At 37.7% G+C, this 1153433-nt stretch overlaps 3 protein-coding genes across 18 annotated transcripts in view; 1 reads left to right on the top strand and 2 right to left on the bottom strand.

Moving 5' to 3' along the window:
• ARHGAP15 (Rho GTPase activating protein 15) overlaps positions 1–48758 on the bottom strand; it is a 351974-nt gene extending 303216 nt beyond the window's left edge. Inside the window, exons 1-4 of one of the 7 annotated variants that reach the window (XM_068949292.1) lie at positions 46506–48758; positions 43503–43674; positions 42782–42813; positions 19124–19304 (exon numbers count right to left, since the gene is read on the bottom strand). In XM_068949292.1, coding sequence (XP_068805393.1) covers positions 19124–19304; positions 42782–42813; positions 43503–43674; positions 46506–46651 — 531 coding nt within the window. In that variant the 5' untranslated portion in view covers positions 46652–48758. Of the gene's footprint in view, positions 1–19123; positions 19305–20761; positions 20839–27090; positions 27168–29187; positions 29269–37396; positions 37820–37899; positions 38379–42781; positions 42814–43502; positions 43675–46505 lie in introns of those variants that run through there. The other 6 variants (XM_068949295.1, XM_068949293.1, XM_009677349.2 and 3 more) reach the window with 6 other exon arrangements.
• A 4087-nt stretch (positions 48759–52845) lies between these two features.
• On the bottom strand, positions 52846–112240 carry KYNU (kynureninase). Of its 9 annotated transcripts, XM_009677350.2 has the most exons (16): positions 111329–111494; positions 107748–107836; positions 106609–106798; positions 101379–101499; positions 95017–95099; positions 89213–89274; positions 87815–87886; positions 86306–86380; positions 84815–84961; positions 77516–77614; positions 76435–76508; positions 74442–74546; positions 59842–59894; positions 58271–58356; positions 55020–55250; positions 52846–53171 (listed from the first exon to the last, which is right to left on the bottom strand). In XM_009677350.2, exons 2-16 carry the CDS (start codon positions 107811–107813, stop codon positions 53019–53021), a joined length of 1617 nt encoding a protein of 538 aa, XP_009675645.2. In that variant the 5' UTR covers positions 107814–107836; positions 111329–111494; the 3' UTR covers positions 52846–53018. The 9 variants fall into 9 exon arrangements, with proteins under 9 accessions (XP_009675645.2, XP_009675647.2, XP_009675650.2 ...); XM_009677352.2 differs by lacking the exons at positions 107748–107836; positions 111329–111494 and adding an exon at positions 112131–112240; XM_009677355.2 differs by lacking the exon at positions 84815–84961 and having other exon boundaries at positions 111329–111497.
• A 233693-nt stretch (positions 112241–345933) lies between these two features.
• On the top strand, positions 345934–1087283 carry LRP1B (LDL receptor related protein 1B). 2 transcript variants are annotated; one of them, XM_068949290.1, is made up of 92 exons: positions 345934–346205; positions 526958–527083; positions 637923–638060; positions 725430–725549; positions 727531–727659; positions 734905–735162; positions 751819–751981; positions 791615–791837; positions 794757–794928; positions 796897–797040; positions 798495–798731; positions 806050–806230; positions 808986–809205; positions 810841–811030; positions 814845–814967; positions 816565–816705; positions 823780–823905; positions 825827–825943; positions 831312–831392; positions 831858–832025; positions 834604–834786; positions 840119–840319; positions 843596–843841; positions 849342–849539; positions 850991–851195; positions 854437–854601; positions 855790–856034; positions 863870–864001; positions 865214–865441; positions 869267–869441; positions 869733–869827; positions 876506–876655; positions 885198–885338; positions 886503–886628; positions 887335–887466; positions 897442–897576; positions 897994–898123; positions 902038–902164; positions 902304–902455; positions 902748–902872; positions 906009–906380; positions 922175–922364; positions 923232–923436; positions 937012–937204; positions 937668–937793; positions 942900–943028; positions 945723–945842; positions 946854–946967; positions 947157–947306; positions 951110–951232; positions 952712–952831; positions 955108–955236; positions 956231–956353; positions 960459–960599; positions 962523–962710; positions 964730–964913; positions 967120–967205; positions 970781–970903; positions 974546–974727; positions 975049–975248; positions 988197–988385; positions 989118–989266; positions 992619–992712; positions 994335–994451; positions 994562–994681; positions 997758–997877; positions 1004210–1004326; positions 1010839–1010945; positions 1011578–1011707; positions 1012720–1012826; positions 1013733–1013865; positions 1017272–1017394; positions 1018646–1018768; positions 1019025–1019162; positions 1019741–1019875; positions 1020893–1021012; positions 1023187–1023428; positions 1029843–1030066; positions 1030331–1030437; positions 1035918–1036034; positions 1038458–1038631; positions 1040742–1040867; positions 1048955–1049119; positions 1058787–1058948; positions 1064138–1064312; positions 1064955–1065059; positions 1067275–1067388; positions 1078287–1078363; positions 1080614–1080704; positions 1082489–1082633; positions 1083668–1083766; positions 1086242–1087283. In XM_068949290.1, exons 1-92 carry the CDS (start codon positions 346124–346126, stop codon positions 1086380–1086382), a joined length of 13914 nt encoding a protein of 4637 aa, XP_068805391.1. In that variant the 5' UTR covers positions 345934–346123; the 3' UTR covers positions 1086383–1087283. The 2 variants fall into 2 exon arrangements, with proteins under 2 accessions (XP_068805391.1, XP_068805392.1); XM_068949291.1 differs by lacking the exon at positions 526958–527083 and having other exon boundaries at positions 346111–346205.
• Positions 1087284–1153433: the final 66150 nt, after the last annotated feature.

The following is a 1153433-nucleotide window of genomic DNA, read 5'->3' as shown; positions in this document are numbered from 1 at the left end:
CAGAAATTAGTTCATATATTTAAGACAGAATATAAGAAAGAGAAGTGTGTTTACAATCAAAGCATACTGAATCTCCTGGTTTTACTCCTGTAGCATTACACTGACAGTAAATCACATAATGTTAATACAGTAGATAAAGAAAAGAAGAAATGGAATTATCCTGTTTGAAACTTCTGAAGCGTCTAGACAGACTGGAAATTGCCACTGATTTGATTTTCCTCATTCTGTTCCGAAAGAGAAGTCACCTAGCCTACATATAACAGAAAACCCTCAAGAAAACAAAAATCATCAACTGTTTTTGGAAACGCTTGTAGTGTATAAACACAGTACTCCAGATGTTCTGCTAGAGAAGTCACTTACCTTACCTGAGAAGAAAAAAAATAAAAACCCTTAAGAGAATAAATAAATGAGTGTTTGGTAATGTATGAATACATATGAATGCATATTTCAGTGCACATATACCACACTGACAGCAAGGACAGATATTTCTATAGCGAAGGGAAAAAGACCTGTTACTTGAGGCCTTGTTTATATATACCTAGTGTGCGCCGAGTTTCTTCCTCTTTTGTCACCCACCCAAGGAAGGCTTCCAAACAGTACCTGTAACTGTTTCTCCTTGCTTCTCCAGACCTTAACCCACATGTTTAATCCTTGCCTATATAGATATTACTAGGAAGGTAGCTCATCAGGAGACCTAACAGACTGTTCAATCTGTGAGTAGGATTGCTGTCGGGGGGGGGGCATTACAGAACTGCACCAGGCCGAGCATCACGTAACCCAGAAACAGTAGGCAAGTCTGCAAAAGAGCCTTCTTGAAAGAATGAGTAAAATTATGAAACCTTTATCATCACCGTTAATCGCTGCAAACTCACTGAACTTCACTTGTGGCAATTTTTGAAAAGCAGAAGGACATTTAGCTGGCTACTTGTTACAGGAGCTGGGTAAACCATGGTGAAGTTACGTCACCAAAAAGTCCTGTTGTGTACTAATGTCTTAGGTGTGCCTCACTGCACCTTACTACACCTGTTCAACAGGTGCTTCACAGGATCCCAGTTATCCTTGAAATCATGCCTTTTCCACTCCATGAGGAAAACTGAGTGCTGGCCGGACCTGCTCCTCAATATTTCAGAGGGTTAAACAGTTTAACGCCAGAAGTAATCAACCACTCTAACCCCCTATTGACCACAGGCCTTAAAATTTCCTCCAAACTACCCTAGACTTAGGAAATTTCTGTTTGTTATTTTCCTGAAAGAGATGCATTGTTTTACTTGAAGGCACAAAAAAATAGTAAATTTACTAATTCTCTTGATAGTTTCCCTCTAGTCTTTATAAGATGTACCTTAATTCTCATTTTAATTTATAAAACGTACTTTAATTCTCATTTTAACTTTTCGGTTCCAACTTTTAGAAACTTAGTCTTATATAGCCTTTTTCTGCTACACTAAAAAACCCCTTGGATGACCAATATTGCCCCAGTATGTAGGTAATGATGCAATTAAATTTCCTTTCATTTTCCTTCAGAAATTTCATTTCTTAAACACAGTGACGTCTATAGGACCTACACTGGTAAGATATTTTTCCCAATCTTCAAAAATTTTTGTGCCTCTTGCTTACATTATCTGCATTATTTTATAATAAAAAAGGTCGAGACCACAAACATGCACATTAGTCTAATTTTCCTTTCATCACTGCCACTGATAGACATCAATATCTGCTGCCTTCTCTCTTCTTTAGTACATGCAAGGGTCAACTCATATTTTTAACATGGAAACAGCACGTGAGCTCCATTTTGCAGTCAAAGCTTCTGTGAAAACAGTTCCCAGTTTTGGGAACAACGTGGCTTATGTTTCCTATATAAACATATATTTAGATAAAATAAAAATACACTTTCAATCATTAAGCAATCCAGATCACTCTCCACAACTGCCTTTACTCAGACTTATTTTCCAGTGCATCAGTCCCTGATTTATTTTAAAATTTTATTAGAACTGTTCTATTTACTTCTATATCATCAGTAGAAAGAGTGATTAGGGTCAAGCTTACTACTAGTCCCTGGAGAACAGCTCTGAAAATTCACCCAGTTGATGATGATTCACCAGAGACTACTCTCTGAAATGTGTAAATTAATCAGTTCTTAATCCATTTAACATGTGCTTTACTGATACAGCACATAGCTAATATTTAATCAGAATGTCACGTACTATTAAATCAAGTGACTTACAAAGTCTGGGTATACTTCGTGAATATGGTTGCTTTTTGCAATAAAACTTGTATCAAAAATAATGCTGCTTTATTTTTTGAAATTCTCTTTTTCATTAAATCATGGTGAATGACAATTAAAAAGAAATAAAATTAAGGATATAATTAAAACCTGTAACAACTTTTCCGTTAGTTGATCCAGTATTTTCTTAAGCTGCCAATTATCTGAGTCACTCCATTTGCACCAATATTAAAAAAGGGAAAAGATTCCTTTCTGAGCCTTTTGTAATTTCCATGGCAATCCAAGATTCATTTTAAATTAAAATCAAGTGGTAAGGATCACCTCAGAGAGCTCTTTAAGGCTGTAGCATGACAGTTATCTAATTTTACTTAAATTTTGCTGAATGTTGCTCAGACATTCATCACTTGGAGACACTTTTCAAGTTTTTTTTCAGTCTCTTTCTACAATGGATGTCATAACAAAAACCAATTAATTAATCAGTATATCTCAGTTTGTCATTACCTAGATTGAGTGGTTATAGGTTTATAAAACTATGAACGCGTTCCTACAGTGTCTTATAGAACAGAACTAATTAGAATCTACAATTTCCACATGCTAAAATGATAAAATGGATCTTGCATGGCACTGCCTTTTATACAATCATTTCTTCATCTGCAAGGAAAGTTGCCAAATCAAAAACGGAATAAAATATGTCTCATTTATATAGGTGTATATAACTTCAGAAAGATAGAGGCAATTTGGTGTACTGTCACACCAATTTTTAAAATATCTGCTTATATCTTCTTTTAGTTTTAAGTATGTGCATGCTAATATGGAAATACTGCAGAAGATAAATCTCCCTAAATTATAATTCCTTCAGTAATTTATTATACATTGCCATAGAAACTAATTTGCAAACTATTTTCTATGCGGATCTAAAAGCATAAAAATTATAAGCATCTTAAAATGCTTATTCAGAGCACTGTTTAAATGTCAGTATTCAGAGAACCATTCCTTCCACAACAGAAATATCCAAAATACTGTAAAAGGAGCCTGACCTAAAAATTCTAGTCCAAATATGTAGAGTGTCAGGCTCATTACACAAATATGGTCATGCACACGCATACAGAGACTGACGTAAATTTTCAGAAAAAATAGCATAAAAGTACATGTAATTCTAATAGGTGCATAAGTATGAGCAGTGGGGAGTTTAAATGGTTGTTTGCATATATACTACTGTGAGAATTCCTGTATTTGTAGTAGAAATGTAGATGGGGGGGACTTAATTTTTTAATAACTACTAAAAGATTAATAAATTGTCAAAGATCTCATGTATGAACTCTTCTGCTCTCAAAATTGCTTACATATGCTTTGTAAGTGATATTTTTCTGAGCCTAACACCCTCTGTTTTGTAGGTCATACAGATATCTACAGACTGCGAGGACACTGAAGGCGCTTGTCCTTTAGCCTTCTGCCTCACAACATGATTGAGCATCCATATACCTTACAACCATACACCCTGTCGAGTGTTATTCTCTTACATATCACAATTTACCTCGCTTTCTCCACTCAAACATGCAACCAAGCTGAGCAACAAGCTGCTTCAGCTGCCATGTCATTTCAGTTTTTACACATCTTCTCTTTTTATGCGTGCTCTACATCTCAGTGATGTCTCTTCTCCCCATTCCACTGCCATAGGCTACAAGTCAGGAACAAAGCTCAGACTCAATGTCAAACAGAGTGAAAATGGGAAAATATCATACAGGAGAAAATTAATGGGCACAAACACAGCTCCAAAACTTCCATCCTTATGGGCTTTGCAACTTTCCATTATTTCTTGGTAAAAATGGAAATGAAACAAAGTAATAGTCTCTGTGTAGAAAACACCTTAAAAAGTATTCAGCTAGGGAAAATAAAAGTCAAAAAAATTGAAGGTTGTACAGTTAAGCTTGCATATTAAGGAATAAATAATCCTGAGAAGTGTGCAAACAGCCCCATTTTATCTGCAGCATTAACTTTTCTTCTGCTCCACAACCGATCTCCTGCCTCCCCTTTTACAAGCCATGAAGTGAAGCCACAAAAGTGGAGGCTTACATATTCAAAATGCCTCAGCGATTTACAGTCTCAAGTCTAGGTCTAGGAAGTGATGAAGTCCAAGGCTGAAATCATGCTTCTCTGGTCAAACCGAGGCCTTCCTTTTATTTCAATAGGGAAACAGTTTCAGAGTGAAATGCAGATAAAATCTCTCTCCTGACAACAGGTTTCTTAGCCATTTAGTTTGTTCAAAATCTTACCTTTAATCTTTTTCTGTTTTTTTAATGTTTTTTGTTATATACAGTTTTATTTTTTAAGAAACTTATGATGATTGCAACCTATATTTGGAAAAAATCACTTTTCATTAAAGCCACTGGCAAATACATAGACTTTAATTGTATGGAACCATAGCCTTAGATTTCATATTAACTGAATGGCTAATGACATCTAATTCATGACACCAGACTCTCTTATAAATGCTTTTTTTTTTTTTTTTTTTTATGTAAAGAAAGTAGATAGCCCAGAGCATATTAATATATAAGATAAAGCGGATATTTCTTGTTTTTACTCTCACACTATACAGGTACTTTATTAGAGAAATAGTTTTATTCAGAACCCGCTTTCTTCCCCAAACAAATCTATTCTTCAAAGAGTAGTAATCCTCCTCCTCCTTTTGTAGCTCCCAAAAATCAGATTCTGACTAAGTAAAACAGAAAAGTAAATACTAATATGACAATTATTAACATATTTGTTTATTTGGATCTGGATGCTTGATTAGTTAATGAGTTAGGTCAGCTAAATTATCTTCCATTCATTCACGAGGTAACACTACACCAGACAGGATTGTGCTTCATCCTCCCCTGTAGACATTACCTGAACATAGTTAATATAAGATTAATAAACTTCTAAATTTTATTAACTGATTTGCTTATCTTTTCACTATTTGAAATGTAGTATTCATATTTAGGAACTAGCATGTTTTAACTACGAGCTTAACACAAATAAAGCTTTTGATGTCTTTCAGATGACACAGTGGATAAATAAAATGCATCTTTTTTGGGGGTGCTTGTATTCATGCTGCGTCTTCAGTCTGTTTATTAAGTAATCATTTCTGGGTACAAGTGTCAACACAATTTATGTTTTGAATAATGTGGAGCAGATAACCTCAATTAACAAGTAATTAGAGTCATTTTCCTATTAAGCAGTTTCCCTAATTGTTCTTGAAACCTGGAACTAAAATTGTAATAAATAATAAGCGGCCAAAACATGTTCCTGCATTAGCTTAATCCAGGCTCTTCCATTGGAGCCTGTGAAAAATACAGTGGAAATAAGGGCTAAATATCCAATGCGTGCATGACGTCGAGAGATGAGGGAAAAGGGTGTTTCGTGGCTAGAGACCTCAGCGTAGCTCCCTCTTTTCCTGTGTTTCTTCACAGTTTCCCCCCCCCCCCGCAACATGATTCTCTCTCCTTCCTCTTTCTTCTCTCTTTTCACCTCCATGAACTTTTATATGAACACCTAACACATAAAGAGTTGTACTTAATCATTACTGTAGATTGACTAGAGCTTATCAAGGGAAAGCCACCACACAGTGAATACATAGGGTATCTTTTCTGCCTAACTATAGCCTCCAGCACAAGTCAGTCTGGTATCTCATATTCTAACTTGCCAGAATTCTACACATCTTTTTACATAAAAGAATAAATGTATTGTGTTTTCTGCTCTGTTGTATAGAGCAATTTGTGCTTTTGCCACTGGTCATTGCAAAAATCTCCTTCTCTTTGATATCTGTCTTTAAATAGATGTTGCATCTCAATTACAGTAGATGAGCTCAGAGAACATAAAAATTTAAAATGTATTTCTCTACTTGTACTATAGATGTATTTCTCTACTTGTTTTTCATGAACTCATGAAAAACACCTATCTTGCATTCTAGCTGTTGTTGCCAAAAAAAAAGAAATATCTAGTTAAATCCTAAAAGAAATCCAACAGCTGCTCTTCACCCTAAGCCAAAACAAACAAACAAACAAAAAACTAACAGAAAACCAACACAGAAATCCCCAGCACTACAGAAGAAAGCAAGTGCAATAATATTCTCTTCTCCTACAAACCTCAACCTTTGTCAAAGCCTCAGGTCTTGCAGATATATTTATCACAATTGCAGCTGGAGAGCTGTACTGATAGGATATACCATTTTCCCCAGACAACAGGCAAGGAGAATAATTTCTTACAGTCTACGAAGAAAACACAGTGCCAGTGACTGCCCTAAAAGGTACTCAGTCAGTATATTTCTAATTAGACCACCCCAATGGATACTTTCTTGTTGTCTCTAAGACTACAGGAAATTATGTTAGCCATAGAAGAGTAAAGGATTTGTATTTTCTTCATTTCTTTTCAATGCTTAGTATGGTAATAAATCAAAAATAGGCCCCTAAAAATAAAAAGTGACGGCCATAAGAAGACACCCCAAGAAATTCCAGGAAAAAATCTGGCAGCTACAGGAGGACATGAGCTGTTTCAAAGGAATACAAACATTTAAATAATATATCTGGCTGGAAATTAGGCTTTGTGAGAAATCCCATTGATTTCTTTTAAGTCATTTTATTAAAAGGTCTATTAATGCTTGGCTTGCACTTTGTGGCTATGAGAAATGTTGGAATGAAGAGCTATCAAAGGTGGCTATCTAAGTTTTTTCTTTTTTCCATTTAACTTTTTCTAACTATTAAGCTGCTCATTTCGTGGAGACAATCATTAGTGTCTTTAATGTGAAACAAAGCTTCTGGATAAGAGCTGCTAGCTGAAGATCAATATGAAAGATATCATTTCAGTTACAGCTTTAATAACTGTAACAATAGGGAGCCTGGCATTGCTGGCTTTGTGCATTAATGTAATTTAGAATCTACCAGGTACAAATCTTATCAAGCATTAGCAGTGACTGCACTGGGATTTTCTAGGTAAGGAAACTGTGTGATAAATGGGAAATATTTTAAAGGTAAATTTTCATGTATTCAGGTTCATCCACCATCAAATCACAAAAGAATGTACATGAAGAAAAATAAAAACAAAAGACATCCTTAGGAAATGATGACAGGTTTTTAACAAACTGGTGGTGTGCACAATGTGCAATATGTTCCCAGTATACTAGTATGTCCCTCTCATTTTGATCATCATAAGACTCACATGACCCACAAGACCAGAGGATTAGGCACCTGAGCCAAACTCAGTACAATTACAGTTATTGTACTAATCATACATGGACAAACCCACCCCCCTTTCTGCACCCATGCTTTGCTCGGCGCATGAGAAAAAGGAGACTGCTAGGAAACCAGTAACACATACCTGAATGTTTTGGCTGAGCTGCAGAATAGATGAGGAGCTCTCTCCTAATTTGCCCCACAGGCACAAGACCAACCCAACAAGAACATCAGAAAAAGAACCTTTCCTCAAGCCTGTGCTCTGCTGCTTCAGCCTCTCCACCCAGAGGCAGCCCACCAGGAACCTGGGCCCTCACAGCTGCAGCAAATTCACCTTTCCCACCCTCCATCTTCTGAGCCCACCTGCCCCCAAATTCCTCAGGTCCCTCCTTATTCGGAACCTTTTGCAGTCATTGCCCAACCCTTCCCACGCCTTCCAGGTTTTCATGGTAGCGCCATCCTTACTCTCCTTCAATAGATTATCTACAACCATATGGCTTCTTTTCCCAGCTCTTCAATTTCTTGATCAAAAGGAAACAAACAAACAAAAAAGAATACCTGCCCTGAAAAGGTTAAAAAAAATTCTGAGGGGTGGATCTTCACTACAAATATATTCTTAAAAACCGATGCAGCCAATTGGCAGTTTTTTAAACAATTTCTTTAACTTGTGTCCAAATGTTTTCAGGTTTTAGTGCTTACAGGTGGCCACTCTAGATTTATATTTTAATTTTGAGAAAGATCTAAACTGGGAACACTGAATTTTCAGTTTATCATTCACTGATAAAAAATGGAAAACTCAAAAGTCGAAGTAGCCAACTACTGAAAAGAGTTGGCACCTGGCACTTGAATTTTTAAACGTTGTTTTTGTGTAATGAGGTTATAAAGTAAAAGTCTGACTTCAGAATCACAATCAAGAAGAATGAGCTCTTAAGAACTGCTCATCTGAAGCTCGGTTGGTCCAAAGCTCAGGTTTAGTTCAAATAAACATAGAAAAGTTTGGATGGCTTGTCTGGTTTTTCTACCTGCCTTGGGGCTAGAAATGTCATGAGAACAGATTCTCTCATCACAGCTGCAGTACTTTCGTTTCTGGCCGTGGATGAAATATCCAGGAAAATAATCTTTCTTGTGGTGTTCAGGGAGGGGAATGTGAGGGAAAATGGGATAGAGTATTTCACAACCTTTCAAATTTGGTTCCAAAAGTGGATGAAGTTTCAGAGAATAGAAAGGATAGTATATTTTTGCTTTATTTGGGTTTCTGCAGTATTCCCATATGAAACTTTTCATTGTAACTTCCAGAATGTGGGGCAGCTCCGATAGACATTAAGCATCAAAAGAAAGGCTAAACTTTTTCAAAAGTTTGGTCTTATTCAATACTGTCTTAAAGTAACAAATAGAAATTTGTACTCTTGATCTCTGAATCAGAAAGAAAATATAATAATCTGGGTGTTTATCACAGGCTGCAAAAGCAAAGTTCCTTCTTTAACTCAAGTTGCAGGGCCTCGGGCACTTTCAAGGGGAAGATTTGCATCCCACTCTCGCCGTGGATGTGAAATTGTAGCATATACACCCATAAAAACAAAATCATAGATGATCAAGGCTCACTTTCATTAAGGATATGAACCTTACTAAACAAGAAAGCAAACAGAAAATAAAATATTAGCATTTTAGCGTTACTGGATCTGATCCTGCACTTATTGCTCCTGCAAAAGAATCACTCATTTCAAAGGGAATTTCATCTGATTAAGGGCAGGAGACTGTTGCCATCAACTATTTCTCTAAGAATAAGCACATTGCCTAACAAGGACACTCTCATGTCTGCTTTAAAATCTCTTCTCAATATATTAAACATTTGGTACGCATGTCTCTATATTGTGCAACAGTGCACGTATTTAGGGCGTGCACAAAATAATTTGATCTCCATTTCCTTATATTAGCAGTGCAATTATTTCACTGCAGTAATAAAACAAAAAAAAACCTGGTTCTTTACCTCTCCTGTCATGTTGTATTGGGTCACTTTGTGTCACATGATGTGATATAACGTAACTCAATGCAAGGAGACACGTGTCCCTTCTCATTGGAAATTTAAAGAAATGGAGCTTACTTTTCCCCTGTGGGAAACTATGCAGGTCAGGTGCCCAAGACTAGCTACGGGAAGTTTGATATCATCTCAGTTTCAGTACCTACATATTTCAAATCTTACGGCATTTTGAAAGGAAGCATGTTAGATGCCACTGTTTAGCTGTAATACATTATTTAATAAAGATAGTGTAAGAGGAATATAATTCCACAGCTTATGTTCCTTGTCACCGTGTCCACTGACACATACTGCCAAAGAGACACTTTTTAATAATACTTCTAAGTATAGTTTCCAAAATACATGCTATAAAATGTGAAAGCCCTTGAAGAAGCTTAATGGAGCTAAAAAGCACGTGGTTACAAAATCAAGGGAACAGACTCGATCGACAAGAAAGCCGAAAAGAAGGCCTTTTTGATGAAAAAGAGTGAAGAAATCAAGCACAGAGAATACAGATAAAGAAAACGTCCAGGACCTGGGGCCAAGTTCCACTCTCAGTTACACGAGCATAATTGTGGAATAATTCCATTTCAATTAATAGAGTTAATATGACGAGAGTGGAATTATCTACGTAATGAGCATGATTGAAACGTGGCGGTGGCCCCCCGCTCGGAGGCAGAGTTGGTAACGAGTGCCGGGGAGACAAGCATCACCCTCCGTCTCCTTTGGCCGGTCGAGAAACTGAAGAAACGGCGCTTTGAAATTCCCTTGCGTCCGAGCCAGCACCGGAGGACGCACGGCAAGCTCCAGCCCAGCTCCTTCTCCACGTGGACGCCGTGAATAAAGACAACAGAAGGTTATTGTGGAACCCAGGTGAAATATTAAGTACGTTAGCGACCTGCCGCGATGTTAGAGAGAGACGCCTCACACCCGAAGCAAGGAGGTGCGTAAAACCGAGCCTCCAAACAGCTTCCTAAGTCTTTGGGTGTCACCTCCCCTGTCATCCACACACCTCTCTCCGCGCTGTGAGCGCCTCTCTTTACATGGCGGCACGGTAGAAACAAGTTAAAAACCACAGCTCCTCCCGCTCGCCCCCTTGAACACCCCCTTTCATCGCTTGTGCCCAGTTTCGAGGGAAGATCAGAAGGGAGGGAGGTTTGGCGTTTATTTTTTTCTCCCCTTTCTGAACTCCGGCTGGTCACACCGCGCCGGTGCCCGGGCGCCGGGGGAGATGGCGACCGCGGTCTGTCAGGGCCAGCCTTGCCCCAAAGCGCGCACGCTCGCTGGAGGCGGTCGAAAACGCACGTTTCTGTAGGTTTCCATCCGTGTTTCGTACTAACACGGAGAAAATAACTGCGGGAGGAGGAGGGGGCGGCTAGGCGTAACGTTTACCTCACGTTTTGCCCTCCCCTTTCTACAGGGAAGGCGGTTTTCTGAGCGGCGGCGTGCCAAGATGGAGGCCTCGCTCTGCTTTTGTATCAGGTCAGGAGAAATCACTGTTTGCTCACCTGCGCTTCTTGAAGGGAGAAAAAAATCAAAAAAACCACCAAAAAAAGGGGGGGGAGGGGAATTCATTTGTGGAAAAAAAACACCGCGTTTTCCTTCCCCACGAAACCGCGCGGCGGGAGGGCAGCGGGCGGCAGCGGTGCCGCCTCAGGGCCGAACCTCCGCCAGACCCCGGCACCTCCGACCCGCCTCAGGAGCGGCGAAAAGTCGCGGTTTTAGGGTCACTACGTCATCGCGGGGACGAGGGACGGGCGGCAGAGCAGCGCCGGGGCAGCCGAGAGGCGCCAGGGCCCGGCCGGCGGCGGCAGGGCGGCTCAGGGCCGGCCAGGGCCTTCGCGGCCTTAACGTGACTATTTAGTTTTTTTGACGCCGTGCTCTCTGCGGACCTCAACGCGGTTTATCCGCAGGTTTTTGAGGGATGTATTGTATCTTGCTAAACTTCCCCCCAAAACGGCAGACAGCTCTAATAATGGTGATAACGAACGTTTCATTCTTTCACCAGGCAAAGGACGGTGAGACGTTCACCGCGAGGGCGCAAAAGCTCCCTGGCAGCGAGGAAGGGACCTCGGTATTAAGCACGCCTTGAAAACAACCCTATTTTCAAGTGACGGATCACGGGCACATCAAGATTTTGGAGTCAGCAGCTCTCTCGCCATAGAGCCTCTCCCCAGTCTAAATAAATAAAGAAATAAAGGTGGGGAAGGGGGTGGGGGGTCAGGAAAAAAGAAGCTATTTGGCATGGGCTTGTGCTCCTGTAGCATCAGCAGCAAGCGCCGGCGTCACCTGTGATCTCCAGTACCGCTCTGCCCCCTTGTGCTGCTGCAGCCACAGAGCATTCGCCGTCAGGTTTGTGCAGGGACCACGCGGGGGGGGGGGGGGGAGAAGGAAAAAAAAAAGGAAAAAGAAAAAAAAAAGAAAACCAAACCCCACTGTCACTTCTCACTTTTCTGGCAAGTTCAAGGTCAGTGCCTAGCTATTTTCAGCTCATCTCTTCTTGATCCATGCAGAGAAATGACAAGGTAACGTGATTTGGGGTCAGCTGTATTACAGGAGCCGTTACATAAACGGAGAAAGTGGAAATCAATCCTAGCTGACAGTGTCTTCAGGATAATCAGCGCTCACTCCATGCCGCTGTCAGCTCTCCTGCGTCAAACACCATGTTACTTCTGTCAGATCTCCTTAACAAAACCGTATTCTCACTTTTGGCAAAGTAAATAAATATTTCGCTTGGGCTTGCATTTAATTCATTGTTTAGAGAACTTCGACACTCTGGACTTGCAAACCGTCCCCATTTCCACCGAAAAGACATCTTATCCTGTCACGTCCATTACTGCCTATAAAGGGTGTTGGCAAAGATACAGTCTACTCTTGTGAAATACCCCGTTCTTCACATTTTGTGCTTGATTTCTTCCTGCAGATGATTGTCCTCCACCGCTCGGTTTTCTCAGCTTCCCAAAGTGCTTACCTAACTGCTCGCTGCCTTCATCCAAACCCTACTAGGGTTTTTCCTCTAACGTTTTAGGACACCTTACGCAATTTGTCTGATTATTATTACTCTATCTGAATCGTTTCCTCCCGTAACTAGACGTCTTCCCTAACGCAGAATTATGAACATATCATTTCACAAGATGTGCCGCGTTAGTCGCGTTTCGATGACAGCACATGGTATGTCAGTTTAGGGAAAGAAACAGCTATTCTATCCCACCCACCTTGTGCTCCCATGAAACTGCCAAGCCTGCAGTACTCCACTGAAGAACAATTTACCATAATATTAGTTGTCAGTAAATTCAAAGACGGAACTCCTAAAGCTATAAAATGGATTAGAAGCAATTTAAAAAAGAATTAACAAACTAGAGTAAGAGTATACTGTCAACAAACAAATGCTTCATCATAGCACTGTAATTTGGAATTTTAATTACCCCTCTGCTTCTGTAACAAAACAATGTCTGAACTGGCAGCCATTTGAATCTCTCACAGGTCATTGAGCATTCTAGTTAATTACTCTATGAATAGCCTGTTTTTCTCCCCTCTGGAAACACGTTTCTAATGGCAGTCAAGGTCTGACAAATGTGTCATCTACATAATTAGCTAGGAAGCAACACAAAACATTAAACATGCTTTGTGCCGACAACTATCAAAACATTTCATTTGTCGTCAATTATTCATTACTTTGTAGGTTCTGAAGGGGTTGTTATTATGGAAATAAGTCCAGATGCTAACAAGGTTAGAGTTTTTTATTCAAATTAGTAATCAGAGGACTAACTTTAAAAAATGTATCCCGTGCACATTTATGGTGGTGTTCAATCAGTACTAAATTATAAACGAATTTAGTTAAGTTCCAGTTAAAATAGCCATGGCAGAGCACATACACTAATTTGTAGAGCTGCATCTCTCTTTGAAGTTTCAGGATCTAAGCTGAAGTAGTAAACTTTCAGAACCTTTGGCAAGACTAATTTGTGCTTGGTAAATAGAGTAAAGATTTTCACAGCATGAGATAATGTAAGATTGCAAAAAAAAAAAAAAAAGAAAAAGGAGGTTTTTGAACCTTTTTTCTACCCTCGTGTCACACTGACTAAAAGTCAAAATCAGCAATTCCAACTCATATAGTATCTTGTCTGAACTTCAGTTTGGTTTAACAAGGAAGCCAAACCAGTTACATTCACTGCTCCCTTAATATAGCTGAAATGAATTTATCCGCGCTTTTAAGAAGAAATAGGTGCTGGTTATTTCTTTTTTCTATGATCTCATTATGATGTGGCCTATCAAGCTATGCAGCTGAAATGTCAGTGAAAATATTTTGAGCAGAAATAGATGGGGAGTTTCACAATAAAATTAACTTCTTCCTTTTTAATCAGGATGATTTCAGTTGAAGTGCTACAGTACAAATTTACATAAAGAATACTTTCTTGCAGGGTATATATATAAGAAAAAAGTGGAAACAATTTTTGGAAAAACAAAAGGCTTCCTTCTGAGCCTTGTGACTGACAGAAGTGCCTGCATTCAAAAAGCTGCCCCTGAAAAGGGTAGGGAGGCAACTTGCATTGCTCAGTTGAACTAAATTGCTGCATCTCCAATTGTTTGGATTTACTGAAGGTAAATCCAAACCCTAAAATAGTCTAATGTATTAATAATCTACTTCTCGCCTCCAAGTCAAAGCACTTTATGGTCTATGTGACGTATTACCATGCAGTGGCCCACACCAGATGGTAGAAGCGCTTTCGGGAGAGCTTGGCCCGGGCTGGGCTGAGGCGCTCTGCGGCAGCGGCTGCCCAGCTTAGGGGCTCCTCCGGTCCGGGTGAAACGTGCCTCAATACAGGTACAGAGAACAGGCAGCGAGGGCTGCGCGCGCCCATCTGCAAACCTGATACACACCACAGAGCAGATCTAGGCTTCGAAAATACGAAATCCGTGAGGACACATATGACTCATTTCATTTTGCATTTTCCTGCACTAGAAAGGAGAATGACTAATGTTATTCAACAGGATTTTTTCCCCCCGTTTATGATTTCTGGTTTTTTGGACAATATTCACATTCAAGAAATAAGACTAGGCTTGTCTTGTAGACATACTGCTTTCCCTCAACCCTGTTCCTTTTATACCTACCCTGAAATACCTGGTCAAACACAGTGATCATGACTGTAAGCTTACATTTGTCATATGAAGTTCATATATTTTTCTAGGTCTGTCCCAGTACTAATATATGATTTGTGCAACAACTTGAAGGGCTCACAGCTGTTCCCTTATAGAGAGAAAAGTAGACACATATATAATGGACTGCTGTGTGAGAATAAAATCTGTGGAGAGTACAGACTGGGTAGTCACTTTTAGAACACAACAAAGAGAATATTTCTCACTTTCCACCTCAAATGCACACAACTGCGAAAAGAGAAGGTACTTTGCTTTTGGAAATATTTTGTCAAGATATGTTTGTTTGTTGTTTTTCTGGCGAAAAAAAGCAAATTGTGAAAAAGTGAATCCTCAAAAACTTTCCCCCAAATAAACTATACTGTAAAGGAAGCTCTGATGATCTCTCAGACAATGAAATATTCCATCTTCGGCTAAAACTACCCATAGCAATGAAACTGAAAATATTCTAAAAGAAGGCTGTAGTCTGTCTTGCAATTAACATTAAACAGATAACATATTTATGAGGGAGTCAAAATATTTTGGAAGTCGATAATCCTGTAAGCCTTAACATGGTATAAAAACAACAAATAAATGCAAAGTGTTACTGTTACACATGCCTGCCTGATCAATGGTTTTCACATATTGATCTATAAATGGAGTTGACAGTCTGTGTTGGCTGCACATTTTCCAAGCAGCTCTATTTTTGTACAAAACCAATACGGGCAATTACCTTTGTTTGAGATGCCAAGTCTTATCAATTCAATGTGATTTAGTGTCATTTTAATTAAATATCAGGATCTACTTCAGGACAATCCATACAAACAAAGCCTCAAACTTGACTATAAGCTTGATTTGAAGTAAACATGTACAAGCCCTGCAATTCCAAAATATGGCTCAAAAACTCTGCTAAACAGAAGGTTTATATTTTTAGCAATTTTATTTCTGTCTTTTTGGCTAGCCATAACTTTGGCAAGTGTTCTAGGATCACAGGAATAAGAAACAAAAGAGGATTGCTTCCCATTTCTCTGATAATGTATTAGGGAGACAAATAAACCTACCAGTCTGTTTAACCTAATCAGAAAAAGCTCTAGTACATTAACATTTTGGAATGTCAAAATAGGTTCTAATTCTTAATATAGACACCAATAAAAAAAAATACATTTCATTGTTTTAAGTTGTTCTGAATAAGCAAAATGCACTTCCCTGGGGTTTAAGAGATGAAAATAGTGAATATTCACTTACATTGCTTGTTCAGACACTAACATTAAGCACAAAAAGAGCCCTTGCTTACCACAGCCTGGGTCCAGTTTCATAATTTGTGATCTTTATACTCTACATTAATACCAATTTCAACCTTTGCACAAGGCTCAAGCATTTCTGTCATAAATAAATAACTAAAAACCACAAGAATCTACATCTAGCTTTTGCATCAGTTTCTGTATCCCACATTTGCATCTTTACTACTGTAAAATGCACAAGTGCATATGGCCCTGCTCATGTCCGATGCATATCCCTCTTTGTCACACTATAGAAAATAATCTGTCCACCTTCAAAAGTATAGCCCCAGGTGTGCTTATCACAGCAAATGCTTTAGAACACCACAAATCTCTTAGAGAAAATTATGTATTTTCTTCACTATAACTCATCAGCGATCTTTCTAGATTTCTGCATGGTTTTTGCCCTTTATATTCTCAAATCTTTTTAATTAATTAGTTTTTAATTCATTTATTTATTTTTTCATATATGTTTTAGAAATATATTTTTCTATTGATTGTTCAAAATGTACGAAGCACTGATTACCTTAATCCATTAACCCTTAAGTTGGGTAAAGAAGATTTGACCTATTTATTAATAGAACATATCATACAGTGGACATACCTAATATGTGCAGCAAAAGAGTAATATCAATTCCCTTATTCAGCTATCTCTAGCGTTTAAAAGAAAAATGTATCTGACAATAGGACAAAAAGTACTCAGTCAATAGGAAACAGAAATTAAACACAATCAGTGGATACCTTATACACTATACCAAACAACTAAACAGAAATAGACTGTTGAGTTAAAAAGACAATCAGGACAAGTCCTTTTTTTTTTTTTTTTTTTTTTACCTTCTAGCACAAAATAATTAGCATTGCTTCACATACTAGTGTATGTATCCTTTAGCAGAGGGCTATGTGCCTTTAAATGCAGAAGTGCAGGCTGTGTATATAAGTGCACTGAAAGAGAATTTCGTGAGTTACCGAACAAGATTACTAAATGTATCTATCAGCTGAACCCTGCTTTTTCAAGACACTTTGACAAAGGCCCCATCTCCTCTCTTACTCTCCCCCAAATCCTTCACAAATCACACGCGGAGGAGAATCAGATATGTCGATGTGCAATTGATACAGATATTTTAGTGGTCTTTCACACTGGAATCACACTGCATTTTAAGCACATATTTGAAAACCGTTGGATCCTTAAGAATTTTGCTTTTAGTTTGGCTTTAGCAAACAACTTTAAGAGGCTTATTTAAGTAAATATGCCAAAATACTTTCAGCCTGTCAATATCTAGGCAGAAAATTCTGCATGGCAAAAAGAGATGAAAAGAATTGAAACAGAAAGGAAATTAGTAGCATGGCAAGCTTTCAATCTATTATATCGGAGCCAAGTTTGCTTGGTAAAATGACATATACTCAGTAAAATTCCACTTTTATATAATTAGCTACTAAACAAATGTAATACAAAGCAACTTTTCAGCTCTCAACCAATGAGCATATATTGTACCTGCTGTGGTTATTGGAATGCAGCAGTGAATATTTACGTCTATTTATGTCTAACTTTTTAGAGCCCTTGCTCTGTAACAGTCCAGCATACTATCCCCAAAACTAAAGTTATGTAACAAGGTAATATCAACAATGAGAAACTGCATGATAAAATCCTGCCCAAAAGTGAAAAATGCTAATTTTGTCTCATTTAGCAGCTGGATACAGAAATGCTCATTAGTTTTAAGAGGGTTAATCCTTTTAACTTTTGCATATTGATATGCCAATTATGCCTAATTGTACAAGAGGCATCAGTCAAGGTAATAGTGCATAAACACATGAAAGTTATTAAGTACATCCCAACATGTAATAAAGTAGGTGTTAATTGGTAGCTGAGTTCTGCAGGCTATTGAGGTGGATAATTCATTGAGAGATGGATCACTTGTAATTTCTCTACATAATTCCTTTTGCAGTCTCATGCTGTGATGTTTTCATGCTTGTCAAAAACAACTGCAGCCTAGTGCCTTTTGTTAAACACAGCCAATAAAATATGTTAGGCATCATTAAATATACTTAACTTTTAAACTTTTTCAAAGGTACAGTTCTTCCTGATAATACATTATACTATTCCCAGTAAATTGCTATAAGCATCGTTTCAGGTTTGTAATGGAGGCACATTTTGCTTCAGATAAAAAGGAAGACGTACCATGTGTTTCAGGCACACAATATTTTTTTAAATGGAAAGTAAATGAATATCTTATCAGCTACAAAGATCTAAAGAGATTTTTCTCTGCAGAAATATATTAAGGCACATTCCTGAAATGAATTAAGCTATAGCAGAGAAATGAATGATTAAAATAATGTATTTCTGCATAAGTTTGTACTTGGTACAAAAAAGGGAAGAAAATACAGCTGTTATAGTGGCTTCCTCCATTTAATAACTTTGTTAGCTGCATATTTCAAGGGAATCCATTATATTAACAAAACAAAAATTAATAGCTCACATGGTTGTAGAAAGTGACTGAGACTTGGGGGTCTTTCCCTAGCTAACAGAGTTTTCTCCCTCATTTGCATTTTCTGAGAATAAAGTGGATCTGGAGTCCAAAAAGTGGCTAACATTGCATAAATAATTTTGTAACATCATATGGCCTCAGCTGCAAGTTGCCACCATTATGGAAGAAAATTAACCAGGGGAGACTCATACCAATCAGTTTGTTTAGTAGCTCAGGAGGAGTACAGGGGCAGGGACACAACTGGCAACAGAGTTCATCACTAACTATTTCATTTCAAAAAAAAAAAAAGATAATGAGTAAAAAATTACTCAACTCTTTCAACTCTATTTGCTATTAAAATACCAAGATAACTTTGGTGTCTGATTTTTGCAAATCATTCATGCTTACAGCAAGACCGTTTATTTTTGTTCCTGGCCAAGTTGTTCTTTATTTAAAAAGTTGGGATCTCTGTTTCTTTTGTTTGTCTAGTTCTGGCATTTGCCTTTTAGAAATCATGGCATATATCTGATACTGTAAGTACTACTCTCTACAGAGACCTGAATTATTATAACACTTGAGAGTTTAAATGTTGAACAGGTGCTATGATCCCCGACATCAAAGTCAATTTCTGCATTTCACTGAAGGAAAATTGTTATTCCAATACTTAGTGGTACTCCTAAAAATGTATTAGTGATGTTAAGTTCCTTCTTGCAAGAGATTATCACAGAATCGATATCTTAACTACACTTAAATTGATTGCATGGCTTTACAAAAATCAGTAGGTCTAGGAAATATTAGGGTATTTTACTTACAGGTTCAGCGACCTTCACGTTCTCAGAAAGAATCATAGATTTGCTTTGGCTCAGTCTATCATGGTGACTGTTGGTACTTTTGATTCTCATTTGAACAGCCCCTGTACTGTGGTGAGAAGGGTTTGGTTTTTCAGAGGCCATATCAGAAGCTGTAGACCTTTCCATGGTTCCTGGGTTGAACCTGAAGAAAATAAAATAACAGCATTAATCTAGAGACTCTTCAGACAAGAACGTATCAATGCCGCTTATATTTCATTGTAGTCAGGAGAAGAAGCTGACTATCTAGCTGGCAAAATCTTGATCATCTTGGAGCGCTGGGATAACTAGCAACTGTGTCTGCCCATAGTTTTATTATTGTCCTTATCGCTCACCCATCCAAACTGCCTTGGAAGAGTTAGTTTATGTAAAAGATTATCCTTATCTCAAAAGCCATTCTCCTCTATGGTGTAATCTCCCTGCAACCCTCTGTCACATCCAGCTGGCAGCCATTACACTTTGTCTTTGGCCCTGCTCACGCTACACATTTTAAATCTTGCAAAGGAAAATGACATGCTTTGAAACCTATTAACATATCTTACCTCTACAGTTCAATATATGCAAGATGCATGTTACGATTGCATTACACAACCATGCTGGAACCCTGCTCGCATAACAGTCTCAAACCCACATCTAATAAAATTTCCCTTAATTTTAACAATTTTACTGTCAGTAGGGATGAGATTTTTGTTTCTGTGTTCTTCTCCTGGAAATTTGGAAATGAGGAAATGGCTGAGCATGTCAGATCTCATACTCTAGGAGAGACCAAGAGGAACTGGTACAGAACAATCAAATGTTTAAGGAAGATAGTGTTGTTATTTCCTATGATAATTCTATGATGCTAAAAGATCCTATTGAATATACCACATTTTAAAAGAAATGCAAAGCTATACATCTAACTACTTGTTGTCACTGAAGACCTACGGATTCTCTAGCAGTTCTGCTGTTCCATCTCCTGTCTTAGTGTTAGCGCAACTCAACAAACTGCTCTAGCTACCGAAATTCCTGAAGCTTTTCCATTAGCAAGAGTTACTTTGTATTGGTTGTACAAGTCACTGGTACAGTGCACTGTGTTCAGCCCTTGCTCAGATTTCCTTCCTCTAGTTCACCCTGGTACTACTTTATGTAAATTGTGGGTGAAGTAATATGGTAGGATCCACAAGAAGCCCTGCTATTTCAGTTTCTATATAACCATGTGAGAAAATTTGTAAGGAAGAGATATTATATAGGCTGGAATTGCTGGTTTCCCTACTATGGAGCCAAGGAAATGGAAATCCATTTAAGTGCAGTTATAATACGAACTGTTGAAAATCAACCATTTCCAAATGGGTTTGGAAAGCACAACTTTTGTTAGCGCACATCCCCAACCTATGAAGAGTCTAAAAGCAGAAATTCCTTAATTGCAAAAAGAGCAGTCCTAATGAAGACATTGGAGCAGAGGAAGACATAGCGTGGGTTTGCACGTGGGAGAAGGACAGGAGGGCTCCTACATTTCTTGAGGCAGGACCACAGGGCGTTGGGCTAGTGGGGTGACAAACAGCTCCTATACCATCACCCTCTCCCAGCCCTGGTAAATGAATTCCTGCCACAGAAACACCTTACCCTGTAGATCTGGAGGACAACAATGAGAGCTCAGGGGATTTCAATGCATATATGGAAGCACAAGGAAACGCAGTACTCTTTAAGAGAGAAATGGGAAGAAGAAAGTATTTCAGTATTAGGGATTACTCACACCACATTATGCACCATGATAGAAACACTAACTGTAATGCAAGCAACAGTAAAGCTCATGCTCAATGACTGCTTCATGCATTGAATTATATACTCATAGATTCCCCATAGAAATTGAACTGCAGAAAGAGAGGGGGAAAAAATTGGCTAAAGCAGTTTCCCTCCTACTCAGCAGTACTCAGTTCTATTTCTGCCATGGAGTTTATATGGGAAATTGGAGAAAACTTTTTACATCGTCCTTTGCAAAGACAGCGCTCTGTGTTCTTCATTTCCTGAGACACTTCTTGCCACCCTACGGAGCAGTCACTGCTAAAACCAGTGTCAGAGGCATGCTTGGCCGTTTTGTCAGGGGGGTCTGCAGCACTGCTAAACAGGAAATGATTTTGCCCACCTGCTAAACTTGGAGATTCAAACTGTTTTGTATTTCACATTGGTATCAAACCAAAATCATTTCTAACAGATTTTCAGTAGATTTTCAGTAGGCTCCAGGTTGGAGGAGTGATCAGACTCGAGAGACAGCAGTGACACTGGCTCTGTCACCGATCCAATGTTTGGCTTGAGCACATCCTCCTTACATTTTCTTCTAAAATCTCTCTACCTATAAAACACTGACATATCTCTTCTTGGGAGCAGTATGAGTTTCAATTAGGTGTTCTCAGTCTGGTGTTGTCAGTACCTGAAGTGCTGTAAAAAAGTTTAATACCATGACAAAATCAGGCCTAGGATTTCAAGTAGGAGCACAGTCAGCAAATTGCAAGTCTTGCAAAGATTTCTGAATGCTTTGTTACTAATCTGTTTTGAGCTTCAGTTATCTTCCCTAAATTAGGGCTATTTCTCACATGTCATAGTATTATGATACGACTTTCTGATGTATTTTCAAGGCACTCAAACTATAGAAACCACCACAAAAGAAAAAAATCTCAGCGTTCCCTCTGTCAGATTTCTATCTGTCTTATAGCACAGCGTGGTAAGATCTTGCAGAATATGAAGAAAAGGTGCACTTCACAAAAGTTTTTCCAGGTAGAAATCCTTTCCTGCTGTGCTCCACGAACTTCATTAAGGCAGCACATTCCCAAGCAACGTTATCTGCTCTTTGTGCCAGTAGATGGCACCCTGAATATGGGCTCTACACATACAGCAGCATCACATTTGATTTTTCCTGAACAATTCTGGTATCAACTCCCATACCTACATTGTGCAGCAATTTTTTTTTTTTTTTTACTTATAGAAAATAACAGAGGGAGGAAGACAGTAAGGAAACAGATAAAAAGTTAACATAAAGCAGAAGAAGGACACTTTTATGATTTGGTACTTCTAAACTACTATTGGTAGTGTCAGGGCCAAGTTCAGGCCTGGTGTTCCAGGGGAATTCGTTTCACTTGCTTCTCTAAGCCATAGCTGCCAAGCCCTGGGCAACTGCTTGTGAGGCACTCCATGTTCGTTACATAAGTAGCTAATTTGCTATTTGGCCAATAATTAGCATCCGGATATAACTTTTAGTTTTGAAAGTGCCTATGGCTGATTTACCAGAGAAAGGTATTAACCGAAGACCTTTCTTCTTGTTGTTTTTAGGGTTCCTGGAGCAAAGGGGCAGCACAACGTTCCTGCATTCACCTAAGAGGAAAGGGACAGGGAAATACACAAACAAAACACCACGCCAGAAGGAGGGATGGGTGCAGCCATTGAGCAAGAGGGTGCCCAGGGTGGCATTAGCTCATGCCTCCCTGCCACTGACCTTCATTAGCCATCTATATTCACTTCAGCTGCCCTTTAAGTCCCACATCCTTTCCTTAGGTAGCTTTCAGACTGGCTCAAGAAAGGACTGCTACCAGCTATCATAACGCTCCAGGATAATGCCTGAGCTGGCAAAGAACATAAAAGTTGTATATCACCCTACACTCGTCAGCCAACCCAATAGGGTGGTAATGCACCACCTCTACGAAGTGGCTTTGCTGAGCTGCTCACTTCCAGGAGGTCAAGGAAGCCAGGAAGGAGGGCAGCACTCTCTTTTTCCTCCTCTTTCCTCTTTTTCCTCTTCTTTCCTCGCTCACCTGGCAAGGGTCTCTCGGAAGCAGCATGGGAAAGTAGGCTTCCCAGCAAGGTCTGTTCCTCCACCGCTCTAACCAGCAGCATTTATCCTCTCTGCCTAAAATATCTCTGCACAACACAATAGATTAATATATACTGGAGTGTCTTCTTTTAAGCTGGAAAGGAGAAATAAAATAAAATAAAATAAAAATAAAATAAAAGTAAAAATGAGATTAAAATAAAATAAAATAAAATAAAATAAAAACTAAACCAAAACTTCTTGGAACTACATCTTTCAGGTCACCATGGATAAGGGTGGGAAAAGGCCAAGGAGCGATACATGTACAAGAAAAAGCACTGACATGAGGTTGGATGGATGCGACAGGAGGGGAGTACTAATTCAGGGAGTGGGGAAAAAGATTACACAGGATGTGAGAAAGGAGAACTTAATTTCTGCAAGTGGGTAGATCAACATATTTCTGGGTCAAGAAGCACAACAGAGCTAAAGGAACAAAATCACCTTTCCGGTTGGGACAGCAGGCAAAACCAGTTATCCTGCGTGCATGCAAACACTTGGAGGCAGCCTCAGGAGCTCAAAAGTCCTCACTGGCAGAAGGAGTGCATATAGTTTATGAAATTACCAATACTACTTATTGCCCTCTGTAGTCATTCCTAGTGCCTCAATAGGTTAAGATCCGTCATCACTGTCTCATGAATTGCCCCAAGGGCTCTCAAAGGAAATGCACCCACACATTGCTCGCTTCAGCAAGTAGCACAGTATATCTGGGCTGAGTTAAACAAATGGAGCCTGCGCTCTAATGCCAACTAAAGGCATTACATGGGCAAGTGACATTTTACATATTTGGCAGATCAATGGATAAGATACTAAAACCCTAATTTCTAAATGTGCAGATGACTTTCAAACATGTAGCATGGAAGTAATGAGTGTTACAGAGGTGAAAAATGAAAAGGTGATTGCACATGCAAATCTGTACATGCTATAAAACCATTCCATTTCTGAGAATCAGGCCCATTTTAAGAGAGTAACACAGCAAACTGCAGAGATCAGGGGAAAAAAAAAGACAAAGGCTCTCATGCTTCCTCATGAACTACTGGGTCTTGGCAACACTATTTAAAACAGCATTTGCTGTAATAGCTCTTTAAAAAACAATATTTTCACAAAATCTTGATGTTTGATATCAATTAATATCTTTCACGCATTTATCATTTCCTTTAGATGGGAAAAAAGACTCTTCTGCCCTTTCTCTTCAAAAAGAGGAAGGAAATGATACAGGAAACAAAGTAATATTGTTAATTTTTCTTAGAAAACAAAATTTCCTTTGAATTTTCACTTGTGTTTTCCTTGGAAAAGGTCAAAAATATATTTAACTCTGGAAAATTAGGAAAGTAAACAGTTCATCCCCCTGCCATTCTTATGCCTTTAGTAGCTTAACTACGGTATCTGCCTCACAGAGACAGCCAATAAATGTTCCATGTCTACAGCAGCTCAGGGAGGTAGAGAAATTTTCATATTGCAGGTATCAGCATTTTTTCATAGTGCAGGTATCAGCATTTTAAACTCATTTTGGAATGTTACTTTGTCCAAAAATGCATTATATAGCGAGCAGACTTATTTTTATAAGAACTTATTTTTATAAGTTTTAGTACAGTATCAGTAAAGTTAGTACACAGGTTTTACATGAAACAAAGCAAAACTTTAGTTCTTCAAGAGGTAAGGGGAGAGCAGCATTTCTAAATTTTGGCCTATGCTATGCCTACATTTCCTACGTCTATGTATAATAAAAGACAGAGTTCAAGTGTTAATTCATTAGCATCTTGTATCATGTATTTATAACAACTATTTTCATCCAGGAAAGGAAAAATTTACTCATGATTAATGTAATTGGTTGCATTTGTTTTTCAACATATTGAGATTAAAATCAATGTATATAATCTTGTGTTTAAAAAAAAAATAGTTTTTAATTTCTTCCAACTATCTTCCTTATGATTTCTTGCACCACTATCAACTCAGGAGCATAATGAGCATGAAAGTGCTAAACATAATAAAGTGAAAATACTGCAAAATTTAAGTGCATCTTGTTACAGACTCACTAATTCCATTCTTCTGCTGCTCTGTTCTCTGCTGAAGAGCACAGCACACATGAAAAGCATCCATAGAAACCTAGTGCAATGATTTAACAGAAGAATGAAACTCCACACTACATTGACCATCAACCTAAACCTGACAGGCTAAACAACCATAACAAAAGAAGAGGAAGTAAGAGTTAACAAATGAAAAAAACAAGCTAATGGCACAGTCGGTGAGTTAGAGCCTTCTTGCTAAGGAGAAAACACATTGCTGCGTCTGAAAAAGTGTCTAAAATCAACACACCTACGTAAATATTTCTGCTGTTGGCTTTTGGTCTTAGCACTCTCTATGCTGTTCATTATCTCTGCGGAAGAGGGCTCCCGGTATGCTTAGCACACAACTGATGGAAGTGAAGCATAGATAAAGCAACTGTAGGTGAGGAGAGGAGGCAATAAGCGGCACATTTTTTTTTTTCCTTTATTCTTATGCCCACACTGCTGTCTCTGTCCCTACCAAGCCGCTCTCCCGGCTAACACAGCACAGACTCAAGCCCAGATCGAGGCCAGGGCATGGACACAGGCAGCAAGGGCTGTGGAGCGATACAGTGTGCAGGGCTGGCTTCCAGAGGAGGCCCGAAGCCAGTTCATCAGCCCTTTGCAATGAAAATGCAAAGCAGATGTAACGTTCTTATGCCTTCTTCCACTGCAGAGAGATGTCATCCAACCTGGAATAATTTGTACTTAGGAGCAGCGTTAATATCTACCATCAATCGCATCTGTAGTCAGAGTAGGAGATCCTGAACAACATTACACCACCCCGGCTGGGTCTTTACTCCTGTTTTAGCCCTTCATATTGGATAAAGAGAGACATTAAAGCAGAATATCATGCAGAGTTCAATCTACTCTAAAATGTCAGATGTCCTTAAGTTAACAACACAGTTTCCTTTATCATCCAAACTTGCAACCTCATCAGCAGACATCAGTGAGTCAGTTGGTATGCCCTACTTCCCACCAAAGTCATGCTCATTAGCATTAATTACCCCACCATCTTTTAATTTTTTTGCCTGCTGCAGCCATATTAGATTTTCACTGCTGTCTCTCAGAGCCAACAATAAACTGAGCAATCATTGCAGCAGTCAACTTACTTAAAAAATGGCTTTGCAGTCACTCTTTTCTAGTCCAGTATTTGAGGACTTTCTGCAAATAAAAGAATAAACGGCCCACATAGTTCTTTGGACAGTTCGGGCAGGCATGTCCAGTTTGCCCATGCCTCTTCTGTAGTCAGAGAAGAGTATAAAGTATTTTTTTACTTTATTTATAGCAGTATAGCTTTATTTAGCTATGAAAAGCTCTAAGGTACAGAATATAGTCTCTAAGAAGAATGTACCTAAAAGCAAAGTTCTTCACACAGCTTGGCCCAAATCATAGCAGACTTCCTGCGCATTACTGCAATCCAAGAAGTAAAGCATTTTCAAGCACTGCTGTTAAAAAACTCTAAGGCTAAAGAATCTTCGTCTATGATTTAAAGTGATCCTTGACGACCATTTTCAACTTTTTCTGTTTATCCTCCCGCATTCAGAGAGTATTATGTCTTACAATTACACTAGGTTAGTAACTACATATTTCTCATGATTGAAGTCTCATGTACCAGGGTCCTATCGAACAGGAACAAACTGCATTATCATTTAATACAATTTCGTCCTAGTTTGCACTATATAGTACATACAGTTCCAGACAGGTGCTAGAGGCCTGATTCTGATCCGAGTTTCACAGCGAACCCACTGAAGTTCATTTCAGTGATGTCCAGTCTATTGAGTTACAGCAACACAAAAGTAGCATTAACTATACCTGACCTAATTCTCCAGCAACCTCAGGAGTACAGGCCAACCATGTACTGCATTACAAAGCCAGGTGGGGAAACATACTTTATAACGTACTGCAAGAGGGAAGGACATAGGCTTGTACCACTGTACAACAGTAACTGTGGTGTTTAATTTAGGGCATAATCACACGTTGTAAGTTTGTCCTGATGACAGAGTTCCCAATAATCCAAGTTTTAAATTGCACTACTTTATCTTACATACCTGATATTTGCCAAACATATTTGGAATATGAGCTTTCCCCGTTGTTCAGCTTACAGTATGTGGCAAGTGCTCATGGGTGAGGACTCCATGCCTCACAACAGCTTACAAACTGTTATAGTTTGATGTTTCAGTGATTTCCTGCCTGTTAACCACAGCGCTAAAAATATGAGGAGCGGCTTAGTGGTATGAAGCTAGACTGTAGTTTACTCTAATTTTTCCACTTGTAATAGCATCTTACATGATCAAAAATTAAAAGGACATGTAAAACATAAAGCAACAATAAAAGAGTGAGATTGAATCTCACTGTTTGACAGATGGTAGCAAAGTTAGGAGTATATCTTAACCAAATATACAGTTTCGGTGGAAAAGTTACTAATCTTCACAAACTGTTGACCTATTTGTCTCATGAGTTGGGTGAAGAGAGATGCAAAGGCAGAAAATTTGAACAGATGTGCGAGACTGGCTATAGCTATCCATGAGGACTCAAGCAGAGAGCTAAGATCCTGCTTTGTGTCATTCTGAAATCTTTCCTGTGAAGATGATGGCAGAAAGCCCCTAAGTCTGCTCCCTGCAAAAACCCTTAAAAACAGCAGAATCAAAGGTGAAAGAAAAGCAGAGAGCCTGAAAAGCTACTTGTACCCTGTAGGGCAGAGATGTGTTTCCCTAACTGGGTAGAAATGGCTTGAGAATCAGACAGGAAAGAGAGTGGGAGGCAGTTCCTGTTCCACAGTTGTGCAGATACAATATCAAACTCTTTACATCCAGATTTAACGACTACCGACCCTTCTATAATCCTTTTTGATTTCCGTGACCTTCAATCTACAGGACTTCTCTGCACAAATAAATGCTTTTTAGGAAATGTCACTAGGATATTATCGGAAGAGAACAAGAACACTATGCAATGGAGTAAAAAAGTTTTTTCAAGTCAACAAGGGACTACATATGGTCATGTCTCTTCTTGCATCACTTAGTTCCTTAATGATATTATATGTGAAGGTTTTGGAAAAGGTAGCAGTTGTTTCAAAAGTTTGTCTGTACCAAAATATCATATGGGATAGCATAACTGAGTCTATTTTCATCATTTTAACGTCAATTTAATATCTCCGTTTGAAATAGAACTTGAAGCTAGGAGTAGCCTTTGTGTACAGTTCAGCCTACATATGTTCAGAAAACAGTCGTCCATAACAGAAATTCAGTTGAATGTGTAAAAGACCATGCCTGGAAAAAATTGCTACTTCTAGGTCTTCCTGTTGGCAGTGCATTACGTTTCTTTTTTGAGAGCATCTGACTCTGCTACCCCTGCCTCCATTTTCCATGCTACATAAACTACAGTACAAATCTTCAGATTATGAAGATTGGTTATATATACAGTACTAAAATAAAAAACTATGAATAATATCATTTGATAGGTAACACTTGTACCATACCCTGTGAAATTTTACAGCAGAATGAGTATTGGTTTAGAAATTAAACCAATGACAGTAGTAGTTCCCAATATCAGAAAAGTTCGTAACAGTTTAATTGGCTTAACACCAAATAAGAGCCAAGAAGTGCTAGAGGAAGACAGAGGAATACTGCTCGCTTATTCCAGACCTGCCTTCACCTGCCAGGTGGAGAAAAGACAATTTCCTCCCACTTTTCTCCTTCCTACTACACATCTATATACAGCAGACAGGTACCTAACAGAGCCATGGCTTTCCAACCAGCCTAGGCAAGGCTGACCAGCTCTAAACTCATTTTATACCTGTATACGACGCTTGTTACACCATAACTTTTTTTCTTCCCAGGAGTCTAATTCTGAATAAAAATCTCAATGCTTTCTCTAGGAAGATCACATAAGAATCACAAATTTTCTCCGGTGCTTGAAAGAAATCTGTTCCTATAGCATAAATGTTCAGAAAAGTGTTGTTACTTTTAATGTTGCCAGATCTGAAGTGAAGAGATACTATGGGAAAGGTTATTCTCGCAGTATTTACAGATACAAGCAGAAGCAGAAGTGACAGAAATTTCAAAGACTACTTGAATTACTTCCAGCTCAATTTTGCAGAACTTCTCCTCACCAAGATTCAAATCTTCATCCAAACTTTACATGCTTACCTGAACTAGACATGTGGTGACGGTAATTTTGGAACAGCCCAAACTCCCCAGACAAGTGCAAGAGCTATAACTGCAAGATAAACTGAAGCATTAGAACAAATTTTCATAACTCAAAACAAATAGCCAAAGAAACAAACTTCCTGTATATTCAGATTTAACAGCTCTGCTAACAGAAATTTCAGTTTCAGTTTGACTACGGCCATGTAAACAAGTCATCACAAGGCCAGCTAGAGCAGAGCGTTACAGTACATTGGTGACCCACACTACCTTAATGTGCATCCACAAGTTAAACACAAGCAGTTTATCTCCCAGTGGAAGAAGCCCCTTGCATTCATCTCATAGTAAGACATATGAGTTTTATCATGCTTTAACTCTACATTAGGTAGGTAATGACATTTGGAGAAGTAGTTATAAGTCATGTCCCTGTTTGCCCCAGGTCCCAGGTTCAGGCAGCCAGAGCCTCATCATCTTGAAAAAAACGCCCGCTCGGCTGCTGGAAAGCCTTCAGTGAAGCAGTGGGGGTTGTTTTAACTTCTTGGCTAGCTAAGGTGTATCCTAAAGCATTCCTCTACTTCACTAACAGGTTAGATTCACATTTGCCCTCTCCTAATCCATTTTACAATACCATATAGCCATCATCCTACAGAAGAAAAGTCTGTTGAAGTGAGACGCTGAGATTATTGAACAAGGAAGGCTTTAAAGCATTTTACAAAAATGTAAAATAAACTTACGAAAGTATTTTTTTTCTGACACTGTAGCCTATCACAATAGCGTCTGCAATAAGTGGCTCACCACTTTTTTGGACAGCAAGATACTTTCCCTCGCCGCTGCCCAGGATGGTGATAGATTCCCTATGCTGTGTACATAAAACAATCCCTCCCACTCTCCTCCCTCACTCTTTCTGCAGACATAGCTGCAGCAGTTTTTATGCTGCAATCCTACAGCTGCTCCCTTACTTCTTCTCACTGCTCCCACTTTCCATCTGAGAGATAGAAAAAAAAAAGAGGAAGCTCCAGACACTTTTAATCTGTTCCCACACTCCATCTCCACTTTCCCTTACAGAGTTCCTGGTGCTGCTCCTGTAAGAGAGATGGTGCTGTGAAATGCAGCAGATACTTGACACTTCTAGGAGAAAACTTTTAAGCTACATCAGGAACTAGATGGGGAAATTTTTGTGGCTTGCATGTAGCAGCCCCTCTTCTGCATTTCATGGGGCCCCTGTTTTGCTTTTGTAGCCAGCTGTGCTCTGCTGTTGCCCTGACTTCAGCAGGAGCAGACACGCCTGCCTGCTCCACCACACTTCTCTCCAGCAGCAGGGTACAAAGCAGGGAGAAGGCAGACACTTGTTTTCATCTGTATCACAATGCATAACTCTGCCTTTAGCAGAAAGGAAAGCCTTAGTGTACTGCAGTATCAAAAATGCAGATTTTCAAAAAAATACATGATTTATTTAATTATGCAGAAGGTTTGAACATAGGCTCCATTAATTATATCTAAAAGGATGACTGCATATTTCCAATGCTTTGTGTGAGAGCCCATTATTTCACAAAGATAATTCAGGATGATCCCAGCAACTTTGTATGCGTGCTTTCTGCAGAGTAGAGAATCATAACCAACTTGCATAAACAGTCTGGCCACAGGGATACTGTATTTGTTAAGAGCAGCTAACATCTGAAGCAATGACAGCCAGAACGTAATGGTGCCTGATCTTGCATAGAAATATAAACGGTCATAGGTGGAGTAGTGGCAGCCGCCCACTGCCCCCAGCTTTGCCAACAGTACAGACTAAAAAGCTCTGTATTTGAATAGTAAAATGAAGTGGTGAAGAAAATGAGTTGATATTCCTGTGTTTCATTTGCATGTTCTAACTGATGGCTTTCAAAGCACTGTTTATTTTAAGATAGGTGAACGTTTTTTGAAAATTATAGCTGTTCTCCTTCCTGATGTATCTGGTGGTGTCTGAAGGCTGAGTTCCCACCTCTCCCAAGCCCCGGAAGTGGATATGGAGGCCAAGAGCAGGCTGCACCTCTGCCTTAGCAGCAGCACATCATCCAGCCGCGACTTGCACGTCCCCCTCATCCACCCCTGTTCAAAGCGTTTGCAAAATCCAGTCTCAGCAGGAAGCACCTCCAGAGGCCAGCACAACTGTGAGGCTTTTCTTGCCCTCCTTCAGCACATGCAATGCATTTGCTTTCTGCTGAGGCAAATTGTAGCTGTGACTTACTGATTCTTAATAGGTATTAAATTTGCCATTAGCTGTGTGTTTATTAGCAGTGTGGCTACATGCAGAGCTGACGTACTGCAGGCTCTCATTCCTTGTTGGCTGAAACTGCTGCGCTCGGTAGCTCAAATGACCACTTGCAGGCCTACATACCTGAGTTAATATTTCCTTTTAGTACACCAGCGTTGTTTCCGAAATATATATCTCTTGATGCAAGATAGAAGTCTGGTAAGAAACTGCTGCATTCAATTTTTTTTTTTTCATTCTTTTAATTTATGAAATTTAGTGCTCCACATCTTAATAGAATCCCTCCTTTCACACTATTGCGCTCCAGGAAAGATTTGATAACAAGTGTCAAACTTCAGATGAAAAGTAAAAAGAAATTTCTCCTATCAAAATCTCTGGGCAGCATCTTGGAGTATCTCAAGTCTGCAGAACTACATACCACTCAACGCAGAGCCAGTGCTAAGCTGCCCATGGCAAATTCAAGAACCAGCTGAGGAGACCAGTTTCTTCAAATTTCTGCTATGACTGGGGGCACTCCTTGCCTTACTTTGTAAAGGCCAAAGAATTAATGAATGAGGAGGAATAGAGATATGCTTTACTGGGACCATTTCCCCCTTTTTTTTGCCACTACAAGAAGAGTGGATGGTTCAGTGCCACCTTCTAGTCCAAAAATCTATTGATCTATATTTTGGGGGCAGGGAAGGTCCTAATAAAAGTAACTACGCATGCAACACACTGGTGATACAGGAAACACTAAAGTTTCTAATTCAGGCCCCAAAACTACTTGGCCCAAAGCAAAAAAGGTAGCATAAGTGAGAGCAGCTCAGCCAGTTGGAAAGTCTGACGTGACATCGTCCTGTTGGAAAATATTGATTCATTTGCAGCATGGCATTTTCTAGAAATGCATTTTGTCCAATGGCAGCCAGGGATCTCTGCCAGCGTTCACCACAGGTGCCCCCGGTGACCCCCTCTCCCATGCCCAGTGCGAAGGCCTTGCTTCAGTCAGCCCCACCACGCGGCCCGGGGGCAAGCTCCTGGGCTCCATCCATCTGTCTGTCCATCCGTCCCTGGGCTGCCCGGTTCCTCCAGATCCTCCTTCCTGCAGCAGGATGAAGGACCTCAGGGCTGTGGTGGGGCCGCTGAAAACGCCAAGAGCTGCTTGGATGGCCACATGCGGCCACCAGCAGGCCCTCCTGCATCCCCAGGCCTGGATCCTTACGTCCTAGAGGCCAAAACTCCAGGGCTGAAATTCTCTTCACAAAACATGCGTGTCATTTCCCTCCTTGCCCACAAAGGAAGAGCGTTTAGTAACATCCTGAGCAGCAGACAAACAAGTACAGGTACTGAACAGAAAGCATTGTAGTAGGGGCTTGTTCTTGCACTATCTGATTCAGCACCGAGTATGGTGGTGGCTTTGCTCAGGGTGTGGCAGGAAAAGAAGTCATAAACAAAGAGCAAGAATATGCTTGAAGCACGTCTCTTCAGCTTTCAGCCACGTTCATTTCTGATTTTTCTTCCTCTTTTTCTTCCCTTCCCCTCTTAAAACATTGCAATTCGGCTGAAAACCGATGCACGTTTTAGAGATGGACTCAGAAGTCGCTTTAGAACCACTAGTTGGAGGACTGCGCCTGCTCAGCATGTCAGGCATAGACTTTGGAAGAAACATTTGTGAAAAACCACAATACAAACCCAAAACATCCAGCTTAACTGCAAATGAATGATTTAATACCTGTCAATCTCAAATGGCAGGACATGTTCTACTGTGTCTTTAACAACCTTTAACCACTAACCATAGAAATGTCAAAGACTTCAACTTACTTAGTTAATTTATTGAAGGAATGTTTCAATAGGGATCTGTGCACCACCTAAATTAATATTTTACTGTGTAATTTATACACTCAAAAAGTTTAGAAGTTAATTTGGAGAATATCAAAATCTGTTAAATAACCTTTCAAATTCTTTTCTAATTCACTTCCAAAGCAGTTCTTTCTCATGCTAAGTGTACAGGCAAATATAGAGAAACAAACATAAAGAGGCATACATTTTCAAACATATATGAACTGTGGATTCTTAGCTTCTGACAAAGAGGGCTCATATATATGCTAGGCCTCCTCACTTCAAAGCAACTTCAGCATGAACCAAGTAATACATTGAAAATCTGGTGCAGCATGACCTGGCTACATGCACAAACTGAGCTCTAGAATAAGCAGGTAAGTTGTCATTGCCCCCCATCAATTTAAAGCATCTAAATATCCATGCCCCAAAAATTAATGTCTCCTTTTCCTACTCAGACAGCATTCTTTAAAAATATCCGATGACATTCCCCTTGCTCCTACTCTGGCCAACCTCCATGTGACTGAAATTGTAATAAAAGTTGTTAGAGTAGACTGACTCCATAGTAAAAGGCCTCACTCCTAAAATGAAAACAGATCCGCCCTGAGGAGGTCCCAGTGCCGATGAGAAGCTAGCAGCATTTATTTTGTAATGAGTCTCCAAAATAAAACTTTTATAGTATTTCTCAAACCAGTGAAGACTGACAGAGAAATTTCAAGTGAATGAAGTCATAAACCTTAATATCCAATAGAGCAAAAGAGCAATCGGCTGGGTCTTTAACATGTTGATAACAGAGTTTCAGTCAAATTAAGATCCATCGAGACCCTTGATATAAGCAGACCCAGCTTTGAAAAGGTTTCAAAAGCAAGTAATACTCTTGCACCCTCACCGAGGGTAAGCTAGCAGGGTCCCAACTGCACAGCCAATAAGCAAGTGTGTTATCCTGGACACGCCGAAAGTAGCAGAGGCTCCCTGCTCTGAGACTCAGGGCATGTTGCAGTAGTTACTTTCACGATGACAAAAGCTGTCACAAGCCACCACCAGATGAGAAAAGCAGACGTTTGTGCAAGTTGTGCAATCAGATAAAGAACGCTGTGCTCTTGTGTAGCATTTGAATTATCTTGAGAGATAGGCAGGCAAAAGCTCGGCCACACTTTTGTCTCACTGCTTCCAGACTAATGCTACCAACGCATGAAACCATCAAAGCCATCAGCGCATCTTCATATCGACAGTGTCTGCTAGTGCCAGCTGCTGCCTTTGTAGCACAGATGCATCCAGGTGGTAGTCTTAGTCAGGATAGAAGTGAAACAGAGACTTTATTTAGCTAGATCTCCAGTGGAGCTTTATTTTGTCTTTAAAAGAGATCAGCCCAAACAAGACTACACATACAGTATTAGCAGCATTCTGCAGAACTGCGTGTTTCAAATCTCTAATAAATAATGCATGTGAGCATTAGCAGACAGGCTTCTCCAACATCCAGAAAGAGCTTTTAGGACCACGTAGGCTTTAACTACCTATAAAATGGTTAGCAACTCACATTGATTGAGCTGACACAGCATAGTGGCACTGCAGAAAAAATTGTTAAGAAAAACAAGCCAGTATCAGAATTACACGTCATGACCCTCAAAGATGCTACATATAACCCCTAAGCCCACTGTGGCTGAGTACAAACAGGCCATTAAACATTAGCAGTTCCCACTGCTAAAAGTCTTCAGTACTTCCCAGCACAGAAACAAGCTGAAGTCTCTGAACGGCACAGTGAAAGCAATCCTCTGCACCAGGCACTAGTGATGGGGAAGGGTGCTCCAAATTTATCATGTTGGATGCTTCTTCTTAGAGCCTGGCCCCAAGCTTGTTCCATTAATATCTTCCACTGAAAAGAAGTAATAACTTTTGGCACCAGAAACAGAAAAATCAGCAGCAGAGCTGCCAACAAGTTGCTGGCTCCATAACAGCATTAGCCCCGTGCTGGAGGTTTTCCTGTTGTGCCACCCAAATATCAGCACAGGAATTAAAATGTGACTTTGTCACCATTTTGGCTTCTGGCTCCCGCTCCAGACGGAGCGAGGTGCACGGGCTCGTGACCGACCCAGAGCTCGCCTCTGCTGCCACTGGATTCCCGAGGGCCCAGGCCTATGTCAAGGGAAAAGGGAATTTATGCAAGTACTGCCACAAAGGCAGCTTTTCATAATTCTGTAATAGCATGCAGTAGGATCTTTAAAATATAGAAACTGCTGAAAAGGCTGTTCACTATTTAGAAAAGAAAATGAGCAAACGCGTGTTACAGAGGTGTGAGCACAGAACATAACTCGGCAGAGAGGTAAAGTGAGCAACAGATGCTGCATTTAAATGATTCTTCTTTGGACATAGTGAGGTAAGTTGTAGGGAAGGGGAAAAAGAGTAAAGGAAAATAGCTCTAAGAATTCAGACTACTTTACGAGATCTCACAACTCTTGTCGAAAATACGTTTCAAATGACTCCAAAGGCATTGCAGCAGCGGCATAAAAACCACTACGAACACAACACAGGAAGAGAACATATTCTTTTTATACAGTTTCCCTTTCTGTGCTTATTTGTATATGCAGGCAGGACAGCTTTTTTCTCCAAAAAGTACAGAAAACTTGAAACGTAATCTTACAACACTACTTTAAAATCTGTCTCCAATTAGCATGCACGATTTCAAAATGAACTTCAAGCCACTTGTGATTTCTTTCAACTCTGACCCATATTTCCCAAAGAAAAACAAGTTGTTTCTTATGATAAGGCTATCAGTTACAAACATAAGTACATGTCACAAAGTTTGCCGCAAACTACCTCTTACCAAGAGAATAAATCTTCACCATAAACCACATCTCGCTAATCCTGACTCTCCTTTATGCCGTCCATAACTAAATCATTATACCATGTTGTTTGAACGCCTTCCTAAATTATTATTTCTTTAAAGACCAGAAAAATGACTGTGGTGCAGAGCTATCCTTTCTGATCAAGGAATTGGGCCTTAGAACATGCAACCTTTTTCTGGCCAGCTTCAAAGCAGGAGGGGGGGAATTAGGCTTGATCTGCAATAGCATCATGCAGGATACATGCTATCACTGGGACATTGCCACTGATTAGCTCCATGAGGAACAACATTGACAATGTTGGTGGATAAAAACAGAAGGTATTTTTTGCATGACCGGCTTTATTCCTGTGTCCTGTTCCTATTAGCGCTGCTGACGGAAGATAGAGGAGCACCCAATTTTCTGACCCCCAAGACACGATCTAAATTTCTACAATGCTGAACGATAGGAAAACTATGAGATAGTGGTAGGAGCTCTGCACCTACGGAGCTGCTCTGGCATGGCTGTGCTGCCTCGCACACCCCCACATGTCCTAGCTGCACTCCTCCCACTGCCAGCAGCCCAGGCTGCTGCGGGGACCAGTGCATCTTGGAGCAGGGACACCAAAGGGAGGCCTGCATCACTCCCAGGAGGGTGCAGGAAAGAAGATCCTAGCATTTGTACTGCTGTTCGGTCCTGACAACAAATCCCAGCTTCACAGACAGACCGGATGGACCAGAGCAGGGTTAGAAAGCTGGGAGAGAGATCCCTGTATCGATCCCTTCAATCTCTAGCAAGCCCTAGAATCAGTTCTCACCTCTCACTGATTCTTGCAGTGGTCACTGTCACTGCTCACCATCCTGGTGGCCACCAGCAGGCAAACTATACGTTCAAGCATTGCGAATTTGCACCCATCAAAGGTGATTGCTAGGAAACGTGATTTTAGTCTCCTTTCCTGTGCAAAGAGCCACAGCTTGGTTCTTTTTCCTCCTTTTTTGGATTAGCAGTTAACCCAGGCAGAGATATGAGACATCGCTCACAATGGCTTAGGATACTGGAAGGATCAGGTATAGTTGCCCTGTATACAAGAGGTGACAGTTTTGCTAGATTCTGAGTACTAATTTTGCCTTCAAAGCATCAGCTCACATTTGTACCCTCTACAGCATCACTCATTGTTTTCAAATTAACAAATGACAGTAAAAATAAAATAGCTGCCTAAGTACCATAATCTGTATTGAACGCCTACAAAACATAAGCAATAATACTTATTTCAAAAATCTTTAGAAACAGCTTTCAGGAGCTGCACTAAGATGAGTTGAAGATTCCTTACCTACAAGCTCACAGAGGTCGTCTTCCCATCTCAAACTGTCATCAACCAGCTACAGATTAACTATTTCAAAAAACGGAAAACATCTAGGTCACGTGTCAAAAGACAGCATTTAGGTCAATCTCCAGCAGCACATAAAGACACAAAAAAAGAAGGAAAAGAAGAGAAAAAATAAAACCACTTCCTGCAAGAGCAGGAGTTACCATCTCACCAGTGATTGGTTTACGCCTAAGTCTACGGTAAAAGTCTTCCGTTCTGGACAAAGAGACAAACTCTGAAGTACGAGAACTTCTCTGTTAAAATTGCAACAAATAGGGAGGGTTAATTTTTGCAGAAGGTGAACATGAGCTTTAAAAGGAAATGCTGAAAGGAATTACGATTCTAAGCCTCAAGACAACTTCTCTTTTCTTACCTTCGATAAAATGTTTTGAGCACTAAGATAAATAGCTTGCAAGAAAGTCTGCTTTGCTCTTGTGAAAGATAGCTTTAGTAAACATGACACTTACCATACTGTTATTCTAGGTATATAAAATAGCAAATTCCAGACAATCAGAAAGTTTACTACTAAAAAAAAAAAATTGCTTGAACTTTTGCCTGGTGAAGTTCTCCTAGTTAAACACTTCTGTTGCTTTGATTTTTCTGTTTTAACACTTCTTGAAGCCGCTCCAAGAGCGCCACACACGCACACAGCTGCTGCTAAGCTTTACTTCCCGCAGTGACGTGTGCCTTTATGTTCCCTCTCAGGCGGGAGGAACCCAAAAACTCGTCGCATGCGGATAGCGACATTGTACAGCTGTGCGTCTTCTGGGCTCCAGAAAAGCCCCTTCTTCCCATACACTTTCCTCGATGGTTTCCCCCGCTGCTGTTTTTCAGCAAGGAATGACAGTCTCTTTCCGGTATTTCTAGCCCGAGTTGCGAAGCGAGCGCGTGGCGTGGCACGGCAGGGGTTCCCTCCCAGGGTACGGTGGTTGCACCGTACGAGGGCGGCGGCGCGCACTGAGGCACTGGTCAGGCTGCAGAGCCCTCTGTTGATGCTCTGGTAGAATAGGAGGATGTTTTTGTTCATCTCCCATGACAAAATGAAGACCTGTCCGATGACCTGAAAAAATACTGTCCACCCTTCAGTTTAAGGATTTGTCCCAACAGCACAGTGAAATGGTAGAATTCTTGCTCCTTTGTGCAAGCGTTTGGCACTGCTCACCCCAAAATGCTGTGCAGTTATCTGGGAAATAGTTCATTGGGACTCCTAAAGTTGGATCCTGCTGGAAACCCCAACTGGGGCAAACTTCTCCGGGATTCCGATTTTAGCAGGATCTTATACTACCTCGTTCCCAAAAGCTCACTTCATAAGAGAATCACACAGAATCACAGAATCGTTTAGGCTGGAAGGGACCTCTGGAGATCATCTAGTCCAACCTCCCTGCTCAAGCAGGGTCACCTAGAGCATATTGCCCAGGATATATGCATGGATAACACATGGATATAGATAGGAGATAATGTTGAACAGCATGCGTTAGCACTCACGGTTCTAAACCAAAGGATCAATTTTTGTAGCCATTGCATTTTCAGGATGTTTTCTGAGGATGGACTTTCAGCACAGCAACATGGATGTCGTGTGTGGGTGTTGGTGAGGTGTTTCTCCCAGATGTGAAGAGACCAGAAAGCAAAAGCAACGTGATGCTTTTTCCACAAGCTAACCAATGCTCAGGCTTAAGGAAACTGCAGCAGTGCTAACTGATTGCTAGTTCTTCTAAAAACAATGTATATTTCTAGAAATTTTATCATACGAACAAGTTTAGAGAACTACTAATTCAAAAAAAAAATCTATTGTAGCTGCACAGATTTCAAGAGTTTTCTTAAAACCAGTAGAAGCCATTTATACCATTTTAAATAGTAAATAATTATGGGCAGGGTGGCATTATTGGACAATAGAATCTTGTCACTAAAATGCAAAGTGACTATCAGAAAACCTGTAAAATACCGCAGCAGCACTTCTCTATGATACCCCATCCAAAACCCAGCTTACCAGGGATGTGACATTTTTTGTGAAAACGCCTTTCACTACACACCTAACATTTCAAGTCAAGTCGCATACTTCATCTGATTTCCTTAGCATCCATTTGACAGTATGTCAGTAGTGACAAAATTCTATAAAAAGATGGCAGTTTTGCATACTACAGACTCAAACTTATGCAGCACCAGCTTCCTGTGTGATCTCTGGAAGGCTGAAAATACTTTAGATGTGCAAAAATGAGTTTAGCAAAAATCTAAGAGCTCATTTAATCTCAGAAAAAATGCAGGAAACAGCAACTACACAGGCACTACCTGGAGCAGATTGCTGCTGAAGACATTTGTCTTTGCAGGTTTACTACGCAAGTTAAAGAAACATTATCATTGCTGGGTTTTGCTGCCACGACCTCTTAAACCTGAAGCCCAGATTTCTTGTCCCTATTTCAGAGCCTCATAGAGTTGTTGCTTATGAGAAGTTCAATCAAGCTAGTGAACATCTGAAATTACTCATCTCATAACTGAGAGCACAGAGCATTGAGGCTAAAACCACTGTTTTAAAAAATACACTTTTGAAGCATACAGATTACTGGAGGATGCTGAACGCCCAGCAGCTATTACCAACTGAAATCTAATGAATTTAAGTAGTGTCATATATTTCTTGAGGTTCCTGCATCCAAGACTTGCTCTGGACTGGTGGTCTCCTAGGGTGAAATGAAAACCTAACCTTCCTTTCTGCTTCATTTAGTCATTACTCTCTATTGAGACTGACGGGCAGCCAAGTCTGGCTTGTATAGCAGGCACCATTCCACTAATAGCAAAACTAATTCAGTGGATAGGTCAAGCCATAAGAGACACCACCAACCTGGAGAGTGGGCAAGCACAAGCCTGGAAGAACAACTGTGCATCCAGTCGCTGCTTCCAGACAAAAACAAATTTTTATTAATGGAAATGGTTAAAGTTGCAAAACTTTAATGCCGTAATTCATTGGGAAAAGCCTAAGAAGCTGGTAGACTTTGTGATAATGAAGAAATAATGATTATTTCCCATATTCTTCATTAAAAAGCTGATATTCTTTATTTTTATTTGTAGTGGGTTTAAAATATTTAAATTAAGAAGGGAGAATAAAGAATCATATCTGTATGGGCAGTAAATTATATTCTTGTTTGTTCAGAGGGCTCATGTTCGTTCAGTAGCCATCATTGTTGCTTTAAGGGCTCTGAACACTTAATCCCAGGAAAAGCATTTATAGGAGCACATTCTCATATATTGAGAAGGCAACAACACTAGCTTATAGGCCAAGAAAACTGCAGCCTCCAATATTATCTGTTTGGGCAATAAATATTTGTTATGTAGAAACTTTTGTGCAAATGTCCACATAAATGTACAATAATGGTTGAATTCACATAGCTTTCTCAGCCATAATATGCATTATGAACACTCCATTATCCAGCTAAACAATCTATTTTGCTTACTACAATCTAAAAATGCAAAACATACTTTTAAGAATTGTCACAGGTGGTAGAAAATAGGTCCCATGAGCTTCTCCAGCAATTTAGTGGTAGCTGTACGGAAGGTGCATTTGTGCTGCGACTTGAGGTCTAAAACCCAGAACGTTCAAATTAGTGTTTGATTAATAGCTGACCTGCTAAAGTTTTGATTACAGATATACTTCCCCAAACAGCATAGATGTTTAGAAAGGAATTCTATGAGAATTTGCCTCCTAATAAAGATTGTTTTGCCTTCTCATGAGGTTTAGATTTAGAAGTATTCACAATTAAGAAAATAATATTTATTTTTGAACTCACTATTGTCCACACCCATCCAATTTAATTTTTCTCTTTTTTTTCTGGATATTGAGGTTAAGGAAAACTACTAGATAGGAAAGCTTTACATAAATGCAAGCTGTCTCTTCCTTTACTCTCTCTTTCCCAGGTGTTATGGGGTTCCTGTCACTTATTTTAAAAGCCAGCCTTGCCTAGTGGTATCTTTAATATCTTAGAAAAGCCATCAACAATAAGTCCAACCCATTGTGTAGTAATACCATACTAAAAAAAGAGACAAAACACAAGCATATGTTAATGCATTATTTAAAGACTTTCCTTGACAGGATTTAGTAACATGAAAGCTTTAAATGCAGTGTAAATGCATTTTCTGGAGTGTTAGGCCTCCGAGTGCTAAAAGTGCTAGAACACTGAACTGCCAAAAAGGTAATTTTACATCACACAATAGCGGACCTTAAAAAGACAAATGTGTGTCATGCATGTTGTGTGACAATATCTTAATCTGTGGAGCCACGCTCAAGGCAGAACTACAAACCGGTGCTTATAGAAACCTCCTCCAAGCCTTCCTCTTCTCTGAAGCATTAGCACTGGGTTCAGGTCTGACCCAAACTCTCTGCGCCAATAACTTGTTGACTGGAGATGTTTCAAAAACTGTCAGTGTTTTCACGGTAAAGGAAATCTGAAGTGGCTGCCCTTAGCTTAAAACTGATATGCCAACCAGTGTTGTTCCTACCTCTACTATAAAAGCTTCAGCTACACGATGAATAACAGGCAGAAAGAGTCCCAAGCTGTGTAAAGTCCTGTGCTGAGCATGCAGAGGAGAATGCTCTGAGATATTCACGGATATCCCCTTCTATTGCTTTAGCCTTCGAGGAAGAAGAGGCTTATTTCAACAGTATCAAATTCCACAGGTACATCCGCAAAAAGAGAAATGTAATTATACAGCATCGCAAGACAGTCATGAAAATAACACAGCTCCCATCACATCTAGGGGAAATGGTAACTTCTGAAGTCCTTGCCTGGCTCTTCCTAACAAAGCTCACGTCTGGGCTGTAGACACTTGTTGTTCTCCCTCCCACACTACCACTTCACAGAGCAAGACAGAACTGCCTGGACAGTTGTGCCAAAAGACGAAAAGTCAATCAAAACAAACAAAGTCAGAAGCAGGAAGTAAAACTCCTCTGCAGATAAATGATTATTTTCTCTCATGTCCAGAAGCTTTCAGGAGAGGCTGTAAGGCCTGACGCGGACTGAGGAGGGAGAAAAAAATTGGTTTATCAAAGTTTTGAAGGTGGAAGAAGGAAGCTAAATTAAATAATTGAGTGCCTCAGCCCCAATCACATCCTGTGATTTTACTTGGATGTGCGATGCACAGATACTTGCTTTGTACACCACTGTGCTCCACTGGCCTTTCCCTCTGCTCCCTTCCCCCAACAATTACTGTTGGACATGCCCATGTAACTTGGGAGGCGTCATACAAAATCATACAGATTATTGGAAACAGAGTTACCCAGATTTGAAAAAAAAGTAATGCACCAACAGTATAACTATTTAATAGCTCCAGGTTGGGGCTTAACTAGGGATGCTGATTACTTACACTTTCTGGAAACTCCTTTTCACAGCAGCCACCTACAGAAAATAAGAAGCAGGTCTTTACTCAGACCACTCCAGCATTTAAGCTTCAAGGATACTTGCTTCAAGCAGCAAAACAGAAAACTGACAGCCTTCACTTTACAGTTTTTAAGATTGTTCCAGTTTTTCAGTTCCTCCTTACCTCCAGTGTTTGTGGCTTCTGAATACATACACTTCCTCTTCCCTTGTTTCCCAAGACCACTCTGTCCTCCTCACTCTGCTAGTTTGTGCTGATAACCTTGCTTTAACGAGCCCCTTTTGTGTTCTGTTTCTGTCAAACTTAACCTTGGGCATCATAAAACAGCTACACAGTGTTGTCATATTCTGAACCTATAGGTAGCCTACTGAGATTATTGTAGAAAGATCACTTTTACACAAAGGCGGTAGATGGCGTGACCTTTTACATCTCCACTCTTGCCTGGTGTTGTGGGGGGACTGACAGAAATATTGCAATGCTGATTTCTTATCAGCTGTTCTTACACCTTCTGCACTGTGAAAAGGATTCATCCAGACCCATTATTTCTGTCATTCCAGGCACCCTCTACTATGGCACAAAATGTATCATTAGCAGTTTAGGGTTTTTTTTGTTTTTTTAGGGTTAAGCAATTTTTAGGAGCAAGTATTTTTGGCTCTGGAAAGATGGAGAGAGAGTGTAACATGGTAGTTAGCTATGACACTGTGGTTACCAGTGCCGACTCCTCAGTTCTGCACGCAGGCAAGAGTGCCGGTGTAGTGATGTCCCTGCTGCAATCCGCATGCATCTGTGAAAGCTTCATTACAGCTCCTGGAGTCCAGCTCCCCACTGGCGTTTCCCGTTCACCTTCCACGCTTTCAGGTCTTGTGACTCTTCCGGTTCTTCTGAGCAAAAGAGCACCGAGCCTTAGGCCTGTTGGGAAACATGTTCTCCATATATTTTTTTTGAGCCTGGTTTACGTCCTCACATTCCTCCTTTCCCTGGTACTGGTTCTCCAAAACCAGCTCATCCTCCAACATGGCCCACACAGGCCCTTCTACCCAGACTGGTCTGTGACCCTGCTCAGACCAACCCCACCTCAGAGAGGTCCCTCCTCAGGGCTCTGCGCTACCTTTTGAGGAGTCGGACCCCATGCTTTGCTTCAGTATGCACGGCTATTCGTGCACTTAATGTTGGGCACCAGCGTGCATGTCTACAACAGGACCACAACACAAAAGAATTTCAACTTCAAAACTATGCAGTCTATGTCATTATGATATACTGAATGCAAAGCGGCTGCTCCAAACAGATTTGGCGTATAGCAGGGGTAACGCAATTTTAAACGTATCATTATGTTTATTATATTAAATTAATAGATAAACATTAGTCAGCAGTGTTTCTTAAGATTATCTTATCCATAGATCCTTTTATCTTTGTATTCTAAGGGTTTCTTTCTCTCCTCAATATTCTGGGCAGCAGGCACATAAATGCCCTATGGATCACAGGGAGTATAAGCCCCTAAATTCATGGCTGTTGAGCCTTTTCCAATATAAGCATCTGAATGAAAGATACTTAAGGGAAATATAAAATGACATCATTTTTTTCCTGATCTTTTGAAGACTGAGTGATTTTTTTCCATCCTGCAGGAACAGATTCCGGACTAATTTTTCCTACCAGAGGCTTTAAAGTATAAAACTCATCAAACATCTTGTCCTCAGAGACAATGTCATCTAAGTTCAAAGGATGTATAGCCCTGCAAAAATGATGTCTTATTTCAGAGCTAGTGCTTTTGCTTTCATTGAATGTTTGATTTCATCAAATTAAATGACTTTTTATACATTCTATAAATACGAAAAAAAGAAGACAGCACCAAATCTTGCAAGTCTCTGAAAAGAAACACATGTACACAAACACATACAGATGAACATATATACCATATGCAATCAGTTAGTATATTTTTCAGTGAATTTCTCACCAATATTTTTCCAGGAGAGATTTATTGTAGATTGTGTTTTTTCAGATGTGTTTTGAAAAGTCTTTGAACTGAAAGTATTAATCTTTTAAGGCATTTGTTTTAATGAACATAATTATAATTAAGAGCATGCTTTCCATAACTAAATCTAGATTTTTTTTTTCAAATAAAGTCTAGGTCTGATTACTGATGGAGGAACTTCAAGATCTGGTTTGCTAGGCATTTCAATATTCATTCAGAAAAATGTCAAGATAACAGACATCAGCATGTGATTTTGGTGATTCATACTTTTTTTTTTTTTTTTTTTTTGGTATTTTACCACTTCAGTTTTAATTCACAGTTGAAATAAGAAAGTTAAAAAGAGAAAAAGAAAACCAATGAAAATGAAATAGTCATATTCTAGGTCCATGCTTCCACAGCATTTAGGCTCTTCTAAAATTTGGCCCATAAATTAGGTAGATCCAAGGACTATCCTTCCTCCATATCTGATATAGGGCAGTAATCTTTGAACTATTATTATATTTGAGAAGTTAATAGCTATTTCCTTCCAGAATTCACTGTTTTTATCGCTCATACTTTGGTCTGCAAGGAATTTACCTTGAATAAGGCAAGCTCATTTAAAAACAGATAAAAATTAGATGCTAGAAGGAGCATCCATTAACTTATTTTGCCACTGAACTATGTTCAGACTCTAGAAGTCATAAATAATGATAACGAAAAGGATTTTCACATGAACCTAAGAGTCAGGTTGCGGTGTTTCTTAATACATATCACTATATGTGGTGAATGCCACTAAGCCACTGTTGCACAGCCGTATCTTAAACGGGATATGGTCTAGAAGAGTAGAAAGCATAATCAACAATAAGAATTTGGAAAGTCTGAGGTCTAGAAATACACTTTAAACATGACTTCATGATCAGTAAAATTGAAATACCTGACACCAAGATGGTGAACCATAGAAATCAGGTTACGCCCCAAGGTTCCCTATTCAGTGAAAAGCCCTGAAGGCAGATTGCACAGTCAACAATGGAGATAACTGGGTTTCGGTAAGATTATCCGCCACCTCCTGCACTGAGCAGGGTAACTACTGCCTTGACTTTACCAGTGGAAAATATGTCTAAACTCTTGTTATTCTCTGACAATTATGGTTGAAACAGGACTGCACTGCCTCTGTCCACTCTGGTCCTAACATAGACTTCTTGTTGCACACTTATGTAATTGAACAGGATTCGTGTTTGTTAACACACAGCTCCGGGTGGTTGCACCCTGGAAGTTACCTAACAGCTTGGCAATAGCGCTTAGTTCCTTTTTGCCAGTTCCTACTGGGCTCACTGGTGTCCATCCTCCCCACCTTACCTCTAGATGCTTGAAGCTCTTGGTTACAGTGTTTTTTTAATAAAGACGGAGAAAACATGGACTTTCTTCCCTTAGGCTAGGACAGGTCTAATATCCAGGCACCCCCTTCCCTGGGTACCAGCGAGTAAGGCTAATGGCTTCACCATGCACTTTTTGACTAGAATAACTACCATTGCTGCACTCGCTGCTGGGTTTTATCCCATTGGTGTGTGCTAGGAATGTTTTCAGCATACTTACTTTGACGAGGCTGCTCTAGAGACCTAAGCACTCTTTTGTTACTGGATCGTGAATGGTCACTCTTCAAATCCCAGCTCCAAAACGTGAAATCTCTTTCCAAGATGATATTCTTTTGTAAAGAAATGTATGTTATTAAAAGTAGGTATGCATGTTATTAATCATCATATTTACCCTTTATCCTTCTGCAACTCAAACTCGTTAAGAAGCACAGAAAAGCTCATTGGCATTCTTGGATCCTGCTGAAGAACAAAACAAAAGGATAGTAAAGAACATGCAGAGCGTTGTTTTAATATTATACTATTTAACATGAATGGCATCTCCTGTGGGCAGAGGTTGGAAGAAAAGCACTATGGTTACTGTAATCACACCTGACAAATCAGTTCACAGAGGACTTTCGTTTCTTAAGCTGCAGTTCTCCTTTCTCTTTCTCCATGCATACCAAAAAGCCTTGCATTCATAGCTTTTACATTTCATAGCTCTTGCATCAAAACCATTTTTCCAGTCTCAGTCATACAGAGACTCAGAATCAATTAAGAAAATGGAGCTGTGGGACGATCAGGACTTTCACAGTTAATTTCTCTTCAGATGCCCTCACTCCTTTTTTCTGTGTAAGAAGCAGCAATATAGGGAAGTCTAAGAGTATCCTTGCAAAAGCATGGATATTTCCTTTTAAGTTACTTTGTGCCAAGGGGTTGCTTTATCTAAGAAATCGAAAAGGTAGGATCTGTTGACACGTTTGATGACTTTGGTTTAAGTTAGATATTGCACACAAAAGAATCCGAACATTTTGCATAAACTTTCAGTGAGGTAATTAAAACTACTTCTCTGTCCTGAGGTGAGCATTTCGGAAAATACACAGTACTTTTCACCTCCCAAACAGAAATTTAAATAAAACACTCAATAAAAAGAAACACAGTTCCACTGTATACCTGACACACCTCCCTAACAAAATAGACAATGCATTACAGAAACGTTTTCCTTGAGATTCATTAACACCATTTTAATAGTTTCCAGTTATTAGTATCTTGTGTCAAGTATCAGCGTAGACTTTGCAGACGTCAGCTGCCAGTTAGCCTCAATAAACATATCCCCATCATGATCCCTCCTGCCAGGTATACTGAAGCACCAGAAAAACATGCAAAGTAGCAGAATTGAAAGTTAGACCCAGGAGCCTCGATCCTTAGCCTATTACCACAGATGTAAGGTAATACCTCTCCCACTACAGAAAGTTTCTGCAATAGCTGGGACCGTACTCAACGGCACGATTGGTGAACCCATGAGATATGCAGAAATCTGTAAGTATATCTGCGCAGCCTGAGCTTCACTGGGCTAGGGCATACCAAGGGATAAATCCTTTCACATTTCTGTGATATCTGTAGTGCTCATATGCTTTCTTTCATTCCAGATATGCTTTGTTACTAATAAATACCCGGAAAAGTTTTCATATATATCTTCATATTCACACCTGGCGCTGTGATGATAAGAATGACATTTGCTTTTATTTCAAATGAAGGGTTTCCAGTGTTGGTTGGTCCTATGCTTATTTAAAAAGCCTGTATAAATCTTACCCCACATGGGAGTCATTTTGAACTTATTAAATAATGATTTTTCTATGTCTCTTCCACTTTGATGTGGCCTCCTAGGAGAAAGAACTATCCTGCATGCGTGATTTGGTCATGTTTTAACAATTTGACAATCTCTTCAGAAACTTTCAATAAAATGTAAGTTAAAAAAAAAAAACAAAACTACACCCAGCTCAGTTGTCCCCTACAAATTATAAAGTAGCAACTTTTTGAACATACACTTTAAATTCACAATTCGTTTCTTACTTTTAAAGCTATTTTATATCATGTGATTAATTGCTTAAAACTATACACAAAGATAAAGGGAACTTTGAAATTCATACCTTGGAGTATTAACATGTACTCAGGACTAGCTGTAAATGTCAGAGAGAAAAAAGATCTAATGAACTCTTTATTGGCAAAATACAGTATTGCAGCTGTGTAGAATGCTAAATGGTTTGTAGCCTGCATCCAAAGCAAAATAACTGTAGGAATATACTCACACTATGGACTCTCATTCAACATTTATAACGTCGTCTTCTGGGGTGGATAGAAGCCATTTGCTCTGCTAGAAGTTGCAGCTACTTCATTTTGTTGAAGTTTAGTTGATCCTCTGAAGGGTAGCGAAATATCCAGGAGAAAAAAAAGTTCAACCACAGAAATATTTTTCTGTCTAGAAAATTACACCACCGTAAGTTTTCCTTTTCCCTGATGTCTTCCTTGCCATAATAATGGCTTCAGGATTTAAATCCTTTGCTGCTATTGTGACTTCAAAGCCTTAAAACTGCAATTGAATGAAGTAGTTCATCTGTCATTATTCAAATATGAAGCAATTATGATGAAATAAAGATATAATTCCATTGAGAAATAACCCAATCAATTCTGATTTATATTTAACAAGAAATGTAAAGTGATGCTTAGAAGAGTAAGTTTAGGTAATAAAAACTTGAAGCATGAAAAGTATGAATTACTGATCTGTAACTTATTCATTACCATATAAGTTTCTAAATATATTTCACAAATATTGACAAAATTTTAAGCTTAGGGTGGAAAACGGTCCCTCAGCTGGTTGGAAAGAGTGACTAGCTTTCCAGAACCTATTTTCAAAGGTTTAGGTGCCCAGAGATTGAGATAGGTACCTATGGAGATTTTTAAGAGTCACTGAGCAGGTCAACTCCCTCTGAAAGAAATCAGATCACGACATGTCAATTGAATCTGGAACCGAAAGTGGGTTTTGTACGGGAATATGTGTAATAACATGCTGCACGCTCTCACCAAATACAGAGATATCTTATATAAACTGGGTCACCTTCAACGGGCTGCACAGAATGCCATGAAACACCATGATTTGGGCTGCTTTCCGAAAGGCATTTTTAAACCCTTAGCGCAGGGCAGATGGAGCGAGGACCACGTTTCCCAGCCCCTCCTGGGGCTCGTGAAAGCCTTTCGTCCCAGCATTTCCGTCCAGTTTGCTGGGGCTGCTCTTTCCTGGGCTGGGAGAGGGATGTACACCTCCTGTGAGATCTCTATGAATTTTGCACTGGATGGTTATCACTATCTTTATAAACACATATATCTCTAGCTGTGAGGGTAGGGATAGATCTTCATTAGAATTTCACGGAAAATTCCCACCTGCCTAATGTTGCATTTAGGAACATAACCACTCTACAACATAACCAAGTTTAAAGCATTAAGTATTTTGTTTCATTGCCTCCCATTCTTTCTTTTCTTGCACTTAACGTTTGCTTGGCTAGATTAGTATTGTTTTTCTCCTTTCTCTTCTCATCTTTCTTCCTTAATCTACCAACCCATAGTACTCAGTAAAATGAAAGGAAGAGGAGTTCTGCTGCAGTTAGACCAAGGACTCTCAACATTTTGCATCTTAATCTCTTGAAACGGGTCATGTCCTCTTCGGTTGCGCTCATGTAACCAACCTCAATCCTTTATCTTCAGTTAGAATATATTGCTCTTTCAGGAAAGAGCAGCATCAAATGCTCCTTTTGTAGTTATGGAAGAGGACTTTGCCTTCTCTCTAGCCTTCCCAGGACAAAACATGGGAAAAATTGCACAAACGGATCCTAAAATGTTTTCCCTTAAAGTTTTCAACAGTTACAGGGAGTTTAAGAGATTTGTACAGTATTAGCTGTGTTGTGCTAAGGCAAATCACATAGAACCAGGGATCTACACGTTCTCATTTATCTTTTATTTTTTCATCTTATAGACGTTTTTTCACTCTACCTGCATATCATTTCCTGCCATCTACAGACCCTCATGTCTTGCAGTTTAATTTGAAAAATGTAATTTCTTCAGACAATTCTAGAATTAAATCTCAGCACAATTAGAAACCAGAGGTACTTAATACTGAATTTTAAATCAGAGATCTCACCAGCGAGAAGTATTTGGGCTATATACAATTAATTATTTCACACATAATTATTCCTGATATTACGCTAACTGTGATAACTTAGAGCATTTGAAACTGTAGCTTGTAATATTCCTCTTTTTTTTGCACAGAGGCTCTTTCACTTGATAGTCTCTCACTAAATAATATGTAAAATACTGACACCTAATGTTAACTTTCAGTATTATTCATTTCGCAAAACTTCGTACAAGTAAAGAAAGAACACGTAAAACAAGTGCTTATGCTGTAATATTTTAGTAAAATACAATACAGCCTTGCCCCATTTTCTAAATGTCTTAATTTTCTAAGAGCATATACATGTCCAGGACAGCAAGAAGTCTTATGTGTGTCTTCATAGGTCATAGGGAAAAGAGAAAGGGTTCAGAAAAGTTGAAATAAGTGAATCTTGACTCTCTGAACTTTGACAAACCCATCACATAACACAAATGCCTATCTATAGAATCAATACTCGTACTAAGGCTCAGGTGTTACAAAAAAGACAAAATACTAGTGACCTTTTATTAATAAACTGCTATCTCTCAAAAACAGGATCTTACAGGGTAGGTAAAACACTTCCTGGATCTATCTGGCTCACATGCCATAACTTAAAGCCTACAAGGAATTGTTTTTACAGCTAGTGACTTTAACGCAGATGCCAAACTGCTGCGCTGGATCGAGTCCTCAAAATTAGTCAAACATAATTTGCCTCGTACCTTCCAAACTATTTACTTCACGTCCAAATGCTATTGAGAAGCACATTCTTCCTGGGTCTACCTCACAACCAGAGGCAAGCTGAAATCAAAATAAGGCATTTGATAGCATGACTTAGTGTCATGTCTGCATTTATGTTAAGCTTGCCTCATTTTCTACAGAAGACATAAGCGTCATTGCTGCGCAGCAGCATGATTGCTTCAAAGGTACTAGCAAAGAATTTAAACCCCTTTGCACCACGGTGGACTAGCACGGCTTTATATTCGGTGCTTTTCTGATGAACAGTCGCGCTATGTAAAAAAGTCCTTTTTGTAAGTTCATGTCACTTGACAGATGAAAGCGGCAGCACTTCAGACACAAGTATAAAAATAAAACTGCAGCCACTGAAATATAGCTACCTGGTCTGCGGTACAATGATACAGTTTCAGTTAAATTAAAGAGAGATGACGTCAGTGTAATCAAAACCTCTTGAGCAAGCCTGAGCTTTCTAACGGATTAAGAAGTCTGTATTGTTCCTTATCATGATATTCCAGTTTAAGTGGCTGTTCTTACTTTTCACAGGTGCCAAAAAAACCGACAAACGCTGTATTCGCAGTTCTTTCAGTTTTCCACTACCCATTACGACCAATGAAATAAGTATTACTGCAAGAGGGATTTTAAAGCTACCCTTTCTGGGGGACTTTCCTGGTGGAGACTGACATTGCCAAGGCCCTTGGGTCTTCGGCTGCGGGTACCCCGTGGGCCAGCGTTGACCTGGCCGGGCCGGGATGCATGTGCGGGAGCTGCCTGGAGTCAGGGGGGCGCTTAAAATGTGCAAAAATCTCAACCAACACAGAAGCCCTTGGACCGAAGAGGTTTGGAGCAGTCCTCAGGCCTCCCTCCAAACCCCCTCACACCCTACAACTGCAATAAAAATCCTGCAAAAAGTTACCTCCCTCCTAAGTATTTTGTACCAAAAAATCAGAGGCACTGAGTATTTTGGGAGGGAAAAATCTTACAGATGAGTTGATTCTTGAAAAAGTGGTACAGCCTGAATACACACGAACTTAGGAGCTCAGTTTACACCAAGGTGTTATTAATATGATAAAACAAGTGTGATTAAAGTATTGTTTAAATGTATATAGTTTTTCTTCATTGCACTTGGCTGTCTGATGCAAATCCCTGTTGGGCCATACTATAGGTGAACAATAAGATATTTTGCTATAGCTTAAACAAGTCATATTTCATTGCAGCTAATCTGAAATAAGCCTTGTTAAAATCGCAGTAAGTGCTCATATAGCCCTTAACACTGGTTTACGTGACCTGGCTTAAAATCACTCTCAGCTTTCTCAAGCATATCATCTTTTAGATCACTACCTAGAAACATAAAAAGAAATAATAAATATAAAACTTCCTGCTTTAGCAAACTGTATCACACTTACCTACTGAAGAAGGTATCCGCAATGCAAATGCAGTCATCAATTAGACAGTAATTAATCTAGCATTTCAAAACACTGGGGTATTTGAAAGATTCAGTACGCAGCAGTTAACAGTGTTTCAACAACTAATTGTTCAACTTTTACTTTTCAAGTATACCATGTACTTACTTTAAATAGAACTGATAAATTGAAAATGTAAATTGGACTGCATTTTTAAACTAAGTTAGAGATTTGTCTATTCTCCGTTTTTTGTTATGCATCATTTTTCTAATAAAGCAGGGATTTTTTTCATTCCCGTTATCGCTGATAGGAATTCTTCCATGCTTCTCAAAGCTAATGTAATAAAACTACATAAAATGTTTAAGAAAAGCCCCATTAAAATATACAAAGCATACTAATTCACAAAGTCAAAGTCAAAGCAGGGCAGAAATATGTGCTTTAATAAAACTATGTCTGTTGTAAATAACTATTCAAGCACAGTCATTTTTTTGCAAATTGCATGGGATATAGCTTAGCCTACTAGAAGCAAAGACTCGCTCAGTGGGATAAATGCATCTTAGTCAAAAATAGATTAAAAGATACAGCGGAGCCATCAATAAGAACCAGATAGCGCAGTATTGTTTGCTGTTTGTTTTGAAGCAGTAATTGCAGATCCCAGGATTTCAATAAATCTGTGCACATCACGGAAAGAATTGTAGAGAGGAACTGGGGCAACACGAAGCGCGTGTGGTTCTCGCATGTCACACTGTAAAACAGAAAGAGAGTGCTTTGTAAATTAAGGTCACTTCTTTGTCTTTTTTTTTTTCTTAAATGTGTGCCAACCTTGTCTTAGTGGAATTACACCAAGGAAGAACAACCGACTAGACAGAGGGGGAAGAATATTTATGCAGACATGTGTCTAAAACTGCGGCACCCCTAAGAAACTCTCTTCAGGAGCGTTATCCAGGCTCCGCAATCCTGTAAACTATGCTGAATTTATACCTTTAGCACCTAGAGCAACCTGTAGTTAGAGCCTCACAGGTGACAAAAAAGCAACAATAGAAGCACACCAGTATCATAGTCTCTTGTACTCAAGGTACACGTAACCTCAGAGGACTTGCAGTAACTTTTTTTCCTTCTGCAAATTTACACATTTTGCTGAACGTAATAATCTCAAATGTAAAACATACTACTGCATCGCAAAGACAAGCCAACAGCAGGAGGCCCTATGCCCTCTTAAAAGCAGCAGTTCCTGGAATTCCCTGGCAGCCCCAAAACATAGGCATATTTAGCCTATAAGAGCTGCCCTTTGGGAACACAAGTCACCAGCAGAAATAAAACTCATATATCATTTGTACGGCATTACGCTATCAGCCTAACCTCCCAGCACTTCTAAATCACCAAATGTATAGCCTTAAATTCAGCTTTTATTCTTTCCGAGTAGCGCTCACTGGTAACCACACCATTACGTATCATTATGTTTCAGCAGCCTCTTTTCCTGAGTGCTAACACACATCTCTAAGAAAATGATAGCTTTTTAATTTGTCCACCTCGGCACCTTGCAAAGAACAAAACGTTGGCCATTTGTAGATCGTGAAAGGGACAGATTTGTGTTCAGAGCTCCGTATTAGCGTTAGGTTGTGGGTATCCAAGTTCTGGCATTCGGGATGGCAAGCGCAGCCTCCGCTCGGCTTATTACTGACTGCCAGAGGGCAATCGCAAAGAAGTTTAGGGTGCAAACTTCCATTTTTAACTCCAAATTCCTCCAAACTTAGAGCAAGCGCCCTTGACCTATCTGGAAGGTGGAAACACCAGGTCCTTCAGCATCCCCTGGCTGACCCGAGGAGCCAGTCGGCGAGACCACGTGGGGAGCTGAGGGCAGGCAGCCCCGCTGCGGCACAGCAGGGTTTCCCACAGGACCCTGGCGTTGCACAGGTGACAATTTACAGGCTAAGAAATATTTTACAGACTAAGAAATAATTTACAAAATGACACTGCCAATATCCTTCATATGATTGTTCTCACATGGGAGACGCTATGCGAGCGCTCGTCATCATCCCATTACTTCAGTACACAAAAAGCACGATCCTATCTAAAGCCCCTCCGTGAACAAAACTGGACTGAGAACCAAGAAGAACAGATTTTGTTTTCAGGATTTTGGGTGCTGTCTATTCCCCCGGTGGGCAGGGGTATCCTTGCAGTATGCTGACGCCAGTCTCAACTCCAAGAAAACGGAACGGTTCCAGATATGCCGGTATATATTTGCATGCTGAAAGACAGCTGTACGCACATGGTGATCAGCGAAATAACCTAAACGTTTCTCAATCTGCAAAAAAGATCCAGTTTTGGTTTAGGCTAAAAGAAATCACATTTCCATCATCTGAATAAACTATCTTTTATTATAAGTGAGAAGTTTATCTTCTGCAAGATCGCACTGAAACCTGCTGAAGTTACTTGAAGTCTCTCTTGGCCTTATATGAGAACATAGCAATAAAATATATAGGAATATAATATATTATAATATATATATACAGGAAGAAGAGTAAAATAATTATGCAGGTACAGGATAGGTTCTCAAAATAGGACATAAGAAGATGAAGTTTGATTTACTCACAGCTACTCCTCTCTTCTCCAGCTCTTTAAATACAGATTTGATTGGAAGGGAAAAAAATAGCGTGAGTTGGCATCCTCTTTGCTCAAGCTGAGGTGGGGTGATTATTTTAACAAAGGGCTTCTCTGGGTTTGTTTTATCCTCACTGTAGTAATGTTTTATCAGGTATTCCAAGTAACCAGTAAGTAGAACGGATTTCCTTCTCAATGCTTTCATTGTAGCTTGACCAAAAACCTATAATGATTGAAAATCATTAGAACGATAATGCATTGCTACAAAACATAAAAAGAAGTTGAAGGCAGCTAAAGCCATTTCTGGCCTTTCTAATAAGGTAAAACGTTTTGGTAATACGGCGACCAAACTCTGTTGTTCTTGCTTTCCTAGGTGGCAGGCTTCCCCATACACGTTACATCACCAGAATCAGGTGGTAATATCTGACACACGTGAGACACACATACAGCAGAACTGAAAACACAGGCTAATGTTATTACTCTAGATAATGAAAGACAACCCTGTCTTCTGTGAAACAGTTTTATACGCATCCACATCTGCATTCATGAATCTGCACACAAAAACAGTTTGCTAAGGGAGCGCTTAGGGGCGTACGCGGAGAGGATCCCCAAATTCTCTACGTGTGCAACAGCGCTGAGCAAAATTCAAAATCGCATACAAGTTCATCCTGCCTCAGGTAAGAAAAGTCGGGGGTTAGGACTGAAACAGCACGACTGATGCACAAACTGGTACCTTTGAAAACAGGAAAATCAAAGTAATGTATTGACTCTGCAGGTGTTAAGTTCTGCATAGGGAGGGTTTCAAGCTCTCTCTGCTCCAAACGAAGGAAAAAAAAAAATTTGTTTGCTTTTGGTTTAACAGCTCTTCTGCTCTTATACAGCTACAAAAAAAGCATAATGCAACGCGTTAAAGAAATTGCCTAGAAGGGCAGCACTGCTTTGTCACATTAGCAAGAACAAAAAAACGTGGCAAAACAGCATGGGAACGAGGGGAAGGCCAGGCAGTGCCTGCTGCCCCTCTGTGCTCCAGGAAGGGCTCAGCTACAGGAAACAGTGGAAAACGTGGCCCTGGAAACAATTAACCCCTGCCTTCCCCAAAGCCTCCCCCCCCTCCTTTTTTTTTTTCCTTCCCATGCAATTAGCTGCAGGAGAAAATGACAAGATATAGGCATGTAAGTACCCGGCAGTCCCTTCAAACCAGAGTCTGGCACATAAGTGTAACATAGCTGCACCTAGACCATCCTGCCTCCCCTGAGCGCAGGTGCAAAATCAGCAGCCCTTCACAAAAATCCATAACCTCCCTCCTTGGGAAAGCACTGCTCCGGACCGGAGGAGAAACCACAGAGTAACGCGTCTAAGGTCGCTTATGTCAAGACTTGAAAAAGCGCACGAAGAGGTAACCGAGCAATCTGACTTGATTTACACCAAGCCCTGGCTTCCAACAGCATCGGGAAAGCGCTTTTTTGTAGACTATCCCAGTTATTCCATGGCGCGATCAGGACCACAAAAGGCCACACCACTGGTGCAGGTCAGCACGCACCCAGAAGCGTTTCCCCTACGCGCAGGTAAGTTTCATGCACCCACAACCATTTCGCACGTTACTGGGGGCAAAAGGGACACCTGCCTCCTATTGCAGCGGGCTGGCTCTCCATAGGCAGCATGCAAAAAACTGTTTACTCAGGCTTTGTGCAAGGAATATTTGGGGGTGAAGTTTTAGAAAAAGATTTTCTGAACGTGTCTGTAGAGTGCTCCCCCTTCCCCCCCCCCCAAAAGGGAGCAGTTCCTGCTGCAACAGTTGCTTTAGGTGTGTTACTGAGGAATAACACGCATTAACACTTTCCATTGGAAACGATGCCTCCTGCTTAATGGGTCCCCGCAAAGGGGACCTGCAATTTCACCCGCCACCTCTTGCCAGGCACAGGCACTATTTTGTTTCCTGCTTTAGGGGAGCGATGAGCGCTGGGGAAACCCTGGCAGCACGAAAAGGCGATGCAGCGTTGGGAGGGGGAGGCCGTGGGGATTGCACAGCCCTCATTGCTCGCGGCTCCCCGTGGCGGGTGAAGCAGCACCAGCCTGTACGAGCCAGAGCCTCCCGCTTAGTTCGGAGGTCACACGAAACATCCACACACAGTGGACGCTTAATGGCTAACGAAGGAAGTGTCGGGGGGAAGGAGCAGGATAGCGGTGCCCTTCGCCGTCCTGCAGCTTTGCATGCAAGCTGCAGAGAGCGGAAGCGGCAATTTTCTGACTTTATTTACTAAAAATGCAGTAGCTTAAGCAAACAAAGAGGAGGAACGTACAGTGCACAGAGGATGCTCTTTGTTCCAGCATCAGCTTTACCGTTACACTATAGTTAGCAGCATGCTGTTGAAAATAAATCTGTCCCACTTATACTAGTGGCAAAAACCTCGACTTGCAAAGCAGGTTAGGAAAAACGATAATATAGTCACATAGAGAAATCCATGTAAAGCCACTCTTTCCATCCACAGAGATCTGCAGTCTTGCATTACAGAGCTGAGTCGCCCAGGATGGAAACGCAGGGTATTGCCGTGCCGCCGGTGCGATCCCTTGTTCAAAGCCACCTCCCTGCGCCGGGACAGGCTGCTCCGCGTTAATAAATAAAACTAATAAAGCAATAAAAAGAAAACCAGCCCAGAACGACATCGCGCTCGCAAATTCCCTCTTTTAGGGAGCATTCGTGGGTTTCTGCCTGTTCTGTTTGTAATAAAAGCAGATACGATGGATGACACATTCCCAGAGCCACTTGTTCAATTTAAACCGTGTGACACTGAGCGGTTTTTTTCTCGCCTTTTCTTCATAGAGAAGCCGAGTGGGTTTTGTCCGGGGAAATATATGTTGAAGCGACTCTGGATGTCGCCTTTCGGAGCTTCGCGGGTCCTGCCTAGGGCGATGATCTCCAGCTGCATCCTTCCCATAATTACTCTGAGCTAGCTCTGCATAGCTGCCATTCGTACCCAAAGAGGCTGGAGAAACACAGTTTTAGCATTTACGCCTGTCTAAAAGTTAGAGGTGCAAATCTCACCTGTACCGAATCCAACAGCAAAGTCTGTGAGAACAGTGAAGGAATAGGCATAATTATACGTGGCCTTTTTGTCTCAAGGTTTCTCTGCTCCCCGCCCCCGCCTTTCCTTTTTACCTTTTCTGGCATTTTTAAGGAAGACAACAAAAAGACACAACATTCTTTTAGCTTAGATTCAGGGTTAAAGTAAAGCAGTTACTTACCTCTAAACTAGCTTGCAGAGCACAGACCAGTAAAATTGGAGGATTCGATAACCGAAAGCCATTAATTCCTTCACTTAGTTGCAATTCTGGAAAATGAATAAAGGATATTAATGTTTTTGATTTTTTCACTCTTAATGTATTGGACCTTATCTTGAAGTCTGTCCTAATGCAATAAAATATATCGCTAACATGGCCTTTAGGAATCAGTCATTAAAAGGAAACAGTAATCTATTCACAGCTAATACTTTTAACTTCCAGAGAAGCCCAATTTTATCCAGCAGAAGATCTCATTAGCTGCTTCACGGGAACTAGAGAACTGCAATTAATGTGTTTAAATGGTGTGTGTTAAAACCACCTTTACAGTTGAATCTCTTTTAACACCGGTATAAACCAGAGAAACTCCCAGTCAGCAGAGGCACACTCATGTGAAGCCAGAGCGCACGATTAGGGAATCATGTTCCTTAACTTGATTAAAATGATGAGACGTGTGGGAGACCACATATGCAGATCAAACGTAGCTTCAGGCCACGTATAGAAGTTGCATAGACTTTGGGCTGTGAAATCTCACAAAAATCTCTTTATTAAAGGCAAAAAGCCTCACTGTAAGTTCTATGTCATTATTTATATTTTATGCTCCAGCACCAGAGCAAGAGAATGTTGCAAGGGAAATGGTCTAATGGTCTAATTTTATAATGATTATTGCCCAACTTCTCCCTATCAACTGTCTGTGGAGATAAATAAACAACTTTCTTCTAACAGTATTTCAAGGTAATTTGTCTCTCCTGCTGGCTTTTTATAGTGCCACTGACTTCCATTTGGTCAGAAAACAAAGACAAGGCAGAGATGAGCTCTGCAGTCAAAGTCACATCAGCAGGGATTGCCACAGAAAACCACACACATGCCCAAAAAACCCCAAAGCAAAAAGCTCCTTTCTCACAAACCTTCAGACCATTTTTGCTGCAGTGCTTTAAGACAGAGCTGCAAAAGTGTCTGGGTGTCAGATGTAGAAAGGACTCCTCATTTCCACACACTTTGGGGCAATAAATATTCAGCTTCTTTCAGAGGTTTGGTTTCGTCTCATACGCCATCCACTGCTAGTGCAGGGGATTTGAAGATACTGAAACATTGGTGACATTTCGTCACTTATGTCAGATTGCCTTACCTTTATTCACATAATTTCTCATTAATTCCCGTGCAACTAATCCTAAAGTAAGATATTAACCAGCGTGAATGATAGCAGACCCTCGCTCCTCAGCGACTTATAAATTTAATGCACTGAGATACTCCGAAACTTTCATCCATAGTCTACATCTACATTTTGAAGGGGTTTTAGTGTATTTAAGCAAAATGTCTGGAAGCAGATAACAAGATCAGCATGCCTAGAGATCAAATTTATTCCTCTATTTACTTTGACTCCACTGTGCTACATATTTGGGATGAGTTTAGTTTATATAATACCTTTAACATAGGTAAAATACAAATTTCTCTTTTCTACTTAAATTACTGTAAAAGTGATGCTGGTTATATAAAACCATCACATGAAGTAAAACTGAAAGCATAAAAATACATACTGTTTTCCATGAGGAATCGTGTTTTGAATTCATGACCCCACCAGCCAATTAGCCTAAAATTGGTCAAAGAAAGTAAATGAAAAACAACCTTACTTTGATGTGTTTTAACTTGCATGAGAGTTAAGAAATATATAGGAAAGATTTAAGAACTATATATGTTTCTAATATAACAATGGTATAAAAAGGTAATAAATTCTATAAATAGCTAGCATTAACAATTTTTACTATTTGGAAATTTCTCTTTAACAACTAAGGATGAAATGTATTACATTTTTCAATTGACTATTGATTTCTAACAACATCCATTTTGTCTGATTCCATTTTACAAAATGAAAAATGGAACATAAATACTTCAGTCTTTTGTTCCTAAGCATTAAATTCCACTCCCCTAAAGTTTGATGACTATTGAAAGCCAGTAAGTGTTATGAAAGTCAAAACTTAATTTCACAAAGCAAAGGAATTAGTGAGAACAGTACATGGACAACAGAGTCTTCAAATAAAGATTGTGCTGGCTTTGTTTTTTCCTTGCCGTGAGATAAGGATGTGAACTCTGCAGTAAATTGCTTTTCTCTTGAAACTGAGATTATTATTCAAAAAAGACCCTTCAAAATTAAATTCAAGACAATTTAATCCAAAGGCCAAATTTTTCAAATCATCTCCAAGAAAAAAGTAAAGATCTGTTACTTTGAAAATCATTTATCCCCAAGTGTTTTAAGATGACATCAGATTGTTACTGTTTCCAAACTCGAAGGGTAATGTTCTCAAGGACATTGCTATAAACAGGTTTCCAATCCATGCAGAGACATACAGAGAAATAAGTTTCCGGTAGTGGATGAGATGCTTTTTGCATTCTTTATGGTACTGGTACCAAAATAGGATTGAGATACCATCAAGTATTGCAGTGATATTAATCTTTCTGGAGGAGAGGTCGATGGATTGGACACCCGAGTGGAGTCAGGGCTGGAGGGTTTTCTCCTGTCTCCCAGAGCAGCTGGATCAGACCCAGTGTCCGGGCACCCCAAGATGCAAAGAGTACTGGAGAGCAGCAGACAGGAAGGCAGCACGGCCTGCCTCCCTTCCCACCCTAATAATGCCGGGTTTCCCTCCATATTTCAACCCTCATGTTGTTACAACACGTAAGAAGTCATGGCCAAAGACTTCTTCCTGAGGTCTCTGGAGATGGAGGTATAAACAGTATTTCTTCCAAGGCTTTGCTCAGTTTTCTCTATGCCAGGCAGCAGAGGTGATAGGGATAAAGCCTGGCCACGTTCAAAAGTTGTCGTAGTATAAAAATCTACAAGTAACAGCTCATTGTAGATCAGCCTTCCTGGAGATAAACAAGGAAAAAAGAAAATAGCCCCTCTCTAAAGCAGGAACACTTCTCTGCACTACGCTTTGAAAACTTAACTCTGTAATACGAAGACCACGTTTGAGTTAAAGACTTGTTATAGACTTATAGAGTCTTATTGTGCATAGTGTAAAATAAAGTACTTGGTATTTCTGTATAACAACATGGGTTTTATGTTGTCTTTCTATGAAAGGCTCTGAGCTGCATCTAAACAAAGTGCAGACAGAAAAAGCATGGAATTTTTTATTGCTGCATGATGTTTCTACTCTAAGACCCATGAAAATCAATAGTGCAATACACATTCATTTCAAATGAGATATTACATTGCCAAAATAAATATACTCCAAATAAAATATGCTACAGGTTCTGCCCATGTGACTCCTTTACTGATGCTTTGAATCATAAAAGATATTTCAGCTATTTAGTATTACTGTATAATACCTATAGAATATTTTGCCATAAAACCTGAATTACTGTATATTACTACAACTTCCTGCTGATGTCAATGGCACACACATTCCATGAATTCCAAAAGCTTAACCTACCAAAAACCATGAAACGTAGCATGCGGCGAAAACAATAACAGGTTGCATTTGGACCACATCCTAAAGTCAACTCCGGTTGTTTCTCAAAAGCTCAAAGTTTATTAACTCTGAAGCTGGCTTAAAACCAGACCTCTGCTGCAATGCCTTGTTTGGAACTTGGAAACTGAAATTTCAAAACTTTTCCAAAATGACAGAATGAAAAGACAGTTTTAGCTGTCTTGCCCTTTCTTCCCCCCAATCCCGGCTGTTCTAGAGCTTCAGAAGTTTCACTACAGGATGTGCACTTTGAGGCAGCTCTGGTCCTCAACCATCATTGATCTAATGGTCCATATGGATGTCATATTATTTGACACTTAAGTTGACAGGCTTCAGAGTGCTGAAATTAACAAAATCTTTACAAATTAGCAATTTGCTGTTTACAATTTTCTGTGAAAAATTTGAAATGAGGGTTGCCACTGCTATGCCAAATTTCAGCCTGTTTTGATGGGAAATAGCTTAGGTGTTAAACCCTAAACATAAGGCTCTATAAATGCTCGCTAAAAATAATAGGCAGTAAAACTGCACATTCAGATGCTGCAGTAAAATTTTGTATTGAAGAGTTGTTGCTCTGCACGCAAAATGAGTATTTTGAAGCACAGTCACCATTTTGTCTATTCTTGCTCCAAAAACAGACACCGAGTTCTAAATAGATTTTGAATTCCAAGCCATAATCTCTGCAAAAGCATAACATAGGAGGATCTCAGAAGTCATATTTGATGCCCTTGTATTTAAAAACACCTTAAACTTGTATACAACTGGACTCTAGAGTCAAAACATTCTCATTGTAGATAAAGCCCAGTTCATGAGTAACTGAAAATGGAAGGTGAGTTGTTTTCTTTTCTCCCTCAAATAAAACCCATGTCCTCGTGTTGTGACCACAATGAGAACTTCCCAGAGAATTCTGTAACCTTCCAAACTGTGCACAGAACTAGTTTTCAAATGTGCAACATACAATTGAAAGCAAGCTATTACTTGCCTAATTTCATGACAAATAGGCATGAAAGCTTTTCAAATTCCTTATTTTATCCCAAAATTTTTCCTCATTTTACAACTCAATCAGCAAACATTTGCTGAGTTAGAAAATGCTTCCTTTTAAGCACGTTTACACCAGGGAACAATCCCTTCAATAAGTATTTTTATTTAGCTCATTTTCCCCCTTCCTATCTGTATGCATTAGAGTGAAGCACTGGTAGTTCATAACTTGAGCCATCTCGTTTGTAGTTGCATTAATGATGCACGAGCGTGGGATATAATGATGATGAAGTATATGCAGTGTAGACATCAAAGAAGATCCAGTTAAAGAACATAGGAAAAATACAAAAAAAAAAATCCCTTTGACCTTTGCTTCGAGTTACAGACAATCATGCTACTCATTTATAATTTACAGCCTGAAGCAACACAGGTCTCATTTCCCGTCTTGGAGAGAAAAAAGAAAAACTCTTGAGTAGTGATAGAGAAAACAGGGAAACATTATTAACGTAGTCTGACTTTTCCAATCCATGGCAATGCATACCAGACCTCTTGTCATTATATTGGGTGAGAATCATTTTCTGTCCACAAGAAAGCATATCAAAAAGCCACAGCAGGAACGCAGTGCAAAGGGAGCAATACTTCATGCTGAACTTGCCAGCTGCACTGTGCATGGAGCAGTTTGTCTCCCGTCAGCAATTAGATCACAACTCTACCGAGAAGTTTCCTATGTCTTTCTTAAATTGTATCTGTATTAGGGGTGTACACAGCAAACCATGCTAGGGACCTGAAACTATGGATTATGTTAAATCATAAATAGGCAGTTTTGGGGGGCAGTTTGCAAAAGCTTCCAAGTGGTGGCAAGGCTTTGTTTAATTTTCCATTCTACTATTTAACCTACGAGTAAGAGGAAGGAATCAATATTTGGGAGTTAGTAAGATACTTTTTCCCTGCACTTGTCTGTAGAAGGAAACTCAGAGCTTTACAATGGAGGAATTTCAGACCCTTCCTTCCATGCTGTCTACAAAGGTAACAATACAGAAAAGAGAATGAAAGGGCTAACCATAATCGTTAAGCTCAGTTTCCTGCAATCCCACACATCCATGACATAAACGGCTAGTTTAAAAGGGTCCATAGCACATCAATTCCATGTGCTTAGGGCTCACAATATCCTTAAGACCTGTAAAAGATTACCAAGAAGCACACTACAGTGTGAAACAGGCATAGGTTAACTGTGTCTCCAATATCCCTCCGTCAGTGGGGAACGTGTTAAATAAACTACTACAAGGTCTTAATAATTAGACTACTAAAACAGACAAAAAGCCTGTCTGAGGTTAGGGACAAGCTGTATCGATTATGGTGATTTGATTGTGTTTGAGCACCATCCAGCATGCTACCTAAGAGAGCACAATGGTACCAGACTGCTAATACCACATCCCGAGACCAGCTCTGCCCAGCCTCAGCTTGGTATAACCAATGGTATAACTCCCAAAGTGCAAAAGTACTCCTTAATATGACTTACATCCATATATGAATCTAACACACAAAAGTTTAGTACTAGATCTTGAGCAGCGTCCTGAGGCTCCATGTAGCACAATATAGATATTAAAAAGTAGCCAGGACTGAAGTCTTGAGCAGGAGCACCTCCTAATGCTGCTATATTCAGGTGAAAATCAATTCCAGACCCTAAAGTCATAAACTGTTGTATCACCCTCCCAAAGCCATCTGACTCTTGCCCAAATTTCCCACATTGCTTGCGGAACATTTTCAGAACTCTTGCTGATTTTTCTCAGTCTGTTCTTCTCTAAGTTTGCAGCTGTTGGTCTGCTTTGAATAGGTTTTAAGAAAAGCCCAGCCACTAAAAAGTTTCTTTGCTCCATAGTCCTCCTCCCCCAGAGGGGCCCATAAAGTTTCCAGTAACTCAGTAACAGAATGACACTCATTCTCACTGTGTTAGCATAAAAAAAATCGGGGTACTCACTTCCCTTACAAGTTTCCCATATGCCTTCTGGAGGCATCAAGTATACAATATCTGTACATTTCTCATAAACAGAGTTAAAAAACCCTAACCTAATAGTCACAAGAGGGAAGAGAGTACCAGGGTATACGTCACGAACTATAAAGACTCAAGCATGGACTGACCGGGCCAAACCAGGGCCAGCAGGCTGCAACCAGCAAGAGAGGACAGGGCACAGGCAAAGGGAGGAGAAGAGCCAGGCAGCCACATCTATCTCACCCTCACAGAGTCCAGTGCACTCATACATCTAACTCAACGGCACAAAGCTCATGAAAAACCAGCCTACACATCTGAGACTTGCACAAAGCCAGTATTTGAGTGCGCATGGTCTGCTAGGGCTTCAGGCAGACTTTGCAGGCAGACATGACGTCCAGGCTCAACAGTCAGGGCACTATCCATTCTGTTCTGCATTAATTTTATTGCTTTTTTTAATTGCAATTTTTAAATATATATGTATGTATATATACACATATATAGATATATGTATATTGCATTAACTTTATTGCAAGCCCAAGGACACAATTGTGCTCCTCTGGATTTAATGCCAAAATTTAGAATAAATAGCAAAATAAAAAGCCACAACATATTACATTGCATATTTTTGGCTGACTGGGGTTTGAAAGGGAGTTCAATTTTCTTTGCTGTCACAGACTTGCCTGATCATGGATGAGTCATTTAGTCTTTCTGTGCCTCAAGCTCTCATCTCTAGAAATGATGCTGAGTAGTGACCTGACTCTCTGGTGAGTGGTGAAAATATATTCATTACCATGTTTTCACGTACTTAGTAATGAGGACCACGTAAGCATAGCAAAATAGATTTCCTTGGAGTATTGTACACTGGATTTTTTGAAATACAGATGGGCAGAGGGAAGTGGGAGGTAATGGTTGATGGCACCGTTTTCTTTTTTCCCCTCATTATCCTCTCGGGCTCAAAAGTTTTAGAGTTCAGAATTTTTTTTTTTTCTTGCTCCGTGTCACTTAACAGCACTTATGTTAAGAAAGAAAAAAGGAAAAAAAAAAAAAAAAAACACCACCCAGCATTGCCATCACTTAATTCCATACAGCGGTTTACTGAAACAAACCCAAAAAGGTAGGGTAGGACATCCACATGCCACATCTGTGCCACCTGAAACCTGAGCTGCTGTTTGGTTGAAATGCACTCCTGCAAACCATACCTATCTCAGCCCACCTGATTACATTGCGGCTCAGCCTACCTAATACTGAGCACAGCAGCACTGTCCTATTTTAACCCACTGCTCCCCTGCTGACCGCTTGCTGGAAGAAAGGAAGGAAACATTTCAAGCAATATTTGGTGTGGCGATGAGGGGGTCTGTTTATTCAAAATAAGGTAATTGAAAAGAGACTCCCGGTTTCATCACCAAAGTGCAGATTTCAGAGATTTTAACCCTTCTGTGTAGGTGAAAATCTTCATATACTATGAAGCTGTCAGTTCTGAAGTATACTTCATAGCATATATGCTTGGCTAGGATTTGCATGGGGGATTAAGGGAGTTAGCAGCTAGCCCCTGCTAGATGCCAGTAATATCGCGAAACCTAACTCTGTCTCCTTCAGAAAACCTTGCCAAGATTGCCAGAAGCTATATTTAAAGTCTGAGGTGGTTTTTTTCCTCCCTTATATCTACTGCTTAGATATCCTTCATCCCAAATGGTAAGATTGGACTTATTTCATTATTCTCCTCTGTGCAGCATCTGTGGTTAATGTTAAATAGAATCTGTTGTGAGAATTTGAAAAGCTTGAAGCCCAGGTAATTATTAGTTTCAGACTTCTGTAGCTCTGGACTCTCACATACCCTGATGCTTTCCTTACCCTTTTCAACTCATTACAAATGTTTCCTAATTATTAGGCATATGTGACTTCTGAGCATTACCATGCATTATTAATGGACCAGTCTTAGAACTTAATAAAAAAATCAAAACTCCTCATGAAAAGTTGCTTCTGTGAAAGAAGTAACATTTCATATTTAATATCAATGTGGCTTTACTTTGACAAAAGACCAAAGTGATATGATTGTATTAGAAGCTAATAGCATGACATCTTTCTTCTGTTAAGTAGTTTGCATTTTTAGTACAATCTAAAAGGGAGACAATTTTTCTTCTCTATTTTGAGACTTGTCTTAGTTAAAAATGGTTAAATTCACTTTCTGCCTAGTAGCAAATTTTAACAGCATAGATCAAAATCCCTAAACACAGTTTCATAATCTAAATATTGACAGAGTTAATTATGCAGCTGCAACAAATGAAATTACAAAATCCTCTACATTTGAGTAATCAGCATCACCCTTTTTCCAAAAGGAGCTGGACAGCGCTCTCAGCTCCTGGACTTCACTCTTCTCAGGGATGCAGAATTTACCACAACTATTGCAACAATTAGGGACAGTCTTGGGTGAAAAGCCTGTCTGTTTGGTCAATCAAGTACAAGGTGATTTACAGCTGATAGGTATTTGAAGATAGAGGCTACACATGTTCTTGAATTGATTTTTTTCCTCGTTAGTTTTAAACTCAACACAAGTGGGAATACACCAATCTCAGCATGTGCCTCCCTATTACCCCTCCAGGTCAAAATAAGAGGAGATTGAGTTCACTTCTGCAGCTGGAAGCAAGTTGCTGTTTTCAGAGGATGGGGAAGAGAAATGGCTGTAACACTGGGCAATGCAATCAGGGCACAGTGGCCTCGCACAGCGCTCCCCGTGAAACCTCAAAGGCACCTGCGATGAGGGATGATAACTTCATTTGCCATGATGAGGCAAAAGAAAGGCATAATCAAGCAGCACAAAAAACAGAGCCTAAATTAAATCCTGGGGAAAAAGTCTTCCAAAAAAGCCACCCCTCTAAGGCTAATGAAGTTGAATTAAAAACTGTTAAATCAGCTTTGAACAACTATTATCACAAAGTGCTCATATATCACTTCCACTAGCCAAACATGAGATATATGAAAAGGAGGAATACAGCCAACAGTATGTGAGCACATTTAGTAAGAGGAAATCAAATCCTCTGCCTAACACCAGAAATTAAAAATCAAGCAGGGAGCCAATTTACTCATAGAGATATTAATAAAGTTCTCAGTGATCTTTATAAAGTATTGAATAGTTCCCAATTATATAATGGTGATAAAAAAAGCATATTACATTTGTTAAGAACTCAGTAAATTTTTCTAGGCTGTTTGAGATGGATTAAATTAAATAAGAAGCAAAAGCAACAATCCCTCCTAGAGGTACTTTTAAATGTGAATTCTGACTTAAAGGAGACTTGGATGGCTTTGATTACCATGATGCACTTACTGAACTATACACAGTCTCCTCAATTCCTTGAATGAATCTTTGAGGGGATGATATCAAAATAGATTACTAAATAATACATACATCTGACTGAACCACAGTATAAAAATTTTAAGATCTGGGAAGCTGTGCTTCCTCAGGTCTTCATTGTTTTTGAATACAGCAATGGCAGTATTAATACAAGATCTTTATCATACTAGAATCCTTATTAGCTGAAGCGTAAGAATTATCACCTCTGCTCTTTGCCTGAAAGAAGGAACAATTCACATTAGATGACTGTGTTTTTGTTCTGTTTTTTCAGTGTATGTCAGTGGACAGGCTGGAACTAATTGAATTCAAAGTTTTAAGAGTCAGAGGGACCACAAAATCCAGTTGTTTTTCAAAATACTTACTACCAATAAGTGATACACAATGAGAAATGAACTCAACCTTGAGTTTACAGAGCTGAACTCTAAGACAGTAAACCATTAAGAGAACATAAACGAGCATCTTTTGATGAGGGACTCTAAAAACAACCCCAAAACAGAGCCGAAATTTTGTAAGAAAACACAACAGAAACATGACTTAGGGACCTTTCTCTAAAAGGAGCGGGCAAGAAGGCATGAGGATGTCATGAAGCTCTCCAAGAAGCTGCGTGATCCCAGGGCTGTGGCCAAAGCAGGAAGGTATTTGGCCACAGCAAGGCGAGCTCTGGGACACGCTCTGTGTATGAGATCCCAGCAACTCGGAGGTGAACGGATAACTGAACATTACAAGAATATACTCCAGGGGACATAAATCAATAAAATTTAAGTGTACTAATGGCACGAAAATGTAAAGGACCATAGCTGCTACTTTGCGATCAGCGCAGTTTGAGGCATATCAAGATATTGAAAACACATTCAGTACTGAAGAACTGGGAACAGTTCTTCATTATGCACTAAGGAACTAACACATGTATAACAAACCTGACGTTTAAAGGACACGTGCTTAAATGAGAGTCTTAGGAGGAAAACTTCAGAGTAAAAAAAAGGGAATATGAGGTGGAAAAAGTGAAAAATGATCAAATACTGAGAATGAGACAACATATAGAGGAAAATCTGAAACACCAAATTGCGTTAGGTCCAGCAGATTTCTGAACAGAGGTAAGAGAACTCTTAACGGAAACAGCAGATGATTTACTCAATGTTTTTGTTGAACATAAACTTTTTTCTTCCCTAGGAGAGAAAGTGGCTGGATCGGGTTTTGTGAGGCGAGTGCATAAACGCAGAGATTAAGAAAGAAGTACAAGAGGGGAGATAAAACTTCCGTTTGTGACTATTGTCAGAGGTGTGTGACACCAGCTCCTGTTAGATCTCTGAAATCTCACTCAGCAGGAAGGAAATGAGCTCATTGCCCTCCCTTTTTGGCAAACCCAAGGCGCAGCAGAGAGGCGCTTTCAAAACTACCTCCCACTTAAAAGCAGAAAACTGAGGCACAAAGAGCATGCAGCTAACAACGTAAGTCTTTAAGTGGCAAAAAATCTCTGCAGCCGCGCCGACTCGGAGGAGAGCCCTGGGATCTCTTCCTTGCTAGTTAACCAGGACGTAAGAACTACCCCCAGGCTACATTCACCTTTCCAACAGGCTAAGCCTATTGTGCCTTTCATGTATTCAAACAATTGTGTCTTACACCAGCTGATGAGAAAAGCTGCAGGCTGCAGTTAGGGAAACCGTGACCGTGAGAAATGTAGGCCAACCACCCTCGCATTTCCAAGGGTAGGAGTAGGAAGAGGCAGTGGCAGACTCTGAACAGTTTTATGTCCTGCCAGCATGATCCAGAAGGAGAGGTGCACAAGAAATTTGAATTGACCCTGTCATATAAGCTAGTTCTGGAGACAGCAAGTATCAGGTAGGCTGATAAGACCTAGCTAGGTAAACTGGCCAGGAGGTCTGGGTACCTCCTGGAGCTGCATGGGCTTGGTAACATTACCAAACTCAACAAAAAAAAAAAAGTGACCAGCCTCAGACTAAAAAAGAGTCTATGAGAAGAAGCACTCTTTGAAGTGATACGTTTGTTCCCACTGTTGGTGTGAACATATGAAAGAGCAAGTCACAGGGCAAAGATTTAAGCATATGCAAAATCCCCAAATCTGTCCTCAGGATGTCTGCCACTAAACACACCGACGCTATAAATTTTGTTCTAGAGAAGACAGATTTGACTCATTGAAGCTAAGTGCTTTGTTTGCTTGCTTATCTCTACATACAGGTTTTGTCTAGGTTTTAGTTGCAATTTGAGTACTATTTCTTTGCTATCTTTAGCAATCTTCCTCTTTTTGATTACAAGAAGGTAAGTAAAGGCAGGGAGGTATGGGACAATACTGAAACAGGAAAAAACTGTCTTAATGGTTCAGCTGTGCATCCGCTTCAGTGCTACCATGGCTGGTGACTGCAAAGGCTCTGAGGCCTCTTCCTTCTCTCCCATGGGTTAATCCAGGCCTGCAGGTTAAAAACACAAAGGAATGCCTTGATAACAGGTGTCAAAAGCAGGAATCAGTCCATGCTTTTTAAAACCAGTATTTTACATACTTGAGAAATTTTAGAGGAAACATGTCTCCGATTTTCCACATACTCCATTTTGAGTGATCAAAACTAAAATTAAATGTCTACGGAGCATAGGAGGACACAAAAGGAAAGAAAATAGGACATTAGCCATTACTTTCACACGCACACTATCTCAAAGGTAATGCAGCTTAATATACAACAAATTTACTAGTACATAACCCCATGAGTTTACAAGGAGACATGCAGTTCCTGTTTCAAAGACCAAGACAAAGGTGATAAAACAGAGGAACACCTTCAGAGAGGAGAGAATGAAAGGATTATTTATCATGACAAAATAAGCAATATTGCTTGAAGAAATAGCTTCATTATAGGGGAGAATTTGAAGAAAAAGGGGGAGCAGATGCTTGGCACAAAACACGGAGACAATCATAGGCATGGGAGTGACATAAAAGGATGCGCAAAAGCCGAAAAGAGGAGAATGGGGATAGATGATATGGGAATAGGTGAATGCACATTAACCTCACTTTTTTTTTTTTTTCTCCCAGAGACTCTCTCTAAAGTTAAAAGATGCTCTTGGATATTTGCCATTCAGTTGGTGAACCCGAGAACACAGCCCTGCAGGCCCATCATGGGCCTAGATTGGCCTAATAAATCACTTGTCCCAAGACAATGCAATTAAGCCTAATTAGCCAATGCCTTTATTCCTAAACAGTCTCTTCCCAGGGGAGGTTTTAACTTTTGGTTTTTAAATTAGCTCAAGGAGCTAAATTGCTCTCATCTCCTTGGCAAAGAAACAGTTCATTTTTACCTTGATATGGGATACTTTATGCACTCCAGAGACAAGTATTGCACGCCACAGATAGCTGACCGATATATTACTGAACAATTTGAGCGTGCTAGGACCAGTGACAAATCCTTCTGCAAATTTGTATGCTTTTATCTGTGACCACTAACTTTTGACCTTGCTCCATTCAGTGCAGCTTCCTGGAAGCCCTCTCTTGCTTCTGCAGATCCTCTCCTTTGCCAGAGTGCTCTGATCTGATATAATTTTCAGAAAAGCTGAGCTATGCAGATCTGGTAGACTCCAAAGAAAGTTAAGGTCAGTGAAAATTTGACCATCGTGGTTCCTAGAAGCATTTTAACCAAGAGCAAATCTAGTTCTTTCCAGTATAGCAGACAAATATCTACTGTCTATACACACTATATCTACTCTATGTATATACACACTATATATGAACACATACACACAAATATACATATACATACACAACCTTTTTGTGACTGTCCTCTCATCCCAGCAAAAATCATACTATATTATTTTCAGTAATTTCACAGAAGCTTCAGCCATTTAGTTTGGGGACTATGCGGCTCTAATGCCAAATGGAATAACATGGTGTTTCCTCAGTAAGCAAGAGAATAGCTAGAGGAAAGCTCAACAGGAGCTACCAGCCCAGGAAGGAATCAAGTAGTCACTTGCAAAATAAAAAATCCTGAGCAAATAGGATCTGTCACTGGAGCTGCTGTATGCAGGGCTTCTGGGAAAAGGAGAAGGTGGAGATGCCAGGCAGCTTGGATATCTTATTTTTGTGTGTTTTATACCAATGTAAGAGTTCACGTATCAGAACAACGTGCTCTAGCATTTTCATTGGGATCGTAAGTCAAAAAGGAAACTGATCTAAAAGAAAAGGCTGATTTCTCACCTCTGTCTACAAAGAATTTGTTTGAAGATTCCCTGTGTTTCTCAAAGCTAGCATGAAATAGTTATCTTTTTGGGTGTTGTTCTTTGATTCTTTTTTATCCTGCTATAAAAGCTGGCATGCTCTTTGGACATATAGCACACACAGCATTTCTCCACATCACACAAAGTTTTTATTTTTAAACTCTACCTGCTGCTAGTCTGTGCTGAAGTTAAGTCCTGATAAATCCTTTCAATTTAAACACTAGTCGGAGTACAATTTTCATTAAATCCTCTGCTAAGGCTTATCTATTATTCTCCTGGCTGCTTTACATACATTTACTTCCCTTTCATCTTTTTAAATTGTGCCTTACTTTTTATTATAGGGATTCAGCTAGGTCTGTTCCCCCGCCCCCCCCCCCCACCATCTCAGGGCCCAGCAAGTTTTCCCCCCTCCCAACCCTTATGCCAGCTGACAGCAGAGTTAAACTCACCGTGCAATTATAATCGCAGATACTTGAGTGCAAATATCTAACTTCTACACTGCCTTCTATCCCACATGCTTACAAACATTCACATTTCTTTATAGCCAGCCTGCTTGCTAAATTTTAATTATCCTTCTTTATATAAATGGAAAAAGTGAGGAATAGAAAAAAAGAAAGAGAAGCTTTTTCAGGATACAAAAGGCAAGCTGCACTGATTTTCAGCATTAGTTGGACACCTTAGTGCTATTTGTGTCTTGGAAAATATCCCCTCTGCGACATAACTGAGTTCACACAGACAGTCTGCGACAGAGGATCAGGCAAGGCAGCAACTAGCCAAACAGTTTCAGTACTATTTCATACTTTTGCTGTGACCAGGCCTTTTCTATTTGAAATCCTCCCATGGAGGCATCACCCTGGCATAAATAGCCAAGAATAGATTGCCTCATGATATATAGAGCAGGTATTAAAAAAGCTCTTTTGGTATAAAAAAAGACCTCAAGGGAGCTGAGATCATGGGAGAAGAGGGATATATTGGGTCCACCTATGTCAGATTTATGCAGTTTTACTACTAAAGGAAGAAAGATGGAGGCCTAGCAAAAAACTGCCTGACACATTTGGGTAAAGACGTTAATGATGATGGTTACAACATGTAAGTTTTAGACCCATGGCCCTTGCAGTGAATTAACGAATCCACCGCCAAGTAACCAGCATCCCCAGGTGATGCCAGGGAGCACAGAACAAATCAGGGGACAGGAGGACCTTTGTCTTCATAGCTTTGGTCTTCCCACCATCAGGCCTGAGGATCCAACCCTGCTCTCGTGCATAAGTGACCTTCTCATCTAGCAAATTACCGAGGCAGGAAAAACTTGCAGGAAGCTTACAGGTACGTAAAGAAGGAAAGTGGCAGCAGCATTGACTTTTTGTGTGCTGGATACAACACGGCATAACTGAACACCATCAGTCTTAGGTTGCCTCAGTTTGCGCGTAGGACGCTGCCACAACCTTGGTCTACAGACTCCAAGCAGAAAGTGGCTTAGGCAAGGCCTTTCCTCATGCTAGGAAGGCTATTAAATAAATTAATACCTCTTCCTCCAGTTGCATTTTAAAAGAAAGCAGCCGCAAATAAGCGTTGCCTTGTGTCTAGTCCAGGGACTAGCTCTGGGAACGCCCCTTGGAGCCACAGATGTGGGCACTGCCTGGAGAAGAACCTGGTTTCTAGGGCACAGCTACAAACTGAGTGCCCGTTCCCTTACGCCGATAACAGTGCAAAGCTTTGGGCACAGAAAAGCGCGCTCACGGAAACCAGGGCACGAAAATGCCTTTGATGATGGGCGGTAGCTGGACTTGGGAATTTAGGATTAACATTTTGGAATAACACCTTCAATTTTCAGCAAAGACACGGAGCAAGCACCTAAGTCCTTTTTGCCCCATCCTGTCAGTAACAAGCAAAGGCACTTGGCAGTCTAAGTCTGTATCTCCAAATTACAGCCTGAACGTACATTTAATATTAAAATACATTACTCTGATACAAAAAATAACTACCTAGCCAATAACTTGAAGAAAATATGAAGGACGAGACAAATTAGAAAATCTATACAGGTGGGTAGTGACTCACATAGTATTGGCCATGAGCCAAAAACAGTATTTCAGACAGTCTAAATGACAAAAGGGGAACAGCCGGATTGGAATTTAATCATCCACTTACGTGTGGGCTGCGGCACACAGAAACGGAAAGAGTTGGGTGCTTCTGCTTTTGAATGAAGTTGTCTGGCCACTGGGTGTCATCCTCGATTCAGACGACAGCTGAAGACTTTTTAGAGGCAACATAAAATCCACAACTTCCAGAGCAGTTAAATTCCACTCTATTTGATTGTACAACATGCAGCAAATTGCTCTGCATTTAAATCAGCTATAAAATTGAATACTTTGACATAGACAAATTCTCCTTTGTTTCACTGCCTTATTTGGAGGCCTGAAATGGCTGGCTGATGTGGAAAAGAGAAAAGTAATGCAACCCGGGCATATTAACTACTAATAATTTGATGAGGGATTATCAGATCTTAGGAAATATGAAATAACTATGATTAAATAATGTTAAGGGTATCCTCAGGAACTTTAGAATTGTATCCTCAACTGGGTCCCAGACTGAAAAAGTCTATTTCATATGAGCATTTATATTTAAGAAATTTGGTATCCAGATTCAATACACAAGTTAATAACTATGCATGAGGAAGCTGGTTCAGGAGAAACTCATTTAACCTCCTACCTGCCATACCAAGCTAGTGCCCTCACAAAAATTTCAAAATTTCATCAAGGAGGGAAATGGACTTGAAGTTTTTCCCCCATTTCTCCTATTGCTATTCTGTGACTTATAGCAGGCTCGCTCCTTTTTTGGAGCCCAGTATCTTCCCGGGCTACCCAACACAGCCAGTGCAGACGAGCTGCACCCCAGGGCCTTGGCCACTGACATTCCCCAGAGAAGCAAAGGAGACGGCCCAAGAGTAACTTGACAATGGATAATTAAAAGGGTGGGGGGGGGGGGGAGGAGTAAAAAAAGTACAGCAGTAGAATCTAGGAGGAAAGGGAATTTGGTGAAATAAGCCAGGAGAACATCCGGATATTCAGAATATTCTGCCAGTGTTCACATGTGAGGATCAAATCAGCTCACGACGGGTCGTATATCCTTATAACGAGTTTTCTGTTATGGTAACTGAAAAGAACTCATCAGCATTATTTTGTTATCTACCAGGAGTCTAGACAGTCTAAAACCAGCACATGGTACAGTGAAGCTGCTTATTATAATATTATTTCTCTTCAAAACCTGATTTAGTTTGCTTTCCTCGAGCTAAAATAAAAGCAAGTGCCAGTAGTTTCTCCAGGTATTACAGCGAGAAAGTGTTTACATTTGTTGATATATTAAAAGTCTTAATCCTACTGTTCTTAATATACATTTATAGACTACAGTCATATAACATTTTAAATAACAGGTATTTTTTTTTAATGCAGCTAACCTCTGTTCTGATAGCACAGCTTTTCATGGATTATAAAGTCTTTGAGAACACAGATCTCCATGTAATGCTTCCTAGCTTTACCAGTGAATATAATTTTAATGAAAACATGCCAGCATTAAAGAGCTATTAGACACAGAGTTGAAATTGGCTTTGATTTTGTTCACCAACCAGAGACTACGATGATTAAAAAAATCAATTTTTAAAGGAAAAAGTTAAGTATTCTCTTTACATTAAACTGTCTCGTAGGCATGATTTGGGTTACTTATTTTTAATATTATAAGTATTCTCTTTTATATTTAGTTGGGAACTGATGGCAGACTTCAAGGAGTAAATCTATTTAAGATGTGAGCATGTACATTAACAATCACAAAATTTACTAAAATTAGCATGAAATAACCTATCTGAGGTAACAAAGAAAGATAACCAAACTATCCAAACTTGTACAGCCCTTTCTGTTAATACAATAACTCAATAACAAATATTAAGCTAACGGGTTTTCTATGAAGCAGGGACTTTCTTCTGCACCTCTACACTATATGTATACACCAGAATAACATGACTCCAGTCTACAACTAGGAATCCTATATTCTTTGTCACTTTCAGAGCTCAACTCAAAGGGAAGACATTTTTCCTCATTTTAACTTCACAGCACCTTTCAGCCTTAGCGGAGTACAGAAATATACTTACGTTGGTTTAATGCTCTGGGAATGCTTCTGGTGAATGTAGGCAGCAGCTAGGCCTCCTGCTCCAGAATTTAAGTACTGTAAAGCATAAATCAACATGTACACATTTTGTACTCATCAGTGACATGTAGCTTTCCTTCCCTCACCCTGCCCTATAAAACAGGGAAATTTTAACATTTCTAACAGCTCCTAATTGAAGATCTTAGCATCAATTTTAGCATTTGTCTCAAAGTGCAGGCCTAGGTAAAAGCAGATTCATTCTTTCAAATTAGTTCTAAAAATTTTTCTTGGCTAATTGAAATGTGATAGACAAAAGTCCATAAAAATTGAAGCTGAAGCAGTCCCATATCACGATATATATAGATACCCCACTAAAGTCATCCAGCTATACCTATCAGCTTCTAATGTCAAAAGAAGTTGACAAAGTTAAAGACACCTTGTTCAACAATCTGAAATTATTTAAGGTTAGACAAGGATATTCTATTTAGGGATCACATATGAAAATCCTGTAGCTGCAAGACCTCCTCCATGTGGGATAGAAGAGGAGAACCTCTTCTGATAACAGTGACCACAGCTCAAAGCATGTGTCAGAGCAGACGTCCCACCACCACCCTAAAATTCATCTGTCAAGAGCCACAAGAGCTTTCAGGTCAAAAAAAAATTGCCAGTATTGACTACTGGAACCACTCATAATGAAACTGCCACTTAAGTCCGTGTCCATCTCCTTCTTGTGGCTGTGTTCCAAACACCAAGAAAAGTTAAAGATTCCTGGGGGAAAATAAGTATATAACAAATCGAACCAGTACTGCTACTCACTTTATAACCAATCCCAGAAAGATACATTGAATAAATCTGTTCTAATTGAATTCCCCGGTTCCTCAGAAGATCAGAAATAAAGAGAGGTTCTTGTATAGCCTCTACTTCTTCTGTCAGCTGAGATTCCAGTAGCAAATGGAATAGAAATGAAAAGACCATCTACAGTCTCAGATAAAGGTTCAAAGGTCTTGATCAGTGATTACCAGTGTGCTGACCCATTATGGATTTGTAATTACGGAAAATATTCTCAAACAATGAATCTATTTTACCTTGTAGGAACACCAGCAGGCAAAATCTACTCCCCAGTCATGCAAATGAAGTTCTATGTTACCAACAGCATGAGCCAGGTCAAATCCTACAAAGCAACCCTGCAGGAAAGAGATATGCAATACATTTCTTAAGATAACCATCACTATGAAGATGATTTTTCAAAAAGCCTCTTCTGAGCTTCATGCACTTGCTTTCTATACAGCCATGCTATCAAGTCCCATCTGTTTTGAGTTATTACCAAAAACAAGTTTATTTACAGTAGATATATTCAAATCATGATTTTTTAATAGGCTCGTCTTCGAGGACATTTGAACATGGTTTAGACCTCTAAGTTTGTTCTTATGGAATAAAGTGGAATAATTTGAAATAAATATTAAGAATGAATAAATTATTTCAAATGCTTGACTTATATGGTAAGCCCTGGATAGAGACTAAAGAGTCATAAAGTACACAGTGATGCTAGTCACACAATAATGAATGCATTCCAAAGACACATTTATACTTGAGATCCCCCTGAATTTATCATTTTGAGGATCTTGCTCTTTGGAAATTGAAACAGGTTGAGAGCGCATCCTATGCGGCACATTGATCTTTCAGGACTTTTATACTCGACCCTAAGAGTTTCAAAAGTATTGTCTCATTTCCTTCATGATAAATAATGTGTTTATTACAGCCACAGTTTGTCTAAGACGCTGAAAAAGAAAAGCATACAACTACAGAGGTACAGATGACAAAGTGGCAGTTTTACACACCAAATAACCACTGGATGGCAGCATTTTTAAACGAAACACTCAAAATTAAGTTCTAAACTATGCTGTTTAAGTGCAGAGAAATAAAACTGCCTTTTGTGTCTGGACTACAAATTAAATGCTGCTTTGCATTTTGCTTTACAAACAAACAGCCTGCTTACAAACAGCATGGTAGGAATAAGAGTGAGAGCACAGCCTTCTACATCCAATAACAAAACAAAGTTTTTTTTTTTTTAGTCTCTTGCTGTTTTTCACGCAAAAGGGAGTCGCGACTAAATTATTCAAATAGTACTTTGGTATATTTAATTTCCTATATAAACTATAACTATTTGAATGAAGCAGCATTTTAAGATGTGACACGCTAATTCTAATGGAGGCATTAACAAAGTTATCAGCTTGAGAAGTCGCTCCGAAATGATGGGAAGAAAACTCACTGCCTCAGCATTTGCACAATATAAACATTTGCTATTAAACAGAACCACGGTCCAAATAAATATTCTTGCCTTCAGACCCACAGCAGCTTGTCTTCACAGGGACACTCAGAAGTAAGTTAAGACAAATCAACTGAAACTGTTAAGTTAGTGCAGAGAGGTTGAAGCATGGTGGATCCCCATGGGAACACTCAGAGATATAATGGCCTTGGTTCAGAGAAATAAGCTATGGCAAACTAAAGCCAATCTGCTGCTGAACAAAAAAGTTTTCTTAGAGGTTTAAGATATTAACTTAACTTTAAAACTTCAGCTGACTGGATTTTAACATTTATGGGTATCCCTTTGTGCATCTGTCCCACGCAAACTTTTTTGGAAGAAGTTCCATCAGAAATCCATTGGCTACAGTGGAAGTCAGGAATACTGTGACATACTGACAGAAAGCATGTGTCTGATGGTACCTTAAGAAAATTTTAAATAAATGGTAGTTGCTCATAAAAAAAGAAAAATTCAGTTCTGTGGTAATTTCTATATCAACTGAGCCTTTTCTACGTCTGTAAGTGAAAAATTGCATAAAAAATGTTTAAACTCAAGGTGACAAATTAAGAAAAAAAACTGTAGATGATTGCCAGCCTGAGAAGTTGAAAGAGGTAGGACAAGACTCCTTGACATACTAGAAAGTGGTACACCCTTGCAAACACAGCACTAGAAAGGGGTGTCATAGCTACATCTATACCTGCAACATAACTGTGCCATGAATGCTCCTGGGCACCAAAACCACCTGGGATAGATTGGCTTGCACCACCATTACTGGTCTCTCCTAGCTCTCCACAGGGTGGCCACCCACCCACTAGGATGTGTTCCTGGAAGGTGGGAGCTGCTCTCCTCTGATGTGAAACTGCTTGGTAACATCTGCTGGGTGCTATTTGAAAATCCAGGGTTCAGCACCAACAGGTTTCCTACATGACCTTGGAAAAACCCACTCACACCATTTCGCTCAAGTCATTGTCTGCAAAATGGGTGGCGCTGCTTTCCTTTCGCAGGGAGGTGTCTGGCACTCAAGTTGCATGAACAGCAAATGTTTAGCCACACAGATTGCATATAATAAGTAAAACAAACTGAAATGGCTCCTCCTGCACAAGCAGAACAGGGATTGCGTGGGAATGTCGCTTCCCCAAACTATGGGAAAAAAAAAACAAAGCTCTCCATCTGGCTTGGGCAAAGAAGAGGACTTGTGCTCTCCCCTGCCTTTGCCATTTTATTTTAACATCTAAAAGTCATTTCTGCAGCATGTTTGGGTAGCTGCTGATAACCAGCAGGTAACAACTCAGCATGGACAATGACATTTGGAGAGAGGTAGAGAAATGACAGCTTCACACGAGCAAAGCTGGGGCATTTAGACAGAGAGACAGGAAAAGAAATGGAGATGAAGGATCTTAAAGCTCTTCCCACTGGGACTCAAGAGATTAAAATACTTTACATACTGTACAGAGTCAGTTGAAAGTTCGATCTAACTTATGAAAATTGTATTTGAAAGCTAGAGTCTCCTAGAAGTCAGCCATTTCTTCACTTGAAAAGCAGTCAAATGACTCAACCAACCCCCATCCTCTAAAGCAAGCACAAAATATGAGACAAGGAAAACTGTTACATCCTCTTCAGCCTGCTGAGGAGTCTCTGGCACAACACGTAGTAATTTTGATTTATCCGAGAGACCTAAGATGGAAAAATAGCCAGAGGTAATTTTTCAAGCTTAATTTAGTTCATTTAATATTTAATGACTTAATGAAGCTGTCTATGTGCAGAGCTTTCACTCAGAGAAATCTTAACATACACAGAGAACTTAGGAAATTGGCTTAAAAAATGTAAAAGGAAACCAGTAACTTAATTCATAAATGATTAACCTTACGAATCTTAGGACATTTTCCAGACGTCCTGAGCTTGCAGCTCAAATCTCTAGCCAAGCCCTGATAGGGTACAACACTGTAGGATCTTATTTAGACTGTACATTAAAAGAATTATTTAGATCCTCTCAGCAGGACTTTGCTGTACTAGCTGACAAGTTTTTTTTCCTTCCCTTCTCAAATGGCACTTCCACCTTGAATTTTCCCCATCTTAGTTGCTTGCTTGTCAGCTCTTCCAAACCTATTTTTTGTTCAAGAGCATGGGGTCATTCGTTGTCCTTCACCACCAGTAGGGCAAGCCTTGCATTTCTGCTATGAACATGACTTTCTCAGGTTTATCCTCTTTTAATATAGATTTTGAAGGGACTTCAGCATTCCTATGATAATATAATGTCTTGTATGAGACAGTCATTCTAACCTTGCTGGTTTTCACAACTCTAGAAGCTCTTGAAGATGATGCAGCCTTTAAGGCCACATACTTACTATTCTGAAAATTTGAAAGCCTGGAAGCAGAGACTGGACACCACAGAAAAGAAATTAGGCCAGTATGCAGCACTGATAACTAATTCTAGCAGGCAATAAAGCCACATCCACCTAGTGAACTGCTGGATGGCATCTGCATTCACCTTGCATCCATCCGATTAATTCTCCAAAGAGCTGAAATATCTGTATAGCAACCTACACCATCTCCACTGAAGAGCGGCACTGGATCCTAATGTCTCTTAACATTTCCCAAAAGCCCTTATGAAAAAGGAATAGCTACTCACCCGCGGACCATCCAAGACAAATAAATGAAATCATCATATCCTTGCTACACGCTTACTGACTTGTGTAGGGAAGGGCTGTGCTGGCTGCTATTACTAATCCTCAGCAGGGAGGCAAGGTGCTCCTCACTTCTGGGACAGCTTACTCCAGTAAACAGAGTATAAGGACCTGAGCCATCTCAGCTCTCAAAAGGCTGTGGATGGGAATGTCAGCATTCAGACATAACCTGAGAAATTCCTGCTGTTACCCTGCAAACACAGGATCCATTTGGAAGTACGCCACAAATAACTACTCATGAAATGAAGAGCCAAGAAAAAAAAAAATTAACAGGTCAGCTAAAATTTAAAGAGATTGTACCTGTTCCCATTCGCATCTCACTTCTCAAAAAAAAGTTGTGTATTTCTTCACCAGCAATGCTTGCATAATCAAAAATGGTAAGAACGTGTGTGCACCTGAACCATGTTAAATGGCTAAAATAAAAAATAAGACCTATGTTAGCTTTGTCTTCACCTCCTCCCACAACATACACATTTCCTTGTCGTCTTTTCCTATCCACTCTACACTGTGTACATTTCTGCCATCTCATCTCTTCTGTGTTTAGGTTAGCACAGCTACACACAAAAGTATAAAATGCTACCATCTTCTAAGAGACTTGCGCTACTTTAACCTGGACTGCAACTGCTTCATTTAGCACATGCCACTGTCAGTTTGTGGTCACCGCTATTGCCTGGTTGTCTCACGGATGAGACAGCAGGTGCTGTCTCTACACCTCCATTTTGCTTCATAGCCTTAAAAATAAAACAAAATAGAATAAACAAAAAAAGCCTCACACAATGCTTGAGTAGAAGCATGGCATTTGAGGTTTAACCAGTTTCTAAATTAGAGATAAAAAGGTCTAGATTAAATCAAAACATTCCTATTCAGGCTCATCAGTTAAATAAGTTCAGGTTCCTTGAGCAGGGAAGGCTGTTTCCTTTTCATCACGTTTCCTCCTCCCTATGTGCCTCTGGTCCAGCAGATCCTTTCTGCTCTCCTCTAACCCAGCAACAGCTCCCAGCATCGGCTCTGCCTGCCAATCGAGGAGAGGAGCCAATCACTTCTGAAGACCGAGCGTCTTCATTTTCAGTAACCAGAAGCCCTGAGACTAGCAGAAGCAGCAAGATGCAGGAAAAACTCTTACTGCTATTAACACAGCAAACTCTTCATGAATTGCTGATTTAATAGCTATTCAAGTAAATATTTGCAATATGCAGATGTTTAAGCATGCTATAACTGTGTGTTACATAGTGGTTTTGTGCAAACATCTAAACATCACTTAACCCAGAGAGCAGAATCCGTAAAGACATTGAAATGTGTGTAGCTGACAGGAGGAGAACAACCGGGCTGGCTCAAACTTTTAAAATTTCCTCAGTATCCAAGTAGTTCTTTAGGGGTTTTTTTGTTTTTTGTTTTGTTTTTTTTAAATACGCATGTGATAATTCAGTTCAGGAATCCACCTGTATCACAGTCCTAAGCACTCTAACTGCAACAGGGTGGTAATTTCTTAATTTTTTATATATATATATATATAAAAAAATAAATTTATATATGCATATATATTTTTTTGAAATCTCTGGAAGAGATCACTGTGAGAGGTGGACAATGAGGACACAGGTGAGACATGAGGACGAAGCACCACCTCGTAAGTCATGTTCAGATTCTTATGCAGAGTCAATTCTCTGGTGTCTACAGCCTTATCTCAGGAAGAGTTTAAGCTTTCTCTGCCAAGTTCTGGTTATCTTAGAAAATATAAACATCAAACCCATTTTTGCTCTGTATAATGAAGTATTGGTAACTATTTCTCCTCTGAGAGACAGATTCTCAGTCAGTTTGGGGTAGTTTAACTTTCAGAGAAACTGCAGAGCTTTCAGTTGGCTGAGCATGTGGCCCAGGGTTTGGAGAGCATCTTTAGGGAGGCGTTGAAGTGATAGGTTTTTTCCCAGGTTGTTCATATTTACAGTATGAGGAGAAAGATTTCTCTCCCAGACACCTTTCAGACACATCATCGAGCGAGCAGATTTTGGAGAGGCAGCCTAGTACGTGTGTAGGCGTTGGCTGGGGAACGAAAGCTTTGCTGCCACCAGGAACGAGGATGAGCGCAGAGCTGGGTGGCGTCGTCCTATTAATAGACTCCCTTCCTTCTCAACAAACTTTTCAGCATAGCCTTTTGATTGACTATTGTTGGAAAAGGACTGGAAGACCCTCGAGGAAGGCACTACGAAGGTGTCATTTTTAGAGCTACATAGAGCTAGTATATACATAGACCCCAGTTTCCCCCCTTAGCTGATTTCGCTCAGTTCCTCCTGGATTTCTGCATCTGCCACAGGAGTCAGTCTTGTTTTGTACTTTACTCAAGATCAATTTTGTTGCTGGGTGCCGCTCAGCAAGAACATGCACTTTTATAATCTGCAGGCTGTGCATTAACTCTTGCACCTGCTCTGGTCTCCCAAGGGAGACTTTACCTTCACTTTACACCAGCATAAGTGACTCCCTGACCTCCAGAAAAATGTTCCCCTGCCAGTCTTACAACAACTGCAGATGTATGTCCTGATGTGAGTCAGGAACCTCTCCAGAGACAGTAAACACCAAATACAAATAGCTGTTTTGCAGAAATCCAGTAATGCTAAGTAGGTTTATTCTTGAGTGGCTTAATCTTAGATGAGATGAGGTATAGCCAATAAAAGATTGCCCACACAGAAAGCCTGGTGACCTCGCGTTGGTAAGATAACTTGATTAAAAGCTATTTTCTCAATTCCTGAGGCAATCAAGATGGTTAAAGAAGTTTTACAGGTATGTCCACAGAGTAAAGACTCTCGCACACTGGCTGCAAGTTCCTACAGCTGAGTCATCACTAAAACATAGTCATCTTGTGAAGCTGATGTACTCCACATTGTGCCTGTCTCTGGAAAAATTGATCAGCTGAATCGGAGTGCTGCTGGCTCCGCGGGGAGCTCACCTGCCCCGCTGGCTGGAGGCAAAGAGCTGCAATAGCAGCTGCCAGCGACGGGGTGGGAAAAGAGGAACAGCATGAAAGTCTGTTGAAAAGCAGAAATCTGAGAAGTCTGACACAAGCTACTCTAACCTTTAAAGAGAGTCTGGAGCTATGATTACCACCTTCTCCTTCACTGAACCTCTTGAAATTCTATTCTTAAAGGATAGCTCAGTAGAAGGTTAATAGTCATGAATAATTTCTCTATATACTTTAGGTCACACCTTTAGGATGACTATCACAGGGATATTTTTTCACGACAGCCCTCATTCCTCTAAGGATCTGCAGAGAGAATGTTTTCTTTTAGCAGAGCCCCGCAGGTCTCCATGGGTGCCCTGCTCCGTTTCACAAAAAGTGGAAATTAAAAATATTCCCCAACGAAAATTGATCTAAAATTGGTGTTAGGACAGTTTTAGAGCATTTCTACCTTTTCTTGGCCGGCCTTTGTTATTCGGGGGATATCAAACAGCTGTCCTGTGTAGTATTGCACTCCACTGAACAGAATTACAGCAATAGAGTCCCCTTCTTTCTCAATTAAAGCAAGGATATCTTCTGTTCTCAAGGTCTCCTCCCCCTAAAACAAAGTTAAAGCACACATTTTACATCAGCTCTGGCAGTAATGAAACTGTCGTTTCTTATTTCATAATCTATATTTTACCATGAGCTGTGCTGCTTGCATAAGGAGATCAAAAGCAAATCCTTAGCATGGTAATGATATACAAAGGTAGTGCCATGAAGTAGCCTATGAGTAGGTTACTTGGTTAAAAAAAAAAAAAAAACGTTAACAAACTTATCTTGAAGGTGCCAGTCTTAAAAAGTCTATTCACTTTGTATTCTATCATGCTTCACACTCTTTAATATTTCAGACAGTTTTAATTTACAGTATTAAAAAAATTCTGGTGCAAACAGCATATATAATGATTTCTGTGACATCTGAAATTTGTGACACCCACAAGGCTTAAAAGTTGTCTCAGCTTCACTCTGTACTTTTCTGATAAACTTCATATCCCACAGGAAGCTATTATAAATCTGCTGTATTTATATTTCAAAAACAATATGCCTCACATCATCAAAAGTACAAAAATCCCCAAACCTGGGGTCATTAAATATAGAGGAATTTCAACTAAAAAAAGTCTCACTCTTGGTTCTTTATAGGAAAATTACTGCCCCATCCTCCTCTCGTCTTCCTAGCAAGGGATCATGTAAAACATACCACCAGCTAGGGATCAATTAGGGCATGAAAAAACTGGAATTAAATTAGACTTGTTACTGAAAAGAGCTTGGGTAAGACTGTTGAATTGAAAGTAACTATTATCTCAACAATCTTTGCAAATCTATCAAGCATTCAGGAGTAGGCTCTTTGCTCACAAGATGACTCAGATTTCAGAAACAAAAGGTCACTATCAGTTTATAGTTAGGTGGCAAAGTTCTCAATACCGTGAAAGTGAAGCAAGGCAATCTTTCAAATGCGTCTGAATTGCATATTACTCAGAGCAGACCTTTCCCTTGGTCCGTGCTGATAAAGATACAATGGTGTTCTCGCCGAGGCAATTTTTTATGTTAGGACACTAAAAGGACATTGGGGCTTCTGAATGAACCAATGGACTGCCCTGTTTTGCCCTTCTCTTAGGATGCTGTCTGCTATTGCAAACAGGAAAAATAGGGAAAAACAACATTTTTTTGTTCCTTTAGGGCAAACATGCTAGTTGAACCAGACAATTATAAAACGGGTTCTAATATCAAAGAATATATAAACAGTATACACAATGCATAAAATCTAACTGAAAGCATTAGAAGAAATACAGATAACTTATGCAGGCAGACACTGGAATATTTGAGAGCGTATGACCACGCTCATACAAAGCACACATCCACCGTTAGAATTAGCAAGGAGAGCTGATTTATATTTCTCACCAACCTGCCGTGGCCGTATCATGAGCATGCACTTCTCCACATCAAGCCCATGAAGTCGAAGCTGGGATTCAACAGCATACTGCAAGAGATTTCCACATACTGCACGTCAGCACGATCAAACGATAAAACAAAAAGAAAAACGGACAAGCACATCACAGCTTCAGAAAAGGGACTCAGATGCCTGACTTTCATTAAAATTAACACTTGAAATCCTAATCCAACTCAATGGAAAAGGTGCTAAGTTTGCTCTGGTTTGGAAAAGATTAGCATTTAATTCACATCATCAGACAGAAAGGATAAAGTCAAAGTCTAAATTCTACGGGATAAGTTTTACAGAGCAGAATGAGGGTGGAAATATGGTAGAGGCATGTGCTTTACTCCATGCCAGCCAGCAAAGCTAGCATAGATAACGGCCCATGAGAAGACAGAGCAGCACAGCCTATAGCTCGTGCTGGTTAACTGACTATAGGCTGGTGAACCAAACATTTTGCTTCCTAGCACATGCTAAATCCCAGGCTGTCATATGCACTGCTGTCAGCGTAGAGGAGATTTGGCTAGCACGCATATGCTGGCCCGTGCTATCCTCCCATCTTACACTGGCTGCACAGCTGGGGGGAAATGAGTGCGCTAAACTCTCAGCCCATTTTGAAAACCTTACCCACTGATTTAATCAATCAATAGTGCTTGGGAGGTAGCATAAAAATGATCAAATAATGCTATAAAATAGTTTAAAATTACGTGACAGGGACTGAAGTGACTGCAGTTGCACAGGATGTTACTGAGGTATCGCAGTAATTTAAATAGATGGATTCCAAATGCACAAGTGCACTTGGAACAAATGTGGCATTAGGACAAACATTGCTTAGAATAAAGGCAATTTGCATTTTATACATCTGTGCCGCCATCTTCATTACAAATAAACCTGTTAGTAGTTTGAGTCATTTTTATTGCACCTTAGAGATCAAATTTCTTATCAATTTCCAGGAGTTTACTGAGTTGATGATAAAGTAGCAGCGGGCCACAAACCAAAAGATTAATTTGCTCTAAGCTCTGATGCACGGGCTATTGTCTCCTATTTTATAGCACACAAATTATGTTTGAACTAGTAATCTAAAGTGCTAAGAACAAACATTTCCATCTCTGTCTAGGGATATATAAGTGTTAATGTTGTGAGTTTGTATTGATTTGGTTTCATAAAGTAAAACAGCAACAAGAATTAATATAACATTTACAACTTCAGTTGATTTAGGCCAGTAGTTTGCTCAATGTCTTTAAAAAGACTAATAAATCAATGTACCCATTCAATCTTTTCCTCTTGTAACATTTTTTTATTTGAACAAAAGGAATAAAACTACGATCTGTAAAATATGCTGAGCTCAAAAGCTTCTGACAGATTTTTTTATTGTAATGTTACTTGGACAAGATGAGCTAATAAATATTCAAATCAGCCTACTGATATCCTTTGGAAAAATATGATTAATAATACAAATATGGTGAAATATTAATTTCTTACATGGTCAGAGGGAAAGGCTTTGGCTTCTAGAAGAATTTTATACCGTCTTGGTGTAGGCTTAAAAAAAGATAGCTGTTAAGAACAAAAAAAATATGTTAAAACACATCTAAGCAGAGGCAAGAAAGAGATGCTTCCACTATATAACTTGGTAAAGACTATTTTACTTTTACACAGGCTGCATCAGAGAACCCCCCAGGAATTACAAATATTTCTCTACCTATATAACATTTATCAAAGTAGGAAAGCACTACAATGCTTTATTTTGTAGACTTGTAACAGAGGCCACAAAAATCTAACAGTGAAAATTTGCACTTAGCGTGATCAACAGCGAAGCTTTGACTGAAGCCAGGGAAGCCGGGACTTCACCCAGCTGCATCTTGCAAGTAAAATCAGCTGCAGAACAGCAGCAGAGGAACCAAATTCCTATTTCCTGCTTTAAACATCAATTACCAAATCGTTCCTCCCGCCTCTGAAACAACCCTGACCAAAGCACTAAGCCTTCTGCAAGGGTCTCGCTCTCATCCATTGCTATGCTTGCAAGTTTTCCTGCTGAGGTCCTACAGTGAAGAGTTGGGCTTGACACCAAGCCCAGAGGATTCAGGAGGCCGAAGAGCCCTACTGCTCAGCCGTTCAGGGCAGGTGAACTAACACCACCGAGCAGCCAGGTAAATTATCTTGTACTCTGCCCCAGCCTGCCTGGCTTCAGGTTTCTTAGTTTCATAAAAACAGTAAAAGACATGCTACAGAGGATTACGTCTGAGAATCTTTTTGTGTGATCCATTGGCCTCACATCTTCACTTGGTGGGACAAAGTCTTTAGTAATACCAGAGAAGCAGAGACAGACTATACACAATGCCTACCGAGCCGCTCGTCATGAAACCGCACCTACGGCCAGTATTTCATAAAAGCGACAAACTGATGCTTTACCAGATTTCAGGGATATATAAACAGCGTGACTAGATAACGTCCATCTCTTATGTATGCTAAATTTGATAGAATTACAGCTCTCCTTGCTTACAGATGAGACCCATTTCTTGACTGAGATTCGAAGAGGAACGTTGAGTAGCTATTTGGAAACGCATCTTAAATCATAAGCTATCCTCTCCGAGGACTGACGTACGCCGTGTGCGAGAACAGCTCAGAACCTCCCCTGCACCACCTTCAAAAACATTTCTTTTGTCCAGCTTTTGTGCTTAATATTAAGCCGAGCTGGGTCTTGCACAAGCCAAAACATAGTTCAGAGTCCCCTGCCAGATACAAATCCCAAAACTTAAGAAAAGTTAGGTTATTGTCCCATGCTGCCATCCGAGAGGTCCCCACAAAATGTTTTGCTTATGTTTACAAATAAACGAAGACAATATTTGTCAAAACACCATCACAAATATTGTAAAGACATACCAGCAGGAGGTGCAGATTAACAGTTAGCCCGTTCATTAAGGCTACTTCCTGTCTTTGGGCCCCTGAAAAGTAAAAATATACTGGTTGGGACTATTCCTTTACAATTTCAAAGAAATCCAACACGACACTCGGAAAGCAAAAGTATGCTTTCAGTCAATATCTCTTTAAAGGCTAGAAAGTAAACAAATGCTTGAGGTGTCATCAGTGAAGTAGAAAGATTTCTTGTCTGACTCACGACACCACGCTGGCAGAAAAATATTTATTTTTTCAGGTCAACTGCAGAAAACAAACAAACAAAAGAGATGAAGTATTTCCATTTACCAGCAAGCCACTAGTGGATTTATTGTCATTAATACCTCAGACAAAATCAGGTCATAAGTCTATACGTACAGCAAGACTTACAAACTTATTTTTGTCACAAGTTTACATGTAAAGCAAATATAAAAATTTATTAGGGCAATCATCTATGGCAAGCGGTTACTGTAGCGTCAAGCTAAATCTCACCCCTAACAAAAAGCAAACAAAAAGGACCTACTGGATGCAGTAGACCACTATTAATGTACCAGCTTGATAAGAAGCCATATGCATAGCCTTAAGGATGCAAATAACAGATGCATTTTGCTACAGATAATCACAGACAGAGCTAATGGAGTAACAACCAGTTGTTGTTAAGTGTTTAGTAACGAATTCTAAAACCCTTATCAACCACTGGTGAAAGGGTTTAGGCAGGATGAGGGACTGCACATTAGGCAAGGCACCAAGATATGGAGAAAAATCAATTCCTATTCCTTTTTGTTTCTTTCCTGATGTCCGTTGCTGAAAAGCATTAATCCACCCTTGACACAAATCAGCGTTTTGAGAATACTCATCTGAAAGAGGACAGCCTTGGTGGTATTGCCTAGTCGTCTCGACAAGGTGCAGTTTGCCAAAGGAGGCAGGAGGGTACAAACACAGAGTGGAGAGAGCGATGGATGAAGAGATGGGTGAACAGGCAGAGGGCTGCAGTCACTGATGGGTGGAGAAAAAGAGGAAAGGAGAACATAACATTGGGGCAAAAAAGGGGAAATGGAGCAGCAAGGACTGTTGAGTCCTACCCCTGCTGAGGACACCAGGCCCCAGCCCCTGTAGAAGAGGCACCAAGAACACCAATACCTTCCTACCATGTCCCCCAGTATTTCGCTTCATGAAGTTTTTACTTCATCAGTTTAGGAAAGGGTCATTGGATTGACCTTAATACATAGCCAAAGCATAGCCAAACATGGAAATTTATAAATAAGCATATTTTTTCATAAGCCCTCTTTCTAAGGAGTCCCACGTTAAGCAAGCCTCAACCCCTGCCACCACAGCAAAAGCTAAGACATTCAGTGGCCCTTTTTTGTGGTGCAGAAATCCAAGCATCAGACAGAAAAATGTGTCATTAGCTTTCAGGAAGTCAGCAGGCCCTGCCCAGGAGATGTGTCAGACAGAAGGAAGTCCTGAGTAATTTCCCTACTCCAGACACTGGGAATATCAAGTTTGCAGGAAGAAAAAAAAGTCAACCTAGTTTTCCCTAAGGAAGAATTCCCTTCCCCCCCAACCCTCACTTAAGCTGCTCTCCTTCTTTCTTTTCTTCCCTCTGATAGCATTGCATCTGCAGGCTCCGTGCTGCTGGGAGAGGTCACCTTGTGGCTGTTCTATTGCAGATACAAAAAAGAGAGCTAGAGAGCAATTGCAGCTCAAAACGACATTATTTGCAGACTTAATATTTATATGGGATTCTTGAGGTTGGGAAAAAAAAAAGGGGGGGGCCAGCACCAAGAAACAGTGTTAGCATTTCTCCCTCTGATCCTTCCACAGAGCCTGTGGCTTTTGCAGGGATTTCTGCGCGAGCAAGTCTGCCTGCTGTGCTATCCGCGTGCAAAACAAACGGTTAATCTCTAGATCACTTTTAGCTGCACGCTAGCAACCCAAATTAAATATGACACTACATTTATCATGTAAGTCTTGGTCCTCTGTAAATTATATATTTATTAAAAGCTTTCCATTATCGAATTTCATGCCCACAAAACAAACTTCATCCGTGTCATTGGAAAACTGTTATCCTTTATAACCTGCACTGTGTTTCAGAAAACAACCTTTCTATGATCCAATTAACCTATTACAATATTCAGAGACCCAGCACACAGAAGATAAAATTATGTTTGCTTTCTTTATTTCCTAACTTTATAGCATATCTCCAAGACAGGCTAAAACCCATATGTTCCGTTTGATAAATCTCCTCTTTAATAAAGGGAAGCAGCGTTTGCAAAGCACAAGTTCAGAGACGATCATGATTGCATTAGGCAGACGCTGCCGTCCTTTTCCTCTCCGCCTGCAACAGGAGCCTGATCCGCACCAGGAGGAATGAAAAACCATTAAAATAGGAAAAAAAAAAAAAGCCAAAGGGCCCCAATTCCAAAGGTAGTTTGGCTATTGCGAATAATCCTTACTCCAAGTCGCTGCAAACCTGCTCAGCGCTCCGTCTCGCCTCAGCAGAGACCTGCCCGAGCGCCTTGCACGGCAGCAGCCACGCGGTTAGCGCGACTCCCGCGGAAGGTGATCCTGCCAAGGTTGTCATGTTTCAACGAAGTCTGGCAGGAGAAGCCGAGATCACCGTCGCCCCGGCACGCCACTTGGCGCGAGCGCGGAAAAGAGAAAGCTGCAGCCTCTACTGACCTTGGCTCTGCGTTTCACAGTGTATTTACTGCCCTAACTTTCACTGAACAAGACAATGTGACCGCGTTTAATAAGCAAGGTGTTAAGCAAGCATAAACCATTAAATGGGCAAAGGTATTTTACAGTTTTTACTCCAGCCCTGAATGAATCTCCCTAAATAACAGTCACTTAATACTCAGAGTGAGAAATGCTAACTCCTCCTATTCCATATATGTTAAATATGGAATAAAAAGTAAAATTGTTTATATTCTTGCATTAAACTCAAAAGAAATTCAGAATCCACTATTGACTCATAATAATATACTTGCTATTAACGTGTTACTGCTGGAAGAGAGTGCTTAATTGTAAATACTGCATTGGAAGAAGGGATTTTAAATTATCATAACATCTTTTCCTGCATTTATTCTCTTTGCTTTTTCACTGTTACATAAAATCAGTACTTATTATGAAGCTATAGCCAGCACAGACGTCTAACACATCCATTTTTGGAAGATATTAAATTATTCACATGCAAAGAAATGCTCGCACAGGTACTGAAAACAAGGTATGTATAAAAATATATATAAATAAAATTGCACTGATTTGTGAATCTGAAGGCCCAAGCCACATTTTTTAGTTCAATTAAACTACTGAAAAAAATCCAGGAGAATGAAATCCAGAAGGATAGTGTTAACTTTTGCCTTTACTAATGAGGAAAACAGGACTACAAAATACCTCCCCAGTGGCGAATGTTTTTTTTGTTTTTTGTTTAAGTACATTAACAGCAGAGTATGTCATTAAGCCTCAGTCATGACAGTTTATTAAAATAACTCCTTTTAAACGTGTGTCACTGATTAACATGAACAGAGTTGTAAAATGCAGTATGGTCTGACCATCTTAGTTAAAAGGAAAAGAAAAAGCAAGCTTTGTATGGGGGTTGAAAGGGAAAGGAAAAATAGGGAGCCTGGCTGCTAAGAAATCAGATGAAGTTTATGCAAACATCTGATTTTCTTCTCCTGGAGCTTCGATTTTTTTTTAGTTAAACAAATATTGTAAAACACACTGAGCTGACAGCCGCTGCAAGAGATGGTTAAGGAGGGGGCAAAAAAAAACCCTCAACTCCTTGCTTTCTGCAGCAGCTCTTAACCTAAAGCTTGAGATCAAACCCACCCGACACCAGCACTGGCAGGAGGTCAGCGCAGCAGCCGCGGGCGCTGCTGCCCCAGGCCAGCACAGACCACGTAACCTCCGCGACACCTCCTGTAGGGCTGCAGTCCCCACGGGAGGTCACAGCAATGGAAATTTAGAGAATTAGCCCTTGAGGAGTCTCAAATCTCCGCTGGTTATGTGGGGAGCATCAAGAGTCTACCCGGTTACTTTGCAAATTTAAATACCTCGAGGTAGGTAGCCTGACTGCTCCCCGCTCTCAGCCCAGCACAGAGCCGAGATAAATCCTCCACCCTCCAGTTAAAGTTCCAGGTTTGCAATTTTAAAGCCAGCCCTTAGTATGCCGTTGTGCTAGTCGCGCGGCAGGTCGTGTTTCTCCGCCTGCTGGCAGCTGCCCCGTCATACCTGAACCAGAGCTCCGGCTTGCCGAAGGGATGAGGCAAACCAAGAAATCACTAATTCAGCTGCATTTAGAGACAATTTCAACCCACTGTATTTCTCACACTTTAATATATCATGATAGCTAATAGATAAGCATACTATGTTTGCCTTTCAGCATCCAGAAAAAAGTCATTTCTTAAACTCCCGAGCAGTACCAGGTACTACAGCAATGAGTACCAAAGCCAGGTTTTAGGGATTAGTGCCTGTGAACAGGATATCTCTACACAGCACAATGATGCTAAGGGACACACACATTGGACTTTGACATTAGCTTAGTACTTACATTACAGAAACATATAACATTATCATTGGAGCACAAAAAATCTAGAAAATTTTCCAACATTTTAGCTGTCTAGAAGCTTCATGAAGAAGTCAGGAAGTTTGCATGTTTCCTTTATTTACTTTAGGAGTTAAATAAACATAAATCAGCCTGTCAGGAAGCATTCCTTAATGTCTCCCTTTCCTCTTGTTCAGAGCCCACTTACTCCTCCTGAAGGAGGAGAGTCATAACTTGCTCTTTGTGCATTTGTCTATAATTGGAGGAGAAATTACATGAGACTATCTAGCATATGCTAGGTCATCCTAACCATAATGTCTTTGTTAGTGGCAACACAAATGAACCCATGATAACTCAGGTTCAGACAGTCAATATTGACAGTTACCTTCAACAGCTAAATTGAAATACTGGCTAAATCTGACTAAAATCTGCTAACCTAGCCTTGACAACAGCTGTAAGGATTGCGGAGAAATATGGTCTGAGAGAGACTGCGCCAACATCATTTCTCTTCCCCTTTCCGACAGCAACATATCCAAAAGAAATCACAGTGAAAGATTATTTCAGCAACCACAGGGAAGACAGAGCAGGAGGCAATGGAGGAAATTTGCATTCAGATGCAGATGACTGCTTTTGGGGCTGGCAAACTCACCAGGAGGAGTCTCCAGGGCTACTTTTCAATCTCTGGAATAACCAAATGCATTTGCTGTCAGTGTCCTTCAGCACTGCCAGTTCCTCAAGGAGTACAGCGGGGTAACGGGGACTTACAAATAGCAGGTCCTGCCCCAATTATCTGCTTCGTTGACATAAGCAGTTCTCAGATATGAAGCTGGATTTAGTGACAGGGAAAAGAGGAAAAAAGCAGAAAGCGTCTAGATAGAAGTCATTTTTCAAAAGGGAAAGTTCATTGGCTCACTTTTAGGAAAGAGACAGACTCTCTGATGCCAGCTGCCCTTTAAAAGGGCTTCTCATGTTAGACCAAGTGGTTTATGATGCTCCAAGAAACCCTTTGCTGCAATTAGTTTCATGATATGCATATGCTCGTATATTACTGCCTACATTTCTCTCTCACACCGCTTACAGCCTTAAAACAAAGTTTTACTCCATGTAGCAGGCAGTCAGGAAAAAGTACTTTAAAACTGAAGAATGCAGGGAACTAAATTCTGGATACAGAGTTTCAGGACTTCCAGCCCCAGAGGAAAACAAGCCCGTTGGTGTTTCTAGGGCAGCGTTGTCCCTGCACACCTACCCACAAGCTCAGCCATTAGCTCCACGATGCACTCGTCCGCCAAAGCCCATGGGCGCTGACCGTTGAAATGGCCATGAACGCCTCTAAAAAAGAAAAAAAACAGAAGACGAAAATGTACACTACTCTTTGGATCAGTCCTAAGAAACATAGCCGATTCAGCAGTCCAACATCAGGAGAAGGAAAAGGGAGGGAGACTCGCATAATCTGAGCAGATTTTTATTATAACTGCGAAGCTCACAACAAACGGGAAGCATGATTCCTTAGTTGGGAATTGATTGAAAACTACCTAAGCCAAGCTTTAAGCCCCCCCCCCCCCCCCCCCCCCCAATTTCCTTGGGAATGTTGCAGTCCATACAGTGGCTCTCATCAGCACCCTAAACCTGACGGCTTCACTACTCTAAAGTGACAGATATGCACACTCAGTTCTGGACTAAGTGCCTTGAATTCATTTTTGCTTCAAATAAGACAAAACCAAACTTAACATAGCCGTGCTGCATATATAAATAAAAACACTGCAAAGTTTATTAAGCACACAGGCAGAATACAGATTTAAATGCAAACAAACACAGGTTGAGAAAAATAACGGTGCTAATCCAGGGTAGCTTTGCTCTGGGCTTCCACCTCGCAGTGTAGGACTTTCATATTTGCTGAGCACCACAGGTTACTTGGGCAGTCTGAAATGCCAGGCTGCATATGGTAGAAAGCTGCTTCAGAACAGGGACTAAGGCAGCAGGAAGCTGGGCAGAGAGCAAAAGGCAAAACAATAAAAAGAACAAAAAAATTGAAGCTGCAATGAAAGGGGGAAAGAACAATAAGCCTTTAAAGGAAGAACAGGCCTACAACATTGACTCCAGTTCACGAGAGGACTTCTGGCAGACTAAGACATGAGAAAACGGTATAGGAGGCAGCCACCAGCTTTGGAGAGTCCCCCATGCTTAAGCTTATTTGAAAGACTGTTTCTCCTATCCACCTCAGACTTTCCCTTCTCAGGCAGAGTTTTGTTCCATCATGCCTGCCTCCCACAGAAATTAGATGGATGTTTTCAGGCAGACCCTTTCTGATTGACTTGAGTCTAACACGGGCCTCCCAGGGATATTTCAGTAAATAAAAATTTAAAAAAAAAAAATCAATCCTAAAGTAAAGAAGAAACACTACAAAAAGTACAATTTACATTAACCATCTAATTCATTCCTTTCATGCCTGGAAAATACCATTTCTTTTCACACTGGTTACTGTTTAGGCCAACAGCTGAAGGAAGGCACACAGGTAGAGCTGACCATCTGCCCTACAGGTAAGATACAACCCTTACATATTGAGTGAATCTAACACTGGCAATGACAAGGACCCCCATCCTTAAGTTAGATAAGGTCACAGCACACTAGATGACATCTTCTCTCAGTTTCAGAATGACCTGCAAATGAGATCGTAATAGCGGAAAGCAAGCAGTGTGAAAAAACACTCATACAAGAACATTTTTCAGATGAGGAATAAAGGCAGTAGCTTTTAGGGAAAGGAAAAAAATCATAAGGGGCAGGATTAGTACTAACAGTTTCTGCCTTCTCCTATCAGGACACAACACAGCTCCTTTCCCTGAAGATGACAGCGGTATACGTTTCACAAGCAGCAAGACATTGCTGCTAATTTCCCTTCTTAACTGTAATATAGTGTTCAAGGGAGTTTGGGGCAATATAGACTGTTGAAAGAAAGACAAACTTTTCAGTGGCTCCCAGCCCAAAGGGATCTGCATTTCTGAAACAGGATATAGACATAATAAGATGCAAAAAAGAAGCCCTAACTACCTATGGGATTCTCTTTCATTAGCTTTTTCTGATTTTATAGCCATTAGTGTCCTTCTAATGGGAATTTACTGATGAGAGCTCTCCATACCAGCACACAAGACTAAAAATTTCAGAATAAATTTCCGAGTTGTCATGAAAACTGATATGAGATTTCAGGCAAGAGAATATTTTACTTTAAGAAAACATGAAAGTTTAAGTATACTTAAAGATGGAAGAGGAAGTATTAATTATTATTCCTATTATTATTATTATGGCACAGCTTACAGCTTGCCTCCCTCTTGATGGCCAATATAAACGTCAAGAGACAAAAATTATTGCTGCTAAAATGGTAGTTAAAGGCATAGTCGTGGATCCTTTTTTTTATTTTAATCACATGAAACTCTGTAGCCTTTGCTGATGGCACAATACATCCTATTACACTTAGGTTGTAAAATTCTATGCTCTGCCTCAGAGAATTTATATCTCTGTATATTATGGCACCCCCCTCTCAGCTCTGGTAGACACTGGGGGTAATATTCTTTAAGGACACAACAGCAATGTTTCTGGCACTCCACTAAGACAACCTGAGACATGGGTATCTGACTCCTTTTGTTTCCACTGCACCCTAGGTAGGAGAGATTTAAATTGAGGTACCCAAATTAGCAAATACAAAACATGGTCCATCAAACCATAAAGCACCATACAAACAGAACTATTTTAAAACTACTGTGAGAGTCTCTCATTGTGCAAATTAATTTTTCGTCAGTTACCATTTTATTTTCAATTTGGCAAGAAATCAGAAGGCCACATTTTATGTGCTGAAGGTCTAGCTGATTTAAAGCTCACTAGGGGAGCTAGAAACACATTTTCTGATATGATCCCAGGGTTTCAAAGGAGATAACAAAAGGGATTTAAATTAACTGCCAGCTTCAGGAATCTTCTGTGCTCATCCAAATCTTGTTCAAGTGGAAATTTCCTTCTTGCTTCTCTGCCAAAGATGATGCAAGCTATTTAATGAGCCAATGCAGACTAACTTTGATTATGGTTCCAAGCAAAGAAATAACCAAAAGAAAGGAAGACATATTCAAGGAGAACTGTATGGAGTAGTAGGATGAAGGTAAAACTAAAATAAAAATCAGGGCATTAGAACAGGCATTTGCAGCTCTAAAGTTTAACCTGCCGGAAAAGGTTGAATGAAGAGAAGAGACTTGCAAAATGGAAGGAGAAGTGGGTTTGTCAGGCAGAATTGACTGAGCCCTGCTGAGCTGCACTCCTGTTTGCAGGGCTGTTATATCCTCCAGGATTAGTTAGACACGTACAACCAAAGATACCTTTTGACTCTCTGAAAATAATCCTTAGCTATTTCAGGTGTTAACTTATCTTGTCAAAGACTTGGACTTTTTGTCTACCACACTTGTATCAGAAGGTTGTTGCAAGACTACACCACTTTAATGCTAAAAAATGTACAATTTGTCTAATTTCTGGCCTAAATTTATTAATTCCCTGTTTATATTTACTATGCCAATATGTTATTTCACATAACTGATTCCTTTTTTCTCCTTATTTAAGGGCACAACAGCAATGCTTCTGTTACCCATAGCAGAAGCACCCATAACACATTCATATAGAACAATTTTTTCCTTTCAGTCTTCATTTTGTTACACTAAACTCCTCTAATCCTCAAGACCTGCATGTAAGAGGTTCTCTACCCCTGATCCCCCTACTAGCCCTTTGCTAGAATGTGACCAGGTCATAGCAGATTCCTTTCTGTTTTAATAGTTCCATTTTAATAACTTAGTAGACACGAGAGATGTCGCTCACTGCAGACCATATGTTTCCATATAATAAAGTTTTTATAAAATATATTAATTGCATAAACAGCTCTGGCAGGGAAAGACACATTGCAGAATATCTATTGGCCTTATGCAACCACACAAGTCACTTGAACCTCAGTCTGCTACATTTCTTACAACTGGTCTGTTGGCTACTCTAGGTCATGCATGGAGGAGACATCTCCATCTCTCCCTTTAACTTCAAGATTTATTGAATTTAACTCTAATCCAACCAATCCCCAAAAGAGGTGAGAAAAAAAGACTCAAATGCTTTTTGATCTACAGTAAGAATGCTAATAGATTGTATAAAGACTGCAAATTCATCAACACAAATAAGAGCAATCAGGAGCATGGAAAGAAATGAATATAAAAAGGGAGTAGATATGGGGGAGGCAGAGCTAATGGAAGAAAAATAACCCCCCATTTAAAGGGGAAAAACTGGAAGAGAACACAATACAAAGAAAATGCAGGGAAAGGCCTCTTCCTCTCTAGGCCTTACTCTAATGAGTTACTGCAGTCACCACACAGAGCTAAAGATTTGTGCTTCCTTGCCCTTGACAATAGATACTGGGTAATCTTCCTTCTCATTCTTGCCTATCAGCTATAAGGAGCAAAAACAGTTTAAATTGACAAGTCTAGCTGGTATTTGAGACAAGTCCCAAGACACAACAAACGGAAAATATAACAAACCAATTTATAAGAGAGCCAGAATCTATATCATTGCTGACTTGAAAGATGTATCTAATTTGTATGCCATTTCTTAGATTCTTGATATTTATTTTCCTAAGCCACCGCCACTAAGTTCCATGCTGCCAGCACATGAGCCACTGAACAGGCTTTAGCTAATAAGAGCAATTACCTTCGACTGGATTTTGCTTGGCTGTCCTTGGTGACCGAAATAAAAGCATCCATTTTGTTCATCTTCAACCATCTATTCCTTGCAGCCCCCAGCATCCTGTCCTTCACATTGGCTTTTTTAAGCATAAATTGCTCTGTTCAAATTTAGCTCGACCTTACCATGACATTCCCAGTTGCCTTAGGTGCATCTCCAGCTAGCACGATTCACACACTTAAAACTTTCTGATGTATTCTGAATAAAGCATTTGGGCCCCAAGTTGTATTTTTGACAAACAGACTTTCTAAATTTGCTCCTCCTGCTCTGATTGTTTCCAACCACGTTCAACCATGTTTCCTCCTTAGATACAGGTACTGAAGACACTTTTGATCTTGGGGAGAAAGATGCTGCCTGCCCTTTTCTTTGAGATTTTTGTAAACATTGAGTTAAAAATTAAAAACCCTTCATTGTAGCAGAGGCAGACATAAGAGTGGAAGTGAACCAATAAAAAGGTGCAGTGACGGAGCTGAAATACGTTTGCACTCCCTGCGCATCACTCTAGCAGATTAGAGTGCTATCTGGCTTTTACCTTTTGAAAGAACTCAGCTGTTTCCCTGATAAAGTGCGATAATCATACAGAAAGGGACAGGGTTGCAATTTTTTCAAATGACTGCAGAAACTGCAGTGCTGTGCTGAATGAATAACCAGGAGGAAAGAGCACTTCCAAAGTTCAAATTCGTTCTCATGCATTCCCAACTCCCTTCTCACTTACAAGAAGGTAAGTAATAAATAAGAGATGGTAAACTATTTTTATTAACCTGCAGCATTCAAATATCGATGACTAAAACAGCAGCTCCTGGATTTTCACATTTGCATTGGTGAAACCTCCATCTACAGGGTTTCTACCAGGGTTTCCCATTTAGCAGAATTAGCTTATCATCTACCTCCCTGTATTTCCTCTGCTCGCTCACCATAAAAATCACATCTGTTCCACTCAGATCCCATACCCAGTAAAACTGTTTATCTCTTTCCCAGATCACTCATTCATCTGGATGTTCTTTTCCTTTCCTGCCTTCAGCTACCTGATTTTTACCTATTTCTCTTCTTACTCCTCCCTGCTCCAGCTGCTCAGGTAGGTGCTAGACACCTTGACAAAACATGCACAGAGTAATATTTAAACATCATAAGATAGCGTTTATTATGTGTATATATAAAGTTTCCCCTCTCTCCAGTATAACCTCACTTTCTATGAGCCCAAGCCTGCTGTCACAACTCAGTTGCAAGGGAGACTCAAGAGTGATAAAATTCCCCTTTTCCGCAGCGCTAAAGCATGTCCCTCTAGTTGTCCTGGCTCTTTTACATCAGCTCCTTTCAGCAGAGCTTGTTGCAGTCCCTGCTCAGATCCCTGAGATGTTCCTGAGAAGACAGGAATGTTTCTTTCCAAATCAAATGAGCCCGTCAGGCATGGACCTGCTTTAAGATAAGCCAAAAAGCTGCCAGTGCTGGCAGCAGCACCACTTGTCCGCAATGCCTTTTAGAAAAGAGCTTACCTGCTATAAGGACTGCAGGGATGAATCACAAGCAGTTAAAAATACTAATTAGAAAATCACAGAGACTGAAATTGAATCATGGCCATTGGCAAGCAGCAGTAACTAAATGAGTTTATCTCTTGTGTATAAACACAGCTAAGCACAGTGCAAAGCCCAGCCAAGAGTTTCTCTTTGCCTGCCTTACTGCTCACAGCTCTAAAGGAGGTTTAGATAGTGCTGGGGAAACACCACACTTATTACTCCTGCCTTGGAGTGGGTTTAACACTTTATTCTATTAAAATACTTCCAAAGCAGACCCCAAAATAAGATGAAGTGCTCATCTGGAGCACAGGTGGTTAACATTTTGCACATCCTGAAATGTACTCACGTTCTAGCCCACATGTCCAGCTCTTCATCCAAGTAAGTTTTAACTTTTTTAGGCTCGAGCCCAAGAGAATTCCCAGCAAAGTATACACAGCTCTCGTCGCCATTCACCAGGCTCAGATCAGCTGCAGAGGAAAACCACAGAAAACACATACATGTGAATGCATGCAGGAGAGCTGGGGGAAGTAGTTGTCCATGAGCACTAACATCATGAGAAGGGAGACTCAGGAGGTGCAATATCCTCACCTCCCTCCTGGGACACCATACAAGTGACCCTGATCAAGGGTCTAAGGATGAAGACAGTAGGGTAATTTGCAAGTGGTTATTGCCCAGCCCTTCTGCAATCTGTGGCCAAGTCCACCTATGTCTGTTTTGGAGCTGAAGTGACTTCAGACAGCATTAAACCCTGGAGCTATATGGGAGCAGCCACCAGTTTTGCCCCCAAAACAAGTGAAGGGGAAGCATATTCCAGACAAGGCTATCCACTTTTCTTCCATCGTCAATATATTCATATTCCAAGTCATGAAACTACTGGAGTCATACATTTAATAAAAGTTAAGACCAGGAAAATCTGTGTCTTTCTTCCAAGTCCTACCTGCCTCATTAAATCACTGTTTAGAAAAAAAGGTAAGCATTGCACAGAATATTTTAAGAAAGTCAAAAGTTCTTGTCTTGTCAGCATATATTGTGGGCTGCACGTCACATCATCATCTATGACAAGGAGGGGGAAATCTATGTTGACAAATCCTTTCAACGATTAGGAGAAAAGCAAGGCCCTGGAAACTTATAAATAATAGCTCTAGTGAGGTTCTGAACAATTTAATTACCCTATGTCATCATCTATCAATCCAAATATTGCCTTTTTCTATTATTTCTCATGTTAGAGATTCTTGAAAGGACAAATGATTGTGACCTTCCAGAAGTGCTAAACAATTTGCATTCATCTATACTGCACTTAAAGTACCCAAAGAGTTGATATGTATTTTTAGTAAACATTGTTGATATGCCCCAACAGAAAGAGCAAATGAATACCTTAAGATACACGCTAGAAACAAATTGTAAGATTGCATTTTCTTCTGAGAGAGTTTGTTAGGACTGTAGAAAAATAGATTAGATGCCTGGAAAAGGTCTCTTACTACCTTTTACACTAACAATTACTAACTTCATTAAACTTCACCAGAAACACATTTTTCAGAAGTATAGACAACTTAGGTAATTTCTTAATTAAAGCTTTAGAAGCTTTTAGAAAGCATAAGTCAGAGAGCAATTTCAGTCTAATCTGTTTTACAGACAGTATGTCTGTTTTTCATCTGTATTCTAATATGAATGAAAACAGAAAAGTATATTATCCCTGCTCCTAAATGGGTTCTACTAACAATTCTTTTGCTATCAAAAAAGACAACAATAGTATCACTGGGAATACAGAGAAAGATCTTTGCTCAGGAATTCAGAGCTGTAAATCTCACTAATACTCTTTAAATTCCAATCAAGTATTAAAACAGGTAATTAATTATAAGCAAATTAGCTTTTTCTTTGCCACTGTCCTCTCTAAATAAAAGTGCCTATTGGGTCACCGTTGCAGAAAGCCAGCAATGCCTTTTTGACAAAAGGTATTTTTCTACTTTTATATCTATTACTTTGGATATATATTTTTTTTGTCATGTTATCAGCTCTGTATTGGGCTGTACTCTTTTTCCACAAAATGATGTTTATTTCCCCCTCTCTGACATTACTAAAAGACTCATTTTAGACCACTGTTGCTACTCAAACGACACTTTTTTAGTACCATCTTCATCATTTCACAGTCTGCCCAGACCAACACGTTTATGCTCTAACATTTCCTCTCTTTGTTATACTCTTTACAGTCTGGCATTAGTATTCTTAGACTACCAGTTATCTATCTGCAACTTACTCTGTCCTCATTCCTCATAGTACTGGCCCTTCTATTGCTGGAGGAGCTAGAGTAACATATTGAGATGTTCACAACCAGTAGGAAATAAGCACAGCTGGTAAAATACGGGCTGGTGCAGAACAGTAACAAAAGTTTATTATTGAAATGTGTCCTTAGAGCAGCCTAAACAAAAATGCGTGAACAATAATTTACATTAATTAGATAAATGGTTTTCACACCTGGTCAGATCTAATGACCTATATTATTTTGCATACTAAGTATACCCATTGCTCTACATTACACTTGGAGATGTGCTTCCAGGCCTCTTAAATCTCCAAAAAGAACATGTTTTTTCCAAAAATATTCAATGCAAACAAAAGGGAAAGATAGTGTGTCTTTATTGACCAGAAAGGAGGGCCTGCATCTGCTTATATATTACCCAAGTCCTGCTACTTGTCGAAGGTTACAAGATCCTGTCTTTCCCACCTCCCTACGCCCCCACCCCAAAGCCCTTCAAACAAAGAGCCAGATTTCTTAGACTGACGTGAACTTTAACCATTTCTGCAGGGAAATACAGTTCAACACTTTCACCCTGGGACATCTTTTTATTCTAAAGAAAATAATGCTGTAATGTTTTACAGGATTGGGGCGGGGGAAGAGGGGAGGAGGAGAAAAAACTACACACAGCGCACACACACACAAGCAATAGCCTTAGCCAGTTTGGTGATTTGGAGCCTGACTGCCAGCTACAAGCCACCACTCCACCTCCCTCATTCCCTCCCCTCCACCCCCCTACAAAAGCAGTAGCATTAACAGCACTTCATTGGCAGCACCGAGGAGAGCGAGGAAATGTGAACATTTCTGAAAATCTTCTACTGTCATCCTTCCCCCTTGCTCACCTGAGCCTCATCTCTCAAGCTTGCCCACGGCATCGCAGAAGGATTTGCCACGGAATTAGTCTGCTCAAGGGTTTCACTTGATTGATGCAACAAATAAACTTTGCAAACAGCTGTTACAGTCTAGGTTGATAGCCAAATTTAACTATTATGGGTTTTTATTTTTTATGTACATAATCTTATACTTGTCTCCTACAGGTATTTTCATCTGCTTCATGTAAGGCTACATTTTAAAAAGGCATTGTAGTGTTTTATGTAAATATATAAAGAATATTTGATGGCTAATCTCTAATGACATTTATCTTCAGAAACACGTTATCTAGGATCCGCTCCTGGGCTAAGATAAATGTCATGGGAGATCAGTCTCTATGGTATACACAATGTAAGTATATATATATATATATTTACCCCCTGCTGTTTTGCAGCAGGGAAGCTGTTTCTGATGACAGTTGAAGCAAGGAAAAGAAAGGCAGGGGAAAAAGAAGAGGAAACAAAGAAAAACTTCTCAATTTGGGAGCACAAGAGTGATGGTTTCTCTACACTGTTCAACCTGTACTATTATGTAGGTAGCTTATCTTCACTAAAACATATATATCCACATCCTTCTAAATATTCTAAATATTTAATAGTCTAAATACTATAGTTACTGAAAACAACACACATGCATAGCCTTTGGGTCTGAATATTATGGTAACTGAAGAACAAAAATATAATAGAGGTTGGAAAGAAAGCAATGGATATGGTCACAAGAGTATCAAAACCAGGAAAAATGCAGGCATACACACACATGCAGTGATATGCTGCTTTCAAAGATGGGCTGCAGGGCCAACACCCTGCTTGAGCTGGATCTTAATGGAGTAGCTAGAATAACCGTGGCAGCACAGAGGCCAGCGTGAGCTACCCATCACCTATCACCCAGCACCCACCAGTGTGGTGCTGGCCCTTGGCACTGGAGACAGCTGAGCAACCCCACGCCAGCAGCAGGACTTGCACACCCAAATGAACAGAGGGACATCAGAAAAGCCACCTGAAGCCACCAGGAAAAGTCACGTCCTCTACATGGGGGAAGTACTTAGATTAAGTATCCTCAATGTGTCCAGTCCTGTTCCAAATAATACAAACAGCAACACTTAAGGATGTGAACGAGAGGAAGAGTGAACCAACATCATCCATACATAGAGAATCAAGATTTATCACGTTGGTGTCCTACATACATAAGTAGACTATGCTACCAACATTCGTCACTGCTTGGGAGGAAGATAGCCAAGGTAAAAATACTTTCAAAAACATCCAGGATTTCAGATGATAGTCACTGCTCTGTCATGAATCTTTATCAAACAATTCAGACACTACACCTGCAGTTCCTGATGTACCACCAGTATTACCCTTTTCAAAAAATGGGCAGAAAGTTATTTCTATACCTATTGGAAGATGAAAACATTTTGCAGAAAGTTCTATCAAAGAGAAGCTGATATTATTTTTCCCCCTTATTAATTTTTAATAGATATTTCCTGATAAGGAGAGAAAGCTGGAAACTGATTACTCCTCACAAGTTTACTACCTAAGGAAATAGTATGACATTCCTTCAGCTTCCAGCATGCCAGGATAAGGGCCTTCAGCATGGCCCCAGGTTTGGGGCCTGCTCCATACGCACTGGAGTGAAGAAAGTTCTTCAACAAAACCAGAACACAGGTCACAGGCTCTTCCCCCCCCCCCCCCCAAAAAAAAAGAAAAAAGAAAAAACCAAACAAGCAAGCTATGGACTGAGAATGAGGCAGAGAACTTGGAGAATCATTTGTGCATAGCTACATTTAAGCCATGTGTGGTTATCTATTCATAGGCAAATTCATGAGAAAAGTGGGGGGGGGGGAAATCTTCAAATAACAGTTTCATTTTGAATTATTTGCTCAGATCAATTATTTGTTCCAAGGCATAGTCCTACATTAGGCCTCAAGAAGAAAGTAATCTCTGCTACTAGCAATAAGACATAAATGTTAATATAATATATCTGCTATCTCTTTCATTAACTAAAATAATTGTAACTAGATAGATAATACCAAACTGTATTACACTGAAGAAGTAACTGCTCCAAATTAAGTTCGTAGCGACATTGCAGTTTCGAACCATTAGATAGAAACACTTTTGCCTATAATTTTCAATCAGTCACTATATTGTTCAAAGCAGCTGACTGACAGCATAAGCACCACATAAAGTACTGCATCCTCACATTTTATTCAGGATGGGAATGAGAGCATAAAGCTTTTGGTACTCGAATAAGTTGATGGATTGATTTAGCAACACCAGGGACATGCTGTGCTCCGATACGACTGCAATTGCTCAATTATCTCATAAGTGACAGTGATTTCCAAAGATTTGTGATAAGCATATGCAGAAGACAGGACCCCCCTCCCCTTCTCTCCCCCACCCCCCCTAATTATAATCCTCACTTGGAGGCAGATCCTTGACTTTTGGGATGTAGAAACATTCGCGAAGATGCTTTAACTCATCTTCTTCATCTAAGTGAAGAGCGAGTTTCTCATCAGTTGGACTGCACCTGAGCTGCGAGGCCGTTTGCTCCAAAACGGTTGCTGGTAACACAGGAGAAGATGGATCCATATTCAGGTCATTCAATTTCACCTTGAAATGAGAAAGGTCACAGTTTAATTTCTACTGCATGCATATTCACTGGTGGCTGATAAGCAGTTACTAAAGCTGTATTATTCAAGACAAACTTATTTAATTTAAAGCTCTTAAAAATTGAAGTATTTGAATCAAGTGGTAAAACTAATTCATTCAAGTATTTCCAAGGCAACATATCGCTGTAACCCCCAAAGGTAGATTTTTTGCCCCATAGACACAGTGCTGTTCCCTTTTCAAGCTATATCAGCAGCTCCTGAATTTCACCACCAAACTGATAGCAGTTATGGATGCTCAAGTGTCCTTCACAATTTTGGGACCTCAAAGCTAAAGGCAACATTATTGTTCCTGCGATCTGTGCTCCAAAGAAGAGCAGGTGCACAGCCTCGCTGAAGTCGTTTTCCCAGGCTGTGCAATGGTCAGACTCTCTGGACTTTTCTTTCTTTATTAAATAGGAGAGAGTGTTTGGGTATATCCGTGCTTGTGTACAAGGGGCAGGGCAGGGAGGGTACAGATGGCAGACAGAGCCCACCCCGCTTTCCAGATCAGGACCTTGAAATATTTCGTTCCAGCTACACCATATACCAAATATCCTGGGTTTTTTAGCTCCATTTGTCCTGGGAAAGGGGAGAAGCACAAGTCAAGCTGCAGACGTGACAGACCATATTTTCTAGAGAACATCCAAAACTGCAACTGCAAAATCTACAAGCTCATGATCTTTATAAGAGAAACAGTTAGATAGCTGTAATGTTCGGAGACACCATTGTGTTCAAAATAGCATTGCTGCAGTTGGCTTTACAGATCTATTGGCAAAGAATACTTACAGCTTAGACTCTGTACTTTAGGACAAAACTTTGCAATGCTCCCTTGCTGCATACTGTTGTAGACAGCAGCTGGAAGGCTTGATGCTTTCCCTAATTCAGGAATAAGACTATACAATATTCTGTACCTTTTTAACATCCCAAAGCATTTTGGTGCAAATGAATCCCAGGTATTTCTTCTTCTTCTTCCCCATGTGGTTCCATTAAATTCATTCAGCTAGCAAGGAATAGAGCTAATTCGACATCTAAAAATGTGGCGCTGCACTGAATTGACTATCCTGTTCATATAACTTGAGATAAAATACTTCTAAGAGAAATAGAACCATAAGGGGATAGACAGAAATAAGAGATGAGTGTAACAACATGAAGCCTACAGCCACAAGAGAATATAACATTTCCCTCTTCTCTGAGAGGGAAAACCACCTCTCAGTAGACTTTCTTAAAACCAATAGCTTACTACAGATAATTATCCTGAAACAAGCTGTGGTGAGAACAGCTGATTATATGGGCTATAGTCAGCTGAAGAACACATTCACTGCCACTTAACCAATATTAGATTGGTGTAGAAAAGGGGTTCCAACAGTCAACATGCTGTTGTGTTCCAAGTTATAGATATTTTTAAAGATTAAATCCGTAATAACAAGAAATAAAAGCAAATGGGTCCATAAGCATAGATTGCTACATAAGCATAGATTGCTTCCCCCCTCCCACCATCCCCAGACATTGCCAGTTGCTAGAGGTTGGCACAAACAAAAGCCTCATTTACATATACAGGGAGGACAACAGTCAATGCTTAAATATAAACCCCTAAATACCACATCCTTATCAGTGCTAATTAACACAAACTTCTATATTCTTGAGCCAAATGGCCAGCATGATGCTAATTACTACCTGGTCCAATCTGCTAACATTTAGTTTATGTTCCCCTTCTTGCAGATGTCCTGCTTCATTGCTGGTTCCAGGTGGGTTTTTCACACCTCCTCATTGTCACTGAATCAACCATCCCAACTCATTCATCCTCATCACCTCTTCAAAAAAGCAGCAGGAGGAAAAAAAGTAGATATTTGAATATCTTTGGTCTCAGACTGTTTTTTCAAGGTTTCTAGGAGGTAGGTGGCTACAATTAGACAAGCAGGGTTACACTGCAGAACCAGCTCAGCCAAGAGGAATCAGAATGTCCACCCGATCACCTCCTGGGAGGCTGCCACCTCTGATGAGCCTTGCTGCCGCTATAACAAAGCTGCCTATTCCCTGGGAAAAGGCTGTCAGCTCCTGTTCTGGGGCAGTGGTAACATCTGCACCACTCTTATGTCAGTCAGAAGAGCATTAATCTTCTGGACCCATTTGACAATCACCAAGGAAGATGGCTTAGAGATCTCTATTTCCTCCAATAAATGTTGTGAAACTTCTAGAAAAGTGAGGTCCACAGACACTGAGCACATCAACAATATTCTAAAGTCACCGTAAGGTAACACAGGTTTCACTTCTTCAAATTACACCTTCTTACGCATTTTACAAATACACAATACAAATTACACATCCATGGACTTAACCAGTAAAAGTCAGAGCTTATTTCCAAGCAATCTTGGAATCAGAACTTGCAAATTACAATTACCTCTCATTTCCATATGCTTCCTCCTCTGATTTACAACACTACCACAGAAGGCCCAGTCCAATAAGGCATTAGAAAGCATGCTACGTCTTCTGTTCCTGTATTTTATCTAATGGCTATTTAATATAAACTATGGAAACAATCTTCAGAGAGAGGATTGGAAATCAGATCTCCCCAGTCATCTGCTTCCCTTGGGCTCCACACTCCGCCCCAGGCGTCCAGTCCCTACTGCACAGGCTCTACTGCATCAACATTGTCATCCCCCATGGCCTTTAAAGGCTGTAGCCTTTAAGGAAGGTTCAAGAGTCTCCTACAGCTTCACCAGTTAGCCCCAGAGGCCAGCACAGGCAATGCCAGCTAACATCCTCGCAATTTATGACCAGAAGGTGCTTGAAGGCTGCTTTGGCACACACTAGATCCCTCTCGTTTGGGCTGTAAGTTCTTCACTTTACATCATATGAGCACAGTGCAGCATCCTGCCACTTGACTTACTACTCCCCATTTTTCAGTAAGGACACAGTTATTATACTGGATTAATGACTATCATATTCCAGGTCATCAGCTGACCTGTCTGGCAAGCACAGATGGTTTTTTTTCCATTTGAGGCCTGACCCAAAACCCACTGAAGTCACTAAGTGTCTTTATTACACACAGATTTCTGGATCAGGCTTTTGGTTGCTTGTCGCTGCTGTGTTTTTCTCCATCTGATCAATGACTTTCCTTTATTATGATTCTTATTTATATTGCATTTTGACAGCAAATATTAAATATAAAGATCTAGAAGCTAAAAATGATTAAGTGCTCAGAGGTATCTGATTTAATACAAACATTATGAAATAAGATAAAGCTACTAAAATAAAATCAATCAAAATCCTATTGAGGAATGAAATCCCAGAGATCCATTTCTGAGGTCAGAATAAGAAAGTACTTTTGTCCTTAGAATGGGAATTAGGCTTCATACAGATGAAAAAACAGATTTTTTTTTTAATCTTTATAGCTGACATCATGGCATTCTCCAGTTGCTACAGAATGGAGTCCCATGCAATTATTTCACAATAATTTATGAGTTATTTGTTACTTTCTACATGGAGAGAAATACATCTGTATGAGATCAAAACAACTTTATTTCGCCCATTATCTTCATTTAACTGCTAAGCATATTCTGTATCCTCTCCAAATTAAAATTCAGACCATCAATGCCAAATGTTCTTCCTACCCTGATAAACATGGTTTCTTATCAGGATTTTTTCCATACAGCTCAGAGTAAAAGTAATCAACATGTTAAGAGAAACACCTGGCCCCCCTTCCTCCTCTGAAGAGGAAGAATAAAAATTTAAAAAAGCATTCAGTTGTTTTCTTCCTTTCCCTGAAATTTCCTGACGCTGTTTGCCTTTACAGATGGCGCAAAGTCAACATTTTATTCGATGCTTCCTTTACCCTTGGCAACATCTTCACCGCATTCCCTCTCCCAGGTTTGTTCGTCTCCCCAGCACATCACTTTTCTGCTACTACTCCCCTCACCTGGCTGCTCCCAGCCACGAGCCCGCTCCCGCTCCCCTCTCACCCGGTCCCCGTTTCGCTCCCCCCTGCACTCCCCACCTCCCGGCACCTGCACCGATGTGATGCTAAGAGCTCCCCAACAACCATGGGCAACCTCCCATTTTCAAAAAGGGCACACATGACCAGGCTGGAAAATGGTCGTTATTACACATTTTATCAGCACAAATACCAATGCAACTACTTCGCCCCTCGTTTTAAAACTACGAAAGACGACTGATGAGAAAGTCAGATGCAAGTGACACTGATGTCTGGGCAACTATTCCTGTTTTGTCCTTTATGCATAATTTACTGACTAAATAGGAAAAAGTGTGTGAATATTAACAAGCCATCTTATCAAACCTACACAGAAAGGTCCATTAGGTTTAATTATAAGAATGATAATCTGAACTATTTTTAGATACACTTATGATGTTTTTATAGAGCTGATCTCTACCTAAAATTGTATCATGATGCCTTTATTTAAAGAAAAAAAAGGCAGTAAAGACCCCTCATCCCCTTTTAAACATTTTCCTTAAATAATCTAAGATTTTTACTCACAGTCCTTCTACCCAACACAGTGCTGACACAGGCATACAATGACTCTCTGCTCAAAAGCTGTATCAATATCTTCAGGGGAAGAAAAAAGTGTTTATCATGAAAATAACATGTCCTGCACTTTCTGCCTTCCAATAGCTCTTTACCAGGTTGCTAAACACGGCTCAGCCCACAGACCTTTGACATTTTCAGGTGCCTGTTCAAATGAGCTCTCCGGAGAACGGGAGGGGGGTGCATGCAAACCTGGAAATGCACGTTCACAGTATAGATCTAGGCTGTGAAAATACACCCACTGAAAGCACCAATAGTGCTGGCGGGCTGACACGATTTTAGAAACAAACATAGAAAACCTGCAGAGTTGCACACAGCATAAAGGCTGATTCTCCTACCAATCTTTAAGCGAGTAAAATTGCTTTTGTGAAAACCATTTTGCAGAAGGAACTTAAAAAAAAATAAACCCCCCCCCCCCCCCAAGAGCAGCACACACAAAATTTACTTCAGGTTAAATACACTTCAGTGAATTTGTTTAAATTACGGTAGTGTAGGGAGAGAAAAAACTCTCCCTGTTCACAGCCTACCCAACACAACAGACACCCAGCATCAAACACAACTGTGTAATTGAGTGAGTTACGCAGCAGAGCGGCACAGCTGCAGCGGGGCAACATGACAGAGCAGAACTGTAATAAACTCCGTTACTTAGAGCAATTTAGGCACATGTGGACCTTAGCGTCAAGAAGGGATTCAGTGTTAAAAGTCATTTTACATATAAAACTCATCTTTCCCCTCCGCAGCAAAACCACGTTACCCTGCAGTTGCCAGCGGCTCCAGAGAACGAGGAAATTCTTGTGTGCAAACACTCAGCGTAGCGTTAAGAAATAACGACAGTCACGTGTCTGCTCTTGCAGACTCTGACCCAAACAGTGACTCAACACGTGACCCTTGTTAACCAAAAGCCCTATTTATTTTTTTTCTTTGTCATCCTAGACTAATTAAATGCTCTGCTTAAATTAAGAATGCGTCTTTCTCCTACAGAGGTGCTGGAATGGGAGCGCAGTCAATTGCGGTGAAAGTGGTTTTGAACCAAACTATTTAGCCTCGGCATGAAGGGAAACAGGTAGAAACATCAATAGACACAGCAGAGCCAGCTCTGCAGAGCTCTCATGGTCAGCAGCAACCTAGTAAGTGCCCCAAGATAAATATCTCTAATTGGTTAACAAGGGGATAAGAATTAGACACAGCAACAAGGCAAGTTAAATCAGAGGGAATAAAAGAGAAAAGTGAAGAAATGGATCAATAACAACAGAACACCTAATGTCAATGTTAGCAACAACAGTAAACCGCATAGCAGATGGAGCAGCTGGAATTTGCATGAAGCATGGATTTAGCAAGGTGGGAAAGAGAAGAATTAAAGAATAGAGTTCATACTCCCTCCTTCACTCTCCCATAAACATCATCTCATACCACCCATGCGGTCTTTTGTCTGCTCCATCCCCTGCATGCGCCTCCAAGCTAGGCCCATTCCTACACACGCAGCATATAGTCGTCTGAAAGCAATAACAGTAATTTCATTTTGTCTCTATTCAGCCTACAAAGCATCAGGGAAAAAAAAAAAAAAACACACTACAGCAAGGGGAGATGAATGGGCAAAGAGTTCCAAGTTGCAACCCTAAATTAAATTGTTAGCCCATGTTCCCAGCCCGGGTCTCTGCATGCAAAGAATCCCACATTAATGCTTGTTTAAAATCAAGATTGTCAAATATTTTGACACTTACTAAAAATAGAAATCCACAACTGAAACATTTCATTTTCATCGCTTTCGTCATTTCAGGAGTAAGAGCAATGAATTTTGCTTTAAGTCAATATTAGTGTCTATTCCCCAGTTCATGTAGTACTCATACCTTGTTTTGTGCTGCAAAATGACTTTTTTTTGATTTCCACTGTCTTGTTCACTTTCTTGTTCCCCATGGGAAACCTGGGTGACTGCTCGAGAGACATAGAGCCACCAGGATTTCAGACCAAGAAGGAATTGCTGAGGCACTTCAGCCACTAAGGCAAGAAAGATCCAACATCAAACTTGCCCAAAACAGGTACTTTCTTCTTTGGTTCTCTGCTCACATTAAATCAAACCGAAACACAATGTCACATTTCAGTGTGCTCTTGGAAGGAAAAACACAAAAATACTAAACTGTAGATTTTCCCACTGCATTTTCTTTTCCAAAAGCATCTTGAGTTTTGTCCTGGATTGTCAATGGCAGCAGAAAAGCAGCTGTGTTGGCAAAGGCAGACCATCTTTTTAATGCCTTTTTGTGACAGTAGGAATTTTGACCCCTTCTTCCCAGCTATTCTTCTCTCCTCTTTGGATGGGATGAAACAGAAACAAAGACAAAACCTTTGCCCTTGAGGCCAAGGCTTAAAATGAGCCACTGTCTCTCACAGGTGATTTTTCTGGCTGCAGTACTAACCTGATGGTCTTTCCCCCCCGCCCCGTGATGCTGCTAAGCAAGCAGAGGGCAGGAGGGAGGCATCACCAACCATGACAAAGCCAACTCGAGCAGGACAGCCCAAGGAGAAGGCAGAAACCCCACCAGGGGTTTTCGACCCTCTTGTAGGAGCAGCCAGGAGAGCACAGGGAAAGCAATGACAGTCAACAATTCAGCAAAGGAATAGAATACGTAAATAAATAATAAAAATATAAATAAGGTAATAAATAAAGGCTTGCAGCTTTGTGGGAAGAAGAGCTCAGCATGCCTAGGTAGCTCAGGGTTGTATGAGGAATGCATGGGGGAGAGAGAATTAAGAGGCCATAAAGGAAAGCACATTTCTCATACAAGCAGCTTTTCAAAATCAGCCTGAGGTGCTTAACAGCACTAAAGCGAGTACCGCAAGACCAGGCCACGCGCGTGCTATGACACAGTTTCATCTCTTCTCAAGTGTGTGCTGTCGCCTCCTACCATTTGTCACCACTGCCCCAGGCTCACCAGAGCACATTCAAGCCCCAGTAAAGGCAACTGTGTTCCCTTACAGGGGGATACCATATGACTTGTACCAGAGGAACATCAATAAAACCTCACATTGAATTTGTTTGCTACCCTAGTAAAACACATACTTCCTTCTCCAAACACACAATAAAAATAAATAACCAAGCATGCCCTGTAGCACATCTACCCCCTGCTAGATGGGCTGCAAGGACACGCAGCTCATCAGGTCAGCAAGCCTTGCTTTGATACTACTGTCCCCAAGTGTTCCCACTGTCAAGAGGGTAAAGCAATCTAGCAAAACATGAAGGATTCTCTTTAACCATAAGGCAAGGACAAGATGGCCTAGAAAGCAGGAAAACATTGCAGTTTCTACCCCAAGAAAAGAAAGGGTAACGCAGGGATGTGTCCAAACAGCACACAACCACACCTGTGGCACAGAGCTTGGGTCTGTGCACAGCTGCTTGGAAAAACAAAAACTGTCCATAGTGATGAGGCAAGCCCCACAACTATTTTCAAAGCATGCAACCTGTATGTTTCACCCAGTGACAGCAGCATGATGTGCTTTACCTCAGGCCTCAGAATAAGACCTGGCAACCAACAGCATAAAACCTTCAGTCTCCTCTCCACTGAGCTTGCTAGTCTCACCTTGTTATTCCTTTCACTTGCTTTCTTTCCCCCATCCCCTAAACCTTCTGCTTTGCCTGAAAAGCCTGCCTTCCTCCTCAAGGCACGTTTAAATCCCAGTAGGTCAGGATGCCGTACACCTGCACTCACTTATCTCTTCCTCCTCCCTTCCAGACCTTAAAGAGCTCCGTGCTCCTCCTCGAAGGGGTCAGGAGTGCAGACACATGTTTTGCCTGTTTGTGTCCCTCTGGTTATCTGCTACTAATGTCGGGTCTGGTTCAGACTGAAAAAGCGGTCCCAGTCTCTCAGTCTCTTTTCCCTATATAAAACTGCCTCCTTTCTCCCTACAGTTATGATCCAGGTTTTGGTTTACAGAGCAGGGAGCAGTAGCTCTTTTTAAATTATTTGTTGCCTTTTGGGTGGCCAAAGTGAGCTTCTAAAATCTTCTTGCTTGTCTGATGCGCTCTTCCCATATTTTCTTTTTAGTTGGACTCCTAGACACACCTCCTTAGATACAAATGTATTTTCCCCCATTATGTGACCTTTTCCTAATCTTTTCTTCATGCTCTATATCAGTGATCATTTTCATTTCTTTCTGACTCTTTAAACACAGTATTTGTCCTTTAAGATCTATTTTTAAAGTGTACTATTTATGAAAAAATGAATATAAATAAGAAAATATTTCCTTTTCTGCAATAACATTTAGAGACAAATATTCCAGCACTCCACTACCACTAGAAATACCAAGAGTGGGACAGTAGGGGACTGTGGGTCTAATGATTTCCAGGTAAGGAAAAACAAGAACAGTAAGCCCCCCTGGCTCTTAGATGTAGTTTCTGATAACTCCATGGTATCTGTGACAGCAATAGAACATTTTTGTATAGATGAAACTTCCATGTGTCTCGTAAAGTTAGCTGCTACTAATAAAAGACTATTGGCTTTCTGATGTCCTCCATCCACACTTCCAGAAGGAACACACCTACACATATATTTTAAAAACCTCTTGCTATAAGGAATGGCTTATCACTATTTTTTAGTTTAATGTTTTGCACGCAATAGGACCCTTTTTTTTTCCCTCCTCTGGTCAAATATAGGTTGCATATTTTACTGATTGAAAAGCCTAATCATCAGCCTCAGTATGGCTTTTTATAAGTTCTGAGCTAATAATGAAATATTAGATTATCTAGCTGAAGTTTTTGTATATCATATAACTACCATATTTTATTCCTCTCTTTAGCTTTGGCTAAGCATAGCTTCTGGTTTTGAAGACAAGAAAAAATTACATGAATCTATCACTTTTCTTATTTACATATTCTGTGTGCTCGGTATGCATTTTAGGTTGATTTACACGGACTTTCCTTCCAGGGAGCAGTGAAATTCTGTGGTTAAAGACCATAGAAGAGAAGTATTTTGTTTTTGCAAATCAGAGATCCTCAAAGCATGGTCAGACAGCAGGATGAAAATAGTGGCACGTGCAGCAATCTTGGTAAACAGTTCACTAAAACCATGGTGGTAAGAGAAGCTGAAGAGAAGGAGGCAGCTGTTATCAAGCAGATATTTCTTCTAGATCTTTCACTGGAAAAGTGAATTACTTCTTTTATGTTTGAGCACCTAAAAGGATCTAACAGAAGGAAACAGTTCTGGAGGCTTGAGGCGGTGGGAGATCCTCAGGATCTCTCACACAGGAGGGTTTGAGACAGCATTTGTGAATTCCTATATATTTTTGTAGAGCACTGGGACAAGATGAAGCTTCTTTTCAGCTGTTCCCTGCATAGCAGTAGCATAACAGCAAAGAGATTATTTGAGAGATTGAAAGCAAAATGGGGTACCCAACATCCACTTTTCCTATGGCAGCTGCTTGCTATATTTTGCGTAACCTTCTTGAAAGTAACTGCGTGCTTTGGGGGTGGGTTGGTGGTAGATCTCCCGAGTTCCCTTTTCCCAAGGTCACCTCAAACACAGGTAGAGGTGTTTGTGTAACAGATACAGCCACCTCTGCCACTGTTTAATCTGCAGATCCTCACCCACCCAATGACCAGCTGTGCATCAGGACACCCACAAGGCAGGACGACTGCAAAATCATTCATCTGCTCGTAGCACATTTCCTGCCTGTGGTCAAAGAGCTTCTGAAAAAGGGGAAGTCAGAAATCAGCTACGGGCCAGCTTTGATGGGTTAATAACTAGAGACCTCCTAAGAGCCACCCCAGCATACAAGAGCTTTCCTTTTTTTAAATATTTGTGTACCATGTCTTTTATGATGCACTTCATACCATCGCAGGCAGACTAATAGCTGAAGACATTAATTTAACTGAGCTAGACAAACGATACCGGCGAGTTTTCCCTCCTCCTCTGCCCCCTATTTGCAGCTCCATAAAAGTGAATGTACTTCACACTTTCATTTTTATTTTTAAGCTCTTGCAGCAGTTACCATCTGGAGTAAGACTCGGGGAGCGAAAGAAGGAAGAAAAGACAGGTCAGAAAATAACAAGCTGAGCTGTGCCACATGTGTGTTTTATCACGTAAAAAAGGCCACACAAAGTACGGGACTGATTAATCGGGAGCACCAAGCAGCTCTGGACCCTTCAAGAGCCGAAACTGCAAAGATCGGACGATGCCTGATGTAAATCGCATGCTGATATTCTGAATGGCCTTGCAGGAAAGGAGGCAATAGTGCACAGAGGATGGTGACAGCCCGCAAAGTGGTACCCAGCACCCAGGGGAGGACATAAGAAAGAGGCAGTGGCTTAGGAAGGGGGTATATTCATCCATACTTTGCGATAAGAAACTCATTCTCCAGGTTTCTATCAGATGGGGTTTAACAGCACAAGCTCAGACAGTAGATCATTTCCACGCAGCTGGAATTCCTGAAAGATACCCTGCTGCTGAATAGCACAAGGCAGCCGACAACAGGTTCCTCTTTTAAATCACGCTACAGAAATCTGCAAAGACAAACTTGGGGTCAGTGTTAGCCACAGCCCATCTGCCTCCTCCCTTCCCCAGCCGCAGGTGCTGGACCGGTCTTGTCCGGGAACAGCGGCAAAGAGCACATCTTGTCCTTTATTAGTAAACTGAGCAAATTCACCAAGAATGGCAGGTAAGCATTAAATTCTTTCCAGAAGAATTCCTGCGTCCTTCGGCGCAGGCCTTTTAATATCCATGCACTCCTTTCCTTTCTCTTCATCCTCACTTTTGAACCGATCAGTCATCCCTGAACTGAAGATTTAATCTTTCTTTGATTCACTAATAAACTGATTATGCAGCAGATTAGGCCACAAACCGGCCAAAGTCTAAACGAAGCTTTGCCAATATCTGACTCCCTACCAGTATTTATAAACCTCAAATAACCCTTCGCTTGACCCCGAGGTTGCCGGCAGTGACTCAGCAGGCGCGAGGCCCCTATTAGTATTCTCGGAGGCATTTCCGGAGCATTTTAAACTGCCTGCCTCGCTTGTGCTGTGATCAGACCTATCAGTCTGCGGTGAATTGCTCTGAGGAAGGTTACAGGTCTCCATAGGGACCGCACATGATCTTTGAAAAGTGCACTTCCCTCTAGCAAGCCATAAACGCTCAGGAGAGTCGCTAAAGATCACTCAAAATATATTATTGAATACTTTGATGCTGTACTCTCGTTCTGTGTTATCATATACTAAAAGTAGATTAAAAGGTTCCCTAAATACCAAGTGCAGCTGTGCGGAATAGAATTGTATTTTCCGCAGCCAGAAGAAAATAGCTTTGTGTCATTACAGAATATGTAACACTTTTTCTTCAGTTCTGCAGAATAGATTATAAACATTTGACAGCGCCTTTTTTTTTTCCTAGTTCCAATGAATGTTGTGATAGACTTTAGTTAACTTCTTTGGATTGTTTTTCCCTTGCTAACAGTCCCTAGTCAAAATGAAAAATAAGGACCTTCTGGATCGTGTCTTGATAAGGTCAGATTGTAGAATTTTTCTTTACAGCAATTTAGTCAGGCTCTCTCCTTCCAGAATACATTTACTCAGTAATAAACATCTCCAGACAGCCGGGCTGTACAGACTGGAAACAATTAAGCCAAAATTGGGGAAAGTGGCACATGAATAAGTATTCTGCTTTAATGAAACTGGGCTGAAAAATTCAGGAGCAAAGAAGTAAAAGCATTTTCAAAATGTATTAATTGGATGCATTTGTAAAAATCTATGATGATACAAGTACATTATGCATTTTTTTTAATATCAAACTATGCAGAAAATGTGTTGGGCAATTACAAGCCTTTTGCTGTGTAGTGCTGTGGTCAAACACCAGGCACACGCCAACGTATGGGGCAGATAATTCAATATCCAGTAGCAAACCCTAAAAACTTTGGCCAATTTTCTTTAAGCTTAATAAAAGGCAGCTCAGTAGCCTATCAAACAACAGGTTAAAAGGGTTGGTCTTTCTAAAGTAGAATAAGATTAAATACAGGTTATTCCAGAAATGAGGTAGCAACTGATGAAGAAGCATCATCTCTCAGTTAGGTAAATAATTAAGTAAATATGCTTAGCTGTCCCAGATTGTTAGAGGTTCAAGTAAGATCCCTCTGAAACAAACCGGAGTCTTTCTATTATCACAAACCTTTTACCAGGCCCTAAATTCCATAGTTATCCAATTTCTGCATAAATGCGTTTACCACTTAGACGTCACGTACTTAATTGCAAATCCATCACCTGTTTACTTACCGTAAGAGAACAAAAAGCACTTCTGACATTATTTTTAATTAAGTTATCCTCCTACATCTCCTCTGCCCAACACCCTCTAATAGCTTATACATAATTCTAAAATAATTTAGGATTGAATAATTTACACGTCACAGTTGTGACATCTCTTGGTTTGGTTTTCTCCAGAGAATCAAAACTAGTACAAAGCTAAATGTGGTTTTATGAAGCACTATTTCAATCTGGGAAGTTCACAGCATTTTCAAGAGGAATTAATGAACATTGCTAATAGCCAGATCCGAGTTATGAGGCATTAGGAGGACACAGTCTTGAGGAAAGGCAATATATAACCTTTAGCTGGGACAATTAGAGATCAATTATTAGAGCCAGAGAAGAGCGTTCTAAAGCAGCTTCTTCATTAATCAAAGATTATCTCAAATTAGAATGTTTAATTATTTGCCAAGGTTCTTTGTATATTCTTCTGCACAGAAAAGCCAGAGGCTTATGGAAAACTGCTAACTTTTGGATCATTTCATTTGAATGTGGTTTTAAAGCTACATGTGGATGGTATTTTAGGTGCAGAATTCAGTACTACAAGGTACCAAATATTCTAAAGAACAGTGAAAATAGTATAAGTCAGAAAACAAGACTGAAGATGCCCCAGCAGCCAATTTTTAAAACACTAAGTCTGGTGGGCGTTATTAACTGCTTGGATGCATGGCCACACTGAAAAAAATATTTCCATAGCACTAGCAAGAAAGAAAAAGACGCGAATATCCTATACACTGTAATGATTCAAGACAGGATCAAACATAGGACATGGGCCAAATTTGTAGGCACCTGAGTTCTAGGTTCCCAACTCAGTGAGTAGATCCAATATCTAAAGTGGAAGGAGGAATTAGGAACTTGCACAGAATGGCGAATTACACTGAGCGGGCTAGTAGGAAGCACTGGGCACCAATGGTAGACCTGCTCCTTTGCCACCGCATGGGCAGCACCCTTTCCCACATCAGAGGCAGCTACCCAAGCACAAGCTGCAGAACATTTTGGAAGCTTGTTCAACATTACCCATCCTGGGCTAGTTAACTATCACTATTTGAACAAAATCACTATGTGCAAGCATATGATGACAGTTCAGATGATAGCTGGGAGGAGAAACACCTTGGTCCCAGGAAAGGCCTTTTGCAGACAGGAATTTTTGAGGGACACATGGGGAGGAGAGCTTCACTGAGACCCTTTTGCAGCATCAGCAGCTAAAAGGTACTTGGCATAGGAGGAATGATAACTCCAACTCAGGCTTATAAGAGTGTAGTGCTTGGGCAAGTCCCCTCTGAAGTGGCCCTAGAAGATAGTGTTTGAAAGCTAATAGCTTTAGAGAGTGCGTCTTCAGCTGTAACTGGGTCATGCTCTCTTGCTCTTCCAGGCCCGAATATCAGTGTACGTGGAGGCTACTTGTTGACTCTGTACCCCCTATCTGCAAAAAGCTTGCCCGGCATCCTGCTAGTTAACAGTCTGAACCAGCCTACAGCCCAGGGTGTGCTTCAAGTATTTCTCTGCTTAGACCCTTCTTCTGATTTGAAGTACTGTGTATGAATTAGCAGAACCCAAACGTTCCAGCCCACAGTTCTTCAACTCACTTAGCTTCCCTCTATGAACACAGATTCTTGGGAACCACTTCTTTGTTCTGCCTTCGGTTTAATTCTCCAGACCGTTAACCTGGCTGTATGAACAGAAGCAGTAGTGTTTGCAGCTGTCCTGTCCAGGCATGCCTCACCTGGGTATACTTTCTTTTTGCTGAGCACAGTTCCCATATTCTTAGAAAAATGCCATCTGCCAGTTGTTCATGAGGTAAAGTGTCAGCGTGGTTCAACCTGTGCTCAGTGTACTCACCATTTATCTCTCACAAGTGAGGTAAACGCTTGGCCTGCACAACAGGAACCATTCATGGAGCTGAGGGCACCTGAACACCTGCTCATGGATCTTCTTAGGAAGCTTGTCCCAGTGCATTGCTTGTGCAGTTATTCTTCAGTGACAGCGAGACATAGATATAGAGGCAATCTGTGAAACCAAGCTGTTCCCATTGTGAGATAATTCCCTCACACAATTATTTTTTTTTTCTTATGGCCAGCCTTATTTTCATGTCACTATAAAGCTCTTTTCTGTCAGTCTTCTCCCATTAAGGAATATCTTGAAATTGAGTACAAAGAACTTCTCCTGATCATAGATGATCTCGGAAAAGGTAACATGGCAAATATATACCTACTCCCTCCCAGTTCATACCTTCTGCATTTCTTTGCTTATTGAGTTCACCTCTGAGGCTCTCCAGTGCATCATGTTCTGCAGCCATGGTTATCCATGGCTACTGTCTAGCTAACCACTCAGCTAACTACCCTAAGCTGTGCCTTGTGCTACTTTCCTCATTGATAGCTACCTCTCCCATTGCTGCATCTTTCATTCTTCTGCTAGGTGGACTTTCACTGCCACCCACTTGCCACTTCTAGCTGATTCTTGCTTTGCTCCAGCAAGACCAACTCACTGCAACAGCTTTGCTAACCATTTTCCCATGGCTTTAGGAGGGTATATGTAGCAGTGGGAACTGAGCACAGCCCTCAGCTCACAGGAGGCTGCCAAAAAATTCTTTTTTTTTTTTTTTTTCACACAGCTTGAAGCATAGCTTTAGACTAAGCATCCTCCCATCTTCTCTCTTTGCTAGGTCATAACTTTTATAGCCTAATGAGGATGACTGCTAGGGACAAGTAGACAGAGTAACTTGACCTAGACTTCTGCACATATTGCAGCCACAAACCCCTCTGATACAGAATGCCTCCAAAACATGTCAACACGTGCAAAGTAAATATGATTTGGTTCTGGATGACGGTTCTTCACATTTGCATCCCTTGTGCTCCAACAGAGGTTAGCAGAGCTGCCGTCATTTCAGCACAGCTCTCCTCACCTCAGGAGCTCTTGTGGGGAAAGGACAAGAATTGTGAAAGTTTTGCTTCCTCTGTAAGCTTCAGCCATCAGACTTGCAGTGTTGGGTTATCCTAAAGCCCCAATGATACCCAGCGAGGGCAGGCTGAGTGGAGATCGTGGCTATACAAGTAACTAACCCTGAAATGCTCTGATTAAACCTTTCACGGTTTGTGAGAAGGTGCATTAGCAACCCAAGACAAACAAATAGCTGTCTCACTCTCTGCATTTCATTAGGTCTTTACTGCTTGTTAGTTTACTTGCTCTTACAATAAAGATTTTTCAACTTACCTGCTTTGACGCAGCTACCATATTAGTCACCACTAAAGAATATTGCAGTGATACCTCTGGCACTCAACTCCTGCTGCTATAGTCTGCCTTGGAAACATGTCAGAAGATGCGAATTCAGACAAACCAGAGAGATTAACTACCTGCAGAGCACCTAGCATGAGTTCAGAGAGGAGCTCCTCCACAGAGGTCAATCAGATGTTCAGAAAAGGAGGTAATATAGAGGATATCGAGGTGATTGTCACTGATAAAAGAAAGCGAGATGCATGTAAATGAAGTTGAAGTCAAAGATGTAGGAAAATCCATGCAATAGTCTTGAACAGTCTAGCACTTGTCTTTATAGAGCTTAGGCCTTATGGTACTGCAATGTTACCAGTACAAAGCAAAATGTTTAACCCCTTCCACAACAAATTGCAATGAGGGCACCACCATATGCAGCATCCTCCTTTCTTTTAATCATTTTGCCTTCTTTTTACACTATGGCCTTTGAATGCTTGACATTCTGCCAAACATAAGGCAAAATGATGGATAGCTAGTTATGCCATGTGCTGTTCACTGCAATTAAAGTTCTTGAAACAACTTGGCCTGTTTTTTCCTATACTCCAGGGAAAAAGTTCTTTTCACACTTCCCACAGTCTCCCTAAACTTTTTAATTCTTGGTGGTGTAAGAATGTAGAGAAATGAGGTGCTATTTAGAATTAGTCAAATGTTCAGCTAATAACACTGTATAACATAATTACTAAATCAGACTTTATCTGGGAGATGCAGCAGCCAAAATAGCTATCTGGCGAAGTATCATGTAAGCATATGTGAACATTCAATACCATAAGCAGAAGATAATACCCTTGCTCCTATAGCGTTCCCATTTTCCATAGTGGGAGCAGCATCCAGGTCTGAAGAAAGAGGACTGTGGCCATGGCATTTCTTGCACCTTATCAACTCCTGCCTGCTTTATCTGTCCTTTGAATCAGCTGCTAATTGCCCTGGTGAGAGCAGATTTCAGGATGTTCTAGGTCAGTGCCACCCAACCCTTCTGTTGCAGACTCTGCTTCCTCTGTTAATTGTTTATGTCTCCTCAAAGCACAAGGCACACCTGCAGAGGTGCCCTACACTTCATTCACTGATCCATAAAGCTTTATAGGTAAGAAGCATATCACAGGTTGAAAAAAGGAGCGAAAAGGTTGCAGTTCCGCAATCACTTTAAATTGGTGCAAGGCTTGGCTGCTGCTGACAGGTTTGAGCTCTCTCTAGTCTGAACAGCGTGTTCATGCTCCCTCCCTTATGCTAGCACCAGCATGCCTATATCATCATAAGCTGCAGCTCTATATATTGAATTGTTGGATTAATTTTCAACCATATATCTACACAGGTGCTAGAACTCGCATAGGAAAAATAAGGAGAATAAATAGCCAGGCTAAAGTAGGGTTGTCCAGATTATGTTGACCATGGAATTTCAGCCTAAATCAACACCAGGGTGGCTATTGCATTATGCATCTCCATTTCTTGAATGCTCAGGGTATAGCGATGCACCACTAAAGCATACATAAATGTCTGGGGCAGTAAAGAGCAAATTAATCATGGCAGGATCTCTGCAGATCTGAAAAAAAACAACCTAATTTTTTTCAAGAAGCAAATTCATGAGGTTTTAGACTAGAGCAGCAAGTAGCAACTGGAGGGAAGGAGCCTCAAGTGACGGCCCAAGTTTAAGATATTCTGTCCTCAGTGGTTCCTGCTGGCAAGCTCTACATTGTTTCTTTTGCATCATTCTGGAAAGTTGAGATCTTACTCAAAGAAATTAAATATCACACATAACATAGGAGGAACCTAGCAATATTCTGTAGATGAAATATTTAAGGATGAATTGCTTGATGGGTTAAACATATCTTTGACAGAAAAGCATATGTACAAATTGAATTGTGCAGCAGTCTCTCGGGAGAATCTGGAAGAGTTTCTTCCATAGTGGATATTACCCTGATACAGACCTGATGATTTGTGGCAGAAGAGCCATGTCTTAGAGATTCCCATTGACTTCAGCAGGAGCTTGAGCAGAAACTGGGAGACTCAGTAGTAAAATTTCTGCTATTATATCAATGTGAAAATATGACTTATCCCACTTTTTAAGAAATCACACAGTTTACTTGTGAATTACAAAAAAAATTACATCAATTCTACCATCTATTGGCATGAAAATTGCTTATTGATTCAAAGGCAATGCTAGTAATGTTTTACATAAAAATACTGTGCTAAAACTAAAGTGTATAGCACTGAGGACTTTTGTGAAGAGTGATTAAAGGGAGGAAATGAGTTTCACAATGGAAAAGGATAAAATAGATTTGAGAGTTTTGTAAAAGAATTAAATGCAAAAGTTTTTTACCTAAAGATATTTGTGTTTAAGATGTAAAAATAAAAGCCCATAAATATATAGTGCTTTCTAGCTGATTTTATTTCATACCAAATCAATGTATAATGGATAGAAATGCAGGTTTTTTCTTCAAAAAGCAGAATCATTTTTACCAATGTAATATAGCAAATGAAATTATTATACCAAACACTTCAGAATAAAGCAGAGATGACAGCATTGTGACTGTGCTGTTGTACATCAGAGGTAACGCTGAGTCTCCTTCATTCACAGAATCACAGAATCACAGAATGGTTTAGGTTGGAAGGGACCTCTGGAGATCATCTAGTCCAACCTCCCTGCTCAAGCAGAGTTGCCTAGAGCATATTGCCCAGGATCATGTCCAGGCAGGTTTTGAACATCTCCAGGGAAGGAGACTCCACAACCTCTCTGGGCAACCTGTTCCAGTGCTCTGTCACCCTCACAGTAAAGAAGTTTCTCCTCATGTTTAGACGGAACTTCCTGTGGTTCAGTTTGTGCCCGTTGCCTCTTGTCCTGTTGCTGGGCACCACGGAGAAGAGTCTGGCCTCATCCTCTTGACACCCTCCTTTCAGATGCTTGTAAACGTTGAGATTGCCTCAGTCTTCTCTTCTCCAGGCTGAACAGGCCCAGCTCTTGCAGTCTTTCTTCATAGGAGAGGTGCTCCAGCCCTCTAATCATCTTTGTAGCCCTCCGCTGGACTCTCTCCAGTAGGGCCGTGTCTCTCTTGTACTGGGGAGCCCAGAACTGGACACAGGACTCCAGGTGAGGCCTCACCAGGGCTGAGGAGAGGGGCAGGATCACCTCCCTCGACCTGCTGGCAACACTCTGCCTAATGCACCCCAGGATCCCACTGGCCTTCTTGGCCACAAGGGCACATTGCTGGCTCATGCTTAACTTGTTGTCCACCAGCACTCCCAGGTCCTTCTCGGCAGAGCTACTTTCCAGCAGGTCAACCCCCAGCCTGTACTGGTGCATGGGGTTGTTCCTCCCCAGGGGCAGGACCTTGCACTTGCCTTTGTTGAACTTCATGAGGTTCCTCTCCGCCCAGCTCTCCAGCCTGCCCAAGTCCCTCTGAATGGCACAGTCTTCTGGTGTGTCAGCCACTCCCCCCGGTTTAGTATTATCAGTAAACTTGCTGAGACTGCACTCTGTCCCTTCCTCCAGGTCATTGATGAATACATTGAACAAGACTGGACCCAGGACTGACTTCTGGGGGACACCACTAGCCACAGGCCTCCAACTTGACTCTGCGCCATTCACCACAACCCTCTGAGCTCGGCCATCCAGCCAGTTCTCAATCCACCTCACCGTCCACTCATCCAACCCACACTTCCTGAGTTTCCCTATAAGGATGTGATGGGAGACAGCGCCAAAAGCCTTGCTGAAGTCCTTCCGTTCTTTGCACCATATAGAGGGTAGGAGAGCTAAGAAAGCGGATACTTGTGCACCATCATCCAGGCTTGACCTGATCAGATCTGAAAGGAGATATGAGTGCTCTGCCTTGACTTCACAAAAGATTTAAGTTATTCCTTAGGATTAGTCAGACACTTAAAACAAAACAGAAGTTTAAGTGTGACTAGAACAAAGCCAGAGATTCCCCTGTAGTGATTTACCTTCCCTACTCTGCTAATGGAAAACTGTTTTTATTTCTGATTCAGCAAAGCACTTAAACAGGCAGGTTGACCCCTGTAAGATCTGCAGGCCCCGCATTGCCAGGGATTACCTTTGTCTTTAACAGGGAATCCAAAGAATAAACACTGTCAAAAGGAATTAGCATCTCAAGTGCTGTGTTTCTAGCCAACCTAGCTAAAGATGCAGACGCGCAATTAAATCAATTTTTGCCCAAGACGGGATGAATACAGGGTGGAGGGGCCTCTCTGCAAAAACTGAGAATATGCAAGCCCCCTTTTCCCGTACTTTTTACCCTAAAAAGGGGCATTCTGTAATCTGCTTTTGAAGAAGCAAAGGCATAATTTGCTTCCTAATGGCGTAAATTGAAGTTTACACAAGCCAGAGATTTTGACAGCTAAATGACACGGCCCGTAAAATTTATGTTGCCTTAGAGTGGCACAGACCGCAAATTTCTGACAGAAAGCGAGTTTCACTTGACCTTAGAGGAGAAAGCTCTCAGCGAGCTGAACACTGAGGCATCGCCTGCCTGTGTGTTTCCTCGGGGTTTATCTGCCTGCGAGCTGTTCAGCATTCGCCTCTACAGCATTGAAAAAAAATGCATCCGTGAATTCACAATCAGTTGAAAAACTAAGTTTAGCATAAACTATTTGCAGCAGGGTGTATCTTTTTGTTACGGATGTTCAGGGCTTGATATAAAAGACCCCCAATGCCTGAGTAAGACCACTGTATGCTTTTGCCATACAAACAAATAAATAACAATGATGGCATTGGCATAGGTGCTGGAGCTCTGGTCAGGCTTTTAAACTACCCCAACCTGTTAAACATATTAACCTACCTTTGAAAATAAAATATCTGCCTGAAGCACTTCTCAGCTCACTTCCTATTTAAAAAAAAAAAAATTAAAAATCCCTGTTCAGCTACTTGAAAACTGGCTTCATATCCACTGAGAGATTTCTACAGCATGCCGGGCTTAAGTCAAAATGCCCATGCTTTTTCATCTGAGCACTGTTACAAATGCCTGAAAACAAGGTTTATTACAGAAATTCTTGATCACAGCTTTGCAAAAGACAACACCATAATTTTGATGTCTCTGGAGTAGATTGGAAAATCACCTCTCCTGCAGGTTATCACAAATTTTTGTTAGTCAATATCTAATTTTGTTCCGTATCACACATAAAATATTACCATTTTCAAGTCTCTCAAGCTAAGATGCAGTATCTTCTAGGTAAGGGCCAGGCTTCGCAGTCAAACACTGAGCTTCACTGCAGTCTTTTTTTACATTTCCAGCAATGCAAAGGGACTACAGAGATCACCACTAAAACCTCTCAAGTGTCTTTCCAGTATATGGGGAAAAAGTATCAGGGATCTCACTACTAGAGTAGTGCCCTTCATGCCCTTTTTCTTTATGATGAAAAATACATATAGAGAGAGAGATAAAATACTCAGTGCCACAACCATGAGTATTTGTGAAATCAGTTATTTGGAGTAATTGAGCAGAAACTACTCAGAGCTAGGATGATACCATTCTTGATTATGCTGGGCATGAAGCAACACCTGAGCATGCATCAAAGTAAAGGTATAATCAAGTAGGAAGCCAGTTTCCCTTCTTCTCTGTGTTTCCACAAAGCGCAGAAGATACAGGCCTGCAGGGGGAATTTCCATCAGGAATCAGCAGTAGTAATTGCTCCATGCATGGAGCAATAGGGGATCCAGAAAATATAAGTAATAATTAAATGATTCTGCAAATTCTGAGAGAATTCTCATGATGGGAACATCCGCAGATACATGCAGAACAGGGAAGTTTATATTTCACCAGATCTCAATAAGAATGGGTGTTCGATTTGATAATTTTCAGATATGAGATGCTAGAGTAATTAACAGTGTATTGTGAAAAATTGCATTCTCCATTCCACTTCTTCCTTCCATTTTAAAAGGACATATGTAGTTAGCAGAGAACACTTCCACCTGCATAAGAACGTTTTCTAATTATTCATGCAGCTATAAATGATATCTGAAAAAAATGAAGATGAAAGTACCTGCCATTGGGAAAATTGAGCAAATCCTTCTCCATTTCCCTTGAAACGAAATTTTTGGCCTTGCTATGGCAAAGCAAAGCAATTGAAAGCACAGTTTTGCAACTGCTTTAGGGTATTCTCCTTTCTTCACCTCATGTTTCCAGTCACGCTCTTACAGAGAGGGAATACCCATTCATGTGGTTGAGAACTGGTTGTTTTTCTCTTTTCCCTTTTTTTTTTTTGTTCTATCTTCTCTTTCAGCCATGTCACTCTCCAATTCGGCTCACAACAAAGGTCACACAAGTGCACTGCTAGGTTGTGTGGGGAGGGAGCTTCATGGTTTGCAGGACAGAAGAGGGGATGGAAGGATGATATATTCAATGCCACAGTGGACTTGGACCTGTTCACACTGGTAGCAAAACTGCAGCCTGTTTTCATCCTCATCTTTAGGATGTGGCAGCACAAGACATCTATTCTGAGGTAGCAGATACGTCCCTATTACATGACGACCTCCACAATCTTTCATGTTGCGTTTGCACCTGGTGCCTGCAGCGCAAACAGCACACAATATAAGAAAACAAATCGGTTCTGTCTCAAGAAGGGAGACACAAGCTTGTTTGATAAGATGAAAGTCTCTGCATTTCACTAGGAAACAAATTTTACAGCTTAGTCATAAACACTTAAAAATCCTGTTTTGTAATAGCAACTTGATACAGCTTAATATATAGCACCTCTGGGTGGCACATACAGCACAAGAAACTCAATGTGTCCCTATGGCAAACCTATGCCTGGAAGATGTAATGTTAGTTTTCCAGTACTTACCTACAGGATCCAGCATAAATCTAGCTCCAGCTGAGCTAGCTCTCAGTCATTGCATTTATTTCAGCAGCCCACAAAAAAAATTATATCATACAAATATTTCCATTAAATTATAATATATGGCTGTGAGGTAGCAATGCAAAATATTTAAGAATTTCTTAGTTTATTCCTTAGTTTATTCCTTATTCTTCTTTTTCATAGAAGAATATCCTCATTGTCCTGTTCAATTTCACGATAATGATGCTATGCTGAGATAGCTTTAACAATTTAGTAGCCATTTATTTAAAAAAAATGCTAAAATGTATGCAGTCATTAAAGTAATATCAACTAAGTGCTTTAATAGTAATTTTTGGTGGGGGCACATATGTTATAAATAAAATCAGATGCCAGATTAACCTTAAATTAGAAATTAACAAAATCGCAGTCAGCAAGAAAATTAGATGTCTTGCAAACTTTGTTTTGCAACTTTTAAATTCTCCGAGAAGATTTTACTGGAAGTGATACTTAACCTTTATATGTCATGATCTGGGAATGTCGAGGTCTACACTTCTATGGCCAGGCCAATTACCTTCAATTAAGCAATAATGTGCAAGGCTTTTTCAATGCCAGTACAAATTCCGTAGCTTCATCTGTATGTTCGTCTATACACTAAGAGTTAAAAAACAGAATCACCTTCCAGTAACATTTTAATGAAACGCACCTTTATGCAACGTCACCATTTAATATCTTTCATTTAGATAAGGTTTTACAGCAACCTTAAAGAATAAAACTGCTTGGCTATCCTAATTTGAAATAGAAGGCATATTGCCCTAGTGCTTTACAGGGTGTCTAACTATATACCACGTATATTTCTTCTGGACAATGACCGTATAAAAGATTAACGTGTTGAGTGTGTTCATTGTAAAATGTGAAATTTATTGAAGCAGTTCATTTTTTTTTAATTTACTATAAAAGATTACAATCGTCTACCCTGCAGGAACACTGGTAATATTTCCACAGCATTCCTTACTCGCACAGTTCTACTGCAGATTTTTTTTTTTTTTTGGTATTGAAAGGACATTTGAAATATTTCTAACAGAGGCACATGTTAAGATTTTGTTTGAAAATGTATCAGAAATATTATTAAAGTTTTCTCAGAAATAACATATCCTACCGAATTACTTTTTATTTAATAAAAGGCATTGATTACAAACCTATAAAATGGCTGTACAAATTATTCTGATGTTACCACAGCTGAGTAGAGAAGGTCCAAGCGTAGAAGAAAAATGAGATACTGTGCCCTTCTTGATTTCTACTAGATGTGTATTGCCACTTACCTCACATTTTGCTTTAAAGCACAGTCCCAGTGTGTACAGACATTTTAGGCTGCACAGAAGAGAAAGGCTGCGATGTTTTCCCAGACTCAAAAAATGACAGAATTTTTAGTGTATAGGGAGAGAAAGCAATACAAGAAAAAATAAACCACAGAGGATTTACCGAATGAAGCATGGCATTTACTACCATATGATGTGGCTTTTAAGCACACTTATTCACTTATCCCTCAAATATAAAAAGATGCATTTCCCAAAGTGAGTCTTGCAAATAATAGTGAAATAAAGGATCACAGTAACCATGTCCTTTCCTGACTAATTTGTGAGACCTATCACTTTTTATATCTTCCCTATGCATAGCCACTTCTTTACCCAGCAGTTTCTTCTTGCTAGTATTACATGGCTAGATCAGTCCTGCTGTATTATCACATTCACTTCAGCTTACCTGGGTGATGCTATCCAGCCCAAAGATACAAAGCTAAATTTCAAAAGGCTTTGAAAGGAGAAGGCTTCAAAGCGGGACCCAATGGCAGAGAGAATAACAGCAAGGGCCCTCAGGGAAACACGAAGAAGCCGTTGCTAGCAACTGGCAAATGTCTCCAGGTGTGTTGCCCACTAAGGATGCCTGGGATATCCTTCTTGCATATAAACAGAGAAAAAGGAGAAGTGAAGCCCTGAACAGTTCCAGCCTCCAGGATATTTCTTCAGCTCCTGGCAGAAGGCAGAGAAGAGACGCAAAGACCGTGATACAGAGGACAGACGCCCTGGGTCTTGCAGCTCAAACTCCTCAACTTCCCAAATGGAGTAGAAAAATCATGTAATGGGATTGAGTCCATGAAGAGGGCCTCCAATAAAGGGGCACATGCTGTGCACGCTGGGCCCCCTCCCGGTAGCACCGCTTAGGTGTCTACCGATCAGCCAAAACTGCCTGCTGGGAACGGCACCGGTAGGGAAGCCACAGCTCTGGCTGGAGTGGGGACCACCAGGTAGACACAAGGCAGATGGAGAACTCTCATCAAAAACATGCAGACAAGTCCTATCTGTCAAACCGACAGAAGCCAAGGTTAAAAATATAGGCACAAACAGCATGAAATGTTTCTTTTAGGTCTTCTGTTGTTACACACATTGTCTTATGCGTTTTGTTTTCCCACCTTTGAGTGAAATAAGTACATGTTGACTGGCACTGAGAAATCTGTTTTTAATCCCTCAACACAGGGCAAAAAGGGCTCCAAATGCCAGACAGCTGGGCGAAGGATCCAACTGCTGTTCCCCACCCTCCAACTCACTGATGCTAGGGAACTCATTGGACTTAACGCTCCCCAAAACAATAGAACAGTACTAACAGCTGCCAGGCAGCCTCAGAGAAAGTGCCTCATAATGATTTATTTTAGTGGAAAAAAAAAATTCAATTCATTGCTAAACATTTTCAACATGTACAGGAGATATTCTTAGAAACTCATTAAATAAAGCTCCTAGGTTTAAATCTTTGCTGTTCCATATTCAAACACTCCCCCTTTGCTGACATTACATATGCTTTACTGCAAGGTTCATAAGCATATATATATATTTACATCTAGTATATTCATACAGATATATTACGATCACATCAAGAAGCAGTTTTTAGTTTGATCTTAAAAGGGCTCATGCTTGTTACTTGGATACTCCAGAGCCTGGAGACAGTGGAAACTCTTTCTATGTTGCTCTGAGAAAGTCAGAACCTCTGCAGCAAACTAATACACAAAATATCCTTTCAGATAGGGATCTGAAGGGATCTTTCAGTCTCTCTGTCATTAGCTAATCTCTTGATAGAAACCAAGGACATAAAGTCCTTTCATATCCAAAGGGAGGTACATATTATGATGCAGCCTTCCTAGCATACATTTTTCATGGCTGATAATTGAAAAAGAAAGGGCTAACATCTATGCAATGGCTTCAACGCACTTACTGAAGCTCTCTTCCCACCTTCAGTTTGCACTGGTTCAGATGGTGAACCTGCAAGACTGCTCTCCTTAATGGAAACTTTTTGTAGAGTTTCGAAAGCAGCTATTCAGCATGCCTAATAACCACCATACGCTTCTAAATGTCTTTGAATCTTTCTAACAAATTGCTTGCCTTGCTCTCAATAGAGATAAAAAGGATTCAACTAGAAATCTGTGTCTCGTGCTTCCTCTTTCCTGTTACCCTCTCTTTCTCTGGACTTTGAAAATGAAGTAAATGCTGTAGCACAGGTGTGATTCTGTAATAGAAATATGGTTCTTTAGTTCTGAACAAAGAAAATGGAAAAACTTCATTTGGCAATGTTTAAGACCAATCTTAATAGCTAAAAAGTAGAATCTGTTTTTCGGATTTGTCCCTGCTTGGCTCTAGCCCTTCCTTGTTAATTAGATCAAATGCAATTCATGCTGAAACAACAGTATCATCAGCCTGTAAACTGTCAGCTCTCTTGACAACAATCTCAATTTTTTTGCAAATTTAGTCTTTCTCTCTCTCATCCTTTGTGGTGCAAAATGTGTGGTGTGTTCTGATCAAAGTCTTTCTCATTTACAACCTGCATTCATCTTGCTATTTTGTGCAAAGCACGTTTAGAGAGTCAGCTCTCCTGAGAGCTCCTGAGATCATCTTTGGGACAGCTTTTCCCAACCACACACAAGTCTGATATGATTTTTCTTTAACTTTATAATGAGACGCTGAAGAAATAAACACATAATATCCATATATTTAATCAGTTTTATATGTACTTTGGCACATCATTTGGACACAGGGCAGTACCTATACTCTTAATGCATCCTATATCTTGTAGATGGTGCAAATGCGGCAGCTGCAAGCAGGCTGCCTTGCACCAGCACCTCTTACGGACAGCTGCTTGTACAGACAACAGCTTTGCCTGGTAGACAACCATTCAAGAAAACAGCAGTAAAAAAAGATAAAAACCCTGACAATGTTGTCTAAAGTCATTCTTACCAGAGCCGAACCTCAGCATCCACAGGAGAGCTATAGATCTCAGTAATACTGCGGGCCAAAGCACACTACTGCCTTTCTCCCAAGACTGAACATAACCTAAACAGAAGGAATACAAAAGCAAAATACTGGAGGGGAAAAAAGAATCAGACATACAAGTACTTTCAAGGAAATGTTATCATCACTGTTCGAGGTATCTAAATTAGGAAAAATTCTCAGATTTGAAAATGTATCAAGTATACCTCTCTGCCTACACCTGAATAAGCTCCCAATCATTAACTGTTTTTCTAACATAGATAGCATGTCAAACTGGAAAATAAACTCATGGCTGTGCTTGCCAGAGTCTTCATGAAAGAGCAAAATCCATTTCTGTGAAGGGTGACAAAAAGGACTGTGGAGAGACTGAACAAAATCAGCACACATGGTTTGCATCCGTTACCAGGAGGAGACTGTCAAAACCCCTATAAGAACTTTTCCCGCTGTTGCTATTGCAGCAGCTACAACCAGGTGAAATTCTTCCCTATATAAGATAGGTGTGCAAAAAAGAAAGATAAAATTGTATAGAGAAGTATACACTTGGCATTTCTTGATTCTGAAGTGTTTAACTTTGCAGTTAAAATACTGCTCAGCCAATGCAGTTGTTTTGCAAGTCATATACGCTTTATGAACATTTAATGTATATAAGTTTAGTCATGCAGAAACCCTTTACGTTCTATAAGTCTTATTGAAGTGTTGTGAACTGAACTGCATGAATTTGCCTTCAGCTGGACATTGCATGAAAAAGTGCTGTGATAGCAGTGAAACAACCATTCAGAGCTGGGAGCTGCTGTACAAAGGCACTTGCTAAAAACATTATAAACGCCTCAAAAAAATCTTTTAAAAACTTTTGGATAAAATTCAGCCAGTGGACCCACTAATCTCTATGTCTAAATCTATTCATTTCGATTTCATGTCCCATTTGGTTTTTTTTGTTTTTTTTTTAATTCTTTGGCCTGCTTTGATCAGGTGCAGGACTGATCCCAAACCGTGAAACGAGCCCCCAGGAGCTACCAAGTCTATGCGTTAGTGAACAAAAACATTAGCAAGGATTTGGAATTATTTGCACATAACTGAGGCAATCAAATTAAGATTACTTTCAGTAACCCCAGAACCGTTCTTTATTTCTGTGATAAGTATCTGTTTCTGTTCCAAGATGAGATTTCTTATAGAATACCTCCAAGTGCAACACCTTTTATAGGAATTTGGCATTGATTCTATTTAGAAATTCCAAGGGCATTTTAAAACTGGCAGCACAAAGCCGCCAGTATTATGTCACTCAAATTGAAGTCCTCTGTGACAACACAGCCTTTTCCCCCAATATTACTGTCAGACGTCTCATGAGCGAGTCACCCGTTACATTCAGTGATCCGTAGCTGACACTCATTTTATTTGCTCGAACATTAATCCACAATCATTTAAGACAATTTTGTTCTTCAATGACTTCAAAACACATATTGACAATTTTTTACACCGCGGCAGCACGTCGCACATCCCACATCTTTCTCATCTACAAGGGTTTCACTCACAGTGGGAGCAAGACACCCATATGTGTAATATAGTCCAAGGTAAAACTCAAAAATTGTTGTCTTCAATTTACAAAGAAATGCAATAAGGTTCTAAACTCTTACAGAAAAGTTGCCACACATAGACCTATATTTTGCTGAAAAGCTTACCAATTCAAAGGGATGCCCAGGTAGAAGCAACATTTTACTTGTTATGCTACAGTGTGCATAGACTATATAAAAGATTAAGTTTTGCCAGAGTGCAAGAAGCAAATAGTTAGGCTTCAGAAACTCACTTGACCTAAGGGAGAGAATGGTGGGTATGGTCATTACTCAAAGTCTACAAGGAATTTATTAATAATCTTACTTGTTATAAAGAAAAACAGTAATAAAAAAATTAGACCATGTAGGGTACCTGCAGGAATTGCTTTTGTTAGAAATCGAGTTCATCCTTAAGCCGTGCTAATAAGATGAAAATTGCTGATATCAATTTGAGGCAAATATAAAAGAGTAATTTGGGCAATGTGCTTGCAAGAATGAATATTATAGAAAGCATCTGAGAGTGATTATTTGGAGCTTTCCCTGGCCTATATTTATTGACACAACAGTATCTCAACATACCAGACCACATTAAATTGGCATAAAAGCAAAGAAAGGTAAAGAGCTGATGTTAGCCTCATTTGCTTTCTTCACTGACTTGACAGAAAAAACTGTTTGGGTTTTACTACACAAGGTGCAAACCAACTCTGTAAGTTTGGTATAGCAAACTTAGTAATTTCTGTAATAATTTCAAAGTAACTGGTCAGAGAGAGACATAGTAAATGAAACACAAGCAATTAGCCCTATCTCATCTGAACTAATCTGAGAGTGAACAGATTTCATGGTCTGACACTGTCACTCTTGACAGAATGTCAGGTTTGGTGGTTGAAGATTAATTCTAGTCTGTTCTTAGTGTATGAAAATACTGTTCTGAAAGCATTTGAAAAAGGTCATTCTCATCTATAAATGAATATAAGGAGAAAAAAAATTCCAAAAGCAAATATACAACATTGTCAATTAGGTTATCAGAAGATCTAATTCCTCAAAGTTTCTGTAGAGGAAGCCCCATCCTGAACTTTCTTGCATACAATCTAATGGGATTTTTCATGCTAAGCAAAAAAACACCCAAGAGATATACTTTTTATGAGCGTTCAACAGAATAAAAAATACATACATTTCCACCATGTATAGTCCCTCGTTCTAGCAATCCTACTCAGTTTAAATTTTACCTTAAATCTTCCCCTATCTCTGTAAGATGGTTCTGCACAGCATTTTGTGAGATCCTCCACGACCCATCCTATTTAAAAATAAACGTTATTATCTTCTATTTCATTGCTTTTGTTCTGGTGAATTTGTGTAGTTGCCGTTAACAAAACGGTGACTTTATTTGGAAAGACCTCTGCGTACCACCACTGAACGACACTTTACTATACTGTAACCTGTCTCTACCGCAGTATTCAGTAAAGGCAGTTGGGCCATATTTTCCGCTTATGCAAATCAAAAATAAATCATCTGGAGTCAGCAGGCGTGTACCGGTGAGAACAGATTCACAGCTGTTAAGTATGGGCTTAGTCAGGAAAGATTTGCTGGATTCTGTGGTTTACCCTAAATGCAAGTAAAGAGCAGATTTATCTTTGCTCCAGGTTTATGTAACATGCCTGGAATTTGGGCTTTTGTAAGACACGTTGTCTTTTTTCACTTCCCTAGATATATCCAGGATGTTAATTACTTTAAGGAGAATTAGCTGTGCTCCTATTCAGACTCTGCAGTTCAAAGTCCTGATACACACCGACAACCCACTGTCACCTTAACATCATCGTCTTTACACTTACCACACTTGGAGGCAATTTACTGATAAATATAACAGAAAGAAATTATGTATCCCCCCATCTTATTATGCTTTTGGATTAATTTCTCCAGGGTTTAAGCTAAAATTTCCAACCCTAGGCAACTTCAAATAACCGATCCTTTTTTCCACTGCATTTATCCTACCTTCTGTCGCCCGCTGTTAGGCAGCGCTCAGTGAAAGTCACAAGACATTGTGCCACAGAACTGAAGGGCAGCTTGGGAAATATTTGACATTTCTTCATGTCTTATTTCTCTATTTCTAAAATAGGCTAATCACAGTCCGTGTGACATAACCTGGTTTTCCTTATGGTCACTCTGGACATAATGGCTTGTATGCGTGAGAATGGATGAATAAAACCGTCTGGGCTGGGCAGCAGTTGAGTTTATAGAGTTTCCCCACATGGCGACAGATGAATATGCACTCATCCTTGTACAGACCATGCAAACATCAAAATCAAATCTAATTTCTGCTCTGTCAAATAAGGCAGAGTATAATGTATTCTGCAAGCAATCAGTATTATACACCCAGGCAGCAATATTTCTGATCTCCTAAACTCTATTAGCTTGGCCTTTGGAAGTCCTGTCTCTGTGATTAGATAGTAGAAATGATGTAGTTAAATGAATGGTTTTATCAGTCTACATAAAGAACTGCCCATATCTAGGCTTTGATAATGGGACAAACAGATCGCATGTGGCCTGCAACCCAAAACCTAGCAAACAGGTAGTTAAACAAAGTGTATTTTTTCCTTAGCATGGAACTTCCTGGGAAATAAAACACAATAGTTGTTTCCAAAATGTATCTTACAACCTTAATATTTCCTTTTAATAAAGTTAACCAAATGCATTAAGAGACCAAGGCCTTACTCAGTTTGAGTATTTGAATGACTTAATGCAAAGCAGAAGCAAAAAGTTAAATCTACAGCTGTCGGCAGTTCTGAGTAGGCCTGGACTTAACCAGGTGCTTTCTGGACAATATTCATCAATCAAGCTCAGCTTGCAGGGTCCACACCCGAACAGCTGAAGGTAAAGTCAGTGGACGGTGCTTTACTGAGGTTCGGACTCGCTGATCTAGTTATTCCTTGCAGCCTTAAAAGCTCATGTTTAAGTGCTCTTTATAGTCTGACCAGTGTAATTGCATCCTACACAATTCGGTCTGTTATTGTGCTCCCTGCACTGTTTTTTTGTCTCCACAGATCGCCCTTAAGGAGATGGGACCGCTTCAGCAGACCTCATTGGGGAACCAGGGCTTAAATCTTGTTTCCAACACCACCAGCCTTTTGTCTTTTACCAGTCTGACTTAGCTTAAAAGCCACTTCATTAGGAGCTAGTGTCTGCCTTTATGAATAGATGTTGGTATCTAATTTTGTTTAATAAAGAATTATGTTTTCCAGTAAAAATAACTTTAATAGTTTTTTTTTTGTAAAATTAATTCTATTTTCAAACAGTTATAGCTGCAGTAAACAATAGCGAGAGTGCAAATCTTAAGTCCTAGAATCAGGAATCATTCAAGCACATAAACTCAAAACAGCTGCAGTAATTGGCTAAAATTGCCACTTTTAATGACACAAATTATACCAGAGTGACATTTAATGAAAGCTACAATTCCCAGCTTCTATAAGCAAAATTTAAAACATTCTCCTAAATTGTGTTGACCTCTCTCATTTAATACCCTGCTAATCTTTGAAAATTGGAAACAAATGCTTCAATTAAGAGACAATTAATTGACAATTAATTCAACAATAAGCAGATGGCCAGAAAGAGCATCCTGCTAGTAAAGGAATCAGATATGAGAGGGAGCATTTGACCTTTCTTATATAAAAACCCTCAAAAAATATACTTTTCTAAAAAAAAAAAAAAAAAGAGGAAGGGGTGTGAGGGGTTTTTTTGTATCATGCTGTGTGGAGCTATAAGCTTGAAAAATGAAAATAAAAAGCTTATTTACATCAGTATTTTGGTCTAGGGGATAGGAAACGTGAGCTAGGATAGGCATAAAGAGAAATAGCTTACACAAGCGTGGGAGGATTTACAATAGCTCTTGCACCCTGAGGCCTAATAGAAGAAGATAAAGCCACCATTATCATCAAAACTGCAGATGATCTCATAAAGGGCTTGTCTGCAAGGGGAGGTCAGTGCAGAATAAGTCACATTATGAATTTAAAGCGCAGTTGCAACTTTGCATAGCTCGCCGCGCAGATGCGATGCCTGCTTTTCCATGGTTACAAGGGACAAGGCGCATCAAGAGGCACGAGGTGGACGTGCTCCTCCTGATCCCTGCGCATTAACCAAAAGTGCTAGGAGGACTGAAAGCACAAAGCAAAGGTCAAGCACGTACTTTCTGCCGCTTGTAGCTGGTGGGATCCCTGCCCTATGCCCACCTCAGCTTCTCGTCACCTTCTCAGCCGTCCAGCCGGTGGGAAGGGGTCAGCGCGATGCCCTAGGCATAAACAAATAGCAAGGGCTCTCTATTAGTACTCCCACTCCTTCCTCAATAACTTCCCCATGCGGTCAAGCCTAAAGGTTTATTACTCTTAATATATCTTAGCACCATTTTAGCGTGGGGATGAAATGAATGAAATCTCCAGTTCCTGAAGTCAATGGGAAAACTCATTTCGCCAAGCCAGGACTTCAGTCTGTATATCTCAGAAGACACTAAAGACATTTTCTCAGTGACACTGGGGATATTTTCACATACCTTTGTAAAATGGTCCTTCTGCAGTTCTTTGCTTTGTTGAGAAGATAGGTAAAATTCTGATTTTCTCCGAGAGCCATCGTATGCATATATATAAATATATACTGAATTTGTAATGCAGTGCACAGAAAAGAGAAGACATTCAGTCCATGCAAACGGTGCCTATAGGGCATTAAAGGCTGTTTTTATTAGCAAAAATTAAATAATTTTCTCTCAAATGAGTTATGAATGATAAATTGGTAAAAAAGAAGATCAACCTGGCCAAGCCGAGAGTTTAAGGCAAAAAACCCACCTGCAGACAAATAAAGTTAGCTGTTCGGAGACTTTTGATTTAACCTGTAGGCAAGATTAACGTGATTTATGACTGAGATGTCTATAAATTAACATGTCAGTCATCTTGCACGTAGCACTGCAGGGGTTCTTATTATGTTGCGTTTGCTGGTGTTTTTTATGCAGTCTGGCTATGACTGCAAAAGCAATATATACTGCATAAACCTTGAAGCTGTCTGTGGCAGAAGCAGTAAGCCTGGCTTTCTAGGACTTTGGCACAGGCAAAGTAGGCAGCGTAATCATAGCTTATACTAGAGCTGGCTGTGTTTTGTTAATATTCATCATATACCCCTGTCCTTTATTTCAGTGTATGTCTCTTAATCCCACCATGAGAACAACCTAATCCAAAAGCTGCAGCAGCAAGACCATTAAGCAAATTCATGAATACTTTACTCATAATACTCATCTTTCATATGTCAACATAATAGTGATGGTCTTTTCCTTTAATGTTAATAATACATATGTATTTCAAAAAGTTTTCTTAGGCATTCTAAAAGTTAAACAATCAAGTAGAAGTTGCTATATAAAATTGAACATATTCTTTGGCTTTTGCTTGCATGCACTGATGTCTCCAGGACAGTTCCTCCTGGACTTGTGGGGCTCTAGAGAAAAATTTGCATGCTTTAGACAAGCAATACGTAGGCACAAGTCCCTGGGTTAGGTTTCCCAGGGCAATGGCTGAAAGGCTATGATGAGAAATATGAGAAAGCACAGACTCTATTTAGTAGAGGGAGACTAAGATAACATTGATGGAACTAGAAATAAACTTGAACCACAAGTTCAGAATACAGAAGCTACTAAGAGGATGTGATGGGTTCTCATGCAATTATTGCCGTGGACAATAATCTTACTTTTTGTCAAATCTAGTCAGAAGTATTTGGCTAAGCTTCTGGTATTAGTCAACTGCAGAAGTTTCCATTAAACTGCTTTATAATAGTAATGTTAGTCCCAGTTTCATTCTTTAATTAAACTTTAAGCTACCAGCAGTTTTGTGCCCATCTCTCCATTTGGAATATCTTTATCAGTTCCTGGTCAGCGTGCTGCATAGTGCTGGGTCAGCACGCTCATTAGCAGATGCTATATAGATAGCAAAAAAAAAAGATAACCATATGATTGAGGAATATTCATATATAAAAATGTGCTGAGTTTACTTATTTTGTCTTCAAGGCTTATTGGAATTTTAAAATTTAATTATTTTCCAGTGAGAAAAATGTTGAAGAAAAATTTTTTGGGAAAGGATCAATTTTCATATTTCTTGAAATAATCAAAAAGCTTGAAATAAGGAAAAGAGAATATTTTGACTTCATTGGTTTCCATTTTCTCCATTTCAGAATGTCCTTTCAAATTTTATGCTATAACATGAGAGTCAAAAAATCCCCCTTTTTTTAATTTATGAATAAATATAATAGGGAAAAATAAGGGAAATTTTTGAAATTTTAAAAATCCAAAAAAAAGAAATTGTAAATCTTAAAAAACAAAAATTTTAGAAATCAAAACAATAAGGGACAACAATATGAACCTGTTTTTGAACATTTGCTGGTTGTCCGTATACAAGCTCAGCCAATAGAGAGGTCCACAGGGTCCAATTAGCCTCACTCAGAATGGAAAATTAATATAACAAGTACACTAACTTTTGAGAAAAGTGAGATATTGCTAGTAAATAATATGCAGATTAGAAGCCAGAAGTATTGAAAACTAATACTGGGAACCCAAGGTACATGAGGAAAAATCTCTAGCCAGATAAGTCCTTAGACAGTAAGATTTTTTTTCTTCAATATGTTGAAGTATATTTCAACATAGTGTAAGGTTTCTAATAAAACAATTTCTATCAGTAATTGGAAGCAAAGGCAAGATTAATGAAATGAGGCAAAAATATTTCATAAATAGTTCTATTCTTCAGCTAGGGAAAAAGGTCAGATAACATACACACATCAACATGCATTCAGCAACATTATATATACACCAACAGGTTCATTTCTGCAGTAATCAAGAAGGATATTTTTTAAAAACTTATTTTGTTTTTTTTTTTTGTCATTAGCTCCACACAGGAGTTTTTAATGTCTGGCAAAGAATCTATTACAACCATTACTGTAGTTTAAAATAATTATTATTAAGTTAATAGATTATTAATATAGTCCAGGGATATCCCAAACGACTAGAATAAACCTGTAGAAAAATAGTTTGTCAATATGATAACAAAATGAGCAAGAAGATTTGCGTAATTATATTCCTCTTAGTCTCTGATTCCAGGCTCAATATATTTGTCTAATAACAACAAAATTTGAGGGTTTACTTAATACAATATACCGCCGTTCTATAACTACATATGCAGTGAACAAAATGGTAGGAATGCTCTTCAACAGAGCACACCAAAATCAAATAGCGGTTTAAACTAGGTAAATTCAGAGTAAAAATACAGCTGGCTGTACTTGTTGAAACTAAGGAATAAATAACTAAGGGTTGTATTTGTGCTTGCGTCATTAACAATATTTAAAGATCACTTATCTTGTTGCACCACAGCAGTTTGATCAAACTCAAAAATTCGTGGAAAACCTGTTCAGAGGTCTGGCCTGGGGCCAGAGATCCCGAGGGACTCCTGAGTGCTCAGGGATGGCCGTTGCTCTGACTTACAAAGTAAAAAAAGAAAGCAAATTAACAGATTTTCTAGCCTTTTGTCCTTTTTCTTTTGTCACTACTGGAACATGGGCTTAACCAGTTCCCTCATCAAATATCGGGAGCTTATCACCGGCTCCAAGGCAGGTTACGCATTAGCAGGGCATTAGCTACATAATGGCTTCACTTGAGATCAAAAAAAAAAAAAAAAAAACAGCAAACTAATGAGAGACATGCTGGACTTGACAATGTATTACAAATACAGTTTTTGTGCGTTTATAGACAGTCGCAGCAAGCAGGTACGCTGCTCAGCCGCCAGGCGTTTCAGGGACCCAGGGGACTACGTCCCACCTTGAGCTGGCTTTGTCCCTTTGCTAATCTCCTGTCAGCCGAATTCTCCTTGCTCTTCTGCGTTCTGCGCCGCGTTTTATTTCCGAGCTCCTTAAATAGACACCAAAGCAAGCTGCAAAAGCCTGACATCACTGCCGAGTCAGCATTTCAGTTAAAAATTGCTGAAGCTTTCCCTCAGTCCCAAACCCGCTCTGCAGCCAGACCTCTCACTCTCAGGTTCTTTGAAGTGCAAATAAGCAAGTCCACTAGGCTGAAACTCAATCTGAATCACTTAGAAACGCCAGAACAAGAAAAGCTTCACAAGTGCAATGCCCTGTTTAGCAAACCTCTTTAAAAAGATCGTACTGGAAAGTGTGAAGTTTGTCACTTTAAAGTCTTTAAAGTGTGGTCTAATCACAGTTACCAGACCTTCCTAGGCAAGATTTTGAATATACTGCTACAAAAGTCCTCTTAAACAAAGTACATATTTTGCATCCAGCCCACTACAGACACTGTTACTAGTTTTATGTTTAGTGCAAGGTAAGCATGGTCCTGCAGAGCGCACTAACCCTGACAGACAGCTTGTGGCTCTTGCTCATGTTGACTGAAGAGTTCTCACAAAAACTGGGAGAGGGTCAAATCCTGAAAAACAGCTTTATTCACCCATGATTTCTGCAATTTGCATAACATTTCACTGGTAGACTGCATGCGAGAAAGACCTTAGTCCCAGTCAAGTCTCACTTCTATAAGGAGCAGTGAACAAATATATGAAAATCCCCATAATCGGATGCTTCTCTGGCAGAGTTTCTCCTCCCATACAATAATTAGTTGGAATTAATTCAATATATTGTAATCATTTTCTCCTATACTGTTTTCTGGAAGCATGAGACCTCAAAGCCCACACCAACCAGAAATATCTAATATAATCATAACTGCAATTTTCCAGATTTAATGTTACAAAAAAAAAAATTTACATGGATGTTCATTCCCAGACGCATGACATCTAATCTCCATCTTTTCCAGAGTGTTGAAATTCACTGGTGGATAACCATTCTTTTCCTGCCTGTTGCCTTGCTCCCTTGCTGACCTGGAGCCATGTCCCCCTTTCCAAGCTCCCTCCCTGATGCCGATCCTCAGCGCAGTGCTCCGAGCCTTCCCTCAACATATCAGCTACGTGCAGCTAAAAATAAAACTTATCACAAGACAAACACCTTTCCCAAGGTGAGCAGAATAACAGGCTAGAAAAGACTCATTTGCGCTTGCTTCATAATGTGCTCACTTTTTACTAGAGTGGGGATTTCTGAGGAAAAAAATAGCCCAGATTGTGCTACGGAGGCTTCTTAGACCACAGAGAAACATTGAGGTTATTCTCAAGGTGAATGCCTTGTAACATTACTGTGAAAGTCTGTTAATTTTGTAACTCACTGAACACTTAACTGTAGTGAGAAAGACAGCTTAAACCAAAGGTTGCATTCAATTTGTACATGAGCCACGACGCAGAGGAGCTGATAGTCAGTTTTCCCTTCACAAAGAAAGTCTCCAAGGGTTTGGGTACACAACATGGTAGCAGCAACTGTCGGGACATGGAAACTGCTTGTGTCACACCGACCCGTCTCACTTCCCACACCACCTGGGAAGTATTATCTGGATAAGGAGCAGTTTGCTTTTCCAGCAGGACCTGCCATATTTCCCAGCGGAGTCACCTCTGGGATACGCTTTCCAAAAGAGCCAACTGAAAGACTATGGATGCAATTATTAGCCAAATAGCTCCATGCAGAGCTGGTCAGCGCTGCCAGCCACGCTCTTATGCTTTGCACCCTACAAATGAGAACAACGGCCTCATTTTTCACCTAATTATACCTATTTGGGACCTCCAAACATGAGAGCTTTTCTATGAACACAGCCGTTGCTAGCCAGCAACAGGTTTTCAGATGAGGAGAACAATTTGCTTCTTCATGCTGAGGTGACGTCTCAGGTCAGTGTTTTGCTGCTGCAAAACACAGATGAGCTCAGCAAAGGTCTTTAAGAAACTAGACCTTATTAGACCTAATTTCAACCATCACTAAGCAGTTTGGGTCATTATTCTTTCTTAGCAGTCAATGCCCATGAGCTCAGCCTCACCCAGGAAGTTAATTCAGATCCATGCTGTAAAGAACATAAGAAACTTTTTGATTTTGCCCTGTTGCTGTTCCTCCTCCACCAGCAGAGTCAAAGACTGAAATGAACATCCTTCTGGAATAGCAGAGAGAAATTCATGCACTTGTTTGATCCCGAACACCTGAGCACCATCTCGCTTGCATGACGATTTCTGCACTTGCAGCACAACTGCCACGTCTTCCACGTTATTTGGCAAGAGTTTGAAAACATACCTGACAAACCAAAGCGCGCCAGTGTACAGCTGCCGAGTTAACTCCAGCTTTTGTTTGGCATCCTCTCTACCTTTCAAGAAAAAAAACCCACAACTAAACAAAACAGATTACAGGAATAATGAAAGACTACACCATGAGATATCTGCCCGGAATAGAGTGATTAATTTAAATTAGCATAGGGACTTTAGTGGGCTGCAGAGACACAATGATTAATGTGAAAAATACTTCATGCTAGAATAACAAAGTAGACTTATTCAGTTCCATATATTACTGCAATTAAAGCAAAAAAACCCACCTCTGCAATATTTCTATGGAGCCTTAAGAGGTACATCTATATTAGAAAAGCCATAATGCTTTGGTCATATGGATGCAAGAAGGCGTTCAGATTGTGGAGGTAGTTATTTCTAGTTAATCTTGACTGGGATGCATGCAGTCATGTCCGGTGGGCAGAGCAGGCAAGAGGCAGGTCAGAGTGGCAGCCAAGAAAGGGCAAAGAAAATGCACGGTCAAAGGGATTTCAGAGCCAAAAGAGGACGAAGGTCAGGGTGGACTGACCCCAGAAATGAAGTGCCAGTGCTGCTGGCAAGGAGGCACAGTGTCCTCCGCAGCTGCCAGCAGCCCATATTTCCTGACAGGTAGGTAACACAACTGCTTTAGCCATCAGGGAGATCTCACAGAAATGGTCAGTGGCCAAAAAACTGTCTGCAGGTTGGTTGCTGGAGTTACACTGGTGAGACTGGTTGTGACAGCAACCCCTGCCTTCACCCCTGTGGTTTCTCAGTACACCCGGAGATACATGAGGTCCCCCTCCCTCCAGGAGGGAACACTTTCTAAAGAAATGCAAAATAACAGCAAATAAAATGCAAACAAATAGGATCTGCCACATACTTGTTTTGGAAGAGCTTATTCCTGTGTGGGAAGTGCTATAGTGCTATAAAGAACTTTTATATCTGCGTAAGTGTAACCCTCTGGGAGCGGTATTGCCAAACGAGGAGGATTTCATATCACTAGTCAATCTGAATATGAAAAGTTTGGGCAAGCCCAAACTAGATTTTATTAACATCATTCATTACTGTAGAGTGTTCCTGCGTGTAACGTCGAAATAGGACTAAGCGTGTCCTCTTTCCCTTGCTCAAACTGATAAACAAGTAGTAAGCTGTAGGTATGTATTGGCAGCTATACATGCTCAGAAGGAGACCTTAGCGTGTCACACAGGAGCACCGTGACCTGAGGTGTGACCCGGCTAACTACCTGCAAAAATGAACAAATATTCCACAGATGTTTCTACCTGTCCTGGATCTGGAAAGACTCTGATAGGAAATACCATGTGGAATTGTGTTTTTCTCTTGTGCATTTTTAGTGAACTTGGAAGTGTGCTGACTAAAGTACGAAAACCCGTATTAATATGGATCAATCAGTAAATAAAAGCATTTTGATGAAATGTTATCCCCTAAGGCAAAACACAATACTTTTTATTTTCCTTAGCATAGTGGAGTCACTGAATTGATAAATAAATAATAACAGGTAGTACAGAGACTACTGTCAATGTTATGTGCCTAAAAAACAATACGCTATGTTTGCCAGGAACAAAGACAAAAACATTGCACAATATGTTTTGCAAAATAAAATTTCAATATCCTCTGAAGTAATTAGCAAATGCAGGAAACGTAAACAGAGAAAGCGGGACATGTCCTGTTTGTGCATCTCCGACTGTTAGCCACGTTTCCGTATCGGGAGTGTGCACCTGCCTGACAGTGACAAGGCAGCAGTAGAAAGCGCGGCACGGCTCGGTTGGCAGGATTTCATAAAACCACAGCTCTTTCATAAAGGCAAATTAGCTGTTCTTGTTCATATGTCTGCCCCTACCAAAATATACTGTCTGCATCGAGATAGAGATGTTGGGACACAAGATAGCTGTGCTGTCAGCGATGCTGCTAACCTAGATCTGTCAAGGTGAACATGGGAAAGGCTTCAACTTTCCTTAGACTGTTTGCAGGAGGGAAATGATTTGCTGTCCGTACTAAGCTGCTACCATCAGGGAATCAGCGAGCTTTCAGTAACACCCTCTGGTGCTTGAATATATAACATATTCCAAGTTTTTTCTCATGGCGTGAAGGATGCAGCCCTTAGATGGCCACATGGAGGGGCTGCTGCTAAGACAGGACATGGGGAAGAAGAGTTGCTCTGTCTGTCCTGTGAAGGGGGCAGCCAGTACTATTTCATGCGTCACAGATTTTCTTCATCTGGGGGCAGGCTGTGTGGTCCAAGCACCTGCCCTGAAAGCATGAGGCACCTGGAGCCCAAAAGTTAACGATCCTGATGGCATTGACTCAGCTCTTCAGCTGTCTGTGCTAGAAGCAACCAACAGAGTCTCACGCGGTACGCGGGGTCCTTTGGGACAGAAAGTTCAAACAGGGAATCCCATCTGCTCTGTTTGGCCATTAAAGAGCCCGTAGCACTGTGGTTACAAGCAGAGCTTCACTGCAGTCTTCTTGGCTTCTCCAGGAGATATTACTGCAAATTCTGATAATATTATCTATGAGAAATTACTGAAGCAAAAGTTCTGCCATGTGTTCTAAGATATGTGCACAGACATAAACATAGGGGTAAACGTGCCACTGTAGAAAATAGAAGAAATTTATTAAACTAAGAATTAAGAGGAGGACATCAAAAGGAGAAAAAGACACATCGGGAAGTGGTGTCCTGACAGCATGCTAAGCAGATATCTTTTCCAGATAAACCTTGTCAATACCAGGACCAGTTAAGAGAATACTTAGAGGGAGAAATAGGTGTTTTCAAAATGAATGGGCCATTAACAGCAGATAATTGAATCCTTGTGGTTAAGAAGTGTCACTGAATTCAATAACAGCTGTACATATATCTGAAGCCAACACACGGTTTTGTCAGACACCAGATAAGGTGATGGAAAGCAGTACAATTCTGAGCAACAAAAAAGCATTAGTTTATAATAAAAATTGAAAATATGAAGGGAGGCTCAAACATTCTTAGCAGGGACAAACTTTCTCCAAAGCAATGAAAAGCTTAAATGGGAGTATGTAATTCACTTACTCTGGGGCTGCTTCACAAATAGATAAAGCCACAGGTTTGGTCTAGGGAAAAACTGAGCACTGGGGCTGTTACACCAGAGGTCTGAGGGAGCGGGAAGGGTAGTTATATGGATATGTCACAAATTTTACTTTGCCGTCTACCACTTCTGTCAAAGAATATACATATTTGTAGAAAGATCTCGTTCAAATTCAGTGTCCTTTGGATCATCTAGCTTAGCTCCCATACAGGGAGCAAGAAAACTGCTCCTGCATCAAGATTTTCCTAATTATTGAAGAGCCTTGACATCCTCCAAACCAATAAATGAGGTATGTCAATGATTTTAGATAGCTTCATAGTGTCCCATAGGAAAATGAGATAATTCATATGATAAGAGTTATTTTAAACCTGACTAATACTGTTACTGGAACATATACCTCAGGCACATGATGACAGCTAGACAGAAAAAATTACTTTAAAACTATAGCTAAATCTAGTCAGTATTACAGGTTCATTTTCACGACCTTAAGAAAATCTTGCTGCATATGGGCAAACCCCAGATAAAGTAATAACGGTATCTAAAGTCAGTAATTATCTATCTAGTTTAATGAACTAGGTCAGAGATGCACCACAATTAACACAGAGCTTATACCAGCTTTTCCTTAATTTACAGCCAACCATTCAGCCAGGTGGGTGCATTTTTGTGCCTGTAAAATCATAGCAACAGGTAAAGTCAAAACCAGGACTTCATGGACTTCCTTCATCTTGTAAGCTTTCTTTTTCATAATAGAAAAGCTGCCCTGGCCTCTTGGACTACTTCTCTTTGACCGTATCCCATCAGTTAGCTGGCTCTTTGCTACATTGCTAAATGAGTATCAGCATCTTCTTATTCTAGCTTTCTGTCTTTGGCTTCAGCTGTCACATATTTGATTATCTCCCTAGCTAGTTAAAAAGGCACCCAAATATTCACGTTGCCCTTGCTTTCAAGTTGGAATTAATTATGATTGCTTTCACCTTTTATTTTGATTGCGGCTGTACGTTCACGAAATGCTTTGCTGAGAATGCATGCAGCCTATATTGCCAGTAAGCACTCTCAAAATATACCTACTGAAGAAGCTCCTGTGCCAGAAAAAAAACATTGCAAAGCTTGAAAAACTTGTGCAGAACTTAAAAGACTTTCTCCTAATTAAAACTTTATTATTTGTATTAAACATATGAAATATGAGGCTAATTTATGCAGCCCCAGAATACTATTTTCCTGTAGATTTTGTCAATCTGCCAAGGTGTCTCTTTGATATTTTCCGATATTTCTCCGATGTTTCCTCATATCTTTGTAAGCCTCTGTTGATTATAGTTGTAAAACACAAATTGGCTCACAATTCTCTTGAAGATAGGGTTAGGACTGAATCTATAATGCTCTTCCTGATACATTTGATAAAGTCAAAAGCAAAGATTGCAGAGACATCCCGCGTATCAATGTAGTTCTATGTAGTACTTCACAAGCATTGTCCCCCAAATAAAAATGATTGATTTAGGCAAACCGTGGATTTTGAATCTGTAATCACTAATAGACAGCTGCTTCCCTGATATAAAATGACATTGTTATATTGACTTTGATGTAGCAACTCTAATAAATATCTAGAAACAATGTATAAGTAATGGACTTTCTAGCTTTGATCTTTGGTTATGCTTGAGTCATTTTACTTTAAATAACCATTTTCAAGTGCTAGAAAGTTGTAGACTGAAGCCAATTTTTAATATGTGGTTTTGATGAATCAGAAACCTGAAATTTTTGCCAGTTCCACCTTCAGGCCAGAAGAAGGGGAGTCTAGAGCTGAGCTCGGCTGCACAAACTACCCGTCATCCTGCAACTAAGGACTTTGAGGTAATGCCAGAATGATGCATGAGTCTCCCTAAGGTAGCTTATGATCATACTTTTGCTCACAGACTATTCCTCCCTAATTTCTAGACATTATTTTATTACCGATATTGCCGTCTAAAATTGAGGGTGCTATATTTTATCACTTCCGAGATGCTGAATATAAAAATGCAACCTGCATGATCTTATTTTGTGATTAGTGTTCTACCAGCAGCAGAAACTCTCTTTAGCCTGATAAATATCTATGGAAGACTCTATTTGTATTTAGGATTAAATAGATGATGAGGAACATTACAAATGGAAAATAATTTGTGCCTTCCCCCCGCCCCAGCTCCTACTTAGTCTTAGTCTTTGCCTTTTCCCAAGAAATCCTTTAGCTAGTAGGAAAAAAACCTCACAGAAATTCTGCACATTTTATGAAAGATTCACTGATTTTCATTCCTGCAGCAGACAAGGAAGAAATTACTGTGAGCCATTATGTTTCGGAGAATTGGGAATACCCCGTGCAAGCATAATGGTGCCAGTGATGCAGGTGATACTTTGGGGAGCATGACCTTTATGAAGAGCAGCTGCACACAGCAACTCTCTTGCCCAGCCAAAAGCACTCACCCATGAAGACAGAGAGGCAATGCACAGAGTCCATAAGCACCTGAGACCAGTTACCAAGAAGGTAGCCCATGAATATGAAAATACAGCTCACAGAGCACTCTGCAGCCCTCTGGCAGGCAATGTCACCAAGAGCGATGCCCTTCCACTACAGAGCATATATATGGGTTTTTTTTTTTATTCCATCAGAATTTGTGCTTGTGCTCTGAGAATTCATCAGCTAGCTGTAAAGGCATAACAATAGCTGGTCAAGGACAGAGCACACACAATGCCTTTTCACACGGGGCAAAGGCAATCAAGAGATTTCACACATATTTGTGCTGCCTGAGAAACATCCTTAATGTGTGGGGACACGGACAAGGGTAAGAGCAAGAAAGATAAATTATCTGGCTCCGAGCTACAGTCAGCCTGTGGATAGAAGCAGATTGACACAGTTGAGTACAAGCACCATGAGCCAGAGCCTGTAAATACCTGTTAGAGTGCAAGCTGGTCTAAGGGAGGAAAAATGCCTCTGTCCCCTTCTTCCAATCCCTTCCACTCATCTCTGTCTGCCTCTCCTGATAATTCTATCATTCTTCTCAGTGAGCAGGAAGGGATAGTAAAGGTAAATGGCCTTTCTAACCCTGACCTTGGATATTTAAGGGTGAGGTATTTAAATTTGTAAGCTAGATTTAAGGGTCGTCATCCCATGGAGAAGAGTTCTTAGATTAGCAGTCATAAAAACTCCTCAGGAATTACAGCTAAACCAACTCATATAAAGCCTCCCATTAATTCCCTTTTTGCACATTTGCAAAAATGGATTGAGGAAGGTGAGAGATATTCAGTCCTTCCTGAATCCTAGTAGCTTAAGTGGCTACTGCTATAGCCCTTGGCTAATTACACTAAGAGATGCAGATCCTACAGAAAGATTTAGACCCGAGAAGAAAGACAGAAGAAAATGAAAATTTCCTTGAAATATTCCTACCTGCCCTCTTTCTAAAGCCTTCCGTATTCTGTGTATGTTGTAAAATGACTTATGATTTGCGATATCTGAGATGCTTTCAGGGAAGCATATATACCGGAAAGAATTCATTTTCTGAATTCAGGTCTGGCACTGCATCCAACGTTCGCGAGAAGATTAAGATACCAGGAACTGGCCCAATACAGCCAAGAATATAAGGGACAGCCTTTGGATTTGGTGGTATCCTGAACACATCAGTGTAACACACACCTCTATTTTTAGCACTGGCAGGCTGGTGTAAATACTGGATCTGACCTAGCACATAGCCCCCTGTGCTGCTTTTAATGAACGGTCGCTGCAAACGTTGCCCCTTTGTGGAGCGTAGACAGATTTCTTGGCTTGCGGAAACCCAAGTCAAATAAAAGGTCACTACTAACCTGACTGTGCTTCTATGCCATGTTCTACCCGAAGATCATGCTTTCCTCATCACTAAAATGAGAACAGCAACAGCCTTTAACTACTTTCCAAACTGGGTGTGCAGGTTTCCCTCCATGGAAACTAGATCAGGGAGCGAAAACCTGCTGAATATCTGAATCGTGTCCTGTCTTTGCTCAAAAATACAACTGGGACATGGCAACCGGGAAGTGTTTCCACTAATTTATATGAGGCTCTATCTAACCAGAGGTAGATACAGCTATAGAGCTATATCCAGCCAGATTAGGGGCTGAACCTCATCTCCACAAGCAGAAGGAGTCCAGAGCTCATTATAAATGTGAAATGCTCAGCAAAAGAGGGAGTCTTGCTCCAAGAGCTGCTGGTCACTGTGCCTTCTTCTTACAGTCCTGCACTTGACGAGATATTGGGAGCACTCCTCAGAAATTTATATCCTGAAATCCTAATTTCATCTGAGAACAGCTTAGTGATCATCTGGACGTATGACCGTATGGCAGGTCATACATGCCAGGGGAAGGTCTCAGAAGAGCTGAGTTTCCACCTTCTGAATGTTACTGCTAATCACTTTCCTCCAGACTGTGAAAGACAAACTGCACAGGACGCTGTCAGACTTACAGACAGGTCTACAGAAGAACTAGCCTTTTCTGTGTGTAGTAAATATAATATGATATTGCAGTATAAAAAAAATAGAATATATTGAAATAAAATATTATCGTGAATCCCTGATCAAGACATAAGATTTATTGTTTTTCGAAATAAAATATTAGCAATTACTTTAAGGATGACTGTAAATATCATCTATATCAGTGCTGAGGAGCCCATTTAACTTAGGAACTATTCACAATAGCTGCCATGCCAATAACCACCAACTAGACTACAGCTTTCTAACTGTTAGGATTGCTTAACATTAAGCAAGAAACTTATAAATTACAACCTAGTTGATCATTATCTAGATGAGCAACTGAATAAAATCATCCCAGAAGTGTTCAAATTCATGTACTATTGAATCACATTTTTTTATTTCTAAGTGAAAATGAGAATGAGTCCATGTTATCTTAGTCTTATCTCCACAGAGAGATAAAGACAGCTACTGTCATCCTATACACCAGGTATGCTGCATTTGGGACATCTTGCTTTGGGAGCCAAAGAATACGATGACTTTTAAGTACAGTCTTCTCAAAAGCAGGTTACTAGCTCCAGAAAAATTTTACCAACAGAGCAAATAAGAAAATCATTGCTGAAGCTGCAAGTCAGATGGGAAGACACACTTCTTTGCAGCTTCATTTCCAAAGAGAAGAAGAAAAACAAAAAACATAAGCAAATACAGGTTTATGATTAAAAATACAGTTCAACTCAAACCATATATCACAAATAAAGTCTGCTTAATGTAATTAAAACTGAAGACACCGAATTGATGGCCTTGTAGGCCAGTCACACTGTCTGCTGCAATCCCTACACTCGCTTGGATACTGGGCTGGTAACTGCTTAAGAAATGCCGAGCGATGAGTGAAATCAACCAATACCGAACTAAATCTAGTTGCTGTGTTAGTGAGTTAACTGTAAAGTAGCACAGAAAATATGACAGGAGGTAAGTTGATGACTTTTTTTTAATAGCTTTCATTATTAGAAGGAAATGTGACCTCAAGACAAGCCCCATAAAATAGATAGATAAAGGGAAACTGTGGTGGTATCTGAAAACTAATCTTCCCCACCCTTCCTCTGCTTTGTCTTGTTATCTTCAAAGCAAAGAGACACAGCAATCACGCTCTAAGGCTTCAAATGAACAGTTGGATCAACTTTGGTTTAATTCCATAATAACCAGAGTTTTCAGGAGTTTTGCCAGGCCACAGGGACAGAAAGTTCAATGCAGTCTGAGAAGGGCTGTAAAGTCCTGTCCATGAGCACAAGAATTTGGCCAGTGGGATGTTCATTTTAATGCTGGGCTAAGTTTGTCAAAAACAAAGCCTTTCCAATTAAAAATTAATTGTCTCTAGCAGTATAATGCATTAAAATGTAAATTTAAGGCTCAATCTTTTAAGGTGCTGAACCGTACGGCTTTAATCCACTGAGGCATTAAAGCATGTACTTAATCTTTGTACATGGATGGTCTTATTGATGTAAGCACTTCACTAAAAGGGGCCAGATTATGAAGCTTCTGTAAGGATGTAGCCTTCAGCAGTGAAAAGAGGTAGTTTAGGCCAAAGGCATTAGAGTGGGCCAGAGCCCACATATGTTATTTGCATTTTGAATGAGAGCATTTTAATAATTTAATCATATTTGAAAACCATTGTATAGAGACGATCCTTAGTCATCTGGAGGAACTAAGTCCTCTTAAATTCTAATTCTCACCCTTCTGCTTATTCACAAAATAGCTTTAAGAAATATCTTGCCATGTCTCAGCTTTTCCATCACCACAATACTTACCTCAAAGGGCTATTGTGCATGTCATTAAATAACGCTGGTAAAGCACTCTAAAGATATGCATTGGTATATATATATATTCTAAGAGAAATGATTAGCGTAGTGTTAGTACCATATGAAGTTTGATACAAATCCATGAAATATACTATTGGTTACAATTCTTTAAACACAATCTCCAGCATAAAGACATTAAGTATAAGAAATAGTTGACTGCTCTAGAACACAATTTTGTAAAACCTTCATTCTTATAGCTATATTATATTCAAATGTCAGAATATATCCAAACCCCTATTTTTATTTTAAGCTTGGCTGATTTATTGATGGCTGTGCTTAATTTTTAAAACATTTTCTCCTTTAGAAATTAGTCTACTGTCAACCCTTCTAATGTACACAGTCTGGAGTCGCAGCGTTCATCTTAAGAAGCTTAGCATTAATGTTTAATTCTGCAGTCTTTGCCCTAGCTGTGTAGAGCAGTTTTACAGTTTATGCACTTCTGCGATCAGTGGCGAACACAGATCCCATATTTTCACCTGCGCGGACAGTTGGCAATCTCTCCCACCCCGTTGTCCCTTTTTTTTTTCCCCTTTATAGTTTCCATACCCATATAACTTTTTGATAACATGTTAATCGTGAGAGCCAACAGCGAAAACGCTGAAATCCAAAGGAAAGCTGCTCTCTTTGGAAAAGAGGGTTGGGGAGGTGGTTACAAATCGGATTCTGTACTTACGGTCCTGGCTGGGGTATTTGCTTCTACATGTTGGCCTCCTGCCACCAATGGGTTTATTCGCTTCAGTCCTTAGTGTTACAAGTCGTTCTCTGTCACTGAGCAGAGCTTCTACCAACCCAAGAAGCATTCTTGTCTTAGCAAGCAGAAGCAATATCTTTTACTCTCCCACACTTCATAAATGACAAAATTAAATATGGGGTGCCTTATACACTGGCTTGTGCTCCCTCCAGGATTAACCTTAGCTTAAATGTACTGCTTTTCTTTCGTTTTTTCAGAACCTCCTGCCTACATTTATACATACTAAACACGTATTTCTCAAAAATGCCTTATATACACCGGCTTTCGCTATCTGCTATAGACCACACACTAGCAAAATGCTCTTTGCTCTAGAAGATTTCAAGGTCTGCTGCTCTGCAGTACACGGAGCCTGGATAGGTCCTGATTCAACAAAGTGTATGCTTAACATTAGACCATGCTTATCTTCCATTAAATCTAATAAGACTAGACACTTGCTTAGTGCTAATTATACATTTATGTGTTTTATGGATTAGGACCTGGATCACTTATTTGATTACAATTAAGCCTGTGATTGCATGTTCGCTGTGTGGGAACTATTGAGGCAAGGAGCCTGCCTGCATGCCTACTCCAAACCTGCCTCATTTTATGCAACAGGAGTTGTTATGACACTGCAGTTTTGAGGGGTTTCTATTAGCCTTGCAGTAATGGCAAATTCCATTCTTTTCACACGTCTACAAAAACAAAAACACTGCTTTTTTCAGTGCCTCTTGACCATTTACAGAGAAAAAAGCTTTACCGATGAGAGAGTTAGCAAACTATTCCCAACACACAAACCTTTTATTTGTGTAGCCTGTGAATATGTACACACAGGTTTTTTTCCAGAAGAGCTGTAAACCAGATGAACTCTTCTAACCTCACTCAAACTAAAACTAAGAGAATAAATACTCCAGGGAAAAAAAGAAGCAGCAGAGCAACCTTTAGCAAAAAGACACAGAGAACGTGCCATAAAGCCAGAACTGGGGGGAGAAGCTGCTGTCCCACACCCCTGTAATAGGCTTAGCACCTAGTGTGGCCGCAGCAATTTAACAATTGACCTTGTGGAGCCAAAACAACAGTCAGCTGGAAGCAATGTTCATTACAGTAGTATGAGAATGATGCATTTTAAAATCATTTTTAACAGGGTAATGCTTATAAAATGTGTTAAGTGGCTCGTTTCTTTATGCAGAATGTCTTCTGTAGACAAACGCATTAAGAGAAGCTGATATACTCATCACAACGGCCCTGCGGTGAAGGTAACAGATTGGGAGTCATTTCCTAGGTCTGTGTCCTTTTCATGTCTTATCTTTCCAAGACAGATTGCGAACCAGTTATTCTCATTGATGGGCAGTACTCACACGAGTTGTCCCACACGAAATAATGATGCAGCTTGCGGAGCAGTCATCCATCACTGTAAAAAGGCACTCTCAATGTAACCTTTAGATTGCATGAGATGTTCAGGGCAGTTACTATCTCTTCCTGCATTTAACTCAAAGGTCTCCCCTCAGCTAGTGTGTCAAAGGATCTGCAATATAGGGTAAGACAGCCTAAATTATAGCCAACAATATCTTTCTAGGGTATTTAAGTAAAGGTTATTACAAGCAAAATACTAAACTCTCAGTATTTTCCACAGTAAAGCCATCATAGTCTACACCCCTACATCTATTTTCAGCCTCAAAAGCAAGTTCGAGGCTAAAGTCATAAAAGAAAAGGAATAGTTAAATACTCATTCATCGATAAAGGGCTTTTTTATAAATATAAATGGCAGTCATTCAAACTATCAGTCATTTGGAGAGGAAGAATCAGCAGGCAATCTAATTCAAGGAATTAGATTGTAATGCCTGATGCAGATCTACCAGTTAATTTAAATAATGAGTCACCTGGTAGGCAATCAAATCTAGGTCAGGACATTTAGTGGGCTGAAAATAATGAGTCTAACAGCAACAGAGCTAACAAAACAATCCAGATAATCATGACAGCCCAGAGTGACAGCTCTAACATCATCAGACAGCGTGCACAAACTGTAAATAGGCAGAGCAAAGAGAATGAGCTTGCCTACGGAGGCAAAACGTATTCTCCAATGAAACTATTATAGAAGAATTATGTTTGGTTAAAAGGGAGCACACTGACAATCACAGCGAGAACGTACAATAGTTATGTGCTCTTACTGAATCTCCGATATCTGTGAAATCATTCTTTTTCTTTTTTCTTTTTTTTCCAAGTAAAGCAAATACAGTAATATTTAATTGTTGTTGATTTTTGAAAACAAGGCAGAAAGACACAACTTTTCCTAGGGTCTTTTCCCGATTTTTGCTTGCATGGATTGGCGAATGTGTTCTGAAACTAAGAATAGTTTTGGCTTACCAATGATGTTACTTAGTTATTCACACAAAATGTAGAATGGCAACAAAGATTTATCTATCGAGTTTCATCTTGCAACCTGCTAACCACATGCTGCTCCAGGCAACTGGCAGTCTGTTGCCTTGTTACTAACACTGGTCTGTTTAGCTCATTCCCATAAGCTAATAGGAAAACACATAAGAGATGACTACTAAATAAAAATTCTTCAACTTCAGCATCTTAATGTATTTTAAAATGAAAGATAAAGTTTCTTTTCACAATTACAGGCTAATGATGAGCAGCCCATTTTTTTCTCTCAATGAGCTGCTTTTAGTTTATAATTGCAATTTCAGTTTTAAAAGCATTATTGAGTAAAGCAACAGAGCTGCATCCACAGATTTAGCTAGAGCTCTGTAATTCCAGCTTTGTGTTCCCAAAGTTGTCACCAACCTCTTTGTCGCTGCAAAAGAGTCTGCGGGAGCCCTGCTGGCACTTTACGTGGTGCTTTTCTTTTCAAAGCCAAAGGATAAAGATTGGGTTTTATTCTCACTTACAGCAGTGCAAATTATATCTGCTTCCACCTGCATATACCATGGTGATAAGGCCATAACTAGCGGCTACCTGAAAAAAACAGTAGTGCAAAACAGGTGATTAAATGCCTAAACTGAGTTTTATAATGACATAAAAACTTTGTTTCATAGTACAATCTTAATCATTAGCTTAGAGTTATCCATAATAATTTTTTTCTTTTTTAACATTTTTACTTCTTTTCGTGCAAAAAAAAAAAAAAAAAGCAGTGAAAACAGTTTCTAAAGCACACAGTGTCAAAAGAGCAATGACATGGCCACCTCGTCATTCCCGCAGTGGCACCAGTTGGACCCCACCTAGATGGTGGTAACGCTGACCTGCGGCGGCCCGCTGCAGTAGCAGGATAACGGTGCTGGACAAAGAGATTGGAGAGATCCTCCTGGTCTCCTAATGACCTTCTTCATTTGCTTGCTAAAATCATTGCATATTTTTGTGCCATTTCCCCTCTCATCCTCTCCTGTTTAGGTAGCGGATTTCATTTAGAGCCTGTGAGCTCTGCTGTAGTGCAAGTGCTAACACGAAGAGAAGTCGTAAAGACTTACTACTCTGTCTTCTCTACTCTGTGCCAAAATAAGTTGTTCACTGCATTACAACCTTGGTGGTCTTTGTTGTTGCGGTCTCGTTCAATTTTATGTTAATCCATTTTGTGTGTTCTCAAAACGTAGCAAATTCATGAGAATACATCAGAATATAGATCTGAATATATCAGAAATAAAGTGAAATTCAGGTGCACACTTGGTTTCTAGAGTGTTTTGAGAGAACTTTGCAAATGAAAAATTGTTATCGTAAGAGTAGACTGGATATTTTGGAATATACAAGCAAGAACCAGCCCATATGGGCAGGATAGAAATCATGACCTGGTATCTGTTCCCTGTATTTAATTGGTATAAGTCTCCTTCACCAATACCGGACCCAGTGACAACTCAACTGCTTTTCATAACCTGTGAGTAGCACTTTTGAGCTGTAAATAGTAAAAGCGTTTGGCTAGCTGATCTGCTAAAATGATAAGCTTTAAAACAGTAATTTTCCTTCTTTTAGCTAGTTAGTTTTTACAGTTCATAGATGACTGAAATAGCAATGCCATTTGCAATTCTCTTTCTAGCCAAGCCTACTTAAAATGCTCGTTCAAAAGTAATAAACACGATATTTTTTCTAATCAGGTCCCCTTGGAGTGGAATCGTGGAAAAAGCCCCATCCCTGTCAGCTCATGCTGCTTACCTGCGCCTCTCGTTCTTCCAAACCCTGTCTGACAGCCACACCGTCACAACTGCCTTTCAACCAGAACCACCACTGAGTCTTTTAAAAATAATTTTATTTCACTTCCTAGCTAGTTCTAGCTTAAACAGCATATATAATTGCCTAATAAGCAGTTCATAAGAGGTACATAATTTCAAAGTGAAATGTTGAGCCCATCCAGGCTTTGACAGCAACAGAAATTAGAGATGCCTTTTAAGTTCTCCAGTGCCAGTTATTCTGCACCAGAAGAATCAGCCACCTGGCAACTTGTTGGAATACTGATTAAACTTTCCCATTATGCATGGAATTTAAGAGAAAAAAAAAAAAAAAGATTATTGTTAATATGGAGCAGCTACTGAATTTAAATGTAAAAATCTATTAACTGTCTCAGAAGTAGCTGCAGGATCAAAAGTAATGATAATAATAATAATAAAAGGAATATGTTTGTATTTGGACAAGGAAAACCCTCCATACCATTGGAAACTACTGCTACCATGTTCCCAGTACTCTACCTATACAAATAGTTCGTAGGTTCAGGGTCTAATCTTGTCTGATCTTCTGTGTAACACGGGCCATAGAACTTAATCCATGTATTTTTTCATTTAGCTGAACTATGGCTGCCTGACTGAGCTCCGTTTTCAAAAAGCCATATTATTTTGCTCTGAAGACACCAGGAGACGATGAGCTGGACAGAGCCTAGGATGCGTTAAACCCCTGAGGTTCCTTGGAAAGGCTCCCAGGTGCTTGCTACAGGTTGACCTCCGCTACTCGTGTTAGAATATCGCACTTCCCCTGTTTTGTACGCAAGGGTGGGTGATTCTGCCCAAATAACTGCTGCTTTAATAAACATTATTTCAAGTGTTTTAGAAGTGCTTTATTACAAAGTTAATGCAGATTTATTCTCCAATCCGGCAGATCAGGTAAAATACCAACCTGGGGGTTTATTTTATATCTAGAAGAGCTTTCTATATCTGGAAGACAGGAAAACTAGTTACTATAGTAGATATGCTATAGGAAGATGGTAGAATCAGCTGCGATTTTTAACAGAAGTGATTTTCTCTTGGAAAAATGTTGATTTCTGATAATTGATATGTTTGGGGTGATGCCTTGATTGTGATGAAATTGTGCCTCCCCCAAAAGAAATTAAAAAGCATTTTCATAAGGTCAAATGAGCTGGAATGTGTCCATTTGTTATTTAAATAACATTTTCTTTTCTTATGATATCGTTACAAATTAGATGACTGTTATGTGAAAAATTCTGAGATTTGTAGATTTTACTTTTATCTGAATCAAGCCAGAGGATCTTGGCTCTATTTTCAAAGAAAATATTGTGTTATTATGATGCTGGAACTATTTCATGATTACTTTTAGTTAAAAAAAAAAAAAACAAGGAACCATGACTATACAGAATAAATATAATATAAAGTAAAAAAAATTGCATAATTAAAAAAACCCTAACACTAGTTTAAATAGAAAATGCTTCCGAAGAAGAAAAAATTATTTTATTTTCCCATTTGATCAAGATGGAAATGTGCCTTTTTTTACTCCCAGGAAGTGAGAAAATAATTTTGTCTACGAGCAGTTAGATTTTTTTAAAAAATCAACTAAAAATGTAAATTATAAAACTATAAATTAAATATAAGAAACATTTAAAAAGTGAGCAAATGCTGATTAGTTTACTGTTCTAGATCTGTCTATATCTACAGCTTTGAAATACCCCTTTAACTTGTTTTTCCCCAGGATTTTAGGAAAGTATGGTACATTTAGTTTCTGAACAAAATTCTTATTAGTTAAGGCATTAATCATTGGTTAATTGTAATTACTTAGCCTGTGGAAAATTTGGGAATGGAATTCAATTGTGACTGCAAGTCAAATAAAGTTTGCTTTTACTATTGATTTAAACATTTTGGAGACAGATGTTCAATATGGTTTACTTAGCAATTTTTTTCGTAATGCTTGGTCAATGTGCTGAATAATAATTGAACTCAGTCTTTACACGAATTTTTGTATCACATATAAGTTACCTGGTAATCATCAATAATCTTAATAATAGAGGACAACACATATATTGCTTTTCCAATATGCCTCCACAAAATTACAAACTGAAATATTTTTGAGCTCCTATAGATTTTGTTGTTCAACCGCACACACCAGAAAATGTTAAGAATGATTTAAAGCCTGCAATATGTGCTTTGATGTCTTCTTTAAATGCTTTTCAGCTTTCCCAGTGATATCATTCAATCCACCTTTACTTAGTCTCATAAAATTGTAATTATGCTCAAAAGGCCAGATCCTCCGCCGGTTTTGCAAAGCACCAGCTGGGGATGGGGCTCTCGCGGCATCTGCTGCCGGCTCCCCTGTGCTCGCTCGGGGCAAGGCAGCGAGAGCTAAGGTTAAGGGCTTGATCCTTCTGGCACAGAAGTCAGTGTCCTTTTTTTTTTTTCCTCTCTCTCTCATCGATGTTAGTGTTGATGACTTCTGCTTTGTGAAAATAGTACGGAGTATCCAATAAATTTGTGTCTTGCCAGGCACTGACTTTTTGATTGAATTACAATGAGGCAGTGGTATGAGCCCACCTCTTCTGGGTGTGAATCTGCAAGGCAGGAAGAAAGCGGGATGTCCCAGGCACAGCAGCAGAGCAGTGCACGTCGTCAAGGGACGCGGGTGGGAAGAAATTTTAGTTGAATGGTAGAGTCTCTGATGCCTTAATAAGGCGCATTACTATATCTTTCACTCATACCCACCTGCCTAGTTCACAAAACTTGCTGGAGCTACTTACTGCCTTCGACTCTGCCTCTCTGTTGAATCCGGGTGAAACTGGCCCACCGGCCTAAAAGTCCATCCGATCTGAATAACTATTCCTTCAGGCCATATCACTTTAGGCTTTGAGAATGGTGATACAGAAATATATTTACTGAACACATCACAATTAGAGCTGCCAAAAATGATGTATGTAATTCCGAAAAAGTTAACTGGCTTTTTAATTAATGGAAAACTGAAGTGTACTAGCTTTTAAAATTGAGAAGTTTAGAATATTGGTTCTTCCATTTTCTCTTCTGCTTTTTGTTAGAGGTGTAAAAGGAGAAGGGAGAGAAATCAAAACAGGGGGAGGAGAAACTGAAGATGGAGACCTATTTGACCGTCATGCTAAAATTTATTTGCAAAACTTTTAAACGTCAATGAAGAAAACTTTCCCTTTCATATCGTGATGTCATGATATAATAATATTTATTTTTACAGTAAGTTAGTAATTCACCAGTATTGAAAGCTACTATGGAATTTTTCATAGGCTTTTGAAGCAACTACAAATTACCAATCCTACTGGTAGATTATTTCACTTGCATAAACTCTATTTTTCTAAACTTATGTCAGAATAATAACAGCCTTACTTTCTTTTCCACTTGGATTTCAATATATTTAATGGTATTTTATTATGGCAATTTACTCATTCATGTGGTCTGAATCTTTTGTAAACTGCCTACTTTTAAGAGAATATTTAAGAATTTTCCGAAATGGCTAAAAAGGAGGGGAGGGACAGATATTTATTTACAGTAATTAGAGATGTTTTCGTTTAAAATCAATTCTGATTTGATGCTGCTTCTTCAGTTCCCACCAGTTTTACTATGACTCACCTAAGTTGGCTGTATCTATTCTTATGCAGCAAAAAGGTAGAAGGCATTATTTTTCTGAAATACTGTTAGCTGACTTCGTCTCCCCCTTTTCCAGTGGAGGCTAAGGTAATAATTTATTGTGTAACAGAAAATTACAAGACTTCCACACTGACTCATCTCTGTTGATTTGGTTCTTTGTGAAAGGAGATGTGTAGCTCATCTTTTTCTCACTCTTTTTAACCTGTTAGGTTTAAATCTTAGGCTTAAGATTTGGGAACTTTTTAAACAGCAAGATGGGTAACAAGATGTTACCCTTCCAGTTCAAAGCACATTTGTGTTCCTTATGCCGAAGAACCAGCATTTACAATAAAAACCTGAGGACTTCATATTTTACCTTTTATTTCACCTTTCTTTTTTAATTCAGGTGATACAACAAAACCCATCAGCAAAGATGCTCACATTCTGCAAAGCCGTTTTGATGGCTGCAGAATTCCACGTATTGCACAAATCGAGAAGAACAGGTTCTGATGCAAGCTGTGGGCCAAATTCACCCGTCCATGTGGATCTTTATACAAGAAGAAGCAGTGCCGTCATGAATAGTACTATCATCAATAAATATAAGTATGTTTCTTTTCTCATAACTCTGTCCAACAAAGGAATATGGTATTAACTTGTTCTAACTTACTTTTACATGTATACTTGTTACCTATTTTTATATCTATAAGCAAAAAAAGCAATTCAGAGTAAAAATTTGAAGAGAGAATGAATACAGAGCAGCAGAAGTCAAGAGTTGCCAAATAACTATAAAGGACAATATCAGCAAAACATTCCACTGGCCTTCCTGAATTTGGTCATGACATAATTAATCCAGTCCAATCCCTTTATTAAAGAAATAACTAGTAAGATAATTTTAATGAGTTTTAAATTACATGTTATATTTTATATTCTCTGTAAATTCAAATATTGGCAATAATTCCTGTTTAGAAATATTTTCTGCTATTACAATTTCAATAACTACAGTGTATGGAAGTCAAGATATGCCTTGATGGAAGAAAGGAAACTTTGGATAATACATCATTAACCTTAGGCCATATTTTAATCTTCATTTCTGAAGGCTTCTCTTTCTGTAGGGTTTATTCATTACACATTGCCACTTACAACACGCAAATTCAGCAAACGTTGTTTATCAGAGTTTCTTTGTAAGCTAACAGCCGCCTGGGTTTCCTGTTGTGTTGTGGAGGACAAACAAGGAGGCAGATTCAACTGAAAATAAATGCTTGATGCCCAGGTTTGCAGTCTATTTCTTTAAACATAGTGGGATTATCCTTAAAAGCTGCGAGGACACATGGTAAAGTTTCCCAAGAGGAGCCTAATTCACGCTCTGACTTTTTACACCGGTTTGGTTATAGCATATATTCTAGCAGCCAATTAAAAAAAAAAAAAAAAGTAAAGGGAGATGAAGAAAGCAAACGTCATCCATAGCAACATCGGCTCCTCTGCTCCGATTCTCGCACTGAGTTATGCCTTACTTATAGAGTAAAATGAGGCCCTCAGAAACTAATAACTCAAACACAATAGTATATTTAAGAAAATATTCTAAACTAAACTAAACTTTTTGGATCAGAAGCTCTTTTTATGAAAGCGTCCATTTTTTCTGTTAGGTAATACCTGAAATTTTTGCATACTCCATACTTTGATGTCTTCATAAACCTGGAAATACAAAATATGTCCTCATTTGAGGGAAGGAGGAGATTCTTTACATCAAAGTGTAAACAGTTCATTTCTATCTTGGTAAACGAGGTCAGTCTGTTATTACTCCACTCTGCTTTTTTATTTCTTTCCCTGGATACTGAAGTCTTGTTTGAAACTAAATTCTCTGCACCTCCTTTTTCTGAGGAATTGAAAAGCCAACTTTTCTACACATCATAATTTTTTTAATAACCACAGGGGTTTAAATTTTGAAGTTTTTAGAAAATTGTAGCACTTGCTTTCACTTAAAAGACTAAATATTTTTCTTTTTCTGGTATTTTAATACACTATTTCAGTGTATTATTTAGTTGCCATTGCACATTCCGTTTCTTAGCTGTGTAAAAGTTGCAAAGTCACATGAATCACGGCAGTATTTAATGAGGGCTTCATGTGATACCCAAGGGATTATTATCAGAAACTTTTACTAGGTACTCAAAACAACATTTTCAAAAGTATCTGCTTATTTTGAATTATTTTGTTACTCTATGATTATCAGAGGTCCTGGGTCTGTGGAGGACATTCGCTGGTCTTATTTATAATTTTAGGTGCTCACAAATTTTCAGAATCCAAACTCCTATAAAACGCTTTTTTTTAGTGTCACCAATGTCCACCTGAGTTTTACAGAGGAGTCAACAGTACCACTTCAAGTCTAAATTGGTGGAGCATTAGGGAGCATTAGGGAAATTTAAGTTTCATATTTAAGTTCAAATTAATTCAAATTTAAGTTTTCATATTTATATGAATAACAACAGAAAAAGATTTCAGGAAGTTCTTATCTAGTAAGATTTTGTTACAAAAGAAACTCTTAAAAAATTACCCCCACTGCATCTAAGTGTGATGCTAATCTAAATTCAATGTGATAGTTTACTTAAGTAAGGATTAATCATGTGAATAAGAAAGCTTGAAGGAGTGGCTCTGATATTTGTTACAATTCTATAATTACTTTCATAACCAAGAAATCATTGACCAGCTTTATTTTTGCAAGAATTGACCACATTTTTTCACCGATTCTGTCATTTGTCTTTTTAAAGAATGGTCGAAGACTGAATAGAATTACAATACTCTTCTGTCGGGAAAAGAAAGATTAAATTACACTTCATATTTTACATGAAGAAAATTGTGGCTATTTTGGTCATAAATACAATCTATAAGAAAAAGATATTGAATTTGGATTGTCAGTGTAATGCTATTATGCTGGAGTAATATAATATCCACACTGATATGATAGGTGCTCTCAGAAAAGTACAGATATGCAGTATGATGCAGTACACTCTGTAGATGAAATGTTCTCTCTTAATATATACCCTGCATAACAATTTCAGGATAATAAATGATGGGTGGATTTCTTATTATTGATTTTACCATTTGAGATAGTTGGAGGTCAGCATACATTTACACAGCACAAACTACAAATCCCAGTAGTCATAAGCACACTGCATCAGCCTTCTTTTTCCAAATAGGTGGTACGAGAGTAAACACAGAAAATAATAATCCTTAGTGCTTAGCAATTTCTTTTATTCTCCTTTATATTATACACAATCCTTTTGTGGGAAAGCCCTTAAGAGAAGCAAAATCAATAGGACACTATGAAACTGTAATAGGAGTCTACAGAAATCACTCTAAGAGCAACCAGACATAATAGAAAGTGATAATATCGCTATAGGACTTTTCTTTCTAGGGCAAAGAACATAATAATTATAAAAAAAAGCAGAAAGCTTGTTTGTTTGTTTCTTCTAGTAAGTTGTCTTACATTCTACAAAGGCTGAGGAAGAAAAGGTGTCCCTATAGCTCTGAACATATCCTTGAAATGTGTACAGCGAGGAATACCTCCAGCCTGAGCATGACAAGCCCTTGTAGGAGGCATTCCTCCTGAAGGACTCACAGAAGAACCTCAAACAGAGTCCATGACACTACGAAGGGATAATGATATAGAAAAATATGAAACAATGAGGTTTTTTATTTCTCCAGGTAGTCTGAGATGACTGGATGCTAAATTTCCAGTGCAGTGGAGTGGCTTTTTTCTGAGCTACCATGCTGTACTGAGCCCCGCTGGAGAATAAGCAGATGAGACAGCTCCTTCAGGGGACCATCAGCACTTCTTTATTGATCCCTTGGAAGGAAGTGCCAGAGCAAAGTGACTGCGTTTTCTGCACAACGTTTTTGTGGGTTTTCAACATTAAAGTGATTAAACTATCATAGTTTGAGTGCTTTAGCTGTGTGTGGTTCCTTCCGATAACGGTATATCTCAATGAGCTGATTATTCACAAAACATATATTAGTACAACACTAGAGGCACTGCAAAGATCAATTTTATTTAACTTTTGTGTTTAGTGATACTCTTAGATATTTCCCTGTTTGAGTGATTATGACAGTACAGGCCCTGATCCAAACCTACCCACAGTCACAAAGAACCTAGACTTTGATTTGTTTATTTAAGCTTGATTTAGCTACATACTAAAGCCAGTGCTGAATTTTAAGTATACAAATAGTTCTATTAAAACTGATGAGCTTAACATTATATACAGGTTAGGGCATATGTTAATATAGAAAACACAGAAATAACTTCTGCAATAAGCTTCCTGTTCACAACTGATAAATTCATAATGGGAACATACAAAATGAGTACTTATAAATATATTCAAAGGAAAGTTCAGGCTTTAATGATCTGCTGGATCAGAGATTTGAATATTCCATGTCAACTCTCACACTTAGCCTGAAACTTCCAGCCACAGCATCTTTTTCATACAGTTTAGCTTTTGGTATCTCATGGAGGTACTTTGAATCACTGCATAGAGAAAAACCTATCTTTCCTGTATAGTCAGGTCTGGCTCCTAACTCCGGATAATTAAAATGTCTAAGTTAAACTCCTAGAGAATCCGAAACACATGGTGTACACATCCTCAGTCAACAACAAAAGATCATGCCAAGTCCTACGCTGTTTCAAGTTGCTACAAATTTATTGAACTGAATGGAGTTAAGACCCATTTGCGGTATGCGTATGTTGGCTTGTACAACCATCCTCCAATCATTTCTGTAGCTGTGCGATAACTACGGAAACAATTTTTTTGACAGCGTAGCCTTCTTCTTGCAGAATGTCTAAAACTATCCAGATCGAGTGCTGAACTGACCCACAGCATTGGTAATACTGAGGATATTAACTATTTTCATTCAATATTCTAGCCACAGAAACACCACTTCAGCCCACAGATTCATCAGAGTGTTTTAGTGTACCTTTTACACTTTCATTATTCTCTTTGCTCCATTAATAGAACTATTTGCATGAAAGAAAGAGCAAATTGTCTTCTTACTGATCTATTACAAGGTACATTAATGAATATAGGGGAGCTTTATTAGTACTTTTATGGTGTACCCATTCACTTTGAATTTGTCGTTGGTGTTATTGCTATAACAAGTCGCTTCACAGATGTCTGAAAGTGCTATTAGGTACAGCAAACCACGTATTGGAACCCAACTCTTACATTTCTTCCACTCTCTTCAATTGTAAAACCAGTGTTTTTTGAGCAACGTTTACTAATAATCGTTTGATGACAACTGATATTTGGGCATCTTAAATGTATTTGAACAGTATACTGCACTATTCACTGCAAGTTTCATATGACTTTGTCCCTGCAAAGTGATAAAATTTTTTTTTAGAGAAGCAAGAGTTGTAAAACAAATTTTGAAGAGCAAAGTATTGAATTAATGTTTCATCACATTAACTAAACAATATCCAGCAAAAAACTCTTCTACAAAATACTGCATTAAACTTAACACAAGATTGAATATCACACATGGGCATATTCACTGCAGCTTTAGATCCTCACTAAGAATAATCTTCTACGGACACCTTTGGGAATTTGGCTTGGATAAGCATGGAGAAATTAAAGCCTACACTGAGGAGGACCTTCCAGCAGATACACGTATTTTTCTTTTTCATACAAATTTTTTTCTTTTTGTTTTAAAGGCTGGTGAACACCACTGAATATCAGAAATGAAAAGGCAAATTAAAGTGCCATGTCGCTTGTTTGTAGTTGTTACCCACAGATCAGCAAATGCAACTGTGGGATGGCTTGCTTGCAAACATCGCGTACAGGATAACAAATGTGTCAATTCTACTGTAAGTTCTTCCACTACCCCAAAGCAGCAGCATGTTTCTTTTTGTTAGAAATAGGTTTAGCCGTTTCCTGGTAGGGATAGTAAACTGTTTATGTTTCAGTAAAACATTGTAGAGAAGGCAAATATGACTTCTTACATGACATTTTATGCTGCTGAAGAGGTAGGTCGAATATCTTTTTTATAAATCATCAGCTAAATACTTTGTCCACTTTTTGATTTCCTAAAGAAATACAGAAAGATTCCTCTATTTGCTAGTAAGCTAAAAAGCCTCACCCAAGATTATGTCTTGCTCTTTATCTGTTTTAAGGAGTGCAAGCAGGGGCTGTGAGATCTGGGCTCACCCTGTTTGATGGGACCTGTTAGTGACGGTGATGGGAACTAGGAGAAATATTTACAAGCGTGCATGCTACAGAGAGCTTTGACATGAGCTAACGTCACTCCGTGTTCATAATCTCTTCATTCACAAATGTTCTTCAACTTGTGGCTTTTCTTTTCTTGCAAAGTACTGTTTGTCAAAAAGATTTGAAGAAAATCTAATCTGGTAAAAGGCTTTAAACATCTCAGAAGTAGTACAATGAGGTTGAAGTTAGCATTAATGTTTATATTCATGAAAATCATCATTGTCTGAGTGTTTTTATGCTGCTTTTTTTCCAAGCTGATAACATAGGCTGACATACTGTGATACATTTTTTATAAAGCATTTGATTATTCAGTTTGATTTCCTGAAGGCTTTAGTGTCTAATTTACTGATCAGCTTAAACTTTGTGGTGAAAAATGAGAATGACATTTTATACAGACCTGCTATGGTGTAGCAAGATTAGATGCAGCCAATCTTCATGAGACTGTAGAATTAATGTTAGTCCATGATAAGTACAAGAGCGGCAGAGCATATGGGGTTACTAGGAATATCTAAAAAGGAATACAAACTTTCTATTAAATCCTCAAAATTTAAGGAGGAAGAAAGGAGATATACTGCTACCAGATTTAACCCCCACTTTGGTGCTGATCTTGCAACATTTACACTGCAAAAACTAAGATGTCTCATAGGTTTCTCATGTGTGATTGCATAATTTTTCATTCCAGAGTTCAACCTGATTCTACCTATGTTTTCCAGTCTCCATGGAGGGATATTAACTAGTCAGATTTTGCAGCAGGTGAAAGTGATCCCAACTAAGCCTTCTTTGATGCTAAATCAAAAAAATAAAAGCATGAAATAAAAGTGTTTCCCACCTTCTCAAGGTTTATATGAGAGCTGCCTCTCCTGCAGTATCTGGGCTAATTACTATATCGTTTCTCTTTTAAATTATTCTTTAATGTGATGTCATTCACACGTTCATTGTTGTCAGGGATGTTTAGAGTATCAAAGTGAAATGTAAGACTGAAGAAGCATATGCATACAGAGGACAGAGGACTATGTGTATTCTAGTAAGAAAGCTTCATGGGTTTCCAGCTGGAGTACCTTATATGGAAAGTAGCCAGAAATAAATTACATCGAGATAGATTTATCTCTGTATTTAGAGTTCAATGTTTTAAAATATTGATATGAATATTTGCACAGGTTATTTTAAAACAAAAAGCACAGCAAACATGAACACCAAGACAGAAAGCATCAACTGATTTTTTTTTTCCTGTTATTAAGCCTTTGACATTCATAAATCACCAAAAAAGCTGACCAGATCATCTGAAGCCTGTCCAATTTATCATTGCACTGATAGGTTACACTTTAGAAAGTTGCTTGCTCATTCTAATCATTACCCTAATTTGAAATGGCAAGATGAATGCTTATATTGATTTCATTAAGACAGTATTTTTTGCCATTAGAAGCATTGTTTAATTTTTCCCCCCCCTCAGGTTTAGGTGCCAGCTCAGGAAAGCATCTGAGCATCGAGTTAAACGTGTACTTGCTTCGCTTGGATTTTAAGCATCTACTGAAGGGATGAAAGCATTTAAATAATGCACGTAAATGCTCTCTGCATAGGAACCTTGATATCAGCATTTTTAGAGAGAGGTATTGATTGCAGCTGGCCTCGCTGTCACCAGGGACTCCCAGCCACCACGCACATCCGCGTCTCCCAGGGGACACCTGCATCAGCACGCCAGCTTATTGGTACTACTGGTATTGCCATTTCTTCTCCTTCAGTGTCTGGTCAACATTGTGTTAGCAACAAGACTGTTTTCTCTACAAATTAAAGATAAGGTTTCACAGCTACTAAAAGACATTAGGAGTTCATCCCCCAAGGACTTTCTACTCAAGTTAAATATCAAGTTGTTATTTTTGTGCCTTGGATCAACATGAGCTAATACATATTATAGGAAATTTTGTTTGTCACTGTGTATCATCTTAGTATGGTACTAAATCAAACTTGGTTAACTGATAGCTACATACAGCACTGGTTTCTGGTGTGCTCATGCTGATTTACTTTTGTATCATATTCTGGAATTTGATATTAGCCAGTTTTTCAGAATGCAGAACTGTCAGCAGAAGAGGAATCAAAAGAGAAAGAAAATAAAGAAAAAAAGTTTGCTAATTAGTTTAATTTTAATTCCTTTAAAATATGCTATGTGAAACAAATGAACTTAATTGAACTGACATCTTTTTTTCTTAATAATTTTTTAAACTTAAAAATGTACACAATCTAGCTTCAATGTTTTTCTTTATATTACAACTCAGACCAAGAGGTGCTTTTAAAACTGAAGTTATGTCTTGCAAAAGAGAAAAATATTTGAAAAATCCTAAACGATACATCAAGCCAATGAACAGAATCAGCTGCTTTGGTAAAATCACTGGTTTGTTGCATTTCACAAAAACAGCAGAGACCCTCCCCTGGTTTTGATGAATAGTACATGATTCGAGCGATACAGTAGAATAAATGATCTTCCAAGTGTTATTTGTCCTGATTATGCAGCTGTTTAAAGTATATATGGCAATTATAGAGATGCAACTTGTCAAAAGTTAGAAATGATGCCTCCTGGCAGGCCAGCACACTCAGAAGACATGTCAACTTATCACGTAAGCCCCCCCTAAATGTTACCATAAACAGTAAAGGGGAAGGGGACAATTTTGCCATTTACCAAAGCATTTAAATAATATCCTTGATTCTCGCAGCTGCCTGTTCTCCTTTCCGAGCTCTGCAACCTTTTCCACTTCGTTCCTCTGGGAGTCGCAGAGATAACTGCTTTTAATAAAACTCCTCAGAGAATTTTCTCACACAAACTGAACAAGGAGGGCTGCTCCAGCAGATCAGCACTGAATTGGCGATAGTCCTCGTTTTGATATGCATCTCTGCTTTCCCTGACCGAGCTCAAGTCAACAAAGTCATCATCATATCTTTGCCTCACAGTTCCTTCACGGTTCATTTTTTTCCAGAGTTGACTGTCACTCCTATTATTAAAATATTTAGGATGAATGCTCAGCATGCCTTCAGCACCGTTTCCAAGTGTCCTACTGCCTTCCACTAGTAATGAGCAGACTGGAGGAAGCCTAACTCCAAACCTTTGAAGAAGCAGCTATAGGAAATCTTGTCATAATAGCAGTGCTTTTAAATTACTTATTAATAAAGCAATAGTTCCCAGGACTACCAGCCAAAGACCTAATTTCTATTGTGCTAGGCATTTTACTGTCACAAAAATTAAAGGATAGTTTTCTTTTGAAAGAAGGTTTAAGACAGTTGAAGTAAACAACAGAAACGTCTTTAAGCAGTGTTGGAGCTTAAGTATTTTTCTGTTGGCTGATAGCTAGTTAATCATTCTGCTTTCCTAGGAAAATTCTTAAGCAAAGGCTTAATTTTAATAAATTTGACTTGACTGGACTTAAACTTGGACTTAATTACTCAAATTAGGCCCTATTAAGTAGCTCTACAAACGTTCATAAACGATGCCATTTTCTGTGTGAGAAGTGCGATTGAAACACAGCAATAAATGAGTCAACAGTGCAGTGAAAGAGATGCATTGGATTTCCAGGTGTCCGCTACTCTCTAAACAGCGGTCCATCCAGGAGATTCAGTATTTGAAAGACAGTGTCACTTATCAAGCACAAGAGAGTCCAAATACGTTAATCTCAGAGGATTACAGCCAGTACAAATGGAAACAAACTTTCAAGCTCTTTTCTAAATTAAACAATTAGCTCTAATATTCACATCCTCAGAGACATTTCAGCTGAGCTAGCATGTCTAATTTATAATCAATGATTAACAGAAGATACAACTAATTTGTCTTTGTTATTTGATTTTGCCACAGTCAAATTTACTCAGTAAAATGGATTGAAACAATGTCCTAAAGACTGGTGAGCATTGAATTAGAAATCTGGTATGTGCTTCCTTTGTAGGCTAGCGCTAAATAGATGCAATATAGGACAGTATCTCTTGCATTAAGTATTTCTAACAAATTAATTTTGACCCATGAGCTTAATAAAGTCTGCTAAGTAGGCCCAACCTCTCTGTTAAGTTAAACGGAGACTGAATATTTAATTATTTTAATTGTCTGATAAATTTGAAATTGAGAAAGTAACAGTCCTGAAAATCTTAAAATATATTTTCATCCCTGTGTGTCATGAAGCATTACTCTAGCGATTTTACTGCAGTCACGAGGTTACAAAGTCAAGCCCAGCCACCCCTGATGGAATGAGAATTGCCCATTAGTTCAAGAAAAATAGTTTTCCAGGGGTGAAAGTACCAGTCCAGGGAAGCCAAGGCACATTGGCAGGAATATTTAGCCTGATGATTAGGCAGCAGCAGGTCTAACGAAGACGGGCAGCTGCAGTAGCAAGAAGATACGTCACGCTGAAGTCCAGCACTGCAGTGGGCTGCAGTGATTCATATCATAACACATGTGACACGGTAGCGGTTAATGCGTGAAGCACTTTTGCATTCACATCCTATAGTAAATATGGACAGAGATGCAAAATTTCGAAGCAGGGGTGGTGGTAGTAAAACGATGCCGTTAGCCACAGATTGCTGGCGTGGGCTCTCCCATTGCTCCAGGCTCCCGCTGCTGCAGAGCCTTTGTATCGTTTCCATCACCCCAATTCATTTTTAGGCTTGAGAGCATTGTCAGTACAAACCATGAGATTTACTCTGATGCACATCAGGTTTCATGGAAACCTCTTATATCTACCACGCAAGAGAACTGCATGTGGTTTCAGCTGGCACTGCTGTTGAGAGAGTTGGTCCTCCCTCCTCAGTTTATCCCAGGCACACCCACAGCGCCTGCTGAAGGGAAGCAGGGAAAGCTTTCATTGTCACAGGGCAGGGAAGATGCAAGGAGCAGAGAAATACCCAGGAGAAAGAGCGAAAGGTGCAACTAAAGCCTTGAAGAGCAGTAGCTGACTACTCAGCTACAGCTCCAGTATATCATTTGTGAGCACTCTAATTTCAGAGCAGCACCACTGAAGTCAGTAATAATTAAGACTGAGATATTTCTTATGAGGACCATTTAAAAAAATAAAGTCTTAAGAAGGAAGCAGAAAGTGACGTTGCTGTTCAGAGGAAGGAAAGCGCTCCCACCATGGGGCATAGCCTGGGCAAAGATAGTTGCACATTGTGAGAGATAGATTAACAGGGCATCTAAGAAAAAATGTGATGATATGTTAGACACAGACATGCTGTATAGATATATCTATGTGTGTGTGTGCATATTTACATGTGTCAGAAGACAAGGGTGACAATGTTCTAATATAGGATTTACTTATCAGAAATATACATTAAAGGATGAGCACAGTTAAGTAACTCAAACATCCTTATTGTGGTGCATGCTAATTATGAGTTACCTATTCAGTTTGTCATCGCCAGGTCTTAGTTCCACCTTCGAACTTTTTAAAACATTGCTTTTCTTATGTAGCTTGCTTTCTTTTATGGGCTACATAACTTCAACTTGATATTTTCCTGCAAGATGTTTTCAAAATGGTTTGAACTGAAATCCTCTATAGTTTATGGCCATGCAGTGCAATAGGCCTCTTCATAAAATCAGTGCATATCTTTTTAAACATTTGGGGTAATAATCCAGTAATACAAACAGAACACTAGACCTATTTGCAGCTGAGCCATGTGCCATATCTTATCTAAGTAATTCTTTTACTGAGGAAAAAAATTAAAAATATTTTTGAAAGCACTCTCTCCAGAGGCTGGTTCTGCACTGGACGTATAAGGGCAGATACTAATCAGTCACAGTAAAATAAAATGGACAAAAAGCAACTAAAGTCAGCAGGCCGAGAAGTCATCCCTGTTAAAATCAATACTGTGATTAATGCTGAAACACAAGAGATCAGCATCGCAAAGTTAAAGCAATAAAAATAACAGTACAGACAGAAAAAATTATTTCATGAAAGATTCTGATCTGCTTTACTTCAGGAAACCATCTCCTATCTTTCTGTGAGGGACAGAGAGGGACCAAGGATTGCAATCACCAGAGAGGGAAGAAGAACAGGAGGACAAACAAAGTGAAAGCAAATCTCTGATTTTTTTTTTTTTAATATCTTATAAGCTAAACCATACAACCTGGCAGATAATTCCTGCTAAAATTAATGTAAAATCAGACTGGCTTTTCATAAAGCTGGTCACCATGTGCCGCAGACACTAACACTCTGCTACCACTGAACCTTCTCGCTGAAGGACTGACAGTTACGTTATTTCTGTCCCTTCCCTTGCTTTGGTCTTTTCGGATGAAGTTTTCATTACAGGAAGAACCATGTATTTAATTTCTATCCTGCAGGGAAAAAAAAAGAAGAAAAGCACTCTAAAGTAAACCGTGATGCACTGAGATAAAACTTCAAAAGATAATATTCAGGTTTATATATTTAAAATGCATTTGTTCAGAATAGTTTAGTCTTACAGACATTTCTGTTTACAGTCTCTGGTTGCTACATTGAAGAATGACCTTCATACACAATAAACATGGCAGTGGTCCCCTAGTTCACCAGAGAAGTGGCAATGCATGGTAGTCTGTTTTACAGAAAGGGATAAAGTTTACTTTACTGGGATTCTTGGAGAAAAGAAAGTAATAATTAGCCATTTATCTGTGAAGTCTGGCAGGTAACAGACTATTTCTTGTATGGAAATACATGACTGAACGTATTCTAAAACACATGAGTAACTTTTTCTACCCATAAAGCTACAATTCAACTATAATCCCAGCTGCCTGCTATCTCGCTCTACCTGAAGAGTGTTAGCACGCCCCAGCACAGCTCAGGGACAGGGCTGTCCTGGGCAGACGACAGCTGAGTACGAGCAACTTCAAAAAAGATCAAGAGAAAGACTAGCATTGAAACACCTTAGTTTCAAAACATTAACTTTAAAAGCCCTGCAACATGCAGGTAAATGTGTTATTCCAAAGAGACTAACAAAGAGTAACACCCATCTATGGGAAGGGGGAGAAAAGACAGTGATCTCTCCTACTTGAAAACTACGCACAAGCAATTCCTCTAAAATGTACAGGCTTACACCGGTATGTGATGAAAAGAATAAACGAAAAGACAGATCATACTAACAAAGAGAAAAGTCAGTCATAAGAAAATGCCTTTCTTTCCCCCTACTTCCTGCTTAGTTGGGCTCCCTGGAAAGAGATCTATTTCTAAAGAAATAGAAACAGATCGCAAGGACTTTGCAGTCTAATGTATTGTGCACTTAATAACGTCCCTCTTTCACAACAGCCCAGAATGTTATTGGTTTCTAAACAACGACAGTAATTTGCATTTACATTATAATTGACACAGATTGAACATGTTTTTAAAATCTTATCAACCTGTTGGGCTTACAATAATAATATATTAAAACTACAGCAGTTCCATAATACTTTATGTTTGTGCTAAAGATCATTATTTAGCCATCCTTAATTGCCACAAGCTAAATAATAAATGGTTTACATAAATTAGAAAGCCATATTGTACAGAAAGTGTTTAAATGATATTTTATACACCTAGCAGATTTTATTAGACAGCTATATTGGGCTTTGCTTTTCATCACCTTGTGCAAGCTTTTATATCAAAGATTTTAGTTTGACAATTATTTTTCCCCTTTCCATTTTATAATATTATTGATGTATAATTTATTGATAGAAGATTTTGAATGCATTTGTTGATAAATAGAGGAGAAGCTTTGTTCTCTGTAGGATCGTTGCTTTTTATCTTTTCTTCATCGAATTGTCAAGACTGCATACTTAATCACAGCTAGATGTTGGGCCCCGTCTTCAACGTCCTGAAGTCAATGAGAGTTTTGCAACTGATTTTTATTGGAGTGGGGCCGAGCACACTATTGGTAATGTGCAACTTAGAAATGCCATTCGCACACATATCAATTTTATTAACTCCCTTAGCATGGAATTGTCAGAAGGCAGTAGTTTGGCAGGCATTACTTCAGATTTATAGGGCTCCAAGATGACGCTATTAAGCCACGTTCACACCTCTGCAAATTGCCATAGCAACATAGTAGGACCAGTAGTTCCATCCACACTGGTGGACGCGACTCATCGCAGCCACCAAAACCTCGGGGGGCATCGCTTAGGGCTGTGAAAGTATATACCAATATACCTTCACACCAATAAGTAAGACACAAATAGTATGAGAAGATGATCACCAGCACAAAGACAAAGCAGAGATAATACAGAAAGGTGCGGGAAGCACAGGCATTTGATTTTTAATTGAATTGCTGTGGTGGAGCTCTGCTCTTTGGGTAGACACTTGCTGAAGCTTTTCTGCTCCACAGACCTGGGATGAAAACTGGAAATCCTTAAAATACCAGCAATACTTAAGAAAAAGGTGACCAAGCAGTCTGGCTCCAGTGCTGAAACTCACCCCACAAAGAGCAGAGCTGAACTCACCAGGTGTGCGGAAAAAGGGCTGAATGGCCAAGGAAAGAAAAGGCAGCTCTTCCTAGCAGCTCCTGGAGATAAACCTGATGCCGATGAAAGCCCTGTGGACCTTTCATGGAAGGCAGAGGATAATCTAGAAGGCAGAGCCACACCACTAAATTGATTTCTCTGGAAGAATGAACAGGGATTTTTCCTTCAGAAAGAAGAACTAAAAAAACAGACATGTATTTTAAGTGACAGTTAAAATATCTCCTTTTTCAGGAAAAATGGAGGCATAATCCCGGCTGCAGAAGATGTCACCATTTCAGCTGAAAATTGCAGGCAGTCTGTCATTGCAATTTTCTACACATCCAGGTTAGCCCTTACTACATCTGTGAATCCAGCTGCTTAGAAATATGAAGCGTTAAGGGACCACTATTTGTTTATACCACCTAAGGAAGAGCCTATCTGTTTTTAAAGCTTCATACTTTTAACTGAACTGTTACGCTTCTATTTGCCTGGGGAGCAAAATGTGGCTTTGACTCAAACAGCTCGTCAGGCTGTCATACTCGTACTTTTGAATGGTGCCTCGTAATCAGCGGACAGGTGCACCTGTCCTGTAATTTTAATACGTGCTTGAGCCTGAGTCACTTTTTTTGGCAATAGTGCCATTCCTAACTAATGCTGAATCACGCTGGCAACACTATTTAATAATTTGCTTTCAGAAGAGCTACACGCAGTACCTTCACAAAACTATGAACTAAGAAAGATTAATTTTCTTCCAAAAATTAAACTCATTATATACTTGTGAGTTTGAAAAGTTCTCTAAAGAGTTACCTAATTTTGAATTAATGCTTTCTGAAGTATTTCTGAACAATTGCTTTTTGATAAGATTATAGAGATATAGGTAGTTAACAGATAATCTTTTGAAATAAAGCCATTTAAAAGCCAGAGGAGTAATCTTCCCAGTGCCTGGAGATGGAGTGCAACCATCCTAAAAATCTCTTGGCTTTTTTGTTCTTTGTAAGATGATAAAACGAACAAAACTGAAGATCACATTAACGCAATGCAGAGATGCCCACAGAAAGTGGAATAAGGAGACTATGGCTACTTTGCAGGCCTAGCATGAGAGGGAAGCAAAGCAGTAGGAGCTACCTGCATCCACAGCAGCCAGTAGGCAGGCACACATCTGATTGCTTCAAACCAGATGCTTCAACACAGGTGTCCTGCCTTCCCTCTGGCTTCTAACCACAGGATAACAGCTTCCTTCTCTTCCTGCAGTAATATTAATTAGACAGTGCTCCAGCAGAAGACTCTTGTCATCTTCCAAGGCATACTGAGACAAGAGCGGGTGGGGGCATAAATCATATCTTCTCAAATTAGCTGGGCTGAACACGGCCCAAAGTTCTTACAATGCATTCTACCAAAGAGTTTTTACTAAAATGTCAAGCCATTGCCATGGCCACAGCCTCCAGCAATGCCACAGCTCAAAAAAATTTTTTTGGTTGATCCCATTAGTGACCTCCTTTCACCACACATACACCCAAGAGCAGCAGGAGTAAAGACCCTGCTCGTTGTCATAAGCATAGGATGAAGCCAGAAGACCCTTCTGAGAGGTGACTTGGGTAAGAAAAAGGAAAAGAAAATGAAAGTGATTTCACAATTAGCAGAGTAAGTGAAATGGTATTGAAATGGCAAAACAACCACTGCATCATTCTTGAGACGCAGCTCTCTACACTTTGCTCCAAGTTTATGTATAACTTGAGTTATTCTTTATGCACTCATCTGCTGACATGTGGCTATGAATTTAATGAACATATTTTGTAAAGATGTCTTAGCTGAGCAAGTATGGAACTTATTCTTTCCTTTTTTGTAAAACTGAACACTTCCTCATAAAGAACACAGTCACTAAGCAACTTGTATTTTTCAGGAAAGTGGAAGCAAATATACGTGGCATACTGATAATATGGCATTGTTTTTTCTTGCTCGTTGACAGGTAGTCACTAGCAGTCCTAAAGAAGAAAAAGGCCCCATACTAAAAAAAGTGAAAAGAGTAGTGAAGTTTAAACGTAGAGAAAAAACTGCAGGAGTCTTAAGGAACTGAGAGAGGAACAAGCAAAAGTATGAGTGTGCCATCATTTCCGTTGTGAAAATAATTTTAAAATCCTTGTCATTTGGGGCAGTATTCTCCATGCCAGTGGAAAGTAACATTTTTTCCAGTAACTGCAAGAGTCCCAAGACATATCTCTGATAAGGGGGCTAAAGCAGTACTCAGAGGAAGGGGAAAACACAGTAGAGAAGGGAAAACATCTTCTCATCATCATTTTCTCCCAGCATTTACGCTTCTTCACACATCCTCAGTTACAATTTCTTATCTTTTTCTCCTCCAAGAGGAATATCTTAACTGGTATCAGCCAATTCTCAGTAAATTAGTATTAGTATTTTTTCATTCATAACCATATTGGCAGGGTATTGTGCAGCTTCAGCTGGTCCATTATCCCTGTGAACTTGTATAATTGCCCTTTGGCACATGTCTTTGAAGCTCTGTGCCGCAGCCTTTATCTATCTCGATAGTACAGTTTCCCTTGAATTTCCACTTCCTCCCCAGCCTCTGCCAACCCTGCCCCTATCCCTCTCCCCACACCATCTGGCTGCTGGAAGACAGAGCTCCGCATATGTTTTCCCACCAATTGCATGCAATAGTCTTTAATCTCTTTCACTAACTCCCCCTCACTCCACCAAGCTTCACTCAAAACACGTTTTCTGCTCTGTTTAATGACCAGCATACCTCCAGGAAACCTTCAGCTCCTGCGTGGTTCACTTCTGCCTGTCCATCTTCAGCTTGGTTCAAGTTACCTGTTAAGATCTAGAGTATTACGTACAGGCTGGCTAAACAACATATTTTAATCTGAGTAAATTCTATCAGTTTTTCCCTCATTCACCATTTTCTTTTCAGATAGGTCACTCAGATATGCTTTCCCAGATTTCCCCACCACTTTAGCTGCTCCTTTAAATCTTTGTTTCCTCCAGGCTAGTCTCTGGCAAAGCTCTTTCCTGCATCCCATAGCCATTTCTAGGGTTACTAAGCTGCAACTCACTATTGAAAAGCCACCGACCTATTCTAGGTACAAAAGTCAAAGAGAGCCAAACAGGATTTGTCTTTAAAATCTACAAAGCAACAGTCTTACACACACAGAAAATATTTACAAAAAGTGCCATTGTTCATTCCAAAAGTAACTCAATATGCAGATTACAAATGCCTAGTGTTATCCAGCTCATGCCTAAACTTAAGTTCTAACTCTTTAACCTGTAGAACAGTTGGTAAAAATAGGTGACATTTAACGGCAAGACACTACTGGTGGAGAGGCTGCTGCTTCTTTTATACAGACCTCTGCAGAGCACAAGCTAACGTGAGCACAAACTCTACATTTTCTGTTTTTCTTATACATATCAGATAATTTTATAGCTTCACAAGCAGATTGCTAAGTTCAAAGAAAGGCTGAATATGTTCTGTACTATTTCACTATAAAGAACAAACCAATTTCCTGATTTCTTTCAATCTATCTGTAAACTACGAACTATGCCATCAAGTAACTACGTATTAGTTGTGGGTGTTGTAACCTGTCAGTCATGGCAGATTATTTAAATTATTAGGTTTCTTTAACAAATGGGCTTCTTTTTCCTTGATACCAAAATTATTTCCTTCTTAAAAAGGACACAATGTCCTCAGACACCTGTATGAAAAACTGACATGAAGATCACAGAACCTGGAGATTTGTTTCTGTTAATAGTTTTGTAACTTTCAGAAATTCCACATAAAATCATCTTTATGCAAGTGATTTTTTATCTTTGATGATTAAAACTTCAGGACTATAGTTACAGATTTTTCTAGTAGGGAGAAAAAACATGCAACATATGATACTATCAATTTTCTTAAAAACATATTTTTAGCAGAGATATTTTTAGAGATACTCCATAAGAAATGCTCTGCTAGGTCAGACCCACAATCCATCCAGTCCCAATTCTGTCTGTAATAGCGCCAGGGAAGATGCTACCTGGAGAGCTTGCATGACTTGCTGTGATCTGCAGCCCACTCCCACATCTACGTCTGTTGGAGTAGGAATATTAGTGCAGACATCTCTGCCTAGTCCCTTCCTTCAGAATATTTACAGACCAGTTACCCATAAATTTGTTTAATCCCTTTTTCAGCGCACTGATGCTGCCCATCTCATCCTCCTGAGACCATCTGCTCCAAAACTTTGCTACCATAGTGGAAAACTACTTTCTTTTGTACATTTCAACTGGATTTTCCAAGGGTTTCAATGAGCTCCAGAACCAAGCGGGCTGGTTATTAAATGCTCCTCTGTCCCATGCGAGGCTGGAGGCAGGGAACACAGGCCAGCACGCTCCTCTCTTTCCTGCAGGAAAGACCATGCCTGCAGAGCTGCCCACTCGCTGCTAGCCAGCCTGCGGGCTCTTCAGCTCCTTCCAGCACCACCACTGCACCGCTTACCAACGCCAGGAAGGTTTTTTTAGGCATCAGAATAAATCTAAGAATGACCATAGCAAAATGTAGTAAGTAAAGATATTTCCCTGAGAATACTATTTAGATTAAATAGGCCTCTCTTGGGGCTTTGTAATGACATACAGCAAGTCCCATTAACTAGTACACATAAATATCTCTAATAATGTAGTGAATGAAATGGACTAAGAGGAAAAATTGATAGGATGTTTGGCTTGTTTTTGCAGACTAATTCCTTAAGCAGCCTGTGTTTTAACTTTTTTTTCCCCTCCAAGTGGAATTTACATAGGTGCCACTTGGAGGCACTCTTATACTACTCTCACTCAAAGTTTATGTTATAAGCATTTCATGTAGAGAAATAGCCATTTTTTATTTCTTTTTTGCTCCTGATAATCACCCAGGAAGGGGTGATTAACAAAGTTTTGGGTAGTTAAACTCAGACATTACTCATATTACTGCCTTGCAACTTTGTCTGAGGTAAACAGTCCCCTATGCTTTCAATAAAACCAACTTAATTCCCTTGTGCAAAAGGTGATAAAACATGATACAATGGTGTTTCAAAGAAGTGGTTAGAAGTGATTGCAAACTTACATAAATTATTCACTTCGAAACTATGTGGGGTTTTATCACTTCAGATTTGAAATTAAACATCTAGCTTATAATTATATTCTATAAGTTAAATTATATATAATTATCTTTGAGAAGCACAGAAAAATCTTTGTGTTATAGGCACACATAATCTCTTCATTTTGATTGCATGTTAGATACAATGAAACATATTCCAAAGTTCTGTATTTGGAATAGGGTATCTCTTACACATGTGTGAAACTCAAATAATTATTTGCAGCTTAAGCAGAGATGACATTTTACCAAAGCATTTGCACACCGTAATAGTACTTTCAAGTTTTAAATGTGACACACTCCTTAGCATTACAAATTATATATAGCTCATAAAAGAAACATTGTAATCAGGTAAAACAAAAGCTTGCCCATTGCTTGTAAGACAATTGCACACCTGCAAAAGTCTACGAAGGAGAAAATAAAGGATGCAAGGAGAAAATAAAGGATGCAAACCATGCTTGTCGTTAGAAAAGGACACGCGAATAGAAGTGGTCCAGTAATGAAAAAGAAAGAAAATTATGGTCCACAAGATCAGAGATGGAGCCCTGTTCACCCCCTGATCTAGGGCCAGCCACGTTCCCAGACCATCTCACACCTCTGTGCTGGGTCAATAGTCCAGGTTAGCGTTTTGTAAGGGAAGGGCACCGGTTCGGCGCCTGTTCCTATTTCCCTTTTGCTGAGGGTGCAGCAGTGACAGCAGCCCAGGACCCTCCCGTAAGAGCAGTACCGAGGTGCTCCTGCTGGATCCCTTCCCAAGCTGCACAGAGCAGAGAGCTCAGCCCTCCCATGCCAGAATTGCAAGTGGGGCCAAGAAAGCAGGAATGTTATGAGCAAAGTCCTGGGAAGGGCCGCATAACTTCTCCTTTCAACTGACTACTCCACACAACTGTCAGTAAGCTACATTGCGCAGTCCAGAACACACTTGAATCAAAGAGCCTAATTCAGCGAGATGGATCACATATTCAGTTTTCCAAAGAAAACCTTGCATACGCTTTAGATTAGGAATTCCTTAGAGCATAGGAGATTAGTGCAAACTATACTTGAGCTCACTGTAAGTTTAAATAGTGAGCGGTAAGAAATAATACCTGCCTGGGGAGCCATAAGGACAAAAGTGTACTTAAGGAAAGCGCTGGGTTTCAGCAATGTCAAAGGCGGCAGCAAGGAGAAGCCATCTCCCCGCAAGGAAGGGAAGGAGCCAAAAGCCTAGGAATCTTGCTGTGCTGCAAGGAGAGAGAAGAGAAGATGGACATTAGGCTTCTGGATACCTTCTGGCTCTATTAGTTGCACCCGTCTTTTTAGGGTCTACTAAATTTCCTCCCCGGCAGGCCCCAGTCAGGCTCCTCTCCTCAAATGAGAGGAGTGACATCAAGTGCCGTATCCTGCCTGCAGCAGCAGCCAAAAGCCAGAGCCCACTCCCATCAGCTCAGCGCTGAGCTGGGATGGTGGTGAAAGAGAGAGTTACCCATGGGGGAATCTTTCCCCACTGAACATCTAACTTCTGCTTGCACTCATCAACTTTTTGCTATCTCTTTCCTATTTTTTATTCTCTTTGCTAAAGATACTTAAGCTAAACATGCATAGTATATGTAAATAATATTGACTGTGAAAAAGCAATTGAGATGGTACAAATGATCCTGTCATCCTGTGGCAGGAATTTCAGAGCTTACCTGCACATTTTACAGCTTATTATGAACCTGCCACTTGCTGCCCTTGTTCTTCTCCTTATCTTCAAACTGCTTGAAATAGCATTCTTTTTTCTCCTCTTCTCCCTTTCCCTGTTATTTACTGTTTATCACCATCTCTCTGTCCCTACTCTTTTCCTTTCTTCCCCCTCCTCCCCCTGCTCAATTAGTCCTTCACTTCCTACAGTCCTTTGTCCTATCAGGTATGTGTCATTGGTATAAAAATATCTTTTGAGAAATTTGCTAGGAATAACACATTCCCTAAGAGGGAGAATTTCTTATAGGTCTCATTCTGTTCAAAGAAGCCTTCTGGCACGATTCATAATGCAGAATTGTACCACGTAAACAGCCAAATAAGTTTTTCCAGTGAACTCAAGTGGTTGGTTTGCCATATCTTTTTTGTTATTCATTTCTTCTCTCTAAAGACTTCACACAAAAAGAGACAAAACCTAAACAGCATGTCAGCTAAGCTAAACATATATATTATACAAAGTAAAAGTTCCTGAGAAAAAAATACCAGAGACCAAGCACAGAGGATCTGATGTTTGTTCTCCAGATTTAATCTATGAATATATCATTTTAAGACATTATTCTGCCACTCACATCAGTTCAGCTAAACTCAGCTTTCTAAACGGTGTATGGGTTAAAGACTAACTGAGTCAAAAACCTCAGCCCTGCTGTTATTTCATTTTAGGGTAGCAGGAGGCCCCACAACTTCAGCATAGATGGACATGCACCCAGCCCAAAAGAGGCCCACTCCAGCTGGCCAGCCTTTCTGCTCAGTGCTCTTACAGAGCAGAGCAAAGGACTTTCCTCAAGTTTCCTTTTGGCTAATACTTCCTCCACCCTCAGGTCACCAAATGTTAATTTGACAAGCCAACTGGTGAATCCTTAAAACACTTTCCTGTTAAAGTGACTAGACAGAGTTGAAACTGTGCATTAGGGCGTCAATCACAGAAACCATCTGCTCTAACAGGGCTTTTTGTACCTTTCAAATTCAAGCTTTCTGAATGAGATGCTGTCTGTTTTATAAAATACTGACAAGAATCAGTATACAAGAAATTACCTATTCAGCATCTCTTAGAGATGATAATTGACAGTAGTCAGTTAACAAGTAAAGATGTTTTGAATGATTAACATGTGGGAGGATGAGTTATGGAGTCTCTTCATTAATTCTGTATTAAATTAACCTTCGTAACACTTACAGTTTGACAATTGCCTTGCAAAACATTGTGTACAAGCCCTAACCGCAAGACACTGTTTCCCATGGCCAATCACAACAGCTATAAAATAAATCTGATGTGGACAAGCTTTGTTGTCTTTCTTCAACACAATAGCCCAAGGTAATTTTATTTTCAGTCATGAATGACTCAGTCCACTATCACCACCACCTTTTTATTTATCACAGTAATTTCTCATATAAAACTAAATAAGAGCAGCTCAGGCTAGATATAAGGAAAATTTATTTCCCCCTGTGAGGATAGTTAAGCTGGGGAGCAGCTTGCCCAGAGATGTTGCACCATCTCCATCCTCGGAGGTTTCCCAGCTCCAGGGGGATAAAGCCATGAGTGGCTGGGTCCAACCCCAGAGCCAGTTCCCCTTTGGGGGATGAGGTGGTACCAGAGACCTCCTGCCCACCACAATTCCTCTGCAATCCTTGACCCTATAACAGACCCTTGCATTCAATGCTCCACTGTTGCATTTCATAAACATTTGGCTAACCTTGCCTTAACTGCCCCCATTAAGGTGTCCCAAGCTATCCCAAGTTTAAAGCAGAGTCACAGTAATTTATCAATTTGGAATTGCTTCTAAACTTTGTGCCCTTCAGCAGCTATGCAGCATCATCTTCCTCAGTCACCTACAGGAAACTATAACCAGTTTGTTTTTGCATCAGCAGGTGGTTGGGGAGGCTTATTCCTACCCTGAGGGCACCGTGGGGGGTTTAGAGAGAATCAGATGAATCAATTCAAAAAGGAGAGAACATTTTAACACCAGGCCCTGGATAGTCTACAATAAAATTAAGCTTCAGTTTGTTTTAAAAGTAGCAGAGTATAATTACAAAAAATTAACAAGCAAATGTTTTTGAAAGGTTTCAAGAGGCTCTTTCCCTTGCATAAGCTATTTAGCTATACAGGCAGTAACTGGTTGTGTTAATATTCCTTTTCCATTGCAATGTGATGTAAAAGGGACTCATTTAACCCCACCAGTGAACACTTGTTTGGGTCACACTGCAGCTTACTGGGGAGAGAGATCCCTGATGCCACAGTGGAAAGACAATTACTTCCAGGGAAGCTGTGATACTTTTTGCATTACTCTTAATACTTAGAGTCATCTGGCCTTTCTTAGTGATTCCTCCTTCTGAATGGAAATAACAGTTATTTCATGAGCATTTACTCCCGAAATTAAACATATCCACATTCATAGTCGATCTTCACTTCTGCAGCTACTGGCTGATCTGAAAGGTGCCCATTTGGTTTTCCACATTTCTATTCACTGAGAAGCACCTATTTCCCTCATGCATGTGCTTCCTAAAGACCTTTATCAAGATTCACAACATTTTATTTTTCCTCTAACATAGATTTCTTTTATCCTTAGTGATAAAAAAACACTATATGAGCAATCACACTGTTCACCCATTGCTACGCTGCTGCTCCCAGGAGCAGAAAGCTCCAACGAAACACAATTCCTTCATAACATGCTGTGCAAAAGCATGAGGTCCACGACAACAAAGCAAAACAGTCTTTAGAGAGGAAACGTCCACACAGAGGGGGAAGGACCACTCTATTAAGACCTTCACTGGGTGGAAATGAAGATGACACCACAATTTATTTGTATAACAATTAAAAAATGACCTTTTTTAAAAGCAACACAGTCTTCCTTTACAATAGCAATCCCTGCAGCTTGCAACAGCATAGGTGTCCTCAGAAGGGCTGCTGAACAGACGTTGTGAGGGAACAGACCTCCGCACAGTGAAATCTTGCTGACAGCTAGAAGCCAAAAGCTGCATTTTCCTGTACCCTTAAGATAACACAATTGCATGGATGCAGCAACATCTTACACAGTTTATGAGGTAGTGATCAATCTGATTGACAATTCTAATTAGCAGCTCTCTTATGTGCTGCATTATGGCATTTTACAGCAACTTTTTTGCCTATTAAATCTCCACTGCCATCTTATATGAAACAGCACTTTATAGATCGCTCAATACCCAATGCTGTCAATTATGTTTGTTTAAACTGAAGGGCTTTATTGGCTTGATAGCATGCTGGTTTTGATACAGAAATTCACATCTGTGATACTTAGCGATATCTTCCAAGACCTCAGCATTTCTTCTCTAAAGAGCTGCTGGCATCTGAGGCTGGCATAGGACTGCTGTGCGTCATTATTACTGTTTTCAGAACACAGCATATTTCAGGTATAAGGTTTTGTACATTTAGAGATGCAGAGACTTTTTTCCCCCCTCTGCAACAGAGGTGATTCATAATGAAATACAGTAATCACAAGAAAAATGACATCTGTTTAAAAATATGGTTCCCTGTTACAAAGTCACAATGACATATCACATTTTGCTTGGTTGAAAACATGCTAGAAAATGGTGCTCATTTGAGCTGTGTTATGAAACGTCTAAACAGATTTTTCATGGAATAACATCTCCCCAAAAATCCAGCCAAAAATCAGATAATAGTTACATAGTAGTGGCATATCTTAGCATCTGCACTGGAATTTGTAAGTAGCAGACCCAGGTCCATCAGAAATACAGGAAATAAGCTTGTCTTTCAAGCAATTCTCACCTGTATTGAATATGAGTTTGTTTCAGGGTATTTTTTTCCCCGATATTTCTCTTGGAAAACTAGGCTTTCCATCATGCAGAAGGTGATAAATTACCACAAAAAATAGTATCTTTTCTTGTCATGTGCGGACTGTACCAGAGATCTGTTCTCCCTGGAGTTCTTAGAGCAAAGACAGTACATAAAATTTTCCTTTTTATGCCCCCCACAAAATCCCAGAACAGCAGTTTAAGCCTAAATGTTTCCTTAAGCATACTGCAAGTTAACGACCAAATACTTTCAAAACTAAATTTAAAGATGAGTGATCAGCAAAAATTTTGTAACGCCAAAAGAGAAAGTGATTTTAAAGTACAGATAAGAAGGCTGATGATATATATGCACTTGAAATGCTAGATATCAGCAGACAGAATGCAAAGCACAGCAGGGCAGTTACAACTCAGTGTGATTCATCTTTTAAATAAGGCTTTTCTAATTTTATGAAGTATTTGTCATATCAAATGCTTCATAGTTCCATGAAAAATTTCTTTGATTCCCATCGCTCAGGATTTTGATGTACAGTACAGTGTTCCCTTCATAAGGTTTAATGCTGGAATTATGAATAAACTGCTCAGCATTTAGGACTTCTGATGGTGGTAACTGGCACCCCAAAACTTGAATCCCCTCACCTTAGTGCAACCTTACAGTATCTCCCAAGACTGGGAGCATGGGAGGTCCCAACATAAATTGGGAGGGAGTCCAGTACTTCACACAGAAGGCAGGCAGGGAGCCTGAAGATGCATCAAATTCAATCTTATTGTACAAGTTATCTTGCAAAAACATTATAAATCTTTTCTATAACATGAGAAAGATTTTTCTTTCTCCTTGGGAAATTAATCAGGAGGCAATGATGTACATCTATATGTATATGCATATACACTATAAAAATGTTGAGATGAAAGGTATAATATTCCATTAATAAAAGCAAAGAGATTCAAAGTTTTAGCATAACCAAACTATCACATGGTATTTGGCCAAGCTTCGTTCCCTCCCATCTCTTTTTCTCATCATTACTCTCCTTCCTCCATTGCCAAAGCATGCCTTCATCCAGGCTTTTCCCAACTCACTTCTATAGCACTGTAAGGTCATGAAGGATAGGTCTTGTGTGAGCTATCTGAAGAGCTCTATTTTCCCCAAACTTCAAAAAGCACCTGTATGCTACACTCCAGTAAGGTATGTTTTAGCTTAAAACTGAGCCTTTCCATGACATGAAAATTACATTTTCATAAGACCTATTAAAGAGCAAAAGGCCTTGTTCAAATTTAAGCAGGATCCTCTCTCCTAGAGATAAAAAAACACTAAATGTGTTTAATATATTAAACATCAATAACCAGAAATGACAAAAAAGGTTAATACCAAATATATTTTATACTGGGAGAGACAGAGAAATCAGTGGCACCATCCTGAAATCATTGCTAAATTTGGCATCTGTAACACTGCCCAAGACAAGAGTAAATCTTCTCTTTAATCTGCATTCAAATGCAGTTTGGATGTCTACTGCACATTCTGCACTTGTGCTATTCTCTACAGATTTTGGTGAGAGATTGATGCATGCAATGTGCAACAGACCTGTAGCGCAAACAAAAGGATGGAAATTTATCCCACCTCTGATGAGAGGAAAATACATTTCCCTCATCTATTTCCCTTCAGTTGCATAACCAAGAAGAGGGAGTTCCATGATATGTCTTTGAAAAGCAGAGTGCTAGTCCAGGAAATAACAAAATCCAGTAACAGAGTAAGACCATAACAAAAAACAAACAATTATAATAGTTGATTAGAACTCTGAACAATTCAACACATAGCAGAACTATCTTTGCAATTAAGGTACTATTGAATGTGTGGAGTGAAAATGTAAACAGTCTCAGATCTCATCTGAAGTAAAATTAATAAAAATCTCTTTAAAAGGTTAAGGCATACTCTTAAAAAAATCTATTTTTTCATCCAGTATCTTGAAATCTACACCCAAAAGGGGGGCTTAAGTAAGATATAAGAAAGTAGAAGATCCTCAACAGGAATGTTGCTTATTATGTTTTAATATATACACACCCCTCCATAAATCAATATTTACAGCATATCTTAGTGTTCTATTTTCGCTCTGTATTTGCTTTCTATTTTCTTTGAGAGGCTACCAAAAATAAGAGTAATCACATAAGATGAACTATTAACTTAAAAATAAACCAGTAACTCACCAGCTGCAGTTTTTTGTTTTTTTTAATCTCTGATACCTTGGTGCCACTATATAAAAATTGAAGCTACTAAGTTTGAATTAAGAAGGTTAATTCATATTGAATTTTAGAGCTAATCTTATTCAAAGTATTATATAGACCTTGTATAATTTATATAGACAAAGCACTTTCTGAAACATGTGGGTCTCCTGTACTACGTACATCTCCTAACATGCTCCCCAAAACCAGCTTACCATTGACATGGAAATTTCAAAATGCTTTTTCTTTTTTCTTTACATCATACAGTCTTTGAGGAAAAAAACAACTTTCTCATCATATTGATGGGAAATAGGTTAACAGAAACAAAGTAATTTGCTCAGGATTGTCTAGAAAATGCATCTTCCAGCTCCTCCAATGCAGATACCTCCCCAAGAGGTCATGTTACTCCTACATCACAACATTTAAAAAAAGTCATTACCCAGAAGATAAATAGACATGTACACACATTAGACAGCAACCCTGCCTGCTGCTTGCTCTAGTTAGAAATGCAAGCAAGAATTGACCTGTACCACTTTTCCTGATCTTCACCCAGTTATCAGAGTGCCTCTCCTCCAGAAGCCAGGCCAAGAGAATTCAAGTCAATGACCGTGGATAAAAGCTTTTCCGATAAACTCTCAATTCATTAAATCAAATGGAGACTTTAAATTGATGAAGATTATAATAAATTATTTCTTAATCCTGCTGTACCATCTATCATACATGGTACTATGAGCAGTCACACTAAAAGCTTTATGAAAGTAGTCATCTTGTCTTCATCCAGAGCTCAGTCCTAGGCAGCAAGCAGCAGCCAGAAGGGAAAGGAGTTTCCAGTTGCCCCAGCACGTGGCTGCCACATTGCCTCTGCGGGCACGGCAGCCCCGAGGGAGAGCTCAGAGCTACAGACCACAACTTCTGAGCTGCGATTTGAGCAGGAGGCCCTCACATTGGCATTGCGCTGTGCAAACTGAGGCCAGAGTCTGCGATGGCTTGCACGCATATAGAGTTTAACTCTGAAAGTCAAGCTTCCCCCACGCTCCTCCCCATCCCCTTGCCATGTTCTCTGGTCCCGTGCTCACAAAGCATGGCCCAGCGGCAATATCCAAATATTCCGCAGGCAGGCAAGAGGGCAGAAAGGCACCACTTGACCCTCACCAAGAAGCAAAACCCAAGTTCTGCTTTACATAAAAGTGACATATAAGAGTTCAACATTACCACAACTGCAAGGATACCACTCAACTCCAGCTTTTTCTCCCCCTTCTTTGCTAAAGGTATCTCCAATCAGCCTGCAATGAACACAAAGCCAAAAATATCAGATTCATGTTACTGTATAAAAACTAATAGCTCCATATATATACAACCAATCAGTTCCAGCTCCTTGTAGGAAAATGAAGAACATGATACTTCCTCCAAATTTAGGGAAGGTTTATGGGAGTAGTTATCATGTTATTAGAAGATTGTGAAAAACAGAGCTCCACTAGTATGCTGCTGACATAGTAGCCATCTTGAACTCTAATGTCTTTAATATGACAACCACAGACTAGCAATTTCCTCAATTATCTCTCTTCAAGAACACTAAGGGTTTTTTTCCTCCATCCTCCTCAATGAAAAAAATCAGAGCATCCATTATTTTCAAAGCTGCTGCTATTAAGAAAAGGAGAGAACATAGTCACTCTAAAGATCTTTTAGAATACGTGCTTCTGTTTTTACAGTTTGTGCAAAGAGGCATACCTTGAAATCATCCAGGTGCGAGCTGTATTCACTGGCTAGCTCAGAATCTGCTGGGTTTTATGCGATTGCACGTTTTTGCTTGATGCAATTCTCACTGGTATTTTAGTATTCGCAGAGCTTACCTTAATGCAGACTGGTGGAATCCAGCGTTGGTTTTGAGGCGTTAAACTTAGATGCCCCAGTCATCTAAGACTGCTGCACCACCAGCCCCAAAAGTATGGCAAAGCCTCCAAGCAGCCCCAAGGCAGCAGAGCAGGAGGAGCACAGAGAACTCCATCCGAGCATCCCCACATGTGCAACTCACTAATGTCCCTCAGTTGGAAACACTAAAGTGCATTCATCACGATGACAGTCAGTCAGTGCCTTTACACCTTCTCTCTTGACTTTCAGTGACTCATGGAAATTTCCCCAATCACTTATGTTTACCTAAGCATATATGGTTTTAACTTAGGTCAATAGACTTCAACACAAAAGCTTCCCTTTCTTAAAGATAGGTGCTTAAAGAAAATGAATTTTCCTACGATCCTGTAATTCCTGGAGAGCTCTAGTTTGGTCCATCAAATACTCAAAAGGTCTTATTATAGTCTCTTTCACAGGTCAAGTGAGGTCTTTCTACCAGTCCTCTACTTTGAGCTGCAATATCTGAGAGATTAAAAGCAAAATGAACAAAGAAATGTTTGGCTTAGAGTTGCATTTCACTGCAGATGTTTTCTGTTCACCACAGTACATTCACAAAAGGTGAATCTGATGGGAATACTGCCTTTAAGGGTGCTGCCATAAGATTTCAAGGCTAGTATTGAAGATTCAGGACTTCAGATCAAAGTTTGAAGTTTTGAAGTTCTTCCTGCAAAAGTGTTTCATACCTGTAGAGCTACACAAGCACCTCAAAACATTTCTTATGGAAATAAATCTTGCAACACTCCTTTGACAAAGATGCAATATTGTCATCTTTCAGATGAGGAAACTTAAGCATAGACAAAAGTACGCGACTATCAAATAGGCATTTGCTTTCAGTATCTAGAATGGATTCTTAGGCATCTAAATGATGATTTTAGAATTCAAATTTAGAAATGGGCTTCTTATTCTAATACAAAAATAGGAGTTTTCAAATATGAAAGTATACTATACTGAAAATAACCTAACTGAGACTTAATTAAGAGCCTTGTGAAAAGACTTCTACCTGGTAAATTTTTAAGCAGTAATCCTAATGGGAAAGCAGCCCTCAATATTAACAGTGGTTCTTTTGCCACCAGACCAAGTGTTACTGTAAAGATCTTGGAGCTGGGGTGCTTGTTTACCACCTTGATAAAAAATTAATTTAGTAATATAAATACAGTAAGCAAGTTGGCAACTACTGTCACCATGAATTTGCTAATTTCAGAAGAGATGATGTGCTTCTCCTAAACACAGTTTTTGTAACTTTCTGCAGCAGGACATTTTTCAAGGCAATTTTTCATTTGCAGCAGCTTTCCATTTTCTTTAAGCTGAGAACCTAGGTCACGTGTTTTGTTCTGATTTTTTGTGCCTTCAAATTTGGTCATGCCGTCTTCACCCATCTGCCGCTTTCCAAACCTCTTTTTTTTGTGTGCACAGAAGATGATCCTGGCAATGAGAAAGCCCTTCCCTCACTCTCCACCCCGCAACAGCTCATCTGTGCACACACTTGCACTACATCCATCCCCTGCAGTAAATTTTAATCAGATGCTTTGCACCTAGTCGTACTCAACTGAAGCCATCCAAAGCAGTGGCGTTGAAAGGAAACCACTCCCTCCGTATTGCAGCACCAGGTTCACCTGCCTCCAGTCCTCAGCTTGCCCCTGCCTCCCTTTCCTCCCCTCTTCGGCTCCAAGGGGCAATTCTGTCACTCCACTAGGAGCATCAAACCATTTCACCCCCTTTCACCTCCAGCTCACTGGAAATACATCAGAAGTCATTAGAACCAGAAGTTGCTGGATTTACGAGCCAACTGTCCTTGCATGGTACTGTTACATGTAGTGAGTCCCCATGCAGCAAGAGACAAGCAGATCCCAGTAGGCTGAGGGTGGAAGAGCTGCTCTAGCCCACTAAAAAACAGACAAAAACCTGGCTGCAGGCTCCCCTTGCAGAAGCCATAGGAAACATGGAAAAAAAATAGACAATATAGATATGTGAGTGCTGGAAGTTTTTTTTGTTGTTAAAGAAAAAAGCTCCAGAACCCTTCATTCCTCTACACAGAGGATTTCCCAGCCATGCCAGCCCCACTGCAGGCAAAGTTGTTTACCTCTTTCAGAGAAAGAAAGGCCCCTGAGCCATTTGACTGCAGAATTGATTTTGGACCCTTTGCTTCCTTACAGGCTCCTGATGTTTAAATTACGCTGCTGACAGGCAGACTGCAGGACGAGCTTGCATTTAGGGTTGTGTTCTCAAAGCAAAGTACAGCCCTGCTGTTGCATGTCCACAGAAAAGAGCAGAGCCCTGCTTTTCAGTGTCCTTCCTGAATGTCTAGACTCCAAAGCTGAAAATATAAACTGAGCCATTACTAACAGAAAAGAAGGGGAAGGAAACCTAATTTTCTTGCCCTTTTTTTCAAATAGGGGTTGATAAGACTATTAAAGTTTTCTTTTTGCACCTCAAGATTCCTTTTGCAGATTGAGAAATACCTTCAATATACATAGCTGCTTAATGAAAATGCCCCATTAGCCATCCATGTACTTGTCAGCAATGGTAATTCTGAGCCAATTCAGCTTTTTCTACACTTGCTACTCTTCCCCTCTCCCTGCCCTTTTTGCTTTTGCTATACAGAGATGAAGGCAAGTAAGTTGTAGAAAAGAAAGTGCAAAATTCAAGACTAAAGAGAAAGTAACCTCTAATGTTATAGAGGTTCCTTTGTGCTTTTGCTTTTCCAAACTAAACTTCATTGCCATTAGTATTGAGTGCAAGGATCCTGCTGGTTCTGTTGCGGTTGTCCTATTGACTTTCTCTGGATGAATAAGTTCTTGTCAAGAGCACCACTAAATATCCACTTTAGAAAAGCACTTTTAGGCATAAAGAGCACATTTTCCCTTCCTTCTTAAAGGGAGAGACAGCACTACAAAGCAAAATGAAAATGCAGTCTTTAGAGACAAATATAATAGGTAAATACTTAGTAGGTATTAATTAGCAATGTTTTTCCACTTGTATTTTGCACAGGGATTCAAACATCCTTCAAAACATAATTCTGCTGCTGCTCCAATACTGGCTATCCAACTTTGCAAGCAACAACTAAACTAAATGCTTGTCCTGCATCAAGCTTCATACATTTGAATAAAATGATACTAAGTTCTTCAGGGGTAAACTTCCAAGTTAAAAAAGAAAAACTAAGATAACGATTCAGAATTTAAATAACTGCAGCCTCTTAGTGTTTATTCCTGGTCAGGAACAGAAGCAGAGAGAGACCCATCATGCAAAATATCCCCAAAAATCCAGACTGTGTACTCAGGACTTAAGTTAATTATCTGAAATTAATCATCCAGATATGCACCAAGCATTAGCTCATCTGCCTTCAGCACTGGTGCCGTAAGATGAGGGTTAAAGAAAAATCCCACAGAAACAAGGCAGCAGAAAAGACAGATAAAATAAAGGTTGCCTCTATTGGTCTTTGAACTTCTAGAAACAGTAGAGCAAACACTCAGAATAAGCCACTGGTTCTGCATATGCCAGCTAAAAGAGCAGCCAATTTCTTCAGGCCATTTATGTCTAAGGCAATATAGTTTTTTTTTTTCAAGACTCCTGCTCTTGCTGAGCTAGATAATACATCACTGATACTGTAACAGTAAGATCTTTACATAAAAAATTATGAATTCTCTATACACGCTAGTACATATTTGTGAGAGTTGGACACCCCCCCTTTTTTTTTTTAAGGGGCAAACTACAGAGGCACCCCTTCCCTTACCTTATTGGTATGACTTTTAGAAACAGGTTCCTACACTAATGCTGAACATTAGTCCCTCTAAATATTTGGCAATATACTCACCACAAGGTAACCTTTGTGTATTACCAACAATAAACCTATAGAAACTTCAGAGATAGACGGAGGAGAAATGTGAATTTATCAATTTGAAAACCAAAATAAACAAGTGCTGGATGGAACAGAAACATTCTGCAGAAATCCAGGAATATACTACACCAGCACCTATAGTAGCCACAGGAAACGCAGGCTAGAAAAGCCAGCTAGGAAAGCACACATTTTTCACAGGTCTCCTGCTCTTGACTGTGACTCAGTATCACGTCTTTCACTCCCAAATGCCCTCAGGTTTGCTTAACCTGGCAGGAGAGAGCATCTTAATATCAGAGCTATTTTGGCATTTCCCAACATAACCCAGTCCAACTGCGGTCCACAAGAAATCAATTCACAGAGAGGCCACAGATATCAGACAACGCCTCAACTCTAAGCCATTGTGCACGCTGGTGTGGAAATCCTATTGAAGGAAATAGGACTGCAGTCCCATATAGTCAGACTGCAGGAGCAGGTGGGAGAAAAGGTGAAACAGTCTCTGCCATCGAAAACTCTCCAGGGTGAGGGAAAAGAAACTTTATATGTTCATCCTGCCTCAGCTTTACCTTCCTGGACTAACGATATCTCTAAAATCTTATGTTTGTAAGGAGTATATAAATACTGATTACCACTGAAAATGCTCCAAAAAACCCTTTAAACTGACACTTATTCTGCACTAATTATTCATATATTTTGGAAAGAAAAAGAGTTCTTCAGTTTCACTTACTTGACAAATGCTTTTGCTGAACATTTTGAATAATAAGCTTTATAAGATTAGGCAAATTGTTGGAGGATTTTTGTTTTAAAGACAGCAGATCTAAAAGAGTGATCTGCAATTTCTGGCAGAAGGGAAGAAAGGTTAGAGCAGAGTACAGTATAAATAATTCTCACCTAATGACCTAAAACTTCAGGGTCAAATCTTTTATGGGTTTATTATTAATCTCTTGACTTCCCAAAAACTAAACCATAAGTCTGTTGAATTGCTTCACAGAGAATTAGAGCTTTTCTCTACTTGGAAATTATTGTTAGTTATTTTCTCTATTTTCATTGATGGGTGTCCTGATTAGGATTTTCCCCTGTGCATAGGGTGCTTTTGATGACTAGGGGTACTTGAGGGCTATTTAGATGGTGGCAGGATGTTAATACTAATTGGGGCTACACTGGGAATTATTCTTACAAATATTGCAATGGAAATAAAAATATCCAAGAGTATAGACACCCTTTTAGTAGAAAAAGGCATTAAATGTACAACTGTGCTAACAGTAATTAATATTTCAGAAACCTGTGAAAGTAAATTGGTGGTGGAGAGCCAGAACTACAGCTCACATTTCCAAATCTATATTCCAAAACTGAGCAAGGTCAGGGATGGGATTAAGTTCTGGTGCTCAGATAGTCTCAGTGGTTGCTTAAAAATTATATAACCCTTAAAAACAATGACCAGTGCATGAGGGAAGAAGAGAATATCGCTTGCAACCAATAAAAAAGTTTCAAGACCCACTGCAAATTTCTGCATTGGATGATATATGGTGTATTGTGTTCCCAGGTATTGAAAGTTGTTTCAATGACAGCCCTAAGATCCAGCAATGAGGCACACAAGTTAATCATTATGCATGTGTTGTTGCTCAACTGAAAACATATGAACTAAATGAACTCTACATCCTGACCCAGGCAGGGGACACATCAAATCTAGGGAAAGTCTTCTTTGGTACAATTCCTTCCTCTCTAGAGCATCACATAGGGCAGCTCAAGTTCAGTTGTATTTTTTATTTTTGAACAGTTCTTTACCCGCATCCTCACACAAGCATTGACTGCAGAATCTTACAGCATGCTGTTAAGTATGCAGGAACATCTTCAATCACAAAGACATTTCTACAGCAGTGAAAAACATTACACTTTTAATAAAGTAAAGCCTGTTGAAAATGAAAGATAATCTATTTTGGCAGGAAAAGGTTCCAGTTCGTATCAGATGCCTGTTACTAGGACCTGTGTTTAGCAAAAAGCAGTAGCTGTTAGCAGCCAAGCTCCTGCTTAACAAAGGGATTCGAGTCCTGCAGCCTGTGCAAGAGCCAGTCCCAAAGAGAGGGGCAGGATCTGCTGGAGCAGGGCCTGCTGCACTGCGAGCAGCAATTAAAACAGGGTAAAGGTGAAATCACCCCTTCTTAGTAACTGTAGTCCAAAAAGCTGTGCATGCAGGGCTCCATCTCTTCTTATCCTTGCCTTATGGCCCTAAGGAACAATAAAGGTGTCTCTCATATGGGTATAAACAAACGAAACGGTACTTTGAACACTCCCCAGCTAACAATTTTGGAAGAGTCCTTTGATTTTTTCCAGGGGCTGATGCCTGGTGCTTTCCACTGAGCTTTCCTCAATTTTCCCCCTCCTTTAGGTGTTTCATTCAGTTTTTCACCATTTCTTCCTCCCTCCCTGCCCCTTCCCCTTGTGTTCCCCTCATATTCAGCTGTGAATTTGCTTTCCCTTGTGGACACCTCTGAACTAATGCAGTTTACCCCTCTGCAGCCCTGGCTGCACTGCATCGCTGCCAGCCCTCAGGACCAGCGTGCCTTCTTCAGACCAGTCTTTCTTGGCTCTGGCACACTACCAAACACATGAAACATTTGCAATTCCTATTTTGGTAAAAAAGGCATTAATAACTGCTATACTTATTGGCAGTACTTTTTTAAAAAAGCTCAAGGGTACAGAGAAGTCAAGCCATCTATATTCTGAAAAAAAAAATCTTCCCCATACTTTTAAAAACACAGCATTTGTACAACTGCTGAAGTGGCCGTGCAGCTGACTGAAGTGGCTTGGATGTCTCGGAGATGCCTACCACTCCTCGCTATGTGGAGCGTAAAGGCTGAACACAAACCTATGCCCCATAGGCAGGCTTAGCCACTGATTAGTCAGCCACAGAAGACTATTAATATATAGCTCCATCGCCATGGCAGCAGGTTAAAGTTAGAAGTAAGTGGATTTCAATAATTTAAATACACTAAAAATATCAGCTTCTAGGTTTAAGTGATTCTCTTTGTTACTACACTGTCACCCATAAAGACAATTGCCACCTATGTTAGGGAGTCTCCTTAGCAAACTCAAACCTTGTACGAGCACGTAGTTCTTGTCCATGCATCCCTTCTCCAAAAAGGGTTTAAGTCCTTCCACTCGCAGACAGTGGATCCAGTTTTCTCAAATACAGTGAATATATGGAGTTCAATTTCTACAGTAAAAGCAATAATCAGCTACTGAATGGTGAATAGATTCAGTATGGCTGAGCCAAACAGACCTCCAGACAAGTCTGAGTATTATTTCATGACACTTTGATATATGCTTGCAACTATACACAAACCTCCCAAACAAAGAAAGCTTAAATGGAAAAGGCTTTGCAACATGAACATATACAGTAAGTGATCTACAAAAGCTATCAGAATAAATAGATACCTTGTATGCTGTCATATCACAGCTCAGAAAATGGTGACTGACTAGAAACAAGAAAACTAGCACAGCTTCATTGCAATACAGAAGGACTTGAGAATAGGCAGTTCTGCCACAGAGTTCGCCAAAAGGTAAAACTAACACAAATTAATATTTTTTTCCCCTGTTCTCAAGAACTCCCGACCGCTCTGGAGCATCCGAATTAATCCAGTGCTGGTCTGGATTAATACAAGCCACTCAAGTGAGTAAGAATTACTCAAGTGGATAAGTGTTTTCAGGACTGTCCCTTTGAGAGCAATGAGAAGGGAGAGACATTGTCCGCAGCTTCATCAGAAGCTTCAAAGAAAGTATTTGTATTTAGCATAGACATATGATTCAAAGCCTTCTTGGCTTGTCATACACATCAATTTAAAAAAACTAACAGGGAACAGAAAAAAGTGAAATGGGGAGATGCTTAAATATGCGAATTATAGATACAAAACCTCCTAGTAGCACCTACTGAAAAATGTGGCTCTGCTCCACGCAGGTGTGAGAAAAAAAATTATGATTTAAAATCAAATGATTACAACTACAAAGCTACCACTCAGCAGCCCAGGTGGGAAGTGGGTCCAACAGACAATGGATTGAGGATTTTGGAAGAGAGAAGTAAACAGAGCAAGGAATGTACTGCTTAAACTTGAAGAAAATATATGGTTAGCTCTATAATTTGTATTTTGGGAATGAACAATCCTTTTCCCCTTCCAGGGGATGAAGAAAAATAGCTTTTCTTGCATTTCTGTGCCAAGTCAATAAAGATTAAATATTTTCATTTGCAGTTTACAAGGTTGATTCCCCCACCCCCAAAATGGTCCAGCTCTTTCCTATTGGCAAGCCCAGAAAGCTATAGGTAAGCATAGCCACATTTATTTCAGTTTTAAGAAAGAAATCTGACTTTTGCACAGCACTTCTACAAATAAAAAAGTTTAAAAATCTTACAAAAAATGTGAGGTAGGAGGCAGCCAGACCTCACTGCTGCCCCGGGAGACAAAAAAGTACCAGATTTTCCTAAAATGACATAGCTGGACAGAACAAATAAGCAGGAGGCTAACTGGAAAACAAGGCTGCAGCAAGGAGCTTCGGGGAAGGATTTTAAGGTGGTAGAGAGCTGCCAAGTTTACAGAGCAAGTCGATACCAATAGCTGTGCAAAATGCAGATATGGGAAACAATTTTTTTAAAATTTGAGCTCTTGTCCTGACTGTAGATTCCCAGCACTGCTTCATTTGCCGCCCCCAGTAGAGTGCCGCTCTAAATTTCCTTTAGATCACGCTGCGCTGGGAGATCTTTCTCCTGGGATCATTAGGCATATCTCAGTTTAGTTTTCCAATAAAAATCTGAAAGTTATAATAATTCAGTGGCACAGCTGCAGTTATTGAAATGGCTCCAGTTTCACCAGCTGAGGACTCCCAGGGAACGGCTGGAGGTAGAGAAGGGAAGTCAGGAGCAGGATGCAGGCAGGACCAGGGGCTTCGCATCAGCACAAGCCTCCTGCAGAAGGGGAGGTACTGCACATCAACTGAGACAATGAGATTTTTCTGCTTCTTTTAATGCCACTGCATTGCAATGAGGTAGGAAGTCTTCAGTCCAGGAGCAGGCAAACTGAAAGTTCACCAACTTGTCCCAACCACTGTATTTCCCCAGTCATCCTCTTCACATGTGCTGGAGAGGAGTATCACTTACAAACATATGTTGAGTATTAGAGGCAGACTCAATAACCAACTTTTTTATAAGAATGAAGCAAACAAAGTATCTGCTCACTGTATGAAGCAATTACACAGTATAGCACCACATTGAGCACAGCTAGACTATCACGCTTGCTGAACCCATAGGACAGACAGCTTCTCTTACTTTGTATATGCTGACACATGTTAGGTACCTGTGTGAATTGCATTTCTTACACAACCAGTTTCAACATCTAAAATGATGCTTTGCTTGTATCAATGAATAGATATGATCAGCTAGGCTGCAGATGGACTTGCCTGTCAGAGCAATATTAAACAGCATCTTAGTATCCTCAGCTTCTACACTTTAAAGCTAAGAGACCTAGGGGCTGTGCTTTATCTATTCCAAGCAGCAAGAAAATAAAGAAACGAGAATAAGAATTGCTGGCTGAAGATCTGACAGCAGAAGGTATAAGCAGTCACAAAAATTATGTTCATAATGCCAAAGGAACAGAACATAAAGAAAATGCACATTAAAAAGGAGACTTGGCAAATTTGGAAAAATAGTTTGACAGTCCCTGGAAAAGAAACTCAAAGAAAGTACAGGAGAACTGGTGGTTAAAGCGCAACTTAAAAGCACAATATTAAATGATCCTCATGCAGAGAAAGTAGAAGAAATACAGAAAATAAATTCAAGATCACTAACAATCAGATAATCAGAAGGGAATTGTACTGAAAGTGGAAATATAATTAAAAGTGAATGTAGAAGAACAGCACAGGTATGCAAGCATAATATTGAAAAAACAGAGGGACAGAATGAGTTATAACTAGCTATTAATGTAAACAAAACCAAGAAAAGTTCTATAAATGCACTATCCATAAAGATAAACAGCCAAGTTCATCACTTATTTAAGAAGTCAAACAAACAACAGTAAACAGAGAAGCTCAAGTACCTAAAACCTTCCTTTCTTCATTTTTCACTAAGTTTAATTACAGCCAGATACTTAAACAATTAACTAGGAAATGAAAGCGTAGTACAGAATAGCAAGAGGACAGGCTGAAGAATATTTAAGTTAGATGCAGCCACGTTTTAGGGATAAATGAAATGCTTTTTCAAGTATCAAAATTACCTTAAGCTATCTAAGAACCATTAGCAATTATCTTTGAGATCTCTGAGGACAAGAAAATCCCTAGGGAACCAGGAAAGGGCAAACGCAGCACTAACCCTTGAAAGGGAGGATGGAAAGAGGGTCCACAGAATTAAAGATCAGCCTTGCTTTTATATTTAGAAACGCATTAGAGCAGTGCTTAGAACAGTGGGACAAGAATGTGAAGATAAATGGTATGAGGTTTTTTTTTTTTTTTTTTAAGAAAAAGTCAAGCCAGTCACAAGAAAAGGTGTTGCTGATACTGACAGGAAAGTTGTAGGCATGCTCCAGCACGGCTGCCAACAGGCAGCAGTTAGGTCAAATTTCCTGAGTTTACTTATGGCACTTACCAGAACCTAAATGAGGTTACTGTGAAGTATGTAGACCACTCGTTTAAAAACGGCACTTAAAGCAATTACCTTTGACTAACTGATGAGGTGAGAAGACACTTCCAGTGGACTCCTAGAGAGGCCTTCTCTGGACTTCATTTAGTTCGTTTTCAGCAGGGGCAGTGGTATCAAGTGCACTCCGCAGGTCTTTCTGAGATAATGTGATCTTTTGCAAGAGACATACATTTTCAATAACACAATTGTGGTCCCAGAACAGTAAGTTGATAATAAAATAGTATTTTGCTAGAGGACTGGGAGCAGTTATTTTAAATTAGAGACATTCCTGTAGAGGCTGCCTTGCTTAAAGTGCTGCGTGAGATTACTTGTGCTCAGCAAGTCTAAGGTCACCTCCAGCTTCTGGAAAGAGCTTGTGGGAGCTCAGCTCAGGGCCAAGCACTGAAAGGACAACACTGAAAACTGGAACAAGCAGAAGAGGGTTCAGCCACCAATAGGAGGGCTTTGGCTTCCCCATTAGTTACTGGCACTGTGGTTGAGCAACTGCATGGCCTTCTCCTTCAGACTTGACGGGACACTATAGCAGGTACAAATTGCCAGGGATACTGCATTCATCAGCTCCGATTCACTCTCAAACTACCCACTAGTAATAGAGTTGTATTTATACTTCATACAGAGGGGGAAAATTAAGCAGTCATAATAAAGGAACAGCCACTCAGTTTGACTCAAAACCAATTTCAGACTTCTGGAACACCAAGTATTTCATAGGAAAAGCTTGTCCATCATGCCCCCCCCTCCCCCCGCAACTGAACAAGCCCTGCAACACCATCACTAAGGGAATATCTTTTCTTGGCAGTCAACCAGCTCTAAGGAGAAATAAGCCCAGCTGAGAAGCAGGATGCCCTGGGTAGCATGCTGATCTAATGCTGCAATATTGCTCCTGGTATACAAAGCAGGTCTTGCTCAAGAACTGCTATGTAAATCTGCTAGGAAAATATCCGGTCCTTTCTTTTACATTTCCTCCTCCATCTCCTGCACAAAGAGATAATAGGAACTGTGCTCTGCCCCTTAGGAAATCAAGGTGCCTCTTCAAAAGCTGAAACTCTGCAAGACTGAAAACTAGTAGTGGGAGACCTACCAGTCAAAATAACTGAAATAAAAAAGCACATCAGAATCAAAAGCTCTACAACCTTCTCTCCTTGGAGAAAAAGCTCTATGGCCTCAGACCTTTCATGAGAAGAAACAAACAAGCAGAAGGAAAAAAAAAAGACTGATGAAACTTGAATGGCTCAGAGCTGATATGATTTATGGAAAAACCTTCCCTGCATATCTATAGTGATAAAAACAGTCTGGCCACCACTTCCACATTCTAAAGGGCTCTTATTTTTTTTTTAAAATGCATAATATGACTTCACCAAGAAGAATACCAGTTCAAAGATGCACCTTGTCAGCAGAGCTGCAGAAAAAACCAAGTATGAGGAAATAAATTTCAATTGTTGGTGTGCAAATATTCATGTACAAATTAATCCAAATAAAAAGTTGGTGGCATTTTTCATATTGAAATAGATTATAGATTCACATATATGCACCTATAAAACACTGAAGGGAATTCATCCCCACCTGTAATATTCCATATACTTTGACTCTAAGCATGAAGCAATAGCACAAACTTCTCAGAGACAAACAGAAAAAGTGAAGGCTGTTGCTTTTTCACTTCTAGTCCTCTCAGCAAGCCAGTGGGGATAAGAGCGTATAACTTCTAAAAAGAAAATACCAAGGGAAAAATTGGATTTATTTCTTCGCTTCTCATGGTATTTTCCGCAAGTTTTGCTTGTGTGGAATTTTAAGGGTAGTCTTCCCAAATTTGGCTGAAGGATGTGTATATTTAGCATGAATGCTCATCTTAAAATGTGGATTGCTGGGCTGAGAGGTTAAGCTTTGCCAAGATATATTTTCTAGAAACTTTCTAAACATCAGACTTAGAGCAGCAGTTTTCCTAACTAGCTGGATTTTCTTGTTTTCAGCCATAGGTGCTTCACTCACTGCACCAGGCATTTGGTCACTACAGGATCAGTCTTGATGATACCAAACTTCCAGTGTAAAGGTATGATCAGCATTCCCCATGTCTTCACAAATATCCCAAGTCTTTAATACAAAGCAGCAACATAGGTCACCATACTTCTCTGTCCAAATAACAAGAGTGGTTCAAAGCCATGTCTCCCAGGCACTGCATGCACAGATCCTGCATGCAGCAGCAACACAGCATTAAAAGTATGTTTTCTTTCAAAGTCCTTTTATAATTCCCACTAATACTCATGGGAGCTGTGCAGATCCATTAAGGAAGAAATGAATATGAGCCCCCTGAGCCTTGAATTACAAACCAAGGAGGGCCATGTCTGACACCTAGAAGAAACCTTGAAAATCTATTTGTAATGGAGATGCATTTCCTTCTCTCACAATAGCAGTGCTACAGTACAGCATGTTACACTCACCTCTACTGCTGCCATTACGCAGATATACTCTCTATAGTGTAAGCAGTGCTAACAATATTTAAAATCCAATTTCTAAATCAGCCCTTTCTGCTTCTCCCTGCCCATCTGTATCTGTTTACTTTGTTGAGAATCTGTCTGCAATGCTCAGATATATTTCAGCAGCAGAAACATGTAGATATTTATTCGAGGACCAGAGATCTTCAGCAGGTTTCCAAGTTATTTTGGAACCTGCCATTTCTGAAATCTTTTCTTTCCACCTGTGATAAATAACAGGCATAACGAAACAAACTTTAGGAAGCAGGAAAAATAGAATCAACTAATAGCTCTTCATTCACCCCCTCCACCTGCCTGAGGGAGGCAGGAGCTCTCAGTGGTATCCTTTCATAAACCTAAAGCTACTCAAACTCATTCTTTGTGGCAGCATTGCTCTCCTCCAAAACTACAGATTTCTTAAGGTCCCATCCCAATACTTTTGCATCAGTGCATTAAAATCCAGCAATGTCAAAAGCACCTGCTGGACCACACGTGAACATTGTAAAGGAGAAAAAACAAATCCCATGCAAGTAATGAACAAAATACATTGAGATTACTTTGTCTCCACAAAAGGAACATATGATTGCATTGTAATTCATATGAGTGAGAAATGCCTTTTATTCAAAGCCAGGTTCCCACATGCATTTAAGAGAATTGGAACTGGTGGCAAGAATTAGTTCCCTCCTACACAGTCCTACAGCAGAGCTACTAGTGTAGAATTAAACTTAACACATCCTGCTGAGGACAGCAAGACATTCTCCTGGACTAGCTCAAGAAAACCAAGCTCTATTCCGCCCCAGTTACTTATCCATGGGCTGACTTAAGTTGAGATTTTGTTTCGCTATACCTTATATTTCTTCAGTGTTAAAAAACAACAAAAATCATTTCCGTCTTTTAAAAGTGTTGCCAGATCAGCTGGCTTTAAGAAAATGCCCACACATGCATAACTGCATGAGTGTATTTGTAGAATGCTACAGATTTCCTGGTGCCAGTCTCCTATTGCTGACCAGTGACACTTCCCTTCCCTCCTAAGTTGGGCTAACTACTTAGTAAATTGTAAGACATTCCTAACACAAGAATTCCTTCATTTTGAACACTCCACTGTCCTTTACAGGTCAGCTATGAAATTAACCAATTGCACAAAGCATGCTCAACTGACAGGAAGGAGATTTACTAAACTGCACCAGGTGATAAGGGTGCTCTTACAATAGCTAAAAAGATGGGTCACTTGAATGACCCCCAAGGCTCTGTTAAATAGCTACCACAAGGAAGGATGGTAGCTTTCTGTCCTTTGGGGGGGGGGGGGCAGAAACTTGGAGGAAAAAATGCAACAGCTTCACCTCACTGCACATACCTCCCAATTACACTCCCCGATTAGCTGCACGAGTTTCTGCAGCCTCTCCCCAAATGATGAGGCTGCTTCACTCCTGCCGCCAAGAGATGCAACGGCTGCAGCACTGGTTTACAGCAGTTTTAGATTTCATCCTAAACTAACCCACTGTACCTAATTTCTGGAAGGAAGAAGTGTTATCACAGGTAGCTAGACACAGCAAGTTGAGTACTGACAGGTGTTCTTTTCCACAGAAAAATTGTCCAAAAAACTCTGTGCCTGGGGTTGCAAGCCTCCTCTCATCAGGATTCAACACAACACCACCTCCAGGTAGAGCAAACACCACAGAGAAAAGTGAGAGCACGGAAGTAGTGAGTGAAGGACAGCGTTTTAAACATCGCACTTAATTCACCCTCCCTTTTCCTCAACAGCATTTGCCTCTCCGCCGCTGTCCCCAGCCCAAGGGCCAGCTGCTGCCCTGTGGCTCTCACAGGGCAGGTTATGCCACACGTGTGGGAGGCTGCACGCATCAGGGCACAGATGCTTGATGTTGTACCTGTAGCTAGCAGCACTAGAAACAGCTTTATGGGGCGTTGGGAAAGTGGGGAGGGCGACCAAGCCTCAGGGAATCATTCACAATTATTGCACAGGAGAAACAAGAGTTTACTGAAACAAATCCCAGCAACAGCAGCCAACTGCAGTAGCTAAGCAGCTGATCTTTCAAACAGGAAAATTGGCTACATAGCAAAGTTTGGTGCAGAACTAAAGTATTATGCGTGTTATATGGCTCTTAAGCAGGGAAAAATGATTAGTCATTGAAAGTTTTAAGTTCTGATTCAAAAGAGCTCAAAATTTGTAATGAGTCAAGCAAAATAACTTCCACTTCCCCGAAATATTTTGCTTGGATGAGGTTAAGTTTGTAGAGATTTAAAAACCAAAATGAAAAGAAAATTAAATCAAAAATTATTCTGAAGTGCTGAATAATATAGATTTGTTAATATACTTCATAAAAAGTTATGAATGAAATATATTCAATATACAGGCTGTCAAATTTGCACTTTTTGTCAAAAAACAAGAAAAAAATCTCAGCATCAGTACTTTTACCACTTTTATTAGCTTTTACTGTATTTGAAGGCTTTTGAGCCCTACTCCCTAGCAGTATTCAAGGACAATGCCTAAGTTTAAGCGTCTGCAGTCAGAAGATAGTTCACATTTCTGCTCTGACCTGTTACATTGGATAATTCCATTGTTCCAGGCTGACTCATAAGCCTCTTTCTGTTATGCCTGAAGTAGCTACTTTAACTAAACCTGTTATTGGCTCCTGCCAAAGGCTCCCCTGACAGCAGCCATTAGCACAGTTCAATTAAACATTGCATTGAGTATACAGACTTCTTCCACAGTCAGAGGCACACAAGAAAATTTGGTTTCTATCAAATACAAAACCCGCTCCACTTAGTGACTGGACAAAATGAGCTCAGTTTTTATCTGTTTTATGTCTCACCTGGTCTCTTCCACCTTGTGGAAATCAAAATGCTGCCTTCCAGGAGGACAAAGGGGCTATACCGACAGAACTTGCTTTGCCCACCTGTAACTGTTGAGCAGAGCTGGCCTAAAAGCAGCAAATGTTTAATTTGCCATGGTCTCCAGTGGTGATGAGCAAAGGCAAAGTAGACCAATGGGAAGGTGTGGAGAAAGGGAAAAAAACAGAGAGGGAAGGGAAAATAAAGACAAAGACACTGGGTCAAATCTTGAAGGAGAATAAGACTGATGGATGTCTATCAGAGATACTCATTCAGTAAATTTAAACATATGACAACTATCTCAACATGTGAACCATGCACAGACAGTAGCAAAAGGGCTTACCACCTGATGATATTTAGCTGAGACTTCCTCTCCAACGCAGAGGGAGAAAAAAGCTAAGTCAGTGATGAGCAGATTTTAACACTTTCCCTCAAAATGAATCACAGTAAAGTAAGAAAATATACACAAGCACATCCATAATCTGGAAGAAGGAAGATAAAAGCCACACTAAAGCAGACAGACTTCCTGACATGAGAGCTAGAGGAAGTTCAGCCTGTTTCATCCACTACAGGTAGCAGATGCCAATAGTGACATAGACCTTATTTCTGATGATGGCTTGACAGTTTAGAGGTACTTCATACTTATTAAATTCATTATCTCAGAGAGAGGAATCCAGCTATACAACTAACTGCTGGCAAGTTTTTTTTTTTTTTTGAGAATTACTACATACCACCAAGGTACGAAGGGTTTTCATTAGGGAACACAAAGTGAAACTAAAGGAACTCTGCAATCAAAAAGCAGCTTAAAAAGCCTCCAAAACTTGCTGGTTGAGTCTTTAATAAGAAGGGACAATTATTTTGCTTGCAGACTGTTTCCCAGGGATAGGGAGATTGCAGCCAAGTGCAGAATTACACTGAAAGAGCCCAAATATCACACAGCTACCTCAAGGTCAGCCACTAAAAGCATGAGCAAGACAAGCTCACTTTGCTAGGGAAGACGTGCCAAGAGAGCTGGTCACACTTAGCTGGTCATTGCAGGAAAATGAGCAAAACGAGGATAGACTGCTCATTTGTGCTAAGAACCAAAAAAAAAGTCATCTTCAAGGAAGCAAATAGCTTCCAGCACCACCATTTCATTCAACAAAGTCTCATGTGGCCAATAGGCACAGCAGATTGAATCAATGCAGCCTGGATACCTCCTATCAGCACAGACAGGCTGACAAAGCAGCATCAATATCTCATGGAAGGCCACCAGGTTCAAGTGGCACTACATGGTACCTCAGAGATGAATTCAATGTAATGAACTTTACTAATGGGTTTTAAAAGTGTTCAAAATTGTTGTTTTCAAGCTCAGATGCAAAGAGGGCATTGGGACTGCGTTATTTGGGGGAACTTGGGGCAGGCAGGACCAAGGCACTTAATGCATGCTGGTGTAGCATCTTTCCTGAACAACTCCAGAAGAAAATGCACATGTATACAAGGAATTAATTTTGAATTTTTTGCCTTAAAACAGACTCTGGAGATAAGGTGCCATGAATGCTGCTATTTGTACAGGAAAAACTCCTGAAATCATTTGTCCAGGGGATGAGAACATGCCTATCATACCACAGGTTACAAACTTGGTGCTTAGGGTTTCAGAAAAACAGCAACTGCACACCTCTCAGAGGCAAATAGGACTGCCGAGAAGATTGTTTCTGCAGCTTTGGAGATGGCTCTGCCTAATAGCCATAAGGCTAGGTGAACATGCCTTCTGCAGATGAGAAATCACTTCTGGGGAAGCGTTTTTCACTGCTAGTTCTGCCACCCAGTACAAGACTCCACATGTGGCCCCCTGAACTCAGGCTTTGGGAAACACATCCTAAAGGAAATGCTTTCCGCATTCACTTTTTCATTTGAGCTCACTGTTAATATTTGTGCCTAATGACTACAGAAAGCTACTACAGAGCTTAAAGCCGTGAACATAATAGGGAAAAAAATGTATTGGCTGGGCAAATAAAATGATTTTAGACTCCTGTCTAATCAGTGGTCTATCTGGCTGTTGCCCAGGAGCCCTCTCAAGACAACAATGCATTCCCGAAACCTCCTCTCCAATCACCAGTTCAAATGAGAAATTTCAAGCGGAGGAATGGACAATGATTTTTATGAAGACTTTTTAAAAAGCATATTTACCTCCTACCATTAAATAGGATATGCCTTGAAGAAAAATTGGTTATGAAGAATACTGGCCATAATTTGAATCAGTCAGAAATCTTGCAAAACTGAAGAGGAAAAACACTTAGTACAAGGAGAAAAGGTTAAAAAGTCATTTTATAGTCTCATTCATACATGGGTAAAAAATTATTATACACCTTAACCAGCAGTGGCACACATACACCTGGATATTTAGTAACATTTCTTACTCAGTGATCTCCAAGTCACATTGGAGAAGGTAGACGCATGTTTTCTGACAGACATGGAACTCCTCCCCTATGTAGCTTGGAAGAAGAAAGTTTCTTATTTTATTGTGTAGTTGGTACCATACAGTAAAGATAATCCACTACGTTATTGGGATAAATCCTACCAGGTTTTGTCACTGGCCAGTGACATCACCCAAATATGAAAAACATGGAAGAACTGTTTTTTCCACAACACAAGTTACAGGGCCATCATCCAATCTGGAGACAAGACTGTTTGAAGTAATTAAGTAAATATGAATTATACACTAACATGAATGTTTTTCATCTGCCAGTAGACTTGATATGACTCAAAGTTAATCTATACTATATGAAATCTCTTGAAAATAATATTAAGTGGAAATATGCTGCAATTCAGCTGCATATGGAACTCAGACACTGCACATAAAGTGTGATTTAAGACCTTCTGGAGGTCTTGCTTTGTGGCAGCATAGTACTAGAATTATTTCCCATCTAGAAACATTATTAGCATTTGATGCTATTTTGCACATACCTAGTTTGTCGTGTGGCACTATGGCTTGCGTACTCTGTCACTTCGAGGTTACAAGATGTAACCATTCCCTGTGGCTAAGTGCTTGTAATTAAACACAGTCTCAAAAAAGCTAATTAAAAAATGTTTTGATGATAGCAGCACAATACTTAATAACCTTCATAGTGGAGCAGCTGTGCAGGAAATACAGACTTCACTAGCAGTTGCTGGGGGTGTGCTGGATGAATCCCACATGTTCACATGATTGCAGGCAGCAAGGACCAAGGGTGACAGTGGTCAGGCTAAATGTGCAAGTGCCATCTCCCCCTTGCTCTCTATAGGCAACCTAGACACCAGGTTTGGCATTTCTGGATTCTACTCAGAGGCCAGGAGCTACGAGGGAGATGATACAGCATAAAGGCAGTGACCATGTTCATACTAAAACCAGCTCACATATCCTGAACTTACCAATTTTCTTTTATACCAATCACCTCCTAACAGTTCCTGGGACTCTGCATCTCACTGAAGTCATGAATGGTCTCATAATAAAAATATACATATAAACACAAACACACCACTCTTGCACACCTCAGTAGTGCGATTGGTTTTCACAAACAGATCACAGTAAGGAACAGATTACAAACAAACGTTTCCACTTCATGTGCACACAGAAAGAAAAGCAGCAATGTAAAAATCAATAGCAATACGCTTACTAATATGAGCCTTAGCCGCAGGCTGTGGCATAGAATACAATATACATAAGAAAGCATTTTCAATGCAACAGTTCAATAAAATGATAGGCATTCTAAAAATAGTGCCCCTGAAGAAACAAAAACATAAGATTCACCCTAAAAAGAGAACCCTTGTAATCTCAGTGATCAGTATACCCTGATTTATACTTCAAGGCTAACATTGTCACGAAAAAGCCCTTTAAAAAAGATGAAATTTCTCATATATTGAAATCCCTCAGATGGGCAAGTTACCCCAGAGGCACTCGGTAGAAGGTGAAGATCAATAACGCTTGTGTGGAGACCTGCTTCCTCCTGGAGCGGAAGCTGCCTTCAGGGCCGTATTAGACAGAAAACCAAGCAACCTCCAGCAGCCAGAGCCCACAGCAAAGGGAGGTTAGAGCAAAGTGGAGTCCTACAGGACAACAAGCTTTCAAAGTGCAACATCATCTTCCTCATAGCCCAGTCTCTTCCAAAAACAATGTGAGTGCTAAGTAAAAATTAGCATTTTTAAAAACAGAATTTCCATTTCCAAGAACTTTGGAGAGTCCTTGTTCCTCCTGTCCATTTCACCTCTCATGGCTGCCACTGTGGGACTAATCTCTTACAACACTGCCAAGGTTTTTTCCAATTGCTGCAGAGAAAGAAAATGCAAATCAATCTTCACCATCCGGTTTAGCAATCATCTAATTTTTAAAGCAAATCCCTACTGCACAGGATTCATCAGAAAGAACACCTGAATTTGATAGTTTAGCCTCTCACAAAAAAGCATACATTGGTCTTCTCAGCAGCTTTGAAACACTTGGTCTGTGCTAGTGCACAAAGTCCAGCTAACTCCCTATCAAGTATCCGCCTATCCAAAATTGTGACCTTTGTTATTCCAGCTAATTAGCAAGCGCCAGAAATTGGAAAGACAGCAAACTGGGCAGAAACTGCTTTCTGACATCAGTTTTATTGTCATATACTTGAGGACCTCAAACTCTGAATTTCAGTCCAGTTAGAGCAAATGCAGGTGGCTAAAGATTATTTTTATCTAATCCATCCTTTTTCACCTTGCCAGGTCATTTGCTTTAATCATATAACACCACACTGACTTCCACAGTCTAATTACACATTGCAGAACCAAGTCCAAAACTAAAAGTAAAGCATGGCCAAGCTTTCTTGAATGTAATCTTTAATATGAAGTCATTTGGAAGATAATTCTCCAAAAATACAGAAAGCACCGCAATTCTCCACATGACTATTTCACAGAAACGAGTATTTCTATGGCTATCGCAGTATTCTTAATGTAAGAGAATGCATTTCTCCATCACAAAAGTTTCCTGAACCTTGAATGATTGAGTACCATTTTTCATTATGTTAATTTAAGTGGTAAAAGGGTTTCTGACTGACATTAATTGACTGTCCCTCCTGGGGCTTAATTGACACAAGTTTGTCTCTGAACCCCCACTGCTAATCAGCTCCTTTTCCACTTTGAAAGAGCTTTTGCAGCTGAGGGTTACCACCAGATAGCACTGATTGTACATAAGAGTACTTTTTGAATGCTCTAGTTTAGTTGTGACATTTCATTAAATTAATATTTTCCTAATCTCTGCTCTAAAGTAGAAAGATTCATTTGCTACTGGAAGTTTTTTGTTTTGTAAGCATTTCATTAGCTGTTAAGTGTTTCCTTTTATCTAGTGCCAATCAGTAAGCTTGCATAACTAGGTATTAAATGCTGTTTGAAAACGTATAGAATTAGCTAAGACATCAAGCCATCCTATCCTTCAAGGGAAGATTCATCCTTTTGATTGTTGTGTACCTTACCTACAAGACTCCTGCAGTGATTCATGAAGTACAGGGATAACGTTTGTCTCTAGTTATGATTGCACAAATTCTTTCTTCCTCTACAGGAGAGTGAAGACAATATGGCAAGGGGATGCCAGCTTACCTTAAATGTGTAATCCCTATTGAATAGGTTAAGTTTTAACCCTTTTTTCATGTAGACTGTTTATTTTAGAAATTTCTTTGCTTATATTTTCCCAATGTCATGCAGGCTGGGCTTCTCCCAACTTCTTCAGAGACAAACTCTCCTCAAAGAGTATGTTACTACCTCGTAATCTTTGGACAACACTACCTTCATGATTCATACTGAATTACCAGTGTCCTTTGCCAGTATTTGTAATGACAGCTTCCAGCAGTAAAGAGACCATGAAAGATAAAATAACTCTAAAACAGGCATAAAAATGACTCACATTTGTGTCAACTAAACTACACATATATTGAATTACCCTGACAACTCTGACCCATGGTTTAAGAACTTACTATTTTGATTTAAAGACTAATAGCAGCATCTATCCAAGTTAGTCCATAGCCAGTTTTCTCCTCTATCCACTTTCATTTATGTAACTGTTCTAATACTCTATTTTAATATTTACTTTTGCTTATATTATTTTTCTGATTTCTTAAGAAATCCTATAGGCTCACAGTATAAGCAATTGCCCTTTAAAACAGGATTGCAATTACAACTATTCAAGACCAGCAATCATCACTGAAAACCTGAATTCCTACCCATAAAGTATGTGAAAAAAGGTGACCTCATAACATTGCTTCTCAAAGAGAAGGATAAACGTCCAGGTATCACTTTGTATTTGATTTACTATGCTGATTATAGTCTTTGTTCACCAGCAGGCTCAGAAAACTGGTTAAAAACAGTTTTAAAGAATAAGAAAGTGACTTATGAAGCATAACCAATTATTTTACTGCCCATTGCAGATGGCAGGGATAAAACTGCTGAGCAATGGCATTGGAGGTGACTTAAAGAGGCAGAGAGCCCATTTTATAAGCCAGAAGGATTATTTCTTTTCAGAGTTTAATTGTCAAAAGATGCTTGGGAAGGTAAAGCAAAACAGCTATAAATAACAGTATGGTTCAGCTATGCAGAGCTTGTGGATTACCACAAGACACCTTCAGGATGCAACTTTTCCTATTGCCCCAATTTATTTGCCAGGCTCCCACTTTCCCACATCTCATGTACAGCACTGGTCCCCTGCAGCCTTGACAAAAGCAATCCTGCTCTGCTGATACACAGGAGGAACACTTCATAAATACTTACAAAGGTACTTCATTATTCTCCTTCAAAGCTCTTCATAATTCTCTGCCATGCTGCAAAGCACTTTGGAACAGCCACTGCATTTTGGAGGGGTTTTTGCCTTTTTGCATGGTACATACTATAAGAACATAGAAGCAGCAGGCAAGTTGATAGAAAGCGTACGATAGGTTCACAAAAAGAGCTGAGCTACCTCTAATTTTATAACACTTACCCGAGTGGAAAACAAAGCAGTAGTTATGCCAAACTATATTTTTATAAATGTGCATATAAATTGAAATAAAGTCCTCAAAAGCACAGCAGGTTAACTAATATACCAACTAAAAAAATTAGTGATACCCTAAAAAGTAAAAATGCTATAGTGGCCTTTAAATTGTTAAATTTTTTGGATAAGGAAAGTTATGTATATAAAGATAAGCAGAGTATGTATACTGAATAATTAATTTCAATTCAGTTTGGTTTTCAAAAAAGACTGAACCAATTTGAACACTGTAAGTTCCCAGAACCATTTTTCACATCATTCACTTACTACATCTTCTATTTGACCATTATTGTTTAACTGGTCATATGTCAAAATGCAGCATATGTTTCAGGACTTTTAATAAATTATACTGAGAATAAGGAAGATTGAAGAGATTAAGGTCAGCTTGTGATAACTTTCCATCACGAACCCTTGCAGAGTACAGAAGTTGCACAATTGTTCACAAGATCCTGGAAAGTCACACGTGGTGCTGTGCACTTGTTAGGCAAGCAGTCAAAGTCATTTGCCATTTCTTTGATTTTGCTATATTTGCCCACTTGATGCTCTACCCAGCGCCACTTTCTTTTTGCATGAAGAATTTGTGCGAGATAAAATATGTAGGTACGCTTCGCTGTTGTACTAACTCAGTTTTGGGAATATTGAATAACAAACCACTGAGAAACAGTAATTATAGACTGCTATTAAGGACAAGAGTGGTTATAAAACAAATCAGACTGGATAGCAAAACAGTCATGTGCTTCCTCTGGCAAGTTAGTTATAATAGCAGCTTTCACCATATGAGACTCTCCAGGCAGTAATATAAAGTCAGGACAATTATCTGTACTTCATACTTACATTCCCCAACACACTTTACTACTAACATAAATAAGACTTTTCCCCAAAAGCACACTCCAGCATATTCTATTCCTGCTGCAAACCAAGACACTGAACACCAGGATAACACTAGCCAAGCAGCAAATTCAGTCTGCTGTCCTTTGAGACAGTTACAGCCCCTGGGAACGCAGGGTTCAGGCACCTTCCCTGCTACTGATCCTGTCAGGAAGCATAAACTGATAATGCCGGTGACTGGAAACTGCCTCTTCCATGCATACATTTGTGACTCCAGCTCCTAAACTGTCCTCTCATTGAGGAGCATCTTTACAAGCCCTGGAGCTTCACACTGTGACATCAGAAACATTTTGCTCCTCAATATCTAAATACCAGAATACATCAAACTATTTGTTTCTACCTTAACATGGCTTGAATAAAGATGTGCTCTCCATCACAAAATCCAGACCAAAGAATAGCAAAGGTTTGTATAGACACAGGTGATAAATATAAAATGTGTCAATTAATACGCTTAGCCCAAGATTTTTCTTCAGAACTACTTCACCTATTTCTAAACACAAATTTTGCTTTCGCTGTCATCTTATGTTTGATTAAAACTATGAGAATACTGGTAATCCATTGAACACAATGTATATACATCAATAAATGTCATATTATATGTTTAGGTGCATACTTCAGATACCCAGCCATAGGCTTCAATCCCCTTTCTAGAATTATTTGTCTTAATTAAGAACTAGATATGAGAAACCATAACTTTAGGAAGAATGACAGATTCATAACCTTGTCTTTGGATGTTATTATGCTAGAGAACTTACCTATTGTAAGAAAATAACAGTCTTTGGAAAATAGCACGTGTAACTAAGTACATGGTGGTAAAATATTAATAGTTTAAAGTTTTGACAGAGCCAAAGCATTTGTTGATTTACATGAGTCATGCTAACAGGTTCTAGCAGTCTCTTCATACTAATTGTAGGAGAGGTAGACCAAAATGAGATTCCAGATGGAGAGAAATATAGGTTATAATCTGGAAATCATCTAATGAACAATTCAAGAATGACTAAAGGTGAAGAGGAACTAAGAGCAAGAAACTCTTAAGTAAACACTGTAGTGTTTTTAGTGTATTTTCCACACACCAAAAACCTGACTTCATGCATTTGCATATGCAGTGATGCACATATGCAGTAGTATGCAACTTTCAAGCACTAACACAAGCTATTCATTCTTGATATAAAAAGTCTCCCAACAGAAAAATTGAGCTCACCTCTAAAGACTTAAATTATCAAAAATAAAAAATATAGGTTCAAATTTTAAGCAAATCATTTTATCCTATAAGTTCTAATTTCAGAGATACACTTTAAGCAAAGGAAAATACACACATTTGCATTGGCTAATAGCTGTTGTGAATTATGCAGATCTGCATTGCTTTTCTAGACATACTAGTTTCTGCTGAAGAGCTACGATTTATCTACTGGCTGAGCTAATTAACTGGCTCTTCCTTTTCAGGTACTGTAGTTTGCATATACTCAATCACTGAACTGTGAAAACAAACTTGTTCTGGGGTTAGCATTTTCTGAATCAAAGTTACTTGGCTTGCAAAACTTACTCAGGATGGGCACTTAATGCTCGAATTTCCAACCTACTAATCAAATACCTAGGCTTGGTTCACTGAGGGGTATGTAACTGTAGCCTTGTCAGCAGGTTTCAAGCCTATCCTGACAAAAATCACAAAGTTATTCTCCATGGAGCACATGAGTAGTCATGGAAATAGGCATCCTCTGCCACTGAGTCAGGCTCATACTTTCTCTTCATTTTACCACATACTTTTTTTTGTAAGGGTAACTTTTCCCCTAAAATTATGCTCACAGGACGAAACAGAAGAATAAACCCTGCCCATTGGCTCACATTACCAATGTGCTCAGGGAGCACTTTCTCACCAAGGACATCAGCTTTCAGGAGAACTAGAGGGCTATATAAAAAGGTCCACAAATCTTTTAACTGCTCAGTTTAACAGACATTCAGGTTGACCCTGCACCTCTTCTATATATTCACACTTGCTATATTTGTTTTCAAAGAGTCAACTTGATAACACTGCTCCTGGTAAACTGCCTGACCCTTCAGAGGTAGCACCTATCTCCTTGTAGCTCTTCCCAGGAAGCTACTCTGCTAGGGGGTTACCATGATGCTAAATATCTCACCCAGCTTTTGGCCTTTCCTCTCCTCCCATGGTTATCCACAAGGTAGAGTGGGTATGATTCTTCAACAGATGAGACACCTGCATATTTTCTTATGCAGAAGAAATTGCTCACACCCACAGAGAAAGAACTAACATAAATGACTTTTTCCGCTTTAAGAGAACAATATAAAGACTGGGAGCCCATCTGAGCTCTCCACACACAACTGCTGTGAAGTCTTATGAGACAAAGTTTTCTAGTTAAAAGCAGTGCTTTCAACCTAAACTGTCTCAGCGCATTGCTTCACTATGTTGCAGCTTTTAAAGGTAGTAGCAGCTCTTAACCCCGCATATTTTTTCCTTTTCCTTACACTTTGTGAGTCGCACAGTCATCTTTCCTGATAAGAGTAAGCATTAGCTGGGTCTACCCAGGTGAAATGCTACCAAGAAAGACTCTCACAAACTTAGTCTTTTTTGCAGACAGAAGCCCTTCCTTAAATCTAGGAGGTAAAAAAAAATAGGAAGACTATTACAAATACACAAATAAATAGAACTGAACTCCTTGAATTGTTTTACCAGGAAGGTAAAACTGTTTTCACTAACAGTAACTTCCACACCTCTTTCAAGACTAGACCAATGTCAACAGTTATAGTAATTTATTCTGTAAAAAAAAATGTATGGAGAAACGTGCATTTTGACTGTGCATGGAATGCATGGCTGTATAAGCTAGCCTAAGATTCCCACCAGATATAGCCAGTGCCTTATTCTAGTAATATTTGGGTTGCTACCTGGTTAACAAGACTTGTAGCTGTATCAGTCAAAGACCAACCTCCCCACAAAGATTTGTTTTCAAATGGTCCAAGCCAGCCTAGGGCAGGCACAAGAGAAGGAAAAATAGGATGCTGAAAGGGGAAAATAGGGAATTATTGACCTTTTCAGTAGTAGCATCAGCTAAGGTGTTTCTCAAGAAGCCACATCCTGACAAAAACAGTTACAACCATTTTGCCAAGTGAATATGAATAAAGAGACAGTTTTTTGTTATCAGTGGAGAAATGAAGACCAAGATAGGAAAAGTGACCTCTTACAATCTGCACATTTACATAATATTTACAGTTTAGTGGCAATTTCAAATATTTTGAAGACTTTTTGCAAAATTTGTCTTATATCTATAATCAGGTGGCAGGAAACTCTCTCATTACAACCCATCCCTTTTGGCACTGCTGAACATCAGATTAGTGTCTCAGTCAAAAATTCTCGGGTTTGCTTGGCCTGTCTAGAAGAAAGCCTGCATAGCCTTTTAATGTGCTAATTAAACACAAACACACCCAAATAAACAAAAAAGTTCCTTCATTAAACACAAGCCTCATCATCACTGTGGAAAGAACTCAGATGCTCTGTTTAAACCTGAAGTTGATTACTTCTCAGACAAAAGGTGTTCACACTGGGGAAAAAAAGATTTTGCTTCAATATCAAGTGCTGTCAGGCATCTCTATAATACCGCACTGTGTCTACAGTGCCTCCAATATACACAATAAAAAGTAGTAATGCACTGTTGTGCTACACTGTGACCTCAGAAATGTAATAAGCAGAAAAAGGCATCAGAACCTTACAAACAGCAAAAGCAATGCAACAAGAGAAAATAGTAACTTTTTTAAAGTATGTGAAGGACATGAAAGGAAATTAAAGACAGAGGGAGGGAAAAAATCAATATATATTTAAAGAGCAAGAAGTTACTATTAGGGACACCTAGGCTGGTTGAAAAAAGGTAGAATTTAGGCAGCTGGATGAAAAAGGTAGAATCTATGTGGTTGTTTTTAGCCTCCTCCTCCCCCATCCCTCCAAAAAGGCACTGCATATCTAGAAAGATATTGAAGAGTCTGAGGACTTTAAAAAAAAAAAATCAACTGACTTAGTCACCAGTGACTATTGCAACAGCAGTACAAGAGAGACCTATGACCTGACTCTCTTAATCAAGGTAGGAGAAGCTGTTTCTTGTGCCAGAGATTACATGCACCCTTTTGGGGTCTATCTGACCTATTCCCCCACTCTAATTTTGTGCTATATTTATGTATATATTTAGAGAGATTTTCATGGAGAGATTTTCATGGAGCTAAACCACAAATATTGAAAGGAAGATGAATTACTATATTCATAAACAGCATGTCATAACTAAATATGTGTCAAGATTGCAATTTGACTGAGCATCAATAGCTGACACTGAACTGTGATAATAGAGTCAGAATTGCCTAGAGTAAGTTCTCCTCACTCCTAAATTAGATTATTTCACCTTTTTTCTTATTCAAGGCTGCTTTCTTTATAAGAAGAAAAAAAAACTAGGAGTCACTAACTAATCTGACAAACAACAAGGAAAACCAACACACTGGACTGTGGAAAAGAATTATAACTCTGGCTCTGTCCGAAAAGCTGGTAGGGTCTAGAGCCAGCCTGTGTCCAGCATCCCCTTCATGCTTTAGGGAGCTGACTATCCCAGCACATGTAGCTCCAGGATGCCAGCTCAGAGGAGGACAACTAAAGCCCATGACATAGCCCAAACAGCATTTGTAAAAACAGCTTATAGCAAAGCAGGTAATCCTGTCATCAGTATATTTATGACAAAAATAAAGGATATTATCCCAGGAAGATTATCAACAATGGTAGCACTTCACCTCCCCCCCAAAAAAAGTATCTGATCTGTCGTAATACAGTCCTTTCTGATATTTCTCTAAGTTCACAACATAAAATTTATTTATTCAACATATTTTAAGTGATCAGACATTGGTTCTGCCAAGAACAGCTACATGAAAATGAAAAAATAGGGAGAGCTTATGATTTTTAAGTTTGCCCTTGGAAAGCATCATCCTGAGCAGTTATGCTTGCGCAGCTTCAAATTTTCAGTATTACCCAGCCTCCTTTAACCAAGCCAGGTGTCTACATGAAGGGACTAGATCTTCAAGAAGCATTTAACACCTTGTAGCTTTATTTGTTAACAATACCAGGCATCTCTGAAAATCTGGTCTCCTCAGTCTCATGCCTAAACTACAACTGAATTCAAAAAGAAAATAGCGCCTGTATTTGTGACTGGCAAGCAGTCACAAGCTATTAACACCCACAGGAGATCTGCCACCACAGAGAGCAGCAGCTTGGAGACTTGCTAGGCCATGCAGCCTCATCAGATAGCTTGTTTTGTTTCTTCTTCATCACTAACTCCAGATGAGGTGTCAAAATTTACAAAAACTAAGAAAAGAACTTTAAAGATATTTTAGGCTGAATGGTTCAAAACACAGCCAGTCTTGTGAGTGAAGTACCTCTAACTAAAGGGGCCAGCAAGAAAGAAAACTAAATAGAGATTCCAGTTTTGGTCAGCAAGGTCTTGCCCACACACTAAGAAGGAAGGAAATATTTGAAAGTCCCATCAAGAAATAGTTGCAATTGAAGAGTGGGATAAGAGCTATTAAAAAAAGATGAAAGTGCCTAGGATTAGCTCTTAAAAATTAAAAAAACAATTGGCAATCCTTCCAGCACCACAGGGATGATTACTCTTTCTCATTCTATCCATACTTCTGAGCACTGGAGAAGGATAAAATGGTCAACATACCTACCTCCATACAGGAGGGGAAGTTCATTCTTATCTCTCTGAAAGAAGTCCAAGCTTGGATTGCCAGGCTGGAAATATCTGTATGCTTCTGCTAGTGCTAATGAAAGGAGACATTCTTTTCAGAGGAAGTTACTGTAAGACCCACAGAGCAGGTAAGCAATTCTTAAACTCATATACTTTTTGGCACAACTCCTTCATCAGATTGCCCTAATTAACACAGCTATTAATATAGCTATATCAAGCTACACAGTGACAGGCAGCCAAGAGAATTGTAGATTGCTTCTCTGCTAAACAGAAACTTGACAGAACAAGCAAGCATACAACTTAAAAGGGTTTTTTTTTGTTTGTTTTATTTTCCTTAATGGTGCCTTAAAAGTAACCTAACCAGTAGGGGTCAATGTGCAAAGCACCCACTATAAGCAGTATCTGCAGAGGTTTGCTTGGGTGATTTCATTATCCCTTGGAAGCCTGAACACTTTCCTTCGGAAAATTTTTTGTCCTTTGGAGTTTTTGATTTAGAGATACTTAGCTGATGCATTTCCTTCATAAGTCTCTCTTTCTTAAATGCACCTCTGGCAAAATGCAGAGGATAAAGGCAAAACTGAGCCAAGGAACAAAGCCTCCAGACCCCACTCACACTGACACTGTCCCTGGAGCCCAGGGAAGGAAGGCAAACACAACCTTGAACACAAAGTCCTCTGCTGGCCAGAACTTGGAGCAACTTCTGCCTCACAGCAAGCAGAAAAAATACCAGAGGTGCTCTCCATCCACATTTACTATATTGGAAAAAAAAAAATCCATGCAGTCTGTCTACTACCCCAGGGAATCACTTTGCCCCCCAGCCCAGCCACATGCACATACCTGCCTTGCTGCCAGCCCTAGGTTCACTCTTACTCCATCCTCCAAAGAGGCTTCTCTGAGCTCACTCTCCCTTAAATGCTCTTAATTGCATTAAGACATGTAATTCCTCACACCTGTGCACAGGGCAGCAGCTGGGACAAGGCTAGGCAGCCTAGGCTCCATCTTACCCTTTAAAGACATATAACAAACATTGAATATAAATTATAATACAAATGCATCTACCTCAGTCTGCCTTGAATCTTACACTAACTGCAGGTGGGGAAGACGAGACAGACCAGCTGAAGACGTTAAAGTTGTTAAATCACTAGTATCAAGAAACACAGAGAGCACTGGATTCCTTCTAAGGATAAATCTCATGCGAAAGGAAATTAAATACTGGAAATTTCTTAATGGTTTAAATACGTAGTGTAAATTCATACTGGTGAAGATGTGGAGAATGAGCTTTCTAACTTGGAAGCTTGTAGACCTAGAACAGATATGGAGATTCAGGTACCTAATTAGGAGAGAAGACGTCGTTAGTGGAGGGCAGTAACTGTCCTCCCCGCAGCGGCTGTGCTCTGGTGTCCATTAGGTGCATGCAGAATTAAAGCAGACCACTGAGTTCCTGGCTATTTGCTGCGTGAACTCTGACTCTGCGTAGTTCCAAAAACAGAAAGTATTTGAAATTTTTGAAATAGAAATCCCTCAGCCCTGAGCTAGGAGATATAGGACCTTAGGCTAGTAACACCCGCAGAGCCCGTCTCTGCTGCTGTCTATTGCAGCAACATCTAGCACGGGATCTAAAGGAGCTATCTGTCACCTTCAGAGTAGTACCGGTGAATTTTTAAGTCAGTCACAAGTCTTTGATGCTATTTACATTGGAAAATCCTGGCAGGAGGCCTGAGTGACTCTGAAGCCTCCGACATGCTCTTGGAAATGAAATTGCTGCTTGCTTTTTGCTGCATGCTGCCTGTGCACGCATCCTGCAGGTCTCGGTCGCAGGCAGTCCCCATGCCTGGCCGTGTCTCCAGCGGCAGAGGCCTGAACAAGCCAGAGCTCTGCAGTACTGTGGGGGTACTGGGCTACTCCACAAGCCATTTCAAAGCCAGTCAGATAAATTATGGTGCATCTAGTTCTTGAGAGCAGAACTACACAGATTAGAAAGATGGTTTATGTGGCTTAGATGAGCGAGAATACCGGAGAGGTCGACCCTAAATATTGGTATAACCTATCTCCCTCCAAGAATGTATTTCCTGGACTTTGACTGATCAGTTAATCCTCTTTTTTATTCCCCTCCCTTCTCGAAAACTCCTGAATTATTAAAGGTGATATCCAGGGACACAATATCCATGGCTCCACCATGGTATGTTTTACTGCTTCAAATAAAACTTGTACAAACTTTACAGACTGAACTTGAACTGTGTCCTTATTGGAAGCAGCTTGAACCCCTCAGTTCTGAATTCTCATCACACAAGATGGAGGTGTCATTATAATATATAATACATACAAATATACACATATCATATTATGTATATTCTATTAGATATATATAATATAAAATAATTATCATTATTTCAATGATAAATGAACTCCTTGCATTATTTCCTCTTCCTTCTCCTTTTCAGAATTCTTCTCTAATTTTCTCTTTGCTATGTCCCAAGCCTTGCTTTCTGTACATCTTTTAGAGTTCAGCATGTGCATATATTTCAGTATGGGCCTATCTGGTATTACTAATATCGTATGCGGTACATGCTTGCCATCTTGCTGGGATGTGTGTGGTAGAACAGAATGCATTTTTTTGAGATGTCATGTAACATAAGATATGCAAATTGTCTCTGATTGTGAAGAAGAGATTATTTTTCCTGTCAAATACATATGCTTTATGTACACTGCTAGTTAGAACAATGTTCAACAAACATTTGATTTTTACGAGTTTTGCATACGAAATCTTCATCTCCAAGAAGAAAAATGAAAGTGGTACGCAGTGTATTCTCTTATCAGGGCTAAACATTGGGTAGCAAGAAAGGTCTGAGGGAAAGCAGGCAAAGGAGACTGCCAAGTCTGTGTGTCCAACATTAATTTGGGTTTTTTTTTTTCATGACCTACGTGGTAGCAGGGGGCTGAAGGGAAAACACGTGGCAGCCGTGCCAGCTCTGATGCCAGTGCTAAAAGGAGGGAGGGACCGTCGTGGGGACACAGTGACTCTGTGCAAGCTCTGTGATATCCACAGGATTTAGCCAATCTGCTCCTGCAGATGTTGGTTTTATGCATGATTTACCTGGCTCGACGCGGCTCTGGCTCGCGCGGCAGCACGGCCAGGTCGCGGGCTTGCGGGCCGTCGGGGAAGGGGAGGATCAGGCCTCTGTGATTTCGGTGTGTTTCACTTTTAGGCTTTTCCTTCGTTTTTTTTTTTGTATAGCTCTGAATGCTTGCAGCAGAATTTTAGTCTTTTTGTATGATATTTTTTTTCCTTTTTTTTTCCCCTTTTTCTTTCCAGATGGGCTTCTGCTAAAGATTCCAGGTAAACAAAGGAAGACAGATGCAGGAAAGCGCTCTTTACCCAGACACTGGGATAACATATACACTTGTCACCCCTCTACGAAATACTGCCTATTAAAGATGTAATCTTTCCACTACCTCTCAATTGCAGTATAAGACGACTGAATGGGAGGGAGTGTATGCAGCTGACCTTCTGTGAGCATTTTCAATATACTTCAAAATATCATATTATTTACCAGTTGTGGGAAAGTGTTCTTTAGTAAGTAGTACAAAGCAATCATGGTGGCTTTGGAGATTGTAAAGATTTCATAAGGAGCCACTAGTGTCTGTAAGATGCCCTTGGGGCTTCTGTTTTGCACTGTGATTGTGCAGTGTTTTATTTAGGTCATAAAATGCACACAAAGGGAAAGGAAAGAAGTAATCTTCTACAGCTGGAAACCAAATTACAGGACTCTCTTATAATAAGGAGAGATTTTCCCCCAGGTGACACAGTAGGACGTTAAGGATTTGATTTTGATTCTACCTAAATGAACAGGAAAAAGTTCCATTGACTGTAGTGGTACAGGATTAAACTCCAAAGGAGCTATTTAAAATGCTATGTAGGTGATTTATGAGTGTGGTTTTATATACGTTCATGAAAGGTCTTCTACTTCCTCTTTTTTTTCCTGGAAATAGGGAAGAAATATTAGTAAACACTGTAATTACAGCTGAGTGGTACTATAGCAATGGTATCTCTACAAACAGCATTTCTGTTGGAAAACTTATTCAGATAAGCTTTATATTAACACGAATTCACAAATAAGGGTTTGTTATCTTCCCAGCTGACAACCATTGGAGAGAGTCAGTCCACACCAAAGCGTTTATAATCTTCATGTGCTCAGCAAATAAAACACAACACATCAGTGCTGACAATGTGTTGGTATGCTCAGGATCCAACCATAATCACAAAGGCTGAGCTCCAGTGTACTGTCCAAATTACCCTCTACAAGTACTTGTGGAAAGAAAAAATATATATATAGTGAGAAGGAAGAGTTTCTGAGAAGGAATTTCTGGCATCTTAAATCCTTGACTACTCCTTGAAGAAAAAAAAATTGCATGCATGGATAGATTAAATGCTACATGCATCAAATCACGCTGGTGTGATTTTATTCAGGCAATTTAACTGGGCAATTTGACATAAGTTGGTATTTCAGTTGGTATATTTTTCAGATCTAGAACTCTAGATCTGAACTCAGCTTGAGAAAGAAATAGGAATTTTACTAAGATAATTAATTAAGTATGAGAGTGAGTATAATTTAATTTAGTGTGATGAGACAGTAGTTTTAATCCATCTAACTTGACCATTTTTGCCTGCACTAAGTTGTAAAGTTGTTAGCAAGCCAGCTGCCTCAGTGTTATACTTAGAAGTAATATTGGAGGACAAGAATTACAACTCAAGAGGTCCAGTATTTCAGACTCATTGCAATCACTCTGGTATCCTGATAGTACTGGTATTAAATTTGACATTTCTTTAGCGGTAGGATAGATCCTGAGTCGTCACATTAGAGCTCAGCTCTTTGAACTATTTTGTAAAGCCGTAACTGTTTCACCGTAAGGTCCGATCCAGCAAGTGTTTGTGTCCAGCTTCCCATTCATTACAACAGACTTCAGAAAATGTTAATAGCAAGTCAGAAAGTGATATGAGAGCAATGTACATTTGGCTGCTAACTGTTGAAAGAAGAAATGAGCTAAAATTGAGCTAATGGCTTGCCTTGAGAGATTTTTATAGAGTGAAATCATCCTTAAATAAAAACTGTCAAGAATAGGTTTGCCTGTTTCATGACAGTTGCTCAAGTCAGCAGAGCAGTTTTGCCTTTCCCATAGAAAGTGCGTTCAATTCCTATATGTAAGGTATAAAACTGTGGTATGTGATAAACTGGGCAGCTTCAGGACAACCACTGATGAAGCTAAATAACCTTCTGTAAGACAAAAAAAGAAAGTCTTTTAAAATTAGCCTCCTGAATATCCAAAGATGATAATGACTGTGTAATTCAATTTATTAACAAAACCCCTGCTAATACATACATTCCTGTAAGCTAAAAAGTATAATTTACATATTAAGCAAAAAAAATAAAAAACCCAGCCTACCCAAACCTGAAGCAAGCCTTCACAAACTATAAACATTTCCGTAAAACCCAATAAGATCCTTAGCAAAAATAGCCACTGTTGTTTTTTTCCTGGCTTTATCGCCCACCTCTGCTTTCTGTCATCATCTTCACACAGCCTTTGCGTGCATCACTGCACAATCCTGTGCTAGACTCTGAGGTTTTGCTCTTTCCTACTTACCAGTATTTTAGCTGGGTGCTGTGAATCATTGTTTATGAGATGCCCATGACAGTTTTACAAAGAAACCAGAGCTTTGGGTGCACCAACCGCATGCGCCCCAAGGGCTTGCAGCTCCTGGCGCAAGGGGTTCATCTCCTCTGCCTTTTCTGCTCCCACGATTGGGCTCTTTGGTGAGCCCCTCCAACGGCAAAATCTGGAAGGAAAAACACCATCTTATTGGTGGGTACGTTTTCCACCAGGGTTTGTAGTTGAATTGGCTCATTGAGGGGTCTGTCAAGCAGGAAAGCGGGTGCAGAATATGTATTCAGAGCTTGTAGCAGGGGCCAGAGGATGGGACGAGTGGGATATCCCCCAACCGGTGGTGATAGGCCGTTACGTCAGCTCACTCTGTCTCATGGAAATGCACCCACAGGCATCTAATTGGTGCTGTAAGTCTTTCCGTATGCTACCTGCTAAAGCAGAGCTCAGTATTTTGTTAGGGCAGAAACAGCCAGCATAAGAAAGCCGTCTAAAACTGATACTTATCCTAAAGCTGCCAAGAGGAAGAAACCAAGCGTATCTCAGCTACAGCCACTCTGGGCTTCGCTGAGCGAGATGACTCTGTTCAGCATCATTAATGTCCCGTGTGCCTCTGCAGATGCCTCAGCTGAATTCCTCAGGGAAGGCAGCAAAAGCTCCCATTATTATTTTTGCTAAAACCACACAGAACGAGGCTAGAACGACACATCTTCTGAAAGACAGATGTGGTGAAAGCACTTCCCCAAAATGCAGAAGACGCATCCCTGTTCTTTCATTGCCCAATCAATTGAAATCAATTGATTTCAATCAACTTAATCACCTTGTGCCACAGAATATAGTCGTGCCTCCCCTTGGCTGTTACAGCTCTCTGTCCCAGTTTAGTCCCGAACATGAATCTCCACTTCAGAGGGATGATTATACAGTTTACACGAAACTCCACTGCATAAATAACGAGTCTTTGAGGCAAGGGCTACACTCCAAGGTTCATTGATTCTTAGTATCCAAACCACAAGCCTACAGAAAGTTCTTTTTTTTCCCCCTCCATCTCTCAACTCACTTTGAAGTACTTTATGTAGAGTGAAGCAGCTTCAGAAAGAGAGACCCTGGGTGTCTTCATGTAGCTCAGGTGGCAGGTTGGTTGCCAGTACACACTTCGGGAAGATGCAGGTTAGGATCTTCTCGGGCAAAGATGGGAATTCAGCATGCTGCTCTCACCCTGGGCAAGTGCTCTCCTTGATAAGCAAGAAATAAGAGAGATACATAACTATCAGCCGTCTTCTAAATGAAAAGAGAGCCTGCAGTTGCACTTTGTGTGAAGCTCAATTTTCTGTGGAGCATTGCTGGAAATGTAAGAGCATGATGGGCACAAGGTAAGTCTACAGCTCAGCTGAGATTAGAGTGCTTCCTGGAGGCGGTCTTGATCTTTAACAGGAAAAGGAGAAACGCTGTAAAGGTGTGTACATTATCACATGATAACTTGCTAAGCCAGCTGCAAGGATTTCTGGAAAGCTGTTGCATTTGGGTACTTTATTAGCATCCCCAGCCTTGATCGCTTGATATGTTTCCTGTTTAGTAATTGGAAGCTCTAAATCAGTGTTTAGGCCTCTAAAAATGAAGTGATCCTTAAGTAATTAAGAGTACTCTCAATGACATTTGGTCTTCAGAGGCACTGGAAGAGTAACTTCTCTTATAATACACAGATTCTCTTTATCTCTTTGGAGATGGGGGACTGACATTTTAAAAGCAGATCTTAGATTCAAATATGCGGCAGTGTAAACTGGAAATAACATGTTCACAAGAAGCATGATGGCCTAGAATCCAAATAGCTTTCTATCTAGATTTTTTTTAAGGACATAAGCATTATCAGTGGAAGTTAGCTGAATAGGACCACTGATTTTATGCTCAAACATCAGAAATATACTTTCTTTTGAAAACACATGGAATAGAAGCTGGAAGATCAATCAATCAGTCAATAAAACTGATTTGGATCAAGCGATAGGTTAATCTTTCTGAAAAAGCATTATTTCTCTTTGAGACCTGACTTGTCATCTGAGCAGACTACAGTCTGTTTCCAAACAAGCATTCAGATCCAAGCTAGGTACTGTATGATCGAAGTCGAAAATACTTAGCCTCAGAAGGGAATTTAAAACTCAAAATAGAATTGAAACTAAGAGTTTAGGTATCTAAGGTCCCAAAGAGTAATCTAGAAAACTTTTGCATGGTGTGAGGCATTACTAGGAGCTAGCTATTAGGAAATGCTAAACACATAACTGCTTTGGAAGTCTCAGTCCCCTCTGGAGATTAGATGCCAGGCTGAATCAGGTTGGAAAAAAGGCACTCCCGTTCCCCCCAGGCTCTACAGTCTGCACTATATTCTCAAGGGTATATATCAAAAGTTTTAAAAGTTTAAGTCTGTGAAAGTCCAAACTTCTGTGCAAAAGCCTAGCATAAGTGCCATGACTCAATTCCCTGCTCTGGGCAAGCAGATAAAACATATATTTTTCACCTCAGAGAATATTACAGAAAGGCAGCATCTGCACAGCACTTGGGTCACTCTGTGGTGAAGAATACAGGAGTTCAGGAGTCAGAAAGAATTAATAAGACAGAGTATGAAACTCAGGCTATAGCCTGCTGTCAAGGGGTGAGAAACCTGAGTTCAAGTCTGTGCTCAAACAGTAGTTTGTGCATTATTTTTTCGTTATAATAATGGGATACACAAAAGAAAATAATCTTGGGGTGGGAATGCAGGACTTGCTGTCCCAGCTGAGTCTTTAGCCTATAAGCATCCCTTCTTGTCACACATCATCTTAATAACTGCGGACACCTGAATTTGGAGCAAGAGGTATTTTGACTCAGATCAGCCTATAGTTTCAACCCTAGGTTCCCAGTTGCAGACATCAAGTGCATTTGAGGCATAAGTTTTGTCTTCTAGGCCTTCTTCAACATCTTTGGCAGCTAAGGACAGAGCTGAACCCGGGTAAACACTATACCCAGTGGTTTCCACGCTGGGGTCAGGAGGCAATTGGTGGTCAGCAGACCCCAGCAGGTCCTGCTCAAAGAGCATATGGTGGGTGCCTTGCCTGTGGTCACAGGGCAGTGCTATCACCTGTTTCCTGATAGGTCAAATATATTCCCTGGTGTATGTAAACTTTTTATATTATACTTCTGCCTACAGAGAAAAAGGTGAGGGTTAGGATTTGGTAATCATATAAAAGCTGCAAGCCTCTGCCTCATTAGTGCAGGTTTAAAAATAAAGCAGCTGCGAATCCCCTATTTTGCAGGCTCTGACCCTAAAGGTGCGTGTTAGGGCATACCAGCTGAGGTGCTGCTCGGGCAGCTTTACAGCTCCCGGGAGTGCCTCGCTGCTTGGGCCAGCGCAGCTTGAGCACAGTGCGGGACGGCACCCCGAGAGGTGCTCTGCAGCCTGACAGCCAGCAAGGATAGCTTTTTTCCTTTCATATGTTTTCTTTTCTCTTTCTCTTTAAGGACGTCTTATTTAAATATGTGATCTTGCTCTCTTTTCTGAAAGTGGGGAGTTTCAGAACTCCGCTGCGCAGCTTTGAAGGTTTATCAGAAAATTGAAGATTTAGCTGGAAGCTTGTTTTCTATTGTTCTTCGAAATTTTTAGTAGGGTTCAATTCCATGTATTCATAACAATTTTGTTTCCTATTGAGTGGTAGACCAGACAATAAATTATCTAATGTTGCAAAAAGTAAAAGTAATTAAAATGCAGTTATATTTTTAGTCTCTCCTACTGAATCAATCTCTGTTCTTGTTGGACAATTAAAAAAAAGTACTCCTGTCTTTGGTAAGGTGAGATACTTCATCAGGCACACGTCTCTTGTTGGGTCTTTGGAATTGGCACAGAAATTTGCCATGCAATGTGTTGCTTGATTTAGCTTCTGGCATGACGATCTCTCTCCCTTGGTGGATTTTCAGCTGCTTGAGAAGAAGGAAGCTGATGGATTTGATGTATGTGAAAAAATCTTCCTCAATGAACCAAACTGGCAATGTTATCTGATTCCAGCTAGAATGAATGAACACTGCAAAAATGTTAAGTAAAAACAAAACATTTGTTTCAACAGCCTTTGATGTCTTGCATTAGCTTTCCCTGGCAAATAAAATATTTTCCTGCAAAGATACTGAGTAGGATCACCAGATAGCTTTGTGTCCACACTATAGAGGAAATACTTAGACAACTTCCAGCTAGACTGAGCCTTTAAGCTTGTTTCTGCGTATAATCAGAAGCCCCTCCAAAAGTCATGATTTGAGTTCTACAGGTCTAGGGTAGAAATTTCTATTCTTCTATATTATTTGGGGCGGCTGCCAAGCCTTAGTAAATCTGCAGTCATTAATACGTGGTATTTGTATAAAATTTTGTAGCTTAGGAGAGACTTTGCTTTTCATCTTTGTCACTGGCACAGAATCTTTTTGAATAAGCCAGCCAGCTGAAAAAATACCCAGTTGTTTAATGAACTGTTAAATCAAGCTTTGGGCCTACGTGGCTGAAGTGGCTTAACTGACTGAAATGTTTGTCTGTTACTCACAGATAGTTGAAAGGTTTGTAGAAAAATCACAAATATGTAAAATGGGGAGGCAGTATAAAGGTTGTGTTTGTCCATTAGAATGCAAAACACAGAACAGTAAGTTTTTTCTGTTGTATCCCTTTTCATTCAGCATCCAGACTGCAACAGCTTATTATGCCTCATTATGCATTTAGCAACATTAGCAAACAAGTTCAGTAACTCAATAACTAAGAAAGGGTCACGGCACGTGTAAAACTGGGCAGTGGGAGTCAGAAGTAGAGACGCGCAAGCTAGAAATCTCATGCAGCTGAACGGGCTGCTCCCACATGGGAGTGGGAGAGCAGCAACTTGATGCTCCGTGTTGGCCTTCTGCTCAAATAAACTCCTTGAAGAGCTTAATGACTCTTAATTGTATCAAACCAATTCCTAAAAGATCTAAGGAAAAGAAGGAATGAGTGAATAAAAGAAATACTTCTGAGAGCAACTACTTCTCCTGCTTTCACAGTAGAGGTTGGGAACGACGATTTCCAGGATCTCTCTATTCTGCTTTCCACCACTGGCACAAACACTGCACATCCACTCATACTCATCTACTCATCTCCTACAGGTGCCTCTAGGGTTTTTTTGTTGTTTGTTTTTATTCAAGCCCTTTATATAAGGAACAATTTCTCCCTTTTATCAATTTCAGCTGAGTTTCAAAGACAATTTTCAACATCAGTGTTCACTCTTTCAAAGACAATATTTGGGAAAATTGTATGTGGAAAATACTTTCCAGACAAACAATCACCAGGACAGGCAGGAACCTAGTTCAGACTAAAAGGCTGAATTTTGCTCAGGACTGACCTTTGTACTCTGCTGAATAAAACTTTAGCCAAAATCAAATGCCAAATTCATTTCCTTCTTCCTCAGTTTCATTTCAGGAGTAGTCAGCATGGATTCACCAAAGAGAAATCATGCTTGACCAATCTGATAGCCTTCTATGATGGAATGACTGGCTGGGTAGATGAGGGCAGAGCAGTGGATGTTGTCTACCTGGACTTCAGCAAGGCTTTTGACACTGTCTCCCATCACATCCTCATAGGGAAACTCAGGAAGTGTGGGTTGGATGAGTGGACGGTGAGGTGGATTGAGAACTGGCTGGATGGCCGAGCTCAGAGGGTTGTGGTCAGCTGCACAGAGTCTAGTTGGAGGCCTGTGGCTAGTGGTGTCCCCCAGGGGTCAGTCCTGGGTCCAGTCTTGTTCAATGTATTCATCAATGACCTGGAGGAAGGGACAGAGTGCACCCTCAGCAAGTTTGCTGATGATACTAAACCGGGGGGAGTGGCTGACACACCAGAAGACTGTGCTGCCATTCAGAGGGACTTGGGCAGGCTGGAGAGCTGGGCGGAGAGGAACCTCATGAAATTCAACAAAGGCAAGTGCAAGGTCCTGCCCCTGGGGAGGAACAACCCCATGCATCAAACATGGATCTGAGAACACCCTCCAGGCACTTCCCAGGCATTTCCAGAAGTTTTCTTCATGACTTGTGTGAAAAATATGGGTCTTGTAAGCCAGTCCCTAGATCTCCCATCGCAGTTGCTGGCAGATCTGAGGAACCTCATCTGGAGAACTCAAGGTGGGCGTCTATTGGTGGACGTCTACTGGTTGCCTTTGTGCGAGACCCAGAGGTGCTCTTCTGCGGCTAAAAAGTGTGAATAAGCTATGTCAGCATCACAGATGCCCTTACCAGTCAGGGCAGGTACTTCCTCTTCAGGGCGCTATAAATCTGCTGTTGTTTAGGAAAAGCAGAGGACACCTTCTCTACCTTAGGAAAATATTAATGTTCTTTTAGAATGAAAAGCATAATTTCCACTGAGAACTAGGGGCATGTATGAAGTTGGAAGAGAGGTAAAGAGATAAAAATACATGCAGATGGGAAAAGGGAGAAAATGTGGAAGGGAAAAAGTCTAAACAGAATGATGAGAAGTCTAACAGGATGAGGGCAGTAAAATTGATTATTAAATTATTGTTTGATTATTGCACTGAAAAACTGCAGCTACTCCCTTCCAATTTCTATGTGGTGGAAGCTCTTCAAGTTTTCATAAAGCAGGCTGGAATTTCCCTTACAGTGTCTTCATTTTCAGTGTGTTATGATCCTACATCGTTATGTTCAATGTAAGCTGGATGATGCTTTTTCTTTTTTTTTCCCCTCCCGCTGCAGTTCTCTCTAAATTCTGTAGGACTGCTGTATCTCATCTTGCCTAACACAGCAGATGGGAGAGAGAACAGAGCGGGGCAGGATCCAGTAACATCCCTTGGATGGTTGGACTGGCAGATTGCAGGAAACTGCGTTGAATGTAACTGCCAAGTCACCAATCAGTCTGAATCAATTAACTGTCAAACTGGCACACAATTCATAGCAGGAAGCTTCATGTCCCATTCTGGTTAGTCTTCTTTGCTTTTTTTTTCCTATTTTTATCAATCCAGTGTCATGTTTATTAAAAAAAACAGTTTCCTTCTTGTGTATGCAGATTCACCCCTTTGTTCACTGACATCTTGAATATCCATATTCTTGTAAATTTGTAGGTAATGCATCAAAGTCAGTGCAGCCTGATTCTGCTAGTGTTTTATGTTTTCCAGATAACAAATTGTTTTCAGGAAGTGAAAATATTATTCAAGTCTCTTTGAAGGGAAGATATGTTTAAGGTATTGGAAGTGAAAGCACCAGTGACAATACTGGAAAAGAAAATATGCTCTATTTCTTCATTAGTAACATCCTCCAAATGCTACACTTCGAAGTTTTATTTTCTGCTTTTGCATGTGTCTTTCAGTTCCAGCAGTAACATTGCTGCTGGCTTCACATAAACGACCTTGTTTATGTTTTCATATTTATTCATAGCACCAGGCTATGATATTTTATGTAAAAGTTATATGCACATTACTAACAGGACTTAAATTAAATACAGTCTATAGAACAGGCAGTTCCCTCCTTGAGGATAGCAAGGACCATTCCCACCAACTTTACACCTTTTGGTAAAATCTTTCTGAGCCTGATTTCCCTCTGATGTCCCCATGGTCACAAAATCTGTGGGTACCACTGGTGGCAGCTGCTGTGATACACTTGCACCAGCATGCCGAAAACTGCTGTGTCACCATTAGTTTTGAGGTAAGACGTAGCGTTCTTCATAAGCAGATTGGGAACGGCAATATGAGCTCTGCACAAAGAGCTGCTTGTCAGTGGATCCACTCGGCAAAAAAGTTGGTTTTCTGTAAGTGTAACTTTCTTTGAGATGGCTCTTTGTCAGCACACGGAAAGGATGATCTGTCGGTAGAAGCAGGGGGCCTGGACTGGGGGAAGCAGGTGTTCCCTTCCAGTCCCACATTGCGATGAACAGTCGCAAGACATATGTCATTGTGCACAGTAAGGTAGTCTGATCTGGAGTGAAAATGCATATATAACGAGCTAAGTTTGCATCGGAAGGAGAAGAGTTGCAAATGTTTCAGAGAAGAGATGAGGGTTAAATACTGCAGCAGAAATGAATGTTAAGCAGTGCAGCCTGCGCAGCATCTAGGAGAACCTAAAACGATCCCAAGAATGTAACATTAGGTGGCAAAGGCCAGATGCATCCCCCAAGCATTGAAGGATACTGGGCAGAACCAGGCACAGGCCATGATTATCAGTATCAGATTTGTACACCAAATTTGGTTTATCCATTTCTCTCCAATTAACACAAGCCTGCAGTGTGGATTTTGTGTCGGTGTTCTGACACCACAGGAAGATAAACAATATTGGAGACAGCATGCCATCTCCTCATACAAACCCATCCAGAAAAATTTGGAAAACATTTGAATTAGCAGAGAGGGTTCAGGCCAGACCACTGCTTTCTATTATGGGCCACAGTGGTTTTGATCTAGCAGCCCGGTCAAATGATGACCTAAAGGAGATCTAAGGTAGCCTGTAGCCTACCATATCCAGGGTTTCAGCCTTAGACTGCAAACATTACTCTCCTTTGTGTCAGAATGAAGGTTCATTTGGATAATATTCACCCTGGGTCCAGCAAGCCTGAACCCTCAGAAGAGTGATCAAATGTCCAAAAAGTTAACGTGATTTTCAGAGATGCAGGTCCTCTGAAGGCAATGGAGCTGAGCGCTTCTGAAAAACAGGTGGACAGGCCATATCAAGAGTAGTGCAGCATACCATACGTTAATGCTCTGTGGCCTTGTATGCATATTAAAAAAAAGTACTCACAAATAAACTTAAATCTTTATCTTAAATCTCTATCTTAAATCCATAAGGATGGAATTCTTTCCAACCCTTTTTGTGTTTGAAATGCACGTCTGTCATAGAGATGAAATTATTGTCTCTGCTTACATAGCCTGAGAGCTTGAGTGGAAAAAGTTGTGCGCTCACATGCCCAAGTAAGGATTGCATATGAAATTTTAGTAATTTTTAATGTGTTTTAATCCAGCCCTTAGGGTTTATTTGGATACTTGCCACTCTGTTCCCACATCAATGCATTATTCAATAATCTTAAGTTAAACCTATTAAAAAGTTGCTTTGTGTTGGCGGAAGGATAGAGTTTGAATTGCTCTACAGAGGATTTTTCCACTGATGGACCTACTATATAGGAATTGTCTCTCCATACTTGTCCAACTAATTTTTTTCTAAATTTAAAAAAAACTAGTATAAGGATAGTTGCTGTTATACTTCAATGTGATTTTTGATTACATTATACTACCACAGTAGCACTGGCCTTCCTTCAAGTCTAGGTGAGAAGCTAATTGGTTTCAAACTGTTTTAAATATGCTGAAGTTATAGTTGTCAATTATTTTTCTGGAACAGTAATAATTCCTCAGATTGAACTCTGCTTTGTTAAAGAGCTTTAAATCTGCTAAAATAGTTAAATAACCAACAGTATTTTCCTTACTTTGCTCTACTTTCATATTTAGACTCCTTTGGTTTCTGACCTCCAAATCCTGCTAATTTTGATCAGCTTTCTTCGTGAGTTTAAAGACTGTGCTATGCTCTCTTTTTTTAAGCAAGTATTGTGTTAAGACATTTTGCATTGCTTAAAGTTACTTCAGAAGCTGGTACCAAAGGAGATGTGACAATATCATTTAAATCAGGTAAAAAGTCATTATAAGTAAGCAAGAATAGCAAGCATTTTAAAGGAACACCGCATCATCTTTGTAACGATCACTCATTTAACAGATTACGAATTCTTTTTAGTGGATATTCAAGGCTAATGTGCTGTTCTAAAAACTACCTAGAGATGCAATAGCGCTGAATGCATTCAAAAATTTCAGTTAAAAGGTGCACAAAATTATTATCTGGGTCCCAAAAAACTTTTTTTCCTTTTTTTTTTTTGGCAGATAAACGCTTCTGCGAACATATATGTATGTTTGTTGCAACACCTGAATCAAAATCCATGTCAGGTTACTCACAGCTGTAGCACTCTTTCAGTATGCTATGGGTAACATACTGCTGTCACAGAACATTTGTCACTTTTGATATATAATCATCAGTAAAACAGGGATTAGTGTTTTGTTGGGTAAGGCCCAGCCTTATGTGAAATCAGAACAAGGGTCATTACCTTTAATGCCTTTTTATCTCTTGGGCTGCTGGAACGGTTACTGTTTGGAAGGAGGAAGGATGGGGAGTGCGAATGGTCACAGTCCAAGGTCTCCCAGACATCTGTTTGCCTGGATCAGCGAGAGGAAGAAAAAGGAGAAGCAAGAAATCCAATCAAAATTAGCAGCTAATCCTCCTCAGAGGCACGCAGCAAAGCCGGTTGCGATGAGCAGAGCAGGCTGGACGGGGCAGGGCAGTGACAGTATATAGTGCCTGGGTCTCCTGACGGAGGACAGAGGCGTCACTCAGCCACGGCTGGCCAAAGTCGCTGTTTCAGCGTCAGCCCTCTCCGCTTCCGAAAGCCTTAACGAATAGGAATTAACAGCTTCAATACAGAGGTTTGGAGGAGTGAGTTTTACTTTTGGAGAGTTGTTACATTAAAAGTTAATACGACTACCAGCAATGTAGTATTCACCTTGTCGGATCAGATTAAACTAGTGCAGGATCCTTCTATCAACAGTGGCCAGCACTGATGTCTGATAGTGCTCAGTTTGTGGATACGGCTATAACTGCTTATCCCTGACCCTGAGCTGCCAGATAATGTCTCTCCCCATATGAGGGGATTTATGTCCCTCAAATATTTCTATTCTGTCAGAATACAGACATTTTACAAGGGGCAGGGGCGTTTTATTTCAATTTTTTTTTCTAATCCTCTTTGAAGCTCTCCAAGCTTTACTATTATTAGCCACAAGGCTGAGCTGGTGTCATTGTAGCACAATATGTTTACCTTAAAAGACATGTTAAAAAGATACTTATAAAAACAGACATACCCTCTGCAAATCTGGAGCAGAGGCCTCCGCTCCTGCTCCTACCGCTGTCAGCGGGGCTGCTGCTGCTGCCACCAACGGGAAGAACGGGAGACCCAGCAGGGCAGGTTTTTAGGGGCATCTTTACGCGAGATGCCATGAGGTCACATTCAAAAACATGTAGCTGGAGGTTTGAATAAACGTAGCAAGTGGGATTGGAGTGGCTGCTGGAGTCTCTCCGAGACAGCAAGCTAACACCGAGCGGGCACAGAGGGAAAAATGCTCTGCAGTACTCCCACACCCCCTTCAAGGAACTGGTCACTTCTCCTCCCTGCCCACATTGGGTGCAGCATGCTCCTTTCACCACTTACCTGCCATGAAACCAGAACAAGTGTAACTGCAAATCATAATTACCAAAAATGTTCCAAGAGAACGACCTGACCAAACGTGCCTCCCAGCTGCAAGGTGTGCTGCATTCGGGGGCTTGGGAGGAGAATTGTTTTGGAATATCTTTTTTTTTTTTGTGGTTTAGTTCAAACGTTTACTCCTTCAAAATGTACTTAGTGACTTCAGGGATCAGGTTGCAAGACCCAGAAAACAATCTGCTTTCTGGATGTACAGTACAAGAGCAGCAGCAGGGTCTGCTTTCTCATTCTGCCAACGTGTCTCTGGCCCAACGAGGGGAGGCCACATAGTGAGAAGTGCCATTCATACCAATTCATTTTTTGGCTACTTTGCTAAGATTAATTCTTCTCCTTTGTATTTAACAGCACCTTCAACTAGCACAACAAACAGCTTTATGAATATCAGCAAATAAATCTCTGGCCAGGTTGCCAGCTACTGCGGTGGTTTTGTAGGAGGGACATCTGTCTAATGGCAACTTGACCACGGCCACCAGCAGAGCTGCACTTGCAGCCGCTTGTGCTAGTAAGCTCAAAGGACCGACTGGCAAGTGAGGATTGTTCCCAGTCCCGTCACTAGTGCTTTCAACTTTCCAGACTGCTTCTAAAAATTCTCATATTTTGCACTTGGCATGGGAAATTACTCAGAATTCAGCTAAGGGTTTTGAAAACAAAACAGCCCGCTCTTCTTTCTATAGACTCTGCCTTCTCTCCAAGGCCTCGTTTCCATTATCTGAAAGATTCCCAGACAACCTTCAGATCCCTGCATAGTCACAGCCTCCAAACACAATAAAATCATAAGTAAGTATACCCTCAACGAGAACCTGGGGCTGAAATGTGTTTGTAAATCCCTTGGATCAAAACATAAGCCCATTTTTAAGTCCAAAACCATGACTGACCTGTTCCTCAGTTAAGATATGGTTGCAGTCACACAAGAAAAGCTATTTTTATAAAACTTTGGCTTTTGATGGAGGGAATCTTAGGTCTACTTTCTAGAAATCGAGGTTGGACAATTTTGAACCATATGTTACAAAAAGCAGAAGTGAATGTATGACCTTGCAGCACTTCTCAGCTTCCCTGCTTCCTCACATCATTTCCTGAGCCCTCAGGTTGCCATTTGTGCACAAAGTGCCAGCTTTTACCTCTTTCCCTTGCCAGCCTCAGTCCCTTGTCTGTGCTAAAAGCAGCTCTGGCAACAATTTAAGCATTTGGTCGAGGCGTGCGTGTGTTTTAAGTGGGATACTTTTTCCGCACAATCCCTTCACAGGAAGACACCGAAGTGGTTGGAAAGGGCCATATATAGGAATAGCTGATTTCCCTTTCTAGCCAGTTGCTATCAAGAAGTGCAGTTCCACTGGAATAACTAGATCTATGCCGACACAGGTAACGCAGCCTGACTGTCCAGCGCAGATGAACCTCCAGTGCTCACAATACTTGTTTCTCGCTCGCGGCATCCCTCCTCACAGCAACCATCGGTCCCGCTTCAGTGTGATTTCTTCACGTTTAGCATCTCCCACTCCCCATGCCAAGGTCTCCCTGCAGGGTGGGCACAGCCCACTCGTCCTTTGCTGTCATCTCTGGATTCTTTTTCCAGGAAAACGTAATCACTAGTCCTACTTTGAACTTCCAGCATGCCCTAAAGCTGCCTGAGCATATTCTTCCATCCTTGGTTTCTAATATGCCTATGTTTGTCCTTGTTGTACAAGCAGTGCTTGGCGAGATGTGACTGTCAACTTTGCTGGAGACTCAGTGTAAATATTTTGCACTTGTACAGCTGTGTACTTACTAAAGGAAATTGTGCTGCATACCAGTCCTTGCTGGGTTAACAGAAGAAAAAAGCATGTTTTCTCATCTCTTTGGAGCAACTCAAGCTGTAGCGTGGTGCATGATTTAGCAGCATTTGTGATGTTTCCCTGATTAATTCTTAAACGGGTCTCCTAGCAACAGACGGAGGGAGACCACAAGTACTTTGCCATCGGAGAAACATTTTTGTATTTTTGTCTGGTGTCAAGTATTGGGATCCGCACTCTCCCGCGTACAAATGTGCATGGAGGTCTCCGGGACACGTCCCCTTCTCCATGCATATATCCCTGAGATAAGGCATTTGGCAAGGAAAGCTTCTGTAGGGATAAGAAAAATAAGGAAAGTAAGTAATTGCTTAAAATTACAACAACTGGACTTGCAATTGGCAGCAATTACTTGGTTAAAATATTTCTTAAAGGATGCCAGGTTCTGCATCCTTCTAGATAATCCACAGAGGCAAAGAGTGAGAAAAGTACGCAAGACTCCGCTTTTGATAGTGCTGCACCCAGAACAACTGTATTCAAAATTAATTTCTGCTGTTATAGAAACCGCATATAAAAATTTGTGCTTGAGCTCTTGTTCTATGTGGTCAGAAGATTTAATATTAGAATGCAACCATTGTACATTTTTTACACGTGAAACTGAACCATAATGGAATAAATGCACCAATTCCATTATTTTCTGCTACCTCTCAGTCTATAAAAGACTTGCTGTAAAAATTACAGTATCTACCATAGAAAGTGTCATTAGCAAAAAGCAGCATGTTTCCACTGAAATAGAAAGTATCTGTAGAACTCATCTGTGATTTGAATTAAAAAAGTGTCAACAGACTCCAGCACTCGTTCATCCTTCTGGAAGAATAAGGGTGGAGGCTCAATAGCAGCTTTTGTCTTTGTACTTCAGGAAGGTCCCTTGGGATGTCTTAGGAGGAAAAAGCTGAAATTTTTCCAGGGCAGTAAGATAACTATTTAACCCAGTGAAAAGACACTAGGATAATTGTAGGCTATTAAACCCTTAATTGAAGGACAGCATAAAGGAATCTCAGCACACACGAGATATTTGTCCTCTCTCCAGTTCTAATCAAATTGTTTTTTCAATGGATTTGTTAATTGACTTCAGGATTAGATGCTTTCCTTAGATGTGTCTTCATTATCTGGAAGTCAAATTAATGTAACACCAGAATGCAGATATCAAAGTGGAAAAGGAGTTAAAGAATTAAGCACTTCAAAAGTAAAGATAAGTGTTTAGTTAAGGGGCTGGGCCCTTGTAGGAAACCTATCAAAACAGATTCGTTTTAACATAAATTATACCTGGGGAAGGGTTTTTTCAAGCCAAAATTAATCCTAATCTTACTGTGGATATTTTGTGAGTACAGATTATTGCTTGCACAAAGATCTGCAAGATTTAGCTCTCAGTGTACTTTCCTAGATCATTGCCTTTAAATCCAACCTCGGAAGCTAAATATTGAATTGCCATTTCTAAAGACACTGCTATGAGTATTTGAATACTTAGGAAAGGGGGAGGTAGAGGAGATGGAAAAGCCTCCTTGGTGAACTTCCTCCTAGGAAAGACACATTAAAAGATATTGAGCCTCGGCGTTCCCATTCCCAATGCTCAGCTTTCTGCTATTTGCGCTGCAAGCAGGCAGTCCTCGACGCAGCAAAACAGCTTGACAATTTAAAGAAGCATATAAGACTCTCCATCATTAATATGAAGTCTTAAAAGTATGCTTAATTTTGTTGTCTTCAGGAAGCCAGCAGCCTAGAATTCCAGCTGCTCAAAATATGTCAACATCAACGGCAACTGCAGGGCTTGGAGAATAAATTGCAGCAGCCGTTTTGATTTATACGCCTGCCACCTTCTGCGGTGCGACGCTCGGGCTGTTTGCCTTTTATTGTTCCTTCATTATTGGCGCATCCCACCACACCTGATTGCCTTTTATTCTCAAGTTTTGGGTAGCTCAACATGCAGGGCCCGTGCCTGTGGAGGCTTCTGGCTTCAGAGGGTTTGAACCCCAACCCAGTTGGGATCTACTTCTCTCATGGTAGTAGCATCTCCCTCCAATGAAACATTGGGTACAACTTTTATAATCAAGCCCTCCTTTTAGTGCATTAACACCCTACTTTTCTCACAAAAAGGTATTTCAAAACAAAGAAGGTAGCTTGGTTTCCATGTTCATTCAGCAGATGGCATCAATTAATCCGTCTTCAGACTCAAGATGTTAATATTTTATAAGACAGAGAGAACATTCACTTATTTTATTCCCCTTCCCACGGGCATGCACTTAAAAAAAATCTTTGCTAACTTATCTTAATTCATATCTCCTCTTTCATAATTACCATTTTACTATACTTTCTGTCCCTGTCATGGCTTAGTTATGTTTTTTTGAAATTTAATCGAATAATAATTAAATTCTGAAGGTAACACCTCTGGTTATCTCTTCGTAATTAAACTTTACTTTTTTCTTCAGAAATATTTGAAAGGAAAAGGCAATTTCTTGTAAGAATGCATGCATATCATTTGTGTGTTTGTCTGATGACTGAAGTGACTTTGGCAGAGAATTCAGGAGAGAGGTACTTAATGTATTTGAGTATGGGCTTTTTGGAGCTTTTCTATTTTCATTTGGGACTGGTTAGCTCGTTTCAAGAAGTTCCGGATACATGCCAAATAAAAACTCAAGAGGTTTGTAAGTCTTATATCTTAATCATTGTTTTCTCTGAGCAATGTATGCAATACAAATTGTTCTCTTTCCTACCTTCCCTCACAGGCAGACTAAATTATGCTATGATTTAACGTAATTTGAAATTCTTTCCTAGATCTCTTCAAGTAGGACCTATCAATATTTGCATAATGGGGCAACTGCATTTCCCTTCAAAACCTAGGGCAAAATTCAAATCTCACTTTGCTGAGGAGGGCTGAAACAGAGTTACGGTGCAATTAACCCAGCGCCAGCCATGCGCAGGCTGCTGTTCTGCTTACGCAAAAACTTTTCTTGGCTCGAGGCAAGGGTTACTTGGCATCTGAGATTCACAAAGGAGGGAAAAAAGCCCTCTCAATATTTCAGTGTTTACGTTGAGAAAGTTGTTCTTAATATTTTATCGAATATCTCTTCACTCAATAGGATTGAGAGTATTTTCTTCAAAATAAATACCGGTCAAGAAGATCTAAAATAACAGCTTTTTATTCTGCAGTTATTTACTGTCCCATGATGCAGAGAGGAGGTAGCTTTAGTCCTTCAGCAGTGGGAAGAGAGATTTGGCGAGCGCTTTCGAAGACGAAGAGGGAAGATGACTCTGAGGAGACTTTCCCCAAAGCTGAGGTTGGGCCAAGGCAAGGAGGGGAAACAGTATCTAAAAGTCAGTAGCTGCGCTGCAGGCAAAATGATGAGTTTGTTCTCGGTGACATGGAACAACTCTGAAAGTACAAGTTGTTAAGTATTACACATCAACGCTTCTTAGACTTCTTATTAGACTACAAGGTTTTACATAGCTCTCTCAAAACCTGGTAGCAGTTGAGATTCCCTCTCCTTACACAAACCTTGACAACTATACAACATTTTAAATTTAATTACTTTAGCTGAAACTGTTCCTTGTACAAAGGTTGTTTTCAAATTAATTAATCTGCTTCTTCCATATGTCACAATTCTCTTTTGTATCCTTCATGATCTTTCAGACATGAACAAAATTCATCCAAGATCCATATGTCTTTCTATTTGTGCTGCTACCCCACATTTGTACCTGAAATTTTTTCCAATTACAAAGTACTTTTTTTTAACCTTTCATGGAAAAAACAGCTTTAAAAATAATAAATAGCTTTTCATTATGTCATCTAATCATAGTGTTCTTTTCTTTTAACTTAAGAGCAGTTATCCCTGATGTCAACACCAATCTCATTCGTATAACAAGTACCTAAGGGAACAACTGAGCATTTGGCCTTTTAATGCAACCCAGAAGCTGAAACTCTGCAGGTCCATAAGTGACCAGCAGATCACTGTCGAGTTGTCCACAGACTATGCAGTTAACAACTAATATTCTAGAGTGGTTAACGCTTAATCTAACTAGTTTCCTTGCCAAAAAAAAAAAAAAAAAAAATAGAGAGCACTATGTATCTCCCCAGACTTATAATGTCGAGGTTTTATTCTTATAATTAGCACTGCAGCAGCTTATCGTAGCAGCACAAGATATTCAAAGTTATCAGCTTTGCAACGCCAAATTCGAATTCTTAGTCTCTCCCAGTTCAAACTGTATCAAAATAATTATAATAAAAAAAAAAAAAAGACAGGAATCTCACAGCTGTCTTGTTTCCTCATAGAGTGTGTTTCCTGACAAAAAATAAAGGCACATTTCGTTATTTCCCCCTAGCTTATCTGAAATCATTCCCAGAGTGTGGGCTGGCACGGGACAAGTGCTTTGGCCTCCTTGCATATTCCTGTACAAGATCACAGTAAAGATGCTCTGGGTGTAGGAAACTGCAGAAAGGCTGCTGCCACCCAGGGTACAGCGAGGACTTGAGCAGTGGTTGCTCCCAGCCGCAAGAGTCTTGGGCATCCCAACTCTTTCCAATTATGGGTTTCATTACCAGAAACCTGAAAGAAACTGGATTATTTTCCCTGTCTGAATTTTTTACTCCTTAGGAGAAAAAAACATCTATACTTTCTTAAACATCCACCTCCGATCTGACGCCTTATGGAAAATTTTCATAGATTAAAGCTTGCAAAAAAATAATGAGCTGGTAACATCAACTCAGTTAGCTGTGATCTCTGTCGTCATTGGTCTGCCATGGGAAAGTCAGGAAATGTTAAATGTGCTGCTGATCTTGTACCTTCAACGCCGTCAATTTTTTTTTTATTTTTAGATCAACTGCTCTTGAGCGCGAACCTGCATTTCATTTCATCTAGATTTGTTAATACAGTGGTGAAGGTCTGGAAGTCATCTGAAGTTTCAAAGACCTGAGATTTTAGAAGAAGTCAGGAAGAGGATGAGACGGGAACTCTTGTTATAACATTTTGCTGTGAAGTCACTACATGAGGCTTGCGTTTTTCAAGATCCTGCCTTAATCCTTCTCAGATTTTGCTGAAGCAGCAGCACCCCATCTCCAGGGGTGCAGGGTACGAGCAGAGTATATATCAATGGCAACAGAAACGTACCAGGTTTTGAGCTTAGTTACATGGCTAGGAAGCCACTACTACGACAATTATTAATTTGCTGAGTTATAAGAATATAGTAAATGCTATGTAGAAAAGAAAAAAATAAAGGTAACTTTTTCTCCAAGTGGTTTTCCTTCCCTTCTCTTCCACTTTTCTGCCATATTAAAGACAGATATAGAAAAAGGGACATGGTTTTCACTTTGAATTTTACCACATAATTCTGAGTACATCCTAAACCATGAAGGATGAGGCATAGAATACCAAGAATTATCCATGCTGCAAAAAAAAAAAAAAAAAAAAAAAAAAAAAAAAGAATAGGTACCAGCATAGTTTTGTCCGTGGCTCTTCTTTACAAACAATAGTGAGCATGGAGGAGGAGGAGGAGGAGGAGGGAAGACAATGCTTCCTTGCCTTGCTGATAAAAGCTCCAAAACGGGGCGGGAGGAGGGGGTGATAGAAGACTCAAAATATGACAATTTAAATATGTGAGATTTCAAAGGAGCAGGAGCACCATTCTGAATGTCTTATTGAAACACCCTACACAATCATCTGCCGCAAAAGTGGAGCTATTTAATTTTAAGGCAATTTTAAAATCAAAGTGAGCAAGTCTCTCACTCTGAGTGAATGAGACTTGGCAAGTCCTTTACAGACGAGAAGAGCGAAGCCCTGGTACAGACTGTAAAGTTCTGGTTCATAGGAAGAGACAGTAACTACAGACGGGAAAAATTTCTTAACAACAACTACCGGTGAGGGGGAGAAGAGAAGCGTGTGTCCCTGCAAACCAGAAGGGAAATCAGAAGAATCATTGGGGTGGGAATTTTTATCTCCAAATCAAGGCATTAGTAGCAATTCAACCTGTTTATGCAGGGAAAAAAGCCTTTGGAGCAGGAAGAAAAAAATTACAAGCACATGGCAGTATTTGCTCTACGAGTCAATGAAAAATAAGTATTCATTACTAGAGAGGAAGCATTTGCACAGTTCAGCACACAGCTGATGAGGAGCAATAGAGGAAAAGACAGAAAGCACAAAAATTTTGAGTGTGGTCCCAAGAAATGAGTTTAATAGTCTTAAACTCACCTGTGATTGAGTGGGTTCCTAACTCAGTTTGGACCATAAGTGTGAATGAGACAAATAATTTCATACACAGAAAAAAAAATACTAGCTAAGGTCTATGGAACTGCCTAGATATCAAAACAATTAAAGTGATGAAACATGTACAGAAGTATCAGAGAAGACTTTCAAACGCACCCAGATATTTCCATAGAACCCTGACCCCAACTCTGATTTTCAAAAGTGACCCTGGGTTAGATCTGGGGAGATATTTAACAGCCTAGAAATATATATAAACACTGACGGGACCTACATAATTGCTTAAATAAATCCGTTACTTTACTCCTGTTAAAAATGTCAATGAATGTATTCCCCTGGGCTCTGAGAAGCAGTTGTAAATGCTGGGAATTCACTCATTAACAGTTCATTCTCCTAATCTGTAATCTGGTGTGTAAGAGCAGCAATGTTAACTGCTGTGCGCTGGTGTCAGATGCATCCTTCGACCACCTAAACACAAGCAGCCTGGAACTATCTTCTGCACCGCAGGCTGCTATCACTATGGGTTTTTTCAAACATGGCAAGGCAATTTCAGTATTATATCTCCTAAGAGAAAATCTGAGGTTTATCTTCAGATGTTTCAATACGATTTTGGCTCCATCTGCACTGGCTAAATAAAATTAATTGGAACCACATTTACCATAATCAAATTAAAATTAACTAAGGTTATTAAACTGGGGATTTTTTTTTCCATATATGTAGGCAGAGTTAAAATAGAGATTTTTGCAGTTCTTTCCTGCCTGTGGATGTTTTTCTATTCACTCTTAAAGAAGCATAGCATAGAATTTGGCGTGATATGCTTTTTCTTTCCCCAATAACCAGCTCAAAACACCATCCATGCAGTCCTTTTCATTTAAAAAACTCAGTTTGAGAATTATAGACTCTTCTATTTCCTAAAAGGGCTACCATTTTGAAAATACACAGAGAAAATGATTAATAAAAAATGGAGAACTGGCACTGATTGAACATTAAGTGTATATACTGAGCCACTAAGCCAGTCTGTCGAGGATGAGCTTTATACTCAGAACATTGTGTGCATTCAGAATGACAAAATTAGTTTAAAACTGCCTAAGAACTTCTGAACTGCAGATTAAGGTCCATCATCCCTTACAGAAAGGCAGAACAATTGCCATTTGCTTTCTGCAAATACAATAGAGGTTGTGTTCCTTGGAAAGGAATGCTTTGGACTCTTTTTTTTTTTTAATGGACTTAAAAATGGCATGCAATTTTAATTTGTTTCTCAGTGGTGATTCTGAGACTGTTTTTCTGTATTGCCTCTAACTGTTTGTGTTCACTGATGGGACAGGAAGAGGAATAAAAAGAGAAAAAGAAAACTTTTAAAAAGATGTTAACGTTTAAACTCAATCTACAGATCATCTCTAAGAGGGGTGCAACTACCTAGCCCTTGATAAAGATAATACTTTAGGGATATACTTCAAATTATACTTCTGATGGCGCTCTTTGACTTAAAGATCTATCTCCACTCCTTCTCCGTTTAAGCAGATTTTTCAGGCTAAGCTCTTAAGACATAAGAAAACAATATTATTTTTCACTTTGATTTGTAGAAGGCATTCAAAACCTGTAATATTTTCAATTAGTAGAATACGGCATCTTTCATTTCATCCAAATAGAACACAAGTTTCCATCACTAACTTGTCAATGCAATTAGCTGTATTCTTAATTCGATGCATTTCACTGAAGCAGTGCCTTTCAGCTTATTGTCAGGGACCACCTATTAATGACAAATCTTTCAGAATGAATGAAAAGGTTAAAAATGTCTACTGAATTTGTATTCAAATGTTCTGCACATTCTCAAACATCACCTCCCCCCGCCCAGACTGATTCTGGGGTCATGTTTTTCATGTTTATTCTGGTGCTGTGGTTGCTACACCTTTAGACATTGTGATACCATAAGAGAAAACCCAATATAACAGTATACTGTGAATGCTGACTTAGTAACTAACAAAAATGAGAGCTCTACTGAAACACACAAAAGACCCATGTTTCCTTACATTTAACAAACTGCTGAAAGACCTATAATTTAGATAGCAGGAACTAAGAAGAGCTGTGCTCTAAGTAGGGAAGAGATAAAGGGTTATAAGGCAGTGGAAAGGAAAAGATAAAGCGCATCACTGCAAGATCCATTTCTGATACTAGCCATCTCTTTTAGCCATCCCTTTTAGCTAAAAGGTTTGTTTATGTCATCCTGGGCTTTTATTCCAAATGTCAAAGTGACAGGAATGATATGAAAAACACAGATTAGAAAGCAATTGCCCAAGTGTAATGACCTCTGATATAAAGAAGAGAGAAAAGTTGCTTTATGAAGCTTCGGACAGAGGGAACACGATTCTTCTTTCTTACTTGAGGCTTCAAAACTCAGGATCTCCCTGAGTCCCTGCTCGTGTTAATCAGCAACTGCTGCCTGGGCTGCACCAACAGCGCCGGCTCTTGGAGGTCCCTTTGAGGCAGCAAAGAGGAAATCTCTTCACTGCCTGTACAGACCATGGCAAGGAGAAAGCCCTGGCGCTCAGATCAACAGAGGTGGTAAATCTCATTCCCACAGCACAAAAAGCTATTGCTCCTTGGAGCAGAATGGCCAGGTCCAAACTGTATAGCACTTGCCTTGCATTCCCATCCGTCACTTGTTTTTTGTTTTTGTTTTTTCCAGTTCTAACCACTTGAAGCCATAAGAAGCCTGTGTAACAACCTAATAAAGCTGTTTCGTAGAGAATAACACTGAGGTGATGTGTTTGGTGCACAGGGGGCGTTTGAGAGTTCAAGGTCTGTAGGATGCTTTTGCATACCTATGTCAGGAGGAAGGTGCCAAACTTAGCACAGTTTGTGTCCAGCACTGTTTGATCTGGAGTAGTCCCGGAGTACATTACCCTACCAGTTGTGGCCAGGTTTTCTTTCAGAGAGAACTAATAGGCTCACTCAAGAGGGGATCGTGGAAAGAAACACAATGCGGATAGTCGAGAGAGCAGGGCTTTGGAGTGAAGTAGGAAGCAAGCCAAAAGGGCAGCTACGACTTGGATCCTCTTCTGAGGAGGAGGGGAAATAAGTATTTGCATAAGCTTTCCTTATTGCCGAAACCTCCTTCACAAGCTGGGCCGTCTAGAACTGGTCTGGTATACACGATCATTACTCACTCAAGCAAATGTGTACTTGGCTCTTAATATATATAATTCTAATATTTGATGCTACTTCTAAATAAAAAAGCTTGCAAAAACTGATGGGCCTTTTGTGGGAAAGTAATAAAATGGTACTTTGTATAGTGATATGACATACTTCTAATGTGGGCAAACACCAGCCAAGTCTTACAGTATTGTTTCAGTATTAAATTTTGCAGTAATCCTATCGGCAATGTCCTACTCATTTGAGAACACCAAATAGTACCGACTGCTTGTCTTTTAGAGATGCTGCTTGACAACATTTTCTTACAAATGGCCTTGGAGTGAACTCGGATGCAAGCAACTTCCAAACCATATCTTGCACAAAAATGAAGATTTGGGCCTGGATTATCAGTAGGTAGGTAATTCAGGTGTTCTTGCATAGACGGACATTTACTGATGGCAGCTACATGAGAACTTTCTAAGCCTGGGCAGAACTCCCCTGAGTCTCTGCTGCAAAGCTAGGACTGACAGCTTAAGTGATATTAGTACAGCTCCGTGCAAAAGTTAACAGACCAGTTTAAACCTTGCTTTAGCAATCATTTAAACTAAGCTGGATTGTCACTGAATTGAACTAGGAACAGTGCTTTACTGTGTTACCACCTACCACTGAGAAGAGCTGTAAAAAGCTGTCCTTGACACCTCTTAGAGCTTTTAGTTATTCTTATCTCCTAGTTTCTTTATGCCTCTGTCACTCAATCTACCAACCAAGCTGCATCTTACTAAGAAGCAGCTCACGCCAATTCTCCTCTGGTTTTAAAGAAAAAATATGATAACTAAAGAATAACTAAAGAATATAGACTGTCTGAGAGCAGGACTAGGGAATTCAGCAGCAAGGGAGGAAACTGCCACTAGAAAGAGTGGCAGAAGGACTAGACCTAACTGCACCTGGTCCTCTTCCTCATGTCCTTCCTTCTACATGGTCAGGTGAGGTCGTTTGGGTTTGAGCTTGATTTCAGGGGGTGAGAACTGCCATCTATTGAGTCAAAGATGGACCAGGTAGTGCCTGGAGACGGGTAGATACTGCCGATAATCGGGTGTTATGGTGACAGTTATTAACAGCTCTCTCAATAACAATTATTAGTAGTACTTTGATACTTCTTTTGTCTGCTTACTCATTTTCACATAACTTAAGCATCATGAAATCATCTTTTCTTTAAAAAGCAACTACAACCTTGTAGGTCTGACTGAAATATAAATAATAACAAGTTGCATATATTCTGTCTCAAGGTTATTAAATTTAGATTTGGGGTTCTGTCTTTAATCTATCACTGACACCATATACCCTTAGTTTCATTGCCTGCAAATAGGTTCTTTCAACATATTTCACGGTAAATGACATACCAGTGAAATCCCTTGTTATCACTGTGGTGGATTATGCAGGAGCTTAATCTGGCAGTTCCCAGTAACTCGCTGCTCATAGGACCTGCTGGGCAGCAGTTCCACTGGTTTTGCTGGTCGTGCTCAGGGTTAGGCAGATCCTGCTGGCCGGGCCAGGTGAGGTGAGTACTGGCAGGTTAGAAATGCCCTTCCCTACCTGTGGTGACCTACTCAGGTTTAGTGTGCAGGAATAACATGTAATAAAAACCACATAAATTCTCACACACACAACCTCCTGAACGTATCAAATTTGATGTGGTCTTCTCTCATTTTGGGCTAGCTTGGGTCAAACAGAGCTGCGTCTGAGGCAGGTTGAGCGGGGAAGCAGAGCTGGTGTTAGGCCATGTTTGCATTGGTCTTGCTCTAACAATGGCGAGGCGCTGATGCGGTGTAGGTCAGAGGAAGGCTTAATGCTCCCAGGGAGCCCAGAAACATTCAAGAACCTAAAGTGGGATCAGCTGTCTGAGCCTCGGACCCAGGAAGGGAATAATTACTCAGATATCCTCTTTAATCAGGTGTTCCTCCCCAGCTTTCAAAGCCTCAATGGCAGAAAATATAGAAGCAGCACAAGAGACGCAACTCAATGAGTGCATATAACTAAAAAACAGTTAACAGCATAATTAAAATGATAAGGGAGGCACAGAGTAACCAATCTTCAAAGGTGATTTGAGAAAACACCAAGGTGAAATGGGATTTTTGTCATTAACTTCTATAGGGCTGGGCTCTCCTGCAAATCTAATAATCCCTTCCTCGGTGTTCTGTTTGGTTTTCATACTTACTAGGAGCTACACAGATGAAAATCAATTAGATCATTTTCATTGTGTCATACTTTCCAAAAATTACAATAGAAAGTCGTCCCTAGAACAATAATATTTTAATTTTAGAGCACAATATTAACTTGATAGCTTAGTGCACTATTTCAGCTTTTTCTCTTACATGAAATAATATATATGCAGCATAGCAATACAGAAAGGTGTTATAGAAACATTTCACAAAGTTCAATTGCATATAATGGTTTATATTGCTTGTGCATATGTGCATACACAATACAAGTTTTATTTCAGAAAAAAAGAAGTGGAAGTTCGTGGTATTTGTTATGCTTATCAGAACAGAACACCTGTAAAAGGTTTCTTTTGGAAGATATTTCTGTGTGACCAAAAGCAGTTACTAGTGATTTCATGTTGAACACCTCAAGCTGTCTTTCTATAAGGCTGATACCATAAAGTCCTGTATATCTATTTCTCCTATGATCTATAAAGATCCAACTGCAGCTATGTAAAAGAAGAAGTCATACTTGTGCAGTCGGTTTTGTTTAGAAGAGCTGTGTTGTGCATCTTGTCTGTGTTTTCACAACAATCCACCATTGCTTAATAACAATCCATAATGTTCTAAAAATAATAAGCCTAGGTGGTCTGAAAAAATAGAAAATGGAAATCCTGTCACACTTTATCCAGAAGGAATTCATACACTTTGTTTTGCTCTGTTCCCTAAAGGGTAGAGCAGATGTACAGGTGCTAGGCTAGAAATTGTTATAATTACAAAACCTGTATTCAGTTCCTCTGAGAGCTTTGAAATTTTCAACATACAGTAGGAAGTCAAGCTTTGAAGAAAAAAAAAATCCATGTGCCTGAAGAACAATAGAGTACAGGATGATTTCCTGAATTATTTACTGCAGCAAGTCGATCATTAAGAAATACAGCACAGTCAACAAAACTCGAACGAAGCCTTATAAATCAAAACAATATCAGAAACAAAACTGCTAGCCCACAAAGGTTATATAAATATATATTTTATATATATATATACACATACACATATACAAACACACTCAAAACTTTTGTTTCACACTTTTTGTACTTAGGGAGTGGTTCTATAAAAATCTACACATACAGACATCACTTTTCTCCTTACCATACCTGCTTTATCTGTGTGCTTGTATTCTAGCTATTTGTCTTCTATGAGGGGAAAAGTCTTTACTATTAGTAAGATAGGAAAATGAGTAGAATTCTGCAGGTTCCTATATTCAGCAACACAAAATTGTTTGCTTTTCACTTGCAAAAGATCTATCATTGGTGGTGATAAAACAATAACAGAGAGAAGGTTCAACTTATATGGCACCGTTGGGTATCACACTCTCACAAGTCCAACAACCCCTGGGTGAATCCTCCGGTTGCTGGGGCAGCTCCAAAGCTTCCTGACATCAGTAGGAAGCTCATCGCCTTTCTCCAGTACTGCTGTGACATTTGCCTGTCCCTTCTAAATCAAGATACATAATTTATGGCTATCTTCTGGAAACTAGAGCATTTTGTGTAGATCTGTCCCAATTACTTGACAATCCGTATTATTCAAATTTCATCCCTTCCTCATATCATCTGAAATTCATACGGAAATTGAAATACACTATGAGATGGTGTCAGATTTCTCCTGGGAAATTGGTAAAAGTGGGATTTCCTTGTGCTTAGCACTTTAACCCCCTGTTGTATGCCCCCTGCAGCTGCTTTGCTGTGGCAGAATGCAGCATGTCAGTATAGCCAGTGCCTGGGAACAAGAGGGAGAAGCTTAGTGCCTCTGGTGAGTGGTGTAGCACCAAATTATTAATACAAAAATTACAGCTTTAAATCAGGTCCTGCAACGTACATCCTTTTCCTTTTAATCGCTGAGTGCTTTCCCACTAGCTGCTGTCACAGCTATTACTTAACCCCTTTGGTTTGGCGGATTGTGCTTAGACAGTAAGAGTGGAGCAGGAGGAAAGAAGGGGCAAGTCACGCCCAGGGAAGAGGACGAGGGCAGGAGGCCTGCGGGAGGTGGGCTGACCACTTAACTGGGCAACTAGCAGCAATCATGAAGCCCCGTGAGAAGGCATGAGCTCATCCTCTATAAAGCTATGCCCAAACAAGCAGAATGAAGCAGGAACTGGGAATTTCATAGTTTTCCTTTGGATTTCTAGTCTGTTTCTAGATTATGTATTTACACACTATTCCTTTCTGAGTACGTCTTGCAAATAGCCACCTAATCCCAATCCTTGCTAAAATTATTTTATAAAGAATCTGTAATACTAGCAAAAATCCAGCCTCACGGAAAATCTGAAAGCTATTATATGATGGATTTTTGACAGTAAGTCTCCCTGGAGCCCCCTGTAATAAAATCTATAGGGAAGTCACTCCCTGCATTGCTGCTCTCATTATGTGGGTTTTTAGACAATAGGCTTCTACTGCTAAACAGAAGAGCTTTACCACTTTTCCTCTGTACAACATCTTTGTTCTTTGCTCTTGTCCACAAAAAAAAAGAAAATAAAAAAAATCATTTAGCTATTGCTGTCACTTCTGAAGGACCTTGCAGATTATGTACTTTCTGTTCAGTCTCTGCAACTGAGGAGGAAAAGTGTTTATTCTTCGGTTCACCCTACAAGACAGCACCCTGTTTGAATGGACTTCAGCCTCAGCTCCACCAACAGAAGCAGAAGGAAGGCAATGTCACAGTTATTTTTGTGTGTTTTGAGTCAGTATAGTTATTTGTGATATGGAAATGTATTTTTCAAGTCTTCAAGTTTTATACTCTCCAACACAGAAGAGCATGACTTTAATAGCATCGTCTGGTTTCTGAGATGACTTCACTTGAAAAACAAAGCAGGAACCTATCTTTTAGGCTTTTACACAGAAAACATGAAATGAGACACTGAAAATCTCTTTTAGGAACATCATTCTGTGAGCTTTATAGGATTCTTAAGTATGTGGTAAATTGTGTTATCACGGTTGATAAACAGAAGCATTTAAATGAAGAGTATTTCATTATTTTCAAAAAAACAAAAAAAACCCCAAAAACAACTAGAAATCAGACCTCAGAAAATATGCTGGCACTTGCACTTCTTACAGTCGTGCTCCAAACAAGGGATTTTTCTCTACTTTTGAAGGGAACTTTTGTAGTAACCTTTTCAAATTTTGCAAAAAAAGGAAAAGACATACTTGAATTGCATCACATTGTGTTTCATCTGGCATAGATTTTCAATCTCTTCAACAATTTTTGCTGCCACAAAATGTCTTCATGTAACATAGCAACAGTTTCAGCAACTGTGCAGATTTAGAATCATGAAAAACACTCTGGTTTTCTCTAAATCACATGGACCCCTTCCCTATTCCACGCGTTCTGTAATGCGCATGCATGGTATTTAAAAGTAGCTGTTTCTTCTCCCACAGGAAAATATAAGAATAATAAAACAGTATGAACTGGTACTATGCCTGATGCTTGAAATCTCTACAAAGCATTTGAGGCATCTTGGAAAGAAAGAAAATAACTCCTGATTTAAAGGGAAGGTATCTTGTTTCTCTCTTAATTTTGAACACTTGGTGGCAACACATTAGAGATCAAAATAACTAGATCACAATAAATAAAATGGAAATGTTAAAATGAAAAAAGATCTTAACTTATAAAATGTGTACATTCTCAGGCAATGCATTAAGCTTTGAAGCAGCTTTCAGATAGAAATCCTGTGTACAACATTATGTTACCAAGAAGATATGGACAAACTGATAGAGTTCAGAGAACGTTCTGTAAAGTAGCAGAGGCTTGGACATGCTGATTGATGAGGATTAGCGTAAATAGAAAATTCAGTTTAATCAGATTAAATAAACAGTATAATAAGGCTTTAACTATACTTGTATGATCACATATTTAAATAAGCAAAAGTAAATGTTTAAGGTTAAATTGTTAAAGTTTTTTTCCTAATGCTATATTTAGAATGTAGGACAATTTCCATTAAAAGTAACACTGGAAGTTATTTAATATAAGATTTTTTTAAAAAACTATATTGTAGAAAAATTGAGAAACTTGTAACACAAAATACAGTTCTACACCAGTCAAATAAGACTCCCCGGTCTGGTAAATCTTTGCCAGTGTACACATTTATTATTTTAAACTTTTTATTATGCTGCCTTTTGCTAATGGATGCTATCTTGAGCTATCTTTAATCTGCGGAGCAGTCACAGCAGATTAAATCAGTGAGGTGTGCTAAGTACTCTGCTACAGTTACACTGAAGGACAGGTAGAGCTCTTTAAATAGCGACGATCTGATGAGTTGAGGATGCGGAATTATTTAGTGAAAATCCAGAAGAAGAAGCAATTCTGTAACACTAAGAACAGAAGAGACAACGAATCTTCCTGCTATCCTGGATCCATTTTTTCCTGTTTTCTAGATGCACGTGGGGGCCACTAACATACATATAAATATTAACATATGTGTTTACAAAATATATGAGGGCAAATATAACCTGAACACGGAAACTGTACTGTGAAAGGAAACTCCTCTCTGAGCAGTGCTCTCCGCAGCATGGAAGTGGGCTCCAAACTTTTGTCCACAGTGAGTTTTTCCTCCAAGCAGATCCTCTGCAATCACAGCAGAGGAAAGGGAGTGCCACATGGTGGAAGGGGACCTCAGTGGCATAAGGTCTGAAATGGCCATCAATCACACTGATATAAATAAAATCAAGACCTGTAGAACATGCAGACCATGATGGTCTGAAAACGGTGAGGACTAGTACCAAAACAAGGCAAGAATCTACTTTAGTGGATAGAGACATCCCTGAGGATGACCATGCACAATACTGTGCAGAGAGGCCAGAGATGCCTGGGACATAATATTTTGGTAAATGGATAAACATTTGACTCACTCTGAGTGTGCACTTTTCGGAAAGATTTCATTTCTACCCTCCAGCTGTACATCTAGCAGAAAACGGTGAACTCTAAGATGGATAGAAACATTAGAAGAGTTACTAGAAATTCATTAGTGGTGCCTGAATTTGTCTTTATCAAATAGCATACGAGTAGGAGAAAGTGTAATCTAAATAATCAATTTTAAAAACAAATGTGTGAACTTAAGGGGAAGTCTTGTCCTTAATGAAGTCAGTCTTGCAAATGATTTCATTACAACAAGGATTTCATGCAAATAGTTGCTAGCAATATTAACACCTATAGTAACACTTCCCACAATTGGAGGTCACGGGTCCTTCAGGGCGCTTTCCAGGCCTCCTCACGCAAGCACCACTTTTGCAAGGAATAATTATGCAGCGTGAAAGCTGATAGATTATTCTGATATCAGTGAAGTCTTCATATTTTTTCACCAGATGTAAAGTGTAATGAGAACTTTACAGAAGTACTTTTGAATGTCATTTATGCGGTTTTCTTGGCAGCTTTTTAGAATCCGTTTCCTGTCATACATAGAGGTATAGCAGCAGAACTGTAAAAATTCTACATTTCTTTTCCTTATTTTCCTTCAGTAGGAGAAAGCTAACAACAAGAAATCGAGGAGGAATGGATATCAGATGTGTAACACTGTGGGAACTTTGGTAGCCCTGTAAACTGGTCGTGTCTTTTTCCACAATCTGATAGTGCCAGATTGTCTATTATTTCATCTTTTGTTTTGTAATTAAAACATCTTTAGTTAAAAGTGTCACTGTATTGCTTTGCTTACCGACTGAAAACTTCAGATCATAGGCATTCCTTGCCAAACGCAGAGTGCATGCTGCGCCTAGCACCTGGAACTTGTGGTTTACAGCAGCTTCCCGTACCGAAAGGAGAAAATATTGGGATTGCTATTTGTGACTCACAAGTGGAAAAGCAGAGTTGATAATGGAGTGTTCTGCACTACTGTGCCAACGGCAACATCAGATGAGACCAGGGCAAGAGCACAGCAGAAGATTGCTCTACTATTTTTATAGACAAGCTACCTTTCTGTCCAAACCATGGAGAACCCGGTGGCCAGTCACCACCCCACTATCATTACTGGACCTTTAATGAGAGGCTATTATCACTTTTGATTGCTGATACTGCATAGTTAATTTAGTGTCGGTAGATCAACTCTGTGGACTGTTGTGGACATTTGCAAGTCTGCTGTGCCATGTCATAAAAAGCTTAGCAGTGGCCAGCCATACTGAGAATCTTTCACCTGTAAAGCCATCAAACTGTAAATAATATACACATTCATTGTCTTACAAAACAGATGAAGAAAGGGTTCTACCTGCCTGACTACTCCAGGAATTGAAAGAAAGATCCATATTGGCAAGATCTTTATCAACTCAAGACTACTTCCCGAAATCAACAAGTGTATTTTGGCTTCTCAGATTTCATTCTTACTGTCATTCGGGGAGATTCAACTTAGTCTTTGCTTCGCTTCCAAACTGTGTTTCTTACTGAGTGTTTGTGCATAGCAAAACAGGCCCTTGCCCATCAGGCTGCGTGCACGCAGCAATTGAGGTCTGTTTCTCAAGGACTGAGTGCACGGTGAGGTGCCTCGTGACAAAACTGGAAAGTTCTCATCGTTCTCTGAGTCGTACAACAAATCATACTGTATCCTGTGTTTCTGAAAGATCAAGGGAGAAGGTTTTGGCCAGAGAACGAAAAGAGCAGGAAGGCTATACCACACATCATGAGCAGAAAAGGTAGACCTGGAAAACATTTCAGTGAAATAAGGCCAGGAATGTTTTATGTGTGCTTATTTTGATTACATGACTTTGGTACCTAGGAAATGTTTGGTTTTGATTTTATTATGAGTTAAATGAATTGGAAGTTGACTGATTTTAGAAGCTGTTGTCCCATGACATTTTTAGATAGGAACAAAAAGAAAAGAAACGTCAAATAATGCACCACATTAGTCAAACCATGAATAATGCAACTCAGGACTAACTGAACACACAGTTCTGTTACACAGAGTCCTGACATTTGTGATAGGCCTTTGGTGTGGTTAATTGGCGCAGTAAAGGCCTGCAAAGTCAGTGAGAAAAGACGGCACTCGGCAGGTTTTGCTCAGTCGTTCACCTGATGTGGTTGGGTTATTTTGCTTGAGCTTTGAAGCAAAAGCAGCCTAAAACAGCTGTCTGCCTGTGCATCCTATACAGAACGGAAGCTCCACGAGCTATTTGTCATGATGGCACACTTCTATACACATCTGCCAAATTGTTCCCAAAACATATCCTGCTATTACTTCTCTACGCTTGTGGCCCTATTTTAAGACAGGCTCTTTTTCCCTGGCTCTTTTTATTTACCTTGTTTGGCTTTCCTCCCAAAGGCCTGGCAGCTTTCAACAGATAAGGTTGCTATAGAAAATGCTGCATTTCAGTGCCAGTATAATCAGAAAGAAAGATAACTAATTATTATCCCAATATTAGTATCCACACCAACAGTGATAATGTTGCTTTTATGACAAATTAGAATGCAGTTTCTAAATATGACTTCACATTTTCTTCAAGATGGCAAGATATTTTCTACTACTCTTACTTGTGCTTTGTACCAGACTGCTGTACTGGTGGTACACGGTAGGTGGATAAACAGAGAATCTGTGCATGAGCAAGAAAGGTTAACAACTGCATATAGGTCACTGCAAGTTGTATTTAACGTGGCGGATGTTATAATCCCTGAGGCATAGGACACATGTACCAGTTAAAAACCAAGATATTCAATGCCAGTATCAGCACTACTAGAAGGATCATTTCTATTCTTGTAGCTTCAAATAGGTTTTAAATAAAACTTAAGCATCTCTTATGTTTATCCACACGGCTGTGAATTTCATTGAGCTCTGATGTAATTTTAATTCATTTAGAGAATGAGTTCGTAAAATAGTAAGATAAGAGTTGCACTCTTTCAAGAATACCACGAAAAACAACTTTTTTAGGCAACATGTGTCTCTGGCTGCTTCTTTTCAATTTGTGCGACACGGAGCATCATAACCCTCTCCCACACACCCTAAAAGAACGGGTGGGCTTGTTTTAAAGAAATGCTTTAACTTTCACATTCCCAAGGTGCCTACATAATATACAGTCAAGTCACCTAACCTTGATTTTTCCAGACCCATACACCTATATGAAAAGAAATATAGTCTCAAAGTCAAGAGGTTTATGTATGCGTTCAGTAAGATTTAAGTTCATGTCAAACTCAATTACTTAGTTCAGGTATAGCTGAGTACCATCGAAACTCTGGTCAGGTATAGTCATTTAATTAAATTTATTTTTCTCTGTGCTGTTTCTGTAGCAATGTGTATGTAATGTGTGAGAATTGGTAATATCATTCCCTTTGCTGCTTATTTGCACGGTAATAACTTATGGCTCCTGTGTCTGTAAACGCACCCAGAAACAGAGTGCATCAGGTCCCACTGTTCAACTGCCAAGGGCCAAAACAGGAGAAGAAAACGGCAAAGCTGTTCCTGTAGTTTTTCAGCACACTAAAGAAAAAAAAGTAGACCGTGAGACTGAAATGATTCCTGCTCTGTGAGAGATAAGATGACTGCGGCTGCAGAATGCAAAAAACGTTGTTAAACTATTGTTAGTTTGGAAAGAAAAAAGGCTTTCCCTAGAACTGTTGCACAAATACAGACACACGTGCGCACACACACACACACACACACACCCACGATTAATAGACAGGCTAACAAAGTTTAGCTGCAAGCAGCAGCTAGAAGTTGTACCAGGCGCGCTATTACCTCTCCATAAGACTATGGGTGCATGCAGCTGTCTCTCATCACTTGTTTTGGAGTTTCTGAATGTCTGAAAAAAAGAACAAAAATCAGCATTAATTAAAGCTGAGAATGGGAGAAATAAATCAGTAAGAAATAAAGGGAGGAGATAATCAATGAGGAGGGAGGATCCTGCTGGTAGGATGCAATTATATTTCACAGGAGAGGACACTGTGAGATTGATCATGTGATAGCTCCCTGGTTATCACGAAATATTTTGCTCCGCTTGCTGTGAGGATACAAAAGTGGTAATTGTGTCAGTTTTGTAGCCAAAGTTTTAAAATAACAGAAAGTTGACACAGATAATTGCATTAGCTGAAAAAAAAAAGGTACTGCGAATCACAACGTCTTTCTCTTAGGCCTTGGGGAAGGGAGAGAAACAGAATAATGGACCTATTGCACTGACGATTATTTGTTCTCAAAAATTAAGTGATACACAGAAATAAAAGCTGAAGTGTGGATAACAGCTTCTCCTTTTAGTAAGCTCAGTAGTAGCAGGAAGCTTATTTGCTTAAAAGTAAAAGAAAGAATTAGTATATATAATAAAGAGAAAACCATGTGAGTTAAGAGTAGAAAAACATTTACATGTAGAGTAGTTAAAAGCAACCTGTTAGCTTCTTGCTGTGATGCCATCTCCAGCTGCGCAAAACGCATTAACCGGGCACATAGGATTTCCTTTACCTACAGAGAACCGAGAGAGAGCATCTGCCCGATGTGTCTCCTGGCTCGGCTCTCGTGTGAGTAGCTCCTCTGAATTATTTTCCAGAGAAACCAGGTAGCCCATGGCCCGAGGGATGGACCACTGTGAAAGCTTAAGTGAAATGTTTCTGGCCTTAATCTCATCCTATTAAGTAAGTTCCCATTTTTAATAGTTAATTCTGCTGTGGCTGTGCCAGGAGGTCAGGGCGCCGCTGTGGCAGTGCCTGAAAAAAGGTATTAGATGAGGTGGTCCCAAGAGCTTATAACTAGTAGTTCGCTTAGTTCAGTACTAACAAATAACCCAAGCCCTGTATTTTTTACAGTAAACTGGGTTAGACTACTTTTCAATTTAATTGACCAGTACGTTTTTTGGATGACTCTTTAAATAGGCTCTGAAACATCAAAATGCTACAACTGTAACATCACATGACAAATGCCCCAAAAAGAGAAACCTTAAGAGGCACAGACTGGACTGGGATAGGATATTACAGGACACAAATAGAAAGAAGAAGCTGTAAATTACTAATACGCTAACTACCTTCCTTACCTTCACCACTGGGGCATTCAGGATGCATTGCTACAGCTGAGGATGTCACCTCCAAAAGTGCAACGGTGAAATCCCAAATGCAGAGTTCCTACTGCAAGATGCTTTCTTAGAGGTGCATGTTTGTTTTTCTCTCTAGCACTGAAGCCACACAAGTTCATTCTGCTTTTCTTTTTCTAGAAATTAAATGTTGTGAACCAATGAACAAAGTCGTACCTAAAATAATTCCCCATCTGTCAAAAAGGGGATAATAGTACTTCCTTTGTGGATGAGCAGTGCAGCCCAGTTAACAGTTTGGCAGCGTGTCTGCGCAGGAGCCGAGCAACTTCTCCGAGGCCTTAGTTTTCTTCAGAACTATTGACCTAGAGCTCGTGGTGAATCCTCCTGATTTATCATCTCCAGCTCCATAGATCCTGAGTTTTACTCTGACACAGATTTTGGCAGAACCCAGTGAAATGTGATAGCCGTTGTGGGACTGTGTGATCTTTCCGAATGATGTGCTCTAAGCTGTGGCTGGTCAAGGAGCAGGAGATGCAGCCTGCCTCCCCATGGCTGAAGGACCCATACCCAGGGTGTGCTTTATATACCGTATTCTCCGAGTTCTGCATTCCTAATACAGCCACGCAGTGTTTACTGGAGTAACTTTATGAAAATAATTTGAAATATATGTATTCTTCTAAATATAATAATATAATTTCAAGAGTCAAGCTGATCTGAATTCAGATATCTCTTTTTCAGCTTGGGTTCCTTTCCCTACGAGAACTTTGACATCTCTTCACAGAGGGGTGATTCTTCTTTGCCAGGAACTTTTTTTTTTTTTTGGAAAAACAAATCAAATTCAGCAAGCATGATCTATTTAACACATTTGCTTCTGTTTCACTAAAAAGTTTACGTTGAATAACTTTCAAAAAAATGTAGCTAGATTTGTGTTTCACTTTACAATGTAGAAATAATATTGTAATATTTTGGTGAATCCTACTACTGTGCAGTGAAAAGCGGATATGGTCAAATGCTGCTTAAAGAAGAGACACTATAATGACATTAAATCTAGGTTTAAAGAACCTTTGTCTCTCACAGCACCCATCTCCTAAAAGAACGGTTTTGTAAGCAAATTTTAAGGTTAAAACATTCTCCACTATCAAGGGCTAATGTAGCTGCAGTTTAGGCGGACGACTAAACCACTTTAATTTTAAAATTAGTAGGAGAGGAGATAAGTGTCATTGTTTCTCCCTGCTTCATAAAAGTACTGCAGACTTTCCCGCGCCTTTCACCTGATGCACTCGTGCTTGCCTTCGTGTTGTAGGGTGCAAGCGCTCCCTTTCTCATCTCTACTTTCTATGCACTGGTTAAAGGTTCACACAGCGCAAGAGAGCAGAGATTCAGGTTTCCTATTTTAAAAACATCTTTCTTAGTGAAGGGTATGGGGTCTGCCATCCTTCGCCGGTGGAAATCAGAACGTCAGTAGGACATACAGAGATGCCTCACTGCAAAACCCACCTGTGGGAGGGAAGAGTTAGACCTCCTGTCTCTGAGGAGCTCCCGGGAATATGTTTTTGCCTTTGGCAATGGTTTACTTTTGAGGTCACCTTTCTGCAAAATGTTCTTTAAACAACTTCATGCTGTTTTCCAAGTGTTTGGAATATATCTGCAGCAGTTCAGGGGAGTCAGGAATCTCAAAGGGAGTGCAAGACACCCATACCATCTTTGAAAATCCCAGTTTAAATATTTTTTCTGCCCAGCTGTGTGTGTAAATGTACTTTAAACTGGATATATTTATCACTGAATGTATACATTTTTCAACATGAAAAATGAGACCCTGTTCAACAATATTCAGCGTACGTGTGAGCTCTAACAGCAATAGTGGCATAAGGAAGCTTCAGGCCAGGCTGCCTTCCAGAGGGTGCCACTGAGGAAGCCCAGCTGGACCCTCCCAGTGCGGCTGATGCGCTCTCCCACCCCCTGCCACTCCTGCCCCAACTTCCTAACTGCTGCCCCCAGCGCCTCCTTGCTGCAGGGTTTCTGCTCCAAACAAATGGGAGCACCTCAGTGAACGTCAGACCAGCCCCGTTGGGACCAAAATCCTCAACAATAAGATGATGATTAGAGACTCATTAGGCAAGCCTATAGTGAAAGTGCTGTGACCAAATGTTCAGTACTTGCAGTGCCATAAATTTTCTTAAATGGGAAAGCAGTGTTTTAAGCCAGCTCTCACTTATTCTGGGTCAGCGTCATTAGGGGAGGATTCTCTGCTTTAATGCATGTGGCAGAAATGTATATTTATATAGATAGGATGCATATTTTGGGGGTATTTCATTTTTACTTTTAAGAGATGGTCTCAAGCCAAAAGCCTGGAATCTGAACTAAAGCTTTGAATCCAGGCTGGTGGCTTGAAAGCATCATTGTTAGAGGCACGAGTGAAGGAGAGCGGCAAGAGTTTCTTTCGGATTTGAATTTCAAACGTCCAGCTTACAGAACTGGATTCTTGATTCTTGGTCCACTAGGACATACAGTATTCGTATACAGATCAACAATTTTATTTTGCACTTCTTGTATATTAAGAGGAACAAATATTGCTTTATAACTAAAGAGAAGCTGAGTAAATTCACAGTAGCAATTAATATTAAATACGCAGTATATATAATTGATGGTGATGGTGACTGAGTAAATTAACTGTGGATTTTATTTTTCTTGGAGGGCTTGGTGTATTTCATACAAAATTGATCAGTTGCCTTGCCTTGACTTTATTGCACAGTATTGAAGTCGCTGGCACTGAACCTGCAGCACCTGTGTCTTTGTGGGGATGAGTAATGCAACCTACACAAATTGTTTCAAGAAGGAAATAGGAATCAGGACAGGGCGTTGCACAGAGAAACAGTTACTGATGTCAGTCTTGAAGCAGGCTAAAAGATCGAGATATGATACTCACTGCATCTCCACTAGACCCACCAGTATTGGAGTGCCCTGGAGGTCACTCAAATATTTTCTTAAAGGAACGTCCAAATGGAAATATTGGCCTCCTACAGAGATGGCACGAAACTCTGGGTAAAAAAAGACTCGTCTTTGGATATAATTCTACTATAATTAATGAAAATATTTTTTATAACAGTCCACATGATAAACAAGGTTGACACGAGAGTAACTGAATGTTAAATTTGGTCATTTTTTCTCTGCGTACTGCACTTTCTCTCAGCTGTCTCATGAGTTTCTACTTAGCTCTGGTCACCAGAGGGGTAGACAAAACAAGTCGAACAATAATAGAGAAATTTGTGCTATTTCAACAGGTCTTGCACTTGTTCTTTGAGTGACAAGTGGCAGAGAGCCAACTCTTAAGCTAATGTTTGGAAAGAAGGGACTAGTTCATTGTACTTTTGTTCAAAGCATGCCCACGGGTAACTAAATGGAACAATTCACTATTGTCGAAAGGCTGAGAAGGCATATGATTTCCTTTCTAAATACATCATGGAGCTTAATGCCAGAGAGGAAGAAGAGCTACCTAAATTAAAGACAATGTTGGCACAAGAATATAACAAAAGGAATAAAATGTTCATAAATAAATGGAACTGCAAAGTTGGAAGATTTTTAACCATTAGGGGAGTAAAGCTATGGAAACGTCTTTAAATTTAGGTCCACGCATCAGTGGAATCTCATTCTTAGAGACAACCGCACAGTATTTATCTGAAGTATTACGCTCCTCTCTTGACAAAGAAAAAAAAAAGACTCATAGAAATGATATATTGACATGGAATCAGTCACATGAGTCTGTCATATTCTGTGCAGAACTAACTATAGTCCTACACTTATCCACTTGGCTTTTACTGTTATATCTGCACATTTGCTCTCTCTTTTTTCTTTACCTGTACTCCTATATGCAATCTCTTTCAGTGATTAAATAAATTACTATTCAAAAGGTAGCAGTACAATTCTATTTATACTTCCAGGTTCTTCACTGAAACTCAGCACTGCAACACAGTTTCTAAAAGTGAGAGAATTTACTTTTTATAAATATGTTAATACAGAAAGGATTTTGAGGGAGAAGGAACTTGAAAGACTCTGCAATGCCCTATTATTATCTAGTCCAAGGTACCACAGCAGCTCACCTTGCTTATGGTTCACACAACTACATAGGCTTTGAATTTTAGGAGGGAATGAATTAAACTATCAGTCATTTCACAAGACGGTTCTAGGGAAAGATTAAGCCTCATCTGTGGACCTCCCTGAAGTACAAGTGATTTGTACATATACTTAAAATGCACTTTTACCGTATGTAGTCATTGTATAGAACTATTTTGCCCTAAATAAGCATGCAGCAAACGGGCATTTCTGCACTGTTTGTTTTGCTCGAAAGATTATCTTAGCTGCTCTTCTTCATCCTGTGCGAATTATTACTTCACTACAGGAACCAGGAGGTTGTGTAGGCATTTCAGCTGGGGGGTGTTAAAAAGTTTAGCACTCTCCCAGCACCTTCCTCCCTGTATTGTTCCCACAGTTAAAATTGCTGGGCCCATTTCCATGAGCTAGCAGCAGCACAGGGCAGGATACGGCCCCCTGGCACTCCACTTGCTGCCACAGAAAGCAGTGACGGCAGGCAGTATCCACAGGCGCGGGAGAGAGCTGGGCAAAGTCATGGACAACGGGGCCAAAACCAGTACTGAAAGGCTGGGTACTACCCATAACCTCTGCCTTCCCACTTATGGCCACATATTCCCCTCTACTCTACCTTTGTCAACAGATACAACATCCCGTACATTCTTTAATCACTGGGGATTTTTTCTTTAATAAATTATATTTTTTAAACATGTCATGTGGCAGTGCGATGGCACCAAGCGACAAGGAGGTAAATGATTATTCCACGGATCTTCAAGCACTCTTTTGCTTTGAAACAAAGAATATAACTAAATGTTCAGAAATATCTTGCCCTGCCTTCTCTGACAAGGTTATAACAGTGTGGCACTGCATGGATCTCAACTAGTCTGTAGTATACAAAATTGAAAAAAGGCAGAGCTTCGTAATGCTTTCAGGTTCCCAAAGCACTTCATCCTGAGGTCCAGCGGAGGGTAAGGGAAGCATGAAACAAACTGGGAAAAAAAAAATCACCTTTTTTCAATGTTTTTACCGTGCCTCAATTCCCTTTTAAAAAAAATACAGTGCCAGAAATCAAGGCGTGAGAAACATCTGTGATTCTGAATTTCTCATTTTTGTAATACGATGATTCTCTGAGTACGGTCTGATGCACATCCTCCACTTATTTTTTCACATTTTGCACCTTTTTAATTAAAAAGATTGCTTCTATCATTTTCTTTTAGAGTGCTTTCCACTTCTCTTATGCTGCTGTGAGCATACTGAAATTCAGAAGATGAAAAGTAGTAAGCATGAGATCTTGGAGTGAGTAAATGAACGAAACCATGGAAAGAGTCTGTAACAAGGTATTATAACCAGAATAAGCATAAGACAGGTGTATCACCCCTGAGAAGTTAGTGTAAGTAAAGAAATGACAGGACGAATTAGGTTCTATAAATTAAAACATAGAGATATTCTGACTAGGCATCTCGAATGTCTCATGAAATAAGAGGTCACTAAAAGATTGCTTTTGCTTGTGTCAACAGAATCCCTTCAAAAACAAATGCCTGTCGTGTGCTACCAAGATGATACATCTATTCCTCCATTACTAACTTCTACATTTTTGCATTGCATCTCTGTCAAACATTGAACACGGCATCTTTACTCATTACCTTATAAATCTACTGTAGCAAGCTAGAAGTCATAAAATTGCCAATGCATATTTATCGAGTAGGAGTTTTTTATCAGGGCTTTTTCTTCTGTATCTTTTAGTGGTAGCAGACTGATACCTATTGAAGTTCACACACATTTTGTATAAATAGATGTTTATTTTGTTGTTATTTAAATATATGAAAGCGTACTATATGTGTGGCTTCTGATACGTACGTACAAATTTCTTTTAAAAAGATGACTAAGCCAATTTAGGCTGCATGTAAAGAAAGCATTTCTTTACTGAGACTTGCATGCCAAATTTCAGCCAGAGAGAATTTTAATAAAGAACCTTTAGACGTACAAACCCCTCAGAAACAATATTTATAATGGAAATTTTGACAGTGCCTTCAGTACAGCAGTGAAAATAACACCACTGTAATGAAAAAGAAATGATAATAAACAGAATATATTATAAAGTAGGGTCTAACAAATTCCTAGCCTTTACTTTTGTCAGCAAGCTGACGACAGGCAGTGAAATACAGAACAAGCCTTCGCTTTTAAATAAGAACAGCCTGAACAACAAAAGAGCTTCTGTAAAATAGATTAAGAAAATATAATACTATTCATACTGCATGAGGTACTATTTTCATTAGAAACCATAATTCACAAATTAACATTGAGAGCACTTATAACTGAAGAGGCGAAAAATGTGGCTATCTGTCATTTCAGTAACACATTTTCTTCAAAAAGACATCCTTATTACATTTCCCAGGCAGGTTTGTTAATGCCTTTTGTTTAAATATTCATACATGGGGCTTTGAGTCTGACTTCTAGGAAGAGTGACAGAGCCTGGGAGCTTATGCTGAACCTCCTAAAAGATGCAATCAGTGGAAAAACAGGGTGATAGGATAGATGGATGCAGCAGCTTCCTTGGCAGAAGGTCCTCACAGCTACCACATGTGAGAGCAGGCTAAGGGCTACTCTGCTTTAGCTCCAGAGAAATACATACACACATATGTATGTGTATGCATACATACATACATGCATACTGGCTACATGAGAGTTTGAACATACCAGAATTTGTACACCAAATATTGGAAAGCATCCTTTTCCTGTGTTGTCGAACATTTCCTGCCTTATAGCTTTCAAAGGCAGCGGCAGCGCACCAGTTCAGCAGCGGCTTGTGCTAGCCCAGGAGGGAGACCTTTCCTTGCCTAACACGACTCCAATGCGACAGCTTCACCCAAGGCAAGACAAAAACTCCCTCATAGAATTAAACGTTGCTTTTGATCACATTTTTTTCGACATAAAAATAACTATTATCCAACACAATGAGTCTGCCACTGTGCAAAAATATATTAACGGTAGTATCAGCCATTCTTCTACTGCAAGAAGCTATATTTGGTGAAAAGGTATGTCTTTACAACATAATTTAAATTTTTTTGGACTGTAAATGGCAAAAGATATTCAGACACTACTTGGTGTCTGAGTTTAATCTGTCTAATTTAATGCAATGGTTCAAAAATAAAATGTAGGAAGAACATTTCATAACAACGAGGTCCTATCTCTCTACTTGGCATGTTGTATGTAAATTAGATATTCTTGAGTCTGTAACGTATTTCATTCTCCATTCATTTGAGACAAATATCAAGATTAAACCATTAGAAATGTATATTGTTTCAGCTCTCAAATAATTTCACTGTAAAGCATTGTCATTTGTTGGCTAATGTGAACTGAGCTGATTAAAACAAAGAGATCAGTAACGTCTTCTGCAATTTCAAAGTCGCCTTTGCAAGAAATGTGATTCCTCACATGGGCATGCCCAGATACCTACAGATGTCTCTGCATATCTATTACTGCCTTATATTAAATGCCCCATTCTAAAGATTAAGGCACAATTTATCTGTTCTGCACAGCAGAACTCTTGTTTTTCAAAGGCTGCTGTAAACAGAGAAGTTATCCCTACCTCTTTGCTTATTTAGCCTTGTGTCTCTGCAAGCGTCACTCTTCTGTGAAACAGTTTTCCATGTTTGACCCAACAGTTATTCTTTCCCTGTCCAGCAAAGTCAGGTAACTCATGGGGAGTCACTTCCCGTCACTTCTCCTCCTAATCAACATCCAAGGATAAAAATTAAATGTTAAGAGGTATAATAATGAAATGACTTTATCCTATGTAAAAGAAAATGTGAGCTTTTTTTAAAATAGTTGTTCACATATTGTACAGATCAGTAGTCACATTTTGTCTCATTTTTGTTTTCTTCTATTTTTCTCTGAGCTGGGCCTAAGCCTGACTGAGGTCCTGGAACATTTTCCATCCATAAAAATCCTGATAATACTGGTTAATTAAATATTGTTTCTCTGTTAAGAAAAACATGTTTCATATTCTTTACGCGAACAATACTATGCACAGGAATCCTACGTAGAGCAGTTTATTAGAAAACGGGGTACAATTGTATAAGGTAAAGTGAGAAATTTTTTCACATATTATTTTTATTTTTATTTGAAGAATAACATTCACTCATCCCTTGAAAATAATTCATCTTGTATCTCGATTCCTATAACGCCTATCTCATGCTGGCAATATATATAATAATCATATAGGTCGTATTTACATTGTTCTCCTAGTTTGCTCTGAGGAGCATCTTCTTTGTGCTAGCATCTGAATCCTTCAGAGAATCTGAATTTCATGCATGCTCCACACCACGTGGAGTATTTTTGGCCTTGACCCCCATCCCAGTAGTCCTTGTCACCTTGGCAAGGTGTTTCTAGCACTTTAGAAGTGCTGCATCATCAGTCCTGTCCATGGATTTAAGTAAAATCACCCGCACTGCTATTTTTGGCCAACACGTCAGGGCACAGAGGACGAGGCACTGGGATGGTGACGTCTGGGCCAAGGTCACATTTAGACTCCTGGGCGATCAAACCCAGATAGAAGACACCGATGAGCACCTGCCCAGTGGATTCAGCCCCCACTAGCAATTTCCTTTGGCATTAACTTCATTAACCACACATTATTTCCTATCACTAATTTCCTATTAGCACACAACTCTTTTTAGCATCAGGTGACCTACTCTGTGTACGTGTTTCATCTGAATAAAAAGCTTTCTTCTCCATGTTCACTGTGGAGAAAATCATCATGCTGTCATTTAACTGGGCATGGGTACTGTATTCAGTTTATGTCCCTTCTCCAAATAAAATCTTGCTGATTTTTTCTGCTCAGCATGTCTGGACGTGTAAGTATCATAAACACAAAAAACAGCTAGAACTCAACCTAAGCTCTCTTTGTCATGAATCTCAGTTTCTGCAATATTCTTCTCTTTGACATTATCAAATACAGACCTGCCCTGACCAGAACACTGTTCTTACTCCAGTGTTCATATTATTCCTCCTGTTTCCTTTGCTGTATCAAACATAAACTTCTTGTTTCCACCCTCAAAGACATATGCTGTCCCCACCTCTGATCAGATCATACTGCTAACCGGCAGCATTAAAATGTTCATTTTTCAAGTTGGCACTTTCATGCCTTCTCCCATACTATCACTCCCTCTTTGCAGGAGCTCCCCATAAACGTAAGAAAAAATAACTACTCCTCCTCCAAAATGTCCCTCAAACCACTCTTTTGCTGAAATGACTTTGTTTTTCATTGGCTGTGGGTGCACTGAGATGTACTACATACCATTTTAATCAATATTATCTCATTGCTTTCTCGCATTCCTCCAATTTTGTTATTTATTTCCACATTCTTGTCTGTCTTACCCTGAGATTAGAAAACCATCTTTTAGTCCTGTGTTTTCACCTTATTTAGATAGCTGCCCACATCTACGCTGTGGCCTCATAGGCAATACAGGGACAACTAAAAATAAAGAATTATAGGCATATAAAGATGCCTGTGAATGAGCAGCTTTCTCCTAAAGGGAGTACAGTTGAAATTTACTGGTGCACATTAAATCTCAACTGTTTTCTGACTTGAAAAAGATGATGCACCCAGGCTTGGATGGAGACGTACTGGAGAGCAGCATGTGGTTTCTCATTAAGTACAGAGATACACTTTGAATTATAGGCATTCTTTGGCTCATTTTTACAGAAGAAAAGTGGAGATCCTTCACAGGATTTACCTCTAGGTAAGTATGTCTGCCAGTCTGAAGTGCGGCTGGCATTTTTGCCGCCTGACCACTGCAAGGGGTCACGCTTTGCTGCTTTGTGCTGGAAGCAGACAAGGAAGCAAATTCTGACAAAGCCTTTTTCCCTCTTCTAGCTGACAGATGTTTGCTTTTTCAGCACTATGTATAATGCAACACATGCACTTGAATATGCAGGAACAACTGACACAAGACTCCTCACCTTCCACTAGTCACTGTCTGCAAACATGATGAGAAATAATAGCTGTTTTCCCTTCTTCTGCTGTTCTTCATGATAACTAGCACAGGAGAGGTATTACGGGAGACATAGGATGGGTCACTAACTCATACTTTCTAAGGATAAAATTTTACAATATATTATTGATTAAAATGCCTTTGGTGAAATGGTGATGATACTACTTTTTTTTTTCTTTTCCACTTAAGGACAAAAAAGCAGTAAGCCCCCATATCTTTTAATACTTCTTTTCATATAGAGATGATGGAGTGCCAAAGAAAATCATGCAAACAAAACCTTCATCAGTCTGTTGTGGAGGCCAGCCTAGATATTTGCACATGACCATGATGGGCTGGATGAATGAGTGGGAATGAGGTGCTGCTTCCAGACTTTGTAAAACGGCTGTAGACAGTCTGTCCCTTTTAAAAATGTGTTTAAAATTTTTTCAGAATAAAAATAAAGTCCAATATTTTTATTGAGTTCATTTGAAAATAAACTGTTGAGAGGAAGGAGAAAGAGAGAAATCATGTTTTGCTATAATGGTGCTATCTAGTTCAGTCATAATCTTATGGCACAGAAAGTACACCACTTAAGAATCTGCTTTTTAAGAGCTGCCAGGATTTTTAACCTCTTCTCAAAATACATGAAAGACCTCTTAAATGTATTGCCTTAGCACATTGCAAATCTATTCATTTAGCAGTTGTATCAGATATATTTCTTTGTCAGCTACCCATTTAAGAAAGGATCATCTTAAAAAGCACTGACATAAATTGTTGTGTGGAAGATCGATTAGTTTAAAAGGTTTTTCCTTTTAACAGATCAGATAGCTATTATATCTCACCATTTGGTATATGGAATTTTCATTGTACAATTTCAGTATTTAATCACTTACTAAAACACATATTCGTTTTAAATGATTTCACCCAGATTCCATGATATGAGCTACTCAGATGAGTTTTCCACTTGTGCATTGCACTGAATGGATGTGACCACATGGCCAGGATATTCTTCCCAATAAGCCCAAAAATTAGCAAGGAGAGGCTTTAGGTACAAAGCAAGGAGGGAATTATTCAGCTGAGACAAGCAAAAGCAGCTTTTATAAGGAAGGTAGCCAATTATCAACACTTTGCTAGGAATTACGGAGCATATAGTTGAGCATTACAGATCCCTACTGGTTATGGCATGGGCAGTTTGTTGGATCCCATCCTTCCCAGTGTAAATCATTGAATTAATTTCTACAGGTTTGTAAAGGAGTATACATGAACTGTTGCTATTTACTGTTCATAAAAAATCACACCTTTTGACAGATATGTAATTGCTGTTATGTTTCTTGAAATTAGTTCATAAGAAAGATGCTGAAAACAGCAATCTGGTAAATAACTTTAATTGAATACTAAGGGCAAAATTCTGCCAATCATTATTCCCACTAGGTAACACTTTTCTCTGCAATTAGTGTATTGATTTTGTTGAGATTACTTATAGGTTGAGATTAGGTACCATGCAAGTAAATGGCAGAGCAGAACTTCACCTCAGTATTGAAATGTGGTGAGGGCGTTTCCTTCCTCGGGGTCTTTCCACCTTGTTTAAGGTGAAGGAATCTACTCATTACCCCGAGCCACTCTTTAATACCAGCCTGGCGTGTAACAGAAGCACGAGGCTTCAGTGATAGGCTTCGGTTACACGATTTCTTCTGCACAAATCCCAGTAATATCCTTTTTCCTTGACTTGATGAAGAAAAAACTTTTGATAGCTCCACAAACTTGAGGCACACTGAGAATTAAATAAGCTAACTGTGGTAGATCTCTGATTTCATCAGCCTCTCACACATTTACTTTTGTCTTCTACTCATTTTTACTGCATGCCTAATTAATCAGGGGACTTCAAAACTACAAAACTTAAACTATCAATAGGTTTTGTTGTGTTCTTAAAGCTTAGGAAAAGGAAACAATCAAAAAGAAAGGATTTTGAATTAGAAAGTGGCTAGAAATGGTGTAACCCCAGTCCCTTGTATTTAGAAATACTCCAGCTACCTTTTCAAGCCCACAGATGATTTTTCAGGCTGCCTTCCAGCAAACCCAGATTTATGCCACTGTTGCGGGATTTTTTTTATTTATTTATTTATAGTATATTTCCTTGTGAAAGCTTCATAGAAAGAAAAAAGCATTTCCATCTGTATTCTCTTTTTTTAGCATACTTCCCTAATCCCAATAGGAACAAGAAGATGTCACATTTCAGATGAGTTTATACAGATTCATAGAGTTTCAGAGACAAGAATATCTCCATATGAATGGCATTTCAAAACTGAATTCAAACATTATGCTGTAATTCCCTCTGAAGATTCTGTTTCACGTACTACATGTTGAATACTAACCTGAAAGGATTCCATGTTTCTAAAGCTAAACAGTATTTTTATTGTGATAACTATTTGCAGAGAAGCTGCACACTGCACACAGAACCCACTGATTTTCTGGTTCTGCCTTAACCTCTTCTGTCTGCTAACCTATACTCTTCCTAAAGCTCTTGTTAGCTGGTACAGATTTCTTTTTAATGCTCGCTGTTATGCATTTCACACAATAGTCTAAAGGGGACAGAAGTTACATAACTCAGTGAAAGGACACATTTTCTAAAGCCACAGACCTCCCAGGTGACAGATGGGACACTTGTGCCTAATATTATTAGTTTCTTTTCTCTTGCAAATTTATTGTTGTATCTCTAACCTTTCCCAAGTTGCATCATCATGTAGATGCAATTGTGCTTGAACAAAATCTGTCGGAGAGTAGGAAGGAACCAGACTCCTTTCATGCTTTTCTCTGTGATTTGCAAGACTGAGCACAGCCCTTCAGAAGTCAGCAGATGTCCGGCATGGGAGACCTGCTTAAGAGCAAAACAGACTTTGCTGTTATATTCCTATATTATATTCCTTTCTCCTTCAGTCAGCATGACGCTGACCGTAGTCCTGAAGCACAGGAGAATAAGAGTTTCCTCCCAACAGTTAGCTCACACAAGCGTCCCTGAGACCCATAGGCATGTATACCGAAAGAGGAGTGCTGCAAGATGCTGTTAAGAGGCTCAATGACTCAATAAGATCAATATGTCAAAAGTTACAAAGAGCAAATACATCTGTTCTGCATAGGTCAAGTAGTTGTCTGCCGTAACAGATAATGAATCGTCACTGCTATTCATTCTCTGTTCAGTGAAAGTGTATGAATTCAAATATAGTCTACCCACAAAAGTGTCTGTTTTGTGATATCTTCAGTTGACATATTTTTGCCTTTCATTGCAGATTTGCAACATCCCTCTTGCTGCATTTTACTAGAATTGGTAGAAGTCTATATTCCAGTTGTATTACAAGTTGCACCTGGGAGGCTAGTGATGGGAGGGAAGTTTGCTGTTTCCGAGTCCTGCTTGCTCTGTAGGGGGCCCTGAAATACATGCCTACCACCAGCAGGCCCAGCAAACGGTGACTGATCTCTCACATTGCCAATCGTAAAACATACTGAATGAAAACCCGCTCCTTACATTGCCCTACTGTCACACTGTTGAGTGGACTCTAGTGTGGTGTGTCAACTTCAGGTGGCTATGCCCTCAAGTAACTAGGATATGTTATGATTCACCTGTTGGATTTCTTGTGGGAACCTGACCCTTCTCACTAGTTTTAGAATATTTTTACTATACCCCACTACTACTTGGTAATATTTCCTGACACTGCTTCTGGGATTTTATTGTTTCTTCCACCCCAGGACAGATGGAATCAAAGAGTTTGAGAGTAAGCAATTGCAAATATGGTCTCCAAATATCTAGAAGCTTTTTTCTCTACAGGGTACTTGTTGCCTGTTTCATTTATTGCATTTTTTTTTTTGTCAGTCATTGTATATTTCTATACATTCTGCAAAGTAATATGAAAAGCAAAAGAAATATATAATGATTGACAAAAAATGCATGCATTACCAGTCTGCCTGTCTAGCACTTCACCTAGTATTCTAGCCATGAGCACAGAAATCAACTTGTTGAAATCTTTTCCAAACCCTTCTTTTCTGCTTTTGTCTACCAATTCCATTTAGATTGCTTTCAGTTCCTTCTTTATTTTTTTTTTTAAATCAAGAAAATGAAATAAACTTGGACCAAAAAAATGTCTCTAGAAACATTTGGATCAGGCTTTCAGGACTTCAGTTATCCACCCAGGCAAAGTACATACCCTAATAAAGCAGATAAAGCACTGAGATTTTGAATTAGTTCACTCAAGCTAATATTTTTGATTAGCATGTGCAGTGACTTCCGTGGTCTTTCTTGTGCACTAATTATTATGATCAGCAATTTCATGTATATAAATAAGGTGCTTTTGTAAAATACACTCATGATATACATAAGGACTTGAGATTAAAGTTTTGGAATTTCCATTCTAACTACGCTAAACACGCACTGTAGGAGGTCTTTGCAAAACTTAAATTAGTAGTACATCAAGTTCTCTCTGTGTACGAGCCAAAAGTAAGTAATAGTTTCCAATATCATATAAAGAGGAAACTGTTGAATAATCAAAGCAGATTTGTGACTACTTAGTATTTTAGAGTTATTCCTAAATATGATGTGAGCACTAAGAGCCTCTCAGGAATAGGTGGGATACTGTGATACACGGGGAAACTAAGGATTCATACCTGTTTTTTAATATATATACAAAAACATCTGCAGATGAAGTAAGAACTGAAACTTTCATGTACTATACTGCAGGGCATTCAAGCTCCTAACTGATAAGTATAATGAGAAACTTCCCATTCAGGTATTATACTGTTGTGCAGTATAGGGTTTTTGCACCTTTCTCTGAAGCATCTGGCATGGGTTATTTTCAAACCCTACTTTGAGCATTGCTTGGGCTTAACATAATAATTTCTATGCTCCTGAAACTGGGACATTCTAATTATCTTTCAACATTACAGTACTGTACTACCAAACTACTTTAATCTATAACAACAGAAAAAGAATCATAAGCCAAAAGACTGTTTACAAGTTGACACAAATGACCTAATCCTTGCAAAGAGCCATAGTGGAAAAAGTGTGAAAAATGTACTTCACAGAAGCATCCTTGGCAGAAGAACTGAATTCAGTGAAGAGGTTTAATATATTGTAACGAATGCCTGAATTGGATGACAGAACTATAAGAGTGTTTCTTGTCCCTTAACAGCGGCCAGAAAACGTTCTTGGAAAAGACAGAACATACCTGATATGTTATTGAACTCAGTGAAAAATAGCAGATATAATAAACAGAAAAATGGGAAGAAAATACCTAAACACAGACAACTAACCTCAGGAAGATTCTTCACAGTTGTATCCCCTTGAAAATGACTTGTGATATGAATGTATATTAATATTCTTCCAGCAGTTGTATGGGTCCATTAGCCAAATGCTGTTCTTCATCACAAAACCATTAGAAATATATGGCCACAAAGTGCTTCTGGCCTGAGTCCAGCTGATCCCATATTTCAGCAAACAGTTCCAACATAGGGAAAAGAGAAAGAAAAGGGGAAATCTTTTTCCGAGCATGTCATCTCTCCAAACCTAATAACATGTAGCGGGACAGATCAGACAGATTTCTGCATTGTCCAAAAGTTATAGGTTAAAGCTTGGAGAGACTGTTTAATGAAGTATGAGTGCTTCCTGGCTCCAATACAATATGGAACACATGCTGTTAACCTCAATACTGCTGTCTCAACAGCATTTAGTTTTCTGTATGGAAAAAGGTGAGACTTGAAATTCTGTACTCTATCAAGAAATGCCCAGTATACTGAAAACTAGAAGAAAGCAAAATAATTGTTTTATAAAGTGTTACCAACAATATTATTATTTTATTTTTATTTTACTTAATTAAGAGAAGTGAGTAGAATAACCATCACCTGATGCTGAAGCAAATTGTGTTTACAGCTTTGCTTAAAGCAAAGCTGACGCAATTCACCAATATTAAAGCTCTGAGAAATGATCTTTCCTGGCAAAATAAAGGGTAGGGCTGTCTTAGGCAGCATCTGTTATGGCATAAGTACAACTCAAGTGCTGCAAGGAGAGAAGTTAATGAGGGTAAAGCAAAAGGTCAGGGCCACCTTTTCTTGACTATCATTTCCCAGATTTATTGCTGTGCCCTTGTGCAGATTCCTTAATTTTTACTTTGTCTCAACTTCCACATCTATAAACTAGGGCTAATTTGCCTTAGCTGCAAGTCTCAGTCTAATTCATTCATTGAGTACCCAGGATACTGGAAGAGGAGTGCTATCAACAGAAGCCTTTTCTGCATAGCTGATATCATTTTGTCATTATTGAATTTTGATCTAATTTCCATAGGAATCATATACAGCAGAGCTGTCGAGCTCAGACATTATCTGCGTGTGGAAAGCAGGTGCTGACCACTCCTGATGTCTACTGGCTGCAAGATTGTTGAGCATGAAAAGAAACCCTCTGCTACTTCAAATACATTCAACTAGCAAATCTACACTTAGGAAAACATTTATTTTCCCACGTTAGCTAGCATATGTTAACATCCTGGCATAAACAGCATGTAATTTTAATTGCTAACTTGTTAAAGTAAAACACATTCATTTTTTTCTTTGAATTCAAAGTTGGATATGAAAACACATAACTGCAGGACTGTTAACAGGATCATGAGTAACTAGCTGATTGCTATTTTCATTGTGAATTTTCATGTTCCCTACCCTAAGGATGTCAGGCATAGCATGGATTAAGGTAGAAAAGTGTCAGCAGTATGCAAAGGTGCTTGACAGCATAAAGATACCATATAATACAATAATAAACAGATGTAAATAAACCTAATTAAAATAAGAAGAAATAAAAATGAGGCATCCTAATATCATATAACACAAAAATAAAAAAATAGATCTTCTTGGAGAGGAGACATCTTTCAAACTGTTTGAAAACTTTGTAATGCCTCCTTCTGTTTTTCCCTGTGCTTTCTATTCCCACTCCCCCTGCAAGCAGAAAGACCAATATGCATACTACCAAAAAAAAAAAAAAAAGGCATAAATAGCATGAACTGAAAAATAACATGAGGGATTGAAATATATCACATATTGTTGGAGCAAAGCACAAATTCCATCATTCAGTAAACCAATAAAAGGCAGGTATCAACAGGGGCTTAGCTAGCTCCATCCAAGACAAAGACACTTTAGCCAGGGGTCTCCAAATAAAGAGATGCCACAAAAAAGCAATCACTGGAAGTAAACAAATATTTGAGCCTAAAGTAAAAGGGGCTTTGTTTACACATGTGACAAGAAATCTAATGAATAAACAAATTACATTTAAACACTGCAAAAGCTTTCAGCCCTGTAAAAGTACTTCTAAAGCAATTTGCAATTGCCAAAACATTTACAGAGCAGGAATCACTTCTCCCTGGCCCAGTTTGGGAGGAAGCTTTGGCAGTGAGAAAGCAGAGTTCATCAGGGGTTAATAATCCCCAGACACTGCAGGACAGCTGTCAGTTTAGTTACCTATCAGCTCTGGTCAACCTCACAGCAAAAAGAAGCCCCATAAGCTCTACAGGGAGTGTTTCTATGAAGCAAGAAACTTCTTAACCCAAACCCCTCCTCAAGCCTGGGCATTATAGAGTGTAGACTCATCCTTTTTGAAGCTGCCTCCCAGCAGCCCAGATACTGCAGCAAAATAAAAATCAGGTGTGCTGGAGGTAGGGCTAGTCAAACTGCTGCTGGTTATTGAACCTCCACCATGTGCTGAGAAACAGAGCCAGGGTGTTGGGTAAAACCCTGTTTTGACTGTCTGAACTATTGTGTTAAGGCTGTTAGGGTTAGATATGAGGGAGCCAGGAAAATAATATTTTATGCATGTGTTTTTGTTCATGCTTTTGCAGTTTTTATTTTGGTTTTAAAGACTTTTCAACATTAACGTATTCCCTTATTTTTCCTGTGTCCTTATTTTTGCTGTTGTTAGTCATCTCTTAGCCAAAGCTGGATTACATCTGCTGTCTCTAATTAATGAAAAATATGAAATGAGGAAGTCTTATTTTGAGCAAAACAAATAAACACATTAAAGCCTATGCAGGCTGAATGCATTCTTTAACAGTTTATAGAGTCATATATTTTAAAAGAAAATGATATAATTTTCAAAACACTTCAGTCCCATTTAAAAAATACAGTGCTTTGGGGCCCAAGTCACAAACTCCATTGTGACATTAAGTACTTTGGAAAATTGTATTCACACCTGTAAGGTCAGCTCTGGTGAGTCAGCTGTGTTTGCACTGAATGAAGTGGGGCTCTACACCAGCCAAAGATAAGGATCAGTTCAAGAGACATTTATTTTTTTCCTTTAGAAACTCATGAAAACGTGATACTTAGATTGAGACACTCATCTTGAGAAACAGCTCCTTCTTTTCAAATCTGCAAAAGTTATTTGGATAGAGTGTACTTTCTGGTCCTCCATATTTAATGGCAACAATTCTTCCATTGTATGTTTGTATTAAACATTAGTCAACCTTCTGACCTTTGAATCACTACCAGAAGCCACCATGAAGAATTTATTTGGCAATCTTGATTCCCAGAGAAGGCTCAGGGACAATTTTTGTGGCTTCTCCTGTTAAAATGTCCAGACATGCTTTGCATCAAAACAGAAAATAATACACTTGCAAAGTACTTGCCATCAATTACAAATATTTCCTGTAAAACAAGTTAGTGGAAGGTTCTTTTATGTCCAGAAACCATAAAGAACTGCCAAAAGCTGAAATCTGAATCTTTTAACTAGGTTTACAACAGGATGCCATATCTTCGACTTTAACATATCATGAGAATAAAGCTAAACTGACAAAATCAAAGCTATTCATACTGAAAAAAAACCATAGTGTAGTTATCAGACTCCAGGACTAATATGCATAATGAGCAAAGTTTTATAATCAGAAGGGAATTAAAGCAATTTTTTTTGAGAAAAACTCAGTAAAGGACTGATCCTCAAGATTGATACATTATTAGCAAATGTGGGTGCTATGCACCTTTCCAGACCAAAGCCTAAAAGCATTAGATGTTTCAAATGCCTTCTGTAGTCAAATAAGGCTTTATTCTGTATTTCACTACACTGTGTGAGCCCTTTGTTTTATGCAGGATTGTGACAGTTGGAACTGTCATGAATTAATTTTAAAAATTAGTTTTAAGTCTTTAAAATTGTTTTTGCATCATTTGCAAAAGGTTTGTTTCTTTTTTTCAGTGTTTTTACTCCTGTCCACCTACCAAACCACTTTTAATCCATTTATTCTGAAGAACAATGCAGTAATATCTTCTGTCGACATGAACAAACAAGGCTCTCTTAAGCGTTTGTGCTCTTGTATAGACTCTGCATCATATTCATGAGTAGTCAGACAAGTGAGAGGGGCATTGATGCATGTGCATTAGGTATTGTGCACTGCCTGTAGGATGCCTTTCGAATTAGAGGACCAGGAGATGATCCTCTTGGGCCCCTGCCTTAAGACAGCACTGCTTATGATCATGAGAATAAAGTAGTTAGAAGAGCCAAAATGCAACTGTGCTCTGCATATTTTATGCGGTTTAATTGTATTATATTGATTTGAGTCCATTATAGCCTGGTTTGTTACTCTAATAAATTACATTGTTCTTTGAAACAGTGATGGCTTAAGATTGAAATATTATATTAAATTTCATATCTGACTGGCATGCCTCAAATTTGATATTTACCAATGGCTATGGAAACATAACCCTTGAAAGGGTTTCACTCTTTGATGAAGTTTTCTAAGTAAGATCCCAGCAGTTTAGAAATGATCCCTAAAGCAGTGACTAGAGTAGGAGGAGAACAGCAGAGAGAATTGCCATTTTTTTCAGGCTGAGTTTCACAAAACAAAAAAAAAGAAAAGAAAAGAAAGAAGGAAAAAGGAATAGCTTTTAATTTAGTTCCAAGAAATAGAAAATTTCTAAAGTTTGAACCTCAAATGAATCTTTATTATAATTGCTCTCCAATGCTAATGTATTTTTGTATATGTGCTAGGTTGGTGGTTTTGAAAAGTGTTAATTACTGAAAGAAAAGCAACATTCCAGAAATACATCTGTATTAAATGTTATTTATTATTATTTGTATGTTTTGTGTGTTTAGCATTAAAAATACTAGTATTAAAAACATAAGTGAAAGGAAACATTTTCAAAGTAAATACTAAAATCACATTGAGAGAAACGCATGTAAAAAAATCTGCTAGAAACCATACATTCTATACATTCTGTGTATTTTTCTGATTGTACAGAGTTTTTTAAGTGGAAAAAAAAAAGGGAAAAAGGTTACTGCTGGAACGGAAAATAGTGTAAACAGGAGCTCAGAGTAGATTAAAAATTTTTGCATGTTAATGATTTCCAAAAGAACCTGAGGATTTTAAAAGACACAGCTTCAAGTTGCCTAATCGAGATAAGTTAAGCCAGCCTGATTGTCAAAGGCTGTTCTGAAAATCAAGGCTTTTAAGATATCTTGCATTAAAGGCAGAAAAAAGGGACGTTTCATTTCCAGTCATTTTTGAAAATTTTAGGACAGTACATGTATTAGGAGACAATATATACTGTTACACTGTTATATGATGAAGATGAGTCATCAACATAAAGTGAATAACTTGTCATTTAAGCCTATGGAATTCCTCTTTGATGATTAGCAACATAGTCAACGGCAGGCAGGTGCCTGTTGAGAGGCAAAGCGCTGCATCAGCTCCACCTTGCTCTGTTGGAAATTCCCACTGTAGCTCTGAGATCATTTTCTTACGTGACGGCGGTCGGGCAAGTTTCAGCCCCTGGAAGGCAGGAAGTCTGGTGAGAGGACTCTACAGATGTGGGTAGTTGGCAGAGGAAGTGGAAACTGTGTAATATGAATACAGTTATATAAGGAAAGTCTCTCCCTAGAGTCCAAAGAAATTATTGGATGCTACCTTCAGAAATACAGAATTTTAAGCTTTTACATAAATTTATTCATGCAAATGAACATTTAAATATTCATACACATCTTCTGAAAAGACTGTAAAAGGTGTGAACTAACAGAAATAGATTTCTATAGCGTTCACACTTAGGCATATTTTAGCTCTTAGTTTAAAAAAAAATATATGTATTATCTACTGTATTGATAACTTCTCTTGCCTTTGATGGGTCTGATAATTCATGTATCACTATTGGCAGGTATAAAAGGAGTTTGATTTCCTTTCAGTTGAAACAGTAGTGTAAAACTGCTCTCTGTGAGTTGGAGAAAGAGAGGCTGCTTGCTCTAACTGCCTCAGCTTTGAAGCGAAACAGGACTGAATCCCAGAGAGCTCTACATCCTGTACTGCGCGTACAAGAGAAGAGGACATCAGCAATGAGTTCTGGCCTTGCAAACCCTGTAGCGGGGCTTACAGACAGACCGGGGTGTGGTGAGTCGCGCTGTTGCAGGAATTACCACTGGGACTGACATTACAGAATTGGTCATTCATCATGTTTGACACCGGGGCTATTTCCGAAAGTACTGCTTTGGCACATTCAGGAGTAATTACATCAAAGCTGGTGCTGTGCACCACTTCAGAGGGAGGTCATGCGGACAGTTATAATGCATCACATTCTTGCGCTATTGTAATGCTACCTATGTCTTAGATATGTCTCTAACTATTGCTCTGTAGCCTTCCCATGCTGGGTGCCAGGACTGTTTGCCTTCCGAGAGCCTGCATTCAGATCTCAGTCAAATAGCAGAGCAAAGGGGAGGGGAATGCAAAGAAACACAAGAACAGCAACAGGCATTTGGAAGAAAGTCCGATTCCTGTACAAAATAATGTATGTTTAATATACTCAAAAGAATTCATAAGAAAAACCAATGTAACTTTTATAGATCTAAAACTTACAGAACAATATGAAAACTACCGTTATACACTCAAAGCAACATAGTATGTTTCATTTATAAAGGCATATTTTAAATTCACAGAAATAAACATTACAAAGTGACCTGATTTACACAAAGTAGAATATACACAAACTGAATCATAAATAAAAAACAGAATATTTTAAATGCAAACAAAAGGTCTATCTGCATACCTATTCTACTAATAGCAGAACTGTAAGGGTTTGCAGTAGGCATAAGATTGGCTCATAGTGGCCTAATCGTACCATTGTTACTTACTCTGGCGTATGCTGATGTCAGCCTTATGAATAATTCTGCATGTGTCAGTAAAGATGCAGCTGTTAAAATGGCAAGTCAAGCTGATCATTAGATTAGCCTGAAAACAATGACTTAAAAAATGGGAGTTCACATAATTGACTTCTTATGGTAAACCTTTAGGATCACAGAGATCTTTCACAAGCTTTTCTCCATCAGAACTTAACACCAGGATTTTTCTTATTCCTTTTCCTTTCCCATTCTGTTTCCTTTTGAAAAGCTCAAATTTCATTATTAACCTTAGCTCTTAAACTAGAGATTTAAGGGAACTATCAAATGAACAAGACTTAACGTAAACAGGCAAGAATCAGTAACATGTAGTTTGCAATAAAAAAATCTCAACTACTGAGTAGCATCCTGGTGATGTATTAGTACAAAGTGAATTTCAAGATCAGGAAAATGTATATAACTAATTATATTATGCCCTATTCATAAAGATTATTAACTTGACAACCAAACCAGCAGAATCATGAGACTATTTCAGTCTTTGAATGTATGCAGTACAGTGTGCATCACAGAAAAATCAGCCAGTGTGCAGCACAGAAAAATAGAACACCTCAAAACACAGTTAACTGTATCTATTGCTGTATGCTTCAAACAATACAAAAATATAAATCTGTTTATTAGAAAAGGCATTAGGACTTTGACCTATTGGCAGTTTATCCTGAAGATAAAGGATCAAACAGCCCGCTAAACATTTAAAGATCAATTTTTCTCATGTTGAGTAACAGCAACATGAAAAGCACTGATTATTATTTATATTTTACCTTTCAGATAGTGAAAATGAGAACCAAATATTACAATATTTCCAGAAAAATACCCTAAGAAATATCCTAATGCAGTTTAATTTTACAGCTGTAGATTGCACAGTGAATACTTCAGCACTAGCTTCTTGGCTTTCTTAAAAGCAAAGCACTCCTAAGAGATAAACTATACCAAAAAAAAAAAAAAAGGACCAGGACCATACATTTTTTCAGTGCACTGGCAGGACTATCATAAAATTTCATAAGGAAATTTCACCCTGCAAAGTTATGGCTGAACATATCTTGCTGTAACAACGGATTAGATGTTGACGTCCGTTCTCTCCTTCTACCCTCCAACGCATGCACTCACTCACCATTTTCACCATAACCAAAATACTCCATCTGCAGCACTGTAGTCAACAGAACTTCCCTGGAAAGCACAGTAAAATGAAAGCTGAGTGGGTTTTTTTTGTTTTGGGATTTTTTTTTCTTTTAAGTGGGAGTGATTTTATTTATAGTATTACTTGCAAATCAAAGGGGACTATCCATATGCAGTTCCCCATACTCCAGTTTTGCCATTCAGCTTCTGCAAGCTCAGATCTTTTCCTTTTGGCTTCACAGGATATTAGATCTGGGGCAAAAGAGAGCTGCAAGGGCTGGGGCTGTGTAGGGACATCGGTGCTATCGGCAGGGTGCCGAGAGTGCGCAGAGCTTCTTTGCGTGCCAGTAACGCATATTTCCATGTATTTGTCATGCTTGAGGCGGGTTGTAGTGAGGATAATTTTTTAGTTTAGCTGATAGCAGCTCTGAAAGAGGCACTGCAAGGGTACAGGCACTGAAGTTTGAAACTATACAGTTAAGATCAGGAAAATGATCTCTGTTCTACAGATCATTAACTGGAAAACCAGGCAAAGGAGATATTCCTATCCTTAAAAAGGCACTTTCCATTCCTGATGTCAGGAAGCAATCTGCCTAACTTGCTATCTGGCTTAACTGGTTCTAGCTGTGATATAGCTGTGTTAGCCAACCAAGGGTGCGCCGGCAGCCATCTGTTCCCAACGCTGTTAAGACCCTACTTTGCTTTGAGAAAATGAGAGGTGCCTCTTTTTTTTTTTTTTTTTTTTTTTTTTACTATTTTAGTGCAAAGTTTGAGTACAATTATCCTCAGATAATTGAGAACTGAAATTCAAAAGTGTTTGCATGTTTTGAGACTTAGCATATACTCTTGTGTATCAGTTGCAGTATTATAACTGCTGGGTGCCCATCCTAAAGTACATGTCACATAGCAGTGATCATACTTGGCAGTGATCAGCTTTACAGTTAAAGTTACACATTGTGGAGGTTACTAGAACCATAGAAAAATAAATCAAACAAAACTGATTAAAGTGTTATTAAAGAAACCCTTTATTACTCTCCTCTAAAATGGAGGTAATTCTTTTCTCTCATTACCTACAAGGATAGCCTAAAGCATGCAGCGAATTTTTCCCAGTAGCATTAAGAGAGGCAAAGTTAAGTTTCTGGAACATAAAAGATACAAAACCCACAGCTACCGCTACACATTTCTTAGGAATAAAAATCTTGTGTCAAGATGCTTCAAGTTCTATTTGGAGTAATTCATTTCCACTCTCATTTCAAGCAAAGTACATAGAAAAGTGGAAGTCTGGTATAAAGTCTTCCTATAATTTACTATAATACCTGTAACTTATTCAAGAGTTACCAGACAGAGAACCAGTGACTTCGGTGAAACTGGAGGAATGAGTGCACACATTGAATAATAGCCCTTCAGAACTTCATTTGCATGAAATTCAACTTCAGAACAGTTAAGTACTTCATTTGAATGAAATTTTAAAACTTCGATTAAGCACTGCTGTATACAAGAAGGCATTCTTGCAGGCGGATTAGCTGGCTCACGCATTTGCCCAAAGTTACCAGAAACCACTGGCAAAATTGTATCTGTAGGCCTGGAATTCTCCTGTCCCTACCCATGATGTTACGCTCACAAAACCAGAAGATAACTTAAGATTTCTTGCCCTTACACTAATTGCACTGACACAGCTCTATTAAAATGCATGCAATCTAATAACAACATTTCAATGGACAAGAAATACATTTGCTTGTTTTCCTTAAAAGAAAAGAATGGTGAAAAGATATTTTTGGGTTGGCTAGGCATCCATTCCCAACCCATAATAAGGTTGTTATCAACTTGAAAAGCCTATTAAGCTAGAAAATGAATACTGAAAGCTTTCTAATTAAACACTTTCCACTTACATGATACTGAAAGAATGGAGTGGGAGATGGTGGTACTGATACTGTATTAGTCATTGTATCACTCATATCATGATGTTGTAATCAGCTTTTGGGATAGCGTACATGAATAACCCAGGTGCTCAAGCTGTGCTGCAGTTTGTAATTGGAAATATCTTTCGATAATAGGTGTCTCATGAGTTGTTTTCTCTTCCTGTCATATTATTAACGTTATGTGACTTATAATTGAGTTTTTTATTAACTGTCATAGATTTTATTTTTCAAACTTTGAGCCTGATCCTGCCAAGCTACTCCGCACAGATTTGTCCTCAATTGGAGTGAAGGATCTCCATGGAAACTGTACAAACAGGTCTTGTCCCTCTAAAGCAGCTTGCAGGACCAGGGCTGCAAGCTTTTCATTCTTTGAGTGGCAATACAGTTTTCGTATATATCTGCAAAGATCCCCACAATGGGATATATATACTCTGATGCTGATATTAAATTATTCTAAGAATAACACAGCAAAACCAACAGCAGCATTCCTCATCTTCAAGTGGAAATCTCATATCACTTCTCAGCAAAATTTTATGCAGCAGAGGATGCAGTGAGTTACAAAGATTTCATTGCATTTGAAGGAGTAACGCAATATTCAAAAACGTTACTAAGAAGGAAAGTAACTTCTCCCAGAGTTGTCATTAAAATCATGACTCTATATCTCTTGGTTTGCTTAAAACGCAGTAATGACTTTTTTCATTCTGAGACTGTCATGTAAAGGGGTGGATTTGGTGACCAGCCTGATTTGAAATAAGCCTAGGAAATGCTGAAATTAAATATGGTCTGCGTGGAAGGCTAAAAATCCTCTTGTCTCACCTAAACGAAAACTGCTAGTATGCTGTACGTTCAAAACAGAATCACAATGAAATGTATAATAATTAAATTTACACCATTTGCTTCTTTCAAATTTAAAAGGTATTTCCACAGGTGTACAAAATACCTGTTGCAGGCTTTACTGTGACATAGCACAAGACTATACAACAAATAATCTTAACTGAAATAGATCAGCTTTAACACTCTCAAGTGTAAGCTGCTTCTAATATATACCCTTCCACATGTTCTAGTCAAAGGTTCTTAAATTATGCAATAATTAGGATACAGCAGGTGTACCGGCAATGACTTGGAAGTGACAGTAGTAGATGAACAAAGCAGATTATTTGATTAAAAAGTTGGATTTAAAACATATTGTAAATATATTCAATACATTAATCACAGTTCATTTTATAGAGCTTAATGCTGTGTAATAAAGACTTGCTACAGCAGGAACGCATGGCAGCCTGCATACGGGAAACAACCCCTCCTGCAGCACAGCTGCCCGTAAGGAGAGGATGGTTTTAAGACATTCCTGTTTGTAGAGAGTCTTTCAAATCCCTTTCTGAGGGTGTTTGTTCTGCTTGGCTTTTAGGAAAGTAACTGTGCACAGGGGCTATTTATTCTCTTGGCTTTCCCAGTGGCAATTCCCTATGTATACATACTAAGGACGAACAATACTAAGGACTCCTTTTTGGACGCAGAGAAGAGTAAGTGGAATTGGCTGTGGCAATTTTGAATTACGATATTTAATACAATTGTTTTCAAACTGTTATGTAGTGGTTTGCTTCCGACCCAGAAGGAACAGTGGCTTTCTAGCAGTGCAGTCCTGCAGAGAAGACTAAGCCATATCTGTGTTACCAGCCTTCCTTGGCTGGTGATATGTAAAAGTTCAGCCCAGGTTTTAACTGGAATATCCTTTAGAGAAGATGACTCTGGCCTGCTGAATCAGCACATCGAGGCCTCACGGCTTCCTCTGAACCAGCTCCTTTGTTTCACTCCCCTTTACATTCAGTTACACACAGAGCTACATCTACTATTACCTTATGCTGTGCACTGGCAGAGGCTGACCAAAAAATTGTCTTCACCAGCCAAACAATTTCTATGAGGAAAAGTAGCTAATTCTGCTTCTTCTTAATTCTACCATTATCACTCCCAAGGTCATTTTCTCACTCCCTATGAATCAAAATAGAAGATGAGAACCAAAATATGTCATGGTCACCCAAAATTTTTTACTTAAATTAGAAATTTGCAAGGAAAGTATCATCTCAGTCCTTAAGATGTGGGTAAAATATAGAAATCTAAAATCTTTCATCAGATACAAATTCTGCAAAGTAAATATTTAACCATGCAATAGGTTCCTTCACTGGGATTTTGGGAACTGAGTTAACCATAAATACTGTGGTCATATATTCTAATTAATGGGAATATATGTGCAGACCCACCAACTTTTGCAACTCCAGAAACAGTATTCCATGGTTTTACAGTGTACACACAGACGTGCCTGTGTGGCACAGGACACACAAGTCAAGGAGAGAACTGTACGGACGCAGTGTTAGAGACCTCAGGCCTCCTGCACCTGTGCTGATTGCACACCAGCTCTATGCTTAATTACTACAAAGACTGGCACTTCTGATGTGCACCATGTTCATGGCATGCACACGATATAAAGCTGTTATGCATAAGTGCGCTGCCAACCTGTTTGGCATGCCCAGGAGCACCCCTGCACTTGCTACTCACACCATTAGAGCCCTAGCCTGGGCAGCGGTTGCTCACCAGAAATCACTAATGGCAGCAGCAGAACTTGCATTACACATGATAACAAAAGTGGGAGAGCTTCTTATTAGTGTATTGTTACTAAGAGCTATATATTTCATTTCTGGTCTATTCATGGTGATTTTAAAAAGCAGAATTACTGAGGAAAGAACTGAAAGTGAGGAAGAAGTAAAAAAAATAGAATAAAAGAAAATAACCTGTGACTTGAAGATGAGTTGAAAGAACAACTGGTAGAATAGAAAGGGGGTGGAAGGACAAACAGGGCAGAGCATTGACTGGACAGAAGCATTAGCAGACAGAAGTTGCAATTTCAAAAGTTGAAGAGGAAGGTTTCGTTCAATGTACAAGGTTGAAATGCCAGTAGCAGACAAGAGTAGGTCTTTGAATAGTTACAACACCCGATATCCTTAAAAATCATAAGCCAGGGAGAGCTGATATCAGAGGTAGCATGAATTTGATATAAATGGAATGCATTGAAATAACATAATATAGCTTCCTAGGTTCTCAATACAACAGCCCTGTAGCAGAGGTTTCCAAACACCTTAAACCAATGACAGACTGTACTCCCTGTATAATAGTAGTGGAAACATTTTGTTCTAACAGAGAGAGAAATTAGAAACTTGACTTAATTCTTCAAATTAAAAAAAAAAAATTAAGAGCGGAAAAGAAGATTCTCCTTGAATCTGGATGAGTTAAAGTGGCCTATTCCTTTGTTCCTAGGTGCTGTTAGTTTCTTCTACAGACAAATTTTTTTTAGGGGGAGGAACTCATAGGTTCTTAATTAATACAGGTTTAACTATTTAGCATCAGATCCACCCACCTACATAAAATTCTCCAACTGCTGAAGTTGTTAAATAGACACTGTCAATTTTAAACCTGCACGTCTGTCTAAAAATCTTTTACCTTCTGTTGTTAGGAGTGAATCCTAAGGTTGCGTATTTGAAAGGCATTAGAGAGAAAACATGTCTTTTTGACAGCATTTTGGGTGTCATCCATTTCACTAGTTTTCCTCTTAACTCGCTTAGGCCAGATCTTGCAATGACATGCACTGATGTCTCTGTGTGGAACTCAGGCTTCAGTGTAATTCCTCCAACTTCAAACAGATTTTTTCAAGTGATTGCCTGTCAAGGTGATACTCTTCTGTTAGTTCAAAATCACAGAAAAACTATAGTGTAATCTTTTACTAGCATCAATTAAAAAGAACTGTAAGAGGCAAAGAGTTAACTTCAGCACTGCATCCATTAGCTGATACTGCATCCTCTCTGAGCCCTTGTTATCCTGACCTTGATCCACAACTTCATATTTTCTGATACGTACCAAGAATTAATTGTTCTGAGGAATGGCAGGTACTGTGGGAGTCACACTAGAAGCTAAAAAGACAAATTCTGCAGACACAAAACAAGATTTCTGAGTAGCAATTGAGAAGGCTATATGACAGTGTGAAAGGTCAGCCAGTATTCATGAGTTATCAGAGGAAGTGAGAAAGCAGACTGTAGGAAGTAGAAGGTGGATAGGAATAAAAAAGGACTGGAGCGTGGGAGAGATTTCGATGCTTTCAGAGATGTGGAAAAAATAAAGACTAAAAAGCACAGAGGAATGAAGAAGTAAGAAGATTTTAGGACAGGTGAGATAAGGCAAGGAAGACTAATGCTGTGAAGTGAGCAAAGAAGAGTTTTTTTTGGAAAATGGTATGAAAAGCTATTATTAAAAAGAGAATTGTATTTCACATGCAGCAGGAGACTTAATTTAAAGTGGCATGAGGAAGCAATGTTTGTTATGGCATTTCAAGCTTCTAAGCATTTGATTTCTCAAACTTTTAATGTATCTTTTTATATATAATACATATAGATTTGGGTTTTTTTTGTCTTTTGTGAATGCAGTATATAATTCTGACTGATTCAGCTCTTAATTCAATTTCCTCTTCATAGCTTAGCTTAGAGGACTTAAATGAGGCTACGCAGTATAAGTGAACTTATCCTTTAACGGCAAAGGCATGAAAGATTTTGGAAAACAGCTTTAAAACAACACCATTGAGTCTGCCAGTATCTCTGGCAGCGTAAGCAGAGAGCAGAGTTGTGTGAAAGACAGGGCACACAGGAGGCCCTCACAGGCTGCTGGGAGCAGCCCTTGGAGACACCAAAAGAAACTCTCAGGCCAAACTCACTCGACGGCTTATATCCATATTTTGCGTATCGATGCACACGAAAGGGCAGAGGAAGTCTTATTGTCGACTTCAGAAGGAGAATTGGCCCCTAATGCATTTTATGGGTTGCGTGGCTTATCTCCTTAAACCAATTCTGTCCTCACATGATCCTTTGAAAGTTTATAAATAACCAAACCAATGTGTCTCAGCAGTTGCATTTTTGCAAGGAAGTCTACATAGGTGCACTCTATCCTTGTACTCCTGTTCACTAAAGGTGGGACAGGATGTGTATTCCCAAAAAAAGCACATTTGATTACTTTCTTATCTTTCTCAGATGTCCTGTCTTTCTACAGTTTTATATTTTTCAGCATTGTAAATTATAATAACTAAGAACAATGCTCTCTTCCACTTCCTAATTTTAGCTAAAGAAGAAATCAGCAAACTAATAATGGCTCTGATGGACCACAGACGGATATAATTGCTATGTGTAGAGAAATAAACATAAACATGTAGAATAACTAAGGCCTCAGCTGGAACCACAGTTCCCTATTTGTCACTTTAATGGCCTGAATAAACGCAAGCATTTAATGGAATCCCTCTCATGAGTAAAGTAACTTTATCTGTAAATACCTGCAGAATAGAGAGATCTGTGGCAGCCATCCTGCATTTGTCTTCAGGACAATAGCAAGGGACGCCCATTCTTATTTCATTATCCCATTCTACAAGATATTAGAATATTCATAAATATTATGATGTTTTTCTAAAAGAGGTTGGTTTAAAGCTGAACTATAACATAGTGCAGGGAAAAGGGAGGCTTGTTCTCTATGTGAAAAACTTGCTCATAATCTGGCATAAATAAGAATATTGACAAACTTTCTGAATAAAAGGAAGAAGTTCTGCATTAGATGACATCCACTCTTCCAAGAGATAACAACTGCTTTAGTGATTGCCTGACTGCACTGTGAAATTTTACTCACTTCATTGTACTCACATCTTCTTTCTGGAAGATATAGTCGGTCAAACAAATAACAAATAATTTAGTAAATTAAGTGTTTTGGCCCTAACTTTCTTTCCAGCAAGACTTGGGCAATAATAATATCAGTGTGTGACATACGTGCAATGAAGTCAGCATTCCACACAATGCTTCTAAAAGAAATTCCAGTAAAATATGTAACATTAACGCTGCTAAAGCTAAGAGAATAGGCTATATAAATGGCATTCTCTTGCTTACCAGATCTGATTCCGATATTCACTGGGAGTCTGTCATATACAGGTTTGACTTCAAAATGTATGTCCCTCACAGTTGCTGAAAGGCAATAAGCAACATTTCTCAATGCCATTTCTATATAGTATATTTTCATAGGGACCTCAATGAGAGTGAGGGGAGTTTATAGGGACTGTGATGGGAAAGTTCAGATGTTATTATTATTTAAATATGTTACAATTTTAGTGCAAAAGGACAATAGAATCACACAGAAAAAACTACCCAGAAGTGTCTGAGCACAGCATACTGAAGTGACAGACACTGCCAGTGAAAGAGAGAGAAACAGAGAGGCATAAGTATTTTCTGAGCTTCAGTATTAAAGAGAAATATTCTAAATGGTGCAGAGAGATTTGGAAAGAATTGCTGTTTTGTTGTTGTTGTTGTTGCCATTTTCATTCAAAGTAAGATTTGTGTACTTGTAAATTAAAATAGATTTAAGTTAATTTGAACATTTTTCCCTCTTGTAGCTTTATGACATTATCTGTTTTACTGGCGAAAAAACTGAACCAGCTCCAGAGGTTTGCTTGAGAGCCATTAGAATACATAGTAATTTACAGCTACTCAAAGTTATGCATTGAGTTACTAATTAGTTGCTAATGTTGATATGCTTGATTGAATGCTGAGTTACGTGTAAAATTTATTGAAGTTAATTTTGTTTCTTTTCCCTCTCTACAGCTATGAGCATTAAATCAAGATGGATATGCCAAGCAGTTATATCTATCTCCTAAGGCCCTGATCTCCTTAAAAGCCTCCTACTAAGACCTTTGCAGACCATATAATCAGGATATCCTAAAACACGTGTTGCTAAAAATAAGCAGAATAAAACATCCCTGTGCCTTATCTTTCCCTGTAGTTTCTTACAAGGGCATGAAAAATGTCAGTAGTGCCCAATGCTAGAAGAAATATTTTGAGATTTCAAATTTTATTCAGTTTAATAAATAAACATAATGAAAACTCGGCAAAATAATGTATTGTAATAAGTGTTTCGGATTCATTTTTCTTTTGTTTTTCATCTTGAATTTCAAGTAAAAATTAGGCAAATGTGCTGAGCATTTAATTCAAAGACCCAATGTGCAGCTGGGGATCAATGAATGGTGTCTAAGGAGTCCACAATAGGAGTTTCAGCAGCAAAAACCACAGCAAAAAGCTTTTGATTGTCTAAACTTCCATTGAACTGTCTTCGAGCTGCTTCAGGTTTAGCCTACTGTGCTTTGAAATCGGCTGGACCATTAAGTGTCATACTTCCCAGAATCTTATAATCAGATTGGGAGAGTTACAGGGGCAATTCATAGTCTGAATTACCTGCGCGAGATGAAAGAGCTACAGGTTTCAGCTCCGCAGTTCACTCGGGAGGCAGAGAACATGGCACCCTGGGGAAAGAGCAAACCTGAAAGGAAACGTATTGCGGATGTCACTGTGTGCAACTGCCAGTGCTGCTAGTGATAGGATGCACTGCTATTTTTCCTGTGTTGTATGTGTTTCAGAACATGCCCAAAATGAACAGCTGAGCAAAAGAATTTTCTAATCCCGAAGTAGTTTTAGATATTAGTTCACATATATCGAATCAGCAGTTGGAAAGCCAGCTCAGGAGCAAAACGCTGAATAAAGTAGCTGATCTCTTACTGCTAGAGAAAAAAATGTTGCTTGTTTTCAAACATTTTAGAATAGTATTTGTTTCAATTATTTTGAGCATTGAAATAGCACTACTGCTCCCTCCCCTAGCAAAAGGAATAGTTTATAAAAGGCTGGGCTTCATGCTCTGGTCAGCTGAAAAGTAGTGAGGGTAGGACAGGAGATGGGGGAATCCAGTACCTGTGACAAAGTTGGAGCAGAGGCCAAACAGCATCCTTCGTATTCAAGACCTCAGAAATATTCCTGCGCTTATATGTTTGTGGATGAATGTATTTTTTAATCTAGAAGGAGGCAGAGGTACCAGCAAATTTGGCAGTGTTCATAATACCTGTTTCCTTTCCTCTCCAAAGACAGGATAGAAAGAAAAGAACAAGCCAAACGTAAAACAAGTTACGAGGAGAAGGACAGGTTTGACCAAAGTGCCTTAGACAATGTTTATTTTGGAGGAGATGTGTGATGGTCTAACCTATGTTTTTGATTTCCATATTAATTGAAAAAAATTAATTTTTAAAATCATTAATACTACAAAGGAAACAAAAAATATTTCTTGACGTCTACAATACAAATATATTAATATTTCTTTCTGGGGCTGCCTTCTTTCTAATGACCCTCTTGAGAGAAGGCATTAGGATTGGAGCGCATAACTCCTGTTTTCCCAGTAACTTAAAACTTTTACCTACTGAAGGCCATGCCCCTGTGTGCTACGCAGATCCCTTCCACCGCAGAGCAATGTGACAGTAACTCCATAGGGTAACCTCTACATAGATCCTGCAGCTCTAACCAGCTTCTCAGGCAATCTCCCAAAGGAAAAGATGAATTATCCTTTGGAGTCCAGTTCAAGAATGCAATGATCTATGGTGTTTTCCATGAGTTTAAAACAGCAATTGCAATAGTTTATGTGGATATTTTGAATGGAACACTTTACCAGCTATTGTTGCAGTATTCTGCTGTCTAAACATCTCATTCTGTCGTCCTATTAATTTTTAAGCTTTCAAGGGCAAAGATGTGCGAACGGCAAAATGTCTGTATGTCCAAATCAGCTTATATAATCATGAGTAGAGCTAAACACAAAATTTTAAAGGAATTATGTATCTGGGAAAGCTAGCTTTTTTTTCTGTTAGGTGTACATTTGAAAGGAGTTCAGAATTTACAGGAATTTATTCACCTACTGCTTTTGTGTGGAGAATTTTTGGCCTGCAGTCTCATCCTGAATACCTGTTCATGTGGTTTTAATAATCCATGTTTGGCTGTCCCAGTGTTTTGTGCTGCTGTACGGAAACTGGGAAAATGGACTCTGGTATTCTGTAATGTTGCATCTGGGAATTAGACCTCCAAGGCATTTGGACTTACTTCATCTCTCTGCACCTCCAGCATTCTCCTGAAAGATGATGAGAATATCACCACCTTTTCTCAGAAATGCAAAGGAAGCTATTTCCCTTGAAAAATGACTACTCTAGGTCCTAAGAACGTGACTGGCTATGCTTTATATTCTTGGATACCACCTAGTGGCACTGTCTCTGTTAACCATGGATATAAATAATCCCAGCAGTTTGTTACCACAATTCAGAGATTAAACTTATATCCTTAATAACTGATCTTTGCAGCATTTAAGGAATGTGACCAAAAATAACTGTGGCAAATTACTAAAAGGAAATAGAGCAGATATTCAGAAACAATATACAGCAATATTTATTCCAAGCTTAGCAATATTTATTCCAATCTATTCATGATAATCTGTGTCTATCCCTTCGTTATAGTGGTCAATATTATTAATAGAAGTCTTTTCTTTAAATTGCAATTGTTTTACTAGCAGCTGAATCTAACGTAACAATCTAACGCAATCTAACCACTTAAAAAGGAGGGTTTGTATCAGTTTGCTACTGCACTTACATTATCACTCTCATGGAGAAGGATAGCTTCTAACTAAATAGCGGAAGCATACTAGACTGTGTCTGTTGGTTAGATGGTCCACCTTGTCACAATCAGCAGCATAAACTATTTGCAGATGATGCAAAATGCCTTCATTTTATACATTCTATCCCCAGTGTCCTGAATGAAATGCATATCACTAACCTATTAAGTACAAATCGCTTAAAGATGTAAATTTTTTATGACTTGCTAAATGTTAATGTATGACTTGTAAAATGTTAAAGTAGTAAATAGCTTCTTTGAGCTCATACACACTAAATTTCATTTTGTAGCCCTAAGCATTTAAGGTAACAGTCACAGGGTATTAGCCAGAGACATTTCCATAATCCTCATTGACTTTAATTTATTATTGTTAAAAAAAGGATAATTAATAGTTAACGTCAGTAGAATAGAAAAATAGGCCATTGTTAAAGGAAAATGGTCTTCCACTAACAGGACACTGTTGAGACATTCACTGAGAATAAATGTTATGAAATATGAAATATATGATACAATATCACTATGTGCAATTATAGCTATTTTATGTCAGCTCTTCTGAAGGACTCCAGAAGACATTATCAAAATCTGATTAATGTTTCTGCATTTGATACTTATTGCTTTATTGATGTATTACCGGCTGGGAAGGACTTCTCACAAAGACAATTTATTTAAAGTTAACCATAGAAGCATGTATACACACTGCTTTCCATCTAGCAGAATATTTCCTATATTTAGAATAATATACAAATATAAATGAAAGTCACAAAGTGGAATTTGTTCTAGCTGAAATTATCACAGGCTGAGATGGTTGTTTGTTGAAAAGAGAGCTAGCCAGCTTCTAGAGAATATTGATTAATGGTCTCCAGATAAACAGCAAAGAGCTTAATTCAGAGGTGTGAAATTAATGTGACTGCACCTGCGAAAACTAGCCATGAATTTGATCCAAAATGATATGTTATGAATATGTGGCGATGTCAAAGACATCCACTGCCTTGGAACAAATACTGTTGTAAATCATGAGGAATCTAGAATAAAAAAGTAAATATAGTTACTTTTTATTCCCCTTTCATTTAGGTATTTCCAACTTATCTAAATATTTAGCACCAAATTTCAATTCTGACATTCATGCTAAAGAATATTTTAATTTTCAGGGATGGTTTAGGTATTTCTGCTTGCTATCAATACAGGTTTTCCCTTCAGGTCTCAAGTGAGTAGGTGTGCTAAATACTTTCATCTTCTAGAATAAAGATCATTCTGTTTCAATTTTTAATAACATTTTGAGATCTAATCCAAATGTGATTCATTTAAATAAAAATCAATAGGTTTAGCTGCTTCTTTGAATCATTCAGAGCAACATTTTTCCATCAGATCTTCATGAGGGGCCAAATTCTGGGCTGACTTATGCTCTGATTTACATTACAACCCGTTGACTTTAGAGGATTTGCACATTGTGTAAATTAGCACAGATTTGACTCTAGGGATCTTTGATAAGTAGCATAAATTAAGAACAGAGAAATTCTGCTCTCCTGTAAAACCCCATAAAGGTCAATACAAAATTGAGAACAAGATACGGCCCCAAGTTTCTTAGTTAAAATGCATTAAAAGGTTTCATGAAGCCCTTTAACGCTCACAGCCACAATCTGCCCCCATTCTCCTGTCCTGCAGTGTCTCATTTCACACCCACCACGCTGGTACGCTAAGAATAATATGAGTCAGATTTTGCCCCCAAAGCAGCTTATTTAGCATGCTGTGTTGACTTCTAAATTAGATGACAGAACCTGGCTTCATTTTAAGTGAAGTGACTGCGGTTGAAACAATCATTGGTATCGGTTGCCATCCCACAGGCTGAAACATCTGAGGAATGCATTTACGCAATTGCTAATCTGAGCATTTCATTACAAATATTAATGTTTGAGGACATCTGAGACTTTACCTGCAAGACAACTGCATTAAAAACTCAGCACTATTAAGAAGCCTTATTTCCTCTATTTTTTTTTTTTTTTTTTTTGCAGAAAGGTTCCCTTCTAGTGTGAGCGCCTTCTCTTCTGTACCACATAGCCTTTAGGGAAATGTATATTTGTGGCCAGTGCCTAACAAGCATTGTACTCTCTCTTGGTAATCAGTCACTTCCTCTTGGTCCCCAGGAGAGGCAGGGCAGATTGCCTGCCTGCCGTTTGTGCTGACAGGTGCATTTTGACAGAAATGGGAAAGACAGGGCTAGATGTGGGCCTTTTGACCTGCATAGCACATATACAGAATGAAAGCTGTGAAAAGCTATCTTGGAATTATTTAGGATTTTCTTAACAAGTAGCAGTGCTATTTCCTTGTATCACATTGGGTCTTTTTTACCACAAACGGTGAAAACAACACTCAGCTATATTCTATCTGCTATTTTTATGATATATGTAAAAGATTGGCTAAAAGAACCACTGTGCAATTTTGATAGGCAGTAATTTAGGAGCAGTAATCTCACATGACCTGACTCATGACCATGCCCAAAGCTTATGTGACCTTTGAAAAAAATGTCCTATTAGAATGTTTCACATGAAGCTGTTGGTTGTGCATTAGCTCCTTAGTATTAGTATCTTCCCCCTTTTCTGAGTATGGGAACAGTGACTGTGGTGCGTACGTAGCATGAGATCCTTTCAATAGAAGTAATGGGATACAGAAAATATTTTGGTCATTGTAATCTATGATTTGTAGAAAACAAGAAGTTGAACACAAGATATCAAATCTGAAATTAAAGCTGAATTTAGTCTCAAGACTGCACAAGACTAGACTTTGACATGTGAGCAAGCACAGAAAATAGTCCATACGGCTACGCTCTTTAGTGTCTTGCAGACAGAGTTGATCATAGTGAGGTGAAGTTTTTTGTGCATTTGATGAATTAACAGGTTTCTTTTAGGTTTGCTAAAGATAATACTTTGTTTCAATGTTTAAAGAAGTACAATGCTTATTCTTAAGTAATGCAAATTAATGGAAATATTTTGTTTGGGCAATAACAGAGTGATTTTTACCTTTACAGAACAAGATAAATTCCTTTTTAATACTAGACATGCAGCTATTTATCTAAGCAAACAAAGCACTCGGGACACTGGCAAGTTCATAATGCAAGATACTTTCTGTGAGATAGGAGGAGTCCGAGCCCTGTCCCTCCTCACAAAAGATTCAGAAACAATTAGCTGGCCAACCAGGCCACGTAGTTCCCTAACATTATGTCCAGTTCTCCGGGGAACTGAGTTCAACCATCAGAAGAAAATTAGGCTAGATTTGTCACTTTCTGAATCACGCTTAACACTGTGCACTGTCTGGCTTTTCAGGAATTAGCCTTCAAAAATTACTTCAGTGTGCACAGAGATCCAGTGTAGGTATGGTTCCTGGCATTTGATAAATTAAATAGCTAGTCCTCCTGCAAACAGAAGTCTACACTAAGAACTGTAGACTTCCTGCTGAAAGACTTCAGTAGTGGATCTGTGATAATTGCATATTACATCCACATGTATACCAAATGCATTTATAATGAGTATTGTCATCGTGGTGAACAGCAAAACAATGAACTATGATTAACCTCTTTTTGTGAAGTGTTTCCATTAATTTTTGCATTTACTATGGAAATACTTTTGAAATTTTACAGGAGATTTGAGTAAGTCTACTGATATTTTCATGGGCTCTTTTGATTACTGAGAAACAAATTATCTGAACATTTTAAAGTCATGAATATATAAGAGATGAGAAAATGTGACAATATATATCAAAATGTTCTATCTTCTTCATTAAAATTAACTTTAAGACACAGGACACAGGGAATTAAAAAGCTGGTCTTGCTAAACTATTTTTAACTATCTGATACTCTTTCAATCACTTCAGTCAACATTAGGCTTTTTGACAAAGACATAAAATAAAATCCTCATTAAACTGAAATTCACTGACTTCAAAAGCTCCAGGATTTCAACTATATTCTGATATTTTTAAGGAATAAAAATTGAGTGAAGGACAAATTAATTAATTCCAGTTCAGCTATTCAGTTATACAAATTCTTGTCTAGTTTCAGAGAGTTTACCAAACTTTCAGTTTGGGTTCATTCTCCTTGGACAACTTGGGCCTCAGTCAGAGTGAATTTTAGGGGTCTCCCACTTTGGTAAATTAGACATTCATAAAAATGATCCGGAGGATGGATCGAATAAGGGAGGGGCTCACACTTTTCCAGAAGTCTGACAGCATTTCCTGCCTGCACTTAAAGAAAGAATTAAGACAAGAACTAAGATGTTTGGTTCAATTCAAATATTTAGAAGTTTATTTTTATTGATATAGTCCATAAAAACAGTAAAAAGAATCTTATTTAGAGTATAATTCAAACATTTGAAAGATAAGAAATTCCAGGGTCAAATAAATATTTATGACAACATACAGCATTTTCTTTAATTGAAGAGAATGCAGATTTGTACTAGTACCTGTACTTTATTCTTACAAAGTAAAGGATCTTTTGGCTTCAAGAGTTCAAACATAAATCAAATATTTCACTAAGCCCTCCACTCTTAGCTCCTGAAACAAAACACACAAAAAAAGGCACTAAACAGATCAACCGGAAGCAAAGGAAGAAAAGCAGTGAGCCCATCTCTACAAATCAAACAAAAATCAGGAAGAAGTCATGCAAGAAGTTTACTGAACTGATTACCAACAGGTCTGGCAGTCAGCTCATGCTCTTCAGACACAAAGTGGCCACCGGAGGCACTTACGGAGACAACAAGCAGCACAGCCACCCCTGTAGGCTGCCAGCCACAGTGCTGAGCAGTAGGAGAAGAAGATGCAGAGTCTCTCTGACCAGATTTTCAGAGGGTGCATCTTTCAGAGCACTTCTACCTCCAGGCTGACAACCCAGAGCACGTCACTGGGTTGGTGGGAACAATAAAGTGGGAGAGTTCAGTTAATCCCCATATTAATCTCATGTTGGGTGTGAAGCTCAGATTAAGTTTTCAGGTGTCTTAAACTGTAACTGTATAGACTAGCTAGTTAGGAAGACGCAGCTCTTGACTTCAGTCTACAAGTTTTTTTTTAAAAAACACCCTGCTTTTGCCTTAAAGCAAATGCTCAGCAAAAATATCTTTAGAAAGGTCAAGAAAAAAAAGAATGTAGCATAGCTAAAGAATAGTACACAGGAGACAATTAGAAAGAATAAGACATCTTTAAAAATTTGAAGTCAAATCTAAATAAAGGAAATAGAAAACAGTATGAACTCTGTCAGTCTAAATGTGAAGGCACAGTGAGACAAACCTAAGAAACAGGAATGCTTTCCACAAAGAGTAGTGGAAAGATCTCGCAGTTCTGCACGATGGAGCAATAAAACACCCCAAAAACTCTAAGTGTAGAAGTGCTATGAAAATTCACTCAAAGTCAGAAAAGCAAACAAAATGCTAGGAAATGCTAAGGAAGGAACAGAAAGTGAAACAACAAAGTGAAACAGCACTATGCCACCGCAGAAAACCTGAACAAAAAGTGAAAGGAAGAGTAATAGAGAAGAATGTCGACGATGATCAGAGGTATGGGATGTCGTCTATAAGACGATCAACAAACTGAGAAGTACTGAAAACTGAAGAGATGCATGAAGGAGACTGGAAAGTTATGCGAAGTATGAAAGGTGAATAGGTAATGATTTGTCATTGCCTTTTGCAGTACAATAAGAACAAACATCAAATGAAGCTAGCAGGTGGCAAATTCACAGAAGACTAATGGGGGTGGCCATTCATCACTTATGCCTAATTTAATGAAAGAACTTGATTCTGTGAATATTTTGACTGTCAAAAGTTCACACAGTCAAATAATGATTAGAGAAATTAACAGAAAATATCCACAAAGTCACCAACCTTCAGTTCAGCAGTCCTCTGGTCTGCTGATTATTGAAGGCTGTGAAAATATACCAGGAAGAGTCCTTCCATGCTTTTCCAATTTTTATATATATTTTTAGACATCTGTTTTTGCACTCAGCTAGAGACAGCATCAAATGTTAGCCAGAACCACGACTTGGCCAAAAATTCCTTTTCTGCTGTTCTGCTCATAGCAAAGGATGGCAGTCTGTGTCCTGTCTCATCTGGTGCGTTTGCGTTGTAAATGCAACCTAAATGCAACCTAAAACTTGTCCTTTAATTGCACATCCCAAGTTTCTGTAAAGCATTGGTGAGAGCTACCTGAGTGAAACTTGGACTGTATTTGATCCTTACCCACAATTTTGATGCACTGAAGTTTCTTGTCACTTCAAACACATAAAAGAAGAAAGATGAATTTTAGTCCACCAGATATTTAATTAGAACAAGTAAAAAATTAGTAAACTCATCACTTCCAAAATAACATGAGATAATCAAACAAGAAACAGAAATGATATAATTTAGTCAGAGGGGACATTTTGTGCGCCACAAATTCTCTCATTTAGTAGCTTTTTGTAAAGCTTCACTTTAATTTTGTTTCCAAAAAGCAATAAAGCAGAAGTTGTTTTCACAAAGCAGACAGAAAATTGATTCACTAAATGCTGATCATTTTTCAAGAGTAATTCAGAATTTCTAAACTCTTGCATATTTAATAGTAGTTTTGTTTTTATTTGAAATAAGAATCTCAATAAACAGACCAATGGTTAACTTGGTTACGATCTACATATTGGTATGTGTTATTGTTTCTGGTATGATTATCCATTATGCTCTGTTTGCTCATATTTAAAAGTCACACTTGGAACATGTTTGTGCTCTTTTACATTGATTGTTCCTTTTAGTCACCTCAAGTAAAGTACTGTATAGACAAAATAAGAATCTCAATATAATAGCAAATTGCAAGCAATTCACTGCTGTATTGCTTTCAAAAGTATTCAACTTTTTTTCAGTTCTTTGAAAGGAATGCAATTTGCATTTTCTTATTAATACTGATAAGAAGCTGGACATTATAGTTATTGGAAATACAAGTCAATTTGGTTTGCCCTTCAAACAAAATGCTCCTGTGTTATGAGATTTGGCAGCTCTCTGTTAAAAGATTGATAGGTCTGGAGGCTGAATTCTTTGTAACTGAAAGGTTAGCAGCAGAGACTATTTATATTAAAGCTGAGATAGAATCTGATGCTATCTGAAGGGAAAAAATTGAATATATTTATGTATGTTTTAATTTAAAGTATTTCTGAAACAAAGGTGAATTTTAACCAATGCAGTCAATGTACAAAAGAATGCCAGCTCAAAGGAACTAACAGAGAGATGCTGAAATAGAATAATATAAAGAATGAACAGAGTACAAGAACAATAAAGAAAATTTGTTTTGGAGAAGTGGATTTTTATGCAGTCCATATAGTAGTTTTTTTGTAGCCAAGGTCACGTAATTTTATAGATGATAAAACTAGTGCCAAGTAGATAATAGCTTGTGTTCAGAGTTTTTGTCTTCCAAAAATGTTAAAAGTATAGGTGGTCCTACTTCTCTTGCCATGAGATTGGATGTTTTATTTGATAAATGTTGACAGAAGCACAGTTTTTTTCATAGGCAGACCTTCTTCTCACTTGGCATTCTAAGCACATAACTTGATTTAGAAGTAATATTCATCTAGGCTTCTCAATGTTACCATTTTTTATAGAAACTTTAAAAAATAATATTGCTATGTCTAATAAAAAGGTTGAAGGAGGGGAGACCAATGAAAGAGAGCAAGAGAGAATGAGAGAAAACTGGAGCTGACCGTAAAAATCTTTTTCCGTGTCTTCTTTTTTGATTTTCTTATTCTTTCATGATAAACTTTGATTTCTGAAATGGCAAAAGAAATATTCACCTCAAAATACATCTTTTCTCTTTTAAAATAACCCTCTACTGCCCCATTCTCACTGCACGCTTTCCCTCTGGATAAAAACTAACCCATTTCAGTGGGAGGGAATTACTGCATGCACAGTCCTATTCCCTGTAATAACATTAAGAGTTTTGCTCCTAGCCTTGAGGACAGTAGGGCTGACAGCGTATCCCACTGTTGCCACTGGCAAATCCTTTTTAGGATTTGTATTTTGTAAGACTATACGCATGAGATGTTAGTAGTACCACTCAGCGTAAGTCAGGTATAACAACTAAATGACTCAGGTTTTTCTACTTGCACGCAACTTACAGGCAGACCAAGTTTAGCCTGATCTGTACATTACCATATGGAGAATGCCTTTATTGATAAAGGTATTATTTTTAGTTAGATTCATGCCCATGGAGAATGAAAAAAACAATAAAGAGATGGTACATACTCTTCAGTGTTTAAAATAGAATTTGCTTCTAAATTTAAAGGAACACATTAGGGCTTGGGGACAATATGACATCAGTTTGATTTATATAAACCAGCTCCGCTATTTGCCTTTGTAGGCTGTATTGGACTTCAAGGACAGTTTTCATACTGGAATGACAGAATGGCAGAATTCAACTAAACACAACAGTTAGGTTTTTTTTAATTTTGCTTTCCTATTTAGTATAATTGCTAGTTTTTTTTCTCAGAGAGACCCTGAAAGTCACCCCCGTGGTAATGAAATCTAGCTGCATAAACAAAGCTGTCTGATTTGAAAAAAAAATTAAGGTCCTAGTTTTTCACAGCTAAGGAGCCTTTCGCAGACTGATAATTTGTTTCTAAATTGACCATCTCTAACTGAATACATGCCTTTATAACAAAAATCACTACTGTTTTCTTGATTAGTAGTTATAGCAGAGAAAAATATGTATTGAACTACCACGTTTAGTAACTTCAGACCTATGCGCTCCCTAATTTCACTGCTCTCTCCCCCTCACCTTATAAAAGCTCATCAGATCAGGATTAGTCCATGTTAACTGATCAGCATAGTGAAGCTCCCACTCACTCTGTCCATGGGACTTAAAAGAGACTTAAGGAGGATTTGAGTCTACTAGGCTGTCAGTCCACCATCTGTAAGGAACATTAATTACTTTTTATATAGGTATGTTGGACATGATAGGGTTTACCTAGTTCATCTGCTTTCTAACACGTGCTCGCTGATTCATTTTCTTACATAACAATGTGAGCATAAGGTTTACGTAGAATAAAACTGATGGGAAGGTGGCTACACTCCTGCTAAGGTTTTTTCACTGCTACTTTTTCATTCAGCCTTTTATGAAAGAATACGTAAGAATCTCAGCCAGGTCATTCCCCATCTATGACCATGGGACAGAAGGTTTGAGGAAGTAAATACGTAACTCAGCTTAGGGGCATAGTCAGCTAATATCCATAGGATAATCCTTTTACAATCAAAAGAGAGATAAGGCTTAACTTAGATACTCAGATAGTGAAACAGAATGATCCTGTCCGTTGAGTTCCCATCCTTTGCTTCATCCTAGTCCCCTACTCCTTTAACTAGCATACAAGTTAGTTCATATTTAGGCTCCTCTCTGAAGTGACCTCAACAGTTCCTTGTCTGGGAAATTAGATCTGATTCTTGCTGACTGCCAAGTCCTCCAAGTCATGCCAGGAGGCCTTGTATGCTCCATACCCCCTCAAACACCATGCCATGAGAACTACTTTCTCCCATGTGTCACTCAAAGTAACCACGGACTTACAGGACGTATATATTCTTCCAAACATGCCTCTCTATCTAAGTTCACTCTGTGATCACTGCTGATCATGTTAAACATGAAGCACAAAACATCTCACGAGGCAGCACTTTTCTTCCTTCACCAAAACTATCATTTGACAAGGGAGATGCTGGATTGGACTGCAGATGGGATCATGGCCAAAGACTGCGTGAGGCAGTAGCTGAGTGTGTTTGGTCTGGGCACAGATATAGGTTGTGCTGGTACGGACAGAGTGTGTCTGTGTGCAGATAAGAGACCTGGAGTGTGCCAGCTTTGGCTGTCTAAGGTGGCTGTGGTGGCACAGTGAGAGGTGGCACGGGACAAGTCTTGCACTGTGGTGCTCTCCTGCTGAAGGGCAGCACTGATGAGACCCGTCCCCTGCAAATACGCTAGAACTTTCTGGGCCAGCCCATTGACCACATCCAGTGCAGGATTACAGAGGCTTCTCTCCCCAGCCACAGACTCAGTCGTCGTGCCTGAAACATCTTCTAGCGGATCCTGTTTCTATCTACTGATTGTATGGGAGCTGAGGAAGATCAAGTAACTTGACTGGTTACCATAAGTATCTAAAGTGGGTAGTATAGACACGTGGGACAGTGTCTCCCTGGTTCCACAACAGGCTGTACAGGAACAGCCCTTTCTTCAGTGTGTTTGTGACAACTCCACTGTCTGCAGTCACCTCCCTGTGTGCGCTCCTAGAATGCATAAAAGCATTCAGTGTCTATCTTCATATACACAAATCAGTCATTTATGAGGAAAGGAGCATTCTGTCCAGGATGTAAGCATTCATATGATATAGCCTATTAGATCTTTAGGATATGAATGATATAGGCTAGGCCTTACACCCAATTTCGCTGACGTTGGAAAGAAGGAGCATCCCTTCCCACCCTTTCTCACTGTTGTCTCTGTATAATTCTGCCAAGCTATTCTTTATCTGTTTTGTCATATCTGAAACGTTAATAAATGTTGGTGCTACTCGTACTGAAGTCAAGGGATGAGCCCATAAACATCAGCAGTAGGTGAATCAGGCCAATTATTTGTAAGTTTTTTGTCTTGAATCTCTGCTGTTCCTAGCATTAAATCTTCAGTGAGTTTTGTTAATGGAAAGTAGCTTTAAGTAATACAGCCAGTTTGCTTTTGGGTGATTTTCCAGATTCTGACAGTAGGTACTACATATGCTATCTTTTCAATACAGCACACTATCCACCAGTTACTTCTGTGTTAAGTTTCATCCAGCAATGGTTTTTTCCCAATATCAATCAGAACCATAAAGTAGAATGGATAGCTAGAAGAAGAAGTCAAGATTTTGATTGACAGTGAATAGCAAATAATATTTCCAGCTCAATAAATGTCAGCGAGCTTTTGATAAGCAAGGTAAACTATAATAATCTCTTGAGTAGAACAAGGAACAAGAATAGCAGAAAAAAAATCTAAAAAATTTAATTTAGGTGAAAAAAGCAAACCTAGCTATTTGAAATGTGTTTGTTTCTGCAAAAATGTGGTTCACAATTTCATATTAACAGATGTGGTTAGAAAAAGGAAAGGTAAAGAGATTGTCTTCTTCAATTCTACAGATATAATAAAGTGACCTAAAATAAATGCAGCAATGTAAAGAAAAAAAGTTTAGTTTTTCACTTCTCAAATTAATTTTCAGTTTGCATAGCAGAACTATTAAAACTGTAAGTTTAATCACCTTATGTAAGAAGTCTAAATACAAGTAATAAGAATCTTTAAGGATCATTCTCAAAAGTTGTAAATTCATGAACAAAAGAAAAGAAACAATAGAAAACATTTACTAACTGTACAGGAAAACCTTATTTCTGCTTATTCAGTGTGGCTGAAGTCAACTTTACAGGGTGGGTACATTTGGGATCCCCAGATATTAATTTCAATTGTGCATATATTATATGTCTGTAGAACTCGTTAGAGTTTAGTATTGTCATGTACATAACTTTCCTTTCCTTTTGGAGCAGAAGAGGGGAGAAATGCAGAACATTGATTTCTTGTGCTCAAAGGCACGTCATCTTTTCATTAATCAGTGATATGCCTAGTCCTAGATGATTACAAATTTTGTAGTCTGTCCTTATATTTTCAGTCTCTAGAGATCTTTTCGGGGAGCATGGCAAACCAGTAGTCAATATTTAGACTTAGGTAGACCTTGATTAATAAATAGGATATCTCTTTGCTGAAAGCTGTCGTGCTATGCCATAAGTTTGCTTCAATAATCCAGCACACAAAATAGAACCTCTTCAAATTTTTAATATGATTCTAAATCTTGGACTTCTGTGTGGTTTCCTAAATTTATTTAGTAAACCTCTGATTTAAGTAGTGGATTCACACTTTGTTTTCAGCTAAACTACTGTTTATATTTTCCCCCAACATGCCATAACAGATTGCACACAGGAAGGTTTTAGAGAATTTTCTGTGTGTATGATGAGGTGGGGAGGTAAGGCGTGTTTGATCGACAACCAGTTTTTGATGAGTAGCACAGTAATGTGCATAGATGATTCTGTGGTAAGAATACATTATTTATTCCCCAATAGAATACTTTTGGCACAGCGCAAATGATACTATGATTTATATGTCAGGTCAAAGTTCAATGGACATACAAATCCATAAAGAAACAATGTCAATTAGGCTTATTATCTTGGTAGACTCAGAATTGTGATGGATCTGGATCAGAGCTTAAAAGGGATTTTTTGTCAAATATTTCTTTTTTCTTTAAAAAAATGCCAATACTGGAGAAGAATTTTTTTCTGAGAGACACAGATGATAGTTGCCAAGAGGATGATACTAGTAAGTGGAAGACCTCCTGAATCATGAATGTCCTCCTTAAAACTTAGATGTATTATAAAATACATTTATAGGTGCTTATATACATATGTGCTTTACAAACATTTGTCAATATTCTCGTCCTCGTTCCAGTTGTCTTTCCTATTTTAATGGCATGAGACTTCTGGAACGGTGCAGATTGACCCTGCTCTTTCCCACCACTCAGCTACTTGGTTGTCCAGTATTCTCCTCTATAAGGAGGCTTTTCAGAAACCTCAGTATATCAAAGATGGGGTTGTAAGGGAGCTGGATCACTGTAACTTCCCTCATTAACATCACCAGGTGTGGCAGTTCCTCGGTATTACACTACATACAGCCATCACTTCAGAAATGTGACCGTATGTTGACTCAAGAAAGCCGGTGATGTGACAAGACTCACATTACAGGCTTCTTTGCAGCCTCATTTGGTGTGTTTCCTCAGTTTGGGCTTTGCTTGTATTTTATCTTCTGAAGATCTGTGTGAAACAAAAGTGTATTTTAAAGCCTTTGTCCAAAAATAGAAGAAAAGATCAACATTGTTAAGAGCTCACTGATTTTCTAGTGCCTCCATTTTGGGGGTTCATCACAGACATCTAAAATGTGTGCAGAGATGTAAAAACTGCTATCATCAGTCTCAATTCATAATCAGTTTGGGTAAGTAAGTATTCAGCTAATCTAAAAATTCATCTCAAGAGTGTCTCAAGTAGAATGTTCAAGTGGGACCCAAAATGAGCAAGCACCTTGGGGATCCCGGGTGTGTTGCTTGACCGAGACTGTTCAAGGAGGTTTTCTTGGAAAGTCTAGCTTTATTCTGCATCAAACCCTCCACCTCAATTCAGATAGATTTAAATCGGCACCAGCTGTTCCACGGTGTTCTGCTCCTACTAGTGGTCACTGCTAGCTAATGCAGATATAGCCTCCAAGTGCTAAGTATATATCTGTGCTTTTTCCATTTACAATTGCAGTTCAATACCCAGCAACGTGTATGTGTCCTGTTTGTTTGTTCTGTCCTAGGCTCCACCACTGGGAAGTTTGGAGAAAGATGAACTAGATGGTCTTCTCCTCTAATCTGATACTACTAATATTCTGATATTACCACTAACATAAAAAAATTGCTCATATGAATTCTCTAGTATTTGTCATAAGAGAGCTGATGCTTTGACAAATGCTTGATATATATTTTCCCTACCTAAGAAACTGTGCAGTTTTATTTTCCATTTTCTACTAAGCAAAATACCACATCTGATCTCTTTTTCTATTCACTGCCATCAAATTATCTCGAAACAAAATTTAATAACTAACAATTAGGATTCAGTTTCTGGGAATGATGGACTGATTGAGCACCCTGGAAAACGGTGCTGTCATTTTACTGCATAAAACAGCAACCACTTGTCCAGTGGCGATGAAAAGCTACCTCAAAACTCTTCTACCTGTCATGACATTGGTTTGATGGCATCCATCCCAAAAAGAGGGGAAGTCATTTTAGCTATGAAATTCTAGCCTTTCTGCAAGGCTGGCCACTAATGATTATTTGGTGTAAACACCTCTGAGTTAAGAAACAGAATGAGAATATTACGAGCCAGTGTGGCAGAGCTACTGGAAAGGGTACTGGTACTGCTGCTTCCTATCAGCAACGGAGGTGACCAGATTTACACAAGGACTCAGGCGGACTGTACCTATGTAGGACTGAATATGGATATTCATTATGGGTTGCTCTTAATTTACATTGAGCAAAACAAAAAAATAAAAAGAAAGGTAACTTTTTGTAAGTCACTCGAGTTGAAATTATCTAAAGCCAACTATCTTAGCTATGAGTTTGGCAGCTTTCTTACATTTTAGGATGCAGCCCACTGTAAACCAAAGGATAGGGACATCTGTTACTAGATGAAAAATGTCTTATCCTGTCACCTATCCCCTCAACTACTACCTATCTGCCCAGTTCCCTCAGAAGTGTCTTCATACTTACACTTTCCTACTTACATATTGAATGACAACGCTGTATTGATCTGGCAAAATTTAAACCCCCTTCAATCCTTTCCTCTGTCATGACAACTTTGGGAAATAATCCAACAAAGGGAAAATAATTTGGATGAGGAGAGGCATGAAAAAGTGTATTTAAAAATGAAAAGAGTATGTAAGCCCCATGTTCCTCCTCATTTGCAATCTTATGCTGGCAAGCAGGCAGAACTGCCTCTTTTTCAGAAGCTTTCTTTCAAAATGCCAGATAGACAAACTGGAGGGGAGGAACTCTCTGGCCCCAATCTGCTGGTAGGAAGGAAGAAACCTAGGACAGAACAGCTAGCTAGGACAAGAATATCACTTGGGTAGACTTTCTATCCAGAGCCAGCAGTTCCTCAAGCCCAGCTGCTGTGCTGCCTCACACACCTACTCTTGAGGCCAGATGTGGCAACATTTGCAGCTCACCTCTGACAAGCTGTAGCAGGCCGAGGGAAAAGAGTTCAGCTAATAGGCCATCCTCCTCATCCCAGTCGCCATTCCCTGATTCCAGTGGGTAACAGAGGGAGAGACAAAAGGAATACCTGGCTGGACAGCTCTGAAGAGGGCGAGCACTGCTACTGACAGCATTATATCACTGAACCTCAGGAGCTTAATGTAATATGTTGTATCGATTAGATAGAATTAATCATTTCACAGATGCCGTTAATGTCATCGCTCAATCAGTTTTGAGTTTGCTTACATTTTTAACAACTCCTAAGTAATTGCCAGAGTTACTTGGGGAGGAAGGTTTATGTAAACGACATGATCTCCACAGCCCACAGATGGGGATGGAAAGTTTCTCCTTCTCTGGGGTCTCTCACATGTAGAGCTCTGAAAAAAAAAATATTTTGTTGTTGTGTTACTGCGCTGTAAATGCTGTTTGGATACTATTAAAAAACACATACATGGAGTAGACTCTTCTTTCTGCTCCTTCATTCTCCATCCTAGAAGATATTTCTCTGCTGGAGGCACAGACTTAAAGGAAACTTTTCAGTTCCCTCATTTCTAGCATGGTTCTCTTGCTTTGCATCTTGTTCTTCACAAAACCATTAAGTGCTATTCTTTTTCTCTTTTTCTATTGCTTTTCACCACATTGTCTCCAGGACAAGTCAGATTCTAAAGTAACTATTTTAAATCTGACTTTAAAGGAAAGGAAAGGATCCTGCATTTGTAATGCATCATTCTACCATCTTAGAAACACATTTTGGCACTCCCTCTTTGGCGATGTCATAAATGGCATATATGATCTTTTATTCATAATCTACTGTTGCAGCTGATATAGTTAGATTTAACCATGTTTTTTTCATAAATAACTGCATTCTTTAAAAGGCTTTGAACCATTTTCAAGAACGAATACACCACATAATATGTTGTGACAACTGGTTGATTATTCCTGATTTTTTTTCTTTTTGGAAGTTTTCCTTTTATGTGCATATTACCCTGTGAGTTCTGTGTACTGTGCAGCATCAGTGATTCAGTGATTTCCCAAACACTAAAAAAGCTATTCACACAATTAGCTACCAAAAGGGTTGGGGGTTTTGGGGGGGTCTTTTTTGCATCTGCTTTGTTACCATTTTTGATACATTAAAGAGAGAAAATTTAACTATACATATTGACTGATCAAAATAGATAGCATCATGCTACCATATGTATTTGACAGTCTATGTTTATCTGACCTTTGGGCTGCATTATGTGGGAAGCCAGATTTTACAGATTGGCAAAGTTGCAATTAAAGATTGTAAAGAAGTGATCTGAAACGTATCTGTGAGCTAGCCTGAAGTTGCTTAGCTCAGTGGCTGGTAGCCACAGCAACATGGAATAACTGTTTGTTGGTCCCTGAAGTCCTGAGGGGCTTTCGTGGTCCTCTTGTCCATCCCCATCTGTGCATTCCTGCCCTTCCTCAGGCTAGCTCTAGTCCTCACTGGAAACTGTGATACGCCTAGTAGAAAGCTATTCACTTTTGGCTGCACTAGTTTTCTGCCTATCTATCTGGAGCGCTGGAATGGTACTGTCATGAGTGGCAGAGGGCCAGGAAGGGGAAGTGAGGAGAGAGGAGGGATGGTGCAGGCTGCTGTGCAGCCACAGACCTGCCTCGTCTTCCAAGGAAACGCCAGTGTCTGCTCCGTTGAGGAATCTAACTAGCCAACTTGGAGCTAGCGTGAGTGGTCTGTCTGAGTTAAAACACTGCTGACTAACTGCAGCTGCAATAATGTAGACACACTCTAACTTATTGTGATAACTTATCCTTAAACCTATGAATCTGTGAGAAAATTATGAATCGTGAAAGCAGCTGCATACATGAATAAGACAATTCATTTGATCAGTCCCAATTTTAGTGCTTTTGACTGTATATTCCTTTGGAACAAGTAAATCCATATATCAATAGTCATCATCTCCAAACCCCAACAAATTGAATTAGTGTTAATTCACATTTCATCATAATATTATTTTTGTCTATCATCTAGATACCTTTAATGTAACAAAGCCTATAAGGAAAGAGTGCCAGGAAATTAAATCAGAAAAACATACAAAATACATTATCTATATTAAACCTTTGATTCTCTACAGATTTTAAAATCCAGCATAAAATTGATCCGCAATTTTTCAGAAGAAAGACTACATTACATTTTGGTCATAAAAGTACCCAAATTGGCTCTTTCATGCTATCACTCCAGCTCTTACCATTCTCTTCTTACAGGTGGGAGGGATGGGGATGACAGTAGATGTATACTTTCCATATCTTCCTGAATACCTTTCAAAGGTAAAAGTGTGTTACCCAGAACAGTAAGGAATTTCATACGTTCTCAGTCTTCATGTATTGAGAATAAAAATTATATGTCATCAAACCCTGAACATCTTTGGGGGGTTTTCAATGTATATCCAGACAGACTCCCATTCATGCAGCTATTCACTGAGCCCATGAACTAATAGTTGTAATTTCTTGTCTTTGGCATATGGATCCTAGAAATGTCAATTATAAGTTCCACTTAAAGAAAAGCTTCTAACTCCTTCCATGTGAACTGATCACAAAGTTTGTCACCAATGGTGCCTAAAATCAGCTCTCCCTAGTTTCTGAAGTTCTGAAACCATATGACCTCACGCATCTTGATTTTCTGAGACTAATTCACTCCATCCCAGTAAAATTTGGCCAGACACAAGTATTCCCCATTCTCCTCTGTAATTCCTTGTCTCAGGAAAAAAATAGCTTGATTCGTAACATCACTGAATGCTGGTGTTGAACTCAGGTGCTGTGAACCAGGCTGCAGCTCTTCCCTTGGAGATAGAGGGGCGCATCCCCTCCAGAACTTTATAACGCTCAGAACATCTTTCTCGGTCCAACTTTCAACTCTTCTGACTTCTAGCTTTTGTGCTCAGGGTGGACGATGAACAGGGTAGCACTAAGCCTGGAATCAAGCACACTGGAAGGGGAAGTATACCCCAGAACAGCATGCCTGCAAAGTATCTATCCGTAAAGATTTCCCTGGCAATCCCCAAGGTCATAAAAATGGGCAGGTGGCATCCTGGGGTGAGCACAAAAAGTATCACATAGTAGAAAGCCGATGCTTAACCATGTTGTGCTTTTATTTGTGAGATGAGTGGTGAAAATTTATTCTGCAATGTGAGTGTGAACTCTCCTTTTCATGATGAAGTTGCAAAACTAGGGCTTTGCATTGGAAAACAAGTTCACTACATGCATGACCGGATTCTAGCATCTTCGTGCACTGTGCAGGAGACCTCAGGAGGGATTTCATGGGCTACCCCAAGCTCACAGAGATGTGCATGTGGCAATTCTGGCTGAGCACAAAAAGTGCTGCACAGGTGAAAATTGCAAGGTCATTTAAAAAGAAAGGGCCAGTTTCTCTGTTTTCCAACACACAACAACTAAATCTTCTTGTCTTGCTGGTATTATCTTGAAAATTAATAATTTACACTGGTTTTGCTTTTTATGATATTGTTCTCTTAAACCTTCGCTGTTAGATGCATACACACGCACCCTCACCAACACACACCCACCCGCTGCAAAATTTTTTGTTGCAAAGCCCAGCAGCCAAAAAGCATTTGAGCCACCACTGCTGTGCACATAATCTAACACGTCTGAGTTATAGCAGTTTAACAGATTACACTTATTAGCTGAGTGACTGTAGCTGACTTTGTACATAGTTTCACCTTTTTTACAATGACAAGCATAACACTTTAGCTTAACCCTCTGCGGAGGTGATTTAAGAAAGGTCTACTGCATTATGATTTCAGCTTTAAAAGTGCCTTTCTGTGGTCTTCGTCAAATAATGTAATTTCACCTCATGATGTTTCCTTTAAAACAGGGAAAACGCTTGACACGAATGAAAGGCCATAAAATAATTAAACCAGTTTTGTAACCATTTATTTAAAATGCTAAAAGGAGATCAATACGGTGATTTGCATGAGCAGATATTGATTTGCATGAGCAGATATTTGACTATGTATACAAAGCATTAACATTCTTTCCTAACTAATTAATGCCTGTAGAATGCTAAAGAAGAGTGTTACAACTCACTGAATATAAGAGCTTTCATGGCCTGAAATTGCCTTCAGTTTATTCAGGCAGTTACTGCCAAAAAATTATTTTGAAAAGGTACAAAAGCTTCACCGTGATGGAGTCAATGCAGTTATCAGCTAGGACAACCTAAAACGTGTTCAATAACTGTATTTTGGGTCCAATTTGAAAATTAGCCCAAGACAGGAAATAATTTCCTCATCCCATAAAACATTTTCAGATTGGAAAAGTCCCATTCTGAAGTGAGATATAACAAGGAGGTTTCAGAAGCTTTCACAGTAAAGTAAAATAATAAAAATTCAGTGTTGGAGGCATTCAGCTAAGATGTGACCAAGCCAAGTTCAAATCTCTTCCTGTTTGATTTAGGGACTTCAGCCTGGGCCTCCAACTCAAGACCAAGGACTGCCAGCTTATTAGGTATTCTACAGCTGTGCTTCTCAATGACTTCTCCTGCTTGAATCTACTTTTTACAGATAAATAAATAGTTTTTGAACAAGTAAAGGTGTAAGGGTGAGGAAAGAAGGAGGTTGACTAACTACTTAAAACAATGACTTGATCTTTTTCCCAGGTGGGGACCATAATCAATTGTTCGGAAAATCTCTTACAGTGGTTCTTCTTTCTATAAATGCTATTTTGCAACAGGGAAAAAGAATAGACTTTCCCCCAGTGGGCATACACGCTCACATGATATTTGGGGAAAGTCAGGTTCAAGTCTCTAGTTTGCATCGGATAAAAAGGAAGATTTATTTCTAGACATAGGTTTCTCTTTATATAATTAGAATCTAAATTTTCACCCTAATTTGTAAAACATTTCAGGCAAAGTTTTATCAAAACTGACACTTTCCCGTGAAACATTTTGCTTTACTACCCTGAGTCAGAATTTTCTGATTAAAACATCCTGCCTAAAAAAAAAAACAAAACAAAACCTATTTGACTTTACTGTAAAACTATTCTTCCATACAAAATGCTATTTATGGAATTCAGTGCATGCTGGAGAGCAGGCTAGAAGACCATAGCCTGTATGTAAAATAATCCATTTAAATATAAAGACGGCTATATACTGAGATCATAGCGGACTGACCTGACCTATCTTTGGTGTAGAGAAGCAATAAACTACTATTTTTCTCACCTTTTCCTCAGCCAGCCATCTCTGCTCCTACTGATTTAAATGGAAGTTTGCTTCCTTAAGGGTTTGGCTTTGGCATACCTTGCATATGTTTTATTACTGAGATGCATTTTGTATCTGTTTTTAAACAGAATTTTACAACGGAATAGAGCATCTGATTTTAAAAAGGTCTTTCTTGTTGTGAACCAACTTTGAAAATAGGTGATTTTTTAATTTTTCACAAAGGCCCATCATTTACTTTGTCATACTCACCTTTTCTGTACCATGATCAGAAACAGAATAAAAACAGTCATTCTTGTCTCTGTAATTAAGGAGCATTCTTTATAGAATGTGGCAAGATCTAAAAAAAAGATACAAGTGCCTGAAGTTTCACTTAGGTGAAACTGAAGAGTCTAAGTCAGATACTTTGTTTAAAACATCTTCCTAGCTAATAGGCATCTATCTCCCCGGCCATGCAGAGTCTGGTCTCTTTTCCTGCCTAGAGCTACCCCTCCTCCTCAGCAGGGCAGTACCTATTTCACCCCTTAGTCTGATCAGGACTCAGAAATCAACTTTCTTTTCCCTAAATCTCCTGAGAAACTTTATCTAATAGCTGTTCACAGATCACAGCCAACAAATACGAGAAGAATACAGATGAAGTCACTTTATTTTTTAAAACTGGCCCTCAAGAACATGATTGGTAGCAGTGCTTATGTGTTATATACGCTAGCTATTTCTTACAGCATTTGCCCAAGAAATAGAGAATATATATTTAATTTCACCTTCTGCCAGGGGAAGTTCACATTTCCAACCCTACAGCACAGTTCCTTAACTGTCAGACTATAAGCTAGTAAGGGGTTTCCGATCTCAGTATTACTAGGTATTTTTCCAAAGACAGTTTAGTCTAGCAACAGACATCGAAGGCAGAGATTTTAATTGCTTGTGACTCAGAAAGGAGCTGAACTCCAGGCGTTTGCTTTCCATATGAATGATCGAACTGGTTGGCTATTTCACAAACGTCAACTGTGATTACTGGCCCCTCCTAATAGGAAACCATGTACCTCACTCAGTCTTCGAAGGGACAGCTAGAGGCAACTCCCCTTCGGCTGCGGACTTTGGGTAGCTGAGGTCAGTCCTCCCAGCTGCCACCCAGCACAGGCAGCTAAACCCGGGCACCAGGATGTTTCCATGCACTCAGCATTCAGTACCGCATAGCACCTAGTTGCCCGCTACTTGTTCCTTGAGTAGCCTGTTGGAGTCTGCTGCTTCCTTGCTGGCGTATGCAGCACCCCTAAATGTTTAATGCAAAACAAGGAGACCGCAATAAACTGCATTCTTTGAAATGCTTCTTTTTCCTTTTTTTTCCATCGTTATTCAAATAGTCCATTACTATAGCAACTAGTGCCTCATCATCTTTAATATATTAAACTTCATTACCCTGTATGAGGCAAGGGAATATTATTATTTTACTTTACAAAGGTAGGAGTGAGACATAGATACTAAAGGAGTGTTTATATAGCCAAAAAAAAAAAAAAAAGTTATGATTTCAGGAAAGAAGGCGTACTCATGTTACCTCTAATTTAGCAATCACTGGTAACAACAGGAGCAAAGACAAACAATTTGCACTTTACTGTGGACTAGTAACCTGCATATGTAATCAGTGGAGCTGAATTTCTCAGCTCACATAGAAGCCCAAGCCTTCACCCGACCCCTGCTGCCCTGCATGGGTATGTGTGTCAGACAGGTGAACGCCCAGGGAAGCTTGCACTCTTGCATATTTTGCAGCCAGGTATTATTTTGCTTGGTTGATAAAGGGGCCGAGCACATAGATGCAACCACAAAAGACTCTCTTCTCATATGTCAATATTTTGATTTCTGCATATATGAATCTAGTGCTGGGTAAAGCTCAAGCAGTGTCACTCAGTCAAGAGCCCCAGCCCCAGCACCATGCTCTTTAGCACTCCTGGTTTAATACAGTACTGAGCAGGCAGCACTCCATCATATGTTTTGGGGATGTCTATGTGTCCTGTGTATTATATAGTACCATACACTTTAAGACTTGTCACTTCCACTTCTTGAAGTCAACCATATTTTACTGAGAAAACATATGAATTGACAGCACTTTATTAGCATTTCTGGCACATCACTCATGTAACACATATGAGGTCACTCCCTCATGTGAAGAAGTACATTGTATTATTCCAGTACTCATTTTGATCTTTAATTTATCTGCTTCATTTAAAAGAAAATCACTGAGAGAGATGTTGATTCAGAGCTGCTGCTAACGCTGGTGCTCTGAAGCTTATCAAAGAAAGACGTGTCTGAAAAGTAAGTTTTATTTTGAAAAAGAAAGAAAAAGTGGAAGTCAGATATAACAAGACAGTATTTTTGCTTAAAACCCTATCTGACAATTATCCTCAGAGTTTTAATAGCAGCTGTTGCTTCAAATAGTTCATCCAACATCTGAACTGAAAAGTAAAAAAATTGCAAGTGTAAGTTTAGGCTTTGATTTAACTCAACAAATTAATCCATATTTATCAAATAATATTATCTGACTGGGAGAGCTAGGGCTAACAGGAATAGAGGTTGTCCCACTCATACAGATGGCTAACACTAAGGGCTTGAGACACAGTCCCCTGAAGACAGTCACTTTAAGTCTTCTTATAACTTTATCAAGCTTTGAACAAGAAATATTGAGCAAAGCCTGACTGAACTGTGTGCCTGTCTTTTGCTATGGAATTACCTTCTAGAGCCTCAGAGTACGGTTTTGAAATGCTCTGCTTCTAGTCATGATAGTTGCAAAGAAGAACTTGAAAATGTTAACTGAAGGTAAGAGGCTACAAGAATATATTCTTGAGTTTTCAAAAGTCTGGAATAGTTTTTGTGAAAAAGCAGGAATGCAACATTCATCTGAAAGGCTTGTTAAATCCAAAACCCTGGGGTAACAAGCTGCAGCAGGCAGAGAAGTTCATGTGTGGGGACCTAAATAAACTGAATTTCAAACCAATATAAAAATATACAACACAATTGTTACCGTAACTGAATGTTGTTCTTTTTTGCATTTAAAAGCCACTTCCCCTTTGGTCATATTCCTGTTTTTATTAGACTAAGCAGCAGAAATTTCATTAATTTCACTACTCCAGTAACTAATTTGCAACGTGAACTTAATGCATGAGCGTCAACTACTGCCACGCATAAGATCAAAACTTGTGTTTAACAATAGGTGCATATTACTAGGTTTACAAAAAAATTAATATTATAACTTGTGTGAGCATTTCTTTCAATGCTGCAAAGGAGGAAGAGGCATAAGTGATGAGGGAGAGCAAACACTTGATAAGAAGAAAAGCCTAAGGGTCTTTGCATTGCGTCGCATTGCGCCGTAGCGCACCGTGAGGGATACCCTCTCTTTTTAAGGATGCCTCGGTGCCCTTCCTGGAGAGACGAAGCCTCCTTTTACAGGCAGCAAGTCATCTGCTGTTTGTACGAAGGTTGGACTAAGGGAATTAGGGCGATGCAGGAGAGTGTTCCTGGGGCCCCGCTGAGGAGTTGAAACACCTAAACCCTCTGGGCTGACTTTGCCACAGAAAAGCACTGAACGCTGGGGAGTGGTTGCGTGTAAAGACCTTTATGCTCTTCTGAAGTATAGGAACAGTCTATCCACTTGTGAGATGTCTGGGGACAACCAGAAAGGACTCCTGGTAAGGAGATAAGCTTCTGAGGTTGTAAAAATTGTTTCAGCTTTCTTTTGGTCTTTTAGAAGGCTACAAGCTGAGGGGGTCTTTTTCGGTATGTCTGGGGATTTTTTCAGTTCTTAATATTTCAGAAATAGTCTTGAAAATATAAATGGGATAAAAATGCAACCTGATGACTGATTGAAAGAGATATGCTGTTGGAAGCATGGTACTGCACCAAGAACCTATGGAGCGCCTATCTTTCTCTCCTTTATTCACCTTTTGACACAAATCAACAAATGTCTGACTATCCAATATTCATCTCACTGTCCTTCTTCCAAAGCTCTGTTCTGGCCCTTTGAAATAGTTCGTTTAACTCTGTGCACTGCCTGTGTACTTCTCATCCACTATAGTCATCTTTTGTTGATACGGAGTGGCATGAACTCTCGTATTCACTGGCTTAAAAGCCGCACTTTCTGGAATCATGTGAAAAATATTTCCTTTAAAATGAAAAAAGCAAACAAAACACAATTTTTGCCATCAAGGTTATAGATAAAAGCTTGGAAATATGTGAAAGCAACTAGCTTTTTAGTGCTACGGGAAATATAAAATCCATCTTCAAATATTTCAACACACTTTTTCTAACAGATATTTAACTATTAAAATAATAGTTAAAGCAAAAATAACAGAACAATCTCTTATTTTTAAGCAGGTTCTCCGTTCAATCTGTAACATTACTATTCCAGCTAATGACTTGAACTATGATAGTTTTGTTATATGCTAATAAACTTAACATAGTCCCATGTCTAAAGCGCTTTCCAAGATTACTGTAGCTATTATTCTTATTAAAGTCTTCTAATGCTCCGACGGGGTGGATTGTGCAAATTCAAGGTACATTGTTATTATGTCTCCCTGACCCTTTAAAAAAAGCTAGTGCAGATGCTAAAATTTGAGTGTCATTACAATGACATGTTGATTCTGTATACTACCAAACATTTTTGCAGTAACACTGCCAAATGAAAGTAATGCTTTAGTTAGCTGTACACTGAGCAAACTAATAGATTTGAAAGAAATTGTAATGTGGTAAATAATCTTCTGTCTGCTGTAATTAAGGATGTAGTTGAGAAGAGGCAGATTACTTATCTGCTAGCACACAAAGAAAAGGCCACGAATGAGAATAAATTATGTACAGCCCTCTTCAGCAAAAAGGACTGCCCCTTGACGCTCACTCTAGAAGATTTATGTCTTTCCAGAGACATTCCTGCATCCGCCACCTTTCCCGCATGGAGGTGGCAGCTGCTCAGGCAGCAGCTCCTGCAGGGCGCTGGCCCTGCTGGGCTGGCAGGCGGAAGCACGCTCCAGGGAAACCTGGAAGCCAAGTGCTGCTACCACTCTTCTTTTGTCACAAGTAAGGGTAATGCAAAGGTAATAATGGCACTCGTCTCCTGACACTGCATGAGCGACCTAACACCTCATTACACTACATTAGCAAATTATTCTCCATTCAGATGTTGAAAGTACTAACACATTTCTTTGGCTGATATGACCTGTGGTACGCCTATATATATATATATATATATATGTGTATATATATATATTTATACACATAATGTCATATTGAACGATGGTAACTAAAAGCTCCTGAAAACTAAGAAATCTTTAAATAATTCAGTAACAAGTACTGTGTAACTACAGTATGAACTTTCCTAATTATCCCTGGCCAGCCCCTTTGAAGTGTTTTTAGGACAATCACTATCCAGATTTCCAGTCCTGAGCATGTTTTAGGTTTGACAGCAAAACCAGCAGGTATGCAGAAAATCGTTTCACCTGGATCTCAGTCCATGTGAGATGATTTACAGGTGCAATATATTTTGGAGAGTGGTGAGTAACCTCTAGCTATGTCCAAACCAAAAAGAGACTGTATGAACATGGTGTAAAGACCAAATTAAAATGAATGTTGCATCTCATGTCCCCTTTATTTGTGGATTTCCTCTCTCCTGTAAAGATAAGGTCCCAGCTACCTCCACCAAGGGGCGGAACTGGAGAGGAAAAAACTGGGAAGAAGGGCTCAAGGTAATCCTTCTCCTGTGCCACATAGAAATGCTCAAGGTTGGCTTACTTTTGTTTTTTGAATACTGCTGTAGAGATCACACTTTAAGTAATGGAGATCATAGGGACTTCTAGTGCCAAAAATAGGGGTGAATAGTGTTAAACACAAGGACTGCTACAGAAAGGGTGACGGTCTAGGCTTCCCATTGATCTGGAGCCTGCCAAGTTTGTGGGACAGAGGCTGTGAAAAGCCCATCAGGAAATAAAACCTGTGAAAGAACCACTGCAGAGATATTCTCTCTAGAGGTTACATCTCCAGGAGGGGTGGCAGTCCTAACAATTCTCTTCTTTATTCATTCTAAAGACCTGCTTTTTCAGGCTGTTGTTTCTGACAACCACCGTCTTTATCTGTCTTTCTCCCTTTCTGACTTCTTATCTGGTCTGATCTCCTCCCTTTCTCCACATGCTCTCTGAAATTTGTTCACCAAGCTTCAACCACGTGGAACTGTGGAACTACTTGTTTGCATTTTTGTGCTTCATTGTATCTGTATTGCTTCCGAATTTCAGGTGAAATGTGTTTTTGTCCCTTGACTCTATCTTTAAAATGTGGCTGAAACAAGGATTTTTTTTTCTCTGAGAGTGCATGAAAGGTGCTACATAAAATAAGGTTTTTTAAAATCTATTTTTAATGTAAATATGGTTGGGCATGAGAAATGCCTGTGTCTAATATCATTTATACTAGTTTAAGTCAGGAATATTTTCCTTGAACTCAGCAGAAAACACTAGGATAAGGCAGACTAGAACTGACATTCTATTAAGAAAGTACAAAACTAAATTCCAATTAGTTTTTCTTTGGTGACTATTTGATTATCTTGAGTACATAACATCACAACAGTTACTGGAACAAAAGATCTGTATTCCATGAAATATATAATTATTCATATTTATAGCAGGTAAAGGACCCTGTGCAGTATTGCTAATTACTTTGGAGGCATAAAAAAAAATCGTATTTGCTTTTATTGTATTTTAAGAGATGTTGTAATTTCACTACAGAATTTGGCATGGTCAAAAGAAGAGGAATTCAGTTCTAATGTTTGAAAGAAAGATGCAAGGACATCTCAGAATGGACAACAAGGTTGCACAGAGATTTTTTCCTAATTCCAATATGTGGTTGGCTAATTCCATGAAGTATGAGTATCCTACAAAGTTGTAGCTGCATATTTAACTGTGGACGCTCTTACGATCTATGCAAAGGCTTATTTAGAATTTGAACACTGAGGAACAAAGAGTGCCATAGGTAGAAGAAATATAATTTATTTATGTTTCCCTACATGTTTTAAGAGTGATAGCCTTCAGTTTTATGGAATGCTTTATTTCTCTTACATTAGGACAGTTTACACGATCTCAGAGTTTACCACCTGGTTTAAGTGATAGGCAACACTTAGTATTTTATTTACTGCTTCCTTTTTGTCATTTCTGCACTAAAACTATCTTATTAATCCCCATCTATTAATGTTAAACTATCTTCTTATCTCGCTATCCACATATAGAAATACATTCATCAAAAGATTTCTTTTTTTTTAATAGTCTGTATTTTTGCTCAGTATATCCCTTCTAGTGCTCCACAATTTATGAAAAACACAAAACTAGGAACATAACTACAGGTGAGGGCATACCATTGACAAATTATTGGTGCCGTAACCTCTCCAGCAGTAAAAAAAAAAAAATACAAGAGAAAGACATCTGAATATTTTGTTTTCCTTTCATTCTACCGCTATGGCCAGATACGGTGTAATACCTTCAACCATACAACCCGAAAATTCTGAGGATCCTATCATCGTCTACGCTGATAAGCATCCTGACTTTCAGGACCATAAGAGCAGAAACGCTGGCTCATAACCATTCTGAAAGCTCCTGGAGCAAACCAGAGGCCAAACTATACTGTTCTCCTTTGGTACAGTATCGCTTTACTTTAGGAGAACCTGAAGAAATGTGGCAATTTGAACGAATGGGAGCTCTGATGGAGGCTCTGACTGAACCGTCACCGACTGTATGGGGTCACACAAGCAATGCCATGCCAGATTCTGTGGTCACGCAGGGATGGCGCAAACAACACACAAAGTTTCAGAGAAAGGTGAGCTTCTTACTTTACTAGAAGTAAAGTAAAAAAAAAAGCTAGAGCTTTTTGCTATTATTTTTCTTCTCAGTCTAATTTCTAATTTTGTTTACTTTCTTGATATGAACACTGACATCTGAGGAGAAGAGATTTCTGACTGCAAATATATCTCTCCTTGACAGAGTTATCCCAGTAATTTGTGCTGACCATATGAATATTTAGGTAGTTCACAAAGTGAGGAAAGGTTTTATTTTTTCAAAGGGAAAAGAAACCTCTCCCTACATCATGATGGGTGAATATATGGGATCTCTTGAACAATTCAGTTAGGAACAAATTTTTAGCTCAAGTGAAAAAGGCTTATTTTCAGTTACTCCATTGTAGATTTGAAATTACTTTATTGAATTAAGTGAATTTATTTTTGTGTTACGTTGGGCTAAATGATCAGAATTTAGCCATACTGCCACACTGTGCCCGTGTGCATTTCCCTACTAAAAAGGCCGAATATGGTAACTTATTTTTAATGGTGAGGAATGAGACATTAGCACCGCATTTGAAGTGGAAGATAGTTTTAGCTCATCTGTCACAGACCTGCCAGTGAAACATCATATATGAGCACAGGACTGTAGTCTGCCTACCTCTGGCAGTAATTACGTCTCTGGCATGAGGCAGTTTGCTTGTGCTATATTTCATTCTAAAGACCTTTTCCATATAAATATGGAAATATATATATAAACATATATGTATGTGTATATATTCTGGCACTGAGAAAAAGAGGTGTAGAAAATATACAGCCTAAGTGGAATCCCTCTACTAAGGCCAAGAATGAGATTGTTTGAAGGCAGGTTTAACAGTATATTGAAAAAAAAAAACCCTAAAAAATCATGAGAGATACTCTCAGGGTGCGAATTAGTTATCCAAAAGTCAACCCAATTACTGTCTCCCCAGTGTTGATTCTAATTCCTTCTGGATATTTTTATTCATTTCCTTGAGCTCCCCTCAGGCTGATTTCTGAGTTTTTAAACTAATTTTTAGGTTTAGGGTTGTTTGTTTTGGGAAACTTTATAATACTTGTGGTTTTCATGTAGCAGACATCACGGCTTAAAGGCCTAAATGCACAGTTCTCTGTTTCACAGTAAATGAAGGAAAAATAGTCTATTAACCACTTTATAATAACTACGAAATCATGTGAATTATATTTTAGGGTAAAAATAGAAATGCTTTTAAAATCAAAGTGGAGGGAACGATCTGTGTGCTCATGATGGTTCTTAAATCAAAAGATTGCTTTGCTTTGGGGTTGTTTTTTTACTGTTGTTAAAATCTTCTAAGAAAATGTATGCAAAATAACCCAGTATTCCATTTCGAATCTGGTGAGTTTTATAGTAGATTACGTGTTTATTTGAAATAAATGTGATGCAACTCCAAATGTCTACTGCAGTGTGAATACAAAGCTATTAGGCTACCTAGTAAGATAATTTTGATTTGATGGTTATTCTCTAATCACTAAAAACAGAAAGGAGGGGTAAAAGAAAATACACTGAAATCTCTGTGTAACAGATGATAGAAAAACAAGAGAGGAAAGGCAGAGAGAAAGATAGAGCTGATTATGGATTTAAAACCCTATTGTGCTAACAATCAACTTTGAAAAAGTTCATGGAAACATAAAGTCTTCACAGAGTTTTGAAGATAAATTGAATAAAAATGATCATTCTAAAACTGCTAGCATATTCACTTGTGACTCCAGACTAAAGACACACACAGTTTCCATTCATGCCAAATGTAGTAGTATACATGCATCAACAGACTTACAAGACAAACAAACTAATAACATTTTATATAGAGAGCTATTTTCAACATCATTCAGTATTGTCTTTTGTTACTCTATAAAACTACAGCTGTGGTCTTTCCATAGCAATATTTCCAAACTTGTTTTCTCCATGTACGTGCACTCATCCTGTCCAGGAGAGTATTAAGAATATGTGTGATGATTGTGGGTTCCTTTCTTCTGAATTTAACGTTATTCTGCAGATGGAATCCCATATTTTAGAGCTTGTTCTGAAATTCTGTCCTATAAGGTATGTAGTAGCAGGACTTTGCATAAATTTAAAATATGTCAATAAAAATTGAATGCATGCTAATGAAGTAATAATTTGCTAACATTTTCAGGTTCTCTTAATGAGCAGAAGACATAAATGCAACTTGAATCATGACCGCATATGATGACTGCATATCCTTACTGCAGTCTTATTTCCTCTTACTGCTTTAAACAAATTTGAGCTACATGAGTAAAGATGAGATTGCATCAGATATGGGATGTAAGGAGCAGGAGCAGGAGCTATTTTTCTGCACTATAATGCTTTACAATATATTCTTGAGGATGACTTTGTGGGGGTTCTTTTTGTGCCAATGCACACAGTTTAAGCTCTCACCTTGAAGTTAATTTTATAGTGCAGTAGGCAGAGAAGTCATTACGTAGGAGCTGAATGAAATTCAGAGAAACTGATTTCACATGCAAACACACATGAGGTGTGAGTGTTCTTGAATGTTGCCGTGATTCAAAGACCTGCCCTCCCGTGAGAGCAAGGGAGGGTAGCTCAGCTGGAGCACACAAATCAGGACCTGGGGAAATGCCTCTCCTTAGTCAGACACAGATTTCCTTGGTGATCTCAGGCAAGTCAGTTAAACTTAGATTAAAAGATGGCATGAGGTACCAGGACCAAAAGCTCTAGGCAGTAGGAACCTGAACTACAAGTTGAGCACCTCGGAAGTATGAACCAAAAAACTCCTGTGCACTGGGCAGGGGTATGCTTTGATCTGCAATAAGAGATACCAACAACAGATAAACAGTCTAATATCAAGTTGTTGTCCTAAGCTGAGCTGCCTGAACCAAGTATGGTACCTACACTGCCCGGTAAGAAGCCCAGAGAGATCTTGGGTAAAGGCAGCTGCCCACAGCTGTCCTTTCAAGGAAGGCTTTCTCTTTTCAAAATCCAGCTGGACGATGAGGTGCTATGGATGCCCTGTCCAGCAGGCTGTGGGCTGGGCCACCCTCTGTGCCTCTTGTTGAGGCTGGTCACTATATTGACGTCCCAGAGGACCAGAACTGGGGAGGACCAGAATTTTTTCAGTTTAAGGGTTAGGGATCTCTAGTCGGCAGAAAGAAGCTCTGACTCCACATCTTGCTCCTATACCTCTTATTCTTTATATATTATAAACAGTTATCAGATATACACGGGAATAACTCCGACTAACAGGAAGAGGATTATGGGGATCTTCCTTGGTATCAGGAAGAATACCACCTTGACAGAAAAAAAATAAAATGAAATACGGTGTTTTGAGATGCCTAGGAGGCTTCTTTTCTTCAAGGACACGTAAGTATTGTGCAGTTAGTCTACTATTTCTACACACATGCGATAACAGATATCAGTACATATTCTGTAACTCAGAATAACCTGGCTAAAACTGTGATGAACTAGGATTGTAATTAATACTTTCCTGTTTTTTCCTCCTTTCATTAATTTTTTGGGGAGCACAGTAGGATATTTAGGGGAGGAGAGAGGTGGTGGCTGTGGTTTTCTATTCCTCCCCAGCTCCCTGGTTCCTCAGCATCCTGCCGCCACCACCACACTCAGTGCAACCCACTACGCCTGCTCAGTCTGTTTCCCCGCTTCCTGCTCCTTCCTCCCAAACTCCATTAGCAGTACAGGTACTCTGCATCCGTCTTGAATCCCACTTGGGGACCTCAATGAATAAGCCAATATGGCCTCTCAGGTGAGAGATGGGTGATGGAAATTAAGCAGAACTCCTAGATGTTGTCATTGTTTCCCAGATAAAGCTTTTTTCACCAATACTCTCATACGTACACTTATGATCCTCAGTTTGACCACACGGTATGGCTTTGTTTTAGGTCTAGTACTTCTTAGCTCATCAGATCAAATAGAATTATAGACACTATACAGATGCACTCCAGTATCAGAGTACACGTTATAGCCTTATTTGCATGATCAAAGCTGTGACTGCAGAAGCTGGGAATGTGGTGTTCTCGGCATTTCTTGAGGAGATGGGAGTTGAAACTAGTACTTACGTATAGGTGCTTCCTGACTGGGCCCCCCCACCTATAGCTCTTTACGTAGTTTATTCTTTTTTCTGAGTGGGGAGTGGAATGACACTATGCTGGGCTACTGCCAAGCTGAGGATGCTATTAAAACTGCATTTTAAGGTTTACATTTTGAGTGCTCTTTTATGTAACTTTAGATTTTGGTTGAAATGTAGTAATGTTGGAGATATGGCTAAAAATAATACTTTATAATTGCAATGTATAAATCTTACATAATGCTACCTTTCAGCAGAGGCAGGTACATTTGCAATAGGAAATTGAAGCACTTGGTACTTCCAGCTACAGCACAGATTGAACTGGCAAGGAAGAAAGAAAACACCTCATTCTTCCCTGCACACTGTTGTTCATTACTACTATCAGCACTCACGTCTTTAGCGTGGTACTTCAAGAACACTCGAACAACATGCTAACCACGGCACAAATAGAAAGTACAACAGCTCACAAACCACAAGGCCATGGCAAACAGAACTGAGTAAGATGGCAGCAAATATGTTAGTGATATCATCTTTTTTCACTAGGCTTGAATGAGGATTGATCTAAGTGAATAATAGCCATGGGCTGGGGCAATAATAGGCAAGTATGAAAAGAAGTGCTAAAGTGCAAAGGCTGAAAGAAGATACAGGATCCTTTGGAAATAGGACAGGATCACTTTGCTTCAAGAGACATTCTGTGAGTCTGTGCTACAAACAATCAGTTTGCAAGTGGCGGCCTCAGGTTTGGGACTCGGGATTTCCTTTTTATCATTCTCCTGTTCATACATTAAAACACCTTTCTCTGAAATTTAAACTACGGTTGAAGAGAATTATCTGAAGCTTACTCTAAGTTAACTAGTAATCATTAGACCCAAATTAAATAAAGTTTGTCTGTAAGAAGCATGAAAATAAACCAAGTATATATCTGAATATTGAAATAATTTCTAAATGGAGCTATTATTTGGACTTTCGGCAGAAGCAACAGATTTTCCATTTAATTTGGGTGAGGTGTGAATTTAATTTTTACATCTCTGCATCCACTTTTTTTGCATACTTAAATTTTTTGGTTTGGTAAAGAAAAAACATGCAATGCCCATAACTATGGCTATATCTTTGCAATTTAAGGATCAGAACATGCAAATTTGATCTTGAAGTTATTGCATGTTATCTTCTTATTTAAGGCTTTCAGGATGTGATTGTACAGGTGTGTACTGACTTTCTAACAAGGTCTATCTAATGCAAATTCCTCTCAGATGCTGTCTTTTATTCAGTAATGAAGTAAAACTAATAATTAATCCAATTTTTGTCCTCATCAACATTAGGTAGAAGAGGAGAAAACGCTGGGTAAGAATAAGACACATGGTTATTGCATTGTGAGATATTCTCATATTCCACGATTGAGCATGTTATGAATAACAGCTATTGACAAATTTCTCCAGCCTTATTCAAGGAAAAATGGTTGTCTTTGTCAGTAAAGGCAAAAGAAATCTGTTCCTCTTTTTTTCCTTTTGCCCAGATCTCATATTTCTGTGGTTGCTATAGAAAGCTATTACTGGAACTCATATCTAATAAGTTTTCTTCTCCATCACCAAATAACTCTAATACTCAGTATTCCTAGGTGTTTGTTTTAGATATTGTTCTCCATGATCTTTTCTTTTTTTTTTAAACCTGTAAAAGGGTCAAGATTTCATTTTCTCTACAGACACCTCCTAACTTACAATTTCTGAATGTCACGTACTTCCTCCATAGTATAGCAACAGTCACCAATAAATACAGTAAAACGCTCTTACTTATTTTACATTTGCTCTGTTGTGAAGACATTTTTTCAGAAAAACGCTGAGTGTTCATGGTTCCTGCTGCAGCCAGCAAAGACCAACTTTGGTTGCGTCATATTTTCAGGTAGACTGATTTACAAATGACTGCAAGTCTTTACATCTTTCTTCCATTGTAGCAGGGAAGCCAGTAGCCTCTGCTAGCAATGTGGGATTCGGGATGGGAGTAGAGAGAAGGACAGGAAAAGGGAAAAAAGGGAAGAGACTGGCACGGTGCAGAACCAATGCTTTTTCCGTTTTCAGATAAAACACTCGTGACCAGCAGCCTTGCTGCTGAAAAGCAGATGTAACGTGGGTGACAAGGGAAGAGTGAACTAACTTAGAAGTCTGGAGGGTAGTTCTTGCAAAACATGCAGTACCTGTTTGTATGGGTGACTGGTAAAGATGGAGTTTCGCCTAGGGCGGCAGAGCCCCTACAGTCTGACTTGTGTGAAGGGATTATTCAAGAAAGCTGCTTTTCATTCAGTGTTACGATATGCATAGCAGATGATGCACCACTTGATGATGCATCATTTATGCTACTGTCCTATGAGGGTTGTGAACTCCAAAACGTAAAAGGTACTGTATGACACAAATCTACTTTTTCACTTCTTCTAGCGAAATACAGGAATACAGAGATGTACCAGAAGCAGAAACGTTAGCTGAATTATATCCCATCACAAGAGTTTTATATATCAAACACAAAATATTCATACTGTTAATTATGCAGAGTGAAATGCAATAGTAAACTCAAAGACTTTTTTTATCTTAATGCTTAAGTGTTAAGCTAAATATAAAAAGGATCCATAAACAAATGATAAATTGTTTATTACTTTGAAAGCCTACTTGAAATTTATGTACTGTGTTGCTGACACTGAATGTCCTGAATTGGCCTAACAGATGCAACTTAATGTAGAAGACACCATGATGGCATGTATATTCATCTGACAGCTAGACAGGGGTTTTTTTTCAAAGTACTAAAGTAATTCTGTCCATCCACAAGAAAATAAAGCCATTACATAATCTATTACAACACGTTTGCAAGATTCCTAACACAAACACAGGGAGGAAAAAAAATAATCTAATTTCAGTCATTAAATATGGTCTGGACTGAATGCATACAAAATTGATTTACCTGTGTGTTGAGCTCCAGTATGAGTATTTCAGTGTAGCAGAAATCTGTTTTGCCAGTTCCCCACTCCCTTCATTTCTACCATATGTTGTGTTTGTACACATGTAGATACATAAACACACACACTTCCCCATATGTACACAGATTCCACTCAGGCCACAGAATTTTTTAAGATGCCTGAAATCACTTCAGTATGTGGCAGAGCATGAGTTTAATGGTCTAACCTTGAAATTGCACCTATCGGGATCTTATTGTCCTTAATCAGTTCTTTTCTTTGGTTATCATCACACTGCCTTCCATCTGTCCTGATGTTCTTGCTCAGGTACTGGCATTCACAGACTCTTGGCAAGCATGCAAATCTTCTCTCCACCAACCAGGGAGACCAGCCTTATCTTCAACAGCTGGGGCCAATTCCAGTAGGCAAGTAACAGCACAGCCACTCTTTTCACAGCTGGTGGGCCAGTCAGGTGTTATTGGGAGTAAGATGAGTTAATATGCAATGGAGTGGGATGTAAAGCTAACAGCTGAATCTCTGTCTGCATTATGGCTCTCTTCTGCTTGATTAGAAACTCAGGGTTAGTCACTTCCCTTGGGAAATCCCACTCCCTCCAGAGATACCAAGACAATTGCCAAACTGGGGAATTCTGCATGATATATTGACTTATGCTGCCCTTCTGAGGGGGGTAGGTATTTGGTAAAGTGGAGAAGGCTTTTGTGCATTGCATGGAAAAGCCACAGGAACGTACTGTTGATGCCCTGCTAGCCTTCTCTTCCCTTCCACAGCCACTTTATAGAACCATGCAGGCACTGAAATCAGCTGCTTTTTGAAAAAGCTAAGTATAGAAAGAGAGAATGTTTTATCCAGAGATGCAGTTTTCCCTATATTAGCCTTCTGTTATTTGGACCTCTCTTGGAGGAATTGGTAATTGAGTGGAGCAGCCAAAGGGACTGTCTGACCATTTTAGCACAAAGCCAGCATCCAGTGGAACAACAAGACCTTGCTCCATAAGAATTGCCTCATTCATATTTCCCTCTGAATGACCTTATCACTGACAGTTCAGCTCCATCTCTCCTATGGCTTTTGCTGGTTGTGCGTTCGTATCCTATCAATGGTTGGCAAAATGGCGAAGGGAGTTTTACTTCTCTCTTGCATAGCAATAATTAAGATGTTTTTTGAATCTGATGCTGCTCTGTGTGCAGCATACAGATCATGTTTCCTGGATAGTGCCCCCACTTAGTCCTGTGCCATCCACCACCCACCGCTGCATTTGCACTGGCTGCCTTCTGCACTGTGCAGAGAAGGGCAACAGATGCTCCATAATCAGGAGCATCTCCTCTCCCAAATTTAGGATGGATGGGTGGCCAGCCGCAGTATGACAGGCGACAGACAGAACGCAGCTCATGCGTAGGACCTAAGGGCAGGGAAAACAACTCATGCCAAAATCTCAAAGGTCTGGGTCTGCTCCTTGTGGGTTTTGACTTTAGGCCTGAACCTCTGCCCAAGCTCCCTGGCTGCTCTGCTCTCTCACTCATGCTGCCTGCCCCAGGAGAAAATACAGCACGGCTGCCTCGCTAGAAACCTCTGGCGAGCCCTGAGGCGGGTGTTTTCATTCCTCGAGCTAACCACGTCCTTGGAGAGGAGCATATGGTTCTTCCTGACATGGTAATAAGGAAAGCAGGTCCCAGGAAGTGGGATCACAGTGCCGACTGCCAGGGCTGACATCCTGCAGCCCTGGGAAGAAGGCCAGTATGTTTCTTGAATTTGAATTTAAGACCCTTAGCTGCCAGGATTTTGTTAAACAGATCGTGTTCTCTGTGCCTCGGACCAGATCTTACACTTGGAGCGTATCATTCAAGCTGCTGAAAATAGGGTTCAGTGAGCAGAACCGGCAGGATCAAGCTCCGTCCGGTATGTAAAGTCAGAGCTCAAACAGCAGTTTGAGCTTTAAAGGAAGGAAATCTTGTGTTTATTCATGATGTAATTAAGAGAAATCAGCCTCTTCAGCCTGTTTTGAATACACACGAAAACAAATATGAAAATCAAAGACTATGCTTCTGAATAAAATGTAGTGGTTTCAAACAGTCTTGATACAGTGATTTAATCCATCACCTGGGTCAGATCTTCTATTTCCTTATCGGGATTTGGAGCATGGCACTACAGGTTTGAATCCCAAATGCCAAATGAAAGACAGATAAAAAGTAAAAATCCTTCACAGAATTTTGTTCGAGCTTTGTTTGAACACAACCTCACTGTGCTCAGGGTATTACTCATTAAAACAAAGCACACAAATAACTCTCACCTACTATTATTAATCATAAGGATTTACTCAGGAAAACAAATACACTCGGGCTTTCAGAGCAAATCAATTCAGAGGAAGGGAATATTTTGGCTGCCATGGCAGCCCAGAAGACAGTAAAAACAAACATCTTTGCTGCAGATAGTTTGCAGCTGACTACGAGGTGGACTGTAGGTGATGTGTGATGCTATTTTTAAATAGCAATTGTTTAATCACTTCTGTTCCCCTGGGCAGGGACTAAAAATGATACCTCCAGAGCACTTTGTCTACAAGCAGGTAGAAATAATTTGATCACATCCTTTATGGGCTGCAGAGGAGATGGAGCTGTATGAAGTATTGGCAACACGTTTCACAAAGAATCTAAATATTGAGTAGAAGTGAGAGTGTGTTAATCGTGACATTTAAGTGACATAATGTCACCAAGTGATATCCTGTGAAACATATCATATTAAACAGAAAAAGGAATCGTGTTTTTAACGCTGTATTTTATTTTCTGGCTTGCTTTCTTTGCCTCAGTTAACTCTTGGGGCTCATGTACCCACTTTACATGAAGGGGACAGATTATGTCTGAAGTACATATGGAATTGCAAATAAGTAGACCAAGTGTGAGTATTTCTGAAAGTGTTATTAGACTTGCTGTTGCATTGTAATAGCTGACAGATTTATTGCTGGCGTCCACCAGGGAAAACAGAATTAAATAGAGATGAATGTGCCAGGAAGACAGTGTCTCACCAACAGGATGTGAATTGTAGCCTCCTAATAATTCCTTGCAAATGAGGAGAAATCTGTATTTGAACTTTTACAGCATACCTAGATCTTACTTGTAATACAAAAACAATGCCTATTATTAATGCTATAAGCACTGACTCTCCTGCAGTAAAGCATTCATTTCAGCAAATTGGAGATATTTTCTTGGTTGAATTCTCCTGTGAATTCTCTTTGTATCAGCAGAGTTATGCAGGCAAGAAACTTGACCTAATAGTTAGAACAAACATTTAAACCACAAGCACACAGAGTAATAGCTTGGTTTCACAGATGTCAATGGGAATTTTACTATTGACTTCCATAGGGCCAGGATCTCACCCATATCTACATAGATGATTAATAGCTCCCCTGCCTTCAATACCCTCTCTGGCTAACAATAAATTATCTCTGCCAGTGATTACTTTTAAGATGTAGCTCATAAAAATGGTGGTGAAAAGCAAATAGTTTTGCCTTTGGGACATACTATATTAAAGGAAGTATTGGATATTTTGAAAATCTTCCCTAGACAGATTACCAAAGGGCACTATGAGGACTTCTTGTGTCTATTTAAATAATCCCAGCTGCTTGTCCTGTTATAGTGTTATCCTTGCAGATTTTTCAGAAAGAAGGAATTAACCTTTCCATCAGAATTTAATATGCCTGTTTGTTATGTGGTTTTGCCTCCTCTTCCTTGGTTATGGGTTTGCAGAGATATGTTTGTTTACTTTGAGAAAAGAAACACATATTTTCTCTGGCATCTCGTACTTTTATTCTGTGTATACATGTACCTCTAAGAAATAGGACTCGGTACAAGCTGATGGAGGTGATCAGTTATTGGAATTTTATTTTCATCTTCTTAAAATATTGGCCAAAATATTGGCAAAGTGCTCCAGTTTTGGGATATAATGAGCTAGAAAGAAAAAGCCTTACTGATAAAGTAGTGAATGATCTCTGACTTTGAGAGGTGCAGGATACCTTCATTCAATAACTCTTCTGTGGGTCACTGGCAATTTAACACTTCTTTTTAAGTGATTTCCATCCCTGCCTCTCCTTCTCTGGTTTTGACTGGAGTTAAGCTTTTAAGAGAAGCTGGAGAAGGATTTCACATGGACTGCTCTTCCCAACTGGTCCAGCTGCCAGTAAATTTCTCTTTTCTTTTAATTTCTTGCTTCCTGTAGCATTTATTCACTCTTCTTTAATCTCTTGCATTCTTATTCAGGGGAAGGGTATCAGGTTACCGGCATCTACAAGGCTCCTGCACACGTTAACATGGCCAAAATGTAAGCCACAATGTGATGTCTTCTTGGCTCATGCGGGATGTTCCACAAATATTCAGACTCCTTTGGGACTTCCACTTTCTCCACTGAGGAAATAACCATTTATGGCTATCTTTGGTTTCTTATCTGTTGGGACAGGAACAGTAATGTTGCTATCAAGAAAACAGGGCTACAGAAGGGGAGTTTATATTCATATTCATATCCTAGTGATTAGACCTGAGAGTGAAGTCTCCAAATCTCAGGCCAGGACCCTCATAACCAGCAGCCACAGACATACAGATATGTTTTGATATCATCTGCCCTCTTTTGCTGTTGTCCCAATGTTGAACAAAACAAATTTTGAAGTCTTTGAAGTTATTTTGCACTTATAATCAGCACTGACTAGGTGTTGCCCAGCGTTCAGTGGATGTATGGCCTCCTGCTGCTTTCTCCATAGAAAGTCATGTAGCACACAGCTATAAAGGAACTTCTCAGTTTACTGAAGGGAGGACCCACATGATCCAAGATCACCGGAACAGGGATCATCAGTTCATCCTAAAGATCTTCTGTGTCTCTACTTTCCCCTCCTTTTCTCTTTCTACAGCCCAGAGGAGGATACCCATCCTTTTCAGCTGAGGGGGAGGGAGGGGAAGAAGAGCAAATAAGCGTTTTGAATCATGACTGCATTTTCAAGAGGAATCTATCTAAAGCCCTAAGCAGTGATTATGATAGTATTACCAGTAAAGTCCGATACAGCAACCTGTTGAAGGAAACTTCAGCCATATTCTTCCAGATCTGTTAATCAGAGTATACTGCAGAGCTTAGGGAGGAAAAAAGAGTTTTGAGTATCCAGCTAGATTGCTGGTGTCCCAGTGAGCAAAAGTCCACCTTAAGAGAGAAAGCCAATGGTAAATGAGTTAGATATCAAACTGGTGAGCGTCTAATTCATTCTATGGTAAGAGTCAGTTTGCAGTTTTAGAACTGGGGTTAAATTTAACGTACAGAATCATGCTATTTTTATCTGCACCCTCACATAGATAGCAGATCACCTGCTTCAGCAGTAAGGAAGAAGACGTCTATAAAGATGAATGTGATCTTTGTATAGAAGGTGAATTTGAATTTTCAATACCTTGTTGTTTCATTAGCATCATTCATTGCATTTTCTCATTTCTAGTTCTCCCTCTCCTCCATGTAGCAATTCTTGAGTTTCACTGTTATTTCATCTACTGATATGAAAGAGTAAATGCAGTGATTCTCCAACAACATTAGCAGTACAAACTGGAAGAGTTAACCCCTCAGAGGGTCTCTGTTTCACGTTCTAACTTGTTTCACAATGGCAATGCCTCTTGAACGTTTTTTTATATCACAGCTGAATATCTTCTTCAGTACCTTCCTTTGTCCCTTCTATCACCTTTCTTCTGCACATTCCATAAGCTTATTTATGCAGACAGAAGCGCACCAGAGACCAATTGCTCTGCAGAATGTCCAGTCCTAGGGTGCCTGTGGAGCTGTGTGGGTTCCAAACATTTTGGTGTTGATAAAGCTTCATTTTTAAAATTCTCCTTTTAAAAGATAGTGTATGTTTTGCAATGTGAACATGCCTAATGCGGAATGTTAATTCCATGAAGTCAGTAGGTATCTGAGACACTCTAGTCTATATGAGCCAAGTTTCATTAGCTATGAAGTGCAATGTCTACTCTAACAGCCAGATGAGAAGACAACACATTTTAATGTCCCAGTAATGATAAATGGAAGGCACTTATAAAAAGAGAGAATATTAATATAGCTTTAAACTTCCCACCCTTTAAGTAGGTGCCATCACTTGACTGTTTTCTTCTTTTCTAATAAAAAATGAATTTATGTCAAGCGTTTTATTCTGAGAACTATGTCATTGCAAGTCATAATATCCATATGCAGTATCTATCTCTATAAACCTTGAATTCTTTGTTAATTCTGTTGGAAAGTAACTATTCTGCTTTTTTAAATGCATTATGTCTATGAGAGAAGATGATTTATCAACTGAAATGGTCATATTTAAATAGGTATACTTAGATCTAACTGGATTTTTAACCCCTCTATACACACAGTTTTCTAAAAAATAAAATATTATACTGCAAACAATGATTGGCATTATAGTTATGTCAACCACTGTAATTATCCTTTGGGAGCTGTAACTATATTGAGGGGTGGGTGTTTTAGAGTTTTAGGCTGCTTTTTCTCCAGATTGAAAGATTTTCATTTCTGTACCTAGTTTAAAGCAATTATTTGAGAAGTAGCCTATGGGGGGCACTCAAGTACTACAAACGGATACTCCTCTTCCTAAACTAGTCAGACTGTGCTTCGATGGAATAGGGCAGACCCTGGGGCACATTTTCACATTACCTTTTATACAGAGAACAAAAGCAAGTAAAATAAACTAAAACATTTTTTGTCACAGCCTTACCATTCCCTGATGAAAGACAAAGTGATATTAAAAGGTGCATTTAAACGACATTCAGAGCCTGATTATGCTAAAAGCGTAAAAGCACAGTGTAGACTGCGGAGCTTGTCTGCATTTTTAAAATTCTATACAAGGTATCTTGTACATTATGTTTCAATGGTAGATACAAGTATTATTCGCCCACTGAGTTTTTGGGATTGTTTTAAACTTTAATGACAGTCGCATACTCTGTTCTTCATTTTACAGAGTGAAACAATTATTTATTCAAATCCCTTTAAAAATATTTTTTTCTGTGAAGGAAAATTTTGCCTACTATTGTAGTCACGGCTGTTTGCCACAACAGTCATTTGGACTGCTACCGCAAAGCCTTTATCTGATGGCAAAAACCTTGTACCAGATGTTCCTTTATTTGATCTGTTTTATGATTAATAAGATTTAGCCCAAAACCAGGATGAAAATCCTGCTATGGCACCTGGCTGCCATCACACAATAATTCGCTTTGAAGGCAGGGAGAGGACTCATTTAATCTTTGAAATGCTGTGGTATGGATCTGTAAGTTTTTGTTCTGGTATATTTTGGAGGAAGATACTGTAAAAATGAATATAATAGCTGTCTGCAGGATAATTTTCTAAACATCCTAAACTGGTAAATACTACTAATTTCTCCTAAAGTAATCGTTAAAGTAAGTTTGAATAGTAAATGGTATGAAGTTTCACACAAACTCTCACTCCTGGCCAACCGGCACCGAGGCCAACACAATGAAGGAGCATTAGCGCAATGCACCACTAGCCACAGGGCTAACATCTCGGCTCTGTAATAAAATGCAGTTTCTCTGCAGAAGAAAAAGCTGTGCCAGAACATCACCCAAATGTCATCAGTAATGCAAATGCACATGTCCGACACTTATCAAGAGTGGGAAATTTTATGAACATACAACATTTATCAAGAATGGGAAATATTATAAGCTTGGAACATTGAATTAAGCAATACACAGGTATTTTGGAAACAACACTTCCCAAAGTAGACTTCTCTCAGGAAAAGCACCTATAGCAACATCATAACATCAGGGAATCTGAAGTGGTGTTAAGTGCTTTGCTCCAGACCTAAATGCATGTGGAACTGACATGCAACAGTGGCAACTTTACTTTCTTGATAATATATCATTTTAATTGATTTGTATGGTCGTGAGAAATGATTCACATACACTTTGGACATGTTAGACAAGCATGAGCTTCCCAGGTTTGTCAGTATAGGAATACCTATTTGTGTGGTATATCATCGTTCTCTTTGTGATATGCGGCAGGATGTGAAATATATGATTGATATATGTCATAACAGGGTCCATTTACAATATCTATTAAGTGGTATAAATTCTCTCTGATTTTAATACTGTCAGATGTAAGGCTTTAAAAAACACCTCTTAAACAAATAATACTTCTATTTTCTATACTTCTGGCAAATACATGCTTCTGGAGAGCAGTAAAATATGGAAAGCTAAGAGAAGACTGGGGAAATGGATAAAGACTTCTGTTGAATGATGCCATTATACATTATGCATTATTATCACTTTAATCATTTGGTATCACTGAGAAAGAACCCAGCAGGTTATTTCTAATGCCACGCTTAGGAAATAGAAGATATAGATAAAGCCATACACTTTACTTCACAAGCACTTACGTGATGAAATTGAAATTTTCCTAAATTAGTTGCAGGAGATCAAATCAAAAAAAGACGAGTTATCTTCTTAGGCAATATTCCTATAGATTTCTGCACAGGTCCTCTATGAATGTTACAAACTACGAAATTAATTCAAAGCAGTGCATGTTACTACTGACAGGACTTGTTACCACTGCCCCCTCCCCACATCGGCAGTGCCATAGAGGTACTTGGGTGTTCAAACCTTAATCATTTCATTAACTGGACTTTCATGACAAACCGTGTAGAATATTTAAGTCTGTCTTTAACTTTAAGCATGTGTTCATTTGCTTTTGTGAGATGACGTGAAAGCGTACCTCAGTACACTTCAAGTACTCAGTACAGTGTTTGTCTCAAAAAAGTACATTTTATTAAAAAAAAGGATAATTTTATGATGATACTTATAGGTGTGTGATTCCTGTAGAGTACCTTTCTCCTACAATAAACTGGAGAAGGAAGTAGCTTGCAACTGGTTAATATGTCACTCAATCTTGACATAATTTTACCATGGGACTTTGAAACAAGTTTAAATAGATTTTTCCTCACTTTTTCCCATTTTAAATATTTATCCTCAGGACAGGCTACCAACGCTATTTTTCTGGACAAGGAGTTTCTGCCTAGTTGTCGGAAATAAATTTGATTTCTCACTGCATGTTGATGCAGTGTCTCTGAGTGCAGCAGGATGCCAGGTAAGAAATTTGGCCCATTTTAAGTAAGAGACTTAATTTATTTGGCAACAGTAACTTGAAAGTACAGTTTTCTTTTGAAAGAGATTCATCTTTTCAAAATTGTCCTTTGAACAGACTTACAAAGTTGATGAGTTCTTTTCTGTTTAATAACTTTTAAGAGCCCATTCTTATGGGAAACAAACCTTGCAATCAACATTAAGATCTCCCATTTATGTCTGAGCTAAAGTAGATCCAGTTAACTGTGAAATATGGCAGTTGTTCCAGGCAAATCTCTGGGGGCCATAAGCTGGTTAGTTGCCTTGTCTTTAACAGACGTTCATCAGTTCACTGCATTTCACCTTAACTGCTCTATAGTCCTGTATCATCCCTCCAGCATTTACAAGCAAAATAGTGTAACTCAATCTCTTCACAAGAGTTGCAAGATGAAGATAAGGAATAAATCCAGATTATGGTTTCTAGCTAAGTTTGGGACTTTGGGTACTACTTTTCTGTGTTCCATTTATGGTTGCATTTCTGAGGCAGGTCTTCACATTGCTCCATTTTCAGGCATTTTTAAAAGTATTTCGCAATGTATATAGTAAAGCCATGCAAAATATCTTGAATGTCAGGCAGTGATTTTCATCCATGGCACTTGGTATGCAAATATACACATTACAGCTCACACATGAAGAACTTCTCCAGGAGCTGTTGAAGATGCACATTTAGAAAATCTGTTATAATGAAACTACTGTGGCACTGTAGTAATGAAAAATTCCTTTACGGATGTTTTCTCTGGTAGGGATGGTTTGTAATGTAAAGCCACGAATTCAGATAGATTTTTTTTTTTTTTTAAATCTTTAGTCTTTCTTCCTTCTCACTCCCCTCAAATACTTTCTTCCTTCTTTTCACTCCTGTGTCAGCTGCTGCCTGGCAACTTTTCTGTATCTGCTCGGACAGGGCAGGGCACCCAACCGCCTTTGGACTCACTGCCAATATCATCCCCTAGCAACCTGGCTCCGTGGGCCTGCTCTGCTCTCCAAGGGCTGCACGCATCCCCGCTGTGCCACAGCCAATAACCTTGCTATGTACAGCCCCCCGTTTTCTGCCTAACTTATGACCCGTCAAATCGGTTAGTGGGTGAATGCCTATTAATATAGGCACCTACTTGCAGACTATGGCTGATATAAAATAAATAAGTAAAGCCATAATCCAATTTTCAGTGATGCAATCAAGACAGTTTTCACAGTTACTAATGTTAGAATTACCTCTGGCTGATAATTAATATTCCTGTGTTGTTTTATACCAGCAAGTACGAATGATTGGTTCTACTTTGTTTAATTTATCTCAATAAAAGATTTCATAATATTCTATAGCTTGATGAATTCATTTATTTATCTTGTCAGTATTAATAACTCTGATTAGGAGGAACAAGTTATAAAGCATTGTAAGAGCAAACAGATCTCTAACAGTATTTTTAACTTTGAATTATCTGTTCACCACTACCTCACTCTAATTTCCTGTGTAAGTCCCTTTTTTTTGTTGTAGTGAGGAAAAACACGCTCAAAGTCTTTTTGTCTCTCCTCAGTATCTACTCTTAATTTGACTCTCTAGTGCTTTTTATATGATTCTTTGAAATGGGGGTGGTTGAAAATACCAAGAAGTATGCTGGACTGATTTGATTCCTGATCTGTGTAACTGTTTCTACCATCAACCCTATGCTTCTTTATGTTAATAAACCATGCGGTAATCTCAGTAAAGTTGTATGCATACAAACAATGGCAGTGAGGGTGGAAACACAGAAACTGTATCCATCTCAAATCTCCATTTTCTAATTTTTAGTTCTGGGGTACAGTAAAAGCATATTATACAGCAGGTGACTCTTTGAAGAGTTTGAATTTTTATATATATATATATAGATACTGGGTAGGATTATATCTGTGGTCACTTCATGAAACATTTTTAGATTTATTCACAGAAGGTATATATTAAAATTCTTCTACAGAGAAGCTTTTGGTGCTGATTTAGTGGAGGTGGGAAGCAGATAGTAGAATGAACATTATTCATATATATTTGCACTGTATTTTTTGAGCTGTCTCATTTCATCATATCGGTATGACCTCATATTGAATGATGTTTAATGGAAATGAAAATGATGAGGAGAATGATTTACCAAAGGTCAACTTTTATTTGTTTAACAGCCTATATTTTTCAAAACTAGGCTTCCATGATAATGATTGTCTCATAGTGCTATCTTCAAGCTACATTTTTAGATGGCAATTTGACAAATGATTACTTACAGGTAATTGTGGTTTTAGTCATAATTCTGAGGGCATACTTTGTATTGACACTTTATTTCCTGTAAACAAAGAGGCTGTTGACATATTTATAAATATTGTTTAAATATTTTAATAAGTTTAGGTGTATGAGTGATCTGCAATATTTAAAGCAAGATCAATTAATTCTTCAAAAACTCTCATAAATGTTAATGTTTAAAATGGGCAGTAAATTTTTGCATCGTATCATTAAAGGAAATTATTCAAGAAGAGCATTGAGAACTATTGTTAGGTTAAGTATAGAATAAGACTGAAAAGGAGCAAATTAGTAATAAAGTATCAGATGGCTGAAAATACAATTTTAGTCACAGTGTTTTTGTGGGAATGAATAAAGGGCCAGCATGGCAATTAACAGATAACGTTTGAGGGGAAAGCATGAACTCTTTTAATTTTGCAGACCTTGAGACGTTTGCAGAAGATGAAGAAGTTAAGGTGAAAGAGGACTACTCTATAAAGATATTTCTGTATATGAAGAATACGTTGACAGACATTCATTTGCTGTTTGCAGACAGGTACTTCTTTCTACTCTGTGTCAGTCCTTTCATGCGGGAAACGGTATTGATTTAAGGAGAAATTCCTATTCAAGACTTGGAGTTCCTAGGTTTTCCTTCACACATTTTCTGATTTGGCTCTGGCAAGTATTTTCATATTTGGAATGTTAAAGGTTGCGCCAATAAAATTATAATTAATCCACAACAGCCATACACGTGACTCCGGTGGCATACAAAAGGACCCAAAGCAATCTCATCTGTAAATATAAGTAGTAATGTCTCAAGACAACATTTAGCCTGACTTCACTTTGGTTATAAAAGGAACTGATTGCAAAGACCACAGACACTGCCAGATTTTTTCTTCATCTTAATAGAGATCTGCTCATTTCTATATTAGCAAAGGTCCTCTGCATTGGGATCTATAATTCTGCTCAGTTATAGTCATATAAATACTAATTGACTTTAAGGGAATTACATAGGCTTTACAGATGGTAGATAAATGCAGAATTTGGTCCAACTGGATTTTTTCCCCTCAGCTGTAAATTATTTGAAGTGATAAAGTGACTACCACACCTCTGTGAATTTTAGGCTAGATTCTGACCCCAGTGGAGCCACTGCGACCAGGGCTGGGATCCTTAATTTCTTAGGCAACTGTGTCATGGCATCCCTCTGCCATTTTAATGTAAATAATTAAATATCCCATGTTTCTCTCAGGTTGTGTACTTACTCCTTGCAGCACTGCGTATTCTTTCTGCCCCTTCAAGTCTCTCAGCTGTGTGGCTTCACATAAAAGCTTCTGTGCTGGGGAATATAAACACGAAGTTAAAAGGACTAAGGCTTTACCCTTGAAGTGTAAAGGTCTCAGCAGTCAATTTTAGCACCTTGCTGTATTTAGAGAAAACTAATATCTGAAGAAGATGTAAAAGCTTTAGCACCCTTCATCTGTTGAAGGGTCTGCTTTTTTAGAAGAAAGGGGTTATTTTTGTAAAAATGTAATAAGTGAGTTGAAGTTCTCAAATACAACAAATAAATTCCTCGTGTGAAGTAATGACTCAGCTACACGAAGCGGTGGGGTGGGGGGGGAGGGAAGTGAAATCACTGCCTGCTTCCACGAGGCTTCAGGAAGCCTCATCAACTCGAGCGAAGTTTGCGAAAGCTCCTTCAGATGTCAACTTACGTTTACACCTACGAGGAGCCGGCAGCTTTTCCATGGCGCCCTCGTCCCCGCGGCTCAGTCAGCACGCAGGCGGGATTATTACTGTTATTTTTTGCTGAGTCACGCAGCGTGGCCTCCGCGCCTTCCACAGGCTCGCCTGCGCGACTTACCGAAAAAAAAAAAACAAAAAAACCCGCTATATGCACACACAGCAAAACTCACCATTTATGTTCTAAAGCTTCAGGAAAGGCGGGGGGGGGGGGGGGAAGAAGGGAGGGGAGAAGTTTCCAGCGCGGGGGTCACTCGCTGCCGCCGCGTGCGCGCAGCGGCTTCGCGCCTGGCGGGCGCGGGCGGGGCGGGGCGGGGCGGGGCTGCGCGGGCGCGGGGCGGGGCGGGGGCGGGGCGCGGCGCTGGCGGCCGCCGGCGCCCCGCGCTGCCCCGCCGCGTGAGGCGAGCCCGCCCGCTCCGCAGTGAAAAGTCGCGGCGCGGCGGTGGCGGTAGCTCCGGCTTCGGCTCTAACATCGGCACCGGCTCCCGCACCAGGCAACAGCTCGGCGGGCGGCGCCGCCGCTCCGTATCCGCGGCTGGCTCCGCGGCGCGGCTGCCGCGATGTCCGCGTTCCTGTTGGCCCTGGCGGCGCTCTGGGGATTACCGCCCGTCGCCGAGTCGCTGGCAGCGGCAGCCCGCGCAGGTAAGGCGCCCGCGGGGGAGGGCCAGCCGCGGGCGGAGAGCATCGCGGCGTCCGCTTAACTTCCGCGGGCTTCTTCTTCCCCCTCCCTTCACCTTTTAGCCGGCCGCGCTGAAGTTTCGCAGCGGCGTCGCCGCCCGCCCCGAGCTGCGCGGGCGCTTAAGCGGTGTAGAAACTTGAGTACTGCGGGCGCTTCGCTTTTGAGTGGAAACGCTGCGTTTTTCGGCGCGACCCGAACTCGGCGAGCCCCGTAGCGGGGCGCGGGGGCCGTGAGGGGTGAGAGGGACGCGCCGCGCGTGCTGCCCGTAACGGTCCGTGCGGGGGCCGTTAGAATTCGAAATGTCGAAGGGAGCGGGCGTTGAGGGCAGCCGCCAGCCCTGACTGGAGCCCGGGTGCCGCCGCCAGCCCGTGCGCGGGCGCGGAGCCGCCGGCCGCGGCCGCAGCCCGGCTGTTGCGGGGCGGCCCCTGCGCTCTGCCGCCCTGCGGAGCTTCCGCGACTTTTGCCCCCTCCTCTCGGCAGCCCTTTCCCACGCGAGCTCGCCTGTGGGTTGTGTGCGGCTTGTGAAGCAAATAAAGCCGTTAGGGAAGAAGGTGCTCAGGACCTCTGAGCCGAGATGCGTTTAAAAAAAAAAAATCGCAAGTTGAAACACTTTTCTTCTCTGACGAAGTCCCTCATCAAAGAGGGCAGCAATCCTCCTGCCGGAGTTACGCTCGGTATTTCTTACACTGTTTTGTACTGTTATCAGACCTCTCTTATTTTCCTTGGAGATGACCGAATTAAATATATATTTTTTCCAAGTATAGATTAAGTCCCTCTGCTGTTTCTCAGGTGGAGAAATATTAGTGTGCTGGTCTGACTCGGAATTTCTTACCACTGTGAGAAATGATGCTAATCAGAAAATAGTCTCTCGGGTTATTTGCAGCCCTTTAGCTTCCAAGCTGCATAGTTAAACAAGTAGGACTGCACTGAAGATCGTCGTATGCAGTCTACTAGCAATAAGTTGAATTTCATTATAAAGGTAACTACATAATGCAGTGAATTCTTATTGTTAAATACCTGACTCTTCCCCATCACGTATGCATTACCTACTAAATTGTTTGCTAACTGCTTACAACTCATTTGGGCAAGTGCAGATGGCTCTATATAGTCTGTTTTTTGGGTATATGTTTCTGCTGTAGTGGAGCTACTCAGCCTCTCAAGCCCATTTCCCACCTAGGTATCAAAATTAAATAGGTGATTCATGCTGCAAAAATGAGAAATAACAAGCTATCAAAGAGGGAAAGTACTGCTGCAGCATCACAAACTTGCATGTTCAAAACACTGCATCATAAGGTACAAGGGTATTGCAAAGAAACAGGGATACTCTTCAATATAATGCCACCTGACCAGCTAAATGTGAAAGGTTCTCAGGAAATCTTAGCTTTATGAAAGGTACATATGCTTTTGCTTTGATGCATGAAGATTCATGGTCACGATGGTGCTTGTTTGATTGGAAAATATTTCAAGAACTTTCCATGATATTCACAGAACGGTCAGATTATATTTCAGCAGCTGTAGCCTGAATCCATCAGTGATATTATGAATAAAAATCAAACTTTCAAACATCTTGTGAAATTGTTCTGGAAACTGATTTGTCACCCTGTGCCCCTTGATGGAGATTAGCAGGTGCCAATTATTAGTGAATATTAATTTCTGGTGTTCAGATTTTTCTTCATTTCCCCTTTGTTTTGTTTTCATGGTTACCTTGTACTGATTTAGTGTTTCACAAAAAATGTGCTGTCAGCTTACATTAAAATCAATCCAGTCTTAAAAGGCAACATCCTTGTAAATCATACCAGCCCAAAAAGTGGGATAAATCAAATTTACTTAGAATCAACTAACTCATCATATCATAATGTCAGGTCTTATCAAAGCCGAGTGGAGTAGAAGTTAGGAGTTAAAAGGCGTTTTTTTTTTAAAAAAAGTGAGGTGGTCTCAACCTAAAAGGGTTTCAGGATGGGGCATCCAGAAACAGAATTATGTTTGCCTATCAATGAAGTTTATCATATACTGCAAAAAAATATTGACCATACCAAGCTGATTTTCCTTCATAGGATGAAACTGAGTCACTTAAAATGCTAGGCTTAATACGTGTAAAAGACACTGAAATTTGGAGTGGACTGAGGTTCACCCTTGGTAGCAAGAGAATTGGGAAAATGTAATGGATTGTGTTAATAGCAGTGTTGTGGTAGCCATGGTAATATAAAATATTAGTGAGGTGCTACAGGGAGAGGTTATGCCTTCTATTAGACCAGTGGATAAGAGCTTAAAAAAATAAGAGGGGAGGGGGAAACCTGCAAGGTTTGGTAGTCCTAAATGTTTCCTTAGATCTGGAATAAGATTAGAAGAATAGCATTTTATTGGATCAGATATGCCCTCAGCCATGTTACAACTACTCTAGTTTCATATATATTAAGCAATTGGGAAGAAAAAATGATGTGGAGAAAAAGTGAGGGGGAAATGAGATGAAAAAGAAGGGAAGAAGGAAGTGTGGAGGAGAAAGGAATGTAGATATGAGGATGACAGATGGTAGGAATAAGACAAGTTCTACAGCTGAGGTTATGTCATTTCAGTCATTAAGAAATATAATTTGCTTTTATTCTTTAGTCAGTCTTTTTCTGAGGAAGTACCTGGAACCAGAGTCTCTTGAGGTTATCCTGGTTTAAAAAAGAAGTTGTGACTGTTGAAATAAATGAATTTTAAAAGCTTGGCAAAACTCTTGGTTACAGTCTGCAATGGTGAGAACAGTATGGTTGTTACCTGCCCTCTATCAGGATGTGCAGAAAAACTTCAGAAGTCCCATCTCCATCCTTTATAGAGCACCTAAGTTGTCCAAGGGCTCTGCAAGTTTCAGGATGTGGGATTTCCTTCCTACAGCTTTCTCAGTCCTTGCAGCTGTGTCTCAGGGTCATGCCTAAGCTCCTACACCCGTTTTTGTTGTGTTTGTTTGATTTTGTGGCTCTACTGCTGTGAAATGGAAATGCATTGCACTAATTGGCATGATTACCTCGAAGTTATCTAAATTTGGTGTCCCAAATAATAGGAGCTGGATTTGGAACATCTTTACAAAGTGCATTGTCAGTGCAATATGTATCCACAGTAGTATTAATGAGCCCATGGCTCATTATTAAGTAACATACAATCTATTGTGAAACTGTTTATTGTTTTTGATCAGTTTTGGTAGCAAGTAACTTCCGTCTGCAGCACAGTATTTTCTTGCTATGGACTCTTCAAATGCGGTTTTAGTGCTTTGAATCTATCTTTAAAGTATTGTGAGATGCAGTGTGAGCAAACAGTTTGTCAACAAAGTCTTAAAGTGTTCTATCCGTAAAAGACGTTATCTGGTAACATTTTCCTGTTTGCTGTAAAGCCCAAAGACTCATGAAGTTCTATGACTGATGGCATATAACACTTTTTAAAAAAATAATTCTTAGGCTATTTTAAAGAAGTAAAGACGAATTTTCGTGAGACCTATGCCTTTATGGAGTCATAAAACCTTCTGAAATTTCCATCTTTATCCCACTTAGCAGGGAATTTAGAGTTTTCAGTGTCCTTTGACCATATTTAAGTAAAGGCTGGAAATAAATTACTTTGAAATGGGGTTTTCAGGTTTAAGGATTGTTCAGTTGATGTTAATTTGGATTACTTACCCTGATAGCAGAAATGTAAACCAGGCAAAATAGATCTCTAGTTCCTCTTTGCTGTGATTGCTGATGATCTTCATTCTCTAGTAAGGTGTTCAGCAGGCAATTGTATGTTAGTAGCTTTTAGAACAATCTCAGTATTAATAGTTAGGTATTTGAAGCCAAATTTGCCAAACTTGCCAAACACAGTACGCACTGAGCTCCAGCTCGTCAATCCGTTAGAAAGTATTCTCAGTAGTCTTAAGGCAGATTTTCTAATAAAGCTGTTGCTGTGTTGTGCTACGGTGGTGTCTCTTCTCATACTTAAATCTGTATGTCTCTAGCAAAGAGAACAAAGTATTTGCATCTTACACACAAAAGAAATGCTTACAAGGTCACAGTGACATTTCCACTTCTTTATTCTGAAGAACAGTATTACAGGGAGCATGGTGTGCTTTAAATAACTTGCTTGTTATTGGGGAGGTACACTTACAGAGAAGGATGAAAATATATCAAGGAATTTATGGCACATCTGCCTAAACTACTGTCCCACTAAGACAGAAGTCATGAACAATTTCCGCAAGTGCAATTTCAGTGACTGGTTTTGTAGGGCTGATTAGTGATGTATATATGTCCTCAGTTGAGTATGTGATTGCATGCGCAAAATACTGACACTTCTGAAGACCGCTAGGAAGGTGCATGTGTGATACGCTCTAAAATGACATATGCATTCTCTAATCGATATCGTTATTGTAAGTTAAAGGGTTTTGGAAATGCTTTTATATTACTGAAGGAAAAGTATCAGAAGCACACAGATTATTGAAAAGGGTAGCAACGTATTTTACAATTCAGAACGAGGTGTCTGTGAAAAGACAATATGTAAACACTTTCTGTGGCAAACCTTTTACTCATTTGCCATACTTTCTGCTGATCTTTCTACAGGTTGAAGTAGCTATCCTTGAAAGAGTTGCAGAAAAGCTTTTCTTACTTCACACAGTGAACTTTTTGATGTTTTATGTGACTGCCTCTGTGTGAAATTGAGCATATGTATATACCTTTATGTTCATACAGAACCCAGCCTTTCCCCATTTAAAGGAAGTGGCAAAACATGCTTTGACTTCAGTGGACTAGTTTGCAGCTTGGAAGTGCCTCTTTTTCTAGAACCCTGTTATATGTCCTTTTATCTGTCACTTGGAGTTAAAGATAAAACTATTCTCTATGCTGATTGTAAAGGATGTATGTACTTGAACCATTATTTTCTAAATTCCTGAGGTAATCTGTAGAAATGCTAGTAGTTCAGACAGTATTGTTTTTGTTGCGGTACCATACTTTGAGTGTTAGGATGTTGTTGCTTGTTCATTGTTTTTATGCATTAATCAATCTTTGATAGTCATTTTCCTCCAAGTGCAATTATAAAAAAAATTTTCTTGGAGAATTCATTTTAATTGCATTTACCCATAACACTTTTAATCATAAACAGTAAAGATGAAAATACCAGAACTTGGCTATTTTATGCAAGTCATGATGACTTTGGAGTCTGTATTTAGTGTGGGTTTGGGCTAAGCGTAGAGGCTGCAGAACTAGATCCTAAATTTGTGAGTGCAATTAGGAACTAATTGGATTTTTTTAAAAATAATTACTCAAATAATGACTGTGCACCTTCTGTCCAACCTGCTAGTTTATTTAACAAGCTACTGTTTTTCCCTTTAATTCTATCTGTTGAAAAGATTCAAGTATTTAAGTGCAGTTGCATTCTGGTTAGCTCTTCAGTTTTCTGCCATAATGCCGAAAATTCCCAAGATGCATCAAACTTCCGCTTTATCAGCTACATAAAAAGCAAGAGTCTGCATTAGGAAATAACCAGAAATGTGGCTCATTACTCTTAAACTAGCTGCCTGATGTGGCCCTGATTCCCCTGAGATCAGTGCCTTTGCTTCGAGCGTTAGAGGACGCTCTGAGCCGTGCACAATGTGGGGATGTCTGCTTTGTGTGGATGCAGGGGTATGTGCTAGCAGGATTGGACCGCAGTAGTGGAATTGCAATGAAACTCTGTCACTGTCTTTTAATTAGATTTAATGGGAACTGGAAAGGATCATTAGGGAGATAAACACATGCTTTTGCCAGTAATACGTTCACTATATTATTAATCTGATTTAGTTTGTAGAAGGCTGATAGCAGGAAACAGATCTTTCTATGTACCTGGAAAGTGTTGTATGGTTCTATTGTATTTTATTATGATATATGTCATTGCTTCCCAAGTAGTGTGTAAACAGAGCCGAATTCCAGCTGCATGTATCTTGCTTGTGAACACTAGCAATCTGGGAATAGAATCTGACACTGGAAAGAAGACTGTCTCTCTTTAGCAACCGCTGTTTTATTGATCACTTCATAATAAATTGCATTTTTAATAACAAAGCATTGCAGTGTGTAAGTGTATTAAGTATAGGGTTTTTTAAAGATGATGTAATGCTGGTTTTCAAGTGAGGTACCTTCTGAGACTAGACTTCTGTTTGGTTAGAAATGCAGCATAATTTTCAATGGTAGAGAAATAGTGATTCATATATGACAAGTTTTAGACAGGGTACAACGTATCATGAAATGCCTTGGTAATGCTGGCCAGGTGCTCCTGAATTTCTTGCACATGCTGCTTCCCCTTGAGTCACTTGGCCTTCCAGAAGAGGTACGCTGTTGAAACGCAGCTGCACTTCAGAAATAAGAATGTACATATTCCTTTTTGTTAAGATCAAGGTATCTTCGACTATGTATTGCCTTATCAAGAGTATGTCCCTTGGTAGCCTTTGTACATGACACTGTATATTATGACTTCTGCTTCAAGCATAATAGGATAAGTACTATAGAGAGATGTCTTAAATTTTAAAAGAATATGTATAATTCCTCAGAATTTTACCACCACTGAGGTTTTTAGTGAAGCTTATGAACTGCTGTTAAATATTCCCTCCCTGCCCCCCACCAAAATGAACAAAAACTTGGAGAGTTAGAGAGTGTAGTTTTGCTTCTGTGAATAGTCTTAAGATGATGTATCCTGAGGTGGGAATAGAACATGTGCAAGACAACTGATGCAACTGTTCTCAAGTGCAGTATTTCTTTCACATGAGGAGTTTTGTCAGGGAGAAACACTGTTCTGTTCTCACACACACACACACCCCATGCTGTAACAGAACAAAAATATGCCCCTATATTTTTTTGTATAAGACATGATATTAACTTACCAATCTGCAAACTAGCAGAACCACTTTTCTATCAACAGTTTTTAGAAGACAGCATTGTTTTTTTTTTTTTTGTCAGGTAGTTTGGGCAGCTAGTTTTTCCATTCTCAGAGGCTGTAATATGATGGAAAGTGCTCGGATTTCCATCCATCGTTCTCTTAATGTACAAGCAAAGTATTTTTCCTAAAACATAGTTCTTCAGAATAATTTTTAGGCACTGGAAGTACCAAAAAGCTAGTGTTTCTGATATATCCTTGTTTAAATGTGCCTTTTTGGAGGAATGCTGTATTAACATAAGCTTTTTTACATGTATTTTCACGATGGTGCAACGTTACAAGAAGCTCTTGGAAAAAGCCTAGTAATTTTTTTTAGATTAGAGATAAATTTCTCAAACACCTGCATCTTTTTATTGCAAGTACTATGAAGATAGCACTGTAAGTTCATGACTAGTTGGATGTTCTTTTGCATATGCAAACACACACCGATTTACCTCAAGTATACTGATAGATGTATAAAACAGTGCTTATGAAATGGAAGGCGTGTCATTGGCCAATTAAACTTTCTGCTCTGGAAAAGAATAGTTTTTTGATTAATGTCCTGGCAGTCCGTTAAATGGATTATGGGTCTGAATCGGCATCACTGAAATCAGTAGATGCGCCTATAGGGTCAGACTGCAGAACTGCAAAGGAGTTTTGGATCACTTTACTGAAATATTACAGGAAAATCGTAATTAAATTAACTGTCTTATTGTCTGTTTTGCTTTATGCCTTTTATGTAAGGAATTAATATTCTTTGGAATAACTCTCTTCTGAAGTTTGATTCAATTTTGTCTGGGTTCCTTATATTGAACCCACTTTTAAATTCCTCACATCTCCTTTTAAAAGCAGATATCAAAATCATGATCACTTTTTATTTCTCAGTTTATAATAATCTTCTAGAAAGTGAATGATTATGTGACTTATTTTTAATAAAGATTTGGATAATTCGACTAGATATTTCTTGACATCTTAATATTGGCACAACACCTACTTCAATAGTACTGAGAATTTCTCATTTGAAAAAATAGTTTTGTAAAGAGATCATTTTCTCGTGGGGTCAGAAAAACCCTTAGCACAGAGTTGCCTGGAATTTTGTATATATGGTCTGCTACTTGTAACTTTTTCAGGTTATAGTTAAACCCAGTTCTGTGTAATAAAGACGACATTACTAGTTTTCTAGATGAAACACTGAGCTTTCCAGCAAAGATGGCCAGTTACTGCTCCATATCGCTCATTTAAAGTGGTTAAAATATGATATGTTAAAAGAAATTGAGAACACAGTACCCGTTGAATTAGAATAAATGAAATGGAATGGCAGGAATGTTTTACCCTAATACCCTAATTAAAAGTGTGGATCATTCTACTTCTGACTGGCTATGTGGGTTAAGTAAAAATAATGAAAATCACACTTGGATCAATGAAGAGTGATTGCTCTGACCTTAAATCATGAACATATTTTTGTACCCAGTGCGCTAATAGACTGACCCAAAACTCTCAGAAAAGCATGAGAAAATTGTCTTTCAGTGGATTTTGGGCGAGTTCCTAAATGTCAATCTGAAAGCGATGTTTGTATGGTACTTTCTCATTCAACAGATCAGTTCCCTGTGAATATTTGTAGTTGTATCCAGTGAGTAGCATGTTTGACTTTGGCAGCACACTCACCACCTGCCTCCTTTTTGGCTAACCTATGTGGCAAGTGTTGAGTCAGGCTGCAGGATTGTCTTGAGACCTGTGTTCAAATGACCTGTGTTTCCAGCAGTACCCTGCCATATGAATTTTGCACGCTTGGGTCTGCTTGGTTTAAAGGTGAAAGTAAGATGATTTTTTTTTATATTTCTGCCACTCATCCAATAATAACATAGCTCTGAGAAGAGAGAACCTTATTTCCTCCTCATGCTTACATATGGAGTTTTTAAAATTCATGAATGTATACTTATAAACTGTTTTACCTTCTAATTTAGGTTTTTATCATATCTATTCAAATTTTTGAGGGTTCCTTAGGACTAGCAGAAGCAGGAATACAATGGCAGTGGGATTTCATTAAAATATAACTAGGGCCAGTGTCAAGCCTGCAGATTCTCCAGTGCTGATACTGATGTGCCATCCGGAAGGAAACTTGTTTGACTTCCAAATTTCTCCATGAGTGTGGAGATGGCAAAATAACAAACACAGCTGTATAAACAGCAGCTATAATCTAGAAACTACTGGAATTTACTAAATTAGATTATTTAAAATGTGTCCCCCCCTCTCCTTTTTCAGAGCAGGACTGTCTTTGTTGAAGTGTCTTTGTTTCTGAGTTTTATCAGATTACCTGTAAGCTGTATGTAAAGAACATGTATGAAGGAAGTTTAATGACACTTTTTGGTGTCAGACCATATAACTTTAAGCTTATTAAAGAAAATTGTAGATTTTTTTTAGCTTAGTGGGGGAAAAGGGTCAAAGTAAATACTAGATAAATCACTAGGTACAATCAAGAAATGTATCTGAAGATGCATGATCTCATATTGTCAAAAATACTTGTTTTAACAAGATTACTCTGTAATCATATAGAGGTTGTTTTTTGAGGGACGTTTGTGGGTAGTAGGAGTTAAGAATTAGGAGGATGGAAAGGCTGGAAAAATGAATTTATTCTTCCTGGGTCCCACATGCTAAGCTAAGTGGTTTATTTTTTATTTAGATCACAGAAAGAGTGGTAAACAGCAAATGGTTTCTTCATAGTAATGTCTTATAATTGTAGTAGTCTTAGGAGGAACACTTAAAACTAAGATATTAAAACGTATACAAGGGAGATGAAGCAAGACTACAAAAGAGTGAAAACTAAGGCACTGTTCCGTGCCTGCAGCTTGTCAGATGGAATTACTTTTAAGCTTTTGATAAAACAAAGTTAGGCTACATTGAAGCAAGAAGTTATTTTGCAGACACAATGTTTCAGAGGCTACCTCTGAACTGCAGCAGTTAAACAGTATAGGGCTGCTGTAAGCCACTTTTACTGGAACATATTGCACGTATATAGAAGTGTGTATAAAACCTTGACTGTGTAGGGAGAGCCTTGAAAGAAGCTACAGTGAAGTACAACAGAGCTAGGAGTGCTGAGGGGTTTTGAACAGGCATAATCTTACACCCTAACCCAAATGGCCCATTATCACATTTCTCAAAATCGGAGCGAGCTCTTCAGGTCAGCATGTGTGTACAGACCAATCTGAATAGATTCCTTCTGTTAAACTTGCTAAGTTGCATTTCTTTCTCTGGGTTTAGAATAGCTATGACTTAAAACAAAGCTGACAGTACACAATATTACCCATTTACTCTCCAGATTATACTCCTCTGGAGAGTTGGTGTCAGCTAATCCGCCACCTCTACATTTTTCAGAGACCTGTTAACTGCTTACCCAGTAATATCACAGGAGAGTGTAAAATCTAGGTTTATATCATTTTTTTCCCCCCTAAATTTTCAGGTACGAATGTCTGGATCTCCAGCCTTTGCAATTTACTTTGTCGTATGAGTAGTTGCCTTTCTGTGCGGAAATTCTGTCTGTCAGTACCTAACTCTAACTGCTCTTAGGGCAGTAAGAAGAGTTTGAAGCAGATGATTGCCAACAGATGATGACGAAATTCTGAAATACTGTTAAAATACAAACCGTGAAGCTCAGTGTTTAAAGGATATTCAAGCATATAAAGCCGGCTTATGCTTTGCCATTACCACACTTGTTGTAGAATGTTCTAGATATAATTCATACGTCTTTGTTTCTAGTGGTATGATAGCAAATAGTTTCCTCTGAGGAAAAATCCAGAATGCTGCTAACCATTATCAGTTTTCAATACTGAGTAAAGCGGTATGAATGATGTTATGATTTTATCAGTTAGAATTGGTAAATGGTCTTCAATAAAACCACTGGTTTATGTTAACTGGTGGCCTGGCTCCTCAACTGTATCATAATCTTTCAGACATTCCTTGCAAAACATTGTAATACAACTAAATTTACAGTGATTGCTGTTCTTATTTTGTTGTTGATGTTACTGACTAGTTGACTCTCTATTTTAGTTATTTGCTTCTCATTTCACAGTGCAGAAAGAGATCTCGGTTTTTCTATCAAATTTACGAAATCTCATGCCTGGGAAAAAATCTCTTATGACTTCAGGTGACCAGGTGCTACAGAGCTTATTGGAGAATAGCAGCTTTTGATGATACAAGTTCCTATTGAACGTTGCTTTCATTTGGAACCGCAGCCTCAGGGAAACAAAAACACAGAGTAGAAGTGGATAATGGAAACAAAGAGAGGCTAGAAGGGTTACTGGTTAAATTACAGGATTATTATATGTGGTGAGAGGAAGAAAGGCCATATCCAGTGCAGAAAACACCACAGCTTTTACCAGTGGCTTCCACAGTGCTTCTGAACAAAAAATGATTTGCATTTCTGAATAGTCTAGGAGATAAGTGGCAATGTTTGGCATGCGCAAAGTTGTTTGTATCTTTTATTTTCTTGTATAAACCATGGGGAAATCAAACTTTCAACTTTCCTTCCTGAAAATACAGGATAGCCTCCTTGAAGGAGCTGCTTTTGGAACTGAATATATTGGTGAAGAATTCATGGGTGATCCATATCTAATTTTTATGGAAATGAATGGGTAACGTGCTGTGAGACTTTAGATCTGTGTGAATATATTTTACATTCACCTGGCTTACTCTAAACTTAATATTTAGTGACTGATAAACAAATGAAAGTTTAAAGCAACTCATCCTTATAGAAGCTGCTACCACTGTGAGGAGAAAAATGTCAGCAGTAGTGTAGTGATATTTTAATAACACAAAGTAATCTTCCTCTACTCCAGTAATAAAGTTACATGGACTACAGTTTGCTTTCTGGTCAGCATCTTTCTATTGACAGCTTTCTGTCAAAAAGGTGAAGCAAAGAATGAAACCTAACTCTGCTTTCTCTTATTTTAAATGTATTCTGCAAAGCTTTTGTGAAATATAAAGCATATGGACTTTGCAGATACTGTTTGCATTTGGGACTCAAGGGAAAATTTGTGAACTTTGTGCTGTGGAAATCACTGCCTCTTAAAGCAGCTGGTTGTATTTAAAACAGGCACATCTCTAAAACTAGTGTATTCTGTAGTGTAGTCTAATCTTTAGGACTTAGAGTTGTAATTATTGGTATAAACTGAATTTTCAAATTTTCCAGTTCAAAAAGACTTACCAAATGTTTTCTGAAAGTTTTTAATAGTTTTAAAACAAGCAGGCCAAAAAATACCTTATTAAACTAAGTTAGAGAAGTTTGAGTAGTTTCAGCCCACAATGGCAATAATATTGTCCAAAAACTCATTGTTTATTAATGTCAGTTGTCTTAATTCTTGTGATAATTTGAACATTGATTTCTAATTGAAAGAAATAGAAATGAAGGAGACATATTCTCAGGTGTCAGTCTTAGCCACGAGACATCCACAGGGATATCCTTCAAAAGCAATAAGCAAGAAGTAGGCACATGAATTTCATTAGCCAGTAATAATATGCGTACCCATACTTCCACAAACCACCATTTTCTGCTAGACCAGTGGGCTCATATAACTTGTGAGGTTAGGCCTTCTGCCTCATCTTCACAGACCTCTATGCTGAAATGACTGGGGTGAGTTTTTGCAGAACTCCCAATATCTGCTAAGTGAAATAGGATTTTTAAAGTAAAATCCATGAAGAGTTTGGACTAGGTAGAGTGCTATAGAAAATATCTAAATTCAGCTTCAGCTCTGCATGCACACTGCTGGTTGACCTGGAGCAGGGAGCCTGCAGAGGGAATGCTTGCAGGCATGTGCTTAGAGCTTATTGCATGAGTAAATCTGTCATCTTGATCATGGATGGGATTTATTGACTCAGTTTGCATTAAAATGCTTACTCATTAAGGGTGGGGGTGGGGTGAAATATGCTGCAGAATCAGCAACTGTTAGTAGGACACATGTTGCTTCAGGAAGCATTTGTGGCTTTCAAGATACTGATAGCAGAAGGGTTACAGAGTGGGAAAGGTCAGACCTTCTTTCCTCTCTGGTGGAAGGGATATTATCTCCTCTCTGAAGAGGTGCAGGGGAGGACGAGACTCAAAAGCAAGCATGCATGGCAGACTTTGTGCCAGATCAAGACAACCCCGTATCCCTTAGTGATCCAGAACAACTGACAGGATGGGTAGCATTGATATTTTAGTATTTAGGTGGTATTGGTGCCCAGTGATGTGAGTAAACTTTCTTGGAGCAATGTATATGCTGATGTATATGCTGATTTAAGATATGACTTATCACAATCTCCAGCAAAACCAAGAAAAGCATGAGAAAATGTCATCTTGTTGCTTTCGATCACTTTGAAAAGACAAAATTTGAGAAATATAAGTAAAAATCTATGAAATAGACCGACCAAGCATTAGGGATATTTTAGCCCTGGGACTTGGAGTACAGTACTGCCTCTCGGCTGAAGAGGACTGGGCTGCAAGAGCTGGCTGAGAAAAGAGGTGGAAGGAGCAGTATGGCAAGGCCCAGCAGCAAATGCAGGGGGGAAAAAAAGGCCTCTTGTCTCGAGGAGCCTCTTGGGGGACAGGCTTTGCTTTTGTTCTGGCTTTAATGAATACAGCTGCACCTGAGAGGAAAAACCTGAACAGACCTTGAGTGTGTCCAAAAAACTCTGAGATTCCAGGTGGAAGATATGGGAAGGTGCAGGGATGGTGAGACGAGCTGAGCTGTGCTGCTGTTAATAGCCTAAGGAAGAGGGAACCTGTAACTCGGAAAGGGCAAAGTTACTGCCAAAGAAAGAAATGCAAAGGGATTTGCTTCCCTGAGCATTTGCTGGTGGTCTTACATAGAGTGAAAGGAAAGGCTCAATCAATTTTGCTCTTATTAAATTGCCATGGCTAATACATTCTGCTAAAATGTGCTCTTCATGCTGTTTTAAAAAAAAAAAAAAAAGGTTAGGAATCCACTGACAATAAATGAAGATTTATTGTTGTAGAGTCATTGGGGCACCTAATACAGGATTGGAATTCTAACTGTAATTTGTGAAAGGGGGGAAAAAAAATGTCCTGGTGCCTTTTAATTAACTATCTGGCCAATAATTCTCTTTTTATTGAAAGATCTTAGTTGCATCTGGCTTCAAGTACACTCTTGTACAGCTGTGCCAGAAGTCAGCACCTAAACACATTAAAATCCAGAAAGCGTTATAGCATTCCATGCACACAAGATAAAAGCACACCTTGAACTGCAGAGATAGTTTAACAATTTCTCCCTTTCTAATAAAGAGCAAACCAGAATATAGTCATTACCTATTTAATTAAAAAGTGATTAGAAGAAAATTAATATTGTCATAATCATGGTAAGTGTGTGGGGGGGACAATTAAGCAATCTGGGCAAATCTGAGCAGTATTTTCTTTTTAATTTGTAAGCTCGTTTAGTTGAATATATTCACCTTTCAGATTCTTTGAACTGAGTTTTCCATTTACCCATGAACTTTATCCCTTTAAGTGTAGTTTTTTTAGCTATGAGTAATGTGGATTTTGAGGGAGGATTTATTAAGTTACCTTCCTCTGCCTGGCTTACAGAAAACATGCACTATTAGCTTGTTTTATTAAGATGGGCTATCCTCTATTCTTGTAATTTGTTGTTTTCTAATAGACATTTTGCAGTTCAAGTCTTTCAGATGCAACTTGACTGTTTATATTGCTACCATATTAAGACGTACTGGAAGCTAGATGTAAATAACCTATTTCATGCAAGTGACATTGCTTAGACATTTTCATTACTCCTTGTATTGTTATTTGAAGTGATACAGCAAACTTTGATCAAAATTTCTTCTGAATTTTTGAAACAAATTTGTGAATTATTCAATGCCTTACAAGACTTTTATGGGGAAAAAATACAGTGTATTTTGGGTTTCTTGGAGAGCTGATTTAAATGAACTTTCATATACCTTTTCCAAGTAGGCTTGAATGAGAATGTCCTAACTCAATCTGAGGTGCCTGTGAAACTTGCAAAGAAACTTCCAGTTGATTTCTAGTGATGGCCCCTCTTCTGATTCCTGCCATGGGCTTAGCACTGCCTTTCTGAAATGCACCCTGTCTCTGTGCATGAGTGCCTGCCCACAGGCTTGGACACTGCTTCAGCTCCTCTGGCCCCTGTGGAGACTGCCCCCTGCCTTGAGCCACTCCTAACTGGGAAGAAGGTCTGGATTTGTCACTCAAGTTGAAAATCTTGATGCCAACAGTTTGGGTTTTAGCATATAATGCTCTAGACCAGATGATCATATAGACGTAGAATATGCGAAGCGAAGCTCTCAAGATCTACTGAGGAGGGAAAAGTAAAACCCTCCTGGTAGCACATTAATGAGAAGTGGAGTGGTTAATGTTTTTGTCAGAGGCTGAGTTCAGAAGAGTTTAGAAGACAGCTAAAAGAAATCAATCTAAAACTATTGAATTAATTTGATTAAATCTTTAGCAACTGTTAGAGCCATTTCAGCCACTCTGGTCAGGTTTCCATCTGTTGTTCTGAAGTTGAAAGGTTAATGACTCATTTACTAAGCTATGCAGTCGTCTTTCATTTTTTCATTTATGACCATCTATTACTTCAAAAACTGAAAGGCACTTCCAAAATATATTGTACTCATGCATTATTGTTGTCAATTAAATTTATTAAATCGTAGATCCTTACAAGTGAAATTCAAATATGCATTAATATATTTGAGTCACTGAGTAACTGTTCCATTACAAAAATGGCGGATCTAGTATTGGAGCAGCAGCAGCCTCCAGCTAATATTGAAACTCAGCAGATGTTTCTTTCTCAGGATCCAAACGTTCATCTGAATATCCATGTTGTGGAATGTCTTGGGGAGGGATAGGAATGGAAGAATCTTAAAAGTGGCAAAGCAGGAGAGAAAAATGCAGATGAACAGAAATCACACAAACGCTGATGAGGTTCTATGTGAAAGATGGCTAGAGAATAGCTTTGTTGGGATGAAGGCCTCAAGAACAGGCACTGCAGTGATGTGAGGAGGTGAAGCTGAAGTGGGATAAGCCCTGTAATAATGAGGACAGGAAGCTTTGCCCTTGGTTAGGGGGAATGGGGCAGAACAATGGAGGGTGAATGTGACAAGGAAGACAAGTGACAAGAAAAATGTCACAGCAGCCATATTTGCAGAAGATTGTGAGAGTTACTGGGCGGGTACTCCAGCGTGGGAGTTGGAGAAAATTAGGGTGAGCAAGATATGCCTTGTATATAAGGACAATCAAAGGTGAGAGAAGAGGCACATTTTAAGCTCTGGTTAGAGGGGTGATGAGGAAAGAAGGGTCAATGATAACTTGCAAGTCATGGGCCTAAAAGACTAAAATATGAGTAGTGATTTCAGGGAATGGAAGATGAGGGCAAAAGCCAAATTTTTTGCAGCCATTTGATACAGCATTTATGTTCGTGCTCCATTGTGAATTCCTTAAATTAGCAATTTCACTTTTCTGCAAGTCTAGTGTACTTTGACTCTTAACTGAATTAAGTCCCATTATAAATGACATCTTTCCAACGTTCGGAATACAGGTTAGCCCTCCCAAGAGGGGCGCTTTAATGAGGTTGTTGCTATGACAACTTAGCTTCAGATGGCACACGTGCCATTTTTAAATGCACTGTTTCCTCAAATATTACTGTAACTTCTTTGAGCAGATTTTAAAACTTTCCTTTTTAGTGGATACAGCATATGACATCCCTTTTCTCCCAATAATGCGGCTGAGACTTTGACAGTCCTTACAATTTTTCTTACATTTCTGAAATGTTAATAGTAATTCGTAGTTTGACAACTAAAGAAATAACTCTATGGTAACCTCAAAGGATATGCTTAGGACTAAGTCAACAGATTTACGGAAGGAACAGGAACGTATACAGTGAAAACGCGTTGGGTCTGTCTTTCTCAAGTTCACATCAGAGAACTCTTCATGGATAGAAGTTAGTATGTACTTGGCTAGCTGATATGGATACAAGTTTTCCCATTACTATACAGCCATGTAAGTGAGTTTAACAATTTGCTGCTTTAGAGGAGCAGTCTGTGGTTTCTAACTGTGCTGTTGACCTTCTTGCTATTTCCCGAAGACATTAAATTTAGCTGTTACGCTTATTTTAGGAAGATTTTCAGTGCAAGTCTGAAAAAGGTGAATAAAGAGGTAAAATCTCAGTACAGAACTCAGCAGCCAGGTGCTGATGTGGAAAGCTACTTTTTGTTGGCTCATTCTATCTGGAGCAATGAAAAGCACTTTCTGCCCTCCAGAGGAACAGGACTGTGCTCTGGGGATGAGAATACAGCTCCCTGCGCCAGTTGTGCAGGAAGCCTGGGGAAGCACTGAGGTTAGACTCACCTTACCAGAGTTGCCTGTGCTGGTCGGGTTGCTGCACTATTAAGTGGTGAAATGTCATTTTTAGACTCAGCTGACCTGCTCTGAAATATTTCTGCTACTTCAGTCTTTTTCTGCTGCCTTATAATAATGAAAAGTAACACAAGTTTCTGTCACCTCTTCCTTCTAAGCTTTGAAAGTGAAATTTCAAGTGCATGAAAGTATAAGATAACACTTACAGAAAGGAACCGCAGTTAAATCTCACATGGCATGTAAAAATATTGTCTTAAACATTGGCCTGGAGTACACTACCTCTGTTTAGGTTGAAAAGTCTTGTTTGGGTTGCATGTGTGTTCACTTTTTTCTGCTTAGTTGTTAATTATTGCAGTTACTTCTCTTCTGGCATGTGGATAGAGCTGCTGGTGAATAACTCTACCACCTGGCTGACTGTTGGAAACAAACTGTTTAGTGCTACTGATCTCGGTGAAGTTAAAACGAGGGAGGTACTGAGGAATGATGAATTCTGTTATCTGTTTTTTCAACCCCAGAAACTTTTTTTTGAACTGAAGTTAATTAGTTTAGAAGAATTTGGTTTGCTCCTTTACGAGCAGTGCACTTTAAAAACTTGGATTTATATTTTTTATTAAAAGATAAAATACATTGATACTAAGGGGGGGCAAAAAAGGCAGGCTATATAAATCACTACTTCATTGGAGGCTAATAAATAGCACAATAAGTACAAGTGTACTAAATCTTTATAAATGCAAAATCATTCAGCTGTATCCAGATTGGCTCAAAAGGTGATGATGATGAGAATATTTGAGGTTTTTTGCAGGTTCTGATAATACTGTTTGTCATAAGTGTGCTCATCCTAGTTTCATTCTTTCTGTGACTGGACTGAAAGCAGCATTTCTGGATTATTTTCATGTCAGGTAAATAACAGATAGTGTGTGAACCTTTTCCCAATTCTGTTTGATATGTTTGGCCATTAATGCCATTTATACTCTGATCATAGATTTCTTGCTTTGGAAAGAAGGTGAGATGGAGATTAGCAGCTATGTTCCCCTCCCCTTCCCCCCACCCCAAACACTATGTGTTGGAAAAGTGAGAGCAGATGCAGAATGAAAGGCGCATGGTACTGATACTGGATTCTCAGTACAAAGATAGATAGCTGTGTGGTTTTTGTTCTTGTATCAATTCTTATAGCAGAAAGTGTGAATGGAACAAGAAGTACAGAAATCTCAATGTTGTTGCTAATACAATTTACATCTAGAACAGTATGTCCTCACCATTATGCTGTGCTTAAACATAGCAAAACTAAGCTAGTCTATAGGCAGAACTTCTTGAACTGCCCACACTAAATGAACATGTAACACTCAATGGTAACTATCAATAACTCAAAAATTGTTCATGTAGTTGTTTAGTAGTGATCTCCATGTGTAATAATATCAAAGTCCTAAATCACATCATTTTATTTGTTAGACCAGAAAATGACTTGTATTTAACAGAAATAAGTTTGTGTGTGCTTACATATATATGAAAAGTTTTAAATTGAACAGTTCCAGACATAATTTTCCTAATATTGGTTAATTCTCCTTTAGTTAGTGTTAATTGCTAATCCAGATAGTATGCATACAAAAATCAATGTACATTAAACTTTATTTATGCAAGGAGAAAAGTGCAATTATATGGCAATATGCTCTTCATAATTGCTAAGCGGCTATCTTTTATCTATGATAGCCAACTGAAAGCATATTGTTGATCTGTTGTATAAGTTTTTTTCTGGAAAAAGTTAATTTTGTTCTAATGAAAAATTCCTAGTAGGAAGTTCTTAAAGTAGGGAAACTTTTTAAGGATGTTTTTGCACAGAATGAGTTTATTCCAGTGCTACAGTTGTACTTGCCTCTTAACAGTTACTAGTCTAGAGAAATCATGCCTCTTGCATCATCCAGGACAAAACTCCCTCTGTATCTGAGCAATGTATTTCAGAAGTCAGATACAATCTTATTTTCCAGCCAAGGGTTACAGAAGGTAAAGTTAGCTAGATGAAAGTTCTGCTTGTCATGTTAAAAGTGCATTAAGGTTACTAACTCACTTTGGAGAGCTGCAGTGGGGAAGAATCGCATTTGTTTTCTGTCATTGAGATACATTCTGTGTGCAACTCTGTTTACTGGTTTTATATTACTTGATGATAAAGAGTTAAGCAAGTGTAGTTATATGGGTGGTACAGTACTTTACACTTATTAAGTAATAATGATTTATGTGTATAACTTTGAACTGATAATCATGTAACTGTTGCCGGTAAGTCTTTTGGGGGAACTTTTGAATCGAACTGTTTTATTAACAGAAAATAAATACAATGCTACTGACTGATAATTTATGTTAATCATGTAGAATATTAAGAAATACTTAATTGCTGAATGGCATGTACTTTGTACCCCTGAAATTGGTTCACTCTGCTCTCATGGCTTTAGATTTTTTTTTTAAATCTATCATTAATGGAATTATCAAAGACGACACAATTCATATGCTTCATGCTAAGCTTTTTCAGACTAATCATATTGAAATTGCACACTCCAAATCATACAAGACTTTGAGTCAAGATAACATATTAAATGAGGGAAAAATATAGACTTGCCTGTGCCATCTGACTTTATTTTTTTAATTAGAAATCATTTCAAAAATGATATCTTGCTTATATAAAGTGTATATTAATAGCTAAGCTTTTAAAAAACCCCAATCTTTATAAAACTTGAAAGGAAAAACAACCTCAATTTATGTGAAGTATTGACTACTGCTCCGTACTATTCAACAAAAAGCATGCTTCCTAATTCCAGAAGTCTTAACAGTCTTTCCAGTGATATTCAGACAGATCGCAAATAGGAGCAGGTTTAAGCTTTTGGATTTAGGATGTGCTTTTTAATTTTTTTTAACCTGCTCATTTTTCAAAAGCGGTCACCTCTTCACCTTTCTCTTAATCTTTCCTCCTTTTCATTCCCTATATTCCAGTGTTCTATCTAACTTGTAAAAGTCACTTAATCTCTGTTTGAAACTGTACATTATTTGCTCCAACAGCAAGGCTTCCCTTATCAAGTTCATCCAAATGAATAAAGAGGAGGATGTCTTTGACATTTCTACTATACCAGGAGGATGCATCCTCTCCTTGGTGAAGACCTATAAAAGAGAGGTTATTTTAGGAATGATATGGATTTGTATATATCACTCTGGCTTAGTTTACAGTCACTGTCCTTTGTGATGTGCTTGAATATCCGCTATTGATGCGTGAATAATACTGCTATTTATAACTGGTTTTCAGGCAAGAATACTGGCTGTGGCCACCAGGAGAGTCAGTACTTCTTGCCTCAAAATTCTGTTTGTTTCAGTTCCTTACAAGGTTATGACTAGAAAGGCCTAAGACTGAAAATTCAAACAGCCACCACACTTTCAAGGTTAGACGATGTTTTCTGGGTGGTGTTTGGTTGTCAGACAGAACCTTCTTCCCAGGATAGGTGGCATCAGCTGACTCCACTGGAGAAACCTGCATCCTGTCTCCTGGGGGATCTCTTGTCTTTCTCTGTATCCATCCTTAAACTATTTCTGGTAACAAAGACCTTCTAGTGAAAATTGCTGTACTACCATCTGGTATGCTTACTGTAGATCTTCTTTCCCCCATGTTCTTATAATACAAGGTCTACATAATTCAGGCTAGTAGCTGGGTCTGTAAAACAAATTGGCTTGTGCCTGAATTATATTTCCTTTTCCTTGGCAGAGTGGATTAAGAATCACTTCCTCTTCCTCTTGCCTTGTGGGCTAGGACTAAAAAAACATCTAGAGACATCTCTGCTGTGACTGAGATTATCTGTGAGAGAGTAGGGTGAGTGATAAGGCTCTAAATTATTAAGAGTGTAGAAACTATCATACATGTAAAACTGATCTTTGCGAGATATTACCCAAGTCATTACTCGGTGAATAATCTTATAAATGAGGGATTCTCAAGAAAATTTTGCTCTTAATTTGCCTTTAAGGTTTTTAGTTTTTTAATTTTAAGCAAAACTACAAAATGCATACTGGATGCATGATGTACAGGGATTATGTGGCATAGGAAGAAGGACACGTTTAGGAACAGAGTGAGTAGACACATCAAAACCTCTGCTCAAAAGAGGTCCATCCACCCACTCCATGAGCAGCAGGGATTGCTGAAATTCAAATGCCAGCTATTAACTGGGCAAGCAATAAAGTGGGAAGGGGATACCACCGTGAACTGATAGCAAAACCGTTTGACTAGATGTATTTTAAAAAAAGGCTCTGTTAACCTGATAAAAGGGAAGGATGGGAGGTCTCACCCAGGTACTTTCACTGGGTAAATTGGCCAGAGGAGTCCTGTCAGATTTTAAAGTGAAAAGAAGGGTTAAGGTGAGATAGTTCTGTGGAAGAAAATGACAGAAGAAAAGTGGGAGATTTTTTAGGGAATGTTTTTTCCGTTCTTATTCTACGTAAGCAGATTCACTCAGGATCTGCAAAGTTCTCACATTTATCATGTAATAACAGTCGCCAGAGCTTCAACCTTTTTACTAAACTACCCTTTTTAAAAAAAAAAAAAAGCTCTAAGTGAAAGTTTAACAACCCCTCTCCTCCAGTAAAGATTGTTCAATAAAATCATAAGTGTGTATTTCTTGGCCCAATGCCATGTTCCAGATTTTGCATAGATGCAGAGCAGAAACCTGCCAAGACTGAGACAGCATCTGCCAGGTTTGATCTATTTGTTTTTTTTGGCTTGTTTTATTTACACATGCACACTCATGCTCTTGTCCAATGGAAACTTTTTTGTGCAGGAAAGGTTTCTGAGATTATCAATGTCTCTATGAGCCCTGTTCTATTATTTGTGCCTTCTTGCTATCTGTATTTTAAGGGCATCCTTTTTAAAACTCATTTCTAATACTGCATCCATAGTTTTATGATTAGAAAACTCTGCATGACCCTCAAAAGTTATTTACTCATTCTCTATGGGGAACTTGGTGTTATGCAGTTGCTCCTGGACCAGGCTGCGATCAGACTGTGTTGGTATAGCTCTTCTATCCCATATTTCGTTTTGCCTGTGGTTAGCCATTTATTTCCTGTTACATTCTTTAAAATCCTGCTACCTCCATATTTGAAGTGTTATGTTTGTCATTGTAAAATTTCCTTGTAAGGTAAGCCCGAATCTTGTTTTGCTTGGGCAAGACCTCAAGACATAAAGCTGTGAGTGCAGTTTGAGGGAAAACCATACAAGAAAAGGTCTCCCCTTAAAAATGTATAATTATGTTCATGTTTCTTCAGTGGTATAGCAGTAACTTACAAGTGCCTTCACTGTGGTGATTTCCAGTTCACTTTCAAAAATCTAGCTGATTTTAAATGTCACTCTTAATAGCCTTTTGTTGATATAATAAAAGATAATTCCATAGGCTATCCCAATTAAGCAGGGCACTTTGTTTATATGCGGTTTCTGCCCAGCAGCTAGTTACACTGAAGTTCTACAAATAATATCTGAATTAATCAAGGTGTACCTATGGGGACAATTTGTGTGTTGATATTCACCCAGTGCACGTTCAGTCACCATAATTTGACCTATAAAGACAAATTGCATAATTTATCTGCAATTTGGTATGATGCTATGTAGAAAGCTAACAATTTCCTGGCTGCCTTAGAGCCAGGATCATAATGCTGTTGTTGTGTGTCTCCTGCCCCTCCCCCCACCCCCAAGAGCTGAAGCAAATTTGAAATGAGTATTTATTGAATTAGGGCTCCCTTTTTTCTTAAAAGGTGTATCTGAGATGTGAAATTATGTTCCAAATTTATACCAGCAATACCATGTTTCTGGATGCAAATAGAATTGTAATCTGTGGACATGTTCTGAATAACACATGCAGGAAAAAGCAACTGGTCAGTTTTAGTGAGAATAAAATCACTTAATTGGATTTTCCATATTTATTTTTAGCTGGCAAAATGATTGCCTAATTATGGGCAGTAGATTCTGATTTTATTATGTCAATGTTTTTCAGAACTACATGCATTTCCAGGAAAGCTATAACTGATCACAAAAGCCTTTTGAATGCTGAGAAATCCCTCTTAAGAGAGGAATAGTTCAAATGTATAAAGATGGGATGTCTAGAGAAACAGCTGTTTTAGGAAGGGCAAGAACCATTATGCGGTTAAGTTAAATTAACAGGACAATTTTGATTAACTTGGGTTTACGTATAGAGTTCCTAAAGGCACACATGGGAATACATAAATTAGCTTATTTAAATTGCATTATTTAATTTGAGCATTTAAATTGCTTTTCAATTTAATACAACTATTTTTGAGCTGAAAACACTTTTTGATTTGGATTTGTGTGTGTGCTTGTCTGTTTATGCTCACTATTTTGGTTCTACTCCAAAGATCTTATCTTTTTTTCCTAGAAAAATAGTGAGAATTAATGTGTTGGCAAAATCCAGCCATGACTTCAGAGAGTTGTGAATAATGGATGCAGGATCTTTCTCTTTCACTGCAATGGCTGTGAAACATTAGCCAGATTTTTATTAAAAAAGCCGTATTTGTAATTATACCCTGGAAAAGAACAATTCAAGTGTAGATTCTTAGACCCTGATTAGCCAATATACTAATGTGAATGGACAAATGGGACCCCATTTGATGCCAACAGAGTCTTGCACTGATTCAAACAGCTCTAAGTAGGTGCTGCTGGATCACTGTTTAAATCTTCATGGGGAAGAAACGAAGTGAACTTTCCAGCAGAGCTACTTCAGAACATAAACATGTTTGAGGGGGGAAGTCTGACTGCATCTTTCCTTAGTCATACAGCAAAGTAGTATGTAATTCTTGATGCCACTCTGCGTAAAGCTTATAAAACAAATTTGTCAGACAAGGCTAATAAATGTTTAAACATGGTTCTGACAAAAACAGGCAAAGAGTTTGGTTTACGCAGCCTCAGGGAATCCTACTGAACCCTCATATTGAAGTCAATGGGAGCTTTGTCATTGACTTAAACGGTATAGTAAGGTGAATTGATTTAAATCAAAGTGATTTAGCTGTGATTTAAACTGACAAGCAGAAAACTTAGATTTAAATAATTGATTTAAATCATATTGTGAATTGATAGCTTTTACCTGTTTTCTTAGGGACAAATTCCTTGACTGGTATATCAATTTTAATGTACTGGTTTGTGACCAAATGGATATTTAACCGATATGTTTTTGACCAAACAGTAAAATACTCTTCTGATCCTGCACAGGTCTGTATTCAGACTTAAGTTTTCATGAACTCTTACAAGCTTAACTGCTGTTTGAAATCATTGGGAATGGGTGAGAATTAATTTAGTATTGATTAATTCTTGAGTCACATATTAGTTTACTTTAAAACTGGTTATAATTCAACTCTGATGCCATGCACTTTATTCACCATTTGGAGTGGATTATTATGGACACTAGAGGGAGCACATATTTTTAGTTTTAGGAATGTGAAAATCACTGCATGTGAAAGTTCTTAGGCATCGGAAGAATAATTTTTGTCCTGTTAAACCGGAGTGATCTCAACAGATGGCAATATAAAGCAATATGTATAGTATCAGTACACAAGTGCATACATCTTGGGTCATTTGTTAAGGAGAAAGTATGCCAAAAATAAAGGACGTTTTGTGAGAAACCTTTTGAAAAGCAAGTTTCCCACACTTTCAAGGACGCAGGAATGTTGCTTTGTTTTCTCCAAAGTAGCTTGCAATGTGAATCAGGTGTAAAGTGGCAATCCACTATAGACAAATTTCAGGCAAATACTAGTTTTCAGTCAGGACAGCCGTATGCTTCGCTGTGAGCAGAAGCTGCTGGCAACGTCTGCCTTCTCTTCTGCCTAGCTGCCATTTCCTATAGGCTCAGTGTGCTTCTCTCCTTCCTGGGAACCCCAGAAGAGCCACAGAAGCCTGGCAGTGCAGAAGTGAAATGGAAAACTTTCCATGAAACTTCTTTTTTAAAAAACAAAAAAAGCTGTTTACGTTTCACTGTCTTTCTGTATAAAGGAAAGGAAATCTGCTGCCTGGCTGAGATGAGATTGCCTGAAAGAGATTTCATATTTTAGCAGAGTTATAGCGCTCTTGCAGAGTTGTTGATACTGTATTGTATTGCACAAAACAGATGAGATTACAATATCTTAAACATTGCAGAGAAATACTCAAGTTTTCTAAGATTTAGTATGGGTTGGACCACTAGTGGTAACTTTTTTTCTGGGTTTTCTCTCATTAGCGTTTTAACCAGTTTTACCTTCAAGTTCCAATGACCTAGGTTAGTTTCAGTAACATTTGTTACATATGTTTCAGAGGAAGAATTGGTTTTCATAAAAGTTTTTTGTCTCAGATGTAATTTTATTGGCTTATATTAAAATGCATTAATTTTGGCTGAAATGGTAGAGCTTCGGAGCAGATGTTTTTTTTCCTGGTAGGAGGGCATTGGAGTCAGTTGAGCTCTTTGTTTCAGTAAATATGTCTCCATTTAAAAAATATATAATTTAGAAAGATTAGATGGGCATTATTTGGTCAGGTATATTTTAAACATGCCACTCTTTCTAACAAAACATTATGGCATTTGAAACAAAGAATACTTTTTAATGTACATAATGACAGTCTATTTTATGTTGTTTGTCTTGTTAAAATAAGTGCTTAATTAAAGTGATTTTTGTCTTTCTGTCTTAACTCAGGGATAATAAGGTTGGCTGACTAATGCCTATTTAATTTGTGTTACCTTTGCAAAGTAATTGAAGTGAGATGTGAACATAACATGTTTTACCTATCAGCAAACAAGGGACTTCCAAGTTTCTGATCTGAAACAGTGATAGCAACATTTATGATAGACAGTAATCAGTTACAGCTGTTGATTTAACACTGATTTCCATCACTTTGGCCAAACATGTTGTAACCTCTCCAAACCGTGTGCTACTTTAAGGTTGTTATTTTCTCCTCTCTACCTCACCATCTGCCTGTAAGATGAAAATAGTTTCCTACCTTGTAGTGGGGTTGCAGAGAATAAATAGTAATGTTTGAAAAGCATTCCAAAGTTTTAGAACTTTCTGGCACAGCTGAATTCCAAATTATATCACTAGTAGACAGTGAGTTTTATTGGTGCGAGTATATTTCTCTTGGAAACCAATAACCCTTGTGTAAAAGAAATTATTACTTTGAACCAGAATCAAGACCAAATATATAAGCTGAAGCCATATCATTTTTTCAGCCAAGTATTCTTCCTCATGTGCAGCCCTTATGTAAATCTTGCTGTGGTCTTCAGGAAAAGTAAAACATGGACTCATATTTTCCCTTCCTAGATTGAAATTCATGGAAAAAGCTTACACTGAGGGAATTTACAATTATTTTGTGGGGAGTCTTTCCCTTCCCCCACCTCTTTCTTCCCCCCCCCCTCCCTGCCCAATAACTCTCCACCAGTTTTCTTCCATCGGGAAAAGATGGTCTTGCTCCCTTCTCTGAATATTCACTAGCTCTGATTCTTGACAGGTCAAGTCATCTCTGAAATTACAGATGTGGTAATTCTGACCTAGATCCGGCCAAGTTTACTGACTATATTAGCAGATGGGACTCCACTGGACTTCTGCTCCACTGCCAACACTCAAATTTCCTCTCTGGCTGAGCAGTGCAGTTATTGCCTGATGCATGGCAGTCTGGCTCCATATTCATACATAAATTCTATTATCTGTGCTTTTTCTGTTCTACTGTTTCACAATGGACTTGACGAACTGTAACACAGAAGGGGAACAAGCAGGCTTTGGTGTAATCAACTTATAAACCCATTACTTTTTTTTTTTTTAAAGGTAGGTGTTTGTAATGTGGATCTGGGCTGCTGTGCGCTAGTAAGAGTGCGGTGTTGCTTGGTCACATTAAGGAGGGTGGAAAAGTCTTCCTCTTCCTTCCTCCTTCCAAATACTCTTCTGCCCTCCAATAAATCTGTGCCTACAGCACGATAAGAATGACATTAGATTCATATACTGCTTAAAATGTGTATCATTAAGCCAGTCACACTTTAATGAAAATACATAACATTAACATTGAATACCTGTAAATGAGATATACAACAACTACTTCTTATGGAAATACTGTTTTACATATGTACATCCACCTTGTGAAATAGTTTTCTATTTCTCTGTATTTGGCAGTCAGTTATCTCCAAATCGCATGGAAGTTGTATGTTAATAATCAAATTCTGTTATGGCCACCTTTAATTCATATAAACATATGAATAATTTTCTTATATGCAGCAAGAGCGTATCTGCCTACAAAGTTCTATTAGCACTAATGATGGTTATTCAGAGTTGAACAAAGGCATATAGACTTTTATGTGTTTAAATTCCAACCAGTATGGCTTATCAGCAAATTTATGACTTACAAAACCAAAAGCAATTCTAATACTTCTAATATTCTGCAGCTGCAAACCAACATATTATATACATTAATCAATTTGTCATAAATGAACCCCTGTTTCATATGCTAGCAAATAAAATGGACAAGCTACAGCATATTTTATTCATAAACCAATATATAACAAACAAATGGACTTTGATGTAAGCATATTTTATTTAAAAAGTGAGAGAGTAAATCTATATGCTTGTTATACAAATTTATATAACCTGTGTGAATCAATGTGATATATCACCTGTTTTAAACTCTGACATGTTTGGTGCTTCATAATTACTTCAATTTTATGAAAAGATCCTAATTTTAAGAAGTCCTAGAAGCAACTCAGATTTTAATTAAAATCTTTACCTTGGTTTTTAAAAGGTCATTTTAGCCAAGGGGAGATAATGTCCCTTTATAGTAGCACCTCTTACTTCTATTCCTAATTGATGTTAGTTGTTGGCCGCTGAAGAGCGATTCGTGCTGCTGCTAAGGGGAGAAAAAAAGTGGAATTTCAGTAGTGTTATTGCAAATTTTTTTAGAATAATATTTTTCTGTGTCAGAATGTTCATGCTTTGTTCACTGCAGATTATTTACTCCAGTACTATGAATGTATGATTACAGGAAAAGACTGGTAGATACATTTTAGAAGTTGCAGATTATTAAAATTAAAGAAAACCAGAACAAAAGGATATAACAATCCAAAGAGTATGTTAAAAGTGCTGTTTTTGACTCAAAAAACAAAATAACTAATCTGTAAATCCAGCAACATTACTCTAAAAATTTCATCTGTGTGGCAAAACCATATCTTTAGGAGGCTAAAAGCTAAGGTAGTACATGACAGGAGGCTAATAAGTCAAACTGAGGAGATGAGGAACAGTAGATGCCCAAAAGCAATGGGGAAAAAGAAAGCAACATGAGAAATTAGGGAAATACTTCAACATTTTCTTAAGAAAATCTCTTCCTCCTCTCCCAAGTGCCACTAAGGGTGGTCCTGCAATCACAGGGTGGAGTCGTTTTAACTTGAGGGAGACCAGGGATTGGAATAACAGGAACTTGTAGATAAAACCAGTGTTTAGTTCCTGCTGGTGCACATCTCCACTAGCCAGATTATAGCGTACAATGACAAGAAGTCTTTCAGATGCTATCTTTTCTTTGCATGTGCATGGCAATGTGATGCCCAGTCAAAAAAGTGAGGAATACTTCAATATAGTTCAAGAAACTTGCATGCATATGGTTGAATTAATAATTCAATTGATTGACTCCCTCATCCCTTTGCTTGCAAATAACCATCTGTGTTTGAGCCATTGTGTTTATCCTAAAAACTTAATGAGAAAAAGCTTTCATATTTACCCAAGAAATTCAACTACCTTGCTATTTTTATAAAATGGAAACCACAAGGGCTGAACATACAGTTACTGCTGTAGTAACTTCCTTAAATTTTCAAAAAAAGCTAAATTTGCCAGTTGCCTTTTGTTAGGGCCCTTACAATATAAGAGACAGATTTGCAAATCTTCTCTGTCAATTTACTTTGAGAATCAAGGATCCTGCTGAGTGCTAAGAATTGTTGGAAATCAATGAATTCTTAGTATGCAGGAGGTCAGATGTGTTTCTAAAATACCAAGAAGTACAATTAAAGTATTAAAGTGCATATGTGATCAAAGATCTTTCTGACAGGCTTTAAAATTAACTACTTGAATATGTGTTTCCTTAGATTGTTATGTTGCTTGAGCATATTAATGCATATTTTTAATGTTTTCTATGCTTCTATTTTCATGTTAAATGGCTTTCAGAGCCATTATTGTCTTTTATACCAACTACAAAATTATCGCCTTTGCTGTTTCATGGTACATCCTGTGGAGATTTACGTTTCTACCTCCCTTTTTCTTCCTAGACAGAATTGTGGTCTACCCTTACACCCCAAGTCTGCCTTACTATTCCTGTATTAACCTAGATTACTTAATTTACTCTCTGATTCACTTGACCTGGAGCCTGGATTTTCAGAGATATACTTTAAAGCTAGGCATATGAATTCATGCTTAAGTAACAATATAAACAAGTGGATCATCAAATGTGCAGAGTCCTCTGTACTTCCCACAAAATCAGGCAAGGGTTTCTTCATATCCAGGGCTTTTGAGAGAAATTAGGAGGCTGAAGGTTTTGGTTTTTAAAATCTTGGTCCAGATTTTCAGTTCTACCGGGGCCAATAGGGTTAAGTTGGTCTGTCTGTCTCAAAGTATGTACAGTATCATATGATGGTACGCTACCTGGGCAGGAATTGTCAATACATGACTGAAACAGACTGCTGGCACTATGTACTAGAAGTTCTTGCAGATTCTGCTTGTATTTATATTGGCGATATTAACAATCATTCCACCATTGTATATAAGCAGTGCTCATAATTCTCTTACGAATTTTCAAATCAGTGCTTTTTCATTGAGTAGAGAATCCATTACAACTGAGCTGAGGGCTTTCAGTCTCCCTCAAAGATAACAGCGGAGGGGAGACACTTCATCCTAAAGCCAGCATAACCAGTGTACTGCTTAACATTTGCCTGGTCTCATTTAAAAAAAAAAAAAGCAATAAGGGACTACATGCATTTGTTTTCTACAAGTAATTGTAAGAAGTATGATCTATGCACCTGTTTATCTGAAGAATGAAGTTCAGTGGTTTGAACACTGCCTCTGAGCAGTAGTCAACTGAGTACTTACAGGCTGGATAGAGAAGAATAACACTTCTACCATACTCTGATTTTTGGAGGTGCATAATGCAAGGCAAGGGGAAATGGTCACAAGTTGCAGGAAAGGGCATTCTAACTAGAGATGACAAAAATTTCACCAGGGGTGTGGTTAGCACTGAAACAGGTTGCCCAGAGAGACAGTGATATCTCCATCCTTGAAGACTTTCAGTAGTGTACTGGAAGAGACCCTGTGCAACAGGGCCTTTGTCTGCATTTAACCCTGCTTTGAGCTGGAGAGTTGGGTTAGGGTCCCCGGGGGTCCCTTCTAACTTAAATTGGTGTATGATTTCCAAAGCAGAATGGTATAGACTATACTATTGTCTTGAAGGTTGGACCTTCTTCCCAGTTAAGTACTTTTTTTAAAGGGGAGGGGGGCACTTCTGGCAGCTGAAGTGAGGGGGACACTTCTGGCAGCTGAATCTGAAGCACAGATAGATGAAGGGACTGCAAAAGAAACCTTTAAGCCTTATCTGAAGACTATACCAAAACAGTAAGCTCTTTGAGGAGGCAGCCACACGCATAGTTGAGGCCATACGTATGCCAGCTTCCGGCTAAGTTAAATCATGGTATCTTCCTGAAAGATTTGTAAAGCTACAGTGTTCAAGCATGCTATTATTGCTAGATAGTACAAAATATCAAAAGCTCAAGAAGGAGCCACTATGTAAATTTGCAAAGGAAATGTGCAGAATATAAAGTCTTTCTTTGGAGAAGCTGTTCTGTCTATGAAAGTGCTTGTAGCTAATGCGTAAGTACTACAGGACATACATAGAATAGGTGATAATACAGTGTGGTAATGTAGTGTTTACCTCAGGGGTAGATTTTTTTCACTGAAAAGCAACTTTTGGATTGCAAAACTAGCTAAGAAGGATATGCTGAGCGACTTGATAAAGTGGAGAATGGCAGGTTTTAACTTTGTACAGTGGTGGTATTAATAAACAGAAATTTCTGAAAGAATTCTGAGCATTGCCAACACAGTGACTCAAAGACTGCCAAGAAAGGTTCAGCTTCAGAAGTCTAGTTTCTGCCTGGGCTTGTGAAAAGCAGTGTTGATTCTTAGGTAAGGCTAGCCTTTAACTGTGTCAAGCATATAAATGTGCCTCTGTTCTACCAAAGGGTATGTTGGTTCCTCTGGATATTGTTGCTCAGAGCAACAAAAGGTTGCCTGTCCTCCTCTTTAAGACAGAGGAGAACATACTGGCTGTTTTCAGTCACTTTCAACAGTCTAAACCTAGAAAGCATATTGGATGGATTGTCATTGTCTTTTTTTAAAGAATATTTGTCATGAAAGTTTCAAATTTCTTAGACTTATCGCAAGAAATGTGGAAGTCCCTAATTAGAGAAGATGCTTCATTGACCATGTGTTAAATTTCACAATATATTATTTATTAAAGGTTTTCAAGGTGGTGGGAGGTGCTACAATGTTTATCTGATTGTGCTTGAACAATTCTGTAATAGTTGAGGCAGTGCAATGGAAGTGGTATTTAGGACAAGACACCTAGAACTCTTCAGCCATCAGGGACTCCCCAGAAATAATAGCATTTGTTCTAATTGAGCTTCTGAGTAGAAGATAGGTCAGAGAGCCTTTGAATAATGCCAGCTAGTCTTGGAAACACATACTTCAGTCTACAGAGCAATTGGTCACCAAATGCATTCAGAAACTCTCCAGTGATTTGAAAGTCCGTGATGGAATTAGTGGAGCAGAGCTGGTCCCAGAGACCTCCGTCATACCTGTGGTTATTCTGTGGTGTGTTAGCCTTGCTGTGAGGGGCAAATGTTTTGGGGAGGAACCTTCAGAAGTGGTAGTACATGTTGTTCATGGAGGTAACTAGGAGAAAAAGAAACCTCACAGGTTATACTGCAAACTATACATATCAACAAATTGGGAGACTAATGCATCTAGAAGTTAGCCATAAGACTATGACTACTTATGGTGTCGTGACTCTAGCCTGACTCTGAGGACTGAAATCTTCAGGCTGTATTGCACTGAGGTAGGTAGAAATCACAGTGGGTGTACACACACACACTGAACAGGCTTGCTGATAAGCAAGGCTACTCCAGGCTACCTATTGCTCTATTTAACAAAGACACAAGCATGGTGGGATGCAGGAAACTGAGGAAATAAGAGTCATATTGAAACTGAAGTTACAATTAAGTCTCAAACACTGAGCTCAGCAGTGGTTATGACTCTGAAGGTTGAAAGAGGAGTGGATCATAGTGGCTTAACACAGTGATCAGATCAACAGCTATGTTGTGCTCAGAATGAGCAGTTTAATGGGTGCCTTGAGCAGATCCAAATGACTCATTACAAAGGCTGCAGGCAAATCTTGCCTGTTCACAAGGAAATCATTTTTTATGGGTGAAGGACAATGCTATTTTGATTACTGCAGTAGGAACCAGAGATTGAGATGGGTCAAATGACACCTCAGAGCTCTACGAATAAACTTGGTTTATATTGTTGGCATAGGAAATTACAGGAGTAACATGTAAAAATATGAAAAAGTTAGGGTTATATTGCAATGGGTGGAGTAGAAGGGAAAATTGAAATCTCTCCATCTTTCTGTAGTTAGAGTGAGATTAATTAGGGAGGGGAGATTGGGGAGGGGCCTGGCAATTAGTGTAGTTCCTCATCTGCTGAATGTTGTCATAGGTTGATTTGTAATTCTAAGGAAGAAGACTATTAAAATCCTCTGTCACTGTAGGTATAGTGATTCATAAAGCAAAGGATCCTGAATTAGTGCCCAGCCAGCCTAACATATTGCTATGAAAAACTCAAAAGTTAATAGATAACGTTTCTGCTTAGTTGCAGGGGCTGCTTTAGGTTTCACAAGGTTGAGAGAACAAAATGCTTCTTTAGGGACTGATAATAGTGTGGAAAACTTTCTGCAGGTGATAACATCACATGGAGCATGGCAGGGCAGGAGCTCTCCCACAAGCAGGAGAGCTTGTGACAGGGCAGGAGAGCTTGTGACAGGGGTAAATTTTAATAAATGTTCCTTTGCAAATCTGTAAAGGTTAAGAAACGTCATCTGTTTGTGCTGTTGAAATAATCTGACTTTAACAATGACTTCTTTATGTGACTTCTTGCTTTCTTAATTTATATTTTTAAAAAAGTGATTGCAAATTCATGTATCTCAATTTTAACTACAAAATTATTCTGTCTACATTTTTTGTTTAGACATCCCCATCTTAGTTTATTATTCTAATACCAGGAAAAGTATTAACATATATCCAGTAAAAATATACATTGAAGTCTCCAGTAATCCAAAATAATTGCTTAAAACTGTGTTCTTTAATAAATGATGGTGACAAAAGTAGAAAGAGACTTAAATCTCCTTTCAAGAAACTGCTGACCCTCTCGTTTTCTCAGTTTGGACCTGTAATCTCATATCAATAGGTTTTGTTCTCTTTGTCTGGGAATACAATGAGGAAGCTTAGAAGAATGATGCTTCTTATTAAACTTAAAATCTGAACTTCTTTAATTTTTTAGATGAACCTATCAGTTTTTCACAGCACTTGAGTCTATTCCTATTCTAGGTGAATTGGTTCAGTCCTTCCAAGCTTACACTAATATGAGTTCCTGCATAAAAAGCTTTGTGAAGCATAACGTTTCTATGATCCTTCCTATAAATGTAGCAAGGAGATCAGACAAGATGGGTATATGAAGGGGAAAAATCATGACTAACTTGCAATAAAAGTAAGAAAAGACTAAATCACAGGTATCTTCTTGAAGGTGAAAAACAGAAGTATGAAGGAAAAAGGTGATTCATAGCTGAGATTTATAAATCTCAAACTTCGGGCATTTCATTTATTTTCAAATTCTGACATATATATTAATCAAGCCACTGTTCACTCAGTATTCATGAATGAAGAGTTGTGGTATTTTTGATTTTGCTCTAGAGAAAGTTGCCAGTACTAAGATCAGCTTTTGGAAGCTGAAGACTTTGGATGAACAGGTGAGTTTTGAGAAATGGTAAAATAACAAAAATGAATAAATGCCAACCCCAAACATAACTGAAATAGTTTCCATGGGAACATAGATGTGTAGCTTCTGTGCATGTCATATTTAGCAATTTGATTGCATGTTTGTTTGACCTTACAATTCAAAAACACCATTTGAGAATTCTAGCATTTGAGGATCCTAACAAGGGATTATTATGCTAATAATTCCTGAAATATCCCTAAACTCATATGCTAAAGTTCATAACTGTAAATGGCTCAAAGTATTTGAAGTATAAATCATTAAATGACTGTGTTCTGCTTTACCCTCAGCAAAGTACTCTACTGACTTTTAGTACAAAGAAAATATACATGAAAATGTCCTTTAATGTATGTCATGGTGATCTTGAAAGCCTTAACAGAAGTAACATTGAACAGTAACCTTTATCCAGTAAGTACTGTATTTCCGCAGTTTGAGGGTTAGGGTAAATTTACCTTAACCCTCATTTTGTAATAGTCTGCCTCTGGTCTCATGAAGCATTTTCCATGCATCTATAATCTCTCCTGCCTCTGATTCTCCTATCCTTATGGAACAATATCTTTTTAAAAGACGTGGCTTGCTTAAGATGAAGTGATGTTTGCAGAGATGTGTAGCTCTGGCATGTGGAGGCCTTCACAGGTGTAATTGACTCCAGACAGCTCATTGATTAATGTGAAATATTTGAAAGTGTCCAATAATGTAGGCATTTAAGCTGAGTCTTGTAGCGCTTGCAAAATGAGTAGACTATGTGAAATATTCTAATCTAGTTAGAGGCTGGCCAGTCAACTTTAATGTCTGCTGGTGTGAACACATGTAAATGCTCATATCTATAAAATAGCTTTCCATGCTAACTCACATGGCCTCTTTAAAATATGTGGATCTAAAGTTACAACCTGAACTCTGGCCTCACTGTTGCACAGTATGTCATCAGGTACCAGTGGCAGTTAATCTCTTCAAAGGTGCCATGCCCTGACTTACTGTATAATTCTTGTATTTTTGTTGTACTTAGAAGGGCATCTAAATTGGAATGTAAATTGCCTGTAGTTAATTATTTCATTAAATGAACAATGTGGGCTGCTAAGCATTATTATTGCCACTTTACAATTGAAGAAATGAAGATAGCAGTATCTTAGTGATATGTACTATGAATTTAGAGTTACGTGTTTAGTTCCACACCGGTATTGCAGATAAGAGCAAAATCTGGCATGTCTCAACTGTTCTGGTCATTGAGAACAGACTGATAATGAAGATTAACTTGCTCACATGCTGTGCTCGCTCTGAATGCGCGGTTTCTATTATCTCTGTAAGAATCAAATGCCAAGCCTGAACACTGGCTACTAAATGCTTCAGGATAATTAGCCAGTCTCAAAAATGAATCCGAAAGTAGAATATAGTAATTTTGCTTATCTCTTTGTTATAGCAAATTCAGATGTCCTAACAGAAGCCTCTGCATTTAGAACTTCATACTATCTTTTGTTTTGCACATGATTTTTTGGAGGCAAGGATATGCATTACAATGGTGGCAGCTTTGGGGAGATTTTTATATAATTTTTTTCATTTGAAAGTAGTAGTTACTGAGGAAATAACTTCTGAAGAGATCACTTTTGTAATATACAAAATGTTGTATGTTACCTTTCAAAATGGTCAGAATACATGACCTGACTGGTTGCTGGTAAGGATTTTCTTTCATTCCTAGACATTTTCTTTTTAAGTCTAGACATATATGGGGTTTAGCATTTATTTCAGTTAATCAGATGTCTAAATGCAAAATCAAGGACCCACAGCTTTCAGGTGGGTCTGTGATTCTTCTTGGAATAACTGGGTTGTGAAACAAAGAAATTAACTTCACTAGATCAACCTTTCATGAAGAAAACTATTAAAAAACTTTATTTTGGCTCATTGAGTCACTTTGTAGTGCAAAAATAGAATGTATACTATTGTTCCAAATGAGTCTGGTTTCAGCATAAGATTTTTTCCCCTGGTATGTGACATTTTTCCAGATTCATATTTTCTCTTCAACATGCCAAACTTGGAATGACATTACTGACATACCCACATGGGATATTATTCCTTCTCTAGTGCAAATTAAGTGAACACAGGGTATCATAGATTTAAATGAATACTTTCTCTTACGGGTGATTGTCCATGTAACATGATATTATTCACTGCAGCAGATAATTGTTGTTAAAATATTCAAGGAATATAACATTTGCATAGAGCTTTTAGGCACACACAGGATTCAGAGTTGTAGTTATCTAGTTCAGGACTTTTTCTTAACGTGACCTACCACCAGCACTGGGGCACTTGCAGGACTTGCTGGGCAAATGTAATATGTTGTAGATTATGAAGAGGAGAGTTTCGTGGTGTGATGTATTTGTGAGCTCCTGTGGGGAGCCAAGGAAATTTGTGTTTCAAATACACTGTGCCCTGCAGAGAGAGCTTTCACGTAGGCACTCTGCAGATCTAAGGAAAAAACGCTAAACTTCTAAGTGCTAGTGAGTGTGCGACTCATCCAGCCTACAGGAAATGATTGGAGTGTGTTTATAAAATACAATCTTGCCATCAGCATTCAGAAGGATATGGGAGAAAATGGGATGCCAGGTAGTGGCAGCCATACTCATTATTGTAAGAAAACAAAATTATGATCACAGAAAAAGTTTGCGTGATGTCTCATAACTAGAAAGATCACTAGCTGCCACATCTGCATGCTTATTGTGGAATGAATGATACATATCTTTGTTTCTTATTTCATCTTTCTCTTATTATTCTGTTAATCTCTTCAAACATTCCTGCAGCACAGTGTTGTGAAAGTGTTTCACATTGTTGAAATGTTTGTCTCTTTACTTTCAAAGCAGATGCAGTATGTAGACATCTGCATATTAAAATATGGTTTAAAATGATATGTAAAAACATGATGATTTTTAATGGTGAGGGTCACATTGGTTGACAAAAATCTGTCAGTACTTTATGACCAGTGTAAGATGTTCTTGCTTTAGGGCAATTGTGTTGCAAGGTGCTGATACAAAAGGAAGTTCTCATTTAACTCTGATTTCTAAGCACTGAATGAAGATCTAAGTCCTTAATTTAAGCCTGGAAAGCAGTAGCAGGTAGCTGGAGGGTTCTAAGCAGTGTAAGATTTTTACCTATGCTGTTTTGTGATGGGATATTAGTGCAATGGGCAGCTTAAACCTCACATGTTCTTGGGTTTAATAGCCAAGACAATTTCTGTTTTCTTCCTTTTGGATGCTTCTGCTAACTGCCTGTGCTAATCTTGGATACTGTTGAATTTCAAATGGATCCAGAAAGGGATGCTGCGTGATACCAAGAGTAGCTGTACATCTCTGAATATCTGGGGGACTTCTGTATCTGAAATATACAGATTCCCACCATGTCAACCAAAGTCTGTGCTTTAGAAGCACAGTTACTAATGCGAAGTGAAACAAACTTAGAAATAGACTCCCAGCTTTCCTAAGAAACAGTTATGACTGAGCATATGCTCAATGCACAGTGGTATTTTATTCTTTGGGTATTTGCTTTATCACCCACATCTGTGGCCCAAAGCAAAAATCCAGCACACTGGCAAATTAGTGCTTGACAGTAGTAACATCTGAATGTACTAATACTGCGTGCATGTCAAGGAGGCTGGTTCAGATGATGTCCCATTACCTAAACAGCCATGGCTTAAGGCATACCAAATTAGATGCTAAAATGCAAGGAGATTTAAAAAGAAAACATATTGTGAAGAAAAATCTTTTGCATCCTTCACATTCGGAGTTTCGTTTGCTGACCAGTATAGTCCTGCCAAAGAAGCTGAATCCACTCTAATCCATGGGATGGTAAGCAGAGGAAGGGATCATTACTGTTTCATATGACCTGAAGGATGCTCTGGATTTGCCAATGCCGTACAAGTCCCCTTGTTTATTCCTCAGTTTTGTGAATCTGTAAAGCTGTGCTTATCTGCTTTCCTGTCAAGCTTTTTATGAATAATATTTGAAAGTATCGAAATCTAAAGAGAAAGGCTTATAATGCATAGAAGAAATTCAAGAGGATTCATCACAACCTTAAACTGTGCTCAGATTAAAATCATTAATCTGAATGTATTTATTTTCTCTCATAGCATGCAGTGGTGGTAAAACAGAATTTCTTTACAAGATATTTTTATGACATTCTGGAAAAGAAGGCAAGTAGGATCACTTTTGTGGGTGGATTGAAGTGTTTAAAGAATGCAGAATTGTCTTTCCAAATATCAATCAAATGCTTATCCGGCAGTTACAAAATCATCCAAGTCTAGGTTTAATCATAAAATTGGAAGGTTGAGATTTCAGATTGCCATACCTGGGCCTCTGTGCATATGTGTGTTTTGATGTAATGATGGTTGCATTTTCAAAATGTTTTAATACATAATGACTACAAATGATATCAAAGGACACTTTTTTAAGCTCCAACAAGGTATGGAGCTGCTGCAACTAGAAACTTTAAAATAGCTCATTGAGTAGGAACAACTGTCTACTCAGATGACCTGCTTCCCTTTCTAGGTGCCTAATTGTCAGCTAGCTTTCTAGAAAACCAGCATAATATCACTCAAAGCTGATGAGTCTCTGTACTTTGAGAATATTTGACATTGTAAGTGTATGATCACTGTAAGCATATACCAGTGTCACAGAAGGAAAATCCCTCTTCAAAGAGAGCAAGGTGCAGATTTAAAAAAAAAAAAAAAAAAAAAACAAACCTTCTTTTATCTGACATGTCTTACAGGAGCAGTAAGTTATAGTGCTATTTATCCAATTCCACATGTTAAAATACATTCCTTTTTACTATTTCATTATATTTTATTCTTAAGCTTGTAGAATGGCTTTTAGACCATTTATTCTTTCATTGTTTCTTCAATCCCTTGGTGAATGCAGTAGCAATATTTTTTTAAATAATAGTGTTAAGTTGGGTTGGCCTAGCATAAAACAATACTGAAGTCACACAAACTGTTTACTGGCTTGTTATGCAAAGTACTGGGTATTTCCAGAGGGATGCTTAGTATAGATATCTTAATTGGATGTTATGCTACAACATCAACTGGTATTTGGCTTTAAAATATGTTCTTTGTCTCAAGTGAAATGCATCTCCTTTTGCACTACAAAAGGATGGTGATCTCTTCCTACAGTACCTTCTGTAATGGTGGAATGTAAAACACTGCTATCTAACATACAAAGCAGCTAGCAATGAAGAGAGGTGACACTAAAGATTGACCAGAATTCAAGCTACCAAAAAAGAAATGAAAATAATCTCCTGCCGAAAGAACTGTACTCAGAAGTATAGTTTCCATTGAACAATGAAAACTAGCATTTAAATTATGTAACAGAACCACACAGAACCCCAGAGCATAAGAGGCAAACATATCGCTTAGGACAGCTTATTTCTTCTGAGCCCTTCTTGTCTAAAGGGAAGGCCAATGGCCAAGGCATGTACACATGTACTTTAAATGCCACAAAGCTTTATTTTTGTCCTTCATTGGACGATCTCAAGATGTCTTTTCTTTAAACAATTGTGCATTACGGCTAACTTTAATATCCCAGTAAGGGAGCTGTGATGTCCCTTTTCAAGTGCTAGAAACAAGGCTCTTATCCCAGATTAGAAATTCAGTGAATGGTAAATCTAGGAACAGAAAGAAGAGGTCTCAAGTAGAGCAATTGAACACTTTCCCTCTACTTTCTCGAAACAAAAGTTCATTTGCTCTCACTGCAAATTTGAAAGCCATAAATATCATAGGCTGCCTGACTTTCGATTTAGCTAATCATTTCCTGAAAGGCCTTATTGGTTTCCTTCTAGGTGAAGGAATGTTTGCAGCTGTCTTCAATTCTCCTCTTTCCTGCTTTGAGGGTGGTCTTCATTTCTGAGAAGCCTAAAGCTTCCAAAGAAAAGTTATCCCTAAATTCACCTAAACATATAAATCAATGGCTTTGAAAAATGGTCCTCATTTTGAGTACCTTGTACCTTTTCTAATCGTTAGACTATATAGCAGGCCAAGGAAAGAAAAAAACCACTCAGTTTCCTCAATTCTAACTTATTGATCTTCCATTAAACTCACCTGTTAAAAATAGCTCTGACTAAGATCAGCTTTACTTTAGAAAGGCAATATCTACAGTTATCAACATGATCTTCTAAAGTATCTCAACCATGACCCTCAATAGCATTTGATTCCAGTTGTGCCTTTGTTTAAAGCAAAGGATGTCAATCATGCTGTCTTGTGTGCTGATGTATGAGGTATCAGTAATAGAATTTAGCCATCAAAGCATTTTACCAAGTACTGTACAAATACTAGTTAACATTTAAAAATGAGTATGAAGTAAGTAGTAGTATCCCTGTTTTGGAGTGGTCATAATGAGAATATACAAAGATGGGCATGGATGGATTTTTTCAAAAAAATCTCATAGTACTAACTATTAAAGATGAAGGAAGCACAAGTCTTCAGATTCTCTGAGACAGAGATGAGCAAATTCTTGTGTAAGCTAGCACAATAAAAACTATAATCACTAAAAGTGTCTAGCTTTCACACAAATGTATAATACAACAGTCACAAGGAAGTTCTAGTAAGAAAAAGCATAGATTGATATAGAGCTACCATTTTTGTTTTCCTCTGATGCAAGACCAGATCTTAGCTAGTAGAGCTGTAATTAATGAAAATGCAGTTTAAAGAAGGTTTTGCTGATAATATTTAACAGAGGGGATGTTATACTATTTTATATACACTTCAACAATGTGGATTTACTGAAATCATTTTAAAATATATTCTTCTGAGAAATAACCAACTCACTTCAAGCTAACAACAGCAAGTGTGTTAAAGCACAATAGAAAACAGTCTAATTTAGACATATTTAAAATCTATTTTAGTTGGCACAGAATCAAGTCTAGAAGTCTTGTGGGTCATGTTGGTTCACTGGAGCCAAATGTGACAAGCAGTGTGGTTCATTTCAGTGTTCCCAGGGTCCCTCAGCATGAGTACAACTGTAAGGTGTTTGCTCCTGCAGGAAATGCTGTTCAGCAAAACTATTCAGGGGAGCCCATTTACCTGCGAGGAATGCCTCCCTCATCTCTGTAACGTACCAAACTTTGCATGCCCTATAACAATGTGTTATCTAAAACTGTGGATGTGAATGCAACTTTGTATGCCTACTGCTGTGTATCCTCTAGAATTGTTTGGTATGAACTCTGCTTTCTTTCTTAGCATATGTAACAACGTCCTGGTGGCATATCATAGGTTCTTTTGTTAGATTTATTTTTTATCTTGTTTATATTATTGCACTGACATTAAGAAAGATAAAATACCATGCTTGTCAGTGCCTTAGATTTTTTCAATATAGATATTATCATTTTGATGATTCTGAGGAAAAATGCTGATTTCTCTGTTGCAAAAGGCTATTCTGTATCTCAAAAATATTTTTTTGTCAAGATTCAATAATTCAATGCCTAGCTCATGGTTAAGTGGAATAGGCTTATGTTAATACAAACTTTCTTTGCTATTAAGATGATCCTATTTTCAAGTGAGAAAAAAGGAAAAATGGCAGGAGCAACAAATTATCATATATGATATGGTTTACTTGTAACCTCATCCAGGTGGTTTTGAGGATGGGTTAATTGAATAGGTGTTAAAACCTATACAGGAAGAGATCTTGTTTGCATAGCTACCTGTAGGGGAAATCTAATGCTCATCAAAGTCGACAGCCTGTTGAGTCAGAATGCTTACGAAGGTGGTGTTCCACACTCTTCTTGGGTAGCATGCAGGATTATGACAATTAAAGAGTCAATACTTAGATTTCAGTTAAACAATAAAAGCCTGATCCTATGTACTTAAAAATCAGTAGGATATTTTCCGTGTTCCTCACTAGGTTTTTAGCAAGACTCTAGCCAAGTGACCACTAAACAGGAATAAGCTTTCATTTGTTGGCTAGGTTTCACAAAATGGCCAAAGTTGGAAGGGACCTCTGGAGATCATCTAGTCCAACCCCCTGCTCAAGCAGGGTTGCCTAGAGCACAATTGCCCAGGACCCTGTCCAAACAGCTTTTGCATATCTCCAGGGAAGGAGACTCCACAACCTCTCTGGGCAACCTGTTCCAGTGCCCAGTCACCCTCACAGGAAAGAAGTTTCTACTCATGGTCAGATGGGACTTTGTGTGTTTCAGTTTGTGCCCGTTGCCTCTCATCTATCACTGGGCACCAGTGAGAAGAGTCTGGCCCCATCCTCTTGACACCCCCTCCCTTCAGATACTTGCACACACTGATCATTCCTCCCCTCAATCTTTTCTTCTCCAGGCTGAACAGGCCCAGCTTCCTCAGTCTTTCCTCATATAAGAGATGCTCCAATCCCTTCATCTTTGTAGTCCTTTGCTGGACTCACTCCAGGAGCTCCATGTCTCTCTTGGACTGGGGAGCCCAGAACTGGACACAGTACTCCAGGTGAGGCCTCACTAGGGCTGAGTGGAGGGGGAGGATCACCTCCCTCGACCTGCTGGCAACACTCTGCCTAATGCACCCCAGGATCCCGTGTGCCCTTGGGGCCAAGAAGGCCAATTGCTGGCTCATGCTTAACTTGTCCACCAGGACTCCCAGGTCCTTCTGCGCTTGCCTTTGTTGAACTTCAGGAGGTTTCTCTCCGCCCAGCTCTCCAGCCTGTCCAGGTCCCTCTGAATGGCAGCACAGTCTTCTGGTGTGTTAGCCTCTCCCCCCAGTTTAGTATCATCAGCAAACTTGCTGAGGGCGCACTCTGTCCCTTCCTCCAGGTCATTGATGAATACATTGAACAAGACTGGGCCCAGGACTGACCCCTGGGGGACACCACTAGCCACAGGCCTCCAACTTGACTCTGCGCCATTCACCACAACCCTCAGCTCGGCCATCCAGCCAGTTCTCAAGCCACCTCACCATCCACTCATCTAGCCCACACTTCCTGAGCTTACCTAGGAGGATGTGATGGGAGACAGTGTCAAAAGCCTTGCTGAAGTCCAGAAAGACAACATCCACTGCTCTGCCCTCATCTACCCAGCCAGTTGTCCCGTCATAGAAGATTAGTTAAACAAGATTTCCCTTTGGTGAATCCATGCAGACTACTCCTGATCGCCACCTTGTCCTCCACATACTTAAAGATAGCCTCCAGGATGAGCTGTTGCATCCTCGCCGTAATGAGGGGGGGGGGGGGGGAATCCTCTCTCCTAACAAGAGGTAAGAATAATTAGATTTTAAAGTACTTTATGTATCAGTGCAACCACAGGGATTCCAGTTAGAGTAGATGAAAATGAGACAAGATACTTAATTTTGCTAAGTGTGCTAAAAGCCAGTTTGAGATCTAGGAGATAGATAAGACTGGTACAGTATTAGTCATTGTCAGGTAGCACCAGTGCCTGCAAGTAGCAGGACAGGAAGGCAAGCTAGACATCCAAAGAGATCATGTGAACCACAATGGCATCAATGTTATTGGTCAATTTGTTCTTATTCAAGAAAAGTGCTTGATAAACTATGACTGCAAGTTGTAGGCTTGTCTTTGGTACAATATGCATTCAAAGTACCACTTTTAAAATGCTTTTTCCTGTCTTTACTGATCTATTTTATCAACATATTTTTTCATGTGGGCACTATCTCTGAATGTAGACTGAGTTGTATTACTGACGTTCTAAACATGAGAAATATAACTTAGAAATGAATCGGTGCTTAATTTAATTACCTGGGCTTTATTTTTAATTATATGCTTCTACTAATCAAAGAACAAATTATGTAAAATTGACAGTGGAAAAATAAACTTGCAGGATGTTTTTCCTTGCAGTTCTGGTAAGTCATTATATCATGAAATCATCTGTTATGCACAAATTGAATTGGGAAGGTAAGCTAGAACTGAGGTATTTTGTTACATGTGTATTGATGTTTCATATTTTAAATTGACTTGAAGTTTGACTTGCTGTCTGACAAAAATAAAAGGGTTATGTTTCTTTCTGTGACAAATGTTCAGGTTTCAGACCAATGAATGTTCTGGCAGAATGATCAAAGTTCAGTTTCAGCAATAACTGTACAGATTGCTGAATTATACTGTATATAATTAGCGTACATTGTTCAAAATTCTTCTTAGTTATACTAGTGAGAAGCCAGAAGTACTCTCTTGAGATCAGTGTATCTTCTTTATTTACACTGCTGAAATCAGTTTAGCTCACTGTATGCTTTTATAATGTGGTGTTCACAACTGTGAACACCTATTTAATTATAATAGAAACATGATTAAAATTCAGCTTTGTTCACTTCATCTGCTTTTACTCACTGTATCTCTACTGATTTATTCCATCATTCAAAACTCTTCAACTGCTTCAGAAAGCCACTGGAAAAAATGAAAACAGTAAACAGCAAACAAAATCTCTTCTGCCAAGGCCTCGATTTCTTTTCCTCCTACAAACATGGATTTCACCTCTGCCACTGTGGCAAGTTTATCCATCTGATATTTCCATTTCCTATGAGGAGAGAAATAGAGGCTCTAAGGCAAGGCCTAAGAAACAGGTCTTCAAATACTGACTTTAAAATAGTGGTTTTTTTATGTTTTTTAATATTTCATCTGTAGTGGCCTCATTTCTAAGAGGGACACTGAAAACTCTTCTGATAGTTTTAACAACTTTCCAGCCTCTCAAAAGAGGTTTTCTGTAGTGTATATGGCATACTAGATAGTGCTTTATTGACGTTCACATGAGTTGCCCAGCATGAATCATAGCTTTTTCATTCATCAGTACTTCTGCAATCCCAAATGCAGAATAGCTCTAAATAATAAATAAAACCTTATCAGTATTATTTTCTAGGCTTTATACATGATGGGCAAGCTCTTGGGGTAAATCAGCGTTGCTGCTTTAACGCCTGTTGACACAAGCCCAAGATCTGTAGCAACAATTTTTCCCTTACTGTTATGTCCAGTTCTATGAAGTAAGCTTGTGTTCATTATTTTCTCTCCCTGTTGGAAGCTGAGAACCATAAGATACCTTTTCTAAATTAGAAGGCTGCATATGATCATGGAACTTCCTTAAAGGAGGAGTCTGTAGTGCCCTGAGTTTGCATCATGTAATTTTCCTTTCTGTTGGAAGCAATGTGCAAGGTACTGAAGGGATCAATAAAAATTGATTTTTGAATAGCGAGCAGAAGCAAACAATTGTATGAAAAGGGAAATAATCTTATTCTGAAAGCAATTGGATAATATACGTTTTGCCAGTAACTGATGGGTATATAGAGGTAAAAATAACGCAGGGCATTTAAGACCTGAAAAAAAAATTAAATGAGTTTTTGATTCTCATTTGTGATATTTTTATGACTGATCTAGAACAAAATATCTAACTTTATTCTAGGCAGTTTTTTTGTCTTTGCTGGCTTATTTCTGTTTAGTTGGGAAAGAAGTGCACTAAGTAGCCCCAGAAGGGCTTTCAAAGGATGGATTGCTATTGCTTTTGATTGTACAGAAAGGTTAATTATGGAGATTAGGAAAATGGTGCTGCTTTAATAATAAGGGACTTCTATATAGAGATGACTAACTGAGCTAGTTTTCAGTCATCTTAATTTCAAAATAAGTGAAAAAACATCAGGCTCCTTGATCATTCTGAGCCTTAAGAATGAAAGGTCTGACATGCATGAGAAATACCTAATGACCAGAAAATTTGGGATGGTAAAAGAGGAAGAGATCAACCAGAAAATAGCTCATTAGAATTTCTATGTAACATGATGTTTTTTGAAGTAATTAAAGTATTAAAAAAGTTATAGTGTTTTTGCCAGAGTTTATAGGATGTTAAGTGCAAGCAAATTTTTAATAAATTAAACTAATATAAACCCCTATTTTCTTATGCTTCACTCCATGGATCTTATTCTGCCATGCTAGTCAATTAGCTACTGAAGGATTTCAAAGGAGAGCAGAACTTGGATTTTATCACTGATTTACTAAAGTTTAGAGATTACCACAATTTTTGCTTTAGAGCTGATCCTGTTACACAAGTTCTCAAATAAAATTCATATGTTCTAGCCCATTTTTGCATTAAATCTAAAGGAAAAGACCTATTCAACGTTTGTGCAATATTTTTTGAGAGGAATATGAAAAACTGTAAATTATACTGTTTACTAGAAAATACAAGAAAGACTATGCCTGTCAAATTAAAGAAAGATTACTTAAGAGCTTCATACTTAGTGTTGAAACAGTGGTGGGTAAACCTCAAAAATATCAGAAATTCACTTTTTGCTTAAATAAGTGGTGTTATATGAATTCACTGAGCCCAATGAAAATACTCTAGGCTAGCGAACCTCTAAGAAATCTTACAATAACCAGCTGTCTTCTGAGATTATCTCCACCAGATGTCCTTGAGGATCACCTGTATTAGCAGCACTAAATACTCAGGAATGTTTCTCAGACCTTTAAAATCGATTGCAAAACATGGTTATCTTTATGCTTTCTGTCATTACGATGTAATTCAGGCTGAGGAATCTTCCCAATTCCTTTTGACCTTTGAGGCATATTCTTGAGAGGTCTTTCAGTCTGAAAAATGCTCCTACACAAAACATGATGTAGATATGAATTCTGGGGTTGTAGTAGTGTTCTGCATGGGGAATGTTTTTGTATTGTACTGCCTGGCCAGTCCCAGCCGAATTTTACACCAGAGAGGGATCTCCTGGGGCCTAGATGCAAAATATATATGTGTATATATATATATTTTTTTTCCCTTGTGTATGGCTTTTGACTACTGGTATTATTTTAAATAGTCTGTTAGACTCTAAATTATGTTTGAGTACCAAGCTAATATAGCCCAGGTTGCACGGAGTTTGAGATTTGTGTTTTCACTCTTCCTTTGCAGTGACAAGAATTTGCACTGAATTTCAAAGAAAAACATGTTTTAGTCCTATTCCTTGCTACTGTTTAATGGCTTGAATGAATTTAAAAGCATCTTCCATCTATGGAGGTATACCTACTATGTAAACAGAATATCTGTGAAGTGAGTGAGCAACAGTTTCATCAGTATTCTCAAAACACTTAATATTGTTTTAATTCTTCAAACTCTAGAACCCCAATATTTTGAAACTTTATGATCCTAGCCTGTTGCTATTGCAATTAAAAACTATACATTCAAGTAATGCAGAACTACTAACACAGAAATTAGCAAAGGTGGAAGTTTACACTATTTTTATAATTCATAAAAACAAAAAATTTCATATAAAAGTTCATGTCTAGAGATAATTAAAATGAAAGTAGTGATTAGAAATATTAAGAACTTTGAAACGTGAAGAAAAATGTTGCTTTTCCTTTTCTTTTTTTGTGTTTTTCCTGAGATGTTTGTCTTGCAAATTGTGATGGCACAGGAAAAATACTGCAATATTGGTGAAATTCAGGATGTCAGTAAAGCACTAGTGGTGAGAATTATTAATACTCACATATTTTACTTCTATTTGTTCTGATATCAGTTCTTTAGTACATATGGAAAAGTGTTTTTTCAGTCTTTGAGACCCCCTCCAGGACTGTTTAGTTCTGATCAGCAGTACGTTTCTGAAGCACGTCTCCCTGTATCCCCACAGCCTGTGCTGTGGCTCGCTGAGCAATTTTGGAGCCTGTTAAAGGATTCCTGCAGGTTTGCATTAAGCTGAAAATTGGGCTGCAGCCCCTACCTCTGGGGATCCATGTGTAACAGGCCCAGAGCCTTCAGGGTGAGACCAGAGCTTTCCAGCTCAAACCCTGCAGATGCAGGACTGGGGGCTAGTTGGTGGATAGAAAGGGAGAAATCATGAGCCTTTGCAAACCAAAACGTGGACCTAAAAGCCAGCTAAGAGCTAGAGGAGAAAAGTTTACAGTAGGAAAACTGCATGGTGTTAAACAACAGTCTTAACAGTTTTGTGGTAAGAGAACCTCAGATACTGAGAGCAATAAAAATTAAGAGGTGTAAAATTAGAATTACAGATATTGAGTCTGGAAAATTTGGGGGATGGAGAAGACTCAAAGGAGGGATCGAGATGAAGAAATGATTTGGTGAGACTGCATTTGCAGTGGTTAGATCAAGCCAACACGTTGATGAATGCTCTGCAGTGCTTGGGGTTTGTTTGGGAGAGCAAATACACAATAGTGCTGCACTCTGATCTCTGGCATGAGAGACCTGTGGCTTAGGCTGGTGCTTTAGCTCTCTTTATGTATCTTCTTTCTCATAGGTAGGCTACATTTCACTTAATTTAGCACACGAATAAGGTAGTATATATAGTAATAGATATTCAGTGTGTATTTTATTGAAATAAATGCCCCATAAATCTAAACTATAGGCACTTGTCATTGTTTATTCTGAAATATGTGCTTTGTTTTGACACATAGCTCCATTTGGTTTTGTTTCATGTAAGTACAGCAAATAAATATTTTACTTACTATGGTTATTCCTAACGAGCATATGTTAGTTTGGCACATAAATGGTATGTATAGATTAAAGAGTTAACTAAGACTGAAATGTAATTCCTTTTGAGTATTTGGCTATTAACTTTGTGCAAGGAAAACCACTCAGTTGCTTATTTAATGACTTATTTGTTTATATTGAAAATCAATTAGCATGGCCCCTGTGGTTTCCTTACCTTTTCTCTTCAAGGATTCTCTTCAAGTGCATTGGTGCACCATGCTTTTGGCACCCACGAACTCCCACGTTTTGCTGGGGGCTTCTGTGGCACAGTGAAGTGCCAAAGTAATACATCAGAGCAGGGTAGGAGTTGGGGAATGTCAGAAGCAGACCAGAGTCTTCAAGGAATACTTTCAGATATTGATAATGGTAATGGAAAAGGAAACATCACTGCTCTGTTGAACAACCTGATGGCTCAAAAAGGCTTAGTTCAGGCTTCTGCTATATAAACATTTACAATAGTCTTTATTTTTTTGGTAAGAGAATGAACTCCTTTAGGACATAAGTTGTGTGTGTGGGGGGGAGCAATGTACTGGAATAACACCATATAGAGGCAAGAGAAGTGCTGGCCACATCTCTCTCATTTGCTGCCAATTCAGCTGATTCTGGGCCTTGGTGGTTCCAGTTCTGTCTCTTCAGAGCAGAAACAGCCAAATGCCAGTGCTTCCAAGCTGTTTGCTGGCTGTTTCTGTCACTGCCTTTAAAGCAGGCAGATTTCCTCTTGGGATCCCTTGAAGCCTGCAGCATTTTTTGCACTGGTAACTGTGCCTAAATTGGCTCAGATTTACGGAGAACACCATATATGCGTGTTACCGTGAGATAAATCAGTCTTTTTTCATGAAGAGTCAATTGTATTCCTGTTTACCTGTCTGCATATGCAGTTTTTGATATGAACCCTTCCAATTCAGGAAAGCATAAAGTAAAAAACAAACCAGGGCAAGTGAACCCCACACCTTTGTTGGTATTCGGATGCCTAATTGGCACTGACATGCACCAAGTTAGCATGTCAGCGTGTGGCTGTTGACAGCAAGATGCACTCATAACTGGTGAATCCAAAAATAAAAACAAATGGTAGCAACAATGAGAGTGAGATGAGCTAAAAAGGATATTACTTTTGATATGGCATGTGAAGGTGAGATAGTGTTCAGTGAAGGACATACAGCCAAACCATCTGTAAGGCCAGCCACCTTCTGGCACAACAGGCCCTTCTGGCTGTAGTCACACTTTCATCTACTTTCAGTGGACATTCAACAATACTTGATTTTTAATTTCAGGTTTTCCTAAACAAACACTACAAATAACAATTAGTAAGAGAATTCTAGAAATTCAACAGTAATCCCAGATTCTCTCAATTTGTTATAATTTTTCTAATCACTGGTCTTGTGGAGCTTCCCGAAGACCAGGAGATATTTTGGTGGTATACTTAGCTTATTTGGAGTCTTATTCTTTGTTTTCTTCATTGTAGAAACTGGGAGAGAACATTTATTTTAATAGGACAGCTGTCAAAACAGTATGCTTTAGTTGGTATCTAAGTTTGGTGACCTAGAAGGAAACTGAAAAATAAGGAATAGTGTAAGCTGGTTGAAAGTACTAAGAGGCCAAGTGAATATTGATTTATTTAAATAGTTGTGCTCAATTTTAAAACTAAAAACATTAAAAGGCAAAGAAATTATTATTCACAAAAAGGATATCATGAGTCATTTCACAGTTTATTAACCCATGCTGCTCAAATGAGGGAAGGAGAAGGAAATATCAGGTCCCTGCTGAATAGAGTTTGATCATTGTGTTGGGTGTTGATGAACTGAAACAGCGACATTCAGCAAACAGGTTTAAGGCTTTTGTGGCAGATATGAAATGGAGAGTAAATATTCCTAGTGGACTGTATAAGTTTATATCATCAGTGTTTCAGACTGCCTCAGTCAATCATAAAGCCTTAGATAGAATTGGAATTGGCCCTGTGTTATGCAGGCTCATTGACTTTTATTGTGTAATGTATTTCATCCTCCACAAGATGATGATAGTGTGGGAAACAGTCTTTACGTTCAGCTTGTTCATAATAACAAAGAGAGCAGTTTGTGGGAAAGGAAGTCAGGACAGCTGCTTACTCTTTCCAAAAACAAAGATTTTTCTAACTAGTTTAAGAAACATCATGAACTTAAAATCTAGTTACATTTTTGCAGCGCTCCAAACATGCTTTCAAGTGTTATGTCTGTTTCTGGAGCCTTTCTGCACTTTGAGGGATTTACAGTGTCACTTTTTCTCCTTTCCTCAGTTCTCACCTCTATAGCCTCATGAGAGATCTATGCATACAAAAGGCAGGCTGACTAAAACTTAATCCTGCAGTTTGTCCCTGATGGGAATACGTGCGCTGTGCCTGTTAAAGGCAACAGGTTTTGACACAAGAGCAGTGGTCTGCTTAGACACAGCTGGAAAAACTGGAGCTGAAAAACAGTATTTCGGAAGGGGAACTATGAAGCTTATTCATGATAAGAAATGCTAACGGTATAAGCCCTTACTATGTGTATGTTTTTGCCATATACATTAATACATGCATAAAGTACAGTTAAGTCTACTGTATTGGATTGCCATTAATGAGCAATGCCATAACTAATAAGTACAAAATTTCTGTAGGAAAAAATCAGGTTCTCCAAGTACCAGAAGATAATTTAAATAGCTTATATAGCTAATTCTTCTTTAAGCTATGAAGTTCCTGAGGCTGGAAATGACTGCAAAAAAGGTGGAAAACTGGAAAATTTGGATGAACTTTAAAAGGGGAAGATTGGAATAAGTATTTTGATTTTTCGAACAGATAAACACTCAAGGGCTGAGTGTGGATCAGTTGTTCTGAGTATGAAGCTGAAGGGAGCTGGTGTGTTGAGACAGAAGCAAGTCAGGTTGTATGAGGCTCTTTTTTAAGGACACTGTGAGAAAATGTTTTCTTTATGGTGTTTATTACATACTCTCTGCAGAAGACAGAGCTTATGCTCATAAATAAGTAACTTTCACTAAGAAAATACGTAATTCTGCGTCATCAGCCTCTATGCTGATAGGAAGGAGATAGGCCTGCAAGTCTGTTGGCAAAAGGATAACACATTTCCATTTGATGTAAATTAAATGATGTCACATGCAAAAACTTGGGTAAAGTTGGCAAAAAAAATTAGAAAAAGTAAAAGGTTATTTATTATTAAAGGTTGCAAATCAGTGTGCTCAGATCCCTTTAGCAGGGAATAGTGCCTCAGCTGGTTGGATGTCATCCCTAGTGAGCAATAACTGAATAATGGAATTCCTGTTAGGGTAAATTGAACTCAAGGAGAATTTTGTAAATGTTCCCAGTTAATTAAGATATTACCAGTTCAGCAAAAATAATAAAAACATTGAAAATATTGAATGAATGTAGATGCAATTAGCATATTTTAATGGATTCATTCTTTGATCATTTCTTTTTTGGTCAGCATTACTTTCAAATACAATAAAAATGAAAGAGATTGTTGAATTTAAATGAAAATGAATGTAATTGTGAACTTCTCGAGGAACAATGCAGTGCTAGTGCTGTTATATTATGACTTACACCTACACAGGGACATTTTAACTGAAAGCATTTGCAATTAAAAAAATGAAGCCAGATGCCTGTTGGTGTCAAGGAAAATAGAGAAATGTTATATTTTCAAAATATCTGTAAACTTTAGTGTAACACATCTGCCAGCAATTGGAAAGACTTGCAGGCTGAGTTATGGGAAGAAAATCATATTTATATTAGCTTTCTTCTAGATGCTTTTAGGAATGCCAAAACATATAGCTAAAAGGAAACAAAATCTGCCTGAAGCTAGAATATATCGGGCCTATTCCTCCTTTATCTTATGATTAAAATAAAACTGTAAACAATGTTTTTCAAAAATTGTTTGAGCTCACATGTCTAAACTGAATAACTTTCTGTAAAGTTTTAATAATTAAAATCCCTTTAGGAAATAGTGACCTTTCAAAGCTTAAATTGCTTATAAGCTTCTGAAGAATAAGTTACTTAGGAATAGATATAAACTAGATAAAACTTGTAAAAAGTCTAAGCTGTTCCTCTCTCCCTGTCCAAAGGGCTTTAAGAAAAATCTGAGTTCTTACTAAACTTCTTCCAGTTTGTTTCTTGTCGTATATATAATCAGATACGAAGAGCTTTAGCAAGCCACTCGCACCATGGCTCAACTCTGAGCGATGAGCAAGTCGCTGCCATGACTCTCAGGTTGCTGCTGTCACCAGGAGGATGAGCAGGCACCCATCCGCGGGGTGCCTTGTAGCTCGGCACCTGCAAGTCTGAGCTAAAACAGCAAGTTATGGGGAATGTGACATCTAGCAGTCTCAGCTCCCACAGTGGAGCTAAGATACAATAACTACTCGCGTGTGTATTGTAGACCTATACTGTTAGTAGTAATAGAGTTGTTGTGTTAGCTTGGATGGTGGTAGCGTGCTGTGGTGAGGAAGGATCCTGCTCTCATCTTTCTTACCTACTTTTGTGTCCAACCTGATGCTCCTGAGGAAGTTTTTGGTGGTAATAGAGAAATTCCCAGTGGCCTCTGCGTGTCAAGTGTTGTAGGCATTTTATTAAATGGTAAATAAAAGATGTTATAGAAGGAAAACTGTAAAGAGAGCTCTTGTCAAAAATGCTGTGCTGCAAAACGCTCTCTAAATTAACATGCTAGGTAACTCAAAAGGCCAGCAGAAACATGGAAGCTTATATTGGCCTTTATGGGGCACTTAGGGTTTTTTTTTACAGCAGGCTGAACGTTCTGCCAGTTAATTTTTATGTTGTTTTTAAACTTGATCATCTTCAGTGCTGTTGTCCAAATGCCATTAATTTAAAGAACTGTCAATCAAAGCTGATTCTTAGTATGCAGGGGTTGTGCACTGCATATAGCAGAATTATTGAAGACTGAAAGATTTTAGTCTATCTTGCTCAGGTACAGGGTGGAGATCAATATGACTGTGACTGTTAACAACAAAGTGCACAATGTATTTTAATTGTACTTTAAGGTTGAATTTGGAGTTTTAAAGTTACATTATTTAATGTGTAACCACAAAAAGAATTGTATTTTCTAAAAAGCACTTAGTGCAGGGTGTAGTTAGCTTTTAAGAGATTTTTTTTTAAGTTTAGGAATGAAAAGTTGCCAAATGAAGAGTTTGAATCATAATTGGACAGAGATGTTGTTCCTATAATGCAAAAATATAAATTAAGTGCTTGTAAGAGTCAGCATTATTGTAAATGGGGAATGAAAAACTCATTCTCTGAAAAACCCAAGTATAAGATTATTTTACTAATTGAAAATGTTTACTTTCTGGACATCAGTGATCAATGAACGGCTGAGCCAGGTTAGAATTGAATTCTGTTGGCTTCCCCTCTTATTTATAGGCAGTGTTAGATTTGTATCTAAAACAAAGCAAGAAACCATAATAAAAGCCTGATACAACCCGCAATAACGTACAAAATGTCACTTAAGAGACTCTTTGATGTTTGTGGGAACAGAATATCAGTGAGGTTTTTTAGTTCTTTCCATTTGCTTTTCTGTTCTGTTTGTTTCCTGAGGAAATCTTTTTCTGTTTAATTAGAAAGAAAAGCTAAGATATGTACTTGTTAACAGGCTTAATTTGCAGTACTATGCCAAAGGTTCTTTGCAAGTCTTTCTAAGGAGTGTGGGAAGGGAAGAATTTGCTATTCCTTCTAAGCTCTTAACATTAACAGTTATTGCTATTTTCTTACTACTGCCTCCATTATATCTGATGTAGAGTTCCACACTTTTTGCTCTTAATAGAATTATAAAAAGACACTATGTCACTTGCCTCACTACCTCATGTACCCACAGATACGTACATACGTGTATATACTTTGGAAATAATGTCAATGCTTTCCAAAGGAGGAAGCAAGATGTGGAAAATCAAAGCAGGACAAGAGTGAGGAACCTCAAGAAGTTCATATGATTGGAAAGATTTTTCCATCAGTATAAAATGATGATGATTAGAATAGCTTGAAATACTGAGCAAAAGTAGCTAAAAAGTGACTATTTCAAAATTGAAATACTTCAATCTGGTATGTGTATTATAAAAGTTTGGAATAGAATTTCAAGAAAACAAAGTTTTCCAAATTTGATAAAATTTTAAATCCATCTGAGATTGTAATTATCTATTTCCTTATAAATTGTTAGAACCATGTAAAAATCTAAAGGTGAAATATCATGAATAAGATTTGTATTTGTTGTGCACAAAAATACACAGCAGATGAGAACACTTAATATTAATGTTTTACAGAATTTTCTTCTCACGTGGGCTTTCTGTACCACATGATGTTGTGTTTTTTGTAACATGAATTTTCATACAGAGTATAACTTTTTTGCCTATTAACGTGTCCTATTTACAGGTACTTTCTCTTTTTTTGTATCTCAGTGCTTTCGTGTTTTTATATAGATGGATTGCCTACCAATATTTTGCAAATAATGGCCAAAAAATCATTGTTAGGATTAGAAGTTAGGGATTAATAGTTACAGAGACAAAAATATATTGTTCTCTAAACAAGAGAATTATGAACCAAATTGAGTCTTTCACTTTAATCAGCTTATCCACCTTGACTGGTTCTCCAAAAATACATAATCATCAATCATTTATGTGTAATGTTAATATCCATGGACAAATTGCTAGTTGTCAGAAATGTAGATATCTACACCAATTCTAGTTGCAATTAGGCAATTGCAAGAGAGGAAATAAAAACCTGTTCCAGGCAGCACTGGAGGTGTAATATAAAACCATGAGTAAGTTAAGTTAAAGACACAAAATTAGACAGGTCATAGTCTGTCTGTAATATATGCACAATCTGCCTCAGACTGAGAGAGCTTCCCCTTGTAATTCACAATATTCCATCATGATTAACAATTCTAACTCTAAGAAGATAAACAGAAATCTCCTGCTATAACAAGCTGGATAGCTAGGAGTAGCTATTTATAATGCCAAACACCTGTTGACAAGGATGTTAGTTACTTTAAACTAATCAGCACACTAAAACAACAGTAATCCCCAAAGATAGTTTCCAAATAATACAAATTTCTAAGCGTTGGCAAGATACGGGTTGGAAATTTCCTCTCTCAGAATGTTTTGTCTGAGCGGAAGATGACTGAATCATCAAAATGGAAACATTTAGCAGTGATAATTTGATTTCAGCAAAATTGTGGTGGATCTGCAACAGAATTGGTCATTTTCTGCCAATGTGTATTTACTGATTTCCTAGCAGATCAGCAGGAGAGCTACTAGCTAATGGGAACCTGGATGGTCTCTTGAGTACCAGCCTGTCTTTCTCAGGTGCGCCAGAGGTGTGATTCTGGAGAATGGGACTTTCCAGCTCCCTTCCAGCCCACTCCATCACCTATCGAAGAACCTAAAAGTCCCAGCCATGCACGTGGTGCACATACCCTCACCTCAGAGCTCTTTCCCGCTTTGGGCGTAGAACAATTTTTTTCAGATTTATACAATAGGATGATTAAATATCATTGTTTATCTTCCTGCAAACATTAATGACTTTCTGACTTGTCTGAGTTTTCATAAAAGGTGTTCACTGTTAAGTAAAAATTTGCAAAACAGCCCCTTAAAACATTTAAACTGAGCTAGGCAATCTCCAGATGGTTCACTATACCAACATCCAGCACAGCTCCTCTGTACAGCAGTGTTAGCTATAATTAATGTAAAGATGCAAATTAAGATTAGCACACCTCTATTTTGTGTAATCCCAGGCATTTTTAACTAGCCAAGACACGACAGATATGTGGGCTGCAATTTAGACAATGTACGTGTTTTTGAAAACAAGTTAACCCTTTAATTACACATTTCCTGTAATAGCAAAAATGCACATCACATGTACCAAAATGTACAATAATTTGCACATGCAATGGTATTATACCCTCATCCTCTCTTCCTTTTAATTTCCTTCTTAAACACATCTGCAAGTAACTTCATATATTATACTTTTATGTATAAAACAAAGAAACAAAAACCTTAACAAAAATTAAACTCGCTGAATCCCAAATCCTGGTATTGTTATTAATTGTTTTAATACCTTCTGATGTTGGAAGGTACTTCAATAGCAGGTCTTACAGATACTAAGAGTAAAGTGGAATAGCTTAATATATTTCTATAATGATGCTTGCTTTGGGTATTGAAACAGCTCTCTGTTTTGGAAAACTGATTTGGGCTTAATCTTTGGTTCTTCATCTGGCTGTGCAACAGCTCAGGTTCGATAGCTGTCATTTAACGTGAAATACATGCAAACTTTCCCAATTTCATAAGTAAAAACTGGGAGTTCAGTTCCATGCAGTTTGTTTTGGTTGATTTTGAATAAAAATCTATTTGTTGGCAAGATTGATAGATGGCCATGTGAGACATTATTAGACTGTGGAGACTAACAGTGCTCGATTCAGTCTTCTTGGGTAGCCTCAGCAAGACTTCAGAAAAAACTCTTGCCGATGGTTAACATAGTGGTAGCTGCAGAAGGAGGTTTAGGAGGCCTTTTCACTGCCTGGAAGTGTTTTTATGTGGTCTGTATAAAAAGTTAATGCAGCCACCTTTTAGTCAGAGCAACTGGAAAACACGCTGCAGCAGGTAAGCCAAGCAATGTTGAACTAATTTATTTTTTCTTCATTGTTGCAAAACAAGGAATATCTATGCTGAGACCTGGAACAATGTTTGCAGGAAAGGGGTGGCAGGGCTGTCATTTGTGGGGTGTCAAAGTGCATGAGGAGAGTCGGAAATACCCAGGGGGTACCAGTGCCCCAATCCACCTGAGACTTGGCAGAGAGTCAGCGAAAAACCTTCAGTGCCACCTGTTGCTACCACCTAGCTCAACAGAGACATGTCATGTTGTAAGGCTTCATTTCATGGAAGTCATGGAAATTTTTTATGTGTGGTAATGTGGAAACATCACATTTGATCATTTTTTTGGAAATATTTCTGGTTTTCAATTTGAAATTATTCTTGTGAAGTAATTTGTATTTATAATTTGATTTAATACAAAGAGGACAGACAGGCTTTACTTAAACTATTTGCACCCAGTTAACCCTTCTTTTAGAACATTGATTTATACAGATCTTGCAAATGTAGGACTTGTTCCAAATTAGAACAAAAAAGATTTAAATATCTAAATATTATTTAGGATATCGGTTGTGTGTTTGTCTGCTTTGACTAAAATTGGACTGTGCTGGATCCGAAAGATACCGCACTTCAGAAAAATGAGCAAGTTCAAATGAGCACTTTCAGCATTATATATTCCTAACAGATTTTGTGTGCTATGTATATTGAGTTTTTCTGATCATGAAAAGCAAAAATTAAGAGTCATGTCTTACTTGTATCTGCACTCATTGTAGTATTCAAAGCTAGGACTGAATTATTTATAATTCTGATTTTCAATTTAGTATTTCTAACCTTGTTATTTCAAAACCTTCCTAACTTTGAAGAGCTAATCAATAATCTGCTTTATCAGGCAATATAGGATTTTAATCCCTATTATCTTTTCAACCCCTACTGTCACAAATTAGTCATATTCATCATGTATAATTCCACATGGATATAAATCATTAACAGTAGCAATATATCCTATGTAGTGTACACACACACACAAAAAGTTGTAATAATGCATATATAAGGACATGTTGAATCCGCTCCATCTGGAGAAGGATGACCTTCTGCAGTACCAAATGAATTACAAAATCTTTTCTAGCTACTACAAGTGTATAGATCATATTCTTAGTGCACCCATAAAAGTCATAGTTACTGTCAATTTGAGAAATTTCAGCTCAGTACTCATGTTTCTCTTTTGCTGTCACAGGAGAAAAGCAATCCTTATTAGAAAGACAAGATGCACTGCTGGATAGTGCCTTGACAAATGACCTTTTCCTAGCTTTAATAGCTCTAGAATCTGTATCCTTGAAAACAAGTGAGTGTTTACATTTGCCATTTGAATGGTGGAGCATTGCATGTTTTGGTTGGTCTCTTCAGGTAATGTTATTTAAGATGTCTTTTAACATATTTATCTTACAAATTTCTTCTGTTCTAAGCAGCGGTCTGATATTTTGAATCCCCTTTCTTGTTTTATTAAACTCTTCAGTTTCATAAAAATAGTTATTAAATACCTTAAATAGGTTAGCACAATGTTACTGTTTATGCCTCATCGTATTAAAGGGGGAAAAAAAGACTGTAATTATTGCAACTCTTCACTGAAGAAGGACCAAATGCATCATTCTTTCCACACTGGGGCTTTTCCCAACGCAACCACTCTGCCCAGCTTACATGCCAGAGGCTGTCCTTTGCTGCAGTGAGCATGGCTGCCTCTTCTCCTTTTCAGCTGGAACGGTATCATTATGTATGTGGCAGAGGAAAAAAAAATAGTGTGATTTGATTGGAACATGGATTTGTGCAGATATAAGGATCGTGGCTCAAGAGATGTGATCTTTACATTTGAAATGTGAATGAAAATACGAATCAGCCTTTATAATAAAGTTTGCACAGCTGCCTCTTATTACTTGTGTTAGGTGAGAGAGGCTATGTTTCTTTAGCTTTTCTGCAGGAAAACACTTACTTTCTCAGGATATTTGTCACCTGCAAAACAAGATGTTTATGAAATATAACCATATACTTATTAAACAATTTTTGTAATAAAATAGATGTTAATGCTTAACATCACAAATTAAAGTAGGAACACCTATGACAGCCTTTACTTACCTTGCTGCCTCTTTGAACCTTTAGAAATCAAAGCTTTAAGGGCCACAAATTATTGGAGGAACTGTTGCTCTCTAAGGGGGATGCTGTTGTGTATTGTACTGCTAGAGCTGAATGTATAGCTTGCAGTAGCACTTTGAATAAATGGCTGAATCATAAGAATCTTCTATTAAACACAGTTCAGACAATGCAAATTCTTTTGTATAAATAATACAAAGCAGCTCTGCAAATACTTTCAATTAAAATCACTATTGCAGTTAGAAATCTGTACTTTTCTTACAACTAACAACATAATACTTTGGTGCAGACTGTTTATATGGCTTCTTAGCTTATTAAAATAACGATATGGTTATTTAGAGAGAAGGAAAACATTCTCTGCAGAGTACAAATTTCACAGCTGCCTGGCATCAGCAAAAATAGCATAGACATTACATCTGAAGTCTGTTTAGGATGGATTTTTGATAGAGCAAAAATGGATGTTTAAAGTCCTATCATTAAGTTATTTGAAAACATGATAATGTGACAGAAAATAAATGTGAAAATACTGACCTGTGTAGAAAATATACTGTTGAAGGGGAGTAAACAACATCAAAATGTTTATGGAAATGGGCATGGTGATATATGGAAAAGAAACGCAATAAGTGGAAGGGCGTAGGAAAGGAAGGACAGAAAGGATGTGAAAAGAGAGGTTACAATTCTGAGTCAGTGCTTTTGGTTGGGGTGAGACTGAATAAGAAAAAACCTTCAAAACAAAGTAAACAAAAAAAATTGTGACTCTAAAATTCACGTAGTTCATTTAGTCTGTTCTGAGATTAACTACTGTTAAGAAAGCTTGCTTAGATGATCCAAGGATTACCTAAGAAGGAGAAAATGTAAGTGATTCAATGTCCTGGCCTAAATTTGATCTCATTTACACTGGTTATTGCAATTAGTGTAAAATAACTTAAGTCTAATTTACTGCAAAGGCACTGCTTCTGATCTACCAAGTCAGGAAACCTGAATTTCAGTATCTGGCCTCTGTACAGTGCTGTTTTTGTTGAGGCCCTGAAGAACCATACTTGGTACTCTGTAACCTTTTTAGAGCAATTCGGACTGAAATACATTGCTTATCTGTTAACCTATATATGCCTATACAAGGAAAAAGAGTGCAAATCTAAGATGCCATTTACTATTTCAGTCTGTCCTTGAATCTTTTAATAAATCAGACAGAATAAGAACACCTTAATTTATACCATCAATGCGCATGGTAATGTTCCACAGTGGGCAGCAGGGATCTCACTGTAGTTACTGAATGTAGTTATAACATATTTAGAAAAACTTAAATTATTTTTATTTTAAAATGTAATGTTAGCAGTAATGCACATTTATTTAACCTATTCTAAGCAATAACACATTTTGTGAAGCGTGAACAGCATTGTATGCAAAACACTATTTTGAAAAGTAGAAACGCTGAATATTTTTAGCTATGAAATGCTTTTAAAATACTATACTCCATTGTCACTAGAGCTTGATAAGGGCAAACATCATACAATAAAATAAAAGGTCATTTATGTCAAGAATGTAAATAGACAGTAAATCCTTAGCAAAGAATCCTTAGTTTTTTTATTCCAGCTTTCTTAAGTATAAAATACCTTAAACTTTTTGTTTGTTTATAAACAAGCATTGTTATTAAAATTCATGCTATGCCTTGGTTGTCTTTCCTATTTCCTTTATCCACGGAAACACGTATGGTGTGACTTAAACTGATCCTATGTGATCACTAGCATAGGGATGGCTAGTCCAGCTTGCTATTTTTTTTTTCACAGAAGCACTTATTTCACTCAGTGATCCAGTATGAGATTATATTGGGGGGGGGGGGAAATTGCTAGCATAACTTATATTGATGTTTAGAGGCTTGGCTAGTAGAGCTATGCCACTGTAATTATTACAGATGAGTTCACCCTGCATAGCTGGCCTAGCCAAGGAGCAGGGATGTGTGAGATGCATAGCTTCATTTTTAAAGCCCTGTGAACATCCTTAGAGGTCTTACAAACCCACTTTTCTCAGGTGCTGAGTGGTACCACAGAGATTAAGTGGATTGACAATTAATAGGACAAAACCAGATTCAGCTGTAGTATTCCAGATTCAAGAATTCCTATTGTTACCTTAAAATAATCTATTTCCTTGAAGGCTTTGGAAATTTTTGTGAGTCTGAGCTAAACAAGGGATGGGACTATGAAAATTTTAAACCACAAGTAAGAAAATCATTGGCCTAAATTTGGCTATTCAAAGATTTACTATGTACTGGATTTCATTCACTTCCTGTGTGCCCCTTTGAGGGGACTTTGCTTTCTCCAGAGCACGCTCCAATGGGCAACATCGTCTACTGAGACTGGTGCTGAAACTTTGGGAGAGGAGGCAGCCTTGTGGCTGGTAGCGTCCTGTCAGGTCATTTGGTTGTCTTTGCTGACTACAGCTATCAAAGCTATTTTCTGCATCTTTTGATTCCGAGACCTTTTTTAGAAACACACAGATCCAGGTCTCGTTTTCTCACTGTAGTGCTGTTCTCTTTAAATAATAAGAGCATTTGTTTAAGAACAAGTAAGAAGTGCTAGGAGGGGCAGGCTTTGTGATTAAACTGTAAGCTCCAAATTGGAAAGACTATTTTAAAGTTGGGTGTTATTAAGAGTGCATTTAATCAGAGAAGTGACAAACAATTTGTTGTAAGACACATAAATACTAGTTGGAAACTAATTTCAGTGGCATAAAAGACAATCAACTCTTGCATAAGAAGTAAGTGGAAAGAGTGTACCCCTGCATGTTAATACTCGGGTGGTGTTTTACATTCACTTAGAACAATTACTTCCTCCTTTTGACTGGAGCAGTTTTTTTTTTATCCACAGAGTAAAGCAGAAGAATGTTCAGAAAACACAGTAATATGCCAAAACAACTACATGATTTTCCTTTTTTCTTCTTAGTCATATTTAATAATCATAAACTGCCTTGTTGAGTAAGAGCTTGACCTTCTCTATTATCAAAGCTCTCCCCTAAAAATTCCGCAAAGTTTCAATTTCTAAATGTCACGAAATATCAAATGAGTGCAGAAGACAAGAAGCAAGTCAATAAATGTTTGTATTCTTCTCTCGATGCTCTTTTGCATTTCATTTTCTATGGAAAAAAATTAACCCAAAGTTTAATCTCTCCTCCAAATAAAATGAAGAAAGAGAACAGAGCCTGGGGTAACAGTCAGTTAAAAGTATTGATTACAGTGCATAGCAATTTACTGAAAAATAAATAAGTAAACTTGAAATGCCTTCAAACTATTTAGGAGAAAGCCTGCTGTTTCCTATGGTGGGAAGAAGTATAATTAAAAAGCTATCAACAGTCTGGGATTGTCAAAAGTACTTTGTCACCTGAAGCACATTCCTTGTAATTATCTTTTAGGCTTTAAGCTAGATCACCATTAACCTCCAAAGAAGAAGGGTTACTATGCTTTCTGGTGTGAAAAATTGTATCATCATGTAAATTAAACCCTGTTAGGTAGTCAAATTGGATTTGGGAAACGATTGAGTATTAAACCTAGTCATGTATATTATCAAATAACACAAAGCATGAAATGCTAAGAGGAAAAGAAACAGAAAATTATTCTTTTCTTCCTTAAAATATCAACATTTTTGTAACAAAATGATTTTTTGTGGAGGTTAAAAACAAGAGAAATGAAATAGTAGGTATATGTTTGTACACCTTGATTTTTTGATATATATATACGCACACACATATATATAGTAAAATCTCCAGAGAATATAAAATGAGGCAAGTTAGGGTTAGCTGATAATAAAGTAGCAATACCTGAAATCACACTTATCTATTACCCAGGATCTCTTACTCTGACAAGTAATTACCAGGGTTGATAGGCGAAGACTCCTTCTACCCAAATTTCTTAGTGATGACTCTACAGCAATGGTGTATTGAAGTAACATGACTTTCTTCATATAGGCATTTAGTCTAAATAGTAAGTACTATGGATCATATTAAAAAGTTTTAACTAAATGCTGAAAAATTAATAATAGTCTGTAAAACATCAACATTATTATCTAGGAGGGGGAAAAATGACTGAATTTTCTTTTAGCTCTAGTCAGTACAAGCTGAAAACTTTGTGTTTCAAATGTAAGAATAAATGCCTTTCAAGCATAGATTTTCTTGTCTCGTTAGCTTTTGAAGCCAGCTGTGTTTACAAAGGTGCAATACGTCAATGACCAATGTAAATTAGAGGGTGGTTTTACTCAACTTGGTTACAGGTTAGTACTTGGCACTGTTCAAACTGAGTCTGCCAAGGAGCCTATGAATAGGTTTAATGATCGCCTGTTCCTACAGGCGCATTACAGGGTGAGGCATATTATCAAAGTTGCCAGGAGGTCATCCACAGTAGCAAACTCACTCATGGCCCCATCTCCACTGTCTTCACACTGCCTCTTGCTTTCTGAAATTCATAGTCTTCCCCAAAGCCTATGTTCGTACCAAACATTTCCACGCAGCAAGCCTGCGTGTCACAGTATGGGCTCCTCGTTTCCGTCAGACCTTTGAGTTCAGCTCCCAAGCCAGCCGCTCTCAGGTCTGAGGCACGTGGTGTTCGCACCGAGAGGTATATGTGCAGCGAACCTCCCTCAGTCATGCTCAGCAAGACTCCTAGGTCAAGGTTTTTTAACATGCAAAAGAAAATCTTTTTCCTTTTCACAAGAGCAGTGTGCAGAAAGAACTCTGCTGGTAATGGCAAGGATTGACTGTATAATATATTCTTCTCAGAAACAGGAATGAAATATGGAGCTTTGCAAATTGGTAACATGTAGTTCCGTCATTAGGAAGTACAAATTTCTTTGTAGCGGCTAAATATAAAAATAATTTGCCAACAATCCCCGAGAGACTTTGAGTATTTTTTATTTTGAAGAGAACTTTTTATTTGTCTGCCAAATTACTGCATGTTGACAATGGGCTGTATCCAGCATTTATAGTATTTCTGCTTTCAACTAGTAGAAAGTGGATAATTGAAGTGGTGTGCACAATAAATGAGAAGATCCATTGGTTCCATATAAACCCTTTAAAAGCCTCAAAATGGAAAGTAAGGCAGGCTAATATGAATTGCAAAAGGACACAGTTAATTTGTACGTGAAAGAAATTTTTTAGTATGCCATTAGCCTTGGTAACAGCCAAAAATAAAAAAGCAATCATGTATAACCTTGCCAAATGTATCACAAACTGCTTGTCATGAAAATGTTCTGTATTTTAAGAAAATTCATAATGTTTTTAGATAAATTAGTCTGTTAACCGTTATTTACTGCCAGTGAAACTCAGTTTAAAAAATATTAAAACATGCGCTCGTTTCAGAGTCAAAAAAATCAAGAACATCTGCTAAAGAAAGTCCTAGTGCTGTTGCTGTTCAGTTTATTCTGAAGACTTTTGAATTTTCAGTAAAACAATTCTATCTCATTTCCTCTGTGTCCCTATTCCTTTTTATATGACTTATTAAAGAAAGTATCAGAAAAAATAATCATGAGGAAGTTAGGAATCTCCATTCTACCTCTCATATCTTTAACAAGCTTAATTTTTCCTTTCAATTTTTGTTTTAAATTGAAAGTCTCTTCTTCTCTTTTATCTCCCCTGTTTCTCCCTATGTAACTTAATCTTTTTAATCATATATTATATGCAGTATTTTATTTTTAGAAAAAAAAAAGTAAATTCTGTCAAGTTTTCTTTTTTTATTATTAAGTAATTTTATTTCTAGATATATCTTGCCGTGGTTGTAAAATGCTCCTGAGGATTCCTGCTAACAATGAAAGTTAAATTATTTTACAGATATTAAAATTACAAGGCTGTGAGATTGATAAGTTATTTTCTGCATACTATGAGAAAAAGGAATCATGGCATTTCACTAACCTATTTTAATCAATAATTCTGTAATTCCTATTCAAGCATAGCTTGCTTGCTTTGTTCATCGTTACATGAGTACTACAATTATTAGTGAGTCCTCTATGAAAGTATCTGACAGCGTTAAATAATATAGATAGAATAGGAGCACTCTTATGAAACAACAGGGAGCCGGTGTCTTGTCAGTGCAAGTGGGTAACTGTCATTTATGTTAAGAACACTTGAAATGTCATAGTAGCCAAAGGAGAGACCCCTGAAGCTTCCAGCAATAGTAGGGACTACAGATTCTATCTACTGGAAAATCTAATGGGGTTTATTTAATAGAAAAACATATTTCTCAAACATATATATAATCTCCTCATGCTTTGTAATACTTATTTTGTATTTATTTGAAAAAAGTCATTAAGATAATTTATGTTACAGGAATCTATGATATGAGTGAATTTTATAAGCCTTTCTCGTATGCCCAATAAGAGACTTACGATTATCAGCCTGATTTTTCATCAGTGCAGCTCATTTGCAACTCCAGTCAAAATGAGTTGGTAGAAGTAGAAGGGACAGTTTTGCAATACCTGTGGAAATTGAGATGATATTTCTTCTGATAGAAATATCCACACGACGATAGAAATCTCCTCTACTGTGCTGCAGTAGCGGTTTCCAAGATCACACTTCAAGGTGATACGCATGAGAGCAAATAGACATATTCGCAATCCTTCAGCAAATGTCAGAAAGTGCTTTTGCCAAAAAGAATACATGCGTTGCACTAGGAGGGTAGCTAGTTTTTCAAAGATGAGGAAAAATAAGTAATTTTCAAAATAATTTGGAAATGAAGCTTGCTTAAACATTTAACTTCTGTGTGAAGTCCTGGCCTCTCTCAATTTCAGTTCCTTCCTTGCTGTTTGCTCACCTTCATTGTCTTCCTATAAAAAACTCTGAATTTAGTACCCTGTAGGTGTACCTAAAGTATTGCTTTCTATTAATGATGTTCACTGTAGCTGGACTGCCTTTGGGTGCGGGGACTTGTTTGCTTTGGAAGACTAGTTAATAATATTGCTGTAGATAAATGCTTTCAGTGCTTTTCTCTAACAACTGGTGAGCTATTTCTCATGTAGAAGTGAGGGACAAAGCTGCAGCTACCACGGAGAGACCCATACCACACTATGACCAGAACGGGAAAGGTTTCTACAGTCCCACTTGCTCTCTGCCATCTTGTCTGCTGGTGTTTAAGGCTGTATCAGGAGAATGGTGACAACGTAGGTGGCCTGTCAGCCTGAACTCAGCTGATCAGCACAGTCTGTCTGCATTTGATGCTCAAGTGTTCTCTCTCTCAGCTATGATGTCCCTTGCATTTAAGAGCAGGGCTGTTGCAAGTCCCAGTTACATCAAAACTGTTTAGTTTGGCAGTTTTGGCCAGGAAGACCACAAACAAACCATCTCAGAGTCAAAGGTAATGGCTACTGCACACATAAAATATAGTTGTTTTCTGTTAGCTTCACTGCCTCATGTTCTAGTAGGAGATCCTGTCGTATAACAAACACAAAGAGTTACATTAACTTTCAGTATTTTAACTTTCTATATAATAGAAAACATTGCAGAGCTGAACTTTTTTTTGTATTTATTTTGATATCTGTTGGCTGTACTTGTGTGCACAAAATACTTCTTAAAAAGATCCAGTTGTGTCTCATTGTTTTGGATTGATGTATGATTACCTGTGATACCACTTTAAAATCTGGCATATCTTGCTGTATATATATTTAGATTGACTGTACTATTTGTGTAAGTATACTTGCTGTCCTGCATTTCCCTCTTTCTCTTTTCTTTGATCTTGTAAATCTGCAGAAAACAGGACAGATGAGAACCTTCTTGTCAGTGTGTCTGTATTTCTTGTATAGTAGAGAATCTGTTTCTCATTATTATACCCAGGTTTTTCTTCTATGATACTTCTTTGCCATTTCTGACAATTTTCTCCACAATGTTTTATTTGACTCATTTTTTTTCTTTTTATTTTGGATAAACACTACTTTTTTTCAGCCTCTCGTGTTTTCTTCAGTTGTGCACCACTCTCTCACTCAATACATTGCTATGCTCAGTGTAGTGTTTCTTTTATCCTGTTCTTCACTGCAGTTCATTCTTATTTCAGCTGTGGCACAGGTTTTATATTTCAGCTTTGCGATAACTCACATCCTCTACCACCTTACAGTGCTGTGGAAAACATCCCTCTTGATGAGCCAGCCATTGCTATAAAAAGCAAGTAATGACAACCTCCTTAAGGAATCCTCTTATATGTTGGTTATCTTTAGTACTAATCACCAAATGTGATTGAATGGCATGGACAAAGACGTGCCACCTGATCTAACACTGAAGTCAGCCCTGATTTGAGCGAGGGGTTGGACCTCCTGAGGACCTTACAACCTAAATAATTGTGTGATTCTAAACATAGCCTTTTCCCAAAGAATTCCTTGAATAGAAGTGTAAGACTCCCTAAGGATGCATGAAGCTTCTCCTCTTCTTCCCCATCTTGATTTCTTTGCTTCATTTTGTCTCCCGAAGAATCCACACTTGAAAGCACAGTGAGGGTATTAGACTTCTTTCCAAAAGCGTTACGGAAATGTCAAGTTCCAATTAATCTCAAACTTGATTTTTCTATTTTACATCCCCAGATGAGGGGAAATTGCTAATGACTGCTCCCATGTAGAAATCTAGGCATTATGTATAAAAGGATGATAATAATCCTGGATTTTCCTTGAATGATTCTTTCCAGTTCACTTAAATTTTATTGGCTTATTTATTTAGGGGGAAAAAAAAAAAAGTAAGTGAATGATTGCATCATTTGCAGTAAAACTTTTGAGAAGAAATGTGGAAAGGAAAAGAGTCAGATTCACCCTGGCATAATTTGATTAGTTTCTGTGAAGTTACACCAGGGACTAATTTGGCCCAAGAAGTTGATAATCATGTAACACAGATGTTGCAGTATTTGAAGGCAATGGTCCATAATAGCAGAAGGAACAATATTATGCCCCAAAGGACCTATCAAGTGAATGAGATGTTAGAGAGCTTTTTTACACAAATACTGAATCAATATCGGTTGCCAGATCAAAGTATGCCTAAGAAAATAAAGCAGTTTACTAGTTAACATTTTAGATTAAATCTACTGAGGTCCATTTTAGGACAACTAGAGGGCATTTTAATATCATCCTTTAACTGTGTATATGGAAACGGAAGTGTAATATGTAAGTGTGATTTCTATTGCTTTACTAATAATATAGCAATTTTGAAAGAATAGCTCTATCAAACAACATAAGTATTGCTCCGAATTTTATAGTATTTTTGTCTTAATACAATAAGTTTTTATATGTTCTTAAATGTTTTAAAATATTTATTGTAAGTAAATGTATGTGAAAGTCCATAGATGTTCATGTGTTTTGAAAAGCAGTTAAACAGGTTGTCGTCTGGAGGATAGAGGTCAGGGACTTATGAGAAATAGAACAATTATGGTACGTACACTGTGATTAAATATCAGAAGCATTAACTAGCCACAACATTACAGTTATAATATTAGAATAAAAATGATAGTTACTCTTGTAAAAGGCTAATGAGGTTGCGTGCATATATAGGCCTTCTGTAATTTGAAATTTGATATTGACCTGCATGTAATGATTCATTCCTCCCACTCAACAGAAGATGAAACTTCCCAAATCTTTCATATGCCACAAGGTAAACATTGAATCCTTCATTATAAAACAAGGGACTTCTTAATCACAAATGGCACATTCCCAGCTAACCAGATAGTTAAAATAGGCAGCTCAATAGTCCACGCCCTATCCTTTCGAGTTTCCTTAACTTGGCAAGTCATAAGGCACCAAGATGATAAACCTCAAAAGAAACTTGTGTTTTCTTACTGCTTCTCTAATTTCCAGTAGAAAGAACTTCCCGGGCAACTCAAAGTATCCAGTATAGTTATTGTGGTGAAAGGGATATGATTGAATCATATCTATATTCTGAGAAAATGTCTTACTGCAGTTTCTCTTTTCTTAGCAGTTTGGGTTTTTTTTTTTTCTTTCCTTTTTTTTTTTTTTTTTTTTGCAGAATTGCTTGTGAAAGATCATGTGTTTCTGAAATTCTGCTAGCCTTAGTATCAGCTACATATTTCTTCATTGTTATTGGGTTGCTCTGCATGTGCTTTGCTTTAGATTAAAAGGAAAAGTACATCCATGCAAGGCTTAGGCAGTTTAGCATAATTAATTGTACAATACAAATAATTTAATTAAATTTAAAGGTTGTTAGATTTTTTTTTTTTTCAGTGTACTCAGCTTAAGAAACTTCTAAGGAATAGGAATGGTCAAAAACCCCCCTATATATGAATATATAGTGAGCACCCCTTTTATTTATTAACAAGGGAGAAAAGTGCTCTTACTTTAAAAAGATGATTCCCCATAGCTGTGGGACAGGCATCACGTAATAAAAGAATGAAATGAGACATATCTCTCTATACCCCTTCAGTTCCTCTCCTCGGAGGGTTGCCATTGCCCAATATAACAATGTATATTGTAATATTTTTCATGGCTATCCTACAGGAAATTGTGTCTGTCAACCCGATGCAGTCTCCAGACAACTCTGATTTCTTCATTACTCTTTCCATGATTGGATGTCAATTAGTGACTTAAACATAAAGTCTTCATCATCATAGTAATCCCTTGAGCTCATGAGTTTCCCAACACGTCAGCCATTTTATCTAATTTATTATACCAATATAAATGAAGTACTACTGTCAGATTGCACTAGGGAGAGGAAGCAAATTAAATCCGGTGTGCTCTGAAATCTCTGAAACCCAGCCATCCTTCACAAAGGGACGAATGTAAAGAAATTCACTCCTTTCAGCTCCGTGACTGTTTTCAACTGTGTAATATGAACAGTTGTAGATATGCCTAACACTGCACATTTCTGCCTTTATGCGACTCAAGAAAAAGGTCAAGAACAAAAATAATTGCTAACTAAGGTCTTTTTAACTGATTTTTCAAGATAGAGTCCAGCCAAATGATTTTGTATTGACAGCTGATGAAATGTTCGTAGAAATGACATCTGCCCATTAAAAATATACCTCATACTTTCTCTTGTCCTTAGGGATTTCAAGACTGCAAATCATTTTCATGAGAGATGTAACCTTAGATGAAGTTATGTAAAAATATATCACTTCTATCGAGTGCAATAATCACAGTGTGATACAGGAATATGAAACCACTTCCTTCTAGCGTGATATGCACAAAAATTTTCAGAATTTTCCTCTGAGTTTCTTCAGTTGTTATTTCATATTGTGACACCTACAATTGTATATAGATTTTAAAATCCTGACAAGACTTGTATGGGTTCCATAGCATACATAAATCCATCACAATGTACTAGATATATTTTAAATTGATAGTACCACACCAAGCAGTGAAATAAAAGCGCTAACAGCACTTATCCTTGTAGACTAATAGCTGCAAATGATTTTATGAATCATTAGTTCAGATACTATAGACCTACCCATTTTAAACCATTTCTAGATTAATGCTTTTTGTCTGTGATATGATATTAATAGGCTGTTGAAAAGCACGTAGTTTCTAGCAGTGTGTCACAGAAACATTTTTGTGATGGAACAAAGTTTGTAGTATTGTAATAACTGATTAATTGCTCTGAATCAGTTAGTGGCTGTCTTTCAAAAGATCACAGTATCCTGTGAACAGAGCTGACTTCTAAGCCCACAGATTACCTGCTGCTGAGTAGTTGTGCCTGGATGATAATGTGGTGCAAAAACACCCTCAGATTTTATACCCCAAAAGTGCTTACTTAAATAGTAATCCAGTGGAAACAAGCAAATGATATTCAGTGTTTACCTGTTTTTGCTTCAGGTTATGTTGGCAGAGCAGCAAGCAAGCTGAAGTGTCAGTTATCACACATTCTGTTGTTGCACCTCTCTCTCCATAACTTAAAGGCAATATAGACAGCTTGAGGCAAAAACATTGTAAGCAAAGCTGGGTTTTGCTTACAGCTCAAGAATGAGAGCTGGGCGAGGCTCCTCTTACCCTAGGAAGGGGGAAGAAGTGGAAGGGAAAACCAGGAGGGGGAGATGTAGGTAGAGCCAAACATGGGGAGCTGCCGCTACTGCAGGGCTGCCTGTGCCCAATGTTCCCATAATTTTTCTCTTGTTTGCAAAATTTGCAATTTTTTTTTTCCTTTAGATTTGCAAATCCAGTGCAACCTTCTGTCCGCGCCGCGTGCTTGTTTCTCATTACTTGAGCAGCTAGGATAGCAGTTTTGTAAGTACTGTAAGTGCCTTCTGCAGAGCCTGTGGCCAGCGGACAGGCTGGGTTGGGGCAGGCCAGCCAGGTGGCTGCAGGTGCACGCTGGAGCAGGGCTGCAGACAGGCCTCGCTGTGTTGGCGCCTGGCCTTTGGCTCCAGGCCACAGCAAATATCTGAGGAGAGACGACGACTTCTTTACTGAGTAAAGGAGACAATACATTCTCCGTCCTGTGGAGGAAGTGGGGTACCAGCCCTCTGCTTTTAAGTCGTCTGAAAAGATCCCGTTATTTGGAGGTGGATACCTTTTTCTGTACTGTAACTCTGTATTTATGTGATCATTTTCTTGCTGAGTTCAATTAGTTTTTTCTGTATTTCTCTGGTGATAAATGTCAATGGTAGTTTGCAGGAATTCAGCTGTGTAGCTTTCATTAACAGGAGTTGTATCATATTGATGATTTCTTATCCCTTTTTAAATATTTACCTACTATTTTCTACATATTCATCTGTCATAGTGAAATGTGCTTGCTCTGAGTAGGTTTTGTCACAAGTAGCGTTTACTACTGATAACATGCATGGAAATATGTTTTAAATGTAAAATCGGTACAATGATGCCTTCACATTTGGATGTTGGAGGTTAATTGTCTAGCTTTGGATGCATTTCCTTCCAGGATGCTAGTTGCAAAAGAAATGGTTTGACTATTGAGAAGTATGATTATCGGGCTTGTGTTTTACCTTTTTCTTCAACCAAGCAGGATAGTTGGGTGCCTTCCAATACTCCTTCCATTCTCCATAAGAATTTAGTTTGCATGATGAACCACAGTTCCCTGGAAGTTACTGACCTGGACAGACCTATATGGCTCTCACATTATCAGGGATAGTGACACAGGGCCTTTAAGGCAAAGTATGGATCATGGTAAGGCCACACATCCTACTGCAACCCTGCCGCTTTGTGTAGGCTTGATAATCACAACAGCTTCCAATATAGCTCCAGAAGATTAGTTAATAACTACATAAATTGAGCAAAAATATTTAATCTTTTTAAAAGGAATTAAGTCTCAACTGCTATTTATTATTCTAAAATGTGTTTAATACTAATGATACCAAAAAGGTGAAATAGAATTAGGAAGAAAAATTAAAAATGGCATGTCTGCTTCTAACTCTGGCAGGCAGGACAGTACTCGTATTTTCTACCTTCCTGTCATATCCCCTAGAGAAGTCTGAGACTCTCTGTTAGAGGAACCTTGCTTATTTTCTACTTAGAATACAGAGCCGAGGAGATTAAGTTCTTAATCTTATATATTTAGAGAGTGATGGCATGATGTCACATCTTTAACATGATGGCAGAAAAACAATTATGGCTGTATTGTTTCTTGCTTGGCTTTCTTTATTGTGCTGTTGAATCCAGGAGGTTCAAAGGTGAGTAGTAGCAATGTGGTGTAAGGACCTAGAGCGCTAAAGGGCTGACACTTGAAAGGGATGCACTTTCTGTAATGATAAGATCTTGGAAACTGTTGCAGTTTTAATGTTGTTACTGCTGCATTTAATTTACTTTCCCTTCTACAGTGGATAGTGAATGATGTTGAATATATTTTCTTCTGTATTCCAGATGAGAGACCAACATCTATTTATACCTTATTTGCAGTGAAAAGTTAGTACCACAATTTTTTTTTTCTCTCTCTTTTCTTCTACTCTATTCTGAATTCATAGGCTATAGTATCTGGTTTTCAGTACTAAAAATAATAGTAAAAGCCTGTGCATTTTCCAGACATGTCTGTAAATAAAACATGCAGGCACGCTTACATTTTTACGTAGCAACATATCATGTTATCATATATAAATAAGTACAAAAGTCAGATTCTGCCATCCATGTGTTAACAATTAACTCTGTAGACGTATAGCTAAATAATTTCTTGTTACCAAACAAATTATTCAATCACTGCACCACAGACCTTGAATACAGACATAGACTGACATTGACAGTTACAGAATGTGCTGCAGAGGTTATGGGAGACTTTTCTCTACTGCTATATGTCTCTCTCTCTCTTTTTTTTTTTTAATAAGTCTAAAGAATAAAAAAGAAAAGATGTGCAAGAAAAAGGTTTGTAGACTATGCCTGTGTAAACCTGGAAAGACAGATGGGTGGTTCATCCAGTGCATACGCTCATGTAGGAGGGTTCCTCTAGACCGCTGCGACCTACATTCTTGCTGCAGGAGAGGAGAACAGCACATAGTCAATGTCGTTCTCTCCTATTCCGGTAGAAAATACTTTTTTTTTTTTCCTTTTTCCTTTCAGGGTTAATCACTGAGGGATATCACATCATATAAATTAGGATAACCCATCATCTCTAATAGCACTACAAGCATTTACACTACATAAGGATCAGTCCTCAAGTCATTCCAGAGGTTAGAAGGGGTATTACATACCTGAGTCAGCCTTCCCTGTCTAGTTGTCTTAATCAATTCATGAACACTGTGCTCAAACATATCATGATATTCATCAATTCCCCTCTCCAAATAAGCAAGAAAAATTCCAGGAAGGTTTTTCCTGTCATTACTGATGTTCGTAATATAGTGAGATTGATGGATTGCACTAAAATCTTCACTGTGGCAATGGCTCATTTTGAAATGCATTGGAAAAGAAAGCATTTTTAGTGCGGAGGCATGCAAGAATATTTAAAAGTATTTTAGTGAAATACGCTGGATTTAGAAAGGATACACAAATATTAGGAAGAAGTGTAAATTCATACAAATTTGTAAATTATGAGGTCAAAACTTGTTTCTGAGCTTTCAAAAAGTTACATTTTTGAAAGTGTATTATTTGATAGTTTCATTTTTGTCATTTGTAGTGAACTAATGTAAAGTATTGTTAACAGTCTTTAGGAAAAAATTTCTTAGTGTTTCTCTAACATATATCCAAAGCATCAAAACATTTTGTCAAGCTATTCAAATCTGCGGACATTTTTGTTAAAGGAAAATTAGTTTTCATGTGGAATTTGTATTTAAAAATGCAAAAGAAACAAAGCACAGAATTAAATTCAGAGAGCTTTTAGATCATACAATAAATTGGTGGCAAAGGTAACGTTCCCAAATATTACTCAGCTACATATGTTAATTAACATAGTTGTAGAAAATCTGCATGTAGCCAACTTTATCAGTAGAAGTATGAGAATTTCTTATACGCTAGCAAAGGTCATGCCTTTACAAAGATATCAGACACAGATGCTAAATCCCAGCCAGCATCGCTCCAAAAGCTAACCCACCACTATCAGTCAGGAAACTGCACCTCAAACACCTCAAACAACATGAAAACAACTTCTTGACCTTGAACATTTGACACTATGTTCTACTGTGTATCATCAACAGTAGCAAACTGTCAGGGACTTTTCTTGCAGGCAAAAAGCCACACATGGCTATCAAGTCTTCTTTTAGCCAAATTTGAACAAGACAGCAGATCAAACTCCTGAGTCCTGTGTTGAAAACTTTAGTGTCTGTCTCCAAGATCACACCTGCCCATCTTATCTTTTCCAAGAACATATCAAGCTTCCTTTCATATCAGTTTGCCTATAACAGCTTCTTTGGGAGGCTTGCAAAAAATCTAGTCAGAAATCTGCTAAATTCCAGTCTAAATTTATTCATGAACAATTTATATAGCCCCTTGATCTTGTATGAGTATCAGCCTTTAAGTTAAATAATTCTCCCTCCCTGCTGTTTACTTCCAAAGGTACCTATAAAGAATAATTGTATCCCCTCTCAAACTTCATTCTGCTAGGCTAAACAGACCAAGCTCTTTTTAATTTCCTTCTCTTTAATCATTCTACTAGGATTTAGCTGCACTTTTTCAAACTAAGGTATCCAGAATGGTACACAATGTTCTGTATTACATCCTGCTAATGCTTTGTATCATGGTGCTAACGCTGTCTTGTCTCTGCTGAATACTTACCTTTATGAGTTATCTATTACTACATGTCTGCAAATAAGAGGAGTAGTCCAGCCTTCACTCATGTAGTTTTTGGACCTTTGCTGCATCTGTAGCTTTAAACAAAATGTAGCTGCAAGCTAGTCTTAGTTAAGAACTGTGGTTCACAAAACGTATTTCTTATTGGAGCCACCAAGTGCCATTTGAAGGCAAATATTGCCTTAACTGCTTTGGTTGGATTCACATCTCTACATTCAAACATGCAAAAGGCTCTGAGAATCCTAATTAATGCTAACTTCCCTAGTTAGTTTTATTGTTGCATGTTCGAGAAAGATGCCTCTTCACTGTAAAGATAAATTATATAGGTTGAACTGTAACTGTTTTAAGCCCATCCTAAGCAGTGTTCTACATGCTGTACACCGAAGAAAAGCTCATTCTGCCCTCCCTAATTTCATCAACTGTAGCATATGATAAATTGTTCAGCATGTGGTAAGAGGGATTGTAACTGTTAACTAAACTTGCAGTTTCACCTACGTATAGCTCATTTTGCAGTTTAGGCTCCTTTTGACACGTTGCCTGGTTCATCAAATTAATTTAAATACAATTTTTCCCTTATTAGGTGATTAGCCAGCATTCATTACAGGCCTGCTTTTGTCCTCTGGGATTTTTAATGAGTACAAGGAAGCTCATCATATATATCGTTCCAGATTGTATAGGTATTTGTGAAAGAGTATTAAAACCTTGGATATCAAGTACAGTAGATATTGCCAGAAATGCAAAAAACAGATTATATGATCTCATTATGTGATCATTAGCTGACCTGCTAGACAGACAGACAGCCACTCAGTGACATTATTTTCTATCTGTCTATTGCTGAAAGACCAAATGGGTAAGACGCTAGTCTGTCACAGCAGCAGCATGGACTCTGTTTGCAGGTCTGCCTATGATGACCTGACCAACCTCTCAGTCATTCTAGCTATATATTTGGTAAATGATAGTTATTTATCCCCTGGCAGGGACTTGAGAACTTAGTTATTAAGAATTATAAAGAGCAGAGAAATATTACACTCAAGTCAGTAGAAGAGCTGAGATTATAACTCATGGTCTCTTAGACTGAAACTCTGCTCTAGTAGAAGGTATTGTGGGAGAATGCTTCTGAGAAGACACGTGGCATTTTTTCAGTTTCTGCAGAAAAACATTATAGAGCTACGAAATTCATGGCACTCCCACAGAATACATGGCAGAACTATATATAAGTGTCTTCAGACTTCCAGCCTTGTGTTTTAACCTCTGGCCATGTATCTTCTCACTGCTGCCATTTTGACTAATACGGGGATTCAAACTAGTGACCTCTAGAATAAAAAGAGTGAGTTGATGCATCTTCTGTGAAAGGTCAGGCTCTGTAGCTAGGACGTGTAATTGACTGACTGCTTCTGTGTGTTGGGCTCTGAGGGAGACCTCTGAGTACTGGGTTGGAATGAACCGCACTGAAGACAGCATTCAAGGTCGTCCGCAGGTTGGTATGGGGTTGAATAATGAGGCAGCATAGAAACAGAACGTCATTATACTAAACAAGCAAGATTAACAGGGAAAGAGAGAAAAAGAGAAATCACGAGGACTAGAGACAGAGGTTTTGATAAGTGAAGCAGTCTTTTGGGTTCACACCATTACAGACAGAAAAGACTTGTGAAATTACATGTGTTTTTGCAGAAGCTAAATGCTGCTTTGTCACAAATAAAAGCTAAGCCCTTGGACCATAACTTAAACTAAACCATTGGACCAATACATTTAAATTCATGTCAATACAATGTTGTACCAATGAGAAACCACAGAAAATTGCCTGCCTGGACTACTGGCAGTTGAGAGCAGAACCGTCGTCAGCATTAAATCAGCGTTCTCCTTTCCCCTGATTTGCACCCTGCCATTATTGCTCATGACCACTTCAGTGTCTTCCCTCCTCCCTTCTGCTGTGCCAAAAATCAATGGAAAGATTCTCATTGATTTTAGTAGGCTTTAGCTCTTGTCCTAAACGTTCACAAAGCAGTCACTTGACTATAATTCTCTTGTCACAGCTGGTATGGAGAAAATGAATCCACCCTTGATTGCGAAATTCCCCCCTTGAAACTGCCTTTGTTCACAATTCATTAGCTGGCAGAACATAAGATGCAAGTGAGGTTGCTTTCTAAAACAGTAGGATTCTATTCTATTTAAGCTAATCATGTAAAAAAATTCCTCAAGTTTGGAAATTTCACTTCCTCTGAATTCATCCGGGTATCAACAGAGTAGTTCTGCTCTCAAGATGTTCTTTCTGCTCTTAATGACATGCTGCTGAAAAGTTGCTGCAGAGGTAAGTAGATATCTGTCTAGTTTTCCCCCTTGTCATTAAATTGCATGTTGTAGTTCTTCCTCAGGGTTTATGATAAGTTATACATTATGGGATACTTGCTTTTTCATAATATGCAGATTACTTCTTATTGGAAGACATTAGATGCTATCCTATTTGATATAAATGCAGGTTAAAAGGGTGTTGCAGGAGATTATCTGCCTTTCCTCAACCAAAATCTAGAAAGCACTAGAAACTGAGAGCATATGCTAGAGTTGGAAACGATCTCCTTCCAAACTTGCAAAGCCCAAGAGGCTGCAGGACTTGATTCACTTGGTGGGTATTTCTGTTTTCTACAGAAACCATCTAAAGGATGGTTCCCTTTTGCTAATTACAGCACATGTAACATTTTTATGGGTGCAGAATAAGAGAATAGCTATTACACAGAACCACAGAATGGCCAAGATTGGAAGGGACCTCTGGAAATCATCTAGTCCAAACCCCCTGCTCAAGCAGGGTCATCTAGAGCACACTGTGCAGAATCGCGTCCAGGCGTGTTTTGAATATCTCCAGGGAAGGAGACTTCACAACTTCTCTGGGCAACCTGTTCCCGTCCTCTGTCATCCTCACAGGAAAAAAGGTTTTCCTCAGATTCAGATGGAACTTGCTGTGTTTCAGTTTGTACCCGTTTCCCCTTGTGCTGTTGCTGGGCACCAGTGAGAAGAGTCTGGCCCCATCCTCTTGACACCCTCCCTTTAAATATTTGTATACATTGATCATACATTACATACATACATACACATACATGGTATACATTGATCAGATCACCTCTTAGTCTTCTCTTCTCCAGGCTAAACAGGCCCAGCTCTCTCAGCCTTTCTTCACAGGAGAGATGCTCCAGTCCCCTAATCATCTTTGTAGCCCATGAAGATTATATTATTTACTTAAAAAAGTAAAATGTGGATCCTTTTTCCCCCCCCTAAATCGTAGTTGCAGTCCCTTGCAAAAGGCAAGCTGGAATCAACTCCCCATATGAGCTTGTAGATGAGCTCATAATTTATAAGTAATACAGCTGCATTGTGGAACTATAACTGGAAAGATTCTACAGAAAAGGTATACGCATTAAGTACCAGAGACTTGAGTCTGAAAGCAACCTTTGGAAATACTTTTTTGAAAGACCATATTGACAGACTGAGTTTTAAGCACAGTTACACTGATTATACAGAATTATAGTCTCCTGTGGACTAAAACGTGCTGCCATTAGATGGATTTTTAGTCAGGTGTTATGTGCGTCTCAAAGAATGACAACCAATAGATTTTCTTTTCTATTATTATTGGTAACTTTCTCTTAATTACTGAAAGGAAGGTGCATTTTCTAGTTAAAACATCACTGATAAAAGACCTCAGATAATAAGACTGGTGCGTCTGTAAGAACACATTCTGATAGCAGAGGAAAATGGGGTCACCAAATACAAACCATTCATCTTTAAGGGGTTCCCATCCTGCCCATATGCTGTCATTATCTCTCTTTTGCTACCATCTATGTCTTTAGTCATATATCATTGCCGACATTAGTTGGGCTTACTCTTTTTTTTAAAGCAACTCTCTGCTTCTTTCTATGCTGCTTTGTAAAGCTCTCTTAACAATTGGGCCTTCACACTTCAGTCCTGTCCTTACACCTGCCTCTGGTGTGATATTTACAGGGTACTCAATAATAGCTCTGCTTTTGTGTGCTGCGGAGCTGTCTGTGACACTGATCATATTCATTTCATTGTCTTTGTGTGCTTCTTTAACCTTTTATTGTACCCATCTGTTTTCTCTATCTCACCTTATGCTTTGATTATAATATCACTGTTGAGGGGATTGTCTGCTCTGATCACTGTTTGTATGGTACTTAGCATATTAGAATCCTAACCCCAAACTGGAGCTTTTAATTGTTACTGAAGTGCAAATGCATTGACAAGGTCAAGCAGCTGTTATCAGAATTAAAGGTATCTTTTGACTGTCTTCCTCTATGCCAGCACCCTTCACTTCCTGATAAAGAGAAGCGATTTTTATATGCCTTTCTGCTGTCCTCCAGGTATCTCTGGCACTTCAGCACTGTACCTAGTTCCTTCTTCTCTTTGGGGTATTCCCATGGTTTGTTTTATTTCTGGTACCATATATTGTTCACTGTTGAACTCTTGCACACCATAGTGCCTGTTTTACCCTGCTCTTGGGAGAACTCCTTGGGTGCTGCTTTGCAGTCCCCGTCCTAACTCTTCCCCATGCTTTGGGGAGACCCATGGAAGTGTCTTGGACTGCCACAGCTGTGGTGATGGATAGTCCTTGTGCCAGGGGTAACGATTAAATGCTTTTCCTTTGCGCATCTGTGAGTGCCTATCAACTATTTTCCCTAGGGTTTTGAGGAATACTTTGAAGGCTACCATAATTTAAAAGGTTAGATGAAATGACTGGTGAATGTAAAACTGATAGCATTGCCTCGTGTAATTTCTTTAAAGCTGTTAATCAGCCTTCATCTCCTTCTGCTCATATTGGGGGGTGGGGTAAAACAATAGTGAAAGTTGAGATATATCTTGGAATTAAATCTGGCAAGGGATGTCAAGGACAACAAGAAGGGCTTCTTCAAATACATCAATAGCAAAAGGAAGACTAGGGAAAACGTGGGCCCGCTGCTGAATGGGGCGGGTGCCCTGGTAACAAAGGATATAGAGAAGGCAGAGTTATTGAATGTTGCCTTTGCTTCAGTCTTCACTGCTAAGGCCAGTCCTCAGGAATTCCAGACCCTGGGGACAAGTGAGGAAGGCTGGAGAAAGGAAGACTCTCCCTTGGTGGAGGAGGATCAGGTTAGAGATCTTTTGTCCAAACTGGACATCCATAAATCCATGGGCCCCGATGGGATGCACCCACGAGTGCTGAGGGAGCTGGCGGATGTTATCGCTAGGCCACTCTCCATCATCTTGGAAAGGTCCTGGAGATCAGGAGAGGTGCCTGAGGACTGGAAGAAAGCCAATGTCACCCCAGTCTTCCAAAAGGGCAAGAAGGAGGAGCCAGGAAACTACAGGCCTGTCTGCCTCACCTCCGTCCCTGGCAAGGTGATGGAACAGCTCCTCCTGAAGGTCATCACTAAGCATCTGGAGGACAAGAAGGTGATCAGGAGTAGTCAGCATGGATTCACCAAAGGGAAATCATGCTTGACCAATCTGATAGCCTTCTATGATGGAATGACTGGCTGGGTAGATGAGGGCAGAGCAGTGGATGTTGTCTTTCTGGACTTCAGCAAGGCTTTTGACACTGTCTCCCATCACATCCTCCTAGGTAAGCTCAGGAAGTGTGGGCTGGATGAGTGGATGGTGAGGTGGCTTGAGAACTGGCTGGATGGCCGAACACAGAGGGTTGTGGTCAGCTGCACAGAGTCTAGTTGGAGGCCTGTGGCTAGTGGTGTCCCCCAGGGGTCAGTCCTGGGTCCAGTCTTGTTCAATATATTCATCAATGACCTGGAGGAAGGGACAGAGTACACCCTCAGCAAGTTTGCTGATGATACTAAACTGGGGGGAGTGGCTAACACACCAGAAGACTGTGCTGCCATTCAGAGGGACCTGGACAGGCTGGAGAGCTGGGCGGAGAGGAACCTCCTGAAGTTCAACAAAGGCAAGTGCAAGGTCCTGCCCCTGGGGAGGAACAACCCCATGCACCAGTACAGGCTGGGGGTTGACCTGCTGGAAAGTAGCTCTGCCGAGAAGGACCTGGGAGTGCTGGTGGACAACAAGTTAAACATGAGCCAGCAGTGTGCCCTTGTGGCCAAGAAGGCCAATGGGATCCTGGGGTGCATTAGGCAGAATGTTGCCAGCAGGTGGAGGGAGGTGATCCTGCCCCTCTCCTCAGCCCTGGTGAGGCCTCACCTGGAGTACTGTGTCCAGTTCTGGGCTCCCCAGGACAAGAGAGACACGGCATCCTGGAGAGAGTCCAGCGGAGGGCTACCAAGATGATTAGAGGGCTGGAGCACCTCTCCTATGAAGAAAGACTGCGAGAGCTGGGCCTGTTCGGCCTGGAGAGGAGAAGATTGAGAGGGGATCTCATCAACGTGTACAAGTATCTGAAGGGGGAGTGTCAGGAGGATGAGGCCAGCCTCTTCTCCGTGGTGCCCAGCAACAGGACAAGAGGCAATGGGCAGAAACTGAACCAAAGGAAGTTCCATCTGAACCTGAGAAAAAACTTCTTCACTGTGAGGGTGACAGAGCATTGGAACAGGTTGCCCAGAGAGGGGGTGGAGTCTCCTTCGCTGGAGATATTCAAAACCCGTCTGGATGTGATCCTGGGCAATATGCTCTAGGTGACCCTGCTTGAGCAGGGAGGTTGGACTAGATGATCTCCAGAGGTCCCTTCCAACCTAAACGATTCTGTGATTCTGTGATATGCAAAGGCTTTGACAAAAGCCAGTCTTCCGTGAAATAGAATCTCAACTTTAAGGAAAAATGACCCACCAATAAATTACATTCCAAAATGTATCTCCAAATAATGCATGAAATCTGATTTACGTAAAAACATTTCTGGGAGCTCTTAAGGCCAGGTTGTTCTTTTGTAAGCCAGGATCTCTTTCAGAAAGAGAAAAAAAGAAGTGTCCCACTATTGCAATCTTAATGTAGAAAACGGGTCATATCTGCATGTCCAGAATTCTGATGTCATTTTTTTCCTAAAGTTTATTCTGTTGATCATACGAATGCACAGAATACTTGAGTGTTTTGGGAGAATACTGGAGTGAAGATATACTGTATGTATCCCCATCAGTATATGCCCTTCCAATGCATCTTGTAATATATGTGGTCACTGAGGTGGACCACAGATTCCTGAGGCGTTTGAGCCCTTAGAGGAAAAAATGGGAGATTATTATCCACTGAGGAACATCAGTGAAAGCAGAAGGAAGGAAGGATGCCAGTTAATGTCAATTGTGATTATAGAAGAACACCCATTATGGATTAATCATGTTTCTCCTTTGTTGCAAGGGATTCTGCCTGCTATAAAATCGATGCATGTTCACTTCAACGTATGCCAAGGTTTGGAAGCATTGCACTGAGGGCCTGCATGCATGAGTTAGATCTGGAGATGCTCATCCGGCCTCTTGAGGACTCAATAGTAGATATTAAGACAAGGTTTGGTTTGTGGGATCCACAGGCAGTTCTCCCAAAGTGCAACTTGACACATGACGTACAGATACGATGAAAGGTCATTAGGTCCCATTTTCACAGGGGCTGTTGTTAGGCTTTGCAGTGAGCAAGATTTGTACCCATGGACATGGATAATATGTAAATAGCAATGATTCTCTAAAATCTGTGCTCCCAGCTAAGTTTCCATCAAGTACATATTTTTTGATTAAGCTTGTTCTGTAGAAAATAGCCATTTGTAATGCAAATACCGGCAAACCCATAACATGTTAGTTATGGAAGGATTAAGTTAAGAAATCATCAAAAGAAATTACTATTCTTTTCTTCACAATTATGCTTTGTGGGGGTAGGAAGCTTTCAGAGGGAAGAGGGACAGCTAGGAAATTCAGATGAAACTTCAAATAAATTAGCATGCAGTCTTAGTATCAGGGATTTTTTAATCCTTCCTTAGCCTATGATCTCCCCAAAACAGTTTTATGAGAAAAGCAGTCCAGGAAAAAAGTAACTTACAACAGCGACTTACAGGTTTCCTGTAAGGTTAATTAATTGCCATTAATTGTGAAATACTGTAGCAATGAATTGTAGCTTTGAATTCGATAGTGTTAAAAAGAAAAAATGGAAAAACACATATGGAACAATCCAGAGCTTGCAGATGTTTTTGTTTTCCCTTTCCTCTCTGTAGGTTCAGTTTGCAAACTTAACTCAGACAATTTACAAATATAATTACAGGAGAGAATTAATTCAGCAACTATGTGGAATGGTGGGAAGAACAAAATGTTTTCATTAGGAATGCTGAGGTTAGAAAATCTGTGAAGGACGCATTTACCAAGACTGTGTACCCAAGCATTCTGGAAAAAGGGTATTTTTAGAGAAGTTTTCCCCTGATTTGGGATCATTATATATTTAGAATAAAATAGATATTGGATCAATGATAAAAATAATGGGAGTCCCTTTTGGCCTTCAGTTGCTCTGGAATAAGATTTCTGTTAGAAAACAAGCTAGCAAGTTTGTTTTATTCCCCAGAAGGGTATGCATTGCAGAAATAGGACTAAGATTATCACTAAGAGGACCTCAAATCCCTGTTTCTATCTTCTCAGCTTACATCTTTCTCTTTCCAAGTAAATGCTCTGCAGAGACTATTATTTACTAGCATTAAAGTAGTGCCAAGAAGCCCCAACCAAAACTGTTCTGGGCAATTGTTAGAAGACAGTTTCTAATCCAAACAGCTTAAAAGCGTAGACATTAGGGGATGGAAACAGTGGATGTATCATTGGCAGAATGAAAAAAAAGAAACCAAAACCCAGAACCCGCTGACTTCAGATCTGGCTGCCTTGGCTTCTTTCTCTCTCTCTTGTCCCTCTTCACTCTTTCGTGTCTATCACGATTGCACTGTTTGAATCAATGGCTCAGCTGAAAGCGCCTACATAGTAGCTTGAAAAGGCATAGCCAAGAATACAGTATCCCAGCTTACTTTGGCCTGAAACGAGGTTTTCACCGTGCAAGGGAATCTATTTCACCTGCTTTCTCATCTCCTCAAATAATAAGGTCAGGTCAGCAGGGAAAGCAAAAATTACTTTCAAGTTTACCAACTCCCTAAGAAGGCTGTTCTGTGTATATGATGTGGTTACAGTCCCCAAACTGATGTATTTATTTTAAAACCATAGCTCTGAGTGTACAGAGCAGTGTCACACAACAGCAAAGTTTACAATAAGAGATACTTGCATAGAAAACCTAAAACTAAAATAACAGGATGCAGTTACATTTGGAGATATGTGAGATATAGCTACTAATGTTTGTTCGTAACGGACTCGTACTGTCATAGTAAAGGATCCCTCGAGCCATCTCAAAGTCTTATTTCAAAATTTATTGTACTATTTAGCATATACAAGGTTAAGAAAATCAGCACCATAGCCAGATGGCTGGGGAATTGTATCATCCGGTTGCTCGCTTCCCTACCGCCAATAAATTTGGTGACCAAGGCAGGGCACCAGATGCAACACGCTGCCACCAGGGCCAACTGTGGGCATGAAAGCCTGAAGCTCCTCTGTTCTACTGTCAGCTCCCAAGAGACCGGCCTTGGGGTTTAGACAAATAATCTTTATCACATACTAAGTTACTACTGCAATCACAGAGCACAAGAGATAGAGAATGAGAGGGAATCTCACTTAATCCATTGGTTAGAGAGAAGAACTATCACCAGTGCTATAAGGTTGTTAGGAAATGAGTTAATAAAGAAGTCATATTCAATTAAATCATTCCCCTTGTCTCTTCTAGACAGTGTGGCACCAAGGCTGTTTCACAGTTTACAGATTTGTATAAAAATTGATGCTAATAGTTCAATTTTGTGTAATTTTCATCCCAGTAACATTGAATGGAGGGAGAGGGAGACAATTCTTGTATAAACAGTTAATATTCAGAGGGGGCAGGTGGGGTGAAACTATATTTAAAGATTAGAACAGACAGCAAACAACCTCTGAGATCTAATTCCGACTCTGACGGAGTTTCTGTCCATTGTGAGATGTCACTAAAGCTCTCTCTTTTTTTTTTTTTTTTCTCTAATCTTTTACATGAAGATAATACCTTGCTATCTCACTGGGGCTTTGTGACAATTCATGTCTGTGTAACACTTTGAAGCAGACCTTGTAAAGTGCTAAGTATTATTAAGATGAGATGAGGAGAATCTCTTATCTCAAACATCAAGTTCTTCAGGGATGGGGAAGGAGGCAGTGATCTATTATCCATAATACTTCTCTTCAGACTAAGCTTGATCAGCCTTAGTGTGATGCAACAAAACCCTGTTCAACTGTGGACAAATGGACATCTCTATTATAAATGATGAAATGGAAAGATGTATAAAAAGAGAAATCGCCTGACACTGTCTTTGATCATAATCTATCTATGCCTCAAAGGAGAACATAATAATACAAACATATTTTCAGGAGTAAGTCAGTTTTGCCAAAAAAAACCTCCTACTGTTGTTCTGGCTGCATTAAGCCATCATAAATGTATACAGTCTGCTGTTGTTGTTGTCAGTGTTGTACAGCGTCGCCGTGCCAGTTAAAAAGCTGCCAAGTAGCACACTATGGGGGCTGTATTCCAGTGATGTGATTCCTGTTTGTAAAATTTGTAAAGCATTTAAGCATCTTTCAAAAGGGAAATGAAGAATTATGATAAACTGTCACTTGATAATGATAAATACTAGCTAGATCATCTCTGGGCTAATTTAAAAAATAAAGCCTATTTCATGTTCTCAGGCTAAAGCTTATTGCAGAGAAAAGACAGGATAGAAGCAGTTATGGGGATAGATGTTATCAGGATAGACGTAGATATGTTTCAAGCAATAGCACAGATTCTCACCAAGTCTTTGAGGAAGAATAGGAGGGAGTAATTTTGTTTATAAAAAATGTTCTTATCTGTCAACATGTATACCAATAACCTTGTTATGAAAGAATCCAGACATGCACTCTAACATTCAGAGGTTATGCTTTGTTCTTTTAGCAATTTGAGCTTTCTGGACATGATTTCAAGGTCACGTATCACTGTCTCCCATGTTGTCAATCAAATAAGTAGCATCTCAGGCATTCTTTCTCACCTCTTCTGCATAATATTCTATTCCACCTTCCTGTGCACAGGATCAATCTTTGCAGCTTTAGCACCTTTTATTTAAAGCACAGGTGGGTCAAAAAAGAAATAAGACTCTGAATTCTTCTGTTTTTTAAATCTTTGATTGAATGTTATGTATTCTTTTTTAGAAATAGTTTCCTTTCCTTTAGGTAGAAGATTGGGAAATAAATGCAGATTCAGAAAGTATTTTTGTTGTGGATCTGCAGCAACTTTCTGTGACACATCAGACTTGAATATTGACACAGAAATAATGACTGCCCATTGCTATTGTTCCACTTGCATTATCAGTTGGAACCAATGCCTTCATTACTTAATAAAATAAATTAATAAATAAAATATATTATATCCATTTGCAAGGTAACCTATAAATTGTACCAATAAATTCTTATCTTAAATAATCCTGTGTACTTCAAAGAGTGAATTTGCTGATTGAAATAAAGTTTTAGAGTATTTATTTTTTAGAGTATTTGTACTTCCTGAAGAGCATATTTCAACCAAATTTCATTAATAATTAATCATGACATAGTGGTTCTAGGAGATTAACAAGATCATGGCAAGTATAATACTCCAAGAAGTACAAATTTTGGGTGAACACAGCTTGATAAGCTGGCATCCTTTACTGCTGTTATTTGTTGTGACCACTGCATGGGATGGGAATGCAGATGAATAATGAGCAATGTATGTTCTCCTTTCCTTTGTCTGTTTTTTATGTGTATGTCCTTCTTACCGAAGAGATTTTGCCATTTTACTAATGATGAACTAATGTACTTGTTCACTTCGAATCTCTTGTTCATAAACTGGCTGGGAAATGCTAGTAGAAGCATCTCGTATTGTTTAAGGTCGTTAAGGTCTTAGGTGTCATCTGCTCTCTTCAGAACTATCCATCTTCATGAGAAATTGCATCTCCTTATTTCCTACTGGCATAGCATTCCACAACTGTCCTAATAGCACGCATCAGGTATTGTCACACATCCTGCAAACCCCTCCATATTCACTAAGTAGTGCTTTCAGGATAGATGAGATGTTCCTTGTTATTGACGTATTGTTTTTTCAATATGCACTTTGGAAATTTCAACATACTAGAAGGTAAAATTGCGTACCATAGGAGCTATTAAAAGTCAGATTTTGCCAACCACAAACTTGTCATAGGTAAGTATGGAAGTCTAATGAAGGATGAGTAATGGCATCTCGACTCTCACAGTGCTTTATATTAATTACTGGCAAATGCTGACTGCTGGCAGCCATTCCATAGTCAAATGGACTTTGGAGGCCAAACTTATATTCCTGCAATGAGCGATTTTTCATAATGCAGTCAAAATAATTGTAGAGAAGGAAGCATCCTCTCTCTCCCTGACATGGTTTGGAAGGTCTGCAAGAAGAGCAGCCTTCATCTGAAGGCTTGGAAGGACGAGCAGGGAAGATGTAGCAATTACTGTACAATAATCTTTTGGTGGTCTTGAAAATTAGCGGCAGCAGGTTCTGGAAAAGTCCCATAAAAACTTCATGCAGTGAGATTTTCCTGACACAATGGGCTAGTTACATCTGGAGAAGCGAATGATTCAGAGGGAGGCCAAAGGTTTTATTTTCTCCTAGTCGTTGCCTCACATATTAACTGCAAAGCAGATATTTTTCAGCAGATTCTTTTCAGACCTGTGCAAGGGTCTAATGACTCCACACAACAGACCTCTTTTGTTTGGTATCTGACAGTCATTAACAACTACATGTGCAGGTTTTGAGTGTGAATTCCAATGTCTGCACCTGATAGGGTGAAAAAGCATTAAATTCTTGGGAAGGTTTTACTGTTTGAAAATTCTGAGTGTTCAGAGTTCACATGAAGGAAGAGAAACTAGATAGATACTTTTTGCCAGATTAACAAAGTAAAACCAAATCCAAATATTACAGTGCTGACTTACTATTCAAGACTTAAAATTGAGTATTCATGCTTATTTTCATTCAACTACTTTTTATTATCAATGATGTCCATGTTTTGCATTTTTGGGGGGGAAAGAGATTCATGTTAAGAAAATTTTTATTCCATTACCCTTACAGCTGTATGAGCTATTTAAGCATGTGTCCAAATTATACATTATCAAATCTAAGAAAGCACAAATAACAATAAATACTGCTTTTGATTAAATAGTAGCAATGAAGTGATTGTCTTAAATATGTTAATGCAACTTACATAATACATGTAAATCATGCCTATGTACATTTAAATTAACTCTGCATTTTCAGATGACTTCTGCAGTGGTGCAGGATCAGAAAAAAGAAGGTCAACTGTCATTAGTTCATCTTTTGGCAAATTAGTATTGGAGCAGGAGGGCCAAAGAATGAAAGAGCTGCAAGTTAGACTTCTCTCTCATTCCTGGAAGACTGTTTTAGAGTCATTTCTGATCAACACTGAGAAGCTTGTAGTTTTGTTTTCTATTCTGTATTTATCTTATTTTCAAATGTACGCTGAATGACCAAAATTAAGGCTGAACTCTGGTCAATGGGAGAAATTTACTTCATTATGTTCATGTTATTGGGAAGTAAGGAATATCAACATGTTAAGAAGTCACTGAAACTCACTAACTTAGGCTCTTAGACTGGACTTTTGCATATTTTTCCCAGTTTTTCTGTTGGCTGTTAAAATAATTTGTCTCAATTTTCCAGCATACTTGTAGATAACATTCATGCAATATATACTAGTTTCAAAAACATAGCAGACCAAGAATTCAGTTACACTACTGGACTTTAGCTACTCAAAATATATTATTTATGTTTTACAGAAGAAAAAGTAAAAGATATATTGAAGATGGAAAAGCATGGGTTATTTAGTCTGATAAAAAAAATCAGGAGATGAACACGAGGAGGGAAAAATGGATGCCTAGCACGCTGAATGTGTGGATTCACAACAACAATTTGCCTTTATTTGCCTCCTTCTCTAAGATAGTTTCCAAATTTTCAATAGTCTTCATTAAATTTAGATATTTTAGATCCTTCTATACATCTCAGCACACTGACTTTTATTCCTTCTTGCTTTTTCATTTTACCCTGAAATACCCTCCCGCCTATATAAACAAAGCAAATATGCAGAATTAGAGAATAGGAAAGGATATGATAGCCCTTTATGATATGTCTTTGCCTTGCTGAGTTTTTCCCAGCTCAAAATGTTTTCCTTTTTTGTATACAGAGGAACATTTGCATTTTTTTTTTTTGCATGTGAAGCCTCAGAAGTTTTTAAGAGCTGCTCATGGACAAGTTAAAAATAAAACAACAGCCATTAATACTTTGGAGAATATTCTGTTTACAAAACATGTTTCTAGCATTTCCCTTTATTGATTGGGAAATATTAGGCTGTTGCATGTTTATGTATTCCAAAAAATGATATTTATTCAAAGCCCTCTGCTATGGAAATGAGAAAGTATGAGCAATCATAATTTCAAAGTAAAGGATGGAGGGGAGGAGGGAAGTATCAAGAAAAAGGAATTTTAGGAAACAAAATTCCATTTTCTTGTACCTCACTGGCAATAGAAAAAAAAAAGTAAAGGAGAAATTAATAATTATGTTACATTAAAACCTAAGTTTTCCTTTGGGTGCCAGCTCCCCATAACCTTTAAATACTGTAGATAGTAAAGACTAAGAGGAGGCATGTTATAGTTACCAAAACCCAACACAAATCTAATTGCTTCGCTTTAAAAAAGGAAAAAAAGGGAGAGAGAAATTCAACTACTTGTCCACACTTTTTTGCACAATCATTTTCTAAGGGTTTTTTTCTACGCTAAACCTGAAGAAAAGGTTAGCTCCTTAAAAATCAAATGATAGTACAGATAATAGCATTGAAGCAAAATATACCAAAAGAATAAAAGAAGAAACTGTGGTGTGACAGGATAAAATGCAAGTATCAGTTGGAAGTCTCTTTTTTTTCCATGGTTGTGGCATAGCTCAAACAGAGAAGGGAGGGCCAAGAGAGCTGGATGAGCCAGGGGGGGACCAGTGCTGCACAGTTCTTCCCTGATCTCCCCAAGTGACGCTCTGGTTTTGCTGTGCCTACATGCCAGTGGCTTAATATTATACTGTGTCCCTAAAGCAGTATGCATGTTTGTGAGGGCGCTGTGGTGAGAGAACACATCTCAATTCGCTTGTTGTTGGTAGACAACACATGCTATTATCTTAGAGGCTGTGAGGGTGACCCGCTGTGTTTTTGGGGCACTTGAGTACCCTAGAGACAGCTCAGGGCTTGGATGGTCACCACAGACTAACGTTTACTATGGAATCAGCTAAATTGTCCCCAGCAGAGCTAAGTGAAATGCAAAGCGTAGCCTTCTGGTTTGGCAGGTGACCCATTCAGCTGAAACTGTTCGACCTTTGACTAACGTCCTCTAATGCCAGGATTGCCCCTGTGTAATGCGAGTGTTTAATAACATGATGCCAAGATTTTGGAAAGATGTACGGGTTTGGAGACCACTTGTGCAACATCGCTCATGTCAAGTCTTTTGCCATAAAAATAATGCCATTGACATCAGTAAAAGTGTCTGTCTTAACCAGCTAGTGCTTATCTTTATGAAAAAGTTTGACACAGTTGTGTGCTCAAGGTTCAAGGCACAGTTGCAATGAAAAAACAAACCGCAGTCATTTCTGTGGCCAGATCAGCACCATTTGCAGTGACAGAGGAGCTGTCTCTACCTGTGGCATGGATCATTCATAAAAGACCTTAAAAGTATCCTGCAGTCTAAGGCAGAACAAATTGTGGCTCTTGCAGAACTAGTCAAAAGATGGAGCAACGCAATCTCATACTTTTCACTGTTCCCAGAGTACCATTTGTGATCTTAAACAAACCTGTGTGTGCCCAAGGCTTACCTGAAATACAAGTGTACCCATAAATAACAAAGGCATGTTACAAGATGACTTAGGAACTGCTAAAGCAATTTTTTTTTTTCATATTGGAGAATTTTTTCTCCAAAATCATTTTTTTTAAGTTATCAGAAAATGAATTTATTTTTGTTTATACTAACAGAAAATCAGCTTATATTCAAATTAACTTTGAAAAGGCCTGTGCATTTCTAGAATGTTTCACCTTAATTTTACTTAAAATACATGCACAAAAACAAGAACAAATGTTCCTGTTGCCTTTATATTTGGATAGAAACCAGGTAGATTTCTATATTAGGCAGCAAAAGTTGTTACTCTAGTGGAGCGATGGAGATTAAGTTCATTCAACCCAACTAAAATGTTGTCATTTTCAATAACTTTTCTTATTCTGCATGAAGAAAATCCACACTGAAGTCTCAAAAAATTAAGCAAAATTACAGTTGCGTGATGGAGCTAAGCTCCTTTTTACTGACACTAGAAGAACAAGAATTTAGAGTTTAGTAAGTCACAGTGGTTCAGAAATGTTATGACAGAAAGAGGGCAAAATAGACCCAGTAACAGTAGAACTTTCTATCCTTTGACTTGATGTTTCCTGTGAGCAGATTGCAAGTTCTGGCACAATCTATAGTAGAAAACATATCTATTTTTCATTTTGCAATGATCATTTTGCCTATCCTGAAGCAGTCTCATCCAAATTCATGATAGAAAGACATTTTCCATGAAGGAAGACCTGCAAAATGTAACTCCCAGTGCTTCCATTGCTTGCCATGTATAACTTACCATCACAAATCCTGGATTCCTCCTTACCTCAGCCACCTACCACATGTGCCTCCAACAAATACTACAGCCTACTGTAGGCACAGACTGAAATACTGTGAGGTCAGACTCACCTCATCATTTCGTCACTTCTGGTTCAAAACTGGGCTGGAAGGCATTAATAAATAGAATAATGTTAATAGAACTTTTCTGAACAAGAAGAAGAAGTAAAGTTGATTCTGGGAGAGTCATGGACTGAGAGGTACAGTTTGCCACAGTAATTTACATTTTCTGTTGACTTATGCATAATCTTCTCAAAATTATTTTTTTCTGTAAAACTACTGTATGAAAGGAAGCATCAAAGTAAACAATAATTAAGTCAAACATGTCTTTGTGTATGCCAAGTTATCTGTAAGCAGTAATTCTTTCATATACAAAGGAGAATATGAAAACAAATGAAAACATACATCAAAGAGGATATTCAATATTTCTTCTTCATTAAGATCACTAGCTTGTGTGATGCAAGAGATGATTTCTGAGATATAGTCGCAGAGAACAGCAAGAGCTTTGGTACCAAACTTGCATGGACTATGGTGACTTTAACCTTGCAAGTGTAAAGGAAGCCATCCACTTTTGCTGCTCTGTATTTTTTTAATTAAGGATGCATGATACTCTTAAGCAAAACAGATACACATAAAAAGTTGTCCTGTAATCTGTGTGAAAGACTCTATTACACATAACTTAGCAAAGCATCTGAAATGCTCTTTGGCTTTCCCTTTATGTGTTCTCAGCTCCTGAACGCCAGGCATTTTTATATTCACAAAAACAAAGCAAGTTCTTCTGTAGTGCCTTGTTTCCTTGGAGTTTAAGAGACATGCAATATGACAGAACGTGTTTCTTCCTGTTTTTTTTTTTTTAAGCCATTCCTGCATCAACAGTAGCTATAACAACTTGAGGAGCACTGTGATTTGCACCAAGTTTGAGCAGACCCTAATGCTCCTGCTCAGGGTACCTGGAGCATGACATGCACCAGCCTTTCATCCCATCTCCATCCTTTTTCCCACAAACTTTACAAAGGTCACATAGAAACCACCTGTGTAGGGTAGACAGCTACCAAGAACCTCCCTTATCCACCCTCCAAAGAGGACAATGATTTTGCATATTGCACAAAGAGCACAGATGGTTTAGTTCTTAACATCTTGAGAACTTCTATTTTTAATTTTGCTTAGGTTAATGACAAAAAAGACAATTATCCTTTCAACATGAAAAGTTTCCCTAAATATTTGCAATACAGGTAAAACTCAGAACAAATCTGAGTTTTACCTGTATTGCAGGAGGAGGAGGAAATCTGTTTCACCTTTTTTGGGGGTGCAAAATTATCTATATTTCTACTAAATGCAATTGCAGCCATTTGCTGTATTTTTTCATACCCAGAGGCATCCAGATGGACATAAGTTGCAGAGAAGTGATTTCTGCTGGTATTGCAAGGCACACGGTATTTGCATGCAGCCTTTCACCCTTCCTCTAGTGACGTCATCTGCAGTTATATGTAATCTTTTCCTGGACCAAAATACTGAAAAGCAGCATTGTTGACTGTAATTTCTCTTATACTTCCTTCTTATTTAAGTGTCTGCACAGGTTCAACCAGTATTTACTACTTCTCTAAAATGAGATGCTTTTAGGAAATCTAAAACTCAGCTATGTTTTCTGCAGAGAATAAAACAATTTCTGCAACAAACTTCTCCAGCATTACCCACCTGAAAGCCTTGAAACAAGTGAGCCCTGAGGCTAACAATACCTCTCTCTCACCAGTTCCTCTCTTCTAAAAATTTTTTGAAGAGCCTTTATCTATTCTCTCTGACTGATCAGTGGCTATAGCTTCTCCCTGCTGGCCTTCCAAGGGCTGGCTTTTCAGGTTAATTGTCAACTCACGCCAGCTAGCTTTTTCATAAGAAACAGCATGGGCATTAAGGGAGCAAAGCATTAACCCTAAACAGGCAGATAAACAGACCAAGAAAAACAGGGGAAGATGGTACAAGACAAGCTTCCTCACTCACAGCTTAGCACATTCAGTCACACTACATCGAAGAGTTGAATGGTCCTTTCACTGAACTGCCCTGCCACAAAGTCAGTGCCTCATGTCATGACTCTTGGGAGCAAATCGAGCTAGGTATGCCTGCGTTCTGCCTCTCATCCTTGCAAAGCAATCTCTGATATTTCTTTTTTTGTTGCCCATCAAAACTGAGTGATGTTTAAACAAAGGGAGTAGAAGTACATCACAGGGAAAAAGTGGGAAAGCTGTTATAAATATCAATGCCCTCAAATATGACAAAATATTTAAGAAATACATTACTTGAGAGTGAAAATGTTGCATCCCTGCATTACACAGATAAGAACTGCTGCTGGCAGAATAAAACACTGAGCCCAAGTCTGGGCATCTGAATTGTGAAAAAGTTCTGTCTAATGGGGAAAAAAGCTGAAGCAATCAGTGCTGCAAAGTGCTGACTGGAAGAATAAACATTAAAGAGAGAAACCAAACCAGAAGGCAAAAGCAATCAGATTTGTAAAAGAGAGCGGATTCTGATTTTATCTTATGGAAATAAATGCAATAAAAGCCTTCTAACCGGGGTTGTATAGAGTTGCCAATTTTTTTATGCAATAGGAGAAAAATTGATGCCAGTGGTTGTTTTAATATTGTATGGAAATGCTTCTGCAAATAAATTGAAGTGTTTTTTATTTGCAGACAGAAGGTAAATGGGAGAACCAAAGCTTTTTTCTAAATACATTTTTTTCTATTAGATGACTTCACACTGTGGTGGTATAGTTTTTGTAAATACTTTTTAGATACCATTTAAACATCACAAGTCATGCATATCTGTGAAAGTCCAGGTCTGAAAATGTTAGGTGCTGGAAATGCCTGCCTCTGTTTTACTGCAACTTTGGACTTTGTAGCCATGAAAACTAGTCCCAGTAGCTCATGAAAAGAGCGGTGTCTGACAGATCAGGTATTCTGCATCTTGATGTTCACTATCCTGAAGCCATGGTGTCACCCCAGTGATTTCAGGGACTCTTCCTGAGCATGCCCAAAGAGCCAGCCATCAATCTGGCATGATAGCCAACATTCAGACCCTGTCTCGATGCCACTGATGTAAAACTTGGACTATAATAAAACTGACAGTGAAACTGCAGCAATATGGTCATATACAGCTTTTCCTTTGAAAAGTAAGGTAGCCAGCACAATGCATTAAAGCAGTCATGTTCTTTTATCTGGGGGAAAAAAACCCAAGCCCAACTGAAAATAGCCAGGGCGTTATGCCCTATGATCTCTCTTCAGCCTATGGATCAGTATGTCCTGAGCTTACATCCCAAACATAAATAGCTTTCATGGGCAGATGACCTTGCTATGGAATAGATAGATCTTAGCCATATTCGATCACTATTGTGTTATTTTTCTGTTTTGTGAGGTGGGGGCAGACAGTAGAAATATGCCATACTTTCCTAATTTAATTCTGATAGGTGTAAACCTGAGAATCTGGGGGAGCAGAGCACAAAGTGCTGTGTCATGTTCTAGTGAAAGGTGATGAAATAGGAAGCTTCATATGACAGTGAAGATAGAGACCTGGCTCTGCAGTGTAAGTACACAAATAGGTACCGATGGAGGAAGGCAGCGAATTACTAGCAGGCAGGGCTCACTCTGAAATGAGTCATTTGAATTCCTCTTTGGATCAGATCTTCAAGAGGCTCACAGCAGTGCCACCAGAAATAGTTTCTGATTGCTGTAGCCTCAGAGGTAAGAAGTGTTTCCAGCCTACGTCTGGTTTAGAGGAAATTATATTGCTTCAGCTTTTTATAAACTCTTAAATAGTTTTCACTAAGTTGCAAGTTGTGCTTTTTTCAAAATAAAATACCTTTGTTATTTTAATGCTGAAGGAAAGTTTGCAATTCCTCCAGTATTTATCCTTAAAATTAATAGCTGAGAACAACTCTTTTTTTTTTGGAAAGTTGGATTTCTTTCATGAGTAAAATAGTAGACACAACATCTCAGATTGGTTTTCAGAAAAATATTTAGATTTTTCTGAATGATTTTGTACTTCATTCGTTTGGTCGAAAATTAGGACATTTCTGTCTATTCTTAATTTTAAGATAGAACATATTTATTCTATTTTTTTTAAGATTTTGTTTCTAAAATGCAGGCCATGCCCTAAATTAGCTGAAAGAAAAAACACGAAGTTATTTCCTAGTCCTTTTGCTTTCTTCATAGCTAGGAAATAATTTTGGTCAATGACTTAAGAATTTCATGAGTGCTATAATATTTTCTGTTTAAGAAACATACACCGGAGGCAGACAGAATCAACATATGTGTGCCTGCATGCAACATGTGTGGTGAGGACACATACAGGATACCTATATGAGAAAACGTTCTATGCATTTTTCCCTCCTTTCTGCAGAGCTGCACCAAGTTAATGCATCTAGCAGGTAGGCAAGTAAAAAGCATTTGGAGTGGGGAAAATCTGAGTGTAATAAATACAAAAACTCTGCAGCAAGTAATTCTAGACATGTTCAGTTCTAAATTATACCTTGAGTATGCTAGGGCTTTTTTGTGAGGAAATACAAATGGTTGAAAGAGGGTAAATATACTTCACATTTTCAAAGCTGTACCAAAGTATTCTATAGAAACGGTCCCAAACTCTGCAATTATTTTGACACTCAGCACACACTCAACACAGCATTGAGTCTTTATAAGGATGATTTCCATGCTATTGCCGAGTCACGGGTTCTTTGTGATTCACGGTGATTTCTCATGGCTTCTGTGGGAAAAGGGGGCTGATAATTAACCCAGGACATCAGGATAGCCAAATGCAGTGCAGTCTGATGGGTGTTCTCTTACACTTGATTTATTTAATTTCTTCTTTGATTAATATCAACTTTTATTAAAACTTTAATTTACAATTTTCACTCCAGTTTTAAGTAAAGTTCAAGTAAAAGATGTAAAGAATTAGAATTAGGTAAAATCCTCCCTGTCCTGATTTGATATCTGTAGACAAGAGAGCTGCAAAGGAAAGGAAGCATCCATGGAAGTACAGAATGCAAATTGCTCAGCACGCAGCAAGTCCTGACACAAGCTAGGTATTAATTTATTTAAAGCTCATACAAGAGTATGTAATGAATTCAGGGTTTGCTTGACTTTGAGGTAGGACTTGTGCATAGGTCAGGTAGCAGTAGGATATAACGTTCATCCAGTTAGCCTCCAATACTGAGCCAAAAGCCCATGCTGCTTCCTCCTTCACTCTTTGAAATCAGTAGCATAACTTTCTACTGCCTTCTCTGGTCTAGAATCAAATCCTTGTAGAACTGTGCCCTGCTAGGAAAGAAGTCCATTAGGTAGGTGAAACTACATCCTTTCAATGTCAGACATATCATGTCTTTTCATTCAGGTGAATCGCAAACTCAGATGAGGAAAGGCTGAGCCATTTAAATTTTATAGCAGAATAAATTATAGATAGGAATCACTTTTGCAATACGGTGGATTAGAATTGCCATGTTTAAACTGAACATTCAAATGGTAGCTGATGGCTAAGTTTTGTGAGATGACGATCACTAGTAATAGTCACTAGTAATAATTTTATTTAAATTCCGACAGTGTCCAGAGACTTCAGTAGAGCTCAGAGCCACTGTGGAAGTCTCCGCACAACATATGACAAGATACCTTCACAGCTTTTTAGAGTAGGAAAAAGAAAACTTATTATTATTCTCATTTTAGAAATTTAGAGAGAAGCAATTTGGGAATTGGCTCACAGGAAGTCTAAGGCAGAGCTGCGCACTGCTGTTAGTAAGCAAAGAAGAATTCCAGTCTCTGCTTCAGTCACTGCAATTTAAATTCTGTGCTTATTTAAGCTATTCCTTTTCTGACTTTGCCTTTTGGAAATATTCAGTGTTACAGTTCAACTCAGAAAAGACCTGTGTTTATATCCTTCAACAATTTTTTTCTCACGGCTGCAAGGCTCCCTATATATTAATCTGTAACCGCTGTTCAAAGATCCACTTTTCTCTTCTTTGATATACATGTATTATGTCTTTGGCTCCAGTGTTTTCTTTGAGTTCAGTACATAAATGTTAGAGTTTAAAACATTACATTCACATAACCAGAATATGAAAATAATAAATATAACATTAAATTATGCATTATTCTACAGTATGTTAACCACTTTCATGTTCGCCAAGTAAAATGTAGAAAAGCAATTTGAATCTAAACAAGGGTAGCACTTTCATGTTGTGTAGGTCACTAGAACACATTGTACTCATTAAATACACAGTAACCTTGGTAAAAAGTTGAATCCTAGAGAAGCGTAAGGAAGCTTCTAATGGATAGTCTGCGAATATATCAGCTGATTTGTAAAATGTAAATGTTTTATGAGTAGCAGGGTTTTACAGCTGATTTTGATTAATGAAATACAATCCACTTACTCTTTCAGCAGTTCAGCCTACAAGCATCTAACCAACTCATTAGTCTGTTTAGGTAAAATATTAAATCTGCCTTGTGTTTAGAAATAATAAAAAGAAAAAAACAACTTAGACCTGCTTTGGAAAGTGGCTGTAGTATGGAAAAAAACTTCACTGGGGTAAACGACCTAATTAGAAAAGTATAATAATTATATAAAACTCTGCAAATATTTTTTACAAAGGGTTTGTATTTCTAAACATAATGACTATTTCAACCTCATAAGTGAAAATATTAAATGGAAAGAATGGGAGAGAATAAAACCTATTCCTTTATTATATGCGGACTCACTCAAGGCAAAAATGGTTTTGTCAAGTCCAGTGAGGTCACTGTGAGTGAATCTTTGTATCAGGTGTTATAAAGAGTGAATCTTTTTATTAGTTTAGTGATCATTAAGATGAACAGGTTCTGGAAGTTTGATAAATCTGTTCTTTTTTATTATTTTAATTTACATCCATGCCATAGATGCCTTACTGTGATCAGTCATGAGTGTTGCGCACCACTACAATCATGAGCTGGATTTCTACTATGGTGCACTGGAGAAGACACTTCCTGAAAGATCCATAGGTTGAAGACACTTGCTGGAAGATATTGATACAAATATTTTCCTTGTAGTAACATACTATTATTGATATGGATGATATTTTCAATGGGAAGGTATTAAAACGGTTCCTTTGGGGTTTTGGGTTGTTTCTTCTCATTTTACCATACTGCTTCGCTTTGTTAGCTTTGTTTTAACTTTGCTATCATATTAAAATAAGAATTCTAGTTTCCAAATATGTTCAGTTTCAGCATTTTCTCAAACAGATACAGTCACAAGACTGAAAACTGCAGACTATTAACACGAATGCCTGAAGCGAACAGCCACCCTCGGGGTATTTATTCAGATGGCCTGACTAGTAAAAGAAACCAGTGTAAGGCAGAAAGGCAACACCGTACCTTGATCCTCTAACAATGTCCATCAAACACTATGGAGAGCAAAGATGCTCTAAAAGGGCAGTGAGATAACACCTCCATTGAGATAAGAGAAGGCTAAGAGAGCGGCAGAGGCAGTTTCCAGAAAACAAATGGGTCCAAAGAGCTCTTTCGTTTTTTTAAATAATGTACTGGTTGGGTTCTTTTTTCGTAATTCATAACAATGTCCTTTCCAACAGAGCTTCTAGTAAAGCCTGAGATTAGATGAGGCTGAATACATGCATATTGCTGTTCATATAGTCATTCCCCAATGCTCAAACAATGTGGATACTTTTAAAACACTTTTGAAAGATTATATTTCATCTCATACATGTTTCGCCATTGATAAGTAATCATTCTCCTACTTCACTGATATATCAGACGTCGCACAATTATTCTTCTGCGTTTGTGTTTACTGTACTGACTACTGCTATCCCTAATAGCAGACAATAATTTTCACAAGGCAAGATCAGGAGTGATAGCAATATTTCCTAAAACCTCAGTGAAATCATGCCTTTCTGACCTTGCACACGCAAGGCTCCTTCAGATACACCTTGTACAAATTCAAAAGCTCTGTTTTTTCTGTAGTCTAGTACGTTCTTATGTTTAAGTGACAGCTCAGCTACTATTGAAGGAAGTCTTCAGTAATTCATTAGTGATGAATGCAATGTTTGTCTATGGGAGAAATTTCTCTAATTCCAATTTGCATCATTTTATCATCTGATTTTTTTTTAAAGGTATCTATTTTCCTTGTTAGTATTTTCTTTCTTTCCAATATATTTCAGATCATCTCTTTTCATCTGCACTCCTATTTCCTATTAGTTCTCTCAGCAATATACTTTGATTGTTCTTTACTGGTAGTGTCAAGATCACCCTGGCTTTACATCCACTATTTCCCTTAGGAAATGCATTATTTTTTTCCTGCAAGAGAGCAAAGTAAGGAAAAAAATATAATATTTTCATTATATTTCTAAAATGATCTAAATTTTCTGCCTCAGTACATGTGTAGACAATGCAGCAGAAACCTCAGGATAGTCACTGTCATATGTCTGATTTTTCTTGTTTTAAAATTTTTCCAGTATTGCACATCTTGATCCTTTCTTTAAGTGATGAAACTTCTGCAGAAAAATTCCACAAGATCCTTCTGTTTCTCCATTTTGTATGATTGGAAAGATTTGATACATAAACACCATTTTATCCTAAAACTGTACTAATCCACATATTATTAATCTCAGTGTTTCCTCAATCCTACTTAGGATGACTTTGGTAAAGATCCTCTGGCTGTTATTTAACATACTTATCCTGCTAATATTTTCATGATAATCCCATTCTCTGTCTTTTGGATGAGAATTAGGATTTATTCTTCCACTACTCTGGAACCTTCTCACCCTTTCAAATATCCCGGGGGATCTTTCATAATTCAGTTACTGTTACTCCACAGCTCTAGCTGTGAAAGCTCAGGAAAAGCTGCTTAGCAAATAAGTGAGCTCACTTTTAAAAAACTGCTAGATTCACTAGTCTTTTATGTTTGGCATATCAATACCATATGTCATTTTACTGGAGTCTCCAGTTCTTCACTTGCTCCTAGTGTCTGCATCAGCAAAAACGTGTTGTCAACCTTAAAGTGACATAAGCTATATATCTTGCCCTTTGCTTTCTATCAATATATTTGTAAAGTCTTTTAGCGCGTTTCTTTTTTATTTCCTGTGAGATGCTTTTAACACTTATCCTGTTTAATAGTCTCTGAGCATTCAGAAAACAACAATTTTATATCAGAAATAGTCAATAACTAGGAACAGTAAGTGAAACATTGCCATCTTTCCATATTAGAGTGGCAAATCCTCATACCAAGACAATGCCTGAGAGCCATTAGTGGGGATGAGAGTGGGAGGACTAGATAGACTTACTCCCAGCTTTTTGATGAAATGATGCTATAAAGCCACTGGCAATTGCCCCAACAACCTATAGCATTTTGGCACTCTCTTTACACCTGAAAACTGCAACTATAATGCTGTCAGTAGAAGTAATATCTTCCTGTGCAGATGCAGAAGTAAAGGAATCCCAAGAATATCCATGGAAACACATACAAAAATTAAGGTCCATTTGAAAATTGAATCGTAGCCAGTGTGCCTCAGTTGGAGGAGAGCCCATCTAAAAAGTAGAAATGAAAAAGCACTAAAAGGGCATCGTTAGTTCATGTCGCTGGTTCATCACTAAAATTACAAACACATTCGTCATTGAGGTACATTTTTTTTAAAAAATGGACAAATGCTTTTTGCTGTGATGCTGTTAGACCATTTACAAAAGTCAAAATGCTTGTACATTCTGTTGATGTGTTACTGGAATAAAATAATGCTGCACATTTAGTCCTGGATTATGTGGAAAGCAGCCAGTACTTGTAGCATTGATTACAAGGTCTATGCCTAAGTAGTTCTCTTACTGATTTATGAGCAACACATTATCATTCACTGAGTGACAGAGTAAGCTACTCGATTTGTTAATTGGACAGTATACCACACTTTCATTCTCTTGTTAGAGCATTTTTCATTAAAAAGAGACATATCTAACATTTAATGAAATATTTAAATAAATAAGTTTATATAGAAATGTTGAAACAGAACCTGTGCTTATTTCAGCAGAAAGGACTAGTGTATAGTATATTTATTAATTAGTCTGGCAAAACATAATTAAAGGGCTGTAAACTCTATGAAGAAGTTAACCAGCCTTGTAATAAATACCAATTTATAGCTACAGTAGGTCAGTCAGTATGAAGTAAAAAGCTAACCTGTACAGAAGCTCATTTTTTAGCATGGAGACAATATAAATAAATTATCATCATGAAAAACACAGCTGACCTTGCAGATTCAAAGGCAGCAGATTGCAATGTTTTCACAAGTTCATATAGTTTTTTATCTCCTAGCAACTGTATGTCATTTACATATTTTACCACATTGAGCATTTTAAAGAAATTCTCTGATTATTGTTGTCGGAAAGCTGTACATTGTCATTATAGTATAGTTCCTGGAAGACTCTTGTTTTTATAACTATGCCCAATGTCTTTATGAGAACTTATGAAGCTATAAAAGATTTGGGTGCAGAAATTTGATATTAAAGATATTTTCAGTTATTTTGTGGTGTTTACAAAAACACTTGGGTGTAAGTTCAAGTTGAACTATGTTGGCACAGCTCCCGATGATGCCAGTCTGAGATGTACCAGTATAAAAAAGGGCAGAATTTGTGGGTTTTCTTCATTAGTTTACCAATGGAGTTCTGCTATTTAATTACCCTATGGCATTTGCAATAGCAAGGCTCCAGTTAATGCATAGGTCTCCTAGCACTGGCAAAGAGAGGCCTGAACATGAATCTGGGGCCATGGTCTGTGACATGTTGCAGTGTTTCTGTGCTAATCTGGAAGATAAAACATGAGCTAGGGTTTTTTTTTTTTTTGCTGTATATTTTTATTTCTATAGGAAAACTTTCATTCTTGTACCACTAATGATAGCAGATGGTGAAATTTCAGAAGACCATGGAAAAAAACTTATTCATTTTCATGCTGATGCCAAGAATGTACTGGATCTAGATGCAGACTTGATCCAAAATAGGTTAAGAGAACTGAAAGTTTGATGCTACATCAACCTTCCAAGCTTTTCAGGTAGTTGAGAAGCAGAAAGACTCCTTACATGACTTGAGCCTTTGTCATAATAAGGGCAGAATAGACCCTCTTTCACTGTAGCATATGAAAAATCATTTGAGCTCATTTGAGCCTCATCACCTGAGCCCATGAAATCACAAGCACTCCATTCAGTTAGAGGTTAATCTGACAAAAGCTGAACTCAATGGCTAAAAATTTCATTCACTCACAGAGTGCAGTATTAGGGAATTTAAAAGCAGCTCTTCTGTGTGCGGAAGTTTGTCCAATGACTAAGGAATGTATCTCTTGAATGAAGTGAGCAGAAGAGTAGAGATGGCAAAAACAAAGCTAATATCAACCTGGCATCACTTTCAGAGAGCTAGGAAAACACAGCTCTAAGAGCTGAAGTTCACAAAACAAAATGCATGCTCATAAACTCCAAGCTCTCTGGCTTTTCCCTGCAGTATGAACTATAATACTATTCCAACCCACTCTACCCTGGCAGAACAGCCTAGCAAGAATCACCTCTTATGGGAGGTGTAACTTAACAATATGCTTACGATGTCAATAAGGACTGTGCCTGTCCCTGTTATTAGAAGGTTAGTCCCACCAATTTTGTATCAATATACTTGTTAGCGTGCTCATTTCTTTATCCCAGCAATATTGTGGAACCAGTTTTAACACCTAGTCTGAGCAGTTGTTTTGTAAAAATTGTGGGATGACAGAACTCATGGAAGCAGTACAAAATTACCAATTATGGAACTACACAGTGTTTTCTAGGATGCCATAAAGTGTTGTTACTTACTCTAGAAAGAGAATGTCTAAACAGATCGGTTCCTCATCAGATGCCATTGCTCAGCGTTCTGAAAAATATGGAAATGCCTGAGTTTAAATCATCCATATGCCTGAAACAGCATAAGAAATTAGTATCTTGAGCTAGTTTTATGTTTTTCTAGCTTACAGGTAAATCATGTATTATGGTGAATCATTAACTACTGACTTTTATAGCTAATCCTTATATAGCCCATTTTTGGCATAGATGATATTTTTAAAATACAAGTTTTTATAGACTACAAATATGCATCAGACAATGCAATTATCTGTTTTCAGCATGTCTTCAAGTTTAGTCTTTCTCTGGAGAAAATATATAGAGAGGTTGACCTTTATTTATAGCGTGCTTTGTACTGTACTTTGATTCCTTCTACTACCTTACCTTCATGGGGAGTGATTTTCCCATCATTTGGGAGAGATGCACAATTCAATTCCTGATACACATAAAATCCCAGCCGATTTGCTGCACAGACTGAAATAGCCTACATCTGCAATACCAAGTACTCTGTATTCCCTCCATGTCACAAGGGAGGAGACAAGTCAGTTCAAACTGATTCTTGTCAGGATAAGATTGGAGGTACATTTCTGTTTTCTCGCTACATTTCAATTGAAAACAAAGTCAGGCTTTTAGACTTGAACATAAGTTCTCCTGTAATTTCTTTGTACAGAAATGTGGATAATTAAATCTTTTTCTTGCCAGAGACAATGTCATTATATGCTTTGATCTGTTCTGAAGCGTTCAATTTGTAGTTCTCCATAGTCCTGAAAAGTCCTTTTGGAGTTAATAAAGCAGAGGGAAGCCTCCCAATGAGAGTTTTCAGGAAGGAAATAAAAAAAATAAAGGAAACTCAAGACAGAAGGAGATCCTTGATGTAACCTGTGGTTGAGAGGTGTTTTAACACTTGTAACTCTCATTGATAATGACCAAATACAGATAAAACTGAGGATGTAAACAGACAGGTATGTGGGTTAAACTCCATATGCATATAAACTCAAACTATGGAGAGGTGCAGGAGCCGCAGTTGGAGTCTGCAAAATTAACTCCACTGAGTGTGGAACTTCCTTATGTAGCCAGCAGAAAATACCTTGCATGGAGATGAACCTGCAGCCTTACCTCTCAGAAATGTGTGTTGTGTCTCTCTCCGCTTGGGATTCATCTTAGACTTCGACTGACTCCTCAGCTTTTTCTTTTGCGTGTTTGAGTCTCCCACTGAAAGCTGTTCTTTTGCATAGCATACTAAAATATTTAGCAAAATAAAATAGGAAAGGTGTGAGGGAGAGCAAGAGCGAGGAGGAATGACAGTGCAGCCTACTGGATAGCACATGCACCCCAAGGCATGCCGAGTAAAGACACCTGGGATCCAGCCTGGTCTGATGAAGGTACTCGCACTGGATTGGGACCTATTTGAACTGCAGGAGTCACTTAATTCAATAAGAGATAAGGTGCTTTGGGGAAAGAGGTTCATGTTATAAATGCACAAAGTACTGGTCCGAGCAGGACAGCAATGAGGCAAACAAACAGAAAATTTCCTCATTCAGTGAGTATTCAGTGAGTGAAACTTGACACAGCTGATGGTACCTTACAAAACATAGACATTGACTGGTTGCAAGGGGATTTTAAAGAATAAATTTTGGACACATGTCGGACAGACATCCAAACCTTAAGTTTCTCTGTTGATTTAATTTCCAGATACAACAGTGAAAGGAGCAATAAAAGTATGCTGAAAGATATAGCTGCCTTTTTTGATCGCTACCTTCTCAATGCCTTCTCTTGGCATTACTCACAACTCAGTTTACTCTCTTCATTATATTCAGAAATGCTTCACAATGTTTCATTTTTTAACTAAAATAAGAAGGCCCCATGGCAGTTCAGACAGGCATACATTAATATTGAATGATTTGATTGACAAACTGAGATGCTTTAGTTTAGACTCAAGCTATCTGAAATGAAATGATTTCTTTCACATTTTCAAGGAAAAGATGGGAAAATCAAACTTTACACAAACTTTATTCACTTGGAAACTTTACAAATAGCTCTACTTTCAGCTCAGCTTCTAGGGTTCACTTCTAGGATTTGCTTAAAATGTAGTTTGGCTTAAATTAATCTAAATCTGTATGTAGGTTATACCCTCCCTTCTACCTTAAGTAGGTATTCCTATTCCTTTTCTGGGCCAGCACCACCATGTGCTCCTGCATGGTAGTCATGGGACCAAGGAACTGATCTATCTGAAATCCCTCCCTACAAAAAAAGTAATAAACAATAAACAAACCTGGAGCAGTTTGCTGGACGTGGCTGGCTGCAGAACCACACAAGTGCTGACATGGGATGGGAATCTGAAGCTGGAAGTAAGGGGAAGGCAGAAACACTTCAGCAGCACCATGGATTTATATTGGCTTGGGACGATCATGAAACCATACCCTCAGACTGTGAATGGGATCTAAGATACATGAGATATGTGAGATGTACTGGTTTGGCATCACTTGTGTTAGTAAAGAGATGCCAACTCAGCTGTGATGCTGCTTAGGGCTTCCTGGGCCAGTTAATGAAAAGGCAATAACTGTACCCAGAAAAGTGCAAAAAAAATTGACTCATGCTGAAGTTAAAGTTTTAATCTTTCTGGGATGATGCATGTTAATCTAATAAAAGGCAGAGTTTTGAGCTTAAAGATAAGTTTCATAATAAGTGCTTGTCTTGCCTCGTAAAGGTAAGGCAGGCAATTCATTCTCATATGCAGCTGCAACAGCAAGGATGATAATATTATTCAGTAGACTGTGGGTAATGAAGCTTTCTTTAAGTGAAAGAATGTAACACATTTTCGAATTTTTCACAACTCTCCTTTTTGTTCTTTGTGGATAGGAAAACAATTAGACTTATAAAGCTCCCTGATTAGACACTAGGATGGGCAGTGACACATCAAATGGCTTTTCTCACAGGGAGGTTAAAGCATTGTGGGTAGACTTTTAAATAAACAGAAGATTTATTCATAGTAGTTGGGTGCCTTTCTTCTAAACTGAAGGAATCCTTTTAATAAAAATTATCAACTTCCCCCTTCTCTTGCAGCCTTGAAGCGTGTGTGCATACGCACGGGCGAGTGCAGGGAGAACATTCCCGCTAGCTTTAGATTCCTCACAAGTCTTTCTGTGTGTGGCTTAATAGCCTTCTGAGGGAACTGAAGTCTCATTTTGTGCTACTCTGAATTTAAATCCAGGTCACAGAGATGTTAAATAGCAAATGACACATTTACTGTGCTACCCAGCTGCCTTCTATAATGCAGTAGGAATGCTTTCTGAAGAGAGACAGTATGCCAGTCTTTCTTAACTTACATACAGGTTGTTTTTGTTTTGGAAGCTAATGTTAAAAAAAAAATAGGATGCTGCTCACATTTAAATAGCTACTTCGTCCCTTTGCTACCTTCCCTCCCTGATGTGTTAATGTCTCTGTCCTGTCTTCCTAAAACATCAGTTCCTTTTGGTTCAGATCGTTACATTTGCGTTTATAATACCAAAGAAAAGATTTTAGTTTCCAGGTCACTAGAAATCAAGACGATACTATCAATATGCTATTCTAACTCTTGTGTTTAGTTAAAAACTGGGTTACCTCTTTGGTTTATACTGTCTGTAATATTCTCCTTTTGTAAAGTCACATATTCTATTTCTCAGAAAGGAAAGTGGTTTGTCACAGGCTGGTGCGTTTTTTCAGCCTTACAAACAAATAACGAAGTTAGACACCTGCATTCTGTACTAAAAGGCTTTTATCAGGCAGATGGAGAATGTGTTCCAGTGTATCAAAAAGGCTTATCGCAAGATCAAAAAGATACGGATATTAGGGTATGGTTTCACAGGTGTCCTTTCTGTAATAGTGTACATACCCAAACAGTAGCTAAATTGACTTTCGACCAATAGGTGGAGACAGAAGACATTTTCTTCATTATCCTCTCCCATTCATTCCTACTGAGCAGGTCAGTTTACCTGCAATTCCCTATCTGGTAGTGATCCTGTTCAGAACTGGTGGGTTTATTTCTTTTTTTTTTTCAATACATATTTTTAAATGGGGAATTTAGGTCTGAGCGCTTCCCTCAAGTGCAACATTTTGTTTTCTCTAGGTTTGTGTGTGGAACAGCTTTTCAGGTTTAGGATTTCAGGTTTAGCCCAATTTTTCTAACCTTATACAGAGACATACTGAACTACAAGTATAGCAGTTGTCATGTTGCTAACATTAGGAAATTTTATTTGGAAACCCCGGGGCCTAAAGTATGTACTTCGTCAGGACAAAGTGGACCTTTCAGCACCTGACACCTGCAGCTGACCTGCAGACAAGCTCTGGGTTTCACCTGGGACACCATCATCCATCCCAGTGGCATGCCCAACACTCGGCATTGGGCTTGAGCCTCTGCAGTTTGGGAACAGATGAACAGAGATGAACAGATGAACAATCTGTTTTACAGCATACAGATATTTGCAACAAATTTCACTGAAAATGCATGAAAGACAAATATTTATTCTTAAATATGTAATGACTCGGCCACAGGATCTTAGAACGTGTTTTACATTATGCCTTAAGTTGTTTCCATTGACTGCAGTGGTATTTTTCAGGTGAAAAGTTGAAAACACCCATATACATATATGTATATGCATATGTATATATATATCTGTGAGATTTTAACTAACTAATTTGACAGGACTGAATGCAGAAAATATACTAGATGCTAATCCAACAGTATCACATGAGAAATGTAACTCGACACACAGGACTAGAAAAGATTTAGGAGAAGTACTAGCTGTAACCTCAGCATAAGGAATTTTCTTCCTAAGGTCTTTTCCTTATACACTTCTTCTACACTTGACTGAATTAGTGAAATGTGGACAATAATTAGGCTTGGCTTCATTTTTTTTCTTTGCTCATGTGCTAGTGTTTTCAATTTAAAAGTAAGTTGCCCCTGTGGATTCATGTATCACAACTTATCCTGTTCTAAGTATCTCTCTGCCTTCCAGTACTGACTTACCCCAATATCTCTCTGTCTCTAAGTTAGAATTTTCTTGTTTCAAACACTTGGTCCACAGGTTAACCTCTTTGATCTTTCTTATGTGTTCTAATTGCCACATTTTTAAAACACACATTTAATCCCAAATCCATGGTGAGTCTGACACTGTTGTCTTATAAATGCTTATAATCTAATAAAGATAAATGCGTGTTAGGAAAAAAAAACCCAACAGTAGTGTTCTGCCATCTGTTATGTTTTGATATGCTGTATTGAATCAATACATAGTTCTGATCCATTAAGCTAAACAAAAATTCAGTTTAGCTGCAATTTCCTTAAGCCACAAACTACTATGTTTAATCTATAAATGCCTTCTTATATATTCCACTCATGACTGTTGAATAAAATCAACCTGTACCTACAAATACCAAAACTTTGACACATACTATTAATTAAAAAAATATTATGGAGATCACTGGTTTCACAAATGTAAAAATAACCTTCCAAAAATATAATGAAGGTTCACATCCCTGTTCTAAAAAGTCTGAATTTATTTTATATTTATTGGGAAGGGGATGTGAGAATTCTGTAGGAGTATTTAAATATCACAGCATGATCGAATTAATGAGACCTGTAATCACTGCTCAGTACTAAGTACCCCTTCACATGTACACAGCTGATTTGTGTCTTGAAGGAGATGTGTAAGATGTTTGCATTAACATATAATTTCTAACCTGGGATTACGAGAGTCTGACATTTAGGGCTTTTCTCTATTATTTTCTTCTCCTTTGCAAGAAATACTTCATTGCCCTTGAAATACTGTTTGTTTTGTGTGCCATTAGAAACGTTCTTTAAACTGAAAGTTAATCAGTTAAGGATTAATTTGAGTTTTGAATCTTTTGAATTACAGGTAAGTATTATCCTCAGCATCAGTTTATTTTATACAGAACTTTCAGGCAAGGTGTAAGATGGACATTGATCAAAATCTTAACACCCAGAGTTGGAATTTAAATGTAGTCTTCTATCTGCTCATAGGTTGGAAAATAAACGAGGTCACTTACATAAATTCAAGAAAGTTAAATCAGAAATATTTGAAAAACTGAATTGTAACTTGGACCCTTTGAGTCAATTTGTGACAGGCTATTTGTGATTGTTGTGAAAGTCAATTATCAGTCCAGTGCATCTTTTTTTAGCTACTCTCGATTTCTTCATTTCTTTTAGAATTGTCTGCTTGCCATTCTTCCCACGCTTTGGTCCCTACAGCATTTCTGGGAATTTGTTGAGCAGCTGATATGGAAAATTTGCCTCTTACTGCTGGTTTTTGCGTAATTGAACAAACATCATTTTTCAATACAGAAACCCAGTTTTGAAAAGTTATGTACAAACAAGCAACAAAATTCCCTGTCTTTAAAAGAAGCAAACTTTGTTAAACACAGCTGTCTTTTTAATTACCGAGTTACTATTGATCATCTCAGGCTTTGGTGGTGCAGTACCAACATGATTTTCTGCTGGCTGACAATGTAAGTTTGGGAGGATGGAGGCGTTTCAAGTGTCATTCTGCCGCTTGATACGGGTGCTGTATTTTCCTCTTTTCTTGCTTGCAAGTAGTTTTAATATGTTTTTTCTTCTTTCCTTGGCTAGATGGCATGCCCTTGATATCTTTTGCATTTTCTGACACACACAAATAAGGCTTTTCTTCAACTAGGAAAGCAGTTTGTGTGAAATATTCATAGAATAAAACATTTAGAAAGATATTGAAGGACAAATAGCATTTAATCATGGTCCCAACCTTTCTACCATGCATTTAATCCCATAAAGGTGAAATTCTGCTCTAAGTTAAAGCAGAACTATGACTCAGAAATAACCATGCTGTGTATGAAGTTGCTCATAATTTAGCCTTAAATATATAAGAGGTTTATTCAAAAATACCTCTTTTCCTGCAGGTGAACATGATAGACTGGCCTGGAGGAATGCAAAGTTTTAGTTAGTTCTCTAAAGCGCTTTGCACCCAATGTTCTGCCTTTACTGTGCCAGGCTATATTTGGCCAGCAACAATCCCAGATCAACTGGAGGTTAGATTAAGACAACAACATTAATTTTAACTGTGACCTAGGGTATATCTGAACCCACTAAAGAAAGGGTAGCCCTGTATTTCACCCTGATTGAAGAAAAAAAAATGTCTTGAATTATGCAATTACATCAAAAGTGACATTATGATTTATTATGTCAAACCCTTCCATTTTCTTACAGCACCATGAAGGTCAGCGACAAAACAAGTCTGCCGCATAAGATCGAAAAAGAAACTGATAGTGTGAATAAAAGCCAGGAATGTCATTTTTAATTTTCAGTGTCCCTGCTTTTGTGGCTGTAAGCCAGACCATAGCATTTCACTTGTTTTTAAAAACAGTTGTAAGTAATACTTCTTCTGAAGGAGTCAAGTTGAACTCCCTGGAGAACTGGGGTCACATCTAGAAGTGTAGTTAGTATTAGAAAAGTTATTTGCAAACTTTTTTTACGATAGACATAATCTGCTCTGAAGGGATTCCTAGATCTTAAATTGTTTTGCAGTCAGCACTTGCATGACAAAGGGGGTTTAGAGGGTGCTGACAAAAATGGCAGTGCCACATGTTGGCATTGCCCCATTATGTCATGCAACTTGTTTGCTAATTCTTTAAATATGTCATGCAATTGGAGAGCAGAAGGAGTGCCAGGCTCCTGAGCGTAAAAATTTCCTAAATGATTATTGTTTATTAATTAGGAGTATAAATAGCAAAGGAAATAAATAACTTGTAAACATCCAGAAGTCTGCAGTATTTGTGCATGCAGTGTATACTGTTGGATTTCTTCCGAACTGAATTGCTCCGTTGCTCTTAAGACTATTATTAACAGATTTTTAATACAGTATTAGAGACACTTTATAAAGAATTACAAAAGACTTAATCATCAAATAAATAATTCACTTTGATTATTTTTGTTCACTTCTAACTGTAAATATGACTATATTTAATCTGAAGAGGCTGTCTTTGGGGTGGAAAGCAGTTCGTTTCTCATATTCTTTTATCTAATTTTCTAAAGTGTTTATATAAAGTGGCATCTTTACATACAGGACATTGGAGTGCAGTGTGCACATATTCTACAGATCACTGAGGTTAATAGTAGTCTTTCAGCTGACTGTAGTGATCTTTGTTGTGGCTGGCAATATGGCAATAAGTTCACTAGTGCCATTGTTCCTACAGGTTAGGTTCAGAAACCGCAATGCAGAGAGACTGAAACTAGTCAAATAAACGGCTTGTTCTGTAAAAGACAAGCAACCAGCACAGTACTAGAGAGTTCCATTTTGGCAAGAAAACATTCAAGCTTCGGTCTTCTGGTTTTATGATTGTATGAAGAGCCCTCAACAGAATTATACATTTGTGTTATATGAATGTTTATCTAGTGACCTGCATGAATGTAGCACATAACTTGAAATATTTGCCACGATCTTTTCTTGCGCATTCATGGCTTCACCTCTCCTACAGTCTCCTTTTACATGAGGCCTCCATTTCATACACACCTGCAAGATTTAGATAAACTAAAACATGCATCTATGTAGACATGCTTATTTCAGTTTATATGACATATTCCACTTTACCGCTTATTGGTGGAGGTGCATAAATTTGTTACTCACAGCAATGAGTTCCTGCGTCCAAAACTTTAATCTTTTTTTTAAAATTGATGGAAACCTCAGTAAAATTGGTTTATGAGGTTTACAAAGTCTCTTCACCACTTTAGGTAGACTAATTTAAAATCGTGCTAAGTCAAATAACAACTTGGGGCAGATAAGCCCTTATTCTTTTCCTATCTTTCACGTGTCCCTTGTTCTTATAATCTCTTATGCCTGTGTATATTATGTATGTATGTGACACATTTTGCTATAATTTAACAAGAAGAACATTTGAGTTCTTTCTTTGGTAGCTGCAGGGGATAGCCAGTTTTTGAAAGAAGATAGTTGCAGCTGTCATAAAAATTGTACTTAATATAGTACCTAAATATCATGGAAACTAACCGCATGCCTAATGAGCTACATGGCTAGGAAACATCTCAGATTTTGAACCCCAAAATTCAATGCACTAGATTTTGTTCTTGTTATGGTAGCTAGGCGTAAATCAGTTGACTTCAGTAATACCACATCTGGGAACAAAAACAGGTTTACAGTATCATAAAGTTGTTGCCTGACTCCAAGACCAATGGGTGAAGAATTTATATACAAAGTTGATATTGTTAGGGATATTTGCCCAAATAATTCATCAAGTCAATGCATGCGTGACAGGAAAAATGTGACTGTGATACAGATAATTACTGACTCTCCAATACAGTGAAAATAAACTGATGGACATGAAATGATTGTGATTGAGCCTAGCCAATTTCTAGTTAAGCTTTAAAAGGAAGTAATGCTGGAATAAATCTTACCCTCAGATAGTTGCATACAGTGATATCAAGTGCTGAAGATAGTTGATCATGCTGTGCTCTCTTCAGAAAAGAGGCTTTCATTTAGCTCAGCAAGCAGAACTACTGCCTATGAAGTGCCACGGACTCAGTCTGATCTCCCAGCAACATGCATGGGGAGTGCACACGTTCAGCCTGGTGGAATATTACAGTGATGCCCTCAAGCTGGTTTCACATTGCATGTGATATCTGAGAGATATGTCAACAACTTTGAGGAAATAAGTACTGTAGAGCATATGAGAACTGTGGAGTGAAAATGGGTACTGGCATGGATTATTTAGGAAAAGTGTGGAAGAACTATCCTGAAGGATGAATAAGTAAAACTGCTATTCCTGCGTTATATTTTTCGTGTGGTATAGATGAGTGGAATTGATTAGCATCCCTGTCTCCTTTTCAAATTTCTAGAAGCAGACTGTGATGTCCCTACCAAAAATGAATACAATAGTATTACCTGAATACTCCTCTAAATTCACAAGGAAAACACTTATTTGTTATGGATGTAAATGCCCCAGTATAGTCCTTCATGTGTCTTCAAGTTAATACTGAGAAAAAATCTGAAAGATTGAGTGAAAAGAGTGTTTTCTAGAAAAAAAAAAAATCTTTCCAAAATTTCTTAAGCAGTGACTCTACGTCAGATGCTTTTGGTGGGATTCAATATGAGACTAATGTAAATATCAGTATCTACATGCAGCCAACACATCTAAGCTACTGGGGCTAGTGGAGAGCTAGTCAATAAAGCCAATGAATGCTTGTGAATGACTCAGCTCCCCACCCTGACTAAGTGGCTGGCCAGCTGCATTGCTCTGCATTAACTACATCTCCAGTGACTATGGGGACTTAGGCATCTGGCTCACAGGTAGGTACCTGCATGCTAGCATGTAAATTTAAGTGTCGTGAAGCGAATCTTTCCCATCATGTCCCTAAACAACGTGACTTCAAACATGGATGCTATTTTTGAGTTCATAAACTTGTAACTACAGCTTAGTAACATTGAGCTAGTAGCAGGTCCCACATAAATAATTTAAAAATATGTCTCTGTGAAAATGACTGCTATCTAACTAGTAGGAATAACAAAAGCGATTAAATTAAATTCAATATACACATTAGCCACTGAACTACACAGCTATAAAAGAATGAAGAGTGTGGTCTAAGAGTTGTCTCTTTTCCTCCCACAGCTTTATAATTATATCTTGAGGGAAATGCCACAGCTCAGCACTTAACGATCTGCCATCAGACACATTTATGAGGAAATTTTCAGGAAACCAAGGAGTCGACAGTATTGTTTCCACAAAAGAATCAGTCACTGAATAGTCTGGCAATAGTGTGCCGAAAAGAGCATTGATCTATGTATTTACATAATCATGTAAAGATGATAATTGTATTGTTTTGTCCCCAAGAAAACCCACAGCAAGGTCATGATCTCACAGTAAATGTTTAGAAAATGGAGCATACATCTTGGACAATGTCAATCTGTCATTGCCCTACAGCAGATTTTTATTGTTTGAAAGAGCGCAGCTGGTCAATTCAGCGAATCTGTGAGTGTTTTCCATAAGGGATGGCTATGGCAAAGAATGGCCCCTTTGCAATGCAAAATTATGGGGTACTGCAAAAGGAGGAGACATTTACAATACAGGAAACAGTGAAATGAGGTATTAGTGCAGAATTAACAGATGCCCAAAATGCTTTTCCCATTGCCAATCTGTAAATCAAAGTGAAATATCCTTTGTAGCTATAGCTGGTACATATATGCAGATATTAATGTTTAATTAATTAATATTTTCAAGCTGAAAACTAAAAATCTGGGTCAAGACTAATCTATTTAGTGTTCAACATGAGTAAGTTTTAACTTAAACATATATATAATTTCCCAAAGGGGAAAGAACAAGTCCAGACTGTCAAGTTTGGCTGTCAAGTGTTTCTTGATTGTGATTGTTTCTTGAGTGTTTCTATTTCAAAAAATTACTCGAATAATTGTTCATCTCTCTGAGCAGGTTAGATGCCTAAAGAGATTTTGAGATGCGGGAAAAAACCAAATAGCCTTAAGAAGAAAAAGACAAACATGTCTTTGAGTGAATTTATTTGACTGACTGAAATACTCAATAAGAGTTGAAGAAGTCTAATTAAGTTATATACACTCCCAATCTAGTGAGACAGAGACTTTAGGAAGAGATTGTCAGATTCCAAGTGGACTGGCGACATCATCTACTCCTTTATCATTTATAGCGACTGTTTATTTATCACTTGCGTTTGTCTTTTTAGCACAGGCAATGAAAATAGGTAAATCACAATCATTTCCACTTACAGCAAAAATCAAAATACTCTGTGCTATTATTTATTATCTATTTATTTTTAAAGTAGTAGCTCCTACTGACCTCATTCATGCAATTGAACCTCACAGAGTGAGCACTGTGGTTTTTGCAAAATAGGAAGTAACCAGAGAAGTTGTGTTAATTTCAAGCTCCATTAGCCACAAGGTTTGCCAAATGGAAGAGGACCAAATTGGTTGGAAATCTATCTTCAGACTTCTATGTTGGTATTACAAATTACAAAGAGTAGGTAGTAGTAAATAAAAATCACATAATGTATCATATGAATCCTGTCTTTTGAAATTACTTTGAGCCTTCTAACATTATTTATTTTCCTAGAATTGTAAAGTAATTACTCAGGAAATATTGATTATAGAACTGTACTATCAACCTGGGTTTTCCAGTACCAGGTTATTGAGATCACAATTTGAATTACTTACAGATAATTAGACCATAAAAAACAGCAGTAGTAATTAAACTTTCTTTTCATTTCTTTATCCTTCTTTAAAATGCTGTAAATCACGTGTAGCAGTATATGATTTGAACACTGTAATTAGAGGCAGAAAATAGCATAAATAATAAAGAGCATAGCTGATTCTAATCCAGTCTATTGTTTTTACTATGATGATTAGTCTGAGTGGCAAGATTTATTCCTCACTCTGCATACTGAAGTGCTTATTTTCATACAGAACTTCTCCCATAGGAAGCTATACATTAAAGTCTCATCAGATCCACAGCAGTTTGCAACGTTGATGTATTTTTGTTCTTGCAAATCTTGCATTATCACAGATGTCAGGGGGGTAGTGAGGTACTGACCATGAACAGAGCGCCAGGCCCTGTTGAGTGGATTGAATGATGCAATTTATAATTTTACATTTACATTTAAATGATAAAGTCAAACTCAAGATTTTAAGGAATCCCCAGAGAAACCCTAATGTGACTTCTAGAAAAATATGAGCCACAGAATGTCATCCGCTTGTTCTGCATCCAGCGCCATTTTTTGTAGTCCAGTAATTAATATTAAAAGAAAACTTCACTGAGGATTGTAATAAGACATGGATCAGGCCTCTGCTCCAACGCACCAGTTTAATTGATTAAACAGGTAAAAAGATTGATACAAAGGTATTAGAACCTGATCCTGCAATTTGGACTGACGGTCATTAACTGCACATAAAGGCCCTCACATGTCATTTATATTACTGCCAAGCCAAGTAACACCTATCAGGCATTTGAACTGTACGGCTGTATTCTATATTTTTTAAAAATTTCCCCTAGAGAGCTATTACTAGAGTTGCCAGCAGTAGATAGCGTGAAATATTAAAACTATCCTTCGTTTGGAAAACAGGGCCTCTAGAAAGGTAATGCAGAATATCAAGTAACATGCACATTAAAGAGAGGGAGCTTGAATTGGAAATGTTGCCACAGGTAAGGCAGAAGAAACCTGAAGGAGAATTAAATTGATTTGATTGAATTGCTTTAAATTGAATTAAATTTAAAATTGATATATTTTGTGGGCTTGTTTGTTAGAAAAGGTGGAATCAGTTCTTAAAGCCAGCCTTGCACAGTACAGCTGGAGTAGGCAATGCGGTGTGACTGGGCTCTCAGATCTGTGTCTGCCGCCTACATGCACTGTTTATATGCAGTACCAGTAACAAGACTTCTGAATCCCAGGATGCTAGAGAATGAATGTCAGCTCATTTAATCTTTGTCACCGTGGTCCTCCCTCACTTCATCCCCTGAAAAGAAAGTTTAAAAGGATGTGTTTAAAGAAATGTTTTCAAGATTCGCTCGAGGAAGTGTAGTTCTCAAGATTTCCTGGTTTTCTTTAACCGGTTACTCTCCGAGCAAATGATTTCAGAATCGCCTCTAACACTTTAAAAATGAGTATTTGTTATTGACTCTAATATGGTAATATACTGACTGTTCTATTACTCAGAAGGAAGTGGGTGCTGGGCACCATTTAAAAAGTCAGTGTTCACCAAGGGATAGCAAATCCTGGGGCTTGCTCTGGTTCAAGCCTGACTCATCCTTGTCTCTCACTGACATTTTGTACACATATGTAGGTGCATATATATTTTTATATATATTTATCTATGCATGTAGGGGCAAAATTAGGTATATATATCGCAAGGTTGCTAAGGAAAGAACTTGTTATGATCTCATGCAAACACCTATTTAAAATAAATACTTTTACATTAGAGTTTAGCTTGAAATAATTGATTATAAACACACTAGGGCTTTTCTTTTTTTAAGATTTTACTAGGAGTTTTGAGAGCTTGCTAAACATATTGGCATATTCTCATTTGTTGAATTCTTTGGAGGTTCTTTGTAGCTGTGGGATGACAGGAGACTTTTACAGCCAGGAAAGAGTAGCTCATATAGTCTTTCCTACAGAACTGTCCTCTCCCATACCAGAGAAAGATTTCTACTTCCTAAGGAACGGAAGACAGCACACACTGCTCTGCTTTATTGCAAGGCAGTGTAACAGCTGAAGAAATGGATCCACTCATTCAGTACAAGTAAGCAAATTCAGCTGGCTTATGAAAGGAAGCCTAGACAACGGTGTTCAAACACTTACTTACATTTCCTTCCCTCCCCCAACCCCCAGATGTCTGGTTTCAGTTTTAAAACATAGTAACATTTCATTAAGAAGCCATAGCAACCCTTCACTAATTTGTGCAGAGTACATTGTGAGCTACATTCTGTACTTATCAACATTTGAGCACTTTAGATCTTGTTTCATCTCATTAGTGGATGTTTATGGGACCTAAGGGTTTAAGCACTCTCTGACTCATTAGTTAGCATGTTGTGGTGCAGGTTATAAACTACAGGAAATTATTTCCTCAGCCTTTAAATGTTCACACAACCTTCAACCGAAGTTCAGTCAGAAATATTTTCTCACATTAAACAGTCCGTTACAAAGGAATGTGCAAAGGTTTTTCTTTTTTTTTAAATAAAACTTATTATAACAAAGTCATGCTGTACTCAGTGGCAGACAACCATACCACCAAAGAGATATATCCTGCTGTACATTTAAATTGCTGGCTCTGGAAAATTTAGCCAGAGGATGGCATTTACAAGAAACAGCAAATCAGAGGAATGTGTCAGATTGGAACTTGCTTGGTGTTAACACCAGAAAGAGTAAGAAACATGTTTCTAGACTCATTTACTGGACCAAAGTCTTTTTTCCCAAACGCTGCAAGTAACAGAGGTTCATGCATGATCTAACTCATATGAAAATAAATGCTCTTTCTCCTCAACTAACTATAGTAACATATAATCATTAACATTATAATCCTTTAGTAAACTGTCAGTAGCATCTGTTGGAGACCGGCACATAAAACACTGATGAAAGTGGAAGTGTTTTGCCCAGATTACTGGCAAGGGGTTCTGCATAATATGGACAAATTCTCTGTGTGCATAATTTAATAGGAAATAATCCGCCACCCTACTTCTTGTGGTTTTGTTTCTAATATTTTATTTCTTTCCCATTATGATGTACAGTTTTCTTTGAAATAACATTAACAAATGGAAAAAACAAATACAAGTGTGAATTAACAGTGTGATGTAAATGACAGAGCAGGAAATGGCATATTAAATTTGTTTACAATATGCTGCAAGTCAAAGCACAGGAAAGTGCTTTATTAATAAGCAGTTGATAGTCATGTTAATTAGGAAATCACAGAAAAAAATGTGCTGCTTGTGTGATAATTGCCTTATTAACACTGCATAGACTGTATCCATTTTTCAAGGATTAATGCCGAAGTCAGGTTCACATGTTCTGCTCTTGCAAAGACAGTAGGGATTTCCTTATTTATAGGTGGAGCTCTGGTGCTGTAATTGAGAGACGGTAAGTGGTAAGGTCCTTAAAAATCTCTTGCCAAAATTGAAATGTGATGAAGATCAATATCAGATCTTATCTGAATAAACACTTCTGAATTTTACAGTTACTACATGGCAACCTGTGCTTACAGAATAATAACTTTACAAATTGGAAATCTGCAGCTTCACTCATAAACTATACCTACACAAGCATTATATGATTTTGCTACCAATCTTTTAGGCATGAGTCACTAAGCATATTGTGATTTTGATGGGAAACAAAACGGAGGGCTCACATGGATTGTGGGGGGGGAGGGGAAGAGGGGCTTGCATTTGGAAAAAAAAAAGCAATATTATATTTCATTTCAGAAGGTTGAAGTACAGGCGTAAGCCAAACCAATGCTTTTCTTTCATGCCATCAACGTGGCCAAATACACCTCGTAGGGCAACAAACTATTACAGTTCCAGCACATATGTTTCTGAAAGCCTCGTGCTACTCATATTGTCAGAGGACACAGCACCTTGGCCACAGAATTCTCACTTGAGGCAGATGGCCTGCCAGGAAAGCTGCAGAAGTACACGCTAAAGCTCCAGTATCAGGGTAGGGCGGCAAAAGCACTTACTGCACCTCTGACTTTCCCTTCATTTGTGTAAATCCAAAGTAATCAGCTGGTGTCAGATGACTTACTTATAAGAGGGTGAAACTGCTGCACTTAGGCCACGTTCTACCATTTTCAGCAATTAGTTTAAGATGACTCCCGTAGGTGTGATGCAAGTACTTTGCTAATTGAAAATAGCAAAACACAGTACCTGTGTGTCAACTGTAGAGAAGCAAGAGTGGCTGTGCTTAAGAACCAAACTGCACTCAAGAACATCGTCAAGCTTTAGTGCTTGTTCCATTTTATTCATGTTTCTTGATTTATTTCTTCACTTGCATAAGTTTCTGTACCTAACTGAAGGGGAAAAGCTGTGTTCATATAGCAGACTGGCAGCACAGCTTTTCAAGCTTTTTTTCATGTTACTTGAAGGAAACTGCTTTCTTTTCTGCCATACCAAGCTGATGCCTCTGGAGCAGAATGGCAGAACCTGCACATCCCTAAGCTCATGCCATGGCTCTGAACGCTCACACTGTTACCCCAAGAGGTTATGTGGTTAGGCCCTTCCACTACTGGTCCAATCGCTCTGCTACAAACGGAGTAGAAGATGGCAAAGATCTTAAAGGGAAGATGGCTAAACCACTTCCTGGGATCACTGTTAATGATCCTGTCCTTCCCCTGCCTGGAGCAATTTTCTCCCAGAATGCTTGATGAATTCTTGTCATTGTTGCTTGGATATCCCTGGTGCAGACAGACAAAGAGAGAGAGAGAGAGAGAGAGAGAGAGAGAGAGAGAGAGAGAGGTCCATGAAGAACCTTCCTAAATAGAACGTGGAGGCTGCAGTCCTTCTGGCAGAATTTGAGAGTAAATATGATTGTTCATGGTAGTCTGTCAAGACATATGTTTGATAGGAGGTAACTGTTACTCTGCCTTAAAGCAAAGCCTCCTCTTCCTGTGGTTAGTCTGCAGCTTGATGGCAGAATCACTAGATAAAGAAGCTGAGGAAACAATAAGGGAAAGGGTTGACAGTTTAGGGTGGTCTAGGGCACTTATCTTTTGACTTTTGTCACAATTTGCACTGTAGTATTTTCTTCCAGAACAGGACAATTCTGTCACTCTGGCTTCATGGTCTGCCACAGGTCATGTTTACAAGATCAGCCTAGAAGAACTGAGAGGAAGGTGTTCTTCTCTGAAGCATTTAGGACAAGCACATTTGTTGCAAGAGCATGTTAAGCTAGAGGACCTAAATGGACTTTAGGCTCTCTTTAGTTTGCATTTCTATTGTTTAGCCTTTTTCTCAAGATCCTGGCAAAATAGGTGTTTATCAGGTATTATTAGTATTCCAAGAGAAGTTAACAGAGGTACTTCAGTTCTATGCCTTTTACACCTTCTGGAGAACAAAACGGTATGGAGGCCGTAGAATTGCTGCTTTTGGAGGGTAGTGTGAAGACTTTTATTAGACCCATACTGTGTGTGACTGAATTGTTTACTTGTGGGCACCAGCAACTGATTTTTGCTCTTCTTGGTAATAAACTGTGTCACCTGATGACTCTGCAGGGATCTTCTCTCTTTTATCCGTATTGGCTCCCTCCTCTCCCCAAAATCATGCCTTTCTCCCCCAGCTGGCTTTTTGCTGTGTTGCTCTTCTTGCTGTGCCGTGCCTGCACCCTCTTGAGTCCAGGCGAGGTCTGCAGTGCTGTCCAGAGGCCAAGGTGATGTTGCAACCAAACAGCAGGAAAACTATAGCAGCAATGTGCAGGTTATGCTCCAGATCTGTTGTGCTGGTGGCTGTTGGGAGGACTGCAGCTATCCTGTTCCCGTGATGTGTTCAGGTGGGAGAAGCCTATGAGTCATGCAGAGCCATTGCTGAGCAATTCTGACAGTCTGTGCCCTCTCCCTTTCCTCCACAGCGAATCCTACTGCTGGACTTCTGCTTGGAAAGATTCATAACTTCTTCAAAAATATTAATAAAAATACATCCTTGTTTGTGGGGAAATTTGGCTCAGATGTCCATTATGAAAGCATTGCTTCTTATCTAAAACCAAATTTTAATGTGCTTTTACAAAGTCCACTTTCTCCCCGATACCTTCATGTGAATTATTTGTCCTTGGCCACGGTCCACCTAGTGAAGCATCCTGGCTGTGGTCTCAGATGTGATTAAGCAGATTACTCTCCTCTTTACTATACAGTGATACATCTGGACGACAGCTCAGCAGACACAAGTGGTTTATTGAAGTTATGGCCATGTTATGATGTCCTGATGAATAGCACTAGACAAAGTTCTTTGGTGAACTGGAAAATGAAGAAGAAAGAATTGCCCCAGGTGTTTGATTCACCACTCCACTATGATTCAATAAAATTACTGGAGTAACAGAGATGTAAAACCAGTGTGGCATATACAGAACCAGGTCTCTCGCCTTTCACTTAGAAACACAAGCTATGCATTTTTGAGTTGCTTTATGGCTTTAACACGTTAATGCTGAGCAAGGGGAACTGGCATAGATCTCATTTCCTGTTGTGATCAATAACAGTGGCAGTTCATAACTCCCTAGCGAGTTAGATAATATTTTTACTCATTTTTTACATTTATATAAATGAACAAAAAAGACTAGCAGTAAGCGCACTGTAGTCAATAACCAAGCACCAAGCTCACCAAGCACAACATTTATACAGCGATCACAGTAGTAAAAATAAGTGAACACTCCAGTTACAATCCACACTTTTCTTTGGTCCAGCTTGCTTAAATGGCAAAAAAATACTTGTCACTAGCTATGAGACTGATGGCTTTTTTAATAAAGATACAAGAAAACCCAGTAATTGTTCCAGTCAACCATGACATTTATCATATTCCATTTAGTGAACTCAGTATCTATATTGGTTCAAAGTGCTGTTTGTGAAGCCCTTGATGTCTGACATGTTGATTTGTCCATATAAAAAGCAGAAATACATAAAGTTTTTGAGTGAACAAAAGAACAAAGTTTCACAGCAGACAGTTTAACAACATTCTTTGCTACCTCCTTAAAATAAACTTTATTTGGCTTTAATCTAACACCATCTTACCTTTTACCTTTACATGCTCAAGCATTTGGAGTCCAAGTATCCAGACTGGTCCTTCTAGGCCACATGGTGGGCTTTTCTCTATCTGCAAGCCAGGGCACTCCTGAGGGGAGCATGGAGTATGCTACATTTTGATCTCATCCTAACAGTGTCAGGAGTAGCTGGAGTTCCTGTTCTAGAACCTGGGAAGTGCTCCCAGGTTCCTTTGTCTACACAAAGCCTTAAAGATTATGTCTGATTGTTTCAGAAGTAGATCCCATAGTCCCTTATTTATGGAGAACATTGTTTATACAAGGCACTATCTCTCAGTTTTTTTTTTTTAAAAGCTAACATATGAATGTTGTGATTCTAATTTAGTAACTGACACATTTGCTGTTTAATATCTTATTCCACGCTGAAAAAAATCCTGACTCATCATGCACTGTTTATATAAAGTAACAGTAAAATAAATTATTTTCTATTTTAAACGTCTACAATGCAGATATTAGCTGATTTTAAAATATGTGCACGTCATGCTCTTGTATAAAGAAATCATAATCTTCCCAGTTCCGTTCAACTGCCGTTCTACAGAGTAATTTTTCTTTTGTTCTGATATTTTTTTGCCCATAGATATTTAATCTGGGGATGTGATTTGACTTCTTCCATCATTTAGGGAACTAGTACAAGTCATGCTGTGCAATGTACATTTTATATGGTATTCTGCTTCCACAAGAGGCTAATGAACATGAACGTTTGGCATTCGTCGGAAATGGTCTACTTTTAATGTAATCCTTCTGCAGCAGACACAGTACTTTTAAAAAGTTACTGCTTTTCCAGTCCTTGCAGCTATTCCTATCATATACACTCGGGAACAGTGGCAAGGACATGTGGTACAGTAGCTTTTTTAATGCGAAAATGGGTCTAATACATCTTAATTCTTATTTGTTGTTTGCATAAACATTCAACCGAAGGATAAGCTCCAAACTCTGGCTGTGACACAGTCTTCATTACGATGTGAATGAGGAATTGAGAGAACTTCATGGCTTAGCTCACTTTTGAATAGACATTTCTGACTATTTCCAAGTAACTTGAGTCTAACCCTGGTCTTGCTCCTTCTGAAGCCTGTCGTCATTTACTTACTGAACGCAATGGTTCAGCATTGGCTGCTAATAAAGGAAGAGGGCAATTGTCCTTAATACTAAACCTTTCAGGCCAGATCACTGTAAAAGTGATGTGATGATGTTAGTGCAATTAAGAGGAACCAAGCCAAGCTATTTACCTGCTTAATCTTAAAAATGAGATTGCATAAATCGCACTGCAAATGCCCTGGCTGCAGGATCAGCAAAAGACTTTTTTTTTTTTACATATACATATATACGTATATGAAATTCTCTTGCCTGTCCATGGAAAACACTGGATGAATGTGATCACCCTGCTCCACTGTGAAGGCCGCAAGAATGTGGAAAGCCACACCAGTATGCCAGGCAGAGAGAAAGAGACACTTGATTGTTTTCTGATACTGAGTTTTCTGGGCCCCCTCTCAAACGAGATTTAGGTGACAGTGGTATAACACAGTAATATATAGTTAACGTGCCTTACAAAGAGGGCAGACAACAGCCATTCCTCTACCCTGTGGAATCCATCCTTTGTGGAAGCAGTTCAATTTTAAGCCAGACCAGTTCAGTTTTAGGCCAGAGGCTTGATTCACCCAGTTCCAATTTCCATCCATTTTAGATACAGAAGCTGTATGCTACCAGCTCTCTTCCTTATTCTTTGATGTATCAATCTTGGAAATTCCTCTGTGAAGTTAGAAAAAGTACAGAAATTTTAATCATGGCATTAAAAGGCACCTGGATCCTTAACCTGCACTAAAATCCAAAGGTACCTATGAGATTTTTAGAAATCTTATATAGGGAAATCTGAAAGGGAACTGAATTTGCACCTTTTTCATTATAAACTATCGTTGTAATGATCCAAGCATCTTTTCCTCATAAAGGACAGCATATTTACTGTGCTATCCATTAGGGAGACAAATGCTCCTGAAAGACAGGCCAAACTACCAGTTTTCCCATGTGTGAATGTTCACAGTCACCTATATAAATAGCAATGGGCTGCTAGAGAACACCGTATTGATGCTTTTGTGTTTACTTCTGGGATTTAGTTTATTTGGCTTTCATGATCAGTGAGAATTTTTTAAAATTGCTTCCACAGAACAACGCCTATAAGTAACAAGGGGGCAATACGCTAGCACTGCAGTCCTCAGGGGCCAAGCCCGTCAGTCTGAGATAAAATCTTGCTGGAACTGTGGGCTTAATTTAAAAAATATTCAGTGTCTGCAGAAGGTTTTATTTCTAGACCTATACTTTAAAAAAGAGCAGGTAGGGATCTTGGAAGAATTATCTATTATTATTGCCCAGTATGCTCCTGCACCAAAACAGCAATAGATGTCAATAGATTTCCGGTAGATAATTCAATGGTAACACTCTTTTGAGCACTGCAGTGTGGGAGCCATGAAAGAAAGAGGTTAAGAGACAAGTAAGTAGTACTGGAGTACTATTATTACGGCTATTTTTCTTTACTTCTAATACATGTCATCCTCTTTTATTAGGAGCTGACTGTTGAACCGGAAAAAACAATGCAACAGTATAAAAATGATACATAGGCAAGGAAGTATCATTGATAAGTGATCTGAACAGTACTGACCTTTTGGTAAAATTAAATAAAAAATATACATACCTTAAAACTTTCTAGAGTATAACATTGCCCAATTGTGCACAGAGAGCACAGGTAGTTCTAACAGAAAGCAGGAAAATAAAGCCACCACGATCCCCCACCTTAACCTCAGAGGTGCAGGAACCATTACATAAGGCATTGTATATCACTGGAATCACAACACTCACGGTACCGGGGAGCTGAAAAGAGAACTGAGAATCCTGAAGGTGTCAAATTTGAGTGAATGTTCCCCAAATCTCACTTGTACAACTATTACACTCTCAATACATTATTCAAATAGCAATTAATTAATGATGTTTGCTATTTTGTGCAATTTAACCATATATTCAGGGCTTCTTTTTTTGTTTAGCAGCAATGAGATGTCATTGCATGATCTAATGAGAGACTCAGGCAGAAAGTCAATTTTTAAATGCAGCCTTGTGAGCTTTCAGCGATTTCCTATACATTGGTATTGGCAATCTCCCGAAGTCCTACTCCTAACCTTTTCTGGTTTTCCACACCTATAAGTATCCATCCTGCCCTTTTCACATATGACAGCACTATGTTTGTTTTAAACACTAATTTTTCATAGGTTAGATCTTGTAATAGACATCGTTTTAGCTACATGCATTTGATGTGAAAATCACCTACTTTCCTCTTCGTCTCCATAACCAAAGTTTGTGCATCATATTCTACAGAGATTGTTATTCTAAACCTTGCAAAATGATTTTTAGGACTTTTAATATGGAATTTTTGTTCACCTTTTTGTGAGGGTCTGTTTGGCTGCAACAAATGAAGTCTGGGGAAAAAAATATCAGCCAACTAACTGCAGCTCTCTGAGTCTCAGTTTTGTGGTACCTTAAGCCTCAAGTGAGGCTAGAAAAGAATTCTATGTAGGCTAGAATTCACATCAGTTAAGGCATCATAGACCAGCTGAATATAGCTTGAACAGAGGAGATTTTAGTCATATGAATCCCATTCTCTAATATCCCCCTAAATATACTTGTGATGCTGAAGCTAAATGTCAGAGATGGGACTAGGGCCAAGTACAACAAAGCTTCTTAAGCTTCTTTTCACGGACCTTATATACGTATACGCACACAGCTATGCATCCATATAGGCACACCCATATGAGCTTTCCATTAATAAATATAGCTAGTGAAAGTGGCAAAATATGGCCCTTTGAACCTGTGGTTTTCATATGTGATCAATTTCCTTTTGCCTGTGTGATGGCACAGGGACTCCTGCAAGTCCATTCACAGAGGCTCAGAGCTCTACAGCAAATACCAGTCTTTGGCTGGCTGCACATTGATGCAGCACTCTACATCCACACCTGAGGACATGAAAGATGACTATGTATGGAGAAAAATAATCTCTAATTTACACAGGAAACGGCATTCCTCAAGAGATGTACAAAAATTACAAAAATCATCCAAACAGGAACTTTCTTCTAACGCTTAGTACTGGAGGAGAACTTAAGAACAGTTGATTTCCAGAAACTATGTAGTATAGCGTGTAGCCAGTTAATTTGGAACAGTCTTATTTCTCCTTGCTGTCTTCTCCATTTCTTTTTTGCACACATGATCCAAGGAAATACTGAGAAACTGGGAACAAGGAGAGAATAGTCCTAATGTCACTTCTGAAGTCAGCTGTGCTATGGGCTTTGTATTATGCCGATAACAAAATCAACCAAGTGAAGCGTTAAAAGATGGGTTTTCTTTTAAATGAATTAGGTTGGATTTAACTTGATGTTCCACATCACAGAACTGTCAATCTTTCTTCTTCGAACCTGGAAGCTGTCGGTCATATGGAAGTGAAGGCCGTATGCATGTAAGCATGGTGAAAAATTTTCATTTTGACTTTGAGCAGTTATTGTCTGAGTAACACAGAATGAAATCTCAGGGGAGGCAAGGTCCTTAGTCTCTGCTGGAGGGACCTGAATTCTACTTTAATAACCTATCTTTTTGTAAGTGGGAAAAAGCTAGCAAGGGGATTGGGAGGTTAAGGTAAATAAGGTAAATAAGAGATGGGGAATGAAAAAAAAAATGCCAAGAGGGCAGCACTTCCATGGCCTGCCAGGCATTTGAGGTTTAACTATAGTTTTGACTTAGATCATCCAAAAAGGTATGTGAATTCGGTCTAAGCAATGACTGGAAGCCAGCACTGAAAACCTAACTTGATGTTTCAGTCTGCTGTTTAGACACTATGCTGTCACCTTCACAGAAAAAAAAAATTCCTTCACTTTGAGATTGCTAGTGAAAAAAATACATTCCTCTTCCAATAGTAACTGCAGTGCCCTACCTCTTCCTATCAGGATGTCAGGCTGCTGAAAATTACCCAGGAGCAGAGGTCTGGTTTAACTACATTTCATAAGGCACTGGCTCCTTAATGAAATGGAATTAAAAGCTGATTTAGGTAATCACCACCTAAACAGCAGAATAAGGTTATGACACATGTGTGATATAAAATGATCCCTTTCCCATGCACTTCATACAAAGGAAGTCTGATAGTATCCTAGACAATTGGATTAAGCCAGGTGTGAAGGGAAATGTTTTAGCAGCATACTAAAAACAGAGAGACAGAAATGGCAAAAAAAACCAATTGTGTTTCTGGACATAGATGGTGTTCTCAGGAACAGAAAAGTAAATCAAAATAGACCAGTTCTGCTGATATACAGCAGACTATATGGCAGTTACTACTACTATTCCACGGCTGTGCAGGCTCTTTGAGCAGATCCCATACTCAAACGGCAAGGCTCTCAGGTCTCCCCTCCTGAGCAGACCACACAAAACTTTGAGCCTTCTAATTTCCTTTAGAGATTGCAGTATAAAATGAAGGTAGAAATCTAGCCTTTAAGCCAAGCTTTTTAATCTAAGGTGCAATTTAAATTGTTGCTTCAACTAGCCACCGAAATAATGTTTGTTACATGAGGAATTAGCAAGTTACTAGCTCAACTCATTGTGTGTAAATGCCAGCCCCTACAACTGTCGTTGCTATTTCTTTACTAGCTTATCTTACAATTTTTAGTCTGATGATTTTGTCTCCACTGGGTATGTGCTTTCTTGCTGCTGAATAATGAAACAGTATATATACACGGAGGCTAGAATTTCAAATATTTATTAAAAGACAGTTTAGGTGACATTAGTTGATACCTGAACAGTCCACATACATAAATACATTTTTTGCAGATATGATGTTCTTCATTCTGCTTGATTCAGGGAATAGGTTTATATCTAGTCTTCCATTCTGACAGTTCCTAGATGAAACAGAAAATCCTAGAGGCTCTGAGAATTCAGCAATCCTCAGACTCCTCAGTGTGTCCAGAGACGTGACTGGCACCTTGTGGAGAGACCTGCTATCATCTGCAAGCTACGTTCTGGGGCTGCGTCTTGTGCTGCAAGACCAGGTTCCAGGAAAAAGCCATGGCTTTTATTCGGAGAACTCATACACAGCATGTTCCCTGAGGTGACAAAGGTCCACCCCTTCGTTATACACTGGCAATATTTTCTCCTTTGGCCATTCTCAAGACAGTCCCTTTAAAAATAATGATCAGGACTCAGAAGCATATATCTGGTGGAATCTATGAGTAATGCACCACTTAATGCTTTAAGTGGCCCTCTGTGTCCAGTGAAGCAGCACTCATATGGCCCCATGGATGTGTATTTGATGTATGTGCCGCCGCTTCTGCCGCTCCATTGGAAGTAATTAGATCACCCAAAGGGCATGTCTCTGGGTGTGTTGACTGTGCCACTTGAAGAAGTAACAAGACATTTTATTCCCCTTTAAGCCATAATAATGCATGTTACAGTTTGCAGTTCTCTGTTACATACCATTCTTTGTGATGAAAAAGTCAACTTGTAGGAATCCAGCTGCATGGTAGAAACAGACTGGTGAAAGACGAGAGAGCATGGATCACATCTTCAGTTTCTGTACAAATCTTCTTTAACTCCATTGTAAAAGACATACTGGAATTTGATAACTTAATAAGCAAATTAACTGTTACAGAGCAAAATGCATAGCATTAAAAAAAGCAAATGGATAATGAAAATACTGTGTTGGATGACACACTTTATACTTACCAGAAGAAGTGCAAAATTAGCCATGATTTTCCATGCTAGTACTGGCCATTTAAAATTAGTTACCCCTCAGTTAGCACTTATTATTGTTTGACTGGATAATTAGATTATCTTATCTTGTTAAAGTACAACAAATAGATCACATTATTTTCCAAATGTTTTACTTTCTTAAAAGTAATTGAAAATCTAGAACCAAAAAACCACTGTCAATGCTCTTATTTAATTAAAAGCTTTATGGATGCTTTTCATGAGACACCTATATTAAGACGACCTTTTGATACTAATGAAAGTAAGACTGAGGCTTTCTTTTGTGTGTGCTTTTTTAAGATAAACCCCTTTGTTACATACTCTTGTGCGAGAAGGATTTGAAGGGTAGTATGAAATAAACACAAATGGTAGGATAAAACAACTGAAAAAGAAGTTACCAAATTAAAATCCAGATTGTTGTTTACTGCATACTATTTATTTAATTGAGGTTTGCAAACCACAAGTAACAATTTACTTTTATTGTTTCAGTAGTTCAGCTTAGTTTCATTTTGATCACAGAAAAGTTACCAAGTAGACAGTTCATCTGCATACCATAGATTTTTTTACTGGTTGGAATTTTTCCTAGTGGATTAACTCTTTCAACAGAGACTCTGACACTACTGTAATTACTCTTTATGTATTACCTATCAGGGCAGGGCAGTAGGAGGAAGAAATGAAGAGAAACAGCGACTAATTTCTGTTCATTCAAATAGTGATTGCTCACAAGAAGACAGGCTATTATTGCGTCTTACGAAAACCATAATGAGAAATTTTCCGAGCTGATTGTTCAGCTCAAGCATAGGGCAATGTGAATTTGAGTAAAGTCCACCTGAAGCCTTGAGCCCAGGCATATCAAATGGGAAAGCAAATTCACTTTCCAGATCCTAAAACAAGTAGTTTAGACCTGAGTCCACTCTTGGATTTTTTTTTTTTTTTTTAAATCAGAAAGAAATTGCAGACAATTTTTAGGGCTAAATTTGTTGGAAAGGTTAAACTGGAGAAAGAAACAAAAAAGAAACAAAAAAATAGAAAGACTCTATTGTGAGAACTTCACACTTTGAAAAGCACTGTTGATAACCCAGATAATCCATCCCAGATAACATCTTTTCCTGCTTAGGATAAATACTACTTAGTTTTCACAAGCTCATATTATATTCACTGTTTAGGGATTAATTCCCTCCTGCATTGTTAGTACCTCTGTTTCCCCATATGCAGCACCAGGAAAGTAACAAGCAATATGAAATGTGTAAAAATATCAGTCAATCTGATGCCTCTTACTTGATTATATCCATAATCTCCCTGGGTAGACCTGCCATTTCACAGGATCCGATCAATAACATAGCAACAGCAGCCTGCAAGTTCTGTGAGTGTGTTAATAAATCCCTCTTTTCCACTGAGCTATATCTGAACTCTTGCTGAAGTCACTATGAATTTTGTGAGCTGATCAATGTCAGGTTTGGACTCAAATGTCTAACAAGGAGAAAAAAAAAAAAGTTCCCTCACTCCAGTAAGTATCATTGCCACAAAGAATATTAGAAGCTTAACGTTCACGTTGTATGTCTTGCTTGTGTTGTGTGCTTGCTGCACATAGCACATTATTTAAATACCAACAGCAGAGTTTTGCTGATACAGTAATTAAAGACTACTTGAAACTTACAGAGAGTAAATTAAGTTGGCACAGATCAATCTCAGATATTTACTGCCATGGACATTTACAAAGAAGGTGGCAAAATATTTCACAATGCAATACAATCGCAGAAAATACTCACCCCGCAGTATGGTTGTCCATAAGCATTACTCTTATCTCGGTAAGAAATTCTGGCTGTACACTCAGTTAAAAGGAGCAGATAGCAATTTTAGATGTTTTCAAGTGAAAAATCTAGAAAGAAGCTAGGCACATACGTTGACAAAAAGGGTGAATAATCAAAGGATAGCTCTTTAATTCAGCTTAGCAAGCAGTTGTGCCATTGCCTAGTGTTATTCTCCCCACTCAGTGAACGTAAAATAAGACCTGGGACAAAATCTCAAGCGCTAAATTGACATAACTCTAACATTAGCATCAAATAGTAATTGTAGCCATTCCAATATCCTTTTATTTCATTTTACTTTGCTAACAGTCTTATCTAACCGGTTAATGCTTCTAACAGTCTGCAAAGATTAACCGGTCTCTTAGTAAAGAACAGGACTCAGAATAAATTTGTACATGTTTTCTAAAGAAAAAGGAAAAACTGCAAGAAAAGTATTAGAGACCACATAAGGTTACTGTATCTGGAGTTATAAACTCTCCAGTCTCTGAAAACAAAAGGCTATGGAGAAAGTGCAGAATTTAGACTCTAGTTTAAAAAGACTTTACTTTGCCCTTGAGTACAAAAAAGCAGTTCAGCAGAAAAAAAGGGCTACTGCAGCATCTACTTCACAGAGAGTACTTCTGATATTTTCTCTAGGTGGTTAGTTGTAGTACATGCAAGTCTGTGCAGTGAATCTTCATTGAAACTCTGATTACATAGAAACGTTTAGCTAGGATGCATGCAAGCCCAATCAGAGGTAAAGTACAACCATCACAATATTTTCTCTTTCTCTGAGAAACTTCTCAGATACTTCACAATTATACATAACATCATGGAATCTCCATTTAAAAGTTACTGTCTGTCATTTAATACTGAAAAGGCTCAAGATCAAGCTACTATGTTTAAAAAGAAGCAAAGGAAATGCTTTCCCTGAGGTACTCACGTTACAAAGAGAGAGAAGAGTGGAGAAACACTCAGCTAATAGATTCCTGGACTTGTTATGTGTTAAAGTTTACACAACATGATACATCTTGTTTTCTAATTAGTCTATATCCTGATGGAAAACTATTTTCTTTTTAACCTGCTCTGCCTTATGAGACTGTGATATTTTGCTTGTGATTAACTGATTTTTTTTTCTTAGTTGATAATTTGTTGAGAACCGTAATTTTCGCCAATATACAAATATTTGTGACGCCAGATAGATTCTTCTGATACTTTCAGCTCTTTCAACAGAAACAATTTTGTGTGTATGAACTGAAGTTTTGGAAATACTAATTAAAAATTTGAAAATTTCTGGTTTCCTGTAAAATGTCTCTGGCCTAAAAAAAAAAAAAAAAAAGGAATGAAACAAAGTGTTGTGTCTAGTTGTAATGTTAGCATAAGACGTTGTCTCAAAGTTAATACAGTGTTTGTTACCATGACTTCAAAATTTCTTTGGACGCTTTTTCATTAGTGTTCATTGCTCTATATTCTTTTTTGGGGGGGATTTTTTGCAAAGGACTATTTGCCTGTGAGTAACGTTGAGTATTTTTGTAGCTTGGCATTTGAAACACAAGCTGCTTTAATTGGATGGACCAGACCACATAGTATGTTTTATTCTGTTTAGGTGTCCGTTCCAGTGCACAGTACAGTGAGTCAAAGAAAACTGCTGTTGATCTAACAGAGTTTATTATTAGGGTGAGATTATTATCAGGAAATAGATGAGCAAAAATTTTTAGTAATTTTTGCATAAACATGATTATAACTTTAAAATTCACTTTCTATAAGTATTCTATTCCTCTGGAATATTAATTTCAAATTCACTGCTTCAGTGATTAATCTTGCCTTAAATTAATTTGCTAGCATATTGAAAATAAGGGAACACAAAATCACAGGAACAGAGTCAAAGGAAATTCTTCTAACAATTTGAATATTTATAAAATGTTTGCTCTTCTGATATTTACCTAGCTCTGTTTTTTTCTTTGTAAATTTTCATTTTGCCTTGTTTTCAAACTGACTGACTGATTCAAAAGTGAAGGCAATGGGAGTATTTCCATCAGCATCACTGACCATGCAACAGGCATTGCATGTCATTCCATATGTCAACCTATCAGTTTAGTCTCAGTGCCTTATTTTTTTGAATGAAAAAAATAACTCTACAGGGCAGCCAATCACCTTATTATTTTTCATAAATCTACATTACTGTCACATACAAGAACTACCTCCCTGCCAGAGAAAAAATTCAATTAAAAGCTTGCCAGAACAAATGTATCCGCACTACATCCCAAAGTCAGCCAAATTCAGTTCCAACAAAATACAAAAGCAGATTTCTCAAACGAAGGCCCTCTGCTTAAAATGTCATGCTACCAGTTTTACAGAGTTGAGGAATCAACAGCTAAAACGTCTTCCTTTTTAGTGACACAATGGATCATAGTTGACTTTTTCTCTATACAGACAGGGAAAGGCAGCTATCATCATAGGATGGAGATTTTCACTACAGGTGACAATACAGCTTTCATTTTGCCAGGGATTTTAAAAAAGCTACATATGCATATGTGTAACCTCTTTATTTATTCTAAAAACTACTTAGCACTTTATTATAAGATGTCATTTTTTTCATATCTAATAGTATCTTAATGCTAGATAGGATCATTGTAGAAGATGCTAATATACCCTCCCCTACCCCCAAACCAAAAAAAAAAAAAGAAAACACAGATAAAAAGTAAGGTTTTGCAGAAGACGCTCTATAGATCACTTCTAAATAAGGAAGATTTTTTCAGGTAACTATGTCCTATGGCATAACCTCTTCCTCTGACAAAACAGTGCCCATTTCTAATACTTTTCTATGATCTTACTTGGAAGTAAGAAAACAAAAAGTCTAAATAATGACTTTTCCTTAAGAGCTCCCCATGGTTTGGGGGCTGGGAGGAGGTGTCTACAGGGCCTCATTTATTGTAATTAGGTACTGGCAGTATAATAAAACTATATTGAAATCACATCTTTAAAAGCTTGAGGTTAAAAAACCCTAACTTTCTACTTTTTTAATACATATTAGAGTTAAGTTCTTGCACCTGCAGTGCAAAATTAGAAGAATGTTCTTTTTTTTTCATGTTATTTATCACTACGTCTTGGCTTTTACAGGGTGATGGACATCAGTCATCTCTTTCACTAGCCTTTTGGTTTTTTTATGTCACATCTAAAGATACTATAAATGTTTATCATAATCTCATATTTAGTTTTTCACTTTTAGTATATTTAGTAGGCCTTTCAATACTGAACTCTACTTTGTTGTCTTACATGTCTCTACTTTTTCCACACTGCAACTTTTGATTTTGTAATTCCTTAGCTATGTTTTGTTAGTGACCAGCTTCACTAATGTCTAACATTACTATTCTCTTATTTATATTCTTCTGATGTTAGTTTATTATTGATTCAAGTTTTCCTCTGTTTAAAAATTTTAGTAGCATGACAGAAGCAGTGTAGTTTTCTTATGACAGAAGTACTTATCCAAAGACTTTGCCCAGCTCATAGTGAGTTTTCTGGGAAGAACATCATAGGCTTTTTCCTCTGTGCTAAAAGCAGTGGTTGGCAGAGAATTTGCTTGTGTGCTGCTATATGCTGCAAGGTCCATTGAAAACGATCATCAAATAGAAGTGCTGTTTAATAAGAAAATCTGCCTTTGCAGATTCATGTCAGATTCGTATCAGTACGTTTGTTGTTCATCCATTACTGGTTGCAAGTGCAAAGTCATGTCTTAGTGCAAAAGACTGCAAGGTTTGGGAGCTGTTATATAACTGAAATAGAAAGAGAAACCATAGCTAGATTTAAAAAAATTTTCCAAAAATACTTGCATCAGATGCACCTAGAACCACAGTATTTAAAGGGAAAGTGTTCTGTAAAATACTCCTTTTTGTATGAAAACTTAGGGAAATCCTTTCCTAGCAATCTGCATCAGCATGCAACATAGTTTAAAACTAACAGAGGCTAGTAATTGTAACATTATCTGTGTAGCCTGACAGGCATTTTATGACTAAGCCCACATATTAATAATCTTTGCATTTGAGCTTTCGTTCCCTGCATAGCTTAGAGAATGGTGAAGATATGAGAAATATCCCAGCCTCTTCCCTCAAATACTGTTCTTCATGGGAGTAATTACATACAGTGAAGCTTACAGAGGTTTCCAGACCTTTCTGTCCACCTGTCCACTGTAATGTAACTCTTAAGTAAGTGAGTTCCTATACGTAGCATATATTGCCACTGGAAAATAATGCACGGTATAAGAATGACATTGCGCCATTGAAAATGTACTACATATGGAGCCTTTGAGAGGTGGGGTTTCTAGCAGTGAAGTCTGCTTCTAGCTTTCCATAAAGCCTGTGTACACAGCATGTCTTTCATAATGTTTGCCAGCTATCTCATCTCTAAGGCTACACCTGGATTGGAGACACAGTTTGTGGAAAATCTGTTTGGTCTCAACAAACCATTTTAAAATAATTTTGAAAGTAAAAAGCAGTGCAAAGTCAGTGTTGATTTTGTTGTAAAAGGCATACGTATCATACCTGCCATGAGCTCCACTAGATTTTCATTTCTCTGAACTTTTAAAAGTAACTGTTACTACAGATATTGTAATACAGCAGAAAAGCTTCCCTCAAGCAATGGGTAGATATTTTTTGTCCCAGCCAATCACTAACGATATGAGGATTTCTTTATTTTCCTACTGTGATAATATAAAGGATGTATTTAAAACTACTTAGTCCTTTGGTAGCTGATATAAAGAAAAAGATACTGGTAAAGGTGTACTGCATTTGAAGTCTTCTTTTCTGCCTAAAAAGTGCCATTGCAGAGAGCGTGCGTGTGTGTGTGTACACAGGAATCTGTAGTGTGAGCATATTATTTCCTGTAATGTGATATATGTAATGGAACTCAAATAGACATAAAACATAGAAGATAGATAGCTATAAGGTCTTAGTCCAGGCCTAAATACTCTCTTATTTTCCCTTTCCTAAAATAATACTGAAAACATGTAAAAAAGAAATACTATTTCTTATTACTATTTCTTTTCTGAGTTACAGAACATAGTAAACCTGTAATAGTGAATACACTAGCGTCTTTTTGTAGGATTACCCCCTTTACCCTTATTTCCACAAGAAGATTTTTGTGGAAAACAGTGTGCTGCATTAATTTTGCCTTCATCAGAAATCTCATCCATTGCTCTAGGGTTTCGTTGCCAGCTATCTTCAAATCTGCCAACTGTTACAGAAACAAAAGCTCTTTCCAGTTCACTTCACCTAGAAATAGCCTGCTGCGTAAATTCCTTCATAACCTCGCTTTCTGCTATTTTAACCCCCTCCACCCCTTTCCCTCCCCCCCCCCCCCGCCCTCCCCCAAATTCTATAGGGACAGTCCTAGAACTGCAAGGTATTTTTTCCTGCAGATATGGCCTCAAGCACTCCAAAGGCTCAGCTCCAGGCCTGTGTGTCACTGCTTCCTTTTCAAGGAGTAGCGCACAGAGGCTTCTGCAGAGACAGGTCAGAGCACTTCATCTTAAGAGATCCAAGAGAAATGTAGCTTCATACATTCTCAAAGACAAACTCCTGCAAAGACTATCAAGGAAACAGGTATGTAATATCTCAATTCTATTTTGAAGCTGCCAGACAATAAAATAATACCAAATCCCTTTCCTGATAACCACATTCCAACCAGAAAGCAGAAGAAAAATACTTTATTTCTAAGCTAAAAGTCTGATTATACTGGCTGTACTCTGACATTCAGAAACACTCAGTGACCAGCCAATAGACACAAAACGTTAAAATGTTAGATCATGCATTTAATTTACATATAACTGGATTAAAAACAAAAAAACAGTTATAGGAAACTTTTCATACTAATATATTTAGAATTCATACTAATAGGTTTCAAAAATAACACATGTATGTCATCTTTGTGTTCTAGACAGAATGGTATGACCAGACCATATGCCAGTCCCAGATCTGTCATAGCGTAATTTATGCAAGATTTTTCTTTGGTCAGGACCAAATTATTGGTACAATCACTACTGTCTACTAAAATGAGGTTTGCATAGCAGTGTAACAGATTATTGATTAATACTGAAGCAAGGAGAAATAGCTGAAGGTTTTCTGAAAGTTTGGAATCATTACTCTCTTTCAACCTCTTCCTCTACACGATAGGAAACAGAGCTTTTAGAGGATTTTGGTATGCATATTGAAATACACCTTTAAATCTCTCCCATTTAGTTTTAGCAACTAGATATATTAAATAGATAGTTCCACCAGAACAGAACGTATCTACTAGATACATTGCCAGGTGTTTCACCTTGAAGTTCCACTCCCTCATATATGACTAGAAAACTTTGTATTGGAAACTTAGACAGCATGTATGACACAATATTCCAGCTACTTCAAAACTTCTTGACTGCTTTACAGACTTGCCTTACTTTGCAAATCCTGCAAGTACATTTCAATCAAGCTTGAATTTGACTTAAAAATAAAAATATTTCACCCAAGAAATTGGATTTTTCAATTTATTACAACTTTAAAAAAAGACTGAACCTAGTGTGGATGACCCAATGTAATACGACTATGATTTTTTTAAAATCATCAAAGCAATACTTTCTTATCATGTAAATTTGCTTGCAAGTTTGACCTTACTTGCTACATTTTCTGTGCTTATTACCATGCTTTAACCACATCATTTCCAGTAATCTTTCATGGCTATAACTTTGCATGCAAAGTCAGATGGCTAATACCACTTCTATGATGTTACTTTTCTTTATATAAAGGTAATCTGAAAATTAAATATGTTGAAAATACAAGGAAATTGACAGCGAAGCAGTAGCTCTTTTCTTTAAGATGTTTATATAGCTCTCAGGCCACTCAAAAGCTGTAGTAGACTGAATGGCTTTCAGCCCTCTTCATCTGTGAAATTAAAGGAACTGTAAATGAGAGATCTTATTTGTGTAATCTTAGCTATGTTGTACAGCATACAGAGTAACCATTTCCTTACATGTCAACACTCCAGAACCTCCTAGATTGATAAATCAAAATAAGGGTTTTCTCCACATTCAAGTGAGACTTGTAAGGGAAGAACATCTCACTGAACTGATTAGGGCAGTGAATCAAGTCAGAAGGGACCATGATTCCACCAATATATAGAGAAGCAGTTTATAAGGTTTTCAGTACATGTTACTACTTACTGACCAAAGTAGTAAGTACTTTATTTTCTCCAAAAATAAAATAGAAAAAAACAATCTATTCTTTCTTCCAACAGTGTTTTGAAACTGCGGACTCCTTGTTCTAAATTGTTCCTCTTATGCTGCAATCATTGAGTAGGGTCCCAACACTGTCGGATGGGGAAAGTCTTCCACTGTAAATTCTGTGAATGTGCAAAACCTATGCTAACCAAGGTTCTTGCTTTTCAAAGCCATAATATATAAGAAAATTAGTAGCATGACATCACAAATTCATACTAAAACAGCCTTTATCGCCTCCTCAGATACTCCTCTCTTTTTCCAGACTGTTACTGGTACAAAGATACATGAAATATCTGTCTTTTCATGAAAGCCAGAAGCAAAGCACAGTGATAACTGCTGAATTTTACAAATTAGAAAGCTGAAAACTATGAATGCATCTAGCAAAGAATCTATTATCTGTATAGTATTGTATACTCTCCATTTTCACTTAATGCATGATTTTGGTCTTCTGAATAGTTTTTAGGTGTCATAATTGCAACTCTCCTGACTGCATTGTACTTAAGGCCATTGCCCTTGAGTCATGATACCTAGGAACCTGACATTTACAGAGGTTTTGACCCCATTAGCTGGGCAAACCGGAGTGCATTTGAGTCACAGCAGCGCTCTGGAGAAATCTTTATCTTTCCCCAATATCATTAACAAAGTCCAAGCCACAGAGGCTCAACACAGAATGTCTTGTGCTCATTCAAGGAGCACTACAGCAAAATGCTGGAAAGATGTATTAAAATCTCTGGGATTGTAATCTGTGACTTTGATTGCCAAGCAAAACATGGAGACAGTTATTTGATGTCTTGAATGTCTCGTTTTTCCACTTATAAAGTCCATATTGTCAAACCAGATAACATACACTTCCACAGAAACAATTTCTGTACATACACAATTATATATCTCCTTAACATATCATATCTATTTATATCTTTCATTTATAAAGGCGTATTTCCTTTGCAATATATATATATGGTGCTGATAGACCAGCCCTGACCTAGTCCTGGCAGACTACCCAGCTGTGAACTCACAGCCTGCGTCCCGTGACCAGGAGCACATATGGCACTGCCAGTCACAGAAGAGAGGGGAATAGTCCACATCATGATTTAGGGTTTTACACCTTGGATCTTTGTACTGCAAGAGAAGAAAGGGATATTTTGCATTATTTGCATGTCTTAAAGGACAGGAGTGAAATCCCACTAGAACGAGGAGGTCAGAATGATAAAAGCTACATGAAAGGGAGTCTTTTTAGAAGGAAGTCATTGAAAAACTTGGTCTGTAAAAGGAATGAATGTCTCAGGGAGTTGGTAGTGGGATATGGATTATTTCTCCTATAGGTCACTGTCTCTATTCCAGCACGGATTCGAACTAGCGACTGAACATCATAACTAGCTAATAGCTCAGTTAGGCACGCTATGTGAAAGTACCGACTGGTGCAGTCCATTTCCTTGTGTGACTATTCACATCTCAAAAATGCCATTTTGACTCTGAGTAACTGGTATCCTATTAGCACTGTAAACAAAAATGTCAAGGACTGAACCAGAACAAAAGCTGAGCTATTGTCTCTTTTCTGGCTAGATTTAGCCTGAACTCTCACACTGAAGGTACAGTTACTCTGTAGCTAGATTTCCATCTGCAAAAGACTCCTTGTAAAAGACAGAACAGTCCAGCTATATTTATGCCCTGAGATAAAGACTGATGAGAAAATTATTTTTTAAAATAATGTGATGAAAACTTAAAAAAAACTGTAGTTCAAGTTTGCACAGAAAGGAGAGAACGATCAAGATATTTTTATATCTACGACAAAAAAAAAGCTGTGTTATTTTGAATATGGTTTTCTGACGCAGTCTTCTAAATAGCCTTCAAAAATTTTAATCATGTTTACATTTCTAGTCCCATACATTTCTAATCCCTTGCACTTCAGTGGAAGTTACACACTGAAATACTGTTAATTCCATTACCTCCTCCCCAAACTGAAGCTTTGCCTCAGGGCCTACCACTTCCCTGCAGAGGAACTGACCTACACTTCTTTTAAGTAAGCACATCAAAAAACACCATGAATCCTTCTATCATTAAAGCTATGTTTTATTAGAATCCAAACCTAATAATGTAGAATAATGTAACTGTAAACACAGAAAACTTTGACCTGCTGGATGAGATAGACTGCAAAATTTTAACATGCAAGCAAATCCCCTCCAGGCCCAGTGGGTGCTGGAGTGACCAGGACTGCTTCTTTCCCCCCTCATTTCTAGCCCAGCAAAATTAGAGATGCTCCAGGCTGCTACAAGGGTGCTATCACCTTTGCCCACCCCTGAAGCTGAGCTGTGGGTGGGCTCCCGGGGGCACCTGCCTTCCCAGCGTACTCACTCTTCGCAGAGGCCCTCGGGAAGGAGGGCACAACCCTCCCTGCAGAAGGTCCTGGAGGGTGCCTGGGCCAGGATGAGGTACTGAGTAACTCCTTTCTCCCCCCAGTCCACCTTTTTTGCTGGAACATAAAACAGACGTTGCCCATCCACTCAGCGCTGAGCAAGCAAATTAAATGGCTGTCCATCCTCAATGGTAATGGTTATTATTTATCTCACTGGGATACCAGTGAAGGCATTGAACATGGAAAAGGACTAACAGGTAGGTCTTTGGAAAGGTCTTGAACACTTTTAAGGTCAGCACAGAGCAGCAAAGCACCTCACCATCTTCTAGTATCCACAGTACCACAGAAATGTGTGCAGTCCTTACTGATCGCCCGAGGAGAGTTAAGTGCTTGGGAATGGAGTCTGCTGCACTCCCATGTGCCGTGAGGGGCTGTGCTGCTCTCTTTGCAGGGGAGTAAATCAGTACGTGAAGGCAAAGGTGCCAGCAGGACCCTGCCAATTTACAGATATCACATAGTTAAATAGGGTTCGGGGACTGAGTAAAGAGATCTCCACCTTGCTTAGTAGTGAGCTTACTAATTACAAATAAAAATTATTCTTCTTTGCTAAAGATATCACTAATTTTCTCAGCTGTCTTCTCTGTAGGTCTCAGATGTGCTCTGAAAATGCATGCCAGGTGTACCTCTAGAGACAAGATCATCCATTTTTTTTTAATGCATGCAGCTATGAGCCAAACACTGGTATGGCTACACTCTCATCTTTTCCATACATGTGCAATTGCAGATATTTTGTACAGTTTCATACGGGAAACAAAAAGTGGTTTTAGGATTTAATTTTGGACCCATTTGTGGCTGTTGTTCTCAGCAAGCATGGTGACAACTAAAACTGAATGGAATGTGGGAAGATCTTCCTGGGTCATGGCATGACCACATAATCCCTTTTATAAATTAATCAAACTCCATTTTAAGCTGATTGGGTTTATGGAGTTCTTTTGTCTCTATTGTCCTTCCTGGGAGGCTGTCCAAGAAGCTGATGCTTTATAAGGAGCCTTCAAATTCTTAACTTATGCTATCCCTCGCCAAAACGTAGAGTCATTTATTCTTGGGCCAGCATCATCCTTTAACTTCAGTAATTTTTTCCTCCTGATGTCTACTCCTTTTTCTCCCTACCCCATCCAGCCTTACCTAGGTTTTTAAAGATATATGAAATAAACCTGATTCTTTGTTTCCAGGGCAATTAGTAATATATTGGACACCTATTTTTTTAAAAAGGACATCTCAGGTAAAACGAGGAATATCAACATAAAGTCTAATTTTATGTCAGTGTTATTTTGGAGTGATTCAGTATATGTGTCTGCAATGTGACTGGAAGGTTGATAAAGTAATTACCGTTTTTATGAATCTTGGAGTTATTATTCCCTCAGTACAAGCCCTTGTAACTTGTCAGCTTCAGGGGGAACATTCATCAAAGTTTTTTTTTTTTTTATGGTGACATGATATGAAAATGGCTTATGCAAGAAAATTCAGCTTGCATGTTCTAATAACTGCTTTCAATTTGTACTTCTCATCAGCACTATTAATATGCAAATACAATGCAAAATTAGGATGTCACATTATAGACCTAGTGACTACATTCTACTTTGTATATTATTTTTACTGTTGTTCTGGAAAAGTACAAATCATATGGAAAACAATAATGATCTCCCTATTCTGTGTGCATCATAAACATGACAAAAGGAAGATAAGAAAGGAAAAGCGAGCATTAGAAAAATTTCGGAGCTGTGGGTTAGCTACTGGAAGACACCCTATTTAGACAACAGAAATATATCAATGTTCCCGGAAAGCATTAGTTTATTATATATTTTCTATTAAGTGAATTAGAAGATCATATTGACACTTGGCTTTGTAATTTTGTCTGGTTTGTTCTGCTATACTGCTTTGCAATATATTTACATAAAATTATTTTTTAATAACATTGACTGTTTGACTGTAGCAGTAATACATAAACAGACTATCATAGTATTTGTTTTCTGAAAACTTAACTTGAAGCTTTTAAAACACTCTGATAAATGTTAATTTAGTATTCATCTGTAATCAATTAAAAAACTCAGAACAGTCCACAATATGCACAGAAAGTGTGCAGAACGCTCAGAATTAGTGTGTATAAAAGAAGAGAAACACAAAAAGAAGAAAACAGCATTTCCAACTGCTAATCTGAGATGTCCATCCCTAGTCACTATCAATCCATAGACTGTGGTGCAAAAATAATTTGTTTCCAAAGGAAACATCAATAGGCAATAAGAAAAAGTGATGTCAAAAATGTTACCTGGAGAACTAGTCTTTAACCACAGGTTCTAGCAACCTGCTGCTTTTTAAATGTTATGAACCAAGATACGCTATCCTGATGATGTGCAAATTTGACATGTTACTTAAATGTTTTCCTTAGCATAAGAAAAGCAGTACGAGAAGAGCAATGCATTAAATAATACCACAGGAAAAGTTAGCCAAACTCAGAATCCATTTCATTTCATATATTATTAATATCATTTCCAGCTGTGTTATTTTTGATATTCTTAATGCATTGGCAGGTGAACTTGAGCACGTATACCATCTCCTTTTTAAGCTTCATATGATGGCAGTGATTTTAACTTTATGAACTCTATCGTCAGACCCTCCCTCCAAGGCTTAGACACTAATGTGAGATTTACGGGGTAGCCACGCACTCCGGCTAAAACTGAGACCCAAGAACCACTGTCCATCTGCTAATGTTTTGACTTAAAGCCACCCGAGCATTTAAAGAACTACAAAAACTACCTCAGCTTCCCCCAGAAAGGAGCTTGCTGGCACGGCGGTCACCTCCCTCACATCCACACTGGCTACCAAGCGTTTGGTGCCCTGACGCCGCGGCCTCCATCACGCTGCTGGCACCAGGCTCCGCGCGACGCCAGGGAGCGACCGCTATCGCCCTTTTTTTAAAGGCGTCGGAGTCGCCTCGTTCACAACACGCTAATTCACTGAATAAAGAGCTGGCCGGAAGAGTTAACTGAATAAACCCAGGTGCTTCCCTGTGAGGGAGCCCAACCGCACAGACAGCGGCTTACTCCCCTTCCGGCGAAGCCCGCCTCGGCGCAGCGAGGATGTTTCAGCATCAACGACTGAGCAACCGCCGCTTTAAAGCAGAGGCAAGCCTGCCCCTCGCCTCACCCGAGGAGGTTTCGGTGCCAGGAGCGTCGCAGCGAGGGCCGCCTTTACCCGCCTCCGCAGCCCCACCATGTCCCGCAGCCGCAGGGCGGGAGGGCAGAGAAGCTTCCAGAACGGGGTGGGGGGGAGGGGCCGCCCCCACCCCCACCCCTCTGAGGAGCCCGCAGAGAGCGGGCAGAGCGAGAGCGGGTCGTAACCTTCTTGAACCTTCCTGTTTTACCTCAGCACTTTCTGTTTGGTTTTATTTTATTTTATTTTATTTTTGTTGAACAGTTTTAGCGGTGGTTTATTCTAGCACCGTTGGTGGCCTTGGCAGTTAACCGTGCCCAAAAGGCCCGGCCGCCTCTGTGTGGAAGCGCCAGCTCGCTCCAGCCTGGATGTCTCTGCTTCAGGGCTCAGGTAGCCAGATGTCTTGTTTTTTTTTTTTTTTTTTTTTTTTTAAACATGTAGATAATTAATACTAGGTTTTCAGATTATACATTTTCCAGATTTTTTTTTTCCCCTCCTCTTAAGTTGCAAAACACGCCAGGTGGTCATCGCTATCTGAGTAAAAATCAGAAAGTATCACAATGGTGTTTCTTTTCCTAAAGGCAGCAAAATTGTGTCAGGTTTCAGACTTTCAGTGATCAAAAGGAGAAAATTTTGATGGTTACTAAAATGAAGTTTTGAAAACTCTTACTGTATTTCAGAAGAGGGCTTGTAATATATGATTAAACAGTAACCCAAGCTGGGCTTAAGAGCTGTAGCACTTAAATGTTTTTGTTTGTACTTTTATATATTGGGGTTTGATGTTTCACATCTCATTGCTTTGCTTCCGTGCTGACAATCCAAATGCTTGTGTGAAAGGAACTATTGAAATGTAGCTGCGAACGCAGAGCAAGCACGGCGCAAACCCCTGAGCGCTCTGAGCAAAACATGGCAAAAAGGAGTGATTTCTTTGAATGGCCTCATAGTCTAGAAGCAGGTATCACTGTAACAAGCAAACTAGACTAATTTTCTTCACACATAATGGTGTTGTCATAATGTGGTTTTTAAAAGACTGAGGTTAAATAATATCCAACAAGGTGTCATAAATTATTTCCCTCTTTGAGAGGATAAGGGTTCAGGTCACCTATGATTAATTAGTTGCCTCCTTGTTAGATTTGATGGCAAACATTTGAACCCCATAGAAAGATTCAGGAGATAAAGAAAAAAGCTGCAGCTTTTATGGCACTGTAAGAGAAAGCGGTGTCTAGGATTTGTTGTAGCAAGCACGATTAATCAGAAATTTAGAGCTGTGCAGAATGAGCAGAGTTGTAGAAGCTTCATGATACTGAGGTAAAAATAATGAAGTTTTGGGGGTGAAAGGGAAGAGCCATCTGAACTAAGAGTCTAGCAAAAGAAAGTTCTTTTTCTCTGCTTAATAAAGGTGAGGCTGGAAGGGTCTGGGAGGTGAAATGGGGAAGAGTGCTTCTTTACAGAAGCCTTGAGGTAGTGATAAGGCTGAAAGAAGAGTGGATTTTGTGAAGGGTAAGTAAGGTAAGGCAGGAGATACTATCTCCGGTGTAGGTCTTCTGAAGATTCATGCCCTAGGAGCAAAAAACCAGGGGCTTCTAACTATTTTACTTGTGAGAATGTTCAGCTGAGAATTTAATGCACTGATGACATTACTACTTGCATTATAAATTATTCTTGGAAGAAGGTTTCAAGTTGAATTTAGGGAACAACAGAGATTATTTTCTCTGTTCAGGAAATGTAACCTATTGTTTAGGTCTATTGACAGGAGAAATTAGAAACTTAGTCACTTACGGACTGGGGAGAAATAACGTGGATGCCAAGAATGAGAGTGGGTTAGGATATAAGGTAATGGTTTATTTCTAAAGAAGGTCTGTGGAAGTAAGTTTAAACGCAAGACAGAAAAACCTCAAAACTATAGCTGAGTTATGACTTTTGAGTGCTGTGCAAAAGAAATGGAACAACAGGGTTATAACAACTGGAGATGCTGAAGTATGCAAAAGAAAGAAAAAAGTTACTGAGAAGCTGGCGGGAGAACTTGGACTAGAACTAGTACTGATCCTGAATTGTTCAAGTAGTTCACAAGTCTTGCAAAATTGATTACATTTACTGCCTCAAAGTGAATGAATATATCTTTATAGCTTCTTTGAAGCCATCTGTTAAAAGCACAGTGGATTTTATGTGATAGAAGACTAGCTCTTAAGCTTATTTGTGTATTGCCAAGGTTGCTTATGTAAATAATGTCATTCTGTAATTTGGAGCAAACTATGTCAAACATACAGAATTTTCAAAGTGCTTTAGAATGAAAATGCCAGTGTATAGTGCTGTACTATGTCAGAACCCTTTCTCCAAACCAAACTCTATCCCTGTTCAAAGTAGAAGAGAATCATTTAGGTTCTTTTATATAAATAGATAGAAAAATAAGATTGACTGTTTACTTGCAAACGATTTGTCTGTCTGGATTGTATCAATTTTGTGTTTCCTGAGGCTTGGTTCAGCCACTTTGAAAAGCAGAGATACCATATTTCTTAGCTTGAGGCATAATATAGTGTATCCATACACATAGATAGTAACTATACAAATTTTCAGCAAAGATCACGTACATCTTATGTTGCATGTTCTCTTTTACATGTGAGAAGAGGGAAGGGTAGCGATCATTTTAAAGCGATTCAGATGGAGAAGGCCAGCCATTCCAGATTACTTGAATTGCCCCTAAAACATCTATTAAAGGAACATGCAAGTCAAAACTTTTCTGAGGCAAGGAGCAGAAATAAAAAGACTTGCAACTACTCAAGTTGTCCTAACCACCTAGGAAGAAAAAATGTGCCTACTGTGCGCATGCTTCTCTTAGGCTTGGCATGCAGGAGTGCTTGCTCAAGTTTTCCTGCTGGCAGGAGCTGTGGATTTGCCCCTCTTGCTTAACTTGTTCACCAAAATCAGGAGCTAGGTTGATAATGAGCATGATTACCACTCTATGCTGATGCTTCCAGAAGGCATTTTAGAGCACTTGAACCACTTCATGCATCTTGCTTGTGGAAGCAGCAGACCAAAATTCATTAAGCTTCTCACCTTTAACAAAGGATTATTTGAATCATGATGGTAACTTAGCAATCCCTTTTCAGCAGGGGTGAATCTTTCTTTCCTGTGACCATTTTATGAACATATCCCTGTATCTTATCTGCCAGGAGGCTTCCGTATCCCTTCAAGGCCCTGGAAGCTCCCTTAGTTCCTGTGGTGCCTGTTCTCTGCTTGGCCAGGGCAACTCAGATGGAAACCAGTTACTCGCTAAAGTAATGCCATTTAATCAAACGAGAGAATACATGGGCCTGATCCTGATCTCAGCTGGCTAAGGGTAAATTCTGTTGACTTCAATGGAAGTAACCTCTATATTACTGCTGGCTGTATATTTTGGTTAATTGATGAGCTGCCGTTATTTCCATGTACTTCCAAATACATCCCTGCATAGCTATTTTATCTGTGACATAACAATTTCTTTCAAGGTTAAGCTTAAATTTGACTCAGCTGGCTACTCCATTATATTAAAATAAGTGTTTCTGGGTATGTCAGCAAAATGTATCGGTCTAATCAGCGTCATATAGTGGATCCCTTTTCAATATGTATTGAGAAGCACCGTCTTCTGTTTGAGACTGAATGGCAGCTGCAGTGATACTGTGAAATTCAAAATCCCAGGGTTACGTCTCTGGATGTTTTACTGTTCCCTCGAGTCCTAGAACAATCTAAATTGCTTTTTTCCTTCTGTCTGTGCTATTCAGCACTGAGCTTTGTGGGCTGAGGCTAATCAGCAATATGCTCAAGGGAGAAGGGTGAATTTTGTATTAAGTACTTCCTTCCTCTTAAAGAAGTTCAACTGATTTTTAAGGACACTGTGGCTATTTAACTCCACCTTCTAAGACATTATCGTAACATAAGGGGGGATTCCTTCCCCAAAATATCTAAAAACTTTCAAGATGTTCCCATTTTGTGCACTGCTCGCAAAGGAACATTTTTCAAAATTTGTCACTTTTTATTTGAGGATGTAAGTTTGCCAGACTTTCAAAATCCCCTTTTACAATAAATGGAAGCATAAATATAATTTAAATTACAGTAAATGGATTTTGTTTTTCCCTAAAACTTGAGGTGATTTGCTTCTTAGGCCACTTCTGACCTTGCTTGTCTGACCTGGCAAAAAAATGACCAAGTACAAGTGGCATATCTACAAAAGCCAGGGTGGAATATTAAAAGTGAAAAAGGATGGCCTCCATTTGTACAAAATGATTAAAGGATGTGAAGGATGCGATAACAGCTTCTGATGTATCTGGAGATTATTGTGAATCTCGAAGAGAAGGCTCATGTCTTTAATTAGCTGCTAATTAAAACGCTGATTGTCTGGCCCGTATCCCTTGGCACTTGGAAACAAGATAGTAACATGGTGCACATGTAATTCTGTTATCTCATGTACTAGAAAACTTCATCTAGCTTGCTTACCAGTAAAAAGTAAAGCCACATTGTCACATAAATAAAACACTAAAACCAAAACTGTTTATTTTTGAACAGCAGTTGTGAAAAGGGCAAGTGAAATATGTTTTAAAAAAAAAAAAACAAAAACTGAAAGGGTAAAATGGTCATAAGAGGACTGGACCAGTGTAATATTCTTCATTTATCACTGCTTCTCGTGGAGTTCTGTTTCCCTTTTATGTAGTTAACAGTATATTTGAGTCTCCCATGAGCATTTTAGCAAGTGACAAATGCTCAGGTTTCCAGTATAGAAAATTGATGTTTCAGATATAGAGCTAATGTAACAAGAGGTTAGCATTGGTGGGTAATCCAGAGCTCCCCATATACTGGACTTCATGGTAACTTTATTTTAAAGATTCTCTTTTCAGTCTCAAAACCTTTTGTCTCTTAGTTGCGTGAAAGCTGCTTTAATGCACTTGCTTGTGTAATTCACTGAGCTTTTCTCCTTTTAGCAGCTGCCAGTATCTTTCATCTTCTAGCCCTTGGGGAATATAATGTAGTATGAGGTACCATGTTTCTGTTTGCTGATTACAGTAGCTCTGATACTAATACATAATCTAGATGCTGTTTTGCAGTGTATATTTTGCACATGGCTGCAAAATATGTTTCCTGAGAGCTTAATTGTAAAGAACAGTATAGTGTCTTATGCAGGGTTTAAACAGCTAGCAGAACAAATATTAGGGAATCATAGAATTAGTGATGACTTCACACCAGTTATTTTTAAGGCCTGGTAACTGACCCCGCTTCCCCCCCTCCCCCCCCATTTTAGTGACTGAACAGACTCAGGTCAAATGGCTCGGCACATGATTCCTTTTTGCAAAAGTCCGTAAATGCTGTGACGAGGTGGATTGTTCTCTTCCCTCTTTAATAGAAGATGATTTCCTTTTGCAATTGATTTTTGTTTATTTCTCAAGACAGATTTCACAGGTTTATTAAACTTCTGTGAAACTCTTCCATTGACTGTAATCTTCCTAGGAGGATGCTCAAACCTCCCTGAGAACAAAGAAGTGTAATCAGAAAACAAATCACACTTTTCAAGGGAAAAATATATTTGCTTTTCTTGTTAAATTGTTTAACGCAAAAATGTCTGAGCGCTCCTAGAATCAGAGACCAGAGCTCTGCTCAGGCCTGAGGAACGTTTGGTGGTGCAGTGGGCTCCTTGGTGGAGATGCTTTTTTTTACCCGGGGAAGCTTGTATTCTCAGCTGTGCAGTAGCATGGCTTCAACAGGAAAAGTGCAAATTCTAACCAAAAGCCTGATGTTGGAGCACTCTGCTGGGAGATGGAAGATGCAAGTTTTGTGTCTTCCATAGCTGAGGAGCTTGAGAAGTATGTCAGTTCCTTTAAAACAGGCATTCTAACCTTTTGACTACTATAGAAAAGGTCCTCCAGCGTGTTTTAAAAGGAAAATAGTAAAACACCTTTTTTATTTAACGGATATTGGTACGATCCTCAACGAGAAGATTCTACTCTCTGGGTCTTGAGTGGATGGAGGCAACTACTGGTATATTAAATCAAAAGCACCTGCTCTAGAAGGAGTCAGACTTCAAGCCCACGTCTAGCATTTTTCATTATAATTCTAGGCTACTGTCTTGACAATATGCATCCTTTTGGGCACCACTGTTTAGCTTTCCCTGTATGCTGTACAGAGGCTTGATTCCCTAGCTTGGAATTTTTATTTTAATTTCTTTGGAGCTTTTTTGGTAGAGCCCTGATAGTGCTAGCAGGTGCAGAGACTGCCTAATGCAGCATCTTCTCGTTCTGGGCATGGCATTGTTACAGCTTCAGCATGTTTTCCTTTGCAACAGTTTGAGCAACGCGGGCCGTGAGAATCAGAAGCCAATACGCTCTGTAGAGTGTAAGACGCGTTTGCCCTGTTCGTATCCTTGGCTTAATAAAAGCTTCTAACAAATAGTCACAGTGAGCCAGGTCATTTGTTTGTTTACTTGTTTTGTTTTTTTGTGCCTATTTTCCCTAACGTTCAAGGGCTAGCACTATTAATACTGCATCTTCTTTTGGAAAGCATAAGGTGTTAACTTTCATCCTTTTCTTTTTCTTCTTTGTTTGAAACCTACTAAAATGAAACAAGAAAGATGATTTGCTTTTTTTGACATCACTATAACTGACATAGCACCATTTTGTTAATGAAGACAATGGTAATTACATAAGCTTACCGAGCTTGTGTTATGAGGGCTGGGTTTACTTGCTTTTTCTCACCTTTTTTTGCCTGTTTCCTCAGGCAAATTCTAGTGTACTGGGAACAGGACACTGCTGCTTTTACACTGAAAACTGGCAAATCTAATGTCATCTTGAGCAAAGCTCTGCTTATTTTATGTTACTTTTGTAAGAGTTTTATAAAAATCTGTCATTCTTTTGTAAGTAATCTTGCTAAAGGGAATATCCTGATCCTTTTGAAGTTGGTGGTAAAATGCCAATCGACTAGTTCAGCCTTTAAATCTGCCATGTATCAACAAGACTGTATAAGTACATAACCTTTTTCCACAACTTGAGTAAACCTCATTAGACACGCAGACGTTGTGCAGAGTGCTAAAAACAGAAAAAGGCAATGCATGTACTATTTATATGTTGAAGAATTCTAATTTTCTTCAAAGCCAGATCTTTTCTAGTATTATACAATTACTTTCACCTGAGTTAATGCTTTTACTTGAAGTACTTGTATTAACTGTATTTAAAAGATAGGAAGGAATGTCTACCAGGAGATAGCATGAAAGATCAAATGTTTTCCCTGTCTTCATTTTCTTTGTCTTTTTAGAAGGCTTAGAGACAGCAGCAGGTCATTTGGGGTCTACATGTTTGACAAACTTCGTCCTCTAGCTGTTCCTATTACTAAATTAAGCCTTCAGAAAAATTTGGTCACTTTAGAAGGAGGTCTAACAAGAGCTGGCTTCTTATGAAAAAAAGGTGTTCATTCTTAGCTTCTGCTGAGTAAAATTGAAACAATCTAAAAAGAGAAAAAGCAAAGAAGAGGAGTAATATTCAGCAAATATGGAATATATATGATAGCCCCTCCGGTAGGATTATAAAATAAGAGAGGAAAATAACTTTTGTCCTAGTTACATACTTGTGCACTTCAGTAATTAAGAAGGGAGTGGTTGGCTTGGGTTTTGCAAACATCAGGTATGGGGAATGTATGCTTCTGGCAGTAAGGGGATTTATTGCTATTTTTAAAATTTATAAAAGTGCTTTCATGAGCCTAGTTATAGAAAATATTACGCAATCTCTTTGGTGGCTCATGACAAATAACTACAATCACAAACAGTTGGCCACTTGCTTAAAAATAAGGCATGGAGTTTGCATGGGGCAAAAATAGCAAGTGTCTGCTAGCTTGTGGAAGCTGAAATGAGAGAAATAAGTGAGGTTTTTCACCCTACGTGTGTTTTCATACAGAATTTGTACCACATACCTTGTTACTCTTCTTCATCTTCTTCTGCACTTTCATCTTTCCTCTCAATGATAGTAAGTAACCGTACATAAACTCTTCTTATAATCAAAAATATTTTGTACAACTGTAGCCTTTTGCTTAAACAAAATAACTTTATTTCATGAGGAACTTATAAAATACATATTTTGTTGCACATACATAGATACTTAAATTCACCTTTTTTCTCAAAAGCCTATTAAAAATTAATTAGGCCTTTTAAAGGGCAATCTAGCTTTTCACAGCTATACTCACTAAACTCTCTCTTCATTCTCTTCGCTCAGCAGCTCCCAGCTTTCTATTGGTCACGCTCATTGTTGTTCCGTCCGTTGCTAAAACCAGCTAATTGATTTTTATCAATCTCAGAATTCACAACCAAATGACTCTTCTGACTCGCCAGCGTCAAAATGTTTTTGTAAACCCTGTACTGAGTAATGCTGTGTAAATTTGGTTGTGCAGATTCCAAAAGAAGGACAATAAACAGATTTAATTCTGATGCAATGCTTGCTGCTGGCTGATTTGTTTTCTTTACAGAGACAAACCTCAGTTTCCTTTAATGCCTCATTTGAAGGCAGGGGGAGCCTTGTCTCTAGGACTGTGGGTTGCTTCAGTCAAAAGAATGGTCCCATATTAGAAACAGCACTGAGTCTTGCATCTTACATTCCTCTCAGGTTTGAAAGAAACATAAATGGTTCAGGCTTTTTCTCGTATCGTTGAAATGAAAGCTTTCATTGCAGCACCTGCTTTTTCTGCAATGTTTCTAATACTTTTTTTTCTTCAAGTTTTTCCCTTTGTTTTCTATTTATTTGTTTTGTGAGCTTCACTTTGTGTCTTTTTGTCTTGTTCATTATAACCTCACATTGTTCTGCATACTACCCACCGTGTAAAATGTGGCCCAGTAAAGCCATTAAATTGTCTTAGGAAGGTGCTGTTGCAGATTGTACAGGTATACCAATCGCACCTAGCAGGAAAAGAGCTAGTGGAGTTAAATTGCTTTCCTTTTCTTTCTAAAATGACATGATTCAAAATTTCCAAAAGACTTAAGAAAAAAAACTAATATTTTAATTGCCCTGTATTTCCAGCCAAGATTAATAATGCTGTCAGTGTGTTAGATGATAAGAAGCTGCATTACACAGAGGAAAATGTATTGCAAGAAATAAAGGCATCACTGATTTATTACGTAGGGCCAAATCTTATTCCAATAAGAACATTGGTGACTGTCTATTGCTGGGATTTAAGCCAGCTGATAATGGTTACGTACTCTAACAGCATACATAAGATAAATGTGTTTATATACATAAATATAAGAGTTTGTTCAGTAAATTCTAGCATGAAGTCCATAACTTCCGTGAAGGAATGCAGATTTATTACTGGATACCTGTATCCAGGTAATCTGACAGAACACTAAGAAAGGATGTTTCAGACTAGTGAAACTATCTTCTGGTTTTAACGTGTCATCTTAGCATACTACATGTACAAGCTCAGATAGTTTAGATTACCCAGGCATGGAGCACAGTACAATTTGAATAGTTCAGCAATACTGTATTACCTTGAGACACATTCCCAATAACTGTAGAAATGTATGAAGCCCCAAGTCAGCAAGATCTACAGTCATCTTTAAGAAAATCTGGTTTTCCTAGAAGCTCACGAGCATTAACATTTGTAATACTGCTTGTGACTTCAAAATGTGATGTCTCCATTTCTTACTTGGAATGATTTCCCTCCTTCTAATCAGTTCTCTACTAGCATAAATATTCATTGTTGCTTTCATTATAAATGTGAAGTAGTATGCAACTAAAGGGGAGCAAGTGTAGCTCTTTGTGTTCCGCCTCCCCCCCGGGCTTCCTCATATGTGTTCAAATTTGTCGCGTTAGCTCTTCTCAGTATACGCTGGGAATAATAAAAAGACTCATTGTGAGGGGGGGAAAAGTATGATTAAGAAAGAAATTAAGCATGAGAACCTGCTACATGGTGTTTGTTCCACTGAATATCTTTAGGATTGTCAGCTGATGGTGAGGTATTCCAGCTCTACTAGATGTCTGTTTCCCCAACTCCAGACGAAAATTGGAATGATGAACGAGTTTTTTCATTGCTTGCATTTCTCATGAGAGAAAAAGTGATGTGAAACTTAGTCCATACATTACCAGAGAGAAAACAGCTGGTTCTACAAGCTTCAGCCACATATTTTCAGTAATTTTGTGCTTAGTTCTTCTAAATTTTTATTGCTGCCAGCAAATGACAACTGTTGTTACAGTATGTGGTAAATTGAGAAAGTGAAGAACACAGCAGAAGTTACAGAGAGCTAGCATTTCTGGATGACTTATTAGCTCAGGATAGGATATTAATTTTATTTGTGTAACTTACAGATTTTGGAAGTTAAACTTAAATTTGAGGTAGCACTCATCTTGAACCCTCCAGTACATACATCTAAGAGAGTTGGGGGTTTTAACACAATATGTGCAAACTAATTCATAGCTCTTGTTCTAAGGACCAAGCAGGCTTAAGATACAGCACATAGGTGATGTTTAATAATAAACATAATAAGCATAGATAATGGCTGCCTTTGGAAATGGAAGTTAAAAAGCAGTGTTTCTGGCCTCTTGGAAAGAAAGAGGCAAAAACAGGCTACTTTTACTAAAATCTGGCTTTTTATTCAGTTTTATTTGTTTTCTCTCTCACTCTTGCTCTTTTTTTTTTAATTCTGTTTGTCTTTGTAAGAGATGAAGGGATGGAATGATGCAGTTTGTAGTAGAGAAGTCCTACTTTTATTCTCCTGTTGTTTTTACACTAACGAAGATGGATGTGAGTTTGGGCTCCCAGTTTGATTTCACCTGGTTTCACTCTGGTGAATTCCAGTCACCATTCATTCTCTCTAATGAGATCAAAGCAAGGAACTCCTTGCGCTAATACAGCACTTTAAACATAATAATTGCTTCTCTACATATTTCTGAAGAATGTTTCTAAAATACATATGTTGGCAGACCCACAGAACTTAGTTTTGTTTTTGCAGGTGCCTTTGAGCTGAAAAAAATATTTATGTTATTGCAGTTTATGCCAAAGGAATTAGTGAGAAATTTCTCTCCAGCTTAGCTGACATCAAAGCAGACTGTGGTTAACTTTTGTCAGCTTGGGTAGTCAAAGGTCAGTCCCGTGCTAGATGTGTGAGCTAACGTGAAACATACTGGTAGAGATAAGGGTGATGAACTTTATTTTCTAGCATGGATAGAACTAAGGATAGAACTGAAAGAATAGTGATGAAATACCTTTCTAAATAGGTTGAAATATGATTGGCACTGAAGAGGTGTTGCCAAGTTATTGAATATTCATAGATACCTTTCTGAAACTTATTCTAGTTCATGGAATCTGGTTTTGATAGATTCCTTCTTAAACTAAAAAGGTGACCTCTAGCACTGTTATTCTTTAACTTAAACATTCCAGATTGCGGACAAGTTATGCATAATTGAAGTATTTTTTTTTTAAAGGTTGGAATGGTCCAGTTGTTTCATAATGCAAATTAAATTCCTGCAGATGTGTATTGCAGGTGTGTCTACAGGTGGATCAATGCTTTATGGCAGTCCTGTCTCTAATTTTCCTCTAATTTCCTTGATTGCTTATGAGTTAATTGTGTGTGTACTGACAGAAAGACTTCAGAATGCTGCTTCATCAGTTAATTAAGAATAAATCAACACATTTTAAAATGCGGTAAAATAGGCTTTTATTTATGTTTTGTTGACTGGTAACTGCTTTTTAAAATTTATTGTTGTCCTTCAGGCGGGAGGGAGGGGTTACACTTTTGAACTCAGTGCTCCAGAAAACTGAAATGTATGACTGGCTACTACATTGAAAGTTAACTAATTAAACAACTGTTAGCATGCCAATTAAGTGATATTTCTTTTATTTTTAATTCTGTCAAACATCTCTGTAATGCTTGTATAAGGAATACTGGGATTGAGCGATGCTTCGCTTTTAGTCCATTAAGGAGTTTACATGAGTATAAATATAATTGCACCTCTTTTTGCCAATTGATTTTATTACTGTGCTTAATGGTTTGTTGAATAGTTTATAGGATAATGAATGTCATTTCCTTGTATTATACTATAAATAACTTGGCAAATTTTTAATTAGAATAATCATGATAGCTTTCTCTACTGCTGTAATCAAGCTTTGCTTTTTGCATCTAAGAGCTAATGTACATCTCTATCAGATTAGACCAATTATGTTTTTCTAGAGAGTACAAGTTTTTGTTGATTCTATGGGATTTTTTTTTTAAGAGCGTTTCCCTTCTTGAGTCTTGGCTCTGCTTCTGTTGAAATTATAATTAGCTTCATTGGATTATTTTTAATTGCTTTAATATTCTGATTAGAATACCACAAAGGGCAGAAGTTTTGTTCCATGAAAAATTTAGAAGTTTGACTTTTTGTAGCATTTGAAGAAAATTAGGTGATTTCCTAGTTTACTATGAAAAGAGTATTTTGAACACCGGTAAGGTTAAAAGTTTCATTTGGTTTCAGTCGTAATCTTAAAGCTCATTAACGGTTATAAAATGTAAAAATTCAGAAAATAAAAAGTAATTCAACCAAAAGTTTGGAAGTGCTCCAAACACTGCAGGGAGCTGCCCTCATTTGGGGGAACCTGTTCTACAAAGCTGTATCTCCTGCACAGCCTGGGAGTGCAGTTAAGGGCGGGCAGGATGGCATGCTGTGGACAGCGGCAGCCCGGCTGATGTGGTTGTCTTGACAGTTGAAGCATCTCCATGCTCACAGAATTGTATATTCTGGGGGAGTAGTTTGCATTTGTTTCTCTGGCCAGCTTCACTTTTTTTAGTTACCTACATAACAGTTACCCTTTCTGTGATAAACTTGTCTTTACAAAAGACAAGTCTTTTGTCTGGTCTTTACAAAAAAGGTCTTCACAAAAAAGGTGTTTTACCAACTTTGTGCTGTGCATCTTACATGATAAAGGTGTCATCCAAGCAAGAGTTTTGTTCAAGTAAAGATTACGTATTTATATGTATACTTTATTTCAGTGTTGTGTGGAATTGGACTTCAGCAAGGCTTTTGACACTGTCTCCCATCACATCCTCCTAGGTAAGCTCAGGAAGTGTGCGCTAGATGAATGGACGGTGAGGTGGCTTGAGAACTGGCTGGATGGCCGAGCACAGAGGGTTGTGGTGAATGGCGCAGAGTCAAGTTGGAGGCCTGTGGCTAGTGGTGTCCCCCAGGGGTCAGTCCTGGGTCCAGTCTTGTTCAATATATTCATCAATGACCTGGAGGAAGGGACAGAGTGCACCCTCAGCAAGTTTGCTGATGATACTAAACTGGGGGGAGAGGCTAACACACCAGAAGACTGTGCTGCCATTCAGAGGGACCTGGACAGGCTGGAGAGCTGGGCGGAGAGGAACCTCCTGAAGTTCAACAAAGGCAAGTGCAAGGTCCTGCCCCTGGGGAGGAACAACCCCATGCACCAGTACAGGCTGGGGGTTGACCTGCTGGAAAGTAGCTCTGCAGAGAAGGACCTGGGAGTGCTGGTGGACAAGTTAAACATGAGCCAGCAGTGTGCCCTTGTGGCCAAGAAGGCCAATGGGATCCTGGGGTGCATTAGGCAGAGTGTTGCCAGCAGGTGGAGGGAGGTGATCCTGCCCCTCTCCTCAGCCCTGGTGAGGCCTCCCCTGGAGTACTGTGTCCAGTTCTGGGCTCCCCAGGACAAGAGAGACATGGCACTCCTGGAGAGAGTCCAGCGGAGGGCTACCAAGATGATGAGGGGACTGGAGCATCTCTCCTATGAAGAAAGACTGCAAGAGCTGGGCCTGTTCGGCCTGGAGAAGAGAAGATTGAGAGGGGATCTCATCAACGTGTACAAGTATCTGAAGGGGGAGTGTCAAGAGGATGAGGCCAGCCTCTTCTCCGTGGTGCCCAGTGACAGGACAAGAGGCAATGGGCAGAAACTGAACCACAGGAAGTTCCATCTGAAGCTGAGGAAAAACTTCTTCACTGTGAGGGTGGCAGAGCATTGGAACAGGTTGCCCAGAGAGGTGGTGGAGTCTCCTTCCCTGGAGATGTTCAAAACCCGTCTGGATGTGATCCTGGGCAATATGCTCTGGGCAATCCTGCTTGAGCAGGGAGGTTGGACTAGATGATCTCCAGAGGTCCCTTCCAACCTAAACGATTCTGTGATTCTGTAATTGTGCACTGTTTAATTCAGTGGGGATTTGCCTGTTTCAGGCCAGGACTTCACTTGTGTCGCAAGTGGCAGATTTGAGCAGTGCAAGCAAAGGCAGTTGGATGAAGCCTTGAAGTTTGTGGGATGTAATGTGCAGCTACGGTAGAGCGTTTCAGTTGTTGTTTTGGTTGCAATTACTTTCTTCTGTTTTTATAGTTTTGAGGTGAAAATAAGGGAGTGAGGAGCAAGACTTTTTCAGTGCTTTGAAAATATTCTATTTCAGAAGTTACTGGTTAGAGGATGTGTGTGTGTCTTTTTTTTTTTTTAATTACGTGGACATAAACAGAAAAAGCCTGTTTGTCAAAGCAGAAGCCTTTTGCATGTACGTGGAAAGATAACACTTTCCATGAAGCTTTTAATTAAAGTGAGGGTTGTTGGGTTCATGAAGAAATTCTTGACAAGAAAAAGAATTCATTCTAATTTTGCTCTCTTGAGCAAGAAGCAGTTTGCCACCACCTACAACTTTATAAAACATTCATGAAGTTTCTTACCACACTGCTGCATTCCAAATGATGAAAAATGTACAGAAAGGCCAGCTCCTCTTTGTTCTCCACAAAACTCAGAAGCTTAGCTGGATTCAAATTTACTGTTTCCTTTCTCTCTTGTAAGAGTAATGGAGGGACCTATGTTATACTAGAGGCTGCATGGTGCCATACTTCTCCCGTAGGTGACAATATAAATACTCCTTTCATTGCAAAGATTTGGAAGTTGTTAAGGTGGCTTTCACTGCATTGCAGAAGGCTTCTCCAGCGCTGTGGCCACAACACAGCTAACATGCAGAGATCTAACCGCTTGCCTTCTGCAGTCTTGCAATTATGTAATCATACACAAATCTAAACATATGGTCACTTCTATAAATAAGAAGCCTGACAAAACTGTAGAGAGCAACGATGAGACAGAAGAAAATCCAGAGGAAACAGAGTTAAATGTCATTGTCTGCATTGTGCCTAGTTAATATTTCAGAGGAATGCTGTCAACTTGTTACAGATCCCAAAGGGTTTATGTATTTTTTCTGACAGATGATCATGATTCCCATCAGTACACTTAATGCCAACATCTGTAGGGTTCCACCTAATTTGGGAAACAAATATATTCTATCCTCTTCAAAAAAAGATTACTTGGTACGTTTCAGGAAACACTTATTACTTTAGGGTCATTGCAATTAAGTGGAGGACAGAGATTTTTAAAGGGCCATGGTACAGGGAACATAATACGTTCCTTTTGGCCGCTGTTTTTAAATGCGAGTTGACTAACACCAACTTCTGGTCTTCATAATGCAGTGAAAAAGTGCTGTTGTTAATAGCTCTGAGTAAACACCTTGCTTTAAAGTGTAAACATGATAATTAGTACTGACTAGTGAACTTCTGGTTGTACCATCAGTGCTTTACGAATAGAGTACATTGGAAATGTATTATAACAGCTATATATTCCATTCATAACTTTCTCTAATCTCCACTGTAATATTTTTTCAAGTTTTACCTTTACTGGTCCTTGTGAAAGCGATCACAAAACCTAGCTGTTCTGATGGTTAAAAACCTTTTTGACATTAAATCATGGCCAATTTCAAAATTGATGCACAAGAACACATGTATTAACCGTTCCTTTGTTTATCGGTGTCTCTTCTGACTCTTCTTAGTGTGTACTGATAAGGGTGGTTCCTCGTATGTTAAGAAAGACTATGTCTGTCTTAGTTAATGATATAACTATATACCTAAAAGAAGAGGAAGAAAAGCCTAGCAAAATTTTTGAAAAATGGAAATCGCATTTCTCATGTATTATTTGAAAAATAATAACTGCAGAGTGAGAAGTGTTAATTTGTATCTAGTTTGAAAAAAAAAAGCAAACGAGTTTAATGAAAGAAGAGATCTGTACTTTTGGAAAACTCATAAAATGGCTTTCATGTAATCTGTGTATCTCTGCAAATTTATGTTATTCATCATTTCCAAGTTACATACAGCAACTACCTAGGTTAAATTCAGTGTTGCTGAATTTTAATTTGTGCGGTGTTTAAAACTGTTAACTTGGAAGATGGGGAGAACTCATGAAAGGGTTTCTTTTTAATAGCTATTGTTTGACCAAACCATGATTAGAAAAACGTAGCAGAATTTTTACCTGCTACAGGATGCTAGTTAATTTTTTTTTTTTAATACAGTATTTGCATTGAATGATGAGCGTACTATTATGTACTAAAATGTCAGCCTTGAGATCATCTTAGTCCTGTGTTCTTTTGACAAGACCAGGAAGCAGAATGGTGTCTATCAGTGAATCTGATCAGAATAAAAATGAACTTGTAAGCCAATAAAGTGAGTCTAAACCACTTTATTAGAAATAGCATTGAGTCAAACAGGAACAACGAAATCGCATTCAGTTCTGAATGATGAATAGGACTTCATTTTTAAAGGCTATTTTCTCTGCCTGCTTGATGTAGACTTAGTATAGTGCTGATAAAAACTTCCTTCTGATTAACTTAGTTCTTTTACTTCTTTGAATATGCAGAGTTCCAGGTTTCCAAGTGTTTGAAAGATTTGTCATGCAAGCCAGTAACTCCATGGATTACTGTTTGTTTTGCCTTCATCTTGATGATAACTTTCTTTCTTAGTTGTCTCTGCTTCCTCTCTTTCTTCCGTTTCTTATCTCCAACATCATTTCATCTCTTCTTGCTTGTTTAACAACAGTCCCATGGTACTGTTGGCCTTTTTTTCCCTCAAATGAGAGAGAGACTTCTTTTCTCCCAGCAGCACTTCTCGGAGATCACTATGTAATGTCACCTAGTAGAAATAAGAGGGGAAGTGGTGTATGGCAGTGTATTTGGGCAAATGCAGAAAACCATGAGGACCAAACAATGTCATGCATGTCCTTCTTGCTGAGGTCAGACACAGCAAGGGGAGTGAAACCATGAAAAGCAGTTGTGATGCAAGAAGTGTCCAGTAAAAGCCTCAAAGACATGATTTTCTGGGAAAAATCGGTGGAGTTCAGAGGAGTACTCTGGAAACATGGATTTGCAACTCTTTCATGTTTGTAAAATATCAGACTTTTTTGCTTTTGCTCCCTCTTGACAGTGTTCACAAATGCGCAAGTATTTCTACTGCAGAATGTAAAATTCTTTTAGAACTGTGGATAAATCTCAGTGGGAGGCTAAACTGGTCACACATCTACCAAAAGAGGGGAAACTATGAACTCACCTATACTTCCTCAATCCTTAGACTGCGTTATGTTTTACCCCTTTTAGTGAAAATGGATTCACAGTGTGATATCTTGGACTGAACAAAGGGAAGGGAAAATACTACCCTGAGCCCAAACTGGGGTAGAGTGCTATTCTGACCCAGACCTCCATCAGCACAGCAGGAAATTACAAGAGAAAAAGTGATCACACTGGAAAATGTAAGCTAGCGGCCAAGACGCTTCAAACATTTTGTAAAGCATAGCATTGATAGTTTGCATGTTTATGCCTCAGTCCGTGTGGATGACTGCAGTGATGTGCAGGGATCTGAACCAAGTTGTGAATCTTCAACTGCTTGGGTCACAAGATACGATTTAAATGGTGTGTTCTCAGGAGGCCTCTTTGCTCAGCCCTCCCTAATGACTGATTGAAAAGCACTTGTGTTCCCAGTTGGAGATTTGGAGAAAGTTAGGGTAAGGAAGGAAGGAGGGAGGGCATGATCTCCATCTTTTCTCTCAAATTATAATAGTAGTGATATAAAAGGCCTCAAATTTAGAAAACAATAAACAAAATATTATATGATTAGGACAGTTTATCGTATTTTTATTCTCAGGTGAATCTTGGGCATCAACGTTCTAAATGATTTGGTCAGCTGTTAAAGTATTACTATGTCATCCTCCTCCCGTTTCTTCAAAAGGTTTATTTCCAAAATACTTTCAGATATCCTGCCATTTTAATGCATCTCTCAAAGGATCATTGAAATACCTTTTACAGATGATGTGAGTAGTAAAAAAAGCATTCCTCTGTATATTCAACTGCATTCATGACCTTAGGTTTTTTTCAGTATTGATGTCTACATGGAATACTGTCTTTCTCCTCGGTTATAACATACACATTTCTTCAAAACATACGATTTATTTTTCTTGTCAAATTGTCTTTAAAATCTTTTAGAGCCTTTCTGTGTGTGTACCTTCCAGGATTTAAACACTTCTTGTTCCTCGAACTTTCATTTTTCTTAATGCAGAATAGTGATCATTGCTAGCGAGGAAATAACAGAATAAAAAAAAAAATTTTCATATGCACAAAGCAGCTTTCAAAACATCCTCTGTATATTACTGGATCTTACCTAAAATTTCCCTGTAACCTATCATAAATTACTTTGGTTCTCACAATGCAGTCCTCCAAAATATATTCTACTTTTACTGTTCTTTTTTTCTTTTTTTTTCCTTTTAATTCCTTTGAAGAAAGAATCAAAAGCAGTAATCTTAACAAAAAAAAAAAAAGTCCTCAAAACGTAGACTGTATCCCTGTGCTGTATCCCTATCAGTCACGAATGTAAATAAAGTAGAGGAAAATATTGAAAACAAATTCATTAAATAAATTTCAAGCCCTTAGTTTAGTTAGGCTTGACTCAGTGAATATCATTCATCTTGTGTCTGAAATTGTTTGCTTATAATTAAAAAAAAACTAGTTACAAGGTTATGATTGTTCTTTATACTAATCGGTCAACAATAGCTTAACGAGAAACATATTTGAATAATTTAAAATATTCATACGAACAAAAATTGAAAACAGCTCACCCCTTCCAACCATAATGATTTGTAAATACACCTAGCAGTAAAGTCATACAAAGTGCTTAATACCAGTTTTCCTCAACTTCATGGGCTGACTTAATTGCAGTCTATGAGTGATGGTGTAATAGTATGTGCGAATCACTTCAGGAGCTAGAATTTTACCATGCTTCTTAATGGAAGTAAATACGTAGATCTCTGATGCCACCTTAGGAATTAGTGCACTTTAGGTAATGCCAGCTAGACAAATTTTAGGACCCCTATCTATATTTTAAGGTTTAAAAAAAAAAAAAGGATTAGTGCCACCGTTCTGTTACAGGTGTGCTTTCCGTGAAATGGTACTTGAAATCTACTTGAGTATCATTATTGAAGAGATTGAAACAATTTAGATCTTAATTGATATTAATAGGAATAACCCTCAATGATATGAACTTGGCAAGCCAGAAACTGCAGCTGTTCTCAGCAGTAGTGGCAGTAACAAGGATAATTAATTGTTTTTCCCTGGGAGATATATTTAGATTGTACAATCTAAATATTTTATTCCCTAAGCCCTAATTCAGGCTTGCATTTGTTCTCCAAATGCAGTAAGTGAAACTAAAGTTAGTATTTTTTGACTGTTAGCTACTCATAATATGAGGTATTACAATTACTTTAAGAAATACATATTTTTAAAATGTTCATTACACAAGCATTCAAATAATTTGAATTGAATTTACTGACTTCAACAGTAAATATTGTGCATGGATTATTTAGCATAAAAGAAATAATAATTTGATTTAAAAAATAAAGCTTCTTAAGAATTGGTTTAGTGGAGCTAGTACTCACACTGGACCCACCAGTAATCTACGAAGGTCATTATATTCAGTATGGTAGAGCATACGTTCCTGGCCAAGTGTGGTCATGGTTTTAGGCAAAAAGTATACTTGAGTGAGCATAGCTTTATTTACTAAGAACTTGCAGTCAGCAGTTAAAATAGTCCTGAAGGTTATTTAAAAAAAAAAAAAAACTTAAAGTCTTAAGATGTTTTTTCAGGTGCGCCAAAAATATGTAAATCACACGGTAAAGTGGTCAGACCCATCCTGCAAGACCTCTGTTTGGGTCAGTGATTGTCGAGGTTTAAAATGCTTTATTAGTTTAAAACAATGTTCCAAATGTTAAGGAATCTTTGTGGATGCATCACTTAAAGATAACCTGAAATTGCAACGAGTGTTGAAGTGCTCTGGACCGTACACACCGCTGCATCTGTAAAGGAAGAAGAGACCAAAGCTGTGCTGCACCAAACACCACCTCCTGAAGAACCTTCTTCACTGTTGTTGTTGTTGGGTGGGTTTTTTTTGTTTTTTGTTTTAACTGTAATATACACTTAGGGAATGTTTATTTTTGGCCCTGATTTAGAAACTAATGGATACACTTAAAAGGGTGTGTGTTCATTTCCTTTCAGTGTGTGTTTTTCACTAACACTTATTTTGCTAGGGACCCTAAAAGCTTAAATTTAAAAGCTGTTCTAAAAAGGGGTGTTGTGAATGAGGGTTTCTTTCACCAGTTAATTACAATGCAGACTCTCTATCTAGGTATAATTTTGTCTATACCAGTAATATCCACCACTAAAATACAGCATACAGTAATAAGTAGTGCTCTGTTGCTTGATGCAGTAGTATCAAGCCTATTGTAAGTTAGAACCAGTGTTATCTTTATTTAAAAAAAAAAAAAAAAGAAAGAAAGAAAGTGGTTGCTGCTGCTGTCTGGGCTGAGGTTTTTGTGGAGTAAGTTCCAGATAGGTTCTGAACTCATAGGGCAGCTGTTACCAATCAGGTGTTTTCCTCCAGTAGCTGTACAAAGCATCACCCTTCATAGTCAACATATGAGGCTTTATTTCTCCCTAAACTAATACGGTACTAAACCTCCAAACTAAACATTTACCTTTGTAATGTAAATATTTTCTAAGCTGAGCTATCAAATGATGCATTTATTTACACTGTTTGTGATGAGCTACAGACTTACCAGCGGGAAAATCTGTCATTTGTGAGTAGGACAAAGTTTTTTGTTTGCTTGCATCTTAAACTAGATCTAAATTATGTATCATGCTTTGCATACAGCATAAGTAATATATATGATGAAAAAATGATTGTATGTAATCAGTAGTAGCACGGATTCGCATGTTTTGTCCGTTATCTCTCTTTCAGCCCGTTACTCAGAAAAATTGTAGCGTATTGAAAGAAGTTACAAGGTCATCAACTGAGATATTCCAAATCCCAAACCCTCTGGGTCTTTCCACATTATTTTGCTTATTATATGACTGGAAGAACAGTTTTCTTAGGATGCATATTAAAAAATATATCGTGCAGTGTAGGTTGGCATTCAGTACTGCTTCTTTTTGGCAGGAGTAACAGTGGAGAGGTAATACTACTTTTGCCTGTGTTCGGAAGTACAGTAGGCTGCTATTAATGAAACCTCAGCCGGGGTACCTTAGAAGTTTGGTGCTGTAGGTAACAGGAGGAAAAAAATATATGTACTTGTATATGTATGCATACATAAGACTCAGAAGTACTGTCAGCACTGTGATCATGCATCAGGCTAAACCAGTTCCTTCTGGAGAGGGGGATGTTTATGCATATATGTTTAGAGAATCATAAGAATTGAGTCTGCTTTTGTGATTTAGTCCAGTCAGTGATAAACTGTAGGAGAATAGCTGCCACTAGTAACTGGTGCAACACCAAAGAAACTGTCTTCTCACCAATCCCCTGTAAGTTCCCTGTAGTAAAATCATTCTAGTACAGAATTCCAAAACCGTGTCTTCAGTGGAGAATTGCCTGGTGATATGATTCTGCTTTTCATTCTTTCCTGCTGCTAAGATATAATTAAAGTCGCTAAAAATACATGCTTCCTAATACTATTTTTCTGTGTAAGCATCTGCCATTGCTGTAACTGTAATTCTGTTAATCAAGGGAGGAAATGATACAATGATGAATGCTATTTTACTCTATTAAGTGGTCCCTATGACACAGAGATAAGAGAGGTTCTTGTTTATGGTATGATCCAAAGTCTCCTGAAGTCTGTAAGTAACAAGTATGCAGAGGAACCTGCTGGGTTTGTTAGTCTTACATAGTATTTGTACATGTCAGATGAGGGGAGGCATCTGAACTATGAACTGCTGGTTTCATGCTAGCCTGTGAGAATTCATGTTTTCAGTGCTGAGGAAATTAGTAGAACAAGTAGGGGCATAATTACTGAGCTTTTACAATACTGACATCACACCTAATTATGGTTTAATCTACAGAATGTACTGTTTGTTTAGTAAGTCCCAGTAGAGATTGTTCAAGCATATGTTTTCACATCACCTGAAGGTAGCTGGGAATGAGTGTGGCAACACTGTCAAGAAAATGACAGTTTACAAGATTTTACATATTTTACAATATACTGTGTGGCTCACGTTTGATATGCATGAAATCACTTAAAGGTAACCAGTAACGAGCGTTTAGAATCAAAGTAGTTTAAATGTGTTAGGCAAAGAGACTCTTTGTTTCTCTTTGTATGGTAAGATCGAGGCATAATTTTCTTAGCCACAACCTCAATAACTAGCAAAACAGGTAATAAAATCCTTAGCACGCGTACTGCTACAGTGAGGTCTGGTTATTGCTAACAAAGGTTAAACATCGATCAACTTTTTGACCTGCTGAAAAGATGACATCTGCAGGTTTTATTCTGAGCTTACTAAGGATGTCTTTTCTCAGTTTGTATTTAAAGTTGGCCAATGTTTCCTGAATATCAAGCCCTTGATTTCCCCTCCTGTCACCTCACCCATCGCTAGAATTTTAATCATCATTCCCCACGTGTGGAAAATCTGACGTATTTTAAGTAATTTCAGGATTCTTTGGAGAGAAGAGAGCAGGAACTGAGAGTAGCCTGAGTTTGTTTGTATGCGTGAGAGTAGTTGCTTTCCAGTAATGCCTTTGGGGGGGGGGAAGGAAGGGCATTGCTCTTTGTAAGGTGAATCCTTCCTCTGCAAAAGGCATGGTATTCATATTATGCAGATACCCACTCCTTCTGCTCTATATTGCAGTTTTCACTAACTCTATGTTCAGCAAATCAGGCTTATGAGCCTGTGGTTTTCCTAGAATTTATAAAAAATTAGGATTACATTTATAGCCCTTCAGTCCTCTGATACCAGGACAGGTTAAAGAAAGTAATTATGTGAAAAATTAAATTCTTCTGTTCTTAGTTTTTTGTCTTACAACTAAAACCTTTAGCACTTGTGCAGAATCATGTATACATTTATATTGATTCTGTGTTGATGCTGTCTTCAGTTTTCTAATTGACTGTTTCCATCCTCTTGACCATCCTGTGTGACCCAAATAAACAGCTCCAGGGTCTGTAAGGGAATTACTGGTCTAAAAAGTAATAACTGATTTAAGCCTTTCAATAAGAACAATGCCTTTGAATTAAATGTTACCTAGATAAAGGTCTGAGGTTTTTTTATTTATCAAGTGTCCCTATATGTAGGCAATAAGCTTTTTTATACCATCTCCTGAAGTTTGTTTGGTAACATTGTATCACTAATGTTATGTTGATAAAGAGAATGTTTAATACAACATTATTTCACCGTTTATCTGTTATCATGTCTCTTATGTAATTCTTATAGTATTTTTTTAAAATACAAGTTACCATTTATGAAGACTAATAGAATTTCCCACAGCTGTGCCAAAGCAATAATTAAACTTAGAATTCTTTGGTTTTGGTTTCCCTTTAAATAATTCAATACTTAATTTACGCATATGATTGTGCTCTGATCTGTCTGTTCTTTACTAATTGTTTAATTTAAAGATGTTATTGTTACAAAAAACATTTAATAAATACATCTCCTGTTCACTTTTTATGATATTAAATAATTCTGAATGATAGAACTTGGTTATCATTGCATGTTGAGCTGGTTATGATCCTAGAACGCTACCTAGGGTAAGAGCTTCTTCCTGGAAGAAAACTCTCATCAGAGAGAGCCGGTTCCTAGCTCGCTTTAGAAACAGAACAGGATTTTTTAGTCTATACGTGAGGCCCATTATGATCTCCCCATCATTTTAGCAATTCTACTCTTCTCTCTGGTCGGTTGTTGGACAGTGTCAAAGCTTTGTCTTTTTTCTTCTTTTTTCCAAGGAGTAAATGAGCATATGTGCTCATTCATCCCATATGTCTGTACTCAAGGCTCCCATAACTCCTGCAATGCTATTCTGCTGTCCTGCATGGGATAATAGATTCGAGCAGGGGTCGTTCCAAAACTTGCTTGTCAGCAGCTGAGTGACACCGTGCTCTCTAGGTGATGCAATATGCATACGTGTTAGCTATGTTTTTACAAAGCAGAAGCTATAAAGTACATCCATTATTTCAATGTAATCCTTCTTCGTAACAGTGATGCTTTGCAGAGAATACAAAGCTTCTCCTGTAAATTCCACTTAAAACCTTCCAGTAGTGATTTTTTTCTAAACATTGTATCGTGCTGCCTCTAAATAATACCTTTTTTCCTGCTTGGATATTCACATTCAAGGCTTACTGTCAGCAGCAGCTAAAATCACAATACATTGTTTGCTAGTGGTGGGAAAATTACTATTCAACTAATACATTTCTAAATTATACCTTAAATCATCACTCTTAGATCATATTGTCAGAAAGTCAGACCTGAGCTGAAGATGATCACACTTTTAAATGCTTGTGTATCTGACTCTTAAATTGCAATTAGGTCTGTATTAGGAGTTCCTTTGGTGCCCCATTGACATAATTCTTACAATTTAAATTAGAACTGTTGATTAGCATTATTTGAAATAACGGATATAACTTCAGTAGGGCCCAGCACAAATATGGAACCAACAGCAGGATTGGAACAAAATGTAAAAATATCTATATAAAAATATATTTTTTGTTATTGTGGGTGTCTGGTGTTACTAACACTTTTTAAATGACTTGTTTGAACTTTTTTGGAGTTAAAGGTATGCAGTATTGAATTTGAACTGAATATTTTAGCTAAACCTGTGAAGATTCCTTTTAGCCGTATATGTGGATTGCATTTGTAAGGGAATTTTAGCTTAGTTTTCTCCTAGTTCTTTCATCCTTTTAATCACTGAATTTAGTATGAGGATATCTTAGTTTTTAACTCCATTTCCCTGTAGATTAATTATTCCAGTATAAAATTAACGTGTATTAGACATATGTGGTTGCTTGCGGTAGCAGATTTGGTTGTTTCATTTTATATAAATCTTCTGTCGCACAAAACAAAACCTTCATATTTAAGATTTCTCTTGTCATTAAAATTGAATTATGTAATAGGCTTCCATCTGCTATCAAAACCTGTTCATCATTATTTCATGTCATTTTAAGTGGGACCATTCTGAGATATGTTTACTGGCAGTAGGCTTGCCACACTCCTGACTGTGAAAGTATGGTAGGATAGTGCTTCCTTTCTATCTGCAAAAACATCTTAATATTAATTATCTACTAATAGGTTTTTCTTCAAGAAGAGCTCATTTTTTTCAGGCTCAAAGATGAAGGGACTGTAATCTTTCAGAAGGGTGGGGGGGGGGGGGGGTCCATTCTGGAGAGTGGCCATGGACAAGCCAGTACTTCCTCCGGCTAGTCTGATGATCCCGCTATCCCACTCCTCCTGTCTCACCCTCTACCACGTTATTACACGCTATACCTGTGTGCTTCAATTGTGTGCAAGTCCTAAGTCCTTGCATGCGTCTTCCCTGCCCGTTACACTAATTGCTATGGGAAGACCAGCTTTGTTATCTGTCAAACTTGGCCACTTCTGTGAGAATGATTGTGGTTAGCAAATCAGTAATAAATATGCAGTCATTAAATTAGTATTAAATGACTGTCAAAGGAATGGCAAAATAGTGGCTAGGGAGATGATGGACAGTAAAGTGTTGCTGTATTGGGTTTTCTTAAATGTGAGCTGTTAAGTGGTATTTCAGAACTGAGTAAATACTGTCTGATAGCACTAATGACAGCTAGGTTACACATTTTAACAAACATTCCACGAGAGTAGCTGAGTACTGGGTTCGATCACCTAAGGAAATGCAGAAATTTCACTAGAAGATTTTCAGAACTTTATGGATTAATATGTGCTAGATACATTTTCGGAGACTTGATGCCGCTTTGCAGCAAATGAGCTGGACTGGATAATCTCGTAAAGTCCCTGCTAGTGCTACATCTTTTAAGGTTCTCTGAATGAACTGAGAATCTAATGACTCCTAGTTGTTTTGGAAGCATGCAGGTGGGAGGTAAGAGAGAAAGGCCATCATATTCTGAAAGGAATAAAGGAGTATATGAAGTCTTGGGATTTTTCTTAACTTCCGGCGTGTAGTTACTGGAAGACTGTACAGTTTCAGGATTAAGCTCTTCAGTCCAGTATTGAAAACATTGTAATTTTTGGCCAAAGGATCAAAATGTGTACTTGGATCCTAACACAAAGCAAGCAAGCCAGCCAGCCAACTGTGATTACACAACCTCAAAATTCTCCTGCAAAGGAAACAGAAAGCAAAGAAAACAATTCAATTCAGTCCAAATACTATTTAGCACCTGCATCCTGCTTTGGTTCCCTCCTCTCCCCCTTTAAGACTATTTCACCACTTAGAGGTGTTTTGTTTTGGGGTATTTTCTTGTTGCCTGGGTTGGTAGGTTTTTTGTTTTGTTTTTAGTGTAACTTTTTCAGTTTTGGTTTATATGGAGATCTGAAAATTATCTACATCTTAACTTGTTGTATCTTTCCTTTATGCAGCTGTCGATATTTTAACAGAAGACTTAAAACTATATTTATATTCAAACTGATGATAAACAGAGCAGAATTTTATAATCTCACAGTGTTCCTGCTATCTCTAAATATTAAAACAGTTTTAGTATGTGCTTTTCCTTTGTTGATTGGGCAGCTGTAGTTCTGTTTTAAAAGTTTGAAAAATTCAAAGGAAATGGCTTTGTAATGTTTTACATAGTAGTAAAACTGCTGAATTAAAACAATGAAATCTTTTTATTATCCTTTGAGATATGAAATTTATCTAAATTAAGTATCTTCCATTATTTGCTAAAAATGTTAGTATGTTAAAATTCACAATGAAATAACATCTGCTCAGAGGAAGACTTGTCAAAGATACTGTAACTAAGCTATCTAATGAATGTTTTCAGCTTTCAAAAGAGGAAATATTGTGCATGGCATTTAGTTAAATAATTTGTCTGAAATTAGGTTCTCCTTTCTACCCCTAAGAAAAAGGGGCATTTCTGACTTGGAAACATCACAATTAAACTTGGAAGCTTTACTACTAAAGGTAAAAACAAAATTTGGAAATATCAAAGTTAAAAGAGGTAATGAAGATAGTGGACAACAAAGATTTATTTCAGGTCTTGCTTAGAGGCACACTACGTGGCACGGGGCATCAAGCTGTGTTTGAAATCTACTCAGGGTGACTTGTTTGCAGTATCAGTCCTTCTACTCATTTCTTCCACTTTTCAGGAGTATGTACTTCAGACCTTTTCAAGATATCATCCCAGGAGAAACTAGAGGCCTTAGTGAGCTCTCCATTGAGCTTCACTATTGTGAAAGCTATGTCTTTTAGATGCTTCTGAATTATTTTTATTTGTTTTTGCATGTAAAAGTTTATTTTACTTATCAAGGCTCATACTTGAGACTAGAAACCACATAGTCTGTAGGGTGTTCTACACAGGTTCCTGCACAGATCCTCACCATTCCCTATAATTTCACTGAAAAAGCATTTTACTAGTCTTTTGTAACTGTCATTTTCTCCAGAAGAGAGGAGCTGGTACTGGGCTTACACCAAAGCAAATGAAATGATAATATTATGAACATATTGTGATACAGACCAAGGTGGAAGGGCTCAAAAGTTATTACCCTTTATATAAATGACTTCCTTGACAAGTTATTTAGACTTCCAAAGACATGTTGTTCAGTGAGAGGGAAAAGAGGCAGGACTTGCTTGACTGGAAAACTTTGAGAACCTTTCCACAAATGAGCATTTGTGCTCACATTCACCCTGGTGCTGCTGGTTTTGTGAAGTTGTCAACAGCTGGAAGGGCATGTAATTGACTCCAATATGGGTTTTTTCATCTCTCATAGATAAGGGGAGAAGTGATGGTCATTTTGATTCTCCATCCAAACGTTCATACTCATTCTGAATCTGGCTGGCTGGGACGAAGGACAGCTTCACGCTGAGGAACTTGGTTGCATGTAAGGTTGCAGAGGGTAAAAAATAATTGCAGAATACTAGTTTGTGCAGAGCTTGTTGGGACTTTGACTTCTTTTTTGTATAAGGCTACTTGGAGTACAGATTGGCAAATAGCAAGATTACAGGTAATATTTCTTCTATTAGTATATCTCTATCGTATTAAAGAAGATATCTTGCTATTCTGTAGTATTTTTGTATCATTAGAGAACATCACTATCATGTCATTCCATAGTTTGCTGAGATATGTGTTATTGTATGACCCTTTGCTGATTAGCTAAAAATTGTCTCAGGAATATTTGGGTCTTTCTCATTGTCTGAATATTTCTTAGGTTTCTCAATCCGTGAAGTGTGCCAAGTTAAGGCTGGATAATCACCTTTTCTGGTGATTGCTGGTTCAAGTCCACAGGAGGGAATTCAGAGTCAGCCCCTGTGTTAGAAATATTATACTGTCAAAGGAAGAGTGAAAAAGAGAGTAGCAAGGCTGCCCCCCCAGACTTATCACCTCTGAACCCCCAAAAGAGGGGATTTGTATGAAGCAGCAGGGATTTTTAGTCTTCTATCAATATTGATCTCTAACATACTATTCGCTCAGCCTGATCTGTAAGTTATAGCAGTACTGTAGAGAACTAAAAAAATATGAAGTAATAGTGTAGCTGTGCAATGTAAGTAACAAGGAATTTGAGTGGGCATATTTATGGACTAAGTTATGGATTGAGAAGTAGGATGTTTGGTGTCAATGAGGAGACTGACCAAAGTTTAAACAAGAGGTACGCGATCTTGTTGTGGGGAGGATGTGCAGACTAAGAAACACTTGAATGCCGCATTTAAAGATATATAGCATCAACTGAACATATGGTGCTGTTAGTGACTGGTACCTGTGTACGTGCTTTGCTTATGGATAAAGCAATTAGTTTGTTAGTGAATTCACAGGAGATGGTAACTGCTAACTAATAGGCCAGGCACTGAATAAATGTACATAAAACTTACATATTTATTCTTAAGAATTTTTTTATATACGTATATGTAAAATATACACATATGCATAAAATTTGTTTGTTTAAAGGGAAGGGAAACCATGAAGCCGTAGCTTGGATTCTTTGGATGTGGACTGCTGTATGCGTTGAGCTTACTTGTTTTTTGAGTAAACCGTGTTTGACTTGCCACCTGATTTGGGGTATTAACCCAGAACTAATCATTCAGTCTGTGGTGGACATCGTTTTTTGCATGTACTAGATTATTCTTCAGCTGTTTTTCTGGCTAAATCCATACTAGAAAAAAGGATGGGCAGGGTCCCTAGCAAATGAGGACATAGCTACATGTGCAGAGCTAAACATGGGAAGGAACTTGTTAGGGAACACCTAAACGAGTTGAGGTGAGCATGCCCCAGTCTCCTTCCAGGCGAGGTTCGGGGTCCATGCTCCTCTTCCTCCCTACCTGGGCATTGCCTGGGGGAGTCAACACTGTGCTGGGGAGCAAGCCCACGCTTCCTCGCCGTGGTGGCTGGGGGAGAAGTGCTCAGATTGCCCCCTGATCTTTTTGCATTGGTGGGTATAGACCTTGGGCCTGAGCAGAGGATGGTCTTCATATAGATCCTCAGAGGCAGGAAAGAGAATAGTGCTAGGCAGTCGCCCCTTTCCACTACAGAGCTACAAATGAGCACATGGTAGATCTTGGGAGAAGTTTTTGGCTCCTGTGAACAAAAGTTTTACTTGCTGACTCTGAGGACTGACTAGGTGGCATTATAGTGAACTGGGTACAACAGAAACAAGTGACTGCAACGCTTTAATATACTCTGAAAGTACTGTTTTACAAGACACATTCTAAGGGTTTTTTCTATAGTTCAGTGCTGCTAAAACCTAAATATTGTACTGGAATGCTGGGCTCTAAAAGTGTAGGTTTAACTCAAAGGGTATAAAAGGTCAGAAAAAGATTACAAATAGGAACTGAAAAGTCACAGATAGGAACTGCTGTGCATGCTCTTTCTTCACATTTCCCTTTCAGTTAGAGTAATTTTAAGTTTTAGCATATGACAGATTTTTATCGTAAATTACTACTGGAATATACTTTCCAACTTTTGAGTCAATTTTGCAGAAATTAATCTGCAAATTCTTCCATGTTTCAGAGTGAGAGATCAAAGAAAATTCCAAATGGAAAACATGCTTTTGGGGGGGGGGGGGGGGGAGAGTTCTACCTTCTCAAGCTCTTGTAATGAAGATAATTAAAATCAAAGCAAAACTAATTAAGAACTTAAAAGTGCAAGTTAGCAGTTGTATAATGTCCATGAAACGTGGCAGAGCCAGTTTATTGTCAATAGAAGGTCCATGTCAAGCAGACCAGTGATATACTCATGAATAGCTCAGAATGACAATCACTGCTAAATTCTGGTTTTGTTACCACTGTTGTTAGTCGATCTGAAGAAATTGCTATTTTGGCAGGGAATCCCCCCTCTTCCCTGAGAGTTTTGCCTGTGTAAGCAGTCAGAGACAGACCGGCTAAGCGTTTGTATGTATTTATCTGTTTTTTCTCATGGAACTAAGTTGTCATTTTAAACTTTCAGCATTTACCTAATTGGAAACATTGGGTGGCATGGCTCTGTTTTTGGTTTAGCCATTCCCCAGTACAAAATCCTAGCATGTTTACATGTGTGCTTCCCTTCTCTCATTCTACTTCAGGAGTAAGAGGCATTTCCCCCCCAAAACCCACAAAGATTTTACAATACAAACCACAACAAAGCTTTCTTGTTTGCTTTGTTAGCTTTTCTTTAATGAATGATCAAGAGTGTTCTATGTATATGTTTTGTCCTCTTTCTTGAAAATGGAGCGAGAACAGAATTTTGTTTCTTTCATTGGAGCCGTAGTAAAAATAACCTTTAATTTTGTTGAGTAAAAAAAATTATTAAATTGCATGAAACATTCACACTTCTTGTTAAATAGCATATATAAAAAAATTTAAATTGTTTTGATGATCTTTTATCCCTAAACATTCATTCATATAACATTGTATCATATAGATCAAGAGCTTATGTTTGAATGCAAAATGTGCATTTTTTTAGTGAATGTTTAGTGAAGCCTAATGAGCATACTCCATGCCATAACAAATCAAGAATGTATTAGATTATTTAAGTTTTGTTTACTTTGAAGAGTGTTGCTTTATGGGAGATGATTGTTTTTTGGGGAGGGGTCTCAAATGCTCCTAGCAGATGGAGATTGAAAGTGCTCTGAAGACAGCATACTGAGCAACTCAAATCTAAGCAGGGTGGTGCAATCGCCTAAATAATGGAAGGAGAGCTCTGAAAGAGACAGTGCTGATGCCTACAGAAAAAAACAGTTCTGGAAATATAACTGCTTCTCTATGTATCTGGCTTTTTGACTAAGGCAGATATTAATTAGATTCACAGCAAATCATTTACATTCTCATGATAGAACTGAAGAAGCACTCAATTATATAAACGTTATCTTCTTTATAATTCTTTTTAAGAACCCTGTTGACCTGCTTTTCATAATTGCATTCATTCAAGTAAGAAAAATTCAGATACCTTTGACCTCTGCCAGTCAATATGATCACAGACAATGACCCTTATCCGTTATCATTTAGGAATTGAATGCATGTTTACAGCGGCGACTACCTCATTAAAGTTGCAGCATTCCTATCGTAGACAAACACTGGTTGCCATCTTATATTCTGAATTTTTTTCTGCTTGTCTAGTAATAGCAGTGTACTGTACCTCTGAATATGATAATCTTTGAAAACTACAAATGCTGATACATTTAAACTGGAATTTTGGTTTGCCAAATTTAGTGTAATTGCATAAATTATAATTGTAATTAGTTTTTGGCATACTTAAAAAAAAAAAAAAAGAGAGACAGAGAGAGAGAAAAAAGAGATTTCAAGCTTTGTCCTCTTAAAAACATAGGCCTGTCTTTTGACAAAATAAATTTTTGGCTCTAGCAACATATTTACTTTAAAACAAAGGCACTGGCTTTTTTGTGAAACTTTCCTTCTAAGAGGCATTGCCAGGTGTTTGCAACATAGGGTAGGAGCACTATCCTTCGGGAGGCAAAGCTTTCATTGACCCATAGAGAGATTTCTAACCATCTGGTCTGTATCTCAAAGAATCAATATGTTAAAGATATGTGAATTTGCTCATCCTCTGGGAGCCTGCCTGTGCAGCACACAGAATACAAAAGAAAACAGTGCTCTGAAAGAGGTGTCACTAAAAATAACCTTTTTCTTCAGTTATGAAATAAAACTTAGTTGACCATTTTTAAGATATGTTTTTAAAAATACTATTTGTTGTGTATTTACAAGTAACTGGGCCAATTCATTTTGCAAAGGTAGCAGCTGAAAATAAGAGATAATTGTAAGAGATATGCAAAATAAAACAGTTTGAAAAAACACTGTTCCAGAGGGAATAAAAATTTGAGCTTGTATTAAGCTCCTTTACCCTAAACAAGATCTATTTTTAAAAGTATTTTACAAGTAAAAATGTGTTTCTTCACTCCATTAGGTTTTTCTCAAGGTAGAGAATGTGAAAAGCTTAGATCTTTCTACTTTCTGTATTACTGAATAAAACAGAAAGCAAGAATTTAATTATGTGGAAGTAACTAAATGATTTCAACCTACTAAAATTAAAAAGAACCACCTTTCTCGTCGTCTTTCTTGTCGTCTTTCTCGTCGTCTTTTTTTTCCCAAAAAAGCATGCCAAAACCTTTGGGCCATTTATGGATTAGTCTCTTTATATTTATATGTACCAAGTCACACTCATTTTGTAGTGTGTATCTTTACCCAAAATAATAAGAGAAGTACGATCTATCTGACCATCTGCAGCTTTAGAAAAACTTAGCCCTCCCATAGGCATGGGGTAATGGCCCATAACAGGGCTTACTGAGCGCTGTATCAATGTTCCTTCTTACTTCACATCAGCAACCTACCAGATTTTCTGTGTCAGACTCTCATTGCCCTTCAACACAGTGATAGAGCACTTCCCCCTTTCCATATACTTCCCCATTTGAATGCCATTTACTTAGGCATTTATGGTGTTATTCATAGGTTTCTGTTGTATTCCTGTTCGTTATTGCTGGCAGTAGTATTGATCTGATGCATTTTAACTGACAGATGACATTGAGCAGAGAAAAGGTATTTTATTAAAGATAAAAGCATAAAACAGAATGAAATGTTGCAGATGAGAAAGGTCTCTGAATTAATAGTAGTATGTCCTTTCTTGCTTGTCTGTCTTTCTGCTTAAATTTTACATTTCCAGGAGAGATGTATTAAGGACTAGGTTGAAGAAGGGTCTGTTTTAAACTTTTAAACCAGTTTCATTTCTTTCTGTTAAATTTTCTTCCGTGATATCCGCAACTGTTATGGATGGGCAGTGTTTAATGTAGATGTTGCACCAAAAAAAATAGAGAAGCTCTGCAGCTTCATACTGATTTCTTTGGCATCACTGTAAGCTGAGTTTACAAGCTTAAATAACTGTACTGAAATTCTTCATCAACTTCAAATACGATTTTTTTTTCTCAACACTGAGCTCTGCTTCTTGCAGTATATAAGCAGATTTGGAGTATTATATTTTGACATAAATGACAGCAGTGATTTCTCCCTTCACCTAATTATTGCTAGTCAGGACTTTCAGAAAAGAAACAACAGTCCTTTTTCTAGGTATTTTACATATAGAAAATTGAGTAGGTTTATGTAGAACCAGTCACATGTGTAAATGCATAAATGTTTTGATACTGAAGATACTACCATCAATTACAGAAGATACTATCATCAATTAAAAATAATAATTTTTTCAGTGCTATAAATAAGTGGGCACAGTAGATAAATATGTATTAAAAACCAGCTATTGCAAACAGGCGTGTAATACATAGAGAATGACAGATATTTCATACTGTGTTGTAAGGTTTCTGTAAGATCAGTATTCACAAAATTGCTATTTTTTAATGTAGAATTCTGTATACATGTTTTGTGTATACTAGTGTATAGCCTTGAAATGCTAAAACTCGCCTAACTCTCTCCCTCTTTCTGACTTTCAAGGTTGCAAAATTTCTTCCATGAGCATATGTAAACCTGTACTTTTATTACATAGTATTCATTTTTTACAAAACGGATGAACGCGGTTGTTTCTGTACTCTGCTGTTTTAGTAAATACAAGGAATTAAAATATAACAGAAATGCTTAAGACTTCTACAGAGTAATAGAAGCAGCAATGTAGCTATTTATGTAGATCTACCTAATACTTGCAACTTTCAGTCACGTGAAACTGTAGCCATTGGTAGTTTTAGAGACTGACCTTGGACAAAGGGCTGTGTGAAGGATGTAACTGAGTATGTTAATTTTAACAAAGTGTTCCTATTGTTATTTCCTGGAATTGTAATACACAGCTCTCCCAAAACTGTGCCCAGAGAATTTTTCTTTAAAGCTTGGAGTCAGCTTTACAAGCACGTTTAGAAACACATCTTGCAATGATTAGACAATGATTAGACAACCAACGTACTTCTGTATATATATATTTTTGGAAATGCGTATTTTGTTTAGGAGGCCAATTAAGTTGTTCTGAGCAGTGCTGTTTTTTATTATAATGCTAATTGCTAGTTAACATATCTGACTAAGATGTGAATACTGTGAGGGTTCCTGATAATTACAAACAGTTAATCACAAGCTGTAGCAAAATAGATCTTGTTTAAGAGCAAATCAGTTCATCAGATACTTAAGCTAGCTGTGTACAAAGACAATGAATTACGGCATGCTCATAATGATTAGAAAATGTAACAATACCCATTAGCTTTCAGTATGAAGTAAACTGATGAACTGATCTGGAAATGGAATTGGGCTTAATTCTCTCTGTATTTATACCCAATTTTGTATCTCTGTAACAACTATTGACTCCAGTGAAGTTATTCCTCATTTGTATTAGCATAAGGGAGAGAGCAATCCAAAAAGCTTTTCCCAGTGGCTTGCAATGTAACGATGTGGAAGGCACTGCTGCAATTTATATATTGATAAAATGAATACAATGTATTGCACAGAAGCTTTGTGAGCAGATAGATTGGGTGTGCCATATTTCCAAAATTGCCCTCATAAGGCCCTTCTTTCTGAGGTGTCTCTGTTCTGATTTCAAATAACTAAATCCTGTGTTTGAAACTTTGTCACATGAAATCTCAAATGTTGATATATGTACCCTTGAGACAAGATTCAGTTGTTAAAATATATATTTAAAGCAATAGTCAAAATAAATATGTATTTTAGAAAGACCTTTGGCTGCTTACAAAAAGTATGTTCTGGAAAAAGTCTAGTAGCTTGAAATAACAATATGGCAATATTTTCTGGGGACGGGAGAGGAGAATGATACCTCAGTGCAGATACTATGAAGTTAAAGCTTGTTGAACTCTGTGTAGTTAACAAACTTAGTTCATGGTGAAATAGTTTAAGAGAAGAATAGAATTTCTTAAAATTCTATTTCATAGAGGTAGTTTCTGCTAAACTTCTTCATGTCTAGTTGGAATGGTTACTCCCACTAAAATACTGTAGTGGTGTGTTAGGGCTGTCCAATCTCAGTAATGGCACCATCTTTAGCTGTCTCATTAAATATCATATTGTTCATATTGTTTCTATTCTTTGCTTTGATTTCTGATTTCAAAATCACTTTATTTTCGCTTTTACTTTTCATTACACTTTATTTTTCTTCATTTTTTTAATCATTGCATTTTAAAACATTTTTATTTTCAGAAGAACATCAGTTATGTGACGTAGGAGAGTTTCTTTGTCGTGATCACGTGACTTGTGTATCTCAACACTGGCTATGTGATGGAGAACCTGACTGTCCTGATGATTCAGATGAGTCTTTAGACACGTGTAAGTAAAGAAAGTGCCAATTTTATTTTATTTCCCTTCTAACTGTAGCATTTATAGTTGCACTCAGTATACAATTGTAAGGATGGATTTTACTCTTAAAAAATACTAGAATAAGTCTTCATATCTAGAGGAACAGGTTGCATTCGCTATTTAGGTGAGAGACAAAAGAAATGGAAGGTGTTTTGTTTGTGTGCCACTTTGTAATGAACACTATCACCAGGGCATGTGTTCTTTATGCTCATACTGAGCTAATAGATTAGCTACAGAGGGCAGAAGCAAAGTCAGGCACAGGAAGAAAATATTCCTCTAAAAAGGGGGGAGGTGGATTGAAATTGAATAGTGCAAAAATATTTTCGATAAAAGAAAGAGCATGCAAACATCAAAGGAAGAAATGAAAGAAAATGAAAAACTACAAGAACGAAGAAGCAAAGAAAGGAAAATGAGGGAAAGCTTTAATAAAATATGTTTAATTATCATAGAAGGTCTTGTTTTTTATGTGACTAAGAGCTTCTGAAGACGAGAATAGTAACCTTACAGACTTTTTTTCTTACCAGCCTTGTAGACTACTGATGAGATGATATTAAATCTTAATGTTCCCTTGTTTCTTGCGTTCTGAGGAAAATGAGGGAATTTGCTGGTTGTATCTCCAGGATAATCAGTTAATGTGAGAGAAGAGTCATGTATTTTCAAAGCAATACTGATAATCAAGAAGGCTAGAAATACGTTTTTTTTTTCTGCTAAAAGAACAGAAAATATCATAGAATCATAGACAGTATTTAGGAGTCTAATCTGTAAAGTGAGGGAAAGAAAGTTGAGATGTCTGGAAACCATTTCTGGTTGGGCAAACATTGTACAAATGATTGCAACCTTCCTGCTCCACAGTTTGCTCCCTGAAATAGCTAGGAAGATTGCCTCTGGGACTATGATGAGGATTCTCTGATTAATTATTTGTTAAGCACTTTAGGATTCTCAAGAGATATAACACTCTATTTGGAAGCATCAGGTACATTTAGAATTTTTATTACTGCACTGATAGGTGATTACTGTTTTCTCTCAATATAATAATTATTTTGAAGTGTGATGTCAGTATCTGCAGTTGAAAGGGTTATTTTTCTGCTAATTAATTAATATTGTGAATAAGAGCACAAAGTCGCATGCAGAGTTTTTAGTTTGCCTCCTGATATTTAGCATGTAGTTCTACACATAGCACATAGTTCTAGGATATAGTTCCAAGAACTTTGCTTATCTGATTGCGCTGGACCATGTGATCTGTGTTCGGTAATGCCATTTAAAACAATAGCATCTTACAAACATAAGCTTTGAAGTTAGAAAGAAGAAGTTGGCTTGAAGAAGCAAAGGAGGGGTGGGCAGGAAGCCCCTGTTCTTCCCAACATTATTTCTTTCCTCCTTTGCAAATGCTAATGATTTCCTTAGTATCCATTACTGAACAGTGTCCTAAGTCAAAGGTGGGTGTTAGTTTCATTGCTTTTCTGGCTGTGGAGCAGCAAATTCCTCATGCACATAAAGGCTGTGTAGCTCTTTGCTGGCAAACTGCTGATACCTGGGCAGCACTTGACTGTGCAGGGTGAAATTATAATTGTGACATGACTGGTGTCTCACTCTTTCATTTAAGCTCAGCTGAGGCCTCTACTTAAGAACTAAGTGACAGCACTGGGATGCTGAGTGGAACTTTTTATGTATTTGTTCGCAATTTTGTTTTGGTATTAATGGTTCTATGTTAGCATAATTTACTATAAAATGTGGTAGTTCTTGAAATATGTGTATGCTTCATCAAGTAAGCTGTTTTTACGTGTTAGAGATGACTATAGTGTTCCATGTTTTTTCTGCTCACATTTTGCATGATGGCATCTGTGAGGAACGTTTAATTACCTTAAAATATTTTTATGAAATATTTGAAGACTCTGTGGTATTAATGCCAGAGACACAGAACCTTCAGTTTTAGTGCGTTGGGTCGTCTTTCTGCTTGTTTATAGATGAATGCAGCTACTATTTGTCAGCTCTTTGCTGACTTGCATACAATGAATTATTTGGTGTAGCATGACAGATATTACTAGTTGTTCCTACAGCCATAAACAAATGAAGTTTGATTGATTTTTCTGTGGGTTTGTGCCTAGTAAAAGGGTTTTCTGGGTTCTAATAATGTGCAAGCATTGATCAAAGCTTTTCCTGCAAGTGGAAGGTCTTAACTTCTCTCACATGTGGATTTCAAGGTACCTGAAAAGAGGTAAGTTCCTATGCTGAAGCTTTTTCCACAGTGAGAATATGACAAGTCTTGGCACACTCTGTCACTCAGCCATCTATTGCAGAAGGTTTTTGGCACATTCTGTCACTCAGCCATCTATTGCAGAAAGTTTTTGGCATGCTCTCTCACTCAGCCATCTATTGCAGAAAATTTTTAGGAACTAAGTATTTTTGAACTCTCTCCTGGCAGCATTTTGACCAGATTTTCAGTATAGCCCAAAAGCTACTGGGCTAAGCAAGCATATACAGTATGATTGTATCAGATTATTTCCTGAAGAATCCCAATGAAATCATACAATCTAGTCCCTTTACTAATTTAGGAAAGAGATCTAGGATGGACAGAAAGGAGAAAAAGATGGCATTCTTTGTTACTGTTAAATTCAGTCTCTGTGTCAGCAAAGGTTGGATCAGGGCTTTATGCAGCTACAGCTTCTGTTTGCTTTAGCCAAGCAGTTTGATGGAGCTGTCCTGTCACTGCCTGTGCTCTTTTGAGTCTAAAAATGGAGATTCCATCACCAGTTTGTCACTCTTCTACTTCCCATCTTCCAGTAAGTGGTCTCACAAATAGCTTTGAAAAAGCAGGAGTGAATTCCTGTGGCACCTACACTTGTGCTCTGTTCTGTTTCTCAGCAGCTGTAATTCATTCTCCTCTCAGTGAAGTTACTGCTTTTTATAGTCCCAAAGAACGTGGTTCGGTGATTCATAATGAATGTTTTAGTGAACAAATTCTGTTGCTTTTCTGTTAGTGAATTGTTCACGAGAAAATCGATTTTTAAAAGTTTTATTAAAAAAACTCTTGACCAAGTAATTTCTATCCTATCTTGGGTAGAAATACTCCAGGTTTTTCATGAGGCTTTTGCACATATTCAGGATTCAAAAATAAGCTTACTTAACCTAATCGGATGATGCTAGCTTCTTTGGTAGGCTAAATCAACAAGCTCACTTGAAAACAATAGAACTCTTTGAGGGTCTCCAAAATCTGACCAGACATGCTTGATGCTTACAGGTAGATTTTGGTCTGGAGATTGATACAAATGTTTAGAGGACCTCTTCATTAAAAAAAAAAAAATTCTTTATTTCCTATTTTGGTGGGATAATTGCAGAAGGATCAAAAATGCCATTGAAGGAAATGGAGCTTAAAGGGTAAAATAGTGACAAGCTTGTACAATATCTAAATGCCAGTTTTCTGTTGCCTGCTTTAGGCATTCAATAGGTAGTAAAAATCAATATTACACAGATGATGTTTCCAATTTTATCATTCTTGCCCCCTATCTTGAACTTAAGCTGTAAGCATTTGCCTGTCTCAGCAGTTTTTAAAGGGGCTTAAGTAGGGGAGTTCATTAATTGCATCTCAAAGCACAAGCTTAAAACATTGTCATTTTAGGGTACCAATGTGTATACCATTCTGTAGTTGATCCTTTGACTAAAAAATTTCGTCATCTGTGAATAAGCAATGCAGTTGCCCAAGAAATTTGACCTGATATCCTGTTACATGGCTTTTTGCTGAACCTACTACTAAGAGGGTGAAGATCCGAAAGGTATATTTGGAAATAATTCCATTTATTTGTATTAAGGAATTTCTTATGTTAACAGCTTCAGGATTTATCTGGCTTCCATGTTCTTTTCTAATCTCAGTTCACAAATTCCTCTCTGTCAAAGTGCATCATGCTAAGGAAAGGTCAAACGGAGGAGCAGGAAAATAAATTACTTTCTGCAGCTTCTTTTGGAACTATACACATCTATTGTATTCATTTTTTGTAATGCTTAGTGCAGCAGCAATTCCAGCAAGGGCTCCTGTATTGTCTCTTAGCCATGAAATAGAGGAAGATATTACACTGTTGGAGATTTGCCCTATGAAGAAAGGCTTGAAGTCTGGCACAAGTATACTGTGGACTGTTTTCATACCATTCTGCGGCATGTTCCAGGCTGCAGTGCTTTGCTAAAGCGTGCGTAGTTTTCCATTAGGACAGCCTTTGATGCTAAGTATTGCTTGAATATAGTAAAGACTTTGTGAGAGGAAAAAACACAGTACGATATCAGCACTTCCACTCCCACAGCATAAAAGTACCTGATACTCTGTTCTTTTAGCAGCATGAAAATTCCTAAAACAATTCCCTGTAGTTCTGTGTTTCATACTGTCCACAACTGCGTGTACTTTGTTATCCTGGCGTTGCTGTTCTTGTATTTGAGCTTTCTTAAATGGTATCTAAACAGCCATTGAATACAAATGACTCACACAGTTTATTTGTAGCCACCTAGTCTGGAATTGAAAGAACCTCAGTTTCCGTTAGCAAACAGTTAGATTTTGAATGGTCCTTATCTCTAGAGGTTTGAGTAGATGTAACTTTATCATAAACATGTTGAAATTAGCTCTGATAATAATCCTTTGCTAGGATGTTGAGAGACTATCAGCCTAAACTGAAGTTAAAGGAGCAACAGAAAGGCAGCAACAAGAAGTACCTTGTTTACAAGCTTGAGTCTCACTCTGCTAAAATAGCTTCTCCCATTCTCTGGATGTTAATTATGTGAGACTAGCTTCGCAAGCTTAAAAATTGTTAATTTGGTGCCTAAATTGTAATTCTCTTTCCAGTAAATGATTGATAAGATAATTGAATACTATGTTGCTCCTATGGTATGAAAGGACAAAGACCAAATTTCCTAAAGCTCCTAAACCTTTTATGAATAGATCCGTTGAAATTCTATAGAAGTCAGGCTCCCAAACCTTTCTTAAGTAGCTTTTGAAAATCCCAGATCAATAAATAACTTTTGCATGTATTCAAGATGAGCTGTCATGAGATTCAAGATGAGCTGTTATGAGACTGTTGAAGGTAAATGAAGAAGATGCTGAACACAGGGGAAAAATGCATCTTGTGTTTTCACCCTTTAATTTTGCTGTATGCGGTTACTGTTGAACAAGGACATCTACATAAAATAGCTGCATGTACCTATTCTTCAGGAAGAACCACACTGAACCATATTAGCTGTCATATGAATTTTAACTAATTTGAGGTTATGAACGTATACAAGAACTTTCATATCAGTAGTGTAAAACAGCTTCCATAGCTCTTGTAGGAGGTGAACCACAACAAAATGACAAATGCCAAGAAGTTTTAAGAAACTGCTGCTAGTTTAAGTAAAATGAAGTTAAATATTTAATATAACAATACATTACTGCCATGTTTTTGTGCTTGCTGATGGAGAGAAGTACTTCCAACAGAATCGGATGAATGTTTTAAAGAAGGATTAATTTTCCTGGTACTGGTTTTGCAGATCTGAAAGAAATGTACTTCTCACTGGATCTCCCATTGCAATTTCCCCTGGCAAAGCTGCAGTGGTTGGCAACCACCGGTAAAGACAAGACTTTGTTATGGCCCATGTTTTTGCCATACTACTTTCTGGCCTGTAGCCACTCAGCTATGCCCTGCTTGAACTCTTTCAGACAGTTTGCTCTTCTCTGCTCCTTTTCCCCAGAGTGAACATTTGGGCTTCAGCTCCATCTGACCTCTGCTTTCTCCTCACTCTGTGATTTGAAAAAAACTACCTTATTTGGCCCCTCCAGGGAAGGTCATTCTGTTGGTGTGATGTGATTTCCGATGTTCTAGTAGTAAACGGAGTATTAGAGCAAACAGTCTGGAAAGGATGAATGTCAATTGTGCTCGTACCCTCCAGATCTTTTGGAAAGGTTATAGAAAAGTAACCCATTGAGACAGTTCATGCATTATATTAATTCTGGAGAAGAGATGTTCAAGTTGTTGCACTGTAATATTTGAGGACCGGTATTGATTAGGCTCCATTGCCTTCCTAAGAGATTTCATGCCTTGGGAATCTTTTTATATTTCTCTCCACTAATTCTGTTCCTTTTCCGATTGGGCCACGAGGTCTTTGAGCACAGTTAAGCAGTCATCCTAGGCCGGGGAATAACCTGAATATTTTTGCACTTATCTTCTGTCAAAGCCAATATATAAGCAGTGGTGTTGAGGCCCAAGTGAACATTTAGAGGCAATTCCTTTTTATACTTTCCTGAAGAAGGTAAACTACTTCTGAAACATAAGCATATTTTCAAGTTACTGGAATACATGCACTGTCTTGAATATAAAACTAGTTCATTTTTTGTGTGTGTGAGTGCCTTTGAACACTTGGTGTGAATATTCACATGACTACGGCCTCTATAAAACCTGATCCTCGTATTATTTGGAATATAGCTATATAGCCTATTCTCAGCAGGTATGAAATTTCACTGAACAAAAGCCACGAAAATGTTCTGGCATGACACTAAACACCAGCATAACCCTGACCCCAAGCTGATGGATTCCACCAGAAGGGGGACCCACTGGCTTATCTGGCTTTTGGGTGGGAGCTTTTCTGCATTTTACCGTCTGAAGTATGGAAAGAGTGAGGTTATGCCTGCTTATATTTTTATATTTTAATTTTCTTAAAATAAGGGCTAGATGCATGTATAAATGATAGCTCTGAGAGCTTGAGTGGGATAGCAGAATCTGATCCACAGGAATGTTCAAAAGGACAGATAATGAAGTACTTGAGCATTGCTAGGACTGTTATGGTACACTGAACACCTATTGTATGTATCATATAACCTGTCAGCCAGGTAACACTGCAGGAACTAAAATTTATACTGTACTAAACACAAGGATTTTGCAAGAGCAAGCTGTAAATTTATCCAACTGATATCAGAGCTGAGAGTCTTATTCTGGTGACTTATCTGACACCGCTGCATTATTTGTGAAGGGTGTAGCAACAAAGATTGTTCTACCATCAGTATTCACTTTGCAGTGTGCTGCAGTTCCAGTTTTGCAAATAAAAATTATTTTTTCTTAAATGTTCACTTTGAGTGACATGCTGCAGTCATGTAAGCATCATAATGTAGCAGGAAAGAGAATTAATGGCTTTTTCTGATTTTTTTCTTTTTTTCGTTATTGGAAAGACGAGAGCAGTCAATGACTATTTTTAATAGTTTATTTTTCTTTTCTATATATTCAGTTTTCCACTGATCTATAGTCTGACTACTCTTTAACATTGTCCTTTACATAATGCATACATCCAGTTCCATTTCAGCCAAAAAGCTAGATGAAAACTTTTCACTAGATTTTGATTATGATTGTGCAGTTAGTGTAATTGTAATAGACATAGATATTGAAAAACTGTTTACAGCTTATCAATATGAATTGTTGCATTAACTTTTAGTATAGGCCGATCTGTTTGCGAAAGGTTACCTTATTTGAGGTTTATGAATAATAATTCATGTCTTGCAAATATATAGCAGGACATCTGTGTTGTATTAAAGTTTGACAAAGAGTAATTCCTTTGTGAAATTCTTTAAGCTCATACTATGAAACAAACTTTAGGTAAGAGTCTCCCCTGGGATCAGGAAAGTGCTAGCGTTTTTGTGCCCATTTGAGCACGTAAAATGAAGCATGACATTTCTTTACCTCTTTCCCATAGGGCAAACTTTTCAAAGTGTTTATTTAAAAATTATTTAGGGGTGTGGCAAAATCGTAAGCTGTCTTGTCTGTGTGAAAGATAAGAACTACACAGGGAGTATGATATTATTACTCTGCAAAGACTGAGCATTCCTAGCAAGGGGTCCAGGTTTGAATAGATATAAATTATGTGCTCACCAGCTACATATTTTCTCTTAATTTCAGTTCTGTAATAAAATGTGCAGCAACAAGTCTAGCACTGAAAGATTTAGAGGTCATTGTATCTCTCAGTGACATGTCATTAGAAAAACTACTACTTTTTTTTTTTTTTTTCATATCGCTGATCATCTTGTGCGTGGTTTTCCAGAAGTAGTTCACAGGGAATTCAATGAAATGATTGCTGACAAAATGAGCCTCTTTTATGGTCTGTAGAAACATGTAGGTAAAATACAAGGCAGGATGGAGCCTTTGAAGGATGGTGCCCACTACCTAAAACTCTGAAACAGCTCATTTATGGATTAATTGCTTGCTAAAATTGCACTTCCTACATAGAAGCAGCTCTAATGGGATATATACTCATAAGACAAGAAGATGAAAAGGTCAGTCTTTTGAAAAACCTGTAAAAGGAAGATGTACTTTGACCAGGACTTTGTTTTTGAGTTTTTTAACTGAAAGCAATTTTATTTTCATAGCTAAGCTATAAATTACACCCTCCCCTCCCCCCCCCAAAAAAAGGGGCAGGGAGAAGAGATGGACGGGCTGGCCCTGTTCCTCTTTCATGAGGTTATGGTAGCTGTTAAGCCTAACCTAATGACACTTTTTACATCCTTGACCTTCTTGTCAACATTTGGTCACAAACGAGATATTTGCTTCAATGGTGATCCCTGTCTGGGGTTATTGTCTTTCCTATGTAGGAAAGACAATATTGTCTTTGCTGTCTTCCCTAATTTCATGGGAGGAATTTATCTCCTGCACTATCAACACAGGAGATCACAGTAAGGATCTAAGCAACAGCACTGTGGTTGTAAGCAGCTGCACCAGGGAGTCTCTAAAATATGCTGGTGCAAGAAATGTCAGACAGCATGGAAAAGCAGGGCTGTAACTGATAACAGGGCAAGTACTTGGAGAGAGAGACATTTGGTTGCAATAGTTTCTGTAGAACCTCTTTATTTAGTTTGATTCGAGCTTTTTTTCTTTCCCATATTTTTTTTGTCCTTATTTCTTTGTGCCTTCCTTTCAAACTTAACCTGCATTAGCCTGTATCACTTAATGACTTCTATTATTTATTACCTTTTCTTCTTCTGCCTTTTATGTAAATCTCCTTGCAACTCCAGTTGCCTTCTATACTCAAGTTATCATTCCCTCTCCAACTCTGCATTTCCCATTAATTCTTTTTAGGCCAATTCCCACTGTTGCTTTATTCATTACTTTCCTACTTTCCTTTTCTTGCTTTTATTAGTTCTGATGACGAAATTGTCAAAACTACTACAAAAACTACAATTTTTCATCCTTCGTGCTCCTCTATTTTTCCTCTGTAATCATCCTAACCAGATTCCCTTTCCCCACTCATATGTCTGATCCTTTTTTCTTCAGTCATGTCCTAACTGTTATTCCTTCATTCTGTGTCTCAATTTTCATCTTTCCCTTAACAGTCCTTTGTGTCCTGCTTTCTTGTCATGCTACTGAGATTTGATAGTCAGCGTCAGGAGAAGAGATTATTTTGAGAAATGGGGAATGCACCTTAAACAGATAATTCATCCAAATATCAAGATGATTGTGATGGCATTGATTGTTAGGATGTCATTGCGTTATCTAGCAGAAATAGCTTCGGTAAAAGAGAGGCAGAGAAATTACTGCACCCCAGCGTTGTCTATTGATTAGACATTGATAAAATTTAAAAACATATTTAGAAAAAAAAACCTAAGTGCATAGCACCATCAAAAACCTTTTTGGCTTTGCTGATATGAAAAGGTAATTTTTGATAATGCAGAGATTTACAAATTACAGCAACCTTATGTATGAAATTTCTATTTGAAAGACTTTTATCTAAGGTGATACTTCATTGTGAGCCCCAGTTGCACTGAGACTCATTACAATGTTTGTAATTATAATGATATATCTGGCCTCTAGACCCTATACTAGGGGAGATGTAGTCAATGGTATCCTGGGGTGCATTAGGCAGAGTGTTGCCAGCAGGTCGAGGGAGGTGATCCTGCCCCTCTCCTCAGCCCTGGTGAGGCCTCCCCTGGAGTACTGTGTCCAGTTCTGGGCTCCCCAGGACAAGAGAGACATGGTGCTACTGCAGAGAGTCCAGCGGAGGGCTACAAAGATGATGAGGGGACTGGAGCATCTCTCCTATGAAGAAAGACTGCGAGAGCTGGGCCTGTTTGGTCTGGAGAGGAGAAGATTGAGAGGGGATCTCATCAACGTGTATAAGTATCTGAAGGGGGAGTGTCAAGAGGATGAGGCCAACCTCTTCTCCGTGGTGCCCAGCGACAGGACAAGAGGCAATGGGCAGAAACTGAACCACAGGAAGTTCCATCTGAAGCTGAGGAAAAACTTCTTCACTGTGAGGGTGACAGAGCATTGGAACAGGTTGCCCAGAGAGGGGGTGGAGTCTCCTTCGCTGGAGATATTCAAAACCCGTCTGGATGTGATCCTGGGCAATATGCTCTAGGTGACCCTGCTTGAGCAGAGGGGTTGGACTAGATGATCTCCAGAGGTCCCTTCCAACCTAAACGATTCTGTGATAGCTGTTAATAGTGTATTTGCAGTAAGGTGAGTTATTCCAAAAGAAAGTAAAGTGTGGCAAATTTGTGAACTACTTATACCTAAATTTGTCTAGGGTAGATCTTCAACATGCTACTATCTTCTTTGGTTTTATAGCTTCTTCTTGCAAGAGATAACTTAGTTTCAAGTATGCTCTACTACCCAAAGCCAATGATAACTTCAAATACAAAAAAATAGGCTTAGTTATTACTGTATACTGTACTATTGTACTATTAAGTGAGAAGTTACATAATATTATCCCTGTTCAATATAATAATAAAATAAAGATACGTTATCCTTATTCAAATCTTTTCTGGCTTGTATTTTTAGTAAAAATAAATAGCATATGTTATTGTCTTGCCTTCCAGTGAGTTCTCCCCCAAACTTCTTGCCCCCTTAAATCTGGAGTGTTGGTGGTGGTCTTTGCACTGCTTTCAGTTACTGGCAATTCACATAAAGGAGAACGCTTAGTGAGCTGGAATCACAGGGGCAGCTTGCACTTTGTCCAGCGTGTAGAGTTTGTAATGGAACCTACTCAGTCGTTGGATTTTCCATAATAGTGAATGCTTTGTTGCATTGGTTTGTAATTTCCTGTTCAAGATGAGAGAAATCAGTTTAATAACAGACTTGTTTTCACAGCTGAGGTTTTTTTCTCAGTAATGCTGTGGTGAGTACTCTATCCAAACTGAAGAACCATCTTCTCTGTCCTAAAGTTTGCCAAAGTTGGGTTTTTTGGTTTTTATTTATTTCTCTGACCTGCATGCAGATTTAAGGGATCTGAAGGTCGACAGTTTTACTCATTAGGCTCCTGTAAAGCCATTTCTCATTTCATTTTGGCTGCACCAGAGATATCTCTGAGGTCAGCCAGGTCAATACAGCAGTTGCTGCAAGTAACTGTATGATTTCTTTCCTGCTGACACTCCTAGGGATTTGAATACATCTGATGAATAAGGTCAGCTGAACTGAACTATTTTTGTATTTACAAAATTATTTAGTTTGTCTTGTTCTTATCTTCCATTGCATTGACTTTGGCCTGGCCTTATACCCTAGTCACTTCTTGATATGTAATGAGTTTCATGCATATCCTGATTATGTGGCTTCATAGCAGGAGGAGGAAATTACAAGATGATCATTAAAGTGTGAAATTAAATTCTTAAAGATGAAACATCTAAAATAACTAAAACATTACCCCAAAACAAACAGTGCAATTGATCCTACTTAATTACATGCTTAATAATTTTATACTAATGTAAAGCACATTGGCTATGTGCTAATCCATTTCATATTCACTGCCACCGCAGATTTCTTCTTTCTTATTTGCTTTACAACTCATCATTACCATGCACATAAAACTAGTATTCTTAGAATTTTTATAGTATTATTTCCATATAAAATGAGGAAAAGTCTAATATATGAATACTAAACAGCTTATTAACATAGTTTGTAATATATCTGTTCATGATAAAAGCAGCTGAGAAATGCTGATATAAAATAGTACTTCAATCCCAGAGTATATCTAAGATTAGAAGAAGCATGACTTGGATAATAAATACTTCAGGGAAAACAGGAAATATTAAATACAAATAAAATCAAATAAAGTGCTTTGTATGCTTAATTAAACATATTAACAGATGCAGTTATTTCCGTTAAATAATTAATATATTACCAGTACTGGCAGACAGATTTTTTTTTGTGATTAAAAATGAACCTGAAGATTATGGGAAAGGTTTTAATTTTAGGAGACAAAAGACTACATTTAAAAGACATTAAGGACCCTTTGTGGATCTGGAACTGGCGTGAAGATTGTTAATGACTGAATAACACAGCAAGCAAAATGCATGGAAGAACAACCTGATTTACTATGTCAAGAACTGTTGATTTTTAGATTTGCTCTTGATGGGCAAGCCACTGTTTCCAGCCTAAGACATAGGAGTGGTTTAGAAACAGCTTAGCTGATAAATGGTTTCTGCCTATGTGCATTAGGGTTTGGTCCTTGAAGACATTGTATCATCTGGTATTTTGCCTGTGCCATCTGAGTCCACGGTGCAGGAAAGGGGTTGTTGTGAGTTATCTGTCCCAAGATGGTCCATAGGATGTGTGTGAGTGAAAGATTCTGCATTTGCCGTGAATGTTTGTTAGAGGTTGGAGCTGAAACTTTGGAAAGTTGTACTGAAAATGAAAAAATGTATATTGGGTTTAAGTTATTGGCAATTTATACTTTGATATAGATTTAGCTATATCAAAGTATAAGCAAAAACACTTTTTTTTTTTTGCCTTTCTACATGATTTTGTACATCTAAGAGAGTAGCTGTGCTACTGTTTAGTTGCACTAGTGTCTTAACAATTCAACTCAAGTTTCATATTCAGCTCCAGGATACTAGCCTCTGAAGAAGCAATACTGAAATATGTTATAAGAGCCATGGTTGGTCCTTAGCCTTTGCTCAGATATCAAATTAAACAAAACATCACTTAAATCAAAATACAATTTAGCTTTTGCTCATCTGAAATGTCATTACAAATAACTGAGATATTTATTTTATTACAAATTTATCTAGTGTAATTAACATTAAAATAATAAACAATACATCTTCTGAAATTCTGCATACTGAAGTATTTCCCCACAGTGGAAAGCTCCCACTGATTTTCTGGGATGAGTCAGATTTTTTTTCTGCAGTTTTCAGCTTGATTTATCAGGGATAAGTCAGCAAAGCCAGAAAAGTGGAAGAACACTCAGAGCAGTGAGTGCATTCATATGTAAACAAGATGAAATACATACCTATGCAGAAGATTTGTGTATTATTTTTTATGGCCTGCTTTGCTTGCTCAGGATAGAGCGTAGCCTTTGTGCTGACACACAAAGCACGTAGCCCTAGCGCGAAGCTAGGACATAGGACAGCCCTCTAAGTGTCCCTCGCACTGTTCATGAACAGTGTCCACTGTTAAAAGTAGCCATTTCGTAGCACTGTTCTTTATTCTGTCACATAAAAGGATGCTGGGAGAAGAGAATCTGCTAATTTACTGTTTCTATGTAGCATGGTGGTGTTTGCATAGAGTGTATACATGCACTTAAGCATTTTAGTCAATGTTCTTGTGTATATCTCTAGAAGTACTGGAAAAATATAAAACAGATGAATGTTTCTTACTAAGCTATGACAAGGTTAACTCTGACTAAGATGAACTTTTTCCTTTTATTTTTTCTTTTTCTTTGCTGGTGATGGGTTGAAATGACACATGTAATGCTCCTTGACCTCTGAGGCCTGGTCTCTTTGTTTTTTGGCTTGCTGCTGTCAGGGACAGTACCGTGGGAGATGAGAGCACACGGTGGTTCATACAGACAACGTCTGTAATGTAGGCACAGTTTAGCAATGTAAGTAGCCTGAAAAGGCTGAGTCAGAAGAATGACAGGGAGAGCTCCTGGCCTTTTGAGGGAAGCTGTAGATGGAGGATCTAATCGGTTCCTGAGTCTTCCAGCAACCTACACAGGTCAATGCAGACCGTACCACCTTTATACTTCAGCCCAGATTACTAACTGCTGCCAAGCAGTTACACGTGTACTCTCGCACTCATGATTCTTCTGCCCCTACCTGATCTGTCAGGCGCTTTGTCGGAGAGTATTGTTAAATGCTCATCAGCTCCTTTTGCTGTACTGCATCGTCTTTGTTCTCTGGTCCTATCAGCAAGGTGTAAGGTTTAATAAAACTTAATTCTCAAAGTAAGTGTGATATTTTGTAGCTGTTCCAGCTGGGAGTCCCATCCTCTGTGATCCCACTGCTTGGAAAGGCAGTGAAAATTACACTGATCCAGACAGCTCGGTTGCTTTTCTGTGGTAAAGCATACAATCATAAATGATGGTATGTTCTGTTTTTTTATGTTTCAACTGTTTGTTGCTGCATTAGCTAAAGTGGGTTCACAATTTTGAATGTATAGAAAATAGTACAAGATTCTTTAACGACGTTTTCTTTTCTCAGTCTGATTTTGGTGTGATAGTAAATAGAAAACTGAGAAATTTCATACACAATCAAGGGGAATGCAAATTTTCCTATGTAGAGAAGACTCCTAATGTATAAAATTGCCCCTGAGGAGTCAATGAATTCAACAGAAGAAGCTCACGTTCACAGTTTCCTCAGACTTCCACTTTTAACTCAGATTTGGACTCTTTGAATATATGATTCATTTTGGAAGGGAATGCTGACTTCTAAAAGGTGATAAATATCCTAATCATCCCTTCTGTAGGGCCCAAGAACACCAAGAGTTTATTTAAAAAAGAAAAAAGTGCTTGGAAAGTTGATGGTGAAAAGTAACCCAAAGCAGAAGGGAGTGCTGAATTTAAGGTACTTCTCTATGGCTTTTTCTGCTGGAGAACTTAGTTTTATGATTGAGCTTTGTTTTATTTTTCTGACTGTACAGAGGAACACTGCATCACACATGGGTTTTTTTATGTTTGAATTTAAGGTCTATTTCTACTTTGAGCAATGCAAAAGAACCTTGTCATAAATGAGGGGTGGTGTTTGTCGTTGTTGTTAAGTGTCTTGCTACAATATCAAGCTGTAATCCTACTTTTTTTAATTATATGTGACGTCTGAGGAGCTACATACATTATGAATGCACAGGTTCTGTTCAAGCCTGAAGGCAGCGTGGCTGATCTTGTGCAGTGCTGTGCTGGAATTGAATAACATCTCTCAGCAGGCAGGTCTTATTAGCTTGGGAAAAGCTGTACATGAACCATCTGTAGTACTGCCGAACTTAATCTGATATTACTGCAGTACAGTGCTGCGTATGGACTTTTGAAGGCTGAGATCAGAGGGTTTGCCCAGGGTTGATACTGTTTCAGTGCGCAGGGTAGGCCAGACTCCTCAGACGCAGGCTTACCACTAGAAGCATTTAATGATATTGGAATATTCTTTGAAGGGATTTTGTCTGAAACCAAATATGTGCATACAGCTGATAGTAAGATATTTTTTTAGCAACTGAAATTGCCAGAATAAAAGTATATGCAAAAAGCTTAACCATTATCAGCGCAGAATCATGCTAAGTACCAAAGCTAATTTCTACCACCATGTAATGGGCTTGGTAAATGTATTACTCTGTGTGCCCGCTTTACTGTCATGTATTTATAATGACAAATTCATTTTAGCAAGATGTTTTTAGCTTGTTAAAATTGCATTCGTTAGTCTGCAGCAAGCAGTAATATTTGGACAGTGATCCATACCTACCCCAAGAAACTGCTCACGAGGCAGTGATCTTTGGTGTAGGCCTCTGTACCTGCTTGTGCTGAGCTCATTAAGATGTCTTATTCTAGTAGAAGGCACAGCTATATTAAGTACTGAGTTCTGGCAATAAAAACAAATGCAGCATGGCATGGAAATACATTAACATCCCTTGGTTCACTGTAGCATCACGTTTTCAATGAAATAAACAAAGACGATATAATAAACTGAGCTGGCATCAGCCCAGTTAGTCTAGGAGAACTCTAATGGCTTTCACAGGGCCCAAAGTTGGGTCCTATGCATCATTAATATTCTTTTAAAGGAGAACAGAATCTTATTGTTGAAATAAGGCGTGAATAAAATAAAAATAAGAAACTCTTGAAGGCTGTACAGAATCTTACACTAGTGTATTGCTGATAAATACTTAACAAAATAAAACCCTGAGAACTAAAAAATAAAAACCTAAAAGCCTACACTGAAAACCAGTGTAGGTGATTTTTCCAGTAGCTGGTGGAAACTTCTCCAGCTGTCCGTGCCATGAGCGTGCACCAGGAAGGTGGATGGCCAAAGCACAGCCATTTGCGAGTGCTGCTTGCAGGGTTGTCACTACCTATATAAATTATTTATTATTCAGACATTGCTTACTCTTATGTTGTTCAGTGCTGAAGTTCTGGGTGGTTGGCATGGCTTACTCAGTTGGTGTAACCACAGTTCCACCTGCCAAAACCTCTCAAAATAACGGTTCTCTTATCTTGTATTTTGCCAGACAAGCCTAAGGGTGCACATACTCATCAGGACGAGTGTCTTGTGCAAGGTAGCAATTTCACATTAATATATGTAGCACCCTACGTTGTCACGTGGATAGCAGGTTTCATCCTCATCAGCAGCTCCAGCAATCACTGTTTGCTCTTTGACTGATATTGGAAGAGACTTATTATGTGTGCAGAGTGTGCTTCCCGTTTGGCTTTCGTGATTCCTTTGTCTGCAGAGCCCAATGGCAGTGATCAGACACTTTTGAAGTTCTGTTTGCAAATCCTATACTGGTAACTGGTTGGGATTTTTGGGTCTTTCTTTTTTGTTTTTTATTTCTTCAGAGGAGCTTTCGCAAGGCTATTTTAGCAGTGGTGGTATGTGGCTGATTGTGAATTGCAGCTAATTCCAGCATCTTGTAAATATCAAAACAACACATTTGTTTTTACACTAATACGCTAAGGTCAAACTCACTTTTCTGTTTGAATAGATAAGCGTTTCATCTTTGTTAATATCTGCAACTTACAAGCTGCAGTTCAAAAGCTTCTAAATAGAAATGTAAAATGCCTGTATAACATTCTGGTGCAGGCCAGCTCATTTTGACAGCTATGTAGGAGGTATGTATCCTCGGGTTTTTTTCATAATACTGGAACAGGGTTTTCTTGGAGACGTTACTAGCTTTGAGCTTATTCTCATTTCAGGTTTATTCATTCTGTTAATTAAATCCATTCAGTTCCCAAACTGTTTATTGAGATTGGAATTGGATGTCCTTTGGATGTTTCTGAACAGTAGCTTTGTCATACTGCTGAGTCAGTTGATATTTTTCCCCCAGTAACATTGTATCTTACTCCGTTTTTGTGCTCATCTCTTTAGATTTCGTACCTCCTCAGGACATACAAGATCATTAATCTAAGTTCTCAGTTTTAGCTCTTTATTATTCTTACAGTTTGGGCAGTCTAAATATCATTGTTGCTTGGACACTAATGTACAATTTAAAAACAATAACTACCCCATTTGCTGAAGGCTAGTAGCCTATTCATTTTGTGCTGTAATATTGCCTGCTAATTCTGTGAAGAATCCATCTTCTGAGGAAGTGATGCTGTGATCTTTGCTATGCCGTACAAACTCTTGTGAAGTAATATAGTATTAGTTCTTTCAACTTTTTTGCAAATGTTAGATAGTGCCCTACCTGTCTGTTTGCCAGAGCATGCACTGTTTTGAAATTGAACCTTCTTGCTTTGGATTTGCTTCTCCATGCAATACCCTAAAGGCCCAAATATAATGTAGCCTGAAACGTAAGGCAACCTTCATCTTTTTTTAAAATAGGTCATAATAGATGAACCCCTTCTATTAAGAAATAGCTACCAGCTTTCCATTTTTTTTCAGCTTCACACATTCTCCATATGTTCCACAGGGCCTGCAGCTGCTTTTTCTTCTGTCCGAGATTTAGCACTTTTCCTTGCTGTCTCATTGCCAGGAGTGCCTTTTCATGCCAGGGCAGCTTTTTACCACAGGAGGATGCTTTGAGTGGTGGAAACATGGCAATACCTGACTCTGATTCTGGAGGAATTGGCGTTAATGCTGCCAGGACCCCTGGTCAAATGTAGGTTTACTTAAGATAAAGCATAACCATATCTCTTGGTTACATCCTTTGCTATAAGGCTGCAGTTACGGGTGGGGGGTGGGGGGGGGGTGGACTTTGCCTTATACTCCGAGTGGTTGGACCGTCTGATTTATTATCACGTTACCTTTACCATGTTAATCAGTGTGCTGGCTACTCTGTGAACTTTAGTGTGCATGCTTTAACTGGTTTATCAAGGCTTACTCTGTACCATGTTTCTACTTTCTTTTTGTACCCTCTGACAAAGGAGAAATAACACTTCATATTTCAGATGGAATGCAGTGGTCCTTGAGTCCTTGAGTTTCATATTTTTTTCAGTGAGTCAAATGCAAACTTTTTGCTATTTAAACAGAATTTTTACCCTATATGTTGTGAGAGAGTATACGCTGTCATGGGATCTATTTCAGCTATTCCATTGAAATAAAATTTACATCTATTTACAAATGTTGTTCTGTGATGACGAAAAGATTAGGTGTCTGAGAGAGGTCAATTAGATGAAGCCATAAAAATTAGACCAGTATAGTGCAGTATTAGCTTTGCCATAAAATAACAACCAGCTTTCCCCATTCGTACTAGAGACTTTTAAATACACAGATTCTCACATGCCAATCTCTAATAAGCATTTTCAGCTTCAGTCTTTGAATTGTGCTATAATGTGAGCAGAAAATAAGACATGTGCTTGGTTTTAAAATGCAAAGTGACATATAAAGGATATGGATAATATGGAAAATTTTAAGAGAAAGGATACATTTTATTATTTCCAGGATTATCTCTGCTAACTAGTGAGGAAAATAGTTTCTGTTCACTTGATTTTTTAACAGTACGCTTTAGTGAAGAATGTAACCAGCTTCTGCAATGACTAGTGGTAAATTAGTTTATCATCCTGTCTGTACTTGATAAATATCTATTGGACATGATCTAGAGGTATGAAAAGTATCTCATATTAAAAAATAGCTATGCAGTCTCTGTAGAGGTCTGTCTATTAATAGATGCCGTAACTATCATGTGAGAGGTGCAGCCGAAAGATAAAGAATTTTAACCTTTTTTTAAGGTGATAATTAAGGTGAAAATTGCTTCACAAAAGAAGTGCAATCTCTAATGTTAGATTATTCTGAAGAAGGTTTGTACAGCGGTATTACGAATGAAGTCTGTGGTGAATGTCAGGGGAGAGAGAAACAAAAGATGCTTTGGACGTTGCTTTCACATCCTTCTAGTAGCTGGAGAGAAGAAGAAAGCCTGGTGAGACACCTGTGTGATAGTGCTGTCGGCGGGAGCGAAAGGATCTGAGCTACCAGTGAGGTTAAAAGAATTTTTGAGCTTGAATCAGCAGACCAATGCATTTCGGAATGGCCTATCTCTCAGTAGTTATTTTGCAGGTCAGTCAAACAATCACTCTGAACAAATTCAGTATTTGGGGACTTTGAACAAGGCATTACTTGATTGTCCATACCCATAAGCTGAATCAGCAGCATAACTATCAGGAGAGCACTGAAGCCCTATGTGCCAAGATGGGAACAAAGGCAACAATGAAAACGTGCAGCTAGAAAAGTGGGGTCTGTTTCATCCCTTTTATGAAGTCCTTGTACCACTGATGTGCTCCTATGCTGTAGCTGCAAGCAGTACTGCTCTTTAAGGGTTTGTTTTTTTTGTCTGAAAAATTAAACAAAGCAGTGAAGCGATTTGCCAGTCCATTTTTTCAGTAAGTGTTTTTTATTCCATGCTTCAAATTAAAGAGTTCTGATAACATTTAGCTTAGTAAAACGGCCTACTCTTTTACATTTTTTAATTATTATTTTTTCATACAGTACGTAGTGTTGTAAATATGTAGGACAAAACTAAGTATATTGAATCTCAGAAATAGTGGGCAGAAATAGAGCCTATGGTGACTTCATAATTGGCAGATATCTTTCCTATCTGTATTTGTTTACAGGTTTACATAAATGTGTTGTTTTCCTCCTCTGGTTTTAAAATCTTTGTTGATTCTGAATCAGCCTAGTTTGCTGGCTTTGCAACATTTGCCAAGTTTCTGTCATGATGATGACAGAATGATATGATAATTAAGCTATTGATCCTATTAAAATTCAGTCACAATTTAGTGAACTTTATTCACTAATGTTCCAGTCAACATATTTCTTTCTTTCTTGTAATCATTATGTTCTTCAAGATTCATGTGACAGTTCTTGGGATACAGGATCATTAAAACTGTCAGTTAAGAACTGCTACATTAATGGCTGGAAAACAGTGGCAGTTTGCAGTAGATAAGAAGTAAATTAATCGGCAAACTAACTTGGACAACTTCTTATTTTTTATTTCAGGGAAAAGGTGCCTTGCAGGGTGAGGTGACCTATATGATATGTTCTGCAAAATATATCAAAAGAATTGCAAAAGAACTTTAGGTAATCCCGCGTCATGAAGCAGAGTGTGAGGAGCATATAATGATAATGATTATTACTATTGCTTTTAGATTATTAATAACCTAGGAGGCACACTGTTAAACTTTCCTGAACTTTTTAGTAAGTCTTTGTGTTACATGGTAGCAAATGCAGATGCATGCGTTTCTTTTATTGATCACAGCAGCAGAAAATTTTAAATTCAATTCATTGTGGCCTGCAGGCAAACGAATTCAAAGATGTGAATCTCATGTCATAGTGATTTGCCAAAAGAGAAAAATGTAAAGATGAGCACTCATTTTGAAACCTACTTGAGAAAAATATTTGATGGAATTGATCTTAGGAACATAAAGCAAAGAGGAGACTGAAACTCTGAAGTGTCCCTTTAATCTGACCACAGGATTATTTTTGTTTATTTGAGCATTAAGAGCGTTAAAGCAAACATTGTTGTGCAGAGCATGTTGAATTGGTTTATTGATGCAGTCAGATATTTATCTTAATTTCATCTCACATATGATAACAAAGGACTCTTTTCCATGGCATACTAGATTCAGACAGTGGTGTACTTGCATGTTTCTCAGGTATGTAGAATATATAAGAACATACTTCAGAAAGAAAGCAGGAAGATCTTATTTATGATGTTCTCAGTGATCAAAACAACATTGAGCTTTCTTTAAGAGCCCCTTTAAAGCCTTAGATATTCTCAACATAAAATACAATTTTGCTGTTTATTTAACTTTTTAATTATGTTTTTTTCACACTGAACTGCTTTAAGTGCCCTTTTCAGCATCCTTCAGTAAAAAAGTATCACAAATAAACATAATGGCCTAATCTACAAATCCCTTTGTCATGTGCTCTAATAAACAGATGCATAGAATAGTTAATGCTATTTATCACATCATACTTGGCAAGTTTAGGACGTGTCAAGTTACATAACAATTAAACTTCACGAGGTTATTTTGAATTGATCAGTACAGAATTGTTGTAGCAATAGCTACTGTAATATGTGCACAGTGATACCTCATCTACTGTTGCAGTGCCGTGTTAACCGAACATTAATTTTAACATATCCCATAGGCATTCAGTTGCTAGTTGTAATTATCTACTTTTTACAATATGTTGCATCATACGAAGCAGAGTATTGTTAGCAGGTATAATACGCATTTTGTCCAAGAGTGGATTTGAACTAAGTTCTTTCAAATCAGTGAAATTGTGCTTTTGGATCTGATCTTTTAATCATATAGCAGTTTGCACATAAAAGTGTATACAGTAGAAAATACATTGGAAACATTGTTTCTCTGAACAAACGTAGAAGTACAGACAGATAGGAAGCCTGCTCATAGGTTTCATGAAAGCCACTTCCAGCACCTGCAACTATAGTCTTCTATTTAGTTATCTCCTATGCTTCATGGAAGGGCCTTGGGGAGTTACTATTCCATTCTAAATTTCCTATGAAATGTGTAAAGTCCCTGTCCAGTCCATGAAGAGCTGGAGAAAGTTAACACTAAGAAGCTTCATTTTTAAAATAAGGGTGTATTAGACCAGAAGCTGTCCTTGTCAGTCGCTGCATCTGAACTCATCCCCTGGAAAACAGTAGTCCTTTCCTAGGAAAGGGATATTAAATGTAGACAAGGGAGGCAAATAAGCATCACGTAGCTTGCATGGGACTCCTGAGCTGGCAGTAGGGCTTCTGCCAGGATTTCTTGTCAGTGAGCTCCCTGCAGCTGCTGAGCGTTTGGGAGAGAACGAGGAGCTCTGGGCTCGGCGTCCGCAGCCGGTCAGTGCTGGCCATTCCCACCTTGTGCCAAATACCTCAGCAAATTTTAGCTCAGCCAACCAGTGGTGACGGCAGTTGGTACCGACTACCTGGGGAGCCAAATACTAAAACATATTCAATTTTGCCTTGCTATTTCCTTTTTTTTTTTTTTTTTGAAGTGCTTAGTAGCTGTAGAAATTCCAGTTCTGGATAGCCTTTTTTCAAAAAAGGGAATGGAGGTATTGAAAGATCAGGATGCTGAAATGGGAGGATATTCCAGGGGCTAGAAAAGAGGAAAAAGAGGACCTGGGTTTGAGGAGTTGGAAAAAAAAAAATCTGCTGGCCGTAATTAAGGTAGGGATGCTAATTCAAAAGCCTGGCATTTCAAAGTCTTTTAAGGCCGCTTTCTTCCCAGGATACCTTTCTTATACCAAGGTGATTGGTCTTTATGAGAGAGAAGAGCGCAGGCATTGCAGTGTGTTGGTGGGGTGGTGTAAGAATCAAAAATATGCTTTCAGCTTCTGTGGGAAATGGTATGGATAACCCTCGGTTAGCTGGCAACTCTAGTAGCTAAGGAAATAACTTTCACATAGAGATTTTACGTTTAGGTTATGACTAGTTAATAGCTGTGTCATAAGCTACAAATTGCTGAAGACTTACGGACAATGGATAGGAAAATAATGCCAGGTTGACCAACCATATGGTCGAATTTACAGTTTTTAATACTGTATGCTAATTAAATTAAAAAAAAACTTTTTGGTGGAAAAAAATATACTTTCATTGTAAGAAGCATCACGCATCACCTTTAAGAGAAGAACAGCAAAGTGCAGTGTGTTTGAAAGAGGCAAGTCTAGTAAAGCATCTTTGTTAAGGATCCAAATTACTTTTCTACGTGATCAGGGAGGACTGTGGAGGAGAGCTGTAAACTGAAAGCTTGGATTTTGAGATTAATTCATTTGGTTACATAGGTTTTTCAGTTGACCTATTATTAGAATAATTTAGCAAAATATCTGAGGCTAAACTCTTAGCTATAGTGTGATCCCTTTATATTATGTGGCTGTTTAGTAACATTTGTCATAACATTCAGTTGTAATTTTGTTGTAATAATAATAATGTCTAATAGATGACCTATTTTTGGTTTGTTTTTATATGTTAAACATTTTTGTATGTAATTCCTTGTGCCATACTTGTGATAATACGTGCAGTGCAAGTATCTGCAAAATACTGAGCATTTGTTTCGGGTTTTGATGCTATGAAAGACTGACTGTCTACCCTTGGTTTAGGATGCTGCGGTATACTAATATCCTTCTAAGTTATTTGTCTTGTAAAATCTCCCAAGATTAAAAAAATCTCTTGTAAAAGTCAGATGGTTTCTCACAACGTTATATATTGGAAAAGTCCATTTTATTGAGCCCTTTGAAATTCCAGAAAAAAATCCTACTAGAGGAAAAATAATAGCCTCTTAGTATGATTTGTGTAACCTATGAAATATAGCAATTCTTTTTAATTTTCCAATTAAATTCTCACTCATTGGTACACTGTTCCAAGCGGGAAAAACTATGATTGTATGAAAAAGAAGAAGAAAACTTTTAAAAGAGAAAATTCTCACTCCTCTTGGACTTGGCAAGTTGGCTTTCAGATAATGATCAGGGACTTAAAACATCAGTTCAGAAATTAAAACTTCTCTGAAGTTTTGGAATTTGTCAACTTCCCCATCACTTCTGTGCTCCAGTCTCCTGGCTCCAGAATGAAATCAAAATATGAATGAGCAGGGCAGTGTAAATGGCTTCTGGTTTTGTTTTCTCCCTGAAACAGCCAGCCAACCCCAATCACTGGAGTTGATAAAACTTTTTCAACTTTTTATTTTTAATTCTTTTTCTGCTATTCAATTTAGGAAAGTGCTTAATGTTATTTCAAAATAAAAAGAACATTTGGAAACAGCAAGATGAAAGATCTCAGATTTCTTTTTCTATTCTTGTTACAGTTTACATTGCACATCAGATTCTACCTGGGTTTGCTATCATTTCTGTTAAATATGTGCGGGAGGTTGGGTAAACATATTTTACCTTGGAAAATCTTTTCAATTATCAGAATAAAACTTATTCTTTTTATTTCTAGCCCAGTGACACTGTCATTGAAAAGGCAAGCATTTTCAGGCTTGGTGCTCCTTAAGATTGGAATTAAGCACCTGCCCCATACCCTAAAAAATTCAAGTCAACATCTGCGATCAGTTATTTGGAATCCGTATGTTATTACAGGAGTAGATGTTTTTAACAAAAGGCCAAAACTAATTATGAAGAGCAGGTTTGATAAACTAAAATAAAAAAAATAGAATTAAGAACTTGAAGTAAACGTTACAAGTATGTGCTTTTGGATTTTGTCAGGTGTTCAGTAACTCGCGTAACTCCACACAGACAACATGTTTCAGTAGAACTAATAGCGCCGTTTCTTTTCCTCCTTTATTTTCTCAATTCTGGCTTTCAAATTCTGGCTTATATATCTGCAGACCTTTTTAACATAATGTAGTACAGTGAATTTTGGTATGTGTCGCACACTTGATTGCATAGGTGCTTTTTGAGTAATTACAATCTTCATAATAAAGGACTTGAAGCTTTGGTTAAAGACAGATTTTAAAGGGCATAATTATGATTTTGTATTAGTCAATTCATTTGCTTAGCTAAGTGGAGAGAGAAAAAAAAGTGCTCAAAAGTATGTCTTTTACAAGGGATCACTCCAACAGTGTTATTTAATTTTGTCTATTTGCATGTATTCTACTGAAATTGCCCGTATTCTTTCTTTCTCTATTCCTGTTTGTACATAAAGAATCCTATTAGCACATCAGTAATTTGCAATCTAAATTCCCTTGAGGGATTGTATTCTTCCTGCACTTTTTATTCAGAGCTTACAGGTATTGATGTTCAAAGTACAAAGAAAAAACCTTAGGTTCACAAAAGACATTCTACTGTTTCATCAAGGTACTCAATTTTATTCAAGAAATGTGAAGACTAATGTAATTGAAAAGAAAGCTATTAGAAAAATTGTTTTCTCTTGAGAACTGGTATGCTAGCTCCAGAAGTAATAGCAGATGGAAGGGGGAAATAAAAAACTTCTACTTGCAGCAGTGTGCCATGGTGAGCCATTGGATCAAAATATTCATACAGGTTTGGTTTCTGTAGTTTTACCTTGAGATTTCTAGCTCACCTCTCTTTCTTATGCTATATTAATGTTTCTTATGTCTCTGGTTATAGAAGGGGAGAAGCAGGGAGAGTTTTACCTTCAGAGGATAGCTTTTTGCTATTTTTTTTTTTCCTCTCCTACCAGAATTACAACTGGAGCTGTTACCTCTGTTCATAGTTGAGCTTGTCCTACTTCCGGTTGCTGAGAACTTGGCCCGTATTTCTATGTCCAGCTAGAAATTGGCATGTCTGTCTGACAGTGTTTGGGAGCATTTGAAGGGCTGTGGAGTAGGAAGAGGGTAAAGCAAAACTTAGCTGGTCATTTTTGAGAATGAGTTTTGTGATGAAAAGGGGCTATTGCTCACTCCTATTTCAGTGAGAAGGCCTAACATCTCCATTCATTAGATCATTAATTGAAAGTTGGGGAGGAAGGTTTTGCACAAGCGTGCAAGGTACTTGCACATTTTTGATACAGGATTTGCCTTTTGTTTTATATAACTTAACAATTCAAGTTGATGAAATTCTCTTGATTATTTGATGCTTGGCATGTTGTACCCTACATTGACTTGCATAACGCTGACTCCCGATGTACAGCTTGATGTTCAGTGGGAATACGCTAAGGTTGAGCAGGACATTTACACAGCTATATTCCTGTCTGCTTGGGCTGCCAGACACTGAAACAATTAAAGGCTGCATCCACAGAGTTAAGACAGATATCTGTCACTTAAGGAGCATAAGTCCAAGCTTTAAATCTTCAAAATGCAGCTTAGCTGCCACTCAAGTTGGCAGTTCCCACCAGATGCTTGCATTTTCAGAAGAATCACTGTCTGCTCTGCAGAGTGTGCATGACGGACTGGGTTATGTAGCCAATCGTGGTAGCAGTTGTATATCAAGTACTTGGCATTCATTGGAGCAGGGACTGCAAGTTAAGTGGTTGTCTTTAGCTGAATATCCTAACCAGTTGGTTCCTGAGTGTGATTGCTCCTTTGACTCTGACCTAATGGATATTATATAGGTAAAATGGAACAGAGCCAAGAAGCAGAGTGAGACTATCTGCTGCACCTTGCTCAAAGAGGCTGGAGAGGGCAGTATTTGGAGCAGTTAAAAAACAGGAAATACTTGTTCAGATGCTTCTGATTTCATGCAGGACAGTTTTTGAAAGAGAAGCTGTGGTGGAAGTTTTGTGTTAGGCAGCTGAATCCTGAATGAAAGGAGTAACATGCTGCAACTCTGGGAGAGGATCTTAATCACACAAGGAGTATATTTCATATCTGCTTTTCTAAGTTTTAATTAAAGTCATAGAAAGATGAAAAATAGAAGATTTTAAGATTGACTATAAGCATTCTTTCACCTGCTTCAAAACCTCAGTTTAATTTTCTATCATTCTTCTTTTAGATTATGCCAAGCTTTGCATCTTGTAAGTTAAGCTGAGGCATCTCTCGCTCCTGTCTTTCCTTTCTTCCTGCCCTACTAGGGTGAGGGGGTGGGAATGGACCAAAGTGAGATTTGAACTTCAGTTTTCTGAGAATAACCTGCGTGGGAAGGCCCAGCAGGGAGCTCAGAGCTGCCCCTACGTGGCCCCATGGGGCACGACTTGCTACCTGCAGTGCAGGCAAAGGCAGCTATATTTCTTGCAGGCCCAGCTACCCCACGTGCTGTTACTCTCACTATTGGTTAATAATTCCCACTAGCTCATGAAACTGGTGCAAAGCCCAAGTCCCACTCTTCTAATGACTTGTCATTGATAGACTTTTGACTCTGGGATGTGGGGGAAAGAGACAGACGCTGGTTTGATTCAGTAAAGCTCAACTTTTTTGTTAAATGTAATTTGGGAAAATAAAAAGTTAGGACATGAACTACAAGCTTATTTGTAGTATTTTCCACTCTAATGTAGTTTTTCAGTATATTTGATATCTTGTTAGTATATTTGCTGTTGATGTGGGTTGGTATCCATGTCACGAGGATTAAATTTTGGAAAAGGAATTGAAACCCATTAAATGAAAAATATTTATCTTTTTATAGGGTCTCTGTTGTAAAGTATCTTTGTTCAAATTAATAATTACATTATAATTCTTTGTAATGGTATGGGATTTAATGGAGCAGGAATGTGGTTTATGGAGGAATTTCTTTTACAGAATTGCTTTCAGAAAATTCTTTCAAGTAGAACAGTACTCGCCTGTTTTTTTACAGTTCGGAAAATCTGTTTCAGTGGGAATTGTACTTGATTCAGTCAAAACATAGTATTCCAATTCAACTAGGGTCTTTCAGTTTTAAAGTAATGGTTTGAATGCTTAATCTCGGAAAACTATACTCTTAGTGGATTTGCTATACCTGTATGACTCACAGCTCTCATTTGGCAAGAGGGAAAGGACTTTGATTTAAAATAACAAAATCATGCCTGGGAGTGGACCACACAGTTTGCTCCAAATCATGGCCTGGTGACTTTATTCAAAATCCTGTTTCCAAAACAAATTGGTCCTATTTATATATTACTCGTGTTGGATGGTTTTGTTGGAGAAAACTAAAATCTTGTTTTAGAGGTATCCCCTAAAATAGAGGGGTACAGAGTAATTTGTTTTAATTAATGGGACCCAAATATAGAAAATATTATGTAAAGGAAATAAACTTTGGCAGAAAAAAGTTTCAACAGTCTATCTGACATATAAAATCTAAAAAGCTTACCCTCCAGTGAAGAACAGAATGAAAATAAAATATAGCATGCACCATTCCTTGGTCTTTTTTTGATCTTATGGATACGGCTATCCATAGAGGCCTGAAGGAGCTGTAAAGCTACCTGAAAATACTGGCTGCTGAACGGCGAAGTAAAATGATGAAAGCTGTGGAATAGCTCATAGGAAGGCTGAGACTGCAAATACAGATTTGATACTCTGCCGTTCATGAACAGCTGTCTTGATACTGTAACATGTCCATGACTTTGGATTTCACTGGGGAGGAAGACCTCAGAGAAGCAGTGGCAGAAATCTTGAATGGTTCTGTTATTCCTAGAAAAAGTGTATGGTTGTCCTTTTCACTGGGAGGGGAAAAAAAGGAAGATGAAGTTTGCTGCTTTAGTGAAGACTAACAATGTGCGGATTTGCTCGAGAGCCTTTGCGTCCTCGTGCCAGCTAGGAAACAGTGCATGTGTTCAAACATCAGTCGAGATTATGGGCTGAAATTGTTTTGCAAATAGTGTCTTCTCCATGTGATTTTAATGAGTATGCAACATCGGGCTGCGATTTTAGAATCAGGGCTTATATATTTAAATGCTCAGGTCTCTCCAGAGATGATTAACTTTTTGGAAGGTGAACAGTGAGCTAAGTCTCTATATGAATGCTACATCCATGATTGGTAATACCGACTTTCTTGATTGTTTCTTAGCAGCCCAGAAGAGAGATTCTGAAATTGCTTAGGAAGAGGTTAATTTTAAAAGAATTGGCTGGAAAATCCTCTGATAAGTTTTGCCTGAGGTTTGTTATTTTGTTACTGTTTTCCAGCTCCTTCAAAATGTTATTACTGTTGTTTCAACTAGTTCCGCTCCACCAGAACATGAGGCACTGTCAGCATTTTCTAGGTAACCTAGAGGATTACCTTGTTTCTAGGATGGAGAGTCCTGTGGAGCTGCCCTGAAACATTGATACAGAAGTTTTAGTGTCTGACATGTACTTGAGCTCTAAAACTCCTAATTCTGATGGAATTGAGAAGTCTATCAAAAAAGCTTAGAATACATGTTTTGATTTTCATGATGAATTAGTAGTGAAATCTGTGAATTCATTTGTTGAATTTTTATCATTATATTTTGGAGGGCATTTAATTATCTTGCTGTCGCTACTAAGGAAAATAACTGAAATATGGGAGTAGAGGTAAATATAGTTGTTCAGGAGTCGACAAAGGAAAAAAAAAGCAGATAATATAGAAATAAAAACCCCTAATGCTTTAGAACCTAAGTAATCAGCAGTATTATTGAACATAGCCATACAAGTCACCTTTCTCATGCTGAGTGAAATCATAATTAAGATTTTAATTTTTACTGTAAACTAATTTTATTTACAGGGTTTTTTTCAATTAACAAAAACATTACACTTTTTATACTGACTTAGTGGTTAAATGAGTAAGATATACAGAATCTCATTTAGGTCATTGATTGGAGAGACATTTCTATTTAGGAACAGAATACTTCTATATGGATTCCCTTAACTTATGGATCTGAGATGATTATTCCACATTTCCAAGGAAAAAATATTATTGCAGATTCCTAAAGAAATGCAAGGAAACACTCTCCGTTGTGCTCAATTTTTTTTTACTGTTTACACATCAATTTGTGTGGGAATATCACATGGGTTATCAGGCCACACTTCTGTTAGCTGACATTGTGCAATAGCAGCATGGGAATACAGCTGTTCTATTTCATGTGTGAATTGAGTTGACAGGCCTCTGCATGGTGATGTGCTGTCCTGTGTTGCTTTACCAGTGGAGTCCCTGTTAGCTCAGAGCTCTTTGTGGAGGGTGCTTTGCATATCTGAGAAGAGACTGGAGACTCCAGATAAGTGGGAGTTGAGCTTGGGATGGCTATAGTGCTTTTTTTTTTTTTTTTTCTTCTGAGATTGTACATTTCCTTGTTCTGAGTTTGGATCTGAAATAGCATTTACTGCAACCTGTTTCTGCAATGACAGAAAATCAGAGACAGGTAAAACAGAGTGATACAGCCAAAAAAATCCTCATCAGTAGTTAGAGTGCTAACAGACACAGAGCACTCCTGTTATACCCAAAGTGCTTCCAGTGTCACTGTGTGCAATAAGAAATAAATTTCCTGTCCAATGCAGTGCTAACTTAAAGTATTTATTTTTCAGTGGGCGGTTCCTAAAAGTCTGTATTCTTTTGTTTCCCTATGGAGTTTGAAAGCCTGAGGAGGAGTTCTTCAGATTTGTAATGGCAGACAGTGCTGTGGTGATGACTGAATACACTTCCAACTGCTCCACAAATTGTCACCACTAGTGAAGTTGGAGAATAAAGTGAACTCACTGAGGGAGGCAACAAAAGCATCAAACTCATCCATACATCATGACTTTGTTTCAGGGGCAGCAATGTGGTCAGAACTCATTTTGAAGCATAGTCAATCAACACTTGCAAAAGGAGGAGCAAGAAATGGGTGGGATAATAGTTAAAATGGAGAAAAATGTAACAGTTATGGTAATAGTACTAGAAGTGGCAGTGGTTTCTCTCTGAATAGTGCTAACTGAAGTCTTTCAAGATCATGTTAATGTCTGGGAGATCCAGACTGAAAATATATCATTTAAAAGGCACTTCTTGTAATGGGCATCTTGCATCGAAGATGATAACTTCTGAATTTTGTCTATATCGGAACAATGCATTATTCCTTAGTTACTGTCCCCTCACTTACTTTTTTATTTATGGTGGAACATATAGATAGATTTTTCATATTCTGTAGATCCTGCATTTAAAAACTCCAAAATAAAATGCCATGCCCCAGATTTGGTGGAAAGTTTGCGACCCAGAATTTTGTGATTTTACTATGTCAAGCTACAGAACGTAAAAGCTGATGTACTGTGGTACAAGGCAGGCATGTTATTTCTGGTTGACTTTCTGCCACTACCATCACTCACTGTTTCAGTCTTAAGAAGCAGCAAGCAGGCTTGGAAGGCTTGATGTGTGCCCTGACAGCAGAAGCTGTAGTAGATGCATTCTGCAGTTTGCCTCTGCTGTTACTGAAGTCAACAGTAAAGAGTTCATTGATTTTAAGTGGACCAGGATCAATCAGTCTTCAGTTAGAACATGACCTTCATAATCTTTTTCAAATCAGCGTTTCCCTTTCACAGTGCCGCTTGGCACCATCCTAACTCCAGTATGAGTTATTTTTGTTTTTATGGATTTACGTTACTATGTTTAGATTAAAGTAAAGTTAATTGAAGTAAATTTCTCCCTTTGCTTTATGCCTGTACTGTGCTAATCTTTTGTCTAATGCAACTTATTAGTTGCCTCTCTATTATCTGTTATTTATTTATTTATTTAAATTTATAAGCTATAGCTTTTTACTTCGTTTATTCTTGCTATAAATCCTACAGTAATTCTAAAAAAGAAAAAAAAATCAACATACAAAACAAATACAGACAAATGCATCACTTGTTAATCACATTAACTTTATTTATTACCTTTTAAGAAACAGAACTTCACATTTCCATAAATTCTTCAAATATGCCAGTTAATTGGTATGTGATCTTTCTTAAACATGCCAGATCACTTCAGCCTGAGTGCCATTCAGTGATGTAAATTTAGTTTTCTGACTTTTAATCGTTAGCGGTTATTCTCCTGATGATCTCATTAGCTTTGAGTACAAATACTTCATGTGTCCCATTGAATAACTAGAAGTCTGTGGATCTCCTCCTTAAATGTGCATGCCTATCCAAGCACAGTTTTAGTCTTTTTCCTCACAGAAAGTAAGAATTAAGTGATTCTGTCATTAAATAACATTATCTCCACTAATTCTACCATTATAAGGCTCAGGACTGTCATAATTTGTAGGAGTAGGTAATGTCTCTCATTTAATAGACTGACAGAGATGGAAAATATGAGCAAGCATTGTGCGTTCTGAAGAAAGACCTAAAGCTTTTTTTCCCCCTCTGTCTCAAAGTATGTCAACGGGTCTAGTAAAAGATACAGTCTTTTTGTGCAAGTTTTGTCTCCTTCGAGCCTTTAGATCAACAGCTACAAGTAACTTTACCTTTTCAGTGCTTTTCTAGTATGAAGTTTCAAGGCCCCGGTTCCCTTGTTCCGAGGACACTTTCTGTGTAGTGATCTCTGGTAGATAACAATACATGATTATAATATGTATTATGTAAAAGAGATAAATGGTAATTTGTAAGTGTTGCGATGATGATGTTTCTGCAGAAACTGTCATTTGAAAACTGAGCTGATTAGCTGAAGTGTTTGTAGAACTATTGTGTATTTTTTAAGATGTTCATTGCTTCTGTCTTTCATATCGCCTGCATGTGAGAATGGTTTCATCCTCTTCATTGATCTTTCTAGGCTTTTATCCTAGACTCTGCATTTATGGGGACTTCGTGAGTTGTCAGTATCATAATGGTAATTACAAATGTTACCTCTCCTTAGAGCTTTGAGAGGAGAGTTGAAATTGCGTTACAGGCTGTTCATAAACTCCCGAACTGTTGCTGACTGGCGGCTTGCGTCAGACTGCACAGACTGAATGCCCTTCTGGCTTGGTGGTTGTCTCGTTAGAGACTCCAGTGTCCTAGTTCACAATTAAGTTTGGCTTCCATGTAAGCTAAGTACAGTGGCAAATATTCCTGTTATAGGCAAGTTTACTTTGAATTTGCATTATCCATAATTTTTTTTATTACTCTATAAATAGAGAAGAGCAGAAAAATCACAAAATAAATGACCTGTTTGAAATAGTCTGCTTCCAGTGGGACACAGGACAAGATCGAGGAGCTGAGACCTGAAACAGGAAAGCAGCAGTAGGGATTTTATTAACGATTCAAGTGTGGGGTCATGCCAGGAAGGCACAGTTTGTTTCAACTGCCAACCGGTTGCTCCTTCCCAAGGTTCCTGAGGAGTTCTGGACACTTCAGTTCTCCTGGCAAGCTTCAAAGCTATACAGCTCCTTATTAGCCATGCTTTTTGTTCAGATGATATACTGAGGCATAGAGGGGTTATGTTGCTTCTTCAGTGAAGATGAGAATAATAGAAACTGGGAGTCCAGATTTTTAGCCCTGTAATGTATTTTTTCCAACAATCTTGGCTTTTTTTTAATACACAAATTTAACTTTTCCTTAATAATGTGCTTAATAACGTAAAACTTTTGTAGTTGTCCTAATTCTGATTCATGAGCTATGCTAAAAATTCTTCCTTCGGGTGACAGCTTTCTTTGCCAGATTACACTATTCCCAGCTGATCTGTTGTCTCAGCCACAGATTTTTTCCCTGAAAAGTACAATTAGTAGAATTTGTTTCAAGCTACTAGCAGTTTGCTGTGGAATGTACTTTCTTTAACATTTTCTTAGCAGAGTAAGCGTTATTATTTATATTATTTAAAGTATAAGTTCTTCCCTTCTCCTTCTTCCTCCTACCCCCAACACTGGGCCAACAAACGAAAATTAATATAATGAATAAATCTAAAAAGGGCCCTTATCCCAACTCTGGCACTTGTTGTCTTTCATCATGCATATGCAGCAGTTGTCGTTGTTAAAATACAGCTCTGCTGAGACAATACCATGCTGGAAGGAAGCTGGGGGAAGATGGTGAAGCAGGAGGATGAGCAGCTTTCAGGAGTGCAGACAGAGCTGAGAGTTTCTGTGCCTCAGAGCAGGATGTTCACCAGTGGACTAGTTTAGGACAGAGGCTCCACCAAATAGTTGAAATTAGAGAGTTACAGTCAGAGTAGAAGGTCCTGTCTACCCTTTCCAGGGTGACCATTTCGTTGTCATTAGTTAGGAAATTCAGAGACTGTAAACTGTAAAGCAGTAAGAGGTAGCTTCATACCTCCATATTTATCAGCACCGATTGCAAAGGCAGACAGCAATCTTGCATGTAGGTTTTGTAGAACTTTATGAAGATAAAAACCCAATAATGTACTCGTCACTTCTAGTATGGCAGCTGACACTTGCTGAATGTCTGCAGAAGTGCGATTAAGTTCTTAAAAAGAAGAAAAGTTATTTCTGGGAGCTCTTAAAAAGCATTAGAAATAAGTGCTGAAGACTGATTGTGTCTGGTTTCCCACCATGGGCACAACAGCGTGGTTGGGGGTAACTCAGCAGATCTAAGCTGAGGCAGGAGGATGCGAGAAGTGAAGGTACATAAAGCTGGTGCCAGATTTCATAGTGTTGTGATCTGGCCTTTTTGCAATGTTTTGTGGGAAATTTGCAAAATGAATAATTGCTTTGAAGAAGTGATACAAAAAAAAAAGAGAGAGAGAGAGAGAAACTAACTAAATGTGCATTGAATACAGCTTGTGTGTGTATAAATTGGAGCCATAGACCACTGTGGTAAAAAAGATGTGGACAGACTTTCTATTGCTCAAAATTAGGAGAAATTCAGTTTAATTGTGTTTACACCTAACCGTTCTGACTTTACATTTCAATTCAAACTGAGAGTGCTGAAATGCTAGTGCACATATGCTTTGGAAAATACTGTAGGTTCCTGTTTTAGTTGCATATAAAAATCCTAAGTTGTTAATCTATTAAAAAAAGAATTGGATCTACTGTTGTTATAGAATTTCCATTTTATAAATCTTGAACTTAAAGATATTGCAATAGAGATTAAACAAGATGCTGAGCTGCATATGGAGAAGCAATAGGTAAAATTTTCATAGAATAATAAAATGTCAGTTGCACATGTTAGACCATAAATGATCATTTTTACATTTACTAATTCGTGAAATGCAAAATGGCTGTTTAAGCTCACAATAGTATTTATATTAAGTTGATTGTTTTCAAACTGAAGTCATAGGAGATTGTTTCCCGGCTTCTCTCTTTTTTTTTTCTTTCTGTTTCTTTTTCATTTAAAAAGAAATAAAAGACTAAAGAGGTTTACATTGACCAGAATTTAATTTGTATTGACATTTATATCTTACCTCTGAGGTTTAGGGGGAAAAAAAGGAATCAAATTAGGTCAGATATGTACAAATGAGAAGATATTGCTTGGAGCTGTGTGAGCCCTGAAACACCTAAATCCAAGTTAAACAAAAGTGAGCTTGAAACTCAACCAACCTGTGAGTCTTGGGATTCGGAGGGTTGGGGGTGGAAATCTGCTTATGGTTTACTGAGAAGGTCTTGAAGGCATGAACCTGTGAGCTGGAGGGTCAGAATTCAGAATGTTTTATTTGTTTTAATAATAATCTCATCAAGGCTAGCTGTATGTGAAAGAAATAACAGTTTATCTGCAATAGTGTAGACCATAATCAAAGTACAAACCAAACATTAGTTTGCAATAGTAATGCTGCAGGTTTTAGTCATTCATTTCAATTTAGCACAGTATGTGATGACGGGCATTTTGTATGAGAAAATAAATTTGGCTTTAGGGGATTTTAACTCATGTATAGGACAAACAAAGTGTAAAGGAAATGATAAGACTTGAAAACTTGGAAGTTTGGCACTTGATACTTTGTTATAGGAACAATATTAGGGCAAGGGAGAAGCTCTGTAGAGTCAGTACCTGTGTAGGGAATTGTTTTCCCATTGTAAATTGTGAATCATTTTTCTTCTTTAAGTAGTTACATTTTTTTGAAAAATGAATCCTGGCGGTATTGTGGTACCTTTTGTAATGTGGCCATAACTGCTGTTTTGGATAGATCTTCATGAAATAAATGTTAGGGGAAAAGGAAGGTCAATTCTCACTTTTTTTAAAGAATCTATTTTACAGAAAAAATTTTAAACAAAGCAATTCACTGCCACCCAACTATATACCAAATTACAGTGTTTCAGTACCACAGTTTCACTGTTGTGGATGTTGTGTTCTCAAAAGTGTTTTTTTAATGAACTTGTTTCACAACTGTGTATTGAGTACAAAAATATTTTTTCCGGTGAATGTGTGCTTGAAGTGGTTAAAAGAGACTGTTGGTTGGATTTTCACAGTCATAGAGTATAAATATTCAGAAATATCCCTGGAGTTTTTCTTTAAGTTAACCTCTGCTTAAACAGTTAACTTGATGGGTTGGGTGAGGTTTTGATTTTTAATTTACTGTCAGAAATCTGCATAGTGAATAGGGGTCTTCTCTCCCTTCCTTAATTAACCACTTATGTGTTAGTTGAACTTGCGCAGTTAGATTCTTCTTTAACCAAAAAAAACATGTGCTTTACTTCAAAAGCTGACTTTTTCATCGCCTGAATCTGTGGGCTGTCTCAAAGTCTAGTTAATTCACTTATAAATCACAAGCTATCTGGAAGATCTTCTGAATTGACTGTTACGCATTTTATATAAGGGCTTTTTTATAATAATAGAATATAGTGGGCATTTAAGAGGGGACTAATTTGTAATAGTATTTTCTGTGATTTACATAAAATGTATTTATGCTAATAATATCAAATTTAAAGCTCTCAAAACTACAAAAATAATTAAGGGCATATTACTGACTTACAGAGGTGTATCTCCTGTTCACTTAAGAGTCAATGTAAATTACAAATGAAAAAGAAAAAGTAGCCCTAAAAACTGATGTGTACATACAGATTTGTCTATTGCAAGTACCAAAGTGAACAGATAGTAATTAGTGATAAGTGATCTGCCTCAGAAAGATGGTTTGAAAAACACATGATTCAGAGCTCAATACATAGCAAATAAGTGTAGACTCAATGGAGAGAAGATAGAGAAGTTAATCTTCCCTCCAGGGCAATAATGTTCCAGGTGATATATTTACAATGGATTTTGTCACATTGTATTTTAATGTTCCCAAACAATGGATTTCCTCTTCCTCTTTCCTTAGGAGATTCATTCACAGCTTATGTATTAGCAACCCTTAGGCTTCCCCTGGAAATTTGTCTTTTTTTCCCAAATGAGTCAAGAGCATCAAGTGCAACTGATTAGTAAGGTCAAACTTGTATTGCTCTGGAAAGATGCATAATCATGGAAAATTCACGAATGAGCATATAGTATTGACTCATTACACTCTCTTAGCAGAGCGTGAGAATTTAAAGCAATTAATACGCCTGAAGAGAACTAAAATACACATTATACAGAAAATGGCTAGCAAAGCTGGAAACTGACCTAGACCTATGTTTCAGTCTGCTGCCTAAATTGTAGACTCAGAGAGAGAGTGCTCTTTCAACCACTACTTTTTGATGAAACAAATGTCTTCTTTTTTTTTTTTTGATACTTGAGAAACACTACAATAGCTGTAGTGAAGTCTCAGCTATTTTGCTCTACCAATACTAAAACTACTAAGTTTTTTTTTTCCCTGTCCACGAAACTTGATACCTGGTTATCTAGAGCCTGTTGATAAAATGCTGGTATGAGCCGTGCTTACCTAAAAAGGAAGCAATACTGTTTGCTCTATTAGTATGCTATTAAAAATATCATCAAAAATATCATTCAGCATGGATGAAGATGAAGATATGAAAATGAAAAATGAGGATATAGAACAGAGGAATTATAGGTACTTATTTATGATGCCGAGTATTTAAAGGAAAATCCAGGTCAAAACCCAACTTTCCTAAGAAATAATCTCAACAGAAGTTTTACAGAAGTCGTACTTTTTAAGGAAAATAGAGGAAAAAGTACACATTACAGAAACTAAATGTATTTACTGCTTATAGATGATAAGTTTTATAATATTTTGTCAAATTTACCACATCTCTTGATAACAGCAATGAAATCCTTTTAAGTATTTGTGTGGTTGTCTAAACTTACACTGTATTTTACTAAGCAACTTATCTCAATTATATTTTCTGGCAGTAAATTATTATTCCTTGCAAACATTATTTTCATGTATCAGCTTTAAATTTGTTGTGTTTTATACTCTTCAACTAGTTCTCATTCTTGGTTTTGGTTTTGTTGGCTTTGTTAAATGAGAATTACACCGAACAGTGTTGCAGTGCACAACAGAAATAGGTCTGAGGGCCGACTTTGACTCCTGTGTAGTCTGCCAGAAGTAGGGCTACTGTATGGCCAGATTTTACTGAATGTATCTGTACTCCTACTGAATATCTTTTCTGCCGTAACTGGAGAGCTTCAGAGCACGCTGTTCAGACGTCATGTACTTTCAGTGGGTTGCTTAGACTGAAGAAATCCAGATCTGCTCTTGAGCCATAGTTATCAGCAGATCAGCTCTTGTGATCCTCCTAGGCCCAAGCAAGTAAGGTACACTGCATCGGACCTATGGAAGTATGTATGTATTTCTGCCTAGGTAATCCAGCACAGAAGTATATGAGTTGTAATGAGTATATGAGCTGTAAAACTAAAAATAGCTAGGTAAACATAAAGGATGATTTTACCTCAAGTCTCTCCGCAAAGGTAACTTTTTTTCACTGTGTTACTTATCTGACTGTTTTCTGTGATATATTTCTGTTATAGAGAGGAAGATAATGTGTTGGAGGTTCTTGGCAAGCCAAATAAAACATGGGAAAAGAGCAATTCTGGTGTGTACCCTTAGACTGGTGGCTGCCCTCCAGGAAGGCGGAAGGCTTTGCTTTCCTGTGCCTGCGTGGCACCGGCTCAGCAGCGAGCCCCGCGCTCGCCAGGCTGCGGCCCTGACTTTTTATCCGCGCGAAATCAATGGGGAAGTGCTGTGTAAAGCTTAGTGGCAAGGTTATGTCTTCACATTGAACGGCAAACGTGAAAGAAACATTAAAAAAGGCGGGGGGAGAATATGACTTTATTCCAATGTGCATTTTACTACAGAAGGTAGGCTCCCGAGAGGATTTTACTACTGCAGAAAGGCTCCCGAGCTGAAGCAATCATGTTTAACCAGCGCCAGCTCATTTGCAAATCAGCCTGACAAATTTGAGCAACTTAAAAACCGCTCCACCCCCCTCGCAGCCTACCAAGGGTATTCTCTGAATGCCAGATATGGACTGCCTGATTAAACCATAAATTACTTGTGTTGATTTTGATGATGTTGGGCTTCATTTCAAAAGCTTGAGACGTTGCTCTAGTGTGGAAGTTGAATAAAAGGACTTCAAAATTAAAAATAAAATGCCTGTAAAGCTCCAGGAGTAAGCTGGCAATCAGAAAAGTACTGGCACCGTTCCATGATCTGTAGCCTTGTTGTAATAAATGTAAATCATCTTTGGGCCGCAAGTTGTACGTTTGAAAGCTTTCAATTTTGTTAAAATGAATTACCTGTAATTATCTCATTGTTAATACATAGCAGTAGACTACGAAAAGACATTGAATATTCACAGTAATTTACCATTAATCAAGAAAAAAACTCAAAAGACAGGTTAAACATATTACTGCAAAAGCAGCTTACATCCTACATCAGTAATTTACTGTATAAAATTCAAAATACAAATAATAGTGTGTGCGACTGTATTGACGAGGTTTGTATGCACTTGTTTATTACAACGCTAAGAGGTCAGATAGGAACTTTACAAGCAGGTATAAAGGCTAAGTTGTTGTCCCAAAACATACATAATGCAAAAGGTATATATGAAAAACCATTCCGTGAAGAGATATGCTGCCCTCTCCAAGCTGCTCCTTGTTTACAAGGATTATGCAGTCTGTCTCTGCAAGAGGCTGTTACCGAGTGCTTTGAGCTGCTGTGGAGAAACGGGGGACCACGCATCCTTCTTGCTGTGTTTTGGTGACTGCCCGAGAAGCAGAGAGCAAACGCACACCGCTGTTGTGCGCGTTAGAGGGAGCGCAGATTGGACCTCTCGGTGCGGTCACGCAATAGCAAAGAAGAGAGATGTCTTTAGCGTGTATTGTAGTATCATGACCACCTCTGATCTTTCACTTCAGGTTTAGTTCATACGTCACTTTTATTTATATTTCCTTCTTCCTTTAACAGTAGATATGGATGTAGTTCGTACCCTGCCTGGAGCTGTTCACTGGGAGCTCTTTGGCACCAGTGATTATAATGTTCTGCTTATTGTACTGTGTATAATCAGATTAACCTTTATTGTGCACTATAATTACTACATAGAACGATGAAATTTAGCCAGGAAGGGGTGACTTTAATGAATATACTTCTGTTATTATTCTCATTCTGTTTATTCTCATTCTGGTGATTTATTCAAAAACAAGACAGAGAGCAGTCTTGATGAGTTCTGCAGCTGAAATTACAGTAAACACATACGATGCTTCCTCGAAAAGCCAAAACTTCAAATTTGCTGTTTTCAGCCTGGGGAAACCTTTCCAGTGGCTGTCATGAAGATATCCTCTCTTTATCTACTGCCCCTTTGCATCTCTGTTACTGCAAGCGATTGTTGCTAGTTATCGTAACAGCAGTCCCTTGTTTGTCATGTATTCAGATAGGTTTTTTGAATCAGTTTGGAAGTGAGAGAGAGGTGCTAATTCTTTAATGAAATCTGGTAAGCAGATTCAATCAACATGATTATTATAGCCCCAGGGCAAGAATATGAGTGCATAACATTGTGGGGAGAATATTTCCATAACATTGTGGGGACAATATTTCAGAAGCACCTCAATGCTGAAGACTTAAATGCTGGCATCATTAAAGAGGAGGGTGCAGACTCCTAAATCATTCTGGCACTTCTACAGACATTACTGTATAAGCTGCTGTAACTTTAGACGTCCCCCTGAACATTTTTCTCAACTTCACGTGTTGCTGTGAGGCTTTAATCTCTGTATGAAGCTGACAAGTGATGAGAGTCATGTTCTATTACTTTATGGTTTATCTTGTCAAGTTAGCAGCAAAAGAACAAATATTCCAGTCAGTCTGATTGATTCTGCAGGTAGGCTGTAGTTACTGTAGCAAATGCTGATCTGTGATGTAGCCTTTGCAGATTCTCAAGTCCTTCAGCATTTCTCTTGCGCAGCGTTTGAAAAACAAAAGAGGAAACAGGCTTTTTATTCTCATAATGTGGAGGAACATTTCATAAATTATATATGAATGTTATGATGTATGAATGCAAATGTTAAACTGATGGAAAAACTTGAAATATGGCACTTGTTAGAATATAACTTTTTTCAGTTCTAAGTTTCAGAGTTCTTCAAATTAGCTAATCACTTAAAAGAATACTGGAAAACTGATTTTAAAATACTGTTATTGAGATTACTCATGTTTTTAGTTACCATCAGTATCTGGGAGCTGCTGTATAGCATGCCTTAATATATATGAGATTTCTGAGGCTCTGCAGATTGGCTTACTGTGCTTTCAACTGAAGTCATTAATAAAATTTCTTGTTGAGCTTCATGGACACAACTAGGGCACTGCTGAGAGTTTATCAAAAATCCTTAGATCTCCTGTATAACTAGAGGTAGAATATTGAAAAATGAATTGATGATAACTCTTTGGAAAGTGTTATAGCTACTGCGTGCCACTGAATTAAGGTGGGGTGGGTAATATATACAAATTGACAGACAGGGAAACCAGAGGTTAAATCCTGAGCGCACATATCAAGACGACTGGTAATGGAAAGCTTCCTGTCAGTTCAATAACATGCTCAAATATCTTCTGTTGCACAGCCTTATGTTATCATTTCTGTCCATCAAAATAAGGTATTTTGAGACTTGAGGATTTTGTTAATCAGTAAGCTCATCCAAATTAGTTTAATATACTTGAAAAGCTCTGTCAAGACACATGAGACCATATGAGCTCACTGTTTTTAACGGGCAAGGAGAATCTAGATTGAAATAAAAACTGCAGCTCCAAAGAATATCTTTTTGGTTTGTGTAACAAGTCTTCCTGCCTAGTCCTTCTCTTTAAAAGATCAGAACTGAAACCTAAATGTTTCTGTCTGTGGTTTCAGGAAATGGGAAGACTTAAAGACAAACAGGTAAAATGCTTCATAATCAAAGTAGCAGTTTTGTGGGATTTTTTGGTTGCTCTCCTTTTGCTTTTACCCTTCCAAGGATATTGGATGTAATTTCCCCCCCCCCAACTTAGCGTATTTCTTCTTATAAAAATACAATTAGTTAGAACATGTGGGGTATTTGTACCACAGCACGGCCTATGAAAATTCAAAGGGACATAGTTAATTGGAATACCACGAAACAGCGTGTTCCCCAAGCACAGGAAAATGCAAGATAATCATTTTATCCTAATTTATGTTTTGAAAGATAAAGGTGATTGTAAGAGCGGCTGGACCTTGAGGTTTTGTCCTTAAGACATTTCTGAGGATTTATTGTGGAAAACAAAGGAATGAAAATATAAATCAATTATGTGGTTTACTCTCAGGGAAATACGTATGTCATGCCCGAAAGCATTCACAGGTTTTGCACTTACTATTGACTGCTGTGTGTATGTGTGTTGTTTATGCAGCTGACCTATTCTAAACAAATACACAGGTCAAAATTACTTTAAACATCTCTAAAATTATTTTAATATTTAGTGTGGCACATAGATGTTTTATATAAAGTTTAGATTTCTGTGAAGCTTTGTAATTAGATGGAGGAGAGGAGCTACACTTAAATAGTGAAATTTTATTGTAGGTTTTAAAATGGGTTAGTTTGGTGCCCGTTTTGTGTAAGTGTTGAATGTTTACTACTATCAGTTTTGTGTACCAACTTGACTGGTTTTGAAGCATTTTCATCTTCTGTTCAAACGGAATTAATATTAAGCTATTGATTACTTGCTGTTGGACTCCAGTGAGTCAGATGTTTGTATGAATCTGTTCTTCCATTTTTCATACTGTGACTAGACAGCTAAAAAAAAAAAGTATTCCATGTTTTTAAGAGCTTTCTCCCATGAAAAGAAGTCCAACTAAACTCCCCAATTTCAGAATCCCTAGAATAAATAATTCTTCAAATAGCACTCCAAACAAGAGGTAAGTCATAGTAGCGTAGATTTCCCCTTCCCCCAAATAGTATTTCTGATCTGTGTTACTATTGCATCTTTAGTACACAGTTGTTTATTTTAAGATATGGTCATGTCTTTTTCTTTCTTTCTTGACGCCATTCTTCTTGTTTGTTTGTTCCTTTTCGTTGATACTGATGAAATCGTAATGTTTTGACCCACCTAGGATAGTTATTCTAGTAATTGCATCTGCAAGTGCACTTTAGTTAAAGGCATTTTTAATCTGAGAATCTAAAGTTAACAATGCTTTTTTTTTTTTTTTTTAATATGAAATACTGTTAAAGAGAAAGGGGAAAAATGTAGAGGTTAGAAAAGGAATGCAGGAAAGAGTTTCTGTCATAGACTGACCTGTATTGAAAGTAAAACATATTACATTTTAGATCTTCTAGACTGTTTATCACAACTGTTTTGTATCACAGCATTTGAGAGCTTGCAGCAAATGGCAAGGAAATATTTGAAATGTGTAAAGTAGAGAATATTTTAAGCAGCAGGAGTGTGTCCCCTGATCATATACAAATGTCTTCAATATGGGAAAATTTTCAGAAGGTGTAAATCTGATTCCTGCACCGTATCTATTGGGAATACAGTGATATTTCCTGTGGGATTATGCTGATTTGCACAAGTCCTCTACTTAGTGGGTCTTAAGCCTTCAGTACAAGCAACACTGACCAAGTAAACAGCTGCAGGTAGATTTAGATAACTTTTCTTCCCTTTCCATCTGTTTTAACTTTTAATTTTTTGTGATTGTAAGCAATGTCAGAAGTGATGCCCATGAGCCATGGGCTGTTTCTACATACTAATGGTGACTTGATGAGGTCTTAAAACTGACCCTCAAATGAGGGACCGGCTAGCATTAGAAAATGTGGCCTGAGGACAGCTGTCATACCTATATTTATAATTATTGCTAACTAAATGTAGGAAATGATTAACCTATTAAATCTATTAAGTCATTTCTTTGCAAGCTACTAGCGAGAAAGATTATTGGCAATAAAAAGGGTCTGTTCCCTTTCGTTAATAATGTAAGTAAAAAGGAGCTTGCCAGAAAACAATTTCTTTCGCCATCCTTTGTCAGCATTTTGCCTTTCCTGAGTAGAACTTTCTGCAGAGTGCTGAGCCCCTGCTCTCTTGCTGTCATGTGGCAATGGAGGTGGAGAGAGTGTGTTACCCTCTTCCACTTCTTAGATGGCTAGAGCTTTCCTTAGATGGTGGATTAGAGCTTTTCTTGGCTGTACTTTGTTCTACTATGCCTCTCCTGAGGATTTGGGGAGTTTTGTAGACCCTTTTTGTACTCTTTGAGGTTTGCCCAGCTTTCCTTTAAGAAAACACCTGTAAGACATCTATATGTTGTTTTCATGTGACTCGTTTCCTGACTTTCACCATGACTTTGCCAAATGGCATTAAAAGTAGTGTTTATTGTGTCTGCAAGTTTCCTATCTCAGATGACCACAAATATACAGACGACAAATGCTGTCTTTATCGGCTACGAGAGGGCTGTGATATTAGTGAGTACCCACCTGCCTAACTTTCAGAGCCAAACAGGGCAGCGCCTTTACTCAGCAACACAATGAGCTTCCCCACAAATCTACCAGAAGCGTTTATTCACAACTGGACCCTGTCTGCTCTGAATTTTTGGGACCATGATCCCCTTTTCAAAGGAAAGATTTCCCAAGACCATTTCCATCTCATGTTATTTCCAGTGCCGAGTTTGTTTCTACCTTTTCAGTGAAGCTATGAGACCTGATGGCTTAAAGTAGCTGCAAAAGAGGCTGACTGCGTCCTTCTTGGGAGCAGTAGCTCTCCTCTCTATTCATTGAAGAAAAGGATTTGCTGAAAATAAAATGCTTATGCCAGCGCTCAAGTATTGCTAAGGCTAGAAGACACCATCATAAAAAATACTGCCCTAGTACCTGTATAACTATAACTGTTCTGCTTTGAGAAATATTACATAGCAGGGCTTTCTGTATAGATCAAGATATTTTTGGTAAGTTATATCTTATGACCTGTTGTGTAAGAGCTGTTCCTGGTAGCTGATAATTTCAGTGGGGGACACAATTATTGGGTGGCTAATGCCTTAGTATTTGGTGATCAACATGCTATCTGGGAGAACCTGCCAGAATTTCATTACACCCAGTTGAAATTAGAGAGATTAAAATTATCACCTCAAATCCAGGGCTTGGAGAATGTCTGCTTTTCTATTTTTTGTAAACATGAACTCTAGGTTTTAGTGGTGATTAATGAGAAGCGTTAGTTGGAGTATGCAAGTATGGAGTGTCTTGCTGACAAACATTACAGGGATAGACTTTCTTTATTTCTACCAGGATGCTTACTCATAGAGTTCAAGGGGTTTCAATTGAGGCCAGACCTCTTGCAAGGATGACTAATCTCACTTAGCTGCCACTTTTCTGTGCCTCTTTGCCTGCTGTTTTCTCCCTTTTACAGAGCATAGGATGTGTGGAAGGTCTTCTAATTTGCTACTTTATCCATGGAGACACATTGAGGAAGGGTGTGAGGGAACTTAGAGATGTCAGAGAGCTTGCTGCTCCTCTCTGAATTTTACTATTGATGAGTGAGTGTGCAGAACTCCATAAAATAGTTCATATATAAAAATGAACAAACAAGTGAGTTATCAAGGACAATCAGTTGGGAAGGAAAAAAAAGTCAAGAGTCTTACCTTTTCTGGAGACATATGTTACAACCAGATAAGCAGTTCATCTTCTCAGGTATGTTTCATTAAGTATATTATTCAGTCAACTAGGATATATAAGACATTGCAACTCTAATCTCCTCAGGCAAGTAGCATTCAATTATACTTACCATTTTAAAAAGAGAACTATCCTGAGCATTTCGAGTGCTTGCGTCTTTGGCATTCAGTCTTGTTATGTGGAGGTTAATAAGGAACATTCCAACTAAGACAGCTTAGTACAGGCAGATGAATTACTGAAAAAATGATACTATATATGTCCTGAAGTGGAAATGTTCACCATCTCTCAAAATGGTTTCCTAACATCTTATCTCATGTTCTGAAATTAGGTCAAGGAATGGAGAACGGGAGTGAATTACCATCCATTTCTATGTCTATGGTGTGTGTTTGTGTATATAGTTATGATTAAAAGAGACATGCTGCTGGATACTTTGTTTGCAAGTGCTCTTTCTGTTTTAAAAGTGTATTTGTAATATATTTGTTTTGTTATGTAAATTGCTTTTTGGAATGAATACTGTTCAGACAGACCAATTTTCCTGATGTTCTTCTGAGCAAATATTGAAGATGGCAGCGTTCTGTCTGTCCCAGCTCCTGTAGGCTCTCTTGAAGAAATGCCTACTCTACCTTTTAAGATAGAGCAAATGAGAAGACATGTTCAGTCACAGAGAGGTTCGTAATTTGGTAGTAGACTACTACTCCCATTGGTTTCACTTAAAAAGAATCTCACATAGTATCTTTGGAGACTTATGGGAAAAACTCTGCTTCATATCTGTTACTGGAAGCATTTGCAACAGTGATTAGAGTTAAGGTTGTTCAGCACTTTCCCATATCAAATTCTGCTTTCAATTGTTTGTCATCTGTGAAACTCCAAATATATGGGCTAAAATGTCAACATCAATTATATGACCTAAGCTAAATGCTAGGAATTTACAGTTTAGGAAGCATGGCCAGTGTTTAAGAAAGAGAAGGAGGAAGGGAAAACGTTTAGCTGAATATTAAATAAAATCGGTACAGCCTTTCACTGAGATGCTCTAAAGACTGAATGTTTTGAAACAAAGCAGCATTTTCCAAATTCCTTTATCCACGCATCTCTCTCCAAAGTGACCCACAACCCTCTTCATTCAAACTGCAGTTTGCAAATGCTGATGAGAGTATGCTTGTTCCAGTCCTGCCCTATCTGTGAAATGCACCTGTATCTTTTTAATTTTCATGTCCATACTTGGCCGAGGTACAAACCTCAAAAAAAATTTTTTTTCAGTTCATGCATACTTGCTAGAACTGTTTCCTGTTTTCCTTAAAGGCCCTTTACTCTTTGCACCGAGCATGTTCCATAAACCCAAGCAAATAATGGCACATGCAATGCATTTCCCTGTTTCCTTCCTGTTCCCCATCCTTCCTCCAGCATTGAGCAGACATCATGCCTGGTCTTGAAAAGGGTGAGCTAACCCTGTTCTCTCGTTGCTCCTCTCAAAAGTTGGTGTGGGCACAGCAGACGAGGCTGCTTGTGGCAGACCAGAATCTCCCATACGTCCCTGGCTCTGGATTAACCTTTTACTCCTTTCTGGTGATCTGGCCAAAAGGGATAGAGAAGTTATTTCCTTGTTCAGTGGCAGAGATATGAGCTATGATGCAGGCAAGAGAGTAGTGGGAAGTACGAGGTTTGTCTTATCTTTTATCCCTTTAAAGGTAACTGTCACCCTGTAGACCTGGATTCTTCATCCAAATTCTTATGTATTAGTCACAATTTCTGCTTGCAGATATCTGATTTTCATGTCTGCCTTTCAGTGAGACTAGTCAGAGAGGAAACTTAGCAAATGTAACAATTGTTTAATTAGCGCTGTCGGATCTGATGGTCAGCAGTGCACAATGTATGTAAAGCTAAAAATGGCACAATAATTTTGCTATCTGCCAGCACTGAGGGAAACTGAGATCTGTGGCTATGCTCTAGAGAATGTGCTTGGCTGCATTTCATCTTTCATACTCTTGAAATATCTGGTTTAGCATCCATTTATAGCAGAACTGAATATGTCAAGGTAAGTAGACAAGCTAGTAAAGATCTGTACTTATTTTCAGGGAAAAATATATCTAGAAAAGGTGATGAAAATGAATTTAAACTGGAAACTGACATCAAAGGAGTGAAATTCCCTTCCCTGCACCTTTCTGTGCCCCGTGCTTGTGTTCTTCATTTGTGCTGAACTCAGAACAGTTCTAACCTGATCAAGTAGAAAAATTCTTTTTCTTTCTGGCTAGAGCATAAGACTACCTGTAAATTAAGATTTTTGGAGACCAGCTTTTTCTCACTTAAAGTTTTTCAGCACAAAAACAAAATGAAAGAAAAACCTTAATGTGGTAAATATTACTTATTATTATCTAGTCATGTTGCCGTTGCCTTGTATTTCAAGCCTCTGGTTCCCAGTGGGTCCATGCACTTACCTTGCTAGCTAGCTTTGCACTGTACTGCTCATCTCTTTGAAAGAGAAATAGCTTTTTGGAAGATGAGCAATTAAGACAGCGTTAATAGAAACTTGTGCTGCAACACGTGGATAGATCTTCTGGTGACTGTGTGGGAAACGCTGCTTTATTTTACGTTACTGCTTTTCCTATATTATGCAGGAAATAAGCATTTATCTGATTTTCTCTCTAGCTCTTACAGTCTAAATCAAGTCAGTCAGGGGCATTTAGGACATACTGTGTGTTTCTTCCTGAATTCTGATTTTCAGAAAGATTCCAGACTCCCCGTGGATCAGCTTTTTTGGGGAGTGAACTTTGATTCAGTTTCTTGACCTTCCTTCTCCCTCAGTCTTTTTTTTTCCTCCTTTGTCCTCACAAAATAAATAGTTTGTACCAGTCCAAATGTCAGGAATTTCAAATAGCTAGTTTATAGATAAACACCCTCCTGTACCAAAAATGCTACACAATTTTCAACTTTTATAGTACTATGTTAAACCAAGGAAAGTGACATTTATGTTAAAATCTCTGAGCGCTGGATAAATTTTAGTGAAAATCTCTCACATTTTTTTCATTACTTAGGATATGGCTCCTTTTATTCAAATGCCAGAACCACTAAAGGAGCAGTGAGATTATTTGAAGTAAACAGATCTGAACTAGTTCCATTGCAAAACAAAGAACTTTTAACTATAATTTTAAACCTATATTTCACTGTATAGTCACAGAATAATAGCTGTAATGATGGACCTGTAAAGTGGTAACACTGTGGAAAAATAGAGCAACTTATATCTTATTTCAAAATTTTATTTGACCACTACATTTCTATTGTAATCTTAGCATAAATGTAATAGAATAAATGCTGTATTGTAATGTTTGCATTATGGCTTCACTGAATTTTCTCTGTATTAGCCATATGGGAAAATTTGCACTTGAGCAGAAGACATTTACATTTGACCTATATATAATGACTTCCGTCCAAGCGCAAATTTTCCCATTTGGTAAACAATTTCTGGTACTGTAATTAAACCTCAACTATTAATAAGATATGAGAGTTTGACAAAGCTCACACATTTCACAAAAATACATATCTTCTGTTCTTTCCTACATTGTAGGAATTGTAGGATTGCAGGAGTACTGCTGTCAGGAGGAGGAAACAAGAAACAGCCGACAACTGGGGTCCAATACAAGCTTGTAGCTGAAGGAAACCATATGCTCTGCTATAAGACTTAGTTATCCTGTCAAGAATACGTGCCCGCCACTATCTTGGCTAATTACCATAGCTGCAACTAAAGAAAAAGCTATTTTGCAAATAATAATAGGTTTGCAGTACAGGTCTGGCATTATCTTTTGCTGCCTGTGTAAGTCCTGAGTATAATTGGTTGTAGCTAAATCTCCCATGATATAAAATTTTGAAATGATTTTTCATCAGATGCATACATTGCATGACAAATATTCAAGCATTAGTTCAAAAATTATCTGAAGATAGCTTGTAGGGTCACTAATGCACCTGAATACCATTAATAAAAATTCCATGAAAGATAAGATAAGATATTCATTAAGGGCCTAATGAATATTTAAGCAGAAGTTCATTATTGCTTTTTAGTGTACATCAAAGCGGTTTGTAAGCTAAAATGTTTATAGCAAATAGTACGCTAAAATATAGAGGGTTTTTTTTTGTTCACCAGGGAGTTTTAGGAAATGTTTGCAAGAATTTCTGTGAGATCTGCTGCTGACTTCACTGAGCTTTATTATGTACTGTCATGTTAGACATAAATCATTAGGCTTTAAGAAAAGGGAATGTGGTTTTTCACTGAAAGTTTTTTTTCATTTCCATATTGTTTTAGGTAAACACCATTCATATATGCCTGAGCCTACCAGTCAGAGTTTGAAAGGCCAAGGGGCAGCAGGGGGAAGTATGGTATGGTTTTGATTCCCACAGAAACTGCTGCCTCTAGAAACAAGGTGCTGCCATTGATGAGTGATACTGTACGGCTTCTGTGCCAGTACAGTAGCCTGTGGCACTTTCCAGGTGTGAAAACAATGATCAGTTTGAGGTAGCATTTCCCTACAAGTTTCTACCACTATTCCGATTGCAGGTATTTGCCTAACTGAAAATAATGATAATGGGGGCATGTTACTGTGCAGTATTTTAAAAATAAAGTGATAGTATAGATAGCTTCATAGCAGTCCCTCCTACCAGCACTTCAGGTCTCTCGAGCAAATCGCCTTTTCATGGGTTGTTACTCCTTACTTTCCATATTCGCATCTTACAGACTCCTGAGATGAAGGAAACTGTTGTAGTTTCTTGCTTTGTGTAACTTCAAACCACCAGCGTTCTCTTTAAACTTTTACTGCATACAAATTAGGTGAAACTAATCCACGATAAATATATTTAATAGGAAAGGAAGAAAAAAGGTAGGTAAGTCAGAAGTATAATGTGTGCCAAGGCATTTACTTTATGTGGATTTTGCATAGATGCTCAGCAAGTGGAAGATCTCTAACTTTCTCATTAGCATTCTTGGGAATATGAAATATATGCTGTTTTAAGGAGTAATGAAGAACAAATTGAGGAACAAAATCTATTCCTTTCTCCTGTACTCTTTCAACAGCATTTTTAATGAAATATAAAATCTGCAAGCCTTTAGAAAGTCTCTTCTTTTTAAAGAAATATAAGATCTTAACCTAGAGAATTCTGTGGAAATATTACCTGGGGATATCAAATTTATCCTACATTTTAATGAAACCACAAATGAGTCAATTTAGAACTAGTATACCATAAACTATGCTTCCTTCCCACATCTGTTCATAAACATAGAAGTATATATACCTAGGGGAAACTTAGTTCCTCTTACGTGCAAGGAGGAGAAATTCTATCTAAGAATACGTGTTTTTGCACATTCCCTGCGGGTAAACATGATAGAGTAAAATATAGTTATCTTTCATTTCTAATACACAGTGCTCCTTGCCAGTCATCACTGTTAATAAGGCTTGATGGAAAGAGAAGTGTGTCACTATGTATATCCAGGTAACATAATTATTTGCATTGAGACAGTCGAGTGTTAACTCTTGGTTAACAAACCGCAATATCAAAACATAAGACTAAGAGTCTTACTTATTAACAAGTTGGTTTTGCAGAAAGTTTCCTAGATGCTATATCAAACAATAATTTTACAGAAACTTTAGAAAGACCAAGACCGAACAAACTTTGAAAACATCGTTCATAATTGTATGTATTTTGTTATATGTAATTTAAATGCAAGTATGTAATTCCTAGGTCTTCTGAAAGCATGTTTTTAGAAGTTAGAACTGATGTATATGGGGAGATTATAAATGAACCCTGTGTAACCGTTGTCTGCTTTTGCCAAAACTGTATCCCCAAAATCTACTGAATTGCACTGTGTATATAATTGTAATTATTTCTAAAATAATGTATATGCTAACTGACATAATCAACCATCAGTGTGTACTATTGATACCTCAGCTGTCTTCTGTTTTAAGTTATATGATATGCTGCTCAAGCTGACCATGAGAATGGTCACTGTATTTAAAATGAGTGGGATGTGAATATGGTAATCTGTACTTGACAAAATTGGGTTCTAAATTAATATTTCTTTTAATAGTGATGACTGGTCATAGTCATAGTAGGTGAACAGAGGATAATGTTTTTAATTTTCTCTCATGTAACTGAGTACTGTTCTTCAGTTTCTCCTAAGCTACCATCCACATGACTTCAGAGAAGAAGTATTAGTGTAATTCTGTTTTTCTCCAAAGTTATGACAACTTACCATAGCGACTGCAGATTGCTTATTCAGGTTAAGCAGTCGCTGCAGTAACTCTGTCAATTTAAATGGGATTGTACATGTGCATTCGCCCTTAATAGGCAGGTATGTTGTTACCTGTGCTTGAAATATAGATGTTCTTTGAAGAGTGCTACATTTATTGCCATTGATTCAAAACTGTTGTCTTGTTGTATTAAGGGATTGGTCAGCTTTGTGCGCATTTCAGGTGCAGCATAGTATATGGACTGCTTCATCATGCAGGGAGAAAAACTGAATTAGTTTTTCTGGTGCTGAGGTAAATGTTAAATGCTTAGTGGAATTTCAACTGAAAAAGTATGTATTCTCATAGAGTTATTCTAATACGTATCAGCACAGCTCCTTAAAAAAAAATAAAGAAAGGAAGTACTTACAGAGCAGTGACTGGACATAACAGCCCAAAATATGAAGGTTTTTTTGAGATTCTAGATTTTTAGGGATCCTCAGTGATACTTTTTCTATATTAACGTTTAAGGCAGAATTAGTTTTTTTAAAATGCAACGTCATTGAATTATACAAAGGAAATCAATCCCTAGTGTTTGATAACAGTAGCACTTTTCTAGCAGTTTGCGTTTAAAGACTTTAGGTATGTGTCTGGATTAATGAGAAATAGTTCATAAACTGAAATTAAGTAAAGGCATTTATGAACCCAGCTCCTCCAAGTGAAATATTCAATGGGATTTACATTGCAATAATGATCCTGGAATAATACTTGATTTCATCTTTTGTTCCTGAAAATGTGTAGTTGTCTGAAGTTTAGAAGGTAGATTCCAACTTCAGAGTATGAAGATAGACTTTGGTACTGTTTGCATTGATTGTGGAGCCGTCTTGTCCCCCAAAGTATATGTGGACTTAATTGGCCGGTGAAGATAGTGCTATATGACCTTTTTGCCGTAAGTAGCAGTAGAGAAATTAAGAGATCTGCCATCTGAAGTGCCGATTCATTATCATCACAATGTGATCTCCAGAAGAGATCACAAACATTACCATGCAGTGGGAATGCTACTGTGCTACATACTCTTTCTAATTCCTGTAAATAAATATTTTCTCAGAATCTCTTAATTTCTTTACTGAATCCATTAGAAATGTTCAAAATATTTTAAGGGCTTTTTTTCTCTTAATATGACACTTCTGCTTGAGGTGAAAGTTGTGCTCTCCTCCATTTCTAATTAATTGTGCTAGCAGCCATAACATTGTATTACATGATTCATTCAGCTTTTATTTGGCATGAAATAGAAGTGAGTTAGCTTCAGGGTATGAGCTGTTCCAAGAACGGAACCTTTTATTTCATTCTCTTTAACATCACCTTTCTCAGAAGATATTTAAAGATTTCTTTTCTTCTTGTTCAGTTATTTTTAGGAACTTTGGTTGTTTTTCTCTTCAGAAGTTGTTAGCTGACAGTTTAAACATCAGCCATCCTGCTGATGTCCTTTTTCTTCTTCATCTTCTGTGCATCTCCAGCCCTGCAGTATGGCTTTGCCAGGTGGTGTCTGAGCTCTGCTCATTGTTGCACGATGACAGGGCCTACCAAAAGAGTTTGGCTAGAAGTAGGCTAATCCCCAAATTGGTGAGTTGTTGTTAGCTCATTTCTCAGCTGTAGGTATATTAGCACCTTGCAGTGACATCAGTTGTGGTCAGACTACCTGCCCCTTCCACTATGCTTGTCAAGGAGAGTAAATAGTTGAAAGATGATAGGAGCGCAGGCTCTGTAGGCCAGCTCCTTTCTCTCTAGCTTTTGTACAGGCTATCAACTCAAACCACAGTGTCATTGTGCATACACCTCTGCTAGGGCATCAAGGGAAAAGATATCTTCTAACGAGAGATCGATGAAAAACCTAAGGTTACAATCTGGTTTCTGTCTAATGGTGGTAAAGCCATCATTAGTCCTAAGTTATTGAAAGAAACCTTAAATTTTAGTTTTAATTACAATGCAGATCATTGCATTTTTATAACAATCTCTCATCTAAGATGCATTATATATAATAATATCCTTTAACTCATCAAGATAGCTGTATTAAATAAACAGGGTAAAAACCTTTTTAGTTTTAGTGGTTGGTTAGAAATGGCTGGATCTATTTGGTTTATACGTAATATGGGGCAAGCTGAAGGACAGAAACCTTTTAATTTGTTATATGGTAGAATTATTTGGCATAGATTCCTTAAATCTCTTGTTGCTATGTATCATCGTGTTAGTTCAATATTTAAAAAGAAAAAGACTCAAAAATAGGTTGCATTAGATCACTGTAGGTGCTGAAACGGGCAGAAGTGGAGTAGTAATACATCACATAAACATCAAGCAAAGTTGAGACCTTATTTCCAGTTCATGGCAGGACGATACGAACCACCTGGCAAAACCTGAAAGTCTTGGTTGGCAGTTTTAAGAACTCATCTATCCTATCCATGCATTTTTGTAGCAACCAAAGAGAAAGATTAATCTTCAGCTCCTGTGACATTGACACCTATATACAAAAAACAATTTCACTGGAGAACAGTTACTATTCACCCCTGTGGCCCTTGCATGGATATTTAGCATAAGATCAAAATGCTGTAACCATGTTCTTGCTTCTGATTCAAACGCACTATCAGGAGTGATTTGCTGTTAATACCAGAGACCCTCTAGGTGACAACTGCCTCTCAGAAACCAGTCTTCATAAAATTGCATTCAAATGCTGTTTGGATTTGCTAATGTGTAATTCTCCAGAGCTTTCAGTACAATAATCTCAGATTCTAAATTCAGTTTTCTCTTCCAGAAATGGCTTTAGGAAGTTCTGTGCTTGATGCTGGTTTTATTTTAACCTACTGATACAATTCTTCAATGCAAAGTCTTTGGACCTTTTTTCATTTTTAAGCTCTGTTCATTTATCAAGAAGCAGCATTTTAAAAAAAACAGGTATTAAAAGCTGGATTAAGGATGGGAGAACAGGTCTGGTAAATATATTCTGAATTACAGCAACATTTGCAAATATATGGACTTTGGGCCCAACGTAATTTGATTTCTTCTATCTATACAATCAGTTTCTGATTCTCTTCCTCCTCGAAAATTGCATAAAGACCCCAAAGACGAAATAGGTTTCTCAGAAACCTCTGTCCTTCAGCACATTCCAGCAGGTCGAATCTGTCATTCTAATATTTACAAGGTACCCTTCCAAACTGTAAGCCGGATCTTGCATCTGTTTTCCTCTCCTCTGTGTATTTTCTCTTAGGGTTCGTACTTACTAGGAGAATTTAGACTAATAGGATAACATCACATCAGTGTCAGCATCTTTGGTGGAAAGCAGCAAATCTACTTTTCTACTTCAAACTAACACTCTCTCTAACATGCGCACACGCACACACAGTGTGGTGTTTGCTACAAGTTGCATATCTATTTATTTCACTTCTGTTTGTCCATTTGACTCTGCAAAACCTGCAAGTGCATTTGAATTGTTTAACCATCTTCCAGAAGACTTGTGTTGTGGAATGAACTGTAGAAATAAGGGAAAAAAAGCAAAATTCACCATCGATGTCGGTACAGAATGTATCCTATATCATCACTTTATTCTGAGCATTTGCTTGTCTATTTAGTTTATTTTAATAGCTTTGAATATAACAAAACTATTAACTCCTGGGAGAGCAGTTTATGACACTGAACAGGAAGAAGAATAGTTTACAAGCATGAAAATGATTTAAGTATTTTGTAGGAAATTTCCTTGCTTTTGAGCAAAGCTGACGGCAATATAAGCTCCACTTTACCCAAATGTGTTTGTGCTTTCAGGTTTATGCAGAAATTCCTGAGTGCTTTGCTGAATGGGGGTCAGTGGCTTATGCTGAAGGGAGATGGCCACATACCTAAATGCAAGCACACAGTTGTGTGCTTTGCTGATTGCATACCCTAAATATTCTGTATCACTAAATATATTACTTATTGTGAAGGAAAGATTGCTAGGATAATGAATTGTAAATGGGGTCTTCTCAAAGGGTATAATGCCCTTTATAAGATATTTTAATGCATCAGTGAAAGATTTACAGCTTTTTGCTTATTGCAGTACACTTTCCACCTAGCTCTAATGACCTGAATGGAATAGGTGCCTAAAGAGGCAATGTATTTACACAGAAATAAAATACGTTGGAAAATCTTGACAAGAGTTACTGTTAAATGAAAAAATAACTCCCCATTAAAGTTTTTTTTGTGTGTGTGTAAGGTAGGGAAAAATAGTGTGTAAACTCAAAAAGAAAAATTACAGGAACAAAGAATGGTTTCCTTTTTCCAAGAAAATTGGTAGTGAAATCTAACACTAACCATCACTTAACAAGCATTAACAAGCAAAGTAAATATTTGTCTTCTATGTCCCAGAAATTGGAAAATTAATATGGATAGTATATTACTATCACTAGGAGGCTTATCTTTCCTTGTGAACAGTATTGAAATACTTGTTGAGATTTATGCACCATCACTATCATAGTTCAAATAAGCTCAGTGAAACTAAATTTTAAACTCACATGCTGATCAAGATATCTTTTTAATTTATTTATCCTTATCACAGTTTTGCTTGAATTGTCTCTATCTCCAAAATGTTCTTGGAAGCCAGAATTATTCAGGGGAATACATAAAGATTTAATGCTTCTCAGTGGAGAAACAACGCGAAGGCAATAGGCTCTTTCTGTATGTTTTGACACTTGAAAATTGTCCCAGCAAGAAGCAGGAAGATCAAAGATGCGTGAAATAGTGATAATGGAGTGTTTACAAAGAAGAAATATTACAAGAATATTTACAAAACATTCGGCTCAGGTCGGGAATCTGATTTGGTCAAAGGCTTAAATGAATTCTCATTTCATACTGTTATTTTCTCATTTTGGAAAACCAAACCTAACCACCATAGGAGTGAGGTTCTTGAACTGCCTCTGATAGAGTTAACACAAAATAACTAATTCTAAGATGGGGCCATCATCATCAGATTATTAAAACGATCATAAAACTTGGCCTGCCGTAGCAGAGACTGGCCACAGTGGCAGAGATTTCCTTTCAAGTCTTGAGTTCCTATGCCAAAGCTATTTGGAGGTAAAGCACCATTTCCTGTCTAATTGAGCTTTTCCGTGTCTTGTTGTGAAGTGGAATCAGTATTATCATGCTGATGTTGTACCAGAAGTAGGAGCGAAGGTTGTCCGCTGCTCCCTGGTGCTCTGTGCTTCCCTGCATGCTGAGCAGGAGCGCTGATTCACATTCCTTCCCCGCAGATGCTCTGTGCTGTGTGCTTTAGTTGAAGTTCAGAAGTATCATCTTCTTGGCCTTCTGTTCTAGATTCTGCCTGCTTCTCCTCTGCCCTGCCTACAGCATCGCTTCCGTGTAAGGGCACCTGCTTGTTCCCTTCCTATACATTGTGCAAAGTCTCCTAACTGTGGGTTTTCTTAGGAATAAAAATTCCTAAGGAATGAGATCAGCAGAAGCTGACCTATCTGGTAACCACTCTGCCAATCAGCTGTCCTCGCTTGCCGATTCTGGACCCTCTTAAGAATATGAGCAGAGGCAAGGTTGCTGTCGGTGCACTGCTACCGTCTCCTCCATCCTCCATCTAGGAGGGACTGCAGAGCCTTGGAGCCCAGGTGTCCACCTGTACCTGGCTGCCCGCGCAGCCGAGCTGTGCAGCCTCACCCAGTGATCCCCTGTTACTTCACTTCCTTATTTCTTAGTAAAAGACCTGCTTGCTACTTCTTTCCAGATCCGATCCTGCTGTTATTTCAGTGTAGCTATTAAAATGGAAAAAAGGAGGATTGTTTTGCAGTTACCTTGGAATGTTGTTGTTATTTCTGTTATGAAATGATTTTAAAGTTAAATGTATATTTTAGTTATACCTTGACCTCCTTTTGGAAAGAAAGGAAAAATGAAAGACTGATGTTAAATCATCCTTTTACTTCTCAAAAACCCATCATCTCTATCCCTGCTTAATACTTTTGCTGTCACAGCATATTCACACATGCTAACTTGTGCATGCAGAAGAAAAATGAAACCAAAAAAACCAAAATTTCTGTACCATGTTTGCTATATTGAACTACCATTTTGTTTTGGACTAGAAAGAAAATTCCTAGGTGTGCACATCACTGGTATATAAAGGCAGAATCTAAAATCTCATAGTTGATGAGAAACAAGCAGGTTAGACTGTTACCAGTGCTATCTTGTTTAATTTGGTTAACAGGATTTTTGTTGTGTAATACTTGCACAAGTCTAAGTTTAGCCTGTCTTCATCAAAGCAAACATTGTTAAGGATTTTTATCATAAGAGAGAAATACAAGAGGTCTGCATCTGTTTTTCTCTCTTTTTTTTTCTTCTTCAGTATAAAATATCCATATATTTACTTCTGCTAAATATCGAGGCCTTTTTTTGGTTTTTATACAGGAGCAGATGACCTGCGTGTAACTTACCTGTTTGTTTAGAGAAGCATTTTTGATACTAAGTAAAAATAAAATCACATGTAATTAACGTGTTAGTAACTTGATAGTTCTTACTGACATTTGGAAATAAACTTATCTTCTAATATGTAGTAAAACCATTTTGATATAATATCCTTTAGCTTTCAAAATAGGACTTGATGGGGGAAAGAGAGAGGAGAGGCATAATCTCTCTTGATTTATTTTGAGCAAAAGAAAGCCTGTTTTCATTGATAATCTTATATGTCTAGATCTTCCTTAAATGAACCTTAAAATAGTCCTGCATACATATATTTTCTGTCAATATTACATTGGTTTTCAAATATGCTTCATATCTGCTGTTTTCCATGTTTGACTACATACCTGACATTCTCAGTAAAGGATATAAAAAAAGCAGTCCACAGACAATGAGTAGAGAACCTCTTATAGTCATGTGAAGTATGACCAGCTCTAACAATTTTCTCGATTGCAAGTGATGCCAGCGTCGTGATAGCAACAGTGCAGTGGGACTTTCAGGGATCTGCAAGTCAAAATTAATCACGGATAGAGCTTGCTAGTGGAAAAATATGGAAATTCAATTTCAGTGAAATACAAACTTAGATAACTAATAAACATGTCAGTATAGTTTAGCTCTCTTTATATTGTGGATCTGGAAATGATTTCTTACAGAAAATTTAACTTTTTTATTTTTCCTTTTAGTTATTTCATTATCTCTTTATTTATTAAATTAATCAATAATTATTATTTATTAACATTTTTTTCTTTTTTATTTGAAAATACGAATTAGGGCAAGATGACCTGCAGTAAAGCACATTCAGTGGCTTGCACTCTGTCGCCCCTATGTTATGCTTGTAATTGCATTTAACTGTTGCAGCTTCTTCTCTTATTTTTCGGCAATTCCTGAATAAGCATCGGCTACCTTCAGTGCAAGACAGGAAGGGATACACAGGGAAAGAAATATTCTGCAGATTTGTAGTTTCAGTTTGTTCTACAGGAAGAAGCACATAAGATAAAACAGGCAGCATTAGGTTTTGATTTTCTTTTTTAATGTATAGAGACACTAACATTGTTCAAGGTGTGGGATTCAGATTCAAACATTTTATTTCAAGTGTCATTGCTTATCATTATGATAAGAAAACATTACAATAGGGAGAGGGAAGATAGATGTCAGTGAATATTTTCAGTCTCTCTTTCAAGCAGATATTTTCAAACACAAGAGCCTGTTGAATTTGAAGTGCACAGAGGGTTGATTGATGCTGTAATTGATTTGAAGCTGATTTCTCTCAGAACTGTCATTGGAAAGCCAAAGGTGGTAATATAGCTTTCATGATGAGCACTGCATATGGTTTACTGATAAGGAAGTTGGAGAGGAAATACTAGATCTTAAAACCTGAAGGAAGGAAGGAGGGAAGGGAAGAGCGAAGGAAGAAAAAGGTCTGATGGTGGCAATGTTTCTGGGGAAATCCAAGCCACCATGGAGTCCTGCATCAGAATCAAAAAGATACATGCAACTGAAACAACTGGAACCCATATCAAAGCAAAATAAAATAACAGTTTTTAAAATAGTAGTGCTGATTTTAAAAAATCAAGGGAAAAAAAGAATAAAAGGTAAATTATCAGCCTTGGACATTTGTTAAAATATTTTGGCAAAGTCCTTTAATGTTATTGTCTAAGTGAGCATTTGCAGTGAATTTAATCCAGCTGACTTGCAACTGTAAAATACAGAATTATGTGCACTTGAATGTCACTTTTCATCTTAAAAGGCATATCATTTTAAACTTTGCTTCCAATTTTTGATAGCTCTTCAGGTGCCTGAAAATGGCACTTATCTCTGATTTTTTTAATTCTCTTGGTTTTGGAAGTTGCTCAAGTTCATTGAGACCTTGAGAACAGCTTGAAAAATTTCTGCCAGTATGTTCCTGAAATGTTCTTCATTCCTAAAATGGGAAAAGGTAGTGGAATGGGCAGATACTGGTTGGAATTTAGCCTACCTCATTCTAATATGGTTTAAATGCAAAAATCATAATATTAAACAGTTCATACATTGTATTTACCATAGCAATTCATTTCACTTCATGAACTGCATGTGAGAGATGAACAAAACCCTCAGATTTGTGCCTTGCTTCACATATTTGTCTTCAAAACTTTTAGATTTTAGTTGTGGCTTCTCTCTTCAAAGTGCGTTTTGGACATGTGTAATACCAGCAGGGGCTATTCTGCCTCCAAGTTTCTGATTCTTTATAGGCCTGCCAACACTCTGGAACCCATATATAGAAATACATGAGGTAAGCAAATATTATTTATAGTATTTAATGCGTTTAATGCTCTTTAATTCTTAGGATATAAAAGGAAAGAATGATGATGATCAAAAGTCTATTTTATGCGAATTTAAGTAATGATCCATTACCACATGGAGTCAGAACTATTTTCACGTTCATCTTTAAGTGACTTTCTAATTCTGGAAAATAAATACAATTCCAGCCTGTTCTGTTGAACTAATTCATTTTCTAACAGTATAATACAGCTTGCAGTAAAAGAATCAAACTCTTCAGAAATGTAGCTGATCTGTCTCATCACTGGCCATTATTGAATAAATAAAATCATCCTGGGGATCAGACTCTTAAATGGTAATAGAGACACCCAAGAAACGAGCTGTTTTACAAAAGTGTCGGCATTGGAATTTTTGAGTTATGGATGAAGTGAAGAGCTTAGTGGAAAACAAGACAAAACAGAACTCACCCAAAAAGCTTAAAAAATGAAATCATATGTCATATTAGACTTTTGATTTTGGCACTTTGATGTCACAGTGTAAAGAGCAACAGTGAATTAACTGTAAAAGTGATGAGAGAAAAGCTATTTTAAGCATAATACATAGGATTAACAGGAAATGAAATAAATTTAACAGTTTTCTGCCCTTAGACATATCTTTAAGATATTTATGACTGGAAAAGGTACCTGCATCTTCTGTTTTATCCATATGGTCCCACAGTAACAGATGACTAAAATGGGTTAGGAAAGGTGTGACTCATACTATCTGCTGGATTTTTCCTGGCAATTTTCCCCTTGATTTGTCAAAATATTGCACAAAAGAATGTTCATTTATAGGATTACAGACTAAAACCTACATTTAGAAATGCTGTCATAAATGCCTGCATGCAGTCTGGCTGTCTTTCCTGCCAAGGACTGTTAATACTTAAATTAGCCACCTGATGGTCTGGTGCCTTGTTGTTCACAAATGTCAGCTGCTTATGAAAGAAATAACAATTTTTTTTTTCATCAGTTTACAGAATAACATTCTAAGTGAGCTCATAAACCCCACTAACTGTTGGCTAAATTTCATGTGTACTTTCTTTTGCAATCTACAATGCTCCATTGTAGATTAAATGGCAGCATGCAGAGCTGCCGCCAAGGCTGTAGGTATGATTTTTTTAAAAACTTTGTCACTTTGAAAGAAATGGCTAAGACAGTAAAACAGAAGACATGATCTCAGTTTTGTTTCTTGTTTCTCATTATAATTTTATATAATTATTAGGTAAAATATTCAGATTACAGACTTTTCCATGCACAAGGTTTATTCCGATAAAAGGTATTTTAATTTGCCGTTTTTCTTCTGCTTAAGTGCACTTGATGCTTAACATACTTCCCTTTTTCTGCCTTCTCCATCTCCTCTTTACCCTCCAGCGCTACACTTCCCCCAAATCCAGAATCTGTGTTGAAGTCCAAGGGAGTTTAAAAAAAAAACAAAAAAAACCCTCATTTTAACATTGGAAGTTATACTTAAAAATTACCTCTTCTAACAACCTTTTCCAGAGTTGTCAAAAAAGTGACATGTTTCCAGTGTAATACTCTTTAATTTCTAAAATCACATATTAGCAAAACAGTTATTCTGTACTTTGCAGCAATTTTAAACTAGTCCTCTACTACTGCAATATAAAGAGCTGTTCTTTAAAAGATGTTTTATTCACACACTTCAGCTACACCAACCCCTAAAAACTCCAAGACATCCCAGTCTGGTTGAAAATGCAAATTTTACAGCTCTACCAAACCGTGCTGGGAACATACTTATCCAGACAAGTAGCTACAAATATCTGGAATTCCCTGAGCTCACTAGCGGTTTTGTTGACAACAAGCAAATGAAAACATTTTCAAAGAAAGGGAGGCTTTAGTGGATGCATTTAGGAAGCAGAGCACCAAGACTGAATATTCTAACCATCGACGTATTGGTATGGCGCACGAATACAAATTTTGCATGTGTGGCTTTCCCGACTGCCAGAGCCTTTGCAGAGGTTCTCTCTAAAGCTCTGCCTCCTGTCAACCTGCTGCAGACAGGCTCGTCAGCATATTCTAAAAAAACGTTCTTAATGTTGGTTTAACAGTTTCATGTATCCAAACTTTAAATAATCAGAACATGGTGAAAATAAGAGCGATAAACTGATCAGGGTGGAAGTGCTGAGGGGACAGGGTCGCTTTGGAGGCAGGAAGTCACAGCCACCTGCTCTGAGATACCTTGTCTGCAATGGGGTTACGCTTCCCCCCACATCCTTTCAGGAGGAAAAATTTTCTTAAATAAAAATATTTTCTTAAATATCCACTTTCTTGAGCATCTCTGTGCTTCCACAGTTCCTAGCAAGTACGACACTTCTGGTCTTTCTGAGTCTTGCTCTCAGAGGGCCATCGTTACGTCTGGGTTTGCGCTGTTCTGTTTTCAACAAAGGCAGGTTACCAGAACGGGGAAACTCTCAAGCGTGGCCATTAACGAGCTGCACTGGATGCGCTGTGTGTCTGGGACAGGGCGTGAAGAGTGTCCTAAGTGATTGTTGTAGTACAGTATATTCTTTGAGAAGCAAAGTGTGTATTTTTTTTCCATTTGACAGTGAAGGGGAATTTAAGGCAGTATTTTAATTACCCAGATTAGTTGGGTTTTTTTGCTTCCTTAAGGGGAGAGGAACTGGTAGCTAAAGGTGGTAACCAACTACTCAGTTTTATTTCCTGCATGTGATTTCTATATGTGGAATAGTCAAATATCTTGCATTCAGCATGTGAGCGCATGTGAGACAGCATTTTAAAATTAAGGTGAGGCTACAAAGAGATCTGGTATTCACAGCCACAGCTTTAAACCTCACGTCTGGCATGCACTGTTTACTTTTAATAGCTTGCACTGTGAAAATCGGTTAAAAACTCATTATGCTAGTTAAAAACAGGCAACGATGAGTCCACTGGTAACTGTTTGCTTTGGACCATGATGCAGTGTGGCAGTTTCCTGACTAGGCTCAACCTGCTGAAAGTGTTTAAATATAAACTTTGTGAATGCAGAAGGTTGACAGCTAAGAGTTGGCAGTACGAACTATTCATCTGATAGGAACGTGGTGCAAAATGGCTGTACTCAAAACAGAAACAACTTGAGAGATTGGAGAATTTAATGTATGTTCAAGTGTTTGCTTTCTTAAGCCATGTTGATTCCCTAAACCGAACATTTTTGTTGAAGTTGTAACTGATCATGATGGCAGTAATCTACTAGGCCACAGTTGTAATAATACTTTCTTTTTAAACGGCTACAGGACTTTCTATATTATATATAGAATTAGGAAAAACAGGCTTAACTAAGGAAAGCTACACAGATTTTGTAAGAAATGTTTTATATAGTTTTTGTTTTATATGGATTAGTTCCGAGGTTGCCGAGGCTTTCTGAAATAAGTTCTCCTCTTTCTTCTTCTCCTCCTTTCCTTGCCTTGTTTTCTTTGTGGTTAAAAATCATTTGACTAGATATCTTCTCTCATTGTTTTCCTGCCCTGCTTTCTGATCCGCCAGAGTTATATGCGGTTTTATTTATTTATTAGTTATGTAGTAGTATTTGTGGAGCAGTGTGGCCTAGACATGGCTTCAACTATTTTTTGGTTTGGAGGGAGGGCTGAGTTTTTGAAAATTTAATCAGTCACTGTCTCTGGTTCAGTATATCAAAAAATATTGTCCAACACAGAGATAGTCATCTCTGCGTTGGCTCGTGAAAATCATCCTGCTTTTGCTACAGTACCTCACTTTCATTTTATTTAGATCAGCTGCTATGCTCCAGTGACACAAAAGTGACATGAACTAAGTGCTCCGTGGGAAACTAGCCACTTCATTGTGCATTAAGTATTAATAGAAAAAAATAGTTAACATGGGGTTTCTGTGGAGAATCTTAATAGTGTGATCTTCTATTATGCATTATTTATGTATATTTATTATGGTGGGGGGAGAATTGATAGGCATTTGGCATTTTAATACTGCATTGAATACCCTAAAGTGGAAAAGAATTCACATGTATTGCAATAGCTTCTGTGCTGCCTATTCATTTAAATGTAAACGTCTTATTGCCATTGTTATATAGTGAAAATGGCAGAGCTGAACACAGAATGTAAAATTTTCCTTTGTGATAGGCTACAGAATATTTCTTTGAAAATATACACCGATTTATCAAATTGAGACGCATACGCAGGTAGATTTTCAAGGTGGAGCTGGAAAATGAGTACGTTTTGAAGATACCATGTTCCTTGTAGCAGTGCAGAGAATTATATGGGGTGGTTGGAGGTTATTAAATTATTTTGCACTGTTCTCAATGAAGAAAAAAAAAACTCTAGACACAGATTAACAGCAACCAAGATGAAATATGATTACTTTTAGTAATGAAGTTAGAAAAGCACTGCACAGAAACTGTTCCTATATATGTCCTACATTCTGCTTTGCTGGTATTGCTGCTTTGAAGCTTCATAAGGAAAAAAAGAAAAACTGCCAAGCACTGTGTTGTTAAATATCATAAGTAAATGATATTACATGTCTTGAAAAATTAGCTGATAAAAGAGAGATTACAATTATGTCACTGATATGAATGTTTTAGTGGGGGGGAAAAGTGATGTAATTTGCACTGCAATGGAATACCATACAGTTTGTAGAACACAGTTTTATCTCTTGTTTTCACTTAAATAATCCATGAGAAGAAAAGGATTTCCTAAGTTTTATGAAGTCAATGCACACTAAGCAACCTGTAGAACTATGATATTTTCCAGCCTGCTTGTCATATAAAGGCATAACGTGGGAGGACTTTACAGGGACAAGAGTTAAGACTGTTGTTTCAGAGACCGACGTGCTCCTCGCATAGTTCTCGGAAGCATATGTTAGTCCCTCTGTTTGTAAATATTACATTTTGTGGAAACCTTGTAGAAAGTTACTTGATAGTGCTATGCACAATTCACCCTGTAAGCGAAAGAGCTAGACAGTGGTATTATTGAGAAAATTTGACACTAGCTGCTTTCTGCGTCAATCTTAATACTTTTATTCTAGATATTAGTATTCAGATAATACAATATATGCCCTCACATTCCATTTCTTTGTGCCACCCTGGTTATGCCATTAGTTTTATAAGTTAAAACTTTGAAAAATGTGTGTCAAAAGAGATATATGAATACTAGAGCAGTTGCACAGTTTTTTTAAGCAACATTTTTAACTGGAGTATGAAGTTTTCTCAAGATCTAAAAATTTTATGAGCCCACGTCTGCTTCACTGCTATCTTCTATTCGTAGAAAATTCACGTTTTCCTGGAAAATAAAATGACAGTGAAACTTCGTTTGTTTCAGAACTTCCAATACTCTTTTGTTATATAGAAATGTAAATATTTCACTCTGTTGCAGTCTTTATCTCTAAATGTATAAATATATGTGTCTGTATACGTGTATGAATATATATGTATATGTGAATATAGATGTACATATATCCACACAGTATAAGAACTTTTAGGAATAATTTCCTAACTTCTGAGTGTTTCTGAACAATAACTTTTCTGATACTGTCTGCTCTGCCATAATTTTCAACCATATCTGACAGTGTATTCTGCAATCACTTAGAAGTATTGCTCTTTAAAAACCTCGTAGTCTCACTGGTAACAGCACTGATCCAAAATGCTGAAGTGATGATAGAAGCAGGGCCTGGAGGTCTAGGTCTTCTCAGCATCCAGCTGAGAGCCGCACTCTAGAGGCGGTTTACTTCTCCCTCTTTTTAGCTCAGTGACTATGTACGTATCCAAATAAAACGTAATAGCTGCAACAGATAGAGTTGCACAATACCCGAAAGCATAACAGTTGGGAACCCTCCAAGGAGGTGAGAAAAGGGGATTAAAATCTCCTCGGGTGGAGGAGGATGTGAAGCAGGATCTCTGTCAGTGAATGCTCCGGGCAGTGGGGCTGGAGGTGGCAAGCAGGGAGCCCCTCCTTTTGCTCTTTTTGCTGGGGTAATCGAAGCAGATCTACCCAATGAGCCACACCAGGGAGAGCCCTGGACAGAGTCTTGTTTTGATGGGTCTTGAGCATAAACTCAGAAGCATTTTTAGATCTCAATTTTGAGCATGTTCTGGAAGAGAAGCTTTAAATACACAAACATATATCCGGTGTAGACGCGGAGCCAAAATTTAGGCATTTTGTGAGTGACGGTGGTTTTAGAAAGTTGAATGTAAGCTCCTAAGGTTTAGGGATTTAGGTGCCTAAGGCTCCTGCAAATGTATTCTAGAGTGCTTTATGCCAAAAATGTCAAATGAAAGCTGCTTAGGCAATGGTGTCTTTGTTGATTGTATAGACTCATTCTTTGAAATAACTAAAATAACTCGTCTGGGGAAGGTACAGATGCCAGGCAGAAAGGTAATGTTGTGCCAATATTTAAAAACAGTAAATGGAACAATCTGGGTAATTACTGGCCTGTTAGCCTTATATTGATCTCAAGCAAAATAATGCAGCGGTTAATAGAAGGCTTGCGTAATAAAAATTTAAGAAGATAATGTAATTAATGCCTAACAGCATTGGCTTAGGGAAATAGATTGCCCCAAGCTACCTTGATATCATTTTTGATGAGATTACAAGTTTGATAAAATTAAGATGTTGACATTAGTCAGATATCTTAGAAGACTATACTGCATAATATTTTCTTTAAGAACAGAGCAAAACAATGTGGTTCAGTGGATTTAAAAAAAGCAACTAATATAATTTTAAACAATTATATATTTAGCATCACTTAGTAGATATGTTTTGAAGAAGTTTCTTCTGTTCTATTTAACTTTTTTATCACTATCCTGTAACAAAATATAAAATGAATATTAATCAAAATTGCACATTGACTGGGGAGATTGTTGATGATAGTGACAGATCAGCTTCAGAGTGGTCTGAACTTCTTGTATGCCAGAAAGCAGCATGCAGAAAAATCCCATACCTTTAAGAAAGCCAGCATAAAGTCATTCTTTCAAAACAAAAGATTCTGCCTAGGAAGTAATTACTCTTAGCGGCTGCTTGGATGGAAATGAATTAAATATGAATTCTTAGTGTAAACAAGGTATATTGGGTCAGAATGGAAAAATAGTTCCTCTGAATTCGGTTCATTTCTAAACACTATCAGAAGGTCATCTAGCTCTATCCACAATTCAGAGTATGTTTTGACAATTTAAATATTCATCAAAGACTTCCAAGAAAGTTGAAAAGTTGATAAGCTTTCTCTGTAATTGAAAACCAGAAGAAACTCTATTAACTTAATTTATCTCATTATAGAAGTGAAAGTTAAGTCCTGACTTCATTTTTGCATGGGGAACAGTAATTTGATAGAAAACTGGGGGAGAGCAGGAGGAGTGTTCTGGGTCTTTGTTTTCCTTAAGGAAAACTTATTATTAAAGGCTGGAAGCTAGAAAGTGGTGTATGGTTTTGGTTGCTTTTCTAAATAAAGGAAATTTCAAACAATTTATTTTGGCCTTAGTTACAGAGTTGACTTAACTGTCTAACTGCAGTAGTCCGTTCCAGTTTGCATTGACGTATTATCATCAACATGGCACATAGTGATATTGTGAGGCCATTGTCCAACAAAAAATTCATAAGTTACAAACATGCCTTAAGCTTTACTAGGTGAGTGCTTCAAAACTTGTTCCGGCAGTAGTTTCCAAAGGCTGTAATAGGAGTAAATACGCAACTCTCTTTCACCATCTCTATCTTAATGCTAATGAAATGGAAACTGTTGATAGCTAAAGACATATTAAAAAATTCCTTGCACAAATTAAAGAGTTAGTAGACATTGGCTGTGCTAGTGCTGTCTATAAGTGCAAGGAAGACATCTGTCAAGCCGAGGAATCAGCAGTTATTAAGAAAGAGCACCATGCTGGTATTTATTTTCTGAGAAGCTTCAAAACAGTAATTTAAGTTGACTTTTCAAAGGTAAGAAAGAATAGAAGAAAGACTAGAGAACAACCCCAATACCCAGGTTATGCAAGGCAAATTCCCAGTTTTATTTTTAGCAAGATAGAACAGTCATAGAGAATAGATGTTGATTTAAGTTTGAGAAATATGCTATAAATGAAGAGTGCTGACATGGGATTGTGTTGTTAAGAACTGAGGAAGGATAATGAAATAGGATAGAGAAGTCTGAAATTTTGTCAGTATTCCATAATACAAATGAAAAAAACTTTTAAGGAAGATCAGCTGTGATGGGAAAGTAGCATGCATACAGTCGTTTCTTAACTCATGCCCAGGTAAGCAAAAACCAGATGAAATGACTCGATAGAAAAATTCTGAATTTTCTACTGTAATTTATTGTAATTGGATTTAGATTTTTCAGAGTTCTACAATTAGAAGACATGAACTCAAAGAATATATTTTATTTTATATTATCTTGTGTTAAGCTCTGGTGTAGCATTAAAATACATATGCTCTTGGGGAAGGTGAAAAAGTAGCAGTTGGTCACCTAGGGAGAAGAGAAGAAAATGGCATCAGATAATCAAGTGCTAATTTGACTATAGAACTGACTTAGAATTTGTGTGCCAAATTTGGTTTTGTTTAAGGCTTAATATGCTGACATGCACCTTTGAAAGGTTCGTAGAGAATATTCTGAGTCTAGTTTTTCAATTCACTTTAAATTGCTTTTCTCTTCTGCTACTACCTTTATGAGCACATAAAAATGAATAGAGTCCACTCACTGTTCATATGCTTACATAACAACTGTTACATATCTATGTTGAGGTATATGCCCCTATGCAAAATGTGCATCCTCAAGATAGCCATGTTTCTGAGATTTTTTAAAATTATCATGTGGTTCAGTGTATATTAAGTTAGATCAGCTCTGATTGTCTTGGAAGTATACAGGATAATAGAACAAGAACATTCCTAAGCCCCAGGCTACAATGTCAGGTGAGCCTGAAGCAGACATAGTTAAATGTTTCTAAATAGCCATATGCTTAACATAGGTCTGTAGAGCTGAAACATGTTGTCACTATGGCTTTTGGGGTGACGAGTGGGAGGGATTCTTGATATAATCAAAGACAAGCTTTTCCTTGTGCTATGCTTAAAAGTGTGAGAAGTGCTATAAATCTTTCACTGGATCCAGCTATCCAAGTTTCCAAATATGTTGTTTGAATGGAAGAGTCTGTCAAACATCCAAAACTCCAAGGACCTCCTTATAACTGACCCTCAGACTCCGTAAGTCCATCCTTTATTAGTATTGAATAAATATTTTGGTGAAAGCAATATTTAAATAAAATATTTTCCAGTTTTTCTACCGTACTTAATATGGTAGAAAACTAAAGAATTAAATTATGGAAGCCTTCTGGTGATATCTTACAGTGCCTGTCTTAATCTGGTTCTCCCATCCCTGTGGGATGGAGTTGTGATGTAATTCGTCCTCAGTATGCCTTAAACGTAGATGCATTTCATCCTGCTGGGGCCTAGGATCCCTGTAATCCCCTGATCCAGATTGGCTAGCAGAACAAAAGGAAGCCTTAATTAAATTATTGCATAAATTCCCTTTAGAGAAACTGAATAAAACTCACTAGATGTAGGATATCCAGCTCTGAGTAGATGTCAAAGGAAATCTGCAAGTCTGGTAAACTAGACAAGAAATCAAAAAACTATTTAAATGCAATGCTTTGGGAGATGATTATTTTTGAAAGAATTACCTCCTCCTTTGAAGCATTCTTGTTTCTTCTTACCCTAGCTAGGGTTGGGGGGGGAGGGGAGGGGGGTTGTTTTGTTTATTTTTGGCTAAATACATCATACTCATTACTGGAAAAAATCTAGCTGGTGCAAAATTGGTGCAGCTAGGTTTTCTGCCTCACTACTGTACAATGTACAAAGTTATCAGGAGAGACATATTTTCATCATAGCATATAGATTTTGTTTCCTTGATATGCCAGGGTGTCAGAGGACAGCGAGTATTACGTGTAGAGCTTGTTTTCGCAAAGCCAAAATATTTTGCAGGGGTCTGACAGTTTGATGACGTTTTTACAGTGTGAAAAGGGGGAAGAGGAAGAGAAACTTCCCAAAATATTTTGGTGGTAAGAACTGTGCTGAAAACATCCAAAAACACTGCTGGATGGAGTGCCTGCTCTGCATCATACGGTGGGAGAGATCGAGTAAGTGCAGCAGTGGATCTGAGAGCAGACCCTTGAACGTGTCTGTGACATACTATACGTTCATCCCAGCTATGGCGTTACACATGTTCAGTTCCCAAAACTAAGGGTGGGAAGTTTGATTTGGAAGTCAGACATTTTGACATCTCAGTTTTGGGGTAACCATTCAGGACACTTTTGATTTTTTTTCAGTTTAGGGCAACGGTAGGTTTTGAAATACTAAAACTGCTATGAAATAGCATTGCCATAGCCTTGGACAGCTTTAATTACCTGCCTGTGCTTGTGGTTTTCTGTCTAATATAAATATTAAGTGAGCGGATTTAAGATGCTATTAATAACTGTACTTTGCCATAGCTAGGAATGGATTTTTGTGCTGGAATAGTTCTCTCTCATATTTCAGAGTGGAGATCTATTGCTCAAACTGAAATTGATGTCTAACTTCCTAACCCGTTCTCAGAAAAATGTATTAAGACATCGTGCATCAAGACCAACAATGTCACATTATGTTTAGCTGCCTGACGACGTGATATTCCTTAACAAGACTAGTAGTGTACTACTAATGATAACAACACCCAACCTGACATGATACCTTAACAATAGCAGTTTCCGTTCTGCTGTGTCCTCTTAACGCCACTGGACAAGTTCCAGATACAATTGTTCATTGACCGATTCAATTATTCTTATGTAGTTGGACATGTTGCTAATGCTAATCAATTAGCATCTCCTTGAACTACTAGAAGGTCTTTAGTTACGGTTGGGGCTGAAAGCATTTTAAATCTCTCTTTAGAATAGTATCTTCCTAGAGAGAAGCAAGTAGTCATTTTAAAAGATAAGGACAAAACACTTTTTCCTCTTTCATAAGGACTCTTTCAGAGAAATAAGGTGATATGGAAGTATAGGCTGTTTTTTAACACTGAATAATAATAAAAATTTTAAGAATAGGATGATAAAAAATAATGAACTCAGCTTTTTGAATGTGGTTCCTTTAGTAGCGATATTTCTGTTATCTCCTGTGCTGTCACTTAAAATCTGTTCAGCTGCACGATGAGCTGTGTTGGGAGCTGATCTGTCTGAAGACTATTGAGTTTTTATGTCAGTTGCGTTAACTTTTGCCTGTTCGAGCTTTCTAAGCAGGCTTGCGTTGTACAAGTGCTATCGTTGGCATGCGGCAGAAGGACAGCTGAGCCTGGGTTATAGAGCAAGATCAAGCGCAGACGGTTTGTGTTGCCATAGGACTACACTTATGGAATTTAGCAATTTGCTGGGTGAGTTGTTGTTCTAAAGAAAAATATTGGGTAGTACTGTCCAATGGCTAGAGGAGAATCTGTGTCTGTAGCTTTCAGTCCTTGACCTTTGCCATTAGATTATCTTTCACTTTTTGTAGTACAGTGTTGTTTTACAGCTCTAATTCAGTTAACTAATAGTTCTGCATGAGTATATTCACACTGGTTTAAACATTGCATCTTTGATGGCCTTATGGAGGGTGCTGTCACCCCCACTTTACACGGACGGTAATTTGTGAGAGCTCGGCAAGGCAACAGATGCATTCCTTCAGTGACATCCTATAACAATGACGTTTAGATAACTCCTGTAGAAGTTTATATGAATGGTAAAATCAAAAGAAACAGGAACAAAAAACCATGTTTGATCCTGGGAAATAGCTTTATAATGAACTTATCTAATGATACATATAAAAATTAGCTAAATTAAAGTTTGATTGAATCAGACGTGTATCAGTAGCAAATAAAATTAAAGATTCACAAGTTATAGTCCAGGAGCATAAAAATAGCTATACTGATAAGACCAAGGTCCGTCCAGTCCAATAAAGTCCTTTGGGAAGCGGCCATGAGGGAAGCACAGAAGACAGAGGACAAGTACAGATTTACCTATCCATGGGATGCTTCACAGGTTTTAACTGATGACTTAAGGACAAAACAAGGGCACTTCCTAGCTGGAATTTGCATCTAGGCCATCATACCCAATAGATACTAATGGACTCCAATGAATTCATCTGACCTGTTTTTGGCACCCATTGACTTCCAGCAGATCCTACAGCAGTGTGTTGCAAAACTGTGGTTTTAAAGGGTGGTTTCATTATTTTATAGGTCTGTGCCATGTTCCTGTTTATTTGTTTTATTTTTCAGACTGATTTATTTGCTCCTGTTTATCCTTTCTCTCGCCTTTCCCTTGCCTGGAAACTGTTTCACATAGCATATCCTCATATCTTCTCTTTTTGTACTTTTCCATAGTTCTGCTACAGCCTTCTAGAGGTAAAGTGACTAGAAGTGCAAGGAATATTCCAAGACATGGCACATCATGAATTTATAAAATGGTATAGTGATGCTTTTCGATATGTTGTTAATAGTTTTCTGTTTGCTTTTTTGAGCATTACTGAGTGTTAAACTGGCATTTTTAGGGAGCTATCTGACATGACATCAAGATCTCATGTACGAGTGGCAATGTATTATCTAAAGCCTCTTATTGTGCTAGTTAAGGTTATTTTTATCCATGTGCAACTGATTGCTATTGAGCTGGATCTGCCATTTTATCACCTAGACATTCTCTACTGTGTGTATCTTTTCAGTCAGACTTGCATACAAACTTTCAAACTTGCCATGATTTACTGAAGTGTTGAACAATACAGATCTGAGCATTGATCCATGAGATACCCCACATCTCCTATTCTGGGGGGAGGAGGGGGAAAGGGGGAGGGAAGAGTATACCATATCCTTTTTTTCTTTTAGTGGCTCTTTTAGTCCACAAGATGACCCTCTCTCTTACCTCATAACAATGCAGGTATTTTAAGATGTTTGGGCAAGAGACATTAACAAAAGGTTTATGAGATAGACATAGCACATCCTAATTATTCTTGTCCAGAAGTTTTTTGCCTTTTTAAAAATCTTTTTTAGATTTGAGGGGGAACTTCAAAGCTTTTTTTACTTTTTCTCAACATATCCTTTTATATTATAATACCTGTTTTATATTATTTTATCTGTGTTAGTTCTCCTCTTTGATACAATTTCCACTAGTTTTCCAGGAAGTCTCCTTTAGTGTCTGTACCAACTTATTTCTGTTTCACTGTGCTGATTGCTGTAATATTGCACCTACTAGTAGTACTGCGCGATGTGAGTATGATTTGTCATGTGGAAGGAAATTGAGTGAAAGACTGTTTTCTTGTAGTGCTTTCATTTTGCTTTGAGACAGTGTATTTTTTGTTTTTTAAGAGGGATGGAAAAGCATGCTTTTCTATGTTAACGAAAGCACAGAGCTATGCGTGTATGCGAGAGAGAGCTAAGGTCGACCAAACTAATATACCTAACTATACCTAACTACACTTTATTCTGCTGGGTCATGTATATTCCTATGTTACCTTGAAGATTTCCCCGCAAGTCTTAATATGCATCAGGCTGGTTGAGGTGTTAGACTCAGCATCCCGTTATTGAAGTTGCCACGTGTTGAAAATGGAGTCCACGAGAGCATTTGGAATCTGTATTGCACAGAGGCAAAGTGGATAAAAGGACTAGTAGAATTATTGTGAGAAAGCAACTTAAATTGGGCAGACAGCTAAAAACAGATTAATAGTAACACAGAACGGAAATAACAGTTTTGTTTGCTTTTTTTTGGTAAGCAAGAAGTTAATTCCTTTGAGTACAACACTAAAACAATTTTCTATGTCTGAGGTGATATTATAAGACTCTGTGTATGTGCAAACTTGGAATTTGTGATAATTGTGGTTACTTATTTACATGAAGACATATAAAGGTTCCCTTAGTTATTTTTTTGATCTATGTTTTTACTATGCTCACATTATGAAAATGACTTATCTCTGAAGAATTGTTCTATATAAATTTAGGCTTTGTTAATAAATTTAGCAGTGGAGTGAAATAGTATTTTAACTCATTTAGAAAATCTGCATCTATTTCTTAATGAAGTTTCCATAATCAACTTCTATGGCAAGAGGGGGAAAAAAAAGAAAAAAGAAAGAAGAAAGAAAATTCAATATTTAACGGTTTAAGTATCATGCCCCATGCAGACAGTGAGACATGAGGGGTAAGAAAGTCCTACGCAATTTTCCTTTGAAGAACATTCTCCGTTGTTCACTAGAAGCTAGTTTTCAAAGTTGACTTTCACCAATGGAGTAGTATAATGCGATGTTACTCCAGTGTTTTGAACACCAAAATTTAATGTTTCCCTTTATTTTTACCAGAAAACTTTAACTCCATTGAAGCTTAGAAAGATGTTTTGATACATTTTGTCTTTCGCAGGTAATTTCCCAGCAGCAAGAAATTACAGACTACTGTCAAATGGTGATTCTCTATCATTGAAATATATTCTAAAAAAGACGCTTTCATGACACAAAGCTGTCTGGAATGGCACTACTTTATGCCTCAAAGACAATGTATAGTCTGACGTTGTTCCTGGGAAGATGTGAGGTGTGGGAATTTAATAACCTACACTGCTCTTGAAAAGATATAATTTTTCTCATTTTTTCGGCCCATGGAAGTTCCACAATAAAGCAAAAAAATGAGGTTTGATATTAATAATGCTGCTAACCTTCTAAATGATTAATATTTAGATGATGACTTCATACAGATAAGATAATTCAGTTCTCCTGATTATAAGACTTAATAGTGATAGTGAACTCAAGGTTAAATAATGCTTATATAGCACCTTTCAGCTAGGGATTTCAAATGGTATATAAACATAATTAATTATGCTTTAGAAGATTAATATTACAAACATTTACCTCATTTTATGGAAAAGCAAAAGTTAACTCGAACAATATTTTGACCCAAGTTCACGTTAGGAGTCAGGAAGAGAAGAGAGATGGGAACAGAACCACACAGCCCTGAATTGCAGTGCAAACACTTTACCTAAAAAAAAAAAAAAAAAAAAAAAGGCGAGGGGGAAGTACATATAGCACATGATAAACAGGGTAATTGCTAACTGATTGTTCACACTCAAAGTGCTATTCTGTTAACTAAGCATGGGACTTTTTGAGTAAAACTTTGGGGGAGGCAGGTTTTATATCAGGATGTCCGTTCAGTGGCATTGCTTTGGGGTATGTGTATTGGGCACAAAGATACTGAACAGCAAAGTAGTTTTAATTGCCAACAAAAGGTGAGGCCACACTCAAATAGAAAAGGGGGGCCGTCAAGGAGACCGAGAACTACTGTGAGAGGACTTGCTTTGCTGCTCCAGGATGTGAAGAGGTCTTTTTGTCCATCTCAGGTATCCCTGCAGTTTTTGCAGTCAGCCAGCCGTGAAATGTGAACCAAGAGGGATCTTTCTCTTTTCTCCAGTACTTTGTTAATGAAGCATATTTTCATTACTCAAAGTAGAAAAAATATAGGTGCGATGGGGGAGAAGTGTACAGTTCACAGCATGTGTGTTCCTTCCCAAAAGAAAAGTAATTCTACATTATTAAATACTTTCATTTATTTCTCTTTTTTAGTAGATGAAAGACCTTTTGATTTGAATGTGCATTCACTATTTTGGTTACAAGAATTGGGGAGGAGAAGGGGCAGGCATGGAGGATGTTCTTCGTTTGAGAGATGAGATATGGCAATGCCCAAAATAATGGAAAATTAAGTCCCTCTTAAAGATGGCCAAGTCAAGGCCACAGAATGCTTCCTGTAACATTTTTCCCCAGGATAAGCTATTCTATGAGAAGTCAGAAGTCCCCAGTCATTCATGTGACGGCAATCTGGGAATCCAGCAGGATGAGGGTTTTATACCTCTGTGCTCTGGGAACTCCTTGGCCACGTCGTTATCTTTGATACTTGATCTCAAACACATCACTCCTGGTGAAATACCAAGGGACATTGTATGCGCATCAACACAGTGGTGTCAGGGGGTATGTACTGCTGGAGTCCAGGAGCTGCCCCATCCTATCCGTCGCTTCCCGTGTGTCTCCAGGCTGAAAGAAGGTTTTCTGTGCTCTTTAGTTAGCTAAGAAACAGCACACCTTGTGCTCTGACAATTCGAAATGAGCACAAATTGAGGTAAAATAGAAAATCACAAACTATTTAATACTCCTATTTCCACACTATTTATTCAGAAGAAATTTCTATTAACAGCACATTGTACTCACAAAGCAATTAACTCCATCCCTTTCACACATCCTTCTACAGAGGCATTGACATGCTCTACAGAACAAAGGGTTTGATCTTTTGGGACTAAGATGCTGTTATTCTCTTCATTTGCTTATCACTGAGTTAACATGCGAGTGAAAATGATTAGTTACGTCGGTCGCAGCATTCTGTGACGATACAGAAGGTCAGGAAGATGTATCTAAAGCTACATCCACTTCAGAAATGTTTTCCATTGCCAAAACTCAGAGCATCCAGAATGATTCTTTCTTTCTTCATATCTGCTTTCCCCTTGACTTCCTGAGAAACAGGATTGAATTCATAGCTTCTGTTTCTATATTTTGTTTGGTGCCTGATAGAGATAGATATAAAACGCAGATAACGGTTGCTCTCAAAGAGGGTAAGTGGTGGTAGATAAACTTTAAAGTGTTTCATTGACAGAAAGACGCATTCTGTCTCAATTCCATGTGATTCAGGAGTCAATTCCAGTGAGGTAGATGCCTTTGTAGAAGATGGTATGGTTTATTTTCTACGTAGGTATGATAAATACTGTAATGCTGAAGTAAATGCACACTTTAATTATTCTAAAGCATAATTTGTACATTAGTTTCCATAGTAACTTGTCATCCCTGTGGCATGGTTGAAGATAGTGATATTTGTGAGTATAGAAAGTCAATTTATGCAATGGTTTTACAATGTAGCATTTGATTTCTCACGTAAACATTATTTTTGTTGGTTATGGCCAGCCGGTTTAGGTCAAAATTGTTATATATTCCATAGTTACAAACTGCACAAAGAAATCAGTCAATGAGGTTGCTGTATTTTAAACATTAAAATGGAACATTACAAACTGCAGTTGAAAACTGCTTCCGCACAAGATGCTGTATTTTCAAAAATATACTACTTTGGCATGTGGGGATGTTGTTTCTTCAGGGCTTGCTCCATTGTTAAATAAAGATTTAAGTGTTTAGCTCTGAAGGAATCATCGCTTTCAACCAGGGACAATTCACTGTGCCAATAAAAAGGTTGCGTACAATTTAGAAAGAACATGAAAACAATGTTCTTGGCCCTAATTAGTTTTCTTGATATATAAGGTAATATATTTCTGAGAAGGAAATAAATGATACTAACACTGTTATTTTGACGTAATAAGCCTCCTAAAGAATTACTGAGTTTAGATGAAAAATATATACACTACTAACAACTCTGTATTCCACTGTGCCTGTGCTTGCAGCTATTGCTGTGTGCATCTGTACATGGAGAAAACTTAAATGCATTAAACCGTGAGCTATTGCTTCTGCAAACTTCTTAGTCTTTAATAGGTGTCTGTAATAGATTATGGAAATCCGCATCAGTAGCAAATCTCAGAGAAGAATTAGTTTGTCCTGGAGTGGGTTTGCGAGTGTAAAAGAGAACTGACACCCAAAACTTTTCATTTTCTGCAAAATCTGACAGCTGCAAAAGCACATGTTACACAAAAAAGGTTTGACAAAGACCTCACAGTCAATGCAGATAAAAGTTAGAATGTCACAGACTCTTGATAGGATGCAGATTTAGCTGTAATTAGTTGACTTTGTGAATATAACTTGAGCTTCTGTAGTCTCATCTCAAAGTCATAGGCACCATCTGGTAGCAAGTTTAACTCTGCAAGGCTTTCTTCTGCTAAAAAGTTCACTCGGTTATCTTCTAGTGAATGGAATACAAACTGTAGGTACTGGAACAGTAGTTTCATGTGTGAATTTTTGTTATGGTGTCATTTACAGACTAAAATTGATTAGATCTTCAGTCTGAGGAGGAAATGAGGAAAGAAGAATAAAGATTAAACGTGAATGAATCTTTAACGTAATACTGATTAAGGGTGGGGAAGAGATGTTTTTACTCTGCACGCACGCTGGTGCAGAAGGCCATGATGTGGTTAGTGGTGCTGTGGCAGACAGGCAAACAGGCAGTGATGCCAAAAGGCAGGAAAGCATGTTGCACTGTGCCTGAGGTGCCTTCACCTTCATGTTGCTACAGGCCTTGCATTTGCAGTTCAGTAGCGTGGTTTTACTTTCAGCTGTGTAACGTCTCGCCTAGCTGCTGTGGCTGTGTTTTCCTGGGTCTCTGTGGTCGTGTAGCTCCTTGTTGTTGTCATGCTGTTGTTTTGCACTGTCTTTCCCATGGCCTTGCACCTGCAAACCCCAGCAGGGCTGTTACGGTGGGTTCTCACGGGAAGCGTTGCCCATGGGGTGAGAATTGTCCCTCTCCCCTCACCCCCATTTCTTAACCCTTATTTTGTAGTTACTATTTTACATTAGTGGAGGACAAAACTTAGTGCATAGCGAACAGATAGTAGTCATTTAAATATCTGATCAGTATTACCTGATTAAGCTGATCAGTTGTGCCTGATTAAGCATGCTTCATTAAGCACTAACGGCATCGGAAGTGGCATCAGAAGCTACCAGTAGGGAGTTTGAACTGGATCCTGCTTAAACCAGCTCACCAATGAATTCCTAAGGGCAAGGCTTAAGTATTGCAGTTGTTATCATGCCCACCGAATACATACATCATTCGCAAACAGGTATTTTCATAGTAAAGGATCAGGGTGGGAAGTGGGGAGGGAAGAGAGCAGGTCATCAGACAAATGTCTATTCTTCCCTCCTGCTTGACTGGGAAATGTTTAACATCCTCTGTTTCTTTTCTTTTGTGTTCCTTCTCTCCCATTTGATGATGGAGGAATAAGAAATAGATTTGTTCCTAGAAGGTCACTTGTAATGCTGGTGGAGAAAAAAATTTTGTTTTGGTGGATATTTTCTAAGGCACTTTTCTTTTTCTATAAGTGACTCTTTTTCTCGATTACCAGCAACAACTGGACAAGCTGGGCAGTAACCACTGGAAAGAAAATTATAGAAAGAGTGCTGGAGGTCCACCGGCCACAGATTAATTTGTATTTTTGTATTTATCCATTCTATGTGTTTTCAGCTCCTGGTGGAGGTAGTAATAGATTGAGCACAGAGTTTCAAAAATGTGCCCTTAAAAAAATGGGGGGTATGATATGTGAATAAAATTGGAAAATGGAAGAAAGTCATATTGGTGAAGCTTCTCTAGCACCTGACATGCCTTATTTCAGTTAAATTTTTTAATCATTTTATTTCCTACTGGAGATGATGTATGTGTATTTGTACTGTAACTATGACAGTGTTAAGACAGAAAATGGAAGATTACTGAAGATTGGGTATAGCTTGAAGACAGTGTGGAAAGAGCAAAGACAGAATAAAAATGAAGAATCAGAGGTTCATAATTATTCATCTGTGAGCATTTTACTATTTTACTGCAATGTCTCCGTTATTTTATTTGTGAAATGAGGACAATAGGACTTCAAAAAGGTGTTGGGTGGACTAATCAGAATACAGTTATGTAGACAAATTAAAATAGTTAAGTTACTGCTTGCCAAATGAGCAGCAAAAACTGAGTGCATGTTCTATCTTTTTTCAAATTAAAATGCACTTGCTTAATCTACAGTGTAGTGTACTTTGTAAATGCAATATTTTGCACACGTGCGCACACACAGTTAATAACTCACTTGACAGATAAACTGTAATTTAACTGTCATCATGTGAACATGACCAGTGATTTGTATATCGATCTGTATGCTTTTCACTAGTTTGTAATTCATGTTTTTTAAATATGTAGACATACAGCATATGTGGATGTTCTTATGCCAAAGGAAAATGTTTAGGGTAGATAGAGTACACAAAATCCATTGCTGTTTAGTAAGTTTTATGCATATCTTCTATGCAGTTAGTAATGCTGTTGTTGAAATCACGTCTATTTAGATAAGTGACTAAAATGTTTTCATTTTAGCTTTTTTTTTCCTTAAGATGTTTTGCTTCTATGTTCTCTTTATGTTAGCTGCCTACCTAAAGGAATTAAAATATTTTGCTCCTTACTTGGAGTACTGGGCCGAATTCTGTGCTCCCCAGTCCAAGAGAGACGTGGAGCTCCTGGAGCGTGTCCAGCAAAAGACTACAAAGATGATGAAGGGGGAGATTGGAGCATCTCTCTTATGAGGAAAGGCTGAGAGAGCTGGGCCTGTTTAGCCTGGAGAAGAAAAGACTGAGGGGGGGATCTGATGATCAATGTGTAGAAGTATCTGAAGGGAGGGGGTGTCAAGAGGATGGGGCCAGACTCTTCTCACTGGTGCCCAGCGATAGGCAACAGGCACAGACTGAAACACAGGAAGTTCCGTCTGAGTATGAGTAGAAACTTCTTTCCTGTGAGGGTGACTGGGCACTGGAACAGGTTGCCCAGAGAGGTTGTGGAGTCTCTTTCCTTTGCGATATTCAAAAGCCATCTGGGCACAATACTGGACAATGTGCTCTAGGTGACTGTGCTTTGGCAGGGGATTGGACTAGATGATCTCCAGAGGGTCCCTTCTAAGCTCAACCTGGTGAGGCCTCACCAGGGCTGAACAGAGGGGGAGGATCACCTCCCTTGACCTGCTGGCAATGCTTTTCCAAATGTAACCCAAGATACCATTGGCCTTGGCCACAAGGACACACTGCTGATTTGCGGTCAACTTGTTGTCCACCAGGACTCCCAGGTCCTTCTCCACAGAGCTGCTTTCCAGCAGGTCAGCCCCCAGTCTGTGCTGGTGCATGGGGCTATTCCTCCCCAGGTACAGGACCCTGCACTTGCCTTTGTTGAACTTCAGGAGGTTCCTCTCTGCTCATCTCTCCAGCCTGTCGAGGTCCCTCTGAGTGGCAGCACAGCCCTCTGGAGTATCAGCCACTCCTCCCAGTTATGTATTATGGGCAAACTTGCTGAGGAGGTGCTCTATCCCTTCCTCCAGGCCACTGGTGAGTAAGTTTAACAATACTGGACCCAGTATTGAACTGTGGGTGACACTGCTAGATACAGGTCTCCAGCTAGACTCTGTGCCACTGATCACAACCCTCTGAGCCTTGCCATCCAGCCAGTTCTCAATCCACCTCACCGTCCCCTCGTCCAGCCTGCACTTCTTGAACTTGCTTAGGAGGATATAATGATGTATGATATCAGATCCCTGAAAAGAGGATAAATATCTTGTCCATATTGTTCAGAACTTTATCACTGAAAGACGTTATGTTTCTGGAAATAAATCAGTGGAAAGAGTAAATGAATCTGCAGAGACAAGGTCACGTTCTCAGGTATAGACAGATCTCATTCTAAAGGACCTAAATTTTGGTTACAAATGACTGCTGAAGATCTCCTTGTTGTCTTACATACAGTTACTAGAGCTTTGAGAGAGTTCATGTTGGTTAACGCTGCAGGATACACAGAATAAACCAATGGTTTCTCTCACCTTCCTTTTTTTTTTTTTTTTTTTCCCAACTGTGGTGTGGAACTACCTTTCACATGAAGCTACAACATCCCTGATAGAAGTTCTGGTGCAGAATTACTGTGAGCAGGGGCAACTTGCTACGTAGAACAATTTTTGTTTTGTTATTTTTTGAAAGATTAAGAGTTATTTGGTGGTCTGGAGGGAGAGCCGGTGTAGGGATTCCTCTATATCCCTTTTTTTAAAAAAGCATATTCTTCAGCGTGTCCAGAGACAGTCAGATTATCTAATGGTCTCATGAAGTATGCTGTGCAACTACCCCCTTTTGATCAATAATCCTCTCTTTCCACCAACAGCACACTTGAAGAAAAATTGACTGAAAATTTTCTTAGCAAATAATTATTTGCCTAATTAAAGCTCTTAGTCTTCAGAAGTAAAGAACTAGAAGAATAAATTTGTGAAAACCTGAATTCACCTTTCATTTTAACAAATGGAGGGAAGATAAAGAGCACCTTAAACTCATTGAAAAAGCACTTTCTTTTGAAAACACAATAAAAGAGATGCAAAAGTTTTTCTTTCTGCAAACACACAAACAAAATGCTCTGCAGCTTGATTCTTAAGCAAAAAAGTAAAATGTGGATAGTGACGAATCAAATTTATGGGTTTTATTTTAGCGAGAGTTTGTGAATCCTTTTTTAGACTATTCCCCCTAGAATATGTAATAAAAGATTACCTGTAAAAGTAAAGAACTATGTACAAGAACCTACCCTGTTCTGTGAATAATTTTAAGCTATTTTTAAAAATGATTCAGTTAAATGATATGTCAAAATGCATTTAGGGACTACATAGGGCCTATTTTTCCTGCAGCTATATTACAATTGATCAAGCAATTTATATCAATATTAGATTTACAGCCTGTGTCCAAACTGTAAATCTAATAAATGGAGGTGGAACCCCCCCCCCCCCCAAATATAAAAGTAGATAAGCAAAACAATAAAGATATTTGAATATGACTAAGTTGGAGGAAAACAGCAAAAAAATAAGCAAGATAGTGGGCAAGGGAACATTATCAAAAGCAGCAGGAGCTAAAGACTAAAGCCAAAGTATTTCAAGAAGGAGGAAAAAGTAGGTGAGAACATGTCATTTATGAGACTGAAATAATGACAGATTTGCCTGATCACGTTTGAAGTAATTTGCCTGTAGGACACAAAACATCTTGTTTTGAAATTATATGGAAATTAAAATGCTGCACAGTCTCTCAAGTTCTTGTTTTAGTTAAGTTTTTTTTGACAGTTACGAGTGACAGTTATGAATGTCAGTAAAAAGCTTCCTATCTTAGTGTATGTAATTTGGGTTAAGGAAAAGAAGTGAGAAATGAGACTTTGATGAATCTTTTGTCAGTGTGTACACAGATAGAGATTTGAATTCTCTGTTACTTTCTGTGTAGCATGCAGAGAAGTTTAGATTTCAGTAGTCTGAATTTGGTTTAAAGTAAAGGTAGTTTAAAATTTAAATGTACTAGAGATGATGCAGATTTGGAATCGTATTTTAGAATACTGTGATGAAAATCTCAGGGTTAGTGTAAAATTATCAATGGAGCTTAAATTTTTAAGAAATAACTTTTTTATATTTGATTTCTATATAACTCTCTAATGTCTCAAAATGAAAATATTCACCAGACCGTACCCAGAGACCATCACACTGAAACCTAGTGGTGGTTTTCCCAGGAATAAACTTTGCACACTTTTCAAATATGTTGTTAACAAGTGTTGTTGCTGCAAGCTGTCTGCCAATGAAATTATGAAAAATAGTATGATAGTATGATACGTTATGTGAACAATTTAAATGAAAATTTTATTTTAGTGTGGTTTGGAATGAAGCTTCATTATTTCCTCTTTACTGAGAAGGGGGATGGATTCCTGCCTGTGGAGCCTGGTCCAGTGAAGCCTCTGTAGCTTCTGGAAATGCAGGCTCCCTGCCTCTGGGCCGGTCCCACGACTAGGCATCACGGGAGCGGTGGACTCTGCAGAGTCTCAAGCAGTGTGGCCCCAGGCTTAGCTGAACCATGATAGAAGGTGATTTAACTCTGCCACTACTATCTCCAAGTTAGTTTGAGCATCATCATGCTTCTGTATCAAAAACTAAACATGAGTTGTGTGCTTTAAGCTTATTAATATTAATATGATTCTGAAGGAATTGCAGAAACGTTACGTTTTAGCATATATAAACTCAGAGGTGATGCAAACTCCCTTAGCTCCCCGCCTGCCAAGAAAAGGCACTTCCTAACGTGTGAACAGGCTGACTTGCAGGTCCTGCATGAGAAGATGCTTCCCAAAAGCGTTCTTGCATGACGCAGACTGGAACTGCAGCAGCACTGGTCCCATTAGCAAGGGAGACATAACACAACTGCAGTCTCTATCGGCATTGGGATTGCAGGAGATACCAAGGTGCATCCACAGTATAGTCTTGATGAGAGGAACTGTAAGAAGAAAATCTCTATCTTCCATCAGGGCTCTGTTTCATGTCAAGCACTGCTTAAGCATGGGGTTTGCTAGAGAGCTGGATCTCAGCTCTTCCTAGTCTTCATGAGATGTAGGACCTGCCTGAAGCCAAAAGAATGAGAAATATGGCATGTACGTTTTCTGCATTAGGGTGCAGATTTGCAACTCTGTTAAGCCTATCCAATGAAGTACCAGTGTGGTTCCTCCGTGAATGCCACACCGTCTTCATGCTTATGATGGTGTTAGCTCTCACTTGATTCCTCTGGGAGTGGATTCATCTTGCCAAGCTGTTGGGACAATTCACCTTTCTTTTTTTTTTTTTTTTCCCTCGCTATTAGTTTTCTGCAAACTTAGCTCAGGAAAGACAGGAACATTTCTGACTCAGTTCCAGGCTGTATCTATGTTACTGTTTTAATTCAGCTCAGAAGTGTGTGCTTTTTAAGAGAGTATGTTATTCCCACAAGGAGATCTCCTAAACTTCTCTACAAATTTCGTTGTTTAGGCTAGCGATTTTTCAGGATTAGTTCTTTTTATTCAGGCAAATCTGTACTCTTCTCACATGTCTATTTGAATATATATATAGCGAGAGAGGGAGCGAGAGAGGATGTTTAAGTGGTGTAAATTTGCATAGCTCCTTAAATTAATGATACTTTGTGAGTATTATGTGTAACAGGTTTTACAGAATTGGGGGGGAGGGATGGAAGTGGGGGTGAAAGGAAGATTTTTTCCCTTTACTCTCCTCTTGTTAATCTGAATAGTAGTGCTGGCATTTTTCTTGAGTCTCAGAAAGTCAAGTTTAATGTCAAACCGTTTAACCCTGTCATAGAATAGCAGAGTGAACAACAGAAAGCACAGGGGAGTTTGAAAGCCAGTTCATCCATCAGTAGAGTCTTTGTTTCACCTAGTCAGTACCCAGAGGCTACTGCTTAAATTAGAACCACAAATAACCTTCGTTTGATCTTTAGTTTAAGTAAGAGTAGCATTATCTATCAGCAACTAGACCAAGGTAAATATTGCAAAAAGGTATTTGTGAGTCCAAGTTGCAACAAAATCCGTGAACTGATTTATTTTTATTCATAGGGCCTTTTATTTTGGCCTTGCAAATATTCGTAAAACATACTGTCATTCACAAAATTGTTTAGTGAAAGGAAGAGATACATATACATCTGAAAACTGATGTTCATGGCTAGCTTGACTGAAGAGAGATCAAAGCAGGGAAGGAATGTCACTGGATTTTAGAAGCCAATGATATAGCACCGTGAGAAAATAAAATAGTCCAGTAGCGAGTAAGAAACTTCTGCTGACAAGTGTATTGCATAAATGATTCATCTGATTTTGAGTAATGAGTAAATGTGATACTTTGCTGCTGGGTAAAGGATTCTAAATTTGTTGGATGCCTTGTTCATGGGGAACAGTGCACACCTATCATCAGTTAACTGTCCTTCCTTCAAAAGCAACCATAATGCACGATTAAAACGATGGGGTAGATTGTCTTTTTACTTGCATCTATTTTATAGCACTGTAATTCCCTTAATTTCAGTGGACTTGCTCTTGATTTATGTTGCTATAAAATAAAGAAAGAAAGAAAGAAAGTAGTATATTAAGTAATATAACCACACAATCTGCACATGATTATGTAGATGCTAGCTATATTAGCCCTTTAGCCTTGTCCTTAAAAATCTAGAATAAAGAGCATCAACTACTTTATACAGAAAGATTGATAAAACATATTAGTAACTCCAAATAGAAGAGAAATTTAAATTTTGGGTCTAATACACAAATTACTCAAAAATGCATTGTGCATGCACTTGTTATGTAGTGTGTTATGCATGATGCTGCATACTTTTTTGCTGGTTTTGTATATTAGATTTCTTTAATAATTTACGTATTATCTTCCAATTAACATTCCCTTAAGACTGAGATCTGATATTTTGTCAAATTAAAGCCTTATCAGTTATGTTAAATGAAAGTAATATGTATTTCAGAAAAAAATCAGAAGGTCATATCAATAATCACATCTCTCCGTGGAATTCAGGGATTGTTATGAAAATAATACACAATTTTTTGTCTTGAAATCTTTACCTGATATTCTTCTGTAAAGTTTTTTTAAACACAGCTTTTACATTTTTTCCTGAATATATCCTGACAGTTTGTATAAATGTATTTCTAGAGAATTAGGGGCTACTGTAGTACAGTAAACTTTGTTATTTGTAGAAAATGGTGACTATAGTGGTCAGAACTGTATTCAACCATATGAAGAGTGTGTGATGTTAGTATAGGGTGGATGTATTACATAAAGATTATGACAAATAACCTGTTAGTTACAGTTAACATACTATCTAATAAGTAGTGAGCTTCAATTAAAGGAAAGTGATTCATGTTTCTGCTAAAGTGTGCAGTTCTTGACTGTGTGTTCCAGATTTGTATGCGTGAATGCCTTATCTAGTAATTGCGTATATTGTTTCCAACTGGGAACTTGTCATTTTAAACTGTTTTTATTGGTACAAGGATAGTTCTGAATAAATAGAAGAATCAATCAGACCATTGGTTTCATGTACCGGATTTCCAGACTGGACTTTACCAGTCTGGCTTCCTGCATTCTGACTGAGCTTGTATGTAAAAGTGCTTATTTGGTGGGAATAACCAGTGTCATACTTAATAAGTGCCAGGTACTCTTGTTATTGTAGTGATCTTATGAGAACTGCAGGTTGTTTCCTGTTTTTATATTTTAGCAAAATAATTACACATCTCTGAAATAGTACTGTTAACAGGCAGATAACAATCTAGCTTATGCAACCCTAGGTACTTGCATCAGATTTGCCTCAGATTCTTACACAGTTTATAGTCTGTATTTTGTTGCGGTGTCTTCTATTTGTTTCCACTATGGCTTTTTTTTATTTTTTCCTCTGATTTCTACTATTGTTTTTCCTGTCCGGGGACTTTCATCATTTGATGATGTTTCCTGCTTGCTTACATTAAAGATTTTGCTTACTATCGAATCCTCAGATCATAAGGCATGTCTAGACAAAAGCATGAAAAATCAGTTTTAAATACATGAAGAGTGGCGTCTACTGAGTGATTTACTAACAGTTTTCATGAAAGATTTCTCTGGCTAAATATTGGTAGCTCTTCATTAAAGAGTCAACAACATAAAAGTAACTGTTGTTCTTGAAGACGTATCCACTGAAGGACATATCAAACCCCGTACTCTCAAAGCTTTCTTCTGTTACAAATGTAATTACTGTCTTGGAGTTCTTCATCTCTTGAAGTGACTTCACATATATTATTTCGTAACTGTTTTCTGACATTTGCCTTGTTTCTTCTTGAAGTCTCTGGCACTGTACCATGGTGACTTCCTGTGTTTTGTGAATGCTTGTATTCTCCCATTTAATGCAAAAAGAGATCAATGAGGAGTAGGCTTCTCTACCCTATGCTCCTCCTTCCTTTCATAATGTGTGTTCTTCTCTCATAAATTCAGGTAATAAAACAAATAAGCACAATAGCCTATCTGACTACCTATCTACCCACCTATTTATCTACTTATCAACCAGAACGGGCAATGTCCTGTAGACTAGTAAAACATCCTAGCCTTCACTTACCCTCCCCGCTTTTTTTTCACTTACCCCCCCCTTATTTTTTAACAACATTTAGCTTGCTCATTTCATAGGGGAATGATTGCTTTTGACAAAATTAGGAAGATTTCAGTATGAATCAAATCTAATGGTTCCAGGTTTGGAGAATTTTGACTTACTAAAAAGTCTGATAAAATGCAGTTTATTTGCGGAGTTAATGCATGTGCTTTTCTTTATCTTTGTTATTTGTTTGTTGGTGAGAGTGTGGTTTTTAGATTGGGGAGGGGTAAGTATTTTTTCCTCTGCGTTTTCTTTTAAGGTTGAATATGTGTTAAGAATCAAAACAGGGAGAAAGATTCAGATTGTTATGCTGGCCTAAAGAATAAATGTCAGTGAGCTCGTGCACTGAGGGGCTTGTTCTCCAGAGACTGTATCTGTTCAGCAGCTCACTGAAGCTCTACTAAATACTGATTACAGTCAGATCTGACAATCATTTGAATCTGTGTGCATGTCAACAATTGTCCTCAGATCAAGGGTGACAGAGAGATCTCTAGCTGTTTGGAAACAGATGTCAAGTCACTCAAGCAGTCTTCCCAGTTGCTGAACATAGATAAGTTGTAAATCACTTTAGGTCACGGGAAAAAATACTTGCAAGAAGGCACATTGAGAGCTAGGTGAAAAAGTGAGATAACAGCTGGAAAAGCAGCTTGTAAAAGCTTCAATTCCTTCAAAGCATCAGTAACTATAAAAGCATTTGGATTTTCTGCTTTAATTAATGCAGCTGCTTGTGACAATGCAGCCTTCAAACACGCAGTCTGGCTTTAGAAATTTTCAGCTAAGGGATTGAACTCGTGGTTACAGCATTGCCACCAGAAGAAAAATGGGTTTGAAGGATTGCCTGCTTGGCTGAATAGGAGACACTTAGAAGAATCAAGTGTGATAATCCATTTCTATAACATGGAGTGCACTGTTGCATTTCGGGATGAACAGGATCAAGCTTTACCATGCTCAAGGGATGTCTGAGCTTGTGTTGGCTTCCCAGCATCAGAACGCTACTGGATTGCAGGCCTATCGAGTTCTTGTAAAATAAAACAGTAGTCTCAATGCCTGCAAAATTACATATGGAAGGAGAGAAATGGGGCTTAATTACCTGCGACTTTCTACTGGGAAGCTCTAAGAAGACATAGTGAGAATTAAGGTATTTAGTTGCCAGCTCTGTAGGTGCATACATCAGACTGCCTCTGGCTTTCAGTCTTTGATAGTTAGAACTACCCTTCCATAAAACCTGGAAGGAGATGACAAAAAACATTTTTGTTTTTTAAGCCATTTTCAAAACCTGGAAGAAAAAATACCCCTTACTTTATGAGGCAGTCTTGCCAAGTTCAATGCAGGCATAAAATCAGTTTCTCCCATTGAAAACTGCTCTTCATTCCTCTGAATTGTAATGTGTGCATGACGGGAGGTGGAGTTGCCTGTCAAGGCTGAAATAACTCTTGCTGCATCACTTGTTCTTGGTCTAAAAGTTACCTACTTGATTGCGCTACTAGCAGTTAATATGAGAAGGGATGGGAGAGAGCAGTAGGTTCCAAGCCCTTACGAAAATTGATTATTTGCTTTCTTCAGTTCACGTGCATGCTATATTTAAAATAAATCGTAAAAGAAGTCAGGTAAGAGAGGATGATTTCCTACAAATAAAGGTAAATATGGTTAAACCAAGAAAGGCTTCCAGTGTAAAAAACCTAGAGCCAAAGAATAAATATGGCAATAATAATAATAATAAGTCTTTTTCTGTGAGTACTTATCTATCTATGGCATGCATCCAGCACAGACCAGATGGTATCTGAAATGCTGAACATTTTAAGCTACAGGCTGAAGAAGTCCCAGTTTGCCTGTTATTAAAAAATAAATTAAAAATAGGGTTTTTTTACTTAGTGATCTTACTGGTGTGCTCTAGCAGCTACAGTAATGGACAATACAGACACTTAGCACGTACTCAGAAAAAGTATGTAAGTGGTGCAAGGCAAACAGTTGTAATTATGTTGGAATATACTGATTTTGCTGGTGAACAGGAAATGCTCAACTGTTGAGATAGCAACTTACAATACAAGAACATTTGCAGCTTTAATTAAATGCCATTGAGAAAGTTACGATATCAGAGAGCGCAGAAAATTTAGTGACGTGAGTATTGACCAAGGCTTTGGAAAACTCAAGTTCACGTGTCTTTTCTGCCCTAGTTGCAAGGACATAAATTTGTTTACAAGGTTCTGGGCACTGTTTGCACAGAGTAGCAAAGCAGTTATCTTATCAATGTTTATAAATGTTTATAAATATATCTGGTGGGAGGGTACAAAGAGGAGAGGGCTGGTGGTGCTCAGTGACGGGACGAGAGGCAATGGGCACAAACTGAAAAACAGAGAATTCTCCTTGAACACAGGAAAACGCTTCTTCACTGGGAGGGTGACTGAGCACTGGAACAAGTTGCTCAGAGAGGCTGTGGTGTCTCCATCCTTGGAGATATTCAAACCCCAACTGGCACGGCCCTGGACAACCTGCTCTAGCTGACTGTGCCTGAGCAGGGGTTGGACCAGACGGCCTCCAGAGGTGCCTGCCAGCCCCAACTAGGCTGTCATTCTGCAATTTCCTTCTTCCCATTGCACTTCTATTTGGAAAGGGGAAAGTAAGCTGCAGCAAAAGAGGTAAAAAAGATTAATAATAGAAAATCTAGGAAAATTCTCAATACTAAATGAAAAATTAAAGAAGACATAAACCCTTTCCTATAAATGAAGAAAGGGGTCATTCAAAAGTCTGCCTGCGTTTTATTATAGAACCTTACTTGCTTTTATTGAGATCTGTTGGGAAATCTCCTTCTTTGTTTAGAAGATGAGAGAAGAATAGTGAAAGGCAGTGTCTCACTGGAGCTGCCATGGCGCAGGGACTGTCTGAAACTGATGAAAACACAGTCACATCAGTGTTTGGAAAAATTAAATCTTGGTAGTAGGTAGAGTCTTATAAGTGAGATGAAATAGGAAGTCTGAAGAAAAAAGATTGTTAATAATGTGTAGTTGGTGGACTAAGAAGACGGAGATGCCGTTGTGAATACGCACCAAGAGGAAAATCAGTGTATTTACTTAACATTTAGATTTTTTTCTTCAGATATAAAAGGACACTAATTATATAATTTGCAGTTCACGTTCAGAAAGGGAAGAGATTTACTGCGAACTAGAAGTCATGCTATGAAATAACGGTGCAGCAGCAAAATTGACAGTTCTGCACAACAGGCCAAGCATGAATTCCATTAGCCCTACGACACAACCGCTCTTGACGCAAAGTGCACTGGGCGCTGCCCACAAACTATGTAAAAGTCAAACTGTTTAACAGGAAAGACGATGTTCAGGACCAGTATAAGTCATCAAATGTTGCAACACCCTTGAAAAAGAAGCTGAATGGTTAACAAAATACTGTGCGTGTCCCCACATCCATTTGTTAAGGCAGGTAAAATCCTGACAGTGGATATCCAGAATTTTAATAGTCTGATAAACTAATTTTCTTAATGAAGTCTCCAAATGTCTCAGATTTTAAGTACCTAGACTCGTGTCTTTAGGTGCCTACGTCTATAGACTTTGTTTGGAAGACGTGACAGTTTTCTCTGAGAGCTTAACTGGGGACTGAGGAAGTTGCCGTCGGCCTCTGATAGAAAATCTTTCTGCTCCCTGTTTGTGTCTGCAGAGCAGTAAACACACCGGCGAAGCCGTGCGAGCGCTGATGAGGCTTTGGGACTCTGTGGCGCTCTCCACATCTTTCTTTTGTTTAGCTAAACATATAGGTGGTACCTATATGGTAGGAATACCTGCATGGTAGTGAATAAAATATCTGTCTATTTGCAGACATATAAATACATTTATTAAATGTTTATAGATATGTGATGCCTATTCTTTCTACTCATTTAAATAAGGAAGAAGTTAGTTTCTTACTCACTAATCAAAGCCTTTCAGCAAATGTTGTGGGTCCTTATGAAAAAATTCATAGAAATATGGTAAATATAGATCTTGATTTTTTTTCTATTTGCTCCTTGTCTCTGTCACCTAGTCTGTTGTCTCTGATCCCAGGTTATACTTCCTATTTTATTTTGACAATACAGATATGAGTTTGTACAAATACTGTTTCATGTCTATGTTTTTCTTTAACATCTGCATTTGTGGATGGATTCTGTAGCTACTCTGTAGGCAAGGTGTGTGTGTGGTGGTGGGGGAATTTTTTTAGCTAATACTCATGTTCGGAGGTGCACATGAGCCACTGCCTGGAGCAAGGAGCCTCACAACTGTTGTGTTCCGAAAGTAAATGGGAAAAGCACTTCTGTTTAGCCAGATAATAAAGCCCTTGAAATTTATATAGATCCTGGTGCAAAGACAGGAGGTTTATTTGTTATTATTCTTCTGATAAGAGAAAATTACTTTGAAGCAAACCCAATACAAACAAGGTCGGAAGAATTAAGATTCCAAAGAACAGATCTGAAAACTAGGTGCTATATTTGCAAGGAAAAATGGGGCAATACACTGTGATCTCAGCTTCAGTGCTTTGAATGTCTACAGTAAATGCACCAGGGTAAAACAGTGATCGTCAGAGAAAGGAACGTGAAGTGCAGAAAATGAGTCAGGACTAAAGAAGCACTTAAAAGAGATATTTTTTAAATTAAAAAAAAACAAAACCAGCAGGAGACAGAGATAACAAAAGATGGGAGAAAGTTCCCGTCCCAAGAGCACATTGAATTTTTTTCTTCCATAAAAGCATGCAAAGGAGAGAAAAAGGGAAACATCTTTCCTCAAGTATTTGTTGTAGTTAAGAGTTCCAGAGCTGAGACTATTCTTCATGATGCGGGCTTCTCTTTTTTAATGATCATGGGAAAAATGACATGGGAAAAACAAAAAGCTTCTGTGAGAACAAGCAAGAATAAAAGTTACATTTAAAATGTAACTCCACTGTTTATTTATACTCTTTATAATTGAGTCATGTAGCTCAGAGATCAGAAATGAGAAATTTCCTACATTCTTTCAAAACTGAAACAAATTTCAGTAGCACAAGGCTGAAATGTCTTTTTGAAACACTAAAACAGTGATAAAAACCATCCTAGCTACTTTTACCTGGGATTTAAGGAGCATCAAAAAATTCTTTTGAAACATAGACAAATCAACTACTAAAACTGACAGTAAAGCAAAGCTACCATTTTTTATCTCCGTTTCTAGTCAGAGAACAAGTGCAAGTTTTAGTAGGGAGAGGTTCAAGGCTTTTTATTTTTAAACACAAGACTAACAAGGCAAAAATGGTAGTTTGGCACAACATTGGATTCCTACTTTCTTTCTACTTGTTAATATTATGTGCACTCAAACAGCATACTGCTGTGGAGTATTTTGTAGCAAATGGACACCTCTCAAAAATGAGACGGTTAGTGTAGCTACTTCAATTTTTGCCAGTAAAACACAAAAAGACAGTAAAAATTCTTCAGTCTATGAACAGCTCCTATCCTTCTTAGCCTGGAAATCAGTCCTTTGGTTAGGAAATAAGAAAAGATACTTACTTCCCTCTTTGCCTGAGGGGAGTCAAATCCCCATCTACTCAGACTGTTAGAACCAGCGTGAATACAGTCACATCAGTACGGGCCCAGCTTTATCCCAGCTGGAGTTAATAGTTAAGGTAAATTAATTTACAGGGATTTAAAGTTTATTAAAACAAAAAATCTGTGGACTCCATTGGTTGCATTATTTTGGGCCATTGGCTGCATTATTTGGAAGGCAACAAGACGACCTTGACAGATGTAAGAAACTGAACATTAATTAAAATATGAAGGGCCAGTGACTAAAATCACATCCTCTTCTGTGTGGAAGTTGGTTAAGGTTAATAGGAGTAGAGCATGGATGAAAGCTAAGGAATGCTTAGAAAAGGAAGTTTTACACACACTTTTTATGTTGCGTTTTAGATCCTAATCTAGAAATTTACAGCACAAATGGAAACTATTGAGATTGATGGGATACCATTATAGATGCAGCAGTCTGTAACTGGAATACTCTAAGTGTCTGTGCCCTAAAAGTCCTTAAGAATGTATTCAGGTAAAATATGAGTATTACAAACTTTTCAGTCTAAGCTGATTTCATCAGAATAAAGTGACTCTTGTGCTTTACCAAATGCCAGAGCAAAGCGGGTAAGTTCAGTAATCACAAAAGGAATTTCTTGAAATTATATTCAAGTAAAGGCATGGTATAAACAAATGAAAAATCTTCTCCTATAATCTGATTGTGAAGAATATAAATAACTCTGACAACAAACTCACCCATGCATCTTCTGTCGTTACTAGTTATGAGCTTTTTGTCTTTATTTAGTCAACCATTGTAGCCATTTTTTTCTCTGAACACAGGCACCTGAACTGTATCTGTTATGTACTGTCAGTCTGCTGGCAAAGTTCCACTTTTTATTTAAAGTGAACACAAATGTGCCTACTCAAAAATACTTAGATTGCAGCACTTAACGCTGTGTGGAAGTGAGCCTATCCATTTTATAAGTACCATTCATTCCTGTAATTGCAATCTATCTCATCTTTCGCTTCCTTTTCCGTTTCAGGAAGAGGAAAAAATGTGTCCTGAGGAAAAATATAAAGCAAGTTAAACTCAATCTGATATCCAACCAAAGGAACAGAAAAGTTCTGTAAAGCAAATGGTCATAGAAAGCCTGGGTCTTGTCTGCACTGCAGTTTCCATGCTTACGTTTTCTCTTTGATGGAGTTGTCACACGCCATCTGAGAGTAAGGAGCCATTTGGCTCCTAAAAACTACATATTTATGCTACTGTAAATGATGCAGGACATCTCACGATTAAGGCCTCATCTTTTAGCAGGACAATGATGAACGCTGATTCACCATTTGGGAACCAAATCTTAAAGGTTATTTTTTAAAACTGTATTCATGAAGAAAAATAATCAGTTTGAGGCAATTAATATCACTGCTGTTTTTATGGGAAGGACTCTGTGTCCATACGTATAAAGGTCAGTACAGAAGTGGAGCAGTATGCCAAAATGACCTAAGCCTGTATCTCAACAGATAAACCAGTGGGAAGAATAATATTGCTCTACTAAAAATTTGGTGCACGGTTTCATGTTTTTTTATCATTATGAAATGACAGGGATAATTGTAGGCTTCCCCTGTCAAAATCTGAAAAAATATCTATAATTTTGTATGAACTGTTTAATTTATTTTCCAAAATATGGATCCAATATATCCATGCTTCTGTAACTGTTGAATTGCAGTATATTAGAACAAGACAATAAAAAAGTTCTAAACAGAAATCCCATGTTTATTCTGACAGTGGAGTAACATGTTCTAAATTTTATAATATTACAAATAAAACTACTGTTGTATATGTCTTTTTTTATAAACCATTTTGACACTTTCTTGGGTTTGATGTTTGAAAACATTGCAACTGTTCATCTGGATACATTTTTAAATTTTGATTCTTGACAGTTAAAGTCCAATACTGGGGCAAATGGTCTTAATACCTATCATAAGTCGAGCTCAGTACACTCTCCATTATGATTAAGTGAAAATCCATTCGCTGCTAGTACTGTGGTTGTGAAAGGGACAAAATACTTTACCAAAAAATACGTATGTTCATTCTTTTCTACAACACATTGATGTTACCTAGTTATTTGATCATCACAAATTTCTTTATAGATATGTTAAACCTTTCTAAAATAGTATGCAAAGGATATGAAGGATTTTTTTCTGTGTCCATTTTATTTGAGCATCATCTTTGTAATTTTTTACTATTTCATATAAGTTTACGTGGAACATGTTTGGTTTGATTGTATAATTTCATATGAAGTTAGTTTCAGGTTTTTCTATTCTGAATAGATCGAAAACCTAGGATTCGGAAAGTGACTTGAATTGATTTAAATACTTTGTTATAGAAAGTGAAAACCTTTTGTTCTGATTTTAGAATATACTTTTTAAAGGCCTTTCCATTACATACATCTCTGCTAGACCTTGATGAGTACCAACAAAGGTTAGATTCTTTGATAAGCACTGTCTCAACCTTCTCGTGATGGAAGTGATTTTCCTAGTCACAAATGATGAATCTCATGGCTTAACAAAACTACTTTATTGCGGAGAGAAGAGAAAGAAAGGGAAGACTGAGAAGGTGAAGTACAAAAATCTACCTCTCTTCCCTCATTTGAACTCCCTATTCATTTCTTGGCAGTGAGCTACCAAAGTAGGTGGCTGCTGATTTTCTTCTCTATTAATACCTCCTCATAGTTGGGCTTGCCAGGTTGGAAAGCATCAGCCAAGTTGCAGCTGAGGCTTGCATGAGCAAGCTTGAGTTGCTTGCTTGCTCCTTCAGCATAGTGGTGGTTCCTGCTTTTTAGCAGACATGTCATATCATCAGCATCACAGGCTGTCCACATCCCTATGAGAGACCTTTTAAACTCACTCCTTTGACCTTTATTGGCCACTTTTGCAAGCCGTTACCCAGATTGTGGTGATCATTCGCATTTAGGAATACCGTGTTTTGGTCAGACTCTCCACATTGCAACCACATCATTTCCTCAAGTTTATAGCATCGTTGCTTTTAAAAGTAACGCTGCCAAACGTGGTAAAATGTAAAAAGCTGAACATGTTTCACATGTTACCAAGCCCTTTCATTCAGTTCCCTTTGGCTTTACCAGCCCACCCACACTCTAGATTTCCTTTCTTCTTGAGTCCACTGACGGGTTCAGCTCTTCTAGGACTTGGTCACAAGATGACCCCACAATATGAACAATAAAAAAATCTGAGTATTCTGTTCCGAAAAAGTGTGGAATTGACTGATGAGGGGAAAAAAACTCTCTGCAGCTCTCCCCAGGGACCAGAACATAGCTAATTTGCCCATTTTCCCCTCTGTATTTCACACGAAGTTGTTTTTACTTCTTCAAGCTAACCAAACTTTAATGCCCCTTTGTGTCCTACCTGTCACCTTCTGTTGGTGTGGGTTGTGTTACATGCTAGGCATGGGCCCCGGGAAATTATTTTGTGCTAGAAGCTTATTTCAGCGGTGAATTGCCGTTTTTTTCTTTCAAAGATCATTAGTATACAGAATTGTATTGGAACCTGCATTTAAAAATATTACTTTCTATAAATCACGAGCGTGTCAGACCTTTGCAGTCCTGTGAGTTTGCTGCAGCAGCCTCTCGGCAGCTGCCCTGAGTGGGTAGGTAAGCAGCCTGTCTCTAGCTGTTGCGTCTCTATCCTGGGCGCCGTGGACCTGCCTCGGGTGCAGCCACGGGCTGTGGGCTCAAATGGGGTGGCGGGAGCTGAATGAGCTGGAATTTACCCATAAAACTTATTGGCAAATGTCAAATAACAGAGAAGTTCTGGCTTAAGAGGGCTAGAGATTATTGGTTTGTTCACTAACATTTACTGTGGTTTTGTCCGGTATGGATTGTCTGCTTCTGCCATACTATTTATCTTCAGGCACTTTATTTTTTGCATTTTGAAAAAGAGACAGCTGAGGCTGAATCGCGTTACATAATGTTGCATGAAAAGGAGCCTAGAAGTGTCCGAGAGGGGAAGGTTAGTTATGTTGTTCTGTAACTGGTAAGCATATGAAACTCATCTTCTCTCTAAATCATACTACTTATCACCCTGTAAAGCCTTTTACAAGTCTCTCAGAGCTACTAATCTAACATTTCCCGTACGTAATGCAGGAATTTTTTTCAGCTGTTCTCTTTTTCAGCTGTTCTCTTTTTTTTTGTCTGGGTTTTGGTTCACCTGTGTGTGTTTCTAAGGAAGTAAATGCTTTGGGATGTTGTGAGAAGTGGCAAACGGCCGTCAGAGTACTCTGACAAAAACACGCTTTGGTGTGCACTACAGCCTGTGTTATTTTCCATTTGAAAAGAAGGACATTGTTGTTTATTTTACAATTATAGTCCGATATTACATCACATAGGACCTTCAATATCTATGCAGTGCAAAGCCCTGTAATTTTATCTTTTTGAAACAGAGTATACTCTAACAAACCCAATTTATTATTTCATTGTGCTAAATTTTGTACTCAGAACAATGGAAATTGGTTCTCATCATTTCAGTGCTTGACTGCGTATGAAGAAACAAGCCACACAATTTATTTTAATTAGAGGTAGTTTACATTTATTTGTCTGTGTATGAAACAAAAAAATGAATAATTTTATGATTGCAAACTACCTGGCTCATTTTAAAAAATGCATGAGGTTTATTTCTAAGTTATTGTAGTAAGGCTGAATTAAATATATAAGATAATCTTTAAAATGAGTAAGTAATGCAGATTTAACAACATTAAAAATGCTCAAATACTTAGAAAATGTTGGTCTTCTGAGCTAAATTTTCATACGGTTATAGAACAATTATGCATTTTAATGGTAAATTTCCACCTCAAAATCATAACTGAAGCATGGATCTAGATACTACTATCATTACTGAAAAGTCTTAAAATATTGTAAACAAGGTAGACATTCCATTTTTGCCATTTAAAATAAGAAGATATCAGCGTATGTTGCAGTCGTTTCTTGTTTTTGAAATACCTATGTTTTATGTCACAGATCTCCTCAGACCCTGAGCAATTTGACATTATTTGTAACTTTAGAACTCTTTCTAGGTTTGAGTTCCAGTTCTACGGGTGCAAAGATGAACTCAGTAAATTGTATCTCAACACATAGACATTCCTGAAGATACATGTGGAAGCATAAATATCTGTAAGATGTGGGCCATAGAAGGATTTTCATAAAAATTTCCAGAGCTTGTTACAGATACGAACCAGTAAATATTTCTTCCAATTCCCTTGTTTTAATAGAACTTCTTCAGTCTAATAAAGAGCTCATCTGGAAAATGATAGAATGGCATATGTATATATGCATGATGTATGTAAATATATCCAAACACGTTTTATAATGTCTAATGCTCGTATGCTGCAAAGAGTCAGTTATATTCTCTATTATATCCAGCAATTCTATTAAACCACTACATTTGTCCTCCGAAGAACATCTGCATGCATTTTGCCACTGACATTTGTACACTTTGGATATGTGAATATATATAGCATAAGTGCTGATGTGTTACAATATTGCTGGTATTAGGCACTTTAATTGTGTAAGCTATTAACACTTCTTTTGTTTGGCTCATTATCATTTTTCTCAAGCTGAGACTCTGTTAGCAACCCATGCTGTATTCTGCATCGACATCAAGTCATTACAACAGTTGACACAAGACAGCCTTGAAATGTGTGACACTAATTAAGTAAAAATCTCCAAAGTACAAACGGGTTCCATATAACTAATGAAGAATGACCATCTACATGAGACAATATTCATTTCTTACTCCGTTGATCATACGCACTGCTTTAGTGTGTTGTATTAAATCACCAAAATCCATTAACAAAGCTTTTATGTCAGTCTCTCCAAATACAAAGAATATTAACTATTTTCACCTCCCAAAAACTGAGAGCATTTTTTCCCCTTCTTCCTACGGTCTTCATTGACAAATTTTCATGAATCTGCTCTCTAAAAATCACCAGGGAATATGCACTTGCAAAGCTTTTGCTTATGCATAGATAAAAATGTTTTCTTCCTTTGCGTTCTGAGACATCCTATGTATGAAAGCTTAGTAAACTTGTATTTTAGCTTTCTGATTTTTAGGGACTGGTGCATAGAACATAAGTTCTCTATCTCTCTTGTTGTCTGTTTGGGTAAGTTTCACTGCACAAGTTGAAGCTGCGGTCATTGAGCAAGTTTACAGAAATACTAAAACTCGGTAAGACATCACTACATTATGCTGAGTAGTTGTGACAGAAGATTACAACGACGAGGACTGTGTTATTGTTAGGGTTTTTTTTTTTAACTAAAGGCCACTGACACACTGAGTTTGCAAAATAAGAGAGAGAGTGTTGATTTTCAAACAAAGTTCATGGTACATAATACATCCTCTTGTGGCTTTTTCATTCTCTTTGCTTCCAGCCACCAACCTATTTTCTCTAAAGCTAGATATTTTTATTAGTCTTTGCTGACTGCAGTGAGAGTTTTTTTATTAGCTCCTGTGAGATAATGGATTTTATTCTAGACTATATAATTTCACAAGGTTACAGTTTTGCATTTATGATAAATTTGAATGAAAAGTTTAAGGGTGATATTTAAGAAGATTTAAGAAAATTCAGAGATTTCAAAAGACCCATTTCCAATTTTTATATTCACGACTCCACAGTAATGTAGCAGGAGGAATTGGAAAGTGTGATTTACGCGATCAGGTCATATATGCTCTTTTTAATATACCGTATACGTGTATGTATGGATGCATGGTCCCTATATGCATGTATGTATAGAAACCATAAGAAAGGAGTAATTATTACTCAGTCTGGGACAACAGATCAGATAACACGTACAGAAAGGGATGAGGTTCTGTTGCCAGCATCTAATGACAATAGTAGAGCCAGCAGAAGGGGTTGATTTAAGCAATAGGCAAAAACTAAGATGTTTACCTTAAATTTAGTAAAGGCTAGAATTTTATAATTGGTTCTACAGGGCTGTAAACATCTTAAAAATATGTGATACACGAAGTACTTCTGTTGCCTTATGGCGTACTAATGCAGCTTTGTTGGTGATATCCATAGATACATTTTCACTGACACCCAAGAAAACGCAAGTGCAAAGAAGACGATGACATTAAAACATACGTATCTTTCGGACTTTACATGGTTGTCAGTTCCTGTATAAACCACAATTATGTATCTACATTACCCTCTTCACTAAATTAATTTTCATTCTGACCAAGGATGGCAGTTTTTAAGTACTATATATTTATTAATTGATTTATTACATTAGTCTTCTGGCGTACTATATGAACACTTTTGAAAGAATATTGGAATACTCCAAGCGACTCCAGTCTGATTTCCTTTCCTCTCCCCAGTCTCCTTCCCTCTGCTATAGATTTGTTCTTCCTTGCTACATTATTTTTCTCCTTCTTTATCTGTCCTTCCTCTAATGAATTCCTCCATTTTATTCTCACCCAGCTCTCTCCTCTGCAGCTCTTTGCTCTTTTTCCATTACTAAAGAGGCTGCAGGTAAGCAAGTAAAATGTCCCTTTGTGGCCGTTGATTTCCGTCACCATCCTGAACATCATTAAAAGAATTCACATTCCTATGAGACTAAATCCGGAAATGAATAAATACAGAGTTGGGCTTGGAAAAAGTTACTCCAGTCTCGAAGAACTGTGTGTCGGATACAGATGCTACAGACAGAGAAACTCTCCGGAAACTATCTCTGAGGGAGAGATTCTCAGTGCGGTGGCTGAGCAGGTGGCATCTTCTGATTATTAACCACACAGGCACCCTGTTGACCAGGTGAATTTTCTATTTAGGTTTTGGTATTATGAGCTGATTTTATTGTTGTCAGTCAGATTACCTCAATAGAAATTGCTGATTTTAGTAGCTAGATTTGCATAGTATTTTCTCTGTCCTGCCTGTGTTAGGCGCAGTAGTTCACATCCCAATTCTAGTGGCCGATCTGGGTCTGATCACCAGAGGATCAGCTCTGTTCTGACTCCAGCTCTGTCCAAACCCATATGTGTCCAGAGAGTTTTCTGGACGGTGATGAGCTATATAAAGATTTTCTCTATACTTCCTTGTGCCGTTTGTCAGCCTTTGTGCAAACTTTAGCTCAGTTTTCCTACTTCTCTCTAGTAGCTACTAGCTGTGTAACAGTAGAAGAGATGAGGCCTGTGACGCTAGTAATTATTTGCATATGTGGAGTGAAGATGAGCAAGCTTCTGACCTACAGAAAGCTGTGATTAGGAGAAAGATAGCCAAAGGGAAAGTGTTTACTAGAGAGCTATCTCAAACAGAGTACTGAGAGTCATTAAACTAGCTGTATGCAAACAATGTTCAAGTTGTAAACCATTAAACTTATTGTATAATACTAGGTTTAGCCTGTCTGCTGTTTGCTTTTTGCCAGTAGTTATGAAAATGCACGCACAAAAAGGAAAAAGCAAGCAACTGTAGAGCATCATAAACCAATATCCAGATGCTGTGTTTTGCACCTGTGAACTCATTCATGGATAATGCTAATGACAACACTAAAAGCATATCACAGTAGTGTAAGGGTTGGAGCTTCGTGTGCCACTACGAGGCTTGCTAAGCTTTACAGATAGATAATCTTTGGAACTATTAAATCTACAAAGCCACACAAAGCTGTAAGCCATCCTTCTGAAGCTAGTTTGAATGTTTGTTAATTATGAAGTCTTGAATAACTAAATTATATATCAGCACAGACTTAAGCACAGACTAAGATCAATGCAAATCCTTGACTGGATCTGGGAAACTGGTTCGGGTAGTTGTGCTGCTTCTCTCCATACAAAGCACAATGAGCCAAAGTCAGTCCTTGAAAATGAAGGTATATACCAAAAGGCTTTTTGTGGCCGTACTCTTCTGCTTATAAAGAGAGAATGAGACACTTCGCGCTAGATACTTAAGGCTGTGAACCAGCGCAGATCTGCTGGTTTTAAGAACAGTGATGACTCAAAGCAATTTTTGGATTCTTATCTTCTGCATTTTCTCTTTTTTTTCTGTTTGTTTCAGTATCGCTTTCTACAGTTTTCAGCACTCACTTCTTAAGTTTGATCATGAGTTTTGAGATGATTCAGTCAGTATATTCACTCATTTCCCTACTCACAAATGTACTCACTGCCACCAGTTTTATTCTTTCTTGTGAAATATTATTTTTTAGACAATATGTTGTGTTGTTGAGGTCAAAGATTACAACTATTGTTCTGTCTTGAATAGCACCATACTTTCCTTGCTTTTCTGTTCTTTTCAGCTGTCCATATCGTAGCCTAAGTGCTTATAATTCTCTCATGGACAGCTAAATATGTAATTTAATTGAAGGTGACTCCAAACTTCTATTCATTATGAGTCTATGTGGGTGAATAAAGCACAGTGATTAGTAAGAGCAGAAATGAATGACTAAGGGGTAACCTGTGATACCGTAGATCCCTATTAAATCTGAAATCCTTTGTTTGCAGAGATGTAAGGTACCAAAGAATAAAGTTTTAAAGTAACTTTCATAAGTTGACCCCAGGGTTTCAAAATCCTGATATTAAAAGTACACGTTGAGTTATGCTGTACATATGATATCTGTGTGAAAAAATGACTTTTTAAGCGAATTGTGGTATCATGTGATATATAGCATCTAATTTGCACTTCACACATTTCATCAGTAACTGAAGAAAATATTAGTAATATTCAGCCTCTTGGAAATTTTCAAACATTCAACATAAAACCGTGAATAAATTATGGAAGAATTGTCTCTTGTTCCCATTAATCTCTAATTTTCCCACAGAAGCAACTTCTTCTAATGGCCATAGCTTAGGTCTAAGCCTTAAATATCTTTAAGGTACAGTATGTCTTTTCCTTTTCTGGCCTGTTAGGGCCATAAATTTTTTTTTTTACTTTAAAATGTTGTGATTTCAAGTTTTATAAGATAAGCACTTTCTAAATCCCTGGTTATCAGCAAGGAACGGGACCAAAAGAAAAAAAAAAGAGCATTAAAACCACTGCAGATAATTGCTGGCATTTTGAAATCTATATTGGACATTTTATGTTACTTTGACTGTATGTAGTAATTAGGGCAGCTTGTTTTTGTAGACCAAGAGCTATATTAAAGCATTGATATCAAATTTTAAATCAATTCTGCAATCTTCAAAATTTAAAATTGTAGATTATCAATTCAACTTTGGTGTTCAAGCTTTGAACAGCAAACGCTGAACATTAGTTCAAGCTAATTTATCAATTAAACTTTGATGTTAAGATTTTTCACTTTATTTAAATTTATTTTTCACTTAATTTAACCTAATGGTTCTCCACAGCACTCTGAGTCGAGAGTAGAGATGGGGCACCAATAGCCTGATGGAGGTCCGCTCAGAAGGAGGAACAAGCCTCACAAGCTTGCTTGTGTATATTATAATTAATTTGACTAACCGAGTACTGTATTGTGCCATAGTGGAGTATTTTCGTGTAAGCCCATATTTATCTAGAGATATGCTGAAAGTAGTGGTATGGAATAGTCTTTCTTAAACTTTGGGCTATTTTACCTTAATTGCAGTCATTAATCACCTCCATTTGATGATACTGTAGAGGAAACGTATGTAGCTGCTATATGAAAATTTCTCTAGAGAGTGCTGTAGTCAGAATAGTAAGATATTTTTCAAAACTGCACTTAAATAAAATTTGTCAATTTTATATTTGGGTCAGAGTCTATCTACTCCTGCATTGGTGCTTGCTGTGGGCAGCGGTACAAAAATGCCTTTCCCAGTGTTGGCACCTGTCTGTGCAAGCAAAGTTGGAAAAGCTTTTGTTCAGGGTAACTGCTCGCTGTTGAGACGGCTGACTCCGTAAAAACAGTTACGAGAGCAGGATGGAGCTGGGTGTCACTGGTGCACAGCACAAATGTAGACTGCAAGGGTGTCGCACGGGTTGGAAGAATTGTTTCTTGTGGCTGAGGGCAGAGCTGCTAGAAAATTGCTAGACTTTGAGTAAATTGCATGCAGTGCTGTGAAAGGGCTGCACCGCAGTCATCTGCCTGGGCTCTTATTTAAAAGTGCGGGCTACTGCCTGGTCATTTACCTAAGAGGTTCAAATAAAACTTACCTGAGAAAGACAAAGAGGGAAAAATAACCTTGGGACTGGCAGCTTTTATGCTGTTTTGCATCAGTTAGTGAATATGAGCATCTCTAAATGAATTTGTAAGAGTTAAGGTTTTTGTGTTATTTTTACTGGACCTTGAATCTTTGAAGTACGCTGTAGCAAGTCTGCTTTTGTCCAGCTGTCTCTAAAGTCTTTGCAAGTGTCTTTTGTTCTCACCTTGTGACTCCTTAATGAAGTTGGAATGCAAAGTTATGCCTTATTATATATTAAATTAAGAGGAATATTTCTCAAAGGAATGTATGTGGTGAAATCATCTTCATCCGTAATTTCTGTTACTGAAAAAAGAAAAACCCACTTATACCTTGCCTATGATAACAAAAACTCTTTGAAATAATCAGCTTGTACTTTCTCAGTTGCATTCTCTAATCCGAGACTTAGTACAGCATGAGCTGGAAGCGGGACAAATACAGTTTTGATTACAAATAAGCACAAACGTAAGTCAAATACCGTTTCAAAAGTGAATGGTAAAATGTCTTTGATACTTCTGACACCGGTCTTTGATATCTTCTGTCATGATGCTGCTTTGGTGGGATAAGAGAGGTTGTGTTTCACTGATGGCAATCTTTCCCACTAAAGGATATTACAAGGATTCTCTTCTTATCTTTTATCAACCCCCCCACTGAAGCAAGGGCACTTTAGTTGAAGAGACATTAGCTAAATTCCCCAAATACTGCACAGGTACGGCAGAATCATGGTGCAGTGTTTTCTCATGTTTTCTCAAGTGCTGGGAAAATGTGGTTAGCTGTGACATAACATGACCAAATCAGAAATGGAAGACCTCAGCTCCTGATCAGCTCAAGTCACCGAAGAAATCTTTATCCCAAAATGAATCACTGTTCTTCTGTTTTCAGTCTGCCTGCTCCTGAGGGCACAGCTTGCCTTCTGGAGAATTTAGGGAAAGAAGCAGGGATTGAGATGGGATTTTACAAGTACTAGTACGGAAATTGTGGCATCTGCTCTTGCCGCCTTTGCCTTTTGAGGGTCCCACTCCTGGTTGCCTGCAACTGTCATTTCCTGCTGGCCCTGCTCTTCAGGCATGATTGAGTGCTTCAAAGTCACCTCTTCCAGAGAATATTTCTGGTCTCGACCATTATCACTAGCTCAGCTCAGCAGTGGCTTCATCACTTGGGGTCAGTGAAGGGCGGGCAGTAATGCAGATAATAATTCTCACGAGTGCTCAGACTACGCCTGATGAGGTTCAGCAGCCTGAACCCAATAACTGCAAGGTCTGATTCTCATATATTGGATTGTTTCCTGTATATTGCAGCACAAGTGGTCTTATCACACATGCAGCACACTTTCTGTTAAATTACTGACAGTATTCAGTCAGTTTCCAGTCATTATTAATATCATAGGTCCAAATGAGATAGGAGCCATGTAACTCTGAGTGTCATGTCCATATGGCTCCTGGCCTTCATGTCATCACTGTGCAGCACTCTGTCAGAAGACAAAACTGCAGCTGAGTCCACAGGTCGTCTGTGGATTTGGTACTTAGTAGTCCTTTCTGGGACCTCAAGACCTATCTGGGCCTTTCCTCAGCTAGTCTATGTTTAGTGGGCTGCACTGATTGCTTTCGCTGGTTCATGGCCCTGAGGGCACTAATGGGCCTTAGCAGCCCTGCTCACCCCCTGGGGCCTCCCTCACCCTGCCAGGGCCCGAACCCCTCTTCAGCCCAGCCCGGGGCCATCAGTCCCTGTCCTGTGATGCCGCAGCGGTGCCGGCCTCCAGCCCTGCCACAGCCCCGCTGACCCCAACCTGCGGGCTGACCTCAGCTCGTCCCCACAGCGGTGCCCTGGGGTTGACATCTGGGAGCCTTTTTTCCATTTATCCTTTAGTCATCTCTTACGAGACAGTTGTATCAGTGGAAGCAGCTGGATGTTATTTTTCTAAGGCAGAATGGTTTTCCCAGCACCTCTGGTGGTCCTGACCTGCAGGGTGCCGCCTGGCCCCCACCGGCAGAGCAGGCGTAGGCTGCGCCACCTCCCTCCCCTCTGCCTTCCAAGGAGCATCCTGGTATGAATGTTTGAAATGTTGATACGGTGTATTACCATAATTACAGCCAGTAGTTTGGATTATTTTTCACCAGGTTGTGAGACTAGGAATTATTGTGTCTTTTGAAGGGAAGAAAGAACACCGGGCATCTTTTACATTCTTTGCATTCTTGCACTGATGTAAAATACATTGAGATTATTTTGAAGAAGAACACTTTTGAATTCCTTTTCCTGAAGTTCACTTGATGAAACTCCCAAAAGTGGCTGTCTGTTAAAGGAAAAGGGAATGGAGTAAACAAGATGAAAAGCTACTCATCTTTATTTGCGTTACACTTTTCAGAAAGTGCAGCAACTAGCTCAGATTCTGTCGGAAAAGTGCCTGCTACGCTGAACGCATGGTAACACGGAGCTTAGTTTGGCTTAAGGTTTTTATTCAGTGAAGATGGTAGGAGCTGTGGTCACCTCGCAGGCCCTTGGGACGTGCTGTCTCGTTCCATTGACGTTATTGGATAATTGAGACCTGTTAGTTCTTAGACTCGTTTTGCAGACACTAGTTACATAAAATAGAGGTTTTTTGGAAGTTCATCTTCTTGTGCAAGTCAATTCAACAAAAATTACTTTCTCTTTCTGTAGCACCATACAAGTAAGGAAACATAAAGTACATATAATTTTATCTTAATCAGTCACATTAATATGCTAAATTGCTTCTAAACTGAACCTGTTTTCAAACGTGGTGCATAAAATTTCTCCTGACAACAAAACATTGTGATTAATACTTCTCTGAGCATATTTGCATTTCCCCTCATACTGTTTCCCCTCAAAGAAAACTAATTTAGCAAGCCCACATAGTACTGATTTTAAGTTAGATAATGTATTTAAAATTGCAGTTCCTTTGTATCCTGAAGGAATAATTGTATTCTAAAAACAGGAAGGTTAAAACCAAATCAAATCTAAATCCCAAAATCTTTAGACAGGAGCTTAGCAGACTTGTCCTGTTCAGACATTAAATGTTAATTAAGAGATTTGTTCTTTTCACTTATCTTTTTTACTAGGAAAATACAAATGTTTATATACTTTTGGTCGCATATTTCAATTTTCTGCTTGATCACATATGACTACTCACTGTATCTGTAAACATTGAAGCAATCTTGGGTTTATATGCAAGTAATGCAGTACCATGGTTTACATACCCTACAAATATATATTATTTTTGTGAATGTTCTCTATTTTTTAAAAAAAGTATTTTTTTCTGTTCACACTTGCTATTCATATTTGCTCTAATGCAGTGAATAAATGGCAGATCAGATATGGATGGCTTTGTTAAATTTTAGATGTCTTCAAGTCCTGATGAAATTTGAATTTGAATACATGTTAAATATTTCAGTTTTACGTGACCTACCTGATATTGAGCACTTGGCTATCCCAAGCTGCTTTAGTTCTGTCCTTTTTTGATAACTCTGCCTTTCTCCAATGATCCATGATATGCCATAGTTGATAGTCTGGCAGAAAATAGGAATACGCTTTTCTAGTTCTAGTTCGTATACTCTTCTAGTTTGGCCTTAAATGAAGCCACCTAGTTCAGATGACAGAATTTGATATGTAAAACATGCCAGCATGTATTCCTCAGTCTCAAAACTTCAACGCAGGAAAATAGAGAGCACGAGAACAGGTTTTGAGGAAATGGGAAGCTTAAGATGTCTGAAAAGCAATTAAAAAGGAATGGTGTAGGTTTGCACAAGCATCTACAAAAATGCGTAGTGCCTGGAATGAGGAGCAGCCCACAGACAGCGCAAAACTAAGTGAATTCTGGATGAACACGGGGCACTGCCAGAGTTCTCAGATAAAGTAGTGAACTTTATGTGAAAGCAGGCCGTGCTTTATGGGATGAGGTGTCCTACCTTCATGTAACAAAAAGTCCTACTTCCATATAGCAAACCCCCCCCAGAAAAAGACAGCAAAAACCCAAATCAAAAAAAAGAAAACCACCGAGTGGCCCTGCTGCACAGAAGGGGACTAGAGCTGCCTTCCCCCCTCCTCTTCTGTCTTGCCTTACCCCGGGGTCTGCGCCAGAGTCAGACCTCTAATTCTCAAGGGACTTTGTTACCACGATCTCCAAATCCTAACTGCAAATAAATTTTGATCATCTCTCCACCTCCTATTTTTAAATTCATTTTAAATTTTCCTGGAAAATATAGAAAAAAGTATATATAAAATATATCTCTCTTGTAAAGTGTTTTAATACCTCTACGTTTGCTAAGCACTCGTTCAATCTAGTGCACAATGAGACCAGCTTCTTTTCTTTCAGTTCAAAGGGCATCTAGACCCCTTTATCCTTGGCTTAGGAATGCAGTTAGCCTGAAAAACTGTATATAAAATACAGCTATAATACATTTTTTTTTAATCCTGGAAGCAGACAATTTGTTTGAGACAGAGCACATTCACCCTTGTCTATATTACCTTTTTATTCCTTGTACCACGGAACCATTTTTTTTCTGTTAATCAGTAATATAGATATCAAGGATACACAAGGATATAATTGGTGTCACTACATCAGTACAAGGTGTCAAGCTACAAAGATTGGAGAAGGGAAGCAGGAGGCTACATGTCACTCCTTTCACCATGGCGCTTCCACGCTGTGCTAGGGACAGGAACTCTGGGTGGCAAAGGGTAATGCTTGTGCTGCGATAATGGGAATGGTGTAAAAGAATACCCTTCCACGAGCAAGCGGACCATAAACCGCTGAAAATTGCTTTTTTTTTGCCCCCCGCTCTGAATGGTGGACAGCTTCCTAGCATCCAGTGCAGCAGTGAAAATGTTTAATTAAAGTTTTCTTATTGGAGCAAGTTTTTCAAGTTTGGATTTTTATTTAGCGGGCTATACTAAGAACTGTCTATGTCTGTTTGTTTAAAAAATACGTAAGATGCCCTGGCGTGCTCTTTTGCTTTGTCCTGCTGACCCAAAGAGAGACAAGATCTGCCAAAGCTGAGATTTTCCCACTTAGGAGGGAGCTTTCAGCTACTGCCTGTTTTATTTCTATCCTTGGTCTTAGAATTAGTACCAAAGAGAAGGTGAAAGCGTATTGCACTTGAGCACATTGCATCCTAGGTTATATTTCCCTTGAGGACTGTAACAAGCTGACAGAGTTTAGCATAGACCCGTAGGAACTATGCCTGGCGCAGGTAATCAGGGAGCTTTAAATTGTTTCCTGAAAAACTTCTACAGCTCTAGCCTCTGTGTAGCTAACCATATATTGCACATCAGTTATGATCCATGAGCTGAACGCTTCAGGCCCCCAAATGTCCTTTACAGAGCGTTAAAAGCTCTATCTGCTTATCATGTGAAATTACAATGCCTGTTGTTTTTTCCATCAGTCAACCCCCTACAAGCAGATAAACCAAAGAGTGCCTCAGCAGTCCGTGCGTTTGACGCTTCAGCAGTTGGAGGCTATAGAGGGATCGCTGGCCAAGAGGGGAAGCTCGGACGCCGTCCCGAAGGGAGCGATCGCAGCCTGCTATCCTCTTCCTACTATCCTGTGCGGCTCAGTTTCATAGACAGCTTCCTGGGCTAGAGGCACAGTTTCTTTCATCTAGTGTGGCCATAAATATTTAAAGTTTATATGTAATTTCATATCTAAGAATCAATATCTGGGATTATTTATATAGTGAAACAATGAATATAAATACTAATATCTCTTTCTTTCGATATGACCAGGGAAATTCTAGACTGTGGTTCCGTAGGCAGTTGCAGATGTGTGATACTGCTTTAACGTTTGCAAAGGTAAATTTTAGCATCCATAAAGTTTAAAAAGAAGGAAGATATATGTTTTATATATTTTATATTGTAGGAAGTAATCCTAGCTAACCTGTCATTTTTTAGCTGCACTAATCCTTATTTGAAGATTTTAATTCTCCTCAATACACTAGTGATAATGCACTGAAAAGCTTCACAAGAGACCGCTACATGAAGTGCTGTACTTAGCTTTAAAATGGAAACGGCATGCAATAAAGAACTTTCTCTGCCTTTTTGTGGATGTAAAAATACGAATGAAAAACTTTCTGTGTTTTCTAGGTCCCGACGAAGCAGATTTCAACTGTAGCCCAAACTATATTGCCTGCATCGGTACAAACAAATGCATTCACTTGTCCCAACTCTGCAATGGTATTTACGACTGTTCTGATGGGTATGATGAAGGAGTACATTGCCGGGGTAAGTAAATTTGCGAATGAAAAAATGCTTTAATCTTAGATCTTTTACTAGTTTTTACTTTTGAATTCAAAAAGAACCAGAACTTCTTCTTCTTCTTCTTGGAAATACACATATTTTAAAATGAAAATGGATGTCATTGATGGAGGCATGTTTTAATGTATATTTCAAGTTTATTTTAAAAATATTCTCTTGTATGAAGTAAATGCAAGTAAGAAGCCCACACAGGTTTTCAGACTTTAACAATTACTAACTTTGTATGATGGAATTCTTTATACCAAAAGAAGGATGAGGAAATCTTTTTTAGGGAACAAAAGTCAGGCAGCACAAACTATTTGCCAGAAATTTATTTTTTCCGTGTAACTTTTGTTTAAACAAAATCAAATATGAGAAAAACTAAAGAAAGACTGTGAAAAGACCTCAGATTTGCCATGAGCATTATTTTGCTTTCAGGACTTGCTTTATGAGGGATTTTGTTCAACTAATTACTGTTTAGGAGTGTAGTTATCTAACGCTGACAATGAGACATCCTAAATATAAATTTGGGAGGTCAGCTTTCTAATATCTCAGGTCTAATACTCATGAGTTTTATTAAGCTCTACCTCGGAGACAGTTATAAGCTGCCGTATTAAACTCAAAGCTTTGATACCCTAAATCATTACCATATCAATCAGTAGACTTCACTGCTAGGCAAATAATTGTTGATGATCCTTCACAGGTCTCCTGGTCAAAACAGAAACCCAGGAGCACGTCCTGGAACTTTTACTGCAATCTAATGTGACAATATGCAGTGAAAGATACAGTTAATTAACTTCAGAAAGTTAAATTAGAATTTAAAAGTTCAGGTGGACAGATTTCCAAAACTATCCTAATGAAAGCTAAACCAGTACCAAGAACAAGCCCTCTTAAAAAAAAAATAAATATATATATGTATGTGTATATGTGTGTGTATATATATGTATATAAAGGAAAGGAATGTCAAAAGAGCATCACCTGGAATTAGTCAGTATAATACTGCTGAGTTCACAAAACCCCAAGTAGTTATTTGTATGTAACCAACTGACGATATAGACTAACACAAAATATCTTATTCATAGTGATAGGAATCATTTCTTTTCTTGAAGGCTCTACTTCTGTGGCCTTGTTCAAGAAGCGTTACACAAAATCAAAATTTGTATCAAAATAATGATTTTAGCGTTGGTCTCAGTATCAAAAAAGAACAGCTGCTAAATTGGCCAAAGCAATCTTTGGCCCACACTGAAGCTATCCAAGGTTGCAAATGAGTATCTTTTCAGAGAACAGTGTTCATCCATTAGCCACTATTTAGATGTATATTTCTCAATAATTCACATATTTGTACTAATTATTCTTGAATAAGGTGCACAGGATTAAAAATTCAAGTGCTGAACAGTTATTTTATTTTATGTCTTCAAATCAGGAGAGTAATGGAATCAGAAAAATAAGTAGACTAAAAAGTAAAATCGAATGTTAGTGTAAATTAAATGTGTTGGTTTTTTATGTGCAGCTTTTTGCATATGTAGTCTGGACTTTGGAATGTTGTAGCACATAAAATAACTAGTCTTTATTCATGCCCGTTTAATTTATGCTCAAATCTACCTTGTAAGCTTCACGTTCATTCCCACTCCTTGCTTTATTATCATATATGAATATGAAAACTTCCCAATGGTAAAATTAATGTTGGTACTAATAAAATATCATAAAATTTAGTAAAATATACTAAGTTTTTAACAATAAACATTTAGTCTAAAACATACAGCACATGTGTATGACAAAGTTCTTTAATATTAGTTTTTTTATCAAGAATTTCAAGTTGTCTCCCAGCAATTCATCTAGTAAATGGTAAACAACTCATTAATTCTAGTAGCAATTACCAGTTTTGCTGTGCTTAGTAGAGGCTATTCTTGAGAGTGTTAGTGGACACGTTCCTGTCAAGAAAGCTAAAGAATATAGGAAATTATAATTTTACATTATGGTCATGTAGTTTGATGCTTACAAGTACCGCTAATGTGTTGTAAACAGGGTTGTTATGTATCATACAGTTGGTATGAATGCAATATAGCAGTGGTTATACTATATATGTGTGTGTGTGTGTGTGTGTGTGTGTGTGTGTGTGTGTGTGTGTATTATATATAAATAAAATATATCAGAACAATAAATAGTTGATGCATTCTGTAGTTAATGCACATTCTAAATAATGAGTTTACAAGTGGTACGTTCAGAGGATATGTGAAGCCAAAAGCTGAAAAGTTGATTCAGAAACCTATCAGAATATTTAACTCTTGATGTTAATGATAAATATGACAAGTATGTTACTTTCTAAATAATATTATTCATAGTATTTTTTTTAGGAAATTTGTGATTGATCAGGAGGGTAAAGTAGTTTTAAGAATTAGATTGCAAACAACTCACGTGTTCACAGACCTGACTGTGTTAAAATAATCTGTTACTAATGATACTGGTAATTCTGGGCAGATAAGTCCGTACAGTAGAAAAGTAAGTCACTGTCTGAATTATGGGGCATGTGATCATGCACAGACCATTGCAGCGTTCAGGTCACAACTCCGTAAGGGTGAAAGCGTCTAATAATGGTGAAGAACTAATAAGATACAAACATTCAATAAGTGAAGGTATTCTAGGAATTTCTTTCTCTAAGTTTAACACTCTTTACGTTAATTCATTATATTATCATCTCTGAGGGATATATTCAGGACTGCACCTTTCCCTGGGTAGGTGAAAATATGATTGTGTCTGCAGTGTGGTAATGTATGTGAAATGCCAAGGAAATGGTAGTAAAGACAGTGACATTCCTTTCTTGTCATCTTTTCTTTCAATCACAAACACATTTTTGCTGGTGAGTTTAATGCATAAATTCAGGAGGGTTTGTGGCAATATGGAATAACAAATCGCGTATTATGTTGGTTATTTTATATTATATGTTTCAGTGTTCTTCAAAGGAGAAGAGGTATTTAGTTCACTAAAACTGATTGTGGACTTAAGCTATTTGAAACTCACAACATGTAACGTTGATAAGACATCTGTATTTGGTCATTTTGGTTTCTCTGCTATTTTTGACTAATTAAAGAATGCTTTAGAGAGGATGAAAGCACAAAGAAGGGCTTACAGTAATTGCTAACCTCTCCTACAAAGTGTAGGCTGGGGCTACTCAGTTTTTTGAGATTCGCCTGCTCGCTCCCCCCAGACCAGTCCAGCCAGATGTCGGTGGTAGTTGGTGCCCATCAGGTGTTTGGAGGGTTGATAAGGCTCAGGTAATACGTGCCAAAACCAGACCAGAGCATGCCGGTTTGAGCAGTTCTGCTGGAGGACCGATCCAGAGCTGTTCCTGACAATTACGTTTCTCTCTTTAGCACAGTTCTTCAGGTTTCTTTTGAGAGCCATGTCTTTAGTTCAGTTGTATTTTCAGCCACTTTTAAAGCTCAGCCAAGCAATGAGCTGAGAATTCCTCTGCCACAGGGGAGTCGCCGAATTACTAAAAGCTGAACTGTTAGCTCCATGCCTTTCCTTCGCACTATTTATCCCTGAGCACCCCGCGCAGGGATCTCGCTGCGGGTATTGCTGATAGGGGACTGGGACAGGCTGCAGTAGGTTAAAGCAGATGTCACACCGCTTCAGCTTCCTCCAGCATCTGATTTTGGGGTCTTTTGAAGGTTACAATATCTCTTTTTTTCTGTTCTGTTTAGGAACAGCTTAAACAAATATCTATCAAGAATAGACTGGGTAACCTGGCCTTGAGTAGGTATAGGGAGGAGAATTAAATAATCATTAAGAATTACAATCACATTTCTATGAATCTCAGAAATGGTTGTTTATGGGGCTATAGAAGTCATTTGTACAGTTTTATAAATCAGTATTTCTTACATATTTAGCAAAATATTGAAAGTGATATGCCAAAATTAGTTTTCAGTCTATTTATCTCTGAGATAGAGCTGTAGAGAAACAAAACTTGTTCAGAATGTGGAAATATCTCTTTTTTCAGTTAGCTAACTTACGACGGCCAGAATAGTTATGCTAAAATTCTAGATATTCAAGCCAGAAAATACTGTAGAATACTGTAAAATGTACTAAAGAGAGTATTAGCACAAATACCTTGCATATCTCTAAGCCAAAATATCATAAAAGATACAGAATATTTTTGGAACAGTTACCAAGGAGCAAAACTGACACAAAATCAAAGAGGCACAGGTAAAAGCCCAGTGCAGGCACTAATTACATGCTGATTCTCTGACTTTAAAGTTGAAGTATATTTTGCATTATATTGCAGTATCCTTTGCATTTTTATGGGCATTGTTTTATTATATGTATACGCATATGTATATCTATATATACACTGGGAACTTCAGAACACTCTATATACCCTACCGGAACTTCATCCAAAGTAGCTGAAAAGGCAAAATAATAACAGCTTTAATAGCCTTCATGTACAACTCTCCAGCATACACATTCACAGTAAAGTACATCAGGAGCCGCTGGACCCGGGGCTCGGGGAGCTTGGGACTCGCGCTGTCGTTGTTCTTCCTGGCTCTGTGTTGCAGCAGCTCCCCACTGACGTCAGAGTTGCACGAAGCACGTGAATGGATCTTTTCCCACTTGAAACACTGATTACTCAGATTGCTTTCAAATTGAAATTAATCATAATAGCAAGGTTTTGGCATCTGTTAAAGTGCTTGTTATTTTGATGGTCACTCATAAGGTAATTGCTTGCTTCTCTACCTGTCCCCCTGTTTAACATCACTGACAAGACAAACCTGGCCACGCAGTAGTATCTGCATTTCCTTCAGAAGACTGAAGATGTCATGAAAATAACTTGAACTGTTTCTGATACACTAACTAGAAGAAACCTAACGTGGTTTAGTAGTCCTTAACTCATTAAGAAAGTCTAGGCGAGATCATAGAGGTTACTTGAGAGATTTTTTTTTCAATTAAAAGCTTAAGTTTGTGTGAACTTAACTGAGATCCGATAGAATACTGCCAAGCCTTTAGTTTATTTGGATCTTTGCTAACCATGATCTGAGCCATAATCTTTAGAGAATGAAAAATACAAACTGGATCATTTAGCAAAAAAAAAATCCAGAACACACATACAGAAGATTTTGCTGAATAATTACTATGTTTTTTTGTAGCAGTCTATCATCAGAGTATTATTTTTCTGTTTAGGCTTTTTGAATGAATTGTTACCATAAGATGAAGATAAATGTTGCTATTACAGAATCATTTATCCATTCTGGCACTTTTACAGCTGGAGCACTGGAAAATTTTAAGTAGTGTTTACTAGAGGGGAAAATACAAATTTCAGAATTTTTTGGAAACTTCAGGCCTTTCAAGAATGAGACAGCATTACAAAATTGAAAACTTACAGAGCTACATTTAGATCCTCATGTTAAATATCTTTTTTTTCTTTGCTTTTATTTTCTCAATTTGTGTAGCAAAGTCACAAAGAAAACCTAACTGTAAATTGTAAATGGTCCCCTAATTTCCTCCTGAGAATTTTCCAGAAATAGTGCACACCTTTTGCAAAAGAAATCCCTGTAAACTCGTTTGGTTTATTCTGACAAGCTTAAAGTCAGTCATCTTTTAAGACTGCAGTATGCAAAGTGTGACATCAGGTTACTGAATCCTTGAACCCCCAGGAAATGTCACGCTGCTGCTGACATACCAGTGGGGCTGCTGAAACCATGAGGTAGCATTCAGAGTGATTCTTCCTGCAATCACACTGTGCTCCACATCAAACCTTTTACTTGTGCTTATAAGTCAGAAAAAGAGAAAAAAGTGTAAGGAATAAACTAAAAAGCATCAAACAGTTTCTTTATGTGCAAGGTAACAAGTCTTCTCAAGATAAAGCCATTTTTACTGCAGGATATGTAATATAATTTTCTTATTGCATAAAAAGCCTGTGAAATCCTGCAGGATATCATGAAATCTGAAACTGAGCCACAAAACACTAACCTTTGTATTCCTTCCTAAACATTGTAGTTTTTTTCTGCACTGTAAGAACTGACTTCCAATTTAAATTGTATAGACTTTTCTCAGGAGAAAAACAGAAAGTGTGGGACTTCTCCTAAAGACTCATTTTTTTATATTATAGTATCTGCTGTTATACGTTTGCAAGAGAAACACATTTTGTTTGCCTAGGATGCCAAGACAGTATCTTTTTTTCTTTTGGGAAAATTGATGTGATCCTCTTGGTCAAACAAAGGAGAAGCGAGTTGAAACGTAGTCTTTTAGGATATTGAGGTAGACTACTGAGATATGGCAGAAACATACTGAGACTTTTTTTAAATCCTTGAAACCTGTTATATGAGGGCATAACGTGTGCAGCAAGTTACGGCACACTGATCGCATGGAGTACTCCAAGGAGCAGGGGGGATACGGCACCTCGGACTCTGGAGATTAAATTAGTGAGGATCTAGATGAGGTGAAGATTGCATCTGTCTAGATTTTCCAAAATTTAGTGGAGATTTGGTTAAAGAAGGGAAAGTTAATTCAGTTTGACATGTTCAAAATTTCTGCTTGTTGATCTGTGTAATTCTGCAAGAAAACAAGAAACGTGTAAATAAATTTTAGAAAACATCAGCTGATCTGTATCCAGGCGTAGCTTTTTCATTTCTGTAGGAACAGAATTCAGGCCCTGACCCCTGCTTGTGGAAGGCACTGTGGGCAACCAGCCTAGGTGCTGGTGATGGCTTCCCTTCATGTTCATGGGTATTTTTGCTTTGGATCAGAGTTGCTGGTAAATAACTACATTTGTCTGGGGGAGGCTTATCTTGCTCTTTTTATTATATCTCCTCATTTCACCATGCAGCTATGCAGTTTGTGGGACATTATTGTTTTTCCCACCTTGAGCTTGATGTGGCTCACTGAAATTAGCAAGGTCATTTAGTCTGTTCTGCTGTCAGGAGAATGGAGGCATGGGCTTGGTGATTTAATAACCTGCTATCACAAAACCCGATTGTAGGAAAGCAAATTAAAGTTGGCTGGCAGGAGAAGTATATAGCAGTGGAAGAAGCTTGAGTGATGAGATTTCATCCCACCTTTAATAGGCTGTTTCTAAAGACGTTTTTAGGCCAAAGAACTGGGAAAAGCAAATGCTGAAATTAAGAAGAAAGAGCTGAAAAGAAAGAACAGGAGATGGCAATGATGAAGACTGAGAAAAGACAAACGGGGAACTCGTCGCTCTATATTTCAGAATTCTTCTACTTCTGTTATTATTAAGTAAACAAATCCAGCAGAAACCTGATTTTTCAGAAAAGGACCACTGTTAAGATACCGGCATTGTCTATATGGCAAACTAAATGTGGAATTTAAAAGTTTGACCATATATAATAAATGATAACAGATCATCAACTACTGTAGGACATAGTCTGTGTACAATATTGTGTATTGTGTATTGCCAGTGTTTTAAATACATATGCTTTCTTAAGGGTCGTGGGAACCATATTTACACACGGAAATGCAGAATGGAATGTTTGAACCATGGATTTCGGATTTCTTTTTAATCTTCCTCATGAAAGAGAAGATTAAAGGTTCTAACTCAAATATTTCATTTCTTCTATGATTCCATTACGTAATAAAATGTATAAAGTGTGGCAGACATTTTAAATATGTCGTATTTTAAACTAGACCATGGTAGTTAAACGAGACAGTTAGCTAGCAGGATAGTTAGCTGGATCATGCTCTGGGACAAAGAGACCTGATCTGCACAGCGCTAGCTGTGTCTGAGGAAGCTGCAGTAGAGGGATGGGAGAAAGGTTTGCTCTGCTTTCCAGGGACTGGGGTTAAGTGGTATTTATTGTTACCAGCTGCGATGTTCCCTGCTGTTACTGTTTTGAGGGTGCTCTCTGTCGAGTGAAGAAAATAAGCAACCATCCTAGCTCTTACCATGAGCATCACATTTTCAGTTGTATTCAAAAAATGTTATCTTTCTGTGGATTAGTGTGTATAATTACCTGATTATTTTTTTCCAAGTACAGCTTCTTGAAAGAATTGTCCTACGTAAGAAATGTAAGATGCATGTACAAATTATTTTAAAGGTACTTTTGTGAAGATAAATACTCTTGGCATAATCTCTATAGGAAAAGTTCTAGATATATTCACATTACGAAAAAAACTGACTCCCATGTGAGCTCGACCCACAAGCAGGAGTTGTAGCTGCTACCTGGGGTCCAGTCATTCACATCACAGAGCGTGTCTTAACTGCATCGTTGGTGTAAAGGCGTGGGAGACAGCTTGTCAGAGAGGGGAAACTAGGGCCTGCGACCAAATCCTTAAGAAACACTGGTAACCTTCAGGCATCGTGAGAAAGATTGCATGAGCTTTATCTTCTGCTATTGTCACCAATATTCAGGGAAAGAAAAGCAGTTAAGACTTACTGAAATCTTATTTAGAAGCAGTAACACTTTTTCGGGTTTCCTTTTGAGCAACTTTTTGTTATCAGAATATATAGGGACTTTTAAAACCAGACCTACAGGGTAAGAACTCAATTAATATTTATTACGTTAATTAATAATACAATTATATCTGATGAGGAAGAAGGGACCTGAGGCACCCATCCATCAATAAGAGGCATCACTATTACATTTCCATAGACTGTTATTCCAGTGACATTATTTTTGTATTCATCACTCAGATCAACAGTTTTAGAATAACTGAGCAACCTGGTGTTTGAAGTGGGGAAGAAAATTAAGTGAAAGATACATTCGCTGAAAAACGTGCTTTTGGTCCCCCTAAAGCTATTCATAAAGTCTACCTAAATTTACAGAATGGTATCAAATTGAAGACAGAAAAGGAAGAAAGAGCAAATTCCAGGGCTAGAATCACATTATTTGTCAGAAGTGGAGTTGTCAGTTTTCTCCCCCAGGAGTCCTCAGCCAAGCTAAATTATGAGACTTGGTTTCAAGTTCTTTTACTCTCTGCCTGAGGGGATTTGACTTCCCAGCTCCTTATCTTCCCAAGGTGAATAAGCAAACTATAAGGTGCTCTGTGTGGGGGCTGCTTCTGCTCCTCATGGTGCTCCTCTACATGGAATATACAGTTAAGCATTTCTGAGAGCAAATACTTGAAGCTCCAGGAACGTTTAGTCTCATTCCCATGAGGAAGTTTTAATCTCTCATTCGTTCCCATCTCAACAATTATTTGGGTGTTTTTAACCAAAGTGGGCCATTTGTAGGAGTTTGGGTAGACACGGTCCCACCTGGAATACATAAGCACCTACAGAACATCTGCATGCCTAGCCGAGTATGTATGGCACATATCTGAGAACGAGGAGACCTTGTTTCAACACCACGCCCAGAGCAGGCAGCAGCCTCCAGATTTTGATCAGTGTTTAACCTCTTAAGAGTTTTCTGGGAAAGGCTGCTCTTTTCTGTTGGCACTTCTGCCCAGTGCGTTCTGCACTCAAGTACCACTGAGATGAAGAATCACTGAACGAGAAAGTCTCTCTTGGTAGCTCATCAGGCCGGGGGATTTAGGGCCCTCCTGGAAAAGGGAGTTCAAACACTTTAAACAGAGCAAGGATATTAACATCAATCTCCCCTGTTTCTTTAGAGTACAGAAACTCCTTATCTTCATTTTCTTGAGAAGAGAAAGAAATCCAAACAAACAAAGATTTCATTCAAACTGCTTTTCCCTCCTTTCCTACTTTTCAGTAGCTGAAACATATTGTCTAGTATTTTCACAGGCCTCCCTGATATGTAAACTTTACCCTATTATATCAAGGAGAAAAGGATTGCCAGGAATATATTTTAAAGTCAGTTATTTATTAATAAAATCCGAAAAGTTTCATAAAGGCAGGCTTTTCCTTTGCCTAGTTTTTAATCATTCCCTTAAAATGTTTGGTAGGTAACGTGTCAGGCAGACTTCTTCAGGCTATTCTGCCTTTTCACACTTTACAATTTATAGCTGAAAAAAGGGGGAACTTGTTCATTTTTCTTCTAGACAAGGACCATAATTTCTTACCATATCCAACTTCTTACATCTTGCAATTTTAAACTCAGGAAAGTGTATAATCAAAAAGTGTAAGTCATTTTCAAAGCATGTAATACAGTTTAAAAATTAAAAGTTACCATAATTTCTGATGATAAGCAAGCGAAGAGTGTGACCAGCAAACTTAAGTGAGATTGATAATATTCAGTGGTGTGAAGAGAAGTTTGCTTTGACACTTTGAGAAATAACTTTTGGTTTTCCGCTCATAAGCAAGAATATGCACATAGCATGCATAATCTTAAACTGATTTCTAGAATTCGTTACATCCTCTCTGGAAAATTTCAATCAATCAACTTGTCTCCACAAAAATCTGAATCAAGAAAATTAGTCTTTATCTCATGGGAGTAAGACCTATAGTTAGGATCTTACTATAGGTTTGAGTCAGTACCTTCTGAGCGTATGTGTGTCAGAGTAGGAACATATTTCCCGTGTGCTGACTCAGATAAGAAAAAAGTGTGTCTAGAGACTCCGTAATCTAAGGATATTACCTTATTATTGTACAAGTGGGTATGTTGCAGCGTTGCGCCTGTGCATGCAATGGGTATCCGTCCGTGCAGTTCATCCTCTTTTCTGTTATGGTAGTTACTCCTTCTGCCCTTTGCATCTCTGATTGTCGCTACTGGGACTTTATAGCCTCACAAATTTTACCACAGTTGCTCCTCACAACACTTGTCTTACTAATATGTTAAGCATAAATTTGAAATGGTCAAAAGCTTATGATTTGGCATTGTGTTCTTTGGGATTTTGATTGGGAGAAACTGTATACCCTATCCTTCCCTGAAATTTGGAAGGAGAGCCAAAATCCCTTTGAAGCGGTGAAGTTCAGAAAACTTGCAGGTGATGTAAAATGGTACTGATTAATGCTTCAGTACTGTTCAGAAAATATACATGGCGGAACTCAAGTTAATGCATTCAAATCACATATAATCTATACTTGGCGTATTGCACAGGAAACAGATTAATAATTTACTTCCTATTAATATTCTTTTCACACCGAAAACATTATGCTGAGAAAACTTGTAGACCTAACTTACTGTTCTCTGTGCAGGTAATTAACCTCCTCTCAAGATCTTTGCTTCACACTTGTCAAAAAAATTAAAATAAGCAGTGTGCAACAAGCAGAAGATTTTAGTTAGGATCAGACCTGAAGCCTGCTGGAGTTAGTGCCAAATTCCCAGGATTTTAGAGGCCTTTGGATTGGGCCTGTCCAAATCAAAAAAATATCAGCGCTTAATTTTTGGAGATGCTTGTATTCAAGTAATATTTAAACACCTGTATATGCAAAAGGCATTAAAACTGTTGACTCTCAACTCACAAAAGAGGAGCATCCCTAAAGCAGAACCTTTTTTCAGAAGCTCTAGGAAAATGTTAGATCTTGAGAAAGATGAGCCATATTTAAAGTTCAGGATGTGACCTTGATCCACGTTCTGCAAAACAGTAATTTTTCTGGCATGCATCTAAGCTGTTGAATAAGGTTGCTATACTCTGTTCTCTGAACTTCTCATCTTAGCTCTAGGATATTGTGCCGTAGGTGCCGTAGAAAGGTGTTCTGTAAAATTCCTGAGACTCTCCCTCCTGAGACTCTCCAGTTAGTATCTTTCTAAAGTAAATTTTGTCAGTACAATTTTTCTTAAATCCATTTACATGTAGCAAAGATAAAAGTGCCACTTAGGAGATAAGACGTCTTATACCTGGGATGGATTAATGGAACAATGGACCATGTTAAGCCTTAAATTTTCTCAGAGGGAGTGATGAACCACTAAGATTATAAAAGAGGAGGAGTTAGTAGAGGGGAGGATTATGATTCCAAAAACAGGCTTATCAGCTACTCAGTGACACTTTTCTGACCCCTTCATTATGTAGCTTCCACATGAGCTGTGCTTTCCACACTTGTGTGAGGGTCCGTAATAGCTGCTGTCATGTTAGCAGAGCCAGGTCAGCCAGAGAAAAAACATCTATGCTTTAAAATAAAAGACACTTTTATAGTAACTTAAGCCCCAAACACATCTCTTAGCCGTGCTATAGAAAGTCAGAATCCTACCTACCTTGTTAAAGACCATACATGACCTTTTAAACAAACGCACTTTTTAATTAGCAGCAGGCAATTCAGCACAATTTGTTGCTGTCTGAGGTGTTTTCTATTTTCTAATGGTCTTGCATATTTTATAGTCTTTTTCAAAATTATGCATCAGATGACCTGCCAGTGGTTTAACTGACTTTTCCCCTTGTTTTAATGATATGCACCTGCAATTTTAGCAGACAAGGAGGCAGCTCTTTGTGTTAGTTACACATGCGTACACAGGGGATATCACAGCAAGGAGGGTGCTGGCCACAGCCTGCTGACCCCCCCGAGGATCCTTTTGTTGGAGGGACCGTGGGGCTGTGACCTGTATCTCAATGTACTTTCATCAGTTGGGATATGTAGCAGAGGAAGCACCTTCAGCTAACAGGTAAGAGGTGCCGGTTGCTCTGCCCGCTTTGCTGGCAGCCCAGACCATGCTCTGCCTATTTAGAATCTATTCCTTGCAGTCTTTTTTCCTGTTTTTGAGGTAAAGCTCTGGGACTAAAGGAACAATCACAATGTATCTTTATTAATCTTAAACATGGTGCTAAGATACCTCCATAGCATCCTGCCTCATCGTTGTTTTAGCATGAATTCAGCAACCATTCCAAATACTTGCTGGAGAAAGAATGTAATTGCAGAATAGTAACTTATGTCCTGGACTGGTTGTACCATCCTTTTCATCATCATTGGTTTGGTTGCATTCTTTATTACTGACTCTTATAATTTATGAAAAACAAATATACCATCATTTAATGGTATTTAATGGTATTTAATGTTTGAGCATTCTCAAACAATATAAAGTGCATTTACATTTTATATTCCATTTTAAAATATGTATGGTAGAAAAGTTCCATCTAGGATCAAGGCATTATTGTATAAAGTGACATAGAAACAGATTGAAAAAAGAATAATTTTTCAGAGTTTAGTATTCTGAAGTAGCAAAACATTTAGTTGTCTTTTCACAAGTTTGAGCTTTTTTACTTCATTGAAAGATAGTGAAGTAGAGCCATGAAAGTGAAGTAAAAGACAAGAAAAGCGTGAAAAATTTATGCTGAGGTTATTTTTAGGCATCAGAGTTGATTTCCACGGGAAAACCATGAATGTATTTTTAAATTCACAAACTAATGGCATGCAGTAGTGTCAAGAGGATAAAATCTGAAGGGAATAAATTCAGTTCTGCAAATTGTTACACATTGTAAGTAAGAATGCTTTTGTGAAATGTAGCTATTCAGCTTTCTGCAGTGTATCTACACTAATATTTTATGTTTAAAAAGTCAGAGAATTATTCACAAATTAAAGCAAGCCCACTTGTGTTTACTGTGGAAATCTGAACAGGAAGTGCTGTATGAGCTGTTTAGGAAAACCTGGCTTGCTTCTTTGTTTTAACATGAGAGTTGGAAGACACGTGGAGCAGTGTGGTATTCCTGAAGCACAAATGCTTTGATTTTCAGAAGAGAAGAGGAAAAAGCACAAATCCAAATCAAATCTCATGTTGGTCATAATATATGGTATTAGAAGAAAGGATAAAACAAACACAGTAGTGGAAAAATACCTTAAATAGCAACAAACTTTTTATTGACATGTGGATTACTGTTTAGATGAAGTAAAATGGGGATCACTGATGCTTCCTCCCTTACTGAAGAAGTTAATGGTTTCTGTCCTAATTAGGGTTACAAAGGAGAACTAAAAATGATCTTATATTATCCCTACAGAAAATCAGGCTTTTTACTATATGAAAACAGATGTTTTGTTTTGAAGTCTACCCCAAGTATCAGGTTTCTTGACATCATCCTGAAACTGTTGGAAAGACATGAATCATTTCTCTGCTAAAACTGCTAAATTTGGGGGATATAGGAAAGAACAAACATTTCCTGCTAAATTCAGGAATTTGCAATCTCACAATTTGCATAGCTAAAAGAGTCTGTGCATTACATACAGTGCAAATTCATTCTTCCAGTCCAGGAAATTTTCCCATCCTGATGACAACGGGACTTACAGCTGAAGGGAGCACAGTCTGCTCAGCTTTGCAAAATGCCCCACTTTCCTAACGCTCACCACAACATCAGCAAGAACGCTTGACGCACACCTAAGAATGCATGTAATATATGTGGTGCATACCTAAGGATGTCCATGCTGCATATCTGCGTTCCCAGTAGGCAAAGAAGAGCTAGCTCTAACGTAAATTCATAAATTTCCTGTGTCGCTACAACTCTTCACATAGAGCTGCCCAACAACCTGGCTGTTTCAGGGCCTAACTCTATAGCTTCTACCTCCATCTCAGCACACTCTTAAGAGGAACTATACTGCTTTCAAGTTGTTTACCCCTACAGTACTCACAGAAGGAAAAGTCAGTATGTTAATAAAACAGCCATCAATGGTCAGCAAAGGATCCCGTAAGCTCTCTTCAGCGTATGGACTGTGAATGAAACTGGAAGTTGCCATTAGCTCACGTTAGCGCGAGTTACAGTCGTCTTCCAAAGTAAAAAGTAACCTGAGTGCAAAACAACTCTTGTTAGTGGATGCATCTGCAGGCCTTTGCTTCTAAAGTCAGCTGTGAAAGCACTCCTCACGTCTTCCTGTCTCTGATGAGGAGTTCAAGGCTTCCAGAATAATTAAGCTGCCTTTAAAAAGAGAAATCTTGATGAACAAGTCATATACCCCGAAAAATCTGAAAATACTTTGTCTAAATAGAAACAACTGGTTTTTGTTTGGTTGATTGTTTTTTGGGGTTTTTTTTATCATTTCTAGTTCATTACAATCCATTTTACTGCTCTTTGATTGCCATTAATGCATGCTGTGAGCCAGGTCTTTGGGGCAAGCTGGATGACTGCTGCCAACCTTGTATCTAAATGACAGAACAAAAGAGGCTTTTAACTATGCTCGCCCTCTCCTGACTTGTAAGCGTACTAACAGGAGCTTTCTCCTAGTCATGCCCTACTCCTGCGTACAGGAAGAGGTGCAGGGGAGGGCAGGCACAGACCTAACGGCTCTCCCTTCCCAGCTCTCTTCCGTGCCAGTGGCGTTTACCCAAGGGAGAGCTAGACTCCGGTCATCTCTTTAATGTATCCGATGCTGATTACAATAAAGTTACTGTGCTGTGATCATCATTAGATGTAGTACGTGTTCTGTCTTTACTTTCCGTTCAAGAATTTGCCTCCCCTTGTAAAAGGATTACTAATGTAGATTAGAAGTCTGCGTGGGAGTATGCAAACTACGTAAGGGCTTTCCAAGTAGCTACCAGTGCTGATACTCAGTGCCGTGACCTGTGCTGCTGGCAGGGAGCTTGGAAATGTTGGTTGTAGTTCCAAACATATTAGAAATGTATTTCATACTTAAGTGTAACAGAGAGTGTTTTCTACTGTAAAAGAAACTGTACCAAAGAAAATTTTTATTTGTTTATTTATTTTTAAGCCCACGATCATTGTATCTCACTCTGGCAAGCCCTGCCATACCTGGAAGTGCGACCTTTACAAATACTCCAACTTCTGATATTTCAGTATTTTAGAGACATGTATTTCTGAGGATTTGAACATTTAAGGACTTAGGGGAATTAGATTCTGGTGGGGTTGATGATTTCGCTTCAGCTGGTGGTCCTTAGAGGCACAGCCTCAAGTACTTACTCAGTTTTCGCTTAGATTTTTCTCAGGTGAGCTACCAGTGAACAAGACTCTCAGAAAGGTAGTTTTGGCACAATGCCTAGTTTTCTTTAGTATTAGCAATATGGACAACATTTTTAATTATGGCATTATACTGCTAAGATTGCTGGGGCACTTGCATCTACAAAGTTAAAAATGACGTGTCTGAGAAAAAAAAAGTATTTTTTGCATGAGTGAAAACAGTAACATGATTATTGATTTTGTTCTTTGTTCTTTCTTAATGGACATCTTCTAACAAATTGGAAGTGTTTAATCAAAATGGTTTTCTAAATGGATTTACATTTTGCTATATACAGAAAATTAAAATATTTGTAAATTAAAAAGTCAAAAGTGAATTTTGAAAACAATTTTATATTAGCTTTTAGTAAAACATCATTTTTTTTTTCAGAAATGGACATGCTATGCATTTGCATTGGAAGAAAACATACTTCCTTTTTTTTTTTCCGCACTGGTACATTTTAACAAGAGAGTTGCAGAAACCCCCAATAAATCTATGCTGCATATGGTGATGTTTGCTTTAATAGAAAGGTCGGATAACAAATTGCACAAGTAGAGTCCAGAATTTTAGAAATGATATTTTATTCATTGTGATAAAAGATAATCACTGGAAATTAAGATCTCATAGAACGTGAAGTAGTTTAAGAATTTGAAGTATCCCTACATTTGCATCTGCTGTGCCTCGTCTCTGCGATATTTTCATCTCAGACTTTGAATAGGGAATCCTCTTCCTAGTGCACCATGACCCTTCCTCGTGTCCTCCCGTCATTTGTTCTTAAAAGACCATTCAATAGGCAAGAGATAACCACTGATGCTGATATATGAGCATGAGTGATAGGAACCTTTGAAAGCACATCTAGTATTACATGGAATCAATAGTGATGCTGTTGGAAAGAAGCTTACTAATTCTTTTTATCTTACTGCATATATGTCATTTTTAAAGAGTTATGTATCATCAGCTACAGTGTAATTTCTTTTTAGAAAAAAAAAATTCTTCAGGTCCCTCAGAGCGTCCTCTAAAGACAGATCTTTTCAGGGAAAAAGAGATGCATAATTCTAAACACTGTAGGATAGAGCTTTTATTATTGTTTTGAAGTTAGTTGGAATTGATGATGTTCATTCATATTTCTTGTCAAAATAGCTTTGGAAAATAAAATCAGGGATAAAAATTATGGGCAACTGATATATCTTGAAGAAAATGAAGAGATACAGTGATGTTCTGGAAAGACACAAAAAGGTCCAATGAGTCTACATGAAATGGAGTCCCTGGCACATTAGACCATTCATTGCCTATTGTACTGACTGCCATAGTTTCCTGTCATCTATGCCTCCCTTCCTATTTCTGTGCGTACCTGATATGTCAAAGACTGTAAGGTTTTTGGCACGAAGAAAACTGACTTTACAGTGGTAATCTGGTCTGTAGCTTCAGCTCCTAGTTCCGAAGGTAATAATTATTACTCATAACTAGTCACTCTAGAGACCATTATTACATGCAGAAGAATACATAAGATAAGGGAAAACCATAACTTGTTGCTTATATGAAGTCAGGGTCAACAGGCCTGTAGTGGTACTATAGCATAAAGTATCAGTAACCTGACTGCCACATTCAGAACGCTCAACAGGCCATCCTGATTGAGAGTTACGCTAACGAGTCTAGGAAATGTTGCCTGCTGTGGCCCAAAAGTTTCCATGAAATTAGATTTTATTTTGATTTATGAACTGAACGACAGTTAAGTTCTAGGAAGAAAAAAAACCTGCACAGACTCCACTAAAATGCTACCACTTCTAAGCGCACAAGTAGGAAGAGTCAGAAGTAAAAGATTTTAAGGGACTGGTTTAAATGTTTGCTTTCTCTCTGTCCTTGAACAGTTCATGTAATAGGAATCAATGGCTATTTGCCTTTTAAGTTCCCATAACCTTTTCATGGAGTGAAAATTTCAGGGTATATTTCCTCAGTACAGTCAAATGCTTTGTGAATTTATATTGATGAAGATCTGCAGCCTATTTGCAGCAGTGATATGTGCTGCTTTTAATCCATCCATCTTTTAACAGTGACAAAAGGTGGCTGTTCTCTTTTTAGTCATAAAGTTAACTTCAAAAAGGAGATGTCTGTAAGTAAAAGAAAGTGATCTTCATCTTGTAATATCATCACAAACCCATTTTTTATTGATAGGTGCCAAAAAGGGTTGCAATCATTCTGCATGGCTTTAAAGCAGTGCTAGCAGTACTTTGAGCACATTAAATCTATGCTGGTGACTTAAAGAAGACAGCAATCACCACATGGCTGTTATTAGTCACAGAGGGAAAACCATAAATACAAGAGTTACATATTTTAATCATTGACAGGAATACTTAAATCTATTAATCATTTTGTTGTTGTTTGACTAATGTTCTATTGTTAGGCCTGATTTGCCAGTACATTCATGTGTTGCTTGTTATTTTGTCGCTGCATTATAACTTCATATTCTCTGACCTTGTTTGCCCTTTGCTCACACAATTGCGATGTAAGGATGGTTGAAACCACTTGGGGAAAATGAAAAGCAATCCAAACTTTTGCTTTTCAGTCGAACTCCATGGAGCATAAATCTGAATTAGGTTCACAGAAATTCAGCTGATTTCTGCAGTGGCTCCAGCCCTGGCTGCTGGCAAACGCCGAAGCACAACAAAGCAGTCCAGGCTGAGAGCTAGCCAGGCAGGCTGGGCTGGGAGCACGGTGCGCGGCCCATCTCCGAGTGCCTGATAAATGCTCAGCAGCTGCAGTTTGGGGCTTGCTGGAATTGGATTTGGATTTGTTTGGAGACTAATCAACTGGATATGTTGTGTATGTATTTTTTTATATTTCTCTTATTGCTTCAGTGGTTATTTGCAGCTTTTTGCAACTAATTAGCTTTTCTTTAAAACAAAAATGTCTGGAACACCTTTCCTGCTGTCATTTGGTGCTATAGATGGAAAGCACTAGATTACTTTTACTTTAGAGTACTCTAAGCTCTAAAAAACTAATATAATAGAGTAGGTATTGGCCAGGGAGGGAAACATTTTTGTGATTTCAGTACATAGGAAAAAGCTGATAAAAGGTTTTGAAAGTGAGAACTCGGCCCGTGCCACGATATTTGAATTCTAATCTTCCCCAGAATTCAAGGTTATTCTGATGCATTGATATAATTTTCACCTTCTATTCATATTTTATGCAAGCAAAGAGCCAGAAGTCCTGGATGGCCTATCTCAGAGAACTTCATCTTAGGTTGCAAATTAAATTTGCTAAACATTCATATACTAACATGTGTATCTAAATCTAGACCAAACTATTCAGTCTTCCTACCCATAACTAATGTTATGATAATGATAATTAATAAGATAATAGATCTAATATTTGTATTTTAAACTTCTCTTGGGATAATGTGACTGGAAAAAAAAAAAAGAACAAAGTTTTTACTTCCTAGAGATTTTGTGTCTTTTGAGATAAGTGGAAATCAACTGCATGATTAGAAGACAAGAGAGAGACTGTCTTTCCCTGTTTTAATAGCTTCCAAGATAACACATTTTTATGATTACAGAATTCACCTGCTCACCAAGGTTAATAGCTGTTTGAAACAGTGGCTTGTCTTTAGTTTGTATCCTGTGCTACGCTGGGCACGTTAATAAATGGTTCTGTCTAATGGCTCTGTCTGCGTCTAAAGGCTTAAACAGGAGAGTCCATCCCTAACTGGAACAGTGAGTTTGTGCCTTTCTTATGTTGTGTGCTGGTGTTCTTGCAGAAAGCTAAGAGCATGGACACTGTGCCTTACGAACTCCCACTGCTCCTCACCTTAGCTCCGGATTTAGCTTTAAGCCTGTCATGGAGGATGATTATTACTGTTGCTAGTTAACTGCCTTCTCCATCTGTGCATCAGTTGAGGGGATATCCTCCCAAACAAAAACAAATCTGGCTGCTGCCTGGAAATTTCAAGCAGCTGTGTCCTACATAGGTACAGTTTTATGTGTGCTGCTGCTGAGAGCTCTGCAAAATACGCTACCACTGAGACTGTTGCCTTGCTCAGGGTGGATTGGGAGTGTGATCCATTAAAGAGAAAATTAACAGCACAATGGAAGAAGAATGTTTACTTTCAACAGCTCTTCTTTTATCTTCTTTTCAGTGCCTGTTTGTGCTTTATCTCCTTCATGTTATGGCAGTAGTTATGAATACTGATGAGTCAATGCAGATCCTCAAGTACTTAATCTAGGAGCCATTTACCTATTCATACATTGCAAACTTGAGTCAGATTCGGTGCCTTTCACATAATTTATTTCTTAAAAACTGGTCTACAGAGTGTTTTGTGTAGCAAGGAAGACAATTTGGCATGAACAGGATCATGCATGATCCAGGTTTAGCCTACTGGTAACTTGCAGCAGTATAGCTGGTTGTAGCAAAGGCACCAGAAGGCACGTACTGCAAAAGGAAATGAGCTAAAGATGAAAACACAATACACTGCGTATATGAATAAAAATGAAGAAACAGGAGACAAATGGCCATGCCAAAAGCCTCAAAGATAAACGAGCAGTAGGCCTGGAACTGCCCCTCCTGCCTCTCAACTATTCGAATTATGATAAAAATAGAGGCAGAAGCATTTCAGGTGTTGGAAGCTCCTAGCTGCCACTCAGTTCCTGCTGTATATTTTACTCCTGAGTCTAGGTGTGCTGCCTTCAATATCTTGACTAGATTTCTTCCATAAGGTCTATTTAGACTTACTTTCATCAGATGCTACATTTTATTTTATCCTGAGTTATCGTTGTTTAAAGGGCTAGAGCTACTCTTACAAATTTTGCAAACAACCCCAGATGTGGGTGCATTTTCAGTTTTGGGATCACTCTTAGATAGTTTCTAATTGCTTTATGAACTTTTTGCATTGAAGATTATTACTGTTCGCTAGTGACCTGAATATATTTTTTTCATGCATTAATACAAGCACTTGGCATTTTAAAGTAAGATAGAGGAATAAAGGCGCACCCTCCCACACGAAAGGCCAGGAGCTGCCGTCCTCCTCGCAGCAGCCCTTGGCGAGCGCGGCTGGGGAGCTCAGCAGGCAGCCCACGGCGCCGGCTGCACCTTCTCCGCAGTGGCTGCTCGGCATAAGACCTCACGCATTTCCCCCAAACACACTGGAATCTTCTGCATGGAAATAAAATAGAAAAGAAATTACTTTCATTATGTTGGTTTTATTTGTTTTCTCACTCAGTCTAATGCACGAGATTATTCTTGCCAAAGTAAAGTACACATTAGAAGCAGTACAACAAAGGTATGCACTGTTTCAATGGAAATAAGTTGATATTGGCAAAAGTACACAAATATGAGAGAAGTCCAACTGTGCATGTTAAGAAGACAATAAATGAAAATAGGCTGTTTTTACACAATTTTTAAACAAAATTGTTATTCAGTTGCACTGTCTATGCTTCCATCCCTTCTTCTGTGTTCTCCACCTCCCCCTTTCCAAATCTGAAGGCTTCATATTGATTTCTGGTGAATAAGAATATTCTGCAGAGAGGAGTTTGTAATCCGTGATTGCAATTCATCTGTTTCCCTAAGAAAACTACACCCTGCTCTCATTACTCCGCCCTGGCCTGGAGGTGGGAGGCAGACTTTCTACATCTTGCATCCCACTGAGCTGAGTAATGAAGGTAGTAAAGAACAGCCAAAGCGTCAAAAGCAGCCACCATCCAGTCTGCTGTCAGATTTGCGGATTTTTTTGTTCCTTTTTTGAAGCAATACTCGGAAATAATCAAATGTATTGCTGTAAATATCAGCATGTTATTGCCATGGATAAGTTGCGCTGAAGAATCCATATTTCATGGAGTCTAAATTGTGCAGAATATCCAGAGGTATTCACTAGCTACTTCTACTGTTTCTGCTGTGGTTTTTTTTTTATGTACTTCAGTGAAGTCATTTATGATGCTTGAGTCACCAAAATTTAAGGTGACATGACAATCCGTAAAAGCATTTCTGTCTCCCAGAGATTTTAAGAGATACTTATGTGCCATAAGAAATGCAGTTAAAAAACAGAGAATCTTTATGTTGATTTTTGTTAGTCTTACCTACTGTCTACTTTCAAAAAGGGGTTTGCGTTCCATATTTCACGTCGGCTAACCCCTCTTTGACCATGAATGACCAACATAATGGTGCAGTTCACTTTCATGCAGGGAAAGCAGCCGCCAGCCAGCGTCTGCCCCGCACTGCAGCGTTGCCCTTGTGCCTGACCCCTGTAGCAGGAAGGCAAGCACAGCTCTGGCATGTACTGTTCTGATCTTCCATACTTTACAAAATTAGCATCTGTTTTAATGATACTCCATTTTTCTTATGTCCAACGTAACATTTTTTTCATATCAGATGTACTTTCTTTAAGGACAAGCTGTCAGGTCTTTTCTGTTGCAAATTCTACTAACAGTTTTTTTATGAAGCTGGAACTCTTGAAGGAAAATGAGAACTATATCACTTCTCATTTTCCTCCTGCATTGCAACCTGCTTCTTGTGCTAAGGGAAAATTATAGGAGCAAGGACACAGGATAAAGAATGCTATCAGGAACACTCGCTGGAGCATGCCTCTCTTCTTGAAAAGAGGAATATTCTATTACTGGTATATATATGCCAGGATCTTTTTTCCAGCAAAGTAGAGATTTTTCCTGTCTTTATTCTCTAATCTCTAATTGAACTTGATACCAGATGTGACTTTCACACTTCCAGGCAATACCTATTGGGTGCTTACTGTCCAGCAACTCAAATTTGAAATTTGGCCATAGTACCAAACCAAAGTGAATAATATCTTTCACTACAATGAAAAATGTATTCTAATACATTGTGTTTTACCAGTCGGTCACAAAGCAGATTTCCATACTTAACTCACAAACAACTACCAGTCACTGCCCTAACCATGTATTTGGTCTATGCATTCGTGTCATGTTCCTAAATTTTTTTAACTAAGTAATGTCCGTGTGTGTGTGCATGCATGCATGTGTATTTGGAAATATATGAGGACCTGTAAATGGAGCTGGTGCCAGCTGAAGGTGCAGGTTGTGCCTTCCACCAGCCTCAACGTCAGCACTGCCCAGCCCCAGGACGGCATGCTCACTGCCCCTGAAGTAGCTGACTGCTCTCCTGATAACTTTTGTGCCTAATCTTTCATATTAGCTGTATCCAAGTTCACATAACAGACTCCTAATATTCCCCTTAATCTCTACAACCGTTGAACTCCAAAGTGGTTTTGACTAAATAGAGCCTGCTCACATAAGCTCTCACTTAGCCCTGACTGCATCATAGATAAACAAGCTACCTCGTCCTCTTTACCTCTACCATTGTCATCGGAGCACTTCAGGGCACTTCAAGTATATTTCAGTGCTATATTCACTGTGACAGTATATGGTCATAGCTGCTTCTAGTATCCTAGTACTAGTATTCCTTTAATATCTGCTTTACATCCTGGAAGAGTTCTAGTTTCTCAGTTTTCTTTTTATTTTATAACCCCTTACAGCAGTGTCCTAACATGCTGATGATTTCTTTTGATCTCCCCCGCATACATGCATAGATTGGGTAGGCTCCTTTATCCAGTGTATCCCCTGTGTGACTGCCGCTCCTGCAGTCAGTCCCGTCACAAGTGCTTGCCCTCTCCTTGCTGTTTGTAGCCATTCTTTTCGCTATTTCTTTATCTTTTAAAAAAAAAAATTATTTCCCTTGCTGTGTATTCAAACTAGCACAGAAACTGAATCCTCATATTTTCTCTCCTTCTTCTAATTCATTCCTAAATACCAGTAATTCCATAAGAAATGTCTCCAACTTAAATATCCCAAAAGCTGTTTTGTCTGTGATAGATACTTTTTCTTCTTGTGTCATTTAAGTAGATCATCCTCTTCTCTTACTACGTTTCAAGTTCTCATGCCTCTTTCCTCATGAGCTCTGATGTTTCATAGCTAAGTAGTTTCCAGCCTAATTCACTAAAGGATAATTAATATACAACTCTTTTCATCTAATCATCTTCTGAATCTTTGCATCTGCTTAGATCATTTCTAGTAGTCTCTCGTTAGCTACCATGAGGTTTTTTTTCTTACTCTATAGACTCAGAAAAGTGGTGAAAACAGCAGAATTCTTACAGACTGTCCTGTTCACTTCAAGGTAATTTCTAAGCCTTTTGCCTTTGTCTTCTCTACTCCAGATAGATAAAATCAGACTAATTTTATATACTTTGGTTATTGAAACAAGACTCAAACTGCAAATACTTCCATTTAAATTTTATTTTTGTTAGTGTATAATAAATAAATGCCACAAATGACATGATGTAAGGAGGCCGAGAGAACAAGAATAAAAAAACTCAGACGTTTTCTACTTTAGCATCCCAGTATTTTTTATTTATTTTTGAAACACCATTTACAGGTATATAAAACTAAATTTAGTGCATTTTTACAGCTTCAACAGATGTTGCACTTTTGTTTTACAAGTGTTCTTAGGCTTAAATTCTGTGTAGTTTAATTAGTTTAATGTCATTTTACTAATTAAAGATGCAAAGGGAAATAACATAGCAATCTCTCTTAAATCATCTTCTTAAAATAGCAGTCTCTCTTTCGAAGCTCCTCCCTCTTTCCATTCTTGAGGTTTTACAGTTTTACATGCATTGATGAGAAGAAAATATGCATGGGAAGACTCCAAGGGATATAAGTTAAATCTGTAAAATTCCCAATCATTCTTAAATTTTATCAGATTTTAAATTCAAATTCTTGGCAGTTTTGAACCAGTGTGGTTCTATTGACTTAATTGAAATTCTTTTAATTATAATTGGCCGAACTGGCTTCTGAACCTAAGCATACAAGCCCTTTGTAGATGAATTCTCCAGTAAAGTGCAGTCAAATTTACAGTCTTATGTCTTTGTTCATGGAAAGAGAAATAGATGAACAGCTTTTACCGGATGCGTTCTACACTATGCAAGGTAGCAGTTCCAATTACTTACATATATAGATTTTTCGGACTGACCCCAGAGCCCCTGGGCTTCTGGAATTCTGGACTTATGTGTTGTTCATCCCCTCTAAAAAAGGCCACGATCAGAGATATTTGTGCCTAATTCTTTCTATACTGATTTCATGAACTCAGTCTAGAACATGGTCATGTGCCCTGGAGTAATCAGTTGCTTATATTGACCATTTTTCTTGAAATTCTTGATAGAATTCCAAAATGGGTAGGCTAATTGTTGCAGCAAGTTCAAAGTTATGATGAAGAAAATATTCTGTTTTCCTAAAATACAGCTGTGTAGAGTGTAAAAGGAAACAGCAAGTTCCGGAACATGAAAGACATTACGATAATGTAGTATGTTGTTGCTGGTATAGTCTAGAGACATCTACAGTGCAAAGGGTCCTTTTAGTGTTCAATGGTTAAGTTCTGAGATTTCAGAAAGGTTTCTGCTCTATGTTAGAATGGCTTCGAGATGTTTAGTTTTTCCTCTCCACAAAATATGGAAAAAAAGTGATACCCTGAAATAGTCGACTGCCTGAATTAAGGACTCTCATGGGAGTGGTCCTTGGCTAGTAGGAGTTTATAGTCAGACCGTAGTTCAAAAGACAGCCAAAAAGGTGTCAGAGAATATTGCTATTTCCATTTTATAGGTAAGGGGCAAAATCATAAAGAGTTTGAGTGACTTAACAGGAAATCTTTTGCATGGCTAGGAAATAAAATGAAATTTCAAAGGACCTAAAACATGGTTATACGTTGTCTCTATATTATTACAGTGTTGTAAAAGTGGTGTATTTGCTGACGTTCTTTTCAATTGGTGCCAATGAAATTAATCACTGGGTTAATTCTAAATAAAGTTTTGCTGACTTGCCCAAACTATGCTGTCATATATTATTATAATAATGTATACGTGCTGACAAAGCAAATGGTTTTGTACGCCTGAGGATGAAGTTTTAAAAATATGATCTTATTTATACGAGCACGTTAAGTGACAAGAAAATTCACTAAATATAAAAAACATGGTCTAAAATTCCTCAGAGCTTTCCCTGCCTTAGTGACCAGTTAGTGAGATTTTATGTATCGTTTCAGGTCCGATAGAGAATCTTGTCTTAATAAATCTCTTCAGCATCTAGCCAAGTGATAAAACTCGTGTCAAACATGACTATGCTGTTTATCATTTTATGTGCAAGTTTGTACACATTCCTGCTCCTTTCACTACTATTGGATCTAAGTAGACACAGACGATATATATCCTATGAAAGACTGCAGTTCACATATGTCTTCCACGGCTTGAAAATACAGATTTCAGGTTAAAAAATTGAAAGAATTACTAAAAATCCTCATTTGGGGGTAGATTGTGTATTTGCTATGAGAATTCAGTAATACTGAGAGATTACCAGTATGTTTTTTTCTAGTCCATCAAGTAGCAGTATAAAGCATTACCAAGAAGTTTCTATTCACATACTCTCCCGTTATTGCAAGAGATTGCCTGAAACACTCCAGCAAAATGTGAGTGCTTGTAAGTATGGAGGAAAATGGAGGGAAACCTTTAATAAGGAATGAGGGAGGACCTCCCCTTTCCAAGGCAGATAATAATTTTTCCTATTTTGACAAGTGGTGCCAGATGTCAAAGTTTTGTGGCTTGCTTCCAAATGAAGAAAAATGAGCGATACACAACAAGATATTTTTATACGCTTTGCGTAGTGAATATATTTTACACTACGTGTATCACTCTTTGAAACAAAGACGGCAGAAGCAGCCCATATGGGCAATTGCCTCTAGTCGGAGAACTGAAACCAGAGATCCCAGGAGATAACTCCTTCTCCGTTATTGATTCCAGTTAGAGAAATTAAGATGGGCAGAAAACTTCCTAATTAATTGTCAGAGCTTCCTCAAAGAACCTCTATCACAAAAGAAGCACAATAGCATTTTCTTTTAAGACTAAAACCTTGCTCGTATACAAAAATAAATTGCTATCAGGTAAATCTTTAAACGTTTAACAGTGCCATCTGGTGACCTTTGTCATAACAACAACAATTTATTCTAGAGTATCTTTCTTTTGAGGCTCTGAAAGGACTGCACAAATAACTGTGTCTTACTGATTGAAAACCCTGCTTAGGGAAAAGCAGGGACATTTATTATTTCTACTTTTCTTCCTTTACTCCACAGCTTCCAAAACTGAGACAAGCAGATTTGTAAACTCATATTTTCTTCCGAATGATAACATAATTGAAATAATATCCATGTCATATTTTTATATATAGGTTTATGTCTGTGTGTGTGCGTGTGTGTGTGTGTGCGCGCACGCGCGTGTGTATGTACGTATGTATAAAATTATCGTTTCAAAGATACATGTAGAAAGACACACGCAATTACTGGTAGTCAGATACTGACACAATTAATATTCCCTTACAGTCTATTGAAGCATCCCTGGGAACTCCGATAGGATTTCAGTCAGTTTCTAAAGACAAGGAAGTCACTTAAGTCACTGGTGAAGACCCCATATCCAGGGAGAAAACTTAACTGTGTCAGTTGCCCTTCTTTCACATCCAGATTGGTATTTTAGATGTTATGGTTAATTGTGAAACTCTCAATGTCTCAATGCTTTTTTTCCCCAGTGAAAAGATAGAGATAATGTATGTTCTTAATCCTTGTCTGTCTTATCCATTAAAATTTTAAGCTTTCCAGGAGAGAGACTCTCTCTAAATGCGAGTTAGGGGGAATCTCACTATGAGTCACTGGAGATTGCTAGCAATAAAACAAGCTGTTAGGAATATATTAGCTTTAATTCAAAATAAATTCTGCATCTGAATTTAAATTTTGAATCTGGTTTAGTACAAGCAGTAATTCAAAACACCATTCAATGTTGTTTTCTCTCTTCATGGTTACAAAATTAGTGCAAAAATACTCCTACTTTCTGGAGAAAATTAAATGTTTTAAACGAAGTGGTTTAGAGTTGCCCTCAAGCATCTACCAGACATGACATCACGGAGGTTGTTCATGGACTGTGGGAATATCTTTCTCATGTGAAAACAGAGCACCTCCTAAGTGCTAATACTTTCAGCATTCATTTATGTGCAGTGTGCTCTGACATGTTTAATAGATACAGGTAAATAAGCAGAAATAGAAAACCTACAAACACATTAAAAGTGATATACATGTATTTTACCTCATAAAAATGCGCTTGTCAGTTTGCTATTAACCTAATTCCAGAAGAGAAAAACTGAAAACCAGACATGTACAATGGGAGACATTGTACTATATGTTTTCAATGATGCTAAATCATTTGTCAACATCTCTTCTAGTAATGCTTCTAAAGTTCTAAAAATCTAAAGCCTTCTGGGGAATAAATCTGTTGGGCTGATTTGAATTTAAAAAAACTAAGTTTTTTTTCTGGAAAAGAAAGGTCGATATCAAATTAGGACTCTGAATGTTGTAGGTGACTTTTTTATTGAAATAACCGTTTTCACAGAATAATTTGAAAGCAGTGATGAATTTGAATAAAATGTTCAGAACACATTAGCCTGAGATATGCAGAATTTTGGGACAAGGGCACTTGCTTTAACTAATCTGTTTCTGCTTAAATCATTCTGTCAGAAAGTGAGAGGCAGTGGTTCAAATTCTCTGTCTACATCGGCCAAGATAAACTTCTTCCTGCTTCTCTTAACACAGGTCATTAGATCATCATTCTGCAAGGTATTTTGAGTGGTCAGCTCTCAATCTTTGCCAACATTGATTTGCTCTTAAAATATTAAGATGTCCTTTAGTGAAAAAAATGAAGCCCAGGTGTATACTTCTGGGAGGATGATCCATGCACTGTGGTATAGGGTGATTCTCTTTTTGTTCAAATAAATGTTCAAATTCTCAAAGTAGAACATCCGAACTTAAGATTTTGTCCTATAAGAGGTAATCTCAAGTCAAGGACGTGGGATCTCTTTTCCAGTCTCCCACAAAATAGGGGCGATCTCAGTGTTTCCATGAGATGTTTTCAATCTCCCACAAAACTAGTTAATTAGCCACAGACAGGTTCCTTCTTCCTGTTTTGGTAATAAATGTCTAAATTTGCCCACAATTGTTATTGGTTAACTTTGTAAAAAAAAGTCCAAGATAGCAATAAAGTACTTTGTTTGTAGAACTAGGGAAAAATCAGAGAAGGGCAGCAACTTTTATTGAACAAGGATGATGGAGTAACTTTTAATGACAAATAGTGAAGCAAGCTGGACTCTTCATCTTCAAAAAGAGTTGTCCAGATTGGAATATGCGGGGAGTCTGCAAAAGCTTGAATGATGCAGATTGGGATTGTTTCTCAGTGTCTCTTCCAAAACAAAAATTAGGATTTATCAAACAAAACTGGTAGGTGACAGGTTTCAGAACAACCAGTAGGAGGTATTTCTTTACACACTGAATAGGAAACCTGTGATACTCTTCACCAAGCATGTTGTAAATGCAAACATTTATATGGATGCAAGGGCAAACTGGGCAAGTTTATCCACTGAGGGTTACTGAGTGAACAGCAAATATATCTGGCTTCGGAAATCACTGTCTTGAAAATAGCTAGGGTCCAGGAGACTGCTAAGGAGGGTATCTCGTATATGCCTTGTCCTTACTCTTCCGCAGGCAACAGATACAGACATTGTTAGTAACTGGACAGTGGGCTAGATCCACCCTTAGTCAAATGCCTTATTAAATCAGAATTAGAAAAAAAAATAGGGGGAAAGGTGGTCCTACCAAACAAAACAAATCTTTGGGAATATTCATTTTCAGCTGAGCCATTTTTTTTTCATTACTGTTTTTCAGTTGGCTCAGGGGATTTGGCCAGGGAAATAGGATTAAAATGATATGGCCCAATTGCTACATTTAAACTTATATGCAGTCTTCCTGACTCCATGTGGAGATGTGTATTCATTAATTCATTAGACATATTAATCACAAGAAAGATACATTTCTTGATATATCTTTCCTTTTAAGACGGGTCATATTTAGGGCTTTATTCCAACTACTATATTTCTGTTTTTTCCTTTTTGTATCATACTTATTTTATCCTTAGATTAGCAATAAATCTCATTTCTAGAAAGAAAATAGAGTATACCGTACTATATTTCATTCCTAAACCCCAAAGTGAAAAGCTCTCTCGTCTTTGAAACTCATAAACCCATGCAGCAGAGACAGAGTTTGTTATGTACCAGTAGGAGCAATTATCTGTGTCCCAGAGGATCCTTCAGTTTGTGCTAAGTGACACCTATTTTGTACACAAGTCATGAATCCTCTAATGACCAAAACTCATGTTACTGTTTAGCGACTGGGAGAGCACACTGTATGCTGTCCCATTGCTTTTACAAGACTAGCAGACACAAAGATTAGGGGCAAAGAACAGTATATATGAAGTTGCTTTTATCATATCAGCACAACTAACATAGCAACATTTAAACGTCTGTAAGCATTTCCATTATAAATACAATCCTTAGCATGTAAGATCTCAGTTGTTAAAAATCATAAGAGATAAAATATGTTTGTTAGGCTTATTTAAACAAAAAGATCAACATCAATTAAAATATTTATGTTGGTCACACTTTCTTTTTAATGACATATAATTAAAAAATTTACGATGTGCTAGGCCACCTGACCAATGCTTTTAAATGATGTCAGCTCTATAGTATGTCTGCTGCTGAAGCTGTATGTGCTAACCTACATGCAAACCTAAAAGCAAGCCTATGGAGTGAATTAGTTCAGCTTGAGCAAGGAAGGAGTAGTGATGCAGTCATGTGCACATGATTTTGCCTGCAGAGTTTCTCCCTAGTTTTCTGAACGAAGAGCAAGAGCGGGAAGAGCTGGCAAGGGTGGGCAGGAACGTCGCAGAGCGTGCCTTTCGAGGCCCACACATAGACATAGAAGCTCCTGCACAGGAGAGCTCTGGAAACGTGGAGAAGCAGCTGAGGTGTGCTCACGGCTGTGCGCGTGTGCCCTAACCCCAGTGGGGCAGGTGGCATAGCGCCAGCCAGGTGTCTCTGCGGTCTGGGCCCAGATCAGCAAAGCTCTTAGACATGCATCAAACCTGTAACGGTAGCTCCCTGCTAGATTTATGCTTTGCTCTCTTCTCATTTCTGTATTTTAAGTTTCCTTGCAACCACACGGTCCTTCACAAAATTACTGCTGAACTTCATAGTAATTTTAAATCTTATTATAATATTGTTGTGCATTTTATCCCAAATGTAAGCATAGGGACTGTAGTTTTAGCAATTATACATTCTTCCTTCCTATTCGGTCAGGCCGGAACCCATCTGTGCTGAGTACATAGTTACACTGAGTGCTGAGTGGGTGACATGGGACTCCTGCTGAGGAGTTAGAAAGCAAGGGGTGTATGAGCTGGTCATCACAAACTTCGTTTTCCAAGCAATAACATTTATGTAAATGTACTTGCCAGATCTGAGCTTTGAAAAGCTTTGATAGAGTGATACAAAACACTAATTGATGAATGTATCAAACATGGAACAGGGAAGGACTTCAGTGGATAAAGAACATGTTAGATATTGGTGACAAATGGGTCTTGTAAGGTGTAATAGTGACTGGAGGGATGTCTTCAGATAATGTAGTTTTCCTTTCTGCATTTTATTTCTAAAGAGAGCAATGCAGTAAGATGTTACTCTTTGCTAGGGACATTAAACAATGGGGAGAAGTCAGTTCAAAGAAAATGATAATGTTCCAAATTATACAGAAAGACTAAGGGAATACACAGAGATGTATTCAAGATATAGAAGAAAACTAATCCTGAAAGTAAAAACAATTGTCAAGATATAACAAGGGTGTAAAGTCATCCCTCTCAGTTTTAGACCACTTTATTATGTGCAAAACACAGGTCTGTAGACTGCCACAGAATACATACTCCAGGAAGGGAGAGCTTTAGAGACTAAAAATAACTGTCTGATGTCATTTTACATGCTGTAGGATACCGAGTTTTCTGCTGTTACTTCACATGGGCATAGGTCTTCTGCAGATCCTTTGCCAGGTTTGCCAGCTCTATGCAGATATCTGCCGTATCTTACGGTATCTAGGATGGTGCCAGATACCCACATTTTGATGTTCACATGACAACTCTAAGCATCCTGGTGATCCACCTGGTCTTGACAGGGTCACCTGAGGGTTTCAGTCAGTGTTCAAAAATCTTTGGATGACAGCTCTTTCAAGGCAGTAATTATTTGGAAATCTGTTTTTACTGCAGAACTCGTTCATCATAAGGACCTGAAGTGCTTTATATCTGTTCAACTGTAGCTAGTCTTCATGCTGATGTCACTGCATCCTCAGATTTGTGTGCGTTTCTGTGGCTCATTCGTTTCGCCAAATTTGTGATGTCATGTAATGTGTAATTAAGCATCCCTGTTTAAATATATGCACATGGTATCTCTTTTCCTAAGAAGGAATGAAAAAATTGACGTTCAGATGCTGATACAAGCGGTCTCGTCATTTGAACATGGGTTCTTGGGCTGGCTTCTGATTTTGGCAAGTAAAGAATGAAGATTTCTTGTATTACTTGTCTTTCCTGCTTCTGACTGAAAAGTGCACAGCATGTGGAACGAAAGAAGCCACGCTTAACCAGGTCACAACCTCAAGAAAGTTAGGTGTGGGCAAGAAGTTTTCCTGTGTAGCTTTTTCATGCACAAGTGTTCTCAATTGTTATGAATATTAAAATATGTGAAATATTATGCTCTGTTGTGTTTTGAAAGACATTCAACAAAAATATGGGTCTGTTATGAGTGCAACTATTTCATTTTATTCTTCTGGCAGTTTTTTGTCACAATACATGACGCACATGCACCATAGATCACAGAGTTGATATATGCTCCCATTCATCTGATGTGCCACATAAATCACTTCAGAGAGTGATATAATATTTTAAAGAACTGACAGAACCAGTCCAGCCAGAATTGTTTTTCTCTTCTGTTGCTGAGATGATTCTGTGGAAACAAGAGTGGAGAGGTTGTTGGTAGGTCAAAATTTTCTGCTTCTTAAGAGAAGAAAAAGGTGCAAGTAGTCTGTGACCCTACACCTAATTGACCTTGACATTAAAATCATTGTATATACATAATCTATCAATAGGGGCAGTAGATAAAGACATGTTCATAGTACTGGAACAGAGAAATTGAGCTTAGCCTGCAATCTCTTCTGACAAACAAAATAAGAATCAAACATATTGCATTCCAGAGTGCATTAAGATGCCCAAGTTGAACAGTACATATTACCAGTCTGAAAAATGTAACAGTAAGTTCTGACTCATCCTATGAAAAGCCTTTGAACAGACATTGAATAAAAAAGCTTCAGACTGTTCTTCTCTCTAACACTGAATGAAGAAATTTTCCAGGCCACTGATTTGACCTTTATGTTGGGTAAGGAAAGCACATAATTTTTCAGGAGTGCATAATATAAATGAAATGTGATGTCTTTTACAAAGTAGTATTTGCACACCAGAACTTTATTCAGAGCATTGTTATATGAAATACATATTATAGGCCTAACACAGCTAAATTCTGGGAGTAGATGTGTATGTGGTTAAGCATTTTCTTTCATTTACCCCAATGGAATATGCAAAATCTTCACTTAATGCTTTCAGCAGTTAGAACTTTCCCGTTGAATTGAACATGCATTGCAAGTGCCCACTAGCTTCCAATTCCAACAGGGCCCACTGCAACCGCCAAGGGAAGAAGTATTGTGTTTACTAGTGAGAAATCTTTATCAGCTTTTATTTTATATTAATTTTTTCATTTCTCCTTTTATTTGCATTTCAAACATAGTACACTTTTGCCCATTTTATTTCCAGATCCCAGCCTGTCTTAATTGACCTTTTCATTGTGAGATATGGCTTATTGTCCTAGTGGTGCTGTTGAATGACAATTCTTGGGAATTTCAGTACCTTCACCCATTGTCATATAGTTCTTAAAATGAGTAAATATGGCCTTTTTGGAATAAAAACTTGAGAATTTATAAATAATTCATGAAAATAGTTGCAATAAAGGTTGTATATTGCTAAGCAGATATAAAACAGGTGAAGATGAACTTCCTAGAATGTGGAATTTATAGAAGTGTTACAGCTTCTCTGTCTGTGCTCTGATCTGGCCCCATACGAAATATTCTGATCTGGCCCAGTCTCTCAGCAGTTTTGAAACCTGCAGAAGAGCTGAACTACCTTGCCCACGCTGCACACAAGTGGTTGTGGCTCATACCTGACCAGATCGAGAATAGCTTTGGTTCCCAACGCAAGCCTATAATGGATGTTGAAATCAGTGGGATTTTTGAGATGACAACCAGAGCTTAGCTTAAAGAGAGATTTCAGTTGACTTGATCTTTCACTTGTGGTTTGGTAAGAGGTCTGCAGTTTTAAAAATTTGCATTACTGTTACGCTTTACTTCAGAAGTAATTACGATTCAGACAATAGCTTTGTATATTTTTATGGGAGATGTTTTCATTATCCCAAAACTTTGCAGATTTTAAAGGATAATTATTTTAAGCATGTATAATTATGTATTTTATCTTAACTAAGAAAGCAATAATTTTAATTTTTTTTAAGAGCAGAGTTCCTCAGAACATTGTGTACATCTGGGTGTCTGGCAATCTATGCAGTTTTGCAGGCTCTGCATTTTCATTATTAGAGAAAATTCTCCCTCACAGCTTATGTTCCCAGTATAGGTTAGCTTTTTGCAAAATGATTCACTTCTTTCATACATTTCAAAGCATTTCAGCATGCACCAGAAAATCATCTATTGTCTAACATAACAAACAAACTGATAAGGCAGGTCATGTACTATCACCTCCATTAACCTTTCAGATGTGGCTAGGTTCAAAAGCCAGCACTTTGAATTACAGCAGGCCTTGGCTCGCTCTGCAAGTCGTCTCTCCCTGTCCTTTGGATCTACTTCCAGTTGCCAGTACTTTTTTTTAAAATGTGGTATGGTAGAATAGACTGAACCTTCTATTGCACCTAGGATGTTATTGAATAAGAATCCTTTAAAATGATGTTGATCCTGTTGAGATTTTTAACTTTGCAGAAGTTCAAGTAGCTTGAGAGTCACAGTTTATTAACCCTTTTCCTGTTTGACCTAAGTGGATTGAATTGTAGGAACGCTGATATACAAAAGTTACTGCATTGGACAGAAAGACTGGTTGAATTGTTGGTCAGAAATTAAAACAAATGTGTGCTTTGATTTGTTTCTAAAGTTGAAACGTGTAGGGTTTTTTGATATGAATTCATATGAAAAGTAAAGTGGTACAAAACTATGTGAAATAGTATAAGAAGCATTGATGCTTATTGACATATATAAAAAACGAATCATTTGTGTAACCAATAAAAAGCAGATACCGTGATATATCAGCAAGTGTAGTTAAAAAGTATTTGGAGAACTGATACATACAATTATTAAAATGTAATGACTGCTTTGGAGCTTATCCTGACTGGAGTTTGGAACTATGTGAAAACTTAAGAAACGGCCAAAGGCTCAATTATATCTTTGATTAATAACCAAAAGGTCTGGAAAGTCTCCTCCCTCTTTATGAGATGCTCAGATAGATCCTAACAGAAAATTTTCTTGCAGTTCAGTTGTTGGCTGGACCAATTCAGTTTGTCTTTATTGAGTAGCGCGGATGTTATCTCCAAGCTGCGAAGTGTTCTAAAAATGGACTTGCCTGTTTGAAGGGAAGCCCCCTCTTCATGTAAGTTTTTCTGTCTCAGTACTTATTAGATCTTCTACTTCAGGTTTGCACCACTGTTTCCTTCTTTACTAGTTTTTGCCCGTTAGAAGCATTCAGCAAGCACCTAGAAATGCATTTCTGCTCCCAGACTTTTAAGAGCTAATATCCCCCCCAGGCTGTCTTAGCCTGTCTGGTCAGATAACTATTAAGCTTCAGCAAGTATTCCTGAGCATAATTGCATTACTACCATGATTACTGCTTGACGGTAAGCAAAGAAAAACAGAGGTCCAGAGGTAAATAAAACTTAGAGTCTAGTGCCTGCAAGTTGTGTTCCCCTTGTTTCCTGCGCTGAGAAGGTGCCTTTCAACAAAAGTTCGTTTTAGTAGCTCTGCAGTGTAACAGGACTTTTTAACAGTTGCAGTATGTTGGCTTTTTATGGCAAAAACCAACTCTTCACAACATTTTCACTCAGGAGATAGATAGTTAAATTATCCACACAATTAAATTGGGGGCCTTGTTTCTGTAGGATTTTGTGGAGGACAAAAGAAAAATAGATTCAAAAAGGGCTTAGACAAATTCCTGGTGGTAAGATTGATCACTAACTATTATACTTGATATAACCATTAGTTTAAGAAATTCACTGGCTGCTGATTGTCAGAAACTAGGAAGAGAAACCAGAGGAAAGATTACTCTGTATTTGCCTTGCTTATAATATACGTCCCTAAGCGTTTACTTCTGGCAATTTTCAGAAACAGGACGCTGAGCTAACGATCGTGTGATTGAGGCAGTATGGTATCGAATATATCTCTCTGAGCTACTTTGCCCAATTTTTTCACTACTGCTGGTCTTTCTTAGTTTGCAAGCTGATCGTATTTGTTCAAAGATGTTATGGAGCAGATTACAACCCTCTGTCCCATCAGACATATTAGACCTCAGGATGTATTGGATACTATTGCAAACAGCTTTCTTTTCCTGTCCTAGTAGATGTTTGGTCTCCTAGTTCCACAGCAAGTTCCAATACAGATTTCATAGCAGCTATCAAACAGGCCATTTCTGGTTTATCCTGGAAGAAATTAATCTATTATGCCAAGAAGGCAAGGCTCCAAAGGTCTTCTGTCAGTTTGGATAAAGTTCCATCTTTGTGACTCCTTTTAGCTTTCAACTGTATCTTACCCATCTCTGAGAAATCGCTGGTACAAAACTTTGTGAAAAGACCAGATACTAAACTGGGATAGCCTAGTCACACGAAGTAACACAGGTTCTTCAGCATATCATTTGGTCTTGAAAATAGGGTTGGCCTTTTTTTCTGTCAATATTCCAAATATTACCAAATAAACACTCTGAAATCTTTTCATTCCTCTCTCAGCTCCTTAAGTCGTTGCTGAAGTTTTTTTTTTTCCATTAAGAAATTGCAACTTTCTTTTAACTTCTCTACCCTTGTACCATGAAAAATATTTTTGTCAGTAGTAATTGCGTCACTAGTCACTTTGTCCTGGTCCATCTTGCCATTGAGAGACAAATGAACTTCATAATCTGTCTAGACAGCCTGGTTGTTACTCTAACAGATGTTTGATCTCCAAAAGTAAGACATCCCTCAGCTAGTTTCTAGAAACCTTTCGGATGCTGCTTTAATTCATTTTTATCTGTCCAGCTCTTGTTTTAAATCATATTTCTCATTTTCTGAGACATCAGTGAGCCATGCAATTATCTACACTGTTTGTTCCATCATGGATCAACAGCAAGACCAATTCGTATCTACTTTCCGTGGAAATTGTATTCCATTTATAACCCTTACATTATGCCTTCTTATTCAAAGCCATTAACCAAATTCAAGGTCTTGGATTTTTTTTTTTTTTTTAGGTAGAAAGAAAAAAAAAAATGAAGGAGTCGTATCCTCTTTAGTCACAAAGAATATCCAGAATTCTTTTCCTTGACCAGGAATTACAATACAGATGATGTCTCTGTGTCTCAGGTTTTCTGCCCAAGAACTTTCTTCTTAGCTTTTTTTAAGGATAGAGCTTCCAATACCTCTTTGGCACTGCCTGAGGCTTATTTGCGGCTATTTCTCTCTGCTTCACTGGTCTTTCTATTTCTGTCTCATTAATAGAAAAATAGTCACAAAGAAACTCCTCTTCCCAACATGTCATGTGCATATTCTCTCAGGTTGAATAGTGATGGTTGCCAAAGTTTTAAGGAAGACTCAAATTGTTTCAGCTACCTGGTTCCATAAAGGAGCTTAATAGCTTCTTATAAGGATCTTTCATGAATTCACAGTAGAGAGCTAATTCTGAGACATGTAATCCACTCAAGAAGCAGAACATAGCGCGCTTATAATCAAATCAGCTCACTTTTGGATTATTGACTGTTTAAATAACTCTGCTATAAATAGGCTACAGACAAAGAATTATTTAAATAAATTAGGGAATAATTTAGAACAAGAGATAGTTTTTTGGGAATGTTCAAAAGCCAAAAGAATTGTTGAGCATCATTCTTAGTATATATTTGCCACAGATCTTTTCTCTAATTGTAGGTATAGAAATGGAAAAAAGGCTTGTTTAAAAAAGGGACTTTATTGCTGGAGCTTCCTTTCTTTATAAACAGCATTTACTTTCAGGAAGTATTCAGCTATTTTTCCTTTGAATTATTAGTGTATCTTTTTCTTTCTGGATATTTTTCCCCGATGGAAATCATGTATACCTCTACAGTTCTTTAATAGGAGCTACATACGTGAATGTTTTCCTAATTCTTGTTTCCAGAAATACTAGGATGAGTTCACTATTTTGGAATTTGTAATTATACAGTCTGTAAAAAGGATAGTCTCCAGGCAGCTATTCTTTATACAGCTAGAGTTCTGATGTTTTAATAATTAAATATCGAGTTAATTAAGTATGGGTTGAATCCATGCATTGACAGTTCACAGTTTCCAAGTTGAAAGCTTTCTGAATACACACACACACACACACACATATATATATATATTTTTTTTTCTTTCTATATACGCCTGCATATCCATATCCGTTTATCTGATCCCTTGTCCTTTCCTTTCCTTGTTTTCTGGGCAGACTAATAAAACCAGGAAGAATAACATCTCAAACAAAGAGATGCATGTTTTATTCATATAGAGAGCTGTTTAGGTCTGTAACAAAAAAGTTCATTAAATATGCTGTACATCATTTAGCAGAGAACCTTTCTTTCAGTCCCTGTCAATTTAATGTCGTCTTCTGTTCCTAACACAGCTCCTTGCTCCTCCCTGCCCATCCCAGCTCTGGCCACTTGCTTATTGAGATGTTTCCCTTTCTGTTTTCATTCAGACTTCAGATCTGAGAGGCTAGTGTTTGACTCCTTTGCCCCTGAGGCTGCAAGAGTACTGGAACAGAAGTGAACTTCATACTTTCTAACAATTTTAGTGACAAGAATGCTTATGGAATGTTAAAATTTTAAAATAATATGGCAGAACACTTTTCTTTAGATGCATAAATTTATTACCCACCTCAGAAAATGATTAGCGTCAGTGCAGCCCTCTAAACACATGACAGAAACATAACATGTGATCTATGGTTTCAGACAATTAGCTTAGCCGATAAGTTCTGAATATCAAATGCCCCGGAGAATCTCTTACAAAACTAACTACAGACCAAGAATTATCTGCAGGAATTGTTCACAGATTATTTCCAAAGATAATAATGAAAATATTTGCAAAAAAAATGGTAGTTGCTTACAAGCAAAAATTGGATCTTAAATCATCTAATAAATTGTTAATTATTTATCCATCTCTGTTTGGGAGTTCAAGTAAGTGTAATTGTTTGGTCCCTAATGAGATGCAGTGAAGATTCACATTTTCCCCATTGAGTTGATAAAAATCAAATTAGAACAGCCTCCGAACATGTCTGTCAATGTTCTGTGTGCAGCTAGATTAATTTCCGCTGCGCACAGAAAAGGTCTATCAGGGCAGCAGGAGAGAGAGAGGAAGTTGGGAGCAGGAGGAGGTACGAAGTTGGTGGCAGTGTTCATCTCTTTTTCTCTTTTGATAGAAATGCAAATTGGATACTTACTGTGTGAGTTAATGGCTGGTCTCCAGATAAACAAAGTGTCGTTGAAGTGTGCTATTCATTTTTCTAAAGTATCACTAAGAAAAAATATAAAAACAAATAGATGCAACCATTTATGGAGCTGGGAATACAAAGGTGCATGAGTACAGAAAATACAATGTGACATAAGAGTGTAGTTATAGTCCAACTTTAAACATAAAACTCAGTGTTATTTTGGGGTGTACTAACCTCACTGTGCTTTGACCCAATGCGAATTACTGTATGCTGTGCTATAAAGAATAAACCTAGGATTTGAAGTGCCTCAGATAAATCTGATTTTTATTGCATTTGTATGATTTTCACTGTCACAAAATAGTGTTCTTTTAATTAATTTTAAAAATGTAAGCTTTAAGGGCCTCCAGTCGTTAATATTTTGCATTGCGTGCTTCACAAATGACATTTGATAGGGAAACGTTACCTGTATTTTATCTTTAGCTTCATTACTTTCCTTGTGTTTAGCTATTATATCTCATACTTCAATGTCTGTTACAGTCACAGTGACTGCATATTCCTTGGCAGTACTTACCTATTTCAAAACTGTACAATAAAACTTTGTTTACTTCAGCAGGGTTTAGAATAAGGTATTCATTTAACCCAGCAAAAGTAAGATATAAATTTCTAAAAAGGCTTTGCTAAAATTCATGGAAATCAGGTTATGATGTATCAGTATAAACCCACAAACTTAAGTGAGCAGGAATGGCTGGCTGTGCCATTACCAAGATAAGTAGGATACAAGAATATCATGTTATTCTCGAAAAAGGCATTCACAAAAAACAACAGGTGTGGTTAATGGCTTGTGGTGAACCAAGAGGTGAAGTCTTTCTGCTGTTTGATCCACTTGCTGATTACACAGTGTTGCCCTCCATGCTCTGGCCATCTACTGATTGCCTGGTGTTGCCTTCCCACTGACCTGCCCATCTGTCGCCTGTTCGGTGCTGCTTGCCTGCTATCCTCTGCACCTGCTGGAAATTCCCTTCTAAGGTATATCACAATCAGCCACCTCAAAAATGTTCTGGAAACAGTGAGTAGCAGCTTCCTGCGTTCTGAGCTTCACTGAAAGTAGAGTCAACAGGGCAAGTGCATCGCCTGGTCTTTCCCTCAGCTATATCTGTCTTCAGTAAATTTTCAGAGTGATAATAATAGTTTCCTGCATTTGTAACATGATGATTTGGCATTTCAGTGTCAACAGCATGTCCTACTGCAGATTCCTTGGTCTAAACACCCAGACACAGTGTTTCAAGGGTGCGTATGATTCTCGCTCCAGAACTACAGATTTCATCACTAGTAGGAACTGCCGCATGTAAGACAATTAAAAGACATTTTATAACATAGCCAAGATCAAACTGTTCCCTGTTAGAGGCTTCTGCCCAAAATGCTGCCTGCCTGTGTATCATCAACACACCTGGTGCACGTCAGATGAGAGGCGCTATGGCAGATGATCTGACAGTGCAAGATAGTTATAAGCGTATTCAGCTGAAAATCTGAGAGTTGCATGCAATTTGATCATCTATTTCTGCTACAGACATATAAGCTGTACTTAACAATTCATTTTTTCACAAGGCAATTTGAAGCACTGAACAACAAGCAAAGAGGACCTTGATTTCCTCATTGTTTATGGAAATGTTTTGTTTGGATTTAAAAACTAGATGACGCATTGAAGACATTGACAAGTACAATGTAGTCTGAGTTAACATCATTCAAGAGCATCAAAATCTAAGACCTAAAACCCTTTTTTTATATATATTGTGGTATAAATCCAAAGAATTAATCTTGATTCATACTAATGTAAATTAATAGAATTTGACTCAAAGTCATTTTCTTATTGCAGCATTTGGCATTTTGTCCTTGATAAATATATTAGAAGGTATTTATCACTGTGAAAGCTCTACTCTAATTAATGCCAAATCTAAGTAAATAAAAGATTTTAGTTAACTGCCAATAACAGGATTTATTTAGTTTGCTGTGGTCTTATAGCTCTATTAGGTATTTAGCCTTATAGAAACACAGCAATCAGAACTGCTGCATCAGAGAAATATCACAGTCTAACTGACACATGTCCCTTCTCAAATACATATAAAGCAATCCTAAGAGAATAAAATAATTTGACATATATATACACAGAGCATTTGTCACTATATTTTGTTCTTCAACATAGATGGTAATCTATTGAAGAGCAGAACAGAGACAGCAGTCTTGTATTCCTTACCATGCCTTCTCATAACACAAGCTCTTTTTCTTACATGTTCATTGAATTTTTATAAAAATTTCTATCAGTTCCTGCTGTTTCGCGCAATTATGTTAACTATGCTTTTGGCAAGAAAAATCAACTATACTTACGAGTTTGTTAGCATATTCAATTCAAATCTAGATACTTATTCACTGGATCTAAATCCCAGTGGATGTAAAGTTTTTTTGTGCTTCATGTTTTATTATATCTTTTCATAAAATTGTCTACACTACTGCATTACTTACTGTAACATGAGAATTGATGGAAATTGAGGCTTCAAAAGCCTTTATGGACAAATATATGCTATTCTGCCCAAACATTGCAAGTCAGAGTGGATCAAATCCAGCACAACACATACCTGTCAAAGCAACTGGAAAGGCAAAAGGGAACTTGACTGCCTGGTGTATTTTAAGGGTGTGCTGCCAAGGCCTTTCAAAGAAGCTCGGATACAGTAAAGCCCTCTGGGTGAGGTGATGTTAACTAAGGAGGAGAAAAAAGTAGAACTTAACTCTTCCTCATCTGCCTTTATTTCCCTATCATCGTGAAGAGGAGTCTGTCCCAAATCCTCCCTTCATTCTACCAACCAGGAAACAGAGAAAGATCCCTCCAGTCTTTCCATCTTTTGCTGGTAGTCTAATACATCTGATGACGAGTCCCTGCTATCTGTTCGGAATTTCCTTTTGTGCTTGTAGAACTTTTAACCTAACTGTGGTAATGTATTTTTCACAATACAGCTGTGCAGTTTTAATAGTCATTATTTAAGATAGCAGGTTTTTAATTACTAATTACTAAGCGCTCAGCTGTGTCAGATTTTACACTCCAGCTACAAGATCCACTGACTGTAACCTTTTTCTTCTTCATTAGAACCTATCATATATTGATATCTTTATTTCCTACTTTACTTTGGCAGTAAGACACTTTCATCAGCTGCTATAAAGGCTACTAATAGAGTCAAACTCATTTTCATCAAATTGTGGGATTTTGGAAATATTACTCAGTAGTTCATCCAATAATAGTTCATCCACATGAAAAATGGATCTTGACCCTGCTCTGTATCATAGACACTTGATACTTAGTGGTTGCATTATGCAACTGAAAGCCACCGATAGGAACATTATTTTCTCACTCGTATAACTCCCAATTAGATGTTCAGATACAACCCTTTCAGCTTCAAGAGATACCAAACTACTGTCCTTCTGTCAAGGCAGGGTTTTATTTAACAAAAAATGTATAAGACCTGAACAACCAAGTTGTAATTACCCGAATGACTTCTCTATCAATTAGCAATTCCTTTGATCCTGCAGACCTCTGATTGACCTTGATTCCTTTGGCCTCTGCAGACTCAGGTAATCAGGGGTCCTTTCCCTGCAGCATCCTTTCTGCTGCAGTGCAGGCAAACCCAAAGATCCTGCTGTGAGCTTTCCTAAGTATAAACATTGATGCATAGTTGGATGCATGGGCTGATCTCTTTCAGCTCGTTGATTACTGACTTTGTTTACTAATTTTGCTAAATATATGCTCATACATAAGCTGTAGCAGTTTGATTGCTAAATTCAAGCAAAACAAAAAGCTTATTATCCCATTCCTTAATTAACATACTAATGGTTGTAAGTGGCACCTTGACTGCTTCCCTATTTTTCTTTTTTCTATAAACCTTTTCAATTACAGTTCCAATGGCTAAGACATAAGCCTGTACATCAGTTAGACAAATATTTGGGCCTGCATTCAACTTCTACATAACATCTCTCCTTGGGGTAAGATTCCCTCTTTCTTGATTCAGGTCAACAGGTTTCTGATATGTGCAACGGGGCTGAAATCTGTAGTTGTCCTGTGTGAATCTGAGGGAGGTTTGTTTTATTATGTGACATCTTCTTGCTATATGTATGTCTAAAACAATCATGTAAATATGTTTTTAAAAAAATAGTAAAATAGCCACCTACAAAGGCACAGGCATTTATCAGGACATAGTTCAACAATGATGAAAAGAAAATGCCTAACTAGGTGAGAATTATGCTATGTTTGACATCAGATAAATCTTAGATCTGATGGGTTAGGCATAATCTCAGATGAGAAACTCTCCTAGTCATAGACACTGAGAATTCAAACATAGAAATTGGCCAAAATACTGTTTTATATAGTTCTAGCTGACATGACAGGAACTCTCTACGTTTAAGGCTCTGAGAGCTAATTATGAATTAATTATCAAGTGGGAAATCACTGCAGAGGCAGAACACTTAAAACTATGTGTTCTTCATTGCTTGAGCCACACAAAATGCCAACAAATGGAGCCTTTGCTGTACCCTGAGAATTATGATTTCTGCTGTTACTCGCAGAACCCGGGCAGGGCCGGGGAGGCCCTGGGAAGGGCTTGTGTGACAGCTTTGACTGCGCTATTGAGGAAGCTTTTCTGTGTGTGTTGGATAATTTGGATTATTGGACTGTTAAGAACTGGACTGCCAATAAACTCGCTCATTAACTGGTGATGCAGGAGGGCGATAGGCTGATTCTCTTTAGGGATGAATGTATGGAATTCCTTCTCTTAATCCTGTTTGGGACACTCAGGATTGATCAGAAATTGGCACTTCTGAGGAAAAGTGCTGCATTTTGAAAAGCTCCTTATAGATGAAAGATAACACTTCTCATGGATGGCAACGTAGTAGCTAGATGGCCACCAAGACAGGTTTTATATATTATCACAGCTAAGTTTAGAAGGTGATAGTACTTTGTCTTAATACATCAGCATTCTAACAAGACCTCACAATATGAAACAACAGTGTTCATAGCACGCTATAAATCATTCCTAGCACTACAATAAGTTTTCGCAGGGCGTCCTGATGAGTGTCAGATCTGAGCAGAATACTTCATACATCTGAGAGAAAAAGACTTGACTACCAGATTTCTTCACGTCTGTGTATCTGAAGTGATAAACAAAATGTAGTATCATTTTTGACCAGCTTTTGTCACAGTGAATTCACATCCCAACTTTTAGTTTAAGGGCCTAGAATATGCGTTTTAATTGTAAATAATAGTTGCACGGTGTAGTCATTTCTAACTCATATTTTTTTCTTGAAAAATATTGATAATAATCTGTCAACACGACTGTCTTTTAATTGGCTTCGGATTTATGTAATGCAACATATGAGAGATAAATAACAATTTTTAGTAGGAAAAAGAGACTCATTTACTAAGAGGATTTTGTTAAAAGGGGACTGAGAAATAGATAATAGGCTATCACAGACAAGAAGAGATTTTAAAAGAGAATCTATGGGAGAAATTGTGAATAGGAGTGAGGCCTAATTCCCGTTGATTTTCACGATAGCATGAAAATTAGTATTTCACTTTCAAACATTTTACAAATATTAAGCTGTCCTCACAATACCTTGCTGGACTATCAATAACCTGCACAAGGAGATACTGCAGTTGAAGCTTAGACATTCCTGATCTCAGCATGGATTTCGAAAGCAGATATTCCCCTTCACAGCTTATATCTTCCTCAGAAGCAGAAAGCCATTTTGCTTCTGCAGACTTTTCCTCACCTGAATAGTTAGTTCAGTTTGATTTGCAGTTAATCTTTCCGTTCTGCTTCTCATTCTCATCTTAGGCATGACATGCTGCTACAGACAATTGCGTAAGGTCTGCACAATCCTGGAACTTGACAGTTGTAATGGAAACACAACAAACTGTCACTCTTTAATAGCACTGGGACTATTACTACAATTGCACCAGAGCCTATACATAAAAACAAGCTGATTTTCTTTGTATACTCATAGTTAATGCCGAGACACAAGTGCTGTCAGTTGAAGTACACCTAATATTTTTAATGCTTCTTAGGGTTTTTATCGTGCCACAACAGTCTACAAGCAGAGACATATAGATCCCTGAACAAAGACCGCCGTCAGAGACATCAAATACACATTTGCCTTTTGGTATGGAGCAGAAATAACTGATTCCAAGCCATTCAGGCTGAAGGAAATTTTATTCACTGTAACACCTCAAGATGTTTGTAAAAGCAGTTGAGGAACAAGGCAAAAACAACTGCAGGCTATTCGAGAATTGTGATGACCTGCAAAGCCTTAGGAGACACTATAAACTGCATTAGACAAAGAGACTGGTAGCACCGTTTTTCCCTGTGCTTCCTTTCATCCTATGTAGTGGAAGGACAGAAGTAAGAATAAGATGCAGGGAGAGTTGCCTGGATTCTGCTATAGATGGGAACAGGACTGGAATAGGTATTGTAATAGGACATGAAGCTGGAATTAGAGCCTCGCCTCTGAAAACCAGAGGGAGTTATGTAACAGGTGAATCAAAACACTGGAGAAGGAATGAAAGGATTAAAGGCAGGAGTCAGCAAAAAAGCTGCTACTGTTGAGTTCTCAAAATATGAGAAGAATAGGGTATGTTACAAGAAAGGGTAAAAAGCAGGATGTAAGTTTTGGAAACAGTGCAAAGACCAAGCAAGCAGTGAGTCAGAAGGGGACAGGTTCCTTATTCTAGGAGCAAGATAAAGAGTTGTTTCATAAGCAATAAAGTTAATTGTGTTTAAAAATTGAGCAGCATCTTGCATCTTCATCCATCCCAAAGCAATCTAAGGTTACTGTAATCCTCCCTGTACAAAACCCACGAGTATACCCTTCCCCTTCATGTGCTAACTCAAGTTTTTCTCCTAGACCTACCTCTGCTCTCATCCTTCCCGCTGTCATTCACATCCCCTCTTCTCTGGGGGTCTCTAGCTAGCTGCCTGCCTCCCTGCAGTGCGGCTGAAACCCGTGCAGGGCACCTCGCTGTTTGTCCCCGGGAGGCAGGGGGAGGCAGCCGTATGTGCTGTCCCTGCTTCCTGCTATTCTTGTGTTAATTGGTAAGGCAGAATATGCGTGCGGATCGCCAAGCTCCCTAATACAAACCAGGAAGGGATGTTTTCACAGCTTCCCTGTTAGCGGAGGCAGGGAGATGAGTTTCTCATCTGCCTCCCTATTGATTTTCGCAAGGCTTATCAGAGGAGGATACCTCTAACACCCTTGGCCTTTCAGATTGGTTGAACTAGGCCAACGGCTTTAGAAGTTGTTTTGATGTTCTTTTGTCTTCAACCTTATTGCTAAGTTCTTCATTACTGTGAGTGCATAACTGCACACACAGTCTGTTCATTTCAGGCTGGATTTCCACTCTGAATTAGACATTGAAAATGAATGTCTGATGCCTTTACCATGAAAAGATGTCATGTCAAATCCCAACATCTCTCTGGCATATTTTTATATATGCCTTCTGAATTTGGAGATCATGAGACACACAACATTGCTATAATAGCTGTGTTATCAGAGAGGACAAGAGCATCTCTGCAGGACTCAGAGACGGGAGGGTGAGCTAAACACATAGATGCAAACAGAGCTGACTTTACATCCAGGAGAGATCAGTGCCATATATTTATGTATATATATTGCACGCATGTACACATACACATATAAATGCACACATATGTGTATATGTATATATATTAGTTCAGTCCTACATACAAGTCTGCCCAGCCAAACAGTGTAGTTGAAGCAGATAGGCAAAATGAAGTCTGCATAGATTTTCTGGGCATTGATAGATTATTTTTAAACCACCCCCTGTATTCCCACAGTGCAGTTTAGTTTCGTGGATGGTTGCTGCACCTGCCAGCAGACACAGAGGAGCTGGATGCCAGTTGTTTTGCTGCTCCTCCTCTTAAGCACCACATATAATTAGCTGTGTGGCTCCGGCTTCCTTTGTCTATCAGTGATGCTGCTGCTTTCTCCTACATGTCAGTCCCACCTGGTCCCATGGCGAGGTGACAGATAGTAACAACCTGGGTAAGTGAAAAGGTAGGAGAGACAGTGAATGTTAAAAAAATGTGAAAAAGGCATAAAGGAGAAAAATAGTCACACATATATTTACGGTCTTACGGAGCATATTTGCATTACAGCCAAAAAGGATAGTATAAGCACTTTCTCTCCTCTGTTGCTGCTTACCTTTCATGCAATTTCTGCCGTGTCTTTCAAACCTGTTAGAAGGACAGGGAACAAGGGCACTTTTTCCTTGGCCAACAGAAAAGCTGATGCATGAAACTTCTGGCTGGCTCTTGCCTGCAGACAGAATATACTGAATCTGCAATGCATGCAGTTTCCCTAAGGATGGGAAACTTAACAGCTGTTTTGCATTTGCAAACTATAATACAAGGCTTTAGCGAGATACACTGCATATGACAATTCCAGAGCCCTGAGTTACACAAAGGAGTCTTAAGTCTATATTCAGATCTAAGTGTAAATGGAATTTTATACTGAATTATTGCTGCCTACCTGTTTCCCAGCAGAATCGCAATGAAAAAAAAGTGCGCTGGAGTACTGCTGCTTTATCTCAGAAAACATTTTAAACCTATTACTTTAAGTAGGCATTCCAGTTCAGCTGTTACAGAAAATGGATGGACCTGGAGTTCCCTGCTGAAAGTATTATTCCCTTTGGTATAGATTTTTTCTACTGTAGTCTTTATTTTGTTTATACTAAAAGAGTGTACCTCCAACATCCAGATGAATTCCAGATTGTAAATATGCAGAAGAAAATTGTTAGATTGTGAGTAATTACTGTACATAAGAAAAGTAAACTTTTGTGACAGTACTGATAGCATCCGTGGGATCCTTTTCATCAGAGAAGCAAAACTGAGTGTCATGGTAATGGCTCAAGTCAAGGTTTTAATGGGTTTTTTGTTTGTTTGTTTTGAAGAACATTATTTTTAGTACTCACACAGGGCCAAACCTGAGCAGGAAACTGAAGAAGAAAGCTGACTTTCCTACTCCGTGAAGCTTTAGGGTGTTTGTAATTCAAGAGTCTCCTAAGTGCTCCAAGACATAACAGTGTTAAATGTAGGGAAATTTTTGCTTAAACTGAGGGCTGCACACATAGCATTATCTGTGCTTGAACGCCTTGGAACAAACAATGGGAGAGGCTTTGTCCCTAAACTCTGGAGCCCTTTCTTCTACTCTACCACTGCAGAATACAGGAGTATACTACTACTCTTGTATTTTACTGCTTCTTTTCTGCCACTTTTTTCTATTGCTACACAACACATTTCTGCTTTTTTAAGAATCAAGAGCGTAGCTCATATATTCCCATTAACTGCAACCCACGACTGTTTATGTATGTATGGTGGTGTCTTTTTTGTTTTTTATTAAGTCCTTCTTAAAAGTAAACTTAATTATTCCTATGATGAGATAAACATAAAAAGCAGCTTGCGAGTATAAAATGTATGCATATGTTAATCATTCATTGTCATTCTACTTTTACTTCTTAGCACCATTAATTTCCACCAGCACAGACTGCAGTGATTTCGCTGTGAATTAGGCTCTATATTAATCGCTAGATTTTTAGTAAAAATAGTGCTAAAGTAGACCCATCGAGCTCTAAACAGTATGAATCTGTGGTAGAATATGAGAAACCAAAGGTAGGGTCATTTTAGCTGATTATAAGATATTTTAAGGGGGGTGGTGGCACAGTTTGGGATTGCATGTTGGTCAAAGTACGAATTGCTATGTGCCTTTGACTTTTCCAAATCATCAATAAAATGTATACTTTCTCTCTGCCTCTCTGTCACACAAATATAAGTTATCTTAGTCTTTTTATGCCACCTAGGAGAATTGCTTTTAGATGAGAGAATTAAAATATACCTCAGTTTGTTCAGGTTTATAAGCTGGAGTGTTCTTGTCAAGAAAGTTAGTTCCGTGCAAGGATAGTTGCAGAAGGGACTGTATTTTCAAAGCAGGCTGTAAACTTGCACAGAGAGCAGGATTTGAAGCCGTTTGTTGTTCATGTGTGTCATTCTATCGTCTTCCCCACCTTTTGAATTCAGCCTCAATTTTTCTTGTATATCCATTATAAATACACACCAGGGAGCGGCATGTGCTAACTTGGCCTGCTAGTGCAAATTATTTGGTGAAGAATAACTATTTTCGAATATAACTAGTGACATCTGAAACTCATTTAATCAAGGTAAAAGGAATAACAGATGAATAAGAAAAAGCTGTATTTATTAGTGGAACTAGAGGAGGCTCCCATGCTCATGATCCTCTGAAAAATCCTGCACAGATACTTTGGGGATTTTAGAAATTTGTTTTCTAAATATTTAAGTTTACTTATGAATAAATGCATTTTTTAAGTTGAAATTTTCAGATAGGTTTTAATACCATGCTTACATAGTGCAACTATCTGTTATTGCTCAATGAAATATTACTCTTTCTTAAGCTGATACGATTGGCTTTTTTCATCTAGCTACATCTGTTACTTTTTATAAATAAGTTTTTTTTTTTCCCCCTAAGAATCAAGCAGAACTTCTTCCAAGCCTTCTATTCTCAAGTGTAGCTTTAAAAGTGCAGAAATAAGAGCTTTAATACTTAGCCTTTATTGGCTAATTCAATAGCTTTATGTACAGGAACCGAGAAAGGTAAATGTAAGGGGGATTATAAGGCAAAGGAGAAACTTTTCCTTGTAATTCCGACCCCAAAAGAACTGCTCTGCAAAGGTCCTTCTGGCCAAGGATGCAGCCTCTGCCAAGGCCAGGAGTTGGTGCTTCAGGAAGGGTGTAAGAAATAGGGCAGGGAGAGAGAATCACTGCTGTGTGCTCTTGGCTTCAGCATGCTTAGGGACTTCTAGAGTCGAGGGCATCTGGATCATCCTTTTCTACCTAGCTTTATGAATTTCTTGAATCCATTTTGAACTTTATTCTCCAGAACAATGTGGCTGTGATCCCGCAAATTTTTAAAATCTGTATGAAAAATGCCTTCACTTGTTTGCTTTAAATCTTTCATCTGATAATTTTACTATGTGGTCCCTGTTTCCTATATTATGAGAAATAATGATAGTGATAGAAACAGGGATTAGAGGCTTTACCTTCTATAAAGCCTTCTTCTAAATTCTCCTTTCTATGTCGTTTATCAATAAATAAAAGTTTTATAACTTCTAGGCCTTGGGGCTACCACTTCCTCCCTCCTGAATCAGTATTGTTTCTTTTTTTTTTTTCCTTGAGACATATTCATGCTTTAGAGTGGGATGGCAAGCCCAGGAGAGCAGCAGTCATCTTTTGTTCAATGTCTGAACATTGCCGGCCAAAGCTGTATCTTATCTATTAGGTGTTAGCTCCTAGTAACGCAATTAATAACAAGAACAGCCATAGAGCATAAGCATATTGAACACCTTAAAACTCTTCAGGTTTTAAGCTGAAGAATCTACAACCTCCATCAGATTTAATGCAGTTAGGTATGAGACTGTTCAGTCTGATAGATGTTGTTTGATGCATGAGATCGAGCTCAGCAGTGTGCACAGGTGTCATCCCGGAGCTCGTGGAGGATTTGTGGAGGGCCCCAGAGGAGCTGGTAGCAGCTCGCTCCAAGACAGAGGGGAAATACACCTCTTCCATTCGCACTGTCTTTACTTGGTGTGACTTGGGAAGGAGTGGAGTTAGCAACCCTCAGAAGTATTGCTACAGTGACTTATTATCTAATTTAGGGAGTGACACAGGATAGACCTCACCCTTTCCAATAAAGTAAGCGATAGTTGTTGGTTGTTTTGACAAGCAGTCGTATACTTGATTGTATCTTTTGAGGTTCTTAGCAATAATGAAAGTCTTCTCATGATTAGCTATGGTTTATTATACAGCGAAGTACATAGTTTATTCATTTTAATTTCCCACTTACTAATTACTCCTGAAGGCTATAAATTTCACCTTCTTTGGTGACACGCATCTGGAGTGTATAGTAAATAGTAACATATGTTCATTGATGTTACATTGCAAAAACCCTTAGGGAATGGAGGATGGTTTTTCTCAGTGACCTGAATTCTGTTATGTTTTCAAAAATAATGCAATCTAACAAAACAATGATGTACTAATAAATGTCAATGTATCTGCATTAGTTATTTTTCTCAACAAGCACATTTACTCTTGCTGAATGCTGTTTATAACAACTCCATAATATACAAGGTTTATGGTGAGGTCAGAGCGGTTCATCCATCAAATGCAAGTCTTATTAACACAGCATTCAGAAACATCTAGGTTTTATTATTAGTTGTCAAAACCATTTTTGTCTGACTTCAGATGAGGTAATTTATGGAATGAAGTAGTCTAACTCAGTTCTGAAAACATCTCTTTACTTTATAGTGTGGTAATGTTTCTTATCTTTCCATTTGGATTTCAAATTACATAGCAAATATCTTTCTTGCGAGATATAAAGTTAATTTGAGGAACAAAATATTCTTAGGCAAAAGAATCACCCTCTAACTCTTTTTTTTCTTCAACCGCTGTCAAGCATGTCAACCACACACGTGAGTTATGTGACACTGCGCTTGGAATATGCTGGTGGTTGGACATAGGTACTGCACAAGTGGGGGTCCAGCTGCTGCGCTGAACACAAGAATTCATTGTCTCTTTCCGATCTTTGGTATTTCATTTCCTTTTAAGATGGTGGGAGAGGATGCTGATATTGAGTAAGCATCAGTTCTCAGAAGAGTGAATGGTTTATTTTTACCCAGTGGAAACTTATGCAATCAGAGTATAGAAGTGGCTGCAAAATGAAGGCTGCTGTGGCGATTACAGTGATAGAGGTGTGACCCTCTTCACTGAATGCATGTGAAGCCTCATAGCCATAAGGACAAATATATTTCCAACAGGCTCTCATGCATTATGAGGACAGATGCACAAAAGCTTTGGTTGCTTTGGATTATCTTTAAATGGGTGGGAAGATTCTCTGAATCTCGTGATATACTAGTTGGAGTAGAAATCACATGGGAAAAGGCTTTTGAGGGGAAATTTGCAGAACTTTTTGATTTTATTTTGCTCAATCATAACAGCATCCATCATTAACTGTTAGTAAAAATCATTCATTATATTTCCATGTGAATTATGTATGGGAAAGAAATTGTAAATTGATATTATACATTAAACTAGATATGTAAGGCCTTTAATTTATCATCATAAATATATATATTTATGATATAAATATATATATTGATCTAAGAAATTCAAAATAGCTATCTTTCCTAAGTAAACCACATCTTTGATCTTTATAGGTTCAGAAAAATCTGGTCTCTTTGAGGTAGTCTTTCATATTCCAAGTGACTTCAGAAGATGTCTCTTTTATTAGAAGTAGTAGGTCCTGTGCTTTGAAACTTCAGATGTCTAATGAGCAACAGAGATGGGTGTTTATTAATGTTTGCGTTCTTTCTTACTTGAAGATTGTGAAGTTTCAGAATGCCAAAGTAAAAATGGTGAATTAATATGCATACAAGGTATACATGTAATTAGCCTGTAGTATCAAATAGGCCTACTCAGTAGAACTTAAATATGAATTTTTTTAAGTACACCTTTTGAAGAATTGGAGACAACGCACAATGAATATTCAGTAATAAATTGGAATGGATCAAATGTTCCACTTTTTCATGCAGTAATCTGTTCAAACCAGTACAGAGGTAACTATCTATTTACTAGGTTGCTCAGAGTGGTAGTGACCAATTTTGAATAAATAGGGTGTGATCCTATAGTCTTACTACTCATTGTTATTAAATACAACAGAATATTTAGTTTTTGATCTAAGCTGATATAGAGAAACTTTCGGTATTTTGTGAGCACAGTTCTACAGAGTAGTCTGTTTCTCATTTATAAAGTACTCCTTTAACAATTAGAGTCATTTGTCAACAAATCAAAGAAATTACAGATTAAATATATCTATCTTCTGTCCATCATTCTCTGAGTCCAGGATTACTTCTTGTAGTATAGTTTTGATGGGCCTTCAACCATTTCCCTTTGAAAATGAAGTAACTATTAGTGATATTAAAAAAAAGCTTTTTTTTTTATTGTAAAATATAGGCAGGAGGTTTAATAGTTACAAAGTTGGACTTGCTGGAGCAGATTCACTCTAAAGCCTGACCTTTTCAGCACACCCCTTATTATATGGGCCAAAGAAAAAAACAACAGATGATAAATATATATGTTTAAGAGAAAACCTGGCTAAAGAATGTCATTAGGCAGTCTTTTTCCAGTGCAAGGAAATGAAATTAAAATGTAGTTCATGTGCTTATTTATCCCAACTTTAGATAGACTCGTGGCCTAGTTCTCAGAAGTAACGAGTACCCATTTCTTTGCCATTGTTATTATTTCCTTTTATGTCACAGTGGGGTTTTTTTTGTGTGTATGAGAAGGAAGAAGAAAGGAGAGAAACTATGTAGGTCGTCCCCTTTCCTCAGTTTTCTCCCGGCTGTGTTTTCTCCTGTTGCACTCCCATTCAGCCGCAGTCCCAGCCGCTTGGGGATTTGGCCAGAGTTCTCCGGCTCCAGGGTCCAAACCCCGCATTAGAAAGGAACTTTTAATGTGAGTAACATTTCAAAAAATGTAAGAAAGAAGAGGATGACAAATTACGTTGGCTCACTGGGTGTGAGTAGTAGCTACTAATTAGGCTACTATTACATTTCTAGGCAAGTGAAAGTGTGATTTTAAAGTGCAGCTCTATTCAGTGGAATAACACCAAGCATGATCCAAAAGGGAGCAGAAAGTCATTCTGCTGATCTCTAAGCCACTAGAATATTTGTATTTTGTTAACATCACCTTTGTTAGTTAACACTTTAATACTTCAGTTATTAGTAGATCCAATATGCATCATCAAATAATATCAACTTAAAATGAGAGTTTGTTCTGAAATCAAAGTATGTAAAACTGGGATCTGATTACATGTTAAATCTGCCACCTACACGCATTCAAATACAGTCAAAAAATCTACTGTTTTTTGTTAATAAAGGTGCATCTGTATTATTTTGTCAGTGTGAGCCAGTAAGAGAAGTTGGACTAGATTTTACTTTGGTTCGTGCGTCACCACAGAAGCAGTAAATTGCAGTTGTAGGAAATTCAGCCTGCAGTTACAGGCCAAAAATAACAATTTGTCTAATAAGGTTTTTTATTTTGAGTAATCACAGGGTGGCACACATTACGTATTTTAAAAATTTCTGTTTTACAGAATTCATTTTTGAAAGTGTTTGTTGGAGTCTAGATGCAAGAAAACTTTGAGAAATATAGAGAAGTTAAAATATACTTCTGTATATTTATTTTGTATTGCTGATGTTCCTACACTAATCACCATAGTACCTGAGGTCTTAATGTAAGGATATTAAACTATGTATCCAGCATATCTCACATTTTATTATTTATCAAATATCAAACTAAAGTACTGTATCATGACAAAATACATTTATCTTATTACAAGATAATTATTCTAGTGCAACTAGCAGGGAAGATATTTTACCACAAGAAGAAAAGTGAACATAATATTTTATAGTAAAAGCAGTTATAACATGATGTCAGTAGCTTTTTTAAGAATTTTTCTGTGGTTTGTTAAGCTCAAACACCAATTAAACACAGAACTGTAGAATAAAGTTACCCAAATCAATTTGGAATCAAAAATCAAATGATCATTAATAGCTTTTAGTGGTTTATCCTTCTTGATTTGGAACCCACTGACAAAGAACGTGTTTTACAGGCAACTGCTTTGGCTAGTAACAACGAGGTCTCAGCTCCCATCTGGGCTTGCCTGCTCCTGGGCTGTTTCTACCCTATTTTAGCAGTTCTCCAGAGGTCAAGCAGTCATCACCTGACCTGGCTGAACTTTTGCATGCCTTGTTAGTTAGGCTTTTTTGTGCTAATTCAGTAGTTGGGACTATTGGACTGTTACTCTATAAAAAAGAATGAGATGAACAATAAATTCTTGGTTCCATATATAAGATGTTTTGGGCCTTTTGCCATAACAAGACTTTCAGCAAAACTGTGCAAACCCATCTGAGCAGCTCCTGAAGACAGGTCGGCAGCAGATCCTGATCCGTTCCCAAGGACTGCGGATAAAAATTATGTGTTGACATAAAGCTAGCAACTGTTCAGTACACCCTATTTTGATTTGCTGCTCCCAAATTCTACAACCTCACTTCCAAATCCTTCAAATTGTGGGAACAGAATTAAATAATCTGGGAATATAAACCCTAGTTTCATTCTCCTCTAATTTTCAATAGTGTTTCAAAATGCAAATTGGAAGGAGCTATCTTCCCTCTTCTGTGAATCAGAACATACATTTTGAGCAGCTTAGAAAGGAGAGATGTAGTCAACATACAACATTACCTCCTGCTTCTCAGGTAGGACAGGTATTTTTGTTTGCTCCAGGATTTCATGCATCAAGAGTGAAATATGAATGTTCATAGGTCAGGAAATTCTCTTGATAAAAGGCACCTCATCCAAACGTTGAGCAAGTAGTTGGAAAAACAGGGCATGAAACTAAGCTAGAGCCAAGCACGTTAATGAAGAAGCAATCAAGTAGGCAGAAAAGAGATGCAAAGTTAGGGTAAGATCCTTAGAAGAGGCAGCACAAGACGTGGCACTCGGCATGCCTGAAGTACATAGGGAGAAAACAATAACAGCTTGTAACGAGGAGCGAGCAGCTCTCATCAGGATGAGTGACAATCATCACCAAGATACAGAAAAGAGCCGCTCTGCAGGAACTGTGATTTTTAGTTTAATTTGCAATATATAACTTCTGTGGCTCTGCAGGTGGGCTCAGCACCAGCTCCAGTCCACACCAATCTGCTGCTCTCTCAAGGTTTTTCTTTTGCACAGCTCCCACAGGGACAATGCTGTCATACAGAGCATTTCTGCTGTCCTTAATCTGGAAATCGTAGGAACGGGGATTCCTATGGGGATTCTTCAGTGTTCTTGATGACATTCTTATGTCATCACGAGGAACTCCTGCCAGTATCAGTATGCCAGAGGATACACAGCCGTTACATGTGTATATAAAATGCACCCTCTCCCAGCTGGGCTTTTTGTTGACTCCATTCAAACTGTCTTTTCCATCCTCTAAACCTTTTTTTCCCCCAGTCTAAGCCATCTCTACTTCAACAACTTCTTTCCTTGCAGTTACTGTGGGCTTGTGCAGCGTCTCATTTTCTTTGGATTGTAACAATATCGCGACCAACAGTTTCAGCTAAACAGTGGATGCCATTTTTCCACTGACATCGTTTCAGCAGTGAAGGGTAGGCTATTCTTTTGATAGAGAAACAAAAAGCCATATTTTAACCTTAATCTCATAATGTAATATTGAAATTACAGCCATTTTGGAAAATCTGTGAACTGCCTTGCCTCCTGAGACAGTTTACAATCCCTAGCCTTCAAAATGGTGTTATAATAAAAGTTCAGAAGCCTGCAAACACTGAATGCCTTTTTTTGATGCCTGACACTGTGCTCAGTGAAACAGAGGCAGAAATCACTATTTATATAGAGCATTAGTAGGATGTTTCTGAAATCAGCCCAGGCCGCAGCCGCAGAGATGCGCCCTTGGCCAGCCAAGCCTTCAGGGGAACATGCAGCCGGATGCGTACATGTTGCCTGCCTAGCAGAGGGGAGCTATTGGTGTAAAAATCATGCTTTTTATACTTCCTGTGTAAAAACTCAATTGTACAAAGCTGTGGAGCAGTAAACAGTGACTTCAAGAATAAATTTGCCCAGTAGGTTGCTGAAAATTTGAGTTACTGAAACAGGAGAGTTTTTGCATGAGATCTCAAATTGTGTACTTGATCTCCCCCGAGAACAGTCTCTCTCTTTGTTCATTTCTGTTCCTGTGCCAGGAACGCTATTGACTCCTGAAAAATAATTATTATTACATGCTGTTGGATAGCTGTTATAACATGGTATTAGATAGATTTCAATAAATTTATGTTTAACCAGGCATAGGACAATCTAAAGAGTAATTTGAAAGATCAGCAAGTATGAAGGTTTGAGAGCATGAACCAACATACACGGACAGATTTTTGTATTTTTGTGGAAGGATTTTAATTTAAACGGGACAGTTTTTTGAGTACCTGGCCATAGACAGATGTTCAGAGCTGAAACCGATGGGCTGGTGGAAGCTGCTATCGGGCTATAGCACCTGGCTTTGCTCCGAAGCAGATGACCAGTGCTCACACATTCAGTTGACTCCACAGAGAGCAATAACAATAAGTGAAGTAACAATAGCCAGCTGTTATTTTCTGTGCTAGCTATTTCCTGAGTGAAAGTGCCTCTGCACCCCAAAGATTTCTGAGTTCTCTCTGTAGTGAGTGTTTTCCTGGAAGGGCAGTTGGTCACTACGGGGCTATTTGGGCTTTAATAAATGAGCTGGACAAATCTATTCAGTTTACTTGGAAGTTTACACTGATTTACAAGATTTTTATCAGTTGCAGACATATTCTTTATCTTTAAAAGAAGAAAATCAGTCTTCAAATTTAGACATTAAAACTTAAATTAATTCTGCAATTACTGTTGTTGTTCACATGGGTGTTCATTTCATGTTTTCCTAAAATGTTAATACTTACAAAAAATCTTACGTCTATTAGTTGTAGCATTATTGAGTTAAATAAAGATGTAAGAGAACAGAAATCCTTCAAAAGTTAAAACATGGTTGTATGAAGAGTTTCATAGAGCTATCCACTACACTTAGAAGATTTTTCCTAGAGCAGATATCTAATTTTAAAACAGAAATTTCAAACTTCCAGGTTGGTAGAATATGTTTACATTTTTGGCTGTAGTCAAGGAATAAGCTGTTGCAAATGAAAGTTTAGAGTTGGCAATTAAATATGGAAGCATAATATGTAAGAGGTGAGGATTTTTTCTCTCTAAAGATGAAATAAAGATCATGGTACTTCTGCTACCAGAGCATTTGATACAAATAACAGGTTTCTGCATCTTACCCACGTCTAACTAGCATAACCCCTTTCTAAAAAATTTTTATTCCAAAGACTCTGGCATTCAATTTAATCATATCATTTTAATATAAAGTATTACTTTTATCAAGAAGGAAAAAATTTCAACTAGATTGCTTTTTTAATCAGGAAGGAATATCCATCATGTAATATCCTACATTCATGAAATGGTACATGAAATGGTACATGAAATGGTACATGAAATGGTAACTTCATCAAAGAATTATAGGACTCTATCAGTGAGTTCGGTAGTGCATTGACTCGAGGTCTGCTATACACTTGGATGATCTGGAGACTGCAATTGAGAGTACATTTTGGAAGTATCACCATTTACAAAGAAAAAAAAATTTGATATAAATGAAAACTGGCTTACAGAGAATTATATAGATTATTGCCCACAAAAATTTAACATGAAAAAGCAGAGCATGTTAAAGGAAAATGTGTGCACAATGGACTGGAAAACACAATTCAAGGTACTGAAAAGAACCAGAGAGGCTAAGCCTTTTTTCGTTCATGTTTTTCTTTTGTGAGTCCAACATTCAGAAAGCCTCCAGGTTTTTCCAGTTCTTCCTATGTCTTCTATTGAAGATCTTACTAAATCTAATACAATTTTTTCTTGTTAGTTGTCTTATTTTTCTTTTTAAAGATACTCAGTGGTGTTTTCCACTCTTTCATGCTGTTTTAATATCTAATTTTATTATTTCCTAGTCTTACCTAAGTGGATTATGTTCATGTAATGCTTTTGTTGCATTCTTTACCTCATTAATTCTTCTTTGGTTTAGTTCACATCAAAACTAAAATCAGATTATTTAATTGCTACGATTTATTTGTCACATCATTTTTTGTTACTGTTTGCTTTGGAATGCACAAAATGCTGAGTTTTAAATTTGTCAAGTGCAGCATATTCAGCTTAATAAAAGATATATGAAAAGGCAGAATAGAAATCCTTTAAAAACTCAGAAAGTATGGTAGCCAAAAAGACTTGACAATAAAAAATAGAATGTCAAAATAATTGTAAGACCTAGAAGTCATGTTAGCAACTACAAAGCACTCAGGACAATCAGATTGTTTCCTAGAAACAAATGATAAAAGAAAGAATTACCGGTTATAAAGCCGGGGGGAGAAAAGTTCTTTAACAAATTATGATCAGCAAGACTTCTGGACAATTTTTTTTTTCTTTTTTAATTGGACTGCCTAAGAAAAAATAACTCTGTTGTTCCCCCTAGTGTTCATAGAGAGTGCATGAGGAAAATAACAGGTCTGATGCAAATTAAAGAATTTGTGCGGGGCAGGTTGTCAAAAGACAAGATGGAAGATGTTCAGAGCTAGAAAAAGTATTTCAGAAGAAAGTGAGTGGGAGACACATGGCAAGGGACAGAGTCTGAGATTTGAGGCAGAACTTTCCATGGTGACATTGAAAACACTGTGTTAGGCATTTGGAAGTAATGCTCTGTATTGATTCTGCACTCAGTGCGGAAATGATTATCGTGTTTGCACACCAGCTACTAAACACGCTAAGCTGTTTTATCAGCATCCTTTAGTTTTAATATTCTGCACAATAGCCTTTTACCACTGTAGTCTCATGTAAAAACAGGAATTCTAATCCTCATTTGTACTTGATTTCATTTTATTAACACGTTTTGCCTGTGACTGACAGGCTCCATTCATTAGATTATGAAGTCCAAATTAACCCTAGGCTCTGTGTTCTCCGGCATTGTTTTTCATGGTCAAATGAAACCAGCCTAAATTATGCCCTTTTTCTTCCAGATCTTATTATTTGAAATAAGAATTGACCTGCATGTCTCAGCTGTTCTGAAATACATTAGTGGTTCACTACAGACGGCTTTAAACAGAAAAAAAATGATATATTAATATTCACTGCACTATTAGCAGAACTTACCAGTCTGAGGAGTCCATAGATATCCACACCTATTTGTTTCTTGGATAAGAGGCAGTAAGTTATCACTTTTTTACACAATAAAACCAATGTGGCTGTGAAGAGCTTCTGCAGCATTAATCAGCCAATTTTGCAGTCTCTTCTATTCAAAGAAGGAAAGAAAAAAAGCATCCAAATTCTGAATTTTTCTAAATGAGGTCTACTTCCCTTTCTTTGAAAGAAAATACAAAGCTTGTTGCCCGGTAGAGCTCAGCTGGGGCCTGTTACCTGAACGTGATTAGGAGAACATGCTTTCTGCCCACTCTTTTCTCAGTCAGGGAGCACTTCTCTCCTTTGAAAAAAGATGGGACAAAGCTATTGTTGCTGACCAGCATTTTTCAATCAGGTCACCTTCTCCCTTTTTAAAAATCTGAAGAAGAATATTGCAGCTGCTGCCAGTTGTTCTTCTTGAAGTCATTTCATTAAAGAAAAAAAAAGATTATATCTTGGGATATAGTCTTCTTGTACAAGATGGGAGATCATGGAAATACATTAGCTTGCTATGTTTCAGCTGTAGTTGTCATCTTATCAGGTCTCTTAACTTGGGATTTTTGTTGTTCCACTCTTCATTTTTTTCCAGTTTTCAGTTGCTTCTCCACCGATTTTTATCAATATCCACCTTTTATATTTGCTGTCTGCATTGATCTTTGAAGAATGAAATTAAATAATTTCACATAAAATTAAACTAACTCAATTAAGTGTTATATAGATAGATAGATAGATAGATATAGAAACCTATAAAAATGCCGAATAAAATGTGAAATGCTTTTGTATCAAAATACATATCACATGGCAAAATACTTGTGGAAAGCATAACCAAAGCAGAAGTGTCTGCCAATTTTGGCAGACATCAGTATCTCAAGTATGGACTTCATATGTCTCTGGATTTGTTTTCATTTATGGAATGTGTTTTGGGTATAAATAGCTATATTTTAGTAGTCCTTTCATATTAGTCAGTTTACCTGCCTGACTATATGCAACGCTTGGATTGCTGTGCCTGCAGTTTTAAAGTATCAATGAAAACAAGAGTACGGATTTAAGTATAGTCTTTCCCATATGATTACAGACCTCTACCTCCCGTATGATTACAGATACCTACCTCCTTTGGTTAATTAATCTGGTTAACCTCTGTGCACTACAGTGTCTATGAGTTAAGTCAGTTATTTGTTCTTTTTGGAGTCCTGCTTTCTGATACCAAGCACAAATGTATTACTGCCACTGAGAAGAAATTTTTTATGTGAGCTGCTTTATGCTGAAGGTTGATAGCAAGTTTCAGGAATTCTTCAGAAGCGTTTTCAAGAGTGCCTATAAATTTTTCATATGTAGAAGATAAAATACACAGCAGACAACCATCCTGTAACAAATGGTACCATTTGAAAATGTGAAATTATGATTGTCATATTTTAAAGTGCATGGTTTTACTCTGAGCTGGAGGCTGCACAAATCGTGCGTGTGTGGATGTGGATGTGCACGTGTGCCATATCTCAGGTTTCTCACGTAAAACACTGACACTTTGCTCTGAAGGCTCCTTTAAGTCATCTTCCTGTTACATTGCAGTGGCTGTGGGAAGTTATAATACACCTCAACTGTGGAGATCTGAGTGGAGCATCAGAGCGTTCATTTCTTCTAGCAGCTGTCTCCTATGTTCTAGGAATAACATGCCAACGCGAAGGACAGGAGATTTGCATACTGACCATTTTCTAAATAATTTTTCTTTTTCTGTCTCTACCAATATGCCTAACGCCAAACAGAACTTTCTGCACTCCGTTCTCGATGTTTGACAATGCAGATCCAAGTTCATCAGAGTGACTGACTCATGGAGCAGCAGTAGCAAAAGAGCAACTCGACGCAGCGGTATCAGCCTCATTAGCAGCAATAATGGGCTCTTAGTGCAGTCTTGATTCTCCTATGATTTTAATAGCACAGCTTTTTCTATCATTTCTGCATGGAGAAAGCATGAAGTCAGAGAACTTTTGTAGTCAATAAAATATGGAGGGTTGCAGATACACATTTCTTATTCTGAAGGTGTAGTTCTCTTTGTTCTGAAGAGCACACCATTGTCATTAAAAAAGTGTTTGATGGGAGATTTTCATTAGAAAACTCTGAATTTGAAATATTCAGGTCAGGAAGAGCACACTGTGATAGTCAGCATTTGGTTTGAACTTCTGAATATTGAAGGATTTTTGGAGCTACTGCTTGAAAGAAAGCAAGTCTCTGATCCTGGATGGTCTCTCAATTTATTAAAAACCAGAATGAACTAATAAAGGCACTTCAGAGAGCATTATACACTGTAAAAGACTCAGTAAAAATAATAGTGGTCCCCTAAAGTTCTCCATACGAATTTTTGGAAATCGTTTTGGACATAGTCGTATCTTTGTGATGGTTAAGCCTGGTAGACAGCCTGGATCTGCAGAACAATTGTCTTTCTTACTGGTTGGCATGTTGCTGGATTTTGTCAGTATAATTTTAATTGGGAGTGAGTCCTGTTAGTAGTTCTTACGTTGGAGTATAGTCCTGTTGGTTTTATTCTTACTTGTATTGAACTGAAAAGATATGTTTTTGCCGTTAAGAGCTGAATTCTGAATTTTTGCACAGCTCTGCTTGACACTCTACCTCATTCTAACAAGAAAATCAACTTTCCATTTTACCTTTATTCCAGCGAGCCAGTATTATTATAAGTATTAGCAATTCATTTAAAGATATTAGAGTGACTTCTAGAGGCCAGCCAAGGTCTGCTCCTACTATGAGTTGTATCCATGTATTCTTCCCTCTTTCTCAAAAGTGCTTATAAACCAAGTGGGTCAGGATAATACCATAAAAAAAGATCAGGTGGATTTAATTCTTCACAATCCCACTTTTAGGCCTATGTAGCTATGATTAGATTGCAGCTTGCTGTGCTTATTACAGACCAGATGAGCTCAACTGAGATAGACAGAAGAATTGTAGGAACAGGTGCCTCTTCCCTAAAAATGGTCACTGCTGCCTAACGTGGGAGCCCAACCATATGTGTCCCTTACCTGGCCTTCAGTAACTCTGTGCGTGGGGAAGTGATCATCGGCTTCTGTATATATTTTGGGATAGAGAGTAAATAGGAACAACGTAGTGTCCCCGGGTATATAAAGCATATAATGCTTATTATTAGTCATGATCTAACTTCGAGAGTGAGCAGACATAATTTTAATATCCGTCCATGGCAAATCAGCCAAATATAAGGATATATTATTTTGCTCATCTATCAGTTGTTTATTCCTTCATCACTACAGTGCTTGGATCTGCTCAGAACAATCTATGCATTTTGGTTTTATACTCACCATACCAAAACCAAAGAACTTGATTATCTCTAATATTAATCAGCTTCATCTCCTGAGTCCAAAGGATATGTAAGAATCCTACCTCAACCTTATGTTGAGAAATTATCCTTTGTTTCTGAAGACAGTTAATATTAAACTTCACTAAACTTAAATTGATGTGGAACAAAGAACTACTTGATTTGATATTTAAAAATTGTTTTTCTCATTATCTGAAAAACTCCTTAATATTGGAGGTACTTGTAAGTTGTGTTTCAGTGTCTGTCATTAATATTGCAAATTGTGTTTGAAAGAAAACTAGATTTTCTGTTTCTTCAGTGTTTTCCTCAAACTTAAATTTAAAATTGAATTTTACTTTGCAGTCTTGAAAGCTTTTAAAAAATTATATTTCTTTCCCCAAATAAAGAGTACTGGATGGGATATGTTGATGCTACAAAATTTACTCAACTCCTTTCTGCATGTGCATCCTGTAGCTGAATGGCCTACTGCAGAGACAAACAGAGTAAATAGATTTGAAGCAAAATATTAAATAAAGCGAGAAGCTATTCACTACAGTTGAATAGATAGTGTGGCCTGAAATTAGCATCAAATCTAGGACCCAGAATAACCTTTTTTTCCTCTGAAAAGAATAATTATTTTCTATTCAAATAGTCCATAGCATTTAACTTCTCTATTGATGGCCAGGTATGACACCCCAAAGTCTGAATCAGGATTAGAGCCTCAGTGGTACTGAGAAATTTGTAAGTCAATGCAGTAACATATGATCCTTGTACTGAAAAAACTATGTTAGGAAAAACATTCTTAGGAGATGCTATTATATAGTCTTGTGATGAGGTGTGAGTTGTAAAAACGTATCTGAACCGGTTTTAGATTGCTCCCTAATAGGCTGGGCCAGGAGGGAGCAAAGCTGGAACCTGTCGCTCGGCTGCTTTACTGCGGGATCACAGCAGGTTTGGGCCTGACGTTGCCGGGAGCTGCTGTGTTCTGGATAGCTGAGGTAGCTAGATTAAAGGTGGGTTGTACCTACCTAGGCTATCGCACCGCCATACCCTAGGGATTTTCAAAAGGATTTATTCTACTTCTGCTTTGACTGACTACTGTGTTTCAGTCAGTGCATGAATGAATTTTGGGAACTCAGGCAACTGCTGAGAAATTATTTATACACTGATTAGGTAAAGATGTATGTGCATGATACATGTAAAGAGCTCCCCTGGCTATTGACCTACAAGAGGTAAAATATGGGTAAAAGACTGTGCGTGAGTAGATATGCTAACATCTGTTTATTACCTACTTTGTATATGTAGGCTACATGGGAAATGGTTATATTTTTGCTTCTTTTGTTAAATAATATTTTTGGTTGGAATATTTGCTTTCTTTGTCTTCTAAAGTTATTTCATAGGGCGTACCAGTGTGCTCTGCAATACCATTCTCCTGCTCATTTTGATTTCCAGATTCCTCTCTGGGACCAAAACACTATTTTGAGAAAAATGTTTTACATTCTCATACTAATGGGATTTTCAAGCAAGCAACGTGGATAATTGCTTGTACTTAAAAACACTCCCCAAAACAACAAACTTACTGTCAAATAGGAAAAGGAGTGCCCGTAATAAACGTGCAGATTGTATTAGCACTGTAGATATGGGTTATCTATTCATGCAGCTCTTTCTGCAACTTGTGACATGTTTCATAGAAGTGTCACCTTTAGGAGGCTATTTTTGGCCATGATGTTTCGGCGTGGGATTTTAAGGGTAACAGTGGGCATTGGATATGTTCTCAGGAGATCACCTTCACATTCCTTCAAATATTTCTAGGCGTATTTAAAAAGTCAGTATTGTATATATTGCTGAATAATGTGCACACTTGTTTTATTCTTTCTCATAAAACTAGATTCAGTAAAAGCTTAGTATTATGGGATATTTTTCAAGAGGATTCAAAGCCATTACTTTCTTTGGATAAACAGCAGTTAGTGCAAATCTTAAAAATAGATGCAGGAGAATATACAGGCTACTTAATATTTGTCATTCTCAGAACAGCTAAAATAACAGACAGAGATGTACATTCACAACTAAAAAAAATGTTAATATAAACCTTTATATCCAGAGAATTTGGAGTTGCTTAGCCACCTATTACTCTCTTTAGCCATGAATAGGCGGAAGAAAGGTAACGTATAAAACTTAACCGACCCTTATTTTTCTTTTTTCTTCAAAGAATAGGAATGTGTTACATGTTTTAGGAACCGGCAAGTTCCTCAGTGTTTGCTCCATACTAGCTGTTTAATGGAGCTCTGCAAACTCTGCTGGCAGAGTCTTGACATTTTCATGGCTTATAGAGAAGTCAGTATTACGGAAAGGCTGGTAGATTATGGGAACAATTTTTATCTTCCAGCTCTTCACTACTATTGCTTTCCTCAAACTTTGAGAAAATTCAAGGAAAAAGTATTGGTGTTCATGGTTGACTGCATGGCTCAGGGAGTTACTGCCTTTCATTTCTAGGCTCTTCACAAACTTCTTAGTTAGCCTGTGCCCTTTTTGGCCATCATAGCGGGCAGGCTGGTCTCCAGCTCGCTCTACAGCCAGTTCGAGGAGGCTGTGGAAAAGAAATGTTGTTTGGCCGCTCCTGCCTCTGTCCTCATTCTGAGGATTCCTTGCAGAGCTCTGCTTTTGTCACTGTTGTGCGCTCTGTGCAAAGCCTGAAGTCATGAAGCAGATGAAAAAAGGAGGAGACAGAAATTTTTTTGAAAAGAGGAGGTGAATTCTATGTCTTTCTGCTTTGCTGCCTCCTTACCATGTTTCCTGTCAGAATTTGACTTAGTAAATAACTCTCTAAATCTATATTTAGAATGGAAAGCAATTTTTTTTTTTTAGCAAGAAATAAGACTCAGCACAACCAGATCTATTTAAATGCAGCTTAATTGAAATGTCAACACAGTCATGAATTGCCTCAAGGTGTTTCTTCGGTGAAGGCTGAATGTGACACAAAATAGATGTACGAATACTGTGGTACAGAATCAAGCTTTTGTGTTCTCCTCAATTCTAATCTTGTGCTCACCTCACTGAACGTTTGCGAGTGTTTGGCTGAAGTCTGACTGCCGCTGCAGTCCCTGCTCTTTCCTCCTTCCAGGGAATCTGTCAGCTCAGAGAAGGTTTAGATCCTGGAGGCGCCAGAAGTTCAGCAGCACCCCAGGTGCTGGAGCAGGCGGCCCTCCTGGCAGAGCCACAGTGCTTGGAGCTCCTCTCCTGCTTTTCTGCGCAGGTATATTATGTTTGGGTGAGGGTTAGTGGGTGCTTCTCGCTCAGGACCAGCAAGGAAATGTGTTAGAAAATTTTTTTCAGAATGGTGGTTGATTCTTCATTTAAATCCTGATGGAGTGGCTTGAAAAAAGACAACACCATTTTACAGAAGTAGCTGCCTATCGATAGTCTATTACTATTGTTCTTCCTTTTTGCTAGCACCCGTAGTCCATAAAGAATGAAGAGTGGGAAGTACATTAAAGTGTCTTTTCATCTTTCGTATTTATGAAAATTAAAGAACAGAACAGTTGCTGTATATCACTCTTTTATTAAGAAAGCCTTCTACTTAATCACCCATAATATGCCCCATGCAGTATCATGTCCTACTGGCAGCCGTACTGCCTTTCCAACGCAAGTGAAATCTCAAAGATAAATTGTAGGCACCAGCACACGTAGTGTCTTTACCTCTCTCTCCCAAGCTCCCTACTGGCACTGCTTGAGGAGGATGGGTCATGAGCACGACCGCGGTCACGGCATCTGTTGTAGTTATAATTATACCAAATATAATTTTTATATTTATCCTAGCTGGCATTCTAACTCTAGATTTCAGTCTGCCTCTGTGACAGATCTTTTTTTAGCAGTTGACAGGCAGAGAAGAAGAATCCGTCAGACTCTTACTTTCTGTGGCAATGCAATTTTTTTAGAGAGGTTAAGTTCAGCTAAATCTTTATCAGCAAACTATGATTTCAGAAGGAGAATGAACCTGACAACTGTTTTAACAACCTGGCTGTTTATGCATGTCTTTGGTTAATGCCTGAAGTCAATATTTGTTAAGTCTGATTGATAAAAATATGTGCCTTCCATCAAGGTCAAATTAATTTGTCAAATTAAGGTCAAAGAAATTTGCTTTTGCTTACCATGCTGCTTTTGCACAGAATCCGTGTCAGATTTTGTTAAGACTGTGCAGGCATTTTCTCATGTAAGTTATGATTATCTTCACAACTCACTGTGAACATCACCTCATGGAATGTGTCTTTTTTAAAGGGTTTCTCAGATTGGATTCCAATTCAGTCAGGTGTTAAATTACCTGACCTGACCTCATTCATTAATATTAATAGTACTTGAAGTCTTTATTTTATTCAAGGCTCCTTTGATAGACCTATCTTATAGATGTCTTTATAATAATCTCCATTCATCAGCTGCATAAAGGACAACTTGAAACTGCTTGTGACTGCTAGGTTGCATGTTGTCTACTTGTCTGGCTTGTGTTTCAGCTAAGGTTTTCAATGTACGCTGCAGCCTATATCAGGCAAAGTTGATGACAAAAGGCTGACTTTGCATTAGATAGTATGACTTCTGAAACAGTATATATTAAATATGTAAGTTGAATGTATGTATACTGCAATGTACAAATAGTTAAACTGTGTGTAAACCCTCTGTTTTCACATAGTTCTTCAGGGGCAGCCTTTAGTGTAGAACTAAGTGGCATCACTTTGTAACCAAGGTCATTAACAGCATAGTTTTATGGTTTACCAAGAGGAAGGATTTTTTTCCAACATACTATGTATTATTGCAAATAGAAGAGCCATGATATACAATAGATGAAGCTAATTCATAAAAGACTGTTGCTACCATCATGTTAACACAGATTTGTCTTGTGATCCACTGTATTCTCCCTATGTTTCTGCCTGTTATTAGTTGTTCCCACCTGTTTGTTTCTGAAGATGGCATATGTGTGTATTAGGGGCATACAAGTTATATGTGTGTGTATAAATAACTATGGGGGGGAAAAATAACTAGGAGGGAGGAGAGATTTAGGGAAGAGAATCAAGAAGAAGTAGCTTAACACCAGGACTCCAGCAATTTTTTGTTGTCATCCAGAGGATGAATTTTCTCATAGGAAAAAAGATATTAATGCTTTAAGCATGAAACTATCAAACCTGCTCAATGAACTGAAGTTTAACCACTGAAAGCTGCCTTCTCTGCTTTTGAGTTTGGTGAGAGTTATGGAGAGATGTGTGGAAGGAATCTGAAAGAGCTGCTGGATCAGGTGGTGCTGCAGCTTCCTTGTTACTCTGAAATGTTGCTGTCATCTACATGATGTCTCTGTACTAATACAGAAAAAAATCTGATTTAAGTCTTGAAAACTGTGTATTTGCAATGCTTCAAATGATCATAGAACCATAGCCATTTGCTATTAACTTGCCTTGAGAGTAGGTATTGGCGGTAGCTGCTGCAGGTCAGCAGATAGTAGGGTTGGAGGTAAAGAAATTAAACTTACATCGGTCACTGAAGCACAAAACAAAAAAAAACCAGTATAGACTTAACATATATTAAACAGCTTGAATTAATAGTATAGTCATAATCAGGCAACACTGAGGTGCTTTAGATGATGAATTTTCTATTCCGGCGTGCCCTACAACCTCATTAACGTGGACTAGAAGGCAGAAGCATTACAAAATAATACCTTGTTTCCTTCTGAAATCTCTTTTCTAATGTTTATTTTCAATGTGATAGTAGAATTATTTTTCATAGTTGGGTATATATTGCATATTATTTCTTTAGTGAAAGAGACTGTGTCTGTTTAGAGGCATTTGGACAGAAAACCCTATTGTTTCTTGTTTCCTCTGTTCTATATGCTGGGCTGAGGCCAATTTAAACTTCGGAAGCGGGAGAAAACAGTGCTTTTTAGAGATTAATTGAGGATATTGAGGATGGAGAACTCCCGTTAATGGACCTGGGGAGACAGAAGATGGGGAGCGTGCAGCAAAATTAAAGACTAGGAGATATCAGGAAGAGGGGGAGACTGGCTTGTTGCAAAGAGTAGACCCAGAAACCTATTGGAAACAAAGGAAGAAGTTTCCTAAGCAGGGATGTCAGAATTTGTTCAACCGAAAAGCCACTGAAAGTTGATGGGACCTGCAAAAGAACACTGGATAAAATACATTTTGTTTCTCTCTTTCAGCAGACCTTAATTTTCTCTGTTAGCAGAGATGGTAGCTAAATTAATCACTTAAATTCAGATTTAGATGTGTAAATTAAATATATCCCTGAGACATGGTGAACAGCTATAACTCCCATTGAGTCAATTCCTTCTAGCAGTTGGAGATAAAAATGCTCAGCACTTGTGAAATTCAGCCATTTAATTTAAGAACTAGATGAAATAAAGGATATAGTTATCACCCGGCATAACTTCTGGGTCTTGTCACCTGAAAAAGAGTTCAGAGCCATCGGTTAGGCTTACAAATTCTGTTTTGTGTCTTACTTGGCAGCTAAACATATAGATTGTTCCAGAGTACAGATAAAAGCTGACTCCACATTAGAAATTGTATTTATAATTTTTTAGATTCTGTCATCTCCAGTCCTTGACTGAAAACAAGGTCTTTCAGTTGTAACACATGCAGATAAAGAGATATCCAGGTACTGTTCTAGAATACCCATACAGAAATATAATATATATTATTATAGCCATATATAATATATAGATATAATCAAGCAATAATAAGTCAACAATAAGTATGTCTTCAGTTGACATGGGTAAATAAAGGAGAACTAGACCCTTAGCTGTGAGAAACTGAGGACCAACAAGCATCTAGGAGATAGAAAGGTGAGGAGGAAGAGGAATCATGACTTCAAGGAACAGGGTTAAAACTGCAAAAAAGAAACTTAAAGAAGTTAAAACTGCTTGAGAGTCCATTGTCTGCTCAAAAGCAGTGTTATAGAGCTAAGTTTTCTACACAAAATAAATGTCATATTAGCCAAAGAAATTTGTGTGTGTTTTGTTTTGCTTTGCTAAGAAGCATGGGGAAAGCACAGGACTGCCGCTTTGCGGTTCGTGTAGACCAAGCCCATAAGATACCTGGAAGTAAGGACCGACAGTTCTCCTGACCGACCATCAGACTTTCCGTACGGTACCGAGTTCACCCAGCTGCACTGAACACACAAAAATGATTGGTTTCTGCTGATAGGTTTTATAGAACAAAGCAAAGCCTTTTCTTCATTTAAATAGAATTACTCTATTGTGATTATGTTAGAAAAAGTCAACTGTGCACACTTAAATTTAGCTACTGCTGAAAATGCAATTTAGTTTTCAATTTCTGTTTTCTTCATGAAAAATTTAATTATACTGGACCTATTTTAAAATCACAGCCTGTTTAATTGCCTTTTTATTTTTACACTAGTCATGAATTCAGTTTCTGGTGTACATGCTTATGCTGAAATTCATGTACTTAATAGCTTTTATTAAAAGTCACTAAATAAATTACTTTTTTTTTTTTTGCTCAGCTACTCTAATGTTATTTTTAACTTTGGGCAGACCTAAGTTTTTCCACTAGGCTTGATAACATGGTAAAATAAGAAGATAATTAACAGCCGTCTATAATGTATCAGGTTTATTTCGATGATATTTTAGAAATGCATTTGTGCAAGTCTCTTCACATGAGTACCTGAGGACATAGCCATCAGCCATTTGAAAACAGTGGCATATTTTTTCAGGTATGTGTCCAGTAGTAACAGAATAAATATATTATAAGCAAGGTGCTTTGTATCAAGTTCTTACTTGATACCACTTATTTGATAAGGTATTATAAGCCGCTGATGGTATTATTGGATTGGAGAACCCTGTAACTTAGGCTTTAAAAATACTGTTAACTATACATTATGTATTACATATTACATATATTTAATTAGCAAGCATGTATAATTAGCAGTAGTTAAAACTATGTGTGTGTATTAATAATTAGTTATAAATTTTTATTTCTAACCATTAAGTATAACTTATTTTTATATACTATAGAATTAACAGTATGGCAAAACGTGGATTGTTTTATTCCTGAGAAATCTAACCTTTCAAAATTCCATTTTGGTGATGGTGAGATGCAAAAATAACTGTGAAGGTGAATTCAAGTAATGCATTTATTTATTAACTTCTGAATTAGGGTGCGCCTCTGCTGACTGAGTCCTGAAGAGCTGAAGTGTAATAGGTATTTAACAAGAAAATGGTCAGGTTTTCTGCCAAACTCAGAAAGAGCTGAGGGAGATGGAGCAACTACAGGTATATATCCATTTCCTGTGCTGCTGCCTGAAAGAGTTGTGATAAACTACACTGAAAGATGCTAAAATTGTGCTGTATCCATCATGAAGAGAATATATCAAAACAGAGGTTGAGCAAAGCAACGATCCCCACCACGCCTGTCTCAGTACTTCATTGTCTTAAGCCGAGCACTAAACACAGTCCACCTGCTCGCTAAAAAATCAGAAGCTGTAGTAAGGAAACTGGAGAAAAAAGAAAGAGAGGCTTTTTGCTTTTTTTGTTAATGATTTCTTCTTCCTCCAGAAGCCAGGAGAGAGCTGAGTTAGCTTTTAACGTGCCAGGAAATAGTAGCTAGATGCTGAAGTAATACATGGAGCCCTTGTGCAAACACCGGGCAATTCCTTGTGTATTCTCAGGAGCTAGAAGTAGGGGCTGATCTTTGTGGTACAGTTTAACCTCTAAAGCACATCGGTCGCTGGCTTTCTGTGTTATCCTTCACCGGGGTGCATCTAGTAATCTCAGTTTCTGGCCTGCTGAAATTGGTATTGAGAACTTATATCGTGTTACGTTAACTTATTCATCAGCCTTTTCTACTAACACCTTGGAGAATGACTCTAAAGAGACAGACTGTGACCTATGTGGACATTTATTTATGCTGTCCCCACTAATAATACGTGTCAGTGACTTCTCATTTGAAAACCTTTGTGCATTTTCCTCTTCGCCTATAGTTAAATATATGTAAAGTTACCTAAAAATATAGCTGTTACTGAACCATGAAAGATAATAGTGACTGAAAAGTTTCATCATTGCTGTATGCCACTTTCCAGTTGTTTGCTTTACAGCATTGGCTATAGGAAGGACTTTCTTTTGGGCTCTAGAGGCTTGGAGTGATTGGAAGAAAAAACTAAAACAACAGCTGTGGAAGTCCACTATGAAAAATAACAAATGTCATAATCCTATAATAAAAATATTTAGTGAAAATTAGATTAAGCTTTCCTATGGATTATTGTGCCTATGACAGTAGCATGTATGAGCAATAATGATTTTGAGCAGTGGAGCTGCTGTACTGGATAGATCATTGACTTACTACTAAATGAAGCAGTGAATAAAAAGCAATTTTTGTACTCCTATTGCTTTCAAACTCAGCAACACTGAATCAATTACACATTGCCAAGGGCTAAAGACTCGTTAGTAGGGTAAAATATAAGAAAAGCAATGAAGAAAGACGAGCCATGGTAAAATGGCAGGAAATGTTACCATACTTTACAATGTTACTGCTAATTTAATGTTTTCAGCTGGTGTTTTAAGTATATTCAGCACTTTCAGAAAACTTACAGATACATAATCCTAGTAGCTGAGTAGAAGGTGAGATGATGACAAAATATCAAGCATACAATAATGGTGGGTCCCATTCCAAACATCAGCAGAGTAGGTGCAAGCGATGGTGGTTTTATAGGCTTTGGGATGCAAAGCTTCACCATTTCTAGCTCTTCTGAACATCTAAGTTTCTACACGCTGACATACATGTGTGAGGCAAGAGTCATGTACTTGTAACTCTCCAGTAAGTAAACTATTAAGAAAATCATGTAGACACTTGCAGTATTTTGAATATTGGCAATAGTGAGCCTTTCTGGACACTGGCAGCCATACACAACCCCAGGTTGAATTAGTCATGAGTTTTACGCCTCCAGTGGGGCAAAGACTCTCCCTCCAGAAGCCACCTTGCAATCTGACCATGCTTGCTACAGTGAGAGAAATTTAAATAACTAGACTCCTCTGCTGGCAAAGACTGTAAATGTTGCTTTCGAAAGAATATATCACTTATTCCAAACCCCTGCATAGTTCAGAATGATAGATGTCTAAATGTCTACCAGGCAAAAATAACTATTGAATAAGAATTTTACATGTCTAATATAATTTTTACTTGGTAACAGTTTTAATTTTCTCCTTGCTTAAAGTCATTTCTCTTACCTTTCAGTGGGTTTAGTTCTACCTGTAAAAAAAAAATTCCCTTCTTGTGTTGCACGCTTGGTGCTCTGCAATGGGTTGTTATTCAGTCCCTGTATGTAATTGATTCCAAGTCCTTGGCTGAATTTCCAGGAAGGCACTGCCTCATGAGCTTGAGGTTTCTGCCTGGCAATTTTTGAGGATTTTATCTGTCAAGTGAAGTTGTATTCATGAAGAGAAGCAATTTCTGAGGTACTACTTCCATGAAGAAGCATGAAATTGAACATTGGAAAAAGCTATTATAGGTGTATTTTATGTCTTCAAAATGATTTAATTATGTTTTTTCCACATAACTGAGAACTGAGCAAAGTAAATAAAGATGCTAGCTTTTTTTCCCCCCAGTATCAGGAAAAGAAAAGTAATAATCCTTCAGCCTCTCTAAAATGTGTAGCACTCCCACACTATTCCCAGCTTTATTGCACTAATCTAATCTGTTGCACTAGATTTGCAGCATTTGTTGAGGCCACAGACCAACGATGGATGCTAAAGTGGTCTTTTAGCTGCACAAATCGTTACTTTAGAAGAGAACGGAAACATCTTGGCGTCCCTCAGAAGAACTTGGCACTGCAACCCAGGCCATATCTTTTTGAGATGCAGTAGGGAATGTTAACTTACTGGGCCGTGAACTGGACACTTGGACATATAAATTCCTATAAATACACAAATTCCTTGCTTATGTTTTCAGATGGTCTACAGGGTTCAGCACATACAGCTTTTATGCTCCAGAGAGCACTTGTGACCATGTGCAGACCTCCCTAACATCTGTGAAGCTTGTGTCCCAACACTGGAGCTTGGTCCCTTTGGGAATGCAGGGGACAAACCCTGGACCGGAATCCTGTGCCCCCTCACGGCATCAGAGGATGGGAAGACGAACCAGGAGCTTCCTCAGCCTGCTCTGTTCGCACAGAAGTCGGCCTGGCAGAGAGACCCTACCGTCCCATTTTATGGCAGTAGTGAACTGAATTGCCAGCACTCCACTTCTTGCATGGACCTCTTCTGCCAAACTCCTAGTGAGAGGCAGAGCTTGTCTATACCATCATTTCCCAGCAGTCTGTCTTCTGTTACAAACAGAAAATGTTACACTGTTACAAAATGTTACAAAATGTTACAAACTGTTCTTAATAAAGGCTTGATAATTTAAAACATTTTATATCTTATTATTATTCATATTTCTGAAAGACCAATCGGCAATTTACAGTGAAGATAGAAGGGCGAAGTAGGCGCTGAAAGCAGAATATCAGCTGTTGTCCAAATGGGTTTAATACATGATAAAGTATGAATTGGACATACGTTTTTGATCCTAGAGCTCTTGAGTTGCACTGTCTAAAGAAACATGGATGTAGAAAAAGCTGAGATATTATCAATCCTGAACCTTGGTAGTTTTTCCATTTCTGACTTGACATTGAACACCAATTATACTGAGTTTTTTTATAATCCTTTGTTATTGACTTACATGACATTTCATCTGCACAGAGTTTATTCGCTGATGAAACTTGCTCACAGAGTTAGAAGCCAGTACATTGTAGTTAAATAATACTCTTCCTAGAATGGCATTGCGTAATGGACATTTAATCTTTTTTTCTTAAGCTGAGTATCTAGCCGAACAAGCAAACTAAGCGCCCCACAGTATAAATGTACAATACGGTCTTCACGGCACATTATTGTTATCTGTATAGATATGCTTTTATAAATTGCTTTCCTGTAAAAATAAGTATATTAACTACTGTCTGCCTGCATCTCACCCCAGGTGATCAAAAAGGATTTAGTGATCACTGATGGCAGAAAGGCTCAAGATGTGTCAAGGAGCAGCAGGCAATTAACCTTGCCTGATTTGGGAGGAATCAGTAAGCATTTGTGACCATTAGTGATGTTGTTTCCATCATGTGGGCAAAGGTGAGGCACATCTAAACCTCAGAAGATTGGTGTGACTTACAGTGACCTAGAATGTGGCTTCCAAGTTGTGGAAAACATTAAAAAAAAAAAATTTCTTTCAACTTGCTGAATGGATTAAATGTTAATGCCTGTAGAAATGTTTTAAGATCCAAACATGGCAGCCACTAGGAATAAATGAAACATTTTCTATTGATTTCATTATATATAGATAACATCCACAGTACTGAGAGTTGCAGCGTTAAGAATTTCAGCTAGAGCATTTTGTACAAGAAAATTGACAGAGGCTGGAGGAATTACAAACGTGTGTGGTCTGTGGCTGTAGTGCATATTAATCAGTTGCCGTTATTTAAGTGTGGGATAGGAGTTACTGCTTTCTAGTTTACTTTGTTAGTCATTGCATCTGAATCAGTTGAGTGCCTTGGACCCGTACAAGTGGTGCTCTTTAGACCAAATTATTCAGAGCTACTGCAGAGGCATTGCTGTGTAGTTGCTGTTTTGGGTTCACGAAACGAGGAGGAAAGGTTGATGGTGTGGAGGGCCTCCCGTAATTTCTTTATAATTAAAATTTCACTTAAAAAACTTCAGAGCAATGTTCTGGTCTACGTGTTGATAAAACTCTGATTAACATAAAATGGCAACAGAAATTAACTTGGCAACAATGGTCTCAGTCAGGAGTCTTCACTAATGAGATGTTAGAAAAAAAAATTTAAGTTTAGAGACTTAATTCAAAGATTTGCATTCTACTCCATGACATCTCAATAAATAATACTTCAAAACATAACTGTTTCCCTTAAGTTCAGAGGAAACTTTCGTCAGAATTGCTTTCTGGACTATAACAAGCGTTAAGATATATAGTGTAATTTTGGTAGCAAAGCACATTTTAACAAAGATGACTTCTATTAAATCATGTTTTATGTGATGTTATATAACAAATTCATATAACTTTGCTATTGCTTAATGTAAATGGACTTTAACCCAATTGGTTTTGAGTGGGAAGATCTGCACGGGGAGGTCAGATGTATTAGTCATCTATAAGAGACTGTTTTAGGATAGGCATTGAACAGTGACAGTGACATACTGTGATCTGGCTTCATGTTAAATAGAGCTGGAAATCATAAACATAAAACTGCAATAACAACCACTGGTTTCTGCTTAGAGGTCATTGTTAGCTAGTGGCTAGAAGGGATAAGTGGAATCATATATGGCAGCGTGCATCACTATTTCTATATGATCTTATAGTAATTAGTTAGTGGTTTACTATTACAACAGAAATTTGCTTTAATTATAAATTAATGTTTCCAGAGAACTCTGAGACTTGATAAGTAGTTTAGGTTTTGATTTTTTTTCTTTTTTTAATTTAAAAGAATGCCTACAGTTACTACTACTGAGATAACTTTAAAATACAAGCAGTAAAGGGCTGATGTCTTTGATGTCTATGTATGTGTGTGCATATATATTTTTTTACAAATCTAAAAGCATTATTATTACAAAATGAATGCTCCGAAGATTCAGCAGCAGTGTGTTGGAGCCCATAAAAAAATAGCATCAGCAGAACGTGAAATAGGTTGAGTATATAAATATGAAAATGAACAAGGTCATTGAGATACCTAATGGGCAAAGTAAGTGAAATTTAAGAAGCAGAAGTGGAAGACATTGTTTTGTCCGATAGGAAGTTATGTATTAGCTTTTCTAAAATACACAATTTTACTTTTTCAGACAGAAGTCTGAAACTTAGTCTGGTTGACTTCACACTGCAGCACATGAGGAGCACTTGCACGGTCCATTACAATGTCCAGACCTTCCAATTTCTTTCAATTTAAAAAAATAGCAATGCAAGGACTATGCCAGTATTCTATATCAGTCCTGTCACTGTGTTATTTTTCCTCTACAACTGCTCTCTACTTTGCCAAAGCTTAACTGTGCAGTCTTACAACAGCACTTGTACAATACCACATAACAGCATCTCACGAGACCTTGCATTTGGGTGCCTGTCAATCATGAAATCTAAATGCTTTTTCTCAGTGTAACGACTTCCTTTATTTGGCAAATATAGCGTACGTTTCCTGTCCCCCGCGTGTGTGACTTTGCTTTTGGTTGAATTAAGATGTGAGAGCTGGCTCTAATTATTGTCTGTGTAGATAGCTGACTCGAGCAAAAGCTTCAAAGGTGACATGCTGTACGCTTCGCCTGAAGAGCTGGTGATTTGCTGTGCGAGGATGCAGAGCTTGCTGTGTCCTGGCAGAGCCCTGCGTGGCTGTCCCTGCTGGGAGGAAGCTCAGGGCTTGAAGAGCCATGGAGGAGGGAGGGGATAGCATGCTCCCCAGGGAGCAGCCCTACTCTTGGCTGCCTCCCCACTGCCATCTCCCCGTGGGACAAGGGACATAAGAGGAAGCTCTGTCCTGGCTTGCCAGCTTGCCCTTGCTCGCTTCCTGGTGGCACCTGCTCTCTCCAGAAGGGACTTAACTGTGCCCCTTCCCTGGTGCGTTTTTCAGGCTGCAGAAGGGCAAAGTCATCGTAACATATTTACAAGGAAGAGGGAGCCTGTAGGATCCCCTAAAGACTTTTTAGTGAGAGAGGAGAAGGGTTCATACCTTGGGAAGGTTCCCAAGGTGAAGGGTGAAGGGACAACCCAGAAGGGACCTACCTCTTTGGGGACAGGCTCATCAAGAGTCTTTCAATTCCTGAGCCCCCTTGAGAGGCTTCCTGACGTCCTTTGCCTCCCTGAAACACTGCTGAGCTTTTTTCACTCCAGATCCCACTCTGCCTCTAACAAAAAATTTACTTTGGTCTCTGCAAGCATTTGTCAGCCAGTTAAATGCTGTTGACTTATAAGCCTCAGAAATCTTGAGCTAGCTGTGTAAATGCATTTTATGTGAACCGGTGCAGATTACTAGCCAGCCCAGGTCGCCAGCTCATGGGTAACTGGTGGTCCTTGCTGTAGTTGATCTGTTCTGCCAGTCTTTGGCACCATATGCAAGCTATATTAGTTACTACTTTCACTTCTGGATTATTAATGAGTATGTTCAGTATTGTCAGGCTTCGTGCAAGTGTCCTGGATACCGTTGATTAAATAATGATTCTTTGTAACTCAATGAAACTATTTCAGTATGTGTTCAATGTTGTGAAAGTACCTAAAACTGTATGTTAGTTTATATGACTTTAAATTAGCATGTATTCTTCTCACATGACGGCAATATATTCTTTTAGATCTAAATCGTATATTCAGATTAATAGTCAGATTAATATATTAGTAGCCAGATAAATGAGTCTGTTCTCCTTGGTCATGAAATCACTTACCCAGTTTAAATTTTTCCATGTGAACTTCTCTTTAGCTTCTGCTTGCGTATGGCAGCCAAGGTATAACTACAGCAGCAAAAGGTCAAAATAATGAGCCGTTTCCACTGGTGAAGCTAGTATTTTACTACTTGTCTACTACCTGCTGATCTCATCTTTTAAAGTGTTTTGTGACGCTGTGGTTGAAGAACATAACATAAAACAAATTGTTTTGAAGCTCAGCCAACTATTGTAGGTTAAGATTTAGGCAGCAAAAAATCTCAGTAGTACATCCTTGAAAAATAAATTTATCCATGAACATTGTAGGGAGATAGTGTTAGGTAATATTTTGAAGATGATTATGTTCACTTCTGAAAAGAAGTGGTGATGGAGTATGAATTTGGAATTTGGCTTCTTGCAACATTCCTTGTTCTTTCTGATTTCATTAGGCTGGAAATGACAAAAAAACACTTATTTTTTAATCGTATCTATCTTGTTAATCACAAGCAGCCTGAACTTACTCAGTGAGACATGTCCATTTTCATTGAACAACAATCACAGTAAGACACTTCTGATTTTGAACAGACTGACAAATTGATTAAACAAGATTTTTGTTTTTCTTCTAATTGTAAAATTTGAATGTCTGTTTAAAATAATACCGTATCAAATTGTTCGGCAACCTTTGATTGCCAACACCTTGACTGTGATATGTGGAAAGATCAAATAAAGGGTTGAGATACGTTAAGTAGGATTTATGCAATCCAGCCCACGCAACACCATGCTCAGAAGTGCTTAAACTGAGCAAAGCTGTTTTTGGATAAGTGCTGTTAGAAAAAAAGGGAGTTTGCGTTTTGTGGAATCAGAGAGAAAGGACATTACAGTATGAGTCTGTTGACTGATGATTATAGTAATGGCAGGGGCTGGAAATATTGTAATCTGTTCTTTGCTCCCAAATATATTTTATCTAGTGACTATTTTATGGGAAATTCAGGAGCAACAAGGTACTCAGGACAAAGCACTGTTCTCAAATATAATTTCCCTGCTTATGTCCTAGAAATGTTAATGTAGGACTAACACCCTAGCCTTAGGAGGAGATTTTAAGTGGATGCAGTTACCTGCCAGCAGTCCAGACTCAGGTGACTAAGCTCTATGAAGGAAAAGGATTTCCGGTATACTCAGGGCTTATGATTTGCTTTGAATTCCTGCAGGCGATTCCTTTCCAGCATTCAGGGTTTTTACTAGTCATTGTGGGTTACTGTTACTCTGTGCACTATATAGAAATCCTACTACCCGTCTGATCTCTGGGGCTAGGTACCTGTGCACTGACTTGCAGACCCTAACTGTAAATGCCTCCATCTTTAAAGCATCTAGCTAAAAGCTATTTTTTTCTGAATGGGTGGCTTATTTCAAGTGGCTCGTAAATACAACTTCGGTCCTGCATTTTCCGAAGCCTCCTAACCACAAGTTAGGAAGCAGCAGTGAATCAGCTGTGCCTGGGTGTGGAGGCTGCAGCTGGACCTGGGTTTCCAGGGGAAGCAAGGGAACACAAGACAGATAGAGGAAATGTTCATCTAAGCATTTGTCTAAGGGCAGAAAGATATCTTATTTTTCTTCTTAGCCTAAGCTTTTCCCCCCATTTGAGTGTAATGCCATATATTGCACATTATTTGAAATTATTTGAAATTTTTTCCTTCAGCTTCTATGCTGAACTTTGGCTGAGGTCACTCATAGCGGGAGTATAAGGTTATGAATCTGATCTCAGATTTCCATATCTCTTTCTCAGGGGTATATCTACCATGACGGTGTTATGGGCCCAGGTGTGTGACCAAGATCATTATACTTTTGTCATGTTTTTATGGTACGATAGTCAAAACTAATAAAAAGACCAACAAATGTAAGATAACAACATGCTGAATTATTTCAATCCAGCAAGTGAATTCTATCAATCCAGCTACCCTTTTCTGTCAGAGAAGCAAACCATACAGCTTTGTACAATGTATATAACATAAACAATAACCACAACAACAAAAACCTTAGGGTAAATTAAAGAGTCTAATCTGTAAAAGAATTGTACTTCAAAAACTGAGAAAATGAACCAGAAAAGAAAAATAAGGCTTACAGCATATGTGTGATAAGAATAGTCTAGACGTCAGTTTATGAATATTGAATCATAAAAGCTGAGTGAATAACTCAGTGATAAGATCAAGCAAATTCATGAAACACAAAGCTACCAAAAAAGAATCCAAATGTTTAAGAGAGAGAAGAATATGTGTGAAGTACGATTAGAAGACTAGTTCAGTAACAAAACCCCCTAAGTTTTTCTTTGGGTATGTTTCAGAGAGAAGGGAAAAATAATTCATCTTAGTTCCATAATGAAGAACACTGCTCTAGCAAAAGCTAGGGAGTTACTTTAGGAATGCAGTAATAGAAAGAACTTCCTGGGTCATGAACACAGTTTCTGGTTTTTCAGGGGCCTTGCCATATATTGTCTTTCATGAATCTATCGTGATCTGTGTCAAAAACATGTATTTATTTTTTGTCCCTGCTATTCCCATTCGAAGAGCAGTTCCAGAACCTGATTACTGTAATAGCTAAGAACCTTCTTCTGATTTTCAGCTAAAGTTTATTAATTGGTAATTTATGCCCATTTGTACTTCTGCCGACAGCCCTAGCCCTAGCCTAGTCTCCCTTTCCCCACTGTTGATCCTCCGATATATTCGGCAGTTATATAGACGGCAGTCATAATTCGTCTTAGCTTTCATTTTGCAGCGCTAATCAACACAAAAACTATCCATCTCCACTTGGATCATAGCTCTCCATTCCCCTGATATTCCTTGAAGCCATTCTCTGAACCTATTCAAATCTGAGTTTTTCCTCCAGGTACCCACTGGGGCAAGCACAGCCATAAACAGCTCTCTTCGAGAAGAGCAGGGCTCACTAGCATCTGTGGCCTTGACATTAATGCTTTCTCCGTGGGAAATACTTATCCTGATGCTCCCAGCGCTGTATTTGCCTTTTTCCCGGGCAACATTACCCTCGTGGCTCATAGTCATTCTCTGATCAACTGTTTGACAAGGATCCTGTGTTACGTCAAATTGCTAAGTCCCAAAATTACAGCAGGAGTTTTGTTATTATTCCCTAAGCTTGTTGCCTTGCACTTTGAACTATTAAACTTCATCTCATTTCTTTTACTTAGTCCCCCTCTGTATCGTTGATGCTTATCAACATTGTATAATCAGCAGTTCCTCATTTACAAAGTCCTGTGGAATTGTCTGCCCTCTCTGGCACAAACTGTCATTACAAAAAGAGAAGTACAGGTTTTATTTATTACAGATGTGCCTGTATCTGCTTTCATACTGAGTTAATTGCAATAATAAACCAACTGTGATGTTTTTCTGATTCCTTTTTGCCAGATTGATGAGGGAAAGGAGAGACTTTTGGGGATGACCTGCAGCTCTTTGCATGAGGGCTATGATGTAATTGAAGATGAGCATTTTTATCGGCTTGTCTCATTGTTGGTACATAAAATACCCACGGACAGTTAAGGAAGCTTTATAAGGAGCCCTGACTAAAGTCTGAAGGGCTTCTCTTATCTTGCCTTTCATTCGAAAAATATATTAGTTGTTATCCAAAATCTACGGGAGGGAACTGAGTAATCAAATATGAATAAACACACATTTAAAACATACAGCTAAGGCACTGCCAAGGTTGCCAATTGTATTATAAAAATAAGTGACTTCTGAAAGTATTACTTTAACATGTGTCATAATAAAAATTGAGTTAAAAAATAGCATTTTGACATTAGGCTACTGTACTCTGAATGGCATAATGTTCCGAAGATGGTGATATTTAAGCAAAGTACACCTGTTCAGTAAATTCATTTTTCCTTTAAAGATTTTTCAGTCAAGATTGCTGAGCAGTGTTTGAAATTTTATTCACTTTGAAAGGCTAAAATATTACAGATATGCATATTGGAATCTCTTTTTACTTTTCTATGTTTTTATCTATTAGGTAAAAGAGATGTTCTGAGCAGGTCTCTTGACCTGCTCAGAAGTTCAACGGGTACTTTTGATTTGAAGCTCAGACCCAACATTGCTTCAGGCTGGAATTCTTGTTGCTTAAGACAGTAAAGTCAAAAAAGGAGAAATGCAGGTGATGTACTCATGAAATATAATTGGGTGCCCCCTACAGCCAAAAGGTCTCAAAGTGGCTCAAAAATGATGTCAGCTAAATGCATTTCTTTGGGTGTCGATCTAGTCTTTTTTCATCCCCTCAGTAAAAGGAAAGCTAACTGAGGCATCTTATTCAATCAGCTCTAGTGTTCGACAGTCCCTGGTAGCTGAAAATTTTATGGTATTAAGAAATTGTAAGTTAATTGCTAAGCCTGAGAACCTTGAGTGAACTATGAACCTTCTATCAGATCGGGAGGAAGTGACAAAAAGCATAGTTGAATCAATTGGTTAGTTTTTTAATTGAAGAGCCATTCAAGAGAAGATAGCAGTTCCTTATACCATTCATCTTGGACAAACTATGATAAGCAGTGTATTTCCTTGAACCCAGAAGGAACAAATGAAAGCAGTATTTTATTCCTATGAAATCCTGCGGGAGCAGTTTGTCTAAGAAGCTTACAGTTCCTCCGAGCCGGTGTCAAAGGAATATCACTTTAGGGGAGATGAGATTAGCAGCATCTTTGCCTGGTTGACTACTCTCCTGATGAATGAGATACCTGGGAGTTAGAGGAACACGGCAGGTGGGAAGCAGAGTGGCATGGGTGTACTTCAGAAAGCAGGGTGGCTTTTGCGATAGACAGACAACTTTAGGGAGGCTCTTTCATGGGACCCAGGGAAGGAAAAAATGCTGCTCTGAATCTCTCCTATGAAAGAAGGAAAACACTGAACAAAATGGTCTAAATCAGAACTGGATGAGTTATCGGTGCTGCCTCGGCTTGGAGAAAATACGTCAACCTGAAGTCACTCACAGCTGCTTCTGCTACCCTGTATTTCTGCAAGTGTCACACCTTGCTTTGCAGCTCTGTGTCATGAATTGTGAGCTATAAAGCTCTCTTGTGTTGCTCTCCCTCAATTCAGCTTCTTCCTTTAAGTCTTGCAGCAGAAATACCATGCTTTGTGGTGAAGGTGGAAACCTCAGTGAGGCTCATTCATCACTACGTGTGTACTTTGTGTACGAATTCACATTGAGAAAGGGAGACCAAAGCGGGTTACATTTTGCTTCATCCTAAAGCAAGGCAGGAAGCGCAAGAAATGAAGGTCCCTGCTTTTTCTCTCTTTAACTTTCCTATCTGGAGTATTAAAAATACCCTTGTTTGGTACTTCACAGTTTTCTCTACCTCCTAACCTCTTCCCAAGAGGTCTGTTGCAAATCTCACCGAACCATAAGTGGTTGCCAGACATTGTCTTCCATAACACACTTGTCCTTCAGTGCTTCAAACGCTCCCAGAGGCAAACTGACTCCATTTTTTTCTCAAAGGTTTTCAAAATTAGTGACTTAAAGTGAAGAAAACAAAAGCATTAGTAAGATAGAAAATATGTTGTTTTTTTTTTTTATTTCATGTTTTTCTGCGTGTGGATTTCTCTAGCAGGTTTAGCAGAAAACTGGCAATAGAGCATATATGTTCTGGGGCATGAAGATCTCTCTCACAGAGGCAATAAGAAATCTATTTACAGGAGCTGTGAGTGGAGGCAAATTACTATTGTGATAATCTGATAATTTTATGGAGGGAAAAATTTGGAAGACAGAACGATATGATAATCAATATTGCTGGTGTGTTTGAAGGATGTCCTGCTGGCTGGCTGGCTGACCAGCCGCCTCCCTCCAGGGCAACTAGAAAAAGTATTTTCAGTGTAAAATTTGATATAAGCAATCAGTTGCTTCTTTTTCTAACTGGCTCTTGTTAAAATGAGAGAAGAAACTTTGTTTTTCTTACTGTTCTAGTTTTAACTCTCCCAAAATTCAGCCAAATACTTTGGAAACCATAACTGACAACCTGCTATGAAACATGTTTTTTGAGAAAATTATTTTGAAATTAGTTCATTTCTTGATCAATAGGATCAGACAGTGCTTATAAGGAAGTGAATGTAGAGTTGCACAGGGAAGGAAGTATTAGTAGATAGTTCCTAGTAGAAGCAATTTATAGAAGTGTAGTAGGTGGGAAGAGGACACCAGAGCAGTTGTGAGGGACAGCGTGAAAAAGAGAGTGTAGAAAGCATGAGGGATGAGATGTGTGGGCTATCCAGAGCACTTCAGTTATACTTATTGTAAGGAAAATGCAACCATGGTCTTGTTAAAAGTCATCCACATGATACTGTAATAATTTCAAATCAATGAAATGCAACATGCTATGGAAACAAAGGAACAGGTTATTTTTAGTCACTTTGCCGAAATGGCGCTCACTTGCCAGTGTATTGTCGCCTCCGCAGCGGCCTTGGCTGGCTATGTAGTGGGTCACACTCTTACAGTTTAAGCTGCTGGCTATCTGTATCCGTTATGGACACAGTGCAAACAATCCAAATCCGGCTTGTGAGTTAAATAGTTGTCGTCCGGTTAAAGCTACTGCCTGTATCGTATAACACAAATATTTGAGGGAGAAAATTTTAGGTTGTAGAGGTTGGTTGATCCATATTTGCTTAGAAAATGAAATGCATATGTCAATTTTGTTCGGATAGTAATGTTAAATAAACAGATACCGTATAATCTGCTGCGGTTTCAGTTCCATACTTCGGCATGCATTTATCTTTAGGGATGTTTTCCTGTTCGCGTTTTGGAAGTGACTTGTTCTTGGAAAGGTGTAATAGATTTAAGGACTAGACTAGAGACAAGGAACCAGCAAAGCAAGCTACAGCCAGAAATGTTTTCTCTTGCTATTCAAAGGGCACAAAGGCAGAGGAATAACCCACAAACCACTTTATTAAAAAGCACAGATTTTGGCAGTGGCCCGTTCAGGAGCCTCTAGTCTGGCGGCAGATTGTGCAGATTAGAGAACGTTAGGGACTGTCCTCTGATAATTGTGTGAAATATCTCTCTGGTTTTACGCTAGTTGCATTATAGTAAGTGGTAACTTTGGGTGCCAGCCGCAGTCACTTTTCTCCCAAAATATCAGCTTAATTTTGACATAGGCACACGTGAAACCCTGCATCGCAGATGCTGATGCTGACTCTTTTTCATATTCATTTTCATTCTATCCCCCAAGTAGGACTTGACTAATAATGATCAGCTGGATTAAGCCTGCCCACATGTTACACTCCAGACTTCTCTTTTTCTTTAGGACAGATGCAGTTACTTAAGACAGCTGCATAAGAGAACCTTTGCAGATTATTTTCTGGTCCATCTACATGCAGATTTGACTGATGGAAAATATTTTTAGCTCAACCCTTTAAGCTGTGATCCTCAATCCTTTTCTTATTTTTCTACAGGGAAAAATGTTTTTTGTACATTAAAATACTCTTTTTTTGATTGGCAAAATAATTGATATACTTCATCCAGCTTGGGGCTGAGAATTGTCTGACCTTTTTAGTTTGCTTCCGTGCTGATTCATGCCAGAAATTTTCACAGTTTATATTTTTGCAGTATACCTTCTGGCTGTTAACAACACGTCTTGTGCTGTTGCGAGGGATTTAAGCAATAGATTCTGTGAAGGACTTCAGTGGTAATGATGTATATTATGTCCGCTATGTGTCCAGCGTTACATGTGCATCATTAAATTATTACACCAGAATGTGCTCCCATTGATTGCTGTGAAGGTTATATGTGCATCAGTAAATCAAAACAAGCTTTCAAAAGATAGCAAATCAATTGATATGAGGGATAGGAAAAGCGTAGATGTTGAAACCTTTCTTATAACCTTGACTGTTCTTTATAACTGTAATCTGTTTGAGATTTGCTCCCCCCCCCCCCCAAATCGTCACTTTGACTGAAAATGACAGATGAGCAAAAAATGGAGGTCTAAGCAGAGCAAAAAGTACACCTGAACCATAAACTTGTGAGCAACTTTGACAGAAGTAGATACTGTTTTCTTTTCATTATCTTGCTGAAATGCAATTTTCAAAGCAAGCTTTTCCTAACCTAGTCTGTGTTATAATACATTTCTAACAGTAAGTGTAAGTGGTGATGTTGTTATGTTGTTTCCTTCCTGAGACACGTGCATATATATAAAAGTTTGTGAAGTCTGTGATATAGGAATAATCCGATTGAACATTTAGTAACATTTTGCTCTAACTGTTTTTCTTTACAGAATTGCTACCCAAATGCCAGCAGATGAATTGCCGATACAAATGCGCTATTACAAGGAATGGCACCAGGTGTTACTGTGGAGATGGATATGAAGCAAGCAGTGATGGAAGAAGCTGCAGAGGTAAATAAGAAATACAGTGTAAAATTAAGACCCAGGCTTCCTAGTGCTTCCTTGCAGATGGACGATAACAGAGCTGTAAAAATCTTCCATGACTGGGGATTCTTTCTGAGATCAGCTGATTAAACTGTATTTATCTACTTACACAAAAGTTTCACGTGAAAAGTATTAGTGTAACAGCATAAAACCATGTGTGAATTGCTGTTCTGTGGCTATTCTTGAACTGAAAGCAGATGTATATATGAAGTGTTTCATAAAGTCGTTGTCCCATACCTCCAACAAAGTGACTCAGAAGCTTCTTAAAAAGCTGCCCATTATATATGAAGCACAATATAGTTTATAGCAGTGCATGTAGGTTACTCCTCAGGGCATTATGTGACACCGAAACAACTATCCTGATGGGTAAAATCCATGACCTCATCTAGGCTGGCAGCTATGTTTGGCCGTGTGGCTACCACTTATGGCAGCAGGAATAAAATTCCTTACTTTCCCATGATTTTGGAGTGGCTTCCAGGTGCAGAGGGCAGGACACAAGCCTGATCTCTCAGCGAGATCTGGCCTAGACACAGTACAGACAAGTGAACGACCAGCTGGTGAGCTTGGTCACTTGCTCCGAGGCCAGGCCTCTGTGAGGACGCTGGCTCGGGGCACGGGCCGAGCCCCTGTGGTACTGTGCCCATCCACATGGACCCTTCCTCAGTGCTCTTCGTCTGGGAATGAGCGTGGGCTTGTCTGGCCAGACAAGGCGTAACAGTTTCACCTCCAAAATGAGAGTCGGCACCTCCCTGCTGATGTTTTCATCTTCCTGTGCCTGTCCCCTGGGAGTAGCTATTCTTAAATCCCTGGAGTGAAAGCATCCTCAGTAGAAGAAGAGGAGGGAGGAGTATTTCTCCTTGCTCAGACATGCTTGCAGCTCATTTGTGTGAGCTGCTCTCCAGACCTCACTACCATGGGACCCTGTAAAACTTGCAGTGTTTCACCTTGTGCCCATAAAGTCATATCTAGATTGGAACTTGATAACTGAACACTCCTAGATCACACAGCTTAGCTCTGGATGGTGTTTGGGCATAAGTAATAGTAGACTGCAATTGGTGTTCTTTCCCCATTTTTGAAATATATGACTTTCTAATTCTCTGTTCAGGTATTTGTTTCTTGTTTTATTTTTTCTCTTTCTATAAGTAGATTGAGGTTCTGTTGCCTTATGTATGTGCTCACTGCCAATCACTCCTTTCTCCATGTAATAGTGCTAGGCCAGATTCTTCATAAATGTAATTTATTGTAAGCTCTTCTGATCTATACTTGTCATGTTTGGTGACTGAAAATATATGAGAGGAAATAATTTCAGCAGCAGCTTTTTAAGATACCAATTTATTACTTAAACCCTCAAACACTGTTAAATAGCATGCCTTGATATCATAGCATTATGCCTATATAGCCTAGTTGAGAAAATTGTTCTTTATATGTATTAGAGGAATATATAGTTTTTGATGTTGTGAATGATGGTTTAATGTCGAAGTTGTGGGTGTTCCTTGTAAGGAACTGTAAGACATCTCCACCATAAATACGTTGAGCAGGAGAATTGATTATTTCCCCTCTTGAAATGTTTCATTCATGGTCCCTGATAGTTGTAAGTGCAGGTGAAAGTGGTCCCGAGTAGTAACAAGAGCCCAAATGCGTCCCTGACATGATATAGACACTGGATATTAATTGAACAAATGAAGGTTTATTCTTTCAAAATTAATAGCAATTAAATGTGAAAACTCTCGATCTTCTATTTGGTTATTGGAGTAAGTTCAGCAGCCAAGGCCTGCGATAAGGTCAGAGTCTGAGAAGGGGAAAAAATAAAGTGCCATACTCTAATCGCTCAATGAACTAAATTTTACTCTAAAAATCTGAGTTTTTATTGAATTTCCTCATACTTTTCTTTTCTTTCTTTTACAAACGCTCTTTATCTTTAAACAAACTCTCCTTAATGTCCCTCTAGATTTGAATGAATGTAATACGTATGGAAGCTGTAGCCAGATGTGTGTAAATACGGATGGATCATACACTTGTAGCTGCGTGGAGGGTTATGTACTTCAGCCCGATAACAAATCTTGCAAGGCCAAAACCGGTAAGTTTTAAACTCTTTTTACCTTAATGAAAATATTTTTTTTGTTTTGGTTCTGTCTAGAGGATACATGTGAAAAGACAGATAGAAGTGCATGCTAAGAAGAGACAGACTTTCCTTCACTTTATTAAGAGATCTACCCTTAACGACCCTAGGACACTTTTCACATACTATGACAATACTCCAAGGGCATTATTAAAAGTTATTATATGGTTATTATTAATTAACGTAAAATACTCAATTCAGCCAAGATTAGAACAGTTACCAGTTTCCCTCTTAATAAATAAAACAAAGATTTTCCCCACACAAACAAAATAAGCTGTTTACTCTGTTAAGACAGTGGAGATGGTGACAAGGCAGAGGAAATTATCAAGAGGTAATTGTACCCTTAGGATAAAAAAAGACATGAGATTGCTTTGTCCTTGAAATATCCCAAGGGGTGAATTTCATGGTTAACATATTCACGCTAGGCTTTCTTTGTTACTTAATGCATATTTTCTTTAGTAATAATAAAATGGGTATTTGAGGGAATTTGTGAATTGTGTTTAATGAAGCCATATTGTGCAAAGTATTTTCTTACTCAGCACATTGACTTAACAACCTTTTTTTTTAAAAAAAAAAGAAAACCTTTCTTATTGATCGATTCAACATCCTCAGTGATTCAAGACCCAAGTGTAAAACTACATTTGTAATGTTTTTATTTAGGCTTCTGCATTTTGATTTTTTTAAGACTTCTATAGGTATTTTGCTATTGTAAAATGTGAGTGTCTAGTGTTTTTTGAGGCTACTTCAAGGAAAAGGCATTGCGAAGCATGCTCAGACTTGAGTGCTAGTAAGGGCATGATTTGTTCTTGTTACTATCAAATTTTGTACTGATCCATATAGCATAGCTATGGATTGGAACAAATTCACTGAGATAAATAGTATAATATTAGAAATTCCATACAAAATAAAAATATTTCAATATGCTTTTTCCTTATCAATCAATAACATAATTCTCGATCAGGAAGTTTTCATGGTGCTAGTAGCGGGGGTGAGATGAGTCTCTGAGTTTCCTTTCTTGGATCCAGCAGGCTGTGCAACAGTGTCATAGTGAGCTGTCAGTGTCGTGGTGGTCTTGGAGAAATGAGTCTCTTCAGCAAAACAGAGAAGTCCTCTGTCTTTTGTAGTACCTCATCATATTTATTTTACAGCAATTTTCGTCTTTTCTGATATTTGCAGCAGGGAATCACTAGTCATTAATCCGTGCAATCACTGCAGGATAGTACAAATCAAGATCGTGGTGCTGTGAAGAAATGAATGTTGCTCCTGTTACATTGGTTCTGTGCAGAAACATAACTTTTCCTTGAAGTAATGCTGGATTAAGTAATCAAGATGTGGAATATTTAGACCAAATACTTCATAGCTCACAGAGGGCTACAAGAAGCCAGGCACAGGAATGATGGCGTTTCTGTCGCCGAGTGCTGCAACAGCTCCAATGGCTGGTAGTAACTTACGCTGCTTCACAGGACCCAGCTTAAAGTGTGGGAAGTAGGGAGGTGCTCACATACTCCTTCACCCTTACCATTACATGCAGAAGTAGACTGATAGTACAACTTGCTTTTCACAAGTCGCTGTCTTATAGGATAAGGTTCGAGCAGGGAGAAAAGCAAGGTGCTGCCCTGCACAAATAAGGATCGATGAACGACTAACTAGGGACCAGTTCTGGAGAAAAGTATCTAAAACGTTTAATGGATACAACTCCAAAATGAGTCCAAAATGTGCTGCGGTTGGCAGAGGAGGGGGAAGGGACTATCCTGGTATGTGTAAGTAGGAATATTACTTGCAAGACGTTTGAAGGAATCCTGCCACTTACTCAGCAGCGGGAAGGCGTCAGCTGGGCTGCTACGTCCAGTGTGGGGCATCATCACGCAAGGCAGACGGGCCCCAGGAGGATAGACCCCAGGAGAAAACTGTTAGAAGTGTCTAGGAAAAAAAGCCCAAGACTCCTGAGGAAAAATTTCAACTTTTTTTTTTCTCTAAAAGCACAGAGAAAGTAAGGCTGGGAAGAGCAAGCTTTCCCCTTGGTCTACATTTGATGAAAACGATTGTCCACTATTTAAAGAAAATGAGCTAAGGAATATTCTGGTGTGTGTGTGAAAGGTAGATAAGCAGCACTAGAGGTTTAGGTTAGGCATTAGGTAAAATTTTCTCATGCTAATAACAGTGAATCTGCTAATGAGATTACTTGCAGTCCATGCTGAGAGCCTAGATGCAGCAGAATATGTAACGACAAACGATAGCGCTCCTCTGCCGTATTTTAGCAAACTGAATTTGCTAAATATTTGCTGATAGAGAATTTAACATCTTTCTCTCTGTTGGCCCTCATCACACCGTGGTGGAGGAGCCTGCGGCCGGCGTGCAGGGCTGAGCGGGTCGGGCAGCCCTGGGGGCACCCGTGGGTGGGTGCCGTGGCCTCCGGACGGCTCCTCCAGCCCTCCCTCAGCTTCGGAGCCCATCGCCGCCAAGCGGTGTTTCTGCACTAACAAATTAGCAAAAACATTCCCAGAAGTTGATGTTTTTCTACCCGTTAGGCAGCAAAATGCTTAGCTGTAAAGGTGGGTAGGTTTATACTTCATTAAATTCTGCATTTTCTTCCTCAGCTCATTGAAATAACTTTGGAACCTGAAACTTGTAGCCGCATGTTACCTTTGGGAAGGATGTTAAAATAGATATCAAAACAGCTGAGGGCACACCACGGTTTTTTCACGACTTTTTAACCACACTTTCTTTTATGTATAAAGCAGTAATGACTTCTTCCAAGGTGAAAAGAAAACAAAACGTAGCTTTGCTGAGCACAAGTTCTAGAGCTTGTTTACCACGATTTTATACCTCTCTTGCAAGGCCTGCGTGTGATGAAAAGAATATTTAAGGACACAAAATGACAGAATTGGAAATCTTTAGCTTAGGAAAAAAGCTTGCTTTCTTCCAAAAGTACCTGGTATGCTTTATATCTTGCTAGCCTATCTAGAGAGAAGACACCATGGGATAAGAAACATTTGTCATACAAATATAGCAGGATGAACTGATAATGGTTAAAGTAAAAATCTGTTTCTGATATTTTAGAAAATATTCATCACGAACTGATTTCACAGCACAGTTTTCTTTTAAAACCTCGCAGAACTAGTTTTTGTGGCTTGAGAGTAAAAATAACCCATTTTTAGATGTACTGTGGATAAATGTTAAATATTAATTTCAAAATAAAAACTGACTGCGTTTCATTCTGTACTACTAAGAATATTTTTCGAACTTGCACAACGTCAACCATAGTAACATGTAAGCAAAGTGCTTAGAATTTACTTCCAAAGATTCTCTTCCTGAGGTGCACATTACGGAGATGCTGGTAAGCCCTGATTTCTACTTTCCTCCTTTTCATATCGCTCTAACGAAAAATTTCTGCTGGCATTTGTGAAGATTGTCTTCCACAGGAGAACTATGACTGTGGGTGGCAGGACAGAAATCCTTAGTTCCTTATTTGTTGCAACATTACTTATTGATCTGCAGTTTAGACAAGATCAGGGAGGGAAGAAATGCAAGTCTTTCATCTTTTTCACTATTATATCTTAAACATAATTCAAAGGAAGATACTTTCATTTTAGACAAGAGGGATGAATCGTAAAACTTTCCTGGATTAGAGAGCTGTTCACTTCTTATCTTTCACATAGAACGAAAGGGAAAAGAAAACTCTGAGAAGAATAACAGTAACTCATCCTAGCTGCATGCACTAAACTTTTAATCTGTATAGATTCCATTCTTGAGAAATGGAAAAGCAGTATATATGACTGAAAAACCTGAAATAATTTTAAGCTTCTTTTATATTTCTTAGCTACATTATACAATGTATACATTAAGACGCTTTATACAATTTTTTAATCATTTTGTCTGTAGTTTTGTGATAAAAATAATTTTAATTGAACGTATTTACTTTTTTTAAAATACGTGACTAGGACATAAGTGTTTAGCTGAGCAACATTGAAATGAATAGGTTACCCAGCATACTGTGAAAAAAACATGATTAACTGATTCAATCCATTGAATTATTGCTTCTATGGACTGCTTGAAAAATATAATTTCAAGCTCAGTAATCTAGTTTCTGGATAAGTTCTGCAAGAATACAAATGTGCTTTAAATGTTTAATAGCGCCTGCAAAGTAGACGCTCTTAGTAGTGCCAAGATTAGTTATGATTCCTTTGTCTGGAGCCAGGTTTGATTACAACCACTGCTCAGGATTTTCGACGATAATTCTTTCTCAGAATTCCCTTATGTCTTAGACATTAAGACTAAACTACACCCTTTCTCCACAGTTTAGTGAGGTATTAAATCCTTGTTATAATTTTCAATAGATCAGTTCAAAACACTTCACAAAAGGAAGTGGTTCTCTATTATAACCTTGCACCTATTTCTCTTTTGGAAAAAGCAAGGCTAGGGAGCTTCACCTGTGGCTTATCCCACTTTACAAAAGTTGCTTTTCTTAAACAAGCTCAATTCCTTCTATCTTTACGTACCTTTGAAATTTTTAAAATACTTTTGTATGTGGATATCGGTGATATATTGTTGGAACTGAATGCGAGAAAGGTGAAGACAGAAAGTAAGGTAGGAAAGGACTAAATTTCAGGAAGTGTGGTTTTGCAAATGTGAACGTGAGGTTTACTGAAGAGAGAAAATGCATGTCACAAGGCAGAGTATACATTATGGAAAGAAACACAATAGGAGAAGAGTCAATGAAAGCCACCTTGGAAAAGAGTACATGCTGAGCCGTTATAGACAAGACAATTTTTGGTAAGAAAGTAAACCAAATGCAAAAAAGAAGCTTAAATAAAAGTTTATAGTACCAAAGAATAGAATTTAATGCCTACTTCTGTGGATTTCAGTGCAGACCACTAAGCAATGTAGTCACTAAGCATTTTTTTTTTCTATTTAATCAGACTTGCTGATGAAGTATTAATTGTCAGATCCTTTCATGTATGCAAATTTTTTCTCCATTCCTTGTGCTAGAATTGCTCAGTAAAATTTTGAAAACTTTGTTAAATAGAATATTGATCGAAAATACTGCATTTAAATACAGGGCTAAAACACTGATTCATTCCTTTGACTGTAAGTAGACAGCTTTGGAGTGAGAGCCCTTGACTTAGCAACACAAACAATTTTCACACATGCTTGCAAATTAGAGTGTGAGACTGTAGGGTTTAGGGCAAAATTTTCAACATACAACTTCTGAAAGTTTGCCCACTTGACAGCATTTTATAATTTCCCAAATGAATAGGACATGCTCTAATGTTGAATGTTTGCAGGGGACAAGTTTCCATTGACTGACTGCTATGAACACATCTCATTGCAAAAATAGACATCATTTGTTGCCCATTTAAACCTAAAGCAAGTTTAAATAATAATGTCTTAGGGAATTTCAATCTCCTTAAAGGAACAAAGAAGTTCTACAAAATTCTCTGTGGTCACCTTATCTTGGGAGTCAGTATTTCTGCAGAGTCTTCAGTAACAGCTTTAGACATTCAGTGAGGCTCAGTCCATTTAGGTCCTATATAAGCATCTACTCTATGTTTGGAATAGTACTTTCATCTGGAAATATTGCATCTGACATCACTAACTTGTTCAGTATTTCTTTGGCACAGTCCATCTGTTGCCACCTTTGGCATATAAATAGATGTGAGTAGTTCTTGAATTACCTGTTACACTTCTATAGAGTCTCTGCAAAAAAACAAAACAGGTAAAATTCATTCTGTCCATCAAGCAGTCAGGAAAAGAAAGCAGATTAAGGGTTATTGATGACACCCTCAAACAGGAAGTGTGAAGGGTACATGGGAAACGCTTTGCTCCAGGAGTAGTGTGGCAGCTTCTTCGCATTCACTGCAGACCTTGCTGTTGTCAACAGCCTGCTCTCAGTAGTGCTACAAACCTATTATCCCCTGCTCTCAGTAGTGCTACAAACCTATTATCCCCTCTAAGAGAATTCTGTATTTGTGGGGCTCTGGTTTAATCATTAGCTGAAAGAATTTTTCTGCTTGTGGTGGCGAGTTTTAGAGGCAGTTGTTTCTATTGCAATTAAACATCAGTTTGTTGCTAGGACCATGCTTCAGTGGGTATGCTAGGTCCCTTGCAACAGCAGCTGTACGGGCAAGGCAGTGACTCAACCCTCGAGTCTCCCTGGAAAGCTCAGTCAAAGCAGAGATCTCTTCTTTGCAGGCAAGGATCTGCCTATATGAATGAGATGCCTTCTTCTGCTAAAGACTGAAAACCTACACTGAGTTGACTAGGTATGTTTTAATCTTAGCCTACAAGAAAAAGTATTCGTGGTTGCTGTGAAAGTTCCACTACGTACACTTGGCCGTAACTTCCAGCAGTGGGGCTTTGGGTACTATAGCTCCAGGTTACACAATCCAGTTTTTAAGTATACCTTACTGTCATGTCTTTCTCTCTCAGGGAATCTTCTTCACTGTTCAGGTATTATTGTTTTCTTCATTATTCACACATTGTTCAAGTATTGTTATAAATTATTAGCAGGACTTCTGGTCAAAGTGATTCAGGTGAATGTGACAAGAGGTCTCACTTTAAGTTGCATGTGATACCCTACTATGAGTTGCTTCCCCTTACGTATTTTTTGTTGTGACCTGAATGTTTTTCTAGTAGAAACTTCACATTCGCTGTTCCTTTTTTTGCGGTCAGGACTCTCCAATTGCATAAAGCTTTCTCCTCTGGTACTATGCCTATCGTGTATGATGTAGCCAGGTTTCGTTGCATTAGTCTTTCTTTAAGCTGCATTCACTCAGTTTTTGTTCTGTGTCACAGTCTGAAATGAGAAAAGTATCTTACTATTTCAGGCATACTCATAAGCTGTTCAGTTTTTCTTGACCTATATTCTTTTAACAGTGTCAGTAATCCAGATAGAAATGATTTGCATAACTTGTATTTCTTTTATGATTTAGATATGAAAATGTTGTAGTACTGATACTTTGAATGTAACAGAAGCTATGGCTAGGATAATTAATTTTCCTTAATGATGTGAACCTTTATAACAGGAGGATAAAATAGAGTCATAATTTGACATAGGTGATAGGTATGAAAATGGAAACAAAAAGGCAATTATGTCTCTTAAAACATGCAGGTAAGAGCATGTAAAACTACATTAAAGCGGGAAAGATAAATATGGTATACCTAGTCTGTTAGCACTTTAATTTCTCTTTGCTTTATTTTTAGAGCCCACTGATAGACCTCCACTTCTGCTGATTGCAAACTCTGAAACAATTGAGGTATTATATCTTAATGGAAGCAGAGTGTCTACCCAAACTCCTGTGAAAGGATCTGCAATTTTTACGCTAGATTATATTTACAAAGAGGACACAATATGTTGGATTGAATCAAGAGATCCTTTAAGTCAGTTCAAATGTATCAAGATAACAAAAGCTGGGAAGTTAACAGATGAATGGATAGTAAACATCGCTCAGTATCTTCACAGTAAGTATTTGACAGTCTTTTAGCAAAACGAGGTAGTGTCTGTCTTTTCTAACTTGCAGGAGACTTTAGAACTATTTTGGGGCTTCCTGTTGAAGATACTCTTAACTGAAACTCATAAGCACTTTTATATTTCCCTCTCTAAATGTATATATCCAAGTTTTTTAAAGATGTGCATTTTTATAGTCTAAGTAGAATGTGTAAAAGGTATAGTCTTACAAACACAGGACAGTGCAAAGGAAGAAGAAATGTAAAAGGCCTCCTTTTCTCTGGCGATGTATTGCTACATAAAGCTTGGAAAAGATTCTTTGCTACTGGAACAGTGCTTTTAACAAGGAATTAATGGGAGATATACGCTTACCACGTTTGCTGTCAGTGATCACAGATATATAAGTTCTTGCAAATAATAAAATATTTTGTGATTTATAGGAAATAAATTGCTGCCTTTTTTGCAGTAAGAAAGATTTAACTTGTAATACTGAAGTAGTCTTCTGCATTGCATCATTAGCTTTTAATCATCTTCTCAGTTGGTGGACCTCGCTATCTTCTGAAGGAGTTGTTGATCCATTTAGATATTTTTATGTGTATAGACTACAAAATAACATACAGTTTTTAAAAAAGTGCATTCTTCATCTTTCACAGTTGTCCACAGATCAGTGGGTAAAGCACAGCACTGAAGAGTATAATGATGGTGTTAATAATAGGCTTCAGAAAACTCAGAACTGGAATCTCCATTAGTTTGCATTGGACCTAAGTTTTTGAAAAATCATTTTAAGTAGAGACAGACATCAAAGAATAAATCTGAACTGATCTCAGACCTTCTGACTGTCCAGTTCAGTGTCCAAATCACAGGTTTGATTAGACCTCTTGGAGGTGCATATCAAAGTGGTAAATTCTTCAAGAGATTATGCTTTAGACTATCATGATAAATGCTGTAAGATGTGATTATTTTTCCAGGGTAAGAGATTGATTTTTACTTCTTTATCTAATTCCGTATATAGAAAATTAAATTGAAAAAAAAAGAGAGCTTTGGTGTTTTTTATTTTTTTTTTGTTAACCACTCATTGTGACTCTACTACTTTTAGAGGACTCTTATCTTAGATGTAGAGCAGAGTGGTATTTTTTTATTAGCCTTTTAAATGGTTTTTTGCATTTTTGTGTTGTATTTTTGAAAATTTTTCATATTTTAGGTATCTAAGAGCCCTAAGAATCTCCGCGGTCATATTTGAATGTGCCTTCTTAATTCACTGTTATTGTTATTTTGTTTTATCTTCCTTTTAGTAAGAGCAATCAGATTGACTACAGTCCTTAGCAAAATTTACTTTGTGTTGAACTGTACGTGTATCTGTTCTGTCCCTTATCTTCATCATCAAAGTGCATCTTAGTGCTGTGTTTTTCATTTTTCGCCCGTCCTCGCCTTCATTCCTCTCCCTCTGTTCTCTGCGTGTGAAAAGAATTGCTAATCTCTGTGGCGTTTGGATCTGCATTAGCACATCTGTTTGCAAAATTAAGGCTGTATTATGGGTTTGAAATGAATACAGTGCCTGGAATTAATGAGCTAATCATTCTTCATAGTGTTAGTACACATCAGCGTGGACTCTGATGTTTCTCTGAAACTTCACTGTAATCATTCAGTCTTGTTTAAATAAAGAATTGAAATTCCCATGGACATGTGTTGACTGCAGAAACTTTTTGTTTGATTTTGGTTTAGGAAACAATCAGTGGCCTTGGAGCTCCAACTGATAAAATCTGGTAGATTTAGCTGTAGTTGGCTCCCATGTCCTTGGCTCCATCCTCAGCGGGACAAGTAGTGCAAGAGCTGCTTTGGTCCCGCTCTGGCTTACAGCTCTGCCAGTCTGTTCCCTGGGGCAGCGGAGACAGCATGGACAACATGCTGCTCCTCTTATGGGAATAATAACTTCTAAAGGATTCAACTACGAACTTCGTATTTTTCCAGTATTCAATATAGAAATTATCCACCTGATAAAATCTTCCCTTGTAGACGTATATCTGGAGTTGCTGTGCTTCTTTTGTGTGCGTGTGGGGAGGGGTTGTTTGTTTGTTTGTTTGTTTTAGCAAGGAAACATTCATCTAGCCAGAAAGAGAACAGGGCTAGTCCTAAATGAACAAAAAATTATTCTTAGCAGTGTCCATGGGATTTTTAAATTTATTTATGCTAGTTTTTTAATCTGTTCTTAGTTAGTTATCTGGAAGAAAAGCTATCATCATTTGCATATGACAGAAAAATTGGTAGAAAAGTCAGTTATGCAAAGTGATCAGGACTGCTTGAAGTGGACCTATTCAAAGCGTTTGTTCTAGCACAAGCAAGTATAATATCTTGTAATTAGGAACAAAGAATATAGATTGTATTTTAAGATGAAAGACTACATTTAGGAAAGCAGAGACCATGAAAATTACTTTGTTTTCATCGTGGATTGCATAGTACAAGCACTAGGTAGTGAGCATAAACCTTGGATTTACAAAAGAAAGGAAATTATAATCCTTTAGTATCTAGCATTTTTCCTCAAAGACAGTCCAATAGGACTTCATTGTGGTATGTATGTATCCCAGACATATGCTACTAGATTGTTTTTTGAAGAGCAACATTAATTCAGTCTGCATCTGTCAATTATGCTACGCAAGGATAAAGATATAGGGCAGGCTGGTCCTGCCCTCAGGTGTCACTTGCTGCAGGAGAACAGGATGGGAATCCAGTGCTGGTATTCCTCAGGCTTAGTAAGCTAGTTTTCATCTTAAGAAATTTATTATTTTGTTAATAGATTTGTTCTTTGCTTGCTTGATAGGTTTCTTCTTTCAAATAAGAATAGGTTCCCATAGGCATGGTAACGTCAGCACAGGCATTCGTGTCTCATCCAAAGCCGGGCTTTGACATGCTGTTTCATCTTTGTCCAACAAGACCTAGGAGTTGTTGGAAGTGATGCTGGAAAGCTTCCTCCTGGAAAGATTTGTGCAGACAGTATCAGAGCCAAGTAGGCTTTCAGGGAAGACTCTTAAATAATCAGACTTGTGTAACCAATGCCTGTAATAAGCCAAACACTTCTTGACGCTTTACACCATCTGACAACCCACTCCTCATTTGTACATCAAGACTTGGATGAACAATTGTTTATGTGAAGTGCTATCTTTGGGACCAAAACTGGTGAAGTTTTTAAATGGAATGAGGATGCAAAATCCCTCCTAACCTTGTGCTATTCCTAACCTTGACGTGGAATCGCCTGCCAATGCTTGTCAAGTGCAGGGAAGCCAGCAAGAGCAGCATCTTCTGGACGGCAGAATCTTCTTCTTCCTCATTTTAGTAAACATTTTGTATCTTCATCAGTACAAGTACCAAGCACCCTATTTGCTCTCCGAACAAGTGCCAGGGAGTGCAGCCTGTGGTCTTAGCTGCTATTCTTGGGTAGAATGTAGGAAAATCTCTCTTTGGGTTGCTACTTCAGAGCATGGTATTTTCTGCTTGGATGGTATTTGGTTCAGGTTTCCTTTGCATTTAGTTACCACTGCACACTGGTACTATTAGAAATCCTGGAATGGTTGCATCTAGCTTTGCTGTCTTGTGGTGTTTTATACCTCCAGACAGACAATCTTACCTACCCTCAGAACACATACAGGCTTTTCTGCAGGCAGGTGTGCTTGTGTGGAACTGATCCAGATGAAAAGAAACATTTTACTCCATCTACCGTCTCAGTTTTAATCCAGCTATTTTCCCTAGCCTTCCCTACACAGCACAAGGAAGGAGTCATTGCAAGGTTGGGAACACATGACTAGGACAGAGCTGGCAGTCTCCTTTGGGCAACAGCCAGCATCTAAGCTGGCAAGTGCAGAATACACATAATGTAGATGTATCGTCCTCTCTGCTCAGGGGATTTAACACTTTCTCCTTGCCTTCACCAAGCCCTAGCCAAGCACACTTTTTGGCTTTCCCTCTTCTTGAGTGTGGTCATTATGGAGACTATCAGGCAGGAAGCCCAGACAGAAGTGTCTGCAGCAAAATGGGAGGATGACCAGTATCAAACATGTCTGTATGGTTACCTTCCTGTTTTTTCCCATGGTCCTGGTTGCCCAAGTAGCCCACCACACAGACACACACACACGCGCGCACACACACACCCACCCACACAGAGACATGCTTACCTTTCTTCTGAGCTTACTCAAAAAAAAACCCCCAATAGCTCCTTGCAAATGAAACAGTGGAAAAGAAGTTTAGGATATGTTGGGGTGGGGGGGTGGTTGGGGAGGTGGTGGTGGCGTTTATCTCCTTTTCTTGGTACTTTGAGATCATACAGAAACAACCAACCACAAGCCCAAATTCCACCCCCTCCCCAGGACCTAAAACACATCCTAGTAGTGGTTAACCAGAACTACTAATGTTGTGCAGCTCAAAATAGCTACAGTCACTTGGCATTTATAAACCTCAATCACTGAAGAAAGCGCTTAGCGCTGAGGATGGAGCTTCTGTCAGCAAACTTCCTATAAAGTTCCTGTGAATATTCATGAGAAATCAAAGCAAAGTTAGGCTTACGCAGGAGGATAACAGCTCTGAAGAGTGTTTTTTTTTTTCCTTTTTAAAATTTGCCCACTGAGCATGTCTCCAGATAGGTGTAATAAGCTGTCATATAGCTGTAAAATGTGATTTTACTTTTTCCTCTGTGATAGACAGCCCTGTTTGAAAAAGGCAACCTTTGCGGGGTTACAGGTGCTGAGTCTTCAATTAAACATCAGTTTAATGAGGGTCTAGCTCAAGCATCTGCAGAATCATTTCTTCCCAATGCTTGTCCTGTCACTCTGAACTCTTTCTTGTAAATGAAAGCACTAAGTTATTGGAGGTGAAAAGAGAATCCTAAAGAAACGTCACGGTATACTTGCCCTGTCTGTGGCATCCACTCGGCGCTTCTAGAGCGCTAGCTGATCTGATACAGTTAATCGTACATTTCTGGGGAGATGGGACAAATGCTGCCTCAGGGAGGGTCACCTTTCTTACCTTCTCCAAAGTTATTTTTGTAGAGATGGGACACAGTTGGGGTCACCTTGATGGACCTAGTGTAATCTAGGAGGCTCTGGTGCTGTGTTTTTTTTTTTTTTTTTTTTTTTTGGCCTGTCCATACATTTATTCCTCGTTCTGGTGTCCCTGGACTTACAGAACTTTTGATCTAGGTACATGATACAGCCCTGATGAGGGGCCTTGTTGAAGCAATATGAACTGTTACAAATAGCAGGGAACAATGTTCCTGATAATAAACATCTGTACAGCTCTTCTACACCATGTAACGGCAAGATTCTTTTAGAGACTCGAGCCTGTACAGAAACTTCCTTTTATCAGTCTTGTCCTGTCTTTAGCTACTGGCTGTTCTTTCTGATTATTGATTTAACATAGCCTTTTGAATGGTCATCAGATTTATGAGAAGATTAAGAGTAGGTCATACCTTCTTGTTAAACACATTAATTCAGTCTTTCTCAGTGACAGCCTGAGACATCACCGGAAGGCTGTGGGATTTCCGTGTCGTCATCAGTTTGGTATCTTCCTTGAACCATAGTGGGTATTGCAAATCCATTAGTGTTTTTGTATGAATAGTATTCATATATTCAGATACATATCCTCTACTTGATGGTGTTTGTACAAAAGTTAAGCTATAATCTGTGATATTAGAGATGATAAGAGAGTCTTGTATCTATTAGCTTCTAAATGTTAGCTGTGAAGGATCCATCTGCATTTGGTGAATCTTTTGGATACAACTCATTCAATTTGGCATGGGGGCTTGTGCTACCTGATTGACTAGTACGCCTATAACACTGAATTATACCTTTCTGAGGCACAAGCTTCCATGGCAGATGTTCTGAATTGGTGGAATTTGCCTTCAACCTTAGGTTGCCTCTGCATTTAATCCCTGTTGACAAAAGAGTTATTTATTAAGTGCTTATTAATTACCAAGAATGGAATTTTTCAGTCATTCAAAGATACTGGCCTCAGGTATGTCTTCCTTACATCCCACCCCTTCCTTGATATGAAGATTTTGCACTAGAAAGGACTTACAAGAGCAGGTTGACTATATCCAGTGGCAGCAGAAGGATTTTGTAAATAAAAAATGAACACTTTGTCACAGTATCAGTAAACTTTTGTAACACAGGACATGTAAATTTATCTATACCATGCATAATGCTGAGGAATTCTTTCTCTGTGTTTGTCTACAAATGGAATGGATTATTTTGCTTGTAAAACATAAATGTTTTGTGTTTTATTAGCAAGGCTTTGGAAGGTAGTTTTTCACAGCCCCCACAATTATTTTATTCTAATGTTATAAATAATTAGGTTACTGTAAATATAAAATGCAAAATTTTGTCCTGAATGTTTTACAAATGTATTTCTGTCTCCAATTCTAAGAATACTGGAATGTCAATTAAAAAGAAAAAACACACAAGTAACACTTTTCTATAATGTGGAATTAAATAATGCATGTTTAACGGGATTAGGCACACATTGACACATAAGCCTTTGACATCCGTATGCCCCATGTTGGCTTCTTTTTGGTTGTTACATGGTAGTCATTGGTACTACTCTTTTTAATATGATTTTCACAAAAAAAAACCCTGATCTGAACTTGTTCAGCTTCTAAAAATTCACTGTGGACCTCAGTAACCAGCAATTTCCAGGGAGACAAAGACATTTGCATAGCAGAGCCTTCTCAGCGTTCAGGAAAGATGCTCCCTCACTCCCTTGGTTCCCCCTCTTGCTGAGTGGCTTTTTGCTCTCTGGTGAACCTAGGAAGTCCTTTTTTTTTTTGCAAGATGCTGCAAGTGAAACAAAAGCAGGACGATGTTGCTGTCCAGAACCAAAACTTGTACCTGCTTCTGATGCTATGCCAGCATAGCAATCCAAGTGATTGTTTTGAGCTACAGCAATTGTAAACATCCTTCTACTCTTTCTGCTACAACTGTCATGCTCTTGAGGTGTCCTTAGTATTCAGCGAAACTTGTCCTCTCCTTTCTTAGAACAAGGGCAGGTGCGTATAGGAGCTATACAGGAGATACATAGCTGTAAACTGCTCATTTTGGTGGCATTGGCTGTGAACTTGAGGCTTTAGGTGTATACTCTTAGAAGTTATTTTCAACAGCAGTGCCTAATTAATGATTTAGTATTAAATGCCATCAGCTAACTGTATATGTGTGAACTTTTTTCATCTTTGGTTGGTACTTTTTTATTAAATTTATAAATTTCCAGTTTTTGATGATATAGCTAGGGCTTTTCTTTCTAAGTGCAGCTATTTCACACAGGATGCTAATCAAGTTTGTTCCAATTAAACTAATTGACAACAAATTTGCCAGTTACTTCCAGCCATTAATTTATTAATGCAAATATTTTACTATTTTACTCAGATCTTACCAAAAAAAAAAAGAAGGTGAACCATGGCCTTTTTTTTACTTAAGGTACTTTGCATCATGTCATTAAATTAGATCTTCTACCTTCTTAAGATATTTCTTTGAGAGATGCAGATCATAGAAGGCTGGTTGCAACAGCAGTACAATATAATTACAATAAAAAGGCTGTGACTATCCAATAAAGTAAACTACTCTAAGTTAGTGTTCTTCAAAGCTTCTTTTGTCTTTATAGTAAAGGAGGAAGCATGAAAAAAATTAAAAACCAAAAATACTATTTATTTACATCTGTTTAGCAAAATATGGTACCAGTTAAGAAGCACTTGAGCAACTGCAGACCAAATTTCAGCCTGGATAGACATTTATCCAGTAGGTGAAAATGTAAGTAAAGAATTTATTTTCAGCAAAGATCCTGGGGACTTTTAGGAATGCGCAGTGCTGTGTCTGCTCCATACAAAACTGCATATATAGAGCATAACAGAGTGACTGATATTAGTGAATTGGCACGATCGCTGCTAGTGTATGACAGGAGTCACCGGTACTGACTGTGTCCCTTCTATGCCAGATGCGCAGCCGTACAAAAAAATGGCTGATGTATGTTCTGGGGGGAAGCAGTGGTGGAAAAAAAAAAAAAAGCTGTTTACATATATTTATTATACAAGGGAAGGAGTACTGGAATAAAAACACAAGTATTACAAGTTGTGATCCTAGCTGGTGACCTTTACTAAAGTTTTTTGTCCGTTTTGCAACTCGCACTTTGATCTAACGCCTTGTACGGCTATACTGTGGTGGGTAAATAAGGGCCATGCTTCTCCTAAATTAATGAAAACTTGCATTAATAGAAGTAAAGCTGAAATGAGAACCTGCATCTCTGATGGAATAAAAACTAGTCTCAACATCTTTGCCACTGCGTTTTAAGAGATTATATAAACTCTACCCCTTTGGGCTCTGCTCAGCCACTTTCGGCACTCAGTCTAGCCTGGCTGTTTCTGTGCGCTGCTGCAGTCGATAACGGAGACACCGAAGCGTTCGTATGGGTCGCAGTACAGTAAGGGCCTTGCCCTTTAAGCAGCACTTTATGAAGAGCTCTTACAGAGAGAGGACATGCCTATTTGCAAAAGTTGATAAACCAGTGATTGTTATGTGCACTGTGGTGGGGATGGCAAATTAAAAACATCACCTGACCTTAGGGTTTAGTACAGGATATATATTTTTTAATTTTTAACTTCTTTGACTGGCAGAAGCAATGGCTGACTTAAAAAGTGTTATCTCCATTTCATGGAAATATTGCTTGGCTTCTCCAAGTCCTTACGTACGTTGTGGCTCTCTACTAAAAATTGAGTGAATTTGATCAAAAGCTTTCTTCTGATTTCAACTTTGGAGTAGGACCTGAAATGCTGAAAACTTTAAGGATCATACCAGTGTTATTAAATAAATAAAATGGAAGAACAAATCTTATCCCTTTCAGTGTTTGTGAGTTAGGTCGAACAAAATAAAATCCTCGTTTTGCTTTCCAATTTTTAGCGGTGGTTTTTAGTGAAGCGCACGTTCTAAAACTGATAAATTACATGTAACAAATCTTTTAGGCAGGGCATATCACTTTTACTAAAGTCGAGTTTAAGCTATATAATTTTCTTAGTTCTGGAAAGACAGTGTTTGAATGGTTGTAAGTAATTTAATGGGGAGAGAATGACAGAGAAAAGGGTTGTCCGATGGTTCGAAGCGGAAGCCCTGCGTTTTATCAGCATGTGACGAAACAGCGGCAGTTTGATATGTTGGCTTAGGCGTTCACCATGGCAGTGCCCGCGCTGACGGTCAAGTCTGAATAATCTTTACCTGTGTAATTGCATAAAGACTGTATCACACCAAATGAGGAAAGGTAATGTGCTCATTAAGGAGTGTGTGGATGCCTGTCCAAATTTACGGTCCCAGAGACTCTCATCTCGGGGATGTCTCAGGTATCTTACCTACATATCTGATTCCATATTTCAGTATATATGTGTGTATGTGTATGCGTGTGTGTGTGTGTATTAACAGCTCAATAAATAGATATATGTAGCGAGAATGTTTTTATAAAGAAGATCAGTGCTATTTCCCTTTTAGTTAGGAATATCCTGAAAATACTGTGCATTTTCTTTTCAAGGGTTTTTCAAGGATATAGCGGTTATTCAGTAAGTCTGTTCAACTGTTTGCAAAATTCAGGCTTGTTTTAAATAGACATTACCACTGCATTAGCTTCAGAAATGAACAATTTGGGAAAAGGTGACTCAAGTAAGATGAAGTAATGTGAAAACATAATGCTGGTGTACGTTTTTACGATAGTCTATGAATGCACTGTAAACCATATTCTGTATTTTACTAAATAACTGGTCACAGTTCATTGTGCTAACATATGCTTTCTTTGCAAGTATTTGAACCTTTTTTCTTTTCTAAAAAAAAAGTATTTACAGAAGAGGAGGAGTGATTTAGCGAGAAAGGCCGTCGGCTGGTAGTCAGGAGACCATTGTTTTTCCTGAGCCTTACTGGATGACATTTAGCAAGTAATCTTCTTTTTTCCCCTCTTACTGTGAAATGAGAATAAGGGTATTTCCAGATGTCATAGGGATGCTGTGAGCTTTAAAAGCTGAAATGCTAAAATGGTATGGGATATACAGAGGAGGAGTAGTTAGCACAAAGTACACAAGACTTCTGTAATTGGGAAAAGGAGGGATTATGGCCACATATCTTTCTAAGGTGGCTAGTTAAAATATTTTGGAACAGGCCTTAAGGTTTTTGAAGGCAAAGTTCAAGTTCTGCACGTGTGAGAGCATTGTATGTGAGCTATTTGAACGGTTCATAAGACTTGTTTGTGGACTCTCTGCTGGCATTCAATTTTAAGATAATGGCATTCATGTTCAGGTAGACCAATATTGGGATCCCACCACTGTAGTGAAGATAAGAGAAACCCCCCAAAAAGCAGTGTCCTGAAGTCATGTTGAAAATGGACAGAAAAATAATTAAAGCATAACTCTAAAACCGTTTTTTTTTATTTTTATTTTTTGCATTACTGGAAATAAGTTAGCAAGAAAAATTAGTGAGTAAGTTAGCATTGTAAAATTACTTTAAATCGTAAACTTTAAATTCTAATTTGTAAATGCATCAAGTAGGCCTTGATTTGAAGTCTGGACAGTTATATCCTCGTTGATCAGGTCAAATAAATATAACAGTCTCTCCCTCAAAGGTTACTAATTTGGTTTCGGACAAGATGTAAGAGATGGATGAAAAAGATGTGAACAAACAGGAAGAAAGGAAGGATGAGATAACAGTAATATGAGGATGCATTTATCATAGGGAGCTGGCATTCAGCATTCATAGATATGAAGGGGTTTTTATTTGTTATGTTCAAACCGTAATAAAAGGTAAGTAGTGACATTAGGTGATGGCGTACGGTGTTTCTGAGTGCTTGCAGAAGTGCAAGCACGTTGATGGCATCAGCTGGCGACAGTGATCCTTGGCATTGTAGCAGGAGGTACCCATGGAGGTGATGATCCTTTCTGAAGGGTTGCATTTATTTTTTGAGGCAGGGAAAGAGATGACAAAAATGGCTTAATGCCCTTTACTATAAGAAGTAATTTCATTTTGTTTCCTTAGTAACCCTAAAAGGAGAGGTCATCTCATCTGCTAAAGTATATGATATGGCTTTGTTTCAGGAGTGTTATGTGGCATGATGAGATATATATTTGCTAACTGTACAGGTTATATTTTTTATAATTAAAATTATTTTAAAGTTTTTGTGGTGTTCTTGTAGTAGTACTTCTCATGCTGTATTTAAATTGGGATCAGTATGCAGATTTTAATTGTGTTATATAGTTCTTCAATAAAATTTATATTTGCAAGCACATTTTTTTTGAAGAACATAATGTCCTTTTCCCCTGAATGTTTGAGGTGCAGAAAAAGACTTTCGTGCCCTGGGTGAACATACATCTTACATATATCAGAATGAAATATGCTGTGGTCATTATTACCTTCTGGTTAAAATTAAATTGATTGTAATAAGGATCCTTAGGAAAAAGAAACAGGGTGATTTATAATACTAGGTCATGTTATGTATTGTATATTCATGTTGTCTGGACCATATATTGCTAATAGCAACTGCATTGGACTCAGCATGTAATTAGCCTATAAAAGTAAGACCTCAGTTTACCTGCAAGAGAATATAGCATACTCTGACTCCTGTGAGCCAGGGTTGTCTGACAAGTGTCAGCTTCTACAAAAAACGTGTAATATGAGTTCCCTTGCTTCTCCAACCCTCTGTTTCACAGCAGACTAAGATAATTGACTTCTACATTAGTCCTCAGATGTGCCCCTTGAAGTGCCGTTGCCCACCCCGGGACTAACCTGTTTGAACTTTCTCCTGGAAGTCATTTTCCTTGATTACTTTGTATTACAAAAGTAACTCCCTATTATATTTAAATTTATATTAAAAGTTTTAATAATGTACTGTTTAGCATGTATATAGAAAGATGTTTGAGTGACCTTATTTTTGTGTACGGAGTGTTTATAAAGTGCGTACATGCAGCAGGGAGTCCTAGGAAGGCGGAAAGTTGTACACTTTTGCCTTTGATGGAGGGTGGTTAAACGAGCCAAGTGTTACAAGCTAATGTACCACGGCGTTCTCCCCACAGCAGTTCTCTGAGTCCACATGCTTGATGGGATGCCTATTGCAGCTGAATTATGCTTTAATTTTAACAGTGGATGACTTAACTGCTTTGAAGTAAATAACTAGGTTTGATTTACAGTCTCAGCAGATTTATAAGAAGCTTTTGAATGTGCAGTTAAAAAAAAGAGACTGTTATAGCTATGTACCTCTATAAATCTGTCTTTATTGTTCAGCATGTATGCCAGCTACTGGGCCCCCATTACAAGTTTACAATCATTTGGCAATGTGTTTGCAGCTCAGTAATGCAGAAATTAGCAGCGTTATGGTGTTCGACACTTCTTATTTGTTTCTGACATAAGATTGGCAGCAGAAAATTCACTCCTTGATCCTCCAAAATCTTGATGCTCAAGATTAAAAGAGAGGCCATTATTTCACTGTTTCACGCTTTCTCCTTTTACATTTCATCTAGTGACCTCATAGCTAAATTACATGAATTATGACACAGTAACAGAAAATTTCACCCATTTTACTCATTCTAGAAACTTCATGTATTGCGAGGTAGAATCACAGAAATTTCACACCAGATTTTGCTACCCTACTGTAAAATTCCTGGAAAAGTCACCAAGCCCAAGCGTACCTGGGACCTGATGCCATCACATCTTGATCCCCAGGTGTAGCTGGGCATATTTTCTTCTGTATCTAGTCTGAAGCCGAATGCTTGAATCTCAGAGTGACTGAGATAGGCTAGGTCACTGAAAGAGCAGATAGTGCCATGAGCTATCAGGATGCTTTCATTAAGTATTCATAGTACCATGTTTTCTAAAACTCTTGTGTTTAGGGAAACTACTGTTGTCTAAATGTTCACATTTACAGGTTTTAAAAGCATGTATCTTCTAATATCCTATAGATTTGGAAGAACAGCAGTTGTAATTGTAAGACAATGTATTGAAATTTAAATTACGTTACTCATCAAACAAGAAAAAAACTTTCTTTTCTTTTGAGGAACTTGAAGTCTGGATGCTTTAAAGTGCTTGTTTATCTTAAATATATTTTAGGTTTTCCATTATACTTTCTACAAACAGTGTCTGAGAGGGCTGATTTCTCAAAGGAATTAGATAGTTGAGTATGATGCTTTTGGAAAAGATGGACGGATATTTGTCATTTGATTTTTCATTCTCAAACATATTCAATAATCGTTTCAGGGCATGGTTGTCAAAAGCTTAGTCACCAATATGTCGAGTTTATTGAATGGTGACATTTTAAATAAAAATCATGTTTTGCAAATGGAACTACAGACATAATTATGGCAAATTGCTGTCAATAGAAGAGGCACCAAAAAATCTATGCCAACATAAACTTTCCGACAGCACAGTGTCGGTATAAAGTTGTGTGGGCTGATAATTAGGAGCATTAGTCTCCAAAGAGAGGCTCAGCAAAGGCGATGCTTGTGCAAGATTTCATAGCCTACCACTTAGGTGGTAAAAATCTATTTACGTAATACTTATTTTAGTAGACAGCACTTATATTGAATCCTTTTTTAAAACGATAGTACAAATAAAGGACTATGGTGCTGTTTTTCCTTCTCTTCTGTTCACTGATATCTTCTTGTGCAAGTCTTTATATCTAATTAAAGTGAATATAGTAATGCATGCAGTACAAGGTACATGCCATGCAGTATGGTTCTGATTGTCATAAGCTATATTTCAGCCATAAGTCCTATATTTCCAGTACCCTTTGAAGATTTAGCCATCCTATATTTAATATAAAATTGCTGTTTTCTCTAAAGGTATGATAGGATTTATGTGTTTAAAAAAAAAAAAGTGCAGGTACACTTTTGCTGGTGCCCATGCTCCATGTAATGCCATGAGCTGCAATAAAATTTTGAATATATGATATCTTAGCTATTCTTTCTGAAGTCCTTAAGAGGCAATACTGTTTTTTAGAAAGTAATAAAGAAAGGATGATCAGGTTTAGCAAAAATACTGCAAGGAAGGCTGATATTAAAATAGAAAAAAACCCCTCAATAGTGCTGAGAATAAATATGTGTGTTTTCAGGAGCAAGCATTTCTTTTTAAAGATTTCTGAAACTGTGTGAATGAAAGAAAAAAGATTAATCGCTTCATAGATATGAGTGGACTAGCCATCTGTATGTACTGCGCTTCAATATATGAATTCAGAAATAGGCATGAAATTAATTTGGTAATTTCTTGAGTACAAAAATGTGTATTTAAAAATTCCCCAGTGCAACCAAAACCTTATCTCAACTCACTCCGTAACTGAAGAGCCATTCAAAGTGGCTTATTGCATTGCTGCTGGCAAAACCATAGAGATTAAAAGTTTCATTCGTAAGACTGGTATGTGCTAGCTAAGTGGATCTTTCATGTAGAGGATGATTTTATGAGGGAGTGGACTTGAGCAGGTCTCTATGAACTACTCTTGTGAGTAATTTGATGAGCACAATTCACAGCAGAACACATGGCACAAGAAAGACAAAAAAACAGAGCAGTGGTGTCTAAGATACACGACTTGGGTTTGTAACTGTCAAGTGAAAATGCTAATGTGCATCGAATGTCCAGGTTAATTACTGGGTGACAACGAGGTACTGCCCCAGAAGGTTTATTTTCGAGAGATACACTCTTTGCATAGTGGGAGATCATGTGATTTTTGATATTTTTAAGAGCATGTCCTGTATTTTGTTTGGACAAGGGGAAAAAATCCTTTTCCCCCCCCGTTGTCTAAACTACTGCAGGGATTGGGTATGTCTCAGTGCTTGTGACATTGGCCTCCTCTGGAGGTAGGATACCGGACTAAATGGAGCATTCCTTTATTCTGGCTCAGCATATCTTTGTAATAGTAGCTATCAGAAGGGAAGAGGCATAATATTCACTTTGAATTAAAAGGAAAATGAATAGCAGAAGGAGACAAATCTGAGATGGAAGAGACAGCAATGAACTGTGTAATGGGATGGCTATGATGGAATAGAGCTGCTATTTATTCCTGATATTTTATTGAGTAAATCTTGTTTATGTTGTCTGCCCTTTGAAGGACAACACATGCATCTCCATGTTGGCTTTAAGCATTTTATCAAATGAACCTCGTTTATTGTCACAAACTTAATGCTTTCAGTTTCTTTCTAAATCAAGTTGACTTTATATGCTCTAATACAGCGCGTATGTGATGGCAGCGACAGCTTCTTCTGGGAGTGGGGAAGAACAACTCCTAAAAGCTCACCCTTGGAAGGACGATAGAAATACAGAAAACCGAATGCTAAAAAAAAAGTTTCTGTGTGAAAAGATATCTTGTCACATCTGGCTTATGTCAATATGAAAGAATTGTAACAGTATTTTGAAACCATAGTAATATAGAGTATGTATATGTTTAAAATAGAAGTTTTAAAAAATATAACATAGAAGTACTTAGCATTCTATTTAGAAGAAGATAATTTAACAGTAGTTATTGATGTAAGATTAACTAATTCTATGTTATGTTACAGGATGATGTCAATGCAGTAGTCAGCAAGAATAGGAAGTAAAGGGATTTTAATTCAATGACACTGATAAAGTTTTGTTCTTCCTTTAAGAAACGCTTCTTTACACTTCTGCTTGCTGTAACAGTAAGACTAGTCATAAAATAGGTAGACTAAATTACAAGAAAAATGCAGGATTTAGGATACAAGTACAAAAATTATTCTTGGCTCCTCCCCGCCCCCCCCTCCAAAAACCACAAACTTACGCAGTTACGGTTTTAAAATGAAGTACTAGTTGTGTTGGGTAACTGTGAAGCTGCTCTCTTCTCCTGTAGCTTCATGAGAAGGAAAACTGGTTTCATTGTCATGAAACTTCCCTGGATAAGTAAGTACCACGTGGACAGGTGACTTTGATGCAACTAATTTTGGCAGTCGAATCAGAAATCTGGCAGCATTTGGATTTTTCAGAGCTACAGAACAATTTAAATGAGAATGAATGTGGCACTCACATGTCTACTGTTACAGTGGTTTTAGACATATGTAGCTGCACACAGGTTTTTTGAATTTCTGTGAAGTATTTACAATTTGGCTTTTGTCCATTTTAGATATATATATAATATATATAATTAAATAAATATAAGTAAACTGTTACATGCATTATCAGTGTGCCATCTCCATTGTGTGAGACATCCTGGAAAACTAGCTTGGGAAACTCCTGTAACTTCTTGAGGCTGCCTTGTGCAAGGCAGGTGGGCTCTGCTAACGTAACCCAGCCTCAGTCGCGTTTCTCATCCCCTGCTTCATAGGCGCAGCATCCTTCAGTGACGCTGCTTCGGAGCAGACTGCAGAAAACTTCCATGAGGGCAAAATTTAAAATATTTTACCAAGCTACAAACTCATGTGTGTCTTTTCATGTCCTTGAAGTTGTACCAGGACTTTCATACTTACAAAGAAACAATTCTCTCAAAACAGTGACTAAATCATGTACCAGTATTTGACTAGAGAATTGCATGACATTATATACTTTATACCCTTGTATACATTCTCATCTTCTTTAAGAAGTGTGAGTTCTGTAATTGAGTACAGCATCTGTTCAGTGAAGCAGCTACAAGTTTGGTTATTTGTTTTGTAATTTCACTTCTGAGCCTTTTTTTTATTTTGATAGATGTGCAGCAAATAGCAATCGACTGGCTCACTGGAAATTTGTACTTTGTGGACCCCGTCAGCGACAGGATCTTTGTTTGCAGTCACAACGGGACGGTGTGCGTTACCCTGATCGAGCTCGAGCTTAGTAACCCTAAGGCAATAGCTGTTGATCCAACATCAGGGTAAGGTTATTAAAAAAACATTTTTTACTTCTATGTGATGCATGCTCGTCTGCCGAAACATCCCATAATAATCTTTACATTTGTTTTTATGGCTTTTCACTTTCAGACCACCAATTGATGTAACACCTATTTTGTTATTAGCTAATCCAGTGCCATTTACACACTCCAGTGACTGCACATAGTGTATCTCTTTCATTCAGGTGTTTTAAAAACTATATTTTCACTTTTATATTGAGCTTTTATATAGTAGCTGTAACAAAACAGTACCGTGTAATGCGTTTGTAGCAAGCAGTTAATATAATTATATTAGTTACAATACGTGCCATGTAACTTTTCAAAATGGAATTAGAAATGAAAAAACAATTTTATCTCTACCTTGTCACAATATTTTTTGCCTCTATTTTCCTGTAAATTGTGTTTCTAACTAGAATATGTGGAAAAGGAACTTTTTATTCTTTTATATTGTAACCCCTCGGTATCAGGAATATTGGAAGTGCCTCCACTGAGTTTAGTTACACACACAAATAAAGACTTTGTGCTCTACTTTAGAGGGTCATCTAAAATGATACGAATGCATTGTATTTGCTTTGTCTCTTCCATATATACGCTCAGCATCAGCTGGGAATTAAGCCTTGCTTAAAATACAGGCTAATAAAAATCTTCCATTTTACAGCAGCCACCAGCTGGGGAAAGTTTTGAAGTAAATGAGGAAGTAAAAGCATAACTAAACAGGAATGATCGAGTTAATTTAAAAAGTGTAAATTTCAGTGTGGATTTTGGAACAGGGTTTTTAGCCTTGTTTTATTCGTCTATAAGTAGTTAAGACTCAAATGTCTGGTGAAATATATCCTAAACTGACATAAGCCCCTTCTCAATAAATACAATAGTGTTTACTGTGGAGCAGCCTGTCATCCGTATGTGGACTTTCGTCACTCTTTATTTAAAGTCTGATTGAATATTAAGATGCATTATCACGACAATTTTAATTCTGTCAAGAACAGCTTGCATGTAAAGCTTATAAAGAAGTTGTGTAATGTGATTCTTGAATATAGCTGTGTTTCTATCTGCAGCAGATGGTAAACTTGCCTCGATCTGACTGCAGTGTCGTTTTAAAAGAAGCACATAAAAAATCATGTATAAATGGATTTTTTTGAAAGTTCTGATCTGAAAGAGTTTGATGCTCTCACGTTTGCCAACAGCAGCCTTTTCCATACATTTACTTGTTCATTCTTTGCTGGATTTACTCGATGAGTTCTAAGCTTGTCATCAGATAATCTTATCTTTCAGGGATGTAAGAGTTGTAGCCAACGCTTTGATTCTACAGGGAAGACTGATTTTCCTTCTGTTTGTTATCCACTTGCCACAAGCCATTCTTATTTAGATAGCTGCCCTTTTCAGTGGCATGTAAGACAGTTTATTATTACTTTAAAAGTATTTTCCTCCATTTTTTCTCTTTTTTGCTTTCCTTTTACTCTTTCATGCTGATACTCACTAAGACATAATTCTATGTCAAAATATTAACATGGTATTCTATTCTAGGTAACTTGCTGGTTTTATTTTATTTAAAGAAACACAAAAATGTCAATATACAAAAATTTGTTGCAGGCTGTACACCAAATGAGCAGGTTACATAAAAGTGTAAGAGTTTCTTAAGATAGTTATATTTGTGCACAGTAAACAAGTCTTTATAAATCGTGGTGTTTTTTAATTGAAATATGAAACCAAGCACGTTTTGAGAAATTTTATAGGGATTCCTGTAAGAAATTATCCAATTACGTTTGAATGTATCCGTTCCTGTAACAGGTATTGCTGCAATACTGTGTTCATGAGAGCGTTCTAAAAGCTGCAAGTACCCTTGCACAGCGAAGACCATTTGCTATGTTAAGGAATTCGGAGCTTGATTGTAAGCAATTTTGCCTGTGACAAGCTTACCTGTAGTGATATAGGATCAAGGCCTGATATTTTTACATGTTTACATCTGTAGTGTCATGCACATAGTTGTTGTAAGATGATCCAGAATTCTTGATTTCCCAATAGAACATATGAAGCCTAGGCAGGAAATTTCTTAAGCCAAAATGGTTCCTCTTGCTTTGTTGAAGATAGTTTTTGTGAGTGTGAATAATTTTACATATCAGTGCATGTAAGTGTTATTATATCTAGTGGTGATGGTTTTATATATTTCTCCTATGCACTTAGAATTGAACTTGAATGAGAACTTAATAATCTAAACATACATAATACAAACTGAACTTAAAACTAAGAGAAGAAACTTTCTACTATACAAAAAGCCCTTGAACAAACTTATTTGTTTTGTTTCTAATCTAAGCTCCCATTATTTTGATTTAGGATTTTAGCAATTTTATCAGTCTGAGCTGTGTTCTTTTACTCCAGCCCATATCTACTGGAAATGCATCTGAAAATTTCAGAAAAAGGGCAAAAAAAAAAACCCAGGCAAATTAATTATTTAACCACTTACAGGTTTTGCAGCACTAGTATTCATCTGCTGTGTCAACGAGTTTGGAGTTAAGAGTAATACAGTATAACTATTGGAGCTGGGTAAGGGAGGTCGTTACCGAAGGAAAAAGTCATGTATCCACAGATTACTGTGTGGACTTTAGTGTTCAAACTTGTCAGTGAAGCATATACTGAAGAAAAAGTTAGAACAGTGCTAGTGGAAAATAAAGTAGCAGTCAGAAACACAGAGGGAGAACAAATTATTTTATAATAAAATATTATCTATCAAATGCCTTTAGAGTGAGACGTTTAGCTCCTCATGTCTTCAGTTCATAGTTTTGATAAACTGTAATATAAGACTTCTTTTCTTCAGTGGTCAAGAAACAGAAGCTATTACTCTCCTGCCGTCTTTCATCTTTTGGTCCTTCAAATTGGTGTAAAATGGATGATGATGATGATGAGTGTCACATGAAATAAATACGAGTTGCGTTAGAGTGATTTCATTTCTACCTGCGGTCTTCAGTGTAGGTCTGTTGTACTAGTGGAGAATGATGTACTTTTTAAAGGATTCTAGCTCATTCTTTCTGGCAATAAGCTTGCATATTCATGAGACTTCACTTCTGACGTTAGCACTTTAAAACTGTGGTCCTGTTCTTACTGCTTATATATCTACTATATAAGAAGTGATATATATTTAGATTACTTAATTTCTACTGGGATCTATTTCTAATTTCTTCAAGAATACCAGGAAATGGGAAAGGCGGGAATAGCAGAAAGCCATGAGCCTGTCAGTAGCTCAGGGCTACTCCTGGTTGCAGTACTGTGTGACTCGAAACCGTGGCTCTGATGCACTTTGCGATGCTGATCATAATTTTCTATTGCATATAGGCATTGCATACTTAAGGAAAAACAGGGATTTTAAGGAGAGCATTTTAAATGCAAAGGGTATTGATCTAGTACGCACTTACAAAACTGCTCCAAGCGTAAGGAGGTGCCTACAGAAAGAGCATGCACGGCCAGATTACAAGAGGCTGCACGGAGGAGAGCTGGCATGTGGGAGGGTAGCGCGGAGCGTAGAAAAGCACTGGGAGTGAAGAAAGGAGTTAGACACCTCTTACATGAATCACTCTAAAGGAAAGGCATATCGGAGGGAGAGAAGGGAGGGAAGAGGAGGAGGGAGAGAATTGCACAGGATGACCAATTAGAGGCTGAAGTCATTGAAATGGCAGCCTGTAACGGTCATTTAAAAGTTATATTAGTAGCAGTGGGGAGAAAAGACTCACTGCTAAAGAGATTTCTAAAAAGAGCTAGCAAATATTTTAATACTGCAACAGTGTGTGTCATATAAATATTTGAATAAATCTTTTAATCATCTTTTTCCTTCTGTTAAAAAGGACAGCTTTGCATATGTCTTTCACACAACACTTGTAAGTACATACAGGAAGAGACTGTGGTAGGACAACTGTTAAAATAACAACATCTATTAATGTGTTATGTACAGTCTCTTGGTAATGCTAGTATGCAAACAGCCAAAATACTGCACAAGAGCAAAAAAACTTTGTTATGAGGTTTGTAAGTCTGTAATAGCAGTCAGGTGATATCTTCTCCAACCACAAAGGTGAAGAAGGGAAACAAGGAAAAAATTAATAGCCTAAGTTTTCCCTTTCCTCATCAGAGGAATTTGCTCTGAAGAAAAAATTAAAAAAGACTAATCCATTAACTTTCTCTGCGATTCTAAGCACAGATTTTACTGTGGCTAAAATCAAAGCCACAGTATATAAAAAAATTCAATTAATAAACACATAAGGAAGTTCTTGAAGTACGGTTGGAAAATTTGCATCAATTCAAAAGCCAGGAAATAGAAGAAAGCAAAGGGTGAGACGTCATTTTGAAAGTCGGCATTCTGTATAAGGACGAAGTCGAGATGCACCCTTAAACTGGTAAATCGTATCCGGGAGTAAAAATCCTAAGTAACAGTTGTGTCAGCCTTTTTAATGTTTTTCTTTTTATTTGTAAATTTATTTCACTCTGAAATGCTTCTAGTATGCCTAAAAGGAAGAAGTTGGAGTTCAGTCATGTGAACCTGGTTATCATCCAGAGTGATTAACTGCTGTTGCATATATTCTTAATCCAGCTGTGTATGATTATCCTCTTGAGATGTTTACGTTTATTGGACAGACTTAAATGTAATGTAAGGTCCATTGAACAGTTCACACTAACAGTGCCAAGGGAATGATAGAGGTTTTACACGTCATTAAATCAAAGTTGTACTTGCTGGAGAGCTCTGTACGGGAGATAGTGCCTAGCGTAATAGAGAGAGCGAGCCAAGGAAGGGAAACAACTTTTAAGAAGGTAGAGAGGTTTTTTTTTCCCTGTGAAGCTGTAAATGGAATGAGTTTGGGGCTGGCAATTAAACCTGTTTGGCCACATGAGAAGACTTTCAAGCCTGAAAGAGCTATCTTACTTGGCAGGATCTGAAAAGGGAGCTAAGAGAAACTCTCATGGTGAATTCTTTGGGGGAGCCTCTGGACAGGCAGAGCCAGAGCCTAACCATGAAACCCTGTCTCCCGAAACAGCCAGAAAAGAGCAAGTCAGCTGATGAGGAGCAGGAGAGGGAGACCTTCCCGTATCACCTTCTCTGGAAGCAATCTCGTCGTTTTTCTGTTCTGTACCTGTACCTTCAGACAAAAATGTAAATGCACAATCTTTTAGATGTCGTGGATATTGCTCACATTTGTGTTTTCTTTGCCTCGAGTTAAGCATGCTGTAAGGTGAATGAACGGATAACAAAAAAAATCAGCTGAGGCATAACAGCTGTAGCGCGGGGCGGTGGGCTGCAGGAGCAGGCGCTGTGGCGCTGCGCGGGAGAGGCAGCCGGCGCAGGTCGGCTGAGCTGCACGCTTGAGCCTAGGATCTCTGTGAGAATATTAAAAGAATGTGTATGTTAACCCCCTGCACGCCACCCCCAATTTTGGGGGGGGGTTAGAAGTGCTTGCGTTCGACCCTGTTCTCGGTTAGACGTGAGTAGTGACGGAGGGTGCAAACGTGCAAGCTTCGGCGGGGCCCGCTCGCCTGGCTCACGCCGCTTCCCGGGAGTCAGCTGCTGGCTGCGCCCGGCCGGGGCAAAGCTTCGCTCGGTGGAACAGAAAGAAAGAAAAACCCTCGGACTTGACCTGGCAGCATTCCCCGACCGTGCGACAAGTGACGGTGAGATTGGAGTGACTGATTTCACAGATGACGAAGAGGGGAAAGAAAGTCCTGGAATTTGTTATTGATGATGAAATCAAGTTTCTTACTGGGAAGGAAAGAGCAGAAATTGAAAAAGTAGGTGAGGTCAGACCAGTACATATATATATATTTTTTTATTTGTTTCATTGTTGTTTAAACAGAGGAGTCTTTCAGGATAAATATCAAGCATCTACATTTAGTGTCTGCTGTCTCTTTTTATCCTCTTGTTCTCTTGTCTCCGAGCTTTTAGAACAGGCACAAAGCTTGAGACAGATCTCGGAGATGTAAAACGTTTCCTTTTTTTAATTCAGATAAGTCACCATTTTCTACTGATCAAAGAGGAGTGTTATAGTCATTAAAGCTCACTTTTAAACAGCAAAATCATTAGTATTTTAATAACATGCCATTATTAAAAGCGCTCAGTTCCTTTTTTTGTCACAAAGCAGTTTCAAAGGGCTATGTATAAGATACAAGTAAGACATAGTAACTTTCAGAAAGTTTTAAAGGTGACCTGTAAAGGAATCCCCTTTAAAAAAATTCTTTTTGATAACTCATGACAAGCTGAAAGTTTTAATTAAGATTTAAGCTTTTGTTGATCCTCTCCCCACACACCCCTCTTTCAGGCTGTGAACAGTTGGAAGTCATAGATAAGGGAGCCAAAACAACTCAGTAGGAAAGAGATATTTAATCAGGCAAAAACCCCCTTAGAAAATTATGTTTACTTTTGCTGCCATCTATTTAGCTCAAAAGGTTAGGTTGTTAAACATTTAGGAGAAAATATTTTTGCGTGTTTTCAAGTTTTCTGAAAGCTCTAATTCCATTTCTGTGGTATTCTGTTTTAAAATCTGTTTGTTGCTAACTAAAACGCGGCACTGATTTATTTATATTTGGCACCTTTACGTTTCCCTGTGGACCTAATATCCTTTGAAACTTTGTTTCTTTTGTAGTGGCACAGATCTGCTTACTAGGAAACCTTGCTTGCTGCTGCTCTATTAATGACCCAAAAAAAAAAAAAAACAAGGGATAACTTCATCTTCTGTCTTTCTTGAAATAGCATGATATCACTTTGCATGCAAATGCAAACAGAATAGAAAGAAAAAATAATGTTCTTCAAGTAACTCAAATATTTGGATTTATGAACATAAAAAGACACAAACCAATATGAAACCCATCTAAGGCTGCTGAAAAGTGTTCATAGTCACTGATAAATGGAAGAAATCAAAATATCAAGCACTTTACCTAACTTTAGATTAAAAGGGAACTCATTAACAAGTTTAGGTTAAGTAGCTGGAAAGTAGCTGGATCAAAGTGATTTGTATCATCAAGACAAAAACAGAATAAACTTGCACAGCTTTAGTGCATACATATTTTCAAATAATTACATGTTCGCATCTTCTATTGTGCATACTTTTCCGTTAATCAAATACCATTGACAATAGATAATTGGTGGCTACAATTAAATTCCAATCTTTTGTATATATTTGAAGAGGTACCCAAACCAAATTACTTTTAAAGAGAAGCAGATAATAGTAACGATGATAATCTGTGAGTTAGAAAGAACTTTTTTTTTCCAGTAATTGTAAAACTCTGTAAAGCAGTTGGCAAACTGACTACTGGCAGCGTTAGTAGAATATCTTACTGATGTTCTTCTGGGTGATGGTATCATCTAATAATCAGAGCTACCGTCTGGAGAGTAAAAAGCTAGCTAGTTGCTGATGATACATCTGTTGCAACATGAACTTGGGTAAGCTTTTCTCTTTTGCAGCATGTGCATAGTAATGGTTTTGTAAGTACGTTGCTACTAGCAGAGGGAGTATTTGAGCAGTGTAAATAATTATGGAAAAATTACAGTTGAAAGAGCTACAACGCTTCGATGGATGAGCTTTTCAAAAAACACCAATGAAATCACAAACAAACTAAAGGTATTAAATTTGCAGAAAATACAATAGTCAGCTTTTAAGTCAGTAAAAGATAAGTATTTTCACTTATCAGAAATTGCCTGTCAGCCAGTTGGTGCAGAAGACCTTGAATGCAGCGTTGTGCCTCCCCCACTTCATCAGGCTCTCTGGACTTGGGTCTAATAGCTTAGCTGTCATCCGAGTACAGTGGTTACACAAAACAGGCTTGCTTTTTCATGGGGTGTCTGTGGTGCTTCTTGTTAATAACTGTTTGAACTGTCTCAACAAACGGAGCTGAACACATGAACAGTAGCAATGCTAATAAAACACCATGAGGCTGATTGCCTGGGGCAGATCACAGCTGATGCAGCACATGTCCTCGCACTTCAGCTGGAAACTCTCTGCAGTCAGCGCAGTTACTGCTCCTTCTCCCTCCAGATCCCTGTCCTGCAATCCTTACCTAATTCAATGTCTGATCAATGTACTCACCTTTTATTAAAATTAGCATGAAGTACAGCTGCAAAGTTAAGCCATTTTGTTATTTGTGGAGGAGATGCAAGATAGGTAGTTTTCTCTGGCTAGTGCAAAAGTCCTGTGTTTTTTTTTTTTTCTTTAACACCTGAAATGTCCCGACCAAAGCTACATGATTGGAATCACACTGTCGATGATTTCATCCAAGATGAAAGCAATGAAGCTAGAGAGAATTGAGGCCATTTTGCTTCTGAATGAGAATATAAGTGGGAGTTGAAGGCCCTGTAATGCATGTACGTTATGCTCATGTCCATCTGAATTTTCCGTTTAGTTTTTTTTTATTACCTGATTGCCTTATTATCTAACCAGCTTCTCTAAGGTCATTTATGTTAAGATAGATTCTGATATGAATTAGAGCCCTGCATGAGTGGAAGCACAGAAAAATATCTTGAAGAATAATAGTTTAAGATCAGGGTTTTTTTAAGACTTGTACATATAGTGTATGTGTTCTATATTTATAGACTAAGGAACTCTTAAGTTCTACTTGGATTTGTTTATAATGTGAACAAAATGAAAGTAGTCCAAAAAATATTTCCTGTTGAACACAGATACTATACTGTGATATTATAAAATTCCCCAAAACTTTTTTTCTGATGATGGTCACACATTTCTTATGCTCTTATATTGTCTCTATATTGCTGGAATACAAAATAGTGTAAAACACAGTGTTTTAATAAGCTAATGTCATGCCATTCATTTCCTTGTTTGTTGAAGTAAATTACTGCCTGGATGTGTGAGGGGTTTGAAGTATGGAAACATTGGCATTGCTCTTGTTCTGGATTAAGAGGCACCCAGAGGGAAAAAAAAGATTTTCACCCTTTTGGTGAATGTATGAGAGGTATGACGGTATCACCCTGATAGAAACTGCTGCTCTGTTGGGACCTGCTGGGTGTCCTTAGTTCTTCGTATTGCTTTCCCGAGTCCTGTTTTCCTGCGGCTCCCTCTGTGTCGGTGCCCTTGGTGCTGTGCTCGGCAGCGTGAATCTGCCTTGCTGACACCTCAGCTGAAATGTGACCACTTCTGGTCACCATATAAAATATATACAAGATAAAGAAAAACTGGAGGAAGTCTGGAGATAAAAATAAAAGGTGTTAAAAAAAAAAAAGTGCAAAATCATTGTAGGAACCGTGGTAGTCTAATCTAGAAAAGAGGAGGTTGACAAGAGCCGTTAACTATTTTCTCTAAAAGGTTGGTTAAATAGAAAGGTGGTTAATTATTCTCCCTGTGAAAGAAAGGACAGGAAAGAAGTCATTTTAATTAGCAGCAAAGACTTTGATGGATATGGGAAGAAGTTACAAGGCTGAGGAAATATTAGCATATGATCCATGTGGAGGTCGTAATCGCCTTCATTAGGGATTCGTCGGACTTCACTGGGCGGGCTTCAGGCAAGGACAGTAATCTAGTCTCGTCTGACCTTTCCTCTGTGCAGGAGGCTGTACATGTGCAGAGGTCTGTAACCGTATCATATCAGGGGCTGACATGCTAGAAGAATAAATGTGAATAACATTACTAACATTTCAGTGCAGCTACTTAAAGGGTGCAGTTGAAAAATTACAAAGTTAATTGTTTTGTTTCCCCATTTGATGGGATTGCAGAGATTTTTAAGGAAAAAAAGGCATAAACTAGATTTTAATCTAGGTTTACTGAGAATTTTTGTAACAAAATGAAAAATGTGGTGTGGAACATCTGCAAAAGAATAACGGTGCTAATGTAAAAAGAGCTAGATCCCTTCCAGAAGCAACATCCTTGCCTTTTTAAAATGCCTTTTTTTTAATAGAAACTGCAATCAAATTGTAAGTTTAAAAGTTGTATCTTTTTGCATTCATAAAGTGATCTAACTCTGACTCTTCTCTTTTTGCTGTAGACATCAACATGTTATATCAAATAGTGAATGTTTTGCCTTTTTAGAGTTGTTAGTTATTTATAGTCTGATACAATAGTGAGATGTTTGACCCGACATATGTGACCCCAAGATAGGCGGAAAAGAACGGGAAATATGGCAGGGACTGTGACTGCATTTGGCTAAACAGAGGTAAAAAGCTAATATAAAAGCGTGTGTAGGAGGTTAGGGATGTTGTGGGTGATGAGCAACTTTTCTTTAAAGATGAGTGCATCTAAGGTACTAGATACTGCATTATTAATGGGTTGTTAAATAAGTTGTTTAAAGGGCCTAAAACTGTCAGAATACACAACTATGTGAAGCTTCAATGGGAGCAGAATTAATCACCACATCTACTTTACAGTATTGAAAAATACATCAGAAGTAACTGAAAGTGAACAAGTGCTTGTTTATTTTTTCAAGTTGGTATTACCAGTTATTTGGAGAGGGTTAATTCATTTTCAGAGACAAGACCACACTCGCACAAGCACACACACAACATTTGTTCCAAGACAGAAGAGAGGCTCTTGTGATTGCCCTCAGGCTTAGTGTTTCTAAACTGGAGAATTGATGTGTTTGGACAGTGTCCAGACCGGCATTTGAAAACGTGTTTACCTTGAATCAATTGTTAATTAGCTCATTGGAGATGCAAAGTTGCAGTGTAGACAGGCCTCGAAAAAGGTTATGAAGAATGAAGCGCTCTCATTGACTCTACTTAAGTTTGATTTAGATCATTATTATTCATTAGGATTTGACAGCTCATCGACAAACCTCAAACCAAAATACTCAGGGATTTATATTTAGTAGATTTTAAAGGAGAATATGATATTGATAGTAGGTTATTTGAAATTTACTGCCTTTTTTAGCTACTAAAAATAAATACAAGAATAGGCTGTGCTTATAGACTTTTTCAGGCACAAAAATTGTGCCTGATTCAGGCACAGAATCGCTTCTTGGCTAATCTTAGCCAGCAAAATGGTAACATATAGTACTGTGAACTGGCACAGCTCATTTTCTGAGCGTGAGAAGAGGAGAATAAGCAAACTGCATTTCCAGTAGGGATTACACTGATTTCAACAGGAAATCAGATCTCTAACCAAAATATTTAAACTGGAACACAAATTGATTGGCTCAAGCAAGCCAAGCTCTTTGTATTCGTGAGTGCTTGACACGGTTTACTGATATGAATGTGTAACGTCTTCTGAAAATTCAAATTTCTTTTTTTTTTTAATGCATTACCTGTTGAATTGTTCTTTTATTGTTTGACATAGAGTTCTCTGAACACGATAATATATTTTATTCCAGTACTTTAGTATATGTAATTTGTACTTCAAAAATTCACATGTATTGTAACATTTTCAAAAATGAGGTCTTAGTATTGGCACCTAAATTCGTATTTAAACATTCAGTATATTGGCAGCTGAATTTTGAAAGATTTGAATGCTTCCAGCTCATATCCAGTTAGCTTAACAGCTGAGAATTTTCAGAACTGTTGAAAACTAGGCTTCTCTTTTACTTATATAATGTGTATGTGTGTTTGTGACTTTGTGTGTGTGTGTGTGTGTGTGTATGTATGATGTATGTATAGAACATGCATGCAGAGACACTCATTTCTCTTACCACAACTGTCTTCAACATTGTAGACCATAGTAACTATCAAGCTCAAGGGATCTTTTCCCATTTGTTACCTCCATTCTAGGGGACGTGTGTTGTGAATGAGGTAGGGGTAGTATAAAGGGTATTTTTTCTTGGGTAAGAAAATTAAATGCTACTCAGGAGAGCTGAATTTTGTCCAGGATTCAGGGAGAGCATTCCTGCCTGTTGCTGGTGAACCAGGTTAGGCAAACGTTCCACCAGTCATTCCTGATGGCGTATTCTGCACTACGTGAACATCCAGCAGGAGCCACCTGGGTTTCCGTGTGCAGAAGTTCTGAGTGCGTTCAACTGCAATTGGTTTGGAACTAGCTTTGGTGCGTGTAATATCTTAGTATGAATGCTGTGCCCTATGAGGCTTAACATGTTTTAAGTTGAGCAGTTGTAATTAGTGGATAGGTTTGAAATTCTGCATTTAAATTCAGTGGTTAAAAAGGCAGATTACTTCATTTAAGCTTGTGAGGATTTTTATGAGGAAGAATTCATTAATATTTGTGAAGCAGGAGGAGACAGTGGTGAGAGCACAGGTAAAGTGCCCATCAGGAAATGAAGAGCCATTTATTCAGAGCAGAATGAGGGTAGAGGGTATTTCTGTCATACGGCACAAAGCTGCCCAACATGTAAGAAAGCAATAGTCACTTCCTCAATGCATAGGCAGGGTTGCTGAAACAATAATAAATGATGTAATCAAAGAGTTTAGATGGCCCATATCAGGTGATAAGTTTAGATTGTACAGGAATCTTTACTTGATAGCATATGAATTTTGGAATTTGCCCTTGTAATTTAAGCTTTGATTGTATTGTTAAGTAGCTCACAGTGTGGAGCTAAGTAAATTACTAATAGCACACCTGCTGGATCTTTTTCTGTTTACAAGGAAAAAGAGTAGAGATTAGAGCCAGATCTTGAGATCTCTTCTATCACCTTGTTTGAAGGCAGAATAAACTAGGTCTGCAACTTTCCTCAAGGTGGTTTTTATAAAGGTTCTCAAATATGAGAAGAAATTCCATGAACCTAAGTGTTCCTTGCCTTTTACTTAAGCTTGCTACTTCTTGCTGTGTTGCTAGCTGACATGAAGAAGAGTTTATTTCCTTCTTCTTATAGTAACCTTTTAAATACTTCAGGATAGCTTCTTTTAATCTAAGAAAACTCATTTCTTGCAACATGTCTCCGTATATTCCACCACCCGCACAGCCTCCTTCATCCAGACTTCTGATCTTTTAGTAGTTGTGATTTATATTGTCTCCGTTTGGTCTACATTTTCCTTGGAAGCAAAGTCAGGCCTTTTCGATGCTAAGTGAAATAGGAAAGTTTTTTTCTCCTATGTAAACATGCTAGTATGATGCTTGCTAGTTTTCTTTAGCTTTCCTTTAACTCTGAAATATGACTGATTCTGTATTAAATGTTACCTTTGGTAAAAGGAGGTCAGTTGTTCCTATTGCCCTCTTCTGGCTACATTTCTCTGCTCTTACTTGTTCTTTCAGCCCTTTCGGGCTATCACTCATTTGGACTTTACTCACCTGAGTGAAGTCAAGAGATACAGTAGTTTGTAGTGTCACGCGCTAAACCAGACCTGTGAAAGGATCCAAGATAAACAACAACAAAATTAAATAGTAAGTGAAAGCAATCACACCAGGAAGCAACTTGGCAAAACTGAGGGGGCACGTGTCTGCCACGAGGCGATGCGATGGATGCAGAGCGGCAGCAAGACCCACCCCAGCTGAACCTGCTGCCAAGAGCAGTGAGGGGACCGGGAACCTAACCTTCGCCTTGGTGTCCCCCAATCCCTTAGAGACTTGCCTGAAGGTTTGTTGCTGAGCCTGGTGCTCCCTATCTTATACCTGTGTAATTATCTTACACCTGAGCCATTAGCTTGGTTCAGCTTCCTCTGAAATCCTCGTGGACATACAGGTTTTCATCTGCACCCTTACGCACTATATCTTATTTCTGTTACGGCTTTTGAACATTAGGATAGCTAATCCTCTCCTCCAGGTTGCTGGTAATCCCTTGCATTTTGGTACTGTTTTTCCAAAGAAAATATATTATATATTCTGTTACTCAGTGTTCAGTATTTTTAACCATAGTTGTCTTCTACCCAGCAGAACTTCAGAAAATTATTTCTACAGTCTTTCTACTTCCTTTTTTGTGAGTAACGTTGCCCTACTGGCAGGCACAGCGAGCCACAGCTGCCAGGGAGCGTGGGGAGTGCGAACTCCCGCTTGTCAGCGCCGTAGCGTTACCCTGCAAACAGGAGAGCTGAGCTGGCAGCCGTTGCCCATCTCCCCGAGAGAGCGTGAGCTTCCTTTAGACCCTTCTCTGAGAAAGAAAAAATATTTTTGAATGCAAAGTATTTATGTTTATATTAATCTCTGTGACTAATAATAATTTGCCAATAAATATGTGTGTGTAGTCAACAAATTCATAGTTGTGGGACAGGTTTATGTGCAGACTTTTCACTCCTGGATTCTTTAGGAAAGACAATATTATCTTTTTAAGGTTTAATATGTTTAATATGCTTATACATTGAGATTTTTGTTAATACGTTTTATCAACTCGTTCCTCTGATATGCTATTAAAAGTAGACTTTACTGCCATTTTTTCCTTAAAACATCAAGAACACTGCAAGAAAACTGAAGTAAAATGCAGTCAAAGACAGAACTACAGAGTGGAAATAAAATAAAAACTGCAAAAACACAAATTAAAGCTTGGCAGGATAAAAGCTAATGGAAAAGTCCAACTGAAAGATAGAGCTCTAAGGGAACAATAAAACAAGTAAAACTAACAATTTTTGAAAAACATGTTTGTATGTACCAGTTTTGCTTTGTTCAGAGAAAATAGAAGGCAGGCCTTAAAGATTAGATCCAGAGGTCTGTCTCACTGCAGATGCTCGCAATCACGTCCAGTCATCCCTCATAGTTTACTGGTCTTCAGTGTGGTCTTCTCCTCATTCCTTTGCAAAATCATGTGCTGGCATTAACATAATTTTAAGTATGGCGTGAATACATGTTATGGCATTGAGTTTAGGACGTCTCTTCCCCCCAGCCAGCTCATTAGTTAATAGGATTGCGGGAGTCTATAAGACATTACTGAATTTTTCATTTTCTGGGTGAATCTCTTTTCCCTGCTCCAACGTGGATGTCAGATTTCAGGCAACACCTTTGGGAGAGGGAACACCGTCCGGTGCTAAAGCAGCACAGGCACGTTCAAGTGACTGAAGTCCAGACAGTGGTCTTCCAGGGCAAAAGTCGTCAGGGAGGCCACGCATACCTCTTGTGGACCAAACAGCCTTATATTTTGGCTGTCTGAATTCATAACCGTATCCCACCCCAGTAGGCAGTATGCGTTCTGCTCCATCCTTACAGAAAGGAAGTCTGACCTTTGGACTCCTGCAAACTATAGCCCCGAGTTATACAAGCGGTAGGTACCCTCAGCTGAAGTGAGGCCAGCCAGGGATTTCAGTAGGCTGCACAGACTTCTCTCACTGAGAAATGCAACCCTGGTGCATATATTGACAACTCTTTTTCTTTGCTTCCCATGTCAGCTGCTTTAAAAGTTGCTCACTAATAAATTTAGGCATCTGACTTCAAATAACCTTACAGATAAAGGGGCTCGAGCCCTGACTGCAATGCATAATAAGCTCAAGCTACATCAAGCAAGACAGAGAAGCAGCTGCAGTCAAAATCTCCAGGAAATTCTGCTATCAACTTCTGCTAGCGATTTAGAACATTAAGGAGTAAATGTTCCTGGATTGTAATGTTCTGAGTAGCACAACTAAACAAATGCGACGTGGATTGTCCTTTAATATATTAAGTGCCAAGCATTGTCTTGCAGAAAGATAAATACGTTGGGGTGGCCTGCAGAGAGGTAGTAGAATCATAGGCAGAAAAACAAGCTTGCCTGCTTGCACATACAAGAGGTAGTGCACCTCTGCAGCTGTTCAGCATTTATCCCCTTGAAGGTAACGGCAGAAACATGAAACAAACAACGTGGAAACGTCGGACAAATAGTATACCTAGAATTGTAGGGGTGCGGGGGAAAATCTGAAGTCAAGTAGCTGGAGCTGGACTGCAAATAGTTGGCAATAGAAAACCTAAAAAAATCTAAAAATGAATCCAAAAGGTATCTAAAAAGATGAATACGTTCCGCTCACAGTAGTTTGCCCTGAATCGGGACCTGATCTGTGGTTTCTGGCTTTGTTGCACTGGTTTTCAGCCAGCGATCTGCAGACTGTAGAAGTTTTTGGACTACATCTGAAGGTTTTCAAAAGGTAAATAAGAAAAGTATCCTCATATATAGATGGTTTCATCATACACATAGGAAATTTCTTAAAACATTTGCCTTAGAGATCCAGTTTTCTTCTGGGAAAAAATAGCATCTACAAGTAAAAAAGCTTAAAAGCCATAGGGGTATTACCATTAGTATCCTTCATAATAGTAATAAAAAAACCTTTGTATTAGATCTCAGTTTAATAATTCCTAGGCCTAGAACAACATACCATTTATTGCACTTCGTATAACTCCTTATGACTCGTTATTCTCCCATTTAAATGCCCTGAATCCAATGATCAAAGAATAAATGAAATGATCAAACAAATAAATAAAAGGCAGATTACCACTTAATAATCTTACATGCCAAATATCTTGCTGAAAGCCAAATAAGCTGCCTACTTCTGTTTTGGCTTACCTCCATGTTCACACGTGCTGGGGCTTAATGAGGGGTGCTTCACTCTATCATTATTTCTTTGCAGAGATGTTTCAGGGGAAAAGAGATTAATAAAAATAGGAACTTTGCAATTATGAACTTCTTTATTATCAAGTTTAAATATATGGTTTTTAGTGCCGCTAGGCCATTGCTGCTTCAGATTTGAAGCATCACTTCGGAAGCTCCAATTCCTTTCTATGTCATTAACTGTAGTAAAGAAGGTATTGATATAATGCTTCGAATTAGTGTGGGCAGATGTGAAAAATAAAATATGAAATGCCAGGTTGTATATAGTGTGGTAAAAATAATTTGAAATCAGATAAGAAGACAGAAATGAAAATGCAAAAGGAGCAGATTTGGTGAGGTGGGACAAAGGTACGTCAAGAGGATGTGGAGAATATTATCTGGAAAAGAAAATAAAGGAGAGATAGGGAAAACAAGGGAGAAAAAAGTGAAGAAAGCTTCAGGAGCAGAAATAATAACTGGGGTGTTGCAGATGAACTGACATGGGTAAGTTTTAGAGAAAAAACCACATACATTCATAAAGATTCGTGCAATTTATGGTTTGTTCCCTGGACCCTGTTTTTTTTTGATTGACAGTTTTTGAGATCACTGGGCACCGTGATCTAGACAGTCGGCGATACAGAATTGTGCTCTCGGGATGGTCAGCTTGTCACTTCCCAGGGCATACAACTTCATTTCTCTGTGCTTTCTTTACTTGGATTTGTTTGTTTTACTCATTATCACTAAAGTACCCCAGTAAAATCAGGTAACAAAGTCTTAACAGACCTTAAACAAATGACAGCTAGTAATAAGCAGGGGCATCTAGGTTATGTTTTCTCCTCAGCCTGTGTTGGGTTAGAGAGCTTGGATTAACAGCGTGCCACGGATGACAAAGGTGATTTAGCCATTTTCGATCTGCTGAGAGAGAATACGGTAGATGGAAGGGCTACAGCCGTAGCTTTCCTAGGTTTGTGAAGATGCAAAAGTTTTGTCTTACTGTCATATAATGAATTGCAGTGCAATCATGGAATATAAATGTATTAAACCTTGGTATCTTTTTCACTCTCTTAAGCAGCTCTCGTTAGCTAGAAAAAAACTATGGTCCTATCTAAATTACATGTTTATTCAGTGATGTCCTACGTTGTGATACAGTGTGATAGAGTCACACAGACAGTTTGGAGATGTTCTTACACCCATGTCTATCCAAACACCCAAAGGACTGTGAGGAGGAGACCCTCATGCCCCTATGGTGGGGAGAATGGTCTCTAGCACTGGGGCACAAATTTCCATCTGTTCATCTTCTCTCACTTGAAATGCATATCAGCATATATAACCTACTTTTTTTTTTAGGTTAAAAGAAAATAAGAGCAAGATTAGGCCACTTTGCGTAAAATCAAACTTAAAAAATCACCGAAGAGTAAGCTTTCACTCACCCTTGGCTCTTGAAGAGCTGACATCCTAGCTTTTTCATACCTGGTGTCCTACCATTACTCTATTTTACTCTTGTGATACTGCAGATAAATAGAGTTCCTACTTTGCAATTTGAAATTCACAGTTGTTGATAGGAAGCTTTTGCCAGTGCAATGTAGTATAGATTTATAGAAATAGCAAGAAAACCTCAAGATGGAGATTGCAGAGACTTCCTTTTCTAAGTAGAGATCTTAGGAGTTTTGGAGGTGATAATGTATTTCACTGTTAAGAGTAGTGGCTGTGCTACTGTCAGTGCCAAATGCCTGGTAGATGATGCTTCTCTTTGGGACAGGGAAGGTGAGGGAAAGAGGGAAGTATACAGCCTACTTATTAGTCCGTATTATTTTGTATCCAGAATGAATAAAATGAGAACTGCTCAAATGCTTTTTCTAACAATAAAAGCTTTTACCTGCCTCCTGGTACCAGTACCCTCAAGGAACAGATTCTGGGAAGTTGCAATCAGGGTAATGCCAGCCAGTGTGAATTATGGAAGAGAAGGAAAGGTAAATTAGCTTTTATGGTGTTCAGTAGTCCTCTTAGCGTGGTTAGTGTTGGCATTAAGTCTAGTTCTGATGGTGTTATGTATACATCACTGAACTCACTGTGATAGTTTCCGTATTTTGTTTACCTTTCTGTGAAAGTAAGTAGTACCTTTTTAAACCCTGTACCATCAAGTCACATCTATTGAAGTGCTAAAACAGAGTAACGCTATGGATGTATGCGCTAATCCTCAGGCTTCAAGAGATATTGAAGTCCCTTGTTTTCTGCCTCCTCCATTTCCTAATGTAATTGTCAAGCAAACTATCCTTCAGATTACAGGTTCTCTGTAGGATTAGGTGTTCTTGGAAGCTACTTTACTGGGAATTATGCTATAAAATCAGGAAGGAAAGGTAAGATAGTGAAGTTTTATCTAGCGGATATTTCTTACTAGCTGATCTGATTTCCTGCAGATACATAATTTATTTTATCTGTGGCAATGAAATGTAATTTCCTAAGCAGGAGGTCTCATGAAACTTTGGATATCTCCCTGTAGCCATATTACTTCATTCATTTACAGCAGAAAGGGGACTTCATGAAACCTGGAAAACATGCTGTGGAGAGCCCTTCCTGTGCTGCGGCTGGGTCTAGGCATGTCCTAGAAGGTTGTGCCATTTCTGCTTTATCTGCTATGTAACTCCTGTATTCTGGTTTTAACATTGCACACCAGTCTCCCAAATAAGGTACATGCATGAATCAAAGGCCCAATCATACTTGTATTCCACTTCCACTAGGATGTTTGGCAGTGCTCTCTGCAGAGTTTGTTGACTGACTGCACCCTGACCTCTACAGGCAAAATTGTATGTATAGCATGGTGGTGTGTATTTAGATATATGAAACGGTTTAAAGAAAAAAAAAGTCATACAAATAATTTGTTATAAGATTTAAGTCTAATTATATTTTAAATAATAAGTTTGGTGCCATTTACCTTCCACTGTGTCATTTTATTTTTCATTTTGTGCTTCAAGCCAGTGTTCCCCTAACTCAGTGCTGCTTAAAAATGCTTAATCAAATAAAAATACTTATTTTCCATCAGTGGATTTCTAGCTACAGTCATGATAGATTTAAGCAAAAAAAAATAAGCAGCTTTGTGACAGAAATGAGGGAGTATTCTTAATCATTATATCAATTTTGAAATTCATTATGTGTTTAAAATGCAGTGAATTTGTCTATGTGCAGTATGAGTTGTTTTTAATGATATGCAATTACCATATATTGAATTGAAACGGCAAATCTCAAAAGCAAGCTGAAAGCATTGAATCTTTTATCTCTCAAACCAAGATAGCTGAGGCTGCTTAAACCAGTCAAGAAGGAGTGCTTTAAGACAGTAAGATGACTGACTCAGGTAAGGATAAATGTCCAGGTAAGAAACTAAGCACCCAAATATTAGTACTAAAAATCATAGGGACAGATCCAGGAGGGACTGGGAAAAGGGCAGGAAGTCAGGCCAGGGTAAAACAGAGTGGCACTGAGCACTGGGAGTAGAAATGAAGATTGCCCTGTAGAGAAACTCCACGATTTAGAAGAGAAACTCTGGACAGGAGGTACAATCCTGGACTTCAACCTAACCCCAAAAGTGTTCAGCGCTCCTGGGGAAACTCAGATAGGGACATACATGATTTCCTATAGATCAGAATATTTACTGTAGCAACTGATACAAAAGGGATTGTTTTGAGAACCCGTAGAAATTACGTTTGTCTTTTATGTTCCATTAAACACATGTCCTTGAAAACCAAACTGGGACCCTGGGGTGCTAAAAGCAGCTGGATCTTGGTAAGAAGGCATCTCAGGATGGGTGAGTCCAAGGCAGTTTAGCCGCAAAGTCTCAGGCCCTTGGAGTGAATCCTCCACCTGGAAACACACCTGGGACATCCGTCAGGGAAACAGCCCCCCTCTTCCACTCTGCCCACCCAGAAAAGAAACCTGCCTGTGCACGGCGTCATTGAAACCGAGCGTCCTGGCTCAGCTCGCAGCAGCTGTGTCAGTGCTGGGATAGTACGACCTTGCCATCGGGCTCAAACCTTCACCAAAAGGGCAGAGGAGTTCTTAACAAAACCTTTCCCAGACAGATTCATTGCTGAGTTTTGTAGCTGTGTGTTTAGGAGAAGGCAGACCACAGTACTTGTTAGTGCTGATACCGTTTTGGTCATGTGGGGGCCTTCTCTTTTTCTGTAGTGCATCAAAGTAACTTTGCATGGGCCAAATATTGGAATTTTGAGGTTTCCTAGATTTATAATTTTATAACAGATTTATAAATTATTTTACAGAAATACAGAGCCAGGGAAAGAAAAGCAAGGATTTGTTATACCTAGCAAGGTAGTCGGGAATATATCTCTGTCACTTAAAGATACACCTAAGCCGTAGGCATGTTATGCGACTGGCGTTTTGTAAAGACAGACGTATAGATGGATGAAGCACAGGTGCAAGAGCTAAAAAAGCTTTTCTTTCCTGTTTTAGTACTTGTCAATTGGGTGACCTCATCATTCAACTTTATTGCTGCACACTTCAACTTCCACACCTGTAAAATATAGTAAAAATACTCCCTTGCCATTTCTCAGTGCTTTGAGAATGAGGAAAATTAATGAATATTTGTTATGAATGGCTGATTAGTGGCAGCATTTTTATCAGAAAAACTTGAAAGGAGGCTAAATAAATACCATCTTTTCAATCCTTTTACCCTGTGATTTTCATAGCTTTCTTGGATCACTGGCTTCATTATGTGACATCAGAAAATGCCTTCTAAAAGCAACTGCTAATAAAACGAATGTGTATCTTTCTAGTTCTATACTTGAAACAGAATGCTTTCCCATTCAAATTAGAAAAAGATTAATGAATATCTCACTAGTATCCAGTGATCTGTTATGAGCATTAAACAGCTTGTTGTGCCATTACTTTTTCTAAAAACAGCTAATGTTTTCATACCTAGAAATGCAGTGGTGGTGTGCAGTCTGAAAAATATTGAAGCTGTTTCAAATCAGTTCTCTCTGTTCCCAAACATGACAATATTAGGATATCTTTAACAATATAGGGAAATGCTAAATAAGTCAAATAAATAGCATGTATTTGGCTACTCTCCTTCCAGTGGCCTATACATACGTATCAGTTTAGCCTATACGTACGTATGATTCAAGGAAGAGCAGTTTAGAATAAAGACTGCCTCGATTTCTAGGATTTCTAGCACTGAGTGGCATTTTTTGGTGACTTTTTAGTTCTGTGAACTGCTTCCAGGGCAGTTGCTGTGGAATAGATGGGAAAATACAAAACATGATGTCATGGTTTCTTCAGATATGTGGTCATAAAGGCTGAAACCTATGTACTTTGATGATATATTTCGATTTTCAACGTTACAGGACTCAAACTTTAGCAGTAAGCATACTGAGAAAGAAAGTGTAAGGACCTTTGTGTTTTAAGTGTTTCGTAAGTAGAGCTGCTTGGGGAAATTTTTTCTGTCCTCCGGTTATTCAGGCTATCAGAAGTTTTTGTGTTCTGTATTGAGGTGAACCTGGGAGCTTTCAAAATTACTGTGAAAGAATAAATGCACAAATAAATGCTTCTCAATGTGGAATAATGGAGCTAATAAACAGAGGAATTATCCCCACCACCTGATCTGCACTTCCTTATAGACTGAATTGTTCTTTGCCTTTGGAATTGCCCTTAGATTTTCAATTGTTATGTAGATACTGAGACTAAAGTTATCTTTTCCAAAATATATTTAATAGCATGAAGTTCAGAAGGTAATGTGTTCCTGTTTACAGCTGTCTGATACTCGCAGAGTAGATATTCCAGCCCCACTTTGAGTGGCACAGCTTAGAAGCATATTTTGCACATATCCTAACATACTTAATTGAGTTCAGCACATAGCACGGCCTCCGTTCGCAGTTTAATTAAAAAAAATAAAAAATGCATTCAACAGAAAGAGTGTTGTTTTGCATTATAATTGAAAAGTGCTACTGTGAATCGCAGTTCAAAGTGCTTAACTCTCTCCAGGCACTGTAGAGAGACTCCAGGTTCATAACTTGGGCTGTGAAACCCTTTTTTGATTGTGACTTCATAATCATTAAGACTAGGTTTCAAAGATGTTTAGGTGCAGGAAGAATGTAATCAGGAAAAGCATCTGCACAACTAAACCCCTCTGGGGTTTATCCTTTATATCGCCATGGGTTTCATTGGGATTTAGGCACCATATGATCTTCTGTGCTTGTTGTCACCGCTGCTCTCTCTCCATTTTACGTTGACAAGCAAGTGCATCCCTAGCCAGGTACCATCAAAAGCAACTATATCAAGCAACTACTGGTTGCTGAACATAGCAACCCCTCTAAAGAATATCAAATAGTGTCCTTACCCCTCTCTTCCCTCTTCAGGAATGAAGAGAGAAAAGACAAGGAGCACGTCTTTATTTAATAGAATAACAAAGGAAATAACTGTTTTGGTGCAGGTGGTGTGATTTGAACATGTACGTTCCTACCCAAGCTATCTCCCACCTTGTCACAGGCAGTTTGAGTGATGGAAATGTTGTTGGAGATTGTAAGATTATTCACTGGGGTAACTTTAGAGGAGGACAATTATGTTGAAACAAAGTGGGGGGAGCATCAAGTTAATTTGTGCTCCCTTCACCTCGGGCTGATTAGCGTAAATTAACTGCCTTTGCAATTAATGTGCAAAGTAGGTATTCATTATTTTTCTGATGACAAATAAAATAACATATGAATATAACAAAAGTAGTCTAGAAGTATATTTAGTGTTAATTTTACCTGTAGATTATTATTTTCCTTTTACAGAAGCAAATTTAAAAAAATTGTTAGCGCCCCCCCCCCCCCATGCCATAGTCTGATCCACCTTCCACTGGTGTCACTGTATATTAATTCTGTTTTACTATAAGGAAGTTAAACCATGTTCACCTGAAAGCATACCTTTTCCTCATACTCTACCAAGTGATTTAGTAAAAGCTATTCTGTTGATAAATCTTGCTCTGGTATGATTATTTCCATTCCCTGCATAGTGTTAGACGAAGAGGATTTCACCTCCTTTCCAGCTGTCACCACAGTATATGTTATTCTGCCTATAAGTAGAAATAGTAACAAAGGAGTGATTTGTGTAATTATACTGAATTTTTAAAAGTCATGTTGCGTTCAGCATTATTATTGGGCTTTATATTGTTTCTTCTCTTCCTAAAATTAACTTTAGCTTTAATATGCAACTACATGCGATTATCACTGTGTGCCTAGCAGCAGAGAATTTGACGGGGAGAACAGCTACTTAGTAGAGCAGGGAGAGATGAACTTAGTGACCGCTTAAGCAACCTAGAGCTATAAAAGCCTAGGAGACTGGGTGGGATGCATCCCAGGGAGCCAGGAAACTGCTGCCTATCACCTCTGGAAAGCAGTGGCAGTTGTGAGAGATTCCCAATAAGCAGAAAAGTGCAAATGTCAGCTTCTTAAGACCTTGTAGGCCATACTTTACCATAGATGGTGCGACTCTGTTGGTCGTTTTCTCATATATTATTATATCATCAATACGTTGGAAACTCACTCTTCATATATTCTTAATTACATGATCTATAAATATTACTTTTTGAGTATGAAAATATTCTTAGGATTGGGCATTACATTTGTGAGGTAGCTTGGAGAGCTCAGCTATAAATGTATAAGTTCATTCCAACATTACCTAATAGCTTGGCACATTAGTACAATCCTACACTTGGCAAGAACCACATTTTTATTTTTCTGTAATTTTTATAGTGCATTCATTTTCAGGATCATTTTCCTAATTAATTCTATCTATTGTAGGTTGATATTTTAAAGTATTATTACAGAAACAGTGTAAACAGTTATCACCTGGGTGCCCAACCTGCTAACCACTTTCTCCTCATCATGTTCAGGAATTCAGTGTTCAGTGTTGCTAATACATCTCTGTATTTTCTGTGTTTCAGAAGAGTAATTGAGAAATAGATTTGTGAGCTTTCTTCTAAATTGCTCATGAAATTTCTTACGTGAGTTGGTAATCTAGGAACTGGATAATTACAGATCATGAAGTAAAATGCAGGGTGAGGTTTTGGTGAGCAATGCTTTCTTGTAAAGAAGTTTTTTGCAAATATAGTCTTATGTCAAAGTCTCTCTGCCAGTAGATACTGTGCTGGAAGGATCTGGGACTGTAGAAATCAATGTGTGAGAGACATAAAGGCAGGCCAAACAGATATGGTTTTTTGTTATGTAATTTGCTTGAGTATATTTAATGACAATTTTTTATTTAATGCAGCTCTAGACATGCAAGTTCTAGAGAGTCTCTTGTCTGCACTCTTAATTTTGCTGGGAACAAGTTTCATGTTGTTCATGTACTTTTACTTTGCTTAAGTTGCTTGGTTTTTCTTATGTTGTTGAAGCATAAATACAGAGGTTTTTGGAAATAAAACTTTTCTATTCAAATAGGTAGATCCTGGCAGATTGATTAGGTGTCACACTTAATATCTGCCTTAAAGATATCACAAGAAGCTTGAGTCTTAATATATATCTTATATTTGAAAAATGTGTTGTAGATAAGATGCTATTGTTCGGAAGCAATGATTCTCTTTTAGGGACTGTGCTATAATGAAATGAAGCCCGTCTGATCTCTATATAAACTCGCCTGTAACTGTGCATCAGAATGCATAGTGAGTCAGTATAATTCCATCATAGCGCAATCCTGGTATGCTGTTAGCTAATCCTACCTAATAATAGTTTGAAGAAAACAGGATTACTATAAAAAAATGAGTAATTTGTAGTACCTTGTGACGTATAACATCACCTAATTTGGAACTGATGGCTAAAAGTTTGCTTATGTTTCTTGAACCTTTTTAAGAACTGTACCTTCAGCACTCTCTTAAATCAAGGAATGCAAACAACTATATGTTTGAGTTCTTTTAAATTTTATTTATTTAGCAATTATCTATACCAAGAAATCGGAATGATGATTTGCTTTTGTAGAAATGCAGTGCAGGTTGATCTGTATGTCTCTCTCTCTCTCTTTCTTTCTTTCTTCTTCTTCTTCTTTTTAATTAAAGTATCTGAATACACTTGTGGGTCCTTAACAATAGCAAAAAACTTCTTGGATTATTCTAGAGTAGCAGAATATATTTACCGGCCTAGAAATTTCACTTACTCTGTCTAGATATCAGGACCAAGGCATTTCTAGATGAGTTAGGGTTCTGCTGGGTTCATGTAGTCAGTTTGCTGATTTTGAAGATCTGTTTTCTTTTTTGATAATGAGGTGTATGGCTTCCTAGCTGACACAAGAAAATGAAGATAGTTAGGATTTTTTTTTTTCCTTACAGTTAAGAAGAAATTCTGAGCATCAACATTTTTAAATTTTGGGTTATCTTTGCTTCTGGAGGTAGAATCATTTACCACCTGAACTTGCAATTAGCAATAGCCTGCTAGGTTTTTTTTCTGTTGGTAGTGTGTTCATGTGTATGGACATCATATGTAAAATTTAGGGCTCTGCCTCCCTGCAAGAACAGCTGGACAGACCACTGACGCTGTCTTTGCCCCGTCTGCTCCAATGATGGTGGCTGGGAAGCCTGACCGACTTTCTGAAACAGCACCTGAATCCCCACCTTTCCTAGCTGATTTGGGGGTTGATTTACCTTAATGTGGCAGTTTGAAGTGGTGGTTTGGGAGCTCGATGAATCATTTGCTTGCACCGTGCGGCCAGATTCCTCAGGGAGATGCGTGGCCTGGTGCCAGCCAGCGCAGGCGAGCAACTTGCACCGCAGCGGCACAGAGAGCCCTCGGTGCCCAGACCTCCTTAGCCCTCTCTGCAGGGCTTCCTGATGGCCGGACCTGCCAGGCCCCCGAGTGCAGCAGAGCAGAGGAGAAGGGAAGTAATGAAATGTCCTTTTGTTTTCTGTCTTACTAATTCAGTAATGGTTTGTGACTTTTTGGAGTTGTTTCTGTGTTGAACATGTTGTTGCGCTGTGCTTTTTCCCCTGGAGAAGAAGCGGGTGTGGAGCAGGAGTCGGGATCTTGTGTGCTGTAGCTGCCTGCAGGCTTGCACTCAAGCATTTACTGTCTCTCTTCAGTTACTATGTTATAGTCACATCACAAAAACTGGCAGGACAGCACTTGTTAATGTGAAAGGAAGAAAAAATGAAAAGGAAGAAAAATAGTCCCCCTCACTCTAGCTATCACCTTCAAGTATCCCTCTGTGTTCAGCTGTATTTTCTATTCATGTGACTCTTCTCTTTTGATTTGCACTCATTTTTTCTTTTACGCAAAAGGTGGACATACCAGCAGAAAAACACAGTAAGGCTAAATACTGATTGTGTTCTTGCTGTTTCCCACGTGGCTGCTTTAAACGGGAGAAGTGTGTTTACTAACCTGGCTGCAAGATGCCTGTGTTGGGGTGGTGGGAGTAACTTCTTGCTTCCTCGTCTTGCATTCACCAAATAGGCATGTAAAGTATCTAAAAACAAAGATAATACATAGATTTGGGCTAATACAATTTACCTGTTTAAAGAAAGAAAAAGGAAAATAAACTTTAAGGAAGTTGTTTGAACTCCGTAGGAATTCTGTTTGAATCAGAAATGGCAGCTAGTCCCTGGCTCAGCCTGCACCTCTGTAGTCCCAAGACTTCCTAGTTTGCTTCCTGCAGTCTCTTATCAGTTCATTGTTTATGTTCAAAATTCTGTAACGAGTATGGCAAATGTATTACAGATAACAGCTTTTCTATAAAGTGCTCTGTCATGCCAGCACAGGTTTTCACTGCACTGAAACGAGGCCAGTTGCGTGTGGGAAATAGTAGCAGATGATTCTGTTACTAAGGATTAGAATAATGTACTCAAGTGAGCCCAATACCTCACATATAAGAAATATAATGTAAGAGAAATTTCAAAATTCTTTGTATACATGTGCACCCACACTGCAGCTGTAGATATGGTGCTTGAGATCAGCAGAGGTTGAACTCGTCTGTCATGTCAGCCAGGCAGCAGCGAGCTGCTCCCCTGGGTTTGGTTTCCTCCAAGACGTCGGACGCGTTTCAGCGCGGGCTTTTAGAAACGATGAGAAAACTACGTCGAGCTTTTCTGTGTCCACTCCTACCCCGACCTAGTTAAAAGAACAAGTACAAGCCAGCAATTTAACATCTTCCAAAAATCTCAGACCAAATGCATTCAGTCTGAGTGCTTACACAGTTTGCCAAGCAAAATTTAGGAGAACAAAAGTGGCATTTGTTATCCTGATGAAAGCTGGGAGAGCACCAGATTAGAAGTTGCCTAAGAATATTAGGTGAGCACGATCCAGTTTACTTTACTGATATTTTAAAATCATTTTTAGGTACTTATTAGCAAACGGGGAGTGGGGTTTTGATTGAGAATGTTTGTGCAAGAAGTATTTTGGGATAATGACTACGACCATATATTTGAAGACTGTTTAAGCTGGAAGTACTCTTACGGCCATTTCTCGAACATTCACCTTTGAAATAGTTGCTAATGTTTTTGAAGGAATGGGAGATGGGAAAGGCCACTAATATTTCTAAATAAGGAAAAGGAAAGGATGTAAAATAGGTAGATCCCTCTTTGTCATGAATAGTAACAGTCCTTTATCAGTTTTCAAACAATTCTAAGAAAAGATATGATGGTCCCCACTCTATTTATTGAAAAACTGTGAACACACACAGAAAAAACCCAATTCTTAACTTGACTATCAGGTTCTACACCTGCAGTTTGTAGATGCTGGGCCTTAATCAGCCCTGTACCGAGAAAGATGATATTTTGTTTTCTTCCTGAAAGAGAATTGCCTTATTAAGTTTCTCATGCTTTCAGTTGATTATGGATCTACGAATGAAATTTAACTCTGACTAGATGGCATTAATACCAGTCCTATGATAAGGTATAATTTTAGATAAGAGTGTAATTCATACTGATCATATTTTACTTTAAAAAAAAAGTCCATATAAATGGAGGATATTAAATGTTTGTCATTCTTCCTGTGAAAGAGTAAGAATTTTGCAGGCCTGTAAGCCAATACACTTTCGCAGTGCTGAAGAAGAATCAGCAGAGCGTCCAGGTTACAAAGACATGAGTGAGCTGTGAACGCTGTAATCTTCATGTCTAGCAAATGGTTGCTAGAATGAACAGCTCACCCCACGTGTCCCATTTCGTGTTGGGGCCATTAGTGAGTCAGACCTACCCGAGAGCTATTCACTAGCTCATATCAGAACAGGGGGCAGCTAATTGGTACCCAGGTAGTAGGTTTCTGAATATGAGGCTCAATAAATATTAACCAAGAATCCTTTAATGATTGATTTAATGATTTAATGATTGACACAGCAAACTGTCACCTTCAGCAGGCTACAGCTTAGTGATTTCCAGAGCTAGAAATAGATCATTGGGTTTCATAGCCGTTAATATATTCTTCCATGAATTTGCTGGAAAAAAGAAAAAACTATCCTTGCTGTAGACTGCTAATTCATCATGCCGTTAAATCATTAGTTTAAAAAATTGGGGTCTGATGATTTGGGGATTGAAAAAGTGTATCTCTAGGTATAATCCTTGCCTTTCTTTTGTTGTGCATATGAAGGAGGAGCCTTGAGATTTCAAAAGCCTGCAAACTGTGGGGTTTTGATTAATTTAATATAATCCTCTCTAATGATGATTATTGTAGCATTTTCTGAATGAGATGGATGAGACAGGTTCTCAAATGCCAGCTATTACTGACATTTAATCTGGTATAGGTCATAAAATACCAAGACGAAAGAACTGTTTTATAATTTATTTTTACATTAATAATAAATATTTAAATAAATTAATGTTGCAAAAATGCTGCCTTTTTCATTCTCTGTAACTCTAACGTAAGTAGAAAAAGTTGACTGACAGAAATCAAGTTTTGGAAACAAAGCATTCTTTTTTAAAAATAGAAATCTGTGTTGTGGAAAGGTGCAGCTGATGCAGAAAACGTGATCTCTGATAAACAGAATAGGTGTATTTCTGCATTTCATAGTGCAGAACAGTTCATATAACAAATAATCTCTGTTGAGGAAGGCTCACAATGAAAATATCTAGAATAGCCTGTAAGGTTTGGCAAGTACAGGAGAGCAACAAGGTTACGAAAATGCTCACACTGCCCTTGTTTGCTCTAAATCAGCCTGCGTCTGTGTGTGCATTATTTGCAAGCTTCTCTTCCTTCTTCTATTCTATGCTAATGTTTAGAAAGAAAATATCAGACTAAAAGCGTATCTGTCTTTCTATACACATCTGAAAATGCAAGCCCAATGCCTACTGCTGCAGCAGGGCAGGAGCGGGGCGAGCAGCCGTGGGGAGGCCTGGGCAGGGGCGTCCCCACGGCGCCCTGAGCTTGCCCGCGGTCCCGCGCCCTCACGTGCTCGGCATCCCCAAAGCGAAGCGGGCGTGCTTCATCAGCGTCGCCCGGCGGAAAGCTGCTGCTGTGTGCGTAGAGAAGTCTAGAAAGAGTTTGTTCGGCTCGTGGGGGAAACGGCGGAGCTGAGATTTCTCCTGCTGCTTGGACCCTGCGAGGTGCTGGGGACATGCCGGCTGGAGCCTGGGGGGTGCAGCTCCGTACCGCAGCGGACGCTAACCTCGCTCCAACGGGGCCGCGCTGCCTCAGAGGGCCAAGTGTCCAGTTTCGGGGAAAGAAAAGCTACGTGGGAAGTAGGACTACGTCTGGGAAATAATATTCCACTGTGTCTCCATAGCCGTTTTTAGAAAGCTGGTTACTACTAATGCTGTCCTGATCTGCTCCTTAGCTGAACTTAGCTTAGCTCTAGGACAGAAATCAAACCTAGCAAGCTCCAGACTGCTTTTGTATTTGCCTGAATTTCATCAGGCTGGAAATCAAAGGCATTTTCAGTTTAGGTCCCCCCACCCCCCCACAACAAATACTGAACAATTAATGCATTTTTTTTCCAAAATCCTTTTTTTAAAAAAAGATATTCTCAAAACCGTCTTTTTCAAAAAAAGAAAAAAGTTATTTATTAAGTTGAAGAAGAATTACAGTTCAAATGCATATAATAATGTATTATGAAAACTAAACAGCTTCAGAGAAAATATTATATTCCTTTTGTGTATCTGAGAGTACAGCCCTAATTAAGTCTTTGAAAATATGTATTCTCGTATGTACTTGTGTTTATATAATTGCTATGAAGGATCAAGTGGTATTTTGTTGTTCTAGAAATCATTCAAAGCAAAATAATAAAAACATTATATTAAAAAACTATATAAGTAGGACAGCATATATTCTGAATATTCTGAAGGACAGCATATACGTCAGACCCAAAGTTTCCAATGAAGAAACCTAATTTGAATTTCCTATGGCAAAACTGTTTCATTGTATCTTGCATGCCATATAGACTATACACTAATTAACCATATAATCCTCAGAAATAATTACTCCGGGCAATCTAAGAGCTGTATTTGTCATAACATTTTTGCCAGGCTGAGACAGTTATAGATTTAAGTATAACATCTAACAACAGCGTGTGCATGATTGCAATGTAAACATACATTCTGTAAATATGTAGAAGTGTATGTGAAATATTTTTCATTTTATATATACTATTTTAAAAATCTTATAAAGACTTTTTGGTACTATTTGGCAGTGATGTGTTAAAAGTCTACTTAATCAGTGATGTAAAACTACAGGTACATGACAGTTTGAGCCTATTTAAAAACTGAAGTTTTGCAGTGGATCAACAGTTATTTGGCATAACTGGTTTGTGATAGACTGGGAAAAATGAATGGTTCTTCACTCTTATTCTAACTAACTGATGAGTTTGCAGTAGCACATGGGGAGTACGTGCATATCCTGAGAGGACATTGCTTCCTGATTCTGCATCTAATTTAAATCTAAGTACATTTTCAGAAGTAAGTCAGTAACTAGACAAAATAAAACTAAATACTATTGATAAAGAGGTTTGATGAATCCATGAATGTAACCGCAATGTATCCTGCAATGAACAATAACATTTATTAACATCTTGCATATATTTATGAATAAATATTAACATAGACCTACAGAGTAAAATTTGTTTGAGTTCCTAAAATGTTATCCTTGACATAAATTTTGAAAATTCAGACAGCATCCTTTTATTTAGAAGAAAGAGAAGGACATTGAAAATGCACTAGCACTGCACAAAATTACTCAAGCTAATTACATTGCTTTAATTGAAGGATATTAAATTGTATTTAGATAGAAGAGCATATGAAGCAAGAATCGGTTTGATTCATGCTAAGGGATGCAGGTTTTCAAGATTATGTCTCATAGTTTTCGTCTCCTAGTTGATGGGAAAAAATAGATTTAACTATTATTCACACATATTCCTATGCGGAGCAAGAAAGAGAGTATGGCAGAGTTGATATGAGTTTGCTACATGTTCACTTTAAATTTGAGGAAGTATACCTTGTAACAGAAAATTGAAACCATCCGAAGAGATGACAAGAGAAAGTTAGCTGTGCATCTTACTGCCATGTATTCTTCTGCAGCCAGGAATGGCTGCACTTACCATTTGCAGTTACCTTAGTGCAGAGAAAGCTCATTTTGGTGAAAAAGGGAGAGCAGACAAAACTTTTTAAGGCTCCTTATAGCATTATTGAAACTTGATTTTATATATTATATATATTTGGTTACCATTGTTTTAGAAATGAAAATGAAGGATTCTATTTCCAAAACAAGTGGGCTCAAACTTCAAAAACTCCATGCAGGGTTTTGTTTTGAAAAGCTAAAACAAAAGTGGAGCATATAATGGAAACAATGTAATAAATTACAGTCTTGAGTTATCATATTCCATTAACTATACATGACATGTAGCTGAGCAGCTCCTGTAGGTGTCAAGAGATTTTGCAGGAGGAGCATGGCACTGTTAAGGATTTGGTCCCTGAGGTTTCCACATACTGAGATGTGTGATGGGTCGATATACGTGGTGCATGTGTATAAGGACATGCATATGTGTATGCCCCTGTGCGTACACACATACATGCATGTGTGCAGCACATAGGGTGTAGGCTGATTCTTGTTGCTTTGAGCAAGGTAAGGAAAGGCAGCTGGACTGGGAAGCTCACAAAGTCCACGAAGGAGATCTCACCACTCTGGGTAGCCCTTGCTTCCTCTAGATGTGTTAGTTTTTATAGGGAAAAAAAAATACAATTTTTCTCTTCCCCTCCCCTTTGTCTTGCTTTATTCATTAATAACTACACAGATTATGACAATCTGTAGATTACCACAGCAGGGAACCAGATCTGATTTTTTTTTCAGTCCCCAAATTCACAGCCACTTACCCTATTACTCTGCTCAAACTGCCATCTGTATTACTCCAAAAAGGAAAATCCATCTTTAAACTGGTGATTTCCCCACAAAAAGAAAGTTGTTTTATCACAAATGCTGCCCTAAGGCATTTAAGTTGAGCTGTTGCTGGATTCGCTTATGTTCTGTTATGGAACAAATGACAATTCAAGCTAGACTGTGTGTATGTCAGTTGTTGTCTATTTTTTTTATTTTTATCTGTAACTCAACTCTTTGCTACTATTCTAAATCTACAGTTGAATCTACATATGAAGAGACTTTTATTATTCTATTATTACGCACCCATTATCAAGATTCCAAAATATTAGGATCATTTGGTACTTATGTCCCCTCCTACTTTTCAGAAATCACAGAGGTTCTTTAATGGAATTTCCGTGCTAGATGGCCCCAAAACCATCCACCCGTCATTTCCTTCCAAAACCAACTACCAAAATTAAGACCTGCCACTGGAGATCCTGCTCGTGTCTAATCCTCCTGAAATAGTATGGATATGCAAAATGAAATTATTCTTATGGTGATGGATGATGCACTGTGCTAGAAAGAAACAGAAGAAAAAAAATCAGTGGCTCTTACCCTGGGGAAAAATTTCCCTTTGCCCCATATTTAGCAATTGTTCTAAATATGGATGTGTCAGCAAGCAGTGCCATTCAAGTACTTAAGACTTTTCCGGTACAGTAATGGCACTGGCTCAGTTACCATCAAAAATGAGTTAAGTCTGAGTGTGGCTGATTTCTTTTGCTTTAGATGTGGAGAGAAGACACAATTACTGAACCCAGAAATCAACTTAAATGTCAACAGAAGGGAAAACCTTCCTGGACTATGCTATAAAGCCTACTATTAATTAACTGCAATGTAAATTAAATAATACATTCATTTAGGTTGAATGCAGTAGAAATCAGATACAAGACCATATGACAGTCCCCTTTTGAGAATCTAGGGCTTTAATTTACAAGTGGAGCATCCAAAAAATGTTGTCATACAATCTTTTTAATTAACTGTTTTGATCACCTCTTCCGAGGAAGGTTCTCTGTTTGTCACAGCCCCCATAATTTTGGTTACCTGCAGTATATTTTTCTATAGAATAATCTTTTATTTCTTTTAACACAAGTAACTGTAACACAAGTAACTGAGCAGAGGCCGGATCATTACACAAAATCTTATTAGTAATTTTTAAATACATGCATTTTTATTTTACTAGATTTCATCCTATTTCTGTTACTGCAGTCTAGAGGTTTTCCTACACCATCATTATTCCTTCTCAATATTAGAAAAAAACCTCTAACATGGTGTCACTTAAGCATCCCGGAGCATACAGTTAGTGTTTTTCATTAAGTAAGGTTTCTCCCAAGATCAATGGAATATCATTAGTAGCCTTGTGTCTTGATAATGATCCTTTCAGTGTAATTTCTGGAAATTAAATATTATTCTTTGCACTCTTACCCTTGTTGAGGTATACTGTCAGATATTTTTACTTTAATCTAGATAGATCTGGTCGACTGCAGTAACTTTGTCTAAGAAACCAGCCTTCTTTCTATATATATTATAGTACTTTACCTCTGCCAAAACCACATTGCAATTGACTCTGGGCCATGAACTGCCAAGCTCTTTGTTGTTCTTTCCTTCAAAATCTGCTCAGCAATTTCCATCTTGCTGAGACTGAAGCAACAGACCTGTAATTGCTTCAGAAGAACATTCATTCTTTGTGATTCTTCAGCTTATGGAGAAGATGCTGTCCTTTAAATGTCAGTTTATTTGTAATCTTCACCCTTTCCTTACTAAGTAGTGCTTACAGTAACGCGTCCTTATCGCTAATAACAGAAGACTAGAGGAAGAGAGAAAAGGGTATCAGCATTTTCCATGGCATTGATGTTTGACTGCTATGTGGCGAGTGGCATAAGTTGGGCCTGGTTGCCAGTAGTGTTAACATGCGAACTTCAGTTGACCCTCTAGGATCAGGGAGCAGCTTAGATATGAGAGTAGTAGAGGAGTACCTCAAAGGAAAACAGCCTGTTAGGCACCGTGAAAGTGAGACCCTTTGACGTGAGCAGGCTGTGAGTGCCTGGTGGGTGCCGCGTGAGTTTGAATAGCCAATATTCAATACTCAGCTGAGACCTTGCTATTATCTTTCTGACCCTAAAATCGACAGTGTCCGCAGTGACTCCGGAGAGAATGGGGAGACGCTCTGTGTTCCCCGAAGGAGAACCAGGGAGAGCCCGGGAAGCATGCGGACCGGCACCGCTTCACTGACCCTCTGGCTTTTCTTCTGGGCTGCATCCTCTCGCCAGCAGAGCTGGGAGGGTGTGTAATCCGTGGATATCTGTGATTAACATGTTTTGGTATCCAAGCCTATCTCAGCACTGTCATTTGGTCTTGAACTGCTACATACCATCAGGCATATGATGGCTTATTTTCTGCACTTCTGTCCTGTCTGGGCATGCCAGCAACTGCTTCTTGCTTCTCCTTGTAGGGGATTTAGGTTGTTGTCCAATAACATGTACTTCTTCTACAGATCCATTGCAAGAGCACTTGAGGTTTAAGAGTCAACTAGGGAATTAAAGGAGCAATAAGAAGCAGAAATAGGCTGGCTTTCTGAGTTATCTAGGGAACAATTTAGAGTCTGAGGCCTGGCAGCTGAGTGGATGAGCTACTGGTCATTGTTACAAGGGTACCTCTTTCCTATTACAGATGGTAATGAAAGATTGAGGAGGGAAATAAAGAATAAAAAACAATAGTAATGGCACATGAATACACTGAAGTGTGAAGCATAGTTGTATGTGTCCGGATGAAAAAGAAAACTGTTTCATGATACCATTTTTTCATATAGCATTTTTCCATATGTATTTTATATCCAAAGAGTAGCAGAACTGTGAAGTTTTGTCTCCTCCAAATTCTCTGATTGTGCCGTAAAGTATTTGGCTTTTTAGGTAAATAAAAAATTAAGACAATGCATTTAGCCAGAAGGCCAAATGTAGTTTTAAAAGGAGGACATATTTGAAATTGGTGGGTTATTAATGTTGTGATTTAAAGCCTGGAAAATAAAAGTAAGTAAAAAACATTGATGGAAAAGTTGAGGGCTTTTTGAGGTCCTCCTTATTTGTTTTGGAGGCCTGATAATTACAGAAAGATTAGTCTGTGACTAATGGTAGGACAAGAGGAACGGACAAGTTCACTCTGACTTTGTGTAGTGACAAAGTTGTTCTCCTTCAGAATTAGTTTTATTCGGCCACTTACTTGATTGCAGCTTGCAGTTGGTGGATTTGTCAGTTGAGGGCATTTTGAAATGTTACAGAGACTTCAGTCTTCAGATGTGGAGGGAACAATCCCTGCGTTGTCCCAGCTCAAAGGCTTATTTTAACTCCGATGATAAGTTTCTAAAACTATGCTGTTAGTTATGAAAGGGGTTGCATTTCATGGACTGGAGACTTGTGATAGGAAAGTCAGCTAAAACCTAGGAAATCAGCAGAGGGAGGAGGATGTGTGTATTAGCTAGAAGAGATGACTGTAAATCAGCAGTGTAACAGAGCTGTGAAAACAGCAAATGCTGTCCTGTGATGGATCAATGTGCGGTAGATGTGGGGAAGTTACAGTGCCGTTGTACAGACACCAGTGAGCTCTTTTCTGGAACAGTGCATCCATTGCTGACCATGCTTGTTCAATAACATGACCTAAAGTTGGAATAACTGCAGAGAAGGGCCACATAAAGAGCCTGTTTTATGATATAAGAAAGACTGACTTTGTTTGCTTATCTCTAGTTGTTAGCTAGACAGTGAAAAAACTTGATTGCCATCTAGAAATACATCTGGCAGAGAAGGCAGGTGAGAAAAGAACTGCTTAGGCCAAAGAACAATGTGTTGCAGAAGCCAGTAAGTATAATTTAGCCTTGAAGACATTTTAGTTAGTTACTAGAAGATTCATAACTGTTAGAACAAACCATGTTCTGGAAGAGCCTTCTGGAAGGCACACTGGGACAAAGCAACCCAGTACTTTCATGATAGAGTTTGGCAAGTGTGAAAAAAGGGCAGTGTATGATGTCTGCCAAAAAGCTGGACTTGAAAAAGTTAGCCGGTTTTCACCTTAATTAACAATGCACAGAATATGTTTTTTGTACTATTTCAAAGAGCTAGGAGAATATTCAAAATTTATATGTGTGGAAGAGTCTGCATCTTTCAAAGGACAGCGTACCTTAATAAAATTCAATTTAATGCAAAAATTTTAACTCTTTTATAGCAGGTCCACTTAGTATCCTCACTGGTCGTCTCGGGAAATGCTGTAATGGATGCAGTTCTCCCTGTGGTTGTTATAGCTCATCCCTCAAGGTCGGTACTAATGGATGTTGTGAGAGATGTGCAGGGAGCTGTATATTGTCAGTATTCATGCTGAAATTGCTCTGTGAATTGAAAAAAGATCTCACCACCCACTGCTGAAAATAGATGGGCAAATCTAGCACCATTTGTAAGCATGGAAATTAGTCTTTAAAAGAAAAAAAGACTAAAATGTATCCCTGAAAACTCCCAAAGCAAAGGGAAGACAGTGTAATTGTGAGTCAGTTTCACATGTTAGTAACAAAATTCTGATTTAAACCTTGTTCTAGAAATCTGCATTAGTTCTCTAAACCCAGAATTTCATTACAAGATTGCACGGTGAAGCATTTCATTGTCTTAGTTTAACTTTCAAAACTTGCTCAGTACTGTCTTCTGCCTCGACATTAAAGGATGGATATAAAGTTCTATTATTGCCAGTCTCCAAGAGAAATTATCTTTTGAATGAAAAGTATATTATTTACACCTGAAGTGTGATTAGCTTCCTTACCACAATTGTTGTTTAAAAATCAGGTGTTTAGGAAATGAAGAAATGACCCCTGTAACACTGAAAGCTGGAGACATTGCTAAAGCAGTACAATCCTTTACTGTATCAATTTATCTTATTGACATACACACATTTTGTTTTTTCCCTGATCTCCAAAGACCATATAGTTTGTAAAAGGCAAATTGTTATCTCTAACTTGTTTAATAGTTTGTTTTGTGATATCACATAGAACCCTATGTGATACTGCATAGTCTTGTACAGGAATACTGTGCACTAAGCAGAGTCAGTTGCTCCAGGTCTGTAAAGTTGCTGTGTAGTTAGAGAGAGAGAGAGAGAGAGAGATTAGATAGATAGAGGTGTATGTATCTCTAATCACACTGGAACCAATTTTGGCTTTGTAATCACAAACTGAGCTTTGATTTGAATAACTGAATCTTGAGATTCAAAGTCCCATTAAATAATCTAAATTAGATCCCCAGAAATGCAGATTGTCAACTAGAGTGCATGTAATGTTTTAACAAGTGTTATTTTAAATTTAATAGGTGTTGATCTTGCTGATTAAAATATATATATATATATATATATATATATATATAGAGAGAGAGAGAGAGAGAGAGAGAGAGAGAGAGAAATAGTTGTTGGGTTTTTTCCAAATAAAACATTTACTTTGCAGACATAATTTTTAGTTTTCACATCATCTGTAGTATGCACATTTTGATTTATATGGACCTGAATGTTAAGTATGTATTTTTTTAAATGTTCCTGAAGTACAGCTGGGATACAGAATTACAGTTAAGGACAAGGCAGGAATTCAAAGTGATTTTGACAAATAGAAATCTCTATCAGGAATGGAGTTATCACTCAGGAATGATAAAGGTGAACTTTATTCTGCCTTATGGCCTGGTGATGGACTACACGACCTTTCAAATTCTCTTCAAGCCCTGTTTTTATGATTCTGTGATCAAAACATTTTAGCATTTGACAGCTGTTGTATTTATACCACGTATAATTCTAGTGCTTCAAACGCTTCTAGTGATTTTTTAAATTTATGTATTTTGCACATGAAACACTTTAAATACATTTAAAATGTATTCTCGTTTATGTTAAGGTGTTATTAATAAAGTTTATGGGTTTCATTTGGCAATTTAGCAACTATGTATTTTTCCCAGCCTAAAGCATGCAAGTGTTGATTTTTTGTGAAAGGTTACAAGGCTACAAATTACTATGATTTAATATAAACAGATCACAGGGTTTATATACTGTTGATCCATTAGTGGTAATAACTAGCAGATAATTCACTTAATTTGGAAAATGAAATCCTGATTCTCAAGGTAGTTTTAGTAACATTCAGTCTGGAATAGGATTATTCTTTACATGTTAAAGTCATGGCAAGGTGGTCTTCTGCTGGCAAGCATAATTTAGTCTCACGAATAGATAATCCTGTAAAAATATTGTCAGGTTAATCAAAATTGGTTTGTGCATATTAAACCCAGTGAATGCTTATCAAATATCAAGCTGAGAAGCTTTAGCAGCAATTTTAGGTCTTTGATAATTTTCCATTATTTTTTGATGGAATGACTCATAGGATTTGTGGAAACATACTAAAGCTTTTCACAGTTGCTAGTCCTGTCCTGAACTTCTTTCCAAGACTGGATACAAATGCAATATAGACCAACGCATCTACTTTAGAAATGCATCTTTTCTTTTAATCTGACAGTATTGCTGACTTGTATTTGTTGAAAATTTTATATAATGAATTGCTTTTTAAATCATGTAAACTCCTTTGTGGTTTTGCCACTCCTTGATATTTGTAACTATCTTTTTGTTTTTATAGGTAGTAGATTTACAGAGATATTTAGGACTCTGATATAGTCTCTGTACATATGAATACTATCCATTTATAGACCAGAGTAAGTATTAGCTGAAGGGTATATTTGTGGCACAACGAAATGTATGGAAAACTTCTGTATGGTCCATTTGAAAGAACAGTCAATGTAGTTGTAAAGTTGTTAGAAGATTTGGTGAAATTTTTAGATATTCAGTTGCACAATTATCAGTATTATATGGGTAATTAACATAAGTAGCCCCTGGAATGAAGAAGAGTGAAAACTTGCTTTGCACAGCGCGTCCAGGAGCTTGCCGTTAAGCTCACACGCTTTGAAACTTACAACACGTTGTTCTCTTTCCACAGAAAGCTTTTCTTTACAGACTATGGGAACGTTGCCAGGGTTGAGAGATGTGACATGGATGGAATGAACAGGACGTGGATAGTAGATGCTAAAATTGAACAGCCAACTGCCCTTGCACTAGACCTCATCAACAAATATGTGTACTGGGTTGACATATATCTGGATAATGTGGAAGTTGTTGACTATCAAGGAAGAAAGAGGCATACAGTAATGAAAGGCAGACAAGTAGGTATTGATTTGCAAATGCAATAAAAAGTAACGAGATCAATAAATGAACATGCATAATGCTAACAGTTACAGTAATGTTCAGAATCTTTTCTTTTTGCTTCAAATAAATTAGACATTAAAAGAGTCAGCTGCATGCTTTGTTTTATCTGCAATTTAGCTCATTTTGCAACCTATAGACAAGCTTCTATGCAGTGGTTCTTTAACAATACATCATGTAAGTCACAATTTCCATTGTAAGAGACTTCTGGAGGGAAATATGGGGTAATACAAGTGGGATAAATTATTAATGACAAGATAGTATTGCCAAATCAGGAAGAAGAGACTGTCAGGGAGAAGAGGAAGAACAAAAGGTGTTCAGACCAATCTAGATGCGCTTAAATCATATTTATGTTGATGGCAATGGTGTTCTTCCCAGTTGCTCCAGGTGTTCAGAGTCATAAATATAAACCTTGAGACTGTACGAGCCTGTGAGCGGGAATGCATCAATCCATTGTTTTAGCTTGGAGAGTGGGATAATAGGTAATATGGAAAGAAAAGGTTCCCTGGCTGTTGAAAGGCTGGTGGGAAATCCAGGGAAAAATAGCAAAGAACTGTTCCTGGTTACTAGTCCGTCGTAACAGAGTTTGCATGTACATCTAGTTCTGCCTGAAGTTAAAAAGGGTATGGAAGAATGAATAGAATAAATATTGGACCTATTCTGCTGTCATTCTTTACTCACTTCAAGTAATCACTGTTTACCCAACAGACAACTGGTTAATATAACTATCATTTAAAAAATATGCAGAAAAAGTGACAAAAACCAATCCAGATTGTCTGGCTAAACAGCAAACACCAAGCCTTCCTATTTTTATTGAAATGCTCCCTTTCTTAATCTAAAATGATCTGGCCACAGTCTTCAGCCAGCTGTTCTGGGCTGGCAGGTCTTGTAAACTTTTTTTCGGGTGATGTTTTGGGAATAGATGCTTAGAAAATAAATTCATCTTAATGGTTTAACCAGCTTGATCTAAGTTGTACTTACTTGTGCCTTAGGAGAGACATTTGTTCTTTCTCCTGTCTGAAATTTGGATACAAAAAAGGATTCCTAATTAAATCTTAAATTTAAAAAGGATTAAGTTTAAAGAGGATTTTTAAGTTCAGAGCGTTTCTGTTCTCTAAACTGGTTAAGAAGAGAGAAAGATGTTTGTTTCTTTCAGTATGGGTGAATTGAAAGGGTGAAGAGTGTAAAAAAGTTAGGCTTTTAAGTTGGTCACTGCTATCACAGAAGGAGAAGAGTATTGATTGTTTCTCCACTCAAAGGAAAAATTGGTGATTTCACTGTTTTTTGTGCTTGCATTTCCTGGGATTTAATTTAACTCCATGCTACTAGTAGTTAGTCCGAGGAAACAGCAAACAAGAAAACTATTCCCAATAAATTTTAGGAGTGAAAGTTTATTTCATAAATGCAAGCATATTAAGAGACATGCTTTTCAAATAAGGCCTTTCATGATTGATAGCTTGGAGTGGCTTTCAAAGGACTACATAGCAAAGAACATTTCCATTCGTATGTAAGATAGTTAGGAAGCTGGCTAAAGAGTAAAAACTATCACAAAAATGCATAAATTGAATACAAATAATTAAATCATTATAAAATGCATTGTAAAAAGAGTCACACATTTTAATAGTGTAAATACAGAAAAGCTGTCATATGAGTTAAATAATAAAGTTTTAAAATGGGAAAGAGGGAAGAAAGGGTTTAATGCAGAGAAGAATTCAACAATTTGGTACAGATGCATCATTATTTTCAAGGCTGTTTTCTTTTCCATGTCTGCATTACTATAATTGGACTAAATTCCTATTGCATCTTACTCAAACACTTCTGTTGATTTAAGTTAGATTGCACCGGGTAAGGGCAGAGTACAGAGGCAAGGATTTGGCCAACCAGGGGTACTATAAGAAAGGGCTGTTTTATGATGCACAATAGGATTCCCCCTCCTTTTTTGTTTTTGGTGAGCTATGTCTGAATCTGGGAGTAAATGGGCTGAGTAAATACTTTGTCATGAATAATTTATGGATTAATAAGATACTCAGATTGTGGAGCATTTACCAACAAATTGTCTTTAATTTATTCAGTTTTCAAATTGCTTAATGAAATATTTTGCATTTTTCTAAATCTACAGATCAAGCACAACCTCCGTTATTGAATACTTTGTGTTTGAGCTGTGATTGATTAACTAACTTTGGGTAATTTTTAATACATGTGCCCGTGCACATCTCAGATGAATGCAATTTTAGAATTCACTTCTTGAGAAACATATTTACCAGTACTGTGTGACCCCAAACATATTCAAAGATACAACAAAAAAAGAACACAAGCATAGCTGAGATAATGTATTTATTTGTTAGAAAATATTCAGTGAAAATATCTTGCAGTGTTTGCCTGGCTTTGGTTATAACGTAATTAAAAAAATCATAAATTCAACCTATTGGCTGTTTTAAATGTCTCTCTATACACAGAAGAAAGCTTTTTGCTAGTTCATTTACTATATTTATTAGTTAAATGCTAGTTAATATTAGTTAATATTCATTATTAATTAGATAATTAGTATTAGTTAATACTAATATATTCACTTAGCATCGTATTCCAGAGTTTATAATTTTAAAGACAGAGAACTGGGAAATTCAGAGGATAAATGAATTTGGAAAGCTTAATATTTTTTCTTTTTCTTGTACAAAACTTTTTTTTACCATAAACTTAGATTACAAGAATATGACCTATACTTGTAGTGTAGTTTTAATTTAGTTTAACAAATATGTATCACTTCATGCAGAAATTGTTCCGTGTGGTTTAGCATGTGCATTTCACAATATTATGTGATGTTTCTAAAAAACAGAAATAGCTGAAGTGGCTAAAATAATGATTCTTTTTCTCTTTTCCAGGTTAGGCATCTCTGTGGTTTAGCAGTATTTGAAAACTACTTATATGCAGTTAATTCAGATAATTTCAGCATTTTACGAATAAACAGATATAATGGCACCGATGTTCAGACTCTTACTAGGCTCGAAAATGCTAAAGAGGTCCGTGTATACCAGAAAAGAACTCAAACAGCAGGTAGGATCAAAATCCCTCTTTCTAGGAAGTGTAAAACCAGCAATGAGGTGGATGTGCGGTCGTCAAAAATGTTCTTCCAGAATTTCCCATCAGAAGATGCAATGAAAAGAGGTCACTGCAGCAGAACGCTGGATGGCATCCTTTGCCTCCTCGGTCTCTGTGTGCCTGACTGCCCATTCTCCTGCTTCACTAAGCTCCTAACAGAACTGGCTCCTCAGCATTCAGGGTGGAGAACTGCTGAAGCGCCCTCGTTTGCAAGTTCTTGGACTCCACACAGACATAGAGAATTTAACACTGTTCAAAATTGTTAAATGTCCAGTGTTGCCCACCTGGTATGGACTCAGACCTCTCAGATTCCTGATCTCTCAGGGCCTCCAGAGAGCTTTTCAGACAGACGGCAGACCTTGAGGGAGTTGAGCTTCCTGCCCCTGCCTTCGGGGCTGCCAAAAAGCATGGAGATTTGGACAGCTAGCCTGCCTAACTGGTGAGCTGGGAAACTGCTTTTCAGTTTTCCACAGCTTGAATAATTAACTCCTTCCCTTTAGTGAACGAAATCTTCATTTTACTCTAGAATGAAAACTTTCTATAATCTCAGAATTTTTCATAAAATAGCGAATTCCTTGATCCATAGTCCTCTATGACGCTAATCATGGGTCTGGTTGCATCCGTTCTGTGTCCAGAAGAGCACTATGATGCATGGGAACTTTGTGCAAAGATTACAAGATCTAAAATATTTGCAATTATACTTTATCAGTGAGGGTTTTTTGCTATAACTGATAACAGTAAAAACTAGAATCCTTGCCATGGCTATTTGGACAGAAAAGCTAACATATCGGCTCTGGGGATCAACATCAATGGTATTAAACAGACTGACTGCTTTTAGAAGAGTTTCTGAAGCAGTAGCAAGCTTTAAATGGATGTAGATTGGATTAACTAATTTTCACTATATAGCGCAGGGCATGGGTTTGCAGATGTGGGTGCCGGAAGAATGCTGTGAGGACTCTCTTCTTGCTGTAGGCTGACCTCTTGTATGCCTGAGGGAGTCAGAGCAGTTGAGTACAGGAGGGACATGATTACAGTGTATCTTTTATTACATCCTTTCTGATTACACCTGCTCTTGACCTTGGTTCACTCTGCTGGTTACTTTGTGTTGAATGAACACGTTGTTTCTTGTCAAGATTTGCTGTAAAGGCTGCCTCAGTTTGGTAAAGTTCTTGTATGCCTTTAACAATATTGACCTTAAACCACAGGATTACTTGTTTAAGAACAACTAAAAAGCTTGAGGGAAGGGAGAAAGAAGAGAAAACCAGTATTTTGAGCTAAAATACCATTGGCTTATTGTGAGTAAATGCAGGATAGATGTTGCTCTCTGATCAGACTTTGGGTTTTTTTTTTTTAATGAATTTAGGGTATTATTTTGCTAATTTAGAACGGTACATTTGAAAATGCGATGTCGAGGGAAAGGAATCCTTTGGGTTCTTCAGTTGGATATATGTCCCTACCGTTCAAATATAGGAAAGAGGCTACAAGGCTCTTACTGTTCTTTAGTTTCTGCATAGGTATCTGCCCCAGAACAGTGTTGTCTAATGGTGTTGAATGATTAGTGAACTGGGCTGGCATCGGATTCATTCTGTTCTCTTAAAAAAGAGGCGGGGGGAAGGGGGGATGAGTCAGTTACCCCGAGGGAGTGCTGCCTGCCAGATGCCTGTGCAAAAACTTACTCAAAAAGGGGTGACTGCATACACAACTGTGGGATATGGCTTGCTAGCCACAAGATAGTGCTTCAGATTCATGTATTTGTCCACTCTGGGCATCATTTAAAAAAAAAAAAAATCTTCTTTTGCATTTATATTCTCAGGATTTATTGTGATACAAATTCACTTTTTTTCTGTAACCCTCCACATGCTGATGTGTATAATTACTTTGCCTTAAACGGGTTCCAATCATGCTGTTTTTCCTTTGTTGTAGTCAGAAGCCATGCATGCGAGGTGGACCCGTATGGAACGCCAGGAGGATGCTCGCACATCTGTCTGCTCAGCAGCAACTACAAAACACGGACTTGCCGCTGCAGGACTGGCTTCATCTTGGGAAATGATGGCAGGTCATGCAAAAGTATGTTGTTAAAAATCAAAGAGTCTGCCAGCTGCTAATATTTCAGGATGTAATTCTGGGTGTTACTTAAAAACAGTAGCAGTGACAATAGAAATAACGTGGGCTGTTTTCAGGTAAAAATTTGCTTGCAACATGTATCTGACACTTTGTTGAAATACTCCTTTTATTCCCTTAAAATTATTTGATTGGACTCAGTTTACAGAACTGACAAATTAAACCTGGGATACTTTTTAAAGAATTCTAAAAAACATCACAAGTTTTCAATTTATCAGTTTTTCTCTTTCTTTATAACTATGCATTCTCATAGAACATAGATACTGAAATGCTGCTAAACAGTTCCCATCACCATTAACTTCGGCCCATATAGTCAACTTACAACTCAGTAGCAGACCCTTTGTGTGAATAAGGCAAGCAAGATTTTTTCCTCATAATAGTTTAAGAAAGGAAATCTTGATTTGAATAACTATAGTTATACCTAGTACTGAAAGAAAAACATAGCCTATTGGTCGCCTACTGCAAAAAGGACAATCCTGAAAGTTTTGGAAAAGGCCTGGTTTGGTCTGGTTTCTTGACCAAAGGGCACTGATTTAGTAGAGATGAAGCACATGCAATTAATTACTTTGATGAATGCTGGTAAGTAGATACACCTGACCTCAATCAAATTTCTCATGGTTTTCACTAACCACTCCAACAACAACAACAGCAAAAACTTCAGAGGCTTTGGAAAAAGGATATTTTCATGTCTACAGGAGAATTTTAAGAGGTATGTTCATAATACAAAGTATCTAAGGATATTTATAAGTATCTTTAAGGAAATAAGATTGTATTACTAAACTTCAGATATTTGTAATTAACCTGTGTAGCTAAATTGTAAAAAAAGTGCTGAGAAGTAAGAAATATTGGTATTCATGTTCTGTATCTCAGTTTGAGAGAACAGTATGTGCTGATTCATTGTATTCCTTCCCATTTGAAAGAAATTTATTGTAATCTTCTGTCTTGTTTGTTTCTGAGAAACTTCAGGTGAAAAAAAGTAATGTTTTGAATTTGCTGAAGTTTACGGTCTTGTTAGATTTGGTTGCTTCAGTCACGCACTACATTACCCTGATAGATTCTCATGAATTAATTAAATGCCTACAATGCTGTATACGTCCATTTCACAGTAGATGCAAAGTTATTCTATGGTCTAGATTTCTTTTCAGTATGAAATTTGATAGAAAAAATAATTAGATATTAGCAGCTCACTAAAGTAATTTGTATTTTAATTAAGGTAATGTAATAAGCTAGACTTCTTGAGTTTAGTTACCTTCAGAATACTTGAGAGTTTAATTTTTGGTACTGAATAACACTCCTGATCCCCCCACTAATTGTGCCAGTTAATTAAACAGTGACATTATGCACTGTAAAAGAAGATTAGGCAGCATCAGTTGTTTATGCTTGTAATCTTTCTTTTGCAGGACCAAAGAATGAACTATTTCTTTTTTATGGAAAGGGACGCCCAGGAATAATACGGGGAATGGACCTGAATACCAGAGTATCTGATGAATACATGATCCCTATAGAAAACTTAGTCAATCCTCGTGCTCTGGACTTCCATGCTGAGACCAATTACATTTACTTTGCTGATACTACCAGCTTCCTAATTGGACGACAGAAAATTGATGGCACAGAGCGAGAAACAATCCTCAAAGATGGTAGGCAATGTTAACTAATAGTGACAACCAGAGAAACTTGCTAAGGAGAAGTTGAACTTATCTCTACAGGTCCTTTTAAATTTTGCTTAAACATCCCATTGAAAACACATCCACACTAGACCTTGTGTAGATTTGGAGATGCTTCTTTTTTTACCACTCCCTAGTTTTATTTCCTGAGTCTGAAAATAGTAAGTTAGGTTAACTTGCTCTATTGTTAATTTTTGCATTGTCCATTTAGTCTCTACCTGCCAATAAGTAATCCCTACCTCTCCACTGTATTCTTTCAATGAGTTAGATGCAATGGATCCATAATGTAGTTCTTGGTAATTGTTCACTGAGCCATCCCATATCCTTGTTGATGTAATGAGCCTTTTTTACTCTAAATCATATCACAGGTGGTTTCTGGAGCTTATTCAAGTAGTTTTGCAGAATGAGACTTCCTGTTGTCCTGTCACTTGCAAATTCATTAGAAATATATATATATATATATATGTAGGTAATTAAGCTTTGTCTGTCCTGATGCATTTTCCCTTGTATTTGTGGAAGCAAGAGGAAGACTTGTAAGTTCTTGGGAACCCTGAATTAACAAGTTTGTCCCATATGTTATAGCAGTGGGAAAAATAACAGCGGTTCACTATTTTCTAGTGAACTCTTCCACCGCGCTTCGGAATCTTTCTGGTCTAGGTTCACATCTTTTGATACTAAATGGTGTTTTCAGTGCTGAAACCTCCAATTTGTCAACCCATCCTTCTTTTTCTTTTCAAAGGCTCTTTTCATGAAAGACTGCTTCAGCAGGAGATAGGCACTGCCCCAGTTGAACTCTCTTTGATAGTAATTAGTTTTTAGTACTCAAGAGAAAAGCAGTACGAATATCTGTCTTGGCCTTCAGAGAGCTCGGTCTGTTTATCTGTAAATTCAAGCTTGAGGTAATAAAAGTAGCTAAAATAATGCCATTGCTTTAAGAGAGGGATTTTCATGCCCATTCATAACACTCATTCCCATGTTTCAATCCAACCATCCCAGAGACAGTATCTCCAGTTTGCAGTGGTAGGGGGATGTGTTGTTATGTTGTATTGTTACAGACCCCGTTAGAGGCTGCACAACAGTCCCTTCGGTGGTAGCTACAGGGAATGGATTGCATTTTACCATATCTCGGTGATTGTCTAATAAAGGGCAGCTATCTAAGCCAATACTGAGATCTCTGCTGTCTACTTGGTAATTCTTCAGTTCAGTGTGAATATCAAAATGGATAATATATATCAAAACTTTTATTGCTGACCTTCCTTTATTAAACAACACAGATGTCATTTTGCATCAAAGTAATTCAAAAGCTCCATACAGAAAGAGTGGATGTCATGTAAATTTGTACATTGTAAGGTAGTACCAAGCAGCGCCCTTGCTGAAAGGTATCTGAAAGGTTGAAGTTAGTCTGATTGATGCAAACATGAATAAACTCTGTATACCAAATCATCAAATGGAAGATACTCTTCTAAATAAAATGTAGAAATTACACTTAAATGTTATAAATACAATATAGCAAAACGCCAGAGCATCAGCAAATGAATTGTGATTCATCTGTGATGTATTATTGGTGGTCGTAATACTTGCAGAGATAAATACAATTTCACTATTTCCCCTCACTCCTTCCTCAGGAGCTTACATTCTGTACATTCAACTTGGTGTAGTTTCATAACTTTAAAGTACACTTAAAGAACACTTGTTAATGTATTTTTCATGATTTTAAAAAATTAATATGGCCTCCAGCCATACCAGCTCAACTTTTATTCTCGTCAGCGCTCAAGAACTCAGCAGGGATAGATTAAATCGGTCCGTCGTGGAAGGCTACTAGAGAAAAACAGGTGTGTCAGGAGGTGGTTTAATATTTACTCTAAACAGCATGCTGCTAAGGAGCTCTATCTGTGGTAGGCATCACTTCTCAGATTAGAAGTTGTCATTTTTTGTGACTATCACATTTTGTAAGAACATATATGCTAGCTCAAACAACACTACAGCTCCGATAATTACAGTCTGCCTACCTGAGAGCCTGATCCTAGAAGCTGTTGACTGTGAATTGAGAGTGCTGAGCACCTTACACTGCTGCAGTTTGATTCCCCATATGGTTTCAGCTGTGATTTCTTATTCTTCACTTCTGTAATAAACTTCTGTGTAATATTGGTAACTATTTGACAGCCCATAACAAGGCCTATCCCAAAGTTGGCAGCACAACTGCAATGCAAGTGTAACTTCACTAGCAACAGAAATTGCTATAATTAAGGTTTCAAACTTACATTTGAAATCTATTTTTAAATTAAAAATGAAACAAACCAGAAAGTTGTAAAGGGATTTAAAAAGTGCTCAGTTGGAGTAGCATAAACAGGAACTCTGTGTTTTACATTTCTTTGTCTCCTTTGTGTTGTTTAGGGTCACTGTGAACCTTATAAGTTGTCTGTTATTCACTTACAAATATTAGCAGCGTTGAGCAAGGGCTAACTTCTTTTTTAAACAAAATCAATGTAAGTTTGTAAATATCTTTAGAATCTGTATAGCTGCTGGTATATAGAAGAACTGTTCTTTTTCTCCTGTTGTCATATTAATCTAGTATTTTAGGCAAGATGAATGAGCATGATTTAACTGATATCAATGGAGCTATACCATTCTGTAACATATGATACTCCATGCTTATAATTTCTAGCGTCCTTAAAACCATTTTAAAGGGAAATCATTGCCTTTAGAGAATGATCAGTCTTTTTAATGATCTATGTTCAGTATACATGGATGTCACGTATTACTGTTGATTGTAAAATTCTGGTAGGATTTCTAGAATTACAAACATTAATTTTTTTTTTTTTTATCAAATGGCGTTGATTTGCTACTTGATGTGAAGCCTAATAAAGCCAGGAATGCATTTAAAGTTTTTGGATAGTTACATAAAGGTGAACCTACACCATAACTTAGAACTTACGCTCTCTCTGTAAGGTTCTAGTGTAGAATTTTTCCTTATTTTAAAGCTTTGTGACATACTTAATATCTAATTACCATCAGATTTTTATGACTCTAGATTATATTTGGTTTGGATAGCTAGATATTCCAAAATTGTTATGCAAGGCACAGTAGCTCAGATACAGTAGATAGTATAAGAGACTGAAAAGACTCAGAAGAATATGCTTGTAATTGTTAGTTAATTTAAAAAATTCAAATTACATATGCTATGTATCTAGCATGCCAATCTAATATTTAGTTTTGTTGTTGTTACGTATACAGTTCATACTTTATGATGGTATGGAGTAAACGTATTTTATGGAAATACCCCCACTGTGGAAAGCCTCAAAAGCTTGTCGTGTATAAGAAAGGACAGAAGTGTTACTGCATAGACCTACTGACCTTAGTTATGACACAGTTCAGGGTTTTACTGGAAGCTGATAATCCAGTGTGATAAAACCAGCTGTTGACATCTGCATCCGACAAATTCATTTCTGGCCATGAGCTGCACAGCTCATGCTGGATGAGGAGTTTTCTGCAACTGTTTTGTTCTTGCCTGTCCAGTATATTAGTCAGAGGCTGTAAGGGTCTGTTTAGTTCTTTTCCTTGTATTGAGCTCCCAAAGAAGACAACTAAAATTTGATTTTAAAAGAGCCTTTTTAAAGGAACCTAGCAAAGGAATTGAGAAACATCAAATAAAACAGTGTCCCTCAACATGGAAAATTCCATGGTAGTGACAAAAATTTATATCCTTTTATGTTAAAAATTCATCTATACATTTCTATTAATTTATGCTATTTACCCACTGCCATTGTGCCCAGACAGATTATATTTGTAAAGGAAAAAGCAGTTTTAAAAATATTAATTAGCTGTCATACTATGACTTTCATTAGCCACTTAAGTTACCTTTAAAAAGTGAAAATGCAAGTACTGAAATTCCTGTCTCAATAGGGTGAATTGTAGATGTCACAGATTGTTATCATTTTGAGTTTTGGTATACTGTGTGAGTTTGTATCAAGATTTTGATACAATTTCAGCATTATATGTTAAATCCATGTTGCTAGGCTTTTTTTTTTAAAAAAAAAGAAAATAGTTATAAAAATTAGGAAAAAATGAAACATTTTGCAATGGCAGACGTTATAGTTCTATTAACTTGATAGGGAATACGCTGGTTTTGGAAAACATAGTTCAGCAAAAAGGCCATTAAGTAATTTATCCTGTTGCGGTGCTCAATGCTGCTGAGATTTAAACAGCACCTTTTACAGATGCTGTTATTGCATCCAAGTGTATAAAAAGCTCACTATTTCACTTATTGGATTAAAACCTGTCATATTTTGTCTTTGTGTATTGCTGAGGACACACCACGTGTTACCTACGGGTTGTAGCAAGCTGAAGGTTTCCTGCACTGCGCTGAGTAAGTTGTGTGTCGGGGAGAGAGCTTTACGTTCCAGTCCATCACGGAAAGCTTTACTGGTTCCTTGTCGGGAACAGGACAGATTTTTACAGCTGTGGCCAGTAGAGGTGTTTGGGTCTAGCAGATGTTACCGGGGAAAAGTTTGTCCCAAGGGAAACATGGCTGATGTACTGCAAAAAAAATTATTGATGTGCTGAAGTTACGAGTCTTAAAAAGTAAGACCTTCTCCTCAGTGCTTAACTGGTTGCATGACGAGGAGCCATCTTGCGTACTGAAAGGTGGCTGCAGTTTTAGGCTATGGCAAGACAGCGCCGTTGCCGTAAACGATTAAAAGGAACAACCGGAGACGTCCCCAACTGCAACTGCAGGAGTTGTTGTGAAATTGTTGGCAGAAAAACTGACAGTTAAATTGCGTGATATTTGCGTCCGCACCATTCAAATGGCAAACACTCAGTTGCGTTCGGTTTAGCTGATTTTGACAGGTGTGCCTGGCGTAAGCAGAGTTTAAGCGGGATCGGTGATTTTTGTCGCGCCAGCGTTTCTCAAAAATGGCAATACGTCAGATGGGTCTGGTAAAGTCTTAGGCCCGGACTTGATGGGAACACAACAGCTGAAGCTATCACATGGTTATCTGTTTTTCTTTTTTGGGGGGGGGTTGTGATTTTTTCTTTTTTTAATAAAAAAGGAAAAATTAGTAATCTGCATCTCTTAAGTTATTTCATTACCGAATGGAGAGAGGGAAAAAAATAACACCCAAATCAAAGAAAGACAGAAGCAAGGAAGGGCTGCAAGTAAGAACGAGGGATAGTTTATCATCCTTTTTGAGCCTGAGCGTCCAGGTTATGGATGGAGGCAGAGGTCAAGGCGAATCCGTGCGGGGATCAGACCTGGCGTGTTGCTGGGGCGAGGTGGGTGGGTGAGGGACGAGCTGTGAGGGCGGCCGCTGCCGGTGCCGGTTGGAACCGGTCAGCACCGGTTCCAGCCAGCCCTGAGGCGGCAGGGGAGATGCGTCGCGCAGCCCAACTGCGGCCGGGAGGGGAGCACGGCGCCGGCGGGAGGGAGATCCTGGGCACGGGGGCGCCCCCAGGGACGGCGGGGCGCTACGGGAGCAGGGCGGCGGGCAGTCGCTCAGCGTCGGCTGGCCGAAGGGAAGGGTCAGGCTTGGCGCCTCGGCCTCCCGCGCCAGAGGGGTTGGCTTGGAGCAAGCGAGCGAAAGTAAATAAAATCCAGATCGGGGAAGGCGTTTGTGGGTTTCTGGGATCAGCCCCACGGCCTGTCGTGGTGCGGAGCTGCCGTAACTGGAGTGATTTTGACGCTGAAGGAGGAGCCGTGCCCATGGGTTGGGAAGCCGCTCCTAGGCTCCGTAGAGCTGAGCTTGAACACTGTGCAAAACACCAGGGAAAGAAGGGTCTGAAGGGAGCCGAGAAACCCATCCGGCATGGGAAGGCGGTCGGGAGCAGGCAGGACAGGTGCCTGCTTCCAGCCCGTGCGCCGGTGGCCCGGGAGCGCAAAGTCCGCCTGCGGGATCCGGGGGAATTAGGCGGGGAGCTGCGGAGGAGATGGGCGCTGCTGCCGGTGGGAAGGGGGGCAACGCCGCGGGCAGAGGCGTTAGCAAGTGCTCAGGGGAGGCCGCGGTGCTGCGGGGAAGCAGGAGCAAGCGGCATGCAACTTTTGGCCCGGGAGAGCAGAGCTCCGGGGGGCTTGGGGGCCTGTGCCACTTGCAGCCCCTGTCACGTGCGGTGGAGGAAGACTGGTGTCGGCTGATGGAGGGATACGCAGAGCAATGGTTCAGTCCCGCTGATACCACAAGCGAGATACTACGTGGAAGGCCTGGGAGGAAGACAGTGATAGACTGCAGGTGTCTGGGCAACTGCAGCGTGTTTGCACCCCAAAAAGGAGGGTTAACTGATGTCATGTCCCAAAAGCTCTAATGATCTGGCACAGTATGGTCACCCTGCGGCAGGGGGGAGCACACCAGGAGGCTAGTGTAAGATCAGCAGCATGGTAAAGGATGATGCCTAAAATCTGGTAGCATTGTCGGCCTTGGCAATGCTATAAAGGTCGGGAGGGAATGAGTGGAAATTCTCAGTGTGTAGGCTAGGAGTACGGAGACTTAATAGATCTCCCTGAAAGAAAGGGGAAGGATGCGATGAAGAGGGATGTGGTGAATTTAAAAAATCGTGAGCATGAGGAAAAAGGCAGAGCTCAGTTAACACTACAGCTTTTTGGGCAAGCTTGGAGACTTTGCTGTTCAGAGCGTTGTTTTACTTCTCAAATGTGGAAATGCCTGTGTTGCATCAAGTGAACGCTGGTGACTCATTCTGGGGCTTGGTGGACTCATGAACCTGTCGGCACATCCAGCGGTAGTAGTGCTCTTTGCTTGTATGTTGCTTAGGATGTTAGTTGTTTGCTCGTATACCAAGGCATGGGGAATAATTCAAACTGTTGTGATATGCTTGCTTGTGTGTTTTGCAGTGTCAAGTGACAGGGAGCAAATACTTATTAAATGTATGTCTTGCTTATTTTTTAATAGCAGAAACAATATAATTTGGGTGCAGTGCTGTGATATAGTACTGATAGCTGATCTTGAACGCTATTCTTGACTCAAGCAATACTATTATGTAGGGTTAAAATTATGTAGGATTTTGTTTAATGGTGATTTGCCCAGCGCAAACTATATTTAGCTTATGAAGACCTACAGCTTAATATACAAATTTTATGATCAATTTTTGTCTTTGATGGAGTGTTTTCATCCAAGACTAATTCTGACAAGCACAGCAAATTTTAACTTCCAGCATATATAATTCCAATTCAAGAAAATAATTTAGCTTTACTTGCCTTGCGTCGTCCATTGTTGACTCTAAAGAGCACGAACATAACATTAATCTCTTCTTACTGGCTCCTCTATTTTTTTTTTTTAAACAGACCTTGATAATGTAGAAGGCATAGCAGTGGACTGGATTGGAAATAACCTTTATTGGACAAATGATGGCCACAGGAAAACAATCACTGTAGCCAGGTTGGAAAAAGCCACTCAGAGTCGAAAAACTTTATTGGAGGGAGACATGTCCCATCCAAGAGGAATTGTTGTTGATCCTGTCAATGGGTATGAAGCAGATGTGTTTGTTTATAGCATAAAAATATGCATAAAAATTAAGGATTGAATTTTGCTTGGGATGAGCGTTTAGATCCACGTAGAAGTTGATCTGTAATTGCTGTCCAGTGTTCGTCCTGAAGTCTTCAGGAGAGTGTATTTGCCAGGACACTGACCTATGTCAGTTAATTTGAATGTGATATGCTCAATTTGTTAAAGCAAAAGGTGAATATTGTTTAATATTAAGTAAACTTTACAGTACTCCTCATTATTTCTTATGAACTTATGAAAATTTATTTGTATATACTGATTTACAAAATCTGAACAAGACAGTTACTTTTCATTTCTTGCATAATTAATTGTGATAGGCTGCATGGTAAGAATGTGATATTAGTCTGATACAATTGTGATAGGTCTGAAAATTCACTGGTACATAGTTATTCAGGGAATTGTTACTGGAGAATGAGGTAGGTAGGTAATTCTAGTGTGACTGGGCTGATGATTGCTGTTTTTCTAGTACTGGAATGTATTTACACTATCAGGTTTTCACTTTTGAATTTCTCCTTTAAGGAATGGAAGTGACTGTGGAAAGGCTATGATTAATTATAAGGTCAGATATTAGGAATGTAAAATCAGACCTCAAACTGTAACCATACCTACAATTACTGTGTTTAATTTTTCAGCTCAGTAAATTCACAGCAGAGAAAGTATATAAAGATATATTGTCTGAAAAGGATTATTATATAAAACACTTTTCTAATGAAGTACTATGCCCTTCATGATTATACTTCTCATGGAAGCTTTTCCTGAAGGAGAGCATTTATTATGACATTTTAATTACGTTTAGAAAATATTAATCCTGAGATAACCAGTGTAGAAGCACTAACTGCCTTTTGAGATACAATTAGAACATATTAATGTAAATGTCCATTTGCATGTTTTAGCAAATGATATGGTACCTAGAATAAGTACAGACAAAAATTTAGTGGAAGAAAGCTCCTTAATTGTTCTTTAGCAGTCAAGTAAATATTTGTAAAACATTTTTTTTTTCTTCCAATAAGATAAGTACCATACTCACCTGGGTCTTTGCTTGGGTTTTAGAGAATCGACAGATTTTCTAATTTGATGATTAAACCTAGTGTTGTTTGAGTCAAACATACAGTGAAGTTCATAAACTTCATGGATTGAAAACTGGTTAGGGTTCTTAATATGTATTTACAAAGGTAGTAAAAAAAATAAAATAAACCCTTCTGCATAACTTGGAAGAGATATAAAAGCAACGCATGGTACATTTGCCTATCTGTAGACCCGTTAATGGTAATGCAATCTTTTCTTGGTATTTTGCAATGTGTCATAAAAGATCAAATTGATCAAATTATGGTTATACATAAAAGTGTATTGAATAAAATTCTTAACCAGTAGGCATCGTTTACATGAATATGTTCTAATCTGAATTAATTTGATAGCAAAAATATTTTTAACTGAAGTATTTTATATCCTTTGGAACCATGGAGGCTCCTAGAATTAAATTCCCACACTTTACTTGTCAAAGTACAGACAGGTTAAGTGAACAGAGATCACATAAGTTATATCGGCAAGTTTGTAGAATTTTAGCAGCATAAATCTGGTGAAATCAAAGGTAAGGCACATAAATGCTAGTTAAGTCATGACACCTTTCCTGTTCGTAAGAAGGATAGTATTTGTTTAGGATGCATATGATGTTTTTCCTCTGTTTAAGGCTTAATAGTCAAAATCCTAGATTTGACTTTAAAAGTAAATATGTCTATTCTGTAGTAGATATTTTCAACATCTTGATGTTACTATGCATCACGTGATCTGGATGCTCTTTTGAGGTTTCATAGATGACATACGGGCTTATGTGCTTTTTTTTTTCCCCACAAACCGCTGTTTCTCTACAAAAGCTGGTGGTACTTAGCAAGCACATTTGCTACTTTCAGCTTTTATGTAAGTTAAAACTGTATACTTTAAATCACTGGAATCAGAGTTGTCACTAGCGAATTTTGTAATAAAAGCTTAAAATCAAATTCTTTCAATAAGGAAAGAAACAGTAAAGGAAATGTAGGGTTATGTACACTACTCCACTGTGTACCATAAAACTTCTGCGTATAGTATGCTAAAACTGTCTGCTAGCTGTTTTTCCAGATATTTTTTTCTAGACATTTCTCTTTCTAAACATTTTTGTAAGGGACAGACTGTTCTTAATACTTATTGTGTAATTTGGCTGCTTTTGTATGGGATGTGAAATTCTCAGAATGTCAAGGTTATCCCATGGCTATTAAACTAGAGTGCAATTATTTCATAAATTGCAGCTTTTTTGATACCAGTAAGTGTAATAAAAAGCAGATTTGCATCATAAAGGCAAATGAGACTTAGTCAGAAAATACCAGTCTGAACTTTGGGACAAAGTCAGTAGTTGCTGGGTTTTTTTTTTTTAAATTATGATTTTATTGTAATTAAATAAGGCCTCAAACAATTCTTTCACTTCTCATGTCAGTTAATCCATTTGATATTCATGTAATTCATTACTTTTCCTTCTTACTGGATGCTACTGAAATGATACTTAACAAAAAGGGATTTTTTTCATTTTGTAAAGAGTTATCCATTTAGAAATAGTAGTGAAAAGAAACATGTAAAAGACAAAATTGTATTGACTTTTGGGTATGCAGCTGCAAAATCTGTTACAGATTTAGGATATAATTCAGGTGGTTAAAATGGTATCTGAATGTTCGTTTTTATAATTTCGTAGCTGGATGTATTGGACAGACTGGGAAGAAGATGAAATAGATGACAGTGTGGGAAGAATTGAGAAGGCATGGATGGATGGCTACAGTCGGCAGATATTTGTTACATCAAAGATGCTATGGCCAAATGGTTTAACTCTGGACTATAATGCCAATGTATTATACTGGTGTGATGCCTATTATGATCACATTGAAAGGATATTTTTGAATGGAACTGAAAGAAAGGTAAAAGAAAAATACAGCTGTTTTGCCACAGGCATGCTCTTTCCCTGAACTTCATTGTGTCATGTTAAAAATACTTTTCAAGCTTTGTAAAGGCTGGATAACCCTGCAGCATGTCCAGTGTCACCTCTGTTGAAAAAAGTGATATTGGCAGGAGAACATAGGGTAGATTAAAATTTTCGTCTTTGGAGACTGAGAAAGAAGTTAATTCTTTTTTGTTGTTTTTTAAATCCGTTTTTTTCATGTGTCAGTGAATTGCATTGTGATTGAGCCTCCAAATGACAAAGAGCTTTTCAGAGAAAGAAACTCAACAACACATTCCTTTAACTCTACCAGAGAGACCCCTTATATAGCTTAACTGATTTTGCTGCTCCCCATGAATCTCAAGGCGCTCTTTAAGCATTTTTTGTAATATGCAGAGGGGAGGCACTCAACAAAGTCCAGTCGGCAGTGGTCAGATATTGCTTTAGTTGTTACTTATTGCTTTCATAGTTAGCTACAAGTTTGTGCAGAAGCTGTGTGCTTTTTTTTGTACAAGTAGCACTAGCTTTCAGCTCATGCGTGCAACAGACGTCTGGAAAAGTTGAAGCTCAGGCCAGAATCTGATAATTTGGGGAACGAGAGGAATCTACTGCATATAATTAGGACCCTGACACTTGAGATTTTTACATCAGTCTTAATTGACAATGGAAGGCGTTGAAATGTCCTTTTACATATGAGTAAGGATTTTGTCACAAAACATATATGTGTTTCTCTTTCATCCTTTAACTCATGGTTCCCTCTGCATGATGGCCTTTCCAGGACCAGCGTGCAGGTCTCTAACACTGCGAATAGTAACTGTAGATACAGTCCTCCTTGGGACTTGTCCATGTACAAACTCATATTGCTTTGATGGTAGCTAAGCTTTTAAAAAGCTTTTTACTGGATGATCTGCTGTTAAGTCTTTTTCCAATGCTGCAGTGTTGCAGTTTGTCATAATAGCTCGGTTAGGTTTTACATATTTAGTGCTTTTACTTTTAGTCTGATTTTTGGGAACAAACTGTGGCATGTATTTTTCTATAGTTGTCACAACCTAAATTAGAGAGGAGGTTTGCAGAAATAAATAAACAGTCTAGACATTTAATTGCTTGTACAAGGGTAAGCAGCTCACAAACACTATTCGCTGTTAGTTTTAAAAAAAAAAAAATACTGAGTTAAAGTCTAGTTGACGTAGAAATCACCCCAATATTATGGGACTGATATCTGTGTTTACTGGAGAAGAGGATTTCAGCAACATCTTAAAAGCAGCAAACCCTTGATATAGTTGAGAGAGATGCAAATTTATGTAAACATCCTTGTCTAATCCCTAGGAAAAAAGGTAGATATTTACCAAACATAATGATTGCATGGTTGCTTAAATTCTTGTGAGTTATCTGACAGGGGCCACTTATGAATTTATAAGATGTTCCGAAGTTGACTATTGATATTGCTGCATAGCACAACTTTCAACTCTTTCTTTGCATGTATTGCTTTAAGTCTACATATTTGGGCACAACTGCTCAACTCTGTTATTTTCCTATTTTACGCTCTCTGAAGTGTACGCTAATAACAATTAATAATCATTTTAACTTGATAATACTTATTTAACATTAATTGCAGGTAGTCTACAATGGAAAAGATTTGAATCATCCATTTGGACTGTCGCATCATGGAAACTATATTTACTGGACAGATTACATGAATGGGTCTATTTTCCAGTTGGATCTGATCACAAGGAATGTGACACTGCTAAGAAGGGAGAGACCGCCTTTGTTTGGGCTCCAGATTTATGATCCGCGTAAGCAGCAAGGTATTAATAAGATACCGTTTCCCCAAAGGTCTATTAAAAAAGGATATTTTCCCTCAATCTTTCTAATATTTTTGATGATACTAGCTGAACAAAAATATGTGTGGATGATGGCATGTCAAAGATGCTTTTCAGTGTTTCAATCCATTGATTTTGAAACTGATCATCTCATATTTATTAAATACAGTTAATCATAATATTATACCAAATTGCACTTTTCTATGTATTTACACTGTCTGTATTACCACTTTCCTGAGATATTGGGAGAATATAAAATACAACAGATAGTGTATATATGCATTGGTTTATGCACATAAAAGATAATATTATATTTACCTTTTGTCAAATAAGAACATAGATATTGTCTATCTTTTCCTTTTTGTAACTTTCTTCCCCATCTTGGTCTTCACTGGCACCATGTGACGTAATCTGCTGAGAATACCTGGTGCTGTTATGCAGATTCAAACTAAGTCGCCTTTGAGGGTAGCAGAAAAATCCATTCTTCTTGCTAACTTGTATCAGTAGAGACGTGAGATAAAAGGCCATTCAATAGCATGGATGAAGTTTAGGTAAGGCAATTCTTAGCACACAGGTTAATTGACAATTGTGTTTCACTGAAGAAAACTTAGGAACCTATTTACTGCACATAGGGTATTTACATGTGGTTTAAATATTTGCTCTCTCTGGTGAAAACATAGTCTGCCGGAGAAAGAAAGCATAAAACTAAAAATCAGGAATGAGCATAATATAAATAAAATACTGTTTAAATGCTGACCATGTTAAATATTAACATTTCTGTAGATCTCAAAAAGAAGAACATCAGGGCTATTGGGTTATCGTTTTTGACATGTAGAACATCCTACAGAAAATCTGAGCCCTTTAGATGTTGGCAGTTTTGTTACATTTGTTTTGTATGTGAAACAAAAGTGAAGAAAATGTAAAAGTTGCCATTTGTAGGAATGTTACTTATTATAGATACAACTTTAAAATATGCTTTGCTCAGCTGTAATGGCCAGTGTATTAAAATAGTGGGGGGTTTTGTTTTTATTTATTTATTTATTTATTTTTGATTTACAGGACCTATTCACAGGTACTTTGTGCCTGTACATAAAGCTTAGTTATATTTTCAGTGTCTTCACCTTTAGATTTGGATATGGATACAGTGTCTTGTTTATGTCTGTTCTTACCACTTGGAAGCTCTGCGTCACTACCTTTTTTAAGTCAATGAATGTCTTACAGAGCAAGTGATAAAACTAGTACAGAGTAGATAGAATAAAGCACTAGAAAAAAATACTTATTGTTCATAGACAGAGCAAAAACACTTAGCCTTTGTATTTGCTAGAGGCATTTGTGTTTTTATATAAATAATATACTTATCTATGAAAATAAGGTATAATGATTATTTTAAAGATATAGACTGGCTAAATATTTTGCCTGTATATATCCCTAGGCTTATGTGTGGGGTTTATACACCTTACATACTTAGTATTTTTTGAATACTTTTGTTCTGTCTACTCTTATCAGTTTTCTCTACAAAAAACATGACTGGTGACTTACAAAGGGGAGAAACACAATTAGGTTTTCAAATTGTAGAAAATGGCATTTATAGAATTATTTAATTTTATACCTCATTATAAAATTCACTGTATGTGTTTCTTTCAAGAGTTAATAATGTAGTTAATGTTTTTTTAGATAGAGAAAGTGCCTGTCTTCCCCAAAGGATGTCTACCAGTTTGTTTCTCCTTGGGAAAACTGCTTTTCACAATGTCTCACTTTACCATCTGAGACTCTACTGAAAAGCTTAGTGATTTTCATTGTAACACCTAAGTACGAAGTCTTCCCTTTGCTTCTGACTAATGTCTATAATGCTATTAACTGAGGTTAATACTTCGTTATGAAGTATGGAGGTCCAAGGAGCCATCTTGCAGTTAGTTTTATGAGTTTGCTGAAATATTCTCCTTGCTGAAATATTGAAAAATGCTGAAATGCTGGAATATTCTCCTTTCTCATATTTTAACATATATTTTCAATATGTAAAATAAAGTGAAGTATGTGTTCGCTACTATGCTATGTCAAGCATCACATTGTGAGTTGTTGTATAACAAGGCATCTCTTACCTCAGATGCTTTTCAGGTGCTCTCTTTTACTTCCAGTGTTGCATTAAAAACATAAACTTTGTCTAAAACAAAAACTAGAAGCTTGCCCCCAAATCTACCCTTGAGTTAGCAAAACTTTGGGTACGGTGGACTAAGAGAACGTAGTGATCCCTTAAATACTTAGTGCTTATACTGCTTCATTGGGTACTTAAACTCCTTTTTTTTTAATAAATTGAAACATGAATGCAGTTGCTAGAAGTTCTCAAATCAGCTGCTAAGTCCAGAGATAGAAGACTAAAATGTCTTCTGCGTTGGCTGTTGCGGCGTTGTTTCCTCTATGTTTTTATTTTCCCAGGCTATTGCCCCTTTAATCTAGCAGGCTATGTTGTCTTACACAAGCTTATTTGAATGTTCAGTGGCAGGGAGAGGAGCATGGGGCACACTTACTTCTGAGATGTGATGTACGGTGGGTCAAATAAAAAGTCCATGAGTAAGTTATTACGGAGTGCTCAACGACTGTATTCTAAGGTATATTGGTGTACATCTTAAAATTAGAAGATGCTGATGTTTTCAAAATTTTAAATTATTTACTGGTTATCTGATTTTCATTTAAAGACATACAAATTTTTCTCTGCATGTGCAAGCATAGCTCTGAATAGCCCTGACAAAGTAGAACTTTTTAATATGTGTTTTCGCTACTAGCCCTATGAGAACCTTTTCTGTGGAAAAATTAAGTTGTTCCGTGAGGAGGAGGAGATTGTGTAGAATTTATTTTAACCTACGAAGTCAATGAATGTTTAGTGGACCTAAAAGGAGGAGCAGAGCACAGAATGCTTGTTTTTTGCTTGGACAAGAAGATCAGAGAATAGTTTTATTTTTAAGACTCAGTAGATGCGAGATTCTGAAGTTTTTAACCTTGTCTGATCATAGTTAATTAACACCAAACTCTGGAAATTTACAGAACTTTGATCATGAGAAGTGGATTGCCCTTGGCAGTCTCTATCTCAATGGTTAGGTCATGACCAAAGTGACATAAGCGGAAATTGTAACATTTGCTTCAGTGGGCTTTGGTTATAAATATGCTTGTCTAAGAAATTAGGTGATAAGGATGCAGCGGTCCCTGACAGATGATAGAAACATTTGACAGCTGTCAGGATTTTCATGTGAGCAACACACTGCTTTTGAGAAGAAACATCCACGGAGGAAAAGAAGGCAAGGAAATAGAGGATGGATTCAGAGAAGAGTAGTGGAATAGCTGCCTGGTGTTCTTGTCTGCCATGGAACTCGTTACACTTTTAATTTTTGTTTCCTTTTTTTTTTTTTTCTTAGCCTGCCTTTTGTGGTCAGAATTTTTTAACTTGTGTAGTTGCAGAATGCAGACATCAGAATATTTCTTCCCCATCAGTATTTCTTACTACTGCATACATGGCCCAGCTACGTGTGCTGAAAGATTACTGTGTTAAATACTTTGTAATATTTGTTCGTCTCATTAAAATGTGAGAAGGAGTGTTGTGAGCTGATACTGAAATTTTTTTTATTCTTGCAGTTTATTGCAACCTATAACTAAAAACTTACTGTAGCATTGCAGCCTGTAGGAACCAAACTACAGGAATGATGTTCTCTAAAATATAAAACGATTGTAGAAAGTTTTTATTTAATGTTGCTGCATTCTCAAAATATCTTCTTCTTTTAGCATGGTTGTTGCTCTTCCACTTTTACAGGTGATAATGCGTGTCGTGTTAATAATGGAGGCTGCAGCACTCTTTGTTTAGCCATTCCTGGAGGCAGAGTGTGTGCCTGTGCTGATAATCAGCTTTTGGAAGAAAACAGTACAACCTGCACAAGTAAGACTTTTTTTAAAGAATATCTAGATTGTTATTACTGTTAAGGGATAAAGTTAGATCTGAAAATAAAAAAATCATGAAATCTCCTAGAGGCTTTTTGTAGTTCTGTAGAACAACTGTCCCTTGAATAAACTTTCTAATTACAGACAGTTTGTTAAATGCAGTAAAGAATTAAAGAAGACGAAATATTAAGTATATAATATTTGAGCATGGAAATGCATTGGAAAATGTTTTATGATGTCTGATAGGGTAAAAAATTGGAATACTTCACAAGAGTCCTTTGTATTTTATAGAATATCAGAAATGTCAAAAAATGTCATAATAAAATTCGTATTAACTGTTTTCAGAATACTACATGAACTAAATATTTTAAACTGAAATCTGACATAGCACATGCTCATGCAGAAACTGTTCATAAAACATGTCAAACACATATTTTTATAATAAGTCCTGACATAGATGATTCAAATCTTGCATTCTCTTTCTTGCATCTATTCCTTGGATGTCTTCATTGAAACACTGGTAAAAGATCTTTGTGTTCGTAACAAAATGTGGGATTTTCAATTAAAAATAATAACTCATCAGATAATACATTTAATATAGGTAACTTATTAAATGTCTAGATTTAATATTTGTAATTTATTCAAAATTCTCTCTCATTGATCCATACATTTCTTGAGTGTAGTGTGCAAAATCTTTACATTGGTCTCCAGCTATAGCTGTAGTAGTGCTGAGTAAAGTGAAAGGATTATTTCATAATGTGATTGAGTTCACAGTCATGGAGAACTTTACCCAAATGCATGGCTTGCAGACCCATCACAGTTACCAAAGACAACTATTTATTTTTAGCATAAAATTCTAGAAGTTGGACTTCTTGCTGGTAAGATGAATTATAAGCACTAGGAAAAGAGGTTAGATATTTTCTGATCTGAATAAAGCAGGGTTCCTGCATTTTTCCCAATTCATTTCAATACCCAGCTCTTTCAAAGACCTTGGTGTCCCTGACAGGTTCATAGAGTGATGTGTTATATTTGTACATGAAGCATTCTGAATGTTGTGTTGAGGAATGTATTTGCCTGAATTTATCAGTGAACTGGTAGTTTGCTACTTAATTCTACCTCAGTAGAATTTATCATTTCTCCTTTGCTGATTCCGTACCGGTGCATAATCTAGGTGTTTTGAGTTGTTGCTTGGATCCAGGAATCAGCTTTACAGCAATTATTTTCTGGTCCTTCAGCTAGCATCAGAATTTGGTCTGTGTCCGTAAAAATATTTTCTGTTCGTTGTCAACGAATACTAGAATATTTTAAGCTAGTATTTTTAGTGTTTGTTGTCAGAGCATGAATTTAAAAAAATAGTTTGAATGGCATTCTGCTTGAGTCTTTTAATGTATTAAAAATATGTTCCCTCAACTATACATTCAGAAATGCATGCGCTACAGGCTTCAGGTGGAATTACTTTAAATATAAGAAGTTTACTACAAAGTATTCTGAAGGGTAATAGCAAAAGAATGTGTATCTATTTATGTACAGGTAATATTGCGTTCTGTATCTATCAAGCTGATAAATCATACAGACTTCTCGGATGTTTTTCCTAGTTAAACCTGGAGAAGTGCTACCACAGCTGTGCAAAGCTGAACAGTTTCAGTGTAACAACAAGCGCTGTATCCAGGATCGCTGGCGCTGTGATGGAGATGATGACTGTCTGGATGGCAGTGATGAACATTCGGATGTTTGCTGTACGTACTCTTTTATATTTTAAGCCATACCTCATAATTTCTTTACAAAATTGTGAACATAATAACGTAAGTCACTCGCTTAATACTTAACAGAGAAGTCAGACAAAAGCAATAATCCTGAGGTAATTCATGTAATGTTTCATTTCCTTCTTTTTCTGTATATAATAATAGTAATCCTGTTAAATTGCATTTGTTACACTCTTCTTGTAGTGTGCTATGAAACCAGTATATCAGTCATCTTTTGATTCTGATACTGTCATTTATAATTCTTTAAGTGTAGTTATTTTTGTTTTGTTTTCCACTATTGCACTTGTTTTAATAAAGGTCATAGGATAATTCAGGTTGGAAGGGGCCTCAGAAGATCTCTAGTCCAAGCTTCTTCTAGAAGCAGAATCAGCTATGAGGTCAGACCAGGTTATTAAGGGCTTTATCCAGTTACGTCTTGAAAATATCCAGGGACAGAGATTGCACAGCCTTTCTGAACAGCCTCTGCTACTGCTTGACTGACCTCATGGTGAAAAAACTTCTCCTTATATCCAGTCTGAATGTCTATTGTTTCAACTCCTATCTGTTGTCTCTTGTCCTTCCATCATGCACCACTGTGAAGAGCCTGGCTCTGTCTGCTCAATAACCTCTACGCAGGTATGGGAAAGTTCATACCTTTTTTCCCCCAAAGCCCTTTTCCAGGCTGAAGAGAGAAGGGCTGCCAGTTTCCTCAGCTTCTCATAGGGCAACTGCTGCAGTCCCTGACCATCTTGGCAGCCCTCACTCCAGTTTATTCACATCTTTCTTGTATTAGGGAGCCCAAAACTGTAGTAGTCTAGGTGTGGGCTAACAAGTGCAGCGTAGAGGGTGATGATCACTTTCCTCAACTGGCTGTGTTGCTCTTGATAGAGTCAGGGGTCCTGTTGGCTGCCTTTACTGCCAGGGCGCGCTGCTGGCCCGTGTTCAGCTTGCTGTCAACCAAAAGCCCCACGTCTTTTTCCACAGAGCCAGCACCCAGCACGTGTGCTGGGGATTGTTTGTGTTTGTCCTTGTTGAATTTTATAAGACTCCCATTCCTCCAGCCTTTCTAGGTCCCGCTGAATGGCAGCCTTGTTCTCATCTGTATCGGCTAGTCCCCTAATTTGGTGTTACCTGCACATATAGGATTATTGCCTGCAAAATGAAGACAATGGATTTAACTACACAGTGGACAATTACTGAGCATAATGTTGTTAAACACTTCATTGGTTGTTGGCATTGAAGTCTTGAAGAGAGCATTGTAGAGAAGCTAAGTGGGACCAGATATATGTGCAAAGAAGGGGATTTGCTTCTCAGTAATCATAAAACATTTTTCAGAAAGCCAGTATGTAAATACCTCCTGTTAGCGGAAATGAATCTGACATACTGCTAATAATGTACTGTCTGCTTGTCACCTTAGGGTCTTAAGGTGCTTTGGAAACGTAGTATCATTTAGCTGACACTCATGCAAGTTAGACAAACTCCGAATATTAAAATTTGACTAAAGGTGTGCTAACTTACAGTGCTTCTTAGTGTTTGTACAAAACACTTCTATAGAAATTTAGGCATTTTCTGCAAAAGCTGGAGGACTTAATGTTGCCTGAACTATGTGTATTTTAAGCAAACTTTAATGTGCACTGTGGGTGATTGCTTGTTTTGTCTTCTCTGTTAAATTTTCTTGAATTTTTTCCCCTTTGCGGTTCATGTATTTTTCTTAAGCGTTTCCAGTTTTCAGTGAGTTGTATTTTGTATTTAAAAAGACAGTTTTACTGGAGCTATTTTTTTTTTTTTTTCCTGTAGAGGAGGCCTAACTTTGAAACAAAGAATCAGAAAGCTTATCAATTAGATATCTATGTCATTCCTAGAAGCTACCTAGCTTAATATAAAGTTAGAATTCCAGCAGTGAAAACTCGTTTCTTTCTTTACTTGGCCTGTCTCAGTGCTTACCATCTCTATCAAAGATGGTCTATTTAAACCAAGTCTTCTTTGCCAAAATGAAAATATACTATTTTCCTATCCGCTGTAGACATGAGGAACTGATTATGCTCTTCTACAGTGCAGCGTTGCTGTATGTGTCTGAAAACTCTTATCATGGTCTCTTATTTTTATCTTTTCTAGACAAAACAACCGCAATCTGTTCTCTTTTCTAATAGATAGGTTTTTCACATTTCATTGCTCTTTGAACTTTGCCAATTGATTGTTGGCGTTGGGTGTCCAAAACTGGATACGTGTCCTTCTGATGAGATGTTTGTGAAGTTGATTAGGCTGAAGGAATTTGCGTCTAATGGATGACAGTCCTATTTATACCTCCTTTGGTGATTCTTGCCTGTTTCCCATTGGCCTGATGTTGTTGATACATACCAAGCTTGTGATCCTCGGCAAGTCCTAGGTCCTTTTCTTTATGGCTGTTACCTGACTATTTTTCCTTCCTTCCTGCATTTATATGTTTTAGTGACTACATTGAGTAATCCTTACTGATTTAAATTCTAGTACTTTTCAAAACATTTGTCCAGTTCATTGTCTTGAATGGCAGTCTTTACTGACATCTTACTTTAAAACCAGGAATTCTTACACTTATTTAAGGAGTTCAACTAATAATGACAGTGAAAAGGAAAATATTTTTGTATAGATAGTTGACTTCATTCTCATTCACATTAGTGTAATGTAGAGTAAATCAGTGATCAACGTGTGTAATACTCAGGATTTATACAGGTACAAATGAAAACATAAGCTGTTCCCAAAGCTGTATACGAGATATAGTTTAAGCAGCTAGTATGATAATAGTAATCTCCCTTCAGTTGCTATAATAACACAAATAGTTCTTTTTGACTTAGTCTAAAATGTTTGCAGCTATGAATACACAACATATGAGTGAATATATATGGGCAAAAACTTAACTACCATCTGAAGTAATTTCTGTATCTCCAATATTAAGTCATATTTAAAAAAAAAAAAGTCTTTGGTTCTTATCAGATAGCTAGTAACAGTTGTTTTTTTGTTTCTCCAGTCACATTCCAATCCTAGATCGCTTCATAAGTATTATAAGAGTTGGAATACCTTACTGCTTTTGATTAGTTTTTACTTGCAGTGTTTTTGCACCCTCCACACAAAACGCTCATGAAGAGTTCTTCTGCTATCCATATCGCACTCTCTCTGTGATAGTTTCAGTAGGGAGAATAGGCAGAAAGGTCAAAGAGAAAAGCTACTGAAATGTCAGGGATTAGCCAACAAGGTGTCCTTTCATTTTAATCCAGATATACGTTAAACTTTTAAAAAAGAAACTGCGGAGGGGTAAGCAGAGATTCTTGAGATTCTTGTTAAGCCAGCATTTGAAATGATACTGTATATAGTTTACTGCTCTTGTACTACCTCAGATCTTGTCATTAGCATACAATAAGCAGGGCATGCATACTTACCACCGGTGGAAGAACATGGTATTTACATGATTTCTGTGCTTTCAGAAGTCTTCATCCTTTCCATGATATTTGGCAGTTAGAAAAACTGGTTTGTGAGATAGCCTGTCCAGTCTTGAATAACTGCTTTTTATCACTGTATTTGACAGCGTGTTGCATTTCCACCTTTCAACACCTACGTTTTCATCATAAGTAAGCAACAGAGATATATATGGTCATTGAGATTAATATGCACAGTTTTGGAATCATTATGCAACTTGTCCAAATCTACGCTCATTGTGGTATAATGTTTTGGTTATGCACTTAGGAACTTGTATCTCTGTTCCCTTTGGTATGGTGCTTTGGTTTGTATAAAGTGAGGTAAACAGATATATTGACAAAAATAGAGAAACTTGATGCTTCTTTAAGGGAATAGCAATGTTTTAGCAGCAACTCTCTACTTATGTAGCAGAGCTTAATACCAGACTCTGTAAGAAGGGAAGGTCATTGTTATTTTAAATTGAAACTAGTTTCCCTCACATGCATTCTCAAATTCCCACTTACTCATAAGGAACGTGTCCATGTAGTTTCCCCAATGTTATTTGCGAGTGAAGTGGAGGACAAGTGATGCTGACAATTGAATCCGCATCTTATTTCCTGGATCCTCCTTAGGTTGGCAGCCATGAGCTGATTCTTGAATGTTTATTTTGTGCCCTTCAAAATCTGATACTGATTGTCTTTTGTCTCTTTATCTGAATGTCTTACGGCACAAGTCCTACTTTTTTATCTTCCCAGTGTCATCACTCAATGACTTCAGTCTGCCCTTTGTTTTAATATGGTTTTAGACTGTCCTTTGTTTTCCTGATCTGGATTTTTGAGAAGCTGCATATAGATATGCTGAGACCTGCTAATATAAGTGCTGATATAAGTGCCATCAACCTATGGCACTCCAAAGGTTCTTTTGTGCTTTCGCACTCACGTTCTGATTCATACCAATACTAACATTTCCACATTGCTTCTTCCCCCCCCCCCCCTTTAAAAACACTGTCTTCCTTCTCCCACATACACATTCCCTGCTAGTAAATCCACATATACTGACTTAGTTTTGAATGAATGGAAAGCAAATGTGTATTCTCTCTATGCACCTTCTGGCTGTCATTTTGAATAATTAGATAAATACTTAACGTTCCGCAGATACAATGACTGTGTGGATCTCATCTTGAGATTTGGACAGGCCCTCAGGTAGCTCAGATCGACGTATTCTTACTGTCAGGAATACTTAAAAAAAAAAAAATGTGTTATTAAGGACCTGCTGCTTTATTTTTAAATGAAAAGGTGCCTGAAAAATCTTGTTAGACCACAGTCCTATAGTACTCAGGTGTTTGTACCAGATAAAAATTCCAGCTCTGTGTGAAAAGTTAAAAACTCTCCAAAATTAAAGTGACAAGCAGAATAACAAATTTCTTGGCCTTCAGGAGTAGGTAGTGATTCCTGCTTAGGAAAAGATACATTCTTTGTGTATGTATAGATTACCCAGAAATTAACATGCTTACTTAGAAGCATGTAATATGTGATTTAAATAAATCATTTTGGTTAATTCAACCTTATTAGCATTAAAGATTGCTTATAGTCTTGGTGTATACAATTAGATTTTGGGGTAAATGGAGACACATTTGTTATTTTATTTAGCAATAAATAGTAATTGTATGGTGACATCCAGAAGCTGATTAATTTAATGACTCACAAGAGATCAGTGTTAAGTTATCTACATTGGCAATTCAATAAGGATTTATTTTTATTTTAAACCTATTGTGAAATAGCCTTTTTTCTTGCTACCTTCTATATTTTTGGTCATGTTGCCATATCTCTATGGCTATTTATGTATATTACTTTGAAGATTTTTTTTTTTTTATTCTTAAGGTTGTTTATATAGAACAAACATGTCACTTGATAGCAGATTATGGATTCAACAATGTTTTTGTTTCTGCACATATCTGTATTAATTTTTAAAAATTATTCTAACCCCAAATCTTTTCCAATTTTTAATTTCCAGTGATGAAAATTCCAATGTTTTTATTTTTTATCTTGGAAAAAATTACACAGTCCTGACCTTACTTGTCCCAGATTAGAACTGGAATTAAAGTATACTAAAGAAAATTTGATATTTTCTGTTCAACTCAAGATGATCCTATGCAGATATCTTTCAACTCTTTTTAGTAGGTGTTGCAAAAGGACCAAATATGATCTCATGCTTAAATAAGCATGTGAAACTTTGTAGTTACATCTTAATACTTGCAAGATTTTACTTATGCTTATGTGAATCTGTGTCTGGTTCAATGCATCTAGGAAAAGATGAATCATGAAACATTGTGCTCAGCGAAGTGCAATGGAAGTGGATGGAGCTTCTAGAAACTGAACCTCCAGTGATTTTGTTTAGAGAAACTTGTTCCGGTTCCCATGTACTGGAATAGCACATCTTTCTCTCACCAAGCTAGTGTGTTGAAAATGGACTTTCAAATCCTTCTAAGCTAGGTGAATTTTAAATGAATCCATGAAGTGGATGAAATGGAGTTAGGCAGATAGCCTGCTGTTCATAGATATAATGGAGCTGTTGCTCTGTTGTATCATGCAAGCTGCTGAAGATTTGATCTATAGAAGAAAAAAATTGTGTTTTTGGTAGGTTTGGCCAGTGTCATTAATGTTTTCTTTGCTTCTTTTTAAAATTAATTCTCATGTAAGAGTAATCTGTTGCTTGCCAGCGTGATTTTATTATAATTACAGTTAGACTCATATTACTGATATAAATAAGCATATTTTAGGTAATAATTAAATAGATACTACATAGCATGGGGATACATGGTTGTGAATGCTGTTAAATTGTGATAGCTCCTTTGCTGACAGATTACTTGTGTATGTTTATAAGCACATATATGCACAAGCACCTCTATTTTGCCTGAGCAAGCTGTTAAAATTTATTTGCTTGTTCAAGGCACAACAGCATTCTGAGTTACAGAATTGCAGAAATTATATATAATGTTGTTGGCATGAACAACTGAAATATTAGTTTGTGGAATTTGTTAGGATTAAATCAGTTAATGGTTTGCATCTCTTGTTTATATGCAATGCTTTTCATCTGAAGTTTTGAGTTGTAAATCTCCATCTCTATCCTCCAAAAAAACCAAACCAAAACAAAATTGTTGGATGGTTATGATTGTATTTTCAGGTGGTATTAACTAGTATAACTCAAATAATGTTGAACTTAAGGGTTTAATCTGTAATATGTATCAGAGGCACAGGATGAAACCTTACATTTTGTGGAACCTTTGGGAACTGGAGTTTTATCTGTGTGTTTTTGACATATTTTTATCGGTACTTGTAAAATCCTGCTACATATCTTATCCTTTTGTCGCTTAGTAGTTAATATGAGGGAATAACCGTATTGACACTGATTTAATAAGAGAATTCTTTATTATATGTTCTTTAATTTACGTTTGAAGTACTTCATTTTTCTTTTTAATTAAGACTGGGTTGCTGAATAATTTCTCTATTGTGATGATTGTATGTACTGGCTAATCATACTAACAGCATCACAAGTGAATACATTCAATATATTATCTTCAGCTGTTTTTTTCCTGATTATTTTCTTAGGACAAGCTTTTTTTCTCTCTTTTCCCCTCAGTCAATCATAGTTGTCCTGACGATCAATTCAAGTGCCAAAATAATCGCTGCATTCCCAAGAGGTGGCTTTGTGATGGAGCTAATGACTGTGGTAATAATGAAGATGAATCAAATAAAACCTGTGCAGGTAAAAACTTTACTTGACTTTGTGCGTACTTCCCTAACTTCAGTTCCATAAACAATTCAAATCTGCTTTGAACTGAACAAGTCTGCTACTAGTAATCTGATTATAGCCATTTTAAACTAATTCATATTTTGTTGCCACAAAGGCTGGAATACAAATTGTATTTTACTTAAGCCTTGTGCTTGACAGTGCTTTCCAAATTAATTTAGCACTTAATCTATCCATATGGGTTGACTGTCAAAGAGCTGCTTGGCTACAGACTTGTCCCTGCTAAATCTTTATTGGCAGTTAGAATTTTGTTTGTTAACATGCTGTGATGAGTGCCATCTCACTAGTAAATTTTATTTTATGCTGACAAAAGTATAATTATTCATTCCGTTTCCCCTTGGTCCCTTGGAAATTGTTTTGTGTCTGTAATTTATTGGTTGTATATTGGATTTTTAAGGAAATGTCAAGACTAAGACAGTTTACTGATTCCACTACAATAAATCTTGGAGTTCCAAATCTGTCCTTTCCTTGTATGGAAGTGATATTTAGTGCTAATCAGTAGACTACACTGAACAATCATTTAATGTCTGATAAACACGATGTGCAAGCTGATACACAAGCTTACTAGTGTCTGTTTTTAACAGAAATACAATGATAGGTAGCATACATTGTGTATTAAAATATTCCCTGAACTCACATTGCTTGATTTAAAATTTCATATATATAATAACCTGTTCACTGGTTGTTACTTGTGTGGATGGGCTAAAAAAACCCTCTAGCACAGATACAGACCTACAGAGTCTATGTCACCCCTACAGTATTATTGCAAATATTAATGAATCTTGAATATCTTTGATATTCAACTGTATGTCCGTAGGATAGAGTCTTATTTGAAGACCATATTTTGCCTCTGTATTGCAGTTGGATATGGGCTGAATTTTGTATTCCTAATTTTAACTTTGTTCCTGCAGTAGCAAACTCTACTGATGCTTTAAAAAAGAAAGCCTTTATTTGAACAATTTTATGTTTTTAGTCTCATGTTTTGGGCTGTTTCCAGAAAGAAAAGAAAAGTTAATTTGTAACAGAAAATAATAAAAATAGAAAAAATACTCTTTCCACTACTGGGATTTCTAATATATTAGTTTTTTTTTCTAAGTGTGGAACTTGGATAGATGCACTTCAAAAGCTTAAATTTTTAATCAAAGTCTATGTCACTATCACTGACCTTGCAGTTATGGGCTGACATCTTGAATAAAAACAACCATAAGTAGTGTCAGCTTTATGTCAGGTAGATTTTTATTTAAGTTTTATTATTCGTTGTCTTCTAAAATCATTTCTGGTTACATAGTATAATTTATTCTTTATTTCTTCAGCGGAAAGACCATATGTCCTTTACTTTAATGGATAGTTACAGTTGCCTATTTGCAAACGCAGAGATTGCAAGAGCAGTGTGGCCAGGCACATTGCACTCATATTATAATTTTTCTGTCTGAATGTGAGTGTCACTAGATCATTGTTTATGTTATAAAAGACAACCTACACAGAAGAGAGTGAGTCAAGATTCCTGTTGTAGCCTAGGTAATTCTATGCTCTGATTTTCATTTACTTCAGCTATAGCATTCATGTCATTTTATCCAGCATTAATGCTTTTTCATCACCTAATTTTTTTGTAATTACATATAAAACTTCAGTTTGTCATTTGCTAAAGAAATCATTAAGGATTATAAAGTACAGGGGTAGGGTAATAACCCTGTAGATTACCTCAGTTTTGTCTGAAATCAAAGGAGGTGGGTGATGCTGTCAGGTGAGGTATAATGAGCAGCCAGGCCTGCACACACCCTCTGGACTTAACAGCTTCTATGTACAGACACGCACTGAGTGACCTAACAGATTTAGTCCACTTCCCTTGCATTTTTGGAGTGTTTTGTCTTGACAGCAAGAACATGTCAGGCTGACCAATTTTCTTGTGGGAATGGACGCTGTATTCCAACATCATGGCTGTGTGACAGGGAGAATGACTGTGGTGATGAAACAGATGAAATGACATCCTGTGGTAAGTACATAAATTTCCTCCTGGAAAAAGGTAAAGTTATTGTATAAAAGGACAAACGCGTATAAGGATCTCTCTTCATGTGAACTGACAAGTAGGAGTTGGAGAGGTCTTTTTCTTCTTAAATGAATTGATAATGTTCTTTCTGAAATGGCAGGTGGATTTTGTTTGTTTAATAAATAAATCTAAAACAAAGTCTACCTATTCCATCAATACCAAATTTCACTACAATACCAAATATGCAATTCAGTCAACTTAACACTTTTACAACCCGTTATCAAATATTTTAACCCCTCATAAACTGATCTTTGTCTCAGCCACTTACCTCTTGGCATGGGTCCCCTCAGCATATTCTGGAGGTCAATAAAATCAGACTGTTTCACGTCTGAACAGGAGCATGTTTTTTTGTGGGCATCTCTGCTGATTGCTGCATTACTGAGATATCACAAAGAGAGATGTGCTCCCTAAATCAGCTGGTTCCAAACAATTTATGTTTTTTAAGTCAACATGACTGCCTTCATCTATTTGGAAGGTCACAAATAACTGTTGTGAGTCTGAGAGCAAGAAGGTCAGTGAACTGTCTGCAAAATATCCTGTCAGGGTGTTTCCTGTTTACAAGGTAATATTTGTGATATTATTTGACTTACTAATGTGAATTAGTAAGTAAATAAGAATTGGTAAGTAAGACATTAATATGAATTAGTAAGTATGCTGCAGTTTAGGAGAATATATTTGTGAAACCACTTTTCAAGTGTTTTTGAGAAGGAGCACAGACCACAGACTGAATGCTTTAGCAGCATCAACCATGTAGGCGTGAGGTCAGTGTTCATTGCATAAGAAAGTTACAGTATGAAGTGTGTTCCTTAGGATAGTTAGCAGTTGGATCTGGATTTTTCTCAGATACAGGTGATATTTTAACTTGATTCACTATTAAAAATCAAAATGAGATAAAACTGTGTGAAATCAGTGTATTCGACAAAACGTTACTTTTTTTTGCTTTTCTGAAAATTCTTACTATTGTAAATATTTTTAGTAGAGCTATTAGAGTTCTATTACTGATATCAGTTTTTCCTGCAAAAGTATTAATAGCTGTGAAGTCCTTTCAGTGGAAAGTGAGGATGAACTGCATAGAAAGTAAATACATAAGTGGAAGCCGCAGGCTGAGATCACGATGTCCTTTGCTCTCTAAACATAGATCTGCAGCACCTTACCTACCAGCAAATCTGTGGAAGGCAGAGTATAGGATCCAACCTGTAAATTCTGTTGATCCCAAAGCACTTAAGATTGTTTAATTACAAATGGTTCATGACTGGCAACCAGCTACTTCCTATTGGTCAGCCTTACATTGTTACTTTTTAAAGCCCTCTGTGATTTTCAGCGTCTCCTTCTTTTATAACTGCCTTCAAGATCTTTCAGGTTTTTCTAAGTGTAAATAGTTGTTATGCTTCCTGGAGTATTCACCTGCTTTCACCTTTCTTATTTCTCATTACTTTCTTTTTCTTTCTTCTTTCCCTAGTGATTTAAGCAAGAAAAAATTCTGATTTGATATTGACAACTCTGATCAATTACTTCAGAATAGATGACATTTGACAAAATCAAAACCATTTTGTGGGTGAAAATGAGAATATCATTAAGGTAGATTTCTAATTGCTGGACTCCAAATCGAATAATTCTTGTTACCAGTTATATATAGAGATAGAGTAGGTGATCCTGGCAGACTCACTGTATTTTAAAATCTCAAAAGTTACAACATTCTGTGTAACAGTAGAGATGATACTTGATATGACAGTAGTTTATCCGACTAGCTGTCCTTTGTGTTCCTTGGACAGTTTATCAATTTATAGATCTCAACGTCATCTTTGTAACTCATATATTTTTCTTATGGTATCCTGTGAGCAGATCTTGAATTTTCCTTGGGGCTCATCTAACCAGCATTTATTTCACCTGATGTTTGTATTTCAGTTTGGCCAGACTTCACATATGTTCTGTTATTTTATGATCTTATTTTATTCTCAAGCACTGTGAATGTACGAATATGTCTATTTTTTTAATTCTGCCTCATGATTTGGTGCTATGTAGAGCATGCTAATGGCATTATTATAACAAAAATATTTGGCTATCCACTACTGTTCTATGAAACAGTTTAGAATTCTGTTTGTATTCAGTAGTTTTTTGATAATAAAATCATAGTTTATTTTCTGTTACCTCTACAAATCCTTTGTTTTTGACTGAACTAGTCTTCAGCTGTAAATAACTTTGGCTCTTTCTATTGTTTCAAAAGCTTATGTATACTTTTGCCTGTTTGCAGCTCTGGTGAGCAGGACCAGAAGGCTGATGCCAGTATGTTAGTGCACATACTTTTTCTTAAGATAAAAACACATTTAGAAGCGTAGCAGTTCTGAAAGAGACCTGAAGATAAGCCCTCTATATTTTCTCTTACTTTGCCAAAGGAAACAGTGTTTACGATCATGTCCATCTGTCTATCAGTTCTCTCTGTCATGCCATTTATGCTCAATAACCAAAGGACAAAAGAAGTCTCAAAGAAATGGAGGTTTTACAGGACAACTGGATGGTGGAGAGAACCTACGTTAGTGGATTCCAGGCTAATGGGAGAGACTTTATTGTGTGCTCAAGAGTCACCTTTCTTATTTTGTCTGTCTGCCGGTAATCAGCAGGAATCTGGTAGTCAGTGCAGGGATGGCTATGAATCAGCTACAAGAGGTGCATCTCTTTGTTTTGAAATAGGAAAGGAATACTGAGGAGGCCATAGGGAGAGGGAGGGGTAGTATTGTGTGTGTCCTCTAGGATGCAGGATTAGAGCTCTGAGAAGTAAACATCAGGGACACTGCAGAGGTCTCTGGGAATTCTGTGGTGGGCTGAGGAGAGAGAGGTGTGTGTGTGTGTGAGGATATAGAAACCTACTTTTATTTCTGCTGCCCATAATTTTCTTGGAATTATCTACCTCGTGCTTTCATGTGGAATTTGTCTTTCACAGTGTGTTTGATTCCTGGCATACTAGAAGGTGGCTGACACAGGAAATCTGAAGGGGTTAATGGGAAACAGTGCGTGCGCACACACGCTTGCATGCTTGTCACAAAATTGTAAAGTCTTAGCTGGGAGACTGACTCCTTGTGTAACACCGATATATATTGGGTGTCATATAAAGATGACAGAGACAGAATCCCTGAAGAAAATTTAGAAGGGGAGCACTGAATCAGGGTCATTGAAAACTGAAAGTCTTTTGCTCTGGCTTAAAACAATAAAAATAAAGCTGAAATTGCCAAGGTGCAAAGTAAGTCAAAAAATATGGACAGTACAGGGGAAGGAAAAAAGATGGAATGTAACATCAGGATGTCCCTGTGAAGGTGAAAAGGAAGATGTGCTCTTGGTCTTAAGTTACTTCCAAGTAAATCATTGTCATAGCAGTAGTACCTCACAATTCATTTTAATTAGTTTCTGTCTCTTTATACGGATCTTACGTAGGCAGATGAACATAAAGAAAATAAAGTCATGAAGGTGTCCAAGTATGAAAAAGGAGGAAAAAAAGATTTAGTACAGGAGTTACATTTGATTGGTAGAAGAATTAATGAACAAATAAAAGATCAAATTAAAAATAGCTTTTATCATTGCTTGAAACACACAGGCATATCCATAACAAATTACCATCTCGTTTGCTGACCTGTGTTACTTGTCTTAGGACGGATTTTTGGTTGTCATTGCAAAGTGTTCCCCCAAAAGCAAGAGCTTTCTTTTGACGAACCTCTTTCCCCTCCTCCCGCAGCCTGGATCCCACAAACTTGACAAATGGTGGGTGAGTGGTGGTGTTAGCTTTTCGTCCCACCCTTTTCATCTGCTGAAGCAGAAGAATAATCACTTCAGTCTTACAGTGTTCTTGGTGAGCTCTAAACTCTATTTGATGCAGCTGGTTTGCTGCTTTGTTTGTGTGTTTTGAGCTAAGGAGTTTCCCTAAGCTTCTTTAAAAAATAGTAGCTCTTCAATTATTTTCTGCACAAATGGCAGCAAGAAGCCGCAAATCCAAGTGCAGAACTTCATTGACTAAATATTGCAATCCTTGTCATAAGGAAAAGTTGTGCTTATGTAGCATGTTTTAGAATTTTGGAAGGACCTTTTGGTACTGAACGACTACGTGGGCCAATTTTCAAATTCTTTGTGAAGTTTGGCTTTATGTCGATTCAGCTGAAACAACACTACAGCAACCCAACGTAGATGGAAAAATGCCATGAGCAATATCATTGGGAGACCTATTCTAATCTTGGGCAGTTTTGGTGTGGTTGCCAGGATTATGCACCATTTCAGACAGTTTTCCGTTGCATTTAGGGTGTAGTACATAGGGATTTCCAACCTGAAATTCTTTATTGAAGGAGAAGCTTGTCCTTAGGCTGCAGTGCAAGAGGATTGTTCATATTGTTTTCTTTGGCTTACGTTAGGTGTTTTAACAGTTATTGAGGAGTATATCCTTCTCTTGAAGGTTTGTCCAGAGCGTTTAGGCACCTGACTTACCCATTTGAATCAAGTCAGACTTTCAAATTGGTTTGTATGAATTTCTGTGTTTTGTGAAATAGTTATCATATTTTCAAAACTGAATGGATACGAGCTCTGTTGCGTATTTTTGTTAGCATGAATGAACATACCTAGGTACCCAGCTGATCTCATGAAAAGTCTGTGATGAAAAAAGTTTTTTTAAGCAGAAGCATATGGAACTTTATTTTTTTAAATAAATGTCTAATATGTATTATAGATGAGCCTGTACTTTATGAATGATAAGGTCTCAGTTTCTACTATTTTTTTAATGGAATACATGTAGGAAATGATTGTAAATATTGACTTTTTAATTCTGGATTTCGTTATGTCCTTGCACAGTAACTTTATTTCTTGACTGTTCTTTCACTTGCTGCTTAACCTTCTCATTTTATAGTCTTCTATTTACTGTGTTTTACTGGTAGTTTTATTGCAATTACAGAACATTTTTAAAAAATATATATATTGAAAACACAATTCCTGTGTCAATCATAATGCTGTAATTACTTATAAATATTAGGATGCATAGTGGCAAAGAAAGCCCTGATGTGATGGGAGTATAGGACCATGTCATATGATGCAGAAGCATGCATTTCAGTGGTCCAGATTGATTAAGTACGTGCTTTGGACTCACATTTACAGTTAAAAGCCCTTCTATCCTTTATTTTCCATCTCATTCCTTTTCCTCCTCTCCAGTTAAGTCTCTGGCAGATGCAAATGTTTGCTACGATACATTTTATTGTGTAATTTATGCATGTATAAGGGTGGAAGAGTATTACTAAAGATGATACATAGTAAAGCATTACTGTATTTCTTTTGAATACTTCCACAGAGTTCCCAACCTGTGAACCGCTAACTCAATTTATATGCAAAAATGGAAGATGCATTAGCAGCAAATGGCTCTGTGATTCAGGCAAGTACTAAGTGTTTGATATCTGAAATTAATATGATAAATATGAGGTAAAGATTGTTTTGATATTCATTCTCTTCTTCTGAGAGTGAGAGTTTGGCTTGTAACGGGTCAGAGAATAAATATAGTTGACCTAATATTGAGAGCTGAAAAATTGAGACTGCATATGAGGAATGATGCAGTGGATATGGAAATAGTTGCAAATGGCACATTTTGTAGAATAAAGTATGACGTAATATTTGATTATAAGAAAGTCATCATGAAAATATTTTCTGCTTTTAGAAAACAAAACTGTTCCAGGGACAATAGGTAGTCTTTTTGTCGTTTTTGGGCAAATTCCACGTGAACAGCATCCCTCAGTATGGAAGGTGAAGACTTTACAGTGTAGATATTTCTTTTGTCCTAAAGAGCGCATATGTGAATGACAGATGTTCATATTAATGTAATTCATGTAAATAATATTCACAGATGACGACTGCGGCGATGGGAGTGATGAGTTAGGCTGTATTCACTCATGTTCTGCCGATCAGTTCAGATGTTTTAGTGGCAGATGTATCCCAGGTCATTGGGCATGTGATGGTGACAACGACTGTGGAGATTACAGTGATGAAACCAAAGCAAACTGCACGGAGGAAGGTTAGCCATTTTTCTGGCATTTTAGTACTTTATTATGAATACATTTCTCAGTCAGTGGAAAGGAGAAAGCTCTTAACCTTGGTAAAAGTTGGGATGGAAAATATGTGAAGCTCAGTGCATCCCTTGTAAAATGCACATCCCTCAGTACATCTCTAAGTCTTCCATCAGTGTGTAAAGATAGGAACTAGGTTCTAGTAACCTCGAAGGACACATACAGAGTCGAATAAACATGCTAGATATCATGTTTCTTATGTATTTCAGATAACCATGAAAAGTGTTATCCCGTAACTACAAATTACGGTGTAAAGTCGTGTAGGGCTGGTAATATAAATAGTTAATTTAAATAACTGACCAATCAACATACAAACCATATTTCAATTGTATTTTTAAGTGCTGTAATAGGCGCCTTGGAACCCACCTAGGATAACTTAAGCATTTTTCTTCTTTTCTTGGACATATATAGTCTCCAAACTTCCTTCTTCCATTTTAACTGTTCAAAATTGCCAGTCTTTCTCTACTCCCTGTAAACCTGTTCAACCAACTGAGAAATTTGCCCATGTATTCTCTCCTTTTCGCTTTTATTCTCTATGGAAGTCTACCTTTTCTTTGGACACAGAAATATTAGAGCAGTTGGTAGAGAAGATAATTACAGAGAAAGGAAGAATAGAACAGAGTGATGACTGGGAAGGGGCAGTTTACATCACTGCATCGCATATGCATTTTATAATTTAAGAGGAAGCTTGCTTTCAGGACATCACTGGAACAGGGCGCTGGAAGGAATTTGCTTAATGCGTTTTTCAACAAGCTTTGAAAATTTCAGATGTAATGTAACAATACAGAAGCATACTGTAGAAGAATGATATATTTGAAAACAAAATGGATATTATACTGAGATAAATTCCATGGTTTTGCTTTACTGAAATATGCTAAACATGATTTCTATCCTTTTAATAGAGATACATGCTACCTGGATAAACAGCCAGTAAGCAACATTCCTGAAGTTACTGCTTCATATTTTTCCGGTATTTTTATGCAGTAACTCTCTCATAGACATGTGATTAAAAAACAGTATTTTGATCGTGTAACTGAAACATTAAACATGAACATGAAACTGAAACATATTTTAACAAAATACAATTTCATTCAAATGCCATTCTTCCATGAATCAGCATTCTAAATCTATCTGCAGACCTCATACGAACAGATGAATCAGCAGAATGCTGTGCATGAGTAAAGAGTCTTGGTTTTTATGTTTACAAAATTTACTATTACTTATCTGTATAAAAAAGTTAGTCTGGAACAGAACTATTAACTTGCCTCCATGCACTGCCATCTCAGAGTTTTAAGTCCTCCTCTACCTTTTTATACGATACTATGTTACTCTGGGATTTGAATCACAGTCTGAAATAGCACTGTTTTACACAGTCAGATTTAGCTCATACATCTTCGGTGTCCTGTTCTGCTACATGGTGTACACTTGTCCAGGAACAGTGTCTTTGCTTACAATTGAATGCAGATCATTTAGGAGATAGCAAGGCAGCTTTTGATAAAAATTCAGTTATAGATAGTACTAGAAAAATTTATTCCAATATGCTTTTTGGTACAAACAGGACTGTACAACTTTATAATTGCTTTAAAATACGTGTTACCATGATTAGTATGTTATGAATAGTAGACATACTCATAGTGGTAATGGTTTATCTAGCAAAGTGAGGGCAAAAACAAAACTGAAAAGGATATCAACTTGAAAACAGATGAGAAAAATATATGATGAATAATTTAAATCACATAATTATTGTGCTTCAAACCATTGAAGACTGATTCCATAGCTGCGCTGAATTTATTTTTGTTGTTGTGGAATTTGGAAAGGCTGCAGCTAGTCTGTCAGTGCTGTAACAGCATGAGTCTAACAGGGTCCTTCCTAACTGTTAGGTAATTTGGGGTAGACGTATGACTGTTCTGATTTCTGCCAGACTGAAGCATTCCTTTGACACCTCCTGTGTTTTACAAAGTAGGAGATGGAATTTGTTTTAAAGTGGGGGAAGGAGAGGAAGGAGGGAATCTCGAGGCTGAGAGGAAGGGCTTTCAAAGCAACAGGAAAATTTCATCAGCCTTGGTCTTCCTTACATTCCCAAATTCGTTCTTATCTGACAGCTATGTAAAAAATGTGGCATATACTTTGAGCCTGTGGTGAAGGGGGAGTGACAGAAGTGAGCAGAATAAGAGAGAACTTGTCTGGAGCTTGTGTTGAAGTGACTAGTTAGGAAGGAATAACGAATGTTGAGTGCTGCGCTTGGGGACAGCGGTTTTCACTTTGGTCAGAAAGGAGGAGGGATGAGAAGCTGGAGCAGAGGCGAGAGTATAATATGAGTGGCATAAGAACCATTCTGTTGACCTAAAGATCCAGTTGTGTCAGCATATATGTCCACTTCCTACTTATCCTGTCTTTAGTTTAGAATAAGCACTATGCAAAGGTGAGGCTAGAGAAGTACATGTGTATGTCTATGTCATTGTAGACCAGACAGGGAAAAAAACTCATGTGAGCAAATTTTTCAATGTAACTCCTATTTTTGCTAAGAAACTCCATCTCCTGGAAGATGCAATGGGAAGGAATTTCAGTGCAGTCCTGATGGCAACTGTGTTCCTGAGTTGTGGCGCTGTGATGGAGAAAAAGACTGTGAAGATGGTAGTGATGAAAAAGGCTGTAATGGAACCATACGGCTGTGTGATGAGAAAACAAAGTTCTCCTGCAAGAGTACAGGTACAGTATATACATAAGGATATGCTTTGCGCTTCTTTTTATTCATTTCTTATGTGTATGTGATTTTGTCATAAATTTACTATTTGAATACTGGTTTCAGTGTTTTAATACTATTGAAGTGATGTTACTAAATGTATTCTCATCAGGAAAAGAGTATTAATATACTTTGTCTAACCTGTTTGCGGACTCATGATACAAAATTGATGGCTTGTCTTCTGTTTTCCATTTAGGACACTACAAGTAAGTTGATTGAAATGGTATGAGGTAATTAGTTAGAAGACTTCAGAGAATTCAAGCTAAAACATTGGAAGAAAAACACATGTTCTGAGAAAGCTTAAAATGGATTTTTTTTTAAGTATACTTAGCTAAAAAGATCTGAAAAGACTGTGATTTAACTAATGTTTACATGGGGATATTTTATAAAACAATGGTTAGATGGAATTTTCTTGAGAGTCCAGTTAAGGATCTCATTGTAGGAGGTTACCATTATATTAATGGAATTAATTTATATATGTATATATATTTTTGGAATCAGTTTCAAAGCTTAATGAAATACTGGAAATAAAATATCTTTTAAAAGCAAATTTTACATTGGATTATAATTAAATTAGTAATTTTAGTTCAGTTTTGTTTAGTTTTGTCTAAATAAATACAAAATACAGAATTTTATCTAAACAAAATAATTAAAACATTTCCTTTTTTGTTCTTACAAACAAGGGTATTCTTAAGGGTATATGGAACAAGTAGTTGTTAAAGGAAACAGTTTCAATAAGTTAAAAGGGACTTTTAATGAAATAGGCAGCCTGCCACAAGAAATACATTTGCATGATACTATTCTTTTCCTAGTGCTTCAATGGAGAAAAAGTGTGCTCAAGCTGTGCTTCCCCGTTGTATACTTATATACCATGTACACAATGTTGCACAGGAGAGCAATATCTCACCGGGTTTACGTTGTGAAGGATGAAGTGTGAATTCTTTGGTTGACACATACATGTGTAAACAGTTAAACATGTAAACAGCAGAACTTACTTTCATCAAGGATCTGCTAAATTCAAGGGAAATATAGCTTTGATTTAGGTGAAAATTCAGTCATGCCTGTTGATGGTGTGGAACTGTCACTTTCGGAGTCAGCTCTTGACAGTTCTACCCATAACTCTTCTTCCTTTGTTTTCCTTCCCTCAATTCTAGAATGAGCAAAACTGTTTTTCTGGAGGAGGCGTGCTGGCAATGCACTGAAACAGAAAATTGCAAAATCAACTTTTTAGTTAGGGTGCCTTTCAATTTCATTCCAGATGAAGCAAGTAGGTAATAATAGGGTTGTGAGAAATTGTTTCTGTCATGATCCTCTAAGATTTCAGAATAAATGTTATTTTCTATGTAGATTATTCTGAGGAAATAATGTCTAGACTTCCACACTTTTCAAAATTGTTCAGTTTAAGAGAAGCTGAATAATCCTCCGCTTGTATACTACTTGGGGGTGCTATCTGAGAAGGAAATCTCTGATTTTTCTGACAAAAATTCCAATAGTTCTGCGTGGAAAAAATGTGCTTGGGGGAAAGTGAAACAGCTGTGTTTGAGTGATGACAGTTGGGGAGAACAGCAAAAGTGAAATGTCTCTACCCACTTTTTTTTTTTTTTTTACCTGCTTCTTTTTTTATGACTCCAAATAGTGACTGCAAGATCTTCTCTTACTGCATAGGTTTTTGTTCGTTCTAGTTAAATCTGTCACAGTGCCACAGACATGAATGTCATGTTGCAATTATAGCATTGGTCAGCCTTTAGCTAAATGTGATTTTTCTACTTCGAGTAGTGGTGACCTCAAGAAATCATGATATTCAGTTCCTTTTCTGAGATACCCTTAAGAATTCAGTTGAGGATATTCTATAACTTAGAATAGTAGGTCATACAGATGGACTGCTAGTAATTTGACTCTGATAATTCAATATTTTTTACTAATATGTTATCATCTTTGCTACAAGTTTAATTGATTTCTCTTCCTCTATTTGCTAGTATAAAAAATCTTTCATCTATTGAAAGAGTTCTGTCGTACTTCTGCGTAATCACCTTTTTTATTGAACACACAATACAAATATTTTTTTTTTAATTTTTTCTCTTATATTTTATCTTTTTAAAAACTTTTATCCTTTTTGTTAGTCTCACTGGAACTGTCCAGTTTGCACAATCTGGTGTTCAAAGTCAGCCAAAGTACTGCAGAGCGCTCCTGTCAACAGAGCTTGGAATGACATTTCTCATTTTTGCAAGAACATCACACAGTTGTTTGTTGTGATGTGATAAACAATAAACTAGAGTTTTGAGTAGCAAAGGGATATTAGGCACAGTAATACCTAATTGAGATTGCCTGCTGTTGGGCTGCTTCTAGCCATTTATTTTCTGCTTTTAAATCAGATTAGAGAGTCTTTTTCAACTTACTATTTTAAATTCTGATTCTATCTTCCAAAATGAATGCAGGTGATAGACAATATACTGCTTAAATCTTTCACTTCTATCCCATCTGCCTAGTTTGCAGTTAGTAGAACTGGACGGAGAACAGAATCTGTGCAATCTCACTTGAAATGTCATTTAATTACTCTAATGATCATAATCAAGTTTTTTTTATGTGAAGCCAAATGCAAAGGATTCATGAATACCTCAGTCCAGTAAGCAGTGGATCTAAACTGTCCTATATATTTTTCATAGTTACTGTTTTTTACACTTCCTCCAATAAGCAGTTAATTTTGTATCTTATCATTTTAATGCTATCCTGTGTGCTATCCTGTTGTGCTTTTTGTGGCTTTTTTTTTTTAATATGTTACTTAGATATTTAAAAGACTATTTGGACTAGCAGGTAAGGAGTGAAAGCAGAGAGGAAGTAAAGTCATGGGGTAATTGTCACCGTAATACTGGAAGAGGAGGACAGCAGGGAAAGCATTGTTTGGGTGTGGAGAGCAAGAGTCAAGGAGCAAGTGAGGTGTGAGGAAGAGAGAGAAATTGATACTGAGGAAAAGTGGGAAGGAAGGTTTTTAGAGAAAGATTCAGATGAGGAAGTTGGTAGGAGCAATCTACAGATTCTGGGAGGTATGATGAGGAGGAGAAGGTTACTGGGGAAGGAGAATATTGTGTGAGACGAGTTCTGGAAGATAAGATTTACTAAGAACTCTGGTATGGGAAGCAGTGAGGACTTAAAAGGTGACTGGAAGGCTATTGATCAGAAGCTGGGTTTGACAATTTTGCTTCTGCTCGTTCCCTGCCTACTCCGCCCCTTCTCTTGCTTTGAGGTCCTTAGAGCTGAACAACTTGCAGAATTGCTTTAATAACCCATTTGGACGTGAGGATAGTTCCATATGATGAAACGTCTGACTGGAGGTAGAGGATTCAGTTGACTAAGAAGAATTTAAAGAAAAGAAACTGCCATAGCTAGTAAATTAGAAAATTATATATAATATTTCTGAATTGTATTTATTTAATTTTAATCTTCATTTCATGGTATCACTAAGCGCACCTTTTGTTTTTCCATTATAATAGCTCTCTTCTTTAGGCCCTGACATTTTCTCTTCTGTGTCATAGATGCTGTCTCTAGCATATTTGGGATTTTGACCATTATACAAAATGATGAAAGCTTCCCATTCTAATTGATACCCCTCTCTAAGTTTTCCAGGTGATTTTTGCACTGGTGAGATTATGTTCTGCTATTTGCCACCATACTCACTGTAGTATGATCCTGAAATTTCAATTTATACCTTTTCTTCTTCAGCAATAAAAGTAGTCTGACACTTGCCTCATGGAATGCTTCAGAAATATTTTTTTCATTGTTCCTGTTTATCCAGTCTCTTATCCAGTTTCCATCCTATGAGGAAGATGGCACCTTTCCCATTAAAAGAAGGATAAAGTAATAAATCTAGAAGCATTACACTAACCTTAAGCTAACCAGCAAGTGTTTATTTTAAAGAAAATTGAAGTCAGTTACTGTATATAGCAGACAGTAGAGTTACAGCTAGGGGCAGTGGTTATGTTGTGTGGACAATTGTATAATATCTGCTTTGAAGTGGTTTTATATGAATCCCTGTCATGGATGAGATAGAGTAAACAACAGCCTGTAGGGGATTTGGTACTGGCAGATATTTAAGAAACCAACAAGATCTGAGCTTTTACCCTACTTGATTATTTCCTACACATGCTCACTTTCTCCCCAATAAAGTCATATTCTCCTGTTCTCGACTTCCCCGCTGGAAGATTGCAGGTAGTTGGCGAAAGTTGGGCAGAAATCATGTTGAGTCATGCTGTGCAACTGTCTGGCAGTGTCCAGTCTTGGGCTTAACTAGCCAGTCCTTGGGTGTCCCCAGGGATTTTTCTCTGTGGAGCCACCCGTTTCCAGGATCTTTCCCATTCCAGCCCAGGTTTCTCCATCTCAGTAGTCTATAGGCAGAAGCACAATGCAAGATCAGCCTCCTAATTGGATCTGCCTCATGTCTCTCTATTAATTGGAGTATTCAGTAAGTGTCACTTCTGTTTAATCCAGTGTTACCAATATTTATAACCAACTATACTGCTTGTAGCTAGCAAGTAACAGGTTGAGTTGAGCAGGTAACAGGTTTGAACTTGAGAGTTCAAAAACTCAGTTCTGGACACACACACGCACATGTACACCTACAATTATATACACATTTGTGTACTCACACAGACACACAGTTACACACCTGTATATGGTAGCATTTATCATCTGTTATTTTTCACCTACCACGTTCTTAGATTGAGTGATTCTACTTTAATATCTATATGTTTCTGGAAGATCATAACACCTTTCACAGTCAAGAGCCTATGCTGCGTCTCTGATGGTGGTCAGCAAAAAGTGGAATTTTTTTCCCCCTATTGAGGAGTAGAGGAAACGATCTGAACCTTGGTTAGATAAAACTGAAAAACTCTTCCAGAAGGCTATTCGAGTAGAATATGAGAGGAGAGAGGAAGAAAAGCAAAAGAGAAATACATTTTTAAAACACTTTATAATTCAGTATTTTTAACTTAGATTATGAAGATGTGTCCTAACTGTATGCAGTTTTATTCAACATGGAAGTAATTAGAATTGATTTTTGGTTAGAAAATTAGGCTGTCAACATTGATTTGGCTCATATTTTAGAGTATAAGCCTGAGTTGCTTGCTTTCTATTCATCTAAGAGGAAAGTACTGTTAATACAAAAGCAGATTAATACAAAAGCAGTTTAAGTACTGTTAATACAAAAGCAGAATACAAATAGATTTCTGTGTAATATTATTGAAGGTTTTTTCCAATGTTTGCTTCCAGTCTGATTTCTTGTGTTTATTGTCTCTTTTCTCCAAGGGAGATGCATTAGCAAAGCGTGGCTATGTGATGGCGATATTGATTGTGAGGATCAGTCTGATGAGGATAATTGCGAGGGCTATATGTGTGGACCACCAAAATACCCTTGTGCTAATGATACCTCCATCTGCCTACAGCCTGAGAAGCTTTGCAATGGGAGAAGAGATTGTCCTGATGGATCTGATGAAGGCGATCTTTGTGGTATTTCTCTTTTAGATATGTTTTCCTGACTCTTCTCAGTATTATGTCAACAGTGTTCCCTTTGGGGGGGAAGTCCGCACGCTCATGTACCAGGAAAAAACTTCAGTAACACTACAGAACTACAACTCAAACTACAGAAGTCTGAGTTGATGGAATCCTATCAAGTAGCTGTATAGGAGATAATGAGGAAATGCATGATTATGCCTGTGATACTCGTAAATTGTAGTCTTCTTCCTGAATCAGAACAGAACCTGGGCTTCACTTTGTTTTTAGTGCTTGTATATGCATATGCCCACAGCATATAGTACCCGCCTCATAGGTGTAAAAGAGGATGGTTTTGAAAACGTATTATTTGTAACTTGATGCAGCTCTTGTATTTGACTCACGGTCTGCGTAAGCCTTCCAGATGTGCCATTTTTACAGCTTTTTTCCCTCTGATTACTGAGGACATGAGGAACTTCAGTTTGAAGCATTGGTATGTGTTTCTAGACCATAGAACAGGTGCCTGTCAGTGTTTCTGAAGGATTAAGATGAATAATCATAATACAGAACTTTTGATTAAATAAGACATCTTCATGATCAATTTCTACGTTAGATGGTTATCTTCAAAATCTAAGTGACTTGTATTACCTCTGAAGTGATCAGTGGTTATTAGGTACAGTGATCTTTAAACCCTAAGCATCTCACACCAATGATCATAAATACCTGACTTGGCTTAACTGAAAGAGCGAAGATGCAAAATAGGTCGCGTATCTGGATGAAGGCTCGGATTAAGCATCATCTTTCAATCTAGACAAGAGTCAAGAATTTTGTCTAGACTGATCAGTGCTGCGTCTTTTTCTCTGATCTTTATAAATGCAGCCTTGATCTTGCCTGGTCATCAAGAGTGTGACCGTAAGTACCTCTTCCTTTGCTGATATTCTCTCATTGCAGTGCTTGACCAATGATCTCTCTCACCGCATCATTTCACTGATTCCTCTTTCTTTATCATACAGGAATAAGCTAGTTGTTTTATTTATTGTTTGATTACTTTATTTATTACTTTACTATTTATTTTTTATTCTCTTATTTTTGTTTTCTCTTTTTTTATTTTAAAGATTCTTCTTAATATAGCCTCTTAAGATAACAGATACCCTGTTAAGGAGGATACAGCATAAGGTCTTTTATTTTATTTCTACACCATCTCTATATTTGGACAATTATCTTCCAAATAGTAGTAGCCTGTTATGACGCTGTTGCAGAGGAGGAGTGGAAAGGGAGTGATGCACTTCACTCATAAGAGAGAAGCAGTGATATGTTTTATTGAGATAAGATAGTGATTTAACAAAGTTCAATCGTAAATAAGACAGTGATTTAACAAGGGTCGATGGCAAGATTCACTCAGTTATTTACTGCGTGGAGGACAGGGTCAGACAAAAGTGTCAAGGAGACCCTCCCACTAAGTCACAAGGTTCAGAGAGGACCCCCTTACTTTCTAAACTCCTCAGAGGAGTCTAGGTGCAGCTGGATCCAGTCTTAGTTCCAGACTTGCTCAATAGTTTATGTCCAAGGATTATGCGCACAATCAGTCAAAGAGGTAACTTAGCAAAGTGTGCAAAGTTTCAGTGTGCTATTAGTCACTTACTGAGGATCTGTTGTGGGTAAGGAATCTCTTGACCTCAAGGAGTAACCTTGAGAGATGTCCCTACTCAAGGGGAGATCCTGCCGTGCAGCTAGCTGCCATGCAGCAGAGTTCAATGGACTCTGGACTGCAGTGTTATTTATAGGGTAAGATGATCGGCTCATAGTCATATGCATACCAGCCATACCTTGACTGGTGTACGTTCAACTAGTCCTTGGCTGTTGTGCCAAATTATGCTCTGATGCAGCTGTCCTGATCAGAATGCAGCCATCAGGACTGCTATTGATGGTTTATGGCTTTACTGAGGGCTATTGTCTGAGCAGGGCTATAAGTCAACGGTCAGGTTTTGGGGGGGGGGGGGGTGGCAGAGCACACTGTCACAGACGCCTGTATCCTGTTGGGCACTATATAGGGCCAAGCTTGGCTGTTAACAGTTGCTGCAACTTTTAGAAGGTTTAGAAGACAGCAGACCTTTTGGTAATTGTAATTATTTAACATTAAAACATACTTGAACGTGATCTGAAGGGGGAAGACGCAGTATGGGATGCTGGACACCACCTTTGCATGTTAGGTATTTTAAGCAGCTTACTCCTTCTTTGTTGTCACCAAAAGCAATGGAAGTCTGAACAAAGGACCATTAAAAGAGAAGGTTTTTATTTTATTTTTTATTTTTTTTAAAGCAGGAGGGAAAAAATTCTTCTGTGGAAAACTGTTGTCTTATATGCATTTTATCACAAGCAAGAAAGGCTTTCAGAAACTTGTGAGAATCAAACAAAATTACTAAAAGACCCAAGAAGATTAGAAAACAGAAATGAAGTCTAGTTTCCAGTACAAAGACGGACCTGTTCAGTATTCCCGGTGATTCTCTTGATATCAGGGGTAGTATTAGATAAATGGTAGTGATTCTACGCTTTTTTGCTTTAGAGATCGCAGAGTTTCCCGCAGACCATTGTACACAATTATCATCCTTTTAATTCAAATACTTCAAAGGTTTTAAAAATCACTTTCAAACACCTTAACAGAGCTTTGCAAGTTATCAATTACCTGCAAAATATAATGCGAGGACACTGACACAGAAAATGCAGTAGTAGGATTCTCTAATATTTGTCCACGCCTTTTTGGAAAAGAAGGAAAACGAAATCCTGATTTTTATTCTTTACATGTTTCTTCGACAAGTTGCTCAGGATGCAGATAGATAAGACTAACCGTTGGAGCTTTCTTGAACCCATCAGCTCAAGTGTTTGAAAGCAGGGAAAGTATTTGGGAAAGTATGTTTGTTCCTTTCTCTGAGCATCAGCTTTTGTTCACTGTTGAAGATGGGATGTTGGGCTGTGTTTCTTTGGGCTGATTCTGTATGGCCACTTTTTGCTTTTTAAGTGGATGAAATAGTATACATAGAAAGCCTATCAAAATGTATATATATTGTACATCTGCCATGCTGAAATCTTGAAAAGTTACAGTAAAGGTACCAAGCTCAGTAGTTACAATTTCAATAATTTTAAAAATGAGTACAACAATACTGCTCAGCAGATGTAAAATTCATCTTACTCTTCCTACAGCCTTTTCACGTGTTGCAGTTGACCTGATGGCTTTAAGAAGTACGCAATGTAACTGATAGCATCGCAGCCCCTAATACTTTTTTCATGTTCTTGCAGATGAATGTTCACTTAACAACGGTGGATGTAGTCATCAATGTTCTGTGGTTCCTGGAGGAAGAATTGTGTGCTCATGCCCTACAGGATTCAGTCTTAGGATAGACAACAAAACTTGTGAAGTTACGGATTACTGTACCAAGCACCTTAAGTGTAGTCAAGTATGTGAACAGCATAAAAATACTGTCAAGTGCTCCTGTTATGAAGGCTGGAAGCTCAGTAAGGATGGAGAAAATTGCGTTAGTACTGGTAAGTGGAGATAGAGATTATTTTCAATATTCCAGCCGTTAATATCTGTTATGTCCATTTAGGGATGTTCTCTCTCCTTGTTTTTTTCTTTTAATGAAGGAATACAGGTTTAGGTTATGAAAATGTAGGGCTGGAAGGAATCTGAAGAAATCACTTAAAATAATGCTATCTTTGATGCGGGATGGCGGGCTAATGCAGTATTAGTTCCTTGTTTATAAGACTTTCTAAACAACATTAATACTGAATAGTTCCTAACTAAGTTTTGTTTGAAGTTCTAAGCAGTTTTTCATATGTATTTCGTATGTAGGGGATATATATATATATTTATATATAGGATGTATATTTTGAAGGAATTGATCAGTTGATCAGTGATATTGATGAGTTATGTGGAAATGCAAGGTCAATCTTCTAACATGCAAATAAAAACAATAAATCTTAACACAAAGTGCTTTGTCTTCTTGTGTTCTGGCTCTACCTGTAATTTCCAAGCATTGTAGGAGGTTTAGAAGGTGACCTGTTTTAGAACTCTTTAGTTTGAAAAAATCAGCATCATCTGCAGTTATCACTCGTTTTGGTTTAAGGAACATGTATGTGAAGGAAATAATGCAGCTGTACTTTGCCATATTCCAGCTGGTTTATGGTCACCTGCTGGCCATACTTAGAAAGAGGAGGAGAAGAGTACTTAGTGAATCGAGGAATTTTGACTGAGGCTGCAGAAGAGATGGATTGAGCTCTCATAAGAGCTTGCTTTTGCAGAAAGATGTAGTCCTTCCCTCTCCACCCCCAATTGCTTTCCCATTTTCCAGAGTTGTGTTTCTGTCCTTTCCTTTGCAGTAGTTCTACGCTATGGGAGAGACACAGTAAATGACAACTCATAGTGGATCTGGATAGCGGGTTTTATTTAAGAACCAGTGAGATTATAGCTTTTTAGCTTGGTCCTGTTTATGAATCTGAGCCTCGTACTGTCCGTATGATGAATGCCTCTGAGCATGAGATCTTAAATGAATGTAAAGTGAAGAAAAAGGGTTACATATAAATCTATGATCAGTAGAGCTCCAAGTGGTCTGGTGAAGACACACAGTGCCAAGCTTTTGCCAGATGGTATAAAATAACTCTTAGAATAACCACATTGGTTTAGAATGCCTTGAACCAGGATTGCACGTGTATTGTTTTACAGCGGTAACCAATAATCCTTTTTCGAGGAAGAAGAAAAAATTCCTCAGGGGAAAATTGTTACCTTAGTCTTTATTTACTTATTTTTGCCATCTAAAATATCACTTTTCTATACGCAAACACTTCAATAGTACACAGAAATAACATATAAAGCTAGTATGCAGCTTTCATTTTTTCAAGTTATTGTAAAAACATTTACTTGAGTGTCCATCAAAAATCTTAACAGGAATAAGCATACTGAAAATGCATTAGTGTGTGCGAGTATGTTATTTTTGATGGCGTATAAGAACAAAGTCTCTTTGGCAGAGGAATTTAAAGAATTAAAAGAGAATGATAAATTATGGAATAATAAGTGAAAATAAATAATTACCTTAATAGCAGTTCTTTTCTTTTAGTTTCTCTATCAATGTCTCTTTCAATGTCTTTCTCTTCATTTCCCATTTTCCCTTATTTCTGCTTACCTTCTCTTCAGTTTTTGAAGTTTTAAAATGTTGTGTTTCTCTCTTTTGAGTTTCTTCACTTTCTATATATTTTGTTTACAATGGGTTTGTTTTTGCTGTTCATATGTGTGTATTGTAGAACACTGACTTCCCAAATAATTAATGTTTCATTCGTGCTTAAAAGTGTATCGATTCAGCTAAAAGTATGCTGCAAATTATGCTCCATTATTCAGATAGAAAATCACTGTAAATTGTATATTTTCATGCTCTTCTTCCTAGTTTGTATTAAAACATCTTTCAAAACACATCGTACTGATGTATTTCACTTGAACTCTCTTAGATAATAAAATGCAGGAAAAACCTTGCTTTTGAAAAATTTTTAGATTTCATGTTTATATTCAGCTTTTTCAGAATTTAGTTTAATAAAAGGCAAGTTAGATGAACTCAAAACCAACATAGTTTTAGTTAAAAAATGATTCAACCTTTTCTAAGCTGTTAGAACTCAAGTGTGCATATATTTTGTAGCATTAGTTATACATGTGGAAAAGAGGATATCACATCTGTATTCTTGATCTGTTTCAGCTGGTGTTTAATTCAGTTTATTAGAATTTCTTGATAGGTTTAATACTGCATTTTTAAAAATGTTGATAAAGGATGGTCATAGCCTCTTTGAGCAATGTCAAATTTCTGATGAAGTTTTTATGAAGTTTTTCTCAAATTGTTTATGAAGATATCATTTTGCCTTGAGGTGGACTTCAGAAAAGCACAGGAAAGGATGTTTACTATGCTAATATTCTTATGTTAAGTGCTAATGAAACAAAAAATAAGCTTCAGTTAGCATTTTCCCCAAAAAAGAATTTCAGATTAAAACCGCTGATGAAAGGTGAAAGCATTAATATTTCTACACAGATATGTGTTTGTGTGTGCGCATGTGTTCAGACAATTTTCTTCTACCAGAAACTTTTCTTACCACATTTCATGCTTGAGGCACAATACTTTGTTTACATAATGTATTTGGTATACTTTCCTATATGTTGAAAAAACTTGGTGCATATATGAAACCAGATGTTACAGGAATAGGTGATTTTTGTGTAATACATTATTATCAATTTTCTTTAAAAGGCTTTAAAAAACCAAGTCAAGATCCATTGTATTGAATTGGGTTGAGATGAGATTTAAAAATATATATATATTCCTAAGCAATTTGTAAAATACAGAGTGTCTTCTCTGAGTTTCCAGAAGAGCAATCAAGATGGAAAATAAGATCAAATATTTATTTATAAGGTGATGGAAAAATCTCCTTAAATAAAATGGGTTCATTTCAGCCTTTAGTTTGTAACTTGCCATAATACATCTTATTTCACGGAGTCATAGAAGGATAATGTTGGAAGGAAGATCAAAGGCTATAAACCTAATGTTGTTTATCTACTTTGAAGACCTTCAAGACACTTTCAGTGGTGAACTCTCAGTCTCCCAGGGATGATGTATTTCAGAGCATCACTATTCTTAAGTTTTTTTCCTAATCTTTCTGAATCTATTTACTCCAGTTCCAGCCTTTAATCCTGGGCCTGCTTGTTATTTATATAGAAAACAAGATTTTTCCCATATCCATTCTATCAGCCTTTCATGTCTTTGAAGAATTTTTGTGTGCTTCCACTCTCCATCTCAGTCCATTCCTTTTTTAGGCTACACAGTCCTGTTCATTCACTCCTTTCCTGGCAGGACATGCTTTTAGACCTCTGCTCACAGTTGTTGATTTCCTCTTCACTTCTCCAGTTGTTTCCCATTCTTCATCCAGAGCTGTGCTCAGAACAGGGTACAGCATTGTAGACTGTCTTCAGAAGAGCTTAGGAGGAGTGGAAGGATTATGTCATAACAGTTTCTGTCTACTTTTTAACTACTTTTCTGAAGAAAATTTTCATCCGCGATGCCTTGTCGCGTTTTTCACAGTATAATTCATTCTCTTGTTTTATATAGTCTTGCACTTGTTCATTGACTGTACACCAGCCACAGTAATCAAGGATCTGAATGTACATCTCTTCATATTGATATGGGAAGGGTAAGAAAGAAGATGGGGTTGGGCGGGGGGGAAGCAGTGCATGACCTGCTCTTTCAAATGAAAAAGTCAAAATAAACAAAGTGATGCTGCTTTGTTCATACTCAGTCCCATAAAATTACTATTTTTTTTGCCCATTCCTCATTATTAATTTACATTTGAAGTCCTATATCTTAAATTTGGCAAGATCATTAATCCTCTTCATCAGTGTTCCTCTATTTGCACCTTACACTGTGTAGCTTAAGTTAAACTCCCTCCTGTGGGAATGAAAAAAATCTCATCTAACAGGGTATAAATTTGTTAGGATTCTTTTTTTAATTGTGTTGCTCGTTACTGAGAAACACAAAACAAGTTACTGCTGTCGTTCATCACGTCTATTTTCTTACTCATTGGAGTTGCCTAAATAACAGTATGTAGGTAGCTTCTAGTCTCCTACGTAATAGCTGCTAATTTATCAGAAAGTGGGAAGGGCCGTTAAACTGTTCCTCAGCTTCAGATAACTGATAACTTGTGAAACAGCTACAAATGTCAGTGATCCTGTTCCTCATAAAATTGTTCAACTAGTGCAGAGCTTTCAAAAACTGACTTTGCAGAAACTCGGTCATTAGCCTGACAAATATGAGGATCATTTGGAAAGGCCAAGACAGCTTATGAGCAGGTACTTCATGACTGGAAGCACTGCTCTGCTGAGGTACCTTTTTAACTTTGCACATACAGATTCAATTATGTATGATGTCTAATGATTACCAAAAAAATCCACTAAATTTATGTTTAGAAATGATACATAAAAGTGCCTTTATTGTGTAATAATTTGTGGAATTTATTTTCTGACTATTTTAGGAGAACAGTGCAATATTGTCTGTTGTCATAAACTACCAATAAGCTGTTTCTATATAAAATTGAGGTTTTTTTGAATGGAAGAAGAAAAATTTCTATTCCATTATCATTCATGTTGCATTCCAGGCGAAGAGCTACAACATAAGAGAGCTACTTTCTGAAAGAAAAGAATCGATGTGAAAATGTTTCTTTATTAAAGTGGATATACCGAGTTGTTTGGGTAGTTTAGAGATCCAATTTTTTAACACAGCTGCTTGTTTGAAAACTTTTCCTAATGTAGAATATGTAAGAATTATAATACAAAATCAATTTATAGTATGTGTAATCTATGGAGAGAGTGTTTACACATGTTTATAGATACAATTTTATATAAGCTCATAGACATGCACACATATGCAAAAATTAGCTAGCATTAATCATATAGCAAGGGAAAGAAAATAAACTTCAGTAGTAGATGGATTTGGTGAAGGGATATGTCAGTAAGCATATAAAATGTTCATTTCTTTGCTTAGTATTTTAGGATGAGGTTTTGTTTTTACCAATTCAGTTTTAAAAAATTATGTTATATATGTTTTAGTAAATTTGTTTTCAGCTAGTTAGGTTTTGGAACAATGCATAATTTGACAGATTAATTTTTTTTGAAGCTTTTGTGAAAACAGATTTTAATTTTGATAGCTTCAGATGTTTTAAATCCTACTTATGGAAGTCCTTGTGGTGGAGCTATAAAAATATAGTTCAACAGTTGAATATGATATTCCTGATTTTAATGTTTAGTATTTCTGCGTATGATCAAAGATAATACTAGAATAGAAAGTGAGAAGTTTATTAGACTAAAAATATGTTTGAAAGACTTCTTATCAATAGGTGAATTGTTGTAATAATCCTTTTCTTCCGATAAAATATTCTGTCTTTCTTAGTCCATGTGTCATTTATATCAATATATAAAACTCTCTTCTTGACTGTTCTTTTGAAATGTATAATCTTTTGCTTCCAGATCCATTTGAAGCTTTCATAATTTTTTCTATTCGACATGAGATCAGAAAAATTGATCTTCACAAACGTGACTACAGCCTCTTAGTTCCTGGTTTGAGAAATACGATAGCACTTGATTTTCATTTCAGTCAGAGTTTACTGTACTGGACAGATGTGGTGGAGGACAAAATTTACAGAGGCAAGCTTTCTGATACCGGAGGTATGAATTCAATCTTAGATTTCTTAGTCGTCAAGACAATTCAGTTACAGGATCTCGGACCTGACAAATTGTAACTGAGCTACCATTAACAGAAACAAAATTTGTCATGGCATTCTGTCTTTAAAAAGTTGTATAATGTACAGCTAGGAAAAGACTTTGTAAAAATTGCCATTTGAAATATGCTGTATGGGGGAGTAAAATGGCAAGCACAGAGGGATGGTGTTTCTTCCTAGTCCAATGACAGAATCCTTTTTGTAATTTAGTTAGCTTCACCTTTTGAAAGAAAAACTGTAGGGATTTATCAGATCTCTGATAAATTACCAGTTCTCACTGTAGGTGAAAGATTTTGCTTCCTAATTTTATAGCATTCGAAAAGACTTGATCTTTACCCTGGTAACAAAATTATGGTCTATAATTCAGTATAATCTCACAATATACAAAAAAGTGTTTCTATAAAATGTTATCTCTTCATGCACTTTCATATTAGCTCATTTCATTGAGCTAATAAAGAGAAGCATATCGAAACAGGGACAGAAATACCCTACACTGCTCACTATGTAAAGAAAGGGAAAGACTTGCCACTTTCCATTAATGGCTGTGGTGTGTTTTGCATGAAACTTGTAAGGTAGAGTGTTATTGTCATCACACTGTGTTAAGGTCACACTGTATCAGAACCTAGGTAGCTTCTGAGTCATTATTAAAATAAATGATTCCCTCAGTCTTGCAGCTCTCTAGAACTGAGTTGCATCTCCGCAAAGCATTATGTCTTCCTGGAAATCCTGAGGGCTAATAGAGTGCTTCTGTAGTTGCTCTTTATGTGAAAAATTTTGAGACCTTCCAGAGGAAGTTGATGGTAGGGAAGGGTTTGTAGTCAATAACAGCATGAATTGTACGTGTGAATTCAAAGGAACAAAGTAAGGTTAATTACTGTAGAACTTTTCAAAATGTGTAATCTAAACATACTTTTGATTCTACCTGCTTTCTCTCTTCATCACAGTCTTTCTGAGTTTACTCTTACTGTGATTGAGAAGTAACTGAAATGAAGGTGCACAAATTTTGTTTACTATGTCACTCACTGGGAGAGATGGAGCATGAGCGTGTGCTTCACAGATACTGCAAAAGGGATCCCTCGTGAGAGGGCATGTGTACCTCTCTGGTGTGACTCCCCATGTGAGCTCTGGCCTTTATTGAAAGTTCAGAGTTTTAGTTAGTAAACTATATAAGAACTAAAAATTGCTATTACCATGGAATAAAAATACTCATTTATTTATATGTGGCCATAACTGTATTTGTTTACAGTAATCTGTCACATCTGTAAAGAAAAAATATGTTGCATGGAACAAAACACTGTATCATCCATCAGATTAATCGTGAGTTCTCTCCAAATATGTCCATGTCCATTATCAGACTCTGTATTAACCCTTTAAATTGTTATTTGTTTTGTTTTTAAGGTGTAAGCGCCATTGAGGTGGTAGTACAGCATGGCCTGGCTACTCCTGAAGGCCTTACTGTAGACTGGATCGCGGGAAACATATACTGGATAGACAGCAATTTGGACCAAATTGAAGTAGCAAAACTAGATGGCACTTTGAGAACGACATTAATAGCAGGAGCTATGGAACATCCCAGGGCTATTGCTCTGGATCCCAGATATGGGTAATTACAAAAAGATGTTTTTTCATGTTGGAAAGTATTTTAAAGTTGGTGACTTAAACGTGAGATTGTGGATTTCCTTTTTGCTGTAAGTTACAGGATCTAACATGTCTTCAGTAATTCTTGATCTTATACCCTATTTTGCCCCAAAGAACAGGGGCAAGACAAGATAAGTCAGCAAGAGAAGGTAAGTCAGGAGATACAGGTGTCTGTCTGTTAGCAAATAACTTCTCTTGCTCTATGATTGTTTCATTTAATTTTAATAATGTGATTTGTTAATAGTTGGAGCCAGTGGTCTAGTTGGAGCAGTGGTCTAACATCCTTGTATGGTTAACGGACAGATTTAGACATTGCCAGGACAGTTCATCTCATTTTGAGATTGATTTTGGTAGGACTACGAAAGACTAGCTTAGATGTAACTGAAAGACTAAAAGTTGAATGAGATGACTGCCACCTTTCATGTTTGCTTTTCCATCTTTAAAATAGAGATGATGTTTGCCAAAGTCTATTAGTAATCTTTCTACCTATTGATGAGGAATATTATGTCAATTGCAATATTATTAATCATAAGCAGCCAAGTATATTAGCTTCAGCCTACTACCATAAATATATGTATTTTATCTAGTGCTTTATGTGATTGTTTATAATAAGTATTAGAATATTTTCATAATATCAAGCAAAATATTAAAGTAGGCCAAAATTAGGTGTTTAAGAAAAGTCGTCTTAATTTTTAATGTAAAATATGCATAATGTGTATCTGTCATTTTTGCTCTGACAAAAAAGCGGGGGGGCTAATATTAAAAAGGAAGGAAAAATATGCTAAGCACAGTTTTAATGATGATGATTTTAAAATGAAAATTTAAAATGAGATCTGGAAATTCATGTCTATGATAACTGATGATTTTGCCCTTCAAGGGAAAACAGCCTTTACTATGTTAGAATAGTATTAAAATCAGGCAATAATTTAAGTCAATAAACATAATTAACATGTAGTAGAAAGAAAATGAAACTGTTGGTGGAACCCTTAATTCACTGTTCAAGCAGTTGCGAATTCTGATTCTGATTGAAGTACAGTCAACTATTCCTGAAAACTTAAAGCAGTTTTATGAGGCTATATGAAATTGCAAACTGGTTATGGAAAACAATATTGCGCGTAGCTGAGTTCTCTTCGCCAAAGTCTTACGATCACCCACTAGACCCTTTTTTTCATAATTATTTTTCTTTCAAAAAGGAAATCAAATTAAAAGTGGCCAAAAATAATTGACCAGCCTGTGTCCAAAGTTGGTCTTTAGCATGAATTGAAAGGTGCCTTACGATACTTCTTGCTCTATGGCAAGATAAAAATGAATTCATAACATAATAAGAACTAATCATTTAAAATTTCTAAGATGTTAGTATATAGATGGAGGGAGTCCCCTCTGTATTTATGGTGGCACAAAAAGCCCTGGTAATAGAACGTTACAGTTTTATTTTAGTGTTGTTTATATCTTTTTTTCTATTTTCAGACTAAACTCTTTCTGAAATGTCTCTGTCAGTTTGAACCTCCAATTCCTATTCTGTTGTTGCCATTACTCAATTGTAGACAGTAAAGTTCCACACATGATCATTCATAACTTTTTAAGGCTAGAAAAGATCTTTGAAGTTACTTAGGCCTTCTGAACAATAAATGCTGTTGAAGATAATGACGTTTTTCACTTGCTGGAAGCATAGTGCTAATGAAGCTGTGATTTGAAACTAATTAGGAAAGCATTTAGTGGAATTTTGTCAATTATTGTATATTTTACCATTCAATTATTATTTAAAAAAAAACAAAAAAAACAGTAGTGTGTTGTACTTGGAACATATGTATCCAGTTCTCTCAATTGATATAAAAATTGTTTACAATAATTTCTGAATTCTAAGAAATAAAGTATTTCTGAATTCTGAGAAATAAAGTAGTTCTTTGTAGCGTTCCTTGGGGTAAGTCTTTAACAATTTTTCTTACTTCCCTACCTCATTTCTATTTTATTCAATTTGGTAGGTGCAAGTAGTCTAGCTGAGATTTTTTTTTTTTTAATTTTATTTTCAGGGCATAAGTTTACTTACTTAAAATTACATGGTGTGCAGAAATGGAAGCTCTATGCTGGAAAGTTGGTTGGTTTTGCCTCCCCCCCCCCACCCGCCTCTCCTTTGTGCTCACACAAAGTGCTTTGTTTGTCATCTCATCTGGGTGCAGTTCCAGTTACTTGTACAGTCCATGGAAGAAACTTGAGGCCTTTGCTATGTTGATTCAGAGTACCTGAATTCAAATTTAATGTAGATGATGTAAATAACCCACTTTATACATTTTGGGGTATTGAGAAAGTGTGTGGGGAAATTGTCAAAGAATTAATACTTTGGTTGAGCAGTTATTTAAAAACACTGCATGCTACTTTTCACAGGCACTGAGTGGAAAGACCTTACAAGAATGTGTTAAGGACTGAAATTGTTCAAAGTCCTTACTGGTCAAAAGCTTTGTTATAGTCCAGTCTCTCCGCAGTTAGTTCTTACTTATAACTATTTCAAAGTTGTCGTATCAAATGTATTCTGTTTAAGAGATGTAAAAATTGTGTGCATCTTGGAAAACTTAATAAACTAAAAGCAGTATGTACTTTTCACCTTTGGTGAAACTGCTTCCGCTATTTAATATGAAACTGCTGTGGTTATAGTACATAACCTAACATACAGGTATATTCCAGTTTTCTTAGCAAGACCAATCTGTTTAAAATCCCACAGTGACATGCTAAAATCTAGAGATCCTCATTTGGAACACTTTTAATAATAGATGGGAATCTCTATTTTATCATATTCCTATATCCTTGCTACCTCACATCACTTTTCTTCCATCCACCTAATCTGTGGATTGCTTTTGAAGGGTCTCGGAATCATTTTTTTATGAGGTGGGTAACAAATTGTAGAAGGAAGACAGACAAGCTGTCACTAGTATTAATGGACATAAAAAAGAGAACTCTTCTAGACTTTTAAAGAGAGGTCTTTTCAGCTTCATGATTGCTCTAAAATTGATGAAACGTTAATACACTTTCTCTCCATGTTACCCTGTAACTTCCGGGAATTTGTATAGTTTTCCAAATTCATCTGTGTATATTCCTGGTTAAGATACTTAAACGTATCAACCTTTTTCCAACCTTTTTTAGTCTTTTTGAGCCCCTTAAAAATTTTGGAAGCATTAAGACGTTCTTATGTGTTTTCCTTTTCCTCTCACCAGAATTCTATTTTGGACAGACTGGGATGCAAATTTTCCTCGCATTGAATCTGCTTCCATGAGTGGAGCAGAAAGAAAGATCATATATAAGGATATGGATACTGGAGCCTGGCCTAATGGCCTTACTGTGGATCACTTTGAAAAAAGAATAGTGTGGACAGATGCCAGGTCAGAGATAACAATATCCTTGTTACTTGTTCATAAATACTTTTTCTAAAAATGGGAATTACATTGCATGGAATATGTTTTATGTGCATTATTTTAGTTGTTATATAAGTCTTCATGGTTCAGTTCTATGTCCTTTGGCAGTCCTTGATATATAGCTGTTGACTATTGAGAATACATTTGATGCATTCAGCGAGTGAATGCTAAATTTTGTAAAACACACGAGAAACTATATGAGAAATCTTGCTTAAGCTCTTGAGAGAAGAAGAGTCACCGAACAACTTAAAGATCGTATTGTTACGGCCCTGAGGGCACCAGTAGGCATTAACGGCCTTGACCAGCCTCACCTGAGGCCTCCAGCCACACGCTCAGCCCAAGCACCCAGGACCTTGGACCAGGTCCCTTTCCAGTTAGCCCGAGGCCTTCAGCCCCTGCCCCAGCAGGGAGCCCTGCAGCAGTGCTGGTCTCCAGCTCTACCACAGCCCTTCCCCTGCTTGGCCATGGATCCCCTTGGTCCACACCTAGACTCCCCATCCTGCCCTCGGACCTTCCTCATCAATTTGGACCTGACGGGTGATCAGTGGGCTGTGTCTGACCTTAGTTACTGTCACTGGACCTCATCCTGACCCTGACCTGCAGACTGATTTCTTGCCTTGGCCTCAGACCTGCCTCATCACCACAAACTCTTCTGTTGATCTGGACTCTTGACTGAACCTGGCTGCCAACCCTAGGCCTGTCCTGATTGCGTTGTGTGGGTGCAGTGGGACAGGGCCGTGGCTGGCAAGGCCCCTGCCTAGCCGGCTATGTTATTATGCATGGCTCCTAACTCCTTGCCCTTGAGGGAACAGCCAGCCCTTGCTGCGCCTGGGCACTTACCCATGGAAGACCTAAGCTATTCAGTACTTTTTCTCTAAGTTCACTTGAATGGAAACTGGTTTTACTGCTGTATTTCCACTACATGGAATTTTAAGAACAGTCTACAAGCAAAACAGAATTTCTTATCCCTAGTTAAGAAATTAATAAAATGTGCTCTGTCAGCTCTGAAGTTAATAATTGCTCTGTAAACATTCTGTGGCCTTACCAGTAATGTAGGTATTAGTATGTATGACATTTTGCACCATGATGAATGTGTAGATTTTTTTTTAATTGTTTTAATTTGTTTGTAATCATAAGTTTGGGTTTGTCTTGTAGATCGGATGCTATTTATTCCGCATTATATGATGGAACAGGCATGATAGAGATCATACGAGGTCATGAATATCTTTCTCACCCATTTGCTGTTTCTTTATATGGAAGTGAAGTATATTGGACTGACTGGCGGACCAATACACTGGCAAAAGCTAATAAGTGGACTGGCCAAAATGTCAGTGTAATACAAAAAACAAGTGCTCAGCCATTTGATCTTCAGATATATCATCCAAGTCGTCAACCACAAGGTAATTACTTATTTATAGAATAATTATTCATTATTCCTCTCAGGGAAAAAAGTATTCATTTTATATACCAGTATTTGTGTGTGGATTTGTCTTAAACTGACAATTTTTAATTAAGTCCCGCATTCAACGCTAGTGTTCCTTGGGTGGCAATATATTCTTTTTTAACTAGAAGTTTCATAGGGTCAATGTCTGTGAATATTGTCCAATTTTACTCTTATTCTATAATGAATATAATACAGAAGCACATGTATTTGAAAAAAAAATGATGACCTTAATTTTATTTATTTGAAATAGCTAGTCTGGCAAAAGCTGCTAGATGTCTTTCTCATGCTTTTTCCTAGAGGAAGATAATTTTTTCTGTGAAAGAAACCATGTATGCAATTTTTATTAGAATAAATGTTTGTTCTGTGTTATAATTGTCTTAATTTGCTAGTTCCCTTCTCTGTCTTTATTTTCCTCTTTGTTTATTTTCTGTTATGACTACATAATTTAGATTCCACCAGTACAGACTGCTGCTCTACCTAAATAGCCTAAGTAGGGTTTTATCTATAAATTGAAGTTTTTCAAAAGCATATCTCATTCACTTAACAGCTCTTACTTTAAAGTAACATTTACAACTTGCAATTTCAAATTAACATAGTATATTTTGCATAGGAGGGTAGACCCAACCTGCTGGAGGCATGAGTTCCTAGTTGAAATCTTCAAGAAATATAAAAACTTATTTTTGGTGTGGATAACTACCAAAACTAAAAGGAAGTTCACAGCATATACCATAATTAAAATAATAGGAAAATCTTTATTTCTTGATACATTTTTTTTGTAATTTTAACTTCCAGACATCATCTGTATAAAACTTACCTTTTGGTATGTATATATTTCCATTTCAGTTCTTTAGCAACACTTATATGACACACAAAAAACTGATACACAATTGTAGAAAGCTGGCATGCGAGTAGGCTTTGTCATTAGATAGACGAAATGTGGTCAGTTTTCAGTTTCAAGATTGAGACTGTTCTATTTTAAATTGTAATAATTAAAGATGATTAAACACATAACAATTATTGAATTTTAGCTGTTTGAATTAATGAAATACTCTGTTTAATTCTCAATGAAATATGCAAGAACCGGCTAAAACTTACGTCCTTGAGACAGATTTACACTGGCTTTCTCTTATTTTATATAGGCAAAAAGAGTAATGATTTCCTTTTAATTTCAGCTGAAGCGTCAAGTGATTTGGTCACTGGATTGTAAACTATTCATTCAGATGGTGAGCATGTAGTCAAGCAATTGAGATTACTGACTTCAGTGTTCATACACGTGAACAACTGCTCATCCGGACTAGGAAAGAAACCAGAGAGTAGCCCATTAGTAACACATTTAGTATCTTCCTAGATTATAACTGTGTATTTTACTTCTATAAGGTTTATAAGGATTATAAACACAGACATATATGTAAAGTTATGATGTGAAATTATTTTTCAGCTCTGAATTTTCCATCTTTGATTACTGCGGTATGTAGACTCTGTATTTAAGCATATTTCTTAAAACACTAGCAGTACTTAAAACCAAATTAAATATAGAGGGACTTGGCACTTTCTGCTGTGATTTCATTCTGATATCTACCTGTTTACTGTTAGTGCTCTTTGCTACTGATCTAATATGTCTTCCTGCCATCCCTCATACCACCTTTCTCCCCCAAGCACTGTCCAGTTGAGGACAGATCATTCCAAGATGCTTAGTACAGTACTGACAACAGGTAATATCCTTCTTCTTGCTAATAATTACCACCACTTAAATGATCATTTAAAACATGCATTTCATTGGGCTTTATATTCCCTCCTTCTCTAATCTTAATACTGAGCCCTTCAAAGTCCATGACTTGGGAATTACAAATGTTAATGGAAATAGTTGGGCAGTGGTTATTATTACATAAACATTGATTAGGGGGCTTTGGAAATTTGAATTTGTGTTTATTTGATGTGAAATAATGAGTTAAAGTAGTAAGGAAGGCATATGATAGGTTATGGAGCAGAAGAATATGTTTTTGAATGAATGTCTTCAGTTATTTTGTCAGATGGATACTTGGAGGTCATTCACTCAGTGGATCCCCGGATAAAAAGGCAAAATGTTACTAATGGTGACTAAAGTGGATTTTTTTAGTTACAACTATTATTACATGCATAGAAACGTGTTTAAAATTAAATTTAAAGATACGTAACAAGGAAGGTGTAGGACAGGAAGACATTATTATGCTATTGCTGGCAACGTACATAACCTGTTCCTGAAAAGAGGTGAGTTAGAATGTTGGTCAAAGAGGGGCAGTGAGTTCAGAACCTCTGATCCTCAGCTAGAATCTCAGCTTTCTCAGGATGGTGGAACTCTTAAATATAGCTTTCCTTAGCACAGATGGAACACTAGCAAATTTTTTTATTGGTTGTATCAGCTCTCAGAGGAAAGAATTTAGCCTGTATAGGCTTTTCTGTGTTTTTAAATCTATAACTTGTGGGTTATTTTTAAGCAACAAAAGAGATCCTCCAAGACAAAATGAGTTGTGAATACTAATACTAATGGTGTGAGTTGCCCTCTTACTAACTATACATTTGTGTAAGTTTACTCCAGCAAATATTCTTCTGCAGTAATCTTACTATCTCCTGTCTTCCATAGGCTGTTCCTTCTTCCCCAATAACTTTGCTGTCTCTAATTCACCTTTGACTTTCTGTGGGTTATTTCATGCAAATGGGTTTAAGGATACAGATTATCTAGGGTGTGAATAATGCATATCATATGGCTATATCTATAATAATGCATGCCTAATTTGTGAATATATACTTAAACATATATGTATATGTACATATATATGTTTACATGTATGTATATATACATTTTTCCCCCATGTGTTTTTAGTGTTTGTAGGTTTGTTCAACTTAACGTTCTGAGATGCAAGAGATACCATTAGGTGCATTATCTATGAGTAAGCTAAGTTTTTTTTTATTATAGGACACATCAAGGGTATATCTTATGGGGTATGCCCTGGAAAATAATAACATTGGAAAGGTGATTTAATGTGTGGTGTTTTTTTTTTTTTTTGTGAAATATGCAAAGAACAATGACTTAATTTGTATGTAAATATAGGAAAATGAAAAACAAAAAACAAAAGAAAAAAGCGCTGGAGGGAGACCAGTCTCAAAACATTCCATGACCCCTCCATAAATTTCAATTCTTTTCCCTAAAATGTTGATGGTAATAGGAACTAATTTAAAATTCATATAATGTAGTTAAGATTTTCTGATCCTTTATTCTTGTTCTTTACTATCAAGAAATGATGTTTTGATTTTCTTTTGGCCTAGCATTTGTAATGTTCAGTAAGCTATTCACACTTCTATGTTAGTGGGTCCAGGGCAGTCTTTATTTAAAACATCCTAACAATTTCGTATGGCTTTGTAAATGTCCTAAAACATAGTTCTGCCCTAGTTACTCATAGGAAAATATAGGTGTAGCCCTGATGTAAATGTGTGCCAGCAAGTAAAGTTCTCCCTACAGACTAGAAGGGGGAAGCTTTGAAGAATGCATAGCTCTCTAATAGTATATATTGGAAAAAAGAGCACCATGAATACAGCTCATTGCAAGTTCCTAAAATTAGGCCTGGTGACAACTGTGGTAAGGGTTTGAGCTGGGTGATCTTAATCTAGCTTGCAAAATGTTGTATGTTGTAACAAATGCTGTCAGGATACAGCATATGTCTTCCTGTTTTTATTTAAAAATAATAATGTACTTCTAGTAAACAAGAACGTTACCAAGTTTTTAATGAATATTAATTTCCTTGAATTTCGTTACTCTTTGAAAAATGCCTCTTACTAGAACTTACTATCCTGCGAACTGTGCTAGCAAAGAACTACGCTAACTGTAGCTACAGAACAGTAGAGTATGCATGCCCAAGTATCTTAAGATTTGAGTAGAATAAATGTGCATCCCTGTGCACCCATATGAAGTAACAATTTTTTTTTGTTTTGTAATTCCATCATTTCTGCTACTTTGAGATTTGAAGAATTAAGGTCTATCTTTGGTGTTCTCACGGTAGTGGAAGAGTTTCTTATTAGCTATTTCTTACTGTTAGAAAAAATAGCTATCATCTGTTTCAGTTTGGAGTGGGGCCAAACAACTTTTTGAGAGATGCTCTGTTTTTATAGACAGACCGTGTAGCCTAGGATGATGCATTAGCCAGTGTTCCATAGTCAGAGAGATATTGGCCTCAAGGCAAGGTATAAGCTGTAGAAAAGTTTTCAGCTGGTATTTGTCAGAATCAAGAAGCTTAATTATTAGTTGTCTGGTTGCGACTTTACTTTTATGATGTGTGAAATACCAGATTCCAATTTATGATTGGTCTTCTAAGTTTGCTTAAAATTATTCTCTTTCAATGGAAGCAATTCCTTCTTACAAATCTACAGTAAGTTAAATGAATACCAAGAGAAAAATGATGATACTGTGAGAATAGATCTTAATTTTTTTCCTTTGAATTTATAGCAATTAAGTAATAAGTGAAACAAGATAGTATGCAGTTTAGAATTCGAGAAAGAAATTAACATTAAATTTGCATGGCAAGATGGCAGTATGAATATAGCACTGAAGAACAAGCATTTTGGCGTCTCAGATCCATAGGTATGCATCTGTGCCATCTATGTAGGTGAAAGGTTATTAGCTTTTTTAATATTTTATGTGATTTATTTTGCTTGAGATGGAGCAGCTCAGAGCCATATAAATTGCTGTAGCCAAAAGCAACATTATTTGAGTAAATTTATGAAAGCTGCTAATTTAAGGTAGCAAAGTTTTAGTGAGATATTTGTATGAGCGAAGTATCTACAGGATAGGTTAATCTATTCGTTAACCACAGGGAATTGCAGAAGGCTCCGTGATCTACTGCAACATAATGTCACACCTCGGGAATACGAGTTTGAGACCTATTCATCTTCGCAGAATCGCCACTGCGTATCAGGAATGCTATTGACATAGAAAATGCAGTTTTTTAGGAAGAATATTGTCTCAACTACCCTTAAGTTTTAAAAATCCTCTTGCTGCAAAGAGCAATATCTTCTGTTGTAGGCACAAGGCGTTGCAGTTGTACTGTAAGGTGTGCTGTAAGAGCACTACTGAGGATAGTGATGAGAGGAGTAAGTATATCACGCTGGATCACAGCTTAAGAAAAGTTAGCTGTGAATTCCTTGCCCATTCTCCACTTCCTTGCTTTTCTGAAGAGTATTACTTCGTATTTAAAAGTCATGGCCATGGTGTTATTTTTCTTTTTGCAGCATGAATTTTTATAGATTAAAAAACAGAACAAGCAGTATAGTAACTGCTGAATGTAAAGTATACTGGCACCACTGGGCCGGTGCTTTGTAATTAAAGCATCAGAATGTTTAACCTCATAGTACTGTTTTGTTTTGGTATTCTGTTGAGGCCTTTACTGCCAGCTTTTAAACTAAATAACCTTTTACAGAAAGGTAGCTTAAGATACACAGGAGCAAAGTTTTGGTTATTTTATTTTGGGAGGAGTTAAATTTTATTAGTCTGAGATTTAATCATAAGTTATTTGTGTACATTGTTTTTACTTAAAAATCTATCTCCAGCAAGATTGGTATGTGTGTTACAAAATATGCAAAATACATGTAATTTTTAAATCTTTCAGTACTTTAAACTGGATTCCTTTTCTCCTTGTGTAAGTTCCATTTTTATAATTTTTGTTATTGATACAACAGAGGACACTGAAACGTGTTCCTTAGGAGTCACCACATAGTAGTAGTCTTTCCTGAATTAGTTTGACTCAGCAGCCTGTCTTTGGCCATGGTGGATGATCAATGCCTACAGCAAAGTATGGAGCTGAAGGAAGATAAGAGTCATGGGCCAGACAGATTTTTCTTACGTGAACTTTTCTAATTGATTTTTGAACTTATGTAAGCTCTGAATGTCTGTGGCTTTTTGGACAGATGGTTCTGCAGCGTAACTGCACTGTGTGAGAGAGCGGCTCATCGTGTTTGTTTTGACCCTGCTGGCCGATATTTCTGTTTAGAGTGTTGTAGCTCTTGTAATGGAAGAGGTATTGGGCAGTCATGTCCTAAATGTAATTTCTTTTGCTTCAGAGAAGGATCTTGGAGATATAATGGATGGATAATCAGCAACAGTAAAAAACAAATAAAATGTCAAGATTATTATACCACCTGTAGTTAAACTGCAGATCACATCATGTTACAGATGCTATTCCAAGTGCTCATCACCGTGCATGTAACTTGGGATTGTTTCTTTCAGTATTATGTTATTGTGCATTTATTGTATTTAATCTGTTGTTTTATTTCTCTGTCAGTTTGTTGTGTAACTCTCTTCATAGTTGGATTTCATTTTCTTTTGTCACCCTTTTTAGTTATTTGGATAATCTGAATGATGCATACCCTGCCACAGAGAATCTCTTTATTTTGAAAACTAGATGTTTATTCTTACCTTCTGCTTCCTATCTCTTGTTAAGTTATTAATCTATGATGGGACTTTTCTCCATCCTGGCTTAGTTTCTTCCCAGAAGAATCAGTTAGGGAATTTGTCGAAAGTCTTTTGGAATTTAAATACGTTATATTGTCTGAATAGCTCCTATTATAGCTGTGATGGGTGAAGCGTGAGCTTGTGATACAGAAACTAGAATAAAGAATCAAATCATCAGATACACGAACAAGTGTGATATAATGTGAAGAAGTCAGATAATTTTTGTATCTGGCTTGTATGGAAGACAGGCCTATTGGTTCTAGCCTGGGAACATCCTTAAAGAAGGAAAAGCCACAGCTAAAAAATTTTCTCATCTGCATTCATTGTAGATAACTGTGACCGTCTAAACATCTTATTTACATGGCAGAATTTTCACTGCTTTCTTCCCAGTTTAGCTTATGCTGGTTTGACGGAAGACATAGATTATGCCAGCAAAATGATGTAAGATTGATATCACACACTTAAAGTAGGACTTTGTGTAGTTAAAATGTCACAAAAAGTCACACCAGTAATGAATAAGTTAGCAAAAGATTTTAATGCAACCTCCTGTAATATTAGTGACAGTTATTAATGTCAGTGTAGTTACTATATCATTTGGCTCTTGACTGTATTTCACGAAAACTGGATTATTATAGTATTTAAACTGGGAAATAGAGCTTGGTGATGCAAAAATGTACACTGAAAAAATACAGAAGGCCGTTCCCCTCCTAAGTGCATTAATAGAGTAAGAAATCCAAGAGAGAATGAATAACAAGGAAGGTAAGAAGGCAGTGGAGATTGTTCATTAAATTTAATGAGGAACACAAGGATTACTTTTTGAGCAGTTAGATCTTTTTAATGGCATTTACCTGAAAATTTGAGAAAGAAGTTTGAAAGAAGGGACAGTGATAAAGGTGAGGCCTTACAGTGTGTAGTTATAGGGTTTTTTTTTTTTGTGATATACTTTAGAATTAGATGTCTTTCTTGACATCTATTTAAATTTCTCCATAGATACTTGTTTTTTCTCTTTACTGTTCTCCCTCAGATTTAGGGAGATAAATGGTTCACTTTTCAGTACAACAATAATAAAAATCCTGTCAAAAAAACTCTTTTAGGACTGTTTTTACGAATTAACTTTTCTCCTAAAGTCTTGTTTGTTTTCAGTCAAAAGCTAGAAAAGCAATTTGGAATCCTCTAGGATAAATTTGGTAAACATCAAAATATAACAAGAAGATAGGCAGTGACATTTTCTAGACATTGATACAAGAAGGAAGACTAGCTCCAAAGGGTGTTTTTGTATTTTTTTTTTTTTGTATTTCATTGTGTAATTTCAGCTTCTAATCCATGCGCTGCTAATGAGGGGAGAGGTCCATGTTCTCACATGTGTCTGATCAGTCACAACAGAAGTGCTGCGTGTGCATGTCCTCATCTGATGAAACTGTCTGTGGACAGGAAGACATGTTATGGTAAGTTTTTCTCCCAAAACCTGAAAACTGTATTGATTTTTAGGATTTTAAACTGGCAAAATTAGAATGCATGATCTTATAAGTAGTCTCTGCAGTGCATCGTAGTGATAAATTTTAAAGGGACATTACTTTTTGAGAACTGATAATACATAAGGTGTGTGGAGCTTTGATATTATTGCCTTAATCATTTTTTCTATTGCTCATGTGTATGATATGCTAGTGGAACTTATCTTTGCAAAACAGGAAGATTAATAGTGTAAAGGGCATTATCAGAAAATGATGAGTCAAGTAACCTGAATAACAAAAAGGTACTTAATCTCTACCTGTTCTTCTGAAGTCGTCTTGGTTTCATTTCTCAAAGATTAAGAGCTAAAATGAAGAATAAATATTAAACATGCAGACTTGCAGGAGAATTTTATAATAAATTATAACACTTTTAAGCTGTAAAAGCCCTAGAAATGTCACATAATTGTGTTCATTATTTGTAACACCTTGTAATACAGTATTCTTCTCAGTGTCCATTAACAGTGTCTAGGAAAGAAGAAGAAAAAATATTTTGTTATATCAAAGGATAGCAGAAAGAAAGAAGGTACCTTTCCAGTTCATATACTGACTTTTGCTAAAATATTTTAGAGTTTTGAGGTAAAAGTAGGATTCTATTCTGCCTTTACTGATTTTATGTATCACACTGTTCGTCAGTGGATGTCTAAATTTATTTTGACAGGCAATGAGTTTTCTTTTCCTTCTCCCTCTTGTTGCCTTTAACATTTAACACACATATTGAGGGATTCCTACTAACTTCTGTTATTTTCAAAACTTTCCTCTTAAGTTGATACACTGTACCACTGAGATACCGAATGTTGATTTCTGATATGACTTGCCAATGAAATAGCATTTTTTGATTGGGTTAAGAGGATAGAAGTTTTAAAATAATTCTTAATTTTTTTCCTTAGATTTGTACAAGACTGTATTGATAGGGTGACGTAGTAATATCTCTTCCAGTATCCAGGATTAATGTATTTTTCCTATGATTTTATACTCTTTAACATACTTTATTTTTTGGATGTTGTAAGGCTGCCGACTTTCTGGAAATGCTAAATAATTCATATAATTTTAATTAAAAACATTTGGAAAGTGATCTTGTGAATGATTTTGACTTCATTTAGCCACTGATAAAAGGTAGATGAGTGATGTTTTCCTGTTTCACTACAGAAAAGAAGAAATTTCTTCTTTATGCAAGACATTCAGAAATAAGAGGGGTGGACATAGAGAACCCGTACTTCAACTTCATCACAGCCTTCACCGTTCCTGACATTGATGATGTTACGGTCATAGATTTTGATGCTGTTGAGGAACGCTTATACTGGACTGATGTGAAAACACAGACCATAAAGCGTGCCTTTATTAATGGGACTGGCTTAGAAACCATTATCTCAAGAGGTAAATAGTGTAATATTAACTTAAAAATAATTCATCAGTGGTAAATGTTTGGATATTTTTTGTGTGCAACAGTATGAATGGTCACATTTTTGTTAAGAATACCTTTGGATAAGTCATGTAAACAATAAAAAAAAAAATTTATTTAGGATTGTAGTTCATTTTATAGGTGAATAATTTTTATTTAAATGCAGTTAAAATTAATATTTGTTCATATAGCATTTAAATGCAGTATAGTGAACAATGGAAATACTATCTTCCTAGGAAGACAGAACATTTAAGGACAAAAAGCAGAAAAACAACAGCATGCTGAAATAGCTTTGCATTGGAAAATTTCATGTGGACTTCCTGCATCCCTTGGCTAGCTGTGCTGACTTCAAGAAGAAATTAGCTCCAACAGAAACCATTTTTTTTCTTTCCAGTGAATGTAAATCTTTCTGATTTAATCTTTAACTTGAATTTCAAATTCAGAAATACAAGAAAACATTACCTTTGGTACATGTATGGCACCAGCAGGGGATCAAACCGTATAGTAGCTTTGTAATTTGCTGATAGTGGTGTTACACATTTACTTCTTGTCTTCTTACAATGTATGTAAGGTTCAAACTGCCGTCAGGTTGTTCAGGTCCAATATTGGCCCATATTGGGCCAGTATTTTCACCTTGTAGAACTGGAGTCTTTTGATTCTGCATCTTTGAATCCTGGGTATCCTACTACTATCACTGCTGCTTCAGTTACAATACTACAATTCAGGTTTTCCTGAGCTTTCTAGTGGGTTGCTTACAGCAGTAAAGGGAAACTTATATTGCAAATGGAAAATCACTACTGGCTGTTTTTTCTGCAGTTATACCTTGATTGTTCCAACATTATTGTTCTATACTTTGAATTTAGAGACTGAATAGATTCTAAAGTCTGTACTTGATTGCTTCAAACCTATGTCAGTATCTCCAAAATGGTACTAGACTGATATCATTTGTTGCCTTTTCTAATGTTTTTTTTCAATCATCCCTTCCTGTCCTGGCAGCATATGGTTTTCTATCTTGTAATATGTACTGCCTGCTTAAAAACAGGAGAACCGTCTGACAGGACGTGGAGGAGTACGGGCAAATTTGCAAGCTAAAGAAACTCCTAGATCCTCAACTATTCAATGTGTATTTGAGGGGGAAGAGAGAAAAAAACTCACTCTTGTAAGATTAGATGTTTTTTTCAGTTTGAGAACAAACAAAAAAGACTGAAACTACTTGCTCAGTTGAGTAGTTGGAGACCTCAGAAACTGAATTCAAGCTCTGTCCAAGGCTTCCTTTAGATTAAATTTGTTCTATCTTAGCAAGTTTGGGGACTAGTGTGGCATATTCCCACTTGACTCTGTAGACTGAGGAAAAAGATTTATTTTGCCTGGGTATCTTTCTTTTTGCCTGCTATCTCTGGGACAACTTGATTAACAATCAGAAGCAATTTTCATTCCTAGTGATGAGAACAAGACTTACAGGGCCTTTTTGGGTTATTCCCAAAAATCATGATCTAAGGATCATGATTTGTAGTGCTGAAAAGAGAAAATGATTTTATTTTTAATTACAGTAGAATTAAACCATTGTTTTATTGAATAAAACATATAATGAAAAAATTACAAAAAGTTTTCAAGAAAGTTAATGGAGAAGAGTATTCACTGTGTGAGAGTATATCTGTTTATCATGCGTTATTTCATAATTCCAGCTAGCTCTTTATTCATGGTAGTTTCCTTTTGTGAAGTAAGTTCTGTATGTGTCAGGTGTAATTTCTTACATATAAAATTTACAAAATTACAGTGTTCTGACACATTGAGATGTTACAGAGACTGCTTGTTATGTGTAAATGATCACATTTGCTTACAGTTATATTTTTGTTCATCTCATAAGAACATAAGAAGCTTTATAAGCATATACTAGTGGGATTCTCACTGGATGAAATATTAAGTCAATGTCATAACCCTGTCAAAGTCATATTTTAATCTTTTTAAGAGTATGAAATTATGCAGTCCTTGTTTTCTAGTTCTTCCAATTTTAAAAAAGCAGAGGCCCAATTTAAAATGGATCATGGCTGTATGTTTGGTGTCCTTTGTTCCGTTCTCAAAAGCTGGCAAACTTCCTAAAGTCCAATCATCACTTAACCTTAAATATATGCAGGCCAGTCCATAGCAATATCCATATTAGTTCATCCAGTGAGAATAATTCAGTCAGTGAAAGTAAACAGCGTAAGAGGAAGAAGGGATACTGTACAAACTGTGAACCGTGATGAAATCACCCGCAGCCTGTTTTCCATCTATAAAGATGTTGGCTAATATAAACCATTACTAAGCCAAAGCAGGGCATGTTGTTATCCAGACCTTCAGCAGTGTGTTACAACCAGCATTTAAGGCATGGAGTGCAGGCAAAGCATATGTTTCCGGTGAATGTGGGAATACTTAAGCAGTTTTATTTTTTTTTTTTTCCACAGCATTCCTTGATCATTTTGAAATGCAGAGAGAACTGAATACCCAGTGGAGTTTGTCATCTAGTGATGTGTCGTCATGATCCATGCTTTTTCCTTTTTCATTCTTTAATCAGTGTTGTGCTAAGGAAGGCTATCACGTGCCAAAAAACATGTGAAGCCACCAAAACAATTGTACCTTACTCATATTTTGCCACGTCAGCTGCTTCTGACACCATCCTAGTTCATAGGTTACTTCCTCCAAAATCGCATGCTCTTTTAAAATGCTGGATTCTCATTAGTCATTGTTCTGAAAGCTCCTGCATATTTAATAGAAATTATTTGTGATAGGCTCTGGATAAAGCTGTCTGTGTCAGGCCAAACAGGCCTTAAAATATCTGGTTTCAAAAATTCTTCCTTATCCTTTTTATTGAATTTGAAGTTCATATCCAGTATCATACCTACAATAAGAATAGTAGTTCCCTCCGGTGGCTCTTGACTTACTCACTTCATGCCTTAATCGATGAAGACAAGTAGATTTGACTGCAGTCTTGTTCCTTTAGTGAAACTTTCAGATCTTCACATGTGTTTCAGGTCTATGGTGTTTGTTCTTAGTATGACATCTTTCCTTTTCAAATCCCAAGAAGGGAGTAAGTTGGAGTCTTCAAAGCAGCATTAAGTATCAGTTCCAGAAATAAGTGGCTACAGTACTGGAAAAGCTGTATTTGTTTACTTAAGTGCTATAGAACTATCTGTTCTGGGGCCATCTCCAAACCCTTTTTTCTTTCCTCTTCTCTCCTCTCCCCTCCCCCCCCATCTATTGACAATGACTTTAATCCAGATTTTCTGTACTGGGCCTTTCTGGTGCTAGAGAAGTAAGTAGGCTTTCAAACGTCAGTGTAGCCTTTTTTTTTTGAACTCCTCTGTATGTTCTAGATCTCTCGCGGTCAGGGAAGCCTAAAGCTTCCTCTTAAGTCATGATTTATATTTGTTTAAATATGATCTTTAAACTTCTTAGCGGAGCCTAACGCATTCTGCATCATCATCTGAAGACTTTTTAGTAGTGCACTGAGTAATAAATGATTTCATAAGTAGAAAAATGCTCTGAAAAAATACACAGTTTTATTATTATATTTGGACAGTATTTTTTGCTGTTTTTTTGCAACTATTCATAGATAATTTCCTGAATCTTCAGTGCCATTTCCATGTTAATTATTGCTGCTGTATCTGGCCCAAAAATGAAAACATTGATTTCTAATTGCACCTTGCTAGAGTGTTGCACAAGTTTGTTAACAAATTGCAGAAGAGAGTTTTTTTTTTTTTTCTAAAAGTCCAAAAGTTTAGAAAGTAAATCAAAGAAACAACTGCTTTCACTTTTTGCAGATATTCAGAGTATCAGAGGTCTTGCAGTGGATTGGATATCACGTAATTTATACTGGATTAGCTCAGAATTTGATGAAACACAAATCAATGTGGCACATTTAGACGGTTCCTTGAAAACTTCAATCATCCATGGAATTGATAAACCTCAGTGTCTTGCAGTTCACCCAGTAAGAGGGTAATATATTTGTCGTTTTAATAAGAAAGCTGATCAGAAGATTTCTTTTCTTATTCGGATTTTGAGCTTGCTCGTTCTGTTTTCTTGCAAAATTGTAATAAATGCATGCATTTGAAAGATATTGCACAGAATTTCTTAACTGGATATTGCTTCTATGCCAAAACTTACCGTTAGTTAAATTGTGTAACCATTAGTTGTGTATTATGCCTAATTTTTAAATCTGTGCACTGATGTATTAAAAATACTATGTATACAGAGCAACGTTGACAGTATGTTCTATTTATTCTTCAGTAAGCTTTATTGGACGGATGGAAACACAATTAATATGGCAAACATGGATGGCAGCAACAGCAAAATACTCTTTCAGAATCAGAAAGATCCTGTTGGTAAGTAGTCTTTGCTTTTTATTTGATTGTACTTTAATATGGAAATTGTCATCTTATGTATACCATGATGTTTCTCACATTCTGTAGAACAGTTACATTAATGTACATAGAGACATGAAAACACCTGGTATATTTTTGTGTTTTACTGTTTTAATATATTTTTCTCCCACTTTAATCGCACTGAAATCTACTATAGTGAGTCGAACGATACAAGGGTTATCTTTTAGGATTACAATGGATACATATACTGAAGGTGGAATGGTATCCATACATTTATATCCATCTTTAGGTCACAGGTAAAAAATGCAAAGAGCAGGTCTTTTAACAAACTGTGTTTTTTATACATAGTGTAAAATAATTTTTAGTTTAGTTTATAAATACGTGGGAGGATTCTTCTACTGGAAACATAACTTTCCTCATCAGAATGCCAGGTGCCTGATGAAAAGATGATTTGACTCTTAACTTTGCATTTATAGCAAAGAACAGAAATTGAAGCATTCAACTGATATAAAGCCATAACACTTATTTTTAATATTTTATCATTAGCATGATCCATAAATTATGCCACTTTATGAAAAATTACATCCCTTGCACGTGTGCTAGGGCTTTTCTTAGTCATTCAGGTCCCCTTTCCTCCCCTTTCCCCCCCTTTCCCCCGGAGTTAAAGTGTTCACTTCTATTGTTTTTCCTTATTAATGCCCCATCAATAAAGTGCTTAAATTTTAAAGCATTTATTGCTTTTTGTAACTGACTGTAAGTGAGCCAAAGCAAAAATGAATAGCATAAGTAAATAATTAATTTGACATTAGAGCAAACACAATATGCATTTTAGTCCCTAAATCAAAACAATTTTATAGAGAATATGCAGTAACTGTTTTCTTGTTGGTTTGATTTTATATCTACCTTAAGAGATAGCAATCTATGTATTTGGAGAAAAAAAGAAAGAGTGCTAAAACCACTAAATTACTAAATTTTACGTGAGCATAAAGAAATTTAATAATAATTGGACAATATTAAGAAATAGTTCTCTGTGCAACATTTTGCACTGTATATTCTGTGATAGATCACAGGGTCACAGGGCCCTGAAGTACAGTCCTTATGGTTTCTGTCGAGCTTGTTCTGACTATCAATAAATCCACTGAACCGAACACATGGTAGAATACTAAGTGTTTCTTCTTTCTCTTAAGTGTATCAGTATTGTCAAAGGCTGCACGTGCAAATCCAAATGGTTTTTGTGATGTTTTTTTCTTCATGGACCTGTCTTACTGGTATCGGATGGACCAATCATGCACTTAAACATCTCTTTAAGCCTTGTAGGGCTGAGGATTGTGACCAAAGTGGATTTTTTGTGTTTTTTGTTTCTTTTTTTTTTTTGTTGTTGTAGATTTTTTTTTTTTTTTAATTTCACCACAGAGCTAAATTGTTATTATGTAGTAGTGGACTAATTTAACATGATTGAGATCTGATGCAAGTTACTTGAAATAGTTTATATTCCACATTAAAAGTCCTTATTGCATAATAATGGGACTAAGGAAAGTGTAGATTTCATTTTTTTTCCCTTCTTCTTGCCAGCCTGAAGGTTTCCTAAGTCATAAAGTATGTCTGTGTGTAGGTATGCATAGGTAGGTTTATAAAGAGAAGGTTTGCTTGCTTCTGTCTATCCATGAAATACTTTTGAAGTGGTACATGTCTTTTGCTTAATTTTATTGTCAGTCAGGATGGGCATGAAAACAGCTTCTGTTGGCATGTATGAGGAAAAATGATTAGGTACACTATAGATAAAAACAAGTATTAAATTTCAAATATCAAACTTGAAAAATAAAATAAATATCAAGGAGGGTTGTTTGTTTTGTTTTGTTTTCTTCTAAACAAATGGTATCATTATTGTTTCCATTTTGGTCGTGATTCTTGTGCAGCATTATTTTCTGTTACAGCTGTTCTTATTTTTTCCTCGTCTGACTCTGTACTTGAAAATCCCTTGATAATTCATTGTTTCTTTCCAATAAACAGCATAGTCTGCAAACAAAATAGTTACAGATATGAACAGAAAATCTTCTTGAGTTTGAACCGCAAAATTTTATCTTAAATTTTTTGGTAAACTACCTTTATAACTTATGTCTTAAATACATATATTTTTAGTGGAGAAACAAATGTCGTGATTTGCTAGTTTTAAGTACCGTTTTTATGCCTCCTGAAATATAATCAGCCATAAAGAATTAAGAAATCTTTCTTATGCCACTCAATTTTTTAATAGTTGTAATAGCTGTTGTGGGAGATGTGAGTAAAACTTCCAAATAATCTTGCTGTAATTAATCTAAGCCATAACAACGGTATCCAACATTTAGCTGATTTTAGGTAGCCCACTAAGTTGTACAAAAAGTGATATTAAGATTCGTCTCCCTGAACTTGGTGGTGTACCAGCGCAAAATACAAAGCTGGATTTTCCAGCAGTGGCAGCTTAGAGCTCATGACGTGTTTTTAAGATTGAGAGGGTTTTAGAACTTCTCTGCAGAAATTGTTGAAATAACCTTTGTAATATACTCTTAAAATAATAGCATATATCTGATAATTTTAGTAGAATAGAAAATGCATGTGAAAACAGTGAAAGCGTAAGACATGGTAATTACTTTTTTAAAACAGCAATATAATTCTTTAAAGGCTTGTCAGATTACTTTTAAAATTTTTAAATGTTGCAAAGCAGTTGTCCAAATCCATAGACAAAAATGTGTTATCTGCACATGGTCTTCAAATAGAATACTTTTTAGTTAATTAGAAGAAATTTTTTCTGGAAATCTGGGGCAAGTGAAAGTGCTAGATGTTACTGGAAAAGGAAACACAAGAGACTAAAATAAGCAAGGCGGTATTAAGATGTTGGGAGCTCACAATGTTTTTGATGGCACTGTATCTTTGTAATCTCCTCTGATGAGGTGGAAGAACATAGAGCTGGACTGGAAAATATCAGGTGTAAGTTTGAAACGTTTGAGGAGATATGATTAGTCATGTATACACAAATACAGCATTAGATGTAATTTCTTTGATTTTTATTTTTGGGATTTTGAATAGCCTCTTGATTTTTTCTTCAAAAGATACTTGCAGAACAAAGCACAAGGAACAGTAGACCAGAGTATTTGAAGTAGATTTTTTTTTTTTTTTGTCTTACTCAGATTCTTTCTGTTACTCCTGGAATTTGGTTCACCGTTTGGATTTATTTTTACTTTGAAAGATTCATAATTGACTAGCTTACGTCAGTTGCTTGACTTTTAATCTGTATGTGCAGTACTTGAAACAGAATTATATTGTAATCTTATCAAAACAAATATTTATTTTATGAATGTACATTGCTGTCAAGTACTAACTTGAAACCTTTTAGTATTTTTGGCTGAAGAACTGTTTTTCTTTTAAATAGAAATCAGCCTTCAAAACAATCCACTGTTAAACATTTTTAAGTGAGAAGTATTACTCAGTTTCAGAGGTAATGAGTGCTTGAAATAGTTTATATATAATTGGATTTTAATTTGCCAATTAAGTCTACTTTCAAATTATTTTGACATCAGTTTAATCTCTAAGTCTATGTCAGTCTGTCTCTCGGTACTGAACTGCCCAGTTTTGCCAGCTGTCATGGTTATTTGCATTTTACTGGTAGTCTTTTGTCATTCACAGGTGCAACCCCCAAAAGCATCATTAAGATGTTAAGAGAGCAGAATATCCATACAGTAATGGATCACAAGCTAATGAATGAAAATGGAAACTTTAGTTGCAATGATCTGAATGTCTTGCCTGAAGAGTGTTTGCGTCAAGCTGTGTGGAGTATAGGTTATTGGAGAGTTACATGGAAGTATAGCTTGGTGTTCTCCCAGATGCTTTCTTCCTGACATTACATGATTAGGTTTATGAAAGATATATAGTGATTATGATATAATTTAATTAATTTTCATTGATTTTCTGTGGCTACTGATATTCAAAATGATCTCATAAAATATAGCAGACTTTGTAAATAGAACGAAAGATTATGAAAATAACTCCTGTTTTATAAAACAATACTTGATTGAACTTTTACTCTATCATATGTTAGTGGGTGCAGAAGTGGGTTTTCTTCTGCAGACACGCTTCCATTTTGCTTTGTGAACATAGTGGACACAAGAAAGAAATTGGAAGTTGCAGTGGTGTCTACTTAAATTGTTTGTTGGAGAAAAAATTATAATACACATTTAGAACAAAAACTACTTGAAAGACGCGTATCATCTGGATATTTTATTGTAGGTCAGTCTCTTTCTAGGATGTGAGTGTTAGTTTTAGTTTCTGAGTAGAACAGTGGTTCATACACTTTGTTTAGGTATGGTCTTTCTCCTTTGTCCATCGTGCCGCAGTGAAGGCAACCTATTTTAAAATCCAGTAAATTGCTGCTTCACGTCCTCTGGGAGGGAAGACTCCCACATATGACTTTAGTTCAAAGGTTGTACCAGATTAGGTCTATGTACAGGAGGGATACTTTGACAGCAAGTCACTGCTATGACACTTCTTTGAGTATACTGCAGAATGTTGATTTTCTTTACACCTTTTACTCAAAATAGACCTACCAGCTCACCCTGATAAATGCTAGCAGTTCTTATCTGGACGTCTCCTCTGGTGATTCTCAGCTCTTTGAGGCTCTGTGAGTCTCTGTGATGCTTTTTCTTCCATTAATGGGCGTGCCTTCCTTTCCTCTCAGTCTTCTGAAGAAGAAAACATGCAATATTAACATGAGACGGATATTTCTTGCACTCATGTCTTCCAGAGGGCACACAGTATTGCCGTATGGTAGCTGCTTACAAAGTCAGTAGATATTTCTTTTCTACAATCCACATGTTCAGGATAAATTAGACAACTGTGACATAAAGCATAAGCCAGCCACCCACAGCAGACTGCATCGTGAATGCCTGTATAAAAAGAGGATTCCTGAAAAATCTGTCTTAATAAACACGCTCTGTCTACAATTAAAAATAATACGTTTTCACAAAGGTCAATAAGAGGTGGTCTAACACAGCAGAAAAATATTCTGGGAAGAAAGGTGTAGAGGTGTGATTAAGGAAATAGCAGTGTCAGTTCTGTCAGTGGCTGGAGTGTGATTGGTGTACCCGTGCGTGAAAATGTTAGAAGTAGAAAACCTGCCAGCATAATATTGTAATTGCTTTGTACGAAACACTCGTGGCAAACCCATGAGTAGATCTGTCTATATGAAATTAGTGAGCAGCTGACTGGTAGCAGTAAAGAGACAGAGAACAGCAAATGCTGTCCACCTCAGAGCAAGAAAACCTTCATATTATGTATTGTATTTGTAACTGTAGTAAGGTTCATCCAGATACACAGGAAAGCTTCCCGTGCTCCCCATACATGCTGTGACTGCCGCTTGTTTCCAAGGTCTGTGCACAGTTCTTTCTCATTGGTTGGTACTTACTTTACAAGCATGAAAGCGGTTACATGCAGAGAGATATTGCAAGATCACTCTCTCCTGAAGCAACTGCTCAGTGTCTTTATCCTCTTCTGAGTCTCTTCCCCTCCTCCCCCACCCGGTGAACCTGTTGCAGAGATGGGAAAAAATATCAGTTAGCGGAAAGGAACTGTAGAGCTGTTGTTGGAAGGCTTAGAAAGTGGAAGTCTTTTGGTCTATTATGTCAAATGCGTGTGAAGGAGGAGTGACGTGATGCCAACTCTAAGTATTGTAGCACACAGCACTGCTTTTTTCGCATCAGGATTTTGAAAATGGATCTGGCTTTCCTTGGAGAAGCAGATCACAGGATGAAAGGAGAGTGCTGTTGAATTTTTAGATGTTGACCTGTGGAGAGAAATACAGTATTTTTTGGCAAGTTGCTGGATACCTAACATGAGTTCTGGGAAAAGTCTAGTAGCAAGGCAAATTATTATGGCATGTCTTGTCACTATGCCCAGCATATTTCACAGTGGAAAATCTCCCGCTACAATTACTTGAACATTTTTAAAGGATTATAGAACTCTGAAATATTTTATCTCCTTGTTCTTCACTGTTATTTCCAGAATAACATATGCTTTGTTTACTCAGTAGGATATTCTGCAAGTATCTTCATGTCTACATTTCTCTTGTTTCTAACTCTAGAGAATTGATCATAAAGTCAGTTTACTATGAATTGAAATTAGAATTAATGCTATAAATTTATTGAGAACGAGTAGCAATTTTTTTGTATTTTTAAGGGTTGCCAGCATTCTAAGCAAGGAACTGTGCATATTGGGAAAGAGCAGATTCTTTACAGTTTTTAAACACAAAAATTACTATTTTTTTTTTTTTTAAATCTTCAAATATTCAGAATTTTAGAGTGGAAGTGGTGGATTCTGGTGGGCATTTGCTAGTAATTAATGACCTCTTGTTAGGTCCTCAGTTCGTCCAAGGAGTTGTTCACTGCCAGATAATACCCTTTCATTAGTCAGCCACTGTTTGATTTCTGTAGATCGTAGTAGTATAAGTAGGCATAAATCTTTCAAAAAGCATGCTGTTTTCACTATATGCGGCCAAATTTATCTTGTTTTTGAATAGATAGATGGATATATAACATAGTTCTGTACTTTTTTTTTAATCTTAAATACACTTTTGTTGTGAAAGCAGCTTAAAGATGCTAAATGTATATTATACATTAAAGCCACAGTTAAAGCTGTATACATTAATTGCAGGTTTATCAATTGATTATGCGGAGAACAAACTTTACTGGATCAGTTCAGGAAACGGAACCATAAATAGATGCAATTTGGATGGTGGTAATCTTGAAATAATAGAGTCAATGAAGGAAGACTTAACAAAAGCTACAGCTTTAACCATTATGGGTAAGTCCAGTGGTAATGTCTTACTTTTCAAGTGACTGGATGCTGATGCATTTTGAATTGTCAAAAGCTTGGAAAACTTACTGTGTTAATGCAAACACATGCGGTACATTCACTAGTGACTCTTGTGTGTGTAAGTTCATTGAAAAAGCAGTTTACAAGTATATGTTTCTAAATATTACAGTCTTGCCTATATAAGCACAGCACAAAGTAACAGACCAGCGGCTTACATTTGGTATGGTTACTTGTAAAGCATGTTAGAAGGAGGTCTCCTTATTACAGTGAATTATCCATGACTTGTTTCTTCTGCTACTTGCTTTTTTCCAATATCTCAGTTCAGAATAGCCCCAGTTTGTTGATTTTTCATGAACCTTATGAAGATTTCTTTGGGTGAAGGCAGCTGATATAAATTGATGATTCAGATTTGCAGATGTCTGTTGATCTTTTTTTGTATTAGATTGCTTGAAAAATAAGTTGTTTTATTTGTTACGCTCTGGAATTATATTCTGAAGCTATGAATGTATACTTGATAAGCATTTTTCCTTTGTACCTTAAAAAGGTTTAGAATGTTTAGAAACATTGAAATTGTCAAAAAACATCGAAAGAAAACAAGTAATGAAAGTAAAATTTTCTATAAAACTCAGGGAGCCTTTAAGTTGTAGAATTGCTGAATATTATGAGACTATCGCATCAAACTAACCTTGTTTCTTATATACAGCTTCAGCTATTGGCCCTTGCTGGAGCAAGGATAGGATGCTTTAAGAACCTCTGATTTGACTCTAAACTAGTGTTTTATGTTCTTCTAGAGGTAATTTAAAAGCTTTCCAAGTTGCCTCCAAATGGTTTGCTCACTTCTACTGTGGTTCAGTTCAAAAGGATTTGTATTTAGCTTGGGTTTTCTTATAAAAGATCTCTCGATAACTAGATTTTTGTTCTTACAGGTGACCCATCAAATGCCAGTGTCCTTTTTAAAAAATATTTCATTTGATTGATAAAAATCTTGCTCATGTAATACCCATATAGTTGGTGTACTTGTGTAAGTCATGTTAAATGGACTTCAGATTTATTAACGCAGAATAAATTTGTCATATTTTAAAGCAGCAATCTACTCTAAGAGGTTTATTATGTAAATATTTGACCAATATTGAACTCTATATGCTGTCAAAATCAATTGGAGAGGAGACACTTTTATATATACCCACACAAATATATGTAAGTTTTATGTCAGAAGGAATCATGGATGTTAATATGGAAAAACGGTCTTTCCTTGACTTGAATGTGGCTAGAAATTGAAAGAGCAGATGACCTTTACTTTAGGGAGTGATTGGAGGTCTTTAATATGAGATACTGTTAAGAATATTTGTTCATACTGTAACCGAAATGTCTTCTGTATCAACTCTTTAACTAAGATTTACAGAAACTACAATAGTAATGATCTGTGTGGGATATTGAATTGCGTGTGACTTGTTGAGTTCCAAAGTTCCTAGTCTTTTGGTTCTGTTTTTGCTATACCTTTTTGAGCTTGGTATATGTGAATTTAAAATTATATCCTATGTAGAATACAGCATTTGAATATATATGCAATTAATATTCATTCTAAGCCCTTATACATACTTAAATTTATTTTATTATTACCATTCTATATTATGAAGATGTTGCTATAAATTCATGGTTAAGTCATGTTTGCTCTTTTAATCTTCTCATTTTTTTCTGTAAATAGACATTCATTGTGTGAAATGTCAGTGTCTACAAAATTAACCGTTTTAGTTAATTTACTATTCAGAAAAGCGTATGAATTCTTTGTTTAGTACCTCCTACTGTTTATTATCTTGCATTTAATCAACAGTAATTTTTTTTTTCTACTACTATATTACCTATTCATTTTATGTTATTCAACACCACTGAAGTTTCTTCTGATCTTTTGGAAGTTTGTCTAATACACAGCACTCTGGTCCCAGGGTCCCAGCAAAATTTTCACTACTACCGCTGACACCATTTACAAATTTATAACAAATGTATCCACTCTTTTGGAAACCTGGGATGTCCCAAGTGAGAAACTCTCTGATTTTCCTGTACGATGAAGAAAATGCTTTCTACACTTTTGTTAATATTTCACTGAGTTTAACATATCGTGCTCAGTATCTGATTTTGGCACTTTTCCTGGTGGCCAACATCTGAGTGTGATCAAATTATATAGATGTATTTGGCATTTTGTTTCAAGTTACATTTCCTGACTGCTAAGTTATTTATTGAACGTGGTTCCTATAACTGAACCTGGTTGGAAATTTACCTGTGTGTGACAAGTTTATTCATTTCAGGACTGATGAGCAGAGTCGCTGTATTACAAGATCTGGATTACAGAGTGCTTTGCAGCAACATCAGATATATATCGAAATTGGCATGTTTTTTCTTGACCTGTGTGCATTCTGAAACATAAACTGGTTAAAAAAAGGTATTGATTAGTTACCGTAAGTGTATAGCTGCGAATTAAAATATGTTGAACTTCTCTGCTGGCAGTTTTGGTGGAGAGATTTGATTGGACAAGGGTGAAGGAATAAACCTATTTCCATGATATATCAGCAGAAATACAGCTTGCACAAAATCACAAAATTCAGCTCATTTTGTTAGAAAATAGGACTATCACAGCAAGTTTAGATGATCCAATGAGACTATAATTTGCTGTGCATTGGTGGTATTTTTTAAATTAAACTAGTGGTAGAAACTTCAAAGGAAATGTTCCTTGATGCTAAAACAATTTTTATCTAGTCTTTCTTCAGTATTACAAAATGCACTATTTCCACGTAATGAGTGATTCTATATATAAGTGCTACTTCTATTGAAATTCATATACAAGTTATTTCAGTCAGCGATAAACAAAAGATCAGACACGTGTAATAGCCTTTCTAATGGGAGTGCAGATATTAGAACAATGTCTTTTGAACACAGGCTGTAATAGAAACACAGCTATCAAGCTGTATTATCAGACAATCAAAACAGACAATTACAATTCCAGTATTTCATTTTTGACAGAAATGTTGGTTCATATTGCCAAAATACATTCGTGATGCCATTTCCCTTGCGTCTTGCAGTTAACAGATTTATTGATTATTTGATTTTTGTATTGTCCAAAATAAAATTTCAAAAATAACACCAGAATGGATTCCTTTAGTAACTCAAATGGTGGGAGTTTTGACATTGCTGAATTTAATTGTGAAGGGAAAGGTTCTGCTTAGATCAAGGGATTTCAAATACATACACCTTAATTTTCCAAACCATCAGTCTTCTAATTGCCATAACACCATTCATTACATTAGCATTAATATATGAAATATATCTAGGCAATTTGCCCAGTTCTAAGTACAGTACATAGTTGTCTTCCATAAATACTCAAACAGCCATTAATGAAAACTAATGGCCCATCAAGATTTGCATTCGGAGTAGTGCTTGAAATCTCTGAAGGACTGTCCACAATGCTGGTGTAGCAATTTTTGGCGTTTGAAATTGCTGTTTCCCAATATGTTGCTGCTCTGAATGCTAATTACCCAACAAAATGGATAAATACAACAATTTTAATGTATATTATAACCCAGTTTCAGCATCAAGATTGTAATTAGTGATTGATGAACATTCTTGTTAGCATAATCAAGCAAATAAATTATTTAACTTTAGTTTGCTATTTAAAGGTTTCAAATGGTGTTACTGTTTTTTCTTTCCTATTTTTTGAAGACAGAATTGTTTTTATGCTAAAGTCAAGTGGCTTTGTGAAATCATGAAGTATATTTTACAGTAAATATAAAAACAGATTAATTTAACCTAATGTCAGAAATCACAGACAAATTAACTAGTGAAGCAATACATGAGTAAACCAGAAAGAATCATTCCAAAAATCTGCTTCCAATTACTGTCAAATATAGCAGCATAACTTACTTTTTTGTATGAAACTGCTGTGGTGTATATTGCCCATCTGGCTGTAACTAAACAATTAAAAACTTTATTCTTTAGCTCTTAGGCATGGCTGGCCAGCTATGACCAACCAGTTCATGGGGTTTTTTGGCCAGTAGTCATACGAGGACTGACCTCAAGGTGCCAAGACTTCAGAATCTGATCTTTTTGTTATACAAATCCTGACATTTCAGATATTGAGCTTTAACATGCTTAAATCTCAGTCTATCTTTCTAATTGAACTCCCACGACTGTATCCTTATCTCTTTCTAAAACTTCTAGTGCACCATGTAAATCCATCATGGTAAAGAAAAATAAATGCTAATTCAGTAAGAGTTTTGTAAATTATATTGCTAATTAAGTATTTGTCCAGGCCTCATATTAACAAGAATAGAAGATAGAAAAAATATTATGAAGTGTATTTTGAATATTTTGTTGTAATTTTTTTTTTAAAAGATATAGGTGTAGAAGACTATTCAGCTTCTATGTCCATAAGCCAGTACTCTAAGGACTAGTACGGAGTTTATACTGTGCTGTATTATCTTCTGTATTATCTTGTAGTATCTTCTGTTGCTTGTTTGTTGTGAGAGGGGGGATCTTTGTGATCTGAGAACAAAAGTAACAATGGTGTCTGATAGGATTGGTTGAAGTTGTCTAGATGCTACCTGTTGTATATGAGAGCAGCAACAGTCTCACTTAGTAAGTGAGTAAGCAAAGGATGTTTAGACTGAACATGCAGTGGCTGATGTGGAACTGGATTGGTTCTATACTAGTACTAAAAGGGAGGCAGGAAATGGTGTTTGTGGTGTGAGTAATTATTTGTAATTGAACTTGATTAGCCACAGCTCATGCTTTCATCTCTTGGTGAAAGATGCATTACTAAAGATATATGCAAGTCATCAGGTTGGGGTTTTGCTCTGCTGTTTTCAGAAGTATAACTTTGAATTTATAACACAGAAATTGAGAACCCTTTCTGAAAAGGTAGACTTGCAGAGTGTCAACCCGTCACTGAGGCGGAATGTCAAGGAGTGAACTTGGAGGGAGTCATCTTACTGCTTAAGACTTGTCAGGGGAGTAAGGACTCAGGAAGAGTGTTCTGGCAATTGAAAGAAAATGAGAAACAGGTGCTGTGAAATTATTCTTGACTGGGAAACTTCAGTGTCAGCTTGGGATTTTGAGGCCATCACATCATACAGCTGTGTATGCTCTAGAGCCAGTGTGGACTAATGAGGTCAGGGTTTGAGATCAGAAGATTGGCTATGGTTTCCATGTCAGTGGTTAACCATTTCCTCTCTGGAATTTGAGTTTGATATTGAAGCTTCTTAAAAGCATAGTCTGATACGTTGGGAAGTAGAATCTGCTTTTCAGTTTTTCTGTGATTCTTAAAACAATTACTGATTATGATTTGATTTTAATGAAAAAATATGTTTTAGTTAAAAGCAATGTTATTCACTTGTACAAATTTCTTCGCAGAAGTAAAATCAGTAGAGTTTTCATGTATAACTAGACATTTTAATTAAGGATTCTGTATGAAAATACCCTCAAATTAACAGTTGTTGCACTAGAAGTGGAACTAGTGAAGCCTGGTTTCCAGTGTCTTAATACCACAATAAGTGCAGCTTCTCTCTCTAAGATTTACTCCATAACACCATGCGTCTTTCATCTTTAAACCTTACTGCTTCATCATCACCTGTTTCTCTCCTCTCTTTCTGCATATCGGAGCTCTCTGTTCCAAACTCTCTTAGAGCCTTCCCCCATTCACAGCACCAAAATTTGCTACCGCAGTACTCTGATTTCTTCCTGTATGACTTACATTTCTCCCCTTTCTTTTCACTCCTTCACTTTCTCTTGCTACTTTGGAGCTACACACACAGGCTGGCCAGTAAATGTGCTGCTCGGCCATCTGGCTCACAACAAACTGAAGGGATTCGACCATTCAGTCATTCAGCTATTTTGCAGTACACAGGGGCACAGTCGGGCAAGATTTTAGGCAGGGCAGTTTGAGAGTTCGTCGAGGAAATACGCTGTATGCATGTTCTCAATTTTGCTTCCAAGGAAATCTGTGTACGGAGTTTATATTTTGTGTGTCGATTTTCTTAAAGTGTTAAATAGTAATCAGCAGCCAGCAGAGGTATCTCATGCCGTTACAGTGAAGTATAGCATCAAGTGAAATACAGGATGTTGATGTTTCTGTTGCACCTGATAGAAATAGCTTGCAGTGTTTTTTGTTGTGTATGTTTGTCCACCACTAAAAAACACCAGGAAGTTATTCACTGAAATAGCACTTTAATGCAATATCGGAAGGATAACATTAAGAGTCAGCATCGGTTAAGTGTTTTCTGTGTGTTGATTATGTTGTGTGTTTTGGTCTCACCCAGACAGGAAAGGACTGTTTTGCTTCACTTCCAGTGTCTAATTAAGATTGACGAATAGATGGGAACAAGCTGACTGAAATTAATTGCCATAGAAATGAAAAGATTATGTTATAAGGGAAACGACTGACTGACTTTGCATTGATTAGGCAGGGGCTTTTCACTGTGAGAATGTGGTTGTTATGAGTTAGCCGAGTTCTCATTTTGGAAGTCAGTCTCAAGTGTTTAGTCTGTTAAAATTACACAATAAGCATCATTACTATCCTTATTGCTATTCTTTTGAATCTGACAAAGTTTACTACTTCCCTTTCAGAAATTTGTTGCTGCAACTTTAGCCCATTCTGTTGTCATCTTTAGGCTGAACTGTTGCCATACACCTTGTGGGAAGATATCTATGTAGAATTTTTTAGCTTGCTCATTAAGCAGATGATGGCAGCTTGAGTGTGACAGTGCCCACGTACTTGAAATTAAAAGCTTTGCTTTTTTCCTGTTCTGGCACTTGGCAAGTCACAAAAGCATATCATGGCTGCTTTCAGCACCCTCATTCTGAAGTTGCGACAGTCTCAGATGTGATGCAAGTTTGATACAGGTCTTGGGCATCCCTAAATTATGATGCTTGACTGTCATGCTTGACAAGATGGTCATAAGTAGCTGTGACATACAACAGAGCTGTGCTATTGTCACACTGCTCTCTTTGCTGAAGCAGTGGCATGAAGTAGCTGTTGTAGAAGGCAGTTCTATGATCTTGATCCTGTCCTTCAGAGTTAGAGTAAAGCTAATAACTGTGCCCTTTTATGTGGACAGGGTTATAAATAGTTGCCAGAATAGTGAAGGGCATCTCTGAGAGTTCTTGTGTTTTCCTTTCATTTGAACATTTTCTCTCTTCCAAGCCTTAGAAATAAGGAGTACAAATTTTCTGTGAGACCTGTCAGAACGATTTTCAAAAGTATACATATCATATCCTTTTCTTCTATTTGCATTATTTCCTCTGCTGTCTTTCTTGATAGGTCTCCTCTTTTTTTCTTTTTTTTTTTCTTCTTTGTGGTTGTTGCGACTTGTTTTACGGTCCATTTGTACGATATCCAATGATGGCATGAAACACAAACTACTCAAAACTTAGGAGATATAAGCTCAATCACAGTTTGTTCGAATTACAGCGGTAAAGCATGTAACCTTAAAGAAGTGATAAAGCTTTAACATCAGGGCATCTTGTTAGCTTTCATTAGATGAAGAAAACACTAACAAGCTTTTTAACCGAAGAGACTCTTTCATCAATTGCAGCAAAGTCAAAGTCTCAAAATTGTATGACAACAAATGACCCAGATAAATGTTGTTAGCATTTTATTTTTGTTTAGAAAATTGTTGTAATTTCTGAGCAAAAGCAAAGCAGGCTAATGTTGATATTTAAATGATGTTAATGAGGCTTCAAAAATAGTGTCTTCTTGAAGTGAGGTTGTGAAATGAAATAAGGAATATACATGTCTCATGAATTTTCAGTTTCTTTAAATTTATTTTAAATAGCTTGTTTTTATACGCTGTTGTTTAAATTGTTATGGAGAAGAATATCTTTACATGAATACTGACTCCTAGATCTTAATTTCCTAATGAAAACTTACATCCCACAGAAACTGGTATGGTCACAGGAAAATGATCAAACTCTGTATTTCTATACTCATTTCACTTAAATTTCCTGGGAGAATGTAAGTGAAATGAGTAAGGCCATCTGAAATCCCATCTTGAAAAATATGGCGCATATACTGCAATTGTGCATCAACTGAGAATCCTCTGTCGTAATCCTTTGACAAGTCCTGCATCATATGATGGAAGTATTCTGTATGCATAGATTTACGAGGATGATTTGAAATTTCATGCTGCTATTTGGATAGCATGTCTATCTTTTTGTTGTTATTGTTATTTTGCTATCTCATGTAGATTATGATGAAAAGTTTCATAACTTGGTAATCTCAATTTCTTTAACACAAGTGACATGCTTCTTTTTTTTATATACTAATTGTCATACTTATTAATTTGAACACGCAAACCAAGTACTGAAAACCTGGAACCTGAGTCCCTGTCATCTGTACATACATAACAAATGGATATAGCAAAGTTTGAGAACCAAGCATCTGATCTGTGAATAAGGTTCTGTAATCTTCAGTTACAAATTGGGTATCATTCACATGATTTGCTAAAGTGATCCTCTTAGTTCGTAACACTTGGAAATTTTACAGATAAAAAACTCTGGTGGGCAGACCAGAATTTAGCTCAGATGGGTACCTGCAACAAAAAAGATGGAAGAAACCCAACTGTCCTGCGAAACAGAACTTCAGGTGTTGTGCATATGAAAGTGTACGATAAAGCAGCACAGCAAGGTATGTTAAGTTTTAGCCATGTTTAATCAACTTTTAAATTGCATGTTATCTTTTCCAGTATTATTTTCCAAACATTCCTAGAGTGAAATAAGTATTATTTCATTTCTAATTCAATAATAAAATATTATTGAATAAATTACTGAAAAAAATAGGATAATTGATTCGGAGTACCAGGTTTCAGTATAGTTCAAGTTAAAGTTCTTATGGAATGACAAAGTTGCAAATTTTTAGCCGAAACAAAAAACAGTTCATGTGTGCACCTCTTACCAAACTATTCAAAGTTTAAATAAATGAAATGTTATCTGAGAAGTCACTAATATTATAAATTCTCTCATTATTTTAAGATAGTTTAATTAATCTAAATCCCAGAAGTTACAGTAGTATAAATCAGGAGTTAAGCAGCAGAAAAAATAAGGGAATAATGTTAATACTAGCAAAAGTTGTTTGGCAAAGTGGGAACCAAGTTAATATGAAGAAGTATAGTTTAGGGTCATGCACACTGTTATATGGATTTGGAGATGATTAGACACAAAAACACAAATTCTGTAGAAAGAGATTACTTCTGATTCCAGCAGCTTTAAAGTGGTGATTATTTTATGTAGATCACATATCCTTATCACTTTCAGTACAACAAAGTATTTCATTTCGAGGAGAAGTTTCCAGAGGAACGGGATGGAGCTCAGCTAAGCTGTCTGACATCCGTTGGACAGTGCGTAGTCTAAACATCTCATTAGCCTGCTTTTAGGTAGAGAGGAAAATTTAATAAATATTTTCATTTTAACACACATCTGACTTTGGGCTTCAGTATATTTGGAACATAATGTCATATTTCACTTGAAAGTGATGGCTTTCCCTGTTTTGGACTACTAACTCTCCTGAAAGAAACTGGGATTGTCCAGCGCTCTGCAATGGCTAGCAGGGATTTTACACTTTTCTCTTGCAATTAAAACCGCACCATGTTTTCCCATTATACTATGGCTAGATTTTTCACTCCTAAATTTCTCCCAATTCAGAAGCCTTCTCCGTGCTTGGTAGATGCAATAAATGATGTATTGGGATTACCTTTTAATAAATTATTAATATATTGCTGCTAACGTGTTTTAGAGAGAATTACACTGTTCCAGTCTTGTTTTCTCTTGTCTCTTCTTCCTTGTCACATTATAGGTAGTAATTCCTGTCAGTTAAACAACGGTGGATGTTCCCAGCTTTGTTTACCAACATCAGAAACCACCAGAACTTGTGTTTGTACAGTGGGCTACAACCTTCAAAAAAACCGCATGGCATGTAGAGGTATAATGTTTTTCAATTTTGACTTTAGCTAACTTCAGATATATAGAAATACTGATAGAAATAGATAAAGCATCCATATTTATTCATTTTAACTTAAATAATGGTATATACTATACTTGATTATAGCAGTAGCAGAGAAATGTCTGCTGTGGTTAAGAAGGAATTTCAGAATTTCAATTTAGCTTTTAAATTCTTTTAGTTCTGCATAGCTTCCACAAATTTGTGTGAAACTCCGAGGAACGTTTTTCAGGGGGTTTTTTTGTTTTTTTTTTTCCCCCCTGGTGCAGGCAAAAAGCAGACTGACTGACCCATCATTACATGTGTACGTTCAATACCTTATCCTAAAACTACATTATAGTCTACAGTATCTGAAAGGTTGGGTATAGTCTCTTGCTATACAGGCCTGAGTAAGATCTATTTAAGCAGGAAAAAAAATCAAAATATAGCTTACATTCAAAGTCTTACCTTTTGTCTTAGTGATATAGAACAATATAGGTCAAGAATCACCTAATTGTGCCTTACAGTTGTGTACGTTTGCTATTATTTATCCCTACATGGAATTGCCACCTCATCCAGTTCAGAGTGTTACCCTGGAAAGCTGCAAACCACGCTGGAAAACAATGTCCACTGTTTGTTCATTTCTCAGTTCATGTTAATTAGGAAATACTCCATTTTGCTCTCATTAATTTTCTGATTTTTCCTATAGGTATTGAATCATTTCTTATGTACTCTGTTCACGAAGGAATTCGAGGAATTCCTCTTGATCCAAATGATAAAATGGATGCTTTAATGCCTATATCTGGAGCTTCATTTGCTGTGGGCATAGACTTCCATGCAGGTAAATATTAAGCATAGTTTACCATATGTATAGTAAATATTGTATACTATTCTGTAAAGGAAATAAAAACCTAGTTCTCAAAACTTCTGAGTAACTATAACTACATTTAAAGCCAGTGGAAGCTGATTGTGTGTTACAGCATTAAACTCTAGCTATTGATGAAAGATACTGTAAAATAGATACTTTTAATTAAACTACCTAAATTCAGAAATGCAATCAACTAGTGTTTCCTGTTGAAGCAGGGACTTCAAAAAAATACTATAAGTTTAAGATATGCAACTACGAATGTATTTTGCAAATCCTTTTATTTCATAAACTTGTTACATTTCTATAATCTGCATTTGTAGGGACAGAGCTTTTCCATAATCTACTTCCTGTAATAGGTAAGGAATAGAGACAAAATAGATTCTTTCTGCGTTGTTCTTAGTATGGTTAGTGCTTCTGGTGCTGGTCTGCTGTAAACCAAGTCTTAAAAAATATGCGGGAGCTTGCCCTCTGTGAGCAGGTTTAAGGTCTGACTGTACTGTGGTTGAGGTAAAATGAAATGATATTCAAATCAAATATCACTTCTAAAATCATATTAGAGTGAGGTAGTACAAACTTGTTTTGAAAATGCACAGTGTTATAAATTTAATTTTAAAACTATATTAAACAGTATAACAGTAGAACACCTTAATTTAATGCAGAATCAAATTACTTATAGTAAACATAAAAACTTCTATTATATAAAAGTAACATTTATTATATATATGTAAATCACACTAGCAGCAGCATCTCTTGGCTCTTTTTCAGTCCAGATATCACTGGGAACATGAGTAGCAAATTGGATCTTTTAGAGAAAATGGTCATAAATCTATAAGAAAATAGGCTTCATTAGTTCCTTCTTCATTGAAAACAGGTTGTTCTTTTTCTTCTGAATTTTCTTGGCTGCATAGATTGTACTAACAGGTACGTTAGACAAGCCAATAGGGGTAGTCTTCTTCCTGCCTAGTAAAGCTCAGCAACTTCAGTGAACCAACTGTACAATCCAGTTCTGTAGCTGTATCTTCCTGTCAGGAGCATATGTCATAATGGTCTGAAGAACATGCATTTCCATCTTAGATACACTGCATACATTGCTAGTGCAATGTATAAATATGAAACATTTTTTAGTTTAGGTAGCATGACAAATTTCATATGAAATTAAGGATTTTCTGATTTGCATGCACGTGAAAGATGAAAAGAAATTTAAGTATCAGATCCTGAAAAGTAGTTGAATGCATCTCCCACTGATACTGGAAAGTATCTGACTATCTTCAAAACTGTTGGGCATTTATGATTTGTTTACAGGCGGTAAGAAATCTGTGGTCGAGTAGTGACCTGACAACATCCCTCTCTATTTTTAGCGCATTAACTGTTTGACCATTCTTTCCTTCTCAACTGATTTTCCCCTGAGCTGCTTTTGTTGCCCAGTGAGTTTACAAACTAGGAGTTTAGAAAGAGCATTTTCGGTGATCTATGTTATAGAAGAACAGAGTTTATTCCCTGAAATACATGGTTACTTTGTCACACCTCATTGTTTGTTATTTTGAAATAAATACTCGCTGGGAACTCAGCATTGAGAAATCGTACGTTTTGCTTAAGTGTATGTTAGCATATTTAAAACGGATCTTGTTCTGCTTGTTCTGTTTGATTCCATCACGCAAATATCTCTGAAGTTTTGTTAAAGTAGGTGAGAAATTAAATACATTACTATACTCTCTGCCTTGTGCTTGCTTTTCCACTGATGCTACTGCTGTGCCTAGCAAGCCTACAAGTTCACTGAACATTTCACAGTGCCTTCCTAGCTGTATATTTTGCTTTCGAGTCAGAGAGAGCTAATGTTCCGAGCTTTTGTTACATAATAATTAGGTCAGTCACAAAGTTTACTGAGACAAAAAAAAAGATCACTTAAAAGCAAATATATTTATATGCATTCCTTAAATGAGAAAGTCTATGATACAGCTGATTTCACCTGAAAATACAAGATGATGGAGAAGTGGTAGCCATGCAGGTTCTTTACTCAGAGGTGCTAAGACGATTGGATTTTCTGGAGATTTTGTTTGTATGCTTACCTTAAAACAAACCATTTTTGATTTCAAGTCTTACAAGCTTTACAGCATTATTATGGTGTAATATAGAAATTAGAAATTTAGTAAATTTGACATTTTCATTCTAAAATAACACATACTCAGATTTAATTTATTTTATTGGAGTCTCTCTCTTTTTTTTTTTTTTTTTTTTTTTTTAAAGCATAGTCTGCTTATAAAGTATATACCAGCTCTTATTTTGGAGACTTCTATTCGGACTTCACTAATCAATATCAAATTAATACTTTGGAATAAAAAGCTGCACATAGTAATTCTTTTGACTTTTTGGAAAAATGAGATTTAAAGAAAAAAGAAATTCAGTGAGGTCCATTAACTTGCATTATAATCAGTTACAGCACAAGAAACAGCAGTGGCAAATGTACTGCTGAACATTAATGTAAATCTTCTGTAGCAGTGAAATACAAGGGAATGCTGTATCATATTAAATTGAAGTTCAGCTTTCCATTGCATTTCTACTTAAAAACCAATTATTTTTTTTCATTTTGGTATCTTACCTTGAATTTTCAGAATTAGTTCAAAAACCATTGTTCCTCAAATACAATTCAGAAAGCAAGTGGAGATGATTTCAGATTGTACCTTGTTTTTATCTTGATTTTTTTAGTGACTTTATCTTGCTTTACATTTTTAAATATGAACCATTTCTAATGCTGTTCTACTCTCAGAAATGTTTAGGTATGCAAAGTGCCTAAAATACATTAACATGTACTACTGGTATGTAGTATGATCGCTCAAAGAATTACAGTAGTATTTTTTTGAGATATGAAAGGGGCTAGAACAGCAATATGAAGGCACCTTTCTTCTCCCTTGAGATATTACTATTTCTAAACTCTCATTAAAAAATAATAGTTTTGACCTTTGGATTTTCTTAGAGGTAGATGGGGAGCAGAGGCTGCATGTTTATTTAAGACATAGGTTTATAAACCTAAGCCTAATCTCCTTTGTTTCTATATTGTTAAGGAAACTGGAGTTGCTTCTGCCCCACTGCCAAAGATGACTTCTTAGTACGTCAGGGAAATGCCCATTGTTTTTTCCTTTTGACAATGTTTCAGGAAGCTAACAATACTTTTTACCTTAGTACCTAGTTTGCATTTGTTGAAATAATTACTTCACATAGTGGGAGAGAGACTATGCTTAAATTTGGTCTGATTAGAGGAGAATCTGAGTGGTAGACGTTTACTTGGGGGCTCTTAAAGACGTCAAGGACTCTCTGTGGAAGAAATGAAAACAATACGGTTATTTGCAAAACCGTGTTCTTCAAATTGGCGGGTAGAACTGTGTCTCCAAGAAAACAATCATGTTGATTGGAAGACTCTATCCCAACTCCTGCCAACTTAGAGGGTGCGTATTGCCTGAAGATTAACAACATTTCTGTCTTTTTGAAGGAGTTACTTGTACAACAACCTGGAGCAGTTACATGAACATTTTCATTATTTTGAAGAGTCTCCGTAAAGATGCAGTAATAGTGAGAGGTTTTGATAGTTTTAACAGCATGCAATGTTATTGTTGAGCTCTTTTCACTTCTGCAATAGTTGATTTCAGAAAAGGGATTAAGAGAAAAGATTTGCAAGATATTGACTCTGTCCGAAGTGAGGTCTTTCAAATCCCTCACTGAGTTTTGCTGAACTTAGTGAGAGCTGGAAACCCAGAGCCATTGTCATATATTCTTGCACACGTTTACCTCGATTTCTTGTCCCCCTCTTACTCATGCCTATCGTTCTGCCTCCAGGCATTTGTGTATGTGGTGTATGTACAGGTGTGGATAGGTGAAAGAACAATAAATTTCACTCCCTTAGTTAAAACAAGGATTGTAAACATTTACAGACTAAGCTGGTAAGGCCTAGCAAAAGGGGAAATAGTAGTTTGCATGTCAAATCTTGAATTACAGGATTTTATTGGCAAAATGCTAATGCATTAACAGGAATCATCAATGTTTGCAGATAAGCTGCCTGAGGACTGTAGGAGTCAGTGGAAGGCCATTGTTTTAAAGCTCACCACTCAGCAAAATGCGTTTAGAAGCTGCATGAAGTTACGGATTGGTGGTTTCCATTCCCCAGTTGCCATGTCTAGATACTAATTTTCTTCACTTCAGATTCCAGCAATCCTTAAATATACACTGAAGGCTTCAAACTGAGTGTAGGTCTTCTTTCTGGCTGTTTGAAACCGGAGCTGACTTCAGGGACCGGATGCTGCAGGGAATTTTAATCTCCATTTCATTGATTTCCAATAACTTCCAATATTTTGGAATATAAAACAGGCTTATGCCATTATTATATTGAGTATTACCTGACTAACACAGACCTGTGCAGTGTCTCATTAGACTTGCGGTGTCCAGTTTTTATAGAAGTTGAACAGACTCTGTAACAAAATAAAGACCAGTTACTTTATCTGCATTCCCATTAGCCGAGTTCTGCATGGCATGGGCCTTCAGTGGCTGAATCCCACTGTGTGTGTTCTGCTCTATTGAGACATAGCAAACTTTGATTAGCAGAAAGGAGCCCATAAAAATTGCTATCTCATGATGTGGTGGATCACACCATCTGTGTCCAAGTGCAAACTGAAATTCAGCAAATTTTGTAGTGCTAACTGCATTTGAAACCCACAGGGTTCCATATTGTTTAGTAAAAGTTAATTTAGTGGATGCTTTCACACTGCACAGCACAAGCGTCTGTCTTTTTTTTATATATATCATTAAGGACCTGAAAAAAAAAAAACCTCTCCAAAGTAATGTATAGCGATTAATGAATGAAAAATTTAGCATTGCTGTGAACAAATAACCTTTGTCAGTACTTCAGGAAAAAGTAGAATTTTTTTTCCCTCTGCCTTGGATCATTTTTGAACAGTTATGTCGAAATCTCAATTTCTAATCTAAATGTATTTTATCGCTATGTTTAATGGAGATTTAATTCAGGATACCAAGGCAAGTGATTCACATAGTTATACAATATGAATATTTAAGTTACGTTAACTGACGTTTAATGTCAGTATACTGCTGGGAGATTTGACTTTATCTTTCAAGATTGCATGCATTATTTATATACAATTCTATTGTTGGCAGTGATTTATTATTCTAGAAAAATAACCAACTAAGATTTGTATTCCTTTTTATTTTGCAAAATACTAGAAACAAATAAAATCCATGAGCAGTTTGAATCTTCTAATATTTATCTTAAAACAATTTATTAATTAATTAACCAAGTCCTGCTGACATATAATAGTTGTATATTTAAAATACCTCATTATATATAACCATATAAAGCTACCGAAACTGGTATACTAGTTCTTTTAATAGGATAACACAACTGCGATAGCTTGTCTAGTTAGGAGGACTGTACAGTAGGAACGTGGCACGGAAGAAGGGAGGGGGAAGGTTGCAAAACTGAAATTAGAATATTTGTTCTTCATGGACTGCATACTCATCCGGTTAGCATTTACCTTTACGGATACTTTCTAGAAGCAACATACAGCATGCGCTTTATGAATTTCAGCTTGATCAGACTTTCCCATTGCTCTTAGGTGTGATAGGAGAGACTTTGTTTGGTCTCTGAGCTTCTTGGCTGTTTTTTTCTAAAGCAGTTAATTCCTAGACATTTTGGAACAATGGACAGTTGTTAACCCTTTTAATTTCTCATGCACTATTAGTCAGATTTATTATTTTTACTTTAATTGAAAGTGCCATAAATATGGTATCAAGGAAGTATTGTTTAATAGAGTGCTGAGAATCCATTGCCAGTTTGGGAATATTACTTGAAATGTCTTTTATTATACCTATTTCTTCCAACTTCAGTTACTTGGTTCTTCCCATTCTCTGTTGAATAAATATCTTGTCTGTTAAACCTGAAATAATTTTGAAGGTTCAGCAAATGGCAAAGAGAAGGAATAAGCAGTCAGAGCGCATTACAGGCTAAAAGCTGGTAGATCATGAAGCAGAATTTGAAGAAATAAAATGCATCTTCACAACTGAAAAAGACTAAGAGGAAGAAAAAGAAAACAGCATTGTCAAGGGCTCAGTGTGCAGCAGTTGTTTATTATCTTGAGAAACCCAAAAATAATCAGTCACTTATCAGATCTAAGGGTTGTAGAGTGAACATATGATGAAGCAACTGCTATCAGTCGAAACAAAATGAGTGTGTGGAGAGAGTTGGATTTGACAAGATCATGATAGACAGTTTCTTTGAAGCTTTTGGCTCCTGCAGGAAAAATGATGGAGGAATATCCCTTTATCTGTTCCTTCTCAATCTGCTGTTTCGTAGTTGCATTGCCAGTTGTTTAATTTCCTGCTCTGCTAATCATTGCCAGTTGCATGGATGAGATGGAGAGATATTGAAACAGGTTTTCCTGTAGGATTTACTGTAGCAGAGAGATGCATGCAGGAACTTCAGAAATGAACACGATTTACATACACAGGGACAAGCATGTATGAAGTGAAGAATGGAGAGACGAAAGCATGATCATCACTTGGAGGGGGGCTGGCTGTTCAGAACAGAGCACTGTTTGCGAGGATCTCATCAGCTTTTGTCTGTGAAACTGAATACCAGAACATTATCTTGGTTTTTCCATCCTTCATCCTTGATTTGATTTATCTTGAGGAAGATAGTGTCAACAAAGAAAGTGTAACTTTTAGAAAGACATAGCAAGAACCTTGCACCAGAAGATTTATGGTCAGCATTTGGGCTCATGGATGAATTGCTTGAGACCTCCCGGAACAGTGATACATCTTAAAAAGCTGGTCTCTCCCTCAGGTGATGATTCTAATGATCACTCCACTACTTCTCCTGTCTTCTACACTGTACATACTTTCCCTAGGTATTTAATTTTTTGCATTTCTAAAGGCTCTGTGTACATGCCCCTGTGTTAAATTAATTGCTTCGTTGCCTTTTGCGTTACTAGCTTCTGTACTTTCCAGGAATGCATTTTTCACAGTTCATGGGATATGTCTGTACTGCATAAGTCAACATGAATTTCAGGTTTCAACTGCTTATTTTCTTAATGAATTAGAAAAATGAGAAGATTTTTCTTAAATAAACAAGTAGTTTTGGAGGGAAGAGAAGTGGTCTGGTTTTAGATTCATATATCCCATTGCTGAATCAAATACCATGTGCAGTGTAAAAACTGGTTTTAAAATAAGGAGGAATCCCCCTGCTAAATATATAATCCGCCCATCTCTCTCACAGGTACAATATATTGTACATATATTGCTCCAAGTATACAAATAGAGAGTAAACAACTTTTGACCCACAGATATCAATATAGAAAAAGATTTCAGTACTTTAAGTGTAACGAAAGATTTTACACAACTCATCGTTTCTGTACTTTGATATTTGCTTTGCTGTTCTCAATTTTTGAGAACCTATGGGAGTAAAATTTCTGAAAATTAGAAACTTCTTTCTGAAATTAAGTCTCACAAGTTTTTATATTCTGTTCTGTTGGCCCCGTTAATGTGTCAGTATAGTTCATGTAGCATAAGGTATTATTTACTTCCATTTTTAATGTGAAGATACATTAACTACTTTTTGGACAATTTTTCTTTTTGTGCTAGAGGTACTATTTCCTCTGACGCAGTAAATATCACTTGAGTATCTCTGATTAGTTCCAGCCCCAAAACTAGTTGCGTAATTTGTTTCACTAGGACAGAAGCTTTCTGCTTAGAAATTCTACTCGTTTTACAGGAACTCTACCAAACAAATAAAATTGAACTTTTATTTTGAAATAGTATTTCCCCCCAACGTTTATCTTAAAAATATGTTTACTTGTATTATTGGGAGCTACTTTAATAGCTTTGGCGTTATGTCTGTACATATCTATGGTTTTCTGTCTTCAGCCTCCTTTATGTCTGTGTGAATAACCATTAGCTGCTTTCTACCTGTTTATGTTCAGGTTAGGTATATTGTGTATTAAGGAAAAATATACAACCTTAATGGAATAAAGTTAAGATGTCACAAAGTACTACACTTTGTAGAAAGTAAATTAGTATTTTAGAAATTCTTTTAGTGGTTGCTATGAATAATGATATATTTTAAACAGAAATACAATTTGTTAAACTGATGTTCTCTCTTTAACATGTCGTTATCCATCCATATCATAAACCATCCACATAGTTCAATTGTTTGCATTTTTGCATTACTGAAAAATACTGTTTTAAGAAATAGTCATTTGGGTCTTCTCTGTGGGAAAACATTATTGCAAAGTCAGTTCGGTTATGCACATCAAGATGTGTTCATGGAAGTGAAACCACAGAGACCTCTGTGTTCTCATAACTGAGTTTCTTAGCTGTATTCCTGTTAGGTCGGTGGTTGCTCATGTGACTGACTGTAAAATGGTCATAGTATGAATACAGATTGGTTTGTTTTTATAAAGATGAATTAGATTTCTATAGTAGAGATTTTGTCCAGTTGGTAAACCTAATACAAACATGCCTTTTTATTATTAACAACGTACTTTGAGATGTGGATAAGACTTCATAAAGGCACTTCCCTTCTAAATAATTCTTATGTTCCACTGAAGAGTGCGTGACATATGTTCACACATATTAATACCTTATTGTTGAATGTATGTGCAGTTAGTATTAAGGACTGTGTAGTTTTCTTACTCATTTGGAATAACTAGCAAAATACATGGCTCCAGTATGTGATCTTCTAACTAGTTGTTTGGGATACATGAAGTCAGAATTTGTCATTTGTCTCATTGTACAGTGTTTCTTCCGAATATAATTTTCCAAAGGTTGTTTTGAAAGAGGGGGTTTGGTCAAGGTTGTTGAGCATACTATAGTGTTTTGGGCTTTATTGATGTTAATTAACTGTGTTAATTTTGATTTTTCTTTCATTATTTCATATATATATGTTTATGAAAGTAATAGCAGATACATAGAGTATGGAAAAATAAAGAAGGAACAGATGTTATTGTTCTCTGTCAGCTACCATCTTTCCTAGAGGAAATAGCTCGCTCTGAAGGTCTGTCCCTGGTTTCCCCCGGAAACCAGAAGGTCCCTGTGGATTGCAGCATGGCTGCACTGTTCGCTCAGAGCTCTGACAGTGGAAATCGCGAGAATTCTGCCTTAAAGATGGCATCACCTTGTGTGCCCCGTCTCTTTGCCAGTATTACTTCTCTCACAGTATGGCAACAAAAGGGAATGCATGTCTGTGCTTTAGCCACTCCAAAGTCACAGTCTAGCGAATTAGTTTAAATGGCCAGTGAGAGTGGGTTTGCAGTCTCACTGATGTAGTGTTCCCTCTGCTCTTCCTTATGGGACAGTTGCCTGCAGCAGAGTGGCAGGGAGGACAGCTGGAAATGCCTTAACGCACCAAGCAAGGCTCCTAGTGAAACCTTGTCAGAACGTGTAAAAGAAAAGGTGAATTATGAAGAGGGTCCATTTTTTAATCTTCTATCATTATATCACCCTTAAATTTCACACTATTTTTTTATTGTTTGGCTTTTGGTACTGCCAAAATTTCATCTTAATGATTACCAAAGAAAATGATGTATAGGTAGTTTTAGGGCTCTGAAAAAGTACAGTGTAAGTATTTTTCTAACTGTGATTAATAAAAGAAATAAATTTTCATTAGTTATCACATTGGATAATGAACTGGCGATAATGTCATGTTTTTAATAAAGGTAGAGGTTTCCATCTGTTCTCTATAAACCAGTCAGGAGAAAACCTGGTAGTCTTATTCAATTATTTTTAACCAAAAAGAGGAAAAAATGAGGAATTGAAGATGATACTCTTGATACCATTCCTCTGTTAGTTATGTAGCATATCAATACAACTTTAATTGACAGTTTTTATAGTTGTTAATGTAGACACTTGGACCAAAGTAACTGAATCCAAAAATCCTTGCTATGTATTTCGTAGGAAATGATACAATCTATTGGACAGACATGGGCTTCAACAAAATTAGCAGATCTAAACGAGACCAAACATGGAAAGAAGACATTGTTACCAATGGTTTGGGAAGAGTTGAAGGCATTGCAGTGGATTGGATAGCAGGTAGGTCTTTATCTTTTTCAGGAATGCTGATGTTTTATGATAGTACAGTCTTGCATTTCCAGCACTAGGCTAAACAGTTTGGGTTTTTTTTAAGCTCTAATTGCTAATATTCCAAATGTATAGATACTTTTCTTTGAAGATATCCACAGTTTTTGTAAATTTAGTACCAACAGAAAAAAATTGTTTAAATGTCTTGGACACTGTTTCTTACTTAGATGGATAGTCTCAGCTTTGAAAAACCACAAATACAGATTTATACTTTGAAACAGAAGCCTGAATAGGACTAGAAATTGCAAATACAAGATATGTATAACTTAAAATTACTTTCTGGTCCTAACTTATGTGCTTAAGACTTAAACGCTTTTCAGGTAGCATTTTTTTTTTTTTTTGTCAGTAACTTCATGGTATTTTTCGTAGGTAACATATATTGGACAGACCATGGCTTCAACTTAATTGAAGTTGCCAGGCTCAACGGCTCATTCCGATATGTAATTATCTCCCAGGGCTTGGACCAGCCGAGATCTATTGCTGTACACCCAGAAAAAGGGTAACGTGACTGTTACTAATTGCCTTTTTTTTTTTAAAAAGTCTGCATGATAGCACTGAAGCTCTTATTTAAAAAAAAAAAAAATTAAATGCTTATGTATTACAATGGATGCCTCAATAAACCCTTAAGGATATTGGAAAGTATTGCACTGCAGCTTACTATACTTTGAAGAAATATTGTTCTTTTCCTATGGTGAGATCCTTTCATGAGTCTGTGTCTACATGAAATGCTCTATTCTCTTTGCACAACAATTTTCATTTTCTAAGGCAATCATTTCAACTGAAGTTTAGAGTTCACTTGGAAGCATGCTTCATTCTGTTGAATACTACTTAAGTTTCCACGAAATCCAAGGAAATCAAACTAGCGAGTGAAAAGCTCCGTGTGGTGATGAAATAGAAGAACAGTGTAATCCCTGATGGTCATGAATTCCAGTATTGTGTAATATCCTACCGCAACAATCATAAGATTTTTAGGGTAGCTGAAAACTGTATTAGATGAGGCATATAGGTTTAAAAAAAAGGGGGAGGGGTTGTCACAAAATCAGGTCTATCCTCATCCATCTGTTTGACAAGAGTAAGGACTATATTGCAGCATTAACAGGAACAGAGGATGTTCTGTCCCCTTCCAGCTACAAAACTATTGTTAGCAGAGGTATGAGTAAGGCAGAAGCAGTACATTGGGGAAAGAGTTCCCATCTTTTTGTCACTGAGAAATATGAAATGGCCTTCCTGAGGAAAAGGCACATAAACAAGACCTGGGGGGTTTGGCTCTTACACTTACCGTGCTAAGAGTAATCCGTATGGTGTATATTGAAGTCTTAAGAAAATTTTGGAGCAGCTACATGCCCACAAAGCCAAAGGCTGTGTAGCTTATTTTCCCCAGATTCAATCAAGTGAGTGTCTCAATATCTTCAGGAAAACAGCCTCTGTGTTCAGTCAAAAGAATTTTCAGGCCTAGTAGTGAGCAATTCTTCTGCCTTCTCAGTAAGGCTGGATTGATACCAGTGGTGGAAAGCGCTGTTTGGATTTTGCCACGCTTTCCTTTACTAGAGTGTAGGCATGGTGATCCATGTATTCTCCAGACCAGAACGCTGCAACTGAATGTATTTAAGAATGAAGGTGAAAGCAATAACTTTTTTCATTTTCTGCATAATAGCCTTTGCCACAAATCATTACAGCTGTGTTCGTATAACACGACTGGTTATCTGGCAGTACCTGCTGACAGTTTAGGATTGATTCTGTTCTTCAGATTGGATAACCACTCAGGATCTGGCTAAAATAATTCTTGTATTTTTGTCCTCATTGTGTCAAAGCAGCTGTGCTCTTCTGGAGTAGTTCTGGGGTTTTGGGGTTTTTTTGTTTGTTTGTTTTTCTCTCTTTGTTTTTTTGTTTGATTTTTGGTTTTTTTAAAGGAACTTGCAGTAAAGTAAATAAAAGTCTGATAAAAATCTTCTGAGTAGAAGGGGTAGACCACACCTTCTCAACATAATGTTTCATTTACAGTGTAGTTCTCCTCAACATGTAAATAATGTACTTGCTGTACACCTTTATGCATATATACATAGTTTTCACTTGTTAAATCAAAAGAAAGAAAAAGCCCCTGTGAAGTTTATGAGGACTCAGTGTAACAGATTAAACTTTTCTGAAGCATGCTTAGATATTAATAAGGCTTCTATAAATAAAACTCATTACTTTCAACTGATGCTAGAAATGGGCAAAAATGTAATCAACTATTCTGCAGTATTTGGAGAGAGTAGTTGGACTGCAAGTGAGATCCAGCATTTGACATTTTGGGGAAGGGTAAGTGCAGAACCCTTGATGGAATAATATTTAATACAGCTATTGACAGAAGTGTTGCTTTTTACTCAATTTGGTATTTTTTTGGTTTTAATGAAAATATTTTTCACACGATAGTTTCTGACTGTGTAGTTCCTGATTTTATTTATCTTAAGAGATAAGTATGCACGTAAGCAGGTAGATGAAATAATAGCTGACAACATTAACGTTAAGATTCATTGTTAGCAATGAGAAAACAGTTCCTCTGTTTACATTACGTTAAGTAGCATACTGCTGCCTACAAAGGTCCAAGCAAGAAGTACTTTTGACAGCATCTGGGAATATCTTGCAAGCTTTTCTGTACCAGCTAATAGTTTATATAATTCATATATCAATAGATAAATTTAATCAGTGCTCCGAGAATGCATTAAGTAACTTCCCTTTCCTTTTCAGCAGCTATTCAGAATTTTCTTTGGAGGATTTTAGATTTATTTATCTTGCTAGTTATGATTTTTAAAGATAACTAAATTTTGTCAAACGGTAACTAAACTAAGGGAAAGAGTATTGAATGTTTAATTAAAGAAAATGGAATGCCTGCCTTTCTGCAGTCAACATTCGGCTGAGCTCTTGTTTTTGGAAGGTACCTCTGACTACATATGTACATACAAGTTCAGTTATGTATAAAGATGCTGCTTGTAAACTTCCAGTTAAAGTTGTATTAAAACTTAAACAGTAATTCTTAATATCAAGTGGGTTAACACTGATTATTTTAACAATTTCTAAAACTTAAATATTTTTAATTTAGCTAATGTAGCAGTTAAATTTCCTAGTGTAGGATAAGTTTTATAGTTAGTATTCATATTGCTATTTGTTATGTCAATTTGAGGAGAGATTCAATTTTATTATAGTGAAAAAAGGCATACAATTGCAGAATGAATGAAAACTAGGCATTGTTCTAGGACCCGTGTTCCTTCTCCTATTCAGTTGCTGCTGCCCCATTTTTATCATTTCTCTTTATTCCATAGATCCTCAGTCATCCAATCAAATATCGCTGATTTAAACAGATATGTGCCTAGGTAGTACAGCTCAGTCATGCACACAGAGTTTTGAGATCTTTAAAAACAGACTAGTATGTACATTCCCCTTAGTATGGGGATCTTGTTTAAATATATTTGTTCACTTTGTGTACAGTAAAATACAGTATATTGTTAACCTGCGTTTTGGTGTGTTCTTACAAATGTTTGCTCTGAAAATGCTCCTCTTCAGGCGGTAATATGCTACACTTGAATTAGGTTGTCTTAGAGGGAGATTTCTTGTTCAGAATATATATTATATATAAAATATATATAAATTTATATGTTTTTAATACATTTTATATAACTATGTATACATACAGATACTTACTTTTACTTGAAGCTATACTGCAGTTTCCTGTTCAGTAAGGAAGCACTCTATGTAGATTAATTGACCTCATTTGCCACACACAAAGCAACAGATTGAGAAGTAACAGGTAGGGGACAAAAGTTTGACCTAGATGCTCGCCCCAAAGTACTGATGTTACTGCCCCTGTAATTTTGGCAATGTATACTTGGATAGTTAAGATGTGAATTCTTCCCATGAATGTTAGGGAGACCAGGGGAAATAATTTCTTCCCAAATAAAATAGATCTGTACCATTTCACATAGTGCAACTTCCTGCTTTGTATTTAAGACATTTATTTCTAAATTAGACATATGTCTGCCGTATTATCACAATATTTATTAGTAGATATTAGATGGGTTAGTTTGTGTTTAAAGGAGTTATTTCTGTTTGTTTTTATTCCCCTAAACACAGAGCTGCGCTCAGGTCTGTTCTCTAAGAATAGAATTGCTTGTTGACCGAATAACTATAGTTTTAAGAATGACTTCATATCTATCATTTGAAAAAAATTAGTCTCAACCAAGTATTTTTTCTGTCAAACAAATATTACATTTAATCACTAAAGATAATTTTAAAAGGCGTATGCTTTACTGTCTTTTTTAAAATACTTATTTTGTGTTGATGGTACGTTCATTTTGTTTGCAATTGAAGTAAAGGCTTGCACATTTTCAAATCTATTTTCATGATAAATTTTAATTGGTAATTTCTGCAACATTTTAGGTATTTATTCTGGACAGAGTGGGGACAGACTCCTTGCATAGGCAAGGCACACTTAGATGGGTCTGAGAAGGTTGTGCTTGTGAGCCTGGGGATTGCGTGGCCTAATGGGATTTCCATTGACTATGAGGTTAGTTCCTCTGCCTTCCAATATATATTAAGATGCACAATATTTGTTATGTTTCATTAAAGGATATTGGTCTTTCGCTTTGGTATAATCTTAGTAATATTTGGGCAAGTCTGATGTTTCTTTTAAAATTAATCTTTAGGAAAATAAATTGTATTGGTGTGATGCTCGTACTGACAAGATAGAAAGAATTGACCTTGAGAGTGGAGGAAATCGGGAGATTGTGCTGTCAGGGAGCAACGTGGATATGTTTTCAGTTGCAGTGTTTGGAGCTTACATCTACTGGTCTGACAGGTAATTTATTTTTCCATAAGTATTTGAGTCTCAAAATGTTATTTCAGTCCCAGGTGCTTCACCCTTGTAGGATTAGCCATTCCTTAGCAAGGTCGCAGAATGGATCTCGGAAAGCTATGCAGTTTCCAAATAAAAGGCATTTTTGATGCTCAGAGCTAAAGCATATGAGCGTCACAGATGAGAGTAGGTTTCTTCACCTTCTGTTAGGGGAGCTCTCCACTGCTCTTCAGTCATTTGTTTGGTTTGAATTAGTTGAGGATTGTTGATCAGACATCTTCAACTTTTTTGGCAGAGCACATGCAAATGGCTCTATTAGAAGAGGCCACAAGAATGAGGCCACGGATGCTGTGACCATGAGGACTGGCCTTGGAATAAACCTGAAGGAAGTGAAAGTCTTTAATAGAGCACGAGAGAAAGGTTAGCTGTTCTTAAGGATGCTATTAATTGTTTTAATATCACCTGATACTATCTATGTATATTAGAGCATAAAGAAAGTTAACTAATCACTGATTTGTAGCAATAGCTCCTATTACAGTTCCACTTTTTTACTCTTGAAGGTGGATTTTCTTTTTTTATTTTAACTAAAGACATGTTATTAAACAAAATATATAGTGTAGTTTCTTGTAAAATGTTTCTGGGTGTTTTAAAGGAGAAAACCCAAAACCAAATGACTTCTTGTCATTTCAGGTTTTCTTTAAATAAAAAAAAATATACAAAAGGTCTTAGAAATGAGATGGCTGTTGAACTGTGTTTTAAAGAGCAATAATCTCAGATTTCTATTGGACAGCAAACCAGAATTTTGTTCCACAGCTAGGAATTCCTGGCCTCGGTCTCTCAAATATTTATTTCCCAAAATTCCTTGGCTTGGGGTCCTGCCTTTTTCATGTGGGAAGAGACCTTGTTAATAGCCAAACTTTGTTTGTATTCAACCTGTTTTGCAAAGTAAAGAAATTTAACTTGGATCCTATACTCTTGTGATTTACAATATCAGTGGCTGAATTTTACGTTCAGTTATCTGACTAAGAATAATCTTGCTTTTAGCTATCTTTTTCCTCTTAAAGTTCAGTTTTGAGGAGGCCTTGAAAGGCAAAGACGATTTTATAAGAAAAGCCAGACAGAATTCTATCACCATTGTGAACAACGTAAGACTTCTGTTGGTTTCAGTGAGCAAAACAGGTTAGAAGTCTGCCAAAAATTAGGATGATTTCCTCTAAACAAACTGCTACCATTCAATGTAGACAAAATTTTATGTATATACCAGAAAGAGGAGAAATAAAATGCTACTGAAATACAGCATATACTTTTTAATACAGATACACTTTTAGTGTTGGTAGCATTCGAAAGGTGCTTTAATTACAGCATTATGTATTTGAAGATCCTGTTTCTTTTATTGAATATACATCTTTGCTGAGTAGCTGTATTAAACATGAAGTGTAAAATACATTTTGAAAGAAAACAGGTTTAAAAATTGATAAGAAAAACAATCTATTCCTTTTCTTTTCTCAAAGGAATTTTAAATAGCTCTGGAAAAAATGACTTGGTGAGCTTATATGTATTAATTTTAATAAGAATTTCTGCGTGTAATTTCACAGTTTTAGGGGCATAGTATTTTGTGATTTTTAAAAAGTCTTCACACAACTTTATCTTTTCTTTTAACTGGGCTAGAAATAGTTAATGTCTCCTTGCTTGGAAGGGCTTTGTATTATAGAATTAGGATAACGGAACAATTGGATAAAAATGTTTCTTTACAGGTAATGATTTTTATGGATAGCTTTAAAGACTTGAGCACTTTAGGAATAGGATAAATGATTACTGGTAGGAATAGGAGAAATAGCTACAGGGGCTAAAAGTGTTTTGATGCTAGTTTGAAAAACATAACTGAATGATTTTTAATACATTTTTCAAATTTTACTAGGCTACAAATGGTTAATGTCTTTGGGAGGGGCTGTCAGTGAGCCAGGAGGACAAAAGGGAAAAAACAGGTGAAAAATATTTTTGGAATGTTTTTTATCACTCTAGTACATCATTTTTTTTAAGTTTATTGAGCTAGAAATAGTTAAAGCTGTTTAAAAAAGAAACTAATGTAATTAGCTAGCTTCCTGATCTGTCATTAACAAAAAGCTATGCTGATTGACAAGTGATTCATCCTTTTTTTTCAAACTACTTTTACCCTTTCTGATGAGCCAGTCCTGCAGTACAATTTGCAAGCAGATTTCTATTCTTCAGTGCATGTGCAAGGATATGTCCTAACTAAAGTATTTTTGGAATTGGCCATTTTTAAGGATATTTGCTGTTGGTGAGCTGTGGATGCACTGAAATTTTCAAATAGATATTTTACAAGCTTGAGAATCATATTCATTTATTTTCCTTCCTTTTCTCAAACCCTCAGCCTTCCAAACAGATATTAACTTTTCTAGCCTAATAAAACTTAAAAGAACCTTTAAAACAAACCATAGGCAAAAATGTATACAGTTAACTCTCCAAAAGGTTTTACGTCACTGTAGAGGAGCATTATTCATATAATCTTGCCTAGGAACTCAAAATTCAACTTTCTAAATTTAAGAGCAACTTAAACCCTGCCCCATCACCATTATTTTACTTAAAAGTATCTTCATCTTGAAATGTAGCAATCGGAAAACGCAAATAATCAACAGTACTTTCAGACTGCTGCATATTCTCTGAAAATTTTTATGGTCCTCTACCAGAGAACAGTCTATTTAAACTGTTTTCTTCCCCTTCATTATGGGGAAAACTTCAGAAATGGGAAAATGACTATACTGGAAAAGCTGAACTGTCATACCGAAGGTGCTGTCCGAAACGGAAACTAAATTATCAGAACTAACTCTAATAGCATTTCATACAGAGTCCAAAAAGACAAAGGATAATAGCTTCTAATTTCTGACAATTACTGTAATTTTAAATGTTGCTGGTAACAGATATAGTTTAAGTCATTGTTTCTAATCCAACAATGATTCTTTAATACTATGCATTTGTCAGCGAATAAGTTTTTAAAGTCATGTTTTAAAAGATTTTATAAAAATGTTAGGAAATATCTTTACATTAAGGAGAGGAAACTGGATCAACACAGTTTTGTACCTGTTAATATACATGTTTGTTTGATAGAAATTGTCTAAAAACAGTGACATAGACTACTGTATTCTGAAAGTATCAAAATTTGAGTCTTTCTGCCAGTAACTGGTGTTTAAAAAAAAAAAAAAAAACTTTCAAACCACTTGAAATAGCTTGTAATAGTCTCTGAGTCTTCAGCTGATTATGGAGGAATAACCAATTTTATCATTTAATAGTTATAAAATATGTACTTTTGTGAATTGGAAAGGACATGAATTACATTTGTTCATAGATCGGATTCTTTAAAATCGGCTTTAAGTTTTTGTTAAAGTTATTCTCTTTTGGCCTTTATTTTACTTGTGAATAAAGTAGAAATAGTTTAAATGAAGAATTCTTGAAATACATTTAAAAAATATACAAAAAATCCTAATTTAAGTTAGCCAAGTGCAATATTATAAAAGCTAGATTTCTTTTTTTCTTACAGGTACTAATGTTTGTGCCAAGAATAACGGTGGATGTCATCAACTTTGCCTCTATCGAGGCAATGCCAAGAGAACATGTGCTTGTGCACATGGCTATCTTGCAGAAGATGGAGTTACTTGCCTGAGGCATGAAGGTTACCTATTGTACTCAGGAAGGACAGTGTTAAAAAGTATACATCTTTCAGATGAAACCAATTTAAATTCACCAATACAGCCATATGAAAATCCAGAGTACTTCAAAAATGTGATAGCTCTCGCTTTTGACTACAGTCTGAAAGGAAGAGGTACTAATCGCATATTCTTTAGTGATGCGCACTTTGGAAATATACAAGTAATTAAAGACAACTGGGCAGGCAGAAAAGTGCTGATTGAAAGTAAGTAAAGAATTTATTTCTCAAAACTTTATTTCTTTCAGTAACCCTTACTAAATGAAAAGTTGATATCACTTGACTTTATAGGGTGAAAATGACAGTAAAGTTTTACCACAATTAATAAAATTACTGTAACTGTTCTCCATATAATACATTTAAACATTATTTTTTAGTATTACAACTTTAAAACAATCTGGTTTTAACAGCTGTATGACATACAAAGTGTGTTAGTGAAAAACAAGGGCAATAATGATGGTGCTTGACTTGTATTACTGTGATTTTTAGGAGCAGTACTACTGAAACAAGACCTCATTGTACAATGCCTGGAAGTGAAAGAAGTCCCCTTACCCAATGAACTTACTGCTTGTTTATTTTTGTAGTTGGTAGGGGTGGAGTATTGTAAGATACTGCAGCTGATGCGACCACTTTCCAGGACAGGAATCCTGGGACACTGTTCACTGTGTCAGGTTGACTTGACCATTCCTGTAGTTGCTTCAAGAAACATGACTCCTGCCCAGTTATCCTTACCAGAGAGAAACTCCAGCCTGCACTTTTGATTTTTCTTAAGCGGAGGCTCACTCAGTAACGTAGCATGTTTACTGTGCCTTCACGCATCACACTGGTAAGGGGAGGTGCCTGAGACCAAAGGGTTTTCTGGCTTCTGAACGCTTGCAGGCTGACACTTCTATCAAGGGGACCAATGTCATCACCACAGTCTTTGGGACAGGATACCCAACACAGTTTGCAGCGGAGGCCTCCCTCCCTCGTTAAAGTCGCAGGAGGATTTGGCACTGAAATCTCCATCAACAGAGACTAAAATAACTTTAATACAAGGTGTACTTGAAAATTAGGTTTATCAAGGTAAAATTCAATCGGAAGGAATCTGAATATGGATGAATGAGAAACAAAGTCTGAATGGTATACATGTAAAGGTCTGTATTCTGAAACTCTAAAACTAAATTCAAAAGATCCATGCTGTCTTTTACTTCTTCACTCTAATGTACTTGTTCTAAAATATGTAATAAACCTCATTCATCTGTAGTCAGTTGTTAGGTGCATCTGTTTACTATGTTTCTTCTCTTCTGTATTACTGTCAGTTTTTTTTGGATCTTTAGTTCATTTCAGTAGTTCATTCTCTGTCTGAAGTGTTTTGTTAGGGTTTTTTTTTTTTTAATGTTGTAGATAATTCTCATCCCAGTTTTTTATGTTGCCTGTGAGTTTGCTAAATTTAGCTATTTGTTTGGGTCAAACAATTTAATAACAAGTCCAAAGAAAGTGATGGAGAAAAAAGTGGAGGTATTTTAATGTAGAACATACTACACTTGGATGCTTTTATGTCATTGGACATGTTTTTAGAAAAGACATATGTTTAACAGTTGCAAACTAAGGAAACTTTATTCTACAACTTATACTGGATAAATGCGTCATTGCATACCTCTGTGCTGTGGCTACCAGAAGGTATTCCCAGTCAAGATAATTGTTCACACTAACGGTTGGAAAAGTATATTTCACATGATGCAAAGTCTTTCTTTATCTTGAGCTTTTTTATGTGTATATTTTTGAGAAATTGATTATATCCACATTAAGGTACAGTAAAGGCTAAAACAGTAGTGTTGGAGGGATGTTCTCGTTACTCCCAGCAAAGCATTAAGACCCAGAGATTCAGGGTTGAAATTATACCTACGAGAGACACAAAGAGCTCACAGAAGTGTGCAGTGGATCAGTACAATCAGTGTTTTAACTCTGCCGTGGCAGGAAAACCTGAAAAGTGTTACATGAAAAGGCACTGGAGTTTTTTACATTTAAAACAGACAAAAAGAGAGAAATACTGGTGAAGTGCCAATGTAGATACAAAATGGATTTTTAAAAAGAACAATAGGGTATTTCTCCTTACTTTATAATAGGTTGTTATGCAAGAGCTAAAGACATTCCACAAAGCATATTTGAGAATTATATTCTGAAAAAAATCAGTAGGTGATGTTGCGGCTTGTAATCTTAATATGCCTGCTTTCATTTTTTGTTAGCAGAATCGGCACTCGGAATAATTGAATGTCAGATGGCATTTTTTATCCTTGCAAAAAATTAACTGTATATGCTTGGGTTATGTTTGTGAACAATGTTGTTTGCATTGTAGAAATGCTTCGGTTGTGTTTTTGTTGTAAATGAGAAGGGACATCACATCCCTATTAATGCTTCTCTGTTGTTCTCCTTTCTGTGTTTTAAAAACCCTTTTATTAATGCTGAGTCATTCTCTTTAAACTGCCATTTTTGTACCGTGGAGCCTTCCGCTCCACAGGCTTTGCACTTGATTCCTTTCTTTCAGTGTAAATTGGAAATAGTTCCGTTTAATCAGTGCAAGTTTTTCTTCTTGGTGCTGCTTGATGCAGTGCAAGTATTTGACTAACAGTGGTGCCTATACAGGAAAAAGGAACAGTGGGATTAGTTGGCGTCAGTGATTCCATTCACTGTAAGACATTTCAAATTCTAAAATTTTCTAATTTCCATGTTGACTACCTGTGATTACATAGAAATTATTAAATGGAAGCCAGCTAACAGATTTCAGTAATAACATTTCATTGCAAATTTAAAAATTACATCTTTGACATAAGTTATATTTTTACTCTAAAATTATTGGTAAGCATTCATGGCAAGTTTTCTTTCTATTAGAAAGAGATAGGAAACTGCGTTAAAAATATCTAGTATGGTTCTAACAAACGTACAGCCCCTTTCTACCTCATTAAGCCCCTATCTACAATTCATGCAAAACATTACTCAGTATTTAACTCAAACAGTGAAAACAGAGTACATGATATACAAGATACCGATGTCACAGATTTTTAGTTCACTGAATGCAGATCTTATGCTCATAAAGAATCCATTAGCTGATGGATTTCTACCTCACTGAAATCAGATATGCCACTCAAATCGAACACATTATTGAACTTTTCTGCCCACTGAAAACAGAGTTATGATATATAAAGAGTCCTTTATTAAACAGGTTTCCAGTTCACTGAAAACAGATTTACAACTCACGAGCAACCCATTATCTAACATGTTTTTAGCTCACTGAGAACAGATTTACTACCCAGAAACAACCCATTATCTAACATGTTTCCAGTTCACTGAAAACAGATTTACAACCCATACGCAAGCTATTATCTAACACAGTTCCAACTCACTGAATATTGATTTAGAATTCATAAACAACCTATTATCTGACAAATTTTCACCTCACTGAACAGATTTGCAACTCATAAACAACCCATTAGCTAACACATTTTCAGCTCACGGAAAGTAGATTTACAGCAAATAAACAACTTTATCTAACTTGTTCCAGTTCACTAAAAACAGATTTAGAACTCACCAGGAACCAAGTACCTGATAGGATTTGGTCTTCATCAGGAAGAAAGAACAATAAAAATCACGTGTGTATGCACAGAGTGCCATAACGTAACACCTGTGTTTTTGCACAGCAAGACTTTTACAGTGGATTCTTTCCTATCTTTGAACCGTGCTCATAAGATGAGGTTTGTTTCCTTCGGTCATTAAATAAGAAAAGTTTTTATGATGATGAGTAGCTGGATAGAGTTAATGTTTGCTCATCTACGCTTGACTGCCAATTTTTAAAAATTCATCTGCTTCTTGCTATAGTGTCCCACAAATAAATACTCTTTTGGGTGATGAATTAACAGTTCTGTATCCCTCATGATTTTATATATATAAATGTTTATAGCATCACATATATATAAATATTTATAGCAGTAATCCAGTCTGTAGATGTTCTTAAAATTAGCTTAGCATCGATCATAGCGATACCTAGTTTAAACATGTGAAGTGACATGACTGCCATCTGTGTCATGTGTTTTGTCCTCCCAGCCTTTCCTGCCAAAGTAAGCATAAGAAGTTTTATTGTCAATTTTGCTTTAAATAGACACTTCTGGAAGCATCAGTCTGTGAAGGAATGGGTAGGTGTGTGGCTAGGTGATCCCACCACTATTACACTTTTTAGTTGTAAAGATTAAATGGGTACCTAGTACAGTTCACTTTACACAGATTTGCTTTCTGCTTCTAGCTTGTGACTTGAGCTTGCTGTACGTTTGTGTATTTTTGTATCTTCTTGTGTTGTAAAAGCTATGTGAACCTATTTGGACAAAATTTTTATATTCTTACGGTTTCAGAAACTGGACACAGTGTCCTAGGTGCCCTTTTCCTTCAGAAACCGTGAAAAACATTCATGGCATTGCTATTTTTCATCATAATGGTGATCCCTTATAAAACAAAGCAAAACGTGGTCAAAGGGAGTATATTTGCAAAATACATCCTAATACCTGCTTTCTCTATTGTTCAATTTTGAGGAATCCTGCAGGACTCACTTTGCAGAAAGGAGTATTTTTCATTTCTCATAAGCTTTCTGGAGCTTTTGATTGTGAGGACCAGTGCCTTGACAAATCAAATCCTAACTCACTTGATATTCTGGATGTAATCCTGAGAGATTAAATACACGTTAGAAGTTGTATGTTAATTTTAGCCCCAGATGGACTACAGGCTTCGTAGGAAATTGAAGTAAGATATTAACGACAAAATGAGATACAAAAGGTAACAAATTTAGGGAAAAGTGACACTGAGTTGAAATTAATACCGTCTCAGAATGCTGTCTTTAGAATTTCTGTTCGACCCTGCCAGAAGTAGAGCTCCAAACTGTTGCCAGCCTCTCTAGGAAAATTTATTACTGAAAATCTAGATTAAAATGGGGTAACAGAGCACTATACAGAAAGAAAGTACAGAAATAGCATTTAAAGGCACAGAGTTACATGAAGAGATGTTTGGAAATCTTTACATCTTTAAAGTTGCTATAGACTCTCGGCATCATTTGGAGCAATAGGGTCTACTCTGCACTTAAAGGGAGCCTGGAGGAGAGTTCTACTTGTGTTTTCTACATTGCTAATTACTTCTAGACAGAACAGCACTCTTATTTCCAACTTATAAGCCAGTTTCTGTAATATTCAAACTTGATGTAGTTTCAAATGCACTCTGGAAAAAAAAACATAAATGAAATACTTTTAGTCTTTTGTAGATCTAAATTTAGAACCTATCTTTGCATTTCTGGTTGAAATAAATTTTGAGGTAGATTGAAAAGATGGAAAATTCTGTGTTTCAACAAAAAAAAATCTATTTGATATCAAAGATTTTTAATATTACTTGCTTATCCCCTTAACAGCTTCTCATGTCATGTCTCTCACTGGCTATATATTGTTTCATTAGCTGATAAACAGAGTTGATATCCTTTTTAATACTATGGTGATCTGAATAGAGATTGCTCCTGCATGGAATTGGAGGTCTCAGTTTGACCCAGAGAAAGTCAGTGGAAGAGCATATACTGTCCGAAGGCTAGAATCTTTATGGTTTTGATAAAGCAAACTACTAATGGAAGCCTTATATAAATTAAAATCATGATAATCAGCAGTAACCTATAGTCTATCCTGGGCTAACCAAATTTTTTCATTTCCAATTAGGCGTGTTTGCCACAGTGAATTGACCCATTAAGCCAAAATTGCACTGTATAGGATGGGATAATCCCTGTTTGTTTCTTCTATAATATCTAGGATTAAGACCGAATTCACAGACCATCTGCTAAACCTTTCATCTTCACTTTTGCATGCCTCCCTCTCTGCCTGCCTAGAAGCAGAATGCTAGAGGAGAGTCTCTGTTCCTTCTTCCTTTCCTAGTGAACATGAACGTTGTGAACTGGCAGCCCTGAAGAACTCTTTAAAATTCAAGCAACTGAGGACTCAGAGAAGATCACATCTTAAACCATCTCCCTGATAAACTCTCTGTGTGAGCTATCCTTCTCCATCCCAGTACAAATGCAAATTAAGATTAATTCTAAACGGTAGATAACATGATAGTTGTTGACTAATTTGCATTGGGAAGGAACGAGAAGTTGTCTCGTAGCATTTCTGGAGGTAAAAATGTGAACGACATGAGAGAAGGAGGTGTAGTTAGGAGCAATGCTCTATAAGTGCCCTATACCCAAATTTGGTGTCCTGTTTTAAGGTCCTTAGTTGAAGAGCCCGTGCTGGCTCATAAGAATCTTTCCGCAGAGTAAACAGCTTGCATCTCTGAGCCTGCAGATCTTTGCTGTTAAAGCCCAATCTACAGATAGACTTCAGGCCTGCCATCTCAGTGCTTATTCATTCTTCACTCTCTACCTTCTGTTTGAGATACTGAAACCCCAACGGAGGCAGTACTTACCCATTTAGATGGGATTCCATGTTTAAAAAAAGAGGTTGCATCTTTAGCAACAGACTGATGTTCTGGAGCGTGCAGAGTCCCACAGAAGAAAGGACGGATTGCAGCTGTATATGACTTTGGGTGCCATATATCAGGAGCCATAAAGAAAGTAGAAAGAGGCAATACTGGCAGAGTTGATGTGGCAAGATTATGCTCATCTAATAATCATAACATTAAATATCACCATGTCTCTTTCTTTCAGACAAGACTGCAAGGTTATTTATTTTCTGAAGTATCAGGTTCAGTCTGTCAATCTTGTATTTGAAAGAATTTTTCAGACAAAAATGAGTAGTCAAGTGACATACCTATACTTTCAGAAAACTGGTACTTCATTTGCATAGTGCAGAGTTCAAAACTGCTTTCGTTTTCCTAACTTGTTTCAAAGCCTTATGTTCATGCAAGAAAAAGTTTTTAAAAAATTCTCTGCAGCTAAGCTATTAGAGCTGTTTCCTGTTTATCATAGAAGTTTGAGATAACTAAAATTCATTAACTAAAGCCTGCCTCAGCGGATCTTTGGGAAACAGTGAAGTGTTCAAAACACAGATTCATACTAGGTGTAAGGTAGTGGCACTCATAAGTTAGAAAGGAAGAAGAGAGAAAGGGAGAAAATGAAAGGAAAAGCCAAAGAAAGCAGATGAAGAAAAAGAAGTATTAAGATGCAGTACTCTCAATGAGCTCAATTTTTTCCAATTATGTAAACAATGACTGACACATTTTGCCACTGTCACATCTTTCACAGTATAAAAAGAAGTGTTGCCTGCAAAAATTCCATTTCTGTTTTGAACTTTAGGTGCTAGTGTCTATCGGAGGCAAAAATCTATTCGCTGCTGACAAAGTGTCAGATCCTGTGATGTATTGCAAGGCTCTTTACAGTCTGATTCTTTTAAAGGTGTTTCAGTGTGTGCTACTATTCTTTCTAACTAAATTGGTCCAATTTAACTGTCAAAAAGGCATTTATGTTCCCATTTCTCTTACAGAGCATTAAATTTGATACACTGTGTGAAGTCCCTTTAGTTTTTGAGCTTTTTTCTTCAAGAAAGAACTTTTTAATCGATGAAAAATAAATACTTAGCAACAAAGATATTGTTGCTCTTCATTTTGTAAATGAGTTGCATTTATAATTGTAAATATATATTGCATATATAATTACACATGGCACAATGTGCAGAGACTTTCATTTTTTAAAGGAGGGGAAAGCAAGAGGCTAATGTAAAGTTTAGGATATTTTATTAGTAAAAAGTAAAATTTATTATTACAACTGCTACCTTCTTAGCAAAAAGCAAAGTGACTGGTTTATTACTACATTTTGTTTCTGGCTGCTGCCGCCTATTATTTATTAATAGGTAAAATTTACTAACCATTCAGTAAATAACCACTGCTATAGGTGGATAAAGTTTACAAACTTTATATTATATATTTTATTTATATATATATATTCCTATTTATGTTATAACAATATGAAAATACTATTTTTTCTGACTGCTTTAGCTTTCTACATTGACTTTAAGTTTTTTCTTGTTCTTTTCTCACACCTATGTCTTAATTGCATTAAATAAAAAAACATATTTCATGCATGGTTAGGACAAAACTGTACAGGGGAACATCTCTAGACATTTTTCTTTTGGTTTATTCTAAAGAGTAATGTGATCCAGCAAATGTTATTAGGCTATTCTGCAAGTAATGTTTCTAATATCCTTATCCTAGAATCCTTTGGTTCAACTTCAGCAGGAAGAAGAAAAATTATGATTACAGGCACTTATTGTAAGCACTGCTTAGTTTTGGGATAGTTGCTGTAATGATAATTTTTACTGATTTAAATGTAAGGCTAACTAATTTTTTTTTGAGAAAACACATGTAATGTATAAATGATACTGTGGGCTCTTCTTTTATTTAGAAAAAAACTCTTCCAGGACAACCGTGAAGATTTTTTTTAAAACTTATTTAGCAATGGTAATAAAGCAGAGTATTTAATTTCTGTGTTAGCTTTCTATTTTAAAGGTGTTCTTGGTTTTAAAGTCTCTCTTGTACTGACATTTTAATTTTTACAAAGTTATAGTATTATAACACTTACTAACTAGTAATCATAAATTAAACTATATTTAAAAGAGGGAGGGACAGAGATAGTTATAAAAACACGATTGGTTTTTCTAATTTTTTGAGTTCCATGTACTTCCTTCAGTATAAGATGTATCAGCCTATCTTTGTTAGGTTATCCCCTGCTGTCCCTAAGCCGTTCCTAAACCTAACCAAGAAATAAATAATGTCCTGTCTAACAGAGTATTGCAATTTTACATCTCTGTTGATTTGGTTTCCTTCAGTAAGACGTCAAGGAACCACTCTGTAAGGTCTGTATCCGTTGTTGGAAGGAAAAAAGATTTGTAGGTAGATGTAGTACTTCCTCCTGAAAAGGTATTTCTCTGCAATGCTAACACTTTGTTTTCCTTTTAAAAAGATAAATACTTATTGTATCCAGGACGGGAAGGGAAGAACTGGGAGAAGCCTTCCTGGTTTGTTAGGTTTACTTTTTTGCCTGAAAAAAGAACCACCTCATTGTTTGAAGAAATATGTTATAGTCCACAAGACTGTAGAAATAGAATTAAATACAAAATTGTTATATTGACGAAGATAAAGCTGCTTATCGCAGAAAGTTAGGATGATACTCTGAATTGTGACTTGACCATGGTGTGTTGCTCTGTTACACGTTTCTCTGTAACAGCATTTTGGAAATGCTGTTAATGGAGAATGAAAAACCTGGAATTTATGCGTAGATAAGCATAGTTCTGCAACAAGCTCACTGTTTTCAGAATCGCTATTTTCTGAATTTAAGAGAGTGGCTTGCTTGTTCCAGATGTGTTCAGATTAAAGAGACCAAAAGTGTCGTTCTCTCGTAGTGAGTTCTGAGCTCTGCTGTTTGGTTCAGAAGTAAGCTAAACAGTATAGCAAAACGTAGAAAGGATACCAGTGACAGAAAAAAATTAAACTCAAATCATGTAAAATTTGAAATACTGCTATTAATTATCTGCTTCTTGGTTTGAAACTTTTGCATAGCTCTGTCTCAGCAACAGCAAATGTTTATAAGAGTGAACAATTTATTTCTGTAATCCTCCATAGTGAAACTAAACGCAAACAAACAAAACCTTCAACGAAAGGTTATATAACGCTATAACTCTTGCTGATTGATCCTTCCAGGATCAGCTTCTCCTTCTGGTATCTCTGTCCCATTTACACTATCCGTACTCCATTGACTGCAACCCCACATTAGGAAGCGTATAAGTATTCATCTAGTGAAGATGAGCAATCAGCTGTCTGTTTCTAAGGTCCAGCTTCACATATCTTGTCCACCTCCACACTGTGCTTTACCCCTGTTGCCGCAGATTCCCTTCTGCAGGCAGCACGCCCTGCCGCTGGAGCGCAGGCTGCCTGCCCTGGAATCCTGTTCGAGCCGCGCGCACACCAAAAATCCGGTCATAGGTGCACCTGTAATCACTACCGAATGCATTGCACAGAGATAGCCGTCTGTCAGGTACATCTCGCTTGGATGGTTAGTTCATAGAAGTATACTCTAAGTTGTCAGCTATGGGTTAGGTTCATGCTCTCTCTTATGCGAAGTTTGGGTGTTTCCTAATCTGGATAGTCTCGTCACGTGTTTTGTGTAGACGTTCACTAATTCACTGGTGGTCAGTAAACGTCCTACTTGTTAGCAGGATTCATGAGTGGGCAATAAATATCCTACTTCTTCAGCATCTGCCTGTCATTCACACTGTAGTTATTTCACAGGTACAGTAGCCACATACAGTATTTTATATCTTCACTGAGACAGACTAAAGCAACGTTATCAATGTATTTACCAAAAATGTATTTACCTAGTAGTTTCTTTTTGCTGAATGTATTAGAAGTGCTCCTTGAACAATTATCCAATGTTTGTATATTCATTTTAATTTGCGTATGGACTGAGTTTTTAGTTATCATTTAGTTCGGAAGGCAACAAACTTTTATAAGAAATATTAATATTATATGTTTTACAAAACCAAAGATTTTTTTTCTGGGTTTTACCCAGAACATTCTAAATTATTATATTTCTCTTTAGATTATTCATAACAAATGTTCATTCTTTCCTGTAGTCCTACTTCAGACTGAAGGAATGCTAAGGTTATATCTATGGAGATGCTTCTGGTGTCTTAAACTTAAGATAATTGTTGCTTTGAAGAACCCAGAGCCCATGTTTATGCCATCTTGCTGCATTTAATAAGCTTAAATATGTCATAGCACATAGCATGATTGTGTATTATACAGGTCTAGAAAAGAGGTATTTACTTGTTCATGGTATAATTTTAGCAAAGTTTATATTTGTTAGTGAAATAATATTCCTAGGCTAAAGCATAATGAAATGAGTGGTTATTACAGCTCAAAATTGTTTATGCCAAATTTGATAGATTCTTTTTGACAGAAATTTTGAATATGATAACTTAGTTTTACACGTGACTGATGACGAAAGCAATTAAGAAATACAATCTACATCTAATTGTCGAGACAAATGCAACTTATCTTCTTAGTCGTTCTTTAATTATACGTGAGAATTTTTGTATACCAGAAGTGATTTCCTACTGTATAGCTACTTGACAGAAGTGGAAGAGTAAAGACTTAATTAAAAGTACTGATGTTGCAGTTAGTTAAATGTGTGTAGTTTAAAGCCTTCAGGTGTTTTATTGCTTTTAAGACATTCTTTTCACCTCAGATCAAATAGTGACCACCTGGTATCTGTCACCAGAATATTAAACAAACAGATTGACAGAGAGCAGTATCCTCTCCTGTGACCGGTCTGGTGAAGCAATGGACAGGCTGTTTCCTGAAAGGTTAAGTGTGAAATATAGTTGGGAGAGTAAATAAAAAGAAAAAAAAAATCAAGCAAGTGTTTAATGTTAAGTACTGATAGCAAAATATTCTCCAAAGTTCTGATATCAAAGTGCTGTTTATGCTCCATGTTACTATAATGATGGCTTTTCTATATTAAAAAAAAAACACTTTTGTTTTATGTTGAAAAATCTTTTTGCTTAACAAGCAGTGAGTAGGAGGGAACATGAAATTAAAGGAAAGAGATAGTTGAACCGATGCAGCCTTTGTCAAAAATGGGAAAGTCTTGACTATGACCTTTCTAGGGAATTTCAAAAGTGAAGAAGATCAAAATCTAGTGGACTGAGAAATAGTTTCTACATTACCAAAAGTCAGTGGCTAGAACTATTAGATAATTTAAACATTATCTTCTTAAGCATTTTTATTCTATATTTGCAATAACGAGGGAGCTCTAATCTGAACTCTTCAGTTATTGATTTGTTGCTCTTCTGCTCCCTGGGAAAGTCAGATGAAGATCAGCATGACAGTATTTATAGGCTGCATCTCATCTGTAGGATGCAATCCATCTTCGTTAAGTTCAGTAAAAGTGATAGATGACATTTGGCAATGTAATGATGTGATCACTCTACCATTGCCTTAGTAAATCATAAGCTGTTGCATTCTCTTGTGTAGATATTTAATCAGTTATACACCCCATTACTGATTTAATTCAGAATGTCAGTAGCAGATGAATAATGTGAGTATTTGTATATTAATATCATATTGTATTAATGTTCCTTTCATTTAAGTATGCTATTCATGTGAAAATCATAAACTGTTGCTTCATGGCTAGAATAAATTTAATCTGTGCTGTAGGCATCTAATGCCATCAGTGTTTTAATTCAATATGTCAGCGAAACAAATGTGTTTCTTTTCTTTTCCAGTTTCTTTATGCTTTGCTAATTCAGAATATTTTATGATGCTCTGAAAATATGAAGCTCAGAGTAAACAAATCACTAATTTTCATCCTGTCAGTAGATTTTGGGGACGGAATTGTAGCACCAAAAAGCATTGATGAGCTGTTATTTCACATATATTTCAAAGCAATGGAATAGTCAATGATAAATTAATTTCAACACAAAAATATACATATGCTCTAGAATATCCCTTTAACAGTATGAAGTAAGTATAAAACAGTTGCAATGCAAAATGGTAATGACAACACGGGAGTGCAGTCACTTTGGAATCTCCTCCAGTATCCTGTCTGCAGCACTTTGAAGTTGGTTGAAGGTTTTAATTTTAATGTGGGGCTACTGAACAAGAGACTGTTTCTGTTGCAGCTCATTCCTGTTCTTGTCGTTGCTAGTCATTACACTGTAAAACGATTCATATGCATGTCGAGTTTTTTGACTAACCTCTATTTCAAAGTATATTTTAACCTAAAAACAATGTTAAAAATACTAACTAAAACACAGTATTAGCATGGATAATTTGCACTTTGTCCTGAAGATACTTCATCCAGTTCAGAGTAAATGCTAGTAAGAACAAAGCTAGCTGTATTGTCCATTGTATTGTTCATCTAAAAACCACCTTTCCTTACAGATTTGCGCTTTTAAAAAGTATGAAATTATTCTCTCTGGTAACGGTAGAGTTCTCAGTTTCATAAGCAAGCAACACAATACAACTAGAACAAATTGACAAGTAAAGGAGTGTGCTTGGTATAAATACTTGAAAATTTGTACTTTTGATGGAGGTAGTCAAATGTGCTTGGTATGTGTTTGCAGCAGACAATTTTATAAGTAATTAGTGTCTATTAGTGTCTATTATTGTCTTATATCAAATAGATGAGATTGCTCTGAATGATAGATTTTTACGAAAAGCATAATTTTTAGTCCATTTGTGGGCATTTGTGATGTGTATGAAAACATTATCATCTACAACCTTGTCAACTGAACCTTTTAATAGTTCCATACTGAGCTTTCTCAAAGATGTGATCATTTAATAAGGAAGACTTTCTTTTTCTTGTTTTTCTTTTTATTAAAACAAAAAGAAGACGCAGTCTTCATCTGTGTGCTAATAGCTTACCAGTGTCTGTAGACACTTTCCGTGACACTTTCTCCTAAAAAAAAAAAAAAATTAGAATTATAAATGGTAATATTAAATTAAATCTTTCTCTGTCACAATGTGCAGACCTTGTTTTGGAGTTGCTGAATGATATATTGGTCCACTTCAAAAATGTGAAGCTCTATTTTCTGATTCCTGTATTGAAGTGGAGTTCTTCTCTTTATTGCTTAAATATAGAAATTATCAGTAAACTTACATATACAAACCTTATATTTCAAGAGCACTTTCTTCATTCTAGTTGTGGCAGGAACAACGTGATTATCTTTTGTCTACTACAAAAATGATTTTAGCTAAATTATTTAACAGTAAGCTTAAAAATCTTGTCTGAGATTCAGACAAGGAATACAGCTAAAGCTGAGTGGTGGTAGAAATAGAAGAGGTTACATGAGAGGAAAATGCAAATATTTCTTAAGTTATGTAATGAAAAAATTGATTTGCAGCATATCTTAGTTAAATCTTCAGCTCCTCGGGGCCATATCTTTAACCACAAGCCAAAGACTTGGGTTTTTGTGGAGCAGCAGTGGGGAGGGTGTTTTTGGTTTTTTGTTTTACTTCTGTAAATAAGCTGAGGAAATGCTCAACATTCACAGATGCTAAAAGTAAAAATAGTTCAATAGTTCATTCATTACAAATAAAATGCTGATATGTTTTCTGAACTTTTTTTAGTTTAGAAAACTTTAAATAAAGGTAGGTTGGGAGGATTCAGAATGTAATTTTAGTGGAAATGAATAGACTAAGTCAAAATTGTATTCCTGGATCTTTATTTTCACATTTATCATGCTTCTTAATTTTTCTGTTAATTTTGCAATTTAGTGAAAGATTTGCAAAGATTACAGTAATGTGAACAAGAAGGGTATCGGAGCCTGCACCTAAACTCAACAGGTTTCTGCCCTGGGAATAATCCCTGGTCCCATGCCAGGGATAATTCACTCAATAAACTTACATTCAGGCATATTTTGATTATTTTTAAAATGTTTAAGTAGATAGTTGCACATCTCTGTCATTGTATTTCAAATAATTGCTTAACTTTGACTCCAACTGGTGATGGATAAAACAAAAAAAAAAAAACCCCTTGTTGTCTTTCAGTATGTGTTTTTAATGCTTAAAATCCAAGTTGAGTAAGACAACTAAATACTATATTTAAAAAAAAAAAAAAAGAAACCTAGTAACCTATCCATCTTTTTCAAAGACAAAATTCTTATCTAACCCAACGTACCTGCAACGGTCAGAAGAGGGTTTTTTTTTATAGTTTTCAGGTTGCTTTCAGTGCCTTTGCTAATGTTAAGTTTATTTACTTATTTGAGTTATTTGTAAGTGAGCTGGATATGTCTTTCTTCCTGAACTTCCCTCAGTAAAGTAGGAAAACACTTTTTGCTCCCATTCTCCTCTTTAAGGAGAGTCACTTAATTCATTTTTTCTTAACGGTATCGCTGTGACTTCTCTGCAGAAACATCATGAAAAGGTAGTCAGAAGATCTTCAAAGGAGAAATATAAAAAAAAACTGGTTAAATAACGATTTGCCTCACAGTTCTGATTTAGTGTGAGCGCTCTGAATGTGAGCAGACTCGTTTTGGAACTTTCTGTTCTCTGTATGTGAATTGCAAGCTAAAAATTACATCTTCAGCAAGCCAAACGTAAACAGTAATAATCAGCATACTGCAGTCCTTGTTACATTGCTAGATTTTGCTTTCTGTAGTTCATTGGTTAGCAGTTTGAACCTTCTGGTCTAAAATTGTTTGTTTCTAACAAAATAAGTGAAGTAATCAACATACATTTCCTTAAAAATTCAAAAAACGATGGTAGGAAATAATTGCTCCTGTTTCTCACAGTCTGTCACTTTTACATATTTTAATCAGTAGTCTACAATTTATCTTTTCTGGACATTAAATACCTGTTTTAGCTGCCCATTAATATCATTTGTTTCTAATTCACATTGTTCATATGGAGTGAAAGAGCGTGGTAGTGTGTCTTACTAAATGATATACTGATGGTGAAACCTTTAAAGTTGGTATTTTTTTTTTTAGTATTTTTCAGGTATTTAAAAGAAAAAGCCTATTCAGTTAATAATAAGAGGACGCTTTGATCCCTATTAATATAATGTGTATCTGTGTTTAGAAAATACTTGTATTATTTAGCACTATCTTTGGATGTAATTAGTAAAAATAAACACAAGCCTTGGCTTGCATGAAGTCTAAAATTGTGACTAAATTATTTCCTTTTTGCATAAAAGCTTATTTTTTCTAAAGTGTTATCTGGGGACACTATAATGAAATTATTTTTTTCATTAGCATAAGAGCTGACAAATATAGTACAGGCATATTAATAGTGGTCTTGTTCGCCAAGGTTTTTTCCTGGAAAAAAAAAAAAGCCTTGTACATGGAAAAAATAATTAAACTTTAGTTTTATAGTTTCACCTGGTTTATATTTAAAGAATTGAAAAAACTGACAGGCTGCAATAGCTGAACTGTATGATCCTGCAAGATCAACTTTGGAAAAAAAAAATCCCTTGCTAAAAGGAGTTCATTTGTTCTCTCTCTAACCGTGTTTTCCAGATGTTGGTTCTGTGGAGGGACTGGCTTATCATAGAGCTTGGGACACTCTTTATTGGACCAGCTCTACCACATCCTCAATCACAAGACACACGGTTGACCAGCAGCGCCGAGGAGCTTTCAACAGGGAAGCAGTAATAACAATGTCTGAAGATGATCATCCACACGTGTTGGCGCTAGATGAATGCCAAAAGTATGTATTGTATCTTTATTATCAGAATTTGATTTTTACCTAAAGTCCAGGACACAGCAGCAGTTCTTCATTTCAGAAACGGCTGATGTAGATAGCTAGACTTCAAGATAGCTAAACTTCCCTTGTTGCATGGATAGTCATCGAGGTTATTTTCATGTGTAAGTTCATGTACAGTTTATGCAAATTAGGACTTTATGCTGTATTGTAAAATATGATTTGTTTAGGTATCTTAAATAAACAGACTAAACACTGATGGAGGGTGTAATGAGAGAACAGGCAAAATCTTTGTTTGTTTTATTTTTTATGTACAAGTGCTTCTCAGCGTAGGAATTACAGCCAAAGTTCATTCCCTAAGTTTGTCCCCTGTTGCTCAACAGTAGCATGGGTACCATTTTGCCTCCTGTGAAACATATTAAGACCACTTGATTCCTCATTATCAATCTTTTGCAAGGCAGTCCTTTGGTCTGTATGACAATTCTAATATGAGAAAAGATACAGATGAATTTCACTGTTAGGAATTATTAATATACACATTATCAGAATTAAGTTTCTGTTATTATATAGGATATATCTATGTGTAATGGTGTATTAGTATAAAAACATCATGACTAGAATTAAACAGAGCTGTTAAGAGATAGAGATATGTGCTTATATATAAGTTAATGAGCTAAGAACCTACTATAATTTATAGAATACTCTCTATCACATTTTCTTACTCACTGTTGATTATTGCAATTACTTGCAGTTGCCATTCATAACTAGCTATGAAGGCATGTATTTTTTTTCTGATACTTATTTCATAAAGAGAATTAAATTATAAAATGTATCTTATGGTTTCATTTATTTCTTATTTTGATTTCAATACAGCTTGATGTTTTGGACTAACTGGAACGAGCAGCTCCCAAGCATCATGAGATCTACCCTCTCGGGCAAGAATGCACAGGTTATCATTAGTACAGATATCCTCACACCAAATGGACTTACCATTGATCATAGGGCAGAGAAACTCTACTTTTCAGATGGGAGCTTGGGAAAAATTGAGAGGTGTGAATATGATGGATCACAGAGATATGTAAGTAAAGCGAAAATATTCATTATAAAACTGTATATTCAACTGTATTTGTTAACCTCTGTTAAGTGAACAAAATGCTACAAAAGGATGATGAATTGCAGAAGTTTCTCATAATAATGCTGGTTATTATATTAGATTTAAAACTGAAAGATTTCTGAACTAGAAACAATGCTCTGTTTACACAACACGTTCCAATTTCTGAATGACCTTCTGGAAATGCAGACCCCTACTACAAAATTTCTTTGAGTGTGACTCATCAATGTACTAAATGAGCTGTATCAACTTGAAAAAATGTGCAGCCAACATCAGCAGAAGAGGTAGAGAAATGTTCTACTTCACGTAGAACGATATAAATTTCCTTCTAGTGCCAAACTCAGGTGGATGCACAAGGGAAGAACTAGAGTTTCTTTTGTGTAATACATATGAATGTTACTCTGCAAATCTTAATTTTCTGTTTCCTAACTATCCATTTTCAAGTATGTTCAACTCCACACCGTCTCTTATATCATAATACATCCCCGAGTGCTCTGCTAGCTTCAGCTAAAAGAGTCCTTTTATATGTGAGCACAGATGCCTTTATTCCAATCTTGTTGCATGTTTAGCATTCTAGTCCTACTTCATAAAGCCTTCCTCTCAAAGTGCATGACAGAACAAGTGAAGAGCGTATTCTGGCTTATATGTTCAATTTCAAGCTCAGAAAGCAATGTTTAGTGGATCAACTCATTTTTATATCCATTAATGGAAAAATAATCACATCTTATATTGTGTGAAAGCTTTGAAATGTTTTTGTGTCTTAAATGAAAATGACGCATTTTTGTTTCACGTACTTTATTTGGACAAAATTTCCTTATCTGAAGGAAAAGAGAGCCAACCTTGTAACAGCATAACAGAATTAAAATAAGCATGAGTAGGCCTATAGTTTTATATCAGTTTCTTTCCCCTTTTGTTTACATTTCTATATGTTAACCTCAGCTCACTAAAAAATTCAGATGCAGTAGCAGCATCAGAAAATGGACTAAGCAAAGCTATGTGGCTTCTGATATACGCAGTCTCTGACTGTCTGTTTGCTGTGAAAATGGATTGACTTTGGGGTGGTTTTTTGTTTTGTTTTGTTTGTTTTGCTGAGTGAATCGATTATGATAGAATCCACCTGTGAGTCTGAGGATAACATGAAGATGACTTGATTTTGGGGGGGGGGGGGGGGAGGTCATTTAGGAGATTGAAAGGTGCTAATTCCTTTTCTATTATTCCTTATTTTTTATGCTTCAATTATACCTTGATTCTAGGTGTTACACTAAATATGTACTCCTTTATTTAAATTTTGCTCATACTTTCATAAATAATTCTTATTATTTATCTCTGGATCTTCTTCAATTGCTGTTGTATGTTTTGACAGGTAATGCAACAGAACTACACATAGTGTGCCGTATATAAATGTGATATTAATCTATATTGAACCATGTAATGGCTAAATAGTATCTGCAGAGTTATTTTTTTTTATTCCATCAAATATGTTACTAAATATAAGTAATCAATGATTTTAACTGGGTTGTATGCAGTAATCTTGGAGTTCCTAATTAATTTATGAAAGGGTATAAATAGTTCAGATTATCTCTTTGCTTAATAGCTAGCATTTGTTGATGTATTTCTTTGATTCTGCTTCACTTACTAGTTCTCCAAAAATACCTTTGGTCTGATCTGTTCTTATATCTGATTAGTTTGAATAAAATATGCATCTGCAAATTTCCTCAGTTTGCTGTCTACCACATCAGAGTATTTTTCACATGGAATCTTGAGGGACATGTTGACATCTTAAAATACAAATTTATTCCTATTCTTACGCTGTATTTTTAGTTACAAGAAATTACCTGTTTTTCTCATATTAATCAACTTTCTTAAGAGTTTCCTTTGTAGGACTTCAATCACAATCTGAAAATCCTGATAAGTTATATCTTCCTCTTCTTTATCTTCTACTTTGCTGTCGCTCGTGAAGACTGACAGTATCATATAGAGTTTTTTGGAAGTTATTCTATCATGTGATATATTCATCTACATTGTTGTAATTCTCATGTAAATGATAACTTGTCCTGTAAAGCAAAGCCCATTGACCAGTAAAAAAAATGCCTATTTAAAAGACATATGCAGTATTTCTTTCACAGGTAGGAACTTGTGCTAATATTTCATTCTGTTTGACTGCAAGTTTATTATGAGGTCAGATACTTATTCCTAAACTCCTGGAGGTTAACGATGTATATAAATACTTATATACTTATATACTTAACATTTCATTCCAGTGACTTGGCTTTACCAAAGTACATCGCTGTTTCAGTCTGCTAAGTTATTCATCTACTTGACTATTACTTTTACTGCATTTATTAAAAAAGAGAAAAATACCTTTAGATCTTCAGTAGTAAAAGATTTTAAAAATCTTTTTCTTTATTTTCTATGCTTTCTTTAACTGCTTTCTTAGAAATGCTTTTTTTCTAGGTTAGATATTCTTTTGTTTCTCTTCTAGTTCTACAGAGATTTTTAAATTTGTTTTCTTTCACTTTTTCTGTCAGAACTAATGCTTTTTTTTCTATTCATTTTGTCTGCATTTCCAGTTCCTGAAGTATACCTCGGTCTCATATAGATCAGTTTCTTTTCCATTTTGCTATAGTGTGTAGTTTTACTTTCCTGATTCCATTTTAATTAAAGTTTTGAATGTCAGTTAAGTTACAGCATAATTAGTAGGCTGTATTGGAAACTGTATTCTATAGGCTATATTCTTCCATAAACAAAATACTCTTCATACACCTCTCAGTGATGAAATGGGGGATGATCCAACTTTGTTGCAGAAACCATTCCTAAAATCTCACCTGTTTTATCAGGCCTATGGCTTTCAGTTTGTATTAGCAAAACAGACTAGTCATATGACTTTTCCAAATGTGTACTCTTGTTGTGAGATGAACACGTTACTTGAGCTTTTAGCTCCTCTTTCCCATTTCTCATATGAAAAATTGTCTGAACTGTGAAACTTCCGGCTTTTGTAGTCTATTATCTCTTGATTTAGCTTTCTATCCTTTTAAATCCCCTTCTCTGTTACAGTAATAAAAAAGGTCCTGCAGGTAATAAGCTGAATGTAGTAAGTTCTGTAGAAGTTTTTTTGGAAGCTGAGCCTGATGAGACCTCTACAAAGCTGTACTACTATTAGTTGATTCTCTCGAAACTGATACCAGCACAGGACAGCTAACTCAGTAATCAGAAATACTGATGTGAGTCCTCACATGGTATGAATTTTCTACTAGAGAGATGTTTAGGATCTTTAGGTATGTGGAGAGCAGTGGTTGCTCTGTGATAAGTTTAACCCGTAGCTCCGCAATTCACACAGGAAACAGAATCCCCTGTAGCCTGTGTGTGGCCTAGGGCTGTCATGAAAAGAAGAAGGAAAAATGATGGCATGAATAAGCTAAGTGTCACGCAGAGGATTTAGATTTTTACGTTACTGTCTTCTCAATGTGAAGAAGTTTTTTCTGAGCCTGTTTCTTCAGCGATGCTTTTGCTCTGCATTATTCCCTTGGCCTCTTCCCACCTTAACTATCTTTGAGCATGAAACATACAGATTTTGTAAAGTCCTTTGAGCTACAGTCAAGTAGGATGTCAGCCCAAAACTTAGTTAGAGCAAGGGGCTTAGATTTCAGAGAACAATGAACTGTTTTTCAGGCTGTTGTCTTTAAGGGCGACTTTCCCTTCTCCTTACATCTGCTCTGCAGAGTAGCAAAACGGGTAGCTCGTACAAAGACATGCAAGGTATCAGTTGCACCATTCTGTTTGTGAGTGAGAAAACAGGTTCCAAGTTCAAAAAACTTCTGCAGAGGAGACTGCTAGTTTTCCAGAAATACTTCCATGGACATTTTTTTCAGGATGTGGCAGCATACATACATAATTCAGAGTAATTGTGCTGTCATCACAGCTATCTATCTTCTTTTGAAAATATGATGTGCTACATGTCAGTAAGTAGAGAAATCTAAAATATGGGAGTTAGACGACATGAAGAATATAGCCATATCTTCAGAATATGGTTTACTTTCAAAACTTCAAGGCCAGGGTTCCAAGATTAGTGCCATGCTAAAAAGAGATTTCAAGGTCTTGATTGTGCCACATATCTAAATGTTTATAAACGCAAAGTCCAAATCGTCAACCACTCTGTCAATAGCATATCCAAATAGAAACACAGACATGACAGGACAGTTAATCAAATTCACTATCTGTGGCAGGTGTCAGATACCAATTATATCAGAAGAAACATCGAGAAAATGTAGGAGAATATTACAAGGTACACAAAAGAAATTTCCTCCTAATTTTCAGCAAAGATTTCCTTCTGCTGATGTTTTAATTGTTATAGCCCTGTGAAGAATAGAAGAATAATTAGAAGCATAAAATTTATAACAAGGAAAACAAAAGTTTAAGCAGAGTGCACTAATGTGCATTAAAGTAAGACTAATGTCTTTCTCAGTACAAGTTGCATAAAGATGCAAAAAAGATAAATGAGGTTGTCCTGAGTTCTGAAAGTACTTTTTTGACGTTATTTAGACAGAGATTGTCATTTATACCAAAAAACACACCAGGCGGCTTCGTTTAAATGTGTGAATGCACTTTACCTCTCTTGACCAGCCTCATTATTACAGCTTCAGCAGAGTTACTCATCACCTTGTTGATGCATTCTTATATCAAACCAGAATTCAACCATGAAATTGTGTTATTGATTTGATGAAATAATATTTCCAGGTCAGTTATTGTTCTTTATTGGTGTACTGTCCAGTTTGACAAGATCTCTGATTTCTGCAATATTATGATAATCCAAATAATCATTCCAAAATTCTGGTAATCTGAGATTTTGTAGGATGTTTCACAAGGTGCTACAATCAACCACAACTAAGGAATGGTTACAACAGATTATCCTTTTCCTTTCCTTTTACTTTCTAGTTTCATTTAGGTTAACAAAGATAGAAACTATATAGTAGAATATGAAATGCTAATATAACTTAGTGAATTTTCTTTCAGGTAGCAGTTTCTTTCTTTATTCTACTCACCGTAATAATCTAGTAGAAGGATCAGCAAATAATGTAGAATTCTTTTTAAAAGAATGTTAGGGTTTACTGATTTTTGTATGAAGCTGATTTTTTTTAATGCTAGTCTTTGGTTGCAGGGGTATTCTTTCAAGTTTGGAAGAATACTTTTTGCTACTGAGAAGAAACGTAGGGTTTTGTTTGATCCAGCAAGACCGTTGTAGTAATTAAACGTTTCTTGTTCTCCTCTGTCAGATCTTTCTTTTCAGAAATATTAATGTAACAGTTATCTCTTCCCTCCTAACCCCCCATAATCCTTTCCCCTTTTTCTCTCATTTTAGAGCCTGTAAGATTAGTTAGTTGCAGTGCTAGGGAGCTGACACCATTGAGACTGGTGAGTTGCTTTCTTTAAGTAACTGTATAGTAGCACTAAGATTGAGCTTGATAACAGGGATTGCATAACCAATGTCAATAAAATCCTTTAATCCAAGTGACCTAGGTAGCTGACTAACAGAGATCCAGCACTGTTAGTTTGGGTGTATTTGTTGAAATATCTTCATGTCCAATGTCACTAGGCTGATAGAAATTAACTGATAAAGGAGTTAAGGAAAACAGAAAAATGACTATGATTATGGAGAAAAGGATTATTTCCAACACCTTAGGAACCCACAAAATTAGAAAAATGTTGCCATAAATTGAACGTTATATGAGGATGGTCATTGCCACTTCCGATGTAGAAAAATAGTAATGTTTAATTAATATTGATGTAGTTACAAAGAAGCTGGTTAGTATAGTCAATTTACAGAGATAAAAATAAGTTCCATTTGGATGGTACATTGAGAAGATGTTAATCAAAAATTGCTAAAGCAAACATTGTTAAAAAATAGAATTGAATAGCTTTCACTCAGGAGTTTTCAAAGAAGCTGTAAGGACCTTACAATCACTAATCTTGATTTTCTACAACATTTAAAATACTGGCAAGATTCCAGAACACTGGAAAAGGAAGTGTTGCACTAGTATTTTAAAGGATAATTTAAATTATTCAAGTAGGTATAAAAGTCAAGTAGCTAGTAGTACTTTGACACTTCAGTAACAAACATGGAAAAAGAAACTACCCCAGTATGCGTTATCCTTGTTACATTTATCTCTGAACTGATACAGAACGTATTTAACCACAAATTAAAAGTAATAAAAAGGTTGTCGGTGAACATGGTTTAAAAATTTTAATTGATGTTAAAGCTATTTTCACAATCACAAAAAATATCATTTACATGTGCTGATGTTACCAAAACTAGTGAATGGGTAGTTTATCACTGAGAGTGCTTTAAATGCTGAAAGTTACAGGCATGTTATACTCAAGTGCTTAATACATCATTCATCTGCAACTGTAAATAGTAGAACACTGAAAGTTTAGCCTTGCAGTTGGTTTTCAGTGTCATAAACGTATTCATGTTTAGACTGCAGAAACAAAAATTTAAATTAATCTTTGAAATAAAAAGTACTTTTGATCTTGTTTACTATAATATTATGAGTAGTACCCATGCTGTGTAATTCTTTTATGTGAATTTTTTGAAAGATGCAATAAATGAAGATAAAATCAATGCATTATAGATACTAGAATGATGAAAATATTATTTTTATTCAAGAGGATTGTGATGTTTAATGTGAACAACAAAAGAGCAAGTGCTCTCATAAATTATGACCAGATTAGCTTGTAGTGTTATGTATTTTTGGTCTTATGTTTCCTCGTACTTTCCGTCTGGAAAGAGGCTTAATGTTGTTATTTAGTAACTTTAAGCGTGTTCATATTTTTTAGTAGGGCACAGTAGTGATTGACTAGAAAGGGGAAGCTCCTTACCTATTTTCTAGTTTCTCTTCCTCCATGAAAATCAACTTACATCCTCTTTTTTAGTTAATTTTTGTGTGTGTGTGTGTGAATTTTCAGCTGCATTAAGACTCCAAATTAGGCAGTAATGAAAATCAACATTGCAGAGCTAGATGAAGGCTTCTCCTTCAGTAATACAAGCTACACTGTGAACTATGGGTATACGCAATCTATAGACAATCTTTTCCTGAACCAGAGATCTTTTTCCACACACTTAGCCCATGGCCCTTCTACCGCAGCATTTTTTAGAAGTGGTTCAGGGAGGAGGAAGGAAGAGAAGAGAAGTTTCAATTCTTCGGAATCAGTATCTGGCCCTACTGGGTCATTTTATCAAGAAGAAATTCTTTACATAGTGGATTTGTTTATCTAGGAACAGATAAAATTTTTATTTTTATTTTACTAATGAAACAAGATCAAGATAAGAGCAACATCAATAACGACCAAAACCAGTCTGCTTTTAGTCTCTGTTTTTAGGTGACTAAATTATGTACATAAGTTACAACTTGCCAAAAAATAGATATTTTTTCTCCCCTGGCTGTGCAGCTAATTTCCCTGTATCATTGTTTTATATGTTACTTTTTCTTTAGGATCCTTCTTTAGTCTTATTTTAAAAACAGTATTCAGTACAGAATAATAAATCTGGCATACTATTGTATATTTATTATTTGAAATAATGAACTACATTAGGTAATTTTAGATTAATGTTGTGCTCTACATTATAATATAATAACTTCTTGTTTCTTGGTGAAGGATAAGTCAGTTCTGTGAGATTAGGTTTTATTATATTCATCTAATATTTATTTTTAGGCTAATGATTTTACTTAACATTTATTTAATGATTTTATTATGCAATTGACTTTAAGTTGATTTTTTTAAAATCTTTTTTAATGCAGTTTTCTATGCTGGCTTTGCCATTCTGTTATAGACCTGTAAATAGATTTGAGTATCTTTAGAAGAGTAAAGAGCCCTTAAAAACTTTTAAGAGCTTTATTAGATTGCTGTGCCCATTTATTAAGCATTTCCAAAGAGCCATATTAAGAGCCACAGTAAGTCATTCATTAGAGTTAAAAATTAAAATGCTTAAAAGCAGCCAATACTATAAACTGATCCATTAACTGTAGACATTCATTTAAAAAAAAACCCTCTCTTTCTATAAAACTTAAGCTTTACCATGCTAAAAATGTCTTTAAGAATTAGATTCAAAACAAATCTAAGATTTATATAAATCAATCAAATTATAGTATTCTGTGACGAATTCATATCTACCTGTACAATCTCTGTCCCTCCCCTTTTCACATATGTTCTTCTAGAAAAAGTTACAGGTATCTCAGATATAGAACAGGTATGTTACAACAAATGTTGCCTAGAGAACTGAAATATATAGAAAGGATCATAGTCAAAACTACATTCCTATTGTGACATCCCCCAACCCTCAAGCCCTTATCTCATTACAGGAAGCAGAGAGAAGGTTTGATCTGTTACTATTTACATCTCAAAGTTGCTTGCTTTAGCTGGGCATCGCTATCATTCAACGTTAAAGCACATAGTGTAAAATGGCATGTTACCAACTTTTGCTGGAATAGGCAGAAGTGGTAGGGCCATCTTTTATTCAAGCTGGGATATCTTTTATATAGGTTCCCTGAATGTTGTAAGATTCTGCATTCCATGTGAAGTTGCAAAATTTTATCAGTTTGCACATACGATAAAATACATCAAGACAGGGGTCTCCATATGACTGATTTTATTTTATACTTCAGAAAAACTGTTCAGATCTTTCTAATGCAGCACAGCAATGCATTGTCTTTTTCAGCTACCTATGTGTATTTATTCAGTGCCACGTTTCTCTCCCTTCTGTGACCTAAATCATTGTTGATGACTACAATTTTTCCAGCTTTCTTCATGTTGCACAATGTGCTTTTTGTTGATTTTTGTCTTTTGTACTAAATGCATAAGTACTTACATAGTACTATGATAGTTTCTGGGAGTGAGTGAGTGTGGACTTTATGAATTAAACCCTTATTACATTGTAGTCTGTATTGTGCTTGACTGAATTGGATAGTTGATGTTATCCCTACCAGTTTTTTTTTTCCTAGTATTGTTTTGCACAAGCTAAAAAAGTTATTTCATGTACAGTATTCTGTGAAACAGTGATGCTTACTGTCTTATGAAGCTGTGCCCTTTGTCTCTCCTGCTCAGTGTACACAGCAGTTCCACCCTTACAGCGCAGCTAACGCACCCTTAAGTGAACAACAGGCAGATGTACTGCAGTTGGATGATTGCTGATAAACTGGCGTTACGCTTTTGATGATAAACTAGGTGCTTCCAGATGGGATAAGTACAGACAGTTTTGCTGTCATTCCCCTCAGGGGGAGAATTGAGGTCATTTGCTTCTACCTAGCCTTCTTCTAGTTTGCTTCTACCTAGCCTTCTTCTAGTTTACATAAAACTTAGAGTAGGTTGATTGTCTTGGGGTCTTTACTGTTCATTTGTTTTGTTTTCTAATTGACTAACAACTGCAAAGGATATTAGAGAAGCAAATGATGGGTGAACACACAATATGAATGTGCTTCATTTCCTTAGGATACCAAGCGAAAAACTGTTGAGAAGCTCTGATACCTACATATCTCTTGGAGGGATTTGAAATTAGTGAAGATTTGGATCCTTCAAAAATATGTTCAAGTTGGAAAACTTTTGAAATCTTGGTTTGCACAGACTCGGTACATAAGATCAATCAGGCTAAAGAGCACAAAGGGGTAGCGGGTGCTCGAAGAGGAGCATAGTAACATGTCAACTTTTATAGTTATCATTGTCCTGTGGCAATGACTTGTACCGAATATTTTTGAAGTAATTTTTTTTTCTTCATTTTTAAACTGTCTCCTGCTATTTTTCTTTGATTAGAAGAGACAAAGAAAAGAAAAGCATTCCCGGTTCTTCTCTGTGCTGCTTATGGTTTTATAGATTGCTACTCAGTTTTCTGGGAGCAGTTGAGATTTTCAGAGAATTGTCGCTTCAGTGACCTCAGTGTTGCTCGTGTACGTCATTTGGATGTCCACTGAATTTCGTTTACTCTTCACTTCCCAATCTGTATTGTGAGATTCTTCTGAAGATATTTACAGTTGATCTTTATCTTCTTATAAATAATTCAGTTTTGACAGTGAACTTTGTCACTTCATCATCTAGTCTCTCTATAAATATATTAATCAGAATTATTAATGATTTCTTCCTCCAGTCAGATGTAGTGATAAATATTTTTACCTGTGTGTTTATCCAGGTGGAAATAGAGCAATTAGTGAGTAACATGTAAACTTACAGTTTGAAAATATGATTTTCTTATGCGTGAATACTGGTCACTGATTCTCTGTTGGCTTCTCTCACTTTCTCTCACTGCTGAGAAAGTCAACATCTCCTTTCTTAATGAATATGAGATTTAGAATTATAGATGACAGGAAAACTTAGAACAGACCTGATATACATCAAATTTGGTTGACACTGAATTCTCTTAAACATGATTTGGTAGATAACCAAAGGATAAAATTCCTTTTAAAGAAAAAAAAGTCTTTCATTATCAGTTAATTCTGATAATCCAAGAATGCTATCAAGATAAAGAAATTGGTCAAACGTTTCTAGATGTCTTCTATAAACTAGAATGATGAAAGGGCTGTAAGGCTGGCCTAAAGCCAGTTGAAATAAGAATTCTTTCCTTGGAGATGGTAGAAATGAGACCAATGTCCTAGAATAATGGTGTGACGTAATAGAGGAGACCCTGAAATTCTACAATCATCATTGAACAGTGCTCCTGGATGTTCACTTTTGTGACCCCTTATTTAGATCTCAGCTCTGCCAAGGTTGAACAAGACTGATCAGTTCTGTAATTATTTACATTCTTTTGTTATAGTTTGAGAAAAATGATGACAGCGCGGTGGAACATAGAACATCGGAGTAGGGCTTTCTTTGCCATCGTTAGTGGAAAAAAAATCCTTTAGACTAGGACAGTTTTCACACCATCATGGAGGGCAAATATGTGACTGGAAAATCAAAATGGCCAGATACATGACTGGGGGTATCAAATGCTATAGTCAGTTCTATAAAGGCGTAATAGAGATTATGCTTCTTTTATGAAATGTGTCTGAATGTGAATAGCATATGCCTTTAAGAGCATATTATGGAATGTGTCTTACAGTGAATATGCAGAAATGCAGAAGAGGTAAGAGAGATGTATTAATTTTGATTATCACGAAGTTATTCATAGAATACTTCCAAATGAAAATATTATTTCTAAGTTCAGGAAGGAGTCCTAACAATCATCCTTGGCAAATTTTTCACACTTGCCTGTTTTCAAAACTACCCTTAAGGGTAGGATTTTTACATGCATAAACACGTGGCCCAGCTCAGTATGCTGTGTTGCATTGTAGAGTTATTGTAGTGAAAGTTCATGATATTTTGTAATAAAGGGACACTGCATTGTCCAAACTAATTTATCATACTTATAAACTTCTTTATGAAGTTAAAAGCTGCACCTTGGGGTTCAAATTTCTTTTTGCCCTTTTAACATTTCTGTTTATCTTTTAATACTTTTAATTTTGAAAGAAGGGTGGTTAGAAAAAAGTTGGCTTTGTGGGGCATTTATCACAGGAAAAAGCTTTGTATTTTCTGGTCTATTCTTCTTATAAATAGTCAAATATGCAGCTTAAAATATTAATGTGTAAAGCTGAGTAGAATTTGATGTAATTATTTGATTAATATAAATAATTTTGACACTAGCTATACAAGATCTAGATTTACATGCCCAAGAATGCTCGTGTGTACTGGAATACAATTATGTGTGTTAGTAACCTGTCAAAACACTTTTAGTTCTGAACTTGGCCCGTTGTAATTAGCACTGTTTCCATGCAATTCTTGAGTGTAGTATGGCATTGAGTCAGTCCAAGGACGTTTGCGAAGGCGTTTTGTGTGCGTGCCACTCTGTTTTGGAGGTTGTCACAATTCAACATAGACGGAGGCCTGTTCAGTGCCCAGCCAGGTTCTTGGGCGTATTTCACTTACTGCCGTAGATGCGAACTGCTGCTAAACATACTTGGCGCTGAATACTGCATAGTTAAACACCTTAATCTGCAAGGCACAGTGCATGGGAAGTGGGGAAAGAGTGTTCTGTTCTTCCAGAAGATGGATTTGAGCTTCCTGTGTATTAGGTGAATTCCTTAAATGATGAGGAAGATTTTTTATTTTTTTTTTAATATGGGACCGACCATTATTTCTTCCTCCTTCTGCCAGCATTCAAAAAAAAATGATACTCAGTGTCCACATGTGAGCAGGCTGAGTAGTGTACCAGCTGGCTCTGCATACACAGTGCAGCCCCCGTGCATGTGTGCAGTCAGTATGGATAGCTCAGATGTATCAGATGTGCTATATGCATGCAAATAATCGTCCTCTCTTCCAAGCTGATTTCTGTAAACATACGTCATTGCTAAAGGGACTGTTGGAAAAGAGGAAAAAGAACACAAAGCAGATGGAAAACTGTGGTGGCCTAGGTAGAGAGGTAAATTGAACAGTAATAATTATTTAAAAAAGTAAGTTATCTCTGAGTTTTTAAAAGAAAGATACCCCTTTTCTGGTTTTATCCCAATTTACCTATGGTAAGCAGCAGCTACATACCTAGATGCAGTTTTTCATAACAGCCTGGGTTAGAAGAGCTGTTCCCAATTTATACGTATACCTAAGTTACTAATTGTCCAGAAAAGCATGGAAGAATACAATGCAATCAGAATACTATTTATTTTCATTATCTTTCAAAAATTTTAGGGCTGAAATAATGACCCCTTTCCAATAATTGTGCTATTCAGTCAAAAGTAAATTTTAGACTAGAGGCCTAATTAAAAATTGCATTGCGTTCTTCTGATTAGAAATGATGTGTGTTAACTTTTTAATTCTGATATATAGAAAGAATTAATATACTTTAGAAAAGCTGTAACTTAGGCTGAGATTAAATCTACTGTATTTCTACAATATTCACTTGTTCAGTGTCATTCAAACCTACTATGTAGCGAACTGCAGTTCATATTTTCTTTCTAGGTTTTAAACTCTGATTTCTAACAGTAATATAATGACTTAGGATATTTTTTATTTTCATTTGGTAATCCTAAAGCACTTAAAAATATGTATTGTCTTGGGTTGACACTTCTAATATGATAGTAGTGATGAACACTCTTCAGTTTTGAAACATGTTTCTCCCCTTGATTCATAAAGACTCAGAAGTTTTAGACTTTTCACCCAAGCTATAGTATCTCCTTTTCTCTGTTTTGTTCAGGCTATTAGGCAGGTGGTGTGCTGAGGTGGTATTTTTACAATCGCGTTTATGTAAATTGTGATTTTTGTCTTATAGAATATATGCCTAGAGCAATAGATGGGCACTTGCATTTAAGTTCTGAAACTCTGAAGTGTGAATAAATAAGTTAACCTTTATAGCATTCTTCTGCATTATTTTAAGTAAGTGATGTTATCTTACTTTTCCAGGTGCTTTACGTATAGAAGGCTAAATGTTTTGTCTAAAACTGTGAAGTGAAGTGAGTCAGTTTGAGCTTTTAAATTTCTTACTCAGAAACAACACTGCTCTTCATGTTTCTCTTCTGTACTTATGTGTTCTAGGTAATTGTCAAATCTGGACCAGGCACCTTTCTCAGCCTGGCTGTATATGATGATTATATCTTTTGGTCAGATTGGGTGAGAAGAGCTATTCTGCGATCCAGTAAATATACAGGAGGAGATACAAAAGTCCTTCGTTCTGATATCCCACATCAGCCAATGGGCATTATTGCAGTTGCCAATGATACTAACAGTTGTAAGTTACAATACAAGATAAGCGATTTTGATAATTCCATTCATTTCAAGAATTTTGCTCTAAAGTTAAAACATTTTACAGTGTTTCATAACCTTTCTTTTTTTTATTTAGGAACTGTTAACAGAAGATGGGCTATAACCTTTTCCCCAAGTAATTAAATATTATTGAATGACTATTTCCTATAATGAACATTCTGCTCATTTAATGGTAGTTAAATAATTTCTTTTCAAGTATCTGTAGATTTTGAATGTTGTGTGTTTTTCTTTGATGACTATGTTAGCGATAACTCCATTAGTTTATTTTGAATATGCCGACCTCTGAGGCTTGTAAGTCAGATAAAAGTCTCTACATAATTGGAATTAGTTGCCCATGAATCTGAGATATGGTGATTTTTGGTGTCTCAGAGACATTGGTCATGGAAATTTAATAAAACAGAGTCCATCTTTTATCGTTTATTTTTCAGGTGAATTATCTCCTTGTGCACAGCTGAATGGAGGTTGTCATGATTTATGCCTTCTGACTCCTGATGGACGTGTGAACTGTTCGTGTAGAGGGGACAGAATACTGATAGATGATAACAGATGTGTGAGTAAGTAATACTATCTGACATGATGCTTTTCTATGGTATAATGCAGTTGGATATCACAGTCGAAAACAGCTGGCCTAAACCATTAGTTTGATTCTTTCCATATACAGTAAGGAGTGATGCTGATGATTCAACACATATCAATCAGGCTTCTGGTTTTATGTCCCATAAGGCCTTTTGTAGATTAAAAAGCACTGATATTTATACTATTCCTAAACTGCCGTTTTGGGTAGCTGTGTTCTGCTTGTGTTTCCTGTATATAATATTGTTTATAGTGGAGTACAAATACTTTCAGTTCTTGTCCTAAGACATATAAAATAATTTTAACTTATTAACTAGCTGCTATATTAAATCATTCTGATTTAACGTTTTAGTAATTTAGGAATATAACCCTTTAAGTTGGGAAAGTCCCTGGACACCATTTCTGTTGGAGAATGTTCTGTTTACAGTATTTCAAGTTTTCTTTCTTCTACATCTTTCTCATGCTTTCTCTGATCCAGTGTGACTTAAAATATGATAAGGAAAATATGAAATAGCCATTTTTTCCCAGTTCAGAAATGATTCAAAATATATGGTCATCCATAGTAGCTTCTTTCGACCATATTGTCCCCATGCAGAATTGATGTCTGTGAACATGGAGGTATCTGTAATTTTCTGTAATTTCAGAGGATGTATTGTGTACGCACACAGTACTGTTATAGCTTTTCTAATAATTTGGAGAAAATGCAGCTGTCACATAGCTATCACATTGCTGATGCTGTGCCTTACCAAAAGTGAATTAACTGGAAGCTTGGGATATTTCCCCACGGAATGAGACACGTTCATAACATGGAACGTGACTTTGTGCTTCTCCACTCAAGAAGCATGGGGGATGGATCTGGAAAGGAAGGAAAGGTTGGGGAAAAGATGCTTTTCCTTATGTCTTTGTTAATGACATTACATAGCTCTTTTGTCACAGTTAGAGGCTTCTTCACAAGTTCTGCTGGTTTCTTAGTCCTTTATCTGTGTGGAGCAGAATCTCCACTCTTGTGTCAAGTTCTCCACTTTCATATCTGTCTACCAAGCGATACTGTTCAGCTGCTTCACTTCCAGAGCTATGACCCCCCTGCTGCTTTCCTGAATCAAAGTACTTAATCTTAACAGTAGAGAGACACTATAATATTCAATAAAAAAAATTAAAATTGTTTATATGAATGTCCTGAAACTGAAAGTTTAGCATCCTGTTAGAAGCTTAGGCAGCCTACCTGCTTCAGACTCTGCTGTGTTGGTCTGTTTCTCTTGAGCAGCCTAATTAATGGCTTCTCTTCTGTCGGTACAGAGTCACTTTGGAAATGCCGCTCTGTATATGCAGATCTGTGTTGTTGTGTGAGTTTTATCCTTTGCTGACATTTCTGTACTGCGTATTACAGCTTATTTTGGTCATGCCACTGATAATTTTGCTAGAGTGAAGTTTAGCTTTGCTGGCGCATCCGAGACCATAATATTTTCATATCAGTACAACTCTGTTGTAGACAGGAAATAATACTGCTTAATGATCAATTAAAGATAATCAAATGGTGTGCTCCTGTTAAAAAGGAACGTTCTGTTCTCCCTCCCACCACGTGGTTTACGTCAGCAGTAAAGTTGTGTACCTGAACGTGAATTTATCTGATTTACTGGACTAGGCATCAGGATTTTTTTGTTTTAGACCTAGTTTTAGTTGAGTCAGGGAGCTGAGGTCATGCAGACTGACACTGCAGAATCACTAGAGGCAGTTAAAGGAACTAGTAAGAGCACGAGACTGAGAAGGGAAAGGGTAGAATTACACCTTTAAGGAATGTCATGATTTTAAATTGACTTAACCTTAAAACTGCACTCTATTTGTCCTTTAGATTTCAAACTCATAGTCTTGGCAGCTCAGCGATATACCTTTGTCAGGAGCCTGTAATTAGCTTCATCACAGCTAATTACTTGGTTATTGTATCTTAAGTTTTTAATCCTAAAAGGAAATTCTGCCCTATATATTTTGGATCCATAATTTTGCCTCTTGTTTATTTTCCTAGAATCTTACTGTTAAATGAAACCAGATGCATACTGTAATTATTCAGATAATTAGTATAAATATGCTGTAGCTATCAACATGTCCTACACAAATATATAAATTCATACAGTTCTGTTCTGTACTTTCGCACACTTCGTAATTCTCCTTCCATCTTTACTTTTGGCTCATGCATACATTTTAGACTCTGGCTTTGAAGTATTGGTCTAGATCTTTACATAATGCATTGTAAAGTCATTGAAATTTCACAGAAGGACTTAGTTTTGTCATTAAACATGTGGAAGTATGAAGATTAAAACCCTTATCCTTCACAACCAGAGAGTATCTAGCATCAAGATGTAATAGTAATGTAAAACTAACCTGTATTACATGTAAAGGTCTTATTGAAGAACTGCTTTGGCTAGCCTGCCTATCTGTTCTTGGGCTTCTGGGTCAGGTTCATCACTTGCACAGCTAGTATTCTCCCATTCCTTTACCAGTGAGATACAGGGTATGATAAAGCTCATGAATTGCTAAGGACATGGCACTAACTACCTGCTCCTTCTCTGAATCTGTCAAGGAATTTTTCCTTCATCACTAGACTGGCAAAAGCCTGATTTTTTTTTTTTTTTTTTTTTTAAAACTTCCTCATAGCGTATCAGAAACCTGTTTGGTTGATAAAGAAGATAGGATCAAATTGTATCAGGTTAAAAGTTTCTCAATGCTTGGCTTAGGTATGTGCATCATAAACATTTTGGTTTCCCCCATAAGTTAGATTTGGAGAAAATATGGAGAGGGCTTGGAATTCTTAAGGAGCAGTAAGAGACAAATCTTTTAAAGATCCTCATTATATCTTCGTGAAATGTAATGGACTTAATGTATTTCATGCAATGAACAATACTTACTGCCTAAATGTAATAAAAGTACTGACTGTTTGCTCGTGGGTGAAAAAGGTGCTGAAAGCATCCCAAAGACAGGGGGGAAAAAAGGTGGAAGGGAATAGTGACTACTGTTAATGATAGTGAGATACTACTATCATAGTACTAGTAACAATGTAGATACTACTATAATAGATAAAATTAACTACTCGTAGTCATTGGATCTGGTTAGGGCTATGCCAAATGAGTTACTAAAGTTGAATCTTAATTAAAGCACTTATTTGAATCTATTTTTTCTGCGTAGTCAAGGCAGTGATCAGCAGTGGAAATGAAAGAGGTTCAGCAGATCTAGGTCCAGTAATTTAATTTAGAATATTACGTGACATTAAAAATCTTTCTTGGCATATCATCTCTGTGTGCCATTTCATGCAAGATTCTTAAATCATGGGAAAACCAAACTGCATTTCAGATTTAGTGATGATTGCTTCAGATTCACAAATATATTGTATTGCTGTTATATAAAACAGTGTTACATCCTTCTTCTAAACTACGATGTAAAAGGCTATTCCATCTTGTAAATTGTTTTGTAGAAGATTTTCAGGAAATGGTAACAAGAATTAATTGTAAAAATAGGTTTATAGGAAGATAGACTTTAAACATTGGGTTTGGCTATCATAGGAAGGATAGGGACTTTATAGTTTAGCTGGAAAAATCAGGAATTTCTTTCTTTCATAATACAGCTGAAGAAGGTACTCAATAAAATTGATAGTAATTGCGAACTATTAAGAGGAATTACATTTCCTTTCAAAGTATAATTAGGCTATGGCATTCTTGCAGTCAAGATTTTTGAGACAAAGATTCAGTAAAATTGAATGAAGGATTGGATGGTTAAACAGATAGTAAGACTATCCCAACCTCTTGTTTCCAATCAAATAAACAGTTTGAAAGGCATTAAGGTGCTTGGAAGTTGGGGTTCTACAAGGGTTTATAGTTAAACTTGAACTGAGCATAGGCTATACTATAAATACTTTTTTTTTTTTTTTGACATCTTTCCCTGAAGATTATTTTCTGTTGTACGATAAATGTAATCAAGAATGACTTTTCCTAAGACCTTAGTTCTCATGATGCTTAAAAATGAAATGGGGGAAAAAGAATAACAAATTCTGAGATAAACATGATTAATATTTCATGGATTCTGTATCATCTTTAGCATCAGATCTTACCTTGTCCAGAATCCAAATTTTCAACACTTCTTTTATGTTTTTCTTCATATTGAATCTGATTTTAAAATGGTTTCAAACTATAGTTGCTTAACTTCTGCATATTGTGGACATCTGTTCTTCCTGAATTCATGCTGCAGTAGTGATAATGGAAACGAGCAGACAAGTGTAGCTATCAGGTTTCATTGCCCCATTCTTCCTCTTGAGATGTGCTGTATATTTCTCCTTTCTTTCAAGCTTGTTATGTCATTTAGAACCATACATATAGCACAAATGTGCTGTAACAAAGTTCACAATGAGATCATTCTATTAAATACTGTGGCGCCTTCTTAGTTGCTAACTGAACTAGTAAAAATCAATATGGAAGAGAAAGCAGAAGTCAAAAGATTAAATACATCTCTTTCTCCTATAAAACAATAGATAAACCAGTTGATAAAGAGAGAACACACAAAATTCATGTCTGCCAATGATTTTTTTGAGAATAAAAAAAAAGAAGTAAAGTACAAACAACAGGTTTTCTTAATTTGGTGTTAAGTCATAACTTCAGTATTGGATGAAGTACATTGATTATGGTGAAAATACTTGCATACACACTGAGCAGTTGCACAGTACAACTAAACAGAGTTTGAATGAACTGCTGGGTAACAATAAGTGTTTGCTTTTTTTCCTGGATGTACTTTATTGAAGAGACTTTTAAAACATCTATTAAGAAATGATTACATACAACCTGTGGGTTGTGGAGAGGCATGAGGGAGGAAGACAATTAAGTGAAAATAAGTAGTTACAGAGTCATTGAAAATCTCATCAGAATCACTGCCTTTGGCTTGCTCCTCTACATGTTCGCATGCATTCACAGATATTTGTCCAAATACATATTTTTTATAGACACCATCTTGCATTGGTTTAGAATTCACCCCAACATGACAATATTTTTCTCATTTTCTCTGAGTCTAAAAATTATTAAAAATTATGTATTAATATGTTTTAATTTTAGCTAAAAATTCTACTTGCAACATTTATTCCGAGTTTGAATGTGGCAATGGTGAATGCATTGATTATCAGCTGACTTGTGATGGCATTGCTCATTGTAAGGACAAGTCTGATGAGAAACTTTTCTACTGTGGTAGGTATTTCCAGATGATTCACTTTCATGTTCTGTATTTGTTTGTGTGGTTTGGTGCTTATATTCATTTCTCTGTGACTTTTCTACTTAGGCATAACAACTGCTCACCAAGATGCACAACAAAATGGAAATGTACACTCACATATTAAAAAATCTGACATTGTATGGATAGAATTACTTGCGCTGAAGGCACTTCCATGCAAATCTCATGTATTAACCGGGTTATATTTAATTACAAGCATCCCAGATGCTTGAACTAGGTAATATGTCTGTCTCTAAAAGAAAAATAAGGGAAAACACAGCTAGCAGCTTATTTAAAGATAAGAAATTGGCTATTTTCAGCTTTAACTTAGGAATGTAGATTTTTCTTTCCATATTTAATAAGCTTTTCTCTGATTTTGAATAAAAAGCACCAAAAAATGTTATACAACATAAGAATGACTGTGTAATAGAAATCTTTCCACCTAGTTTTCTTTTGAAGCTTATAATATTATTCTTCCCATCGGTCTGTATCTTGCAATAAGTTAGACTTTGTGCTGTCTGCTTTTTACTTTCATGTTCCTCTCAAGTGTTTCTATCCTACCCTTACTTTTTGCCCTAGAACCAACAAATGAATGGTTATCACTTCCATTTTTTTCTTTCTGTGTGCAGCTGAAATCTGAGTTTGCCTGCTTCAGTGTCTAAAGCACTGTTGCTCAAATACTTCTCCTAACTCACTGAGTCATTTTATGGAATCCTTGTATCCTGCATATTAAGTGAAATCTCCTTGATGCCTAGGTACCTGTAATTCTTGCCTATGTCTTTATCTTGTTCAGCATATCCGTATCACATACTTGATATTTCTTGTTTCCTTTTTGAGCAATTCCATGTGTTTTCAAAACTACCCATTATATTTATATTCACTTCACTGTAGTTTTATGAAAATGTTACTCCCAAAGTTCACTGTTCACGTCCAGCATTTCACTAGTCAAGATTGACATTGGATATGAATATGGAATAGTTAAAAAAACAAAACAAAACGAAAATCAGTAACAACAAAAAAAAACCCCCAAAACATGTACACACAACCCGCCCCACCAGCCATCCAAGTATATTTTGCAATTGATACTGCTCTGTCATTTTAATTCTTTCTTCTTCAAGTAGTGTCCCATTGGCTTTCAGCTTCTGAGTGATAGTTGTCCTAATCATGTCATATAAAAGTAATAGTAACATTCCAGCAAACCACTGACATTCAGATAACTAAGGAAGTTGTTTTCTTTGAATTTGAAGAAAGAAAAAAGGCGAAGCAAGGGAAGAAGAATCCGGAATATACAAAAAACTGCTAGTTACTGAGAGAGAAAAAACCCACCTTGAATTACATGTGACAGTTTCAAATTACTGAGCAGTCAATGACTTGCATCTGTGAATTCTTTCTGAAATTTCCTTACTAAGTGTGTTGTTCATATATTTTATTTATTTTTATTGCGAAATCATACAGGGAAATGTTTTTCAAAAAAAAAAGTAATACAGATTCCTGAAGAGAGATAATCAAAGTGGACAAAATACTAATGAGAACAAAGTAGGAATAATAGAAATAAGTTTAGGGTTTTTTGTTTTTTTATTAAAGCTCCTTGACTCTACTATTATTTTTAATTGTTGATTTAATTGGTAGCTTATAAGAGAAAGATTAAGGTTTTCATATAGTTTCTTGCATTTTCTTAGGAAAGGAGAGTAGGTTGAAGGAATACAGAGAAAATCATCTGGGAACAAATTAGAAGGAAAGTTGTAGCTGAGGAGGGATCTCAAAATACTGTTACTTGTAATTTTAGAAAAGCTGTTATATCTATCAGTCTGAGGTTTACTGAGCTGTTAAAACTATTTTATGCTTTATCTACAATAGTGAAAAAATGCAACTGAAAGATGTACGGATTCGTATTTTAATGGATTTGCTATCTAATTTTATTAGGGTGTTATATTAATTACCAGTATGACTGTGTATATTTTACCTGATTTAAATTGACCATACCAAATATTCTGCTACACAGTGGAAAAAGTAGCAGGAAGAGGTGTGATTGTGTCATGCACTAGGTAATAGACAGTTTGCTGCTTTCTGAATCTGGTAAAATACTATTTTCTGCTGGATGCTGATAAATTAAAACTTTCTCCTTACTACTAATCCAATGAATGTTACTTATGTATTTATTTGTTGTTGTGGCACGACCTGTACAGTGATTCAGGCTTTAGTAAATATTTTATGAATATTCGAACACGTGCGAAATACACACGTTCTTCAATAGTGTATCTTCTACCTACCTTAGCAGAATACTTGCAATACTGAAATGGAGGCATATGTATCCTGTAGAAAAACAGATGTCTTCTAGGTGTGACACTTTGCTGTAAATAATTTTTGTTATTTTACTTTCCATATTATTGATGATGTATATGTATCTGAATTTGGTTAGGGGGCAAATCTGGTTATTTTCCCATTATGTCATTCTTTTGTTCTTTCTCATCACGCTTTCTTTTGTTATTCTTTATCTATTTGTCAGTCCAAGTTCTTCTGCCGGACAATAAATGAACAATTTTGATAACTTTTTCTGTGATTTAAAACGCATTTTCATTTACAATTTTTTCCTGCAGTGTTTACTTTCAAATATAAGGGTGTTTTTATTATATATTCAATATCCAAATGTAATTATGTACTTAAATTTCCAGAAAATAGAGGCTGTCGGAAAGGTTTCAAACCATGTTTTAATCGCCGCTGTGTTTCAAGTAACAAAGTATGCGATGGTGCAAATGACTGCGGTGACAACTCTGATGAATTTGACTGTAAAGGTAAATGGCAGTTGCTTCCAAGGTGATTTTAAAATATTGCTCTGTACGTACTTAGTATATATAGAGAGAGACGTATCTGGAAGATGCATGTAATTTTTTTGGAATTACATTGGAATTGAGATTTTCTTGGTTATCTTTCAGAAACAAGAGTGGGTATATAATGATATATGTAAGAGATCATATATTGGGACTGATATTAAAATAGATTTTGGTTTACAGCTATAGTCCTTTAGAAGGAAGGGTTTCTTGGCAGTAAAAAAATCAGGAAGTACTGTTGCTGCTACTTCTAGAAAGTAATACATGGGCAGCATCTTTGCCATAGTCAGAAAAGATGAAGGTTGTAAGATTTCTTCTCTGCATGTGCTGTGCTGCTCCTTCTTTGAGGTAGCCAACGTTTCTTTGCTTCTCAGATGCACTGCAACGTCTGTGTGCTTTGCAAAACTTGCCAAAATTGTTTTTCTTTTCATATCTTAGAATGTGAGTGTTTGTATCTGCCCTTCAGTTGATGAATAAAAACTAGCTAGCAGAGAACAAAAATCCTTAGTTACAATTAAGAACATGTGGAGAATAAATAATGCCACAATATGTAGCTAAAACCTGTAAAGCTATAGTAACTGCCATGTGTTTCTTTGAGAAAGATTGTGTGATTTTTAATTATATGCCTGAATTTGAGTAGAGAGAAAGCATAGAGGGAAGAACCTCAGCAAGGTTTTACATGAAAGAAAGCTGAGAGATTCATAGATAGTGCTTCTGTTCTCCTCACATGGTGATTATTTCATATAGAATTGAATTATCTAGAGGGAGACGTTCCTTTGAAATAAGAAATTTAAAAGCCAGAACCTTATGCTTTCAAGTTTATTAGGCCTCATGTTCCTACTGAAGTTCTAGCAATGGAACAGACTGTGCATTCTGAATCAGTAAAGTAGAATCTTTAGACATAGGGCATATAATACATATCTGAACCCTCTGTTTAGTACATAAATTTGTATCTTTTATAACCATATATTATAGATTCAACATGTGCTTCAACAGAATTCCATTGTGCAGATGGGATTTGCATTGGAAAATCAGCACAATGCAACCAGGTCATTGATTGTGCAGATGCTTCAGATGAAAAAAACTGTAGTAAGTTCACATTTGGCTGTGCTTCATCTTAACATCTGTTCTTCGATTACATAAGTGTTAATTCATAATCATTACATGTTGGGTACCAACAGCTGCATGGTCCGTGCAAGCTAAAGCTAAGCCTGAAAACCAAACTCAGTCTTTCAATCTATATTAGATGTGATATAGTAATTTACTGTCTCTTTCCAGATAATACAAACTGTGCTTATTTCTATAAACTTGGAATAAAATCTACAGGATTTATTAGCTGTAATTCGACTTCACTTTGTATACTGCCAGAATGGATATGTGATGGATCCAATGACTGTGGAGATTATACAGATGAACTGAAATGCCCAGGTAACCATGAAAAAACAAAAAAAAAAGACTAATCTGTGTTTCTGGAAAAATATATTTTTGTTTTTTCTAGTTATCTTGCAAAGTGCTTATTCGTTCAATACTGTTTACTTAATATAGAGATACAAATAACGTGAAACTCCAGGTTTTTTCACTGGTTGTATTTTGTTTTTTATTAGATTATGCAAAGTATTACCAATTAATGATGCATTCCTCTGAAGAAAACTGTAACGTCTAGCTTTGTTTCCTCCAGGTTAGGTCCATCACTAATCATTTTTATTATTTAAGTTAAACTTCAGTCATCAAAATGTCAGGTTCATCAAGCTTCAGCATAATCACTCAGGAACTTTTAATAGCTACTGTTTTAGTGGATGGTATTTCTTGTTTACTTTTTTACTTTCTCTTTTTATTTTGTTGAGGCACTTGGTGTGGGCTGCCAAGGTAGATTTCAGGATTATTGCTTCTGTGATTTTTTTTTTTTTTTCTGCTCTTGTGCCAGTACTAAGAGATTTTTGTACGCTTAAGTTTCAGTCTGGAGTTGAGCTTATAGGCGTCCGTAAAAAGAAGAGGTATTTACTGCTGGAGATTGTGCTGCTTTTTACATAAACCTACAACTCAGTTTTCCCTGTCTCTCTCTGCTCTCCTGTGGGAAAGAAAGTAAATCCCTTACGACATCTAGGGAAAAAAAAATCATAATCCTAATACTGTAGCAAAGCAACCCCGATAAAAAATAGGGATGAGCAGACAACTGCTAAGAAAAAGCAGACATTAATTTAATATCTTACATGAAACAAACAAGAAGCAAACTTATATGACATTTTTTTGAAGTCTTATTTTTCTTTATATCTTTCTTTGTATGTGAAAAAACAGTGCTAGCATATTACTAGAAAAATACTTCTTCAACCTATATAGACATATTAATAGAAATCTGAAGGAAAGCCACTACATTCATGAGATTTAATTACCTAACTTTTATCAGAATCACCAGAGTATGTGTGAAAGAACATCAGAAGATAACAGAAGGTGTTTAATGTTTAAAAACTTTTCCCCTCTGAGCCTGTTTAGTATCAATTGGAAGACTATCTCACTTGCAGGAGTATAGTACTTTTGTGCAACTCTCTTCTGCAGTCTTGAGGGATGCTCATTATCTCATAATCACAATTTTAGCATGTATTTTCTAATACTTCATAGGGTCTTTTGGTTACCCTGACTTCTGAAGTGTTATACAAAATGTGATTCTCAATCACAGATAAATATCTAGATGCATTCTAAATAAATCTTTATTTTCTAGTTGGTTTTGGTTTATAGGAGTTTTTAGGGGTTATACAAGGCTTAATCCCCATCCTTTGGAAACTTAGTACCATATTTAATGTTAACTAATGAATTATTCACAATATTAGATTCTTACCCAATGAAGGATGTAATTTAGGTTTTTGCTGCTTATTACTCAGAATTTCTCATTTAATTCTGAGAACATTAAGTGCAATATGTAAACATAAAAGATAAGCAAAAACCTTTATTTAGAATGCAAAAATGATCACAGGTTTGTTGATTCATATTTGTAGGATTATGGCCATCCTATACAATTCTGATTAAGCTGAAGACACTGCACGGTGAAAAGAAAGCCTGGGGATGTCAAGTCTGTAGCTTCTCCTGTGCCTTGAACTCTTACACAAAAATATATAGAGTTAAAAAATAGTAGTATTTTTTGCTCATAGCATTCCTGTTAGTGTCATCTTGCAGAACCTCACTCATTCTTTTAATTTCTTGCCTACATCTATGCCAGTTTATACTTGTTTGTTCTTATGCTGAGAAGGACTTTGGGGTCTTTCATTAATTATCTCCTTAATCATCTTTACTCATAATGGCGAATAAGCTAAGGCAGTTTAGTGTTTTTCTTTCAAGTTAGGATATCTTAATCATCTCAGTCTGCATCTCTCGTGAACGCACTGGACCAGTGTCCCGTATACTAGATGAAGACTTTTTCCTTGTGTCACTGAAAAAGACTTCCCTAATGCATTTTTAAATTTTCTTTGACATTTTTGTAGTCCTCCTGTGACCAAGATCTCTTTCTTCTCTTTAAGGATGATTGTTATTAATCGTTAAGAACAAAATCATGAATTTGGTCCTGTCAAATACCATCTAATTTTTGCTAACCTAGTAATCAGCATCGTCTGATTATTCTCATTTAGTGTTCTCTTTTACTGTGTGAAAATCCCAATTTCGTGTCATGAGCAGTTTGTAATAGAAATCTTGCATATTTTTGTCAACATCAGAGATGAAAGTATTAAACAGGATCCAAAATGAACGTGGAAGAACTTCAGTACTATCATCATTCAACCTAATACTAAGAACTTTCATCTTCCCTACAAACCAGATGCCTATTATTTTTCAGGTTTCAGGCTAATCTCCATATTCTCTAGATCATCTCATCATTCATTATAATTTACGGAGTATAATATAGCTCAAGATAGCTTAGATTCACTGCATTTTCTTTGTCTGTAGGGTTTTTTCCGTACCAAAGAAGATTTTGAGGGCAGTTTGCTATAACTTCCGTAAACTACTGTTGCGTCTTATTCCATGTTTGTTTATATTACTTTATTTTATCTTTCATATGTGTGCCAAGAATTTCTATCATTTTAATGTATGACTAAGTGCCTGCATCATTCCTCCTTTACTCAGAAGCAGGATCATTCTAGTTCAGCATAACTGTGATTTCCTTTTCCACGTCATTCAAAGCTAACTAACTTTGGCCTATTTGGCATATTAAGTTTCTGAATGTTTTCTGTATTACAAATATAATAATTCCCTTTAACTATCTTGAATTTGTTCAGTGCCATTGTTCTTACAGAAAATTAAGGCAAAATATTCATTTAGGGGTAGCTGTGCTTAGAAAATCTCATCCTACAGAGTTGTCACAGACTTCCCACTTCTTCCCTTATTCTCTCTTTGTATTCATACAGCTGTAGAAGCCATAAACAGCAAAATTTTACCTTTTTTTGAGGGAGCAAGAGTGAGGAAAAGAAAAGAAAACAAAAGCCGTATAGATAACTTAATATATAAAGGGCGTAACAGAAAACTTGACAAAGAGCTCCACAGGCAATATACATTAATTCCAAATCACTGATTTTACAGGCAATGCACTTGCTTGAGATTTTGAAAATAACGTATGCCTCTCATTTACTAATATTTGTATCTATGTTATTACACTATATATACAGTATGTTTTCTTTTCCTGCATTTGTTTTCTGAGCATTTATCAAAGTAAAATGACTCTTACCCTCTACAAAGAAAAAATACAAGGAAAAACAATGTTTTCATTTGTTACAAAATCTAAGTCTCTAGCTCCGATGACCGTAAAGCTCCAGTTAGTCAGTGCATGCATCACTTGCAGCTTATCCCAAAGAATTTGATAAAAATACTGCCACAGTTAGGATATCTTGTTGATGCTGGCAGATAGATCAGGAAGAAGGGCAGGATCTTCAGCTGGTATAAATCAGCAACCAGTGTTGATTTGACTGAGCTCAAAATATTTGAACTGAACTATTTTTCTCTATAAGTCCTTCTAATTTAGGTTGAAGGTGTGCTCTGTTTCTTCTGTACATAAATTAAGCACTTCAGCTCCCTAAAGTACTTGGCTATCACTATTCACTAATATGTATGAACACAATTCAATAAGAAAAATAATGTTTGGAAACATAACCATCTTGTTACCCATTAGTTTTTGTAAATTTAGCAAAAATGTGTTAGGTTCCTAATCATACTAGCAGAGACCATTTTACATTACATTCTTTATTTTATCACAGTTCAAAACAAACCCACATGTGAAGAAAATTATTTTGGTTGTCCTAGTGGAAGATGTATTCTGAACACCTGGCTTTGTGATGGGCAGAAAGACTGCGAGGATGGGGTAGATGAATTGCACTGTGGTGAGCATTTTATCTAATTTGTGTTTCTGTAGTCACTGATGCACTTTGAGAACAGAATGAAGTGTGTATTTATACATCAGAGACTGAGTCTAGAGCAGTGTAAAGAAAAAGTGCTTAATGCTTTTTGTTTACATGTCGGAGTAAAATTTGTATTATTTTGAGTTTCCAGTGTTTTAAACCCTAATATCAGAATGAAAGCCCTATGAACAAATTTTTTCTCCTAAAGATTTGTTCGTATTTTCTTTGCTATAATGTGAATCGATTACACTAAGTTTTCATAAATGCTCATTAGGACAGTTTTATGAACATAATTGGTTCATATCCATATAGTGCAATGTCAGGAAGAATTAACCAAAACAGACCTTTATGATCTTCCTTTGCATCAGAAGCTATACAGATATAATTAGTTAAAGCAACGACAAAATTCATGTATGTGAGTAAAATACAGCATAAACTTAAAACTCTTAAGACTTTTAAACACTACCTAATAAAAGAGCAATGCAGTGAGAGCTGGTCATCTCACTTCAAATTCTTATGGATTAACTGAACAGATGATTTGAAGAACTAAATTGTAGCTGAGCAGCAGAATCAGCATCAAGTTTTCATATGTCGCATTTCAATGAAACCTGAAATTTGTATACTCCCTTTTTGTTTTTGCTTTACCACTTACATGAATGAAAGTTATACTCCACTCTCTTCATAAACCAGTTTCCATTAACATGCATCCCTGTTTGGTTTGCAGCCCCGTTTCAGTTTACTTCTCTTGTCCTAAACTTAAAAAATTAGGGACTGCTGTACCCTATGAAATGTAGAAAGTTTACTCCTAACCGTGTTCATCATGATGTTGATGTTTTCAGGTTTTCATACATATACATGCTTATGTAAAACATTGTAAAAATCTCTTAGGCAGTGTTTGTAGGTGAGAGGGAAAGGGTTTTGTCCTGTTAAACAAAACAATTTAAAACAAAATAAAATTTATTTTTAAAGAAGGAAGACTGGGATGAGTGGAATTTTAAGGTTACAGAAAAGGTCTTAATAGTGGCATTTAGTTAGTACAATAAAGATGTAATTAAGTACTGCAATACCAAGATGAGGGAAGTGTTTGAAAATTCAGGCTGTGCGGTCTCTGCCCTACTACCAAAATGAAGTAATTCACTATAGTTAAAACATCCAGGTGAATGAAATACACAAGCTGTTCTTATATTTTTAAAGCATTTACCCTTGTGCTACAAGTAAAAAGGTTAAAAGTATTACAGTGTAAGCCTTTTGAAAGTTCTTTTTTATAAATGTATTGGTGAATTCAAAGTGTTCAACAACTGGTAACGTCCTGAACACAGGTGTAGGATTATACCTTATTTAAGCGTGTTAATACAGTAACACTGGGAGGAGAGAAGTGAGTGGTTAGGAGATTTCTAAACTCTGGTAAAAATCCAGTGCTGCTGCAAAACTAACAAATGAAGTGGCTGGTGTCATTCCTAGATTCATCCTGTTCATGGAATCAGTTTGCTTGCTCTGCACACAAGTGCATCTCTAAACAATGGACTTGTGATGGTGAGGATGACTGTGGAGATGGCTTAGATGAGAGTGATGCTATTTGTGGTAAGTAAAATAATCTTAGTTCTGTATCATGTGGCATTTTAGATCTTGAAAGAAACAGCGTGATCCCATGAAGGAAAGAAAACAAGCATAGCATCTCAGCATATCTTTTAAGGACAAGCTCTTAGAGAGTATCTGCCCCTCCCCCTGCCACCTTGGTAGATACTTTTTTATGGGTAGCATATGGTTAGTATATAGTTCATCAGTGAAGAAATACATGCCATGCTGGCATGGGCAAAAGGAGAACTAAACTTTTCTCTGTTCTCCATCCCTGTGGTAAAACCTGTGTATCTCTATTTGAGCTTTGCATTTTGGTGGGAAGTCCTTGAAGATTCTGAGCAGTCTTTTTTCTAGCTCTTTACTATTCCTTTTAAATTTTTCTAGATGTGATCATAAGCCTGATAGCATAATATTCCTCTCAAAATCCAAGGCTCATAATTGCATAGGGAATTCAAAATTGTCCTTCTATTCTGGGGCTCAGCTGAGTGGAGATAGCATAGTGAATTCTTTTAGCAAATCACATTGTATCAAGTCATAGCGTCATAGTTTCATTATAATTTATACATTGGTTTCACCCTTATCTCTGCTATATTTTACAGTTTTCTAAAAAAAAAAAAAAAAAAAAAAACACTCAACTTTTAATTTTTAAATACACGTTCATTGAAAGAATATTCTTACTTGAAGTCCACTCAGCAATGAAAATAATTTGCTCTATATTTAATATGTGATACCACAATAATAATGCTATGTTAATTATGGTAAGTTTAATAAAATTAAGTATTCTGTTAAGTAGAATGAAAAGAAATCTCCTCAGCTCATTTTCAGAGCTCTGATTTTGTTAAATTAGTATCCTAAAGAAACATAGATGTAGAAATGCCAACAAATTAAAAGGATGAAGCTGAAAAATACTGTTCTTATGTAGGCCGATCTGAATAAGTTGCTACGTTAACTTCAGGTTGGCATCCGTCTGTAGCATGTTTTTCATGGTGTTTGGGTCAGGCGGAAGACTGGGGAGTTGGAGGCAGCGTCTGTTTGACAAGGAGGACGATGTCTGTCTCTCCCCCCCCCCCCAGGAATAGGATCAGGGAAGAAGGTGAGAAATAAGAAGGCAAGCACCACATCTAGAACTACTATAGAACAATGTAAAATCCTAAGAAACATCAAAACCTGAAGCCTAATGGGAAATTTAGAGCAGAAAATAGGAAAAATGAGCAGAAAAAGCCAAGTATCAGCAAATTACATTACTACTCTCTGTTCTTCCTCTAAGGTTATTCAGGATTAATTCCTTTGATTTCGTGACTTACAATGGGTTGTAGATCTCTTCTCAGAAGAAAGCTCCTCCCATAAAATTGTAAGACATCACTTGAAGAGGGAAAAATCCACACCAGTTGTAAAGTGGGAGCTAAGGCTATATAGGAACAGGAGACAAATCTAAATTGCAAGAAAAAAAAAGAGATCAAGGTGACTTTGGGTCAGAAATATCCAAAATGTCAAATGAGTAAAAGTAAAGAGAAGTTGGCTTTCATCTTGAATAAGTAATAACATAATCAAATACACTATTTGAATCTTATTTTTTCATGAATTTCTAATTAAAGTGAGTAGAAAATATAGCATCTCCTTTTTACTGAAGTAAATTTGGCTTATCTAGGAGAAGACATTAAGTGATGGGTTGGGTAAAAGTTTATGTTAAAACAGGGTAAAATAAACGCTAGGATATAATAATCTTATCTGGAGGAAAGCTAATTTTAAAACAAAAAATAACAGGCATTTAGTCAAATAAACAATATGCTGAGTTACAGTAGAACTGTCAGAGGTTTTCTTACTCCCACTACTACCATACTTGATACACATTGTTCTCTACCAGGTATTTAGGGCTGACCTATCAAAGTTTAGAATACGTTAAGCATCCTGTCATAGCATACAGTGAGCTGAGGATTATGCATTTTACAAGAATACTCTGTTCAGTCAGTCAATCCAAACATACAATCTTTGCTCAAAGCTGATTTGTAAAGTTGCTCTGTTGGATAGTTTTCAGGAAGTATGGGAAATTAGCTTTGCTTGCAGAAAAATGTTTTTAAGAAACTGGGTAAGTGGAAAGTATTGTCAAAATTTGATTGTAAAATAGTCTTAGCCTGTATGTGTAACACACTGTGCAGAACAAATTCTTCTTTCAGAATTATTTTAGAATAAAAAACCCTTACACAATCGTTACCTGTTAACTTAGGAAAAAAAAATATCAGTTAGGCCATGGTCAACACTAACCAGTAGTATTTTTTCAGGTTCAGTAACCTGCGCAGCAGATACGTTCAGTTGCTTAGGTTCCCATGCTTGCGTTCCTCAGCGCTGGCTTTGTGATGGTGAAAGAGATTGTCCTAATGGAAGTGATGAACTCTCTACAGCAGGCTGTGGTATGTTTGCGTGCTAAAAACATCTGGTATTTCCTTTTTCAGTGCTTTTGCCTTTTTAATACCAAATTCTGTTTGTCTGTAGTATTATATACTGTCAAGGTTATTAGTAAAGATTGACTAGCCACATGTGAGCATACATACCCAGGTCCTTCAGTGTTTCAGTCAGCCTGACATCTTTATTTTGTGTTAGTACATACAGATGCACAGCAGCTGAAGAGGAGTATGTGTGTGTCACTTCATAAACATTATACACCAGGTTTGATAAAGAAAATTAGCATGTGGTTATTGACTGTGAAGTTTTCTTCCTCTTCTTGAGGAAAAAATGTTGCTGCTTGTCAGAGAGATTGTACGTCAAAAAGGCGGGCACGGTTCATTCTCCAGTTTATTCTGGCTAATTGTTCAGCTCTTGACATCTCTTGTGCTATAAACTGTTGCTTCCAGTCTTCTGAGATACATTCCTATTAAAGGTGTCAGGAGTTCAATAATAAGGAGGTTTTGGGGTATCATTAGGGGTTTTGTTTTATCGATGTATATAAAAATGGCATAGGTTAAAAATATTGAAATAACTGTCTCTCGATTGAATGTATATTCTATCATTATATCATTTATGATCTGAAGTATATATTGAATATGGAAGTATTTACAGAGCTCTTGTTCAGGAGCAGAGTAACATAAGAACATCTGAATTTTCAAACATTTTGTTCCTCAGAGGCAGAGCATGGATTAGTTGTAAACAACAGCAACTTCTCAACTTCTGATTTTATTTTCACTCAGGTTACTTGAGATTTTAGCCACCTTTATCTTTCTAGTAATTAGTAGCTTTTTCTACTATCTAACTGTGTGACACTCTGTGTGTGACTCAAAAGTTAGGGTTGTTTACATTGAATCCATTCAGACTAACCATTTACTTCTCCTTTCATTTTTCTGTAAGAAAATGGCTATATATCTTACTGCTGTCAGTTTTATTTATTTTTATGTACTGTATTTTCCTTAGCTCCTAATAACACTTGTGACGAGAATGCTTTCATGTGCCATAATCAAGTCTGCATTCCCAAACAGTTTGTATGTGATCATGATGATGATTGTGGAGATGGATCAGATGAATCACTGGAATGTGGCAAGTATAACTAAAGTAGTGTAAACAGAAAAATTTCAGACAGTTAACTGTAGGGCTTTCTGTTACTTCAAGTCACTATTGAATAAGAAAACTGTTCACTTTTCTAAAATTGTTTTGATCGTGGCTCTTAACGTGTGCAATAATGAATGTAACTTGGTATGAACGTGGACTTGGAACTGCAATAATAAATTATTTGCCTTAGTTGTGACTTGTAGTTGATTGCTAACCGTGTTTAACAGAATTAAAACAAAAAGGTATAGTCTATGACTTCTTGTTCTCTATTTATATCTATTTTTACATGTCTATTTTTGTCTTTGTACACATTTTTTCTGTCAAAAAAGGATACATCTCTGTCATTATCACTGCTGTTAAATGATATCAGCTGAAGCCCTATGCAAATGTTTAATTTTCATTGTTCTTTTGAATTTAGGCTGTACACACGCAGTCACGTTCATTCCTATCTAGGCAATACCCAGAAACATTCATTTGCGTAAACAACGTTTAGGGAAAATAGAAAATAGATATTCTGTCCAAGAAAACCATGCACAAATTATTATTATGTCTCTCTTTGTGCAATTGCAATCTATATTGTTTATATACCCTGCAAAATGTACTCAGAGAACTACAGCAGAAGATAGCTAGCTATATATTTTAGACATTTCTAATGTACATGCAACCTGAAAGGTATAAATGCGTAAACGATGTAAGCAGACATCTGAAGATTGAAAGAAAAAATATACATGATATTTGCAATTAGTGAAATTTTTCATGTAAAGGTTAAATCTACCATGCAATTAAACATTGAAGGGAAAGAGTATGATAATATAGAAAATACTCACTTTTTAGTCATATAAAGAAAAGATTTCATTCACATCACTAAAACTGTACGTGATATGGAAAATATCTACTCCTGTGGTGAACTGACCGGTCACCAAATTGTCCCTTCTGCCTTTACGCTCATCAGGAGTAGGCTGGTACTGTAGAGGCAGCAGCTGTTCCTGGGTGCATCTACATTACATAAGTCAGATCAGGAGTACGCTTCTAAAGTGAATTTCCCCGTTGTCTGCACTTACTGTTTTTTGCTCATATGGAACAGTGGTTAAAACAAGTGAATTGATAGGGAATGGAAAGACTTTGAATGAAGCTGAACCAGATTATATGCTCTGGCCAGCTTGGGCTTTAGATCTGCAAGAACAGACTAGGACTAGGGCGAATTAAAATCCTGAAATGCATATAGTGTGGATATTGGGTCCTTATTAGCAGCTATTTCATTCTGGAGAACCACCCTTATTGCACCACACAGCTTGCCAGTGTAGTCTTAGCCATTCTAGAAGAAAGACAGAACATACTCCTCTCCTAGCTGACTCCATTGTCTTTTCACTTATGCAAGCTGTATGGCTTTTGGAGAGAAACAGTTTGTGCCAATAAGTTGTTGCAGGGAAGAACTGCATGGTTCATGTAGTTTAAACGTCTAATTTCTCGTTTGGGTGGAAACTAGGTAGACTGATCATAGCCCTATTAGACAGCAGAGCTCTGCTAGACCTTTGCATCTTGATGTCCAAAATAATCATAACCATATTCCTCAGTAGTTTACCTACTTAGTGGGATAAAATTTGACTTGAAAGACATTTATAAAAGGTAAGTTAGGGGATTCCATTCAAAAACGTAGAAATACCTTTTTTCATCTGTATCACTTAGAGGTATATTTTACTGTTTTTTCTAAGGTATTAATCAGATGTGATATAAAACTGAGGCTGGTAATTAGATGGACTGGTCCTTACTTGCATCGGAATTTGCATCAAAATTCATTTAATAATCTCATACTTCTACTCTTTGAAAATTGTTTTGATATGAATTTTGACTCCATTTTATAATCCTGTCTTATTTATGAAATCTTAATAAGTAATTACTATTAAAAAAAAAAAAAAAGCTGCTGGAGTCTATGGGAACAAATATCTTCCCTAAATAGCATCTCCTATTGCTGCTATTAGAGACAGAATATTTGACTAGATTAACATTTCTTATGTTCTTAAGAATCAAAAAGGTTTTGTGGGAAACCTTGTTGAAGGGTATTCTGTATTAAAGACCTCAACTTTATTTATATGGCTAATCAAAAAGCTAATATTGGTATAGAAAGAATTTTTTGATTTCAGTTTCCAGTTTCTTTAAATCCTGTTCATCCAGAGTAGAAGCAATGTTAGTGCAAAAGAGGGAGCAGATGCCCCTTTTTCTGTAGATGGATAGTGACCTTTTTCATGACAACATCCTTGTGAAACACTACAGACCTGAGGTAAAGCTGCAGGTCTATCAACATTTTCAACCAAAGGTGTATCAGACAAAAAAAAGCCTTCACGTTTTTAAGTATCAAACCAATCTACCTTCTTTTAAGTATGATCTGTGTAAAAAGAGGGAGAGAAAAAATTTAAAAAATCCTTCAAGAGGCCACTGAATTATTTTGAGTTCAAATTGATTATTATAATTGATGTAATAGCATACTGCAGTTTGAAAATAATACATTAACATATTTCTAAATGACAACTAAAGCTACAAGAGGATTAAAGATCTTGATGTAGAGGGATAGCTCATCCCAGACAGTCAAATGTCATGTCTCCATCTGCTAGCAGAAAAAAGCTGTACCACATGGCAGGGAATATAATAATTAGAAGAAAGAACAAATATTAACTTTCTACTTCTGTAATTTAACTCTTCTCAGTGCTCATTTCTAATGTTACAGATTAATCAAAGCTTCAGTAGTTACTATCGCTTTGCATTTGTTTCTTAGAAGAATCAAGTCAAGTTTTTAGAGCTTAAAATCTGAATCTTTTTTCAAAAGGAAAGACTAGTAGATCTAACTGAAATTAATTGAAGAAAAAAGTTGCAAAATCATTCTTACTTTGTAATAGGAATGAGTCTTGCTGTGTAATTCCTGTTTTATAATCATTTTTAACGAGTAATTTTGCAAATCTTCATACTTTGCTTAAGTTTATTTGTGGGATTTTTCCTCAGTGAACCGAAATCACAGTCAGTCCATGTATATAAATTGTGGGTTATGGCTCTAAAAATACAAATCAAATCAAGTAAAAGATTTCGTGGATAATTTAGCAGCAGTGTGTGTATTTAATACATAAAAACTTAGCCATGAGCTTTTTCTCCTGACTGCTTCCATAATCTCCTCCACCATATGCTTTCTGTTCTTCTCAGCATTTTTTACCTTCTGTCTCTGATCCCTTCTTCACAATTCCCCAACATCTGCCTTCGATTTTGTACAGGTTATCTGAATTTTAAGTTAAATTTAGAATTGCTTCAAAGGTTCTTTTAAATGAGTATAGATTATTTGAGGTAGAATTTATACACACAATATACCGGAAAAATTACAGTTTTCTTTCCCAAGCAAGAAGGTATGTTTTCAGTAGTTGGTTTGGTGTAATAAAAGTAAACAACTTAAAAACAAAATGTGATTACCCATCTGAGAATTTTGCAACTTTTATGTTTCAAAATTGAATAGGAAAAACTAAATTTGTTCTGACTTCTCTAAGTTTTTATACTGATTTGTTGATTTTAAACTCTAAGTTAAACAACTAGGTTCTAAGAAGCAAACGCCTATTTGTGGGTTTTTTACTAGATGATATATTGATATTTTCTGTTAGAAAACCATTTCAGTTTTGAAAATGTTGTGCAAAGTTGATAGATATTTATTTACTTTGCAGAGGGTTTAGAAAATGTGTACTTAATGTGGTTAGTGTTCTGCATGTTTTAAAGGGAAAGAAGTGGTACACGTGGTGTAAAAAATTTGTTGAATATAGCAGCTTCTAAAAAGTCTATTAGAAAGCTATTGCCTAGAATAGCAAAAAGTTAAACTACAGCTAAAGGAAAATCTATTTATGATTATGAGAGTTGCAGACTTATATTTTACATATGTGGGAATTGTTTCATGACTATATTGTGCTGTGTAAGACATTGGATTTCTCTGTTGGCAGGCACATGTATAAGCATATAGAGCTTTATATATCTTTACAGAACAGGAGAAATTTTTACTTATTTTGCTTTGTATGTACAAAATTTTGTATGGAGCAATGTGTGAAGTCATTGATTACTGTATTTCTAGGGTATCGTCACTGTCGTCCTGGAGAGTTCACCTGTGCCGATGGGAGATGTCTGTTAAATTCTCAGTGGCAATGTGATGGGGACTTTGACTGCCCAGACCATTCTGATGAAGCACCTATAAACACAAAATGCAAAAGCTCAGGTTCGCATTTTGTTTTTTGAGTAATATATGTAACCTTTTTTTCCGGAGAACAATGATTTAAGATAGTAGATGGACGAAACCTAGTAGCTTAAAGATACAGTTCTTTCAGGTAATGTTCCTTATGTCCTGCAAGGAAAATGTGATGGTAGTTTTGTCAATCCTGAGCGATCAAAACCTCAGCTAGCAAAGTTAAACTATCCAGCTCCAATGGCATAACATAACTGATAGTTCATTAATGTATACATTCTATTATTGCTAGAACAAGATGGTATTACCTTCATTATTGTCCAAGTATACAGTAGCTGATCTGTTGCCCTAGACATATTCAGCATATTTAACGTATATGCTTAGAACTGGATCATACAAAGGGGGAGGTTAGATTGTTCCTTCTACAGTAAATACAAATATATCTTTATTAGTAAATTACTGACTGGATGTGGTTGATTTTTTAGATTTTTTTTTTTTTTATGGGCACAAATAATGTTGCTGAGATCTGACTGTCTATTGAGAGGTAAATGAATCCCTGTCTGCCTATGGTATCCTATTCTGTGACTTCTTGAAAGACCGGTTCTGTCTAGATCATAATCACTTTATTACACAGTAACATAATTCATTATGCTATTTTTTGTAGAAATTGTTCATTTGCTTTGAGGTAAGGCAACATATATACACCTCTCTGTGTTCAATTTAATTTAAGTTTTCTGATTCTGAATTGAAAAATTTGACTGTAGATGAAAGGATCTATTGCTTAGGATATAAGGCTGTTCTTGTCCTCACGTGTTTTAAGTTAGGAAGATGTGTTTTACCAATTTCTACTGGTCAGCCATAAAATTCCCAGTCCTTAATACAACTAGCAGTAAACCTGTGATGTGAGTCACAGGGAATATTAATATTTGGAGCAACCATATAAAATTGAAGTAGCCAAAACAGTAGTAATTGTTTAAAAATCTCATATCATTGCTGAAATTTCCGTTCACAAAGAGTACTTCAATTTGGTATTGCCAGTCTCTTGACAATGGTACTAAAATTCTTAGTGTCATAAAAGTACATATTAATTCTCAGCTAATCTCAAAAGCTGAAATGAATTTTGTCATGTTTCAAAGTCTTGGGATTTGTATGGAATGTATAGTAATAGGTAAATCTGTAGCCACGTCTGTCAACTATCTGATCTGTTTAACTATCTGATCTGGTTCTGATCTAAGTCATTCATTACAGGAGGAAAATTCCCTGAAGTTATCTTGTGTTTCAACCTCCAATTCCCCCACTAATTTTCCCAAATATAACTTCTAAGTCCAATTGCAGAAGTCCTTTTAAAGAATTAAGAGTATCTTAGTTAAATATAGTTCTGCTTGATTGTAAAAGTTTATCTTCAATGTTGTCAATGTAATATTTTGTACTTCTAATTTGTGTTACATCCGATACGTGATGCTGTGATGCTGTAGAGATTTACTAGACTTCTAATTTGAAACACTTCATTTTAGCCTGGTCTAAGGAAATTATTCTTGTGTGCTCTTGAAAGTGGTCAGTCAGTAAGTCTTACCTTAAACACATTGACCAGTTTTAACTAAATCTGAAGAGAGGTGGGGGTCTCAAAGACAAGAGTTTCCTTAGCATTTTGCCAAACAGGGAAGAAAAAAAGTTATCAGTGTCCTCAGAAAAGGAAACACTTCAGAGTTAGGTCAGACATGTTACTAAACCCTGGGGAGAAGGGGAGAAGCCATGCTTTGTAAGCTTTGTAAACTATAGAACTGTTACTATATTTATTTTGCGCAGAGATAATATTGAGGATTCTCAAATGAATGAAAACAAATTTGTAGGAGGGAACGGTAAGCTGGAGACTTGCATTTGGATCGTTGCAGCTCGTCCGAATACCAGTAAGCTGCCCAGAGGAAAAAGTCCCATGCTGTCTTTTTTCTTTTCCAGAGCAGTCATGTAACAGCTCTTTTTTTATGTGTAAAAATGGCAAGTGTATTCCTCAAAGTCATGTTTGTGATAACAAAGAAGATTGTAATGATGGATCTGATGAGAAAAGCTGCCACATTAATGAATGCCTCAGTAAGAAAGTTAGTGGCTGTTCTCAAGATTGTCAGGATCTTCCTGTTGGATACAAGGTGAATAATTAGTATGTGATACAATGTAATGTAAATTCCTAATTCTTAACTGTTTCTTAGCTATTGCCTCTTCATAATAAAAACTCCACTGTCTTGTACTTCCTTGTAAAGAAGTAGCTTGCTTACCATAGTAAGCGCATTCAGAATCTTATTTCCAGTAACTAAACAACTGCCAATTCTACAAAAACTGGTGCAGTACGTTAGTTTAAATCTATGGGAAAAGAACATACAGCACTTTAATAAAATAAATCACACTGATGTACACAGAGCACCAAAAAACATCACCAAAATCTGCTTTTTAGTTGTCAGAAAGAAAAACACCTAGGAGTGAGTCGCAGGAATAGTAATTTTCTCCAATTTTTTTTCTAAGTCAAAGACACTAACATAAATAATAGAACAAAATATTAATTGCTTTAGTTCCAGAATAAACCCTCTAGCTGCTTGCATGTGACTGTGTTTCCTGAATCACCTGAATCCATTTGTTCAGTTTGAGAAGTTGAAAAAGAGATGTTGGAAAAGGATTGTCCTAGACTTTTGAGGAATTGTACAAACCCTAACCACTGGGCTAACTTTGAAGCTGAAGACAGAAGAGACAGTTTGGGGGGGTTTTAGCTTTGAAGAATCTCTAACCTTGCCCACCAACTTCTCATCTTTTTAATACAATATTTGTCCACTGAGAACTAAAGAGAGTCTGACTTAGCTCTGAAGATATTCAAACGCTCATCTCTAAAACAGTTTCCCAGTCTAGAGGGCTGGAGGCTCGCTCTGTTGGGTATGGCAAAAATCTTACTGAAGTAGCATCATTGTGGAGGCAGCATGTTCTTGGTCTTTGCAGAGAATGCAGGAGGCACCGTGACAGACACTTGTCCGAGGGTGAAAGTGTGTACCTATTTCAAGGACTCGTCATTGCTTAATTATAGTGGTGATGTATATTAGCCAGTAACTATAAGTCTTTTAAAAATTGCCACAGGATTCAGTCCTTTCAGTCCTGAGGAATTTTCACCACTCTAAAAACTTACTGAAAATTACAATAATTTTAAAATTCCAGAGAGCTTCTTTCAGTTAGTTATTTCTTTCAAAACCCTTAAATACAAGTTATTTAATTTTAAACTATTCCTCTCTTAGTTAAACATATATTTCATCAGCCTAATGTGAAATGACATCATTTGTTTTGTGAAATGCAGAAGAGAAATCTTCGTTTAAATTGTCTTCAATTTCTGCAGTTTTACTGACATTTTAAATATTGTAATGTAATACTAGACTAATAGCATTACAATAATTGGTTTTCCCTACTATATTTGAAAAACCCTTCTTATCTTCCATAGTTCAGCTTGTTATCAGTTTCTTCTGATACTTCTTTACTGGTTTTAGAACTTTCCTTTTTTTAAATCATTTGATATTAACTTCCTCTTCCATTCTCACTTTCTTCTATCTAGTTGTGTTTTGCATCACTCTCACATTTGATGTAAACAGCTTACCACAATTATCATCAGACCCTGATAAAAGTCAGCTTGAGGGTTCTCATTCACATTACTCTATCTGTTAGACAGAATGCTAGATGTCATCAATGCTTGAAGAAAAATTATTAAAACTCTACGTCTACTTTCCCAAGGAACACATATCCACCTTAAAATAAGGAAATCCAAAGGGGTCCATTCATCATTATTTTGGTAGAAGAATCCTTTCCATATTTTATGAAAATATCTATTTCACCTTTTTTCCAGATAAGGAAGAAAGAATAATTGCTTATTCTATAGGAGAGGGTAATTGGGGGGGGGGGGGGGGGAGAGGGGGAGAGAAAGGGTGGGAATGCTACTTACACCAGCTATAATTATAAAAGAAGTGTAACTATGCCTTCCAGTAAATAGTATAAATAGCAATTTAATTTGTATGTTACCTGAAAAATTGATGTTAAATGAGAAAGTTTATGGTGCTAAAATACTCAGAAGAGGATAAGTAGACTAAAATATCAAACAGAATCACCTGGTAATGCAAAATGAATGTATGTGTTTTTCCCAGTGCAAGTGCTGGCCTGGCTTCCGGCTGAAGGATGATGGCAAAACCTGTGTAGACATTGATGAATGTTCATCTGGGTTTCCCTGTAGCCAGCAGTGCATCAATACATATGGAACCTACAAATGCTTGTGTGCAGATGGCTATGAAGTACAACCTGATAACCTAAATGGCTGTAAATCTCTTTCAGGTATCACTTTTTTTTTTTTTTTTTTTTAATCCTCAGCTGTTTCCAAAATAGTTTGCACAATGCCCTAGCTCTGATGCCTGTGTTCCCCATTTATGCAAGATAAGCAAAGTTACTTTGAAGCACATTGCTTTTCAACAACCCTAGGAATGGTGATTCAATTTCTGAACGTGATACAAGTTCTATTTTTAGTAGGTGTTGCGCTCAGATAATTTCTGGTGAATAGTTACAGTGTGTTATGATAGTCTGAATTACTAACTTTATTAGAGAAAATATTGGGAAAGTTGAAAAACATCACTTCTAATTTCTACTTTTGAGTTAGATGATAATATTAATGTGTTTATAATAAGTATTTAGATGACTGCTGCTGTTTATTTTATCAGCTTTAGAATATTACACTGTCCTTTTAGCTTCCGAGTATGTTAAGTGTATCTAGTGTCCACAGGAAAAGGGGAAACAGGAAAATATAATAGAAGTTACCAATTCCATTGGTCCCAGAGCAATCAGCCAGCTTAAATATAAAATCAGCCACTGCATGTGTGTAATGCACAGTAAGGTTCAAGATACATAATAACACTGGTTAATTCCTTACCCCCTCTCTATTCCACTCATGTTATTTTGATGTGTTTCAGTCAGTAGGATTCATTAGATCAGTGAAAGGAGGAGCAAAAGGTCGGCAGAAAAGAAACAAATCGTCCAATGTTGCCTTTTGCTGGATTTCCTTCATAATGCAGGCAGTTCTCTTACGATTTGACTCCTCTTTAATCCAGCCTTGCACTTTTTTTTTTTTTAATATTTAAACTGGTTCTGTTTTCTGTCTAAATGACAAGACGACTGGAACCTCTGTCTTCCTCAGATTCCTGTCTCAGGTGCCTCACTGACTAATTGGACGAAGCACAGGAGAGAGGCAGGATCTGATTTAGCTTTCCACCTATCTCACATCTTGCAAATCACTCGTACATTTAGAAGCCACAGATCACTCAGGAGGTGGAGCTGAAACACGTGATAGGACAGTGGTATATTGGAGCAGTAGTATATAAAATTGGAAGAGTGACGTTGACAAAGTTACAGCTGTGCTGTAGCAAGGATAGCTGTGGTGAGGAGTGGGCAACGTGTAATGGCTGGCTTAACGCTGACTTCTTGCATAAATTGCTCTGAACTCTTCGCAGCGTCGGAGTATCTTTTCTGCACAACTCATTAACTTAGTCTGTCCTGAGGCTGATGCCTCAGATCACGTAAGAACTGGAGAATGTCTTAAGAGTTAAACAGGAAAGGAGTGCAAGGTGATACAAAGTATTCACTAAAAGAAGAGAGTATTTTGGACCACGCATCACATCCTAGGATGTATAAGCAGTAGATAGGAAGTCTTAAATACATTTTCCATTGTTGTTATGTTGATTTTTTTGCATTCCAACTGAGGTCTCTGTTAAGAAGGATAAAATAAAGATAAAAATGATGTTTTTATTATTATTATTACTATGTATGTCACTGTCAGAGAAGTTCAAAGTACATGATGGAGTGATTGAGTAACTAGAGGAATATTTTCAGATAAACTAGAAAACCAGGGTGAAAAAAGGCAGATCTGGCTGAAGTTTAATGGTAGAGAATTTAGGTTTGTCCAGATTGCTCTGTTTCTTTATTTCCAGAATGTTTTGACTGTTGAAATTTCAAGAAGCAATGGTCAAAATGTGTTTAGTTTGCAACAGTAACAAATAATAGTCTCCTTATTAATAATAAGTTGAAAGTGAATGTTGGATATTAAAGTATGGGAATGTGCAGTTTGCATTTATAGCTAGGGATCAGTTTATGCCTTCAGAAATTGTTAAAAATAATTCAAGAAATTGGAAAATCTCCTTGTTCATTATTTGTCTAATGCTATTTAAGAACTAGAACAAATGATATGAAATATATTTCAAATTTAATCTCTGATACTACATTAGCATAAAAGTCAGTATGGTTCCCATATTACAAAGGCAAAAATTTAAATTACACTGAAAGATATACTAATTGATTGCTTTGTTCATTTTTATACTGCATCATTGATCTTTCTTGGAACATTTGAATGTTTTAAATATTTCTTTCATCCATAACATTGATCAGAGCATGTAACATTTATTTTTCAAGCCATCTGTATTTCAGCATTGTATTCCTGATTTTCCATAAATTAACGTAAAAGCTAGTCTAATATATTCTTTCTTCTGGGGTTTAGATGAGGAACCTTTCTTAATTCTGGCTGATCATCATGAAATAAGAAAAATTAGCACTGATGGATCCAACTACACTTTGTTGAAACAGGTATAATCACAGTAACATGCTCTAAGTTTAACTCAGTACCTTCATTCATATTGAAAGTATGTACCTAAGAAAAATGTCATCCTACAATTGGCATTGTATGCATCAGAGAACAACTGCAGTACCTTCACAGCTTTTGCAATATTTTAAATTGACTGTTGTGTCTGTATTTGATGTGATTTAAGGCTCAGGCAGTTGTTTCTTCAGTCATTCTGAAGTCCAAAAAAGAATTATCTGTGTTATTTGTGATCCTCTTCCATCGCAATGTGTTTTGCACAATTTGTATAGTTTTAGTTTTCAAAAAGAAAAAACAAGCTTTCTTGACATGTATTATTTGGGCTAATTACTGTCAGAATCCAAAATCTGTTTTTGTTCAATTTAAACACAATTCCAAGTTTTACTATATACATAATCATTTACCTTTGGCTAAACCTGAATTTTTACATGTTTTTTCTAAATTATTATAAATATACCAGGAAAAAACTTTGAAAAAACCTACAAAAAATGGAAAATCACCTAGTAAGTACAGAGCTTCTGTTTTAACAGTTTTTGCTCTGCCACTATGCTTCACCTAAGTGTAGTTACTTACCATAGATTAGATTTCAAAAATATGTTTTAATAAAGCTATCTATTTCCTTAAATACTAATTAAGCACTTGTAGAAAGACTAGAAAATCAGTTATGCCGGTCAATAGCATTAGGCTTTTTCTGACTTCTTGTGTCAGTAAGCTATACATCTTAAGGTCTTAAGAGATATGTTCAGGTCTTCAGAATAGCAGTTAAAAAATTAACCATCTTACATTGAACATTTGACTTTATTTAAGCATAGCAAACATTATGTTAAAGTCTGTCTGTTCTTCTGAAATCCTCCTGATTACCTCCCATTTACATCTCACTGCCTTTCTCCTCTTTTGCTGGTATATCTATTACTAGAAGCCTGTAAAAAGAGGGGAGCCACAGTCAGTTTTCTTTATGATTGATGCTAACAGATTTGCTCAGGACTTCATCAGTCTTGAATTTAATGGGCCCCTTTTTCCAGTATGCTAGAGATGATGTAGCTCCAGCCGCTAAAAAGAAGCTGTGGTTTCCGTATCACATCAATTCACTAGTCTGAGACGTACCTCTGCTGTTGAAGCTATTGGCCTTAGATCTTACAAATACAGCATTTTTAAAAGCACCCAGATTTGAAAGTGAAAAGGGGAGCTATACCAGCAGAACAGGTGGACTGTCTTTCTCATGAGGACATCTTTTTGTCCTTGTAATGTTTTGATGGATGGGGTCTAACCCTTTCTTAGACCTCTTGCTAGATGAAGGCAAATGCCATAACTGCTCTGTCAAAGGGGAAAACCACCATTCTCTATGTATTTGATCTGTGCTTTGTCATTCTAACAGCTGTTCAGTGTAAGCTCAAAATAGGGGAGCTGAAAGTAGGAGTTCATTCACTGTCCTCTAAATTGTTCTGTGCCAGCTTTTTCCTCTCTTTTTTTTTTTTCAAATATATCTAAACAGTACCACTGTTTGAATTACGTGTTTCATGTATGTTCCTTAGCCATTTCCTTCTTCCGTAGTCATCAAACTCCCAGGGTTTCCCCAGAGAGAGTAGACAGAGAATTGAGCTTTAGTGATTTTAGCTGGCTTTTTGTTTGTTTGTTTGTTTTTTTTTTTTTTTTTTTAAGTGGGATGCCAAGGAACACACCTCATGACTATATATGCTATGTGTAATAGAAACAAACGAACACACAGCTTTGAGATGAGAGACTTAACATAGCTGATGACATCTAAAAGTTTCACTAGTCCTTATAAAATCGGATTACTTGAGAAAAGATAAAGAGTTATGCTAGGAGGACTTAAAAGTGACATAAAGAGCAGGAAGAGGAGGTGTTATCTGGACAGAGAAATTTACTACAGATGTACTGAGATAATTTTACCTGCAGTTGATGTTTTGATAAGTATTGGAAGTAAAATTCTCCAGAATAAAGAAAGCACTTAAAATCAAACACTTGTAGGCAGTCTTGTTTTCTTTATCAGTCTGGATACTTAAGAAGTTTTTAGTGTTTAAAATATATAGACCTGTCTTTCACAAATGTATTTACTTTGCTTTCTAAAATGTTATAAATCCTGGATAGTCTTTTGTATTCATCCATGTGCTATCCCCTTTCTTAAGAATTTGGGGCAGGGGATGACCTGTAGAGGCATGTGTACTAACAGTAGAAAAAGACAATTTAAAAGAAAAAATTGTTTTGTAGTACAGTTACTGTGACTAACAGAACTGCAGTATGTTGTACAAAAATGCTGGGTGCATGGATGTGTGATTTTTGAAAAAGGAGAGTGGTCTTCCCACGCTGTATTGTATCAGGCTTTCCTTAATTATGGTCTGTGCAACCTAATCATGCTTTTGGTCAAAAGACAGATTTACCATATTAAACTGTAATACAGTTTGTAGATCAACTTGCATCTCACTTTCAACACGTTTAAATGTTACTCTTCTCAGTAGTTTATTTTAAAGTTGGCTAGTCCAGTATTTTCCCTGTACAGCTATGAACTTTACATTAATGAGGGAGGTTGCCGATCTACCTGAGAATACGTTACTGGGCTGATAATAGAACTAATTGCGTTGATCCTGTGGTTATAAAAGGATTCCAAACTGCATCTCTTCTTTTTACCAGTGCTGCTTCATCTTTAATTGATAACAACATCTTTGGAAAGTCTTAAAAATAACTGAGATTTAACTACATGTCAGAATGTTAAACAGATCATGGAGCAGGGTTTTTCCTAATCTCAGACAAGGAGGAAAGGGTCCTCCTTTGAACGCAGTCAGGATCAAAACCTGGCTTAAGGCATGACTGCAGGAGACTCCCAGATGCCTGCTTAATCTCTAGCCTTCACATTTTACATATATGCCACATGTAATACAGCATCTGAAAGTCAAAATCCTTCTTATTCAGGAGTAAAAATTCATGCTTTTTTCAGGTTCACGGTTTGGAATTCCTGAGTAATATACACTAATAGAAAAAAGTAACCTCTGAAGATAATAAATTTTGTGCTATTTTTGAGTTTATTTGTTTAAATGAATGCTTTCACATTCTCCAAAGAGCTGTCGTTCCTACATGGGATGGCATTTTACTTCCATTCCTAAATAAGATGGTATTCTAAGGCTTACATTTGGTGGAATTTGTCACAGAATTTTTTCCCTTTCTCTAGTTTACCAAAGTAAACTAGAGAAAGGGAATTAATTACCCCAGGTGGTAATTAAGAAATTGAGTAAAAGTGGAAATGTATACTCTTAAAGTGCATTTTAATATTTGGAAGGAAAATGCAAGAGTTTCATTTAGTTTCATACATCATCTGTGTTTTAAGAGTAAGTTCTTTGTAGTTATATACTACTGTTACAATTTTTATTTCTTACTCTGTTTAGGACTAATATATGGAAACATAAAACATAGGTACTTCAAAAATATGTACTCAGAATAAAACATTTTAAATACTATATGCAGTATATTTTGCATTTTGAATGCTATTAAATAGTTTGTATTCAGTTAAGCATATTTCAATAAGTGGACTTATTTTTTCCATTTTTAGGGGTTGAACAATGTGATTGCAATAGACTTTGACTATAGAGAAGAATTCATCTATTGGATTGATTCCAGCAGACCAAATGGCAGTCGCATAAACAGAATGTGCTTGAATGGAAGTGACATCAAGGTAACTGGGGATTAATAGTGTCACTACTAGAATTAAATTTAATTGAGTGTTTTGGGAAATTTGTCTTCATGTTGCAACCCAAACTATGAGTTTTGGATATATACATACATATACACAGAATGAACTAGCAGGTCCTCATAAAATTTAATTGCCTTTTTCTTTTTGTGTTTTATTTGAAATAAAGATAAGGACTAAGAGGACTGCATTTATGAGCTGAATTGTATATAACTTAACTGGCAGTTGACTGAACTGGCAGTTCAGTATGGTTTACAGCAAGCTAGAGAAAAAAGACAGGTATAAGTATGTAAGCTGTATAAATACACTAACACAGTATTTCTTCATAAGGTCTTCCATTTATATTTGTCTCAGCTGCACTGCACTGATAGTGAAAAGAACTCAGTGTCTTTGCTTTCAATAATCCAGGGTAAAACTGTTGTCATTTCTGCACAGCCTGTCTCTTCTGTCTCTGTAGTGAAATAAGTTCACAAATCCATTATTATGCATATGACTTACATGACTATTTTTGTTGGATTTCTGGTGAATAATAAGGAATTCTTCTTTGCTTACTCTCTTATATCTGATCTTCCTCTTAGAGAAGGAACAAATGAGCAATAACATATCCTTCAAATTTTTATTTCCTCGTTGTACACCAGCAGAGGATACAGAGAGAAGAGGTTTGGTTTTCATTTCCAACTTAGTGGATGGACTGACTCAGATACTCAGAGCACACACTGACCTTAGTCTTTCTAAGGGTTAAGGTTTCAAAATGCCTAGTGCCAGCTGGCCTTGTTTCCGTCCTCCACACAGTAATAACGGTTCTCAGAACTAAAAAGAATGCGAATGAGCGTAAGTTATTTAACTCTGTTTCTGTTGCAAATGAAACTAAAATCTAGCATAAACTCAAAAGTTCTAGTGAGTCCTTGTGAAAAATTGCCTTCAAACAATAGGATACAGGAAAATGTGGGATTCTGACAAAATTCCTTGAATCCTTAGATCATATTTATTTTCTTTAGACGTGGTACAAAGCATCTTACTCAGCTTCTTATTCACTGTGGATGAGTCCATATTTTGTTTTGGGGAACGTTGATAGTGGTGAGGGGAAGCTGGGGATGTTCACAGACCTTTTCTTTCTAATCTTACTCTCTCAAGAAGAATCAGTCTCTGTCAACATATTGTAATTGCCAGGTGGGAGAGTACAAAAAATACCCAACTGGTTTCTAATGACTCAGTAATACTTACATTTTTTTAAGAAAAATTTCTGCAATTTGAGCAAACATGAGAAGAAAATTAGGCTGGGGATATGAAGAGCGTTATTTTGTTTTCCTTCAGTAATACTTTGAAATTTACAGAAAAAGTGTCAATATATTGAGATTTACAGAAAAAGTACAGAAAAATCCTGATGGATTGTTTTTTACTTTAATAGGATACCAGGAAATGCAAAGCAAAATTTATGAAAATAAGTGCATACAGTTTTTACATGACCATTTCGGTTCATTTTGCGGAAAACCTTGGCCCAGATTTAGTCTCTGAAAGCTAAAAATTGTATGTAAAATTTATCAAGAATTATGTAGCTCTCTGATACTCTGTCAGTAATTTTTATCAAGTGCAAAATGGTAACTTGATATCTCTTAGACATACATTTTAATATGTTACGTTTAACAATTGCTATTATAAAGCGAGTATTCTGGTAATTTTTTTTAATGAAAGAGAAGGTTTTGGTTTTGGCCACCTTTTCCCTTGAAGTATGAATTTCTTATTTTATTCCCTTCATACTTCTTGGTTTACTATTTACTATTTAGTGTAAACATTACTATTCAGAAGGAGCAGTATATATTGCCTAGGACTTTCCTTTTAGAAGCCAGCATCTTTTCAGCATACTTTGGCTTCCTTGGTCTAGCAAAACTGGTGGTATCTCATTTTTCTTCTGTGTCTGATAATGGAGGAGATACTTATGCAGTTGAAGTGACAAAATTTCAAAGAATTGAGTTCAAACATTAACACAATGTTTATATATAGTATTATAGTTTGAAATGAAATTTGTCACTAAGCGAATGCTGTAGTATGCTGGAATGTATACATTAAATGTCACACTGATAATCTTAGTGACTGGAATAAATTTTAAAGTGACCCTTCAGAGAAAAAGTCATCAGAGAGAAGAGACTAATTCCTGTGGTTGATACTTCCAGACAGCGTGGCTAAATCACAAAATAAGTTTGCAGAGCTATCCATTTCTACCTGAAATGTCGCATATTACATTGCAGATGGCTGGAATTGCAGCTTTATAAAACAGTGAAGGTGGTAGAGCACATCAAGCTTTTGAAGTAAAGCTCTTAGTATTGGGAAATGAAATATTCTATCCCTATGAAAAAATTGGTGCACGTTTGGATTTAGTTTTAAGAAGATTTTATAAGATGGTAAATAAGTTAACAACCTGAAAGGATATTTTTACATATTCATAAACATAAAACTGGAGTAAAATATCTCACAGTATCCCATTTTATTTTTAAGGCTTTTCAGCATCTTCAAATGGTAAATAAAATTGTAAATAGTGCAGTCAGTTGTACACTATCAGGGTTATGTGTAAAGTTTATACTCCAGCGTACATGCTTTTAGTGGTGAAGATGAAAATAAGTTAAAATATATACTGTATAAGTAAAGTCATTATCAGTACTTAAAAAAATCTTAAATATTGTCAAGTATTGCTCTGCTACTCTCTGTGATTTCTTTTTTTTCTTACGTTCTACTTACATAGATCTAATTAGGAATTGGGATCAGCTTAGAGGTTGGACTCTGATTTTCTGGTTACTGGGGATATTCACATGTCAGTTGAGTAGAGTTAATGTGAAGCACTACCAGCCAAGGAAGATTGAGTTATACTATCATCCTGAGCTTTTTAATCATGTATGTTTAGAGTCATTTATTTGAGTCTCAGCATTATTCAGATAAAAATTTTGAGAATGACATATCCCTAGTCAGTAGTGCATCGTTTTTTTTAGCAGAGCACTGAATTAGTTCATTTCTTCGGTAGTTTTGAAATTGAACTAGAATTAGAAAGTTTCTTTCTTTCACAAAACAAATATTGGAAATAAGAGCACAATATTTACCTTCCAAATAAGTATGCTTACAGCATGTCTGTCATGATGACATATAGCACCACTGTAATATATGAAGATGAAATATATGCCAGTGTAGGCTGGTGAAGGAAGAGGTGAGCTAAGCAGACAAATTTGAGGGCATAGTACAGAGGGAGAAACCTCATCTCCATTCTGTTCTGTAAAGAATGAACAGAGGAGTAAAGGATAAAGAAAATCTTTTTTTTTTTTAATTAGACAGAAGAAAAATTAAAAAGTTAAAGAAGTTGAAAAATGAAAGACATAAAATTGTTAAAATGTAGTGCATCATCCAGGGAAGTTGATAATTTGATCTTCCCACATCTCCATTCTGCCTTATTATAAGAAACTAAATTAAATAAGAAATGTCATTACTTCAGAAGTGTCATGGAATATTATCTGATTTTTCTCATGTTGCATGTCACTGTATCCTATATCCAACCTGTTAATATTCTGAAATATTTAGCTCTGGAATTGTTGCTGTTTTCCCCAGTATTTAAATGGTTAATTTATGTAATCTTTACTTTTCTAGGTAGTACACAATACAGCTGTTCCCAATGCTTTGGCCGTCGATTGGATTGGGAAGAATCTCTATTGGTCCGATACTGAAAAGAGAATTATTGAGGTGTCTAAACTCAATGGCTTATACCCTACTGTCCTCGTGAATAAAAGGGTGAAGTTTCCTAGAGATCTGTCATTAGATCCTCAAGCTGGGTATGAAGCAACCATTTTGCATTAATGCATTGTTTAATCCTAATTTTACATTTAAACTATTTTTAGAAAAGCAGGAGATAGGAATCATTAATTAGTTATTTATTATCTGACTTTTAGCTACACTGAATATTAGCGATCTAAGATGTGTAAGCGGTGTTTATTATGCCATCTCACCTGTAGATAAGAAAAAAACCTACCTGAAAGATGGCAGTATTGTGGAAGAATTACTGAGTTATCCTTTAAACAAGCTAAATAAACTGATTATGTATTATTGTTGCTATTGCATCTCTAAACAAAGTAACTGTTGATTTTATTTTATAGGTACTTGTACTGGATTGATTGCTGTGAGTATCCTCACATTGGCCGTGTTGGTATGGATGGCAGCAGTCAAACAGTTGTCATAGAAACACAGATATCTAGACCTATGGCTCTTACAATAGATTATGTCAACCGTAGACTGTATTGGGCTGATGAAAATCATATTGAGTTTTCTGACATGGATGGATCTCATAGACATAAAGGTTGGTCAAACAGCTGTTTTCATTTTCATCTTTTTTTATTGTAGTTTTTTAATTGAAGATGCTTAGTATGCTATTTATAAGAAAACTGTACATTTAAAGTAAAATGTTTTTGAGAATATTATACAATTGTAAGCTTATTAAATACACTTTTTCATTTTTTTCAATATTTTTAAAGTCATTTTTCATATTCCTTCCCTTAGTCTCAGTCATTTGTAAACATGCAGTAATACATGTCTTTGGAAAAAATACCAAATGGAAATTAAAACTCTAGAAACAGACTTAGCAATCAGAGACTGCCCAGTTAATTCTGTACTCTGGTACAGAATTAGCTCATAAAATGCTGTTCTCAACCAAATTATAAAGCCAGTGAGGCTCGGCTGTTAAAAGGAGATGATGTTCTGTGTGCCATGTGTCAGAATATGGCTAAAATAAATCTTTTCTCCAGCCAGAGAAAGGCTGGAAAGAGCTATTTGTCTGCTCAGCATGAGTCAGTCAGTGTAGTAGTATTACAAGTCAGTGTAGTAGTATTACAAATATAATTTTGCACTTCCCTGGTAGAAGGATAAAATAACTTTGAAAATTCTAGTCTAATGAACTAAACTTTATGACTGTGCTGCTTTTCACTAACAGAGGTAATTAAAAAATTAGTATCCTTTACCGATCACGTGTTTAAAAAGGAGATTTTTTTACAGTGATGAATGTTTCTCGTATTCCAGATGGTATTGTGAAAGATCTTTTACTGTAATTAAAATACTTGACATAGTCAGTACTGGGTTTTTTTGTTCAGGTGAAACTTGGTATTATGTGAGCTCCCTTTGCGTAATCTAGCCTGATTTATCCAAACCTCAAAACTGTTGTTATCCTGGTAAAAAAAAATTCATGAATTTCGGCCTTTTTGGCTTTTATCTCGTACTAGGTGCTTCCAGGATTTCTCTGAACCACAGTTCATGAAATAACTCCTTTATTTCTAGATTAGAGTTTTCCTTTGAAATAAATTAAACAAAAAAAAAATTTCTAGCTCTTGTGATCATGAAGAATAAATTATAAATAGATATGAACAGTTCAATGACAGTGAATTGAGATGGCAGATTGGAGAGACTACAGCAATAGCTGTGAGAGTTGCAAACGTTCTTATTAATCTCGGCATTAACTTCTGTGCTTTTTGTGACAAGCACAAGATAGTTTAGTGATCTTAACCTGCTTACCTAAGCAGTGCTTGCGCAGACAAGGCCCTGAGTCCTGAGTGCTGGCTGAATTCCTCATGACAGTCTATTTTTCTATCAGAGGAAACAAAGCCCCTTACTCTTCTTGATGTTATTCCCTATGTTGCTGTCCTGCTGTTTCCTTCTCATACAATTACCCTTTTTGTTCTTTTTTTATGGATTTTAACCCTACCCCTGACTGCGCTGGTCAAACTTTTCACAATTTGCTCATTCAACCTGAATGTTTCAGGATTCTCTTTTCTCAGAAAACGTCCTTATATCAGCAGATTTCAGAAAATACCAGCAAAATTCAATTCATCCTATCTTTGGTTTCCATTGGCTTGCTCTCCAGCCTGTATTAGTCTAATCTAGCCCAAGTGGGTGAAATCAGCTTCAACTGCCTTTACATTCACAGAATTAATGGTTTCTCTAGAAGGTGAGTGAACCTAGGGAACAAGAAAACTTATCACAGGCCCATATTTGGTACCAGTGAAGAGCAGTGTTTCATATAACAAATACTCTTTCTCATGCAACAAAACAAAAACCCTCCTACCTTTAGACAGCTGAATGTCTTCAGGACTCCTTACAGAGCATGTCTGATTCTCTAGATACTACAGTGAAAATATTAGAATTCATGTGTTACTAGACATTCTGTATCCGTTTATTTCTGGCAGTTTTACGATATCCATTAGCGAATAGAAATAGATAGAAATTGGTACCTGCAATATGAGGCAAGTTTCAAAACTGACAGTGACTTTGTGTACAGCTAGTGTCATGATACTTTTAAGAACTTGGCTTTTTTAAGTAGATTCAAGCAATAAATTTTTTTTTTCCTTTGGGAGAAAGCTCCTGGGGTATTTAAATCATGTGGAAGAAAGATTTTCTTTTCAGTTCATGCTGTTTGTCATTTTCTGTTATCAGGTACTTCTCTCAGAGCGCAATTATCAAACCAGAGTCAAGGTGTCACAATTTGTAGAAAATTCTGGCCAATCTGTCTTTAATCAAAATCTTTACCCCATCCCTCTGCCCGATACGGAAACAAACTAATACATGAATTCTGTATGTCTGGATGTTTTCAGCATAAGATTGGAAACACTTCTGGAAGATGAACTTTAATCATTACGTGTTAATTGTCTTAATAAGAGAAACTAGGGGAAATTTAATGGCTAGGGTTTAGAAGAAGTGAAACTTTATGATATCTGCTAGCTTTGCAGTATAAGAAACTATGAATCTGTGTGGATTAAATAAGACAGATTGGTTTCATGCCTTGTGGATACCTATGTTTCTTGAAAATGTACTGCCCACATGGATTGCATGGTCCATGTTTCTTCTGCTGTTCTGAGACATTTTGTGTTGTCAAAGTTGACTAATGGATGGTTGATCTTATTCTGTTGTTTCTGTTTTCAAATGGAAAGCAGAAAAAGGATAAAGGCATACATATGGCCGTAAAGTGTACACTGATGGAGCAGAGGGAAAAAGTCTAAATAGGGATCATGTGAGCAGTGCGATCTGAAGTAGTAGTTCTAGAAAACTAGGTATATTTTCATCTCCTTCTCTGGCCTTTGAGGGTAGTATGGCTAGCTTGCTGTGAGTTTTTTTCTGAGAATATGTTTACTGAATGTCAAATTATTTGTTACCAAAATGTATCAGAAAATGTCACAGAGACTTCACAAGACCTAGTAAAAAAAAAGTCTCTTGTCAAAATGAGCAGCTCTAATATGTATCATAAAAAGATGTTATCATATAAGATAGACCCTGAAATGTTTGGTGTTTTGCACTAGATACTTCGTAAAGACAAACAGAACAATTTTAAGCTGGTTATTTACATGGTATGTGTTAAATCCATGAGTGTTTTTCCCATGCAACTGTGGTTTGCTTATATGTTGGTGATTTAGAGCTTAGTGGGAACAGTTTTTGGAACAAGTATATTTTTTTATTTCTTTCTTACAGATCTTAAAAAAAATCAGAGAAAAAGAGAACACTGCTGCTTTTCTCTTGTAAAATTCCTCAGTTTTTCCATAGAGAAGTAGGCTTTTATAATTGTCGAGACAGTCCAGTAAGAACTTTGAAAACACGCTAACTAGGCCAGAAATCTTACAGTACTTAGGAGCTCTTCTTGGCGCTAGGGGCAGCAATGACCTTGCTTATCTACTTGAAGTTTAATGCTTGATTATGTAAACTGTCTTTAGAGCTTGGCCAATTTAACACTGCAGCATTCACAAACACTATGCATAGTAAACGATTAAGCAACCATTGAAGCATTAATCTGGCTAAGCACTAAGCTGGTTTATGTCTGTAAGCTTTAAAAACATTTAAGAATTTGTCAGACTTAACAGCTGCCTTTGGTTCCTGTTTCCCAGAGGAGATGCAAGGTTTGCAGTTCCCCAGCTACCTGATTGTCTCATACAGGTTTTCATATGCTTTGGAACTCTTAAAACCCAGAGGTGCCTACCATTTTCCCATTTCACTCTTTGAAGATGAGTACTTCAGCATAATGAAACTATAAAAGTTGAATCAGATAGTCCAGTTTAGGAAGTACAGAAGCTCCTCTGAGCTGAGATTAGTCCTTAACTGTGCCGAGTTCTTTGATGTTTTATACTGTAACAACAAAAGTTTAGCACTTCATTGCTTCATCCTATATAAGCATGAAAATTAAGCAAGGAAGCAGTGTTGAAACTTTAAATTAATTGAGTATTTGTAAATGACTCCTTTAGTGGTAATGTAGTTATCAGAGATAAACTTTTTTTATAATATCACAATTAAAAAAAGTTATTTTGCTTGAAATTGACTTGTGCTTCAGTGCTAACAAACTTCAAAATTGGTGTGCATATATGCCACTTGAAAGTATTAAGTTAAATATTAAGTAAAAGGTTCTTTGAGATGATAGTAACTTTTTTTATTTTAGGTTCTGCAGTTTCAAAAATTGTAACTTGAAAGACCTTTGTAGGTACAGAAGGAATATTTTTGTCTAATTCTGAACTCCTGAGTTTTATAACCATGTTAATCTAGTTATTTATATAATTTCCCTAGTGTATAAGTGATGTAACAAATTGCAGAAACATAATTCCATACAGTTTTAAGCTGCAGTATTCACAGCTGAAGAATTAGAGAAGTCTGAAAAGAGGGTTTCTAAGAGTGACAGGTGAGAAATATACAATAGTTCTAATACTGCAACAATTTTTCTCCCAGTTTATGTGAAGTCTATAAGGTTATTCATTGTAGCCACCATTGATAGCACCGACCAGTATTATAATTGCTTGACTTCTATTGTTGGGTTCTAGATTCCATTTTCATGATTGTTAAGAAAAAATTCTCCAGCTCATATGTCTTCCTAAATCTAATTATTTTATTTTATTGTATTCTCCCTCTTTTAATGGCATATTCAGGAAAAATACATACATTCACATATATTAAAGGCAATTCCTATGATTATGTTAGTCTGAAGTTCCACAGTTCAGGGAGCATGAAGATTGACAACAGGTTGGTTCCTGTATCTTTGACTCTTCACAGGATAAGACACCTAAATTTAGTTGGATTGTAAACATCTGAAAATAATTTTTCTACACACTCATTAAAAACTTGGCAGACACTGGCTGGTAAAGTCTATGAAGTTTCCATATGTGCTAGACATGCTCCATCACAAATTTTAAAGGATGGGCTTTACTTTCCGTGCAGTTGCTTCTGTCGGAAAGCTGCTAGAACTGAGCATAAAATACAGTTTTTCCTGTGTCACAATGTCTCCCCTGTTCATACCAAAGCAATAAAAAGGGGAGGCAAGAAGTAGCCTGTTGTCAGTGCAGGAGAGTGCAGAATGTTGTGCACCTTAGATAGTAGTGGTAGAAGATTTTTGAAAATTTGACCTTCTCTTCTTATACAGTTTTTACAAGGGTTGTAGGCTCTTCTCTTTGGAAAGTGAGGAGACAGATCTCTTTCTAAATTAAAGATAGCTATGAGAACATGAAGTTGTCAGCCAGCTTCAGCTTGCTTGAGCAGGATTAGTGAGGTGAACGCCAAAGAAAATGTAACCTTGGTGGATATGACAAAGTCCAGGTGTTTTTGTAGCATTTCTTAGTTAGAAGAAGTCAACAAAGTTCCTTTTTAAGGATACTTTTCCTTGGCACATGGGTTCTACCAGCTGGCAGTGAGACATTTTTTGCCCATTATTAATTAATAGAATATTTGCCTCTACTTTTGGAAATACTGTACCTTACCTTAAGAGTAGGTTGGAGAGAACCATTCGTGGAAAATCATGCCTATAATCCTTTTTTGAATTTTTTTCATTTTGCAAAATTCCAGTTAAATTCTTTAGTATTTACTGGAGATATAGAAAATGAGAGCATTGTTTATGTGTCAATAAGGGCTGAGTGGGACTGGCTTCACTTCCATATAGTATGGCAAGCATATGTGATAGTTACAGAATCCCAGATAGCATTTTTTCACCCCTGAAATCAAACCTTGCATATTATGCTACAGTTTTTATACTTTAGAATATCAGAGATACACAGTTCTGACTAGAAAACATAAGGGAAACGTAATTCATACAAAGTAAAAGTAGATATTTTTATCACATATACGACAGTATGTGAATTTGTATTCATGTGTGAAAATCACTGCCAAATGTGAGACATACCTGCATTTTAAATCTGTGCACAGTTCTCACATGTCTACATATCATGTTATGGAGTTATGGGGCTCTTCTAAGTTTTCTTAGGCACTTTATCTCCTTTTAGTATGTTACCTATGGTCATTTTTTTCTTCCCATTTTCCTCAGCCTTCCGATAGGCCTGTGCTTTTCCTCTCTTTTCTAGCTTCTCTCCCTTATCAAAGTTATCATCTTTTTTTTTTTTTTTGTCAGTTTGGTCAAACACTGCTTGAGACCAGAATTCTGCCCATACTGTAAGAGAATTCCTTTTTTTTTTTTTTTTTGTATAATATCAAACCCTGATGGAGAATTAGAGCTGGTAGCAGAAGGCCTGTTAGAGAAGGAGGGCATTGCAAGTGGGGGCTCATCCACCTGTGGTAGTGGGGGAGGCTATGGTAGAAAAAGGTATCACAAAAGCAAAGTTCAGAAATGACTTAGGTCGTTTCGGATTCCATCTTTGTTATCTCTGAATAACTCAGATAAAATGTTTTACTTGCAAAATAAGAAGAGCGAGGTCTTGAAAATCAAAATGTGTTGTCAATTTGAAACCACAAGTTTTTGCTGCTGGAGCAGATTAAAGCAATTTTGACTGGTATATGATATATGCATGTATAGTAGTATTATATAGAAAGTGGCATATATGTTTTGATCTATACTGTATCAAAAGTTATAAGAAACTTGAGTCACTGAAGCAACTAACTAGGACTCCGTGGAAGCAGTTAGTTGAGCGAATACTGTTCAGGCAAGGATTTATGAAAGGAGCTGAGGGTCCTTTTCCCCTCTTCCCTCACCCCATAGCAGCTGTCCAGTGTGCGAGTCCATGATGATGGAGCCCGAATCCTGTGGCAGCTGGGCAGTTACCCCTTTTCTGATTGAACTGTTCTTGAATTAAACTAGTGGAGATTTCTTCATTTGAGAGAAAAGAATAACAACATATGGTTTACAGGGATTTGATGTTCCAGCGACAGGGAGAAAAGCACGCGGAGTAAACACTGCTCTAACAGAACGTTCTCATGGACTGCTAGAGCTGTATCCAGTAGATTATGGGTCTGTAGATGGATTATTTTATTTATTAATCAGTAACTTAGTTTTGCTGGATGTTTTGAGATACAGATAGGCCTTCGGCATGCTCCAGCCCAATTTTTGAAGCTTTCATAGAGGCCATAGTGTGACATAGCTATAAGAAACTTTGAAAGAGGAAAAAAAAATCAATTGAATACATACGCAATTCTGAAATAAATTTATACCAAGCAGTTCTAATGGATGTGTGTTAAAATGTCTGACTATTTAATTTTCCCTGAATTTACTGGTCTAGATCTGACCCTTCGTGTCAGGCTAATGTAATTTTTGTATTTAACAGTATACATTACTTTCTTACTAATGGATTGGCAAGTAGACATCTTGATTAAATATTTTCAAATAGTTAATATTATCAAAGCAGAGGTACTTACCAGTTATGCCTCTAGCCTGATTTTACTCTGAGTTTGCAGAAACTAGTCCATTTTCACAGTACTTAACTACAGAAAGGAGAGCAATGAGGCTTGCTTTCCTGTTTAAAAGTGTTATTCAAACTATAATAGCCTGCAGTGAGGTCAGTTGTTCGTATTGCAGCATGAGTAATGCAGATGGGTTCTGTTGAAGTTAAAGGAAAGACTAAGAAAAGAAAGTGAATGTTTACTAAGTATGTTTATGATAAATCAATAGCTGTCAGTACTTGAGATCTTGGAAAGCTTGAAACACTGATGTTCTCAAAGGGAAAAAATAAGAGGAAAAAAGATTTACTGTTGCATCAAAAAATCAGATTTAAAATTACATTATGATTTTGTGGGACTTTTTTGTCATTCACGTTCCCTGTGAAGTTTAGATTTTATAAGCTATTACATGGCAACAGTTTTGATGTTCTGTTCTTTACAATATACTAAAAGTTAATGGAAAAAGGCAAAATACAATTCAGCCGCTACGGAACTACTCCTCAACCAGTAAAATAAATCAGAATTAGCTGTCATTAAATGCCTTAAACCTGCAACTTTCCTCACTCTTTACAGATGTACCAAGTAGAAAAAAAAGAAAGTACGTTAATTTTTATGATCATCGTAGAAGAAATTTTCTTATAAAAATATTTGAATCTATTGATATTGTATATATTTTATATATTTTTACTTTAGATATATATTTAACACTTATTTATTTTTACTATTTTATTTACATAGAGTCTACTCATTGACTCTTTGATGGATTTTTAAAATAATTTTCTCTAAGTTTCATAGCTGGAATATTTATAGGTTTTACAACCTTAAATCATATAAAATCCTGAAAGAACTTTTGAGCAAGTTTGTGTTGAACTCTGCTTAATGACAAGGTGACTTTAGTGCAGAAGCCCATTCAAATTATAAAGTCACTCCATGGCCAAAAAATTTCAGAAGAAATGAGTGATTCATAGTACTATTTTCTCATACCTTCGATTGGTGTGGGCTAGAACCTTACCTTATGGCAGCAGTGGGCAGCATAGCCCCTTGCATACACGGGGCCACGTGATTTCCTGCTGGCATGCGTGGTATGTCGTGTTACTGTCTTGCCTCTTGTATTCTGGGCAAAGATACTTCAGTTTTGGCTACATACCAGCTGCTTATCCCACATCATCATCCTCTTTCCCAAGAGTCGTGTGGGATAGGTGGGCAGATGGGACAGGAAGGGAGCTATATTTAAGAACCTGCTTTGGAGAGATCCCACAGTCCTCCCACTATCATGAAACAGGGAGCATGTCCATCTCCACCTGAGAGTAGCCTTGCCCCCCATAAAGAAATTGGGTTACTGGTGGAGAGAGATTCCACAAAACTAGCTGGAAGGATACTTGATGGGAACTTGCTGAGGGCCAAGTGAATTATCCTGATGGGCTGGACCTGTGCTCTGGTCAGCCTGTGATATAGTCCCAGTTTAGATACTGTTTCCCTGTTTATGGCTATGAAGTAGTAAGTAGAATTTGTTCTTTGAAACTCATTAGTGAGGAAAGTTTTAGAGGATAATCTCCATTTAAAAGAACATTTTCTACACGGAGTTTGTTCCTCCCATTTTCTCACCAAGGAAGTCACAATCAAACCTGGGAAAAATGCCGTAAATGCTAACAGCATAAACAGATGTAGCCTAGTGAATTTATCAGTAATGGAAAAATCTGCAGCATTTCAGGTTCAGAGCTACTTCTTAGTTCTTTCACTGTAAGATAGGAAAGAACTTGTTTCTACACTGAGATAGCAAAGCAGCTCCCTCTCCTTCATGGCGAAGACTCCAAGAGAAAAATCACATGTTAAAAAGGACTGATAGGAATGAGGACTCATTTAGCAGCATTGATGAAAAGAAGATACTTTCTTCTAAGGGAGCTACAGTTTCTTGCCCTACATGTCAAATAGCCATTTGAACTGAACCACTCTCAAGAGACTTCATTTCACTTCACTGCTCATTGGATGCAGCATCCATGAATCTCATGATAAATTATTCTGGAGATTGAAGCTCTCTATTTATCTTCAGGTCAGAAACAGCAGCAGAACAAATGAATGACAAGCCTACTCTGAGAGCATGTAAATCATTGACAGTTTCAATTTTTGACTAGTTTGCTTTGATAATGGAAAGCTGAATTTTTAGAAGGAGATGCAGTTGTCCAGGTACTCTGTCATACTTCTTTTAAAGAACATAAAAAAAGAGAGTGTAGTATTTGTTACATTGTGGTTTTGTTTTTTAGACAATCAGAAGATTTCAGCTTCCAAACCTGCTGCTTACAGAATTGGCTTTAAAAAAAGCAAGGAAAAGTGTACTTGAATCAATCAACTGTTTTCTGAAATGCTGTGTCCTGATTGTACTATTTATTGTTTTACCCCACCCATTTAACTTAGCTTGCCTATTAATAAGTTATGATAAGAGAATTGAGACAGTGTCTCTACTGAATCTTTTTAAATACATGAATATAAAGTTTCATCTGGATTCTGATGTATGCATAATCCATTAAAGCTATGATAAATTGTATACTTTGATTTCTGAATGGATTTTGTGTCATTGTGGCAACCCACAGATTTAGATACAAAGAAAAACAAGCATTTACTCATACAGCTATACTCAGGATTTACTGTCCACTTGTAATTATTGGATCACCAAAAAAAGGACGACTGCTAGAGGTGGTTTTCTTTTGAGAGGAATGTTACAGAAGACCAAATCAAGATAATTCTCCCCAGTAAATCCTCTTCATGTGCATTAGGGCCTATTTATTCAGATTTGAATCTCAGCTGTGATCAGAAGAAGAGAATACAGACAGAGAAAAAAGAACATTTATTTTATTTAGAAATCCTGGAGTGATATCTTTGACATCTTAAATTGATGTCAAAAGCAGCAGCCAGGGTCATAATTAATATGAATAGATGTCTTTCCAGAACTCGAGCAAAAGTAAAATAAATAGCTTTATGGATAGCTTCAGGGTTTCACTCTGAGAGTAGGAGTTTCTCTTTCTGCTGTTTATTCCATCTTCTTCTGTCAGTCTGGTTTGTATTCCTCACTAGAAAGTGTCCTTTAAGATCAGTGGGAATTTTGTTGTTTTCCAGATATTCTGAAAATTAATGCTAGTCTTTTGAATTTTGTACTGTGGCTTGATCACATGAGTCTAAGAATATTTACAGTCTACCTAGAATAAAAAGTGTTGTTTAATGTGCCTGTGTCTCTGTCTATAAGGATGGCAGTATGGGTGTTGCTGGTTCAAACAAAAAGATGCTTCTTTTACACAGTATTCATTATTCATGCACACAGAAAATAAACTCGGAGTTCGTTCAGAATTATAATTTCCTTTTTTTTTTTTTTTTTTTTCAAATGACAGGTATGTTTAAGGTCTGTGCTTCCCTATTTAATTACAGTAATCTGGCAGTAAGCATAGGGTATGAAAGTTAATATTCTCAATCAATAATGTTAAACTATTTTACAGATCATTCACTTCTTTCTAATTAAAATTAGAGATACATGCCTTTTCCTGAACAAAAGGTGTTTGAACTCATCAAAGATGCATGCAAAGCTTAAGGATTCTCTCAAAAGATTCAAGGTAATCACCGGTCTTCTGCAGAAAACCAAAAAAATGGTAATAACTGGCAGTTGACTCCTTAGTCTCAGTAGCGAATAGGTGCAGGGTTACATGTTCATTGTACTGTTGTCAGTACTAGAGATTGTCCCACGCTCAGTTCTAATCTAAAGTGAAGTTATGTACCTTTTCTAGTCTACAGCTTATTTTCTCCACCAAGGGAATTACTCTAGTTCACAGCAGAGTGTGAATAAAATTAACATGCTGTAGTTCATAGAGTTGGGGATATATATATATATATGTGTGTGTGTGTATGTACATACAAACACACGTTTGTATGTATATCTTGCATAAGTCATATATGCCTTGCAGTGGGCATACAAACCCTGCCCTAGCCTTTGGCCATTCTGGGCCAAAGAATCTGGGAGGCTGTTCATGCAATTTATTTTGATACACCCTGTGGTAAGAGAATGTCAGCCAGAAGGGAAAATAATCAGTATAATGGAATTAGTTGTAGTTGTAGGTTCTGTGTCCTTAATTTCTTGTACTTGGGTTGTTACTTTGGCAGAAGTGAAAATAATGATACTTCAAGTGTTCTTTCCTTGAAGAAAGAGGAACAGGATGGCAATAATCAGCATGGAGAGTTATTTGCTTCTAGTCTGAAGACCCCCTTTTCACAATGTGATTCTTCAAATAATGGAAATTGTAAGAGCTTTTCTTGAGATGTGCTATATTAGGTAGGGAACCAGGCCAAAGTTGCCTATGTAAGAAGTCAGACTTCTATGTATGATTGCACTTCGACTGATTTCTCAGAAATATTCCAAACCTCTTCAGAAGACTATATGATGACTGCAGCATATGTAAACATACAAGAAGGCAAAATAATTTCAGGTGTAAGAAGCAAGGGAATAGAGTTTCTGTTGACCAGGAGGTAAGATATCCTACAGTGGAATTCAGTGTATTGTATACAAAAGTGAACTTGCTATAAGTTGTCATCCTTACACTCAGTCATCGCTTATCAGCGAACTATGAAATGTTTGAACTGATAACTTAGAGATTTACCAACCCCATTTAAGTCCAGTCCAGGTAGAAAGATGAAGCTATTTTCATCAAAGAAAAAAAGGAGAAGGTGTCAAGGGTATACTGGTTAAAGATGGCAGACTCAGCTTCTCTGATTTGCTTCCTCAGCTTTTTCAGTAATTAGGTTGGTTCAGTGATAAAAGCTTTTATGACTTGCAAATTGAGAGATGTAGTTGGATTTTCTCCTGTGACATTTAGGGTTACAGCAGTGTGCATAAAAAACAGTAGAATTAATTTTACATTTACCAAGAGCAAATAGCCAAAGGTTAAAGAGTATACGGGATGAAGAACATCCCAAAACTTTTTCCCCCTTTTGCCTTTTGTTTCCTTCTCTTTTTAACAATGTTGATGAGGCATTTTGTGATATTAAAACAATGGGATAATATCATTAGTTCATGTAATTTTTTTTTTCAGTTGCATGGTTGTTTATGCTAGGAATACACAATAAGCCTCTTACTGTTGTGTTTATTTTAATATAAACTGCTTTTCTCATTTCTGTTTTGTCAATGTGTTTTGCGAAGATGAAATATTAATAATTGACTTAAACGATGTTAGATATAGAACATCTAAAGATGCATGCATTGTGTTTTGGGTGTGTTGTAGAAACTTCTGTTCCCCCAAGACAGCAAATAAATACTGGCCTTCTGCAAAGACTAAATTAAGTTATATGTGTCTTACCTACTTCTTTAAAATTTAGCACATCATGGGTTAGAATCTGGAGGTGATTTTTGTTAACTGAAATTCTTTCATTTCCTTAACGCTGGTCAGGCCAACTAATGCTCAGCAAGCAGAGCTCACATACCCAATCCTTCTTTATCGTAACTGGTGATAAAGAACCCTCTAGGCTTGACACATTGTCATGACAATTATTCTCAAGGTGTTATATAGTAGTTGTATCTGTCAACCCAGGCAGTATGGAATATTTTAACTGGCAGTCTTCCAAGAGTGAATATTAATCTTAGCATCTCTTCTTACAGTCCCTAATCAAGACATTCCAGGGGTGATTGCACTAACGTTGTTTGAGGATTACATCTACTGGACAGATGGGAAAACCAAATCACTCAGCCGTGCCCACAAAACCTCTGGATCAGACAGGCTATCACTGATTAACTCATGGCATACCATAACAGACATCCAGGTGTATCATTCTTACAGGCAACCTGATGGTAATTATCCTCTCTGTGCTTTCCATACAGCATGTTGATGTGTTTCACTTAGTAGCCAGTTTCTGACTTACTGGGAAATTGTTTGTTGTGTCTAGTGGTACCCTTTTATTTCTATTTCATTTTAAATTTTGGAGTTTTCAGATTAGCAATTCTAACCATAAAGCTGTAGTTAGTGTTGTAAATGTATCTAGTATTAAGTAAATATAATGCATCTTGTTCAGTGACGAGATACAAATTTGGACTCTAAATTTAACGCAAAGACCTTTAGGGATACTGAGCAGAAGCAAAGAGTTGTTAAATTACAATGTAGTACAAGTTACCAATCATCAAGATAGAAACAGTGTATTACAAAACCATTTAATATTGTTGTTGCAGAGGTAGAAGAGTGTTAATGTTACAGAAGAATACTATTACTTAAATACTTGTTGGACTGAATATCAGAGAATGCAGGTGTTACGATTGTGTCCGATCTCCTGAAATCCATGGGCTTGAATTCTAACTGGAAAAAAACTAACTTAGGTTGGCTAATTTGTTGTCCCATTATAAAAAAAAAAAAGATGCTTTTTTTTCCTTTCATCCTTTCAGTATGTGAATCTACATCCATAGTAATAATTAATTTTTGCATACAAAAAAGATGAATAACTTAAAGGCAAAGGACTCCTTTTTTTCCCCCCCCTTGGAAATCAGTGATCAGCTGACAGCTCTGATATTGTTTTCCTATTCTGTCCACAGTGTCTAAACATCTATGTGCACTGAATAATGGTGGCTGCAGTCATTTATGCCTTCTAGCCCCTGAGAAGATGCATACTTGTGCCTGTCCCACTAACTTTTACCTTGCTGCAGATAACAAGACCTGCCTATCAAACTGCACTGCCAGTCAGGTAAGTGTGTGTGAGCAGGGGGACTAGTTGTGTTATAATGTGTTTTCACCTCCTTTTAAATAATGAATTTTAGTGCTCATGAAATGTGGAAGCATCAGTCGAAGGAGCTGAAGACTAGGTAACCCTCGGGTGCTTTTAAAATTTCCAATGCTTCATCTTGAAGAGTATTAATTAAAAGCAGACTTGCAAAGTGCCTTTTTTCCAGAGAATGCAGAATTTGTTCCCATTCAAATGTGAATATTTCTGTTAGTCATAAGAACAAATAAAGCTACTAAATTCATAAGAATTACTTTGAAAATACATTCATATAAAATATAAGACAGAAGAATACAAAGCATAGTAAATAAAAATGATTTGGGGGCTTTCATGCATGAGCAAACTATACATAAATACAGGAAAAGGGGCTCAGTCTAGTTAGTAGATAGGTAAATGATAGGTTCAGTAGCTGAAAGGGGAATGGTAAAAGGTGCAACTTTTTAACAATTAGGTCAATTAAAACATTGAATTTTTAATGTGAAGTGGCTTCCCCATTACTTGAAGTTAGCATTTAGTGCTTTTCCTGAATATGTTAGGTAGATTAACTAGAACATAGAGATTTCTTTCTTATCAAAGAACCACTTTTATCAAAGTCTTTGGTCTGTTTTACTCAGACAATTAGCTTAGGATGATTATAATAGTACATTCGGCTTTCAAAATCTGTAATTTTTCTGGTTGTCCAGATTCACTAAATGTATACTAATGACCCCTTGTGATATCCTACATCATGATGCATTTTGTCTGTATTCATTAAGAAAAGGGTTTCACTCTTCAGTTTAAAAAAAAAAGTGGTCATCTTAATTTATCTTTGACGTTTTAAAATGATGTATAATTTCATACAGTTAATATTGTTTCAGAAACCTTCCCGCTGTCTTCCTCTGTTCCCCTTGAGGTAGTGTTTTATGTGATTTTAATTTCTTCATCGCATCTTTTCTTTTGAGATTCACTGCTTATTACTTCCCATTAAGTGACGAAAGAGGGAAGAATGTGTAAAACAGAATGAGAAATTTCGTACATAATCTTTTTCCCCCCCATTTCCACGTTCTTATATTTGTCTTGCAAATAATCACAGCACAGGTGGGTTTTTTTCCCCCCCCTCCTCAAATTGAAATGTTAAGTTACTCCATGGTGAACTAATATTAAGATGTAACAGTTGATGGATTGAATGGCTTTACTCCTTTCTAACTCTTTCACTGGTAGTCTGAATTAAAGGATAGCATCATATCTTGGATCCTTCAAGAGCAGTATTTTACAACTTTTGGGTGCCATAGGAGGAAGAGCAAGGTTGTATAAAAGAAGCTGTTTGCAGGCAGACTGTTATAAGTTAAAACAGTAGTTATTAGGTCTCCTCATCTTCTGATTTTGAAAACTCTTTTCTATTTGATAATTTTACAATCCAATGGCATCGGATGGAGAGATCAGTGCCAAAAATATCCTCTACTACTTGCAGAAGACTTTTAAGGTCTTCTGCTTCTTCAGATGATGCTGTAAAATTTTAGTTGCTACTGTGATGTAATCACTCTCTTGACAACACATCTGTTGTTAGCCATTTCTGAAGGGAAGTTGCTAGATGGCTGATATACTAGTCTTACAGACTTTACAACCTCTCAGCTGTCTTTTGGTGGCTAGTCTAAATTAGGAAATTGTTTTTTGTGCACAAAATGCATCAGACTGATGAACACTAGAAAGGCAGGCCACCCAGGGACATTCCAGAGGCACCCATATGGTTCTGACAATTTTACAAAGTGACCGGGTCCCAAACGTAAAAGGGGATGGAGGCATTTTCATGCAGAGCATAACAAGCATCTGCGAGTTAGTACCTAGATCCTGGAATGAAATTTACGGTGTCAGTTTAACAGCCTGAACTCCATTTCAGTGAACAGAAAGTGGCTAGCATCTTAAAAGGATTAAGCAGCGGGAAGCCTAAGCTAGCAAATAGGAAATACTAAGAATGAGCGGGCTGAGCTTGTTTGTCTCCTACCATAGGAGGCCTTCGGCTAAGCTACGTTGAGATACACGCCTTCATGAAACAGTTAAATAGCCTTAAACCTATTCCTAAATAATCTCCTAGAGTATGGATATTCAGGTAACTTCTGACTTACAATGCTGGCTTAGGTACAAACAAAATCTGGAGCTTCGGTGTTCGTATAGTAGAGGTTGATGGCAGATGACCACATCATGCACTGTTGGCTAAAATGTGGAAGTTTCTTTTTGAGACATTCTTGAGTTTAGAATAACTGCCTTTCAGACTCAACCTATCTTACAGCATGTTCCTCAATGCAGTGCAGGGATGATGTAGTAGAATATAATTCTGATCCAGCTACAGGTCTTAATACATAAATGGCAGTGAAATCCTGAATTTTCTTGGCAGAAAAGATTAAAGTAAAGTTTAATAATATGCCTAAGTTTATTATTCTTTTTAAATAAAACTTTACTGAATAATCAAGGGTTTTTAAAACCTGGAGAAATGAAAAAGTTATGCTTATTCACAGAAAATAAAGTATCTTGCACTTCTAAACTGTTTAATTTCTTTCCCTTCTGTCCTCGTACAGACACCAGGTAGGAAACAGAACACTTGTTAACAAGTACTAATAGTCAATCCAGATTTTCGTCCTTACCATTAGCTGGAAGATGAACTTCTGATTTTAGATTTAGCCCTAGAGGACTCCATTAAATCCCTTTTACCTTTGATTTTGTTGACATTCCTTTTTCAGTTAGAATGAAGGTACAATCTTGCTTCTTTAACGAAGAGTAAAGGCATCACTAAGCTCTTGGGGGAGGGGGGGTTAACAAACATTTTATCTTTTTTTTCTTTGGAAAGCTTGGAAGGCTTAAACATGATTTTCTGACTTGATTCAAACTGTGTAAGCAATGCTGTACACAAGTACAACACTGCATGTTCCTGAGTTCTTTAGCCAGTTCTGCTTAACCGCATGGTTTCAGTTTATCTGGAAAAACGATACTAAAAGTCTATTTCAACAACCTGCAAAGACTGTTTAAAATGTGAAGTTGTTGTTTGCCATGTGATCTTAAAGGATCAAATCACAGAATACAGTAAAATACAGTAGTTATTTTTATATCAGTGGAGCTATAAATCAGTGTAGTGATATCATGGAAACTACAGTGAGTTGTATCAGCTGAACCCTCATTGCAAAACATCTGCAAAAAAAGAATGTTGTTTAAAAAAACAGGTTTTATAAAATCAACAACCAGCAGTTGATGAAACAATGACTTAATCATTAATTACATTATTCATGTAAAAAAAATATATATATATATATGCAAGCTTTTCTTGATTCTTTCCTTCCTTTTACAGTTCCGCTGCAAAACTGACAAATGTATTCCATTTTGGTGGAAATGTGACACTGTTGATGATTGTGGAGATGGCTCTGACGAGCCTGAGGAATGCCGTAAGTGTATTCTGAATTTGGAATCCAGCTTTTTCAATAGCGCTCGTATCTAATATAATTCTTCACAGCTGTTAGGAAGGGTTTTTTTGAAAGCTTTTGTTTGCAGTAGTATTCCCCCCCACCCTTTGATCTCTGTCAGATTTACAAAGGGTGCAGGCCTTGTCTATCAGCCCATGGAAGATTTCCATTAACTTATCACCGTGTGCTAGGATCTGTTAAGATCTTTGGAACACCACAAGAACATATTTTTCATGTTTTAAATCTTTACTTGATCCCATTTAAATGTTAGCCTAAGATATTTTTCTTAGAGTTATGTTTTGAGGATGCCTATTTTTATATACAAATAAGACAAAATCTGCCAAATTTCTTTGGTTTATTTTTATGCATATTAGAAATGTCATATTCTAACTACATTTGCTTATGTTTTATTTCAGGCTCAGCTACACATTATTTAGTATGATTTCCTGAGTAGTAGTAGTAATAACATTCTCCATGAGATTCCTACTGAGATTCTGTGTAATTTTCACAATCAAAAAATCATTTGAGCACGTGATTTTATGTAAATACTAAGTTTTATAGTTTTATAAATATTCTCAAAGGAAAGTTTTGAGAGTTAGGTCTCACCAGTCCAGTACAAACAATTTTATGCAATGAACTGTTTCCATGCATCCTGTGTAACTTTGACACAGTATCCTGAACGTGGTGCAGATTCAGCAGATTTCTTGATAGCCTTCTGTAGTTTATATCACAGCTTACTGTCGTATTCTCCCATTGAGTTTTAGACAACGTGAAGTCAATTATGATAATGTTTTCAGCATCCCAAAGGATAACTGGTAGCTGACTGAAAGTTTACTGAGATGTTAGAAAAATGCTTTCCCAGAGTAAAGGGTTCCTAAACAGTCATGTCTGTTGGTGATACTGTTTCTCAGTCCTAGTTGCTAACTGTTCCAACATAATCTACATAAATCAAAAAACTGTTATTCTATTCTCCCCTCAAGCTTATACACACACAAGTCCCTGTAACTCTACTGTGTATTCCACAAGTTCTCCAGTTAAGTAACAGTTCATTTGAATTTTGGGTATTGAAATCATCCATGTTTTTACAGTTTTACAATTATTTTTCTTTTTCTACTGCCAAGGCCTTTGAAACTAGTCTTTACATATATAATTATTATACATAAGCATACATCTTAATCTATAATGTGTTTATATAGAATAGTACTCTAAAAATGTGCAATTGCTTGTTCAGTCAAATGTCAGTGCCTGTGAGAAAGAGCAGTGGTAGACCTTTCATGGGAAATATACTTAGAGTGGGATAGAGGGTTTGAACTGAAGCATTTACATACTTAATAGCAAGTCTCTGTTGTGTCAACAGTAAGCGTCAACCTATAGAGGGTTGTGCTCTATGTCATTTGTAAGATAGAGGAGTTAGGCAAATTTAGAATCTCATAGCTGTTACAATACATTTACATTTTAGTAACTGTTATCTGCTCAGGGTGAGACTACATAATCAAATACAATAACTTAAGATTTCCTGTAATTAGTCCACAGAGAGGAACAGCACTATTGACATTTTACCATTCACCCGAGAGTATTGATAGCGGTTTTCTTTCTTTCATTAGCTGAATTCAGATGTCAGCCAGGACGTTTTCAGTGTGGAACTGGACTTTGTGCCCTTCCAGCCTTTATATGTGATGGAGAAAATGACTGTGGGGACAATTCTGATGAACTCAACTGTGGTAGGTGATTACATGTAGTATAGACTTCAGAAATGTGCTAAACTAATTTAAATGCTATGATTTAAATTCTGGCAAGAAACTCATTACTACTTTTATTCTTTTACATTAAGACACACATGTGTGTCTGTCAGGTCAGTTCAAGTGCACGAAGAACCAGAAGTGTATTCCGATAAATCTGAGGTGTAATGGACAGGATGACTGTGGTGATGAAGAAGATGAGAGAGACTGTCGTAAGTTATGTTTAGAGAATTTTTGTTGGAAAGCTGTAGTTGGTTTTAAACAAGGTGCTGAACTCGCCTATGTAAAATAATTTGAGGAACATGCAAAACAGTTAATTCACTGGACTGTTTGATGTACAGTACTTCATATAGAAACTAAATTAAAATGTCTTTTTTTAATTTCATTTTTTGAAGTCATAGGAAAGAAGAGGGGGTGTAAACAAATTAGTTTCAAGCATTTAATTGGGGTTCTGACTTAGGCTAAAATGTCTGTTTTACTCTAACCGCCTCATAAATGACTCTCATCTTCTTGAGCTTTTCATCTGCCATGCCTTTTGGCAACACATTTCAGTGGAAAAAGATTTTTTTTCTGTTTCTTTTGCTAGAAAGGATGTGGGTCCATAACTCCTTCTTCTGTATCCCTTTTCTTTGACGGTGATCCCTACCTTTGATATTCCCTTTCCTGTGGAGACTTCTCCATTAATTTGTCTGTGTAACTTGATTTCCATTTACTCAGCTGTTAATACATCTTGATTTTTGTAAGTTCATTTTCATTCTACGTTTGTTATAGATGAACTAGAGGAAGTATTTTAAGATGTAGAATAGGAATGTATCAAATAGCTTGTTCCTTTTATCATTTTGTAATTAAAGTGACAGCGGGGTCTTCGGAAGTGACTCTGTCCTTCATTCAGTTAATTATTTGAATCTACTGCTCATCCAAGGTGCTTATCCCTGTTTTTTAAATTAGCTCTCCTAAGGTCTGTGTATGCCGCATTTCTGCAAAAACATGGCCATCTCCAAGGGAAGGGTTACTAAGGATACAAAGGCTTTGTTGATTATTGTGTTTAATGGCCATCCTTCAAACAGCTCAGACAGACAATATTATATGTTTGTTTTCATGTTACGTTTCTTTAAAAACCGATTAAGTGGGGTCAGAGAAACACCTAGAGAAGATGGAGGATACTGCTCTTTTCCTTGTGAAGAACTACACTGCTTTCTATATGGAAGGTTCCCAAAACCATGAGGTGTAGCTGACAGAAATAAAACAAAGCCATAGCAGCAGAGCTCAGGGACAGTGCGGGGCATAAGGTCTGGGTCAGCAGTGATGGAGTTGAGTACTTCTAGGATTCAGAGGGGACAGGGCAGTTTGCTCTGACATAAATGACTCCACTGAATTGTCTGAAACTCAGTCACCAGCCTCCTTGCACAGTGGTGGGAGGAAGAGTTACATACATTCTTTTATTTCTGTGCTGTCTTGCCTAGACGTTATGAGCTTCCCTCTTAATGAAAGTTAAGTATGCTGGTTTATATTCTAATCAAATCTAGCATATGGTTTCTAAAAATTCTTAAGTTGCCTTTGGGGAGTTCACCAGAAGGGGAAGGCTTGAGAAAGTCTGCCTCAAAGGTCGGACTGTCTTGGTTTCCTGTCAGAAGACAAGCAACAGGTTATGTTACCCGTCTATTTTTAGCATCACCAGACTAAGATTCATGAAATGCAGTTCTGCCACTGCTTGGTTTATATTTTACCTGACCTTATTTGCTTATTTGTACTTTAGGCTTTCCATTTGTGAAATGGAGGTAATTATACTGGTCGTCTTTGTAAAGCACTTTGAAATCCTCTGATAAGGTGTTCTAGCTGAGAGTCAGTATTATTTTTATACATATAGTTAGCAACATAGCCACGTCTAGATGCTCATTCATTCTAGCATTATATTTACATACAGAAACCTGACACTGAAAGAAATAATACACCAACTGCTAATGAACCTGATATTTCTTATTCTTGCCAAATCAACGAAATAAATAAGAATGTTCATATCAAAGAGCAAATGGCTTTTCAACATGAATAGGAAACTTGTTTAAAAATCCTCTTGAGTTCAGTGTGTAAAATCTATTGCAAGCAGTAAAAGCGGGTTAACATTCATGTGGGAAGACATTATCTGAAAAGAGGTCATACTTAATGTTTTCATCTTATATGCAGTTCACTTTAGAAAAATTAGGAGGTTCTTGTACATACGCTTATCTCTAAGGGACTGGTAATTACCTGATCACAAATAACTAGCTCACCGTACAGTACAGAGATGTCCTTTTATTCATCTTACGTCTATGAACTGGGTTATAAGAGTTGAAGAAATGGTAAGATCTGGCCTAAATGCTGGTTAGGAAGTCGATGTAGAGTCACGAGTGCCACTGCATGTGTTAGAAATAGCATTCTGTTGTAGTAACTTGACAACAGATTCTTCTTTTAGGGCTGGAACATTTCTTTCCTGTTAGCCTTTGGAACTGAGTACAGTAGGAAAGAAAGGAGCAAAAAGAGTGGCTTTTCCTGATGGATGCCTAGGGGAGGTATCCCTGCTGGAAAGCCCTTGATTCTTCCAGCATCCTGGCTGAGAGGAAGGACAGCAATTGACCTCTCTGCTTAGAAATGAGAGGGAATTCATGGTGCACTGAGGATCTTTTTTGTTGTCAAACAACTATTCTAAAATAAAAGGAGCTTGAAGGAATAGGATGAAGATTAGCGGCATCTTTGTATCTTTATCTTACTTCAGGATTCAATCTATTGCTGTTATAAACTGATAGAGAGAAACCGTTTTCAAACTTTTCTCCCCATTTACTTGTTACCTGTTTAACAGGGACCCCAGAATTTAACCAAAACTGGATATAATTTTAATTACCGTCATTAATCAAAATGGTTCTGAGTTGAAAGCCTTAGTCCTACAAGCTAAGTAACTTTCAGAATTAATAACTGATGTTTTTGGAAAGTTAGGGGAAAAAAATCTGAATGCCTTAAAACAAAGTGCTGTGATTGTATTAATATTAAGTCTGTTTTTTTGTTGTTAAGAGAATATTGCAGTAGACAGTATGTTTTTTAAATCTGGACCATACTATTATATGTAAAATAGTATGTAAATGGAAGGCAAAATAAACATGAATGCTATTTTCTTACACGTTACTTAAATGATACTAGAAGTCAGAGATACCCTATTTCTGGATTTTGAATCCTTAAAAATTTATTCTTTTACTTTAAAACATGTTTTGATTATTAACAGAAATTCCTCGTTTTAATTTGGAATCCTTTTCTTTAAAGCGGAAAACAGCTGTTCTCCAGACCATTTCCAGTGTAAAACTACAAAACACTGCATTTCTAAACTGTGGGTATGTGATGAAGACCCAGATTGTGCTGATGGATCAGATGAAGCTAACTGTGGTGAGTATGACAGCAGTCATATACACGAGACAGCAGTGCAGTTTAGGTTGAAAGGTTAACTGCAAAAATAGTTTAAAATCTAGTATTTTCTGCATCCGCATCTTTCAAGATTTTTTTTTTTTTTGAGCTGAATTTTTATTTTGGTTTGGTTTTGAATCTCCTACTGTAACTTGACATTATTTCCTCTTACTGTTTTAATAAAAGTGATTCCACTTATTGTGTCTTCTTTCAGGATGTGATAGTACCTACATAGTATAATAGCTGTATCTGACTCATACAGATTTTGCTGAATGGCAATTTTTATATGAGTAGAATATACACTCTACTACTACTTTATTGGCAGGATCTATAAATGAGTATTTCATCTGGAATATAGTGACACTCTTGATTTTTGTTACAGAATTACCCTGTTTCCATTAACTTATTCTGCATGCTTAATTGCTGCTGTAGTTAATAAATAGGAAAAATGTAATAATTTGCTGTAATCTGCTGTATACTTTCACTAGATGTTTATTGCCTTTTTATTTTAGAGATGGAAGATACACAGTGTAGCAAAAACATTTTGTACCTAATGAATTATCTTATCCCACCTCATAACAGCTATAGGGCTATGAAATACACAGGGAAATTGACTCAGAAACAAGAGCCTTAAGTCCAGCATGAAGCTGATTTAAATTTTGTCACCAGAAAAATCTTCAAGGCAGAAGTTCATGCTAGTTAACAGTAGCTGGGCAGAAGGGTCCAGTGCAGATTCCAACTTGACACGACCAACTTTTACTTCTGAGTGAGTAACATGCATTAATATACCACTCCACAAACTCTACAACCCCATAGGACTTCTCCGAGAACTTCTAATGCTTATGAAACTTTTGTGCTTAAATCTGACAGTTTGAGAAGGTAGATCCTCAACAGACAAGATCAAGGAAATAATTGCAAAACTGTCAAACCAAGCCCTCAGATCTGTCAGGTTTTATACAGTATCCAGAACCACAGTCTCTTGCTCCACTGAGGCAGATTTTTTAGAGCAAAAGTGCTAGCTTAGAATCCAAGAATTTCTTTCATTGCTTTTTTGAAGATTAATTTTTGGTTCACAACTGTAACTTTCCAGTTGTTGGTATATTGCTCATTGACAAAACAGATTGATTGTATTTCTGCAGAAACAATTAAAATTCTTCTATTGAGACAGTAGTTATACAAAGTTGAAAACATCTAAGCAGTTTCCACATTCATCTGTATGTGACATTTTGCAGAATACACCTCGTATACTATTCATCGGCAAATCACTTGGAAAAAAAAAAAGATCACACTGCATAGCAGTAGCTTTCTTATTCTTTGCTTGTATTGGTGAAAAGTACTGAGCCAGCTTTTTGGTTGTAAATGAAAGAAAAAAGTACAAATATTCAACCTGGAAATGGGTTGCAGGTAATCAAATTCAAAATAAGTGGATCAGTATTGACATAGTTGGAAAATCACTGGAAACTGATGTCAATGCAAAATCTGCACTCACCAAGTGATGAAAACCATTTGAGGAAATTCTAAGACAGGTCTATAAAAGGAAAGAAAGAAAAATACTCTGAGGCGGGAGAGAACAGGAAATACAGATGCGGAAAATATTCACAGCTCTCAGCATTATTCAGGCACTTGTGAATAGCAGGTTTGCTGAAACATGTGGGTCTGGACAAGTTTATACTACCACTGGGACAACAAAGTAACAAAACTATAGGCTGCAATCAAAAACACAGCACTGAGAGACAGTAAAATTTCTGTAGATTTGTTTCAAGCATTTGATACCAGCACTGAAATGAAAACGTTGAACCTGTTCAATATATGTAGGAAATTGAAAGTCTTCCTCAGCACTGGAAACGTGAGACCATTGTTTGAATTTCCAAGAAGGGGCATCTTTTTTGATCACATCAACTGGTGATAAGCTACAGTCCAAGAAACCATCTGGTTTGAAGAAACAGTGAATGCAAAGCTTAGAGTTGAAGAACCTATGCCCGAGAGACTGTTTCTGTCCTGTTCTGGGCTGTGCTGGGACTACCTCAGCATTGCTCACCTTCTGATCCTCTTAATAGTACTTCCTCCTATACTGGCCCTCATCACCTCAGTCTCTGAGATGCCATTTCCTCCTTTTGTTTTATTTTTTCCCCTGCTAATTCGGACAGCATTCCAAGATACAGAATTTATGGGTTAATATTTTTGAGTAACCTGTACAAGTCCAATTGGTGTGGCATGAAGTCATTTGAAAGAAAGAGGAAAAGAAATATAACTAATACTGAAAAGGAAAAAAATGTGAGAGAGGTAATTTACTCTGATTCATCACTTTAACCATTAGAAAGAGTAATGCCCAAACTATCCTAGCAGTTAAATAATGTAGAGGTGCAATGCATGCAATTCCAATTTAAATATTTCTTTTTCATCACAATATATGCAGCTGGTTATACTGCTTCATAGCAAAGACGCATCTTACCCGTTATTGTATGTTGGCCAGTGAGTAAAGGCTAGTATCTAGGGAAGAATGTGTGACCGAAGCAGATCTGTAACAATTCTTCCCCAGGGTATTGTGCCAGCAGCTAATAATTTGTGACTCAGATAACATGAGCGAAATATGTCTCTGTACTCAATAATTCTTGATGGATTTCAGTCTCTCCTAGAATCTTTGCAAAGCTTTTACAACATGATGTAATAAGGAGTTCTGAAGCTTAATTACACTATATATGAAAAGCCACCTACCCTTTGAATCTGTTAGCTGCAATATAATGCCTCTTAGTTTCGTTTTGGAGGAGAGTAAACAATATATTCCTATTTACAATCTCCATGCCACTCATGATTATGTATGCTTGTATACTAACTAAGCGTTTACAAGCACAAGAAGGCTTTATTCATATTTTAAACAAGTTTTCCTTAATTTTAGCACTTTAAATACATTAAAATGACCTTAGAACAAGTTTTGGTCGTCTACTATTTTAATTTTAAAAATGACTATTTTTATGAACAAACTATGATAAAGTGAAATTATAAAGTTACAAGCTGAATATAATGAAGATCTGCATATGTTGGCAGTAATACTAACTTGTAGTACTTTATAGTTCATTCTGAAGATGCTTGCAGTGCAAAACTTTTAGTATAAAGGGCAATCTCTTTTTTGCTTAAGTGCTTCACAGTAATATATTTTGCTTAGTCAACATTTGGTACTGTACATTATTGGAGATACTATAGTGAGTGAATTTGTTAACATACTCTGAATGTATTCAGTCTTCTATGGTTAGTTTCTGACTCAAATGGTTAAAAGAGAGTTACAGAATCACAAAATGGTTTAGGTTGGAAGGGACCTCTGGAGGTCATCTAGTCCAACCTCCCTGCTCAAGCAGGGGCCTCTAGAGCATATTTCCCAGGATCGCATCCAGACGGGTTTTGAACATCTCCAGGGAAGGAGACTCCACTACCCCTCTGGGCAACCTGTTCACACGCATGCAAGCACACACATACACAGACAACACGGAACTAAAATCCAAAATCTGCAATTGTGGCGAAGTTGTGGTATTGCTTCACTGGGATTGGGATTAGAATCAAAATGTTTTAAGGGTGTAAATATAACCTTTTTGAGTTTTTTTTTTTTGTTTTTTTACATACAGGCCTTCATGCTCTTTTATTTTCTTTTGTGAAACTATTTGTGAAAGGAAGTGCTGGTTATAACTGCACAAAAGATACACCCCAACCTCAGGCAGTCACACAAACATCTGAAAAAAGCCCTTTGCCTGTTACAGCAGACCTATTGATCTCTTAATAGGGGTAATTTGAAGAGAGTAATGTGAAAACTGAGTTACCGTAATTTACTACTTTCACTTCATACCATTCCTATCTAAAACTTCCCATCTTATGGCAGCTTCATTTTAAGAAAAAGAGAAAGTAGTTTCAGTGTTGAAGACAGGTATAAAATGACAAAATGTGCGTGTGTCTGTTTCTGCTTTGCAGTGTTCAACCATACAAAAAATAAGGTGCTGCACTCTTTCTTTTGAGTCCAGTAAACGTATCCTCCTGAGACATCAGATTTGGTTACTCAGCTCTCTGAAATCTCCCTGTTTGTTATATCTTCGTTCTACTGTCCTAATGTTTTCCTGGTCTCTGATTTACGGAAAGAAAAAAATCCAAGACAAACTGATCTGGATTATAGCAGACATTGTCAACTGAAAGCTGCTATGGGAGATCAATATCATCCCAAGGGAAGAATAAAGCTTTCAGATTTCTGAAATGAAGAAAAAAGAGCCTTCCAAGCATCAAAATATTTTGCATAAAGAAATAATTAAATATTTTTTTGTGTTAGATTAAAAAAATAGAGTAAGAGGAATGGTTAATATTACAAGAAGTAATCATAGGGTCAGACTACACCCGGGTAAATTTCAAAAAGGTAAGCTGAGGAAGTGGGTTTAGCATCCCTGAGAACTGGAGAACTCTGTATGAAGAATATGAAACGATATGTTTTCTTCATCCTAGCAGGTAACTGAAATAGAATATAATCTGTGATTAGTTTTCTGGACTCATTTTGTGGACAAGTATATTTAATACAGGACTATAGACTTTACTGGAAGTTTTATAAATACAGCATAGACTCCTGTTTTGAAACTTGGACTGTGGCAAAGATACAGAAACAAATTCGAAGAGTGTCTTTTTTTTAATATAATACATAATGTTAAACATTCCTTAGTGCTTGCCAATTTAAGTATTTGACGTGTCACGGTTATAAGACAAGGTTATGTAGGGATTGTGGTAAACTGAAATCCGAAAGAGACAGGATTATTGACTGCATCTGAACTGGGTTTTTGGGTTTTTTTTTGTTTTTTTTGTTTTTTACCATCTTGAGAAACATCATAGGAAAAAGAATTTGAGGAGAGAGCTACTTATAATTACAATATTGGCAGAAAATAGGGAACAAGTGCAAAAGGCAGTAGTGTAGTTACCAGAGTTTGGGATGTGCAAAACTGGGCTAGAACAGTGTTTACCTTCACTTACTTGATATTCAAAAATTGGTTTAATTTTTTTTAGCTCTAGAACCACATCTTAAACAAAACCAAAAAAAGCAGCAGTTTGGGCCATAGCGTTGAATCTAGTACATATAATTCATGATATGGTCCTTTCTGTTTCACAGCCAGAAAAAGCAAGTTGATTCAAGCTAGTGTTTCAGTCCTCCTTCTTTCTATCACTTATTAGAACTCATCAAGTGGCATGATAGCAACGTGAAGTCTGAACTGACATGCTATGAAATAGCTTAATGGAAAGTTAAGAAATTTCTGTTGAAATATCATCAGAGTGACTTCTAATTTTAAATATGTCATTGAGGCTTTTATAAAGCATGCTTATTTTAGATGTGCTTTTTTCAAAGAAAATATCCTTGAAAAGAGAGATATCTTTTTAATTTATTTCCTTTCTTGTCACTTCTTCGAACCGAAAGGAATTACATAGAAAGTAAAAAATACAAATAAACAGAGTCAACTCCTTCCTGCTGGAGGAGTTCAGAGTGCTCATGCATGCATAAAAGGCTTTGCCCTCAGTACTATTGTGTACACAGGAAAACTCACTGAAAGTATACTATATGAAGAAAATTAATCTTAGTTTAGATTTATATGCCTTACAAAATTTTACTTGGTATAAGTAAACCTCCAGTCCGTAATGACTGATTGTCTGTAATGACTGATTAAATTGTAAATCAATGAAAAGTTTTTAATTAGGTATGCTTAGTCTTAAATTTTTACGTGCTATCAAAGCTATTTGGAAACGTAGGTTTTATAATTGCTCTTGTACGTTACTGGGATCTGGTCTTTTGTAAGTCAAATTTATAGTGAAATTCAAGACAAATTAGTGTATTTTTTTGAGATTTAATGCAATTATGCTAACCTCAAGCTAATTTGTGTATCACTTCTGAATGTCACACTTTATTGTACATGGTAAGTTATTATGACAGATTTTACAGTCTGTGTTTTAAATTTTTAAATCTCACACCATCCCTTCATTTAAAATTTGCTTCAGAAACCTTTTTATCAATTTAAAACACATTACAATTTTGCCTTATTTTTTACACTTCCAAAATGCATATTCTGGGTGCTATCATATGATTTATGAGCATATCTGTTTTGGCATGAAGGAATCAATAGGATCTTAAAGAACATGGTTAGTTTAATTAATTGTTTATTTCTGAAAGTAACATTTTAAGTATTATGGTTGCTCCTTCTAAAAAATACCTTGCAGTCTTCTCATGTCACTGTTCAGTAGCAATCTTTCTGGTTTTGACTCTCTATCTGCTGCAATGATGTAAATGATAGTCCTCTTAATTACAGACAAAAAAACTTGTGGGCCTCACGAATTCCAGTGCAAAAACAACAACTGCATTCCGGATCACTGGAGGTGTGACAGCCAGAATGACTGCGGGGATAATTCTGATGAAGAAAACTGTAGTAAGTAACTTTTGCCTAAGTGTGTGGTATAAGGGGGCAGAATCAGGTTAGCAACATGTAGGAGAAAACTTCTTAATACTGATAAACTGCACAAACATATTTTCATAGAAAGCTATCTGATCCATTGAAAATCAGTTGACCAGAACTGAAAATATCTAGTGCTCCAATTTTATGTCCGTGCTCCAGATGTCTGTTGCTCCAGTTCTCCAATTTTATTCATTCTCCTAAAGAGTTTAATTCTGTATGAAGGAGGTATGCAAGAATGCCTGACATACGACTCCTCAATCACCTTACATATTCAAAGTATATAATAAAGTGTCATCAGAGTTAGTTGCCTTTGTTCACATTACCACCTTTTAAATGTTATATTTCTTATCTCTTATAGATAAGAGTGAGAAAACCTATTCTGTGTTGCCTTAAGGGATAAACATTTGCCAACAATAGTGCTCAGTCAAACACTATCTGCCCATTATATTCTGTGTATTCCTTAGATGATTTGTATTGTTTTGTATCTTGGGAAGCCCACTTTTGAAGTGCTTTAATTGTATGAAAAAGTAGACGTTGTTACTGAAAGTAGCTCTGTTCACCTAGTTCTCCGCTACCCATGAGCAACCTCAATGCCTAATAAACCTCTGTAATATCACTTTCAATGTGTTAATTTAGATCTGCTTCTCATGAAGAAATGACAAGTTGTTAATGATTTTCTTCATCTTGCAATTGTTAGAAACCAGGAAATTATTATTTTTTGTGTAGAGAATCTTGAATGTGTATATATATACATATTAGGGGTGTGTGTGTGTGTGTATATGAATATATACCCATATTTCCTGAGGAAATAGGCTAGAATCAGTAACGTTAGGCATTCTCACACAGAGCAAGTGCTGTGCACCCCTTTCTCCCCTTCATGACATGGTATCCACAGGTACTCGGCATCTTCTGGAGACGAGGTCATTGTGCTTGAAAAGTTAAAGTGGACCTGTATGCCTACCTGTTGATCACTGTCTACGTTTGAAAATGATGCAAGTTACTGAAATCCCAAGTACCACAGTTACTACATGAAAGTATTTCATCTAAAGGAGAAAATGTCATGTGACTCTCAGTCATTGAAAGCCATTTACAGTTATACCTCAGGGTTTTGTGTCTGTTTTTTGGACACACAAGAGTTTTCTTAGCTTTGTGGAAGATTTTATTCTTGAACTGATTATTAGTGCCTGTGAGATTTTGCCGTTTTCATTTATAAGTAGTAAGAAATTATTTATGTTCATGTAAAAATCACAGAAAGAGGCATTGCTTAGCTGTAGCAGTGTTAAGCCACGTGACTAGATCATTTTTAAAAATTTGAAAATTAAAAAAATCCACCTCCTCAAAACATTCTTAGTATTTGCAAAATAAGTATCAAGCATATTCTTTGAAATTTGCCATGCATGAAGCAGGGTTTAGTTATGATCTAGTATTAATAGTGTTTTTCACCCTAGGTTTTATACTTACACAATATAATTTGGTAAAAAATGCTCAAATTACGCAGGAGCGATCTATCTTTGGTTTTGATTTATTAAGCGTACCATTTTACTTTCACATCAATTATTAAGTTTTCTATTCAGTTCTTAGCTGCTCTCTAGACTGTCAGATAAAGAAATCCATAGCTAATCATAATGGGTGGAATTAGTGAGTTGAGAGTACCCTAACACCACCTGTACATCAAAGATGACATTTGTTTAAACTCTCAGATCAAAACTTACCACATGTCAGCATCGAACAGATCTCTGCAGAGTAGTAATGAATTATAATTTGTTTGCTTTTCAGTATTTTTTGTTTTCTTTTGCTTACCAAATGCATGTTTGTTTGAAATAGATTTATGAAATTCTTTATATGCTGTCCGGTCTCTTATAGAATAAAGTGTAGTGAAAAAATATAAATGAAATCAGAACTGCGAAAACATTTGACAAAGTATATTACACTGCACATTATAATAAGTTGGCATGTCTCATAATGACATCTCGCAAGCCATTTTCATATATAGCAGTAGGTCTTGTGTGGACAGTGCATATAAGTTCTCTGTGCCCTTTACATTGCTTAAGACTCTGCTGGTTAGCTGTCTTGGTGCAAACATGACGGCATGTAGTGTCAGTTTTCTGAAAGCAGCTAGGTTTCAACAGTAACCAGAGGCAGTGTACTGCTTTAGTGTGATAAGATGATGTGTACCTTTGGTTAAATACAATGCTAAATAAGGTTATTGCAGAAGAAGTCGTCTGCATTTAATGCCACATTCAATATATGAAGAAAAGGGCTACAACCACTTACTTACCTTGTGCTTACAGGCATTCGTTCTGCAGGAGGGTCCATGTTATAATTTTTAGCTATATTACAATGGAGAATTGTAAGGAAGGGTTTCTTTGTTTTTGCCTCCCATTCCATGTTATCATGATAACACAATTTCTCTGATTTAATGTGAATGCATCATGCTGGGTACTCTGGTGTGGCTTATTGCAAGGTTTCAACTTTGACATCACTATCTAGTAGTAGATCTGTTGAACAATCATGCAGACAGTATCCTCAGCTACATTTCTGACTTGTGGTGGGGCGGAACCATCTATTCACAAGGTGGGACTTTGGTTCATATCTCTTTGCTGTTTATCTTATCTGTAAAATTAGGCCTTTTGGTTCAGAGAATAAGGTCTTGCATACTGCAAACATAGCGTACTACATCATCACTACACTACCAGATCTGATGCCGTATAAGAATGTATTAGTTCAGACCAAGGGTCCATATAGCGCACTGTTCTGTTTGCAGTAGCGGCCAGTGTCTCGGAGAGAGCAAGAACCTTGCAAGCATAACCTTTCTTCTGAGAACTCTTTCAGCTTCTGATTATTTTTAGCTCATAGAATTTCTTTATCCTGGTGTGATTTATATAGCTAAGTGATTTGTACATCACTTAGTAGATCTCTTTTTCCGAGTTTCTTGAGCCCTGGATACCTTTTTGCATCTTTACAATCCTTTTTGTAAAGTAATTATCAATTAAAACAGTAATTATCAATTACAACTATCCATTGCATGACTAAGCGTTATCTTTTGCTTTGAACTTGGGTCCTATTTGCTTAATTTGATGGCTCTTCCTTTCTAGGTACCTTAATCAGCCTTTCTGTGAAGTATATATAGAACAGTATATTTTAGTAATTTACTAGAGATACCCTGTATAATAGAAAATGGTTGTTCATTATTGATCATAGTCTACCCAAGAGTATAAAATATCTGCCAATTGCTGTGCAACTGTTTTGAAAAGATCTGAAACACAGCAAACTTCTAGAAATCTCTATTCTAACATACTTCTGCTGTAGTGTGGAAAGACCACTTTCCGTATCTGCTGACTCTGATGCCTAGAAAAAAGATGTGTCCTATGTGCCTTAATTCTTTGGTGTACTCTGCTGCCAGATGCTGAGATGAATCAAGAGGTCAACTGGAGACCTCTTTGGAGAAAGTGCTCCTATCTCATGTTTGTGCTGCTGTTATTTGTTTTTCTGCATATGAAAAATATGCAGAATATGTATGTTCCACCTTCCCGTTTGCACAATTTTTTTTTAAGTGGGCTTTGTCACAGCTGTTACAAGACATAGAATTCTGAGTAAGAGTAAACATGTAGAAAAAATACAAACACGGGTAAAAAGTACAGTAAATTTGTAGCTCACATACTTTAAAAATGTATAGAAGTGCATGGATCATAGTATCCTAACAAAGTGCATGGATCATAGTATCCTAACAAAATCCTTCCAATTCGTGGCATATTGCAATATATATGCTCATTAAATGCAAATTGCACCTCAAATGTGAAATGATTTTAAATGTTTCCCATGAGATCCTGTTCTTGCTACCATTTAAGTTGATGACAAATTTGTCTGTTGGCTGTACAGAATATTTTCAGACTGAAAATTATCTTCTTTTGCATTTTAATATCCTATGTTTCAAATGAAATTCTTTCTAATCATTCAAAAATGGCTCCTCAGGAAGGAGTTTTGGTGTTTCTATAAAATAGAAGCTGAAAGATGCTGTCCTTTATTGGGTATACAGGGGTCTATTAATACTTATTCCTTTCACTAACGGTATGAGCACTGATGGGAAAGTACTCTACTGTGTTCGTATGTAAATCGCAGAGTTGTGTTCCAGCAGCAGAAATAGTTCTTGCAGACAGAGAAATGAGAAGTCAGTTCATTGTGTGCATTTTTCTAGAATCAAATCTCTGTTTATAAATAATTCATTAGTAGTATAGAAATAGTATTTGCTTATATTTTGCAAATCAGTATAGAAACCTGACAAATGTGTATTTGCATGTGAATTGCTTTTTCCACAAATTATTTCCTTTACATCATTTATCATATTTTCATCCTCCTCTTTATGGCCTGTTGAAGACAAAAGGAATCAAATGTCAGTGATCTGCAAACATTTATACAATGAGTTTTTGCTTTGAAAAAATTAAAGTATGTGTATATAATCTGAAGAATCCATATAAATGCTAACCTTTGATTTGCTTGAAAATAACATTGCTGGAGAACTGATGCAATTGCTGTATATCAGCCTTTATTATGACTTTCCTGCAATTTCCAAATGAAAAGCTGATCCTGCCTGAAAAATGAAATTCCTCTAAAAACTCTCAAATGGGCGTATTTTGACTTTTTTTCCCTGAAGTTTGTGTATATAAAAAAGAAATGTTCATGAAAGCTACCCCTTTCTTGAAGCAATTTTTGATTTCTAAAAATCAAAATATCCTATCTAAAAAACCTCTGCGTTCTACTTTACTATAGATCTGTGCAACTCACCTCTGGTAACTTTTCGTACTGATATTCACCGAATTCTTCCTTATTAGAAGCTTTTAATTTTGTATTTACTTTCTCTACTCACTGGGTTATGGTTTTCAAAAGAATTTATGCTTGAATCTTCCATACGTAGCTGAAGAACCCCTTGCTGGATGTGCCCAATCCATTAGCATTGCTTACCAGAGTCTGCTCTTAGACTCTCCTTTTTCAGTCTGTTTTAGTCATACTGTGACTGGTTTAGCCACTGAATTGTTTGCCGTTTGCCTGAATTCTTCCTATCTCTCTGTTGAAAAGGTCCTGCCAAATAATCCTTGCTCTTGATTTTACAATTTTTGTATATTTCAGCATCTGCTGTGATGGAAAGATCCTCTCAAATAATCCTTGTTTGCCTTTTCAGTCCTACTCTCACATGACTCTATAACTGTCAAAGACAAAATCGTATGGAGACTTGCTTAAATTCTGCTCAGTCACCACTGCTACTGTACCCTCGTTTAATCCAAGGTCCAACTCAGTCTTCATTCTCTCCAGTGTCTTTGGTCCCTCATCGTCAGGAGGAGGGGACATAATGTTCTGTGGGGAGAATCTCCCCCACTGCTCCCTCTTTCCGTTCTTTTGGTGGCAGCAACAGCAAAAGTGCGGGGCTTGTGCAAGTAGGGAAGTGAATAGGCTGGAACAACCAGTCCCACCTTCTCCACTGCTCTCTGCAGCCTGCTTCTCCTGTTTGCTTTCCCTGTACCTTAAATTAACTTCATGTCTACTCTTTCTCTTCAGTGTACACCTTTTGAAATGACTTCAGACCTCCCTACTGTGTTTCATTTCCTTCCACAGAATAGAAGAAAGTTTTAATTTATCACAAAATATCTGATTTACCTTCCAGCAGTTACTGTATCCTTCCCATCTGTAAGCTCCTTAGGTTCCTTTTTATCTAGCATCTCCCTTTTGGTTTCCCTGAAATGACTTGAAATTCCATCTTTGGCCTTACCTTTATTCCTCCTTTTCTATGTTTTCTAACATATTGACAGCAGTGTATGTTTTGTTTCTTTCCCCCCCCCGAAATCATACTGTCCGTTGGCTTTTGCAACTGACTGTATTCTTACTCTATTAAATCTGTAACCATTTTGTCAGTATTTAAGTTAGTGGATTATTCTCATGTTTTCTCCCATAGTTAATTTCTGGAAAACTGAATTATTTTCCTTGAAACTCCAAACCTTGTTCTTTAGGCACTCCATTTACCATGCCAACACTGTTCCTGTGAACGTTTAGCACTGGGGAAGCTAATTCTTGACATAAACATGTGCAAAAGGGTATGGGATATATACGGGTATACTGTGACTCGAAATCAAAGATCTGTTTAGTCCTAATTACATCCTTTATTATCAAATTTAATTTCTAGTCTGTGGTACTTATTGTACAAAAACCTACTAAAATAAATAACATTTATGTATCCAGCATCACTTACAGTTTTCAAAAGAAGTCTGAGAAAATTGAAGGTATTTGTGTGACTTTTATTATATATAAAGATGAAATTTAGTTATAAAATGTTATGAAACAAAATCCTGCAGTAGAAAACCCTTAAGATATTTAAGAGTTATTGATTTTGACTTTTTTATAATCATTCATTGATTTGGGGATTTTTATTTATATAAAAACTTTACATGGAAATGCTAATAAATCTAGGATTGCTACTTTTTCTTTTCTTTATTCAGAGCCTCAGACGTGCACTTTAAAAGACTTTCTCTGTGCAAACGGGGATTGTGTTTCAGCAAGATTCTGGTGTGATGGAGACTATGACTGTGCAGATGGCTCAGATGAGGTAGGCTTCTTTCAGGAAAAAATTTTCTCTAGCAAATTGGTAGCATTATATCGTTGGAGGATGGATTTCCCCCATTTAATGTTTTAACAAGCAATTATGGAATTCTATGCATGGATCTATATGTACATATATCTTTACTTTATCAAAACTAAAGCTATATTATTAATTATCCTTAAAGGAGAACATGCAAATAAAATGACTTATGGTTGCCTGTAGTCTAACTACTTCTTTTTGTCCTAGTCAAAAGCCCCTTCCCATCCTGGATATTTGGGAAACCGTTAGTTTATACATAAAAAATGTCGAATTGGGGGGGGGGGGGGAAAGGTATGTAGAGCCTGTTACATGTACAGCAGAAGCTCACTGAATATTTGCTTTGCTATTTTTCTGTTCTTGCCTCTCTCTTTTGTTCCTTCTTTCCTGCGAATGCTGCATCTCAGGTGTTTGCCACCTACTTAGAGGGTGCAAGCCACGTCGGATGGATCATATACGCAAACACATTTTACATCACAAGTTGTTAAAGTATTTCATAATATGACAAATTCTGGGCTCTAACTTCTCTGATTATTTGTATGTTTATTAACATTTACCTTATGCTCTTGATTTCATATATACATTTTTTTAAATTGTAACAGAGGTATTGTGAAACAGGCTGTTCAAGAGATCAGTTCCAGTGTTCCAATGGTCAGTGCATATCAGCCAAATGGAAATGCGATGGTCATGAAGACTGTAAGCTTGGAGATGATGAGAAAAATTGTGAACCAGGTATTGTTTAAGTAATGCTGAGAATACTTTTGTATGAATGCATGAATGAATGAAGCAAGGGATACAACAGAATGAAACAAAGAGAAAGCAAGTCAACAAACCAAGGTAACTTGTGCACTAGGAGTAGCAAGGGATGCAAAGAAATCTGAAATTGCTCATTCATTTGAATTTGTGCCTTTCTGCTGGAAAAACCTACTTATGTATTGCCATGGACTGTAAGGTTTGTTGTGGGGAATTATAATTTAACTATATTAAAATAGAATTCAGTAATGTATATCCAGCTTACAAAATTCTGTTCTGACAAAAGGAGTAAGTTTTGGCATATTACTAAATTGTCACTGGGGATTTTTTGCTTTGTGGTATTCATTATGCAAAGGTTTTCTCTAACGAATTATCTTTTCTGTTGTTACTGTTTCATTTCCTTTTTACCTTCTTGGAAAATGCACTTGTTTATATTTGCATGAATTTTGCCAAATTTTTTGCCAGCTGTATCTAGATCACTGCAGCTCAGAGAATTATGTGGAAAAACTCCCCTGATTTCCAGTGCAGTGGAAAAAAAAATTTCCATCTGTACTTTAAATGAAAATATGATTAATATATATTAATTTTATTGTAGCAATGTGTACTTGCCAAAGCTATGGTGTCTTATAAATTAAGTTTATTTAATTACAAGCATTTATGTAACTTTTGGGTTTACATTTTAAACATGTACTTTTACTCATATCAATATATGAATGTGTATAGTTAACACTATTACAAAGCCTAGGGAAAACAGAAGAAGAAATTTGTTAGTCATAAAAAACAAATATCCTTCCACTAGCATTGTATATTTTACTTAGAGCAAGAAAGTTCAGTTTTGCCAAATATTTAGTTGCAGTTTATGAAATTTAGGACAATTCTTGTCAGCTACAAATATATGTTTACTCATTAGCCTTAACTAGATGAAAGCATTAGATTATAAAGCAACTTATTTATAAATTGTCTTAATGCTAAAATATGTGTTTGTAATTAGCATCTCCAACGTGTTCTTCAAGTGAGTATGTATGTGCTAGTGGAGGCTGTATTTCGGCATCTTTGAAATGTAACGGAGAGTATGACTGTGCCGATGGATCTGATGAGGTAACCAATGAATTATTGTTGAAGTTGTGTACTGTTTGACATTAAGCTTTTTCATTAGCTTAGGAACTGTAAATAAAAGGTCAAGGATTTATTTTTTTCATCCGTTGAATACTGTCAGGTGACATAGCCTAATGACCCTGGTTCCCTGGCAGTTTACACTGCATTATATTTGGTAGCTCAATAGCCTTATTCTGGAGTGAACCAGTTTGTTTCCTCCAATTCAAAACCTGAGTGTGGTTTGGGGCAGGGATTTGCTTCAGGGGCCGCTCTATATTGGCTCTGTGGACAAGGCTGTGTCGCATTTGGCTCCCTCTGTTCTCCAGAGTCACCTAACATAATCCTCGCAGGCAGTGCACTCTCCGTGGGCCTTCATGCCATGCTCTCCTACAAATAGTATGGTTGGTATCCTTTTTAAAAAAAAAAAAAAAAAAAAGCCACCTTGGTGAACAACTTTAAGAAAAAAACAAAAAACAGAAGTTGTAGTTATTTCTGCAAGCTGTGATGCCGTTTAGAGTCTGAGCCAAATACTGCACAGTGCAGGTGAAGACAAACCACTCTGGATGATTCTGGTCCTATCTACAGGGGTATGAGCCAGTTTGCCCTAGCCTCCTGCCCAGGCTTGTTTCTCTTGGGGCAGTTGACTTTGGAAATGTAAATGTGGCCATTGTTCCCGTTGCTAATGCTAAGCAACATATGGAAATCATATGAGAACATACATAATGTGGTTACAATTCACTGGGACTTTGGTAACTATTTAAGTTACACTGTCCCTAGGCAGGGACAACTATGTTACATTAAATAGCTTGGGGAATGAAACAGTATTGGTAAATTACGTTGTATTTGTCTGTAAGTATGTTGTCATTGTTGTTGCTAATTGATATTTAGTTCACCTGTGTATTCACACAGATGGACTGTGTAACAGAATGTAAAGAAGATCAGTTTCGATGCAGAAACAAGGCGCACTGTATCCCTGTCCGATGGCTGTGTGATGGGATCCAGGACTGTGTGGATGGCAGCGATGAAGAAAACTGCGACCAAGGCAAGACACACTTTTCTTTAAAAGGCTTACCTTATTGTTTTTTCTGCATTAAAGCATATTGCAAGTTAGGGGTACCTCGAGTGTTTCGAGTGCTGAAATGAATGCCCTGTGACTTTTTTTGACAAAGAGAGTATTGCAGTTTCATAAATGGCTGGTTAAAGAAACAAAACTCATATTGTTTATAACTGACAACTCATTTCTCCTTTGCTTTACCTTTCCCAAGGACCAAAAGAGTTATGTGCTGTTACTGAAAGCATATAAGTCCAGTCAATTTACAATAATTTTATAGGTAACAGTAATTTACAAAGCTGTGCAATTTAATAACAAATTGCTAAATAAATAAGTTTAAGACCCAGTTTTCTGTCTAGTTCTGTGGAGATGAAATTTTACATCTAACCAGAACTTACAAGGTTTCATCTTGAATGCTTTGTCTCCTCGCAGGGCAGAACTACACCCATAGCATTGGTTGATTCATATCAGGCTAAACCTTGTGCTCAAACTTTCATACTTATGGTCAAGCTTCCAGATATGCTTTTGGGAAATACATCTATTAATCTAATTCTGATAGTGGCTGAACATTCAATAATCTTGAACTAATAAGATTTTTTCAATTGTGCATACACATATATTTACATACATATGCATGTGTGTGTATATATATGTATATGTTTATATATGTGTGTGTGTGTGCAATTAAACATCATTAAAGAAGTTACCCATAGTATTCCTCCTGAGGGTAAGACCATGCAAAAATTTTTAATATCTTTTTTTTTTTTTTTTTTTAAACTGAGCAGTTTCATCTACCAGGCAGAAGCATTGTTATGCTGCCCAAGATTCTTAGTAGGTGTAGTAATACAGTAATTGTGACAGAGAGAGAACTTCTCAGTCAAACAATTTAAAGCAGATTTTTTAAAAAGCAAAATTTTCCTCAGCAGTCTAACAGCTTTTTGTTTTTCTAGATTAATGATCTTGCATCTAGTAATCCTTTTTTATTTTTTTCAAGTGAGTCTCACTCTGTGGATTAGTCACCTGCAAAGCGTAATATACCTGTAACTTCAAAAGCATAATGCAGTACAGTAATTGGTAATAATAACTGGAGAAGATATGAGCAACTGCTGAGTAAAATATCCTTCCCTTATTTTGTCTTAAATCTGTTAAACAGTACTTACAACTAGATAAAAAGAAAAGTTAAATGGGGTGATTTTACATTTGAAGTAGAGATCAGAAAATGAAGAAAGCTGGAAGAATAGTGCAAAGATGTTTAGGTATAAAAGGAAAAACACCATATTTGGAAGTATTGAAGACTGAATCCTTTTAAGAATATTGAAAAAATCAATGACACTTTAAAAGTTTAGAAGACAACTTTTAGTGTTTTTGAAAACTGCCTTTTAAAATATCTAGACTGTATTTCTTTAAAACCAATGAAGGGTAAATAAGTAGTAACACTTTTATGTTATCTGAAGCCCACTTTATTCTTTGGATGGCATAATGGCGCTTCTGTGAACTACAGATTGCTTATAATAAGAAGCCCTTTGCCTAGTTGGTTGTTGCTGTAATACTTTGTATTTATGTTACGATTACGAGTTTTGTTACAGAAATCTATTCTATAAAAGAATTATGACAGGCACAGCAATCTCATAGAACAAATGCCAGTTTATCTCACTGCTACTTTAGAAAAACTAATTTTTTCCTCATTAGAAATACAGCAAACACAAATGGAGTTTTATTCTAAAGCATTCTAAAACAATCCTTGTAGTATTTATTTGTAGCCCAGTGTGCATATTTAAAAAAAAAAAAAAATAGCCTTTTAAAACCTTATTGTACAATTAGAATTACAGTTTTAATGTGATTACAGTCTTATTTATATTCATGTCTTTCCATTTTGAATTGCATATATTTTTCCTCTAATGGAAATACTTCAATTGAATATTTGAATTATATTCTTTTGAATTGTATGTGTTGAATTTGAATATTTGAAATAATCAAATTGTATATATTTGAACTGTATATATTTGTCCTGTAATGATAATAAATAATTTAATATTTCACTTAATGCTCTTAAGTTTTATTTGCAATAGGAGTGAATCATATTCAGTAATGTAATGTGAACATTACATCCTATTGCATGCTGGTTATTTCATGTAAATTAATATTCTGGAAAAAATGTAAACCTGTTCTGAACTCTTTATACTGAAAGAAAGCCTTCTATTGGTTTCAGTGGCTTGTGAGTAGGGCAGTGAATGAATAAGCAAAAGTTGCTGGAGCTTAATCTAATTACTGGGACATGTTTAATGCACCGAGGTAAGCCATAGTGGGACTTCTCATGCTATCACGTAAAATTTTAGTGTTTCCTTCTCTGCAGGTGCTCAGTTTCATTTCTCTTATACTCTGCTCCTCTCAGGAAACTTTCAGAATCCATACCAGAAAACTATATAGAAAATGAATTTTCAAGAAGTTGTCATAACTTAATTGATGGGGAGTGGTAAAATCTAGTCATAATTTTGACAAAAAAAGCTTTCTTACTGCTACAGTAAGATACTTGAACCAAACTTAAACCAATTTTTAAAGCTTGAATGCTCTATCTTAAACATTTTCTCTCATCCATTCAACTTTTTGAGATGTTTCACTCAATACTGAAATTGCATGGAAGAATTTATTCTTGATGCATTCTGTGCTCGATAAAAATCCTAATAAGGACTAACAGAAATTACAAAAAGGAAGAGGTCATCTAGTTTGTCTGCTCTCTCCCAGCATGGCCAGATCTTCTCTTACAGCAGAGGTTGGTGGGGACATTGAAAGCTTGGTTAAGCCCAGTGCACCTCAGGAGAAGAAAAAAGCGCTAGCTCATGGAGAAGGGATTGAGGTCACTTTGTCCCTTCTGAAGACGATGTGCTTCAGAGAGACTGCGAGCAGGAATAGGTGGAGCATCATAAACCTGAAGTGGCTTTTCGCAGATTTAACCCTGTTTCTGTGTTGTTCTAGTTTGTACCATTCTCTGATAGTACAAAATATGGATGTAGCCAAACATTTCTTACCTGAAAGGCAGCTTCACCAAAGGAAGCTTTAAGACGGTAAGGTAGTTTAAGTATCTCCTGGCTAAATGCAAGGGGAACATGCCTAGCTAGTGAGTTTTTAATGTCTTTCCTTGGTAATTGCCAGGCCAGTTAGGGAATTAGGCCAAAGAGCAAATTCTTAGCTAGCAGAAAGTGAGAAAAGTGTTTGGTTAAGGAACAGATTTTTAAATGAGTATTTTTCTCTCTCTTCAACCCTTTCATTTGAGATTGGTTCATTTAGTTATTCTGTATGTTTCATTCACTGAGGACAGTGTGTGGTAAATAGTTGTACTGATTTTCTTTTGTCTTTCTGCTTTCCTGTTTTTCCTCTTGTCTTCTGTCCATCCTTCCAGGGGGAAATATATGTAGAGCTGATGAATTTTTGTGCAACAATTCCCTCTGCAAACTACATTTGTGGGTCTGTGATGGAGAGGATGACTGTGGCGATAACTCTGATGAAGCTGCTGAAATGTGTGGTATGACACCAAATTTTTCAGTGCTTTTTGTTTAGTAAAGCAAGTAAGCAATTTAGAAACAATATGTAACATCTATGAAAGGACATACAGTTCTAAGTTTTTCTCAGTTGACTTTTAAAAGATTAGCTTGAAATAAAGGCAACAAGCAGAATAATTTTCTATAAATGCAAAGTTTATGTTATATTGTTACCTGTCCCAGTGAAAACTTACAGAATGAGGAAATGGATGTAATTTTGTTCCCTTTTTCTTAGTAGAGCTTGTTCATGTTCTTTGCTTCATTTGAAATTACAGAGAAGACCTCAGATAATAAAAGATTTATTTTTGTGCCTCTGTTAGTTACGTTTATCTGGTAGATGTATACATACCTATTCTGAGAACAACAGTTCTGTAATAGACATTTTGCTAGGTACATTATTACACTGCACACAAATGACTTGTAATACATACTCTATTAAAAGAATTCTAAGATAGCAAAGCTTTAGAAATAGGAAAGTCTTTTTTGTGAAAATACATAAAACAAAATGCATTGTCTGTTGGATAGTAGACTTCCTCTACAATCACAATTACTTGTCAAATAATATAGCACCACCTTATGACACTGTACACATGCAGAAATTTTACCCTAATGTAAAATTAAAATTCCCAGAGTTCTAATAAAAAATACTTCTTAGGTTTTGTATTATATATTCATAATGAACTCGGGCAGATTTTTCACAAAACTCATGCTGAGAATATTCTTTACAGCTATACTTAACTTTACAGCTATAATTAAAATTCTTTTGAACAACAGTCTATGCCTTTATTGATGCGAATAGTTGGTGAGCATATCCAGTTTAATGTAATTTTCTATTGTTATTGCTGTTAGTATAATTTCAGATAGATTTGTAAAAAATCTATTTTTTTGTAGCAAATGCACAGATGGGAAAAAGTTAATTCTACGTTGAAATGTTGAGCATCGTTAAATTCCCTACCTCCTTTGTTTTATTTATGTTGCATTTACTCATTCTCGAAAACAAGTAGTATTAACCTTATCACATGAGAAATTCATTCTATAAATGAAAAGCTTATACTGTAAATGTTGTTCAAGTGTTCCTTCTTTAGGTACCAGAATGTGTAAAATCAAGTACCAGTCCTATGTCGCGTTGTACCACTTCCTTTCTATGCTTGCTTTTTGCAATGGTAGGCAGACATTAGAGGGTTTAAGCGTACTGTCTGGGTACTAGCTGATTTTCTTTGTTTGTTTTAATACAGTAAAGTTTCCATGCCCTCCTACAAGACCATACAGATGTAGAAACAACAGGGTTTGTCTGCACCCTGAACAGATTTGCAATGAGGTTGATGACTGTGGTGATAACTCAGATGAAGATCACTGCGGTAAGTGGTATTACCTTTCAAGACATTCAGATCAAAGAAAACAATTTGAAGGCAAACTGTATTACGGAAGTCTGCTTATCTTTCAGTAAAGCTTGACTGGAGGTTAGTAGATCCGAGTTTAAAACTGAAAGAAATTAAGTTTGAGATAATTCTCAGGTGCTTAATGGTTCAGGGTCATTCTCATTTGTATGGGTAAATAATGTAAATATTCTAAATACTGACTTATTTTTGTTACTGTTTATTTGTAATTATTTAGATAAAATCACATATAAAGCAAGACCTTGTAAAAAAGATGAGTTTACCTGTAATGATAAGAAATGTATTCCAATGGAGCTACAGTGTGATTGGTTTGATGACTGTGGAGATGGTTCAGATGAGCAAGACTGCAAAATAAGTGAGTTTGGTTGACATGCTATATTTTCATGATTGTAGCAGAAAAGAAATAATAAAATGAGACTTTCTTCCATGAAGAACCGCTCAAGAAAACAGAAATATAATATGAAGATAACATCTGCACTATATCTAAGCAGATATACCAGACATTTTATTTAAAATATAATATAAAGAAAATTTAAAAAATTAACTAAAGAATGCAATGTTCATTCTTTTGACATACCACAAGAGCAAGGCTAAATTTATAGCAATTCAGGTTGTGGTATTTTTTTAGAGTAGTTCTTGAGTTATTGAAGTAGTTCAGGTTTAAACTGGTTGCATTTTGTTTCCCATCTGCAGCATGATAATTTTATGTTATTAAACAGATCTTCTGAAATAAAGAATATTAATTAAATAATATCTACACGCATATGTAGATAAATACTGTAGTGTCATATATTGTCTAAAATTGAATATGATGCTGTTTTAACAGAATCAAAAATAAATTTGCCAGGCTTTTTGTTGTTCTTTTAGATATCATTTTTAGCAGTTTAAAGAACTCTATTCGCATTTTTTTAAGATATTTTTGTTTATGTTTAGGTGTCACTGAATATACATGTGATGATAATGTGAATCCTTGCGGAGATGATGCATACTGTAATCAAACAGAGACATCCCTATTGTGTCAGTGTAAACCTGGATTTCAGAGAAACGAAGGGAATAGACAATGTGAAGGTACACACCTTTTCCATCATTGCTCACTGTAAAGTATTAAAAGTCATCTGGGTGGTCAATTTTCTATGTAAGATAAGAGGCTACATTTTTTCCCCAGAGTAAAAACTATTTCATAGCTATGGGGTTAAGAAATGAAGATAACTGAAAAGAGGATGTAGAGGATATAGATTTATGCATTTTACCTGGAGATGTTATCAACGATGGGAAAGTCAAAAGATCCAGGTCCGAGCCTTGAGTGATTTTGTAATTTAATGTGTAAATGGATGATTTAAGATCTAGTAGAATATTTAACTGAGCAATTAGAGTTGGCATAGACTACGTAAATGAGAGCATTTTGAGGTGCTTAAAAAGAACAAAGACCTGTAAAACTGAAAGTCAAAATGTAAATAAATAGGTTGAAAGTAAAATACCATAGAAAAGTCAGTCTTAATATGCATGGTGCCACCCTGGCCTGAAACCTGATGTAGTTATTACAAAGAGTTGGTCAGAAAGATCAGATAAAATCTACCTTCCAAAGAACCTTCCTGTTTGTGAATTCATTTTTCACTAGTGAGCAGTAACTTGCAGAAAAAGTGCAGAAGACTTCAGTGGGACTGTCAAAGTGAATAAATGCTTGCATATGAAAGCTTCTTTATTTGGCTTTCAAGAAAAAGGTATACGCAGAAGATTTTCCAGTAGGAGGTGATCATGTAGTTTTGACTTTGACAGAGATAGATACGTTGGAGAAAATTATAACAGATATTTTCATTCTCAAAATTGACTTCAAGCTCTAATGTTAATAGAGTGGTATAGGAAGGATGGAGAAATAATACAAAAATAATTTTTTGAGGTACGTTGATTGCAGCACAAATAGTGTCAGTGATAATGGCAGAAAAAGGTTTCCTAATACTGTTGCAAATAAAAATGCTTACGAGTTCTTTTTTTTCCTTCTGCATTGCTTCATGATGTTCAGAACACATTAAATAACAATGTATTAAACTACAGATATATAAACTTTGATTTTTTTTTTCCTCATAGATATCAATGAGTGTATGGTGTTTGGTGCTTGCTCCCAGCACTGCAATAATGTTAAAGGGTCATACAAATGCATATGTGAGAAAAATTATAAGGAGAGGAATAACAGTTGCATAGCGAAAGGTAAGGCTATACAAATCAAAATAGATGGATAATATTAAATTATTTAGTTTGTTACTTACGTAGTTGGTAACACTAACGTCTGTTGCATTTATAATTCATTTTAGATATATATTTCTTAAATAGTACATAAAAATAATTCTTAAAATCGTTCAGATATATTTTTCATTTGGGTAAGCAATAAATTCTTATCACTTCCATGTAAATGAGCATACTTAATGTGTGAGTCCATTATATGCGGGTGTTCCACTTTTTTTTTTTTTTCAAACTGCAGCTTCCTCCTTTTACATTTAGGTATATACAGAGACGAAGAACAGAGATTGTATATTACCAAACATGTAAGCATTCTGGTGAAGGTTTAGAATCTTGCGGAAAGGAATGAATTCTTTCATAGAAACATTATTTTAAATACTTCAGGAATAAAGTATTTGGAGTTAAGACAGTTTGCTTGGTCTTGTTGAGAAATCTTAGACAAGCTGTTTATGCTGAATTTGTCTAAGTATAATCACTTAAGATTAGGTATCTAGTATAAATCGGCTGCCTAGACCAGGTTCCAGTGAAGGTAAAGAGATATGCACGCTTACATGGCATTTCTCCCTTTAATAAGACAGATTTATTGCACAAAATAGAGGTAAGTTAAGTCTGGGTATTACATAACTTTTAAAGTCATTTTACAAATAAAACAAGCAGTAATCCAGCTGCTTCAGTAAAATTAACATCATTTTTATTGGCCTATGGCTGAATAACTGAAAGTATGATCATAGCATCTTACCTGCAATTTAGTGAGGCAAATTTGACTTACATCCACCTTTTGAGTCTTCAACTAGGAACCAATGTTGAAGTTGCAAGATGTGATTCTGTGTACATCTCTGTGTGTATATGGTGCACACCTAGGAGCAGTAGCTGAGTTTTACTTCCAGTAAATACATGTTGTGGACGTACAATCGTAGAATCATAATAGATTGCCTCACGTTCATCCCGGTTCTTCCTTGTTTGTAGCACCCTAGTCAATAATGTTGGTGCACCCATAGTGGGTAGCTGTATGGTGATAGATAGCTTACATACTTTTCCACATTCTCTTGAAGCAAACTTGTCGCTACATACTTTTCCACATTCTCTTGAAGCAAACTTGTCGCAGGAAGATGATATTCATGCATTACTAGCAATTTCCTCTACACATAACATGAATTCCATCAGCATTTAGCATCACTGTGTACTGCTGGAGAAGCAGTCAGTTCAAGACATAGGAGCAAACTCCCATCACAATACAGTTAATGGTTCCTCGTTTCCCTCATTAGTCTTTGTGTTAAAGGAACTCCTTTTTGTTGTATATAGCAGCAGTGAGGGAAAAAATGACTTTGGATATTTTATCTGCATAAGGGAAGTATATATTGGATGGACTTTTATTATAAGTTGAGTCTCTATAGATAAATGTGATATAATCTGGACATATAAAAAATTACAGGTGCTTCCTAATGTACCCAACAAGTGTGCAATTTTCTCAGAACTTTGGAAATACCTATCAGGATTATCTTATGAATACCCTATTTGTGCAGCCTGTATGCGGATAACTAGTATCACAGGTATCCATAAACCGTGGCTATCTGAAGAGCTGGAATTTAAGGCATTAGTGCACATGTTCTGTAGCAGCCCTGGTCCAGTTATGATCCTGTTGCAGTCAGTTTCAAAACTTCGCAGTGTTCACTGAAGATAGCATCATCTACTTCTCATTTTCAGAATGATTTAAAATAGTGCTTGTGATCGTTTTTGGATTCCTGTAATACATACATTTAAGGAGCATTTAGACACACATGTATATAAAAATGTGTAGTGTGTTATATGTATTTTTAATGCCCAATAATCCTTACTCTTTGTATTTTGCTTAAATTATTTAAATTCTTAAATTTCTACTCAATAACATTCTACTCAATATATACAGTCTCAGGTATCACAGTGTGAATGTGAAGGGCATTGACATCCCATATTGATATCAAAGGAAGAAGTTGCAGTTCTTATCCAGCATGTGACTGTTTCTGCATTCTTGAACAAAAAATAAACAAGTAATTTCAGTATAAGAAATTATATCGGATAAACTCCAAAAGCTACATAAATAAAAAATAGTGTGTGTGTATTAGTTGACATTTACCTTATTTTTGTTTCATTGTAATAATCCCTAGGCTCTGAAGATCAAGTTCTCTATGTTGCTAATGACACTGATATCCTGGGTTTTACATATCCATTCAACTACAGTGATGTTCATCAACAAATATCACATATTGAACATAATTCAAGGATAACTGGAATGGATGCATATTATCAAGAGAACATGATTATTTGGAGCACTCAGTTTAATCCAGGAGGGATTTTCTACAGAAGACTTCATGACAGAGAGAGAAGGCAAAGTAATAGTGGCTTGATAGTAAGTAATCAAAGCCAAAGATTACATGATAAAAATTTCTTTTGATTTACTTTTCTGCTCTGATTGTGCATAATAGCATGTACTGATTTTTAAATTAAAATCTCTACCTGATAATGATTTTATTCAAATAGTATGTGTATCAAATTAAATTACTAATGCCTTTCCATTCAAAACACTGAGAGACTTGGCCAAGTCTTTAAGAGAACACAAGTATAGTATATAAAAATTTTTCTGCAAAGAAACAGCAAATATGTTAGATGGCTGGAGAGAATGAGTACCATAAAGATTTTTTTTACAGACAAAAGAAGAGAGGATATAATAAGCATATATAAACAACTCATGGTTTAAAGAAAGCCATGAATTTAAAATGCTTGGAAAACATAAAATATAGCTAGTCAGGCCAAAGGCAGCTTGATTTGCTACTGAATTTCCACAGAGACCCTGCAAAAAATATTAGCAAGGCTGTGAAAAATACTTAAAAGTGAAAAAACTGTTTATTCCTTTAGCTGTTTAACTGCATATCTTCTTTTGTATAGAAAAAAAAGCTTGCTATTTGTGAATGGGCATATTGCTGAAGTCACTGTGCACTTTGCAACAGAAATGTGGAGTTTTTTTCATAACCTAGGTTAATTTCAAGTGGTCTTACATGAAAGCAAAGTAAGTGAAGACTGAGATTCGTTTTACTTAATCCATTTATACAGAATTGTTGAGGAAATACTAGTGCTGATCTGAAGATAACAATGTGATCTTTACATCTGTGTTCTTCATAAGTACTGTAAGTTTAGATTATTTGACTATGTATTAAATGTGATGGCGGAGGAGCATTACTAAATTTTTATAGCAGGCTATTTCCTTAAAATTAGAAGGATTAACAGGACAGAGCTTATATTATGTGAATGCTTCTCTATATCCGGCAGAAAATACAGCAGCAGCAACAGTAGACTGATCTTTCATCTGTCAGTCAGCTCTTACACACCTGAAACCACTTCTAAGTATCTTTCTTCCAAGGATATTTCCTTGGCAAATGAATGACATTCCTGACCTTTGATGCTAGCAGGGCAGAAAGCCTGAGGGATGTAGACTCCAGTGGGCACTGAAGGTATCTTGCATCTGTGATGGCATATGCATGGGAAAAGTGGGTAAAGAACACCGCTTCCATCTGCCAAGCACAAGGGAATATAGGTTTTGTTGACAGAAAATATGTGCAAAGTAGATCTAAAAAATAGAAATGTGTTTGTAGCATTTCTAATGTTCAGGTATGTCGTTTGAATTTTGGGGAAAGATTCTTTGAAAACCTACATATGGACTGAAGATATGGAGTAATTCTAATTTTTCGTTTATATATGGCAGATACCTGTGTCTAAGAAATCATCCTAGACACCTCTCTATATCAGATTCCTGATGTAAAGAAGATAACTTTTACAAGTCTCCAGTTTGCTGAAGTTAACTTCATATATTCTATTTTCTCTGTGTTTGTTTTGTGATTAATACCAGATGCCTTCTGCACAGATAAGTCTAGTCTGCTATCCTAGAACCTCTCTAATGAATCTGTACTTTCTTATGGGTCCATAAAATTGATCATAAGCTGCCTTGAGTCATACTCCGTGGGTTGACATTTACATGATGGATGGGACATTGTCTCCCTGTTTAGATTAATAAAGATAAAATCTGAATTAATATTACTTTTGAGGGTTTGAAAATTATTTTTATCTTCTAGTGTCTCTTTTTTGCCGTTAAGCCAGAATACTTTCTAGTCACTTACTCTCCATTCAAGATTATTGAAACATAGCTTAGCTGTTCCCAGTGTTGCACGAAAAAATTCTTTATACACCATTTTCCCCCAACTCTTTAGTGCAGGTAAATGCTCATGAAGATACTTGTTCTGAGCCATACAAGGCTTTTGCAAATCTATATTAGGAAAATGTTCAGACTGAGTTTAGCTGAATATATCTTAGACACATTTCATTTATGTTTATGAAGCATTTGTTTCTCACTGTGTTAACCCATTCAGATTGTTTTTTCAATATCATCTCATTAATACTCAAATATTGCTTTATATATATTTTATATACATATATACATATGTACAGCCTTATGTAACCAATCTGTGGGTTGGTTAGTTTTCCAGTGCTGTTTTAATACAGTCACTTAGATTTGATTTTGAAAAGCCTGTCTATTCCTTGATTTAAATCAAGTTTTTTAGTGGCTAAGTTTTCAAAGGTTATGTTGTAACTTTTATATCTAGACTTTGATATGTAAATCAGGACAGTAGACTTGAGCAAACTCACCTGCATTTTCAGGTAATTACATTAATGCAAAAATCTATCTCAACTGAAATTACTCCATGGAATTAGCACATCAAGAGCTTTTCACAGAGAATAGCTTTAAGTATCTCTTATATTTTTCTGGAAGAAGGAGTTTAAGCTTGATACAAATTGAAGCATTAAGGGAAACAGTAAATATCAACTCTCTAGAGTTTATTGACAGATGCAGAAGAGGATGCATTCTTATCCAATTAAGATTATATAAATGAATTGGTGATAACTGGTGCCACTGTTTACTGGCATAATCCTCTGAGAGAGGGTATGTATGTTATCTGTGGTGAATATTCAACACAGAGTGACTTGCCACTTAAACTCAAGTGCTCATTTTCATGGAGGAGGACACAAAGCTGAACATTAAAATACTTGCATCATATAATAGGAAGAAAAATATAGGTTTTGTAATGTATTCAGTATATTAGCAGCTTGCTCCAGGCCCACTGTTCTGAGAGCTTAACAAGGGCCCTTAACCACTCATGTGGTACATTCACGTACATGCTCCCAGCTTCTGTCCCAGGGCTCAGGAGAATTCAGTGCATTGCTGTAAATGGAAACAGTTTCTAGAATGTTTTTTCTAAACACACCTTTTGCAAATTATGAGAAACCAGTACTTCTCATTTACAAAAATATGATGAGGTTTTGTCATTGAAAGTCTTGCCTTATAAAAGATTACCAAACGCCTGCGAGCTGTTACCAAACTTAGCTAAAACAGATCATCACTTATATCTGTTTTTAATACAAACTATATTAAGTCAGCAACATAGTATTTAAGTAATATAGCAGGCATTTATAAAATGGTAAGGTTTGGTTTCCAATCTTTTCCAGGTTACTCTCACAAATATTTTCAGTCACTCCACTGTTTTGTTTTGGAATATAACTGCTGCAAGCATTTTTGATCCATGGAGTACTAATTATGCAAAAGATGTTTTCCAAGGACAAATAGATTCTATTTTTAAGCATTTCCTGCCCAGATCCATGCTTTTAGGTGTTTGGGTACATACCATGGTTTCATTATTATGGAACTGCTTTACAAATGCCTGCTAATGATAGCAGATATTCATGCTCAAAGAGTATTTAAGGAACAACTTTACTGTTCTTTTCAGCCATTAGCTGAATTAAACAGTATTCTTGCAACATATTTTCTCCTTCTTTCTTTTAGTTGCACTTATCAACAAAATGTTTTTAGTAAACTTAAAGGTTTAAGCTCTCTATCAATGTTGTTTGATATCCTACTTAAGACACCCTCTCTGTCTGGAATCAGAGATGAGGTTTATAAATGGTCCTGCTTCTGTAATACTAACAATGGCTTGGTGAACTGCTTGCACATACACATGCTGCTCATCTGTTGAGGAAATTTTCCTTTTATGCGAGTAAAAGCCTAAGTGTTTTCAAGTGTTATATGTTCTCATTTCTTTTCATTGTTCTAATAATATATTATTAGGTACTCTATTATGAATATTTATTAGATAACTACAAATTATTGTCATAATTTATTCTGCAGGATGGCCATACAGAAAATATCTGCAAAGGTAATAGAGAAAATACTGCTTCAGATGTGCTTATGTTGTTAATTAGATTCATAATGTAGCCTTCGTGGGCTAAGCTGCTAAGCATCACAAGGTAGTGGGTTTGTTCCAGCTCTACGTATAACACGCTTTTTAGGTGAAATTCAGCTTTAGGGACTAACGATTGTTCTTTAATCTACCATCATACCAAAATGGTTTCCAAAGTCCAGTTGCTACCATACTTTTTTTTAATTCTTTACCTGTAAAAGAGGTTTTACAACTGGCAGCAGTTGATCAAAAGCAATCAAGCTGACTTTTCTGTAGTTGTGTAGAAACTACCATATTACAAGAGGTGATTAGGCTTCAAAACTCAAGTTCTCTAATAAGTTGTAGTAATTTATATTTAGCATCCCAGTGGACTAAAGGGACTACAGAAAACTTTCAGATGATTTTCATCCTTTTTCTTTATGCAAAATCGTTCTTTAAAATTTAACATAGTCCAAATAAGCCATTAGGTAACAGCTCATGTAAGTCGGTACTTTTCCTAGACAATGTAGAAAGATATATAAGACATCAGAAATATGATCTAGTGAGGTTGAAACTTAATCAGCATATCTGATCATTAAAGGGCAGTAGCATCAGTTAGTGTTTTTTATTTTCTCTTTTTAATCTCTTACAACAGGTGGCTGCTTTTCATTTCTTCAGGTTATCTCCTTGTTCATTTGAACTTTAATCTGAGCCCCACCGTTGCTAGAATTTCGCTTCTACTGTGTGGATGAGAAGAGTGAGGAAGGGTCACTGTTAGTAGGCTATGCAGCTTTGTTCCAAGGTCTTCCTTTGCGTCATCTGCCTCTGCTACCAGCTTTCTGGGAACTATCCCTCACACTGCATGATTCCTTACCTCATGTGCTTGCTAGGTTGAAAAAAATCAGTCTTACTGTAAACAATGGGTTCTTGAGCTGTCCAAAGGAAAGGCAGGGAACTCTGCTGTCCTTAATAGCTGTTTTCCTTTCTGAAGAAACCGGTTTCAGTCTTATAGTCCAGTTCTTCGAGGTAAACCGTTAACTCTGTACAGTTCCTGAGGTAGTAACTGCAGAGCTCCTGCTCTGAGAGGCGGCTTGAAACAGATCAGATGCCTGAATATAATCCAAAATTAAAAGAAGTTTAGAGTATGAAATATAATGAAGTTTATCAGCAAACACCCACATTTTAAGGAGTCTTAATTTTACTTTAAATTGTTTGAGCTGTGGATAACTTAAAAAAGAAGAGCCAGAATATTGCATGCAAGGACCATATTTCTTGATAAAAATAGTTTGGTTTAATTATGTTTCTGGACGCATAGGCTGCCAGTAGCACAAAGATCTGTGATACATTATTTTTTGTTAACTTAAAAGAAAAAACCTAGCACCTATTTTTAACAGAAATACTCTTTTGTAAATGCAGTTTGCTGCTTTAATACTCATCTAAATAGAAAGTCATCATTCTGTATATCTTTTAGAACATGCATTCTATGACCTTTTTGTAGGTTTAAAGGTTTATGAACAATAAATTTGCCCTTGCAGTCCTATTATTTCTCCTAGAGATTGAAATGACCTTTATTTTGTGCTGGGGAAAAAAAAAAATCTACAAACATATTTCTGGTATTAGGGAACTCTGATACCTGAGAAAAATAGATTATTTGGGGATTTTGTGTCCTGGTTTTATTTTCATAGTTTAGTAGTGTTCCATTACTGCATTTGTCAAAAATCAGACATTTTTATACATAATTTAGTTAGATGTCGTTATATGTAAACAGGCAAACAGTTGTGTACTCCCTTAGCTCTTGCAAAGCTTGAAGTTTTCATTGTATGCTTTCTTCATGTAAAGAATTAGTTGGGTAGTCCTATTTGAAATGGTATATTCCTTTTTGCAGCATTTTTTGTAAACTTTAGAGTAACTTTTTAATACACATTTCTACTAAGTGTAAAGATTTAATCAGTCCAGTTTTTTACAAATGAGGGTAAGTATTCTGCTAACTCCAATTTTAGTTGATGGAGGAACATAGTAAGAGTTAACAGCAAGGAAAGAGAAATAGTTTTCTAAATGCAGTGATTTTACTTATCCTTGGCAGACTCCTGAGCAGCCATACCTCAGGGTGGTCTCGAGGACTGTTTTCAGTGAGTCTTATCTCACAAGGGCTTATGCTTGTAGAACATAGTTCTGTAGAGTATAATAGCTGTGTAATCTCAATTCTTCCTTCTTCTGTCCTTTAGGATCACAGTATGTTGCATTTGTCTGCCTCAGTATCAATAGTTCAAGTAGTTAATGTGTTAGTGCCATTTTCTTAATAATTCAAGTAGCCTTAGACTTGAGAAAAGTTGTTTTGAACCACTGAATTTGTTCTTCTACATTGGATAGAACGGTGACCAGATCACTTAGAGCTTATCACCTAAATATCACCTAAACTCCGCCTGGGTGGAGTTTGTGTCTTTCCAATGCAGTATTTTCAAATATTTCATCATCTGTGTTAAAGGTATCAGTTATTTGCCAAACTGTGACCTGTTAAAGATCATCTCCATACATCTAACTTTAAAATCTGTTCCTTTTAGTGTCCAGAATTCAAAAGACCTAGGGACATTGCTGTTGACTGGGTTACTGGAAATATTTACTGGACTGATCATTCCAGAATGCATTGGTTCAGCTACTATACAACTCATTGGACAAGTCTGAGATACTCCATCAATGTAGGGCAGTTGAACGGACCTAACTGTACAAGACTCCTTACAAGTATGGCAGGAGAACCATATGCAATTGCTGTAAATCCTAAAAAGGGGTATGTATGTTCTGACATTATTCTTTTTTTGGTGATTTAAACCCAAATGCAGCATAAAGTATGACAAATGATGTGTACAAATGCCTAAAACTTGGCCAAGACATTTTCTTAATCTTTCTGTTCATTTTACCTTTATGTGAAACAGGGTTGATTATGTCCTGTTTTTAGGTCAATTGAGAAGCTTACAGTCATTTAATGTCAATAAGGTGTTTTGAGGTTCTGTATAGACTCATAACTTACGTAACTTATGTTTAATAATTTTAGGATGATGTACTGGACTGTTATTGGGGACCGCTCTCACATAGAAGAATCATCTATGGATGGTACTTTGAGAAGGATATTGGTTCAAAAGAATTTGCAAAGACCTACAGGTACACATCATTTCCATTTTCCTTGTTACATGGCATGTGGTAACTTGTCACAAATATCTTGGCTGAATTCCAGTTTTTCGGTTTCCAGAAAATTGGATGCAAAATTGTTTATATTCTGGTTATCCATATTCAGTTACCAATTAAAATTATTAATTGTCTTTTCAAATGGTATATCTTAACCTGACTTTTATGTAACAAATGATTGTAATGACTATTATGTATCAAAGCTTGAAATGATGATTTTACAAGACAGTATCAAAGTACTTTATATAATCAGTGAAAATATGATTTGTTCAGTACCCTTAAAAAGGAAAATCAATTAACGGAACAGGCTGTGCAAGAGAGAATTTCACAAATTCGTGTCACAATATTGCATTTTTTGATGCCTACTGTCTGAAAACACTTTTAGAGCATCCTTTTGTACTTTTCTTCCTTTGCTTCATCATAGAAAGTGAATGTCTGTGGAGTCTTTTGATTTTTTTGTCATATATTTCACTCAAATACATTCTCTTTGTGGAGATAATGCAAAAGAGAGACTTCAAGCCATTCTTTACCTGTGGCTTTAGTATTTCCTCCCAAGTGAAACCTTCCTACTCCTGATTAGATGAAGTTCGAGATTTTACTGAACCTCTGTATTCCACTGCTCTTAAATTTGTTCCTGAATATGACTTCTCCATTTCAAGTAAGAGAGAGTGAGAGTTTGAGCATTTTGGTTTGATTTTACAGGGTTTGCATAAATATGACTATCACAATAGTGATAAGTGCTTTTTTATTTTGTATTATCTCTGATACTATGAAAGATACATTAAGAATGTTATTTATTTATTATGTGCTATTTAAATATTCGTATTAAAATGTGGAGAATAATTCAAAGCTGGAGCTTGGTAAGTGTTCCTAAAACTTGCAGGTTACATATGCTATATATCATACAGAGTTGACACATTGTGATTATCTTTTAGGAGAACTGATTCTTTTCACCTGTATGTCTGAATACTAGTGTTTCATTTAAAGACTTTCAAATGGAGTTGCAAATATAAACATATTTCACTGCTCTATGTATCACACCTCCTCTCCTTCCTTCCATCTGTCTATAGCCAATTAATTTATGACCTTAAGAAGAGAATTTTTGCTGTTATGTATAATTTCTTTTGGTGTATTTTTTTTCTGACTCACCTACTTACATAAATAGGAAAAGAAATACTTTTGTCCCATTCTTATAAAAAAATATATTATAACTTCAAAAGCTGCGAATTAAATTATTTTATGGTTCAAGTATTTTTACAGGCTGGAGCTTTTGACATGACTTAAAATGGCGTTTTAATCATTTAAGCATCCTCTAGTGAAACATGGACTGCTTGATTTAGCTATTGCAGTTACTGCTGAGAGGCTGGGTAGTCACAATGTTATCTATCTTTTATTCTCATTTTTGCTCTCACTCACTGTCTCAGTCTCTCTCCATATATATATACACACACAATAAATATTACTATTTAAGTCTTGCAACACTTTCAGCCTATTTCAAGTAAAATAATCCTAATTTTAATTCTGTAATATTTATTATATATCACAGAATGTTTTATGTTGGAAGGGACCTCTGGAGGTCATCTAGTCCAACCTCCCTGCTCAAGCAGGATTGCCCAGAGCATGTTTCCCAGGATCACATCCAGATGGGTTTTGAATATCTCCAGGGAAGGAGGCTCCACTACCTCTCTGGGCAACCTGTTCCAGTGCTCTGTCACCCTCACAAGAAAGAAGTTCTTCCTCAGGTTCAGATGGAACTTCCTGTGGTTCAGTTTGTGCCCGTTGCCTCTTGTCCTGTTGCTGGGCACCACGGAGAAGAGTCTGGCCTCATCCTCTTGGCACTCCCCCTTCAGATACTTGTACATGTTGATGAGATCGCCTTTCAGTCTTCTCTTCTCCAGGCTGAACAGGCCCAGCTCTTGCAGTCTTTCTTCATAGGAGAGATGCTCCAGTCCCCTCATCATCTTTGTAGCCCTCCGCTGGACTCTCTGCAGTAGCACCATGTCTCTCTTGTCCTGGGGAGCCCAGAACTGGACACAGTACTCCAGGGGAGGCCTCACCAGGGCTGAGGAGAGGGGCAGGATCACCTCCCTCCACCTGCTGGCAACACTCTGCCTAATGCACCCCAGGATCCCATTGGCCTTCTTGGCCACAAGGGCGCATTGCTGGCTCATGTTTAACTTGTTGTCCACCAGCACTCCCAGGTCCTTCTCTGCAGAGCTGCTTTCCAGCAGGTCAACCCCCAGCCTGTCCTGCTGCATGGGGTTGCTCCTCCCCAGGGGCAGGACCCTGCACTTGTCTTTGAGTTTCATGAGGTTCCTCTCCGCCCATCTCTCCAGCCTCTCCAGGTCCCTCTGAATGGCAGCACAGTCTTCTGCTGTGTCAGCCACTCCCCTCAGTTTAGTATCATCAGCAAACTTGCTGAGGGTGCACTCTGTCCCTTCCTCCAGGTCACTGATGAATACATTGAACAAGACTGGACCCAGGACTGACCCCTGGGGGACACCACTAGCCACAGGCCTCCAACTTGACTCTGCACCATTCACCACAACCCTCTGAGCTCGGCCATCCAGCCAGTTCTCAAGCCACCTCACCATCCACTCATCTAGCCCACACTTCCTGAGCTTACCTAGGAGGATGTGATGGGAGACAGTGTCAAAAGCCTTGCTGAAGTCCAGGTAGACAAGATCCACTGCTCTGCCCTCATCTACCCAGCCAGTCATTCCATCATAGAAGGCTATCAGATTGGTCAAGCATGATTTCCCTTTGGTGAATCCATGCTGCCTACTCCTGATCACCTTCTTGTCCTCCAGATGCTTAGTGATGACCTTCAGGAGGAGCTGTTCCATCACCTTTCCAGGGATGGAACACTGGGGTGACACTGGCTTTCTTCCAGTCCTCAGGCACCTCTCCTGATCTCCAGGACCTTTCCAAGATGATGGAGAGTGGCCTAGCAATAACATCCGCCAGCTCCCGCAGCACTCATGGGTGCATCCCATCAGGGCCCATGGATTTATGGATGTCCAGTTTGGACAAAAGATCTCTAACCTGATCCTCCTCCACCAAGGGAGAGTCTTCCTTTCTCCAGCCTTCCTCTCTTGTCCCCAGGGTCTGGAATTCCTGAGGACTGGCCTTAGCAGTGAAGACTGAAGCAAAGGCAACATTCAATAACTCTGCCTTCTCTATATCCTTTGTTACCAGGGCACCCGCCCCATTCAGCGGCGGGCCCATGTTTTCCCTAGTCTTCCTTTTGCTGTGGATGTATTTGAAGAAGCCCTTCTTGTTGTCCTTGACATCCCTTGCCAGATTTAATTCCAACTGGGCCTTAGCCTTCCTTGTCACATCCCTGCACACTCTGACAACGTCCCTGTATTCCTCCCAAGTGGCCTGTCCCCTTTTCCACATTCTGTGTAGTTCCTTCTTCTGTTGGAGTTTTGCCAGGAGTTCCTTGCTCATCCATGCAGGTCTCCTGCCCGCTTTGCTCGACTTCTTACTCAGAGGGATGCACTGATCTTGAGCCTGGAGGAAGTGATACTTGAATATTAACCAGCTTTCTTGGACCCCTCTTCCTTCTAGGGCCCTACCCCATGAGATTCCCCCTAAGTAGGTCCCTGAAGAGGCCAAAGTTAGCTCTCCTGAAGTCCAGCGTTGCAATCCTACTTATTGCCCTGCTCCCTCCTCGCAGGATCCTGAACTCCACCATCTCATGGTCACTGCAGCCAAGGCTGCCCCCAACCTTCACATCTCCAACTAGACCTTCTTTGTTCGTTAGTACAAGGTTTAGCATTGCACCTCTCCTTGTTGGCGTCTCCACCACCTGGGTCAAGAAATTATCATCAGTGCTCTGCAGGAACCTCTTTGACTGTTTGTGTCTAGCTGTGCTGTCTTCCCAGCAGATGTCAGGGTGGTTGAAGTCCCCCAGGAGAACCAGGGCCTGTGATCGTGAGGCTACTTCCAGCTGTCTGTAGAAGGCCTCATCGACGACTTCTTCCTGATCAGGTGGCCTGTAGTAAACCCCCACCACCATGTCACCCATTTTAGCCTGCCCTTTAAAAATCCTTACCCATAGGCTCTCCACTTGCTCTTCATCCACCCCTAGGCACAGCTCCACACATTCTAGTTGCTCCCTCACATAAAGAGCAACTCCACCACCTCGCCTTCCTGCCTGTCTTTCCTAAAAAGCACATAGCCATCCATGACAGCATTCCAGTCATGTGAACTATCCCACCATGTCTCTGTAACGGCAATGAGATCATGGCCCTGTGACCGCACACAGATCTCTAACTCTTCCTGTTTATTCCCCATGCTTCGTGCATTGGTATACAGGCATTTCAGAGAGCTGGTCAAGCATGTAAGGAGAGGTGCAAGAGGATCCTCCATAGCCATGTTCCATGCTGTCTCCCCTGGCTGCGTGCACCCGCTGGAGGCATCCTGACTTGAGTGGTGTTTTACTGACTCCCCTGTCACTATACCACTCCCCTTCCCCCATCTTGCCTAGTTTAAAGCCCTCCTTACCGGGCTGGCCAATCTGTTGGCAAAGACGCGCGTGCTCTGCTTGGTAAGCTGGATCCCATCTCTCCCCATCAGCTGTTGATCTTCAAACAGGGTTCCATGGTCATAGAAACCAAAACCCTGCTGCCAACACCAGTGGCGCAGCCAGTTGTTCACTTGGAAAACTAGTCTCCTCCTCCTCCCATCCTTTCCCCTCCCAGGCAAGATTGAGGAGAAAACGACTTGGGCTCCCAGACCCTTAACCACTATTCCCAGAGCTCTGAAGTCCCGTTTGATGGTTTCCAATTTGCCTTTCGTGTCATTAGCGCCCACATGGAAGAGCAGCAGAGGGTAGTAGTCTGATGCATGGACAAGCCTTGGCAGTCTTTCCATGACATCTCATATTCGAACCCCTGGCAGGCAGTAAACCTCTCTGGACAAGAGGTCAGGTTGGCAGATAGGTGCCTCTGTCCCCTGCAGCAGGGAGTCACCCACAACAATCACTCGCCACTTCTTCCGGGTGTTCCTGCACGGCACAGGGTCAAACATCAGATATGAAGTATTGATGACCAGAAAAAGAAAAAACCAGGAAAATATATACATGCGGAAACAGCGTAGATTAGGAAGACTATCAAATCTGAATGACTTGCAGTTCTCAGCACATAGTCACACTGATGCTACTGCTTAGAAATCTATCGACTTCAATAGATTTTGTTTTGTAGAGCAAAAAGATTAGATTCCATATTCTCACCTGGTATATGCTCCTGCCTGCTGAGGATTCAAAAAGTATTGGCCTAAGTTAGAGAAACTGGTTGACTCAAGTTGAAGGTTTAAACAGAAGATGTTACATTCTTTTCAGTTTCTGTCATGTTTCCTCATCTTCACCATTTTCTGTATTCTACAAATATGAAGGATAAGAAAATGTTTAGTACATAACAATGTGTATTTTGAAATTTTTTTCTTTGTAGGTCTTGTAGTTGACCAGTTCAGTCAGCGTTTGTTCTGGGCTGATTTTGAATTATCTGTTATTGGCAGCGTTCTTTTTGATGGTTCTGATTCAGTTGTGTCTGTGAGCACTAAACAAGGTATGAAGAACTTTTATGTAACAACATTCCTATTTTATTTTATTTGGATGAATTTACGTGATTCAGAGAAACTCTTTAAGCAAAAATCAATGATTATTAAAAAGTAATATTCATTGCTTTTTTTTCAGCTAATACTTTAGATATTATCTAAAGAGATCGATATTTAAGTTTTTAGATAATCTTTGAGTGAACAGTGATAGGGTGATATGTGCAGCTCTCCAATACTCTTATCTAATTATTAGCTTAGGTAATACAATATTTCCGTTGTGTTTAATACCTATGTTTGGCCTCATTTGGATTTACATGGCAATAGGAGGACCTTGAGTAGGTAGAAGTTGGAGCTGTCTGCATTGCACAGGAATTATATAACTTACAGATCAATTGACCTGAACCAGTTCTGGGAAAAATAATGGATATGGTATTCAGGATAGTAAACAACCACATAGTACTAAAAAAATGAAAATCAGGAAAGGGTATTTTGTAATCAGGAAAGTACTTTTTGGTCTAGCAAACTTTTTTAGAGTAAGTTTGCATGTTGACTTTTAAATAATTTGGTAATCTAATAATATGTTACATTATTGTATGAAACTTAGATGAAAAAGAATGAAAGAGAGCACATTAAATAGGTTCAAAATGGGAAAGCAGTCTGCTCTTGGGAAATGCTCAGTGGGCAGATGGTAGTGGAATTTCATTGGGATGATACTACATCAGGTGCTAAGGAGTGTTTTTAACCAGTGATTCACCTGGGGGTTCTGGAAAAATTCTCCCTCAATGGAAATTAAGCAAGATCAGATTTAAATCATCTTATTCCAGTTTTGATAACATTTTACATCATATCTTGGATTAAAATACATGGAAGGTATTTATCTAGTGAAGGATGGCTTTGATGAATGAGGGGATCTGATCACCATCTACTATAACGCAAAATCACACTATGCAGATGTCTGCTGTAAGGTTTTAGAAGACAGTGAATGCTCCTAATATTCCTGCTTGCGCCTCCTTCAGTTATAGGATTTAAAAGTGCCTGGGTTACAATCCAGCACAAAAACAAGACACAGCAGTAAGAAAGTTTGTGGCTGACAGAAAGATTGATTTGTGGCTGACAGAAAGATTGACAGAGTATCCTAGGTTGAGTTTTAATATATCTTAATAGTAATTTGTGTTTTAGGAATAAATGGGAGTTTATTCTTCAAGAGGAAAAAGAACAGGCACAAGAGTATTACTAAACAGGAAAATGCATATAAGGTGACAGCTTTAAAAATAATCTCTAGCACAGTAGGGCTGTACTACTCTGTACCAAAGCCAGCAATCTGGGGCTTTATAAATGGGCAAGTAATAAGTAGAGACTTTTTTACTTCGATAAGTAAGTGATAAGTATCATTTCATATGCAAATACAAGATCAGTAATGTGACGTTTCCTTTTGTTGGCTGTCAACATTTTTAGCAACTGTGGAATAATTAGAGAAGATGCACAAAAGAAAAAATTGCAGAGTTTAGAAGTCATTTTGCAATGAGACTTAAGAACTTTCACCCATTTAATTAAACAAGTATAAAATAATGAAGTGGAGTTCATGAATAATTTTATAGATACAAAATACTGAGCACTAAGCATTGATAATAGAATGGAAAACCAGTAGAAAGGCAGGCTGAAAATTGAAACTAAATGCAAGTTAAAAATAAAACTCATTTTCACAGTGAAGGTGGATAATAATAGGAGTACGGTATCACAGGCAATGATAGGTTCTGTTTCCTTATGTCTTCAAATCAAGAAGAGATGTATCTCTGAAAAAGAAGCTTTAGTTAGAAGCTATTGGCTTGTTACATGAGTAGAATTTCACAGCTGAAATCTTACAGCCTGTCCTGCATAGAAAATTGAAGTATGATATCTAGTGGGCACACCTAGCTCTTAAAAATGAGGAACAATAGAGCTCTAGCATCTTCATTAATTTACTATAGTTATGAATTAAAATAAATGTAGTATATAAATTAGTATATCTGACACATGCTAAGAAGAAACAGTGGTAAAGAAGTGTTTTATCAGAATAATTTTTTCTATGTACAGCAAAATAATCTCTATTTTGTCATGTATAGCAGTTACTTGTAGTTAAAATGTCTGCAGTTACAGATGGTTTTTTTTAGTCCTTACAGTAGGGCTTCCCTACTTTTCAGTATTCAACCAGTCACTGAGGCTGAAATGGGGGAAAACTAATACCAAACTAGAGATTTTAGTTGCTTGCAGCATGAAAAGATTTCCTTTTAAAAATACTGCTTTTTACAAGACAATCTTTGTGGATATAAACCAAGCTGTCTAAGTAATAGTGTCTTTTAGCTTGTAATTGCAGTGCAATTTAAGTTATTATTAAAATAAAGTTGTTTATTATTTAAATATGAATATATTTATGTATTATTCATTTTTATTTAAGGTTTATTGCATCCACATAGAATTGACATTTTTGAAGATTACATATATGGAGCAGGTCCCAAGAATGGTGCATTTAGAGTACACAAATTTGGCAGGAGCCTTGTAGAATATCTAAGTGTGGCTGCTGATAAAGCAAAAAGTGCCTTGATTTTTCATCGCTTCAAACAAATAGACTGTGAGTAATCGTAATTACTTTAAACTAAGTATGGAGTAAATTCGACTCAGGAAAAAAAAACCTTAAAAGTAACCAACAATGGAAAAATATGAAACAGAGCCTTATGGTACGAACTGAAAATAGATTTAGTCCTATTTCATTATATAGTTTAATTTTTTTGATATATGTTCTCCCATTTGAAAAGACATTGGACGAATGGTTACCTCGTGCATCTGCGCTCTAAATGAAGTATTAAAAAAAAAATTAACAGCTGCATGCAAAAACTTATAGTCGCAACCAGATGCTAATTTTTCTTCGTATTACCAATAAATCTCTCACCATTTGCAAAATTATTAATGTAATTAGAACTGGTTTTAGTTAATGAACATGAAAGTTTGAATTCTATAATAGTATTCCAAAACCATTTCTCATTAATACATTGTTTTTCATTATAAAAACACTCAGTGATTTATAAATACATTTATAAATAATAGCTTACTGAGAAAAATACTTCATTTGCTGTGGAGCACAAAACTTACGTACTTTTTTTGAGAAAGCCAAAATAAATGACGCCTCTGATGGAAATTGCTGTTGAGTGTAAGATTTGTACAGTAAGACAGGGGGCAGCGGTGAGATTAGAAATTGAAGCTTGCAGTGTCCAGTGTTGGTGACCCCAGAGGTGGAACGGAGAGAAGAGTCCCATCTGTACTCACGGTCCGTGTACTGGCTGAGAGAAGGAGGTGGCGGTTGCTCTCCACTGCAGGGCAGGAGACCAAGAGGGGCAGGATGCAAGGGCATGCGATGTTTTCCTCAGGTGGCTGGGTGACTGACTGATGCATCTTCCCTTAACTGATCACTAGATATAGGATAACAAATGAAGGATCATATCGACAGGACTATGTTGTGTGGGGATTTTTTGCCTTCAGTAATGCGTCTTAACGGTTACTGTAAAAGTCTGTCCCCACACCATGCGCAGTACGCGTATGGTGCGTGCATGCCTGTGACTAGGATATAAAACTGGCCCTTTTTGTTCCATCTGGAGTAGAAACATATACATCCTGTGAGTACTGAGCAAAGATACTGGAGCTGACTGAAAGTTAAAGATGGACTGAATTTTTGTCAAAATACTAAGGTGAATCTTCCACTTGAAAAAGCCGAGCTGAGTTCTGAAGCAGCTGTCGGCCTTCTGGTTCCACGCGTGGTGAAGGAGAGCCACTCACCCGTGCTACTCGTGTGACAGGACACTTGAGCAGCGGCACTGAGCTGTATCATTCCTCCCAGGAGCTGCCGTGCAGGCTTGCGCCACTGTGGAGCATAGCTCAGCGAGGCCTTTATTTAGCCAGGTGGTAGCAGACCTGCCCAGGAAGCAGACAGAAGTACTGACCGCTAGTGAGAAGGCAGACGAACGCATACCTGAGAAAGGTATCTAGAAATATCAATAATATTTTTGAGGGACCTCAAGCTGCCCTTTTTACTTCAAACGAGTGAATTGAGTGAAGTTGTACTCCTAGATCGGTTTCTAAGTCCTTGCCGAATTCTGTGGTGCGGTCTAGTCCGCACTGTTACCGCTCAGAAAGCGTGAGGGTATCAGTTTTGCCTAGCACTGGCAAATACAGCACTGGCATGTGTGTTAACTCAGCTGGAAGAGTGAAGCTTTCTATGATCTCAACATCATTGTCTTCAGCAGCTAAAATTTCTGAAAATATTTCAGCCAAATACAGATCTTCCTGCGGTCAGTCAGTAGCTGATAAAATCATAGTAAAAGCTAGCAAAGTAAAATGAGAGATGTAGGATGAGCAGAGTTAATGAAAATTGCAGTCTCAAGAATGAATGCTGTTGCAGTGAACGTTTAGAGGTTAAATAAAAATAATTCTGTTAGCACCAAAAGCCAGTGTTTACTTCTTGAATGTCTTGCTTTAACATTTTTGAAGTTGTTGTTACTGGAATAAACTCTATGTTGGTATGTGTCTTGCACTGCCACTTGAGTGAATGTGTTCAATGACTTTAGGCTGTTGATGCCAGAAGTGTATCATAATTATTTATATCTATTTATTCTTTTTTTTTCCAATTCTGTAGCACAGTGTAATTATAAACAAGATAATCTTTTATATATTTTTCTCTTCTCAAACAGTGCCTAATCCATGCTTGGGCCAGACATGTGAATTCATTTGTTTACTCAACCCTTCTGGTGCAACATGTGCATGTCCAGAAGGAAAATCATTGGTCAATGGAACATGCATTGATCTGAACCTGCTAGGTGAGTATTGAAAACTGCATGGGAAACAGAAATTAAGAATCGATCAGTTTTTTTCATGGCAAAAGGCTAGGCTGTCTGTGGGTCAGTTCCATGAAGCTGTTCAACATACCTGTTACTTATCTGAAATGGAAAGTAAATAGTGAAGAAGCAAATACCTCATTCAAAAAGCTGTTTTTATTCATCAAAATGAAGAATGAAGTATCAGACTGAACTGATATTAGATGGTATTCATTTTTAGAAATGTAGTGTTAGACACAAGAAACTAGACTTTGTGGTAGCATATCTACTTAATTATTACTATATTTTAGGAAAAATAAAGAATGTGACTTTGGAAGAAAGACTGTTAAATGCTTAAAGTTATTCCCACTGTAGTTAAGGCCAAACCTAATGAGTTAGATGGTTAGCCAACTGGAATTGATTTTTGGTCAGCTTGAATTTTAAAATTTCCAGAAAGTAGGATTTCTCATGTGTATGAAAAGTCAGAATGCATCAGAACGTCCCTCTGATGTTTAATTCTAGGCTCAGAGATTGAAGTGATCTATATTTTGGTGAGATCCTTAGTATTTAAACTGCTCAATTTAGTAATTTAATGAATTTAAATGAAATGTCATCATTCCATTTTGTGGGGGAAATGTCACCTATTAAAGACTTCCTAATCTTTAAATGATGAATTAATCTAACAGTGTTTAAATGTTTTATGATGTGGGATTAATAAAACTTTTCTTGACTAGCAATATTTCTTTTTCTGTTTCAAGAAATCTACAATTTTTAAGAATAGTTTATAGAGCAAAACAGTATTACAGAGCTTGTCCTACATAACAAACCCATTCATCTTTTTGCTTAAGTAGGAGTACATGTATGCATTGCATTTACATCAGCACCAACTTTTATATGTACTACACCACGTGTACTGCACTAGCAAAAATATAATAAATGAAAACTTAATTATGGTTCCTCTGTGGCTGAATAGCTATCAATGTGAGTTTATACAATAGCTATACAATTCTACAGTAGTTTTACAATTTCTACTGTTAGGGGAGAAATGATGTCACTGAACCAGATATAGTACAAAACGTAAGTATACTCTACAAGATTTGTAATTCTTAAGACAAAGTCGGTCTAAACACCCTGTGCTACGGAGAATATCTACCCTTACTGCTCCTTCAAGTACCAGACATTTGTTTATCCGAGATAGAAACTGTTCTGCATGGCTACCTCTGACTTGTCATCAGGAAATGATGAAATGCAACAGAGATTTTTCTGCTGATGCTATACTACCTACAATTTATTAAAAATAGCCCACAGTTACTATTCTGGTATTGAAGAAAGGACAAATAAAAGAATGCTGTTTTTTTGCTGGTGACTGGTAGTAGTTTGAACCCATAGTTTCAGAACTGTTACAGTTTTACTTGTGGGGTAAGAGATTATGCCATGGTAGAGCTTTCAGGACGTTATGTTTTTATTAAAGAAATATCTGGAGACTCTTAGATTATTTTTCTGTTGTATTTATATAGATACACAGGAAATACCTAGAGAAAGCAGTCTGAATATATTGATATTTTCTGGTATCTTCCCACAATGGTGATATCTGTTATACCTTTTTACAGGTTACTGCATAAATGTTTCTTAGTTTTCTGATAAAAAATATATTTCTAGTATTGTCTAGCATTGTTTTTTTCTTATAAATTTTCCTCTACTGACTGTAGATTGCAGGTTTGGTAGCCTCACAGATTACATATGAACAGACACTAACCTCAGCATCATAGCATACTACCGAGTATACGTTTTTGCACTCTTTTGACATTTATGAAAAAGTATGAAATGGGTTTAAAACGTTTGTTTCATGCTACTTAGCACACTCTAGCCTCCAAGGATCAGCAGAGATCCTGGCGAGATCAGAGTCAACCTCAAGGTCAGCATCTTGAGTGAACATGGATAATAATTACTGGTAGACTGACAAACCACTTGCGCTTACTAGGTTTCTAAGAGCCTCTAAACAAGAGACATCATGCAAATTTGTAGTCAATGCCTTTTCTAACTGAAGATCGAGTTGTAAAACAGATTCTCTTCCTTTAAAAAGTTATACCGAGAGAAATATTGAGTAAAAAATGGAAGACAGCCGTACTGTGCTTTTCTGATAAAAAGCTACAAAATGCCTGTGAAAAACCCCAAACTGCATACATTGAACTTCTTAAAATCTTGCATTATATTTTCTTCTTTGTCTCAGAGCATTTTTGGCAAAGTGATAGAAGTCAGTAACCCAAAACAGTCAAGATCATATCAAAATTGTAGAATATTGATCCAGCTGTAATCCAAGATTGCATAGTGATATTTTATGTCAATTTCTGCAATAAAATTCTGATTCAAAGTCAGTTGAAAGATCCTTGTTGTTTTCAGTGGTCTTCTGATTAGACCTTAAAAGAGTGAAGTCCAGGAGATCTTCATCGGAAGCAGTACTATCTGTGAAACTCTTTTTAAATGGTTTTGTTGCTGGTTTCCTCATAATACAGTAATTGTACTTCAAATTGACAGTAGATGTATCATAATAATATATATATGCAATTTTTTCTATTTGAAAATACACAGCCACTAATTTACAGATCTGGAAACTCAACTTCTTAAGTCTCTCTTAGCGGTCTTTATTTATATACTAATAGAAGTGATATGTACTTGAACAGTAACTATTCAAAGTTACATAACAAGCCACATAGTTTCATGAATTAGTAGTATTTATGAGTATCAAAAACCAGTGTGACTATACTTTGATTTTTCAATAATATATAATCCAGGTCATCATAGTAAACAGTATTTTATCAAACATCTGTAAGAGTTTTATTTTTAGTGTCTCTAAGTGGTTTTGGTTTTTAAAAATGTAGTAATGAAGTTACTAGTAGATTTCAGTTGTACCATTTTGGCTCTGTTATCTACAGTTTCCAGTTTATCTCAAGTACTGGCCCTGAGGAGAGTCAGTGTTTGAAGACTTCATTTTGACAATGCCTTTTTCTCTATCCCTCTGAAACATGCAGGCCAACAAATAATGATTATTTTCAAGAAATGGTGTTCTTTCCATTAATGTGACATATTTCATTTTGGTGTGGTTTTTTGCAAGACCATTGTGAAAAAGCCTTGCATGCTTTGTACAACTTAATAGTGGATTGGTGACTGGGAAGTTGCTTTGTTTCTTGCAACTATGACCCAAAAAGTGACTCAGACTCTGGAGTCTGGGGTTCATTGAATTTTTTTTAACAAAACAAAATTGAGGTAAATTTCAAATTCTGCATAGTAGCACTACTGACTTGATCTATCAAACTGATTTTTCTTTGTAAGTCCTGTGTGAAAATTTCTAAATACTGAATGCCCAGTAGCTTTCTGTAAGAATGAATCCAGATTGCTCCAGACAGCTGCTTTACCAGCAACTGTTATAACTGATTAAAACAGAGTTTTTTGGTTTTGTTTGGTTTTTTTCAAGCCAGAGTTATTGCAACATGTGTGTCATTCTGAATGAGATTCAGAATGTTTTTAGAACAAAATAAAAACTAGTTCCTGTTTATTCTTAGATAAGCTTTCACCTCTTTTTTCCAGAGCTGATTATGCCTGACAGAGGACCATGTTTTTTCTAATTTATGTATTGACTGCAACAGGCATGACTTTTTCAGTTCAGAAGCTATTCTTTGGTTTTTAAATGGGTAGGATACCACTTTATATTTCCAAAAGAAGCCTGTGGATTTTTACGCATTTGGTTTATTATATCTAATTATCTGTGACACAAAGAAGCTAAATATGTTATCGGGAGGATGAAAGTGAAAAGGGAGATTTGCACTGGAAGGAGACGGTGTGTATCACAGCTGAATGAGCAAGAGTAATGGAATGCTTCCAAGAGTTCAGTATTTTGGAGCTGAACGTTTATCACTTTCATTTTAGGAAAGGGATATTTGTCCTCTCTTGGCTGGATGAAAAGCCTGAGAAAAATTACAAAGGCTCAGATATGATGTTGCTTCTGAAAACAGATGAAACATTTAATTTATTGTGGTATTTCCTGCAGCACATTTCTGTGGGGACTTGCCCATTTCACACTGAAACTGCAGGCAGACCAAATGCTCTGTGTGGGGATATGGAAGTTAATCCCTACATACTTTCCTTTTCACCCACAAATACTGCCCCAGGGAGCTTTACGTAGCAAAAGCTATGGCAGTTCAATCCATGCTATCTTTTGATTTCTGTGCTGCTTTCAGTCTTTTTTGATAGCAAATGGAACGGTGGTCAGACACAGAAAGCTCCTTCCTGTTTGAAAGAATCTTTTGGTTACGGCTATATCTTCTGTGTTTACAATGGGGATATACTGTTGGGACTGATATTTTCCCAGAACAAAAAAAGGTGTTAAATTACAGCAGGGTTTTGGTTAGTTTTTCTCATTGTGCATCCTTTTTTAACACTTCTACGTGTGGGATTGTAAAGTAAATGGATTTTTTTTAAGCAAAATATGTGTAGGGCAAACAAATAGTCTTCAAAGAGGAGGATCTTTCTTACAGCATTCGGACAAAATTTGGAGATTGCAACTTCTAATAAGTCTTGGCATATGGAGAATTGACAGATAGTAGAGGCCTCTTATGGAGGGACAGAAAGAGTTATACAGCCTTACCAGAACTTGAGAACTCTGTACTAGTCTCTTGAATGAGTGCATTCAGCTTAGTAAATATAACTACACATTTCTCTTCAGGGTAGGAAAGAGCAAATACCTTTATGCCACCTGAGAAGAGTATTTTTCACTATGCGGAGGAAAACTGTTCTTGTCCCAATGAGTATATTTCATTAACCTTTTATTCAATAGCATCATCTTTCCAATAAGCTGCTAGTCTAGAAATCAGTGGATCTCTCAGAGGACAAAATAGCAAAAAGTAAGGTGTATTTTGCTCAAGAAAGAAAGGATTTTTATAGAAATACCAATGAAAGAAATGTATATATGTGTTTGGAGGAGAGGGATGGAATATCAAAAAAGTGAACAAGTAAAGATGGAAGTATCAGTAGACTTCAGAAAGTTTTGCATTGCTGCTTTTTCAGTATTTTCTCTGTGTAAAAATTTTTATTTTCAGTTAGAGGAAAGTGGCAAAGATTGAGCAAATAGGCTTTAAGTTCATTAATATTAAGTATCAAACATTTATATCAGGAAGAACAGCATAAGAAAAAGAGCAAATCAAAGTTATTCTGTTCTTTATTGAAGAAATACTAAGACTGAAGTAGACAAACCAAGGCAGCAGAAGACAAAATACCAGAGTAGGAGAGAATATATAAAATTACATGACCTATAACCCTTTACTTTCTTTGATGTCAGATTCAGTAGCTAGAATATTAGCCAATAGTTTAGCAAGTAAAATTATTTGCTTCTGACTTTTCAATAATTAAATACCGATAATTAAATACAACTGAGAGGTGTTTGAGTTGGAGTTCCAGCAAGGTCTGACCAATGTTGACTTTATTCAAGATAGAAACATTTCTTTGTTCCAACAGGGTGTACTTACTAGAGGGGTTCTCAGCTCTTCTGAAGCCTTTCTTCACTAATTCAAATTAAGAGTATTCAGCTTTTCATAACTGTTCTTCTGTGTTTCTCTCCTGTAATCTTTTTTCTTCCTATCTTCTGCTAAAGGACTATTATGTTCCTTTTCTTCCATGCAAAGGTATCTGATTCCTTTTGTGCTCAATTGATGTGAATCAGCAAAAGTAATTTGATTCTTGTATCTACTTCCAAACAACAAAACAGCAGCATTAAAACTCTTATATTGTAATCTCTAACACAGTATTTGAAAACTAGCTTATTCATTACATCTTCCAGTCTTATTCCTTAGCTTACTTAAAGTCTAAAATTGTTGTAGAAACTTTTCCTTGATTGTTTCATATTTAAGTCATATTTAAATTCTTGAATTTAAGTCATATTTAAATTCTTGAATTTAAAATGTTTAATTGAGGGGAAAACAGAGAATTTTAAGAATTCTATGATGATACAAAATATTACAGCCTTTCCTATTTTTCTTTCTCATTTCTTTCTCAGAAACTCAGAAAAGTATAGGACATGAGTTTCCCAATCTTTGAAAGCCAATTGGATTAGAAAAGCTTTACTATAGGCAATTTTTGGCCCAGTATATTTTTATTCAGTTTTTACTAAGCTCTGCTCTATAAACTCATGAGTAAAACAGATAAGATAGGCCAAAAAAAAAAAAGTGCTTCTGTCCAATAAGATATGCTACATTCTTCATTTAAACAGCTTCTATAATGAGCAACTGAAGAGTGGTTCATGGAACATCAAAGGATTTAATGAACCTCCTAAATAAATAAAATACTGAGGCATCTTCAGACTCCCAAATACAAAGTAGCTTTGTTACAACAGACTTTTATATCCAAGGTGGATACCAAAAAAATAAACACCATATGGCATTTCATATTTTTATTCTAAACATCTGAACTAATGAGTTTTGTATAATCACATTTTCTGCCAGTCAGTCCCTTGCAATAGCTTCTAGATTTGTTGTCTAGCTTAATCTGCAAGAGGTGTAGTGGTCTCAAGGATGGTAGGTTCCCACGAGACTTGCGTAAGCGGGTTGCTCGTAGCGGGGAGCAGCAAGGGCAAGACTGCTGCATGGTCGGAGCTGCAGTGACAGTGGGTCCAGCACGGTGCAGGGCCGCTACCTGCGTCCTGGTGACGAGGCAGGTCTGAGGTCAAGGCAGGAGGTGAGGTCCGTGGCGTGGGGTGCGCACCTATGTGGCCAGGCCAGGATGTGGCTGCAAGCGTAGCTCCCCTGGGGACCAAAGGAGAGGGCCTGAGCTTAAAGGCAGCTCACAAGCAAAAGGCAGGGAAGGCCCCTGCTTCTTGCAGGTCTTTTCACTGCAGTTCAATCCCGAGTTGCGCTTCTGCACCATCTCAGCTCTCGTCTTGACGACAGGCAGCCAAACTCCTATGAGGAAGGGCGTATGCAGGACCCAGAGAGGTAGAAAAGAGGAACTTAGGTTACTCTGAAGGAAAGGCTGCTGCAAAAGCTCAGTTATATTACTGGACTCTACAGAGCCTGTGCTTGAAAGAACAATTCTCAGTGCCTTCCTCACAGTTAGAACTGGCCTTATGAACGCGATGACTTGGCCGCAAAACCTTAGCTTGAGGATAGCAGACTTCCCTAAATCCAGCGCTTGAGAAGCGACTTGTTTCTCTAAACAGCAGGAGTAAGAGTCAGCATGCGCGTATAGGAGAAAGTATAGGAGAAGAAGGATGCCTGTACTCTTTTGCGTACGTTGTTTAACTGAAACAGATGAATTCAGCAAAAATCAGCGTTACTGGTGGATCTATTACTGAATAGATGTTTGCATTGTCCATCAGTGTTTGCATTGTCCGTCTTGTTAAAAGGGCATGTAGGTTCAACTGCTGGATTAGTTAGGCAGCAGTCTGGCCTCACAGCATTCATTTTGTTATGTGAGAAATGAAAGACCTTATTATTAAAAGCATAATGTGGGCTGAAAAGGTGCTTGTCTGTTTCTTTAGGATTACAATTATTTGGATGTTTGAGCATTGTATGCGTGCTATTCTGTAATTAATTTCTTGTTGGTGTCACTGAGTGACTGTATTTCTTGTTCACTGAAATGAATAGAGATTTATTTCTCATAGTGTTTCCAAGACAGGCACAGCTTTAATTGAAAATAGCTTTATGAAAAGATTGAATCTAGGCTACTCAGAATTTGTGGCAGCACCTTCATAAGCACTCAGTGAAGGCACAGCAGCAGGCAGTCAGTGTCTTTCGTGCAGGAGAGTGTGCAGTGTCCGGCGTACAGGAGAGCGTGCTGCCACTCGCTCAGCCCAGTCTGGAGCTCCTGACAGCCTTTCCAAGGAGGGGCTTATGGTCACCGAAAGGTATCTTTTGTCTAATGCTGTGGAATCAGCAGTAACACTTTGCTCTCTTTATTTTGAAAAGTGATCCTCCCCCCCCCCTCAATTACAGGGAACTGTAGAGCTATTTAAAATGTACCGAAGTTTTGGTTTGCCAGTTACCTGAAACAGAATTGTTGAAATTATTGAAAAGTCCAGTAATCTCTGTGTGTTTTTACTGCAGATGATACATGTAAACTGACCTGCGAAAATGGAGGAAAGTGCATAATAAACGAGAAGGGTGATCCCCGATGCCACTGTTGGCCAAGCTATTCAGGTGAACGATGTGAAACGAACCACTGTTACAATTACTGTCAGAATGGAGGAACCTGTGGAGCCTCCGTCCTTGGTAAATACTTCTGTGCAGCTTTAGGGTGTTGTTACAACGACCTTAATCCAAGTGTTTGAATTTATTCCTTGCTTGTAATGTTTTTTCCTCTTTGTAGCTTCTTTCCTTTGTCTAAGTATAAACTATATGCAATATAACAGTATATACTATACACATACTTTATACTAAATAGTGCTTGTTATTCACGTATCTCAGTGTTTGAGCAGAAATAAATTACATCTCACAAAAGGGAGCATGCAAATATTCATTATGAAGACACAAATGTTGAGATATAGAAAGAGAATTGTAAGGAGACTTAAGTCCAAAGCCTAACCACACCTAGAGGCCAAACCCCCCACAAACCTTGCTCTCTGTTTATCTAAATTCTACCTCAAATTTTTTAGGTGCTACTGCTAAAGCATTAGGTGCTATTGGGAATACACATAGACATATTTCCTTAAACTACAGAGTTGTGTGACCTCAGTCTTTTACCTATGTCCTATTAGAATTCATAAAATTAGGCATTTTCCTCATGTGTGTCTCAGGAAAATTTGGTTGATCAGAATTCAAATCCTTTGTTTGCTTGAAGGAATTTGAAATCACGTCTCTTATCTTCAGGGAGATTATCCGAAGTGCCAAGCCAAAGACATTTGCGAGCTGAGCTTTGTCCCTTACATGTAGGCTGTTATAGCTTGTATAATGTATTAAGCAGTGTTTGGGCTAGAGAGAGAAAGTGTGATAAGAAGTACTCTATAACTTAGTAATTATGTGAGAAAGGGGAAGCTTGAATTTTCCGCTCCAAGGAATATTTAAATATTTGATTCATAGTGGAACCGCTAGAGGGGGAGTTTGAAATCTGGTCTCTTCTTCTCAGAGAAGTCTATCACCTGCTGAAGATGGTGTGAATCATTTCCTCATGTGTGATGAAAATAACAACATCTCTGCAAGAAAAGTACAGGCACTTGACCTTAGAAGAGGAGTTTGTAACTGTTTATCACAAATGGAGGGAGACAGCTCCCTGCAATATGGAATTATGTGTCTTAGTCTCTGTGACTGGGGGTTGCAGTGTAGATCTCAGCGTTTCTTTTTAATTAGCTTAACTTATTTAGTTTAGTTATTTAATTTCCCTGGTTGTACTGGCTTCTGTGGATCCTTACCTTCTTCCTACCATTTCACCTAATGAGATGTGATGGTAAAAATCCAAGTGAATCCAAATCTAGTAATCTATTGTGTGCCAAGTGAAGCATTCTTCAATTCTGAATCATTTTGGGTTAGTAATGCTGTTTATAGTGAATATCAGTAATAATGACTATGTATTAGAGAATGAGAGTTATTTGTAGTTGATATTGATCAGTTTTACTTGAAGCTGCTTCTAACAGCTTATGGAACTACTGACAGAAATATTAACCTGGGATTTTTATCAATTTAGTGAGATCAATACGTGTTTAGTGAGGATGTGCAAGTGAATGAAAGACACACAGGTGATTTAAATGAAGCTTCACTGTCACCTGAAGAGAGGATATTTACTCCTACTTCTCTGTGTATCTGGCGTTTAGTTGATACTTTCATGGGGTTATAACGCATTATAAAACTAATAACTTAGCTCCTATAAATCAGCTCACTTGTGAATCCTGCAGAGACTTCAGGGTTTTCTTCCTCTGGGCAGCAACCATGGAACTCACTGACTTCTAGCAGCTGCTTCTTTCTTTACTAGGCGACTAACAGTTGCTGTCGTCGCATACCTATTCTGTATCCTGAACATTTTTTTTTTTTCCCCTGCAAAATACAGCCTCTAAAATCTTTCTGCTTTGCTGGATGGCATAATTAGCATAGTAGGTTTGGTCCCCAGGGAATGAAAGAGAGATAAGGGCATATCCTACAATATATTTCTGCTGGATTATTATTATCTGCTGTGCAGGGCTTGAACATTCAGACATTATCCTTATTTCTGCTTGGTCTCAAAAAGACAAATGTACCTGCTCCAAAAGCGCACAAGGAGAGCCAGCACTCATGTGACCACAATCCACACTCCACTGTCTGACTGTCTGATTCGGGGAATCCAAACCTTTAACTGCTTCAGAAGTTGATTGTACCACGCCTGGCCAAAAGATGTCAAGCCTCTGTGAGCTGAGACAAGCATAGAGCGATTCTTGCTCATTACCAAAGGAGAATTGGGTCTTAAAAGTTGCAGCTGCTACCCCTACATACAGAGAGGGCACCTCACTCCTAAGTCCATCTGATGTCAAAAATGCTGATGACTTTTACCGGACATACCTGCTCAAATGAATATACTTTTGCCATGCTGTGTCCCCTTTTCCAGTTTGATCAACGTTTTAGTAATCGTATTTCAAGTTAACTGGACCTCACATCTGCCATTTTCAATTCATGAATGTAACTATACCTTGGAGCCAATGCCATAACTTCTGTGTGCTGGAGATGTGGGAGAAAAGACCATGGATCTTTCTAAATCAAGATGACTGCATCCAGCATTCTTGATAAAATTTTCAAATGGATTCCTGTCTCATCTTCCTTGCAAGTCTTGCCCCTGGACCCTATAAATATTCTATTGAGAAGAAATCTCTATTTCTTATCAGGCTGTATTTCTTATCTATATCAGGCCATAAATCCTGTCCTCCCGAAACAAACTACCATGTCAGCAAGATGTCCCCATATCCTAGTTTAATCTAATCCATGGTATACTACAGTCATTGCGTATCTAATAAGAGAAAGCTAAACTGAACACCTCAAAGGCACCAAATACCTGCAAACTATTAACTCAGTAAAGTTGATTTTATAATTCCTCAAGTATTTTTGCAACAACAGTTTCCTTTTTTTGCTAAAATATACCACTGAGCTGAACGTTGTTCACTCAGTGTACTCAGTCAGTGCACATTCAGCGGCAACGGCTGCACATACAATTCAGTTTGGACTGAGGATGCTAAAACCAGAACAGACCAGCATTCACTCACTTCCTTCCCATTAGCTGAGCCTTCAAGAGAGAGCTGATCTGCTTTGTCGGATTCACGTGAGAGTCATTACTATACACGTTGCTTTAATGTTGCGCGTTGCAGCAATTAGGAATGTATAGATTCTGTATTACCAAGAATTCCTCTATTTTTCCTTCAGGGTGGTAGAACTTAAGCATTATATTAAGTGCTCAGATTTCAAATATTGCATCCTGTAATATTTGGTACATTAGGTACATTGAATAATTTTTTTGTGTAGAGAATTCTTTCATATCTGGAAAGTACAAAATTACTATGTAAATTAAGTCAGCCCAATCCCATTTTAATTTGTTTTACTATACTAGCCCTATCTGTGCATACCAGCTCCCATATGAAAGTATTCATGACTAGTTCCTCAAAAAATAGCAATTATATTTTTCATCCTTTAAACAATTGCCTTATCAAACTCTCATGCTAAACTGATACGAAAAAGTTGCACGTATTTTCCAAATTTTCTCTTTTTTATTTATTCAAAATGATGAAGCGTTTTCTTCTGGAAGTTACATATGTGTGCTAGCGCCAGTCTAAATTCTATCTGCAAAACAGAAATGACCGAGATAACTTGAATCCATCTTTCTTAGAAGCTCTGATTGCTCTTATTGATTCTCTTACATTATCCAACTCAAATAGCCTTGATACAGTCTATCTAACAAGTGTCATTCTGTGTGCATGCCCTTTTGGGACTGTGAGTGCATTTATACTGCACAGCTGCAGAGCATGTGTTTCTGGGCTAGCACCACTGTGAGCAGGGGCAGCCGCACAGGTGCACCACGTGGATGGCTGTCATGGACCATCAACATGAGACTCCTGACTGAGGAGTCAGGGAAGGGTGGACCCTGTTGCTGCTATAATTCCACCTTCTCCCAGTTTGGAGAAGTTGTTTGCTGTCTGTCTGTTCTGCCACACAGAAGTGCCTCTGTAAATTCGGGGCAAAATCTGGTCTTCTTGCTGGGATATTGGCTCATCCAAGCTGCTGTTGCCGGTCTTCTGTCTCCTGACTCACGGGAAACCTTTTCTGTTACATGCTGCTGGTATTTGGCCCAGAGCCCTTGCAGGGAAATGAGCTTCTGCAGGGTCACAGCTGCTGTGATGCTTCCCTAGCAGTCAGGGAATTTCCTTATTGTTGAATTCTGGTTCGAATACTGAGGTAGACATATGCTGAAAACAAATCTTTCATCATATTCTGATATAAATAAAATAACATAGCATATACAATACACTTCTGGTGAAACTGAGCTTGTAAATTCTGTTCTCTTTCACCACCTACTATGTAATAGTAAAGTGATAACCAATTAACTAAATTACAGAGTATTACTCATTTTTTAAAGCATGATTGTGTTAAATCTTTACTGGATGTGGTAAGTTGTAGAACCTCATTATCTGCACACAAATGTTAATTTGTTAAACAAATCCCTCTGGCAATTCAGGGATTATTCACTGTTGGTTTACTTACTGCTAAGCCTTTTGGCAAATTCCTATGTGAACATTATATAGCTAGAGATTGGGGCAGCTTTAATTAAAATTTATAAGTTTATGACAGTTGTATTGAACTACAATAATTGAACAAAGAAAATGTCATCAGTTAATTAAAAGCACACATCTGAGACACGTAATTAAAAGTTTGGTTATAATAATGAACACTTTCCAATAAACCAAATTAATGGGAATTTTGAAAAAAAATTAATATTAACATAAAAATACACTTCCTTTTTTCTTAGATTAAAGTAAAAATGTTGGAGCAAGAATTTACTAAATGTCTTGAACTTATTACTTAGATTTGAGTAGTCCACAAAATTAGATAAATACATATTTGTACTATATTTACTGCCCCAAGGGTATGTCTGATCACACAGAATTCTGATGTTTGTATCCAAATGAGTAAAAAAAACTTATTTCTTTCCACCAAATGACAATTGGTGAAATATTCTGTTCCAAAATATTAAAGAGTATGTATGAAGTGGGTACCAAACTGGTGTCAAAAGCATTCAGTCTTCTGATCTATAAGCAATCGATGCAAGTAGATTTGGGCATACAGCGTGCATACTGAAACCTCCGCTCTCACTGAAGAATGTGTTTACCTTGCCCATGTCAAATCAGTCCCAGTAACCTCATACAAGGATGCTCCAAACGGGCATGCTGCACCTGCGTGGGACCAGCATGAGGGGCTGTTGTACGGAAGGGGCCAGCATGATGGTTGTCTATGGATGTCAAGGCCATCAGGTCTGATGTGCAGCTGATCTCATGGTTCCAGAAGAACCAGTGCCACCAGCCTAGAGGACAGCAACCTTGGAGACCACTCCAGTGTATTTTGGAATGGCTCTTTTCACTTTTTCTTCCACAACATGGAGAGAAGCTTATCTATTGGGATTGATCCCTGTCACTTCGGTTAGTAATTATGTGCTGGAGTACAGCTTCTGTCCGCTACTGCTGGATCAGTAAAGCTAATTATGGTTCATCAGCCACACAGGTTCCCACAAACTACTGGCGCTAACTACCTACAAGACGTGATGTTACTTACAGTAGCCCCGTGTAGAACAAGTACCACCTTGTTTTCTGGAATAGTGACACCAAGTGAAGTATGCAAATTAAACATACGGTGCGTATTCCTACACAAAAACTTGAAACTACACGTTACTGGTAGTGAATTTTCCATTAAGTGGAAGAGGAAAAATACCTCACTTGTGGTGCAGGCATTCTTCTAGATGATTTTATTTTTAGAAGCTTTCAAAAAGCTTACAAAAATACTGTTATTTTCTTTAAGAAAAAGGAAATACAGCTTTTTATTTTAATTGCAATATACCTTATACAGTTATAAAAATGGAGAGTGGAGAAATCCAGAACAAAAAGATATGCTTCTTTCTCTCTAAATATTACTACTGTGGTTTTCAAATGGAGCATTTTACAGGGGACATGCTAAGCAAATATTGCCACCTTGTCACCCTTTCCGCATTTACAAACAAAATTATTCAACATAGATGATCTGAACAGGAAAGTTTTCCTTAATTAGTCCGTTCAGGAAGAGACTTAAGAAGAGGATAGGTTAAAGCTAGGATGCTGACCTGTAACAGGTAGAAAAAAAAGACGACTATTCTCGTGCTGTTAATCCATTTGAGTATTGCAATGAGGAGGGAAGAACTCAAAACAGGGAGATAAACTTTACTTTTATTTCTGTACCGCTTTAGTCCTGAAACATCATGATCAGTGTAAATGCTTGTCTTCTCTCTGCATGAGATCACCATGCAGTGGTCATTAGTTATAATCTGTGACATTTTGGTTAGCATAACTATTTCCTTTGCAAACATAAACCAATATTCTGATACTATGATACGAAAACTTACGGCATTGGTTGGCATTGTTTAATACTGCAGTTTTATTCTACTGTCCTTGGAACCATTTTTTATCAGAAGTAATTTAGGAGAATAAGGCAGATTAAAATGTCATTATTATTATTATTTCAGATGCCAACAGTTGATGTATAAATAGGCAGTGAACTATTAACATTACTAAAAAGCCTTGTTAAATTGAGTGACAAAAATGGGGTTTAGGCTATACTGAATTAAATATTCATATAACTGTCAGCAATTTGGCGTATTTATAAGCCTACATTAGCAAAGAATAGAAAAATGTCTTGTACAAACTAGGAAAATATCATTGCCCCATCATTTTACAAAGCAGAAGAATATTAATAATAAAAACTGAATTTAGACCTCTAGATCATATTCTATCACTATTTTGTTTTAAGTTTATAATTGAAACACTGATTTAAATTAGGATTACGTGAAAATCTCTGACTCTGGGTTAGAAATTTGAATACAAATGTATATAGGGGGAAAAAAAGACTCTGTGCTAGCATCTGAGTTCAACATCTTTGATTTAATGTTTATATCACAGGGGACAGATATGAATAACCAGGCTGATGCATATTAAACTGGTTGGAGCTATTTTAAGTCAATGGTTTTGTTCCTACAGCACTCATTAGAGGAAGAGACTAACTGATCTCATGGCTTTTAGGATGATTTGCAAAACACTTTAATTTAACATAGCTTAAAATAGAAAATATGGAACAGAATCAGGTGAAGGATTTGAAGTAACAGAAGATTTATATTTAAATTTAATTTAAGAAAAATAATAAATAAATCATTCTGTGTGCCTCAGAAGAAGTAGAAAAAAGGAGGGCGCTTCTCTTGCATTTAAAAAATTCTTCAATGAAAATGATACTAAATGATTATATGATATTAAAACAAAGGTAGGCCAGAGGAAAGAGTATTGTGGGATTTATGAAAGACTCAGTTTAATTCACAGGACTTTAAAGACACAGGAAACTAAAAGGAGACGAAATATGAAAAAGATGGGAGGAATTTCACAGTTCAGAGTTCTAGGGGCAGCTGCGGTAAGAGACATCAGAAGACAAGTGTGAGTTTAAAAGTAGATGTGGATACCTATACCAGGCATTTTATAAAAACATGCTAAGGAAAGAATGAATTGAGGCAAAAGACAGCAAGGAAGAGATTAAGCTATAAACCTTCAGCAAATCAGGCAGCAGTAAGGATTTCCTGGTAGATTAATATGAAGATCAGAGATAATTAGTTTAGGAAAGTAACTCTCAATCTGATTCATTTGACTCCTTTGGCTTTTGGTGCTTGTGCAAGGAAGCTGGACGTAAGTATGCTATAGTCTCTGTTCCAGAGTGGCTCTTCTGTACGTTTTAAATGAAATCCTGTGTGCTGCTCAGGACCATGTCAACCATAGCTTCTATTGTATGCTCTCTAGCCAACCTTTCCATGAAGCAATATTTGTTTATATCTAAGAACTTAGTTTCTGCCTCATGCCCTGCTGTGAATTTTTACAATGTAAACGTAGGGATAATCGGTGTCTCTCATTATTAAGGCATTTCCTGACTTTTTCTGATCTCTTTCAGATTCCAGAGTCATATTATCTTGATTGAGCAGTCAATAGTACTAAATCAATGCTGTATGCTTCCTGTTTATGCCTGCAATTCCAGTGCAAAGGACTTCTGCATTGCACATGCAGTGCATTATGTAGTTAACTCGCTAATCTGATTGATATTAACATTTCTTAACAGGTAGCTACTCAATCACCAGCAAAGATTGGATATCAAGTAAATTTGTACGGGTTTTACAACAGCCCATTAGTTGCCTTCCTTCTCTAAATTTGCCACAGCCAATTATATTGATGTTCCCATTCAAAGCTAGACATTTTAGTTCTCCATCTTATTTCTTAGACTTCTACCACTTCCGTAAAGTATGTGTGTTACTGTTTGGGTTTTCTGTAGCCTCTTTAATAGGCATTCCTGCTGGTCTGCCTGTTACCTGTTTTCTGTGTGACATGCAGTCCTTTACTCAGAGATACAGTATTTTACTCAGAGATACGGTATTTTTGTGACTTTACTGATAGGAACGAGTCCTTGTCTGTTAGCTTTTCCCTGGCTCTGCAGTGACCCAGTTAAGAGTTTGATTCTAATTACCAGCAGGCTCGTGTCCTTGTGATTCAAACCAAGCCTGTCCCAGTCTGTCCCTGTAACCAAGAAAGGTCCTCAGGACCTGAGGAATCCCTTTCCTTACCCATCTTGTCAGCCAGGAAGAAGGAAAATAAAGTGTTAAAATTGCTCTGTTTTTCATAAGTTTAAAAAAGCCCAGAAGGCCGAGTGAAAGAAAGGGGAAGAGAAGGATGGGGTGGGGGGGGGAAGTTTTGCAAGAATAAACAAGCATGAGACTAGATCGTTAGAAGGGAGAGGGCTGGCCGGACGCATCAAGTCATTTGACTTGAGAATTACAAATAAGGTATAAAAGCAAAGTCAGAAGATGGAAGGATACTTACATCTAGAGGTTTGTTACAAAGAAAATAAACCTTGAAGATCAACAAATTAGTGAAGAGTGAAAGAGTTTAATAAAACAATGAAAATGTAAGAAAGCTATAAATCTTGTAGACATGAAACGCAGATAAAGGAAATTATAGGAAAATTGAAATAAGGAGAAAACCGTAGTAGGAAAATGTATCACTGGTTTAGACACTGTTTTAAAATCCCTAATAAAACAAACCACTATATACTAGGAGTTTATTTTGAGTAAATATCTACCTTTTTCCCTAGGTGTTTGCTACTTTTCAGACATACTGAGCATTACATGCACCTTTGGTCTGATACAATATAGCCACATTTAAGTTATATTATATGAGAGTGGTAGGACAGCAGAACAGGCAGGCATTGTGGTCTAGTAAAAACTGTGTTATGTAAAAGTGATTATTAGTATGTTAGTAAGTATGTATCTATCCATGTGATTTATATAAAAGTTTGTAGATTTGAGGATATTGAGTGCATTCTGAGGACAGTACAGTGGTGACCATATAATCATTTGTCTTCTGCAACTAGAGGAACCCAGTCTGGATGAAGAGATTTTGAAGAGCTTTTCACAATTTATGGTTCTAAAGTCATATTTTAAATTTCTATTTAAGACTATCTTTTAAAATAATTTCCAGATAAATAGTTAATGACCAGACATGTGCAAGTATAAAATGAATAGATGCAGTTTTGGAGGTGTTCCTATCTTACAGTGCTAACCTTTGTAGTGCTAATTTGCTCTGTTGTGAGAAATACATTTACTATTTTTTTTTATTTCAATATTTGTTTATTTTTATCATAAAATAGTGTTCTTTGTTTCGAATAGGGAGGCCTACCTGCATTTGTGCACTGGGTTTTACAGGACCAAACTGCAATCAGACAGTCTGTGATCATTTTTGCCAAAATGGAGGAACCTGCAGTGTCACTGCTGGAAATCAACCCTTCTGTCACTGCTTGCCTGAGTATACAGGAGACAGATGTCAGTATTGTAAGTAATGTTCCATAAAATCCATTTACATGTACAGGAGAAAAAAGAGCTTTTGTGGAAAGGGTTTATTTCAGCATTTTTATCAATAATACCTAAAATGGAGCTATATGGGGCAACTTATTTTGTCAATAGAAATGAGATAATTGTATTAAAATTTTCTACTTAAACATGTCACATTTGTAATTTGATGTTAATGGAAATCATAAAAATAGCGAAATGATATAGTTGATTAAAGTATAAGAAGGTCTCTGGTATCCCTTATCTCCTGGATGGGTCAGCACCTGTGTTTTCTTGTCTTTCCTTTTTATTTTTAACCTGAGTACGTAGCATATTGACAAGCAGTGTTTTGCCTTTCACTCTTCTGTATTACTACATTTTACTCTGTCCAAGATGACCTTCCAAATGGTTTCTCTTCTCTCATAGTATTGGAAATCAGTTTTTTTAAGAGTATTTCCCTTTGGTGGTTCTCACAGCTTAGGTTCTACCCTTTGCCTCTGAGGTCCTATGTAGTTTCTCATTCTCACTGACCAGTCTCTTCTCACTGAGGTATTCTTTTCCAAAGGTTTCCGTGCCACTTCTCTCTTTCTAGAATTGTCTCTAAATTTTCAGTTCTTTTACAGAGGAGAGTGGAAAGAAGGTTTTCTACTAATAGGCCTTCTTATTCCGTTTATGTTTTCTCTCCATGCTTTCTCTTTACATGGTTCACTGTTACCTCTTTTCGAGACAGCCAGGAATTCTGAACATAATCTTGAATTTCTTCTTTTGATCACTCATTTCAGAATTTCAGTTCGTCTTCCTCAAATCTCTTTGACATGATGCCTCAGTAACAACTCTAATGTAAAAGTGATTATTGTTCTGAGATCAGAATTTTTTTCTTAGAAAATCTCCTCTTTTTCTATTCCTGTTTTACTTTGGCTACAGCACTCTTCTGTCTGAGATTAGACTATTAGGAAGACTTGTTCTTTATCTTCTGCGGTTGTGCCCGAAACCTTGCTGAAGCATACAAAAATATAGTTATTGCTATTGTTATGAGAATTTTATTTGATACTGTCCTTTGGTAAGTGCAAGCTAGTCAATCATGTGTTCTTAATATCTAGCTTTTCGATTTCTAAACATGTAGAAAAATTGCATTGAGAAAGAAGATTTTTTTTTAAATCTCCAAGAAATAAGTTGCGATTTGCAACACTATGCTCATAAAAGCTCTTTGGACTTGAAGGAAGTATTTTTGCTTAACTTGACCATGACTATATTCTTTGACGTAGAAATAGAACTGTTACAGATTCATACTGAGTCTTCATGAGAGTTCGTTCTTTAGGATGATAGAAAATAGTTTTGTCTTTTTCTGAGTTTTCTTAGATGTCTTTGCCTTGAGATATCATAATAGATGAACTTAAAAACTTACACACACAAATGCACACACTCACATACTCTGTCTCTCTGTCTGTCTCTTGGTCTTTGTCTCCCTTCCCTTGAAAAAAGGTGTGTGGATTTAAATGTTATATTTATGTGAATCTTTTGTTTACCACCTGCATATGTTGAATGGAAAAGACTCATGTTATCTGGGAGAAATTAAATTACTTTTTTTTTTTAATTGCTGCAGAGAATGTTGCTAAAGCCACCAGGTATCATGGAGAAGAAAAAATTTTTGTTAATTGAAATGCAGGGTTGTATCCATATTGCTCCATATAGCATATTTGGATCTCGAGTCTTAAAACATTGTGGTAAATGTCTTATAAATTCAAGCACCTGAGAAATGCTGATCACTCTGATGCTAAGTGTTTCAATAACTTTCTTTGCCAGCAGCTGCAGAAGAATATAAGGGGACATATACTCTTGCAGCCACTGTATGTTTTCTCTCAAGTCTAATCAGATTTGGATCTAGCAATATATATATATAGAAAAATAGAAGACTGTCATAGTGCTTGTTATAGAATAGAACCCTAAACATGAAAGCTAGCATTTCTTTATTACATAATGCAGTGGATTAACCAAGGAAGGCTAGATTTAAACCAAATGGAAGGGAAATTAGCTGTTGTAAAGGTCTGGTTTAGAATTGTCTACCAGGTACAAAAAGTATTTAGTTTTAGTTAAAGGTCTGTCAAACAAGAAAAGGGATAGTGTGTATCTGAAACAGGATTTGTACTGAAGTAAACTGAATGTATTTCCAGTTGGGAGACTGGAAATAAATTGAAACCTTTGAATGGAAAACCAGCAGTAATTGTGATTCTGTCCCACTTGGTATTAAACAAATGGCGTGGATCCACAAAGAACTATCTGCAAACACAATTGGGTATTTGAAAACAGTATAGTACATAAATCATGCACAGACAGACACATAGATTAAGAAAAAATATTTACTTGAGGCTTACCCAAAACCAAACAAATTGTTTCTAGTTGAATGCTTCTGCATACATCTATCTTCTTTTGAAGAATTAATTTAAATGTAAATTTAAGGGTACTTTTAAAACATAGTGCTTATTATCAGATTTGGATTGTCTGCTGATGCTTTGCAAAAATCTCATAATTCAGAGAGAGTCAAACTTATTGAAGAAGACAGAATAAAATTTGACTTTTGTTTATTTAAGCCATAATACTTTAAGGAAAAAGACTTACAGTGTTTTGGACTATTTTTGGTGACCTGTAACAGTTTTATATAACTGTAAAGGTCCACAGTTAATAATGTAAATGTGAAGAAACATGCATGTATGATTTTTAACTCTATTAGACTTGTTCACTTTGTATATATGTTGGAATATATTAATGTAGCTTTAATACAAAGATTAGTTGCCTTTAAATTGTCTTTTTTCATCTTTTTATGATGTAACTAGAACCAATTCATAAGGAAAGAATAATACATGAAAGTAAATAGGTATTTTACTCATGCCTCCAAGTTGAAAATATTATTGGTATTTTTTATGGCAAGGACAAGGTGTATATTTGTTGTGTTGCCAGACTGTGAGAACCTGTTTTTCTTCACGCTTATCTTCTCCAGTTACCCCATGCAGAGTTTCTCCTGCAATTAGTTCTCATAAAAGCTAATTACCAAAATTTGTTCCGTGTCAAAGCACTGGAAAAATGAATTTAACTAAATGAATTTATATAGAATTCCACTAAGGTTATGCATGTGATTACACATGTATTTGCATATAACTCCTTATTCAAAATTCCTAAAATGAGACATACAGAATATTTAAAATTCGTATCTTGAACTGTATAAGGACCAAAAATCTTAAAAAAGGCAAAATGTTTTCATCTACTTACTATAACTCCAAGTGCATGTAGTTATCTCTTAAGCTGTTATTTTCCCTGAAACTGAAATTCCTGAAAGAAAAAAGAACTATTTGTGTGCCATTTCAATCCAAATGTAGCAGTCACCTTTTAGATACAGCAGATTAACAGACTTTGAGACTGTAATAAATGATAAAAAAATCAATAATTTTTTTAGAGAGTATAAAGATCTTATCAGTTTGGGGGAATTTTTGCCCTAATAACCCTGGAAACACTTGCCTGTTGATGTGTTTTTTTCCATAAAATGTCTCTTAATGATAGCTTTTAAAACAAAAGTAGGGTTTTTTGTATTTTTGTTTGTTTGTTTGTTTGTTTTTTAAGGAAGAAAGATGCTACCATCATCCTCCAAAAATACCAGTCTGTACCTTGAATCCGGGGAACTACAAACAACGACCTACTTCAGTTAGTGTTTTTTAGGCTTCTCTGGTGCCTCAGTAGTGATCATCTAAGTAGATTGACCTATAGGCTGCATAGATAGGTGGAGATGTACAATGGATAATCCAAAAAAAACCCTCCTCCAACAGTCAAGCAGAACTCTCTTGTCCTGCATCAGAGCTCTTTCCAAGATCATGAGTAAAACTGGCATGACAGCCCATAAATATGTCTCTGACGGGGTGGGGGGTTGGGGGGAAATAAGCACAGAGAAGCGTAAACAAAATGTGTTTCCCACTCTATGAGATACCCTTGCAAATCATCCAGCAGTCTGGAATATGCTCAGTAAAGTATATCAATTCTAGTAGTCTCCCATATGCTTTTTTCAGTGCGCCTCCCCGTCAAACAACGGTTTTGAGTGTTTTTACTCTTTCAGATTCAAGGTTGAAGGTGCCATTTGGCCAAAATTTCCTTTTCTGGTGAGCAGCTTGATAATGCTGGGCTTAAATAGACATGAACTTTTTCATTTTGACAGAAAGATAATGTTTTGTGTAAATTGAACGTTTTAACTCACAGTTAACACAGACACATAGTTCAGAATTGTATACATGTTGTGTTTCCGTTATTTCGCCTGTTTGTCAGGAACACAACGAAAAGCTCAAGACAATATTAACCACTCAGAACTGGAGAAAGTATTAGAAGTAAAGAGATTTTTAGTGATTTGGCCCCACTGAGGACCTTAAATGACAATAATTTAAAAAATAGCTGTTTGATCACAAGAAAGCTATCAATACTGCATAAATGGAAATGAACCTAAATATTAAAATACCATATATCGTAGCACAGTAAGCTTCTTCAAGTAACTTATTTCTTTTATAAGAATATGAAAAAAAAAAAGAGAGTTACTGGTGCTTCTTAGGAGTTAAAGAATTCACTACTTGAAATCGCAGTCCTGCGGACAATTGAGCACTTAAATGAAATAATGGGATATTACAAAGTCTTTGAAGATGAGCAGGTGTATACGTTTTTGTAGAATTTATGGATTACATCTTTATATATTAATATAACTTCATGAAATGTTAATATGTGGATAAATGAAAATAAAAATTATTTCAAAATACTATTTCCATTTCAGTATAACATAATGCTGTTAACACTAATATGAATGTATCAAAAGTTTTTTATCCAGCCAATGTCCCATTAAATATATTAACGTTCCTCTGCTTTTCCCATCACTAGTCATATTATATGGGACAATGCCATAATGGTTAAACCTCTGGAAAAAAAAAAATCTCTCTCATGAGCTTATACCCCTTTTTCACTGCTTGGTTATGACAAAGTTATAACTATATATTGTGTATCTGTTCTTAGGTATTCTTGTTTCCTGCACTTACGAATGAGTCACCAGGTTCATTTTTCATTTTGTTTTTATAATTGTCCTTTTAAAAGCAAAAAAACTAAGGCTATTACTTTTTATGATGTGATACTCTTTCATGTCTTTTAATATCTAGCTTTCATATTGTTTGCAGATGTTTGCCACCATTATTGTGTGAACTCTGAATCATGCACTATTTCTGATGATGGAAGCGTAGAATGTGTCTGTCCTGTACGATTTGAAGGTCCAAAATGTGAAGTAGACAAGTGTGTAAGATGTCATGGGGGACACTGCATAATAAACAAGGACAGTAATGATATAGCATGCAAGTAAGTGGGGATGTTGGTCAAAATTGCATATTTAGTAGCCATTAAATCCTTTAAATCTGTAAAATTAGTTGCACAGTGGCTAGCTGCTGAATTAATCACATCCGAACAGTGTCTTTGAGCTTACAGGTACTTAATTCTAGAAGAACATACTGGCTCCTGCCTTCTTAAATGGACTTCCAGGGCACGTATCACTGGGGGAAGCATCACGTAGCAGGAGACTGAGCAACTCTTCACTTGGAAAATGTTCTAATAAAAATATTTGATGAATTTAACGGTCTAGTTTTACCACAGTTCTGAAATTTGTTCTTCTTTCTGCAGTATCTGTGAGAATGGTTGAGGTATACTGTATCCTGATGAACGCATACGTAGTAGGATGTGTTGTCGTGTTCCTGAGTGATTATTGTATAGTAATAGTTTATTTTCATGAACTTAATAAAAAGAAAGATTTAAAATATTTTTCATAAGAAGCTAACTGCCTGTGCTAGGTTTTTCAGGGCAGAAACCTAGAATTCCTGTAATAAGTAAATCTTGTACATACCATAAAATGAGTATTTTAATATGTAGATAATTATAAGGTAATTCCCACTGGATTTAAAAAAAAAAAAAAGCTGATGGCTATTTGTATTTTTTTAAACATGACAGCTGCACTAATGGAAAGATTGCCTCTACTTGTCAGTTATGTGATGGCTACTGTTACAATGGTGGTACATGTCAGCTGGACCCAGACACAAATATACCTGTCTGTCTGTGAGTATATTGCACTGTGTAGGTCATTAAAATATCCGTGTGCCAACAAATACTAAAGTTAATGTGTGTATACATTTAGGAAGTGTAATATGTTGTTTGCAGTGGTATCTTGTACTTATTTCTAACTATTTCTATAACCTGATATTTCATCTGCTTCTTGCAATATGGGTATTGCAAGATATATGTCAGATACATGTTGCAAAATGTATATAGGGATATCTTTTCAGACTCTGGTAATTTCATGCCAGAACTGAAAGTAAGTTAGCCATTTGTTCTGGAATGGCACCCAGAGGTTCAGGCGAGGCATCTCACTTACCTGTGAAGTATATGGGGCAGGTAGCCCATGCAACTCTTGAAAAGATGTTTGCCTGCCCCCAGTTCTCAAAGAGGGATGAAGACTATTCTTCTAAGAGGATGGTTAGAGGTGGTGGTGGAACACATTTGTAAGAAGCCTGTAGCTATAGGATGGGAAGAGTAATTTCAATGTTTATTTCCTGTATATGTCTGAGGGTATGTACATGCATCTGTCACTTCTGCCCTCACCTTTACACTACCTGTAAGCCATAACTGTTCTGTTGTGAGATCACTCTCTCCCTCCTGCAGAAATACACTACTATTGAGAAAATAATTCAAGATACATTTCTTTAGCCCAGACTTCAAATATCAAACGAAATGTAATTCTGTAGTCTAGATGGTAAAATACTCTCTTAAGAAGTAGAAAAACCTATTCTAGTTCTTGCTTGTGAGCTGTGGTGTATCTTCTTGCGCAGCTGCTAGATGTAAAATATAGAAGTAGCTATTGTAGCAAGAAATTAATTTCTTTCCTGCTCTCAGTTGCAACACCTAATTACTAAGCTGAGTCATACTGGTTTTTTTCTTTTTCTTTTTTATTCTTGACTATTGCATCTTCCTATCTTTTCTGCGCTCAGAAAAGCTTCATTATTGAATAGTCTTCCACTTCTCAGAACAACCTGGAGGTCAGAACATTCTCCAGGAATGTATGAGATGTTAGAAGAAGGAATGAACTTGAGTATCTCATTTCCAGGGTGACCTAAATAAGCTATTGTCCAAAGGGATCTGGTACGACAACAATTTTGTAAAGACAGTGCAGCCATCCCTTCATTTTGTTGATGTGTGTGAGGTAGGTGATCTTAGAGAGATGCCTGTTGTATTTAGACTCTGAAGAAAGTCAGATGGAGAAACACTTAGCTTTTGTAGTGTGACCAGTGTGAGAGAGGGACCAAGCTGTGCATCCCTGTGAAAGCTCAAGCACTTCTGAACGTGCAAATGGGCAAGGCTATAGATGCTGTATTACTGAAAAGAAAAGAAGTTGACAAAAAATGTATGCACCTGTGGGGTTAAGGACACACGAGCTGAGTTTTCCTGAATGCAGTACTGTGCTGTGGTCCTTACTCAACTGAAAACAGTTTAAACGCCTGTGTGTATCTCTCCCTCTCCTTCTCCCCCTTCTCTTTCCCTCTCTCTCTCTCTCTCTCTCTCTCTCTCTCTCTCTCTCTTTATTTTTACAATTTTGACCTAGCTCTTAATAGTTTTTATTTATAGCTCTGTAAATATCTCAGCAGAGGAACAGAGAGATTCATAATTCTCAGCAAAAGAAGAATCTCACAGCTTTAATATGTTAGGCTCAAATGTGATGATTACATCTGGTAATTCACATGCTTAAACACTTGGAATGACTATTTTGGAAGCTTGTACTTCTTCCTTTCTTTTCTGATTGAACTGGTTTATACTTTTTCAAATTTGTACGGAACACCATAGCATCTTAAGGAAAACAAGTTTCATACATTAGTTCCTGTACGGATTTGCAATACATAAAAGCTGTTGAATATACCAACACTACCAACAATGCTGAGAAAACAGTCATGAACATTTTTAAGACAGTCATACTCCGGATGAATCAATACACATTTAACAATAGTACTTAGTTAAGAATATTAGATTCTTGAACACAGAAGTTTATATAGGCCCATTGTTTTAGTAGCGTTTGATTAACGTTGATTATCAAACTTTGCAGTGTAGTTTCAGGTTGGACCTCCCATGTTAAAAAAAAAAAAAAAAAAAGAGTATTACTTAATATGTGTGTGTGCGCATGTGTATGTGTGTGTGCCTTGCCATCATTGTATGTACTACATTTAAAATCTGTTCAGCAAAAGGCAGAATATTTATGTAGGTCTATTTTACTGAAATTCTGCAGATGCTCTATGGGGTTTAAAAGTCAGCGCTGTGACCAGAAAGTGAACCCTTGTGATTACTACTGTCAGAATGAGGGAATTTGCACTTTAACTGCGTTTAATGAACCGAGATGCAAGTAGGTTTAACCTTCCACTTAATGCTGCACATTGTGTGACATCATTTCAGGCCACAGTTCATTGGTTCAAGTCATGCACATTCACATACATTTCACAATATATACTTAATCTGGGGGCTCGTTTCTGTAATACACACTTACCCTTTGATAGTTGCACTGATGAGCACATTTAAACATAGACTGTTGGAGTATCTATATCATTGGAGAAAGAAAGAAAAATACTTCAATTTTAGTAAGCATATTGAAAATACTGAAAATGCCACTTAGCTTTGTTGTTCATATTTTGAGCTTTTTACCAACTTAAACCTACACATAAATTTTAGCAAATAGTGAACTTGCACATGTTTTTGGTCTGAAACTGACTTTCCATTTGTTATCTGTACAGAGAAGGAAACAGAAAAACTATTTAGCTGCCATTTCAAGAGCTAAGTTTATATTCATAAGCCTCTTTGTTAACCTCATATAAATATGCTTTAAAATAGAGACTATCAAACAAACAATAATAGGAAAGCTGCATCGTAACTTTTTATTCTCCTCTGATAAAAAAAAATATATTATATGTATATAAAAAATAGATGCATTTGTATGCTATATTTCTCTAACGGATTTTAGGCCTGTTTCTTAAAAAGAAACTTTCAGTCCTCCCCAGGAAAGGAAACTACCTTTGTCTTTAAAAATACTGTATGTTACGCATACACAGTGATATAAATTCCACTCGAAGGTGCATGCATTTACTCACCAGTTGTTATGCAAAAGTCAGAATTCAAGTCATGAGCCAAAGACATAGACTTTATTCAGTTGAAATACAGAAACTCCAACAGCTTTAATCTTGTCTCATCTAAATGCATGGTTTATGAACACATAATGCACTGTGGGGATGTGATGTGTTTGTTTGTTGGTGGGTAGCAATGAGAATCATTAGGTATGGTGAATAATTTTCTTATTTTTTGAAATGATGTTCACAATTCCTATGTCAGTATTCTCAAAGCAATGAAATTCTGTGCCTTGAGCTGCTGAAGTCCACTGAAAAGTAGATTAGGAGTTCTGACTGAGTGTACCTAAAACAGGGGAACCATCGTGCTTATTACTAACTATTTTTTAAACCTCAAAGAATATGAAGTGGGTCTGTTTATCAGCATACATGGACATGGTTGTTTGGAACAGCTTGTACCTCTGTGTATCACACTTGAGTATTCAGAGTAATACAGTTCTCAGAACAGCCTGTCGCTGCCTATATGATCAGGTACTGCTAGTGCCTTTCCTCCTCTTTCTCTGAAACTTTGGGCGCGTTATCTGAACTCTCAGGAAGGTAGCAGTCTAAAATTTGTTGTGAAATATTTTAGTATGTAAAATAGAAAGTCTAAAAATACAACATTGAGAATCACTTCTGGATTTTCATACTGTCTCTGACAACTTTTAAGAAAGTGTTAATTATTTAAACTATAAAAGTTTACTTTTTATCTAATGCAGGATTTTTACAGAAAAAAATGAGAAATAATTGTTTTTTAACCTTCTCAGAACTTTTTTGTGAGCCCAGCTGCCAGCAACTGCAAGGATCCATGGTAGCAGAAGGGGATCATAGGATGCATAGGCCCACTGATCCTTTCTTTCTGCTTTTCCAGCAGTGTGTAACTGGAAGAAATGCAAAAGTGGATTGTTAAGATAGGAACTATACTGAAAAGTTTTATGTTGACAAACAATTCTCTTAGGCAGAGTAAGATAACATTTTTTTGCTTCAGATATTTTTCAGGCCACAGCCAGGACATGAAATAGTCAGTTTGGACTCAGCCACAAAAAGGAAAGAAACAAGCCTCAGAAATCCAAGGAAAATATTAGCTGTCCAAGATAAAATCAGACTCTTCCATATTTTCTGAAAGACATAATTTGGGAAAAGTAGCAAACAAAGGCTTAATGAAGATATAATAAAAGAGAAGAGCAGAATTTGTGCAAAAGAGGTATTAGATTCCGTATTCTTCCTTTTAGAAGTTGAAACAGTCCAAAGGACTGTTGTCTTGATGAAAGTTGTGGTACTTCTCTTTGAGAAGGATATCTTCCACAGAGATGATGAGGGTGATGGTTTTAAACATACTGATTTCCTTATTTATTTAGTTTACTTTTTTATTCTTATTGTGACAGTATTCCCAAGAACAATTTTAGTAGGCACTTGTGCTATGCAATAAAGTGAATAATCCAACCCCAAATAAAAGGAAAGCAGTAAAGCCCAACAGTAATATAGTGGTTTTATAGCAGAGTTGTATTGTCCTCCTTTCTCTGTTATCTGGGCAGGGTTTTTTGAAAATACTATTGGAGGCCTTTTTTATTAAATGTATTGTAAGATGGAGAAGGGAAGAAGGGAAATGGGAAAGAAAAGAGGGTGGTAGAAAAAGGTTAAATTCAAGATTCTCTTGAATGTGAGGAAGACAGTGAGATGAACTGGCAAACAGAAGAAGAGGAAGTTTAAATGAAGCCTTAGTAGATGACCCTTTTTTCTCTCATTTACAATCTAAACATAGACAAAGCTAGTTTTCCTGTGGTCTGTTCAGTCCTCTGTTGTTAGTATGGCCACCAGTGACCGCATCAAGGAGTTGTTAATAAAATCTTCTAAATCCTTTTTTTCTTTACAAAGCCAAAATGACTTAGAGCAAAGGGAAGAGAAGCAAGTAGGAGGAATGAGTTGAAGGCATTCATGATGACGTGAACTAAGAATTTTAATTCTATATATGTGTTAGTTCTTGCCAACCTCCATATAAACTCCAATTAATCCCAGTGTCTTGTGTTTTTCTAGCACCAAAGTAGTTCTTAACTAGAACTTGTTTATAATTTTACCAAGCTCATATGGGCAAGTAGGAGACTTCAGAGAGGAAAAAAGTAACCCCATGCTTTCTGAGAGCCACTGTGCCATGGAGCAGTAGTCTCAAAGACTTTCTCTGTAAGTTCTGCTCCATCTTGAGGGAAAACAGTTTATCCCTCCTACGTGCACCTCTGCCTACATTATAAATGACATCTATCTGGTCTCTGGGAGACACTTAAGGACTAATCTTTTTCTAAACCCATCTCTAATTCATGGGTGGACAATTTTTAGAAGAAATTGGAAACGGCTGACTTATTTGTATTGTCATTCAGCAAGAGCTCTTCTCCTCTCTTGGCATGATCAGTTGGGAATGCAAACTTCATACACAATCAAGCCTTTATTAGCATTTAGTAAGACAACAGAGAATAAGATTTATCTACTCTGAAAGGCAATCCTAATGCCATAATTATACAGAGGAATGATAAACCTCTAAGAGCATACTCTGTGTTTACCAACCTAAACCATTAGAGTATATTTTTTTCTAGAAATCTTCCTATCTCAAGTTTTTAAAACCTGAATCCACTAAATATTAGGTGTATGTTAGTAACCAGTTTATGAATTAAAGCCCCACTATGGCTGCACATCAGCCACGAAAAGGGAAGAATTTGTGAAATTGGTCTCAAGTTTCAATGAGTGCTCTGTCAAGTTCTGAAAGATACAGAATATACTGCAATTGGACTTTGGATATAAGGTGCTATGCAATCTAGATTATGAATTCTTAGCAGTATTTTTAGGAATATGAAGAACTTTCTTTATTCTTTTTTCCCCATTATTTTCGTTATTGCTCCATAATGAAGGTTGAGAGAGAGTTTAATATCAGAATGTTAAAATTTAAGGTACTGACGTTTTCTTTTTCTATGCACCACTGAGGGTGTCTTTTAAGAGTATGGTCTTATGTATACTTACTATCTTTTTAGCATTCACATATTACATTTCTTAAGGATTTCTTAAGGGTTCTCACTGATAAATTGTGTAGAGGACATGTATAACACTAAAAGTATAAGAGACGTTTCTGAATCCCATCCAATAACTTCACCAGTCCATTGAAAGCAGAACAAAAGGGAGATCAGGTTCAAATGGGAAACAAGAAATGTCTTTTCTGTTTATTTCAGAAAATGTCAGTTCCGTCTATTCTATCAGTTTATCTTTTGTGTTTTAGTAGTTAACTTTATTTTACATCTCAGTTTCCTCTTCAAAAATTGTCTAATTGCATATACAGTTCAAGCAAGAGAAACAAAGTTTAGGGAGATATTGTATCCTGTGTTATACCAATGGAGTTGGAAAGAACATAGACACTTTCAAGCACACAAAATCTTCCTCAGTTGTTATATAAGCAGTGCTATATCTGTTAATTTAGTAAAGAATATTACCATCTCCCAGTGTTGTTTCTTTTATACCTTTACCATAACAATAGCTTGCTGTAATTACGTCTTAGTATTTATATTACCATTATTTGCATTGGCACATCAATGTGATCAAATTAGGATGCCCTTGCATTAGGCATTATAATAATATAAGGTGACAAAAGTAAGGTTATATTACTGTGCTGCCTAATATTAGAGGATAGTCATTTCTTTCACCTTAGATTACGGGTAGCATATAGCATATGCTATGTAGCTTATAGCATATAAACACGTGCATACATGTTTATGCAGTTCTGTGTATCTAAAGTTTAGATCTTCTGTTTCTGAGGAGTCATCAGAAAAAGAGAGAAAAAAGTAGAGGAAAAATTCAGAGGACAATTCACAGCGTTAAATTAGTTGCCTGTGGTTAAATGTGTTGCCTACTCAGAGTGCTTCAGATTGTGTGTTGTATTTCTAAATTAGAATGAACATCCCTTCTGTAATGAAGAGTAAGCCATCTTGGGTTGTTTAATTGCTTGTAGCCAGCAGATGCATGGCTTTTGAGAGCAAATTTGGTACAGAAATCAGTGGCCTTTCAGATTAATTAAAAAGCATATTCCATATAGGAGCATGAAAGAAAGTATAACTTTGGTAGCAGAATCTGACAAGTGAACAGTAAAGGCAGAAGGAATTAATTCCTTTCTAAAATGAACAATTTGGCTAAGTAGTATATTAAAGACGACAGTGAACAAAGGGGGAAACAAGTTCTGAAACTGCTTAAAAGGGAAAACGAAATACCTGAAGTGCTGATATGGGAAAATCAGAAAACTAATTCCTACAGAAATGTAATAGACAAGAGAGGTGTTCTTGCCAGCTTTATTTTCAGTAGGTTGGAGAGGTTGGTAACTCTGTGTGTGTGTGCGCGTTGTGTGTGTGTGTAATGGAGATTTGAAAGGAAAGAGTGCATTCCTCTTGAAGGGGGGACTTTTCTCAAACTCATATTCCATAATGCTGTACCCCTCTCCATTCCTTTCCTATCAAAAGGTCTTCTTAAGTGGGAGTGGTTTTTGTGTAAGTGTATGCATGCACACAAGACTCATAACTATGGCAGAACTATGATCAGAGAAAGATTAAGGTATGCATATAATCTGATTGTGGACGAGAAGGACACCCTCCTAGCATTTTGCTAGGTGAGGGCCTAGCGAAAAAAAAACCTTATGGCAGCACAGAACAGTCACAGTGACAAGAAGTCCACCTAAGAGTGGAAGGCAATTCTGACCATGGCAGGTAGTAAAAGTGACAGAGAGAACAGAAGCTTTCATCAAATATGTTACAATAGATGTTCTCCATATGAGTTGGTAGAGGGTATTTAATGAGCTACCCAATTACAGTTACAACAGGAAGTTCACGGTATTATGCTAGTTCTTTAAAACCTTTCTCTTTCGACTAAAAACAGATTTGTTTTAAGTGTCTTGAACTGGTACATAAGCACCAGATTTTAACTTTATATTATACAGTCCAGTTTGTATCACCAACTAGTGCTATTTAAAGAATTAAATCCAACTGGATATTTAGAGAGTGGTAGTCAAAGGAAGAAATGACAAGACCTTGGAAAAGAGGAGTATACGCATTTTTCACTGAACATTTCTAGCCAGGCTTGTGATGCACATATCTTTTGACCATGAGTTTAAACCTGTTTGGATAAGACATGCACAGAAGTTGCTGCCGCACATCTCTATTTATTTTACCTCTTTTCATTTCAGGTGTTCAGCATAATTTCAGCTACAGTAATAGTTAGCTAGATGCATTTTATCTTTAAATATTTCCTGTATGTTAATAACATTGATATGTGTATAATATATATATGGTGTACATTTTCCTAGTAGCAGGGAATTTACTGATCCTCAGCTACTTTGGTGATTTCACTTCATTCTTTTGCTGTGGGATGATAAGGCCAAATCGCATCTCAAGACTTGTTTCTTTGCAGTGAACCGCATGCTGCAACTATAAATTATGGTTTGTATATAGTATAATTCATATATATTAGTGTATAATATGTATATAGTATTAATTACATTTATGTTTAAAGTGACATTTTATTTTTCCTTGTATGTTTTTATTAAATTTAAGATTATTTGAGTTCCTCAAAAGTAATTTTTTGTATAGCACTATAACATCAGCTCCCAGTATAAAGAAAGCCTTGCTTCCAAAAGTATCACTAAATGCATTTCAGGAATAGGATGGTGATTTAGTTTAGTGCAGGGGTTTTGTCGTCCTATGTCATCGCAGAGAATTTTGGGGGGAAAAGGGGATTATTTTAGTTTGTGTCTTTCAATGCTATTTAATACAGAGAGTAAATACAGAAAGTAAATAACTATAATTCAGATGTTCTGTTCTCTAGTCTTATAAGTAGCTTTAATATTAAATATAAGATATTTACAAAAGGAATTTTAATACAAATGTTTTTAAAATATGAAGCTAGAAACTTTCATTTTGATATTTTACTGTTTTTAATACAAAACTATGTATAGCATGACCAAAAAGAACTGAAAAGTTATAAAATTACCTTGTATAGTTAGGAAATACCATTTTAAAGTAAGAAACATTTTCAGTGTCTGCGCTGTAATGACAGTTTCACAGATTCTGTTGTATTTCTAGACTGATATTTTAATCCTGCATTCCTTGTCAGTCTTTTGATACTTTTGACACTGATATACTGAGTTGGAAAGCAATTCTCTACAAAAACACTTCCAACTGTGTAGTGCCTTCTATATTATATTTTTCAGACAATGCTTGTGGCACAAAAAAGAAAATAGAAAAGGAAAAAAAATGACACACTGCCACCAATTTAGCCCTTTTTGCTAGCTTTTTATATTTGTTCGGGAGTTTAACAATCAAATTGTTCTTCTTGGTCAAGGGCCAATGTAATTGAGTTTGACATTTTTCAGTGTTCTGACCTGTAAGGGTCCTAAAGAAATAGACGCATTGTCTTTCATAAGAAAAAAAATTCTGCAACAAGAGCATGATCAGTTTCAGAAATGGAAATATATTGACTTTAGTAAATATTCCTCATTACAAATGGGACATCTTTCTGCTTGCAGTTTAGGATTTTTTTAAAAAAAGCTCTCTTCTTCTGTTAATGCCACTTCTGCTACATACGTAAATCCTGTCCCACAGGCATTCTGTAGCTCAGAAGGTGAGCCTCCCAAGCAGTCGTCTCTTTCTAAGTGGAGAACTGAATTATAGCAGAGAACTGTAGCATAGTTTTATTAATGAGCTTGGCAGCACATTATGTACAGTCTTTGTTTATGCCATTCCCTTTCAGGATGGATATTGCTGTTCTGTAGGACATTGTTGCTGTTTGAACTCTTCACCGATTCTATAGGGGACTGGAGATTTGCACCCTAAGCTGTTCCTTGTAGCACCTGCACCACTTAGCTGACTCCAACATGTCCTTCACTTTCAAACTCCCCAGCTATTTCCATCTGTTTTTATTTGTGTAGCTCAGATAAGGTATTAATTAGCACTGTCCTGCTTTGCACTTCTGGATAATATCAATGTCTTTAATAGAACCAGTGGTCTTATGTAGTTCTGCTTCATTGATGACTTTTTGTTTGCCCATGCTGCAGATGTCATCTCTCTAACACAAAAACTGTTAGCAATACAACAGAACAGGAGGTTCTTATACCAAATGTTTTGCAAAGGTACAAAATAGGGTGCGTCAGCTGAAACCTGATTTCCGATGGTCGATACTGAGCAGTCTGAGTTTAAATGTTCTATTATTAGAAAAATGTCTGTTGTTATTATGAACAGTTTCTGTCTAATGTATCTAAAGACCAGTGAAACTAATTAAAACCTGCTCATCTTTCCCACATCCCTATAGTAACAGTTGTCCATGTCCCAACACCGCCCCTATTCATGTGCCTACTCCTAGCTTATTTTCTGTCTCAAATTCTGTTGCAAACAGCATACCTTTCCTCTGGGCTCCATTCTTTTTTTATTCTAGCTGCCCAAGAAGAGTCTTTAGTAGCTTCTCGGAGCATAAAAGGGCAATCATTTTGCCTCTAAGTATAGAAGAAAATGGCATCCTGTCAGCTTCAATCCCATTGATGTTTATTGGAGAGAGCAAACATTTAGAATAAAGAAAATGAGGTGGCAACTAGCTAACGCGTTTTAATGAGACACTTTTGAAAAATACCTTAGAGTTTTAATAGTGTTGACTTTCACAATTAAAATGCCAAGAAGTTCTTCATCTAAAGAACTTCTAATCTTCCTATCCTAATTCCTCTGTTTACTACATACGTAGCTGAAAGGTTTCTTAGCTGTTGTGATAGCTTATCTCTTGTGAGATTTTGAAGAGTCTCTACATTATGCAGAGTTTTCTCGTAAGCTTATACCTGCGTGTTTCAGTGGTGACTCTTTTGTTAGTTCCACTGTTTTAGACTCTTTAAACCGTTGCAACGCGGGCTCGTTGTCATGATTCTCTTATACAGGTGATGCATTTGAAACTCTCAGTGTAAGCATGTAGGTAGAAAGTTAAGGTAGCTCTAACTCTTAAAGAAATCATTCCTTTTCAATAGTGTAGTTTTAGGTGAAAATTGTGTCTCATAAGAAGCTTTAACCACATATGCTGAAGTCCCAACAGCACTGTTGCAAAAATTCTGCTAAGAAATATAAGATTTTCTGTTCTGTGGTTGTCACATGCCAACAGTTTGGATACATACAGAATACATGAAGTATAAAGATTTATGGTGTTTCCCGATAAGACTAGAGATACTTGCTTTGCAACTGTGCATTCAATAGTGATCTTTTGAAAAAGCAAATTCCTTAGAATAGTAACTTAGTAAGGAAGGCTATCAGTGTAGCCATTTCCATATAATTGCTCAAAGGGATCTATAAACATGGAATGGCTGCAAATAGGAGGGCACATCTTTTGATTAAAAGACCAAGATTTTGAAAGACCAACTCTGTCTTATTTATCTTCATAAAGTTTGAGTTAAGGACTTGCATAATATATTGTAGCAAAAAACAAATTAGAACCAAAAAGAAAATTCAAATGTAATGTGAAACCCAGTAAAGAGGTTTGTCTGAATGTTGGATTGTGCTAGAAAAGATTTAAGAGTGAAAAGGGAAACTAGCCGTTCCTCTGCAGCAACCTACAAAGGCAAGAGTCAAAATCATCACTAGGAAAGCTAGCTAGAAATATCCTGTAAGAATTCCATGATTTTTTTATCCGCAGTATTTTAAACCTTTCCAAATCTTAGTATCATAGAACAATGTCAGTGGTTAGGCCTGTCTACCTTTTAACTCTACAATTTATGTTTAATTCTCAGAAAGGTGTCAGGTAACAGTAGTTCTTAAAACTATATGCATAGTAATGTTCTTTACAAAAATGCATTTTTGTAAAGTTAACCTATGACGAAATTCATAAATAATTCAAAAATATTTGGAAAAAAATTATTTATTGCACAATATACAAGAAATTAAGTTTTATAGTGAGTACTTTCTGCAGTTTCCACAGGGAAGGTTTCATGTTCTCTAGTAAATAACCATATTTACAACAGGATGAATAATGCAGTTGGATTTCATTCACGCATTTGTTTCCATTTTGAGGGATTTGCTGAGGATGAATACATGGACTCCTTGTGTTTGCCTTTATGCATGGAGAGCCATTTTCAATCCCATTTGAAGAAATATTTGCATATTGATATTCAAATAAGGAAATTATAGCAGAATAACTTTGGGCTCGTTTAGGCACCTGGCTCGTGAGGCTTATATTCTTAACATAAAGTTTATTCCGGTCCCTTTGAAGTCAATACAGATACTGAAGTTCCTTGAGTTTCATATCTTTTCATGCTTTAACAATCACACATGCATATGCACATGTGCATATATATATTTCTATAAATATATATTCACTTATATATAATTCAAAATTAAAAACAAATTGCAGAATTTTTAGAAAAGCGTGTAAATCTGAAAGCAACGAAAAGGGGAACCACAGTTAATTTGTAAATATTATTCAAGATAGATCTTTGCTTAAGTAAATTATTACAACTATTTTTGTAAGAACTATTCCACGGTAAGTTTTCCATTAGCCAGAGCAATGGGGGACAGGAGTATCATAGAAGGATCCAATTACTATGGATACTACAGGTTACTGGATGCATGCAGTATTTTATGTCCAGTCAGATATGCTCCATGCAGTGTGGAAGTGGCTGTCAGAGCTCCCAGTCGAAGCTGACCTTAGAACAACATAGTGCATTCGTGCTGCACTGCCCCGTAGCAAATAAGCACGACTGCACTAAGTTGGCTACGCATAGATCCAGCTCGGATATTCCTTCATTATTGTGTAGCAGGTAGTAATTGGTATAATAGATATGAATAGGTATTACAATAGGTACTGATAAGCTGTTGGTTATGGCTGTTTCATTACTGAAGAATTTTAGAAAGTGACTAATTAAGATTGCAATGGTAGAAATAGGAATTTAAGATACACAGCTATAGTTTTACAATAAGTTATTCAGAATGTTCAAAGTGTCATGGCATGTTGCTGGCTCCTCTCACGAAGCTTATTGTTGATTTTGTAGAAGCACTCTTATCATTCGTGTAGTTCTTGAGAAGCTGCTGGTGGTCTCTTTAATAGGTTGATGTGTTAACAGCTAACATCTATTAATTTTGCCATCTTAATTGGATCCTTTTAGATGTTCAGCCAACTGGTCAGGCACACAGTGTGAGAGGCCAGCTCCCAAAAGCAGCAAGTCTGACAACATCAGTACAAGTAAGTACTTCAAACAGCAACAGTACCACATGTCAAATTTCATTCAGTTTACAAATTATATAACTTGATGATATTTTAGAAGGAGAGCTTGTGAAATGATATGTGGTGGTTGCTTATTTTTTGCAAAATAACAAATGTAGATCTTTCTCAATGTTTGATTGACATTTGGTGCTGTATGAGGTGGCTTGGGTAGATGTCATATGTTACACATACACTGCTTCAAGGCTAGCCTGTATTTTTCTTAAAAAAAAGTATATCAAGTGAGAGGTGCTTGGTGGTATCACTGCTGTGCAGAGAGTGAGTACAAGACCTCTGACCATTTAAGTCCCACTGAAAGCCTCAAAAATAGAGTTGTAAGTGCTTCATATGTTTTGCATTGGCTGTCTGCAGAGGTTTGAATTTTTCCTACTGTGAAAATGACCTTGAAAGAAAGAATAGCACCTGTTGTATTTTTTTTAAACATATCCGTAAGTATAAAAGGATGGTATTGCTACACTATTGACAGTTTAAACTGGACAAGGTAGCCTGCGGTGCACTGAGTTTGCTGCTGATATCCTGCTGTACATCTCTCAGTCACATTTAATCCAACTGGAATGAATTGCCCACTATTCAGGTCAGCTTGATGCTTAGATGAAATCTACCTAGCAATCCAGACAAGTAAAATAATACTTACAAACTGGAAATGGTCAGAAAAACAGGCAGTATTTCTTGTTGTGGAAATACGTGCTATGATTTAGAAAAGAGGTATTCATCTTGTGCCTACAGTTACACTCCAGGCTGTACAATGATCACCAGACAGCAACTCATGCCTGATAGGATGTTTTTTTATTTTGCATTTTTGTTTGTATGTGTGTGTGTGCATACATACATACATACATATGTGTATATATGTATGTATGTATATGTGTGTATGTATGTATATAAGTGTGTGTGTATACGCACACACACACATATGTACATATGTATACACATACACACCTGTGAAGACATAAACAACTTTTTTTTCTTCAAAGTGGAGCTTCTTCCAGTTTTTTACACAAATGTGGTCTTACAGTGGCTTTGCTGAAATGCTCTTTACATGTTGAATCTTCATAAGCCTGAATGAGTTCAGAATGCTCCGGGTTTTTATTCAGTAGTACTTCATTTTGGCTTGACTTCCAGTAAACCTTCAGGTAGAATCCAGTTACATATTTTGCAGTTCATTATTTAGACCATGTTTAAGTTAGAGCAGAGACTGCCAACAGCTTATGTAGTTGAGAAGCTAACATGATAGACAACTGGTGAAAAATGAAAATATCATTTATATGTTGTTATTAATATTAAATAAAATTTATGTCATTCCACATTGTCCTCATACTGGAGTCCTGTAGCCTGCAAGAGCCAGTTTGAGAGCTGTTACAGCATAAATGATTTGTTGCATATATTTCTTTGTTGCCAGACAGAAATCAGAAATGGGAAATTCTTAGAGGTATGCAGTTGCTGGTCTTATTCCTGCAGGTAGTCTCATGTCACTGAAGTTACCTGCCAAAATAAAGTTCAGACAATTTTCTTCATCCCTGTTCTCCTGTCCTCTCCATTCTTTTAACATCACTGTCTGATCTTTGCACTGTTTTTCTGCTACATTAAGCATCACTGCAGTTGCCTTGATTGCTTACATCAACATAACAAAATCATTGGCTCTCAAGTTGAATGCTGTAAAATGCGGGACTGTACCAAACATCTGTAAATGAATTTTGCTTACTGCTTTTCATTTTTCCCACAAATAAAAGTGATAAATATATATAAAAGCTAATAAAGGAATTATTCAATCAGATTCCTGACTACTAAATCTTTTAAATTAGTAGTTATGTGATTTAAATGAAGTGCTGAAGATGACAGAGGTAGTTAAAGTCAGTGACCATGCTAGTCAGTCCCAGCTGTTCCATACACAATCATATGGTACTGCAAAAGGGCAAAATTTAGAGGAGTTGTGTGTAGTGAGAATTAGTCCAAAGTATTGATATCCAGAATAAAGGAGCGCATGGTTTGTTGATAAACTTACCTGTAGTGTGTACACCAGTATCTGTAACAATATTTTTCCATTTATCAATATTCAAATCTCAAATTAATGAACGTCAGCAAAAATCACATATGTTGGTAAGGGAAATTATTCTTAATTAATTTAACTGTTTCACAGCTGTGAAAATTACTAGATCAGAAAATGATTACACATAACTGAATATTCAACAAGCTTTCCTATTCCTGTTTCAGGAAGCATTGCAATCATTGTTCCTCTTGTTTTATTGGTGACTTTGATCACTACGCTGGTAATTGGACTATTTCTTTGTAAAAGAAAACGAAGGTAAGCAATTTTATGCTTTTGCATGGGGTAAAAAAAAAATTGAATGAAATATTTAAAATACAGACAGCTCTTTTCATATCGAAAATCTACTTCACAAAGTATTTCATAAAAAAAAAGCTGTTTCTAGATGCAATGAGTTAGTTACATTTTGGTTCTTGTTAGAATAAGCATCTCTATTATTTATATTCCAACATACAGTAAATAAGAAAGTATAGTTCTTTTCCTACTAGACTAATCCTGCCAAAGCTGTATGAGTGTTAATATTTTTATCCAGAGAGTTAGTGAACTCAGTAAACATAATTAATGTATTTCATTGAAATCATGTAGTCAAGAAAGAAAGCTCATCTCTATAAATGCCTGTAGATAAGAGTCTGGGCAGAACTTCCAGTTTCTAATTGTATTCACTCTGATTTATTTACATTGATTAATACTATTTGATTTTATATAATTTATGTATAATTTTATATAATTTATAGTGAACATGTAAACAATATTCAGAGTATCTAATACCATAGAGTCATAGCCTTGTCATCATTACTGCATTTGTATAGCAAGCTAAGTTCCAGGACTGACCAGTAAATCTTTTGTTATCTTGAATTTAGCTGCCTTAGAGCTGATAATTAAGTCAGGGAGGGTAGCAGACATTTTGACTGTGGCAACTTCTTCAAAGGCCATGGTAAGCCTGAACAATACCCAAGCTTTATGCTTTTGAAACATTTCTGGTAAAAAATCTGGGTATACCTGATTGGTATATTGGTGAATTTGCCAAGGGAAGCTTATGGCTTGGAGACAGGTGACCTTGGTACAACGGAGATTCAGGCAATTTATAAAAGGAAAGTTAATTATATATGCGATTTTCTTTTGGCACTGGAAGAAAACAGGGGCGAAAGGAATGAGAAGTGATCGAGTCTGGCGCACGAGAAGGTTTACAGAGAGGAATATAAACTAAGATAGGCAGTGTAGAGTGAAATGAATGTTACGAGGGCAGAGGTGGAGTACATAACATTAAGAATGATAGGGCAATAGGTGGCAGCGGAAGCAAAGAAGTTTCTGTTTACTGTAAATTGTTAAATAATAAGATCTTCAGCAGTAAAATAGAAATGAACTTGAATAAGAAACTTAATTTTTTTCCTTGAAATTGTATTTGAAAGTGTGTATTAGCTTCTGTTATCTCTTCAGAGAAGACTTTCAAGTATTAAACTAGGTTTGAAATGTTCAACACTTGTACAATAGAGATAAGTGTTTAAGAAACGTATTTTTCTATGCCATTGCTGAAAAATACAGATCTTTTAGCATCTTGTGACTTCCCTAGTATTCTCTCATAATTCTGGAGAACATACTGCATCAGGCAAAATTAATCTCTTTAGGTTATTTCAGTCTTTCAAACGGAAATCTCCCTCTTAGCTAAAAGAACTGAATTCAGCAGCTAAAGCAATTAAACTCAATCATGTGAAAATTATGTACTGGTCTTCACTGTTATTTAGTTCAAGTTTAAAAATAAGAATTCACCTTTACTAAAGTTTGAAAAAATTCCAGTTGAACTTCAGCTTTCCAATAATCAATTGATAGGGAATACAGACTGGAAGTACAAAAAGTATTATTTTTTTTAAAAGTGTCACAATGAAACCATTTGCTTATCCTCAGATTATGACTGACTTTGGCCAACTGCTGTTTCATCTTAATGATTTAAGATAAATAAAGTAAAATTCGTACTTTTTAGGGTGAAGGATCCAAGAAATGACTTGAAAAATCACCAGTCTGTTTTTTGTGTTTATGCATTATAGGACAAAAACTATCAGAAGACAACCCATTATAAATGGAGGAATCAATGTAGAAATTGGCAATCCATCGTATAACATGTATGAGGTGGGCCATGATCACAGTGAAGGTGGTCTTCTAGCTTCAGATTTTACTGTAAATGCAGAAAAGGTAATTTTTTTTCCAGTGGCAAAACTACTTATTTTATGTGTTATAATAGTTTTGACTTTGAATATAATTAATAGAAACTTAAAATAATGACATTTAGATTTATCTATATAATGCATATAAAGACAAGTTAGACTTCATTTAAAAAAACTTGATGTATATTTTACAAATTGTTTTGCAGTCGGATGCTAGTTGATGGACATTCTTTTCTGGTGTCTGCGTTTTACCAAAACAGAGTTGGAACTAAACTGCAAAATGTATCTTTGTCCTAGAAATATCTGCCTTAAATTATCCAGTCTTTTTTAACCTAGTCACAAATATACTGACTGGAAATATATTACCATTACAGTCTACCTTCTGAAACATAAAAGAATGTATTCATACATATGACACTACCTTATTTCATGTATGAAAAGTTCTAAAAGCACCAAGAATTCAGAGTCCTGGCTGGATAGATAGGTTAAATGTTTACACAAAGCTAGTAAGTGTTATCATGTTATTGTAAAAGATGCTGTCACATTTGCAGCACTGCTCTTTAGTGGTTGAGCTCCCTGAGTGACATGACATGGGATGGACAGGGTAATGCTGCGAAATCTTTCCTAGCGCTCTGTAATCAGACATTCAGCAAAGGGCAGCCTTCGCTCTATGGCATTTCTGACAAAGCAATGACCGGATTACTGTTAGCTCTAGCAATGTCATTGCTGAATCACATAGTGTGCAGAGTACCAGCGATAAGGTGAAAATGGACTAACTCACTGGAAGATGAGTAACTGAACCTGTGCTTATTTTGAAGCTTGATTCTAATGCTCAATGGAAAATGATTTTCAAATGCTGAATTTCATTCTTTTACTGAATGCAAGCATCTTCCCAGCTAAAGAATATTTGTAATTAGATGAGTGTTTGTTTTTTTTTTTTTTTAGTTTCAGGTAACTCTAAAAGAATGGTTTTGATCACTGCACTATTTATTTAACAGTGATTATAAGTACACGTGGAAAATGCTCTGTTAGCACAGAAACTAAAATTTTCTGTTTATACAGGCCAGATACATAGGGGGAGGGCCCACTGCATTCAAGCTTCCCCACACAGCTCCATCCATCTACCTAAACTCTGACTTGAAAGGACCACTATCTACAGGGGTGAGAAGTGATGATTCAAATCCATTTCATTCCACCACAGCCCCTTTCTAAACAAAGTTTATGTGTCATTTTAGAATAGAGCCATTTTCTGTTCATTTCTTATTTTGTTTTTCTTTGTTTAATTGGCAAGATGAATGACAGGAAATAATACATTTCAAATTTAAACTAGGAGGTGCCTCTCTGCATACAAAATTTCATCTGCACCCATCATTGTAACATGATCTAAAGCTGTAAATGTATCTTTGCAAAAGAATGCAAAACCAATAAGCAATGCCATGTTTTTCATGGCATTAAACAAAAATAACAGAAGTATATCTTGATAAATATGCAATATAGGTAATTAAAGGCATTTAGTGAAGTTTATCAAACTGAAAGAAGTTCCCAAGTAAATGAAAACAAGTCCTTTTAATTTTGGGGAATTTCATATACACTAAAATGAGCAATTTGCAATGCATTTTTGGATTGTTCAGCTTCCAGTCAATTTTTATTGATAATGATAACTAACATCATAAAATAGTTACATATAAAACTTCAGACTTTGACTGCAATTTAGCATGATTTTGCAAACATTGAAGTTTAAAATATTAAAAAGGGACATCAAGACATCAATGTAACATTCATTTTCATATGCCTCAGTTTATATATTCATCTTTATGCCATTTGCATTCTTGCATGATTATAATAAATTTTTTAGTATTTGAAAGTTTTATAATTTGGATAGAGTATATTTCTGATGGACCAAAAAGCTGTGGATGAGGAAAGGTAGAATATATGCTCATCTCTAACATTAATCGTTTCCATTATTCAAGTCACTCAGGTTACTTTCTGTATCTCACTGTAGTGCATACTGTTTTATATATTTCAGTAACTCCATGAGGCACTGACAGATGAGAAGTGTCATTGTACTGTTGCCTTAATAATGACTGTCAATCATGAAAAGCCCTGCCAAATGAAATAAACCTAAATTCCTCTTATCTTAAATTGCTGATGATAGTCATTACCACTGATGTAAAGCTCTCCAAGTCAATGTGGACAGACAAGTGTAACTGAGAATTTGCTCTCATAAATTACTACAACAGCTGATTACGTATTTATGTGCCATTAATACAGAAGAGTAGCTTTTTCGTTCTTTTTTTAAATAAATGTGACTCATCTTTTTCTGCCTCCATTCCAGGAAAATGTGACACCAGGCACATTATCACTTTATCATCTGTAGTAGAAGGGATAGGCAACTTTTAACTAACCTTGATGAGTCACTGTCACATCTAGCTAGCCTAAAGAATATGTAAATCTTGGTTCAGAAAGTGTATTGAGCAAAGGGAAAAGAAGAGGCAAGATTCTAAATTGCTTTTAATCCGTGTTAACCAGGGTGTAGCCAGGGTGTTTGCAAATAAGGAACATTTACCCACTTCTGATTTGGGTTATTCTGAAGTTCAGCCATTTCTTATATGCAACAAACAAGTCAATGTACCTGTTTTTTAGCTTACTGCTGTTCAACTTGCAGTATATGAATAAGCTAAGCTGTGCTATTTTGTTAGAGAACGATCATAGGGTACCCTTTCCAGTTATTACAGGTAATAAGCTGAAGATCTCATTGCATAGCAAAGATCTACTATGAGACAATAAAAACATAAAGTATGAAGGAATGAATGGAGACAGTTGCATTATAAACCCTGGATAATGCTTTCTCTTTAGTGTGAATGACAGAAGAGTAAGTTTTCATCCATGTTACACATCCTTCTATGCTGTCAGACTCAGGAGAGTCTCGCGTACTGAAGTGCTTTGCAGAGTTAAAAATGGACTTGTCCTATGCTTAAATACCACTCATGTCAATAGATTTTTCTTACTACAGTCAAAACTACCAAAGTCATTGAGAAAATACTTCTCAATCTGTAAATACTTTGATATGTTAACAGGTATGCTGATTTATTATTAAATACAGTTTAATTTACACTACTAAAGTATTGAATTTTTGGTCAAATCATGTTGTATATTTGGGCCACAGAATTCGAAAACATGGTCAGCAATTGATGGGATGCTGATGTCTTAGAACAGGTAATACACGGAACCTGTTGGTTGCAGTTTTCTACCGTTAAACTTATCACATGGTCTCACAGTGCACCTTATCTATAAACTTCTTCATATCTATTCCGAAATCTTCCAGTGTAATAAAGTGGACAAGTCAACTTCAGAGACATTTTTCAAGGTTTTTATTTTAATTATCGTCACTGTTTTTATGGTTTTAATGTCATACTGTTCTGCATGTCATGCCATTGATTATTTTAATAGCATGTCTCATACCATGATTTTAATTTACTCATTACCCGATTTGCAGAAGTCCAGGTAATTAAATTAAATATGTCCAGTTATATTTTATGTGCACTTGTTCTTGCTTTTACAAAACCATTTCCATTTCCATAAACATTTATTTCTATTTAATCTGACTGATCTAATGTATGCTTAATTTCTCTACAGCCAACAAATTACTCCAATCCAGTATATGCAAAGTTATACGTGGATGGACAAAACTGTCGAAACTCCTTAGCAAGTGTTGATGAAAGAAGAGAACTCCTTCCAAAGAAAATAGATATTGGGATAAGGGAGACTGTGGCATAATCTGCTGTTACCTTTTATACTCTGTATAAATGTATAAAATATAAGGATTACTTTTCTATGTACCAACAGTATTATAATTGTTTTGGCATCAGCATTACCTCTGTTTTTTGTTTGGTTGATTGTTTTCTGGGTTTTTCCTTTGCTGATGACTTTTGACTGACCATTTGTAAGGTATTTTTATGAAAAAGAAACTGCACTACGGTACAATTTACAACAATGCTGCTGAAATAACACACCTTTAAATTTGTTAAAATTGCAAACAATGTATTCGTTTGTAGCGTGAAAATGAGCAATCTATTTTCTATGAACTTTTTTGGTTCTACTTAATCAATGAAGATGGTATCTGCACTTTTTCATCATGTAGTCTGGAAGCTGTAGTACAGTGTGTAATTTTGTTTATTTTAAATGGTGAAAGAATGGTTGAACGGTCTACTCTCTTCTTTGTGCCCATTAGAATTTCTCTTCAGATCCTGATAAACTTAGGTAACTTTTCACAACAAACATAACTTGCTTTTAAATTAGCTGTAGGTTGCCAAGAAGTAAACAAGACTGTAGAAATGAAACATCTAATGATCTGCATGAACACAAATGATTATGTTTCAGAAATTCAGTGACTGTACATGATATACTAAACATATATACCATGTAAACAAGCTTTGTATTTATTAAAACCTTATAGAACATAGTAACAATATATCTTGAAAGCTGAAACCTTACTTGCTGTGGGACAAAGCGTATGAACTCCAACGGTCCTGTAGGACAGTAGCCACCCTAGAGCACAAGAGGGCATTGCCTACACATGCATTATATGTTTATTCACTTAATCACATGCATTACTTATGGATTAATAATTCCCCAACACATACCAAGCAGTAGGAAGGAAAAAAAAAAAAAAAACCTTAAGCACACGCACACATGAACCCAGTGTTGAATTTTGACAATCACAAAAAAGTCATACCTGTTTAAAGATATACTAAGGAATCCAAAACACACCAGTTCCTTTAAATGCAGATAAACCGTAATATTGCTGAGGTAAAACATAACCAAATTGCATATTAGTGGAACTTTACTTAAGCCTAAATTTCAAAATTCAGTTATGAAAACTGAAAAGCATGAGTATCAGTTTCCAGCGCTTCCTCTGACCTGATCTGATTTCAGTTGTTGCTAAGAAGAAAAATCTGACTCCTCTTTTTTTAATTTTGATGGAAATAAAGAATACAGTTTCTTTCACGTTTAAACTGAATCAAAATATTTTATACATAACTGTAAAGGCACAAAAGACTTATTCTCACATATACTGTAGAGGACTCTTAGTTCCTCTGCTAGACATGACTGACTTTTAGCTATCATAATATATTAACCTAAAAGATTAAATATGTTTGTGGTTGCTCTTTATTCCCTTTGTACAAGCATTACAAAAATAACTGCTGTTTTATAAAAGATTTTTGTTGTACTATTGTGCATGCATACTACCTATTTCTAAACTTTGCCATATTGGGGCCTTTATAAACTCTTGATTTATGTAATACTAGTGCAATTTTGCTTGAACAATGTTATGCATATCATAAACTTTTTCAGGTTCTTGTTTAAGTACATTTTTTTAAATTGAACAGTATTTTTCATTTTGGTTATAATAGTCATTTTGCCTATGTTTCTACAATGAAGTGTTAAATACTTTATAAAAAAGATTGTTGACTGACTTATTTAAATGAAAATCTACATACATATATCAGTGTGTTGACTAGTTTTTAAATTTAAATATAAAATGAAAACTAAAAGGAAGAGCAATTGAAGGGACAGAATGGTATGTTGTACGAAAGCCTAAATTCCTTTTTTAATGACAACTTTTGCTTTTTACACAAATTCTATTTGAATGTTTTTGCAGCTCTGCACGTGTTTAGATAACTTTAGGACGTGTATAGCTGTATATTATGTCAAAAGAACATTAAAAAAATTTTCTATAAAGTACTGAATTAAATAGTTTCATATCATGTAGCTATGATTCTACAGGTTCTGCCTTTGTTCTGTTGAAGTCATCGGAGATGAATTTGGCCCTCAATTTTTGCATAATTGTAATTTTTATGAGGCATGAGAAGCTAGTTGCTCTTTGCATCACATCATTGTTTATTTTGTAGAAGAGTCAATCTCAAATATTAATAGGCAGAACTAAATTTTAACTAGTCGGTATGGACTGGTTCAAACGTGAATTCGAAATAGTAAACTGTTATGCTGACTTGATTAAATTTATTATGGTGTCTCACATTTCCTCTCAGTGAGACATTGTTAATTACTTTGTATTAGCTTAAATGTAAATTATTTTAAAAGTTCAAATTTATTAATTTCCTTAGAGTTACTCAGACGGTTGGCATCAGCAGAGTTATTTCAGAGTTACACTGCATAGTAGGGCAGAATCTGGCCTTAGGCTAATAGGAAGAATTTTGATGGAGGTCCTGAGCTCTTAAGATTTCCCTTCATGAAGATCTCTAAATTACACCTTGGTATAATAATCCACAGTGGGCTGGTTGGGGAGGGGGAGCTATTTTTTTTCCTAATTTGCTGCAGTTCTCCATAGGAACTATATCTCACAATCCCTGTAATGGCCTCAGAAGCCCCAGGTTCTGTACTGGCATGAAATGCATAAGGAGCTGAAGGGTGGCAGAAGATGAGCTGAGGATCTGGTCAGTGACTCGTATGTGCATCCATATAGGTTCAAAAGAATGATTTTTAGTAGCTATTAATGCCACAGATTTTTATGTTTTTTAAATTAGCATAAGCTTAGAAGAAAAAAATCTGGATAAATGCACCCCTATCACTGACTAAAGCATCTGTCTCTTCAGGGTATAGTTGCAAGCTTTCTTTTTGGTTACTTTCTTGAAGATATTAATGACATTTCGTGTGGAATGCTAGTACTGTACTATTTCACTGAATTCACCGAGCTAATCTTTTTCCGTAATACTAATACTTTTTCTTTGAAAAGTGATTTGTGTCTTTAAATTGATATATCTTTTGCTAGAGAACGATGATTTCGATATTTGCAAAAGGAAAGCTCTGTACTGGAATGCCTTTAAAATTTCTGCCTAAGTTTATTCTCAGTTGTCATGGAGATCTTGGAGAGGGTGCTAACATAATAATTTTATTTTTTTCAAGCTGATGGTGACCAGAATCAATATGGTCACACGTGTAATAAAATTATATCTAAATAAATTAAAAAAATTCTTATTTCACATAAAAGCACATAAAGTATCAGAATAAAACAAAGTTCTTTCTCATGCATTCCCCTCTTGCGAGGATGAGAAGATGAGAAAGGAAAATATGTCAGTGATAATAAAGAGAATGTAAAGTCCTCAAGGTAATCAACTTTAAAAATAAAGACATTTTTCATGTGGAACAAGCAGACCTACAGTGAATCTTGCCTGTCTAGCCTTGGGCATCTCTGCAAAGATACTGAGGAATCTGGAATTTTTCACATCTCAGAGAAATGGATTGGTGGGCAGAAGTATGGCTGACAGAGGGAATGACAATTTGTCTTCCTAGTTCTCTAATTTATCACACTTACCACCTCCACATGGATGAAATACAGATCTGATGAAAATAAGGGTTTTGTAATTTAGTGCCTATGCTGTGAGATGACAAAAAGGAGCAAAGAAGCATAACGCATCTTTTTGCTGCCTTGCATCAGCAACACATCACTTAGTACATGCTGTGACTTGGGTGACCTCTAACAGTGGTCTTCAAGGCAGTACATGAATAGAAGAAGCTGCGGATCTCAAGAGGATGTTGAATGAGTTTTTCCTGGAAAGAGGATGATGAAACTGCTACCTCAACTACTCTTATTAAACCCAATAACGGTACATTGCTGGCAAAAAAACTTAGGGTTTTTTTCTTACAAAAAATTTTGTATTAAGGTATGTTCATGTGCACAATATGTGTAGTATCAGAAGTGATACTTAGTTGAGTAAAAACTCATATTAATAGATGAGTAGAATGAGTAGAAAGGAAGGTCTGGAAATGCCAGAGGAAATTCAAGAGATGCATTAATTTAGGATTACTGTTAAGCTGTTTTCCTTTGAATCTAACATTAATGTTCAACCTGGAGAAAAAGCTTATGCAAACAGGTCACTTAATTTTTCTAAGCCTTAAACAAGTTTGAACATTACAAGAGCTGGTACTTCAACAGGTCGCAGGATAAAGCTGTACAGTCAAATAATTTCTCACATGTTTCGTGTCACTAGTGTACAAGCAGCAGTCTTGTATCCCAAAAGTAGGTGTTTGATGATTAGTATAAGATAAACAGAGTAAGATAAGCATATGTAGATTTAAGTGCTAGCTGAAGAGAAGATCTGCTCAACAGAAGAGTTTTCAGCCACCTGAATAACTCTAGGGAAATGGGGAAGGGATTCCACTTGAGCCACAGTGGAATGAATGTCCATATTATAGAGGAGTCTAAATGTGCTGGTGTCCAAATCTAATGCTAAAAAAATAACCTGTGTATGTGCTGTGCACTGAGCTTTCCAGTAGGCAGAGGTCTAATACCCTCCAGGAGACTGCACAGTCTTGCTCTGTCCAAATAGTAGGAGACAATGTTGATAAGATATAATATTTTAAGTCCTTTGATAATTACAAGATTTGGACATCACTCCTACAGGTAATATAGTATAACAAACTAAAGATGGAGTCCTGTCTCATTGGAAAGGCATCAGTGAGGCCTTTGAAGAGCACAGTAGTTGCTGGATGTGAGAACACTGTCACACTTGGTAGGAAAACGGTAGCAGAAAGTGTATCAAATAGAGCTTTCTGTCATCTTTACGAGACCTCATACCTCACTGTCTGAGGTTATCTGTACTGCCTTTTTTTTATGGTGCTCAGCAAGACTAAACAAATATTCATAGCTCTGACGGCGAGGTTAAGGGGTGCACTGTCATCTCAGAGACTGTTTCCCTGGATAAGCAACTGTTCCAGGGCTGGTGGGTCAGGGCTCAAGCAGGTGGTTTCTGCTACTGAGACACATGCAGCAGCTCTGTGGAGCTCCATTCAAGCTTTATGCCAACTGAAAGTCAAAAGGGAAGGGGCTGCTTTTGGGATGCTGGTCCACCAGCTTTGTTCAGGTGAGCAGCCTGCACCTTTCCCCAAGGAAGTGGTAGTTGTTCGTGGCAGTCCCTTCATGTGAAGGTGCATATAGATAAATACTCTGGTTCTCCTTTGGGGCATATTGTCTATACGTAATTCACAGACCGATCCTTCTGTTTTTCACTGTCAAGACACAGGAAATGGAAGACATTGCAAGAAACTGAGAAGAAAGTTTGCTCCTCATTCCCTTCATGGTACCTTAAACAACACAGTGAAAGAAGCAAGGCTTAGACATCTTCTTATGGATACTTTGGCTGCAGTGCTTGCATATAGATATGCTTCCAGTGTGAGTGTATGTATAGACAAAACATCTTGAAGAAGAGCGGTGACAGGTAAGTGACTTTTCTTTCCAGAGATGAATTATTTTGTTGTTAGATGTAAGGAGCGTGTCCCTCTCTTCACGGTGTGCTGCCCTTCCAGAGAGCCCATCAGTCCGATCTCACAATGGTTTATTGGAATATGGATTTGTTTGAATAGTTACATCTTAGACTAGGTGTCAGGCACATAACTAGGCGTAGATATTAAAGTACAACTATTTTAAGAATACTGTATGATTTCCCTTTCCAGAATGACTAGGTACATTACTAGCATTTTGCTGGAGCAAGGCACTGAAAAGGTTTTCCAGCAATGCATCTGAGGGATTCTTGATGATCCAATGGAGAGGACTCTCCCTGAAAAACCATGGCGATCACTGTGACACGGTATCTGACTGTGGCATACTAGTAGTTCAGTCTGGACATCATCTAAGGTTGGCAAATTGCATTATATAGGTTAGGAAGCCTTTTTACCCTGTAAGCCTGAGATATGCATGGGCTAACTGGTAACTCGCATGAGTCCTGAATTTCAAACAGTAGTTCCCAGTGTTGGCAAGCCTGAACCAGACCAGATAAACCTTTGCTGCTGTGGAATTACGTACTGCCACTGTGAGCTTAAAATAGCAGTACGTTAAGATTTTTATCTGCTGAGTCTGAGGCCTGGATCTTGTTAAGAGCTTTGGTGTTAGCTGAACAGCTGATGTACTCATGCAGAACCTACTGAAGTACGGTTAGCAAACCTCATCTCCTCCTGGGAGCTAGCTCTCGTGACCTGCAGGAATTTGATGAATATTCTGAATGCATCGAAAAAGGATGAAGAGAGGTACTCAATATTAATTTGGGAGTTGCCCAGCGGAAATTCTGCATGCTTGGGGAGATATGATATGAAAATAAGTATTCTGTAAATCAAGAGCTTCAAACCAGTATAAAAGCTAGAGTCACATAATTAACTTGAAAAAATAATTTAGTGAGCTGTCTTAGGTCCCGAACCAATTTTCTTTTTCATGGGGATTAGGAAATAAAGTGAATAATCACACAGGAATGTTCACACAGTGGAAAGGAATCCACAACCTTTTGTAACAGCAGCTCAGTAGAGTTGTCCTTACGAAGAACGGAGTGGTGGGAGTGAAGTGAGATGGAGGAAATTTGAGTACCTTTTATATCTTAGTTTAAGGTTACCCTTTTCCAGGCATGTCTACGTGTCGTACATCTCTGCTCCCCTCCTGCCTTGCCCCAGAAAAACGTAATGTGGTGTATCCTGCACTTCTAAGAGTGCAGGCTCCTAAGTGCTCTGTGAAAGTCTGATGATATTTGCTGATTTTGATAGCATGGGGAAAGTGGCCTCCAGGTAATTTCAGGGTGCATAGTGCATCCTCCACTGATCAGAGCCTATTTGTCAAAATGGCATAAAGTACTCAGTGCTGCATTGCTGTCCTTACTGCAGAAGTCACAGTTTTCAATTTATAGGTTCTTGGTAGTCATTTGATCTTTTTAGTAGCAAGACAATAACCAGGGCACTTTGTACAACATAATCAGAGTTGCCATGCAATAGCTGCTGTGTCTGAGACCCTGCGACTGCTCTGCAGCCTGTATTTCCTGAGACTGGAGTTCCCCGCAGTGCTCTTTTGGTAGCCTTTCCACTGGCTGCGGTGCTCCCCTGCGCTTCACCAAAATATGTTTAGCCAGTAGTGCTCCGTCATTCAGTAGGCAGCCTGGAAATAGGTCCTTCATTTAAAAACAGTGACCACAGTTAGGTTTTATCTCAGTGCGTGGTTAGGTTCACACATTGTACTGCCCTGTTTTATCTGACACTTTTCAAAAAATATTAATCCTTTGTTCAATATTTGTGATGATTTTCTGCATATATCTAACGGTTTTAATCTTCTTGAAATTCTTACAGTCCTAATACTTCATCACCCTGAACAGTATTTTAATGTAAGTTGGTCTACAATCATAGCTTTAACTCTGATTTTTAGATTGTTTCCTGTATTTCAGAATCAAATATCTTTTCCCTTCATTCTTAATCGACATGAATAAAACGCAACATATTTAAATGGCTGATTTGAGATTGCCACTGTAGGAACCACCTAAATTTGTGTCTGACAATACTAGGTTGTCCTTTTCCTGCTTAAAATTAAAACATGAATGTATCTTTCAGTGATAGGCACTAAAACATCTTTATAAATATTTGAAAAGATGCTGCTCAATGAACTGTGCAAGACAGGAGGCTGACCTCGGACAACTAATTAATTATCGCAATCAGAGGAACTCCAGACAAAGTACCCTCTCTAGCAATTTGAAAGCTAATTAAAATTCACGTCTCGTAAAAGTCACTTGACTTCCAATTATGATTAAATATGCAAGGTCACTAGAACACGGCAAGTGGAAGAGCAGAAAGTAATCCCCTAGTATGGTGGTGACAGTTAAAACGTAATGTCAGGCACTGAAGGACTGTGCAGGCAATCCAGATGGCATGTTGTCGTGTCCGCCGGGAAGTGTGAAGGACTGACAGGACGCCACCACCAATTTTTTGGCCCTGCTTCTGCATCCTGGTAAAATGCTTGACTCAAGACTGAAACACCAAACAGCTGAAGTTGTGCATAGGCCTCATCAAAATGTCATCTATCAAAGAATATCTGTCAAACAATATGACTGCTCTCATCATGCACTGTTCTTTCTTAGTATAAAATTAATGAGTTAAAGGATTGAACAATGTGTCTTATCACTGAATGGCCCTAATTAGTCAGATCTGACTGAATGGCAGTGTCCTTAATGGGTATCAAAATTGCAACAAGTAATGTTACACTATTTTTAAGGAGGTATGAACAACAGGGCAAAAGCATTTTTTCTTTTGCGTGTCATACTAAGATATTTGTGCACCCATTGGCATTTGCATCTACTACTATAAGTGTTTTTAAATATGGATAGCATATTTCAATGTTTTAAAGTGTTGCAGTGCCAAATCTGCTACCTTAAAACACGATTTTTTTCTCTCATAAATTACAAAAAAAACCTCCTCATTTTTAATCCTAAAAAAATGAATATTTTAATGAAATAACAAAATGTTGACATAATGACAATGTAATTAAAAAGCAGCAGTTATACTGTCTGTTTTAAATAGCCATATCTAATAAATCCAGTGTGACCTCCTCAATCTTGTCATATATTTCTACATCACGTCCTTTTTTTGTGGAAATCATTATTATTAGAACAATTGTTGCAGTCTTCCAAAAAGAAAAGTGTTGAGGTCAGTCACTCCACGCTCCCTGTCTCTCCGGCGTGGTTAATTGCTCTTGCGTCAGGCAGGAACAAGCACTAACCTGCATATATTTAAATGCTGTTCAGATGCTGCAGCAAGTGTGTTTATTTGTACAGCTTGGTGTAAAATGTGAAAGCTCACTGAAGAGGACACTTCACCCTGAGACACACTTGCCGCCTCTCTGAGGGGGAGGGAGTGGAAACTGTGACCCTTCATTGAGAGAAGGGGTAGTTAATTAGTCAGTGAAGCAAAGGAGATGACCCTTGCCTTCATAAGGCAACAGTTGTATCTCGGAGGAAGTGAAGCAATGTACATTTGAATTAAGAAGAACACCTACGCAATCTTGCGGATGTGGGGAAAAATAGCATGTTTCAGGGCGCAAAATTAGACCTGGCAAGAGTCCTTAGGGCACTTGTAACACCTCTTACCAGATGCCTTGGCTTCCCAGCACATCCTCGCAAGGCTGAAAAGAGTACCCAAGTTACCCGAATAGACCTCTACTGGTGATGCACGAGCATGGTGAAGAGGTTCACCGCACACGCCCAGAGAGGAGGAAGGTCCTTCAACAACTGGTGGTAATCCAGAAGGTTTTGGAGCAGGCAGACTAGTACTGGGGATCACGGTTGAACCCTAGGGATTTCCAGGGACTCCTGTTGCAATGAATTCATGATATGTCACTTTGGATACTAGGGTTAAAATCAGAAGTAATGGTGGCGTGGTGTTACAGTGGGACTGAGTCCGGAGCCAGGTGTCCCATAGTCCATCCCTTGCAGATAATACAGACAGCATCCAGTGTAGTGAATGCGGACAGAGTTATGCTCTAATCCTTTCCTATTTACTGGTCAGTTTTGACTAACTGTGCACTCTCTTTTGAGTTCCTTGGACTGTAAAAAACAAAAAAAAAAGGAGCCTAACCAGTAATCACTTTATATATATATATATATTATATATATGTAAAATCTATTTTATATTAGATAGGTACTTATTAGATGGAGCTCTGCTGTTTCTTGTTTCCAGCTAAAAGCAAGCTGTATCTATGCTTATCCAGGGTCTATGGGACTCAATGACCAGCAGCCTCTTCTTTCTGAATTCCATTCAGCCCTTCCTTATTCATATCCTAAGGTACTCGCATACATTTGTATTTCTTTAATGTTTTCATTAGAGCGTTTCTTACTGTCTACCGCATATGAAACAGTTCACTAGCTCATTTAAAAAAAAAAAAAAGCGGGGAAATTATCTGGATTTCTGTGGATACAGATGATATGAATATAGAGTTCTTTGTACTGAACTGCTCTTATTGTTTGCGCTTGTTATATTTTTAGAGTTTGATTTAGAGTTTAAAAACTTACGATGCTTCTGCAAGGTTTGAATGACAGAAAAACAGGCATCCTCATTATAGACAACTGTAGACAGAAGGGAGGGGAGGAAACTATTTAATTAAGAATAACAAATGCAGAATCGCAGGGCTCGACGGGACCGCAGGGAGTCATCTTGCCGTGTTTCCCAAACAAAATCAACTATTGTTAAGCCATTCTCTATAGGCATTTGTCTCATGTTTTTGAAAACTGCCGGTGATGTGCTCAAACATCCAATTCCAGTGCTTGCTGTCCTTTTTTTGTCATGTCTATGTTGGAGTTTCCTTTGCTGAAATTTCGTGCTGCTTGTCCTACCCACCATGGACAAACCATACATCTTTCTACAGCCTTTGAGAAAATGCGGACTAAAAATGACCCTGAGAACAAGGAACACTTGCCCCACAGGTGGGGTGTACATCTGAGTCCTGCTTTGCCCTAAGCACAGCGCCAAGGTGCCTGCTGAAATGCATCTCCAGCAGTATTGTGGGTGGCAGCACAAAGATCGAAGGAGTCATGTTGCCCTCTGGAAAATGCTTGGTATCTGAAAAAATCTTGTTGTTTGACAAGGGATTTGTGGAGTCACTTTTCTTGCCATATCCTACTTGCTGCAGTTCAGAGGAACAGAAAGATCCAAGTTGCTGCTTTTTTTGCTTACAAATCTTGCTCTGTAAGAGGAATGCATTGATCCCTTGCTGATGCTAGGCACAAGCGGTGAGAATCTAACCCTCAAGCCCAAGTAACACTAAAAGCAAGTCTATTATTCAATGCCTTCATACTCTAGTGGAAAAAGCAATTCTATATCTAAAAAAGGTAAAAGGTACTTTCTCTGCACATTTTCTGAATATCAGAGGTACACTTAGAGAGAGACCTATCCCAATATTTCTCATATGAACATATCTATATCAACAAAAACAAGGCTTGGCCCTACAAAAAATTAACACATTCAGAATCCACTTTCCTAATCAATTCTGCCAAAGAGCCCTCCTGAGCTCCTTTAACTTGAAGCACTAATGACTTCTCCTGCTCTAACTTATTTCACAACAGCAGGCTTAATCTATTGAAACATCAAGTGATCCACGTAATGAACCAGTAATTCCAATTCTGTAACAGAAGTCCTAAGTGTAATAAACTGAAATTGCTAATTCTAAGAAATTAAACAATGATTTTAATAGTATTGCTGAAGGAAATGCCAAGCTAACCTGTGGAACAGGTACGGATCACCAATGAGAAAATATATATGGCCTTGCAAACTTCTCACACAAAAAGAAACTTAAGGGATTATTTGATGAGAAGCTGCCGACCCCTCCATGGACACAGGAGAGCTGAGTATAGAGGAATCTTGAGTCCAGTGCATTGATTTAGAATCAGATGAGTGAAATTTGATAAAGTTCAGTACAGCAATGTGTTTTTGTTTAGTTTCGGGGCTTTGTTTTCGACCAGTGACCATTCAGTCAAATTACCAGGATCACAATTGCAATCTCCATCAGTGGAAATCTTTAATCAAGATTAAATGTTTCCTAAACACATATGCTTTAATTATGCCAAGACTGAATTCAAGCAGCTCGTATGTGGTACGAGGGGAAGGAAGATCACAATGTTCAAGCCTCAGAAGCTATGATTCTGTGGTTCCTTTATGAAAGCAATTTGTAAAAGTGATTGAAAACTTCCTAAGAGATGCAACGTTCACCATGTAATCAAAGCACCAAGCACCAGTAACATTCATTTTCGTGTTCTATTTCAAAACAGCACCATTTTATTGCCTAGGGAAAAAATTATGGCGGTAAACTGTGAGTCACGTATTTTACACACGTAGCAGTCCACACTTAACAGGCACAGTGTTATTCAACAGTATTTTAAACACGGAGCCATAGGTACGTGTGTGATTGATTAAGTTGTCCGGCAGTAGTCATAGCACCAGCAAGAAGGCAACGTGCTGCATTTGTAGCGCCAAAGGGCATCAGAGCTGCAGAGCGTGGCAGCCTTTACTGCGGTATTTCCTACGACTTCAGCTTTGGGGTACAGGAGGCCTGGGGCGATAGCTGGGAGCTCAGCAAGTGGGACCTCAGCCGCGTGCTGTGGGCTTTTCTCACTCGTGCATTGCAGGGCCTTGTCCCAAAAGCATAGGAAAAGCGTTCAGTTAAGCCAAAAGGTTAAAAAAAAAAAAACCAGAAGAAGAAGAGAGAATATTTAAAGCTCTGAATGACTTTGGTATGGATCCCCACTAAGGGAATTAAACGGATTGTATTTTCTCAAGCTCGCTGGGTTTCCTCGTAGCAGAAAGGCAACCAATACCCCACGAGTTTGCTGCCGAACTGTTTGGTTCTGAGACTTAAGCCATACAGCAGAAAAAAGACTTTTTTTTTTTTTTTAAGGGAAGAGTTTGGGATGATAGTTCAAGTAGCTGGTGCCTTGCCACATTCCCAGCTATTCTAGGGAGAGGTGTTTTTTTTTTTTTTTTCCTCAGCATTTCAGTGCATTTGCTCTCTGTTAAAATGTGGAATTCAAAGAATGGGAAAAAAAGGCATGAGGAGCCAAGGAAGTGAACATCCGTATTCAGAATAATCCAGGGAAGGCCCTGACCGTGTATTTCTATCAGGTAGGGGGAAATTCCTCTGTAGAAATGCTGTAGCTGCCTAAAGCATTAGCTCTGCTATGCACAACTGTGATGATCTCACCCTCTTTCACTTCAGCTGCTTTGGGGGCCCCGTTACTTGCACCCTACCGCCCCCTCCTCTCTCTCCTGATCCTCCCCAGCACTCTGACCGCTTCCTGGCTCCCGGGAACTAAAATCCTGCCATTTCTTCTCCCCTTGTGCTCAGTCTTGCTCCTGCTTCTGGCTGACCTCCTCTCCATATCAGACCCGTGAGCTGCGGAGGATGTGCCTTGCCTGGCTCTCTTCCCTCGCAATGAGCGGCACTGCCTGTGCATTTTGTTTAAGCATAAGTTTTTGCCTCTAGACAATCATAAGAACCTTACAAAGTGTTATAATGCATGAAAAGTGGTATTTCTAAGGAATTCATAGGGAAATGGAAGCGTATGATAATAAAGGCATCTCAACATTTTAGTTTTCATTGCTGCGACCTCATAGAAATTGTTTCCATTGAAAATGCTGTCTGACCTAACCTACAGCAGCCTTGCAGAGCACAGTGCTCCATTATCTTACCTTTTCTCCCACAATTTCAGGTTGGAGTGCTTTTAAGCAGTCTTCATAGCCATTTTATATGCCAAGCTCTTGGGGAACTCGGCAGCTATCTATCTCCAGTAAAATGGACTTGCTTTACCTGATACCACTATTGGTATTGCTGAGCTTCGTTTTTGGGGGTGAGGACTGCCATCCATGGGAGTTCATGTAGCCTCCAGTTGTAAGGCTGTCTATTTGCTATAAAAGCCTTTGGCGCTGCTCCCCTCATTGGAGTATCTGCACCTACTTCTGTGGGCAGTTCTTGCATCAGTATAAGAAGCGATGACACTCTGTTTAGCAGTATTTAGGCTATGATGCCTCCAGATGACTTCTGAAGTCCAGGCACATGGGCAGGAAGCACAATTTCTTATTTTCCTACTCGGGTTCCATGTAGTTACATTTCTTAATAGGAAATGAATATGTATATAATCTGCTCTTTATGAGTTCTCTGAATTCCAAGTTTGCAAGGGACTGTGCTGTTACTATGATTGAAGTAACATGTATTCACTCAGCATAACGTAACTATTTGTGGTGCTCAGCTCAGACTGACAAACAAAAATACTACCCGTAGGACGAAACAGCTTTGCTCATAAAACAGTGCAAATATGGAATTTTAATCCAATCTACTTAAGTATTCTATCAACATGCTCTGGGCTGATTAAATCAGTTTCTTTATGCTCTAGGATTTAAATCCTGTCTTTGCTCTCTTGATGTTTCCTGTGTGAGCTTGGGGTTCACTGTTCAGTGTGTGTGAGAACGTAGAGCAGAAATTAAAGACTACTCAAAATTCTCTGTAGCAACCCGCTTCAATGATAGATTTTTTTTTAGGTTCACTGCGCAGTCAGGGCACATGAGATTTTTTTTTTTTTTGAACCAAGTTTACTGCTGAAGGTAGAAGTGTAGTTTCCACTAAAGCATAAATCTGCAGTCTGAAACCCTTGTAAGAACACACAATATTGCTACTGAGAGAATTCAAGTGAAAAAATGAAAAATTATAGATTTTAATGGGCTTATAGAACCCTGCTGCCCTGTGGTTTGCTAATACATATATGCATCTCCTTTACTTTCATTTTTCAGAAACAATATTAATGACATTACTGTAATGAATATTGTTTGGATATTGCCGATGGGCATCTGGATGCGAAGTGATAGCCACAGACCAAGGGCCAAAGAGATGCAACATGCAGTTGCTTTTATCACCACATCAGAGTGGCCCCATCTTCCCCACAAAGGCAACAGAAAAACATATTTTTCTCCTTGATGTACACCTTGGGACTCCCTGTGATTTAATGCAACAAATAGCAGCTTGGTCATTTGCTGATCAGTCCCACAGGCACTTTTGTGCAGAGATGGAGCTCAGTGGTGGTGCACCCCTTAGTTAGAGTTATTCAAAAGGAGAGACAAGAATATCTCTCCTCACAGAGAGAAGTCTATTTTTTTGCAAAGAATATTCGTATAAATGGACTGAAGTTTCACAGGAAATAATTTTGAACTGGTTTACAGCGTCTTTACTTTCCCATACTCTTCATTCTCAATAGCTCATGAGAATATTTTACAAACTCTATGTCTACTCAGAATAGTTTCATTAGGAAAACACATTGATCAAAAAGGGATGCTTAGGATTAAGTAAGACTACAACATATAGCTGCAGAGAGAAGGAAAAATCTAGTTCTTGGGAGACCGAGAAAATTTAATTAAGCTGAGTTACATCATTTGCTGATGTTTTCTCAGGACCAAAGTCAATTCTCTTTGACTTACCCCTTAAAAAAATCCTTTGTTATGAAAAGTAAAGCATAGCTTCATTACTAAAACTCATTTTAATTTTCTGCTTTCCCCTGTTACTTTTAAGTTCAGTACAAATTTGACAGGGAGACTTACTCCGTTCCCAAGTACAGAGAACTTGGGTTGTTAGCTGAAACCCACACAAAGCCATTAAAAATGTATCCCCTTCTTTACATCCATCCTGCTCCTTCGCTTCTCCTGGCACACCCAGAGGTTTTTTACCTTTCTTTAACTCTCCAGGTCCTATATAAGTAATAACGTGAGATATATATTATCCAGTCACCAAGGATAATTAGCATTGTCAACGAGCCCTGGTAACCAGCAGCTTTCTTTACTCTTGCTGACAGTGCTTTGATGGCCCCCAGGCACCAACAGGCACCTTGCACTGGGTTGTATCTGGCCCAGATGTTTAACTGTAGCTTTGGAGTAGATTTTTTGTTGATCTTTGAGTAGAATTCCTTTGATTTTATTCCCGACGGAGTTTACCATGTAAGCATACCTGGGAAATAATGTGGTGTTGCATACTGGAAAAAGAAAAAACATAACAAAAATTTAACAAACAGACTTTGTTCATCATTTGGCCTGTCCTACAGCTGTATTTGTTGAGTCTGGATGGTGTATGTCCTATCTACACAAATATTCTGTAAGTGTGGGAATCCTGATGGGTAATGTGAACTATGCTTATAAATCACTATTTCTTAGTGTCATCATCGGTTGTGACATCGTAGAAGACAGGGCTTCGGAAAGGTACAGTTTGAGGCACTCTGCCTTAGAGGGTTAATCGTGTTAAATGAACCCAGTGTGGTGAAAAGCAAGAATTCACCCAGAGCTACCTTTAGTTCTCTGTGGTCCTGGTAAATCATTCAGTAAAACCATTTACTGAGAAATAAAGGCAGCAGGAGGCTGCTGCTAATGGCAGAGCACTGTGAAATGCATATAATACTCATTTTGGTTTTCTCTTGTTCTTTCTCCGGCTATAAAAAATAAGCTGGGGTAAGGCACATTGCTATTATGTATATGTATTCTGACCTTCATAAAGCATGACTGGGAAGTTGTTGCTGGGAGTGATCGTTGAAAGCCATGAACTATGAAAGCCAGTAGCAGGATCGAACCTCTCTCCTCCCAAGGTAATTTTTCAACTCCAGCATGATATCTCTGTGTTCCGAAATCAATAGGAGAATTGGGGAAATGGAAGAGGACACACCAAATAATTGCAATTAAATTAACTCCTGATAGCCAATGCTTTCCCCTTCCTTTGGAGGCTCTGCTCCTCTTTGCCTCACCACCCTGGGACAAGCTCTGGGGACTGCACGAGAGCTGCTGTGTCCATGCCCCTGTTCGTGTCCCTATCCGTGTCCGCGTCCCTGCAGTCACTGCTCCAGGCTTGGGAAAGGTGAGCTGGATGAACTGGACATATCACCTTCCTGTGAGGAGCAATAGTATCTATGACACAGAAGCGTGCTTGCAAGAAATATCTTCTGTGCCCATTTAAAAGCTCGAGTCGTCACTGTTTAATCAACTGCAAAAATTGTTTATTGCTTTCTATACGTGACTGTCTGAACACCATGCTCTAATTAACCGTATCAATTTTGACTGTCATTCGACACAGATTTTATTGGAATGGATGTTCAGTCCTGTCTTTCATAACTGTTTCTGAAACACAACTGTACTGAATTCTTGTATCTAATAATCAGTTTCCATCCTCTATCTCTAATTCATTTCACATTTGCTCCTCGTTCGCCTCCAGCCCCGTTTTCCTTTCCTGCATCCCTCCCCGCTGCGGGGACATCCTGGCTCTGACTTGCTCACTCCCACCCCAGTAAGTGCACCCAGTCTGGGGCACGTTCTTGGGACAAATCATAAAAACGACTGCCCCCCAAGTTTTCACGTCCCGTCAGCAGCTCCCCGAAAGCCGTGTCGTGCCTGGGACCATGCTGCCCGTTTTTGCAAGTCTGCTTTGGTTTTGCAAAGCTTTTCCTAGTTCTTCCTCCTCATCCTGCCCTGGAGGTGTATAACCCCTCCTCTGATCCTTTTTCATGTGCGTGACATGGGTCATTTGCCCGAGACGGTGGGTTTCTGTGTCAACCAGGGTTTTCCTCCACTGTTCTTGGCTTGGTGTCCGAAGCGCTGCATCCTTCCCGCCTCTTGGCTCCGTCCTTCTAGCCGTGCTTTCTAGCAGGCTGGCCTATTTCTGGCTTTTCAGGCTGATTTAACCAACTGCTTACCCGCCACCACAATATTTCATGTTCCTCTTTATAAATGTCAGCTTAGAGTTTTCTAATTTTACTGCCTTTGATCCTTGGGGAGTTTCTGGTGGGGAAAAGGATGTATTTCTCTGTTGCTTTTGCCAAGTTTTTCCGAAGCAGCTAGTGAATTTTGGGTGCTGGTGGTGACATATCTTAACCTCCCTCGCCCATTCCCTCCCCAAGCCCCTTGTCCTGGGAATACTTGGTGGTTTCTGCACACCCTGGCCTTTCACAGGACCCCAGGAGGCCGGAGGGGCTCTGGGGGCTCTGGTCCAAACTCCTGCTCACAGCAGGGCCACTGATTTACACATGGAAGAAGGTGCTTTTATGCCTCCATTACCCCAGTATCTGTTTTGCTTCTAGAGTCCTTTCCTGGCTGTATTTCCTTCCCTTGCGAGCGTTTCAGGCACTCGCAGGGTTTGCCAGCCGTAGCAGCCTGTCTGCTTTTCGTTCAGACGAGGCAGCCCGTTTTTCCCCTTTGCGGTTCTGCCTTATACATTAAAGAGCACTTAGGTACTAGCTCGACGCTTTACCATAACCTGCGCTAGATCGTTTTCAGGTGCACGTTGTCGCCTGTAACAGGGGGATTTGAAGCACGAGTGGCAACGTCCTCGCTCCAGGACGGCTGAGGCAGCGGCCAGGCTCCCACCGTGGCCCCGGCTCAGTGACGTCCTCTCCTCCAGGTGCTGTTTTCCAGCACTTCCCATTGCTCATGTGGCAGACTGGTCCAGCCTTGCTCGGGCATCTTCCCCTTGGCTTAACAGCCCCGTTTCCTCGGGCGTTTTGCCGAGGGCTCATGTATGGGCAGATCCCCAGAGTGGTTTGAACCAGCATGAAAGTGTCGTATATTTATGCTGAATACTTAATTATTGCTACCTTCTCAGGCGTTTGGGGAATGATCTATTTTAATATTCCTGTGATGTCTGCTGTGAGCTTAGCTACGATTGCTTTTAATAGGAAAACAAGAAACGATTCAGTCTTTCATCTTTGTCCTTGTAATTCTAGAAGTGACCAAAACCACACAGCTGGCTGCTGTTTTGTGCCAAGGAGCCATAATACCAGACTTCCCCAAAGAACTTACTTAGAAAGTGTCAAAATGGCTCATTTAGTTAGGAGAAGAATTACTTGTGGGAAAAACAGGCAGCTAAATGGTTTGCTGTAAAATCCTAGCAGCAGATGTGTGTATATTTGGCCTGACTCCAAGTGGTACACATCCTAGTGTCAGGATCTGTCATAATTTCGGTACGCTGCGTTAATGACGACGGCAAGGTGGTGACGATACATTTTATGTCTCTCTCTTCTGCAAAAAAAGGGTAAAATCACCAGCATGGATTGTGTTTCTCTATCCTATGCTCAGGCAGCTATTGAGAAAGAAAAGTGGATTTTTTTTTTCTTATTATTGTTGATATCGTTCGTCCTCTGTTCCACTGAAAGTGGAGCTGCGTTTCCGGGAGTTGATCAGCACTTGCTCCTTAAGCGCTGCCGCTGCCCCACCGCAGCCCCTGCTCCCTCGGCGCCGGTGCCCGTGCGGCTGCCCGCAGCCGCATCAAGCCTGGATTTGTCCACGTTGGTCTCCTCCCTGCTGTAGAAAGCTCGTGAAGGACAAGAGGGAAGTATCTCCAGAAAAGACAGAGTTTAGCGGTTCCTGGAAGAAGTTCATCTCTCCATCCACTGGAAGTTGTAAGGAGAAACATGCATAACGACACTTTTTGAAGCTAGCAGTGGGGAGGGAGAAAGTGTCTCATTTTTCCCATAAAATGGTGCCTGTTTCCCAGATAAATGAGAAGGGGGCTGCTGCACTCCTGTCCCAGGGGCGACCACTGGGCTGCTGCTGCGCTGAGCGGCGCTTGCCGGTCGCTTCGCCATTTGGGGCTAAATGGGACTGTTGTATTAAATTAATTATTAAATATTAATATTATGTGATTAAAAAAGCCAGTGCGCTGAGCCTGCACTCCCCAGGAGCCTTCAGTGGCTTTGGAGGTCGGGGCCGGTTTGGGGTCTTCCAGCTGTTAACTGCTCTGCTCTGCTCCGCTACCACTGAAGCCCAGCTTCAGAGGAGCATGGTTTTCTACTTTTCTCAAGCAGCCCAACTGGAAACGAAAAATAATATCCAAAATAACTAAGCAGGGCTCACGACATAGCTCCTACCAGCATTTTCTCCATGAGACATCTCCAAGGGGAGGTGTGCGACAGGGAGACCCAAACATCAGGAAACTGACAGCAGAGGCGGACAGGCGAAGAGTTATAGACATTTGACAAACATTAAAAGGACAATAACACACTGGCTTATGGCTATTTATTTTTTATGATCGACTTTTGGCAGTATTTTGTTTGAAGTTTTGATGGCCATATGTTTTCCAGGGAGGCACAGAGCTGTTTGTAAACTATGCTATAATTGAAATTGAATTTTTATGAAATCTATGTGAAATATGATAACACATTAAAATGCTCTCCTTTGGAGAGTTTCCTCATTGATTTTTGTTGCATTAACTGTTTGCACATCAAAGGAAAATATTGCCTTCTGCCTGTCTTCATTTCAGTCACACCCTTCCTTTTGTTTGCTGGAGACCGCACATGACCGCGCACAATCCCCTCGTCCAACGCTAACACTTCTTCTGGTGAAATGATGCTTTACGCTATAATTGGCCTTCTTTCTCCCATCTGCTTAGCGAATCAGGAACTTTATGAGGCCTTTTGCTTCCTTTGGCTTTTCAGCAGTTCAACTTTATTTATGCACCGGGACCAATCCTGCCCTGCTGAAAGTATATGGCATTTCATGGCTGACTTTGCTAGGGTCAGGATCAGTCCACAGAGATATCGACTGTGAGTGAAATCTTTAGCTGGAGAAAACGGACTCGGCTGAGTTCACGGTAGAGGAGCGGTGCTGATTTATGCCAGCTCTGAGCATCTGTCCCCAGAAAAGTTTCTTGTCATGGCAGAGAACATTTTAAATGTTTCCAGCACGTTTTAGCTCAGGCTTCTCAAAAGATACTGAAAAGACAGATCTTCCTTTAATTTTTGTATTCGAGAATGCCATTTTGTATGCATCAGGCAGTGTTCTGCATGATGTTGAAGAGCGAACACATAGCAAAGAAACGGCGCTGGGGAAGGGGAAGCAAGAGCTTACTTTCAGCCTGGTACTAAGGGAGGACTTGCAGGGTGAATCCATCTTAATGATCAAAGTAAAATGAAACGTGTTTTTAGGATAGATAAACAGATGCACAATGATAAACCTTTCCTGGCTTTCCTCACGGAGCTGCTTGCCGTAGCACCAGCCCTGCGGCTGGGCTGGTGGCGTTACCCAGTGCAGGCTGCCGGTGTGGTGCTGGGACGGAGACTTAGTTCAGACGTGGAAGAAATGATCCGCTTTGCTGTTTGCCACTGTAGGGACAATAGCTAAATGCTATCACTAGCGACTATTGGATTTGCCTCTGAGTTAAAGCTGATCTTTCCCTCGATCTTACTTTCTTGTCACCTCTGCTAGCTGTGAAATTGTCACCTTGCACCTTCTTCTCCTTGCATTTGTCTGATTTCCACCTTTCTCAGCTTTCACAACATGCACTGCGCTGTGCTCGACCGCAGCACCGAGGCTGCTGTTCCAGAGAAAGCAGCCCGTCCACGAAGCCTCTTGCCCACATCTCTGTGTTCTCCCCACGGGCAGAGACGCAGGGGGTAGAGGCACCCCACAGCGCTCGGCGGGTCCCCGGAGCAGGAGATTGCATTTCCTTCATTAACCTTGCACCAAGTTTGGTGAAGCTGAGGAGCACCCAGAGAAAATGTTGCTGAGGCTGCTTAGGGGACGGCCTTCCCTGGCGGAGAAGGAGGGACGCCCGCTTGCCACCCAACTGTGGTGCAGTAGTGGTTCGTAAAAGGTAGGATGCGAAATAAATAAATTCTTAACTATGAGTATTAGAACTTGGACTGGGATGCTGAGGCTGGTGGTCACATCTGAAAACGTCTGTCCAGGCACCGTGAGAGAATAGCCCCCATCGTGCGTGTAAGATATATTTGCAGTAACGCTCTTCCAAAGCGTTAGGGACCTTTATCTTACAGCCACCGTGAAAGTTCCTTGAAGAAACGGTGAAGTTAACACCGATACGTCTTTAAGTGATTTATTTATATCAAGAGTTGGTACTCTAGACAAAACTGGCAAGGTAACAAAGTAAACTGGCATCTATTTTTCAACCCGTTGTATCTGCAAAGCCCGGCCAAGAGGGACACCGTGGCTGCGTACCGGCAGGCAGGTGCGGTGGGACCCCAAGCAGCTCAAGCCGAGACAGATCTGCCTGCAACTTCTCAGGGTTGTGAGCTTCCAAGAAAGAGCAGAAAGTTATTTAAATTAAAAAAAAGAAAAGGCAAATAACTGTTTTTTGCTGAACTATAAACTTGGCTGGTTAGCTTCTAAACCAAAAAAAGGCTCCGAGAAGCCAGGTGAGACAGAGCAGAAATAGAAGAGGGTTTGCAGACCTGCTCGGCTCGCCGGCCGCCGTGCCCCTGCCCGTCAGGTCTGGCTCTCAGGATTTGGGCTAATTGGGTGTTTCTGAGCGGTGCAGTCGCCGCCCATCCCCGGTTATTTCCTTATCTCCTCTGGGGCCTGTGCTTTACCTGGGTCTGGGATCTCCCTCCTGCGTTCCCCTCCGCCTCCCCGTTTAGAGGCCTCCGAATGAAACGGAAAACAAACAAATCAAAGCTACAGCCCTGTCGTCGTAGGTGGGAGGAAATACAGGGCGCTAAAACTCACCAAAAGGGATTATAAACAAAAGGGAAAAGGGAGAAAAATGGCAAAAAAGAAAAAAAAAAACAGGAGAAAGTGGTGGAAAAGGAAAGACAAAGAAAACAGTTTTCGTAAAATGGAGCATAAAGGCAAATTTAAAGAAACTGGCTGTGCCCCAGCTATTTTGGGACCAGGGAGACAGGCAGGCTGTGACTAGTAGGAAATTACGCCCTCTGCGCGCTACAAGCAGAACTTTTAAACAGCTTACCATAGTGAAACAGCACGCGCATTTTATATTAAAAATTAATAATAGTGCCTCATCTGCTGACAAATTGTTAAATAATGCATCAATAATTGCTGGGCTGAATAAATAGAGCAGCATCCTCCCCCGCCACCGTGTCAAACCCGGCCGGTACGGGGAGGCCGCCCCAGCCTGAGCGGCTTTTGCGCCCAAGCCCTGCGTGCAAACGCCTCCTCCTCCTCCTCCTCCTCCTACAACCGCTGACCGTGCCCTGCAGGAATGAGAATAATCTGCATTTCCAGGGCAAGGTCATGCTGGGGTTGGTGGCCTTGCTTCTGTGCACGGATTGTGTGCGTGTGTCTGTGTAGGTACATACATGTACAGGTGTGTGCACATATACATATAAGAATATATAACACATATATGTGTAATATGTGTGTCTATGGGTCAGTACCTGGACTGATTGTATTAAATACCAGCCCAGGCCTTCCATTTACCCAAAAGCTGTGCCTGTGCTTCCAGGGCAGTTCCCGTAGGCGAGGGAGAACTCAGTTCAAAATAACATTTATCTATTTATTTATTGATAATAGTTCATAGGAGAACTACATTCAAAGTAATATTTAGCATGAAGAAAAATATTAAATATTTCATGGTATAATTAAGTCTTATTAATGTAATTTTCTGCGTAGTTTATATTAAAAATTTACAAGAACTTTTTTCCTTTTCATTAGAAATTATGATCTGTTATGGATTTCCATGAAAGCTTTGAGCTTGATCCTCAGGTGTAGGATGCAATGGAAGTTTTCTCACGGCTCAAGGATGGATGTAAGTTGCTTTATCCTTATGTTCTTTTAACCCAGCCAGAGAATCTTTGTCATGGAGCTAGTAACCAAGGTGTGAAAAAAATAGATATTTCCTTTGGTAATTGTAGATGTAGTCTCTGGTACTTGGTATTTTCTGACATTTTTCGTTCTATTTATTATTTTTCTTTTTTTACAGGCAGTTTTTCAAAGGGCTGGATACCTTATTTTTTATACTTGTACTTCTGTAGAAGACCCATATACACTTTCAATTGTAATACAAATCCCTCTACAAAACAGTGTTTTCCAGCCTATGCAGTTCTATGCAATTCCGTGTTGCTGTTCACTTGTAACACCAAAGAGATTACACAGTAGCCGGTGGATAAGGAGGAACAACAAGTATTTACCACTCATCACAATGCATTACATTCCCTAGGAATAGTTTAGAAACCTGCCTCTCTCCTTCAAACTCTTTCCCCCAGATTTGTCCTCTCCTGCAGCCGGAATAAGTACCTGGTTCGGTCCTTCCCCTGAAACCTGACATTTCCATAGGTAAAGAGATTTCATACTCACTATTCCTTATCTTTAAAAAAATTCATACTGTTGGATTGAAGGAAAAAAAACGAGAGATCCCTTTAAGGAGTATAAGAGAACACATTTCTATCTACCTCTAATTTCTAAGACCTTTTTAATGAAATTGAAATTCTTATGAAGTTGCCCTGAATCCAGCAGATATTCTCCAGTCTCGTTCTGTTCCTTGGCAGCTCCACATTAGCATATTGGTCTGTTAAAATGCATGCAAGCATCCATCTGCCTAGTGGCTCCACATCTAAGGAGACGACTTCTCAGCTGTTATTCCCATTAAAGTCACCTTTTCCACTTGAACTTGCTTTCATTTAAGCCACTGCTAGCACAGAAAGGAGCTCATTTAGTGATGCTTTTTCACCTTTTAGGTTAACTCTGAATGCATCATTAACAGAAAGATGTTGACTAATTTGGAGGGAGTTTAGAGAAAAGCTTTAAAAATGGCTGGAGGGTCTGCAAAGCAGGCATCGTGCAGAAAGATGAAGTGAGCTTTTTACTCACTTTACTCACTTTTTACTCACAGTGGCTGGAAATCATGATTAGAAAATTATAAAAGATATAAACATAGATAATGGAAGAATTTAAGGTGTTAAAAAATATAACGAAGGTTATGTGGGGACAATGAAAAAACTCCCTTTTTAGATGTTCAGGACAGCAGTTTGAGGGTGGTCCAGGTACCACAGTGCTTTGCACAGTGGGGAAAAGACCAAAGGGCCCCAGTTCTTCTCTAGTCTACGTGTGTATGTTTTAGTGGTTAAACAGAGGAAAAAACCACCAACAGCCAAGAGTAAAAGCACAAACATAAAAAAGAGAAAATCACCGTTGACTTGTGGCAATGATTTTTCTGGCATGCCATATATTAAGCTGTGGAAGTGTCCCTGCTGAACTGCTGGGAGATTTAGCTCACAGGGTATTTGAAATCACAAAGCAGTAATATAAAACAGGGAACAATCCTGCATTGCCAGAGATTTTTGACCCATTTTCCCAAATGGGGCAGCTCTAATAATGCCTGCCACTATCTGATAGCGCTACGAGATCATTGGGACTCTGGGTGGTCTGTGATAGTATCCACTTGCAATTTGTTGCCTATTTTAGTTTGATTTGACTCACAGCTGTGCCAGCCAGGGATTCTGAATTTGCAGTTTCTGTATCACTGCGGAGCACACAGCTTATCCTCTCACGTGGTGCAGGCTTTGGGTTCAGTCCACTTTCCGTCATCTGGCCTTCTTCCCGGTAGAGTCCAGTTTACAAAGCAGGGCCAAAATCACATGGCAGAAACCCCTACAGGAATTACCCCGCACAGTCACAAAATACTATTTAATTTGTGGATAGACAGCATGAACACTGGGTGATGGAATTTAAAAAAAAAGAAATTAAGTTGGGGAGAATTCAAATGGAATATCTTTTTCGGAGAGTAAACTCATTTGTATTCCAACATGCAATTATAAAATGGCCTCAGGAAACTTGGTATTCTTCCTGGTCAACAGCAGTGGCAATATCTTTGCACAATATCATGGATAGGTTTAATTTCCAAAGAGGAAACTCATCGAGGGGAACATTAAAACACTGTAAAGGTAAACATTTCATAAGCCAGCTGACAGCCACACTAGAAATATTAAATGAGCTTGGAAAACATTACCCAGTTTGCCTGCAAATTGTAATGTGTTTGGAGAGAAAAATGTTAGCTGACTGCATCACAGGATCCAGTGATTAGGAACTGAATGAGACCTAAAGACCATATATTTCGGTAATCTGTCTCTGTCAGTGGCGGGATGCTTGAAAAAAACTAATCAACCGCTTTCCCTAAACTCTAGACAAAAGATACAAAATGCAACCCACACAGACTGTAATGTCTGAAACATAAATATTTAAATTTCCTTCCAGGTTCTTCGTAGCTACTTTGGGTAAACTTACGCAATATGGACCTCTGGGCAAAACTTCTTACAACCTTTATAAAAACACACGGTTGGAGAGGAAACATGCCATGCTGTACTTACAAGCTTGAGAGCTGGACAATCCTCCTTCCCAGCACCGTGCGTATAAGGCATGTAGAAGATGCGTAGCCCCCTCCGCTGACTGTATGGTGCCTGCAGAGATTAAACTATAGCAGTCATAAAGCCGGGTGTAGGGCAAAGAAACATTTGGCAGGACTAGAAACCATAGACCTAAAAAATCTGTCATAAAGTGAGAATTCCCTACTGTCTCCCTAGGGTAAAGGAGTAGATGACAAAATCAAGTCTGGTCCATGAGATGAGAAAAGGGACATCAGCTGAGATGAAGCTACGAAAGTCCATGGTGATTTACTGAGTCATACTTTGTCTACCAAGGAGTTCAGTTGGACTAGTAAGGGAGCGAGTACTCTTTCTTCATTCGTATTCTTCCTTAAGAAATGGACTGTTGGTTTAAGAAAGGGAAAAGACTTCAAGGGTGCGACTGCCCTGTCCAAAGTATGTATATAGTGAAAGAGTGATGAGTTGCCAAGTGGTCTCATGGTGCCTAGGCAGAAAAGGAGGAGGACGAGAAGATGCTGAATCATAATTTCAAAGCAATTACCTCATTCTAAATCCAGACTGTGAAGCCAAGTATTAAAATGGTTCCTACATTAGTTTAATTTTGATAATACAGGCCATTTTCAGTTGGAGATCGCTCACAGTTCATTCAATGCCATCAATTCAATACCACGTTCAATACCATATTGCCCTGCTTAAAAGGCTGCAATGCAGAGTCCAGTAGTCTCTGTCCCCTCAGCATCTCAAGGGAAGCCAATGGGGCATCATGCAACACACACTGCCAGGATTAATATCTGTTTGTAGCTTTCCATAACCTGTTGCATTATATGACAGAGGAAAGAATCTGTTGAGTCTGACTTGACCTCAGTCGTCTTGAGCTACGAATAAGCACCTGGGTTCAGGGTATATCTAAAGGAACAAAATGAAGTAACTTTGTCCATTTTTAGTGCAAGTCTATGTGTCAGTCTGTGGTTTATTGCATTTTTTCTGGAACCACTGACTATCATATTCCTAAAGAAAATTCCCTCAATAATTATAGTGGATTTTACAGCAAATCCTTAATAGACATTACCGTTCTGACAGACATTTGCAAATGACACTTGATCCAAAGACCAGAGCTTCCCTTAAAACAGCAGGAAGGAGCATATTCTTTCAAGGGAGTGATGCGTGCAGGCTAGAAAGCATAATGTAATATCCTCTTCTGCAAGCTGGATTGACTCTGCTATAAGACCGCATCCGCTAGATTGCTTGTTGTGCTTAAAAAACTGGTGAAGCATGAGTTTAGCTTGAGGGAAACGCTGATGCAAAGGATACTCTAGGAGAAAAATGATGGGTAGAAATTGTAATTTATCTTGACCTTCCATCCTAATAGTTGCAATGCAAAAAACAAAACAAAAAAAAAAGTGAAAAGTAAGAGAAAAAGGCAAGAGCTACTAAACTGACTCAGGTAGCTCCTTATGTTTTATTTACTAAAAATAGCAAAAATAGCAACATTTCTGGAGTGATTTTTTTTTTTTGTTACTGTGTAGAAGAGATCCTGGTATTTTGTAGCAATATTCTCATGAAATAATATGGCTTGGATGGAAACCAGGCTTTTTTCTAACATAATTTTTTGGGGGGTTTTAATTAGAAATAAAGCACTTTGGAGTCAGACAGTCCACCACACGTTCTGCCTATAGACACCTTCAATATTTTCCTGGAAGACTGATGGTAAAGTGAGACTGACTGAAGATTAGGCTCTCTCATTTCGTTACCAAGGTCCAACGAAATCCAGCAGATGGACAAGCTATGTCAAAGGTAAAAAAATGTTATTTCACTCTTAAAAGCCTAAAGTATCATCACTCACAAAGGTGAGAAGATGAGGAATGTTTATTGTTTCCAGTGTTTGTAGCCCCCTGCATTCAGCAGCACTTATTACCATAATCAGTTTTTATATAAAATGCAATGCAAGCATGGTCTTGCAAGCAAATTCAAGCATATATGTTAAAACCTGCTTGATTATTTCTTGGCTGGCAATCAACAGAAATCTACTGAAAACGTTTGATCTGCAGCTGGATAAAATCAGTCCAGAATCAAGTAAATCACAGAACAGCACCCTATATTTCAGCACCCGACCGGTTCCTGTCCCTATCCCTCTCTCTTTTTTGCTTTCCAGAAAGCACCTGCTGAGGCAGGCAATGAGCAGTCTCGCAGCCCCAATTAGCGTGTTTGCTGCCGGCTCGTGCCAAGGGAGATACAAGCACTAATCCGTTTCTCTTAGCGAGTTGTTTCAGGCTGGCAGCGCGAGTGTCTGAACACGTCCCGTAGCGTTCCTGACCGCCTCCGCACACAGACATCCAGGGTACAGTTTTGTTTCATCTTTGCTTCCAAAATGCTTTGCACGGGCTCGCTTCATCTTCTATCGATATGTATCCAGGTATATAGCAGTATAAAGCAGTCCATGACAAGGAAGGAAAAATACCTTATTTTTCTGAACATGGAAAGGGATTTAGATTACGTCTGCTCGGCTGGGTAGTGCCTGCGCTAGCTCCCACGGGAACAGCTCTATCCCAGAGCTCTGCTTGGTTTAACTGCAGAAAACTGCGGAGAAAGAGGGAAACTGGGGTGCTGAGCAGTGCCATGCCTTGACCAGGACATTTCTGCTCTCTGGGGTACCTCATGTTGTTATAAGTATTATAAAATTAAATGTGATGAAGGGAAGATGAGTTTATTTAGGCACTCCAGTATAACAGCACTGACAGTATAAATACCTAAATTAGCTGGTGTTAGACTCTCTTTTTGAAAGATTACCAGCCTATCCTTCAGGAACACGGTGGCCAAGATTTGATCGGAAAAATTCAGTTAAAAGGCAGACATGCGAAACTCCCTTTTCAAGTGCTTTAGCATTGGCATGATAGTGACTCAGAGGGAAGAGTGCTCGGAGTGCCTTCACTGGGACCATGCATCCAGAAATCCGCTATCCCAAATCTCTGCTGCTCCCAAAGCAATTTAGCTCGAGAGCGAAGGACTCAGTACAGCATAATGTAGGCAACTCTTACAGCTGCTAATATTCTTAATAAGGATATTGTGACTTTTGGCAAACCTAAAGCCAAAAATTAATGAACCTAACTGATGTTTGAAACTAAATATAGTTCACGTTAAGTTTTAAAGCTTTGAATTGCACAAAGAGCTTCGCAGTTCTAGTTCAATCGACAGTAATTGCAATTTGCCGTCAGCTACTGTGTTCCTGTGTTATTTTTCCTAGTTGGTATGGGAGATAACAAATGTGTGAATGACATTTCAGCCTGGTAATTGGGCCATTTATAGTTCCTTGTTAGTTCTTGCTGGATAAGGGCTGTGGTGCTGATTTTACATAAGGATCAAGCACCTCATTAAAACCATCGCCCTGAAAGCATGCCTGGGATACCTGACTGCAAGGCGAGCGTTGCCATGTAGTACGTGAAAAATAAATGACTTTGTCCTTCCGCTACCATTGAAAGTCAGCATTTTTGACAGATAAAGCAAGCCCTTGGTTGTCTTCTGCAGTGAGCTCTGCTTCAGGGAAGTTACGCTTGGGCTCTGTTGGGTCAATGTTAGTGGCCCCAGGTGGTACCATTTCTCCAGTGGGAGCGACCTGCGGACAGGTCGGCCGACTCCGCTCCGCATGGCGGGATGAAAATTTGCCAGCCCCTGCAGGCATATCAGTGAAGAACATCATCATTCTTTGACTTTTTCAGCCCTTTTGAAAGTAGAATTTATTCCTCTTTCTGTGCCAGCTGCCTCCACAAGTGGGTCCAGCTGGGATGGAGGTCTGTGATCCTGTCTTCCTCCCCATTTTCTTGGATAATTTGCACCCAAAAGGCTGTGGAGAAACTCCTGATGTCGACTGATAGAGAGATTTCCGCTGTCTGCCTGTGACAGTGTCAGCGGCAGCGAGGGTTGGAGGCTTCCCCAGCATAGCTGGGGTGAATTAATTGCAAAGTAGTTGTCGGAAGAAGACCAATTGCTCTCAGCAGAGAAAAAATAGATGATTCTCAGAATTTAAACTTCTGCCAGGGGCACAGACTCATTCTTCCAGCTACGTCAGCTGGTTTAATAAAAGATATTACCTCTCCCCCCACAAACCTTGTTTCACTTATGCTATAAGACCATCACAGCTATAGCAATACTACTACCATAATATTAGCAGGAAAATGTAAGCAGTATCCATTCAGCTGCAAGCAATTCCCTGATACCATCAGGGAATATAAATTTTTTACTTGGATATGAAAAAGCAAGATGTTCGAGATATAAATACAAATTTTGTAGAAAAAGAGATTTCCACACAACTATGCACTGAAGGTTTGCAGCACAGTTTTATGTTTGGTGTTTGCTGCATTGCTTTGCTGCTGCTGCCACTGAAGTTTTTCAGTAGCAAAATGGGAGGAATTCAGCAAATCTATATAGGAAAAAACTCAGTCTATACTTGTCGAGGCTGTCACTTAGGAAAAAACCTATGAGAAATACAGGCTGTATTTAGCATTAGGTTAGCAGTGACTTGGAACCCTTTGTATTATTAAATTCACAGTGTTCATAGTGCTCAAAAGTGAGTGCAAAATGTGCCTGACTTCTCTAATGCGTTTTGGAATCAGAAAAATATGTAAATGCCTGAAGATCTTCCCAGTGATGTTGTCATCATCCATCTGCATTAAATTTTTGCCTTAAACTAGAGTATTCCTTCATGGTGAATAAGATGCTTAAAGGGGAAGCTTCTATTGCCTCTTTTATTGATTATTAATGAAATCACAGAGCTATCAGCCTGTGGAAGCTGCAGTGATAATTGCATCTCTTAAATCATGAATATATTAAGAAAGGGAGCTTTTGGGGAATATTTTATGATTTATGAAAATTATATAATAATCATTGCCTGATTTTCTGGGAATGTGGAGAAGTATTTGAAGCTTCTTAGGAGAATCAAACATACTTCCCATTTCTCGAATTTTCAGGCATTGGATCAGGAGGAGCGGCAGAAAAACTCCAACAGGTAACGATGAAAAATGTGAGTACGCTAAAGTCTCTTAATAAAGTAGGACACTGTCTAGGACATTGTCTAGTTTAGTAGCTAAGAAAGCAGAGGGCAAGTGGTAACAAGAAGTCGTGCACATGTTTTTTACTGATTTTCAAAGAACCACGACATGCTGAATAGCAAATTTTCCAAATGAAACATGAAGGCAGCACATTGACAGAAAAAATATATGACTACCTTCTGAAAGCACAGGGAGACACAGCCCCTACAGCTGTCCTCTCAAGTGTACTCAGAGCTGAAGAACAACCTCTGCACAGCTGTGCCAAAGCATATTGCGTGTAATAGATATCTTAGTCCCTACATATTTTAGCAAAAAAAAACCTTCACGTGCAGATCGCCTGCTATTAGCAAGAATTTCTCTGTGTTGCACTCCAAGCAACATTTGGTATCCTGGACCGTGGGAACTGGCTGGCTTGCACCGGGCTCAGTGTGCAACCACATCTGTGTGCTCATCCTGCAGACACGTGGAGCAGATGTGCTCCACGCAACCTCTTCTCTGACTGCAGGACACGTTCCTAGCAGAGCCAAAGCCTTCTATGCAGGCCAATGCTGCAAAGCTTGAGATGTTTAAAATGGTTCTCATATGAATTATGAAAACAGTATTTGTGTCCTCCCTATTACTTTAGCCAACTCATGGCAATAGTAACGCTCTAGGGTGCCTCAGATTATAGGCCACCACGCTGGAGCACATAAACAAAGACAAAAAAGCTCTTGCTTTTCCTTGCACCCAGCTGTATCTTGTATTTCTTTATTAGAAGTGGCCATGGAAGAAAACACTTAATGCTGATTTCACAAATAGGGGATGATATATGCATATGTATATATATTTTTTGCACTTATTTCCAGGAGGGACAGTCTTTTCTATCTCATATGGATGAAACTCCTATTGATGCCAGCACAGAGAAATATATAGTATCATACATTTTTACCTAGGTCAAAACCAATGAGATCCAGTTTTTGAGGCCACAGTGAACACCTTTAAAAGCAAAGAGGTTGTCCTATGTGACCTGTGGACAAATACTAAACCAGAGAATCTCAGCTTTTGATATCTATCCTCTATGTTTATAATACTGTCAAGAAATGGAATTGATGCATGTGCTTTTTTTTTTTTTTTTTTGTGGTGGTGCAGGTAGGATAAGAAAGCAAGACGAGAGTTCCTAGGGCTCTGAGTAAATAAAATTGTTTTGGGGAGTCAGGACCCAGGGAACTAATTGGAGAGGAGCCATCCTCAACTGCATGATTGTGATATAACAGCTTTAGGCATTTTTGATGATCCCTTGCTTTCCCCACTACTGACTTATAATGTCAAAGCAAACGTAAGAGTTTTGTTTATGCTGGAAATGAAGAGAAAAAAGAACTTTCTCCAGCATGTCTGAGGTCGCCTAAAGAAAAATTGCCATAAGTGCTACTAGAATGAGGGAGATGTAGACAAGACAGAGGGAGAGTTACAGAATCACAGACTAGCTATGGTTGGCAGGTACCTCTGAAGATCACCTGGTCCAACCCCCTGCTCAAGCACACTCAGCTAAGAGCAGGTTGTCCAGGACCATGTCCAGTCAGGGTTTGACTGTCTCCAAGGATGGAGACTCCGCAAACTCTGTGGGCTACCTTTTCCAGTGTTGGAGCACCCTCCCCATGAAGAAGTGTTTTCTCACATTCCAGAGGAATTTCCTGTGTTTCAGTTTTTACCCATTGCCTCTCGTCATATCCCTGGGCACCACTGAGAAGAGTCAGGCTGCATCTTCTTCGCACCCTCTCATCAGGCATTTGTATACATTAATAAGATCCCCCTGGGCTTTCTCTTCTCCAGGCTGAACCTGCTCTCCCAGCTTCTCCTCATATGAGAGGTGCTCCAGTGCCTTAATCATCTTTCTGGCTCTTTGTTGGACTCGCTCCAGTAACTCCATGTCTCAGCCCAGAACTGGACACCAGGTGAGGCCTCCTCGGGGCTGGGTAGAGGGGAAGGAACACCTCCCTTGACTTGTATACTTAGGTTTCAACAAGATTTTCTGCAGCACTGTTTTATTGCTGAAGAAGTGGAACTCAATATAAACTTTGAGAAACAGCCAGGAAAGTGGTACCAGAGAGAAGGGGCAATGAGTGATGGGGAGCAGAGTAACAGATTGGCAGTGGTGGAAGTGGCTGCAGCAGTTATAAATGGTCAAGTACCAAGCTGTGTTGTCCTCAGAATTACTTAAATGTGTAGGTTAGTGGGAAAAAAAGAAAAAGAATAGTAGATCTCATCATAATGCTTGCTTTGTTGTGAGCTAAAGAACATGACTTCCTCAGTCACGGGAACACTTCCTCAGTTTCTTTGTTCTGTCTTTCAGGAAGCCATCTATTCTTTTCAATATTTGCTTCTACTAAGAAAGAAAAAAACAGCAAAGGCAGTGGTTGCATCAGTTATCATCTCTTTTATAAGACTCTTAGTGTAGAGCTTTCGATAAAGACTGCAAATTTCCAAGTGGATCTGTGCTTGACTAGGCATGTGTCTTTAGAAAGATAAGCCCAAAACGTGTTATACCTTGCAGTATTTCGTCCTGATGCTACAGAGAAAACTGAAGTTGTTTGGAAAGGGGTAACATAATTTCATGTAAGGATACATGGTCTTCGTTTGATAGAGTAAACAGTTTTAGAAACGGTCAAAACTGAATATTCAACCAATTCTTATGGGACAAAAGAAAATAATTAAATCATTTGGTCAACAGTTATTGGAAGAAGTGCTTTGGAACTGCCAAATAGGTTAAAATTCAAAACTTTAAATTGCAAATGACATAGCATTGTTTTGTAACATTTACCAAGGTTAACTGTCATCTCCTTTCTAGCTGCATAATCCTAACCGGTGTGAACAGGAGTAGTTCATGGCAGGGAAGCTAATGATATTTTGTCTCATGTTAGCATCTAATTATTCCAGAAAAGCATTAGGAGACAAGATTGGACTGTAAGTGTTTGGCAGAGCTTCGGTGAACTTAATCTCTTCCAAACTGCAGGAGCACCCCCGCTGGGGAATGGAAAAGCTGTTGCTCCATAATACTGCGCTGCTGCAGCACAACACCTCCTTCGGGCATGGGCTGATAAAACTTCCCATGCCCCTCATTGGTTTCATCTCCCAAGCACTTCCATGGCATTACTGTGCCAGCAGCATCAGGACGTGGCTAGTTAATCTGCCATGACATGTGCAGCTAGGTGTCCTTTGTCTCTGGGCAGAAATTACTAAATACTGTTAAAGTTCCCACTTTATTTTTTTCATGCAGGACATTTCTTGAGCTGCATCTTTAAGGTTCTGAAGGACTGAAAAGGAGCTGAAATTCTGTTTCAGATCAGATCATTCTTATTTGCACAAAGAAAGACTTCCAGCTTTGAATGTAACTTCTTAAATTCCGTTCTCACAAAGGCTTTATATTGAGTGATCACCAAAGTAGGCATTGTCTCTTTTTAAGTGTCTTTGCAGGGACATTTCTGCCTGGTTTTGGCAAGAAAATAGCTTAAGAATTGCCAGATAATGATTGCCTAAAGAATATTAATGGTTCATTACCTTCTTAACTCCGTAATCAGTTGAAGCAAGATCAAAATGGCACAAAAACATAATTTCCAGGGCTATAATTTAAGAAAGCTTGATAATTTTGGCTGCAGCAAAACACAAAACACCTGAAATTTAACATGTCAGAGGAATGTGTCATCTTTAGGCTTTTAAGGAGTATATGTAAGTTTTCACCTTTAAGCAGGCAGCTGGATTTAGCAATAAGAAAGTTTTTCTACAAAATATTTCTAGGTGTTAAATGTTCTTAACATTGTAGGAATTAAGACTAAAATGCTTATAAAATTGATTAATTTTAGTGAGACTTTTTCAAGTTCACACAGAGGCATCTAGCAATGATATTTGCCTGCAAATGGGGATGAGAAAAGATAGCCATGGATTTAAGGGGGTTTATTATGTTCTCCGGGTCCTAGTCTATCTGCTGCTGGACCAGAGAAGAAAGCTCAAGCACCCATGTCATCTGCTACCGGTGGCCACGCAGTGGCAGGAGACAGGCATCTATGTGAGGCAAGGGCAGCCAAAAGAGACCAAAGAGTTTGGAGCACAGGAAAGAAGTGCTGGACCTTGTGGCCTTCTCCTGGGCTTGTTCTTGCAACCTGCCAGAGGGTGACGTGTTCTAGACGGGCTGAGCCTGACCGGCCAGGCCTGTCTTTGGTCTTCTCCCATCCAATTTACTGTCCTCCACTTTCCCTCTTCTAATCATCAGTGTTGAATGAACCTAATTACCCTCTGATCTCATTTGGTGCCTTCCTATCTCAGCTTTCCCAAGCCAGGACATCTCTAGTGGGTCTCCAGCATAAAGAGAGGAGAAAGCAGAAGGAAAGGTAGATGCTTAAAGCCATCTGTGCAGTCTCATTACCAGGATACAGGTAAAAACCCTGCTTCTCAGGTTTTGTTGACATTTCCCATCTTTAAAGGTCAGCTTGAGTTTTGCCTGGACATCACTTTAAGATTAGTATGATCCTTGACAGAAAGCGTGGCAGAATTTTGCATATAAACTGTTGAGCATGTATGGTTCTGCTGTGCTTGCACAGCCTCTTCTGACTTGGAGTTTATTCAGTTATGTTGAACGTAGTATTCCAAGAATATCACACTGCAATATTTGTTTTGTATATATAACGCATAGAATGCATTTTCTAGCAGAATTTTTTCAAATATACGTAGAATTAGATATGCTTGTAGCTAATCACAATCTCTTTGTGTGTTTGTTAAAGATTATTATCATTTAATTTAGGCACACGGAGATCTTTTTCTAAGAACAAGATTTTCTAATTGATAAAAGCGATATTTACATTCTCACTGGTTCCTTATATTTTGTAATACCTTTCAGTAATATTCTCAAAACTAAGGTAGATATTACAATAAAAAAGATACTGTGGATGTTATCTATCTCATTCATATGGACTGAGATTTTTAGTAGGTACTAAGTTATTCAGGTTTCTAACTCCACTAAACTATAGTTCTCTGAGAACGAAATCCTTCAGGTTCCCTTGAAACTTAGAATGGGTTTTTTGTCAGAGCAAAGTTAATGCTTCATCTTTTCTAGGCTATTAAGTTTTAGTCTTACACTACCAGTAAGAACAGCAATAGGTACATAGAGAGGGCAATTGACTGTCTCAAAAGGTTAACTGTCTTCTAGCTTAAAATGAGCACAATTACTCACCAAAAAGTAAATGAATAAAATATTCATCTGAGGAGTTTTCAAATGCAGCTAGAATGGATACTGTGCAACTGAGAAAAAATGGAATTTATAGAAAGAAATAAGAAATATCTCGAGAAAGGAAAGATAAAAGTGATTCATGATAATGTTTAAAAACAAACGCAGGTTATTTTGCTTTGGGAAGAGAATGCACCATCTACTGTCCTTTCTGAACTTATTAATTTGCTTAGGTGGATGGAGGAGGTTGCGGGAATGGGGGAATGACATGGATCACTACATGGATCAGTGCATCCCTGTTTGCAGTATCATGAAAAAAGATTATTTACCAAACCGGACGGAGCTTTAGAAATTGTTCTTTTAGGGCCACACCTGACTCTGTTAAAATCATTGAAAAGTTTGCTGTCTATTTCCGTGAAAGTAGAATCAGGACGTAACGGCACGGGAACGTGTGGGAGTGAGCGATGCAGAAGTTCTGCCAAGCTCCCCTGGTCCGCTGCACGCTCCAGCGTGCTGGAAACAGCTCCGCGGAGGAACTGCGATCGCAGCCTGCTTCTGCCAGGGGCACTGGAGCACCAAGCAATTTTCAAGTCACCGAAAGAAAGCATAAATTAGGCAGAAAAATTAGCAGTGCCCAGTTAAGAGAGTTCAAACTTATTTTTTTCCTCTTTATTTCCTTAAAGAAGGATGAGTTTTGCATTCCCTCCTTCTCTGACAGATGACCCCAAATCCACCCGAATGTGAATAAGGATTGTTTCAGGTATGGATGAGTTTTATGACTCTCTGGGGTGATCCAAAAATGAGGGGAGGAGAAGGAAATTCTGAGTTACACAGAATAGAAACAAGACAAAATAATTTGGACAATGAAAAATATTTAATTCCATCTAATGTGATAAATGTAGTATTTTCAGGTTATGACATTTTACACTCCATTTTTAATAGGAAATAAAATGGGGTTCTTGTCTAAAGCAAAACATTTTCTTTCTAAAATGTTGAAATGAAGTATTTTCAAAATGTTCCACCATATTTTTAGAAGAAAAATCTTAATTAAATTGGAGTGCAACTCACAGAGAACATCTTTTCCCCAATTTATGTGACTCCTGTCCCTCCAGACCTCCAAAATCCAGTGCACAAAACAGCCTACTTTCCTTCCCTTTCTTTTTCATTGCACCCATATTTCCTTTAGCAACAGATCATGTTAGTAATTGCAGTTTTCTTGTGGGAGCACTGCATAACACACATGCTCGTCCTCTTGCATTTGACTTTTATTGCTTAAAAAGTAGAGAAAATTCAGATAACTCTTTTGTCTTGTTGCCACAGACAGACAGAAGTTGAGGAAAATGGAGGAGGGCCCAGAAATATCTGTAAGAGCAGATACTGAGTCGGAGCAGTCACAGGCCCTGCTCAGTGCCGCTCCACTGCGGGTTTTGACCTTAATCTGCTTGTGCTTCACTTTCCTACAGTAACGTTAGCAGGCCACCGCCCTGTCATGTTATAAAATGAAATAATAAAGGCCGTTGGAAAGTCAGTGAAGAATTTGGCAGCTTTGTCTCCAGCGCGATGGTTAAAAAGTGCTGGTAAACATGATACAAGTGGCATGATGAACAATGGGGCTGCAATAAAATATTGACTAGTTGTACTCATTAAAGGAGCCCTGGCTGATCCGGGCACTGCACAAGCCAAGGGTCCTATGGAAATAATAGCATGTCATGGTGTAATTACAGAGCACATCAATATATGTGCGTGAAAGAGCAAAAGAAAGGTTGCCCGGACAACCTGACATATTTATGCTCGACTTGGCAATATTAGTGACAAATATTAATAAATTATTAATGTTTATGTTTTGTGCGGGGAGGATATGAAATGTAACATAAAATTTACCTGACCTTTCTGTCAGGTGGTGTTTGGCAAGACATCAGCCAGGTTCAATACCAGCAACACGTGCAAGTGGCACCCACCCAGGCTCTACACCATTTCCTCAGCCTGAAAACTGAGCAGAGAAGTTTTCTTCCAATGCTTCAGTTCCTCAGATTATTGCTGGATTTAATTGGCTTCACTTCTTTAGGCACATAGTATTTTGAAAACCATGGCATTTAGCTTTGATATATACCTTCCAGCTTCAGTTTCCTTCTTCTTCATACACAGACTATTCTGTCTGCTGGAGTCAGCAGGGGGTATCATCTGGATGAAAAAAATCACAGCTGATTTGGAGCTATGTCTTTGTATCTCCTGGCTTATAATAACACCAAAGTTAAGGCTTTTTCCTTTCTACTTTTTGACTGATCTTAACTGACCCACAGCATTTCATACAAAATACAAGTTTTTTCTTAAAGTTCTTTTGACTGTATGTCGTGTTGTTTCCTAAACTGGTAAAATGCTCCATCTGTTTGGCATTCTTCATTTTCAAACATCACAAGATATTCAAGAATAGTAAAAGGTCATTTAGGCCTCGCAGCTTTGTTCTCTCTATCTCTGAGAATTTTGTGCCCTGCCATCTTACGCTAGTCTAGTCTCTTGGGCAATATATTTTAATAAGCCTCTAATGCTGAACTTAATTATCTGAATCTGAAAATCCAAGATCCTAAGCATCTCTTTCCTTCAGAGACCCTCGAAAATACAGAGAAGCATACAATTTTCTTAATTGCAATGTGTTTTCTTTCTTTCTTTTGCTGAATTTTAGCAAGTAATTTCATAGTTGACGTGACCATGGGTAGCTCTCGTTCGGGAGTGCCTTTCTGCTCAGTGCTGTGCCCGGGCTCCTGCCAGGAGCTTTGGGGCAGTCAGCGGCGGATGCTGCAGCTGGCTGGGAGGTGGCTGCACCAGGCTCAAGCCTGATCTGCTGGCCCTGAGCACGTATCAGTGTGATTATGCCGTGTAACGGCCTAAGATTCACAGAGTTGCCTCTCCCATGGATGGCTGAATTCGTCATTTTAAATGGTGTCCCTGGTGTGATGCTTGTATAACTCCTGTATGTGCAAAGGTAATGTCAGAATATAAAACAAAAATCCGACTGTGCTGGGATAGACTGTAAAGCCACCCAGTTCAGTATTTTGTCTCTGAAAGCGGCTGTTAACAAATATCTAAGGAATAAGAGTGGGATGCCCAGAGGATGACACCCCAGCAGTTTACCACTGCTGCTGTAACCCTTGTGGCTTAGGGATGTCTGAGCCAAAGGCTGTATCCGCATCCTATGTAGATTAGCCCCAGAAGTACTTCCCTGCTTTGTATTTGTTTAATTGCTTTTGAACCTTTTCATGATTGCAGTATCCTTATAATAATTAGTGCCACAGTTTAATTATAATTGCATGAAAAAACATTACCCTTTGCTTGTTTTTGAATTACATAAGTTAATTTAATGCATGCTCCCAAACTATTATATAGTAGAAATAGTGACTAATTGCTCCCCATCAACTTTTTCTCTCTCATTCATAACTTTCCCCTGTCATACCCCACCTCAGCCATTTCTTTCTCTAACTGAAGTGTTCGAGCCTACTTAATCTTTCCCTTCAAGGAGGCTGCTTCATATATCGGGTAGTGCTTACCATTGTCCCAGATACCTTTTCTAGCACTACTATGTATCTTACATTGAATAACTACTTGATTTCTAGTCTGGAGTCATCTATCAGTTGGATTATATAAAGTGGACTCTGTGTAATACATGTAAGGAAAACCGTTCTAAAACCCTGCTTTGATGTTACTTCAGATAAAACTTTAGACTAGAGATCAAATGAAAGCACTAAATAGGGCCCCAGTGTGAATACATACATTTCCACGGAGCAGTAGTTAGGCTCCTCTTATGGAGGACAGCTCCACAATTCTCATTTCAAATGCGTTTAACTCTGAGGCATGCAAGGTGTGACTGAAATGAGATCAGGACCCCTGAATTCTGCATTCACTCCCTTTATAAAGGCACAGAAAGTCCTTTCCCTTGTTAACGGTTCATTACCGCGGGCCGGGCCTGTGTAAGGCGCTGGGCTGAGGACTGCTGGCTTTTGCCGTTGCGAGGGCACAAAATCCCAGATCCACATAGCCAGAAGCGTGTTACAATACTGTCCACTGAGAAGGAAGGTGGAGAAACTTCTAAATTGCTTTTACAGAAACTAATTTGTGAGGAAGGCTTCTGAGGATTTGTATTAATTATGTTTGAACTATTTACTTATATTTAAAGATAGTTCAGAATCTGATCTGATAAACCGATCATCCCTTGGCATCCAGCTTTTAATTTAAAATGGGCTATAGTTCTAATATAGTCCACTGAGAAAATGCTATCAAGCTACTCCTCTGATACCTCCACAATGGATGGAGTGACAATTTGAGGACCCCGCTGATAGGGAGGAGCAGTTGTCTGTAGATTCATTAGAAGTTAGCATAGGTCTGCTGAATTTGTGTAACCCAGATGGAGTTGCATGTGATGTATCTATCAAATGGCATTCCAAAATCCTAAAGCCAGAAATATTTTTAAAATGCCAGCATAGAATTTTTCTTTAGTTTTGCTCTTTACAGTCCACAACTGTATCTTTAAAATGTAGAAACCTCTAAGCGCTCTCCGCCTGCTCTCAGCTAACCTGCCTTAGAGAAATGCTCAGGCTCGCTGTTATTGTCTCCGAGGTACGATAAGTAAATCACAGGCTGCATGTTACCTATTATTTTTTACTAAATAAGAAACCTACAACTGACTGGTAATTACATCACTGACTATCTCCACATTTTTGCTGCCTTAAAAGTGTTTAAATAACATGCTGTGTTTTCTTATGAATAGAAATAGCGTAGTGCATAATTTTGGTCATTCTATTTAAGATCTAGCTTGTGGGATTCACTAGCGAAAGTCATACTTCGTGGTGAAGGTCCAAGTGGGTAGGACATCAGCCACCATGGCTGATAGTTCTTTGCCAAAAAAATTACTCTTAAAATGTAAATAAGAGAGAAGATGCATTTGAGATAATCTTAGCAAACAAATGAGGAATAAACAACCCAGCTGGGACTCAGTGGCATTTTCTGATTTGTGTAGGTCCTGTTCTCCTCTTGTTACCAGCATGTGTGCAAACAGTGGCCATGCATTTTGTACTGATTAGCCTGACGATTTGAAGGATTAGTTTGGTTTGACGTGCAACGGTGAATGCAATTAGGAAAATAGGACCATATGTTATAAGGACCTTAGCTGGATAATGAGAATGGAGGGATATGAAAAGTGTGCTCCAAAGTCTCAGTGAAGTGATACATTTAGCAAATAGAGGCTGTCAAATCTCAACAGAACCAACAGCAGGGCTGTTGCCTGTGGTTATTACTGCAGAGGATTTGCAGAAGATGGTGAATTAACAGCACATAATTTCACAAAGCAAAGACAAATGAGCTGACGGAGACCTAGTCATCAAAAGTCTACCTGAGCTGAAAAAATTTTGCTATGGTCCCTAATTCTGTTTAGCTATTCCTTTAAAAGTAAGGGTTCTTCTCTTCTCTTTATGGACAGCTTGTTCTTGAGAAGTGCAAAAGCTGCAGAAAAAGCACCCAAAAGTAACCTGATCAGGTAAGGTTAAAAAAAAACTTTTCCCCAGCATCGGTCTAATCTCAGACATGTTTGCTTGTGCCTTTATCAAGTGGCTGACTGCCTGCTCTATAAAAGCACTGTCTACTCTCTCTTGTAGTTTAGTACCATGATTCTTAGTTCTCTGAAGTCGAGGGCGTTAGCCATGCCTAATTACCTATTTACTGTAAGGGTCGCATGCTTTCTAAACCTCTAGTCACACCTGTTGCTCTTCTCAGCCACTGTTGGTTGGGGTCCATATCTTTTTTTTTTTATCATTTTTCTAAATTTACTTACAGTGCCTCCAGCTAGGTAAGCTGAAGGAGCAGAAAGTTGAGAAGCAGAAAGACTTCACGTGTCCTGCCGGCAACATGTGTCTGGTCTGGTTTTCTCTTCTTTGCAGTAAAGTGATGCTGGCTCACAAGCACCATGTAGATTTTGGGACTCTTTGGATTTTGGATTTGCTACTTCTCTTTTGTCTACAAGACCTGTTTTGCCTTTTGGCAAGAGAAAATAGTTTTCTCTTATACCAGTCTCGACAAACTTGTGTTGACTGCTGCTCATTTCCCTAATATCTTCTGGGTGTTTACAATTAGTTAATTTGACTGTTTGTTCCATTATTTTTCTGGTAAGAGAAGTTTGATTAATTGATTTTTAATCCTATAACTCTTCCTTTCCCCTCCCCCCCGCTTTTTTATGTGTTTTAAAGATTTTTGATGTTTTCCAGTCTTCCTTACCCATTTTCTATGCATTGTAGCTAGCAAATCAAAAATCAGATAGAACCACATGTCATAGAAGATTATGCTGTGAAAAGAAGCTCACAATGTATTTACAAACGTTCCTCAGAATTTAAACCCTTCATTTTTCAAAACATCAGCAATAAACCCTTTGGGAGCAGAAAGATGCTATCGGTGAGAGAACAGATGAAACCCACGGAAAATTTAGGTTTGTTACAACATTAATGTGGTGGTCTCGCCAGTGGTTGTGAAACATTTCAGAGAGACCTTTTCCCTACTCTGAGTGATTGTCCTTTCTTTCCCGTAATGCTGTGATTCCTCTTACACACAAAGAAGACAAGACTTTTTTTTCTAATCTTTGCCTAATTAAAAAACAAAAAAAACCTCTAATAAAATAATGGCTAATTCTTGGGGCCATCAGCTCTCCCAGCTAGTCATTAATCCCAAGGAAATGAGCCAGACTTGATTGTTATTACTAAAATATATTGCTAATGTAATTTAGAGCTTCCTAGAAACAGATTCTAAAATATATTCTGGCCCTCCTGGTCCACCTGAGGACGTGGCACATTAATTAATCTGCATAAAAATTAAAATATCGTTGCAGTAGGATGCTACTAGGCAAGATAGTTAGAAATCAAAACAGCAAAGGAAATGACAAATTCAAAGTTAACATCTTCATACCAAAGCTGGGTGCCTTTCTGGAAGATAGGTGTTAGATGGACATTATGCAAGGTCAAACAGGTTGATCCAGTGTTGTTTCTGTTCTCCAAAAAAAAACAAAAAAAAGAAAGAAAGAAAGAAAAAGAAAGACTGGAACAGCCTGTCTTGCCCAGGAGCAGCCAAGAGTGCGATTTCTATGCTGGTCATGGGTACTCTGCCTCGGGTGAGCTCCGGTCAGCAACTGACCCTAAACTGCAGGGGCAAGCGCACCGCTCGAGTGCAATGTGCATTCCCTTTGCTGTGGTCACTGATGGAAATGGGCAATACCTGACTTGTCGTGTGGTGTAGAGTGCTCCTTGGAAGGTCTCTTTTCTGCAGTCGGATACTCAGAATAAATATTTGTTCAGTCTTGCCTTAAAATCGGTTGATGAGCATTAATGATGAACATTGAAATTAGTTTCCTTGCTTGTTTGGATCTTTTTTAATTCTGAAACTGAGCCGTTCTCTCACATGTTGCTTCCTTTCGGAGGACCAGCCACATGAGCTGTTGTACTCAGGCAACCGTTTCCCTCAAATGAGCACGCTTCTGGATGACACGATAGCTTGCATCAGTGCATAATTCATTTCCACTCAGTGCACAAACGTCAACACGAAAAGCAAGCGGAGGCCCTGTATGTCTATGCACAGTTGGTCTCACTGATGTAGCTGGCACCACTGATTTCGCTCAAGAGGAGGTCATGGCCTTTCCCATAATGGAGAGATCTTTCCAATCAGAGCAGATGTCCATAGGAGAGGTACGAGTCGCATCTGACACCTGAAAGTGCTACACTGAAACCATACCCAAGTGTCAGCCGCAGCACGTGTGTTCATCGGGGACGAGCTCAAATAGCTGGAAAGCATTTAAGCCAGGAGGTTTTAGCAGCCTGGCTGGGTTGTCCTTCCATCTTTGCTCCCTCACGCTTCCAGCCATTTTTAGTTCATGCATCTGGAAGCTCTGGGAGTAGTGTCTCTTTTCTTTTTTCTGATTGGCACTTAATCACTGTAATGTAGATGACTAAAACTCCTAGTTATATAATAATATTGAAGATAGCTAATTACATAATTAATTTGAAACATTTATTTTCCAATAAAAGAATGTGTCAGCAGAAATGCCTTAGAGATAAACCTTACAAAGGAGCAAGGCCCCTTAAATGAACTTTAGTTGTGTAAACCCCAAAATGCTTCTGCATTAAATCTGATACTGACTCAGGCATCTACAGCTTGTGCCGACATTGCCTGCGTCACTGGTTGCGGTTCCCTCACCTCAGCCTTACTGATATAGAGGCAATTAGCATCATTTTTTGTTAACTCCTGAAAATGCGAGTATGGGCATCCTGCAGACGTGACAGGTACCAGGACTTTCACAGTGACTGGGGCAGGACTGTCCCCTCATCCACTACAAAACGTTCATTCTTTTGTAAAATACCTCAAGATAAAAGAGGAGGAGGAAGAGGAGGAGGCAAGATTTCCTTTTTTCCCAGCATTTCAGATGCTCCATATCAGATTAATTTCCTTCTCCAACCTAAGGGAAGGCAAAAGCCACATTGCCCACCCTCAGGAGAGATTTCTAACAGCCAGACCTTAGGCCGTTCTGGGCCAGAGCGGCGCTTCTGTGCAGCATATCTGGTGTGCACATTTGCAAAAGCAGCTTTTAGCTCTTCCTTTATGGGGCAAAGCAAGCAAGATTCATGGGGATTTTTTCAAGGGGAAGAACCCATGAAAAGAATTAAGGCTCTTACCTACTGGGAAAGTCCCATCCTGGAAAATCCCATAGGGTGTTCATATCCCAGCTTGTTTTCCAAGGACTGTTTATACATTTTGAATTAAACAGGTCGGTGGAAAACATATGGTGATTACTGTGGAACTATGTGAAAAATCAAAAAATAGAATTAGCTATTGTTACTAATTCTTTATCATATACTTAGTCTATATTACTAAGGGTTTTTTTTTTTTTAAGAAAAAAGTCTTTCTTCACAATAATGAGACTTTTTATGTGTGGATGGACTACTGAATTTGGAGAGTTTTTTTCTAAGATGAAGTAAGAAATAATTGAAAAATAATTGAATAATTAAAAATATATGTTAACAGATTCACTCAGAAATAACTGATTTTGTCAATGTTTTAGATATAGTTCAGGGTTCTAAATGTTCCTCTGTTTATAGAGAATAACGTGGATTATGCTATGGAAAGGTAAGAACATCAAAACTACCTCTTCACAGTCATTTGAGCACAGATGAAAAATTGAAATATTTAAGCCCTGAGAAGTTCTGCAGTTTGAAACTCTGTAAACAGAAGGGCAACAAACACCAGCTCCAGCTAAAATAGCATAATTGCAGAACTCAATGGGTAATTGAGAAAATTAAAAGTGTCAACATGCTGTATAAATGTCAGAAAAAGATTCAGCAAAGCGTGATATGAAAACACCTTTCAATTTTGTGTGGGATTGAAAGAATGTGCCTCTCTCCTTTTTCTTAGATCTTTATCACTTTCGAGATCAGGATTTAACAGACGGGCTACAAAACTGATAATATAATGTTCTGTGTCTCTAGTGGATTCTTACATCCTTTTTTTCATTACTGTCACCTCCTAAACACATGTGACAGCCGTAACCCTGACTTTGGCCTGTGTTTCACAGCTTGAAGTGCTGTGTTAAGAACAACTTCACAGTCTGGGGGAAATTCTGACCTTGCTGAAGTCCACGGCTGTGTTGTCACTGGCTTTGTCAGATCTCATCCTTAGGCAGACAAAAGGAAAAGGCTAAAGACTGAAAACCCTCAAATATCTTTTGGTCTCTGGATTGTAATTTCCAATATGTGGCTTATTTACACAGGGCGTAATTATACTGCCCTGGTGTGTTCCCCATACTGACACTCTTCTTCGCGAGTTAGACTATGTCCTCCCTGAAATGTGGCTCTGTATCTGCATGTGGATGAGTTTTTGCCCCTCCAAAAGGATGGCTTTTTGTTCATTATGACACATGTATCTGATGATGTTAGTTGATTAGTTTGAACTTTTGTCTCTGACGTTCCCATGGATGCGCGCTGGAGTCGGCGTATTACTCTGTATTCCCCCTCAGGCAAGCAGCCAGGATATTTGACTACCAAGGCACGAAATGACGAATGCAAAGCGTCAGCCAGAAAAAATTTAATAGTGCAACAAAAATGTGAATATATAATCACATCACAGATACCTTAGGTTGAAAATAACCGACTGACTGGTGATTAGCAATCAGGAAGTAAGGAAAAATACCCATTTCTGTGTTTCTGTGTTCTGCTTGTGAGTCCTCACCTATGAACAATGCACAGATTATCTTGCTGTGTTGTCTTAAACAAGTATTTCTTCTGTGTTTTTCAGAATTAGCTCTAACAAGTGCTGTAGCTATGTGTACAGGACCAGCACTCATGGGTGGAGGGAGGGAGCAATGCTCCCATGGCCATACTGCCTTGCAGGGTCGTTCCCCGTTATCTCCTGCTTTTGGTGAGCCCCACTGGCTGCACTGCAAAGGTCAGACCCAAAACCTACTGAAGATATAGGAAACTCTTTCATGGGCTTCAACTGACTTTTTCTTGAAGCCTCACAGAGTAAAGATCCAACAAACCAGGACATGCCGATGAAAAAGTTTGCTATCAAGGAAGGAAGCATTTCAGTTAGATGGCACATTGAATCATGCTTCCGTTTAATTATTGTGTTGCTTTGAATATGAAGTCAGAAGCTGGTAAGTCACATTGCCTGCAGGACCCCAGTGAAAAAAGAACAGTTTAGAGAAATTTTGACTGGGTTGCAAGAAGCTTCGGGCTACCAAAGTACCCAGCACCTAGAGCCCATGAAGTACAGGAGACAGCGGTACGATGGTTGTCCCATCTGTAACCAGCACAGGGGTATTGTTTTCTGACTTTCTGATATGTGATTTCCGCTTTGCTGTTGATGACTGTAAACATTGTTCTAAGTACTATTTTATGATCCCTGGCGGAGTAGCAATGTAAACAGCATAATTATGTTCACCTTTGAGGCATATCTAGAAACTTTGTTCTTCCAGAAGAGTGATAACAGAAATGAATACTGCTGACAAGGTAAACAGAAAAAGAGACGCTCCAACCTACTTGTCAGAGACAGCTAATGCTTGAGGGAGCTATGCATTCAACACACTTAAAAAAAATAGTTTTATATATTTATCTTGCTGAGATTTGTTTGTAAATTTATTATTAAGTGGGAAAAATATTAAAAGCAATAAATTTTAAGATCTTTCTTCTTCCAGAGGAAGCATGAACACTTATCACTAGCAAACCAACTAATATATAATAGTTATACGGTTATTACAGGTACCATGGACTGCATATGCATTGGCATGTATTTTCACCCATATGGTTATGACTGGCAGGTTCCTCCAGAGCAGAGCTATTGCATTTGGGATAACATACTAGGTTAAACTTATACCCTTTTTTGTCTAGGCGGACTGTATGAAAGGCTCCAGTTACAGCCTGCCTGGTTGTGAGCTCATCGCAGCAAGGGACCCTCAGGTACATCTCCTCATTGGATCTCGTTGGATCCCACACCAACCCTGTCTCACAACTGCAAATTTGGGTGCAGCTCAGGTATTTTCAAGGCGTTTGGGTGCTTTCCATAAATACATATACTTGCTTTGGTGCTTCAAATAAATACATATACTTGCTCAGGGGGCTCTGAACATAATTTAACCGATTGCTTAGTTAGAATAAAATAATCAAAACTGAAAATTTTTTTTAAAAAAACAAGAGAAATGTCTATATGTAATTCTAAGAAAATTCGCTACAATATTCTCAGTTTCTTTACCAAGTCTGAACATTTTTTGAATTGTGGGTGGAGACCCTGAAAGGCTCTTGGGTCCTGGCTCCTGCGCATACCTGTAAGTCCGCTGCTCAATGTTTCCCAGCTAAAACCTCAGCTGAAATCAAGAAAAGAATAGCAGTCCTCATATCTTCCTGACCCTCAGTTATTATATTAATTTGGATTAATTGCATTTGGGTGACTTGTTCTTGTTGACAGACCTGAGAACAAACTCTCAATTATAAACACACTGAGGCACTTATACAGTAGTTTCTTAGCACTGAAGACAGCTTCATAATGTAAGTCAAATTCTGCAAATAGATGCACCTGCTTATCTGCAGATGGAGAATATAAAGTACACTATTACTGTGGAACTTCTGAATGCAATTTATATATTTGGTTTACTCATAAATGATATTCATAGTTCCAACAATAAATATCTTCAGCTTCCCACTGCAGAGAGGATAATTCTCAACTTTTAAATACTGCTTTTCATCAGTTACTTCTCTTTGTAAAGTATCATAAGGTAATAAAGGTACTTGTTCCTTCTATTTTGGGGGTGGAAAACACCTGATGATAACAATGGCAACAATTCTTGGCATCACTATAGCAACTTTCATCCAAAGATCTCAAAATGCTTTCCAATAAGTAATTAATTAGGCCTCACAATGCCCTGGAGAGTTAATTACAAATTATCAAGTATAATTTCAAACTGTTTCCATTGAAACTATTTTTGTAATCTTTCCAGAGCAAAACAAAATATGTTGGCTGAAATACTCTGACCTTTCACTCCTCTGCTTCATTTCGAAAACATAATTAGATGAGCATTTGAATGCACGCGGTTTTAGGGAAAGCTAATATAATTACTGCATCACCACAAAACTCATTACTAGTCTCAATTTCTTCAGTGAGATGATACTTTTTAATCTAACTCTGTCTAATAAAACTACAACAAAAAAAGTTGAAATACTGCTGAATATTCCAGTGAATTTCCAGAGAGATTTCAAATCGTTCGTGTCCATCTGTTCATCTTTTGTGAGGGTGGTGGCTGTTGTGAACGGCACGTGACTTTGATCTCGCCTTGCGTTCTCGTGCAGCAGGAGGAGAAAGACCAATTTTGCTACCTCCAGGCTGAGACCCTCCTTCCTGGTATATAGCAAACTCGGCCAATCCAAATAGATAGTGTAATTTATACTTGCTTTGGCCTCGAGAAGACATTTGTTAGAGCATGCTAGGCCCCAGGGAATATCAGAGGAGGACAATAACATTTTATTTCCCATTTTCAAAGCAGTCTGGAATAGGTGAACTGAAACACATAGATGGAATGAGCTGCTCTAAGCTGGTCTTCTAAAGAAATGAAATTCTGGCTCTTAGAAAAATCAAAATAACAAAATAGGAGGAGAGAGAGAAAAAGGAGGAAAAGATGGAAATCTGAAACAGTATCCCAAAATAGCATAGCTGAAACCATGATGGATTTCCACGAGCATTATGGTAGAAGACTACATATAACTCCTGCACATCAGAGACCTGAAGCTGTAATTTTACCTTCATCTCATATAATCATAGCAGTAATTAAAAACCCTTTGACTTATGCTAGACTGTGTCTTTTGTTACAATATATTTATTGGTTCGCTTTTGATGTCAGATGAAACTAGTTTACTCATGTAATTATCTGAGGGCCGAAAGTGCTCTCTTTTCATATACTGGTTCTTGGAAAAAAGAAAATAATGATGCACTTATCTGCAAGAATAAAGCTTGTGAAAAATTTGTCGTCTGAAAAGAGTGCCAATATTTTAGCACTGAAAATATGGTACACATTCATGTTCATAGAATATACATTCAAAAATCTATGAGCATTTAAAAGTCTATTCTATTTAATACATGAAACAGGGTCATGAATAATGAAGACCTATTTTTTTTCTCTAGCATAGGAGTCTAAAAACAGTGATGAGATAAAACTACATATTGCGCAGGCTAATCGAAAGTTTCGCATCCCTGTTTGCTGTAAGCGATGAGTTACATAAGGTACAAGCATAAAAACCATGCATATAATACACAGAAGCAGGATGCTTCATGGGCTACTTTCCCTTTATTGAAAATTTTAGAGGGAAATTATTAATAAGAAAAAGAAAGATTTGCAAAAATTTCATGAGAGGTAGCAGAGGGAATTACCTCCCCAGAATATAGCCAAATAAAGATAACCTTTGGGAAAAAATTGAGACATCTGAGTTATAAATACATGATTGCAGTGGATTTTGTGCCTCTGCTTTAGCCTAGTAGAGAAGAGAGCTAATTTTCTGGAAGTGTTATTTTATTACGTATCCAATGATCTCGTCGTATTCTGTTTTCGCGTCTGCATATGCAACACCGCTGAAGCCAACAGCTTTGTGCAGGTGTGGAGCATAATTTGATCCCAGAAGTGATTCCAGCGTATAATAGAAATGAATGTTATTTGTCTCTACTGTTTTTTAAGCGTAACCAAACTAACGAGAAAGGATGCAGAGTCTGGATTTGGTTTGATTAAAGTTCTGTGCGTTGATTGGGCCAAGAAGATAATTTAGAGGCACTCATACACAAGTTTAGTGCTGGTGAAGGCATAATGAAAACAAAAAAAAAAAGAGAAAGCCTTAGGAAAAAAGCTGAACCAATATAACTACATAAGGGAATTGGGTCGTTAGTGTGCGCTTTAAAATGTCCATATGCAAATGCGCATATTAACTGCTCAGGCATTCTGTTTTTCAAATAAAAGAAGTTTTACGGTAAGAAACAAGAATTTATGCCTCTGTGGAACAGAATCGAACTGAAGAACCTTCTTATAAACATTTACAAGAAACCAAGCCTCTTAGCCATCCCTATTAGCACAAATTCATCCATCTCCTGCAAATGAATGCGTGATTGGCAGTGCTTCCTATCGAAATATTGAGTAAATAAAATCTATCTGCTCAGCTGTATGTACAAGTCAGCAAAAGCGAAACGAGGAGACCAAAGGTGATTTTATTGTCTGTTCTGGGAGACAGCAGTGCTATGTTTATTTTCAATTGAACAAGCCAGTTGGAGGATCTTGAACAAACTTTTCTCTGTCTTGTGTTTACTATTATTTTTAGCAAGAGTAGTAATATTCTGCTACATCAGAAAGGGGCTAATATTCAATATTTATGAAAGGCCCAGATGAAGAAATCCCTCTTAAACATTAGTGTTGAAAAGAACACTAAAGTGGGTCAGTGCAGCATTAATCTTTTCCCAGCAAAGCTCTTAATTTCCTTATAGAATTTAAACCACTCTTCTTCACTTTCCTGGAAGTTATCAGATAAAAAGAACCATTTATTACTAATACAATGCAGATTCAATACAAAGCAAAATGTCTAAAATCTAATATGTGCATTTTTATACAACCTAGCAAGATTCTCTAAAAAATTACTCATCCTGTCAAGACAAAATTAAAATAAAAGTTGCAAAGCGTCACGTCCAGTTTATTGAAATAATTTACATCGGCAGCATAAATTTATGTTTGTAAAGCTATTTGGGCTCTATTCATCATTAAAAGGCTGAAGCATGGCTATAACTCTTTTTTCAAATTAACAGGTGCTTAAGTCTAAAATGGATGTGGTTCTCTTTCCGACACCCTGGAAAGAAATGTCCACAAGCTGCTCACAGCACACGGGCGCTGGCCAAGCGCGCCTGCGGACGCAGAGTGAAGCAACATCAGGATAAGGTAAAAAAATCTGAGCCTTAATGACCCGGAGTGTTAAGGAGTAAAAATCAGTGACTCGTAATAACTTGTGTCGTGGTAATTTGAGGGTATTGAATAATTAGCGATGACAATAACTTGTGCCTCCCTAAATATGGCAATTCAGCATGGCTCCAGAGAGAAAATTAGAAACTAGTGCTATGGAGGATCAGGGAGTGAAATGCGCTGGTGTATTGGCTTGGATAAAGATCCAGAGAAAATATGTCTCTGTGACCAAAGCTAGTCAATAGGTAGAATTAACTACTGATAAGTCAATATAGGTTTCTCCTGCTCTCTCCTTTTTTTTCCCCTGTTTTGGACCCAGAGAAGTAATTCCAGATGTATTGTGAATGTTAAGGCCTTACTTGCAAGAGGACTACCACTGTCACAAGGTAGAGGGTGGACTCGTGAGATTTTCCAGAGCATGACTCTGCCTGAGGCACATCTTCCTCTGTGAAAACCCTTTGACACCAGTAAAAGGGCTAAACAGAGCAGTCTCGGTGGGTTTCCGGGTTCATTTAAGCACTATAGTTTCTCCTTTAGTGCTCGTGTGGACCCTAGGCCACATTAAGCCTCCTTTCACCAGAATTCTGTTTAAAAATTATAGAATGAGCTTTTTAAAAAGTTAACCTAAAGAACATAAGTTATGAATTATTTTTAAAGGGAGAAAAGAAATATGAATGGATAGCTTTTAAAAAAAAGGTCCTTTATGTATGTTTTAGCCACTCTAGTCTTTCCTTGAGTAGGAACATGACCAGACAGAGGCACCAGTGCGTAACTGAGGGCAGAATTAGCTCAGTTAGGTGTGAATGACAGCAAAACGAATGTCTGTCTTTCTTTTACTTCTGCTTTCTGTGGAGAAAGGAATAGTGAGTATTTTTGACCATGTAGTGCTCAATAGTGGTAACTGAAACCTGGGTGATAAGAAATATTGCTCCTTTTTTTCTGAGGAGTCCCTCCTGAAATGTTTCACATAGTCAAAAGATATATGGAGCAAGAAAGTTGGCTTTGCTGTTGATGTAATTATATGAGAAGAAAGGTAATCAGCTGTTTTTGTGCAATCTGATAACGAAATACAAGCTGTGCGAAATCTGTTCGCACGCTGTAATAAGAAAGATGCACAATAAGCGCTGAGTGTGATTAATTATCTGAGTGGGTTTGTATCCAATTTAGCAGCGAAGACTGACACAATCAGAATATGCGGTCTGTCTGGAGACCAGAACAGAAGCATGAATGAAAGAAACTCAAGCTCATTCTGGCAAATGCTGCACTTAATGTATTTGGTTTAGTATATAAAGCCTTGGAGGTAATTAGTAAATGCAATCCCAATAGCAATATATGCATGACTCCCATTATTGCTAATGGTGAACATGTGCTTAACACCCTGAGTGCTCTACCAAAACTTCATTGAAATAGTTTCAAAAGTCCAAAACGCTACAGAGCCTAGAGTCAAACAGACTGCTAATGCCAACGAACGCATGCAATAAAAATCCATGGCAAGAGACTATACTGATGAGGTTGCGGTTTTGAGAATCTTGTCTTCAGAGAATACTTACTAATCTTGAAATATCACTCTAAAGACACTACCCCATAGAGGGCACATCCTGCTGTTTGGGATAATCTGACAAAGCTAAAGCACCTCCACACAAGTCAGACTTCTGCACTTGTCAGGCTGGTGAGAGAAGGACAGACTTAGGCCAATGCCCAGAGCACTAAGTGTCGTTGTGTGACCCTGCCACTCTATCTGCACACGACCAAAGTTTAGTGTTCAGCCCTCTCAGTGCTATGGCCCTGTCTTTTTAAGATCTAATGCATACTTTTAAAGAATAACAATATATTACAATAATATATCGCAAAATTGAGCGATGGCAGAGCTCAGAGTGAGAATTCTGGAGTTTTAGGGGAAGGAGGTCAAAGGTTTTGCAAAAACAACTACCACCAACTGTAGGATGAAACACGTTACTTCCCTACCTTATGGTAATTTGCCTGTTTTCCAGGGTTTTCTTTTTTAAGCTTCTGAAGTCATATCTTTTTGAAATATGTCTTGTCCTTGCCACTGCTTATGACAACTTAGAATTTATTCCACTCTCTCAGGAGCCCCCACTGTTTCGCTGCACTGATACGGGATTGCTCCCTCAGCCTATTCTGCTTTGCGATCCAAACTGCAGTCAACGAGCAATTCTCAAAACTACAGTGCAGTAACCATGGTGAACAGGCACCAGAAAGAAGTAACAACGGTTACTCTGTATCTTTGAGAGCAAAGACCCATAGAAACTACTTATTAGGCTTTATTGAAAATAGCAAGCAGAATAAAGAAGTTAGGATAAGAGAGGAATTATAGCCGGAGCGGCTTTCATAATGGAGCATGCGATACTTGGAAGCATAGGTAAAAAACCTCTCTACTGTTGCTATTTATTTGTAAAGAACCCTACTATTTCAGAGTTATTCCTCTTGATCAATACCATTTTAAAGACCTGCAGAGTAAATCCAGATGACTGGTGGTCAAAGTCTTGTTAAAAGTTGGGTAATTTTTTTCTGAAACGGGCTCTTCCTCAGCGTGTGCAGAGCCTGGTAGCAAAAGGAGTGATATATGCGTGGAAGGACTGGGCAAGCGGGTATTGAAAGGGCGAGTGAATGGATGGGGAGGGCACTGGACGCACTATTGAATGGGAGGAGGATGAGTGGAAGGTACAAGGGGAGGAAATTGGTTGCGCACGGGTGTAATGATTGTGTGACACGCAGAGGTAATTACATGAAGAATGGTCTAGCAAAGGAATGAGGGTGCAGCATACATCTTCATGGAATAAACAGGCCAGGATTTGTGTAAAGTTCACATCATGGTGAACGTTTGTTTCTTACTTCTATGTTAGAATATACGCTAGGATAAAATAAATACTGGGAGGGTGGTTTGTGACTGCTCTCGCCTGTGAGCATATGTTTTTGCAAATAGATACTGTCATGGAATAGCCTGCATGTCTACCTCTTGGTGAGACTACCTAAAAGTTGCCTGAAGTAGATAACGTTACTGGGCAAATTCATTTCTAAGATATAAAGCTGGAGTTTATTATGAATGTTGAAATATAGTTAATTAAGGGAAAAGCAGTCTCTTCTTTGTGTGCAAGAGGAAAGAAATAGTTTGGAGCAGCAATAAAGCTCAGCAAGATGCTTAAAAATGTACATTATCATTGTAGATGAAGTGCACATCAAACCGGAAATACCACCAGAAAATAATCACCTGAAGTATTCACATATGCACACAATGCACAAGCTTCACATAGCAAAATATTTATCACAAGGGCAAAAAGAATTCATTACTTGCATTAGTTTCAACATATAACATTCAAAGACAAGGTATTTCACTGAAGTGCTGCGTATTTTAACAATGATGATTTATCCAATACTTATGCATCACTTCTGTGCGTGTAGCTTATTATGAATGGCTTATTGAACTGATTAAAGCGGTCAACAGACACTGCAAATGCATTTACGTTAACTTTAATGTTGCATGTTACATTAGAAATGGCTGGCTAAACATATCTAAGACATTTAGCAGTGTGAAGTGCAACCTTAAAAATCAAGTAAATGTGTTTTTAATAGTGGTTGATGTGTTATGACTATCCTGTGCCATAAATGTTATGCACACTATTTCTGAGATACTTACACATTGCTACATTACACCTATAGTACTGCCCTGTTTATTAAACTCTATAAACAAACATTAAAATATACCGTAAGTGTAACAGTCAAGTATAAAGTTGCCCTCAGATCTGCACAGCAGATACCCGTTTGAATATTCTACCCTCATTAAGCGTTCAGGACTCTCACTGACAGCAGTAAGATCAAAATTACCATTCAAATGAGCAGCTGAAGTGTTGGCATGTTTATCTGAATTTTGTTGAGATAGAAATCCAGAAATGGCAGCCCTCCTTATTTCCATGCATTCCTAGTGAAAACAGCTAAAATAAAACTTAGTATTTTAAGGCCAATTCATGAGGGTTGTAAACAGCATATGTTGGAGTATTTCATTAGATCTGGACTTGATTACAGGCAGTATGGGAACAGTATCTATAGTAAGAAATATATGTTAAGACAAAAGTTAAGGTTACTTAACAGTTTCCATAATCATCCTCTAATTTTTAGGCACTTATAACTTTCTCCAAACTTATGTTTGCTTTTGGCTACACACTTCACACATTATTTTGAATTTCATTTACAGCTATCCATGTTATTCGGTAGCAGAGCTGTCTTATTCCAAAGACATGCTTTGTGCCAACTTGTGTAAGAACAGTTTCCCCAAAGGGGAAATCTGTGCAGGCCTCGGCTCCCCCAGGCTCAGCAGAGATTTGTTGCAGAGGTTTGTGCCCGGTGTGTGCCGTCTGTCCTCCCGCTGCCCCTGCTGAAGGGGCACAGCCTGGTTGTGTTGGGTCTCCAGGTGCTGGAGCAATGTCTTCTCTTAGCAGCTTTGGGGTTTCTATCACGGCGAAACTCAAACTGGCATTAAGTTTTTCTTCTTCATTTTTAACATTGCTGGTGCCAGGGGCAGGTAGGGGATGAGAAAACTTGGCTGACTCGTACGACGAAGGGTAAGGACCGAGATGAGTGAAAAGGTAGGAAATGAAGGAGGGAAACCAAATGAGATGAGAGGAAATGGATGGGATCTGAGGTGAAAGTAATAATAGGAAAGCTGACGAGAATATTAGGAGCCATAAAGAAGAGCCGACAGCAGTGTTGATGGTGGTAGAGGGGGGGCTTGGATCAATGAAAGGGCACTGGCTGGATCAGAAGTGGGGCAGGAGCTGGAAAAAATAGCAGTAAGTGGAAGGAGTGAGGAGATAATAATTTAAAATTGAGAGCTGAGTTAGATCTACATGCCAAACATAAGGCAGCAGGCCACTAACGAGCTCGAGTTCAGCCGTTGCTTATCAAACGGTCCCTTTACTACCCCATGCATGGCAAGTAAAGGCTCTTCTGGAAAAACACACTGTGGTACGCAGCGTACTGCAAAGCAAGTGCACAAAGAGGATGCTGCAGCTCATAACCTTTTAGTATTGGGCAGTCAATTTAAACGTGCTCTTGAGACACAGAAACAACCACACTTATGAAGAAGGTCTGTCAGCAGATGTCCCACCTAGATGGGTCCCAGTGGCTGTGTGCCTAAGCTTTTATGTATCTGTGATGAAAAAGATGAGTCTGGCTAATTTGGCTGTAAGTTGGATGTCAAGTCAGAAAAAGATTTTGGCCGGTGCTAGGCAGAGAAGTTTATGTGGAGCCATGCACAGATGCTGGTTCTGGAGACTCTGCAGTCAAAGAAAAGCCACCTTTAGCCACGGGCATCACTGACGGGAAACCAGGAGTCATGTCCCTTCTTGCTCTCCGGAGGGGACTTGGTAAAGGGATGGCATTTGGAAGCACTCCTTTCTCATTCCCATCTCGGCAGGGATGGGGAAATGCTGAAGTCATCAAAATACTCGTCAGGTCTACAGGCACACAAGGTACTGCGCAAAGTGTTGGGTGGCTGAGGTAGAGAGATTTTGTTTGTAATTGGGAATGTCCACAATATTCTGCTGCATAAATAAGAAAATAGCTCTCCTTGTTTGAATAAACAGCAGTCATTTTCACTATTTTGCATATGACCAGGGTTCTTACCCTATTATCTACAGTCTGAATTTCCTTAAATGAAACTTTTATCTCGACAGCTTCTAATATTTTCAAAGACAACCTGGGAGGACACCCAGAAAAATGAATGTTATAGCATTTCAACGCTGTTCTCAGCTCTGTTTAGCTCTAAATTATACAATTCTTGAATTAGGTACTGTCTGTTTTCAGTAGTTTTCCATTACATGGGGTCAGGCACCAGAGGAAATAGTTTTCTAAATCAGAAAGGAATATTAAATGACACAGCTGATATGTATGAACAGTGGCGCATAAGATTTATTGAGTCATGTGTTAGGTTGATAAATGATAACATTTATTTGCAATTTGAGGATGTGACCCAAATGACACTCATTAGCTCAGCTTGTGTAGAACCGATTAGTTTTGTAAATTTATTATTTGTCTGGTGCCATTGGAAGAAGAGTCTTTCTTTAATTGATTGGAAATCTGTTTTATTTTAGAGAATATTATGTATTCTGTTCTTAATTGTATTCTGATGTTTCCTCCTGAATGTCACGCATATTATAGTCTATTTTTTGAGCAAGAGAGTACTTGGCATCTAACTAAAAGACTACAGGGAAGGCGTTAATTCATACATGGTGGGGGGAGTAATAAAGAGAGATTTCTATTGGGAAGACCCTGGGAGTGAAATGAGGAAATAACTGGCTCACGAACAAGCTGTTCTCCTTCTGTTGGCGGAGCTTGAATAACATGTGATCCGTTTCCCAAAAAAATTTGTGGATTTAAGAGCAAGATTCCAAAAGATACTGAATTTTTGCCTAGGGCCATCATCCATGAGAGATGAAGACCCTGAGCTGAGTTTGTGGCTCTCTCGTGGGTCCCTGATATTAAAGTCAGGGTTTGGAGAACCTGAGAAGAAACTATTGTGTTTGGGGTTTTGGTGCAAAAGTCCAGCGGTTGTTAACTATTATAATTTTCTCTAGATCTCTCCCTCTGCATGGACTATTCCTGAAAATGGACTAGAAAATGGTTCCTTTGCTGTGGACTTCTCAGGGACGGTTCAAAAACTCTGCAGAAAGTGAGAGGGTTTCTGGGAGTCGGGCTCTATGCAAGCCTGAACTGAGAAGAGAGAACAGATACTACAGGTAGGTAAGAATTTTGAAAGTTATTTTAATGAGAAATACTGGTCTGTTGAAATCAGGAAAACGTGATTTTCCACGAAGTTATTGATGTAAAACTCTTCAGAGAGAAAAGCTTAGACATTATTGAAACATCCTGTTGCAATGTTTTCTAAATCCATTGACATGTTTTCTGATGGATGAAAACGAGTTTTGTTTTGATACTTTACCTTTACTATCCCTTATTGAAGTGTAAACATTAAAAAGATCAAAACTGAAACGAAACCTGAGAAAATTAAAATATTTGATTGGACCCATCATAACTCCCCCAGCCTTAATGTAACAAAGAGGGGAGGCCTTGGTCCTTCATCCTAATTTGACAGGAAAAAATGTTCAAAGCAGCAAAAAATCTAGTGAGACTCAAAAACTATTTCTTACCTAGTTGTCATGAAGGTCGAGGTGTTCAAGGATAGTTGTTTCATTTAGTTTCAGCTAGTTCCTGCTTCCTAGAAACAAGCTGTAACATGCTTGAGAGAACAGACCAAAAAAAAAAAAAAGCAATCCCTTTATTTCAATAAGTTCTTCATTTATTGTATGGCTGGAAAAGATGGCATGCGAAAATCCTGCTTTACAAGATTTACTATTCTCTCCAACGTCTGCAGTTGGAACACAGCAAAAATATTTCCTGAAAAACTGGAATGTCTGCTCTACCAATGCCTAGACTTTCCCTCATTAGAAGAATTTTCCCTTTCTAGGGAATATTGAGACTTAAATCATTTCCGTGAGAAAGCTGGGTCTAGAGTCTGGGTGTTTAAGAGGCACCGTACTCAGGTTCATGTCCTTGCTCTGTTGCTCTTTCCTCTTCCAAGTGAGAGCCCCAATCTCTGGGTTATTGACTGTTGTGCAACTGGGTGTCTTTTAGTCTCGTTAGACCTGTTTCCAAAAATAAAGGTGTATTCATTGGAAAAGGGGCTTTCACTTGCACCCCCTGCTGTCCTGGTTGTCTGTTCGTTGGTTACTGCAGGGGTGGGTGGGTATTTTTCATCCTGAGCAGAACTTGCAGCTGAAAAGTATTTCCTGGCAAAAGGTTTTCTTCAGCCATTCCTATCAAAAAAAAGTTCAGCTTTGATAAATTATTCTTCACTGATGGAAATTCATTTTGTTAAAGAAATTCCCAAATGTGTTCAGTGCTGCCACAGCTCCTCGTGCACGCACGTGGCTGCTGCTCAAGGCTTTGCAGCTGCAGCCAGCCCCGTCCCAAGGCGGGACAGCGCTGCTCCTGCTATGCTGCCAAGGGGCCGGGGTACGCGTGTGTGCATAGGGCACGTACGTTTTTCTAATGTGCGACAAATAAATACACAGAGAACCTGTTCTTTCGCATAGAGGGGAGAGTTATATGCAAGTTTTGCACTTTCTTTGGTTGCCTTTGCTTCTTTCAGAATGGGTTTCAGACCCAGATTTTAGGGAGATCCTAACATTTTCCCATCTCTGCATATTCTCGCATTGTTCTCAGAGCCATGTTAGAACTTTTCCGTTTGCCAATGGTGCTAACTTTGCCTCAGAATCACACCTTTCTTCATGTCCTTACAAGGTTGCAGAGCCATGGAGCTTGCTGATAGACTGATGCTGTTGCACGTGCTGCAAAAAGCTGCTGCATGGGGCCCAGGGGCTTGCTCTGCTTTTTCATGTAAATCCTGAAATAGGACTTTGTGCCAAAGTTACGATCAAGTAAAAGGTACAAGGCAGGGGTGTCAGAGCACGCAGTGTCTTAGGAAATCTGGCCAGCTCTGCGGTCTGCCAAAATTATCTCTCTGGCCCTTTTGGCTGCTGGAGTAGAGACGAATAAGGCTTCTTAGCCCATTTCCACCCTGTTTCCTTGGGTGGGAGATCTGCATTAAATGTTTAAGATGATACTTAAATGATATTTTATTAATTAGTATGGAAATGTATTTAATCCAGATCTAAATTTCATGAAACAACTTTTTCGTCTGCTAGTTCAAGCAAACAAACCAGCTACTGCAGTCAAACCTTTGGAGTAGAAAATGCTGCGTGGCTTTGAATGAAAGCATAAACCTGCTCATAACTACAGAGCTGCTACTTGGGCCTCCACAACGACATTATCCTTTTTGTTGTTCACATATTAGCATTTGCAGTGCAAAATACATATGCACGGTAAAGCTGTTAATGAATAGCACTTGAATGCAATTCCAGGAACTGATTTTAGGCATGCTTTCGTGGATGTGCGAGAAGTGTAGTCCACTGCTAGCATGGTCACCCAGACTTGAACAAATCTAGCCATCGACAGCATTTTTTCGTGATGACTGTCATCACTGGCTTGTTCCAGCGTGAGAGTATTAAAAAAATTGCCTGTGGTGCTTTATTTATTTCATGGTCTTTTCTGTTGTGAGTTTTTTCCCGTTTTATACAAACATCAAAGAAGGACGTACTGCAGCCAAGCAAAGCAGCTGCAGCTCATACATGAAATCATAACTAGGAACAAATATTTTAAAGTGGTACATGGTGCATGTGTGTGGTGCTCGCCTTGCAGCAAATGACAGCAACATGGACTGGAACCCGCTATCTTTCTTGCACTTGTGTGACCTCGTCCTGGGTGCAGCTGCAGTACGCCGCAGTTACTGAGCACCAGCTCCAATGCTGTCTTGTTTATCTCTGACTATTCCTAGCATATCTCCCCCCAAAAATCAACGTCAAAATGTTCTCATCTACACTACCATGGTAAATGACCCCCAGATTATTTTTACTCTCTTTGCGAGTGGCACAAACGATTATCTTTCCTGAGCACAACACATGCCAGCCTCCTGAGACTGGAGACAGTACTGAAAAATAAATGCAGTATTTCCTCTGGGTTCTGTTTTCCTGCTTACGTTTCCTGAACAACTCAGGGGCATGAGAATTAATACTGCTAACTGCTGAAAGAAATAGTCGTTTCATTACTGGCCCACAGATAACACTAAAAGAATCGGTTATTATTATTTAGTGCTGCAGCACCGTCCACGGGCGCAGTGCTTCACGGTTGTCCTCTCACTAACAAGTCTGTAACACAAAAATCCAATTCTAAGAGGGAACTGCATGCGCCAGGCCAACCCTGAGGGCTTTTGCTGGGGATTTACTCCATTTCCCACCAGCGCTCTGCAGCCTGTGTGGTTTATGATAAGGGAGCAAGGCTGCCTTGAGGCATCGAGCCTTTATCCTTCCCTCCGTGCTGGGCGCGGGAAGGGTCCCATAGCGCAACCCAGGGTAACCACTCGGGTCCCAGTACATCCAGCAGGAACAGCCAACGTGCAGGGATAGCAGCCACCCTTTTTTCTTTTTTTTCTCTCTGAATAATACTCCCAACTGGAGCATTAAGGAGTTAAATTTGTGCCGTAGAACACTTACATGAAAAAAAGACTCTAGAAGTATAGCATGTTTAGCCTGGAAGAAAAAATAGACTGGATGATGATCTCATTACAGTCTCTAAATATATAAAACGATTATAGAAGGATCTGGTCATGACCTATGTGCCGGGCTCTGTGAAAATTAAGGAAAGATATATTGACCATGAAGAACAATGAAATCTTCACAGAAATGAAGCAAGGAATGTCTTGCTAATGCTTATTTGAGCTGGACTGGAGTGCGAAGTTTTGAAATAGAAAATGCATAAGAAAGTAGCTCTACAAATAACACAACTTTAGGTGTGAAGACTCTCTATAGATGTGAATATAGTCTTTTTTATTGTTTCTTAAAATTTAATAATATACTAAGCATTGTTTTAAACTATCAAAACAGCCTGAAAGAATTTAAAATACATACAGGTATAAAGAGAAGTTAGTATAGCGTATGTGCAGTTTAGGACATGTTTTTCTAGGAGCTCTGTGATAGTCTGTTGATGACTGAAGTAGCAGAGGAGAACAGTTCAAAATATACAGTCCAGAGAAAATAGAAAGAGAACAGGATGTTGGCAAGAAACTATTGCCAAAGGCAGCTACTAAAGTCAGGGCTGCATTTATCTGGCCCCTTCCCAATCCTGGTAATGAGTAGCTGCTATATATAGGATACCTGCCTGGCAGCCCAACCCTTTGCCCTGTGTCTGAGAGATCTTTCCAAGGCCAGAGAGGTCCGACACCAAATAAGGTACTCTTCTGGCGTGACTACGCTGAGAGGGGCCCATAATGACAAGTGATGAGTCCCATTACCTCCTTGGTGAATGTCAATGGCACCAAGCCTAGGCTCAAGCCCCAGCTTCCTATAAGGCCACTCTGCTGCCCTGGCCTCGCCCTTCAGCATCACAGGGCTGTTGCACCCAAAATCCTGTCTCCCGGAGACTCAGGCGGTGTGTTGAGCTGGGAAGGGTCTGCACAGAAATCCCAGCCTGCATCTAACCTGTCGTGAGCAGTTTCAGGGGTGCTGAGCTTTGTCATGTGCATATGTTGAAGAAAATGGCCCAGCTACAAAGCACTGACACATTTCCATGACATTGACAAAACACAGCGATTCTCTCTTATTGGCAGAATCTTTTTCTTTCCTGCTAATAGCTTTGACTTATTCCTATAAAGTAAATCCATATAAAAAAGCACTGTATTTTTTTTCTTCCTAATCCATTTCATGGATGGCTATAAGTATATATCCTTACGCCCCCTTTGTAGAAAAGCTTGAAAGAGTCTTATTGTGTGTCATTAAAAGCAAAGCATGTCCAGGTTTGTGTGCAGTTTACTGTAATCTAAACTGTGCTAATGAAGGCTAAGCCCAAACAACTCTATTCAAAAAAACACCCGATGTGATTAGACTTCCATGGAGCACAGCAGCGAGACTAGTGTGTATTCTCCTTCCTCTTTAACTGCTTCTGTCATAATCTGAATATCAAGATCTTAAATCCATCAGGAACCCAGCAGGCAGCCCACCTTTATGAAGAACTTTACCCTTAAAAATAGAATGAAAGAGGCTATTAGGAGCCATCAGGGGCTGGGCAGCCCTGCAGGCTCAGAGTACTTAGCTAATACAGAACAGGAGGAGGTGGAAGTTCTTGAATTTGTTTTTGTTTTAAACGGCCCCTCTGCTTCCCGAGGAGCTTTATTGGTGGACTCCGAAAGAAGCTGAGGTCAACTCTTTGTCTTGATGACTTAGTGGAGAAATATTTAACTGGGAGCCTTATGAAAACTACTTAGCTTTAATAATAACGTCAAATCACTGTTAAATGTGTTTCAGGATTTGTCATTAGAAACATAGCTCTATAACCTAATTCTATTTGTTTAAATAAAGATCTCCTGAGTTCACATCATTCTAACATACATTTGAAAAGTTAGCCTGCTGAAAACAGAAAACTGCAGACAAAAACCAGGGTTTGGGTGATATCCAAGCTGCATCATATCCATTCTTTGCTGTTGGCCTGTGGGGAGAGAGATGTATATAGGGCTTTATGAGCGCTATAAACAATAATATGATATGCTATGATTCCCTTTTGCCATTCTGTGATGCAGCTGCAAAATGAAATCGCCAACTGCAACTGAGATTGTGGGTCCTGGCAGGAAAAACACAAATGTTCAAGGGGGTATAGGGGCAACTGTCCATTTCTCTCTTCTTTACATCCCTCCCTCTAACTGTTACAGAAAATGTTGCAGAAAATAATATAAGATTCCTTAGTCCAGGAAAATAGAACAAGCAGTCCGACAAAAGCGAGACTGGCCATAAAGGAACTGGGGGAGGGGAAAGGCTCCTTGTTTCAAGAATCCTTTCTGCGTAAAGGTTTCTTCAAATAGAGACCAAAATCATCTGAATCCTAGATAAAATGATTTCTTTTTAAGTGCAGATAACACAGCTACAAAAACAGAACTTAATTAAAAAATAGCAGTAAGAGTAGCAGACATTGTATGGGTTAATTGACAATCTGGAGACCTGGCTGCAAAGGTAGGAAATAATACGTCAGTTATACAGTGATATCTTATTTTTCTTAAACTAGTATCTTATTTATCTTAAACCAACTGTATTCATTTTGTTTGCTATACTTGAGTAATCCTCTGAAACAAGGTTTCACTTTAGTGTTTTGCGGTCTGAGTTGTCTTTTTCTTCTTTGATGTTTGGTTCTTGGATGAAGTTGGATAGTTCAGACTTGACAGACAAGTGCAATTAGGACTAGAATTGACGGGCTAATTTTAAAGTGAGTGTACAAAAGTGTAGTTGATAACAGTGTAAAAAAGGCAGTTCAAAAGTGGCTTAAATACCCCCTTTCGACCAAAACTAGCTGGAGTGCCCCTCAGTGCACTCTAAAGCCCTGCAAGAAACACTTTAAGCCAATATATGCAAAAAGTACTTTGATAGAACCACTGAGAAGAAGAGATAAAAATGGTAAATACTGTAGCTATTATCTGGAATAACATATTTGAAGTGGAGAGACAAAAACCCAAAGGATCTTGAAAGACCTGTCAGGATCCAAATGAAATGGTTAGCTAAGAAAATATTTCTTTTCAGTCAGGAAATTATGTAAGCAAGCTACCCCTTTCCTTCCTTGAGCAAAACTGAAAATGGGAATTCTTTAGATCAGGTTAAAAAAAAAATTGTAGATTATTGCTTTGAGTAAAAATTCTTTAGCTAACCAATATTCCATTTCTTCCTCTAGTTTCCAAATTCCTTCCTGCTGCACCTAGAATGGGAGCACATCGCAGGGGACTGATGGCTCCTAGACCTGCTTTTTGAGTATGATTGACCTATATGAGCTGTTCTCAGACCTGGGAAGGAGGTAGAGCCCCCCAAACTGCCTGAGCAGTGGTTCTGCTTTCACTCAAACCAATGCTGACGTCAAAGATGTGACTGTGGCTTTATCTGAAAGCAGAATTTGCTCTAAAAATTTTCATTACTAGTGAATTCCACCCGGATATTTCATAGTTAAAGTCTCTGAACACATTTAAAATAATCCTCTTTTGCTTTATGTAATGAATAGAATGGATGGAATTGCTTTCCCAGACCTTCTGAGGAAATTGAAGTGATGTTGTTAAAGATTTAACAGCTTTTATTTCTCTTTTCAGATCTTAACCTAATATCAAATATTAAAGTCCTAATATATTTAAGGAAACCAGAAGTTGCTGTTATAATTAATTTCCTTTCTGAGAAAAAGTATTGCTGGCTTCTTTTGGAAAGAATGTAACAGTAATCCTTTAAAAGAAAACCAGAGCAAGTGTGTACATGTATGAAAGCCTTTTTGTTTTTTTACCTGAGCCTCAGCTATAAAGGTACATTGCTGGCTAAGACACATAACCTGCAATGAGCATGTCATGTCACATCAGTGCAAAATGCATTAAAATTAAAAAAATCTGGATCGTGCAAGCCAGCCACACACGTCCTCTAACTCCAGGGGAAAGTAGGCACGGGAATGGAAATGCTTGATGAGAGCAGCTCTGAATCCACTGAGGTTGCTAGCAAACCTACCCCTTGCCAAAGAAGGATGTAACTTCAGCACAGGTAAATAAGGGTTGTAAGACTGGGCTTACACTGAGCGACGGGCTGGAAAATAAAGAGAGTGGGTGAGAAGGCTGGCATCAAAATATCTAAACAACTATTTTGTTTTTCTTTCAAATACGTGGTAGAAGTTACAGTCTAAACACCTGGAAGAGCATGCAACGGTCTCATGAAGCAGTGCCAATGATAGTCCAAGTGTAAGTCTTCGTTACTCTTGCAGACATGCCAAATGGTTTCTATCTTCTTTCTGGCCAGAAAGTAAGTGAAAATGAGCTCCTGCCAAATATCTTAATGTCTTTAATTGCTTTCTTTACTCTAAATTCAATATTTTAAACAATCATTTGTTTATCTTTTAAATTTATTTGGGGGTTATTCAATACAAGGCTAATTGTACCTTATTTAAAACACCTAGTAGCTGTTGATGACAGAAAAAACTATACAAATAAATTGATCATGCCCATACCTCAAAAATTGTCATGTAAAACCTGTGAAGAAGGAAGAGAAAAAGCAAAAAATCTAATGTAGACAAGCAGAACATTAAAAAAAAAAAAACCCACTATTTATCCCTGCTGTTCCTCATGCCAGCAGAAAGGCTGCCATGTGAGGACAGGTCCACCCCATTGGAGACCCCCTGACGTGTGGGTGTCCACGGGATGAATGGAGCCAGCAACTCCCCAGAAGACGCGAACGTCGGAGCCCGACTGCGATCCCCCTTCTGTCACAGCCTGCGGCATGCCCAGGTACCCGAGGGCAGAGGCTATGGGGACACGCTGGCTATTTTCCCTTTGAATAAGTAATGTTGAGTTCAGCAGACCGTGTCTTAAACCACAAGAAGGTATTGCTTTGGAGGCATCCCTTTGTTTTGGTGTTGCAGGGGTGTTATTGTTTGTTTCTCATCTTCTGCAGCCTAGCTTTTTGGCATAAAAAACAACCCCCCAAAGAGCCAGACTATCCCTTAGGTGTGCAGTCTTTGGAGGATTTTTTTAATTACTATTTTCTAGTTTGCTTTTTCATTCGAAACGTCAATGGAGACATCTGGTCCTTTTGCAGCTAGATGAGCATGCCAAAAATACCATAATAATGAAAAGACCCTAAACAAAAACTTCCCCAGGGCCACAGCTGGAAGCAAAATGATGTCTGACATAAAAGTGGCTAACCGTGTCACCTGTTTTCATTTACTCTTCTGTATGCTGCAAAATAAATATATGGCAAGATAAACTCAAGTAGTAAAAAACAATGTATCTGGAATATATTGGTTAACTTATTTTCTTTTCCTCTCCTGTTCAACTTTATCAAAGATTCATTTGAAATACGAATGTTCTTCACTCTATTATTTGAAGTTAAAAGAAGCATATGGTGCTTTGCAACAAAAGATAATTAGATTTCTTGTCTGCCTTCACTATTATAGTTCATTAATGTATTTTAATGGCGTTTGCAAACAGAGCAGGCAGAATAAATGATAGAATAGATTAAGAGGTCTGAAATGAAGAGTTTTGATTTTCTGGGTTTGTTTCTTGGAGCATCACAACTGT

The sequence above is a fragment of the Struthio camelus genome, chromosome 6, assembly GCF_040807025.1.
Source record: "Struthio camelus isolate bStrCam1 chromosome 6, bStrCam1.hap1, whole genome shotgun sequence".
NCBI classification, from domain to species: Eukaryota; Metazoa; Chordata; class Aves; order Struthioniformes; family Struthionidae; genus Struthio; species Struthio camelus.
This window is presented reverse-complemented; position numbering and strand designations above follow the sequence as displayed.

Excerpts from the sequence above, each read along its gene's own strand:
- KYNU (XM_009677350.2), bottom strand. The coding sequence starts at position 107,813 with ATGGGGAAGAAGAAGAAGAAATACCTGGGATTCATTTGCACCAAAATG. Across the intron at positions 95,100-101,378 it reads CTGGACATGTGGGCTAGAAC|AGGCGTTCATGGCCATTTCA; the intron begins GTGAGTACATTT and ends TTTCTTTTTTAG. Across the intron at positions 86,381-87,814 it reads AAGCCTTTCCCTCTGACCAT|TATGCTGTTGAATCCCAGCT; the intron begins GTAAGAAATTAA and ends AATCTCTTGCAG.
- LRP1B (XM_068949290.1), top strand. The coding sequence starts at position 346,124 with ATGTCCGCGTTCCTGTTGGCCCTGGCGGCGCTCTGGGGATTACCGCCC. Across the intron at positions 832,026-834,603 it reads AGCAAACTGCACGGAGGAAG|AAACTCCATCTCCTGGAAGA; the intron begins GTTAGCCATTTT and ends ATTTTTGCTAAG. Across the intron at positions 864,002-865,213 it reads GGACAGGAAGACATGTTATG|AAAAGAAGAAATTTCTTCTT; the intron begins GTAAGTTTTTCT and ends GTTTCACTACAG.